The sequence below is a fragment of the Miniopterus schreibersii genome (genome assembly GCF_964146895.1).
Source record: "Miniopterus schreibersii genome assembly, chromosome: 10".
In the NCBI taxonomy this organism is placed as follows: Eukaryota; Metazoa; Chordata; class Mammalia; order Chiroptera; family Miniopteridae; genus Miniopterus; species Miniopterus schreibersii.
Genome location: NC_138110.1, coordinates 29,140,002 through 30,214,210, shown reverse-complemented (window position 1 = coordinate 30,214,210; position 1,074,209 = coordinate 29,140,002). Strand labels below are relative to the sequence as shown.

The 1,074,209-nt window shown below is 44.9% G+C and overlaps 4 protein-coding genes and 1 long non-coding RNA gene across 62 annotated transcripts; 2 read left to right on the top strand and 3 right to left on the bottom strand.

Moving 5' to 3' along the window:
* The first annotated feature begins 6,095 nt into the window (after positions 1 to 6,095).
* Positions 6,096 to 402,422, top strand: FHOD3 (formin homology 2 domain containing 3). 9 transcript variants are annotated; one of them, XM_081149140.1, is made up of 29 exons: positions 6,096 to 6,399; positions 52,475 to 52,581; positions 65,057 to 65,121; positions 170,062 to 170,129; positions 176,544 to 176,649; positions 231,749 to 231,843; positions 248,884 to 248,995; positions 255,681 to 255,775; positions 262,040 to 262,183; positions 271,878 to 272,119; positions 291,695 to 291,787; positions 294,412 to 294,750; positions 295,160 to 295,234; positions 299,522 to 299,635; positions 314,380 to 314,478; positions 318,724 to 318,777; positions 324,537 to 324,751; positions 341,274 to 341,540; positions 348,003 to 348,883; positions 359,992 to 360,150; positions 369,689 to 369,871; positions 371,442 to 371,561; positions 372,308 to 372,469; positions 376,815 to 377,005; positions 383,342 to 383,534; positions 387,294 to 387,317; positions 388,857 to 389,031; positions 389,919 to 390,080; positions 401,810 to 402,419. In XM_081149140.1, exons 1-29 carry the CDS (start codon positions 6,235 to 6,237, stop codon positions 401,890 to 401,892), a joined length of 4,788 nt encoding a protein of 1,595 aa, XP_081005266.1. In that variant the 5' UTR covers positions 6,096 to 6,234; the 3' UTR covers positions 401,893 to 402,419. The 9 variants fall into 9 exon arrangements, with proteins under 9 accessions (XP_081005266.1, XP_081005263.1, XP_081005262.1 ...); XM_081149137.1 differs by having other exon boundaries at positions 314,344 to 314,478; positions 318,727 to 318,777; XM_081149136.1 differs by having other exon boundaries at positions 314,344 to 314,478.
* LOC308562684 lies at positions 118,323 to 123,545 on the bottom strand. Its single transcript, XR_013999648.1, has 3 exons — positions 123,444 to 123,545; positions 119,263 to 119,475; positions 118,323 to 118,627 (listed from the first exon to the last, which is right to left on the bottom strand). It is a non-coding gene; the product is annotated as an uncharacterized lncRNA (long non-coding RNA).
* Positions 402,423 to 409,781: 7,359 nt separating the features above from the next.
* Positions 409,782 to 443,145, bottom strand: TPGS2 (tubulin polyglutamylase complex subunit 2). Of its 6 annotated transcripts, XM_081149134.1 has the most exons (9): positions 442,759 to 443,143; positions 439,567 to 439,646; positions 420,841 to 420,928; positions 418,069 to 418,197; positions 415,706 to 415,740; positions 414,171 to 414,273; positions 413,643 to 413,756; positions 411,693 to 411,853; positions 409,782 to 410,777 (listed from the first exon to the last, which is right to left on the bottom strand). In XM_081149134.1, exons 1-9 carry the CDS (start codon positions 442,955 to 442,957, stop codon positions 410,547 to 410,549), a joined length of 1,140 nt encoding a protein of 379 aa, XP_081005260.1. In that variant the 5' UTR covers positions 442,958 to 443,143; the 3' UTR covers positions 409,782 to 410,546. The 6 variants fall into 6 exon arrangements, 4 of the variants coding, with proteins under 4 accessions (XP_081005260.1, XP_081005259.1, XP_081005258.1 ...); XR_013999662.1 differs by lacking the exon at positions 414,171 to 414,273 and having other exon boundaries at positions 442,759 to 443,141; XM_081149133.1 differs by lacking the exon at positions 411,693 to 411,853 and having other exon boundaries at positions 442,759 to 443,120.
* Positions 443,146 to 443,247: 102 nt separating this feature from the next.
* On the top strand, positions 443,248 to 646,997 carry KIAA1328. Of its 3 annotated transcripts, XM_081149096.1 has the most exons (11): positions 443,528 to 443,587; positions 449,549 to 449,584; positions 450,235 to 450,377; positions 458,302 to 458,396; positions 470,040 to 470,155; positions 521,712 to 521,839; positions 569,495 to 570,168; positions 574,736 to 574,843; positions 611,710 to 611,891; positions 620,263 to 620,371; positions 642,369 to 646,997. In XM_081149096.1, the coding sequence occupies exons 3-11, from the start codon at positions 450,276 to 450,278 to the stop codon at positions 642,577 to 642,579; spliced, it is 1,725 nt and encodes a 574-aa protein (XP_081005222.1). In that variant the 5' UTR covers positions 443,528 to 443,587; positions 449,549 to 449,584; positions 450,235 to 450,275; the 3' UTR covers positions 642,580 to 646,997. The 3 variants fall into 3 exon arrangements, with proteins under 3 accessions (XP_081005221.1, XP_081005223.1, XP_081005222.1); XM_081149095.1 differs by lacking the exons at positions 443,528 to 443,587; positions 574,736 to 574,843 and adding an exon at positions 443,248 to 443,318 and having other exon boundaries at positions 642,369 to 646,990; XM_081149097.1 differs by lacking the exon at positions 449,549 to 449,584 and having other exon boundaries at positions 443,514 to 443,587.
* Positions 646,998 to 658,380: 11,383 nt separating this feature from the next.
* Positions 658,381 to 947,954, bottom strand: CELF4 (CUGBP Elav-like family member 4). 43 transcript variants are annotated; one of them, XM_081149127.1, is made up of 15 exons: positions 947,300 to 947,954; positions 871,190 to 871,272; positions 724,337 to 724,385; positions 685,845 to 685,970; positions 685,339 to 685,418; positions 684,774 to 684,917; positions 683,513 to 683,660; positions 681,614 to 681,763; positions 677,723 to 677,788; positions 676,625 to 676,708; positions 671,957 to 672,040; positions 667,170 to 667,248; positions 666,570 to 666,741; positions 661,386 to 661,472; positions 658,381 to 659,408 (listed from the first exon to the last, which is right to left on the bottom strand). In XM_081149127.1, the coding sequence occupies exons 1-14, from the start codon at positions 947,583 to 947,585 to the stop codon at positions 661,419 to 661,421; spliced, it is 1,605 nt and encodes a 534-aa protein (XP_081005253.1). In that variant the 5' UTR covers positions 947,586 to 947,954; the 3' UTR covers positions 658,381 to 659,408; positions 661,386 to 661,418. The 43 variants fall into 43 exon arrangements, 33 of the variants coding, with proteins under 33 accessions (XP_081005253.1, XP_081005224.1, XP_081005233.1 ...); XM_081149098.1 differs by having other exon boundaries at positions 685,845 to 685,973; positions 724,307 to 724,385; positions 947,300 to 947,935; XM_081149107.1 differs by having other exon boundaries at positions 724,307 to 724,385; positions 947,300 to 947,813.
* Between the last annotated feature and the right edge of the window lie 126,255 nt (positions 947,955 to 1,074,209).

The following is a 1,074,209-nucleotide window of genomic DNA, read 5'->3' as shown; positions in this document are numbered from 1 at the left end:
TCACCATACCACAGATCTTCTCAGTGCCAACAATGAAGCAATGCCTCAAAATTCTGAATGAAAATAACTTTCAATCTAGAATTATGTATCATGTGTATTACATTGATGCAAAGATGACAATACAGTTACTCATATCTGGGTACTCATGCCTCTTTGCAATGTGACTTTGCTTCTCCTTCCATCAGGAAGTGGAATTTATTTCCCTGCTCCTTGAATCTAGGCAGGCCTTAACTTACTTTGACGAAAACAAAAGTGGCAAAAGTGACACAGCATAAACTCTGAGCCCAAGGCTCAAAGGACCCTAAAGTTTTTGTTCTTCACTCTTAGAATGCTACCTTAAGACTGCCAATGGGAAGAAGCCAGGTCTACCTTACTGAATGAAAAGCCACAAGGAGAGATGAGCCATCCCGACTGAAGCTCCCTAGACCAGCCGGCATACAAACTACACACAGACAGAGGCTATTTTAGTCCAACCAGCCACAAGTCAAGCTTCCAGACGCCTGCAACTGCATGAGTGACCCCAGCTAAGCCCAGTCTTAATTGCTGACCTACAGAACTGAGGAGATAAAATAGTTGTTCTTTTAAGCCACTACATTTTGCAGCTGAATAGCTTTCTTAGCCTGCTTCTTACCCATCACAAGTTGGGGTCCAGAGTTCTCTTTTTATTTTGAATAGTGTCAGACCCTTCTACTCCAAGCTTGCTGTTATTTCATCAGTACAACCGAATTAAACACTTTGTGGATTTTCTATGAATCTTATTGGGGTTTATTCCATGTTCCAAATACTACATCCATAATTATTTTTCATTTCGGCCTGCCAGGCTGCTATGGAACAACAGTCTTAAGATTCTAAGAAGCCTTTTTGCCTAAATGAGAGGATCTACTAGGCACTCACTGAAAACTTGACAAAGGGTCTTATAGCCACATTTTAACATCGATCTTTACCAAGATCATTTGCTACCTGGACAGTCTGAGGATGAGAGATTGTTTTATGTTACAACCCAGCAAGCCTTAAGCCCTCTATATTTCTCTAAATTCTGCTTGCAAACAAAATACCTTATTATATGGTCCTAGAAACACCTAACAGATATTTTCTGCGTACTGTCTAGAGCTCTCCTTTGTCAAGTCCACAAGTTCTTCACACACATTTTCTATCTTCCAAATTACTGGAGGCAATTGTTTTGCCAGTTGTTTCATTGCTACATAGCACAGGTAACCACATCCCCAGTCTTCAGCAATAACTTTCCTACCCCTTTTCCTATGCGAGACCTGGCTTCTTCACATGGCAGTCTCTCAGGTCAGCATTCCAAGAGGGTCAGAGCAGACGCTGTAAGGCTTCTTGAGGCCTAGTTTCAGAAAGTCACACATGCCACTTCCAACATGTTCTATTTGTCAAAGCAAGTCACAGAGCTATCCCCATTCAAGGAGTGGGGAAACAGCCTCTACCTTTTGATGTGAGAAGTGGTAAAAAGTCATATTACAAAAAGGTGGGACTAAGAGGGGCAGGGAGAATTACTGTGGCCATCTTTAAAACTACCACACCAAAGCCAGTGTGAGGATAGAAAATAACAATACTTTCAGAAATAAAAGTTCTCAAAACTTACCTTTTCTCAGGAAGTGACTAAGGTATGTATTTACAAAAATTAAGAGTATAAACCAAAAAAGATTAAGTCAAATAATCTGGGAACCAGGGGCTCCCTCGTGAGAGAAGGCAAGGGCATTTCCAGGAGGATACAGCTACGAGAGCCACATTCCAAACTGGGGCAGGAAGATGAGGACTCCCAGAGGAAGGTCTCTGAGAAAGATGTCTTAGGGGAAAGAGCACTGAGAAGTTGTTTGACAGTACCCGAAGAGGCATTTTCAGGGATGAAGCTGGATGTGAGAAGACATAACCAGCTATTCAAGAAAAAAATAAACAACTGAAAAAAAGTGAGGCAAATATTAACTTGAGGAAAAAACAAAAAGTTGTACAAGAAAGGTCATGAACTCATGTGCAGTACTTGGCACAAAAGTGAACAATATTAACATAATCATTGTTTTTAAAATCTACGAGCAAGAATTTAACTAAAATTGGGATAAAATGATATTGAGAAGATTGAGAAAGGGGAAGTGGTCTGTAATGAAGCTAAAATCTGCATGTAGCATGATAGAAAGTCAGTGTATTGTCTAAAACTCATAGATTCAAGTATAGCAGTGTACTTGCATTATTTAGAAGCGAGTGCATCGAAGCAGTGGGGTGGGGTGGTGGTGGTGGTTGTAAAATTGGGGGCTGATTTTTTTGCAATAACTTTTTATAACTCTTGACCTTTTAAACTAAGAGGAAGTATTACACTACTAAAAAAATAATGATTCAAAAAAATAGGTTAAGAAAAATAAACTTTGGCTATTAGAGGAAAAATTATTGCTAAGAGCAGTTTCAAGGGAGCTGTCTGTGCAAAAAAAGAGAAAAATCTATAAAAGAATCAAGAATAACTTATATGATTAAAAAATTTAAAGAATTAATTTAAATTTAAATGCCAGTCACCATGTGAAGTTTTTTGTTTTTGTTTTTTAAAATTCTCACCTGAGGATATTTTTCCATTGCTTTTAAGAGAGAGTGGAAAGGGGAGAGAGAGCGAAACATTGATGTGAGAGAGGCACATTGATTGGTTGCCTCCCAGTTGAGACCCTGGTCCAGCCTGCAAGCAATGTGCTTGCCCTATCGAACCTGGGACCCTTCAGTCCACAGGCTGATGCTCTAACCACTGAGCAAAAGTGGCTAGGGCACCATGTGAAGTGTTAAGACTAAAATTGAGTAAAGCAAATTCCAATCCCGAAAGTCTTATAGTTTAGCAGGGTGGGCATACAGGCAAGCATGTATTTACAACGCACCGTGAAAAGGGCTATGTGAATAAAGACATAGGAAATAATCTGAGACCTGGAGGAGAGACAGTCCTTGTTTGGGGTTCAGTTAGGGGTGGCTCTCTAGAAGAGCTGACCCTAGAGATGAGTGTTGAAGGATAAATGGGTTCAGCTGGCCAATTTGACAGGAAAGAACACTCTAGTTTAAGTTCACCATGAAAACCTCAGCCTGCTTAGGAAAGGGTAGTAAGTTCGGCGTGGCTTGAAACAGGATGTGGAGTGGGGAACAACCAGAGACGAGCCTGGAGTGTCTGACTGCGGCAGATTGGAGAGGGTCTTGTGAGCCATGCTAAGGGGGTTAGTGTGTCAGGATTTTACCTTAAGGCGTGACACATCGAATGCACATCTTAGAGTGACCACTGGCTCTGGAGAGGCCAGTGGAAGATCAAATGCAGGATGCAAGACTGGGGAAGGGAAACTCGTTAAAAGACTAGCATAGGAAGTGAGGGCTAGACAGGAGGGGAGAGTTGAGAAATACTTCACAGGCTGATTCAGTGACAGGTCATAGTCCCAAAGACAAGATATAGGATTCATGGATGACTCTGAGGTTCACTCACCCATCAGACATTTATTGTGTGCCGTTACTAGGCACTGTGCCAGGCACTGTGGGGGCGTAGGGCTAAATACAGCATGGTTCCTGCCCTAGAGGAGCTTTCAGTTTAGTGGAAACACAGAGAACAAATATGAACAAGTCACTGTAGCTGTGATGCTTTATTCTCAAGAGGAGAACAGAGTCCAGAGGGACTTGAGATATCAAAGATGAAGAAGGTGAACCCAGAGTGGGCAAAACTACAAAGCTGAGGGGAGGAGTTTGGGAAAGGAGCGGTCCGTGGTGATAGATGCTGCCTAGAAAGTGGGCAGCAGAGATGAGGTGTCCCCTGGACAGCACTGATGATCTCAGAACAGCAGGGAGGGTCGCCCACCAGATGTCTGTGGGGTGTGGGGCAAAGAGGTAGTGAGGATGCTGAGAACTGAATACAGCTCTATTTTTAGCGACTGGTCAGGGAGTGAAGAAGAGACAAGCCAGTGAGAGGCAGGCTTCATAAAGCTGTAGGTTTTTTTTCGATGAGGGTTTAAAAACATCAACTGGCTGCCCCCTGCATGGCCCCCACTGGGATCCAGCCAGCAACCTGGGCATGTGCCCTGACTGAGAATGGACCCGGTGACCTCCTGGTTCATGGGCCGATGAGCAACCACTGAGCAACACCGGCCGGGCAAGATGTAGCTTTTAAGATGGAAAATGCTTGAGTATTTCTTCTCACCAGGACCAGCAATAGAACTTGTGGAGGAACCCAGGGCACAATGAAAATCTGGGTCCTCTTGTTAAATTCCTAAGAATTGAAAACAGCGGCGGCAGAGCATGAAAGCAGCGTGGGGCTCTTCTGAGTGCAGGGCCCGGGCGGCTGCACAGGTTACATCCAGGACGCCGGCCTGGTTCTCGGGGAAGGCGCCCGGGGGGGAGGAGGTGGGCTGGGCAGTGACAGAGCCTGGCCCCACCGCAGCCGGGAAGGGAGGGCCCAGGTGGGGGGGTGAGAGGGAAACAGAGCTTTGGTAATCTCCTGAGGTGGGGGGGCTGGGAGATGGAGGGAAGGGGTGCCGGGAGTGGAGGACTTCATGCTGCAGAGATGGTTTTCCTGACTGAACGATCTGCAGGTAGAGAAAAGTGACAAGTCTGTGGGCAGTGGGAGGCCACACTGAGCAGTGCTGAGGAGCCCGGGGGCAGGGGCAGGAAGGGCCATTGGCAGATGGGGCAGGAGCAAGTGAGGCCCAGGTACTTTGTGGCAAGGATGCCCTGGAGATGATGGGGAATTCACGTTGGGACAGCGATGAGAAACGGGGTGTCGGGAAAGACTGGAGGGCTCGCTCAGCGAGGAAGGAATTGGAGATGACAGTGGGTGGGTAGGAGGCCCGATCAAAGGCGTAGAATTGATGGGTTTTGTATTCTAGCCGCGCGCTGATGAAGTTGGCGTGGGCTGGTCTCGAGGGCTCACTCAAAGAGGTAAGCAGCAAAAGTAAGGGGAGCTGCAAGCTCTGCTGGACCGAGCAGAAGTGTCATGGATCGTTGTTACTTTAAGACCAGGCATGGGTGTGCCTATGTGACAAAGAGAGTCCACGGGAGGCAAGGCTGAAGGGGCAGGGGAAGGGGCTAAGTGCGGGACGCGGTTTTATCTCCCCCTTGACACCAGAAGGGAGACAGGCCCGCTGCAGAGCCGCCCTGTGGGCGCGTTGCGGGCGACTGGCATCCGCGTGGCCTACGGGAGGAGGCATGGCGAGCGGTGAACTTGGCCGCAGCGGGAGCCGGGAACCGTCAGTTCTCACTGGAAACGAAGGAGGGCGCCCGCGAGCAGCGAGGGGAGCGGCGGGAAGCGGAGCGGAGCCCGGCCGCGGGCGAATCTTCCTCCAAGTTCCCGCGGGTCCCTAGCTCCGCGCCGACCCTCTGCGACTCGGCGACCTCGCGGAGGTGGCCCCCGAGGTCCCGCACGGTCCGGTTAGGGCTTTCGGAGACCTCGCTGAACCAGAGGCCGTGGTGATGCAGAGGTCAGCCAGCATCCGTCAGGCAGCCCCTGTGCCGGGCCCGGCGCTGGGGTCCCGGAGCGGAGCCTGGCACCCCTAGGCCTCTCCCCGGGCGTCCCCTGGGCTTGTATCTTCAGAAGAGCTGCCTGGGTTCCCCGGTTCATCTCCCTCCTCCGCAGCTTCCTTCACCCCAGGGAAAACCTCGCCTGGGCTCCAGGTGCTACCCCGCTCGCTGCCGGGCCCGGCTCCCTCGCCTCCCGGTGCCCAGCTGGGGTTTTCCGAACCTGGGCAGCAGGAGCCCGCCGCAGCTGCCGGGATCTGGAAGGGGTTAAGCCCTCCCCCAGATGGATAGGGCGCAGGGCAGCCGCGCACCCCCGCCCTCTCTTCCGATTCCCGGAGCTCTCAGCTCCGCAGCTCGGCTGGGGCTCCCGGGACGCCCTGGGCGCGTGCAGACGGCGGCCAAGTGGCGCCCGCGCCGCCCGAGCTTGCAGCCGAGGGGGTTCCCCGCCCCGCCACCGCCGCGCGAGCTGCTCCCCGCTCGCGTTCCAGGCGGCGGCAGGGTCAGTAGCTGCAGCCCAGCCTGTGGCTGGGGGGACGGAGGAGGGGAGGAGCCGGAGCGGGAGGGGCGAGAGGGGGCTGCGGGGGCCCTCCGGCCCCGCCCCGCCCCGCCCCCCCGCGGCCGGAGCCCGGGCTGCAGCCGGGAGCGCCGGAGCCTGCGAGCCAGCCAGCACCGGCGGCCTCCCGGGCGCGCAGTGACCCCGGCGTCCCGGCCTGCGCCCCGCTCATCCCGGGGCCCGCGCCCCCGGAGCAGGGATGCATCATGGCCACGCTGGCTTGCCGGGTGCAGTTCTTGGACGACACGGACCCTTTCAACAGCACCAACTTCCCCGAGCCCAGCCGGCCTCCGCTGTTCACGTTCCGCGAGGACCTCTCGCTCGGCACCCAGCTGGCCGGGGTCCACCGGCTGCTGCGGGCGCCGCACAAGGTACGGCCGGGCGGGGCGGGGCGGGGCGGACGGGGCCCCTGGCTGCGGCCCCTGCCGCGGGGAGAGCCCGGGCGGGGGACCCGCGGGCAGGCTGGGCGAGGCGCAGTCCCTGGCGACAAGCGCCCGAGCGCAGACCTCCCCCATCCCCATTAGGCTGGCTGGACCCGGGCGGCGGGCGGCCGGCGCGGGATTTCCCGGCGGGCGAGGAGGACTGCCCCGCGCTCGCGTCCGCAGCCGGCGCGGGCGGGGCTGAGCAGGTGCCGCGCCGGCCCGAGGCGGGATGGAGAGGGCTCCCGGCGCTGCGCCGTTAGCTCCGCCGGGTGGGCGGGGCGGGGCGCGGGCGCCGGCGGTCGGCCTCGGTGCCGGTGCGGGTGCCTAGCCCGGCTCGGAAAGAAGCTGGGCCCCGGAGGACTCAGGTCCTTCGGAGGAGAGCCCTGAGCGACGCCCGGGACAAAACCTCTCGGGCCTCGGGCAACTGTGGGCGGTCACACGACCCTCGCGACAAAGCGACCCTTCCCGGGGGACACCGCCTCCTTCTCCCGCCCTAGGACGCAACAGCGCGCGGAGTAGCCCCCTTTTCTTAGGAGAAGCAGGTGGCCTTGGGAACCCTGAGGAGCCGCCGCGGTGGGCGAGGGGCGGGGGCGCCAGGGGCGGCGCGCGCACAAAGCCTGAGCCTCGGCGCCCGAAACGAGTGTCCCCCGGGAAGAATGGCTTCTCAGTCCACTCGGTAGAGTTTTCTTTTTAACCCTTTGCAGGAGGACAGGCGTCTTGCAAAGTGTGTGTTGCCAAGAGCTGAGCATTGAAAGCTAACCTTTTAGTTAGCCGGGAGAGCCCGTCCTCCCACTTAAACAGATTGACTGCAGCTTGAAGAATTACTTCCCCGGTACATTTTTTTTTTTTTTGCTTAGGGTCCATATCAAAGCTTGGAGATGATTTATGCTTTGAGGATCAACATTGATAAATATTTGGAAGAGCTGTATACCCGTGATACAAAAAAAAGAACAAAATTGATTTAAAAAATTCTTTAGATTTCTGTATGATGTTCACTGCCCTGGACGTAGAGGCGGAGGTTGTGCGTGGAAACCCGTGAACTTTGGCAGTGGTGTTTTTTCTCCCCCTATTAGTCGTGTATCAGTGCTTCTCCCTACTACTTAATTAGTAAACTGTTTTCAGGAGTGAGGAATGGGGCAGTTCTGTCTCATTCTGTCCGTGTTGGTGCAGGATGGATACAGTCACCATTCCTGGGAACCTCTCTGGCCACAAAAGCAGGTTGGATTGGGAGATGGACAGAATGACATACTGTGGATCCAGCTTATCAGAGTCACCTTTGTAAATTATTTGGTTTTCCTCAGCCAGTGGATTCAGCTAGAAGTTTTCGAAGGGCTTCTTCAGCATTATGATATGCCATTTCTTATGGTCTCTGATTGCAGTGATCTTTGGTTGAGACCGCAGAAGACATAATTGTGGTCCTATGACCTTGAAGTGGTTTCCTTGGATTTCAAACCCTATATACATGGTTGACCTTTCAAGCTGGAAGCTGAAATACCTTTTTATGATTCCATGAAATAGCAACGTAGTCTTGACTCAGTGTTTCTGGTGTGGTGGGAGGAAGTCCCTATGCTCCATTGCTCTCCCCCCCCCCCCCAGAAGCCACAGCACAGCAGTTGTACCGGCTCACAGAACTTTCTGAGGTTTCCCTTGTGGAATAAACAAAACCAGAAGATATCCCACAGAGACCCTTGACCCTTGTCTTGGGGGCCGGCCAGTTTTAGTCTCCGAGTCTTCTGCTCAAAGGCCGCTGTAGTGTATTCAGGTGTTTTGTTTTTATTATCTAGAGCTGAGTGAGTGGCTGATTCTGTTAGCCAGGCTTCTGTAAAGCAGAATTCAGGGCAATTTATATGCCTAGGTGCACATTCATCTTTTAAAATGTTGGTCAGTTTCCAACAAGGAGTCTTAATATTGGATGATCCACCTGTGATAGAAAGAGCTAACACATTTTGAGCACTTGGCGTGTAGGTGCGTGCTCAACCAGGGATGTCAATGCATGATCTCATTCAATACCACACACCTCTCTGAAGTGGAGACTTTTATATCCCTATTCTACAGATGAGGAAACTGAGGCAGAGAGTATTAAGTAACCTGGTTTCTCCGCTAGGAGTGGGAGCTGAAATTCAGGCCTGTGTGACTTCAGACCCCAGTACTGTTCTGCCCCTGGACCAGCTGGGTGGCTGTGAGCAGAAACCATACCACCTGGGGTTTTTGTTCCATTAACTTGGGGAGTTCACCAAATCACCTTCCTGTGCAAGGTACTTTTTGGCCTGGGGTAGATGAATGTTACAAGCATGAGTAAGAGCCTTGAGGCAGAATTCCTGGTCTGGTAGAGTTCACAGTCAGAGGTGGGAGTGAACAGTTATCAAGCTTGCTGTAAATTAGCTAATGGTGAGTGAGTAGGCAAGCTGTCACCCCAGACCCCTGCCATGGATAAGGCTTCCCTGGCCACAGGGAGAGCTTCTCCCAGGTCCCACTGAGCCCAGCCTGGCAAGAGGAGGAGTTCCTGGGGGGTGGGGGGCATTCTGGGTGGTGGAAAGAGGGGAGAAGCATGGCTGTCAAATGCGCAGACACTCTCAGTGCTCTCAGCCATCCTGCACATTCAAGTCCCTGTGCAAAGTAGATTGCACATACAGAAAAGTGTGCAGGACATAAGTGAGCAGCTGGGTGAATTTCCACTAAATGAATACACCTGTGTAACCAGCTCTTGGAAGGCCCTAACAGAGGGTCCTAATTTGTCAAGTTTCCTAGGGATTCTCTTGTGCTGGGAGCCTTTGAACTGGATAACCTCTCAGGTCCTTCCCAGCCAAGACCTGAGTCTATGCATCTTTTCTTAACCTGATGACATATTTATTTAGCTCATGTCTGCCGACTTCATTAGAAGCGAGTTGTTCATTTAACTAAGCCGTTGTCTCCGACAAAAACAATATATTGCACTTGTTATGCTGTATCTTTTCTGTTTTCAAACCGTTAGATTGGAAAAAGAAAGCCTCAGCTTTTTATAGTAGATCCAGGGAAGATGATTAAATAAATCATTAGTTTGATGACAAGGTAAAAACTGGTGCTGTATTCTCACCAGGGAGATGTTCATTTTGGTGGTTATAAGTTTTGACTGGACTAAGTGTGTGGCCTTTTGTTTTCAAATGCTGTATAAACAGGTGTTTATTTTTGGTGTAGTGTTTTAAAAGAAAAAAATTGTAATTATAGGACTTCTAATGTAGAAAAAACTATGTAGCAGAATTAATAGAATCATAGACCTTTCAAAGCTTAAATGTGTTTGGATTGATTGACACTGAAGGTTCAGACTGTAAGGATTCATGTTTCTTTTTGATAGACAAAACTGCTATTGTAGAATATTTTTACAAAGAAAATGATAATTAGCTCATGTGTCAAAATGGCAAGTATGACAGTAATTTACTTCAGGAAATGTTTTGGTGCCTGCTGTGGATTAGAAAGTGGAGTGGTAGTAACTATTGTGTCCTAGACACGCGTCATCTCACCAAGCTCACGACCTCCGGGTGGGTCAGGTGCTGGTACTGTTCTATCTCACAGCAGAAGGACCCAGAGCAGAAGGAAGTCACCTGACCACATGAGTGGGAAGTTCCAGAGTTGGAATCTGACACCAGCTCTTAATGACTCCACTTTTGTGTCTTGAATGTCCTCCTTCCAAGCAGCCTGTCCAGTTGCAGAGTTCCATCCTCTGATTGGATTAGCTATGACTATATCCTGTCCGTTTCTTTCTCACTACCTTTGTCTTTGTGGTTACCTTGCTGCCTCAGGTATCCCACCTGTAAAATAGCTGCTTGCAGTGAGGATTAGAGGCTTAGTGATCCAAGTCTGGGCTGGGCATCACCTGGGCTCTTAATAAAAATGCTCTTAGGCCTCCCTCCTCCCCTGATGAATCAGAATGTGCATTTTCCCAAGATGCTTTGGTGATTCCTGTGCACACTGCAGTCTGAGCAGTGTGGATTAGAGGTCATTTAGATCAGGCTCTCAGTACCTGGGGGTTATCACTGTTTCCCCTGTTCTCAGGTAACTTCCTTGAGGGTAAAGACTGGCTGTCCCGTTCTCCAGTGTTCTCCTACAGTCTGAGTAGTCCTAAGGTGGAGTGTGCACTAAGTTGATTGATCAGTGTTAGTTTTAGAACACAAATCCACTGGCATTATTGCTCTAATGAATTTCCACCTTAATCCTCTTAAGTGACACATCTGCTTGCTACATTACATTAAGATTTTTAAAAGATGAGATCATTAGTAAAGTTGGCAAGTGTGGTGTGTCATATAGCATCTTAGGACAAAACTATTTAAGAATATTGTATGAACTACTAAGAGCATCTCTGTGCAAGCTGAGATGAGTCTGACTCTACCGTAATTAGCTCAGTTGGTTGGAGCTGTGCTATTGAGATCAGGATCATGGGATTGAACCCTTTATGGGTCATTTGGCTTTGCTTCATGCACGGCCACAGACCGCCTCAGTAACCCAGTCAGACGTCCAGCAGGTGCTGTCATAGCTCCCTGAAAGGATTTGGGTTGGAATGTACTGGTAGAAGTCTTTGGGGGGGGGGAGGGCTAACATATAATGAGTTTGTGCTGACCACTATACTGTAGGCCTCCATCCATAGCTTCATTCATACTCACAAGAACTTTAGCAGACAGACAATGGTATCCCAGTTAACAGATGAGGAAACTGAGACACAGGGTGGTTAAACAGGTTTTCTGAGGCCACACTGCTTTTAAGTGAAGGAGCTGGGATTTAAGGTCAAGTCTTTTTTTACTCCAAAGTCTGTAGCCAACTGTGTCTCATTATTAGAAAACCAGCAGAGCACAAGCTCTCTGTGCAGAAGGAGGCGTGGAAGGGGAGGGGGCCTCACTGCATTGCCTTTACGTTCGGCTGCCTGTCACAGGGCTGTGACTTAAATGGTTGTGCTCTGGTCTTTCCAGCGTTGAAGCTCGGTGAGGCTGTGCCTTTTGTCCTCAGAGTCCAACCTGTGTCCTTCTGGAAAACAACAGGACTGCCTTCACCCTCCCCCTCCAGACTCTGAAATGTTAGTTCTTAATGGTGGCAGATTTAAAACTGATTAACATGCTGAGGCCAACTCAGGAACACCCCTCCCCCAACCTCCTCTACCCTCCATGGTTTATTTCTCTCTAAAGATGAAACTTTGGAACACTTGGGAACTTTTCTGTCCTCAGAGGGAAGACAGTCACCACTCTTGGCAACCTCCACACCTCATCTCCAGATGATGCCTTTGTTGGCTGTGGCTGGCCCAGGAATGTCCCTGATTTAAATCTGGCTTTCTATATTGAATGTAAACTATAAAAAATAAATAAATTTGGCTTTCTAATTGGTATAGCTTGTTCCATTTTTGTGGGATGTTTTCAGAGTCCTGGGTTTGTCAACATCTCCTCTTTTACAGAGATAACCAGACTGCTTTTTACATTTTCTTTTTCTTTTTTTAAAACTATTTTATTGGGAAGTGTTTCTGAGCCTCGTTCTGAACTAAGTAAGAAAGAATGGGGGAAATTAAGTTATAATGAATGTTAAACCTCACCAGAGATGTAATCAGCAAAATCCAGATTGTGGGAGACCTGTCAACCAATTGCAAATAAAAAAGAAATGAAAGGAAACCTTAGAGACTTAAGAGACCTATCAACCAATTGCAACATGTGGTTTTAATTGGAAATGGATTCAAACAAACACATTATAAATAAATATTTGTTGTCATGGGGGAAGACTGAACAGTGACTCTTTGATATAAAAGTTATTAAAGTTAAATTAATAAAATAAAATTAATAAAGATATTTGATAATAAAATTATTAAAGTGTGATAAGTGTATTGTAGCTCCAAACATGTTGCCCAGGGCCAGTCACAGGCAGCATCTGACATTGGCCTGCAACACACCCAGCGGCCAGCTTCAGACAACATCAGAGCAGGATCAAATTAGTTTTATAATCAGCATATCCAAAGGGTGATCTTGGCAGGAAGCAGACCCTCTTCTTGTGGTCAGTACCTTAACAAGAGCTCATGTACTGTAGGTGGGGTTTATCCTCATAGTCAGCCAGCCTGAGGGTAGACTCCATGCACGAACGAGCCAATAACAATAAAGACTCAATTATGACAGGAGGACCCACATAACCTACACAAGGGACATTCCTGGAGCACCCAGCTCAGGTGATCAAAAAGACTGCGCCACTGAATCCCACAGGGCACCTAATACATAAGCTCACCTGCAGCCAAAATAGGGAGACTAAGAAACATGCCCCAAATGAAAGAAGAGGAGAAATCTCCAGAAAAAAAGATAAATGAAATGGAAGCAAGCAATTGATCAGATAGGGAGTTCAAAAAAATGGTTATAAGGATGCTCAAAGAACTTAGTGAGAACTACAACAGCATGAAAAAGGGCACAGAAACCATAAAAAAGAGTGAGTCAGAAATAAAGAATACAGTATCTGAAATGAAGAATACACTACAAGTAATAAATAGTAGGTTGGATGAAGCAGAAGATCATATCAGTGATTTGGAAGACAAGGTAGCAGAAGACACCTAATCAGAGCATCAAAAACAAAAATGAATGTTAAAAAGTGAGGATTGTTTAAGAGACCTTTGGGAGAATATGAAGTGTAACAACGTCCATGGACATCATAGGGGTACCAGAAGGAGGAGAGAGAGAACGAGGGATGGAGAACCTATTTGAAGAAATAATGACCAAAAACTTCCCTAACCTGGTGAAGAAAAAAGACAAACAGTCCAGTGAGTGCAGAGAGTCCTAAACAAGATGAACCCAAAGAGGCCCTCATAAAGGCACATCATAATTAAAATGGCAAAGGTAAAAGACAGAGAATCTTAAAAGCAGCAAGAGAAATACAGCTAGTTACCTACAAGGGACCTTCCATAAGACTGTCATCTGATTTATCAACAGAAATATTTCAGGCCAGAAGGGATTGGCGTGAAATTTTAAAAGTGATGAAAAGCAAAGACTTACAACTAAGACTATTTAACCCAGAAAAATACCCCAAATAACCACAGCAATCTTGAGAAAGAAGAACAAAGTTGGAGAAATCACACTACCTGATATCAAACTATATTACAAGGCCATAGTTACCAAAACAGCATGGTACTGGCATAAAAACAGACATATAGGTCAATGGAATGAAATAGAGAGCCCAGAAATAAACCCACACTTTTGTAGTCAGTTAATATTTGACAAAGGGGGGCAAGATAATACAGTGAGGTAAAGACAGTGTCTTCAATAAATGGTGTTGGGAGAATTTGACAGATATGTGCAAAAAAATGAAACTAGACCACCTTCTTATACCATACATGAGAATAAACTCGAAATGGATTAAATACTTAAATGTTACACTCGAAACCATTAAAATCCTAGCAGAAAACTAAGGCAGTAAAATCTTAGACATTTCTCGTAGCAGTATTTCTTCTGTATAAATCCTTGGGCAAGGGAAACTAAAGAAAAAATAAACAAATGGCAATATATCAAACTAAAAAGTTTTTGCACAGCAAAGGAAACCATCAACAAAATGAAAAGACAGCTCACTGAAAGGGAGAACATATTCACCAATGATACATCTGATAAGGGGTTAATATCCAAAATTTATGAAGAGTTAATAAAATGCAATACCAAAAAATCAACTAATCCAATTAAAAAATGGGCAAAGACCCAGCTGGGCATGGCTCTGTGGTTGAGCATCGACCTAGGATCGGGGAGATTGTGGTTTGATTCCTGGTCAGGGCACATGCCCCGGGTTGTGGGCTGGATCCCTAGTCGGGGGCATGCAGGAGGCAGCCGATCAATGACTCTCTCTCATCAATGATGTTTCTCTCTCTCTCTCCCCCTTTTCCTTCCTCTCTCTGAAATCAATAAAGATATATGAAAAAAATTTTTTTTGAAAAGTAAATTTATTACCCCAGCACTCTTACTATTATGGGCAACTTTTTCTTTCTATAGACTGATTAACCCATTTGTGGGTTAGGGGGAAGATAGTCCATTAGAAAAAATTAAGTACCATGTACCGGCAAAATTATCTATCTACCCAGAAGTTTATTTTTAGAGTCACATAGTGACAAATGGAATCTACATTACATTCTATTTTCAACTTGAAAACATACATCCTCTTTACCACTTAGATTTGTAACCTAAAAATTAAAATGTTGGACTGCAAGGGAAAATGTTTAGAACTTCAGGTTAGGGAAAAAAATAATCTCAAAGTTGTCGAACATGTTGAAAAGAAGGGAAAATGTTAAATATCTTATTGTTCAGTATAGAACAATGCTCCTTGATTTGGCAAAAAGGACACAGAAAAACTGGTATGTTGATCACCTCGTAACTTTAGAGTTGGAGGAAAAGACAGGTGGTCTCATCCAAGCTGTGTTCGCACAGAAGGACCTTTTGTAAAGCCTCCGGTCAAGAATGTTCTAGCTTCTTCTTCATGTATGATAGTGAGTGGTTGCTTTTCTCTTCAAGAGTGGCCTTTTCCATTTTTAAACTTTATTTGTTAGAATTTATTCTTACTTGTCCCTGGTTTTCACTTGGAGAGGTGGGTCCTCCTATCCCCACAGGTGGGGATGGAGGTGGGTCTGGACAATTAATTAGCTGACTGCCCAAGAGAATGGGAATAGGATGGATAAGCCAGAGGAACCTTAGCCCCAGGGTTTGGTAAGTGGGGTGACCTGTGACCTGCAGATAGTGCCTAGAGAGGTTTGCTGGATCAAACCAGTTAGTTTTTCCTGTGTTGGCAGAAGTAAAAAGCTGCTTTCTTCTCCTGTTAAAGCTAAGTAATATGGACAGTTTTTGTCACTCAAGTCAATATATATGTATATATTGATATGTATATGTCTACATCCTAAAGCATCTTCAACACTTGCAGTTCCATTTAGCTGGGAACTTAAACTGTGTGTGTGGAATCAGGGTGACATTGCTGGGAGATGTCACCATTAACAAAGCTAGATTCAATGAGAGAAGGGCCAAGAGGCGAGGAGTCTCACCTTATACGCCAAACAAAGCATCTGCTCCCGTTGTATACATCTGCATGTGTATACATTTGGAGACAATGAAAATCACTCTGAAGAAATAGGAATCTCTTCCCTCACCACCCAGAGGAACCACTCTTAACGCTTTTATGTCTTACCAGGATTTTAATATCTATACATATTAAAATATAGAATTATATCTGAATACTTTCCCAAGTTGTTAACATTCTCTGAGCATATCATCTTTAAGGATAGCATGGCAATCCAGTGTGTGCATGTACCAGACATTGCTCCCATGCTCTGTGAGGGAAAGGGCTCTGTCTTCTAAAATGAATGCATGCATGAGTGAGCCATTCGATGTTTAGGTGGTTGCCAATAAAAAATACAGATAATGTTGTAATACATATACTCACAGAAAAAAATCTTTACGTTCATATCTATCTGATTATTTCCTTAGGGCGAATTCCTGTATGTTTAATTGCTGAGTAGAAGGGTAAAGAATTCATTTTGGGTGAGAGTGCTTTCCCCCATTTGAATCATTGGAGATGGTTGGAAAGATGGTCCCTAAATCAATGTAGGGCCAAGCTGTGGAGCACAGTCTGACCTCCTCCTTTCATGTGCAGCTGGTGTCACAGCTGAGAGTGACATTTGAATTCTGGTAACACCTCCAGGTGGTATTCAGAGAAGAGTATTAAAACCTAAGACTGCATCTAAGGGTCACCTCTGCTGGGCTTTCCCAGCCCTCCTCCAGACCTACGTGGTATACCTTCTGTATCCCCTCTCACCTGTGACACCCTGGTTCTTATTTCATTCCATTTCACCATCTCCCAACCAGGTGTAAATCCCCAGTAGCAGGAAGTGCATTTTAACTCACCTTTTAGTTCTGAGTTCCTAGGACAGTGTCTGATACACAATAAACCCTAGTGAATGATTAATGAATATTTGTAAGAATGTTAAGTGTAGTAGATATTTATATGCATGATGTTGCAGACCCCTAACATTCAAAAGCTGATATCCTCAAACCTTTGTTGATCCCTAATCTGTAGACATGATTTAGATGTTATAATTTTCCCCACAAACTGCACGTGAGTGAGGTAGAACCAACTCTTCAATGTATCAAAACCTAGTTCTGGCCTTTTCTCCACTAGGTCCTCAGACAGGAAGCCTCGGTTTTGGCAAAAGAAGTCCCACCATCCTGTCAGTGCCATTTCCTGTTGAGTGAAAGGGATGTGCAAATGCCCTGGGGCTCTCCCGGGTGGAGGTAGTGAGGTGTCCTCCATGGGCCAGATTTGAGGCCTGCAGCACAAGATGGGGAAGCACCACCTGGTGAACCAGCTGTCTCCACTTGCCTTGTTGTTCCTGAGCCTTCCTCTCAGCCTTGTTTACTCTTCCTGCTCATGTTGAGCCACAAGGAGGGTGAGGACAGCTGGGAGCTTGTGTGAGCGGCAGGATCCCTGAGGACGGGGTGGCAGCAGCATCTGTTATTAGTGGGAAATTCCAGGAGAAGGTGGATCTGGGAGACTGGAGGGGAGCCTGCAGAGTCCAAGTGCCCTTCTATCTCTATGGGGAGATTCAGCCCTTTGCCAACCTCAGAGGCTCAGGGTAGATTTTATTTCAGGTGATGGCACTCACTTAAGAGAGATGTGTTACTGCTTCACCATATCAGATCCTAGCTTCAGGCGGGGGGAGAGTTCAGGCTGGCTCCTGGTCACAGCTCCTGTAAATTGCCAAGCCTCTGCTCCGGCAGGCCCTGGCAGTACCGAGGGTGAGTGTCTGAGTGGCCATTCCCAGAGGTGGGAGAGGTCATCTTCCTGGGGATTCTCCATTCAAGTTCAACAGTACCGTGTGTCTGGGGGCAGGGAAAGAGAGCTGTTGGGTACCCTGTCTAGAACAATAGTCAAGGATATGAGTGGTTTTTTGTTCCCAGAACTGGGTGCATTTTTGTGGACAGTGATTCATCAGAGAGCACGCCAGTAACAGAGCCACGGCATGTCTGTGCAGTTTACGAGGCCCTGGGACACAGGTTCCCTGGCTGGTCCTCTCACAACTCTGAAAGGGGGTGAGATGGGGCATTTAGGCCCACAGCCAAGAGGAGAAAACAAAAAGCTAGTTGGTTTCATGATTGCTGCACAGTATCCGCCCCTCAGTGGTTGGAGGGGCCAGAGCTCAGGCACATGTCCTCCGACATCCAGGCCCCAGCTCCCTCCAGTGAGGCTCCCCGCTCAGCCTGTCAGAGATAAGCATGAGGAACATGTACTGACACCCAGGGAAGCTTGCGGAGTGAACACAATCAGGGAAAATTTTAGCTGAGTTTGTGGGCATCGTATGTCACTCGTGATGGTGATTTGTGGGGGCTGGGCAGCAGAGCTTGGCTAAATGGGAAACGTTATTTCTCTTTATGCCACTGATCCCAGGACATGAAAACGATCATGTCATGATTCGTTGGGGAAATAAGTCATAAAGAAAAAAGTGAAGTAATAATGGAAAGTAGCATATGACTTTAAGTGTGACATGGGCTGTAGAAATATCAGACACGGGGAAAATCCCAGTGAACTGCATGGAGCGAGCGGGTGGGTTCGAGTAGGTGAAGGGCCTTCCCTCTACGCTGGTGAGAAGAGACCGGGGGTCAGGATGAGGCCTGGATGGCTCAGGGCGGTGAGAATGGCCGTCCCGAAGGTGGTGACTCACAGCACTGGGCCTTGGGGCTGAGCCGGTACCCTGGGCACAAAGCTGTTTTGGAAGTTACTTCCATTCCATGGAATGGAAACATACGGGAAGAGGAGAGAAAAACAGGAATATGGGAAGGAAATAATTACCAAGAAGAAGCGAGGGAAAGAGAAACGGGGAAAAGGAGGGAAGGGAGGCATGCACAGGCAGTCACCGAAAAGCCGCCTCTGAAGAATGCGTGAAGAGGAGGAGCGTCAGGGACAAGCTGCAGGATGGCCTGGCCTGTGCAGGGTCCCCCGCTGTCCATGGCCGCCTGTCACTGCTGCTCCCTGGTGAGTTGAGGCAGCAGCCAAAGGGAGCTTAAGGTGTGACCCTCTCCCGGGACTCTGCCTCCTTCCTCTCCTTCACAGTGTTTGTGGGGTGTCTGCCTGGTGTCAGACTCTGTTAGGGCCAGCACAGTAACCAAAATAAAAGAAACCCAAGGTTGGCAGAATGGCTGTGGGCTCCAGCTCCTGCCCAGCCTGTGCACTCCACATTCCTGCTCCTACCACCTTCGAACAATAGCATCTCCTTATGGGGCTGTTGTGGACAAAAATAAAATAAGGATCCCACCATTACATGTCACAGAGATCTGCCACTTGGCTTACGTGGCCTCTCGCCCCAGAGCCAAAGCAGAACCTGCAGATGCAGCCCCACCTGCCTGTTCACCCATACCCATGTATGGCAGGGGAAGGTGTGTCCCTTCTTCTGGCCATGCCAGGTCTCTTCCCACTGTACCTTCAACATCTGTTTCCCTCTGGGATACATCCTTTAGCACTGAGATGGGCTAAAACCTCTGTCATCCAGAAAACTCTTCCTCCCCGGCCCCCAGATCCAGCCCTCTTCCTTCACCCTCGAGTGTCTTAGACCGTGTCTAAGCTCCACTGCCTTCCTCTCTCCCTCCTATCCCATTCCGACTCTTGTTCCCACAGGGAAACTGCTCTTGCTAAGCTACTTGTCTTTAATGCGGAGATACTTTTCTATGATCTTATTTAATCTCGTAGCAGCACCTGCCGTTCCTGGTCGTCCCCTCTGAGGAATGCTTGCTGCTCTAGGTTGGATAGTGAGAGATTTACCTTCCTTTTCTATTTTTTCATGGTCTTTCTGCTCCCTCCTGCCCTTCAAATGTTGGCCTTCCTCAGGCTCTGTCCCGACATCCCGCTTTCTTCTCACAGTTGACCTTCTTTCCTGGGTGGCTTTGAGGGCTTTCAAATCCCCCCTGGATACCTCCTCTTAGGTGTCCCATAGATGATGAACATGCACTGTGTCTAGGTTGGATCTTATTTTCCTGCAGACATGTGCTGCCTCAGTGAGAAATGTCACCATCCAGCCAGCTGCCCAAACTAAGAACTCCCTGCCTCTGACCCCCATCTCTCAGCCCTCACATTCTTGTGATTCTGCTGCCTCTTAGCACTTTTCTCCCCAAACCACATATAGTCCTTGGTATATAGAAAGTACTCAGTAAATGATGAAATGAATGAAAAATAAACGAGATAACAACATATAAGAAAGTGTCTGTCACATGGCAATTGCTCAAAAAACACCTATATTAGTTATCCATGGCTGTGAACACATCACTCTAAAGTATAGTTGCTTAAAGCATTTTTATTACCTCTCACAGTTTCCTTGGGCCAGGAATTTTAGAGCAGCTCGAGGTGGTGCTGGCTCAGAGTCCCTTATGAAGTTACAGCCAGATCATAGCTAGGCCAGGGCCATCTCAGAGGTTTCTTCAATCACAAGTCTGATGTCTGGGCTAGGAAGATACAAATAGCTGGGAGCTCCCTGGGTGCTTCTTTATCTCTCTGTAGTCTTTCCACAGGTGTCTCTAGCTTGGTGGCTTCGGGTAAGCTGGACTTCTTATGTGGTAGCTCAGGGCTCCAAAGAGAGGGCCGGGGGGATGCTGTGTTCTCTTTCTCAACCACCACTCTTGCTGCTCGTTAGAAGCAGGTCACCAAGGCTGGCCCACATTCAAGGGCCGGGGATTAGAGACCATTGTTTCATGAGAGGAGTGTCAAAGAATTTGTAAACGTTTGAAAAAGAAATTTATATTCAGTAAAATTGACTTTTATTTTTGGTGTATGAGTTTTAACACATGCGTTAGGTTCTTGTAACTACAGTAAGTCCTCTCTTAATGTTGTCGATAGGTTCTTGGAAACTGCAGCTTTAAGTGAAACTACATATAATGAAACCAGTTTTGCCACAGGCTAATTGATATTAACAAGAATTAAGCTCAAGGGATCCTAATCCCAATTTAATAGTTTATATCATTATAGGGCAGAGTTTGCATTTTAAATACACATATATATTTTAAATGACTCACTTGGCAAAGCTGATCTTTTTTAATTTTTTAATTTTTATTTTTTTAGAGAGAGAAACATTGATGTGAGAGAGAAACATCGATTCGTTGCCTCCCGGAGCCAGGGATCAAACTGCAACCTGGGTATACACCAAGGCAGGGAATCAAACCAGAAACCCCTTGGTATATGGGACAACCCTCCAACCAACTGAGATATTCTTAAGCGTTTAATCTAAATTTTTTAACTTCTCTTTTATTTTATGTTGGTAATTAGTGTTTTACTATATTTTTACTTAGCCTTGGGATGAAGACTATCAGCTTCATTAACAGAGATCTGCTTTTCTGATAACCAGCTGACGTTTTGCCTAGTGAGGTTTAACAAATACTCTATGTTCTGTATGCCTAAGGTCTGCCTCTAGGCTTCACCTGCTCCTCACAGGGGCATGGGAGGTTTAGAGCACTTACTAACTGGAATTGACCTGGCTGCTATCACCTTTTATTTTTGGTGACTAAATCCTTCTCTATAAGATATAAGCAAAATATTTGTTCCTTTATTTGATGCATAAGAAGGTAAATTTGACACAGTGAGGGGAAGAAAGGCTACAGATATTTTGCAAATAAGATTTTTATCTACAAAAACTAAGTACAAAACAGTGACAAAGATTTTCACATTTTGTGCATTTCTTTGGCCACCTTTCAGCATTTGAATGAATTACTCTTCATTTATGATTTTTGTGTGAACCTTGGGGCTCTTTATCTGCAGCTTGTTGACCTGGGACTCTACTATGTAAGCCTGTTCCTCAGCCTCCTGTAACTTGTGCTGGAGCTTGTGGAACGTGGAGAGGCTGACATTGGATTTCTCCTGAGAATGAATGGAAATGCATTTAGGATCGAATAAAGTTCAGAATTTCTAGTATATATATATATATATATATATATAAAAGAGAACTTCCTGTGGCATATTTCTGGTCACAGAAACGTCACCAAACATTGAAATAAATGTGAGCTATACTATATATTTAAGAGAGATTAATAACAACAAGATAATTCGTTTCTAACTTACTTATTCCAGTTCAGGGTGTGTGTGGCTACGGCTAATCCCAGCATCTCAGGGCCCAAGACAGGAATCCACTTTGGACAGGACACCCTTCAATTGCAGGGCACATCACCCCCACCCCCACACTCAGACTGGGACAATGTAGACATGCCAATTGACCTAACCTTCACATTTTTGGGATGTGGGAGGAAACCAGAGTCCCGGGAGAAAACCCATGCAGACATGGAGAAAACATGCAAACTCCACACAGACAGGGGCCCCAGCTGGGAATTGATTTTTTTCCCTTCTCATCAACGTTAGAACAAAAGGATGTTGAACGAAATGACATTATTTGATGGCCTGCTTTACCACAGGATACAGAACAATTCCGGCAACCTAAAGAATTCCCTAGGGCTACTCCTTTGTAGTCAGACGTTCCCTGGTAACCAGGGATCTGTTCTCTCTCCATATAGTTTTGCTTTTTCCAGAATGCCATATAAATAGAATCATTCAGTATGCACTCTTTAGAGACTGGCTTCTTTCACTCTGAACAATGCCCTGGAGATCCAGCTAAGCTGTTGCGTGCATCAGTGGTTCATTCCTTTTAAATGCTGAGTGGTATTCCATTCTATGGATGTACCAGTCCATTGATCCATCCACTCCTTGAAGGGCATTTGTGTTATTTCTGGTTTTGGGCGATTACAAATAAAGCTGCTGTAAACATTTGATCTGGAGGCTGCATCTCTTCGCCACTATGTCATACCTTTTTCTGCCATACCCATTTGTGTAGAGATTTTGTGTGAACATAAGTTTTCATTTTTCTAGGATAAATACCTAGAAGTAAGATTGCTTTCTGGCAGAGAAATCCTTGGCGCTCTCCTTAGCTGGACTATCAGGAGGTCATTAGGCAAATTACCCCGTGTCAGAAGAATTTGTTCCTGAAGTCTTTGGACTTCAGAGTATAAGTGCCTTCTAAAACTCTGCCCACAGAAAGGACCATTCATTTAAAAATCACTGTTTGTTTATTTGGCTATTCTTTATTCATTGTGGAAGAATTATGAAGACTGAGGTAAAGCCCTGGTGTCCCCCTGCAGCCTTGTCACCCTGAGCTCTGGCGTCACCCAGCACTCACTCTGTACCCTCCACAATTTTATGAAGGGGCAGTGCCTGTGATGGAGCCCTGTGGGAATAATTTTCAAACCTCATGGAGCACAGATCATCAGAAATTCTGTCAGGTGGCAAAATTCCATAAATAAATGGAGCAGCAAGCAACACTGGGGAATGCTCGTGTATGAAAAATGCACTTTGGTCACTGGGTGTAGAGATGAAGTTAGCAGCGACGGGTGTGTGGCCGGACGGCTGCGGTTCTCTTCCTCTGTTAGTCAGAGAGCAGATCCGAAGTGAAGGAGGCAGTGGGGACAGTGGGAGTGGGGCACAGTATGTGAGTTCAGAGGTTAAAATATTACAGATCCAGTTTTTGAATGAGTTTGACATTCTCTTTATAAAGGAAAGCTGAGCATCCAGAGGATGCCAGGGCTTCAAGGTGGCCCTTGGTGGAGGATGCCTTCATCAGGGCTTCTCGCACATTCCATCTACTCTCAGCTGAATGAAACCCCCAGCCTGGGGACCTGCCTGAAATGCACAAGCAGAGCCCACCTTTTCGCTGCCTTTTTTTTCTGCAGGATTATCTGGGATGCTTACTTTCCTGAGGATATTATAGTACATAAATTAACGATTTAAAGAGGGGCAGTTCTGTTCGCTGTTCCAAATACCTTTAAAAACAAGCTGTCTGCCTGTGTGATCTCTAGGAACACACGAGGAAGTTAAATGTGAAATCGTGCCCGACCTCCTCAGAAGCCTTTCACTCACCTCACGTAGACGTGAGTTTTTGTGCTTTGTCAGGTTCTCTGCAGTGGACTTGGAAATCCAAGAAGAGTAAAGCATGGTCCTTGTTGCCAAGAACTCATATAGGCCGTGGAGACACGTGGCCCGATACTCTAACCATAGGTGTCACTTTATTTCTATGCAAAATGCATTCAGAGTTCCAGACACAGACAGCCAAGTCATAGTGAACTTGGGAATGCCACCCGTGTGTAAGTGAGGGACTGTGCTTATGCAGAAATTGTGACTGGCCTATATTTAGTTGAATTTCATTAGACTTTTTAGTTTGTGGAAAGATGTTTAGGACAGTGCCCCTTACCTGCCTCTCTGAAAAGTCTCCCCTCGGCCTTGTCTGTTTTTCCTGGTCTCTGCTCATTACCTTGGCTACTCAAGAGCGCTATATTCCAGATTCTGCCACCTGTGACCAAAGTCTGTCCCCTTTGAAATGTCAGCCTAACTCTGAGCCTCAGTTCTCTCGTTCAAAGTGTGCAGAAGCTTTCAGCAGGTTCTCTTCCAGGTAAAAGTTGGGGGCTCCTGCAGAGGGGATGTGGGGCTTAGGTGGAGCTGGGGGCCTCGGGTGCATCCTGAGCGTTTGAACTTCGCCTGTAACATTAGAGTTTGTGAACAGCCCTTTGGTTAAAGGGCCAGCCTCCCATCAGCAGTGTGGGAGGACTTAGATGAAAGCCCAGAGCCTGTGTATGCTCACACGTGCACCTCATTAGTTCCTGCCTTGAGCCTGGCCTGGAGAGAGGCCCCCCGATCTGTGATGTCCCAGTGAATGCCAGCGGTTCTCTGCTGGGAAAGTTCCCCATCACCTCTTCTCGACTTTTGGAAACATGATTTTGATTTCCTGATTTGGTGTGTGTGTCCCCTGTCTCCTCCTTGGTGCACTGACCCTCAGTGTGATCACCTGCCAGGCCCTGAAGTGGCAGCTGTCTGCTTGCTGTGGCTGCACACGCTGGGCCGCTAGCGAGACAGCCACGAGTAAGACAAGAGCTAATCCTAGGCTGAGGAGCTGGAAGGCAGAGGAGGGGCCAAGGGTTCTTTGTGTCTCAGGGCTCTGGTGTCTTTTAAGCCTCTTTTCTTCCCCCACTCTCTTGCTTTCATTTTTGCAAAAGTTCCTCGGCCTGCCTGGTCCCTGAAGCAGGGGATGCCAGCTCCATTAAATTAGTATTCGCAGTTCTGCAAAGTCTAAACAGTTTAAATTTCATTATTCTGGGCAGTGTTTGTCTGGTGACTAGAGTTTGCCAAAGCAAGAGGAATCTGCGAGGGAGCAAAGACAGGCTTTGCCCGCTGCACACCCAGGACCGTGCTTTGCTTCTGCCTCCTCGCGCATGTGGAGAGGATTGGAGCTCCTCAAGAGGGCTCTGCCACGTTTAAGCTGTTCTGCAAAAATGGGACTGCACCAGTTCTCCTGCATGGGTCACTGGGGCTCAAAACCCATGTGACGGGCAGAGGGTCAGCTCTTGAGAGGGCGAAGGGGGGGCATCCTTGGGGAGCATCCAGGAGGGCGGTAAATTGTGCCTGTTTTTTTCACTGCGGAATCCCAGGTCAGGCCCCACTTGTAACTGGGAGGGGATGGAGAAGGGGTGAGACACCAGGAGCAGAGGCACCAGGAGGGGCTGGGCTTTCCTGGAGCCTGATTCCAAAAAGGACAGCAGGTTTCATGGGGAGTGGGTGGGTTCGGTGTTCGGCACATTGAGTTGGAGCTTCGGGGTCCAACTGGCCACTCTCTTCTGTTACTACTTGTCGTCAACACCTGGAGGCCCGTGTGTCTTCATGAGGCAGTCTCAGTCTCCGTGACCTGGCAGGGTCCCCTCTGTCCAGTCCTGTTCCTTCCCATTCTCTGTGTCATGTTTTAGGCTTCAGCATCCTGCCTGCCTTGGCTCCTCACGTTCCCTGCTTCATGCTTTTTTCCTTTGCTTCTGCCTTCCCTTCGTCCCTTCGTCCATCCCCCCACAGCCCCCCGCCCCTGCCCCTTCTCCTGGCTGGGTCCGCTTTGGTCGTCTTCTTAAACAGCCTGCTCTGACGTTAACTCTGGTTCATTCACTGACAATTACTGCTTCCTCTTAGGTGCTAGATGTGCCTGCTGGGTGCTGCCACTGACCCCCCTTCTCAGCCATGTGGGGCTCCTGTGGGTGCTCCTTTGGCTTTCTGTTTTGTGCAGCACTGTGGTGTCAAGCACAGGCTTTGGATAACACACATACGCTGTCAATCTCTCTGAGCTTCGATTCCTGCATCCATAAAATGGGAACCGCCTCAGAGGGTGATTTCAAGCCTTCAGTGGAATAACATCTGGAAAGCATTTAGCACAGTGCGTGGCCCCCTCAGGGGACAGAGGTGTCCTGCTGCTGCTGCTTCTCCTCCCTGTGTTATCGCCGTGTTGGGGTTCCCTGACTGGGTCCCTTCCCCGGTGGGAGTCAGGCTGATGCAGTCAGGGGTGATCTCCAGAAGGAGGTCGGATTTTGTCAAGCCTGGAAAGAGGTGAGTTTGGGTGGGTGGGGAAGGCGAGGATAGGATAGAGGCTGGGGGGGGGCATGAGATGAGTAGAGGAGAGATGATGAAGGGCCTGGGATGCTAGGCTGAGGTCTGGCCTTTGTAACAGGGTTTGGTTTATCCATAACGAGTCTTGATGATCAGCAGACCTGGGGTCATGTTCCAGGGTTTTCAAGCAAAATGAGAAATGCAACAAATGTATTTTGAGTGTCAGATATGGACGAAATATCCAGGGAGGTATTAGGCAGTACATGCCTCCCACTTATTCATAATCTAAAAGGACAGTTAAATGGGCAATTATGATCTTGTGTAATAAGTGTTATGCTTGAGGGGTGAAAATATTTGGGAAGAAATACTCCCCTGAGAGAGCTGCTGGGTCTCTCTTCATTCCGAGGCGACATGGGGCTGGGGTGGAGGGCAGGAGGGTTGCCTCAGCTGGTGGAAACTAGGAAGCAGGCACAGGCTGGCAGCAAAGGCCTGTCCTCTGTTGCTGGGATCAAGAGCTTCCCTTTGCCTGACCCCAGGAAACAGGCAGTGATAGAAGGGATGGGCAGAGATATCCACATATGCCTGGGGCTGTGACCCCCCAAGCCACCAAGGACTGCATTTTGTGAGTAATAAAAACATGCTATTTGAAGTCTCCTCATTATCTACAATCTTGCCTCACAGATAATCTGATCCAGTGCCATGTTTTTGTTGTTGTTATTTTTTTTCAAGTGTCTTCTCTGCCATGGTGTTAAGTGGAGGAATTCGACGATGTGCCCCACTGTAGGACTTTGTGGTCTAAATTTTTCTTTCCATCTGCTTTGCTTGCTGCTGCCAACTCCGCACCTTTTGTAGCCTGGGCAAATGGTGTCCCTGAGAGAACTGTGTTGAGCTGAGTTGAGAGCAGAGAGATGGTCTGGTTAGAGGAGTTTGCTTGGATCCTATGACCAAAGGCCTGAGTAATTTGATCTTCACAGCCTGCTTTCCATCCCACCTTTCCCTGACCAGCCACTTCTTGCTCATTTGCTGTGGTCCTTGTTTATGTGTGTGTGTATGTATATATATATAAAAGCTAACAGGCCTGAAAGGAAAAAATCACAGGCTCAGAATATAGAAAACAAATTTGATACAGGGTGCACCCATTGTGGAAAAAAACCTCTTAGCGAACTTGGATTTCTGCAAATGCAGATACCGATAAACTATATCTCTTTAAAAACAGAGCAAACATCATATTTAATGGTAAAATATTGAAAGCCCTGAAATTGGACTGAGACAAGGAGATCAGTTACATCTACTTCTTTTCAACATGGTACTGGAAACCCTAGCAGGTACAGTAAGGCAAGGAAAAAAGTATAAGCATAGATCTAATGGTGAAAGGTAAAACAGTAAAGCTCTTAGAAGATAACAAAGGAAAATATTTTCAGAACTTTGTGTAGGCAAAGATTTTTAGACAAGACACAGAAAGCACTAGTCATAAAGGAATAAGTGTGATAATTTGGAGTACATGATAATTAAAATCTTCTGTTCATCAAAAGACACCACCCTGGCCGGTGTGGCTCAGCAGTTGAGCATTGACCTATGATCCAAAAGATCACAGTTGCATTCCCAGTCAGGGCACATGGCCGGTTTGTGGGTTTGATCCCCACCAGGGGCCATCCAGGAGGCAGCTGATCAATGACTCTCTCATCATTGATGTTTCTATCTCTCTCTCTCCCTCTCCCTTCCTTCTCTGAAACCAATAAAGATATATTAAAAAAAAAAAAAGTCACCAGTATAAGTCAAAAGGCAAATTACACAATGGGAGAAGATATTTATGTGCTCTCTATCTGTCTACATGTATGTATGTATGTATGTATTCAACAAAAGACTCATATTCAAAATATATAAAGAGCCCCCACTTCTAAATAAAAATAAGAAAAGACAATCTAATAGAAGAATGGTTAAAAGACTCCAAGATGACATCCAAATGCTGATAGACTTTATTCATCAGGTACATATAAATTAACACCATAGAGATATTACTGCACACCCACCAGAACAGTTAAAATAGAAAAGCATGATAATACCAGGGTTGGCAAAGATGTGGACCAAAGGAACACTCACATAGCACTTTTAAATATTATTTTATAGCTACAAAACTGAACATTTGCATGCTTCATGACTCAGAAATTCCATACCTAACTAGAGACACAAAAGATATGTATACATACACACCCCAAGCGACATATGTAAAAACGTTCACAGTAGTAGTCTGTGTGATAGCAAAAACTGAAACAATGCAATGTTCATCAACAATGGAATGGATAAATGTATTCAGTTTATATAACAGAAGAAATAATATACAGCACTGAAAATGAATGTACTGTTTTATCTAGGTAATAACATGGATGAATCTCACAAACATCTAGTTGAGTGAAAGAAGCTAGTCACAGGAGAACACCTACTGTATTTTATATCAAGTTCAAGCACAGGGAAAACTAGTTTATGATTTTATAAGTTAAGATAGCAGTTCCTTTTGGTGAGAAGGGGGTTTTAGTGGCTGGCTGGGGCCTTTGAGGGCCTAGTAATGTTCTGTTTTCTTATCTGAATGGTGGTTACATGGGTGTGTTCACTGTGAACATTCATTGCTTTGTATACTTTTCTATGTGTTATACTTAAATAATAAAAAAATTTATTTATAAAAACACAGAGGATGGAAGCAATTGGTATAGAGTCTCTTGGCTTTTTTTTACCATTTGGGAATTGGCTATGTGGAAAAGAGGGAGGTGATGATAAGATCCCAAATGCTTTTCAGATGCTCTCATGTCAAGATTGTTCAGTGGCAGATTTATCCTCACTTCTGAGCACAGTTAGTGCTTTGGCGTTGTAGTTTCCGAGGACCGGAAGGCCGTGAAACAGCCATTTCTTGGCCCCTTCCCTCCCTTGGAGACACCAGACCTCCCCTGTCTCTGCCTTATCCATAATAGATGGCCCAGGCAGTGTGCGGAGTGCTGCGGGCAGGAGGAAGGACACCAGAGGCAGCTTTCCCTCTATCTCTCTCCCCCTTTCTTTTCTTACTCTGCTGCAGACAGTCGGAATTCTTGCTAGGGAGCCCACACCCACAGATGAAAAAGACAGAAGGACGTTTATTTTTATAAAAGGACAGATGCAAATTAGGATTTTGTAGACTGAGACACAAATGCTAAGATGTCAGAATACAGTGGAACACAGGCCCCGTGGGCAGTAGAGGGGGCTTCTTTGAGAAGGCAAGAATTCCATTTGTAGAAGCTGAATGAAAAGACATTTTAAAAACTTTATACAGGGAATGTCGTGGGCTGAATGTTTGTGTCTGCCCCCCCTCCCCATTCATATGTTGAAGCTCTAACCCCCATTGTGGTGATGGCATTTGGAGGTGAGGCCTTTGGTCGGTGATTAGATTTAGTTGAAGTCATAAGGGTGAGGCTCTGTTATGGGAGTAGTGCCCTTGTATCTACTTAATAGGGTTTTGTGTCCTTATAAGAAGAGGAAGTGACACAAGAGACCCCTGTCTACACACATGTGCACTTGGGTACACACTCAGGCACACACGCAACAAGGAGAGGCCATGTGAGCTCACGGTGAGATGGTGGCAATCTGCAAGACGGGAGGAAGACCCTCATAGAGAACCGAATATGCTGGCGTATTGATCTTGGGCTTCCTAGCCTCCGTAAGAAATAAATATCTGTTGTTTAAGTCACCTTCTGTGGTATTGTAGCAGCCTGAGCTAAGACGGAAATAAAACGTCACCAATTTAACAGCTCTGATTCCCGCATCCTGGAGCACCTTTGCCTTGACCCCGAGGATGTTGGTGGCATGTGATTGGCTGGGACCGCTCATCAGCCCAGGCATGCCCATCTTTTGTGAGCATGGTGGTCAAGTTGAAATAAAAAATGACCTGCATGAGCACGTGAGTTTCAGTCTGGCCTCCTCTTGGAAGTGGGAAAGTCTAGGAAAGAAATGAGAAACACTCGAGTTGATGAAATATTCAAATGTGCACACCAGTGTCGTAAGTAGGTTGACTTCCAAGTCAGGGTGTCTCTTTAAATTCTGCTTGTTGTTTGTCCACTCAAATAAATGAAAAACTTTGTTTATTCCTAAAAAAAGGTATCATAAAAGAATTTTCTCTTGATTCTTCATTAGTGCTGCTTCTCATGTATCAGGGCCGAGTTGAAAATTCTTCTCTCCCACTTAACAGACAGAAGGTTTCAGGGTGTAGACTTTTCCCCACATGTTTCACACTCATAAAGTAGTTCAAATCGCTCTACTTCTTGAGAAAACAATATTGAATTATTCAGTTTGTGTAAAAGTCAAAAGAACGTCTCTGGGATGCACTCCACTGTTCCTCTGCTCTGAGTCCGGCAGTTTTAACCCAGCAATTCAGGAGTTCGCCTCTGCAGCGACCAGTTATCTGCTAACCAGCCAAAAATAGGCACAAAATCAGTTGCTTTCCATGGTATCTCTGCAAAGTGTGTCACGAGGTTTCTTTGAATCGGGAGATTTTCCTGCTAATTTGGGAAGTAGCTGAGGAGACTGGCTGGCAGAGGTCCTGACTCACAGGGGTCCATGCTGCTCTCCAAGGCAGCTTAGGTGTTTCTCTGCTTCCCCAGAGTCAGTCTTTCCCCACAACAATGCTGAAACTATGGACTCCATCACCTTTATTTAAAAAATATGTTTTAAAAATTGTATTCATTAAAGGTAAGCAAAATCCACTGTAGTAGTGGCACAGCCCTAGTAGAGTTTTTGTGAGGATTAGATGAGTTAATACATGTGTAGCTTCTATATTGTGCTTGGAATATAGTGAATTCTCAAAAAATGGTTAGTTCTGTAGACAGATTGTGAGCTATCCACTGCTAGATGCTTCACCTACAAAACCCTGACTCCTCACAATAGTTCTGCAAGGTAGTATTTCTTGTTTTATTGATAAAGAAGAAAAGCCTCAGAGAAGTTAAGTAATTAACTTAAGGTCTCACAGCTGCTGAATGACAGCGCTGGGGACTGAATTCAAGTCTTTCTCTTCCACCGTCGTCATCTTCTCTCTATGACTATTTCTCATACCCTCCTGGGGTCTGAGCCTCCCAGGAGGTTTGGGAAGTTTTCATGGAGGGTTGCCTATGATTTTATAGTTTGAAAAATACTGCTTTATGCAAGGGATTTATACAAAGAATTTGTAAAAATTCTTTATACAAATAATTTTTTATAAAGTGCCAGGTAGTGAGTGTTTTATGCTCTGTGGATCATACGGTCTCTGTTGTAGCTACTCTACTCTTTTGCTACAGCTCACATCACAGGCAATACTTAAATATGTACGTTTATGTTTCAATGAAACTTTATTTACAGAAACAGGTGATGGGCTGGATTTGGCTTGCAGCTGAAGTTAGCTGACCCCTGCTTTATTCCATGCCGCCTTCTGCTCTCTCCAAGCCCCTACCTCCTAGGGTGTTCCCACTTCTCTCTTGACAGCATCACTGTCTTCTTGGAAGCCTTCTACTTTATCTGCTCAGGTGTCAAAGTCCCACATTAGACTATCGCTTGAGCGGCTGCCATGTGCGGACCCCGGAGATAGGGCAGAGGCCAGAACAAAGTTCCCGACCTCATGGAACTGACATTCTGGTGGGGAGACAGACAGGTGTATGCCAGGTGGTGAAGGGTAAGAAGAATAAGGCAAGAGGTTGGAAAGTGACAGGGCTCTTATTTTATATGGACCAGTGAAGGAAGGACTCTGAAAAGGTGATGTTGGAGCGGAGGCCTACAGGAAAAGAAGAAATAAACTACATGGCTATGTGGAGGAAGAGTGTTCCAGGAAGAGAGAACGGCAAGTGCAAAGGCCCTGAGGCAGGCGCGTGCCTGGAATGTCTGAAGAACATCCAGAACCTGGAGTGGCTGGGGTGCAGTGAGTGAGGAAAGAAGTGGTGGGGGAGAGGCAGGCTGATAAGGGGCAGTTCATGTAGCCTTGTAGGTCACTCTAGAACTTTACAGTGGTTAGCCACTGGGTAGTTTTGAGTTTCATGATCTGACACACACTACAAAGGATCCTGTTGGCTGCTGGGTAAAGAGAGGCTGTAGGGCGAGTAGGGGTGGATGCTAGGAACCTCACTTGAAGGATGATAGTGGAGGAAGCCTAAAGATCCTGAATATGTTATGAAGTCAGAGCCACATGCTTTTTAACAGAATGCAGTAGGAGGGGGAGGAAGAGAGGGGTCATGGCAGACTCTAGGTTTTGGCCAGAGCAGCTGGAAGGTCAGAGCTGCCCTTTGCTGGGATGGGAGGACTACAGGAGAGCAGGTTTGTGGGGGAGATGAGAGGCTCAGTTTGAATGTATTAAGCTGGGGCTGTCCCTTGGATATCCAAGTGCAGATGTCAAGTAGGCAATTTATTTTCCAGTTTGGAGCTTAAATTGGGGCTATATAGTCAGGAGTCAGCAAAGGAAGGATGGTCTTTAAAGCTGGCTGGGATTGACCAGGGACTGAGTACAGAGAAAGGGTGGGCTAAGCTGGAGGCCATCGCCAGCCATGTTCCTTCCTTCTGAAATTTTTGGTAAGTCTGCACAGCCTGCAGAAGAGGGAGGGGACCTCTGTCCTGTGCAGCCTACCCCAGCCTGCCCCTCTGACCTCTCTCGTGCCCCAGTGTTCACCCTCATTCTGCACACGAGCAAAGCAGAGTGAAGTTCTGCTGTCCCTACCTGCTCTGAGTCTCCATGGCTCTTCCCACCCAGAAGAACCTCTCCCTCATCCGACATTATGTAATGAATATGTAGCCACTGTGCTGAAGACATGAGAAGACTCTAGAGAGTCTACAGTATAATCATTGTAGTACAAACACTTAGAGCTTTTAAAAATAATCACTCATGATAATGAAGAAGGTGTTGGGGATGTGATCAGAGACCTGCTGTGGCCTTGCTGCTGTGATGTGGGGTGGGGTGGGTCAGTAATACAGGATCGTAGTGGGGAGGTGCAAAAAGACAGAGTGGATGAAGGAGTTAAGTTATAGCTGTGACAGAGAATGGGACTGGAGAAGGGATGAGGCCAGCTGGTATTGTAGCCCTGTCCAGGGTGAGTAGGTTCCCAGAAATGCTGCAGATGTCTTGGGGAAGCCTGTGTGGACCCATGAGCCACATCTCAGCAGAAGAGGGAATCCCACAGAAGAACTTCAGCAGGGTGCCCAAGGCACTGCTGGGCCCACCCCCAACAGTCTGAGACTTAGGCAGGACTAATAGCTTTCTCTTGCTTATGCCAAGTCAAATCCACTAGTAATGCCTACTTGGGGTGCATTCTTGAGGTCAGGTCTCAGAAGAAAGAGTGCAGTGCTCGATTAGTCATGTCTGCCAGGGCGTGTGAAGGGTTGGATTTGCCATTCTGGTCCTGGTTCTGGTCCTGGAGAGTATTTCTGAACTGACCAAGAGCTGTAGGGACTGCAGGGGCGCTTGGCATTCCCCTTACACCGGTGGGGTATCATGCTGTGTGAACCAGACACCTACCATGTTAGATTTGGTATGAAATTAATTAACCAGCTTAAGTGCAAACTAACTAAATTTATTAGTGTTTTTAAAAAGTCTCAGGTTTTCTCTTTATACTTTGGAGGTGACCCTTAACATTGTTGTGGTCTGTGTTTTATATTATGGAGTGAATTAAACAGAAGCTTCTAAAGAAGTAAAAACAAAGCATCTAAGAAAAAATATCCAGAGTAGTGGGAGATTTCCTTCACCAAAAAGAAATAATGTTTGTGAAAGTATTTGGAGCACTGTAAAGTGCTCTATAAATGTAAGAACTTATTATTCTGCATTGCCTGAGGAAAACCAGCTCAGCCGTAATGCTCTGATCAGGCTTGGCAGTTCCTGGAAGGAGGCTTTCTTTATTGGCACACTTCAGGCACGAGGGCAGGTCTGTTGCTGTGAGGGCTGGACCAGCTCTCAGGCTCAGCTGCGGTGGGTAGGCATGCTTGCAGGGGTAGCTGCCAGGTTTAGGTTTGGAAGGGCTTAGGCCTTCAGTATCCCTCTGCCTGGGCCCTGGCTTCTGGAGGTTCTGACTTAGTTGATCTTAGGTGGGCCTCTGGGATATTGATGCTTTAGTAGCACCCACCCCTGCTGTGTGGTTTGAAAGTACAGCCAAGGAGAAAACCCTGGTTTGAGCCAGTCTCTGCCTCCTGGGGTGGGGGCACCTCTTGGCTCATGTGCTCCTCCATTTACTTGTTTGTGCATCTCACTTGATTATGGCCTGTGAGCGTTTTGGTCAGAGGTCTTTTCACCTTCTCTGTGTATCTGTCCCCCAGCACTGTGCTTGGCCAGCAGCAGCCTCTGCACGGCGTTCACTGCATCAACCGGCCCTCGGTGGTGGAATCGGTGGAGTTGCAGGTACCAGAGTCAGCCCCAGAAGCTCAGTCTCCACCTGTGAGACCTGGCTTTTTAGACTTTCTCAGGGTCCAGCTGTTCCTTGCCACAGGAGGAAATGAGGAACCTCAGTCTTGGTGAGGATGGCTGTGGAGCAAAGGCAACGTCCACGAGCTAACTTGGACTTGGAACACTTGGCCTTCTGACATGTAGGAGTTCATTTACAAACTGAAGGGATTCCATGTTGTCCCCACCTAATTTGGTGAGATGGATTCAAACTATTATAAAACTAATCCAGAAGAATGTACAATTTTGCCCTTCTGGGTTTATAACCATTTTTGCCTGGGCAGGCTCTAACAGGAGCTGTCATGGCCCTTTCCAGATCTGAACAGTCCACCTCTTTTAGACAATCCATTTGTCCTTTCTGGAATGTAGTGGGGGTGGGGGTGGGGAGAGTCCTTTGTCTATGTTTGGCAAACCCTATCTGAGCAGTTCTCAAAGTGTGGTCCCTGGACCAGCAGTTTCTGCATCTCCTGGGTTCTTGTTAGAAGTGCAAATACCCCTCAATTGGTCCAGACCCTCTGGGGTGGGGCCCAACATTCTGTATTGTAAGAAGCCCCCAGGTGACTGGTACATGCTGACATTTGAGAACTATTGCCCTGCCCATCAGTTAGAGCCAATGGGATGGATACCTCAGTGCACGGCAAGCCAGATTTGTACTTTCTTTTTTAACTTCCAAGACTTTACCCCTACGCATCCTTCCTTTCTTCATGTGTACCTTTCGAAATGACATCCATATTCCTGTCCAAAGTCAGATGCCACCTCCTTCATGAGATCTTGCCCACCCACCCCCACCCCAGAGCAGGTGTGTTCTCATGCTCCTGGTGGTGCTTGCTCTCTTCTCCTCCCCTTAAACCTTCATAGTATGTGGTCCCCTTATAGCAACACCAGCATCACTGGGCTCTTGTTAGGAATGCAGAATCCTGGCCCTGCCCCACCTACTGAGTTGGAATCTGCATTTCACCAAATCTGTAGGTGATTTATAGCCAATTTAAAGGTTAGGGGAAGCACTGATCAAACCACCCTGAGTGTACTAAAAGAAATAAATTTTTTACTGATTACATTTTAAATTATACTTATTCATTAGGAAAAAATGGGAAATACAGAAAAGCCCAGAGATTGACACTGGCGTGAGCAGATGCTCTGAGAGTCATTATTGATGTACCTGTCCCACCTTTGTTCTAGGAGGAGCTATATTCAGATGGCCTGTTTTTGAGACAGGAGTCATGCCCTAAACAATAGCTAACAAAATGTCTTGCATACAGGAGGTGTTCAACAACTTTTTAAGGACACAAAATGGGGAATTTAAGAATTCCCTGCTACTATAAAGGTAGAGAAGTTGGAGTCCCTAGCATATTAAGGCTGTTTTGGGCTAAGCTTTTCATGCTGCTAAATCTTGGGGTAGTGACCAGAATGTCTCAGTCTGAAACCTCCATGGTTGGCTTTCCTGAGGGACAGTGACACTTGTTGGAAAAACACTGCATGCAGCTCTCAATCATGGTCAAGATGCTCTGTACCAGGAAACACACTTTCTGACCTACTCTGAGAACTGTAACTGGTAATATGATTGTATGTTTTACTAGAATTCTCCAGTGTGAATGGCGTGGAGGGCTGGGGAGAGAGGGAATCATTTTGCCTGACACTCTGGCGCAGAGCCTAGGGACTAATTTAATGAATCCTATAAGGAGCCCAGCAACTGGTGAGAGACATTCTGAAGCATTCCAGAGTCCGCCTTTAGCCCATTCAGCCCAGCACCCCTGTTTGTGTGTCCCTGTCTTTCAGGAGCTGTGCCTGAGGCCTGTCCCTACCCTTGTTGGCCTTGGGAGCAACTACAAGTCCCCAGAGCCTGGTCTAGGTTCATGGATGCACATCAGAGCCACTTAGTGAAATAACTGTGACCTTGGAGTTATAATCTCAAGGTTCAAGACCTGTCCTGCATTTCTCAGCTCTGTCCCCCGTGCCCAACTTTACTAGAGCTATTTTCTTCTTGGTAAGTGCCAGAGATGGCTGTCCAGGGAAGTGCCTAGTTGCTCTGTGGGGATGCTACTGTGCTCTGTTCTCAGCCTCCAAGTGGACAGAAACTTGGGTGCTACTGTGCTCCTTGCAGACTTCTATTGCTAGGAAGTGGTGGCTCTGAAGTGGCGGCACAGGGGACCTCCAGCTTGAATGGCTCTAGCCCATTCGGCCATTACCTTCCGTGAGCATGCATGAAGGTGTGTGAGAACCAGGTGTGTTTCTGCACATGATGGTCTGGGCATCTTGCTGTAAGAATAGTGTGAGTGTTGGTGGCAACCTTACAGGACACAGGATGTGTTCATACAACAGACACATCTGGTGCTGCAGCATCTGCCCGGCCAGAGCATCTGTCTTAAACACCTGGGAATGATTACTGTCTGTCTACAACCAAACTGTGTGGTGGCCATAAGAAACTTCACATTTAGGTGAATTAAAAAAATAAGCAGGAAGTCTTGCTCATGAGTGCCTCTCTGTGAGAGCAGCAGCTATGCATTGTTTTTCAGAAACACTGAGTCCCATCACCTTGAGTGCCCAAGGTAAGGGACCTGAGTTGAGTGCTGCCACAATGTGCCACTGCTTGTGACTGAAGCCACTGGAATCTTTTCTGGACCTGAAGAAAATTTTGATATTGACTTTTAAATGTATATATATATTTATTGATTTTTAGAGAGAGAGGAAGGGAGAGGGATAGAGGTAGAAACATCCATGAGAGAGAAACATCATCGATTGGCTGCCTCCTGCATGCCCCCTACTGGGGATGGAGCCCGCAACCCAGGCATGTGCCCTGACCAGGAATCGAACCGCCATCTCCTAGTTCTTAGGTCAACGCTCAATCACTGAGCCACATTGGCTGGGCTAATCTTGACTTAAAAATTTTTTACATTGACTTTATTGGGGTGAAATTGATTAATAAAATTCTATAGGTTTCAAGTGTACAATTCTAATATATCATCTGTATATTGTATTGTGTTCACCACCCAAAGTCAAGTCTCCTTCTGTCACATCACCATTTATCTCCACTTTACCCTTTCTACCTCCCCCGCCCTCCTTCCCTCTGGTAATCACCATACCGTTGTCTGTATTTATGAGGGTTTTTTCTTCTTAGTCCCTTCATCTCTTTCACCCAGTCCCCCTACCCCCTTCCCCTATGACAAACTGTCGGTCTGTTCTCTGTATCTATGAGTCTGTTTCTATTTTGATTGTTAGTTTATTTTGTTCATTAGATTCAACATATAAGTGAAATCATATAGTAGTTGTCTTTCTCTGACTGGCTTATTTCACTTAACATAATACTCTCCAGATCTATCCATGCTGTCACAAAATGTAAGATTTCCTTCTTTTTTTAAAATATGTTTTTACTGATTTCAGAGAGAGGATGGGAGAGGGAGAGGGATATAGAAACATCAATGATGAGAGTCATTGATCAGCAGCCTCCTCTACTCCCCCTACTTGAGATCGAGCTCGAAACTCAAGGAATATGCCCTGACCAAGAATCAAACCGTGACTTCCTGGTTCAGAGGTTGATGCTCAACCACTGAGCCATGCCGGTTGGGCTCCTTCGTTTTTTATAGCTGCGTAGTATTCCATGGTGTAAATGTCCCACAGCTTTTTTATCCACTCATCTACTGAGGGCACTTGGGCTGTTTCCAAATCTTAGCTATTGTAAATAACACTGCAATGAACTCTCTTGAATGAGTGTTTTGAGTTTCTTCAGATATATTTCTAGAATAGGAATCGCTGGGTCATAAGGCAGTTCCATTTTTAATTTTTTGAGGAAATTCCATACTGTTTTCCACAGTGGCTGCAGCAATCTGCATTCCCACCAACAGTACACAAAGATTCCCTTTTCTCCACATCCTTGCCAATACTTGTTTATTGATTTATTAATTTGCATTTCTCTGATGGTTAGTGATGTTGAGCATCTTTTCATATGTCTGTTAGCCATCTGTATGTCCTCTTTGAAGTGTCTATTCATGTCTTTTGCCTATTTTTAAATTGGGTTGTTCGTTTCTTTGGTATTAAGTTGTGTGAGTTTTTTTAATAAATTTTGGATATAAATCCCTTATCAGATGTATCATTGGTGATTATGTTCCCCTATTCAGTGGGTTGTCTTTTCATTTTGTTGATGGTTTTTATTGAATTAATTGGGGTGACATTGGTTAATAAATATCAAAACCATTTTTAGTTTGAGGTAGTCCTATTTGTTTATTTTTTCTTTTGTGTCACTTGCCTGAGGAGATATATCAGAAAAAATATTGCTCTGAGAAATGTCCGAGATTTTACTGCCTATGTTTTGTTCTAGGATTTTTATGGTTTGAGTCTTACCTTTAAGTCTTTAATCCATTTTGAATTTATTCGTGTGTATGGTGTAAAAAGGTGATCTAGTTTCATTTTTTTGCATGTATCTGTCCAATTTTTTCAATACCAATTATTGAATAGACTATCTTTACCCCATTGTATGTTCTTGCCTCATTTGTCAAATATTGTTTCTGAAGTCACGGTTTTATTTCTGGGCTTTCTATTCCCTCTGTTTTTATGCCAGTACCATGCTGTTTTGATTACTATGGCCTTGTAGTATAGTTTGATATCAGGTAGCACGATTCCTCCAATTTTGTTTTTCTTTCTCAAGATTGCTGTGGCTATTTGGGGATAGGGCTAGAAGGTCTTCTGTGAGGTGGGGGTGCCGGTCAGGCTTGGGGGATGGTGGTGATGTGGCCACTGCCCAGAGCCACACAACTTAGTTTGTGTTGGCTTCTGCCCAGATATCCTGGGGAGCCCAAGCTCAGCAGGGCACTGCCACCAGCGGTCGGGTGTGTATGGCCCACTGGGAGCCCAGCGGATAGGGCTATGAGATCTCCCTTGAGGGGGAGGCACCAGTGAGGTTCATGGGAAAGTGGGAGGAAAGGTCCCTGCTGAAAAGCCACACAACTCAGTCACTAACACCCCCTGAGTCTATCCATATCTCTACACCTGGCCCAGGCAGCTGATTCATCAGCACGGTGGGAGCTCCACAGGGTGGGGGCAATAGGGAGTTCGAATGGTGGGTCTAATGCCTTCCCCCTGGCTGATGTCGTAAGGAGGGGAGTGCTCCACCAAGAAAGATAGAATCTGGCCCTTTAAGAGTACAACTGTGTCTCTAGCAGACTCCTGTCTCTCCCTAGTGGACAGAATCTCTGCTGATTTTCACAGTCAGATATTATGTGGAAGCCTCTTCCCAGCTCTGGTGCTCTGGTCTAGGGAGCCCGGAGTGGGATTGAGACCCCCACGTTCCTCAGGGGGACCCTTTACAGCTGAGACATACCTGTGGAATCTCAGCCTCTACCTGTGGGAGTGGGGCCAGTCCTTTAGCATCTCTGTCCTTCCTACCAGTCTCCATGTGGCTTCTTCTGTAAACCCTTGGTTAAAAGACTTCTGTTCAGCTAGTCTTCAGTTGGTTATCCAGGTTGATTGTTCCAGTTTGTTCCTGGGAGGAGGTGAGTGTAACTTCCATCTATTCTACTGCCATATTGGATACCCCTGACCTTGACTTTTTAAAAAAGCCAACATTGTAGTAGACTTTTTAGCTGTAAAGTATCTCTAGATCTCAAACTATGATGTCTGATGACTAATCTGAATCTCACAGCAATAATCCATAAATTCAAAATTTTACTGTGGATTTTCACTCACCAGAAAATATACTACACTTTCCTTGATTTCAAAAACTTTATCCTCAGCAGTCTTAGATTGAAAGTTATTTTTGCATCAAAGTTCAGATTCTCCAGACTCTCAAATACACCAGCTCAGAAACTACGTAGGGTCAGGTGCTGATAATATTGATTTTTGGTTGTAGAAATGCACATCTGGCATAATGAATGAGATCCTTAATTCCCCCAGACCTGGTTATAGTGATAGACCTGCTCCTGGCTGCTGTGTAATGGGAATAATCTCAGAAGAGGTATTGACTGTTTCTCTGCAAACATTTATCAAACACAAATTGAAGATGACAATATATTTGTGGTTTTTCAAGGAATATTTACTTTGAACACATGGCATCCCAAATGGAAAAATTTCCACTTTTGCTGTCCCCCATGTGTGTCTCTTTGGAAGACTGTCCTTCAGTGGCTGGCAGCTCCAGGAGAGATATGTCCGAGAGATGTGTTATCTTCTGCTCAGGAGCAAGGGCAGGATTTTCCCCCCCCTCAATTAAAAATGGAAAAGTTGTAATTTAGAAATACATGGATGCCTGTGGATTTTTAAATTGGATTTAAAAAGCTGTGGCAATGAGTATAGAGATCAGTCTTTAATTACAGCCCTCACTAGCCCTGTACTTTGTCATGCCAGGTGGGGGAGGCACCACCACTGAGCAGGGTGGCAGGCCCCTCATGAATGGCTTTCTGTCTGCTATGGCGACAGTAAAGAGGATACAGAGTCAGGCAGCAGATGTGGACTTGGGTACCTGGGATGCTGGCGATCTTAAGGATAGCCCTAACCACCAGTGAGGTACTAAAGATGAGAGTGTTTTGTTGAGGGGTTTCAGCTCATCACCAAACTAGGGCCGTCTGGTCATAGAGTTCATGCATTGCTGAGGGAATGGAGGAAAATACTTGCTGATTTTATGCTGCTGATTTTGAAATCCCCTCGTTATTGAGAACACTGGCGTTATATATGGTTGAAACTAAATGAAGAAATGGAACATTTAATCATAGAAAGTTTGAGGAAAAAGGACCTTTGAGTTACCTGAACCAGGGTCCAGATAGTCATGGAAATGAGCCAGGTGGACAGTGGCCCAGGGGAACTGGATAGCATGTGCTGTGAAAAAAGAGTTGGTGCTGCTCAGCCCAGCCTCCCTGGGCCTGGAAGGGATCGCCCAGGGTTTCTGAATCTCCCCATTCTGCAAAAAAGGCTGGAAACCTGGAATTTCATATACAGTCTCTTCTAAGTATTGGCAACTAACCAAAAATATTTCAAAATGCCATGCCAGTGAGCTGCCAGCTTGCTCTTTGATGTCGGCCGGTCTCCCTCATTCTATAGATGTGATGACCAGCTGGCCCCAGGTTCTGCCGCTGGCTTAGTGGCAGCCTGAGGTCTGGAGGCCCAGCCTCGTGTATGTGAGGCTAGTTTTCTTTTCTTCCCAAGGGCCACTTCTGGGCAAGCTCTGGAGTGACAAGGGTGTTCAGGGTTTTCTGGCTGGCGGGCTGCTCACCCTCTAATGTTCTTGAAAGCTCTTCCTAGAAGTCCACAGTCACGGCCAGCTGGACTTCCCTGAGGTGTGGCTTTTGCTCCTGGGTGTTCGGTTCACACATGCCAGGTGGAGCTGGATTCTTGGCCCATTTGTGTGTTTTCCTAGGATATCAGTGGATCTTCCCTGGGTGGCGAGTTAATCTCTACACACTTGGACCCCGAGACAGACTCACTCAGCACGAACACTGCACACAAGTGTATTGGAGTAGGAAGAAGGACTGGGGACTGTGTGAAGAGGGAAAAGTTCCAAAGAGAGTCATACAACCGCACCCTCCACCCACTTTAGGTTTCTGCTCTTGGACCTCAGCCTAACCTGAGACTTATGCCCTCCCCCAGGGGAGCTAAAGTTAGGTATCTTTGGCACCTGTTCTCAGAGTGGACCCTAGACCCCTGCAGCAGATCACCAGGGGATGGTGGGAAATGAGCAGTGTCCTGAGCCCCTACTGTCCACACCCTCAGAATTAGAATATTGGGGTTTGACCTGGAAATCTCCCTATTAGACACACTCTCCAAGAGGTTATTGTGCACCCAGAAGTTTAAGAACCACTGTTCTAGGGATGGTAGAGGCACTGGGCAATAGGGCCTCCCCATTGATAGGCCCTGCCACACAGTAACTCAAGCAGGTCAGAGGAACAGGCAGGTCAGCTGGCCCTTCTGGCTCACATCTCAGAGCCTAAAGGCAGTGTTCCATACAATGGAATGTTTTTTATCAATAAAGGGAATGAAGTAAATGTTATGGCATGGATGAACCTTGAAAACTTTATACTGAGAGTGATGCCAGGGCAATGGCGGCGTGAGAGATACCCTTGGCCTCTCCCCCTGAAATTTCAACAAATTAACCAACTATAATTCAACAAAGAATTTCCTACTCAATACAAAATCATGCCTGAGAGACCAGTGCACTGAAACATCTAAGGGTGGGCAACTGGGAATAAGCGGGGAGACGAGAAGCGAAATAAGCTAGTCAGAGAAAGACAAGTATCACATAATCTTACTCATTTGTGGAATCTAATGAACATAATAAACTGATGAACAAAATAGATCAAGAGACATAAAAGCATGGCACAGACCGATGAATCTCAGCGGGAAGGCAGGGGTGGGTGGGGAGAGATTAGCCTAAGAACTTACATGCATATATGCATAACCCAGGACACAGACAATAGTGTGGAGAAGGCCTGGAGGGGGGCAGTACAGGCTGGAGGGGATCAATGGGGGAAAAAAGGGGGCATTTGTAATACTTTCAACAATAAAAATAAATTAAAACATAAAAAAACTCACAAAAACAAAACAAAAGAAAGTAGTATAACTATACTAGTAACAGACAATGTAATCTTTAAGGTAAAAAACATTGCTAGAGGTAAGGAGGAAATCTCATAGTGCTAAAAGTGTTAGTCCACTAGGAAATATAAATAAACAGACAAATAAGTAAATAAATAGAATATTGACAGAATTAAAAGAAAAAAATGGAAAAATTCACAGTTGTAGAGGGAGAATAAACCTCTCTATAGAACAAGCAGATTAAAAGCAGTAAGTACGGCCCTGGCTGGTGTGGCGCAGTGGGTTGGGTGTTGTCCTGTGCACCAAAAGGTTGCTGGTTCAATTCTTGGTCAGGGCACATGCCTGGGTTGCAGGATAGATCCCTAGTAGGGGGCGTGCAGGAGGCAGCCGATTGATGTTATAGTCTCACATCGATGTTTCTCTCTCCCTCTCCCTCTCTCTGAAAAAAATCAATAAACTATTAAAAAAAAGCTAAAGAAAAAAAAAAGCAGTAAGGACAGAGGAGATTTGAGAGTCCCATTTAACAAACACTGTAGCTGTGAGTACGCATTTTTTTCCACTGGGCCATAGAATAAGTTTCAAGAGATTTCATAGAATTGATGTCATACAGAGTATATTTTCTGGCCATAAATTAAGCTAGAAATCAACAATAAAAAGGATACCAGAAAATTCCTGAATATTTGAAAATTATGGAATTTAAATAATCCATGGGTTAAAGAAGAAATTTCCAGTGAAATTTAGAAAATATTTTGGACTGAAGATAATGAATATATGGTATATCAGATCTTGTGAGCTGTAGCTAAAACCCAGTTAGAGGAAAACTCTAGTCTTAAATGCATAAAATTGAAAAGAAGAAAACAGAAAATCTTAAGATTTTAGACATTAGAAAAATACCAGTATATTAAACACAAAGAATGTAGAAGGAAGGAAATGATTAAGATAAGAACAGAAATTAATGAGATAGAAAACAAACTTAAAATAATGGAAAAGCAATCTAATCAAAAGTCGGTTCTTTCAAAAGACTAATAAATGAATAAAGAGCTGATCCTAAATTGTGAGAGAAAAAAATGGGAAAGTACCAATTACCAGTATCAGGAATGAAAAAGGGGGCCACCCCTACAGATCCTCAAGGCACAAGAAGTTAGCTGTTATCTTTGGGCTCGTCAATGCACTTGTGGGATTTCAATTCCAAGTCCCCAAATCTGTTTTTCTACTCAATGTCTCCACTTGCTTTAGACATAACATGTAAAAACGATAAGTCCCAATTTTATCCTGTCTCCCTGCTCCTAGTAGCTTTTTGTCTAATGTTTTCCATGTTTGTAAAAGGTACCACTATTTATTAATTTGCTCAGGAAAGAAACACCAAGATTTTGCTTCTCTCTGTTGGATACCTCCACATTTGATCAATCACCAAGGTGATTTGACTTTTCCATTCTCCCTTTTCTCTCTTTCCCTATATCACTGCTCTCCCTTCTCTCTCCATTTCTACTGCTTCCATGATTGTCCCAGCCACCTTGAAATTGCCCCCAATTCCAGCAGTTGACTCTTCACCTGTCTTCCCTTTCCTTCTCCACCTTGCAAAGCTGGTCCTGCATGCATCTGTCTACAACCATTTCATGGCTTCTTATTGCCCTAGAATCAAGTCTAACTACTGGGCCCAGAAGGTCCCCCCTCTGGAGCCCTTGACTTTCCTTCTGCATCCATTATACTTCAGTTCTCCAAGCCCTGCCCTCCCCCCACCCCAATGAAAACAGACACAGAAACAGCAAAGGTAGCTGACTCAGTGTCCTCCTCATTGCCCTGAACTCCCACCAGCTGTTGGTGATCTGTCCCATCCCCAGCCCTGAGTGCCCTGGCCTTGCCTGGCATACTCATGGCCGGCTCCCTAGGATATGGCACAGTGCCTGGCTCAGAGAAGGAGCACAGGAAAGGATTAGTAATTTGAATGAGTGAGTGAATGAATGATAACGGATCAGTAAGAATCCTGAATCTTAGCGCTGACATCATTTTCCAACTTGGCTGAAGTGAAACAAAATGGAAAAAGGTATCTGTAAACATAAGTAAATATAGTCCAGCTTTTTTTCAAGAGAGAAGTTTAATGCATTTTTAGTTATTTAATGATAAAGAGGTCTTTTAAAATTATTCAAATTTTTACTAGATTATCACACCCCCTCAGTTTAAGTTCCTAATAGGAGAAGCCTGGCCTTTGTCTTTCCTGTAGAATTTGGCAGAGACTTTTGCCTTTGGTTGGTGAGCTGTGCAATTTTGTTGACTCAACTAGAAATGAAGGGCTTGATTTGGAAACTGCCTAAGTCAATTTCAGAACATCGCTTCTCTCACTGGGGTTGGTGGCCACTAATAACATAACTTATTAAAGGTTTCTGAGGAACTAAAATCCAACCACTTTCAGAATAAATTCAGCCATATTATTTCATAATCCACGCATGCTGAATCTTCAAAAATATCCTCATACTTAACCCTGAAATATGTATTAAAGGACCTGTGATGTATATGTTGTTCCAAATGGGCCCACAGGGATTTAAAACTATTAATATGATTTGTTGGGATGAGCCAACAGGACCTATTTTCTTCTGATATCATAAATTAGTTTCATTTGGTTGTTTTCTTAAGAAACGTTGTTTGCGGGGGAAACAGGTGGAGCTCTCTTAGAACTGACCAGCTGGCACCTGCTGATGGCCTTTGTACAGCTCTGAGAGCTGGGATGAGCCCGAAGTGGGCGCTCGGGGGCTCACAGGAAAGCCGGCCCTGGAGCGAGACGAGGCCACAGCAGTGCTTCCCTTCTGAGCCAGGAGCAGGGCCGGCTGTGGGTGTGCAACCAGTGTGGTCAGAAGGGCCCTGTGCTTGCAGCTGCTCTCTTGAAAGTCTTCATACTTTCATCTTTGGATGTGCATGTTGTAGGTGAAGTACTGTGAGACGATGAAACATGCTCTGGGAGCTTGGAGCCACAACTCACCCCTCTTCCCTACACCCATGTGTTCCAGGACTTTCTACCTAGCAACTGCTGCTGTCCTTTGTCTGCACATGGGCTTGGGCTCCAGGAGGGGCAGGGGTAGTGCCAGGTGTGTATGCTCTCTGGCATCTGAGGGCTGGGCATGGTGGTGGTGTTCCTTCCTTGAGTTGGCAGTGTCATGGCACACTCAAGGGGCACCTTGGTGGGGTGAGCCTCTCACCCACCAGTGATCCAGGCACCAAGCACTTTGAGTGTGAAATTGTAATCCCTGTCGGCCACCTGTTTGCTGTGGATCTTTCCTCATGGGAAGAGGAGATTGACTTAAAGCAACAACCATAAAATGTCTCTTGTAAGTCTATGGTCCTCTATTCGGCAGTTCTCATTTGGGCCAGTTGGACCAATCTCTGCTGGGCTCTCTCCTGTGTCTGTCATCAGCTGGAGGGTCCCCCTGGAGGCTTGCTGATCCAGATTGGCCTCATGCAGTGTGTGGCAGTTGGCAGGCTGTCAGTGGGGGCAGCAGGAGTAATCAGGCATCCCGGAGGCTGGCTAACCGGACTGCTTCATGTGGTGGCAGAGTTCCAAGAGCAGCAGGAGAGGCCAACCTGCCTTGGTGAGCAAGTATCTCTCAAGTCTCAGCTCTGTCACATTTGCTAACTCGTTGGCCAAAGCAAGACCCAGGCCAGCCCAGATTCCAGGAGTTGAGAAAGACCCGTCTCTTGATGGAAAGAGCTGCAAAATTTCATTGCAAGGGATTTGGGTTCAGGGACAGGAGGAACCAATTAAATGACATAAGCAAATGACATTTATTTTAGCTTTTCTTTATTTCTTTTTTCTTTTACCAATCAGCATTTATTTCCCCACTTCTGAACTATTACCAAAATTAGTTTAAAGGATAGTCCTCATGTGTATTTATGGTTCTGTGTAAATCTATTTCAGGGTTACAATACATGTTATTGCCTAGACTAAGGCCTAGCATAGACCTGCTGCCAAACCCAGGTAATCATTAAACCACCCCAGTAACGTGCCACTTCACTGGGTTAAGGAAAGAAAAGAATATATAAATCCAGACGTGACATCAGGCTTGTTTTAAGTATTATTTTTTCCAGGATAGTGAGTCTGCCCTTTGTTTTTACATGCAGTGTCTTCTTTGTAGGAACAGTCAAAAGAACCCCAGAGTGACCTTGTGCCACCTCTCGGGCTCTTTCTATGTCCCTAGAGATCAAGAGCCCATTTTCATGGCTTGCTTTGACCTGGGAGGAGTGGCACAAAACTGTAGGATATTTGCAGGGGTCCCTCCTTAAAGATCTGTGATTGATTCCGTCCTGAGAACCCCACCCTCCCCCACTCTCCAATCCTGGCCACTGGTTTACAGCCTGCAACCCGATCTGAATTCTTCCTGCCCTGCCACTGTCACTGCCCCTAAACTTCCCTAACTCCGCACTTTTATAATAGCCCTGTAACGTTATCTTCCCACATGGCTCCCGGCTTTGTCTTATGTCCTGAAGTGCCCGGCAGTGTCCTGGCCACTGAGCCTAGAGCCAAGAAAGGAGTGCAGGGGACATGCTGCCAGGGATCAGGGTTGACATGAAAATTGTTGGAGTCAGGAAATTCCAGGGCCCTTAAGTCATCCGGGAAGACAGTTGACATGAGAGGCCAAGGGAAGGGATCAGGTTGCTTCTGCACAAGTAGGAATTGAGGTTCCCGTCAGGAACTGGTCTGGCAGGGAGGTGTCTGAGTCTATTCTGTAGGCAAAGTCTGGATATTTCCGTCTGGATCTTTATAACAACTGGATTGGAATTAAGGTCTACTCTCTGCCTGGTCACACTGTTGTTTTCTTTTATAACTGTTACTTAGGTATCCCTGACAAGACTGAAGAATTCATTTAGTGTACCTGTCAATTGGTTTGGAAAAATGATACCTAAACCTCCCTGGCCAGGTTGCTCAGTTGGTTGGAGTGTCATTCCATACATCAAAGGTTGTGGGTTTGATTCCTGGTCAGGGCACATACCTAGGTTGTGGGTTCGATCCCCAGTCAGGGTGAGTATGGGAAACAATTAATTGATGTTTCTGTCTCACATCGACGTTTCTCTCTCTCTATCTCTCTCCTCTTCTCCCTTTCCCTCTCCCACTTCCCCTCTCTCAAATAAATAAATAAATAAATAAATAAATAAACAACCATATCATCGAATGAAGATTAAAAGAAAAAAGCTACTCCCCAAAATACTGACACATTGTTTCAGTCCAGCAAAGAAGCCCTTTCTTCTTACTCCTTGGCTCATGTGATGGTTTAAATATCAATCTCGCGTGTCTCAGGTGTAATGCTGAGGTGGGGTCTGTATTGCGGGTTGGAGTGGGCAGTGTGTGCTGGTTCGTTTGGTATCTTCACAGGCAGCCCCTGTTTGCTGGGACCCCTTTTGTGCCATGTGTCTTGGCTCACTAAGGATGGTGGTGCCTGACCTTGCCCCCTGGCTTTAGCCCTACCGTGGGGACACACACTTCTTAAGGGATTAAAAAACACATGTATTTTCTGTTTCAGTTGAAGGATTTGCTAGTAAAAATGGCTAAACTATGAATTAGGCAGGGGGAGCAGGGTCATGGCACTGGAAGTAATGGCAGCCTTTCTCCCAGAAGAGGGACTGGGGCAGTTTTATGGAGGATGCTTGGGTCACGGAGGCTGTGGCTGCTAATTATAGAGAAGAAACACAACTGAGGGTGAACTTCCACACATTTGGGCAGTTGGTTTAAATGGCTTTTTATTCTCTTCTGTGTTCTATTTGTGTGTCATACTTACTCAATAAAATGATCTTTGAGGGAAGGAAGCGTTTATGTGTTCCTTGGTGCCCAGCCCGTGCCTGACATATAATTTTGTTAAAATTGAGCTATGGAAATGGTCATGGTTAACGATGCCCTGAATGTGTGGAGAGGAATGATGAGAACAGGCAGTTCTGCTAAGGTTTTGGGATTCTGTTGTCAGAGGCTGGGGAGGTGTGGGGCTTCCTGTTGTGGTTCAGGGCTGGCTGGGAGCATGAACCACTTGGTGGGCCAGGGTGAGTGTTGAGGAAAACCAGATATTCACCTCGGGCTGCTGGGAATAACATCGGAAGGTATGGTGTGGAGGTGATGTGCTAGATAGCCATGGCTGCCAGTAAGGGCTGTACCTGCTGGCCACCAGGAATCCCCACTTCCACCCTGATTAAGAACAGCAGAGGGCTGGGTGGGGTGGTAAGGGCTGAAAACCCAGGACAAGGTATCTCAGCCTTTCACTCACTCCCTGATATCTCCACTTTAGGATCCTCAAATTAATGACCTGGGAGGGCCGGAAGCAGTGTGTGCTGGAGCTGGCCTGGGAGCTCAAGAAGGTTGATTGATATTCTTGGGGATTTTTGGACCAGTTGTTCAATATAGTCATTATTAAAAATTTAATGATAATACGATACAATTAATGTTATATTAAAAACAAAGATAATAAGATACAAACTTCCAGTTATAAAATAAATAAGTCACTGGGATGTAATGTACAGCACAGTGAATATAGTCAGTAACATTGTGATAACTTTGTATGGTGACAGATGGTTATTAGACTTTTTATGGTGATCATATTGTATGGTATTGTATGGTATATATCTATATCTATATATATATAGATATATACTTTTTAAATATATCTTTATTGATTTTAGAGAGGAAAGGAGAGGGAGAGAGAGAAACATCAATGATGAGAGAGTCATTGATCGAGCCCGCAACCCGGGCATGTGCCCTGACCGGGAATCGAACCCCGATCGCCTGGATCCTAGGTCGACGCTCAACCACTGAGCCACGCCCGGCTGGGCCGTATGGTATATTAATGTTGATTACTACGTTGTACACCTGAAACTAATATCATATTGTATGTCAACTATACTTTAATAAAAACAACCAAAAAAATAAAAAATAAAGATAATAACTTAAAACATGTAACTTCCTAAATGTTTTATTACATTTTAATGCTCCTGATGCTTTTGAGGTTTCTGACCTCTCTTGTCTCTGGTAAACATACTATAACTGGTGAGCTGCTGCGTATCTTGCTGCAACTCCATGTTCAGTGACTTCACATTGTTCGCTTGACTTCGGCCGTGGTGGGAATATTTGTACCATATCCATATGTACATTCTGCCCTCTGCACACCAGAGCAGCGTGTCCTCCCCACTGGGCTCTCTCGCCGGGCCTGAGTGTGGACCACAGCCTGAGAACGACTCAGACCCCCTCGAGGAGAAGCAGAAACCCTCTACCCAAAAGCTGCTTTCTCTGGGCTCACATGTTTCTGGGGCTGAAGCCCAATAAATTATGGCCTAAAGGGCTTTCATTCTCCCCATCTTCTAGGCTGTTGATTATATATGGGATTAAAAATAAGCAAATGTGCTGATACAATCAACAGAGCAGACCAAGTAGGCTTTAGTTAACAATACCTGTAGGAGTTAAAAGCTAGAATGAGCAGCCGTGAGTCCAGCTGTACACATGGTCCAGTGTACATGTTAATAGGTCGTTTCTAATGGAATTTTCCACCTGGGAATGACAAAGTCTGATTTCAGTCCTCAGGAGACCCTTGGCCCAGGAGATGCCTTCTGCAGGAGATCATTCCTGTGTGCTGGTTCCGCAGGCTGGGGGAGGCAGCTCCCTTGTGTGTCCCCCCAAACCATGGGTGCACCTTCAATACCCCAGTACCATGAGTTTGGCCAATTTGATTCCTGGGTTTAAATGCTTTCTAGGATCAGATGATCCATCTGTAAGTGCCAGGCAAGAATGCTGAACCTCATCAGCATGCCCTTAGAGGAACAGTTTGTTATTAGAGAAATAAAACAAGTGAATCAAATAGGATTAACCCCTTCAAACAATTTAACTAGGTGTTTGTTACAAAGAACAAAGAGCAAATTCCTTTCATTCTGTTGAGGATAACCAGAAACACCGACCTGCAGGGTCTCTAATTGAAAAATAAAAATAAAAAAACTCATCAAACTGTACACTGAAAATCTATGCAATTTAATGTTAAGTTATATTTCAATAAAGTTGATTTTACCAAAAAAAAAATCAGCAGCCTCTTAGAAATGCTAATTCTAGACAAGATGACAGTCTCCATTGCTCTTGTTGGGGATAATAGAACTTTTCTATCAAAAGAGATTCATTCCTTGTTTGAAACCTCACTGCAGAAGTATTATCAAATGTTTATTTAGATGTTTTAAAGTAGCCACATGTTTGTCTTTACTTTTCCCCAATCACCTGTCATTTTGAAATAAGAGCCTCAACTCAGCAAGTAGATGAGTAATAAGAGCCACCCTATGGCCTGAGAAATCAAGCATGCAGTTATACATTTGGACTTCATCATGTCCATTTTAATCTTTGGTAAAATTGTTTTCCTTTATTTTTATGTGTCTTGATCATTGTAAATGTCATGTAATGCTGCTGTAACAAACAACCTCAAGACCTTCACCACTCACTGCTGCAAAGCCTCCTGACTTGCTTGTCACCGTCCAGTGGAGGTGGGGTAGTGAAGTGCTCTGTCCTGTGCAGCGATTCAGGAACCTGAGCTCCTTCCACCCAGGGCTCTGGTGGTTTCTAGACTTTGGAGTCCTCTGGCTCCTCTGCATCTGGCCGCAGGCGAGAAGAGAAAAGTAGGTTGTGTAGGGGTGTTATGGCCAGGCCTGTTGGGGACCTTGTTCACTTTCACCCACATTCCCTTGGTTGAGACTCAGTTACATGGCCAAAGCCCAACTAGAAGGCTGGGATTTGTGGTCTCTGTGTCCAGGAGGGAAAGGTAAGGGGTTACAAATACATGGTGTCACCTTGACCACACTAGAACACTCAGGTGCCATAATCTGCATATTGCAAGATTGATATTTTTAAGTCCTTTGTAGGTCTCAGGCCATAGAGAGGATCAGACTTTAGTGGCTGAGAGCATGATCTCGAGTCAAAATGCTGGTATCCAAATCCCAGCTCCAGCGTTTACCAGATGGGATATTGGGCAAGTAATTTAGTTTCTCGCTATGCCTCAGGTTTTTCATCTGTAAAGTGGGGATAACAGTAGAACTTAATAAGGTTCACGTGAGAATCAAATGAAGTAACATAGGTGAAAATGCTTAGAATTATGCATGGAACATAATTAATAACAGATAAGTATTTGTTAAATACATTTTTAAAAACTGAGACTAGTAACAAAAGAGACCTCATGTCCTCTGTGCTTTGTGATAATGTGGATATGTTGTCATCCAAATGGAGAATGTTTCTTTCAGTTCAATTGTAATAATGTTTATTGAGCACCTATTAATTGCAATGTGCCAAGCATGACAGAACCTGAGTAAGTAGGCTTCTCACTGGATCAAAGGAAACAGTGTGTTTTCCCCACCTAATTTGCCTTTGAAACTCTGTGACTCTTAATCCATGTTCACATCTTGGTTTTCACTCCCCAAATCCATAGATTCTCCTGGGCCCCTCAGCATGGAAAGTGGCACCAGCCTAGGGCCCAAAGGCTCCTTCTCTACCCCCATCTACACCTACTGGGCCCTGTCAGTGCCACTCTCTTAATAGGTGTCATATCTGTCCATTTGGTATGCAGTTTGCTCCCAACCTATTCACACAAACACACTGCCTCTTCCAATTATGATCTGAACTTCGGAATAATGCTTGATTAAAAAAACCACATGGGGGGCAACATACAGTGATTTCTCCATACAGAGTCCCCATACCAGGAGCAGGCTGGGCTCACCAGGCTCTTTCTCTTGCAGCTCGACGACTGCACGCTGCAGCTCTCCCACAATGGCACCTACCTGGACTTGGAAGCCACCCTGGCAGAGCAACGGGACGAGCTAGAAGGCTTCCAGGATGATGCTGGGTAAGAGCCACAATTGTCCTGTTGACTGGTCCTCACCTTCCAAGAAATGGGGGGTACATTGAGTCCTGAAAATATTTTGGAGAAACCACCACACTTTTGGTCTTCTCTTCACTCACAGTCACATGAAAAGAAGGGAGAAGCAAGTGACACCCGTAGTCACGGCAAACCCTTTTGCACTTTGAGTAACGCTCTTTCCTTTTTTGAAAAAACTTCAATTACAGATGACATTCAATATTATGTTAGTTTCAGGTGTACAGCACAGTGGTTAGACATTTATATAACTTACAAGGTGATCCCCCAATGAGACTAGTATCCATTTGACACCATATATTTGAGTAACTCTTCTTGAAAAGGCTACTCAGGGTTAGGAACATTTCTGGTATAGTTTAATTAAGCATATGATATTTACATGCTGTTTCCTTTTTCTTAAGCTAAATAAACATTTTTAAGATTTTAGTGGATTGACAACTGTTTTAAACATTTTTAATGATAACTTACTGGATATTTAGTTTTCTTGGCAGATTCCCTATATTCACTATATCATCTTTTGAAATCATCACAGTGGAAAAATGATTATTAATTATGTTAATTAACATCAAGTTGCTTTTAGCCTACATCTAGAATTGCTTAATACTTCTGATTGCTTGGTCTGAATAAAGCAATACACATGCAAAATCAAAGATGTGTACAGAAAGTAGAATCTCTGTAGGAATACAGCTATACCGTCAGCCATTCCTGTATTTATTAGATGATTGAAATAGCCTTCTTCCTCACCCCTCATCCATCTCGAGCCATGTACATCTCTGATTTCATCACCATCCTTCTTAGAAAACTTCAGGGCCTCCCTGTTCCTTTGCAGATAATGCTCAGCTATCTTAATCTGGTGGCTAGGGACCTTCCCAAAAGTTGTTTGGACATTACCTTGCTTGAGTTAAAAATATATTACAGTCAGATGAATATTATCTGAGAATACTAATTTTTCATGAATGGTTAAAGAAAAAAAAAGGGAACCTGCTAGTGTCAGTTTCCTACCTGACTCCGCTGTGTACCGATCACTTCCTGAATTTTCCCTGCTTTATCACCCATCACAATTTACGGTCCATTTCCCCTTACTTGTCCCTCTTCTCTGCTGCTAAAACTCTACTAGGTTAGGACTAGACCTGTCTGAATATCCAGTACCTAGCATTTTCTCAACACCCTATAGGTACTTAGTGAATGTTGGTGGCCAGGTAAATGAGAGGATCCCAGAATGGATTCCTGAATGTCATGACCATGAACACCAAGAAAACCAGGGTCCTTAGTGGGAACCAGCAAAGTTCTGTGAGGAGGCCCTTCCTGTCTCCCGAGTGATTCCAAGGCCACACCAACAGTGTGTGGGAGGAGACCTAGGGACTGCCATCGGCTGTACACACGTGAGGGGTATCATTAAGTCACATCACATTCTACTCATCATAATTTAAAAAATTACTATCATCAGACAAATAGACTTGTGGAAATTCCATTGCTATAGTTTTTACTAAGTATCTGACCATGATATCCCTATCTATAAGATGTCAGAATTCAGGCTGGAAGACAGTCTAATTGGGTGACTTTATGGCTCATTGATCCAACAGTCCCCAGGAGTGTTATGAGTACTTAATTGTCAACTTGAAAAATGTTTCTAGTGGTGTTATGCTTAAAGACCACGTTCTGTTTGATTTTTTCTCTCTAATCAAAAGTTGAATGATTTAGAGATAGCAGCTTAGAAAAAAAAAGGGTTAATACATTAGACATGAGTATAAAAAATTAAGAGTCGGGAAGACAATAACCTTTATGGCGCACCTGCCATGCCAACCACTATACTAGGCACCTTATTCAAGGTATGTTTGTTTAATACTTTATTCTCTTACCAGTTATGAGGTTGAATTTTATTGTCTCCATTTTTCATTTGAAACAACTAAGGGTAAGAAGTTAAATTATACATGCAGGGCTGCAGAGCCAGTGGATGGTGGAGCCAGGTTTGAACATCGGTGTGACCAATTTCCAGGTCTGTGCGGGCACACCTCATTTTACTGTGCCTCCCTTTATTGTGCTTCATGATGTTGCCTTACAAACTGAAGACAAGACCCTCCACCAGCAAAAAGATCACAGCTTGCTTTATTGTGAGATTTGCTTTATTGCGAGACTTGCTTTATTGCCTTGGTCTGGAACCAAACTCACAGTATCTCCTGTACTCCTCTCCCATCCCAGGAGCATCGGGCAAAGGCACTTTAGGTTTGACTCAGGATGTACATTCGTACCTTTGGTGACATAAGGTTGGTTCAAGCAAGGACATCTTCAGGCCAAGGCTAAAACACTGGCTCTAGTTGAAACAGCACCCAACGGGGAAGACGCATTTACTGCCATCCTCTGGCCCTGACACTACAGCTTGCTCTGCTCACTCTGTCAGCACCAGCATTCAGGTGCTGGAAGTTTCTCCCCGCTGTTCTTAAGGAGCCAGAGACCCTACTGCAAGGTCACCAGAGTAGATCCTGGGCTTACTTTCTTACTTTGTTCCCTTCTGAATCATCACCTGGCCCTGGGCCCATGGTCCTTGACCATGTTTCTGCACCCTAACAGCCTGAGATGCTGGAGAAATGAACGATGGTGAGAAGGCAGGACTTACGACATGGGCAACTGCCAACAGGGGAAGGTAGCCCAAAAGCTGTTGGGTAGCTGCACATTTGACAGGTGTACCCCAAACTCACCCAGAGTGGAGTTTGTCTTTGAGATGGTCTTCATTGGTGGTGCCCCACCCTTTGTTCTTTGGGATGTACTCAGGATGACACTCTCTTTGTCCAGAAGAGCATGAAGAAGCCACCTTTACTGATCTCTAGTGGAGAGGCCCCTCTGTCCCTAGCTTGGGTTGCAGAAGACATGCCAGGATTGTCTTGGCATTGCCAGATCACTCCAGTTATCCACAGGTTATTATATCCCCACTGAGTGCTGGCAGAGTTGGCTGGAAGCAGACTGCAGGCTGAGCCCTCTTGCACAGGTGGGAGGTGTCTGGGTACATTTGCAGCGTCACTTGCACTGAGCATCCCTCCTAGGTCCCCTCCTGGAAGCATGGCACCTGGCAGAGTCTGTGTGCCTGAGAGCTCATGTCTCCCACGAATGGGAGTTAAAGTATAATTTCTTCCTAGTTAACAACTGCCGCTTTGGGGGCATGGAAAGATCAAATGAAATATCATTCTCTTCTTGATTTCTTTGTGTAAATCATAGCAAAATATCTCCCAATGTTGTGACCATCTGACGAAGATGTGGACAAGCTATGTGAAAATGATAGTGTTTTTCGCACAGTGTGTTCCGAGTGAATTTTCCTTGCTGGAGGAGTTTGTTTCTTTGTTCTTGTTCATTACCCTGCTCTTTTATGCCAGGACTAAAAATTAACTCACCCCTTGTTTAGAATTATCACTGAAGCTATAGCTAATGGGAGAAGAGGGGAAAGACCTTCAAAAGAGGAAGGACAAAGCAATTAATCTGCTAGCAGAATGGAGCCAGGTCTGTTCACTGCCTTCTAAGGCTGGGGAAGTGAGCAGCGGAAATAGAAGTCCCGAAGCTTCTGGATTATTATGCCTGACCCTGCCATTGTGTGACCCTGGGCAAGCCTGTTTCCTTCCCTGTATCAGCAGGGATTCCAACAAGGTCTCTGGTATCCGAGGAAGAGCATAGTGCAGAGCAGCATAGCCTAATGGTTAGGGTCATGGGCTTGTGGTTAGTCTCATGGCTGTGTGACCTTGGGGATGTTACTCCATCTTTCTGGACCTCAATCTCCTTTAAGTGGGGATAATATAATCATAATACTGCCTCCTTGGGTTGTTGTGAGGTAAACTGTGATGATGTATCTAAAACAGTAAGCTAGTTTCTGGCAAACAATACATACTCAAAACGAGTAGCTCTTACTGGAATTACACTCAGAATTTGAGAAGATGATACACCGACCCACTGCCTCTGAAAGGAAACCAGTGCCAGCTGAGGTCCACAGGGAATGGTCCCAGACAAGGTGGGGTTTGAGGTTAGCCCTGAAGGGAGGTGGAGGGGCAGAGCTGAGAGCGGGCCTGAGAAGCTTGGTGCCTTAGGGACATTGTCAGGACCAGTGTGGTTGCTGGATGTGGCTTAAGCAACCCAGGTGCTCCTCGCTTTGAGTAACTCAGCATCCACCTTTTGTTGGCTTGATTCCAGAGGGTCAGTCCTGAAGACAGCTGCTACTTATCTCTCACTTTGCTCGTCTGCCACGGGGGCTGGTAAATAACCCACCCCCACTCCTGTCCCCAAGGGTTGTGTGGGGGTGGGCAAAGTCAGAGGAAACCTGGTGGAGTGGGGGTGGGGAAAGCCTTGGCAGTGTGAGGCCAGGTGTGGGGGGGCAGAGCTGTGAGGAAGCCCATCTGCAGGGGCGGCTGGGCTTGACCCTGCCAGCTTTGCAGTGGATGTGCTTGGAGGGTTGAAGGGGTTTGGGGCGTTAGCCTGTTGGACTCCTAGACACCTGACTGCCCTACGGACCTGTGTGTGTGGGTCCATGAACCCCTGAGGTTTCTGCGTAGTTGGTGGGTATGCGGGATCTCTGAGTGGGGAGAGGTTTCAGCAGCCTTGTATCAGATTCCCAAAGAGTTCTTTGCATCCCAAAATGTCAGGTTTGAAGGACTAAGAAGCAGTTTTCCCTTCTCATTGTCTGATACAAAAATTAACCTCATCCAGTCACATCTTTGTCTGGGTTCCCTCTGCATCTAGACCCAGCTAAAATACATTTTGAACCTAAATCTAAAAACCTATTGAATCCTAAAAACCAAACAACAAAACAAACTCTCTACAAGTTAAGGGAGACTCTGGTCAGGGTGCAGAGGGGAAGCTATAAAACTTTTCCCCCTTTTCCTGTTGCGTGATTATCTTCAGCTCGGAGTGCGGGTGTGTGGTTGTTGGAGACTCTTCTGGCAAATCAGTGACGGGCATTAGGGTTTCCTGTCTTCTCAGTGCTGTACAAGGCTCCAGGTGCAACCACCGAGACCTGGGCCTGGCCATGGGGGAGAAGACTGGCTCTTTCAAACCACAGGTGCTGCTGGGCTGAGCAGGGTAGCAAAGAGGCCCCGGCACCCAGCTCCGGGTCAGTGCAGAGGTGGCTGCCTCTGAATAGCAGGGGAGAAAACTGTTTAGAAATGCTGGTTTCTAGGTGCCTGCTTCAGGAGGTTTGGCCTGGGTCTGAGAGTCTTGCCTTTTAGAAAGCTCCTTGGGCAGTTGGATGCTGGGTTGGGAACCTACAGCATAGGTTCTCGATCTTGGAGAATATTGCAACCCCCTGAGGAACTTTCAAAACTTCCCTCCCACGCCCAACCCTGAACCAATGAAATCAGACCATGGAGGTGGGCTCAGGCTTTATAAAGCCCCCACCAGGTGATTCCACTGCGTGAGGGAGGTTATTCCTGCAACTGCTGCAGCGAGTCAGACAAGAGAGAATGAACTCCGTGCTGAGTGGACAGTGGAAGCTGATAGGCCCTAAATACCTTCAAGTGTTGGCTTGTACAGTGGGACAAAAACAGCAGCAGGTAGGAGTGGGGGAGCCCAGGTAGGCACCGGGCTTTATAGTATCGGGGGGTGGGGGTCACACAGAAGGGAACTGGCTTGCAGAGAGGGAGATGTCATGGAACTCCTCGAGTAAGAGGGACGGTGTGGTGAGTGGATGGAACTTGGAGCAGGGAGGCTGTGGTCAGGTGTGTCTCACTGTGGGGAGGGAAATAATGGGCTCGGTGGCCGAGGTGGGCAGGCAGAGTGGGGTCTGTACCAGTAGGAGAGGGGGAGGGAGCTGTGAATCTGAAGACGTGGTGCTGGTTGAGTAGAGGGAAACGAGAGAATGAAATGGGCATATGAAATTAGATGGATAGCATACAGATGGCGGACTACTTAGAGAAGTAGTGAGGTTATCGAGTGGGGGCAATTTGGGGAGGGGAGAACAGGTTTATACATGTTAGTCTGAGGTTAGGCCAAGCCACACTCAAGATGGAAGGTGGCCAGGTGAGAAATATTGGCCTGGGACTCAGGTGAGAAGCATCAAGGAGCAGAGAGACTGGGAGGTGATCCATTGGAAGGAGGGAGTTATAAACCTACAAGGTCTCTAAAACAATGAGGTCTATTGAAAAAAAGTGGATAATTAGGCTGTTTCAAGGACACTATGTTGGTTACAAGATGCCTTTAGAAACCCAGGCTTCTTTTATCTCTTTGCTCTGCCATTCTTAGGGCGCTGCTTTCACCTCAGACACTTCACCATAATTACAATGTGGCTGCTTGTCCTCTAGGATCACATGAAGGCGGGGGTGGGGGCGTGTATTGGTTAGGGTACATCTTCCCTGTTGTAACCAAAAGATTCCAGAATATGGCAGTTTAAAGAAGAGAGCAGTTTATTTCAGCCCTTCTTGGGACTGGTAGAGGGTTCCATCCCTGTGTCCAGAGCTGTGTTAGCTTTTCCCTTCTCATCTGCCGCCCAGCCGCCAGGCCGAAGGAAAGGGACAGAGGGAGTGCATGTCCATTGCTTGTGCACTTAGCTTCCACTCACAGGCCCTTGGCCAGAGCTTAGGTTCATGCCATGAATCTGGGCTTGTGTCCAGCGAACCCTCTGCCTCAGTTGCTGTGGATGCAGAGTGGTCCCTGCCTGAGATGGTGAAGAGCAAATGTCGGTGCCGGCTAGTTTGGCCCCTTTTAAAGAGCTTTATCAGAAGCCCCACCAGCCACTTCCACATACAGTTCACTGAAGAGAACTGTGTCACGTGGCCACCCTTGGGGACCAAGGAGACTGGAGAATGCAGTTTTTAGGTGGGTACGTTGTCACCTCAAACAAAATTGGGCTCTCTTTATAATGCAAAAGGGGAAAATTAGTATTGGGTAGGTAACAAGCAGTGCGTGCCTCAGCAAGGAGAGAAAATTTCAAAGAAAGGGCCAGAAACCCCATGTCACAGAGAAATCAAGTAGTGAAAGGACCAAGGCAAGGCCAGGGGTGAAGTAAGGAGTTTTAGGGTGTCCTCAGGGAGAGAGGAAGCAGAAAAGTAGTGAGGTGGGGGAGAGAACGGAGGACTGAGAAGGTTCACACCGGAGCTGGGAGCTGTGAACCAGTTCAACCAAGATTTCTTTCCCATTAGGGGCACCTGAGGGTGAACGGCTAAAACTTTAAAACTGTTAGAAGAAAATAGGAGTAAGTCTTCATTTCTTAGGTATGACACCAAAAGCATATTATTACCTCATTTTACAGGCAAGGAAGTTGGGGCTCAGAGAGGCTGAGTAACTTGTCCAAGATCACACAGCTGGCTTCAGAGTCTATGATTTTCACCTCTACTTTCTACTAGGGAAGACCAGAGTGCATCTGGAGGCGAATGTAGTAGCGACAGGCTCTCTTGGACTTGGAGCTTTTGAACAAATAATCTTAGCTAACACCATCTTTTCACATGCTGAGGGCCAATTCAAATCCTCCTTCATCTCTTTATTCCCCAGGCAGAGCACTGGCTGCGTTTCACAGCTCCAGAGGCTTACTAAAAGGGAGCTTATTCCCGGGGCAGCTGCTGAGGGGCCCTAGTTTCTGCTTCTGCCACGTGATCAAACATATGTTTTCTACTCTTGATCGAAGTCATAGTTTAGTTCTAATTTGAGTGGAGGAATATTAGAGGGCTTTAATTCTGCTGTTGGCTGCAAGGAAAAGTCATCAAGCCTTTGGCTCTGTGCCACTTAATAAATTAATGCATGCACTTGTTCTTACAGTGACAAAAAGACTTTATATGTTGTTATTGTTTTGTTAATCCTCACCTGAGGATATTTTTTCTATTGTTTTTTTAGAGAGAGCGGAAGGAAGGCTAAGAGACAGAGAGAAACATTGATGTGAGAGAGACATATCGATTGGTTGCCTCCCACACTTGCCCCAACTGGGACTGGGGATTGAGCCTGCAACTGAGGAATTGAACCCATGACCCTTTAGTCTATGGGCTGATGCTCTAACCGCTGAGCCAAACCAGCTAGGGCTATATGTTATTCTTGTAAAAATATTCTCTTGAGAGACGGGCAGAACTGAAACATGGGTTTCTGGGAGACTTATTTGGTTAAACCAGGTCCCCCCCTCTCCACCCCAAGGCCATACACATGATTGTAGGAGAAACTTGTGTATTCTGAGAAGCCAGGAAGTTGTGGAAAGTTCCTTTAGGGGCAGCACCCTCGTGTCCCTGGCATGTTTGCCTTGATTGGAGTCTCCTTGAATTGAGTGTCTATTTTAGATAGTTCTCTTGTCACTTGGGTAGCAGTGGCCTTGGGTGTGGGCACCTGATTGGTCTCTGAAGCTGATGATGTTTCCCTGGCAGTGGCTGTGCTGATAGGAATGGAATTTGAGTCTCCCTGGGGAGTTTCAGGTCAAATTAAATTGCTTCTGCCTTTGGGTCACGGTGCTGCAAACAGGTGGATTGGAAGGAGTGGCAGCTATGAAACTGATATAGCATGTCAATATTAGGGAGGAAAGGATCACTGAGGTGCTTATGCTGAATCCATATGGACAGCCTCTTGCTGATTTTTGGAACATGGACGCTCCATAAAGACAGATATCAAAGTTTGTATTAGGATTCTGTAGAGAAATAGAACCAACAAGATACCTGTCTATCCATCTAGTCTAATCTTTCTGATCTAATCCATCTGGTCTATTGAGTCTATCTAGAGAGATTTATTTCAAGTAATTGGCTCACTCCATTGTGGGGACTGGCAGGTCTGGAATCTGTGGAGTAGGCCAGCAGGCTGGAAGTTCAGGTAAGAACTGATGTTGCAGTTTTGAGTCCAAAATCTGCAAGGCAGGCAGGATTTCTGTGTTCCTGTTATCTTGAGGCAGAATGTACATCTTGCACTTCATATAGAATGAAGTGAGGGAATGAATGAAGGAATACCCATCACGGAGGTGATAGGAGTACAGGCTCTGGGTCAGACTGCCTCTGTCAAATCTGAGTTCTGTCACTTTCTAGCTGTGTGACTTCAGCTATGTTGCTTAACCCTTCTGGGCCTCAATTTCCTCATTTTAAAAATGGTAGTAATGTTACCTATTTATTTTTGATTTTTGATTTTTTTTGTTAATCCTTACCTGAGTATATTTTTTCCATTGATTAGAGAGAGTGGGAAGGAGGGAGAGAGAGAGAAACATCGATGTGAGAGAGACACATGGATTGGTTGCCTCCTGCACCATGGCAGGGGATTGAACCTGCAACCAAGGTACACATGCCCTTTACTGGGAATCGAACCCATGACCTTTCAGTGTGTGGGCCCACATTCTAACCACTGGGCAACACCAGCCAGGGCAAAGTTACCTATTTCATAGGAATTTTGTGAAGATCAAATCTGTATAAAGTACTTAGAATCCTGTCTGGCACGCAATAAGCATTCCATAAATGTTAACAACTATTATGATTATTATTTTCCAAACCCATACTGACATAGTATTCCACTGGGGGCAGGGAAAAATATATCCATGATTATTTAATTTTCCTTTGAAAGTTTTAGCCATGAAAGAGAAGACAAGGGCACATTTACTATAAAAGTGGGGATAAAATGATTATTAAAATAGATGATATGATTATTTCCCTAAAAGAAGCCAAAACACCAATCAGCCAAAAGATTTTTGGAATCAGTAATAGCAGTGAGACGGTCATATACAAAGGAAATACATAAAAATCAACCTTTCTCCAATATATCAGCATTAACCAATTAGAAGATATGCGGTAAAGTGAGGAAAGCTATCAAATTTAAAGGCATTTTATGATGAGTGTCCTCTATACATTGATATTTGATATATAGAAATAAAACATTGAACTTCCTGTAACTCGTGTATTCTTAGGATTAATCTTATTTGGTCCTGTTATATTCATAATTTGGTTTGCCAATATTTTTTTAGATATTTGCCGCTTAATTTTTTATGTGTGTCCTCTTTGTTAGATTTTAGCGTTGAGGTTAAACCACTAAAAAAGGCAGAGATGCTTTGTATTCTTTGTAAGCCCTGGAGAAGGCTGTATAGTGAGGCAGTTATACAAGGCAGTATACAAGGCAGGATGCTGCTGGTGACTGTGGAGCCAGACACTGCTTTCAGGCCCGGTTCTATTTCTACCAGCCCTCTGACTTTATGGAGGTTATGTCATTTCTACAAGCTTTGCTTTCTCATCTGTAAAATGGGTACAGCAATGGTACCCACATCAAAGGTGGGAGAAGTGGGGGTGGGCGAGGGAAGGGGGTAGAAGATGAAGGACACTTTCTGTGGACCTGGCTGCACTTGCCACTTGTCTCAACCTTGGCCGGCTCCCTCCTTTGCCGGTAACTCCTGGGATTTGGGGCCTCATCCCATTAGGCAGCTTCCATAGCCCTTGGCTCCACCCAGAGGACTTCCACACCAGTTTCTTCCATCGTAGGATTTTGTGTACAGGGGCAGGCAGGGAAGGAGGTATGATATTGGAATTATAGGAGATAACTTGTTGTTCTGTGGTCTCTTAAGTTCCACTAGGGTTTGGCTTAACTAGTCTGATTGCCTGGTTTCTCAAGGCACAAGCACAGAAAAGATGGCACCTCGGAGTGCTTGGCCTGCCTGGGCCTCTTCCAGTCCTAGTGTTCATGAAGGTGCCTGGAATCCTACAGCGACCACCCCACACACTCATTGTGGGATGGAGAATTCTCTGGGAAAACTTAAGCACTTCCTCACAATGTGACTTTGCAGTTGTTTGAAGATAAAAGTCCCTTTGAACTGGAGGTATTCTGAAATATTTTCCCTGGCCCTCCGTGCTTCCTGCTTTGGGCATCTAAAGCATGTGCTTTGCCTCCCATTCGTCTGGTATTTATCATTGACTCATAACTGCTGATAACATGACTTACAGACAGTGTCCAGGTTGGAAGACTTCAGGTTTGCTGTTCCTCGTAGTTAGGGCCTGGCTAGAGCCAGGGCTCCCGAGTTTCTGCTCCCAGCTCTGGGTGAGGCTCCCCACCTGATGGCGGCTGCCCCTGCTGCAGAGCACCTTTCCTGGCAGTTCACAAAATAGACCGTTCAATAATTCAGATCAGTGCACCTAACTGGAACTTTCTTCCTGGTATGATCACAAGAATTGAAGGACTGTCAACATCAGGTTGTCAAAAGAGAAAACAATTTGCATGTGTGCGAGGAAGAAAGTTTCGAAGAAGTCTGCGCTGATAGGAATCTCAAACTTGTCTTCTGAAGATGGTCAGATGTTGTGTATTTGTTGTTAGCTCCCTGAGACCAGTGCCTTGCACACAGCAGATATAAAACAGTCAAATGAACAAAGTAGGAAGGAGGGGCTCCTGGGGATTGAAGGGACTGAATGCAGTTTCTCTACCTACAAGCAGCTGTGGGGTGGGGATGGGGGGCACTGCATGCTTTTGTAGGACCATGCAAAATGCTTTCCTTTCTCCTTTAAAAGAATAAAAAATCCCACCCCTTTTGAAACCATACTTTCCCCTCTGATCTAGTCTCAAGAATAAGAAATATAATCGTTTCAGTGATGACTATGAATTCATGATCACAATGTTAACAGTGTGCCTGGTGAGATGTATGTTCCCATCCCCTCCGACACAACCGTAAAACCAGGGAGCCCTGCTGGCCTCCATTATAAATGAATGGAGATGAGAGTGGCCAGAAGAGTGATGGGAAGGGGGGAGCCCCAGCAGGTTACCTGTGGCCTTGCTGGTTGGCTGGCTCCATTTTACCTTTGTCCACTGGGTCCCCCTTTCTCCAAATCTCAAAGCCTTTGTTACGCCCAGGTAGCCAGGACTCATGCTCCTTCCTGTTTATCTTCTCTATCAACTGCTCCGTGCTTCAGCCCTTCTTTGCATAGATGGGATGAGTCCTAATAGGAATGGAATTGGGAAGAGGATCATCTTTTTTCTTCCTCATCACGAAGTGAGAAGGAAACTTTGAAGCGAGGTGTGTAAATTGGGGTTCCTGACAATAAATAGCCTATAAGCTCTTTGATGGACTCCCACCTTCCTGTAAAAGATAAAAACCCTGTAGTCTTGAATTTATACACAGCAAAGCAGCTCTTTCTGATTCCCGCAAGGTCTATGCCCCTTTCCTATATCCAGAAAAATGTAAAAATAGCCATGGGAGTGATCAAGCAGATTTGTGTTGTTACATTCCTGGGATTTCATTTTATGGGCACAGATTTTAAAATTTTCCCAACATGGTCAAGCATGAGTACATGCAAACCCTGTGGATGGAATGAGTTGACCAGGTTTGGCAATAAAATGCGTGTGTCAATCCAACAGTCAAACTTTATTATGTTATTTTCTGGAAAGCCCTGTGACATCACGTTGTTTCAGGATAGATTCTTGTTCTGTGTCTGTCCCTGCTTCTCTGGAGCCTCTGTCAGGTGGATGTGTCAGAACCTTCAAGTTGACTGACAACATCTAGGCTTCTTCTCGATGACTCCTCTGATGCCCATGTGTGTTTTCTTTCCATTAGGCGGGGTAAGAAGCACAGCATCATCCTAAGGACACAACTGTCCGTGAGGGTCCATGCCTGTATCGGTGAGTGACATCTGTAGAAGGGGATGCTTGCCATCTGCCCTCAGTGATTAAACATATGATGAGAAATGCCACTCATGGGAATACCATAGTCACTGTTACTCTATCTGTTTGGGTTAGTACCTGTCATCGGGTTGTTTTTAGCAGTAGTTTTTGAAGCCCTGTTTCACCTGACTTCCTTTGTTGTTTGCTTTGTGAATAGAGCTGGAGGTAAGACATTATTGACGAGCTTCTTTTTGGCTATGCTCACAGAGATGAGGGTCTCCCTGGGGCTGTTCCTCTGAATCTCTGGCCAGTTGAACTGACCCCATGTGCTTCCTGGTGGGTCTGTGAAGTTACCTGTGGGGAAGCGAGGCCTGAGGTGCTGGTCTCTGGTCAGGTGATTGAAAGGGAACCCTCAGGTCAGTGCAGGATTGGGCACATATGGATACTGAGCAGTATGTTGTTGAACAAATTTGTGGTTCAGAATGATTTGCCTGTGGTCACTCAGGAACCCTGCTGGGGCTATTCCTGCAGCCATTGAAATTTTTTTTTTTTTTCTGGACTCTCTGGTTTCCCAACCAATACACAAGGGTTGAATGGCAGTGAAATAAATTATTTATGCAAAGTAGACAATCTCTATATAAAGTGTTTCTGAAATTGGCCTGGTTTCCTCCTGGCATTGAGCCAAATTGAATATGCAATATAAAAAGAAAAAAAGGAACTAAATTTTACTTTATACATAGAAATTATTCATATCTGAGTAATTTTGCTTTTCCTTAATGTACACTGTGGTCTTAATTCAGGCCTCTAATTAGGAGAGCATAAGTCATCCTGTTGAAGCCCAGTCTGCACCTGGACTGTGGTGTGCATGGGTGGAGTGGAAGGAATAATTTCTGGTCCCTTCTCCTTCTTGCATCCCTGCTGGAGACCCAGGGGTGGGGGTGAGGGAGCAGCCAGATGTGGAGGGAGATCCATGTGATTTTACTTCAGCTGGTGTTAAGTATGGCGAAGATGCAAGTGTCTGGAGTGACAACCTTTGTCTAACTCTGTGGCCAGGAGTAATTGTGCAGCAGGAGCTGGAGGGTCAAGGTGTCAGGAGGGTTTATAATTTTGTTGGAAGCAAAGTAAGATCTGTAGGACCTTCAGCCACATTAACTGTTTGCTTCTCAGCTGCCTGTAGCACTGAGTGACCATAAACCATGTATGTGCACTTGATTATATTTAATTAGTTGCTTTTTTATTACTTGCTATACATTTTCCCCCCAGTTGTTTCATCTGTATAAATCATGTCTAGCTGAAGAAAAGGCCTATGACTCTTGTGGATAAACACCCCCTATCCCCAATCCTGGATCTAGAGCAAATCCAGGCACATAATGTGTTAGACTGTTTAAAGTTCAATATTGGTTGAAATATAACTGGTTACCAGTAGGATTTGGGACATGAGCATGAATTCGAATATCCCAGGAATAGTGAGGCAGTGGAGAGCAGATTTACATTAAAATGGGCTAGTTCAAAATCCTAATGAGCTAGCTCCTTGAAGAAAATTTACTCTTTTGCAGTATGTGCTTAAATATTTTAGTAGTTTTCCTAATTAGCTACCATGTTATTGACTCACTGCATTCATTTATGTATTCTATACTCCCATGAAATCCATGTAAAACCCATATCTTATCCTTGTGGTATGCTGAGCACCTCTAGCCAGTCCAGTCCACTCTCTCCCAGGACACACAGGACTTTTTCTCCAGGGGGTGAACTGGGTGATTATGAGGTCAGTGTGTTTGTCCCCAAACCTCCTTAAGCCAATTGCACTTGTTATTGGAATTTTGTCATTTGATGAAATGGTAACAAATATTTTATAAACTATTTAAATGCGAGTGTAAAAGTCACTGCTTTGAAAATTCATTGACTATTTTGGAGAAGATTCAAAATTAGTACAAAAGCCTTTCTACCAATGTAAGTGGGTTGTGACAACTACAAAAGGTGGGAAAACATTGTAAAAATGTGGACTTCTGCCCTGGTTAGTGTGTCTTAGTTGGTTGGGCATTGTCCTGTGTACTGAAGGGTTGCTGATTCGATTCCCAGTTGGGGTACATGCCCAGGTTGAGGGCTCCATCCCCGGAAGGGGGTGTGCAAGAGGCAGCCGATTGATGTTTTGCTCTCATCAGTGTTTCTCTCTCTCTCCCTCTCCCTTCCTCTCTCTAAAAATCAATAAAAAATCTTAAAGAAAAACGTAGAATTCTCCACGAATATCTTTATTCTTGCTTGACTTCTAAGAAACTGAGATTGGAAATCATAGGCCATGTTATTGGAGTGAAAGAAGGTTATTGGTTCATGAAAGAAGGTCCATACAGAATTCCAGGTAGTAGATCCTTAAAGGTCATGGCCCAAAACAGGGTGTGAAAGTGTGTCTCCTTATGTGCTATGAACAGGATGACCAACTGTGCCTCATCACAGGCACGTGAGGATGGTCAGTCACTATAGCTGCAAGTTAAAATAAAGTTTTAAGGTATGTATCATTTTTAAGGAATTTTCTGCTTTAATTTTTCACCACTAATTAGGTCTGAGTATATCAGATGAGGGTTTGAATTTTTAAATTAACATCAGCACCCAAGAAGGCAAAGTTTTTTCATTGTATTAAGAAAATCCTCTTTCCTATTATTTACAAGATCTGGAAAAGATTTATTATAATAGCACTAAATATTGTCCTTTAGCTATGTACAGAAAATGGAATGTGTACATCATGTGTATGAAATACCAACCTCCATTGTGACATACTCGTTCCCTTTCCAAATGGCAATAGTAGGTGAGATTTCTTTGGGGTGAAAAAAACCAAATCTGGCATAATCTTAAGTCAAAATGACAAAAGAAAACATGATGAGGGTGGGGTGGGGTGAGGGAGTGTGGTGGTGGGGGTGTGGACAAAAACCTTCCACATCAGTTATGTGAATCCTTACTTCTTTTCAAGGTTATTTCCTTCTTCACAATATGCTAAATAGTTGTTGTTATAGGTGTTGGACAATGGCTGCCCTCTGAGGCTTAGCACCCTGTGCAGCTTCCCTAGTGATCTTCCTTCCCACCTCACAGATGGATGAAAAGGATCCAGGATCAGCTTTGGCTCATGGCTTTAAAATACTATCAAATAAATTTCTCCAAAATAATGTTTTCCTTACCCTACATTCTCTTTTCCTTCATTTCTGTTTTTATTAAGTATAAGAATGTTTAGAATCCAGGACTGCATGTTGATGAATTGGAAGTGACATGCCTTTGGAATTCTCCAGTGTTAACTTTGGAGCTCTGTACCAGTTGGGATGAGAGTGGAGTGGAGCCTTCATGGTTAGCGACTGAGCAAACCTCATGAAAAATGATTTTGGTACGGAGAAAGGCCCCCACTCCCTGCTCTTTGCACCTCTGTCCTCTCCACTGTAATTTTTATTTCTTTGCACATTTTTAGTATGACACTTGATATAACATATTGTAGCAAACAGTGCATGACTTGCCTTCTTAATCTAGCTGTGGTCCTTCCAAAAAAAGATGGTCATATCATGGGCATGAAGTTACAGATATGAGAAAAGAAAACTCTACGATAGGCATGAGAAGTCTGTATTTTATGAGGTTAGCTAGAGAAAATAAATTTTTTGGTCCCTGCCTGTGATCCTATTTCCAGACACCAGAAGAATGTTCGGAGGGCCAACTGGCTCTGATGACTAAATCTCACCATGGAGAGAAAAGGAGCAGAAGACTTGTGGGTGAGGAATGGAATTGAGAATTTAAAAAAATAAGGTTTGAAGTCATCAGGATCCTAAAGTTAATGTCTGAATGTTTTCTACTGGCTCACTTTGAAGGCATTTTGTTTGGCTTAAAACTTGTGTGCTTCAGTTTTCTGAAGCAGACCCTGTTTTTCCATTAAGAAAACAAGCCCCATCGATTGATTGCCTGGGATCTGTAAGGCTGACACTGTCAAGTATCCAGCATTAATTAAACAGAAGAATAAAACATTGGCTGAAGACTCCAAAGTGTCACTTATGCTAGTCGTTGTGAAAACCAACCTGGCACAAAGTCTTCAGAGGCGTGTTCCCAAATCTAGGAGATGATGAAGTCCCCCCATGGAGGTAGAGATGAGGTAGGCAGAAGTTGGCAAGGTGGCTGAAGTGACTCATCTCTGCATGAGATTAGTCTCATTGCTCATTCAAGGTCAAATCACAGGACTAAAGACAACTTTAACAGGCAAGAAAACAATGTAGGAGGTAGCTGTTCATCCCACTGATGCAGAAAAGTAGCCAATTTCCTGCAGAAACATCAATAGAATGAGGCATTAATATATCATTAGCAAAGCATTTTCTTCTCAAGAGCTAAATCAGGCAGCTGTGTGCTTTGCACTAGACTGTTACAAGAACCTTCTAGTGCAAGAGTGACTGAGGGGATTCCTCTTATGTGCATAGTGTTGAGTAGGACCCCACGGCCAGGTGCAGTCTTAATGGGAAAGGTCCTGGTTCCATGTGGGCTTTCCCTGGTGGTGATGGAGGCGATGTGTGTCTGTATGGTGTGGGTGACAGCTCAGAGGCTCGGGGTGAGGTGCAGATTCTGTCCAGTGTCTGAACCATCTCTAGCTACAGTGTGGAGGGCCCTGTCCTCCATATTCAGAGGGTGGGGAGTGGAGCTATAATACAGGACCCTGACCTCCTCCTTTGTTCCCCAATCCCTGTCTCAGTTTTTCATTTTTAAGCCTGTGAATGAATGGCTCCTCCAGCCTCTCATCTCGCTGAGTTTTCTGCCTGGGTGGAGTACTGCTTCCGCCCACCTCTGGGGGGAAGAGCGTGTCTCTTTCTGTACACTCCATGTGAGCTGGTTTTGTGTGGCTGAGCCCTCCTGGCTTTGCAGGGAAGCTCCCCTCCAGCTTCCTTGGCTGATGTTACGCTTGCTCCTCTGGTGGGCTGCTGAGTGACACTGGACTTTGAACTGGATTCCAACGTGATCCTTACTGCCCCTTGACTATTTGGAATTTCCATTAAAACAAGAGGTTTCTGCCTGGGCCGATGTGACTCGGTTGGAGCGTTGTCCTGTGCACCAGAAGGTGGTGGGTTCGATTCCTGGGCAGGGCACATACCTAGGTTGTGAGTTTGACCTCCAGTTGGCACGCATGTGAGAGGTAACCAATCGATGTATCTCTCTCACATCGATGTTTCTCTCTCTCTCTTCCCTCTCTAAAATCAATAAAAACACAAACAAAAAGACCCAAACCAAACCAAACCAACAAAAAAACCTAGAGGTTTCCTTCTGGAAACAGCAAAATGCCTTTTTGACACTGTTGGGCCTAATAGCACCTGGGTGGTGTTCAGGTGGGAAATTCTTTAGCACTGTGGGTGCTGAGACACATGAGGCCTGTGTGGTGACATGTGTTAGTTTGGGTGTGCAGCACAGGGGCTACTATCCTCTGTCATATTTGTATGCAGGCCCCTCACATGGGTGTCCACTGTGTGACTGCAGAAGCAGAGTTTTACAGGCTGTTCTCTGGTCAGGAAACCCCCGTAGAGCCAGTATTTTTCCTCTTGGCCCCCCTGCCCTGCTTCCTCTGACTCCAGGCCTCGACCTGGGCTTCTTGCTGACTCTTTCCTGCATTCCCACTGGAGGCTGCTTTTGCTCCTGTCCTGCCTCCATCACTGCAGCCTTGGGTTGGGGGGTGTTCCCTCCTGTCCTGTCCCTTGGTGTCACAGTGGCCATGCTGACAGTGCCCTGGCCATACCCTTCCCTAGTGGTGTTATGTGCATTCAGTCCCATTTCCTATTTTCTGTCTTTGATGTTGAGATCTACTGGTTCTCCAGAAACCCTGGCGTCCATCTCCCACTCCCACCCTCTCCTGCAGAGTCCCCTGGGTGGCCTGTTGCAGCCTTGGCACACAATGAGCTAGGGTTTGAAATCCTGAGTCTCCCTTTACAGCAGGAGACTTGTGGTGCCTGCATTTTTTAAAACCTCCCCCCTTTTACACCCCATCAAGTCTGTGACCCATTTTTGTCCAGGGTTCTGTTCTCTAGGTAAAAACAAGCTCAGTGGGTTAATCAGATAAACACCTCCCATCATCTTTTTCCTATTAACCTGCCTCAGCTCCCAGGAGGCAGAACCCACAGAATGTCCACTTTGGGTCTGGGCTGGGGCAGTCAGCCACTCTGTAGGTGGCTATGCCTAAGGTCCCTTATCATCAAACAGTGATTGACAGATGTGCCACCCTCCCAGCACTCCGCCTCTCCAAGGAAGGCAGAAAGGATATGGGAAGGGTATAAAACATCCACCAGGTGTGTTAAACTGTGTGAGAGTCTAGTGTTTAAATGCAGGTGGATATTCAGTTCTGTCACTTAACTGTCACAGATGCTATGATCTTAGAGTATATAGGTCAGGAATGGTTTCTCACCAAAAATGAAAAGAAATGAGAGCATTTAAAGAATGGCCCTACCATCTACAGACATGCAGGTAAACATAAATACAGTTAGTGGGTAAAGAAATAAAGACACACACCTATGAGAGAGAGAGAACATGAGAACCTTCCAGATGGAGCTGGAAACTCAGATCAGCTGTGGGAATTAAGAGGGATCAAGAAAGGAAACATGAATGTGAACAAATATGAGTGAACCACAGGAGAGAAAAGCAGGTACGTCAGCGTCTCTTAGAGCAGCTTTATTTCATATTTGTGGTCTTATCCCTGCCCTTTACTTATTTAAATTGCTTATTCTTTGCCTCTTTAGGACTTTACCTTTCATCGCTAAGGCTCTCTAAATGTTGGGTAATAGAATTTAAGCATGTGCTAGGACCATTATCAATGTGTTTGCTTTGCACTGGCCTAGTAATTGCTTATATCCTTAACAAGAACATGAAATTCTGACAAAGAAAAAAAAAGGCAGTTGAAAATGTAGTCATATTGGTGGGGACACCTGTAGCAGATGTTACAAGACTAGTTTAAACCATGTGCTGGCAGTTAGATTCTAAAGCTGCTGTCCAGCAGGACCTTCAGTTATGTCCAGAAAACAACCCCTAGTAAGGAAACCGCTGTGCTTTTGCGCGATTTCTACCAGTGTCTCTACACATGCCCCGCACGCCCTATAGGTCTGATCTGCTTGTGGGTGTAACGCTGACCCAGTGACTGGCTCTCTGTGCCCATGGCTATCCCCAGGAAGAGACCACTTCATTTTTGTCACTGAACAAAGTGTATGTTGGAAACAAAATGCTTTGCCTTGTTAATAGAAGTTTTGATCTGGGGAGGGCCTGGGAACTGAAAAGGGGGATGGAGGGCTCACAGATGTCTTGCTAACTGGAGGTTCTTTAAGGATTAGGTGTGCACCCATATGTTTTTCAGGTCTTACTGAGAACTCAGAACAGATTCCTGGGGAGGGGTATTCTCTGGGCTTTTTACTGATTTCTGTTGTGCTACGAATAAAATAATGGGAAATATTTTAAATTGGGGAAAAAACACTTGGAAAGCGTTAGTAGTTCAGCAAAACATGCAACCAGTTCAGATTTAATTCTAGGAAGAAAAGGTGTTGGGGAATTTGTTACAGGTGCTCTAGTCTCAAGTTTATGTACTAGAGTAATAGTTACAGAATAGCAAAGGGGAAAATTAAATAGATTAGCATAAGTGAGGCCTTGTTATCACAATCGAAAAAAGAAAAATTCTGTTGTTAATTAGTACCCAGAGGTGATGCCATTTATCTGCATCCTGGTACCTGGACTGTGATTGTGTGGCAGAAAGAGGATCCCTTTTAGGGCTTTGGGGACATCTTGGTGGGGCAAGGTATAGTGTTAGGCCTGCAGTCAATACTCCAGTCATTTCTTAATCTTTTAAAAGACTCTGCTTTAGACTCAATGCTCAACTTAATAACACTCTTAGAATTAGATAATACATTTACAAGTATTTTAAAAGTTGTAAAATGCTCTAAAAGATGATTAGTTTGAGAGGAACTCTACCAAAAAAAAAAAAAAATCTAAGAAAGAAAAAGAAATCTCGATTGTTTACCTTGGCCATTTAAAAAAAGTAACGTGGACCACGTTCACCTAATGACTCACCTTTGCAGTTTTCTCCATTCCCATCCACAGTTTCACAGACCCTAACTATCCTTCCTGAGCCACTGGAGGGGCTGAGAAAGGGGAGAAACCCACATGATGGGCATTTTCCTACAGCCACGTGCCTGGGAGGTGGCCGGAGTAGGCTGGAAGCTCTCGATCCTTGACTGGTGTTCTTTGCACTGGTCTGCTACTTCTCCTTTTCGACCGTTTTACATAGTCTTCAGCCCTTTTCTAGATAAGTGACTGCAGGGACCAACGTAGCCCTTCTGGTCTGAAGAGCCTGAGAGATGCTGCCAGAACACCTAAATAGATATCTTTGAAACACTTTTCCTTAGTGAAGTTTCACCAGGTTTCGAAGGATGGTTTTCCAGCTGAGTTCCAATGTGGTTCACAGAGTGCCTTAGGGGAAAGTAAATCAGCCGAAAAAACTGGATTTCACCCTTCAAAAGCTGCCTATGTTTAGTAATGCAGTTAAGAGCCCTTCTCAGCTGGGCTGCGACTCCTGGAGCTGGAGCTGGAGCTGGAGTTTCCTTGTTTCTTCCTGGCTTCCACGCTGACCCTCTGGACACAGCCTCATCTTTCAGGCTTCACGTTGGGAAGTCCCTGAAAATGAAGGCACTTATTGGATGAGGCTGCATGATATTGCTTCTAGCTTTCGAAGCTGCCCGAAAGGAACAGAAGGGTTCTGGGCTGGAGGCCTTGAATCCTCCTGCTCTTTCCTGGGAAGATCTATGGGGTCGGCATTCTGTGTCAGGGAGCAGCTAGCTCTTGAGTGTCTAGCTCTTCGAGGTCTCCTCCAAAGCACAGAAGGAGACCGCAGATTATTTGTTGATTAAAGGAAGCTGCTCAAAGGGTCATGGTACTGATGAATGTTTAATTTGTTTACTTTAGAAATGAGTTTCTGTGGTATTGTCTCAGGAAGAAGAATATGGGTAGGATGTCATTTTCAAGAGGGTTTCCAGGAGGGAGGACTCTCAGTTCTTCAGTTCTTCAGAGTATTGTGTGACTCTGGAATTGCACAGTCTGGGAGTGTTCATGGCCTGGGTGGCCTTTGCATGTGCTGGGCAGAGTGATGTGAGTGGGGACGTGGGGACCACTTGCTGTCCCCACCCTGGGCAGTCTGGGGCCTCTGTGGATCTGTGAGCATAAATCTCGGTCCTGAGGTTGGAGGCTGAGGTGGTGGTGGCTTGGACTAACAACCTGGTGAAGCTGTTCTGCGGAACAGTGCTTCTGGGGAGTGGGGTGGGATGCTGGTGTCCCCATCCTTGTTTCCAGGTAGTGTTCTTGGGGAAGAGTCTGCTGACGTGGAGGATAATTAAGCTCCCGAGCACATGTGCCGGATGCATGAAGAGGCATGTAAAGACCGTAACACCATCAAGTGCTAGTTAAGTTGAATAATAATTTTAAAGTTGAAAAATTATGCTCTAAGCATTATAAAAGTAGTCAAAATATTCTGTATGAGTTGATATTTACAAAATGCTCAAATAGATAAGCTGTTCAAATCACTCCTAAAGATATAATCTGTATGTTTGTTTTGCCAACAACAGCCATGCCAGCGATGGTAAACTTTCACTACGAATATAACAATAATTTTGGCAGTTGACTCAGTATCTGGAGGATTAAAAATTTTTTTTGTTTGGCCCAGGGCACCTTAAAAAGCTTTCCCATGGTATCAGGCATTGGCCTCTCCTCTGCCTCAGGGTGCACTGGGCATGGGGCCTGGGTCCAGGGGTTGATGACAGTGACATGGGGGGCCACGGATGGGCTGACCAGGCACTTGTCTCCTTCACCAGGCATTGGCTCTACGGCTCAGAGGCCACAAGGAAGCAATGCAGAGTGCCATGGAGCACTTTGCACTTCATTAGAAAGCCATAAAACAATTACCAGCCCATTAGGGACTTTGAAAAGGCAGCTCCACAAAGCTGTCAGGGCCAGGAATTGCCAAGGCCACTGTGAGTCACTGATGGGATTTGTGCTGAGATTTTCTCTGATGGAATTTAGTGGAATCTAGAAGAGAGACATGTCCATTGGGATGGCCTCCCTGATGCTCAGAACAGCTCAGGCCAGGCTTCTGGAAGGCCGGGCTGCTGGTCTGTTCCAACTGCAGGTATCAGGATGGTGATCCTCAGCATGGTTTTGGGCTTCTTGTTGAAGCCCTGCCTCCTGTTGGTTGTCCTGAAGGTTTGGGGTGCAGTCATTTCCAGGGTCTGACTCAAGGCCTAGCCTTTGTCAGAATTCTTAGGGGGCTCCAGGCTGTGGTGTCTGGCTTGGGGGTCTTGGGGAATGTGGGGGTCTGAGTATAGTACTCCATTCCTGGATGCAGCAGGAGACCTCTGACTTGGACCTTGTGGGAAGGACTTGTGATGTCACCTCCAAATGAGGTTGTGCCTAGAATTTAAAATGAAATATTCAAAACATACCAGTTTTTTTTGTTTTTTTTTTTTAGTAACCCTCATCTGGTAAGTCTTCATTTTTCTTAAATAAATGGCTTAGAAGCCAAAATAAAACATTAAAAAACTAAAAAGTGGGACCCTGGAAAGGTCCTGCTAAGGTCTGGAGGCCCGTACTATAGCTGAGGGTGTTGGTCCCTCTTTAGGGGTGTCCCAACTGAGGGGAGATGGTGGTTTCAGGAGGAGCAGTGGGAGGCAGGATTCGCATTCTAGAGCCAGCGTAGTTGGGCAGGTTGACCTGGGACATGGTCTAGACTTTTCCCAAAATAGGGACCCTCACGTTTCCCTTATGAGCTGCTGAAAGGACTGGTGTAAGGAGGTCTTGGGTCGAGAACCTGGTATCTGGTGGCCTTGTAGGATTTTCATGAACATGAGCTCTGTTGCTGTCAAGATTCAATAGTGTCTTGTGGGTGGGCTTGGAAACATCACTGTTGTTTTATGTTACTGTAATGTGAGAAATGTCCAGATTTACCCCTGACTTAGAAAAACCTTATTGACCTGTATCTAATTCCCACTGGGTACTACCACTGTGTTAAGTGCTCTAGGGAATAAATAGGCATATAAGTAAATGCAGTACAAATATAAAGCAGTTCTATCCTCTTTGAGTCTAATTAGAAGCTGTGTGCTTGAAGTCACCCCCCCCCCCCTTGAGTTCTGGGTTGTCCTTGAGATGCGTGCTGTGTCCACTGGATACCTGAACTTCATCCCACCTCCGTCTCCCCCCCCCCCCATCAGAAGGCCTGCTGCCCACCCACCTCTCATGTCTGCAGTGCTTTGAGCACCGTGCTCTGACCATCCCCCTCTTGTTTCTCCGGTAGTGTGTGTGAGTTCTGTGTCCTGTTTCCCAGGGACACTGTGTGACCCTTACGGGTGGGTGGAGAGCAACAGGGCCTGGAAAGAGGAAGGAGTCTGAGGTTTCTAGGAGCCAATCATAGAACTTCCCTGAGCACCTGAACTTGGGGAGAGTTTATTTAAAAATCAGAGAATTCTCTATATTTTAAAAGCATTTTGCCTCTTTAATAGTATGGTTACATTGGACTTTCTCTTAAATCTTTTGTCTTTGTTCGTTTGTTTTTCTCCAAGGATATTTGCTCATAAAATTCTACTCTTCATTCCTCTCTAGATTCTGTAGTATCCCTTATCTTTCTGACTTTGCCTTGGTTTTTAAATTCGACCAGATGTAAGGCCCAAGCTAAGCAGAGAGAATGAAACAAACCCCGGAGCCCCCAAGTGACTCCTCAGGTCTGTTGTTTCTTAGATGTGAACAGAAAATGGACAGCGTGTGTTCTTGGGACTGTAGCCCAGCGGTCAGGTAGGCCTCCCCGTGTTCCTGCTCCTACAAGGGGTGTTTCTTCCTTTCCTTCCCTATCCTTTAGGAATGCATCACTTCCAGACCCAAGGATTGAACAATTCACCTCCTTATTTCAAAAGGAACTTACATAATTACTGGTTATTGTCCTTCCCTGGAGCATTACTTTTATTTTTCAATTACTGTTGACATACAATATTATATTAGTTTCAGGTGTACAACAGTGATTAGACATTTATATAACTTGCAAAGTGATCACCGCGATAAGTCTAGTACCCACCTGGCACTGTACATAGTTATTACAACATTACTGACTAGATTCCCTCTGCTGCACTTTTCATCCCTGTGACCATCCCGAAGCATTGATTTTTAAAATGTGCTCCCTGTCTACATAGACCCTGTGTTGATGTGGCATGAATTTCCATTTCCTGCGGGTGCGGGTACATCTCACGGGAACCCTATGTCCTATTCTTCCTATTTTCAGAGAGCAGGGAATTCTCCTTAGATACCCAGGAGGACACTGTGGCTTTCCCCCTCTCTTCCTTCATTCTGACAAAAGACAGGGAACAAGTGAGGTTCAGGTTCTCCCACTTCTTGAAATGTCCTATTCTGAGGACCCTCTTCGATCAGCCAGCCCCTGTGTGGGGCCAGTGGCCATGCCCTGAACTGCTAGGAAGCCCATCTGACCACAGGTGCAAGGCCAGCTCCCCCATGAGCTGCATTGGGGGTTAGGCTCCCTCAGTCTGCCTGACACGCCTCTTCTGTGTGCTTCTGAGCTCAGGAGGGAAAGACCAGGTGTTATCTATGGACCCCTGGAGTCCCACAGAGAGGCTCTCCACACACTGGGCTAAGGAGTGGGGGATGTGGGGGCTTTAGTTCTAACCCTCCTCCCGGAGGCATGAAGCTGCGGGGCCACACAGCTTAGAGGGATGAGCTGTGTACATAGCAGAGAGGGGTGACGTGTCCGCAGGGAAATGACAGGCAGCTGCTCCTGCCTTTCTTCCCTCTGCAGTGATTCCAGCTTGGAGCAGAGTGGCTGTGCTAAATTAAGACTGGAAGTGCCCTGAGCTTTGTTCTTTTTAAGGCTGGAGTATTTGAGGTTAAAGAGCAGGAGTGAGTCTAAAATAAAATGTGACTCTTGGGGTGTGCAGCCAGGTGCCTTCTCTGCTCACTTTTCTAGTGCTGGGGTCCTGCTCTGACATGCATGAGGGCCATTGCACTGAGCTCTGTCCGTCTTGATTTTCTGGGAAACATTCTGTACCTTGATATTTTCAGTAAACACTTATTTGAATAATGTAACAAAAGCAATTTAGGGTGTCACCCTCCCACCTCTGTTGCTTGGTGTATCTAGGTGCAAAATAGACATGGTTTTGAGATGAGTGCACTTGTAGTAAACTTGCTTTAGAAAAGTATTTATATGGAATATTGTCAATAATATTGTGACATCTACGTATGGTACTGGATGGGTACCAACTAGACTTAATGAGGGGATCACTTTGTAAATGATATAAATGTCATACCACTGTGCTGTACATCTGAAACTAATTTAATATTGAATGTCAACTGTAATTGAAAAAAAAAAATTAAAAACATACAGGGTGTCCCCAAAACATGTATACATACTTTAACAGTTAATAGCTCAATTGACGTTTCTTTTTTTTCCAGCCAGACTAAGCTTTGAACAAAGAAAATTTATCCACTACGCTTTTTTATGGGGATACATAAAAGATAAAGTTTATGGTACAAAACTGGCAACAGTTGACGAATTGAGGGCACACAAATACATGACTTTTGATGTTTGTGATTCCATTGCTTCCCATTATTAGTGGTGTCGGGATAAGAATTGTCATCAGTTTGAAAATAGGCATGGCCAAAAAAATTATTCATTTCTGTAGATTCTTTTAAATTTTGAAAATGAACTGTCTGTTAGTAAACACTGACTTTATAATCATCAAAGTGCGTATACATTTTTTTGGGACACCCTATATATGAAAAGTCCCTGTATGAGTGACTGATGTAAGAGGGGACACAAATTCACCGGTGGTGGTTCTGTTTTGCCTCATGATTCTAAACACACAGCACTCTGAGGGGGATGTAGGAAGTTATTAAACTATTAAAACCTTGGGATCTGGAGTCATCATATAATAGAATTTGTGGAGGAACTGGCTGCTAAATTTGGGATGGGGGAAATAATGACTGGACCATGTGGATAATAACATGCAGTTCATGCATGAAACCAACTTGGAGATCAAGCGTTCACCTGCATGGACAGGAAATGACCCTGCCTTAGCTTGCTTTCCTCTCGATCATGAAAGGTGGTCCATGAACATTCGCCAGATTGTTGCCTGTGGGAAATGAGGACGGGGGTGGGGCAGAGAGGCCAGGAGCTGGCACTGTGGTCATGAGTCGGGGTTCTGTTCCTGCTGCTGGGGAATCTTCAGTAAGCATGAGGCCTGGCTTCACGTGGTGATGCCAACACTCCTGGGAGGGGCATGTCACTGGCACCAGGTATAGGCCTATGTTGTGCTGAGGTTCACAGCCTTTCTGTGGAATAGGGTTTGAAGACCATGGGCCACTTGGCACCTGGGGACAAAGTGTACCCACTTCAAAAGGGGAAGGCTCATGGGACAGATGGAGAGGGGCCATTTTGCCAGGGGTCCGCCCAGTTCCTGCAGCAGCACCAGCGTCTCTGCATCGGAAGGGTGCCTGTGAGTCCTGGGCAGCACCTTGGAGTTCAGGTGGAGATCCATGCCGGAGGCTGGGGCAGCCTTGCCCAGGTGACTCTTTTGTAAGAGAGTGGTTGGTCATTGTGTGCACCTCAGAGGGTTGGGGACTGGATAAAATGACAACACGATTCCAGCCCCTCCAGCTTCCGTTCTGCTGGAGGGCGCCGGTGGCTTCCCAAACAGGCCATGTGGTCACACAACTTCATTTTGGGGTACTACTCAGACTTTTGGGCTCTATTCATATATCCTGCCAGACCACAGGGGAAATAGTATGTGGCCTTCTGGGTCCCTCACAGACGAGATGGGGCACATCAAGTGTTCCTCGTCACTCCTGGCATGCATGTGGCCTGTGCTGGTCCCGGTGTAGGAAGGTGGACTTTGGAGCTAGTCCACCTGGTTCATACTGGCTCCACCAGTAACAGGCTGCACTGCCTGGAGCAAGTTACTCCTCTCTGCCTCTCTTTCCTCATCTGTGAAATGAGACAGTCATAGGTGTGCTGGGGATTAAATGAGTTAATATGTCAGGTGCTTAGAACCCTGTCTGGCACATGGGAAGCACCACGGGGCAGTTACGATTGGCTTCCCCAGCATAATGCACAGTTCATGGTGGGTCTCACTGTATCTATGTGAATAAGGGCAGCAGAGTTTGGGGTTATGGTGAGAGCTGAGCTGAAATATTAGACCATGGAGTCATTTTTCTTTTGTTAAAAAATATTTTTATTGATTTTTAGAGAGAGAGTGGAGGAGAGAGGGATAGAGAGATAGAAACATGGATGAGAAACATCATCGATTGGCTGCTTCCTGCACGTCCCCTACTGGGGATCGAGCCAGCAACCTGGGTTGGTGCCCTGATTGAGAATCCAACTGTGATCTCCTGGTTCCTGGGTTGACACTCAACCACTGAGCCACACTGGCCAGGCAAGTCATCTACTTTTTCTTCCTGAATCCCTCTCAAGTTTTCCTGAGATGCTGATAAGATCTAGTGGCCAATACGAAAGTGTTTGTTAAAACAGCCTGCCCTGCTCAGGGGACAGAGGAAGGACTGCTTCCTGCCCTCCCAGGCCCTGACCCTCAAGCCACCGTCTCCTCCCCACCCTGGCCTGGGGAGGTGCAAGGCCGTGTGGAGCAAGGGCAACACTTCACTGGGACCAAGCAGATGCATCTCTTGCCTCCCCTTTGTTTGGCCTTGTCTGTGTTTCCTGCTTGGCAGCTAATTTGTACCTCACCACGGAGCGCTGCTTTCCCCTGTGCTGCTGGAGTGGCAGATGGGAAGGGCGGTTTTAATGAATTATTGTTTTCTTTCAGAGATTAAGCTTTCATTATAAATATAATTGCAGGCACACAGCCTTCTGGTACTTACATATCATTTGCCAATTAAGATAATGGACTAAAAAGTCCCTTGGACAGTGACAGAGGACAAGGTTAAGCCTGTAACTCGGCTCTGGGTGCTGGTGAATGAAGAGCTTTGCCAACTGGAAGCAACATATATCAAGTCTGCCCATAATCTGCTTGTGCTAAGAGGTCTGAAAATATTCCTGACCTTTGCGAAAGAGAGATTAAAATTAGTAGGCAGAAGCGCGGCAGCCCGCTCCAGGAGCCTGTGATGTGGCCGTTCTGCGGTGTCTGCCATGCCCGCCACGTGGTTCTGGGGCGGCTGCAGGGCAGAGGCGGTGCTGCTTTATTTTAGAGTGAAATTGTTACACGTAATGGCAAAAGCATTTGTGATGGATCTGGATCTGGCAACTGGTGCTGTGATGTTTCCATCACCTCTTTTGGAGGGCCTAGGTCTTTGGGGGCCTCTCTCTTTTCTTGTTTTGTTCCCTCTTGAGCAGGATTTCTCTACCTCGGCTGTGTTGACATTTGGACCAGATATTTATTTATTGGGGGTTATCCTGTGCATTGGAGGGTGTTTAGCAGCATCCCTGGCCTCTACCCACTAGATGCTGGAGCACCATCACCCTAGCTGTGAAAGTAAAAGTGCCTTCAGACATTGACAAATGTCTCTTGGGGGGCAGAACTGGTTGCAGTTGAGAACCACGGCTCTGGAGTTGCCCCCAGTGAGCTGCAGAGGGACTAAGGCACTGCAGTCATCCCCGTAGTAGCACTGTGTGTTGAGAGCGGAGTCTGGTTAGACTCATCCACACAGAGACAATTGGTGATTCATTCCCTAGGAAGCCAGTCATCACGAAGCCCAGGTTGTGTTCCTGGTATTAGTCCCAAAGAATACAAAAGTGAGTGAAAATGACCCTAGCTCTGTAAGAGGTTTAAGGAAATGGGTTTTTGGTGGGACTAGAGGCTTCCCCTTAAATTGCACTGAGTGTTAGTTGGACCTCTTTCTAACTCCCAACTGGGCTGATGTTATGGCCCCACCTTTCAGAAAAAATCGAGGTTCTTATGGTATTTTATATGAGGGCAGAGAGCTAATCCACCTGCATATGCAGGTTTGGGCTCTACAGATAAACTGGTCTTGGGAAAGATGATGGGAGGTGAGTGGTTTGAATAAAGCCTGGAAGAATTTCCCTCCGTGAAAAGGAGGGGGCTGAAGGCGTGACTAGAGAAAAGACACCTTGATGGGCATGAGCAGGAGCAGACAGAACCCAACCTACTTGGACAGAAGATCAAGGTTGGAAACAGTGTGATGTGTGTTTGTGAAATATCAGGTGGAGAAATACCTGGGTTTTCTGAACTGTCAACTTGGGAGGATGCTATAGATCTGCTTCATGGGTTCATTGTCAGGTTCAAACAAGATAATATCAATTTAAATATTGCGTTGCTCAAATAATGATTATTAAGGTCTTTGTGTAGACAGTCTTTACAAACAATGAGATTTTTTACTTTACTAAATAAAAAATAAAGGAATCATTGAAATCAGATTTTGAGCAGGAGAGTAGTAGGATGGGACTAGAATTTAAGGAAGAATATCCTGGAAATGGTATATTGGATGGGAAGGAGCCAAGAAGTCAGGGTGGAGGAGAGGAGGCTGGTGTAGACGACCAGCTCCCCCCATCGCCAGAGTACTAGAGGGGGTCCTGGTGGTGGGGAGGGTCGCCAGAGTTCCAGCTGAGAAACGTGGCTGGGGAAAGCAGTGGCTGGCCCTGATTCCATGACCACTAACTGCTGTTAGACTTCTCCTGCTTTCCGAAATGGTTGAAAGTGGTGTACAGTATTAAAACAACACAGAACAGCATATTAAACAAACATGGACCATGACAGATTATAAGGAATAAAGAAATGGATGTTACCAGGCTTCCCGGGTGAATTAATTACTGCAATTGGTCATTTGAAGTTACGCTAAACTTCCTGGTAGTTTAATTGCAAAGGGAGACTGCAGTGTCAGAGCCTGGTGTTCTCTCTGTTTGGGATATCCATTGCGATGGACTGGAGGAAGAAACCAGTGTTTCAGCTCTGATTTACACCATTATACAAAGTCACAGAATATGTCTTTAGCTATATGTTTTAAAATCCACCCCAAGCTTGTTAAAATGGGCATTTCTTTAACCTCTTTGAAAAAATGGAGGCACATTTAAAAATTCTGCCTTATTGGTGTCTATTCCATTTTTGCCAAATCCCTTTTGAGGTTCAGCTGGTGCCCAGTGGAGCCTGGCAGGCCTTCGTTCTGGTTTCTTGCAGGGTCCCTAAGTGTTATGGGGCATCTAATACCTGTGTAGAGGTGTGTTTTGTTGAAGCTCACGTAGGCTGAATTCTGCAGAGAACCAAGCTCACACTTGGGTTTGAAGAGACCTGAGAGGGCTCAGAAAAGCCTAGAGGCAGAGCAAATACATGTGCCTAGTTGTCCATCTCTCCAGCACGCGCTGTGGCAGGACATCCGTTATTGAGTTGGGAGTGATTGCCACCCAGGTGGATCAGAGCCTTGAACAGTAGAACCTGGCTGGCTGGCTTGGCATTTTGATGAAGTGGGACCCATGTACTTTGTTTTTTTCCAGCCATTAAAAGCCGGTCTTTCAATTGATTCCTGTTTATAAATTGAGTTTCCCTATAATGAACTTATTCTTTATGTATTTAATACAAATTGGTTTGATTTAGCAATTAACTATAATTTTATTCTTCTGAATAGTTAATACAGCAATTTGAATGTTAAAAGACGTAAAGGACAAAATGTGAACAGCCTCTCTCCCATCTCTGCTGGTCACTCCAGTTTGTCACTGTCATCAGTTCCTGTGAATCTCTCCAGGGACGGTGGAAGCATGTGTGAGCCAGTATGAGCACACATACAGATGCATGCACAGTGCTCGACTGTTTGGTGGTGATCCAGTGATTTATTTATCCCCGCCCCCAACTCCACACAGTGATAGTGAATTGTTGAATAAGAGGATCTATAAACTTTGAATGAGTGCCTGAAGGCAGTCAGGATAATGTTCTTTATGAGTATTTAAGCTGACCCACAGAAAAAACCAGTCAGAGAAAACCCAGCAGTTTCTAACCCAGCACAGTGAGAGGACCATTGCAAACCTAAGAGAAACAGGAGGACATGGGAGGGGTAGCTGATTTGTGGGGAGATGGTCATGATTCAGTTTTGGGCAGGTTAAGTTTAGGAAAAGGGCAAGATATCTTGCTTAGAAAGATGGTACTGGAGGCATGTGAGAGGGGAGAGTTGGGTTATGCATTTAGGGTTGCTTTAGATGGTACACACAACTATAGCAGTGGATAGAATGAAAACATCCCGTATTTTCCCATTTACTTTACATCACACTCACGGAAGTGTCAGAATAACTATATTATTACACAGCAATATAAATTGGGAAGAGTTAAGATTTTTTTGCACTTGCTATCATTTTTTATAGTTCTCTATCTAATTGTCAGAATGAATAGCCTTTTCAGACTATTCTGTCTTCATCTTAGTTATTTACTCTTAATTCTTATGCTGATATCTCCCTGGTCATTTTGTGTGTCTGAAGCTCATTCTCTAGATATGGAGTCCTTGATGTCTACACTGTTTTCATAATAATTCTAAGGCGTTATTTTCCTGTTTCCCCCCTCATTCTCACGTGTGCAGTGGAGCTATCCAGAAGGTATGTGACTTGTGATATCACAACAAATCAAAAGTGTAAGCAGATAGGCAAGCCTGGCTTTTTGGTATCAAAAGATATTAAAGAGAATTGTGAAAATAAAAACAATGCTACTCTCCTCACGAATTATTTTTGCTTGGGAAAACAGTTCTTTTTCCTAAAACCTGTTCTTTATGTTGGCATTCAATGGATTTATTTTTGACTTTTGAATAAAATATTTAAAATTTTTTGCTTTAAATGCTAAAAGGTAAATTGTGTAGAGATTGCCCATATAAACAAAGTTTTTTGGGGTCCTCAATAACTTGAAGAGTGTAAGGAGTTGGAGATAAAAATATTTGATTCTCCAGGAAGGGCTAAAAGGTTTTGCACATTGTTAGCAGTTTGTTGGTATAGTGTGTACTTAAATGTTTTGCTATGTAGTATATCCTTGGCTCACATTTTCTTTCCTTGTTAGTCCATTTTCATCTTGCTTTTAAAAAGTCTGGCAATAACCTACTTTCTTTCCCTTATAAGTCGCTTGTTTTTGCTTAGACTCCCAAAGAATTTTATTTTCTTCTGTAAAGTTCAGTAATTAGACTGTATATCATGGTGAAGGTCATTCTGGGCCAGTATTCTCAGGTGCATGTTTCTCTTTCAATATGTATTTTTAAGTATTTATATTTTAATTTTAGGAAAGCTTTCCTGTATTATAGGTCTGTTATTTTTTGAATCCTCACCCAAGGATATTTTTCCATTGCTTTTTAAGGGGAGGGGGCGGGGGGAGAGAGATCTGTCTAGAGAGAGAGAGATTGCTGTGAGAGAGACACATTCATTGTTGCCTCCTACTCAGGCACTGACCTGGGTGGAGACTGAACCTGCAACTGAGGTACATGCCATTGGCCAGAATTGAATTTGGGACCCTTCAGTCTGCGGCCTGACGCTCTACCTGAGCCAGACCTGCTAGGGCTCTTGTATTATAGTTTTTAATACTGGTTTTGTTCCCATGTTTTCTCCAGGGACTCCTATTTTCTGCATTTCTATTCTATTGGATCATTTTCTTCTTTCTTTTTTGAATTAAAAAAGTCCCCATTTAACTTTACACATATCTTAAAGCATTATCTGGTGGGCTTACTTACTCTTGTGTTTCTTCTAGTTTAATGTTCATTCCTGAGATAATTTTCTTTTATTCAAATACCCAAGTTCTGGCATTTCATTTTTAAGTATTCCTAATAATGATTTATATTGTTCTTTTTTGTCTTAAATAATTTCTCTTTTATCTTTTATTCCATTTTATAAGCAGCAGGTTACAAATTTGACCTTTAGATACGTTTTGATGGCAGGCTTTCATCGTCTATGAGGATGTTACTAAGCTCCCTCTTCACTTTTTCCCTGTAATAATAACTCTGCGTGTGAGTTGACCTTCATATTTTATGTTGCTCACTTTTATGTGAGATTAGTTTTCCTGAACTTTTAGAGGGAGTTTTGGTTCAGTGGTTTTCTGACTCCACAGAGCCTTCTCTATTTTAGCACAGTGTTCAGAAACATGGCTGGATGCATTCTGAGATTTCTGGGCTCTGTTCCTGTCTCTCATTTTTAATTGGACCATCTCTTTCCTTTGTATTACTGTTTCTGTCTTGCTCAGTTTTGATTCTACTCCCAGCAGTTTCTCCTATCCTGGAAGAGTGCCCTAGAGGCCAGTTTTAAGAATTCACAGGGTGTAGACTCCTCCAGATCTCTCAGTCCCAACCATGAAATCACTGACTTGTCTCGTATTGGATCGGTCAGTACCCCTCTCCGTTTCAGCTGCTGTCCCCAAATTGGCTGCTCAGAATACCTCTTCCCTATGTCGGATTCTCCTATTTGCACATCTATCAGATGCCTCATCGCTTTCCTCTTTTTTTCTGCTGAGCAGATGGCAATACCATGTACGTCTTATGGCTGCTGGTGATTTCTTCTCACCCTCTTACATTTTAGTGTGGAATTTTTTTCTCTCCCACTTGTATTTGACAGGTTATTGTAAATATTGCTTATGGGGTTTTTGTTTTGCTATCTGGTCACTTGTTTAAAGATAGATTTTAGAAATTAAAAAATTATTTTGAGATAATTGTAGATTCACATACAGTTGTAAGAAATCATGCTGAGAGATCCCACATATCCATCACTCAGTGGTTTTTATTTTTATCTAGGATTCTGGACGATTCAAAAAGTTTGCCTCTGTCACTGCCTTCAGCTTCATAGAATCCTCTCCCTATTGGAGATTCTTCGAAGAATTTTCTTAAAATTGTTACTTTCAGTTTACCTTTGTATAGCAACCCACCCCTCCCCCCCAAAAAACCCAGCAGCAATAGTCTGTGGTTTAATAATAGAAGTTTCCTTCCCTGTCATGTAGAAGAAGGTTGGGGGATGCACTCCAGGGCTAGTTGGCAATCTCAAGGTCATGAGTCTCTGCTCCCTCTCTCTTGTTGCTCTGCCATTCTCAGCACATCGCCTCCCAGTTGCGGTTGACTGCTTGAGCTCCAGTCATCACTTCTCTATTCTGGGCAGCAGAGAGGAGGAAGGGCTTGTCCCACCCTCCTCAGAGACTTTTTGGAAGTTTCTGCTTATGTTGAATTAGCCAGAATTTAGCCCTGTAGCCACAGGTAGCTGCTAAGGAGTTGAGTTCTGCAGATGAATTCTCTTAACTGACTGCATGGCCTCCCAGAGTAAAATGGGGGTTCTTTTAATGGTAAGAATGGGAGAGTGAATCTTGGGATAGGCAACTCAGAAACAAATGGATTTTTCCTGCTACGTGCTTGAACACAAACTTACAAAAAGGGAATAAATATGTAGGAAGTTAAAAGGACATTCTGAGTATGATCTTAATCTTAACATATTTTTCTTATTAAATTTATGCTGTTCTGCAAATGAAAACAATTTAGTGCTATGAATTAAACTCTTTGCACATATCTCAGATGCTGATGGCATCTGATCCGTGCAGATCTTGAATCTTTTGGCTCAGTGGTGGGAGGGGAGAGATGGCTCTTGTTTCTGCCTTTCTAACAGTACTTCCCGAGTCATTGTCCTTTAAATGTGGTAATAATGCCAACCCCCAAATACATCCAAGCTGTGATGACTGTATTTAAAGGGTTCCTTTGGCTTCTTAATGTCATCTATTTCGATAGCTAAGTATCTGTATAGCCTTTGAAATATATGTACCATGGGGAGAAGTAAGAGGCAGTGGATAGCTTTTCCATTTTCATATAGAAGCTGGGATATTCTCATGGAAGTTGTAGCTCCCTGATTTACCAGAGTCAAAGGATTTGGCAGAATTTGAGTCTGATGTTGAATTGGAAGAATTTGTGTTGGGCACACTCTTGTGTAAAATGTGAGGATCCACAGAGGGTCTTCAGTGGCTGGGGTAATGAAAAGGCACGCCCTGTCTTTCTTGTGTGTGTTGGCTGTCATGAATAATGGTACCATGGATAAGCGTATACGCTACATATGCACAAATATCTTTTTGAGACGCTGATTTCAATTATTTTGGGTATATACTCAGGAATGGTATTGCTGGATCACATGGCAATTCTTCTTTTAATTTTTTGAGGAACCGCCGTACTCCTTTCCATGTGGCCGCACCATTTCACATTCTCACCAGCAGGGCACGAAGGTTCCAGTTTCCCCACGTCCTCGTCAACACCTGCAGCAAGTTTAATGAGCGTGAAGTGATGTTTCATTGTGTGTGTGTGTTTTTAAAAACAAATGTTTATTGATTTCAGAGAGAGGAAGGGAGAGGGAGAGAGAGAAACATCAATGATAAGAGAGAGTCATTGATCGGCTGCCTCCTGCACGCCCCGACTGGGGATCGAGCCCGCAACCCGGGCGTGCGCCTTGACCGGGAATCGAACCGCGATCTCCTGGATCCTAGGTCGATGCTCAACTCCTGAGCCATGCTCAGCCAGGCTCTTTGTGGTTTTGATTTGAATTTCAGCCCTTACGGTTTTGAATCCTTACCTTCATTATCTTTAAATGGACAAATCCTAGGGCATTCTTTGTGATAAATGGGTATTGTTTAGGAATATTAGGGGTTTTCAGGTGGTCCAGGTGCCTCCACCTGGGCTGAAAGAAACTTCCTCTGCACTTCATGGGGTGTAATTCTCATGCTGAAGAGTTGGTTCAGCTCTTACACTGAGGCTGTTTCCTCATTGCAGTTATGCTGTGGGGCCAGGTGTCTTTTGCAAAAAAGTACAGTAGAAGCACAAGAGCTAAGTTGCCTTTTAATAACGTCTCCAGAAGCACAGGGGACATTTTTTGGCAACTTTTTTTTGGAATGCAAAGAAGTTCTTGTTATTACTTGCTTCAAAATTATTTGCTGTTTTTCAAGAGATTCAAAATAAAAATTCTGCTTAATAGGAGAGATGCTAAGCTCTGAATACTGCAATTACCCATGTCTGATTTTCTCCCGACTAAAGCTGTGATGTAACTAATGTCCTGTTATCATCATAGCGGAGGGGGAGGGGTTGGGTTGGGCAGGTCGTTCAGCGGCAACACAGATGAAGTCTCTTGGTCAGAAACATCCAGAATCTTCAAGAGAAAATTTGGCATCCTCTCTCAAGGGACAGTTTATCTATACTAAAACAATATGTCTTGGCTTTCAGTTTCCCCATGATTTCTGCCGTTTTGTCATTTTCCCTTGCCCTCTGTCTTTCCTGCTCTTTCCCTTTGTTCAGAATGTCTGCATTTTGAAATATCCCACCTTCTAGCCACGCTTGTTTGCAAGTAAGTTATTGACCATCTCTCCTTTGAATCACTGCTTTAAAAAAATTGTGGCAAAATACCCACACAGAAAATGTACCATCGTAGCCATTTTTAAGTGTACGGTTCAGTGGCATTACGTGTGTTCACATTGCTGCGCAGCCATCACCACCATCCGTTTTCAGAACTCATCTCATCTTGCAAAACTGAAACTCCATACCCATTAAAGACGAACTCCCCAGCTTCCCTCCCCCAATCCCTGGCAACCACCTTTCTACTTTCTGCCTCTATGAATTTGGTTGCTCTAGGTGCCTCATAAAAGTGGAATCATGTAGTATTTGTCTTTTGGTGACAGGCTTATTTAAATTAGCATAATGTCCTCAAGGTCCATCCATGTTGTAGCATGTATCAGATTTTCCTCTTTATGGCTGAATAATATTGCATTGTATGTATGCGCCACATTTTGTTTATCTATTCGTACATCTATGGACATTTGGGTTGCTTTCATTTTTTTGCTCTTGGGAATAGTGCTGTTATGAACCTGGGTGCACAGATATCTCTGAGACTGTGCTTTCAATTATTTTGGGTGTATACCCAGGAGTGGAATTGCTGGATCACATAGTAATTCCATGGTCATTGTCTTTGGAGAAGGAAAATGCAGCCACCCAATATTGGTTTGGATTTTGGTTACATAGGTGGGTTTTGGTTGCACATTAGTTTGGATTTTGGTTGCCTAAGGGGCCCTAGGGCAGTGGAGCTGAGTTGAATGGCTGCTCTGCTAAGATGGGCTAAAGTGTGCCAGGAACAGCTAGGACAGAGGGGCATCAGTGCACAGACAGTTGGTGCCTCATGGGTGCTTGGTGACTGAGTGAGCGCGTGAAGACCTCAGTTGGGCAGAACTTTAGGCAGTGGTCCCTGTAATTCCACTCATCCAACATGTGCTTTGTGTTCTCAACCTTTGCTCCAAGTTCCTACCAGATTAGGTAAAAGCCTGACCATTTTCCAGAAGGAAGGTGCACTGTGTGTGCCTGGGGTCTTTGTGGCCTCTGGAAAGGGAAGTGTTTGAGTGTGTTGGGAGGAGGGAGGCTCAGGGCAGAGGTGGGGATCAGAGGAGGAATATGTGGTACGCGGGATTGTATGGGTTTTCTGGCTTTTGGTTTGACTACAGTTGGGAGCAGCTCTGAAGTCACTCTCTTGGGAGATTGGGATTTTTGTGACCCAGAACTTGATTATCCAAAGCTTCTTATTTTCCAGGAGTGGAGGAGTGTCTGAGGGCCTTGTGCTTGACATCAAGCAAACAGAAGGACCTCAACCTTTTGAGAAGGGGGCGTTGCTGTTCTGAAACACATACTTTGGCTTTGAGATGCCAAATGACTATTTGTGGAGCACTGGAAGGTGTAGGTCATATGCTTCTTCCCTCCATGACCCTGGATTTGTAGCCTGGCCCAACTTGAACGTCCTGCTCACTTGTCCCAAGGAGGACAAGTGTCCATGCCAGGTTGTAAATCAAACATTTTGATTCTGATCCAGGCCATGCCAGGCATTGCCTGTCCTAGCCTGCACCTTCTTTGGGACCATAAATTGTCTCACTTCCATATGACTGGATACATAGTTGAGTTTTCTGATGCTGAGTTAATCTCACGTGGCCACATACAGACTATTGTGTGTCTTTTGTTGAGGCATCTAGAAGCTTTTCTTAGGCTGTTTGCTGGGTGGCACTGGCACAGTGACTCCTGGCAGCAGCTTCTCCAGCATGGGAGCCCCGTGCTCAGGGTGCTCCAGCTCCCTGTCCTGTCTTGTTCCATATTCAGCTTTGGTGAACCTGCCTGGGGAGACTTCATGGGGCTCAGAATCCCATAGAAAGCTGTTGCTGGGAATCCAGTATTTATTCTCTACCACCAGAAAGGTGGCCTGGGTTTCCACTACAGTAAGGAGGAAGGCCAGACAAGGTCACAATGAGAGGACCATGTTGGATTTGAAGGCACAAGGCAGCTGATGGCCTGAAAGGCCAGGCTCCCACTTGAAGGCTGAAGCAGAATTTGATTTTACTTCTGAACTGTAGAGTTCAACCTTCAGTCACCTTGAGAAATAACATGGGAATGTTCCCAAAAACTGGGTAGGAGGAGGCTGTGAGGTGGGATCCAGGGCGCAGACCTAAACCACCTCTTGGCTGGCAATGTATCTTTCTGTGAACTGAAATATATTATTTCTCCAGCTCTGGTTCTAACTAGAGTTTATGGATGGTTTTAATTAATTTTTAAGATTTATTTTTGCTTGTTTATAGAGTCATGGAAAAAAATGAACTGGAAATAAAACATGCTTTTAAAGAAATGATAATTTTATGTGCTAGAAATACTCAGTATTTAAGTTAGACTTTAAAAAAAATGACACAGTTTAAAAAGTAGTTACTTCAAGAAATTGTTACTTTGTGTGTGTGTGTGTAGGGAAGAGAACCAGAGACAGTTTGTGCTCATGCTCACTTCCCTTCAAAATGGGCAGGGAAATTTTCTTTAAATCTGGTTGGTTGCTGTCTGCCCCCCACCTCCCAGTTCTTTAGTGGAAGCCCCAGGACCTTGGTACTGGAAGTGTGGTCTCCAGGCCAGTAGCTTGGGCACCGCCTGGTTAGAATGCAGCATCACAGGCCCCACACAGAGTTGGCTTTTTTCCTCGATCCCTGGGTGAATGGTGAGCCCACTCAAGTCTGAGAAGTGCCACCTGGGCTGGACTGTGAGGGAGGCCTCAGTGAGATGGGGACAGTGGGGCCTCAGGAAGGAATGGGCACCAGGGAACTTCCCTTCTCACTCAGCAAGTCCTCTAAGATGAGAGCAGGACCAGCCTGGGACAGTGAGGGTGGGTGGGGCAGAGGTCTAACCAGATGTGACCAGGAAGTGAGTCCCTGCAGGCATCTCCTGTAGGATGGAATCCCTCTTTTTCTCTCCACGCACAGAGGAGAGAATAGGATGTAACCAGATGCAAAGTAAGTGGTCAGAAAAGAAAAAGCAGGGTTGTGAAGACACGTGACATGAGGGAGAAGATTTAAGGAGGAAAGAGAGGAGAGTGTCAGGGCCACAGGCATCTATCTCTGTGTCACAGATGTGCAGATGGGAGTGTGGCTGGCCTCTTGCTCTGGGGGGACATCTGGGTTAGAGGCGAGCCACTGAATATTAGCTGTAAAGAAAGGAGCATTTTGGAAGGTGTGGTGCATGGCCTGTCATTGACAAGAATGCCTTTCTCAACCACCAGGAGCATGGGAAATAGGGGCAGGCAGGCCTCTTCAAGAGAGCACTGGACCAGGAGGTTGGATCCCCAGGTTCCTACTCTGTGCACCATTTCCTACTAGTGGGTGACTTTGGTTGGGCCATTGTACTTCTATGATCCTCAGTTTCACAATCTATAAAATGAGCACAACAACATGCTATGTGCTCTGGGCTTTTGTGAGGATCAGATGTGATAAAGGAAGTAAAAGGTAAGTGCTAGAAATCTTAACCTCTGTGAATGAGGCATCTTGTGCAGGAAATCTCATGTGGGGTGCACCATGGGGCAGCTATAATGGAGTAGCAAACCTGAGTGTTCTTTTTGCCATTTTATTGATTTTCATGTAGAAATATGTTAGTTGCACAGGAGAGGATGCTCACGTAGACGTGGCCAGCTTACCTCTCTCCTCACACATCTGCTGGCTGGGAGCTGAAGTGCAACTGGGTATAAGGGGGGAGGTTTGTTAGCTGCATGACTCATGTATTTGATGGTGTCAGATGGGGCCTCCCAGTGTGGCCAGCCTATCTCATAGACGCTGGAGGCTGTGGGGTAGGGCAAGTTTCACCTCAGTGATGCTCCCAGCAGGATTGTGAAGATTTTTACACCAGCATGCCATACATCTAGGTACCTAGTATCAATTTTTTAAAAAAATATGTTTTTATTGATTTTAGAGAGAGAGGAAGGAAGAGGGAGAGAAAGAGAGAGAGAAATATCAATGTGAGAGAAACATAGATCGGCTGCCTCCTGCATGTCCACTACTGGATATTGAGCCTGTAATCCAAGCATGTGCCCTGACCAGGAATCGAACTGGCAACCCTTTGGTGCATGGCACAATGCTCAACGAGCTGGTCCACACTGCCCAGGGCTATATTCAATTTTTTATAACAGTTCTATTGAGATATAATTCACATACTGTACAAATCACCTCCTTTTTTTTTTTAAAGTATTTAGTATATTCACCTGGTTTTTAGTGTATTCACAGAGTTGTGCAACCATTGCCACTGTCTAATCCTAAAAGAAACCTTGTACCCATTAGCAGTTATCCCCTATTCCCCTTCCCAAGTCCTTGGCAACCACTAATGTACTTTCTATCCCTATGCATTTGTCTTTTGTGGAAATATCATACGATGGAATCATGATATGTGGCCTTTTGTGTCTGGTTTCTTACATTTAGCACAATGTTTTCAAGTTTCATCCCCATTGGAGCATGGATCAGTACATCACTCCTTTTTATGGCTGAATAATATTCCATGGTATGGATCTACTGCACTTTGCTTATTCATTACTCAGTTGATGGACTTCAGGGTTCTTTCCATCTTTTGGGGTATTAGGAATGATGCTGCTATGAACATTCATGTACAAGTGTTTATGTGGGCATACATTTTTCAGTTCTCTTGAATATATTCTTTTAAAATTCATTAAAAAAATCCGTTGGTTCCTTTGGGCAGGCATCTTTTAAACATAGTACACCTGAAGTTGTTCATTTATAGTCCTGAGAACAGGAGGAACTGACAGGGAGCAGTGGCCTCCGGGGGCGGCCAGGATAGGATTAGAGAACAGTCAGCTGGCCTTAGGTTTAAGCCTCATAGAAGAAAAGAAGAACCAACAATTTTCCCTTATTTTTAAAATAAATAGATTGGGTTAGGAATCTGATACTCATGGTTAAATGCCTTGCTTGAAGTCTCTCAAGGAGTAAGCCATGGGGCGGGATTTATATGCCTTTATAGCCCATGGTTTTTCCATTTATATGCCCAAGGCAACCACATTAGTTAAAGAAGTGGTCTTTTTAAAGCCAAATTATCCTGGCACATTTTGATTGCATTTTCATTATTTCCTTCCCTAATAAAAAGAAAATTACAAAAGGGCAGAAAACCTGATAAAGCACTAGGCCTTCCTGAGTAAAGATTGGTAAACTTTGATGACTACAAACAACCTGAGTGTTCAACTTGATCAATATCTAGATAGATGTAAAAATACCCTGGAGAGGAGAGGTGACTTGTTCAAGGTCACACAGCTAGCAGCTGGCAAGGCCAGGACTAGAGTCCACTATTCTGTGACTTTAGACATTCCCTGGCAGTCACTGCTTCTCCTTCGATGTGACATTGTGGGATCCCTTTGTGTCACCATTCCCTTTCTTTATGTCTGGAAGGGAAATAGCTTTGTGCAGAGCGGAGTTTTGTACCTTTCTGCATTTTGAGGCCTTAACAAATATGTTCCAGTTTTCAGAGTATCTGAACTGGAACCACAGTGAGTTTCCGTCAGCTGCAGAAAACCCAACGTTTACACATAGCAGCATCTTTTGTTTCACATCTGCCGAGAGGCATGTCTGCCTGTCCTGAAGCTGTGGCCAACAGTGACGCAAGTTTTAGAAACTCAAGCTGGCAAGACACGATAGGAAAGCTTTCCTTGGTTAGACTTTGCTGATCATGACAATGAAGTGAAAATCTGCAAGGATAGTTTTGTTGGGAAGGGGCTGTGGTGGTGCAGGATCCTGGGCTCCCAGTGAACTGCTCAGTGAAAGTCCTCCAAGGCCAGAGCTAGGGTGGACCCCAGCCCATCCCGCAGGGCCTGGGCAAGTTGAGGGGCTGGGAGAGTGGCTCTCGGGCTGTGCTCCTCCTGTCTCCTCTAGGGGCAGCCAGGGTGTGTTCTGTGTCCACAGCCTGCCCTTTGGAATGAGACTGGCAGAATGGAGTAGGACATCACTTACAGTACCCAAGGGCGTGTCAGTGTAGAAAGAAGACTCCTAGCTTGTTCATAAAACCCCATGATTCTCTTCCCACCTTCAAAAAAGTCTCAGATTATCTGTGGGATGAGTGGCAAGTCTTCCTTTTGTGCCACCTACTAAGGTTGGAGCATTAGAAGTTCTCCTATGTGCCAGGGCATTTTTACAAATAAAGGTTCTCAAAAGGGAACTTATCACTTAGGGACCTTACTGCTCATCTTTATAGTGAAAGGTATGCCCAGTAAAGTGTTTTAACACGTAGTCATCATAAAAAGCAAGGGAGAGTTTCAACTTAAGGTGGCAATGTTGTAACGCATTGGGATACCTGAGCAACTTCTGAAAAGAACTGGTGTCTGGACCCCACTGCAGCCCAGGGAGATCTGACGCTGGGGTTGGGACCTGGAGAACATGGGTGTCCTTTAAAAGCTTCCCCAGGTGATTCACACTGGCACTAACTCACGCCCCAGTGCCCTTGGGGTAACTATAGCCAGCTTTGCTCTGAGCTGCACCTGTGCTAAGCGCTCTACTTATGGGATCACATTTCTGCCTCAGTAGCAGGGAGGTTTCATTATCTCCTCCATACAGAGGCAGAAATTGAGCTTCCCCAGGCTGAGTAACTTAAGACCCCTCCACCCCCAGGCTGCACCCTGAAAGTTTAGGCAGTGCTGGCCCCCAGCCCAGGGCCTCCCTCTCATGCCAGGCTTTGCTGCCTCCTGCTGAGCCCTCCTCTGGGAACTGTCTCATTCAATAAGCCCTCTGGAGAGCCAGCCACAGGTCAGGCAGATGCCAATGTGTTGTCTACCTGGGTTACTGGTGACATACCTCCTGGGATGGAAGCAGCAGATCCTGGGGCTGCCATGGGTTCATGGCCCTACTCTGTGACCTCACTTAACCTCTCCAGGTCTCCACTTTCTCATGTGTAAGTCAGGGATTATAGTGCCCACTTTATAGGGTTGGTGGGGGATCAAATGAGATAGAAGGAGTTGGCGTGGTGGCTGACACATAAGAAGGACACGGGCTGTGTATGATGTGGCCTGACCCCCTACCAGGTTCCGAATGCTGGAGGGCAGCTTACCCACCTTCAGCGTGCTGTGTAGCCCTGGGGGCACCGATTCAGTAGGTCTGGGGCAGAGCCTGAGATCCTGTGTTTCTGACGAGTTCCAAGACACCAAGGCCTGAGGCAGCAGCTTCTGGGATTCTCATGCACCCACCGCAGTGGCTAGCAGGTGCCGAGACATAACCATGGGGCGAGCTGAGGAGGAGCTGTGTGTTCACAGTACTGTTTGTCCCATTCCTGGGGCCCAGGGCTGCCATGCTTGCTTTTCTGGTGTGGCTGTGAGTGCTTCCAGCTTTTGTCTGGATTTTTTGTTTTTTCCATTCCTTCTAGTAACCAATTGCTAGAAGAATTATACAATCAAGTATATATTTATACTTTGATATAAAACCAATGGACCACTAAATGATAGTATATCTAATGCTCTTTTTTCATTTTTTGGCTGTTGTGAAGTCATTTACTGTTCGTTTCTTACGTATAACACATGAACTCCCATCAAGTAGAATAGGAAGTAGACATGGAGTTGGAAGTTCAGAGTTTAATTCTTGGCTTTGCCATTTAGTAGCTGTTTCTCTTGAGTTCTTTAGCCCTTTATTTGTACATCTGTGAAATGGGCCCAACAGCACTGGATTGTTAAATGAAAATGACCAGGAGGCTCAGATTCCACCGTAATTGTCTAATTATATTTTAAGGAAACAAGTTTTAGTTTGCAAGAGGATAGAGTTCAAAGATGAAAACATTTTTAAAGCACTGGAGCTGTTCCTCTTTCTTGCCCCCTCTGCTTTCTTTGGAGGGAGGTATCACGTTAGGAGCCAAGTTGAGGGGCATGAAATGCTTACAGGATGCAATTTAAAATGTAAACGGTTTATATTTTGCCTGCATTACTTGACGATGGATGTGTGACATGTAAATGAAGGATTTCTTGAAGAGGATAGTCAAAAACCAAAGAGGAATAAAAGCTTAGGTCAATATTTCTAGAACTCAAGATGAACAAAGAACACACATCTACATAAGGTTTCCTGAGGAGCCAGCTGTGAGGACATTTTAATATGACTGTGAACGTGTCAAAATATGGAACAGATGTGCTTCTTATCCACATGGGGGAATAATTCTTGTTTGTGGCTGTAAAGTTCATGTATGCTGGGATTTGGGTAATAATTATTTTCCTTTTTCTCCCTATTTGTTGGTTAAATGATGCGAGGCTCTGTTTCTGTTTAAAACATGGTATGTCCAGTTTCCCTGTGGGCTGCAGAAGTTGAATCGGCTGTGCAGGGGTCTGTGCCCAGCATTGCTAAGCACATAGTAGGTTCTTGATAATGGCCCAGTGGCAAATTCATTTCAGGAGTGCATACTTTGGTGGACTTTGATCTGCCCTTGGTTCACATTGTGGCCTGGTCTGTTGTTGAAAGCAGATGGCCCTCACAAACGCTTTTAGAGGCAATGGGAAATGTGGGAAATGAGCGCTGGCTTCATGGCAGGCTCCCGGCTAGTGCTGGCTCCCACGTTAGCTGCACCCCGCGTTTATCAGGCATCACCCCTGCAGAGGGACTTGCTGAAATGTGGCCTGCCGCAGGGATACAGATTTAGGCTCTCTGAGCCAGACAGCTCACAGACGCACCCTTCGTCCTGCCTCCTTTTATTATGCTCTTGTTTTTGAATGTAAATTTACACCTTTGTAAGAGTTGTCCTTTCAGAGAGTTTCTGCATGTGTCTGAAAGTGTGGCCTTTAGGACATTTCATCACCCTACAGAGAAACGTCTTACCCATTAGCAATCACTCTTCATTTCCCACCAAACTCCGCAGCTCCTGGTAACCACTAATCTACTTTCTGTGTCTATGGACTTGCCTGTTCTAGGCATCTCACTGTAAATAGAATCATACAACCTGTGGCCTTTTGGATCTGTCTTCCTTCACTAAGCGTAATGTTTTCAAGGTTCATCCATGTTGCAGGATTCACCGATACTTCACCCCTTTTTACGGCCGACTAATATTCCATTTATAGGTTTACTGTATTTGGTTTATCCATTCAGCAGCTGGTGGACGTTTGAGTTGTTTTCACTTTTTGGCTATTATGAATAATGCTGCTTTGAACATCCAGGCACAGGGTTTTGTGTGGACATGTGTTTTCATTTCTCTTGAGTATATATCTAGAATGGAATTGTTAGATCATGTGGTGACTCCATGATTAGCATTTTAAGGAGCTGCCAAACTGTTTTCCAAAGCAGCTGTACCATTTTACATCCCCACCAGCAATCTACGAGGGCCTCAATTTCTTCACATTCTTGCCAACGTTGTTATTGTCTATCTCTTTGGTTATCATCATTTCAGTGGGTATGAAGTGGTATCTCATTGTGATTTTGGTTTGTATTTCTCTAGTGGTTAATAATGTTGAACATCTCTTCATGTGCTTATTAGACATTTATATATTATTTTCTTTGGAGAAAAGTTTTTCAAATCCTTGGCCATTTAAAAAATTGGGTTGTCTTTTTTACTGTTGAGTTGTAGGAGTTCTTTATATATCTTGGATAGAAGCCACTTACCAGATATATTATGTACAAATATTTTCTCCTTCCTGTGGGTTGCCTTTTTACTTTCTTGATGTCCATTTAAGCACATTTTTAATTTTGATAGTCAAAGTTACCTTTTTTTTTTTTGCTTATGATTTTGGTCATATGTAAGAAATCATTGCCTAATCCAAACTTGTAACGATTGACTTCTATATTTTCCTCTAAGAGTCCTATCAGTCTAATTGTCATATTTAGGTCTTTCATCAGTTTTTATAAAGTGATGTGAGGTAGGGGTCCAACTTAATTCTTTTGCATGTTGGTATCCAGCACCACTTATTGAAAAGACTGTCCTCATATATTTTTTTAATGAATTAATAAGTATTTAAAACTACTTCTATAACTTATAACTTTTAAGTGCTTTTGTGAATTTCCTTGGGATCTGTTGTAAAGAAAGTTATTAAAATAATGTAATTTCTCAAAGGACAACATTTATGATTATGTGATCCTCAATGAGGGATCAATTGACTTCGTAGGTATCTGTCTATATTTGAAACTAACATTTTCAAAAGGATAATCACTGAATTCTAGTTCTTAAAGCACAGAGAGGTCTGGCCTCTGGACACTTTCTTATTCCTATTTTTCAGGGGCTGTTTTTCGTCTTATTCACAGTTTGCTTCCTATGTTTATTTGCTTATTTTATGTTTTTGCTTTTTGTTGGTACAACATAGAGGGCCTGCACTGAAAATGGCTGGAGCAGAGAGTGAGCAGGTGCTCCCGCGGATCTGTCTCAGCCTGGCCTGTCACAGGACAGTGCTGCTCTTGTTAGAGAGGCACCAAGATTCTGATTCCTCTTCCCCAAATGACAGCACCTAACTTATTCCAGTGCTGTTTGCCACTCTCCTGCCTCTGATCTTAAACCAAGGCCACCATTTGGTCACTGGGAGATCAGCCGGCTTGCTGACTTTTTCCTTTCGAGTAGCCCCTGCTCCACGCAATAGCTTCTCTCTCGGCCTCTCCTCTCTTGCCCCAACCCAGCCACTCCTAAAATAGAGACAGTCCTGGTGGGCCATCTGCAGGACGACACATGGATCCTTGGAGCTATGGAGTTGGATTTGAGCCCTTTGTATAAAGTGTGTTCTGTGTTTGTTTAGTTATGACCAGACCTGTGCCCCCAACTCCCACCCACAGAGGCAGCAAGTGGGAGGATGCTAATGGTGCTCAGGGTCCCTGCCTTAGAGGGAGGGTGTCTGGGGACAGAAAAGCTGCTCAGACTGTGCCCTTTCTTTAGCACTTCTGGAACAGCCACGGTCAGGGTGTCTGTACAAAAGCAAGGGGCTTTCCTTGTGTATGTTCATATGCATCTGAATAGCAATTTGAAATAAAGCTATTTACTAAGTAAATACAAAGTACTTCAGTTCTAATATTTAAAATTAAACTAAAAATTATAGAAATATGGCTTTAACTCCAAGGGGAGAGGGTGATTTTCTTAAAAATAAAAATGTTGCTTAAATGCATAGAGTTTAAAATCAGGGTGATTGACAAGTGGCCAGGAGTAAAATTGGACTTATTCTTGTACAGCTGGGAAAGCTATCTCTATGTCTTGAAAGGTTATCATGACATTTCCCTATGTGAAAGTAAGTGTGGTTCTGGAGAAGGGTTGCCCAGATCACTTTATTTCCCCTAAAGCAAGACTTAAGGTCGAGAGAATTTGCTCTTAAAGCAATTTTATAAACGTCAAAATACCTTGGGCCACAGTCATTTCAGATTTTTTTTCTTCCCATTTTGATTAGAGAAAATTCACTATTGAATAAAACTAAGGTTAAAAATATTGATTAGGTATGGAAAATAGCATAAAAAGCAAATATGTAAAAAAGAATGATATGGGAATTTTCTCCCCTGGAACGCTTGTCCCAGACAACTCACTGGTGAAAATGTCCCTGGAGGCTGGCCAGGGCGGCTGCCCACCCTGGGCACATGGTGGACCATTGTTCAGTGAAAGACACAATGAAAGACAGTGGAAGAGCCAGGGAAGGGCAGGGCCAGAACCAGGGAGTTGACTGCACCTTTCCCAGAAACATAGTTGCATAATTTAGACACTCTTGTTTTCAGCAGTACTCATCAGAAACTTGCCAGAAAGGCTGACCATTTTTCAGATTTTCCAACATAAGTCAAAAGTTGTCAGGTTGAGTATGGAAAAAGAGACCTTAAGAAAAGGTGTCTTAGGGATGGGTGGCCAGGGATGTCCCATCTGCCCAAAGGGAAAGGTGCTTACTTCCCAGGTGAGCCACTCAGTACTGCCATGTTCAGATCCACCTCCAGACTGCATGCAGAGACCCCTGTGAGACTGTGGTCCCCTCCCAGAGGTTTCTTTATTGTTTCCCATGAATGAAAAAGTAGGAAGTGTGACGACTTCTAGCTGGGAGCCTAGGGACATAGCACAAGGTGGTTGGGGTTAGAATTGATGAGGCTGTCAGTGAAAGGGGAAGAAAAGATTAAGAATAAAATTTGTTTTTTTAACATGTCTTAGTATGCAAGGATTTATTCATACATCATTAAAATTTAATTATACAATTCAATCTGTCACTGAGGACAATTGGTTCCTTTTTTGGCTCCATTTCATTTGAACTGTTTCATTCAGGCAATAAATAGTTAATTGTTGATGTTTTAAAGTTTACCAGGCTGCAGTAAATCTATATTTAGCATAAACCTCAGTAACATTGTAAGTTATTTCTAATAGGATTAACATTATCAGCATGTTTCTCAAATCCTAAAAGAAATACCAAATTCTGGGGCATATTCAGTTATATATTCTTCATTCCAGACAGACATTCTTGTTGCCCCAACAAGCAATTCTTTTTCCAAGACCACATAATGAGGGTGGTGTTTCTCCTTTGCATGCCACGGCATCCCTGCAAGAGAAAGCAATCTGGTCTCTTCGAGGGAGTTTGCTATCTGACCAAATGACCATCAAGTGATGTCTTTGCCTTCCATACTGCTTAACTTCCACATCAGCTGGAAGTAAATTTGTTTTTCAAAAAAATCTCAAACCCATGAGATGCCTGAGTATCATAGACATTACACTGAAATAGGAAAAGATGGGTTGGACATCACTTAGGGAGTATGATGAGTCCTGAACCCCCATCCCCGGCATCTTTGTTCACATCAGGCGGCCTGTGCCTGACACAGGTGACTGAATGAGCCAGAGTTTTCTCATTAGTACATACTCCCTCCACAACTATTTGGTTAATAGCACTTATTTTGTTTGTTCTCTAATTTCTATTTATTAAGAATACATAATTTTGATTTGTAAAGTTGTCCCAGGAGCCCTCTCTCTCCATTCCAGTTCCTACCACTGTAATTTGGGGTTCTCAACTCCTCTGTTTTGGATTTTTATGACACTCTCCCTGTGGTCTCTCCCTTCTGGGATTCTCTGCCAACTCTTCCTCCATACATTTTGTGTATAGTCTTCCTGAAATGCAGATCTGACCTGGACATTCTGCTGCTTAAAGCCTTTTTAAATTAAATTAAATTTTATATTTTTATTTATTTTATATTATTACTTTTTTAATCCTCACCTGAGGATATTTATTTTCCATTGTTTTTCAGCGAGAGTGGAAGGGAGAGAGAAAGAGAGAAACACCGATGTGAGAGAGACACATTGATTGGTTGCCTCCGTCACACACCCTGACCAGGGCCGGGGATCGAGCCTGCAACTGAGGTACATGCCCTTGACCGGAATTGAACCCAGGACCCTTCAGTCCGCGGGGCAATGCTCCTAACCACTGAGCCAAACGGGCTAGGGCTGCTTAAAGCCTTTTAAAGTCAATCCTCACCCTTACCTTCAGGCCAATCTGTGCCCATAGACCAGGGTACAAGCACCTCACCCTGCCAGCCAGTGTCCTCTGTCCCCTCCAGTGCCCTTCCCTGTGCCTGCGATGGCTGTACCACCTCCTGCGTCCTATACCATCCAACTTTCTCGTTTGTCAAGAAGCAGCTTAAACGGAAGACATCTACTTTTTTATTTCTATTTCAATTTCTCCCCTCTTGGATGAAAAGCACTGGAGTAACCAGAATAGATATACACATGCCTTTGTTTTATGAGATTATATACCTCAGAAACCTCTTTCTGTAACCACACGCTTTGTCTTTTGCTGTTGTGTATATTTTTGAGCCAGCCAGGGATTGTTGAGAGAGGAAGAAAACAAATATGGAACTTTCGATGGCATTCCTTCCCCAGATATTTGGAAAACAAGTTACTCAGCAAATGAACTACCATAGAGAAGATTATAATGTTGGCTTTTATTTCTTTTACCGACTTTCCATTTCCTTGAGTGTCCTGGAAAAATTTTTGATTTACACAGGTTGGTTTTTTAAATTATTATTAATGGTTACCACTAGTTCAAGAAATTTAGGCTAAAAAACTTTTAATAAAAAGGAAAAGCATTAGGCATATTAATGCATGCATTTATACATATTATAAGATGCAAACATATTCTTTCGTTTTTCTACCAAAAACGAGACTTGTCAGTTTTCACCTCAGTGATTTGCTGACGCTCTTGCTCTGTAGATGGGTTGTCATTTGGAATTTGGAAATGCTGCACCTTCTGTTCATTTAGACACACACCCATTTCTGATCAGGTTCAGAGTGGTGGTGGCTGTCTCAGAGTGTAGATGGTCTTATGGTGACACGTTTTCATGTCCTCTGAAAAGGAATTTTAAGGTGATTAGCATTTAGATGTTTGTCTAATCCCAAGTGAAGACTTGAGGGGTGGAAAGATTGAATAAAATGCTTTATCCTCTGTTGCAGTTTTTTAGAAAGCATCCGTGTTGTTTTTGCAAAAGGAGTTTGAACATATTCCACATTAGTGTGAATGCCTTGGACGCATGAGTGAGACTGGCTGAGGTTTGGGACTACCCCTGAGAAACGGAGGTAACAGAGGACTTCAGGTTTGGGATGAAAAAAGTTTGCAGGAAAGGCATGTGACAAAGCGTTTTACTTTTGCTGCCTGGTTCTTATTGTGTGACACAAATCAGACCCTTTTGTCAGAATCCACATTCTCTTGCTAAATGGGAGTTTCTTTTCCATAAGTAGGACCGAAACAGTGGCCTGGGAGGGAATTCTCAGTGTTAGTGGGAGGGAGGGGTAGAAAAAGTGTAGGCTCTAAGAAGAAGTTTCAATGTTAAAATGAAGGTTTATTAGTTTTAAAATCGGTCTGGCCATAAACATATTAAATTCTTACCAGTATCAAATTCAAGGAAAATGTTGTGAAATAATGCTGGATGCAGTCAAAGGAATTTTAAAATAATTATAATTTGCTAGACAGTCAAGAGTACTTTGGAATCTGACTTTCTAGCCATGCAGAACTGTTACTCTTTTCTCTAAATAGTTGGCCTTGCTCTGTTGTTGACTGTCCCCACTTTGGTTCAAGTGGAGGCCTTCTGGGCAGCTGGTGGCCAGGGCAGCTGTGGTGACCCAACTCAAGTGTGCCCCTCCCGTGGATGGCGCTCCCAATTTAGCTGTTGGGTTTGTGCATAGGATGCCAGAGCCCAGCAATCCGAGCTCTTGCTTTCCGTTTAAATAAAAAGGCAGATGCTTCACACATGTTTTCACAAATTGACATAAACCATGGAAGGAAAGAATGCTGATACTCAATAGTTACCCTGTAACGGCTGGTTGCTTGTAATTTTTAGGTTTACAGTCAGAGCAAATGCTGAAAGCAACCCTGCATCTGTGCCGACCCTGGATTAGGACTGACCCATGCTCTTTTAAGTGCCCGAGTAATGGGTGAATGGGGTGCCTATAAATAGCGAGTCAGTGTGTCTGGTGGACCTCAGAGATGGGCGGGCTTCCCAGGGCCATCATCGTCCCACGTGGCCGGGAAGGAACTCGGCTGAGGCGGCGAGGGTGCGCTCTGTTTCGCCTTTCATTCCAAATCCAGAAGGGCAGATGCTTGAATCATGGAATTAGCCTGCCGGGTTAGCTCTGGGGCACAGGAGACTGGGAAGGCCTAAAAATAGGGCTGAGGAGGGCTTTGCCCCTTTTCTTGAAGAAGACATGGGCCTACATGACTTTCAGAGGCGTCAGAAAGCTCCCAGCAGACTCGCGTGTTCAGTTATCCGTGACGGCTTCTGTTCTTTCCTGGGCTCACTATTTCATGAAGTTGAACTTCTCTTTGAATGTAGAGGCTGGAAAGGCAGGATGTGGGCCCTGCGCATTCCTTACAGTTGTGGATTTACACCCATCTGTCTGCACCCTTTTGGTCCTAAGTGACAGAGCCAGGCACATGTCAGTGTTGGATTAATTGATGACACACTTGGAAGCAGACTAGCTACAATTTGAGGGTGTAGTCTGTGGCTGTCAAACACAGTCAGGTGTCAGGGGTCTGAGATTTATAGCCCACGAGTCCTGAACCAGCTGTGGACACTTAGGGAGTCGATGATACGTCAGGCACTGATCTAGAGTCGCATCTTTTGCCTGCTACCTGGTGTGGTCCTGCCCCTTGGAGCGTGATTGAACTTGTAGGTGCTAGTCTGCTCACACAGGGTGTGGTGCCAGTGCTTGTGTGCACTGTTTCAGGAGGGTGGTGTGTGGGGTTTGCGGGTGAGCCTGGGAGCAGGTGTGTTTTACCTGGGGTTGGCCGTTACTTGCACACGACCATTGATTTCATCACTCCCTTAGCTGACACTGGCTAGAAATTTGGTTCTAAATATTTCTCATCCTCACACTTTGGGGTTTTTGAAAAAGCAGTGTTTCCCTAAAGCAAGAACCAGCTTCTGGGAATGAGTCCTAGAATTTGGCCTGTGTCCTTTAGCTTATCTGTTACTAGCTTAAATGCTCGATAAATTCTTCTCCCAATCTGGAAGGTTGTGACCTTCAGGGCCTGACGGTCTGGGGGCAGCTCAGGATGATGATTGGGAGGTCGTACAGTTTGAGTCGTGTAACTAGTGGAGACATGTCTCGCCAGTCTTTCATTTTAGCTGATGAGCCACAGTAGTTCTGGAGTTTTGATGGTTATCACTGTCTCTCCCCCCGCGCCCCCACTGTTTCCTTACCCAGAAGACAAATGGCGAGGTTAAATGTGGCCATGACACAGCCAACGCTCAGCTGAAGCCCAGTAGTGGCCATTAGGAAAGACAGTGCCAAGGTCACGGGTCTTGTTAGAATTGGCCTGCAGGCCCTTCAACTGCTCTTGCTTTTCACATAGTTTTTGATTAGCTTATTACCAGAGTGTATTCTGGTAATAAGATAATAAAGTACTCCTGGGCATGTTTCAAAAACTAAAATATTTTTTTAAAGTGAAAATATGGATTAGGTTGACTTGCCATGTGACATTCATGTACGAGGAAATACACACCATTGAACTAAATCTAACTTTTATGCTTAGATAATGAGAGGGATGCTTTTGAATTTTTAAACACTCACTCATCCAGTAACCAATGAGGGAGATGTGTTGCTCCTTTAGTAAGACTGTTCTCACTTTGTAAAGTTAAATGGCCCTGAAAACTTCACCTCAGTTGAACCAAGAGTTTGTAGAATCTTAAACTTTGCAACCTAAAATAAGACTAAGATTGTATGTAATTAATTTTTTGGTATGGGTTAAATTTTAGAATGGAAGATACAGTAAGTAAAGTGGTGACTGGCATAATTGTTTTCTCTGTTCAGAAAACATTTCAGAACAATAAACATATACTAAATGTGGCTCTGAGTCCAGTGGGGCTGCTGGCTGACCTTTTGTAATAATTTTCCAGAATCAGCGTCAATAAGAACACAGCAGTGATGTGTAGCCTTGCCATGAAGCCAGGGCTGTCATGAATGTTGGGGGTGGTTTGGGGTCATGGGTCAGCTTTAGGGGTCCGCAGGGCCATGCAGGTTTCTGCTGGCAGCACCTGTGTGGATAGGTGCTATATTGAGGGAGAGTGTGCTACCTGAATAAAGAGAACTATAGAGGAGTCAGCATAGGAATGGATGGGGAAACTGAGGGCCAGAACAGGGAAAAGAGGAGGAGACCAGGGGCCCCATGGATCCCAGTACACCCCAAAGCCTCATTCCTAGACTGGCGTACAACCATCATTTTTGGAGTGGGGAAGGCATTTCAACAAGATGTATCAGTTTTATTCTAATTTTTAAAGGCTTTTGGTTAAACTATTTTTTTTAAAGTGGCACATTCACATGGCTGCAGCTTTGCAGGATATATAGTAAAATTCCTATATTCTTACCCCTAGCTATGCTTTGTATTCCCATCCTCCAAAGTCACCATTTCATCACCACACGTAATTAGTGTTATTAATTCCCTGTTTTTATGCATGAAGAAAAAAAAGGTAATTTACCTCCTTTTTAAAATAAAAAAGGTAATATGTCAAATGCATTGTCTTTTTTTCACTTAATCTTTCTTGAGGCTCTTTCCATATTAGTAAATAGTTTTCTATTTCTCTTTTAATAGCTGCAAAATATTCCGTTACATGGATGTAGGAACCTTTATTTAACCTATCCCCTACCCATGCAAGGAATGTCCATTCTTGGCTATAGTAACCAATGCACCATGAATAACTTTGAATTTATGCCATTTTGCACGTGTGAGTTTTGCACATGTGTAAGTTTAACTGAAGGATAAATTTCAGGAGGGGGGATCCCTGGGTCAAATGCTCTGTGCACTTATGAATTTTGATAGATTTTGCCAAATTGCCTTCCATAGGACTTGTTCTAATATCCTTTCCCACCAGTAATTTGAGGTTGGCCAATTTGCATATGTTGGAATACCTCTTGGAGCATCAAGTAGTGATGCAAAAAACATATTCAATGTGCAGGTCTGAAAGTGGCATCAGGAATGTGACGGTTCTTCCCAACAGTGTGGGGGACTTATGGAGTCCTGATGTTATGTACGACAGGGCCCCCTGGACATTAGTGCTTGCTGTGCACTGCCCAAGGGCCCCCACCCGATGCAGTGTGAGTGGGCCGAGATCCAGCTCACCTTCTAGGCTGCCCAGCACCAGCCCTGGCTGAAAAAGCCTTTAGAGAAACAAAGAAGATCCAATTCAGAACAGAAAATATAGTGTCCCCAAGTAAGCCTTTGATCAATTAGGTCTGATTGAATTAAATACTGACTCAAGCTGTCTTTATCAGGTATGTAGAAAGGGTATGTGAGGGAGATGAACAATTGGCTTACATTTTTAGTATTTTTGACATTGAGCAGAAAAGAGATAACATTTTTATCATTTTAACATGAGATACAAAACGACCAAGCATAGGGTGGTAGGTTGGGAAATTCAGCTCAAGGAGCCTTCCTGGGTTTCCTCCTGTCTCAGCTTCCCCACCATTCCTCGCTTCAGAGGGAGCCTCCTGGGGGTTTATTGTCATCCCCCCACCCCCGTCCTTTGCCTACTTCTTCACCTCCCGAAATTTAGTGTCCAAATCCTCATTCCACTATGAATTTTATAATTAAGTAATGAAAACTTTTTTGATAAAAGCAATACAGACTTAAGATGGTTCAACTTAAGAATTTTTGATTTTATGATGATTCGAAAGTGATATGCATTGAGTAGAAAGTGGGTAGGCTAAGCTAGGGTGCTCAGCAGGGTAGGTGTATTAAATGCATTTTGACTTACATTTTCAATTTATGATAGATTTATCAGGACATAACCCTATCATAAGTCAAGGAGCATCTATACACATGTATGACAGAAAATCTGCAATATTATGATTAAAAGCTGTGATTACAATTTTGCGATCTCCTTAGAGATTGGATTGCGTTAGAATAAGGAGTGGACAGGTTTGCAGGAGGTTGGAAAAGGGGTAAATTGAATTTGGGTGAAGTCCTCAAAGTATGTGGAAGAGCTGAAATCACCTCCGCACGCTTTTGACTGCTGGGGAAGTGTGAAGGGAGAGCTGTCTCAGCGCAGGGCCGGTGAACCTGATGAGCTTTTCTGAGCACGCAGTGAGAGGGAATGATGGTGGGTGCTGAGAATGTGCTCGGGGTCACTAATCGCACAGAGGAGCTGATTTGGAAAAACTCTGCCGTCAGTTCAGTGCAGTCATGTTGCCTTATAATAGTGGGTAACGGTAGAAAGTACCTCGCGGCCCCGTCGAAGGGCTTTGAGCAAAGGCTCTGTGACAACAGCAGGCACTTCTGAAAGTGGAAGAATCACATAGTGATTCCAGGCTCATCCATAAATGCAATGCACACATAGATTCATACTTATTTTTTATGTTTTTGCAAATAAAAAAATGTTTCATTTCTTTTTAAATTAAGATTCCATTTTCTTATTCTTTTTTTCACTTACAGTTCACATTCAATATTTTGTATTCGTTTCAGGTGTACAGCATAGTGGTTGGACAGCTATATACTTCACAAAGTGTTCCCCTGATATTTTAGATACTCACCTGGCACCATACATAGTTATTCCAATAGTATTGATTATATTCCCTATGTTGTACTTTACATCCCCGTGACTATCACATAGGTTTTTATTAACAGCCAGTATAGAATGAATACTGTGGTATAGAAGAATATGTTGCAAAATTAAATGAAACCTCTGTTCTTAGTTTCCTTTATCCTGCAATAGTATTTCACAGCAATTATCGCCTTATATTATACTCTCACTTCTGTATAACACCTGTTTTTAAAGCACCTATCTGTTCTAATGCGATTGACACATTAGGGATCAATTTGAGTGTAACATTGGTTTTACATCTGCTCATGTGTGATATTCTTTGCAAAAGCAATAGATGAACACAGAAAATCACACCCAGCTGTGCCAAGCCACATGGGAATACACAAAACGCACACATGCACACACCTCGAACATCTGCCATCTGCCGTGTTGATGTCTTGTTTTATGAGGCACACTGTCCGCATGTGGTGTTACAGCTTTCTCTCTGATTTCCAGTCATCCTCCTACTCCACAATTACTCATGAGTTGCGGTCCTTCCAGTGCCCACTTCCACAAGGTCTTTCCTTGTCAAGTGCCATATTGATTGTAGCATTTATGTATTTCTTAACCAGCATGCATGAAATTATGCTACAGTTTTGTCAGGTTTCTGTCTCCCTGCCCCCATATGTCCTTTGGTTTTTACTGTGTGATTTCTGTATAGCATGGTGACTTTTAGGAATGCAGATGTGGTGTTATAGCAGAACTGACTGCATGAGTACATTTGCCTTATGTTTGTTCATTGTCTTGTCTCCCTGTGTCCCCCCTTCCCGCATGTCAGTTTGTGGGGACAGGGTCTTTTGATCATTTGCTCACTGTTGGTCCCCAGCACCTTCTCAGTGTCTGGTACAGAACAGGGACTCCATAAACATTTGTTGAATGAATGAATCATCAGATCTTTTCCTGGAAATAGCATTCTAGCTACATTCTGTTGCAAATTGATGGTTCTATTAACTAAAGGATTTTACAGTGAAGGGATATAGTATGACCGTTGAGGTTGGCAAACACTTCTGGCTCTTTGGCTGGCATAGCTTATCAAGGGAGGGCAGGAATGGAAATGTGCGATACAGGTCACATAGCTTTTTAGTATTTGAATTTGAAAAGAAATGTTCTAACAATATACTCCAAGTCAACTAAAGTAGGAACAATCAGAATAATAGCAAAAGTGGCCAGACCCACGAAAGGGGTTATGCTAATTTAGTAAAAATAGTGAAAAAGAAGAGCCTAATGATGGTGATAATCATGTCTGATTTCAAGAGAACTTAGTAAATGAGAAAGGATTTTTTTAAAATTCAGAAAGATGATATTTTTTGATCAGTTGTTGGGAAGGACCCGGGTTGTTTTTTTAGAAACTGAAATACTTACATTGTTGTATCATTGCTTCAGCACCTATCATGTATATTTAAAATATGTATATGGTTAGAGCTCAGTAAATGAAGGCATGGACTGGGTGTGCATGTAAAACTGTTAGGTAGATTGTAGATATAGATGTGTGTGCACATAAGCACACGTAACTTTGGACTGCAACTATGGGCAGTGCTATGTGTATTATTTCATTTCACTTTCACAACAGCCCCACAGAGTAGGTGCTGCTATTTTTCTCATTTTTCAGATGAGGAAACTGAGGCCCAGAGAGGGTAAGTAACGTCATGAGAATGAGGCAGATGGTGAGTGGTGGACCTGAGATCTTGGGATTTGGGATACAGAGAGCCCATGCCTCCACACATTGAGGGCATTACCTAGGTCCCAGTGATTCCAGATAAGAAAATTAGTCTCTTACCCTCCAGGAGGAGGCGATGGAGATGTAAGCAAAAAATAACAGTGCTAGTGCTACCCAGGTGAGGCAAAGCCTGTGAAATTGTGGGGGTTGGAGGTCAGGGAGCAGGTGTGTAACTGGGATCCCCATCCATGGACCAGGGGCTTTGAAAGGTGCCCTCCACATCAAAAAGAGCCACAAATATCCAAAGAACAAGAAACCTAGACATGTACATGAAGGAAAGAACTAACATTTATTCAATTCCTACATCATTCTAAGCACCGGACTAGTTGATTAGTATACATTGTATTGGTAACTAATGATTTTGTATCTGAACTTAGTTGTAAGTGCTTTTACTTGTTCTGTCTCATTTAATCTTTACAATACCCTGAGGTTATTTCTCTTATCTTCATTTTCCATAAAACTCAAAGAATGTGCTCCAAATCACACATTTAGTAAGTGACTTTGTTCATTCCTCACTCACCAACCAGTGGGGTAGGAATTACTCAGCCACAAGAGAAGATGAGATGCTCCATTTGTGACAACATGGGTGGATCTTGAGAAATATGCTAAGTGAAAGAAGTCAGACAGCAAAAGTTAAGAACCATATAATTTCACTCATAAAACTAAAGACAACAAGTGAACAAATAAGACAAACCAAACAAAAACTCAGACACAAACAGCATGGTGGTTACCAGAGGGAAGGGGAGTAGGGGGTGCAGCGGGAGGTAGAGGGGGTCGAGTTTATGGGGACAGAAGGAGACTTGACTTTGGGTGGTGGGCACACCATGTAATATGCTGATGATGCATCATAGAATTGTATGCTTGAAACCTATGTAATTTTATCAACCAGTGTAACCCCAATAAATTTAATAAAAGAAAGAAATGACAGAGTGGAGAAGTGGCATAGTTAGGCTTTGAACTCAGATCCATCTTCACAGCCTTTGATTTTCTTATATAAATAAGTTGAGGTGTGTTTCTAGAACAAATATAGGAGGAGATCTGAGACAGAAGTGATTAAGTTCCTAGAAAGCTTAATAAAAACAGAGAGATACTTTCATCCCTTTTAGCAATTGAGAGATTGTTATTTGAAAGAGAACAAAGATATGGGACTTTGACATTTCACTGGCATTGATCTAAATTACAGGTTATTTCACTGTGTATCATGTCCACTTCCCAGAGGACTAGAGTTGAGCAAATAAGGCCAGTTTTTAAAAATGGGAAACAAATAAGGTTAAAATGGTTGATTCCTAGCAGTGTGACAGCAATCTCTAGTGAAATCTATACTACCCAGTACATAGTAGACAATTAGTAATTTTTTTTTTATTGAATTAAGAGTGAAATTTTGGAGCAAATTCATAAATATATTGTGAGCATTTCTAAACGATTTCACAATTACTTGGAACCAGTGTGGGTTAGCGAAGACTGAATAATGCTAAGCCAACTTCAGATTGGAGATAACATTGGGCTGGTAGATCTTATTTTGGGAGTAGAGTTGACAAGGATTCTTATAGTATCTTTGTAGGCTAGATGTTACTATTAGATGAAATCACTATTTGTTTAAAAACAATCTTGTTTTTTTGAGTCATTAGAATGGAACAGGTGAACCTAATGGATGCCAGAGGCTGCCATGTCTTCATTTAAAAAAAAAAAAAAAATCAATGCCTTTCACCTTTTTTTCACTAAATTGCCAGGTATAAAGATAGTCATGGGGATGTAAATTATAGCATAAGGAATTTAGTCAATACTGTAATAACTATGTATATAGTGTCAGATGGGTACTAGACTTAGGGGATCACTGCGTAAGTTATATAAATGTATGATCTCTATATTGTACACCTGAAAGCAATATAATATATGTCAACTGTAATTGAAAAATAAATTTTAAAAAATCAATGTCCTATATATAGAGGACATACTCAAAATAATTTCAAGTCACAGAAAGCTAGTAGGAATAGCTAATATGTAATATGACAAAGTTGAGGTCTCAAGGTTGAAATCAACTAAGAAAAGTGAAATGTGATTGAAATACATGTCCTGCCTCTTGGGTTAAAAATTTCATTATAGGAGTATAGAAAGAAACTGGAAAAACAGCATTTCTATGAAAGATGACCCATAGGTTTTAGTTGACTACCTTTACAGAATATAAAACTTGATAGGCTGAGGTGGCCTATAAAGTTTTACATTCTGTTAAAGGGATGTAAAGGCCCCAGCTGCAAGGCTTTGTAAGGAGTATCTTAGGAGGGGCTCTGACTCTTTGGAGGGTGTCCTGCCAGAGGGCTCAGGGAGGCCTGGCCTTGGAAAGCCTCTTCCCGATGGTTGGGTCTGCCCTGGGAAGAAGTGAGCCTGTTCTGGGTGGCTCCTGAGGGCAGCGTTACCTCCGTGGGGAGAGGTCACTGGTGGACAGATTGGACTCAGGTTTGAGCAAGCTTGATGGCTAGGTTAGGGTGTGTCTTCGGTGGGTGGAGAGTAGATTTGGTGCCCTCTGAGGTTCCTTCCAAATCTTAGATTCTGCAGGCCTGGACAATCTACATTTTGTTTTAATTTCAGAGCCACTAACATATGGTTTAGAGATGGGTTTATCATTATAATTTGGGTTGTGCAATACTATAAAAGGAAACTGAGATACGACTATCCTTTCAGTGGGAAGGCACAAGGAAATTTTCAGAGAAGTGAGAGAAACTATGACTTTTGCAGAGAGAGTTTTGTTGAATGTAATTGTAATGACTAAATAAACTTGTTACTTGGAAAAATATACAGGGGCTAGAGAAAGTTCAGGAAACGTGCAGCATGTGGTCCATGTCCTCAAAATACATTTTGTGCTTGGGCATTAATGGTCAGTTCCATTTGATAAATCTGAAGGTTTTTCCAAATCCCTTCTCCCTTTGGTGATTCTTTTCGAGCATTTCCGCTTTCCAGTAATCATAGCTTTGACTGACCAAGAAAGCCCTGCCTCTCTCCGGGCTGTGTTTTTCAGAGCAGTTATTACAGCTGGCACGGGTGACCGAAGACCGGCTGGGCCATGGCTGTCCCAGAGGTTTTCTGCAAAAGAGACCCTGATTACTCTTTATTTTTGCTCATGTTGTTTTACTCTCATCTGTAATTTAAAATCCACTATACAAAGAATCTATGGAGTGCCAGCTGGATGTCAGTTTAAAGACTTTCTTTTCTTTCTCTAGTTTTAAAATTTTAAATAGGACTGTCAATTTGGGTGATTTGCTGTTTAGAAATTGGTGAGATGCATCTTTCGGTTTCCTTAACTTCAGTGGATGGGGTGGTTGAAAACAAAATCACCAGTTTAAGATTTATGTTAAGGGTCTTTTTTTTCCTTCCATAGAAAAGGGGTTGGGGAGACCTCTGCCAACTTCATCTTACATAGATGAGGGAAGGACCAGTGGGTTTCTGGAATTAGTGTTCTGATTACAGCCTGGGAAGTTGTGTTCCCAGGGGACCTTTGAGTGAGTGCTGGGTGCCTGGCTCTGCCTGTCCTCTCTGGGCATGTTAGGCTCACACGTGGAAGGCAGGCAGGCAGGCGGGACCAAGACAGTGCTTGCACTTAGGGGTCCCTGTCAATCACAGAAGGCAGTAAATGGCACCTTCTTGCTGCTTTTGAAAAGCAAATGCTTGACTCTGATATAAGAATGGCTGTCTTGACTTAGTTTACTGCTCTTTATCATATGTCTGGACAGTATTTTTTTTGGGGGGGGGGGCGATGGCCTTTCTTTTTGGTTTTATGATCCTCTGCCTTCTCAGTTTAGATTAAAGCCCTATCTTTTCTTTTCCGTTCCCTTTCATTGTTCAGGTGTCTTACTCTTAGGCAAAGCATTTATGCAACTCAGACTTGGTAGGACACTGTTGAGCAGATGTTCTCAAACTTGGCTTCGAAAGTACAGTTCTTTCAGAAAAGCAATTAAGCAACATGTATTTAGCTTTTATTTTTATTGCTTAGAAGAGATCTTTACAAGTTTATTCTCTTTGTCCCTGTAATTTAACTTCCAGGAAGAACCCTAGGGAGATCTTATGAAATACAAAACATGCTCATTTTAAAGCATTATTTATAATAATGAGTTCTAATAAACTGTAAACAAGCTATCTGTCTAATCATAGGTGGCTGGTGTTATTTCTTCTTTCTACTTGTCTGCATTTTTCAGCATCTTGTTAAATGTGTTCATTTGACTTGTTGTGGCAGCTCGTGGGCCATGGGATCATATCATTTATAGATGAGAGGCTAGACGGGATGCGATTGAAGCTACTGCACAGCTTGCGTAAAGAAAAAACAGCTTGATTTAAAATATCTCATACTTATTGATTGTATACCCTGGGATGTTACTGGCCTTATTTATGGAAAGTAGGATATTCTGAAAACCCTCATCTTATAGAACACTCAGTACTGCTGGCTGTAAAACACTGAGCATCCTTTTAAATGTGTGGCAGAGATAACAAAAAATCACAGGAAATCCCCGGCACCCAGGAACATTTTCATAAGTGAGAACTGTGTGAGCTGATGCTAGAGCAGCTCGGGAAAGCTGGCCCGCCTTGATGGTCAAGGGGCACTTGATGGGGTGGGGATAGAAGATGAGACCTTAGGCCCAGGGAGGGGTGGAGGTCCTTATTGAAAGCCAGGCCCCTCAGGACCACATCCTTAATGAAAGAATGGACCACAGGAAATACGCTGCTCAGATTGGGGAGATCACCAGGCGGTTTACCCACTCAGGCTTGGGGCTGGGCGTGGTGGGGTTTGTAACTTCAGGCCTGCCTTCACTTGGGTTTGGGGTTTGAGTTATATTACTGTGTAAGAATCCCCAAGCTGATAAATGTCTTGTCTCACCTCAGACGGCTCTGTGTCAGCCTTGAACTCCAAGTCCTGCTGAACACAGTCAGATGCCGATGCAGCCGCCTCTGCGTGTGCATCTGGAAAATGAGGGCTTCTACTGGATGGTCTCCAAAGCCCTCCTGCTGCTCTTGTTCTGCCACCAGGACCCCCAGGGTCACCATAGCTGCCAGATGCCAGGAGCGCAGGTTATCTTGAGGCAGGAGTGGTTGAGGCCATGTTCTGAAATTTTTGTTAATGAACCTATACACCTTTATGGTAGGAAAAAAAATCCAATCCATAATCAACTCTTTGAATATCTTCCCACATATCAACATAGTTCACATACTTGCCATTTTTAAATGGCTCAGTAGTCACAGTTCCTCAGGTTGTTGGGATGAGGCCATGTGTGGCCATTCCCCTGAGGCCGGCACTTGGCTCATCTCCAGATTCTTTTTCCTTGGACTTTAAAAGATGGGGTTGTGACTGTCCACTGAGATTATTTCTTCTCCCCTCCAAACCCCAATACTGCTCTTGGTAATCTTTTAAAGTTGGGAGCTCCTGTGGTCGGGTCATCCGGTTACATGATCTTATAGCCCTGCTCTACATTTGATTTTTGTTGTTGCTTACAATGTTTTTCCCAATTGTAAGAACATCATTTGCATAGTTATGTGTTTAAGGTCCGTCTCCCCCACTAGATTCTCAATTCCAGGGGCGAGCCCTTCCTCTGCCTTTGTCATCCCAACGTTCTCAGCACCTAGAACACTGCCTGGCACGCAGGAGCTCAGTCAAGTGGGCTACGTGAGTGAACATGTGCTCAGAGTAGGATTGGCCTGCACGGTCAGGCGTGCCCCCACAGCTCCACCGGCCCCCACCATGCACTGTGTGCCTACATGGGCCAGCGTCAGACGCCAGGGGGTACAGAGGGGTGTGCATGGACCCTGCCTTCACGTGGATCAAGTCCAGCTCGGAGAGAGGGAAGGAAATGGCCAATTATATTCCACTGTTTGAAGTGGCAGCAGTGTGGAGGCTCAGGCTTCTCTGGGAACTTAAAAGAGGAAGACCAGACAGAGGGTAAGAGCCTAAAGGTGTCCGCCTGGTGACAAGGAGGCCTGAATTGAGGTCTGGAAGGCTTCAGTATGTGTACTGATAGCCCTGTTGTGGGTTGGATGTCTGATAGCTGTTGCAGAAGGCCAGGGCTCTCGCTGGCAGGATCCTTCTCAGCTTCGTGTTAAATGGTGGGCTCCTTGATTTCGATTTCTATAGTCGTTGTAGAGATGGTGCATTGGGAAATCATCCCTCGAACACTTGGGCTGTGCAGTTGCCTCTATGTGCCTTAATTATAGACAGCACAGTCACATTTTAGTTGTGTGTTGCCCTGTGGGACAAAATGTACCTACTCCTAGACATGCGGACTCATCGAATTTGTTTGGTCGAGCTAGAAGGGACCTTGGTCAAGTTACAGTGACACGTTGCATGATGGAAAAAGAAAAGTCCTTCCTCTCACCCCCTCCAGAACCAGAAAGGCCAAGCCAAGTTCTGCTAAGTTAGGATTTTTTATTCCAGTTCATGGAGTCAGTGAATTCTGAGGAATCGAATAATAAAGTACTGATTACAGAGTGTTTCCTCTGTGAGTCATGGTGTGAGAGAGTGTCATTATTTTCACAATTTAGAACTGTCATTGCCAGGGACTGGAATACTCAGCAACTTCCAGACACTGGACATTCCATATGTTCTTGGAACACCCTCTCCTGCTCCCATCCCCCACTCCCCTTTCCTGTTCATGCTGTTTCATGTGATGTGTTTGCAAGGTTGTGGTTCAAACATCCTTCTAAATAGGTGGCATTTTTAGAGCTGAAAAGAGCTTGTGGAGGCCAACAGGTTTGTTGTTTTTTTTTTTCCTTTCAAGGTATATTCATGATCATAGATTTATCATACACAAAAAATATATTGCTATGTTTAGCTCAAAAGAGGCAAATTTCCCTCTTTTACAATTCCTAGAGGATTTTGTTTCTTGTCTCTTAAAAACAGATTTTCTCTACTAGATTGTTTTCATCACATGATTTTCTTACATTGGCATTTGGACTTCAGACATCAATACACCTCTTTTTCACACAACCTATTACTGTGTCTCACCTATGTGTTTGCGGAGGAAAACTACAGGCAACTTCCCAAGAAATGAGAATTTGGTGGAAAAATTTTGTTTGCTAAATTTATATTTTAACTTTTCTTTTAAAATATTTATGGACCTCCCTCCAAAATTACAAAAATATACATAGACTTTCTGTATGTCCTTAACCCAGTTTCCCAATTGTTAACATCTGATTAACTATACTGTAAACCATAGTACAAGTATCAAAACCAGGAAATTCATATTGTGACGATACTATTAACTATTCTATATTCTTCTTCTTTTTTTTTTAAATATATCTTTATTGATTTCAGGGAGAGGAAAGGAGAGGGAGAGAGAGAGAGAGAGACAGAAACATCAGTGATGAGAGAGTCATTGATCGGCTGCCTCCTGCATGCCCCCGACTGGGGATCGAACCCACAACCCGGGCATGTGCTCTGACCAGGAATCAAAACCTGATCGCCTGGATCCTAGGTCGACGCTCAACTGCTGAGCCACACCCGGCCGAGCTCTATATTCTTTATTCAGATTTTGTCAGTTATCTAATCCATTTAGATAATCCATGCTTTTCCAGATGACCTGGGGGACACGGGCTGCTGCTCATGGTGGTGAATCAAGGAGAGGGAGAGAGAGAGAGAGAGAGAGAAACATCAGTGATGAGAGAGTCATTGATCCGCTGCCTCCTGCATGCCCCCGACGGAGGATTGAACCCGCAACCCTCTTATTTTAGGGAAAGAGCTTGGGGTAGGGGTGGGAGGTGGGTTCCAAACTTCTGGGTTTGAGCCCTGCCTTGAGTTTTGGCGGTATGACTCCTAAGCAGGCGTTTTATTTTATCTCTGAAAAATGAGAATAATAAATACTAATGTATGGAAAATACATTTCATGGTGTCTGGTGTGGTGGACATGGTTGGTCTGAGGAGTAAATAAATCATCAATAGAGTGGTCCACAGTGAAAGTTATTTCCCTTCTCCACTCCCCCATCCTGTTCAATTTATTTGAAGAAGAAGGATGGATGCTAAATCATTCCACTGACTGACCATGAGGCTGTGTGTAAAATTCGTATAAAAATAAGCTTTGTTTCACTTCAGTATTTGATGGTCTGGCTTATGGCAGGATTATGAAGTTCTGGGCCTGTGCCTCATCTCAGGTTTCCTCTTTCCAATTAAGGATGCCCTGTTGGTGAGTCCCAAGAATCTTGGCTGTTTCCAGGTAGTTACCAATGAGGCTTTACCTGATTAGCCATAGCAGTGGCGATTGTAGTGTCCTGGATCTTAACTTCACTTGGGCCGAAACTGAAGTTGCAAATTTCTTCTAAATCAATGAATATAGAGTTCTTAACTCTAATCCAGGGTTCTCCAGTGCTTTCTGTTTCATCCATAGCAATGAATTTTTCCTGCAGGCTTCTGTTGATGATCTGATGTCCTGGCTCCTCCACTGGGTTAGGCTCCAAGGACAGGAATGTGTTGTTAGGACCCCAGATATTAAAGGGTTCAGAATTGCTGAAGAGCTGCCCATGGTTAATCCTGCTGTGAATACAGGACTGATCCACGTGAGCAAAGGGTTTGAAAACCAGGCCTCAAAGTGTGCAGTTGTTACTCAAGGCAGGCCCATGGGAATTCAGAACACCAGGAACCTGGTCTCCCTGCAGCCCAGAAGGGCCCTGGGAGTATCAGAATGATGGATCGTGGTGAGAGACAGCCTGAAACCACCAGCAACACGAGAAGCCAGCAAGAGAGTCAGGCTGTCTTTTAACAGCTTTAAATCTATGTATTGATTTCTCCTACTCAGCGGCCTAAGCCTCTGTAGGCATTTTCCTTTTCCAACACCCTGTCTCATCAGAATTGGATATTGCTCCCTGGGGGGGTCATGGGATAATGCCTCATTGGCAGGTTTTGCCTCACTTTAATCTACATGTCCCAAATTGAACCCCCTTTGAATGGAAAGGCTTTGCAAGTCAGTAAGGATCTGCAAGAAGAGAGAATTCAGAGAGGTGTCCTGGTTGGGGAGGCTATGAAATCATATCTTGTCCAAGGTCGGTCCTGAAGGAATGCTGCCCGGTTCACCCCGGCCAGTTCATACACAAACTCAATTCAAGTTTTTGTTACTCCCCCTCCCCATGTATTCCTTGGGTGCTTAGTGTAAATTAGTGCTCTGAAATTGTCAAATGTATCTATCTCCCTCCACCAGAATAGAGGCCTTACTCATCTATCTAGTGCGTAACCTGTAACCTTCCTCAATACGAAAGCATCTAATGGGGAAGAGAACGGCTGCCTGGGCTCAGGTGGGGAGAGGAAAGGCTGCCTTGTCCCTTTGCTGGGAAGGTGGCATGTGTGGGAGGAAGCCCTCAGGCCTTTGCCCTGAACCTGCTGTGGCCACCAAAAAGCCATTTCCACACAGCACCTGGGGCAGCTCTTTCTCTTCTGGATTTGAGATGAATTTCTATCAAAGACCACAGCGTCTTCACAATGCAGAGGTCACACGGGTGTCTCCAGGAGGAGCGGGGCAGCACCTTAACTGCCTGCCTCCATCAGAATGTTGTTGAAATCTTTTCTTATTTTCTGAACTTTACTTGAGAAACCCATTCGAATTGTGCCTTTCTAAGGTATCTTGATGAATAGAAATGTAGTATCTCATTTCCCAGACCTTTGAGTAAGAACAATGCTCAGGATGAAGCACGTTAACCCTGTGGATTAACCCGGTGTCACTGTGGGTCCCCAGGGATATGAGCATGGGGGCCCAGGCCAGAGTGTCTCTCAAGATGCCATCATCCACGTGACTTTGTTCTTAGTCTGGGGACATGATTTTGATCTGGCCTTGGTGTACGGTAGCCACATCTGGGCATCACCAGATTGACCTTGCCTAATTTGATGTTTTGTCTTTTTTTCCACACGAGCTGCTGTTTATCAATAGGATGGCAAGACTGGTGTGGAACACATGCTTCTCTTGACCTTTAGCATGACTCTCAAAGGGTTGGTGGAGATGGGGAAGGGATGGGTGCTCCAGCCTCAGGAAATACTAAAAAATACGGCAAAAGCTAGTTAATGTCTCGAGGTGGCTATTGCAGCAATACTTATAATGAAAATATCTCTGTGCTGTTTAGACAGCCCCCTCCCCCTAAACCCTGGCAGCCCAGCCTGGGGGACAGGGCCTTAAATCACTGTCCCTCCTTCCCCTCTTGCTGGGCCCAGTGAAGCTCCAGGCAGAATGTGTGGGGCAGCTCAGGACAGGGTGCCTGCCAACATGCTGGAAGCAAGCCTGCGTGTGACCTCTGGCTGTCCCTGGGGGCTGCCCATAGCTGGTCTTGCAACAGGATTGTTCTGGGTGCCTTTCCTTGCTGTGATCCCTGACCCCTCTGAGGCCTTACCTCCTTGCACCTTCTGCGACCAAACATACAGACAACCTCTATCTGTTTCCTTGACTCAACCCAGGACTCTCCTATTCCCCCCACTTCCACACCCTGCCCTGGCCCCTTGCTCCTTCAAGACAGCCATCTCTCTTTTCTGGGAGTGATGGGAAGAACTCCTTTACTCTGAGGCCTCACAGGGTATTTGCACTTACAAGATGATCTAAGAGCACAATATTTTAACCAAAGTAGTTAATCGCTGATGGTAGAATTTCAGGTTGCATAGTGAGGACATGCTAGCGATATGTAGGTGCACTGAATTTCTTTCCGTGGCCCTCAGATCACATCGCCTTCAAGCTGCCCACATTTCCTGTGTTTAAAGGCAATTCTATCACTGGGCTTGACTGCTAGATAACTGAAAGGGAATGGCACACATATACTTTAAGTTTTTATTATGTTTATAAGACAAAACATACAAAGAAGGCACAAAATATTAAGTATATAGTTTGAATAATTTTTGGTACTATTAAATTCTTAATTTTCTTTACATCCCTACTGCATTATGCCTTACATGCCCTTGTTATCTCAACATTATAAGTATAGTGTGGAGACTCTAAGGGCTTAAGGCATCTGCCTAGTATCTCAGAGCCAGAAAGCAGGATTGGAACTCAAGTTCATCTGACCTGAGTTTAGTTACTGTGTTAATTATTTTCCTCACTTTTGTTCCCTTCTTCCCCAACTTGTTCCACAGACTTACTACAGGAGATAATTAAATGCATTCTAAAATAGTCACAAAATTTAAAGCTTAAAAAAACTTTCAATATTTTATGCTTGGTTAGAATTCTTGGAATTTAAAAAATGACAATTCTTTCCTCTTGTTCTGATATACGTAATAATTAGTTTGTCCAGGAAAGTTTTCTTGGTGCGTGTATCTTGGAAAGAATTTTTCCCTAAATAATTCTTATTTTAAGTCCAATTTTATTATTGAAGAATACCCAGAGTGGGTAAATAAATGCTCAGGTTTTTAGATGATAATCATAATGAAAGTGACCATAGTCTATTTTGTTGTTTTTGCTTTTTTGGAGTCATGTTTTTATTATAGTTTGATTAAGGAAAGAAAATTCCACATTTGATGAACAGCTAGTGATAAATCTGGGAACAGAATTAATGGGAAAGAGAAGACAGCCAGTGGGGCTCCCAGGGGGGATGGGGAAGACTGAGGGCTACAGGGGTTCTGATGTAAAATCATCTATAATGTTTTGAGGTGAAGTGATTAAGATAGAAAAGTGTTTGGACTGATATTCAGAGCTCATTTTTCAGGAAAATCACTGAATTAGAGAATATTCAGAACACATGGATTTATTATATTTTTTAAAATTTTTAATTAACTGTAGGTATGTGAAGTAACTGCTTAATGAGCCATGAACTCAGAAAAGCTGACCCTGGCTTCCAAAATCTTGCGTCTTCCATAAGAATAATTTATAATCACTTTCATTCATTTATTTGTTCCTACTATAATAATCTTTCAGTCTAGTTTCTTTTTACAAGCTAAACATACCCACGTTTACATTATGACTTTTCTTAGCAAACCACTTTGATTTCTTTCCTTACTCTCAGAGAAAAAACACCTCAATCAGTTGGAAAACAAATATTTACAAGCCTGGTGTGACATCCAAATAAATCTAATGCATATTTCATGGTCCTGCAGTGCCCATCACAAACTATAATGTGAAGGGTAGAGGAAAGAGAAAAGTCATTTACAAAAAATTAGTCTTAAAATATGCAGCCGAGGTCACAGGTCTCAGAGTAGATGATCCCGAGGTATGTGTCACCTTAGGAAGCCAGCACCCAGCAGGTCCTGTCTTGGGGTGATACCATGATAAAGAAAGAATCCAGCAGCCAAATGTCATTGCAAAAGAGCTAAAATTGGTTCTTTACTTTCTTCCAAATGAATTAAAGTACCCCTTCCTCTCCTGTCCATGACTATCAGAACTCAAAGATGCTAGGGTGGAAAATCCAAAAAAATGTGCGCTTCCTCCCCACCCAGCCCATGGTGTTGCCCTTCTTACCTTTTTTCTCTCTCCTTCAGCACTTTGGGGAGTAGACTGACTTAGCCAGTTGGGTAAACGCTCAGACTTTTGCCTCTCTCTCCTTTCTTCTCCCCATGTCCTGGATTCTGCACACCCAGATTCAGAAAGCTGCCTGGCAGGAGCCCAGCCCCGCACAGGGCAAAGTCTACATTCTCTGTGATGGGAGGGAGTGTTCCAGGTTCCAGGCTAACAGTCCTGACCCATCCCACTTGTGGCACTTGTTTGTCAGAGATGACATGTATTCAGAATGAACTTGTCTGGGTAAGAATGAAATTTGCCACTGCAGTTGCTCAGCACAGACGTCACACCACCCAGCTCTCCCAGTTCCTTTCTTTCCTGCCCGTGATTCCTTCTCCCTGCTTTGCCCCTGGAAGTGTCTCTCCTGTCACTCTACATTCAGCAGCCTCACTGGCTTGCAAGTTCCTATGAGCCAGGCTCAGGGGTTTCATGCAGGGTCCCCACTTACCCTCGGAGCAACTGGCCACCATGAAACTGTGATTGCAGCTCGTTGTCACCAGGAAGAGGAGAATTATGAAGGCGCCTGTTGGCATTTTTGGGGCCACAAGTGTTGCGGACATTAATGCTTTAATCTTAAAGGCATCTCATGAGCCTTTTTTGTTTCTATGCTACCTTTCCAGAGCTGTAGGATCTAACAGCAGGAGGTTAAAGAAGCAGGCCTGTCTGGCTTGAAATTATTCACTATTTATTGTCAGTGCCCCTCAAGAAAAGAAGTCCAAAGAATTTATTTGAGAAATCAGAAGAAAACCAGAGGTGGCTATCTTGTATCTCTGCTAGAATTTTTATTTTATTGTATTGTATTAAGAACATTTAACATGAGATCAATTCTTTTAACACATTTTTAAGTGTATAGTATTGTTAACTACAGGCACGATGTTGTTCAGCAGATTTCTAGAATTTACTCATCTTGTTTAACTGAAACTTTATGCCCAGCCCTGGACAACCACCATTCTATTATTTGCTTGCATGAGTTTGAGTATTTTAGATACCTCATTTAAGTGGAATCATACAGCATTCGTTCTTCTGTTACTGGTTTATTTTACTTAGCATAATATCCTCCAGGTTCATCCATGTTGTCACATATTACAGGCTTTCCTTTTTTTAAAAAAGGAATTTCTGTGTGTGTGTGTGTGTGTGTGTGTGTGTGTGTGTGAGACACTTTCTTTATGCATATATCCATTGATGGACACTTAGGTTGTTTGCATATCTTGGCTATTGTGAATGATGCTGCAGTGAACATGGGCATGCAGATATCTCTTCAAAATTCTGATTTTAATTCTTTTAGATAAATTCTCAGAAGTAGGATTGCTGGATAAAATGGTGCAGGTGCTATGGAAAACGGAAAGGATGGAGGTTTCTCAAAAAATTACTTTGGCCAGATTTCTTCTTGGTCAAGCTTGATTCTAGCTTGGCATTGCCCAGATCACATACTAGATCACATATTGGATGAAAGGTTCAGCTTAATGTATCCCTGGGTAATAAAACACCTTTTGTTTGGCAAAGGTTTAAATTTACATGGCGACTTGTTCCCCTGACAATGTAAGGTGGGTCATGTTAGAACTGAGAAAGAGATGGCTAGTGAGAAGGGAGGCTCTGGTCTTCACCATTGTCCTGGGACCCCACAATCTGGTTCCATCTCCCACTGCTGTCTGCTAGGGCAGAATGTGTGTGCTCCTCAGTGTTCCCCACAAAGTGCCTCTTAAGACTTTAGACCTGGTTTTGCTTTCATGAAGCAATACCCCCGTGGGGACGTGAGTGTCGCCTACACATGTTAACTGGGTGTGATCACAGGGCCTGGAAAGGGCTGGGCTGGGAGTCAGAAAATGTCAGAATATAGGATGTCCTCCTTGCTTTTCTGTGTATCTGTTATGAATTTGTCCCTGAATTCTGACAGAGCTAAAAAAAAAAATAAAAAATATCTCAACCTAGATGCACCCGAAATTCCGGCAGTTCAGTTTTTTTCTTGACTTTTCCTGGAGCCCATTCCTCCAACCTCTTTGTCCTGCCTCCACAGTCCACCTCCCCCCTTTTGGGCTTATGTCTGGGACATAGTTGGTGGTTTCCTGAGTCTTTGACATGGCAAAGGGTGCCCCAGCATCTAACTTTTCCTTTTAAAACTTTGAACCAGTCCTTTCTGCAGCTCTGACCCGCACCCAACTTTCCGCCTCGTGAACTGACTTGCTGCTGCTCGCACTCACTGAGGTTTCAGCTTTCTCAAGTCTGCAAAGCCAGAGCAAGGCCCACGTATCCCTGTTTCCTTTTCAAACCCACCAATAGGAGGTTCACTCGCTAAGGGACAGAGGCATAAACCCACAAGAACAAAGAAACTGGAGAGGAAATGACAGTAGAACAGGGGGGTCAGGCATATTTCTGAAAGTGGACTGAATGTATGCATTCACACTGCCATGTTGAACTGGAAGTCACTTCAGTTTCTTTCCTGATTTCCCAGTTTATATGTCTTGCAGTCACTCTTCCAGAACCTTCCCACTGGCAGAGCTCCTGCAGCGAGTCTGTCTCCCTGCTTCTGGCAGGGAGCCCACCCAAGGTGCTCATTTATATCCAGCCTTGTAAGCCTTAACCCAGGGAGGAGTCTGTTGTCAAGGATTGTTTGCATTTGAGAACAAAAATGGTTATGGAAGGCCTTGGCCGGGTGGCTCGGTTGGTTGGAGTGTCGTCCCATACACCAAAAAGGTTGCACATTTGATTCCCATCAGGGCTCATGCCTAGGTGGTGGGTTTGATCTTCAGTGGGGTTTACATGGGAGGCAATGGATGGATGTTTCTCTTTCACATTGATGTCTCTGTTTCTGTCTCTCTTCCTCTCCCTCCTCTCTCCCTTCCTCCCTTTCTAAAATCAATAAAAACATAACTTTGGGTGAGGATTTAAAAAAATGGTTATGGAAGTATCTTGGGATGGAGCTGGAAGAATAAGGGGAGAACATTTCGAGTGTTTCACAGTAATCTTTTGTTTTGATCATATCTATGCAATAATAATCTATTACCATTCTTTTCGAGGAAAAACTTTTTAATATGATTTTATTACAAGAGGTTTGTTTTTCATTTAGACAGGTGCTGTAAATATCTGTGAAACTTCGGTTTTCTTTCTTAAGCTGAAGGGATCACAGGTACATAAATGCCTTTCATATTGGAAGGAACCAAAGAACTAAAAAAAATAGATTAAAATATAAACCATATTGTAGGTCATCCTGCCTTCCAGAGGCTCTGAGATGAGTCAGCAATTATTGGCACACATATTTCACTGTTTTCTGCATATGTTTTCATGTTGACCACACGCATCTTCATTCGGGCTGTAGCTACCGTTCGGGGAGATGGTAGAAACAGATAGATGGGCGTGTGGCCTTCAGGAGAGTGGCAGTTTCATCTCTTCCGTCCCAGTCTCTCTCCATGTGGCATGTTAATGGCAGGAGCCACCTGCCAGACAGCATCTCCCAGGTGCTGCACCCAAGTTCAGAAGCTCTGCCTGTAAATACTTCCAAGTCCACGTGCACCCCGAGCCTGCATTGGCATTTGGATCTGCCACCCCTGAGGGCCTGTACTTTTCCGATATTTCCCAGGCCCCCTGTGGAGTTAATGGGGCTCTGTTCCTGTTGAACTCCTTTTGTCCGGAGCAGTGAACAGTGACAGGTGAGTCTGCTCCTGGGCCCCTGGTGCAGTTAAAATTAACTGCAGGCCTCAAACAATTCTTTTAGCTATGCATGATTTTCCATCTTTGCAGGACCTTTGATGGTCTGTGATGAATCAACCTCTGACAGTGATGGGAAAGGAGTAATTTTCTGACAAATGCAAAAGGTGGCCCTCAAACGGGGGTTCAGGCTGTAGACTGTATTAGCTGCACCAGGTAGGGGTTCACTGTAAGTTGGACATGCTAATATTTTCCTTTTCTTCTTGAGAGAGAAAGAAAAGGCAGTTGATTATAATGTATTAGGAGGTATTTTGAAAAGACATGGCCACTTCTTGTAAAAAAGTGTGTGTTCTTATGTCATAGGTAAGAATGGAATAGGGAAGTTGGACTGTAGAAGTCATTCAGCCTATAATTTTCTAACTATTCAATGAGGCCCTCAGGGTTCATTGGGGGAAGGGGTTGTTGATGGAGGGGGTGGGGAAAGGTTTCCACCCTGTGGGCCTCCCAGCGGGGACAGTGTCGGTTATGGGGTCAGAGAGGGACCCATTTCCACTGCCTTCCTGCTTTGAGCTCTCTGAGCTGCACCACAATTCCTGAGAGAGCCCTGCGTGAAGTCCAGGGCTGTGTACATGCCCCAGTTCTTGCCTGTTCATGTGAAGCAGGACTACAAAATGACAAATGCCACCCTCCCTCTGTCCTGGGGTGACTCCTCACAGCACCATGTAGTGTTGATGAATATAAATCTGAGAAGAAAGACACTGGAGTGTAAGTATTTCTCCGTTTGAAGAAGGACTGTGTTTCCCCTTTCCACACTTGCAGAGAAGAGCCGGAGAGAGATGAGAAAGGCTAAATGGAACATAGAGCTACAGGTTACACCCAGCAGGTCGGGAAGTAGCAAGTGGGGAGGAGAGAGGTTTTACGGGAACAGTTGCCAAGATGTATATACATGGGTAAGAGAGAGAGGTGAAGAAAACTTTGAGGGCGTTTTGCTGTGTGTTGATGTCTGTTCAAGAAATTTCAACATGTATTTAAAAAGCCACTGAGGATTACTATGCTGTTCGACTTGCATTTTTTCTTGATTTAATTTTTCCATCACTATTTATCCCTTCTCCCCCCCCCCCCCCCCCCGCTGTCTGATTGGTCTGATCAAGACACTAAGACCTGCATCAGAGGGTGGTTGTGGTCAGAGGGTGGTTGTGGCTAGTGCAGGAAGAGGTGCCTGTGAAGGGCCCACCATGGAGCAGATGGTTATTAAATTCACTACTTGGTCCTATTCCATCCCCTCACCTGTGGATCAGGGAAAGTGAAGTCTCTCTGGAATCTGAGTTGCAAGTACTGACTCCTGGGTCGTAGCAGATGAGTTGTTGGAAGGGATGAGATGGGTGAGGTGCACAAGGTGGGGACTGAGAGGGAGGGATCCGATAGCTAGTGGCAGGGGTGTCCCTGCAGAGTAGAAGAGGGCAGGGCTTGGGAGGTGCCTTTGAGTAAGTCCTCAGAAGCTTCGCTGCTTCTCCCTCCCGCTCTGGGGTCGTGGCCCACTTCCTTTTCCATTGCCACCATCCATTCCTTCCTGGAGGGTTTCTTTCCTTCCTCTGAGGGACAAATCTTCTCACCATTTCTCTCTCTCCACTTTTTCCTAAAGGGAGAGGGACTATTTTGATTTCTGATGCACCAACATGGTAGGCACACACACGGGGAGCAAAAGGATTTTCCTCTCCCAGTCTCCTTTTTTCCATTAGATTGTTACTAAGAGAATAAAGTTTGTAACTGCCGGCTAAGGTTGGGCGAACCTGACTTTGAACTCAGGCTGGTCTTATTCCAAGATTTATATTTACCCACTTTGCCTCCTGGTTTGACAGTGACTTGGCTTATGACTCAATGCTTGCCTGGTATTGGAACCTCAATCAGAGGTATTTGAGGACTTAAGGACTCTGAGAAGACTCAAGGATTACCCATTTCTGCCTCTCTTAGCTTCTAAGTTTGCTTATGTGGGCCGGCCTGGGAACTCATCCAACACAGGCAACATTGCTTTCTTAGGGAAATTTCTTTTAATTTAAAGTAACTAATTTACCAATAAGTTCTTGGAAGGTAAGTAGTTTGCCTTGCAGATTTGGGGTTCTGCCTGTCTGTTGTGCAAGAAACAGCAGGATTCCAGCAAGGAATGGGTAACGTAGTGGGAAGAGTACTGCCCTAGGAGTTGGAAGGCCTCTGCTTTAGTCATGGATCTGTCACAAATTACTGGGAACCTGAGCCAGTTCCTCCTAAGCTTGAGCTTGTCATTTCTTTTTCAATAAATTCAAGTTGGACTAGAAGATCTTAAAGGTCCCTTTCAGATCTAAGAACCTAGGCTCCATGTAGGATAATATCCAAAAGTGAAAGTAGTTTTGGTAACGCTTACATGATCTTATACAACCTGTTTTTATTAAAGTTGCTTTATCTTTTTTTTTTTTTTTTTCTTCAGTAGAGAGTTCTGGGCTGCCTTCACTGTTCCTATGCCCTGGTCCATGGGATTGTTTACTGGCCAGATGCTATAAAAAAAAAAAAAGGAGCTACGCCTCCTGGGGGCTTTGGTGACGCTGTTTGGGTGCAAGCAAGTAGATTCCCCTCTAGCTGCCTCGTTTTAGTTCTCTCATCTTTGATGTAGTCGATGGTTAAAAGTCAAATTATTTCAGATTATCTGTTACTGACCCTTGAAGGTTCCCAGTAGTTTAAAGGCGGCAACAAATGATGATCTGTCTGTTGCACACCAACCCAGGGCAACTCTGATTTGCATGATTGCTGGACATTTTTTTAAGATTGACAGCTTTGTTAATGGGAATTTTTATCTCCAGAGCTTACCTAATTTTTATCTCCAGAGTTAAACAATTTCAGTAAAATCCAAATTAGTTAGGTGATTGTCTTTGGTTTCCATTATCTCTGTACAGTTAGAATTGCATACCTAGGAATTCCTTTCTGATAGTCTCTTGCAGGCCATGACAAACATTTAGCCCAAGCGTGAACTTATCTGCAGAAAATATAAATGTTCTCAGCATTTTCTTGTGTTTTTTGGGGTAAGAGACATTGGGAGTTGGGAAAATTAAGTCCAGTAATTTCTTGAAAGTGTTTCATAGATGGATAGATTAATAATATAATAATTGTCTTTAATGTTTACTGATAACATATTCAGAGCCATAAATTCACTCAAAATAGGTTAAACTAAAAAGAAACCCACAGTATTGATGGAAATGTCTTCACTCAGTGATAGAGCAGGTAGTTTTTTCAATGAGATTAAATAAGAGAAAGGAACCAATAATTTTATTTAGTCAGAAGAGCCTTCTGTTTTCAGTAGCTGGCATTCGACTAGGACCATATCTGTGGTCAGGTTGATAATTCTCTTGGGAAACATGCCACTCTCCTTGAATTTTCAGATGATTGTGTCCATACTGACGTGTGGAAGAAATGAACTGCGTGCCTCTCTGATAAAAGATATCTGGGGAAAGGATTAGTAAAGTACAAGTCAGTTACAGAGCAATAAACATTCCTTTCATTAATAATGTTCCAATGGTTCCTGAAGGACATTTCGCTGCTCTTAAAATTCTTCCAGGAGAGACTCTGAATGGTAGCAGCACACTTACTGCTGTTTGAGATGTGCAGCAAGGCTCACCTCGGGGTACCTCTGGGGGCTGAGCACGTGCTGTGCTGTGGGATGCGGCCTGGGCCCCAGCACCCAGGGGGCTCGGGCCAGGGGCAGATTAGCTCCTGTGGGGTGAGTCAGGTCCAGCCAGGGAAACTTGGGTCGAGAAGATAGAAATTCCATCAACACCCAGTTAAGAGACATTGCATTTCTTTTCCTTTGGAGACTGCCAGTGCGATAACTTGCAGAAGTGGAAAGGATCTGTGTGCAAGTGGAGAAAGAGAGAGAGTGCCAGAGACACAGGGTCGGGAGGGGGATGTGGATGGGTCACCTAGGGGAACAAGGCCTAGGATGAGTTAGAGACGGGAAGGGAGGCCCCCGGGAGTAGGTGGTGGTGGGTTGGTCAATGGAAGCAAGAACAAAGACCCCTCTCTCAGCCCCTTTCTTTGCCCTCCCTTTGTCTCTCTACTCCTCCCCCCTTTCTTTGGTACTGTTGGCCCTGAACATACCTAGGCTAGCTGCCCTCCCATCCCCACACACAAACACACACAGAACAGACACAGGCAAACTATCATGAAATGTTTTAAACTTTTAAAATAAAAATAAAATTAATATATATGGTGCAACAGTTTTAGGTAAAAAATAGACAAGGGTGGATATCAGAACTTTAGAGGAGCACACACAGTGATATTTGTGGCCACCTTCCTGTTCCCGTGGGTCCAGAAGTGACCTAGGGTTACACGAGGCCTAGGCTGACTAGAGGGGGAGACTGTAGTTGGCTGGCTTCTGCAGAGCCCTGGGGTGGGAGCCAAGAGTTAGCACAGGCAGTGCAGCCTGCCTTCCGCCCCTCTGGAGGTCCTTCTAACTTCCTGATCTGTCCCTGGCACAGCCTTCCAGGGTTGTAATGGAAGAAAGTGTGGCCAATACCCTCCCAATATTTCTAGGTTCATCAAACATCTGTTAGAGTTTGTTGATGTAAACAAGGATCCCAAGGAACTTTTCTCTCAAAAGACAACACACTTACTGATTGATCCTGGATTCTCAGAATGCTGTGTTACGAATGATTCTGAGGCTGTGTCTGGGCTCAGTGAATTCAGTTAAGTGGTACCTGCCATGAGGATAGTGGGAGAGAGATGTGGATTCTCTTTTTCCTTTCCTGATCGAAGTTCTTCTAAATCACATTAAGCTTAGATTTTCCTTCCTCTCTTCTCCATGTATACATACATTTTGCCTAACACTGAGATTGGATCTGACCTCAATTCTAAAGCATAAAATTAGAGCAAGTCCTCAAAGTAGATAATACTTGTCAGTTGCTTTTAGACAGTCTGGCTTTCCCACCCTCTTGCATGCCTATTTCCCCTGCCTTCTCCCCATCTCCCCATAATACAAGTCTCAAGAAATAAAGTCGCGTTAGCTCTCTGACTTGGAGCTGCCACATCCCTGGGGCATTACTGTGGTCCATGCTTTTCCCAGGGAGAGGGAGACTCTTAGGCTACCTCACATGGACAGAGTTCACTGTAAAGAGGTGAATTTGCCTTCCAGCCCTGCATGAGCCCTTATCTGGATTTGGCCACCTGGGCTGGTCTTCCCAGACCCTGTTCACTCCTGCTGACCAGCGAGTCCAGTTGTTTAAAGATGGTGGAGAAGACACTGCATTCCGGGCGGGAGACCCTCGGAAAATAAGAGTCGCAAGCACCAGCCTCTCCTGGGCGCCCCCACCTTCACCTTTGTCTTATGAGGCTGAAGTACTTTCTGTGCTTTTTGTTCCGCTTCTCCAGTGATCTAGTAATTTTGGCAACTACACTCTACAGAATAATTTGTTTTCTGGGATGGTTAGAAAGTCATTTGTGAAGAGGATCTTCAACAGTTAAAGCTAGAAAGGCCCTCTCCCGTGTGCCCTGTGTTCCTGAGAGAGAGAAACACCCTGCAGGTGGGAGGCCGTACCACCACCCTGTGGCTGCCCCTCGGTGCTGCTCCAATTTGGACAGAGGCATGAGGTGGCCCTGCCCAACTCCCACAGGATTGGCGTGAGGGGGTCAAGGGCAGAGGCTCTGGGCTCTGACTGCCTGGATTCAGATTCCAATTCCTCAGTTTATAGCAGGGGGTGGGGGTCATGTGACTTTCCTATCCTCAGTTTGCTCATTTACAAAACAGTGTTACAAATGGTGTTACAAAACACCATTCCCCCTTACAGGACTACCCTGAGGATCCATTAAGAGCACATGCAAAGTCCTCATCACACTGTCCAGCATCCTAGAAGCGCTCAGTGCTGGCCTTTGTGTCACTGAGTGAACGGTGCCCCTGTCCTCAAAGACGAGCTCCACTTATTCACATCCAGCCCTGATAAGACTTGGGGGTGCTCATGTTTTGGGCGAGGTGATGAGATGATACCAGACACCATCTATGGCGTCGGTGCCACACTGCAGACCTGGCGGAAAAGAAGATACTTTTAAAAACAAATTCAAATGGCAAGAAACCCTGAGAGAGATTTGCACAGCCTGAAGGCAGAGGGTGGGCCTGTCCTCAGCTGGACAGTTAGAGGGCCCCCAGACTCCTGCACACTCCCCCTCCCACTATATACTGGCATGAAAACAGGCTCTGTGTGAAGCTTCTGTGTGTGAGTGTGTGTGTGTGTGTGTGTGTGTGTGTGTGGAGGGAAAACAAAATGAGAATACTAACTCGGTAGGAGCCAGATTCACCACTGGCAGGGCCCCGGTCTGGCCACATAGTCTCTGCTGTCCCACCTTAAAGACCCTGCGATAGTGTAGCCATACCTCTGGGTAATGCAGCAGAGAGGTCCAGACTGGGCCAAGGAGTTCAGGGCCTGCGAGGGGAAAATGTGGTGCTAAGAATAGCCAGCCAGACAAGGTGATAAGGACCCAGATGGTCAGGGACGTCAGTTGGGGACAGGGAAGGCGGAGGTGGTGGGGAAAGAACAGGGTGATAAGATAGGGACTGAGACACAGGAATGCACAGCTGGGGCTCTGGAGATGGCTGTGGGTGCATGCTGTCGACAAGGGTGCCCCCGACAGCTGTGGGAGAGGGAGCGGCCCAGAGCCCTCTCTGGGTGTGCCCCATGAGCCAGTTCAAAGGAAGGGCGAGCTGACAGACTGAGCAGTCGCTCAATTTCAGAGGCAGTAAGATTTTAGTGATCACAGACTCTACCCCACCCCAGTACTTATGGGGGAGAAATCTGTGACTCCTGAAGGCATCCCTTCGAGGTAGATGGCAGAGCTTAGTATAGCCCCAGCCCTTCTGGCTCTTCCTATAGGGTTCCTGCTCCCACGCCCAAACCAGGCCCTCCTGTGGCTGCCAGTCTCCACCCCAGTCCCGGAGCCCAGGGCACCTCCAGGTGGGGGTGGCAAGAATGCAGGCCTTATTAATCCCACAGATGAACATTGAGTACCTCTGGGCTGCAGGTCTGGGCCTTGTCGCTGGGGATATAATGGGAAATACACCAGACAAGGCCTGCACCTTCCTGGAGCTGGGGAAGAAGGGAGCAGAGACAGCCACCTAAGTATTGATGATGGTGCTGCCTTCAGATGGTGACAAGTGCCAGGAAGGAGACTCAGTAACCTGGGGCTGATTCTGTTCTGCCTCAGGACGTTGGCCTTGCTGTATGTATGTGGGGGTCTTTCCTCTTAGAACTGTGACCACTCTGATGCTTCCTGAGAACTGGGTGAAATTTTCTGCTTTACACATGCCCCTGGCCCCTACTCTAGCTTCCAGCCTGGCACCAGGTTCAGAGCTGCATGCAGAGTACTGACCCTCCTGGGGCTGGACGATTATTGTTGACTCTGTCTCTCCAAAACTTAAGGACATGTTTCCCCATGGTTAGGTTCTGTGGATTTGGGCACAGATGAAGGGCCTGTGCAAACCACACTCAGAGATCCCCGGGCCTCATTGACAACCTCGGTCACCAAGCCAGCCGTTGTCTGGCCTAGTGCTGTGACTGGGAGGAGGGCAGCCGCTCCAGAGCATTCGACCCACCCTTGGCCCCACACCCTGCAGGCTGGCCAAGGTCCGCTCAAGGTATCTACCTCCTTGTTCTTAGGTTGTAGGGATACAAAGTGATATGTGTAGGACACAAAAACCAAACTGCTTCATAAGCTCTCAGAAATCAAACCCTTCCTACACAGCCATCGCCCGACCAACGGGCAGCTGATACCAACATGAAAGTAACTTGGCAGGAATGTCAGGTTTGATGGGGGGTTGTAACCAGTCGCATTTGGTTTGATCATAATGGGAAGCCAGTTGGTGCTGACCAGGTTTTAAAAGCAGTTGAATGTTCTGAGTGTGGGCTTTCGCAGGCCCCGAGGGAGGTTCTTGGAGGTTATGGGGTGGCAGTGGGTCTGTGGGGGAAGCTCCACGGCTCTGTGGCTGAGCCAGAATAAGCATTATTGTTTCCACAAATCAAGCCATTTTCATGCATATTTCCCCCTGTGTCCTGATCTATGTAATTATGGAATGCATATGTGTGGGAAGGAGTCTTTGGAAAACGAGTTCCTGTTCTTTGTCAAGAGGCTGACCTAAAAGTTTAGGAAATTGGTTCAAGAGGAAATTCTGTAGTGGAGAGCTGGCAGGAATTCCAGATGGTAGGAGAGGGTGGGGTGTCCCGGGCAGGGGCCTTGTCTGCTTTGCTGAGTCTCTTTGGACCCTGGCAAAGGTCAGATGCAGAGCAATTGCACAAAGAATAGGTGTGAGCACAGGGGGGCTGTTAGCATACTCTTCTAAAGTCAGGAGACTGTGCATGGGGTTTCTGTTCTGCCATTGAGCAGGACTGTGCCCTCTTTTGGTCCACCACGGTCTCCTCCACGCTTAACAGTAGCCTGGCACATAGTAGGTGTTCAATAAATATTAGTGCTATGAATGAGCATCCCATAGTCTCCATGTCCTCTGTTGCTTCAGGCATAATGCAAACTGGATTAGCTCAGAGATGGCAAAGGATTTTATTGGTCTTGTCTGAGACAGTTGTCTTGTAGGACAGAATAGCTTAGCAGAGATGGTTGTGAGGCACAGATGTGGAAGGGAAGGTGGAGGAGTGGTGGCAGAGTGAGCACTTCCTATCAGGCTTTGTCATGTCCTTTCTGCTCTCTAAAACCTATACAGTTCTATAATTGTATAGCATTAATCTATTTAAAGTTCATTATTCCAAGAGAGTTTTACTGGGGATGGTGCTCAGTGATCTGTACAGACACTGGATTCACTGAGTGACTTAATGAGAGAGGCACCCTGTCTCCAGAGGTAGCCAGATTCCTGCTTAGCTCTGGGTCATTCGGCAGAGTGTCACAGTCCCCTGGATACTGATGTTCTCACTGGCAATAAGGGATGAAATGGCCAAGGTGATGTCGTTGGAAATGAAGTAACATGTGGAGAGCTGGCAGGTGGTAGGTGTTGAGTGACTGCTAAGTAGCTGACAGCTTCACCCCTGTCTAATGACACCTTCTCGTGGAAAGACAATGGTGTATGATGTAGGAGGCCTGCTTTACTTCTCTGAGTGGAGACTTGAAGGCTTTCAGTCCTGGTTTTGAACGCCCACAAGTATCTCCTTGTGGCTCACATATTGCAGCATCCCAGAGTTAACAGTGCTAATGCATTTCTGCCATAAAAATAAAAAGGCAGAGGGTGTTCACTTTTTTGAGGGGGTGGCTTTGAGAACTTGAGGAAGCTACCTCCGGCTCTGCCCAGCCAGTCCCAGGAGGCAGAGGAAAACGAGTTTGCGCCCCGTGGACGCTGTCAGGGGTGAAATGAGCTGGTGAAAGCCACGCTGCCTCCTGGTGAACTCGTAGTCTCTCACCACAGCCCCATGCCCCATGCCCCAGCACGCACTCCAGTCTGACCCCAGCTGGCTTCATTCTGCTTCATGATGTGATGCGCTCTCTCCAGGATTCCTGTGGTCGCCTCTTCTCCCCAAAGGCTGCAAGGTTGTTATGGGCGGAAACCACCCCTTATGCTTCCCTCGGTCATCCTATATTCACTGCAAGTGGTAGTCACCAACTGCCCTGTACTAGTGGCCCCCAGGCTCCTCCTGAGCACTGGCCTCATTCAGAACAAAGAGCAGTCCATGCAATTAGGATCCAAACAATGGTCTATTGAGTGCTTCTCCAAGTAAAGGCTCCTTTTGTCCGGATTGCTGACTTTGGAAAGTTCTTCTTGAGGTTTAGCTGTAGGAAATTAGAATCACCAGGGCAAAGACAGTAAAAGAGAGCTTCTCTGTGGGAAAGTGGCCCTATTTAAAGGTGGTTGTTTTTCTATTACTCCCACAATTGCTTGCCTGTCTATCCACAGTATAAGGAATATTTTCTTTGCAGCACACGGGAAGGTTGTTTTAGGGACATAGATTCCACAGTGCAATTTTGTTTCCACCCCAGGGAGTTTTACGTAAACTAGATGATATGAGTAATGATTTTCAGAGATTTTTGTGGACAACAACAAAATAGCTGTGAAAGAATCAAACCAGGTAGAGAGTCAATTGCTGTTTCCAATTATTTTAGTGCTCAGGGTTCCCAGGACCTCAGCAAATTGTCCAACTCAGGTAATGATGTTGCTTGAAAAAGTGGGAATCTCTAATAAAAAAACGAAGAGTGGTAAATGCAAATTCCATTGCTTGATTGTGCTTATTTTATCGTAATCTTAATTTATAAGTTATTTGCCCTACATGCTTCCCATTAGAGATGCAACCTTTATGGACTTTCAAGCATGAGTTAGTGTCTGGTAGCGTTTTGGGCTAATGCTGCTGAAGGCTTTTTGTGAGCAAGTTGGGGATTGTTGATTCGAATATAATGGCAGCCAGCTTCGCGGCAATTCAGTGCAGGCGACTCTCACATCATTCTTGTTTTATGGATGAAAAAACCAACTTGTCCAAGGTCTCATATTTTATAAGTGAAGGAGCTACAACTTTAAAAAAAAGCTTTATTGAGATAAAATTTAATACCATAAAAGTCAGCCTTTTAAAGTATACAATTTAATGGATTTTGGTGTATCTACAAAGTTGCGCGACCATCTCCAATGTCTAATTCCCAAACATTTCCGTCACTCCTAAAGGAAACCTCATACCCATTAGCAGTCACTGCTCATTCCCTGTCTTCCCCTCCACAGCCTTAGGTAGGTAACCACTAATCTTTCTGTCTCTCTGCATTGCCTGTTCTGGGCAATTCATATAAGAGAGCCATATAATAGTTGGTCTTTCACTTAGCTTCTTTCACTTAGCATACTGTTTCTGAACTTCATCTGCACTGTAACATATTGCTACCTCATTCTTTTTGTTGCCGAATAGTATTCCATTGTATATATATACCATATTTCATGTATCCATTTATCAGTTGATGAACACGTGGGTTGTGTTCACTGTTTTGGCTATTCTGAAAAAATACTGCTGTGAACATTGTGTGGGCCTAAGGAGCTAGAATTTGAACCTGGCTCTCAACACCCCTGCCATCTGCATGTGGTTGTCACTAATACTTTGCATCTCCTCCAAAGAAAATAGGATTTTGCAACAGGCAGAGTCCTTAGAGATGATCAAATTCAAGTCTGAGTTTCCTTCATTTGAAGGTAGGACACCAGCCCAGGGAAATGAAACGTGGTGCGCTGATCTGGCTACTCAAAGTGTGGTTCTTGGACCAGCAGCACCAGCTTCTTCTGGGATCGGGTTAGAAATGCAGAATCTCAGATCCCACCCAAAACCTCCGAGTTAGAACCTGCATTTTCACATGATCCCTGCTCCTGAAAGTTGGAGAAGTACTGCTGAGTCACACATAGCAGGGGCTAGAGCAGTGCTTTTCCAGTTTCTAGTCTAGCGGGACCTTTACTCTTTAGGATGTTTTCAGAATGCACTGTTCTATAAAATATTACTGATTTCCTCACTGCATCAAGGAATGAAATATGAAGAAACCAATAGCACTGACTCAGTGGAAGAGGTGAAACCTAAAGGAAATTTAGGTTTCCTAAATTTTAGGAAAATTTTATTTTAAAATAAAATATTTTATTTTAAATTGATATTTTAGCCTTACCCTTCATCGTTTTCAGTGTCTTGCTAATCTTTCCAGTCCCCTGCGCCAGCTGTGTCTAACCTCCCTCTGCAACATTTCCATCCCACAGGAATGTATCAGTGGCTCTGAGAATACCTTGATACAGAAAGTTCTTTTCTTCAGAACACATGTTTTATGAGGCATCCTTGAGTAGAAGTAATACTTGTGTATTAGGCAGGGTTTTTTCGGAGAAACAGACCAATAGAATGTACACACATATAACAGGAGGGATTTATTATAGGAATTGCCTCACACAATTATGGAGAACAGGCATCCCAACATAGGCCGTCTGCAAGATGGAGAACCAGGAAAGTCGACAATATAATCTGGTCTAAATTCGAAGGCCTGGGAACCAGTGGAGCTGATGGTGTGAGTCCTGGTCTGAGTCCAAAGGCCTGACAACCAGGAGTGCTGATGTCCCAGGGCAGGAGGAGATGGATGTCCCAGCTCAGGCATAAAGAGAATAGATTCACTCTTCCTTTGTTTTTTTTTTTTTTCTCTCTATTCAGGCCATCAATGGATTGGATGATGCCCACTGCATTCATGAGGGCAGATGATCTTAACTCAATCTACTGATTCAAATGCTAATCTCTTCCAGAAACATCCTCTCAGATACACCCAGAAAGAATGTTTCACTGGCTCTCTGTCATCCCTCAGCCCACTCAAGTTGACACATAAAATTGATCATCACAACTTGGAACCTATTTTGGGAAACGAATTCGATCCCAATATTGCTGATCCCACATCCCACCCTTCCTCTGTGTTATGGTCATATGGCCGTGACGTCCAAGTTTCTGTTTAAGTATTTGGTTCTTGTACTTCTAACTTCCTTCTTCCGTTGACCCTGAACAGTTAAGTAAAGATGGAGTTTAGGAAACCATATGTCTTCTAATTTCTACGCAACATAGAACAATAAAAAGACCTTCAAGGCACTTAGAGATCCCTAAGGAACCATCTTGATTTTTGGTTAAGCTTGTAAAACAGGAAAAATTGTACTCCAGAAGCTTTAGCTGTGTTTTCCCCCCCTGACTCCACTATGTCTGAGGGAACATGGTTCCCTTTGCTTTGTCTCATAAGTTAGTTTGGCTCCTAGGAGGGATGCTGTCAGTGATGGTGATGGGAATGTGCCCTGGGAGGGAGGGAAATAGGATTGAGACATTGATGTTACGTCCATAGGTTTTTGCAAATAACTTAAAGACAATTCTTGTCCTATCTGGGCCACCATTTGGGCCATATCCTTGTAATTGGCTGCTGAGTTTCTAGAGTGGGAGGCAGACTACAAACTGAGCACTGGAGCTGCTTTCCTGCAGCTGGCAGCCAGGGCCTGAGGAGCTGTGGAGAATGGGGCTGTGGGTGGGGCAGCCCTGGAGGCCCCAGGGAAGAACCTTAAGGTGGCTCGCGTTTGGCTCGGTTGTCCCAGCAATACTTCCTAGACCACCTCTGCCTCAGACCTGGCCTGAGCCACTAGGGAGGGAAAGGCTTATGAAGCCAGGAGACCAGATGCAGGTCTCTGGCTCAGAGTGGATTCCTGAGGCCTGTGGTGCCCTGGCTGGCTGTGCCTTCTGGATGCTGGAAAGTGTGCCCACTTTTTCTTTAAGCTGAGGTCAGAGCTGCCTGGAGCTGCTGACCACTCTTGGCTAGTGCTAGGCTCAGCTCAGTTTTCACAGTCTTTTGAGGAGGTCGAATATCCTGTGGCTCTAAGGAGGGTAGGGATAGTACAAGAATATTCTAGGGGTCAAGGCCTCTAGGCTTTTCACATTCTCAGCATTTTGGGAAATGTTGGGGTCTTGTGTGCTGCATCCAGTAGTAATACAAAATGTGCATATGTGGGTTGGGTGCAGTGGGGAGGGACTAGTGAGTTTTACTGGGGAAAAATCGTTCATCAAAAACATGGAGTTACCACCCTGGCTGGTGTTGCTCAGTGGTCGGAGCATTAGACCTTGCACCGAAGGGTCTCAGGTTCAGTTCCTGCCTCCTGTTGGGGCACATGCAGGAGGCAAACAGTTGATGTGTCTCTCTCACATTGATGTTTCTCTCCCTCTCTCCCTCTCTCCCTCTCCTCCTCTCTCCCTCTCCTCTCCCCCTGCCCCTCTTCCCCTCCCTCCCTTCCACTTTTTCTAAAAGCAATGGAAAAAATATCCTTGGGTGAGAATAAAAGAAAAGAAAAGAAAAGAAAAACATGGAGTTATCATATGACCCAGCCAGTCTACCCCTAGATATATACAGAGGTGGGCAAAAGTAGGTTTACAGTTGTGAGTATGTGAAACAGTTTATTCTTATATTATTATTTATTAATTGTATTATTTATTAACCTACTTTTGCCCACCCCTGTATGCCCAAGAGAACTGAAAATGCATGTCCACACAAAAACTTGAACGCAAATGTTCATAACAGCTTTATTTGTAAGGGTGAAAGGTGAAAACAATCTAAATGTCCCTCAGCTTCATGAATGGATAAATAAAATGTGGTATATCCAAATAATGGAATATTATTCAGCCATAAAAAGTGCTGAAGTGCCGATGCATGATACAACATTGAAAACATTAGGTTAAGTAAAAGAAGCTAAACAACCAATAAAAGGCCATATATTACATTATTCCATTTATATGAATTTCCCAGAATAGGCAAATGCATAAGACAGACAGTAAAGTAGTGGTTGCTTGGGGCTGGGAGGAGGGACCAGTGGGGAGTGACTGCTAATGGGTATAAGGCTTGTTTTTAGGGTTATGTAAATGTTCAACTTAGTGGTGATAGCTGCCCAACTTTGTGAATATACTAAAAATCATTAAGTGTACAGTTTAAAAGGGTGACTTTTTATCTTAAATAAGTATATCTCAATAAAACAATCCAAAAACCAAGATTTATGCCTTGTACTTGGAGAACGGAAGGACCTGGGACTACTTCTGTATTCCTTTATTTAACCTGGAAAGTGTTTTTACTTACAGGATGGGTGAAAGATTGTGTCTTTCATGACAGTGTTTCACCCACTCGCGCTGGGCCCCCAGGTGGCTCATTTCCTTTCTTAGCTCACATGTGGCTGTGCCCTCAGTTTTGATGGACCTGAGTGCTTATCTGTCCTTGGAGCCTTTAGCAGCTTTGTGCTGCCCCTGGGGCTAATCCACACCCAGATGGTGTCCTTCAGAACTCTGGTAGCTTGAGTGGCTGAAATTCTCGGCCACCTTGAAGTCTGTGCAGAGACCTCAACTGTGGGGTGGTGAAGACTGTGGCTGACATTCCTTATTGGCTGCCACAGAGGACATTTTATTTCTTTATTTCTTTTTTAAATCCTCACTCAAGGATATGTGGTTTGTTTTTTAAAATTGATTTTAGAGAGAGAGGAAGGGAGAAAGGGAGAGAAACATTGATTGGTTGCCTCTTATATGGGCCCTGACCGGGGATTGAACCTGCAACCTTTTGGTGTATTCAGCATGATGCTCCAACCAACTTAGCCACCCACCCAGGGCCACAGAGGACATTTAAAATAGTTAAGATAAGCAGTTCTTATCTCAGAGAGGGGTGAAGAAACATAAAAGGACGGACCTGCCATCAAAATCAAGATCAATAAAGTAGTTTCTTAGAAAGCTTCCCTAACATAATTGGGTGCAGAAACTATTATTTATGCTGCTTAGTTTAAATGTATATATGATGTTAATCTATTATTTATCAAATCTAGAGGAATATATAACAAAATTACAGAGTGAGATTATAGGAGACTATCTCATATAGATATATAATTGTAGTGTTCTATTATTTTTTTGGAATAATTGCAGCATTTTTTCACAGTGGGAATGTATTTTATAACCAGAGAAAATATACACATTTTAAAAGATAATAATGACCTATAATGTTATCTAAAACCTCTGCATTGAAAAAATGTGATTGAGAGAATTTACAGTATACTAGGTATGTTAAGAAAAACATGCCCCAAAGATTGGTCTAGATAAATTTATTTTTAAAAGCATTTTGCTAATACAGTTATTTATAGTTTATGAAGTTTGTTGGTTTGTTCACTTACTTGGTCTGTCTGTCAATCTGTCAGTCCTTTATTAAGCCCTGTTACTTGTCAGTCACAGTGCTGGAGGACACGGAGGTGCCCCAGCCATGGTGCCTGCGCTCCCCAAGCTCAGTTTTGCTGAGGTCACCTGCCCTGTTTCCACTGGGTGCTGCTGGTTAAGAAATGTCTGCCTAGGCTGCTGAGGGGCCCCCAAAGCATGTTCCTCTCTTCCTGGGGTAGGCAAGATGGTGCATCAGGTGGGCAGGAAGGAATCTCTGTCTCCAGTCCATGGATGCCCCTGTTGGCCACAGGATTCAGGGCCATGGGATGGAGCCTGAGGCCACACAGGGCAAGCTTCTTGTGCTCCTGCGGAAAAGGCAGGCAGGGCAGCCAGACGGAGAGGGGGAGAGCTCAGCTGCTGTGAATGAGGGAGTGGTTGGTGCTGTGGCTTCCCTCGCTGGTAAACTGGGCCTGACTCTAGAGGAGAGTGAGGAGAGCTCCTGAAGCTGGGATCATCCAAGGAGGGCTCCTAGGAAGTGGTGTCCTTTACAAGGGCTGGATCAGGGGAATTTTGGCCCCATGGGAAGTCTGGGAATGGTGAGACTGGTGGGGGAGCAGGGCTTTTAGCTTCCTCTTCCGTTGCCCCTTTGTTTGTCTCTTCCTGATTCTTCTCTATTTCCACTGATTGACCCCCCCCCATTCCCCTTCACTTGCCCTTAGTTGTCATTAATATTGAAATAAGTCATGTTCTATAATTTTCTATATTTATTGAATAACCTGAAGGCTCTTATTCTTAATTAAAAATACAGATATGCCATATGCTTTCTCTTTTTTCCCTCTGAAAAATCCCTTATTACAGGAAAGAAGTTAAATTTTTCTTCATCATTGTATTTGTTTTTATGGGTTAATGACCTTTAGGAGAAAAGGACTCATGAGGACTTTGGACTAGATAAAGTGACCTGATTGTAACGTGGTTCTATTTAAAAGCACTGGTTGTCCACATCAGGGTTGTGTGGCTTAACTCCTGACTCTCTCAGCATGAGCCTTAAAACTAATGAGGTAGTAAAACCTTGATGTGTGACTCGCCTCTGATAGCCAGACAGGACATGGTGGAGGCCAAGCCATCGAGGGGTGTGAGGGAGTGAGCCGGGAAGCCAGGGCAGGTCAACCCAGAGGGGACCCCCTTTCCCACAGCCCCGGGACCTGTGTGCGTGGGAAGGGCATATAGACTCGGATTCCTGGCTACCTGCCTAGAGCGACAGAGATGCCGTGGAAGAGGCAGTTTCTTTGAGACAGTACAACAGCGTTTTGTTCCCCGAGTGTCCTTTTCTCTAAGTCCCCTGAGACCGAAGATGAAAGGATCGGAATACTCAACTCTCCAAGATGTTGCTCAGGGCAAGGTCTGTCTTTTGGCCCCCCCAGAACTAGGAAAGAGCCGTAGAATTCTTGGCGTTTGTGTTTAAGTCAGACCGTAAGCCAGTTTGAGTCACTGAATCCTCACGATCAAAGAGGGCAATTCCACATCCTTTTGCCACTTCAAAGCAAGCCGTGGGAAAAATTAGGAATCTGGAAGCAAATTGTTTTTCTTTGATGTATAATTCAATCTCTTGACCTTTCTTCCTTCCAAAATCAACTGTTCCTAAGTGGAGAGAGCCAGACTGGATATAGCCATTTCATTGTGGGCGAATGGAGGTCAATTAAACCAAAGGACCCATTGAACACTTTCTTTACCAAGGAATGTTCTTGCAGCTGCCAGAATATGGAAGAAACACAGGATGAGGGTTTGGTCAGAAAACTGCCTACCGTTAGCTGGAGAGCAAGAGCTGCACAGTGCCCAGCCGTCATATAGTGTCTAATTAAACGGTGAATTGGGCCATACAGCGTGGTGTGCTGTGAGGCGTCCAAGGGAAGTAGCAGCCAAGGGGAGGATGCTAGCTGTCTGGAGAGGATGGGTGTCACAGCGAGGTGTGCAGAGTCTGGCGAGCCAGGAGGATAGGCACTGCCCGAGGAGGCGAGGACGGAGGGGAAGGTGGGGTGTGCATGAGGATGCTCAGGCCTGGCTTCTCAGTTGGGCTGGGGAGGGGCGTGAGGTTGGATGGACGGAGTGGCCCCCACTAAAGATGGGTCTCTAAAACTGGATGGAATGTTAATATAAAGCTGGACACTAGTTAAAGTGGTAAAGGCAGATTTTAATCAGTCGTACACGGTTGTAGCAGGGAGAAGCGTCCAGTGTGAACTGTGCCCAACTTACATTTGTGTAGGGGTGACTGGGTGGCTTCAAGAGAGAGGGAATAGGGAGGGCGGAGCGGGCTCAGCAGAGTCAGGGAAGCGAAACATTACAAAAAGCAGGAAGGAGAGGTTGGTCCATGGGAAGCCCATCTGGTTTGCGAAACTGGCACTTATCAAAGTTAGTCTCCTCCCCTCCCCCAGCGGCTGGGAGACAGAGACCCCAGCTTCAGGTGTTAGCTGGAACAGACAGTAAATTCTTTTGGCAGCTTTGAGTTTTCTCAGGCAGGCACTTTAAGGGGGGGCTGGGGTCATCCTAGGGATGTAGCCTTGAGCTGTTAGGAAGTTTGTTGGCCTCAGGTCTTTATAGGCCAAGGCTGAAGCCTACAAGAGGGCTCAGAGGAGCTTGGCTAGAGTTTGGCCAAGGAGAGAATCTTTGTCAGTAGGCCTTTGATTTGATGAGGTATGAAATGGAGTTAATGATAGTTTTTTGTTTTTTTTTTTAATACTCACCTGAGGTTATGTTTATTGATTTAGAGAGAGAGGAAGGGAAAGAGAGAGAAAGAGAGAAACATCAATGTGAAAGAAACACCCATCAGTTCTTGCATGTGCACCCTGACCAGGGTCAAACCTGCAAACTGGGTTTGTGCCCTGACTGGGAATTGAACTCAAAAACCTTTTTGGTGTATGGGACAAATCTCTAACCAACTGAGCCACCCAGCCAGGGCAATAATAAGTTTTTAAAGTGGGAATAACCTGATGAAATGGATATTAAAGGAAATTATTAGAGGGTTTTGAATGTTAATCACTTTTCATTGAATCTTAGGACCATAAATGACCAAGAGATCATTAAACTTAAAGCTCTTTATTTACAGAAGAGGTAACAGAGACCTAAGAGATCAAGTGATTTTTTCCTATGACATGAAAATAGCCAAAATGCATGTATATTACTAGGTGTGTGTGCGTGCGTGTGTGCGTGTGTGCGCGCGCTTAATACTAGGGATGTATTAGGCATTGTGCTAGGTATTATGGGAGGCACAGATGTCTGTCATAAATCCCTGGGAGCCCCCAGATACTCACAATCCAATGAAAAGGCACAAATGTCTGAAGAGTTGGCTATACACTTAGAGATGATGAGCTCGTGTGGAAGGGTGCGGTTCTTGGCATAGGAAATGGGGGTAAAAGCAAGAGAGTCCTTGGACTGGAATGGCCCAGAAAGACAAAGAACGATGGAAATCCAGAGCTAAGAGGACTGCAGAGATTCTCTGGTCCAACAAACTTGCCCCATGGGTCTTGACACATGGACAGATTTTGACAGATTGAGAGAAGAACAGAGCTCTGGGAAGGGTGGAGGGAGACGCCAGGAGACACAGCATGAAGCAGGAGAATATAAGGGCTATTCTGTTGGCAGTGAATGGGTGGAGGTCGTTGAGGAGAAGGTTCTGGAAGGTGAGAAGTCATTGGTAACTTGTAATGCTGGTGTGTTGGAGAAAGATTAAAAGATTTTTAATGTTACTTTTCTTGGTCTACCTGTCACCTGCAGTGTTAGCAAAGTACCTTAGTCCAGGCCATAGTTAACTCAATTTTTGATGAATGTAGCAACTTCTCAAGAGAAGTTTTTGTCCACTTAACAAATATTTATCAAGTACCTCGGGTCCCTCCAAATGGTTGTCCACACTGAATGTAGCCAGAGGAATCTTCCTAAAACCCACATTGGGTTGTATTTCACTTCCCTACTTAAATCTGCTGGATGACTTTCTGTTACATTTGTCTCCTCTTCTCCTTGATACCATCCATGAGTCTGAGCTGTGACACTCCTGATAATCTCCCACTCTTCACTCTGACTCCCCCCCAAGCCCCCACTTCTTCAAACTATGGATACTTTGCCATTCTGGTTTTCAAGACTAGGACTTGAGATATTATTTTGCATTTTGTTTTCCCCCCTCAATATTAAAGAGAGGATTTAATCATATCTTATACTGCATATAGAAAGGCCAGGTGTAAAGGACTTCTATCAACAGTCAATGAACTTCAAATAGTAAGTGTGCTAGGATCTGGTATCTTTTCACCTCCTGTGGCCTCCCTCTCGGTGGCCATTCCTGTTTGTCTTTATTGTGTTCAGTTGCTCACACATGTTAGAGATAAAGTGGATGATCTCTGTTTTACAGAGATGGGAATAAGCTGTATACATAAAAAATTTTAAAGAAAACTAAAAATTATCCCTTAAATATAAAGAATTAAAGATGTTTGATTTTGGTGTAAATTTTGTTTCCTATGACCGTTAAATAAAGGATGCTGAACCTACTCATAATTTAACCCTTTCTTGGTCATGAACTTCAGGTCCTAGTATGAGTTGTAATACTTTGGTCCTTTTTGCCTGTTGACCAATTTTCCAGATTTTCTGGTTTCCTTAATATTTGTAAAGTTTATAGCCACTTGTATTGTACTGTCATGAAGTTTACAGGTCTCAAAAATTTCTGCCACACATTAGTTGGCCTGCATTCATCCTAATAGCAGCATTTTAAGGAATGCTCAGTTGGTCAGATCATAACAGGTCACGTTAGGAATATATAATTTTTGGAATGCATATAATATGAATATTCACTATTCTTAGATGTTCTTAAGAACTTTATGACTATGTAGAATGACTATTTATGCATTTAGAGAAAGTTTCTATCAGAAGGGAATGTCTATAATCAAAGGACTAGATGCATATATGTAAAATGGCCTGACTCCACCCCACCTCACCTTCCCCCTCCCTCTTGGCTGCTCCTTTAGTTGACTGCCCAGTAGGCAATGCTGGTGTCCTGCCCTTTCTCCCACCCACTCCCCCCATGGCTTTTCCCAGCTGCAGCTGCAGGGGGCTGGGTGAGAAACAAACAAACCATTCCTAAAAACTGGTCATCCAGAACTAGGCAGAATTAGCTATTAAAACCAGCACATCCAAACAAATTGCTAAAACTTCATAAATAATGACGAGAAACAAGTAAATTCTGCAAAGTGTGTTCAGGCAAATGGCCTTTCAGCAAATTGGCCTGCTTCCATGAAGTGGCACCTCGGCCCAGTGGGAGGTGGCTTTTCCCTGAGCCTGGGACAGTTCTGAGGCCCACCGGCCAGATGCCTTCTCCTCCTCAGTGCTCCTCTAGACACCCACTAGCTTCCCCACCCCATACCTCTCTTCATGTATTACTTCTGATTTGCTGTGTTCCAACACCAGGCACATTAGAATTATGGACATTTGATTTAATTCTGTAGAGAAATATTTGCTCACATGCATGGAGATATCTACTGTCAAATGTCCATCAAAGGGATCCACAGTGGAAGGTTGGGGGTAGCTGAGATGTCCATTCAGAAGAGGGAATGCAAACTGAATTAAGGTCTCTCTGGCCTACGGACGTCCAGCATGAGCCTCTTGCTATGGCGTCAAGGACATTATCACTGTTGACAAATATTTTACTTATTCAAAGGCCTTTCCCACTTATTTACAGTTTTTAACCTTTATTCTGGAGGTCTGCAGTTTCTGTAAGACTCTAGAAAAGTGAGAAATAACTTCAGTCAACTTGCTCAATATTGTGACTGAATAGTACGTGCAAAACAGCATTTTGTCCTAAATCTATATCTTTGTAGCAATGGTTCAATCAAACAGACCAACTTCAGTATTAGTGAATAATTTGCATTTCATACATATGACCAGACATGAGTGATCTCAATTAAGGGTCATCACCAGGCCACGGATTGCCTCCATTTACCCATTCTGTTTTTTTCTCCAAGTTGGGATTCCAGCCATTTGGAGGAATTCAGACTTCTCTGGAAACAAGCCATTTCCAACCATCATTTTCTTGTGCTGCGTTGGGCTGGAGGCACTGGGAGTCTTTTTGCTTTTGAAGAGCGTAATTCTTTTTCTTTCCTTTTTAAAGCATTCTCCAGCTGGTGTTGGAAATAAACCTTAATTTCCCTTAGGTCGTTTCTTTCACTGAAGGAGAAATGCAGGAGGATTGCAGGAAGGAGGGGAGTGGTGGAAATCATTGTTGGTTCTGTGTTTGCTCCCCGCATCTCTTTTCTTAGTAAGTTGCCTCAGGAATTTCTGCAGTCAGCTGTAATCTACTCTTGAAAGGCCTCCTTTTGGACCAGGCTCTTCAAGTAAGCCAAAACTCTCTCAAGGACTGCAGGGTTTGGGAGAGGACAATGGAAAGAAAGGGAGTGCTTATTAACATGTGGCCCTTCTATTGAGATTAGGAAATTTGCTTAAGTTGTAAAAGGTGGCTGGGAAAAAGAAGGAAAACTCTGCTTTTTGGGGGAGGCAGCATACAATAATTTCCCCCCTTCCCCCCCTTTTATTCTTTCACCCTCTCCCCACCCAAGTAGGTTGCCACAGAATGCTTTTTCACATGGTTCTGAAAACGGGGGCATTTGTGTTCTGTTGGTACCATGGACAGATACCAAAGAAATACTTCTCTCTTCCTATTTTGAATTACGACGCACCTCAAAATAAACATAAAATGCACACGATATAAAATTTACTTTGATTATTGCTTCCCAAGTCAATGCAACATGGACATTAATGTTGGAAATAAGTTGAACAATTTTTATATAAACCACCTAAGATATAGGTATTTTTATCCAATAGCTGGCATTCTAAACAGCGTTCCTTCCCCTCCTACTCAATAAAGAAAAAATCTCTTACCGTACTAAGTCTGAGGCAGTCTTTCCGAACCTGCAACTTCTGTCATTAATCTAGGTAAAAGGGGGAGCAAATTAATTCATGTTTCCTTAATTTCAAACAATGATGTGAAGGAAGCTATTTCATGCCAGGATCTGGGGTGGAGTTGTAAGGAGTTCAGCAGAAGGTGGGTGCGCCTGACACTTAAAGATCCGCGAAGTTATTCTTAGCTCTCAGAAATTATAAAGAGGGGGGTGGAAACTGCCTTCAAACACCCTATTCATAAGAAAAGGGAAAGGGGGAAGGGAGGGAGGGTACTGATTCTTTCATTCACTCCACAAAAATGTATCCCACACCTATTATGTGTCAGTCAGTGTGTTAGGTCCTGGGGCTCTCGCAATGCAGAAAGCAGTGGAAAATCCCTGCTCTTGTGGAGCTTACATTGCAGTGGGGGAGCCAGACAGCAGGCAAGGTTGATAAGTAAAATATAGTGTGACAGTGACAAATGCTATGAGAGGAACAATAGGCAAGTGGTTCTGAAATGTGCGCACTTGAGAGCAGGTCAGAGATTTGAAACAGCCAGAAGCTGTCACCCAGAAGGGGATGTTTTTGGAAGATGTGAGGCTGTGAATCAGATGGGGACAAGGGGGAAAGCAGGGAGACCAGGAAGGAGGCCACTGCATGAGCCAGGGGAGGTATGATTGCTTAGACCAGGTATAGCAGTGCAGTTGTAAGATAGGGGTGGAGGGAATTCTTGTCAGATGACACTGGGTGTAGAGAGGAGTGGGAAGGCTGGCCACAGGGTTCTAGCCTGAGCATCGGATGCAGAGTCCTCTGGGCCACCTAGAGCAGAAGCAGAGGCACCAACTCAGAATACAGGGAAGAGAGGTGGACCCTCACTTCAAATGCAAACCCCCAGACTCCCTTCCTGGCTCCAGAGTTGTCTGGGAGGACTGTGCTCTGGGAAAGGAGGATTGGAAGAATTTGGGATTTTTGCCAGGTAGTCTGATCTCTGATTTGAAAGCCAGTCACTGAAAATGACCCAGGATTTTTCGTGTGTCCCAAACCTAGGACACGCCAGCAGGGCAGTGTGGCTGATGGAGAGACAGGAGCAGTCTGGGTCCACACCAGATGTGAACACAGCTCCCAGCAGAATTGGCTCTGCTTAAGCCTCCACTTAGCACGGCCAACCAATGTCTTTGAAGTGAGAAAGGAGACGTGGTAGTCAGTTCACAGCTGCTCTTTACTCTTTAGCCTGTCACGTGTGTTTTTGTGTGTGTTTTAATAGATTAGTTAATCTATTTACTGAGTGTGAAAATCACATATGTGTCAGAGGAGTTCACTCCCCACTGGCTTGTTTTTTTTTACTCCAGGTGAAAAAACTCATAATTAATGCTGGTAAAATACATTGCCAAGCATTTTCACAGGAGCACGGCAGGTTTTATATTCCCGTTTATCCAATGAAGGACTGACTGGGAGATTAACTGTAGTTAAAATGTGGAAGTGCCTCGATCTTTCTAGTCAGTGGTGACATATCTTCAATACCATAACATTTTTGTCATTGGAGAAGTCTGTTACTGTCTCTGATACTGGTTTATGAGCTCTGGGGAGCAGGTTTAGATAGTAGGATTAGAAGCAATTGTGCTGGCCACCCTCGGGGTGGCCTCCTTCAAGCTCTAACTGGCCCCCCCCTGGTGGTTAGCCTCTTCTTTAAACTCTTAAGGTATTAATTAAATGCCCCAAGGTCAGTAGCGCTGCCAGTGTGGTCCTGGGGCCTGTGAGTTTGGTAGAAATGCAGACTGTTAGCCACCTACTTCAGATCTACTGAATCCACATCTGTGCTTTACAGCTTTGCAGGTGATTTCTGTGCACATCCACACGTGAGAAGATTGAAGTTCCCACAAATCAATTATTTATGCTGGTCTGTCTTAAAATAAATCACGTCATGTGACAATGGCAACTGTGGATAATTCTTTGTCATGAGTGTTCCTCTCCTATAGGCAACCTGGGTCTCTCATTGCTTCCCATTTGTTGCTGATTTCTGGAAATCTTTTTCTGTTCATCTATGCAGTTCCTTTAATATACGTCACAGAAGATGTGTAGCCCAAATTTCTGATGACGCTTTGCAATAGCAGGTAGCATATGGCTGTCCCACTTCCTTCACATTGCCACATATGGGACTGGACAGGGAAGGGTTGCTCTTTAAATTAATTGATTCATGGAGATGTTAAAAGTGTTTCCCCGCCCTGGCTTGTGTGGCTCGGTTGGGCATCATTCCATGCCCGGCGAGGTCGCCTGTTCGATTCCTGGTCAGGGCACGTGCATGCCTGAGTTGCAGGCTTGATCCCCAGTAGGGGGCGTGTAGGAGGCAGCTTATCAATGTTTCTCTCTCATGGATGTTTCTATTTCTCTCTCCCTCTCCCTTCCTCTCTCTCAAAAAAAAAAAAAAAATCAGTAAAAACATATTTTAAAGAAATATGAGGCTGACTTTGCTTAAATATTCTCTAAAGAGAGGTATTAACTGCTGGAATAATGCTAAAAATCTAGGCTTAGGTCCCTATGAGAATATAAAAAGGAGGCCTCCTCATGTTTTTCAGACTAGGAGAAAACGAACCAAATCTCTGCTTCCCTGCAATGCAAAGCAACAGTTTGGGCATTGCAAACAGCTTGGTTTTATTCTAATGGCACCTTTATCTGTAGTCAGTGTTTGAGGGAGCCTCTAAGTGTGGTATAATGATGGGTGTTCATGTCTCTTTCCTGAGGAAAGAGCTCCAGCCCCTCAGGGGGTGTGGTGAAGGCTGGGGCCCTGCTGTCCGACCACAAAGATTACTGAGGGCATTTTCCATGCCTGTGGCTCTGGTCTGTGTGGACTGAGGGCAGGGCCCAAGGGAGACCACACTGGGGGCACCAAAGGGACCCACCCTTAGCAGCTTCTCATTCCTGGTTCTGTCGCCGGGCGCCACCCACCCTGATAGTCCTGCCTCCAGAGTTGCCACCTAGATAATGGGTCATACAGAGGGTGTGGCTGAGCCAGCCCCTCCTCCATCCATCTTCTATCACTTACTTGAATTTCTACTGGAAATACATCTGCTTTGGGAAGGAGGCGGTTGCCATCTGTGTCCAGGGGTGATGTGTACGGAGCTTGGGCATCAGGGAGTGGGTGGTAGATCACCAAAGCCAGAGAGAACTTCATCTCTTGCAGAGGTGCTCTAATCCCCCTTCCCCACTTGTATGTCCTGACCATGGTCATGTACCAGTCAGACGTTTACTCGCTATCTCCGCCTCGACTCATGGAGATTTGATGACTGCATTGCAGTGTTAGAAGAGCGAGCCCTTTTGCTTGTCTTCTTTTCTCAGTGGCCAGTGGTTGTGGCTCTTTCTTTTAAAGGCTCCCTTGGCTCAGACCCCAGTTGACTTGATGATGGAGGCACAGAGAGAGCCCACCTGTGTCCCCATCGTGGTGCACAGTCTGTTCCTGAGCTGCTCCTGGCCCTGGCTCCTCACCACTCCTTAAAACTCCAGGGCTGCCTTGGTGCTTTTCCTTTGAATGGACTCAGGCGAAGCAGGTGGGCTCCAGTGTGGAGCTGCTCCCCCCAGGCAGAGACCCCAGAGGGCAAAGGAGGTCAGAGTCACCCACACCTGAGAGTGGCCTTATAGGCAGATGGGGGGAGGAGCATGGTTGGAGTGCTTTAATTTGCTAACAAATGGCATTACCATCACAAGACACCATCCACATTGAGTGAACCTGAAACTTAGCACAGAGCTGGTGACATAGTGTTGACTGGGTGAATATATTAGAAAACAACACTCCGCCCACCTACCCAGAGCATGACTGATGCCTCTTCCTGGAATCAGCCTGTGTCTAATCCAGACAAATGAAATGGTGCTGCCCACCTATGGCTCCTCTCCTTGGTATCGCAGGGCTACAAGGTTTCCCAGCGACAGCAGGTGCTGTCACTTCTTGGAGTGTACTGCATCTGTGCCCTCAGCCTGGAAAGCCGAGTCCGCCTTTATTCCTTTGCCTGAATAACTGACTCATCTTCCCAGGGTCTGCCTGGGCATCCTGGGCTTCCGGAAGCCTCCCTGAACCCCCAAGATGACTGGGTAACCCCTCTTCGGCCTTCCCTTTCTTCGTTGCTTCCTGCATGTACTGAATGTATCTATTGATGGGTCTCTCCTATCAGACTGTTCCTCACAGGGCCTCTGTGTGTTGTTCATCTTTGAGGCTGGGATGAGGCCTTCTCCGTAAAGTAACTGCCTGCAAGTGACTCAGAGTCACCAGCCCCCTTCTCTATATGCTGTTACTCTATAGCTCCATTGTTCAGTGGGAGAAGTGGCAGCTAGGCACATTGCTGATTTCATTAGGAAATACTGATAAGATATTATGTTCAGGAAGACAGTCATGTGCCCCCTTATCCGCGGTTTTGCTTTCTGCAGTTTCAGTTACCTGTGGTCAACTGTGGTCCAAAAATATTAAATGGGAGATTTCAGAAACAGACAATTCGGAAGTTTTAAATCGCACACTGTTCTGAGTAGTGCGATGAAATCTTGTGCTGTCCGGCTCTGTCTTGACTGGAACATGAATCATCCCTTTGTCCAGAGTATCCACACTGTGTGCATTGCCCTCCACTAATCACTTATCCATCTTGGTTATCAGGTCAACTGGACATGGTGTTGCAGTGTTTGTGTTCAAGTAACTCTTATTTTACTTAATGATGGCTCCAAAGTGCAAGAGTAGTGATGCTGACAATTCGGATATGCCAAAGAGAAGCCGTAAAGTGTGTGCGTGTATAGGGTTTGGTACTATCTGGGGTTTCAGGCAGCCACTGGAGGTCTTGGAATTTATTCCCTGAGGATACGGTGGGGGCTGTACTGATGTCACCGAGGCGTCTAACCTTGGTTTTCTGGTCCTATTCCTTGTAATGTAAGTTTGCCAGAAATTTGAGCCACATCCACAGTGTTTCCTAATTACATTCTCCAATATGTTGGACTCACCTAGCTGTTAGGAGAGAGGTGCTGTTAGGAGAGAGGGGATGAACAGTTGCTGAAGGGTCACTTTGTGTTCTCACTGTGATGACTTGCTGCAGTTCCGTGGCACCCTGGGCTTAGCCCTCCTTGGCACGGGACCTTGGAACCATCTGGAAATAAACCCAGAGGGAAAGTGTCAGATGGTCAGGGAGAATCGGGATGCAGATTGTCCTTTCGATGTGTAGAAACCCTCAGTTCAAATCTGAATTTGTTACAAGACAAAACCAATATTTAAGGTTTGATGTACTTAATTATAAAAATGCAACCCCTCTCCCTTGGTTGGTGAATAGACTTTAATCAGAAGAGTTGTTTTAAAAGTCCTTTTCACTGGTGCAGTTTTGTTTGCATCGTAGGCTACTCACTGTAGATGAATGGCTGTTTCCATCTTGAAGAATACTTAACGGAAGCGCCTGGCCCCATGGGGTGGGTCAGGTGAACCACTGAGTTTTGCTATCTCTGCTCAGTGACATGATTGATGCCAGATTGTTCCCTTTTGACCCCAGCTAATGATCCTTATCTTCTCTCTAGGGATTAGACAGTCACTTCTTTTTCCTCAAAGTGTTGAGGGCAGGGATGGTGACCATTCTCCCTGTCAAGAGCTATTGACCCCAGGAAGAGGCCATCTCTTTGAGGCAGTGATCATGCCTTGGAGAGGCACCCCCAGGGCCCAGCCAGGGCTGCCTGAGCTCAGGTGACCTTTCCCAGCACAGTGAGAAGGAACTGACAGATGACAGGAGGTGCCTTGCCAGCCCAGAGTGCAGTGCCCGTGAAGGGCCTGACTAGTCACTACGGGAAGTATCTTGACCAGTTTTTAGAAATTTTACGGAAGCCTCTGGGGTTGGAGAGAGAAGGGGAAAGACTATGTTGAGCACAGATGTGCCAGGTGTTTTACCAACAGTATTGTGTTCATCATTGCAGTGCTTCAGAATGTTGGAATGTGCATTTTCAATCCTGTTTTACTGATGAAGAAAACCCAGGCACAGAGAGGAATCTCTTCCGAAATGCAAACATCAGTTTAGGAGTCTAGATGCTGGTATTGCCCAAGGCGATGGAGAGAGATGCAGAAGGCCAGGTGCAAACCAGGGCAGTGCTGGGTGCAGGGCGAGGACCTTGCCAGCTGGGAGGGCAGGGCAGGGCAGGTGAAGAAGATACAGTTCCCCCAGTGGTGGGCAGGAGAGGAGGTCAGGGGCTGAGGGTGGCAGCTTCTGAGAACTGAGGCTGGGGAGAGTGGGGTGCTTTGCTGAGGCCAAGACTAGGCCAGTCCTGGCTACTATCAGGACTTGGTGAAGAGGGTCTCAGTTTCAATATGTGTCCTCAGGGCTGGTGGGGTGGCTATGGGATTTTTGTGCCCTTGTGCTGGGATAGTTCTCTTCTCTTAAATTTGCTCCCTGGAGAGTAAAGCAGAGTTGGGCCTCATACCTTGAGAGAGGTGATCTCCAGTGGACTTTGGATGCTTCCAGAAGAGCTGAGAGAAGAGACAATGAACTAGTTTGCTCAGGATGCCTCTCTTCCCTTTAGGCCCTGCTGGCAGGGGTGAGGAGGGCTGAGCTGCAGGCTGTGGCTGCCATGCGCTCGGCCACTGCAGGGGAAACACACCCTGCACTCAGCTGACTCGCAGTGCAGTTTCTTTGTTGCTGCTTAGAGGACTAGGAAGAGAAATATCTGTAATGTTGAAAAAGCATACATTTCAGTGTTTCAACTTAATTCTAAAATAAAGACAGGGAATGATAAAAGGCCATAAATAAAGTAAATATTTTGAGGTTCTCCAGATTCCTAGTTAGGGGAGAAGAGAAAGGAAGAAGAAAGTGTAGAGAGAGAGGGGGAGGGCAGACGGCCAAGGCATTTACAGGGGTGGAATGAGGGGAAGAGAAAGGAAGAGAGAGAGAGAGAGAGAGAGGGAGAGAGGGAGAGAGGGAGAGAGGGAGAGAGGGAGAGAGGGAGAGAGGGAGAGAGGGAGACCTGTACTGTAGATAGAGACAGAGGAGCAGAGTTCTGAAGCAATTCATTTGAAGTAAAAGGTCTCCACACCTGTTTGTCACAACACTGGCTGCCTCTGAGTGTTTTTGCTGCTTTCAGATGCTAATGATCTGATTCCCCTGGGTCAGCAGCCTTTTTAGAGGGTAGTGGCCAAGCGCTGACCCTTCTGGGCACATGTGCAGGGCTGCAGTGGATTGGGCAATGCAGAGGGAGGCAGTGGGACTAGATGGTTTCTGAGGAACCTTCTCTACCATTCTTTGATCCCTGGAAGAAAGAAGGTGTGTCTTAAGCAGAATTTCAGTTCATTGAGTGGCCTGCACTAGCTGACCCTGGCCTCTATGCCTCTGAGAAGGGAAGCTTTGTTCAAGCAAAGATGGGAGCAGATGGAAGTGCACTTTGCTGGGCCTAAAGCTAACCAGCTCCTTCAAACAGGGGAAAAAAGTTTCCTACGAATCAATTCAGACCCAGAAGTACCTGGCTCTGCCTGAGCTGCTTTCCTCAGTGAAGATGAGCAGGGTGGCAGAGGGGTTTCCAAGGTAACACACTGGGAAGCTGGGTGGGGCTCAGCAAGATGGTGATGACAGAAAAGCAACCAGCGCAAAATCATATAATTTCAAGCCTGGTGCGGCCACTTGGTCAATAGCTCCTTGGAGGCTGTTTGTCACTTTAGTGGGGTGGCTCCTCTCTGTTGCAGTGCCTGGAGTGCCTGCTGTCCTCGGCTGACAAGTCATTTGCTCCACCCACTCTGAGCTTTATCAAGCCAGGTTAGGCCTTGTTTGTCTGTTTTAGTTCCCGGCCTGGCCTGGCCTGGCCTTTGGAACCCGACAAATGGCCAGTGATTGAAGGAAGGAAAGAGGGAAAGAGCCAGGATTGCCTGCTGGGGATACAAAGAAGCATCCTGGAATGTCCAGGTTCTCAAAGTCCTTTGTGCTCTTTGGAAGCCAGAGAAGGTGACAGACCTGGGCTATAAACACCTACAGACATAAGACATACCTAAGACCTACCCATGGACCCTCTTTTGGGGATTCCAGGTCAACATATTACTGGGCTCAGGCAGTAGAACATATCCGTGTGCCCATCAGCCATATACCGAGCACTGACCCTGTGCTGGATGCTGCCAGGGGCTGCAGGGAAATGGCATGGATGAGAGTTGGCTCTGGAGTGGGAGGTCTCATAAGTGCACAAGGAAAGTCTCAGGCCTGAGGCTGCACAGGTGCAGAAGGGTTTGTGAAGAGAGCAGTGTCCTTCATAATCTCTCAGCTCTTGGCCTTTCACTTCCTGGGGGCTCACCTTCGGAGAGGAGTTTTTAAAAAAGACTTTATTGGGGGGATGGTTTTAATTTTACAGAAAAAATTGAGCACAAAGTACAGAGAATTCCCCTATACCCCTCCAACCTTTATTATTAGCTAAAGTGCATAGTTTACATTTGAGTTAATTTTATGTGTTATACATTCTGTGGGTTTGGACAAATATGTGATCACATGTATCCACCGTTATATCACAGAGCATAGCTTCCCTGCCCCCTTACTCCCCCATCTCCACCTCTGCACCCTTCTCTCTCTCCCTCCAAGCCCCTGGCAACCACTGATACTTTTCCTGTCTGCATGGCTTTGCCTTTTCCAAAACGTCATATAGTTGGAATTGTACAGTATGTAGCCTTTTCAGATTGGCTTCTTTCACTTAGTAATAAACATTTAAGGTTCCTCCACATCTTTTTGTGACTCATCTTTTGTGATGGCTCATTTCTTTTTTATCTCTGAATAGTGTTCTATGGTCTGATGTACCACATTTTGTTTATGCATTCACTGATTTAAAGACATCTTGGTTGTTTCCATGTGTTGGCAGTTATGAGTCTGGATATGATTCTCATGTCTTCTTTGGCAGTGTGGCCAAAGGGACATGGCAGAATAGGGCTGTGACTTTGGGGGCTGGACCATTCACAGAAGGCAGGACTCTAGAATGTCCTTAGGTTTGGCTAACCTGTAAAGTTGTGACCAGGACAGATGTTGGGGGTGGGGGTTGGGAATCTGGAAGATACATGATCCTCCTAGGTCTCATAGTGAACTCAGTCAATCAGTTAATCATTTATTGAGATACTAGGCACTGGGGTTATAAGAGGTAAGTTATTCATGGGTCCTGACATTTAGTAGCTTACAGTTTAATGAAGCGGTAGAATTGCAAAAGAATCATGACATGTTGGGAATATTTAGAGAAACACTGTATAAAATTAGTAATAATGGCTGATTTGTAGGGTGAAAAAATAGGCAATAAAACATGAGACAACACCATCATCAGAACTCATTCCAGCCCTTTGTGACAGGTGTTCCAATACAGGTGAACAGTAGGACTTCACGGAGAGGGGCCTGAGAGGTTTTCCAGGAGGAGCTGAGCTGGCGCCCAGGGCAGGGGATGGTGAGAGAAGAGGAAACCCCGTTCCAGGCCAGAGCCTGAACGCTGGAGCAGGAGGTTTCTTTTGATCCCAGAGATTTGAGGACAGTATTGAGCTCTTTTGTGGGTATTGCATGTTATCGAGCCGGCTCCGGCTCCTGGAAATTCTATGAATGAGTGATATCCTGTCCTGAACAGCCCTGCTCAGCTCCTGCGGACTCATGCCTATGGCTTCTTTTATGGAGTCCGCCCATCTCATATTTGGTCTTCCTCCTTTCCTGCTGTCTTCTGTTTTCCCAGCAGCACTGTCTTTTCCAAAGAACCCCGCACAGCTTCAGTTTTGCCATTTTTGCTCCCAGCAATGTTACAGGTTTGATTTGCTCTGGGACTCACTTGTTTGTCTTTCTGGTGGTACAGGGTATCTGTAGAGCTCTCCTCCAATACCGTATTTCAAATAAGTCATTTTTCCCTTACCAGCCTTCTTCACAGCCCAACATTCTCATCTGTATATAGTAATTGGGAATACTCTTTTAGGGGGTTCATTTCAGGGCATAGATTGCCCATGTTCCTCCGTGTCCTATGTCTCAGAGAATAGCCTCCCCACAAGTCCAGTCAGCCAAGCTGGAGCTCTGGGAGTCTGTCACTCCCCATGTCCTGTGTTCAGCGCTGTCCCTAAATCTCTCTCAGATTGATCCCTTCTCACCATCCCCCCTGTTCTAGCACAGACCTATCATCCCTTGATTCCAAAGGCCATTTCCTGCCCCCACTTCACCTCTAATTCCTCTGCCCTGGCTGTCCATGATAGCAGTGAACTTAATAAAACCCTGTCTCATGAAATCCCTTCTCTACTTAAAATCCCTCAGAACCCTCTGTCACTGCCTGAGAGACAGAAAGTGGAAACTCAATGACATGGCAGCATGGACCCCTCTCTGTGCTGGCTCTCCCTCTGTCCCCAGCCTGATGCAGTCAGGGCCTCAGCCTGCAGGCGCACTGGCCGTGCTGGAGTGGTTGTCCTTTCTGAACACACCATTTCCCTCTGCTGCCATCCCGGCTGCATAGTTGCTCTTTTCCCTTCCTCAGCTTCCCCTCTGCACAGCATTTTTACTTAACCTTTGAAGTCTGCTCAGTGTCACCTCCTCTGAATCTCCACTGTCAGGCCCAGGCTCACGGGTTTTCCCGCTCCTTCCTCTGTGGCCCCGTAGTGTTGCGGTTACCCTCTCACACACGGCATTTGCATAATTTGGGGACATTAGACCAACGACTCTTGATGGCCGAGACTGTCTTCATTTGTCCTTGTAACCCTAGTGCTCAGCATAATACCTGCTTAGTAAGTAATCAATAAAGGAATATTCTAAGGATTATGTTACAAGTATATGTTTCAAGTGTGACGGTATTCCAAGGGAATTTGGGTTTAAATAAGGTCGTCTTAAGCAGGCTTGTCTCATCAGGTCTCAAGACCTTGTCATCATTTACATTTAGGTTCTTCATCCTCAGGCTGAATGGGCTGCTGCTTGTCTAATTGGAGGAGCAGGGCCACCTTCAATCCCTATTCATCACCACCACCACTTCTCACAGCGGCCTCCAGAACAAAAGCCCTTGCTTTTCTATGTGTGTTCTCTCTGAATTTACGTGCTGATGTGAGTGTCATGGTTAGGATGTGAATGACCCTCAGTGGCCCAGTGCTTATTTTTATTGTACAAACAGAACATATGGCCAATTCCATTTCTACTGGCCTTTTCCAGTTACTCTCCCCCTCTTCTGAGAGCCTCTAATCCCAGCACTGGGGCCCCCAACCAAGTCACTTCTCCGGCCTTAGTTTCTTCACCTATGAAATGAAGATGTGGGATTAGATCTAGGACTCTTAGCTCATGTCCTTAAAAATTTCCTGAAGGCCCCCAGGAAGCATTAACATTTTGTGTGTCTGAACATCATTTTGTGGCTTGTATATGACTTTCAAATGAGTCTGTGACTCCAAAACCTTAAAAACCACTGGAGAAAGATGATTTCCAAAATCTGACCAAGCACTGTTTTCACTGAAAAGTAAAATTTCTACTGTTCCCCCCCCCCCCACCCCCTTTAAAGTATCAACATGCATGTAGTATTGAAGCAACAGTTGCAGGTTGCAGTGAGTTGTACTTCCCAGTCATCAGTGTATCATGTGGCTTATTTGAATTCATGGGAAGAATTTCCAGAGTGGAATTCTTTTGACTTAGTGCTGACAGTAGCTGAGCTGTGGGCTTCCTGGCGGAGAAAGGAGCAGAGCCCAAGCTTGGCCACTGATTTTCTGCAGGCTGTCTTTTTGTCACATTCCACAGAGCTGTGCTTCACCAGCCCTCTCTCACTGGTGAGTCTGAAAGCAAATGTCACACAGCTACATCCTGGCAAAGGAAGAATTCACATCTCGTGGCTGCACCTGAAACATCATGATGGTCATACTGCCTGACTGGTGCAAACAGATTTTTAAACAGAAGCATGGGCATTTTGCCTAGGAATAAATCTGCTTCCTCAATGGGATGTCAGTTTTAGCAGCCTGAGGGTAAAGGAAAGTTATTGTCTCCCTGTGCAGAGCAGGGCCTTCGGGGTCTTTGTCCAAGTCTCACTTGGTGAATGTGTTTGACACTTGGTGAGAGAAGGGTGTGTTGTCATGGTTTGTCTTCAAGTCAGTGATTTTAATGGCCTGAAAGCATGCTATTCTAGATGCATCTTTCACTGTCCCACTTCCCTTGGCACACTCACAGATGCCTATGGTTCCTCCCGTCCACATTCTTTTGCTGAGGTAAATTGGTTCTAGTTTTTTCATTGGTTCCTGCTAATGTTCTGGACTTTCTTTCCCCACACGCTGAGGTTTACTTCATTGTGCTCTTGGCTGAGCAGGAGGCACGGGACCTCTCTGGCTGTGCTTTTCAGCGCTGATATTTGTGGACCACGCAGGTTTCCTTCCTAACCACAAAGCGGGAATGGTTCCCAGTGGCCTTTAACTAATTTGCCCTTTACTCCGTGTGATTCTAAGCTAGTTTAGAGTGTAACACATTAATTGCATCTCTTAAAGGAACATGTTTCATTTTAAAAGACAAGGACCGTGGAGAGAAAATATGAGAGAGCAATTATGAAACTGTAACAAATGATGTGATTATATCTCTTTTCCCCACCAAATGTAGGCTCCTAATTGCCCTTTACTCAAAGGCTAATGCCACACAAATGATTGTAGTGGTACATTCAACTTGGTAGGAGAATAAATGCACGCATCCATTTATTTGCCATGCACTAGCTGTGCTGGACATAATATATAATCGACTTCCCAGTTTCTCCCCAGCTGTTGGCCGTGGGCCTGCCTCTTCCCTGGAGCTTCTGCAGCCTGAGCTACTGGCCACCCCTCGGGTTGTGCTGGTGGAAGGGGTCCCTCTTTGTATACCTCCCACCTGGCAACCTCAAAGCTTCAGGAGAAGGACCAACCTTTGGGACTCCAATCTGATCCCAGCACTATTTTTTTTCTTTGTTTTTTGCATTCAGTATTATATTGTATTAGTTTCAGGTGTACAGCATAATTGTTAGTCAATCATATACTTTATAAAGTGTTTCCCCTATATTTTCAGTACCTGCCTGCTGGCCCCATATGTAGTTATTACAGTATTATCGACTGTATTTTCTATGCTGTACTTTACAATCCCGTGACTATTTTGTAACTAACAATCTGTACCTCTCAATCCCTTTACTTTTTTCACCCATTTTATACATAAGTATTGTACTTTAGGCTTTACTGTTGTGCTTTTTTGACATTCACCAGGAAGGGACCCATATTTCACGGAGGCACCTTTTCCCCAGATGCTCTTATTTTGTGCTCTCAAGCTGGGCCTGGGGTGTCAGGAACTGTCTTCTCACTGCACTGGCCCCTGGGAGGGGCTGCAGCACCCTCATTTGCATGTAGTCATCATCAAGGTGGACAAAGAAAAGAAGGGAGAACATCTGAGTTCCTGGGAGAAGGGTGAAGTTCACATGCAGGTGAAGTCTCTGGAGCTGCCCTCTTGCTGACTTAGGGTGGGCCCTAGGCCTCTCCCCACTCAACACGTGGGGTTTTTTTCTTTTGCACCGCCTGATTTTCAGACAATGTGCACACATGGAATTTCCTTCCTTGGCATGTGGGGCCCATTAGCACTGTCTACACAGTGTATCAGGTATAAGTGGAGGGTCAGAGGACCTTCAAGCTCTGTTCCATCATCCACAGGCTGAAGTCAAATGTGCACCCACATTTGCACACACAGCCCCATGGACACATGCACGTAAGACCCAGAGAGAGAGCGAGAGAGCAGAGCCTGTAGACACTGATAGCAGAACAAGGAAGCACCAAGGTTATCAGTCATCCTACACTGAGGAAGCCTTGCATTCACGGTATAACCCAGCCCTGAGAATCACACCTGAATGCTGCATAGACAGGCTGCTTCTAAAGAAGGAGTGATTGATGTTCAATAGGAAATGCATCCATGAGTGACATATTCTTGGAAGCTAGCAGTCCATGCTCTGTTTCTAGGTGAGCCCTTTTTATTCTAGTTTAAGTTGAAGGGAGGGCCACACAACCATGGTGAGTTTGACTTTCTGTATGGTGAGCCAGGGTGCATCACAAAAGGAGCACCCAGTTCCTTGAACTCAGAGTGTCCCCCAGCAGTAAAAGCTGCAGACTACAAAACCCAGCAGCAAGGAAGCCAGAGCCTAGGCTGTGGGAAGGAATGCTGCTCCTTTGGCCTATGTAGGCTGCTCATAAGCCACATCAAAGGGCTATCGGCAATCTTTGGTTTGACTGTAATATCTGCCATGGTGAAACATCTACTGGCTCCTTTTCTACCAGCAGGAATTGTGCCTCTCATAAAATGACAAATTATATGTCATTTACAAACACCCTCCATCCTTAATCCTTCCTAACCTCTTGGTAAACAGTGGTGTCTCCTAAAATGCATGTTAAAATCAACAGAACAAGACATACAAATGCCCAACAGACACATGAAAAGATGCTCAACATTACTAATCATCAGGGAAATGCAAATCAAAACCGCAATGAGATCTCATTGTGCCAGAATGTCTATTATCAAAAAGACTACAAAGAATAAATGTTGGCAGGGATGTGGAGAAAACAGAACCCTTATGTACTGTTGTAAGATTGCAGACTGGTGCAGCAACTATGGAAAATAGTATGGAGATTCCTTAAAAAGTTAAAAATAGAATTACCATATGATTCAGCAACCCTATTTTTTGGAATTTATCTGAAGAAAATGAAAACACTAATTTGAAAAGATATATGTACCCCTATGTTCATTGCAGCATTACTTACAATAGCCAAGATATGGAAGCAACCTAGCTATTCATTGATAGAGGAATGAATAAAGATGTAGAATATTACTCAGTCATAAAAGAGAAGGAAATCTTGCCATTTATGGCAACATGGATGAACCTAAGTGAAAGACGAATACCATGATTTCACATACATGGGGAATCTAAACAAAACAAAACAAATGAACCAACAAAATAAAACAGAAACAAATTCATAGCTACAGAGAACAAACTGATGGTTGTCAGATGGCATGGGGGGAGGGGCAAAAAAGGCAAAGGGTATTAAGTACAAATTGTCAGTTACAAAATTAGTCATGGAGATGTAATGTATAGCATAGGGAATGTAGTCAATAATATTGTAATACCTATGTAAGTGACAGATGGTTATTTGACTTATCTTGGAGATTACTTTCTAAGTAATAAATGTCTTACCACTATGTTGTACACCTGAAATTAATACAATATTGCATGTCAGCTATAATTTTAAAATAAATAAAAATAAGAATCAATAGAATAAGCCAGGTAGGGTATAGAGGCTTTTTGGTATCACTATAAATGGAAATTTTGTTTTAGTTAAGCACTATGATTTAATTTTACACATGATATTGGTTCTTTGTAGAGAGATAATATCAATTATCTTGTCCAAAAATCAGTAATCTAGAGTAATATCTCTTTGAATGAGTATTTGGTCATTTAAATTTCAACCACAATGGTAATGGCCATAGTATTGTTCTCATATGACATAGGCACCAACTGATGACATTTGTTAAAGTGTTGATTGCAGAGGAAAAGGAAAGGTTTGTAGTCCTTTGGGAGAGGGTATCTTTGTCCATAAAAATGAAACTTCACTGCCCATCACTTATAACAAAGGTAAAAAAAAAAAAAAAAGCTACAACCTAGGTGCTAGATGGAAAGATTTCCTAGACTTCACCTAGTACTTTATAGCTTTATGGAATTAAAGAAACAAAGTGTTCTAAAGGTCACTTCAGCAGAAATACATAATATTCTTATATAGGTTGGCTGATTTTTTGAGCTTGGATATTAAAAAAACAAGCTTTAAAATTTGTGAATCTCGCCTGGCCGGGCGTAGCTCAGTGGTTAAGCGTCAACCTAGGATCCGGGCGATCAGGGTTCGATTCCCTGTCAGGGCACATGCCCGGGTTTCGGGCTCGATCAATGACTCTTTCATCATTGATGTTTCCATCTCTCTCTCTCCCTCTCCTTTCCTCTCTCTGAAATCAATAAAGATATATTTAAAAAAATAAATTTGTGAATCTCTGAAGTTTGTAGTGATAATTTTCTTACATAAAAAATAATTGTTATTTGGGAACCATTTTATTTTTCAGCATTGTTTGGAACCAACAATTATTTAAGTAAAATGAATAATAAGTAGTTAAAAAAAGAAAGACAATTGGAATGCAGAGTACTTACTTCTTGAGTAGAAATTCTAGTTTGTTTTAATGAAAAGGCATGGCAAAAAAAGAAGGGGGAGAGTTTTTTGGCACCACTCAAAGATATCATTGGCATTTGTACAAGGATATTTCTCATCAGGGCTCCCTGAAGGTCTCTGTTCAGTGCCACAGAGGAGTCATTTGTGATGTCCTAAAGGTTAAAAATACAGGGAAGGCAGACCAGTTAAAAGATAGTCAGATTGGATAAAAACAAGCTGCATTCATACCTACTAGAAACTCTACATAGATAGTTAAATATAAAAGGATGGTAAAAGATACACCCAGAAAACACTAACCACACACTAAATGACCATATTAGCGTTAGAAAATATTAGAAAAGTAGGCGTTAAAACAAGGAATATTGTCAGTGATGAAGAGAGACATTACATAATGATAAAAGTCAATTCACCTGAAAGCCATAGCAACCTTAACTGGGACTGCACCTAACAACAGAACTTCAAAGGATGTAAAGCAAAACTCATAAAGCTGAAAGAAGAAATAGACAAATCCACAGTGATAGGTGATTTCAACACTCCTCTCATAGTAAAATAGAGGACAGGTGAACAGAAATTCAGTCAGAAGACTTTAGCAACACTATCACTCAACTTGACCTAGTGGGTATTTATGGAGCAGTTCACCCAATAACAGCAGAATATATATATTTTTCATGTGTACATTAGACATTTATTAAGATAAAAAAAATTCTGGGCCATAAAATCAATCTTAAAAAATTTAAATAATTGATATGTCAAGATCTCAGTATAGAGAAATTAGACTGAAAAATCAGTGACAGAGAGAAATCTAGAAAATCCCCAAATATTTGGAAATTAAGCAACATAGTACTTCTAAATAAATCATAGTTCAAAAAAAATCACAGGATTAAGTTATTCCCTTTCGAATTGAGTGAAATATGTAAACTTCATTTAATTTTGAATCAAATGAAAGTGAAAACACAATATATCAAAATTTGTGGAATGTAGCTGAATCAGTGCTTAGACATTTATAGCATTATGTACTTACATTAGAAAAGAAGAAAGGTCTAAATCAATTATTTAAGTTTCTATCTTAGGAAACTGGAAAGTAAAGGGCAAATTATACCAAAAGCAAGCAGAAGGAAGAGAATAATCAGTGAAATAGAAATCAGAAAAACAGTGGAAAAAACAATGAAATCAAAAGCTGATTCTTTGAAAGGATCAATAAAATTGATACATCTCTAGCCAAATTGACCAAGTGAAAAGGAGAGAAGACACGAATTACCAGCATCAGAGATAAGAGAGAAGACTGCTGCAGTCAGTAATAGGATGATAGGCAATATTATGAACCACTTTATGCCTATACACTTAATAACTTAGGTGAAAGAGAAATCCCTTGAAAGACACAAATTACCAAAGCCCATTAAAAAAGAAATAGGTAATCAGAATAGCCCTATCTTAATAGAAGACATAGAATTTATAGCTGAAAACCTTCCAACAACAACAAAAAATTCCAGGCCCAGGGGGCTTCCCTGGAGAATTCTGCCAAACATTTAAGGAAGAAAGAATACAAAAGCTACACAAACTCATTCTGAAAGTAGAAAAGGAGGGAATGCTTCCAACTGATGAGGTCAGCATTGCCTCAGTGTCAACCCTAGTATACGAAACTACAGATTGGTGTTCCTTATGAATCTAGATGTAAAAATCCTCAACAAAGTATTAAGTCATTCTCAGCTAATTTGTTCTAATGACACTTATTCCCTATTTTTAAAAAAACATTGTTTTGACTATAGCACAAAGTACTAAAACCGTAACAATCAGAACACAGCTATCATTCTCATTCCCAAGACTCAGAAGCCGTGACAGATTGTGAGTAACTAGAGGAGACTGGCTGTGACACTGTAAATCCGTTTTACAATGCAAGCCTTATTACGTATAAAGAGGCACTCTCTCTTCCAGTAACGTTCTTCCTGGAGAGGAAAAATCTGCCTTTCTTCTTCAGGGGGTGTGTCGCTCCATGCTTGCTCCCAATAGCTTTAGTCTCATTTGTCAGTAGTAGTACTGGCAAAAAACAAAGCCTGTTTCTCTGAGGTTTGAGAATTCTGAGATGTTAGCCATGGAAATGGGAAGAAGTGATCATCCCCGGGAACCTGAGTCCTAACAGGGGTACCGTAGTTCACCCCATTTATTTATGACTCAGGTGTTTCAAGGCCATGCACACAATTTAGAGTCACTCAGGCCTCCTTTCTTAGGGTCCCCAATGAATTAGATGTTCAGTTTGGGGATGGTTGTTTTCTCAGTTGCTTGTTTTCAGAAAGGCAGTGCCTTCTCTCCTAATCGAAACTCTTCATAATTAACAAGGGACTGTGGGCTGCATATTGTATTTAGAGGTAGTGGATTCCGTGGTGGTCAAATATACAGGAGGCCTTGGGGTCAGACGCCATCCCCCACAGAATCCTGCCTCTGCCGCTTAGTATCGGTGTGTGTGGGTTATGAGTCTAGAGGGGCTGGCCTGCCCAAGTTGTTGAGCGAACACCAGAGTGTCTGCAGCACAGCGAGGGTGGGGGCCAGGGCTGCATGACCAGGGGCTTGGTGGGCCATGCAAGGGATTCTGGATTTCATTCTCAGTGCAGTCAGCAGCCACTGAAGGCTTTAATGGGAGTAGTGGTGTCATCAGGTGGTCATTTTCACCCGTTCCCTCTAGCCTTGGTCTGGAGAGTGGGTGGGAAGAAGGAAAGATGTCCAGAGGGGGAGGCCTTTGAGGAAGCTGCTGCCATGCAGATGCTGAGCACCATGTACCCGACATGGTTTTGAATCTCTTTCAGATGGGAGTTTGTTCACTTCCAGAGCCACCATGCAAAGTGGGCATATCCATCTCAAAACCAGGCTCTTCCCACTCTTTTAGGTCTTTTAGTGTCTGATGCCCTTCCACCCAAGACCATGCCGCTTGCATGTGGCTTTGCCCATTATCGCACACAGAGTGGCTGGCCAGCAGCCTGACACTGCTTTGAACTCTTTTAGTCTATCGAAATATTTTAAATTTGCATTCCACTCCATCACATTAGTGTTCAATGTAATACAAAAATAATTTTCCTCTAAATCTATTATCTATTCAGTTTTACAGATGGGTAATCCAAGGTTCAGAGGGGTGAAGTATTTGCCCAAGGTCACATAGGTAATAGGTGGTGACACTGGCTTTGAAACGAAGGCCGTCTGATGGCCTAGTCTTTGCTCTTATTAAGTTCACTCTTCATGGCTATACACCCAGTGCCTAGAACAGTGCCTGGCAGTTGCTCAGGAAATATGTGTTGGATGATTTATAATGGGGTGATCTAATATCCAGTGTGAGGAACCCAACCCTAAGCCACCTGGGTCAGGGCCAAGCTTGGGTTCTGGGAAGCTGAGCAGAATCCATGCTCCCAGGAGTCCTGCATACACCAGAAGAACTGGACTCTCCCTTCCTCCTGTGTGCCTTCAGCACTGTGTAGAGCTATCCCACTGGCCACCTAGTAACTGTGGATTGCCTTGTTTATTCTGCTTCATTTTGGCCTCAGGAGGATGGGTCCTGGGTCAAGTTCACCTCCTGATTCACAAGGCCTGGCCTAACTAGTAAATGCTAAATGCGATCCACTGAATAGTGGGGATGTACAAGTTGGCAGGAGTCTTGAGCTAGAGAATATCAAGCCAGGGCTCCTCCATCTGCCTTGCTCAGAGCCAGGGCCCATCCTTGAGTGAGAGCTCAGATATAGGCCCAGCCGAGGCTGGGTTCCTATCATCAAAGGAGCCAGTCAGTCCTTAGAGCCACCATGCTTCCTTTGGGTCTCTGATGGTGACCATAAGACACCAGGGAAATGGTGGCACCACAAAGCTTTCTCAGCCCAGCTGCAGGAAGCGGGGTGGTACTGGATGTGAGGCAAGGAAGGAGGGTGGTGGAAGGGTGAATTCTGTTTTAGCTGTGTTAATTTTTTAGATATAGTTTGACATCAAGTGTAATGGTCTATAAATAGCTGGAAATAGAGATCTGGAGAGAGGGAGGGTGGTGGCTGAGGGTACAAACCTGAGCATCATTCTCTGTAACTCACCCCTCACCCCCACCCACACTTCCTGCCCCCTGTGACAGCCCAGACTGTTTCTGGCTCTGTTGGAAGTGAGGTCTATATCCTAAATGAAATGGATTTGGTTTACTCACCTTTCCAGTAGAAATTCTATAATTGCCCTCTCTGTGTCCTTACCATCTGTTGAGTCAATTTAATTAATTTAATATGTTGTTTCTTTATTTCAGAAAAACTGTACAACTCCAGTGGACGGGATTTAAGAAGAGCCCTTTTCTCCCTGAAGCAGATATTTCAGGTAAGAAAAGAGGCACGTGGTCTGAGGTTCTGTTTTTGCATTGCGATGAGTGAGACACAGACACAGGTTACGGAAAGGTCTCTTTAGATTACAGTGTAAATTAGGTAAGAATACCAGTTGAGTATTTTTACCATATCAACTATTTCAAACATAATAAATAAGGGCAATTTTATTAAATCATAATACTTTTCCATATTTGCTTCAGGTGTTTAAAAAGAAAAACCTACTACAGATTAATTGAAGTCTTGTGTTCTGCTCCCCAATGCCAACCGTCCCCCCCCCCCCCCCCCAGGGCCTATCTACTGATTGTTAAATTTGGTGTGGATCATGCACGTGTGTGTTTCCTTCCTGATGGTGAACACACACCAGCAATATTCTTTTTTTAACTTTATATGTTCTCGTGGTGCATGTATCATACTTCATCTTATCAAGAGCGGGACAGAGGTAGGTATGACCCGCACAGCTATGAATGAAGCACAGTTGCTTCGTTCATTCTTCTGCCGGCAGCCAGTGGGCTTCTGTCCAGTGTTTGGCTGTCACACACCAAGCTGCCATCCCGCGCCTCCCTGTGCACATGAGCCATGCCTCTCGGGTCCGTCTTACCCTTCTCTCCGAAGCCTTCCCTAGATCCCTGCCCTGACAAAGTGACAGGCTCAGCGGAGAGGGCCGGGACAGGTGCGCCGCCTACGGGACCCGGCAGAGGAGAGAGACTAAGCGGGGCAGGAGGACTGTGCCTGGGCCCGACAGGAGGTGGCTTTGTGCAGAAGGCGTTTGCACCCAGCTTGTGCCTGTGGGTGCGTTCTTTCCCTTAGGATTTTGGATTCTTGTGCATATTCTACTTCTCTTCAGTTCCTGTCTTGTCCACATGTTTAGAAGAGTTTCTTTGTCAGTGATAGTTTCAGCTGGAGTGGCCGTCCCCTTCATGGGCGGCTTCTTGTCCGACAGGGACAAGGCCAAAAGGCAGGTCAGCAGTCCGTCCCACCTGCGAGTCCCCCTCCTGTTCTTCCTTAAACGTGCTCAGCCACTCCCTCGGGTTTTTCCCAGAGCAGAGCCCCTCCTCAGTGGCATTCTCTCAGTGTAAACCTATCATGTCACTGCCCTCAGGGTGCACAGCTCAGAAAAATGCCTTGGGGTTTGGGGTGTGCCTTGGTTCGGGTGGTTCCTTCTGGAGAAATGAAAACAGCCCTAGAAATGAAAACAGCCCTCGACGGGCACTGCCTGCTTTTGATTCTCGCCAGCTCAGCCCATTCTTCTGCGTCCCCCAGAGGGCTTGAGGTTGCCATTCTCTTGCTAGTTCCTCGTAGCCTTCTGGATTACTTCTGGATTTCTCAGCATAACATCAAGGCCCTTCTGGGTCTGTCTTCCCTGCATACCTCACTGTCCTTGGCTGCATCCTAAGTTTTACCAGAGACTGCTCTCTGGGAGCAAGCTGTGCCTTCTCTCTTCTGCACCTTTGCCCCTGGGCCTGCTGCTTTTATCCCAGAATGCCTTGCCACCCCACATCCACTCTCCACATCTCGGTTTCCCTCCTGGTATCTCCTTCTATCAGAGAGCCTCTCCCTAAAGTCAGTGAACCCTCACCGCAGTCATGGTCGTCTGAATACTTCTGATGTCCTCTGTGCTTACATCAAGTATGGAAATTATGATACTTCTGGACACTTGTCTGAGTCCAGGTGCTGGGAGCTCCCCGGTCCCATCGCTGGTCTTTGGGGGTCTCTCACAGTGTCTGGTGCCACTTAAGCAGTAGATGAATGGACTGAGTGAACTGAATGGTCTAGCAGATGTTTGTCTTCAGTCTACCCTGTTTCTAATTTAGTCAGCGCTTCACTGACTAATTACTTGTCCCGAAGTTCCACTTCCCACGTATCCATTGGTGTATTCCTGTGCCTTAGATGAACAAAGCAAAACTTCTGCACCCTCCATTAAGCCTTCCTCTCAAACTCAGATCCCTGACTGCAGGAGGGACGGACTGTGACTGTGCCTCCAGAGGGCCACGCCCATGCCCCTCCTCACCCTAGCTCATTTAGTCCCTTTGTCTGCCTGCTGTTTTGTTGTTCAGCTTTGACTTCTCTCAAAACCTGTGTTCACCTTGTTGAGTATCCAGTTGGTGGCAGAAATACACAGAGGAGAGCTATCTAAGTGACTTTAAAACACTATAATTTGTGCATCTTGAACCACACAGAAAAATGAACTGTTTTCATGTTTACAATAATCATGGTGGTGGTGGTAGTGTTGGTGTCACTTTTCTGAGGCTGTGTGTATGTGTGCGTGTGTGACCCCAATTTTGTCGTTCTTAGAGTTCTTAGGGTTTAGGATTTTTGGTGTGTGGGAGAAGGTAGAAGAGGTTGAATGAAAAGCTCTGTATTCCTGAATTGGAAGAATCAGACTGAACCCAGGTGGTATGTTATTTTAACAAACAAGCAAATAAGCATATTTCTAGCTCTGTTTATGGAAAAGGGTGAAGCGATGATTAACCCATTAGCAAAAAGCACCAAAGGTAGCAAGACTGTGGATTTAAAATACTGAAAGGAACAAGAGCTCTGTGGAGAAGTAGCTGATTCTAAGTCTGGAGTAGGAAATGGGTAAAATAAACTTGGAACCTCTTATACAGATAGCAAGTAAGCTATCAAATACTACTAGGATTATTGCCAAAAGAACTCAGAAGCATGTTGCAGAGTCTCCCACTGGCTGGCCAAAGTTGGGACCATATAAGCATCAATAAGGATGACAATGATAATGAAGGGAAACATGTCAAGTATTTGCATTGATGAGTTCATCATGATACTAGAAAAAATAAACCCAATGGTTTGCTCACCATGAAAAATACTAGCATCCAGCTCATTATTTCGAAAATGGGTAAAGTTTTAGAATCTCATATTCACCTTGCTTCTTCCTATATGAATTTTAGTATCAAACAGTAGTGGAGGTGGTTTTGTTCATAAAAATATTCTAGCTAAGAATTAAGAAGGAGTGATAGAATTAGAATTTCGTGATTTTGCAGCCCCTAATGAATTAATGGGTAGATAGGTCTTGAGCAGCAAGAGCTGCTGATGTGACAGAAATGAGATACAACCAGATATTATATGCGTCCTCATGGAAACACACACTACCATCAATGATGTGGTCAAACCAACAAAATCAGCCCTGGAGCTGACCATGCCTCTAAGTGCAATAACCAATTTATAAGTGATCTAGGACTGAGGTGCATGTTAAATTATACCGCAGGCGTGTAATCAACAAAACCCAGACTGTGGGCAAATGACCTACTTTCTTCACATAAATTTCAAAGGAAAAAAAGAGAGATGAATTAAAAGACATTTAAAAGTTATAACAACTAATTGCCACATGTGGATCTTATTTGGATCCTAACACAAATTGTAAGAAAACAGTATTTATGAGACAGAAATTTGGTCACTGACTGGACATTTGATAACATAAGAAAGTAATAATTTTTTATTCTGAGTACATAATTTTAAAAAGAGTTCCTATTTTGGATATACATATTGCAGTACTTATGGATTAAATGATGTGATGTCTGGGATTTGCTTCAAATTAATATGACAACAGATGCGGGGGCGGGGGGATGACAGATGAAACAGGATTGGTATGAGCTGATTGGCACCAGGGGTTCACTAAATTATTCTGTTGTCTTTTGTATATGTTTAAAGTTTTCCATGGTGAAAAAGTTAAAAACAAACATGTTTAGGGTCTTGTTGCATGTCCCCTCACCAAACCTGTTCTGTAGTGTTGGCTCTCTGAATTCTCAGGGATGCTTCTTCTACTATTTATTCATCGAACTAATATTTTTGAGCCGCTTTTGTCCACACCATGTAGGCAAGGAAGAAGGTGCTTGCTATCCGAAGTTTATAACCTGTCTGCAAGACCACCCATGTGCACACACAATAGCTATAAACCACAGAGCAAAGATGCATTGGGGATCGAATGGATTGCACAGACTGCAAGCTGTCTGGGACGGAGGTCACTTCTCTCACCCATGAGCCTGCCTCTTCATCATCTCTTGTGTTTTCTAGATGTGGAGGATCTTTTTGGAACTAGACTTGTGAGGGGCTAAAGAACAACAACAACAGAAAATTAGAGCCATTGGTCATTCGGATTGAGCTGAATAGTCCTTGACTGATGGTATTTAAAATGATTATAGGTTAATGCATGACTAATATAGGAAAATTCTGAAATGCAGTAATAGTCACTTATCAGTTAGTGTTAACATTTTGGTTTCATTCTAGTTGGAAACCAGTGTTTCAAGAACCACTTATTAGTGCCTATATATTTTAGGATATGTGTTTAAAATCTAGTACACTGCCAATTTGGAAGATACTCTCCACATTTATTATCCGTACATTTCTACTTCCTAAGTGCCTTATCTACATATGTGCATACATTTTTGTGAGGGTTCTGAATTATTTTTAGAAACACTGTTTCCTCTGTCCAGTGTTTTTTCTCAGTACCTCTGCCAGACAGTCAATTCTATGCTATATTAATATTAGTGATTAGCTTGAGTGGTTTCTTGAGAGCCTGTTCTCACTTTTTCACCATGAAGTCATGTGCGAATCCAGTTTTAGTTAAAGTAATAAACATTTGTTACATACTTGGAAAAACTTTCTGACTAGACGTGAGCTCATCTAAATGTTCACTTTTCACATATGCTGGTGTAAAAGGATGGAGAGAGAATTATTTTTTATTTCCTTTATACATATGAGTGTAAAGTAATTTTCCAAAAACTCATGATGTTGTCCCATTTTCTCTTGCTCTCCAAAGTCATGATTATCTTAAAGTCTGAGTTAACACAGCTGTCTCTCATTACCTTCAGGGCACGAGCATCGCTCCCCCCCTCCCCTGGGTGCCCTGTGAGCATTGAGAGTACTTTCTTGGTTCAGAGGGAGCCTTTGCCTGGCCTGCCCACATTTAGCTCAAGTCCTCCATCCATATAATTGGGAAATGCCATAAAATCAAAATGAGGGGCTGATTTAACATAGAGACTGGAGAATTATGCCAGTTTTCATCTAAATTATTTTTCCTCTTTTGGAGATAGGCCATGTTTGCTGACCATTCCTTTAAGAAGAACCTGTCATTTATTCCATTAAGCTTTCTACTATTTATATCACTGAGGTTTTTTATTTTTGTTCTGTCGTTATAATTGAAGATGAATGTTCCAGCCTTATCCTGGTTGCATTCGAGACAAGGCACTGTCCAGTCGAGGAAATCTCCTGCAACAGTAGTAGAAAGATCCCTTTGCTAGATTTTCATAAAAATGGTTACTATAGGCAAGATTGCACTTGGGGGCTGGCAGACATAGGTGATCTTGGCCAAAGTTTGTCCCTCTTGAGTCTTTATCTGTATAGAAAAGGTAGGATTAGATCAGTGGTTCTTGAACTGGCTGGCCTTTAGGATTTCCTGGGGAATTTGATTGCAAAGGCTGGGCCTCACCTCCAGAAACTCCGGTTAAGTCCATCCTGGAACGGTCCTGCCTCCTATCCCTTTTTAAAGCTTCCAGATGATCCTAACATGAAGGAGTCAGGGCCGAAGCCCATCTAAACATCTCCGAATCACCTGGATGGCTGAGGCCCATCTGAGCACCTCCGAATCACCTGGAGGGCTTGGTGAGCACAGGTCACTGGGCCCCACAGTAGACCTCCTATCTACTAAGTCGGGAGTGGGGCCAGGTATTTGCATTTTTAACAAGTTCCCAGGTGACACTCTTGCTGCCCGTGGGTCTGGAGACCACTCTTTGTGAACCACCGAGTAGAAGACCCCTGAGGTTCCTTTCATGTCCTGCCTTCTGTGATCAGGTCTGCAGGCCGACCAAAGTGGCTCTTCTGAGGGGTGCTGTGCTGCTCCAGATACATGCAGGGATCTGCGTGCTGCCTCCTGCTGGCCTGGCAGGCGCACAACTCAGGAGGTGGAGGGGCTGCTTCCTTATGTTCTGATGCCATTTACCAGACCTTTGGAACCACCGTCCTTAAGGACTGCCTTTTGGAACACATGAGAGGCTTTGCATCCTGCACTTGATGGTCTGCGCTGATATCAAATGTTTTCTGTTGTTAAAGCCTAGTGAGCTTCGTGTGGCCAGTCCCTAGGGGCCTGTTGGGGAGCAGAGCCTGGTGATTTTTGAAGAACACAATAAATATTCCTGACAGCCAGGGGATTCACTTGCTTTATCTTTATTAGATTGCCCAGAAGGCAGTCATTGGTCTTTGGCAAACAACAATGTGAGGACTGGTTGTAAAATTCCTCTGGCAACAGTTTAGATGCTTCATTTGAATAGAGCAGAACAATCTCTAGGGGTTTGTCTGGCTTCAAAGGCTTATACATAGTTTTAACAGCATGGTCTGGATGGAGAATGGACTTAGACAGTATTTGAAGTCTTATTTTTTTTTCTTCCCCCTCTCCTGCCAGGATGACAAGGATTTGGTGCATGAATTTGTGGTGGCTGAAGGTCTGACCTGTTTGATCAAAGTGGGAGCCGAGGCCGACCAGAACTATCAGAACTACATCCTGAGGGGTAAGTTACAATGGGCTGTTCAGCGGCCAGGGCCGACCGTGCTGCGAGGGAGGCCTGGGGTCCCCGCCAGGACATTCAATACTCAGAGCTCTTTAAAAGACTTGGATTGGAACTAAGGTGATGAAACCACCCTGTAGCAAAAAAATGACACCTGCATCACATTTTATCAATTTTTGGTAATTAGTGACAGCTAATTTTACTGACTTGCACGAGCAGTCTCTTCTAGTAATTAAAGAAAAACATACTATGAACTAGGTTCTTTATAACCTCTTTTATTTGGTGAGGAAGGGGACATGCTAAGTGGGCTTGGGCAAAGTCTGCATTTCAACAGAAAGCCACCCAAAACCAGAGAGGCCAATTTATTTCCTGGGAGAAGTATTTTCTCCACCTTGAGTTATCACCTGGAGCATGTGTCAGAAGTGCACATTCCTCACCGGACAGGTCCTCCTGTTCCTGACTCAGTAGATCTGGGTTGCACCTGGGAATTTGCATTACAAAGAATGATTCTGATGTCTACCTTCATGATTTCATTTTTTATAGAGTAACACACATGTGGAATTTGAAGTACTGATCACTGTTCCAGTTCATAAAGTTTATGCTCTTTTCATAGTTATAGGGTTTTTTTTGGTGCACCTTCATATAAATGCTAATTTTATTTGATCCTATAAGAAAACCTGTGAATAGCGGGGCAGGAATTACTAGGTTAGACCATATGAAATTGCTGCTATCGACAGTTTTGACCTATAAAAGGGGAAATTTAATACAGTTTAATATTATCTCCATTTTGCAGCTGAAAAATTTGAGACTGAAAGAGGTGGAACGTTTACCTAATGCAGTCAGTTTCTCTAGCGTGTGGTCAGCCAGGGGCCACGCCCGGCATGGGCACATCAAGGCTGATGGAGGTTCTGGACCCTCTTCTGCACGTGCGTCTGCAGCCCCACAAGTCTATGTTCTGTGATCACATAGGGAAAACACAACATCCTTTCCTTTTCCCCCAGATGAAGGAAAAATACATGAAACGAGTGATTTACTATCGAGTGTCCATGGTTAGTTGGAGACAGGCAGGATGAAACGGTCTGCTACAGTTCCTGTTGTGTTTTCCCTGAGAAGTTTCCTTATGTTCTGTGTTACCCAGTGCGTTGAACTCGCGAGTCCTCCCTTCCCCTACTCCTGGAGGGCCACTGTAACGAAAGTCAAAAGCAAAAGAGGAAACTTAGGGCTCATTAAAAAAATTTTTTTAAGGATGTATTTTCAAGTGTGTGAGTTGTTCCCATTCATTTGGATAAATGCTGAATGTGTGTGTGAAGAGGGCGAGCTCCTCAGCCTCCGGTTTTTCTAATTCACAGTGTTTGTGAGGCGGAGGAGCTGTCACCTCTTGTTGAACTTCAATTTTTCCCTGGGTGTGTGATGGATCCTCATTACAAGTCGTCAGTGGAGAGGCTCTACTGGTGAATTTTATGATTTCTATCATATAATTAAAACATTTATATGGAAACTTTTGTGGTATGTGTGGACAAAGCAACCAGAACCTTTGTCCAATGCAGCTGTCCTTCTGTGTCTGAAGAGGCGGCACAGCCTTGACTCTCACCTCACCTTCCCTTCACACTGGGCCAGCACCTCACATAGGAGAAGGCACAGAAATCAAGGTGGGAGAATTTCTTCTAGTTTATTTTCCAGGTCACCTATAACGTGGATGTTCATAAGCCGAACTGCATGGAAGGAAATATACCTAATTCTGAATAGTGGGTCCAAATTGACAATAAGTATTTTTTTGTTATGTTTCAAGTCTACATCATTTTAACTTTACAAAAAGAAGTCTTCTCTAGTGGGTGCTTGAGTGAAACATGCACGCACATACACCTCTATAGACTAGTGTTAAAGCTATCTACGAATTTATCATTCCTCTGACCCTTATCGAGGAGTGTGTATGTGAATTTTTATTGAGTGATCATCAGTACAAACAGCTCCATTCAAGGCTGGGGAGACAGGGAGGGCTCTGCCAGCCGGGGTCAACCTTCTTTTATCAGGAAGGTTAAATTCTTGTCAGAAGCCCCCTACAGACCTCCCATGGATCAGAACTGGGTCACATGACCATTGTACCTACAAGGGAGGCTGGCAGAGTGAGTATACCAAGTCCTCAATGTGTCTATAGCTTCTTGGAAGTATGGTGAAACGATGTAATGAAACCAGTTTTACCGCAGCTAATTGACATAAACAGGAGTTAAGTTCCTATGGCATCTCATGAACTTTATAACAAAATGATGTTGAATGAAACAGTATTACTCAAGGACCTGCTGTATTTGGTTTCCTGGACTCTAAGAGCTGGGAGCAAGAGAGCAAGGCATGGCTTTGGACCTGAGGGTTACCAGTGCCTGCTGCATGGAGGGAATTAGGAAGAAAAGAGTAACTCAGCCCAGGTGAGAAAGCCTGTTAGAAAGCAGCCATGTGGCGCCCTGGTTGGAGGTAGTGAGGGCCTCCTGCTGCTGAGTGAATGGTTGGTTGTACAGGGAGCAAAGTAAGCTTAATAGACACAGGGTCCCAAATGGGGACTTGTGTGAATTGTCCTTCCCGACAATGAAGTACCTCACCCAGGCTCTCTACCTCAGTGAATGCTTGCAGTGGTTTATTAATTTGCAGTGTTCTGATCTGTACCAGAAAGCTGCCAAAGGCAATTACAAATGTTTAAGAACATCCAAGCACAACCAGGAGAGAGCCCTGCCAACTGCCGGCTGCTTCTCTGGCTGTGCAGAAAATGCCACCGAGTAAAACCCTCACGGCAGTCAGCTCTTCCTAATGCGTGAGGACACTCCCAGTTTCCATCGCCATCCCTTGGGCCTTGCCTTTAGATTTCACTTTCCCAGTAGTGTCCATGTATTGGAGGCCAGAAGGTTCACCATGTGTTACCTGGGAAACGAGCACATGCTCATTCCCCTTCAGGTGATGCCAAGGCCTCCTGTTTTCCACGCAGGGAGGTGCGTTTGCATGCCTGCCCCACTTCAGCTAAGTCTCAGAAGACTCGAGGTAACCAGGGTACTGTGCAAACCTCAGCACATTTTGATGTTTTGACCGAAACTCGTGCCAGGAAAGTACCTTCTGAGGGCTATAAATGACAGATTTTGGGGAGTGTGACTTTTGTGTTTTTATACAAGGAAATTCATTTTTCCTAGGCCACATGTTGAGTCACCACTTCCTAACTTTGAAAAACTTCTCGTGGAAGCTTTTTTCAGGTTGCGATCAGTGGCTGGCAGCCAGCAGACATTAGCAATCAAGGATGACCTTTGCATTGCTTCTTTATTTGTCCAACCGTATTTTAACCATATTATCTTAGATGCAGAGCAACAGAGAGGAACTAGAAAGAGTCTTGGTTTTGTAACTCACCGTTTCCTGGGGGAGAACACAGCATGCTACCCAGGGTCGCACAGGGTCCTCATGTGGCATCACCTTTGTTGTGGTTTCCATGGGGAGGCAGTGGAAGCAGGTTTAGGATTGGCTAGTTTGAATAATTTCAGTGGGCCCTGGGGTTTAGGGCTGCCCCTGGTTGTCTGTTACCTGGCCCTGGGTGATTAGGGTGGGACTGTCATGGCCTGGAGTGTGAGAGCTGGCATGGCAGGTTGGGGTATGGACTTGATGAGCTGCTGGAGAAGGGGAACTGACTGACCTGTAGCCAAAGCCTAAACTCTGGGTCAAGATGGCATTAAAAAAATGATATTACAGCCCTGGCCAGTGTGGCCAGTTGGAGCATCATACCTTACACCAAAGGTGGCAGGTACAATTCTCTGTCACAGCACATACCCAGGTTGCTGGTTTGATCCCTGGTTGGGCCATGTGCAGGAGGCAGCCAATAGCTGTTTCTCTCTCACATCGATGTTTCTCTCTCTCTCCCTTCCTCCCTCTCTCTGAGATCAATGAAAATAAATAAATAAATAAATAAATAAATAAATAAATAAATAAATAAATGATATTGATATTATAAACTGTAAGGTGTGTTGATTGTCAAATTCTGTGGGCTTCATGAAGTACCTTAGGAGCTCCACTCTGTGTGACCATGTGCAGGTCCCCAGATCCAAAGGAAACAAGCACATTTGGAGAACCCAGTGCTTTCCACATCTGCTTTTAGAAGTCATTTAATTTATCTTTATTTTTACACTCAACCCTCTGTCAGCTCCTCTTTTAAGGCCCAGGAATCTGTTGCTTTTAGTAGAGGATGTATCTGCTGAGAAGTAAAGATAGGTTTTGAGTTACGGTGTAGCCAAGTGCTCTCCAAAAAATGTGAGTCGGCTGCTGGGAATAGGTCTTAAATGTACAACATGTAGAAATAATATTTATCTGGCTTATTATTCTTGGATGGTTATAGCTAATGATCTAAAGTTTTTTTTGTGATAGCCAGTATTTAATATAAATCTACTGTGGAATTTGTACCTCCCAATTATTCTTATTGAAGTAGGACCTAAAGTGGTATATTCTTGGGAACTTAAACTTTCCACACACACACTGAGCCTTCAGCTGTGGACCGTGTTTGGTCTTGGGGATCTGACCATGTACCTAAGATACAGCCCTGTCCTGGAGAAGGTCCTGGGAGGGGCTGCACACGGCCCATTGTATGTGTTGCATCACATTTGTCTTGTATGTTTAGGAATTGCATATAGGTGATATGCTTTGGGGGAGAAGAGAGAAACAGACAGAATCAGTATGACCAGCCACCTTTTCTGGCTGTCCCTGAAGGGAAGCTGCCTCTGAAGGGCTAGTTTTATGTGGAGAAATTTGATTTTATTCTAAAACAAACTGCTCGTTAATCATAAAACACCACCTCAATCCTTATCAGAGTTGAATAAGGTCTTAGAACTCCTTTAGCTCAACCCTTTCATTAGAAAACTGCAGGTATTTTGTTTGCCTATATAGTATGTTTAAAAAATATATATATGTAATATATTTTAAAATATATCTTTATTGATTTCTGAGAGTGGAAAGGAGAGAGAGAGATAGAAACATCAATGATGAGAGAGTCATTGATCGGCTGCCTCCTGCACGCCCCCGACTGGGGATTGTGCCCTGACCAGGAATAGAACCCTGATCGCCTGGATCCTAGGTCAACGCTCAACTGCTGAGCCACACCTGGCAGGGCTAAAAACTATTTTAATGGTTGCCAATATTAAAAATGGAATATTTAATCCAGATTTTAAATTGGATTAAATTTAGATTTTTTCTTTCCTTTTTTTTTTTGGAAAAGCTACAACCAGAGAATTTCAGTGCCTTGCCAACTATCACTTAACTATATTCCACTACAAGAAAGAAAATGCCTCACATATTAGGGGATCTCTTAATGAGGATCAAGACTTCTGGACAGATGGCTTCTATTGGCATCTATGTCACCAGGAACAGAAATATTGAAGTGGTTTTAACTTTGGTTGTCATTGAGTTAAATTTGTCAATTACTCTGGGAAGAATTGACAACTTTATTTGAAAATTCAAAAGTATTGCTTGCATGCACTCCCATGTTTGGGACAAATCCTTTTCAGGGATATATTCTCCATCACTCTCGTGTGTGATGCCTATTTCCTTCTCATTTGTTACAGAATTTTATGCACATCTCCCCATGGTGGTTTTGTATTTATTTTTTCTTGTTTATCCATTTTTTAATTGGGTCTGATATTTACCACACAGTAGAGTGAGAGAATTCTCCCGGGCCCTTTTCCTGTTTATTTTGTAAATTTGGTTTGGGAATGTCGTCTCCTACAAAAGGTCTTTCTCATCCTCCTTGGGTGTGCTTTGCTTCAATCAGGGAACACTCTGTGTCTTGGGCTGGTTTCTTCAGTTGTGGCAACCACTTGGCGAACGCAGTAAGCCTCATGTGCGAAGTCCCTTTTCCTTATGTTTGAAGTTCTTCCTTTGAGCACTTGGACTGGTAGCACTTGGAGACTTGGTCTATTGGTTCCCAGCATTCACCGGCTGTGGCTTGTGGGCTGGGGAGGTCTGAGAGGCTGGGTCACTCATAGGCAGGGGTCGTGGTCTTCACTTTTGGCTTGTTTTTTCTTAGCCTCGTGTTTGGTGAAACCTCTGCTTTTTGCATCTAATGTTGTCTGTGCCCTGGTGTGTCTGACCTCGGCCTGACCTTTTTGCTTACCCACTTGGCACGCTACTGGGGAAGTGGCCAGCAGGTTGAACCAGCCAAAAACCTGCTGAGGGGTTTGGTTGGGGGCAGGAAAGCCACAGCGCACCCTGTTTGGGAAGGGAGCCTGAGTCACTCTTGCTGCTGCTGTTGGTGCGTGGTAACAGAAATGATACCTCTAAATGTCCCATCTGTGGCCCCTCTTGTCACCCCCTCTATCCCTACCATGCAACAGGCATGCATCCCTCTTAAAAAACTGGGTCAGAGAATGGCTGAGATCTGCACCCTTGTCCTTCACCTTCTAGCCCTTTCCTCTGACAGAGTTCACGTCTCCCCTTGGCCCACCCAGGCCTTTGGATAATTGCCGGACTTTCCTAATTACTTTCTGCAATGCTGCAGTTCCCAAGAGAGGAAGTTGTAGTCACTGGTGTATCTAGATGGACCCCTCAAAGCCAGTGCTGTGTGGCTGGCTTCCCCCGTCTCAGGGCTCGTGGGCCTTTTGGGTAGATTGGCAGGAAGGTGTTTTGGAGGCTTCTGCTGTGCCGCCATTTTTTCTAGAAGTGCTCAATTATCTGAGTCGTCATTGTGTGTGGTCTGTACCCTGACATAGCCTCAGCCCGCAGTGCTGGGTCAGGAATGCGGTGGGTCAGGTGGGCGAGGGAGCTATGCCACAGGCAGCAAAGGAAGGCCAGAGCCAGGCCCAGGCCTTGGAAGGGGGCAAAGTGCTTTTTGTTTTTCCTTGGGGTTCTCGGGTAAGAAAGGAAGGTGCTGTGCTTGCTGTGCTAGACCACAGATGAGGCAGGTGACATGCATGACCTGAGCTCCTCACTGCATTAGGATATTTGCCTTCAGTTTCTAACTCTAGGTGATACTTCCAGCTTTAAGCATGATTTTGGGTTTCCCTGTACCCCCTTTCCAGGTATTTTCCCCTCTATAATTACAGAATATTTTTCACTTGATTACTTTGCCTTGCAATTAATAAGGCTTTTCTTTCAAGTTTTAAGTTTTCTAAAGTAAAAATCAATTATTAATACTCTTGAACATAGCAAGCATTAAGTAGTAACAGAAATACTTCATGCAGAGCATTCTTTGTAAAGCAGTACACAGCTAGGTCTACCTGGCAAACATTATCTCCAACCTGGAGCATCATCAGACCAAATCATGTCAAAAAGCTAGTATTTGACCATTTTTTTACCTACAGAAATGGCAAAGTCAAATGGTTTCACTCACTATTGTTATAATTTAATCTCAGCCCAACTCCTTCCTAGACTGATTAAATGCTCTTTAAATTTCACCTTGCATTCTATATGGAGTCACGTTGAGACCAGTTTGCAAGACCCCGGGTCTTCTCCCCTCACAATAACAACCCTTTGTCATTTTGTGCAGTCAGCCTCTGAGCACTTCATCTTAAAAAGCTATTTCTGTCACAGTCTCAGCCAAAGAGATTTCTCCAGAATTTTCATCTCCACAGAAGCTTTCATCTTCTTCCATTATGTGAAAAAAGAAGGAAGAAAGAAAAACAGTTATTTGGCCTTTCCTATGTGTGGAATTCTCCATGGCCGAATCTTGTGTGTTCATCAGGAGTTTTCCCACTTGATTCATACTGATGATGTGCCTCTCACTCCGCCCTTCTCTCCTGCTTTGTAGACTTTTCCAGAGGAACAGCGGACTCGGTGTACCTGGAATCACAACCATCACCTCCTTGGCCATAGCTGTCTCTGTCGTGATCCTCTTTTACCGGGCGTCTACTTACAAATCCAAGTTTATAAGAGAATAGAATGTCTTAAGCAAATTTAAACCTAACTCTAAACATGGATTATAACTATTTTCTTGACTGGGATTTGCTGGAGAAATGTTAGTTGCTGCGTTCACAGACTCCTGCATTTTGGAGTTTTGAAGGCACTCGGTAGACTGGGCCGGCCTTTCTGCAGGGTGCCACTCTTTCTCCTGACAATGTGGCTTCCCCTGCCATTGATGTGTGCAAGACCCCTGCTCAGGTCACTCTGAGGTGTCCCATAGCTGTGGAGTCAGCCGTGTCCTGGGTATCCCCAAGGCCCCATGTCCAAACCTCAACACAGCGTCTTTGCATGCCAGTCAGTGCCCCCACAACTGCTTCATTCCTCATCTCTGGGAACAGCACAGTCCTCCATCACATTTAAGTCAGCTCCCAAGGGGCCTCCTAGACCCCTCTCTCTCACTCATTCTCTGTAATCATCCACCACCAAATTTAGCTTCTCTGACCCTCACTCTCCTCTTTCAAGCCCTTACATCTCTTTTCATTTCCAGTTATAGTGTCTGAATTCAGACCATCATTTTCTCCTCCTTGATTTTCTCTATGAGCTAATTTGTCTCTCTGATTTCATTTCTACCTCCCTTTGGTACATTTTATGCCCGTTAACTGGCTTGACCTTCTAGATGTGGCTTTCTCAGTCCCTGTTGCAGATCCTTCAGTGACTCCTCTCATCCTCAGGAAGAAGTCCTGGCCCTTGCATGTGGGCAGAATGTCCATGTGGCTACTGTATCAGGCCAGTCCACTTCACCTTCTCTCTGACCTCGGTATTGCCTACAAGGCCCTTCCTCACCTGGTTCACACTTTACCCTTTGCTTCCTGCATGTGTTCAGGATGGAGCTAAGATGCCGTATTCTCCAGGAGATCTTCCCTTGATCCCTGATATTTTGGCCCTCTGTGCAAACCCTGGTATTGGTTGCAAATATTCTGTGGGCCAGAGACCCTAAGCTAATTCCCCTACCATACTTGGCTGCCTGCATGTCAGTGTTCATCCTTGATGCCAGGCACTCTTTAGGAGCTCAGTGAAAATTGGCTAGAGGAGAGAGTAGATGAATGATAGAATGTCTGCAGGGAAGAGAGCTCATGATTCCTGAGGAAGCTGCTGGTTTATATTGAGAATCTGAGAGAGCCTGGATTTGCTAACCTAAAGCTTTAGCTCACCAGATTGTTTCATTCTGAGGCACTATAGCACATGTTGATTTGTTTTTGATACTTAGGAAAAAATGCTAAGTTATTGAATTTTCTTTTTTATAATCTTGCTAGTTCAGTAGATCAAGATGGTGTATATCTTGATTTTATTTTATTATTTTTTAAAAAATATATCTTTATTGATTTCAGAGAGAGGAAGGGAGAGGGAGAGAGAGGGGAGAGAGAGAGAAACATCAATGATGAGAGTTGTCATTGATTGGCTGCCTCCTGCATGCCCCTGATGGGACCAAGCCCGCAACCTGGGCATGTGCCCTGACCGGGAATTGAACTGTGATCTCCTGGATCCTAGGTCGATGCTCAACTACTGAGCCACGCCTGGCTGGGCTATATATTGATTTTTAAATGTCATACTTTCTCAGATAAAATCCATGCACAAATGGAGTATACTGTATACCCTGTTTTGTATCTCAAGGAGTTATCTACCTGCCTCTGAAACAGATGGATTATACCTTGGTGGCCTCAACAGTGTTGTCATAGCCTTTGTGGCCTCAGCTCTAGCCTGATCCTGATGCCTCATAGGTATTTGACAGCTATTTGATTAAGAAAATTAAATGAATGGCCCTGGCCTTATAGCTCAGTTGGTTGGAGCATCGTCTCAATACATGAGGTTTGTGGGTTCAGGGCACATACAAGAATCAACTAAGGAATGCATAAAATAAGTTAAACAACAAATCGATGTTTCTCTTTCTCTCTCCCTTCCTTTCTTTAAAATCAATCAATAAACTGTTTTTAAAAATTAAATGAGTGAATGAATGGGGGCGGGGTGCCTAGAGCCATACCATGGAGCCCTATCTTGGTCTTCTTTAGTGCTCTGAGTGACTGTGGGTAAGCACATACTCTGTCCTGGGAACTGGGCCTGCATGAGCAGAAGGTGCAGGATGGGGAGGTAACAGTGATATAATAAATGATGATGAGGGATTGGGAGCTTTTTCATTTGATTTGTTTCTCTCCTCATGAGCTCAACCATCTTATCCCTTGGTTCCTTTTTCCCTGCCTCTCCCTTCCTCTGCTCCTTAAAGCTGGACTCCCCCAAAGCCACTCCTGTGCTAGGTTGACCTGACATTTCCGGAGCCAGTTCCCGCAGGCAGAATAGTGTTTCATCGCCCCCAGTGCACACACTTGTTTCTGGCCCCAGGGCCTCCTTGGCTCCAGGGTTCCCTGAAACACTGCTAGGGCATCCTAATCACCCCAGAGTTAGACCTCTATTCTACCCACCCGGGTCGCCCTGTCCTTGGGACTTGGCTTGAGCCTGCAAGGGTTTAAGTGGGGGATAAGTTTAGATGTAGTTAGATATGTAGGGTTGTTTTTGGAGGAAGGGGCAAACTTGTTGCTTTTAAAGACAGATTAGGACCAATGAGTAGGAGTCACAGGAAAGTGGCTTTTGACTGAAGACAAGCTGCTAGAACAGAGTTGGAAAATTAGTTTATTTCCTTTGCCAACATAAACTGATCAGTGGTGACTTTCTGGAGCATTCTGTTGAGGATTCTGAAGCCACATCCAGCATCAGCAGGAAAGAGTGCCACAGCCGGTTCGTACTGTCTGTCAGCGGCCTGAGAGGTGGGGAGCGGGAGCAGGAATACTATATATGGTGTTCACTTATTCTGGGGAATATCAGGCATTTTCAGAACGCTTGTCGAGTTGATTTCAGACAGGTGTGTGGCAATTTGTTTTCTAAACACAATACTTTGTACTGGGAATGCTCCAGCAGGGACCAGATGTCCTGCTGGGCTGTGAGACTTGGGGTGGGGTACAATGACATGACCTCTTAGATCCCTTCCAGACCTAAGATTCTGTGTCTCTAAGTAAAATAGAAAAAGCAGAAGGGATGAAAGGAGAGCTTTTTGGCCCTTCTTCTTTATTTTCTGTCTTAGTTGCTGTAGGGTCCCAGGCTATCACCAAGCATATATATCCTGTTGTAGCTTCAAAAAGGCCATCTGGTTATATGACATAGAGGCAGCCAAGTCTCTGGAAAGGAAGCTGAGCTGCCCTTAGTCATTAAAGGGCTGCCATTGATGTTGATCTGCAGAATTTTGAAGGATTATCAGGGTGAGTATTGGTGTATATTCAGGAATTTGTATATACATGGTAAGTGCCAGAGACAGTGGTAGGTTTGCTGTTTCTCCAGAGCTTGAGAACTGAGAGCCAGAAGGGTTTACAGAAACCCCAAAGGGTTGGACTCACTGGGCAAACCGAGGCAGGACTGGAGAAGCAGGTTGATAGCCATGAGGAAAGGGCCACCACACAGGGCTGCCTCACTTCCTGACTTCCCTACTACTCACACCACCAACATGGTCTGAATATTTTCTTTCCCTGTATGCACCTTACTGCCCTGCATCTTCCTTTCTAGATCTTCTTTCTGTCATTCCCCACCTCTTCCAGGTCTTAATTGGAGGGTTACATAAAAATTAACCTCCCCCAGACTTTAGATTTCATTGCTTTTTGTCAGCTGTGGCCCCGATTTTTCTGTGGTTGGAGGCCTCAGTAAGTAAAGATGAGCTGATTTATTTATACATCAGTGAGTGTGACTGAGTGAGTCAGTCACTTTGGTGCCTGAGTATTGGGTAGTAGAGAACAACACAATGAAATAATTACAAGTTATGCTGTTAATAAGGTGCTATGAGGAGGGAGCTTAGGCTATAGCAGGGGAAGTGACATGCATACCGTGGTGGGCAGGATTCTAAGATGGCCCAGAAGATTCCTCTCCCCTGGTGTACACCCTGTGGAATCTCCGCTTGAGTGTGTGCGAGACTTGTGATCATGATGGACTTGTAAATATCACAGGACTGTGACTAGGTCACATTGTATGGCAAAGGTGAAAGGATTTTGCAGATGTAATTAAGGTCCCAAATCAGTTGAGTTTGAGTCAGTTAAACGGGAGCTAACCCAGTGTGGGACAGGCCTAAACAGGTGAACCCTTAAAAGAGAATCTAAAAGTCAGAGGCATGTTCCTCCACTGACCTTGAAGAAGCAAGTTGCCATGAGTTCTACAGCTGCAAGGAAATGAATGCTGCCAACAACCACATAAGCTTGGAAGGGGACCCCAAGCCTCAGATGGGACCACAGCCCCATCTGACACCTTGATTGCAGCCTTGTGAGACCCTGAGCAGAGGGCGCAGCTAAGCTGTGCTGGACTCCTGCCCCATGGAAATTGTGAGATAATGTGTGTTGTTTTAAGCTGCTACGTTTGTGGTAATTTGTTATACAGCAATAGAAAACAAATGCAGTTACATACAAAATTTGCAATGCAACGCCATCTGGACATGCTAAAATTGGTACAAAATATTGTGGGACTTCAGAAGAGGCAGAGGTCTTTGGAGGGGGGTTAGGGGAAGGTTTCGCAAAAGCAGCGCCACCTTATTTTCTTCCTGGGATTCTTAGGCAACCACATGCCATCCATCCAAACTGAACCCCCTCTCCCCCCGCATCTCTGCTGCTGCTTGTGTGAGCCTCTCACGTGGTCTGCTTAGACCCCTCCCTCATGCCCACACAATTAAAGGTCTCTCTCCTGCACACAATGAGTAACTAAAGGAGAAGGTGATTCAGAAGACAATTCAGTATTTCCAGTATGCCAGAGTCATGAGAGAACATGGCAGTCTTATAAAGACTGGGCTAGGTTTTAGGGAAAGAAGGGGCGTTGGTCAGCAATCACTTGGGTCATCTTGGGTGATCTTGCCCGTGACTTAGAGATGGGTAACTGGGGCCCAAGGGCTCTGGGGCAAGTCTTGCTCCTCTTTAGAGATGACTGTTGCTCATGTTTCTTTGCATCCCCACCATCCGCTCCTTCTTGTGTTCACGCATCCAGCACGTGCCCTATGCAGAGAACTGCAGTAGGAGGGGGAGGGCGCCAGCCGAGGCCCCTCACCACAAGGAACTTGGCAGCGGCCTTAGGATGGGAGCCATCGAGTAAAGATGGATATACAGAAAAACACTGTATTAAGTTAGGTTTTGGATGAAAATCCTGAAATCCTGGTTTTTTTCCCCCTCTCGACTTTGCTTGCATCAGCATTGTTTCCAAAGGTGGTTGATAAATTTTAAGTAGTTCAATCCTATATCATCCATTTCAAAGGCACGGGGAACTTTTTTAGTTATTCTTTGCTCAGTTGTTCAAGATGTTTGCTTTTCATAATTCAGCTTTTCTTTTTTTTATAGAATCAGCTTAATGTATCACGTTTCATGGGAATTTCATAAAACATGAAATGTGGTACTTGAACCAACTGTTCATTCTCATGTAGGCAAAACACAGCACAAAGGTTTCTAAGCATTATCAGGCTTGAAAAGAAAGGAAATATGTAATTTTATGGTTTTGTTTCTGAATTCCACGCGGATTACAGAATCCCTCTTAGTCAGTTGAAGTCCCAATGTGAAAGGTGCTTGGAACCCAGAAGGGCTGACCTTTTTGTAAGTTAGAGTTGAGATAGTAGTAACCTTCCAGGCCTGTTAAGAAGCACCGTCAGTTCCCCACCTGGTTAGATAAGCAGGTGTCCCGTGGAGGCTGCATCTGGGTGCTGTGGCTCTGGAGAAGGGGACAGTGGCTACTTACTGCTCGTTGGTACCCGGTGGAGAGTTCCTGGGAGCATTTTCCAGCCTAGGACCCTTCTGACTGTTTCCCTGGAGGTGTGCCTGGTCGGCGTGTGAGCAAGGTGTGCTGTCGTCCTCTTTAAGCCAAAGGGGAGAGACATATTAGCATCTTAATCATTGGCTCTGACTTCGACTTTCCGACCAGCCCTGCAATGAGAAATAAGTTGCTTCCTCATAAAAAAGGATTTCATTAGCCCGACCAGTGTTGCCCAGTGGTTGTGTCGCCCTATGAACCAGGAGGTCACGGTTCGATTCCCGGTCAGGGCACATGCCCGGGTTGCAGGCTCGACCCCCAGTCGGGACCCTGCAGGAGGCAGCCGATGAATGACTCTCTCTGATCATTGATGTTTCTATCTCTCTCTCTCTCCATCTTCCTTCCTCTCTCTGAAATCAATAAAAACATTTTAAAAAAAGGATTTATTTAAAAGATACTGCAAGTTCCCTCAACTGCCCAAACTTGAGAGACGGTAGCAGTAGAACCTGTCTTATAACGGAATGGACTTCTTGAATTAAATGATTAGTGCTTCTTTTTTCACTCTTTGTCTTTGCAGGCTCATTGGCTGTAGGACACTGTAGCGGGAAATGGTTTGGGGCTGTTTTGACCATGGGGTTGACAGAAAAGGTGGTGGGCACACGGGAACTTCCCAAGCCCACTTTCTCTGTCACTGTCACCTTCTGGATCTCCTGTCACCTGAGCGCGGTGGTGTCCCCTGACTGTTACCAGCACGAGTACCTTTTGGCCTCAGCATGTAGACCAGCCACAGGGCACACTCACTGCCTTAGGCATGTGGTAGTGGAACTCAGAAGACATATTTATATCACTTCCACTCTGGCTCTGTGTTGGGGTGTTCGTGCAGCTGAGCTAAGTGGAAGTGTCTGAATCCCCTGTGCACTTGACCTCTTTGCTTCATACATGCTGACCCCTCTACCGCCTCCTCCTTGGCTTACTGGAGGGTTTCTCTTAACCCTTTGTGACACCCTTCCCATGGTGCCTTCTGGGGGGGCCCTTCCTAAAGGCCTCTGGGGGTGTGGCCTTCCCACCAAACAGAATATTTGTAACCATTTGTCCCCTTGTCCTTCTTCCTTCTCCGAGACCTCCTTAGTGATGAGACACTTTCTTATTTGCACCTGGATCCCCCATGTCCCACTCTGAGGGGATACCTCATGCAGGGCCTCTTGCTTTATAGGCCCTGCAATAAAGGAATCAACCAGTAACTGTTGTCCAGAGGACATCAGCGGGACAACAAATCCATGCAACATGGATAAGGCAGAGAAGTCTTAGAAGTAAAAGCTAGAAAAATACGAGGAAAGACCCATAAGAGATGACCATGATTGGAGGCAAAGCCATGTCCATGCACACGTGGACAGTTTGATAGAACCTGGGTCCTCTTGGCTTGTCCCATTCAGTCTGCCTTATTTGATAACATGAGCCTGAAGTAATTAGCCCCATTCTGGGCATCTGGAATAGTTTGCTGGGAGCAGAGTGCTCTGCATTCCTGATCAGGGCCCTGTGTTTCTCAGGAATAAAGTCTGTCCTTCTGTTGCTTATTTTTCCCCCCTGAGCAAAGGGCACTGTGCTGAGAGAGCCAAAGGGCAGTGCAGAATGTCCCGGCTCCCTCCCCTTTGAACGCACAAGCACCCTAGACTGGGTACCTGAGCTGGCGTCTCCTGTCTCTCTGGCTTCCCCTCTTAGCTTCAGTTTGTGTAGGGAGTTCACCCCTGTGGTCCTCTGGGGGTTGGGTGATCTCATTTGCTTAGTGTTTATTCAAAGCCAGTACCATATGCACAGCCAAATGCCTTTGGCTTTCTTTGTTAACTAGACTTCTTAGAGTATTAACAAGAGAACATGGCTGTTTTGTCAGATTATGCCTTGAAGGTGTTAGGTGCTGAGAAGAAGTTGACTTCATTGCACAGCTTCTGTTCTTTAGAAAGCTGGTCTGTGTACATGACATCACCATTTCCACACCTGCTCCGGAGCCAGTGTGCCATGCCAAATCACCATTCACCTTATTTCTCGCACACTCACTGGCCTGCTGATAGATGGGTGTCAGCTGGACAGAATGCCGCACATCGCAGTGGACTCCTTATACTTTCTGGGGGGATTCTGACCCCAAGCACATGTCACCATCATTTGCTGTAAAGAGGGTAACTGGAGGCAGATTGCTTATTTGGAGTTTTATAAATAGATATAGCTGTTGGTGATAACTCAGGCTGGCTTTGGATGTTGCTTCTCTCGATATAGCTGAACAGCAGAATGTTTAGCTCTGAAAATCCTACTGATAGGAAGTTCCTGTGGTTATTCTGGAAATGGGAAGCATTCAAACACAGATGGGTTTAAATTCAGATTCCCTATCAGCCTGATAGAATCTGACCTGTGCTTGTGTCTGCTGCTTTTTGCTTAGCAGGCTACTAGTGCTACAGTGCGGCAGAGGCCGTGCCTTTTTTTATTTTTTATTATGTTCCTGGTTAGGATTTGGGAGCGGTCTACTCCAGCTACTTTATGTTTTTAGCCAGAGAGGACCTTCATTGAATAGGTGCATCTTGCTTTCTGATTTTTCTTTTCAACATGAGAAACTAAAGAGATACAGGTTTGGGGGGAATATTTTCATGTCATATGTATTTTAAATATGTGAAAAGGCTAAGGCTAAGGCTGAAAAGCCCAAATAATTTGGAGTGGAAGTCCATTGTCCATCAATGGAAGCCAGATCTCTGACAACTTCCATCGTCCATCAATGGAAGTCAGATCCCCACAGGGCTCCACAGCAGCAGATGCTATGAGGGTTTACTAGGTTCCAGGAACATTGCTTTTGACCTTGAGAGCCTCTGCTTCTTGAGAGACACCAGGGACCGTGGATAGGAGGATTTCTCACGTGGGGGTGGGAGACAGGAACTGTGGCCTGAAATGTCTGTGCCTGCACCCACTGATGGCACAGGGGCTCAGGGGTCCCTCTGCCAGGGTGTGGCTTCCCCCACCCCAGGTGACACTAGGTTATCTGTGTGGGGAGGAGGGGTTGTGGTGGGTGTGGACAGATGATTCAGGGTCCTGAGGATGGGGTGTATTTAGATCTAAGGTGGGAGACTATCCTCTCATTTGTTAATTGCCTCTCTTATCAGTCACAGTTGTAATTAAAATGATTTTGAAATATATCGGACTTATAAAGGTATAAGGTATAATAAAAATAACCCACATACGCCCACTGCTCACCTTATGATAAGAAGCATCACCAATACACAATTTGGCCCTTCTTGACCCCTGTGCACAACAGCACCTCCTCTGCATGCCTGTCTTCCTTGCTTTGAGCTTCTCTGTAGGGGGACAGTCTGTTGTACTATGTGCATTACTCAGCAGGAATTTCTTCCCTCTGTCCCCCCCACTAGGACAGGGCTTCATCTGTTTTGTTCAGTGAACAGCACCTTGGCACTGAGTCTTTTCCTTGTGCTTTTGAAGGGACAAGTGAACATAACGATGTGAGATTCATCCAAAGGTGAACATGGCCCTGCTTGTCTGTTCCCACGACTGGGTCATATTCTGCTATATGGATGTGTTGCGCTTATTGAGTGGCTCTCGGGTTGGTCCACATGTAGGCTGTGTCCAAGTTTTTGGAACTGGAAACAGTGCTAACATGGGCCTTCTTGTGGTGTTTCCTTGTGCACATAGGAGTTTCCCGGGGGTGTATGCAGAGGAGTGGAGTTGCTGGGTCAGGGAGTTTTCGCATTTATTCTGTGACATGCTGTGTGTTTCCCAGCATGAGTCAGAACTGCAGCTACTGAATGCAGGGTTCTGCATTCACAGAGGGTTGCTTCTCCCAATGGGGCTTTGATTCTGAGTCTTGCTCTCCCTGAGGCCCCTGTGGTGAGTGGCCATGTGACTGAGATGGCTGCTGACCCTGGTACTGGAGTCTTTGGGCTGGGAAGAGACTTTTCCTTGGCCCATTTCCACCGGCCTCCAGGGCCTTGCCTCCATGACCATGGCTGTCCTAGTTCAGCGTCCCATCCAGTGGCTGGCCTGCCTGGCTGAATGCGGGGTGCTAGTGCCAGAGATACTTAGAAGACTCCTAGTCGGCCTTCTTGTAGAGAAATGGGGGCCTGGAGGGCTGCAGGAACTCATCCATGGCCTCACAGCAGTCACAGCCACATCTCGCTCCTTCCTCTTGGAGATGCTTTGCTCTTCCTGTTCTTGACCTTGCATTCCCAGTTTGTCCCTTCGCTTTTTCTCTCAGCCATGACTCTTATTTCAGTAGTCGTAGTCAGTCCTGTCCTGTGCTGCTCTGGTTGTTGGGACCCTTACCCCTCCTGTGATCTCCCCACTGGCCTTCCCTCTCTCCCTTCCTGAATCACAAGAAGGCACTTGTTGTGTCATTAGGAGGGACAGATACCTACAGGAGTCCTTTGCAAGCACCTCAGATTACATGAATTCCTTGGTTTAAAAGGAGCATGTTTGATATTAAAAAATTGTGCCTTGGGTGCCCTGATACAACAGAACTTAGAGGAACAGATTATAGACCCATGTAAGTCAGGAAAAATGCCTCCAGAATGGAAATCTGTAGGGTCCACTCTTAATCCACCTACTGACCCCCACCTTCAGCTGTCTATGGCCTGCAATGTGCTCAGAGGGAGATGCCCCAAATCAGAGCTGTTCTCGGGTGGCTGGTCCTCGCACGTTTCCCCGTGTCTCGTGCTGCCCCGCCCAGCCCCCTGCATTGCCTGTGCCCTTTCACCAGCTCTCGCACTTTCTTGTTGAAGGTCATCCCTGCCCTTCCCTTAGCTCTCATGCCCACCCTCTGTCTTGCCACTGGCCTGCTTCTGTCTCTGCCCCTGGTGAAACCTCCCTATTGTGCGGCTTGGGTGATGTCACTGGAGGACAACCCTGAGTTCCTCCCATGCTCCAAATCTTGCCCCTGCTGTTTTTCTCTATAACTATAATTTGGGACATCAGAGAGGCTCTGTAATTTTAAGGCTTAAAGTATGCTAAAGTATGGAGTGCCTCATTTCTCATTGCAGTGCACACACAGCAGAGATTGCCACGATTCAGAAAGTCTTCAGTCTCACCCTGGCAGGGTGGCTTGGTTGGTTGGAGCATTGACTGTAAACCAAAAGGTTGCGGGTTCCGTCCCCTGGTCGGGGTGTGTATGGAAGGCAACCGATCGATCGATATTTTCTCTCTTTCTCTCCCTTCCTTTCTCTCTAAGAAATCAATAAAAACATATCCTAGTGTGAGGATTAAAAATAAATAAATAAATAAAAAAGACAGTCTTTAGCTTTAGTCTGCACCTTACTTTGGGAAACTCCAGGGCCCTTACCCTCCTCTTCCCCCAGCCACTCCCCTCTAGTCTCACCATCCCTGGAAGAGAGAAGACAGGAAGAGAGACACCCAGTGGCCTCTATAGGCTCCTGGTGCGAGGGTGACCAGCTGAGGCATCTTTGGGGTGGCATGGCTGGTAGAAGGAGCTGCCGCAGTTACTGGTCTTGTTCTCAGCTTGGCACAGGCGCCTCGTGGTTTTCCTTCCCCATTAGAAACACTTCTGAGGCTCTCACCTGCTCTGGTCCTGGTGGGAGACTGGGAACCAAAACTTTCCCAAGTACGTCTGTGAGTTGTCTTCGGAGCTGCTTCGGCTCCCATTTGTATGAGAAACTGGGGGTTTCCAAGATTATTCCACAAACCCTGAGGTCTTCTGAGACCCCACAGGGCCCCACCCCCACTTCAGCCTCAGAGCCTTTACTCAGAGCCTCAAGGACCTGTTTTATATTCAAGGCTTGCGCATAAGCATTCTTTGAAAAAGGTTCTGCCCCTACCCATTTCTCCATTTCAAGAGACTGGGCCCTAGGCCCTGGCTCCAGCATGGAAACACTGTCCCTGAAACAGCCCTCCTGTGTGTGGCCCTTCTCTGCCACCATGTCACCATCACTGTTGGAGCTGCTCAGGAGCCCTGTGTGTTTAATCTTCATGCCCACATGCTCCCCGGGCCAGGGGAGCAGGGAAGGATTTGGGAAAAGATAAGTAAGAGAGAGGAATGTTATATTTCAGGTCTAGCATGGGGTTCAATTGTGTGGCTAGTTGTAGAAACAAGAGTTGAAGATATCTTCCTGTTTACTGGATCTCAATCATTCTGCCTTTTGTTCATGAATGTAGCGTCTTCATCAGGCAGACTTGGGTGCCTGCAGTGAGGAAGCAATTCTCTGCAAGGGGCGGTGGATGAGGGTTCCTGGGTGGAGTGGGGTGGAGTGGGGTGGGGTGTGGTTGAAAACATCTGACCTAAAGGAAATATGCATTGTGGAAGCTTCTAAGCCAGGCACTGTACTGATAAAACTCATCCAGATATTTACGGAGAGCCTGCTGAAGACTGGGCCTAGAGATAAAGAGGTAAGATAAAGACCCCACCTTGCTATCTGGTGGGGAAACGGATACAGCAGAAGTTTACCCCCTTGTCCCCAGGGGGTCAGTGTGGGAGCAGCAGAATCCCTGAGGGTGTTGTGGGCCCCAAGTGGCAACTATCCCAACTAGGGGACAGGAGGGGGGCAGGGTGGGGGGTAAGGGTTAAGGGTAGGAGGCCTGTGTGATTGAGGACAGGAGAATAAAGGCACAACTGCAAGGGACAGTATAATGCCTGCCCCAAACTTCCAGAGCAGGAGTGAGGCACGCTGAGGCTGGAGGCAGAGTAGGGCCTGGTGGTGCAGGATGCTGAGTGTCCTGTAGAGGAGCTGGCACTCAGGCATGCAGTGCAGGGCAGGGCACTCAGAGGGTCTGGGTGGGAGGGGGCATGGTCCAGATCCGGTCTGAGATCACCTTGGGACTGTGGCAGTAGAATGGGGGGAGAGCATGTGTGGCAGTAGGAGAGAGAGGAAAAGGCCCTGACTGAAGTAATGGGGTAAGGGGAGCCGCTGCTTCCCAAATGGGTGGGAAAAGCATCGTGTCTGCTGGTGTGGGGCTTGAGGACGAAGGAGACATCGGGGGACTAAAAGGTGCCAAGCCAGAGTCATAAGGCACACAGCGACATCACTAAATGAGGCAGAGAGCACAGTAGGGGAGCAGTCTGAGGGGTGTGTTTGAACAGCCGGATGCTTGTGGACATTTATGTGGAAATGTCAGCAGGCAGTTGGATATCTGAATCTAAAGCTTAAGAGGGAGGTAGAAAAGGTCTTACAGGGGTTGGTCAGCGTCAAGGTACCCTAGGTGACAGAGAAGCAGGGTATGGGCCTGGAGGGTGGCTCTGGCCCTGCCAGCCTGGGTGCTAGACTTCGGTGGGTTGCGTCACCTCTGTGTCCTGAGGTTTGATGGGATGGGGGTGTGACTGATTTAGCAAAGGACCCACTGAAATCATCGTCAGACCCAAGGTGAGCAGGAACCATGTATATAGGGCTCAACAGTGAGTAGTGGGCGAGGGCACAGCTATGCAACTCTACCTAGCCAGCAGGGGGCACAGGAAGAAACCAGCAGCCACAAGGGAGCAGAAAGTAAATGGTCAGAGAGTCAAGAAGAAGCCCCAAGAACTGAGCTGACCCAGTAATCCACGGGCAGACACTCAGAAGCCCGGGCTGCAGACTGCAGTGGACCTGCGCTCTGAGTACTTAAGTCAGAGGTGAGTGGGAATGCTGGTGCTTCATCACTGGAAACCGAAAGCTCTGGAGGACCTTCGAACTTCCGTTTTGCCATTCATAGAAGAAATTCTCAAAGGTATATTCTCATTTGTGAATGGGATAATACAAGTATCCCCTTGGTAGCTTGCTGTAGGATTGAATGAATACATGTGTGTGATGCACTTAGATTTGTCCCAGTACATAGTGAGGGCTGTAAGATGCTTGCTCTGCTACTGGTGTGTCTGGAAGAAGGCACAGGCCAAGGATGCAGGAGGAGGCTCTGGTCAGGTCATAAAGGTCTGCCTGCCTCCTCGGATATTTACTGAGCATCTGCTCTTAAAGAGGCATGTTGCTAAAACAGCCCTTGTTCAGAAGCACTCATCTTCCAAGTGGATGTTAGTGTGGCTCTGTGGGGTGGCACAGAATGAGTTCAGGGGTCCAACACCTCCTGAAAAATCTAAGGGCCTTGGTGGTTGCTGGATAATCCTCACAAGGAATGAAAACTGTGATCACTGTGAAGACGGGGCGGGGCGGGGGTGCAACTGAGGAATGGATGGGTGGTTCTTGGCTACATCACGGTGACTGGCCACCTCAGGGAGGTCAACTGGGAAGGTGATTGAATGCCTTAGTTGTTGAGGAAAGCATGGCACAGCCTGGCCTGCCCTCCAGGGCTTGCACAGAGATTGTAAAAATCTGATATTAGAGGCTGCAAGTGTGTGTGTGTGTGTGTGTGTGTGTGTGTGTGTGTGTGTGTGTAGGGGACAGGAGTGGGGCACAGGAAACCAAATAATGAGATACGTTATCCAAAATGCTTGTGGATTGCTGAGATATTTCCCCATTAGCATTAAGAATGTCAGAATTATGGGGTCATTTGGACTAATTTCCCACCCATGATGGCTGGGTCACCTACTTCTAGGTCTTACTACCCCTGAAGTGGTGACCCATTCCATTTTTGGACACTTCTGACTAATAAAAGTCCTTTCTTCCTGGAATCTGCACCATTGTAACATCTTCCTCTTGTCCCTGGATGCAGGACATGTAGCAACTGTAATCTCCACTCCACCGACCGCCCTTCAGACACCCAGAGACAATGGTCACAGTCCTGCTGCCTGTTCTCTGAGGTTTAGGAGAAGACAGACCCATAGCTAAGTCAGGGCGTGGTCCCCATGCCTGTCCCTGGTAACACTGTGCTATGCTTCCAGTATTGAGAAGGGTGGCAGCCTCCCATGGCCAGCTGTGAATGATATGGGGGGACGGGGGGCCTGGGGTGGGGTGATGTGGAGGAAGGGATGTTCCTGCAGCTGGTCTTGGGAGGGACTCGTCCCCACCCAGGGTGACCATCAGAGATGGAATTTTATTAGTGTGGCTCATAAGTTCAGCATTTGCCTATGTAATTGCCTTGGGTTGTTACTGTTGATCAGTACCTTTGAAGGTCTCCCACATGCCTTCAAAAGATGTGCAGAAACTGAGTTGCCAGCTTGTTTCTTTTCTGTTTTACAAAAGCTCTACTGGGCCAGTGGCTCTGGAGGTTCCACTGGTCCCTGCCACTCTGTCCCCTTACCTCCCTACCCCACCTACATAAGAGAGGAGGTTGTTTCTCTGGTGTTAACTTGCAAATCCCAGGTCTAGCTTTTACTTGACTATAAATTTACTGTCCCTAGAAGGCCATTCAAAACACTCAGCCCATCTGTGCAAGTTTACCCCACCATGGGGGCAGGAGACCCTACTGGGCCAGTCTGAGCCACTTTGATGTCTTTATCATGTTTTTCTTCTTGTGTTTCTTGTTTTACTAACTTGTCCCATTTGTTCCTTCAAACTCCATCCCACTGCTACCCTAGTAAATGCATTTTTTTTTTCAGATTAAAGATATGTGTTACAAACAAACAAAAACTTAGCCTTACCAAAACAATGCTGCCTGTGATATTGGGCTGTGAGCTAATATGCACGCTCAATGGGGTTGGCCAGTGGCATGAGTTAAAAGTGAATTTTTCACTCTCTGAGAGTAAAATCTCTAGACCAATAACTTCATCCCAGATTAGGAGATCCAGAATGGGTCCCCTCTGCCCTTGGGGGGCCTGTAAGCCTGGACTGGGGTCTGGCTGGCAGAAGCCCACTCTCCTGTTTCCTGGTTCCATCCCTCCCCACACTTGGCCCCTCTGCCAACAGTCACTTCCTCATTGCTTTGGTGAGAGTAAAGGGTTAATCTGAGGTCTGAACACTTGAAGGTCATCAAAAGTAAAACACTAGGTCAGGGAGAGAAGCATTTAGCAGGAGTCCCCTTACTCAGGTCCGATGTTATTTTATTTTGCCTGAAAACAGAAGGGCCCTTAGAGGGAAACAGTCTGAATTGGAGGATGGTTTAAAATACATGTGCCTGTTTCTTTTAAGTTATAGAATTACATAGGCAAAATGAGTGCTGCTGAATTGTGCTTTAATGAACAGGCAATTATCTAAAATCCACATGTTTTATTTCTCTGATTGCTTTAACAATAGCTCAAAAAATTGTATTTTTTTTTTTTTTGCCATTTTATTATTAATTTGTGTCAGAGGTCAACAAACTTTTTCTGTAAAGGACCAGAAATTCAATATTTTAGACCAGGAGGCAAAATTGAGGGTATTAAGTAGGTATTTCTATGATGAGAGAGAAAGCAAGTTTGCAGACTTTTTATTGAGTAGGTTCAAAATATAATAATAATTGAGTACAATGGTTTTATAACTCAGGTTTATTAATGATACTAGTGAATTTTGGTTGGGGAGATAACATTTTGTTTGAGGTTCAAAATTAGTATTTTCTATCATCAAATTGACTATAAATATTTACCTCTGAAAAACCGTTCTTGGCTCACAGGCTGTCCAGAAACACGTGGTAAACCAGATTTGGTCCTGGGCTGTGGTTTGCTGACTCCTGATTTATACAAATAATCAGTTTGGAAAATTCATTCCTCCTCCCACCAACAGAGCCAGGGCAACTGTCTGTCTCATCTTACGCAAATACAGTGTTATTTAACTTCATGGTCTCATAATGCTGATGAACTTTGTGACACCTTGATTTTAAATCATTGTTCTGTGCATGTGACTTTACAAATAAGTCTTGGTGACTTCCTGTCATTAATAGAAATGGATTTAAGGAAGGTGGTGCCCCATTGAGCCAACTTAGGCATTCTAAAATCAGTCAAGACAGGGTTACCCCCTGAACTCGTCCTACATGTGCAGAGTTGGCTCCCTGGGTTTCCTCCACTGAGGCCCCGTGCTGGCCCCACGTGTGTGCATGTGACTCCATGCTGCCTGTATGACTGCAGCCACCTGCCCTGAGCTCAGGCTCCCTGCAGGCGGCGGAGGCAGCATCCCCCTGAGGATCAAAGCCGGGAGGAGGAGTGAAGGCCTTGTTCCCACACTCTGTCTGCTTTTGCTACTCAGAGGCTGCATCACCCCTGGCCGGTCGGGACTCACTAATTCTGCCAGCAATCCTGGCCCTGATACAAATGCCTGGGAAATATTCCTTTATTTCCCCTTAGTTCAGCTAAAATCGTGTAATTTTTCAAATGGAACATTTTCTGGAATTAACAATATAAAAGGAAAGAAAAACAAATGTTGAGAAAGGTAGATTTACAGAATCAGAGTTTGATTAAAACCTTCTAACCTGACTCAAGTCTGACCTGGCCTTGGCTTCCCCTAAGTGCAGGCCTCTCCTTCCTCACCCTCCTTGTTCGAGAGCCAAGACGAATGCCTGCACGGCCTGCCTGCTGCGGCAGCTTAGAGTCCAGGCTGCTGCTGATTTGTTGGGTAGTCAGCTGTCTGTCTTCCCTGCAGACACAATACCGACTCTCCCACCACAACCATCATGTTTTTCCTTCAGGGTGTGGACTCTGGCCTGTGACTCTCCATTATTCACATTCACGGTGGGCCAAGAACCCCAAGTTTTCTAGGCATCCTCATTTTTCACCATGATGTCAAAATGTTGCACCCAGCCAGGCGTGGCTCAGCGGTTGAGTGTTGACCTAGGATCCAGGCGATGGGGGTTCGATTCCCGGCCAGGGCACATGCCCGGGTTGCAGGCTCGATCAATGACTCTCTCATCATTGATGTTTCTGTCTCTCTCTCCCTCTCCTTTCCTCTCTCTGAAATCAATAAAGATATATTTAAAACAATAACAACAACAAAAAAACTGTTGCTCTGGGTTCCTCCACTACCCCATCTGGTCTTCTCCTAGCGGTTGTCTGTGCTTTTCTCACATGGGGGACATTCACCTCACCCCGGGAGTCAGTGAGGAGTTGCCTCTCTACCCCTCCCTGGTGGTTAGGAGATGCCCTTCCTTTTCTTTGCTGGGGTGGAGCAGAGAAGGCCCAGTGGACAGTCAGGACTTTTACTACTGCTTAGTTGAAACAAGCCAAAGAAAATTACCAGAGACAGAGAAGGACATTATATAACGATGGAAAGTTCAGTCTGTCAAGAAGGCACAACGATCCTAGATGTATATGTGTGAAACTATGGAGCTGAAAAAGTGATAAAACTGAAGAAAGAGATAGACAAAACCACAGTTATAGTTTGGGACTTCAAAACCCCTCTCTCAACAATTAGACAGAAAATTGCAAGGACATAAAGAATTCAGTGTCACTATCAAACATTTATAGAATGCTCCGACCAATATCAGCAGAATACACAATCTTTTCAAAGGTCTATGGGATATATACCAAGATGAACCACATATGGGATCATAAAACAAACCTCAATTAATTTAAAAGAACTGAAGTCATACAGAGTATGTTTTCTAACCACAGTGGAATCAAACAAGAAATCAATGGCAGAGAGATGATAAGAAATCTCCAAACCCCTGGAAACTAAACTGTACCCCTCTAAATAATCGATGAATCAAAGGGAAAATCTCAGGGAAAAAAATACATATACATATTTTAAATAGAATGAAAATGCAAAACAATATATCAAAACTTTGTAGAATATATATACTACACTGAAACAGTGTTGAGAGGGAAATTTATAAAACTAAACATTTGCATTAGAAAATAAGAGCCTTAAATGAATAAGCTAAGCTCTCACCTCCAGAAACTTGAGAAAGTAGATAAAAATAAACCCAAAACAGGCAGAAAGAAGGAATACTCAAGAACAAAAACCAATGAAATTGAAAACAGAATGACAATAGAGAAAAATCAATGAAACAAAAAGTTGGTTATTTGACAAGATCAATTAAGTTGATAAATCTCCAGCAAGAATGATAAAGAAAAAAAGAGAGAAGTCATACATTACTAATATCACAAATGAAGGGATATCCCTACAGATGTCACATGAATAATAAGGGAATACTACTTTATACACACAAATTTGACAACTTCAGTGAAATGGACCAATTGTTCCTCAGTAGGTAAATGGTTAAAGAAACTGTGATGCATTCATACCATAGAATACTACTCAGCAGGAAAAAAATTGAGCCATTAGCACATACAACTTGGATGGAGCTCAAGGGGATTTTGCTGGTTGTAAAAATGCCATAAGGTCACATACTGTATGACTCTACTTATATAACATTCTTAAAACAACATTACTATAGAGATGAAAAACGGGGGTTACCAGGGGTTAGAGGTGGTGGTGGTGGGTTGTGAAGTGAATGTCTGTGAAGAGGTAGTGATCTTCAGGGTGATGGAGTCATTTTTTTGCCTTGCCTGTGGTGGTAGTTACATGAATCTGCACACATGATAAAATGATATGGAACCATCCATGCATGTTATCCCAATGTAGAGTTCTTGGTTTTGATATTGTACTAGAGCTATGCAAGATGTAACCTTCGGGGGAAACTGCTGAAGAGTAACTGGGACCTCTCTGCACTACCTGTGTAATTTCCTGTGCATTTATATTTCAAATTTAAAAATTAAAAGGAAAAAAGATCAGTGGGTGTTATCTGTCACTTAGCTGTTATACAAGTGACCCCTACCCTGGCCAAAAATATCTACAGTTAACCTGGGCTGCATTGTTGTGTCTGGTGACGTCATAGCCCTCATGCTGTGTACACTGATTGGACTCATCTTGAGTCTATTCTGCAATTTAGACGGTGTGTGCCGGGTGGCTGGAATCCAGGACATGAGGTAGTTGAGGGAACCTGGGCAAGACTTGCCAGGGAGGGCATGCTGTGACTTTAATTATTTGAATAGTTCACAGATAAAGAAGACACGGGATTATGCTGTGTGTACATCCAAAGGCCAATGGATAGAAAGTAACCAGCGTGAGATTTGGGCCTCAGCATAAAGAAATCCTGTCACTGTCCAGAGGTCAACAGGTTATGACTCTGCCATTGCTGAAACATGCTTGGAGTAGTGAGCAGATTGAGCACCACCCATCAGGGATCCTATCTGGGTGGTGACTGCGGTGGCAGAAATGGGGACTCCACAGGCACCTTCCAAAGGCATACCAAGGGCATTGGCCAAGTTGTGATTAAAGAAATCTAATACTAGATGGGTGGCATCAGGGGTGACAGAACCTTAAAAGGATCATGTTCCTATCTTCACTATTTTGAGAACATTAAAATCGAAGTATACTTTTTCTGTTTTTTGTTTGTTTCATTAGAATACTAGTTCCAGTGTATCGATGGCAGGATTTGAGGATGGTGTGGCCATTAAAGGCCCTAGAATGGAGTGCAGTGATGAACCAGAACACATAGATCTCGGGGAGAGGCCTAGTTCTGATGGAGTAATTGGGGTGCAACTCTACACATGTCTGCGAAGCCTCTGACTCAAATAAAGAGAAGCCCTTCAGAATGTTCTCTCCTGCCTCTGGCTTCATGTAGCCTGAATTTAGGAAACAGCCCCTTTAATTTTGTTGCTTCAACAAGCATGCTTTCCACAGATCAAAGCAGATTCCTCCATGACACATAGAACTGCAGGCACAGGGTGAAGTTGGCTAGAAATGTTAGGCAGGTTTGTAGGGCCTTTAAGAAAGGAAGGAATTCTGTGTTTCATGTCCATATGTCCAATTTGGCCAGATTCCAATTACGGTGGCAAGGTTGAGTGTCAGGCCAACAGCATCTAATTATTTACTTCATATTCGTCAGCATACAGAGCAGCTAAGTATAGTTTCCATCAACATTTCTTCTTTTTGAACTATCAGAACTGTGGTGGCTAAAAGTTTAGGTAGTATAAAACAGAGACCATATCAGGCACCCTTGTAACCAGAAATTGGGGTTACCCACACTAGGGCCTTCATAGACAGTTTGAAGGTACAGTTGGGAGAAGGGTGCTCATGGTGCCAAATGCAACTTAGGGCCATTGGGGGTCTTGCCGATTACATAAAGTTAATGCATTTGAAGTAATATAGTTCACAGTGCTGCTGTATTCAGGCCTGTGCTTACCTGACCAAGTTCTCTTCACTGAGTGGTACCCAGTGATTTAAGCAGGCATGGGAGAGATGGTGGGCTGGAGGGGAAAAGTGAGGACAGGACAGGCTGGTTGGTTTGAAAGTTAGCAGTGCCCCATCCAGTCCCTGATCCCAGGCCCTGTGTTGTGGAGCAGAGCACATCTAGGCCTATTACCATTCACTTGGGCTCATTTCCCCCTACCTTCATCTCAGGCTGGCTTGTCCTCACCAACAGGGTGTGTTGAGTTCTGTGTTGTTTCTTTTCCCATTAATGTCACTTTTCAAAGGGAGATTATGAAAAGACATGTTGCTATCAGTTTATTTTTTTGCTTTCAATATCAGCAGTTAGAAATCTGAAACCTGACACAGATGTTTGTGCTTTTTCGGTTTTCTGTATTTTCACATTTCATTGTTTCTTCCAAATAAATTGGTATGTTAATCGGGTAGTCAGTAAAATGTAGAACTAGCCCCAGGACATTAGGATAACAGGGAAGTTGTTCACAGTTTAGGTTCCTGGTCCATAGGTTCCTAAAACCTTTTTAATGTTGGCATTTAACCTAATGTGCCTCTTTATGTGACAAAATTGGAATTGCTCCTCAGAATTGAACTGAGCTAAATTTCCAGGCTATCCTTCTTGAGAATTCTGAGAAATTAATACCCTTTCTTTTAAGTAGTTAGAGATCTTCAGATAGCAATACTCTATGCTTATAAAGTGCCCTTTACTAGGATACCAGCCTGAGGGAGAGGTAGCAGATATGTGCCAGCCTCTAAAGGCTCCCAGGAAACATTCCTTGCCAGTCCAGTCCTCACTAGCCCAACATCAAAGCTGTTTCACAAATGGGAACTTGGCTCCCAGTTTATAACGCTGGAGTTAAAAGGCCACCATACCCAGGATAGAACTATTTATACTGAGGATAATTTTAATGGGTTTCCCCACAGCTCTTTGTAGAGTTAGCACCATCCTTGTCTTTTTATGATGCTAGATGCCCTGTGAAAATTAGATGGATCAGAGCTGGCGCCCAAACAGGAAGTACAACCCATCATGATTTCCATGGTTCATGGCCCTTTTAAACTCATGGATGTCAAGGGTGGTAGAAGTGGAGGTGCCTTTATCTCTTTTATGGACTCAGATTTCTTCAATTTATTTTTATTTCTAAGGATTTAAAAAATTAGTATTTGTTTTTGGTAAATTCTAAGAATAATAATAGGCAACTGTTTAACCCTAATATTTTCTAAAAATAAAAACAAAAGAAGCTATAGAAAAGGCCAGTTTCACTGAGTTTGCTCTATTAGCCTTGGCTTTGGCATTTACCCTTTCACCTGCTAAATGTATATGGTGCTCCCTGATTTGTCTTCCCCCAGAATCAATTTGCTGAAGATGAATTATACTGGAAAAATATCCACTCTGTCTTAAAACACCTTTTTCTATTTACAAAAGTTTGATTTTTTAAAATCTCCATAAAGAATGACTTATTTAGGAAAAAAATTCTTAAACTTGAGACTTTTGTGACAACCTTTATAAAGGGGATACATTTCTAAGTTTTCAATGACAGTTTATAGAGCTTTGAAGTTTCTAGGGGCACCTACATTGCTAAGAGATGTTATTATATTTTAAAAACATTTAGTATATCTGTAAGCATAAAAAAGTGAGGAAGGGGAAGAGGGAATGAATTAGCTCCCTGTGTGGTTAATTTTATGTGTCACCTTAGCAGGACCACAGAGTCCAGAGATGTGGTCATACATCATTCTGGATATTTCTGTGAAGGTGTTTTTGGATGAGATTAACAGTTAAATCAATGGACTTTGAGAAAGCAGATAACCCTCCATAATGTGGGTGGGCCTTATATTATCAGTCAAAGGCTTGGATAGAACAAAAGACTGACCTCCCTTAAGGAAGAGGTAATTCCTCAGCAGATGGCCTTTGGATTTGAACTACAGCATTGGCTCTTCTTGGGCCAGCTCACCTTGCTGGTTTGGATTTGCCAGACTCCACAATTATATAAGCCAATTCCTTAAAACCTATTATCCATCTGTCTATCATCTATCTATCATCTATCTATCTATCATCTATCTACCTATCATCTATCTATCTATCTATCTATCTATCTATCTATCTATCTATCTATCTATCTATCTATCTATCTATCATCTATCTATCATCTATCTATCTATCTATCTATCTATCTATCTATCTATCTATCTATCTATCTATCTATCATCTATCTATCTATTACCTATCTATCTATCTATCTATCTATCTATCTATCTATCTATCTATCTATCATCAATCTATCTATCATCTAAATATCTGTCTATATCTACCATCCATCCATCCATCCATCCATCCATCCATCCATCCATCCATCCATCCATCTTCCTCTTATTGGGTCTGCTTCTCAGGAGAACCCTGAACAATACATCCCCCTTTTAGAGAAATCCACCAGCAGAGAAATCTGTGATCAGGAAATGCATGGTGTTTTCCTCGATAGCCTGGCTGGACTGTACACCATCACATATGCACTTTTCCTGCTATGTCCAGGGAGGAAGGGTCAGGGCAGTCAATGGGGAATAACAGCCCGTTGATCCAAGAAGAAACTTTAATCAATTAGTCTACCTAGGATGAACAGAAGAGAACATTCTTGAAATTTCCAGATGCTGAAAAGTTTTTGAAGCCAAGCTGGGCTAAGATTTTGAAGACCTAGGAGCCTAGCCACCCACTGGGGAAACTTTGGTGGAAGGAAAGGAACAGGTCTGATGTGTTGGCATTAAGGTGAGGTCAGTTGAATGCTGTGGAGAGAGGCACCAAAATGCAACACTGTGTTTGCTCTAATCTTTAAATAGTTTTTGGTAATATTGCCTGTGATTAGTGTTTCAAAAACAATTCTACTTCTTAAAATAAAAGTGTTTATGGAAAATGATCATGCTTCTAATCTCTTTCACTTATCTCTGACGGAAGCTGGGCACTTTATGGCTCAAAACCCAGATTAATTGTCTGGGGTAGGGGAGGGGGATTGAATATAGCTGTAGCAAATTAAGTCTTCATGCAAACATAAAATTGTTTTAAAGTCTTTTTATAGGCTTCTGGCACCTAGCAGGTATTCATTAAATCTGTCATGTGAATAAGAAATTCTCTGGCTGTTCCCTAGAGAGGTAGATCCATATATTTATTTCTGAGGTATTGTCCTTGAATATTAGAGCAGGTAGGGGGCTACCCTTGAAGAAAGGCTCCTGGCCAGCCTCTTCCCTAAGGAGACATGAGGTTTGCAGAGTCTGTATTGGAAGCCGGACCAGTCTCCCTGCCCCGTGTCTCCATACATGTTCCTTATTGCTGTGCTCGCTCATGGGTTTTTGATGATGAAGAGCTTACGCTGTTTGCTCACCATGTGTTGACTTTCCATTTTACTTCTCCTTGTTTGTTTCCCATCTCATTGCATCTAGTCTGTGGGTAAATGCTTTATTAGTTGGGGCCAAAGCCCAGGCGTCCTCTGGGCCTGATGAATCAGGTTGCGTCTTGAGTCAGCTCTTGCTGTGAGCTGCCCGGGCACCTGAGTCACGCAGAGGCTGAGTGGCTGCAGACGCCACAGTGCCCCATCACGGTCACAGTAACCAGCTATCCCAGTGCCTCTGGACTGACAAAAGTTTTGGCGAGCTGAAAAGTTGGCTACAGATTGAAAAAGCCAAGGAAAACCATCCAGAGTTGTGGAGCAGTAAATGTGTTTGGGAGGAAACCTAAAAACCAGGTGAGTGTGGGTGGACAAGTCAGGCTTGGCAGCTAAGCATGTTCCCCCCTTTTCTGCTCAACCTCTCAGGTGTCTCTCTTCCTTCCTTAACACCTTCCCCAGGCATTTTCTTCTAACAGAGTGATGGGTACTTTTTGAGATATCTATGTACCTCTAAACAGAGAAGTTTTGCATATTATTTTAAGTTTAAAATGCTTAACAAAAACTAGCTTATCTTCAGAATTTGGGATTTCTTAAAGTCTTGGGCAAATAATTAAGATTTCTAAATCTAGTTTTATCATCTCTAAAAGGAGGCTAATAATATTATCTTCCTAGTCTTGTCAGAAAGATTCAATGAAGTAATGCCTGTAGATGATCTGAATGTTGTATATACTAAGCAATATTAGAGATAGTGATGCGAACATTTTCTTGCAGCTTCAGAATGTAAAATTTAGCCATGCTCAGCACCTCCCTGCCTTTCTCTCCCACCTTGGGTCAACAAAAATTTATTTTGTGCTCAATGAACCAGGGCCAGAGTATACAATGGTGAAGAAGACAGATATAGTCCTGCCTCATGGAACTTTCCATTCTGGCCAAGGCAATAGACAGAAACATATAAAGGGTATATATAATAATGACAGGTGATTATAACTGCTGTGAAAAAAAAATAAAGCGGGGCATAGGGATGGAGGGTGTTGGGTATGAGGTGGGCATTCTATTTTATATAGGGTGGATAAGGAAGGCCTCTTGGAAGAGGTGACATTTCACCAAAAGAGGGAGCAAGCTGGAGCTTAATCTACATCCAAATTTAAAAAGGGATAGCTCAAGGCATTTGAAGTAGTCCCCTGAATCTCAGCTACCAGCAATGCTACTGATAACATATTAGCTCAAAGATGTTTATCAGAAAATGTTTTTAAGTTCTGGAAACAATTTCTGCATATGCTTTATCTTTATAAAGACACCACTGAAAGAAGAGCTCGGCAAGATTTAGCAGAATTCATGTAGAAGGTAGAGGACTGTGTGATGCTAGTGGTCGGTACTCCTTCATGTAGTGGTTGACAGGAACTATTCATTATTTCTTTGACCTGTGGAAATAGGTAAAACTTTACATATCTCTTTGTCTGTTAAAAAACCCTGCTACTTTGACATAAAAAAGTGCTATTTGAAAACAGTTTTACGTCTCTACAGCTGTCAGAACAGCCTGGTGCAGAGCTGGCTGCTTGTGAAGAGTTGCTGAGGGCTGCGTGGAAAACCTCTTTCATAGAAGGCTCCTCCAAGTGTAAAGTTAGCTTGCCTTTTAGAATGCAACCAGTGTGAAATCTGTCTTGAATCTGTGCGTGTGTCATGGAAGGTTTTTCCTCCTAGAGAAATAAACTCTGGAGCTAAACGTACGGTAACCCTATTTTGTAGGTGTACAGGAAGAAGAAATCCCTTTTAGGGTGTACTTTCTTAGGCTATCATTCTACTGTGCTTCATCTTTGGGCGTTTTTGGTAATCTTTTGTTCCCAGTGTTTCTATAAATCGGGATTGCTTACCATCCCTAGGACATACTGCTCAGGTTCTTAGTGGCATTTTGGCTGTTGTTATTCCACATCTGTGTATTTATTACTCAAATTTTTCTGTCATTTGTGCTTCTAGTTTTGAGATTTCACTTAAAAAATTGACCCAAGCAACCTAAAAGCAACTTTAAACATGTGTGTGGTGGTTGGCGAGTTTCGTCTTTGGTACAGTCAACAGACAATGGTGTCTTAGGAGCATAGCAATTTTTCAGATGTTGGTCTATTGTTTCCTTCAGAGACAGTGGCATTAGTGAGCAACTCTGGGAAGTTTCCCGTGTTCCGTACCCAGCAACAGGGAAGGAGAGGAGCAGGCTGGAATGGTCATTAAGCAAGATGAAGCAAGTTGTTTCTAACTTGGACTTTAGTCTCTCAAATACATTGACACGGGTGAGTGTATTTGCTCGTACACAGGTGTCCCCCTGACACACAGAACATTTCAGTGTAATATTTATTAGGTGTTGCAGGAGGCACTAGCTTGTATGGCATGAAGGAATTAGCAATGACACCAAATACTTGCTTAGTGCTTCTCTTTGGATCTCAAATGCTGGCTCTTTCCAACTCCTCTTTTTTAAAAATTTCTTCTTCCTCTTTTTACTTAGAGATTGGTATAGTAGCTTGAAGCAAGACATGTCATCTATGGACTTTAAAGTCAGTGCCACCCATGACAATATGGACTCTGGACTGAAGTGTCGCAGGCTCATACCAAGCTGATGCTCCTGTCCTAAGCCAGTGTCTGGGGAGGACCTTTTCCTGGCCCCCTTTGCTGGAGGGGGGTGGCATCCTGTGGGGCCAGAAGAGTACAGTGAGGACAGGCACAGCCCCCAGCACCACGGCGCTGGTCCATTGCGTGGATAAAGTCCTAGGTCTGATGCACTGACTAGGGCGGGAGAGCTTCTCCCTTCCCTTCAGTCTCTTCATGGTCATTGTTTCAAAGCCTAACAGTCAAGATGTACAGGAGCACAGCCAAAGGTAGAAGAAAATATCGTTTTGTGTTGTTTATCTTTCTGTGGGGTAGATTCCTCAAAAGTTAAAAACACCTAATTTTAAAACCAAGGGCCAGGACTTTAAACACTGATCTCCACAAATACAATAAGACAAATGGGGGAGAGAGAGAAAGAACATGGGAGGGAAGAAACCCTAGAAAAAGGCAGGAAGGGAAGCACCAGTTGTGGGAGCTGGTCACCGGCTGACAGCTCTATACATTCTGTGGTCTTTATTCCCTGGGGTGATTGTCAGGCCCCAGCATGAGCCCAGGGTGGGGACACCCAAGTAGCCAGTTCTTTCATGAAGCAGGTCATTTTGAGCTCGTATTTAGAGCAAAAAAAGAGACTAATGTGGAGGAGTGAAATTTGGGTTTGATAAGTGTTTAAAATGAAAGTTTGTCTGTTCACTGAGCAAACCATCAATTGCAAGTTGACAGTTTGCCAGGTACAGTGTTTAGCTCTAGGAGTGCAATACTTTCTAAGTGAAATTGCAAGAAGCTTCTAACTGATTTGCCGAGGAGAGTGTATTTGTTGTGCTGTTGTTTTCGTTTTGTAGAATATTTTTCTATTTCATTAGGTGCAACCATTGATATTTCTAAACACTTTTGAAGTGGAATTGACATACAATAATCTGTACATATTTAAAGTGTACAATTTGATATGTTTTGATGTATGTATACATCAGTGAAGCCATTACCACAATCAAGAGAGAAGATATCCATTCCCCCCAAAATTTTCCTTGTACTCCTTTGTGCATCCCCAACCCCGCCTGTCCCTTCCCCAAGCAACCTCTGTTCTACTTTCTGTCATCATAGATTAGTTTGTATTTTCTCAAACTTTATATAAGTTGAAGCATATAGTATGCATTCTACCACTTTCTGGCTTCTTCCACTCAGCATAATTATTTTGAAGTTTATTTATGTAGTATGTTATTAATAGTTCATTCCTTTTTATGCCGAGTAGCATCCTATTGTAACCAAAATGCAAGTTCGGCTGCCTGTTGCAACAAAAGCCAAACTCATTAGACAGGTGCTAGTGCCAAAGGAAAGAAGTTTATTCAAGTGCCACAACCTGGGAGAATGGTGGACTACCATCTTAAAGACCATCCCTTTCATGGAGGGGAGAGTTCTTTTTTCTGTCTGATTATCTTGATAGCTTTCATATCCTGGGGCCCTGCTCATTCATCTTTCTAGCTTTTGGCAGCTCAGTATAAGAACAGCCCCCTTTGCCATCTTGGCCAATGGGGAGACTTCCCTGACTGTCTACAGTAACACTATTGTATAGATAAACCACAATTTATTTATATATTTATATATCAATGGACATTTGGGTGTTTCCAGTTTTAGACTATTCAAAATAAAGCTGTGGTAAACATTAGTGTACAAGTGTTTTTGTAGACATTGTTTCATTTCTCTGTGGTAAATACCTAAGGGAATCATTGAATCATAAGGTAGATGTATGTTGATTTTTAAAAACACTGACAAACTTTTCCAAAGTGGTTATACAATTTTACATTCCCTGCTATTATCGTATGAGAGCCCAGTTCATCCCCATCATTTCCAACATTTGGTATGGTTAGCCTGTTTAAATTTAGCCAGTCCAATAGTGAGTGGTGGTAACTCATTGGGGCTTTAATTTGCAATCACCTAATGACTAATGATGTTGAACACCTTTTTTATGTGCTTATTTGCCATCCATCTATTTTCTTGGGTGGAAATGTTTGTTCAAATCTTTTGCCAATTTTGTCTGTTTCTTATATTTATTTTGTTATTTATGTTGTTTTTCTTATTTTTATTTTTTGAGTTTTGAGAGTTCTTTTTATGTTCCTGATACAAGTCCTTTATCAAATACCTTATTTGCAGATATTTCCTCTAGTCTGTGACTTGTCTTTTCTTTATGGTGTCTTTGAAAGAGAAGACATTTTCAATTTTAAAAAGTCTGATTTATCAATTTTTTTTAATGGATGGTACATTTAGTGTTATAGCTAAGAAATCTTTACCTAATTCAAGGTCACAAAGATTTACTGCCATGTGTTCTTTTAGGTTTATAGTTTTAGATTTTAAATTTATATCTATGATCTATTTTGAGTAAATCTTTGCATATGATATTAATCAAAATTCTTTTTTCCTTTTAAGTATAAATAATGGTTCCTTCACCATTCGTTGAAAAAAATATATACACAGTACTTGCTGACTGGCTATTTCAAGCCACAACTCGCCCATGCGGCCGGCTACTTTTCCTTTGTGACTGGTCAGCAAGGTGTTTAAAATTACTTAAATTAATGTAAGTGCAAACATGAGTTATCTCATGACTGGTCAGCAAGGTGTTTACTATACGTGTAGTTAGAATGGTAGTTACTTCAGGAGGGTGGAGAAAGGTGCAACTCCTGAGTGCTATGCCGGGGAGATTCAACTATACTATTGATCAAATTTTTTACCTATAATCCTACCTCTGGGATCATATCTTAAATCTGAAAATGAAAAAAGATATTATGCACACAATAATATTCTGTACTGCATTATTGGTAAGGGAGAATTAGAAGAAATCTATGTTCAAGAAAAGGAGAGTTGTTAAAATCAAGGCATATCTATGCAGTGAAATATTTGGGGGTTATTTTAAATGACAATTTCAAAGACTGCCAAAATTAAAAATGTTTAACATTTAATATTCCATAGTATATCATCATTACAACCTCATAAAACATTTATATGGATAAATACTCAAAATGACAGAGCATTTTAGGGAGATTGAATTGAGTAGTTTTTTTCCTACCGTAAAGAATGTATTCATCATTGTATTAGAATCTATCAATTTGGAATTAATTTGATAATTCTTTTAAAATTTATTATAAAATGTTGAAAGCATACAAAGAGATATTAAGAAAAACAAGATAAGTACCTGTGGACATAGTAGTAGCCTTAAGAAATCAAAATCAACAGTACAGTTGCATAGCACTCAGCAGTTGTGTCTTCCTCCCCCCTCCAAAGTAATTACTATCCTGACTGTGCATGTATTAATCTCTAATCCTTATATAGTTCCGTGTATATGTTTTGCAAAGTTTTTGTAACTCTTACATGTATTTTCCTGTGACTTGTTTTTGTTGTAGTGTGGCATACCTGTTTAGATACAGTTTCAGGAGCCATCTCCTGCTGATGGACATTTAGGTTGCCTCGGCTTTCCACTGTTGCAGACATTGATGTTATAAAAATTCTTGTACACATTTCCTTGTTCATGTGCATGTTTCTCTAGGCTAGATAGAGCACATCAGTGTGAGAGAGAAGTTGCAGGCTGGTGAGGTCAATAATTATCTTTTATGGAGCTCAGCTTTATAACCTCTCTCGTTTTACCTGTTCTGTGGAAGAGGGGGGGCTTTATATCTCCAGGTACATATTAAAAACATTTTATGTGATTCTTAATAAAACAAAGTCACCATAAATTGCATTATTAGTCAAATTTACTGAAATTTAAATGACAATCTGGAACTTTTTGGTTAATCCATACAGCTGGGCCTTAATTATCTAGAATTAGGGGAGGGTCTTAGAGTTGCAGTATCTGTTTTGGCACCATTCATAATGATTCCTTATGAATAAGGACATTGCCTAATGAGACTCTTGGGATTTTCCTGCTGGACCCACCTTGGGCTAAATCACCTTGGCTGCCTCCCTGTAGAGCTGCAATGCATCTGGTCTGTGCCCACACTCACATCCAGACCCCTGTGCTCTGCTCAGCTTTCAGTCCTGCCTCCTTTGGCAACCTATTCTGTTGCCACCAATATTTTCACAGCACAGGGAGAATTGCCGGGCTCCAGCCACCTCGCTCATCTTCACCTTTTGAAAATTACTGTCTTCTCCCCTCTGACCTCCTTGGACCACAGTCATCACTTCCTCATGTTCCTTGACAGTTTCTTGGAGTTGGAAACTTCTGGGACTTGTTCAGATTTTTAGGGCAGGATGATATAGAAAAGCCAGGTGGTTTCAAAACCTTCCCTCTTTGATGACCTTGCTATAGCAAGACTACCTACCTACCAGCTGATGACCCGATGGCGTTGTTTGACCTTTCAGGATCCCTCCTCTGCTGCTGCTTCTAATGGCTTCGGGGAGAGAGAGAGAGCGAGAGCTCTTCCCTCCTCCACTCAGAAGGAAGCTTTTAAAACCAGACTAGCTGACTTTACCCTTTCCTGCTTTCCAATAGGCTGCAATTTGCATGTGATTATTGCTTACTAATTACATAGCGTTCAGCTGCACCCCTACCAGTGCCCCCGCCTCCCCTGTAGCCCTGCCTACACTTCATTTAAGCATCTTGCTGGGACAGAACACACTCCATTTTAAACGGAGCTGTGATCTTTTCCTCCTGTGTAAGGTTGGTGCTCCCTGAGGATGTGTCTGTTTCAGTGATCACTGTCTTACTCTAAGCTCCCTTGTCTCCAATTAGTTGCTTCCTCTCTATGCCTCTTCATCCTGCCCCACCCCCCAAAGTCAAGGAGAGCTTTGCATGGGGGTGACGAGGGCCATAGCAATGGTCTGTTGTCATTTATACGTTAGTAGGTGCATATCCAGCTTTGGTGTGACCTGAAGGTCATACAACTCGGGGTGCAAAAGTGAGTATTTTAGAATGAAAAAAGGAACCACAACAAATGACAGATACCATAAACATCTCAAAACTCAGAAAAAAATCTTAATATTTTTGTTAGTTAACAAACTAACGTGCCTCTAAATACAGTATTTTTGGCTGTATACTTGCTATTCTCTTAATATTACAATGATTTGGTAGCATTTTCTGTAGAGAATGCAGGATGAAAATTCAGTCTTTGTTCTGGTATGACTGATCAGAATTTGCTCTGTATTATTAATAATTTAGAGCAAGGATAAACAGATATTTTCTGTAAAGGATCAGATAATAAGTAGCTCAGTTGGTTGAACAGCTTCTGTGCACCAAAAGGTTGCCGGTTGATTCCCGGTCAGGGCCCATGCCTGGGTTGTGGGTTTGATCCCTGGTCAGGGCATGTAGAGAAGACAACTAACTGATGGATGTTTCTCTTTCACACTGATGTTTCTTTTTCCCACTGTTGTTTCTCTCCCCCTCTCTCCCTCTGTAAGCATGTCCTCCAGTGAGGATTAAAAAAGAAAAAAAAATATTTTAGGCCTTGGGAGTCACTTGGTTTCTGTAACAACTAAAGCAACTCTGCTTTTGTGGGCAAAAAACAGCCCTAGGTAATATGTAAATGGTGGGCATGGCTTTGTGTCCCCAATAAACTTATATTTATAAAAACAGGGAGTGGACCAGATTTGGCCAATGGGCTATAATTTGTTGAAACAATTTGCCAACCCTTGCTTTAGACTGTTTATTTTATCTTCACAACTCATTCAGAGTAATCTCTTGGAAATGTCTAGGGCTTTTTTTCACGGAGAAGGAGGAACCTGTTAGTTTTCTTTCATATGGGAGCTATAGGAAATGGAAGAGCATATGCCACAGACAAGCTTTTTGCTCTTTGCATCTGAAGTGCTGGTTTTCCTCCTGTTCACATACTTGCTTCACACACTTATGACATGTTTATAGTGCAGTGACCTCTGGGCCTTCCCTGAGGTCACACAGTTGGTGAGTTGTTGCATTGGGCAGAAGGTGTATTCTGGGGAATCATTCTTTGATCTTAACTGTACACCAAAGAGATGGTAAACCAGGTAGATATACCTCACTAAACCCCCAATTCCCTTTCCTTACTGGGTCCCCCAAATGCCTGCAATCATCCTACCACCTGTCACTTGAAAAAGTGTGATGGAGGGAACTGGCACAGAAAGGGAGCGTGGTCTTCTGTGATTGCTTTTACGGTAGCTTCCTTTTGCAAATTGCATGAAAATATAGGACCACAAGAACACATTGCTAGGCCCTCTTCCAACGTCTTAGAAAGGGACCTGTGAGAGTGAAGGACTCTGGAATGTAAGCTTTATTAACACCTCTCTCCTAGGGGATGTATGCTGGAACCTTACCTTTCTTTGTGGAAAGGGAACATGTATTCACTGAAAAAGAAAGTTTCAGCAAGTTGGGAGAGGCATACTTTTTCAAAGGCCTGTTCCTTCTTGGGCCCCTGAAATCATACCCCAAAGGCAGCCAACTTCTTTGCCTGCTTATTAGTTCATGTTTGTGGGAAGTGAACTCACTGTGTCCTTGGGCACTAGAGTGAATCCCCCTCTTCTTGGCTCGATAAATTAGCATAGAAAACAGGGATACACATTGCTGAAATTCTTCATTGACTTGGAAACCCTGCCTGCTGCAGCCCTTGTCTGTCCCCTGGTATTCCAGGCTGGACTTTGCATCTGACCTTCTGGAGCCCATTCTCCTGTAAGCTGATCTTAAAGCTACAGCTCACCCTCAGAGATAGTTCCAGGGACCTAGCTGGAGTGTGAGGGTGTTGGTACTCATGATAGTTAGCTGTGTATTTTCTAATTGTTCTATTTCCCTTGGTAAAACATTACCATAGTTACTTGAACTTGCAAGGGACAAATGTCTGTTGTCATCTCTCGCTTGATTCTCACCGTATCCCTGTAAGAAATATCACCATCTCTTTTTTTCAAAGGTCATATCACTTGACGATTTTCCAAAGGTCAGATCAGTTGCTTGTTTGATGAGAGCCAATGCTACCTGGCCTCAAACCAGTTTTCCTGGCTTCAGAGCCCATGCATGCAGCTACTTCCCTGATCTATAACCTGCTCCTTCCCTTCAAGGCTGTGGTGCAGCAAGAGGTCAAGGCCTTCTCTTTCCTGGTAGATTCCGTTTGGACAAGGCAGGTTCTGCCAAATGGACCTAGCAGAGTGTCTGGAGCTTAACCAATACTCGTGACTGCTTGCCTGAATGAATGCATATGCTGGTTTAGGAAAAGCTGAGAGTTTGGGCCAAATGGAGGGTAAGGCCCCGCACAGATAGCTGCACAAAATGCTGGGAAGACTGGAGGGAGGCTTGCAGTAAAGCCATACACTGGTCTCTAATGAAAAATTCTTTTCGTAAGCTTTTTTCCCTTTTCTTTTTTTATTGTGAAAAACAGCTGGTTTTTCTTTATTTTTGGTCTAAGAAAAATCTTTAATTAAAGGGTATAAAGCAATATTTGTTGACCTTTTTTCCATTACCATCCTTTTAGGGAGCATTTTTTCTTAACCACTCCCACCCCTTAAATTTTAATGCCAAAGACATACTGTGTATCTCTCATAGCCTGTGTCCCTGTAGAAGACCATAAACCATTGCAATATCTAAGGAATTTTTGCCCCCAAGAACCAATTTTCTTCGTTCTTGCTCCCATTGAGGAGGCATGGTCTGAAGTATTTATTAAGTAGCTGATGACATGTGAATTGCTCATGTGTTTATACAACTGAAAACAAAATGCTCATCATTGACAGCCTGTAATGATGATTAGCATGGCCAAACAATTCAGCTCTAATGAGCATGTGATTATAGCTGCCAGGGAACAGCTGTTAAATAAATAGGAGTCTAGTGTGTTGGCCAAGGAGACAGGATGGGTGATAGTGAAGTCCACAGACTCACAGCCCTGATCTGCTCTGTAAGGGTTAGACTAGTCTTACACCTATTTGTACACAGGAAACACCCCCAGAACTGTCAGGGACCACACGGATGCCCAGGTCGAGAAGCCAGGCCACCTGACTCTGGAGACATTGTCTTAGTTGCTTTCAGGACTTTCTGCTATGGATATCAGGCCATTGGTTTTTAGCCAAGTAGTATTTTGATGTGATTTTATTTTCACTTATGTTATTGTGGCAAAATATATATAGCATAAAATTTGCCATGATAACCATTTTTAATTGTATAATTCAGTGGCATTCATTACCTTCACAATGGTGTACCACCACCACCACCACCACCATCTATTTCCAAAACATTTTTATCACCCCAAACAGAAACTCTGTACCCATTAAGCAATAACTCTCCATTCTCTCCTCCCCCAACCCCTTTTCTGTCTCTCTGAATTTGCTTATTCTAGATATTTCATATATGTGCAATCATCCAATAGTTGCCCTTTGGTGACTGGCTTATTCTACTTAGCATGATCCTTTGTTCAAGGTTCATCCATGTTGTAGCATGTATTTGATATTATTTTAAGTGTATTTATGCGTTAAATGTATCCATACATATTAATGCACTCATACATGTTTCAGTCTGTCAGAATGCAGATGGTAGAGTGGACATGCACAGTCAAGAGAGAGATCTGATTATTTTCTCTTTTTAAAGGAAGTTGCATTATTTGCCTTCTGCTCTCTTTGAACATCACTGATTCAGAGCCAATAGGTATGAATGAGTATGAATCAGTCACAGTAGGAGGGCTTCCAATTCTCTGCCTATTATGCATGTGTTGGTTTTGTTCTAGGTCATAAAATAATATCATAAAATACATTTGTCAAGCTTCTAATACTTCTAAAGAATTTAGGTTTAACTGAGTCATAGGCAAATGACTACTACCCTGGACCCACATTTTAAAAGAGTCCTTGAAATCCCATTGTGGAGGGCCCCGACAACGTAATAAAGTACTCTGAGAGGAAACGAAGGATTGTTATATTTTAAAACATTATTTAACTGCGTTGTGTGATGTTATGATTTTAAAATAATGTTTAAAAGTTGAAATTTAAAAGCTGCCTATAAAACGTGATGAGGCCTGGGAGCCACTTCCAGCAATTTGGAGTTGGGGGTGGGAGGAAGCAGGCCGGGCTGGTGGGAATCAACATCACCTGTCTTGTCCATACCAACAGTCTTCTGCCCCCTGGAGAGCATGGAACTTGGCTTTTCCTGGGTTTGCCTTTGAGTATGTTTTTGGTTAGAAGCAGGAGCTGATAGTGAGGTGGGAGAGAGCCCTAACCCAGCAGACTTCTTAGGTAATGGCTTGGTTTAGCACGGGCCAGTGGTTCCCTCCCTGCTGCGCAGGAGCATCACCCATGGAACTCTGATGAACAGATTCCTGGTCCACGCACAGGACCAATTAAATCAAGTGCTGGGGGCGGGGTAAAGAGGCGGGGAGCTGTGGTTTAAGGCTTCTCAGGCAGCAGTTTTTCCTCTGAGAGCCCTGAGCAGGGTCTGCCTGGGATGCTGGCAGCCGAGTCAATCACAGGACGCAGATCTTTTCAGGCGACCGCAGAGGGGACACCCTGGAGAGGGCCAGCAGCGAATCCCCTTAGATGCAGATTCACTAATAGTTGGTAGAATTTTAGGAAGTTTAGTAAGTTGGCTTTTATTTTAGGAAGTTAAAATTGTACAGATTTTAAAATCTTAAATAGAGAGAAATACAGAATTAACATACTGGAATATAAATAACACCCAAAAGTTTATTCCTGATTTTTATGGAGTCACATCTGGGATGCCTGGGACTGCGGGTATAGACACTTATTAGAGTGCTCTGCCTAGTTCTAGACACTTCATATTGCATCTCCACAAGTGGCTTTGGAGTAGTAATGTGGCAAGGTCAAAATCTGGGGCTGGGGACTGCACTGTCCTGAAAGCAGAAATCAGGGGGACCATTGACACATTTTCTTTTATCAGGCCCGGAAGCTCACCTGTCTTCTTGCAGCTAAGTGTGCCTCATTCTTTAAGTTATGGCTCTACTGTCCTTTTTTGTGAAACCATCTCTAGTTACTCAGGTTCATACCAAGCCACCCTTCTATGACTTGGGGTGTTTATGGGCTCCAGCCAACCCTGCTTGGGCTTAATTGCTCTCTCAAGCTTCATGCCTCTTGCCTCTGTCACCTCAGAATACAGGTAAGCCATTTGGAGGGGGTGCCCCATGTGTATGCCTTTTGTGCATCCCTTCCCTAAGCCAGGGGAGCAGCTGCTTCTCCCAGGGTCACTGTCAAGTGAGCCCTTGTCACTGACTCGATGCCTCACCAGGTCCCTGTGGGAAGAGCAGGGTTAGATCTGCACATGAGATGGTCAGAATGGTCCTGTCTCTGCTGAGCCTGTGGAGTCTTTCTGATTTATTTTGCCTCAGGCTGTGAGACGCCTTGGGAAGGCTGTGTGTTTCCACTGGTATTTTATTGGATGCAAGTCCTGAAAGAACATTATAGAGCAGATCATTAAAATGACTGTTTTACTTTTCACAGAGAAATTAGGAGCCTGCCAACATTCTTTAGAAGCTCAAAACTGGCTAATCTATTAAACTTTCTTCATTCCTTTGCTTTCTTCTTATCTGCAAAATGGGAGGATGTGGAATGGGGGAGACTGAGAGAGGCCAAGGAGCATAGGTGTAACTGAGGCCACAATAGCCTCCGGGGTAATGAGGCTGTTCCTGAATTGGTGGCTGGTGAGGGCCTACTTTCAACCTTTAGTATGGGAATCAGGGACTTAAACTTTGCTGCCGGTGGGAAGGTGAAGGTGTAGTTTCAGAAATAAATCAGTCCCGCACATGGCATGAGATGGGAGAAGAAGGTGCAGAGGGCTTGGCTGCATCATGTCCTGGTGGGAAGGTTCATCAGAAAAAGCCACCCCAGCCATGGCCTATGTGGCTTAGTTGGTTGGGCTTCATCCCGTACACCAAAAGGTTGCTGGTTTGATTCCCAGTCAGGGCACGTGCGCAGGTTTGATCCCCAGTAGGGGACGTGCAGGAGGCATTCTCACATCACATCGATGTTTCTCTCTCTCTCTCTCTCTCCCTTCCTTTCTCTCTAAAATTCAATTTAAAAAGTCTTTAAAAAAAAGAATGGATGTTAAAAAACAAACAGAAAGAACCACCCCCATGATACTGTATTTAGGGATCCTGGTAGAGTGCCTCTGTCTTCTGAGAGTTACTGATTAAACTTGCAAGTATTAAGAGAGGCCCTGAGGCCTGATTTATTTAAAATTTATTTTGTGGACCCTTTTTTAGGAAACAGAAATCCTGGGGTAGAGAGAGGTTAGTAATTTTTCTAAGAATGCTTCTGAAAATTTGCATTGCAAATACTGCTAAATATCAGCAGGGGATTCAAAACTTTGACACCTTGTTGGAGCTCTTTGTGCAGATCAAATTCTTGTCTTCAGTCTAGAATTGGCAGCTTCTTTCCCTTAATTTTCATGCAGTAATCAGTGCTGAAAGAATATTTCTTTGACAGTTGCCCTTGGGGAGAACTGGGCCTGGGCTTGTTATTTAGGGCAGACAGTTAAGTGGGAGAGAGAATAATAATAATGCAGGCTCCAAGGTCTCCATTTAGTTCCAAGAATGTCAACATTATCAACCTCTTTTCAATATTTACTGCCGGCTTTGATGAATAATGGAAATTGGGGGTCAGTGAATCCATTTCAGAGTTTAGAAGAGTAAGTTTTAATGGTCTGATTAAAATAAGATGAAATCCCATCTTTTGGATGAATTAGCCCTTCCCAGAAGATAAGGCTTTACTGGTATTAATGGTTTTTCCTTTTCTGGAGATAAGGTTGATTTAAGAACTCTCAGTGACTGTCAGAGCCCCACTGTGCTCCTGTTGGAGAAAGCAGTGTCAGTCTTGGGCTTACATGGGCCTCCAGAAAGAAGCAATCCCATCCAGCAACACAGCAACACCCACCTTTACTCCCAATGAACAAGTTACAGGTACCCCACCCCCCCAAAAAAAACCCCTCTCGTGACCACTGACAATTGTTTTTAGCAGAAAATTGCCTTTACTGAGACAATTTTTCAAATTTTCATATGACTGGTCCATTTATTTCTGTATGTTTGGTTGAAATAAATAGGAGTTATTTTTAGCTTCATAGTTTCAAGTGGTGAAACATCTGATCATATGATTCCAGAGTCTATGGCTGTAGCAGAGACTTTCCTTCCTGCTGCCTTAGTGCAAAGAAAACCAAGGCAAGAGTGGGAAAGCCTGACGAATAGGTCTAGTGAGCTAATGTACAGGCATAATGACGGTAGTTAGTAATTCTGTATTGAATTCCTAAAATGTGCGAAGAGAGTACATTTCAGGTGTTCTCATCACACACACACAAATGAACTATGTGAGCAGATGATAGGTTCATTAGCTTGACTACAATAATTGTTTCACTGTGTATATTGTATAGCAAATCATCATGTTGTATACCTTAAATACATACAATTTTATTTTAAAATACGTTTTTGTAAGTTTAGGCAAAGAGAGAGAATGTAAATGGTGCACAATGTAGACAGTTAATGAATCTGGGTAAGATGTGCATGAATAAAAAGGAGTCCTTATACTATTTCAGCAAACTTTTTGTAATTTTGAAATTATATCAAAATTAAAAGTCACATCAAAATGGGGGGAAAAAATTCGTGGGAAGGTGCCGTGGAAAGGCAGACTGAAACACTCAGACTTTAGTGGGAGTAATATTCCTTCCATGGGAACTGTAGGGTCCAATGTGCAAGTGGATGCTTGGTTTCCAAACCAAAGCCTTGTCTAGTATGTGAAAAGGGCTGGTTTGTGATAAAATGTGATATACCTATAGTTATAACAGTGCTTTTTAAAACCAAAACAACCCATGTTGCATTGAAAATCCTTGGGCTGAATGGTATAACTCTCTTAGGAAGGCCCTGCAGCTCTTGCATCGCTGAGCCTGTTTACAGAGCACACGTGACCTGTGATTTCACTGTGACATCGAGTGAGAAAGAAGAATGGGTGAGGGGTTTGTGAAAAGACCACACAGGGCAGTGTTGAAGAGCTCTTTGTTTAGGAAAAAGGCTGACGACTCTGCCAGGAAGGAGTTACCATTCAGCCTCTTCCGTGGCATGTTTGGCATCTTTGGCCAAAGGAAAGGACATGAACAAGCAGGCAAATGACTGACTTGGGACTGTTTTCTGGTATGTCTCTGATATGTAAGAAATTCTATTTTTAAAAAAGTATGTCTGCTTCTGGTTTATGGAATGAATATATATTTTATGTGTGAGGACTTCTCTTAAATGCAAGGTAGATGTAACTAATTGACAACCGATAGGCTTAGAATCGAAGCCCTTAGGTGGTAGCAAAAGGTCTCAGAGACATAGGATCCCAGATGGTGTGGGCAAGAAGCTGGAAGGTGGGCTGGCTGGGGATGGGAGGAGCCCTGGGCCTTATCCCCAGCAGAAGTGAGCAGGTTTCCCTGCTTCAGCTATTTTCAATGCTTTGGAAAGTTGAGTAGTAACACCTCTGTCATGGATTAGAAAAAGATAAGGAATCAAGGCAGGGACACCAGCCAGGATCAGCAGTAGCTATAACCCAGAAGAGACAATGGAAGCTGGACCTGAGGCAGTGATGGTGGCAGAACAGGGTAAGTAATGAACCAGCTTTCTGGTCAAAGGATGAAGAAGGGGAGCCCCAGGGAACCTAAAAGTATCAGGGGCATCATGGAGGGGGAGCTCAGGAACGTGTCCTGCAGGTTTTTTTGTGAAGCCCTGGGCTGGCCACAAATATGCATGCATGAATCTGACCCTAAACAGCATGCAGAAAATTTTGAAAACGGAATAACAAGTTAGATTACTGCCCAGGTCCCAGATCAGCCGCTGGATATGCACTCAGTACCAATCCAGATGGATCAGCAAGGGCTTTGAAAACTGAACTGGCATTGGAACCATAGCCACGAAGGGCAGGTCATAGCAAGTGGCTTGAACTGAACCTGGCTAATTGCCTGCTTCAACAAAAATCTCAACATTTTTCTGTAATATTGAAACGGAACCCAGAGTCTTATAACATCCTCTTCAAAATGTCCAAGATATAAGCCAGAATTACTTGGCATACAATAAACTAGGAAAACCTCAACTTTCATGGGAAAAGACAGATCAACAGACCCCGTTGCCAAGGTGGCACAGATATTGGATTTGTCCAGTACTTTAAAGCAGCTAATATAAAAATGCTTCAGGAAGTGAGGGTGACACTACTGCTGTAAATGGAAAGAGAGAAAGTCTCAGCAAAGAAAGATATAGAAGGTATAAAGAAAAACCAAATGGAAAATTTAGAAATGAATAATATAGTAAGCACAATAAAAACTCACTAGATGGTCTCAGTAGCAGATTGGAAATAATAGGCCTAAATTCAGATGCACCAATGATTATATTAAACATAAGTGGCCTAATCACAATAATTAAAGACAGAATTGGAACGAGTAAACAAAGCAAGACCCAACTAAGTGCTGCCTATAGGAAGCCCACTTAATGCTATGTGTAGAGGGTTGAAAAGCAAAAGAGTACAGAAATAAAGGATGCAAACACTAATCAAAAGAAGGCTGTATTAGAGAAAGTCAGCTGAAGAATAAAAATAGCAAATGATAAATGAGGACATTATAATGATAAAAGCTCACTCCAAAGTGGAAAACCTATAGAACTTCCAACTACATAAGTAAAACCTGAAAGAACTGAAGAAGTGGAAAATCCTCAGCTATAGTTGGACTTCAACATACTTCCTCTGTAATCAATAGAACTGGTAGGCTGAGGATCAGCAAGGCGGTGGGAGAGGCGAATAGCGCCATCGATCAGCTCGTTCTGGTCGGCGTTTTTAGAGCACTCCACCCAGCTGCAGCAGTAGATACACTCTTTTCAAGTGAGCATAAAACCTGTACTCAGATAGACCACGTCCTGGTATCCTAGGTCATAGCCAAATTTAAAAGAATTGAAATTGTGTGTTTTCTGACCATAATGGAATTAAACTATAAGTCAATAACAGAAGGATAACAGGGTTATCTCCAAATGCTTGGAAATGAAACAACATACTTCTAAATAACCCATTTGTTGAAGACAAATTCTCGATGGAAATTAGAAAATATTTTGAACTGAATGAAAATGAAAATATAAAATATCAAAATTTCTGGAATGTGGTTGAAGTAATGCATGGAGGGAAATTATAGCATTATATGCTTCAATTAGGAAAAAAACCCCTCTAATCAATAATATAAATACTCACCTTACAAAACTAGGATAGAAAAAAAAAAGAAAGCCAATAAGTAGAAGGAAGGAAATAATAAGTAATAAAAAATAATGAAATTTAAAACAGAAAAACAATAGGGAAAACCAGTGAAACCAAAAGAAAAAATTTTTGAAAGGAAAATAACAAGCAATGACAAAGAAAAAAAGACACTAATTGCCAACATCTGGAATGAAGATGGGATATTATGACAGACCCTAAAGGCATTAAATGAATAATAAGAGAATTCTATGAATAGTTCTAAGCACATAAAATTGATACCTTAGCTGAAATGGACCAAGTGCTTAAAAACTGCAAACTACCAAAACTGAACCAAAATGAAATAGATAACTCATAATAATTGATACTAACTGTGACTATTAAATACATTTAATTTGCATTTAATCTTCTGAGAAAGGAATCAGTTTCCTGGCGAATTCTACCAAACATTTAAAGACAAAATAAAGTCAATCTTATACAATCTTTTCCATGAAATAGAAGAGAAGGAGCTACTTCCCAGCTCATTGGTAAGGCCAGTATTACCATGGCATGAAATGAGACAAAGAAAAGATACTGCAGACCAATCTCTCTCATGAACCAAGATGCAAAAATCCTTAGCAAAATATTAGCAAGCCCAGCAATATATGAAAGGAATGATGCACCATGGCCAAGAGGGAATGCAAGGCTGGTCCAGTATTTGAAATTCACTGTGTAATCTACCACATAAACTGAAGAAAAGGCACATGATATCAGTTGAAGTAGAAAAAGCATTTGACAAAATTCAGCATTCAATTATTATTAAAAAACAACTCTTAGCAAACTAGAAATTGGGGGGGGGGGGGGGGGAACTCCCTCACCTTGATAAAGGGCAATGTAGAAAAGCTTACACCAAACATAATTGATGGGAAAGACTAAATGCCTTCTCCCTAATATGGAGAACAAGGCAAGGGGTCCACTCTTGGCACACCTATTGAACATTACACCAAAAGCCTTAACCAGTGTAACAAGACAAGAGAGGAAAAGGGAGAGGTGGATATAGACTGGGAAGGAAGAAATAAAATTGTCCTTTGTCACAGACAGCATTATTGTCTATGTAGAAAATATTGGGAAATCTACAAAAACAAAACTGAACAAACTCCCAGAATTAATACATTTAACAAAGTTATAGGATACAACGTCAACACACAAAAATAATTTTACTTTTATATGCTGGTTCTTACAAACAGTTGGAAATGGAAAAGTTTTTAAAATATTTCCAATAGCTCCCCAAAATGTGAAATACTTATAAATTTGGCAGAAAACCATATACAAGATATGTAGTTGAAAATTACAAAACACTGAGGAAAATAATCGGAGAAGATCTAAAGTCATAGGCATAATAGGTTCATGGGTAGAAGAGTCAACATAGGTCAGTTCTCCTATAATTTATCTATAGACTTAATGCGTTTCCCATAATACTTCTAGAAAGATTTTTTTTTTTTGTAGATTTAAGCAATCTGCTTCCAAAATTTATATGAAAAGGACAAGAATTAGGCAAAACAATTTTGAAAAAGGAAGGATGACATTTTAGGAATCATGCTACCTGGTTTTAACACTTATTCTGAAGCTATGGTAATCAAGATAGTGTGGGACTGGCAAACGGATAGACAAATCAATGCAGTGGCATAGAGAATCTAGAAATAGATCCATACAAGCACAGCCAATGGATTTTTTAGCAAATTTGCAAAAGCAATTAAATAAAGGATAGTCTCTTCAACAGATGATGTTAAATCAGCCAGACATCTGTATTAAAGGAGAACTTCAATCTAAACCTTAAAGTTTATACAAAAATTATTTCAAAATGGATCATGAATCTAAATATAAGAAGTAAAACTATAAAAATTTTAGAACACAAATAGATGCTTGACTTCAGTGAGGTAGGTGAAATGACTAACATTTACTGAGCAGTTACTCTGAGTCAGGCATGGTTCTAACCCAGTCCCTGCAACACCCCTGAAGAATAGGTACCACAGTATTACCATCTCATGTTTGAGATGAGGAAACGGAAGCCCAGAAGAATCAATAAAGATGCCTGGAGCAAATTCATGATCCACAAAACTGCAAATGCCCTGGGCAGCCTCTTACAAGATCATGGTGTTACCCACCACCCTGTCCTGACATTCCTGCCCTCTTCGTCCTACTTAAAAATGAAAATCACTAATATGCGTGTCTCCTGTGACCAGGCCATCTACGTTTTGTTTGTGGTTTTCCACCCCCTGTGTGAGTTTTACTCACAGGCCCTCATTGAGGTTGAGGGCCTGTGAATAAAATATTTTCTATTGAGTGTCAATCTTAACCCACTTGAATCTCATTAGCGCCCTCTTGTGTCTGTAGTGGGTTTTACAGAAAGCAGTGCTTTAGCTCCAGGGCTCGGAAACAAAAGATCAGGTGGGCAAGCTTTTGACTACCCAAATATTATCACAAATCGGTGCGATCAGAAACTTGAATTCCACTAGACGTGAACGTTCTGGTGACTTTCCTCCTGTCATGTGATCAGTTAGTAGAATCTTGGAAGGAAACAGATCATAAAGAGAGAGCATAAAAACTCAAATTGGCTTTTACATCTCACTTTGCCTTCCTTTTTTGTAGCCTGGCTTCCTGGGCTTTCTGCAGCCCCAGAGGCCCTGAGAGGTTAGGATGGAGACCTTCATTTTTGCCTTTCAGCCTTTCAGCCTTGGAGGGAGGGTTCAACGGATGCACCTTCCAGAGCCTGAAGAGTCTGTATCTCCCCCTGTGCTATTAGGTGGATTTAGAAGATGCTAAAATCTGCCTCTCCAGATTTGGTTCTTGAATTTTTTTTTTTTAATTTTAATTTTTTCTATTAGAGTTGACATTCAATACTGTTTTGTATTAGTTTCAGGGGTACTGCATAGTGGTTAGACAATCATATACTTTACAAAGTGATCCCCCTGACATTGCCAGTACCCACCTTCTTCAACAGCAGAACTCCAACGGGAAAAGGGCCGTGGTGCAAATTCCCCTCCCCTGGAGGTTTGCCAGCTTGTTTTGGAGGAAAGAAGGGGAGAAGGGGAAATGGGGCAGGATGCACTGAATTCTCAGAGCTCTTCCCTGAAGTGGAGGTGGGAGGGGTGCACTGCTAGTAAAAAATTCTAAAACCAAGAAAAGCACCTAGCATTTTACATTATACGGTCTTATTCTGTCCCCTTTTCTATATTGGTTTACTTTTCTATTATAGAAGTAATAGATGCTCATAATGGAAAAGTGGGAAAATAATAGGAAAAAATACATCCAAAGAACATATACATAATCATAACACTTAATATATCATGGGGTTTCCTTTCCTTCTATGCATGAAGATTTTAGTGTTTAATTGAATTATATGATGTTTATTCACATAAACTTTCTACATTTTAATTGTTTTATTATAAACATTTTACAGGTCAGGACACAGCTTTGGTAAATGACTGCTGAGTTCTAGAGCTATGATAGGTACTAGGGTTTTACTTGATATTTTGATATTATAGATGACACTTCAGTCAGTATCTGCTCCATCCTTTCTCCCACTTTAACATGGGGCTACTTCCTTAGGATAGATTCCCAAAATCACAATGCCTAGGGGAGAGCGTAGAGAGGGCTTTCAGGCTCTGAGTGCAGACATGGAGGAGCCAGCTCATCCTGGCTGGAGGTACACGCCACTGCTTGGTAGTGGTGGGTTTGGGGCACATTCCCCCATTTTTCAGAGCCTCAGCTTTTTCCCCCTGTTGGGTGGGGGTAAATATTTTATTGAGTCTATGATATTCCTTGCAAAAACGACAGTATTATGTATTCATTTCCAACCATCCTACCTCTCATTATTTTTGATGTCATTAAATTTGCCTGAAACTCTAGAGCAGTGTTAAATGATCATGGGATGAGGGGGCATCATTTTCAGGTGATTCCTAATATTAACAGGAAAAGCTCCAGTGTCTCACCATTAAATGGAATATGAATCTGTTATTTCCAAAAAATATGATGTTTACTGTGTCAAGGATTCATTTAATTAATCTTTAAAAATTTTGAGCTTTTACATATTTAGGAGCATACTTTTTTTCAGAATGATTATGTAGTTATGTTATTTGATCTTTTGTTGGGTAGGATCATGATGGTTTTCTGATATCACATGTGTATTTGTATATTCATTATTTTGTGTTTTACTTTTTTAAACTAACACCATTTTATATAGACTATGTCCTACAACCTACATATATACTTGTGTGTGATGCATAAAAGAAAGAATGTGAGAAAGTTACATTAATATATTAAGAATGATTCACTTAAATTAGGGGATTATGGATTATTTTCGCTTAACTCTCTGTGTTTTCCAGTTTGTGATGGCCTACTGTTACCATAAAAAAAATGTTGCCTAAAAATGCCAACACCAGGCCAATTAATTATGGATGAAGTGAGATTTAGGAGGTCAGATATGATTTTAGGAAACCTACTTATTTAGAATATGTCACTTCTGTTCATTATCTAGAGTCCAAATTATTTTGATATCAGGGAGCTGAAAAAGTAGAGTTTATATATATATATGTGTGTGTGTGTATTTTTAAAAAAATATATATTTTTATTGATTTCAGAGAGAGAAAGGGAGAGGGGGAGAGAGAGATCTCCTGGATCGTAGGTTGATGCTCAACCACTGAGCCATGCCTGCCAGGCAGGTTAATATATTTTTGAAACAGGAAATAACTTGGCTTGGGTTTTCTTTTTGAATAATGGCAATGCGTGGTGAGTGTATTAACTAAGAATTTAGGACTGTGTCTGAAAAATGATATTTTTCATGATTTCTGACATTTTAAAATTTGAAAATCTTTAAAAGGAATTGCAAATAGTATTTAAATACATATGTATTCCTTATCTAAAGGATTCAAATGGCAATAGCTCGGGATGGTTGCACGGCCTCCGAGACCTGCCTGATCACAGGCCGGGGCAACTAGACAGGCTGCTTTTGGAAACTTCATCTGTCCTCTTGGCCCCTGCAGGAGGCCGCAGCCCAGACACCATCTCGTGGATATCTTTGCCTGTCTAGGACTGCACACAGATATAGAAACGTAAAAACATGCATTTATACATCAAGACACAGAGAAACAGCAATCACTGGACTTGGTACCTTAATTGCATCTTCCAGACTCCAGGAATAGCCCTTGTTTCTTCTGCCATGGTCCACACTTTTCTCTCTGAAATGAGATTTTGCTAATTTCAGAGCCCAGGCGTTCTCTTCAAGTTTGGTTCCTAACGTACTGTGTACTTAAAGCATGAAAATCTCAACCGACATTATGATTGTTGAAAATTATATTTACACGTAAAACCATAATGTCTCCCTGCTGCTTCTTCTCTCCCTTTCTGTAGCTCTGGGCCAGATTATGTTGTACGTGGATGGGATGAACGGAGTAATAAACCACAATGAAACCATTCAGTGGCTGTACACTCTCATCGGGTCGAAGGTAAGAGAAGGCTCTGGTCGAACATCTTACTCGGTTTCAGCATCACACACCTTTCTTTCTGTTGTCCTGTCTGAGACGGTTTTGAAGAAAGGAATCCTTTTTAGCTTGGTTCCAGCCCTATCACAGTACAAATGGGGACTCCTATTTTACAGACTTAAAAATACACTCAAATTGCAAGAGGGTATGGCTCTTTGATGCGTTTTATGTTTTCTTCTCTTTAGTTTAATCAAATGCTTTTGGCACTTCTGGTTTTTAATGTTTAATTTAAAACTTATACCATAGATACAGTATCAGTCTTACCTGCTCTCTTTCATGTTCATATATGTCCAGTTACTTAAGCACATATTTATGGGTTGTGCAGATGTATATACATGTTCCTATATGTAGATGAAAGAATTGGAGACTGCCTTTCAACTCCTCCATTTATTATGAAAGTAACCAGCCTTTACTGAAGATTTCCCAGGCAACACACACCGTAGTAGGTTGCTTTACAAGCATTATCTCCTATAAGGTAAACGATGTCATTCCCATTTTGTAGTTGAGGAAATAATGCTTAGTTATGAGAATCTATCTAATTTCCTCCATGGATATTGGCATGTGTCTGCCCAGCCTTACCTTGGCTGTGAGGCCCCACACTGTAGGAGTACAGTGCCAAGGAGGCAGATCCATCCTGTCACTTGAGGAGTCCTGGAAGCTGGTGAGGCTCTGGCACCTTCCTCTCTGGGTTCTCAGATGGGGCCATGAGGGATGTAGTTGGAGGAGGGCCATGAGGGGTCTAGTTGGAGAAGGGACTTGGAAGGAGGAGGAAGACTGGATCTTGTCCTGAGCAGGTGCAAGTGAACCAGGGCTGGCACGTGGCCAGCTTTGGGGGTGAGGGTGGGGTGGGGCATTGTGGGGGAGATCAAGGTGACTATAGTGGGCGATAGAGTTAGGCAGAGGAGGGTCTAGAGGGCCTGGATGGGGGACTTGAACCTGACTTAAGCAGATCACAGAGTCAACATAGCTTTCTGGGGGTCCCTGTGGAGCATGTTGCCAACCCTGACTGTTCCCCACCCCTGCATTCACTGTCACCCTACTTTGGCAAGCCTGTTACATGCATCGGCATCGTGGTCTCGGTGGTGAGTCACACCTTTTGGCCTTGCCTCTCACATTTTCTGCTTTGCAGGAAGCCTACTGGACTCCAGGAGTGCTCGGCCCTGATTCGACTTTGTGTCAAGAAAAGATCTAGGTTGAGGCTGCACCTTCCTTTCAGACTTCTAGAGTCACGGTGACTGCGCCCTGGATGGGTGGGAGGCCTTCCCTCTGTGAATGGCACTGCTATCAATACCCATTGGGTTCCAGGTGGACCCTTACGTCTTCCTCTCATTCTTCTTTTTCTTAGTATTATTGATGATAGATTTTTCTTCCAGTTTCATAATAGAAATAGCCATGGTTTTTCTCAGAAGGCTGAAACCTTTTCTCCTTCATTTTTTTTTTTTTTTTTTGGCTTTGTTTTCTATGGAAAGTGGAAATTACTCTATTTACAGACTGCTGTAGGTGACCTTAGAAGCTGCGTGGACCGCTGGGCCCACTGGCTCGACTTAGCCAGGCTGAGGGGAGATGCCTATCTCACATCCTGTCTCAGTGCTTTATGCCTTTCCCTTCCTTGTGCCGGGAGCCCCCCCTAACCTCCATGTTCATGTGGAGCTGCTCCCCCAACCCCCAAGGCTTTCTGGATGGTCTCGGGACCCCAAAACCTAGGGAAAGGGAGGAGGTTTTGCGATAAAAATGGACTTTTGGTACATGTCATGGCTAAATTAAGAAATCTTTATAGCTTTATCATGGTCATGATAAAACACCAACAGCCAGCCCTGTTTCTAACAGGAAATAAAACTGAGCATGCTTGCAGTAGGAAAAGTGACAGTCTTTTAGCCGACCCCGGGGATGGGAGGGGGAAGAGAAGATACCGAGAGGAAAGACACAAAGGAGAGAAGAGGGGGAGATGGGAAAGATGAGAGACCCAGGGGGGAAAGGATGAGAGGAGATGGGCTAAAGGAAACAGCCTTCATGGGAATGCATCTGTCTGCTCAGTAGACGGGAGGACTCAGCCAGGGGTGTTGCAACAGCTTCCTGTCGATTTTTCTTTGGAATCATTCTGTAAGGAAAACAAACAACCAAAACGGAACACACGGGAAAATTCCTTATTGCATTTCTAAATACCATGGAGAAATCATCAAGTTAAAGCCCTTGCGAGTGAGTATGTAGGAATGCTGCTTCCCAGCCTCCTTTCCTGTGTAGCACACAAGCATTCAGGCCGCTGGGCGGCTGTTCTCTGGGCCTCTGCCTGAGCTGGAGCGTTTGCTTCCTCACCTGGGGCATCAGCACTGGATCAGCGCTGGGTTTTTCTCTGCGTCTTTCATTTTCCCAAAGGAAGGTCCACAATAGTCTCCGGTTCCTGTGTTTAACACTGGGCCGGTCACTGTGAGGACAAGAAAATAGAGCCAAGGGTCAGCCTGAGCCTTGTAGCTTATGGTGGTAGAAAGGGGACCATGGGTGATGCCCCGCAGCCCACTTTCATTCATTGTTATGTCAGATGACCTGCAGGATGTGCTCAGTTTCAGGCTAGTGGCCCAAAGTCAACCAAATTTGTTTTCAGTGCAGTTCTAATGTGATCACTTCTTATTTTCAAAACCAATACGGTGTCCCCAGACACTCCCCCTCAGCCCTTGTCTGGATAGTGAGGAATCTGCAGGCAGAAAGGATGCACCAACCTAAACTCTTAGGTTTTGAGAAGGAAGCCTTAGCTCCTTCCTTAAGCACACATATTGGGCGATAGGGGCCACAAGAGCTTTTTCCAGTTCAGGGGCCGTAAGAGTCAGAGTTCTGAGAACCCGAAAGGTTTACCTTGAGATCCTGTGCTTTTTACCTTACACGGGCACAGGGTTGATAATGAAATCCTGGGTTAGAGAAACCTTGTCATTCTGTCTTCAAAATCCTTCCTTTTCCCCCCCAGGAAAGGCAACGCGATGTGATCCTGCTGCCTGCCAGAGGATCATTAGGCAATGCATATTTGCAGATACTCGAGACTCATAGTCAGAGGACAAAAGGATGTATTTGCAGCCAAATACTTACTTTTAAAAGAAAGAAAAAGTATTTTTCAATAAAGTGTTTTATTCTATTTACCAAAGTCCATCTTTAAACTCTACAGTCAGAGGTAAGAAGCAGATGCCCACCCCGTGACTTCTCACATGGTATGAATTTTTTTCTCTTCATACATCTGGAAGTCTAATTAACTGGGGTAAGATGATTCAGCTTATTTAGCACAGCCTTTTGTCACTCTAATAGTGCCTCTGTCTCTCTGTGTCTGTGTATATTTCCTTTTGGCCCCGGGGGAGGCCCCAGGGCCCCCCAACTCCTTGTGGGTTCCCCAGGGCTGCCTCCTGACGCAGTCACGGAATGTGCCCTACCTGTGGTGCTGTCCGCCTTGGCTCGCTCTGTTCTCTCTAGTTTTCTGTCAGCCTCATTGAATCTAATCTTCCAGCTGTGCCCTAGGTTGCTGATCACAGATCTCTGGAGATCCTTTGTACGTGTGTGAGGTTGATCACGTTTCCCTACTCCCCACAGTGCAGCTACTAAACCTGACCTGAGGGGAGCCCTGGCCACAGCTCACTTTCACACACTTTCTCTCTCTCTCTCTCTCTCTCTCTCTCTCTCTCTCTCTCTCTCTCTCTCTCTCTCTCTCTCTCTCTCCCTCCCTCTCCCTCTCCCTTTCTCTCAGACACACACACACACACACACACACACACACACACACACACACACACACACACACATACTTACACACTGGGGACAGTAAGGTGATGACGATAAGTAACACGTGGTGTGTAGAGTGGAGTGGAGCAGGGGAGAAATGGACAGGGGTGGGAAGCTAAGGGGGCCAGTGCAGTATCGAAGCTGGGAGGTGACAAGGCCTGGCCAAGAGTTGTGCTGGAAACAGAATAATGGAAATATGGAGACATTTTGAGGAATAGCTTCCTAGGATTAGGTTGCTGGGTATGGAAAAATAAAAGCAGGAATCAAAGGTGGGGGTCACAGTTTTGAGTCTGGGGAGCTAGGAATACAGCAGTGCTTCCAGTAGGAGAGAAGTTGGAAATTGGGGTTCCTTGGCAGGAAAGCTTTGACACGCTAGTTTTGAGATGAAGTCAATATCCCCAAGGAGAGCTAAGCAGATGCCTCCACGGTGCCAGGTGCTCCAGGAAGTGCTGGCTGGCGAGCCCTTTGATCTCAGAGTCATCGGCATGTTGCTGCTCTGTGAGGTACTCAGGTGACCCACGTGTGGGTGAGATCTAAAGTGCTTTTTGAGTTACGTATTATAAAATTACAAAATCCTAGTCTTGAAGAGGTGGCAGAGTCTTGTTAAAGATGTTCCCAACACTCACCAGCCACATTCCTGATACTTCCAGCAGCCATCGTTGGCCACTGGGATCGGTGGAAAGCCTTCCTCATCAGGACCCTCATCTGCCTCTCTCTCACTAACCAAACACTGTGCACTGCTTTCTGAAGCAACACACACTCACTTTTCCACAGAAGTTGAGTTTTTAAAGGCAGTTATGTCATTCTGTCCAAGCTATATGCAGTGGTTGCCACAGATAGTCTGTGGGGATATAATTTGCAATTCCTCATCACACAGGTTACTCACTTTTCTGCGCATCCTGTACAGAGATTGGTCATTTGGCAGCCTCCTAGGATACAACATCTTTCTTCCACAAATTCCACCTCTGATTCATTAGGCTTTTCAGCAGCTGCTCTGGATCCGGGTTCAAATCAAACTGATCATCCCCAGAACCTCCCAGGTTTTTTTCAGTGTTTGCAGTTTCTGCCAGTCTGCATCTCTGTGATTGTTTGACACCTAAAGGCAGGGCTTTCCCTTTGATTTCAGGACAGAGTTTCAACCTCAAGATAATTATGAATTTTGCTTTGGCCATTTATCATATTAACCTGTTAATCTTGGTTTGATTTAACATAAGTTTAATGACAGAGCTTCTGTGTCATTAACCAAAATGTGGACAGAGGCAAGGGATGCATAAGCCAGTGCAGCCTGCAAGGTGACACTGATCCGTCTAGGCACGTTAGGACTGTTTTGGTGCAGTTACTGAGAAGATGCCCACTCTCTGACCATCCAGCCTCGCTTCCTCACTGAGTTGCCAGGGCCTTCCTGAAGTCAGGTTATGCTGCCTCTGGTGGTGAGGGTGGAGCTTTAGGGTCAAGCATACTTGCGTGATCCTTTGGGTGGCTTATGTTTCCATCTTTAAAATGGAGATAATAATCTACAAAATGGAATAATGATAATGAAGAACACGTAAAACACTGAGCATTGTACTGGCCTGTAAGTGCCCAGTGTTGTGAGCTAGCAACTCTTTTCCCACAAGTCCACCAACCTCTTAACTGTTAGGAAAGAAGATGTGCTTAGTTTGCCAGGACCTGCTCACCTGGAAACTGATGGTCCCAGCGTTTTCCTCTCTTTTCTAAGCGCTCATGAGACATTTGTCTCCAAATCCTCTGGAGCACATTGCCAGGGATTAGTAGTGGATTTAATAAAGTGTAGGATATGATTTTTGGACTTCATCTTTCACCCTTTTCTGAGAATGGGGGTAGTTAACTGTTTATGGACTTTGGCGACTTTTCTATTCTCTCCCTGTTGTCTTAAGATTTACTAATTTTAACTTAGCATGGTTTGAGGTGCCAGCATTGTAAATTCTCAGAGCATCAAATATTATGCTCAGTTATCCTTAATAGCGTTAGGAAGGATTCTTTTAAATGATGTGTCTAAATGTTAAAAAATGATATACAGTTTCTGTCTTGATAAGCACGAATATCTGAACTCCTGTTCTCACTGTAGGGGGCCATCATTTAAGGTACATTATTTTCCAAGTCTTCTAATCTCTGCATCTTTGGGTCTTCACATTGGGAAACAGCTTGGCTGCCTTCATTAGGATCGTTTTTCCTTCAACAGAAAGCTTGTTAAGATTTTGCATCTGGCTTCTGTCCAGGAAAGGAAAGTTTTAGGCTTTAAAGTGTCAGTGACTGACATGAAAAAAATGTTTTGCATGGGTAAAACTTTTATTCACTCCATTTTCCTCATTGTGTTGTTTTTTTGTTTGTTTGTTTGTTTTTAGGGCAATTTATATTGACTTATTAAGTTTTTCTGATGAACTTATTAAACATATTTTAATCGCTTTTATAGCTTTTTGTTTCTAGCATTTCCATTGACTCTTTCTTATAGTTTCCCTCTGCTGAAATTTCTCATCTGTTCATGCATGCTGTCCACCTTTCCAGTAGAGTCTTTAACATCTTAATTATTTAATTACATAGTTCCAACTTTGAGTCAAATCTGAGTCTGGTTCTGTTGATTGCTTTGCTGCTGCTTTTTTTTTTTTTTTTTTTAAATATATCTTTATTGATTTCAGAGAGAGGAAAGGAGAGGGAGACAGACAGAAACATCAATGATGAGAGTCATTGATCGGCTGCAGCCCACAACCCGGGCATGTGCCCTGACCGGGAATCGAACACCGATCGCCTGGATCCTAGGTCGACGCTCAACCACCGAGCCAAGCCCGGCTGGGCTGTTTTGCTGCTTTGCTGCTTGACAGGGGCGGGAATTTGGGGCTTTCTTACTTTCTTGTACATCTTGTAATTTTTTGGTTGAAAGCTTGGTGTCATGTATAGGGTAGTATCGACTGACCTCCATAGCATCAACTCCTACAAATGGGCAAAGCTCTAATTCCAGGCTGTTAGAGGGGAGAGGTCGTCAGTCTGCTCATGAATGGAGCTGAGTTTGGGTTTGTTGTTGCTGTGGTTATCTTTAGTGCACCACCAGTTTCCAACTTTCTTAAAGCATCCTCTTGTGCTTTGGTGAGCACTGATTTGCCAGAGGATTTTTGTCAATGTTCCTTTTTGACTCTCAGCTTTAGACCTTCCCTGTGTGTCTGAGCCTCAGAGAGGGTCTCTGTCTATGCTCCTGCTCATCCCTTAGTGATGGAGTACTGTTGCTTGGTGCTTGCTAGCCTGGTGCTTTTTTATACATCTTGTAATTTTTGGTTGAAAGCTTGATAGGGTAATATTGACCGAGCTCAGTAGTATTAATGCCTATAAATGGTGAACTGGGCCTTCTCTGTCCTTTTTGTCCCACATTAGTCTTTAGTAGGGTCTTGGGGTGGGACAATCTCAGTGCCCCTGTACTTTCCTCAGTAGTAGGAGACTTCAAAAGGTCTGGGCTCAGAATGGTTTCCTGCACCTACCCCAGGAGTTTTAGTCTTTTCCTTTCTCTTTCACCCCTTGTGCTGCAGGGGGCTTTTGTCTCATAGAGGAGAAGGCACTGTGCATGGTTCCCCACCTTTCCAGGTGGTATGGTGGCTGCTCCCTTCCTCCTGTGGGATTGTTGCTGTTGTTCTGGTTACTTGACTGTGCACACCCAGGCTTGCACTACGGGGAGATATTCTTCATGATTTGCTTTGAGGTCACTGGAGAGCGCCGGCGAGTGGATGCAGATTCCTTTGTGCCTGTAGTTCCCAGGGGTTCCATACTCTTATGGTAGTCCATGCTTGGCCTTTAGCAATTTGTTAAAACTATTGGGTTTGTATGGAGACCCCACCTTCCTTCCCTACTCTGCCTTAGATGGGCCATTGCTGGTGTCCCATCTAAGGAAGGAAAGCTGTCCTTCCTTAGAGCTCTGGCTACTTGGTTGCCCTGAAACTCCAGCTCTCTAGTGGACTCAAGAAAAGTTATGATTTTAATCATTATTTGGCTTTTCTCATTGTTAGGTTTGGAGTGACACCCTTTGCAGCTTTCTAAGGAGAAGCCAGAGGTCTAATTTTGTAGATTTAAAAACACTTTAAGTGTATTCAGTACCATGAGATCTACTCAACCAATAAATTCTATTGCATTTTTAAAGTTTAGTCTTTCCAAAAATTACTTGAATCAATCTGTATATTATTCATAGAAATTTCGATTAAGAGTAATTTTTATGATGTAGTTAATAATAACAGATTGAGGAAAAAAAAGCAGCTAAAGTTTATTGGTATAATATGAAATCTGATATTAAAAATTACCTTTTAAAACTTTGGCTGAATTTTTTATGATTATAAGAGTAATGTAGTCTCTTGTATAAAACTTTAGAACTACAACAAAAAGTAAAGTAAAAATCACCTGAAGTGCTACATAGCTATAAAGATTTTTAACTTTGGACATTTCCTTCTGATTTTTCTGTAAATTGTTCTTACAGAGTTAACTAAAAATATTTTTAAGCATTTTTATGTTTTATTACAATACTTTAAAAACATGTTTAATGATTTAATGCCTACATACTATTCAGCCATATGAATGTACTATAATTCATTTGACTTTTCTCGTATTCTTAAATAATCAAATTGTCTCTGATTGTGTGTGACATTTAAAGAGCTTCATTGTTTCTAATTTCTTGAAAACATATTTAGCGAATGAGGTTGTGTTTGATTGCTTTCCATGTTTATCAATGTTTCATTGGGTAACATTCTGAAAATTCCAGGTGTTTTAATGGCATGTTCATGTCATATTTGTGTTAGAGACATTGTGGGTACAAAGAGCCAGCTTCCCTGTTAGGACTATTGATTGCTATCCTGCTGGCTATTTGGCTATTACACCCAGGAAATGAATTCTCACTAATTTGATCTCTTGGGTGCCCTCCATGTGAGGATAATCTCAGTGGAAATATAAAAGGGGAAGAAGGGGTTACTAGTCATTGTTTCAGGAAGGTACCATAGAAAGAGACCAGAGGTTCAGGCCAGACTTTATAGGAACTAGCATATTGAGGGGACCCCATGGTCTAGGATGGTTCTCCAGCCACAGGGCTGGCACAGTAGTTTCTCCAATCCACAGAGGGAGCTGATTGCTGGTTCTTCAATTTTTAAGAGGCTTCTCGATAAACCAGAATGGCAGTTTACCATGTTCCATAGACAGATCCCCATAAACATGAGAAACAGGAGCAGGGGATGAAGCTTAGACCCTTCTGCCCCTTTTAGGGTAGATAGGCAAGGACTAGCAGCTGTGTTCTAACAGCTGGAGAATGAATAGAGGTGGGTGGTTCTAATACAGAAGAATGGTTGAGGTGATATAAAAACCACAGAGCAACTTGTGTGCTGTTCCTTGTGAAGAGATGTTCTAGGAGAGGTGAGTGGACAGTAGGACCAGAAGAAGCAGAGGCTTCTGGGGCCCTGCCTGGAAGTGGCCCTGCAGGCTCAGGGTTGCCTTTGCCAGGCTGTTGACTGCCATTCCCATGCCTCTCTCTATCTGCCAGCACTCACCTGCCTACCCTCCTCCATCCACTCTAAGGAGATGTGAGCTGGCTGCCAGACTTCCTCACAGCACATTCACCACACCTAAGGCTTAGTTTTGTCCACTGTCTTGTTTCCAGGGCTGGTGTTTACTTCAGAAAGTTCTTTAACCTTGATTATTGCTTGGAAAAGAATATTTGTCACATTTCCCCAAAGCTTAAGTTTTTGCACAAGAGGGAAAGATGGGGTTCCCCATAGTAGAGTTGAAAGAATGGTTGGCCCATGTTTTTCTTTGACTTCCTCCAGCAATGAGTTGTGACAAGTTATGTAGCCTCATAGAACGTGAGATTTTGCATCTGAAAACAGGAATATCACTAACAGGAAAAGTACCCAGCCTTATTGGTTTTCTCTCCTTCAAGGTGTTCCTTAAGGCAGTTTTTCAGTGCAGAGTTTTTGGTATTACTTAGTGAACAGTAACAGAATGGGTTTCTGTTACCTATGGTACCTATGTTACCCAAATCTTCATAATTACAATGAACATCCTAAAGGAAAGTTAGCAAAGTGGATGCTTTCTGATCTTGTTCACTTTTAGCGACCATTCTTTAAAGAAACCTCTAGCTAAGCCCCAAGAATTTTATCTCAATAGAAGAAAATGTTCATTTGTAGTGCTATTTATTCTTTTGACATTTGTTTTATTTTTGAGTAATCTGCCGTATTTAACATTCTGCAAGGTTTTCTATCCACTAGCTAGTGAAAACTTAAGGGCTTCCCAGCCTTGCACTTGGCCCACTGCATTCATCCTAAAGCTGCTTCTCTCTTTGCAAATTTTATCGGGTCATAAGCAAGTCTGCCATCAGGCCCTGAGGCTATAGCATGTGGATTTGATGCAGGTGACTTCCTGTCCTGGCAGATGTGCCAACCCTGGTGTCTATATTTCTCCTTCAGGGACACCTGAGAGCCTTGTCCAGAGTTCTGTGCTCAGATAACATATTTGGTCCTGTACTTTATTTCTGACAGGACCCACCTCGTTTTGCTGACATTGTCTTTTGGGGGGGGGGGGGAGAGCTACAGAGTCTGAGATATCTGTTGCACTGTTGAATAACCAGCAACAAAGACTTTAGGGCCTGATCTCAGATCCTTGCACAGGAATTCTGAGCTTCAGTACATGTCATTAGAATAAAGCATTTCATTGAGAAACTCTAGTATCTTAAGTCACTTGAATTTCTCTGTTGTTAAAATACTCAGATATTCTTAAGTCTTTCTGGTACACTTGTAAACAGTGGCAAAGCTTTGTAGATCCAGTTATCTCACCAATTTTGAATTCAGTTTTAATAACCAGCATCCACTTCTATAACATGTATTTATGCTTTTTTAGTGGAAAACGAAACAAATAGAATGAAGCATGTTTTTCTAACCCCCTTTGTAATTTAAATCCTGAGGTTTGGAAATTGTTTTCTTTTTATGGTTGTTGAATTTTTAGAAGAGGAGTAGGAATTTGGAGATTTTTGGGAATACTTTTATTTCTACTTAATAAGCAGCACATTTGACCTGCTAAGTATAGTTCTTGGGTTTCTCTAAGTACAATAAAACATGCAGGGAGCTCCAGTTTGCCTTTAAGTGCAAAATTATTGAGGAAAATTGCCTTTTATTCCTTTTCCATACATCTGGTGGTTACATTTTATCTAAAACCTAGACACCCGGGTTCTATACAGACTGACTCCACACCCTCTCTGTGGGTTGACCCAAAAAAGGGACCCCCCCCCAAAAAAAAACCAACAGAAAAAAACCCCACCAAAAAACAGCAAAGCACCATGTGGACACCATCCTGCTACCCTACATCCCAGCCTCCTTGGTGGGGAGGTGACATTGAGCCCCCAGTTGTTTATGCAGTCTGAAGAGTCAGTCCCCTGACTGAGGCCTGAAAAATGGTACATCCCTGGGTTACAGGCATTTCTGTCTCTCTGAGGACTCATGGCCTCTGTTTTCTGCTGAGCAGGAACAGAGAGTGCAAATTGAGAGCTACAGCAGAAAGGAAAGTTCAGCCTAGTCACCCCCAAAATGTGCTAAATACATATGAGAAACACAATAGTTCACAGCTGGCTGTGTGTTCCCGTTTTCCTCTCATGCAAAGGGATTGTATCTGATTCCTGTTACACACTGTCATTTAGCTGTGTGTGTTAAAGAAATATAAAGCATAATTTGTTAGAATGGACAACATTAAAATAGAATACTAGGATTCCCTAGAAGGTGATTACATGAGAAATAGGTAACGTGTGGCCCAAAGGCAGAATCTAGACCCTCCGTGTGTTTCCTCCGCCCTGAGGAAGTGGAATCATTTGTGTGAGCAGGAGCCCAAAGGCTGTCACATAGCTTTTCTGCTCCATGGAAACCCAAATCGGTGGTCAGATCAGCTCTGAGCCTGTCTGACTGACTGACTTTCTCATTGAAGGGGCTGTCCCCTGGGAAGGGCTTTCTGGCCTCAGAGACCTGACTCTGAGGCCTCTAGTATGGGTAACACTGCCAACTGGGTGTTGTGGAGGTGTTTCTGGGTCCTGTCTCAGCAGTGGGATGATCATCTCGTTGGGTGCTGGGCATCTGGAAGGTACTGAACATGTTGAAAGAAGCAGCAGAGCATCTTGGGATTGGAAGGACCTTAAATGGTGCAGCCAGTCCACCCCCATCCAGGCTCTGAGTTCCTCCAGCAATAACCTTAGCAAGCGGCCACTCAGAAGCTGCAGATGTAGGAATTTGCACTCCCTGCACCAGCCCGGTTGCCTTTGGCCCACTGCTTCTGAGGCTGACTCCTGTTGCCCTGCTTCCCTGTTGAACTCTTTTGTTACTGGCGGCTTTGTCTTTCCAAGTGATCGGTCTTCCATAAGAATGAGAATCAGTTCTGATTGATCTTCCCCCGGTGCTAGGCAGGTGGGCAAGTGTTTGAGCTTAGAAGTCATTTCAGTGAGACTCTTCGCTAGAACGTGAAGGAACACCAGGCAGAGCTGAAAAGCAGGCAGTTGAGATTGGGGTGACACAGCCACGCCCCTTTGAGAAGCCTTGGGTGTCTGAGCCATGCAGTAGTGTGTGCGCTGGGAGCCCTGCGGCTTGTTCCCATCTTCTTCGTGATCCTCAGTCTTGGTGCCACTGTGGACCTGCCTCACATGATCTGTCACTGGTCTCTTGTTTGTCCCTTTCAGCAGATGTGGGCTCAGAGTCTCAGTAGTTACTCTTGTTAGAATGTCTAAGATAAGTTCAAGCGGCACCAATGGTGGATTTTTAAGAGCTTTGAGATGAGCCTCGTGTTTTGACTTGGAGGAATGGGTGTGTGGCCTCCATTGTACCTGTTCTAAGGCTCTGGAGGGTTTTGATTGTATTCCACATACTCGAGGGCATCAAATTAAGTGCCTTCTGGATAAATGAGGGATTGATGTAGAGATCTTTGAAGTAATGTACTTTTATCACTTTCAGGTGTGTGCAGTAATGCTAATAAGGTATTTCTGAGGAGTCCTGATGGATGTATTTGATGATTAGTTAAGACATGCCTGCAATTAGTACCATGCATTTCCATAAAGTTAATGTCCTAATGTGCTCTCTTTTCTAGTGTAGTTTAACTACTTAATATGTTTGTTATGAATTTTACATAGTAAGTCTTCCAAACACCTATAAACATAAACTTAGACTCAACTGAAGCCAAATTCATAGAAACTTGAAATCATGGGTTTGGGGGTTCTCTCTCTCTCTTTTTTAAATTACAATGCCAAAAAATCTCCAAATAGAGTCTTTAAGCAAAGGAGAAGACATGAATAGGCATGTTGAGACCAATAGAAAAGGATTTGCTAGAAAACAGTGGTTTCCTAATTAGAGAGCCTGGTAATGGAGTGTGGCTAAGGGGTTCTGGGTCCTGGGACCATGTCAGCCAAGGCCCCATGACCACAGAGATGCTCAAAAGAAACCTTGACGAGATGGCCATAGGGGGCCCCTGCTGAGGCCAGCTAATGGGGGAGCGGGGTTGGGCAGCAGCCAGGTTCTTTCCCAGGAAGGCACTGAGAAGGCTTAAACCACATAATGACAGTCCGCCCACTAAGGAAGTCGCCAAGCCTGGACTTGCTGGGTGTTTTATTTACTTGAAGAAATTTCTTCAGCTCTAAATGTACAAAGATAGTGCAGCTGCTTATGCCGTTGCCTTCCCCTCCTACCCCCAAGCTTGTAGTTGGTGAGAAAAACACTCTGGAATTTAGTTTATTCCTTCTCAGGGAACAGAGGAACAAATGCGGGACTCGAGTTATGAAGGTGAAATGCCCGGAAGAGCTGAGGGCTCTCCAGAGAGCTCCGGTGAGAATGGAAGTCCGAGGTGCTGCTTGTCCTCAGGATAACTGTGCAGGGGCCTTGGCTTTGCTGAGGACAGAGATGGGGCCAAGGTGACCTGCTCCACACAATACAACAGGCTGGATTGGGAGAGGACCCCCTCTGAAAGGAGCATGCCCCTGCCCTTCGTGTGCAGTACTGACTGATGCAGTTTCCAGTGCGTCAGATAAAACATCTCTGCCCCAGGGGCTGACATTCTAGTTGGGGGCAACAAAGGTGAACAAATGTGGACATAGCAGTTTCAGGTCATAATAAAGGATGTGAAGAAAAGGGGATGATGTGAGAGTGACCAAGGGGCTCCTCCACATGAGGAAGTCAGGAAGACATTTCCCATGAGGGGACATTTCTCAGACCTGAAGATTAGGAAAAGGCCACTCTTATGGTGACTGGTTAGGGAATAGCCAATGGGAAGACTAAATCATGAACAAGCTTCAGTACATTAAACACATATAGTCACATGTTTAAAGAAAGGAGCATACTGAGCAGGAGGGAGAGTGACAGGGAAGGGTATCAGAGACCAGGACATAAGACCTGCAGGAACTGATTGTCTCCTGAGTGCAGTGTGGAGCCATTGGAGGGGTGAGAGTGCAGTGGTCACTCTGGCTGTTGTGTGGTGACTGGACTTCAGGGGGCCAAGGCTGGATGTACTTAGGAGGCTCTCACAGTGGTCCAGGGTGGATGGGAGATGGAGAGGTGGGTGGAGTCAGGACAGCTCTTGAAGGAAGCTCTGTCACCTTAGCAGATGGATTTGTTGTGAGAATGGGGTGAGAAAAGTCCAGGGTGACTCCCACTCACCACTCAGTGGATGGCACATCCTTGGACTGAGATGGGGACTGTGCAAGGAGCAGGCTGGGAGTGGTAGGTGGAGTGGAGTCAGCATAAGTAAAAATCAAGAGTTCTCTTTTGGCCACATTGAATTTGAGGTGCTAGCTGAGTGGAGATGTCGGGTCAGGTGACTGTGCAACCACCTAGACCAGGAGTTTGGTCAGGCCTGGGAAGCAACAGTTAGCTTTGAGCCATAGTCGAGATTGAAAACCAAGAGGCTGGATGAGCTCACCTAGAGAGAATGTGTGGAAAGAGAAGGAAGGGGCACAGGCGTGAACTCTGAGGCCTTTCCTCACCTCGAGGTTGAGCACCATAGAAAGAGAAGGGCCAGCAGGGGGTGGCCATTCAGGCAGGAGCCTCTGGTCAGCCATGATAGGAGGATATTGTTTCTGGAGGGGGCAATTAATTGAGCTAAAATGAGCACAGAGAAGCAACAATTGGATTTGACTGGGTGGAGGCCGCTGGAAACCTTAATAAGAGTAATTTCCCTTGCTTGATGGTGATAGAAGCCCTGTCAGATTGGGTTAAGGAGTCACTGAGAAGTAAAGAAATGGAGCCAGGAGTGTGACAACTCTTTTGAGAAGTTTTCCTGTAAAGGGGACCTGAGAACCACAGGACTGGCTGGAGAGAGATGTGGAATCAAGGAAAAGACATGGTTTACTAGGGAAGTGTGACAGGAGAGAAGGGCAAGGTAGTGGAGGTGTTCACACGATTTTGGAGAAATGACCTGAGGTGGATGGTGCTTTTACGCTGTTTCCTGTGGGGAGTGTGCAATGCTCCAAGTTCCCTGTAAAGTCTACACGTGTCCCTAATATTTTGATGTGAGAAGATGCCTCCAGGAGGCCGTTGGTCTCCCTTGGGCTGCAAGTGGAGAACCTGGAGCCAATTCTCCACAACCACAGTGATGGAGGTGAGGGCCATGCATTGACTGACTGGTCATTAATCGATTCATTCATTTATTGAGGAAACATAGCTGAGCCAAGTGACATTCCAGGCCCTGCAGGCACGGTGCAAATAAGCCCCTCTCCCTGGACCGTGTTACTGCCTTTGAGGGGCAGGGCACTGACAGGTAAATTGCTGCAGTGGAATGAGCTGGCCAGGCAGGCTTGCTGCTTTTTAGATGCAGGATTCAAACCCATTTCCAGAAGGTAGTTGATGTTTGGGTGTCCTGAGGAGGACGTTCTTAGAAGGAAGTGAGTCCAGGAAAGGAGATTATGAGTGAAGGTTGCAGCAGCATTGGGGGACAGGGAGGGAGCTGACCTGAAAATCTCTGCTGCTGCCACAGCCCAGGGCTGGCTAAACTGGAGTTGGGAGGTTTGGGAATTTCTCTGGGTGAACAACCTGTGATCTGTGTGAAGGAGGGAGCCTGGGCTGTATGTGGCTTCTCACAAATGCTGTGCCTTGGGCACAGTCAGTGTGGATTTTAAGGCCCCAGATGGCCTTGTTTGCTCAGTTTTAAGAATGGGACTTGTTTCAGATTCTTGCTCACCTGAACTGGCTATTGTGACCTTGGACAAGTCATTTAACCTGCAGTCCCTGTGTCCTCACCAGAAAAATGAGAACTGTGATCATTTCTACTTCACAATGTTCTAGTCTAGAAAAAACAAAGTACAGTATCCCCTCCTTACCTGTGGTTTTGCTTTCTGTGGTTTTAGTTACCTCTGGTCAACTGTGGTCTGAAAATATAAAATGGAAAATTCCAGAAATAAACAATTCATAAGCTTTAGATTGATTGCCAGTCTGAGTAGCATGATGAACTCTTGTGCTGTCCTGCTACATCCCACCTGGGATATGAATCATTCCTTTGTCCAGTGGATCCACACTGTATATATGTTCCCTGCCCAATAGTCACTTAGTAGCTGACTTGGTTATCAGGACTGTCGCAGTATTACAGTGCTTGTGTTCAAGTCACGCTGCAGTAGCCTAACACGTCCTAATGCCTGCTTCGTTCACCTCACTGCATCTCATCACTGAGGCCTTGTGTCATCTTACATCCTCACAAACAGAAGAGTGAGTGCAGGTCAATAAGAGAGAGGCCATTTTCACATAACTTTATTAAAGGATGTTGTTATAGTTGTCCTTTTTATTGTAAGTTATTGTTGTTAATCTCTTACTATGTCTAATTTATAAATTAAACTTTATTGTAGGTAGGTATATATAGAAAAAAACATGGTATGAAGGGTTCGGTACCATCCGTGGTTTCAGGCATTCGGTTGGAACGTATCCCCATTAATAAGGGGAAACAACTGTAACTGACTCAGCAACTGCTACCTGGGATATTGAGAGACAACTGGGTGTGAGCTCTGGGACCCAAGGCCCTGGGTTCAAATTCGGGTTGTATTTTAAGGGTGTGTTCTTGGGCAGGGTACTCTGTGCCTCAGTTTCTTAATCTGAGCAAGGGGGATAATTCTAATACCTGCCTCTCAGGCACCAGTGAAGAAACCTGTGTAATTGTTGAGAAGAGTACTTGGGCCAAAGCAAGCGTGGGTGCCAGCTCCTGGTAGGAGACGATGCCTTCGGGTGTGCACGGCTGTGTCTGCCTGTACGTGATGGTTTCCTTTCTGCGCAGTTCCGCCTGGTGGTGAAGACGGCCCTGAAGCTGCTGCTCGTCTTTGTGGAGTACTCCGAGTCAAACGCACCTCTCCTGATCCAGGCTGTGTCTGCTGTTGACACCAAAAGAGGTGAGTGGTCCCTGCCCCCTTATTTCATCAACGTAAAAATGTCTGATGCAGAAGACTTCCACTTTTTACATGGTCAAAACAGAATTAGGATAAACAGAATTCCCTTTGTGTGGAACTCCCACTGTTAGGATAGTAAGTATATGAAGATTAGAGACAGAAGGAGGTTTGCCAGGGAAAGAAAAGCACTCCTAGGCATACCCAGGACAGACCTGACCCTCAGCTTGTCTTTACGCTCTGTCCCCAGCCCCCACCACTGAACACACACAGGACCAGTGATTTCTCCTCTTTTCCCGTCTTGTCCAGGTCATCCTGGCTCCTTCCTCCCCTCCTTTCACGCAGGCTTTATCACCTCTGACCCCTAGATGTTCCCCTTCCCCCACTCCATGTCCCTTCCCTACTGGGGGCCTTACCATCTCTTACCTGGGGTCCCTTGCCTCCCCAAAGTGCACCCTGGCCTCTGCATTGGAAGATTCTTCTAAAACACAAATTTGGTCCTATGGCTTGCCATCTAATACCTGCCAGTGGCTTCCATCACCCACATGATTAGGTCCAAATCCTTCATCTTACCCTGTACCCTCCAGCCCCGTCCACCTGCCACCCCCATCTCCCACCAGGCCTGAAACACACCCTCCCTACCTTGAGTCATCTAGCCATGTGCTCTCAAAGCCCCCGTGTGTCCCTCTTCTCTGCTGTGTTGTTTTCAGTGCCAATCTCTCCTGAGTGTGTGCCCTGCTTGAGGGCAGAGTGCCTCGCTCTGTTTCCTCTTGTGTCCCAGCACCTAGCTGGCCTGCCCTATATACTTTAATAGTCAACTTTGGATCTGGTTTCGTGTGTAACATACTGTGGCTCCTATAATATTGTGAAGCCTGAAGCTAAGATGTTGGGGTTTTTTTGTTTTGTTTTGTTTTGTCCTTATTTTAAAAAAAACACAAAAAACTTTTGGTTTTGTTCCCCAGTAAGACATTACTATTATTATTATAATCATTATTATTAATTATCATCATCCCTACAAAAACTCAAAGAACAAAAACTTGATAACACTTATTTTCTTTTTATGATTATAATAGTGGTCTTTCTGTAGAAAATTTGGAAAAGAACAGTATAAAGAAGACAATAGCAGAATTACCTCTCATCTCACCAGACAGAAACGGTGTTAACATGGTGATGCATTTCCTTATGGTTCTGTATATGTGTGTCTGTGCACATGCTTATGCACAAATCAACTGAGATACAACTGCCAAACAGGAACATGGGGCCTAAATAGCCCTCTTTGATTCAAATCAGTTGTGTCTGTGACCCAGTTGTTGCTCAGAGATGCGCCTTCCAGGGCTAAATTCAAAGGTGAGAGAAAGTAGATCACTGGTTACTTTGAAAATTGGAATATAAGTTAACGAAAACCATCCAGAACCATAAATTGGGCCCCCATACCTTTCCCAGGAATGCACAGGCAGATGTCAGCTTCCACATGGGGGATCGCGGGCCAGGGGCAGCCCCGGGTCTCTGTGTGGATATGTGTGACCGAGACAAATCCTAGTGCATGGTCAGGGGCTGTGACTCTGCAGTATGGGTTCCAGACCAGGGTAGGTGTGTGTGTGTCTCTTTCTATCACAGCATGTTGCCATCTGGTAAAAGATTTGAAATTCCTTATGGCCAAGAGTAGACCATGGGGCCAGCTGAGAATCCTTAATGAAGTTGGCCAGTGGCTCAGAAACTAGGAGTGGTGTTTCCAAGGCCAATGAATGGGAGTTAGGGCCAAAGTTAGGTGTTTGGGAAGATAGCAAGGCAGATCCTTTTGTTCATGCTTAGAGGGGTCATGCTCTGTCCCCCAACTCTGGGGCTTTAGAATGGTGTATGGACTCTTCATCTTTCTGTCCTAAATTCCAGGTAACCCATGGACCCTTGTCATGGGGGCTGTGCTAGAAGGACCAGTCTTCTCATGACCTTGGGGTTGTGCTTTGACTTCGCTGAGTTGGGAGTTCAGAGTTTCCTTCCTTGGGCCGCACATTTTGTGAAGGGTGTGTTGTGGGTGTAGAGGAGTGATCCTGAGATGAACCCAGGGCATGGCACCCCCATTCAGGACTCTATCTACTGGCCCAGCTGGAGGCTCTCTGCTGTATTCGGTCTCTCCCCCAAGACAAAATGGTGGTCATTTTTTCCCAATTTGTAAAAAAAAAGGAGGAGAAGCAGCAGCAGCTAGTGGATTGTTTACTTCATGGGAGTTTTTGCCTATAAAATTTCTCAAGTTTTGGGCAACTACTGTCATCTCTGCGCTACTGAGCACTAGAAGCTGGGGGAAAAAAGGAATATCACTAATGGAAAAAATTAAGGCGTAGCTTATCACCATGTGGTTCAGTAGCATGTTTCTCTATGGACGTGCGTAGTCCTGGCCATAATTTTATAGTGCTTGCATATAACATCATCCTATTTTACTGCTAGTAAAGTGTTCCTGAACCTTGTGATGGAATTAAACATATAAATATATCATGGTGTTTGCAGAGAGCAACATGACTCCAGATGTGTTTCCACCAGCAGGTGTAGAAGCAGCTCTCCACTTCTTTCTCAGCTGGGCGAGAGCAGACAGAGGTGCCTCTGCAGAGGTGACCAAGGGCCAGCCGAGCGTGTCCATTGTGCGCAAGTTTAAGCCATAAATTTTAGTACTCAAGTGGCGTTAGGCACATTCCTCTGGGGAGAAAGGGTGGAGAATGGGTATGTTAAAGTATAGACTGGTTTGTTTTAATAGAAAGGAATTCTTTTGGATGATAAACTCAGATTTAAAGAATCAACAAAGAAAACCAACAAACTACAAATCCTCAAAAATTACTTCTACCAACAGTAAATGAAGTTGTCCCAGAATAAATTCCCCTGGTTGTTTTATAAATATCACATGTGGGTTAACTAAAAGGGCTCATCCTGTGAGTGTGGACGGTGAGCGTGGACAGTTTGCCCTTTGGCCAGAGTGAGCCAGTTAGGGAGCCAGCATAAAAGCTGAGGGCTCTAAGGCCATCATAGGAACTAATAAATATTTATGAATTAGTGAAAATTGAAAAGGCCCCATTTGACCAGGCAATTGGCACTTTTGCTCAGGGGCTGGAATGAAAAGGTGGATTCGAGGTGGTGTCTGGGGCATGACACAGAGGCTCGGTGCTGTACTCAGTCTTTCCCCCAAGACAAAGCAATGGCCATCTTTTCCCAATTTGTAATATATATGTATATTTAAAGCAGACACACCTACCTGTCTGCTCAGACTGCTGGGTCATCTTCTCTTTGGCTTGGATCTTCAAGTCACTTTCTCTTTCTAGTGGACAGGACCTGGCAAAAAGATGGAGAGGGGTGAGCACTTATGGAAGCCCATGAGAGGGCCTTTGCTTTGTCATTCGGCCCTAACAGAGACTTCCTTTCCTTGAGAATTCCTTGTAGTGATTCACAGGAAACCAGTTGAGAACCCTCTGCAGCCCTGGGAAGGGTGCCCTTCCTCTGACTATATGGGTTTTCCCCTCAGCCAGAGGGTGGGGCAAGTGACTACAATGGATAACCCATTTTGAAATTTCAGTCATAAATTGTGAGTCAGCACTCATTCGGTTCTGCACTGCTTTTGAAGTTCCATTTTTCATCTGGATGTGAGGTGCTGAGATATGACATAATTCTCAAACATGTGTAGCACACATGATTAACAGGGGGGAACTATCCAGCCATCCTTTCAAGCTCTCCTGTCTCTAACTCCTGCTCGAGGATGTATTGATCTGTGAAGAATGCACAAAGCATGGTGGGAGTTAGGGGTTGACAGAACTCAAGCTCTATTTCCATTATTATTTATAGCTGAAGTATGTGTGTTAAGTGTGTTCCTCAATCGTGTTGAAAGACGTGGAACATACTGTGAGGACCTTCTGTTCGGGTATTAGACCAACCTGTGTACAAGGCATTGCTTTAAATATCTTATTTTCTTTGGGATTTAATAAAGGGACCTAGGTGGAAACTAAAAGGGGGACAGTATTGAGTAATTTATTCTGTGCTTATCTATTCTGGGTTAAGAGAGGACTAGCCTGGGAGCCTGTCCTCTGGGGTTGTGTCCTCACCACCTCCGACCACCATTATAATTACAGCTACTCATACTCTAGTGCCTACTATTTAACAGACACTATGCTAAGATTTTTTTATATAAAATTCATTCATTTGACAAATACTAACTGTGTGCTTGCAACATTAGAGAAAAAACAGGCTCTTATGGAGCCTACACTCATTCCAGGGGTTGGGGGCGGAGTTGGAGAAAGACAGAGGATCATGATTAAGTAGCTTAATGTCTTCTAATGTACTTCATCTGTGCTAAGGCAAAAAGGTGATGTTTTTTATCTCAGTGATACCTCACAGCAATCCTATGGGGTTGATACCATCACTCTAATTTAGATGCATTTCCTAAGCCACCATTCATTCCACCACTCTGGGGCTCAGTTTCTTTCTCTGTCATGTGAAGGAGTAAGATTATACAGTTTATGATTCTAAAACAGAACCCTCGCCTCCTACCCTCCCCCCTACTCACTTGTATGGACCAAGCAAATGTGGTGCTGGGTGAACGGGCCACTTAGTTCTGGCAGGTGGCAGCTCCTGGGAAAGCTGGAGCTGCTGGTGCTTAACAGGCCAGCTCGAGCCCGGCCAAGGCTGCTGTGTTGAACCAAAATGTTTTTCCTTTTTACCTTCATTCTTCTAAATATTTCCCATTTTCTGGTCCTTCAAACCATCAAAGTAGAATGAACATTCATCCCAACAGTATATGAATATATCCTAGTTTCCAGACTTGAAATCCTTATGAAGTAATAAGGGAATCAGATATCACAGCTGAAGAACATGATTTTCAATTAAATTAAGCCAGTATTTGAGTGTGTTCATTATAAAGGATACAATGGTGCACAAGTGTGTCTGTCTATATGTGAGAGAGAGCGGATATAATCTGGCTACTTTCCTCTCTACCAGATGCTTGCCTTTGCTTCTTGGCCCTTCCTTCCCCAGGCTCGATTTGGCATCTTTGGCTCCAAAGTGTGCAATCGGGAGGCAGTTCTGGGCCTGCCAGCACCACTGGAAAGTCTTAGCTTCAATGCTTTCTCTCCTGCACAGTCTTCCTTTTAACTATACGTGGGTAACCGACTAGAACATGTGTTTTCCGCTGAGGTTGGGTGCCGAGTATGAATAATAGAAGTTGCCCTTGTTATAAACACAAGCCCTGCACCTGGACAGTGAGACCCAAGACCTACTAACCACATTGATTGACTGCCCTGAGGGCAGAAATGGTTACTTTGCTGGGATTTGAAGAACACGTGAGGACTTCAACATAGTTTGATGATAAATATCAGCAAGAAGATAATTCAGCAGTTAGCAGGCGAAGGATCATGCTTTTGTGTTCAGAGTTAGAAAGGGTATGGAAACTTGCCTCATTATAACCAACTGGGCAACTTGGTTAAGGTAGACAGCTTTCTGTTCACTTGCTGCATGAGCCAACAGATCTCTACATCCAACTACATCTATGTCTTCCACATTCATAGGAGGTGCCTTTTTAAAAAAAATTCCTATCTTCTCTCTTTTCCTTTTTGTGTGCATTTACACTCTGGTTCTTTTAAAACTGCTCCAGCTCAACCCAGTTCATGCCTTCTCACTTTTCAGCAGGCATTTCAACTCTGACACAATCCATCAAGAACCAGCATTTAGAAGGTTATTTCAGAAATTAGTTTCATCAGCAAAAATAAGCAATATCCTTTGATATCTTCATAGAGAAAGCGGGGAAGAGCTTCACATTCCACACAGGCACGCCAAGGACAAGGCAACACTTCATTTCAAATGTTCGTCTCAGGCTCAGGAAATGTGGCAGGGTGCTGTTCCCCTTTGTGGCCTTGGCCTTGGCAGTGCTCATGTGACGGGTCTTCCTGCTTTCTCCTGGAGCCAGGGGATAACCACTCATGAGCCTGCACCTGCAGAGCCCCATTTAGGGACCACCTCTGCACCAGGCCCCCCACAGCCATCTGCACTGCAGGAGACCTCCCTTGCTGAGTTGACAGGCTTCCATGAGTGCTTTTGCCTTTTGTGTGCTTTTACTCTGTGCTGATGTGTGTCCTTGTACTTGGACCTAACTGCTCCATTAGATTATAAAACTCTTGAGGGCAGCCTCCTACTAGACCCGGTTCCTTGTACCTGGTTTATGTTTAAATAGTATTTGTGCCTTGATTAAATAGGGATAATATACTTCTGTTTTTGAAATGTTTGCTGGATGTGGGTTTCACTGTTAGTTCTTAGAGCTCTCTGCTAGCGTGAATATAAAGACCTCCTGCATCCCCTTTCCTTGCAGAAAATCAGAGTGTAGTGTCCTGATGCACAGAGAGAACTTATCAAGGGTTTCTGCACTTAGAGAGTGAAACGCATGGCCTAAAAGCTGCATGTGAATGCATTTTCAAAAGTTAAATAGTCGATATAACAGGAACTTTCAAGCAAATTGTTAGGCCTCCTGACACTGAAGAATATACATTTTCAAGTGGACAAGGATAGTTGGTATATTGTCACCCAGTGAGGCGCATGTTCATGCTTTGATATTTGGTGACTGGAAGACACTGCCATCATTGGGTGAAGAGTCTTTAGATGAACTCAGATGTGAGTTGCATAAGGAATGCTGAATTGCTGTCCCTAATGATTTTTGCTTTACTTATAGGAGTCATACCCTGGTCAAACATCATGGAAATCCTGGAGGAAAAAGACGGTGTCGACACGGAGCTGCTAGTTTATGCGATGACTTTAGTGAACAAGGTTGGTCAGTGTTTATCACGGGTGGAATTGCTTCCCCACAAAAGCTGTGCTGAAGTCCTAATCCCTGGTACCTAGGAATGTGAACTTATTTGAAAATATAGGGTCTTTGCAAATGCAGTCAAGTTAAGATGAGGTCATTAGGGTGGGCCCTAATCCAATGTGACTGGTATCCTTATAAGAACAGGAAAAGAGGCACACATAGCAGGAACGCAATGTATACACGTGTACATGAGGAAGACAGCCATGTGAAGACAGAGGCAGAGATGGGGGCGTTGCATCTATAAGCCAGGTGATGCCAAAGCATGCCGAGGATCGCCAGCAGCCAATCTAGGGTGAGGCGCGGGAGGGCCCTCCCCTAGAGCCTTCAGAGAGAGCATGACCCTGCCAACATCTTGTCAGGTTTCTAGTCTCTGAAACTGTAAGAGGATCAATTTCTGTTTTTTTAAGCCACCCAGTTTGTGGTAATTAATTATGGCAGCCCTAGGGAACTAATACAATGTGAAAGTTTAAAATTTGCCATCTGAGTAAGAGCCATGTCCTGTGGATCTCCATCATGGTGGCTGGAATTGTGGCTGCGGTGTGCTGCTTTGCAGGAGAAAACCCTATACACTCACACACGGTATGTGTGCTTGCAGGCTGGTGCACACACATGTGAAACCTTGTGTCTGCTGGCTTCCAGTGCTTTGGTCTTTTCTTTCTTTTAAAATTTTATTCATTGCTTTGAGAGAGAGAGAGAGAGATTTGTTTTTCCACTTATTTATGCGTTCATTTGTTGCTGCTTCTGTGTGCCCTGACCAGGGATCAAACCCACAACCTTGCTGTATCAGGACACTCTAACCTACTGAGCTAACTGGCCAGGGATAGGTCTTTTCTAATAAAACCAGAAAGATGACAGTGAGAATTTTATGACTTTTCCTATCAAGATATCCCCTTCAAAACATTTTTCCTTAAGAAATTAATTAGTAAGTGTTACTCTAAGGAAGAGTTCACAGTCAGGAAGAAATGAAGGTGCTCTCATTCCTCTGCTTACTGAATTTTAACTGCTGGGGACAGAGATATGAATTCCTGGGGCTGGGTCCCATGCTCTTTTTATGACGGCGACTACGCCCTTGTGCTCTCATTCCTCTCATGTCCCTCCCTGGTCACCACCTTGGAGGGCAGGTGTAATCTTCAGTATTCATCCCTAGAGGTGTTGCTCTACAATGGGTCAGTCACACGCTGTTCTGGGATAGCCCACTTTTGAGACTGGAGTTCCTTCATGGTGGTGGCTCAGTCCTTTCCTCCTTAATAACCAAGGCTGGGGTCAGGAGGTTATTTCTTGTGGATTGCTACACCCTAGAACCCAGGCCCCACATCAGCCCTGCCATGGGCCTTCCTTTGTACTGTACAGACTGCAGGGTGCAGGCCTACGGAGCAGACCCCCAGTCTCTTCCTGAAACATTTTCCCTCCTGAATTGGGGCAAATAAGTAGAAAGCAGCATAATTATAAGGAGTAACTTCTACTAGATAGTAAAATGTTGTGCAAACTCTAAGGATTAAAACAATGTGGTCTGGCTCTTTGCTCTGAAGAAAGATGAGGGGAGCAAAGGAACTGTGAAACACACCCAAAGCACGGAACTTCTTACGCTGTGATTGACATCAAGGGGGATGGGCTAGCTCATTCATGATCAGGGGAGGCCTTGCTAAATGGAAATAAACAAAAACATACTTCGACCATATACCAAAATAAATTCCGGATCAATTCAAGAGTTCTGTGTAACACATCAAACCATAGAAAAATGAGAAAAAAACTCAACATGAAGATTAATTGGTCTCTATTAGGTAAAGGTTACTTTAATAATAAAGCCAGGCAAGAAAAATTCCAAAGGAAAGGACTTAAATATTTCAGTGCATACAACTCTATAAGGTCTTATCTGTAAAAATGAAAACCACAAATAAAAGCTAAAGTCAAGTGACACACTGGGAAACTGTTTGCAAAAAATAGGACAGAAAATGATCCTATCCTAAATATATTAAGAACCCAGCCAAAAAATTAATAATATTAAACTCACTAAGATGAAAAGAAATGTACAGGAAAACAACACAACACGGCATTCCCCCAGGGTCATGCTGGCGGCGATTGTTTTTTAACGAAAGGCATTTGTTGATGAGGAAACAGGAAACTCTACTGCAGTCTGAGTGGGGAATGGGCACCACTTTTTGGTAGATAATGGTTTTGCTTTTATTTTAAAATCTGAGAGTTATTTTACCCTGCAATTTTAAAGCAATTTTCTGTTGTTTTTTTTAAGATTAAGGTCATCAATTTCCTGTCATATTCAACCATTGACATTGTTTTGGAAAACACTGAATTCAGCAAAAATGGAATTTTCTCTCTCGCACAGTGTTTTCCATGGTAATGCTCTCCATCTTACTGGTAGAGGCTGTGCTCAGCTGTTCTGATGACCCTGGCAGCATTTGCGAGGTGTGGCCATTCTGCTGCCAATCACTGGCACGGCCTCATGCGTGTCATACTCTCCTTGGCATCATACGGCAATTAATGTCCAGGAATTCCTCGCTAACTCTTTCTCCCTGGCAGTTCTGTCTCATCTTTTGTTAGTTCTGGCCCAGGGGAGGTCCAGGCAGATCCTGAGGACATTACTTCAAATGTCATCTTTTCCTCAAAAAGGTCAACAGACTGCTGGCACCCACACTGGGTTTGTTTTCTGTTGCTGAATTTTAGTCACGTTTATTGCCCCAGTGAGTAAAATCCTCTAAGATCCCAAACAAAATAATGTGATGAAATGTTATGTGGATCTGGAAAAAATTTAGACTCTGAAATCTAGGAAATTATTGTAGTACATTTCTAACTTTTGTTTCAACATAATAAAAGATGTGCTAATGACACAGAATTCAAAAAGTTAAAGTTTTTATGACAAAACAAGGGGACTAAGTTCTAGCCTGCTCATGGTTCTGAGACCAAAGTCTCCTTTTGTTAAAGGCGGGCATTAATGGGGGGTTTCCAAGATCCAGACTAATCCCAACCTCCGTCCTTCCCCCCGTCTCCCACCACATGTCGTCAGAAGATTGAGGAGTTTCAGAAACTATTTCTCACCCTGCAAGCTGAAGTTATATGTGCCCTGTCTTGATCCAGCTGAAATTGGCTCAGTGAGAATACCCCAGTTGGGGGTGGTTCAGGCGCTGACCCCCTCATAGAATAGGATGGGGCAGGTGGGGGGATGAGTAACGGGTGTTAGCGTGGGGCTGGCTGGAGTGTTCAGGGAAGTAGGATGTGAGGAAGCCCACGGTAGGGACGCTACTCAGCAGGGCCAGGGGGTAAGTAACATGGATGGGATTCACGCTTAGTATTTGCCTATTTTATTTTATTGTTTTTAAGTTACCATCCAGCAAAACTGACTTTTTCCCTTGGGTATTTAGCTGTATAAGTTTTGACATATATATGGTTATGGATAGCCATCATAATTAGGATAGAGAACATCTCCCCCCAAATCTCTCTGTTGTTATAATGACACCCTGATCCCCTGTTCATGCCCTTGACAACCACTGATTTATTCTCTATTGCTATAGTGTTGTCATTTCAGGAATGTCACATGGAATCTTATGGGATGTATCCCTCTGAGGTTGGCTTCTCTCAGTGGGAGAGCTTCATCTGTGCTACTAGGGGTACTAACAGTTCTCTCCTTTCTGCGGCTGTGCCGTGTGCATTGTCGATACACTAGTTTGCTTCTCTCTTCACCCACTGAAGGAGACTGGGGTGTTTACAGCTTTCAGTTTTCACCAAAAATGCTGCCACAAACATTTGTGTTCAGGCTTTGGCCACACTGGTTTTATCCTACAAGAAAGATCGGATGGACTCAGTGAAAACCCTGGGAGAGGAAAATAAAATGTCCTTTAGGGCAGAGATTTCTCCCTCTGAGACATGCCTGTCAAGATTTACTTGTCACGAGGTCTGGAAGACAAGGTCTGAGAGAAAGCAGGAACCTGGGAGTGAGGGCGGCAGGAGACCTTTGCCTCACAGACTATTCTGGAGCTGCCACCTTTGCCCGAAGGAGGCTCGGTAGCAGTGAGGTGTCTGGGTAGAAATGAGAGGGCAGGGCCCAGGGGGAGGTGAGAGTGTGGCAAATGGCTGAGCACGTTAGTGAATAGCTGAAAATAGGTGAATGTGTTTCTAGGATGTATAGTCCCCTCCCATGTAGGCAGAGAGAGAAGCTGTATTTGTTTGTGGCAAAGGTCGCCTCCCCCGCAGCTGCGGCCCCACATGAAAGGTGAGGGAACACAGGCTTGGCTCAAGCCCAAATTTTCACAGAGGAAATGACCAGACCTCTTACTACATTCAATTCTGGGCCTGTTTTTGAGCAAAGGCTCCATGAGTCTGTTTGGTTCTATAGACCCGTTTGTTTAATTATTTAATAGTAATCCTGGCCCCTGCACTGTTGTGTAGAAAGCTCTCAATCTGACGCCAAATGTCAACTCACCACATTCCTCAAATCGTGTTTGGCGGATTCAGCGGTCAGTTAGGGCACCTCCAGCCTTGAGCTCTGCCCTGGCCTTGGTGTCGCCATTTCCGTTTCCTCATCTTCTAACAGAGTTCTAGAGGCTAAAACCAAAGGATGGGCTTGTTCTGATGGTAGCCTTCTTGGAGCAGGTGCCTACTTTGTGAGTTAGCTTTGGGAGCTGGGCAGCTCAGTGGGCTGGTGTGCCTACTGGCGCCTCAGTGACTGCCTCGCCTGGCGCCTGCAGACACGGACTTGGACTCTTCACTTGGCCCCTTAGGTGCACGCACCATTTATTACAGCTTCAACTAACTGGTTCACAACCTTCTGTTCTGTGTCCTCACTGGGGCCACCAACTAATGAACTGGATCCCTGTTATTTTTCATTCATTTCTGATCTCAGTAATAGTGAGTTGTGTCCTCTCTTCTCAGACTAGGAAGGAAAAAGGCATCGTTTGCATTATGAATAAAGACATTCTTTCCAATATTAATAGCCCCAAAATAGAAGTGTTAGAGAAGTTGGTGCTGTGAAATGATCCTTAAAGTATTGTTTTTTCCCTCTTCCGAGGCAAGTCACCATATTTACAATAATTTTGAAATGTATATGTAAAGTTTTTAGAAATGCAGAGATAGTGAAATAAATAGGGGCTAAAGGTCTGTGCCTGAAATTGAAGGCCAGAATGACATGTGTAAAAGGCATGAGTGTGTGAGGAGAGGAGTCGAGAATAGCAGCTCTGAGGGCAGAGCTTATCCCAGGCCTTCAGTAACTCCCTGTTACCTCAGGCTAATTCCTTCCCTCCCTGCCTCTATCTCCCTCATTCATAAGATAAGGGATTTGTAGTAAATCACCTCAAAGGTCCTTCCAGTTCTGAGCAGAGGCCTGGTCTGAGATCATCCTTCTTGTAAGAAAGGCAGAATTCAAAGAGAAGTCAGCTGTTTCTTTCTTGGGTTAATTATTTATTTGTCTCTAGGTTGCTGCTTTGAAATTTCTCATCTTTCCCTAAATTTCAGAGGAAGGTGAAGGCCTACCAAATTGAAAGGAAAGAGAATTAGTAAATTGTTATCACTACAGCTGGTAGATTGCTCTTAACAGGAGAACTGCTTTGGTTTTCTATTGCCTTGTAACCAATTACCACAAACTTAGCAGCTTTGAACAACACAGATTTATCATCTCACAGTTTCCATGGGATAGTGCCTACCTGGGCCCTCTGCTCAGAGTCTCACAAGGCCACCGTCAAGGTGTCGAATAGGGCTGGAGTCTGATCTGAGGCCTGGGGTCCTCTTCCAAGCTTTGGTGGTTGTTGGCAGAGCTCATTTCCTTGCAGCTGTAGAACTCATGGTGGCTTGTGCTGCACTGGGGCCAGCAGGATAATCATTCTTCTAGTCTTTGAGTTTAGGAAAGTCCTTATCCCACTTTAAATGGCTCACCTGGTTAGGTCAGGTCCACTCAGGATAATTTCCCCTTTGATGAACTCAAAATCAACTGATTTGGGACCTTAATGACATCTGTAAAATCCCTTCACCCTTGCCATATAATGTAACCTAGTCACAGGAGTGTTCTGCCTCTACTCAAGGGGAGGGGAGTACAGAACTCCTGACTAATGGGGTGGGATCTTGGGGTGCATCCTGCTTATTGCTGAAGAACTTTTTTCTCAAATGAACTTGTTATTTTTCTTGCTTTGTTTCATAGTGTTATAATGGCCACTGGCTACCATGCAAAAAAATATGCTTTGAGACAGTTCCCTAAGACATGTCTGTGTTCTTTCTCCATCCAGACGTTGTCAGGATTACCAGACCAAGATACCTTCTACGACGTGGTGGACTGCCTGGAGGAGCTGGGCATTGCGGCCGTGTCCCAGCGGCACTTGAACAAGAAAGGGACTGACTTGGACTTAGTGGAGCAGTTGAACATTTATGAGGTAACAGGACATATGTCTTGTAAGGCATCTCACAGCTGGGACAGATGTCAGAGGCCAAGGGAAACATACTCTAGACCTGTGTTTCTGAATGTGGTGTAGCAGCACTCATAACACCCGGGAGCTTTCCCAAATGCAAGTTCTCAGGCCCCAGCCCAGACGTGTTGAATCAGAAACTCTGAGTCCCTGTTTGTATAAGCCTCCTGGTGATTGTGGTGCTCACTCAAGTGGGAGAAGCGCTGATCTGGCAGAAACTTTGTAGCTTGCTTGCTTATTTATTTATTTCATTTTAATTTAAAGAACATGCATTCTACCAGAAGTACTTTCATTCAGGCTAAGAGAGAGAGAGAGACAGATAGACACAGAGACAAAGACAGACAGGCAGACAGGTCATGTAACTTATACTTGATAGGGGTGGAACTTCAGGCCGGGCCTGCTATGTAATTTGTGGGGCAAAATAAAATGCGTGTGTGTGGGGGGCTGGGACTGCTGTTAAAGATACTGAACATCTTTTTACTTTCTTCCCTGTTCTTTCTCACCTTGTTATGGTGTGATTTTATTTGCTATTTGATGTCATCATAAGGAAAGAAAAGTTAAAATTTTAAAGTGTTAGCAGGAGTTTTACTGTTCATTTTTATATTGTGCACTGCCAGTTTAAAATGTAGTTATAAGAGCATGTAGCCTGTAAGCAGAATCAGCAGAATTTGGGGTTTGTCATTCCTGCATGATAGGTATTTTCTTCTTACCGGAACAGTGGAAAAACTGTACAAAACTAACTCAGCTATTTTTACTTCATTTCTTGACATGTGTTCATTCTGTCAACACTCTACCTTCAACTCACTGATGAGTAAGGAAGGCTAAAAGGAAAAAGAACTGTGGGCTGTCCTATTTTCTCATTTTTTCTATGTCATCATTTCAGCATAAGTGGTTGGCTAATAGGGGAAAGTAACACTGTTGAGAAGGGATAGGAAAGGACCCTTGCATTGCCATCTCTCTTCATTTAAAGCAAGTTCTGGTTTGCATGTAAAGTGTGGCCTCCAGGGCTGTCAGTGACTCTGCTTAGGCAGTCATAGATGTCACACACTCACCTTGTATTCACTTGCAGTCTCACTGAACTCCCATGTATCATGAGTCTACCAGAACTCTATGCTCATGGGTGCAAGGAATGGCAGACGTGCATATTGCACCTACTTCCTCTATGCATGCACGTGTTCCTTTGTCCCATTGGACTTCACTTATAAAACCCAGCTTTAAAGTTAAAATTAATAAGAATTTCAAGATGGTGAAAGCAGAGCATCAAGCCAAGTGCAGAGCCCTGCTGAGCATGAGGATGGAGCCCCCTACAGTTGCAGAAGTCACAGGCTCAGGAAGCAGGCCCTGCTTTGGGTTATGCATCATGGCTTAATGGCCTGTTGACTTGAGTTCTAACTGTTTCCAGTGGGTTAATTTTAGGTCAAATGTCCCCCTGTTGTTAAAGTTATTTATCTGATGTGACTATTGTCTCGACTCTAAATGAAGGTTAGAGCACATTTTGAGAGTAGCAAATTACATTCCTTATTGCTAAGCCTCATCATCTCAGTTTCCTTCCATGGCCAGTGGGAGACAGAATCTGAAGACATGTTTCCTCTTGGGTAGTGTGACTTTCTATAGGAAAGCTTATTCATTAGGCCCAAGCTTACCCATAATAATGGAGTGAATCAGGCTACTCCTGAGGACATTCTATCAGTGGCGTTAAACATTTTTTTTTTTCACATTCCCCCACCCCATCCTGATATTATGCTCATACTACAAAATTAACCATTTTAAAATGTAAAATTCAATGAATTTTAGTATATTCACAAACTGCTATTATGATAAATAGCTTTATTCATTGTTTTGTGCATAGCCAGAGTCCTGGGAGAGGTATTTCCCACCTACATGACTCCACTGTGATCTTTACTAGGTAGAAGTGGAGAGATTGACAGGTAACTCATTGTTTCCTAAAAGTTACTGTCATTATAAGAAGTTGAGGAACAGAACAGAATTGTCTTTTTATGATCTTAGAAGAAATCAGAGGAAACTGAATAGAGCAATATTTTTTATCAGAGCTTAAAGCTCCCTACGGCTGCCCAGCTGGTTCATTCTTTGTGCCCCTGTTGAGGCGCCTTCTCCTCAGACCAAGCCTCACTTACCAGTTATCTGCTCAGACGTTTTTGTTCTGTTGTCACTGGCATGTGGTATTGGGAAGTCAGTGGGTGGTAGAGGTGTGTGTTCATATGGCTGCTTCAAGATAGGGTAAAGTAAGAATAAAGTAAGATTGCTGAAGACAGAAGGAAGAAACTAAGGACAGCTGGCTTGCATGAAGGTAGGAGACAGACTTTTCCCGGTACACATACCTCCCTTTCCCCCCATCGGAACCCCCATCTCCGAGATTCTGCTCAACCAGATGATCACAACTTTGGATTCTGTGGTCAGTGCGTATCAGAAAACAGCATAATGCGGGTGAATTTCCCATTAGTGAACCAGCTGGGAGAGAATTTTGAAGAGCAGCCTGCATACCTTCCCAGGAAACTCCTTCCTGCTTCAGACCACACCTTCTCTCCATCTTACCTGGTTCTCAAGCGACCTCCCCGTCTCCCTCTTTCCCTTCATTCTAAACTTTTCAAAAGCTGTTCCACATTCACCATCTTCCTAGGTCCAATTGTATTTGCTTTCTATTTTCGCATCAAGCACGCATCATTCACAAATGCAGCATATGTATGTTATTTAAAGAACAAGAAATGCCCATTGTGATAGTTAATTTTATGTGTCAATTTGACCAGGTCACAGGGTGCCCAGATATTTGGCCAAACATTGTTCTGAGTAGGTCTGAGGGTGTTTCTGAGTGAGGTTAACATTTAAATTGCTAAACTGAGTAAAGCAAATTGCCCTCCCCAGGGTGAGTGGGCTTCATTCAATCCAATGAAAGCCTGAGTAGAAGACAAGGCTGAACAAGAGAGAATTCGCTTTTTCTGTGTGATATTTGAAGCTAGGACATTGGTTTCCTCCTGCCTCTGAACTCCAACTGGAACTTATACCATTGGCTCTCCTGGGTCTCAGGCCTTTGGACTTCTCAGCCTCATAATCTTGTGAGCCAATTTCTTATAATAAATCTCCATGTATATCCTATTTGTTCTGTTTTTCTGGACAACCCAGCAACTAAATGTGGTGGTGCAGAGGGGCCTGGGGAGCTCTGACTGTATGGGACATGGCCACCTGGAAGCTGCATGTGACATGCAACCAGCCCTAAATGAATCCTTTATTTTTCTCACACAATAGAAAAAAAAATCCTGTACAATCTGTTCTCTTCTCCACCTCTACAAAGAACAGCCTCCTAAGTTACAAACCTGGAGCTGTCCTGGACTTTTTTCTCTTTCCTCTGTCCCTACATTTAGAAGTCTGATTACTGAAAACTGCAGTTCTCCATTCCCCTAGCTCTGGCCCTCATTTCTTGGCTGGATTATTGCAATATCTTCCCATACAATTGTTCCTCTGTGAATTGGTTCATTCAACAGAATTTTATTGAGTACCTACTATGTGCCAGGTACTACTCTAGGCCCCGGGACACAGCAGCAACCTAGACAGACAAGGCCACTGTCCTGAAAGAGCTCTTATTCCAATGGGGTGCAGAGAGTGACCAAATATATGAATAAGCTGGGGATCTGAGATTGTGATCATGCCTGTGTAGAAAAGAGACAGGATGAGGTGGAATGAGAAACTGAGGTGTGGGTGAGGAAGGCCCATCTGAGACGGTGGCCTAAAGAGAGGCAGTGCCGCAGAGAAGGGCAGCAGAGGAGCTCCAGCTCGGCAGGTGTGAAGGGCTGAAAGGAGATGGGTGTGCCTGGAAGCAGGGCCTGGGAGAGCAGCAGAAGCAGAGGCTGGCGAGGTTGGCATCCTGCAGGTGCTGCATCCCAAGGGGTCTTCTTTGTTCTTTCCTCCTTCCTAACTCCCTGGAACTGAAAACAGGTGATCCTCCTGAAAGTCAGATCTGACTATGCCATTTTTCTGTTGAAGAAGTGAGTGAGCGAATGACTATAGGAATGAATAAATGAATGAATGAGTGAATAACCTTTTTCACGGCCAGCAGGATATAGCCCCAACTCTTTGAGTTAGTGCAAGGGCCTACACAGTCTGAGGCCTCATACTCCTGTGGCCTTGTCTCCTGCCATTCCTTAGATGTCTATGAAGTTTCAGCCACATTCAACATTGCCTATTTCTTGAGCGCAAAAGGCAAGTCTTTGGGGAGCTTTCCTTCACGCACTGTCTTTTCTTTACCTGGAGTATTCTTCCTTCCAGTTCTCAAGTTAGCAAACTCCTCCTCCTCCTGCAGGAGTCACCTCAGGTGTCCCTCATCCACGAGGTCTCCTTGGCAAGGTAAAAGGAGCTCCTGCTGCTTTTCCCCAGCACTTTGTTCATAACCCATGGAAGAGCGCTTGCTTATGTTCACACCTTGGATTGAATCGTCCTCAGGACATATTAGCTACTCTGTGTCATATGCTCATTCCTCTCTCCAGTCCCAGTGCCCAGCAGCGCACCTGCCCAGAGTAGAAGCTCAATAAGTGCTCAGATGTCTCTTTTAATATCACATGTTTTATGATAAAGTATTTGCCAGATGCTGGGTTAAAGGAAGGACATTATCAGAAAGCAGCTAACCTTAGAGGGAAGATGCCCTGAGTAATAACTGAGGGTGACAACTGAGTGCTTTATATACCAGGCAAAGTCAGGATTTTTATTTTGTTCTGAAAACTAATGCAGTTTTAAACAAATATTTATTGCTGCAGGACAACTAAGTTCAGTATACACAGGGGCAGCAAGGAGGCCTGTAAGTAAAGCCAATATTTTCCTCTATGAATGTTTTTAAACAATTGAAGAAAACTTGGTTGGGCTTCTAGAATTCTTCTTCATAGTGGAGGACGTCTGGTGACCATATGTCCTGGACTTTCTGGGGACAGGCCCAATTCCATGTAATTTAATTCCATTTCAGAAAGGTGATTTAATCTGTTTCATTCATTTGAATTTTTATAGTTTCATATAATTTTACAAATACATAAATTCACAAATCAAAATAAAAAAATCTTTTGTCAGATTATGTGTTCTAACTTTTCATTGTCAAAATGTGGTCCTAGTAATGGGAAAGGCATCTTAAGGCTGGAGTCTTTGGGGCTGAGAGGTAATTGGTACTTTTAGAAATAATACACTAATATGTCTAATCTCTTAAGATCCTTCTTTAGGTGATAAAAAATGTGTATCAGTTAGCTCTTGGTCATAACAAATACACCAAAAACTTAGTGGCCTGAAACAGTAAGTGTCGCTCATGATTCTGTGGGTCAGAAATTCAGGCCTGGTTCAACTGAGAGATTCTGATGCAGCTGTAGGCGTCTGATGGCTGGATTGTGTGGGTCTAAGATGGCCTGAATTACCTGGTTTGGCATTGATGCTGGTTGTTGGCTGGGCCAGGCTAGCCTACACTTCTTCACATGGTAGCAACATTTCAGAAGGGCAAGTCCAAAAACAACACTTTTCAAGCCTCTGTTTACTGGTGCCCATTGGCCAAAGGAAGTCACATGGATAATCCTAGACTCAGTGTACAAGGGGGCTTCACAAGGGTAAGGAAACAGGGAGGTGCCATTCTCTGGGACCCCAGCACTCAGGGAAGTGCCATTCTCTGGGACCCCAGCACTCTTACAGTCTGTCACAACCTGTCAGCAGCTTAGTTCCTTTTTGAAAGGGTACTAGCACTGGTATCCACTTCACCTAAAAACTGAATCAAGTTGTATGCGTATGAATTAAAAAGATATGGGGTAGCAATATGGAAAAGGAGTGTATCTGTTATGTAATGATGGCTACCTGTCATGGCTGTTAGTAGTAGTGTAATAATATAAACTCAAAGAAATGTTAAAAGCTTTTGGCCTCCATTAGGAATGTTCAGGTTGTTGGATATTATATGATATTAAGAAACCATTTTAAGTGGGACAGTGTATGGTGGTTATGGTTTTTAGAAATCCTTGCCTTTTAGGGACATACTGAAATATTTATAGATGAAATGATATGATCTTGCATTTACCTAAAAAAACTGGCTGTGTGGGGTTGAGAGTGCACAGGAAGTGGGGTCTAAATGAGACAAGATTGGCCAGGAGTTGATCACTATTGATCTATATGGTTAATGAGCACATCACAGTCTTTATACTCTTCAATGTACTTTGTGTATTTTTGAACATTTTCATAATAAAACTTTAGAAAGAATGCTCAGATCATTCAGTGGCCTCAAACACTGGTGGAAGTTGTCAGAGATGCCACCTTGAGCTGCTTCTAACTGCTTTCTCAGTACAGTGGGGTAGGGTGTGCAAGCAGTCACACTGCTGGATTCTGGAATCTGCTTGCTCCTCACCTGGTTTTTAGTTTACAAACAGTGTTCCACATTTAATGAAAAGAGTTAGAGGGGCCCTGACCAGTGTGGTTCAGTGGTTAGAGTGCTGGCCCATGAACCAAAGGTCATGGGTTCGATTTCCAGTCAAGAGTGTGTACCTGGGTTGCAGGTTGATTCCCTGCCCCGGTCGGGGCACATGCAGGAGGCAACCGATCAATGTGTCTCTCTGTCTCTCTCACATCCATGTTTCTCTCCCTCCCTTCCACTCTCTCTACAAATCAGTAGAAAAAATATCCTCCAGTGAGGGTTAACAACAAAAACATAAAGAGTTAGAAGGTATTTGACAAGGGATCCAGCCAACAAATCACTCCATTTGTGTGAGAGTAGGGACCTTTTAAAACAGGGTTGATCTCACCTTGTGTTCCCATGGAGGACACTTGCTGCACTTAGAGTTAATTAGATTTGATATCACAGATGCTGAATAAGTCTCATAGTGAGTTCTTTTCTCTCCAGGTATTTTCCAGCTTTTAGGGTTCTTGACTCTAGTCTGTAGGGCTCCCTAGATTTGGAAGAATTTGGAACTGCCACTGTAGCCCCCATGTGAAAGTGAAATCTCTCTTTCTGTCATCAGCAGGCACTGGTGAGTCTAGGATTCATCTAGTAAAAAGCAAGCACCAGCACCAAATTTCATGTTATACTGTTCCTGACCACCAAGCCCAAGGTTGCCATTGGTTCATCTGGGATTCTGTGCCCCTTTCACCCCTCCATGAACTCTTTTCTTATTTTAAGGAAATAGATGTTTTGTCGAGGATCTGAACTTTAGAAAGTCCTCCACTGAATTCCATTTTATGATGATGCTTTGATAATTTTTCCAGATTTCTCTTTTCAACTAATTCTCTGATTGTCTCTATCTTCCTTGACAAGAGGCAGTTAAAGAGGATTTCACTTAGCACACACTGTGTGTGCCTCTGAAAGGAACTGTGAGCAGAATGCTATTTGATCCTTGGATCTCTGAGGTTAGACAAGGAATTAGAAATATCTGAACTCTACTTTAGCCCCTAATCTTATTATTCCAAATATGTGCTTAATAAGAAGCAGAATCAATACCCCAGGTCAGAATAAGTTAAAATGGCCTAGAATTTTTGTATCTCAACATGAAGAAAAAGTAATTGACTAGAAATATTTAAAAACACTGTCCTTGGTTAGGTACATAATCATCCTCAAACTTTCCCCAGAGAATGCCATTCAGAGTGTTAAATGCGATTAACCAAATGCATAATTCCTTAGTTCTTTCAGTTAAACTGGAGAAGGGACCCCTAGGAAACAGACTTTCCAATGAGATTTTATAACAATAGAGCTTTCTCTGAACTCATATCAATTCTTACCCCAAACCTCCCAAAATTATGTCTAGTTAGTAAATTCAGAAGCACAAAATAGTCAAAATAGTATTCAATTGCCTTTATATATCTAAGAGTTTGTTTTAAAATCTATCTGACACAGAGTTTGTTTTAAAATGTATCTGTCACAAAATCCATCTTCCCCAAAAGCTGAAATGGGAGATGGGGCAGATAAAGTGTAGATACCCTCTTGTGAAATAGGCCACGTGTTTCAGGTGCTCATTCCTCAGAACCTGCATGAGAGTGGCCTACCTGGCATTGACTCAGCCAAGCTCACATTGCTTGATGAACGCTGCTACCAAAACTTTGGACATAGGGCATCGTTGATTTTGCAGTAGCCAGATTTTCTGCAGATAGGTGATGTAATGGCCATATAGTGTGATTATCTCTGTGTGTCTTTATATTATTTCTTCATTCTCATATCAGGACCAAGCTGTGAAATGTGACTGAGAACCCCCACAGGCTGGATCACTTGCACCTTTGGGGATGTGAGACTATGGAACTCCATGGCTGCCAAGTCATAGAGACTGCTGGATGGGGGGGGGGGGGGGGAGGCTGGCTTACCTGGGCTTTGAGGTTGCCAATCCACAGTTGTGTGCAATGGAAGAATTTAGAATTTGTTGGTGTCCCAGGCCCCTTCATCTGAGGGCATAGGTTGGGAAAGGACAGTCATATTTATTGAGTACCAGCCACAGGGAAGGCCCTACTCTAGTTGCTTTACATAAATTACCCTTATATAAGTTATTTGTACTACAAACCTGCAAATGCAATACTATTTTCCTAGCTAGAGGGAGAGTAGGTGATTTTCTTCAGGTCACACCTGGTTTGTTAATGGCAGGGCCAGCTTGCACACAAAAGTCTAGTCAGTGACAACTTGTGCTCTTCTTACTGTCTAGTTTTAGAGAAGGTAGGGGTAAGAAATTAAAGAAGCTGGAGGTACAGATGAGTATAGCCCACAGCTGGGAAGAGGGAGTGTGGATCAGGAGCAAAGCTACGCAAAGCACAGAGGGTTGGCGTGAATGTGAGGGGAGCAAACTGTGGGGTAGGAGCCAGGATAGAGTAAGATTAGGGATGGTCGAGCTGGGCCTCCAGAAGGGGCACCAACTAGGAGCAGGACCTAAATATCCCTTGGAAGAAGGCAGGGGTGGGTGTGGTTACAGTTTGTTCAGGTTTCTACATGAAAGCCTAAGTGACAAAGAGTAAGCCATTTATTCTTCTGCACAAATATGCATCACTTTAAAGAGGACATTTTTGTAAAACTTTATTCTAGAGGTCAAATCTATTTCTTGTATGTATTTTGGTGACCACATATTCAAGCTGTCTAGTTTAACTGTAGGCTCCACCCCCAACCCTGGGACCAGGCTGCTGAGGGTGGCTGCTAGCAACAGAAGTGTGTGAGATTCTGCAATCAGGCGGTATGTTCTATGGCACTAGGCCTCTCAGAAAGATATGTGGGTGAGGCTTGTTCCCCTCACCTGGGTCTTGTGGCTCTCATCTCTGACCAGAATCCTTGCTGTGCTTTTCTTAACTCCCTGGTTGGGACAGTAAGCTCAGGAACCATCAGGAACTTCAGGGCTTCCTGCCTCAGGGCTTCAGGAGGGCCTCCACCTCCTGGACCAGAGAAGAGCAAAGGGTGACCCAGAGAAGTGGCAAAGCTGGACTCTGGGCTAAAGATGCCATCCAATTACAAAACATTCCTCAGACCTATTCAGGATATTGTTTGTCACCTTCGTGTCCATTTGATCTGGTAAATGCCCTGGGGCCAGCCTCTTTCAGTTGGCAGGTTGCACTTTGGGTTAGTGTGAGGGTGCAGGATGGGATTCTCATCAAGACGAGCCTGAAGTATACAGTCCCCCCTAGGGGCCGTGAAAGGATGTCAAGCCTGACCTTCACTGGGCCTTCTCTAATTTTGCAGGTGGCACTCCGGCAGGAGGATGGTGATGAGATGGCTGAGCCACCCCTCAGCGGGCGCCGGGACCGGAGGAGGGTCAGTTTGTGTTCTGGTGGCAGCGGGGGTGAGCCCCAGGGCCTGGACCGCAGGCGGAGCCGCAGGCACTCTGTGCAGACCGTCAGGAGTCCTCTGTCAGCTCCCACCAGCCCCTGCTCCCAGTCGGCTCCCGGCTTCAAGCCCAGTCAAGTGCGGGATCTCCGTGAAAAGTAAGCATTCACCCAGCCTTGGAGAAGGGTGCAAGAATGCTAGGGAGGGAAGCCCCAACCCCACGGGTCCCACCACCATCCCCACCTACTTACTCCCCTGCCTCTCCTGCCTCTTCTTTACCATTAAAACACCACCCAAAATTCCCATGGAACTTCCCAGGGCAAGGTGGCCCTGGTGACAAGCACAGATTTATTCTTATAACCTTCTCCACCCACTTGTGTTTTCATACTATTTAATATCTCAGTTAGCATCTGTTTAAAAAAGCTGTGCTTTATCAAATGGAAAATAATCCACAGCACAAATAAATGGAAAAAAATGGTGGTAGGCCACCGCGTGCATGTGAGATGGTGAGAATCTTGAGGTAGTCATGACAATATGTAGTTAAGGCTGCATTAAGCAGAACACATCTGTTTGAGTTTTAAACTATACATATATAAGTATAAAATATATAATTTTATATGCATATAAAGTTTTAGTAAATACGAATGCCGTCACTTAGTCGTACAGCAAACATTTTTATTAAATGTCTATTATAGGCCAGGACTGTTTGAAGTCATGAAGGTATATAAATAGGAAAGGTATGATCTCTGTCCTTAGGAACCTCACATCTGGGTTGGGAGAAAGTAAGAATGAGGAAAGTAGATAGGAAAAATAGTAGACTGACAATCCCATGAGAAATTATACATATTAAAAATGCAAAGTTTGGCAAAATCTAAGGGAACTCAGAAGTGGTTCCATGAAACACAGGTGCATAAAAGGATGGCCATGCTGCCCTGGGATCTGGGGCCAGTTCTGTCTTCCCAATGCTGTCAGTTTGCTGGGATGATGGGGCTCTGTGGACCAGTCCATGCCAACCAGTGCCAGTGCACCACTCCCTGCTGCCCCACGGTGGAAGCCCTGCTCACATCATTTGACTGGAGCACTTTCCCCCATCATAGAGGTCCACCTGGGAACCAAATGTAGGTCAGGAGGCTACATGGTGAACATTACACAGAATAAGTTGGATGACCTTAAGAGAGTGATCAAGATATGTCCTTTCTTCTCCATCCCTAAGGGACTGCCTACCCTCTACTGCTGCTGAGAAGTGCCCTGAGTGGTCTGATATTTATGGAATCACTAAAGCATGAACCAGCCCATGCCTTTGGGTGCCTTCTATTGCAGGGGGAGGAGGGCATTGGTCTGGGAATTATGTGCAAGGCACGGTCCATGTTGACACCCTTCTCTACCATATAGGCCTCTACCTACAGGTTTTTCTGTTTCTGTGAGTCTGTATATGACAAGCTCTATTTTAGTGGAAAGAAGGCCAAAACTTTTAAACTGATGAAAGAGAACATCTACCGTGGATATTGTACTTTGTGATCAAGAAACTCAGGCAGTGCTCAAAAGGCCCTTGAAGCTCTCTCCAGCACTGCTCCTAGCTAATGCTTGAAAAATTAACATGGACAGAGTTGAGGAAAGTGTACATGAAAATCTATATTTAAAACCAACAAAGATGCTGAGGGTAGGAATTAGGAGACCTTGTCAGCAGCTCTTGGTGATCTTTTGCTGTGTGACTTGTGTCATGTTTGTTCCTGTTCTATTTTCAGGTCCCTGTGTTGTGAGTTCAGGTGACAGTGCCTATGATAGGTAACAGCAGTAGAGTGGACCATCCTGGGCACAGTTCACAGTTTCAAGGTGCAGGGCTTGGTGGGATCTGGAATGGGGAGGCCACAGACACTGCTCTGAGTGCTGCTGTCTCAATCTTTTCAAACAGGGATAATTTTTCATTTTACTGAAATTATTGCTTTTATGTAAGATTTGTAGCACTTATTTGAGAAAAATACACTTTCCAGCTTATAAAGGCAGATGAAGTTTTACAGGTTGATGATTATGAAGTGGCTTCTCTGTAAGGCCTGTTGGAGGGATTTTGCTCATGGCCCCAAAACAAGAGCACAATTTTGGCAGAGCTGGGAGTGGGATAGAGAGAAAGGGTGATGAGAAGCAAAATTGGAACTGATCTCTTCGTGCATAACTTAGTCACCTGCTCAACATCTGTGCCTCTAAACATGACTTTAGTATTTAGTAATTCATTGTGTTGGATTCCCTGTAGACCTTGAAGGACACAGAAGCATGCCTGACCTAGATTACTCTTCCTCTACCTGAATGTTCTGGCCCGACTTACTGCTTAACTTGTAGCAACATGCCTGCATACTCCACACAGGAGGAATCTCAGGCTGGATTTGTTAACTCTGCAACGCAACTAATGCTGATATTTTTGAAAAGAAGATAAAAATGTTAGAATCTAGAAAGAGATTCATGATGTCCTAAAATGTATATGATACTCTGCCCTCAGATGGCCCTTCTGCATCATTTGGCCATTACATCATTTAATTCTCGCAATGTTCCTCTGTAGGATCCAGGCAGGACAAGTGTCATCCTCACTCTACAAGTGAAAAAAACAATCAGAGCGTTGTTGCCTTGAGATGAATCACAGGACTAGGTGGCTGAGCCATGGATTAAATTCAAGCCTTTGGTCTTTGCCTTCCAATGTCTGAAGTACAAAACCACTTCCCAACTAACCATTCCTAAATATAGTCATTGAGCGAGCTTTACACTTGGCTTTTTAGAGAGGGAATTTGATTTATATACCATATAGGTGTGCTTCTAGTGAGGATTAATGTAAAAATTCAAAGGGAGTTGAAAAGGAGAAAGTCTCCAAGTCTCCTTATAGACTTAGGCCTGCTAGGCTATGTGCTTTAATTCTAAGGACTGATAAAACTCTAGACTCATATTGCTTTGCTTTGGTTTCTGAAGAAATAGAGACCAGAGCTCACCAAGCACTCACCAAATGAGGTATGAGTTTATTGGTCATCTGTCCCTTAAATATATAGGTTTGATTGGAAAAAAATGTTGGCATTCCATTTTTTTCTAAGAAAATTTATTTTTAGCATCTAATCAGCAACAGAACTAGTGTCTCTGGTTTAAATTGTAATAGTATATCATCTTAGGACTAAAAAGTCTTCAAGGTTGCCTAGCCCAGAGCAGGAGCACTTTCTGTGCATTCCAGGCTCAGGTGCTCTCCTCCCTGAGGCGCCCCACTCTGTCCTTGAATTTTTCTGCTTGTTAGGAAAGTCATCTGACCTAAATTGGCTCCATAATGATATAGCTCTATTATTGCTTAGCATTCCATTATATGGATAAAATTTCCCCATAATGTTTTCCCATTCATCCTGGCTCTTACCTCTGTCAACACACACCAGGTCTTATTGCTGGTCTGTATGTCAGTCTCTCTGATAATGAGCATTGCATGGGACTTAATATGTGAACTTTACATTTCATCCTGCTGATTTCCACACAGCATTCCAACCCGTAGAGGTAATTTCGAACTTCATTCAGTCCCTGATGTTAGCAGTCGTGCCATCCAGCTTTCAGTCATGTGTATATTTGAATACACATGGGAGAGTGACCTGGCAGGTTGTAGATGATGACAACTGGTTGGGAGTGGATGGTACAGACTACTGCCATGTGCATCAAAGGCAAGGGTCGGAGACTTCCTCTGTTGAGGGCCAGAGAGTAAATATGTTAAGCTTTGCAGGCCAGACAGTGTCTGTTGCTACTATACAACTGGATTCTTCTTTTGTAGTGTGAAAGCAGCTGTCGTCAACAGGTAAACAAAAGAGCATGACTACATTCCAGTGAAACTTTATTTATGGGCGCTGAGGTTGGCACATTACATGCCATGAAATAACTTCAAAATTTTTCCCCCCAACCATTTCAAAATGTGAAAACCATTCTTAGCTGCCAGGCTGTATAAAAGCAGGTGGTGGGCCAGATTTGGCCTGTAGGCTGTAATTTACCAACCCCTTTCCTAAGGGGCTGGATTGCTTGAGGGATATTGGGAGGAAAAATAGTCTGGATTGGCAGAGAGGAGTATGTGGGGTCTGAGAGAAAAACCCACCATGCCATGGAGAGGGCTGTAGGGAAGAGTGTCCTTAAGTTTGGGTTAGAACAAGGAATATTTCATGAAGAGATCCTGACTACCGGGGGGTTTGCTAATGGTTGCTCATGAGTTCCCACAGCACAGTGGAATATTGAGGGGGTTGGAAAAGGCAGGAGATGAGTCAGACAAGGGGACATACAGAGCCAGTTGATAGAAAGGATGTCTGGGAAAGGATGGGATGCTCAGGGAGGTAGAGGCAGGCTGGGATCAGTCCAGTGGTCCTGTAAGGCAGTGGTTCTGAACCACAGGTAATTTTGTCCTGCAGAGGACATCTGTCAATGTCTTGACACATTTTTGGTTGTCATAACTGGGGTGGGGAGTGCTATTGGCATCCGGTGGGTGGAGTCCAGGGATGCTAATAAACATTCTGCAATGCACAGGACAGCCACCCGCAACAAAGGGTTGTCTGTTCTAAAATGTCAACAGTACTGGGCCTGGGAACTCCTGCCTTAGGGGAAGGCGGGTAAATGGTTATAATTTTTATCTCTTTAGGATGATGCCAATGTCTGAAGTGTTTGGGCTACTGGAAGGAAGGTAGCTTTCTTACAAGCACGTGGGACTCTGTGGACCAATCTTAAATGCTCATGTTCATGAATCAAAATTTACTTTTTTTCAGAGAATATAATTTTCAAATTTCTGGGCTACTACATAGATAGTACAGCCGGTCCTTTTGTTTTTGTTTTAACTCCATTTAGCAAAGTTTTTCACTGCAAATTCTCAGGGAATATACTGAATCCTCTTGGGGAAGCAAAGGCTTGACTAAATCTCATGCTTTTCTCGGTAACCCAAATGCCCAACATATCCAGTTCTAATCAGCTTCATGTTCATCACATTCCAAAAATTGATAACGGAATATGACACTGGCATAAAACACAGTGGTGTGATAGAACAATGGTTACACAATGGACAGTGTGATCTTCTACAGCCAGGCTGAAGGACCTGTTTGGAGGAGTGGGAACCCAGGGGACAAGCTCATCAGAGCCACCTCTGCCCACTCAGTGTTCACAGATGATCAAGTGGCATTAAGAAGGAGCAATGGGCATTCTCCTCTTGGCTGGTGGTATGTCAGCTGGTGATCAAGAAGTAGAAATGTCAAATTCAAGAATTTCTATTTTATCCAGTAGGTTAGACTAGGGATAAAAATAAGGGGAAAAAGGTTTAATATATGTTCCACAGAAGTAGTCATTCTAATAAATTGAGATGATGAAATAAAAGGAGGACGGGGGAGTCAAGGATTGTGGCCAGACCTTGAGCTCACATTTGGAAGGGACTGGACCCGGTAGTTTGACCCAGAATACCTGACCCTCAAGCAGCAGAGAGAGAGCATGTGGCCTGGTCCCGCCTGGTCCTAGAGAAGGGAAAACCGGGAGGGACCATGCCTGGACAGGCTAACGACCCTGAGTGCTGACCAGGTGATAGCTTGCCCACCCATGCTGCAGGGACAAGGAGTCTCTCTGGCAGGGTAAGGTGTAGGGGTGGGGGAGACACCAGCATCAGAAGCCTCGTCTGCACCGGCTAGTGGGAAATAGGCCACGGCTTCCAGGGAGCGAAGGAGTACGCAGTTAGCAGAGGTCCTCGCCCGCGTGGCCTTTGGAGTCACTGTAAAGGATATAGAAGAAATGTCAAAGCAGAGGAGGGGGTGCTTGGCTCCACCACTAAGAGCCATATGTCAGTTTAGATATGGCCTCTGGCACAGAGCAGCGCTGAATAAGTAGCAACTCTTTATGTTTTCAAATAGAAACAACAGGATTTAAGAACGGGGTACCAACTATGTGACATAAAGTGGAGATAGTTGGATCATAGAGTCCAAAAGTAAAGATACTAACAACAGCTGTTACAGCAGCTAACCTTTACTGAGCACTAACTATTTGCCTGGCATCATGCTAAGAACTTCAGTGACCTAAGTCCATTTTGCACCATTACCCCATAAGATAGGTACTATTATTATCTCCACATGACAGGAGGGGAAACTGAGGCACAGGGAGTTGAAGTAACTTGTCCAGAGTCCCACAGCTAATATATGGTGGAGCTGGCTTTAGAGTTCAGGTGGTCTGGCTTCGTAGTCCCTGTCCTTCACCATTTTATTAAACAACCCTCCTTCCCCCCTGTGATTCTGTAGATATAAAACAAACATACTGTGTCCTTGGCATCAGTAAGTAATTAGTAAATGCATGTTGCCATCTTTTTATATTATTCATTTTAGATTTTTCATGCCAGTGCATTAAAAAAAACTATTGCTTAGTGTTCATTGTATGGAAATACCTTCATTCATTTTGCTATGGCTTGATTCCAGGTTTTTCCTAGTACCAAACCTACTGTAATAAACACACACACATACACACACCTTTGTGTACATGTGAGCATTCTTTTAGGAGGGATTCTTAGGAGTGGAATTCTAGATTAAGGGCACAGACATTTAAAATATTGATATCACCACATTGCTCTCTAAAAAGGCTAATTCAGTTTGCTGTCCCACCGTCAGCATGTGGTCGACCACTTTCCCGCACCATCACCAGCTCTGGATGGTAAGAGTTCTCTGGAAGTTTTGAGATTCTGAGAAGTGAAATGTGCCTCAGATTTTAATTTGCACTTTTGTTGACTACTGAGGTGGTTCATTTTCCATTAGTTGATTGACTACTGACCTTTCCTTTTCTGAGTATCGCCTGTTTGTATTCTTTGCTCATTTGTCTCCTGAATGGTGTGTCCTTTTAAATTGATGAATAGCTACTCTTTAATTTCAATACAAAAACTTTCAGATATAAAAGCAGAGAGAATATAAGTATACTTTATACATTATAGATATTAACTTTTTGATGGTTATGTCACAAATATTGTCTCCCTGTCTTTCAAATATCTTTGAATTTCTGTTGCCTCTTGATGTATGCATAAAATATATTGTGAGTCTTTTCCTGTGTGGCTTTTAGGTGTCATGCTCTCAGGACAGTGTGTCCTCTTTCTAATTGCAGCCTCTCTGTGTTGTCCTGGGAGAATGCTTTGTAATTCTTCTTTCACTATCTCAGAGATAAGTAGTAGGAGCAGTAGTCACAGCAGGAGCCAGTATTTATGGAGTACTTACTTGTGCTGAGCAATTTTACATGTATTGTAAATTCCATGAAGAAGGTGGTAGTGTCTTCCCCAATTTACAGATAGGGAAACTGAGGCACAGATTGGTTCTAGAACTTGCCTCAGATCTCACAGGTGGGAAGTGGCCACCTTAAAATAACCCAGACAGCCCTAGTGCAGAGCCTGCACTCTGGACCAAACATTCCTGGACTACTCTCTGAACCTATAGAATGTTTTCAGTAGTAACAAGTTTTTCTCTCTTGGGGATGAATTAGATTTGTTGAGAAAGCAAAAGATCATTCAGAACACATGTTTACTGGAGCTTGGAAATCCTAATGAGATGAGCTGTACTGCGTAGTCACTGTTTGACTTTGATCCTGAAATAACCATCCTGATTTGCTTGTTTTCCTCATAAATTGGCACTGCAGACAGTTCCTAAAGAGGAGTTCCAAAAATGTCAGAGCAATAACTGCAGCACTGGAACAAGCCTTCCCGGTTAATCATAACAAACCAGCCATAATCTTCGTGATGGGGGAAGAAGGAAGGTATAGAGAACAGAAACACATGGTTGAGAGGAAGCCACAGTTACTATCGACTACTGGAGGCTAAGCTGTCCTCACCTTTTGGAGGCTCATACTTGATGCACACCAATTAGTGGCTCAGTGGGTGGTGGAAAGAGGGGAGCCAAGCCCTAAGGCTAAGCCTCAGGGGTGGGAGCTGGAGGGAGGTGATTGGAGAAGGTGGTGTTTTCTATTTTCCTGCAAGAGGAGGAAAGGGGGTTGGCACCTCTCTACCAGCCACAGGAACCAGTGGGTAACTGGGGCAGCCTAATTATGGAACCATGTAGTGTGGGTGAGCTCACCTTCCTGCATTTTGACAGGAAGGAGACAAGTTTGGATGCCGAGTTGTAGGCAGCGCTCTGGTCTGTCTGAGGCCTGTTCACAGGACTTCATTGCCAGGGGTCACAGAATTCATTCACCTGTGAGCTGCAGGGCCTGTAGCAGAAATAAACACCCTGTAGCTCTGTCTTGGAAACAGTTGGCAATGAGCAATGGATTTGCAAGCAAAAGACATTATGAGACTAGTAGGTGTTATGTAATTGGTGTTAACCTACAAAATCTATGACTGGGGTGACAGGCTCGGCCCTGGCTCCTGGAGGTCTGACCAAATGCAGTACAACAGCTGAGGTTGCTGAGAGCACAGGCATGGCCTTTACAGCCACAGTCCCCTCTTCCTCTCCAGGCTTGGCCTCAGTCTCCTCCACTGCAAACTCAGGATGATGGTGCGTTTTTAATAGGGTGAGGGGGGAGTTAAGAGAGGCAGCCCAAATGTGTGCTTAGCTCAGTGTTGTTATTGCAGTCACTCCATGCCCTGGAGCTTTCTCGGATATTGTTCTATTAAAGAAGGTAATTGTTAATAAATATGGACATGACCTGGAGAGGAGAGTCTGTGCACTGGCATAAACACGCTAGAGGATTTCACAACAACCAGATTAACCACCACTGGTACCTTGAGTGGCAAGTAGCTACTTGGGAAGTTTTATCTGATGGTAAATGATTCATTATAAATGGGATTCACCCACAAGGGATGTGACCTCCTGAGGTAGGTATGAAAGGAATACAGCCAGCGATTCAGATTTATCGTTCAGTGTCCAAGAGGCTCTGTTTTCCTGAATATTGAATAAGGAAGGGACAGAAGGGGAGAGGCCGGGGGACAAAGGGAAGTGAGCTTGGAACTGGGAAAACCTCCACCAAGAAAAGGCAGTGGCATTGAGGCACAAGGAAGAAGCCACTTTACAAAGCCCCTTCTGACTTCTGGGGCAGGATTCCTGGTTTCTCAAAGATTCTCTCTGACCAGATTGCAAATTTCTTGGGAGATTTGGACTTTGTTGAATTTAATTTGGGGATCTTTCTAGATTTGGAAGAAAATAGCAAATTTTATTCTCAAAACCGAACAGGGGCACTGATGAGTTTTAAGTGAGGAAGTGAGGTCAGGTTTGTGTTTCAGGAAGACCACTCTGGGAGCAGTGTGGAGAGTGCATTGGAGGAGAGCAGACTGCAAACAGGGAGGCCAGTTAGGGATGTTGCAACAGTCCAAGGAGAGGCGGAGAGGGCCCTAGGTAGCTGCAGGGAGAATGGCAAGTAGGGGGAGGTGATGAGATTCAGGACATCCTTTGTAGTATGGTGACTGGATTGTAAGGTGAGAGAGAGGAAGGAGTCTGGGTGATTCCCACGTAGCCACTAACCCAGGGTCATGGGATGGCTATAAGGCTACTCAGTAAGCTTTGGGCATTTTAAGTTTGAGGTGTCCCTGGTGAGTGGGATAGGCACTTCTGGAACTCAGCTACATGTAGGTGAGGGTTGATGCCTAGCCGCAGATGCCATAACCCAGGGAAAACAAACTGAGTGAGAAAAGAAGCGAACAGATAAAGCCCTAGAAAGGAAAGTGTAGAATTATCATCTTGTGAAATGCTGAAACCCAGAAGTTCACTCACTTTCCAGGCTAGTGAACCTTGAAATTGGTTGTTTTCAAGTGTGAGTGTTTCTAAAGCTGGAGTGGTCTTACCTGGTGTGATGTTTCAGGAGGAGACAAGCCATTGACTGTGGGAGTGCTGGGGCACACTGCAAAGAGAAGGAAAGAGTCTTGTTTCTAGCTAAATCTTCAATTTGCTTTGGGAATTTTCTTTCAGGGTCAAGCCCATTTCCCCCACTTGTGCAAATGCCACACGTTGTGTAATGCACACCTTTCTATCCATGTTCTGAATGTTCACAACCCTTCCTGGAAGAGCTTGATTTTTCCTGGCATTTCTGAAGGTATAGGTGTGGTGTTGGTGATCCTGGAGAGTAAGCATCTCTCTCTCTATATCCCATGCAATTCTCAGATCCCTTTGGAAATGGAGCAGAGGCTTTCTAATGATCACTGAGCTGAGCTGATTGAATCCAGTCATGGAAGAAGGAATGAGATTATCTTTGCTTGACAAGAGTTTGGGAAGGGAGCCTGGTAGTAACTCTTCACTGAGGAAGGTTGAATGAACAGGGAAATAGATACCTGAAAATGTAGGTTGAAGAGGCCAAATCTGACCTGGCAAAAAAGGAAGACTGGGCAGAGTGGTGCTGGGGAAACATATTGTGGGGGAGCCCTTTGGGAATAGGCTTTGGAAATTGAAGAAGACAGGCCCCATGAAAGAGAGCCCTGGCCTGATGTCAGTCTTGTCTCACACAATGAGCTCAGCATGCCGACAGTGATCACAGAAGCATCATATCCATGTGGAAATAATATTTATTTCTAAGTGAGGTGATGTTTATGGTTCAGAAACTGATCAGAATTAACATGGACTATACTCATGTTCAAGTATGTTTTGTGACGCTCTATACCAAGCTGTCATCAACTCTCCTTCTAGTGGGATGGGCAGAGGGTGAGAGCTGGTAGACCCCCCATGCACATGAGTACAGTGAGATGAAACATAGATGTTCAAGAAAGAATCTGAAAGAAGGAAGAATTAATGGCTTTTTTCAGTCATTAAATGGAAGAAACATTTTCTTTTGCCAGCCACAAAGAAATGATCATAGAAAAGGTAGCAGAGCATGGTGGTCAGGAGCTTGGATGCTAGAGTTGAATTATCTGTGTTTGAATCCTGGCTTACTAGCTGTGTGACTCTAAGAGAATTCCTTAACCTCTCTGTGCCTCATCTCCTCTTGTGTGAATGGAGTAATAATAGTACCCACCTCAGTAGTTTCTATGAGGTTGAAAGGAGTGAACCCTGTAAAGTGCTTAGCATGAGAGTACCCGGCACTGAGTTTGTTAAATAAATAGAATAAATGGGTGACTGAAGGCCTCCCAGTAAAGGCTGCTTTCCCTGGAGAGATCCACGGGAGGCAGAGCCAAGCAAAGAAGAGGAAAGCCTGCCCCTTGCCCTCGGAGAATGCCCTGCAGAACTCAAGGAAGCCTGGGCACATTCGGGACAGGTATCTGCAGCCTAAATGCCTCTGATCGTCCTGATACAGCATGCTTCCTGAAGACACAAAACTCAGGAAGGAATTCAGAGGCAATTATTCACACCTCAGGGATACTCAGTTACAGTACTCACATTGCCCCAGAGAAATAATTTCATTCCTGAGGTTTTATTTTTCCAGCCCTGTGGTTCTGGTTTTATAAACATGAGATTAAAAATTAACTGGAGATGAGCCCCCACAAGGATGTGGCCAGCCAGGGCCTGCTAGGTGCAGGCGTTTCTCTTGTAGGGGTCTCGGGACGGGTGGGCTGAGTCAGATGGAGGGTGTCATGGCTGCGTGCCAATGGCAGGCCTTCCGAAGTTAAGCAAATACAGATTTAACTGGACTTGAGAAGATATTTTTCTTTGTTTATATCTTTTTCACCTATAACAAGTTTTGTAAAATTGCCTTTGAATTATAAGGGTAAATATTTTTGATCAGGAAATGGGAAAAAATCATGAAGCGAAGATGAAGTTGGTTAAAACAAAGCTAGGACTCAAGTCCACATCCATAGTAGCTCATGTCTGTAAGTAAGTGAGCAAGCCAGCAAATCTTTAGGAGACAAAGCACAATCCTGAGCATGTTATTTCACACTAAGCTTAACATTGATAGACTTCTTGGTCAGTATTGACCTTCTGTCAACTTCGATATTATGGTTACTGCCCTGCCTTTATCGAGGCAGGAATACTAGCTCATGAGCTACATATTCATTCATTCATTATTCATTCAACTCATATTTTCTTGTGCTGGCCACATTCTTGGTTCTGGGGATACAGTGGTAGTTGTGACCCTTATGAAGCATTCAGCCACATAAGACAGTGTATACATAAATGTAGCAAGTAAGCAGATGGAGCTCTGCAAGGGTGCTTTTGAAGGGAGCAAACAGGGCTATGTGGTGGAGAGTAACAGGGATATAAAGAGATGCCTTTGAGGGGAACTTACAGATGTGCACAAGGACATGTGCAGGAATTGTCACCACAACATCACTTATAACAGCAAACAATTGGAGGAATGGCTAGATAAGTAAAGCATGGATTACCCAAATGATAGAAGGCACCCAGCATCAAGAAATGCTCCATATTAGAAGTACCGACGTACTTGTCACCTCAGTTGCCTAATAAAAGATTGTAGTTAATATGTCTAATTTTTTTAATCTGGAAATTTATTCACCAAACTTATAACAGTGGTTACCTCTGGTCAAAAGGAACTTAATTTTTATCAGTAATATTATACGTTCTCAAAGGGAGTTTGGATTCTTGTCCGTGAATATTAATTTTAAAAGATCATTTAGGAAAGAGGATAGTGGAATGGGGCTGGCCCAAGAAGCCTCCTCAGGCACTTAGGCTGAATCCTAAAGGATGGAAAGAGCCGCGTGGGCCAGTGGAATGCCATGTTCGATGGCAGAGGGAGGAATGGGCATGATGCACCTGGGTAACTAACAGGAATCTCAGGAGACAGGGCCATAGAGTGTGGAGAGGGGCACAGGTGGAACGGAGATGAGATGAGGTGGCACAGTAAGCAGGTCATGCAGAGTCTTAGAAACCATAGTGTGGAGTCTGGTGGTGGTTTGGCGTGCAGTGCTCAGCTGTGCACATCTGAACAGATGGCTGTCTGCCTGGTGGGATCAGATCGGAGGTGAAGGAGGGTGGAAACAGGGACATTTGTTTGCTATTGATGCAAAGGAGGGTGGAAACAGGGACATATGTTTGCTATTTATGAAAAACATTGGTAGCTTGGACTAAAGCAGTTGTCTCAACCTTGTGGAACATTTAAATTATTCCACACCCCAAAGTAGGTGAATACAGTTTCTAAAAGTAGGATCTAAGCATCCACATTTTCAAATAATATATCACAAGGGTGGAGGATCACTAGGCTGGAGATTGCTATTGGCTGTGGAGAGACATGGAGAGTTTGAGGCATGCATTGGAAATCAGTAGGACTCACCACTGGGTCTCCCAGGACCACCCTCCTGGACCAGGCTGAACTCAAAACTGGGACACTGGGGACTGTGTGAGTGTGCAGGGTGACATGTGGACCTGTGATGTGTCCAGTTCCTTTGGTGATGGTCTCTAGATAATTCTGGCCCTTTGCCACTTTTTTCTCTTCCCATTATCTCCATTTTATATAATTCATTCTTCATTGGCATCTACACCAGCAGATGGTCAATGAAGTAGAAAGCAAATTCTACCCACACAAGTCCATGTGGTTACTGTTGGTAATTTGGGGCATGGCTTGAGGGGAGTAGAAAATAGAGAATGAGGTTGTTGGGAAGAACACTGGCTGAAATATAAGATTTGGGGTTTATCTCTAGATGTCAATTATCTGTACTTTATTACCATATTAAGAGTTGACTGTGGTGTGTTGAAGTCCAAAGCATGTAAACAGGCAATTAGAGTTTTAGAATCAAACTGAGTCACAAGTTAGAAAGATATTACCGCACACTCAAACTCTGACACACTTTTGGCTTCCTCAGGGTGGTTACATTTGATATCTTCTGCTTAAACATACATATATTATGTCTAATTAGGAGTCCTTCACTCTTTAGTATCTTTCCCTTCCCATTTGTGAAAATCATAATACAGAATGTATGTAAAAAGTGCCAGTATTTGAAAAACTTAGAAATGAGCTTGACCATACAACACATGTTAGATTAGTGATTGAACAACTTCTAGAGATGGGAGCACTTGTCTAATGTGCACACATGTTATTTCTTCAGCTATCACAGACCGCCAGAGCTGGAGGCTCCCATTTTGCTGTTTCACTTTATTTTATGAGTGAGATAAGAGAGCCCCAGGGTCTCAGGATGAAGGCAAGCCCCACACAGGGCAGGGCTGTCTTCATCTCTGGCTGTTGCCATCTTGAATCCCTAGTCCAGGACTGTGCTTGGTGTCCCTGCTGTTTCCAAAAGTTCATAGTGAATTCTAGTTCAAGGTCATCCTAGTTTCTCTTCTGCTCTCTCAGGGACATTTAAAGCAGTGTACTAGTGTCTATGTCTTAGAATAAAGTTTTTTAGAAGCATAAAATCAAAGTACGTATAAAAGAAAGTAGTGAAACATCGCATGGTCCCGTGTTATCACTGGATTGATTTGTTTTACACATGAATAAATCTACAACTCGGCTACTAATTGTATTTTGTTTTGTTTTTTTCATACTCTACAGACTGGAATTCCATTATATTAAACTACTACATCTTTTCAGCAAAAAGAATGTGCTGGATCCATTAGCATTTCATTCTAAAACAAAATAGCAAAATAATGGTTTATGTATTAAGTTCTGTTCTTGGGTATATTCAGTATCCATGACCTGGGCTTTATACTCCTCCTAAGCTTTGCATGCTACAGGGACAATAAATACTTTCCTGTCTAACTTTGGGTTCTCACCATGGAAACATCAGAGCAACAGCTGGGCTCTGTTAGATGTCTTTTCATTCTCTTGGCTGGCAAAAATCTTTAGAGGGAAATTTTTTTTCTTTCTTTGGTGGATAACAAAACTCTATTTTTGAATGAAATCACTGCTTCAGTTGGTCAGATATATGTCTTAAATGATTAAGATCATTAATTGGAAAATTTTAAATCTCATCTTGGACCCTTGGTAACCTAAAAACAGCCTTAAAGTTGACAGAAAGTGTGAGTCACTGTAAGGCTAAGTTCAAACACAAGTTTAAGTATCCTCTAACACAGAGTGATGCAGATGAAGCCCAAAGGGGCACTTTCTCTGTCATAAATTTAACAAAATAGTTCTATGAAAAATTTTTTTTCATCTCATTATGATCTATCCTATGCATTTTACAGAACTAAATGGGGCATTTAAAATGTGTGCATCTTATCTAAACCTCATGCAGAGCTTTCTAACTACTTGCCACACATGGGTCATACCTGTGCCCAGATTGATTCCCTCAGAGCCACGAGGGAGGTCTGGAGTGACTGGAGCCCTGGGTAGGTCTCCTGGGGGCTACACACAACTTTGTCCTTTACTCTAGCAGGCTGTGCAAATGTTATTTTGTTGGCTGTTCTTTGTGAGAGAAGGTTTGAGAAGCAGAGTTCAGGAGACTATTGCTCAGAAGGAGCAGTGCAGTGATGATTGAGTGATAAAACCAGTTCAGATTCTGCTTCTGCTTCATGGCATAGCCTGAATGATAGAAGGGACACTGGCCTAGACATTAGGAGACTGGAGTTCTTACTGGCAAGTTATGTAATCTTGCCCTCTCTGGACGTCTTCTTTCCTCCCTGCAATGTGGGGAGATCTCTAAGGTCAGCTCTCAGTTCTTGCCAGTCTTGTTCTTTGACCATCTGTGCAAGTTTCTCCGTGATGAGCACCAGGCTAAGTCCACAGTGCCAAAGAACTGCAGCAGGCAGCAACAACTTATTGGGTGCCCCTGGGGGGTGGGCCCACTGGAGAAGAGAGAAGGAAGAATAACTCCAGGCAGGGATAATGACTCCTGTGAGGGCTCAAATCGGAAATGCCCTCGGTGTTGGGTAGATAGATCAATAGACCAATTAAGACTGGGTGTGGAGGTTCCGAAGGGGAAGTGGGACGTGATGTTGGAGAGATGATAGGGGCATTAGAGTATTATGTAGGCACATTGAACTTGATCCTAATGTTAGTAGATGTATTCGAGCAGGGGCGGATCATGTGCAAAATCCTATTTTGCCCTCTGGTCCATTTCTGCTTGGCCTTCTGAGTTTTGCTCGAACAGCATTGTAGAAGGCTTTCTCAGTCAAGTATTTCCTGGTACAATTATTGTTCAATGTCTTTCTCCCTCATGGGCCTGTAAACTCCAAAGGTAGGAACCTCTTTTAACCACTATACCCCAGCATCTTGCACATAATAATACTCAGTAAGTGTTTGTTGGATAAAGGAAGATAGAACTTTTGCCCCATAGTTACACCTCTTTGCTTTAAAAAAATTTTGTTTTGTTACTCATTGTGGGAAATCTCTGCACCTTCTGCTCAATTTTGCTGTAACCTAAAACTTCTCTAAAAAAGTTAAATCTATTAAAAAATTCTAATTGTTCAGAATTGGATTAATCATAATTCTTGGTTTATGATACATTGTTGTCATTGGTCCACGAGTGGCCCTCTTTTCATTTATTCAGTTTCATATAAAATGTATGTATTAATATAAAGAACATCAGTGAAACTGTGGCCTCACTAAAACCCAGAGCATTATTCCTAAATCACATTGATTGTGTACTCCCAACTCTCCCATCTCTGGACCTGGGTAACAAGCGCTCTTAAATATTGTTTATCATTATCTTATGGGTTTATTATTTGTTTTTAGTATCATCAGACATACATGTATAACCAAACAATATGCTATACACTTGACTTTTTGAACTTTATAAGAAAGTATATCATATTTCTTCTTACACGTGTTTTCTTTTAACATTAGGCTTCTAATGTTCATCTATATTGTCACATGAAGTTGAAGGTCATCCATTTTCACTGATTGGAATACCACAGTCTATTTATTCTTTTTCCTGTTGGTGCACATTTGGGTTGTTTCCATTTTTTTGGCAATTACAAACATTATTTCTGCGAGTATTCTCAGACTCATATCCTGGTGTACGTGTGCTTCTGTATTTCCAGGCAGGGTTTCTCAACTTTGGCACTATTTACACATTGGACCAAGTACTTCTTTGTTGTATAGGTTGTCTTTTGCCTTGTAGGGCACAGCATGTAAGGCTCCAGACTGAGGGCCTCTTGGTTTTCCAGCATCAAAAATGTGGCCTCCAGTTTGGGACTGTTTGTGGTAAAAAGGAAAATACCTGATGAGTTCAGAACAGACCTGTGTCCTAGAGTAACTCTTTAGCATTAAAAACAAGCAAAATACCGTTAGAGGTATTTGAAAGCCAAATGCCAAAGATCCCAGAGTTCCTTAGCACAAATCTAAACAAAGTTAAGTTATACTTTAAGAGAAAATTCAACTAGGGAAAAAGCAAAATTATCTGAACCAATTCTTCACTCTTAAATATTATCACATAAAATATCATTCTGTTCAACCAATTTCATCAGAGGATGAAACTAAATAAAATCAAGCACAGAAAGTCCTGTGCCCTTCGAGCGGGTATTTCCTTCTCCACCGCTTGAGTTGTAAGGCAAGGCCAGTGCTTTGACCATAGGGCATCCTGGAAGTGGGTCCTCCCAGGGCATCATTGTGCCGCCTGCCCTTGGTCCTGCTCTGCCACTCATGACGGCACAGCTATTATACACGCAAGACATGGGAAGATTTATGGCAGGATCAAATGTTGAGCCTAAGAGGAGATAGGTTGGAATGTAGCTCAGGGTCGCTGTCTTGAAACATCTGTGGGACAACTACATACAAGAGAAAGGGACCGAGAAGCCAGAGCTTACACAGGTGGAAGTTATAAAAGGGAAAGTGCTGTCAGTGCTGTGGAATGCTTTGCGAGTACTGTGCCCTCTTCCTTAACAAATCAAGCAGAGTTCTGAGTATCCACTGGTGGGGGTGTTAGAGATTTCTTTAGACGGCCCAAAAAACAGTGATGATAAAGATGGCTAAGAGCTAAAAGAAACTGATTTGTTCACTATGGCCATGCCTTTCAAAGTGCTTTACATATTAGGTAGGTACTGTTGTTGGAATAAGGAAAGTGGGCCTCAAGGTCACACAGATAGTAAGTGATGGAGTTGGAGTGCAACCCAGGCAGCCTGGCTCCGAGCCTCTCCAACTCCAGCAGGCTTTACTTCTAAATGACTTCACCACCTGGGGGAAGCAAGCAAAATCAAGTCATTTTGGAGGGAGAAGCTCAGTGTTTTGTTTTCAAGAGCAGTGACCTATTGGACAGCAGGATAGAGATCTATGGGTTCTGGACAGACCAAGAGTAATAACATCTGCAAATTCCTAATCAAACTGAGGGAAGGTGGCCTCAGGCTGGAGGTTGTGGGCATAGTTTTTAACTGAAAAGTACCTAATTATCATTAACAGTAGATTAGATAACTAAATTGTGGTATATTCATATAAGGGAATGCTATATAGCAATGAGAACGAACGATCTTCAAGTGTGGATGAATCTACAAATGTAACATTGAACAAAAGAAGCTGGACACAGTGTGATCCTCTTAGATGGAGAAGAGACCAGGCAAAGCTAACCTGTGCTACTTGAAGTAGGGGAGGGAAGCAACTGGAAGGAGTATTGTTTAGCTGCAAGGAGTATTGAAGGAGTGCTTGGTCTATGGATGTATCTATTTTGTGAAGCTTCAGTGTTTTGTGTACTTTCTTGTCTTATTTTATACATCAGGAAAAAGAAACATTACAACTGAAGGCCAATGAAACAAAAGAGTTAAAGATCTTGACAAGATGAAAGTGGTGGATTCTTAAGGACTGAAGGGAAGATGGAGCTGGTGGACATTTAGAAAGCAGAGGATGCATGCTCTGAGACTGCAGAGGGCTACGGTGGGAGGAGCAGAATGAGAGATTTGGGTGAATGGGGGCTTGTGGTCAGATTTCCAAGGTGGACTAGTTCTGTATCATGGTGAGGAGGACCAATGTATGAGGGGCTGAAGTGAAAAAGGTGAAGGTCACTGGAGTTCAAGGGTCTCAATTCCTCTGTCAAGGCATTTAGAAGCCCACATAGCCTTGGGTAGGTGTTTCACGTGGACAGTGACATAAATCAGATATTGACAAGATTTAGAGGCCAAAGGAGGGTAATGATTCAGTTATAAAGTCTGTGCTTGTTTAGCTGCAAGGGCAAAACCCCAGTTAAATGATCTTTAACAAAAAAGAGAATTTATCATCTTCCATTAGTAAAACGCCAGCATGAACCTTCAAAAGTACTGGATCCAGGTTTTAAACTTGTCATGGGGACTGCTTTCCCCCTCCTCTCTTCAGCTCTGCTTTTCTTGGGTCATTTTCACTCACAGGCAGCCTTCTTCCACTAGCAGCTATGGGAGGCTCCAGATTTAGGGTTGCCTTATGGCTACTGTTTCTCCTGAAGGCACCAGGAGAAACCCCAGGGGTGGTGTGGATTAACTCCACCTAGACCATGCTTCCACCCTTGAAGTGGAGGTGGATCAGCCCTCCCTTCCTTCACCTATGAATCACATTCACTGAGAATGAGGGAGTGGCATGCAAAAACCATAGGTCCACCCTGGAGGTTAGTGCAGTATGGCCTGACCCTCCGTGGTTTCTCACCAACAGCGGTGCAGTGAAGAGGTGAGGACCCTGCTTGATGCAGGAGCAGGGCATCACCACGCATTCCATGCGTGACTGTGTGGAGGTGGAAAACCAGATAAGAGTCCTGCCCAAGGCCAGAAGCTTCTCTGAATCCCGGGTGGGGTGCAAGGCAGTGGCATCCAGCCTAATTGACAGAGAAATTTGGCCTGCACTGGGTTATTGCATCTCCACCCCACATTTAAATTTCCCTATCTCAGAACTCTCTTTCTTTCTCCTAATAGATTGAATGTGCTCTTTTCATTTCAGCCAGCTGGAGTTATTTTGCTTCATCTTCCTGTTTGTCTGTAATGCTTATCTTACTTCTCCATCTTGTCTCTGTGTGCATTTCTCTTTTCCTGGCCTTTTCTCAGGGATGAGGAGGAGGAGGAAGAGGAGCAGCCAGTCACGGAGCCCAATTCCGAGGAAGAGAGAGAGGACGATGCCCCCTCTCAGGGCAAGGACAGGTATTGAGGGCTGGACCCTCCCAGGCCCCCACTAGAAGCTCAAGGCTCCTTCCTAAGGAATAGTTTGCTCCTTCCTTCTTCACTTGTTCCCGCTGGCAAACCTTTACTGACCTGATACACGAAGCCACAGAGTGATTAGTTTGTAGAAATCACTGAGCATGTTTTCATTACAGAACTTTATTTTTTATTCAAATACTGCCTTCCTAACCTTGCTTTATGGAAAACTCACCCAATTTTTTTTCTTCCCACTGTTCCCTCCCTTATTAAGTACTTTGGCTCAGTCAGATTGACAGAAAATTTTAACCCTTCTAGCACTGTAGTGAGAATAATTATGTGTGTTTCCTTCTTCCTGCTAATTTTACCAGTACAATATTAGCTAAAATGTGTGGGTAACTATTGTTTGAATGATGCATGTTTGTTTTTTATCCAAATGGACAGGAACAATTTTTTACCCTCTACAGTATAGAAAAAATTTCCAGTATTTATTTTTATGCCCGGCACAACTAACATAGCTCTAGGGCCCTTCGGGGAGTTTACTGTTCCCTGTTCACCTCTCTAAGGTGCATTCTTTCTGTCTTCAGGCAATGGTAACAGACATAGGCACTTTACAGACATTAGTTTCCTCCACTTAATTGATTATACTGCACATTGACATTTTTACCATTTGTTTTTCCACAAATAAGCAAAATTAACAGGATCTTGAATGAATTAGGGTAAAGTCTTTCTCTTATCAACTTCAAAGTCAGTGTGGCCTCATTCTCCAGGTGACCAGCACAAATAAAAGTTCTCACATAGGCTCATTTGATGTGCTGAGATGCCCACCATTTCCAGGGGTCATGGAATCTTCTCCGAACTGACAAACTAATGATTGCTTCCTCGCTATAGAAATAGCTGGGAAGAAGCCAGCAGGGTACGGAGAGAGGAAAGGAATGGCCTGGTGACAGAGTAACCCATATATTTAAGAATGAGAGGGTGAGAAAGGTTGGCATTCACCAGAGCTCCTTAACCATGTTAAGAGCCCTACTTGGGGATAGTGACTTCTTAGTTATAGATACCCTGGGAAGGGAGGGGGTTTAATTGACAGTCCCAACAGGAGAAAAATTAGCCACAGGAAATTATGTAGACCCTCAATAAAAACAGGGCTATGGCTCCATATGTGCTGAAATGTGCGTGTCCTGCCCCTCCCACCCCCCCAAACCCTTCAACCCTCGGTGACTCACACAGTTCAGCACCTATGGACCAGATGAAAGAATCTGGCCAGAATGGGCAACTTTCAAAGGGATCCCCACTGACACATGCTGTCTTTATATAGGATTGTTTGCACAGTTGATGGTTGGTATCCTACCCTCTCAAGTGTTTTTTACTTCATGCCTGATGCTGGAGGATGTCCTTGATCAGAGACTACAGTCAGGTTTTTCAGTTTTAGGAAATAAAGGTGTGCATATTAAACACCAGGGCTCATTAACATTGACCTGGATGTTATTTGTTCCCTGATGTACTTATTAGACTTTAAAGTGTCAGGAAAGATTCTGCCTATTTCTGTGGGTTTGGTTTCTTCTGCTTCCTCCCCCCGTCCTGCTGGCTGCTGCTTTGCATGTGCCCACCATGCATACCCATCATGTGTGCCTGCCATGTGTGCCTACCACGTGTACTGGGCCTGCACTGAGCACATCAGTGTGGTCTCACCCTCCCATCAGGCAGGGAAACTGGCATGTCTCTACCCTTATATGTAAATGGAGCTTAGAATTTGGGGTAGGAAAGAAAACAGCTCACATCCCATTCCCAAATGGGCATAGCTAGGAGTCAGGTTCTCTGGGAGAGGGAGCATAGTTTTGAAAAATGCAGAATTTTACCTGAGAACATAAATTCTCAGGTTATAAAGGTGTGTATCAAAATACCTAAGTGGTCTGAATTCAGTCCTCTGAAGGTGGAATGTTTTTATAACTGCAACTGTGGCAGAACGAGGCCTGCCTGCAGGAGATGTCTAGGGCCTAGAGGTTGAGGAGGCCCCAGGGAAAAGTGTGAAATGGACAAAATGGGTTCTCCTCATGTCAGCCCTTCCTTCCTGGCTCTTTGCATTCCTTGCCGGCATCTCTTTTCCTTTTCTCTTATCCATACCTGCTCTCAAGAAAGGACTGAAGGAAGTGAGTAAAGTCTAGGGCTGTGGGATGTCACTTTCTCAAGGCTGGGCTTTTTAGAAAAAGGCCAGATACTCTGGCCAAGACAAAGAAGTGAAGTCCAAAAATTATGGAACTTCCAGTACCAACACAGCCAGTGGGGAGAAATTGGGGCGTTGAAGGGCAGGTGCAGAAGAGCCATTGGGGTTCCATTAAATTCCCTCCCAAAGGCCTCTGCAAGCCTATAGGCCAGGTGGGTCTTACCACCAAGATTGGCAAGCCCAAGGCACCAGGATTATGGGCAAACCAAAGCTCCAGGGATGGGTGATGGGCTTTTATGCTGCAGTTCAAGAAGTACAGCTGGATTCTGAAGTAAGTAGCCATACAGTGGTGGGTTTTTACGTGTGCTTTCTTCCTTCCTAACCTTTGCTCTCTCTCTCCTGAAATTCCCTTCTTCCCTTTTCTTCCTTCCCTTCCCTTCAACTCTTCTCCCTGCTGGGCCAGCAGCGAGGCCAGCCCTGCCTCAGAGCAGAACCCCACTGGACAGGAGAGTCCAGCCCTCCCTTCTGCCTCCAGCACCACCTCGCAGGGAAAGCAGCTTCCAGCCAGCACTGCAGTTGGGAGTCCCTGGGGCAGCGGGTCCTCTGGGCCTGCCCTGCTGCCCCACCCCACCTCTACGTTGGCCTCTCGGACCTCCTCCACTGCACCTGGCCCCCCGAAGGCATCACCCACCATAGAAAAGCTGCCCTATGTGCCCCACAGCCCCTTCCACCTCTTCTCCTATGACTTTGAAGATTCGCCCTTATCAACCAAGGAAAAGGAAGCCGAGGCCCAGAAGGAAAGCAGGTAGATCCAGCCCACGTGGGGGCCTGTGTGAGGTTAACCCGGGAAGGCAACACAGCCTATTAACCGCATCACTTGTCTTCTGCTGTTTGTGTGGATTCGGGTTAGAGCAAAGTGCAGCTGTGGTGTGAACTAACTCCCCGACCACTGACTAAATACTTACCATAGTTAGGCAAGATGCACAAGAAAGTTGTCATCTGCTCAAATTAAGGGACTCTTTTGTTATAATACAATTACAGTACTAAAAGTGGATTTTAAATGTAAGGTTTAAAACTCTGCATGGTCTGACGTGATCTATACACCTCACACCCATCTGTCTGGCACGGGGTCTTTTTTGACCTGTAGAGTTCAGCGACGTGCTTAGTTGTCTCTCTCTGCCGCATTTTGAGTGGGGCGTTCCTTCCTTTAACAGTTGCTCTGATTCTCTCCATTCGAGTACATATTCTGCCTCTGAGCCTTACAACTTCCGGTCTTTCTCTTCTAATAGGTAGGTGTCTTTATTTTCTTTCCCTTTTCTGTAGCTTTCTGTTTTTATTCTGATGTATGCATTTTTCTTTCAAGGATTGCTCATAGCTTCCCAGGAGATGGCAAACAATTGCAGTTTGAATCACTTCATGGACATTAATACAATTGCATTATTTAAAGTGTGAACACTTCAATAATTCTTGTAAAAATTGGAGAGGAGGTCGGGGAGGGAGGTGTGTAAGTCAAAACGGCACAGGAAATTTTCAGGAGTGCTTGTCAGATTGCCTGGTGTCTGCCGTTTACTAATGCCTGGATTAGAAACTTCTGCAGATCAGAGAGTGGGGGACAGAGGGTTGTATATTTTGAAAATCAATTGTCCAAAATCAATAGATGCTAACACTGGTGGCCGCTTCCATCTTAGAGTCATAATAATAATTGCTAACATTTGTTGAGCATTTATTAAGAGCCAGGCCCTGTACTTTTCATGAAAGTAGTGCTTCAAAGTATCACTTAACCCTTAAGAGGCAGGTTCTATTACTCACCCTCATGTACAAAATAGGAAACTGAGGCACAGAGAGGCTAGGTAAGTGGGAATGGTTTGCCCCCCAGGCAGTCTGCTCTGAAATTTGGTCCTAACCTGTACATCATATAAGCCTCTCTCTTAGGCAGTCTGTCACTCTCTCTCCTTTGTGGACTCATGTACACAATAACTCCTAACCTCAGGCCCTAACCCTGGCTGCTGCCTGCCAGAGGTTTGACAGGCAAGTCCTGGTCAGTAAGATACTTTAGTCAGTCTTCCTGGGGGACGCTCAGCCTGGGTGCCTAGCAAGAAGTTACATCCCATTTGAGTGAAGCCTATAGGAGCTCTTTCACAGAACAACCAGTCACTATGGGTGTCAGACATTCCATCTGATAAATAGAAGAATTAATTTAGAACTGTGGTCATCAACTATTGTTGCTTACATATAGCCTAAAAGAAATTTGAAATTTCCCTCAAAGTTTTAAGTAGCCTGTCTAGGTTTTCTTTTTTAATCATAAGCTTAAATAGTTGTAAAGAATGTAATTTGTCTATTGTATATTCGCTTTAAGTTTATTTTTGTCAAAACCTTGGGGCTTTGGATTCAGCTGATTTAATGATGGGAAACACCTCCATATGCCTAATTGGCAAAGCCAGTCCTCGGTCAAATGAGACTGTAAGAAATAGTCTGACTTCATGCTTCAATTCAAATAAGCTCATATGCGTCCTTGTGACAACCATTTCTCTTCTGGGGTCTGACGGACAGGTGAGTGGTGGGTAGATAGAGACAATGTTTGGCTCTGAGTTTGTCCCTGGATAAATAAAGCACCACTTTCTCCCTCCTCAGTATTTCTTAAGGAATTTCCTATATTATTGCTTTGTCTGACAGCCTGGAGGTTTTACAGCTCAAAGCGGTGTTCCACACAGATTCAGCTGGGGTAAAATGTTCCTTTTCTCCCCTGAAAGTGGAAGGTGGTTGTGGAAGGGGAGGCAGGGAAGGAGAATTGGGAGACCCTAGGACGGACATGGGCAGATGCATTTCAAGGAAGAGCAGATATGGAACTTGAGGATCTGAAAATTTCTGCCCCCTGTTTCCAGGATGGCCTTGTATATCCCAGGAGTCTGTGAATGACAGTTCAAACACCTCCCAAGTACAGCTTCTCCTCCAGTCTCTTCCAGGTTTAAAATTCTGGCATTGCTGTGATCTTTCCCACAGCTTTTATGGATTGCCTCCAACCTGGCTCTTATGCCCTCTGAGAACAGTGTCTGTGTGCAAGTTAAGAGCTGTACTCTTCACTGGAACAAAAATATCTTGGCAACCTCATGTTCCCCAGGGGTGGTGGTAGCTCATGGCGGTAATGTGATCCAGGACTTTCTGATGATGGTCTCACAGCCTCTGATGGGGCTTTCCTGGGACCCAGGTTCTTCAAACTTGGTCTCCAAGCTTCACTACTGTTTACAGCCCTTGGGGGATGGGAGCAGTTGAAACATATGAATTGCTGAAATGAATATACATGGGAATTGCGAAAAGCAGCCACATGTTTGTGAATGAGGATTGACTTATATTTAACTGAGAAAAGTTTATAACTTTTAAATATTTGGCAGGAATTTGAATACTATCTAAATAGTTTGTTTCCATTAATTTTCTGCTAGTCACTCACAGTGGTTTTCCTGGATCTGTCCAGCCACAGATTTGACCGATCAGTGGATGACTGCAATTAAATGGGTTGTACTGGAGACCAACAAGTTAGTCATTAATAATAACAATAAATAAATAAAAACTGAATAGTGAGTTGCATGATCCAGTTAGTTTCTCTGAAATTGAGAAGCAAAACTGGACAGGCTGTGAGGTATTTGAATTAATTGCTCAGCCATTACAAACACCAAAGGAGGGAAAAAAGCAGTATGCTTGTCTTATTTCCATAACATCATTTAAACATCATTTTAGTAAAGTAACCCTGTTAAAACATTCCACTGGATGCCCAGTTTTGGTCGGAAGGGATTGGCTTTAGTTGCATAGAATAACAGGCTGGGCGTCCAGGCAGCTGCGGCCTCCGCGAGGACGCGGCTCCTGGTGGCAGCCTCGTGGCAGCCTCCGCTCCTCCCGTGTGGCGGTGGCCTTGCTGCCGCCTTCCTCCTTCCTCCCCTCCCTCTCCTTCACCCCTGAGCTTTTTCCTGCCTTCGCTGCTGCTTCCTTTCTTTGTATGTTCTTCTCATCCTTTGCTTTCCTGCCTTCTCTGCGGCCTGTGGTTTGGGCATCTTCTTGAAAAATCAACCCAACACTCAGAGAAGGGTTTTTAAAGAGAAGAGAAAATAAATGCCAGAAACTGAGCTCCACGAAGGTGGTGTGTTCACCGAGGAGGATGACGGAGTGCCAGTGTGTGATCTGGGTCCTCATCTGCCTGGCGGAGGGCCTGGTACCATGCGTGGACCTCACATGTGGTACCAAATAAACAAACATGAGAAACAGCCTAGCACATAAGACTTAAAAACACAGGATAGATTTGGGGAAATGTAAGTATTCATGTTATCACTTAAAAATTGGCAATAATTTCTAATGGTTACATAATATCCTGTTGATGAATAATATATCATACTTTCTTCCCCCATTCTTACATTGTTAGCTGGTTGGGTAGTTTCCAGTTTTTCACTGTGATCTCAATAGTGCTCCAGTGAGTCACTCCCTAAATGACATTATCTGTATATAAAAAACCATAAGGTTATGATAACTTCCCAAAAGTTGACTTCCTCTGTCAAAGGATATCTACATATGGAGGTCAAATTGCTTCCCAGAATGCTTAGTATTGATTTCCATTGACAGGAGTTTGGACTATTTTCACTGTATGCAGGAAGGTCTTTGTGCACTTATATCATAGTGACCCTTGAGGTCCCATGTACCCAAACACAATGTCCCTAACTAGTTCAGGGGAAGGAGTCAGCCTTGCCCGGTGACTGAGTAGATTGAGAGGCAAAATTCTTTGAAGCTTGTTATTTGTAATTAGTCCTGAGTGTCCACCCCCAGGCAAGAGCTTCAAATGATTTGTTTGATCTGGGAATACACAGAGTGGTGATGGCTAAATATAAACCAACGGACGTCTATTCTGAAAAACAAAGAAAACTCTAGAATTTTGCAAATCTTGAAACTTGACAGAAATGACTGGGAAACTATAGAAGCTCATTTAAACCTAGTGGTGCAGTTTTGGTTCTGGGGAAATAGTGAATGAAAACATGAATACTTGCACCTTTAAGCAATAGGCTAATCCAGAAGGCTGGGGCCATTTTATCCTTGATCACCAGCCACACAAGGAGATAATATCTAATGAATGAAATTGATTCAGAAATACCTAAAGCAGAATTTTTAATAAGATGTTTCTTTAGCCAATCATCTGGCATTTTCTATAAATCTTGGATGGATTTAATGCTAATTCTACCACCAGGAGAGGCAAGAAAACTCTTCATGATTCAAATGAAGATAATTTGGATTCTAATTTATGTTAGCAAATAGTTTGACTGTATATTTTCAAAGACAGGAAATAGGAGCACCACTTTTAAAACCCTTTGTCATAATCCTGCTGCCTAATAGAGTTGGACTTTGGGAACCTTCTCTAAAGGGAAATAACCAAAACAAGGCAGTTAGTGAATTTCTTTGGTTAGTGCAATCACTAACAGTGTTAGCATTTCCAGACCTCTTTTTCTTGCAAAAATTAAGATAATTTGCTGTTACTTATTTACTGACTTATTCTCATTTCTCTGTCTCCCCCATCCCCCAACTTAATCCTCTGCACTCTTTAGATACAACAACTTTGGCAACCACTCTTATCATCACTCAAGACCTTCGTCTGGATCCACTGCGCCCACCACCCCCACATCATCTCTTCCACCCCCACAGGAGCCCAGGCTGGAAAGGTAGGTTTTATAAGGAGCATTCTGATGGCTCCACTGTCCTCAAGCAAAGAGAGCCATCTGAATAAGAGCGCCTGAAGGAAAAGTATAAATAAAAGTATGATCTGAAGTATTTTCCTTTACAGAATGTAGCCCAAAGGCAAGACTATTTTCTTTCTTTCCCACTATTTAGTAAGTAAATATTTTATTAGAGATATTTTGTTATTATTGTCTCATCTCTCTACCCTCTTTCCATAGAAACTATAAAACTCTTTTTCCAGAACATTTAAATGTGACTGTTTTGATTCACCCCTCAAAAACTGCTCTAGATCCAGTGTAAGCTCTGCAATGTGTTTTATGCACATCAGTTTTCACCTTTGAGCAATTCATTCTATGTAAATCAGTAGGTAGTGGGCCCATTAAGGTGTTGTGTAATTAATCCGGGACCTACCAGAAGAGAAAAGAATTGTATGGGTCCATGGAAGGAATTTAACTTGGCAAGAGTATTAGACCACCAGAAATTAACTTACTATTACTCCTAGAAGCGAGTGATTGCACAAGGATGTGTTTACAGGGGAGAGGTAAGACCTGTAATTTTAGAACAGTTAAAAAGTTACCCTTATATGGCAAGAGTGCTGACTTAGAGAACACTGGCTAGGGTTCCAACTCGCTGGCAAGTTATTTCATCCCAGAGGGTAGAATGCCAATTATGCCAGCCCTTACCCCAGAAGGTGGTTTTGATGAGCAGATAAAAAGGTACACGCGAAAGTGCTGCGTGAACCCCACCGTGTGGGTCCAGTGGGAAGTGAAAATGCGTGATGATGGAGTATCCATTGTATGTATGAGATAATGTCCAGCAGCTCACGATTGATCAGAAATCTAGACATGAGCAATTCCCGGGAATCATTTGCTTCAGATGCTGAATTTAAAACTAATTCGGTCCGTGTTCTGTATTCTGGTCCTCACCTGTGTATAGGAAAGTGTGTTTGGCCAGGTGCTGCTGGTGATGAGAGATTTGGTCAGGATGTGGAGCGGGCAGGCCCCAGGAAGGAGGGCTGTCTAATGTGGTTTGCCCGGCCACCCATCACCGTTGATTTCTCAGATGGCATGCAAGCCCCGTGGTGTCAAATTCTCAGGTTCCATAGTCCAGTGTAGCCCTGGGCTGGGCACATTTAGGCTCAGTTAGGTTCTGGTAATGAGTTAACAAGGTGATTACCCTGAAGATACCCTCTGTCTACCCTGGGACCCCTCTTCTTGGGGTCAGCTGAGGTTGCCTGTGCTCCCAGAGAGGTCACTAATAAAGAAGATCCTTGTCATATGGGATGGAGTATTTGAGGCCAAAGTGAGGAGTATTAGAGTCTTACTGATGTTACATCAGACGTCTCGCACCTGCTAGGCTGCCAGCTCCTTTGGGAGTAGGACATAGTCTCCGTTCCTTGCTGTGTCCTCCACAATACCCAACTCTGGCCGTGCAGGGCTGCAGTCGGTGCTGGGTAATGGGGTGAATTGCCCACTCATTGGTTGGGGAACTGTTTGGAGGCCCGTGAAAGTGAAAATTTATAAGGACAGGAGGTCTGCAAGTTTCTGAAGTCCTGGGCCTAGAGGGAAGTTCCTCCCAGGTCCTAAAGGTGAAGCCCCAGCCTCCACCCTCTTAGTGACTCCTAGAAATCCAGGTCCAGCTTTACGCTGAAAGGACCAGGAGTACAGGCTCCTGAAGGACTCCTATCTGTGTCTCCTCCCTTCTTGATCTAGCTGAGTGTCTCCTAGGGGAGAGATTAAAGGAAGAAGAGTAGGACTGGATCCAAGAGCACCTTGATTGCTCTGGGGAGGAAGTTGCTCTTTATTCTGAGACCACAGGGCTGTTCAGGTTTTGAAGCAGCTGGCGATGTTCCTCTAACACATCAATGAATGGAAGCTAGAGGGGCAAGGCTGTAAGGGCGGGGGCTGCCAGAAGCTACCTCCAAGTCCAAGAGATGACCATGCCCAAGAAGGCCAGGGGCTTGAGGGGAGAAGTGGATTTGGGCAGACTTGGCTGCCACCAGGAGGGTGGGAGCAGGGGAAGCGGAGTGAATGAGGGGTCAAGCGTGCATGCGGATGTTAGAAGCAAGGAACGGAGACAGAAGATAATGGAAGAAAAGCAGATTGAGGGTGGAGGTGTTCAGCCTGGGGCATGCAAGGTATGAGGAGTCTGTATGACACCCAGAGAGATGTGGACTCAGTGGTCCTCGGCTTGAAGAAGGTGCTGGATGAAATCCCTCTGGGGAGCCTGTGTGCTGAGACCTGGTCACGGGGGAAGAGCAGTGGCAGGGGCCTCTTCGAAGCTGCCTCTTCCCTTTTACAGTGCATTTCCACCACAGGAAATTCATCACCTTTGCCTCCCACTGTATCCACCAGTGAGTAAAGTAGCTTCAAAGAGTCTATTGCTTCTTTCCATTTGCATGATTTTGCAACTATCACTGTCTGTTGAAAAACCATGTAATGCATCACGTGAAACATTAGATGTGCAGTTTCATCATTAGGAGCAGGAACTAAGCCTGGCTGCATCACCCCTTCTTACTCTCACCTTGCTAGCTTATGTTTTGTGACTGTAAAAAAAAGAAAAACTTTTTTTGTAGGAAAGACATTGAACTATTTTATGAACAATAGTTGCACTTTTGCAACGAGAACCCACATCTTCTGGCCGCGCACCCCTGACTGCTGAACAGTGTGCCAGAGCCCCATGCAGTACTCAGGAGCTCTAGAACTTCATTCCCTTGACTTGGAAACAAGACTCATTTCTGAGAAGTCCTAGGGTAATCTGGCCAAGTAAAACACCCCTTCGGGCAGGTCGGCCACCTTGGACATTACTACTGAGCATCAATCAGAGTGAACTTAAAGTTTCCCATAGTTTCCTGAAGAATATCAGTGTGTTGGACATTAATAAAACTTAGAATGCTAAACTGACCTAGAAAGGAAGGAACTGAAGAAACAGCATGCAAAATTAAGTCAAAACAGGGGAATTAAAAAGAATCCATCTCCACATCTCCTATTACATCTTCGTTTATGGGGCTCTCTTTTAAAAACGGAGTGTAGCATTAGTTTTCATGACATTGGAACTTGAATTGTGCCAAAACAAAATAGGAAAACCAGAATTATTTGCAAAGCCCTCAGGGGTACAAAATGCAACTGTAATGAAAGACAACTTTTAAAATGCTTCAGTTTTGAAAACTGTACTTTTTGAGTGGAAAAGTTCTAAATGTTTTCTTGTTAAAGGGAAACATAATTACAGGAATAGTGGAACCATTCTTGTTCAAGTATTCAAGTGAAACAAATAAACAGGCAAACAATAATCACACCACATTAATTTGTGACACACGGAAGTTGGGGAGGGCAGATGGCATTCTCTTCCCATCCCTGCTGGGACATCTCCATTGTGTGGGCCTTTTCAGAAACTGGCGACTGGAGACTTGTGTGGCGTTCTGGCAGCCGTGATGGAGTGACTGTGAGGGAAGAGTAAGCCCATGCCTGGGGCAGGCAGTCTTTGTGGAGGTCTTGAGAGTCCACTGATCATGAGGCCTGTCCTGAGCTGTGAGAGGAAGGCCATGAGCGGGTAAACATGCTGAATGCTCAGTGGGAGCATGTTGGAGGAACCAGGCTTAGGTATTAGGGGGCCAGGGAGGACTTGTTGAGCTGAAACCTGAAGGATCAGAATGTGCCTTAAGCATTGATTCTATTCTCTCTTCCACTTACAATAGTGCACTGTTCATTGTCAATGACAGTCACTTGTCTGTCTGTGGATTCATGTCAAGAGCCCTATGAAGAGTTTGGGAATTGTCTGCCTTGTATAGTCATCTGAGTAGAGTTCTTCCTACTTCCTGGAAGACTGTGAGCCCAGGTATAAATAATGACACTTTCCCTTGGGAATCATAATGGATAATAAAGAATGCAACTTTAAATTTTATTTTGTTAATTTTTATATAGGCTTTACACATACACAGTACAACATTTAAAAGGTGCAGAAGGGTGAAAGTGAAGCTCCTTTCTACCCAGTTATTCCCAGAAGCAACTGCTCCTAGTAATTTCTTATGTAAATTTCCAGGGATATCTTATGTTCATATAAGCATATATATGTGGTTGTCATATCTTTTCACAAATAGTAACAGCTTCACAAGCTATTCTGCATCCTGCTCTTTCACTTAAAATATATATCTTGTTTCTTTCATAGCAGTGCTAGTAGCTGATGCATGTTTTTGTTTGTTTGTTTGTTTGTTTAAATATATCTTTATTGATTTCAGAGAGAGGAAAGGAGAGGGAGAGAGAGAGATAGAAACATCAATGATGAGAGAGTCAATGATCAGCTGCCTAGCCCGCAATCCAAGCATGTGCCCTAACCGCGAATCGAAGCCCGATCACCTGCATCCTAGGTCGATGTTCAACTACTGAGCCACGCCCGGCCGGGCTGATGCATGTTTTTTCATGGCTCCTCCATACTTTTTTCTCTGGGTACTATTTAGCATACCCCATCCCATATTGATGGGCCCCAATCCTTTAGCTATTACAAATGATACCACAGCGTGATCCTTGTCCATCTGTCATTTTGTACTTGTGTGATTATCTCTAGGAGAAATTCCTAGACATCAGTTTAGTAAGTCATGTGTTTGTGTATTTTAAATTTTGATTGACTTTTGCCAGGTTGCTTTAAATAAAGATTGTACCAGTTTTGATTCTCAACCTCAGTGTGTGAGAGAACTTGTTTACCCATGTCCCTGCCGAAGGGTCATTCAGTATTTCAGCCCTTGCTCATCTGAAGAGTTGTGTGTCATTAAAATGTACATTTTCACTTCTCTTACTATGAATGTATTGAGCAAGTTTTTCATATGTCTAGGAGCCTTTAATGTTTTTTGTGAATTTGTGTTCATGATCATTAATTTGTCTTTTCCTTATTGAAGTATGGGGATGCTTTATAAACTGCGATAGGAGTAAGCAATGAATTTTCTCAGCCATTGGTCTTTTTACCTCATGTATGGTGTTTTTACCATGCAGGAAAATGTAAATTTTAGGAATTAAATTTATTAATGTTTTCTATCTTCTGAGTTTTGTGTTCTTCCTAAAGAAAGTCTTTTCTCCCATGGTTTCTTCTAATACTTACATAGCTACAATTTTCACATTTAAATATTCTATCTACCTGGAAGTTATTTTGGCATATGGTGTGAGGCAGGGATCCAACTTAAATTTTTTCACTTTGAATATCATTTATGGAATAGCCCATCATTTCCCTAACAATTCGTCATATATCAACAGGAATACAGATGCATTTATGTGTCATTGTGTTCAAGCTGTTTCTGTAGGAACATTTCCCATCTCCTCCTGGTGTCCACCTTCTCCTGGTGTCCACCTTCTCTGGTCAACCATTCTAGGCTGTCAGGAGCTCTCCTTCCTCCCCGTACTTGTCTGTCCCACTCAGTGAGTAGTCTTTAGAATAAGACTATATTCTGTGCTATCTTGAAAGAGCTCTGCTATTTTGTCATTTGCTGTTATGGAGTTTTGTATTGGTATTGACAGTGCTGGAATGAAGAGCATAAGAATATTTGGGGACACTGGGACCAAGGAGCTAGGACTAGGAGAATGGGAGCCTGTCATGCTGAATGGTGGCTTCTCCTCCCAGCTTAAACTCCCCCTCGTGGGATCTCACTTCCTATGACCTCCTTGAACACCATCTCTTCCTCCAGGTGTTGTCACTTCTCCCTCAGAAAGATGGTCTCTGTCCATGCATTTCTACCTACCTGCCACTTGGTTAGCTCTTATAGTTCTTACGTGCTTCGCAGGACTGCTGACTATTGCCCTGAGTATAATTTGCGGCTACCTGGTGTTCCCCATCCTGATTTCCTCCTCCAGGTGACTGTCTGTTGTGTATGAATCTGAGTGCTTGTGTCTTCCCATTCTAGTCGACTTGGGCTTTTATCATTTCTTGCCTTCACTAGTATCTCCCTGTACCTTGAGGTTCTATTTATCTGGTTTTCAGATCATTGCTTTTTTAAAATATATGACCCATGTGTTTGCCTGGATCCCAAAGACTTGTTGGATGTGGTCCATCACTTGATCTACACAGTACTTTTAAAATTTGGTGTCAGTGGAGTTGAGAGCCTCACTATCCAATGGGGCTGTAGTTAAACTTTTTTTTTAATTGATCAAAGTATATTAAGAAAAAAATCACTGAGAAATCCTGAACAGCATGTAAAATGGGATAAAAGGCATGCCTTTTCATGTGATCACAGTTACTGGTACCCAGTTCACAACTACCAACAGGAAATACAGGGTATCAGTGTGGACAATTCCCTATCATTCAAACAAAGAAGCCAGGAGCCTGTACTGAGCAGCAGCAGCAAGCAGACTCCCCTCTTGCCTGCTGCTGCTTCCCGATAGCAATCTTGTTACAGACAATGAGTTCCTGTGAGGCACAATATGGTCCTGATTAATTGATTGTGTTACATCCAAAGTGCAGAGGAGAAGCACTGGTCAGTTCACAGAGTAAGTTTACAATAGGGTCTGGCTCCCTGATGGCAGTTTTATGTAACAACTGTGGGCGTAGGGAACCTAGACTCTGGGTCGGCCCTCTGCTGTGTGTGTGTGTGTGTGTGTGTGTGTGTGTGTGTGTGGTGTTTGGGGGGGGGGGGGACTCTGGGTTCTCAACAGATGCTAGAGATTCTTTCTCCCACATGTGTTTTGAATCTGACTCCTCCTCATCATTCCTACTACCATAGATTTAGTTTAAGATCTACGTCATGCCTGGGCTATATATTGCAATGGTATGTGCCTTCTCTCCTTTCCAAAATATAGATCTGAGTTGGTGACTTTTCCTGCTTAGAAACCCTGAATGACTCCAACTGCCTATTGGTGCAGCCCAGCCTGATTACCATCGCCTGTAGGATCTCATGTTTGGGCCTGTATGCATCTTCCAACTTTCCCCCTGTACTTTAACCCCACAGGATTGTCACGTGAGCATGCCAGGCTCTCCTGAGGCCCCTTCCTTCATATTTGCTCTACCCCTTGGCTAGCTCCCTCCTTTCTTCACTCAGTCGATTCCTTCTCATCCTCTAAGACCCAGGTAGACGACACCTGTCCTGTAAGAGCCCTCTGACTTCCTCAGAATGAATTGTAACATCCTCTTGGGTTCATATTCCACTGTTTCAGCTCTCAGCCCTTTGAATCATTATGTGTCTGTCCATTTGTTTCTAAGTTGGGGCTCACTGCCCTACAGTGGTCTGTGGCAGTGAACCTGGGTCCCACACAGCCACAGGATGAAGATGCTTTGTCTTCCTGGACTGGCCATTGTATTAAAAGATTTGGGGAGAATCTTTATTAAGACAAGTAGGACTATGCTTGGGAGAATTCATGTTCACAGGAATTGTAAAGATGTGTTTTGTCTTTGCAGGGAGCACATTGTACTGTTCCCATGTTCCTGGTCTTCTGCCTTTGGGGCTTCTTCACTCTTAGGCAACAACCATTTCTGTGTCTCTTGCATGAGATTTCCCAGCCCCCTGCTCACTGCCCTGCCCTGTACTTCTTTGTCAAATAACCAGAGGAACAAACACATGAGCGTTTGTTTAACCTGTCCGAATCCTGTTTTTCTTCTTTTGGAAAGTGGAATTAGAATAGATTTTTGTAAATTAGACAATTATCTCACTCTTGTTTACATGAAGGATGTACATAGCAACCTTAAGAGGCATCTATTGTAATTCTGTTTGGAAGTGAGAACAGCATATGCAACACTTAGAATTAGGTGAGATTTGTAGCAAGAAAGGACAACTATCGCAGATCGGAAAGTGCAGATGGAGTTCCTGCACCCACAGAGCTGGAGACATTACAGTTGCTCAGTGCTGTGAATTGAGCCATGTGCTGTCACCCCTGCTTGTGTCATGGCCCCGATGGCCAGCTTTCCAACTGTCATTGGCTACAGTGGTTTTGCACTGGTGTTGTATAAAGATTGCAGGGAAAAGCGGGGAGGAAGGGAGAGATTTTTTTCTTTCAGAAAATGTATTCCTGGGTCCCTGATATTTATTCTCTTATTTCCCTACTCCTTACCTCAAAGCCCAGCAATGAGTGGGAAGCTTTACTATTATAATGGAAGAGACTGAATTGGGAAGAAATTTGGCATATAGATAGATACACACACATAGATAGCCCCTCCTGCCCTTTTTCATTCAGTAGTCTTTGAACAATGCCAGTGCAAAATCATTGTAACCAGTGCCATCTGGAAACCTGGCCATTGGAGCTGTACACACACACACTCACACACAAATATTACATATTCATATATTTAATTCAGCAAATATTTATTGAGTGCTCACAATGTGCCAGTCTTGTGCTTGGCATGGGACTCCAACACTGATCAACTCTGACCCTATCCCTGACTTCATCAGGGTGACAGGTGGTGACAGAAACGGAAGATAAGCTCACCATCAGCATACAAAGAGTCCCCATTGTAGTAAACACTGTGAAGAAAATGAACTTTCATAGAAAAGCTAGCGGGAGGGGAGCCTAGCACAGCTGGCCCATCCTCATGAGGGACACCTCTGGTGAGAAGTCTGGGAAACGGTCTCTAATGTAGGGCTACTTGCAGTTTGCCTCTAGGTTTGCCCAATGGGAAGGTAAAGAGGGAGATAAAAAAATGGAGTGAGTTCACATCTTAAAAACATGATTCTGAGATCTGAAAGAGCTGGGAGATATTTCGTGTTTAGAGAAGAGGTAAGTGTGCAAGGGAAGGGTAAGTTAGCCTGGAGTGGAGAGGAAGCAAGGAGATGGAAAGGATGGGCCTTAGTCCGGGCCAGTAAGGCCTGGAAACCATGGGGCACAAGAGGTGCTGGTGGCAATCGGTGCTTTTGGAAGCTGCCAGGAGAATGATTTAATTATGAAGCCAAATAGGGTGGACCTGGAGCTGTGACAGGAGAGGACTCACTTGGTCTTGGACAGGAGGGTGGAAAGTAATAGGGAATGGGCAAGAACTGCTGTATGCCTGGGGTCAGAGCCTGCAGAAGGACCAGCGGACAGGCCAGAGTGTGATGCCAGCCCCGCCTGGAGGAACGGCTTCGTGCTTTATGCGTGAGCCAGCACAAGAATGTGAGACTGCATGTGGGGCCCGTCTCCACAGCAGCCACATGAGCCGGTCGCGCCCCCCCACGGCGGGGAAGCTCAGCTCTTTACTGAAGCAGTGTGCGACGGTCTGGAGAGAAAGCCCGAGGAAGCCTTGAATCCATGTTCCCATCTCTGGTGGCAGATGTCTCCAGGATTGCAGTGGTGATGGAGAAGTTTCCTGTTTCTCGGGGTTTGCTCATTTCATCCTGAGAGCTGGGATATGGCCCTGAAGGTGTGAAGGAAGATTCTGACATTTTTTTTTGTTTCCATTGGGCATAACCCAGAATTACCTATTTTCCTGTGAGCACTAGATCTGGTGATGCCAATTTCATAGTCGGGTTGTGAGGATGACTACGTTCTGCATTGTTACATTGCCACTCATTATTATTTTTGACCTCCAAGTCTTTATATTAAATCAGCTACTTGTGAATTATAACTTGTGAAATTAGTGTGGCTTCCAGAGATTATAATTTTTTACATAAGAAATGTTGAAGATTTGCTCCTTTCACAAATGAGATTTTACTTAACTCAAACCTACCAAAGGAGAGTATATTTTTAAACAGCTTTTGCTGTTTAAAAATTTAATTGACATACAGAAAAGTATGCATATGTTTTGACATATGAATACACCAGTGAACATTACCACAATCAAGATAATGCATGTATTCATCACCCCCAAGCGTTTCTCATGCTCTTCTGTGATTATGACTGCCCCTCCCCATCCCCAAGTGACTACTGGTCTGCTTTCTATTATTATAGGTTAGTTCACAATTTTGAGAGTTTTGTATAAATGTAATCATGCAGTAAGTACTCTTGTGGAGAGATTGGCTTCTTCCAATGAGTATAATTGTTCTGAGATTCATCCAGTTTGTTGTACGTTCCCATAGTTCATTCCTTTTTATTGCTGAGTAGTACTCCACTGCCTGAATAAACCACAGTTTATCTGTTGTTCCATTGGTGGGCATTTGAGTTGCTTCCAGTTTTGGGCTATGAACATCTGTGTGCAAATCTTTGTATGGAAATGTGCTTTCAGTTCTCTTGGATAAATAACCTAGAAATTAAGTGGCTGGGTTATATCTTAGGGGCATGTTAAGCTTTTTAAAATATTGCCAAACTGTCTTGCAAAATGGTTGAATACCAGAGCAATGCTATCCTCATTAAAGGAGATGAAATGCACTCCTTCCTTCAGCTTTCCATAGGACATTGGTCAACACTGGGTCTCTGGTCTAACAGGCCTTTTTAAAAGCCCAGTTCTGCTACATTCTAAATGCAAGTTCTCTGTGCCTCAGTTTCCTTACCTGTGAAGGGGATCATAATAGAGCTTAGCAAGAGAGATTTAGAGATTAAAAGAGCCATTTCATGTAAAATAATTGACACACTTTATGGTCTCCACAAATGTTAACTATTACTAGTAACCATATTTCAGTGGAATAAAGTTTCTGTTCCAGACATCCCAGAGAGGGTGGCTTTAACCAGATGGGATTTCTGGGGCAGATCCTGAAGCCTGGTATGGCCAAGATTAAATATTGCCATTCTTTTCACTCAGAGTATATCATCCTCTCCCTTGCAAAATCTCTCTTTGGCCTCTCACCATCTGCATTCCTGCGTGGCTTTGCTCGGTTTCAGTTGCCTCGGGTGTAACTTAGATGACTTCAGCTTTCCAGGTGCATTCTGGGGTGGTGTGTAGTCCTGATGACTGGCCCAGCTGGTGGCCAGCTTAGGAAGGTTCAGATCAAACTCCCAACCCACTCTAGAGCCTTACTCTGGGAACTGCAGTGTTGTATTCCAGATCTGGCCTTGGGGATGGCACCTCAAGCCTCCCCCACATCTACAGATTTTAGACTCCCAACCTAAAGTGATATCTGTGGAGTGCCTGCTGTGGCCCAGATACTATTCTAAGCAAACTCACCTCTCATTTAAGTCTTACAGTGCTTCATGAGTTGGGAGTAGTATTATCTTCATTTGGCAAAGCAAGTAAACTGAGGCTCAGAGAGGTTAAATGAGTGGCCACATCCTGTGTTCATTACTTTACATCATAGCTGGTCCTCAGACCAGCCAAGACTGAACATGGCAGCAGCTTCTAATTACTGTAGGTATTTTCCTTGAAAACTTAATATGAAAGAGAAAAATCTGTTAAGGCTGCATTTATAAAGACAAGAATTTACTATGCTGGCTTGAATTTTAGTGTTTGGGATTTTTTAAAGAACGATTTGGGATATCCCTTTTGTATGGTTTGAATGCATTACAGCATTGGTATTACAGGTGGAGCCCATTTCCAAAACACAGGATTTATAGGACCAGGGTTTCTCTCTCACAGGTTGGGCTTATCTAGGTAGCAGGAGACCTAGGGAGATTTAATTTATTAACATTATATTTATAACACTTTGTTTCCAGTAGGACCAAAATGGCTTATATGCATCCAGGACAGATAAGCTCTTGAGAGCCCTTTAATTCTCTTCTTGCTACAGGGATCTGTGTTAGAGTTCTCAAGAGAATGGATCTTGAATGGCTCCAGGCATTTTGCTTCATTTCAGAAAAAGAAGAACCAATTCTCATTGCTTTGAGTTAGCAGTTTTTCAGAACGGAAGTGATTGAGGAACGAACCTCCATTTATTGGAAAAAGCACTTCTAAAACTAAGACACAAATATTCCTGAAATTGCCTGCCTGGTAGGGAATGCAGAGTCACTTAGTGCAGGAGAAAGATATCTCTTGGAGAGATAAAAGCTGGGGGTGGAGTAGGTGGAAGTTACATTCACCACCTCCCAGGTCCAAACTGTAATTACAACTAAATTATAGAAGAATCAGCCTAAATAACCAACTTAAGACTAGATGAACAGAAGTCTTACAACCAAGGATTTACAGAAGCCACATCAAGACTGGCAGAAAGAGTGGAGAAGCGAAAAGGACTGGACCTGCTCCCATGCGCTGTGGTTAAGAATCTGCTTGGATAGCTCAGCTGCAAAATTCCCTCCTGAGGAGTGTGGTGTCTCAGTCCCATACTGGTCTCCTTCTAGTCTTGAGCACCAGAGTCGGGAAGAGGAGCCCGCTTAACTCCTGGCTGTGAAAATCAGTGGGGTTATGTTCACCAGGGAGAGACAGGAGTCTCCTAGAAACCCAGGCGCCCTCTTAAAGGGTCATGGCACAAAATCTCATTCACAGCCACTGCTGCAGAGGGAAGGCAGATCTGAGTGGACTGGAGTTGTGCGAGGACAGGCCGGGTTGTGTGGCTCCTGGGGGAGAGCTGAAGGGACAGCCACCAGGGTACCTGTGCTGGGTTGCTCTCCCACACTGCCCGTAGATGCCATCTTTCCTGGGTCAAGCACACGCCTCCATACTGCATCAGCTTGGAGAAATGCACTAGCCCCACCCTCCACGAAGGCCAATTATTTGTATTTGTGTTTATTATTCCCCAGAGATCCAACAGACTCTTCTTCGAGCTAACCCCCTACTTGTTTGTATTTTTCTTCTTTGACCCGAGTTAATTAGAAGTGTTTAAAATTTTTCAATTATATGTATTTTTCACATTTATCTTCATGTTACTTATTTTTAACTCAGTTGTATTGTGGTTAGGAAGATAGTCCATATAAAACCAAGTCTTGGCATTCATTCATGAGCTTCATTCATGAGCTCTGTGGCAGGACTGGTGGTCAGTTTTTGAATAGGCCCTGTGGGTTTAAGAATAATGTGTTTCCTCTCATTTGGGGCACCAGGTTATATATGTGCAGCTGTAACATAAAACTTATCAGGTTAAACAAATCTATTATATCTATAATAATTTCTGTCGAACACTATGCAGGAAGTATAGGAAACTTCTCTCTGATTATGGATTAGATTTGGCTACACATAACAGAAAATGTTATATAATATAGCTTAAACAAGATAGAGATGATACAAACAAATAGTCTAGACTTCATTTAAGTGAAAGATAAATACAATTCTGTCTATGCCTAAGTGTCCAGGGCTGATGTAGTAGCTCCCTGGTGATCTGGGAATATGGGACTTGTTTCCTCCCTCCCTGTAGCTATCAGGGCTGGAGGTTCTTCCCTCTACTTCTCCTACCATTCTCCTGACTTCAAATTTCCTGTGCTACCCACCCCTGTGATCCCTTAGTGAGGCCTGCCCATGGCTGGCCTTGCCCATATGCCCTCTTCAGTGAAGACTACAGACTGTGAAGTATTACCAAGAGTCAAGAGCTGTCCTTTGAACATGCTGCGTGTTCTTGGATGCCGCTTAACCTAGAATGAAATTTCCTTAATTCTATTTCACATTTCTGACCATCGCTATGTCTTTTTCTATTCATCTGCTATCCCAATACCTTATTTTAAGATGACACAATTATTTTGAGGCGGTATAATTGAGAAACTGATGTATGGTGAAATATCTTTAGTAATGGAAAATGGAAAACAGTTTTAGATTGAACTATGTTTCCAGTTCATCAAAGTCCTGCCATAGACCCAGCTTTAAAATGAATATGTGTGTGTGCTCACGTATGTGTATTTTGTATAAGAGAAAGAGAAATTGATTGCTTTTATACTAGGCATTGTTGCTTAGTATTTTATTTTATTTTTATGCTATTTTTAAATAAAGAATAATTCAATTTATGTAAACTAAAACAAAATATATCTCCCACTCCCTGCCTCTGGCAACTACCAATATATGTTCTCTGTATCTATGAGTTTGGTATGTATGTATGCATATATGTATGTATATGTTTTCGAGGCCCATCCATGTTGAAGCAAATGCCAAGTTTTCATTCTTTTATGTGGCTGAAAAATATTCCATTGTATATATACACAGTTTCTTTATTCATTCATCCAGTGATGGGACACATAGGTTGTTTCCGTATCTCAACTATTGTAAATAATGCTGCAATGAACATGGGCTGTATATAACATTTCAAGTTAGTGTTTTTGTTTTCTTTGGATAAATTTCCAACGTAGAATTGCTGGATCATATGGTAGTTTTATTTTTAATTTTTTGAGGAACCTCCATACTATTTTCCACTGTGGCTGCACCAATTTCTAATTCTGTCAACAGTGTACGATGTTTTTCCTCCACATCCTCATCAACACTTGTTATTTGTTGATTTATTGATGATAGCCACTCTGACAGGTATGAGGGGATCTCTCATTGTGATTTTAATTTGCATTTTTCTTGTGATTAGGGATGCAGAGCATTTTTTCATATACCCGTTGGCCATCTGTTTGTCGTCTTTGGAGAAATGTCTGTTCAGATCTGCTCATTTTCTAGTTGGCTTGCTTTTTTGCTGTTGAATTCTATGAGTTGTTTATATGTTTTGGATATTATCATACAGATGGTTTGCAAATATTTTCTCCCATTCTCTAGGTTGTCTTTCTGTTTTTTGATGGTTTCTTTGCTGTGCAGAATGCTTAGTGTTTTCATACATTACACCTTTTTGCCCTCCCAGTGTATGAAGCAGGTTACGTATCTCCACTTGGAGGTGAAGATCCTCAAGCAGAATGCCTGAGACACTAATTTTCCCCAAGCACAGCCTAGGCTCCAGCCGACCCTCGGTCCTGACCAAGGCCTGACTGATTCCTCCCTCAGTAGTTTTAACCGTAGGCCAGCCCTCTAACACATGAACTCGTTGTATCTTTAGGTCATCACTGAGTGGTCTTCTCACATCATCCTTTAGGCAGCACCAAGAGTCGCTGGCAGCGGAGCGAGAGCGGCGGCGACAGGAGAGAGAGGAAAGGCTGCAGAGGATAGAACGGGAAGAAAGGAACAAATTCAGGTGAGAAGGATTTTCAGATTTTTAAGGTAATGAATTGAAATTAAAACACACGCCTTCACAGGTCTGTATGATTAATCAGTAGTGTTATAGGGTCAGGAAGTTTGCATTTTCTTTGGATTTTGTCTCTATTTTCAAGGAAGAGCAAGACATACTATAGATCTAGCTTGTTACAGCCTTTTTTCCCCTCTAATCATATGGCAGGAAGCACAGAGAACAATTACAACTAATCCAAATACAATTAAGGATTTGTGTATTCTTGAGTCCCCCGTTATCTACAATGGTCTTATCCAGGCCTTTCTAAAGACAGAACCTAATTGTCTTAACTTAATTTGTCATTTCCCCCTAAAGCTGTTCCTGTTTTGTTCATATTCTATTGGATGCATAAAGAAAATGCTTTTCTCACGTTCTCGTTTGCTGCTGTTCCCTGTAGCAATCTTCAATTTTTAAAAAAACAGCAATCTTTCCTCCTATGGGGTAAAGAAAAGTCACTGTGCTGATTACTCCCAGTCCATTGTCCCCCAAGCTCCTGGTCTCTGTTCAGCTCCAAGACTATGTTCTTGGGGGTGGCCCACGCCAGGTTGCATGTGTCAGCCTGTCTGTCCCGCTGAGTCCAGTGTTGCTCTGTTTCTTTGTGGGCAAGTTCACCTGTTCTCGCTGCCCTCACCTCCAACCACTCCCCTCCTCTAGGCTTCATGCTGTGCAGCGCTTCGTCGGATGCAAAACACAGACCGAGCCTTTCCTTGCACATTTCCTTCCCCATCACCCTTTCCTCCCTCTTTCTTTCCCCTCCTTCCTACTTGCCTTCTCCTTCTCTCCTCCTTCATCTTCCCAGTCATGTCCCCTAAGGCTTCGGCATTCTTTCTTCTTTTCATTTCCCTCCCCATCACCATTCCCATTTCCTCAGTTCATTTCGTTGACAAACAATATTCCCATCAGTTACTCCCAATTAAACCTTCAAAGAAAGTAACGCGTTGTCAGTGAGGATTTACAGGTTCAGTAAAGTTTTTTACAGCAGCCAGGAAGAGTATGTGAAATTGTAGAAATGATCAAAATATGAGCAGAGTTGTGAAGCTGCCATAACTGTAACTCACTACCATGTGAAAACAAATATCTCGAGTCTGTGTTGAAATGCTGATCCTGGCTTTGGTAAGACTGTGTTAATGGGCTGCATGAAGTAAACCAGCATCCGTCCCCACGTGATTGGGTGTCAGACCCTGAGCTGTCAGATTTCTACCAAATGACATATGGAAATGCCAGACATGTATGCACCATTTCTCATGACGTAGCTCTGGAAAGTGTCACTTTTGGAAAGACCAATTTGTAAAAACTACTGGGACAGGTTAAATGCTTCCTGTGTCAGGGAGATTTGCATATTTTACCACTAAATAGCAGCAGAGAATCTGACAGAAACACCTGGAAAATTCAGAGAGTAGCTGACACATTTGGATTTTGATTGAAAACCTCTGAAAACAAGGCAAGGGTTCTGAGTCAGGTAGAGTCAGCACACTCCCTCCTGTTTCTCTGCACCACTGCATGCACCGTAAATCCTGGACAGAGTGCATGGAGCTCTGAAAACTCCAAAGTCTTAAAGGGAGCAGGGGACTCGAGGAGGGGACTAGCATCAATGTCCCATCTAACCAGAGAAAGTTTACCATTTATTTCTCCAATATCACCTCATTTGTACTGAGACACCCCAAAACCCAGGCATGCATATCAAGTGTGCACTGAAAGGGCTCTAAGAGAAGGCCTCTCTTTCTGGGCTGAAGAGCAGTAAGAGGAATTCCTAAGGGTCAGAGATTGGAGAAAATCTCCTGTTTTTCATGTTTTATTTTTCTCTCCTACTCTAGCCTCTAAGCAATTTGTGATAGAAGCACAATGACTGCAGCAATGTCCAGGCAGGTGCCTAAAACTCTGACCAGAAGATCTATGACCCCAAGAGCACTAGGCATGTCACCATTTTCCTCTCTGTGTCCTCCTGCTGCGTTGCCATGGGTGCACAGGGAGTTATTGGAACTATGCGGCAGAGCAGGGAAAAGAAAGCCCAAGCTTTCTGGTTAGAGGACCAGGAAGGGAAACAAACCCAAGGAAGCCAGGAAATGATAGGAAAGAGTAGAGAAATCAAGAGAGTCTGGATTTGTGCAAGTGTGGCTCAGGACCTAAACTGCAGAATTTGACAACTAAGTACAGATAGACCACCACTCAGGTCCCAGACTGGCCACTGGGTGGTTCACACAAGACTTGATTTTAACAGCACTAAACATATTTGAGAACTGAGCTAACATTGGAACCAAAATAAGAAGACAGTCAGAACTTGCAGGCTGAACCTGACTTAGTTGTTTGCCTTCTAAAGGAAAACAAAAGAAAACAAGTTTCTTCATAGAATTTAAATAAGACCCAGAGTCTCTTTGCAGAATATTTAAAAATATACAGAATGCAATCCAGAATAACTTGTCATGCAAAGAGCCAGGACAATCTTAATTCAGAAGAAAAGAGAATCAAAATATGCTAACCACAAAAGGATGTTGTCTTTATCAGACAAGGACTTTAAAGCATTTATTATAAATAGGCTCTAAGAAGTGAGGGCAGATAATTTTGAAACAAATGAAAAGCCAAGTCTCTGCAAAGAAATAGAAGATATAAAGAAGAACTAAATGGAAGTACATATGGAACTGAAAAACTCAGCAACCAAAATAGAAAATTCATTGGATAGGCTGGATGGCCAAGTGGAGACGAAAAAAGAATCAGACTTGAAGACAGAACAGTAGAAATTATCCAGAGAACCAAAACATTGAAAAAAAATGAGCAGTCCCTCAGGAACCCATAGAAAAATACCTAAATGTCTAATATTCATGCCATTGGTGTCCCAGAAGACTAGAACAAGAATGCATAGTGCATTGCAATGTATAATTTAATCTATATATATATATATACACACACACATACACACACACACACACATATATATATATATATGTGTGTGTGTATATATATATATATATATATATATATATATATAGTGTCACTCTGTTAATAGAGATAGGTAGGTAGGTTAGATAGACAGATAGATAGAAAATATTAAAATAAACCATGACCAGAAAGGAATGCTGATTATCAGGACATACCACACACAACTATTAATTACAATGACTGTATTTTCTTCCTAAAAGTCTAAGGATGTGAATGAAAATAAATTTAAAAATGGAAATAGGAAAAGCTTTATAAAGTAGTCCCTGGGGTTACCCAAATGGCCGACCTTTCACCACCCATTACGTTGATTTAAGTTATTCCTGTTACCATTTAAAAGTTGCCCTTATTTACTGTTATTTTGTTGAATATGTTATTAAACTTCTTAGGTTATGGAAAGTTGTATTTCTAGTGTGGAAAGTGATGGGGATGGATGTTTATAAATGATAAGTTTGAGTCTTTGCTGCCTTTTCCCCCTCTCCAACCTGTTTTAGTTGTCCTGACTCACTGCTCCTTTCTCTCCAGTGACCAGTGCATCGAGGGGGTTGGGCGCTCAAACGTGTTAAATCCAGTGTAGACAACAATAATGTCAGGATTCTCCAGGAAAATAAATGGTCTATTGGGAGGTGACTGATCACACAGTCTTAAACTTAGGAAGAGGAAAACAAACGTTAAAATTGGACAAAATTGGGCATCTCATGGGTACAGGCAAGAGAGAATACACAACGAAGAGCTTCCAGTGATCCCTGCAGAGCAACAGATTGCAAGGGATGCAGAAAGAGGATCCTGGGCTGGGGGAGGAATGTCCAAACGGAGGAGTGCTACGGAAATTGGCCAAGACGCTTGGAGCCACTCAGATTTCATCCTTGAGACGAAAGTTGTGGAGCTACTGGAGCTTGGTTGAATGTGAATCTCCTCTGAAAGCTATTGCTTGCTTGTCATTGCTGTATTTTATTTATGTATTGTGTCACCCTTTAAACTTGTTTCCTTCTCTCTTCTCCACATATGCTTGCATTCTTCTTTCCAAAGGTCACGTCTCCGAGTGAATCCAGTAACCCCATGTTTTCGGACTTCCTGTGATTTTATAGAAAATCCATTATATTTAGTATTTTTAAAGTACCGTCTTTACCCTTGGTTTCTAAAAATTCAACTACAAGCACTTTCCATTTCCGAGGCAATAGTGGGCTTTCGTTATATACTGTTAATAATTTCTTGGCAATTTTATGAGCATATAATTCTGTTCTTTTTCTTCCCTATTTTGTTTCTTCCATATATTTTCAGTAGCCGAGAATATTTAGATAAAAGAGAGGAACAAAGACAAGCAAGAGAAGAAAGGTTTGTATATCTCTTCTTTCCCATGTAACCAAATTGCACGTGACTTGGCACTCCTAACCAAGCATGCAGTGGAGACTGTGTTAATTAAAGTATAATAGCTTTACCTAGGAGACCTAAGACCTTTGGTAATTGGCACTGTGCAGACTAGGGTGTCCTGGTTATCTAAAATTTCAAGAAAGTACAGGTTTATTATTTAATGCCATCATGCTGTGAAATATGTGTCTGTCTCCAAAGTTCTCCAAATGAGCATGTTAATTTAGTATACTGACATATGGTATATGTTTTCAATATCTTGCACCACCACTACTGAGCCTGGGTTAGGTGTCTTTACTGCATGTTTCTAGGTCACTTGTTCAGCATTCTGGCAAATATTTGAGCACACATACTATGCCAGGCACTGGCTAGGGTGCCACATCCACCTGAGACACTCACTGAATGTGCTGATCACATACCTCTCTCTCTACTGAACTGTACTCAGTTTCTAGGTGGCAGGAACCATGCCTGGTTTTCTGTGGTTGTCCCAATGCCTGCCACAATTCTTGGCACATATTCGACACTTAGGAAAGATGTATGGAATAAATGAGCAAATGAGCTAACAGCTTTATTTCAAATATTCAAACTGTAAACCAGCTTTTAAAATTTCAATGGCAACATGCTTTGAATCCCATTAAAAGATACAAAGATAGTGTATTCACTGTCTGATTAATTTAGATAAGCAAAGGAAACTGTTTTGGAAAGGAGAACAGCAAAAGACAAATTTTTACCCCACAGCACTGCAGTTATTCCCTCTACCACCAGATGGGGTTACTGCATGGAGAATGGAAAGGCTGATTTCATACCAGAGGCAGCTGGGAACCTGTCTGAACTTTGCCAATAAAAAGTGGAATCGTGCTAATTTTTTTAGACATCATCAGCTAAATAGATCAGGACAGTCTGAGACATGGAGGAGTGGAGTCTGCCTGTGTTCGATTTAAAAATTAGATGCTTAGTTCAGCCTCATAAATAAAACTATGGCATTGCTTTAATTCCAACATTTCAATTATACCATCCTAATAACCAGTTGTAGCCAGTAAATTTAGAGTGAAAGATGCTGGTAAAGAAACAAGAAACTTCTCTCTCTCTAATTCATACCATTTTTTGACATTTGGTGGACATGACATATACTCTTACTGAAAATGCTGTCGACTTTGTGCCCAAGCTTAAGTCAAATTTTATCTTATTTTTTTAATGTTCCCTCCAGATTTTGCACCTTTTTGGGCTTTTGACAACCTGACTGTCAGGTCATGTCTGCATGGGCAGGGGTTGGAAGCTCTTGGGGAGATGTAAGGTCCTTGCTCAGACTGACCTCAAAATTTTCCAAACCACCAAAGGCTACCTCTTTCTGGATATTATTTACTGTTTCTTTTCCCAAAGCAGAATATCACTTACTCTGGAAAACTTGTGCAGAGGAGTTTGCCACTCCTCCTCTGTCTCCTCTCACTCTGACCTCAGTTCTCTCCCTGATGCCACTAGTCTGCCTGGGCCTCTTAGCTGGTGCTGGAGCAGGCTCCTCATAGCCCCGTGTGGGATCTTTCCTTTAGCCCACCTCTCTGTTTACATGGGGTTTGGGGAAGCATCTGGACATTTTCCTCTGTTTTAGACCAGCCACTTCCCTTGCTTAGCTTGCGTCTCGAATTACCTGGTGAAGATGGGAGTGCAGGAGATATACTTTTATCCCTATTTGGAAAGCTGTTGGGGGTAAACCAGGAAAAGATAGGACTTCCAAATATAATGGACTTTGGAGATAGATGGGGAAACTGATGGAGATCAGAGGTGGAAAGAGGTTCAGATATAAGGACAAAGACTCCATCTGTTAATAACTCTTCATGATAGAGCTGGGCATGTGTAGGGTCCATGTTTCTTACTCTTAACGCAGCAGCTCAGAAAGAGAGGGCCAGAGACACAGCAGAGGGTTTCTGAGGTTTGTAACATCTCATGTAGCAAGATGAATGTCAATTTGTTCTTTTGAGGCGTAATGGCCATCCAGACACATTTGATTTTATTTTGATTTATTTCATATCATCTCCATAATTTCAGGCTGTTTTATGGACAATGGTGCAGACTCAGAGTCAATTTCTGTTGAGGTGCTACTTCTAATTTTTTTTAAATGTATTAGAAGAAAGCCTTTATCTGATAATTGATTTAAGTGACATTCAAGAATAATTTTTTTGAGGGAGTAGTAAGGAATGAAATTCAGGCTGGGGTGAGGGTGGGGATTAGTCTGAGGGGGTGGCAGGATGCGGAGAGGAAATGCCTTATGGCAAGCAGGGTTATGGGGACAGGTACAAGGGAAAGGTCGAGACTGGACTGGGATCTGGGAGATGATGCCTAGAATGATCAGCGAAGCAGGAAGACAGGATTCTGAGCACCGTTTAACAAGTATGAGGACAGAGTAGGACTTAGAGGCTGCCAGAAGTTCCCGTGAGGGGGAATTTCTGAGTAGGAGGGTGGCAGGAAAAGTCATCAATAAGTAGGTTCAGGTTAATCTAAAGTCAAGCAGGGATTCAAAAGGGTCCTGTGGAAAGAGACTGGGCCTGAGTACGTTCCCTTGGCTGCGGGACCAGCCCGCCACCTGCACCCATGGTGGATGTTGAGCTCATCCCGGAGGTTTGTTTGACTCTCTCCCACTGCCCTGTGAGCTCTGTGAGGCGGGGCTTTCCTGTTTATTATTAAATCTATAGTGCCTCCTGCAGTCCTTAGCACATTACACGCCCTCAACAACTGCTCAATAATGAAAAGATGAATGAATAAGCAAAAGATATGGACAGAAGGAAGGTAAATGGGAATGTGTAGATGGAGGCAGCAAAGGTGAAGTCTTTTCTTGGGGCTATGGATAGAAAACCCAGTGCTTTGCACACATAAGGCTTCATCAGAGTCTGTGGGGTGGGGGTTGTGTCACTAGACAGCAGGGATTTGTGACAGTCATTGCATGGGCTGGTGGGCTTCCCAGATCAAGTACTATTGGGCTCCTAAATGGTGGTACTTAGAGGCACTCTATAAGGGAAGGTCATGATATAGCCGTCCCTGTCCCAGGGATGGCTGCAGGTACGTGTGGGCCAGGCGAGGTCACTGGGCTGGACAGTCTACATGCCAGGGGGCCTGGCTCTCCCCTTGCATGTTAGTCCATCCTTACCACTCTAGCCCATTGCAGGTGAACGCCTCTGCTTGCTACCTTTTTAGAAAGAATTAGTGGCTCTCAACACTGGGGTCTCCCTGCCCCTGCCATTTTAAAAAGTTTTTAAATGTGGCAAAATATATGTAACATAAATTTACCATTTTAACCATTTTTTAAAGTGAATAAATCAGTAGTGTTCAGTACATTCACATTGTTGTGCAACTACTTCCCAGGTGCTTTTCATTTTGTAAAACTGAAAATTTTTACCCATTAAACAATCCCCATGTTCCCTCCCCTGCCGTTGTCCCCACATAAACACCCTTGGGACAATTCAGATTAAACCTGTGACCCTTCCCATGACTCCTGGATCCTCAAGGCACAGTGAGACCTAAGGGTGCACAGGAATAGCCTTTGAGTTGTATTCACCCAGACTCTGGGTGAGGAACCCCTGGAGTCCCCGAGAAAATGCAGTGAGTCCTTTGGCTGCTAGCACATGCCTGCCAGACTACCTGCCCATGGTTGGGATCTGGAGAGGCAGGACCAGGGCCCACCCACTGAAATGAATGGGTCATCCTCCTGGCTTTGTTACTGTTCTCCCTGCGCATTTCTGATTTTGCTGAGCACTGCTTTCCTGCTCCAAGAGTCCAGTCTACTGGACCGTGCAGGACCCTTTTTTGCATGTCATTCCTTGCCTGTCTCTCCTATCCCAGAAGGCTTGGACTCAATGCGGGATATCTGTGCTCACAGACTCCTCCTGGGTTTGCAGCCTTCCTGGCCTTGAGTTTGCCACTATCTCATTTAAAATATGCCCCCTACTGCCTCTGACCATCAAGATCACTTTTTTCCAAAATTCCCATCACCTCCAAGCCAGGTGGTTTTCCCTTGCTGGTCAGAATTAAGTTCAGAAATACTCTTCTTCTGTCACCTCTCCTACATTTTGAGAGGTGATGTTGTTGGCAGGAAAAGCCCAGAGTTTCCAAAGCTTTCTCTCTGGGCATCGCTTCTCCATCCTTCCACTGTGAGGCAGCTGCTCTGGAAGCCAACCTCAGACATTTGTATATATGCAGACCCACCGCACATCTTTTATCAGTGATTCACCGTGCAAGTAAGCTCACTCCCCAAGAAAGTGAAGTAGGGTACATTTGTCCCATTGCACCCCGTGCTTCAGGTGGACCCCTGCAGGTGGGGTGCTGCGGCACAGGTTTCTCACTGTGCTCTTTGCTCATTTCCCATCAGCTGACAAGTGCAAGGCACGGAGGGAAAGAACAAAGGAGGGTAATCTTCCTGTTCTCAAAAATCCTATTATCTGCTTGTTGAAAACAGACATACACATGTGAAAAGATGACTAAATATGCCAGGCAGTAAATGTAAAATGCCATCTGAATTGAATGGGCTACATATCCGACATGAGTTCAGAGGCAAGGCCAAGATCACTTCCAGCTGTGGTGGTCAAGGCAGCCTCACAGGGGGAGATGCACATGCGAGCCTGGCCTGGAGGGCAGGCTGCCGCTGGACTGGCAGGGAGAAGGGTGATGATTACAGATGTGGGGGAACCACGCCCACCTTAGGATGAATGAAGAAATGCATGCTTTCTAAATGCATTTTTAAAGGTTTTATATAGGTGCCCCAGGTGAATTAGGAGTGCCATGTGGGGGCTATGGTGGGCCAGAGTTGGGCGCTTGCCCACGGGGAGGAACTGAAGCATTAAATCTGGATGGATGTGAGTAAGGGTTTCAAAGTTTGGTGGTGGGTAAGATAGTCAGAACCTGGCTACAGCTGGGTTCATAAATTTATTTCTGAACAAATAATGGTGGGTAAAATTAGCAGACATCTGGAAGAGGCACATATTTCAAAGTTATTTTGGTCTGATCTATAAAGCGCACCATGAGGACTATGATTGGTAGCTGGTCTTAATAAACAGTTAGTGGGTTCTGCCTGCCTGAAATGCAAAACAGATGTATCTTTGTTCTTTTAAACTGACTTTGATGAATAAACTATATGTGACGTCAGGTCCAAGCTATTGGATGTCTGAGTCCGACTGAGAAATATTTTAGAATATAAAAAAGTTTCCATGGTCGACACCGAGAGAACAAAGTGAATTCCAGTCGCATTGCTGTTAGCATTGAAGCAGGTTCAGAAATGCAGGGAGGCCTTCGTCCAACACTCCCTTTTGGTGTTTGGGGGGCACTGTTTCTCTCTGCCACACAGGGGCACCCTCCCATTTCACAGCTGTGAGTTCCGAGGGCGTGTGGTTTTCAGCTGTCACTGCTGGGCCTTTTTGATGGTCGTTATTGTTGTTTTGCTTATTTGTAAAAATGTTTCCTAAAAGAGCAAACTAGGATTCTGCAGCAGTGATCCAGTATCTGGGGACTGTGTGATGTGGCCATCTCTCCCAATTTGTTTGGTTATGCATGATGCGGGATTTTTAATCATTAGCATCTTGGCTTTGCTGGGTGTTCCTGGCAAACGGGCCCTTCAGCCAGCCCTGCGCTGTGCTCTGTGCATCAGGAAACCAGCTCACTCTGCAGGTGTTTCATCCATAAACAAGCATCAGCCACGGGCTCCTCTTTCTTTTTACGGAAACCCTTTGGAATTTAACTTTCAGATACAAATACTTGGAGCAGTTGGCAGCTGAGGCGCACGAGAAGGAACTGAGAAGCCGGAGCGCGAGCCGGGGCAGAGCTGACCTCTCCTTGGACCTGACCTTACCAGCAGCCCCTGCCTCCCCCGCCCCTCTGAGCCCAAGCCCTTCATCTCTAGACTCACAAGAGGCTCTCACGGGAGCATCTTCCTCCCCAGGAACACCTCAGCATCCCCAAGGTGAGTGCTGGGAGAGGAGAGGGAAACTGAAGGGTTCATTAACACCAAACAGGCTTTTTCTGGGCAGTGGTAACCATTCCTGTGTTCAAACGAATACAGTCAGCTAAGGGTCAACTTAGAGGGTGACTGCAACCTGTGTTGCCACAAGTAAAATAGTGTTTTCAGAGCCACTTATATTAAAGCAAAATTATTTGTAAAGATTGTCAATGTATAGTCATTGAAAAAAAAATACCAAAAATAAGACTTACTTTGACATCTAATCCTAAATTACAGGGTTTTAACTTAGTGCTTTATAACTTGGATATTATTTATTTATTGGATCTGCCCCATAAAGGGGCCACTTGGAAATGTTCTTACCCTAGGAATTGTCGGTCTGGTTTAAATTAAACTGATGGAGTATAAAATTAATCATTGCGAGCAAAGAAAAGTGTGGACCTAGTGAAAACAGGAGTTAAATGTTGAAGAAAAAAAATCAAAAATAGTAAAGATTATTGGCACGAGGTATGGGTGGAGGTGCTTGTGTGCAGACAGGCAGGCTCTCCCTGGAAAAACTCCCGGTCGCCTTAGCTTTATTTGGGGGAAAACAAGGATGCTGCAGCCTTGGAGCATCAGCTGTTTTGCTGAGTGCTCTGCAAATTGTTGGGTCCGTTTCCTTTCACATTAACACGGAGGATGGCTCTTGGGCACAGGCGCCTCTACAACGTAGGCTGATTAACCCTGCGGCTAGCACCGTTGGGTTTACTTGAGTGTTATGGCTTGCAGCCTGACGGAGCCTTAGCCAACTGAAGACAGCAGAGACACTAAACTTTTAACTCTAGGAGGGTTGACTAAATATGGCGTAAAGTTTAATTTAAACAAGGCAGGACTCCATGACCTCAGCAGAACTGGATGTAACAGAACAAAGCTGTCTGTCCAATTCTGTGCTGGCTCTGCCAGCCTCGGGGCTCATTGTGCAGGAGCAGGCTGGCTGCAGCCCGGCTCTCCATCACGTCCAGCTTCTTCTGGTCCCTGAGCCATGGAAGACTGTCCCGGGCAGATGGCTCAGCCTTAGATGAGTAATGTTGGTCTTAAAATACTGAGATTCTGAGAATCAGGAAAAGAGACTGTTCTGACACATCTCTGTGCTTTCCAAATCCTGCCCTGTATCACTGCTCCATCTAAACTGTGGTATTTCCAGAGATGATATGAAAAATAGTTCCCTGCGAAGGAGTTCAGCACTTAATCTTGGGGCTTTTAATTCTAATTGTTGTACCTCCTGAAGTTTACAGAATGGTTGTTTCAACTGTGAAATACAGAGTGGCCCCAAGCTGAGAGGGAATTGTCAGTATCTATAAATAGTTTGTCCTCAAAATTTTTAATCTACTTGATAATTTGTGGCAAAAAGAGAGCTCCTCAAGTATTTTATCCAGTTACTGTCAAACTTGAGGCTGTTCTAGCCAATGAAAAAGAACATTTTAAACTTCAATAGGAACACAGGAAATACTTTGAGTATGTATAATATGCATTTGAGAAAATAAAGTTATTTCAGTATGCTTTCAGCAAGATAAATAGCAAATGTTACTTTCCTTTACAAAGAAGGAATTCACAGAGACAGAGTATTTTATTTTTTTTAATCCTCAACTGAGGATATGTTTTTTTTATTAATTTTTTTTTTTTTTTAGAAAGAGGGAAAGATATATATAGAGAAACATTGATTGGTTGCCTCCCGTACCAGGGACTGAGTCCACAACCTAAGTATGTGCTCTGACCGGGTATCAAACCCTCAACCTTTGGTGCCTGGGACAACGCTCCAACCATCTGAGTCAGCCGGCTAGGCCCTGAGCTAATGCTTGACTGAAATCAAACAGTAAGCGATCTCTGCCTCTAAAAAAGGAATATGGAACTTGAATTTAGACATAATTACAAATTGATAGATAGCATTGTACAATGTTTGCTTTTTCTGAAAAAGAAAGCAGTGGCTCTTGTGCAATCTAGAAGATTGTTAAGTAATTATTATCCAAGTCATTTGGGACCAGTGAAGTACACTAACATTCTTGTCCCAATACATAACTGAATTATTCAATTGGAAAGTACAAGTGTATGAGAAGAAATGCTATTAGAGAGTGGTCTCAGAAAGCACTGCTGAGGCTTCCTTCTGACTTGGGGATCTTCACCCTTAGGACAGAAATACGAAGTTGGTCAGACAGAAAGGATTCCCTCAGCCCACTTTGTTATAGCATCCAATTAATAGCCTATTCTTTTTACCAGGTCCCATTTTCAAATGCTTAAAGTAATTTTTTGCTTATCCCTAACATTTACAATATCCCGGCATCTGGAGGAAGAATAAAAAATATAATCACACATCCAGATGTTTGTCCTGCACCAAACACCTGGCATGTTGTAGTCCAAATGTGCCAGGGGTTGACTCGCTTTTTCATTCTTTCACCTTGTGGAATCATGTGATAATTATCCACTTCACATTTCTGTCCTGCTCTACCCCATCCTCCCAAATACTACTAGTTAACACCTTGCTGTGCATCTGAGTAAGCAGGGGGGAGGCTAGTATTCATATTTTACTGAGTCTCAAAGAGGTGGGAAGATTTGCTTCAGATTTTGTTGGCACATTGCTGGGAGTATAACCAGTGTTTTGTTTTGTTTTTTTAATCCTTACCAGAGGATATCTTTTCCATTGATTTTTAGAGAGAGTGGAAGGGAGGGGTAGAGGGGGAGGGAGGGAGAGAGAGAGAGAGGGAATCATGGATGTCAGAGAGACACGTTGATTGGTTGTCTCCCTCACTTGCCCCCATTGGGACCAGGGATTAAACCTGCAACCCAGGTACATGCCCTTGACCAGCAATGGAAACCGTGACCCTGCAGTGCACAGGCTGGTGCTCTAACTACTGAACACCACCATCCAGGGCCAGTGTTTTGACACTTAACCCAGCCATTTCTCGAGGCATCATGGTATCACAGTATTTGTGGTGTTCACATCAATGCCACACCTTCTCCCCAGTAACTGCAAAACTGTGGCCTACATTTCAGAACTATATTTACAAAAAAGAGAAAACAAATATATTCGTTTTCTAATTCTGTGCCCCTAGGGATTAAACGTCACTTTCTGAGTTCTTTTGTTAAAACTCCTTACTCAGATTCTGGAGGACTTTTTTTTTTTTTTTTAAATTTTATTTTTGTTTAAAATATTACAGATGTCCCTTTTTCTCCCCAATGACCCGTTCCACCCCGTTCCTCCCTGTTCCTTCCCCCTCCCCAGTCCCTCTCCCCACCATTGTCCATGCCCTTGGGTTGTGCATATTTGCATATAAATTCTTCGGTTACTCTCTCCCCCTCCACCCACCCGCCCTCCTCCATCCCTCTGACATTCATCAGTCTCATCTATGCTTCCATGTCATAGCAGGAGATATGAAAATGTTAAAAGCTTCTTTACCTTTTCTCTTACAAAATATACTTTAAAAGAGGGAAGAGCTAATGGTAAAATCCCCATAGCATTGTGTGCCATCTAGTGAGATCTCTCAGCCCCAAACCTTCCCAGCTAAATCCGCTGTAACTTGCACATGAATTAGGCCACTACCCCGCCATCAGTCCAGTGTGTGCTTGAATTGTTTTTCCATCTGGCCCTCTTGTGGCTCGTGGCGGATGTTTGTCCCAGTACTGCCTAGTCTTAGTGGTGATGGTCTGAATATTTTTCCTCTGTGTGAAGCTACCAGTCCCACGTGAGGAACAAACACATATGTGTGTTCTCATTTGCACTGTGCTGTAATTAACGGAGACACTCAGCCCGAAATCTAGGTACACATGGAAGGGCCTATCTCTTCACCCACTGCTTTAATTATCCTTTCCTTATTTTCACTGAGCTCTGATGGTATGGATCAGATTACCTATCTAATAAATTTATTTCCTAGTATTTAAAAAAACTCACAGATGACACTAGAAACAAGTAAATTATTCTTGCAAACCAGAGAAAAAGGTACAGTGTTTTTGTTGGGATAGAGTTCTTTGATATGACTCTCGAGGAAGTTACTCTGAGGATTAAAAACAATTTGTGTCCCCACAAGTCAATATAGCGAGGTAACCTGTTACCCCAGTGGCGTCAGATATAGGTACCCCTATTTCATGGAAACAAAGTGGAGAAAAACACTCATCTCAAAACCAGGTGTTGACGGTAGTCTCTGCAGAGTGCATCAGGGTTGAACTACCCTCCTTGGAGGCTAGAACTTCCTTGCTCCTTGGCTGACACACCTGAGTCGCTCCTGAGACTAGATGGAGACAGATGGCCTTTCCTGGTAGAAGGAAGCTGCCGCCAAGTGTTTATAACTATCTGTCACGTACTAGTGTCACCGTGAAAGCAAATATAATGGCTGGATCATTTTTCTAAATTTTAGTTTAGTGCTCTACAGGGTGTGGCAAAAGTAGGTTTATAGTTGTAAGTATTTGAAACAGTTTATTCTTGTATTACTCATTCATTATTGTATTTTCCATATGAGCAACTGTAAACCTACTTTTGCCACACTCATATATTGCACACAGAAATAATACTTTAGAGATGAAAATTTGACCACACTATATTAATTTTATGTCAGGGAAGAATATTTTCAACAGTGATTTTTTTCTGCCTATCATTGGATTCCTAGATATTTCCAAAAATGTTATTGTTTGGCCCTGGAGAGATAAACGTGGCCTATATGGCTGGGTCTTCCTCACCAGCATTCACCTGGAGGCATTTACAGAAATCGTTGACATGGTATGCTGATATTTTCTGCTAGATATTCTAGCGTTTATAGTACTGGTAAATATGACAACTCCTCTAGCCTCCTGATTCTCACACCTGCAAATAAAATATAGACATATAGTTATATCATGAAATGTTTAATTTGTTTAAATGAATAATCATTTTTCATGTAGGTATTATTCATCATCATGGCCGTTGTCATTCTTACCAGTCATTGAGCATCTTTGTCCCCTTCGTTGCGTGACATGTTTTGACTCTCCTTCAGGTGTAGATACTCTGCTCAGTTACCTAATCCACATGGCAGATATCAGAAACATCTGGTATCCTATTTCCAGCTGGCACAGTAGCAATAGAATATCATCAATCATCAGCCTAATGCATGCTGGTTCCTTTGCATAAAGCTTTTGGACACCACCTCCAGTCCCATATTTCATGAATTGGCAGGAAACTAGATTCCTTGTGGTTCTGTGACTCAGGGCTGCCCCACCTCCCATACCTCGCGTAACTGCTGCTACTTGATGCCACTTGGTCAATTAAACAAAATCTCTCAGAAACTCTACCCAAAGCCAAGGCCCTGCCTGCTGCACCTGCTGTGGAGTTTTTTGAGAGCCTTTGCAAAACATAAGATTTTATTTTTGCCTTGCCATTTTTCTGTCTCTAAAAATGGAAAAAGGCAAAACCTTCCCTTTTTTCCTCCTATAGAGAATATTTGCCTGCAGTGCATTTTCCTGTACCATATTTTAAACCATTAAATAGTCTTAAATCCTTTTGATGTACTCAAGGTATGAATCTTAAGTATACTTAAGTAAAGACAAGGCAAATAATGGCATTGGGAAAGTTGTTAAAGAAGGTTATTCTGTGATCAACAAGATAACTTTACAGATAGTAATTAGGTTTTAAAATATGTGAAGGATCTAAGACTTTACTGTACTTGGCAAGCTAATGAGTTAGTCTGCCACAGTTTCATGGATGTTAGCAGAAGACTAAACTCCTGGATCAGAGACAAAGGACTTCATTACTTATAGCAATAGTAGTAGCCAGAGTATCAGTGTTTATGCCATTTCTCCAAACCCCAGTTCCCACAAGGTAATATGAATAGGCCTAAGTGATACCTGAATGGACACAAAGAGAAACCCTGAGTTTAGGGATTCCAAATCTTTTATAGTGGACAGTTAGCATGTCTTCCCTTTGTCCCAGAGAAAGACATCATCTTTAATACAGTGGGCAATAAACCAACCAGCCCTTTGCTCTCGAGGGAGACACTATCTCTGTCTTCCTAGGTGGTTTGCACAAATCCGTAGGAAGATAGTCCAGAACAAAGGCTATCAGTGCCTCTGTTTGTAAGACTGCAGAACACAAGAGACCCTTGGAGAACTGTTTCCAAGCATTGGATTAGAATGGTTTTGAAGCAACCTTTACAATCAAATTTGCATTCTAAAATCTGTTGAATGTAAACAAAAAAATTAGGTTTTGAACAGTAATTAACTTGTTTGTTCTTCATATAGGAAAAGAGGATCAGGAGCTGCAAGGCCCAGTCTGCTGCAGGGACTGGGGGTGAATGAGTTTTTCTGCATCTCGAGGTGCTAACAGGGAATCTAGAAAGACATCAGTGCTTTTCATTCCAGGTGGGAGCCTTGGGTAAATGCTTCCAGGTACAGTGAGGAGGCTTCCACCCGTAGGGACAGTGAGCATTCTTAATCAGTGTGGTACTTTGAATTTCCAGAGTCAATGACTGAGACTGGGAAAGAGCAAAAAAGAATAACTCTCTGGTTCTTTCTAGTATTCTTATCTGTGGCCAGGACCTTGATCACCACACTGCCATCTCTACCACTCCTCTTTCCCTCTAGCACCCCTGCCTTTTCCTCACCAACCCCCATAAAGTATTTGTGCTAAATGATAGCGTGGGGCAAGATAATCGCACACTGGTTTTTTAGTCCCTAAAAGTATGCTTTTCCAAAAGAATCCCTGGGTTCAATGACCCTGCATCTTATCCGCCTCTCATGGCAAGAATCTTTGGAACCTTCTGAAGCTGGAACGTCCTCTGAGAAAGTTGCCTCCACTAGATACATTGAGAAGTTCCAGTAGATTTTTGTTGACTTTCTAGATCCATTATCTCTGGATCCCTGTGTATCCCTCTAGATAATCCCCAGACTCAATGTGTTATTTAGCTTTCATGCCTTCTACATTTTTTATCATTGTTTTCTCATCATTTTATTTCAATCTTCTTACTGTTTTTCTGCCTTGCCCCTAAATGGCAGTTTTTTTCCAAGGTCCCTTCTCCAGCAACCCTATCTTTTCATGTCACACCCTCTGGCTATAACCTCGTATCCCTACCTGTGATTCTTAACTACCTACCATGTGCTAAAAATTGCTAGGTCTGCATCTCAACCTTGGCCTTCTTGAGCTCAGGATGTGTGTATCCAACCTTTATAGACATCATCATTTGAATGCTCCTCAGACACTTCAGACTTACTAGGTGCCATTCATTCAGATGGGGGATGTCACCCGTCTCTCACTCATAAAACTGCTACCTTCAAACCTGCTTGTATCTTTTAGTCATCTGGTTAAGACCATCTTTCTCGGCCTAGTCCTGTAAGCTGGAACACGTCTAATCTTTTACTCTTCCCTCAATGTTCTCCCCTACATCCAGTCAATCACCAAGTGTTTATGTGCTCCTTTCTCTCTCATCAGCCCTCTTCCCTTTCTGTCACCAATGCCTTAGTCCCAGTCTTAGCCATCTCTGACCTGATTCTCATGGATGTTACATCTTCCAGGTTCTTCTTAGCAACCCAACCAAAAAAAGGTCATTATCTATACCTTGTTCTTAAAATCATCTAGTGACTCTCCATTACTTACAACATAAAGTTAAGATCTTATGTGGAACTTGAGGCTCTTGGTTATATAATCCCTACAACCAGTCTTTTACTGCCACAATCACCCCCACATGTCATGTTCCATCAGCACCAAACCACTATCAGTACCTGAAAGGTGCCATGTTCTCTCAGATGTGACTCTGTGCCTGACTGCAACTCTTCCTCTGGGTGCCCACTAGTCTTTTATTTATCTAGTGGAAGCATCTTCTCTTCTCTAAAGCCTTCTTTGTTTCCTCTTCTGTGTTCCCCTCAGCTTGTGCATACCCTGAGATACAGGGCTTATCTCACTGCAGTCCTTTCCCCTCCTCATGTGTGTGTTCCTCAGAGGAGGGCCCATGCCTGCACTCACCTTTGTTGGTGCTCAATGCTTGGAGCAGAATAGGCATTTAGTAAATGTTTTATGAGCTCATAAATGAATAAGCAACATGAAAAAAGAAAGTCACATTAATCTACAGAGACAGCTGTTTCCCCTGTACCCATATATTTATTACATAGGCCATGATAGAGGACACATCTTTGACTATATAGGCCCTCTGTAAAGACTAAAGAAATGATGGTGGCCTACTGTAGAGAAGGAACATTGACAGAGAGTTGACGTAATATATGAGGGCTATTTCTTTCTGAGGTTAAACTCTAAAAGAGAGAAAATTCAGAGAATGATTCTTAACAAATTAAAATAAAGGTATTTATTCAACTGCCATTTAAAATACCCCTTATTTTTACTGAATTTTTCTTCATTTGTTTGAGATTGAATTTGTTAACAAGTGCCAATAAACCGAATCATTAAGTGGAAAGCCACATCCATTGGTGACTAGATGTAAGTGTGAAAGGCTCAACCTTTGGGGATGGAAATTTGAAAGTGGGATTTCTAGTTGTACCCCAATCTCAGGCTAGCTGGTTCTGCTTAGGCTTGGTATATTCTGCTGGGAGGGAGACTTAATATTTTCCTTAGATGTTAGTTGTTTTGATATTATAATATCTATTGGCTATGACTTAAGAGACCACTTTGGCTTGAAAAATATTTTAAAGAAGACATTTTTTTCACATCTGACTTATTTGTGCCTAGTACAGTACCTGACCCATGAGAGGTCTAAATAAATATTTATGGAATGAGTGAAGTTGCTACTAATCACATTAGAACATCTAATTAAGAGTAACTCTATCTTGCTCAGCCTAGAAAAAATATGAATTAGAAAAAACAAAACAAAAACAAAACTCCCTACAAAAACCAAACAAACAACCCCCCCCTCAAATTCAATCAAATTTTTTGGTAGCTGTTATTATTTTGTACTATCCATTTAAATGCTAGTGTATACCTTCCAAAATAACAGTTTTTGTGTTGATGTCTTTCCACTGAAGCTAAATGAAAACCTTTTTTGTTGGAACTATGAGGGTGGGTATGGAATTTTTAAAGTGACATTTTCCAAAAGAACTTCTGAAGGTAATTTTGACCATGTATGGTTTCCATCTTAAGAGGTGGCTTCGGCCTGAAAGGTTTAGAAAATCCAGCTCTGAACTTTGAGAACAAAGCTAGGCTTAATTTTGAAGGCATACAAGTGCATTAAACTGAGGAATCAGAATTTTGCAGGTGAGAAAGTATTTCTTTTATAAAGCTTGAGTAAGCTGAGTTTGTGCCCATCCTAAAGAAACTATTCACTCAGAACAGTGATTCTCAACCAGGGGTGGTTTTCCCTCAAGGGACATTTAGCAGTGTCTGGAGATATTTTTTGGTTGTTACAGCTGGGGAGGAGGTGCTATTGACATCTAGTGGGTAGAGGCCTAGGAATGCTGCTAAACATCCTACAGTGCACGGGACAGCCCCCACCACAAAGATTTATCCAACCTCAAATATCCATCGTATCGAGGCTAAGAAACCCTGCTGGAGAGTGAATCTGAGTTAACAGCCTAAAAGAACTGGCCCAACACCAAAAGCAAAGGCTAAAGAATTTTCAAAGTTCTGAGCTTTTTCTCTTGGGACCTTTTTCACATTTATGTGATTCAGCCACAGTTTAAAGTCGATGGTGTTAGTTATTAGCTATGAACTGGGGAGGTCCCTGGAATCTACACAGTTTGGAGCAACTATTATAGAACTGGCTGGCCCAGCCCTTGGTTTCATAAGACCTGCCAGAAAGCCAAGTCCTGGCAAAGTCATCGAGACACCATCACAGATTGAAATCAATTGAAGCCACCCAAAGACTTATTAAATTCAGATCTTTCTACCAGCCATTTATCTCTTCAAAGAAAAATTGCATGACAAGAGATTGCAATTAGCCACTCTGGACTCTGCCGTCAGGGACGCTGATGAAAGCAGAATTGGAACGTTCGTGCCCACCGCACATTTTTTTTTTTTTTTTAAAGAAATGATTATAGTATACTCCTCCTTTAAGGCTTAAGTCACCACACAGGCACATCATGATTCACAGCCCAAGCTTTTCATTCAGGTCATTCGAGGTTCAAATCCCAGCTCTGCTAGCATTTGCTTTGCTTGTCAGTGAGTCCTTTTGGAAGGAGATGGCACACGCTCAGAGGGTGCCTGAGGGCGGGAAGGGAAGGGATTACTTATAGAGGTGTGCAGAGGGTCAGGGGACCATCAGACTGTGGGGAAGCATTCAGAGACTAGCATCAGTGGGAAAATATCAGCACTGCCCACCTGTAGGCCTGGAGGAACTTAGTGAGCTGCTGGGACTTGGTAAGATCTCTGTAGTGGTGGGAGGGAGCCCATGGGACAGAAACGGTGGCCTAACAACTTCTGCCAAATTGTGACCCCATCTGAAGAAAGCAGGGGCATAAATGCTCCAGCCTCTCCTTCCACCCACCTTTGCGGGTCCCTCCCAGGAGCGCTAACCATAGAGGCCAGCCTCCCAGGGCACAGAACAGAGCAGAGAATGGGTCTGGAGGAGCAGTCCATGAGTATCCAGCCCACTGTGTAGCCCTGGACAAGTTACTTAACCTCTCTGAACCTGTTTCTTCGTTTCTCACATGAGACACTAACCTTCATATTGTTGCTGTGAGAAAAATAAGGTGATATGTATATGGTATCTAGAGCCACCCTGGTACTAGAGTATAGTACCAGGTACTCAATACATAGTAAATTCTACTCTTACTTAACTTTAAGGCCAAGCTGGGCCTAATGTCTAGTGGAATTTCAGGACTGGATGAGGAATTGGTGCTGGGCTTTTGGAGGGACAAAGAGAACTAGCTGGTAGGAGTCGACGTCTGCCCTGGCTGACCTAGAACAGGAGCTGAACAGGCTGAAGTCCTCAAAGCTGCTCTGTACTCATCTCTCCCACCTCTGTGATCTGCATGAGGGGAGTACCAGTCATCTCACTGCACCCTTCCATTCTTTCGACAAAAACACTGAAGTTTTCCCTCTTTCCCTGTGGTTCTCATATTGATGTTCCCATCCTGGCTCCCCAACCTCTCTCTCCTGTGATATCTGTTTCCTTTGGATAAAGAATCCCCATTAGTGACCATGTTCAAGGTCATGGATCCTTCCTACAGGATGGCAACAACCAGGTTCCTTGTTACTTCCTCTGAATACACTACAAATGTCTTCCTTCCTATTATTCCTTCCACGTTACATAAATTACCTGTTACCATAATCCTTCATACAATTTAATTTTAATTATTTCTCCTTCTTTATATTCCCCCCACTCCAACCTTAAAATTTAGTTTAAAGCCCTCTGAGTCAGGTTCTGGCCAAATACTTTCTTCTGGCCTTTGCTGAGTGCGTCCTGGCAGTGCCAAGTTCCCATCAGTCAGTCCACTCTCAGGACGTGGTCCAGAAAGACAGATCCCAGGTTTGGACACCTTGTACATTGCCAGGCACTTCTGGCCATGTCCTCCTTTTATCTCCAAACTCACACCCTCCCGCATGGAGAAGGGCTGCCTGGGCACCTGGCCCAGGTGCTCATAATCCCCCCTCCCCCATCCTTTGCTCAAACCCCAAGATGCCGTCAGATCTCTGTCCTTTCTCCATTAGAGGTGATTGGGAGGGGTGGGGCCTGTGGACATTGTGGGGAGCCCTGGTAGCCCCCGACTGACAGGTTTGGTTTATCACAGTCTCTTCTGAGCTGGACTTGAAGATGGGGCCGTGGGGTCCTTGAGGTGTGTGCTTGGGAGTGGGTTCCTTGCCCCTCCTTCCCTGCCAGCCCCTTATCTTGAGCCTTCACTGTTTCCTCCTGGCCTCAGCTCTCTGAGGGCAATTCGAGGAGCTCCGGACAGGCAGGTGGTGGGAATTTAGTAGACAGTTTGTGTGCAGTGCCTCAGAGGCAGCCAGCAGCCCTGCACCAGCCCCTGCTCCCTGGAATGCTAACACAGCACCTCCCCCATTGGGTCGTGGGGACAGAAACTTCTTCCTGCTGTCCAGAATCACAATAATGCCCCTGTGTTCTCCCAGTGGCTCTATTTATTCCGTCTGCTCTTGAGCCCCACTGACTGGTCTTCACCTCGTGCTCCTCTGTCTCCTTGTCTGCAGTGCTTGCCTCCTGGTCTGTTTGCTGCACACAGAGCAGGAGCTTCACTCCTAGCTACAGGCATGGCCCAGCTATCCCAGTGGGAAGGGTAGTTTGACTGTAATGCAGAGGTAATCAGGGGTTTCTCAGACAAAATGAAACATGGCTTGTCTCTACCTGAAGCAGCCATCACTGCTCTTAGGGTAAAGTCCCAAGTCTCCCCTCACCTCACCTTGCAAGGCCCATGGCCCTGGCCCCTGACACTGGACATCTTTCATTCCTCCAGCAGGCACTGTGCTCTGAGTCTCTGCACATGCTCTTCCCTCTGCCCAGAACATCCTCTTGTCCACTTTCCCCCCTTTTCACTCCTTGTCAACTTTGGAGATTCTGCTTAAATGTCATATTAGTTGAGACACACATATCCCTTCCCAGGTCTTTCCAGAGACCCTTGCCATACCCTCCAGGGCACCATGCTTTTGCTCTTAGAACAACCATAACGATAAATATTTTGTGTCTAAAGGGAGCCCAGGGCTGGGCTTTCCCTGTGTCCATTGGTAGTTGAGGTGGCCCACCTTTGCCATGCAGATGCCATGGAGAAAGGGTAGGATCTCTTTGCTCCTCTGTAATCTCCATGACAACAAGAGCCAGGTCTGTCTGGTGTTTCACTGTCTCTCTCACCACCGACACCACTGTTGGGCTGGAGAAAGGCTCATAAGTACTGGGGCTAGCAACAGTGGGAAGCTGTGAGCAGTCCTCACCCGGCGGTGTTGGCAAATACCTTACTGTTGTTAGGACTTCTCCTGCAGACTAGTATAGTTCCTCCCTTTTCCTGGGGATGCGCTAGTATAGATGATACGTTTCCCTGTGTCTGCCCAGAGAGTCTGCCCGGCTTGGGACAATGACTTAAAACAAATGATTGTGTGTGTGAAAGGGGGTGTTGATGAGGGAGTCCCTGATGAAAGGTAATGGGAAAGGGGAACAGAAACATTCTGGAATTTAGTGTACTCTGAGGGAGCTTTGTGAGTATCGGTGAGAACTCTGTGAGCAGATGCTGGCCCAGGACCTCGCTGGGAGCTTTTGGACGTGAGAGGAAGGTGTAGTCTTGGCCCTCAGGGACCTTCTGCCCTTGTTCCTGTGTTTGATCAATACAGCTCGAGAAGGGTTCTGCCATGGATCCTGGCTGCTCTCTCCAGGGACTCCAGCACTTGTTATTCAGTGCCCTCACTTGGGTCCCTGGCCACATACCACCATGACTTGTTGATGGGTTTTTATGCCTTGTGTCCTAGCCAAGTGGTGAGCCATCTGAAAGCAGGGATGAGTGTTATGTCGATGACACAGGTGTTGCCTGATGTATGCAGCATAGAAGTTATGGGGAATGAGCAGCTGTGTGTGTCTGCTCTCTGCCTTCACTCTCTCCATCCTTGGTGGTTTTGCTTGACTTGAATATATGTGAATAGTATTATTTATTTATTTATCCTTACGCAAGGGTATTTTTTCCATTGCTTTTCAGAGAGAGTGGAAGGGAAAGAGAGAGAGAAACATCTATGGGAGAGAGACACATCAATTGGTTGCCTCCTGCACGTGCCCCAACCAGGGCTGGCAATTGATCTGGCAACCAAAGTGTGTGTCCTTGGCCAGAATTGAACCTGAGACCCTTCAGTCCCCGGGGGGAAGCTCTAACCACTGAGCCAGACCGGCTAGGGCTGTATGAATAGTATTTAATTTGTTCATCAATAAGACAATTTCGATACCACAGTTTTGCAGTCAGACCTTGTGGACACCGAGTCTGAGTTTGATCAGTTCTGGGGATGACTACCTCCCCAGCAGTAATGAAAAAGAGAAACCATCCTATAACCCTAGTGGTCAGATCATACATCTAAACGTCTGACTCCAGGAGTTGCAACCTGTGGGGATGCAGTTGCCTGTTAATTCCCAAGAGTGTGTGGCTTTCTCGAGCTTGCATGTCCATTGCCACGCCTACCCAGGCAGCCACTGGCTGTTTCATCAGCGGGCAGAGTCACTGCTTAAGCAGAAGGAAACAAGACAGTGGGGTGCGTGCAGGCTAGAGTCGAGCAACCATCAAATCCTGGATCCTTCCTACTTTGTCTGCCAGTCTCTCGGGGATGGGGAGTAGACACACTTATGGCAACCAACTGCGCCCATCTCCCTGTCAGTGATAAAACCACACCGAGGCACCCTCGCCAGTTTGCGCCATATGCTCACCAATTAAAACTCAAATGCATGCCACATGCTAGGCTGTAGGAAACACATTTTCGTTTTGATGTGGCTATTCTGAAGTTAATGTGCGCAAGAACAGATGCTGTCTGTCAACCAAATGATGACACTGCTATTGTTGAAACTATGCTTTTGCCGTGTTTGAAAAATGGAGAGGGTTTTGTATCTCTTTGCTAAATACTCTATTATCAGATGAAAAGAAATTACCACAACAGTTCCTTCAACACCAAAGGGAATTTTTCTCAAAGGCAGGCTCACTCTTGCCCTGCACCAACCCAGGTTTTGCTTTTAAGAAAAAGTGCCTGACACACCCATTCTTAAGCATGTGGATTCACATTCATGGTTGTGCCCTGTGGTTTTTTCCTGTTACTGTCAGCCATTGCGTCTCTGCCCAGAAACTTTACCCTCATATTGCCAGTTCCTATAACCGTTCCTCTTGGAGACACCCAGCAGGGATGGCCAGTAGATAGCAGGGGTCTTCACTGCCCCAGCCTCCCTCCAGTCTCCCAGGGAAGCAGACTCATTAGGCTAGAGTCCCCAGCACAAGATGTGCAACATGTCATCAAGCTACAGGCAGGCAGAAGGGAGAGGTCCTCCATCCTGTACACCCAGTTTTTACCAGAAGGGCACTGGAGGGGGGTCTCACCGAGGAGTCTTCCTTCCCTGTGGGGGTTGGAAGTTACCCAGGGACAGAAGAGGAGGCTGGCATCTCACCTCCCCACTGCCTGCCTCCCTCCCTCCCAGATTCCCTGACGCAGTTTCAGAGGAAGGCAGCCTGAGAGCAGACGAGGGGCAGGGCTGCTGGACCCAGTGAGTACTGGCACTATGACTTCTTGCTGGGATGCTGAGGGCAGCCAAGCCCCCTGCCCAGTGAGGGCTGAGCTTTCCTCTTCCATAGTAATGCCACTGCCTGGCCTACTGGGGCGCTGTGCATACCCCATTGCCAGCCATCCCTGCTCACCTGAGCTGGCAGGATACCCCCATAGAGATAGAGCTCCCAGGTCTGCTTGTTCTTGTAGGGTCTGGGCAGGTCTCTCACAGTTCTGCCACATGCAGATCCTGTTTGAATTTGTTTGTGCCTAGGGCTGGAGCTCACACTCTTGGGGCACAGTGCCAGGATTCCAGCAATATGGCTTTGCCCACATTGGTCAAAGACCCTAAGGGGTGATCTGTCCGACTCTCTGGTCTTCATATATGGCAGTTGGCTCAGAATTTTTTTGGTATTCTCATTTTGTTACTGATCCATAGCTCACAGCTGAGAACTTTGCTCAGCAAAAACATGCAAAGAAAGCCACACTGTCATTCCCTGCTCCCTAAAGGATGGCACACACAGGGGCAGGAGCATTTACCTTGGGACAAGCATCAAGTCTCCAGTCTTGATAGGTTTACAAATAGTCTGTACCCATGAGGGATTCTTCACATAGCTTTCAAAGTTATGGACTAATTTACATTATGAGCAAACAATTCAAGGAAAGGCCTCATTGGTGTAGCCACTGATAAAACATGGGGCTGCTACTTGCTTACTAGCTTGATTCACCATGGATTTTTTTCTCTTTCCCCGAAGAGGCAGAAGGATCATGTATTAGTTTTCTATTGCTACATAACAAATTAGCACAAAAATAGCAATTCAAAATGGCACCCGTTTATTATCTCACAATTTCCGTGAGTCAGAAGTCCAGCATGGCTCAGCTGTGTTCTTGGCCTTGATGATCACAAGGCCAATCACAAGGCCACGATCAAGTCTCTTATGGGGAGGCCCTGGGAAGAATCCACCTACAGGTTTATTCAGGTTGTTGGCAGAATTCAGTTTCTTGTGCTTGTGAAACTGAGGTCCCTGTTTCTTGTTTTCTGTTGGCCAGGAGTCACTCTCAGTTTCATTCCTTGTCACATGGCCCCTCCATCTTTAAAGCCAGCAGTGCCGTGACTTCTGCTTCTAATATCTCTGACTTCCTTTTCTGCTGCTAATCAGAAAACATCCTGCCTCTAAAGGTTCCTGGGATCAGATCACGCCCACCTGGGAAATCTCTGTATTTTAAGGTCAACTGACTTGAGACTTGAATGTCAGCTGCACAGTCCCTTCCTAGCAGGGCCTAGACCCGTGTTTGATTGAATCACCAGGGACAGGAGTCTTGGGGGGCCATCTGTAGAATTCTGCCTACCTGGACAGCACAGAGAAATCAACCTCACACCCATCCTCACACTTGTGATTGTATCTCCATTGTTGTCTCCACCAGCGAGCACCCAGGACCCTGCAGCTGAGCCGGAGGCAGAGGTGGGGCAGGTGGCTGATGAGGCCCACCACGGAGTAGCGCCTGCCCGCGTGGGGACCGAGAGCGAGGTGGAGCAGGAGCCAGAAGAGCGAGCCTCCCTCAGCGAGAAGGAGAGGCGGAACGAGGAGGTGAACGAGAGGGACAACTGCTCTGCCTCCAGCATCTCGTCCTCCAGCAGCACGTTGGAGAGGGAGGAGAAGGAGGACAAGCTCTGCAGGGACAGGGGAACTGGTAAGGAGGCCCCCTTTCTCCATTCATATTCCAGGGAACCCTGGGGCGGGGGACCCGGCTCGCTGGCCTCTGAGGTGACCAGCTAGCCCAGCTCACTCACCTGGCTGTGTCACCTGGGGTCTGGAGGTGAGGAATGTGGCCACAGTGTCAGCCAGCCAGCCAGCCAGCAGTTGTCCCCATAGAAGGGGGACCTGGCACCCTCTGCCATGCTGTTACAGCATCACTTCCACGGGTGGGAAGTGGCCAGGTAATGAGGGCAGCAGAGGGCTTTTCCTGAGGAGTAAGCCCCAAACTTCTCATTTCCTTCTAATTGTTCATAGTAAGTGTAGCTCTTTTCTGATTTAAATTTAGAGACCTGCCATGTTATCTACTCACTTGAAAGAGTTTTTTTTCAGTGAAGTGTGTTAAACCATTATGACAGCATTTCAGAACAGTGCAAATTTGTTTAAAAAAGAATCAAATGAGGACTTCCAAAAACATCATTCACAGTGTGCTGAGGTCCATTTGATGTAGTCTACTGGAACAGACATAATTTAGATAGTTTTCTACAATATACTCAGGGCTATGCTTTTCTTTGGTATAAAGTACATGTTCTTCCTTATGGAGTGGTATCTTTTTGGTATTATATTTGATACTCAGTTCACCTATATAATGGTGACTTTATGATTAAGGATTAAATGTAATGTTAGTCCTTAGTAGGGACTTGGGGAGGGAGCCACAGAGGGTTATAGGAAATGCAAATAATTTATATAATCATTTGAATTTTTATATGGGAAGCCATGGAGTTGGTTTTTCTACCCATGATTTGAGTGCTGTCAGAGTGGCAGGGAGCCATCTCTTTCGACAGTACTCCTCACCAGTGGAGGCATGTCTTACAGGCCAGCTTTCATTAAGCTATGGAGTGACATGCATTCAAGGAGCCCAAAGGATAGTATGAAGGCTCCTCAAAGGCCTGCCAACCAGTGGCATGACCCAAGCCTGGCTTGTTAGTTCACAGACTAAGAATTCAATTGTCTCTGAAGCATGGGTGAGTGAATGAAAGTTGAATGAATGAATAGAGCTATATGTCTCCCATGAGATCTGTCAACCAATGGCTTAGTCTAAAATAGTTAATAGCTGAATTTTCACCAGTTATAATATATTAGATTATATTTTCTACAATGCTAGTCAAAAGACAGAAAAACTTTATTAGTTATATCTTAGGAAATATTGCATTGAAAATCTTGTGTTTGGTTGAAGATGTATGTGCTAAGAGGTATTAAATATTTGAATACTTAATTTCTTTCAAAGTCAGATTACAGTTAGTCTTCCAAATTCTACTTGTTTATTCAAATTTAATGTAATTATGGTCATAGTACAAGGTGTTGGGTAAGTCTTCTTGATCAGTTTGGCCTTAAAATGTTTTATTTATTATTAATAGCTTTCAGAATTATCCCTCATAACTATGTTTAGCAGGCCTAAAACATATCAACAAATTGCCTTAGTAAAAAGAAGCCAGGGAACAGAACTTTCTTGGATTAGATTGTCCAATATTCTTCCAAATAAGGACAACTTTCCAAAAATGGAGACTCTGCTCCCATTGACTTTCCAACAAAAGCTGGTAGTGTCCAAGTGCATATACTCAGGAATTAGGGCTTTGCAGTGATTTTTCTGCCTCAGTCTGGTGTTAAGAGATGTGATCATGTTTATATGTGATAGCAGCTTTTTGGTTCTTAAAAAATCCCACTGCTCACAGACACCATTAGCAGCTATAGAATCAGGACAGCTCTCTCAGCATAGCTCTTGCTTTTCAGAATGTTCTCAACTAAATCACAAAGACAAACAAAATGATTTCCTATCTTATTCTAATGATTGTATCTTATATCTTATTATTTGAAAATGAACTTGTAAGGCTTGAATGAGATTCAACTTATTCTGGTTGCATTATTTTCTTTTTCTTTGTTTCAGATGCTCCATTTCATGCCTTATCGTATGGAGAGGCATTATCGAGGCATTATTGTAGCATTCATCACATTTTGTTGTAATTACTTGTATAACTGTCTTTTGTCTCCACTTGAATGTAAGATTTGTGAGGATAGGGATGTCTGTCTTATTCATTGTGAGTTCACACTTCCTAGCCGGGTGTTCGGAACATAGTAGGGACTCATAAAACCATTGATGAATAAACGAATGAAGAGGCATCTGGCTAAGATGGAGAAGCTCCATTGCTCCCAGGTTCTCACTCTTACAACTAAAATATAAACACCCTGGGCATAACAGAACAGCCAGTCATAGGAAGACTCTGAAAGGTGGAAAGAAGACAGACTGTCTAGGGACCTTCAGACTTGAATGACGTGGCAATGAAGCACCAAGTAAAGTTTATTCCTCTAGCTAAAGGATTGGGAAAAGCATTGCCTAACAGAAAAGAAAATCTTTTTGGCTATTAGTACATTTCCTGCCCTCCACAAGCGCTACTGGAAAATCTGTGACTATTCTACTCCCCTCAGTAGTTTCCAAATAACCAAATGTGTCAACCATGAATTTTATATCCAGCAAAAGTAACCTTTAAGAATGAAGGGAAAATAAATACAGTTAAAGAAAAACTAAGAGAATTTGTCACTAGCAGACCTACTCTTAAAGAATGGACAAAGGAAGTTCTCTAAACAAAAAGAAAATGAAGATAGAAAAAGACTTGAAATATCAGAAAGGAATAACAGAATGGGTAAAAATTGGGGTAAATTAAAAAGGTTATCTTTTTCCTCATGAGTTTATTTAATCATATTTGACGGTGGAAGCAAAACTTTTAACACATTTGATATTGTGTTCAATATATGTAGAGGAAATACAACAATTATATTTAAGAATTGTGGAGGGTAAAGGGATCTAAATGGAAGTAAGGTTTTTACACTTCAAAGTAATAAAACATCAATACCAGGAGACTAATGAGTTACTGTATATACTGTAATACCTAGAGCAACTGCTAGGAAAATTGCACAAAGCAATGTATTTTCAAACACTGTAAATCAAATTGAAGTTCTAAAAAATGTTCAAGTAAGCTACTGAGACCAAGAAAGGAAAAGCAGGAACTGAAACAAAGGAAGCAAACAAAACAAATAAAATGGCAGACTTAAGCATGAACATATCAATAATTAAATTAAAAGACTGAGATTTGCAGAGTGGATAAAAACGCAACCCAACTCTTATGCTGTCCATACAAAACTCATTTCAAATATAATGACATGGGCAGATGAAAAGTTAAAAGCTGGGAAAAGACATAGCATGCCAGCATTAATAAGGAAAAGCAGGAGTAGCTATATATTACTGTCAAATAAAGTAGACTTCAGAGCAAAGGAAAAAACTAGGGACAAAGAAGCACACTACCTAATGATATAAGAAGACCTAAGTGAAGAGAGTAAAGGAGAAAAACCAGCTTTTAAAATGTTACCTGATTATGCTCTTTCTCCCTCTTGCCAAAATAAGAAACTGCCAACATTTCCCAATAAATGGAGAAAGAGTGAGGCAATCTTGTGAGAGAGACTTGGCCACTTTATTTGTTCCAGCCTCCTGGCATCAAAGTAGTCTCCCTATTTACGGGACTGTATGACCTGTTGTAGGGACTCCAAATAAGCAGATTTTTCCATCCTGTGCTCAGATGCCGTCTTCTGTCTCTTTGATGGTGGTTATCTTCTAAGCGTTTTTTGTTTGTGGAACCTATAAGAGGACTCAAAAGCTCCCTGTTCTGTTGTTGGTCCCTTGGTGGGGTGAGGCCACAACACAGAGGACAAAACTACACTGGAAGAAATAGAGCACAAGGGGCTTTGTGCTTCCCCTCTAAATGCCTCCTCTAAGATCAAGGCAGAGCTTGGGGGAGAGACCAGTGTCCTCCCCCATCATGCTTGATCAGGCTCTTCTCCTTTGGTAGAATGAAAGCTCCCGATGCTCACGTCCATGGCCTAGGTCCCCTACTACCTCTCAACACAAGTATCCATGAAGACCCTGGATATCTGGTGGAGCTCACATCCTGAAAAGCCCACCCCACAGTCCTGCTGGTCCTTAGGAAGCAAATGCAGAGGAATAACATTCTGACCATTCATTCATTTGTGCTAGATGCTGGGGATACAACTGTGAACAAAACATACCCAAATCCCTGCTCTTGTAGAGTTTATAGTCCAGTGAAGAGGATAGTTTAACAAGTAATTATAATTGATCCAATGATGGGGCAAAGACAGCAATAAAACAAATAAGAAAAATGTGTGGAAGGTTAGACAGTAATAAGTTCTCTGGTGAAAAATAAAGTAGGAAAGGACAATAAGCAGTGTTGGGAACAGAAAGGGTTGCACAATTTGTGGTTGGGGAAGACTTCACTAAGGAGGTACTATTTGAGCAAAGGCACAAAGGAGGTTGAGAAGAAAACTGTGCAATTAACTGGGTGCAGTTTGTCTTGGATAAGCAAAGGCCCTGAGGCTGGGCCATGCCTGGTGAGTTCTAAGAATGTCAAGGAGCTACCGGAGCTGGAGGTTCATGTATGTATGTCGGGGGGTGGGGGGAGGGCAGTGGTAGATGAGAGAAATTAAGGTGAGATCACACAAGGCTTGTGAACATTGCAAGGTCGTTGGCTTTTTGTTTCAGTGAAATGTAATACTATTAGATGACTTTGAGCAAAAAGATATGATCAAATCTTTGAACACATCATGTGGCTATTGTGCTAAGAACTGACTGTAGAGGGGCAAGAGTTGAAGCTGAGACCAGTGAGACCTTGCAGTGCTACAGGCAAGGAACCACGCTGGCTCAGCTCAGGGTTGTGACAGGGGAGGTGATAAAAAGAAAGATTGGATTCTGGATATAACATGATGATTTAGCTAAAGGATGCCCTGCTGTGTGGGATAAAAGAGGAGGAGGAGTCAGGATGACTCCAAAGTTTTTGGAATTGTCAGAAAGATGGATGAAGTTTCCATATCTGAGGCAGGAAACAATTGCAGGAGAAACAGGTTCAGTGAGGGGAATGGGGGTGAGGGCAGAAGGTGGTATTTAAAGATTGGATGAGATGGTGACTTCGTGAGTATAGATGGAGAAAAGAGGTCCAAGGACATCTCAAGGTTAAAGATAAGGAGGAACCAGCGCAGGATACTGAGAAGGAGCAGCCAGAAAGAAGGAAGCAAACCAGCTGAGTGCTGTGCCATAGAAGCCAAGTGAAGGATAGAAGTAAGGGAGGAGGGCGTGATCAGCTGGGGCTAGAGCAACAGGCAAGTCATCCTTCATCTGGAAAGAAGCAGCTTTGAAAGGTGGTGGGAGCAAAAACTTCCTGAGACTGGTTCAAGAGAAAATAAAGAAATTGGAGATAGCAAAAAAACCCCCACCTTATAAGCATCTTTACTTATTTTATTTTTTCCAACACCACTTATCCCCTCTATGCCCTCTTCCACCTCCATCCACCCCCTCACAGCCCGCATGCCCTCACCATACTTGCTGTCTGTGTCTATGAGTTCTATGTCTTTTTTTCTTTTTTGCTCATCTTTACTTGAAAGGAAAGGAGAAAAGTTGGATTACAGCAGGAGGGATAAGTGGAGTTAACAGAGGTGTGTTTTTATACTCTGTTCATGTGCTAGTAGGAAGGTCTAGTGGGAGGAGCATGGGAAATCAGAACAGAGAATTGCTTGGAGTGGGTGTCAAATGCACAAGTAGAGCAATTGACCTCTGCTAAGAGGGACGGTTTATCAGCAGTCACAGAGGGAGGTCATGGTTGGTGTTCAGGTGCAGGTGGGAGGGTGGAGGAGGAATGAAGATCCTGGAAGATCTCCTCTGACTTAGTCTGTTATGTGGTTGAACTAGAAAGCAAGGCCATGCTTGTGTGAAAATGAGATGAGTGAGGGAGGTTAGAGGAGAGAGGAGGAGTGTGACAGGTCATCTAGGGGAGGTCTTAGATGAGACTGCCAGGCAGCTTTAAGGGTCTCCTGAAGACTAGTAACCATGAACTTAAAGTGCAACCAGCAACATGGTGTGTGCAAGCTTCGCCAGGTGATTTGAGCTGCCCTGGTGCAGATGTGGAGGAGAGGGAGAAATGGAAATAACTCCATAGCCTTTCCAACACCTCTGTTGGGGAGAGAGCATCTTCCTTTCCTCCCTGTGTCCAGTTAGCACAAAAGCCCCTTGGTTGCCTGTGGCTGGGTGGGTCCTGACCAGCTGTCATGGGTGAGTAAGAAAAGTCAGGAAAATTTCTCCCATGAGCCTGGGCAGGAACCAGGAGCAGTGTCACGTCTACAAGAGTCCTGGGTCCTGGAGTAGGTCATTGGGAGTTAGATGCAGCATCTCCACCTGGTCAAGAGCATTTTGTCAGCCATGACCACCTTCCCCTTCAACTGTCTTGTTTCAGTGTCTTCTCTGAAGTGGCTCTGTGTGGGAAGCCCGCATATGACCTCATTGGTCTTCTCATGGTACTGAGGCTCCTGCCACTTTCTCATTTTTTTCTCTCCTATATGCTTTCAGGTTTGTGGTCTGCGGGTGTTCAGGATGCCAGTGTAAATGAACAGTGCGGCGACATCCTCACCAACAAACGGTTCATGCTGGACATGCTGTATGCCCATAACAGAAAGCCCACGGATGACGAGGAGAAGGGGGAGGGCGAGCCCGCGGGGACAGAGCAGGGAGCAGAGGCGGTGGCCAGCCTGGCCAGCCGGATATCCACCCTGCAGGCCAACTCTCTGGCCCAGGACGAGAGTGTCAGGAGGGTGGACGTTGGCTGCCTGGACAATCGGGGCAGTGTGAAAGCCTTTGCGGAGAAATTCAACAGTGGGGACCTAGGGAGAGGGCCCATCTCCTCTGACACCCAGCCCAATGACAAGGTCCCGGAGAAAGCACCCGCACAGCCCAAGACGGAATCTGACTACATCTGGGACCAGCTCATGGCCAACCCAAGGGAGCTCAGAATCCAAGACATGGATTTCACTGACCTGGGGGAGGAGGATGACATTGATGTCCTGGACGTGGACCTGGGTCACGGGGAGGCCCCAGGGCCGCCTCCCCCGCCGCCACCTACCTTTCTGGGTTTGCCGCCCCCACCCCCTCCGCCCTTGTTGGACAGTATGCCTCCCCCTCCAGTCCCCGGTAATTTATTGGCTCCTCCTCCAGTATTCAATGCTCCTCAGGGCTTAGGGTGGCCCCACGTCCCCAGGGGTCAGCCGGCATTCACGAAGAAAAAGAAGACCATCCGTCTGTTCTGGAATGAGGTGCGGCCTTTCGAGTGGCCGTGCAAGAACAACCGCCGCTGCAGAGAATTCCTGTGGTCAAAACTGGAACCTATAAAGGTGGACACTTCCAGGCTGGAGCACCTGTTCGAGTCCAAGTCTAAGGAATTGTCCGTCTCAAAGGTACCGCTAGCATCCAGCTTCCTAACTTGCAGAGTTGTTTTCTGCTGTTGAGTAAGACTGAAAGATTTGTTGTATATAAAATTTCCTTTGGGCTGCTTTTGCTATTTGGTTAAAAAAAAAGTGGTTAGTATAAAAATCTGGCCTTTAATATATTACTCTTTGTGCCACATCCTAGGAGTAAGCTAAATGAGTAAGGGACCTCAATAGCTAACATAGACAGCCACCTACTAACACCATTAGGCTTTCAAAAACCCAAATAACCTGGAGGAAAAGACAAAAACATTAACCCAGGAATATTAGTATAGCCTGACAGCAGATGTTGACCTCAACTAGAGGAAAGTAGACTTGCTAATTTATCAAACATATGGACTTTATCCAGGAGATGTAACTAGTTACTCTTACCTTCTTCGATTATAGCTAATAGTAGTAGTTTGAATCTCAGCTGTAACCACACAATGCTTTTGCAAAGTCAGTAAGTCAAGTGACAGTTCTTTGGATAACCGCTGGCTGAATCAGCATGATGCAGCTATCTAGATGTTTCCAAATAGCCACAGAGTTAGCATCCTGCAAATATTATACATCCATATAGATTTCTAACTTTTCCTAAGTGAGAATTCTGTTGGCATTGCTGCTGTGGTATTTTTAATAGAGATGTTATATCAACTTTTACAAATGGAAAGCACTGTTCATGAAGTTATTGGGCACTAAAGATAAAGTCATGGTTAATGAAAAAAGAAGCTGCAACGTACTGGATCACAGATTTTATTTCTAATGAGATGCATTCATAGGGTCTTCTTTACATATCTTAAAGAACTGCGTGTCTTTTTTAAAACCTTTGTGATTCTGGGTGTGTTACAGTTTTAAAACAGGTTTAAGACAATCCTCTCTTCTCAGGAACTAGGGGCATAAGAGCACACTTTGTAAAGTATAATTTAGAGTGAACATTTAAGAACTTATTCTCATGAATTAATTCTAGCTCCATGTGTTTCTCCATTTATCATTGTTTTGGGTGAGTATAAAGCTGCCTGAGTCTGACTCCCTGACCTGCCAGTTGGGCACCTATTCTGAATCAAAAAGTATGTGCAGCATCCTCAGGACAAGATGGCTCTTCAGACAAGGAGTCCAGTGACAGAGCTAGTGCCTGTCACCTCCGTCTTTTGCTGACAGGTCAGATAGTGGAGCTGTAATTGGTCGACTTCCTGTTAAAACTCATGTTGTGTGTGTGTGGGGGGAGGGGGCCTGGAACTATACTTGCTGCTCTTCCCAAGTTGGCCTTTGCCCTGGTGTCGATTTCTCCCGTCTCAGCGAGGATGTGAATCTACATCGTCTCCAGCCTCAGGAATCCCCTCAAGTCAGAATTAAAGCTTCCTCCTGCCTGTAAATCTGAACCACTAGGATCCAATACAGAAAATCATGCCACATCAGCCCTCTCCTTCAGCTGAAAGTGGGCCCCCTTTTGTCCTCTCTAGAAAATGACACCAGAGTCTCTGTGTGCTGACTTTCCCAGGACTGGTAACACGTGGCGCTGAGCCATCCATGTGTCCCTTTCAGTTCTTAAAGTTAGGTCTAGCATTTGGAGAAGACAGGCTTGGCTTGGTTAAAGCAGCAGTCTCTGGTTGCCAGGAGCTACCCAGCATTTCACCTCACTCATTCCATTCTCCTCCGACCTGCTGACCTAGTTGGCCTGTCTCCCTCCTCCCCCTCCTCCTTGCATAAGCTCTTCTAGGTCTCCCCTGGTTGCTCATTGCCCTCCAAGGTTGCTGAAGAGGGGCTGGCCTTTGACTCAGGTTAGGAGGAATATAAGGGAGTAACAGTTTAGCAGTGAAGGCCCTTCTGACCTCATTTTTACAAAGGAAATTGTAAAATGAAATGCTTCCTCGAGAAGACCCCAAGTGGACAGTTCCCCTCCCTCCTTCTCTTGGTCCCACTGTGGTCAGTGATAAGCCTGGTTGGTGCCCTTTCAGGAGCCCAAAGTTTCATACTTGCTTGAAGTAGGTGGTGACCTCTTAACATACGTTATTGCCTAGCTAAAGGACCAATGTTTGTCTAGTTTTTATAAAGTGAGAGCATAAGAGGAAAGTAATATATTGAAAATTTTAGTAAACCGACTTCAGAATTTTCTACAAAGGGCCCAGGAGCCCATACCTTCGCTTTTGGAAATAGGAAATGTGAGCAGGGGCTACTTTACAAATCTTACAAAAGGTGAGGGTGCAATTAGGATTAAAGCACACTACGTTGGAGAGTTGAATCCATTATGTGTATGTTACCATTGCAGATATAACCAGTTTACTTCTGTTTCTAATCCATGACTGTGATTTTTATGAAACACAGCTGTAAGCAGCCACTTCCGAATTCTGGCTCAGGAGAAGTTTTTCATTAAACACAATAGAGTGTAACAAAAATAAAATGAAGTCGATTTTACAAGACAGCACATAGCAAAGGGAATCTGTTTTAGTTTTTGTCAGAAAACTTACATAAGACCAGCGTCATAGTAGGGCATGGCTATGACCATCCAGGTCACCCCCCAAACAAAGATCCATGTGTGAGAGCCAAGGCTAGGTCACCACTTCGTGGAAATGATAAGAACAGAAAGATGTGCTTTTTGGTTTCCTTTCCAAATAGTTTCTGGAATTGAATCTACTTTTCTTTCTCTCAGCAGGAAGTATATATATAGCTTTTTAGTAAGATGACTTTAATTATGTTTTGCGAAGGAAGACAGAAATCCTGTGCTAAATTTCATCATGTTGTGTTTCTACTGTTGGCCTAATATGTGGAGAATTGCATAGGGGAAAAGGTGACCCCAGAGAAAGATGTAAGGGCAGAAAGCCCTTGGGGGCCTGGGGACCAGCCCTCTGAACTTGACATCATCCTGGGGAGACCCAGGATGTGGCCTTCCAACCTGTGTGTCTAATCAAGGGCAGCAAAGCAATTTCCTTCCTGCTCCCAAAGGGCAGCTTTTTCCTCCCAAGTTACAGACAGACCAAGACAGGTGTGCGGTGGAAGAGGGGACCAGAATGAAGAAGGGGACTTGGTTTCCCCTGGGGACTCAGCGCTGCCTTACCTTGCTTGGGTTCGTTAGATTTATCACAGAGAGGGGGCTGTAGGATGGCTTTGGAGGAATTTGTTCAACTTTATTTACACTGAAGTTTCAAAATGTTTCAGAAACTGTTAGCTGTGACATTTTAAGAAAATTCAGAAATGACGATGTCTGAGTTAGGGTACTAGGTAAACTATATTAACATTGGATATAATTGTTTTACAGTTGGCCTCTGATAAAGAGGACTCAAAGGGCAAGAATGGGAAATTGATATTTTTTTCTCAAGGCAAGCCTGTTTTGGCAAGTTCCTCAGAAACTTTATTCCTGACTAACGGTGCTTCAGCCTTTATTTAGATTTAGTGGGGTTTTTGTTGTTTTGTTTTGTTTTTTGCCTTAATGCTTTCCCTTCTGGATTGCCTGCCCCCTTGTTATAGCACTTAGGAAAATTCCACAGTTGTCACATCTGCTGACATCTGTATCGTGGCATCCTTGTCATTTTCTCAACGAACAGTTTTGAAAATATCCGGCGGCGTCACTCTCTTGGCAGCTAGCGGGGAGTGAGGGATGCTTTGCCATTTCTAGAGCGAGTGTCTTTCTGAGCCTGACCCAGGGCCTGTGACAGTGATGATGAAAAGCTCTTTGAGCAGTCGGTCATCTTTCATGTAAGCGCTCTCAAACTCAGTGGTCTTCTTTGAGACTCAGAGTCCTCTTAATAGATCATGTCCCTGGCCAGTTTCTATTTTCAGTCACAGCACCCTCTGGGGTGACAAGTTCTATGTGCTGAATATCTACTTTTTAAAGACCGTGTTTTTTAAATTTTCTTGTCAAATTACTCTTTTAAAACTCAAAGGGGCGATGCTTTGTGGCAGCATTTCAGGAAAATAAGCCCTGTTCATCTGCCTGCCCAGACTGCATGCCTGCACGAGCTTTGATCATGGCCCCTCCTTACTCTTCTCGTTTCATTCTGTCCCTTCACGGGGACGTTGCTGCCTTCACAGTGGCCCTTCTCTGGACCTTGCCCTCCTCATCATGGTGTACCACAGACAGAAGCCGCGGGACTGGTGGAGCAGGGTTTTCTGTTTTGTTTTCTAGAACCACCCCCATGAGTTGGTTGCATGGTATTGGCAGTGGCAGAATGTGTGGCCCTGCCTTCAGTCAGCTACGCCCAGCTCCACAGCCTCCCAAGCTGCATTACCCCTCATGTGGAAGGGCCTGACAGCTCAGCTCCCAGTCCTAGGAGGAGCTTGGCATTTGTTGGGCACATCAGGTTCATTTTAACACCAATAAAAACTTCCTGCGTTGTCTGTAGCTGTGAGGACTTGATTCCTGCATCATTCATAAAAAAGGCAGGACCAGTCCTTGCTGCATTTGGAATGGGGGCTAGGCGAGGACCCTGTTACTGTCTTTCTATCCTAAGAAATGTTCTCTTATCCCTGCCTTTTGTGTCCTGTTTTTAAATTGTTTCCTTGAAAGAACAACTTTCTACTCACCCACCAATCCCGTCTCAAAGCCTTTAAGCTTTGAAAGTCTAAGTGAGAGTCCTGTTGCAGGAGAGGTCTTTTAAACATCTATGACCCCCATGCCCCACTCCAGACTGAGCTCAGGATCTCTGAGGAAGGGACCCAAGTATCACTGTGGCTGAAAGGTAACTCTTTCTCTTGTGCACCCCAAGTTGTAAAGTGCTGCTCTAAATAAACTACGTTTCTTGTTTTCCTTCAGAGAGTGTAGGTAGATTGACCAGACCTGATTCCTGCTCAGATACGTGATGTTGAGTTTCTGTGTGGTCCCTGGATTCCATTTCATTCTGGGAATTTTAAATTCATTTCTGAACACTTCCTCATACTCTTCCCTTGGGCATTTTTAAATCTTGCTGTTTTAAAAGACTCTCCTTCCCCACCCCACCCCCAATGACCTATATGTTTTGCTACTGCAATTTTAAATTTCATTTGGTCTGGACTCTACCTCTATGTGACCTTGAGCAAGTCTATCAACTTCTCTGTTTGTTTTCCCCTATGGGGGTGGGATCGTTAGGAGGGGGAGAAACCAGGCCTGGATCCTATCCCTGTGCCTGACCTCCTGGGGTTGTTGAATGAATCCAGCTAAACAGGGGTGAGTGTGTGTGTATGTGCTGCAGGCAGCCATGTGGTTGTGGTAACAGGCCTATCATTTTTTAACTTTCTTAAACTTTGGCATATGACTTTCCTGAGATTCCAATGTGAGATTTTGAATTAGTCTCTAAGCTTAATGGCTACTATTTAGCATTTAAATTTTCCTTTCCACCTTTTCCTAACTGCTGTCTGAATACTCACCCGTCTCTTTTCCAAAACTGAATAAGTATAAGGGGGAATTCTGGTCTTTTCCACAGGATGTTGAATCAAATTAGAGTGTGATCACTCTTACATGGTGGTTCCCCACCCCCGATAACCACTCGGAATGAAGTTTGTTTCTTTACTTGCAGACTCTAAAATACTCATTTGTGGAGGCAATACTTTGTTCTGTCCAAAAACCTGACCTCGGGTCTCCTCCCTCTGAGGCATGTAGTCATCCATTTCTGCATCAGAGATTGGTGTTGCACTGGGGGTCCCCAAGTGGACCTAAATATCTGGCTTAACTGTTCTAGAAAACATTTCTATTATTGTTTCTAACTTTCTGCCCCCTGAAGTGGCCGAGGTTGCAGCTACCTTTTGGAGCTGGTTGGTTTTAGAGAGTAGAACCCAACCTACTCTGAGGCTGCAGAGAACAGTCACTGTCCTTCCCCTGCACCTTGGCAATCAACAGTCGCTACTTAAATTGGCCACCTCCTCTGTGCTTCTCAGAAATACTGTAAATCTTGTCGCCTCGGGTGCTGCCCATTGGAAGCCTCTTCCTAGAGAGGGGCTCACTTCTGTTTTCCTGGAAGCTGGAGCTTCAGCCCTCCTAGACAGCTTGGGAGAAGGGTATTGAATTGCCTTGGTGACCTCCTTCCTGCCCCATTCTCTCTAAGAGTTCTCTGAAAGAATCTCTCTCCACTGAGAATAACTTCTTTTTCTCACCAGTTTGGCCATTCACACCCCTTCCTCTCTCCCTGCAGTTCTCAGCTGAGTCAAAAACATAATTGAACAAAAGCCCTACATGGCATCCAAGCCTGAAGCATTTCTCCAGAGACAATATTTCTGCAAAGGCAACTACTGACATCCTGGAGGCTCCCTGATAGTTGGAGCTTCAGAGGAAGGGCCCTAGCTACTTGCTGGATGCCATGGCCTGGTTCTGCTCAAGAGTTCAAAACCAGAGCCTAGAGTCTTCCCAGGGTATCCCTGGCCCCTTAAAGAAGCAAATTCTTCTTTTCCCTTGGACATATTTGGCAAAGTAGCATGTTCAGAAGCAGCTCCACAGAGGTTTCCCCCACACAGCCTCACTTCCACTCTTTTGTTAGGGTGACTTTCTCACCCCAGAGACAGTTGTTCCCATTTTCACTTCCAGCCAACCCCTAGCCTAGAATCCTGGGCCCGGTGCTGGGCCCACAGGAGCCTCCTTCCAACATCCTTTCCTCCCTTATAGTTCTTGGGACTCACTGAGGAAGAGGGCAGAGGTTTGGCTGATGGACCTTTTATCAAAGATTGAGACAAGAACCTTTATTTCCTGTTGCCCCAGGTCTGACCATTGGTGTCATGGGCCTCCTGGCCCTCCACAGATATGCATTTCTTCATTAATCCTCATGGAAAAGTCCCCACTCAAGGAGTAGGCACCTCATAGGCACTCAGGAAATATCTGTTTAAGGAAATGGTATCTATATCAAAGAGGGGCTACAAATCAATAAATATGGGAAGACACTCAGCCAATCAGAAAGAGACTGTTGGAGGACTCAGCCTCTTCTCCTGCCTCTGCTCAGGGTTTGCTGTCATGGACCATCACTGATCATGTCTTCAGACTCCAGTCAGCCAAGTGGTCTCAGGGGGTGTGGTGTATTCCCACCATACTTACCCAAACTCTTGCCTTTTCTCTTAAGAAAGAAGATGTCAGTCAATCCAGTCTGTCAGGATGTTAACCTGCCATATTGGTTTTTTGACTTTAGGTTACTTTCTTTGGTTCCATGTTAGAAATCAGGCTTTCGTAATGAATTGTGACTCACTAACCTTGCCGTGTTTGCTGGAATGCCCTGGACCATTGTATAAGAACTTTTTCTGTACTATCATTCTATTCTGTTATGTCATTCTGGCTATTCTAGTAGTACACATTTTAGTTGTATCAGTTTCATAATGTTTTTATAGCTGATTGGGTAAACATTACATATAACTCTAATTACTGATTTTTTTTATACATATAGCCTTTCCTAGTAACTTTAGAATATTTTTTTAATTCCCAAATCAAATCTTGTTGGATTTTTATTATAATTACTTTAAATGTATATATTTGATGAGAGATAATGAACCTCCTTATAACACTGAGACTTCCTATCTAGTAATACGATGTTTCTCACTTATTCACATCTTCTTTTATTACTCTCAAGACATTGCTGTCATTTCCTTTAGGTAGGCTTTGTATTGATATGTCAAGAGATTTTGGTCAGTTGTTTCCTTGTTTGGGAGTTGCTTTTTGGGATTTCTCTGGTATACTCTCAAATGCAGAACAACAACTTCCTGCCTAGAAGTCATGCTTCTTTTCATCTTCCCAAGTCCTGTTCTACCTTTGTCCCATTGCGTCTTACCCCTTTGTTCTAGATGCCTTTAGGAGGGCATTTAACATTTCCTAATCTTCACAAGGGCCACTCTTTCTTCTTTGGCTTTGCTTTATATCATCTTTCCATCATCAACCAATTGCCTGCTTTTCTAATTTCAAACAATGGGAAATCACTGACTTTATGATCAAAGATTTGCAATAAGGAAATAGCTAACTGAGAAAGACTGTTAGCAAGAGTGTGATTGATGGGTTGGGGAAGAAAAGAGACTAGAAGCAGGTGGTGGGAGGCAGGCACCCGGGGTCAGGCTCAGGGTGGAGGTGGTGGGAAAGAAGAATAGGTGGGCATGAGAAGCTTTGTGGAAGAGGGTGGATGACAGTTACTCTGTCACAGGAGCATGTGAAGGATATAGTGAAGGTCACACTTGCTGATCTAGGACTTTGAACCCAAAAGGATGATTGAAATGGATCAGAATTGATGAGTGCTAATCCTTAGACATGGACACGGGGTCCTGGGCACAGAGAAATTTGACTTGCTCCTGCAGGTGCTTCTCTAGGTTACTGTGGGAGGAAGGGACAGCCCTGCATAAGCCACTAGCTCGCCTCAGGCACTCAGGGACCCCAAGGCACTTGTGTGCTCACTGGCGTCTAGTAGAATCTGTTTTACTTACAAAGAACAGCATTTAAAACACTTCTTGGGTAAAATTCAGAGACTGAATAATGCAATTTCAGATATTACTATAATTCTTATGCCTTCACGACGTGGATGGAAGTGCTCTGAAAACGGGTAGCGTCATCTCTGAGGACAGCGCTCCCCATTATCTCAGGATGCCTGGAGGCTACTCCCTGACTTACGCGCAGTGTTTGGGTGTGCCCACTGGTGTAAACTGAATTCTGTTGAGAATGGCGACAAGGATATGTCAGGCTCAGGGCCGCTATATAGGTCTGTGCACATTGTTTTGCACATGGACATGGCCTTGGGGGAGGACTGAAATCTGAGTGGTGTTTTTTTCTCAAGTTGTTGGCCATGGGGCTGTGTCTCCCCAGTGGGGGGCATCTTTTTCTCATTTGCACAAAGGCTCTAGTTGGGCTGGGCCTGCCCAAGCATTTCTCTAGGCTCCTAGAATGAGGGGCACTGTCTAGGTGAGAGGCTAAGGGCTAATGATTCTCCGGGAATCCGCGCCTTCTGATAAATGCCTCCTGCACTGGAGCCTGACTCTAGGTAACTGCCTTTCCAATGCAGATCCCAGGCTCCCTCTGTCTTCCGTGCTGCCATCCTTACGTGGCTTCATACCTTATGCCTCCTCTTGAGGTTTCATGTCCACACTCTCGGCAGGAAGAAGGGGAAAGGGCAAAAGGCATGGCCCTTTGGGTCTATCTTTTTTAATCAGAGAAACAAAAGCCAGAACTAAGTCACAGGGCCAGCTTTGGCTGCAAAGGCTCCAGGGAGGTGACTGATGTAACTGACACATTGCCAGCCTGACTGAAGTCAAGGTCCTATTGGTGGGCAGGGAAGAGGGAGTAGGTGTTGGGTAAGTTCCCTGCAGTGCCTGGATGGGTGGGCACCCCAGCATCCTAACGTGGGCATTGTGAATCCTAACATCCCTCTTCATTGCCTGTAGTCAGCATTTTGTCAAACCTTTTCTCATTCCTTCTTAGCATTTCACACACAAAATAATATTTGTAATTAGATTTAAAAGCTAATTTCAGGGGTTCCCAATAGGCTTGTTTGATTAAATAAGTGGAAGGCAAGCTTGCCCTGCAGAATGAGGATGCTTCCATATGCCCCATGTGCCCCATATGCCTAGGAGCCCACTGTTCAAAGCTGATGGCCACGCCCATAGGAACTGTTCCTCCTGGCCACCCGGCCCCAGAACAGCTGGGATGCTTTCAATTATTTTCCTTGTGAAAAAATTTTAATTTATTCCCAAATGCATATTTAAGGATCTAAAATAGAATTTTAGTAATTGAGTTTGGAAGGGCTCAGTAGGACTTAAGGAGCCACAGTCCGTTTTCCCTTGCCCACTTCCAGCCTCTAATGTTGCAGCAGGGCAGCTTCTCCAGACAGTTCAGCTGCTCCCAGTCTGACCCCTGGTGAGCAGTAGTCAGCTACTGAGCTGGGGTCTGCTTGCCATGGAGTCGGAGTGCTGGCTCCTGAGTTCCCCCGGATATGACCCCTAAACCTCTAGCTTCTTCTCTGGCAGTCCCAAGCAACCTAGACAAAGCCACTTCTCTCATCTTCTCTCCCCAGCTCCAGACTAGATCCTAGACGTTCTTTAGGGCCCAGTTCAAGTGTCAGCTCCTCCGGACCCTGCCCCCACCACTAGATGACTTAATTACCCTACTGCTGAGCCCCCTCACATTGTGAACATACCCCATCTTTTCCCTCAGGAGGTCCACTGTGCCTAATTCATCGTTGTCATCCAGGCTCATTACCTGAAAAAAAATAGTCATGCTCCCAGCTCTGCTTGCCTGAAGGGAAACCTGAACATGGTCAGAGAGCTTGCTGAGCCAGACCTCCCCCACTTGTCCCCATGGCCACCTGCCCTTAATTTCCCAAGAGCTCAGGGGCCTTGTCATCTCATCTCTGGGCAAGTGTTGGCTCAGCACTCACACCCAGGGCCTGCCCCCAAAGGGCACTCAGCCCAGCAGGGAAGCCACACACACGAGGGCCTTATGAGGACACCTGGGCACCTCTGTCCCCTGTTCCCCTCCTCAGCCTTTAGGTCTGTTTGTCCCTCATTCCTCCTCACCAGCACATGCCCTTTGGTCTTCCTCAGAAGGTCCCTCCTCACTCTCTAGCAGCAGCTGCCCAGATGTCTGAGTGTGGCAGGTGCTCTGGAATAAAGGGCATGGGATATTTTAATGGTGAGAGGACCCCTGAAACGGCATGGCCAGGGGTCCAGAGGGGCTGCCAGCCAGCGATGGTGGATTCTCTGTCACTCCTGTCTCCTCAGCATGAGTACCGACCGTCTCCATCTCCAGGCGCACACCATATGCACCAGTGCCAACCAGAGCACATTCCGACACCTTGCAGACCACAGGGAGGGAGCTCTGAGAGGTTTTAGATTTGTTTCCACTGCTTCTATGGAAAAAAACAGGGTGCTGTGTGTTTTTCCCCCCTCCTTTTCTTTCTTTCTTGCAAAATATCACATTGTTCCCAATTGAAGGAAAATCAATTTTATTTTGTAATGTGTCTGACTTGCGAAGTTCCATTGCTGGCCTGCTCTTGGCTGCTTCTCAGAGCTAATCCCTGATCTCTTTCTTCTGTGCTGAGCAGTAGCCAGTCCTTCCTGAGCTGAACCAGGGCCACTTGTTTTCATCTCTAAATAAGTAGTGAGTTTGCTTTTAATAATGAAACACAGAAAGGACCAAAGATGATGCATTAATCTTGGATTCTCCTTGTTTTGTCACCAAGAAAACCGCTGCAGACGGAAAAAGGCAGGAGATCATAGTCCTGGATTCCAAGAGGAGCAATGCTATCAATATTGGCCTGACAGTACTGCCCCCTCCAAGAACAATTAAGATCGCCATTTTGAATTTCGATGAATACGCCTTAAACAAAGAAGGAATTGAGGTAAGAGAAGCTCTCCCAAGCATTATTTGTGTTCTATAATGTGTCACATATGCAAAGCATTACTGTGTTCAATATGACTTTCTCTGTAGGGTGGCTTGCCATTCTTCTGTCTCAGCCAGACTCTGAATAATGTTAATAATTCTCACATTTTTTATATTTCTGGGGAGTGGGGAAGTCCCCCTTTACCTGTGAAGTTCAGAGGTCCTCACTCTGGTTCATTTACTGACTTCCTTCCGATCATACTCCACCTGCCTGCCTCAACAAGGAAGAAGAATATTATAACCTCCTTAGGAGGCTGTGAGGATCTTTGTTCACATCATTTCAAACCAAATATGTTTCATGAACAGTTTCAAAAGTAGGGTTACTTTTGCACTCATTAGGGTATGTAGAGACATGTTGCATTTGAGAAACTGGAGAACCCAAGCCAGCTGAGGCTTTAGCATTTGTTGATCTGAATGGCGAAAGTGCAGAGAGGTTGGGTGATCTGGCTGTGACTACATGATTAATAGGCGACCTTACTGCTGGAGCCACAGCTCACTTGCTCTGCCAAGCAGGGTTCTGTGCTCTTCCATCAGGACCTGTTCTTCCTTCACTGTGGGCTGGTACCATTTTGCAGCAAGTTAAATCTTCTATTCCAATAATGGAAACAGAGTGAGTAGAGCCAATGGCCCAGCCCACAGATTCCTGCAGACGGGGCCCACTGAGTCAGAGTGGAGGTAGGAGGACCCTGCTTCATGGTATTGGGTGACAGCCACTCCATTCTCCTATTAGCAAGAAACCCTGGATTCCTTTCATATTCTTCCATAGTTAGGGTTCATTCATACACAGTCTTATTTGAAAGACTTGAGAGTAGAGGGAACAAATGAGGGCTGACTGCAGTGAGGGAAAGCAAGTCCTTGACAAAAGAGTTGGTTGTAAGGAATGGCTCAGGCCACGGTACCAGACTTGACCCCGGCTCTGAGTGTGGAAGGGAGCTGTGGGGAATGTATGCTTTTGTGCTCGGAAAAGAAGAGGCCTCCACAGGAAACACTGTTTTCCTAGAGGTTTATGCTGGATTGAGCAATGTCCCTTCAAAATCTATGTCCACCCAGAAGCTCAGAATATGACCTTATTTGGAAACAGTCCTTGCAGATGTGATCAAGTTAAGATAAAGTCATACTGCATTAGAGTGGGCCCTACTCCAGTGACTGATATCCTTATAAGAAGGGGGACATTTGGACATAAACTCAGAGAGGAGAATGCCATGTGAAGACAGAAAACCCACAGGGAGACGCGCAGAACAGAATGCCAGAGATGATGGAGGCAGAGACTGGTGTGATGTGTTTACAAGTCAAGGAACACCAAGGATTGCCCACAACCACCTAACACTAGGGAGAGGCAAAACAGGGTCCTTCCCAGAGCCTTTAGAGAGAACATGGCCCTGCTGAGTCCTTGATAGCAGACTTCTAGTCTTTCGAACTGTGAAAAATAACTTTCTGTTATTTGAAATCACCCAATTTGTGTTTACAGCCACTTTAGGAAACCCATACATGTCTAAGCATCTCTACTCTAAGAAACACACACACCCTGTCCCAAGGAGCAGGTACAAGGAGGGAAATGCATTTCCTTCTGGCTGGAGAGGACGTTGAGCCCCAAGCTGTAGAGTTGGGCCAGGCAGCAGAGCAGTCAACATATCCAGGTGGGCAGCCAGGGAGTGAGTGCACATGGCCAACTGGGGCGGGAGGTATAAAGGAGAAAGCAGGTGACAGGTATATACAGAGAGGGACACTGAGACACTGCCAGACAGGAAGAAGGGGGCAGGCCAAGCCTCAGTGTGAGGCAGCCCTACTCTGGGACCCACAGAGGAGCAAGGAGGGGAGAAGGGCATTGGCTTGCCATTGGGTAAGTGGGGGCTGCCGACCTCGACAAACCAAGTGCAAGGTGTCTTTCAGCTAGGACAGAGAGTGCGGTAGGCCCTGGCGCACATCCTGAACATCCTATTTACACAGTAGTGTCTTTTAGAGGTCGCAAAAGCTTCAGATTCATACAAAGAGCAGTTTCAAATGCAGCCAGAGCCAGCCTGATTAAAGGGAAAAAATGACAACTTCCTCCTTTAAAAATATTTCCCGTTCTTGTCCTGAGAACTTGAAAGTCCATTAGGAGAGATTGATTCCTTTGGGTTTTGCCTTTGTTCTTTCCTGAAATGCAGATCTCCCTGAGTGGGGTAAGTTTCAGATACAATAAGTTACTTAGATTTGAGAATGAATCAGATTACTTTTTCCTTTACTGACTGGTTTCCAGCTGAGCACCTTTTTGATCCAGGAAGGAACGATGATAGTGACGGTAATGATGATGAATATAGGAACAGTAACACAGCACAAAACTGACCCTCAGTTTCCTCCCGGGGCCAGGCACCAGCTAGGAGCTTTACACAGACGCTCATCAGAACCTTATGAGGAACATACTACTACATTCCCCATCTTAGAGAGGAAGAGAGTGAGGCCCAATTTTAGCCTGCCCAAGTTCACAAGCCAGTGAGAGGTCAAGCTGAAATATGAGCTCTAGAATCCGAGTCTGAAGTGCAGAGCACAGGCCTTGGGAATGGCTGGCCCAGGAGGGCCCATGGATGCCAAAAAGAGTAAGAGGGAATCTGAAAGGGAGGTGAGGAGACCCACGAGGCCACGCCGTCCACTTCACAGAGCTGCCTGTGGTTTTCCACTGAGTAGCTGATGAAAGGCATGATTAGAAGCAAGAAGACACAGCTATAGAAAACACGACTAAGCCCTTACTGAGAGTTTATTGTGTCATGAATCCTCAGTAAATCCATAGTCACAACAACTCATAGAGTTACACATGTTTATCACAGTTTTCATCTAAAGCAGGATTTTTCAACGGTGTCACTAATGACATCCTGGGCTGGGCCATTCTTTTTTTTTTTTTTTTTTTTGAAGATTTCTAAAATTGATTTTTAGAGAGAGAAAGGGAGAGGGAGAGAGAGAGAAACATTGGTGAAGGAGAAACATCAGTTGGCTGCCTCTTGCATGTCCCTGACTAGAGACCGAGCCTGCAACCTGGGCATATGCCATGACTGGGAGTCGAAGTGGCAACCCTTCAGTGCACGAGACGACACCCAACCAACTGAGCCACATCAATCAGGGCTGGGCTAGGCAGCTCTTTATTGTGGGAGCTACCCCGTGCATTGTGGGGTGTTTAGCAACATCCCTGGCCTCTACCACCCCAGTGGTGACAACCAACAATGTCTTCAGACTTTGTCAAATGTTTCCTGGGGACAAAATCACCCTGACTGAGAACCCTTGATTTAAGGCTGCCTGTGTGAATCCAGAAACTCTGTGTATATTCTTTTTAACTCTTGCTAGGTATGACTGAGAAGAATCCAGCAAACACCAGTTCTCTTGGAGAACTTGGAACCCAGGCACTGTCAGCCACTCCCTGCTGTCTCTGACCACTGATCTCAGGGACCCAGGGAGCATGCATGGTCTACATCCGTGTGCTGAGCCGCTTACCCAGAGTTTATTTTCTAGGCTTGTTGTTCAAGAACGAAGTCGGGGCTGAGAAGAGATGGAAGTTGTGTCCTTACAGATCTTTATTAATAAGGTTTCTAGCTTGCGTGCAAAGGGCCTTTTGCCAGACTGCTTCTGGGATGCAGGCACTGGAGCATGGCAGCACAGCTTAATAGGGCCATTTGAAACCTCTCTGCGCCTAAATGTGATTAGGATGTATTAAATGACGTCCTGTGGCTTTGCTTAGCAACTCAATGGCATGCATCTGGTTTACTATGTAAACCTGAGGGAGTTGACTAACTTCATTAAGGAAGCAGTTTTTCATAAGAGTATTAAACTTTAGAACATTATTTTGGTATCACAAATGGAAGTATGAAGAGGCTTCCCCTTTTTTCTTGCTTTTCTGATTTTTTTATTCTGTGTCTTCTCCAAGGGTAGCACAATTGAATGGTCCCAAATGACATTTAACTTGGCCCAAGTTGGCTGCCAGGCCAGTCAGCATCCTAGAAACAGAAGTTCCCTTTGGCCACAGGTACAAACCTATAGCACCTTTCAAGCACTTTGTACCATGCTGCCCCGTCTTCAGGTGCCCGAGTGGGTGCTGGGTGTAAGCAGGTGAGCCTGAGTGCAGGTACCAGACTTTGTCAGCAGTGCCAGGAACCAGTGTCCCAGTGGTTGGCACCTTAGCTGCACTGTTAGCTTTGCATTTTTGGTCGAATTGCTGTGAACTGTGGAGCTAGTGCTGGGAAACTAGGAGTTTCCCTGGGTGGCTCTCCAGCTCTGCCTTGGTTAATCCAGCCTCACTCAGGCAAGTCACTTCATCTGCAAGTTTGATGCAATAATTTCTGCCCATGTGCTTCACTGAATAGTGACAACAATAAAAGAAGATGCAATCAAGACACCTTGAGAAGTGAAAAAAAAAAAAAAGATCCCTCCCTGTCATGAGAATAAGTACCCGGATAGAAAGCCATTGTCTCATGAGAATACGCAAGTTGTGTGCAAACCAGGCCCAGCTCTAAGGACTTCAGCTTCTGCTGTTGTCACCAAAATCCTGTTAGATTCTCATCCAGAGCTGCAGCCAGGGTTCTGTTCAAAACTCATTAGGCGAAATAATTATGTAATTATTACAGCCTCATCTGCAGGTGAATGAGATGGCCAAACCCCAAAACATTTGGGTCCATAAAAAGTGAGACTTGTGCCTTTTTCTCTGAAATACGGCTTTCAGGTACAATAGCAAGGATACTTAAGGCAGTGCTGAAGGAGCATGTCTGGGAGGAAATCAAACACAAAAACACTGAGATTATTTCATCGTGGTCTTGTTTGATGTTTTTCTCCTGTGGAACCAAATGGCAATCATAAATTGTCAATAAATCTACAGATGGGGGAGAAGAGCAAATTAGAGGTTCCCCCTCATGTTCATCTCCTTTTATCTGTTCCTGGAAAAAAGCGGCCATCACCTCATAGGAGGTAACTTTGACCTGCTATTCCACTGTCTTATGGCTATTTTTATTGTCAGTGATGTGTGAAAAAATAAAACAAACTGGCAGATGGCAACCTCATAAATCTTCAACAGTGAACAAATGGTTTAAATTAGTCAGAGAAGTGAAAAACAAAAGTAAGAGTGTTTGATTACTTTCCCAAAGGAAAAAAGTAACTCAAATCATGGCAGGAAAATGCCTTCTGAAGAAGGGGAGAAAGTGTTGACAATTTTTTATTTTGGAATTCTTGTCCATGTTGAAAACGATTTGAACACGAAGAAAATTAAAATACAAATTTTAGTTACGTTTTTATTTTGAAAACTGGTTGAGTCAAATCCTGGGTGTTTTCAAAGAAGTGGCATCTGCTTGGATTGCTCTGGTTATTTTCTAATAACATCTGTGGGGACAGGTAGGGTCAAAGCACGAGCCCGTGGGAGAGCAAGGGGCACTGTCACTCAATATCGGCCTGATGCCCACATACTCTCAGTGTTCAGGGCCATGATGAAGAGAATGTTGGAAGGGGAGGTATCTGAGGGTGTACCTCCTGTGACCTCACTCTGCCTGCAGCACAGAACACACGCCTTCCATGCGGTTGGGCATCACTGGCTCTGATGCAGGACTGAGACAGCCCTCCTTGATCACACTCTCACCAACCCCAGGTGGCTTCTGCCCCAGCCACATACGTCCTGAGGCACAATCCTGTAAACACCTGCACATTTGCTGATCATGGTGTCAGGGCTCCAGTTTTTAAATTTTCTTATTTTAATTTTTTGCATTAATATTGAGTAAAATTAAACTTTTTCGTATCCAAGTCTAAGAGTTTTGAAATATGCATAAATTCATGCAATGACACCTGCAGTCAGGATTCAAAACAATCCCATCCTCCCCTCCCCCCCCCAAATGTGCTCTTGTGCTGTCCCTTTCTAGTCGCATCCTCAGCTTGCCTCTGGCCCCTGGTAACCATTGATCTGTCCTCCTCACTGTGGTTTTGTCTTTTGGAGAATTTCACATAAATGGAATCATACAGTAATAATTGGCTTCTTGCACTCAGCATGGCTGGTGCCTTTGGCAGTCATCCTAGCTGTGGTATGTCCCTATAGTTTTTCTCTTTTTATTGCTGAGTATTCTTCACCTGTTGGAGAATATGTAGCTTGGCCCAGTGTTTGGAATTATGGAGAAAGCTGCTACAAGTATTCATGTACAAGTTTTTGTGTGAACATAAGTTTTAAATTTTTTCTAGGGTAAAAACCTAACAATGGAATTGCTGGGTCATACGGTAACTCTGTGTTTGACCTTTTGAGGAATCGTAACTTGTCTTTTCATTCTCTGAACAGTGTCTTCCATACAGAAAAAGGTTTTAGTTTGGAGGAAGTTCAGTTTATCAACCTGTTCTTTTTTGGTATCGTGTCTAAGAGTTCATAACATGGGTCACAAAGATTTCCTCCTGTGTTTCTTTCTAAAAGTTTTGCAGTATTACCTTTTACTTTTAGGTCTGTGATATCTTTTGAGTTAGTTTGTGTGGAAAGTGTAAGGTTTAGGTTGAGGTTCTTCTTTTATATAAGAATTTCAATTGTTCTAAAACCACTAGTTAGAAGTACTATCTTTTCTCCACTGAACTGCTTTTGCATGTTTATCAGAACCAGTGGGTCGTCTATAGAGTCTGTTTTGGACCCCCTGTTCTGTCCCACTGATCCATATGTCTGTCCTGTTGCCCATAGCACAATGCCTTATTACTATTGCTCTATAGTACATTTTAAAGTCAAGTAGTGTTACCGCTTCAAGGTTGTTCGTTTCTAAAATTGTTTTAGTTGATTTGGTTCATCTAATTTGCCATATAACTTTTAGTAATCAGCTTGTTTGTATCCACACAAAAATATGCTGGTATTTTCATTGCAATTGAGTTAAATTTATAGACCAATTTTGGGAAAATTAATATCTGACTCCGTTGTCTTGCAGTCCATGAACACAGTATGTCCCCCATTTATTTAGATCTTCATTGATTGTTTTCATCACCGTTTTCTACTTTCCAGCATACAGATCCTGCATGTGGTTTGTTATTTATACCTGACTGTTTCATTGTAAATAGCATTTTTCTTAAATTTTAGTTTACAATTGTTCATTATCACTATTTAGAAATAACATAGATTTGTCTATGTATTGACCTTATACTATGCAACATTATTATTAAACTTACTGTTTTATAGTTTTTTGTATTCCTCACAATTTTCTATGTAGATAATTATACCATGTGCAATAGGAACAGCTGACATTTTTTGTTTCCAGTCTGTATGGGTTTTTGTAATTCCTCCTGTCTTGTTCCCAATCTCAGGGAGAAAGCATTCAGTCTATCACCACTAAGCATGATGCAAGCTATAGGTTTTTTATAAATGTCACTTATCAGATATGGGAAATCCCTCCTACTGCTGGGTTGCTGAGAGGTGTTCGGTGTTTTTTGTTTTTTTTTTGCTCATGAATGGATATTGAATTTTATAAAAAAATTTTGTGTATAAATTGAAATGATTATGTGAATTTTTTTGTTCAGACTGTTAATCTGGTAGAGTAATTGTATCGATTGATTGTTGCAATTGAATCAACCTTGTGATTATTTTTATTATATTGCTACGTAAAATATAGTCATGTGTTTATATATCTTAACATACTGGCATTTATTTATATATTTTAAAATATTTTGTTGAGGATTTATGCATCTAGTTTCATCAGGGATATTGGTCTCTAGCTTTCTTGTGCTATCTCTGTCTAGTTTTTATATCAGGGTAATTCTGACCTCATATATAGAACTGAAAACTAGAGCTCCCTTGTTTGGGTTCAGGCCACAGTTATGATCTGTGTCTTGCAGACTGTGGTTCCAGCTTTGGCTCAGTTTTCAAAGTCTTCAAAGGCTAGTCCAGGTCTCCAAGTCTTTCATCTGCTGTTTAAGGTCAGACTCACATATGAGCAGCTCAGAGATGAGCCCAGAAGTTCTTAAAACAACTTTATACACTTGCTTTGCCAGGTTCTTCATTTTCCATGACCTCTCCAGTACTTTCTAGTCCCTGGGGCCTCCCGTTTTGGTCTTCCAGCTGAAACCTAGGGCTTCACTGTGCCCCCCACCTTCTGGGACTATGCTCATGCCTAGGGCCAAGCCGAGGGAGGACAGAGAGAAAAGCAGAAGGGGTTTGCGCCACCTTCTTGGGACCACAGCATCACTGATTGGAGAGGAAGGCTCCCTCCCTCAGAGTTTTAGGTGCCTCCCAGCCCCTGCTGCCACTGCTAGGAGACCCCTTTCCCACTCCTCCAGTCAAGATCAAAGGGTTCACTGGAGCTCTCTCTGTCTGCATCTGATACCGTCTTCCAGGTCTCCGGCTACCTTAAGCTCAGGCTGTGGAATGCCAGAAAAGTGGTCAGCTCATTACCTGTTCAGTTGGATTTCCAATTCCAGTCTTCTTCTGCAGTCCACTTGCTGCTATTTATGTTCTTTAGAGTCTTCAAATAGCTGCTCCATGCATGCTGTCCGGGGTGTATAGTTGCACTAAGTGGGCCAGACAGGGTGGCGTGTGCTTGTTCCATCTCACCCAGAACCAGAGCTCCTTCCCACCCGTTACCCAGATGCCTGCTATATAGGGCAGTAACTAAAGCCATGTGCAATTAATGAATTAATGCAAGTTACAAAAGGTATGGCACAAAATGGGTTTCTTTGTTTCGATGCTACAGAAGGAGAAATGAAAGAGAAATGATGACACCATATCTTAAATAATGTTGGATGTGCTCTGTCACTTGATGGGAATTGCTTTCTTCTTTTACAATGTAATCACTAAGGAATTTGAATCTGTAAGAATCATAATCCTTGGGGTGCCTTTTTGCCTCCTGTGCCTTCCACAATTGATTTTTACCAGAGTCAAATGGAAGCAAAAAGATATACTTTTTTATTAGTAGGTAGGTATTGCTCTTTAGAAATATCATCATCATTTTTCTCAGTCAGATATGAGTTTGATATTATTTAAAGTGTTTTCACTTCTAAATAAATTTAAAAATATAGTTTAAATATTTAAAGCACTTAAAATTATAACATGTCCCACGTACAAGTCAATCAGAGTTCTTTGAAAATGACTCATTTTTGTAAGCTTTAAAATGAATCATTGGGAAGTACTAGAAAGCATATATTCTTGACATATTTTACTCTATTTCATAGGAAACAGGGAGCTTCTCTCTATCTATTCTTTCACCTTTTTCTCACCTTCATCCTCATTTGTTGACTAGAATGTTCTTCACGTACAAGACCCAGAACATTTGGGGCAAGTTGCTTATGAAACAGATTAAAGGAGAGAGAGGGCAGGAGGGAAGTTTAGAACAAGTGAATGTAAATTTAGGTGCCAGTAGGGTTTTTCTCTAAAGTGTATTTGATTTATAACAATGTGACCCCTGTATGTGATAAGAACACTGACAACAAAACATCTCTACTGCCTGGTTGGAAAGTTACAGTTTGAATTTGGAAACATCAAAGGGGTTGGATGGGTTCCATCACTAACATAGAACAAATACTGTATTATCCTGTCTTTCCAGAAAATTCTAACCATGATCCCTACTGAAGAAGAGAAGCAAAAAATCCAGGAGGCTCAGCTGGCCAACCCCGAGGCGCCGCTGGGCAGCGCGGAGCAGTTCCTCCTCACACTCTCCTCCATCAGCGAGCTCTCGGCGCGGCTCCACCTCTGGGCATTCAAAATGGATTATGAAACTACAGAAAAGGTAGGCACTCAGGAAGAGAGACAGCTAGTCCTGCACCCCCAGGGTTGAGCAAGTCAGCTTTGCGTTGGTAAAGGTAGGGGGTGTCATTCTTGAGAGACTGTTGAGTTGATTATGATGAGGTTTTGTCTGTATTAAGGGACCAGCATCCTGCCAGCGATGGGTTATTCTATGTCTGCCTAGCACCAATCTCAGACATGTGATTGTGGGTTTAAAAAAAAAACTATTAATTTTTTCTGACTCTATATGCTCATGGTAGAAAATTTGGAAAGTATAGAAAAGCACTATGTGATCTGTAATCCATCCATTTGATGATGATCATCTGCACTGCCATTGACTGTGGCAGTTAGCAGTTCATTGGGTCCCAAGAAAATTGAAGGCTGTTGAAGACAAATAGGTTGCAAGAGGTTAAGAAGAGAACAGAAGGAAAGGGATCTTGACAGTAAAGGCATAGAGAGAAGACTCATCTTGAGTAGAAAGCAGAAGTTCCAGGAGTCCTCTCTAGGCAGTGTGAGCATTTTTGCCAACTGCGCAAAAGGAAATAGTGGAGAGGAATGGGGGGGAGGTGAATAGTAAGCTGGAGGTGAATTGAACTGAGAGGAAGAGCCCAGAGGAGACAGATTCAAAGCTCAGGTGGAGACGCGGCATGGCCACCCTCTTTCTGCAGAGGCAAGAGCACCATGCTATACTGAGGGCCGGAGAGGTGGCAGTGGGTTCGCCAGGCTTGAGGAGGAAACCACTGTGTATGAATTTATTTGGGAATCAAGCAGGGATGAGGAAACCTAGGACTGCTAAGATGGCTTGGCATTACTTGATCACAGAACTGGTCAGCAGGCTTAGGTGACTTTCTCCAGCAAAGTGAGGTAACGTCATGGAGAAAACAGACGGGAGGGTCAGCCTTGGTTGGGGAAAGGCGGGGCAGAAACTAGGCTGGAGAGAATGAAGCTGAACCTTCTGGCTTTGGGATTCAGGCTAGGGGAGAGACTCAGTAAGAACAAGGGAGTGGGGACCCCACAGTGACAGTAGAAAGGAACCGAGGCATTGAGACTACAGGGCAGGCTACAAGTCTGAGAGAGTGGGACTTAGGAAGGCCATGGGAGTAATGAGGGTAGCGGCCTTCTAGAAAGTAACCCAGGGACAGTGAGGCCACAGTTTCCAGTGTCATCTGCCTGGTAGGAGAAAGGCAAAGGAGACTGGTCCAGACTCTAAAGGGACATGCGGAGGAGGAGTGTCATAAAGTCAGCAGTGGTGAGATGAAAGAAGGAGAGGGGGTTGCAAACTAAGGGTCCTACTTGTGCTTGGAAAAGGGGCAGGAAAAGGGGAAGCCAGCTTATCACCCCAGCACAAACTCCTGTTAGCCACAGGCACCCACTTGGTCTCCACTGGGAGACTTTGGGGAGTAGACTTGCTCCCTGCCGCCTTTGGCATTTTTCCATGACAAGGAGCATGTACAGATCATGTGGGATTGCCTGAGGAGAACCCCACTTATTATTACCTTGTACAAAAAGTAAAAAGAACAAAGTAAAGCCAAAATAACCATTATCATCTTCTTCCAATTGTTTTTAATTGAAAGGAAGTGGCAGAACCACTTTTGGACCTGAAGGAAGGAATAGACCAGTTGGAAAACAATAAAACCTTGGGCTTTATCCTGTCTACTCTCTTAGCCATTGGGAACTTTCTAAATGGAACCAATGTAAGTCTTCCACATCCCTTATTCTCCTGCCTCCCCTGTCACAGAAGTCTTGCCCTTTCCTTGCCGGTGGAGGTCATACCGCTAGACCTCCAAAGCACAATTAAAAAACAGCTTTTGTATTTTCTTGCTGACTAGAAGAAATTTGTTCTTAAAATATCAGGGCCTATTTATTTGACCCTGTATCTTGCTATAAATAAGAAAACTTAGAAAAAGAAACACTATTCCTTCAAAGCTCAGCTACTCTCAAAATTGGCATTGGAAGTGTTTTCTTCTAGGCTATTGTTTTGTTATTGGTTTTTTGTCTGATGTGTGTAAGTATAAATATTTGTTTTCATCACTCAAATATTTGTACTTATACGCATTATAAACAAACTTTTTAAAAAAAAATTGGCCTATCTTTGGAAGTAGAATAGCAATAGGGCAAAGGCAGAAAAGGGTTGTAGCTACCCATGTGGCAGAGACCCAAGCTCACAGCACCTTGAGTTTTAGGGGTGGAGCCTTGGGACAGCTCATGGCTGATGGCTGTGGTGGGAAAGGGCTGGAGGCTCATTTCACTCTCAGTGTGGCTCATCCATGCGTGATCAGCTAAGAAGGACAGAGCGTGTGGCCTGAGAAGCTTCAGTCACAGTGGAGCTAACTCTAAATATTGGGCTACTCCAACAGGGCATCGATTCTAACCACTTGTGCCTTTCTAAGAATCTACGTAAAACTTTTTTCCTGCCTTTTATTTAATGTTCACCTGACAGGCCAAAGCGTTTGAGTTAAGCTACCTCGAGAAGGTTCCGGAAGTCAAAGACACAGTGCATAAGCAGTCGCTTCTCCATCACGTGTGTACTATGGTGGTGGAAAACTTCCCTGACAGCTCGGATCTGTACTCGGAGATCGGGGCTGTCACCAGGTCAGCCAAGGTATGTGTGTGGCCAGGGAGGAGTACATCGTATCTTTCCCTCAGCTGGGCCTGCGTCAGTCACCTCTGTAGAACACAGGCTCTGTTAAGTAAGACACCCAAGGGCTGCTTGCAGCCCCTGCTCTGGAGTCTGTGAATATGGCTCATCTTGTGCCTTTTCCAGTGGACTTTTAAGATCATTTTCCCATCTCTGGTTCTCCATCGGATTCTTTCCTACTGAGGTATGTGAGCAAGCCTGCCATCCAGTCCTAACTGCTGCGTCCACTGTGGAGTAGTCTTACTCACCGGGCTGGATTCTCAAGCATTAAAACTCCCAGCTTGTTTTATGTGGGTAAAAATGTCAAAAAGAAGCAATTTGGCTCCTCCTAAGACTTCCATAGGACCTGGCGGAGAGGCGTCGAGCCAGGAAACAGGGCTCGCCTGGCCCCCTGCTCCCCAGATTGGCCATCCCTGTGATCTCCCCCAGAGGGAACAGGTTTATAGGGCTGTAACTGGTATATAGCACTGGCCCCTCAGCTGCAAGCTCTTAAATTTAGTGCAGAGTGAAAATCTTCACAAACCTGTGGTGTATTAGGAAAGAGACAGTTGCAGTAGCTGGACAGCCAGCTGCCCCAACTGCAGGAGCATCACTGAGACTGAACAGCCCCAGAGGAACCCCAATCACAGCAGAGCTAGGAGATGTCAGGGTCTTGGGGGCAACAGCAAACTCATGGGGAAGGGTGTGGTAGAAACTCCTGGAAACACAACCCAGGCTAAGGAGCTGAAAGCAGAATGACCTTTAGCTCTGGGACACATTGAACTCTAATATGAGAAGAGGAGAGAGTGGTGGGCAACAGGGGGAGGAATGAGGATGAGTGCTTTGCGGAGGTCTCTCCACAGAGCTCTTCCTCTCTGCCTTCTCCCACATAAGTAGCTATGGGGACCCAGGAGCCGGGATGCTCCTTCACCTGCCCCAGAGCAACAGGCTGGCAACTGCCAAGTACACTGAACAGGTGGCCCCTGAGCCAGCATGACAGTGGACCTGCTTTGAGGCAGAAGGAGGCATGGCCAGCGATCCCCCAGCTCAAAGGACTAACAAAGGGTTTCTTAGAAAACAGACTATGTCACAGGCACCCTTACCCTGTTTACTCTGTGCCAGGTACTACTCTGAAGTCTGCAGATATTACTTCAATATCCTAACCAAGGCAAATAGCTCCTCTGAGTGACCCAGCGTGGATCCTCCAATAGCTGCTCTGAAGCCCCCCATGAGCACCTTCCCAGGAGAGTTTGTGATTGGGGTTCTTCTGGGGCTGTTCAGTCTCAGTGATGCTCCTGCTGTTGGGGCAGCTGGCTGTCCAGCTACTGCAACTGTCTCTTTTCTAATACACCACAGGTTTGTGAAGATTTTCACCCTGCACTAAATTTAAGAGCTTGAGACAAAGTCTGTCTGACTGTCTAGATTGATCTTGGGCCTGTTTCCAGAACCACCCAGAATAAATTAGTTCCCTTTTTACCCATGGTCCTTTATTCTTCCCCAGGGCTTTCTCCTAGGTGGAACCTGCTTGTAACCAAAGTAGCCCTGGCCTAGGATTCCTGACACCAGGCTAACCCTAGTGATGGCCCTGAGCCCTCCTCATTATCAGCCTTTTCCAAACTAATAACTAAATAAATTATTCTTGCCTGGGGCTTTGCTACACAAGCCAGAATTGCAGATAGCGTCTACCCATTCACCTTGGCAATTACTAAAAGATGACTACTAACCCAGGTCCCTGTGATTTGCGACAAGAGGTCTACAGGGCGTGTATCACCATTTCTTAGCCTTTACTGCCAAAGGCTTTTTGGGTGTTGAGGGACCTTTCTGTGTAGACAGGGACAAAGTAAGATTCAGGAAACCCCAGCCCTAGCTGCATTCATTCTGTCCCCTGGTGTGTCGCACTTTGGGCCTCACCACTGCCATTCCCAAGGGACAGATTGCTCTGGCATCGCAGGATAACTGTGTTCCTTAGCTGACCCACAGCATTCCCAACTGATCTGATAAGACTTCACTTTGCTTCACAGGACCTCTCACGTGGCTTCCTACTTCATACAAAGTGGCCCATGTGGAGTGATCCTTGGTCCTTGGGTCCTTCTCACAACACAAGTCCAGGCCAGCTGTCTCCTTGGGGTGGGATATTTTTAGGGGCAAACCTAGGCTTAAGGCATGATGGTTGAGAACTTAGACTCTGGAACCAGAGAGATTTGGGTTCAAATCCCAGTTCCACCACTTACCAGCAGCGTGGCCTCTCACAAGTTACTTAACCCCCCTGGGCATCTCCCCTATGGAGTGGAGCTAGTCACAGAATCTGAGGTCTTGAAGTAATTGTGAAGACTCAGAGCCTGTGTGCCGGCTGCTTCAGCCCAGGAGGGCAGCCAGCTGAGGTAGCTCCCCAATGCTCCTCAAAAGACCTACATGAAGCTCAACCCTCAAACTGCGTTTCATCAAAAGGCTCTCCAGCTGGCTCCTGTTGGCAGTGAACTTACTTTCTCCAGCCACCACTTTAAGGGCTCAAAATGGACTCACTTCCCCAAAAAACCTTCTCTCATCTCCAAGTCTGCTGCCTGCTCTGTTCCCACAGCAGTGCTGGGCAGGTATCACCTCATTAGATAGCACAGGCTACTTGGTGCATGTCTGAGATGAACTGAAGTTATTTTATTGTGGATCAAGGGAACTGCCAGACACAAATGAGAACAGATCCAGAGAGTTGTGGTTACAAATATTATAATTGCCTTAAAACCTCCTGGCCTCCTAGGTATGCTTGACAGTCCCAGGTCATCTAGACCCTTTCTTTGAACTACTCGGTCCTTCTTTTCTAAATCTGCAGATCTTTTCCTTTCAGCTGAATGCCAAATTTTTTCTCAGTTCCACTAGATCATGGGAAAGCGAAGCCTTTTTAAATTTGGACCCAGAATTTCTTTGGTTTCAGAAAATCATTCTTCTCAAAGTCCCATGAACCTCCTGCTTACCAGGGCTCTGCCTAAACTGGCCTTTCTGGCTCTTTAGCACCCAAGAAATCCAGGGCATGCGATGTCTTGTGTGTCCCCTCTGCTCAGCACATTTCATCCCTTCTGGTGACAGATTATTTCTAACAACCAACCTTTGTTGACTTGGTCTCCTCTATTGTTGTTTGGAGGGTGGCCTGGAACCTGAGGCCCCTCCAGCAGGTCCCCATGGGCACTGGCACCCAGGCCCTGCCCTCATGACCACGTGGGCGTCTAAGCAGAGGTGGCTCGCTGCTACCCATCTCCCTCCTTTTCACCGTTTGCCTGGCTGTTGGCCTTTCCCACATCTCTCATTCTATGCCCACCTTCGTCCTACCGGTCCCCTCCCCTCAGCTCACCTGTTTGTCTGTCTCTTCCTCCCCTCCTAGCCTCCTCAATTTCTTTTCCTCTCTCCCATCTCTCTCTCCTTTAAAGGCCCTCAAGTGCATTTTTTGATGAATAACTCTCTGATTTACAATTTCTAGTCTAGAAATTCTATAAAAGCATTACTTTAGAAAGCCTCTTCTCAGGCCACCCCAGTTGATCCCAACTCCGCTTCCTTGAGGAGCGCGGTGAGTCCTCTGATGCATTTGTTCCTTACACGCTGGGCTTGCATCTTCTGGCAAGACCACGTGCCCCCACACAACACACACATGCACGCACACACAGGCCCGGTGGGTTCTGTATGTCCTCAGTGTTTGGTATCACCTGTCTATATGGTGAGCCTCTTTGGTCTCATTCAGCATTTGTCTTTGTGTCCTTAGTGCCTGGTGTGGGGACTTGCATACACCAGTTTCTCCACGGGTGTCAGTTGACTAAATAAATGGGTGGATAAATAAAATAATTCATCACACAGTGTAAATGAGATCACTGTGAAGAGAAGCTGGCTGCCCCTTCACTGGCCCCAGTGTATCGGAGCCATCCATGTCTGACTCTGGTGCATTCCTCCAACCTTGAGTGAAATATCATCTCTGAAGAACAAGAGTGCTCTGAAAAACTTTATGATCCATCTGCTCAGTTCATCTTGTACTAGGGTTCCTTGATATCGTGTTTTAATTTACAGTTTTCAAAGACTTTCCTAAGATTCCTTTCCAAATGTGGCATAAAAAAAAAAAAAGGTGACACTTGCGTTGGGTTCATTTGGAGAACAGTTTTATCACCAAATAATTTGATGCCGAGATAATGACAGATACACATGTGGATAATTTCTAGGCTATAAATATGTTTGTATTTCAAGATGTAAATTTGGTTTTGATGTTTATTTCTTCCCGGAGGCAGTTCTGTTTCCTGGTTCAGGTCGGGGCCTGGTTGTTTCAGCGCGTTTTCAATGTTCTCTCTCTGGTTTTCAGGTTGACTTTGATCAACTTCAGGATAATTTATGTCAGATGGAGAGAAGATGCAAAGCTTCATGGGATCACCTCAAGGCAATTGCAAAACATGAAATGAAACCAGTTTTGAAACAACGAATGTCAGAGTTCCTAAAAGACTGTGCAGAGCGAATTATAATTTTAAAGATTGTCCATAGAAGAATAATTAACAGGTAAGCAGATTGAGGAACATATGGAAACACCAGTAGAATGGCATGTTGAAAATATTCTGCAAACCAAGATCTGAAGGTTAAATTTACAAAAAATTGTATGATAAATTCTTGGTACGTGGCCAGTTCGCCTTTGATGCACATGTTTGTTTCATGGGCACTTAATTTTTCTTACACACACACACACTAATATAATGAATGCCATTGAATGTTGAGGTTGGAAAGAATCTCAGAGATTTCATTCAAAATTTCTCCTTGATCAGGAACTGAATCTATAACATCTCTGACAAGTTGAGCCCTGAATCTCGTTCTGTAAGGCAGATTGACTTATTGGAAAAGTCCCCTCTTTATGGGACCCACAGTCTGCCCTCTGAGACCCTCCATTCATTGATTCTCGACAGTTGCTTTGTGCTGCAGTCTTCCTGGAGGAGGCTTGGGCCTCACCGTGCATTCCACCCTCTCTGGACCAGCCTTCTTCAGAGTCACGGGACCCAAGAGGACCCTGGGAGACAGCAGTGATGTGTCAGGCCTTGCTTGCCTACACGGAGGCTGGCAGGGGCCTAGGATGGCTCCATGGCTGTCCAGGGCTGTCTCACCTGGAAGTGGAGGCAGCACCCATACCAGAGCCTAGGTCTTCCAATGTCCCGGGCCAGGGCATTGCCTACCATGCACCACCATTTTTTTTCCCTTTGCTCTGTCACAGAACATGTTGTGGGTCCCTTACTCTGGCCTCTGGGGTCTGAGTGCTCTGTCCTGGGCCTTCACTTTAGTGAGCACATTTGCAGCTGTGCAGACTTGCAGGCTGTGGTAGACCTGGACCAGGAGCTTGGATGGCAGGCCCTCTGAAACAGGCCTCACTGCAGTTCTCTTAAAGGAAGCCTTCCCTTGGGGCCATCTAAACCGCAGCCTGGCTCAGAGGTCTGCTCCTCAAGCACACTCTCCGGTCTATGCTTGAGCACTTCATAATTTTTTTAAACAGATATGAGGTATTTTCATTTATCCATGAACATTTCATATTTGTTATTCTTTTTCTTCTCCCTCTCTCTTTCCCCTTCTCTCCTTGTTTCTTTCCTTCACCTTCCTTGAAAGTCATACAGAACTTTTTTTTCCAATTACATTTGACATACACTGTTATATTAGTTTCAGGTGTACAACACAGTGATTAGACATTTATATACCTTACAAAGCAATCACGCAGTAAGTCTAGCACCCACCTGGCACCATACATAGTTATTATAATATTATTGACTAGATTCCCTCTGCTGTACTTTACATCCCTGTGACTATTTTTAAAACCTAATTGTCTTGTTTCCTGTGAGCCCTCTTCCAGCTTGTGTCAATTGCTGCTTTGGTAATCATACCTCCTGGGTCTTGATCCAGACTTTTGTGGTGGGTAGGGGAGGGGGTGGCAGTCATCTTTAAATGTTAGGAACAGGAATAAGGAACAGAATCTTCCCTCCAGGTTGACAACTATTCATTACTCAGTACTTGTGGAATTTGGTTGTTCAACTCTAAAACCCCCTCACTGTATCTAGACCTCACAGCTGCCCTCTGGGTGGGAGGATCTTATCCGAGATTTTGTAAGATTTCTCACCGAAATCAAAGCACACTGTGCTTTTAACATGGTTACAAAGGAGAGGCAGGGAATGTGAGCTGCTTTGGCCCTCCAAGCAATTTGTATGATATAAGCAATTTCCCACTTAAAACAACTCAAATAAACAGTTTCCATTTGGAATATCATGAAACTGGAGCAATTTTATGAAAGTCTTGTAAAGCCGTTCTGCCTGGTCACATTAACCATTTTATCCCGGACACATGAAAACTCAGTGATACGTCTATTCCTTAAGCTATAATACACACACACACACACACACGTATGTATGTATAATTACATGTGTATAATTCACCCTGATAAGCTGGTCACCCGGATGGTAGTGGGTATTGGTTCTCGGGTGACCTGGATCCCTGTCTACTCACTGTTGGCCATCCATCCCATTGGGGAGGACCAGCGTGAGCAAGGAATTCACTGTAGTTATGGTGGGAGGTAAAAGGAGCATGGCTAAAGGGGGGTCCAGGTGGTGGCCAAGCCACAGCATCTAAACCACAGAGCCCTGGGTTTAAATGAGGTCATTATCAGGAGTCCCAGATGTGGAACTTAAAGCAGGACTATCTTGTTGGAATGGAGATGGGGGCGCAGAGCCCCAGTGGCTGGCAGTGCTTCCTCTTTCCCTCCCCTACCACCAGCATTCCAGGAGCATGGCCTATGACTGCTGTGATGTAACATACCCCCTGAGACCCAGAAAGGTTAGGGTGAGACAGTGGGTCACAGGTAGAATCATCCCAGGCATGAAGATCAAGCTAAATATGACCAGATCAGAAAGTTGCAAGGAGCTAGACCTTCATCTTTTTTTCTCACATGCGAGTGTGAGAGTTTTTTTTATCTGTGTAATTAGGAATTCATTTGACGGGGCACTTCTTAAAAGAATCACTTGTTGCACAGACACTGCTTTGAGCTCTCCACTTGTGCAGATGCCTACCTCTTGGGGATTGACTCAAACTGCACAGGAAGCAAAGCTGCACATCTATTCCCATGGCACTCAGGTGTGCAGAGAACAGGACTTTTCTTTATTTCACTGTTTACTTCATCTTCTTAATGACCCACTGCCTGGCTAAGCAGCTGTCCGCTAATCTAGCAAATCATATAAACAGCTAAACATTTAGTCTCCTGACTATTTGGTCTTCAAGAGTTCGACTGCTCCCTGCTACTCCTCTCTAAATTGACTTCAGGGAAGAACTGTGATTTCTGTACCTCACTGGTTGGGGAGGACACAGGTTCTCAGATGGATGGAGCCATCAGGAACCTCACTAGTCTCCCACATGGACAGGCTAGGATTGGTTTTGCTCAGACTCTGCTGGCACCTCCTGTTTGATTGGCAGCTGAAGGGACAGGTTATCAGGCCTTTCCCTCTGCTGCACCCATCCCCCCAGACCCTGCAGCAGCTCTCCGATCAGCACCCTCCTAGGGTTCCCCAGAGTCCATTGTTCACCACATAGGATCCCACAGGAGCTGGTGAGTCCAGGCTCCCTGGCTCCCTCACCTCACTGGCCTGCCCTTTGTGCTCTGCCAGGAGTGCTCCATTTTGACCTGGAACCACAGTCCTGTGTGGGAGCCTCCTCATGGGAAAGGAATCCTTTAGCCTCAGCATCCCCCTGGCCTCTCAGCCAACCTCTCCCCACTCCAGGGCCTCCCTGGGGAGATGAGGACACCCACTGGCCTCCCACCTCTCTGCTGCCCTCAGCCCTAGAGCTCAAGGTCAGGCTTTCCAGCTCCCTTTCTTATCTGATGGGCCCTCCCCTATTTACTCCAGAGGGTCCCTTCTTGGTAAAGGAGCAGACAAAAGAACCTAGTACTCTATAGGCAAAACCTGGCTTTCAAAAACTTGTCTGGCTAAGAAAATCTTGTTCTGGATGTGAGAATCTACGTCTTAACCTTCCCTTTTATGTGGCTGCACTGCCAGGTTAAATCCACTCTGTGACTCTGCGGACCCCCTCACTTATTCCATAGATCCAGTGGGCTGCAGGAGCACTGGCAGGCACTGGGGAGGAAGGCCTTCCCGGGAGGTATAGGGAACCACTGCATGGGGCTGGCGTTCCAGGGGGAGAGACAGAAGACAAGTGAACACCGCACTGGCCTCCCAGCACCCCCAAATCCATGCGTCCCCTTCCTGGGCCACACACCCCACTCAATGGTACACATTAGGAAAAGGGTGGATGTTGGGACAGATCAAAGAAATCTGGCTTGTGCTCGGGATACTGATGTGGGGAACCAGCCCCCATAACCAGCAGACCTTGTCACATGTTTTGAACGTGACAAACTCAACTAACCAAAACCCCTTAAATGTTTCACTCTCTTGAAGCCATACCCCTTTTTATTCTGTAGGAATGCCACAGTCTCCTTCCTTTCAAATTTACATTGGAATCTTTTTTTCAGATGTGCAGTTTACTTGCTTGTTTGCAAAATATATGCTTGAATTCTATTTCTAACTTGTGTTAAGTTTTGATCCCCTGTAGTACATAAAAACAATGTTCGAGAAAGTAGAGGATAAGGCCTCTTGGGTTGTAGTTAAGTATAAAAGGGGACTCACCTGTGGGCTGTTTGATTTTCCCTTGATTTGTCTTGCACACTGATCTTGAGTAGTGGGAAGTGACAATATATGGAGTATATTACACTATCCTATCCTAATGTGTCATGTTATATATCATATCTCTAATATGTAATGTTAGGTGGTAATGAGACAGGAAGAAAAACTATAAGTATAAATGGGACTGGGAGTGACAAGGAGGTGCAGTTTCACATTGAGCGGTTAGGGAAGGCTTCTCTAAGATGTGCTATTTGGGCAAAGGCCTGTGGACTGAGAGAGAGCTATCCATGCAAGTGTCTGGTGTAATGTTCTGGGAATAGGGAACAGCTGGTACTGGGCTCCTTGTCAGGGCCTATGGCCCTCCCAGTGGAGTGGCCTCCCCGCCCCTTCCTCAATCTCTGCAGGCTCCCAGCTTAGCTGTGTCCCCTTAGGGCCCCCTACATACCACACAAAGGGCCTGAGACCCTTAGGTGGGCTTGTTCAAGGGATCAGAAGGATTCCAGTGTGGCTGGAGTCATAGTAGATAAGGTCAGAGAAGTAGTGGACCAGTTATGCAGGACCTTCTATGGCGATACCACATATTGTTTATTCATCTGTTGATGGATAATTGGGTTGTTTCCACTTTGGGGCTATTATGATTAATGCTGCTGTGAACAACTGTGTAGAAGGTTTTGTGTGGACATACATGTTCATTTCTTTTGGGCATATGTATAGGAACAAAATTGCTAGGTCATAAAGTAACTCCATTTTAGCTTTTTAGGAACTGCCAGGCTTGTCCACAGCAGCTGAACCATTTTTATGGTCTCACCAGTGCCGTCCGAGGGCTCCAATTTCCGCCCGTCCTCACCAGCGCTTGTGATGGTCTGCCCTTTAAATTACCGCTCTCCTAGTGTGTGAAGCGCATCTCACTGTGGTTTTGATTGCACTCCCCTGATCACTAATGGTGTTGATGGTCTTTTCATGCACTTATTGGCTATTTACACATCTTTTTTTGAGACATTTCTATTCAAATCCTGCGTTCTGTTTTTTTATTTGTCTTTTTTTGTGTGTTGAGTTGTAAGATTTCTTTATCTATTTTGGATACAAACTCCTTATCAGACATATGATTTGCAAATATTTTCTCCTCTTTTGTGGGTTGTCTTTTCACTCTTGATAGTGTCCTTTGTAGCACAAAAGCTTTTTAACTGATGAAGTTGAATTTATCTGTTTTTTCCTTTGGGTGCTTATGCCTTGGTATCATAGCTAAGAAATTATTTCCTAATCCAAAGTCATAAAATTTTATATTCTTTTCTAAGAGTTTCATAGGTTTAGCTAGCACTTCTGGTTTTAAGCAGCACTTTTCAGCTGCCTTTACCTTAAATTCATGTTGTTTGCTTAACTTTATTGTAGAATAAGCCAGAGTCCTGCATTTGAAAAATAAATCAAGTCTTATTCTAACTGTACAAATTAGAGTGATCAAAATCAACAGTTCTTGTCTACAAATAGTGGAATCATTTATATAATGCTGCTTGTTTTACATAAAAATTTCACTCCATCTTCTTTCTCATTTCCAGATAACTAAAAATTGGGCACTTGTCTGCTCACTTAATTTATTTTACAAAAATTTTAAGTAAATAAAATTCAACAATTTTTTATTTACAAATTAAATAGCTGAGATAATTTTGTGCTGCTCATTCAATGTGTTCTAATTAAATTAAGATTGTATGTAAAATTGCAAGAAAATGTTTCAAAATATTTACTCAGAGAGCTTTACAAGCATCTTTTTATAAACCATCAACTGACATATTACCCATGATATGCTCGTGTCTTTTCCAAATATTCACTGGAGCAGGTCCCCAAGGAATTGCTAAGCAAATTTCTTTCTTATTTTATTTTTATATAACCTAGAAACTGCAATATTCATTTTTCTTAGAAAATTTTACCATATCCATTTTAGGAAGCACTAAAACACAGATAAGCAAAAAAAAAGGTAATTAATCTCCTGAAATCCTGCCACCTAGACATCACCTTCCTCAGTGAGAAAGTGAGCTGAACTTGACTTCAGGTCTCATTTTCACTTGAGAAGACTCTTCAACCTCAAGGTCCCAGGAATGAAGAGCAGTGTCTTTGGCTGATTGGTTTCTTACTGAAAGTTTTTAGAATATTGATTTTTGTTCCTTAAAACTGAAGTTGTTGCCACTGTTGTTTTTCATTGCAGATTCCATTCCTTTTTGCTCTTTATGGGGCATCCACCGTATGCAATTCGGGAAGTGAACATAAACAAGTTCTGCAGGATCATTAGCGAATTTGCCCTGGAGTATCGTACCACCAGGGAGAGGGTTTTGCAGCAGAAACAGAAACGGGCCAACCACAGAGAGAGAAATAAGACCCGAGGGAAGATGATCACTGATGTAAGTTTCATGAAATCAGCTTCTTTTTTTCTGTTAATCTTTATTGTCGAGAGTATTACAAATGTCCCCCCTTTTGTCATTTATTTTGAAAGTATAATCAACCATAACATGTCCCACAGTTTGGGGGCTGTGCTTTTTTTCTCTTTAAAAATAATTCTGCTATATAATGAATGAGGAACTAGGATGTGTAAGTTAAGAATGTGTGGCTAGAGGAGGATCTCGTAACCCTTGTGGGTATGCTGTATGGTGCTGATGACATTAAATGCTTGTTTCCATTTTCAACCTCTGTGACGGAAGATAATGCCACTTACAGGAAGACAAGTGTACTGATTTGGGAATTGATTCAGGATTTTAATCATCATAATGATGCTATATAGCCAATCACTGGACACATGAATCACCCATTCAAGGCATCTGAATAGAGAAATAATTGATGTGGTTGCTCAAAGACGAAATTGGATGGGCTCTTGGCAGATCGTTCAGTCAGAGATTATCAAGGTGGGAAGAGATCCCAGAGGACAGTGAATCTAGCAGGAGATCCCCTTTGGGGGGAGGGTTTCCTGCACACTTACATGTGTCTCCCACTCCTGGGCTTTTCCGCCCATCTCTCCCATCTCATCCCTGAACCCACTGGGCCATGGGTGTAGTGAGCATTCAGATGAGAGATGCTTTGTAAGTGGAGGGGGAAGGGATATATGAAGATGCCAAAGACAAAGACACTCAGTGCAGGTGCCTCTTCCTGATGTGCCTTTGTGAAATTTATTCCATCTGCAGGTATATTTGAGAAGCATCTTGGCTTTCAGTGATCCAAGGAATGGGATGGGTAAACGATTATGCCATCATTCTTTGCATGCCTCAGCTGAACTCAAGTCAGGCAGATTTCTTTGGGGAGGAATAAAATCAATTAAGAAGACCTTATCGAGGCTGCCTTCTGTGCCCAGATGGGTGTGCATGTTGTAGAAAAAGCATAGGGCACACAATTTCTGTCCACATTCTTTTTTTTTTTTTTAATATATCTTTATTGATTTCAGAGAGAGGAAAGGAGAGGGAGAGAGAGAGCTAGAAACATCAATGATGACAGTCATTGATCGAGCCCGCAACCCGGGCATGTGTCCTGACCGGGAATCGAACCCCGATCGCCTGGATCCTAGGTCGACACTCAACCGCTGAGCCACACCCAGCCGGGCTGTCTACATTCTTAAGGGGTCTGACCTTTCCGTGGAGACCCAGATGCATTATCTTAGCAATTTTAAAATAATGCTGAGGAAAACTAGGAACTAATCCCCTCACCATCTACTCCCACCCAGACCCCTTGTTTCCTTGGAATTTTCTGCACCCTTGGAGAGTGCTCAGATCCCTTTTCTACAGAAGGTGCCCTTTTTACGGTCCCCTGGTGTTCCGGATGCCAGTGCCATCAGCTGAGTCTCTGGTCTCCTCTCCTGAAATCTGGGTTCCATAGAATCTTTCACCTCCTGGAGGACAGCAACCTGGGAAGCAAACTGAGTCTGTTTGGGCAAGCTATGTCCTACATTCCATTCCAAAGTATTATTTTTAAAAGTTGTAAAAAGGGAGTGCTTATTTCTGTGGAAATGAGCACATTGGAGGGTGAAAAATACAAGTTCAATATGCTTATAGTTAGGAAGGCACATCAAAATTTCTTGCCAAGTTCTTGAGATTTTTTTTTTTTTTTACAAATCCCACTAATTTTTAAATCCTGTCCTTCTCTGAACACATTCAGCTTTCCTATTTATAAGCAGGGGTAAGTTTGTCTAGGGTTTGATTAAAAAATATTTAAATTCCCATTAAAATCTGGACAGTACAGGCTTCTTCAGGGTTTATCCTCAATGCAGTCCCCAATGGGCAAAGTGGCGTCATTTGTGTAGAAAGGTTGCCATCTGTTGGAAAATGAGTATATTGTTACTTAAGGCAACGTGTACAGCTTCATGTTTCCCAGATCTCAAGTAAGCAAGCACCCGCTGCACGTCCAGCGTGGCATGGGGCACCGAGGAAGATGCAGGTGCAATAAAAGATAAGCTTATACCCTCAGGATATCACAGTCTGCTTAGGAAACAACATATCCACAACTTAAATCACTAAAAACAAAACCAACAGTAGATTAAGAATCACAGAGCTCTTGAACATTGGAACTGGAAGTGATTTTTAGAGAAAAATGTAGTAAGTTGCTTTTAATATAGATGCTGAAAAATGAGGAAGGAAGTGGTAGCAGTTAAAAAAAGATGATTTTAGAAAAACCATTATTTTCTAAGTAAGACATAGAGATGTCTGGGTTAAATCTAAAGACCCTGTGTTTGTAGAGTCAGCCCCATATCTGCTCTTACGTGCCAGTCTCTCCTCTTCTTTCTCTGTTTCTGAATATGCAAAAGGCTTCCTTTCTTAAAATCCAGGAGTCCTCCCAGGGAAGGATCAGTGAGAAACTAAGTAATTTCTCATCCTTGTGTCCCAAACTGGTTCTAGACAAAATGGTGACATAGACTAGGCAGCACAAGACAACTGTGGCCCTGTCTGCTGTCATGATACTCCTACTGGGCTGTGAGACCTCAGGCTTTCCACCCCAAGACTCCCACAGGGGGCAGGCAGGGGTAATCCTGGGTGAGGCCCTTTTCTTCTCTCCAGCTTTCTCTTCTGTGAAAAGGGAGTGCTAGTTACTTTGGGGGAAATTGAGAGGGCTAGAGATTTTGTATATTGGCATCTTGCACATATGCCAGTTGCTGGAAAAAATGCCAAACTCCTGGTTAAATAAATAAACTCTAAGATTTTTTAAAAGATAGCACAGCAGGACTCTTATCTCTTATCGCAATTCCTCTTGGCTGGGGGCAGGATAGGACATGACGAACTGAAAGTACTGTGTCATTTCAGCATCCAGAAGTTTAGTCAGTTCTCAAAAGTCTTAAATCTGATTTGCTGGCTTCATTTTACAACCTCAATGGAAACAAACACAAGTTAAATTGAGGTTTGTTTAATTTAAAATTAAGAGATTGATATGACTTTTACCCTCAATTTATTTTTAGAAAAGGGATATTTTATTTGAAATTACTTAAGGAAGTGTATCTGGTGAGAATTTAAAGTATGGCGTGTCAGTTCTGACAGCCTCCACGAGGGACAGGTAAGATTTTAAAGAGAGATTTTAAGTTTAATCTCATGTTTCTGAGATGGGAGTAATATGGTCCATTCTGTTTGGGCAGTTGTTCCTCTTGTCCTGTCTGACCTGAGTGTGGAAGGTTCTTGGAGGTGCAGACCTGGCAGCCTGGGCAGGGAGGGGTTCAGCACGCGGGGTAAGAGGGGAGATGGCAGCTGATAGGGGGAACCTGGCAGCTGGAGGCCAGTCCACTTCCTGAGGCCCTGATGGTGGGCAGGTGGTGGTGGGTCCCACAGAGTGTGGCCAGCTGAGTGGCAGGGCACAGAGCTGGGAGTGAGGTCTGAAGTGGTCAGGGACCAGGTGAGCTGGCTGTCAGCCTACGGGCAGCCTTGGGAGACTGGCCAGGAGCCCCGCTGATTCCTCTGACTGTGGTCAGCATGGAGCTTAGGGCTCACGCACACAGGGAACTTCCAGATGAGGGCAGGAGAGCTGTGTGGGCAGGGCCTGGCAGCTCCCAGATCAAGGGGGTGTACCCCAGTTGTGGGGGCCAATTTCTTTATTCAGAATTTGACATCACACGGAGCTTATCTCATCTTTGCTGACTTTCGTGCCTTCTAAAAATCCCTTCTGTCTTTTCCATCCTTCCCTGTCCTCTCGGGTAGACTGATGAAGAAGATGAAGCCGAGGTATGACTGTAAACGTGGAGAACGCCATGTGTGACCTCCCCGGCGTGCTGTAGGGTCTAACCTAACCGCTCTGTGCTTTAAACCATGCATGGGTGTCCTCCGGTTGGTTTCTGTGTGATCACTAATCTCCTAACATGGGTTCTTGTCATGCTGTGTGTGCCAGGGACTGAAGGGTTGACTGCATTTTCTAAGCTGTCCCTGAGTCCCAGGCGCTGTTGAGAGTGGCAGCTCAGCTGACCTCTCCCTACTGATAGAAAAGGGGGCATAGAATTTTTCCCTCCAGCCCTGCCTGAACCTTTTGGCAATACAAGTATGAGAACTGGATTCTAGAATAACCACATTAAGAGCCCTAAAACCAAAGAGGAAGTGGGACAGTGGCTAAGAGCCAGGCCAGAGAAGCGGTCACTAGCTGTGGGCAGCCTCTGCCTTGTGCCCATTTCCTCCATTGGCATCCACTGGATCACTGGATCTGGTGGGATGGCAGGGGCTCCTCCTGGTCCTGGTGCAGATGTCGGAACCAGAGTCCAAGTCAGAGCCGATTGGCCCTGGAAGATGAGGGAGCAGTATAACCCCAGATGTGTCCTGGGCTCTCTGTTGCCATAGCCTAGGCACTGGATGAAAAGGAAGCCCGGGAATCTATGGAACTTCTCTTTGCAAACATGAATCTAACAGACTTTTTATGGTTCAACTGGATGTTGGTCACTGTGTGCCTATGGCCTGATGTTCTAGCATATATCTTGTAAAATATCTATGTCCTGACTCGGTTCAGCTGGAATTAGAGAATATTGTGTGAATGTAATGTTTGTTTAAACAACTAAATTTTTGACACCACCAGAAGTAGTAAGTGTTGCCAAACTCAGTTTCAGCATGAATTTCTGAGTCATGTTCTGATCTGGTCCCTGGGGCCTTTGGCGAGTCACTTAATCTTGGAGGGCCTCAGTTTCCTTCTTGGTAAAGTGAGGTAGGACTAGATCTGTAAAAATTCATCCCAACTCTTAACATTGCATAATTCTGAGACTGAATCCCACTTCAAAAATTCTGCCATCATAAGTGATATATAAGAAAACTTTAACAGCTTTTTGACACTAAATTAAAAAAATAATAAAGCTCAATATATTTAATTAACAGGGCATATTTTGATGCTCATATCAGGGCTTTGGCATTGGAGACAGAGATGGATTTGGTTTCTGAGTTCTTTCCAGAGTTGATTTTAGTTGCCCCTTGTAAGTGGCACCCACTGAGGGAATTTGCAGTGAGCCAACAGACCTGCTACCATAGAGGGATGAGTGTGGCCCTTCTGGAACCAGGGCTTTTCTTTCTGATAGAAGAACATCCTGCGGACATAGATGTTTTGTCATTAGTTCATCTACAACCTCAGTGACTGCCATAATGAATGTGACTGCAGAATGCACACAAACCAAAAAGACAGAGAGAGACAGAGAAGTGAAGGTTTTCCTCAACTAAACATTTTATAAGCTTTAGTTGTCTTTTGGGAAATCAACTCAAGCCGTCATCCCCTCACCCCCTTTGGTCTTGCAGTCCGGCAAATTTTCTGGCAGTTCTCCGGCACCTTCAAGCCAACCACAGGGCCTGAGCTACGCTGAGGATGCCGCTGAGCATGAGAACATGAAGGCTGTGCTGAAAACGTCGTCCCCTGCCATGGAGGATGCCACCCCGGTACTGGGTGTCCGCACACGTAGCCGAATGAGCCGAGGTAACTCCGGGCTAGGCAGGGCACATCTTCCCAGTAAGCCACCCTGCGGGGGTCTGGTCCCCATCACAGGGTACAGATTACAGTGGCTGCTAAGGGCGGTCAACTCCCCAGTGCTGACCTAACCACACATTTCTTTACTCACATCTTTGCCACCCACCTTCAATAGCTTCCTCTCAGAAATAGATGGTCCCCAAAATATCACTTAATTCACACAAGAGGAATTATTGTTAATGAATCCTTATAGGTTAAAGCAGGGATCAGCAAATCTAGCCCCAAGGCAGTTTCGGCTGACCACCTATTTTGTAAATAAGGTCTCACTGAACACAGCCACACTTACTCGTTTGTGTATTGTCCATGGTGTTTTTCCACGTAGCGGCAGAGCTGTGTGGTTGTTACAGAGACTTCAGGGACCACAGAGCCTCAAGTTTTAACTACCTGGCTCTGTACAGAAAAAGGTGGCTGACCCCTGGATTAAAGCACCACCCCCTTTTGCCTTTTTAAATCCTTAGAGGCAGGCAGGAAAGTAAAACTTCAAGATGGCAAAGACAGATAAGAGTGTCCAGTTTTGTTTCATAACTTGGAAGGGATTTTTTATTTTAGTTAAAAGTTAAGATGCAGTTTTCATCTGAGAATGTTGACTTGAGTTTCCCTGGTCCTGATACAAGGCATTATGACAAAAGTGCCCTAAGTGCGGGTTGGGGAGTTCAGAGCCTGGAGGGTAATGGCTGGAGCAGTGCCCCTGCACCCTGCAGTGTGGCCCGTCAGGCCAGGCCTCCTGCTCTGCTCCGTCGCTGGCAGCGCTCTGGGGCTGGAGGAGCAGTGCTGTGCGTTTTCTTGGGCCTTTTCCTTCTCTCTGAGTACATCGCACTTTCTGTTTAATTCTTCAGGATCCGCTAGTTCATGGACTATGGGGACCGATGACTCACCTAATGTCACAGACGATGCAGCTGATGAGATCATGGACCGCATTGTCAAGTCGGCCACGCAAGTGCCCAGTCAGCGAGTGGTGCCCCGGGAGAGGAAACGCTCCCGGGCCAACCGGAAATCTCGTAAGTACCTTTGAGTTGGGGTGAGGGACTCGCCCCACAGGTACCTGCCCTCCAGTTCTGTATGACCAGGGAGGGGCAGAGACTCAGCGGTGGGCTCCGGTGAGTTGTCAGTGGTGCCTGGAGGGCCCACCTGTGCTTATCAGCAAAAGGTTTCATACTTGGCAATCAGCGCTGGCCATTGTGGAGGGGGGTGCTGCAGTCACCCCTGTCCAGTGTGTTTGTTACTTCTGGCCAGGCCTCCCTCAGTTCATACTTTGTCCCTAGGAAGGTCTGAAAGGACCTTGCATGTCTCTGTGCGCAGGGGTGGGCTCAGGGCGGCCCATTGCCAAGCATTGCCCTGGATGCTTGGCCAGAAGCTATATTTCTGTCCCTCTCCCAGCATCGGGGGCCGCACTCTGGGCTGGAGATGGTTCCCCCAGGGGTTCGCTGCTGCCTGTGAACATGATCAAGGTGAAAAACAGTGATTTTTATGGTCATTAGGATGCTTAAAATATTTAATGTTAGCCTAGGCTGACCAGTTTTGTTTTTCTTTTCCTACCAAATAGAGGATTTAACTAAATCAAAGCAACTGATTTCCCCTTTAGTTGGAGCCTGACACCTGCTCCTGCACCCTGAGTGGTAGGTTTGGGGTTGCTGCTATAGGCACCGTGACAACTCTCATAGGGGCTGCATTCAGCAAGAAGCAGGGTTCCCCTCTGTCCTTTGATGTCATTTGCAGTTACTGTGGCCCTTGCATGTGTAAAGAGAGAGCTCAGCCCCCAAGGTTTGGCCCCCTGCTGGTCGAACAAGTGGCAGCTTGAGTCTTCCCCAGCCATGCTTCCAGGAATAAGGGAGGGTGACTAGGAAATGGATGTATGACTTTTCCCAAAAAGGAAGGCTGGTTGCCTCCCCATGTCCTGACTCCCAAAAGTGACAGGAGAGTGACTCCAAGTAGGCAGGGAGTTTAGTTAGAACCCAAACTCAGAGAGCCCCCAGGGATACCAGCCTAGAGGTTCACAGAGGAGGTAATTGGGGTTTGGGCTGCGTACTTTGGACCCCATGATTCTGTGTGACCCATTGGCATGCTGGTTTCTAGTGTAAAGAACACTAAACCAAATTGCCCCCTACTCTGGGATGCTCTCAATTCCTTCTATATGGTCTGCTTTCATTTTTGATGGAGGCTTTTTCCCAAGAACAGAAAGAAACCCTTGACAACTGTGCCAGAGAGAAGCAAGGCTTCTTAGACCAGAGTTGAGGGTAGTGGGGGCCCGGCACAGGATTCTCATTCAGTAAGATGGTGGGACAGCTTGTTGTTGCCGAGCACTCCAGGATGAGGTCAGTGCTGCTGGTCTTGGGTACACACTTCAAGTAACAAGGCTCCTGAGCTGTGGCTTCAACCGCAGCTGCACATCAGAACCTTCTGCGAAGTGTTGAACGTTGCAGGTATCTGGCTACACCCAGGCCGACTACTCCAGAGCCTTTTGGGCCCTGCACCTGCCCCTTGGATGATGAGTGGCATTAGAAGGAGGGCTTTCCCTCCACTGTGTGGGTCCCCTGCCACATTCCCTCCATTTTTTAAATGGAAAATTATCATTCAGGGGGACTGGCTTTTCACAGCTTCAAGAATATGTGTGTGGACTCCAACATTCATATCTAAGGCCTTTACATTTATTTTTTCTAACATTTAGCTATTTCCTGGTGCTACTATGAAGTCTCTGCCAGTCCTAGTGCACCCATGTAAGAACCTGGCCAAGGACTTGCTATGCAAAGTCAGTCCTCAGACACCAGGGGCATCTCCTGGAGGCTGGTTAGAAATGCATATTCATGGGGCCCAACCCAGGACAATTGATTCAGAATCTGTGTTTAACAAGATCTCCGGGTGGCTCACAGGCACAGCAAGGTACAGCCATACTCAGGTATGAGGTCCGGAGTGGAAGTGCAAGGGACCCCGGTTGAGCGCATCTTCCATGACAAACTCTTCTCCAAAGATGTGGGCTCATCCACACTCTCTCCACCCTGCGTGGGAATCTCAGCTGCTCCAGGCCAAGGCAGCACTTCTCTTCTTGCTTGTCTGAGTGGGTGAAATAGTATTTCCTTGTGGTTTTTACTGACTTTTCCCTGCATACTAGGAAGGTTGAGTCTCTTGCCATTTCTCTCTCTTATTTTGTGGATGTTGTGTCAATATCATTTGCCTATTTTTCTCATGCTGTTTTTCAGGATAAGAAAGTTATTTCTTAAATAGCTTTTTAAATGAAACTTATGAAAGGCTTTTGGAGGTCTTAAGTCGATTATCTTCAGTATTTGCCCTTTATTGCCCTGCTATTAGTTACTTCAGTAAACTGTTAACCAAATGGCAGAAACCTTGTACCTGGTCACTGCTGGTCTTGCTACAATGGGGAACCTCAGTGCAAGAATCACCCAGGAGGATCTGGGAAAAGCTTGTGTGTGGGGGGGGGGGTGGTGGTGGAGGGGAACCACAGGAGAGGGGCAGAGAAAGGATGCCAAGCCAGGGAGCGCCCTCACAGAGGTGGGCAGGGTTGAGCCAGGAACCTCAGAGAAAGAGACTATATGAGACAGTGGCCTTGCAGTCCCCAGAGTCGTGGGGTATGCATGCCTCCTGCAGGTTACATGTCTGTGTTGGCAAAGAGTACTAGTCCTGCCCTTGGGAGTAGAGAGAACCAGATTCTTAGAGAGACACATAATGTCACTGGGAACAATCACACAGTCATAATTAATTTTCCTCTGCGATCTGGCCAGAGAGATATTTTGCCTGTTTTTGTTGTTGACATAAAATAATATCCTTTGGTATCGTTTCCCTTCCAATCTTATGCAAAACAGCAATATATTCTTTTCATTTAGCCAAATACATTTCATCCTGTGATGCAGTTACTACAACAAATACAGCACTGCGTGTATGTAAATGTTTATCTGTAACAGGTTTAATTTATTAGTAATGGCACAATCCGCAGAAATTGAAGACAGGGGGAGTTACTTTGATTTCCATTTAAAGGGGTGATAAACTCCAGCTTTTCACAAGCAGTTAATGAAATTAGAAGAAAATAATTTGCAAAATCAACATGGAGTTTCGCCTTTTGGGCCCCACCTGGAAACATGCTCCATTTTATTTGATTGTTTAATAGTGGCAAGGAGGCAAGTGGCTAACGAATAACCAATGTATTTGAGCTGTAGCTCACTTGGCCAAAGACAATAATAGTCCAGCTATTGCAGGAAACAAAACAGAATCAACCCATAACCTGGAAATTTATGACCTGCAAGCCACTTGAGAATCCGCTGAGAAAATTAAATGATTGCTTTCCTGTTTGGTGCTGGTGGCCAGGCCTACACACACCATATGTCCCGCTAAAGCCCGAAATATGCGGCCAGGTGGGACACACCAAGGGCACATTATCGATTCCCAGGCTCCCATGGCTCAGTTCTGTTGCTTTTCCAGCTGGTGCTCTTAGGGTCTCATTAAGTAAAATGTTCTGAACTGTCCAGTTGAGTTCTAGCCTATGGATTGGTTGATCTAACACACTTCATGTGCTCCTCCAGAGTCTAGCCAAGGCTCCCCAATTGGCTGGTGCATTGGACTGAGGGAGAACCTTCTCCAAACTTTTGTTGTTTTTCTACTTCAGTTTTTCTTTTCATAATATTGGGGCAGGTATTTTGTCCCAGAGCTATTTGACCTCTTAGGCCTCCTGAATGTTGCCCTTCCCTAGAAAACCCTGAAGCTGACCTGCACTTGAGGTATCCTTAAGGGTATGATTCTGCAGGATGGGCCCCGGTGGCTGGGTGTAGAGGGGGCTTCTCCGCAGTGTGCTTTTCTCTTGGACCCACCTTGAGAACAGGGTCTCCACTTAGCTGGCTGCCTGCATGTGGCCACTAGCCCAGATGATCACAGAACAGAGCGGGGATTAGAGACTCCATCTGCCTTTTCTTTTTTCCCCAAGGGGCTTGCCATGGTTGTGAGGGGCAGGTGCTCCTTTTTTGTTGAGTTTCCAGGTGCAATATGACCATGGAGTTTGGGGCTCAGGGCTATATTTCTCTAAAGATATGATCACTTCGATGTGATCTACAAGTAATCAACTGATTTCTTAGCTCGTTAAGCTTATAAGGTTGGACACCCTTACAAGAACAATTTCTCTGTGGGCAGAACCAGAAGTTCGATTCCTTGGCCTGTTAGGAAGGGAACACCGAACTCTGATTTGGTTTCTTGTCCTGATCTCATCCCCTCACACCATGACTTGTTCCTCAGTGCGTCTCTTGTGAAGCTTCAACATTCCTCTTGAGGGGCATGTGGCATATTTCACGTTGATGTGATATACCTAAAATCTTATTTTATTCCTCTTACAGAATACTGAGGGATGTAGCCATGCTATCTATTAAGTAGAATTTCATGGAGAAAGAGAATGATTAAATCTTAAAAAGTATTGAATCTGTTTTGAGGAAAACACGATTTATGCCTTACAAAATATTAGATTCAGCCCTAGATCTGATCAGTACGCCACTTAGTTCAGTTGTCTCTACTTTTCCAAAGTGGTGTTTGAAAATACGAATCTTCCCACTAATCCCATTTTTAAAAATTTCTCTGCTCTGCATTTAATTTAAATATTTCTTCCTTACTTACCGTGAAACAATTTTATATTTATATACAATTTATACTTATAGGGCAAGATAGCAATGGCAATAGGCCAAAGGCTTAAAACGAATGCTCTTGGGAGGCTGTAAAATAAGATGCTGGGAAGAACTCGTTTCCTCGATCCAGCTTTTGTCTTCTCAACAACAGCATCATTACTGTTTACTCAGCACCTAATTATTCTTCGAACTTATTAAAACTGCTCTGATCCCTCCACTAAAGACAGCTGAGGGTGCCCACCCAGGTGGACAGGACACAGGACAGTAAGAGAAATAGAACAAGTCCACGAGAGAACCAAGTGTTGGATCGAGAGTCGTTACATATTATTTTATTTATTGATTTTTTAAAGAGAGAAAGAGAAAGAACATCAATCTGTTGTTCCACTTATTTATGCATTCTTTGGTTGCTTTTTGTATATGCCCTGACAGGAGATCAAACCTGCAACCTTGGCATATGGGGAGGATGCTCTAACCAACCGAGCTACCCGGCCAGGGCCGAGAGTCTTACATTTTAGAGGGTGACCCAAGGGCTTGTGCGTGCTAGGAGGAGTGCCACCATCAGTGCCCCTCAGGCTGCAGGAGTAGAGGGGCCAGAACAGGATGGAGAGGACAGTGGCTCTCTGATTCACCCGGGCCTACTTTAAGCCTATAGTGGGTTTCAAGACCTTTTCCCTAGAAAGGAAGATGGGGAAGTGAGGAAGGCATTTGCAGCCTCTGCTCTGCATTGGGAGGGTCTTGGAGACAGGGGTGGATGGACACAGGAAAGGGACTTAGGAGGGGTTGTCCGGGGATGGGGAGGGAGCATGATCAGAGTCTGGGAACTGGGGAGAGAAATGAGGCCCAGACCAGAGCAGGTGCTATAAAAACTGCAAACAGACCCCAAATCACCAGGGCCCCAGAAGCAGGTCCAAAACAGGCTTTGCATCTGAGCACACAGGGGTGGGAGCAGGGCCGTACCTCAGAGCAGAGCCAGGCCCGAGGCCAAGACTCCGATGATGCCGCACAAGCTCAGGCAGAAGCCTCGGGGTACAGAGCCCCTGCAGGAGGAGTGTGGAAGTGTTTCACTGCGCTGCATGGCTTTCTGGTTGCTTTGTTTTCAGATGATTCACTCTCCCATACTGGAAACTTAGCACATTGAAAGGAGGCTGGCTTGGGTGTTCTCCACCGTGTCTGTCTGTCGGTGTGCCAGGTACCCATTTGGTCCAGAGAAGAGGGAGGATCAGTAAATAGAGGCATCTGAGAATCTGTCTGTCCCCTTCCAAGAGCTGTTCTGAGGGCAAAGCAGGGGGTTCCCGTCAGGGTTCTTTGGAGAGCGCCAAGCCCCTTGCCGACAGAGCTTGTGTGGTATTTCCATTGCCTTTGCTGCCAAGTTCAAAACCAATTTCCTAGCTCGGGAATTCACACAACAGAGGAGGAGACTGGGTCCTCCACAGTCTCTTGGCCTCACTGAACCTGTCTTCTTTGATGTAGTGACGGCAATGTGCCCAGGGCAGTTATGAGGGTTAAGTGAGGCACCTGTGACAGATTCCCTCCCATGCTCTGTGCCATTGCTGCCCAAAGGACCTGAACCTGGTGGGAATACGAAGCTGCCTGCAGGTGTTTGGGGGCTGCTGTGGAGAAGTCACAGGAGAGTCTGTGCACAGGAACCACACCCATCTAGGTGGCGCTCTGCCACCATCACCCACCTCACTCCCCACCTACCACTGTCCTGCTTGAATTCATAGCCCAGTCCCATCCTCATCTCTCTTTTTACCCCCAGGATGCTGGCTTAATAGGCTTGCACCTGTGCACCAAAGGTTGAATTGTGCACATGGTACTTGTCCCGCATCGTTGTGACATCCCAAAGGGAGAAATGATGAGCTGGACTCCCTTGGACAGGGGGAAGGCAGTTCTGTGTTGCCCAGCACTTGAAACAGTGCTGGAAACCCTGAGTCTGGGGATTCTGAGCCTCCCTTCTTATCTACAGACTTCCCAAGTCGGTATCAGTTCTCCCAAAAATAATAGAGAGAACTTGTTTAATTTCTTTCCTCTCAGGCCACACTCCTCCTCTCCCTCCCCTCACCCATAGGGGGCAGCCTGCTTTTGCATTTTAACTGATTGCTTTCTGCTCAGTGCCCATATAGGAACCAAAGAGAATATTGAGGAGCTCTGGGTGTGAATGCAGCCACAGATGTAGGAGGGAAGTGTGATGGGTGCCAAGACCATGGTGAGACCGGGGGTGATAGAAAACATATGGTACCTTAAGAATTTCCAAGAATCATCTTTCACCATGAGTGAACTTAATTCTGGGTTATGCAGAGCTCCGAGACTTAAACCCTGTGACCACAGAGGCCACTGCCTTCCTGAGGGCCTGCCTTTCCCTGCATCTCAGTCACATGGCCATGATTTAAGTCAGGGACTCCGAACGTGGCTGGCCATTTGAATCTCCTGGGAAGGTGAAAATGCAGTGTACAGGACTCTCCCTGAGACCTTTGTTCCGTGTGTCTGGGCTAAGTCTAAGAAGTCAAGTTTAAAGCAGTGAAGTTTGAGAACCTTGGCTTGTTGTTGTTCAAGTTTTAGTAGTTTTTAACTTTTTATTTTGAAAAAATTTATACTTACAAAAAAGTTTCAAAAACAGCATAGAGAGTTGCCTTATATCCTTGGCCCAGCTTCCCCTAATGTTAACACCTTGCATAGTATAGGACAATTTATCAAAACTAAGAAATTAACATTGGTATAATACTATTCACTTGATTCAGATTTCACCAGTTTTTCCACTAATGCCTTCTTTCTGCTCTGTGATCCTACCCAGGACCTCACGTTGCCCTGAGTCGTCATGTCTCCTCCTGTCTGTAGAGGACAGTTCATGACCTTGACACTTTTGAAAAGTACTGGTCAGTTATTGTGTAGAATGTCATTCAATTTGGGAAACCTCTGCTCTTAATGGGCAGGATTTTATGTGTTAAAAAAAATATAGGGGGAGTAGAAATAAAGAAAAGAACTCAGATGGTTAAATAATTGACATTGACCAAAACCCAAACCAAATCCCACAGGAAATCTAACATTGAAACACTAAGAACTATACACCTTGAAACAATTTCCTACATGTAAGGCCAAAGGGCATGCCAGGACCTGACATTTCTCTCCACTCAGCAGACAGGTCCCCCAAGGAACAAGGAGTGCGTAAGTGGACAGTTTTGAGTAGCAGGGCCGATTACCTCCCAGCCACAGGCACGTACACATAAGGTACCTTGAAGTTCCCATATAGTCCCTGTCCTCCTAGTCACACTGCTCTCAGTATACTCGGTAGATATTCTTTAGAATCTTAAAGATTACCAAAAAACAGGTTTATTTCCATTGTTTGATATTACATGCAAAGAAAACAAAACCAAAAAAATCTGTCAGTGACCCAAAGGTGAAGGAACACAAATGGATCTGTCACCTGGAAGTAAGGTTCGGTGCATTTCACATCAGCGTGATGAGAGATGGTTAGACCAGGCCCGGCCAGGCTTCGGCAGGGCCCAGCTGTCTCCAGGGTGGGCTGAGTCCAAAGTCCTGGCTCAAATCTGTCTCCACCACTTACTGTGCGCTTGGGCCAGGGGCTCGATCTCTGCCATTTGCTCATTTACTGGGGAGATAGCAGGACCCATCTCATAGGCTTTCCACAAAGATCAAATGGAATAATCCACGTTCAAGCTCAGTAAATTGTCACTGCCATTGCCATTATTCTCAGATTCAGCTCATCTTAGCAAAGTCACCTGAGAGCACTTTGTAGGATGAAAATTTGTTTTCACTTCTAGGGTGGTGGGGGCTGAGAAAAGGAACTTAGGTTTTGTGAGTTCCCAGACACCCACGTGCTGCACGTGGACACAGAGGCGCCGTGTGTCAGATCCCACTGCTGTCACTGCTGCGTGAGAGCTGTCACAGTGCCTGGGGCAGAGTGGCTGCTGGTGCCAGCGAAGTGACCCACGCCGTGTATGGAGGAGCTGCGAGGCAGACAGGGATAAACATTTCCACGGTCTGTTCTCTGTTAAGCAGCTGCGGGGAGGGGAGGCAGTCGCATGTGACAGGCCGGGGAGCTCCAGCCAGAGCATTCAAGCGGGGAGCAGGAATGGGGAGTGGAGAGGGGCCTAGACATCTTATCAGATGTAAGCCAGTCCCCCAGCACTTGAGAAATCCCCTGTGATGGAAGACTTGTTTCTATTGTACAAGTCCCACATCCTGCCAGCCCCCGTTTGCTGGTCCCCTCATTCTGTTAGGTCCTCGGCCCTTTCTTGCTTTCTGGGGTGAGAGCCAACTCCGTGTCTAGACAGGGTCTACGGATTCCTCGCAGCATGTCCCTGTCAGCCCCCTGCCTCCCTGATGGCAATACTTGGCTCAAGTAACGTTTGCTGAATGAATGAGTGAACTGATGAGCAGACAGATGGATGAACGGACACCCAAAGAGCCCTTCCCATGAGGGGTTTGAAATGGGGCACAAAACGGATTTTAACTGTTTGCCTTCATTTCACACCTTCAAGTGGTAACGTGAATTAACTTTGACTCTTGGACAAAGGAAGGATTCAGATTCTTAAAGTCTTTCGGGGGCTAATACATTGTTTATTGTGGGGTTATTATATTCAGTACTTATTGCATTTACTATGAGAGAAGTTATCTGAAGCATCATGAAAGGCCTACAGAAAGGATTCTATAGATGGGACAGATTTTTCTAGGAAGACTCACTTTTCAGGGACACATCTGGCAAGCAAAGGGACCTTAGCCGATAGTGGCTTTTCCCTGCAGCAGAGAACACATAAGCCATGCGGAAGGGGTGTGGGAGGTTCCAAGGCGTCTGGCACATCAACACTTTGAGTAGACCGTGATGCCGAAGGCACGGCCTCCGTAGTCAGGCAGTAGTGCTGATGACGTGCCATTAAGCTTTGTTCTGTTCTCTGAGCCTGTCCCAGACAGGCTGGCCTAATGCCCAAGTCTATTAGATTAGTGCACGTGCTACAAGGTGCCAGGGTTCTTATTCAAGTATTTAGCTGAACCAAACACTACAGTTATAGGACTAAAGCCCATGTGTGACTAGAAGTGGAAAAGCAACATTTTAAATGCTGTCATGGGTAAAATGCCCACTGATTCATGGAGTCTCTGTCTTCATTTGGTCAAGCACGTAAAGATTATGGTTCATGGACACATGTTCATGCCACCTCCACCGCTAATGAAATTTAAGATGTCCCGCTAGTGCAGCATGGACTTTTTCAGGCAGAATTTTGTATCTTGGATGAGAGGTCCTAGTAGTCCTTGTCAAGAATGAGAAATATTTTATCTTATTTTCTGCCATTAAAATTATCTTTCTTGAACAAACACTTGAAGGAGTGTTTAAAGGACATAAAAGGTTATTACAAACTAGTATTTTTATTGCTGCCCCATAGAACAAATTCCATTACTTGATTAAATGCAATGTGCCTCCAGCCAAGGCTCTGGAGCCAAACATTTTGTCTGGATGAGTTAGACACTCAGTCTGGAGCCCGAGGGTCTGGGATGGGGGAGGGTGAGCTAGTGCAGGAGCAGCTGCGGATTGGCAGGAGCTAGGCTTGGGAATACAGTAGTGTGTGTTGATGGCATGGTACAGTACAGGTGTTTGTATCTCTATAAAACCCCTCACTTGATGTCTGTGAACCTTCCAGAAGTGTGTTGATTCTTTGAGTGAAGGGCTGAGCATACAATAGGTTCTCTATAAAGTATTCGTCGATTAACCAATTGATGGATTAGGTATTGGTGCCTGTTCAAAGTGCTGATCCTTGGGAGAGAAGAAATCATTTACTGAGATATTCGCCTCTGCTCTTTCTACTATGGGCATGGGTCTCTCAGATCCTTTGTCTACAGGCTAAGTGGACTTATTCCCAGGGGATAATGGGGAGACATGGAATATGGGGTATTGTCTTCAGACACATGAGGTGGGGCCCTGGCCTCTGGGGAGGCTTTGGAGAATACAGGCCCATGATCACAGAGCAGATGCAGGGAATTGGGTCCGGCAACGGAAGATGGTAAAATACTAAGGGTGAACTTTACATTCTCCACATTCTAATCAAGGGCCTGCCCTGATCATCTAAGGGACTCTGGTGGATTTAGGACTTAGGATGGAAGGTAGATCTGTAAGTGGCCTCTTCTGAAAATAGAACAAATACCCCAAACTCTATGTGATCTTACGTATAGGATAGGCCAAACAAAATTTTAAAATTAAGGGAAATGTAACTAGGCAACGCTTCAAAGGAAAGGCCTTGTCTTGAAAGAGGCAGCTGTCTCCTCATTCACCCTTATCCAGCCTTTATTTTGACATCAAAACTAATCAACACTGAGCAATGGGAAAATCCATAATGCCAAGCTACATAGAAGCCAATTCTAAGTCATTGAAATGTGAGTATTCCTCCAAGAGCCGGTTGTAGCCCCCAGTGAAGGGGGTCATTGGTCCTTCTTGAGCCTTGTTTCACAAAGAATATCCACCAAATCCACCCAGAAGTTTGGCAATTTGCTTCTTGACATCCAGTCTGTAAGGAATCCCAGGTTATTCTCTCTAGAGGCCCTCTGATGAGTTGAGACAAAGATCCTAGCACTCACAGAGACTCATCCTGACTGCTGCCCATTGCCCTGGGGTCTATTAACACCTTGCTCTCCAAGGCCATGGGTTTTTGTTACGTCCTCATTTGTGAGGTTATCTTACCTAATTTGCATCATTGGAACTTGCATTTCCTATGCTCTGTGATTACTTTTCCAACTCGGATCCATTCCTTACGCTGGTCAGAGGTTGAGCTCTCAACATGCCACCTGCACTTTTGCAGTTTGCACCTATTTCTCAGAAACTTTGTAAGGATGGGCCTCTTCTCTTTTCTTCCCTTACAAGGTCCCCCCTCCGCTTGGCTCTCCAGGTCAGTGCCATCTTCAGGTCAGCCTCTTCCAGCCCCAAGATTTTTCCTGCCCTGGTAGATAGCCAGGGCACTTCCACAGGAGCAAGATGGGGCGGAGCCTCTGTGAGCCCTGTTATTCCCCTGGAGTCCTTGGGGGAAGAGGGCTTGTGGACCAAATTCCATGCGCCAGGCTGCTAATCCCTCCTTCTCTTCTCATCCCTCTGTGATCTGCTCATGCCACTGCAGTGCGAAGGACCCTGAAGAGCGGCCTGACTCCAGAGGAAGCCAGAGCCCTGGGCCTGGTGGGCACCTCGGAGTTGCAGCTGTGACACCCATGGTCGTCCTAAGAAGTGTTTCCGAGCAAAGTGCATGCTCCTGCTGGACAGAAGCCCTCCAGTGGGGGGCGAGGAGACTCTACATCAACATCTGAAGGTTCCAAAAGGGGGTGCCCATTTCTCTGTGTTTCCACATGGCCCTGTTCCGCGCTGTGCACTGGCATGGATCTCTGGGAGTCTCCTTCATGTACTTTCTTCATTGCGTCAGCTGTTTCTCTTGTTTCCTTAACACCTGGCTTAATAGTTCCAAAGTGTGACACCTTTTCTGTGCAAGGAATGGCCCTTTTAAGGAGCAAATCACTTCTGTCACAGTTACTATGGTTATATGAGGCAATTGGATTAGATTCACAGACCGAGTCTCTCCATACCATCAAAATATTCAGATGTAAACTCCAAAATTGTATACAAAAGCAAGCACAGGTTGTTGACCAGTTGTGGATTTTAGATGTACTAAATGTTTATATGAATTCATAAATGTACACGTTTCAAATACTAAATAAATAGTGTTTAATGTCATAACCAGGAATTTTTATTCTCTTGGCTGTAGGACCTTACACAGCTCCACAGGCTTGTCGCCTTCTGAATCAGCAAAACCTCTTCTGGGGTTCATCAGAAGGACCCTGGCTTAGAATGGTCTCCAGGCCCTGCGGGTTTTGGTTTTGGTTAATAGAACGAGAAGCCCTGACAATGCACTCTTTGTAACTCCTCATTAATTAGGCACCAGGCTTTGCTGCAGGGCATGCTGGCAATAACCTTACCCATATGTGTTGTTTTGCTCCATTGTGATGTGGAAGCAAAAATTAGCGTAGCATTTTAAAAAAATCTGAATTATTCTGAAACTCACTTAATTGCCTCTTTGTATAAAAATTCATTTTCTCAAAAAATTTACTAAGTCACCAAAACAAAATAGAAATTTAAAGCTTTAAGTACAGAGATTGACAAATGTAGTCCTTGGCACTCAAGTACAGGTTATCAGAAGCTAACGTGTCTGGAGTGGGAGGTGCCGTGAAGGGCTCCTAGCAACAGCAGAGCCATGCTGAGGGGGCTGCTGCCCAGGTGGTAGCTGAGCCCCACACAGAAGTCCCTCCTCCAAGGTCGTGTGGCTCCCAGTGAAGAACCTCTGCCTCTGAAAAGAGGGAAAGGTAGGTATTTGGGGGGATTGAAAGATTATCAGGTCACTAATTGTACCTTTGCCTTTCAACACCTCTGTGACTCTGTATTCCTGAATCTGAGTGTATGTGACATATAGACAAGATGCAGGTCTATTGTCTGAAGAACCAAAGATCACAGATTCACCCCACAGGCTTCTGTGACTGTGTCCCCATCTTCTGAAGCCCCACTCACTGAGCAACAGGGAGCTCTTTCCAGCAGGCATTTGTCAAGTAATACCTAATGAATGTGAGCACCCCAGAAGAGCCTGGACCTGCAAGAGTTAGGTCTGTATGTTACAGACAATTGAGTTTATTTACTTTATTAAAAGGTATTAGTATTAATGTTTGTTTCCTTATGGTTCTAAGTAACACTTGTAATATTCTGAATATGGTTTACTGGTTTGTGAGCATTTATTTGCCTTGACACTGAATACAGATATAGGATATCTGTATCACTGGGGGTCATGATGTACAAAAAGGAAGACATATTTTTCTCATACTGTTTAATGAACAAATACTTTGATGCCCTTACTGGGGCCGTAGGTGTTCTGCTGAATTACTGCTTTAGAATAAAAGGTCACATTTGGAAGGAAGTGACTGAATAAGTCTGTTTAAGAATCAAAAAATTCTGAGGAAGCAAGCTAAACTGTTTTCTTGGTTACAACTAGAAGGGTCCCTTTTTATTGGAGACTTGGTGTAGTACTTTTTAGTGAAACTGAAGGATTTTTCCTGTTGCTCATTGCCTGTGGCCTTGCTGCCACTCACTCTGGCTTCCCTTATTAGCCTTGTTTGATTCAAGAGGTTAAATTTCTCTAAGACCTTTGAGAAGCATTCAAATGAATGGTACCTCATACTTATGAGATGCTATTGCTAATCTTGCTGGTCATCCCCATAGATATTCTGATGCCTAATTCTTAATTTGGATTGAAATTACTGCTGAGAAAGAAAAATGCTTTTCTGTTAAAGATTCCTGAATTTGGGTTTCTTTGGAATCTTAAGGTTTTGTTTTTTAAATAACAGAGTTTGGAATGGAGTGGAGGGTCTAGCACAGGGATGTGGAGGGCTGTTATTGAGGTGACCCTGTGTCAGGGCCCAGGGATTCTCCTGGGAAAAGGACAGTCATGATCCTGCCTCTTAGGGAGCTTACCTGGGGCCACAAGAAGTGGTTGTCAACTAAAATAAGAATTTAGTTTAATCACCCACTCCAGCTATTTATACATTTTGTCAGAGGTAAGTAAAAATAAAAGCACCCAGTTGCCTAGGATAAGGGACAAAATGTCTTTGTAATTGCAGTGAAGGTCTGTGGTATTAAAATGAATCAATTTTGTCAAAAAAAAGCTATTTTGTAGAAAAATTTGTTCTATTGGCTAGGCAATTCAGGGAGGGGGAAATGGACTTTCTGAATGAGGATGAGAGATGCTGAGTAACTTTCCTCAGGGACAGAAGATAGGAAGTGATATATCCTGGCTTGTCACAGTAGTTTATTTTTTGTTCTTTAGAATCCTTGAGATGGCCTGTTAGTTGGGTAGTCAGCTGTGTTTCTGGGCCCAAACATGCAGAACAGACAACCAGGGATGGGCCTGGTGGGTGGGGAGCCAGTCAGTCCCACCTTGACCAAGCCCAAACCCTGGAGGCCAGGTTGTGCGCAAGGTGGCAGTACCATCTACACTCCTTTGGATAAGGGTTGATAATCATGCACAAATTTCACATCAACTATTAATAATTGTCTGTCCATTCATCCATCCACCCATCCAGCTACATCCAGCACAAGTGGGAAAGGTTCAGAAGCCGAAAGACATCTTTTGTGACTTTATGATGGATCAATTCCCACTCTGATGGGTGAAAGGACAAGGTGAGAGGCCATTAGGGTTGCTGATGCACAACTGAAGGAGGGCCAAGCCATTTATATCCTCTTAATGAGCACTGTTTAATTATTGTCTTTAAAAAGAATTTTTAAGATCCACTGAAGTACAAATTTATGATTTTATAGTTCAAACCCCATTTCAGCTATTGACATAGAAATTATTCCTAACCAATGGATTGGTAACAAAGGTTTGTTTCCAGGATGTTTTGTAATTTAGAAGTTGAGCACTTCATGCACAGGAAAATTAAACAGGATGAATAATTAGAAGCAACACCTGAGAATGAAGACGAGCGCATTCTATCATTGAGGGATGACTGCAACACCACAGTTCATCCGGATCATATAGGATCAGTGGGTGCTGACCCACTCTGCATCCAGGGCTCCACGTGCAGGTTCCTTGCTTGTGGACAGTGGGGAGGAGAGGTTTGCATGAGCCAGTCCCCCAGTCTGCAGAGACTCGAGCACACTCACCTCATCTCCCATTGGACGGGACAAACAACCAGTTTCTATTTAACACATTTTCTTCTATTCACTTTGATAGAATCTTTTAAGATTCTATTTACCTGATTTAGGTGGAAACAGGAGATGGATTTTGGTCAAATACAAAGGATATTCCATAGAGGACCTGCACAGCATATTATAGATACGGCATTAAATCAACCACAAGGTAAGTAGGGTGCTTTCTGTCCTCTGTATTAGCACTGCAGTGCTGGGACTATTCCATTGACCCAGCTAAGCAGAGGCCTTGGCTTTTGCTCTTTCAGAAAATAAACCAGAAAGCTCATTTTCCTTAATAGTGTCTGCCTATCAATGCTTTTAAACCTGCACTGCTCGCTGGGAGGGGATTCCACTGAGGGACAGCCAGATACTTCCGGGCAGGGCCACGGGCTAGGAAAATGAAGCAGCCGCCCTGTCCAAAAACACTTCAGTTGTGTACTCAGTGGAATAATTATACTTTTGTAAACTCCAACTTTCAAACAAGTCAGCTGGCTGCCTGGGGAAGCTTTTGTGGATGCTTTATCCAGTTCTTGAAAAACAGGGTCTTTGATGACATGCTGATTTAGACAAGGTCATTTTTACTGGAACTCAGCACACAGCAGCTGGTGGTAGACTTGACTACAGTTAGAGCAATTTAATCAACATCAGAGCCCCTCTTCATTTAAAAGATGAGGCTTTAGATTGGAATGGCAAGGGAATAAAGAAGTCTGTTCCCAGCTTAACCCATCCTAAAAAGTATAGTCTCAATGGAAGGAAGTGGGTTCTAACCCAGCAGCCCCTCTTGGCAGGTATGAAAAAATAGTCTTTTTGGAAGAAAAACTGTCCTGAAATTGTAAAGGTTGTGCAAATTTAGACAATTTCTTAAATTTACAGAAGTTCACTGTTGGGTTAAATAACGCTTTATAAATGTATTAATAAACAAATGTAACTTTTTTTTCATGACAACATAGGGGTAATTTTTATTGTATAACCCACATAAAATCCAGGGTCTTCAGTCTCAGGACTTTCCTAAAACAGGTTTTTGAAAGTCTTGTGCTTGATTGAATTCTTCCTGGTTTTGAAATAATACTAAAGGTGATCCCCCCTTTTTATTAAAATTGTTTTTATTGATTTCAGAGAGAGGGAGAAGAGATAGAAACATCAGTGAGAGTCACTGATCAGCTGCCTCCTGCACGCCCCCTACTGGGGATCCAGCCAGCAACCGGGGCATGTACCCTGACCGGGAATCAAACCTCAAGCTCCTGGATCATAGTTCGATGCTCAACGTCTGAGCCACACCAGCCAGGCAATTTTCCATTTTTGAATGGCCTAACATGTGAGTTGTGAAGACAGTAATTAAGGTCACATACTGTGGTTTTTCTTAAGTGGTCAGTAAGCCTATATTCTAGAATCCCAACACTGTTCTAGAGCCACCTGTGGGAGATGTGCGTCAGGAACCACCGGGCCTTTGAATGCAGACCTCTGAGAGCAATCTGTACCTCTCCCTGTATCCCAAGGGCTGACCTCATTTACAAATAGTTTAAAGTGTCAAGCTGGGAACTGGAGACTTGGTAAAGGTAAGCTGCTTTTCCATCTTATTAATCTTGTCAATAGTTTGTCCCTCATTCACAGCTTTTGCTTGAGGGATAAGGTCTCTTAGTTGGATGTGAACTATTCTGAGGGCCATTTGTGTTCCTGTTTGGTTGGTCTACAACGTATTCTTTGCCAGTATTTATGCTGTGAAAAAGTAAAAAGGTAACTTAATGATCTCCAGAGGAATGACAGGTACTTCAAGAAATGTCATTTGAGTGATCGTTTGAGCTCAGGGGTGTTCTCAAAGCCAGGCCCACCAGGGTGGGCAGAGAGGAGCTGCTTTAGGATGATGAAAACCTGCTCCTTCATTTCTGTCAGCTTTCCACGCTGGAGACCATAGAGGCCGAGCTGCTTTGGTGCCTCTGACTACCATGTGGGGTAAAGCCCAGACCCTGGTACAGCCCACCTTGCAGCCTGAACTAAGTCCCTTTTTCCAAGGTGTGAAGTGGCGTGCTGACTCATCTTTGGCTTTCCCTGTAAGCCAGGAGTCCTAAAAATTTATAATATAGGAAAGGATGCTGTGTCTTAGGAAAAAAGGTGTCTTAAATTAGGCAAATGTCTCTGTTCTTTGCTGAGTATAGCACTGTACAAAAGGCTTTGCAGCAGAATTATTCTGAGAATTGTAATGTAAAAACAAGCTATGCGTGGTCTGAGAGGGCTACCCAGAACTTTCTGTGACAGTGGAAATGTTCTGTATGTGCACTACTCAAAATGGTAGCCACTAGACACAGGTGAGTGCCGAACACTGAAGCGTGACTAGGGACTAAGGAGTGGCATTATTTTTGACTAAGTTTTCATGGCCACCTGTGGCTAGTTGCTGAGGTCCGAGTAAAAGCACCTTTGGTACGAACTTTGCTGCTGTTTATTCATTTTACAGCTAGGAAGTTTATATGTGAAATTTGTGCAAAAGATTGCTTCCGACTGCCATCTGCTCCATCAGGAACTTCAAACAGTGTCTAAGAAACTATGTCCACTCCCTGCCTACCCTGTGTTCTGAGCCTTGGGAATTCTTGTCCTCAAAGGAGAATTCTGTGATTGATGGTGCTATCAAATATGCACTCCTCTCTCTAGAGGCATTCTGCCATTTATTCTCATCTTGTGACTCCAGCATGATGTCTTTTGGGGGGCAGCTGATTTAGAGTACAGCCTATCGCCATTTTAATCACTTTTACTTACAAAACATCAGTCTCATGGTTGAGTTTTTCCACAATGTAACCCACTCAACCTACATTTTGTCTGAAGTCTTTCTCTAGGAGTGCACCCTTCCTCCTTCACCAGGACAGCTTCCTGAGCGTTCACACTTAGAAGTGCCTCATTACTTGGTTTAATGCTCTCCTGTCACTGTTTTGTAGTTCTTAATTTAGTGAAGTCTGATGAGGCAAAGGGGCATACACTCGAGCAGAGGAGATAGGTGCAATACAAATGCCCACTGTTCTCACCCTCCATTCACTTACAGCCTTCATGATGCCCATGAATTCTCCTGTGGGCCCACCATATGTGAGAGTTCAGAGATTCAGAGCACAAGGTAAGCATGCTATGGATACAACTGATTAAGTGGGAGCACTGAGAGCCCCAAAAGGCCTTGCTTTCCATTTGAACCAGAATTGATTCAAATGCAAAGAGAAGGAAATGACATTCTAAGAAGCATGAATGGCCATGGAACCATAACACATTCTTTCTTACTCATGTTACTTTTGTGTATTATTAGCCAACAAGTTATGCTGAAAATGACATAGAAGAAAAGGAAAACGTATGGGAGGTCATAGTTTTTCAGACCTTCCTTATCAGTAAGCTGAAAGGGTGCTGACAGAATGTGTACATATCAAGAAGTGAAGTAGTAACATTTGAGCTAGTTTTATGCAGTTTCCACAGTTTTGGTAAGAATACATATGCATACAATATGTATACATAAGCTATGAAATACAAATTATAGAATTTTGGTCATTCTGCATGAGTTAAGTGTTTTATATTTGAAGCTAAAACTGGAATTAGACAATATCAAGATGAATGATAAAATTAATGCTTCTAATTTAAAATTTTAATTTTACTTAGAACAGCATTAAGTAGCAAAAACCACTATAACAAGCTGTTAGAGACCATGAAAGAAAGGAAACATTTTAGTACCTTAATGGTAGTTTCCTGATTATTGAACCAGAGGCCTCACATCTTCATTTTGCACTGGGTCCTACACATTAGGTAGCCAGCCAGCTCTGCTCTTCACTGCTTTGCTCCTCCCAAGGCAGGTATTGAGTCTTTTCTTATACAACCCCTTTAGTCCACAGCCCTTTGAGGACCCTCACTGATTGCCACTGATTTAAAGGGCACCACTGCTCTTGTGGCTCCTCTGCTGCTTCACTTGTAAAATCTAGAACTAAATCAGGACGGACTTAGAGAAAGAATACCTGCCACCCTGGAAGGTGACATGACTTCTCAATTCCCCTCTAACCTTGTCTTGTCTTGGAGAAGCAGCTAAAGGCTAGAATCTCTTTGATTTGACCAGTTCTGGCAGAAAAAAGTACTTCTGGAAGACTAAACTTCAGCGATGTCCTTGACAACCTGGATCCAGTCTTATCCTTTTCAGCCACACCATGAAAGGTTGAACAGCTGTGAGCAGGCTGAGTAGGCAGAGCAGGTGGAAAGGTCTGGAAAACAGTGACTGGTTTCATCAAAGCTCTTTATGAAGAGTGCTGCAAAGTAATTCTTGAGAGTTTGTTTTTAAATGGTTAGAGTACAGCATAATCACCTCTCCTTTAGAGAAAGATAATTTTGGCAAAAGTGCAAACATCACAACACAAAACTGGAAGCAAAAAACTTTATAGGAAACTGATGTAGATGAGAAACTATAAAAAACTGAAAAAGACCTGAGCAGTGGGAGATTTGTTTGTGATAAAGGATATGAAGAACATACAATTATATTTTCAAGGAACATTATGACCATCAAATTAAGGTATCAATATTTGGTAACAAATATTAACTGATCTGAGGAAGAGCAGTGTGAAAATATTCTAATTCGGGGGCTGTCCCATAGAATTTTCTGTGATGACAGAAATGTCTCATCTCTGTGCTGTCTGTATGGAATCCACTAGCCACATGAATATGCAAAATGTAGCTATAATGCAATATACATAATAAGGAAGTGGATATTTATAATTTAAATAGCCACATGTGACTAATGGCAACCAACTGAACATTGCAGTCCTAATGCCTCATGGATCAAACCCCATGGTTTCTTTGAGGGACTCTTCAATCACTGCTGAATGATAGGGGGTTGTGACTGAAAACAGAGGAAGCTCTTAACAGATCTATTTGGCTACTTAAACAAGACAAAACTCTCCACAGCTTCCAGAGATAGGGGGCGGCACAACCTGTTGCGGGGGGGATGAGAGGACTCTTGGAAAAACCTGAGTATGCCCTCCCAACTCCAGGCTAATGCTAATGGGAGTAAAATGCCTGGGATTTAGGTCACTCAGATGGCAGGAGGCCCTCACGCTTGGGCCACCCCTGGGGTATCTGTGCATGGAAATCATCGCTGTGGGGCCGACAGGGAGCTGGAGGTGGGGTGCTCATTTCCGGACAGGGTTTCCAGAGCCAGAGGAGGGTTTAAGGGTGGCCGGCGGACCTGAGGGCCCTTTCTGGCTACCTGGAGGCTGAGCAGGCCCTTTCTTTTTGGGGATTAAGACCTTGTTCTTGCTCTTGAACACTTTGCTGGGATCCAGCTTGTTCACAAAGGAGTCAGTCTCTTCGGTGAGCAGGCTTGTGTTGCAGGTGATGGGTTTGTACATGTTGAACCATTGCTGTAAGGCAGAATTGGGAGAGGGTCACAATTCAAAGGAGCTATGTCCTTGTTTATGCTCTTTAGTGGGGATACGGGGTAGAGAGCTGGAGAGATGAGGCAGAGAGAGTAAGTTTTATGAAAAACTCCTAAATAATCTATTAGCATGTCTGCGAAAGTGATGACACACACATTGTTCTGTGAGGTCTTAAAACTTTTAAAGTAAATGCAGCATGAGAACTAAGAATCTGAGTAAACGTCCTTCCTTCTGACCTAGTGAGCCCTGAGCCTGGGATGCTAGGTCCCAAATCACCAGCAGACAGAGTCCTTCTAATTGTTCTGCCCTCCAACCAGCTACTGCCCATCAGGTGCGTTTGGCAGAATCTGTAATATAGAGGAGGGACATCCAAACTCTGGAATTCTGTGTATCATTGAAAAGGACAGCTCTCTCTGTACTGACAGGGAATGAGCTCCAAGATGGAGTGTTAAGTGAAAAGAAGGTGCACAACAATGTGAATAGTATATTGCACTTGTGTTTGAGAAAAAAGGAACCAAAAACTACATGAACAGGGTATCTTGGTAAGGGCACACAAGAAATACTATAGTGGCTACCTTTGGGGAAGCGCATTGGGAGGCTGGAGAACCGGGAAGTAGAGACTGACCTTTCACAGTTCCTAAGTGCATGAATTGCCCATCCAAAACCCAGCATCAGAACTAAGGCCCTGACAAAATTTAATTAGAAAAAACTCCCCAGGTGATTCTGAGGATCAGCCATGTATAAAGTGAGGCTGGAATCACCAGCCTTGCTTATTGAAAGTGCAGGTCTCTGGGCTCCATCCCAGATTCCTGCATCGATGGGAAAGCTGGGAGTCTGCAATTTAAGCATGTCCTCAGAAGACTCCGATACATTCTAGTCTGAGGTGCAGGTGCTCCTTACCTTGGCCTGTGGGCTAATGCCATAGTTGGTGAAGGCATACTGCCACTGGGGCAGGCCCAGGTGTGTAATGAGCAGGCGGTAATAGGCGGTGAAGGTATCTGTGAGAAAATGCCAGTATAATGCTCTGTCCAGGAACCAAATCTCAGTGTCTTTCGCTAATGCTGAAATACCAAAGGAAATAAATGGATGGCTTAAAATTTTTTCCTTTTATCTATAAAGTCAATATACATGCATGGTTTTAAAAAGTTCAAATAGTAGAGGGGATGTAAAATATAAAAGTTCCCTTCCTTCTCTTCCAACCTCCCAATCCTGTTCTCCAGTGGCCACTGTTACTGGTTGGTTTCTTTGATATTCTTCTACAAATTCTTAATCAGTTGACTGACCTATGTGCTGGGCGTCTGCCTCTGTGCATCAGGCTACCTAAGCAGCACTCCCTTTCTGTGTGGAAACAGTATTCCTCCTCCCCCAGTGGGTACATACTGTGGTCTCAGCTTTCTTGATGGAGAGAAACTCTGAATGACTGGCTTTCTGGAGAGGTCTGTCAAGAATTAGAAGTGTTGTGAGAAAGCACCTTGGAACAGCTCCCTCTCCTGGGAATCCTGCCTGTGCTGTTGTGTGATGTCCTGGTTGGGCACTGTTGTTCCAGGGCCTGCCTCACACTTGCGTCTCACCTCCCTCCTACTACAGGCAGGCCTCGCCTAGTTCATCTCCTGTCTAATGGCGGTAGCATCTCCCTAACTGGCCTCCATCCTCAGATCTCTTCCTCTTCCCAAACCCCTGCGGTCACACACATTTTCATTTGAATCCTGCCATTCTTCCGCTGAACATCCTCGAGTCCCTACTCTCTTCTAAGTTATGTCCAAACTCCTTCACTTGGCTTTCAAAACCACACAAAGAACTAGCCTTCTGGCTTCATCTCTTCATCTACAAGATGAACCATGGGGGTCCAGTGAATTGAGTTTTCATTCCCCCCAAATCATTTGTCCTTTCCTACTACATGGCTTTCACTCGTGTCTCTGTTTAGATGCCCCTTTTTTCCTCACCAAACCCTTTAACCCCACCCCATGTATCATTCCTACTCATAATTCCAGATGCAGCTCAAATGCTATTTCAGATTCCTCCAGCTGAAGACCATCTCTCCTTCCCCCAAAGGTAAGGTAAATCCTGGTGTATCTTCTCACCCCTACCAGGCAGAGAGCTACTTGCTGGGCCTTGTCCAGCTCTGTCGTTTCACAGCCCCTGAACTGCTGTTAGGTGGCCAGGTGGTGGCCACTGCTCAAGGACCAGAGCCTTTTTCTCTTGATTTCCTATCTGTGGTCTTAGACTGAAGTAATTCAGGTTTTTATTGCTATTAATTGTCCTACATAAAGTAGTACTGGAGAAAAATAGTATTTTTCCTGGATGCTTTTCTAACACATGAGCCTGCTGGAGGAGTTATAAATAGAATGACAATTTCTTTTAGTTTTTATTCACTTATTATCCTAATCCCATTATTTTACAGTAACTCACAAATAATGGTAGCTTAAAAAGACTCTAGTAATTGCCCTAGCCAGTTTGGTTCAGTGTCTAGAGTGTTGGCCTTCAGAACGAAGGGTCCCAGGTTCGATTCTGGCTCAGGGTTGCAGGCTTGATCCCCAGCCCTAGTTGGGGTGCATGTGGAAGGCAACCAACCGATGTCTCTTTCTCACATGGATGTTTCTCTCTCTCTCTCTTTCTCTCCCCTCCCTTTCCACTCTCTGAAAAGCAATGGAAAAATATCCTTGATTAAAGATTAAAAAAAAAGACTCTAGTAATTGGCAGAGAGGGGGATGCTCAAAGAGGTCTTGGTACCTATCAGAGACCAGGTGGTGTCTCAGGAGGCCAGGAAGAAGTGTTCTTTTGTGTGAACACTGGAGAGCAAGGTCAGCCAAGGCTATACCCAAACTACAGGACCATACTTGTTATTCTTACCTGGTTTCCCTTTTTTGTAGACAAGGCAAACCTTCCCATTTCCATTGCAAGGATCCAACTCAAATATCACACTGCGAGAATCAAAGTGAGGCTTCTCTGGCTGGTTCTCACTGGCTGCAAACCCAGAAGGTAATGGTAAGGTTCAAACGTACTCAACCGCAGACACATACTTATTCATCCAGCTTTGCTCGGATGACAAAATGGGCAAAAAGCCTATCTCAGACATATTCTTAAATATTTTCAGATGATAGTTAACATTTTTTAGCAATAAACTATTTTGTAATTAAGGTATGTACATTGTTTTTTTATAGATATAATGCTATTGTACACTTAATAGATCCTATAGTATACTATAAACATAACTTTTATTTGCACTGGGAAATCAAAAATTTCTGTTGCTCAATCCTGTGAACTCAAGCTGTCTTCATCCAGTGAGGCTCTTAGCTTTGTCTTCTCAATTCACAGAGTGCAGTAGGTTCTGCTTAGGTTCCCTCACTATGGAAACTCAGATAATAAGCTGGGGTTCACCTCCTTTGTTGCCTGATGGTGTCTTGAAACCCATTGTTTGATACATTTTTGTCTGTTTATTGTTGTTCCAGGTTGGAGGATACATCTGGTCTCTGTTATTCCACTGTGGATGAAATATAAAGTCCACACTGTAGGGTCTCACCAGGTTTTAGGAGGCCTGATTGAGGTCTACCCTCAGGTGTAAAGTTAAAAAAAATAGGAAACTCATTCAGTGTGGTTCCCTTCTGCCATGTGAGATGCCATTCCAGTTTCTACATGTTTCTGGTTACTCTCCAGACCTTTTAGGTAATAGTTTAAATTTTTTCCAGAGCTTAGAGTATTATTGGCATAATCTTGATCTGATAAAATGCAGTCAAGTCTGCCATTACCGAAAGCAGGAGGTCACTATTTGGATTTTTTTTTTTTCAAATCTGCAATGTCACTGTTATTAATTCACTGAAATTTTAGTTTGGTTTTATCTCCATGTGTGTATTAGCATATCGTTTTATAGTCTGTACCTAATAATTTCACCCCTGGGAGTACCAGTGGATCTGTTACCTGTTATTTGTGCTGGTTCTTATGGTGTTTTTTTCATGTGCCTGGTTATTTTTTAGTAGGAATTATTTTTTGAAAATAATTCACCTACCATACATTCACTCATTTAAAGTATGCAATTCAATGGTTTTTTGTATATTTAGAGAGTTGTGCAACCATTAACACAATCAATTTTAGAACATTTCTCTAGAATTAGCTTCTGTTTCTTTGTGCCATGGCCCTGAGGAGATTAATAATCTGGGATCAGTTCAGTCCAGTTTTGGGATGTAGCATTTTCTGGGAAATACAGATGGCTTATACCTGAGCTTTAGTCAACATGAAGAGTAGCTACTTCTGGTTCATTCTGTTATCTAGGGTAGATGCCAACCCAAAGGGTAGTGGTTTTTATGGGTGCCATCTTTTGTAGTTTTTAGACTCCCATTTTCTCCCCCTCATCGTACATATGGGTCAAATTCTTAGCCTCATTGTTTCTTCTGAAAAGGACAATGTACCCCAGGCAAAGGCAACCTCAAATGTGAGCCTCTTCCCTGGATTTGTTTTCTTTTGGGTGTTGACCTGGTACTACTGCATCATCTTGTTAGCTCTTTGATGTTTATAGGAAGATGATTTTTATATTTTGCCCTGACACCTCAGCTGTCCAGCAGAAAGGCTGCTCTGAATTACCTACCTATCAGTACCAGAAGAGGAAGTCTCTTCATCAATTTAAGTCCTGAAAATTACATGGATGAGCTGTGCTTCTGATAGCAGTCTTTGTTTTTCAAAAGACAGAGTCAATCCCAGCATATTTGTCTTAATGCTTTTTTTCTTATGTGATTCAACATTCCCCTTAATAGAGGTTTTAATGTAGTTTTTAAAAACTTATTTCCTCAGTAGTTATCTTCCTTCTTGTTTGTATGCTTACATGATTGGATACATGTGATTCTACCATTATTTCCCTAACCAAGTATGGTATGCAGAACTCTAAGCTGGCACCCAAGATTCCTGCTCCTTGGTATACATACCTTGCATAACCTCTTCCCTTTAGTGTGGTCAGGACCTGTGAATATGACAGAGTAGTCACTCTCTTGATTAGGTAATTTTATGAAACTGTTGTAGCAGACTGGGGAGAAATTTTCCTGTTCGCTGAAAAGTAGTAAGCTGCCATGTTGTGAGGGGGTCATGTGGCAAGGGGCTGAGAGGAACCCTTGACCAAGAAAACAGGGACTTAGTCCCACTACTGCAAGAAACTGAGTGAGGCCAACCACTGTGCCAGAGATGAGAGCACCAGCTGACACCTTGTTTTTAGCCTGGTAAGCCCCTAAGCAGAAGACCCTGCTAATCTGTTGCTGAATTCTTAACTTATGAAAACTGTTTGGTAATAAATTTGTGGTAATCTATTACACAGAAACAGAAAAACCGTTACATCAAAACACTGTTTCCCCCAACAAGGTGTACAATTTCTTCCCTACAGTAGGATGAAACCTCCCACATTCTGCTTTTTCCTCTCTAGTCCTACATTTTCTAATGAAGACCCCAGAATATTCTTTGTATTAATTGGTAGGGCTGCTGTAACTAAGTACCAAACACTGAGTGCCTTGAACAACAAAAATCTGTTGTCTCGTGGTTCTGGAGGCTACAAGCCCTAGATCAAGGTGTTGGCAGAACTGGTTCCTTTTGAGGGCTGTGGGGAAGAATCTGTTCCAGGTCTCTCCCCTAGCTTTTAGGGTTTGCTTGAAACTTTTAGCCTTCCTTGATGTGGAAGTATCACCCCATCTTTGCCTTTAACTTCAAATGGCATTTTTCCTATTTTCCTGAATTTATTTTTTATACAGACACCAGTCATATTGGATTAGGGGTCTGCCCTATTCCAGCATGAACTCATCTTAACTAAGTAGTTACACCTTCAATGAGCCTATTTCGAAATTCTGAGGTACAGGAGTTTAGAACTTCTATAGGAAGTCTTTGTGCTGTCTTAAATGTTCTTAAGTGTTTTTATTCTTTTTATTGAGGTTAATTGTATCCTTTAGCAGTTTTATTTCTCTGGTTGTGTATTCTGATATTTCTTCCTTACTGTTCTGACTGCTGAGTCCCCTGAGAAAAGTATTTTTCTCTTAAGGTTTAATAAGACTTAGGTCTAGCTGTTGGACTATCCTAAAATGCATAAAACCAGCAGGTACCGGAAGGCCAAGTGGTTTCTATTCCCATGAATTTGTAGGACAATGTGGGCTCTACCCCAGCTCAATCATTTGCTGAGGCCCCTTGGTGTCTAGTCTACCTCTTCCGGCCTCAAGAGCAGGGAAGACTCAGTCCACTTATTTAACAACTTTGTCTTTTAAGGGTTAGTGGGCCCCAGCATAAACATATGAAGTCAATGTGACTTTGTCCCGACCCTTGAGAATTCTACACATCTCTGAGTGACAGGCTTTTCCCAGGGTTCATCACTTTCCAGTCTTAGCAACTGTACACCTCCTACTGTTGTTCAAAAGCTTGTCCAGTTGAAGGAGAAAGTGTTGCATCAGTTCTCTCTGTCAAGGCCTTAGTATTTAGGAGATGCTAGTTGCCTACTCAATATTCATTTTTCCTTTCTTTTGTATTTAAACGCCATTTTTGCCTGAGAAGGCAATCAATACTGCACAGCTAAACATACTTCCTCACATTTCATTGCAGCAATGGTAACCTTTTGACTCTGTTCTGACCAAAGGCTATTGGTCAGAAGCTTGGAGGTAGAGCCCACATTCATCACCCATGAGGATGAAAACCATACCCAAAGGCTGGTGCACCATGAAGCCAGAGGAAGACTAAGTTATCACTGACTTCCTCAAGCAGCTACATTAGCCTAGTTTCAGAGTTCTTGTTATAAGAAAAATAAGCTATTTAATTTGGACATTGTAACTGGGTCTCTGTTATATGCATCCAAACACAATGCTGACTGACAAAGTCCTCACTTCTCATAGCTGCTTGAAGCCTTTAGTAGCCATTTGACTAATAGCCTTTTTAATCAGAAGTGGCAAAGCGCATGGAGGGTGGGAGGGAGCTGCGTTTAGATTGCCGCGGCCCCAGAAACCCCAATACTGAAATGCTGAGTGAAGTTTAATTTGTAGTGTTCATTCATTTATCAAGCATTCATTAAGTGTCTACAATGTGCCAGGCACTTAAGTGGGTACTAGAAACAAAACAAAGATCCCAACCCTGGCATTTTCTTCATGGACATGTCCTTTGATACAGGATTGTTTTTACCTTACTCCCACCATCCTGAGAAGCTATGGATGGGAAAGCTTTGGGGGGAAATATTACAATGCCACAATGTCTTCCCATGGTTTTCAATATTATAAAAGGGAAACAAGCAGGCTAATTTCTAACTCAGAGCAGAGGTTCCCCCAGGTACCTTCTTGTGGATCATCCTCCAGGTCAGCCAGAGTTGGTGCATTAGGAAGTGAGTACATAGAAGACTGGTGGAGTGGAGTCAGTTTTGCAATACTGTTAATTGCCATGCTGCCCAATGGAATGGTGTGCTCTATGGGAACATTAAAAAGAAATACATGGAGTAACAGACTAGTTACCATGGTTATTAGTAGGACTTCTGCTTAAGTAACCTAAGCCCACCTATTGTTTGATCCTAGAGCTGAAGAATCTGATGGCAAGTGGAAAGAAGATAATCAATGTACTACGTGCTCTAAAGCGCCAACCTTTCATGTGAAAAAAGCAACTGGGGCCATAGGTGAAGAGTCCCCACTGCCTGTGTTAGGGTAGAATGCTGAAGAAAATTTAAAAAGGAGATACTGCAAAGGGACTGGGAAATCTAGGGTAGGAGTGCTGTTTGAAGAGCAAAGGACTTAGCAATGTTTTTGTTCCCTCTTTCCCTTGCATTAAGAGTTACATGTACTTTCCAAAGGAGTAACAGCTTTGATTATATAGCTGACCCTTCTTCTACTCTCTTTTTGTTATAAGCTTTCACAATGGAAAACCTCTCCTCCTCTACTTCATCTTTCCTTCTTCAGTGGAGAAAACTTAGCAGGCTTCTTGCTTGGTTCCAGTCTTCTGTGATTAAACAGAAAAAATAAAAAAATAAAGGTGCAAATAAATACACAGACTGCCCTGGCCAGCGTGGCTCAGTTGGTTGGAGCATAGTCCCATACACCAGAAGGTGGAGGGTTCGAGTCCAGGTCAGGGCACATACCCAGGTTTTGGGTTCCATTCCCGGTCGGGGCATGTGAGGGAGGTAACCAATTGATGTTTTCTCTCTCACACCAATATCTCCATGTCGATGTGTCTCTCTCCTCCATCCCTAAAATAAATAAATCAATTAAAAAAAAATGAAGACTGCGTATTTTCCTTATTATATACACTCCTTGTAATAAAGGATGACACATGATGGCACACAATAAATGCTAAAAAACTGGAATGGCTGAGGCAATAAAGCAGCTGGATGTCCAAGAAGAAAAGACCACTAACATTAGAAGATGCCTCCGCTGGCTTTTCTGTTACTGACTTTAGCTACCCAGTGAAAAACGGGTATGGTAATAGGGATAAGGACAGGAAGATGAGTTGGGAGGATTAAAGAAGGCATTGTAATAAATGAAGAGGGACTCATTCATAAAAGCATCATGAAATGGTTGTTTTCTGAGGCAGGCTTGTGAAAGGGCTAACATAGCTCCATGATGTGGGAGAGGGAGATTCTGACACGCAGTCTAGGTACTGTCTACTCTCTCTGTTGTTCTAAACTCCAAAGGCCATGGTACAAAGGAGGATTCTGATACTGGTGACAAGAATGGTTTCTAGGCCACCCAAAGAAAGTATTTTAAGCTAAAAGTTCATGTTAAATGCTCAGTGGTAAGCTATAAAAAGTGCTTCTCATCTGTGACAGAGAAAAACAGATTTTGGGAATCACCAAAAATGGGAAACTCAGGAGGCAGAGGCAGTGAAGGAGAGAAGTCAGTTCTGCAGATTTACTACACATTCTCAGGGACAGCATGGAGTAGTGTAGGGTGCTTCCCAAGGACAGAAGTAGATCTGGGGATGTGATTAGAGTCTGGAGGCAATAAAAGATTCCTAGGGACCAGAAGTCTGTGCCAAGAATGGGCCGGGCTCCGGTGGCTAAATCAGGATTTCCTAGCCTATGAAATTTTACTGAAGCCTTCACGTCAATGTGTAGAACTGCCTTTCATGTCTACATAGTACCTGAACCTGACATGCTGTTCCTACATGAGTTCCTATACTTGCAACACAAAAGTCTGTCCTAGGTACATTTAACACTGAGGTGGTTGATGACTTAGGCTGAAGAGATGTGAGGGGGAGAAGGAATGGTTCTAGTCTGAGGGTCAGAGCCCCAAGGTCTTCACTATGCAGGGACTGAAGGAAGGAGCTCCTCTTACGACCACCCTGAGGAGACCGCTCTGAGGTGGATTCCGCAGAGGTGCTAAATTTGAGGTGGCTCAGGATTTTTGTGTACTGATTTTTTTTTTTTTTTCCACTTCATTTCAATAGAAAAAAACTCTAAAATAGATTCCAGTTAAGTACTGGCTAGACTCTGGCATGGGGTTGGGGGTGAAGAAATGATGGCATATTTTAGCTTCGGTCACAGCTTCTGGACACTGTACTTTAGAAGAAGCCATCAAAACCATCCAGATTCAGCATGGCCAGTATGGCTCAGTTGGTTGAGCGTTGTCCAATGCACCAAGAGGTCACTGGTTCGATTCCTGGTCAGGGCACAGGACCAGGTTGCAGGCTTATTCCCCAGTAGGGGACATGCAGGAGGCAGCCAAATGATGTTTCTGTATCTCTCACTCTCCCTTCCTCTCTCTAAGAATCAATAAAAATATATTTAAATAACACATCCAGATTCAAATACTCAAAAGTTGTAAAGGCCCTCAAGAGCTATTTCACCTAATATCTTAGGCAGGGAAATGTTCTTCTACAAACAGGGGTGGGGAACTTTTTTTTCTGCCAAGGGCCATTTGGATATTTATAACATCATTTGTGGGCTATACAAAATTATCAACTTAAAAATTAGTTACGAAAAAAGCTCCTAAATTTATTCAATTTTGAATCCCACCTGCAGTTGCCTTGGCAGGGCCAGACCAAATGATTTTGCAGGCCATATATGGCCTGCAGGCCATATGTTCCCCACCCTTGCCCTACGGCAACGGGGTTGACTTACCATCCAGCTTCACATTCCATGTCATGTGGAAGCCATTGGTCATCAGGTAAAAATTCTTCACATCCTCAGGCAGTATACAATTATTTTTCTAGAATCACAAAGCAGCAATTAGGTGAGGGCTGGGAAAGAGAGCACAGGACTATGCCTCAAACCAACTGGAGACACTTTACCGTGTTTCAGATAGCTAATAGGAAGGCTGTGATAATTATCTACAAAACTCTATTAGAAAGTCCAGGGTCAAAATGGCAACATAAGAGGCTCCTTAACTCACTTCCTCCCATAGACACCCAAATATACAGCTATACATTGAACAATTCCCTTAGAAAGAAATCCAGAAATAAGCTGAGTGATTCCCACATGTCATGCAAATGAGAAAAAACTCACATCAAAATATGTAAGAAAGCTTGCCATAAAACCTACCTTTGGTGGAGGCAACACACAATTGGAAGGGAACTCACAGATCCCACATTCTTCCTGAGGAGCAAAGAGTTTGGATCCCACATCTGACACCCACAACTTTTAATTATAAGACTTCCACTAGAGAGATGGATGCCCCAAAACATCTAGCTCTGAAAGCCAACAGGTCCAAGAGACTCACAAGGCTATAGTGAACTAAGAGTTTGTAAAGAGCTCACAGGGACTCACATGGTTATCCTCCCAGGGCCCAGTGCAGAGCAGACTGAAATCAGAAGCCTTGTGGTGAAAGAGGCCTATTTGCCTAACTTAAAAACTTTCGCTTGAGGAGTAGGCTTCTAATTTAATACACATCTGGATGCCAACTGCAACACTCTACACAGACCAGGAAGGCCAGCAGGAAATGTCTTCATCTTTCCTTCTGCCTTATTCCAGGTCATAGATATCTCTGGGAAAGGGGCTTGTACATGTTTGACACCTTGGCTTTTTGTAGTTGCTGTTCAGGGGACACACCCCTTGATTAGAATGGTGCTGGTGGACAGCTGGGCTTATATTTCTGGGTCCCACAGGACTGTAACAGAGTAACAGTTCTAATTGTATCCCCAAAGCACAGCTCAGAGGCAGCAGAACGAAACACTCAGCCTTTCCTTGAAAGAAGCCTATTTGTAGATCTTAAAAGATACAACCTGCCTGGCCAGGCTTGGCTCAGTGGTTGAGCGTCGACCTAGGATCCAGGCGATTGGGGTTCGATTCCCGGTCAGGGCACATGCCCAGGTTGTGGGCTCGATCAATGACTCTCATCATTCATGTTTCTATCTCTCTCTCTCTCCCTCTCCTTTCCTCTCTCTGAAATCAATAAAGATTATATTTATATAAAAATAAAATTAAAAAAAGATACAACCTGAGGGTCAGGCTATAATTTAACAACATGTAGGGGCCAACTGCAATCCTCTCCAGAGATGGGGAGGACAGCGGATACCATATTCACACTCTCCCTCTGCCCCATCCCAGGTCATTGGTGTCTCCATGAATGCAGGTTGTGCACACAACTGGTGCCCCAGCTTGCGTAGTTGCTGTCCAGAGCGTACATCCATTGATAGCCTGGCTCTGGTAGCCAGCAGGGCTTGTGTTCAAAGGGGCAATGGGTGGTAGAAAACAAAGAAACGATTCTTAACTGGTTATCCCTTCAGGGTTTGGTGCAGAAGTAATAGAAAAGCCTATCTCTCAGTCTTACCCTAAAAGAGTATTTGCATACTTTAAAAGTAGCTTTCATTCAGCTGCATCTAGGTGCTCACTGAATCCTCCCCTTTGGGGCACTGATAGGTTTTGGCCCATCCTCAACTACTGGGAGCCACAGGGACAAAGTAGGGTGGACAATCACAAATACCTAAGAGAAAACCAAGAGCTAGGACAGGGTTGAACAATAAGGTTCATCTCTTACATGAGGCCATTCCTTCAAGACTGGAAGATGTGGCTCTTTTATCTAATGCACAGAAACCAATACAGAGAGCCATGAAAAATAAAGAATTAGAGGAACATGCTCCAAATGAAAGAACAAGATAAAACTGCAGGAAGAGACCTTAATGAAACAGAAAAAAGTGATTTACCTGATAAGGACCTCAAAGTACTTGTCATAAAGATGTTCACTCAGTTCAGGAGGACAATATATGAACAAAATGAGAATTTCAACAAACAGAAAATATAAGTACCAAACAGAAATCACAGGGATGCAGAATACAATAAATGAAATGGAAAAAATTCAATAGAGGGTTTTAACAGCAGGCTAGATAAAGTAGAAGAAAGGATCAGCAAACTAGAAGACAGGGTAATAGAACTCATCCAATCAGATCAACCAAAAGAAAAAAGAATGAAAAGAATGAAAAGAATGTAAAGATGGCTTAAGGAACTTATGGAACAACATCAAGCAGACCCTTTTGCATAACAGGGTTCCCAGAAGGATAGAGAAAGGGGCAGAAAGCTTATTTGAAGAAATAATGACTGAAAACTTCCCTAACTAGGGGAAGGAAACAGATTTCTCAATCCAGGAAGCTCAGAATTCCAAAAAAGATAAATCCAAAAAGACATTATAATTAAACTGTCAAAAGTTAAAGGCAAGGAGAAAAATCTTAAAAGCAACAAGGAAAAAACACAACTGTTACAAACAAGGGAACCCCCATAAGACTATAAAGAGATTTTTAGGCAGAAACTTGACAGGCCAGAAGACAGTGGCACAATATAGTAAAAGTACTGAAAGAAAAAAAAGCCAACCAAGATATACTCCACCTGGCAAAGGTGTCTTTCAGAAGTGAAGGAGAAATAAAAGCTTTCTAAACAAGCAAAAGCTGAAGGTATTCATCACCACTAGACTGGCTTTACAAAAAATGTTAAACATGTGTCTTTAAGTTGAAATGAAAGGACACTAATTAGTAACAGGAAAACATATTGAAGTATAAATCTCACAGGCAAAGGTAAATATATAGTTAAATTCAGAATAATCTAATGTTGTGGTGGGATGGCCACTTATAAATCTAGTATGAATGTTAAGACAAAAAGTAGTAAAAAGAACTATAACTACAATAATTTGTTCATGGATACACAAGATAGAGATAAATTGTGAGATCTTTTCTAATGTGTGGAAGGGAGGAAAAGTAAAAATAAAAACATAGCACTTTAGAATGCATTCAAACTTATTATCAACTTAAAATAGACTGTTATACATAAAAAAATAAAGAGAAAGCAATCTAAGACAGAAAATAATCAAATCACAAAGGAAGAGGGCAAGAGACCAAGAAAGCAACAAAGGAATTACAAAATAGCCAGAAACCAATGAACAAAATGGCAGTAAGTCCATACATATCAATAATTACTTTAAATGTAAATGGACTAAATTCTCCAATCAAAAGACAAAAAGTGGCTGAAAGGATTAAAAAGTATAAGAACTAACGAAAAGATATTTCATTCAAATGGCAATCGAAGAAAGGTGAGATAGATATATAAGACAAAATAGACTAAGACAAAGATTGTAATAAGAAACAAAGAAGGTCATTATATAATGATAAAGGGGTCAATCCAACAGCATGATGTAACAACTTATAAATACTTATGCATCTAACATAGGAGTATCTAACATAGGAGTAGTTAAATATATAAAGCAAATATTAATAGACCTAAAGGGAGAAATAGACAGCTATACAATTATAGTACGGAACTTCAATATTCTTTCATCATTGATAGATCAGATCAGATGGACTTTAACAGATATTAACAGAACATTCCATCCAAAATCAGCAGAAAATACATTCTTCTAAATTGCACACGGGAAATTCATTATTCAGAATAGATCATGTATTAGGCCACAAAACAAGTATCAATAAATTTAAAAAGACTGAAATATCGAACATCATTTTGAGCCACAATGGTATGAAACTAGAAATCAATTACAAAAAGAAAATGGAAAAGTCACAAACATATGATTAGACAACATGCTACTGAACAACTATTGGGTCAAAGATATCAAAAGAGAAAAAAAATAAGTCTTACAGCAGAAGACAAATGTAAATACAACATACCAAAACTTATGGGATACTGCAAAATCAATCCTAAGAGATGGTACACAGTGATAAAATGCCTACATCAAGAAATTTCTCAAACAATCTATATTTATACCTCAAGGAACTAGAAAAGGAACAAACTAAGCCCAAAATTAGTAGAAGGAAGAAAATACCAAAAATCAGAGTGGAAATAAATGAAATAGAGACTCAATGAAACTAAGAGCTAGCTTTCTGAAAAGATAAATGAAAGAGACAAAGAGACAAACCTTTAGTTACACTCATGGAAAAAAAGGGGATTCTAGACATTACAACTGTTACTACAGAAATAACATCAGAAATTAAAGAGGAGACATTGGCTCTGACCAGTGTGGCTCAGTTGGTTGAACATCATCCCATGCACTGAGAGGTCAGTCACCAGTGTGATTCCCTGTCAGGGAACATGCAAGGGTTGTAGGCTCCATCCCCAGTAGGGGGTGTGCAGCAGGCAGCAGATCGATGTTTCTCTCTCTCCCTCTCCCTTCCTCTCTCTCTAAAATCAATAAAAAACATTTTTTTTAAAAAAAGAGAAAATTAAAACAAATAAATAAATGCAGGGGAACCTTAGTTTTCGAACTTGTTTCTTTCAGGAAGGCTGTTTGAAAAGTGATTTGTTAAAAAAGTGAGTCACTTTTTCCCATTTTAATCCATTCCAGACCCCCAAATGATTCCGTTTTAACCTTTCTATATATAGTACAGGTCTAATGTACTATTTAATCTACAAACAAACACTTCTTTTCTTAAATTTTTCGAACCACCCCTAATAGATTTAAAAGAATTCCATTCAGCACTAGTTCCAAAGGTGTCTTTCGGGAGGCCAGCACGCAGTATCTTTGCTTTTTCCCATATTATGCCTCCAAAGTGCTATCACAGGCTGCTTTTCTTTTATCCAAATCAACAATTTTTCTCCCTCTTCAATAGCCTGTGATTGTTGTTTCGTGAGCACATTTTCACACCCTTAGCAACATCAGAACTCTTATGGCCTCTTTATGTTTTAAAATTGTGCTAATCGTCGATTTGCCAGCAACAAAAGCAAAAAACAACAACAAAACACTAAAATAGAAATGCTTTTTGTCGTGCTGAAGTATCAGCATGAAAGAGTTGTCAGGCCAACTTGGTCAAGAACAGAATTGTTCTGCCAGGCCGGGCATGGCTCAGCGGTTGAGCGTCGACCTAGGATCCAGGCGATCGGGGTTCGATTCCTGGTCAGGGCACATGCCCAGGTTCCGGGCTCCATCCCCAGTCTGGGGTGTGCAGGAGGAAGCTGATCAATGACTCTCTCATCATTGATGTTTCTATCTCTCTCTCTCCCTTCCTCTCTCTGAAATCAATAAAGATATATATTAAAAAAAAAACAAAAAAAAACCCAGAATTGTTCAAGATGGGAGACATTTAAGAACTGAGGTTTGACTGTAAATAAAGAGGAGACATTACAACTGGTACTACAGAAAGACCAAAAAAATCATAAGACAGTATTATAAACAATTATACACCAACATATTGTATAACCTAGAATGGATAAATTCCTAGAAACATAACCTGCCAAGACTGAAAAATGAATAGAAAATCTGAACAAACCAATTACTAGTGAGAAGACTGAATCAGTAATATAAACCTCCTAACTCAAAATGGATTAAGGATTTGAATGTAAATCCTGAAACCATAAAATTCCTAGAAGGAAACATAGCAGGTAATAAGCTCCTTGACACGGTCTTGGCAATGATTTTCTGGATTTCACAATAAAAGCAAAGGCAATAAAAGGAAAACATAGAACAAACAAAAACAAACTAAAAAGCTTGTGTATAGCAAAGGAAATCATCAACAGAATGAAAAGGCAACCTCCAGAATAGGAGACATTTGCAAATCATACATCTGATAAAGGATTAATATCCAACATATAAAGAATATAACATTTTTACCAACACATAAAGAATTCATACAACTCAACAGAAAATAAGCGATCATTAAAAAACAGACAAAGAAACTGAATAGGTGTTTTTCTAAAAAAGCCATACAAATGGCCAACAGGTACATAAAAAGGTGCTCAACATCACTAATCATCAGGGAAATGCAAATCAAACCCACAATGAGGTATCATCTCACACCCATCAGAATGTCTATTATCAAAAAAATAAAATAACAAGTGTTGATGAGGATGTGGAAAACAATATTAAGGTTCCTCGAAAACTATCAGATGGTAATCTGATCCAGCAATTCCAATTCTGGGTATTCTTCTGAAGGAAATTAAATCACTATCTAGAAAAAATATCTGCACCCTATGTTCACTGCATCATTATATACAATAGCCAAGATGTGGAAACAACCTAAGTATCCATCAATGGATGAATGGGTAAAATGTGGTAGATATACATAAGAGAATATTATTCCGCCATTAAAAAAAGAGGAAATCCTGTCACTTGCAGCAATGAATATAAATCTTGAGGGCATTATGGTACATGAAATAAGTCAGACAGAGAAAGACAAATACTGTATGATCTCACTTACATGTGGATTCTAAAAAACCCCCGAACTTAAAGATACAGAAAACAAATTGATGGGGGGGGGGGGGGCAAAATGGGTGAAGGTTGTCAAAGGGTACAAAATTCTGGTTATAAAATAACTAAGTCCTAGGGATGTGAAGTACAGCAAGGTGACTATAGTTAACAATACTATAAATGCATATTTCAAAGTTGGTAAGAGAGCAAATCTTAAAAGTTCTCATCATAACAAAAAGAATTATAACTGTGGTGATGGATATTAACTTATTGTGGTCATCATTTCACAATACATACATATATCAAATCATTATGTTGTATATCTAAAACTAATACAGTATTATATGTCAATGATACCTCAATAAAAAAAAAAATAACAAAAAAGTCTATTAGAGAGGTACTAGGTCTGCAGAGCAGAGTCACCAGTTTGATACCTACTTGCCTCACCTGTTAAGACAGAGTAGGTGTCTGCTCTGCCCTGATAATGCCTCAGCGGAAAGCTAGCTGGAGAAGGGGCTGCTCAAGGAAACAAGCTGAGGAGGAGACTTAGAGGAACATGGTGTGAGAGGAGATCCTTGGAAAAGTTTGGGTGATGTTGGAGCAAGGCAATCATCACTAACAAAATTTCAGACCCATGCTCATAAATTATTTTCTGAAACAAATTATTGGATAAATGAGAATATCTTAAAAGTGAAGAATATACACTTCTAGAACGCTTAACACAATGAAACTAATAGTTCTGAAAGTTCTTAGTAAGTTCAACAGGATGTAAACAAATATTTCATATGGACAGCAAATCATCTGAACTGGTGGTGAGAAGAGAATGCTTAGTGTCCTTTCAGGAGGTACTAGGAACATGCCCTAAGTTCTAAGTAACTCATATCTGTGCACATGCCTGACCAGTCATCTCTAGCCAATCAAACCCCTGGAAAGTATAAGAGGATGAGTTCTCCAATTCTTTTCCTGGGCCCCTTAGATTGACTCATCATGTTTATACAGGTAGAGGGGCAATAACTCCATCGACACTTTTGGCCTATTGGACACTTTTGAGATGATACTGAACAATGCTTATGTCAAGTTTGCTTCAGGTCATAGTATCAGTCTGTTCCAGGTACCCAATATGTAGGAAAGTTAGTGTGTAGCAGGATGATCTGAATTTACTTCCCAATTCTTCCACTAGCTGAGTGACTCTGAGTGTCACTTAAACTCTGTGAATCCAGTTTCAAGAATAATCTCTAAGATTGAGTTTACAAAACTTGGAGGTGGGAGTGGGTGTGAGCTTGGCAGAAAGAAAGAATAGGTAATTACTGTATTATGATTTTAGGGCATAGCATCTTCAAGAACTACAAGTGAGAAGCAAAATCCAAGCTTGCAGATAATTTTAAGCAGTGTTTTATATTATTAAATGGACAACAGCTGTTGTTTTAATGACCAGGTTTTTCATTTTCTTGATCTTAAGCAGTTTTATAATATTAAATGGACAACAGCTGTTGTTTTAATGACCAGGTTTTTCATTTTCTTGATCTAAGAAAGAACTAAAATATACATTCTGATCAGTTTTACCTCTCTCCATTATCTAGTTCCCAATATCACAGAGGTGTAACCTAAACGATTCTGACTCCTTGAGCTAACATTTTGCCACTTAGTATGTTAGTTGGACTTCAGGGCTTGCTCCTAGTGCTTCCTGTACGGCACATCCTTTGTGCTTTAAGAAGGAAAAGTGTGCATGCAGAATGCCTTTCTCCCTCCCCAAGACCCTAGCACAGGAAGCCTACAGTTATCAGTGTTCTAACAAAGTTCTAGAGCCTCCTATCACCTCAAAAGGCCAGCATCTGCTATGAGATTTTGGTCACTAGTGCCATCTAGTGGTGGACACACGGAAACTACTGCCTATGAGCCTTTCCTAACCTGGATTCCATGAGATCCCCGTTGAAAAGAGCTGGTGGTATTGTTAATCTTTAAGTTAGGTTGAAGAATTCCTGTATTGATTTCACTGAAGAAAAAGAAAAGTTTTGGCATTATTTTATGCCAATATTTAAAAAAAATTATTCAGATAAAAAATAGAAAAAAAACAGTAAAATCTAATATTTAATATGTTTCAAATACTAATATAAAACACAAAATGTCAAGTAACCAAGTTCATAAGAAACATAAAGCCTAAATTATTATTTCCACATAAATCACTGGTGGCTCTGGCTCTGCTGCTTCCTCGCCACAGACCTTACTGCCTGGAGCTTACTGTGGCTGGTCCTGCAGAGCACTTCAGGCCCTTCCTTCTGAGTGGGCTGTCAGGGGACCACTTTTAAGTCACTCCTCTGCCCTGGCCAGTGACTCAGTTACTGCCGTTTTCATTTCTCTCCTGACCAATCTGGAGAGAGACTGCTCTTCTCTGGCAAGTAATCTGCCCACTTCCGAGGACTTCTCCCTGCCAAGTTCATGCTCGGTCTTTGTTTTGTGGGGTGAAAAGGAAAGGAGGACGACAATGTGCAGAAAGTGAATGAAAGAGGGGTCACACGGATTAGAGAGGAGATTTAGGGAGAAAGTCAAGAAGGGAGAATAGTGCTTACCAGTGTTTGAATAACATTGTGGCATTGACAATCTGTGTACCCTGATGATGACTGTCATATAACCCCCAATTTTTGTTTTCTTCTTCTCCTGAGGAGGCTATCTACAACAGTTTCTCAAGAAATTGTTTTACTGCTTCATCAGTTGAAGGACCTGAGTCACTCTGATGTTTTGGGAGCAATCAGCTTGATTCCCAGAAAGGCCCCTCGAGTACTACCTGATCCTCAGGTGAAGGGCTAGGGGCTATCCACTGCCTCCTGCTCACCTCTCCTCTTCTGGGAATCCTGTACCTGCTGTTCCCTCCTTTTCAGAGGCCACTTCTCAGGGAAGGGGGCTGGGCAGCAGATTCAGGATCAGGCCAGCATAGAAATTAATGTTTCATAGGTTCTTGTCCACAATGGGCAGGCTCTCTCTGAGTCCATCTGCGACCACAGCCAGAAGAAGAGTTGCGCAGGACGCCCATCAAAGAGGAGCACTAAAACTTAACTGGAAACGTGAGGCAATGAGGACAAGCGCATCTACTGAAATTCAGGGAGGATGGCCCATGTAGTAGAAGGAAAAGCTGGATGAGCTGTGGAGGGATGGGGTGAGCTACCCAAGAGAATTCTCAAATATATTCAACTCCCTCCTGAGAAGAGGAGGAAGGCCTCGTTAACTAGAACTATTTTTCCTGGATGAGTGAGGTATCAAAGTTTGGGGCCAGGGCGGAACTGCTTAAGACTCAGAGGAGAGGCAGCATACTCTTCCCCAAACTCTCAGTCTCCCTCTAAAAATGCACGATGAGAAAATATATAGCTATTGCTCTGTCTGGGGCATCACATGTCTTGAGAAGCTCTGTTGCTGGCAGACATCAGCCAAGACATCCTTCAAAACAGCAATGCCCCAGGCTTAACTTGTCATCAGAATTCTACAATTAGGGGAATCAGTGGGGAGCCTTGCACCTGCAGTCTCCTTGCTTCAGAGACGGTGGTTGTGGTAGCCCCACTCTCTGGACTGAAATTAAGGACTGCTTATGGAAGAGAAGCTGAGTGACCTTGGACAAATTATACACTGTTTCTGACCTTTGTGTTTTATCTAATTCACTCTTCATCCAACATTTATAAACTGTCTGCTATGAAACAAATACTGTGCTGGGCACTAAAAACAAGAATGAAGCAAGGTGCAGAGGAGGCTGTGGCACACATGGGCTACTTATTCAAATCCATCTTTTTCTCCTTCCTGCTGGACAGAACCTGAACTTTGTCTGAGATGGAATGTGCCCCTCTGCACATTCCGTCTCAAACTCCCTCTGCAACTAGTGCTGGACACTAAAATGTAAATTCATTTCTTGCTTCTTCCTGCCTTGAACTTGGAGATTATAGGTGGGACCACAGTAGTCATTTGGCCACCATAGAGGAAAAAGCCAAAATTAGAGACAATGGCATGCCATTGTCAGGGCTAATGAACCAACTACAACTGTTCACCCTTTAGGTCTTGTTATGCAAGAAATATTAATTTCCTGCCCTGGCTGGCGTAGCTCAGTTGGTAGGACATTGTCCCATGTACTGAAAGGTTGCTGGTTCGATTCCTGGTCAGGACACATGTCTGGGTTGTGTTCTTGATCTCCAGTAGGGGGCGTGCAGGAGGCAGCTAATTGATATTTCTCTCTCATTAATTTACTCTCTTGCTCCAGTTAATAAATGTTGAATGAATGAGTGAATTAGATAAAACACAGAGGTCAGAAAGCATGTAGAATTTGTCCAAGGTCACTCATTCTCTAAAAATCAATTAAGAAATTTTAAGAAAGGAAATATTAATTCCCATTTGTTTAAGCTATTCTTAATTTAATATTATATCTCTTTGAGCCAAAATATTTCTAATTTATAGAGACAAATATGTAACAGATAAGTGCTGTGGAGCTGTAGGGTTCCACACAGCCGGGAAGGAACAGAGAAGAGGGGAAGAATCCTTCCTAAAGAGCAAGGAGGAGGAGTGAGTGGTTAACAGTGAGAAAAGCAAGAGAGATCTCAAGAGAGATCTCAAGAGAGATGAAGATGGCTTTAGCAGTGAAGAGGTCCCTGGTAACTGGTGACAGAGTGGTATCCACAGAGGGTGGTGGAAAAACAGAGGCTGTAGAAGGATGACAGGTAACTGTGAAGAAAGGGGACAGTAACTTAGACCAGGGTTAGCAAACTACGCCTCACTGGACATCTCTGCCTTGCCATGTGCTTTTATAAATAATGTTTTATGGAACCCAGTCATGCCCAGGCATTTCAGACTGTCCATGGCTGCTTTCAGTGCTACCATAGCAGAGAGTAGAGGAGATGAAGACTGGACAGTCCCGAGAGCTATTTTATTATTTTTTTAAAATATATCTTTATTGATTTCAGAGGGAGGAAAGGAGAGGGAGAGAGAGATAGAAACATCAATGATGAGAGAGTCATTGATCGAGCCCACAACCTGGGCATGTGCCCTGACCAGGAATCAAACCCTGATCGCCTGGATCCTAGGTCGACGCTCAACCGCTGAGCCACACCCAGCCGGGCCCGAGAGCTCTTTAAATAAATCACTTGCTGTCCCCTGACCATTTTCTAAGTGCGTGGCTGTGAAAGGATCAAGTGGCTAAGTAGCTACAGGGAGACATAAGGTTGAAGGTTTTTGTTTTTAATTATAAAGAGAAAGAGAAAACCCTCTAGCAGACCTGCCAGTATAGAGGGAAGAAGTGAGGCACTGGAGAAAGTGGGACTAACCTGTGAAGAACACAGAGGAAACACCAGGGCAGAGTGAGAGCATGAGGTGACAGGCTTCCTAGTGACAAGGTGTCGAAGGCCGCTGTCTCCCACCAGGGATACTTAGGATAAATTCACAGCAGGAGCATGTGAGGGACAGATCTGCAAGAAGGTTCAGAACCCACTCTATGTAGCATAGAAAAAGAGAAGCTAAAAGGAGAGGGGATATTTTGCCAAATCATTTGGTCTCTGTGGGCTACAATTTTACCATCAGTAAATTGAATTTTTATCTGGGGATTGGAAAGTCTAACCAATCAAGAATTGTACAGCACTCTGCAACTATAAAATGTCACTGAAATGCTTAATAATAGAACTCTCCTGGCACTAGAATGCTGTGAGAATTAAGAGGCAGATGCTTTTGTGGTGCCCAAAAGATGAAAAGTTCAGTGCAGACATTATGTCTTACTAACTACCATCATCACAAAAGGCAGGTAGCAGGCACAGACAGTGATCGTGAATCGCAACTGCACAAAACCAGGCAGACTAAAACTGCTTCTTAAAGAACAAAGAAGGGCCCTGGCCTGTGTGGCTCAGTTGGTTGAGCAGTGTCCCATGCAACGAGAGGTTGCCAGTTCTATTCCTGGTCAGGGTACATGCCCAGGTTGTGAGCTTGATTCACATTAGGGTGTGTGTGGGAGGCAGCCCATCGCTGTTTCTCTCTCTCTAAAATTAATAAAAACTTTTTTTTTTTAAATAAAAAAATAAAGAACAGAGGAGGGAAGATGGCAGCACTCTGACAAGAAGGAGAGCACCCCTGCTCCCAGCCATGGACTAGATTTACCCCTAAAATATTGCGTAACCAGCTTGGAAAAACAAGAGAAATATACCTGAGTGGACATATTTCGACTAAGGAGCACTGAAGAAACATCATAGAGTCTAGTAAGAGAGGGGGGAGTTGAAAGGAGGAGTCCACCCTGAAGCCAGTGCTGGGCTCTGAGGCCCAAGGGTTAGAGGCTGCAAAGCTCCCTCCCCTTGGGAGTGTGGACTAGCATCCAAGAGCTGGGATCTCAAACCAAAGGGGAGAAGGGAAGAAGAGCCTGTGCAGGGCAGGCAGAGGGAGCCAAGGGAACAGTGTGCTTGCAAGGAGCAGACTGCACCTTCCAGTGAAACAACGCGCCTAATGGAGGGACAGTGGACTTTCACCCGGGTGCTGACCACAGGAAAGGCTGTCCTGCAGGATGTGGATTCCAAATAGAAAGGGGCCAGAGGGCTGCACTCAGCAGCCACATACAGGGACTCTCTGCTTTCCTGTAAAGCATTATGTAGAACCCCAGGAAAGCATTTGAACTGTGTGGCGTAGGGGAAGGGGAAGAGAGGCATCCTGCCACCAGAGAGAGGGAGGGACCTGAGACGCTAGTGGGGTGAACTGGAGATTTTTTACCTGCTCTGAGGGGAGCCTGGATAGCGTGCAAGGAGCTGCCCCAGCTTTACTAAGATCAGCTGTGCAGGGGACCTGCGTGGGGCTGACTTTGTGACCCCTCCAGCTTGGATCTGAGGCACAGGGGCATCAGGACCTCACAGAGCAGGTTCTCTGCCTGTTTGCTGCTTTGTGCCTTTTTGAGTTTTTGATTGCTAAACAGGCGTCCACCTTCCTGGCTTGCATAGGGATTTGTGTCTGCATTGTGGAGAGTTTGAACTGAATGCCCTGTGAGATCAGCCAACCAGATCTGGGAAAGGAGGGGGCAGAGCATGCCTGCCTCTCCCACAGGCTAAGAGCACCACCCCCAACAGGAAAGGGGCTGGTTCAGCTCAATGAACCCCAGATACTCCCACAGCGCACAGTCCTGAGGGGGAAGAGAGAACAGCTCACAGGACGACATTATAAGAATAAGATTCTAAAGGACTGTTGTTTGAGAACTGGAGGAAAAGCTTAAAACCCCTTCTGGGGGCAGGGCAGGTAACCTGCTCACCGGAATCTTTCTTTAATGGAACCCACTGAGCCCAGGCTGCTGAAACTGCCCATACAGAAAAAGCAACAGACTGAAATCAATCTGAACCTGCAGCAGGCCAGTGCATGGGGAACTAGAATCAGAGGACAAGGTAGGGACTGAGGAGCTGGCTTTGAAGCAGAGACTAACTTCCCCACAGTGAGTACCTGACAGCAAAACCTCCAAGTAAGGGGAGCAATATCCCTAGCTACACTAGGCGCCCTGCACCCTGAAGACTCTTCAGAGAGTCTGGAGTAAGACCAGGCAACCACAAGGGGGAGGCAAAATAGCTGACAAGTGAGGTGGTCCACATAGAGCCTCAGACCGGCCAACTACCTAAGGACCCCAGAGCCAAACCTAGACAGCTTCCAACACTGGTTGATACACAAGTACCTCCCAGGAGACCTGAAATCAGCATACAAAACAGTGAGCCTCAGACATTAGCTGCCCAGGTGAAACTCACTTGATTTTTTTTTTTTTTTTTAGAAAAAAGAGAGAAAAGAAAAAAATTTTCTTTTTAAATATTTAAATTGCTTTTTATTTTTAAATTAATTTTTAAAAATTTGTTTTGGCTTGCTTTACTTGTTTTTTTGCTTTGTTTTTTGTTCTATTATCAAGATTTTCTTGATATTCTCTGCTTTATTGCTGGGACATTATCATTATAACCAATAAGTTTATTGCTTTTCTCCATTGTTTCCCCCATATCTTTTACTGGACTCCTTGCCTGCCCTTGCTTTACCTTGCTCTCTCATTTCATTAGCATAACTTTTTTTTCTCCTCTTTTATTCTCTGTCTTCCTGTCTTTTTGTTTGTCTTTTTATTTTTCAACCATTTTCCTATTCCTACTCTCTACCCTTAATTTTTGCTCTCCCTTCTTTCCTTTCAGAATCTTTCCTGTCCCTTTTATCTCCCAGTAGCTTCTCTATTTTTTAATTTAATTTTATTATTTTTTTTTACTTTTAGCAATAATATCCTTTTCATTTCTCTCTCTCTCTCTCTCTTTTTTCTTTAGCATTTGTGTTCTTGCTTCGCTCTTCCAATTCTACTTTCTCTTGGGATGTTTTCATTGTGATTGTTAGAATGTTTTGTAAGTTACTGTTTGTTTCCTGGCAGTTTGGCTGTGTTATGAAAAAATGCTCAAGGTCACTAACTGTCAGAGAGATGCAAATTAAAACCACAATGAGGTATCACTTCACACCAGTCAGAATGGCTACTGTCAACAAATCAACAAATGACAGTGCTGTCGAGGATGTGGAGAAAGGGGAACCCTGGTATACTGCTGGTGGGAATGAAGACTAGTGCAGCCACTACTGAAAACAATATGGAGGTTCCTCAAAAAATTAAAAATGGAGCTTCCTTTTGACCCAGTGGTCCCACTTCTAGGAATATATCCTAAGAATCCTGAAACACTAATCAGAAAGAATATATGCAGCCCTATGTTCATACCAGCACAATTTACAATAGCTAAGATCTGGAAACAGCCCAAGTGCCCATCAGTAAAGTGGATAAAAAAGCTGTGGGACATTTACATCATTTATGCAGCTGTAAAGAAGAAGGATCTTGTACCCTTTGGGACAGTATGGATGGACCGGGAGAATATTATGCTAAGTGAAATAAGCCAGGTGGAGAAAGACAAACATCACATGATCTCACTTATACGTGGAATCTAAAGAATAAACTGATGAACAAAATAGATTCAGTGACATGGAAGCATGGATCAGACTGGCGAATCTCAGAGGAAAGATGTGGGTGGGGAGAGATCAACCAGAGAATTTATATGCATAAATGCATAACCCATGAACACAGACAATGGTGTGGTAAAGGCCTGGGGAGGGGAGTAGGTATGGGGTAGAAGGGGTCAATGGGGGAAAAAAGGGGACATCTGTAATATTTTGAACAACAAAATAAAGTAAAATGGCAAAAAAAAAAAAAAAAAAAAAAAAAAGAAAGAACAAAGAAGGGTGAAATACATTAAAATAAAAAGAGGTTGTTCACTTTTTCCTCTAACCTTAGGAGACTGCAGCAGGTAGGTATACGGTCACTTAGGTTTTAGTTTCAACCTTTTCTTCCTGCATTTGCACCAGAGAATCATAAAATATTAGAACTGATTTCAAACCACTTATTTTACAGATGATGAACACGAGACCCAGAGAAGTTACATTATTTAGCTAAGGGCCTAGAACTGAACTCCTACTGTTTACCTCCATTGGTTGCTCCACTATAGCTGCATTTGCACAAAGGGGCAGGACAGAGGCTGTGGACCTCTTCTTGGAGAGCCTATGTTATCTGGCTATATTTATGCAGCCAGATGGTGTACCACCACATGGTGGCTATGCCCTGGGTCAGTCCACTAGAGAAGTGGAACTTACCAGCTCCTTGGGACTCTCCTGCTCCTCTGGTACAGACACTTTCAGGGGCAGGCACAAGTCAGGGGAGCACTACCACGCTTTCTCCTAAGGAAACATGCTCCTCAGTAACCCTTTGGGTTTAGGAAGTGTGGCGGGCATATTTCAGACCAGCTCAAAACTTCTCCCCTCCATTGCTTAAGTGACAAAAGTAGGTACTCAAACAGCACAGAGTGTATCATGTTTGTTTTGAATGAAAAAATTTATATAAAAACCAGTTGTTAAGCTTTTGGGGTTTATGAACCCCTTTCAGAATCTGAAGAAATCTTTCTGTAGAAAAATGCATACAATTTATAAATTTGACACACTTTCAAGGATGTCATGGACCACTTCCCATTCATGGGCTCTTAGGGTGTCCTTAGACCACTACCCACTGCCCACTCTCTATCTACAACTAAAATGATACTAACAGTAGTTCTCAGTGGTAAACCTAGAGGACTCTTCATTTTTTAATCCCTTTTTATATTTTCCAAATTTTCTATGGTGACCATGTTTTGTTTAGCCTAATCAGAAAAAGTGTTATAAAAAAATTGAGTTTTAAAAGTACACACCCCAAACTCTTGTCATCTGTGTTCACGCATTAGCTTTGAAGAACCCCAGAGGCCTCCAAAAAGCCCAAACACACAAACTGCTCCAGTGAATTTTTATGCTACTGATCCTAAACTGTTAATATTTTACTATGGCATATTTTACTGTATTTAGGTGTGAGATATTTCAAGTAAAAGACTCAACGAGAAAATTCCAAATCAGCATATCTCATTAGGGGAATATCTAGGGGATCTTAGGGGAATATAACACACAGGAAGAAATATGCCTCAGAAATTACTTCAATACGTGACATATGACATAGCCTTAATGGTATTCCACCCCAGAAAAGACATTCCTGTCCTCTCACCCTCCCACCCAGGTCTGTGAACTTGAGTTTCAAAGCCAGGAGTCTCCTCTTTAGCATACAGAAGCCCCACGGCAGTTTTCTCTAAAGGGCTGAATAAGCCGGTAAAGGATCAGGAGGGATGTACTAAACCATGTCAACAAGGCCAAGCCGGCATAGCCACAGCCTCACCAGGACCAAGATCTGACTGATCAGCCAGTAAGAGTTCAACAGATAGACACTATCCTGGAATTCCCTTTTCTATTATGGGTTATGAGTAGAAATGGGAGTGGGGGCTGAGTAAGCCCATGAGAAAAGTTGGGGAGCTACTAAGCTGAGATCATTCAGAGAAACAACTACCAGTTACTGAGCTGCCAGAGGAACTACTGCTGGCTCAGCCCAGGGAGAGGTGGGGAAGAGCCCTGCTTACAAGGACCAAATATGCACACACGCACATAAACCCATCTACCCATCACCTGCTTGGCTGCTGAGGACAAGACTGCTGTAGTGCTTTCCACTACAAGAGTACAGTCTGGCAGAGCAGAACAAACAGGCAGGCAACTCTGAGTTCAAATTTAGGTTCTGCCACTTGGTAGCTACGTTGCCCAGGACAAACTCCTTAATCTGAGCCTCAGTTTCTTTATCAATAACAGAGATATCAATACCTACCTTTCAGGGTTATTGTGAGGATTAAATGAAATAACGTATGTGATATGTGTTAGCAGGCACTCATTATATAACAGTAATTTCTTGCTCCTTAGTCAAATCCATTTGCTGCTATTTAGCCACAATCTTCCCAAAACAGAAATCTGACTTCCCAGTTCCCCACTTAAAATATTTCAATGCCTCTCCTTTACACCCAAGATAAAGAGCAAACTCATGATTATTTAAGTTATACATGTCCTGGTTCTTGTCAACCTCTCTCCCTTGCTCTTGTGTGCTCCAACCACATGGATCTTCTTTATGCTCCTGGAAAATGTAATCCTTCCATCTCTAAGCTTTCATACAGGTTGGAAGCCCCTTCTTCCAGACCTGACCTACCTGGTTAACAACTCCTCATAACTTCTTTGGCTAAAATTTTTCTCACCCTCCAGACTAAGTCAGGCCTCCTGACAATGCTCCCTTCACCTGTCTTTCATAGTACTCAGTTTGCTTTATAATTATAGTTGCAATGATTTACACTATGTCTTAGACAGTAAGGTCAAGAGGTAGGAAACTATCCCCTTTCTTGGTTATCATTGATTCCCCAGCACTCGACACCAAGGGCAATGCCTGGCCCATTTTAAAAGCTTCAAACTTTTGTTGAATAAATGAATGAAAGTTCAGAGGAGGGTTGGGAAGCACTAGCTATTAATCTGGTTAGTACCTGCAACACTTAACCACGTTCTGCCTGGCATGCTTATTAACATTTCATTTTTCCTTTCCTTGATGGATTTTTAGCTTTGTTGTATACAACTCTGAATGTTCCACTGCCTCCATATGACAGGCTCAGAGGAGATGATCCATGCTGGGAAATGGCACTGGAATGGAAGAGAGTGTTAAGTGGCCTGAATAGGAAAAGAGAGAAAGGTGAACTCTACCTTGAAGGAAGCTGTGGACCGAGATAAGAATAGGTTTCCTGCCCTCTTTCCTTCTCAGGGGTATTTAAATTGACCTTTATTGGAAGGTGAGAATAGAACAGAGCAACACTTACTTGTTCCCATGAACAAATCATATGATGCTCAGCAGGTGCCTTTTCTATGATGGTGACCTCTGTCACACCTGGGGATGCTTCTGAAAAAGGAAAAAGAGAGTCTGTAGAGTTGCAATTGGCTGGCTCTCACACATTTCTACAATAGACAGGTGAATGTGCTCAGACCAGAGAACGTGGACATCTACAGGACTTAAAAATTGTGGCGACAGAGCCAGACAAATTTACACTTAATGTGTAGGATTTTTTGTTTGTTTTTGTGGGTTTCTTAGGATTTTTTTTTAATATACAAGATTATGTCATCTGCAAACAGCAATAGTTTACTACCTTCTTTCCAATTTGTTTGTCTTTATTTTCTTGGCTAATTGCCCTGATTAGATTCTCCAAAAGCTGTTGAATAGAAGTGGTACGAGGAGAATTCTTATTGTAACAAGATGAGTAAAGATAGCAGGCCTCATATTACAACCTTTAGAAAGGCCTGCTTGTAAGGCTGGTCCATGGCTGGCAACTGGGAACTTGGATTTCAGGGGGGTTCCTAAATTCCCTGGTAAGAATGGCTCATTGTGCCTAAATGTTAGTGCAAACAATATCATTTATGCTGAACACCTGCTTTCCTTCTGGGAGCCTGGAATTTGGTCCATACTAGGTAGAAGGTATTTAAGTGACTGATTTACAATAAAAGGTGTGAAGTCCTTAGTGCAGGTGAGCTTCCCCAGTAGAAATTGCAGACATGTTATCACGTTGCTGGAGGAATTAAGTGCATCCCATGTGATTCCACTGAGGACTCTTGAAAACTTGCACCTGGTTTCCCTGACTTCCCCACATGCACTTTCCTCTTTATGTTTGCTATAAAGAATCACAGCAGGACTATCTCCATGTCCTGTAATCCTCTTAGCGAACCACTGAACCTGGGTGGTCTTGGGAATGCCCATAATACTTGTCTTCTTCCTGATCTTAATGGGAAAGCATCCAATTTTTCACCATTTAAGTATGGTGTCAGCTGTGGGTTTTTCATAGCTGTCCATTATCAGGTTGAGGAAGTTTGATTTTTATTCTATATCCTGTTTCTAGTTTTTTGAGTGTTTTTTTAAAAATCCTGTAATGGTGTTGGATTTTGTCGAGTGCTTTCTCTACACCTATTGACATGATTATGTGTTTTTTGTCATTTATTCAATTAATAAGGTGCATTACATTAATTAATTTTCACATGTTCAAAAAACTGCACATTCCTGGACTAAATCACACTTGGTATATAATCTTTTTCATGTTGGTGAATTTGGGTTGATAGTATTTTGTTGAGGATTTTTAAATGTTTGGTTTTGGATAGAAATGTTGCATTTGTGAAGTTATTTCATATCTTTTAGGAAGATTTTGGGAGTTTGCTTACCACAGACCTACCACTGACTTCAGCTACCTCATTTTAAAAAACCCTTTTAACATATTATCTTTTCAAAACAACATACAAACGTGAAAAAAATAAAAATAGAATTGACTTTCAATTTGTGATTATTAACTTGAAATTATGAGGTTTGATTAAATTTATAAAGAGATTATTTAACGGGAGGCTAGATTCACTCACTATACGTTTAATTACCAGAGTTGTTTAATTCCTTAGATAGGTTTTGCCTTGAAGTGTCACCAGTCTGCCAAACATCTGAAGTAATGGGTAGAATATATTAAAAGTAAAAATGGAATTTAAAATGTTTACAGTCATTTAATTATTCAGGTTTTTAAACTGAACTAACAGTTTAAGAGAAATTTAGTTGGCTTGACTTGAGTAGATTAAACATTAATAAAAAAAAATAACTCATTTACTGAAAAATTCCTAGAGTTATAGACAATAACGAAGCACGCCTGTAAAATAGCAAGGCTACCTGACTAACCAGGAATATAAGAAGGAACAGAGCACAAATTTGCCTAAGAATGAGGAGATAGGATAGAGGTGGTCCTGATTAGATTTCTCCTTGCCCAACCCTATAACTTCATTTCTAAAATTTATCACTTCTCCCAACTACATCATGATGTTTCATATCTCATTTACTGCTTTAGGCACTAGGAAATACAAGGGAAAGTTCCTATTCTCATGGACATCTATTACAGAAAAGAGACAAATTTTAAAAGCAAGCAAATAAATAATTCCAAGTAGCGATAAAGCCATAAGGATAAAAGAAAATGTAGGCTAAGGGAAAAGAGAGTGATAAAGAAGGGTGTTACATATAATGAGGGAAGGCTTCCTTGAGGTGGTGATATTTAATCAGAGATCTGAAAGAAATGAGGGAGACAGATTTAGAAGGTAATTTCAGTGAAGGGTCTAGCAAATTGCAAAACTTAATGTGTTTATGGTACAACAAGGAAGCCACTGTGGCGAAAGCACAGTGAAATCAGAAAGACAGATGCGGGCAGGTCATAAGGGACCGGGTCATGGTACAGTATTTGGATTTTATTATAAATGTGATGGCAGGGGATCCAAGCATGCTATTCAGCCGGCTTAGTCTGCCTTTTTCTTTCTTGGTTATCTGACCAAATCCCATTTATCTTTCAAAATCTAGCGTCACGTGTGGGCTATACTCCTTAACTCCCCCACGAGGTAAACCACCACCTCCTGTGTGCTGCTTCAGAACAACAACAGATCACTGACCTTCTCTCGCACTTCAGCGGACCGAATCTTTTGATTTTTCCCCCCAGAAAAATGTGTCCATTTCCCCCCATCTTTTGTAGCCCCGGAGTCTAACACAGCGGTGGGTGCTAACTACAGGTATGACACAGGACAAGCACCCCCTCAGCGGCGCAAGGCCAGACTCCTTAGGGTGTTACACGGCGGGGCGTGGGCGCTGTTGCCCTGGGAGGTTGGCTGCGGCATTCTCCCAGGTCACTGTCACCAGAGGAAGGGTTTGGGCTTCAAGGTTACTCCCTGGGCCAAGAATGCACCTCGGGAAACCCAAACCCCCGACTGTCAGGTGCCTTCTGCCGTCTCTCTGCACGCTTCTGTCCATCTTCACCGGGCGAGCGGGGCGACCTCGGGTGGGGAGAACCTCCGGGCGTCCCAACTCTGCGTCCCAACACTCCCTTCTCCTCCTTAACGACGGAAGTCACAGCAGCGATGCCCGCGGGCACGACAAGGTGGTGTCCCACTCCGAGCTCCCAGTGCACGCCGCCTCGCCCTGCAGCCGCCCCCCGGCCCCCCGCCCCACTCACCTAGGATGCGGGTGATCCCGAGCGTCAGCTTCTCCAGGTGCGGCTTGCTGGAGCCCACCGGCGGAGGCGGCGGAGGCGGCGGAAGCGGCTCCTCCATGGCTCGCGTCCCGGCTCCGCGCGCAGCCCGGGCTGCCGAGGGGACGGGGCGGGGGAGCGGGGACCTCCGCAGGGCTGGACACCGCCCCCGAGCCTCCGCCATCACGTTCACGGCATGCCGGGAGTTGTAGTGCTCAGCGCTTGAGACCGAGGCCCCGCGGCGATGGGGAGCCGGGGCTGGTCTGGGACCGACGGTCCCGTGGGACGCGCGTTCCCGCCGCCTGGGCCAGCGCTTCCCACCAAGCCGCGGAGACACAGCGACTCCTCCGCCTGGACCCTCCCGCCCCGCCGGCGCCCACAGCGCAAGCGGGGGCGGGCCTCTGCGCCCAACGGCCAATGGGGACGGCGCCTGGAGTCCGGGGCGTGGCGGCCCGGGCGGGACGCCCCGAGTGGCGGTTGTTTCAAGATGGCGGACGTGGCGGGCCCCTCCCGCCCCGGCACCGGGGCGTTCTGGAGCCGGGACTGTATCCTTTGCCCGCCTGGCAGGGGGCGCCGGCGCCCTCCCCGGTGCGGCGATCTGCGACCCGCGACCCGCGATCGGTCGCGTGGGACTGAGCGGAGGGGAGAGGCTCGGTGCTAACCCCGGGGGCGGGGCCGTCCTGTCCTGCCGCAGTCCAGGTGCAGGGCTTTTCGCCTCGATTGGGAATTAGGCTGCAGAGCGCCTGCTACTGTCTCCAGGCTGGGGCTCCAGGTGTGGGGACTGAATACTGATGTTTCGCAGCCCTCCTTTGCGGTGAGCTCTGGAAAAATGGCCTACAGCCGTGGCCCAGCCCGGGGCTGGGAGGATACCCCAGCCCGTGGTGACCGCAGGCCAGCTGTGCGTAGTGAGCTTGTGGAGGGGGGAAGAGTGTTGGATGATCGGGGAGCCTGTTTGTCTTGGCTTAGCTGCGTCCTTGGTCTGCGCTGTTGAGGAGGATGTCAGGATCTCGTCGGACTCGAAGGCCTGTCGGTGATGGTTTGTGTTCATGCAGGGATTTTGCTAGAGGTGTAGGGCTTGCTTTCACGGGGACTTGGTCTCGTGGCGCTGGCTATGGAATAAGCTGCAAACCATCGTGCCTGGATATAGTGTTGGTTTACTTGTAGTTTGCAGGTCACCACTGGCAGGATTGAAGTTCTTGGGTTGTTTTGGGGTGGAGAGACTGTAGAGCTTTTACTCTTCGCAGTTCAGGATCTTGATGAGATGTGTGACATAAGTGATTCTTTCCCTGGGGTGTGTAGACTATTCCAGCCTGAGCTTTGGTCCTGATCATTTTACTCCGTGTTCGTTAGAGGAGTGTTACATGAGACGAAGGCAATCAGTGTACTGGGTGCCTAGGCGACCCGTTTTGTCTGCTCGGACTGGTGATAGCATTGTTTGAGGCATTGCTGCTAACTTTGTGTATTCTTTGCACATTCTACTGAGCCCCCCAGTGAAAGTTACATAATTATATTATAAGTTCCCCTTATTTGAGTTACTACGATTAAAGTGTCATGCCATGGAGAAAGGGTTATTTTTACCTTCCGTGCTGTTCAATGTTTAGTGTTAGGCACTTTCTAAACATGTCTCTGATAGGTTGGTGAGAATCAAAGTGAAATCATGTACACACACTGTGAATGAAAGCACACTAGTGCACTGAGCAAATTAAGTATTTTTTCCTTTACCTATCAGTAAGGATGCAAAGAGAATACGTGCATTGGGAACAACTGAGCTGAATTAAGAAGTCAGGAAATTGTGATGAGTCTTTTTTCTTGAAAACTGCCTCTGCAATGACAATTTTGTGATAGAGATATTTGGAGGTTATTAATTTATGTGCTTTTTCAGTTTGGTCATTTTCATAACCACATATGACCAGTAGTATAGTTCTGATATAAAATAAATGATTTGTGGGGAAGGGGAGACAATCTGTTACAGTGGTACTGATTAAGTTAATAGGTGTGTAAACTGATCTATGTTCTTTGATTCAGCAGCCTTCTACTCTCACTTAATTCATGCTAGTCCTATTACTCCCTATTTCATATAGAAGTTACACGTTTTTCCTTTTCTCTTAAATTCTCCCGTACTCTAAAAATTTATATAAAATACTCATCTTCCTATTGAAAGTGAAGAACTGAAATTGTATAGGGAAATGGTGATTTCATTCTATAGAAATTTGAAAGGAATTGCAAGTTTATTACTATCACTTGTTTCCCCAGCCTATTTCAACATTTAGCCTCAAATAATTTCATTTTATATCTCCATAGGACTTAAAAGCAATGTCAAGTGTGAACTTGTTACTGATTTTCGCTAAAAAAGCATAACGATAGTTATGAATCACTTGGTTTAGTCACGTGCCTTTGGATCTTGATCTCTTTTTGTCACATTGATGACTTCCTAGACAATCCCAAAGACTTTATAGCAGAACTTTCAATAGAAAAAGACCAAAAAGTATGTATCTGTAACCTGGTATTTTCACACTATTGAAAGAAAGATTGTTCAGTGCTTCTCCTAAACAATTAGAGAAATGTGATTGAGAGATTTCCCATCCTAGATGTTTCCATTATGTGAGGACAGATCACCTGTGACTAAATGTCATGTTTTTTTTACTTTGAGTTAGGCACTGCTGAACTATACAGTGCTGTTTTGTACAAGGTATGCGTACCTAATGTGTAAACCATGGATATGCCATGTTAACATTTTATCGGTTAAATCTGCAAGTAAAATTATGCCCCTTCAGCCATAAACTGCTTTCCTGCAAACTGCTTTCCTGCTTCATTATAGATCCTGGTAATATCAGAAGTTAGTGTTTCTGCAACATTTACATTTGATTGCATTAGTAACTTGATAGTAACAAATATGGACTATAAGGGACCTGGTCAAAACATTGCAGTAGCTATAATGTCTGCATTGACTTTCCAATTAAAAATGGACAAAGACTTAATGTTCTTAAAATACTATACAAGCATACCTTGGGAATATTGTGGGTTCAGTTCTAGACCACTGATTATTGCAATAAAGGCAGTTGTAATCTTTTTTTCTGGTAGAGGGTCTTTCAATTTGTAAAAAAGTGCAACATCTGTGAAGCACAATAAAGTGAAGTGCAATAAAATGAGGTATACATGTACTAACCAGGAAAGTCATGTGGTCAAAATAATTATATATGTATTCATATGTTGCTGGTTAATGATGCAAGCTCAAAGGTTAGAGTAGAGTGAGCAGTACTAAGTTTATTTTCTTCAGGTCCCTGTCACCTGGGATAGACATGCTTTGTCCTTTCTACCACTTCTGCCTTGGGTTTCTAATTACTGTTTTATTTCTGGAGTTTGGATAGCTTGGTATCAGCATTAAGGATGCTTTCTAACTTGCTGCACTTGTCTTATTGAGGTGCTTCCAAAGAAACCAAAGTAGAACTAAGGTAGCACGTAGAACCCAATAAGAGGTCCAATATGAGTTTGGTATATATTGTGTTTCTTTGACTTTTAGATTCCCAACAACCATAAAATATATGCTTATTGGGAATCTCTGTATTTGAAGAAGGTAAATATTTGGGTTCTTAAGATAACAAGATGAAGCTAGGTTAGAAATGATTTGAAAGGATAGGTTAGATGGAGGCAATTTCAAATATGTTTAGTTTTATTTTTTAAAAATTTGTTAAGGTCAAGTTATTTAGCATATTTTATATTGAAAAGAAATTTAGCATGAACGTAGCTAATGGGTTTTACCTGCATATTTTGAATGAGTTAAAGAAAGATAACATTGAAGCTTGCTGGACAATGCCTCATAAAATTAAATATCAGTTTCATTCTTTACTATGAGCAGGCATTCTATGATGTTTGGAGATACAACACTGAACAAAACAAGATGAATCTTCACCTGCTTGGTGCTCCCATTTTAGTGACATGTGATGAGGCCATGAATAAGTAAAGTATATGTTTGATGATTTTAGGTGCTATGGAGAAAAATAAAGCTGGAAAAGGGTAGCTGTCACGGGGGTCTTTTGTCTCCTTTTTTATGCCAATACCATACTGTTTTGATTACTTTAGCTTCGCAATGTAGTTTAAAATCAAAGCGTGATGGTGCTAGCTTTGGTCTTTTTTCTCAAGGTTGTTGTGGCTATTAGGGGTCTTTTTAGGTTCCTTACAAATTTTAGGGTTGTTTATGCTATGTCTGGGAAAATGCCATTGGAATTTTGATAGGGATTGCATTAAGTCTATAGAAGACTTTGAGTAGTATGGACATTTTAAACAATATTCTTCTAATCTATGAGCATGAAATATCTTTTCATTTATTTGTGTCTTCAATTTCTGTCATCAGTGTATTATAATTTTCAGTGTAAGGTCTTTTACCTCATTGGTTAAATGCATTTCTAGGTATTTTATTCTATTTGAGGCAATTCTAAATGGAGTTTTCTTAATTTCTGTGCTATTTCATTATTAGTGTATAGAAATGAAACATTTTTGTATATCGATTTTGTATCCTGCAACTTTACTGATTTTGTTTATTAGTTTTAACAGTTTTTAAGATGGAGTTTTTAGGGTTTTCTATATATAATGTCATCTGCAAATAGAAGCTTGTGGAAGGTGCAGTGCAGAGGACTACGCCAAGTGTAAGGGAGGTTCACTCTAGATCCGGGGACACTGCGCAGAAAACGGTGGAGCCGAAGGAGTATGACACATTCACTTTTTCAGCTGAGGTCCAACCTGATGTACAGAGAAACAAACCATCTTCCCAGAGGTGGCCAGCGTGCATCCCGGGGGACAAACCACACCCCGGGACGACAAACTGCAAATCGAAAACCTTAAACCCGCAGGAACAATCTGCAAAACCCACATCTCTGAAAGTCCTGGGCCAGTCTTATAGGAGCCAGGACAATCGTGGCTCTCAGCCAACTATGGGTCAGACATTAGTCAGCTAACAGGGCATCTGTTATGACTGTGCTCTATCATGTTTACATAACTGCGGCCTTCTGTCCTTAGAAGGTGGCAAGAAAGCCTAAGTGGTTTTCTGCAGTTTGTTGTTGTTGTTTTAAGAAATAAGAAACAAAGTTATTAGCTGGCAGTAAGAATGAGGAAGTGGTGTCAGGTTTGAGGAAAGAGAAGACACTGTAGTGTACTTGGTGAGCTTTCAAATCAAGGTGCCGCAATACAAAGTGCCGCTGAGTGGGGTATCCAGTAGCTGGTTTTTCCATTTGTGAGCAAGCATCTTGTGAATGGTCTAGGGAAGAGTAGTATTTTTTCCAGGACTCAGTTATGTTAGTCCAGTGGTCATCTTGAAGAATATTCTGCAAATTCATCATTATTGCATCTTCTAATTGAAGACAGTGCCATGTGGAGGATATCCTGAATCATCTTGGATTTTTCCCCCCTGGGTCCTTTATTCCATATGTTTATTTCCAAAAGCAAATAATTAAACATGCATTGAACACCAACTGTATGTGCTACTCCCAAAAGATAAAAAATGAGTACATTTTTGCTGTTAAATAGAGCCTGCACAATTTCATTTTGTAAGGTTTTTTATAGGTTGGACGTTAGTGAATTTAGAAATTCTCTCTCTGCTCCTGTGTTAGTTGCTCTCAGTTTCCTTGGAGTAATGGGGTCTAATTTTTTGTATCCTTACTTGTTTTATGTGCCTCTTAAAATACCAGCTCCATCCCTGATATTAGAGGGAATTTGAAGTTTAGGGGCACTAGTTATCAGCCAAAATCTTGAAGCTGTGAGAGTGTATATGCTGCTCTGGAAAGCTGTTAGAAATCAGCTAGTAGTTCAAGCAGTATGCATCATCTTTATATTCCTAAATTACTATAGTAATTCTGTGCACATCTAATCATTATTTCCTGAAAATACTCCATTACTAAGGCTGATCATGAGCTGAAATATATGGACTTTTTGAACACGTTATTTAATCCACTGTTTTACTCTATCCTTTTTCTGGAAGGAAATAGTTCATAATTGATTTGTCTGGAAATCTTGGAAAAGAAAACATTTTATCAAAGAACAGACTTTAGAACTTTCTAGGTCATTGGAAAAAAATGTTCAGATGCTTCCTTCCTGTAAGTGTTAATCAAATTGCGGACATATCTGGATTTAGATATGGTTCGGAATAAAATTTTGTTTTTGGAAAGAACACTTTTTTATTGTATTTGTTCTCTTTTTAAAGAAGTGTTATGATCTTAGTAGCCTTTCTAAATTTCTGCTTTTGAAACTCAAAATATTATTGTTCTTTTTGTCTTAAATTTCTTTCAACTTATTAAATTGTAGGGCTCTTGGGACATTTCACATATGCACTATGAAGAATAAAAAATGCCTTTGTGTTTGTATGCTTGACTTGCCCTCAAACAGTGTTTGTTTTTCAAAGATAAAACTCATTTTGAAATTATTTATTCATGCCTACTAGTAATGGACAAACTGGAGCACTGAACTCTTGGTTTCCAAAAGAAAATGAAATGAATGAAGCAGCAGAATTTATAGTGTAGGATATCTCACTTGGGAATAAGCATGGAAACAAATTTTGTGGAACAAGGTCTTCCAAAATTTTTACAAAATATATAGTTGTGACTATATGAAAATGAACTTTAAAAGAATATTCACTTTGCTACATTTAACTGAATTACTTTCGAGTTTTGCTTTTAAATTCCAAGGTCAATAGAAATTACAAATTATAACAAAAGTATAGAATAGAAGCAGCATTTAGATATTGGATAAGCTTTTCTAGTATTTTCCTTCATGTCTTCCTGCATAGTTTCTGATGAAGAACAATCGGTAGTATATGTTCCAGGTATGATTTTTTATGTTAATTTGGTTCGTAAGTATCAGGAGAAAGATGAAACATTAGGACAGCTTTGCAGGTATAACTGGATGTGGAACAGTTCATTAGAACCTAAAATAAAATAAAAAATTGGTACAACCTCATTGAGGTTTGAATTACTGCCTTATACTTCATGTATTAAGGCGCAAGAGATTTTCTTATTTTTTGTATTACAAATAATAGCCTGAATTTAATATTTCAAAGAAAAGAGTGAAAAGTTCTTGATACAGAGTTTATGCAATAGACTCTTTAAATTTACTGGTTATTACAGATGAGTAGTAAAACTGAACTATTGAAAGTACCCCAATGATGTGACAAATCAGATCTTTAATTTCCCCTAAGTTAGGGTATGTGTGGCATGTTGTAATTTATTGGTTTTAATATGACTTATGAATGTGCACGCACCATTAAAAATATTTCTGTTGAATCTTAATGCATTCAAACAATCTTTTCATGATTTGTTATTAAGAGAGCCTTAGAATGAAGTAAGAGTTTCCCCTGTCAGGTCCTGTAAGATGGAGGATATCAATGGAGAGGTTGATGGGGGGTGGGGGGATAGTGAGGAGCTTAAGAGAATGAGAAGATATAATTTTGAAATCTTATTTGATGTAAATCCTTAGGAATTTCTACAGAAGGAAATATCAGATCAAGACACAAATTGATGAGTCCAAAAGCTAATGTTAAACTTAAGACTTCCAGAGTGACTGGTGCTTCATTCTCCATGGAGTCTTTAAAAGGTGCAGGAGATTCCGTAAATGAACAGGTCAGTAATTTATTTGTTTTTTTTCTTATTCTTCACTTTTTTATAAATGCTGACCAGTTACTAATTTTTCTTTGCTCACTGTCAATTGATGGCGGTTGGTGCCAATTCATTGTCAACAGGAATTCCTGATTTAAGATGCAGTGAAGAAGAAAACACAATTCAGTGCAAAACAGCTCAATTGTGATACAGCACAGCTGTGAAAACAGCACATCTGTGGAACAGCTCAGTCGTGTTAGAGCTCAATTAGAAGCAGCACCACTGTGAAACAGCTCTGCTGTGAAAAGGCCCTGGGCAAGGCAGCCCTGGGGTGAGGGCCTCTTAGGCTAGGCAGCTCTGCTCTGGTGTTTTCCACCTGCTTAGATCCACTTTGCCCTGTGCCGGTCTGCCTCTGCACCTGCAGCTCTGGTTAGACATCTTCAGGGTTTCACTCCAGCCAGGGAAATGCAGTCTTCAATCTTGGTGGAAAAGGAAAAGTGTGTTGCCAGAGCCACAGGAGAGCTGACTTAAGAAGACAGAAGTCCCCACCCCTGGTTCCTGATTGGTCTCTCATGCAAATGAAGACTCCAAATCCACACAATTTTATTGGTCCTGATTGGTTAGAATGGAGCTGCTCTGATTGGTGGGTGAAGATGTTGAAGGTGATACAACTATAGAGCTCTAGTTGGACTAGGAGGCCTCAGCCTTATTGGTTTAAACAGGATTCCAGGGACTTCTCTTAAAGGGCTGGCTCAGATGGCAGAAACAGTGCAGGAAGGCAGTTCAATGCAGGAGGCAGGCAGATTAGTGCAGGCTTCTTCCTGAAGTGTGGTTTATGTTGCTAGGCTCTGGGTACTTTGTTTGTTTTTTAAATTTAAGCTCAATAAAGCCACCATGAGACCTTCTTAGTAGGGCATCTTCTTTGTCAAGGTCTATACAACCAATAACTGATGTATATGGGTAGGAGTTTTTGAAAGAACATTAGATAATCTATACACATTTCTGAGAAGCTACAGAGGATTCTTGAGTGCTTTGATAATGCTTGGTGTGAATATGAAGTGATTAGCTCCAAAATATCTGGGCTTGCTTTAAGCCTTAGTTAAGAAAATTTATTATCTTAGTATGTCTCAAAAGACCTACATTCTGATCTGTGTGGTTAGTAAATCAAATTGACAACTTTTTTTGGTTAGGCTTCCTTTATGATTTTTATTCATTTGAATTTGTTAGTTGATGATGAACAAACCCTAAAATATAAGAAAGATGTTTTTATTTTAAAAATTAGCCTACATTATTATTGTTGTTATTTCCTTCACTTAGAAAATAATATTATAAAGACTTCCTTTTTATAGCCCAGTTATTGATTTCTCCTTCATCTTTGCCTCAGTAATAGTATCTATACATTCCTTTAACATGTGTCCTATCTGATTGGCTTATTTTACTTTTTGTTATATTTTGTCTTCCCAAGCAAAATTTAAGTCATGATTTGGAAATCTGTGGCCTGTAGGCCAAATCTGCTTGCCACCTATTTTGTAAATAAAGGTTTATTGGAACACAGCCACACTCATTCTTTTAATATTTATGGCTCCTTTGTGTTCAGTGGCAGAGTTGCTACAGAGACTGTATGCCCACAAAGACAAAAACATTTACTGGTGAACCCTTTATAGAAAAAGCTTTTCAATTCCTGGCTTATGTTCTTGAGGACATTTCTGATATCTAGTTTGTAACTAATTATTATGTTGAGTAGTCTACAGGATTTAACTGTAGGCCTACTTGTGTTACATGTATTCCCAATGTACTAGCTTCGTACTGGGATGTGAATAGTTGAATATGCAAGTTCTAATAAAAAATTGATTTTTTAAAATTGTTTGCTTTTTTATATTCAACTATAGACTTTTGGATTAAATCGATACTTTTTTAATAATTCTGTTGGCTTATTAGCTATAAGTCTTTGTTGGGCTATGTCACTGGCTTTAGGGATTATGGTATACATCTTTAATTTATCACAGCCTATTTTCAAGGGATATTTTCTCACTTCACCTTTAATTTAAGGACCATTCAACAGTGTAAGTCCTGACTTTTGTGATACTGTCATACATTTTACTTCTATACATGAACCCCAAAATATATTATTATTTTGCTTTAAATAGTCAACTGTTATGTTTTCAAATTGAGATATAGTTCACATATATAATATTTACCTTTTTAAAGTATACAATTCATTGGGTTTTTGTATATTCACAGAGTTGTGAATCTGTCATCACAATCTAATTCCAGAACATTTTCATCACCCCAGAAAGAAGCTCCATGTTCATTAGGAGTCACTCCACATTCCCCAGTCATCTCAGCCCTAGCAACCACTCATATACTTTTAGTCTATATAGGTTTGTCTTTCTGGACATTTTATATAAGTGGAATTATATAATATGTGGCCTTTGGTGACTGGATTCTTGCACTTAGCATAATGATTTCAGGGTTCATCTATGTTGTATTATGTATCATTATTTCATTCCTTTTTGATGGCTGAATACACATTTTGTTTATCCATTCATCTGTTGAAGAACATTTGAGTTGTTATATTTTGTAGCTATTATAAATAATCCTACTGCAGACATTGATGTACAAGTTTTTTGTGTGGATTTATGTTTCAAATTTTCTTGGAGATATATATATACCTAGAAGTAGGATTGCTGAGTCATGTAGTACTTCTATGTTTAACCTTTTGATGAATTGCCAAAATGGCTACACCATTTTATATTCCTACCAGCAATGTGTGAGGATTCCAGTTTGTTCACATACTTGCTAACACTTAAATTCATCTTTTTTATTATAACCTTCCTAGCAAATATGAAGTGGTATATCATTGTGGTTTTGATTTCTATTTTCCTAATGACTAATAATGATAAACATCTTTTTATGTGCTTCTTGGCCTCTTGTATATGTTCTTTACAGAATGTCTACTCAGATCCTTTTCTGTTGGCTTGTCTTCTTGTTGTTGAGTTATAAGAGTTCTTTATAGAGCCCATTTACAAGTCTCTTATTAGATCTAACTAGCAAGTATTTTCTTCCATTCTGTGCATTGTCTTTTCACTTGTTGGTGTCTTTTGAAGCACTAAATTTTTTCATTTTAATGAAGTCCAATTTATCTTTTTTTTCTTTTTTTGCCCGTGCTTTGCTGTTATGTCTAAGAAAGAAAACCACTGCCTAATTCAAGGTCTTTACATCAATATTTTCTTTTATGAGTTTTATGTTTTAGATATTACATTTAGTGTTTGATCCATTTTGACTTGATTTTTGTATATGGTGTGGATAGTAACCTAACTTCATTGTTTAATGTTGTCCCAGCATCATTTGTTGAAAAGACATCTTTTTCTTTGTCTTGGGACCCTTATGAAAATCTGTTGACCATAATAAATATAAGGATTTGTTCATAGACTCTCAATTCTACTCTATTGGTCTGTATTTCAATTTTTATGCCAACACCATGCTGTCTTAATTTTTGTAGCTTTGCAGTAAGTTTTGGAATCAGGAAGTATAAGTTCTCCAACTTTGTTTTTCTATTTCATGATTGTTTTGATCATTCTGGGTCTCTTGCATTTCCATAGGAGTTATAGAATCAGTTTGTCAATTTTTGTACAAAGGTCAGCTGTGATTTTGATAGATATTGCAGTGAATCTTTAGATCAATTTGGAGAGTACCCTCAACTTAATAATAGCAAGCCTTTCAGTCCTTGAATATGGTGTGTTAGATGTCTTTTCATTTATTTAGGTCTTCTCTAATTTCTTTTCAGAGATGTTTTGTAGTTTTCATTGCACATATCTTGTACTGTTTTTGTTAAATTTATTTCTAAGTATCAAGTAGTTTATACTTGTTGATACTATCATAAATGGAATTGTTTTCTTTTTTTATTCTTTTTTTTTTTTTTAAGTGTATCTTTATTGATTCCAGAGAGAGGAAAGAAGAGAGAGAGAGAGAGAAACATCAATGATGAGAGAGTCATTGATCAGCTGCCTAGCCTGCAACCCAGGCATGTGCCTTGACCGGGAATCGAACCCTGATCGCCTAGATCCTAGGTCGACGCTCAACCGCTGAGCCACGCCCGGCCAGGCTGGAATTGTTTTCTTAATTTCATTTTTGGATTGTTAACTGCAGTTGTATAGAAATACAGTTGATTTTTGTTTATTGACCTTGTATCCTTCAGCCTTTCTAAATGTACTTATTACTTCTAATATTTTTTGTGTTAATTCCTTACAATTTTGGGGTATAAATTCATGCCATCTGCAAATAGGTATAGTCTTACTGTACCCTTTCCAATTTGGACTCTATTTCCATTGTTCATAAAAGAGATTTAACAAATGCAACAAATGTCTTTAGATTTACCCATCTAGTTGCCATTTCTGATGTTTTTCATGTGATATCACTAATAACATTTTCCATCTGCCTAAAGTACTTTCTTTAACATTATTATACTTCAGGGAGGCCCGGAATGAATATTTTCAGCTTTTGTATGCAAGAAAAAGTTTTTACTTCACTTTTGTGGTTTTTTTTTAAGAATTCTTTTAGAGACAGAGGAAGGGAGAAGGGAGAGAGAGAAAGAAACATCAATGTGAGAGTAGAACATCGATAAGATGCCTCCTGCACACCCCCCACCAGGTGTGGAGCCCAAAACCCAGACATGTGCTCTGGCCAGGAACCTAACCAGCAACCCCTCAGGGCACAGGAGGATGCTCAAACAACTGAGCCATACCCACCAGGGCTACTTTTGTTTCTGAAAGATACTGTTACTGGTTATAGAATTCTGAGTTGATAGTTTTTTTCTTTTAGTACTTTAGCAATGTCACTTCATTATTGTCTGGCTTGCATTGTTTTTGTTACTGTCATCCTCATTGTTATTCCTCTGTATTTAATATGTGTGAATATAAACTCTGTCTATTTTTCACATTTTCATTTGTCACTTGTTTTAAGAAATTTGATTGTAGTATGCCTTGGACTAGTTTTCTAATTGTTTCTTTGTTTGGGGTTTGTTGAGATTTTTGGACCTGTGGGAAATTTTTCAGCTATGATACTTCAGATATTTATATATTCCTCCCTCTGTTTTGAGGACTCCAATTACACAAATATTAGGCCACTTGAAGTTGCCACTGTAGTGTGAGCTATATATATATATGTATCAATGTGCAAATGAATATGCATGGCTGTGTTTTTTTGTTGTTGTTTTTTAAAATAAATCTTGCCCAGTTGGGTGTGGCTCAGCGGTTGAGCATCGACCTAGGATCCAGGAGATCGGGGTTTGATTCCCCGTCAGGGCACATGCCCGGTTGCGGGCTCGATCAATGTCTCTCTCATCATTGATGTTTCTATCTCTCTCTGCCCCTCTCCTTTCCTCTCTCTGAAATCAATAAAGATATGTTTAAAAAAAATAAAATAAAATAAATCTTTATTTTAAAAAACAGGCAGTGGGCCAAATTTGACTTGTAGCTGTTGTTTACCAACCACTGTCCTATAAAATATATGTGTTTTTTAAAGAATATTTAATTTTTTTTAAAAAATATATATCTTTATTGATTTCAGAGAGAGGAAGGGAGAGGGAGAGAGAGATAGAAACATCAATGATGAGAGAGTCATTGATCGAGCCCACAACCCGGGCATGTGCCCTGACCAGGAATAGAACCCCAATCGCCTGGATCCCAGGTTGATGCTCAACCACTGAGCCATGCCCGGCCGGGCAAGAATATTTAATTTTATAATTATTTGAAACCCTGTATAGACAAGCTCATACTTTGTATATTGTGTGATTTGCTTTTTTATTCAACATTATGTTCATGAGATTTATGTATGTTGTATAGAGTTATATTTCATTTTTTCACTGGGTTTCAGTTAGGGTTTAGTCATTTATTTTAACTGAAAATACTTAACAAAGACTTGTTACATTGGTGGGGGAGAACTGAAAAGGCAAAAAGAGAACCCTTCGTAACTACAAAAAGCAATTACCATTTCTAGGACTGGGAGAACAGATGGGACAAGTTGGAATTATTAAAACATAAAGACTTTGAGGAGGAGCCCCTCAGAACTGGAACTTGGACCTCTGGTGATGGGGAAGCAGCCTAACTGCTGTCCCTAAGGAGATGATAAGACTAGTTCTGTGAGGGCACAAAAAATTGCAAAATAGAATCACCTGTTCTTACCAGGGGTGACACTGACTTGAAAAGGAAGTAAATAGGAAGGAGTGTGTCCTTTCTTTCTCTGACAACCCTGGTCTCCCCCTAGTTCTTCCTATTGGCAGAGTTTTACAGAGAGTCATGTGGCAAAGAAGAAACGAGTTTCCAGAGGCTCAGCCCCAGCATCACAAAACAGCATGGAAGGGAGGGTTTGAAGATGCAAGTCAGTTGCATAACAATCAGTACCTATGGAATTCCATTGTATAAATATACTACCATTTAATCACACTCCAGTTGATAAAACCTGATTTTCAGGTTTTTGCTGTTAAATGCAGTGCTTCTAAAATTCTTATGTATGTGCATGAGTTTCTTTTGTTTGTTCCTTTATTCACTGCACCTTTACTGAAATGTCTTTTCATGGGTTAGCGGCAGCTTCTCCCGTTGCCAAATCCAGTGACATCACATTGTTCCACATTCTGTTAGCTTTTTCATTCATTTGCATTGTTAACCCACACTTTTCTTGAAACTTTTTCTTTTCTTTCTCCCACAATAATAGATGCTTCTGATTCCTCTCTTGGCCTTTCAGATATACATTTTTTATTGGACTTGTAGATGAGTTTTAAAAACTAATAATTTTCTTAACTTTAAGGAAAAATTTAAAACAGAAAAGTATAAAGAAAATCTAAACATCCTTCGTAATATCACATAGCTAAATTTTAAATCCGTGTTTTTCTCTGACTTGAGAGCCATACCTACATTTTCACCTTCCTACCTAAACATTCCCATATGAATGTCCTCCTGGCATCTTAAATTGACCTGATGTATCTAAAACCAAACTTATTTTCTTTTCTTACTATTCCTTCCTCATTTCTTTTTCTCCCCATTCTTTCCCATCTTTGGCTTTCACTATTTCCATGATTCATTTTAAGAGTATTGGATTATTCTTGACTATCAGAAGTAATTAGACTGATCTGTTTGGTGGTTGCATAAATTCCAAGGATTATAGTTCCTTCCTTTTACATGTTACCTCCAGTTCCCCTGTGACTCCCTGAGTTTCATGGCTTTAAAGACCCCTGTTAATGATGTTCAAGTACTGGGATAATTTTTTGTAGCACAGGAGACGGAATAGTACAGTGGTTAAAGCACAGACTCTGGAACCTAGTCTTGATCCTGCTACTTAACTGCTATAATCCCAGACGATATATATCCTCACTTTAAAAAAAGAATAATGCCTACTAATAGCATTGTTGGGAAAATGAGATGGATTAATTAATAAGTGTAAAGTACTTAGAATATTTCTGGCATGCAGTAGGCACTAGGTATATGTTAGCTATTATTATTATTACTCTTTGTCTAGTCCCCTTTGGAACGAACCTCAGGTTATTGAGAGGTTAGAACAGGTGCATCTACTGCCAACCTTAGTTTTAAGCAGGGCTGTGGGGTAAGAAAATTCTCAGTATCTTCCATTAGGTTTTGGTTTCTGTGACATTCTCCAAGGGAAAATTGTTTTTTTTAAACATTCTCTAGTATTTAAGCAGGGACATTTCTGCCTTTGAGTTCTTTCTGTCTGCTTTTCTGTGTAAATTTTATGATGACCCCTGGTGGGCAGATGTCTGTTCCTTAGCCTGTTTTGAGTTCTTAGTAAGTTTTAAATGAAACAGGCTAGTAGTGTTTCCACAAGATAAAAGATATCTAAGAAATTTCACCTCCTGTGGTTATTTTAAGAAATTTCTTGAAGACTCTTAAAAATTGTTTTTAGCAGAAGTTAACCGAAAGGTTTTTTTCTGTTTTAGAATTTCTGCAAGGAAGAAATAAAGAGTGCATCGTTGAAGGATTTATGTCTTGAAGACAAAAGACGCATTGCAAATTTAATTAAAGAACTGGCCAGGTGAGACAAAACCTTATATGAGATGCATTATTATATAAGAGAGAAAAATTAAAGAACTTTAGAACACATGAATTTTATTTTCTTCTCTTGATTGTATGTCATTATATAGAGTGTCAAAATTTATATAAGTTTTAATTCAATGTAATATAATTATTACTTTTTTGTATTTTGAAATAATTTTAGGCTTTAGAAAAATTGCAAAAATATTGAGGGAATGAGGAATGGGTAGTGACTTGTAATGACTATAATGTTTCTTTTTGGGAGGATGAAAATGTTCTAAAATTATATTATGGTGATGTTTGCAGAACTCTAAATATACTAAAAGCCATTGAAATTTACCCTCTAGTGGTTGAACCTTAGTATATGTATTATATGTAAATATATCTCAATAAAGCTCTTAAAAATGGTTTAGAGGGCTCTCATACCTTTCATGTAACTTCCTCTAAATTTGTCACCCTGAATAACTATAGTGCAATTATCAAAAAGTAACATGGGTCCAACAGTAATAATTTACCACAGAATATTCAGATTTCACCATTTTTTTCACTAATAATATTTTTTCTGTTCAGTATCATGTTTTGTATTCAGTTTTCATGTTTCCTTGGTCTCCTCCCATGTGTTGCAGTTCCTTAGTCTTTCCTTGCCTTACATAACTTTGTCACTTTTGAAGACTACTGATCAGCTCTTTTGCAGTATTTATTTCAATTTGGGTTTTTCAGGGGTTGTGTGATGATTATATTGCATTATGATATGTTATATCAGGGGTGTGTGATGTTGATATGTCGTTACTGGTGGTTTTAACTATGGTAACTTGCTTAATGTAGAGTTATCCCCTGAAAGATTACATTTTTGTGTGTCATTTATTAATATCTTAAGCAGGTCTGTGGGGACTATTCAAATATACTGTTTTTTCTGAAACTTTTACTCACTTTTTATAAGCATTGGGTTTATCAAAGGAACTTGCCTTCAACTATATTATTGTGATATTCTAATTGTTACTTTATGTTTCCCCTGTTTATTTTGCATTTATTAATAGGAATTATTGTTTAAGGATGAGCTGTCCCTTCTGCCCTATTTATTTTTGTGTATTTACTTATGTATTTCAGTATTTATTTTTTATCAGTATCAGACTCATGGGCATTCATTTTATTCTAATCCAGGATTCACAGAAACAAAAATAAGAATAGCAAGGTGGTACATTTAAAAAAAAACCACACCAAACTTTTTATTTTGAGGTAACTGTAGATTTACCTGCAGTGGTAAGAAATAATACATGAGAGAGGCCATGTCCCTTTACCCAGTTTTCACCACTGGTAGTATTTTGATTAACTCTAGTGCTATATCACAGTCAGGAAATTGACATTTGATGGAATTCATCAACCTTGTATAGATTTCACACGTACTCATTTGTGTATATAATTAGTTCTGTGCAATTTTCTCATGTGTAAGTTTGTGCACCATCACACAGTCAAGATACAGAACAGTTCTGTTACAAGGATCACTCATCCTGTCCTTTTACAGATATAACTACTTTCCTTCCTACCCCTTTCCCTAATCTCTAGCAACCATTAATCTGCCCTTCATCTCCATAATTTTGTCATGGAATCATATAGTATGCAACCTTTTGAGATTGACTCCTTCCCCCCCCAGCATAATTCTTTTTAGATCCTTTGAAGTTGTTGCATGTATCAACAGTTTGTTCCTTTTATTGCTGAATAGGATTCCATGGTATGGATGTACCACAGTTTATTTAACCATTCACCTGTTGAAGACTATTTGGATTGTTTCCAGTTTTTGACTTATAAATGAAACTGCTATGAACATATAAAGGTTTTTATGTGAGCCTAACATTTTCATTTCCTTGGGATATTGCATCATAAATGCGTGTTTAGTTTTGTTAAGAAACTGCTGACCTATTTTTTGAAAGTGGTTTACCACTTTATATCATATCAGCAATGCAAGAGTGATCTAGATCCTTTGCATTTTTCCCAGTGTTTGTTATAATTATTTTTTATTTTATCCATTCTGATTGGTATTTAGTGTTATCTCATTGTGATTTTAATTTGCATTTCTCTAATGGCCAGTGATGTTGGACGTTGTTTCATATGCTTATTTGCCATGTGTATCTTCCTCACTGAAATGTCTGTTCATCCATTTTCACCCATTTCTATTGAAATGTTTGATTTTATTAATTGCTGAGTTTTGAGAGTTCTTTATGATTTACTATAAATACTTTGTTGGATATGTAGTTTGCAAATCCTTTTTCCTAATTTGTAGCTTGCCTTTTCACCTTTTCACCCCCTTTATAGGGTCTTTCATAAAGCAAAAAGTTTTAAATTTTAACTAGGTCCAGTTTATCATTTTTTAATTTTATACATTGTGTTTTTATCATCAGGTTTAAGAACTCTTTGCATAGCCTAGTACCTAAAGACTTTCTTTTTTTTTTTTCTAAAAGTTTTATAGTTGTAGTTTTACATTTAAGTCCACAATCCATCTTGAGTTCATTTTTGTATAAGATGTGAGGTTTGGTTGAGGTTCTTTTTTTTTTTTTTTTTTTTTTTTGGCTTACTGATGTCCAATTGGTGCAGCACCCTTTGTTGAAATATTTTTTGCACATAGTAATCAATTGGGCAAATTTGTGAGTGTTTCCAATCTATTGTTCTTCGTGTCTACCCTTCTGCCAGCTGTCTTGATTACTACAGCTATATAGTAAGCTTTCTATTGGGTAGAGCGATTTGTTCCACTTTATTCTTTAAATAATTTTAACTCTTCTAGTTGTGAGCCTTTCCATAAGAATTTTAGAATAAGATTGTCAATGTCTGCAAAAAAACCTACTGGTATTTTAATAGGTATTACATTAAAAATATAGATCAATTTTGGGAAGATTTGACATCTTTATTGTATTGAGTCTTCCAATCCATGTGTATGGTACGTCTCTCCATTGATTTAGCTGTTTGATTTCTTTCATCAGTGCTTTGTAATTTTTAGGATAAAGATCCCATACATTTTTTTCTCACATTTATATCTAAGTATTTATTTTTTTGGGAGCAATTATAAATGGTATTGTATTTAAAATTTTTGTTTCACATTTATTGTTTCAGGTTTATTTATTGTTGAAATGTGATTGAATTCTGTGTTTATCTTGATTCCTGCCACCTTGCTGAACTCACTTATTAGTTCTAGGAGTTTTACTATTGATTCTTTGGGACTATGACAATCATGTCATTTGCAAATAGGGACATTTTATTACTTTCTTACCAATGCATTTGCTTTTTTATTTTATTTTTTTCTTGCCTTATGGTGCTAGCTAGGACATACAGTGCTGTGTGAACAGGAGTGGTGAGAGAGGATAACCTTACTGTGTTCTTGACTTTATATGGAGAGCATTCAGTCTGTCATCATTAAGTATGATACTGGCTATAGATTTTTTTATAGATGCTCTTTATAAAGTTGAGGAAGTTGTCTTATATTCCAAGTTTTATGAGAGTTTTTATTATGATTGTATGGTAGATTTTGTCAAATACTTTTTGTGGGTTAAATTAACCTGATTATATGAATTTTCTTCTTTAGATTTTGATATGGTGAGTTATATTAATTGTTTTTTGAATGTTAAATCTGCCTTTCCTACCTATAATAAATCTCAGTTCTTATCATTGTTTTTATACAGGCCTACTTTTGATTTTCTTATTATTTTGTTTGGAATTTTTACATCAAAGTTCATGAGAGGTATTGGACTATAGTTTTTTTCTTTTTTGCTTAGTCTTGTTTTAGTATCATGGTAATACTAGCCTTATAAAATGAGTTAGGAAGTGTCCTCTTTTCTGTTTTCTAGAAGAAATTGTATAAAATTGGTTAATTCTTCTCTAAATTTTTAATAGAATTCTCCAGTGAAATCATCTGGGAGATTTCTTTTTAAAGAGCTTTTTAATTTCAAATTCAATTTTTTAAATGGTTACAAAATTATTCAAATTGTCTGTTTTGTCTTGATTGAGTTTTGGGAGTTTGTGGTTTTTGAGAATTGTTACATTTTTCTAAGTTGTCAAATTTATGAACATAAAGTTGTTCATGGTCTTCTCTTATTATCTTGTTAATAACTGCAGGATCTATAGTGCTTCATTATGATATTATTGATTTGTACCTTCTCTCTTTATTTTTGTCAGTCTTGTTAGGTTTATCAGTTTTATTGATTTTTTCCAAAGAAGCAGCTTTTTGTTTTATTGATTTTTCTCTGTTTTTTCTGTTTTCAATTTTAATGATTTTTGCTCTTATCTCTGTTATTTCCTTCCTTAGGTTGCTTTAGATTTAATTGGTTCTTTTTCTCGTTTCTTAAAGTAGGAACTTAGAGACCATTCTTCTTTTAATGTAAACTTCTTTCTCATTATTGCTTTTAATGCTTCCCACATATTTGATTTGTTGTATTTTCATTTTCATTCAGTTCTGTGTATTTTTTAAAACTGCCTTTGAGATATCCTATGTGATGCATGTATTATTTATTTAGAACTTTGTATAATTTCCCAGTGTTTGGAGGTATTCCTCTTTCTTTCTATTATTGATTTCTAGTATGGTTCTATTATGGCCAGAGAACAACTTGTACATTTTTTTGGAGTTTTATTTTATGGCCTAAGATATGGTTGATCTTGGCGAATGTTCATGAGTGCTTGAAAAAAAAAGTTTATAACTGTAACTCCTGGCTGACACTGAGAAACTTGGTTTATATTATCTTTAATATTATAATATCAATAATAATATTATCTTTAACATTATTAAATAAAAATCATCCTGTATGTAACGAATCCTCCATCACTACTATTGCTCCCTCTACTGCACAGAAGCCTTCCTTATCCTGCTGGAACTCTGACTCCCCAATTCAGCCCAGCAGTCCCCCCCTACCCTGGCTGCCCGCCTCTCCCTGCTTTCGAGCACAGCAGTCCAGGCCATACCCTCTCTGAACGCCCTCCGCACTCCACTCTGCTTCTGACTCTTCATGCGAGGCTCTCCTCACTACTTGGATGTCCTTTCCTCTGCTTGGTCTTTGACACCCCACACCAGGCTGCCTCTTCACAGTTGTGTGCTCCTTACCTTTCTCGGCCCTGACCGGCACCAGCCGTCCTCTGCCTTGTGTTGATTGCCTCCTCGCTCACCTTCGGCTCTGACATTCCACCAGCCTGCCCTTCTTGAGGATAACCCTTCTCTCTTTGCCTGGGCTCTGATGCTGTACACAGGGTTGTCCCCTGTATGTCATACCCTCTTCATCTTCCTTGGGCTCTGATAGCCTTCTTCAGCTTAGCCCTTTGTGTGCATGCTCCCTTCACTCTTTGTGGACTCCTCTATACCAGCACCCACTCCCAACCCTTGCCTAGACCCCTCTTCACCATATGTGTGTTTCCTTTTCATGAGTAAGCACATGGTTTTATATTTATGTACTTTGTTTTCCAAATCATGTCATGTAAAATAGGACAAAAACTCTGCTTTTTTTGTGTGTTCTGCTTGCTTTTCCTGGTACATGGCCTTTTAAACTACCAGACTTTTGAATAGAGAATAATGAAAATGTATTAATAGAGAATTATTAGGAGGCTGAAGTTTTAAAAGTTGTTTTCATTTATGTTTTTTCAGTGAAAATTAAGTGTGAAGATCGAAGGTTGTTTCAGTTGTGATAAAGGTTAAAGCAAATGGGGACAGTGTCAGAAGATTTAGAAAACCTTATGTATTCTTATGCTATATTCAAGTATAGCTTACTTAAAGAATTTCCGCTATAACAAAGATGCACCAGCATTATTAGGGGAGAAGTCACAGAGAGTGCAGAGCACCAAAACAAACATATTTTCAGAATAATATAATATTCAGTAGCTCTCAGTACAACGTACAAAACAAATAGCATGTTTTTCAATTACAGAGTGACATGTAATATAAAAACAAAGTGAAAACTATTGCTTTTTTTTTTTTTTTATGATGCCTTTAAGGTGAAAAACATTCTTACAAAAGCATTAGCCTTCTTTTTAAAAAACGTGGCCTTACCTTTAACAGTGATAGTGGGAAAACTGTACATGTCTAAATTCCAAAACTGGCTCACCTGTATCTTAGAGGAATCCATTGAGAATCTATCTGTAAGGTCCTTTCCTGTCAGTATCTTTATTGGTACTATGTATGAAAGTATCAAAAAGATGTCTATAAGATTTATTGATGTTTCTAAATGAAAATAAATGTTAATAGTTTTAAGTGAGAATCAGAATTGGCATAATAGGTTCACTGAAACAGGATAAAAGATAGTAGTGACAAATGTAGGTTATAAAATGCCTAAGAATAAAAATAAATTAGAAATTCATTTTGGAGAAAGGCTTACTGGTCAGGCCCAGTACATAAAAAAAGAATATGCATGGGTCATAGTTAAATTTAACCTGAAAATGAGCAAGCAATGTCATGCTATTTGGCAAGAACCCAAATAGATATTTTTAAAAAAACAAAAAACCTGGTATGAATTTTTAATAACTATAGATGCCAGTATATGCTCAGGGAACTTTTTCACTTGTGTTAAATTAACTACACTAATAAAAGAATAGAATACTGTACACATACAAATTAATAGGCTAATGGAGAGTAGATAACGGGGTTTTATGAATTATTTAGTTGGTGGAAGAGAGTGTAAGAGATGACTTGATATATGGGTTTTAAGTAAATGATGGCATTTTCCTGAGGTGTCTAGCATTGATTTACATTTACAGAAGGATAAGTGGAATATTGATTGATCTTTTTTGGAGGTATAAGGATAGAGAGATTTCTTTTTGTTCAAGATTGCTAATTAAGTGACCTCGGAAAGTATTTAACAGTAAAATTAATGAATTGTTTGCATAGATGGGAAAAGCAGTGTCGTTTATGGGGACTTGAAAAATGAATGGCTTTGCAAAATATTGTAGTTTGTGCTGAAAGATAGTGACTTCCTTATGTATGCATTTGCTTTTTCTTTTTTTTTTTTTACTGAGATTTTTAAGATCGGGAGGGTACCATATACCAGTGATTTTCAACCAGTGTGCCACAAGAATTTTTAAACATGCAATACCTGACTGTTTAGTAAGGGGCACTGACCTCTTTTCTCTTAGTTTGTCAAATAAAAAACTGACAACTGCCCTGGCAGGTGTGGCTCATTTGGCTGGGCATCGTCCCGTGCATGGAAAGGTTGCTGGTTCGATTCCCTGGGCACATGCCCGGGTTGTGGGCTCATCCCTGGTAGGAGGCATGTAAGAGGCAGCTGATTGACTTTTCACTCTCTCTCTAAAAAAAGAAAAAGAAAAAATATTTAAAAAAATGACAACAGCCAATGCAGCAATAGCCATCCGGTGTGAATGAATCAAAATTGTACCTGTTTTTTTGTCAGATTGGCAAAAGTACATTTTTTGGTGCGCTGCAGAATTTTAGTAATTAGTTTATGTGCACCATAGATGAAGAAGGTTGGAAATTGCTGCCATAGACTAATGTACAAACTGTAGTATAGCTTACTTTTTAAAGGGAAAAAAGTTTTAAAATAATCTTGGCCACATTGCATTTTTTGATGTATATGAGCCATATTTGAAGAAGCCTAAAAAATCTCCACTATTTATTTGTCCTGTGCCCACACTGTCAGATAATGCATATTCCCCAGTGAATACTTGTTCACTAACTCATTTGAGGACAGGATTCTTTTTTAGGCTCAGATACTGATTTTTCCCAAAGGACAGTTTGCTGTTTCTACTTGACATTTCTCAGAAGAAAAATAGGAAATGTAACACCATTAGTTTCCCATTGTAAAATGAGTAAGTCATTATTATTTTGTATTTATTCTGGTCTTTCAGTTTTATAAACTAATCATAACTTTTTGTCATGATTAGATGTACACCTCAGTACAATAAAAAATTAAGACTTTAATTTTTCAGTGACTTGTGGATTTGTTTTGTATAAATAGTATTTATAATGGATTATATAGTAAATTTCAAAATAAGGAATTTTTTAGCTTGTTTTAGGTGAAAGGCATTCTCTGAAGTTCAGTTTAACTTGACACTGTAGAACAGTTAGTATGATAAAATTTATTTTCAGATTGTCTATTCTAAGCTTTATAATTTCAAAGAATATTTTTGGAGTGACTAGTGTGCACTCAATAATCTTTGTTTTGGTTCTGGCCAGATTTTATTTCCTAAAACAGGTGAATTTTTCTGTAGCATTTGTTCCCTTCTGCAAGGCCTCTAGAAACATCTACAGTGCTATGTGAATGCAGAACAGTGTCCTCTAATCTTGCTATATCTACTCTGAATTATTCCTGCTGGATCTACTTCGAGTTACACGTGGGCCACATTTTGGTTATGAAAAGTTGAAAGCCACAGCTGTAGGTACATGTGATTCACTAGTATATGCTATAGCTTTTCATTCATTGCTCAGGCAGCTTTGTGTGTTCAGGTTGAGGAACTTCCTTTTCCTTCCTATTTATTGTTTTTTTAAAAATTCTGAATTGTTGGGTTTTTTTCAGCTGCTTTTCTGCATTCTATTAGATGATCATCTGGTTTTTGTCTTTTATTTTCTTGGTAGAGTGTATTGCATTAATTGATATTTGAGTGTTAAACCAACTTTTCATTCCTGGAATAAATACCAGTTGGTTATGATGTGTAGTCTTTTTTTATGTCGCTGGATTCTGTTTGCTAGTGTTTTGTTGAGGATTTTTGGATCTACATTCATTCACTATTGCTCCATAGTTCTTAGAGCCCTTTTGACACAGATCGCTGTGTCTGATTTCTTAAAGCACCCATGTTCCTTTAGACAGTATATTTTAAATAATAGCCAAATGTTAAAATTTGTAAAGAAGACAGTAAGATAATTTCACTGAAATATTTTTTAATGATAAAAGCCATTCTTTTTACCATTTATTTTTGCTTGAAAACAATGTCTCTTTCTCTTTGCTAGATGGTCTGTGAAATCTGTTCCTTCCTTCTCCAAATGTTATCCACTAAATTGATAATCAGAATTTATAAAATGCAGCCAGCATATCCAGCTCCAAAATACAAGATATTAAATAGGGGAAGAAATTTATCTGGTTGACCATTGGGTGAGCTGTAATTCTTTTGGCATAGTCATTTTGCTGCCTTGACCTTACCTTTCACATTGGTATATAAGTACCCTTTCCTAGAGTACCTACGAGAACAGCAGGGATATGCAAAGCCATACAATAATCTCTTTCTAGAACATTGGTTTTACTAAAAAAATTAGGATAGGTGTGGGAAAACTTTTTATATTAAAACAGAAAAGATGGTTGTATAAAGAAAAATACAAAATATTCAGGATGTTTAAGCTAAACCATAAGACTTCAAAGATATTCAGTACTTTCAGCACAATTTTTAGCCCAACCACCCAACTCTAAGGGTATGAATTCTCTTTTCTTGTTAGATAACAGTACATTTTGGGGAGTTTTTGTGAAATACTCTGAGGTATTAAATAAACACTAACAATCTTACTTTATGAACAGGCTATTGTCTTCTTTGTAAATAATTAACAAACCAACTGTGGGAATATCCTTTTGTCAGTTTTAACTTTTTTATCCTATTAGATATTTCCCTTTCCTGTATTTAGCTTCTCATTTTGTTAATTAACTTGTTGCTCTACTCTAAATGAAGTAGAGGATTAGGCCTTTTTTATGTTACTTTGTGGTCTGAGAATGTTTTGATGAAAAAAGTAGATCAGGATACCAGATACTTCCTCTTAAATGTACCTCATAGGAAATATTATTGAATGTAAATTAAACAGATTTCAGAGTGGATATCAAATCTTGAGGTTGTTTTATTGGCAAGTCCTCTGCATTTAAAGACTGTATTAATATACTTGCTCATATTAACTATGCTAATAGGCCACAAAGAAACCATGAGTAGTATATTTAGTTAGGCCTATGGAAGAAGTGTTATACTTTGGACTTACTACAGCTTGTTAATTTTATAGCCTTCCATAGCATAATAATTGCTAAAGGATAGTCTAATTATAGCAGCATAACAGAAAAGAAAGGGGGGGGGAAACCCTGTTTAAATAGTGTAGTAATAAATTTTTCAAACATACTCCAGAAACTAAATTTTACAAAGAGTTATTTTTCTGGATAGAACACTTTAAGTTTTGGGAAATGCTCATCATAGACTCTGGCATTATGGGATGTGTGTACAAGCTTTTTTGCCCTCAGTGATCCCTGTAGTTTTCATGGAAGTCTTTCCATGAAAGACTCACAAAGGGGGTAAGTAAATGTTGGGGTGTATCCCTGTTTTCTGACCTGGGAGGCTCTAGGGATAATCTCTGTGTTTAGTTTAATGTTAAGGTAAATTTGGCAATCTACAAGGGAGGCAGGACTACCTGAGACCAGAGTAAAAATCCTCTTCATATTGGTATATTTGTTCTTTGTTAAGTTATCTAGATTCCTTGTAATTGTATCAGTTTTAGAAATTACTCTCTTGGAAAGAAGATCCTGAGTCTCATTCATGGGCCTTATGTTATGCTAACCATAAATAAAGGGTTGAGGAAATTATTTGAATGTCAAGATGAGCAAGAAGAAATAAACCTATTTTTGAACACTATCATGTGCTGTCAGTCTTACACAAATTATTTAAAGAAAAAGCAATCAACTTTTGATCATTCAAAAACTCTAATTTTCATTCTGTTATATCATTGATTTCAATATCTCCTCCAGAAGGCTAGCGAGAAAGGAAAAGCTATGGAGTTCACGTTATTCAGAAATTGTTCTGATAGAGGAGGGTTCTGGGAAAAAGTAAATTTAGGATCTCAAAGGAAAGATTTGGATTCCCTGTGGATTTCACTTACATCCCTGTGTGATCTTGGGATAAATGTGTTGTACTGTCTTTGGAGAAACAAGCACCAGTAACAGAAATTCAAGGCTAACATCTCTATGCACAGAGTAACACGAAAATTGGGATTGTCATTTTAAGATGTCTTAATGTTGTTGTTTAGTTGTTTTTGTGGTGTTTTTTTAAATTCTTTTTTCCTTTTGTGTTTGTGTTAGGAATCACCCCTTTTTAGTAGGTTGAGTTGAAATATGTATTAGAATTAGACATTAAGGAGTCAAAAATTTTGGTTGGTGTTTTTAACTTTAAAATCCTTTTTGGACTAAGAATAAATGTAGTGCAGACTTTTTTACATTAATACTGAAGAATACAGGGTATCAGTACCAGAAAAAAGAGTAAAATTGCCTATGTATACTTAGTGAAATGTTTAAGTGACTTATGTGTTGTTTATGTCATTTACAGGATTTAAATAAAAGTATAAAAAATATCTAAATTAAAATAAATTGTGCCTATTTTGATAATGAAGAAATGAAACCTAGTGTTTTAAAAATTAGATATTTTTCTGTCCTAGATTATGATTGGGAATGTGTGTCTTATGTTGGACTTTCCATATGTAAGATACTTCTGATGATTAGAAACATTCTTCATTTTAAACTTAAATACATTTTTTACTTCCAAGGTGTGAAAGATTGCCTTATAAAAATTTAGTTAAAAAAATACATAGAGTATCTCTGAAGAAACCTCTGAAAGAGGCAAGCATACCTCTGGAGGAAGTCTGGTTGCGGTAAACTGCAGCTCTAGGCACATATTTTCTTTTATTCTCATAGGCGTTTTCATTTCTTTCTTTCAGAGTAAGCGAGGAAAAGGAAGTGACCGAAGAACGACTCAAAGCTGAGCAGGAGTCATTTGAGAAGAAGGTCAGGCAGTTGGAAGAACAGAATGAACTGATCATCAAAGAAAGGGAAGATATCCTTTTTGAAAGTTCTCTTTTTTAACGTGCAGGAAGTTGGTGACCCTTTCATGAAGAAGATGTAAACTCCAGAGAAATAAGTGTTCTAATTTATAACAGGGAATAAATCTGCATGGGCTGCCATTTCTAGGCAGTCAGAACAACACTTAGCAGCATGTGCCGTTGCTTGCTTTGTGCTCAGTACAGCCATGCAGCTGTTCTGCTGCTGCTGTTATACTGTGGAGTACATATTTGTCAACTAAAAAAGACAATAAGGAATTTGGGCATTAAAATGCAGCATTGGAACTTTATTAAATTGTGTTCCACTACTGCAGTTGAGCCTGCAACCTCTTTGTAGTTGCTGTTCTTTCTAGCTAAACTGTTGACAATCCTAAGTAATTCTACTCTGAACTCATAAAAGTTTTCTAAAAATCTGTTGTAATTTATAAGTGTTTTACACTGCAACATAACGCCACAAACTATTCTCACAGAGGAGAAAACTGTTGGAGTTAGATCTAGGGAGGGGTGTGTGTGCATTCATATAGTCATGTGCCACATAATGTTTCAGTCAGTGATGCACCTAATATATGAATGTGGCCCCATAAAATTATAGTGAGACTGAAAAATTCCTATCATCTAGTGATGTCACAGCCAACTTAATGTCATGGTGGAGTACATTACTCGTGTGTTTGTGGTGATGCTGGTGTAGACAAACCAACCACTACCATTCTTTTAGCTTCTTTTAATGGTTGCAGAATTCCAGATTGCAAAATAGCTGCTCCAATTCCAGGTATCACATTTGCATTAAGGTGGGAAGAAAAGGGGCGGAAGAAATTCTAGCACTTGTAACTCCCTCTCCTTTTTTTAAAAAACATAAAGCCTTTCTCTGAGTACCCCTCCCCACCTTCCCTCTCCCCTCTCCCCACCCCCTGCAGTCTTTCATGAGATATTTATTGTCCTGAACTTTATTATTTGGCCATGCTAAGCTGCAAGAGAGGCTGAGAAAAGTGGGCATTTAGCTTGTCCAATTTATATAGCAGCAAGCAGCAAGGGAGGAAGAAATTGAGAACTCTGGTAGCCGAAGCAGGGGAAATAGAAACCACTTTTTGTATAAGGAGGAGGTGGTGATACCTTGACCTTCCTGGGACCAAAAAAAAAAAAGTATTATGTCCAGTGGAATTGGGGTGAGTTGGAGAAATAAGGTGAGAGAGGGAGGTAGCAGACAATTTAGAAAGTGTGGCCACAGTTAGACTGGGGCCTTGTTTATCTGGTGATATGCTTAACAAAAATGTATGGCTATCTGGAAAAGTAGAATCTAATTTTGGTGGGCTATTGTATTTAGCACTCTCTGGGTTAGGATTAATTGTAATTAGTGCTGAAACGGTCTAAAATCAGTATGGCTATGAATAGTTTCTTCTGTCCAGCTAAATATTAAAGATACCCCAGGTGATTGTAGTGACACAATTTTTCCTGTTTTCCCCACGACTTAGCTCTGGGAGCAGCAAACTGTTGCCATGGGCCAAATCCAGTAGGGTGCCAGCTAAATTCAGCCACACCCATTCATTTATATATCGTCTGTGGCTCCTTTTGTACTGCAGGTGCAAGTTGAGTAGTTGCAACAAAGGCCCTGTGGCCTTCATAGCCTACAATATTTCCTATCTAGCTGTCTACAAAAAAGTTTGCTCACCCCTGATCTATCTTATAAACTAAAAAGGAAAGGAAAAGGCATATAAATAAAGCCAAATACTTGGACATGGGACATAGTTAGGCCTATTTTCATATGGTTTGAAGGGATTTGACATCAGCCATTTTTATTATTGCAGATGAAGATGGGAGTAAATATTAGACCGTTATCAATAATTGAAATGGTTCAGTTAACATAATTGGTTTAAGATTTTTTTTGAATCAACAAAAGATAGGTGGTATTTGTGGAACTTGTCAAAAAAGGGAGAAAGGAAGATATTAAAAATAGTGATACCTATAGTTTTTATCCCGAGTAGATTGCTCAGGTACAAATCTCCTTTACCAGCATAAACCTGTCAAAGGTTAATTTAGGTGATTTTACAGTACATAAAACCCTTTAAAACTTAGAAACATAAGACAAGGTTATAATTTAAAACAGTATAATTTTTACTACAGGTACATTTACCCATCATGCATGAATGATTCAGACGCTTTAATATACATGATATCAGATAACTTTAGGTCATTGTTAAATGTCTGTTTCTGTGTTAGGAACTATAAGAATTCTGATTTTTGGCATTTTAAAGATGTTATACTAAATTTATGGGGTTTTGTTTTAAAAGTTTTAATAACTTGATTTATCGATCAACTATACAAACATAGACCAGTTCCTTAGTAACAAAAGAAGAAAAGATATTTTACATGTTTGTATTTGGACCAGGCTTTTGAAGTATTTGTTCTTATAGTAAATAGAGAATTATTACTAAAACATAAAAATTCTTGGCATTTTCAGTCTTTGAACAAAGAAAGCCTATTTTATGAGAACTTAACTGTGTAAATGAATATGCCATTTACCAAGTCAAGCAGTCTGATGAACCTTGTATATTTTTGCCTAACTAAGTGAGTGTGAAAGGAGAGATAAATTTGACACTTCAAGAGAGAAATATGTCCAATATTCCAATAGAAATCATTCTGAAATGTGTTAGCATGTATAGTATGAGACAGAGGATGTAGTCCTTAGAAAAGATGATGAATATTTGAGCTAATTGTATTTCTAGAACATATGTCTTAGGTCAGGATGATATCAAAAGCTTACAGAAGGAAAGTACAGCCTGATACTTGTTGACTTCACCATTTTAACTGGCACAGCAAGAGAAGTGATAGAGAAGAAATCAAATGGGCTCTAGAGCCAACGCTGTTCTAGCGCTGACTACCTGTCTGGACTTGGGAAAGCTATTCAACTTCTCTGAGTCTCTGTTTTCATTTATAACATATAGATAGCTGATAATACCTTTTCTACAGGCCTGCTGAAATGTGATATTCTTTTACATTATGTATGTAAAGAACCTAGCAGTGTCTTGTACTTAGTAGATACTAGAGAAAAGATAGCAATTCTCATTATTACTACGACTAATATGAATGAGGGATGAGATGACCAGCTTCTCTGTTTTTCATTTTTGTGCCTTTCTTCACTGGGGTTTGATTTTCATTAGGTTGTACAAGTGCTTAGGGTTCTTAGAAGGCCCAGAGATAGAGTGAAATTGATGTGTTCTGTACTTTATCTTCTAATTTCTACAAAAGAGGAAACCTCTCTGTACTACAGATACCTGTTGTGTACTCATTGGGAGGAAACCGGGTCTTACTTTCCTGTCCCAGGAACCAAACTGACAGGAATGTTTGTGTGTTTTTTCTCCTTTTGATCTGTTTCCATTGTCTTTGATTGCGACTTAGTAAATTGAAGAGGTTTAGAGGTGCATATAGCTCAGATCCTTGAGCCCATTACATAGGTAGTCATTTTAGAAATCTTGTTTTAGGAAGAAAGAATTTTAAAGGAACTAACTTTAAACTTTCTGAGGAATGTTTTAAAATGAACCAAAGGTCTCAGTATGTCTGCTCTGAAAATACACCAGAGAAAATTCACAAGAATTTTATCTAATTTGTGCAAAGAAGTCATTGGTTTGAATAACAGTCATACTTCAGAGGTATTCTAAGCTTTCCATTTAACTATACATCTCTGCTAAGGAGCTATACTACCATGATCTGTTAGATTTGTGTTAAGGATAGGAACCATACTATGTGAACTGTCATAGACCTGGGTGGAGTGATATTGGGTGGATAGGAAAAGTGGGGAAGGATAGTAGAAATAAGTTTCATGAGAAAGGAAGTAAGTTTCAAAAGAAAGGGTAAGTCTCTCTTTCCTAATTTTTCTGGCCCTTTATAAGAGAAGACAGGAGGTACTTGGAAATAGCCTTGGAAATAGTTTTGGGAGAATTAAAAATCTAAACTTAAAATGAAGAAGACTGTAGGCAGAGGACAGTGTGTTTTGGTGTCTGACAGTGTAGTATACTAATGTATAGCAAGGTATGTTACCTCATCAGCTTTGGTTAATCTTGCCTTTTTTGTTTTGAATAAGTATTGTTTCTTTGTTTTTTTATGTTTACAAATTGAATTATGTGGTGACAGAATATATTTTGTGTACATGGATAAAGTCAGTTTATTCCATTTAACAAGCCCTGGATAATATTGTTTTACTAATCAAATAATTATCTCTAGCACTGCAGAAGTTGTGCTGCTGGAGGCCATTTTATTTGCTCAGTGATGCTGTATAACTTCAGCAGGTTTGGGGCCGTTATTATTGTCTATGTCCAGCAATGCCATTTTAAATCATAATGACAGATTAAATACCTCTTTCCATGTGCATTAGAGAAATAAGCATGCTTAAGGAAAGTACTGTTTATTACTAGTATTGTTCCCGAAACTGTTCTTAAAGATTATTTTGTTCTCTTAAAAGTACTTAGGTATTAATGCTAACTACAGGGAGGAGTTGATGATAAATGTTTGCAGAAACTTAAAAAATTGTAAGTTTTTACCCATATAGTTAATTTCACTTTAATAAGCCTTGAGGGGCTAAGTTACTCTGTGGTAATGAGTTATATTTACACTTTACTTTTCTGGAACTCATCCAAGAATAAGAATAAAAAGAAGTACTGCTCACCTACCCTGGCCCCCTGTGGATGCACTTTTCTTATATGAGAATTCCTGAGGCTGTTATATGGATAGTAATAATCCATTTATTAGTAACTAACACTCATTGTCTGGTGTTAGTTCATAAGTCCTTTGCAGATGAGAAGTAGAAAATCAGACGTAAGGAATGAAACTACGGTGAGAATATTGAAGCTGACAGAGAAATTGACAGGAAAACTATTAAAAACCACATAAGAACTGAAAATGTACAGCAGTCTAGAACTCTACCCACAATGATATATCTCAAGTCATCATATATTACATGCAGTGCAGTAGTTAACATTCATAATGATGATTCCGAGGCATCAAAATAATGCTAAATTATTTCTATTCCCTTACTTTTTAGTACTTCTATTAGTAATAGCCTATATTTGCATATGGATTTTCTATTTGCAAAGCATTTTAACTTATACTTTTTAATCTTCACAGTAACCTGCGTAAGTTAGGTGAGGCAGATACTCTTATTCTCTTACAGATAAAGATACAGGTATGGAGAGGTCACTGAAAGAGCTCACTGCAGTTAAGGGTGAAATCTTTCGAATCCAAGTGTCATTTCATTGCTCCAAATTATTTTTCTAACAGTGAGTACTACAAATATTAAAAAGCTTTGTTTTCTGGGGAACATTTGAGATCGTGTTCCACAGCTTATGTCATCAGTTTGACTCAAATAAACTTTTTTTTTTTAAACTTTATTTTCTAGCCTGCTTTAAAGCAAAATTTTATAAAAACTGAAATATGTGAAGTGTTTCAGAGATTTTCCTGTATTTTGACTTTTCTATTCAGTCACCAAGTTTTTATCATTTTCCTTCTGAAGCGTTACTCTGGGTCCATTGTTTTTTGCTGTTTTCACTGACACTTGACTGCATTCCTGCATCATTGTATTACTGTATGGTAAGTTCCCTTTTGTCCCTCTGTTCATTCTCTCCGGGTATCCTTTATGTCCTTCCATCACTGCTGCCAGATTAATCTTTCTTGAGGACTGTTTTTATTACATCATTTTTATTACATCGCTTTTTAATACTTTTCTGTGGCTTCTTGTGACCTAAAGTATCAAGTGCATATTCTTTTTTTAAAACAATATGTTTTTTATTGATTTGAGAGAGAGGGAGGAAGGGAGAAGGAGAGAGAAACATCCATGTGAGAGCCATACATCTATTGGCTGCCTCCTACACAGGATCCAAGCCAGCAGCCCAGGCATGTGCCCTTGACCGGCCATCGAACCGGCTACCTTTTGGTGCATGGGACAACACTCAACTAACTGAGCCACACTGGCCCGGGCAAAGTGCATATTCTTAATTTTGACATTCAAGCCCTCCATTACTGGTATCATATAACATATTTGACCTTCACTTTTATGTCTCCCTTACTTGGTCCCTGTATCCTAGGTAGGAAGGACTCATTGGTTTTTTCTACTCTTTACAATTTATTTCTATTTCATCATTATTCTTTTCACTAGTTTTCTTCTTCAAGGTTTCTTTAAGATGTTTTCTGTGACAATTTAAAAAAAAATAATATTTGGCTCTTAGAATTCTTGAAGCATTCATACATGTACCAACTGCCTTAACTTGTGTATCTCATGGTTCTTTGGGCACCTGGGGTGTTTTTGCAACAGTGCTGGATGTTGAATAAGAAAGTTGCTTATATTGGAGTCTTGGATCAGCTGCTTGATACCTTTGTAACTTATATTAGTGTCATGGAATGCAGGAGCATTTCAGTGGCATTTTAGAAGAGTAAGCCAATTTTCAGTGGCTTTAGACTTAAGTAGGGGTGAGAAAGTGAAGGCTATGCAGAGAAGGAGCTATTGTCTCATCAAAGGGGAATTTATATTTGAAGGAATGTATATTGATTTGTTTTAAGGCTGGAAGAGAATTTTGAGCCCATGAGTATATTGAAACAAATGTGCCAGCTAATGATTAAGATCTGCTTTCTATTTTATACTACTTTTTCTGATTTTCAGTTTTTCTTCTGTGAAGATGAAACAAGTCTTAAAGAAATTCTGATAAATTTATCTGTTAAACTTGCATGCTTTGGAGTATTGAGATAGGAGATAGTGCTTTCCAGTCCCTTTGCTCTCTATTCTGGGTTTAGCAAGGTTCATTTGTTTATATATGTATGTATTTGTTATTTTTAGTATTTGCCATGGACTAAATTGCATCATATCTTGAAGTCCTAACCACCCAATGTGACTATATCTGGAGATAGGGTTTTTTTGTTTGTTTGGTTTTTGTGTGTGTGTGTGTTTTGTAAAATATATCTTTATTGATTTCAGGGAGAGGAAAGGAGAGGAAGAGAGAGAGACAGAAACATCAATGATGAGAGAGTCATTGATAGGCTGCAGCCCGCAACCCGGGCATGTGCCCTGACCAGGAATTGAACCCTGATCGCCTGGATCCTAGGTCGACGCTTAACCGCTGAGCCACCCCCGGCCGGGCTGGAGATAGGGTTTTTAAGAGTAAATAAGGTTGAATTATGTTATAAGGGTGGGGCCCGAATCCAATAGAACTGTGGTCTTATAAGAAAAGAGTCCCCCCCACACACACATCTCGTGTGAGGACACAGCTGGAAGATCAGGAAGAAAGCTCTCCCCAGAAACCAAACCATGTGGGACCTTGGTGTTAGACTTTCCAGCCTCTAGAAGTGTGGAAAATGAATTTCTGTTGTTTAAGCCACCCAGTTTATGGTATTTTTGTCATGGCAGCCTGAGCAGATTTAGACAGTATTTAGCATGTACTTAGCTCTTTGATATTTTTATTCTAAATATAAGGTGAAAAGGCCTTTCCGTGTATCTATAGAAGAATTGTGTTTCTAAACAGTAGTGTGTTTTCAGATGTTATTCTCTGATCATTTTTCCTTATTTTTATTCTCCTGGTTGGGTATTAATGCACTTTGAACAATAATTTAAAATCCTATTTTGTATTATTTTTCTGATGAGATTTGCTTTTAGGGATTTCTCTGCCTGTTGTCTGAGATTTTTTTTATATCTGTTGTGTATTCATTTATAGTAAAACAAATAGTTTTACTTTCCAGGTTTAGTTTTGGTGGTGTTTTGATTTCTTTGGCTTGCTGTGAATGCTCTAGATCTGGAGCCCCTTTGTTGCTTTATAATGGGGGACACTGAGATTCAGAGAGATGCGGATTAAGGCTTCTACAATGGCCCTTGTGGCTAAGGGATTCATTTTTTAATGCACACCAAACTGAAATTCAAAAAAAAATTTTTTTTACATCTGTTTAAATAATTTTAAAAAAATTTCTTTTCAGTGACAGTTTTGCACTAGGTAAACAGTACTCAGTCTGTTTAGCATCATTTAAAATTACTTTGGAAAGTCTCAACAGTTCTTAAACAAAGAAATAGACTTTCAATAAATCAATCCTATAATAAGTATTATTCAGCAGAGTTCATTATATCATTTAGCCTTTTACATTACTGATCTTCTTTAAAGGGCTATTCTGATATAATCTTTTCCACTAAATCCATTTGCATACCACATCTCGTAATTGCTTTAGATTTGAAGAATATAATGAATGACTTTATTATTTATCAGTAATACATTTATTTTAGTGTTCTTAACCTAATATGGCCTTCATTTATGAATAGCTAAGTGATTCAGATGGTAATATTCTCACTTCAGTTAGACACTTAAACAATAACATTTCTTTTTTATTTTTATAGTTTCGCCCAGTATTTTGCATTTCTAAGCTCTATAATTTTTCAGAAGTAGAATTATTACATAGTCATGTAATGATTCGAAGTTAACTGAATATCTGGAATGGATCTTCCTATAGATAAGATGGTAAGGATTATCACTTTCTCCCAATTTTATTATCTTTGTTACTACAGAAATCCCAGGCTATTGAGCATCTTGTTTTCCTGAATCCTCAGGCTTGTAAAGAGCAGTCAAATGGGGAAAGAGTCTTTCCTATCAAAATAATCTCGAGCAGTCCTTGAATTTCTAAATAAATGTAGCCTAGAAAATTAAAATATTTAAATATATTACTTGTGTTCCAGTTGGTCAGTTTTTCAAATAGTTGTTATGACGTATGTGCTTTATTTTGAGGCCATACCTTTAAGACCCATTTCCACACAGAAGCTAATAAACACTGGAAAATTGGCAGGAGGCAAAGGAAAAAATAAAGAGGTAAAACCAATAGAAAAGAAGGTTAAAAATAGTAATTGCCCTACTGAGAAATTTGCACTAGAAAAAGTCTGACAATAGAGAACAAAGCCTATAATATGGTGACAAAAGAGAATAGTTATTAGTTGGGTACAGGAAAAAGTTACCTAATACCCACTTCAGTTTCACATTAATAACCCCAAGGCATCAGTGTGCTAGGCTAATGGCACAAGGACTAGCTAAGCTGTCTAGAGGCAAAGGGAGAGGAGGTTTAGTATGATGGTAGGTGTAATGATTTAGAGACATCACAGCATTTACAAGTATATTCTTAATATAGCATTACATAGTGATTTGAGATGGCAGAGAAGTGCTTTATGCTGCTCTGACAGCTTTTATCTTTATTAAATCAAAATACCATACCAATTATATGAAAATTCCTATTCGTAAACTTCTAGTTGATTAGAAGTTAGATGTCTCAAATATGACTTATCTCAATGTGTGATACAACAAAAATACTATTTTGTAAAGAGCACTAGAATTATAAAACTTGAAGTCTTAACTTAGTTTTGCATTTTAACTAGCTTACCTTAGATAAACTCACCTCTGCAAGTCCTAATCTCATAATATATAACATGTTAATATCTGAACTATTTACCACATAAGGTAATCATATAAGCTTAAATATGCAAATTTTTCAAAAGTATGAAGTTCTATAAAAATTTAAGGTCTACAAAATGTTTTCTTGCCCTGAAAAAAAATTACAACAGCCAAGCCGGCGTGGCTTAGTGGTTAAGCATTGACCTATGATCCAGGCAATCGAGGTTTGATTCCCAGTCAGGGTACATGCCCAGGTTTTGGGCTCTGTCCCAGTGCATACAGGAGGCAGCCAATCAGTGACTCTCTCATCATTGATGTTTCTATCTGTCTCCCTCTCCCTTCCTCTCTCTGAAATCAATAAAGACATTTTAAAAAAATTATAACATAAAAAAATAGATGTGAAGATATATTTAATAAATCTCTCAAATATTTTTTATTTCAGATGCTATCTTTTATTCAAAGGTGGTTTTTTTCCTTTAGAGTCCTCATTCACATTTCTATTGCCCAAAGAGTAATTAGCTTTTGAAGAGGCAGTATAGTTTTTGAAGCAAGTGGTTTTTTATTTATGAGGGAGCATCCTTAAAAAAAATTTTAGTACAACTTAAGAAAGCTTGTTGCTAAAGAAGTCAGGTAGGAATTACTAAGGAATCTCACCATTCATTATATGCTGCCCTGACAAGGCATAGAACAGATGTCGAGGAAAATAATGCAGAAACAAAACTCAAAAGGCTAAGATTAGATGGAACCTACTTAAGGATGTTTTATGAATCTGTGTCAGGATTAAGCTTTCTTGTTTATAACAAGAAATGCCAAAGTAACAGTAATACAAACAAGATATATGTTTATTCCTTTTTATTTTTTATTTTTATTTTTAAATATATTTTTACTCATTTCAGAGGGAGAGAGAGAGATAGAAACATCAATGATGAGAGAGTCATTGATTGGCTGCCTCCTGCACGCCCCCTGCTGGAGATCAAGCCCACAACCTGGGCATGTGCCGTGACCGGGAATCAAACCGTGATCTCCTGGATCATAGGTCAATGCTCAACCACTGAGCCATGCCAGCTGGGCCGGGCTATTCCTTTTTATTTTGAGTTTTGGCATGAGGCGGGTATGATGACTCCATAGATTTTAGAGAGCCACACTTTTTTTGTCTTGATTGGCATTCCAATCTTCAGCCATGTGCATATTATAGTCAGCAGGAAGGAGTCTGTTGATTTTGAAAAGTATGTTCTCAATTTAGTTTTAATTTTGTCTTTCAGTTGTTGGATTTAGAAACACAGTTGAATTTTTATATTGATTTTATCTTTGACCTTGCTAAATTCTCACTAGTTAATTTTAATAGTTGTTTTATAGATTCCTTAGGATTTTATGTGCAATGATGCCATCTGCAAATAAAAACAATTTTAGTTCTTTCTTTCTGATCTTTAAGCCTTTTATTTCTTTTTCTTGTCTTACTGCAATACCTCTAATTAGGTATTGAATAAAAGATGAGCAAGAACACCCTTGTCTTTGTCCATGTTTTAGGGGAAATGTGTATTTCATCCTTAAGATTGATGTTAGGTATAGTTGTTGTTTTTTTTCATTTTTTATTTACTGATTTTAGAAGGGGGGAGAGAGAAACATCAGTTTGTTGTTCCACTTATTTATGCATTCATTGGTTACTTCTTGTATGTGCCCTGACTGGAGATTGAACCCAAAACCTTGGCATATGGGGACGATGCTCTAACCAACTGAACTACCCAGGGCTTCAACTATAGATTTTTTGATAGATATCTTTTTATCACACTGAGGAATTTGTTTTATTTTAGTTTACTAGGAGGTTTTTTAAAAAATAGTTGTAAATGAGCTTTGATTATTGAGGCCACTTGACATTCTATTATGTATTTATTTATTGTCTGTTTTCCTCATGGGACATTATTTTTGTCTTATGCACTATTGTACACTGAGAATCTTATACACCTAGTACTCGCTATGTACTCAAAATATACCTGTTACATGAATGAATTGTTAAACCTGTGTTGCTTGATCAGAGAACATCTGACTTTTGAGAGAAAAGTTGCATTTTACTGTTAGAGCTGCACATCATCACAGTCTACCACCATCTGGTGTTCGTATATCTAAATTGCAGGAAAAGCTTCTTGGAAGGTGAATAAACATGTAAGAGCAAAAACTGCAAATGACTGGACTGATCCGACTGTTACAATTTCAAAATAAACATATCCTCATTATATATAACAAGACTATGCCTGAGGTTTAGCAAATATTTTCACATTTAGTAGGTGCTGAAGTGCTTTCTGTTTTCCTGGGTGTTAGAAAAGGATGAAGGATCGGTTTAATTATATATGCTAAGGAAACAGAATAAATTGTGAAAGTTGACACAAATAGAGTGAGTGCAAAGGTATTTCTATATTTGCATTCCTGCTCCCTCAGCATTTCTTTGCAGTTAGGTGCTAGCTAAACTTGAATTTTAAACAAGGATTTTTCAGCTTCTTATCTTGTACTAAATATTTAATATATTGCCAGCAAGTCCATCTTGTGGCCAAGAAGGAAATTTTAGGTTTTTCTTAAAAATCCAATCCCTTAGTTGCACTTAATTCACTGAGACATAAATGTAGAACTGGGTGGGATTTATATGTTATATCAGGTAGCATTTTAGAGTGAAACCATCTATCCTCTATACTGGTATGACTACCACTGTGTATTTTCACTTCTTGGCCTTTCTTTGAAAAAAAATGCACCATCTGCCCTCGCCAGGTGGCTCTGTTGGTTGGAGCATCATCTCATACACCAAAAGGTTGCTGGTTGATTCCTGGTCAGGGCACATACCTAGGTTCAGGTTAGATCTCAGGTCGGGGTCAGGGTTGGGGCACATATGGGAGACAACTGATTGATAATCAGTGTTTCTCTTTCTCGCTTTCTTCCTCTCTCAAATCAATAAACATCCTCATGTGAGGATAAAAAAATATAAAATGAACCATCTGCCACATATATGTTAATAAAAGTTTTTCAAAATGCAATTCAAATATTAAAAATTTCTTATTGATGTTAAATGGTCACTCTTGTAAAATGTTGATATTTTTACATAAAGGTTAGTCCTTCTTATGGTCAAAATACCCTAGGGTGATAGTATTGGGAGAACCATTTTAGTAATAAAGATTATAGTGTGGATAAGTTCCCTACAAGGCCCCATGATGGTAATACCACTAGATTTTGTCTTTAAAGAAAACTGCTGAGAGGCAATAATTTTTTTGTATGTGTCCCATTTTCATTAATGCATGGTAATTGATGGAGTTGCAGTGACTTGTAGCAGTAATGAGTTCTAAACATAATAATGCACTCTTTTCTAATAAGTGAGCACTGCTGGGGTTTAAAAGCATACTAAATCAGTTGCTTTAGTATGAATTTATTAGTTTTTTTCAGCATTAGCTTTAATAGTAGTTATTTACATAAGCGTACATCCCATTAACCGCCATCAGGGCTGGAAAACATGCTGAACTGTTCATATTTTCATATAATTATTGAACATAATGGTTTCATTTGCATTTCTAAACAGTGATGTTTCTGTCAGCCTTGGAAATAGTGTCTTTACGAAGTCCCTATTTCACATCCACTTATTTGACATCGTTAAATTTTATGCTAATGTGCTTCCCTGGAATATCATCAGTAGGACAGATGCTTGTGCTTTAATATACAAATCAGGGATGCTTTTCCATCCCCCAAATGGCAAAGAAAATTTTTAAAAATCTGCACTTTCAGATATAGAGTCTGTCTCCATATAAATAGGTTTATGAAATAAAACTTTCAGGAGTAAATGTTATAATCTGGTTTTCCCTTCAAAATACTTCATTATGAATAGCTATCTACCTGACTAGGGTTAGTTTTGTTGTACTGAGTGAGGAGATGAGCTTAGTAGAGATCTTGTTGCTTATGAATATTTAGAATTCTGCTTCTGAAATGTTGATCTTGAGATGCAAGTTTTTCAGGGCCTTTGAATATATCAGGCCACAGTGTTAGTTCTGAAAGTATTCTCTGTATTTTTGTTCCTTTAGTTTCTTAACCTGGATTGTAATACCTCATGGTGGGAGATGTTATGTTAATACTCTTGAGCATCTAAACTCTTGAATACATTTAGAAAATATTCACTGTAAAAAATGAGTCCGCTCGTGGGGAAGGGTTGCAAGACGGGAAGCCAAGAGCATGTCAGTGAGGTTACAGAACTAATATGGAAGGACAGGTTTTATGGATAACTCCTTGCCTCTTGGATATTAATGTGTACTATCAGCTTTTGTTCCTCTAACATTTGTGGATGCTTTTGTGAATGCTGTCAATCAGATGGCTGGAAAATTTTAAACAGGAGCAAAGTAAAGAATTGTTTTGAGAATTGATTCAGGTATTTTTGGTGCCCACTACGAAGGCACTAGGTCTTCTGGGGCCCCTTCTTTTCTTGTGTTGTGACAGCTCAGGGCAGCATTTTACTGTTGACTCTTAGTGGACATGCCGTACCAGAGCTTACTTTGCAAAGTTCAAAACGCAAGGTTGGCAGTCTGGCAAGGCAAGGTAAAGAAGTAGCTTTAAGAGGAGTTCTTGCCCCAAATTACTTGCTAAAAATATATTAGAACTGATATAGCATAAAACTGATACAGCATAAAAGGATTATTTGGATAGAAATGTTATTTGGCTTATGAGGTCAGGAGGCAACTGAAATTTTTGCAGGGACTTCTGTTCTTTGGGAAATTGCCAGGGAAGAGATATAAAGATTGTGAAGAAACTATGATAGAGTTGAAGTTTCATAGCTATTTATTTTTAACCCAACTTTTTCATGTATTTTCGGTATGCTCTCTTAAAATAGTCTGAGATTAGTGCTTCTCACAGTGATGGGATCTTTAGAACTATCATATTGAAAACATTGTGTCCTGCTATCTAGGGAAAATGAGGTCTTCGTTGTTGCCAGATAGACATTGTATATAAAAAATTTTAAAGTTCTGAAAATCTAGCCTCACTTAAAAGCAAGGCAATATTTTCAGCTATTTATTATTAAAGAATATGATTACACCTTTATTGACATTTCTTTTTGGTGGAGTGCAGTTTGCCACGAAGCTGGAGAAACAATCCCTATCACCAAAATACACCATTTCTCTTTTTCCTCCCTGTACACATTTCTTCCTTTTCTAGAAAGAGGTTTAATGTTGAAATGAAAATTGTATCTGCCTATTCAGTTTTAACGTACCATGGTATTTAATCTTACGACTTGCCCCTGAATGTCTCTGTTGCTATTGAACTTTACTACCTTCAAGGCAGCAAAGCAGGTGTGTTTTAAGTGCTATGTGACTGGTTTCCAAGCCCTGACTTCAGAGGATGAAAGAACCCTAAATTGTGTTTTAGGACATTTTCTTTGTAGGTTTCTTGTAAATTTAAAAATTCTAGAGAAAGTCAGGTATTATCCACAAAGTGCCAACCAGTTAGGAGAACATTGGTTGTTCTGTTATACTTATTTTCTCTCTAATGGCTGAGGGAACACAATTACCACCTCCCTTTTAGAGATGATGAAAGTACGTAGAAGTAAACCTGAAGCACTGTGGGATGCCTGAGCATCACCTGTTCTGCAAAGCTGCAGGGACTCTTAGGCATCCACTGTGTTGCACCTGTTTGAGGAACCTTTCTTTTAGGGTATTTGATTTTCCTCTCCTTTTTTTCCCATTGTTAGCCAGGACAGTAATTACTCATAGAACTCTCTAGCCTGTGGTGATATTTACAAATATGTCTGTTAATCTTTCCTCAACTTTATGATTAGTGTTAGTATTTGAAGACAGAGTAGGAGTCTAGGGAATACTTAATTTTAACCTACATTTCCTGATTTAAAAACAGTATATACATATAGAATATTTTTGAATAATACAGAATATTGCTTCATTCTTGAAATCATCAGTACATGGCATATTCATGTTTTCTTAATCATTAATCATCTTAATGGGCGTAAGTAGGTCTAATTTGACATCACAGTGAAAGGTAGAATTTTTCAGATACCTTGCCTTTAATTTTATATCAATTAATTATATTTTATTTAAGGTAAAATACAAGCCTCTCAATTAAGCAGTTCAATGGTGTAACGGTATTTGCAAAAGTTCTCTGCTCAGTTTTGCTGTTGTGCTTCAGTCTTTCCAGTGAGAGGGAGGGAGGACTAAAAAGAAAGAGAAATCTGAAATTAATGTGATTTTAGGGAAAATGTTGGGAAAATAAAATTTCCATGGAGCCCATTTAGTGCTGCTCAGAACACCTGTGCTTTGCTAAGCCAGGGAGGTAGATAGCTCTGTGATGTGTATAAATAACTGACCTCTCCAAACTTCAGGCTCCTCTGAAAAATGAGGGTAATAATAGTGTTTACTTCAAAGAATTGTTTCGAAGATTAAATAAAATAATGCATATTAAATGCTTTGTGCCATGACTAAACACATTAGATTTCACTTAAAATTATTTATTTATTTATTTATTTATTTATTTATTTATTTATCTACCTATTTATTTATTTATTTATTTAACTTATCTATTTTGTCTGTCATTGACTTTATAGAAGCAAACTGAGATAAAGTGACCCTAGCTTCCTTTATTCATTTTCCTCTCATCTTCTAGTCCCTTGCTACTCCAAGTGCACCCCTCGGATTTGTGATGTCAGGATCACCAGCAACACCCGGGAGCTTATTGGAAATGCAGAATCTTAGGCCTCATGCTAGACTTAATTTTTCGGAACCTGCATTTTAGCAAGATCCCTGTATATTAAAACACTTTTTGTGCTAATTTCTTGCAATAGGAATGTTTTGTGTAAGAGTTATGAGCAGCGGAGAAATACAGGCTTTTGCTGTCTTCTAAGTTCTTACTTTCCTTTGGATCATGTTGGGAAGCATATGTGATAGGGGTGTGTTCTACTAACTTGTATTCTGCTTCTGCTGCTGTTAGGTGGATTGTTCTACAATTGTCAAATGTGTGGTGCAAAGCTCCCATGTGCATATTGATTTATTATCCACTTGTTCTATCAATTACAGAGAAAGGGAATTGAAATTTCTGAGTATAATTGTGGATCTATCCGTTTCTCTTTGCAGTTCCATCCATTTGCTTCATGTATTTTGAAGGTCTGTTTTTAGGTGCATAAAAGTTTGAGATTGTTATCGCTTCCTGAAGAATTGATCCCTTTAGCATTATGAAATGACCTTCTTTATTCCTACTAATATTCTTTGCTGTAAAATCTACAATGCCTCATGTTTATTGAACTGCTCTGACTCTCTTTGATTAGTGTTAGCATAGTATATCTTTTTTTCCTTTAACATTTAACCTAACTCTATCTTTATATTTAAAGTACATTTATAGCCAGCGGGTAGGTGAGTTGTGCTTTTATTTTGAATCCAATCTAATATCTATACCTTTTAATTGGGTTTTTAGACGTTTTATATTTTATGGGATTCTTGATACAGTTAAGTTTGAGCTTATTATTTTGCATTTTATCCTATTTGATCTTTATTTTTCCTCTTTCCCTTTTTTTCTGCCTTCTTTTGGATTAATGGAATATTAAAAAAAATTATTTTATTTTTTTGTTGGCTTATTTGCTGTCACTTTGTTCTTATTGGCATTTACTGGTTGCTATAAGATATATATAGATATATAGATATATAGATAATCTTTAATAACAGTGGACCTTCCAATGATGGATTAAACCACTTAGCTACATTACAATGGTGTAGTACCATTTCTTCTGATCTTTGTGCAGTTGTCAAGATACATTTTATTTTTACACCCACACTTATTTTTGTTAAACAATGATCTTTAATGAGATTTAAATAATAACAAAAATATATTATTATTTGCCCGTGTTGTTACTACTTCCAGTGCTGTTATGTAGTCCATATTTCTATAATCACTTCCTTCTGCCCGACAGACTTCCATTGACAGTTGTTGTGGATATAAATTCTTTTTAAATTTACAATGAAACTTTTTATTTTGCCATCATTTTTGAAGATTTTTTTTCTTCAGTCTCTTAAAAATGTTGCTTCGTAGTCATCACATTGTCATTTCTATCAATGAGCAGTGGTTCCCCTTTGTCTTACTGACCACTTTCCTTTATGCCCAGCTGATTCACTGGCTCCCATATCTGCAAACTATTGGATAATATCTCATCATTGCTGATAAGTACTCATCTCTGTTTTTGCAGGGCCTAATATACCTCATTATGTTTTATCAGTTAATATAGTACCCCATTATATGGATGTACCACAGTTTCTTAATCTGTTCATTTATTAAAAGATTATTTTGATTGCTTCTGGTTTTTGTTGAGTCTGAAAAAAAGCAGCTGTAAACATTCACATGCAAGTTTTTGCAAAGACATTTATTTTTAAATCAACTAGGTAAATACCTAGGATAATGATTACTGGATTGTATGGTAAAACTGTTTAGATTTGTAAAATACTGCCAAATTCTTTCCCAAAGTGGCTACACCATTTTACATCCCCCCAGCAATGAATGAGAGCTCCTCTTGTTCTGCATTCTCACCAGCAGATGTTATTTTCAACTCTTTGGATGTTAGCCATTCCAGAGGTGTGTAGTGATAACTTATTGTTGTTTTTAATTTACCTTTCCTTAATGATACTGTGTTTTTATCATGTTTTCATATGCTAATTTGCCACCATCTGTGTTCTTAGGTGAGGTGTTTATTCATATCTTTTGCCTATTTTTAAAGTTGGATTCTTTGTTTTTCTTATTGTTGAGTTTTAAGAATTTTACTCATAGTCTAGATACAAGTCCTTTATATGTGATTTGCAGATATTTTTTTCCAGTCTATGGCTTGTCTTTCATTCCCTTAATAGTGTCTTTCATGGAGCAAAAGATTTTAATTTTGGTAAAATATATTTTTATCAATACTTTTTTCATTGTTCATGCTTTCTTTTCATGTTGTGTTTAAAAACTCACCATCTAACCCAAGGTTGTGCATATTTTCTCCGAATGTTTCTTTGAAATTTTATCACTTTGTGTAAAGTTAGGTCTATAATCTGTATTGAGTTTACTTTTGTAAGGTGTGAAGTCTCTGGCTTTGTTCAATTGTGTGTGTGTGTGTGTGTGTGTGTGTGTGTGTGTTGGGTTTTCTCTTTTTGCATATGGACATCGATTTGTTTCAGCACCATATGTTGAGAAGGTTGTCATTTTACTAGTGAATTACCTTTGCCCCTTTATAAAAAATAACTTGACTATATTTGTGTCAGTTTGTTTCTAGGTTCTCTTTCTGTTCTGTTGATTTATGTCTATTCTTTCATCAACCACACTGTCTTGAATGCTGTAGCTTTATAGTAAATATTGAAATCCTATAATATGAGTTCTCCAACTTCGTTCTTCCTTTTCAGAGTTGTTTTGACTATTCTAGTTTCTGTTTTTCATAACAATTTATAATAGCTTGTTGATATCTACAAAAAAGTTTACTGGGATTTTTATTTGGATTGTGTCAAATGAATATATCAGACTGGAGAAAATCTGCATCTTAACAGTATTAAATCTTCCAATTAATGAACATGGTACATCTCTCAATTCATTTAGAGCTTTTAAAAAACAATTTTTATGAGTATTTTGTAGTTTTCCGCCTGCAGTCTTGCACATATTTGGTTAGATTTTACCTAAGTGATTTTTTTGTACTAATTGGTGTTAACTTCTTAAATTTTTCAGATTTTTAATTTTTATTGCTGGTATACAGGAATAGAGTTGACTTTAGTAGTTGATCTTGTGTTCTGTGACTGCAAAACTTAACTGTTTCATGAAGTTTTTTTGTAGATTCTTTGGAATTTTTTACGTAGACAGTCATGTTGTCTGAAAGTAAGGGCAGTTTTATTTTTTTCTTTCCAATCTATATGCTTTTTATTTCTTTTTCTTGCCTTATTGCACTAACTAGAACTTCTAATATGATGTTGAATAAAAATGGTGCTAGAGACCATTTTTGCCTTGTTCCAGATCTTAATGGGAAAGCATTTAGTCTCTCGCCATTAATTATGTTTTTACTATAGGCTTACATGGATACCCTTTATTAGGTTAAAGAACTTTCCTTCTATTCCTGGTTTTCTGATAGTTCTTATCACAGATGGATGTTGAATTTTGTTAGATGCTTTCTCTGTCTCAATTGATATGATCATACAGTCTTGCTTGTTTACTAATATGGTGAATTACACTGGTTGATTTTTAAATGTTGAGCCAGCTTTGCATTTTTGGGCTAAACCCCACTTAGTGGAATGTAGTTATACTTTTATATGTTGCTGGATTTTATTAGTTAATATCTTGTTAAGGATTTCTGCTTAATGAGAGATTTTGGTCTGAATTTTTTTTTCTTGTAATGTCTTTACCTGGTTTTGTATCAGGGTAGTACTGGCCTCAAAAGAGGAGCTGGAAAGCATTTCTCCTCCTGAATTTCCTATAAGAGTGTATAGAATATATTTTAATTTTTTTCCTTAAATTTGTGTTAGACTTCACTAGTGAAGCCATCTGAGCCTGGAATGGCTTTATTTGTTTTGTTTTGTTTTTCCTTTTTTTATGGGAACATTTTTAACTACAAATTAAATTCAAGTTTAATCAATATAGGGTCATTCAGGTTATCTATTTCTTCTTGAGTAAGCTTTGGTAGTTTGCCTCTTTTAAGGAGTTTGTCCATCTCATCTGTTTTCAAATTTATATGCATAAATTTGGAGTAATGCAGTAATTTGGGAATTAATGAGACCAGTTTCATAAATTATATTAATTTTAACTAATTTGGAATAAAAGCAGCTAATTTGTTTCTTCCTCTTGAATACACTTAAAAAGAAGTGTAATACAGTTATTTACTCTTTATGGAGGAACTGCTCAGTTTGTCATTTCTTGAGCTTAAACCTAATAGTTACTTGAGGGAGACAGTTGTTATTAAGACACTAAAGTAATTTTTTAAAATTTATTTTATCAAGTTACAGACAATTTGACTGTCTGGAACCCATAAAGATTTTTTTCTAGCTAATTCTGATTATATTTTTGCAAACTAACATGGCAAACTGTCAGGTGTGTATGCATTTACATGGGATCGCAAGACAATTTGCAGCTGTGTGAATCAAGTCTGTATATTAATTATTGATTAAAAATAAATATTGACACATTTTATAATAATATATTACATATAAATTGAGTAGCTCCCCTTTTTTATAATATATAACATTTTGAAATGAACTTTTCTGTTAGTACAAGTTCACAAAAGAATTCCTAGTTCCATAGCCAAATTGGAGTTGGCTTTATTTTCCATCCAGGCTTACTTAGTAGTGACAGAATTGAACCAGAGTCTGTGTGGTAGATTTGGCCCCAATTCTTTTACCCTTCCTATATCCATTTTCCGCGTGACTTTGCAGTAACATATATTTACTTTCTTGTTGACTTTAGCCAAGTAGAATGAGGCAGAAGTGAAAGCTAGTATGCCATTTTCAAATCTGGGCATTAAAAATCAGCCTTGAGTGTTTCCACTTGCCCTCTTGCATTTGTCATTGTCATGAGAAACATGTTCAGGAGGACCAATCCCCTTCTGACTGCCCAGTGTGAATGTGTCATACATTGCTCGCACCCCAAAAGCTCCCCCTGTGGCTCCTTTCAATCACTACCATCCCCAAGGTTGCTTTCCTGACTTACAAACCATACATAACTTTTTACCATCTTGCCTTGCACATTCCAAGTGTTCGGCAGAAATCTTGGGTGAAAATTAGCCGTATGTTTGAGGCTTCCCACATCTACTAAAAGCTCTTCTGGTTTTTTTACTCTGTCTTATATTCAGAAGGTTATTTCTATTAACAGTAAACTAATGTTTGAGTTTAGTTTATAAAAATTACTAGAATCAATTTACAGTGTAATTCCAAAGAGCTTGGCATTTTTAGCTTGTTATTCTGCCTCTTCAGTGACAATACTGTAATTAGGAATTCGAATCGTGGCCATGAATCCTTGTGAGCTAGCAGGCAGATATGACATTCTCCTTTCAAATACTTTGCTTACCAGGGCAGGAGAGAAGACTTTGACTTTTTTATTAAAATTGTTAATGAGTGCTTTAACCAAAAGAAGCCTTGGTCACTTGACAACCAGAATTCTCATTTTCTCTTTAAATTCAACTCTCTGTGTAACCTTGTACAAAAACATACATGTAGAGTACTTTATTTGTTTTTTAAAATTGCTTTATTTTCTTGCAGAGGAAGTCATCTGCTCTCTAAAACATCTAGGCAAGAAATATAAACTCAAAGAAGTTATACAAAGCTGTGTAGTATAGTGGCTAGGGGAAAAAACCAAGACATATTTGGATTCAACACAAAGTTATTTTCCATTTTATCTGCATGAATTTGGTCAAATGATTTTTCAAGTCCCCTTTTCCTCTCTATAGTTTGTAGATGTATAGTGGATTCTATTTCATATGGTTACGGAGAAGGTTGTATGTGATAAATGCATGTAAAGACTTAGTACAGTGTCTGGAGCATTATAAGCACTCAGGAAGAAGAGCTCCTTGATGATGTTATTAGTTTTATTACCATTAACATTATTATTAATTACTACTACTGTTAAATATTTTACTGGGAATAGGAAAATCTAAGCAATTTTTGAAGGTCTTATAAAAATGTTTAGTTTTCTTTCATTGCTTTATAATTGTAGAATTTACTGTCTTGTAGGAGATTACTGCTAAGACCTTCAAATCTCTGTTAATATTTTCGTTAAAATATTTTTGTTTTTATGAATTTTTCAAAGTATTCTTATTCATTTTCTATTGCTGCTGTTCCAGAGATCAGAATTCAAAATCCATCTCAGTGGGCTAAAATAAAGGTGTCAGCAGGGTTGAGATCCTTCTAAAGGCTCTAAGAGAGAATCCTTGTTTTGTTTTTGTTTTTTTTTCTTTCATCTTCTGGAGTCTGCTGGTATTCCTTGGCTTCTGGCCCTGCGTCACTTCAACCTCTTTTTCTGTCATCCTGTCCCATTCTCGGATGGATTCTTTCCTGCTGCTTATAAAGAGGACTCCTGTGATTACATTGGGTATACCCACATAATCCAGGATAATCTTTTCAAAATCCTTAACTCCATCACATCTGCAAAGTCATCTTTTTTCTGGTAATATAACATATTTACAAGTTTATGGGATATAGACTTTGAAATCTTTGGGTGTACCATTATCCTGCTGGCCCTTAGAGATTCACATCTGTACAACATGCAAAATAAATTCACCTCATCCCAGCATCCTCAAAAGTTTCAGCCCATTACAGAATCAACTCAAAGTCTAAAATCTCTTCTAAATCTTTTCAGCTCCAAAGTTCAAATCTCATCATCTTAAAATATCTAAATTAGGCATGGGTGAGGGAGGAAACTGAAGGAAAAATGGAGTTACCAGTTCCAGGCAATTTTGAAATTTAGCCTGACAAGCTCTATTAGGTTTCAGTGCCTGGAAAAAAAATCCTCTTTGATTTGAGGCTCTACCCTTGTGGACTCATGGCTCTGCCCTTGGGATGATCCTTCCTTTCTCATGAAGGATAGCACTTTGCAGGTGAGTAAATTTGAAATGTTTTAATTTATCTAATCTTCATCTAATGTTATTTTCCAAAATTTTATGAGATAATACAGAAATACTGCCAGATATTCCAAAGTTTCCCAGTTGGTCTTTTCAAGTCAGTTTTTTAATTATTTATTTATTTGTTTTTGCTGCTGTTTCATTTTTGTTTTCTAGTACTAGTTACCATTCTTGGAAATTTGTAGCATTTTTTTTTCTTTTGAATTTTTTTCGTATAGTTTTACCAACAGTGAAATACACTTTTAGCACTTAATACCTTTTCAGCATCTAATACATTTTCAGCCCTTAATCTTATTTTGAAATAATAAGTCATATTTAGTAGTGGGTGTTCAGTGCATTGATTTGGGGGGAAGCTGTGACTATAGGGAGTGCAAGAAGGTTGTACCTTATTAATTATTTGATTTTTTTTTTTTTTTAAACATACATTAGTACCACAGACTTTAAGAACAGTTTCTTAATTTTGTAGGCACTAAGTTGGGAAGAAACTTGTAATTTTATTATCATAAATGCTGTGTGTGACTCCTGTTAGACTTTTTTCCTCCTCAGTCTGATATTATCTAATATATTTAATTATTTCTATAATGTGACTTTGAGAAATAAAAGAAAGTAAGGCTCTTTTGATAACCATGTATCAAGATTACCTATAGTGATAAGAATAAATTATGGCTGGTTGAAAAGATAGTGACTCCTTACTATATTCGTGTTAACAGCTCAGAAAACTGAAATTAACACGTTTTGTAACTTGCCTAATGTCAATCAACTAGTAAGTACTCCAACTGGGTTTGGATTTATCACTTGTCCCTGAAGCACTAGCTCTTTCCAGTTAGAGACACTTTTATTCTAAAGAACCAGTTGGTTTTCAGATGAAAATTTTAAAAGATCACGTATTTTATGTATTGCATTGAAATATATATATGCATACAGATTTTGTTTTTCATGCCTCAAAAAATAATGTTTAAGTATAGTTTCCTCTAATTTCCAATATACTAAGATTAATGTTTAAGTGGCAGCCTTTGCTATTTGACAGCTATGGATTATTATCTTTCCATTATATACAAATATTCACTTAGTACTTTTAAGAGCATAAAAGTCAGTTTTGCACAGTTTCAAATACTTTATTGGCTTTTTAAAATTTATTTATGTTCAGCCTGGCAATTTGTCTTTGCATTAGTTGACTCCATGTTATATGGCCATCCTACCCTAAAACAAGTCTTCTCTTTAGTTCAACAATTGTCTTTCCTTTTATTTAGTCACGTTGCTGCGTTTTTCATGCTACAGCAGGTTTCGTCCTCTATCACGCTGTCTCTCCGCTGCTAGCTAAGGAAATTAATCTTCCCTAACTCACTGTTGGGAGGTGTTCTTTCCCTTATTTTAAAATTGTTTATTAATTACTTATAAATATTTATAGTACATTCTGTGCACTTTTAGATATTTTTGCCTGAGAAAATATCTGCACTTTGTTTTTACATGCATATTTGTTTTTTTACTGGTTCCTCAATAAATTTTCACGTATATATTTAACTTACCAGAAGTCTAAAGTTAACATTTTTATTCTTCACCCATAGAACACATTAATTCTATTAACTGCTCTCCAGTTTACATGTTGTCATTGTTATCATTTGAGTTGTAGGGTTTTTTAAACCTTTTATGAGTTTCAGCTTTAAAAATAAAAACACCCACAAATTATTTCTTGCATCTCAGACCTTCTACCTGGTATCACTTACCTTCTGTTTCAAGTACATTCTTTTTTTTTTTTTTTTTTTTTTAATATATCTTTATTGGTTTCAGAGAGAAGAAAGGAGAGGGAGAGAGAGAGAGAGAAACATCAATAATGAGAGAGTCATTGATCGGCTGCCTCCTTCAGGCCCCCCCAACTGGGGATCGAGCCCACAACCCGGGCATGTGCCCTGACCAGGAATCAAACCCCAATCGCCCCGATTCTTTAGCATTTCTTTTTGTGAGGATTTCCTGGTATTCATCTACATTTCTGTCTAAAAATGTTCTTATTTTATCTTCATTCTTGAAATTCTAAGTTGACAGTTACATTTGTCAGCTCATTGACGATAACATTTCACTGTCTTCTGGCTTCCATTTTTGTTCTCAGAGTCATCTTTTTTTATAATTCTTACTTCTCTTTCATTACCTGTTTTGTTCTGTGGTTTCATTGTAATGATTCTAGGTATGAATTTCCTCCTGTTTATCCTGCTCAGGATTCATTTGTTATCTTGAATCACTGTTGATTTGTGTTTCATTGCTAGTGAAAAATTATTTCCTTATATTGCTGTTGCCCATTTCTTTCAGTCTTTGCCTTCAGGAAACTCTAGATACATTTTAGATCACTTTATTCTATCTTCCCTATCTTTTCAACTCTCTTTATACTATCTCTTCATTTCTCTATGCTGCATTCTGCTAGACTTTTTCAAATCTCTTAGGATCTATTTCTTGTTTTATTTCTGTCTAAGCCTCCACAGTAAATACATTTATTGAAATTTTAAATTTCAGTCATATTTTTATAGGTAAAAAATTTTATTTGTATCTCAAATCTGTTTGGGCATTCTTTATTGTTTTCTGTACTCTGTTCACTTTTTCACCTTTTTTTTTTGTCTTTCATTAGGCATATTAAATATAGTTACTTTATGAGACAGAATTCCAAAATAGGAAATCTGTGCCTGCTGTCTCTTTTTTGCTGATTCTCTCTTATGGTGTTCTGTTGCTGTGTAGTTACTGAATTTTTTGCTGTGAATTACTTATTGCTTTATAGTTTTATCTTTGGGGAGTCTTTGAAGTTTATGATAACAGTAAGTTTTTTCAAAGTAGACTTGGATTTTTTCCCCAGGTCTCTTTTTTTTTAAATTAAAAATAAATAATTTATTTAAATATATAGCTTTATAGAAATGTTGTCCCCCAGCCCCTACCAGATGTCTTGTGGGCACTGCCATGTGGTGATCTCTGTAACCTGGATTATCATCTTCTACCACCTAGATAGTATAAATTTTAGCTGAAAATATACAGGAAGGCAGGCTCGTGGTGACAAATTCATAGGGTGATTTATATAGTCACTTGAGCTCTTTATTTTCCTACCATAGTATGAATGTAATACAAATTTAGGGAAGAGGGGAAAGAAACAAGGGCTGCTCAGTTGAGTCTTTTTCTTTGTGGGCCAAAGCATATAATAAGCTTGTGCTCCATAAAGGAAGGTCTTTTGATGAGACAGCAAAAAGTCCCGGATAAGGTGGTGGAAGAGAGTATTAGATATTAGCTTTAAGCTCTGATACCTTGGTTATTGTCATAAAAATTCCAAGGAATCTTTAAAAAAAAAATTCCTAGAACTATTAAATGAGTTTCAAACATTACAGGGTACAATCTCAACATACAAATATTTGTCACAAGGAATAATCGGAAACTAAAATTTTAAAAAACAGCACCAGTTACAGTATCTCCCCCACAAATAAAACAATTAAGTATTAAATATATGCAGGATCTGTATACTAAAAGATACAAAATGATGAAAGAAATCAGAGAAAACCTAAATAAATAGATAGACCAACCATGTTCATGGAGTGGAAGATTCAACTTAGTGAAGGTGTTAATTATTCTGGAATTGTTAATCCCTATCATGTCCCCAGGAACATTTTTTGTAGATATAGACAAGGAAATTCTAAAATTTAAGTGGAAAGTTAAAGGAGCTAGGATATCTAAAACAGTTTTTTACAAGAAGAAAAGAGTTGGAGGACTTTCACTACCCAGTTTAGCCTGAGTAATCTAATGCAATACTGGAAAAAGTATAGATCCATTGATTATTGCAACAGAATAGAGACTCCTGCACTGTACCCACACAAGTATGGCCAGTGGATTTTGACCAAGGTACAACAGTGACCTCGGTTAGGGAACCAGTTTTTTGATATGGGGCTTGCACTCTGGGAAAAAGCCATAAAAACAGGAAACTAACCCAGTGTTTCCTTCTTCCAATTGGCAACTCCCCTCCCATGTTTCCTGCTTCTGGTTAACCTTTTGTGCCTTGAGATAGTTCTGTTTTTTTACATCTAGAGTTCTTATGTCTAGAGCTTTAAATTGTTATCTGTGGAAGGGGTAGTTCAAAATAAACTATTTCAAATACAAAACACTATTTCATCATTGCAGGAAGGGAGATTCCCCTTATTTTCCTTTTGATTTGTATAACACCTGTAGTGATAACTCCCCTTTTCCCCCTTATATTTGCAATTAGTATTTTTCTTCTTTTCTGTTAGTCTTGCAATGGTCTTATCAATTTTATTAATGTTCAAGAAGCCCGTTTTGTGCATTCTAAATTTTTCATCATGTCTGTTTTCTATTTTCTTGATTTCTGTTCTTATATGTATTCTTTCTTTCCACTTACGTTAGTTAGGCTTAATTTGCTAATCATTTTCTAGCATCTTAAGGTGGAAACTGAGATCATTGTTAAGACTTTCTTCATTTTTGCATAAGCATTTAAAAATATAAATACCCATTTAAGCTCTAATTTAGCTGCATTCCACAATTTGTGAAGTACTGTATTTGCATTATCATTTAGTTTGAAATATTTTTGAATTTTTAAAAATGTCTTTTTTGACATGAGTTATTTAGAAGTATATTGTTATTGATTTCTAATTTAATTACTTCATGCTTAGAGAACGTACTCTGTAATTTTACTCTTTAAAATTTAATGAGACTTGTATCACAGCCCAGTATGTGGTATATCTTGATGAATATTCTCTGTGCACTTTCTAAATTTAAATGTTAATTGGATCAAGGTGGTTGGTGGTATCATTTGAAGCTATATTACTAGGTATATATACCTTTGTTGTTATATGTGCATGATGTATTTACCCTTTTATTAGGAAATTTTCCTCTGTATCTGTGGTAATACTTCTACTCTTGAAGTCTACTTTGATGTTAACATGTTTACAACAACTCTCTTATGCTTACTGTTTGCATGACCTATCTTCTTCCATCCTTTATACCTGCAGTCTATTTGTTGCTTTTTTTTTTTCAGTGCATCTATATATACAGTATATAGCTGATTGTTGCTTTTTATATCCAGTGTGACAATCTGTGTTTTAATCATGAGTGCTTAGTCTATTATACTTATTTAATTATTGATATGGTTGGAATTTAGGTCTTCCATTGTGCTATTGGTTTACTATCTGTCATATTTACCTGAGGCTCCTTTCTTGCCTTGTTTTGTATTAGTTGAATATTTAGTATATTATACTGATTCCTCTATTGGCATTTTAGTTCTGCCACTGTTTGGTGGTTACTCTAGAGATTACAGTATGCACTTTATCAAACTATACTTAAAGTTAATATTGTGCTACTTCTTGTTAAAGGAACCTTGCAAAGTATTATTTAACATTTACCCTCTACCCTGCAAACCTTAATTTGTTTTACTTTTTGTAGACTATAAAAAGTTTGGGTCATTATTCAGACACTAAACAAGTTATTCAGATTCAGTTTGTGTCTTTACAATCTTGTTTTTAAGCATTATTACAGTATGTCCATATCAACCTTTATTTGGGGACCAAGTTAGTCCCATTGTTAAGGTGTGACTTCTCTGAAGACCCTATTAAATACTTGTGTAACATATAGTTTCTCTGTTCTGGCTTGTGGGAATGCTGCATATTTTTATCCCTGTGTGAGCTCTGGCAATTATTCAGCCTCTGCTTTCCAGTGGTCTTTCACTGACTTCATGGTCTTTACTGGGGATCAGTCATACAGGGCTTGCATGACCAAGTGTAGTTACTAAAAGCAGGTGTTCGCTATAAACCACCTTGTTTGCTCAGCCGGGCGTGGCTCAGTGGTTGAGCGTCGACCTGGGATCCAGGCAATCAGGGTTCGGTTCCCAGTCAGGGCACATGCCCGGGTTGCAGGCTGTGGCCGATCAATGACTCTCTCATCATTGATGTTTCTATCTCTCTCTCTCTCCCTCTCCTTTCCTCTCTCTGAAGTCAATAAAGATACATTTTAGAAAAATAAAAATAAAAAATAAAGCACATCGTTTTCACAAACTATCTAGACAGTTAGACAAGTTGGTACAGTTCAATTCAAGGCTCTAAATGTGCAAAACGGTTTTTATCAGAACATTCTAAGAGGTTAATTCCCAAGAGGCAGCCAAGGGCCAGTTACAGAATAGGCCTCTTCTCTGCACACAGTCCTACACAAACTATTCCTGAAAATTGAAGAGAAGAGGATATTTTTCAACAGAATATTTGCAAATCAATCCAGCAGTATAAGAAATCTATAATATATCATGACAAAAAATTTTCTAAAATGCAAGATTGGTTTAACATTCAAAAATAGTCAGTGTAATTCTCCATATTAACCAAAAGCAAAAAACTGTATGATTATCTCAATAGATGAAAAAAATGCAAAACCTAACATCCCTTCATTATAAATGTCTCTGACAACTAGAAAGAGAATAGAATTTCTCAGACTGTTCTTGGGCATTTATGAAAAATTTGCACTTATTCTTAAGTGGGAAGACTGTATACTTTTCCACTTAAGATCAAAAACAAGGCTGGAAGTTGAAAGTAGAACCCCAAATTATTTTAAGTTGATTTATGATTCTTTCACATATAAATAGAACTTTTACTAATTTTGTGGAACAAATACTTGTTTTTTGGTGGGATACTTTTATTACCCCTATGGTTTTTTTCTTTTGTTTTGTTGTCATTAATTTTTTTTTTTAATTTCATAGGAATTATGCATAATGGGAGAAGAAAGAATAAGAAGTAATATATTAGAAGTTTTTGAGTAATTTTGGTTTTACTCTGTGAAACTTTTTAAAGATATTACTATTTTTTTGGTTTAAGACTCTTCTGAGCATATATAACCAAAATTATAAAATGACCATTGCATAATTCTTAGGTCATTTAGTTTGATTCAAGAGGAAAGATAGTGCAAGATTAAAATAGTGATAGGCGGTTATAGTGTTTTGAGTAAAAGTGGACCATGTATAACATTGATTGTACTTGATTTCAAAATGCTTTAAGCCTTTTTATTTCTGTGTAGGTATTGGTCCCCTGAAGAGGCAGGGACTCAAGACAAGGCTCAGGTAGTTTTTTTGGATAAGTTAAGTAAGTTTGAGATGAGTTCAGTTTGACTCGACTTTTCTTTTAGAATATTTCCATTTACCAAAGATGGAAATTTGCCTTGTAAGGTTCAGTGAAAAGTCCAAGTTGTATATGTTATTGGCAGAAGTGAAAGTAAGAATAATGTTAATTGATAATATCTTTTGCTTAGTATGTAGACATACATTTTGCAAACAGTTTTTGAGGCCAGCTATGTACTAGGTACTGTCTTATGGACTGTATGGGGAAACAAACAAGATACTGTAATGCAGTGTGATAAAGATATTTTCAGGGTTTGATTTCAGAGAGCAGAATAGAGGCTAATAAAAATCAAGAGAGACTTCCCAGAGGAATTGACTCTTGATCTGAATCTTAAAGCATAAAGAAATTAATCAAGTATAGAAGGCAAAGGAGGGGATGCGAGACAAAAGGAAAAGCATGTGAAAAAGCATCAAGATGAAAAAGAGTATGGCGTTGTCTAGAGACTAGTACTGGCAGATACTTTCGGTATAACACCTCTCACATAATTTTGCAGTTCTTTGTCCTAATAGCAATAAATGTATTACAGACTTGTGACTTATTCTTCCTTTTGACATTGGTGTTTGCACCGCATTTAACACATAATGAACACTGTAAATGTCTTGAAAGAATAACCACAGTATGATAAATGGCACCTTATTTATTTATTTTGGCATAAACTGCTATGGGAGATGTTTGATAGGAGCAAAGAAGACTTTGTATAAAACAGTCATTGAGTTGAAACTTGAAATATGAGTAGAAAATTACCATGACCCAAGTAAAAGGTAAAGAACATTCTCAACAGAGGGACATAGCCCAACGTAGAGAGATATAGAGAGCATAGACCTGCGCTGTTTAATATAGTAGCCACTAGCTACATGTGACAGTTTAAATTTAAACTAATTAGTGTTGAATAAAATAAAAAATTCAGTACCTTAGTCACACTTGCCACATTTCAAGTTCCCTGTTGCCCAGTGTGACTGGTACTGTATAGAATGGATGTAGAACATCACATCATCACAGAAAGTTCTGTTGGACAGCACTATTATAATGTGTTTAGAAAACTTCAGAAGTTTGATTTACTGAAAGTATAAGTTGCAGTGATGAGATGGAAGTTGCAAAGGCAAGATGGAAGGAAATGATGCTTGAAGGGTAAGTTTAGTCCAGATCATTGAGTGTTTTGAGTGGCAAAGGTGTTTGGACTTGCCCTGTGGGATATCAGCTGAGGTAGGGCAGGTGGGGGTGTTTGATTTTGATCATTGAAGGTAGGAGCCAGTAATTTATCTGATTGGTGTTTTAACAGAATTTTCTACAGCAATATGAAGAATTGATTAAAAGGGTGAAATTAGTGTTCAGATGCTTACTGTGTAGTAAATCAGTAGTCCAGATGAGAGAGATGCTAAAGACTGAGCTAAATCAGAGGTAATGAGGATAGAAAAGATAAGACAAACTTTACAGCTATTTAGAATAGTATAGGTATGAGGATTTGTTGTGGGAGCTAACATAATCTGATGACCCTGATTTCTGGATTGGCTTTATAGGTAGGTGGGATAGGCATATATGCGGAAAAGAAGGTTTTAAAAAGAGAAAAAGGTTATGACTTTAATTTTGACCACATTAACTTTGAAGATAAGCTCAGTTTGATTAAGATAAGAATCAGGAGTTGAGAATAAAATTCAGGACAAAATATGTGCTTCTGAGAGTCATCAGAATATACTTGGCTTCCAAAGCTTAGAGTTTGGGTGAGATTGCCCAAGAAGAACATACAGCATGAAAGACAGATAAAAGCCAAGGATAGGACCTAGCATTTATTAACTGTAAAAATACAGGGTCTTAGAATGAGAAGGATTAGCTATAGAAAAGCATTATTATTGAGTTGTGCCAAAAATTGCTGAGGGAAGATAGCAGTTCAACAGAGTTACTGATCCAGAGAAGCCATATAAGAGAACCATAAAGTATATATTGGATTTGTTGAACAGGAAGTCATTGGGGACCTTAAGGAACTGCAGTATGCTGAACCACCAAGTGAATTCAGCTCTTTATTTGAGGTGAATTTGTAAAGGGCTATTGGGAGTACCAGAACTGCTATGGCCTTCAATCATATAAGTCACCCTTGTTCTATTTGTAAGATGATAATACAGCATGGTGTTGCCGTAAAGATCAAGTGATGGAGTACAAGAAAAGTATTTTTAGAAACTAAGGTTATATTTACGGTTTATGGAATGATGATGACTTTTAGGTAAAATTTATATTTAAATTTAAGGTAAGGGAACGGGAGGGAAGATTTTAGGTAAAGATACTAGACATAAACATGTATCTCTGTAGAATATTAGAGATTGTAGAGGAACATTGGAATTGTATGAACAGTGGAAATATGAGCCAAGAAAGAGGAAGGGCTGGGCTGAGTGAGGAAGAGAAATAGAATAATTGTGTTTTACAGATCACTGACTAAATACCTCTTCCTGGGCAGATCTAGAATATACTAAACAAGTTTGGAGCCTCGGTTTGTACTGTGCAAACAGATCACTGTTCCTTAGATGTCTTCAGACTGATTAGGTACAGTTTAGCCTTCTTGGAAAAAAAAAGCTTGTATGTTTCCTGTAAATGATTTCTTTGAAATGATTAGTTTTACAGGAACATTCACTTCATCTAGTTTTCTTTTTCTCTCTCTTCTCTCACCCTTTGTCCCTTTGATTGATTTTTTCTTTTTTTTTTCATCTTATAGTTGTTGTCTAAAACCTTCAGCTTTTGTAGCTTTTGAGAGTAGGTCTCAAATACACACACACACACACACACACACACACAGATAGATCCTGCTTGGTGCTCTTTGAGCTTCTTTGGTCTGTAGTTGTTTGGTTTCATTGATTTTACAAAGTTTTTGACCATTCATTATCTCTTCAGATATTCCTTTCAGCCCTTTCTCTCTCATGTCTCTTTCTGGGATTCTGGTAACACATGTGGTATCACAGATCTGGGATGCTCTGTTCTTTTTCTCTTCTTTGTGTTTCATTTTGGATCATTTCTGCTGCGTTATTTGCAAGTTACTTGATTGTTTCCTGTGCTGTAACCAGTTTGATGACAAATCCATCAAAAGAATTCTTTATTTTTTAATTTAATACCGGCATTGTATGTTAAAGAGCAGTAGAGCCCTAAGTAAATAGTACTTATGCTCAGAAATGGGCACCTCTTTCTTTTACCAGGCTTGCAGTTAGTGTGCAGTTTGAGGTATTCCAGTCAATGACTGAATTGGATTTGGGCTTTGTTGTAACTGTAGCTATCTTCAGCTCACCAGAGTTTAAATTTCTCTAGTGGTGGGCTTCTGCTGCCTGTGCTCAGTGTGGGTTCTGCAGTACTGACAGGTTTTTACTAGTGTTCCTGGTCCCTGGGTATAGGCAGGGCAGGAGTGTCTGCTGACTTTCTCAGAGAAACTTCCAGCTTTTACTGTCTATGAGAAAAGGGCCCCCAAAATGGACAGTTTTATACACATGCACCACTGACAAGGACTCTCTTAGGTCTCTTGCTCTACCCCCATTATTTCTTCTAAGCTCCTAGTTGGGGCCTGGAAAAAGATCTAGTGAGGGAGTGCTTGCTCTTCTCATATCTGGTGCTCCTAGGGATGTGTAAGCTGTCACACTAGCCTGCACTCAACCTTTATTGATTTGTTAAAAATTGTAGGTGTTTTCTTCCTGTATGCTTTTTATAATGACCACCCCTCTTCTGGGTTCTGTGTCCAGTCTCTCTTTAGTGAAGCTTGTCACCCTTTGGAATTCAGTTCACCTGATTGTCTTGTTACCTAAACTCTGATGGGCCCAAAAAGTTACATTCTACAGATTATCTGGCTCTTTCTCATTATTGGTGTAATAGCAGCATTCTCTAGAGACTCTGCATTCTAAGCAGGTTGGACCTCCTTTCTAATCATAGTATGTCTTTTATACATAAATTAAATAGTTCTAAGAAGAAATACTTGACATGTAGAACTGCCTTTTCTAATTTTGAATCTAGTTTTAATAGTTTTTAAAATATTTTAAAAATAATAGTAGCAATGCTGAAATGATTGGGTAGGAGCATATTCTCTAATAGGCATTTTGAGTACCTACAAAGAGATGATACAAGTGTGCTATGTAATGAGGTTAGTTGTGCAAGATGCTTTGATTCTGTGATATTAAAAGAATGAATCTCCTATTGTGCCCTGCATTTCAGTTATGGAATCTACTGTATAATTAGTGTTCTACCTTTTGATTATATCAGATAAGAGCAATGGCCACTCATTTTTGCCTTCATTCTTCTTCCATTTTAAATATAGGATGAATATAGAGTATGCCATTCAAAACGAATCTGAATATTATGGTATAACTTAAACAATTCCACATAATTCCATAGCAACTCACAATAATTTTATTAAAGTAAAAATAATATATTTCCAAGGTTAGAACCTGCACCTTGCTATAGTTATTTGTTTTTGCTGCCTAATAATGTCTTTATGTTTATATCATTCAATGTATTTCCCAGTGATTGTGCATATTCCAAGATATCAGGGCAGTCACTACGACTGTCACCATCGATTTTCTTCCTTTACCCCAATATCAATCTAAAGAAAAGGAAAAAGAAATGGGCAAAAACTCCAGTGATGTGGCTAGGAGTTGGATTTATAAAGATAGTTCACATTCCTGACCTTTTGCAGGTAGTGAGAAAACCTCTGGTTCTAGTAGACCTCACTCTTGAGGTAGCTTACCTCTATCATATATTCAAAGATTTGCTTTTTTCTGACTTTTAGGATTGTGAAATATTAATTTATACTCCACCTTTTTAAACCAGAGAGAAAGTGGTCAATAATTTGCTATTTTGTAATGTTTTTGCAGTTCTTTGCTTTAGGGAATATATCTATGACGTAAATTTTAAAAGATTACCAAAGCTTATTATTTTGTTTTTCTAAATTTTAGTTTTATTTTAGCATTTAACAGCTTACTTATAATTTTATAGTCTTTATAAGAATGTTTTTGCTCCATAGGATTCCACCTTGCATATTATATTACACAGAAAGTGTGATGTGTAATTTAACAAATCAGTTACAAACGATGTAAACTCTATGCACTTAAATGTAATGGTCTTTTCCCTACTTTCTACCCATGATCCAACCTATTCTACATCTTCAAGGGAGCATAGAGGAAAAAAATATATGTAATATGAACAAAAGAAGTTTTTATTAAAAGTAAGTTTATGATGCTACTCTTATTGTCTTTATGATACAGACCATATTAGACACCTCAGTGACCATAAACATTTATAATAATCAGTCCTTCAATTTGCATTAGAAAAAGTTTGAGATTTTATTCAAGGGTTTCTATAACTGACATTTATAATACTTAAGAGCCACGAAAGGAAATGAACTCTGCCCACTCAGGCATTAATATTTAGTCATATTTAATCAATTTTATCCCAGTATCTTTGGTGATCCATTTTATTCATTCTTATTTATTTGTGATCCCAATAGATAGTGTTCCAACAAGGCTCAGAAGCATACCAAAATAGCAGCACATTTTTGAAAAATAAGCATTCCAGTTAATTTACTCTAAAAGAGCCATAACTGTGGGGGCCCTCAGGAAAGCTGCTTTTCTTAACTCTATACAGTGCAAGGTGGGCAGATATGGAGCCTGGAACTTTGTCATAGTTTAGACCAGTGCTGCTTAGACTTGAATGTGTACATCAGTTACCTGGGCAGCTTAAGAATGCAGGCTCTGACCCATATCTGGAGAGGGCCCAGGGTTTTGGATTTCCTACAAGCTCCCAGGTGATACCGAGGCTGCTGTCCACAGACCACACTTTCAGACTTCCTGCCTGACAGTAAGCTCTTCTCTATTTAAAGCAGGTTGATAATGTGGGAAGGTTAAGCCCAATGTAGACAAACTACTAATATTGAAGTGCACTTTGGTAAGGAAGGTATGTGACAGTGAAGCTTTAAGCGTAATCAAGAGTACTAACTAAGTAAAGGATTATGAATTTCTAAAGGTTTTATTCTGACTTCCCTTTTATCTGAATGTAATGCTGGAATTTCTTCAGAAAAATGGGAGGCCTATGAGAAACTGCATTTATCACCTGTGAGAGCAGCTCTTTGGGCTGTTTGTGTTCTCTTGAACCTAGTCTCTCTCCTTAATAGATTGCTTATTTTTCTTGTGCAACTTTTTGACCAATTCAGGTTTTGAATGACATATGAACTCAAAGCAAAGAATCATCCTGACTGTTCTTTGGGTTAGTTGGACCTTTTCTCACCTCAGACTTCTGGAAAGAATTTGGTTGTCAACTTAGAGCAGAGACACAAACTATTTTGTATGATTAATAGCTTGAATGGGGATTTTTTTCCCCCGTTCTTTAGAAAGAGAGACCCTTTTGAAAAGGAGATAGATAGAAAAGTCAACAATACTTTCATGGAAATAGAGAAAATACATTTTTTTTTAAGTTATAAAACTTAGATAATTATTTTTAATTACTCTTGTCCTAAATAGAAATATAATAGAGGCATTTAAATTTTACTACTTGTTATATAGTTAGTTCTGCTATAAGGAAACATGTGCATTCCTAAAAATTACCATTTGCAAAATCATGCCCCAAAAAACCCCTCAGGAGTTATAGGGAAAATTTTAGGGGCCAACACTCAAAAACTTCACTAGTGAAACGTTTTTTAAAAAAGTGATCTGGCCTGGCCGGGCGTGGCTCAGCAGTTGAGCATTGACCTAGGATCCAGGCGATCGGGGTTCAGTTCCTATTCAGGGCACATGCCCGGGTTGCGGGCTCGATCCCCAGTTGGGGGCGTGCAGGAGGCAGCCGATCAATGACTCTCTTATCATTGACGTTTCTATCTCTCTCTCCCTCTCCTTTTCTCTCTCTGAAATCAATAAAGATATATTTTAAAAATAAATAAATAAAAAGTGATCTGGTAAAAATGATAGCATAGTTTTACACATTAAATAATTAAGAAATATATAAATACTTCCCTGGCTGGTGTGGCTCAGCTGGTTGGAGCATCGTCCCATATACCGAAAGGTCTCAGGTTTGATTCCTGGTCAGGGCATATACCCAGGTTGCTGGTTGGATCCCTGATTGTGGTGTGTGTGGATCCCCAGTGAGGGCGCATGCAGAAGGCAACTGATTGATGTTTCACTCACAACATTGATGTCTCTCTCTCTCTCTTCCTTTCTCTCTCTCTAAAATCACCTAGTGATTCTCATGGGTGATATTCAGCTTTTTGCTCAAATTATTTCTTAATACATCAAATGTACTGAAATAAATTTGTGTTTTCAAAGCAAGTATTAGATTAGACCTGACAGTACTGTATATGAAATTTCACACTTTCTTGGAGAAATTAACTTTTTATTTTATTGCAATTCAGTTGCACAGGCACCAGGGGGAGTAGTAGGTTCACATTTCGCAGCAGCACTGACCAGTGCTTTTCTTAGTTTTGCAGCTGCACATATGGTAGATTATTATCATTTTATGGTTACAGTTATAAGCAATTTGGTAGGAAAATGACAGTTAAATTATGCAGTGTTACTTTTATTTGTTTTAATTTTGTAATCTAAATATATTTTTTAAATGAGAAAACAAAAGGCAGAATAATTTTTAGTAGTAGGATAAAGTAACCCTTCCTGTGACTTAGTCTTGTGCCACCCAGTGGAGCTTGCATTTCATTTTTAATCGATCTCTTGTGTATGATAGAAATTGGATCATATAGCTGAGGGATTATGTCTGTATTCTGGGGAGTGAATGTTTTCAGCTACATTATTGTAGCCCTACTACTCATTAAAAGGGAGATTTCACTGCATTTGGATTGACAAATACATAAAGTTTAAAATCCTTTATCATGTCCTAGAGACAGAACATTCCAAAATTTTATTCCTTGGGGCATCCTTAGAAATAATGCCAAAGCAAATTTATTTTCCTGAATGCTGTCAGTATTTGTGCATAGACTGCCCACTGGGTACAGGCATCATGGCCTATTGGCATTTTTACATAAAACCTTTTTTTTTTTTTAGTTGAAGGAGCTAACAGCATGCCAGAGAAAAGATGTGTAGAGTGCCTGCCTTGTTTGTTTGGTATTTGTGTATTCAAAGGAATGCCAGATAATTGGTACCTAACACTTGTATGAAGGTGACTGTGGCCCAACTTTAAATATGTAGCTATTATGAAAGATTGGCCTCAAGTAAAGGAAATAAAATTTTGTTTGCAGTATTTATTTAAGTACAAAACTAATTTCATTATTAAGCTTTCGTTAGATATTTTCTTGACTTGTGCTTAGCATTAATATCTGTTGATGCCATATGGTGATCTGCATATCTTAAAACAGTCTGTCATTTCTACATGGTTTGTATATTTTAGAGCCATTACCCAAACTAGGGGGAAGATATACATAACCTGGGTGGTCACTGAAAATGTCAAATATGGTAAAGTAAAGTAGTACTTGTAATCTTTATTCCGTTAGTATAAATAGGTTTGTCAGTGATTTTACCAATGGGGGGAGTTATTTGGCATGTTTTCATTGCTTTTAAGTCATTTTTAAACAGTTATTGCACAAATAGTATAGATGGAACTAGAAAACATTCATTAGAGATGAGTGTTAGAAAACTGAATATTGCTGTAATCTTACTGATGCCAGTTGGAGAAAAAGAAGAAATTTTATTTTGATGGATAACATAGTTCTTAACTTTATTCAGTGTGATTTCTTTTTTATTGTATATAGGTAACCCTAACTTAATTCATTTGTATTATACCATATGTCATTTTAAATTCACTTCAAAGGGTAATCCAGTCAGGAACTAATCGTGCAGTATTATTCTCCAACAAAGTAAATTTCATGTTTCCTTCAAATGAGAATGGTTTGTATTAGCACTTTCTTTATAATAAAGTGACACCGTTCAACAACACTTTGATATGCTCTAAATAGTAATAGGGTGTTAAAACTTTTTTGGAGCATTAAATTTTGTTATTTTAATGTGAAAATCCAACATTATGATTTGAAAATACTGAAAATGATTTGAGAAATTGGAGGTTTACCAATCACCTTATCTACGTTTTATAAACCATATAGTGCCAAATGTGTGCATGTACCCTACCAGATAATAATCGTGTTTATAATGTGGAACAGTTGGAGAACCTCACATCACACTACTTTTCCTGAATGGCTAAGGAATAGAAATTTGGAGATCTTCAGCGTGCATATTGAATTAGAGGCTGTAGTAGAATATAATGTTATTGAAAGAGAGAGTGAAAATGGAATGGGTTCTAGGACAATATCTTCATTTACTGGTGGGTAAAGGAAGGGAAAATCAGTGAAAGAAATTTTAAAGGAGTAATCTGTAAGGGAAAGCAGAATAGACCAGTAACTCGGGAAGAGGGGTCATTTGAGGAGGGAGAAAGTAGCCAGCAAGGGGGATAAAACCCCAAACCAGGGGCTTATATGTAGCAATTCATAGATTAGAGAATGTTTGTCAAGAAGACAGTGTAAAGTGACAGGACAGGGAAACGTTGTATTGGGCCAAAGCCTAAATTGGAAATGAAGAAGTGGAGACAGTGAATATAGACTAATCTTTTAGAGTTTTGGTAATGGTAGGGAAGAGAGAGAGATGTTGGCAACTTAAGAAGAAAGTATTTGACAAGGGCTTTTCTTAGGATATGCCTAGTTGAAGGCTTATGGGAAGAAGCCAAAATCTATTATCATAAGAGAGAATAATTTATAGGACAGTGTCTGAGTGATGTAGAAGAGGGTTAAGTTAGTAGCACAGATGGAGAAGTTTGTCTTCAAAAACATTCATTCATTCACTCATTTATTCAACATTTATTGAATGCCAAGACCTGAGTGAATGATGTGTTTAGATGGGAGTTGTGCGGAAGCTGGACATATTTAACTAGGTCATGTTGTCCATCTGCCTTTTCAGTAAAATAGAATGTACTTAAAAATGTGTAAATTTTTTGCTTCCAGATGCAGTTGCTTAAGCTATTACTCACTGGTTATTCCATTATAAGTTGTTTTTTTGTTCACATCAGACAACTTTATAATTTATGTTTCAACTGTCAAACATAATTTAGAAAACTAAAGAGGGAAAGAAGAAAAGTCTTCTTTTTAATATTTGTACTTGTTCTATTCTTTCTTCCTTCCTGTTCCAGAATTTCTTCCTTCATCATTTCCTTCCCATTTAGAGAATCTTTAGCTATTCTTTTAGATTAAATCTAAATTCTCATAGTTGTCCTTCATCTGAGAATTTATTGATTTCTCCTACATTCTTTAAGGATATTTTTGCTGGACATAGAATCCTAGGGACAACAGGTCTTTTAGCATTTGAAAAATGTGCCACTTCCTTTTGCCCCCTCCCCCCCCCGCCCATGTTTTGTGATGAAAATCCACTGTTACTCAATTTTCTCCTGTTTAATTAAATAAGGTACTTCTCTCTTGCTTTCAAGATTTTTCTTTGTGTTTAGTTCTCAGGAGTTTTATTATGATATGTCTTGGCATGGATTTCATTGAGTTTATCCTGTTTGGGTTTACTCAGCTTCTTTATTCTGTAGGTTTATGTGTCTTACCAAATTTGGGAAATTTTTAGGCATTAGTTCTTCATATACTTTTCCAGCTCTGCCCTCTTTCTGGGATGCCAGTGAGACAAATGCTGAATCTTTGGTTATATTCCCACAGGTCCCTGAAGCTCTGTTCATTTTCTTTTTCAGTCTCTTTTCTCTTCATTGTCAGATTGGATAATGTGTATTATTCTATCTTCAAATTCACTAATTCTTTTGTATGCCCTCTCCATTCCATTGTTGAGTCCATCCAGAAAGTTGTTTTTTTAAAATTCAGGTTATTTTTATTTTTCAGTTCTAAAATTTTCATTTGATTATTTTTTATATTTTGTATTTCTGTGATGAGACTTTTTCCATTTGTTTTAAGTATGTTTGTAATTGCTCAGCAAAACATTTCATAATGGCTACTTTAAAATCCTTGTCTGTTAATTCCAGCATCTGTGTCATTTCAGTACTGGCATCTGTCAATTGTCTTTTCTCATTCAAGTTGAGATTCTAACTCTTGGTATAGCAAGTTATTTTCAGTTGTATTCTAGACATTTTGGGTATTATGTCATAGTCTTACTTAAATCATATCTTTTAGCAGATCTTTTCTGACATCACAGCAGTGGAGGAAAAAGAAGCTCTACCTCATTACTTTTAGGTGCAAAAGGAAGTTCAGGGTCCCCACTCAGCCTCCTTTGACACCCAGGGAAAGGTGAATACCTCATTACCGCTGGGTGCAGGGGAGGAATTCCACTCCCTACTAGACCGCCACTGATACCACCCTCGCTGAGAAGGGCAGGGGCTTCCCAAATGACCTCCACTATTAGTGCTGATATGTTGTGAAATTCTTGGCTTTCCACTCAGCTCCCTCTGACACCACCCCAGCAGGGCAGGACACCTAATTAAAGCTAAATGGGAGTAGAGGTACAGGCTCCCTATGAGGCCTCTACTGATAATCATGAAGGTGAAGGATGTGGAAACGGGAGTTATTGCCATAAGATAGGGATTGAAGTACTGGCTCCCCACTCAGTCTGCTCTGATACCACCTCAGCAGAAAAGGGGAGTGGGGTAGAGGGACACCAAGAAGTCTTCACCTTTGCTGATGGGGGTGGGGGATGGTGTTGCAGTGTTTTCTGTGGTGTTTGGCTAGAGGAAGACAGCTCTTGTCTAAACATTTTCTGTTTTGCTAGGCGAGGTCCCTTTCCTTTTCTTTTGGCTAGTGAAAGCAGGCTGCTCTTGGACATTTTTTTCCATTGTCCATTGACATTTCTGGGTTATTGACTTCTCGAACACCCAGTCCAGGGTATATGAGGCAAAACAAAAGTAGGCAACTCACCATTGTGTTGTTCCCCAGATTCGGAAGCCTCTAGCCAGTCTATCACCTTCTCTCCATCTTCCTGAGTCCTCTTATATTTGTTTTATATATGATGTCCAGGGCTCCATCTTGTCTGGAACCAGAAATCCCACTGTACTTATTTTATTTTTTTATTTAAAAGTTTTTTTGTGACTACTAAAATTGGCTCAATTTTCTGAACATATACTATTGTATTTAGATGTCTTATCTTCATCCAAAAGAGGATATTTTTCTTCCTCCCATTGCAGACATGGGTGAACTGATTTAGCTAAGACTGATTTTTCAAGAAAAATCACCACTAGACAGAGACTAAATAGAGACATTTTCTGCTGCTTAGTGGAATTGCTTAAAGCACAAAAATAAAGTAAAAATCATTGACTTTATTCTGGTCATTACTTTTGACTTTTACAGTAGATCCAATTCTCTTTTGTTAAGCAGATACAGATAAAAACCTAAGTCTCAGGGATTGTTCTCTTAAATGTGGCCTTTTGGGTTAATTTATTTAGCAGTCAGTGTTATAACAGTAAGTTAAAAACCTAACTTCTTGATTTTAATGACACTGTCAAACTTTTCTCCTTGAATATTTTGGGCCATTTCTCTATAATATTTCTTGAGTGGAGGGTCAAGCAAATAATCTGGTTCTTTACCAGTTTTTAAAATATCACTCTGCTAAACAGTTCACATAAGCTCAATTATATTAGAAACCAGTGAAGTGAAGTTCTTCATAAAATGCTTTATTACCTTCGGTCTTCGCAGCATTTGCTGAGTTTAGATAATAAACCTGCACATAGGAGTTACTTAATTTTTCTCTGAGCAGTAATTTACATTTGTGAGCAGTAGCCTCAATCATTTTCAAAGAGGCAAGAAGTGAGATATTCCTACTACTTTTTCTAATTTAACCTTAAAATGTTAGATGTAATTCCATTTTATAAGAACTCTCCTTTTTCATTCTAGTTATGAATGTTATGTTATGGAAATTGTTTAATTTTTACTGAGAATTACGTTGGGTCAGATTTTCAAACCATGTTAAAAAGTGCATGCAACTCTGGTGAGAATGCTGTTCCCTAAGGCCATGGCCAATGGTTTGGCAATGTTAAACTGAATTCATAAGCTATATTGTAAATTTAGGCTTAACAGTGTGCTTGGGTAATGTAGAGAATGGATATCTATTTGAAAGTAGAAGAGAAAAAACGTGGTTGTTTATTTTTTTCTGTGGACTCTTCCCCCAATATAAATTCTCAAGCCCTACAGGTAATATTTGCTAATTGTTATTACTTCAGTAGTCAGCTACAATAGAAATGTTATACTGCTCTGAAAATCTAGGCTACTGCTTCCTTCTAAAGGAGAAAATGGGTTATTGCGCATCTCATATTTTATTTTCTATATGCTTCTTTCCAAAACAAAAGCAGGTGACCAAAGAGAAAAAACAACACCATATTCTAAGGATAGATTAAAGGGAGAAAGGAAAGGAGTCCAGTAATATATTACACTTGACATAAAGGAGGAGGACAGGCTTCCTTCCATGCAGAGGAGGGAAGGTACCTAGAGATGCTGTGCACACTCAGTGAAGGTTGTGGTCCTGGACCAGCAATCAGCATCACTCAGAACCTTGTTATAAATGTGAAAGTTTAGGCCCCACCTCAGATCTATGGAACCAGCATCTGCCATCTCACAAGATTCACAGATTCCTGTGTACATTACTGTTTAGGAAACACTCATCTCCAGTGGTTCTAGGATTTTACCCCAAATCTCAGTTCACTGGCAAAGTAACCTCAGGTAAGGTGTTAACCATTCTGTGCTGCAGATTCACTTGTAAAAGGAGCTAATAATAGTATTTTATGTTTTCTTTTCTTTTGATGAGAATCAAATACAATAATATCTTTGAAGCACTTAGAAGTGCCCCACTGCCATGTAGAGGTTATACTGAGTCATCCTCAGATACTCTAATTCAAGTACCTATTCCTGGCGATAAGCATTAATTGTGCAATAGGTGATGGTGGTATCTGACTCTAATAATAGAACTCTAATGAGGAATCTGAAGAAGGGAGAGATGACAAGTACAAAAATTACAAGAGCTGTAAGATGAACTATATGAGGAAAGCATAATGCCACTGGATTATTTAGTTTGGCAAAGAGAAGATTAAGGGACCTCTTAAATTAGGTTTACATTTCCACTCAGAAATGAATGGTCTTACATTGCAGCATAAATAGTTCAAGTAGACAAATATAGGAGTCTGAAGAGAGGGAAGTATCATATATATATTGATATTGATAATTCATGGAGGGTTTTAATTTAATGACAAGAACGAAGCTCTTCTGCTTGAAGATAGGGAGCAGAATGAGATGACTTCCTTCTAAGAAGCTTTGAGCCTGTTCCTCATGGCTGGAGCTAGTAGACCCAGCCTGGTATGTTTAGCTCTGCTTCACAAAGCATTATACACACAACTTCACGCCAGAGTCTGGAGAGCTTAGTGTGCAGACTGTTTTCAGTGGTCTGTATAAACAGGAATTTTCCCATTCTGAAATTGGAAACGTTCCAGAGTTTAATCATTGTTAATGCAGTTCACCTTATAAAGTAACTTCTGGTTGGGGTAGGGATATGATAGCAGCCTTATTTTTTCTCTCCTACAATTCTGGGCTAGTTCCTATAACTCAGAAAAGGCTGAGTTGATTTAAAGCAGCCTTCCAAGAGGAGAAAATATTTCTAGCTGAAATATGGAACCTTTAAACAAAAGATAAATTTTTAAGCACGTTAGAAGCAATAGAATATGCATGGTTTTCAATAGAAATGTTTTTGCAACCTTGTCTTAAACATCTACCATGAATGCTTGAAAATGTATATGCAGAGTATTATGTGAAAGGAAACTATAAAGAAATCAAAATTGTGACCAATTGTGGCACATTGATTTATAGGCTGCTTTTCAGGACATCTGCACATGAATTTTTAAATTAGGGTCCTAACTTTTAAGTTGGAGAAATAAGCCTTAGGTCTTAATTGTGTAGTTGGTTTCCTGAAAAACCTCAGGGTCTAACAATCTGCACAAAAGACAGTCTGAATTATCTCAGTTTTGCCCTGGCCGGTGTGGTTCAGTTGGCTGGGCATCATCCCATGCACCAGGATATAGCTGGTTTGATTCCCAGTCAGGGCACATGTCTGTGTAATAGGCTCGATCCCCAGTGGGGGGGGAGGAGGTGCAGGAGACAGCAGATCGATGTTTCACTTTCACACATAGGTGTTTCTCTCCCTCTCCCTTCCTCTTTCTCTAAAAATCAATAAAATTCTTTAAAAATAATAATGATAATAAATTATCTCAGCTTCAAGTCTGTTTCTACTCCATCTTGTCTTGTGACTGCAGGAAACAAGGTAGAGAGTATAATGCTTTGAAAACTAGTTAATTACTCTAACTAGGTATCTTTCTGTGGCTCACTTTTTTTTGCTATTGTTTAAACAGACTGAGTAGAGTCCAGAAGAAGCTGGGTATGAGGCACTTGACTCTTCTTTCCCTTTGTAAGTATCCAGAACATTGAGTTTTCCCATTTGTTTTAGAGATTTCTTCTCCTCCCCAATGATTACTATCATCAGGAAATTGAAAAACACTGTGGCGTTGCACTGAATTTGCCATAAATTTCTCTTTTAATTAACGGGAAAATTTCAGACGTGTATCAGTGGGTTGTACACCAGCAGAAATCACAACTTAATAAAAGAATGTAAACACAGTCTTGTCTATCTCTGCTAATCAATTCGTCTTGGTATCAGTTTTTATTTTACCAGCAATCCATTTTCAGTTGCATGTATTGTCACCGAGTATCAAACTAGAAATATTATTTGAACCTCAGTGTTTATGTCAGAAAACATGCATGGTTTTTTGAAAGGGGAGAAAAGGAAATGAATGTGAGGAAAATATGGCATGGTTAGAAAGCATATTTGCTTCAGATAGGAAAATCTTGAGATTGTAACAATTTAAAATTTTTAATGAGTCAATATTTTTAGCCATCCTCTTGGCTAGTTTAAAGACCACATGGTCTGTCTATGATTTGTTTCAATTCTAAATTCAAAGCTACCATGAAATTTAATAGGCACTTCTTTACCTTTATTCCTTTATTCATTCCTCTAACATTTTTGATGTGCCTGCTGTGTACTAGAGAGATACCAAGATTAATATGCTGTGATTTCAGGAAACACACAGGCCACTTCAGGTGATAGTAATATCACCAAATAATTATAGCTATACACCATTTATTATAATAAAGGTGCTTAACTCTACCTGGGAGGTCAGCGAAAGCTTGGAGGAAGAGATGACATACAAGCAAGTTTGAAAGGATAAGTAGGAATGTTGTCACGTTGAGGCCAGACAGAATATTCTAAGCAGAATACACAGTGTATGCTGTCTTTATATATTATATAGTATGTTGGTGTTCAGAGTGGCGTACTTGCCATAGTGAAAATCTTGGAGTTCTATGTTTCCCTTGTAGTCTGTGACTAATGGATTGCTTAGAGTTGCAGCCTCATGGTCAGCTGTTTGTATCTCAAGGTGACTCTGCATAAAACATCTCTTTCTGTCCAGGAGCTATTTTCTTTGATGTGAAAATAGCATAACTTCTGTCTATCAAAACGGGGGGAAATGGTGAACACCTAAGTAATGTCACACTTGTGTTTTGGCAAAGGCCATCAATAGCCTCCTCAACTCTCACTCTTTAACCAGTGTCGCCTCTGCAGCATTAAACACAGTTGACTGCATCTTTTTATTGATTCATTTTTATTTGCCCACCCTTTACATGTGTGGTTACTTTGGCCTCTACTCTCAGTTTGAACATTTTTTTCTACAAGAGTCTTTCAGTGGTTCCTCAGTCATTTAAGTCCTCTTTGGAAGTGCTAGCATAGCACTACATAATGTTCTTGCCACTGCTTTCATTATATGTTATTATAAGTATGTGTTTCGTTACCTGCCCTCATTGCTGGATGGTAAACTCATTACCGGAGCTGGTATTGGTCTTGCTTATCATTGTAGGTCTAGCATCTAGCACAATCTCAGGTGTTAATATATTCAGTAAATGTACCTATCTCATGAATATTTATTGAGCTCCTGTTATGTAGGCTAAGGAATTCAGTAGTAGGTCTCAACAGTGGGCTTAAAATATTTAGTACACCATGTTGTAAACAGATGGGCTGTCATCTAGGCTTTGTGGTTTCATTTACAGAGCACAAACAGAGTAGATTTAGCATAATTCTTTTTTTATTATTAAATGTATTGGGGTATCATTGGTTAATAAGATTATATAGGTTGCAGGTGTACACCTCTATAATACATGATCTTTATATTGTATAGTGTGCCCAAAGTCAAATCATCTTCTGTCACCATATATTTGATCCCCCTGTAGCCCTTAGAACCCTGCTACCCCCCTTCCCTCTGGTAACCACCATATTGTTGTCTGTGTCTATGCATTTTTGTTTGTTTGTTTTTCTTATTTGTTCATTTGTTTCCAGTTTTATATCTTATGTGAGTGAAATCATGGTTCTTAACTTTTTCTTTCTGACTTACTTAACTTAGCATGATATTCTCAAGGTCCATTCATGCTGTTGCAAACGGCAGTATTTCATCTTTTCTTGTGGCTGAGTAGTATTCCATTGTGTACATGTACCACATCTTCTTTATCCAATCATCTACTGAAGGACACTTCGGTTGTTTCTTTCTTCTTAAGGGCCCTAGGATTTTCGGAATGGTAAGAGAACATTGGCTTCAACTTAAAGTCACCAGATGCGTTAGTCCCTAACAAAAGAGGCAGCCTGTCCTTTGAAGTTTTGAAGCCAGGCATTGACTTCTCTCTAGCTATGAAAGTCCTAAATGGCATCTTCTTCCAATATAAGGCTGTATTGTCTACATTAAAAATCAATTCTCTCAGCTTTCAGAGAATTAAAGAGAGTTAGGGCCCTGCTCTGGGTTAGGCTCTTTGGCTTAAGGAACGTTGCCGCCTTGGTCTTCTATCCAGACCACTAAAATGTATCACATTAGCAGTAAGGCTGTTTCACTTTCTCATCATTCATGTGTTCACTGTAGTAGCACTTTTAATTTCCTTCAAGAACTTCTTCTTTTCATTCTTTGCCTCAGCCTATCTCAATTTACTACATGCCTTCCTCACTAAGCTTAGTCATTTCTAGCTTTTGTTATAAAGTTGGAGATGTGCAAGTCTGTCTTTACCTGAACACTTAGGGGCCTCATTTTAATATTGTTTTGTCTCAGAATAGGGAAGCCCGAGGAGAGGGAAAGAGACAGGAAAACCACTTGTCAGTGGAGCACTCAGAACACATACATTTATTGAGTTTGCCTTTTTATGTGGGAACAACAGTTCATGGTGCCCCCAAACAATTACAATAGTAACATCAAAGATCACTGATCACAGATCACCAGAGCAAATATAATAATGAAAAAGTTTAAAATCTTGGGAGAATTTGCTCACAGAGACACGAAGTGAGCAAATGCTGTTGGAAAACAATGGCACTGATAGACTTGCTCAACATAGGGCTCCTGCAAACCTTCAATTTGAAAAATGATCAATAAAGTAAGGTGCAATAAAATGAGGCATACCTGTAATTTGTCTTAAAATGCTGACATCTAAATCTTAGGCTATATAATTGTGATAGCTCCTTAGAGAATAAAATACATATTCTGCGTCCAGGGTAATATGTTCACCTACTATAAACATTACTGCCTATGATAACATCTAGAATAAAAAAAATTTTATATACGTCATAGTTGGCAGAGACTCTTGGGACCACCACAAATCATTCCTATCTTTTGGAGCTTGCTGACTAAAAGCATGAAAATGTAGCCCTGGCCAGTGTGGTTCAGTGGGTTGGGTGTTGTCCTGTGCACCGAAAGGTTGCCTGTTTGATTCCTGTTCAGGGCACATGCCTGGGTTGCGGACTAGAGCCCCAGTGAAGAACATGCAGGAGAGCCTATTGATGTTGATGTTTCTCTCTCTTTTCCTCTCCCTTCCTCTGTCTCTAAAAGCATGGAAATATAAAACCAGCCTGGTCTGATACAGGTTGACTTCAAAAAAAATATCTTATTTAGACCACTGTTCATTCTGTTGTTGTTACTGTTGTTTTTAAGATGCCAGGTATTCAACAAGGTCTTCTAATGAATGTATTCTTTGAGCTTAGTAACTTCTCCTTTCATTAGGAACCAGTTCCTCTTCTACAAGCCATTTCTGGCTCCTTTTTTTTGGTTAAAGATTAATAATGAGAATAACGAAGCAAATGGTTATTTATGCAGTCATGATTGACAAAGGTTATTAGAACGGGAATCTGCCCAGAAGCAATGATTAGGTTATGAAAATGTTATGAAACACTGAAACCTATCACTATTTTTGACATTTAAGAAATACTATTCCCACTTTAATCATGATGACCTGTTGTAAAAGTATTTATACAGAATCATCTCATTGGACAGTAATTTTTATCCCAACAGCATACATAATTAAGTGTAAGGGTGAGATTCAGAAATGATATGAGAGAAAAATGGGCCTTGGGAGGAAATCACCGCAATGAGAAGTGAGGAACAGGCTCTCTTGGATAGAACTCTCTGTCTCCCAGACACCTGATCTGTACAGTTAGGTGACCTTTTCCATTTATTATCTTCATCCTTAGCACTTCGCAAGTTTGAGGAGCTGTCGGAGAGGGTAACCCAGATTAGGTTGCTATGTTCTTCATACTTTGCTGTAAAAAATGAAAGGAGGTATATAGACAGAAATTGTTCTTGTGATCGTTTTATTATTGAAGCACTGACTTAACTAACATTATACAAAACCAAACAAACAAGGCAAAAATCTAATTATATCCCTTTATGTTTAATGTAGTCAGAACTTTGTAAATTAGGCAGTAATTATTTTTACCAGAATAATTACTTCTACCCTGCATTTGTATTTTGTTTTAATTTTTTTTCTTTGGTAACAGCTTTATTGAGATATAATTCACATATAATAAAATTCACCCTTTTGCAGTATATGATTCAGTGGTTATGAGTATGTTCCTAAAGACTACATCTGCTTCCAGATATGTTTATTACCTCCCCCATAAAACTCATAACCATTAGCAGTTGCTTCCTATTTTCCTCCCCAGACCCTCATAGCCACTAATGTACTTCCTGTCTGTATGGATTTGCCTATCCTGAACATTTCTCTTTCTTCCCTTTAGCTTTTCTTATATAATAGGTACTTAAGAAAATTGGAGAAGAGAATAGAAAGTGGACATGGATGAATGCAACTGTTATTGCGATCTGGTACACTTAGAATTGAGTACTATTCTTTCACCTAGCACATTGGAAGAGGTATTTAAAACAAACAAAAAGAATAGCAAGAGCTTCATGGAAATGAAACCATATAAAATGTAGTATTTTGTGTGTGGTTTCTTTAGCATAATGTATTCAAGGTTCATTCACATAATAGCATGTAGCAATACTTTGGTGTTTTGTTATTTTTATGGCTGAAAAATACTCTATTGCATAGATATACCACATTTTGTTTATCTATTTATCACTTGGTGGACATTTAGACACTTTTACTTTTTTACTAATACGAATAATGCTGCTCTGAATATGCATGTACAAGATTTTACATGGGCATATATTTTCAATTCTCTTGGGTATATACCTAGAAGTGGAATTGCTGAGTCATATGGTAACTTTATGTATAACTTTTTGAGGTACTGCTAAATTATTTTCCAAAGCAGCAGCACTATTTTATCTTCCCATCAGCTATATAGGAGGGTTCTGATATTTCCATATTCTTGTAAGTATATTATTGTCAACCTTTTTTATTATAGTTATCCTAGTAGATGCAAAGTGGTATCCTCATTATGGGTTTGATTTGCATTTCCCTAATTGCTAGTGATGTCAAGCATCTTTTTTTGTGCTGCTTGGCCATTTGTATATTTTCTATTGGGAAATGTCTATTCAAGTTCTTTGCCCATTTTTAATTAGGTTAATAGCTTTTGTTGTTGATTCATGTAAGGTCCTTCTTATATTCTGAATACCAGCCCCTTATATACATGATTTGCAAATATTTTCTCTCATCCTGGAGGTTGTCTTTTTAATTTCTTCCTTTGAAGCGAACTTTTTAATTGTGAAGTCCAATTTATTTGTTTATTCTTTGGTTGCTGTTTTTTAAGTGATCATTACCTAATCTAAAATCACAAAGATTTACTTTTACGAGTTTTATAGTTTTGGCTCTTATATTTAGGTCAGTGATCCATTTCAAGTTAGTTTTGTACGTGGTGTGAGGTATCCAACCTTTTTTTTTTTTTTTTTTTTTTTGCATGTATTTGTGTTTGTCTTTGTTTATTCAAATGTAACCATTTAGATAGAAATGTCTCTTCAAATGAAATACTCATTGCTACTCTTTGTGAATTATTATTTCATTTGGGGAGGGGGTACATTTACTGTGTTCATCTGGAGACTATACTTACCTGCACTCTCACCTAATATGGTCGAGTTTCTGTATTTTGCTTATTGGAATCTGAAAAGCAGCACTCATGGATGCACTTTGAATCCATTTATTAGTTTTTTCCCCCTTAATTTGCAATTTCACCTCTTCAGCTACAGTATAGAGAATGCCAAGAACTTCTAAGCCTCTATCAGAAATATCTATCAGAACAGCAAGAGAAGCTCACCATGTCTCTCTCAGAACTTGATGCTGCTAGAATGCAGGAACAAAAGGTAAGCATCTTTGTTCTTACCCTTTCTTGTCTGTAATGAATCAGCAAGATGTCAGAAGAATCATTTGCCTTTTACTTTGTCTCCCAGTATATACAGAGTGGAGTAAAGATAGGTTTACAATTGTTTGTGTGGAAAGCAATACAATGATTAATACACAAATAAACTCTGTTTTGGGTACTCACAACTGTAAACCTACCTTTGCCCCACCCTCTAATATTGTCTTAAAACATGGAAATACAGTGTGTGATTTAGCTGGTGTCCTTTACTTCCCTTTTTCCCTTCCCTCTCCTGTTCCTGGGGCCCAGAGGTCAGGAATGATTCCTTGAAGCAGGCTATGGGGTCAGTGGGGAAGCTCCTGGTTGTATGAAAGCACAGCAGAAATGGTAAAGCAGACTCACTGCTCTGTTGCTTAATGAAGATCAGGTGGGCTGTTTGTTACTCGCTGTCCGTATGGAAAGCTCTAATCTTTCTTAACTCATGCTTTCATTTTTAGAATAATAAAAGTGACTTGGAAACTTACAAAAGCTTTAATTGGATAACATTAAAGTATTTTGCATGATTTTATGTTTGTGTATATATGTATTAATCACATAAATATATATGAGAGTGTTTGTAGGTAAACATTTACACACATATTATCAAATGGTATGTATTATATAATTAAATGAAGGTTCAGAATCTTGCCAGTTGTGATATGAAACAAGCTTTAAAGACTTACTTCTTGCCCTCTAGCAAGTGATACTTTATTTCATTTTCTTATCCACATGAGTTTAAGTCTCCAAATGGATGAAGATAAGCCTTATATATTTAAAACATTTTAGGAAAAAACTGTGTAGTAGTCAGAGTCATTCATATTAAGTACTAAAGCATGGATATACTCAAGTGTCATCCTCCCCCTTTGAATTATAATCAGATCTTGAATGGCTTTTTGCAACCCTTCTAAAGAACACCATTGCTCTTCAACCTAGAGACGACTGTCAGATGGGTTAAGAGTTTTGGCCAAGAAGACTTCAGTTTTGAATTTAAAATTTAGACATATGGAAAAGTTATTTTAAAAAGAAATAATAATTTTGCTGAGATGTGGTAATACTTAGATTTTTAAAATATGCTTTTCTTTTAAAGTAGCAACATTTATAAAAAATGGCCAAACTATGAATGCTTTATTTGTTCTCATTTGAAATACTTTCTTTTATTCTGTTTTCTGAAAACCTAGGCTCTAAAATGATGTAGAGGAACAGTTAATCTTTATTGTTTATCTGGGTTTTTCCTGCCACTTTGAAAATAGCAGGCAGTTTTTATAGTGGCCCTTTCCTATTGCTCTCTTGGGCGGGCTAGAGAAAATTGCAGGGTGAAGATCAGATTTTTGTCCTTTGTTTTATGTTTTCACTTCCTTCCTTTGCGTGATATAGGTGTGTTAGAGGCCGCAAAAGTGAAGGGCAGTCCATTGGTAAGGGTATGGGAAGGGAGGTGGCGGGGGGGGGGGGGGGGGCCTTTAGTGGCCGGTATAGTCTTATGACCTTAAGGATATAGATAGAGAGTCAAGAAATCATCACTAGGGGACGCTGAAGACATCTAGATAAAGGAGCCTAATATTTTTTCTATCTACTTTGGAAACTGGGGGAAAAGAAAACTTTCTCAGGGATTAGTGTTTTGTTTAAGCTAGTGAATCTTGGCTGTTTCACTAGAGACCAATCATAGTTAATACTGCCTTCCTTAACCTTAACTCTGAGGGGCAAAACTTCAAAAATCAGAAATACTAAAATGAAAATGTTGGCCAAATGTATGGAGACAATAGTATACCCTCAAAAGGAGATACTTTTGAATTTTCATTTTGACTTGATGAGAAAATTTAAAAACCATATTTTCAAGAAGTACCTGGTGTTCAAGTTTTCGATTATGTCTTCTGTACAATGAAAATGAATTGAGAGTTTACGATCACCTGTAGGCTCTGCCATTTGAACCTTTAGAGGGAAAATAAGTTTCATTTTGATACCAAGTAGAGAATGTCACCTTTTTTTCTGTGCTGATTTGTTCTTTGTGACAAGTTTCTCTTTGCTGAGCAAAGGTAAGGATCTTCTCTTCTTTCCTTTGGGAATTGGGTGAATTTGGCCAAGTCTAATGCCATTTAGGAAGGCCATCATTGTGAAGACTCAGCCTAAATGAGAACGTAATTAAGTTAAATGTCCTCTTTGTGTGCGTACAAGTAGACTGCTCATCTCTGGCATAGCACCTCTCTTCGTCTTGTGTAATGATTGTTTATTCATCAATCTCCCCATCCTGATACATTGGTCTTTGTACACTCAGAGCCTAACGTAGGGTTTGACTTAATAAATATTTTTTAATAAAAATTATATAATTTTTATTTATTTATATATTTTTTAATCTTCATCCATCACCATTTATCCTACCTATACTCTCCTCTACCTCCCTCCACCCCACCCTGCCCCCAGCAGTCACCACACTGCTGTCTTTGTCCATGAGTTTTTCTTTTTTTTTTTCTGTTTTGCTCAATGTCCCCACCCAAAGAAACCCAAAACAATAATTCAAAAGAATATTTGCACCCCTGTGTATTGCAGCGCTATTTACAATAGACAAAATTTGGAAATGGCTCAAGTGTCCCATCAGTAGAGGAGTGAATAAATATATTTTTATAACACATATTTATATGGCACATACTGTGAGCCAGGTAATAACTCAATGAAGTTATTATCTCTTTTATAGAGGAGGAGCCCCAGATAGAAAGAGTAGCTTACACAAGTCATATAACTAACAAGTCTGGCTCCATAGTTTTTTAAAGAAAGAAAAACAGGAAAAACTTGAGATAGCTAAAAAAGTGTTTGCTTTAGATGTCCTTGTTTCTGTGACTAACCCTCATCAGCTCTTAATCTGACATGCAGAGCACAAATATAGTAGAGATGATGGGAAACTATTTGCTTTTCCTGTGAGTAGCCACAGTGTCAGGTAAACAGAAAATTTTATTTGCTCTCAAAATAAGTTTTTTTTAAAAAACCCTCATCTCCAGATGTTGTGATGGAGATGGCAGCAGTTCATTCTTCATGAGGCATTCATTTGACTTTGAGAGACTTGTTCTGTTTCTTCTTTGCATTGGTTGCCATCTGGCTCAAGTTGCTTGTTACGGGTTTTGCTTATAGTTTTATTAAATTCACAGCTCTTCAGAAGAATGCCTTGGCTTATGTGGTTTTTTTTCAACATCTGCCATTTCCTCGAAACGAAATTGCTCTATTTACAAGGTGAATTTTTTCCTGTTTTTTCCCACCATTTTCTTTCTTGCTTTGCCTCAAAGATAAATGCATTTTTACATTCATTTTGGAATTCATTACATGTTTTTCATGGTGGATTCTATTAAGGTTTTTCCCTTGTTCTGTTTAGATTGAGATATTTCACTGATGTGTATCTGTTACTCCATTTCCTCATCTTAAGAAACAGCACTTAATATAGCCTTGGTCTTGGACATGGGAGGATCTAATAACCATAGTTTTGAGCTGTGCACATTTTAGAATATAGTTTTTCTTATCATAATTGAATATTATTTCTTTTTTGTGAACCTGAGCTTAAACAATGTCACCCCAAACTACGATGCTTATAATTTCTATTTCAGTCTTATTTGATAGGCTGTACCTTTTAAGAAATGTTACAATTCTTCCTCAATACTCCTTATATTAAGATAAAGCCTAGGCTGCATCTGAGTAGCTTCTCCCACTTCTTTCTAAAATGTTGGTATTCAGGCCTACTTTATTATTTTTCTTAACTCTATCTTTTTGCTAAGTAAATGTACAAAGGTAGATTTGGAATCTTCTTGAGATCTATCCCTTTTCTATAAAATGGATAAAATCATTATCACTTTTCAGCTATGGCAATGGATATTAATGAATCTCTGCTTTTCTGATCTGGCTATTACATTCCCTTTTATTAATATTATTTTTCTCTTTGTCCCTTACTAAACCTTTTCTGTTGCTGCTCATTATTTCCTCTTGTTTCTCTTTTTCCCTTTCATTCTTTGTTGGCTTCTCCTTATTTCTCTCCAAGTCACTAGATGCCTTTCAAGTTCTAATTCCTCTCTTTGTCTTTTCTTTCCACCATTCTCTTTGTCCTTCTACTCATTCTGAGAAGCTTGCATTGTTTACTATCACCTGCACATGGAAGACTTCCTAAAGGTCTTCACCTGTGATTATGCCACAATTATTTAAATATCTGTCTCGTTACTTACACTGCCACTGCTCTATGCCATACAATCTTGGGGCTGCAGTCCCTGCAATTTTTAAAAATATCTTTGAGTTCTCATTAGTGTAAAGTCATTTGCTATATCTACTTTGTAATCATAGAATTTTAAGATCTACTCTAGTGCAATTCAGAGTTGTAAATAAACAGCTGATGTACATGCTGCTGTTTACCTGTTACACAGAGATGACCTTATAATCTTTATTATGGTCCCAATAGCCACTGTTAGTCCATCTGAGCTGGCACAAAACCTGTTTTCATTCCTGGTGTAAAGATCTTCCAGGACTTCTGCTTCTAGACAATATGGAATAACTGGAACTAGAAATATGCACCTATCTAAACAAATTAAAAAACTGGACAGAATATATGATATAAAGGTTTTATAAGTACTGTACATCAGACACTGAAGGAGAGTGACCCCTGAAAGAGGAGAAACAAACGACACGAGCCGTGCATGTAATAGGTCGCCTGTCTAGGTAGCCTGAGGCTGCTGCCTGGACGGAAGAGTCCAAGGAGAGACTGGTGGTCTCCATGAGCTGAGAAGATGGAGCTGGGAGCTTGAGGAGACCAAGATGGTGTGAGATTGCAGAGCAGAAAACCAGTGAGGGGAGAGCTGCAGTAAGAAGAGTACTCCAGAGATCAGCACAGGATCTCTTCCAAATTTTAAACTAGTTAATAATCAAGCATACATATGGGAATACTAATGAGTCTGGGGGAAAGAAGTACCAAAAGAGGGAACAATCCTTGGAACTTACATAGGCTGTGAATAGATCCTGTTTGTACCAGCCGTATTGGCATCAGGTACAGTCCTTAGAGAGTATTGTCTCAGAAGAGGTGCAAAATCAGCCCTAGACCAAAAGGTGCTCTGGTTCTACTAAACAAAACTTAAAAGCAACACTTGTAGGATTTGTTTCAAACTAAGTTAACTGTATTTAAACAAGACACAAGCATATTTACAGCTTAATCATAAATACAAAAATATCCAGCACCAAAAAGGTAAAATTCACAATGTTTAATATCCAATCAGAAATTACCAACCCTATAAAGGAGGGAAATATGATTCAAAATCAGATATAAAAAAACAATCAAAATCAACCCAGAAAAGTAATAGAATTGGTAGACAAAAACAATAAATAAGTTATTTTAATAATTTGCGTATTTTCAAGTTCGAAGAAAGATGAGCATGTTAAGTAGAAACAATATATATTTAAAAACTCTCAAATCAGGCTTCTGGAGACTAAAACTGGAATGTCTGTGGTGAAAATACACTGGAAGAGATTAACAGCAAACAAGATTGCAGAAGAAAGTATTAGTAAAATGAAGACAAAGCAGTAGAAACTACTCAAAATGACACACACACACACACAAACTGAAAGTAAAGGACCAGAGCACAAGTGAGCTATAGAATAACTTCAGACAGCCTATTATGTGTAATCGGAGTTTCCAAATGTGAAAGGGGAAATAAAAAAGAAATATTTGAAGAAATAATGGCCCTTGATTTTTCCAGCATGATGAAAACTATAAGCCCATGGATCTAAGCATATCAGTGAATTAAAAGCACAAGAAACATGGAAGAAAACACTATCAAGGCATATTATAAGCAAATTACTTAAAACTAAAGCAGTGATAAAGAAAAAAAATTTATTTGTTATTTTTTTAAATATATCTTTATCGATTTCAGAGAGAGGAAAGGAGAGGGAGAGAGAGAGAGAGATAGAAATATCAATGATGAGAGAATCATTGATCGGCCGCCTCCTGCACACCCCCTCCTGGGGATCGAGCCCGCAACCCAGTCATGTGCCCTGACCAGGAAGCGAACCCCGATTGCCTGGATCCTAGGTCGACGCTCAACCACTGAGCCATGCCCGGCCGGGCAAGAAAAAATTTTAAAGCACCCAGAGGAAAAAACATGATGCATAAAGAGGGATAAAAATAAAGATGAAAGCAGATTTTTTTTGTCAAACAATTCAAGTGAAAAAACAGTGGAACAGTAAATTACTGAAAGAATAATTGTCAACCTTGAATTTTATACTGAGCAAAAAATATCTTCCAAAAATTAAGGTGAAATAAAGAATTTTTCAGACTATAAAGGCTCAAAGAATTATTTACTCACAATTACAAGGAATGTTAAAGGCTGGTCAGGAAAAAAAGAGAGAACATGCTAATAACCAATATTAAGAATGAGATATGTGACATTACTACAGTTTCTACAGATATTAAAAGGAAAATAAGGCTGTATAATGAACAACTCTATGTTGATAAGTTTGACAACTTACATAAAGTACAGATTCCTTGAAATACATAATATACCAAAGCTTAGTTCAGAAGAAACAGATAACCTGAATAGCCGTATAATATGTGAATTTGTAGCTAAAAGTCTTCCCACAAAGAGAGCATTAGACTCAGATGGCTTCACTGGTGAATTCTACCAAACATATTTATTTATGTAATGTATAGCATAGCATGGTGACTATAGTTAATAATGCTGTATTGCATATTTGAAAGTTGCTAAGAGAGTAGATCTTAAAAGTTCTCATCACAAGGCTCTGGGAAGATATTTATAATTCACATATATGATAAGCTTATATCTAAAAATATGAAGAACTTTCAAAACTCAAGAAGAAAAGTAGCCCCTTATTACTTTTAGATTTTTATTGTTGGGTTTCAAATACTCTGGAGTGGAGAGGAACAGGGAAGATAATGCAAATGTATTTTTTCTGCATTTATTCTCTTTATACCCTCAGTACTATTTGAAATTATCTCTCTCCTGTACATGAGATAATATTCCCTCTGGTTTCTATCAGTCTTACCATGCCATTTAGGAGTTCTGCTTTGAGATTTCTTAACATGAACTTACAGCTGTTAATGCTACCCTAGTCTCTACTTACAGAAATCTGTTGACTTACTTTTCTTAGACCACCAGAGTTTCTTTCAAAGTGTTCATGAAATGTCATGACTTTTGCTCATGCCCAGTGGCAGTCAAGGTTCAAACCTAGACCTTGTGATCTCAAGGTCAGTGATCTTTCTATTATACTTCAGCTGCTTGGTTGAAAACAAGATTGGGGTTCTAATTTTGCTCTTCTGATCATTCAATTGTGTGCACTTGGGTAAGTCATTTAATTTTTCTGATCTTCCATTTTTTGAGCTATAGAAAATGAGATCACAGAGGGAAAGAGAAGAAAAATGTATAAGCCCTTTCTATTCTAACTTTCCTGTATTTTCTTATTCAGTTTGGCTTCACTTTTTTTTTTGCCCCTTGCTCAGCCTTCTCCCCCAACTCTCACTTTTTTTTTTATATTTTATCACCATCAAACTCTCTTTATGTCTGAAGGTTGACGATGTGATGTGAAAGTTGTGTCTACCAAGTGACACATGCACCTCAGAAACTCCCTCAGAGGAATCCCAGTGAGCTTTCCTTGCTGGCTGGAGCCCTGTTTTCTCACCAGCGGGATTGGCACTCAGATTCTACTTTCACTGTCTCTAAAGCACACCATACTCTGAAACTGAAATTAATTTTTATGATCATCACCTTGAACATGCTCATCCAGAAAACTTAATTCTAAATTTTCCCATACAAAAGCAATTGTCTTCTTCTTTTATTTAGACTTCATGAGATTCTCCTTTTCAAGGGTAGTTATTTAATGACAAGTCTGCCCTTTTCTGTAGCTCTAAATTAACTCTTGAAAAAAAAGCACATTTCTTTAGAACCTTTGAGCACTGATTGAATTAGATAGTGGCAGTGAGGATGCAAGGCAATGCTGCATAGTTTTTAGTTCTAATGAGGAAAACAATGAATAATTGTGAAGTTGCTGAATTACAAGAGCAGCTATAACAGTATCTTTGTATTGAACTGTAGTCCTGATTCTATCCATGTTCAACTAATTCTGCCACTTTTGCCTTTCTTTTGCATTTATTTTAGCCCCATTTTGCTGTGCATCATGATTTCTCACAAATTTTCTTGCACAGAAGAAAATTAACCATATGTTTTTCCTTAAATAGAAGCCAATTTTCTAAACAGAAAATAGGACATTTCCATTTGTGGCTAACAGGTATAGCTATAAACCCTGCGGCTGATTGCATTCTGGGTACTTTTCTTTCATAAGTCTGATGTCCATCTGAGGACACTCCCACACCATCCAGCCTTCTATGTGTCCTCCTCGTCCCTCCGCCCTTCCCCACTTTTTTGTCATTGGGAATCAGGCCTAGTATTTCCAGCCAATATGGGATTGTGTTAACCCAGTCATCGTTTCATATTTAAATAATGTCACCAAATGTATGAACTATCTTATTTAATAAGAATTTACTTAAATAAACTAAATAATTAAGAACACTAGTAATTTAATGAATTATACACTATTGGGAAGAGAAGAGAAATTCATGAATCTATATTAGTAATAGATACACACACACATACATACATGGATGGATTGATGGGAAAGGAAGGCAGATTCTCACAGTAGAGTGCTGAAAGGCCAACTGGTAAATGTGGAAGGAGTGCTAAAGTTGGGAAATTATTTTGAAACTATGGGAAAGATTAGATCAAGCAAGTCATCTGTGGCTGCCAAATCTATTGAGAAATACTGAGGATGAGCAGGATATTTGTGTGGCCTTTAAGCGTCTCCCCTTAGACTACTCAGTCATTACAAGGGAGTAAAAGGAAACAGTAATTATACAGTGTGGAAAAAAATTTCCAGGTGATCAAAATTAACATCACCAGTGAGAGACAGGTGGACTCTTATATCTACAGATGTTAAACTTGTTAACACATCACCCATTCAGTATTCCAACTGAGAATGTATAACCTGAATCTAAATCATAAGGAAACATCAGACAAACACAGTGACAAACCTCCTAAATAAAGGAGGGAGGAGGCTGCATGCTTCAAAAATGGAAATTTCAGAAAAAACAAAGGTCAACTGATAAAATCAGAATGCAGGTGATGGGTTAGGTAAAATTTATGAAATTAATAACTACTATGGTTATGTAAGAGAACATTTCTATTCATAAGAAATGCTCACTGAAATATTTAGGGATAAAGGGTAATGAGATATGTAAAGTTACTCTCAAATACTTCAGAAAAATATATGTGTGTATACGTGCTAATGTCTGAATGTGGAAATAATAGAGGAAATAGAGTATAATGTAAATAACAGATAAATCTGGGCAAAGAGTGTGTGTTAATGTACTTATTTATTATTTGATTTTGTTTCTAAATAACTTTTTTAAATTAAAAAATAAGACTAATTAAAGCTTTTGTCCCCTTTACTTGGAATTAATGACCAAATCTGTTTTTTAGAGAAATAATTTTACTGTCCTACCATGTGGCTACTTTAATTACTGTGTTTTTTATATGTGTCTTTGATATATGTTTACTCTTTGTCATGATAGAAAGCCTCTGGATTAGGCATTTTATGGAAAATAAGCAAAACAGAGGAAGACACTGAGAAATTACTTGTGAATCCAGCTACCCTATTAGCAGAATATATCTGAGAGCCCTGCTGTCCAATAGAACTACCTGTGATGATGGAATTGTTCTGTGTATCCACTGTCCACTACAGTAGCATGTCACCAGTGTGACTATTAAGCTCTTGAAATGTGGCTAATGAGACTGAATTTTTAATGTAATCTTAACTAATTTAAATTTTAGTAGCTTCCCGTGGCTGGCGACTGCCATATTGGACAGTGCAGTTCTGGGGTGGTGTTTTAAGCCTGGATATGAGAAGTTTATAAGTTCCCATAATAAGCTGACAGTTTTAAGAGATGAACTAGTTATGGCTGGGCTTGTTAGTTTAGGTGACATCTGTCCTTTTCAGAAAGAATCTATGATATATTGCATATGTTTTACCTATACATTAGTAGAATATTTTATTGAATCAAATCTAATGAAAAATTCAGTGTCAAAATGAAATGTAGCTATTGCAGGCCCTTTTCCAGGTTACATTACTCACCAAAAACCCGAAGTAGATGTAGAGGTTCCCTGTTAATGATTTTTTCTGATTAAAGAGACACAATAGATATGTGGGAAGGAGGAGGAAAGAAGAGACGGAAGGATGGGTAATAGGGTGGATTTTGAAAAAAATGCAAGATGCTCTATTCTAAATGCTATAGGACCTTTGCTAAGTCTCTTTTGTCAAATATGTGAATAGACTTGATATCTAAGGCTCTTCCCAGCTCTAACTCTTATGATACCAAATTTTAAGAACACTGAGCAGGAAGAAATCTCTGAGAGTGCAGCAGTCAAATTAATTTAAGATTTGGAGTTCAGTGTGTGACTTGTGTTGTTATATGATCTTAATCTCCCAGGCCATATGAATGATTTCTGTTTTGCTAAGTAAATTTATTTCATTTTAAATGGAGCATCAATTAAAAGAAAGCTCTGGTAAATATTCCATATTATGTAGTATCATCCTGGTTACTTTAATAGCTTTTCTAAGAGTGATATCATGCTTTTTATTCAGTTAGCTATAAATATACTACTCCTCATAGAGGCAACATGTTAAGAGAATAGGCTAGAAGGAAATGTAAACATAAAAGGTAACTTGTGGACCACCCTAAGTACAGCACTACTTAGCATTGATGGACAAAAGGAGCAACTTGAAGCCTCAGTCCCTTGTTCCTTCATCTTGCACCGTGTATCAGTAGGCCTCTTGTTGGCGTTGGCAGGTAATACTATTCTGGTTGGTTAGCCAACCATGTTGGTAGCTTCAGTTCTTCTTCCAGTGAGTCAAGTTAGTGAGTCAAGACACACTAACTTTTTAAGCTTAATGCTCTGTTGATTCCTAAATCTAATGCTCTGTTTAGCTTACATCTTTGCAGTGTTCAGAGCTTTCAGAAGGTGTATAGGCTTAAGCATTTTGCTCTGCTTTGGGCATGAAATAAGAGTTTGATGAAAGCCTGCCTGCCTGACAGGTTGAGTGACTGCCATTTTTCTCTCTATCCTTGCACTGTTACATAAATGAATTTTGCTTTGTACTTCTTTTCTCAGAGCATTTGCCTGAGTACTCAGAACACTGTGTCAAAGAGAAGGATACCTAACTGGAACTGTGTGCCACCTTCACCTCAGTTTCTTAAAGCAAGGGACTGTATTAATCTATCAGACCCACAAACTGGTATTATATGAGCAGACTGAGAAATAAATTGGGCCTTTAAATCAGGTCTAAATCAATATCAATTCATACTTCCAAGTGATTTAAGGTTTAAGAATAAAGAAAACTTTTTATTCTCCTGGAATCACAGTTAAAAGCATTTAGATAAAGGTAATAGGAAAGAGATATGGAAGTTATGAAATTGTGGTAGTGCACAAAATAGGAAGTAGATGCTGCTGCCCTAAAAACAGAGTAAAGGTTGGCAGAGAAATAAGGTATTATAGTAATAGGCGCATCAAATTTATAATATTGAGCACGTGCTAGAAGACTCATTGTTGTAAATTCAGAATATGTAATGATGTTGGGCATAAGTGAAGGTAAAGGAGGTAGTGAGAAGTACTATTACTTTGGAGTTAATTTTAACTTTTCAGAGGAAGTGACCGTTTCATTTTAAAATTCATAGTAGCAAATAGCAGATGGGAATATCAAACAAAGAGTGGGGGGATTATAATTCATAGGGCATTGGATAGAGTATTAGATCTTGTCTTATTAGTCGTGGGGAATAAGTAGCCCTAGGCTGAGTACTTCTTTGCATCCACCTATCAAATCATAAAAGAAAGCTCTAAAAGGATCAACATATTTGCAAGTAAATATGCCACAAAATAAAGCTCAAGTATAATTATAGAAATACAAAAATATGTAATAACCAAGAGGGTAAAATTCATAATGTTTGGAATCCAAATAAATATTATCAGGCATGTAAAGAAGCAGAAAAACACAACCTGCATGGAGGCGAATAATCAGTTGAACTAGCACAGATGATATAATTAGCAAAGAAAATTAAAACATTATTATACCTATATTTGATAGATTTATAAATCAAGTAGTAACAATGCAGATACAAAAAAGACATAAATTGAACTTTTACAGATGAAAATTACAGTGGCTGATATGAAAAATACACTGGATAGAATTAACAGCAGATTGGACATACAGAAGAAATTATTAGTGAACTAAAGACATAGCCATTAAACAGAGAAGAAATACTTTTTTAGAAAATGAATCAGTGAGTCATAGTACAACTTTAAGTGACCTAATATATGTGTAACTAAAGTTTCTGAAGGAGAGTTGTAAGCAGAAAATTTTTGAAGAAATAATGGCCAAAAATTGTCCAAATATGATGAAAACTATAAACCCACAAATCCAAGTAGCACAGTAAACCGCAGACACATGCATAAGACTACACCCAGGCAAATCATAATCAAATTGCTTAAAATCAGGAAAAACAAAAGTCTTATAAGCAGCCAGAGAAAAAAGATGTGTTGCATACAGAGAAACAAAGATAAAGATGACAACAGATTCTTACAGGAAATAATACAAGCAAGAAGACGGTGGATCAGTATCTTTAAAGTACATAAAAAATTAACCTGGGTATAGAATACTCAGCCACCCCAAAAATATTAGAAGCAAGGAGAAAAATAAAGATGTTTTCAAACATATAAAAGCAGAAAAAATCATTATCAGGCAATGTATACTATAAGAAATGTTAAGGGAAGTCCTCCAGGAAAAAGACAGATTACACCAGCTTGGAAATGCAGATCTACGTAAACTGATTGCATGCACCGAAACATAACTTCCTGGCTAAAAACATTTTTTCTTATTCAAATCTCTTGAAACATAATTTCTGTTAAAAGAAAAATAATGACATTCATTTTAGGAGTTTTAATGTGTGTGTGTGTGTGTGTGTGTGTGTGTGTGTGTGTGTGTGTAAAATTAATGGCAAATATTGCATAAAGGGAGAAATGGGAGTATTCTAAGTTTTGTATCCTATAGATAACATGATATAACATCAATTGAAGATAGATTGTGATAACTTAAATCTGTATACTAAAAATCCCAAAGCAGTCACTAAAATAACAACAAGATTATAACAACTAAGTGAACAAAAGAAATGATCTGGATTTTTTTTTTTTTTAATTTAAAAGAGGGCAGAAAAAGAGGAAAAGGAAACAAAGAACAGGTGGGATATATATAAAACAAATAGGAAGATGATTGACTTTAACATAACCATATCAATTATGGTGTTAAATGTAAATGGTCTAAGCACCCCAATTAAAAGGCAGAGACTGTCAAAATGTATTTTTTTAAAAGCAAGATTCAAATATAAACTATAAGAAACCCATGAAAAATTTAAAGAAACAAATAAGTTAAAAATTAAAGGATGGAAAAGATGTGTTTTGCTAACAGTAGACTGAAAGCTTGAGTAGCTATATGAATATTGCAAACTAGATGGCAGAGCAAAGAATAATACTGGAAATAAAGGTCATATCATAATGAAGACAGACTCCTAAGCATTTACATACTTAAAAACAGTTTAAATACATGAATCAAAAGCTGACATAACTTGAAACAGAAATTGATGAATCCACAGTTATAGTTGGATTTCAGTACCCTATTCAATGATTACCAGAACAACGAAAATCTACTAAAGATAAAGAACACTTGAAAACACTATCAACTAATTAATGTAACTGACATAATCAAACTCCTTGGGGGGGGGGGAAATATTTTAAATAGCCTTACATCTATTTTTAAAATTTATTTTATTGAATTTATCGGGGTGACACTGGTTCACAAAATTATACAGGTTTCAGGTGCACATTTCTACAATACATCATCTGTACACTGTATTGTGTGTTCACTGCCCCAAGTCAAGTCTCCATCCATCATCACTTATCCGCCCTATACCCTCCTCCACCCCACCCCACCCCCCACAACCACCACACTGTTTTTGTGTCCATGAGTTTTTTCTCTTTTTTGTCTTTTTTGCTCTACCCCTCCACCTCCCCATCCAGCCCCCACCCCCACCTTTTCTCCCCCCTGACAGCTTGAGCCTGTTCTCACCTTGTATCTGTTAAAGAACTTGAATTTGTAGTTAAAAAGCTTCTCACAAAGAAAACTCCAGGCCTAGTAGCATTACTACTAAATTCTACCAACATATAAGGAAGAAATAATCCCAGTTCTACATAAAGTCTTCCAGAGAATTAAAGAAGAGGGAATATTTCCCAGTTCATTCTATGAGGCCATCATTACCCTACCAAAACCAAAGACAACTAAAGAAAACTAGTATCCCTTCAGGATCCCTCCTGAGCATAAATGTAAAAATTCTAAACAAAATTTTTAGCAAGTCAAATCCAAAAAATTTTAGAAATAATATTTCCTTTTCAATGGAGTGAATTCAGGTGTGATTTAGCATTTGAAAGTCAATCAAAATAATTCATTATGTTAGGTGAAAGGTAAAAGCCATAGGGTCATCTCAATAGATGTTTGTTGTTGTTGTTTTCAACAAAATCCAACATCTATTCCTGATAAAAATCCTCAGCAAAATAGAAATATAAGGATACTTTCTCGCCCTGATAAAGGGCATCTTTGAAAATCCTAAGATCCGAGACAAGATAAGGATGTCTACAGTCTCACCGCATCTATTCAACATTGTACAGGAGATTTTAGGAAGTGCAATAAGTGAAGAAAAAGAAATACATCAAAATTGGGAAGGAAAACTCAAAATTGTTTATTCATAAATAGCATGATCATCTATGGATATCCAATGGAATCTACCAAAAAAATGCTACTAGAACTCATAAGTGAGTTTCACACAATTAGAGGATATGATGTCAATGTACTAGAATCAAGTGTATTTTTATGTACTAGAAAGGAGTAATTGGAAATTGAAAATTGAAAAATTATTTATAAAAGCACTTACAAATATGAAATACATAGGAATAAATGTGCTAATGTCAAAAGACCTATACACTGAATACTATAAAACATTGCTGAGTGAAATTAAAGAATAACTAAATAAACCAAGAAATGTCCTTTGTAGGGTTTGGTGACTCAATACTGTTAAGATGTCAGTTCTCTCCAAAGTAATCTAAAGATTCAGTGCAATCCCAATTAAGATTCCAGCAGGATGTTTTTCAAGAAATTGGCAAGTTGATTATAAAATTTATATGGAAATGTAAAGGCCATAGAGTAACCAAAACAATGTTGAAAAAGAAGAACAAACTCAGAGGGCTAACACTGCTTAATTCTCAGTCTTATTATAAACCTATAGTGCAGTATTAATATAAATATAGACAAATAGATCAGTGAAACAGAACAGAAAATTCAGAAACAGATCCAAACAAATATGACTGCTTTGTTGACAAAGGTGCAAAAGAAATTCAGTGGAGAAAGAATAGTGTTTTCAACAAATGGATACTCATATGGATATCTCACAATTGCATATTCTAATGCAAAAGAAATGAACTTGGATCTGTACCTTCCTCCATATATAAAAATTACCCCAAAATGAATCATAGAACTAAATATAAGACCTAAAAGTGTAAAACTTGCAGAAGAAAATGGGAGAAAATCTAAGCAACCTTGGATTAGTTATGGATTTCTTGACTCCAACACCAGAAGCATGACCCATGAAAGAACTAATTGAGAAGTTGAATTTCATTAAAATATAAAACTTCTTTTTTTTAAAAAAGACCCTGTTAAAAGAATGAAAAGACATGCCACAGATAGAGAGATAACATTTGGAATGAATAGGTGATAAAGGATTCATCCAGAATATATAAATAACTCACAAAACTCAATAATAAGCAAAACACTACTGAATTAAAACAATGGATAAAATATTTGGACAGATACTGCACAAGAGAAGATGTATAGATGGCAAGTAAGTCTGTGAAAAGATGTTCAACATCATTAATAATTAAGGAAATGAACATTAAAACTCATAATTATATACCTCTACACATGAAATTTGGCTATTGGCCAACATTAAAAAGGCTTGCCTTGTCCAACAAAGGTGTGGAGGAACTGAAACAATCATGCACTGCTGATAAGAATGTAAAATTGTACAACCACTTCGTAAAACAGTTTAACTTTTTAAGAAAGTACTATATACCTACTATAGGATTCATCCATTTTGCCTAAGTATTTACTCAAGAGAAATAAAACTACATATTCACAAACTAATGTTCACAGCTGCTTTATTTTCTATAGCTTCAAACTGAGAATAACCCAAATGTTACTAGCTGGTGAACTGATAAATGTGCTATATCTGTATAATGGAACATTACTCAGCAATGAAAAAGAACTGATATGTACAACAACATAGATAAATGTCAAAATAATTAAACTGAGTTCAAGAATCCAGGCTATTAGGCAACATGTTGTATAATTCAATTTATAAAATGTCTGGAAAAAGCAAACTGATCTATGATGACAGAAAGCAGATTACTGCTCGCCTGGTTGGGCGGATGCAGGAGTATAGGGTAGTGAGTGGGAGGGATGACAAAGGGACACAGGAGACTTTGGGAGATGTTGGATATGTTCATTATCTTGATCATGATGATGATCCCTGGGCCTTCACATATGCTAAAACTTACCAACTTATACAATTTAAGTGTGTGCTGTTTATTGCATCAGTTATACATCAATAGTTGATTTAAAAATGCATGATTTTCCTTTATAGTTGCCACCTGGCCTTACTGTGGTCTGAGCAAATTCTCTAGCCCTAGTTCAGCTTTCTCTTTACCCTGTAATATATTTAGCAGTACATGATCTATTTAATACGCACAAAAGAAACTTGTAAGCAGTTAGTTTTGCCATTATCCTAACAAATTATATATGCCTGACAAAGTGGAAATGCTCCCATTTTAATTTCTCTTTAATGACTCATTTCACAGGCCTTAAATGTCAGTCTGTATTTTCAAACGTGCAGAAACCTGAATGAAGTTTACATATAAGAGCAATCAACTCTGATGGCAATAGGCTGAATATCAGTTTCCGAAAATAAATTTTATATGAATCTTTTCTCCAGATAATTTGACTTTGAAATGCTTTTAACTATGACATTTTAATATAAGTGGATATAGATTGAAGAAGCAGCTATAAAACCTGAAATTTCCATGTTTCAATTCTTTTTTACCATGCTTGTTAACAAGATATAGCTAGATATTATGCACACTTCATTGGTTTACTCTGCAATAAATTACCACCTTCCTGGCCAGTAAATAGACAACCATCACCATGAGTTAGAAATGTTAGGCATTTGGCTATAATCTGGAACACAATTCATGGTTTTTTAATATTGTGTGTGTGTAAAAGATTTTTTAAGTGACCATTTGACAAGCTACGGCATTCTACTTCCATAAGCCATATTTGAGGGTATTGATTTACAACTATAGCCTTGCTCTAGAGTCTGCTGTTTGGTGGACAAGATTTTTTTTTTTTTTTTTTTTTGCTGATTCCTCAAGGATTCCTTCTGAATGCCATGCTAAGAGCATGAACTTTGAAGTCAGAATGTTTGGGTTCCTACACAGTAAGCACTATCACATCACTTTCTGTGACCTTGAGCAAGTTATGTGACATCAGTGAGCCTCAATTTCCTCATCAGCAAAATGGGGCAAAAGTAATGAGCATACCTCATAGGGTATCTGGTGGAACTGAATTAGTTAACAAATGTAAAAGAAATAGAACTGTACCTTACATGCAGTAAGTTCTATGTAACAACCTCCAGATTGTTATCACTGTTATTGTTATAATTAATTTTTAAAATTTATCTTATTGTTGAAAATATTACAGATATCCCCTTTTCCCCCCCATTAACTCCCTATAATTGATTTTTATAGCGATTGTAAAATGGATTCTGGTAAAAGCCAAAAATATCATGTGTTTGGGAATGCCCTTGTGTTTATTCATCTTTTATGCTTTTCTTTGCCCATTCTTATTTTCCTCTGTGGCAGCAGTTCTCAACCAGGGGTGATTTTGACCCGCAGGGGAAATTTAGCAGCATTTGGAGACATTTTTGGTTGTTAAAATTGGGTGTTGCTATTATCATCTAGCAGGTAGAGGTCATGGATATTGCTAAGCATCCTGCAGTGTACAGGACAGTCCACACAACAAAGAATCATTTTGTCCGAGTGTCAGGAGGCCAAGTTGAGAAGCCTTGCTCTATGGAATGCTTACCTGATCTGGGAGCTTGAACAGCAAGTCACGTCTGAACGGAAAGGTAGAAGAAACTGAAGTCCCTGATAACAATGTGGCACTATAACAGCCCTAGACTGTGTACTTCTAGACACCTCATTACAAGAAAAAGAAAACACCTAATCTGTTGAAGCTAATGGATTTCTCTCCCCTTACACACTTCACAAGTGATAGAGTATTTGTTTAGAAATTGTTAGTCATTAAAATTAGGGCAGCTAAAATATAAATAGCCATGAGGTCTTGGGCATTGGGAAGAATAAGGAAACACTCACAGTGAATGTGTGTGCAGAGTGGCATCTTGAAGAAAGGGTACTTGGTGGTACAGGAGTATAAAATCTGACAGAACATGAGAATTGCTGGGCTACTGTCATTCATTTGCCAGTGATGAAAGACTAGAGGTATCTTTAAAGGAGTTGTACCATTCTGTGGTTCCTTTAACAAGGCACTCTTCTGTGTCTATTGTAATGTATTTCATTCTGGTGCCAGAATTTGGTCCCTTCATCTTCCACTACATCTGCAGCTCCCTTGGATCACATAGGGACTTAACTGCCTTCGTCCCTGTTACCTGGGGTTGCAGCTCCACTAAAGGGAAAGTGGTGGAGGTAAGCAGGGTATGCACTGGAAGAATAAGTAATGTTGCTTACGCTCTTTGGGATCCTTTTCTGATTATTGGGACAATATCAAAGCTAAAACACTGTGCCCACTCTTGGAACTCAATTAAAATGATGTTGTCATTCGAGATTATATCACACTATGATCTAAGGATCTAAAGCTGTTTGTTCTGACCTAACAGGGTAGTGGTGTAGCAATAATTGATGGGAACAAAAAATTAAAAATTCAACATAAAAAATTCCCTAACCATGAAATTGCCTTATGCTCTCAAGAAAGTGGTATTTATTTGCTATATATACATGCTGGTTCTAGCTGTCACAGAGCAATGCCATATTCACGTAAATTATAGGGACCCTACAAGTAGGCATTTGTGGAATATAAGAATCTTAGCACACTTGTAAAATTGCACCTGTGGCAGCCTGATTCTCAGAGCAGGATTTTAGGGATGAAAGATACTCCCAAATCTTCTAACCAGTTCTTTTACTATTGTAGGAAATCATATTAGTAAAAGATACAGATTCTACCCTATAAAAAACCTAAAAGGTTTCAGTCTTTTGAAGCTAATAGTAAGTATGCACTTGGATCTGTCCACTAGCATCTCAAACTTAGCAGGACTAAAATTAAACTCTTGATTTCCCTTCTGAACCTGTAACCCCCTCACCTATTCAACTTAGTATGTGGCACTCCCACTCTTCATGTTTCTCAGGAAACAATCTTTCAACTCATAATTGACACCTCTTTTTCTCTTTCTCTCACCCCTGGATCCAGATCATCATCATATCTAGCCTGTTCTTCCTTAAATATATCCCAACTCCTACCATTTCTTACCACCTGCATTGCTCCCATCTTAGATCAGGTCCACTTTTCACCTGGATTACCTCCTACATTTTTGCTCAAGTGAAATGTAAATCTGTATTCACATGAAAACCTATAATTGAATGTTCATAGTGGCTTCATTTATATTCACTAAAAACTGTAAATAATCCGAATGGCCTTACTTGGCAAATAAAATAAATAACTTATTAAATAAATAAATAACACTGTTGAACATACATGAATCTCAAATGCATTCTGCTAAATGAAAGAACCAGACTTTAAAGGTTACATGTGCCCCGGCCGGTGTGGCTCAGTTGGTTGAACGTCGTTCTGTGCACCAAAAGGTCACGGGTTCAATGCCAGGTTAGGGCACATACCCAGGTTGTGGGTTCAGTCCCTAGTTGAGGTGCATATGGGAGGCAACCAATCGATGTTTCTCTCTCACATGAATGTTTCTCTCTCCCTCTCTAAAATAAATTTTAAAACATTTTTTTAAAAAGGTTACATGCTGTATGAGTCCATTTATATGACATTTAAAGAAAAACAAATCGACAGAGGTTGAAGGAGAAGTTAACTATAAAACATGAGGAATTGTTTGGTATGATGGAATTACCTTGATTATTATGGTGATTACCTCAAAACTTGAAGAAATGTACACTTAAGAAGGATGAATCTTGCAGATGAGTGCAGCCACTGTGGAAAGCAGTATGGAGTTACCTCAAAACATCAAAAATGGAACTGCCTAATAACCCAATGATTCCTCTTCTGGGAATACAACCGAAGAAACCAAAAACACTAATTCAAAAGAATACATGCACTCCTATGTTCATTGAAGAGTTATTTACAATAGCGAAGATTTGGAAGCAGCCCAAGTGCCCATCAGTAGATGAATGGATAAAAAGGCTATGATACATTTATTTACACAATGGAATACTACTCAGCCATAAAAAGGCAGGAAATCTTACCCTTTGCAATAACATGGATGGACCTGGAGAGTATTATGCTAAGTGAAATAAGCCAGTCAGAGAAAGACAAGTACCATACAATTATATATGTAATCAGATGAACAAAATAAACTAACAAAATAGAAATAGACTCATAGATACAGAGAACAGACTGACAGCTATTAGAGGTGAGGGGGCTCAGAGGGCTGGATGAAGGATGGTGAAGGGATTAAGCAAAAACAAAAACAAAACAACTCATAGACACAGACAACAGTATGGTGATTATCAGAGGGAAAGGGGTGGGGAGATAGAGAGTAAATGGGGGATAAATGGTGATGGAAGGAGACTTGGGGTAGTGAACACACAATACACTATACAGATGTTGTATTATAGAATTGTGCACCTGAAACCTATGTAATTTTATTAACCAATTTCACCCCAATAAATTTATAAAAAAAGAAGTATGAATCTTGTGTATAATTAACGGGAAAAGTGAATGAATTGTTAGTAATAGCAAAGAGTGTTTCAGTCAGGAATCGGTGTGGGAAACAAACCACTCAAGGTATTCTAAACAGGAATTTAATACTAGAAATGAAAGATTTGAAAGGGTGACAAAGCAAGTTTTATGTTGGACTACCATAGTGACTTCAGAACAGTACAGAACTAATATACTTGGGGGATGATGCTCTGAGACCATCATTGGAACTATGCTGGAATCAGGAGCAACGCACCTGTTGCTGCTGCAGTGGTCTCTGGATACCTAGGAAACTCTGATAGAATAGACCCCATTAGTGAGATCTTGGGGCTATGGAGCCAGATCAACAAGTCATTGGTGCTTCTGCTGCTGTCACAACTAATTCTAACCTAGAAAGTTGAAAAATGTTTTCTGAGATGTTATTGCCAGAGGGAATTCTCATGTTTTTACCATTGGCCTTGCCAGTAGAGACAAACGACAGGAGCACTCCAAAATCATGTGAAATAAGCAGAACCCAATTGAGGCCCAGAGCTCTGGCTGCAAGGGAGTCTAGAACATGGCATTTGTAGCTTCCCAGATTTTACAATTAAATGGAAGGTGGAGTGAGCTATTCCTCAACAGTCAGCAGAGTATCTAAATTCCCATATCAGTAAGGGACTTTAACAAATTATGGTTTATTATACAGTAGGTGAAGGATTTACCCAAGTAGTAGGTATTCCATAAGCTGCAGGCTTGAGTGTTGGTTAGTAAATTCTGGTAATTTAAATGTTTAACTTAAATCTAGCCTCTACCAAAGCCAGTATCTATATTGTGTTTCTGTAATAATGCTTTTAAATTTTTGCTGAGCCCTGGCCCGAGTGGCTCAGTTGGTTGTCATCCCATGCACTGTAAATTCTCCGTTTTGATTCCCAGTTAGGGCACATACCCAGGCTGCGGGTTCGGTCCCTGGTTGGGGTGTGTATGGAAGGCAACAAATCAATGCTTTTCTCTCACATGGATATTTCTCTCTCCCTCTCCCTTTCTCTCTAAATCAGTAAAAACATATTTTTAAATAAAATTTAAAAATTGTGTTGCAAACATTGCTATTTCTTGAAAATAGTTAAATAACTTCTCTTTTTCAAAATTAATTTGAAAGGTTACAGTACAGATTAGACTTCCTAATGTCCAGACAGCCATACATAAATTTAGAAAAAAAGAAATTTACAACTGCATGAGGAAAATCAGCTACAGATAAATGACCAAGTTTATGTAGAATCTGTGGCAAATATGCAGTAGGGTGGACATAAACTTATCTGCTGGCAGTGAATTCCAAATGTTGCCATTCAGATAGTGCATGGACGACCTTTCTTAGAGGAATGGCCTGATAGCATTCTTTCAGATATCACCTTCTAGGAATAGTTTATATTCATGCTCATACACACAGGAATAAGTTTGAGTAGACTTGTTGAAAACTAAAGCTCCAGGGACGAGTCTTTTAGTTTGTGAACACAAGTCTTGTGTTAAGTTCTGCCTTCTCTCACCCCTACAAAATTAAGTTCAATTTAAGAAGTATTTTTAAACAAAACAATAAGCTATTTTAAAGTGTGCAAGCAATGAGATTAGAGTGAATTGGCCTCAGAAGCTAAATGGCCAGACTTTCTCTAACAGATTTTAATTATTTTTATAGTTTTCCCCAAATGAGGACTCACAGTAGCCATTTTAAGTAAACTAGAGTAGCTCTTTTATCTTCATTGCAAGCTTCAGATCCTAAATAAAGCATGAAGCTGGGCAGTGCAGTGTTTAATTTTCAAATTGGATTTTTCATTATGTCTTATGATAACTTTTTATTTTTATCAAGTTGCATCTCAGCCTTCTGTTTAGACTCAAGATTTATGGCAAATGATCTGGTTGCTTATTCGGACAAACAAATGCAATAAATCTGTTTACTATTTCAATAAAATGTTATTAATAGAACACATTATTCTGTTCAATATTATGTTATCTTTAAAATTAAGCGGAACATTAGTGGCAATGAAACTAGTTTCAATCAATACATTCCTGTAATGAAACCTATTGTATAAGAAACTTTTCCTTTTAAGAAGGAGAAATGCCCTAGCACAACCACCAAGTTCTGACTCTAGAAGCGGCATTTCACAACTTCTAAAAACTACTTGGTAAGATTTCTTTGTGTTTGTTTCAGTGTTAAGATAGTTCCTTGAAAGTTACCTTACAGCAGCTAGAGCATGATTGAAGAATTTAGTAGGCGCTTGACCTGCCAGGGCCCCAAACATGTGCTTTCATGAAACTGAGATCAGAGAGGATTTTAAGAAAGGGAGAGCTCCTGCTGACACTCAAGAGCGTAAGAATTGACAGTTTGTCATCTGATCCTATAGAATTTCTGGAGTATTAAGAAACTTATGGATGAAAATGAGTAATGAATGAAAAAAGTAATATTCAGATGATACAGATTTTAATATTCAAAAATCATATAATAATGATAATTTCTTTGGATTAGAGCCCTGATTTAGACCCTCAATCACCCACTATATTCCCAACTGAAATTTTAGAATGATGGTCTTAAAATTAAAGGTGGCTGAAGTCTCAGGATGATATTACAGCCTCAGAGACCTACACTGAACAGGCTGGAAGGTTGTTTCATTTGCAGTTTAGATAGCAAAGTGCCTTTAAAGGCTGCTATTCAGTAACACAATATGAACATTAAAGACTTAGATGTTAACATGCATACATTTTCCAGTGAAAAACTGTTTAACAATATGTTATAGATACTTTTGGTTGATACATGGTCACATGGCAGTTTAAGGAATATGGAGAATTGTCAGAGTCCCAAATTACCTCCATTACTTCTGCCATTTTGTAGGTTTAACCTGAATGTAAGAAATGCGATGTTATCTTGCCGTGGTTTTGTTCTCATTAAATTGTTAAGGAATTGCTGTTTTGGGAGATGAGAGTTATGTTAAAATGAAAAAATATTTATGAAATTCTAAGCCATCAGACATAATTCTGTTGGCTTAGGAAGAAGTTTCCATAGCCCATCAGGTAAATATTTGAGCATATTGCTGTACAACTCTAATAGCAAACAAGTAAGCTCTGCACTCATAGAATATCGCTGCTAACATTTTCTCAACAGCCACGCTCTCCTCCTCCAGAAATTTAAAGGCAAATGATTGTTGTATTTTTTCATACCAGTGGTAGACTGCTTAAAACCTGCATCTGCATTGGAGTGAAGCATAAGATGGCAATAAACCTGATTTTAGTTTTTCTTAGTTCCACCTAAAGCTTTCATATGTTACATTTCTAAAGGAAGATTCATTTTTGTATTATGTCTGTGAACTCCTGTGAACCATTCATTGGGTTTAGTTGGTCTACAGTGACTATGTATGGAGACTTTGGCAGTGGGTGGCAAGGAGCAACTGACTGTTTGGTTATCTTTGCAGTGTCTTTTTCTTCTTTTCCCCAACATTTTAACAATCTATGTTTCTGAGGCTTATTTATCAGTAGGTGTTTTTTTTCTAGTAACAGTGTTGTCTGGTTTTGGTATAAGGTAATACTGGTAATTCTGGCTCATTAAGTGAATTGGAAATTCTTCCCTTTTTTGTTATTTTTTATTATTATTATTATTATTATTATTATTATTATTATTATTATTATTTGATGATTGATAGCATTTACCACTAAAGCCATTATGGATGGAGTTTTCTTTGTGGTAATGTTTTTTATTACTACTTCAGTTTCTTTAATTGACGTGGCAGTATTAAGATTTCCTCTTTTATCTTCAGTAAGTTTTAGTCATTTCTGTCTTTCAAGCAATTTGTCCATTTCACTTAAGTTGTCATATATAGTAACATAAAGTTGTTCCTATTATTACTTTATTAACTTGATAATGTCTGTGGCATATGTATTTGTGTGCTCCTTTTTAATTTTTAATTTTGATGATTGTATCTTTTTTTCCTTGATTAATCTGACTTTTGTATCAAAACAATTTTTATTACATTTTCTCTATTGTCTGTTTTCGATATAATTTATTTCTGACCTTATATTTATTTTTTTCTTCCTTCTACTTACTTCAATTTTAATCTGTATTTCTTTTTCTAATTTGCTAAGATAGGCATTTAGACCATTAGTTTGGAACTTTATTCCTTTCTAATATAAGCATGTGAAGCTATAAATTTTCCTCTGAGAATTCCTCTGTACCCCACAGGGTATTAATATAGCCTCTCCAGCTGCCTGTAGCATCCTTTCCCATCCTTCTACTCTTACCCTCTTTGTAAGTAAAGTGGGGCTCTCATTGATTGGGTTTTGGTTTATAATCCTGTCTGACCATCTCTGACTATTTTTGGAATGTTCGAGTACTTTACATTGATATAGTTATCAATATAGTAGGGCTTAAATCTACCATCTTGTCATTTATTTTCTATTTTTCCCCAATTTTTCTGTTTTTCCTGCCTTCTATTGATTCATTAAGTAGTTTTAGTATTATATCTGTTTTTGGCTTATCTTTGTTTTATTTTTTAGTGGTCCCTCTAGGGTTTGCAGTATTCATCTGTAGAAGTTTATTTTCAAATCATAATTTACCACTTCATGTGTAATGCACCTTACAGCAGAATGCTTTTATTTCTTCCTTTCATCTTTTCTGCTAATGTTGTCATACAGTCACTCCTACATGTGTTATAAACTCCACATTTTTGTTGTTATTGTATTAACCAGTCAGTTATCTTTTAAGTAAACTTTAAATATGAAAAAATATTGCTTATATTTCCATTTCTGGAAGTCTACATTCATTTGTGTAGATCCAAATATCTATCCAATATTGTTTTATTTATACCTGAAGATATTTGTTTGTTTGTTTAAGGTCACATAAGTAGTCTGGCAATAAATTCTTTTATCTTTTGTTTGTCTGAAAATATCTATTTTACTTGCAGTTTTTAAAGGAAATCTTTGTCAGTTACGTAGTTCTGGCTTAGCAGTTTGTTTTTATGTTCCATTCACCACTTTTAAAATATTACATTGTTTCTTCTGGTTTACATGTTTTTTTAAAAATTGAGATTCTGCTGTCATTCTTATTTTGTTCCTTTGTATGTAATGTCTCTTAGGAGCTTTCTATCACTAGTTTTTAGCAATTTCATAACGATTCCACTTTAGTGTTCTTTATTTTTTCTACTTGGGTTTCACTGACCTTGGTTCTGTGGGTTTATAGCTCTTACTCAAATTTAACATTTTAAATTTCTTCATATATTTGTTTCTGACTTCACATCTCTGGCACTCCAATTACAAGTGTCTTAGATCATGAGCTTTGTTGCCCAATCTTAATCTTTTTCTCTAGATGTTTTATTTTAAACAGTTTTTATTATATTGTATCTTCAAGTTCCTTGATCTTGCCCTAAGCAGCATCTTATCTCCTAAAACTTTTACTGAATGAGGTTAACATTTCAGATTTAAATTTTTCAACTATTGAATATTATTTTATCATCATGTGTATGTTTTCCTTTAAATCTTTCATTATGTTGAGCTTATTTATAATCAACATTTTTTAATCCTCGTGCTAATTCTGTCATTTATCATCTCTGGGTGTTTTTTCTATTAACAAATTAGTCAAATGTTATCACATATCTTGTAATTTTTTATTGGATGCTCATCTAGATTCTGTTGTCTCTTTTTACAGAGAGTCCTAGCAGGCATTTAAGTTATTGATAGATCAGCTTGATCTTTTTGAGGCTTATTTTTAAGCTTTATTAGGACTAATCTGTAAGCTAGGCTTTTCTCTAACAGCCATTTAGCTCTTACTGGGTGCTCAATAGGACTGAGTGCCCTGGGATAAACCATGACTCTCATTCTGGTGGTCAGAACTTATACATCTCCCTGTCTTGTGTGACTTCTGGGAATTATTTTTTGGTTGTTCTTTTCCCAGGCCATTACAGTTTTACTCTATACGTGTGCAGTCTTGGTATTCAGTTAAAACTCAAACAGACCTATGTGTAGATTATGCAACTGTTTTTCTAATAAATTTCTCTTCCTTGGGAATTGTCTTGTAACTTCTTGCCACCTCAGTCTCCCTGAACTCTGATCTCTGTCTCTATAATTTACCAAAATTTTTGTGTTCTGCTCAGGACTACCCTATCTGTACCATGGTCTGAAATGTTTGTCCAGACAGAAATCCAGGGCTATCGTACGGCCTAGCTCATTTGCTTGCCTTCTTCCCGGGATCATATGCCTGCACTACCTATTGTTCAGTGTCTAAAAACAAGTGTTTTATATATTTTGTCTAGTTTTCTAGTTTCTTGGACAGGTAAGTGTATCCCCTGTTACTTCAAAATACCCCAAAATGGAAATTCTCATTGGCTTACCTTTTAAATTTAGTTGTTAAGATTTTAGCATACAATTTTTTTAGGGAAACAAAGAGGCTTTATAGAAGGAAAATTGTATTGCGAGTATAAGTGCACAATAACAAAAACTTGTAGAAAATACAGTATTGATTGGTTTTTGCTCTTTTAAAGGAGGGGAAATATAACCTCATGGGCCAAAAAATTCTTAAATGAGAAAAATTAAGGGAAGAGAAGCTAAATTTTTGTCAGATTTATTGTTACTTATAATTAAAGAAAGCCCAAATTGATGTATAATAGGAATCTTATGAGTACTTACTTTCAGGGCCCAAAGTAATAAAAGGGAAATAAGTATTTAACTAAGAACTGCAGAAATAGGAACATTCCGTGAAGTGTTGCCTTTCAGGCTAGGAACCAAACTGCATGGTTTGGGCTCTGCATTCAGTTGCTGTGGGCATGTATTTTAAGCTTTATTAACATTTCCTCATATGAATTAGTTTTAAGTCTTAATAAAAATAAACGTTGACTTCACACAATAAAAGACACTCTTATCAGATACATCTTATGTGCCTTCGTTATGATACAGTGCTTTGTGAAAAATCTATTAATACCCTGAAAGGACAGAGAAATGAAATGTAGTTAGTGATAGATTAATAATTCTCTGCATCTCAAAAGTTTGTGTGAGCTCTTGTCACAAATACATTTAGTCTTAAAATAAAAGCAATTTCAGATAAACTGAGAAGTGGTAAATTTAATCAACACTGTTGAACAGAAGAGCTAAAAGAGGGACATCTGGTACATCGGGTACTGTGCAGGATGAAAAGATATGTTGAAAAGTAATGGATATAAAATATGAATAAAGGAGAGGGAAAAAAGTGAAAAGAACTCCAACTATATTTTTATTGTTAGTTACATGTAGACCATACAGTTAGAGACCTTAAGAAAAAGATAATTTGTGAACAGAAGGTACTTACTTTAATGGGAAAGAATGATTTGGTCCAATATTCATAAAAGGAGGATCAGTGATCGATGTTTAGATATAGATCAGTCATACCCAAGGGAGGAGGCCAGAGCAGGAATGGAAGTAGTGTGCAGCCTACTGGATGAGGTAGAAGATGATGACATCTGAAGTGAACACTGACATCCCACCGCCAGATGGCGCCCATCCGGGAAGTCAGGAGGCGCTCCCGAGTGCAGTGGCTCTCAAATGTGTCCCCCAGACCAGGAGCATCAGCATCACTGGGCACTTTTTAAAAAAATGCATATCCTCAAGCCCCAGCCCACACCTACTGAGTTAGAAACTCTGGCAGTGAGTCCCAGAAGTCTGCATTTTAATAAGCCCTCCAGCCCTAGCCGGTTTTGCTCAGTGGTTAGAGTGTCGGCCCTTTGACAGAAGGGCCACAGGTTCAATTCCAGTCAAGGGCACATACCTCAGTTGCAGACTCGATCCCTGGCCCTGTCGGGGTGTGTGTGGGGGGAGGCAACCAATCAGTGTGTCTCTCATACTGATATTTCTCTCTCTCTCTCTCTGTCTCTCCTCCTCCCTTTCACTCTCTAAAAAAATCAATGGGAAAAAATATCCTCCCGTGAGGATTAAAAATAAATAAATAAGCCTTCCAGGTGATTCTTAAACACACTAAAGTGAGAATCTTGTGCTAGTGTAATGGAAATAAATGTCATCTGTTGATCAACCTGCTGGTGAGTCCTATAACCTGCAGAGTTTTATAAATACATTTCCCCAAATGATCTTGGTACAGATCTGTTAGAAATATTTTCTATCTGAAGAAATGATCAGTGTGCTTAATCACACAAGTGATAGAGAACCAGAGGAATCTATGAAGTAGAATGAACAGATTTCATCTTCTACAAGTCTCTTCCTTTGCCATCACTTTTACCCATTCTTATATGTGCTTTTTGTATGATTTTTCTGTGTTGATAAAAGGATTTTAACTAATATTGATTTAGAAAGAGATAATCAAAGAAGTTATTTTAGCACAAAAATGAGTCCTTAAAGCATAAAATAGTTTCTAGAAACCAGTTTGAAATGCACTAAAGTGATTTTTTTAATATAGTTTTCCTGGCTTAAGAGGTGCTCTTTTTTTCTCTCCTCTGCTCTTCACTGCTTCCCTCTCTGCTTCTCCATGACACTTCAGCTTTCTCCCCTGCCTTTCCCTCACAGTATTCCTTCGGAGAAGAGACAGTCTGTGTTTAGAGTCAGATTTGGGTTTATGAATATGAGGAAAGTCTTATTTTAATAGCTACTTCTGTTTTCCCAGTAATGCCAAAAAAATTTTCATCCTGTTTTGTAAGTACTTGATTTCAGGTATGCTTGGTGCTACCTAGAAACGTTCAGAAAGCTGATCTGTGAAAGAAACCAGACTTGGTCAGAGTGGTTTCTGGAGAGTGTTGAAAGAGGACATTGTAACAATTTAGGAAAATTCCTCCCTTGTGCACTGAAGTAGTCTGATTTAGCAGTCTTTCATAGCCAAGTCAGTAAGCATTTACAATTGTTTATTTACATTTTTAAGAAATGTATTGAATCTCTTATGATTTAGCAGCCATACTGTACACTGGACGGACACCAACCTGGAAAGTATTAACTGGGAGGAATTCTAACAGTGATTATAGAACTAATATTACTTATTTAGGCAAGACTTTCAGGTCCAAATACTTCTCAGGAAGAAGCAGATTGCCCTGTCCTTCTTTCTGTAAGAGAAAGTTTTTATTCACGGATTAATCAAAAGCACACTGATTGTGGTGTCATTTAAATCACTGGGTGATTAGGACTTAGCTAAGAAGCTCACTAGACCCTGGACGCTGTCTATGACTATCGAAGTTGTGCCAGTCTTCGTAGGTGACACTGATTTGGGGAAGCCCTTTACATACAATCCATTTGGATACATCAACCATGTTGAACAGTTGTTGAGATTTTGGCATGCACAGATATTCCATACAATTTGGGTTGATTAATTCTTGTTGAGACATGCAGAAACATGAAGACTGCTGTCAGGATACCGTAAGTCTATGCTCACAGGCACCTGCTCTTTCTGTTTGGAATCATTGCATGGACTAGCCTCCTGCTTTAAATGCCTGAGTCCTCTCTCCTCCTTCCTGCATGAAGAGTGCCATAAGAATTCAGCTTTATGTTGTTTCCACACAAAACCCATCCCTCCCTTCCATTGCAGTGTTTTGGGAAAGTCTTCTGTGAGCAGGGCTCCTCATACTTTCTAGATTTAGTCTGGATTAAAGAGCTAATTTATTAATTTGTGCTTTTAGGCTGTTGCAGGTAATAAAACAGCTTAAGTAATCTTCCAAATCATGACTACAGCCAAAATATGCCCCAAAATTATATGGTATACAATACCTCAATGCTTTCCAGAAACCATATATTATAAATATCGTTGCAGTAATTTTTCTTTTGAATTTTCATCATCACTCAATAACAGTGAAGAAAGTAACATCTGGCCACTATTTGAAAGCTTGTATTTTCTGTTGTCATTATAACTTTATCCCTTTACACCTGTTTTCTGCAAACTGTATTAGTCACTATTTATATGTTATCATACGTACATAGGGCTCTGTACAATAAATTTGTCATTAAATCAAACTAATTTTCAGCCAATACACTCTAAAGGCCCATCTTAAACAAGATAAAGTTGAGGTGTAGATCTCCCGTATTGACACATTGCCTGTCATAGAGAAGGGATCTTGTAAAGATGGCAGAAATCATGAGGCAAGTAAAAGAGGTAGAAAGGGTTCATTTAGCCTCTGTCATTCACCCCAATTATTCATCAGATAGCTTTATTTTTATTGTCTTTATGCCACTTACAAATGACCTCATAACTTACTTGTTTTCTTGTTTGTCTCTTTTCATTAGAATATGAGTTTCCATTAGAGCAGGCTCTTTATATTCACTGGTGATTCCACAGTACCTAGAACAGTACTTTACACATGGTATGCATTCAATAAATGTTAGTGAATGAATGTTGTCTTTTTATTATAAAATTCACCCATTTAAGTTTCTTCAGTGATTTTTGGTAAATTTATGGAGTTCTGCAATCATTACTAAGTCCAGTTTTATAATATTTTGAGCAGTGTTGATCCATTAAGGACCATGCCTGCTGAAGGATCCCTCATGCCCAGTGACATTCATTGCTATTACTACCCTAGGCCCTAGGCAACCACTAATCTGCTTTCTGTCTCTATAGATTTGCCTAATAGATAGCCATTTGCATCTCTTTTCTTTCACTTAGCATCATATGTTTTTGAGGTCCATCTGTTGCAGCATGTATCAATAGTTTGTTCCTTTATATTGCTGAATAATATTCCACTTTATACATATGCGACATTTTACTTGACAGTTCACCAATTAATAGATATTTGCATTGTTTCCAGTTTGGGGCTATTATGAATAATGATGCTGTGAACATTTGTATGTTAGTGTTTGTGCAGACATATGTTTTCATTTCTCTTAGATACACAGGAAATAAATTTCTGGGTAATATGGTAATTTTATGCTTAATTTTTGAAGAAATCGCCAAACTGTTTATAAAATGGACATACCATTTTACATTGTCACCAGCATTTCATGTGAATTCTAGTTTCTCTGAAACTTTATTTTCTGTATTTTTAATTGTTACCATTATAGTGGGTGTGAAGTACTGTCTCTATTTGGTTTTAAAATGCTATTCACTTTAATTTTCCTAATAATGATAATTAGCATATTTTCATGTGGTTATTTATTTGTATGCCTTCATTGGTGAAATATCTATATCTTTTGCTCATCTATTGACCCATTTTTAAATGGGTTATTTTTCTTACTATTTTTATTTATTTATTTGTATTGTTGAAAGTATTACAGATGTTCCTTCTTTTTCCCCCAATCACCCCCTCCACCCCACTCCACCCTGAGGCCTTCACTGCACTACTGTCTGTGTCTATGGATTATGCATATATGCGTATAAATTCTTTGGTTAATCTCTTTCCCCTTCCCTCTGAGATTCGTCAGTCTGTTCCATGAATTATAAGAGTTCTATATATTTTGAATATAAGTCCTTTATCAAAAAAAATACTTTGCAAGTATTTTACCCCCCAGTATGTGGATTATCTTTTCATTTTTAATGGTGTCTTTAGAGGTATGACAGATTTTTAGATGAACTAAAATGTATCAATATTTTCTTTTATGGATTGTGCTTTTGGTGTTATATTTTAATAATCTTTCCTAACCCAGTGGTCACGAAGTTTTTCTCCTATGTTTTTTTTCTAGAAATTTAATAGAATTTTAATAGCTTTTGTTCTTATATTTAGGTTTTTATCCACTTTGAGTTATTTCTCCTGTATGGTATGAGGTTAAGGGTCCTGGTGTCCCACAGGTTTGTTTTCAGCTCTTCAGATGAGGTCATCTCTATTGATCTATTTTTAAGTCTACTGGTTCTTCTGTTATTTCACGTCTGCTGAGGAGACCCTCTACTAATTTTTTAATATATATATATATCCCCTATCTCTTTATTGAGATTCTCAATTTGTTGTCAATATCATATTTTCCTTTATTTCTTTAAACATGTTTTTCTTTAGGTCTTTCAACATATTTATAATAGCTCGTTTTAAACCTTTGTAAGTCTAATATTTGGACCCCCTGACAGACAGTTGTTTGTTGTTGTTTTTTAACATTGGTCACCCTTTCCTGTTTTTTTGCATTTTTATAATTTTTAATAAATTTATAGATTTTTATAAATTTTTATGGACATTTAATATAATATATTGTAGCAGTTCTGGCCTCTGATTTCTTCTCTTGAAGGTTATTGTTGTTGTTGTCTTTTTGTTTGTTTAGTGACTTGACTGGATTAATTTTATAGAATTTGTTTACCCTGCAATGTGTGTCCACTGATGAAGCTTTTTTCTTCTTATTATTTTCTTTTTAAGTCTAGCTTCCTACGGTACAGTTAGGGTTAGCATAACTTAATTAGCAAACTGCTAATGATTGATGATAGGTTGTGCTCCAGTGTCTTGAGTCACTGTGAATTCCACCCTTTGCCAATGGGTCTGTTTGTGAGTTGAGGAATGCCTTTACTTTATGTCATGCCTTCTTATGTCTTTTCCACAACAGCTCAAGGTCTTACATTCAGACAGAGATAGGTAATAGTTAAGGCTCTGTCTAGTCTTTGCTGAGTGTGCACACAGCATACTACTTTCCATACCAGCCAGTTTACAGAGAGCTTATCAAGGCTCTTGCTGCTATCTCATTTCCCAGTCTCCTTGTTAAATTTCTAACTACTCTACCAGTAAGTTGCTCGCCTTGCCAGGATTGCATCCTCACGCTAGCTGCAACATTGGTTGTCCTCATTGCCACAAAGGTCATTGTTGTTTGTACAACTGTGAAGGGTTGGTAATTTTCCATACTTCACTGAAAATCAATTTAGAATCCTCTCGTTACATGCTAGTTTTCAGGGCTTGTCTCAGGTAGATGCATGTTTCTTATCTAGCAGGGGACTAGCCTCAGGCTAAAATGCCAGTCTTTTTCTATTCTTACCCCAAGGTTCAGTTTGAATAAATGCTTCTTAATTTGTTGTATGTCTTTGTTCAATTCCCACAGTCCTGAAATGGTTGTTTTTCATGGTTTTGTATGATTTTCTCACTGTTTTTAGAGGGAAACGATTTATTGAGCTCCTTACTCTGCCATTTTAGAATTTCCACCCTTCTGTTTTCTGCTTTTGATTACTTTCCTACATAAGGAACTAGATGTTTTCCCCAGGAATTTATATACATAAAGCAATCAAGAACCAGTACAGTTAATATAAAACAAAAAGGGAAAGGAAGTTATTGTATTACTAAAATATCATTTTCAAACCAAGTCAGTTCTCTGAAACTATAATATGACTATTTTTCTTAAAACTGTAATGTAGTTTTAATACAGCTAAACTTCAACAAATATATTTGATTCTTTCAAAATTATATTTTATCCATTTTATAGGAGTTTCATTACAATAAGGAAGACATTTAAAGTTTTGTACAAATAACTGCCTTTTGCTGGAGTTAGGATTTCTTAAATGATATGTCTTCTGGAAAGGACAGTTTTTTGTCTTCTGTCCATTTCTAGGAGGAGGAATGGAATGGAAGGTCAGAATGTAACCTACTTGTGCTATGTAATTCTATGGGTTTGAAGTCCACAGATTAGGAAAGAAATTTACTTCAGATTGAAATTAATACATGTAGGCATGTGTGAAATATATGTATCCGTATATATTACTATATATTTTTATATGCCCATATTACTGTCCTTCCTTCTTTGGACCATTAGTAGAATAAAACAGCTAATTCCTGTGAATAATACAGTTTATTTCAAATAAATGTGAAATTATTTATAATATGATGTCTAAATACCCATGACTTTTAATATGTATATGTTTCTTAATGCTAGGTTTTTTTTCCTCTTGGTATACTGTACCAATTTTTTATTTATATTGTGATTAGATTGCAATTTTTTAAAGTATATAAGCATTTTAAGAACTTTATGATGTAAACCAATTACTATATAATTTCAAGAACTAGATCTTCAGTTTTATACCTCATTATACTCATTATCTAAATAAATTTTGAGAGTGCCATGATAATGTTATAAAAATAAAAATTGTGTTTTATATATTATATACATTGGACACACAGAGATGGCTGCTAGGTGAGAATTTGGTGCTTGCTTATCTTTAGGTTTCTAGACTCCCAAATTATTTTAGCTTCTTTATTCACAGAGGAACCTGAGGTTGATAAATACTACATTAAAAAACACACACATGCACAAAAGGAATATTCATTGTTGGTGACATTTAGGATGCTGGACAAGAATTAAATAATAAGCATGATCGACTTGTATACATTTGTAAATGCTAAATGAGTTATTTTAAAGATATTGTCATTCTGAATTCTTTAAGTATGCACCTGAATCTTTAGTTTGAACCCAAATTATGTATATTTACTAAGTAACATTACTACATAATAGCAAATGGGAGATGTATTTTAGAGAACTTTGTAGGTGTTGATGTTTTCTAAGCTAGTAGTAATGTAAAATTTTTTTAAATTAAGCTACCTATGACAGGCAAAATGTCACCTTTTTGATTCCATATGCTTGACTGCATAAGGTGACTCTCTCAAAATAGGAAGCACGTGCCATATTTCAAGACATCTCAGAAGTCAAACATCAAGGTAATAGTTTTAAACTTTAATGTCATAAGTCGTGTACTACAACATTTTGCTTCCAACTTTATTTAAAGCTCTACTTAGCATTCACTTTTTTGGGTTTGGTGGGAATTCTTAAACATACTGGTTATTCAGTTACAAAGTATTCCTTTTCAATTTCTTTTCAGGAAGTCTGCCATAGTTCTTTGTTTTCTGTATGTAATGTTTCTATTTCTCTTATTACTATTGAGTGTTTTTCTTATCACTAGTTTTTTGCTATTTTTTTATGGTGTGCATTAGTGTGGTCTTCTTTGTATTTTTCCCACATGGATTTTAGAGTTTCTTCAACAAATTTGAAAGATTTTAGGCCATTATTTTTTCAAATGTTTTTATGCCCCCTCCCATTGTTTCCTTCTGGCACTATCTATATATATACACGTATGTATACTTATATCCATGTATATACAGATACACATAAATGTTAGATTGTTTGATACTTTACAAAGGTTATCAGTATTCTTATTCTCTCTCTTCTCTGTCTTTTACACAAATTTTTTTCTTTTTCATTTTGGGTAATTTGTCATTCTGTATCTTTATGATTACTGATCTTTTTTTCTGCCTATGTCTAATGTACTATTAATCTTATAAAGTGAAATTTCTATTTTAAATGTTATATTTCTCTTCTCCAGAAATTTCATGTTTGAAGTATATATTTTGCATGTCTTGCCTCATTATGTTGTCTGTGATATCTTTGAACATATTTATAATAACTCCTTTTAGGTCCTTGCCTGAGAATCCTATATAATCTCTGTTATTTTTGTGTCTCTGTTGATTGATTTTCCTCCTAGTTATGTGTTATATTTTTGTTTCTTCATTTGTCTAGTAGTTAAATGTGAATTTTAATTGTGGAAATTTTTATTGTTGGATACTGGATTGTATTGTGTTCCTTTACAAAATATTAAGGTTTGTTCAGGCCAGTAGTAAGATTGCTTTTGGATTAGTGTGATCAATTCAAGATGTACTTTAAGTTGTAATGTAATTCTAGTTGAGCCTCTAGTCCAGGATTAATTTTACCTTCTACCTAAGATATGGCTCTTTTGTGATGTATCTTTAATGCTCCTTGTATTCAGTGAGACTCCCCTGCTGTGACTGGTAGGAACTGCCCCTCTTGAGCTTTGTGAATTGTTCTTTTTGGAGCTTTTATGTAATTGGTTTTTCCCTGAAACTCCTCATGAGTTTTCGTTTTACACATGGACAGACTGGTATTCAGCCAAAGACTCAAGGAAACACTTATGCTCCCTTCCCTTGGATACTTAGCCCCTCAAATTCTAGCCCCTCCTCTCCCCCTCCCCCAACTCTAGTATGACCCCTCAGCTCAGTGACATTGTTGGGCTCTATTTGCATTCCTCCTTTTCTATACTGCAATTCAGAAGTTGCCTCCAGACAGGAAGGCTAAGCTATTTTAGGATTCACCCAGTTGTCTTCTTTTTCTCAGATATCACAGTCTCTAATACCTGTTGGCTACTGTCTAAAGTAGGTTTTTTCTGCATTTTGTGTTTTTCTTGTTTAAGGTTGGAGGTTAATTTTTGACCCACTTACTCCCTCAGGACTGGAATCAAAAATCTTTCACATTCTTTTTTTAATGAGTATTTTCATTAGGTGATAGAATTTTTTTTAATTGAAAGGTCTTTTGTAAGTCTAATTATTGTCTCCTTGAAGGTAAGATGCCTATTTTTTATGTTGGCATTTGAGAGTTTTTTTATTTGCCCTTGGTTTTCAGCAATTGTACTATGATTTGCTCTAGGTGTAGCTCTATATTTATCCTTCTTTGTGTTCACACTACTTATGAAATTTGTGACTTGATACAGTTTTGAAAAATCCTCTGCATTATCTCGTTTTTGTTGTTGGTAATCCTCACCTGAGAATATATTTTCCATTGTTTTTTAGAGAGAGGGACGGAGGGAAAGAGGGTGGAGAGAAACATAGATGTGAGAGAGAGACATTGATTGGTTGCCTCCCTCACGCACCCAACAGGCTGGGATCAAACCTGAGACCCTTTGGTGCACAGGCCCACGTTCCAACCACTGAGACACACTGGCCAGAGCTCTGCCTTATCTCTTTAAATATTACTTCCTCTCATTCTCCCCCCTTCCCTTCTTCTGGTACTGTAATTACATGGATTTTAGGCTTTTGTCATCATGTCCCATATGTCACATTCTTTTATATATTTCCATTCTTTTATATCTGTCTCTTCATGTTAGTCTTGATATTCTCTGCTGACCTTTATTTCAGTTCACTAATTGTCTCCTCAGATACATGTAATCTGCTAACTTTTTAATCTTATTTATTGTATCTTCATTCTTAAATTTTTCATTTGACTTTTTCTAGGTTTTTTCTCTACAGTATTCTCTATCATAGCGTTTAATTTCTTATTCACATAAATAATAATTACTTTAAAGTCCATGTTTGAAATAATGCCAATATCTAAATCTCATGTGGTTCTATTGTCTTTTTTCCCTTGCAACTCTATTTTTATTTTTTTGTTTGCTTACATATTTTTTATTGAATGCTAGGCATTGTCTATGAAAAAGGCTGGATATAATATTAATCTCTGTTTGATATTATCTTTCTCCAGAGAGAACTTGCTTTTTCCTTGGTCAGGCTGTTAGCATTGATTCATATGCCCTTCACCCAGTCCAGGACTGAGTGGAGTTCAAGTTCAGTTTTAGTATGTACATGCGCTTTTCTATTTCTATTTCATTCTTACTACTTACTTTCCAGGGGTCTTAATTGAAAGCCTGGGGTTTTTGACAGGACCTCTCTTTCTTGGCAGGCTCTGAAATTCAAATTTTGTTTCCAGCTCTATGAGATAACTTAAAGTTCTTCTCAGCCAGCACTTCCTAATTTAGAATGTCTTGAACAGAAACATGACAACTAATGTCAAGCTGTCTTTTCTTGTCTGCCTTCTATCTGGGATCTTGGCCCCTTCATGTTCTCACTACCTTAGTAACACTTCAGTGCTTTCAAACAGATTTTTAAAAATATTTTGTCCTCATAGTTATTCATGAAAAGAGGTTGTCAGAAACACTAATTCACAGTGGATTCTGACCAACCTTTTTGAGAATGGAAGCACTGGACCTCGAAGACATTCTAGAGTACTTAATCAACCAACTGTAGAAACACCCTGCTGTAGTTAGTTCCTTTTTATGCCTTGGCTAGGCATCTACCCTCTACCTAGTTCCCTTACTTTCCAGCAACATAATGTGTAGATCTGAACATTTTAATTTTAATTATGTCATTTCAAATTAGTTTGTTAGCGTTTGGGCCTGTGGTCTGGCATACTTCTTTGTCTTTTACAGTTTCCCCATATAAATTTCATGCCTAGATTTCTTGAGATACTGAGTTACAGATTATCTTGCCTTTGATTATTTTATTTCCTTCCAACTGCCCACCATTTGACTCATTGGCCATAAAATATTTAAAGTGAAACTTTTTAAAAAATTGACTTTAGAGAGACTGGAAGGGGCACTGAGAGAGAGAAAAACATTGATGTGAAGTTGCCTCCCACACATGCCCTAACCAGGGATCATACCTGCCACCTTCTGGTGTGTGGGATGACGCTACAACCAACTGAGCCATTCCAGCCAGGGCTAAAGTGAAACTTTTTTAACATAGCATTTACAACATTTGTACTATGGTACTTGCCTAACATTTGTCTTTATCCGTTTCCCATCACACTGTTCACGATGCCTTGGACTACTTAGAGTTCACCATATATATTCATTTTCACAATCTCTCTTCTCTCTTCTCTACTCATATTTCCCCTTCTACCTGAAATGTCCTACCCTGCACATGCTACACATCCTCACACATACCTTTATCATTAATAACCTCCAATCCATCTTCCAGAATTTAGTTTAAATGTCTCCTCTACTGTGAAAACTTCCCAACTTTTCCCCACTCCTGCTAAAAGCAAAACTAATCTCACTAATACTCCTCAATTCTTTGTAGACCTTGTCACTTAAAATGTTTTTCCCCTTAGCCAAAATTTGATGGCTGCCGACTTTATCACACAAAATATTTCCCCCCTCAGCTAAACCTTGAGGGCCATAAAGATTGGGACTCTGTCTTATCAAGGTTTGTATTCCTGGCAGCCAGCACAGTATCTGGCAGATACTTCCAGATCTCCATCCTGCCTGCCCACCCCAAGGTGGCAACCTATACTTCTAGGTAAAAGTATAGAGTAGAAAGATAATACTGAATGTGTTTATTCATAGTATTTTGTTTATATATACTTTTCCCTTCTATTGTTAGACAAGTATACAAGATTTGTCTTTTAGCTGTAGAAGATGTGTCCATTTCTGTTTTTCCATTTAATGACTTTAAAAAAAAGTGATTATTCCTCTGAAAATGTCTATCATCCTAACTCCCCTCTCTTCTTACATTTAGCACCAGAGCAGCACCCCAAAGCACAGAACAGAGGGAAACAAGTTTAAGTATTTTTTAAATAGTTCTAGGACTGTATTTGTTTCAGAGTATCTTTTTACACATTGAATGACACTGAAAAAGGGTTTGGAGGAAAACTGCCTAAGAGACCTAAAGTGACTTGCCAAAAATAACGGAGCTCCTAAGTAGCAGCACTGGAATTCTAATCAAGGTCTTTTGACCTAAATTCAAATATACTGTCAGTGATTCCGTGCTTTCTTTTCATTTTTGTAGCAACTCAACAAATTCCAACTTTCAGGAAATGTAGTAATATTTAAAGAATATGAATTTTAGCCTTTTCTGAGTCTGGTAGTTACTGTTAAAATTTTTGGCAGACTTACAATGTACATATCCTAAAAGTTAGTATTGCATTTGGTATCTGTTGCTAGTACTCTGTCATTTATACATTACTGTGTGCCTGTATTCTTTTAAAACTCATAATTATTGACTTTAATGTCTTTTAGATTTAATATTCTTTCATTGTGCTACAACCCCTATGGGAACTGGAATAAGTTATTAGAGCCTTGCGAATGTGTTTGTCTGCTGCATTCTGTTATTTTTCTCTTCCGTTGATGGCCCACAGCTTTAGCTGCTGAGCAGTGGAGAAGCTTAAACCTCTAGGGCCCATTAGATTTAACTTGTTTACTGCATTGATATCTATATGTTAAATGACAAGAGAGTTCAGGTTATTGAATAATTTAAAATTCAGCTCTAATTGGTGTCATGTGACCTAGAAAAGGCCATGGATGACGCCAGGAGCATGCTGTGAATTTCTTATAAATAATTCATAAATTAGATGATTCATTTGCCTGGATGTCTTGATAAATGCAAAAGTTTGTAAGTTATAACTGATGATACAACACCTGTAAGTATTTAGTTCATAACACTGGAAGGTAATCTACCTTGATGATCTTCTAGCAAAATCTGCCAGTATAGGAGAGTTAATTGCACTGAGGAGAATGAACATTTATTTGGGATGAGACTTTGGCAAAACATACAGTGCAGCTGTTGCGGTACGTGGCTTCTGTCAGCTTGACAACTGGTTCATATAAGCCTGACTTTTAAAAAGCTGCATGTTGCTCTGGGCCTTATTTTGCATTAACTCCAAATGTCCTGGGTAATGCAATGACCTGCCCCACACACAGTAATTTAGGTTTAGAAATATTTACCTTGGTCTTGAATTTCTGACCTCTCAATAAAATGAAGAGCACAGGGGAAAATTTTGAAGTTACAGAATTGAGATTTTCATTCTTACGAGGCTATCAGTGGGAATATGAGGATTGTTAAAGGGTGCTTGCCAGGATAGTAAATTATTATTTGCCATCAGAGAAATGAATACCAATAAGACCTATTGGTACTATTGACTGATCTTGTGGTTAAGAGCTCATAAGTGCATTGTAAATAATCACTTCCTCATCATGCAAAGGAAATAACAACCTGTTGCAAGAGATAATAACTGCAGTTTAGTTCACATCTCTCCTTATGGCTCTAAAGCAGAGATTGGCCTGTCAAATGATTTTCAGAAACTTATAAAACATCACTGCTTGCTTGTTGATGGCATTTCACAAAGCAGTACTGCAGTCATTATTTATAGCGTGCAAGAAGGTGGGAAAACCCTGGATTACCGTAGGAATAGTATGTGATTTTGTGTGTTCATGTATACGCTTACACCCCTATGTATACACGTATATATGTGTACAAGATCATAACATACATGTTTATCAACATCTTTATTTTCTATAAAGCCTTTTTTTTAATATGCTGTATTTTAAAAAGTAATTTAAAGATTTATAATACCTTCTTCCAACTCAGAAATTTACTTTTACAATCAGAAAATTCTTCACTGTGTCCAAATTAAGTCTCTCACACTTTTTAAAACCTTATCCTTTCCTCGTTGTGGTTTTTTTTATCTAGCCCATCTGTATCGATCCCAGTGAAGACACATTTCGCTTCGACTCTGTCCTGAGTCAAACACGCCCGTGCTTCCTCCTCATGTTTTCGTGCTGTGCGTCCCTAGCGTGTCTTGTCAGGGACTTGACTGGCTTCATTCCTCCCACTTCTAGAGTTTTAAGATGTAGTCAAGGGTTGTGGTACCTTTTGTATAAGACAAATCCTAATATGCTACTTTTTTTATCTCAACTTTTTTAACTCAACTTTTTTATCTATTGCAATCTATAAATCATTTTCCTATCTAAACTTTTTAAAAAATTTATATATTTTGTTCTTCCTACCTAAGTATATTTTTCTACGTGCTTTTCTGCTGAATAGCATTCTTTTCATTTCTGATTAAGTACTTTAACTCATTTTCATCACACAGAAAACATGTAAATAAATTAGCATATCGCAAGTCGTATTGGTCGGTTTGCTTATTGGGTTATGAGCATATCTTTGCATATTCATAGAATCCTTAATTGGAGCGCACACAGTGTAATCATCAAGTTTAGTTGGCAAACTATGGCATGCCAGGTCCGACCCACCGCATGGTTTTGTACAGCTTACAAGCTATGAATGGTTTTTAACTTTATTAATTATTGGGGGGAAAAGAAGGTTTCATGAAATTCAAATTTCAGTTTCCATGAATAATGTTTTACAGTGACACCCATTTGTTGATGTATAATCTCTTGTTTTCACAGTACAAAAGTGGAAGTGAGTGTTGTGACAGAGATCATGTGGACTGAAAAGTCTAAAATGTTTCTTCTCTGGCCCTTTACGGAAAACGTTTGCTAACCCCTGCTACATAGCTGTGAAAATGAATAAGTGATAGTCACATGCAGCACCATGTATGAACTTCACAAATATGATGTTGGGTGTAGGAAGTCACACACTAAAGAATGTATATCAGATTATTCCATTTGTACTTTAAAAATGAACAAGTAAACCTGAACTCCAGGATGGATAAACAAATTTTGCTATACTCATGCAATGAAATACTATGCATCAATAAAAAAGAATGAACTATTGATACACACAACAACACAGAAGCTCAAAAATTAGGTTGAGCTTAAGAAGCCAGTCACAAAAGAGTATCATACTTTAGATTCCATTTATGTAAAGTTCAACATAGGCAAAACTAATGGTCATAGAAGCCAGGTTACTCCTACAAGTATGCAGAGGTGGTATTGATTAGAAAGGATGCAAGGGAACTTCCCTGGATCATGGAAATGTTCTGTAATTACACGGGTATGCAAATATAAGAATTCATTAAGTTGTACACTTAAGATCTGTGTGTTTTATTATATGTAAGTTATGCCTCTAGTTTTTAAAAAATCTACTGGTTTCTAAATTAGTGTTTCTGAAAAATTCATATCAAAACCATGTGCCAGAGACGACAGTTTGGTATTTGTTGTTAGTTTAGCCTTAGTTAAAAGAAGTTATATTTGTAAATATCACATAGAAAGCATGGAGCAGCTCTAGAAAGAAAAACATCTGTTTAAAGACAAAGCAATATTTGCCTTAACTCTATTAATAAAATAACTTAATTTCTTATATTTAGATTCTAACAAGCAGTTTTCTATTTCTCCTCCCTTCCTCTTCCTTAGTAGCACATGATTCAGCCTAATCATGGATTCTAATTTTCTTTTCTTTAGTTACTGCAACCCATAACCCAACTTGAATTTTTCTACTAAGCTGACAGTCAGCCCATAGTTATTGAGAATGTACTATGTACAAACCCCAGTGCTGTACATACAGAGGGCTAAATATAGCCCTTGCCTTAAAAAATTGTTGAGAAAGAGAAGTCAGTCACAGTAATAGTAGTAATAATAATAATAGAAAACATTTTTTAATAGTAAATTTATATTAGGCACTATCCAAAGCACTTTATATGAATCACAACACCTTAAAAGGGCAGTGCAAGATGTTAGTGTAAGACTTATATCGTTCCTATGAAGAACCTCTCTCTTTTCTCAAGCAGCCCAACTCTCGCCCAACTTGCAGACCTCATGGTAGCAAAGTAAAAATAGATTACTCAATTCATTCTTTTTATAAGACAGTTTAGAAGTAATATGTTATTACTGAACATGACCCACCCTCACCCACCCCCATACACATGCCCCATAATGTTTCCTTGAAAGAGATTTGGGTAAATATAAAGGTTTGGGGGGGTTGATGAATTAGTACCCTTATAAACTGGCACCCTTGATAACTGTCCATCACACCACCGCATTCAGTTTTGAGGTAGATGCTATTTGTAATCCCTGTTTTACTGATGAGGAAACTGGGGGTCAGGCAAATTGAGTAATATGCTGTCTTAATTTTTTATTTCTGTGTAATGAACTACAACTTGGCAGTTTAAGACAATGCATGTTTATTATCTCTCAGTTTCTGTGGGTCATAAGTCTAGCACAGCTTAGATGGGTCCTCTGCTGAGTGACTTAGAAGGTTGTGGTCGAGGTGCCAGCTGGAGCTCTAGGTCCTCTTCCAAGCTCACATGGTTGTTGGCAGAATTTAGTTTCTTGCATCTGTATGATAGATTCTCGATTCCTTGCTGGCTGTTGTCTGGAAACTGCCTTCTGCTCCAGAGGTCATTGCCATATGACCTTCTCCAGGGGCCCTCCACAACATGGAAGCTTATTTCTTCAAGGCCGGCAGGAGAATCTCTGACCTTGGGGAGGGCACCTGACCCTCTTTAAAAGGGCTTACCTGGTTAGGTTTGGCCCACACAAGATAATCTTTCTTTTTATTAATTCAAAGTCAGCTGATTAAGGAGCCTCAGTTACATCTGGGATGTCCCTTTTGCCATACAGTGTAACATAGTCACATGATTGATGTCTCATTATATTCACAAGTCCTACCCACACGCAAGGGGAGGAGATAGCGCAGGGTGGGTACACCAAGAGGATGGGAACCTTGGGAACCACCTTAGGATTCTGCCTACTGGCATGTAGTCACCCACCAGCCAATTGGCAAAGCAGTGTTCTCTTTGAGTAAAGCATGCGTTAAAATCATTAAGTTGTACTACCTCTCAGAAACACAAATTAACTGCAAAAAAAATTATAGAATATTCCAAATACCTGACATTTGTGAATAATTTAAGTAAGTACCATTAAAATAAGTGTCAACTTTGTTATTCCTAAAAATGCATCTATGTAAATAATGTTAAGGAACAAAAGTCAGAATATAAAATAATACATACATGCTGTCTATTATGTTAATAATACATGTGTTAGAAAATATATGGTAATGTAAAATAGTTGATTTAACTTTCTGGACCAACAAAAAAATTTATCTTTCATTTTTAAAATATGATAATTCTATGAAAAGATAGTTTACCATACAAAGTAGCAGGCGATAAATGTTAAATATTTGTGTTGATAATAAGTGCTTCCGAAGTTCACAGAAGAAAAATTAATGTGGACTGGAACTTCTTTTTAGGTGTAAAGTAAGGTTAATTTTTTTATGAGGTGGTTTATCATAAATTTTGCCTTAGGTCTAGTTCCTTTTCTGTAGCTGTAACCTGCTCAGTGGCATCTGCTCAGCGCACAGGATTTCATGTCTTCTTGAAGAGAACCAAGTCTTCTTCCCAGATGAGGCTCATTCTCATTTAAATAGAACTCCTTTAGAATTGCTTTAGAAACTAAAAATCTTAATCATTGTAATAGCCATCTTTAATCCTAGGATAGGAAACAATATTGCTGTATTTCTCTGTTAGTTTACATTTTTTACCAGTCAATTCATCATTTTCATCTATTGCTAACAAATTGGTGAGATTTTTCCCCCTTCTGCTAGGAATCTCAATTATTCTTTCTCTCTGTCTGTAGAATAGATAAGCATCTTAACTGTATATAAATTAGTTATTTAAAAAGAAGTTGTGGTAGGCTGAATAATGCCCCACCCGAAATATGTCCATGTTCTAATTCCTGGAACCTGTGAATGTCATTTTATATGGTATAAAGTACGTTGTATGAAAAGTGACTTTACAGATGTGATTAAGTATAGCAGCACTATTTACAATAGCTAAGATCTGGAGACAGCCCAAGTGCCCATCAGTAGATGAGTGGATAAAAAAGCTGTGGTACATTTACACATTGGAATACTATGCAGCTGTAAAAAAGGATTTCTTACCCTTCAAGACAACATGGAGGGACCTATAGAGTATTATGCTAAGTGAAATAAGCCAGTCAGAGAAAGACAAGTATCACATGATCTCACTTATATGTGGAATCTAATGAACAAAACAAACTGACAAAATAGAGACTGAGACATAAAAGCATGCAACAGACTGAGGATTCTCAGAGGGAAGGGGTGGGGCAGGAAGAGATCAACCAAAGAACTTATATGCATATATGCATAACCCATGGACACAGACAGTAGTGGGGTGAAGGCCTGGAGGAGGGACTGGTGGAGGATGGAGGGGATCACTGCAGCGGGAAAAGAGGGGACACCTGTAAAACTTTCAACAATAAAGATAAATAAATAAGATAGTTTAAGATTTTGAGATGAGGACATTATTCAGGATTACCTGAGAGAACCCAGTCAAATCAAAGCAGTCAAATCAAAGAGGGATACAAAACCAGATATCCCATGATACAGACCAGTAGTTCTCAAAGTATGCTGCCAAAGTAGCAGCATCAGCGACTTGTTACAAGTACAGATTCTTCAACTCTGCTCTAGACTTCCTGAATTGGAAACTCTGGGGATGAAACCCAGCAATTTAACAAGCCTTCCAGATGATTCTGATAGATGTTAAACTTTGAGAATCACTGATCTACACTAAGGTTTGTTCTCCCTGATAGAACAAGCTGGGAACTACAATGCTAGGAAAGCTCACTCTATTGGCCTGTCAAAAGGTAATTTGCAACTGCTTCCTTTCTGCCCGAGTTTTATCAGACTGTAATCACTTAAACAGCTTAATTGAAAAACCACTTATGTTTATAGCTGAAATTAAATATGTTTTGTATTTAAATAACCACTTTTGATTAGAATCATATTTTGTTGAAAGTGTTGGTTTTATCTGTGTGCTGTAAAAATATTTATAAAAACTAATCAAATTTCTAGTGGTAACTTACATTCTATTCAGTATAAGGTGAAAGGTTTTACATCAAATCTCATGCTGTGTAATGGCCAATCAAAGGGTATTTCAAAGAGTATTTAAAGTGGCTAAATGGATTTCCTGGCTTAGTATTCAAAATTAAACATTTTAAGATATTAACACTTAATGGGTTGTGTTTTTTTGCCTCTTTTCAAAGTTGATTTTATGTAACCCTCATCATTTGCAACTCCTGAAATCTTGCTTAAGCAGCAACACTTTCTTTTTCTCATCCTTACTGATTTACTGAAATCTCAATTGTTTGAAAATGGGTTTAGTTTTGTGGTACGTGTCTCTTTAGCTGTATAAATACTAGCATTTATTATTTAAGAAGACAAAACAGTTTTGTTTTGATGAAAATATATCACTGATTTCTCAAAAGCCAAAAGAAAGAACTCATTTCATTGTGTTTCTATTTGACAAGTTATCTTGTGATTCCTTTTAGGTATTCAATAGGAAGAGCACTCTCCAGTCTTCGTCTATGGAGCTGGATGGTTCCTACTTGAGTGTAGCCAAATCACAAACCTACTATCAAAGCAAGCAAAGGCCTAAGTCTGCAAACCAGAATTCAGCTTCCGAATCCATTGTGGAGTTCAGGAATAATTCTTTGAAACCATCAGCCCTTCATTATCCCAAAGAGGAACCAGACAAGGTGCTGTCAGAGACCAGAACATGTGATTATGGGTCCCCAGGGGAAAAACTAGCAGATGCAGTCCCTACAGAGAAAATTCCTTCAGAGGCATTGAAGATGAAGGAATGCCAGCACCTTAAGCCTACTCCGTCTAGACTGTGTTGTGGTCATAGACTTTCTGAAAATGCAGATCATGTTCACATTGGCCATCCTATAGACATGGCCCCTCAATATTCCAAGACATTCCTGGAATCATGCCATTATTGTGGGCGTTCCTGGGCATCTCTGATGCATGGCCAAGGGATACTGCAGCCCAGTGAAACTGACTTCAAAAAGCAGCTTTCAGAAGATCGAAGACAGCAACTTATGCTTCAAAAAATGGAGCTGGAAATTGAAAAGGAGCGCCTTCAGCATCTGCTGGCCCAGCAGGAGACAAAGCTTCTCCTAAAACAGCAGCAGCTTCATCAGTCTCGCCTAGACTACGATTGGTGAGTCCTTCTTGTTCTTTCAGCTGTCTGTAGCTTGGAGAACACAGGATAAAATGACCTCTGTGCCACTATAACAAATAATCAGGGACAGAGGATCCTCAGGATCTTGACTTTCTCAGAATGCTTACAAACTATGACTACTGAGTAAATTCCTCTGTTATCTTTGGAAGAGTTGAAAGATGATCTTGTCTTCCAAAATGTTAGCTTAGAATATTTACTTCTGAGCAGTGCAGTATAATTTTTACCAGATTCCGAAGGCAATCTTTTTAAATGATATTATCATTACACAAAATCTGCTGTTTGATGTCTTTGTAAAGAACATTAGGTGTTAAGTAAAAGCTTAAGATTTTGGGGTGTGGAATCCAATTGTAAAGAAGTATGATTAGCTGTCATCATTCCATATTTATGCCTATCCACCATAATATAAAATACAACAAATGATGGAAGCCTTCTAATTTCAACCCTTTCCTGTTTGATAATCAATTCTTTTAAACTTACCCACATTTAAACTATTCTTTCTTTAACAATTCTAAGAGTTTTTTGATGGAATCTTCAGGGTTTCTATATATAAGATTGTGCCATCTGCAAACAGACAATTTAACTTTTTCCTTTCTAACAGGGATACCTTTTATTTTATTTTTTTAATATATCTTTATTGATTTCAGAGAGAGGAAAGGAGATGGAGAGAGAGAGATGGAACCATCAATGATGAGAGTCATTGATTGGCTGCAGCCCACAGCCCAGGCATGTGCCCTGACCGGGAATTGAACACCGATCTCCTGGATCCTAGGTCGATGCTTAACCGCTGAGCCACTCCCGGCTGGGCCCTTTTATTTTTATTCTTGCCTAATTGCTTTTGCTAGTACTTTCAGTATTATGTTGAACTAAAGTGGCAGAGAAGGGGCATCTTTGTCTTGTTCCTGATCTTAAAGGAAAAGCTTTCAGCCTTTCACCATTGAATATGATGTGAACAGTGGCCTTGTCATATATGGTGCTATTATATTGAGTTACATTCCTTCTATACTCAGTTTCTTGAGTTTTTCATGAAAGAATGTTGCATTTTGCCAAATGCCTTTTCTGCATCTATTGAGATAATGATATGATTTTTATCTTTCATTCTGTTAATGTGGTGAATTCAGTTTGGAGTATTTTGTTGAGAATTTTTGCATCTATATTCATTATGAATATTGGCCTATATTTTTCTTTTCTTCTAGTACCCTTTTCTTCTAGTATCTGGCTTTGGTATCAGGGTAATGATAGCTTCATAAAATGAGTTTGGGAGTGTTTCTTCCTCTTCAATTTGTTGGAAGAATTTTAAATGATTGGTATTACTTCTTCTTTAAATATTGGTAAGTCACTAGTGAAACCATCTAGTCTTGGACTTTTCTTTCTTTCTTTTTTTAATCCTCACCCAAGGATATATTTTTTTATTGATTTTTAGAGAGAGAGAAAGAAAAGGAGGGAGACAGAGAGAAAGAGAGAGAGACACTGATCAGTTGCTTCCTGTATGTGCCCCTACTAGGGATCAAACTTGAAACCTTTTTGGTACATGCAACGATTCTCCAACCAACTGAACCACCCAGCTAGGGCAGGATTTTTCTTTCTTGGGAGGTTTTTGGTTACTGATTTAATCTTTTTAGTCATTATTGGTCTGTTCAGATTTTCTGTTTCTTTATTATTCAGTTTTGGTAGGTTTATTTTTCTAGGATTTTTTCGTTTCTTCTAGGTTATCCAGTTATTGGCTGTGCAATTATTCATAGAGATCTTTTGTGATTCTTTGTATTTCTGTGGTTGTAATGTCTCCTCTTTCATTTTTGATTTTATTTATTTGCGCTTTCTCTCTCTTTTTTTTTAGTCTTGCTAAAGGTTTGTCAATTTTATGTTTTAAAAAAACAGCTCTTAGTTTCTTTTATCTTTTCTATTGTTTTTCTTGTCTCTATTTCATTAATTTCATATGCTTTGATCATTGTTATTTTTTTCTTTCTGCTAACTTTGAGGGTAGTTTGTTCTTTTTCTAGTTTAAGGTATAAAGTTACGTTTTTTGAGATCTTTTTAAAAAAAAGTTTTAATTTATCTTTATTGTTGAAAGTATTACAGCTGTCCCCTTTTCCCCCCTATTAATCCCCTTCACCCTGCACCCATCGGCCCCCCTTCCAGGCCTTCGCAACACCATTGTCTGTGTCCATGGGTTATTCATATATGCATATAAGTTTTTAGTTAATCTCCCCCACTCACCCCACCTCTGCCTTCCCTCTGAGATTCCTCACTCTGTTCCATGCTTCTGTGTCTCTGGATCTATTTTGTTTCTCTGTTTATTTTGTTAATTAGATTCCACATATGAGTGAGATCATGTGATACTTGTCTTTCTCTAACTGGCTAATTTCACTTAGCGTAATACTCTCCAGGTCCTACCATGCTGTCTCAAAAGGTAAGAGATCCTTCTTTTTTACAGCTGCATAGTATTCCATGGTATAAATGTCTGAAAATATGCTTAATATGATTTCACTCTTCTTAAACTTGTAGAGACTTGTTTTGTTTCCACGTGTGATTTATCTTTGAGAATGTCCCATGTGCACTTGAGAAGAATGTGTACTCTGCAGCTTTGGGGTGTAGTGTTCTGCAAATATCAATTAAATCCATCTGATCTAGTGTGTCATTTAGGGTCACTGTTCCTTGTTGACTTTTTGTCTGGAAAACCTATCCAGTGAAGTCAGTGGGGTGTTAAAGTCCCCGAGTATGACTGTATTCCTGCCAATCTCTCTTCTCCAGAAGTTTTTTTATATATGTAGGTGCTCCTATATTGGGTGCCTATATGTTTACAGGGATGTACCCTCTTGTTGGATCAATCCCTTTAGTATTATCTACTGACCTTTGTTGTCTCTTGTTATGGCCTTCATTCTGAAGTCTATTTTGTCAGATATGAGTATTGCTACCCCAGCTTTTTTTTTCCCCCCATGGAAAATTTTTCTCCTTCCCTTCACTCTCAGCCTGTGTGAGTCTTTTGTTCTGAGGTGGGTCTCTTGCAGACAGCATATATTTGGGTCATGTTTTCTTATCCACTCAGCCACCCTATGTCTTTTTATTGGAGCATTTACTCCATTTACACTTTAGGTTATTATTGATAGGGTACTTATCTATTGCAATTTTAATTCTTTATGCCTATGTTTCTCTCTCTCTCTATTTCTGCTTCTTATTACAGCAATCCCTTTAACATTTCTTGTAATGCTGGTTTGGTAGTGATAAACTTCTTTAGCTTTTTTTTTTTTTTTTTGGTCTGGGAAACTCTTTATTTAGGCCTTTATTATAGGCATTTATTGCTTTAAACTTAGCTTTTAGAACTACTTTTGCTACATCCCATAAGTTTAGTATGTTGTATTTCTATTTTCATTCATTTCAAATTAATTTTTGCTTTTCCTTTTGACTTACTCTTTCACTCATTGATTGTTCAGGGGTATGTTGTTTAATTTCTACTTATTTATGAATTTTTCAGTTTTCCTCCTTTTACTGATTTCTGGTTTCATACCATTGTGGTTGGAAAGAATACTCGGTATGATTTCAGTCTTCTTAAATGTGTAAGGATTATTTTGTGACCTAACATGAACTCTCTGGAAAATATTCTGTTTACACTTGAGAAGAATATGTATTCTGTTGCTGTTGGATTGAATGCCTGTGTATGTCTTTTAGGTCTGTTTGGTTATTAAACTCCTATAGCATAATCTACATATTTGTCTTTGTGTATTACTGTGCATAGTTATTTGCAATTGTAGAATATCTTGTGACAATGATAGAAATGATAGTATCATTTTAACAATATTTTTCCCTCTTCATGGTTTCATGTCATAATTAAAGAATATAGTTTTACGGATTTTATTTCTAAAAATGAGCCAGAGAACATTTCTAAATAACTGAGAGAATGGGTAGTAAGGGTCACATATTTGGTGCCAGTGAATAATTGCCATCCTAAGTCCTGATTAGAACTTCATGCTAAGTTCTTTGACTGTTTTCCCTCTTCAGTACATTGAGGGTGGAGCTAAGTTAGCATTGATGGATAGAATTTCTTCAAGTTCTTTTGGGGAAATTTTCCTGTGACCCAAATAGAATGTTGGTTAGTGAGATGTGAGATGTAGCCACAGCTTTTTAAATTGTCAGTATGAGAAGTACCACCTATGGATGTTGAGCAGGGTCAGTTTTAATTAGTGTTACTAGAATTTCCATTTTAGACTCTGGTAACCAAAACACACTTGCTTAGCAATGGATATGGAGAACCTTTAAGTTTCTAGAGAAGAGATTTAAAGTGCTCCTAAAACATCTATAATGTTGAGTTTTTAAATGATATTCTAACTAACTCAGTCTTCTCCCCACTTCTCTATAAATAAAATTTAAATTATGGTCTAGCTGCTTTGTTTTTATATATGTGTATTTAGGAAAAAACCGTTTATTTTTTATAGATTTTGAATTTGAAAATAATTGCTGGATAATATAGCTAGAAGAGAAGGGCCTTTCAAGGATCACCATTCAGTTTCTTAGGGTACACAAGATAAGACATTCTCTAAATTTATTTTTACAGGTTAAGAACTCAAGCTATATTTAAGTCGAAAGAACTGGTTGCTGATAAAGAGCTTACCAAGCCCCGAGAGCTCAACCTGGATATGAATGGGAGTGACTCTGGACCAAGGTAAACTTGAGCAGTGGGTCAAGGCAAGAATATGTAGGATACAGATATTAAGGATATGTTTGGTATATAGTTATAGCTCCATATTGATGAATCTAGTTTTCTGATCATGTGAATAAATACATTCTCATTATAAATTTTTGAAATACATAAAAAAGTGTAAAGAAGAAAATAAAAATAACTCATATTCTTACCATTCAGAAACGATCTTCTGAGCCCTTTTCCCTTTCAGTCTTTCTTTTATAATTATATATTCTATATTGAGTAATAGGGATTATGCTTATACAGAATTCTACTTTTTGCTTTTTTCACTATATCATATTTTCTGATGTCATTAGATTTTTATGAAAACATACTAATTAATTTACTCAACATATATTTATTGTATGACATCTATTATTCAGTATTTATCTATAAGCTTGTTGTTGGATAACACATGGTTTTGTTATTATAAATTATGCTTTGAAGACTTTTTCTGTAAGTAAATTATTTACTTTATATCTACCTATTTCCTTGGAATAGATTCCAATGAGTGGACTGCTGGCTCAAAGTATATATGAATCCTTTTAAGATTTTTGATTCACATTAACAAGTTGTTTTCCGGAAAAGTTAAATCAATTTACACTCCAAAGCTATGTTCGGTAATTATTTTTTCATGAAATTTGAAGAGCTTTTGGCCATTATTTTTTCAAATATATATTTTTTGCTTTTTCTCTTCTCCTTTAAGACTACATTTACTTATATACTGGACCTTTAGATAGTGTACTGTAGGCCCCTGGCTCTCTGCTAATTAAAAAAATTTTTTTTTCTTTATTTTTTTTATAGTGAATAATTTATACTGATTGATCAAGTTTATCAACTCTCATGTTATTTAGAGTGATTTCTAAAAATTCCAGACATTGCGTTTTTCAAGTTTAGAATTTTCGTTTGGATCCTTGTTGTAATTTCTATTTCTCTGCTGAAATTTCCTATTTTATTCATTACAAATGTATTTTTTAAAGTGCTTGTCTGCTAATTCTAACACTCGGGTCATCTTTGGGGTTTGTCTCCATTGATCAACTTTTCTCTTGAGTATTGGTCGTTTTTTTTGTTTAGTTATTTCAGATTGTTTCCAATGACTCTAGAATTCAGTTATAATTTTGAACAATGTTAATTGTGCTAGCAGCCAGCTAACTTGGCTGAACTCTAATTTCAAACTACTTTCCTTGAATAAGTGGCAATGAAAAATATTACTGAGCTATTTTAACTTTACCTGGGATGCTTCAGCCTGCCCTGTTCATATGTAGTTCAGGGATCAGCCAGAACTGGCAGGGCTGTGATATAGAATTTGAATCTTTTACTTTTTCTCTGTCTCATCCTAAAATTTTTCTTGTCCATCATCCTGGAAAGTTTCTTTACTTCTTTTCTGGGTTACATTCTCTTTTCATTGAATCACATGTTGTCTTCTTTTTAGTTTATACTTATCTTCCCGAAGCATATCCTTCAATAGCTTACTGAGAAAGAGTACAGAGACAATAATTTTGAGAACTCATCCCTCTGAAAAGTGTCTTCCTTCTGTCTTCACATTTAATATATAGTTTAGCTGGATATAGAATTCTTGGTTGTTATTTATTTTTCGTCAGGAGAGACTGAGGGTTACGTTTCATTTACCTTCTAGTTTTTGTTGCCATTAAGCAGTTTTGTGAAGCCCTGGCTGGTGTGGCTCAGTTGGCTGGAGCATCATCCCGTGCACTGGGGGGTCATGGGTTCAATTCTCAGCCTGGGTGTGTGCAGGAGGCAGCCGATCAATGTTTCTCTTTCACACTCTCTCTCTTTTTTATCTCTCCCCCTCTCCCTTCCTCTCTCTCTAAAATCGGTAAGAATGTGTCCTTGAGTGAGGATTAAAAGAAAACGTAGTTCTGTGTAATTTGAATCCTTATCTTTTTTATGTGACCTGTTCTTCATGTACACTATTAAAATCTTGTCTTTCTCTGCATTGTTCATTGGACCTTTTTAAATTAATTATACTGAGTAATCAGTGGATTATTGTTTCTTTTTTTAATCCTTACCCAAGGTTATGTTTTTTATTGAGATTCTCAGGAGTTCTCTGACATGTTTCAGCTTAACCCCCTCCTCTGCCCTCATCAGCAAATATTTCAGCTTTGATTTTTCTACTTAGCTAATTGAGTTTGAACTCATACATCTGCTTTTTAGGCTTCTAAAATTTTGTGACATGTCTTGTTTGTTGTCCTTTCCTCTTCATTGTTTTTTTTGCCATCACATAATTTTATGTCTTTTTATACTTTTCCTATAATTTTTAGAGATTTCAGAAGGGAATACGGATTTGTTTTCAATCAGCCATGCAAATTGGCTCTTTAGTGTTGATTTTTGTAAACAATATTTGTCAGTTTAATAGGTGAAGAAAATAGAATGCTTTTGTAATTTGCAGTTATTCAATACTCAATTAGGATGAATCTTTTTCTTTGTGTATTAATTAACCCTTTGTTTTTCTATGTAGAATTTTTGTTTCCTGACTGTATCTACATTTTTTATGTAGGGGCATTATATGTCTTCTATAGTTGATGTGAAAGAACTTTTATATTTGTTTTTAATTTAAAATATTTTTTTCTTATTAACGCTACTCAAATTTAGCTATACCTTTATATATTTACTTGCTTGCTAGAAAAAATATAAAATGCCAATTAGCCAAAAGAAGAAAATAACACATACCCATAATTGCATTGTTAAAGATAATCTTAGTATATAACTTCTAGATCTTATTTCATTATGAATATGAAATGGGTTTTATATATACATTTTGTTTCATATTCCATTTTATTTTTCATCAAACTTTGCTAAATTTCAAAAGAAAACACTTTATTATAAAAAGTAAACATCCAAAAACACATCAAGAAATGATCTGTCATCTTTCATTCCCCATTCTAATCCCTATTCTGACAGTCTTGGTTCAATTAGTGTTAGCATCCTGATGTGTATCCTTCTATACCTTTCTTTATGCTTCCATTATATATACAACATCTGTCAATATTTGAGATCAAACTGAACACATTACTTGTTCATTTCCCCCCCACTTAACAGTAATTCATGTTCATCTCTCAGATTTTTAGATGTAGAACTATGGTAAGTGGAATAATTGCCCCCAAAGATATCTGTGCCCTAATCCCCAGAACCTCTCGGTATGTTACCTTACGCGGTAAAGGGACTGTGCAGATATGATCAAGGGAATAGACCTTGAGACAGGAGATTATCCTGGATTGTCTGGGCCGTCCCACTCTAATCACAGGAGTCCTAGACAATGGAGAACCTTTCTCTGCTGGGTCAGAGAGATGAAATGGAAGGAGGATGTAAGAGTCCAAGCATTCGAATGACAGCTTGCCGTTGCTGGCACTGAAGATGGAAACAGGAGCTCACGCGCCAAGGACTACAGGTAGCCTCTAGAAGCTCAGAACAGTCATCAGCTGGCAGCCAGCAAGGAACTGGGGACCTCAGTTTTCCAATTGCAAGGAACTGAATTCTGCCAACAACCCAAATGAGCAGGGAAACATCCTCATCCAGAGCCTTCAGAAAGGAAGATAGCCCTGCCTACGCCTCAGTGTTAGCCCAGTGAGACCTGTGTCAGACTTCTGATATATACAAAACTGTAGAGTACTAAATGTGTGTTGTTTAAGCCACTAAATTTGTGATAATTTGTTATAGCAGCAATAGAAAACTAATTCAAATACTAACTTGATTATTATAAAGGCATAACAGTCCGTAGTTTCTATGTACACCATTAACTTATCCATTGTTGGACATTCAAGTTATTTCAAGTTCTTTACCACTACACAATGCTATAACAAACATGACTGTACTTATTCTTGTGTTCTGCTACTTCTGTTTTATTAGGATAAATTTCCCAAATGAAGTGGTTATTTTTACATAAGTATATTTCTATATAATTTATAATTATAAATTACAATAGTCCTTGCCAATTTTCTTTTCCAAAAAGTTGTAGTAATTCATACTCCCACTTGCAGTTAATGAAAGTTTTCATTACTGCTGTTCAGGTAAGTGTAGCGAATGCTTTGGAAGCTAGTGCTTCAGTCTAAGAGATATACATGCTTTAAAAGTCCATGTACATCTGGGCATGCTTGTCCTACATTCAATAATTATGACAAAAATAAGGTAAAACTATGCACTACTTTAAAAAAAAATCTTTCCTCAGATACCTTTGATAAAGCCTTTTAAAGTGTTAATCTACAGTTAGGAATAAAGAAGCTTGACAGTCATTTGCCAGTAGAACTCCCTAGATAAAATTTAATTTTAAGCTAAGTTTTGTTTATTTGGAAATTTAAATTATCTTAGTATTAAAAATACTCTGTGTATTTAAAATATTAAACTTACTCAAGTGAGGCATTAAGAATTTGGAACTAAAATAAATGAGATAATGAGGAAGTAAAAAACATATTTTTTATAATTAACAGCTCATTTTGAGTTAATTATATACAATTACCAAAATCTAATTGCAATTTATTTTCTATTATCTGTGGGAAGAATCACAGGCAAGGGAGCTTCCATTGCTGCCTTCCTGCATAAATGCTATAGAATGAAATTGAATAATATGTGAGGCCTTAATGACAAATAGGAGCAAACAGTAGGGCACAGCTGAGCCAAACCATTGGAAGATAATTATCACATGAGAGATAGTAATGACTTAAAAATTCACAAGCGACTCTGTTTGCTTATAGGTTCTCTGGTTTGTTTTTCACTTAGTTAGCTTGATGTTCTTTTGTTGGCTATGCAAAGATGACCCTTATAAAAGAAGAAAAAAAAACACATGGCTTGCTAAGTGCTACAGGAGATGTAGAAAAGCCTGTACTAAGGCAAATATATAAATATTTATTATTTATATAGAATATAAGAGCTATAAAATAAATACAAATAAACTAAGAAAAGGTTTGTGGAAGAGGTAATATTTGACGTAAGTTCTAGAATTTTGATAGGTTAAGGGTATCTATGTGTGTGTGTGTGTGCGCGCGCGCGCGCGTGCTCGCACGCGCGCTCATGTCCATTTCAAGTGGGAGAAGACATGGAAAGAGTCAAAGTAAAGGAAGGAAATCACACTGTATATGTGGGTTATAGCAGTGAGTATGCTTTAGTTTGACCAGAAGAATAAGAGAAAATGAAACTAAAGATTAAATTAGTCAATTAGGTTAGATTATAAAAGGGCTTAAATATCAGGCAAAAAGTTTGGACCTTTGTGATTGGAAGAATAAAAAATTCAGGGGGAAAAACTGATCTTGTGATGAAGATGATTAATTTGATTATGATTATTGGAGTAAGGACCAAGAATGCTAGGATTTAGTCCTTTCCATTAATTAGCTCTGTGGCTTTAAAGATAATGCTATGCGCCTCAATCTCCTTGCCTGTAAATGAGAAAGTTAAAATGGATTTTTACTAAGAGTTTCTTCCATCTCTAACAGCTTGTGATTATTAAACAGGTTGCATTTCCAGACAAAGCTAGCTAGTGTATAAATAGAAGTTTGGCTCTAAATGTCCTAAGAGAAATTGAAGTTAGAAATTTAGATTTGTGAGTCACCTGCATTGGTGTTGCACTTGGTGAGAGTGGATATGAATTTCTGAGAAAAGGTTTAGAGAAATATAAACAAAATCTTAGAAAATGCCTACATGTGGGACTCTAGAAGAGTAAGAGTGGCAATGTGAAAAGCTGACAAAGAAGCAGTGCAGTGTCATGGAAACAAAGGAGGAAAAGCGGAAATGGCACCTTGGAAAGAAATTTGATTGATGGAGTATAATTTTAAGGATAGGAATCACCTATACATTTTTATAATCTTGGAGAAGTGGCTAGTGAAGGAAGAGATTACAGAAAATGAGTAATTGGTGGAGCGCAGTCCTAGAAAAGGATCACTTGCCAACATCTCAGTTATTTGTGCTGGCTTCTCTTCTGTGCTTGTACCTGGACCCACCCCTTCTTTCTTCTGTTTACACATTCTCCCTACGTGACCTTATCTAGGCCCTTGGCTTTCAATATCATCCATAATCCGATGACTCACAAATTTTCCTTTATAGTCCTGACCTTTCTTCCATTCATTAAACCCATGGATCTTGTCATCTATACTGTCCCACTAGACTGCCCAGTAGACATCTCACAGATAACAAAGCTAAAACAGAAATCTTGTTTTTCTTTTCCACCATGCAGTCCACTTTCACCCCATCCCAGCCTTCATCTCAATTAATGATAGCTACTCATGTCTAAAAATGTCCTTGATTTCCCCTTCCTTCCCTCTCTCCCACCAAATTATCTCATAAGCACATTCTTTTGTTTCTATTCTACCTCCGAAATGTGTGCACTCCTCCCACCATAGCCCAAGCCTGGACTTCAGCAGAGGTTTCCTAAGCGTTCTACTTTCTTTATTTTTGTTTTTAACCCCCTATTATTCATTTTCCACAACAACTGGAAGGATCATTCAAAAATAGCAGTCTACTTCCTTGCCTAAAACTCTAAAGACGACTCAATGCATGTGGAATAAAAGCTGAACTCCTTGACTGTCACAGAGTGTTCTACATGAACTCTGACTACTGCTTACCTCATCTCATACCACTCTCCTTCTAAACATTTAGTGACCCCTACGCCCATTTTACTTAAAGGTCAAGTTTCTTACCATGACCTTTATGTTCTCCTGCCTTGACTTTGCACTTTCTTCCTTGCATCCTATGTTCTAACTTCATTGGCCTTGGTTGTCATTTCAGTTTCTAGTACATGCTGCATCATACCTATAGCTGTCTTTAACACTTAATCCTGTCCTTCCTAGTGTTACCTTCTTCAGGTGAGAGCTTAAATATCACCTCCTGAGAGGATGCTTCTCTGATCACCCTCTGTAAGGCATGTGTTTCCCATCGTTCCCTGTTTCAGTACTCTGAAGCCCCAGGTACCGTCACCCACTTGTAAGCTTCATGAGTGCAAGGATCATAACTGTCTTGTTACATCTGATATGTTATAACATCTTCTGTATGTTATGAAGATTGTATCTTCAGTGTATAGTACGTGCTCATAAAATATTTGTGGAATGGATTTTTTAAAATCTCAGTCTTGTCAGTAAAGTATGAAGGGAGATAATTGAGTAAGAAAGGTGATTGTAAGGGTAACATCTAGGAGGAAGATGGCGGTACTTGGAATAGCCTCAAGGAGAGGCATAATCAGTTAACAAAAGATGATTAATAAGAAGTATTGCATTCATAATTAGGCATTCCCTGGAACTGATAAGATAAACTACCTCAAATAGGCACTTCTTGGAAGAGTAAATTCAAATAGCCAATATGTATATAAAATCTTCTTACAACTAATCTTGGAAAAATGAAAATTAAAAACAACAAAAAGATAACATTTTTAAATAAAGTGACAAAATCTAAAAGTTTAGTAATACCATGTGTTAACCAGGGTATGGAGAAACAGGTGCTTTGATAAACTGCTGGTAGGAATGCAAGTTTGCAATTATTTTTAATTATTGATAATTGGCACATCAACTCCCCTACTGATTATCTCCCCCTTCCTTCTAACTTCTCTTTGTTTCTTTTCCCTATGTAACTCATAGATAATCTGCTTATGCAAAAAGAGAACTTTTTTCCAAGTTCTCTTTCAGAATTCTCTAACAACATCACTGATTAACATGAATAGAGAATCACTGTTGTCTACCTTAGACATGCTAGAAATCATCAGTAAAATTGTAATGTTGGGCTCAGAGACACCGAGTAGAAATATAACTAAAGCAAAATGAAAAAAATGTTTGCTATAATTGAGTATTACATAGCTCCAATGATAGAGAAATTTTCAGAGATGGGACAGTGATCTTCCTGTACTCTCTCAAACTCTTCAGTACTTTGTTCTAGGACCAAATTTCAGTCTTTTTAAATCCTTTGCATTTTGAGTCATCACTTAAAACAGAATTACCATACAGTCCAATAGTTCCATTCCCAGGTAACATACATCCACACAAAGACTTCTGTGTGAATGCTCACAGCAGCATTATTCGTGATACCCAAAAAGTGGAAATAGGCCAAATGTCTAGCAACTAGCAAATGGATAAACACAATGTAGTGTATCCATTCAATGGAATATTTAGCAATAAAGAGGAACAAAGTACTAATGCGTGCTACAGCATGGATGAACGTTCAGAACATGCTAACTTAAAGATTATCACAAAAGACCATGAATTTTACCTTTCCATATATATGAAATGTCCAGAATTGGCAAATCTATAGATAAAGGATGTAAATTTGTGATTGTCCAATGCAGGGGGTGGGAATGGGGAGCAACTGCAAATAAGCATGAGGTTTCTTTTTGGGGTGTTGGAACTATTCTAAAATTAGATTGTGGTTATGGATGCACAGCTCTAAATTAAGAATCACTTTAAAGAGATGAATTTTATGGTACATATATTTATCTCACTAAAACTTTAAAAATTGTCCTCCATTTTTAGTATTGTTCACCATTCAAAATAAATCAAACTAAGAACAAAAGAAATGGTACAAAGCTTTGCTTGCTTTCAGACTACCTCACCCTTTCTCTCTTCCACCTCAAGGTCTTTCTGCCCCCTTCATCTAGTTGGTAATTGCTTTTTTAAACTTAATTATCCAAGATGACATTTCATTCTGTATTTATATCAGATACCATGATGAGACAAGTAGGAAAAAATGCTCTTCAGATTTTGAGACCTATGTCCTGGGAAATGATCATTTTACTTTTTAAAATTATGTATAACCAACAATTTTTAAAAGATAAATTGGTAAAAATATATATATATAATTTATGAAATCAACTTTTTCTTTTCTTTGTGTTTTTTTTTAAGCAATAAGGGGGATGGTTAGCACATCACCAGTCTGGTGCCTATTTGTCTGTGGCTTAACTTGCCTTACATGGCTTTTAAGAGCAAAGCTTTGTTCTTACATTCTGTACTGGGGCACCTCTGTGCTCTACCCTTACCAAACACTTGTCTTTGAGTGATAGCTCAAACACTGAGACATAAGGCTGCTTAGGGTTCTTCCAAATGGTTATCTACACATGCTGAACTTTGCAGATTAATAACATTCAAATAGGAAAAGACAAACACCTACTGCCCCCTTGTATATGGTATCCTTAGAATTAGCTTCTTTGTGTGCATTATGTACATGTTTTGGGGTCTGTATAATTTTTTAATCACATTAGTCATCTCGGTACATAATGAATTTGTGAGATGAACATTTTCTCAAATGTCAATTCATAGATTTTTTTAAGATGTTAAATTATTTGGCTGCATAGCATTTTTCCAGGGTCTGATGTATATGTTTACAGGGCTAGGAGGTAGAGAGCGTCATCTATAGAAATTGGAGCAATTTCCTGAAGAATATTGGTGCTACCACTGGTTATATACAAGGAGTTGGACAATAAATTGTATAAACATTTACACTTTATCTGCTATACACAAATGGACTGAATAGTGGTGGTTTTCAGCCTTCACTCTTACGCACTATACACAAAACTTTGTGAAAGTAGTGTTCTTCCCCAATATTAGTGGGACTGGGGAGTCAGAAGTTTCATTGCCACTTGAGTCAGCTTGCTTTGATAACCTCATTCCCAGATTTCTTTGCAATGAGAGCAGTTTGATTTCTTTTTAGAAAGTGACTGCCTATCCTGTTCCAATTTGAAACATGAGTTCTTGTCACAATGTGGAACAGAGGTGGCATCTTGGATAGTGAATATTGTTTCCCAGGAGATAGAGAAAAACAGTAGTCTTGGAGGTGTCAGCTGGTTAAAAAGTGTCTTTTTTTTTTTTTTAGCATTTTTTTGCAAGTCCAATAAATAGAGATTAGTCTAAAGCCTATGACTACAGATTTAGTTGTTATATCGAATCTTTGGTAGAATTCAATGGACTGTTTTGGGATATTATGACCTAATTGATAAAATATATCCAGGCCTTGATTCTTCTTTTCTTCTTACAACTATTTAAGATATTTCTATAAAAAGAGTCTATAAACATATGGCTGTGTTTCATTTATATATCTAAGTATTGTTTCGCAGTGGGAAGAGGGAGTGAGAGCTAAGACAGAATGGATGGAAGCCAAAAGCATTTTACCAAAACATCACATTGGCATATAAGACTTTTATATGTAAAAGAGTGGAGAGAGCAAGGTTAAGACTAGTGATTATTAATTTAATTTATTCATCCTTGTTCTCAGACATCCCAAGAGTTCTCTCTGAAAGGACATAACATTTCTAGATGCTGTAAAAGGTTTTTATTTTTAATTAGCAGTAGCTTCAATTGGCTTTTCTCAGTGCCTGAATATACTTTAAAAATTTATTTTTGGGTTCAGGACAATTGAATACACCCAGGACAAACATAAAAACACAGAAGTTTAAAAAATAAGTGCATTATTTTATTTGTAGAAGTCTGTACGGAGGAACTTCCTGGGTAGCTAGGGTAACTGGAGGTTTGTTTGAAGATAAGATGAAAAGAAATAATGACTGTATTTCTGAGCATTTATTTTGATCATAAAATGTCTGAGGATCTGGTTGTGATCTTGATTAGCCCACGGTGGTTTGTTGTAGGTGGATGCCTGTCTCAGAAGAACTGGATATTACATATGAAACAGTGCTAATTTTTGATAATCCCACAGAGAAAATTTTATATTGAACTCAACTCATTTGTTTTTCATATTGCTCCTGTGGTGCAGAGGATTGATTTTTGTGCTGCTTTTGCTATTTGGCATTTTCTTCTTTGGTAAACAGTATATGCAAGCCTTAATCCTTTAACCTTGAATCTGAGCCCCAGGCTATTTGATGGAAAAAGAATTTTTCTTTGTTGTATGATGTGGCATAGTGAAGGATTGTATTAGTCAGGGTCAACCAGAGAAACAGAACCAGTAGGAGATGTATATCATGAGACATTACTGCAAGGAATCGGGTTAGGCGAGGCAAGCCTGAAGTTCCTAAGGCAGGCTGTCAGGAAGAACAGGCTAGAAATCTCAGGTGCAGGCTGAAGCTGCTGTCCACAGGGGGGATTTCTTTTTCAGGGAAACCTCAGCTCTACTTTAAAGACTTTTAAAGAAATTGAATGAGTCCCATACAGATTACCTAAAATTTTATGAATTTTAATCACATCTGCGAAATACCTTCACAGCAACACCTAGATTAGTGTTTGATTAACTAGGGACTGTATTCTAGCCAAGTTGACATATCAAAAAGACCATCATAGCTCGTCCCTTGTCAACTTAGCACCGATATACATCTGCTTAAACCTATTTAATCTCCAAATAAAGATAATAAAAAGGCATACTTCCACCTAACATAATACATCTTCTCCCACATATAACTGAAACATGCTAACCCATTTGCCGTCTTTGGGTGATGGTCATTCTTCTCATTGATGTCCTATGATTTCAATGCTGTGATATAAAAGTAATTATTAGTAATTCATCTTATATTACGCAATAAAGAAATAAGAGAGGAAAGGAAACAAAAATATTTGGTTAATATACATCTACAAACATCCATAACAAAGTAAGGAAGAAATACTCATAATTATTAGTCTTCATTTCTGCAACTGGTCACAGGGCTGTAGTTGGTATTTCTAACCACTTCTCCCACTACCCATTTCACTACACTTTGCTGTCAGCAAACACTTCGACTGGTCATTGTTCTTTATCTGGAGGGGTGGCCCAAACCTTCATTCCTGAAGAGCCTGGTGCATTAGCAGCCATACCTGAATTAGATTGTTGTAGCTCCCATTGACTGTAATCATAGGACATTATACCAAGAGACACCCTAAGGGATCGCCTATATTCCAGGCATACTCTTAGTTACCTCCATTGTGTAGTAGCAACCCATTTCCCTTTTGGTAATTATGATCAATCCCACAGCCTGGACAGTAACCCCCTTGTTTGCCTGTTAATTAAGAGGCATGAGGAGCCCAAAGTGGCCAGCTGGCAGTGTCAACTTTCATTTTGGTGGAATCATTGTATCTGTTGGTGGAAGCCTTCCTCCCTTTGGAATGAAGACTTCTAGACCAAGCAGACCCTAAGGTCATGGGGAAAGGAAGCAAAAAATTTTGCTAATGGATCATTTGGGGTAATAGTGAAGCCACTCTCATTTCCATCCTTTCTTTGTTGGACCTGTGAATCCTGGCTATGAGAGAAATGGCACCACATAGTAGACACTGATTGAGAGCCTTCCCTAGTTGTGGGTTCAATTCCCAATCAAGGGCATGTACCTGGGTTGCAGGTTCAATCCTGCTGTATGCAGGAGGCAGGAGGCAACAATCGATGTGTATTTCACATCAGTGTTTCTCTCCCACTCCTTTCACTCTCTCTAAAATACAATGGAAAAAATATATCCTTGAGTGAGGATTAAAAAAAAGGATGAGCAAATGTCACGGGGACACAGAAGTCAACCTAAAAGAGTGTCTAACGGCCAAAGACAGAACAATTTGAGCAACAAAATAAATAATGTGATATTGGATTACAACCCAAAGTATAAAACAAATGCAGATGTGTCCATAGTGATGTAAATGAACAGTTGAACGAATAAATAAATGGAAGGGACCAATCTTCCTTCAGAATTATATATTTTAGATTATATTATGTTATGTTATGTTGTTATGTTATGTTATATTATATTATGTAAATGCTTTTCCCTCCAGGAGGTAGAGCTTTATTCCCATGGCCCTTGAGTGTGAGCTAGACGTGGTGACTCACATTCAAAGAGCAGGATATGGAAAGGGGGAAATGATACTTTACAGTAGAGAAATCTGGCGAACACTACCTTAATCAAATGATATCATGTAACCCCTTGATATGATGTGATGTGTGTGCAGAGGGACTTACACCTGTGCAGTATTCTTCCCAAACACTCATAACATTGTACCAATCATGGGGAAACAACAGAGAAGTTCAAATTGAGGAACATTATACAAAGTGCTTGACCAGTTTTCCTCAACACTGGTCAATAAGGTCGTAATAGACAAGGAAAGCAACTGAGCAACTGTCACAGACAAAAGGAAACTAAGGAGACATGATGACTGAATGCAGGGTGGTAACCTGGAATGGATCCTGGAAAAATAAAGGCATAAGTGTAAAAACTGATGAAACCCTAATGGTCTAGAGGTTAGTTAATAGTAATATACCTGTTTTGTTTTCTTAGTCTTGATAAATGTACCATAATATTGTAAAATGTTTAACTGTAGGGAAATCTTGTGAAGGGTTTATGGCAACTGTCTGTAGTGTCTTTGAAACTTTCCTGGAAATCTAAAATTAAAACTGTCCTGGAAAACAAAATTAAAACTTTAGTTTCAAAAACAGGAAGGTATAAAGACAGAATACTATGCAAATTAATCAAAGAAAGCATAGGTGTTAAAAATATTCATCTTGATTTTACAAAGTACATTGGTCTGAGGTCATAGTTTAGTCTACTTATTCTGACTCAACGGTGACCACACTGCTTCAGCAATAAGAAAAGATGGCACTGTAAACAGAACTGCATTGCACTGAAACCCTCCTTTACTAAAATGCCCTCCATCAAAATAGCAATGTCGGGTGTTTCATTTTTTATTTGCTTGTTTGCTTCCTTGTAAAATGATTCACAAAAGTTACTTTGGCTAAGATGGAAGGAGGGAAAGCAACTTGACCTTGCCTTCAAAGAAAGGAGGGTGAGAAGAGATCAGTAATTATTTCTTATTTTTCCCAGTTTGGTAAAAAGGTTATATAATCTTGGTTATTTGTTAAAGTGAAGTGCAGAAATGCTGGCTGGTATAAGAAAGGAATGGTTTTACTAAAGAAATCAAAGGTCTGGCAGTTCGTGCAGAGAGCCAGCCCAAAAACTCACAAGAAGAATCAGAAAAGGCTGCAGTTCTGCCTGGAAGTGAGAGTCTGAGCCATGGGATAGCTCACTGTTCTGATGAATTATAGAGATTCTGCTCTACTTGTCTTTCAGTCATAAGTGTTTTACATGCAAGCAGGTGTCTTTGAGGGAAAAGTGAAAAAAAAATCTTTTCAAACTTCATCTCATTAGAAAGTTTCAGGAAAGAATGAAGAAACTGATATAAAAGGAATGTGGAAGTAACGGATTCTGAGCAAGCATATAGATGTTAGAAATTTCTAGCTCTCTTAAGAGGGGAAAAGCACTGTCAGGTGGGTGGCAAGTGGAAAATATGACAGTATAAAGAGAAGGAAAACAGTCTCTGCTCTGCCGTACTCATGCAATAGAAAGTGTGCTTCTTGAAAAGTTATAATGAAAATAATAAAAACCAGAATATAAAGATGAATATTTAAAGTTTTAGAGCTTAAAGAGCCTATGGAGGCATTATCCCACTTTCCTTTTTTATCATTGTGTAAACTAAGTAAAGAAACTTGAAAAAAATTAATTTAGTTATCATTAGGTGTATGTCCAACAATTTGAAAACACGAAAGAGTAAAGAAAATTTCTAGGTTCTAGCAGAATCAAGGAAATCTGTTGTTGTCTTTATTAAGAAGGGAGTTCATTAGGTTATTCAATGATTGTCTTATACCCATTTGGAGGTAGCATTATGTAGACTTCACATAATTCATAAGAAAGTGTGCTACCATTAGGACCCCTATCTGTATTATTTAAAAGAATCTGTTGAGACTCTTCAAATCCGATTATTCATGTAAGTGTGACGATCTGACTACATATTCCAAAAATATGTTTCAGTTGTAGGATCATGACCTTTGTCAGCTAGAAAGTGGGTCTGAGCTGTACGTGGAGTATGATTGGGTAGAGCATGAAACCAGAAGCATGCTGTATAGGATAGAGGCATGATTTGACAAACAGACTAAAAGAAAATGTCCATATTTCGTAAGAGAAAATATCTGGGAAGGTGGTTTGAAAGCAATACTTAACAACTTATGTGTTCAGCATCATGAAAATAAGATGAAAACACTTCCACTGGACTTGAAGTTTCTTGAAGGGATTCAGGCCTCATATTGGTTATTTGGGTGAGTAAATCAATGGATGAAATGTTTGGCAGAGAACATGTGTATGTGTGTGTGTAAAACATATGAATGGTTATTGAAACCAAGGGAACCCATATAATCTCCAAGGGAGATTATGGCAGAAGGCTAAAACTGATGGTTTGCGGGCTGAACCAAGTCTCCAGATACAGTGTTTGGTTAGCACAGTGTTTTTAAACATTTAAAATTAGGCTACATTTAGATGACATAACATGAGGCTAAAACAGAACCCCAAATAGCAACATTTCAGGAATAGGTAGAGGAAGAGGAGCCTGCAACAGAGACTGAGATAAGCACTAAGGGAGACCAGCAGAAAACCAAGAGAAAATCACATCATAAAAGTTAAGGGGAGTGTTTCAAGAAGGGAGTGATGATCTTTGTATCATGCTGAAAGAGCAAGTTGATAAGGCTGAATAATGCCATTGGACTTAGCAGCAGAGATGGTAGGGCTGGAAGATGGGCTTTGGATTCAGTGGAAGGTAGCTGAGGAGACAGATGGTAATAACAAAGGGGCTTAGCCATGAAAGAACGGGAGGCAGGGAGCCGTGGCTGCAAGCAGATGTAGAGTCTAAAGAGGGTTTTGTTAAACCAGATGAGAAACAGATGTTTAAATGTAGATGGTGAGGAGGCAGTAAAGATGGACAGGTTGAAATACAGGAGAGAGGATTATGAATAAAATGAGTTCCCAGCAATATAGGAACTAGAATCTGAGTCACAGATGAGAAAATGAACTTTAGTCAAGAGAAGGAAGACTTTACTGTAACAGGAGGGGGTGTAGAAAGGACAGTATATTTTAAGTTTGCAGGTTTGTTAGCAGGTAGTTGACATTTTCCCATGTGTTGTTCCCAATTTTCCACGTGAAGCAAGAGGTGAGGTAACCTGCCTGAGTGTAGTAAGGGAGGTGAGGAAGTTACAGGGCTGACTGAGGGGGAATTGAAGGTTTGAAGAGTAAAAGAAACTTGAAGTTACTGCTGTGAAAAGCTTGGGATAGAGGAGAGCTGATCAGGAAAACACAGAAAAGACATCTGGTGGCATTGCATGTCCAAACTTATTTTAGAAATACTGAATTTGTACTGCCTTTTTGAAAAGTAGATCTCCTAGGACCTTTAAGTAATGATGTATGTCAGGAATATATGCACAAGCATGGAATTCCATAATCCTGGGAATGAATTATTACAAAACAGTGTAGTGCAATGATTTCATAGCTTGAGCACTGCAGTGACACCTGGGATCAAATCTCAGCTCTGCCACCTAGTGGTTGTATGAACTCGGGTAAATAATGAATCCTTATTAAGCCTCATTTTCCCAACCCTTTCTTATGAAAACCTCATGGAGGTGGGGTGGAGGGAGAGTTTGTCAGGCTTAAGAGAGAAAGCATTCTCACTTGTTGCTGTACTGGAGAGCATTTTAGTAAAATCAAAGACAGGAAAACTGGAAGTCTTATTCCACTCTAAGAATTCTTGACTGCCTATTGTTAGCATTTCATATTCTAAAAGATGAAGGCAACCAGTAGAGTTTTCATGTTCAGCCTAATTCTGACAAATGAAAAATTAGTCAGATGTATAACCAAAACTTAAGAAAAGAGAAGCATGGTTTTCTGATCTAAGACTCAAAAAGATAATAGTCAAAAGAGCTGGGAAACTATCAAAAGTGTAATTCTGACCACGCAAACAAATTAATTGAGGAATTAAAAGGATTCTTTAGATTGTGACTGCAAAAATAGGAAGATACATCAAAGCGTAGATTTAAGAGAATTTCAAAGAACAGCAAGAATACTATCAAATGTACTAAAGCCTAAAATAGTTTTAGGGTTTTTAAACATGCTATGGATGACTGAAATAGCTTATTTGATTTTGTTTAATAGCTTCAGGGCAAATCAAGGATAGGCTTACTATTTAGGACCTAAGATGCGTTAGCACATGGGCAAGGAGAATGAAACACTACTCAGTTATTTTCTTCTCAAGCTGAATGAACTTTGGTCTAGAAAGAGTGGAACAACCATTGTTACAAGAAAACAAGCAAAAGATAGGTGAAGAGTTTATTTAAAATATGCTGTACTACTTTCAACAATACAGATTAAACCTATTAAAAAAAGAAAAAGAAAACATCCATGAAGAATTTACTACTGAACCATTTTACAACACACATTACAAATGAGCCATTAAAGAAGATAACGGTGTGTATTAATATTAAAGAATTTTATAGATGGCAAAATAAAATGTATGCACACACATTCATGTACACATATACATAGCAATAGATATGCAAATTCAGTTCTTCCAGCTTAGTTTTTTTGTTTTTTGTTTTTTGTTTTTAATACACCTTTATTGATTTCAGGGAGAGGAAGGGAGAGGGAGAGACAGAGATAGAAACATCAATAATGAGAGAGTCATTGATCGGCTGGAGCCTGCAACCCGGGCATGTGCCCTGACTGGGAATCGAACCCTGATCACCTGGATCCTAGGTCGATGCTCAGCTGCTGAGCCACGCCCAGCTGGGCACAGCTTAGTTTATATACATCTCGGTGCAGTAAAAGTTCCTGTACATAAGGCCGCAAAGCCTTTATTGGTAACCTTGAGGGTTTGTGGAAAACTGTGGAGGTGCCAGGAGGCTAAAGATGGATAAATTTCTTTTAAAATAAAAAAAGACATGGATTCTGCATATTATATACCAATGAACTAGACATTAATTCTGGACATGATTCTCAATTCTAAGATGATTTATGATCTAAGAAAGCAGATAGAACATGTGGTTACCACTCTTTCCTACAGAATACCACTAAGGTGACAAAGAAAACACATTTGGAGAACCCGAACTTATACCTTTCTTCTTACCCATTTCAAATAAATATGAGCCCTGTTGCTCAAGTAAAAAACTATGTAAACCACCTTGATTTATATCCTTCCTTCCTTCCTTCACCCCCCATATCCAGGTCACTAGTCAGTCCTGTTATCTGTTTTGTCATCCTTTCCCTCCATTTCCATTGTTCCACTCTAATCCAAACCACCACCATTTCCATTCAGATTATTGCAGTTGCCTGCCAACTGATATTCCTGTTTCTATTTGTATCTCCTACAACCCATTCTTTTTTTAAAAAAATAAAAAAATCTTTATTGATTTCAGAGAGAGGAAAGGAGAGGGAGAGAGAGAGAGACAGAAACACCAGTGATGCCCGGCCGGGCGTGGCTCAGCGGTTGAGCATCGACCTAGGATCCAGGTGATCGGGGTTCGATTCCCGGTCAGGGCACATGCCCGGGTTGCGGGCTCGATCAATGACTCTCTCATCATTGATGTTTGTATCTCTGTCTCTCCCTCTCCTTTCCTCTCTCTGAAATCAATAAAGATATATTTTAAAAAGAAAAAGAAAAAGAAACACCAGTGATGAGAGAGTCATTGATCGGCGGCCTCGCCCACAACCCGGGCATGTGCCCTGACCGGGAATCGAACCCTGATCACCTGGATCCTAGGTCGACGCTCAACCACTGAGCCACACCCGGCCGGGCCTACAACCCATTCTTGACATAGCAGTCAGAGTGGTCATTTTAAAAGGTATATCAGAATCCATGTCAGTCATCTGCTTAAAACTCTCTAATGGCTTCCATCGCACTTGAAATACAAATCTAAACTCTACCCATTTACAAAGCCCTCCACAATGTGACCCTTGCCTACTCCCTGGCCTTGCTGTATCTGCTGTCACCGTGCTCAGAATATTCCAGCCACAGTGGCCTTTCAGTTCCTCGAATACACTGAGCTTATTATCAGCCCAACCCCTCTGTACTTCTTGTGTCCCCTGTCTGGAAGGGTCTATCCCTAGCTTCTTACGTGTTGGCTTCTTGCTCATTAAGGAGAAAGCAGTCAACTCTCACTTCTCATTCTTCATATTGGCAAAAATTAAAGCATGTGAGCACCCATGCTTGTAAGGCTGTAAGGAGAATAAAAAAATGCATATCTCATGAACTATTTAAATTATTTTGTAGAGCAAGCTGACTGCAGTTGAAATTGAAAATATAGAACTGAATGAAGATGAAAATGCAACATATAAAAACCTGTGGGATGCAGCTAAAATAGTGTTTAGGGGATTTTATAAATAGGTATTATTTAGTCCCTTCAGGGAGCTATGGAAATTGAAATCCATATTGTAGGAGAAATAATGAAATAAATCAGGTACATTTAACATCAATCAGCCTATTAAATCATAGTGTCTTTGGATGGGGCCTAGGAATCTGTATTTTCAGAAAGCTCCAAGGTGATGTCTGGTTTGGAAACCAGCTAGCCAAGATTCTTTCTATGCTCAGTTTGTGCTTGTTGTATGAATTAATTTATATAAGTCTTACATATCCTGCTATAATGATACTATTGTCAGTTTATTATGATACTATTGTCATTATCTTTAGCAAATAATTTTTGCATATTTTGTGGGTACTGGAGATTCAAAGTAGTATCAAATTGTCCTTGCTCCAGAGCACGTATGTGCCAAAGGTAGCTGAGCAGTGCTACCTGAAGTCAGTCTTTTAAACCATGTTCTGATTGCTTGATTCTGTTTGCAGAGCCTTTGAGCAATGTAAAAAAAAAAAGAAGAAGAAAAAGGCACATGTATCTGTAAATTAATGAGCTAATAGACATAATATGCTGTCATGGTTTGTTTTTCATGGCCAAGTGGTTATTATGTACTCACACTTAGCAACTCCTTGCTCCTGCCTCTCACTTTTCTCCAACAAGCAACCCAGCATGGCACCTGGCAGCGAGGTCTTTGATGAAATGCACTTACTTCACAGAAGCCTTTTGCAAAGCAGCACAACTCAACAGAGACCAATTTTAAATTGCAGAATTTAAAAACGATGGCTCATTTGGTAACTATACAGTAATGCCAATAGCAACAAACATGTTATGAGAAAAACATTCAAAGGACTGTCTTTGTGTAAATTATATATAACTATTAACGTTAAGTAGCATGATTGATTTCCTTCAAACTTGTCACAGTGGGGTAAGTAAGGCTTTCATTCTACCTTTATACTCTAGGGTTTTTCATTCTGTTGAACGATTCTGGGTCAAATGGGTACCAGGGCATGGCCCAAACTATAAGAAATCCATAATTTTATACCTCAGACCTGGAACCTGGCTGCTCTAATTATGGGCCCTTTTAAGTGTTTTCTTTGAACCCCTCTAAAATGCTATTTTTTCTTTTTACTCAGCTTTCTATTACATTCTCATTTACTTCAGTGGATGATGGTTCTCTGAATAGGACCTATTGGCAAAAAAAAAAAAAGGATTTCAAAATGCTATTCATATACCTAAAGCTGCTTGCTATGAATGGCTGTGAGCCAGTTCTGAGGCCCCTGTGGTGGAGAATGCTGTGTATGTACTTATGGTCATATTGAATGTGTGAAAACATAAAAGGTCTTGTAGCAAGCTGGTGCACCCAGTATTTTTATAGAAGGTTTATTGATTCTAAGTCTCAGGTTACCAGCTTGGTTGTGCTCTATATAATAATCACAGCCCTAGAAAGAGGTCCTTTGCTCTGTTGGGTCCAAGAAGACAAGGAAGCCTCTTGATGTGGCCTCTTGCTAGTTGTTTTACTCAGTAGCCAGACCTTGAAACACTTGAATCTGTAAATACCAGGAAATGGGTTATTTTTCTGATGCTTGTTGATCTTTGGAACTTTGGATGGTATTTTTAAAGTTTGTAACAAAACTTTTGTTGAAAATGCAGGAAAAGAACTCCTTTTTAAACATGGTGTTATCAAGTAGTAAGAGCCAGATTTCCTACCTTTTCCTCTGACTAAAGTTTAGGAGCTTCCTTTAGTTACATGAAGCATTATAGTATCTTATATTTGTAATAGCCAAAACAAGGAAACCACACAAATGCCCTTCAGTGGATGAATGGATAAATAGACTATGGTAAGTCAATACAATGGAATACAACTCAGAAATAAGAAGGAATGAACTATTGGTAAATGGAACAATTTAGATGACTCTCAAAGACATTGTGCTGAATGAAAGAAGCCAATCTCAAAAGAAAAATTGAATCCTGCTTGATTCCACTTGCATGGCATCCTGGAAAAGACAAAACTGTAGTTACGGAGAACATATCAGGGGTTGCCAGAGGTTAGGGATGGGAGGAGGATGTGAATAGTAGAGGGAGTTTTTTAGAATGATGGAACTATTTTGTTTCTTGATTGTGGTAATGGTTAAAAGAATCTATATATTTGTTAAAATTCATAGAACTGTATACCAGCCCCATAGAAATCATTTTTACTATATACTAATTTTTTAATTAAAAAATTTTGCAGAAAAAAAAATTTCTGCCATTGATTCTCTGGAATCTTCCATGTTGAGGCCACATTCAATTTCTCAAAGAACATATTGGTAATTATTTCCATGATTTCATCGCTTATCATTCCAGATACAGTGACAGTTCTAAAACATTCTGATCTCAAGACCCCTTTACACCCTAAGTTTTATTGACCCCAAAAAGCTTTTAAGTATATTATATCTAGTTAATATAGGTTATTTCTACTAATATTTGCTGTGTGAATTCTATATTAAAACAAAAATTTTAAATATTTATTGATTTAAGAATAAATATGCATAGCCCATGGAACCATAATAATGGGGTGAAGGCTGGGGAGGGTGCAGGGCTGGGTGGAGTGGGGCACAGGGGGAGGAAAATGGGAGATGTCTGTAATAGTGTCAATAATAAAAAAATAATAGTAAACTGATTGCATATTGATATAAATAATATGTCTATGAAAACTATATTTTTCAAAACAAAAAATTTTAGTGAGAAGAGTATCATTGCTTTACATGTTTGCAAATCTTTTTAATGTCTGGCTTAATATAAAATAGTTGTTTTCTCACATCTGCTTCTGCATTTGCTCTGTTGTGATGTCACATGTCGTCATACTTCCTGGAAAATTTCACTGTACACTCATGAGACAATGAAAATGAAATGACAGTAACATCTTAGTATTATGATAAAAATACCGTTTATATCCTTGTACACACTCTGAGAAACACTGCTTTAGAGATAGCAGATACATGGGCTGGTCCTTACCTTGTATCTTCAGTAACACCCTGGCTGTATGTTGATCCACCATTGGACTCTGGCTTTCTTTAGGGAAATTTTCAACCACCGTCCTTAACTGACCACTGTAAGGTTTTTGGCCATTTCCAGTAAATTTATAGGTCTTTGACACCTTGGTTTGGATTAGCCTGAGTTCTAAAAGTTTGTATTATAGTCACAGTTCATTTGCAAGGTTTTTTTGGCATACTATAATGTCTTCATAATATCTTTCTCATCTTATGCCAAATTTTTGAAGCTTCATACATGCATGCTTTGATAGAATTAAAATATGGATTATAGACCTAGGAATGACTGAATGGTCCACAGAGCAAAGAGTAGGTAACAGTTCACTAACTCAGAGTTCTGTTATGTTAACCCCACAAATAACTTCCAAATCATAATTGTTTCTTTAGTAGATGTATGTGGGGCCTCTTCTCTGTTTGCATCTCCATGGAAGACATTGCTGGTGTTTCAGAGAAAAGGCATGGTTTCGGCCCTTAGGAGACAATGTAGTGGACAATATTCATGCTTTTTTATATTTATTTTTCTTACTTTATATTAAACTATCATTTTCATCATCCCAATGGTTAGCTTTCTCTTACATAGTTTTAGAAAGTTAAAAAGTATTCATTCTACATTGAAACATACATTAATTGACTTCAGAGAGCTGTTTTCTTTACTGGAAATTCTGAGATCAGAGCAACAGAACTCTAAAGTAGCAGTTTGGCGATGGCTACAGCACAGTGCTTTCTTTAGTGCACCATTCGATTATTCGTAACCCTCCCTCAGTTGCTGCTGCTTCTGCGAAGAATTAAAATAAAGATATTATAGTTAATGAAATTCCAGCTGCATTCCCTTTGGTGAGGGAGCAAATTAAGATCTAGTGACATCTTCAAATATAAAGTGTAAAATGAGGTCTGCCGTAATCTTTAATTAGATGGTAAGGGTCACATCTTTGTGCAAAGCGCTGACCTCTCTCGAGTCCATATTTTAGAGCAGAGCTCTCACATCCCACCACCGCCTGCATCAGCGCCTCATTCACATTTCCTTCTTTTCTCAACAATTGCACTGTATCAATACCTCTTCTCATACATCTATAGGCTCTTTCTCTGTATGCTCAGAGATTCTTCTCCTTACACACACACACACAGACACACACACACACACACTCTGCAGTCTGCCTTGCCGTTTTGTCAAACTTCTCGAGAGCGTAATCTACACCATCTCTGCTTTCACTTTCTCATCTTCTGTTTATTCCTCCTCTGCTTATCACTCAGCTAAAGCCATGTTCCCCATGGTCACAACATCCTTCTCATTCCCAAAGCTTTTCCTTCTTTCAGCCTTCATCTTACTCGACTTCTCAGCAGCGAGTGATCCGCTAGCCTTTGTTACACCCCTTCCATTGCCTTGGCCTTTGAAGGTCTTGCTTGCTGCTCGTCTCCGGTTGGCTTTGGCTCCCCCTTCCCCTCCGCCTCCCCCTAAGCCTTTCACTGCTCCCTTCGCTCTGCCTACTGTTATCGTTTGGCGGTTCCACCCTCTTCCCTCTTTTCCGTTGACTTCTGTATGTGGGAAATTTAATTTATTCCCATGGCTTTAGACCGCATCTCTATGCTGATAACTCTAAAATCTTTATCTTAGGTCTCAGTTTTTCCCTCCTGGGGTCCAAATCTGTCCTTATAATTGCATGATAATATTACCTAGTCCAAATGACTTACAGGTCCCTCAAATTCAAGGTCTTCATATCCGGTCCAGTGATCTCTCCTCCACCCCACTGACCTACTCTGTCTCTCATTCGCACCAACTATATCATCCATCTATTCAGCTAGTCTGTAATAACTTATTGAACACCTACTATGTACTAGATGTTGCTCTAAATCTTTTAGATGTTTCCTCATTTAATAGTAATAGAAATAGTAACAAAAATAATGATAATAGCCAGGCCTGTGTGGCTCAGTGGTTGAACGTACCCATGCACCAGGAGGTAGCCTGTTCGATTCCCGGTCAGGGCACATGCCCAGGTTGCAGGCTCGTTTCCCAGGACGGGTGTGCAGGAGGCAGCTAATCAATGTTTCTCTCTCATTGATGTTTCTATCTCTCTCTCCCTCTCCCTTCCTCTTTCTCTAAAATCAATTTTAAAAAAACATAAAAGAATAATGATAATAGAAACTAACACATTTAGGCAGTGTTTAAGTGCTGGGCACACTTTTGAGTATCTTACGTATGTTAATTCATTTAATCCTCACAACAACCCTATGAGTTACATTTATTAACCTCATTTTATAAATGAGGAAGTGAGGCCCAGAAATGTTAAGTAACTTGCTTAACTTTTCACATCTGTCAGAACTTACAACTAGTTATACAGTCAGTAATCAGTTCTGTCTGACATCAAAATTAATATTCCACACTACTGGGCTACCCTAACTACCCCTCAGGATCAGACTCCTGTCTTTCCTAGGCCATGCATATCTAAATTATGTCTTTTTTGCTCTAAAGAAAGTACCTATTGTCTCCAGAGGCCTTTATTCTATCCAGCACTCCTAAGGATTTGGCATTCATCCATAGTAAATTCTTTACCGGGGTGGCCACATCTTTTGGGGCCAGGCATCATGCAAGTACCTTTTGCAAAGCATATGCTAGTAACTTACCGTTATCATTACCGCATCGCCTTCGTGACCCTCCATTCTCTCCTCGCGAGCTTCCTGTTCTGTGTGTCAGCTCCCTGTAGCACTTTGCTTATACTGCCATAATTGTTGAGCTCTCTCTTCCTGTTTACCTGTAAATATTCAAAGGTAGTCACTTATTTCTTTGTGTACTCCCATGCCCAAACACAGAACTGACATACAATAGGTTCTCAGGTATTTACTGGGTATATGGAAATGAAATTTGTATTGATGATTTTGGAGTGGGAAATAGGAAGGTCTGTTAGTATATGGACTATTTCATATTTGAGATTTTATTCTCTAAGCTCCTTGGTCTTAAAATATTTTGTTCTGATTGACAGATTCATCTCTGGGGACTATGAAGATTTAGTTGGAACATTTAAGGAAATTATTATTATTATTATTGATTGATTGATTGAGAGAGAGAGAGGAAGGGAGAGGGAGAGAAACATTGATGTGAGAGCGCAACATCGATTAGCTGCCTCCTACACGCCCCCCACCTAGGTTCAAACCCACAACCCAGGTATGTGCCCTGGCCGGGAATCTAACCAGCAACCTTTTGGTGCGTGGGACTATGCCCAACCAAATGAACCACACCAGCCAGGGCAAGAAAATTATTTTTAAGAGTTCTGAGCAGTAGGGTTATATCCCATCTGGCTCCACATTGACTAATAGCCAAGAATGCACAGGAATGTTAACTAGATACTCCCCTAACACAAGAAACCATGTATTTTTTCTTTCAAAGTAGCAGGTGGAATTTAAATACTAGCTTATTGTACCTCCTTTTGCTACTTGAATTACTTAGCACATCAGTGGATCCACAATATTCCATTTACAGACCAAGCAGACCATTTTTGCTAGATTGATTCATTGAGATGAACAGCTAAAACAAGTTAAAATCCATCACCACATCTCTGCATAATTTCAAAATGAATCCAGTTCATGTTAATGGTCATTTGTTTTTATTGTCTCAAAGATTGAACTTTTCCTCCAGTAAAGCAGAATAATATATATATAATATATGGTGTTCTAACTTGAACAGTAGATAAAAATTAGTAAATAAGGCCCCATTAAAAATACTTATAATGTAAGTAACATGAGTCCCAATAGCATTTCTAATGTCCATTAATGCTTATTCTGAGGATCAGAGCTCATTTTACTGAGCCATTTAGTCAAATCGTGTGATTATTTAGAAAGTTAATTCATGCATACTAAAATCTAGCTTAAGTAATGCAGAGGGTAGGAGGTAAAACTCTATGGAGATGATAGTCCTTTTTGTTATTTAATGATCAGCCATAATTAACTTGCAAATTTGAAATAATTAGAACAAATTAAAGGTATTTAACTTTGCCTCCCTAAAGAAAAATTCAAATTGCACCAAATGCAGCTTTAAATTATTCAAATCTCAGAGGTCTAGGGTAGATTTTTTTTTATAATGCCTTTTCTATGATGAGAATACCAATCTGCTTTTTGTCAGAAGGCATCCTATCAAGTAAGTGTTCTTTGTGTTTAATAAATGACAGCTATTCTTCTTTGTAAAAGTATTCCAGTCTCCCAAGACTACATCAGCATTTCCGTGGCATTTTAATTCAATAAAACAAAAGGTTAATGTTTTTCTACTTTTTAAAGAATGCAAATACAAGTGGTATTCAATTGGTCCTGAATGACATTTAAATTTTGCCATTCAAGCTCAGACTGACTATCGTGATACGAGATTTTGGCAAAATAGAAAGAAAAATTCAAGGAGCTTGGGATTATTAGAATTTTATGGAACTGGAAGAACTGAAAATGTTTTTCCTTTCTCAATCCTAAATCAGGGCTACTCGAGTTTCCTATCTAGTATTTTATAGCATCTATCCAATAGAGTGACTTATCCAGTGTGGCAGTCCTAAATGCCATGAGTTAAAACTCTTCTGCTGTCTTGATTTTGATCATTTACCATCACTTGAACAGCTTCAACAGATGCTAAATAAGAATAACACAACTATTCTTAATGATTTCATCATATCAGTGAATGATGTTGTCATATATTAGTCATAGCTCTTCACTGAATTTTGTACACATTTTATCTGGACCGTATGGAGTGATAAAAAACACAATTAACTTTTGACTTTATGGTGCCTCACACAGTGAATGAATGGTTACAAATCGTGATCAGTGAATGTTTCTTCAGTTTAGTATCTGGTTCTGTGTAGTTTTGGAAATAACATATAGTCATTAATTTTGATACATCTCAGTATATCTTACATTTTTAGGTAAAATTTTTTCTGCTGTTTTATTCAACTCTATTTTTTGGTCAGCTTTATTGGAATTTACATTTAATAAAATGCACACATCAAGTTTGATATATTTTAACAAATGAGTATGTCTGTGTAACCAACACTCCAATTAATATTGAAAGTATCCATCACCCCAGAATGTACTTTGTGTCACTTTGCAGGAAGCCCACCCAACCACCATCACCTCTTCCCACAAACCTCTGGCCCAGGCAACCATTGCTCTGATTTCTCTCACGTAAGATAGTTTTCCACATTCTAAATCTCCATGTAAATGTAATAGTGTATACATGTATGTGGCATCTTTTACTCACTATATGTTTTGGAGATTTACACATGCTGCTCCATGTTTCATTAGTCCAATTGTATACTACAATTTGCTTATCAATTCATTTGTTGATGGACATTTAGAATGTTTCTGGATTTGGAGAAGGAAAAAAAACTGAGCTGCTATAAACGTCCAAGTTCATATTTTAGATACAAAACTTTCATCAGATATATGTATTGTGAATATTTTCTAGCAGTATGCTACTTGCCATTTTATTTCTCTAATGGTGTTTTTGAAGAACAGGACTTTTTATTGATGAAGGTTAAAAAGACATTCTCCTATTTTTTTTATAGTTGTAGAGTTTTAACTTTCACATTGAAGTCTGTGATTCATTTCAAATATATTTTTGTAGAATGAGATAGGGCTCAAGGTTCATTCTTTTACTATCCCGATATAGTTATTCTAGCACCATTTTTTGGAAAACTACTTTTTCTTCATTGAATTGCCTGATGTCTTTTCAAAAGTCACACACACATACACACACACATATTTATGGATTTCATATTCCATTGATCTATATGTCTATTGTTATGTCAGTTTCACACAGTCTGGATTAATTTAGCTTTGTAGTAAATATTGAAATCAGATTGTGTAAGTCTTCCAACTTTGTTTTTCTTATTAAAAACTCTTTTAGGTATTCTAGGATCTTTATATGTTAGATTCAGTTTATTAATTTCCATTAAGGAAGCGGAATTATGATTAGATCAATTTTGGATGAATTATTGAAAATATTGTTTTCTAGTTCATGAACATGGTGTATCTCTGCATTTATTTAGATCTTTTAAAGTTCAACTCAGTAATATGTAGTTTTTCATGTAACAGTTTTGCACATTTTTTATTGAATTTATTGGTAGTATATACAAAGATTTATTTTTAATGATTTTTAATTCTTATTTATTGATTTGAGAGAGAGAAACATTGATTCGTTGTTCCACTTATTTATGCATTTATTGGTTGATTCTTGTATGTGTCCTGACCAGGGATTGAACCTCGGTGTATAGGGACAATGCTTTAACCAACTGAGCTACCCAGGCAAGGGTCAGATTTATTTATTTTTGAACATTTACCTTGTGTACTACAACCTTGCTGAATGCACATATTCTAGCAGGATTTTGGTTCTTTTTCTGATAGATACCTTAGGATTTTCAAGTTCATAGTTACATTGTGAATAATAACAGCTTAATTTATGCCTTTGCAAGTTTATTATTCTTGACATATTGCATTGGCTAGAATTTCCAATACAATATTGAATAGAAGTGGTTAAAGGAGACAGCGTTTATTTGTTCCTAATGAAAAGGCATTCAGTAACTCACCAGTAAATATAATATTAAATGTAGATTTTTGGTAGATGCCCTTTATCTGATTGAAGTAAGTTCCCTTTTATTTCTAGTTTGCTAAAAGTTTTTGTCAGAATGTTGTCAAATGCTTTTTCTGCATTTATTGGTATAATCATAAGGTTTTGCCCCTTTTTTCTTTTAACATGATGATCTATATGGTTATATTTTTTTAATGTTAAGCCACCATTACATTTTAGAAAAATACTCATTTGGCCATGAAGTAGTAACCATTTTATGTATTGCTGGATTTGATTGGCTAATATTTTATTGAGAATTCATGTGTCTGTGTTCATGAGGGATGCTAGTTTGTAATATTTCTATATTATAATAACTTAATCAGGTTTTGGTATCACACAATAACATAAAATGTGTTGAATGTTCCCTCTTCTATTTACTGAAAGCTTGTGTAAGATTACTAGTATTTCTTCTTTAAAGATGATAAAATTTACTAGTGAAGCCATCTCATCAGTTTTCTTTGTGGAAATGTTTTGATTATGAATTCAATTTCTTTAGTAGATACGAGGATATTTATATCTTCTGGTTCTTCTTGAGCAAGTTTTAACAAGTTATATTTTTCAATAAATGTGTAAATTTTATTTCATTTCTGTTAACTGAATATAGTGGCATAAACTTGTTTATGAAATATCCTAAATATTTTTTTACTATCTTTAGAATCTATAGTGTTATCCCCTCTCTCATTCTTGATATTTGTAAATTGAATTTTCTTTTTATCTTAGATTGTCTTGGTAGATGTTTATCAATTTTATTAATATTTTCAAAGGGCCAACTTTTGAGTTTCTTTTGTATTGTTTCTATTTCATAGATTTCTACTCATTATTGTTTCCTTCATTCTACTTACTTTACATCTAGTATGCTCTTTTGTAGCTTCATATGATGGAATATTATATCATTGGTTTTAAACTTTTCTTCTTTTCTAATATAGGCATTTGTTATTTTTCCTCTAAGCACTACTTCTGTATCCCTCAAATTTTGATATGTTGTATTTTCATTATCATTCATTTCAAAATATTTACTCATTTCTGTTTTGATTTCTTTTTTGACCTATGCATTATTTAGAAGTATATTCCATATCTTCTAAATAGTTGAGGTTTTTCTAGGTATCTTGCTTTTTATTTTAAATTTAACTCCATCTTGGTCAGACTATATATGTTTTCATTCTTTTGAAATGTATTAAAATTTATTTTTTGGCTCAACATATGATCTTGGTCCATATTCCATGTATATTTTTTAAATGTACATTCTGCTGTTGAGTGTAATGTTCTGTACATGTCAATTAAAGCAAATTAATTAATAGCATTGGTCAATTCTTCTGTAGCCTACTGAATTATTGTCCCTTTTTTTCCAAACAATTGGAAATAAGGGAATGTTAAAATCTTTAGATATGATTGTGAGTTTCTCCACTTTCCCTTTAGCCTTCTCAGTTTTGCTGTGTGTATTCTGAAACTCTGTTTTGGATGCATATGTACTTAGAATTGTTATGAGTGTCTGATGATTTTCCCCTTTAATCATGACAAAATATTTCTCTTTATGTCTGGTAGTACTTTTTCTTAACATCTACTTTATTTGATATGATATAACCACTCCACCTTCCATCTGTACTGCTTGCATGGCATATCTCTTTCCATCCTTTTATGTCAGCCTATTTGCTCTTCTACATTAAAAGTGTGATTCATAAACAACATATGGTTTAGGTTCTGCATTTTTCTTTAATCTGACAATTTCATTTGATTTGAGTGTTTATTTCAATTTAATTTAATTGTTGATACAGTTGGATTTAGGTCTAACATTTTTCTTTTTTCTTTATTTTATTCCATCTATTCTTTGTTCCTGTTTCCTCTCCTCTGACTTTTTCCGGTGGTTTGGGTGGGAAGGAGAATAATAAAAAATTTTTTTCAGTTTTCTGTTTGAATCCCTCTATTATTTTATTAGCTTTACATCTTTGCATTTTGTTTAGTGATTCCTGTAAGGATTACAATATGCTTCCCTGACTTATTAAAGTCTATGTGGTACTAATATGGTGGCATTTTAGGTAGAATGTAAGAATTTTTAAATTTGTATAGGTATAATATCTTTGTGATATTATTGTCATATACATTGCAGCTCAGTGCATTATAAATCCTGTAATACAGTGTTATGCTCTTTGCTTTAAACATTCATGTATCTTTTAATGACATTAAGAGAAGAATAAGAAATACACACTTTTGCCTGGCTGGGTGTGGCTCGGCGGTTGAGCATCAACCTAGGATCCAGGCGATCGGGGTTTGATTCCTGGTCAGGGCACATGCCCGGGTTGTGGGCTCGATCATTGACTCTCTCATCATTGATGTTTCTGTCTCTCTCTCTCCCTCTCCTTTCCTCTCTCTGAAATCAATAAAGATATATTTTTTAAAAAGGAAAGAAATACACACTTTTATACTTACTTACATATGTACTATTTCAGATGCTCTTCATTTTTTTTATATAGATTCAGGTTTCCATCTGATGTCATTTTGCTTCAACCTGAAGAACATCTTGTTAGTTCTTGTAATGTAGGTCTACTGCCAACAAATTGTCCCTGTTTCATTTTTCTGAAAATGTTATTTCTCCTTTATTTTTTAATAATATTTTTGTGAGATATAGAATTCTGGGATAACAATTTTCTTTATGTTTCTGTTTTTTTCTTAAAGCACTTTAAATATATTGTTCCACTCTCTCCTGGCCTTCATTGTTCTGATGAGAAGTTAGCTGTAAATGTCATTCTTGTGTATGTAATTAACATTTTTATCTGGTTGTTTGCAGAATTCTCTTTATCTTTATCTTTGGCTTTCAACAGTTTGACTCTGACCTGTTAGTCAAAGTTTTTATCAAATTTGGGAAATAATCTGCCATTATTTTTTTTAAATATATTTTTAAAAATTTGTCTACCCCAGTCTCAGTCTTGTCTCCTTCTGCAACTTAGTGATATTTGTTAGACAGCTTAATATTGTCTCTAAAATCCGTGAGACCCTGATCATTGTTCTTTGATGTTTTTCTCTGTTCTTCAGATTGACAAAATCCTCTCCTTCTATCCCCCTTGAGAATCATTGGACTAGAGAAGGATCTTCTCCCAACTCCTTTTCTTTCTCATGAATATAAGTGCAAAACAAAACATTCCCTAACAAAATATTAGCAAATTAAATTCAGGTATATATAACAAAAATGATCCAGCTTAACTAAGTAGACTTTATCCCAGGAATACAAAATTAGCTTAACATTTGAAAGTCAACTTGCCATATTAACATAATAAAGAAGAAAAACATCATCTCAAACAGATGCAGAAAAAGCATTTAACCTAACTCTCGCAATGCTCATTCATTATGGGGGAAAAAAAGACCTCTCATCAAACTAGAAATTCGATAGAGGGTATGAACAAAGATGCATCTCTTTAATGATGAACACTTTTAGGAACAAGGTAAGGATGTCTACTAGTACTGCTTCCATTCAACATGACACTGGAAATCTAGCTAGTATGATCAGCCATGAAAAATATTGGAAAGAAATAAGTAAAACTATCTTTATTTTTGAATAACATGACTGGCTACAGAAACAACTTCTAAAATTATTTAGTGAATTTAATACACAGAAATCAAGTTCAAGTTTGAATAAAATCTATTTTATTTTTAAATACAGCAGTTGACTATCCTATAGCAATAGATATAAGTTAGCAGTTATTCTAAAAAGAAAGCATTTATAGTAGCATTAAAAACCATCAAATTCCTAGGAATAATTTAACCCAAAAAAAGTACAAAACCTCTTCATTGATCATTATGAAATACTGCTGAGATAAATTTAAGAAAGCTTAAGTAAATGGAAAGAAAGATATACCATGTTCTTGAATTGGAACACTCAATAATAAGATACCAATTTTTTCCAAATTGAAGCTTAGATTTAATGCAGTTTCAGTCAAAATTCCAGCATACTTCTATAGAAATTGGCAAACATTCTGAAATTTATATGGAAATGTGAAGGGCCTAGAATAGCAAAGACAGTCTCTGCAATTTAGAAGAATAAATTGAAAGACTTATTCTGCCCAATATTAGGAATGTAAATTAGAGTTACCTAATCAATACAGGTTGCTATTCACCTTAAGACAGATAAATAAGCCAGTGGAACAGAATGGAGTCCAGAAATACGTCCACACACTCATATGTTCAATTGCTTTTGACAAAGGTGCCAAGCAATTCTGTGGCAAAAAGAAAGTCTTCTTAAATAATGCTGGATATAGATCTGGAAAAAAATGAACCTCCATCCCTATCTCCCATTATACCATAAAATTAATTTGATCATGGGGCGTTAGAACCTGATCCACAGAGGAGAGCAAAGTGGCACAGAATATCAGACCTTGTGCTGGGTGGGGAGGGCTTTCATACTGGGCACTGTACTGGGGTTGGGTATTGGAGCTTGAACCTTCCGTTGACTTTCAGTCTGCTGCCCTCCCAATAAAATCCTAACTTGAAGCAAGCTCTCAGACAGCTTTCTCTGCTTTCACATATGTATACCTGAACCCTGATACAAATTTATGATTCTAATTGTTAGGCCTTCAACATTGTAGGGAAGTCTCTTCCTTGTTCTTGGCCATTTTTATCTTGAATTCCCTCAATACATACTTCAGACCTTCGCCTACCTCAGCACCCATTTCTTTCACTCACAGGAATGAGTTTACCTTTGCGTTCACCAAGAAAATTGAAAGTGAAGCATATACTTCCTCAACCCTGTCTGTCTCAACCCCACCACCCTAAAGTCAGCCAATGAGCAAAAAAGCTACAGTTATTGATCCAACTGCTTTCTTGAAATATCTTCCCAAATGTTTCATAGGCACCTCAAGCTACATTTAATTTCTCCCACCCTTCCCACATCTTCTCTGTGTTGCTTATCCACCCAAAATTCTGCCAATCATCCTCAACTCCTTTTTCTCCCTCACTTTGACATTCAAACACTCATCATGTTCTGCCAATTTTGAATCCTAAATATGTTTTACAAGCTATCTCCTTTCCATTCCTACCACTGCTTCTCTATTTCAGACCCTCATCATCTCATCAGAGCTGTTCCAGCACCTTCTGACTCATGAGCTTCTTGCAGTCTGTTCTCGAAATGGTGCCAGAGTAATTTTTCATAAATTTGAGATGGATCATGTCATTTTTCCCCTTACAGCCCTTTAATGACTCTACCTTGGTTATACGATAGAGTTCTAGCCCCTTGACATAGGTAACCAAACCTTTTATGATCTGACCCTCCCTTATCTGTCCTGTTTCACCTTCCTCCTCTCCCCACCCCATACCCCACACTTGATGCTGTAACAATACCAAACTGTTTAACTTGTCCAAAATATATGATGAGGTTTTACTAGTTGGTGTATTTGCTAATACTGTTTCTTTTGTTATCCTTCATCCTTCCTTATCTCCTGCTTAACCACTAAAATTTAGTTTAAGAGTTTTAGGAATATTCCTTCAGTTATGCAGATAGAGTTAGGTGCCCTGCCTTAGTCTTCCCAGAACAACTTGTATATTCCTGAATTACAGCTTTTTTCTTATCAGATTTTAAATGATCCGTTTCCATCTTTGTCTCTACCTTAAAAAATAAAAATCACTTTGAAAATAGGAATCAGGTCTTCATATACCTATGTTTGTATACCCAGTACCCAGCATATATCAAGTACTTGATAAATATTTGTTTACATGTTTGCCCACCCCAGTCCCATAGCGTATTATCCTGCCATAGAGCATGTCCTCAATAAATAGCTGATGAATATATAAATGAATTATTGATTTGGTAATTTATTGAATCAGAAGTTGAGACAACTGAAGTTTTTCATATGAGTGACAAGGAGAATGGGGATTGCATTAAATAGAATGGAAACAGATGGAGGAACTAGTTTCAAGATAAAGATTGTGCATTGCTTTGACATGAGATGGTTTGGGAAGTATGACAAAACCTCCCTTCCCAGCTTTGCACCAGATACTTGATCAGTTGAGCGGTCGTGGACAGCACTGTTGGCTGGACAGATCTATTGAGAAATCGTAATTGAAGATACAGTGGTGTGGCCAGGATCACTGAGAAAGTGCGCAAGAGACCGAGAAGGACAGGACAGAATCTTCAGGAATGTCTGCACTTAGGGAGAAGAAACAGATGAGTTCCCAGTAAAAGAATCTGAGTAGAAGCCTCTTAAAACTATTACAACAATCAAGAAAATGTATTATGAAGTCCAAGGAAAAAAAGTTTTAAGAAAGGAGCCAATTGTTGAGAAGTGGTCTGGTAACAAGCAAGACTGTTGAAAGAGAAAAGGCTGCTGGATTTGTCCTCTAAAAAAGAAAAAAGTAATTTGCAATAAAAATGTATAGTGTGACCTCATTTTTGTAGAAACAAAAATATACAAAAAATATTTTTAAAGTTCTGAATACATAAATACCAAGCAAGAGAAATAGAAATAGAATGGCTGAGAGAAAGACTTTTATAATTTAATTTATATACTTCTGAATGTTCTAATTTCTTCCAATAGACATGTACTTTTATAATTAAAAAACAAAAACTTTCACAATCTCCTTTATATTAGCATCTCCTCTCTCCTTCTCTTCTCTGCCAAACTTCTAGAAACAGTAACAGCAGAGGTGTGTGTAGTTGGTGGTTTTGCCTGGGTTTGGGGCTTCTGGGTTGAGGTAGATTTATCTTTCATTCACAGTGAGTGGGTTTTATTCTCCTGTTCTCCTATCCCGTAAGTAGAAGTTATATGAACTAAGATATACATCCATTAGTGGTTCCTCATGGGAAAGTGATCCCTGGGTTCTGGTAAAAAAAAAAACACTTTAGAGTATGAATTTAATACATTGCACTATGCCCATATAAAGCCATAGTGCATGATGCCATTTAATTTCTTGTTTTTTATTAATAAGTTACAATATGAACAAACATTACTAAAAATTCTGATCAATGCAAACAGAAGGCCAGCGACTTTGATGGGTTTACGTGATTTGACTTCTGGCCCAGGACCACCTGGAATTAGTAATGGATCCAGTAATACTCTATCAGTTCTTTCTTGTCTAGAGATTATCTCTGCTTCTGGGAAGTTTAAACATCTTAATTTTTAGAATCTTACTTTTTGAATAAAAGTCTTCTTGTTCTTCACTTTAATTTTCACTTTATGGACATGGGGAAGAGAAACCAAAGTGTCATGAGTCTGTGGTGAACTTAAGTTAGAAGGAAACGGCTGGTAGAATAGTAAGGGATATATATACATCATCAGAACATTGCTCTCTAAAAAATAAAATGTCTTGATAAGAGGAAATGTGCTAAGATGGGAGTACAATTTATTAGAGAGAAAAGCATATGCACGTGTTTATTTTTTTTTAAATTCCTTTTTCTCCATATTTACCTTGTTGCTTTATAATGAAATTACGTGAGGACAGAGACCAGTTCTTCCACAGGGACTGTCATTGTACTGCCTTCTTTAACACTCTGAGTACATAGTAAACACTGAACAATTGAACATGAGGAACGCAAAAGCACTTTGGAGCCAGCTGGTGGCATTCTAATCCCTAACGCTCACTTTCGGTGCTCGGAACCATCCCAGCCGTGCAGGTCCCGGTAGCACACTTCACTCTCCCGGTGCTCTGGTTCCTAGTCCTGCGCCGCCGCTTTATTAGCGGCTTTGCGGGTCCGAGCCCCAGCCCCCACGGCCAAGTGCAGGCTTCTGGAGGATAAGGACCATCTCTTCCCTAACGCGGCGGCGGGACACACATAGGCCTTCAGGAAGTTACTTAAATTATACCCCGGTAAAAAAAGAAGAGCCGCCCTGCTCAGTGGTTAGAGCCTCGGCCTGTGTACCAGCGGGTCGAGGGTTTGATTCTGGCCAAGGGCACCTACCTGGGTTGCAGGTTCGATCCCCAGCCCTGGTCGGGGCACATGCTGCAGGAAACCAATCGATGTCTCTCTCACATCGATTTTTCTTTCTCTGTCCACTCTCTCTCCCCCTTCCCCCCCCTTTCCATGCTCTCTGAAAAGCAATGGGAAAAATATCCTCAGGAGAGGATTAACAAAAAAATTAATTAAATGAAGAAGAAGAAGAAAGTTTTTACTGCCATGAGTTGCATTTCAACTCATGCTGAATTTATACGCCTTTGTGTGATGTGTACCCCTTCTGTGCTCTCTGCAGCTCATTCTTGTTTATTCTTTTCAGTTTGTTGAAGTCAGCATGTGATGGTTGGCTGCTTGGAACATCATCATCCATCAAAAAGCACCAAGAGTCCACTAACAGTGGAGAGAATAGAAGGGAGAAGAAGACAGTTGGGTTTCAGTCACCTGTGGAAGATGATGCCCTGTGGACATGTCAAAAGAAAAATACATATCAACCCCAAAGAGGTAAGCTTGGCACCTATAATAGCAAAATGAAAACCTGTTGGGGACAGGTGGTTGCTGGTGGCTACTAGCCATGAACTCCAGAGATTTCCTACAACGCTGAGCAAGAGCTAAATATGTTACAGCCCGGCCAACATGGGTCAGTGGTTGAGCATCGACCTATGTTCCAGGACATCGTGGTTCGATTCCGTCAGGGCACATGCCTGGGTTTCGGGCTGGATCCCCAGCGGGGGGCGTGCAGCTGATCAATGACTCTCATCATTGATGTTTCTTGTTATAAACTGACATGTGCCTGCAAGGTCTAGGTAGCACATCTAGATCAGTGAATTATATCAACATTTCTCTTAGAATACTCATATGAGAAAGTCTCCCATTTGTCTCTCTTTGTACAAGCAGCAAACTGTAAGACTTATTCAGCAGTAATTATGGTCATAGACACAAAATAATGTTCAAAGTGAGTAAAGAGGACAAGAAACTGAACATAAATCTCTGCCTGGAAAGTAAACTCTAACAACTACAGTTAGTCTTCAATTAACTGGAAATATGGGGAGGGTGGAGGAGAGGTCATGGATAAATTCTACATTATGGCTGAAACAAAACCTCATAAGTCTTAAGCGTGTATTGCCTAGCAGTCTTAAGTACCAGTAATTCTTCCTATTTTATATGTCATGGATATTTTTTAAAATCAATTATAAACAACTGTGTGAAATGTTGAATGAAGCAGTTAAATTTAATTGTGTTTCCCAATTGTTTCTGGAGTGGCTTTCTTTGGCTTAATCTCTCCTGGAGTTATTTTGTTTCTTTTTTATTGAATTTATTGGGGTGACATTGTTTCATAAAATTATATAGGTTTCAGGTGCACAACTCTATAATATATCACCTGTATATTGTATTGTGTGTTCACCACCCCGAGCTCTCCTGGAATAATTAAGGGAAGGATTTTGGAGCAGAATGGAACGAGCCTGCGCTTACTGTACAGAAGAGCTATACGGAAACAAAGGGCCAAAACAGGTCACAGAGGACCTTCTGCTCACACCTCTGTTCCAGACATCTTTCTTTCCTGCTCACAACCATTAACTCTGATTTCCTTCTTATTTACCTCTTTTTTACTGGCTAACACCGGCACATCTCTGGTATTGAGCAACCAAGTTTTCATAATCTCCCTAGACACTCTCGCACATGCTTCTCTGAGAAATGTGTGATGCTTTATGAGATCTTGCAGGTATACACTCCCTGCCTTTCCTCCTCACCTTCCCCCGTTGTCATGGTTTTTTTATTTTAATTATGATTAATCTAAAAATTGTTTAATCCTCTCCCAGATAACTGAGAGATGATAATTAGTCCGAACTTCAGAATGGAGACTATCTACAATTTGAAACTAAAGCAAAAGTTTCTTTTGTTTGACATAAGGGGAAAGTTCCGCAGACCTCCATTGCTTTAGGACAACTTAGAAACAAAAATGAAATTCAGGAGGCTGAGATCGAATCTTCTTTCCTTTCTCTGTGAGTAGTCATTCAGAACGGGGAAACTTCCTTTGGCTTCCTCTCTTCTTAGTCATTGCGCTTTGGAGAGTGGAGAACCAGTCAAAATTGGGGGGGGGGGGGGTTATACTGCAAGGCTTACCGTAGTCTTTTGTTAACTTGTCACCAAATTGTGTTGTATGTCAGCACAAAAATAAAATGCCAAAAGAGAAAAATGTAGTGTAATAGCAGAGGGACAAATAACTTGTGTTATTGGTTAAGACCACGGCCACATTAGAAAGCGGCAATTGAAAAGGCACTTTAAAAAAGGTATCATCTAGCCAGCCCTTGCCATGGTGGAGGTTAATCTCTCCCGGGCCTGGCTGTGGAAGCCGGAAGCCTGGAAAGGGCTTGTATCCAAAAAAAATCAATTTCTAATTTGAAACAAAATCATTTTTGACTAACAGGGGTTCAGAACCCATTACTTTTTGCTGTACAGTCTGCTGACATTTCAGCACTTTCTGTTGTGCACAATGAATCCTAATAGTCATTTTATAATGTTGCTATACCAATCAATTTCACCAAGAGAGAGCTGTTACAATTCTGCAAAGTTTTCAGGAACAGTTTTCACTCATGGTTTTATTTTTTTCGTTAGGTTTTTTTTTTTCCTTCCTTTTTCTTGGGGGGGGGGGGTGTCATGTTGCAGTGAAAATTTGAAACTTTTTCATCTTTTCAAATAAATTTTGTTTTAAGGCATTGTACTCACAAGACTTAACTTTTTTTTCCTACTTGTAGGAAAGGGTATCTTGTATTTTTCTCTTCTTTATTCTAATGTGGAGCATTTGCAAAATTATGATATGCCTGATCATTGAGGGAGGGCCCCTTTGAGTCATTCTGCAGGACCCTTAATCTCTGTTATCAGTCTCTTTCTCCTTTACCTCTCTTATCCCCCTACCATTCTGGCAACTTTATACATACTAAACATGTGAAAACAAAAAAAACAAAAACAAAACTTGACTCTTGTCTCAGGAAACAACCTTGTGATCACAAAAATATTGTACAGTACAGTATTGTCAGAATCACACTTAAAATATAAATTGTTTTTCAGTCAACAATGCTTGAAATGGTTTATTTTAGTTGTTTTTATTGAGCTACGTGGAACAAGGAGACATTACTTAGGAAAATCTACACTTCAGTAAAGAGCTTCTAAGCCAAAGACACAAATCTGGAAGCACCAGCCTTCATTTCTTTTTTTTCCTTCCTACACAGCGGTGTTTTTATTCTCTCCCAGCTTGCCTTCTTGAACCTTCTCTTTCTGAGCAATCACTTATTCCCTTGCATAAGAGCCCAGGAAGCTGAGGGCGTTTTTTCCTGTTATGCTGAGGGCTAGCAGAGGCTGTGAGGCCCCTGAGCACACATGTTCCAGAATTGAAATGTTAGGCTTCAGGGCTTGTCACCGCCCATTCCTATATCAGCCATCCCAAAGCCCACTGCTACCTTTAGAGCTACCTCCTGTTTCTTCCTATTTCATTGATCTCCGAATACCCTTAAAACTTTGAGTTTGATACCTGGCAGTGTGTTTCAGTTGGTTGAGCATTGTCCCATGCACCAAGAGGTCACTGGTTCCATTCCCTGTCAGGGCACATGCCCAGGTTGCAGGTTTGATCCCCAGTAGCGGGCATGCAGGAGACAGCTGATCGATATTTCTCTCTCTCTCTCTCCCTTCCTCTCTCTCTAAAAATCAATAGAACCATTTAAAAAAACCAACTTTGAGTTTGAGAGAGGCTGAATCTAGAGTAATTTTGATTTACCTGATGGTGTTGACCATGCCTTTCATTTTGTCTTTGAGTTTTTTTAGGTTATGTATATACAGCAGCTGTCACTGATTGAGGCTCCCTGAGGGGCTTCCAAACACATTTTTCTTTTACTAGAAGAGGATTGTTGTAGACTTATCTGAAGTGAGGAGTAATTTCTCAAATGCCTAGTTGCTCCTCTAAGTGAACCTGTGCTTGCGGTGATGCGAGTACTCTCTGTAGTCCATGACAAATTAATAGGTGACTGATTAAAGAAATAAACAATTTGGAGTATCCAAAGTACAGAAACCATTTCCATCTTGCCTCTCAGGAACACTTATTTATGTTTATTTTATTATTAGCATCATCATTATGATTATGTGTGTAATCATTAGAAAAGGTACCACATGATATTACTTCTGATTCCCAGAAATCAGAGCTAAAAGATCTGTTTAAAGCTGATGCTTTTATCAAGAGAACTCAGAAAACAAGCACAGTACAGGACTATGAATAAACTCAGACATGTAGATTAAATTGTCCTGCCCAGGCCACTCAAAAAAGGAATTCAAATGCAAGAGACTATCCTTGAGAGTTGAAGTTGCTGTATATGGCATATTCTCACTTAAACCACAGTCTCTACCTTTTCCATCCTCTGTAATAGAAAGAAGTATCTCAAATTACTATATAATTTACTTATTTATTATTTATATTTTATATTTCTCCCATTGGAATATAAGCACCCCATATGCTCACTGTTGTATCTCCCTAGACCATTGCTTAATATGTGGTAGATGCTCGTTATATATTTGTTGAATAAATTAAGGTAACATTAGAGATACTGACTTTTCTCTCTATGTCCTTGCCTCATTTTCCCACAAAAAGAATCTAATCAGTTAAACCTCTTGAGCTCAGTACCTGCAATGATTTAGTGATTTAAGAAATGCATGTTTGTCCCTTCTGAGTCCTTATGGTGACTGACTGGCAATGTCAAAGAGATATCAGTAGAGTCTTAAAAATAGCACTGCCTTGAAAGTCAAGAAAACTGGGGCTTTTTTTCATTTGCTTTTATTCTAATTGAGATTTAATTTATATGCAATAAAATTGCATAGGTCTTAAGTGTACAGTTTGAGAAACATTGACAATTGTATATATCTATGTAACCACCACCCAATTAAGATGCATTACTCTTCCATTATTCATGACAGTTCCCTTGTGTTTCTTTCCAGTAGGTCTCCCATGAGGCCTCTCTCCTTGCTTACAGAGGCTGTCTTCTCCTTGTATCCTCACAAGGCCTTTTGCTGTGAGCACGCATCCCTGGCGTATCTCCCTCTTCTTGTAAGGACACCAGTCATATTGGATTAGGGCCCATCCATATGCCCTCGCTTAATCTAATGACCCCTGTAAAGGCTCTCTCTGCAAATGCATTCTGAGATATAGTGGGCATTAGAGCTTCAACATGTGAGTTTGGCAAGGGGAAAGGACGCAATTTATTCCATAGCCGCTACTTTTTTCCTAATCTTTATGCTTCTCATTTTTTCTTATCTCATTATACTGTCTAGGACTTTCATTACAATGTAGAATAAAATGGTAAAAGTGGACTTTACACCTTGTTCATGGTCTCATAGGAAAAGCGGATATTCTTTCACCATTAAGTATGATTTTAGCTGCAGGTTTTTTGTAACTATCATGTTATAGAAGTTCCCACCTCGTTCACTGAGACTTCTTATTGTAATGAGTATAGAATTTCATCAAAACTTTTACTGCGCCAATTAAGATGGTCTGAGTATAAATTCATAAACAACTTTGGAAAACAGTTGGGCATTGTTTATTAGAGACAAAGGACAAATATCCTGTATCCCAGCAATTTCTCTCTAGTTATATATACTAGAGAGAATCTCATACACTTATATATGAAATTTATCAGCCTAATGGATAATATTCTTGCCAGCACTTATATTTTTTAAATGTGTATATTGTCTTTGTGTGTGCGCACATGTGTGTGTGTAAATATAGAAGAATGTGTAATCTTATGAATATGCATAACTGTATATGACTGTTGGTATACTACACATTAAATCAAATTTTATAGAAGGAAAGAATATAATTAAAAGCTGATATATAGCTTTCTAGAAACTTAATAAGGAATAGAGCCTAGAGAATTAAGAAAAAGGAGTAAACTTGCTGGAAGGCATAGCATTCACACATTCCTGAAGTACATGCAGGGGTCTGCATCCATTGATGCTGCTCTGTGCTTTAGGGCTATCATTCTTAACTTTTCTGGGGCCCCATAACCTTTCATAATTTGATGAAAGCTGCGGTACCTTTGCCCAGAAAAATGAATGAGCATATATACACACATTATTGTGCCTGCAATTAGGAGGGAGTCACACATTCCTGAAGTATATGCATGGATCCCATTAGAAGTCCTTGAGCCGTCTGTTAAAATTTCTTCTTTCTGTCGTTCCCATCAGTGTCAATTGTCTCAACCAAACTTTTGACGGAAGTATCAAAACAGAAAAAAAATAAGACAAATGTTGAGGCCTTATGTGATGGTGACTAAAAAGATTCTGTCACTACCAGGCATTTCTTCCCTCTCACCTCACCCACAAATTCCTCTCAGTTGTTCCCACTCCTGTTTGCGTATTTTAATTTTCCTTCCATCCCCAGGTTTCTACCCAGACAGTTGTAGGAGTAGTGAACTGCTTTACCTGTCTCCATTCTCTCTTTTGTACTCTATTCTAAATTCTGGCACAAGAGTAAACTCTCCAAAGACCAGTTTTGTTATGTGCTTTTTATTGTCATTGTTGCTGCTTTGTTTTATTTTTGAGGCCAACTAGCACAGTGTTGAGTTTGCAGTACAGACCTTGATTGTATTCAAAACCCAGCCTTGCTCTTACTAGTCCTGTGATGCTGTACATGCTGCTTGATCTTTTCACACTTTCCACTTCCTTTTCTATAAAATGAGGACAATAATATAATTTAAGGACTAATGAGATAATGCATGTAAAGTGATTTAAAGTGATTAGCGAGGTACAAGGACATAGTGATGCTCAATAAATATTTCCTGAATACACTAAATGCTTAGCCTTGAGGTTTTTAATGTAATGCTTTTGCTAAGTCCATGCTCCTTATTCCTTCCTGTCAAAATTCCATCTCCTGCATTAACTCCCCCCTAACCCTAAAGCCAGATGTGATCCCTCTCGCTTCCTAATTCCTCAGCCTTTTCATACTGTTTAATCCGCAGTAGCTAGCATAATAGTGAAACTCCGGGATCAGATCGTCTGCACAGGATGCTGGCTCCATTCCTTACTAGTTTGTGACCTTGGCAGGTCATGTAAGTCCCTTATGGCTTATTTCCTTATCTGTAAATTAGATATAGAATAGTATCTATCTAAAGGGGTTTTTATGAGAATAAATATAACCAATTTCTAGGAATGGCCAAACTACAGAGATAGAGCTGCAGGGGGACGGTAACAGACCAGTCAGGAAGAAGGGAACTGCATAGAGGCATAAGGGACCTTTTGGGAGTGTGGAAATATTATGAAACTGGATTGTAAAAATAAATAAGCAAATCCCATGACAAAAACTTTTTAAGGTGGGTTGTATGCATGCTTTCATAGCTGAACAGATTTGCTGCTACTAATCAAACTATACACCTAAGATGGTTAAATTTTACAGAATTCAAATTATACTTTAATGAAACTGTTTTTATAAAGAATATATGGTTTATGGAAGAGGCTTAGAGCAGTACCAGGCACATACTAAACATATTATAGCTGTTATTTTTACCTTATACTGCCTTGGGTCATTTGTGATTCTTTACAGCATTGTTCAAAGTAACTCATTTTCTTACTCTCACACCTTCCTTCCCCTCCTCCTAAACTAAACTCAAGCTTAATCCTGGCACCATGCCTTGCCTGTCGTCAGGTACTTGGCAAATATTTACTGACCATATGCACTGAATGGACGGATGAGTTATGTCTAGTGTGAGAATGGACTGGTTTGGGTTGAGGGTCCCACAGGTTTGTATACACAAAAGACAATTGTGCATTTAGATGGCTAGTGGTTTACACCTATACATAATAGGAAGTAGTTAACATTGAGTACAGCTTTATAATACCAAGGCTCATGATGGTTACTCTTGCTCCCTCTAGTCTTGATTTTCTTTGGTCACACCTAAACTGTTTCATTCACAGTTAGCATACTGTATTCTTGGCGCTTTAGGGTCTGGTATGCCTAAAACGCCAAAGCTGTCTTTGTGTTATTTGCATATTAACCCTTTTCTCGAAGAAAGAGTGAATCTTTCCAAACAACTTCTTTAATCAGCCTGGATAACAATCTTCCAGGAACCAGAAGAAAATTGTGAATGAGATTCTTACAGCCTTTCAAGAAAAAGACAGGATATTTTGTGTATCTTGGGAAAATAATATTAAGAAGGAAGAGGGGAAATTATTAGAAATACTAATAATTAGAAACAAACAGCAACAAATATTTATGTCCATGTCTTCTTCTTATTTAGCACTTCAGAAAAGAAATTATCAACTAGACATTGCTTGTTAGAAAGGAACAGAGGCCAAATCGCCCTCAAAGGGTTAGTTGAGCACCTCTTCCAGTAAGACACTTCTAGCCCAGTTGAGAGTCCTTTGAAAGAAACTTTCAAGATTCATGTCTACCTTGAAAGTTCCAGGGTCAGGATAAGTTTCATTTGAGGGGGCGGGGTTGGAGATGCAAAGTGCTGGAATTTTCTGTCTTGTCAAAGAGAAGAAGGAGCTTTTGTTATGATAGTTAAGGGGAATGAAATGAAGCAATCTACCATCTTGGGCATTTACACAGTAAACCCAAGTCAGCAGGGATATGAGAGGACTTTAGGTTTTTAAAAATCTCTAGTCATTCTGTTACTGCACAAATGTGCTTTTTTAAAACAAGATATTATAGATCTCTGATGTTTACAAAATCAAAACAACCCTCTGAGTTTTCCATCTGTCATTGTTTCATTTCACAGGGGGAAATGCTTAATTTCAAAACTTCGGGATTCCTATAATCTCTAATATATTACTCAGAATGTACTTTTCCATTTCCTTTTATTGAGTGCCCAAACTATTTCCTTTATTGTTCGTACAGGGACAATGACAGGAGTTAGAAAAGATGCGTCCACATCTCCTATGACAACAGAAACCCAAAAGGAGCTTGTAAGCACAACCACAGTGTCATTCCAACCCGACACCTCCCGGTAAGCTTTAGGGATTCTTTCATTTAACATCCTTCAGAGAAGAGCATTTTTTTAAAAATTGTTGACATAATTGACATACAATATCATATTAATTTCAGAATACTTCATAGTGGTTTGATATTTATATACATTACAAAATAATAGTTTGATATTTATATACATTATGAAATAATCCCCACAATAAATCTAGTTACCATCTGTCACCATACAAAGTCATTACAATATTATTGACTTCATTCCATATGCTGTACATTATATGCTTATGATTTACTTATATTATAACTGGAAGTTTGTAACTCTTAATCCCCTTCACCTATTTCACCCGCCCTCCCCTAACCCCCTCCTCTTTATGGTAACCACCAGTTTGTTTCCTGTATCTATGAGTTTGTTCTGTTTTGTTTGTCTGTTTTACTTTTTAGATTCCACATATACAGGAAATCATACAGTATTTATCTCTGTCTGACTTATTTCACTTAGCACAAGACTCCTTAGGTCCATCCATGTCGTTGCAAATGGAAACACTTCATTCTTTTTTATGACTGAGCAATATTCTAGTATATATATATACACCACATCTTTTGTGTGAGTGTGTGTGTTTCACAAGTTAATTTATTCAAGCACTCTTACCTCCAGCATCTGGACAGAACTCACAACCAGGCACTGGGGTTTCAAAAATCAAAATATAAACCAAACAATAACAAGGTTTCCTACTTTTATACCACATCTTTATCCACTCATCTATCAGCGAACAGCTAGGTTGCTATTGTAAATAATGCTGCAGTGAACATAGGGGTGCACATATCTCTTCAAATCAGTGTTTTTGTTAATAATTTGATCAGCCTTTTTTGCAATCAGGAAAAGAAATATGTTATTAAAATTTCTCATATCTAATAAGCCAACTCTCATTATATACTTACAGCTGAATATATAAATATCAACACCAGAAGGGCTCAGTTTATTTTTCCTCGGGAATATGATTATTTGAGCACTTAAATACCTAGTATTTTATCAGATGAATACAAATTTTAGGACAACTTTCATTTTGAAGAACTTCTGGGAAGTGACACAGAGGGTAATAGTAATGGCTGTCATCTATGAATTCTCTATGTTCCCAGCCCTTGGTGTACATTATCTGACTTAATCTTCATCACAGCCTTATGAAGTGGTGCTACTGTCATCCTCATTTCAAAAGTTAGGAAACTAAGGCTCAGAGAGACTAGGTGACTTGCCTGAGGTCATATAGCCAATAAGAGGTAAGCCAGCATTTCAGACTCCAAAGCCCATAATCTTAACAATAGTTGGCAAAGACAACTTCCCTATTTTGGAGGCCACCCACAATCAAAAGAAAATTTCATTAGTTTACCACATTCTTTGTTTATTACTCCTCTTCTACTTTTAATGCTGCTGTTGTTATTTTGCCAAAGATCCACAGTGAGTTGTGGTTCCGAAATATTGATGGGGTTCCCACCTTTGACCACTTAATGTTGTGGCTGAATGCTTGTGAACAAAGAGGATCTATTCTTGCTCGCCCTGAGAGATTCCTCTGGAGAAGTTACAGGTAAAGAGGAGGGAGAGCCTGGATTTTCAGTCTTGGTGAATCTCCCTGTAGTTGAAGATTAAAATGAGATCTTTAGCACTACTTTAATGTGTATTTGATGATTGCATTTCAGTTTAGAGAGAAGCATGAAAAAGAAAATGCTTCCCCAGTGAGGGTTTTATAGAACATCTTCAGCACACATTTTCTGAATGGACCATATCAATTTTGTAGAGTTTTACAAGGCCAGTTAAAATTGTTGTGAAGACTCATATTTACGGACCTTAAAAAAAGGATTCTTTATCTGTTTGTTCTAAATACTGCAAGTCAGCTACATATAGATTCTCAGAAGCTTTTTAAATAATGAGCATTTGGCTAAATAAAACAATGTGTAGCACACCAGATTTTATCCCTAGACGTGCACGATGGCATATTATAGATCTATTCTACAAAGTGCAGAGTTGAAAAAGATTCAGTGCTATGAAAATCAGTTACCAGGAAGGCACAGTGGTTGCTTTCTAGAGTTCAGAATCAGGATTATTTGAATTATTTTTATTTCAAAGTGTAGAAAAGGCAATTTTTATAGACTACTTTTCAGTCACAGAAAAACTCAATGCAAAAGAAAAACCTATTGTTCTTTGTTACAACAAACCTTTGAAAGTAGTACTGAGGTAAACAAGAGTAAAAGACCGTTCCCTGTTTACCCTAAATTCCAAGAATTTTTAAGACTTGCAAGAGAGTATGGGGGTTGTACCTATGCTTGTGGGAGACAGGTTTTCCTTTGTTCTCTGCAAAGCACTAACACCTAAAAGAAGACCCGTATCATTCCACATGCAGGTGATGAAACGAGGCGTGGCAGAGTCCTCCTCATTCACATGGAGGTTATTAATTGTTCTCTCTGCTGCCTGTCAATATAATGTGAAGTTTTCATTCCCCATTCAAGATGGAAAAAGTTGTGGCTGAAAATGTTAACATTTGCATTTTTATTTGTTGATTTATTTAAAGGACAGCCTCTCCTACAGCAATCCATCACTTGGTGACACCCCAAATATGAATAATGTATTGTAGACTTGCAGTTACCATGTGTAATAAGTGCTAGAGACAGTAAAGGAATGTTAACTATGCTGCAAATGTAATATTTATTGACTCATAAAGTTTACTGCTTTTGAGGTTCAATAATACTGACCATAGGACATTAATATCACTTACCCTGATTTTAGCCGTGCACCTTTGTATGTAGAAATATTCATCTATCTCATGCTAACAAAATAAATACGTAATTTATAACACAAGCAAAGAGAGCTTTATAGTTTTCTGTGCTGGGAGCTATAATGCTTCTTTCCCTCCATTTCACTTTTGGCCTCCAGCACCAATCACACCCCCCTGAGCTGTCCGAGAGAGTAAGCACACTGGTCATCTTGGCTGGCACAAGAGGGTGGCACCACTGAACTAAACAGTGCCATGCATTTCTGCTTGGCTGGAACAGGCAACACCCCATAAATCACTCCACCTGGAGAGAGGACTAGAGAGGCCTTTTCTCCCTGTCATTCTGAACACCCGGAGGGTAGGTGCTCCTTCACTCAGAAAGTTCAGTACTCTTCCTGTCATAATACTGAGTCAGAGTTTACTGATTCTACTTGATCCTGTTCTCCAGTGTGAAGTCAGACCTGGGCAGGTTACCAATGAATTTGTTATGAGCACATAATTAACCCATTTATGCCTTCCAGAATTAGGTATGTCCGTTGCCAGCAATAAAGATCATGCAAGAAATATCTGGCCCCCAGAGCAAAAGAAGTAATGTTAATTAGCAACCATCAGCTGTAATTGTCATCCCCATTAAGATGCAGAATTATGTATTTCTTCGTTATAAATAGCCTTTCTAATTGTACTTGATGTATGCCAATTTAATCAAAAAGTATACTTGCAACAGGCAGACATTTGCATTAATGTAGCTTTGGATCTTCAAATCTTTTATTTCAAATTTGACTGGGAAAAAGAGTCTATTGCAGCTGTATATCATTTGTATGTTGGTGCCTTTTTCTCTTCAGGTATATAGATCTGATACATTTTATATTAAAAATGAAGGCATTATCTTCTGGGATTGTTCAATGAAACAGACATCTTGTCACTTTTAAAATACTTGGAGTTTCCAACTACTAACCAGAAAAATATAATTATTAAGCAGAGAAAATTTAAATCCAGAGCAGATACTTCAACACTTTCCCCCAAAATAATATTTTGGGTATCAATAAACTAGTTCTGAAGGTAAAAAAATTAAACTTAAAAAAAAATACAGTGGTACCTTGGTTTTCGAACATCTCCATTGACGAACATTTCGGTTTACGAACACGGTAAACCTGGAAGTCAGTGCTTCAGTTTTCGAACACACCTCGGAAGCTGAACGTGCCCCGCGGCTTCCACCGAGGGCAAGATCCTGAGGCCCAGCTCTCGGCTGTGGATCCCTCGGTTTTCCAACGTTTCAGAACTCGGTCGGTCTCCAGAACAGATCACATTTTCAAAAACCGAGGTCCTGCTGCACTTGGAGTTTCTCTCTCTTAATCATGTGACAACAAAGTGATGATTGTTCCAAAATGCGTGCAGCAGTAGGGTTACATTCTCAGTCCCTGAGGAAAAAGGTTACTAAGGCCTCTTCTCTCTGTTCTTCCCTGACCCCCAAGAGTTAATGCTGGTGTTCTTTGACTTCCCTTTTTTGTGTGTGTGAGATGTGAAGAGAGAAAGGCAGATCTCACCAAATCATGCCTGATTAGTGAATTTTTGGAACTGAAGCTGGAGTTAACCTATTTCTGTTAAGTATTGTTCACCTCTTATATGGGATATCTTTCTATTTATTTTTGTCATCTTCAATTCTTTTCATCAGTGTTTTATAGTTTTCAGTGTACAAATCTTTCACTCCTTGGTTAAATTTATTCCCAAGTACGTAATTTTTTTTTTTATGCTATCATAAATGGGATTTTTCCCCCCTTGATTTCCTTTTCAGATAGATCACTTTTGGCATAAAGAGACACAACTGATTTTTGTATGTTGATTTTGTATCCTGCAAATTTACTGAATTGGTGTATTAGTTCTAATAGTTTTTTGTGGAATCTTTAGGGTTTTCTGCATATAGAATCATGTCATTTGCAGAGATAATTTTACTTCTTCCTTAACTGTTTGGATGCCTTTTATTTCTTTTTCTTGCCTTGCTGTTCTTGCTGTATTTCCAATACTTTGTTGCATAGAATTGTTGAGAGTGGCTATCTTTGCTTTGTACCATGTCTTAGAGAAAAAGCTCTCAGTTTTTCCTCATTGACTGTGATTACCTGTGGCCTTTTCATAAATGGCCATTATTGTATTGAGGACATTTTTTTGATTGAGAGTTTTTATCATGAATGGATGCTGCCCTTTGTCAAGACATACAAATTGCCAACAGGTATATGAAAAGATTCTCAACATCACTGATCATCAGGGAAATGCAAATTCAAACCACAGTGAAATATTACCTCACAACTATTAGGATGGCTGTTATCAAAAAGATAAAAGATAACAGAAAAGGGAAGGATACAGAAAAAAAGGGAACTCTTGTATACTTAGTGAGTCTGTAAATTGGTATAGCTGTTATGGAAAACAGTATGGAAATTCCTCAAAGAATTAAAACTAGAATTCCCGTAATACCCAGTAGTCCCTCCTCTGGGTATATACCCAAAGAAAGTGAAATCAGTACTGCAAAGAGGTATCGGCACTCTCGTGTTCATTGAAGCCTTATTGATAATATCTAAGATACAGAAACAACCTAAGTGTCTGTCAGCCGATGAATGGACTGTGGAATTATTCAGCCTTAAAAAAGAAGGCTCTGTCATTTGTGATAACATAGATAAACCTGAAGAACATTATGCTAAATGAAATAAGCCAGACAGAAAGAGAAATACTGTAAGATCACACTTATATGTGGAATAAAAAACTCATGGAAGTAGAGAGTAGAACAGTGGTTGCCAGGAGCGGGAAGGTCGAGAAAATAAGGAGATGTTGGTCAAAGGGTATAAAGTTGCAGTTCTGTAGGATGAATAAGTTCTAGGAATCTAATGTATAGCATGATGACTATAATTAATAATACTCTACTGAATATCGTAAATTTGCTGAGAGAGGAAATTTCCAGTGCTCTCAACACAAAAGCAAACTGAAACTATTTGGGAGGATGGATAATTAGCCTGCCTAGTAATCATGTCACTGTATATATATGTATATCAAAATATCATGTTATATACCTTAAATATATACAATTTTAGTTCTTTTAAAGGTAGTGTTTTCTATCTTTATTTTCACCTTAAGTAAGTTGACATGAGCCTCCGGTTGCTTCCAGCTCCAGTTATGATCATGTAGCCTTAAAGTGCTAGAACAACAGATGGTGTCCTGCCTGGTCCTTTGCTGTGCCATGAAGAGGGACAAACATTTCTGCACTTGTTCCTCTTCATTGTCTGAGCTCAAACCAAGGCTTTAGCCCAAGGGCAGTTTAAGCATTGTTCAGATTCCTGCATCACAGTGCCAGTAACCATTTATATTGCAGAGAAGGGAAAATTGTGTAAATAATTCTAACAATGATCTGTTTTATCTCAAGCAACAAAATTCTGGATTAACAGCTGCCAGGGGATTCAAGAAACATATTTCTTTTATGCTGGTAATAAATATATAATCCTGAAAATTATAATTGCCTGTTCACAATCCTTGACATAGTCTCTTAGAGTTGACAGAATGCTTCTCAGACTCATTGTCTCATTTAAAACCCTGTGAGGTAAGTGGTAGCATTACCCCATTTTATAATGAGGAAATGAGAACTGAGACAAACTGAATGGTGGCTCAGAGTCACACAGTAAGGAAGCAGCAAAGGGGACTTGAATTTTGCTCATCCAGTCCCAAACTTCAGAGTTTTTTCATTCTTTCATACTGCTTGAAACTTGGATTTGGTTCTGCAGTATCAACACTAAGCTGATAAAATTCTGGTTCAGGGTAGGAATCAAATTTACTTTAAGAGTTGGAATTGGTTTCATAACTTGATAAGAAGAAACTTAGCCTTACAAGGAAGGGGAGGTGTTGTGGTTTCACTACACACAACAGCCAAATGGCAGTGCCTTCTTGCACTTGTGCCCAGAATCCTAACAGTGACAATTATTTTTAAATGAGCCTTCATCTTACTCACACATTTACACAAATATTTTAAGTAGTCAACCAGATTCCCTCATGTGCCTGGCAGAGGAAACGATAATGTGTTATCCTCCCAAAGGTGGAGAGATGGAAGCCAAACCAACATCTTCAACCTCAAACTAGAGCCCCCGGGCACTACCCGGCTTTTTTTTTATGTGGCAGGTTTCAGTAGCAGACCTCACTGCCTCTGTATGAGTGGTGACCATATATGATGACACTGGCTGCCTATTATACATCAGGAACTGGGTCAGACATGTCCAGATGTACCCATTCATAATATACGTTCATACAAGTTACATATCATTGTAAGCCTTTTCTATAGCTATTAAAACTCAGTTTCATAATATCAAATAGAATTTCTTCTTAGATTTTTCAATTGACTTCCTGAAATGCAGGGTACTCGTCCCTGAGCTATCATTCTAGCTTTATCTGACCTCAGAGTAACAGTTTACACACTATGCACAATCAAAGCAGCATTTACTATATTTTTTCCATTTTGAGTATATTGTAAATAACAAAATAAAAACATAACCCAATGAAATGACACACGTAAAATGATGACAGTAAAAAGGAATAATTGAAAACTTCAGAAGAGAATGTGTTGAGTATGTTAAATATGCCTCTCTGCCTTCTACCTTCAGTCAAAAGGATGAAAAGCCCAGCCTTCAGAGTGTTTTGTTTAAGTTGGGTTAATAATCTGAAACTCCCTGCCAGCGATGCATCGCCACCAAGAACAGATGAATGCACTGAAGTTTTCTTGTGTTTGATGAAAAGTTGCTGCTTTTAGTTAAGCCATGGTGTTGGGCTGTTATTATAATTCCCACTGTTAAAAGCCATTAATATAATCATCCATTTCTCTTGCACACACTATTTATAGAGTGTGTAAGTTAAGAAAACAGAAACAAATGTGCTAGGTAGAAATAATAAAGACATAGCATAATTCCAGGAAATGAATTCAGCCTAAGGACGTTTGTCATGACATTCTTACCAGAGGAAGAACACACTGGATAGAGAAAATGTACAACAGTTTATACCTACTAGTCACTTAGAATTCTAGTCCTTGGCTTTAGGAAATCTTTCTAAGTTGTAGGTGAAGGGTTTATAAGAGCTATTTTATTGTTCACACTTTTCTGTATTTTCCAAATGTTCTACAACAATGTATTACCTACATAATTTTTAAAACAATATTTTAAAAGAAAACAAAGGACTCACACTTATAGGACTTAAACCCATTTCAAAATTTTATACTCTGTAGTTCCAAGTAGTTGGAAAAACCCTAAGGTTACCCTTGGAACATATGACATAAATATGTTATTTCTTTGTTGAGCCAGCAATAGGTGAGGATTATGTTTCCTTGGTGTGTCTTCCCCAGTACTGAACTCTGAAAAATGCTATGATTAGTGACATCTGTTCAGTATTGCCAGTTCCTGCTATCACTTCGCAGTTTTTAGCCTCATGAACTGATGTTTTAGAGTTGTTCATTGGTCCAAGATCATTAAGTTCCCTTAACTTCAATGTAAAGAAACACTGGTGAGTGTCACTTACTGTTCTAGGCACTTAATGCTTTTATAAAAACTCTTTTATGTATGTTACCTAATGTAACCCTCACAGTCATGACAAAGTAAAGCTCAAAGAGGCAATTATAGAACACTTAAGAGCCCAGTTGTAATAATTCTAACACCTAGGTTTATAGGCCATGGTTTGAATGCTTGCTCTGTGGTTTTGAACAAATCATTTAATCTATAAAGTGGGGATAATAATACCTCCCTCTTAGGCTTGTCATGATGATTAAGCAAGATAGTTTATATGAAGTACTGAGCACATACCTGATATAAGGCTAAATAGTAGTTGTTATTGTTGAACTTCCTAACAAGCCGTCAGCTTTGCTACCGTATCACAGAGCTCCTTCTAAACCTCTGCTTTGGCCTGTGGCTAGTTTGTGTTTCTGTTTTCTCAGGGTAAAATCCTTGCAGTGCAGACAGGCAGCATGGCTTAGAGGAGAGGGCATTAGAATTAAAGTCCAAGGACCTGGATTCATAGGACCTGCCTCTAACACTTGCTAGCAGAAAAACCTCTTACAAAATCCCTTGACCACATGGAACCACAGCTTTCCAGCCTTGCATCCTATCTGTCTGAACCTTACCCTTTGTTCAGAGATAAAATTAAAACAGAAACATGCGCCTCTATCTCCCGATTGCACATTTACACATTTGGGGAACAAAATAATGGGGAAAAAATGAACATTTTCAAAAATAATTAAATATTTGGTTTCACAATAACATGGCTTAAATTTCTCTTCCAGATCTTTGGGTTTTGTGCCGGCCAGTAGTTTAGAAACCTTAAGTAGATAAGCAAACTTGGCACCGCATCGTTCACAGCGAGGCACAGAGCAATTCTGTGGGAATCTCTGGCCTTCCACTTGGCAGAGGACCGGGCACAATTTACATTTCCTGAGATTATGCTCTGTGAGCATGTGTTTACTGAAGGTTTTTTACTTTTTTTGACATTTAAATGAAATTGTGTCCGAAAAACATTAGTTCTTTATGGAGGACACCAGAAGAAAAGAGGTAGCATCCTGGAAGTCCAAACTGAGGTCACTGGCCATGAGGAAAAAGCTGACGGAGTATCAGCGTAGGCTACATGCTTTGCCTTGACAAATGGTCAGGATGGTGCATGATAGAACCAAGACAATCACTGAGTAAACCAAGCACCTTATCAGTAAGAATAGTTATAATGGAGAAGACAGAATAAATGTCGTAAATGGTCACTGACTAATGTGTCTTCAGTTCAGCTGGACACTTTTGTATGCTGTTTCTATATGTGAATGTGTGTGTGTGTACACATATACCACTTCTAATGTATTTAAAACACTTTTCATATTTTCCCATAAGCTATTTGTTTTCATATTAATGAACTATGCCCCTCAAAAAAAGATATTACAGTCCTTTTTTTCTTTCAGTCTCCCTTTTCTTTGTCTTTTGCTCAAATTTATGTTACCATTTTGTATTATCTGTAAATTTTTATGAATTTAACCACAAAAATGAAGAGACATATATGATAGTTCTTTAAAACAGTAAAACAAAATGTTCATTAGCCTTAAGACTTCTAGATCCATATTCTCACCAAAACCTCTTTGCTGTGCCTTCTTAGAGAATATGCATGAGCCACTTGATGTACAATTGTAATATTACCCATGAAAGAAAGATTCCAAGTTGATCTTAAAGCTCGAGAGTAATTGACCAACGCGTTACCTGTTTACGTATCACGCTTTCATTGATTTTCTTTCTGTCGTGGGCGCATTCTGAGTGTGACTGTTGCTGAGATTGAAAGCTCATCATCTTGTTGCTTGGCACGCGTCCCTAATGCTTCTGAAACGATCGACTCAGTTGGAATGTAAGCCTCTTGGCAGGCACGGGGAGAGTGGTTACTGTTGTACTTGAAAGGCAGTTTCTTCCTTTGGGAGAGCTGTGAGATTTTGAGATGGGTTGGGATTTGTGTTTAAATAGGGGCTCCACTTCAATCTTTCCTGTTACAGGGCATGGGCTACTTGAAAACCAGAGCCATTGTTAGAGCCAGAAGTAAAGGCTCCAATCCAACACCAGGACAGCAAGGTAGAAAGCAGACAAACCTTGAGTACAGTTGCATGTCTTTTAAAGGCCATGTATTCAGTCATGTTTCTTAGCATATGTGAAGAATTTAATCCTTTCAACCTTTTGATTAATGTTCATATTAAATAATAATATATAGGAAAGATAAGATAAAAGGCATGCTTAGCCAGTGGGATTATTTTTTGAATGTTGTACATTAAATAATTAAAAGGATGCTAGGGGTTTCACCTTGGGGATTTTCATCTTTATGGGGCTCTGAGTAGCCCTGCTAAGGCACTTTTTTTAAAAAATATGTTTTTTATTGATTTCAGAGAGGAAGGGAGAGAGAGAGAAACATCAATGATAACAGAGAATCGTTGATCTGCTGCCTCCCGCATGCCCCCTACTGGGATTCGAGCCCACAGCCCAGGCACATGCCTTGACCAGGAATTGAACCATGATCTTCTGTTCATGGGTCAACGCTCAACCACTTAGCCATACCAGCCGGTTCTGCTGTGTCACTTTTAAGAGCCAGAGCTGAGCACCATGCCAGGCCATGCTGAGGGAAGGGATTTTAAGCTATTTCTTATCAAGGGCTGTCTCTTCCCTGTGCCCTGGAAGAAGTCTGCACAGCAGAAGTCACCACGCTCATGTACTTGGCACTTGATATAACTTGATAAAGGTTGGAAGTATATCACCTTGAGACACCTACCCTACCAGATGAAAAATGGACTATTTACCACAAATGGCATTCTGTGTGGACTTTCATTAGGATTCTTCTAGATGCCCTCTGTTAATGACGTCATGCCCTCCCGCATGGGGAGATGGAAGTATGTACGGTGCCGGCTAGCTCAGGGGCAAGTCCTCAGTCAATGTCCCTTCACTCCATCCATGTCTGCTGTCCTCGCAGTCTCTTCTCATGTCTGAGAAGTGGGCTGCTCCTAAAATCAAACTTCTTTGTAGACCAGCGGACACAGCCCACACCCAACTTCTGTCTTCTGGAAAGAAATGGACTGTGGAGAAAGAACCAGATTCTGGTGAAAGCTGAGGTGTTGCTTCATCTCAGGGGTGGATCATAACTAACAGAAACCATTGATTTACAAAGGAACAAGCTAGTGAGTGCAGAACTAACATGGAACTGGCCTGAAACACTGGGAACCATGACCCTCCTGGACAGGAGAAGAATCAGGAGCCGTGGGTTGCTGTGATGCTCGCTGATGCGCCCCCTCAGCAAGCATGGCAGTTTCCCTTGCCCCTCCCCGTGCGATGAGCTCAGTAGCTTTTCCAGAACTGTCCCCTTCAGTGAGTTTATGCTTCACCACAGCTTGCCCCAATTCTTTTATCTTCTCCCTTTGGATGCAAGTACTTTTGTAAAGAGCAAAATATTTCTACTGATGTACAAACTGTAGGTCACATGGCATTGACTTTTATTCAAACCAGAAGGGGTCCTGCGAGGGTTGTAGCATTGTATCATTACTTCACCGGAGTCTTTTGTGTCGCTGTGGAAATTTCAATTTCACGCCCTACAGACTTCATAGTCTTTTGTGCTCTCTCTACTCCTGTTGTTGCATAAAGGGTAAACCCTTGTGTCACGTTCATTTTAGATTGAAGAAAGTAAAGTTTATCCATTTAAGATCTCCAAACAGATACCAAAAAAAGCTGTTTTTACGGGGGAAATATAATAACTCTTCAGTTAATCTGGATTTCCATATGGGTGAGTGTGGCCTCAAGGCTCAAAAGAGGAAAAAATTTCTTTGTTACCATTGGGTACTGGTACTATTTTGTTAGTACAGAATATCATTAATTTTCTAATTAAAACATAAGATATTCTCAAGTGTTTCGGTATTAAAAAACAAACACACAATTAGACTGACGCTAAAGATCTTTAACCAGTCATTGATGGCTATATATATATATATATATATATATATATTTCCTCCTTTACACAACTGTTTTTTTGAAAGAGAGAAGAAAATATTGTGGTAGAGAAAGCTGTAAGGAAAAGTCTGGAATAGGTTAATAGAAAACTTGGTGGAAACAAATCAGAATTTATTATCGACACTGGATATTTGATTAAAATGCATTTCTAAATGAAATGAAAACCTTACATATGGGACTTTTCATATCAGAGATTTAAGATCAGAGATATCACAGAATTAGAATTAAAACTTAATACCATAAACTATTTAACACTAACTTCTAACTATATTCATGTAGCCTTTACAAATATTATGAAATATAGTATGGCCTATAATGAACTATTTTTTTATTTTCTTGTCTTGTGACTACCTTCAGCCTGTGGTCCCAAAGTCAGGTTTACACTGCTGAATAAGATGAATTAGCTATGAAATGGGCACCCAGCTTCCATCCTCTCATAATGCCAACCATAATCCTTTTTAGAGGACTGTGTGTAGGGGTTAGGGAGGATCCTTTCAATAATTTGTTTTCTAATGAGTTTTTACAGAAACTAATACCAGTGATCTGGTAGCAATCATTTAAGTACATGTGCTTACCTGGGACAATTGCAGTGGTGATGTACATGGGTTTTAAGCACCACCCACTGTATATACTGTGTACACTGTTAATATCACTGTTAATGTTCTAGTATTTAGTATATTTCTCTCCAATACTTAACTCTTTTGCTTCTTATACACTTCTTATTCTTTCTAAATTATAAACTACCTGGAACTTCAAAAAGCAAAAACTCTTCTTTGTAGTAACCATTTTATGAATAAATTAAAAAGAGGTAGGTGGGAATTAGTGGTGCTAAATAAAATTGCCTAAATTGGCCTGTTAGCAAGGTTGATTGTTGGAATGAAAATGTACCTGTTTCTCTCCTAAGTTACCTTAGGAGCGCTACAATGCGACTGTGTTTCTGGGAAAATCTCTCTCCTTTTTGTTTTCTTTATTGAATCTGTACACAAATGTAATCTGAAGTGTAAATCACTGCTATAAAACATGTCGCACTTTCTAAACATGACTCCTACGTCTCTTTGAGATGAGAAAAATCTGTATTAAAGTTAAATCTCGCAATTAGAATGAATTTCTTCGCAGAGGAGAATGGTTGCATGGACTGTCCCTGTTAAGAGTACGGCAGGACTGAGGTGCTGGCCGGAGGGTGCGCTCGGAGTTGCTAGTCCGTCTCCTTAATCGTCCTCAGAAGCAGAGGCGGCTTTGGCAACCAGACTGCATCTGGATCTGAGCTAAGAAAGAATATTTCTCTTGTTCTGAGCCTCTCTTCAGACACCAAAATAATGTCAGATTTTTACCTTAGCATAACCCATTTACTAATTTTTACCTTATTCCTTCCATTTATTGTTGATTTTGACCCAAACAAGGGATGTCAGGTTTAATTACTACACTGGCCCAGGGCCAACTCTAATGAGCCGGGAGATCCTGGTCTTCCCATCAATCTTCTTCAGAGTCAGTCTTTTTTTTTTCTTTTTTTTTTTAACTTATCTTCAGTATTGAAAGTATTACAGATGTCCCCATTTTCCCCCCTTGACCTCCTCCACCCTGCGCCCCCTTGTCCTCATGCCTTCACGGCACTGTTGTCTGTCCGTGGGTTATGATCTCACTTATATGTGGAATCTAATGAATAAAATAAACTGGTGAACAAAATAGATCCAGAGACGTTGAAGCATGGAACAGACTGAGGAATATCAGAGGGAAGGTGGAGGAGGAGATACTAACCAGATTCAGTCTTTCTTATTGACACCTCTTATATTTCAATATCAGATTCATGGGACTTTTCCTTGACATCCAGTTTTCTAAATTCTTCCAAACTGGGATAGATAGTTGATCTGTCTGGGCCATTTTACTGCCCGAGCACTGGGAGAAACCCACTGGGTCTTGCAGTCTTGGTAATGCTCTGTTAAAACTCTGACTTTTCCTCATCAGTTTCTGCTTTTTCCATTCCATGTGTTTACAACAACTGAAATATTTCCACTCTATTTGGCTGCACTAGTTTTCTCCTCTGTTGATTTCCCTTCCTTTCTCCCTTTCTACAGAATCATTCTAATTTTCCTAGCATTAAAGGAAGTTGGAAGAGTAAATCAGATATAGTTTCCTGCACCCTTTCTTATCCCCACCCCCCCAGTATCAGTAACAGGGGAGGAACATTGGGTGCACTCTGATCATATCTTTCATCATGGTCTGGGTCAGAGGCACGTTCATTAGAAGCACCGCCTGAGCGTGATGCCAGTCTATCAAGGCTTGCGCTTACAGCATCTTAGCTGCTTCGTCTGCAGTGCCCCATTTCACGTTTAATGGGAGAGTTGGACAATTGCCTTTTTCAGGATACACTGTGGTGTTGCCCTTAACCATCCTAAAAGGCTGGATGTTCTCCTATCTCTAATTTTCATTTTAGTTGTCATAGACAATGGCCAGTTGGGCTTCATATATTAACCCAAACATGCTTCTCCAAGCAGCCATATTGAGAATTAGGGAAACAGTCTCAGAGTTCACAATCCCGACAGACCACTTAAGTAATGACTCTTCTGGGAACTCTCTGTAGTTACCAACAAAGTAGGTGAGCCCTTGTACTGTATATCCTCTGATTTCTATTGTTTCATGACTTTGCCCTCTGCCAACCTGTATCACCTTTGAGACAGGAGCATGGAGAGGTATAATTGTTATCTTAAATTGGAAGAATCTCAGTTATCTTCCTTCCAAAGAACTCCTATTTCAGCTTACTTACAATCAGTTCTAGTCTCCCAGCTTCAACCGTGCCACTGAGAGCAAGCAGGACACCTTAATTTGCAGGTGTCCCTCATTCTGTCCCTGCTACAGCAGCCCTGAACACCTGGTTTTACTGAAGCCTAAAGCTAACAACCTGTGGTACACACACAGGTTGTGTGTGTGTGTGTGTGTGTGTGTGTGTGTGTAGGGGGCAGGGTGGTTTCTTTTCTGTTGGGTTGTTCTTCCTAATAGGTTCATATAAGGTTATAAAGTCCATCTATCCATATTGTCTTTCTCTTTGAAAGTACAAACAGTCATAAAATAGAACACTACCGTTAAGTTTTGTAATCTTAAATTTCAAACAACACACTGATGAATTATTTATGTTATAGAATGTGTTTTCAATAATGTGTAGCATAAAATGGAATGAATGCTTATCCCTACGTGCCCTGAACTTTCTAAAGTGCATGCTAATAAACAGGGTAACCTAGCATCACCCTGCCTGGTGTAATTTACAAGGCAAGCACTTCCTCTTGCTCTTGGCTTCTGCATTACGCTCTCCAGCAGTCGGCTTACTGGTTTTACTACTGCAGCCTAGCAGGTAACACTCTTTGACTCCAAGCTGTCTCACAGTGCTTTTCTCTCAATATAACCAACGTTGAGATCTATAAATTTCATTTGTCGTTCTGGCTTCCAGCCATACTAAATTAGACTTTAATTCATAATTAGTAGGAAGTCACAATTCCATAGAAAAGAGAACATTTTATATTAAATGGCTATTATCTAACATCATGATTTCACAAAATGATTAAGATGCTAGAAAATAATTAAGCTATCTTGAGGTTTCCAATACTTAAAGTGCAAGCATAGGGAGGAGAGGTGGTAATTTTTTTAAATTTGTGTGTAGCTCCTATTACAGTGACAGAAAGAAGAGAAATTCTTTTTAAATAACTTTATTTTTATAGGTGTACAAATGATCAGATTTGCCCAAATTTGCTTTCTATATCAAAATCTCTGAGATCATGTACATTGCTTCCATAGTGACAGTCTTTTACCCAAACTTCCAAACAACAACAATAAAAAGCCAAGAGTAGATAGCTCGTGAACCTTGAGTGATGGGTATTGTTGAAGAAGATTGGGTAACTTTCAGAAGTCACTTTCTGCTCATGATAAGATCTTTGTGTGAAGACTAAAGTCAGGACTGATAGCTAGGAGAGAAAATGATACAAGTCCACAGTCCCTCATTCAAAACTCTTAGAACTAAATGTATTTAGGAATTCACAATTTATTTTATAATTTTATAGATGCATTCTTTTTTATCTTTTTTTTAAATTATTATGTATTGGTTTCTTGTGTACAGCTTAGTGGTTAGACAATGATATCCTTTACATAGTGTTCCCCTCAATATTTCCAGTACCCCAACTGGCACCATACATAGTTATTGACTGTATTTCCTATGCTTTACTTACTTCCTCATGACTATTTTGTAACTACCAATTTGTGCTGCTGCTTTTTTTTAACATATACGTACATATTCACATGCTTTTTGTTTTTGTTTTTTTGTTTTGGGGTCTTTTAAAATCTTTATTGTTGAGATTATTACAGATACTCCCCTTTTCTCCCCATTGCCCCCCCTCCACCAAGATCCCACCCCACCCCTGGCCTTCACCACCCTGTTGTCTGTGTCCATGGATAATGCACACATGCATATAAGTTCTTTGGTTAATCTCTTCCCCCCTCTTCTCCCCCTTTCCCTCTGAGATTCCTCAGTTCTTTCCGTGTTTCCATGCCTCTGGTTCTACTTTATTCATCAGTTTATTTTATTAGATTCCTTGTTTGTTTATTTTGATTTTTAGATGCAATTGTTGATAGATATGTATTTATTGCCACTTTATTGTTCATATTTTTCTTCCTCCCCCTCCTCCTCCTCCTTCTTCTTGTTCTTTCTTCTTCTTGTTCTTTCTTCCCCTTCTTCTTCTTCTTCTTCTTCTTCTTCTTCTTCTTCTTCTTCTTCTTCTTCTTCTTCTTCTTCTTCTTCTTCTTCTTCTTCTCCTCCTCCTCCTCCTCCTCCTCCTCCTCCTCCTTCTTCTTTCTTCTTTCTTCTTTCTTCTTTCTTCTTTCTTCTTTCTTCTTTCTTTCTTCTTTCTTCTTTCTTCTTTCTTCTTTCTTTTCTTTCTTCTTCTTCTTGACCCTTTAACATTTCATGTCACACTGGTTTGGTGGTGATGAACTCCTTTAGCTTTTTCTTGTCAGAGAAGCTCTTTATCTGACCTTCAATTCTAAATGATAGCTTTGCTGGGTACAGTAATCTTGGTTGTAGATCCTTGCTTTTCATCACCTTGAATATTTCTTGCCACTCCCTTCTGGCCTGCAAAGTTTCTGTTGAGAAATCAGCTGACAGTCATATGGGTGCTGCCTTGTAAGTAACTAACTGTTTTTCTCCTGCTGCTTTTAAGATTCTCTCTTTGTCTTTAACCTTTTGCATTTCAATTATGATGTGTCTTGCTGTGGGCCTCTTTGGGTTCCTCTTGTTTGGGACCCTCTGTGCTTCCTGGACTCATATGTCTATTCCTTTCACCAGGTAGAGGAAGTTTTCTGTCATTATTTTTTCAAATAGGTTTTCAATTTCTTGCTCCCTCTTTTCCCCTTCTAGCACCCCCTTGATGCAACTGTTGGTACACTTGAGGTTGTCCCAGAGGCTCCCTACCCTATCTTCATATTTTTTTGATTCGTTTTTCTTTTTGCTGTTCTGATTGGGCGGTTTTTGCTTCCTCATATTCCAAATTGCTGGTTTGCTTCTCGGCGCCCTCTATTCTACTGTTGATTCCCTGTAAATTAGTCTTTATTTCAGTTATTGTATCCTTCATTTCTGACTGGTCCTTTTTTATGTCTTTGATGTTCTCACTAAGTTTCTTGACATTCTCATTAAGTTTCTTGAGCATCCTTATAACCATTGTTTTGAACTCTGTATCTGGTAGTTTGCTTGCTTCCATTTCATTTAGTACTTTTTCTGGAGATTTCTTCTGTTCTTTCATTTGTGACATGTTTCTTTGTCTCTACATTTTGGCTACTTCCCTGTTTTGTTCTATGTTTTAGGTAGAGCTGCTTGTCCTGGAATTGGTAGAGTGGCCTTGTGTAGTAGGTGTCCTGTAGGGTCCAGTGGCTCAACCTCCCCGGTCACCTGAGCTGGACATTCTAAGTACTCCCCTGTGTGGGCTGTGTGCATGGTTCTGTTGTAGTTTAGCTTTGATTGCTGCTGGTGTCACTGGGAGGGGTTGACCCCCAGGCCAGTCAGCTGTGCAGACCAGCTTTGACTACAGCGGAAGAGCTGCTGTGCAGGAGATGCCCCTGTGGAGCAGGACTTGCTTCAGTGGGGCTTTGGTGCTCACAGTCTGCCCCTTGAGTGTGTCACTTGTGGATGTGGTAGGGTTGTAATCTGGTGTGGTCTGAAGCTGACCACCAGGTGCACTGGCTCTGGGGCCTCCTGGGAGGTGCAAAGTCAGCTTTACTCCCTGTGCCCTGCCTGGAGCCATCCGGCACAAGCTACAGAACAATTTGCAGATAACTGCTACTTGAGTTGGGCTTGGAGGTGCCAGGAGAGGCCAAGCTGTGAACCACAGCAAGCTGCTGCTAGTACTGTGCCTGGGGCCTCTTATTGAAAGGTATGGGGCACTCTGAGGCCAGCTGCTGCTTGTTTGAGTTTTAGGAGAGTCTGAAGCCTGAGGTAGGACAGGACATTCATATGGAAAAGCCACTGCAAATTGGGTGAGGAGGAGTCTCAAGGAGTCACCAGGGCAGGGTGAACAGTGTGAGCCAGTTTGATGGAGACTCAGATATGGTGACTCTTGGCACTGTGGCAAAGAACAAAGACCTCTGCCAGCACTTTTGTCTGAGAGAAAGCTGCCCCCCATTTTACAGATTAAACAGCTGAAGCTTGGAAATGTTAAGCAACTTGCCCAAGATCACATAGTTAGAAATTGGTAGAACCAGAACTGAAATATAGCATCTGGCTTCAGAGACTGAGCTCTTCCCACTATCTTGGATATAAAGTTTTTATGAAGAATATTAATTTGGAGCTATTACCAGAAATACCATAGTAGAGTTATGATTAGTACTATAAGGATGACTAAGATATTATTGAATAACAATTCAATCTTCAGAAATGAAGATTCCCAAATTCCCTCATAGTTATTTACTGTGTTACTACCCATTTCTCACTGGTGTCTGAAAAGCCATGCCATTTAACATAGATGAAATAGGATGGTCACTTATTGAAAATATGTGTACATGTGACTTTAGCCCATTGGGTTGTTCTACTTTTCTGAAAGTGTCTAGTTAAAGCTTTGTTTAAATGATAATAATTTATCAGAGTAACAGCTTCATCAACTGGGTCCACTTTTTAAAGCCCCAACACAATAAATGATATTGACTTCATAGATCTGGAGGTTGGAACCACAAAACTGGTATAGAGATAGGAGTCAAACTTTCGAGCCACAGAGTTTCAGTTTAACTGGCTTTGTAGAACTAATAAGGCAGAAGAGAACTTATCGGAAGTCTAACTTCTCCAATCCCCATGCCAGAGTGATGACTGAGCCCTTCACACCTTGCTCATGAACTGTGGGGACTGCTTGGCATGAATGTAAGAAAAAAGCAATGATCATGTGGGGGTTGCTGACAGATACCTGAATTCAGTATCTTGGAAAGGAAGGTAGAGGCTAGATCTTCATGTGCCTGGATGGTTCACAGTGCGGTAAAAACCAACCTAATTTGAGCTGTTCTACCTGAGATTTCTTCAAACCGTCACTGTGTCTCCCCGTTTTATTTCTGCTCATTGACGAGTCATGTTGACATTATCTGTGTGAATGTAGTAGAAAGGAATTCAAGAAAAGCATCCTGTAAAGGAAATGTTTTCAAGCAAATTGTCCTTAAATCAACACTAATTGCCAAATACTGATTTTTTCCCCCCCTTAATATATCAGAATAGGAATGCTAAATACAAAATTTAGCTAGGGTAAGATAATAAAAGCTATGGGGATTCTTTTAAATTAGAGCAATGGCACAGCCATAAAACAGAACCCTGCTGCAGTTTACAGGAATTAGGTAGATCTATATACACGATTGTGGAACAACCTTCAGCACATTCTGTTAAGTGAAAAAGCAGATCATAGATCAGTACCTAAGCATAGCTCAGTTTGAGTTTTAAATACATGTGTGTCTATTTGTATATGAACATGCATGCATGTAATTATTCAAAAAAAGATTCAGAAGCATACACAGTGCTGTCTGGGAAGGATAATGGGGTTTGCATTTGGTTGGAGAATAGAGTGTTGAGAGGACTTTCATTTTTCTTTGTATATTTCTGTGTATTTCAATCTTTATAATGAAGACATATTCTTATATTATTTGAACAGTTTAAAAATTTTAAGAAAATAATTGTGACAAGGTAGTTTCATTCATTATTTATTGAGTACTTGACATTAAGGATACAGTGGTTTCTGCTCTCATATTGCTTCCAGTGTAACGAGAGAGGAAGATATTAAACAAATAAATCCATATAAATAAATAATTACAAATTGTGATAAATGCTATAAAGTAAAGGAGCAGATTATTATGAGAAGAAATATAACTGGGGCAATCTAATTTAGATAATGGGTTTAAGGAAGGCCTTTCTGAAGCAGTGATATTTCAGTTGATATCTAGTAGGATGAAGAATAGTTATCCAAGCCCCAAAGGCAGGGGAAGTAAAAGCAAAAATAAATGAGTGGGACTGTATCAAACTAAAAAGCTTCTACACAGGAAAAGAAACCATCAACAAAACAGAAGCAGCCAACCTAATGGGAGAAGATATTTGCAAACAATACATCTGATAAAGGGGCTAATATCCAAAATTATATAAAGAACTTATACAGCTCAACAACAACAACAACAAACAAACAATCCAATTAGAAAATGGGCAGAGGACCTGAATAGACACTTTTCCAAGGCAGACATACAGATATATGAAAAAATACTCAACATCACTAGCTATAAGGGAAATGCAAATCAAAACCACAGTAAGATACCAGGTCACATCTGTTAGAATGGCTGTTAACAATAAGACAAGAAGTAACAAGTGTTGCAGAGGATGTGGAGTAAAGGTAACTCTTGTACACTGTTGGTGGGATTGCAAACTGATGCAGCCACTATGAAAAACAGTATGGAGGTTCCTCAGAAAATTAAGAACAGAGCTACCATGTGACCCAGCAATCCCTCTTCTGGGTATCTACCCCAAAATTTTGAAAGTACTTATTCATGAAGATATGTGCGCCCCTATATTCATTACAACATTATTTATAATAGCCAAGGCATTATAAAGTGTCCTTCCACAGATGGTTGGCTAAAGAAGGTGTCGTACATATATACAATGGAATACTACTCAGCCATAAAAAAGACAACATGTTGTCATTTGCAACAACATGGATGGATCTTGAGAGTATTATGTTAAGTGAAATAAGTCAGAAGGAAAAGGAAAAGAACCATATGGTTTCACTCATGTAGGATATAAAACAAAAAGCAACACACCAACAAAAAACAACTCATAGATATAGACAACAGAATGGTGATCACCAGAGGGGGAGGGGTGGGGAAAGGGAGCCAGATGCATGATGGTGGAAGGAGACTAGACTTCCGGTGGTGAGCACAAAATGTTTACAGTTGTTTATTATAAAGTTGTACACCTGAAATTTATATACTGTTATTAACCAGTGTTATCCCAATAACGTTAATAAAAATGTCAAAGATTAACAAAAATGAATGTTAGAAGTGAGCAGAAGAGAAGAGCTTATGGGGGGACAGCAGGGGCCTTCTGGCATTTACCTTCCCTAAAGCTCCCCCAGGAGGCCCTTGTGCGCATGATGTGATCTGTGATCCCATTCCTGCCCTGTGCCCATCGCTATGGTCTCCTTGGATTCCAATGTTCTGCTGGTCTGATCATTCTCTGTCTGGGTTGTGTGTGTTACAGGTATGAGACATCTCTGTTGGATTTGGTTCAATCTCTGAGCCCAAAGTCTGCTTGTAAACCTCAGCCTCATCTCTCCAGAGAGGCCGGGACATGGAGTCACAGTACTTGCCGACTCAGTTCTCTAAAATCAGCCCGGAAGAAGATGGGGGCAGGCAGGAGCCCTGAAGACCTGGAGGAGAATCAGATTCTGGAAGATATCTTTTTCATTTGACACCAAAGCACTTGATGCAGAATTTCCATCAGAACTTTGTGGGTTTATTAATATACTGATCTAGGATTTTAAATTTTTAACTGCAAGTAATTGTGTCTCTCCTTTCACATGACCCTTTCTCACTAGCATTTTGTTATGTATTGAATATAGAAATCATCCTGACAACCCAGGGTGTTTTTGATCAGACCAATCAGATAACATATTAAGGGGGGACAGGGGTGGAGGGCTGTATCTTTTCTATGCCAGGCAGAGATGAGAAAATCAACATGGACACTTTCTGCATGGCAGAGGCCATTGCATATTCAGCCTCATTTCAAGAATGTTTCCTTCTCAGTATTTTGCTGGAAAAGGTTGGCTCTCTTTTGTACACAAGGAAAACTTATCTACTGAAAGATCCCTCCACTTTAAAAGTAGCCCCTTGTAAAATCACCAATTTCAGAAAGACAGACCTTTTTACCTCTACACCCTATTCTCATCACCTAGGTCCATCTAAGCATAGTCATTTAATTCTGAAGTTGGATTTGGTGCCCCGTCATCACAAGCAACACTGAAGGCCAAGTGTGAGTTAGGCTCAGTGGTCATCAGCCTGGCAGCTGCTCACCCCATAACCAAAAGGGCTCAGTGGCCTAGAGGGAGGGACCCACCCCACCCTTGGAAACCAGCATTAAATCACACAAGAGAGGGACCTGCAGGGAGAAGCCCGAAACACTTTTCGTACCGTCCACCAATTTCCCTGGATAAAGAAGAGTAATCTCAGTATTTTTTGTTGACCTAAGTATCCATTTTATTCATCCTTGTGAACTTCCTTCCCATGGTTGTGTCTGTAGAAGATGCCACTAGAGGGGCAGTGGCCTCAGCTCCTGCAGGCTGATAGGCTTTCTCTGGCCCTCCTTCTCTTCCCATGAGAATCCAAGGCCCTGGGTTGACCAGGCCTTGCATGTGTTCTTCCCAGGGCTACTGTCCCATGCCTCTAAAGAGCCATCTCTACTTGCCTGATTATGCTCCATTACCCCAAGCAGAGCCTCCCCCATTTGACCCCGGGAGAGCCTGTGGAAGAGGTACACTTGAGCTCACTCTCTCTGTGTCCTCCTGTCCAGCAGAGCTCTTGAGTTCCATCCATCAGCTTACAATGGCTCTAGTGGCCTCTCAGGCTGCTGGGCTGTGTGATAACCTCACAGAGCCAGGGAGTTGAATACTTTCCAGTCATTGGAGCAAGGGGAAGATGTGTCTCCCAATGTGTATTAGTGAATGACTGTTTGATCTGGATGGTGTTGCTTTTTCTCTCCCTTTCACCAACCCCAGGCTTGAAGTAGGACCAAGACTCTGTCATTCAGCATTGGTAGCCAAAGTCAGACCACCCAGGGCAGCCTGCACTTAATAAGGCTGCATGGCTTCCCTGAATTCTTTATCTAAGCTAGATGATTTCAGCCAAAAAGCCTTGTTGAGCAGCTTCCCTGTCTGGATAGACCTAAATCTCATTGTCCTTCAGGCTGAGGCCCTGTCACCTCTACCCAGCCTTCCTCCACTTGGGTCTTTTGTTCTTTGGAGGAGAGGAGATTGGAGCCTCCCAATACCATATCCTCAATCCAAGGTAAATACAAGGTCAGGACCAACTAGTTGTGGTGATTCACTTGAAAAGTCGAAAAATCATTGCAGATTACAATAAACTTTAAAGTTCACCCCTTTGAAAGTCACTGAGTCAGTTTCATCCCCTTTCAGAAAGCTTTTGGAAAATGAATTTTTCTTTGGTGCAGCAAAAATGAGTGGCCACCTTCTCAGTTAAATTGAGGTTTCCAGAACCATATTTTTCTTGCTCCATGTGTCATGACCACCTTAGGTACACCCAGCTCCCTGGGATCATCCAGACCACACTCTTCCATTCTGGACACCAGTGTCCTTACTGCCCTCCAGGGTAAGAGGATTCCAGAAAGACTGAGAAAAGAACTGTGATTCCTTTAAGAAGCTTGTTTGCCTTTGGAAGAATCATAAGTGCGATCTAAACTAAAGGCTTTTGAGGGTCACATGCCACAGAATGGAGTTTGTTTCTTTACCTCCCCTGAATGAGTGATTTGGAAGAGCAAAGATGGGTTTTCAGCAGAGCATCAATCAACATTTTCAAATGCCACATTCCCCCACCATTTGCCTTTATCCTGTAGGCATTTCCTGGATGTCAATAGGATGTGAATGCATATCTAACCTAATATTTTCATTATGCATTGAACAGTATATGTTAACATTTTAGTTTGTGTCATATATACATATGTATATATATGTGTGTGTGTTTGTGTGTGTGTGTGTGTGTATGTACATGCCTGGAGGCTTAACCTAACTGCAGACTAACCTACCGAGAGAGGGTCCGGCACATAGGAATCTGCCTTTCCTTTCTGTGAAGTGACTGGTTGGGATTTGCTTGCACAGCCTCCAGCCACTTCCCCAAAACATGACTGGACATATATTGGAGGTGCAGCAGGTAGTGCTACAACATTACCCCCTGCTGCCCACCATTTGTCGAGAGAAAAACCAATCAGTGTTTGCAAAATGGAAAAAGACAAAGTGTCCATTGAAGCTCCCTAAGTAGTGCCCAAAGTGCTTGATTTACAAAACCAGGGCTAATCAAGGGAAAGCTTTTGTCAGCAGTCGCCCTTCCAGGAGGCACACTGGTGTTTTCCCAAACTTCACCCCGGCTATCACGGGGAGGGAGAGACTCTCCTCCTTCAGAACCACTCTTTTCACTTGGCCACTTCCAGCACCATGGCTCAGGAAAGATTTGCTGGTCAGACTCTGAGGAGGGCACAGGCCTAAAGGAGCAGAGCCGGGTGAAGTCCACAGTCACTGGGGAACTGGAGGCTGTGGCACACTCTTCCCAGCTCACACTTTATCCCCACCTCAGAGTGCATTTTTAATGTGGGCAACTGTTTATATATGTGTGAGCTTTTAAGTTAATAAGTTACCTTCATGGCTATTTTCCGCATGTGGTTTGGATATTGAATTGTCCCTTGAATATCCCTCATCAGATCAGTGGAGACAGCTTGAACATGAGAGCCGAACCCCATATCATCCAAATGTTATTTCCCTTAGTACTTGTTAAAACAGCGGGAGCTGTGGTCCACTGAAAGAAAGGAAATAGTTTGCCACATGCTAATAAGTTCTCCTGGTCAACTCCAGCTCATTCCTGTCACATGGACACCGAGCCTCTTCTAGGTGTGGTTGCTGGCATGGTGGTTCCATCTCTGCACACCTCTGAGTCCCTTTTATGTACCTATCCCCAAAACTGCACCGTGTCAACTCTCCCTTCTCTGCTCTGCTCTGCTTACACCTCACAACTGGCCATGTCCCAAAGACACAGGGCTCTTTCCTGCCCGCGTGACCTTTCCATGTCCCTCTCTTTCGGATGAATCTGCTTCTGTGTTTCCTGATGTTCCCAAGCATCATTAGAGGTGCTCTTCTCTTGGCTGCAACAATACTCTTGAGCCTCTGTTCCAGCCCACCTCACACTGCTGCGTTGCTCTGTGTACTGTTTTCCCTGTTAGGATGCCATGTATCCAAATATAACACATACTGACCTTGGAATTGACCTAGCCTTACCATCTGTGAACCCTCCACATTTAGGCGCATTACTTATACCCTGGAAGCTCAGCTATAATAATTTATAAAATTATTTGTAAAAATGGAGGTGATAATCCCTACCTTACAAGTTGGGTGCCCATAATGCTGACCTAACCCTGGAAACTAGCCCAGAGGAAAGCCAGAATGGCAAAGCCCAAGTGTCCATGAGAGTAGGCTAGGCAGGTGAGTGTCCAGGGAAGCCAGAGGGGACTTGGAGAGGGGGCTTCTTGGTACGTGGAGGAACCAGAAGCCCAGGAGGAAAGAGCAGTATTGGAGTTTGTGAGAAAGTAGAAGGTTAGCTAGAAGACCAGCCCCCATCTGAGATCTGGGCAGGGCGTTGGCAGTGGCCTCTCCCTCCCCCTCGGTAGTCCACGACTGGGCGGCCTCGGCTGGTTCCTCACTAACACCACCACAGTAGCCTGACCCAACAGCCAGGATGCCCAAGGCCCACCGTGCATCACCTGTTCTGCGGGTATAACCTGTGATTTTCCCTCATCCTTCCCTTCTCCATACTTCAGCCCTTCAGGCTCTGAGGTGGGTTGGTCCAGTGCTGGGTGAAGGGGCTGGAGGAAGGGAAGGCTTGCTCCCCGGCCTCCTGTCTCTGCCAGCTGAGGTAGGATGAACTTCACAGCCCAGTGTTCGACTTTCCCCCCAGCTGGAGGTGATTTAAACTTGTTGGATTTATATAACATTGGGAAATGGTAAACTGTGTAAATTTGTCGTGTTTCCGGGGACAGTTATTTATGGAGGGGCATTCTTAACTCAAGTACAGACGTGTTAAATCATTATAATAAATTCATGCTATTCAGACTTTCTTACATTGTAATAAATTTTTCTAAGCATCAATGAGGAGATATTCCTCTAATATACCATTATGTATTTCTTCTCAAAATGACACGGCTTACTGTATCAACTTGGAGCATAACAGAGGAGATTTACTGCAGTGGAGAAAAAAAAGTTGAGTAGCAGTGAATCTGAGAGAGGACTTGGGAGCTCTGACCCAGCAGAACTTTCCCGCCTCTGCTTGCTTCTTACCCCCGAGGAGCAGCAGCAAGTGCTCCCACCGCAGGGAGGGCCTGGCTAGGGGTGCAACTCCCAAGTCCCCCAGCTGAGCTTTGGAAGAATCTTTGAGCCAGGGACATGGGGCCAGAAACTCCAGTGGCCTCTGTGGGGTCCCACCCAGGAGGAAGTGTCAGTGTGGGGCTCTATCAGAAATGAAAACTCCCCATGATGTAAAATCCCTTCCAAAAGCATCCATCTGGGTAGAGTGTGGCCCTCTCTCATCACCTGTCTCACCTCACTTCTCAACTGGATGCTCACTTGGACCAGAGGAGTCATAGCTTTCATCAGCTTCTCAAAAGAATCTGTAATCCAAAAATTCAGGAATCACTGGTATTCAGTAAAACCAGAAGCATTTTTACTGTTCACTATATACTGGGCAAAGTCCTCTGGCATCGTTCCCGACATCCTACAGCAGGCTGGGGCTGTGTGGGCTGCAGGTAGAGTCCTTGGAGTCAGTGCAGCCACAGAGGCTCAGCAGCAGCCCCTGTGAGGGGGACTTCAACCAGAATTTTCCCAGAAAATGGGACATTTGAGCTGGGCAAAGGCAGGGAAGGAAGGGTGATCCAGGCAGAGAAACAACGTGTCAAAGGCATGGAGGCGGGGCGCCCCAGGGAGTAAGCTTATGGACAGCCCTGAATGCTAGGCTGGTGTTTAGACTGGGAGGAGCAGTGGGGCCCAGTGGAAAGAGACCTGCATAGGATCCAACACTCGGCAACAGTTTATATTTTCCCTAGTGCTTCATCAGAGGCTTAGGTTCAGGTTCTTGCTCTGCCACCGTAGCTGTGTGACATTGTGCAAGTCCCTGCACCAGTGCAAACTGCCTGTCTGCAAAATGTAGCTAGCACGCGGAGGCACACCTGCCTGGCCTAGCTCAGTCCACCTGCAGGCCGATGAAAGGAGTCTCCTGCACCTGCTGGGTAAACAGCTGCAAAGCACTTTAAACACATCAGGTGTTTTTATAATTAACCTGACGGCTGGCAAGGGGCAGTGGGCCCCTCGGAAGCATGGAGAGCTGGGGAGTTCAAGACAGCCAGGCAAAGCTTGGCCTGCGGCTCCCAGCCATTACTGCCTGCCTCTGCATGCCACCACCTCAGCCAGCACCCACTGCTCCCTCGATGGCCTCCAGAGGACACTCCATTGCACCTTTGCCCCAGTTTCAGAATGTCCTTTACCTCTGTTTCTCCCACCAGCCTGGGCTGCCTTCCCAAGATTTGAGTCTGTGTCAGAGCCCTCGCCCCATCCCCTGTGCAGGGTCCTGGCCGCCTCTGCCTCCACAGCCCCGACTCTCCAGGCCCAGCCTTGAAGACCGTCAGGAGCAGACAACGCCAAGAGCTGTTCGAGAGAGGGGACCCCTGAGCTATGGCCCACTGCCTCCATAGGGGCCTGTGGGTGTCACCACCCTTCCTTCTCCCCATCCCCATCCCAGTCTCCACTCCACTGCTGGTATTTTCACATCTGCCCCTTCTCTCTTCAGAACTGAAGATGTGTCCTTGTTTTGCTAGGTGGGCTACTCCTGGGGATGGGAGTGGGGAAGGCACCTCAGGAGCCAGGGCTAGGCAGCATTTCATTAAGGGGCTGCAGGCAGAAGCCACCATGGCCTCACCACGCTGCCCGTGGCATCCACTTCTCATTTCCATGTTGAGGGGGTGGTTCTCCTTTCAGATTCCCAGCACGTTTCCAGGGAGAGAAGTTGGGGGGCAGGGAACTGGTCCCTGCAGTCCCTGGTCCAAGTGGCTGAAAGCTCCCCCCAGCTAACCCAGCTGATGCTCAAACTGGCCACATTTTTTTTCAAGCATTTTATTTTGAAGTCAGACTTACATTAAAGTTTTGGAAATAATACAAGGAAACCCTGAATACTCTTCATCCACTTATTCTCACACATATATAAACTTACATTATTACTTCTCTGAAATATTTGCGAGTAATTTGCAGACATAACACACAGACATAATACACTTCTTTCCTCTAATAGTTCAGCATATATTTCCTACCTTCTCTTACATAACCATAGTGCAATGATCCAAATCAGGAAATTAGCATTAATACGGTGCCATTATTTAATCTGCAGATCTTATTTCAATTTTGCCAGATTTCCTCTTTAACTTTCCTTTTGAAGTTTCCTTGCCTCAAATATCCTTTTAACAAAAGAAAAATAAATTCTAGCCCAGGATCAAATCTATGATCATAAGTTACTTTTAGTTGACATGTGTCTTTAGATTAGTACAAAACTTTTATTTTGTAAAATGTCCCCCAATTTGGGTTTTTGTTATCATTAAATTCAGGCTCTGCATTTTCAGTAAGAATAGTGATGCTGTGTCCTTCTCAGTAAATTATTCCAGGAGGCCCAGGGTAGCTATTTCTTTCATTCCAGGTGGTGTTAACTTTGATCACCTGATTAAGGTGATGTCTGCCAGCTTCCTCCATAAAATTACTAACTTACCCTTTGTAATACAAGGGGTATGTGTGTGTGTGTGTGTGTGTGTGTGTGCTCACGCGAGCACGCGTGTGAGCGGGTAGGGGAAGGGGATTCTTTGAGACTATGTAAATATTGTTTCTCATCTGCCTTTTACCCAGTTACAGCATCCATTGATGATTCGGTATGTTCCATTTAAATCCTGCCTTCTGCTGTGTTCCCACTGCCCTCTTTGACCAGCCCCGTGCTAGGAGACAGATCAGAAAAGGAGACGATTCACCTCTGGTCCTTAGGGCCTTCAGCTAGGGAGGGAGCCACACACACAGATCACAGAACAGTGGAAACGAGTGATGTGGTCCCCACTCTGCAGGCAGAAGAGAGGCGCTTAGTTTGAACTAAAGCCCCCTGGAGCAGATTGACCCTGAACTAAGGACAGGTAGAATTTGAATGGTCAGAAACCTGGAAAAATATGAGAATCTGTGTTCATAAGCCATCTTTGAGGGCCCCAATTGGACTCTGTCCCAAATGCTTGTCATCCAAGGAACCCCAGGGTACTGACAAGACCAGGAGCACCAGGCTATCTTTGGATCCCTGGTCAGAGCTGGGGCTGGGGGGTGCAGAGGAGCCTTGCTGAGAGTGTGCCAGGCCTGGGGTGCTTCAGAAGGGGCTCATGGGAAGCATTCATTCCCCCCACTCCACACTTCTTTTTATTCATTCACCAAACATTACTGAGCACCTACTATGTGCCAGGCATTGAGTCCAGTGCTGAAGGCACAAATCTAGTTCTTGATTAAATGGTGATGCCTAGAGCCCAGAGGCCTCTTCAGGTCACCCCACACTGAGGCCAGGCAGCAAGTGTCTTCTGCCCAGAGCTGAATGCAGAATAAAGTGGTGGGTAAAACACTGCTGAGTTCTCTAATCCCGCTGATTCTCATTTTGAGAGCAAGGTGAGGGCATTCAGTGTCCCTCCTCTGCCTCCACTCTCCTCCTCGCCCCTTCCCAGAACTTAGCAGAGAGCTCCAGGCACATTCGAGCTGGGCTGAAGGTTTGAGACCCCAGACACCTGCTCACTGTGCAAGGAAGGAAACAAGCCAAGAGGCCTGCACCTTCCCAGGATAGTCCTTACTCCACTCTGTCCTGTGGTTGGACTGTGCATCTTTGAGACTTGAAAAGAAAGCCTGTGAAGAGGCTTCGAGTGAAGAGGCATTTTGCATGTGCCATGAACAGGTAACCTCTTCCCATGTAATGCAATGATTAAAGCATGGAACCTGCCATCGAGGGGCCTGGGTTCAAACCCCAGCTCTGCTGCACCGTATGATTGTCAGCACATCGCTTCAGCTTGTCTGTAAAACGGGGTTCCAGTGCTGTTGGGGGTGTTAACTGAGATGGTGTGAGTGTCTGGGTGGTCAGTAAGTGGATTGTTTTTAAATAAGGCCCCATGTCTTCCCGAGCATATTCCCCGCCTACCTAAGACATCTTGTTGTTCTTCAAAAGGTCTGAGGTCCTTTCTTCCCCCTTCCCTTGGGATCTCTTCAGCCCATTTGCTCTCCAACACTCAGCCCACATGTCTCCTCCTCCCCAGTCTGGGCTACTTGCCTCCCTCGACAGGGCTTTCCTGGGCCCCCGCCCAATTCTACCATGTGCTCCTGCAGTGGTCTTTTGCTTATCAGGGCACTTCTTTTCTTTTTTCTTTTATTATTGAATTTATTGGGGTGACATTGACATTGGTAAATAAAATTCTATAGGTTTCAGGTGTATAATTCTATAATAAGGGCACTTCATATGGGGAATGAGTACAGCTGATTTTTAATCTGGGCTCCATTGCTTTCTTGCTGTGTGATTTTTGGGCAAGTTACTTACCATCCCCAAGTCTCTGATTGTTCATCTGTAAAGTAACGCTCCTTGTGGAATTACTTCTAGGATTAGAGATGATACCCATATCGCACCTGGTATGTGTCTGGAAGGTGGCTACTTGGGCACTGTCTTCATCACTCCACCCCTGTCCTTTGCAGTGCTAGCACTTGGTATGTGCACTATAAATTCTGGTTGAGTGGGTTAGGGAACACATACACTCACCATCCCAAGGTAATTTTCATTAAAGAGCAGAACTAAGTGAGGCCCAAGTCTAACCCAAAAAAAAAAACCCTAAAATGAGACCCAAGGCCCTGAGCAGGACTGGAGTGTGGTGGGGCAGCTGTGTTGGGTCAGCCCAGTGCCCTCATGTTAGTTCCAGGGGGCTGCCCATGGAGCCCATGCCCTGCCTGTTATACAGAGTGTAAATGAACCGCAGTCACCTCACTCTGGAGCCCCTCTTTGGAGCCCAAGAGGAAGAGTAGAAGGGACACAAAAATCCACTGGGCTTCCTGCCATCCCACTGCCCCTGGCCCGCTGAGCTGGGCCCCAGGAGGAGATTGGGAGAGGGGGGCAATGGCAAAGATGATTCCAAGAGACTCTGGAGATGAGAGGAACCTCCATACCTCACTTGGAGGAGTATAGAACCTTCAAAAATGGTTAAAATTGCCCCTTGATTTTGAGTGATGGAGAACCAGTTTGCATGGGTCTTAAGAATTTGCTTATTGTGTTCTCCAGAGTTCAGTGTACGAGGGAAACAGAGCTGACACAGCTGCATAAAATGTTAATAAATATTAAATTTATTTCAATTGAATTTCCTCTCCTCATTAATAAAAAAAGCTAAGCGGGTCTTTGGGTTGTTTCTCTCCCTCTCCATGTTCTCCCTTCAGTCCCCACCACCAGAAGGTGCTACCAGGCAGGGAGAATCATGGACTCACTAGCAACATGTTTCATAACTTGTCACTCACCTTTAAGAAGTTCAGGTCCAACCCGGATAATGAGCGAAAGATGGGAAGAAAAGGACTGGTACCTGAGTCAGTATAGATAACGCCATTTCTTAAAGGTAAAATTGGAATTATTAAGAAAATATGTGAGAAGGAGGAGGGACGGGAAATGGTTTGGAAGGGAGCGAGTGTGAGGGAGTTCACAGCCAAGGGAGATGGAGAGCAGAGCTTTGCAGGCAGACCTGGGCTTGAACCTGACACTGGATCATCTCAGCAAGGACCTAACCTCTCTGAGCCTGTTGCCTCTTCTGTAAAACAGGATGACACCTACCCCAGAGAATTAGATGAGATTATAATCAAGCATCTCTCAGCCAGTGTCTAGCTCAGAGCAAGCACCTCACAAATGACAGCTACACCCGTGCCTCACAGAGAAGAGCCCCACTGATATGAGTGTGACTGAAGGGCCTAATTCCTCTACTCATCCAATGGGGCCTGGAGCAGCCCCCAGGCCCGAGCAGGGCACTGCCTGGCACTGGTTCTCCCTGTTGAAAAAGCATGATAGCTGAGTTCCTTAGATCGGTGTCCCCCACCTCTGCACACTAAGACTGGGGTACACAAGAACAGTGGATAACACGTGGGAATGGGTGGCTGGATTCAGGGCTGGGAAGAAGAGTTTTCATTGTACACTATTACAGCATTTGAATTTTGAAATATATGAATGTTACCTATTCAAAAAATAGATAAGATTTTTTAAAGGCAAAGACCAAATTAACATGCAGCCTGAGGCCATATAAACCAGGAGGATGGCTGCCTACAGTAGCAGCCACAGAGCGCTGGGAATGCTCTTGGGAAGAAGGAAGGGCGGAGTGAGAGGAAGGGGCATCGCAGCATCAGCTGATCGGGTCCCCGGAAAAGAGCATGAGCAGTGAGAGACGGGTGTGCACCGCCACGTGACAGGAATCCTCTGGGCGTCCCAGGCCGACTGGACTGAAGAGCAAATGACTTAGAGTGGTCTGGTGTCAAGTTCCAGTTGGCTTCGCTTGGGATGTGAACTGTCAATGGAATCGAATTAAGGGAAGGGAAAGAAGAGGGGATCAGGGCTTGAACTCATTCGGAGAGTCTGTACTATAAAGGAGTGGATAAGTCAGAGAACCCTTGGGGTGGGATGCAGCTGTGTGTGGCTCTATCTTATTTATTCCTCACAACTCTTGAGGCGCGTGTGTGCATTATTATCCCCATTTTACAAAGAAGGGGATTGAGGCTCAGAGAGGTTAAGTAACTTTTTCAAAGTAACACAGAAGGCATTTGAGAGCACTAGGACTCGCATCCCAGTCTGACATCGAAGCCCATGCCTTTTTCACTCTCGTGCACTAGTCTCCACCCTCCTCCTGGTCTGGGCAAATCCTGGTTAGACCTTCACAGAGGGTGCCAGAGGGGTGGAGATGCTCAAGGGCCCCTGAAGAGATCAGGAGTCAGGCTAGCATGAGGGAAATGAAGTTGGGGTAACAAAGAGGGGACTGGGGTGCTGGTGCTGGCTGTCCAGCCTTCCACGCTCCTTACCAGCCAGGCTTCAGGGCACCTGGCGGTGTTGAAGAGCAGAGACTGATGTGGGAGGAGAGCAGGTAAGCAGAGGGAGGGTGGCTTAGAGAAGTAGGGGAGGGGCAGTAGAGACAGGAAGGTAAGCACTTATCCCAAGTGTGCTACTTTTACTTAAAAGGCATTTTCAGAAGACCTACCTCTTTGGAAGGTGCCTTCAGTTATCTGCAATTTGTCCTTTCCTTCCTTTCCTTCACCCATCCTGGCAGGCAGTTAGTCAACACTGACCCAGGATCTGCCTGCCAGGGGAATGGTCTTCCGAAGGTGGGGCATCGGTGGTAGCTAAGAGTGTTTATTTGGGGCACATTCCATTTGGGGAGATAGGCAGATGGCATTCACAAGTCTGATGGCTGTCACCTTGGGCGGGGCGGGGCCGCTGAGCTCACTTGCCAGATGTCTCTTATTCACCTCCCCCAGGTGGAGAATGCTCATTTGGGTTCGACCCAGGTGTAAGTCCCCCACCGGCCCTGCAGAACCCATGCCAGGAGGAGCTTCGGATTTGTCCACGAGGATTTGGGGTCACTCTTGTGGGTGGGGAAGCCCTGGGATGTGTGTCTCACTCTGCTGGTGCTCTATGTGCAGGAGTAGGTGAGATCTAGCTCAGAGCAGGGAAAAAGTTAGATTGTTAGAGAAACCCAGAAGGAGATGGAAGCTATTAACTGAAAGGTCTCAGTAAAGAGAGTCCTTTCAGGTGGGAATCGCACAGAAAGGAAAGGAGAAGGGAGGGGAGAAAAAAAATGGAAGAGAAGAGCACAAAGCTGGGAGAAGAAAAGCAGAAAGGCCTTTGAAAGTGCCGCCTGGAACCAGGCTGGAGAGAGGCCTGGGGCCAGGGCCCACCCTTTGATAAGGCTGGGAGAGGGCACAGTCAGTCCCCCCCCCCCCCCCAGGCTGCTGCCCAACACACCAGAGCCAGCCCTCAGACATCAATGCAGCCACGAAAACATGAGGGGAAACTGAAGCATCTACCCATGAAATGACCTGATCATTGGGACTTGCTTCAAAAGAACTCTTGAGTAGGTGGTGGGTACATGGGAGTTCTTTATGCAAGTATCTACTTTTCATTAAGTTTGAGATAAAAGATTTAGAATAATAGCAGAGGAATGTAAGTCATAGAATGTAAGCAGAAATTAACGAGAACTGTGTCTTGGGTTTTCTTAACACTGCAAACCAGGGGTTCTTAACCAGGGGATGATGGATGAGCTGCGGGGTCCCCGATCTCCCTGTGATCGGGCGCAAACTGACCTGATAGTTATCAGCAAGTTTTCAAAGAATCTGTGACTTCCTCCAGAGGCTAATAAGTTGTATTCTCTCTTAAATGTGCCATGCATACATTAGCTACTTGATGTGTGGTTTTTAAATAGAGGGTTTCTTTTCTAAAACTGACATAGTCACACCTGGGCCCTGTGTTTTCATCCCTCCTCTCGGTCAACCATGCCTGGGAACAGAGCAGCCCAGGTCCCCAGGGGCAGCTCCAGGGCTCCCCTGCCCCTGAGCCACTGCCAGTGGAGGTGGGGAGGGCTGTGCCAGAGAGCAGGGTACATGGTGAGGAGGTGGAGACAAAGGAACAGGACCTGTCTGGGGAGGTGGGGGAGGTTCCCTGGGGTCTGAGAGAGTGACAGAAGGAAGAGCTGTTGAGGTTTGCCATCCTCTGGCGAACTCATTGCCTTTTGTTTGTAAATGTCCAACAGAAACCTCAGTTTTGAACAGTCTGAGGCTTAAAACTCAAAGAATTCCTTAGAAAACACCTTTCCATTCCTCACACGGTAGCATAAGACCCAATCTGACCTCCAGCCCTTTGCAGTGAATTCTTCCAAGAAGTCCAGAGCCCCACAAGCTCCCCAAACGGACAGAGCAGACCATCTCCTGGGCTCACAGTCTGGTGGACAGGGAGGCGTGGGTTAGTTTAGGAGACAGGGAGGCTCTCCTCTGGGAACCATCTCCACATTTAAGTTGAGGCTTAAAGGCCTTTTCTCCCAGGGCTAACATTCACAGGCTAGTGCAAGAAACCTGGACTTGGCCCCCGGCCCTGGGAAGAGAGATGACATGGGACACAGGGTCCAGGTATGCTCTGTAGCTGGGGCTCTGAGCTCTGCTCTGCAGCACTCTCCTTCAGAGAAGACAGGTGAGAGCTGAAGCCATTCCCCACTCTCCCACGAAAGGGGGCACAGACAGACAACAAGCACCTGTCTCCCCAACCGGGACTCTGAAACCACACAACTTCCCCTCCCCTTACATGGAGGAAAATGGAGCCCCTAGGTGGGAGTCTGCCCATTCCTAGAGCAGGCTGCAGGGCTGCAGGCCGGGAGTGGGAATGGGAGTGGGGGTTGAGGGAGGGGATGGAATAGGCCAGGAAAGGGCCTGATACAAACTTGTGGCTATTGTGCGTCACCTGGGAAGAAACTGCCCCCTCCTCCCCACCCCCACCCCCAGTCCTGGTTCATGTCCTCCCTCACCCAGACCCCCTCACCCTGCAATACCTTCCATCTCAGACCTCTGGCATTCAGGGTTTGGACATCCCCCCCCACCCCACCCCGTGTGTGTGTGTGTGTGTGTGTGTGTGTGTGTGTGTGTGTGTGTGTGTGTCATGACAGAGAGATGGGCAGCACCCAAGAGTTCCTCACCCCTGCTCTCCCTCCAACCGGAACGCAGGCTCAGAGGGCACCATCCGGAATCTCGTTTCCTCCATCCATGCAAACTGTCAGCACAGTGGAAGGTGCAGGAGCAAAAGCAAAATGCTCGTGGTAAGTCTGGGGTTGCCACTTCTTCCTTAATTATGGTCTCTGCCTCCACCGCCTCCCTCCTCAGCACCTCACAGCGCTTTGCCCCCACCCCACTCAGGTCAGGTGGCCTCAGTTTCCTCCTGGAAGGGAGGAAAGGGGGACTTTCTGTTGTGTTTGGACACTGTGCCATCCCAGCCGGGAACCAAAAGAACCAATTTGCAATGGTGACTTTCAGAGATACACACAAGTGGAGAGAAATGTTTCTAAGTGTGGAACGACCTGTTTTATTGCTCCCATTGCATCCCAGAAAGCACTCCACACTGCTGAGGCTGTAAACAGGGGCCACGGACTGGGGCCATGGACAGAGAAGGGCCAAAGCCACTCCCATGGCCCTCCTTGGGGCCATGGGACACAGCTGGCCAGACTCTGAGAAGCACAGACCACTGCAAAAGTCTTTTTTTTTTTTTTTTTTTAAACTGTGCTTTATTTAGGGCTAAGCTGGAGAAAGCGTCATCCAATAGTTACAGAAGGTTACAAGGAGTTTTAGGGAGTTGAGTGTGAAAAGAGCAGTTGTACTGAACTGCAGCTGTTTTTTTTTTTTTTTTTTTTTACAACATCTGGACATCCTAAAAGGAGGAGCCAAGAGAAAGAAAAAGAAAAATTTAAAAATAATGATTAACCAACAAAATAGAAAGAAAGGAAAGGCAGGAGGCCTGAGATAATTGTTCTAAAACAAAAAAGGAGAGAAATGGTAGGTCCACGGGCCCCCGGGCCTCCAGATGAACTGGTCGTCAATGAGAGGAGGGCACCAAGGCAAACGCCAAAGCAAGTCTTCCCAACGGTGCAAATAAATTATAATAAATATGTTATACTTTAAAATATATGTGTTCTTAAATAAATCAGTGTTTTTTCTGATTCTGAGTTTTTTTAAGCAATGTCTTTTTTAACTGCTCTAAAGTCATTTACCAAAGATAAATATCGTGCTTTCATTAAATAGTTTTCCTTGTTTTTTTTTCTCTATCATTACAATTAAAAGTCCTACAAAATATGCAAATTTATTTACAGAAAAACAGAGCCGGCATCATTTAAACATCCCTGTTTTTCAAAATTCCTTGTAAACAGTTTCAGAAATTCTTCAAAGATTGTTTTTTTTTCTCTCTCTTGTTTAAGGTTTTTGTGTGTGTGTGTGTGGTTGAGTTGTTTTAAGATGAAAGTTCCCAGGTCTCCCTTGCCCGGAAAGTCTCTGGAGCAAGCATGGAAGGCGAGTGAAGCGGGAGGCGTCCAGGGCTTGCGGAGAGCGGGCGCGCAGCTCCGGAGCGAAGCGAGGCGGGGGCGGCGGGCGGCGGGCGGCGGGCGGCGGGCGGCGGGCGGGCGGGGCGGGGCGGCGCGGGCCTTCCTGCCCGAGGCAGCCGGGAGCCCGCCGGTCTGGGCCGTCCGGCCTGGCCCTCGGGGTCAACGGCGTCGTCATCCGACAGCACTCGCGGGGAGAAGGGATTGATGCTCAGTCTAAACTCTACAAAAGTACAGTCCTACAACATCTGGGATTTTAGCAGTAACGCTAACTTCTATAAGTTTTTTTTTTCCTTTTTTATTTTTTTTTTTATTTTTTGCTTTCCTCTAATTTTTCTTCTATGATATAGGTATTTTAAACTTCTCCTTTTTTAAAATTCTGTACAACTATTATGTTTTTAAGAGGGGGAAGAGTTAGAAGCATTTACAGACTTTTCACAACAATTCTCTTGCCTTGTGTGTCCCTTTTTTTCCCCTTGTTTTCTCACACTTCACAGTTAATGAGTTTTAATAATTTTGTTGCTTTCCCCAAATATCCACCAATTTGTTCATCTTAACAGCTCCATCCAGACATATAATACAGAAAACCATAGGAAAGTGTCTTCGACTTGAATGAGGGTAATCAAAGCGCCTCTCAAAGTATCAAAGAACTATTATCTTGCTGTTTTAAAAGCATTTAAGCAATATTTTTCCTTTTTTTGTGTTTTTGTCTTTTTTGTCTTTTTTTTTATTTTATTTTTTCTTACATTTTTCATAGAATCGCTCTAAGCTGTTTCAAGAACAGCCAGGAGGCAGGAAGGAGGTTCTCCTCCGTTCCCCCTCTATTTGACATAGAGCTACACATCTGCAATAAAAAGTTTGGTCCTTTGGTCCCTAAATAGCTAAAGGAATGACAGATAGAGATGCTCAGTGGCGGCCTCCCAGCCGCACCCTGGGGACCAGGTCCCACCACACCGCTTGCCCCAGCCTGCCTCAGGCGCCCACGGGCTGGAAAAGCCCCGGGGATCGGTAAGCAGCGAAGCGTCTCTTTCCAGTTCCCAGCCCTTCAGCCTCCCCATCCGGTCTCAAGTTACTTTGTTTTAAAAGTTGCCTTTTTGTGTGTTTTTTTTCTCGTTTTTCTTCATCTTCATCTTCTTTATGTCATGTGTATTTTCCCCGAAACACGTGCCCTCTGAACTCCATAGACGCTATACTTTCCTTGAAGAAATGTTACAGTCACAGAGTGTCTGGAGTCCTCAGCTTGATTGATATTGGCTGATATGTCAAAGGTGTCATCCAACAGTTCTCATTTATAAATAGAGAGAGAGAGAGGTTTGTTTTTTAATGTAGCCCGTTCAGCATCCTGCCCTAAAATGAAGAAAATCAGGGCTGATTAAGCCAAGAGAGGAAACACAAAATGCATCCAAACACCAAAAGGAACCTGCCTGGGGGTTAGGGTGGGAGCTCTGGGGGATGGCGGGAGGGAGGGAAGAGACCAGTATGAGAATTAGTCATGATCATGATACATAAAGAAGAAATTGACTCTTCTATTCAGAGTAAGAAACCACTGGGAAGTCTAGTGGAGATGGTTGTGGCTGAGTTTAGCTGTTGGGGGAGGGGGTCTCGATTTGGGTTCCTTTAGAGTTCTGGATTGGGGGATAGCTCAATCTAAGGGATGAATTTGGGACTATGAGATATGAATTTATAATTAAACTGATCTCTGAGGGGTCTATCCCAGATACAATATGTATACAGAAGCCTAGCAAACAAGACAGCAAAAATCTAGCAGCCCAGTCCACTCCTCCCCAACTTGAGGAAAAGCAAAAAAGATCCGTGACATGAATTTTGCTGAATCCTTGCCCAGTTTCCAGCCAACTGCTTCTTTCCCAAGGTCAGTAACTATTTGCGAGGCTATGTATATATACGTATATCTGGATATATGTGTAGAATATATTCACCTGCACATATGTGGATATACATGGATATGTGTGCATGTATATATGCATAGATACACACATACACACACACATACACATAATATTTTTCTCATACATGCCAGGGAATTTAGAGGAAATTCAGAACTTCAAGGGGGTGGATGGGAGAACCTAAAAGAAATTAGAAAGGATTTAATCATCAAACTTAACTCAGACAGTTCTCGATTTTGTTCTGAATGGTGGCTTTTTTGGCATTTTGTTTTGCTTTTAAGAAAAAAATCATGATCTGACTAGAATCAGAAGGAGAATGCTTAATCATTGTGAATTAACAAATGAGACTCATCTCCATTCTAGCAGGCAGCTTCCACTTATACATGGGGGTGACTGGTTACATCAAGAAAGTTAGAACTGCAAGGCCCCCAGTTGAGGGGACAACGTCATGCGTATATCAATCCATGCTGGCAGGTTTTTCACACTGTTGATTCAACAAACAGCAAACCGTACACAGCAATCTAAACAATTACAACACCAAATAAAATAATAATAAAATTAAAAAACACTTGTCAAGGACCCTTTTTCAGTTGTAAACAAAAAGGTGCATTTTGCTTTTGTCAGTACTGTTTTTTCCAAACCAACCAAAAAACCCTCCCAAAACCCCAGGCCCCCACCTCCCCTCCCCACATTTAATTTAGCAGAAGTGGCTATAATACAAACCTTACAATTGTTACCAGGCTCTCTCTCAGAGGCCTCTGGCTTTGAACTCTAGTTTTTTGGTTTAGAATTTTTTTTATCATTCTGTTACTGTAGAGATTTCGTTTTTGTTTTTCCTTTTGAAGTGAGATTTAAAATGGCCTAACTGGAAAAAGACCAGACCCAGGAAAGTGTCAATTGAAAAAGGCCCCCAAATTTCTAGAAAAAAATAAAATCACAATATTTTCAAGTGCAAGTAAATAAACCACGCATATTTTTAAGATGTTTTCCTTATTTTTAAGAAAAAAAAAAATAATGGTTTGCACAGTTAAATGATCCCATGTTCGATAATTCAGGAATTCATCTTTATTTTTACTATTTTTTTTTTGTGCTTTCGTTTTGTTTTTTTCTCTATGTGACATCTAGAGAAGCATAAAAAACGCTGAACAAGAAAAACCAAACAACAGAAAGTAAAACCACTGCAAGCACCAAGAACGAAACAAAAATGAGCACAGCAAAAAAGATCGTGGCAGCACAAAAGTCAAGAGAATGCACGTGTGATCATGACTGGCCAATCATCAACTGATACAACATCCAAGAAAAACGCTCCAATCACAGCACCTCCACGAAACTTGACGGCAATTGTCATGCAACCGATTCTTAGCCTTGTTACATGACGCCATCATGTCACACTGTGAACTTTGAGTTGATTTGAACTTACGGATGGGGGACTGTTTTCTCCACTCTCATGTGATTACGTGAACTTTATTCCTAGCTCAGCGCGAGACTGTGGTGGATTTGACTGGCCCTGGTTGGGTTGTTGGAATTTGATTGAATGACAAAAGAAGAAAAGATTTATATATATATTTATATATGTAGAGAGAGAGAGAGAAAGAGAGGACAAGAGTGTGGGTTCGGGGGAAGGAAGGGGCAGGGCAGGGCGGGTGGGGGAGGGGAGTGTGGGAGGGCGAGGAGAGTCGGGTGGAGAAGGGCAAGGAAGAAGTTAAAACAAAATTAAAAGGAAAAATATTTATACAGCACCAGACCACAGCACCAATCTAAAAGCTCTGATGAGAGAACAGCGGTAACTCATAAGAGAACTGAAAAGAACTCAAAGGATGGAGGAAGCAGCAGACAGACGACATGGGCACATCAACACACACACGCACGGTTGTTTATGCAGACACATGATACACTGTGAACAGTAGCAGAACCTCACACAGGACCACTAAGGGCATCCATCATGCGTTGGGAAGGGGGGGTGTGGGCGGTTTGGTGAGGGGGCCAGAAAAAAATAAAACAGCCCCTCAAACCACCTTGGCCGGCTGGCAAGCAGATCGGGGAGCACGTCTCTGCTTTTTATCACCCTTGATTCTTTCTCTCTCCCCCAGGTGCGGAGCTGTCCTCACCTCCCCAGCCTTCTGTGGCTTCAGCCTGTGGACCAGCAGGGGGAGCCTGTCAGGGTGACCCTGACTGCAGGGTAGGTCAGAGGCTGCTAAGGTGGCTGTTATATCCATGAGGTCCATCCATGAGACACTTTGCTGCCACAGGACAGTCCACAATGGCAGCAGCTCAGCCCTCCCACCCTTCGAGCCCCACCTTGGCCACTGTCCCCAGGGAAGGGTGTCTCCACTACAAGCGAACCCACTGTATGATGTTATGATCCTCTCCCCTTCACTTCTGCCTCAACCCTCTTTCCTCAGGACCTTCAGAAAATGAACATGTTTAGTTTTCAGATTTGGAGGAAATCACATCAACGTTCCTAGAAATCTATAAACAGGCCCTGGCACTACTGATTTCATTTCACGATCACCTCACACCCTTTGTTTTGCTCCCAAGGTGGCCCATGTGCCCAAAGTGAGGCTGCTCTGGGCACGCAGAGCCTTGAGAAGGCCCTGCAGCTGACCCCACGATAAGGCCATATGGAAGACTGCAGGGCGCCCTGCAGGGTAGCTAATGCAAGCAAGGACGGCCCGCCAGAGAAGGGAGTGCTGTGCCCTGGATCCCAGCCTCTGCTATCACTCTTGCTCTGCTGACCTTCCCTACTCCACGTCTTCCTTCTCCATCCCTTTATACCCCACAGTCCTCCCTGTACAGCTCTAGGCAGATCCCTCACAGCCCTGGCCTGCCTTCTTTACTGCTGGAGCCCTAGGTGGCTGAGGCTGCTTTCCCTTCTCTATCAAGCATCACCAAATTATTCCACTTTGAGTTGTCTTCTGCACTCCTCACCATTGCATGGTCCTTTGCCCCCAGCCAGGGATCTGGGGGGAGGGTCCCCAGATCTTTGCCCTTGTCGTGGTTATCCTTGACCTTTCTTCCCAGCCCTCTCCCCTGCAGCACTCAGGCACCAGGTTTATATGCAGGGTTTCCAATCCACCAGGATGCTACACGCAGCCAGCTTCCACTCTCAGCTTTGTTTTCCTTTGAGGGAAGGTGGAAGGGAAGCCTGGGATCGTGAAATGTCAGTGTGGATAAGCTGCAAAGTAGCTGAGAGATGACTATTTTAAGCCCACACCCAGCCTCCAGCTCTGCCTTCACAGAAGAGCTCCCAGCCCCTCTTTTCCTCCCCAGACCCGTCGGGTCTGCCTAGCCAAGCTGGGTTCTTCTTATTCCAACAGCAGATCTCCCTCACACAAACCAGGGCCCACTGCATGCCCACTGAGTCCTGACATGCCACCATCCCCTGCATCACCAACCCTCCCAGAAGCCAGCCCTTGGACCCACCCAGGGTATCCAATTGGCAGGTCCCTTTGGGTGGGAGAAGGGGCCTAAGAACGGAGAAGGGCAGTGCCAACAGGTGTAGGCTACGGCAAGTACAACTAAGGGACCCCCTGGAGATCCCTCCTTCCCCCTTCCCCCAAGTCTTGAGCATCTCACAGGTACCCACTTCCCTTCCCACTGCAACCCCCAAGCCTGCCCCTTATCTTAGCACCCTCCTTCTGTTTCAGCCTCTAATTTCTTGGAAGCCTGAAGGCATCATGTTAAAATGCCATCTACATGGAGATTAAAGGTCACCTTTATTATAGAGTTAAAAGGGAAGAGACAGCCAGATGGATGACCCCTGAAAAGTAGGATGTCTTGACATGTCCCCTCTGATAGTCAGGACACTCTGTGCCGGGAGAGTTGGGTTTATCACTCTCCTTACTTGTAGGGGTTAAGAGCACAGCCTCTGGAACTCAGCCCCTAGCTTCAAATCACGGCTGTACCACTCAGTAGCTGATGGGAAAGTGACTTGACCTCTCTGTGAAATGGGACTAATAACACTGCGTACCTTATAGGCAGTTACAGTTATTACCTACAGGAACTGTGCCTCATGAGTGGTAAGAACTGTGGAAAAGTCTGTGGTTCTCATCTTTCTGGCCTTTTAATCTCTGGTGGAAGAACCCATTCTGCTGTTTAAACTACTCCTCTCAAGCCCCCATCCCAAGTATGACTGTCAGCCGGTTCTACCTTGAAGGCCACTTCCCACCTTATATCCCAAACAACAAATCTGCTTCCATCATCCCTTCATCTGGGAATTTCTCTGACCTAAAGGTTCTATTCTTCTTGGGTTTTAGTTGCATCGAGGTCAAGGAGTCTAAGACAGAATGCTTTCAGAGAGTCACAGGGGCCCCTTGAAATCTCAGGGCACTGCTTTGGAGTCTGTCTCCTCTTTAAAAACCCTCTGATGACTCCAACACCTTGCTTTCAATAGTGAAAATATGGAAGCCCAAGAGGAGAAGCACCCTGACCCAGGTCCTGCTTTAATGGCAGAGCTAAGCTTATTTAAGAGAAAGTTCTGTATCTGGAAAGGGCTGCTTTTCCCTATGGAAATGCACCCATCTGCTGGCTGCCTCCTGATGTCTGTGTGCACAGAGCCAGAAGCTCCTTGTGGGCAGGATGGTGACCCATTCACCTCTGTGTCCCCAGCACTGAGCCTCGCACCTGGAATGGGAAGGTGCCCACACTCTGAATGAACATGAGTATAAGTCTCTGTGTCTTCTCACAAGCTGGAGATGAGCAGGGGTGGAAACTCAGGAGGCAAGAGAGGCGAGTTTGGTTTTCCAGTCTTGCAGAGAGTAGAGGCTCAGCCACCCTCTGCAACAGAAGGTGAGTGCTGGCTGCTGCTCCTGGCTGGATAAAGGGTGCTCTACTAGCAATGGTGGGATTTGAGCAGAGACTGGGAAACTGCATACCTCTTTCCCAAACTCCAGGCTCTGAACCTCAACTTGAATGTTTAACTCTCACATGCCTGAGCTTTCTCCCAACCCCTCATTTCCAGGCATGACAACTCTGCATTTTTAGTCACTTGGGCCAAAGCCAGGTGTCATCCTTGGCTCCTCTTTCTCTCACACCCAACTCTCATTACAAACAGCATCCTTGGCTCTGCCTTAAAATACATCTAGACCTCAATTCCCTCATACCACATCAACTGCTATCACCCAGACTGAGCCATCCAAGCACTAGACCTCTGCTTTGGGCTCTGCAATCTATTAGCACAGCAGCCAGTGGTCCTGCTGACATGCAGGTTAATCACATCACTCTCTATCCAGAGCTCTTCAATGACCACCCGCCCCCCAGCCTCCCATTTCAGAGGATGGGCCAAAGTCCATACAGTGGCCTGTGGATCCTTCATGAGGTGGCCCCCCTCACCTCTGGGGCCTCCCCTCTCACCATGCTTCCGTAATTACTCCCCTCCAGCCACCTTGGCCTCCTGATGCTCCTGAAACACACCACCAGCCCCTCACGTAGGAGCCTGTACACTGGCCGTCCCCTCAAAGGAAGGACATGTCCCTCCAGACTCTGACATGGCTCCCTGCCTCACCTTCTTGAAGTCTCTGCTTGACTGTCACTTTCTCAACAAGGCCTACCCTGACTACCTGAGGTAACTGTAACCAACAGTTCTGACACACTATATAATTTACTCTTTGATCATATGTCATTGTTTAGTGTCTCTCTCCCCTGCTTGGGACAAAGATTCTTATCAGTCTTACTGGGGGCTGAGTCCGAGTACCTGACTGTACCTGGCTGGCCTACAGTACTGCTGAAGGAATGGAGGGACAGAAGGCTGGGCAGCCTCAGCCTCTCTCTGGCCTGAGAATGAGCTGACCCTGCAGGAACTGACAGCAATGGGGGAAACCAGACTGAAGGTGGACTTCTGATGTTCTGGCACAGCTCCCCTCTCCCCACTTTCCCAGGAAGCTGCTTCACCCAGGGCAACAGGTGGCTTGTCAGAGGAGTGGCTGGCTGTGTCTCCAGCTGCAAGGCAGGACCCAGCTGAGCAGAAAGGGTCATAACTACCCACACGTCCTGGACTCAGTAAAGCAGGCAGGGCAAGTGGGCCCAGTGCTACACCGTCACCATCCTCAGCTTCTGTCCTACCTCGTTTTGGTAAAGTTCCCTTTGAAAAGTCCTGCCCCTCTTCTCCAGACTGAGCTATGGGGAAGTGGAGGGGTGAGGGGATCAAGGGTCCAAAGGCCACCAGCCCTCCAGGCAGGAGAGCTGGGGAAGGGAGAGCCAGGGAGTCTGCGAGATGCCAGAAGGCCCCGGCAGAGGGCTACAGCTCCCCAGAGTCTATTCTGCAGCCCGCCCCCTCCACCAAGTCTCCCCGCCCTGGGCTTGCCATCGGGCAAACAGGGACGACTGTGGGCCCGGAGGCGCGGGCCCAGGGCTCACCCCACCTCGGAGCGGCTCCCTCCCTGCTGCTCCTTTTGGCTCTGCGGCAAGGGGATGGCCAAGCCCGTGTCCCCCGGGACGACCGCCGCTCTGCGCTGCCCCCTAGGCACCGGGCGAGCAGCGGGTCTACACGGGCGCAGCGAGTCCAAGGCACAAGCCCGAGGTCCGGCCCACGGAGGCCGGGGGGCGGCGGGTCCGTCCGGTGCCCTCCCTAGCCCCCCACCCCCGCGCCCCGGCGGCCCCCGGTTACCTGTGCGAGTCCTGGTCTCCCCCGGGGGACGCTCCCGCCGGCGCTCAGTACGGGCGATTGGCGTCTTTGGGCCGCTTCAGCTGCACCTTGAGCCTCTTCATGCCGATCTGGAAGCCGTTCATGGCCTGGATGGCGGTCTGCGCGCTGGCCGGGTTGTCGAAACTCACGAAGCCTGGCGAGACACGAGGGACGAGGGCCTGGGTTTCCACTGGGCCGCCCCGGCCGGGAGGGGTCGGTGGGGAGCAGGCTGGGGCCGGGGGTGGGCGGGGCCTGGCCGCCGGCGCCCCGCCCTGCGCTCCCGCCCCGCCTCCGGGCAGCGGCGGGCTCGAGGCTCCTCCCCGGGCCCGCCCCCGGCCGGCCTCACGCCCGCCCCCAGCCCGCTGGCCCCGGCCCCTCCCGGCGCGGGCGCTTCCGAGGCTCGCGGCCTCGCAGACCGGCGGGGCCCGGCGGGGCCTCCCCGGCTCCACCTCGGCTGCGGGCGGCGCCCTCTCCCACGAGCCGGGAGCCCGCGGCGCGCGGGGCTCGGACGGGCGCCCGCCCCCCACCCCGGCCGGCCCCGGCACCTCAGCCCTCCGCGGCGGTGGGAGAGGGCGGACACACCTGCGGGTGGAGGAGTTTATTGGACACTGTCCTCCCTGACAGGAGGGAGCCTGGCAGCGGGAGGGCACAGGGTGCCGGCCTGGGGAGAGAGAGGAGTGCGAGGGGGAGGGAGGGAGGCACCACGGAGAAAACTTCACCGCCGTTTCGGGCCGCCCCCTTCGCGAGTGCCGCCCGGCCACAGGGGGGGGCAGAGGCTGACAGTCCTCGCGGCCCCTCCACCCCCCTCCCGGTCCTGGCCGAGGCTGTCCCCAGCCGGGCTCCTGGTGGACACTGGGGTTCAATCCAGACCGACTCGCATTTCCCCACCACCTCGTACCCAGGGGCTGTGGGCATCTCCCTTTTAGTTAGTAAAATTCCAAGCCCTGGAAGCAAGCGCTCTTGCCCTGGACTAAGCACGCACCAATTGATGTGTCCCCTGTAAACCCCCCCCCCATAACAATAATAATAATATTATAACAATAATAGTACAAATTAACACTATTAGTGAAAATCAGTTGAGAGCCTGCAGAAGTTCTTTTCACCCCTTCACTCCTCCCAACATCCGGGGATGGACTATAGAACCATCCATGGCTCCCAGTCACCTGAAACACCAAGTTCCCAGATGGAGATGGATCAGGTTCCCAAAGTTCAGTTAGAAGCCACCTTTTTGAAACTTTGAGTGCATTTCCTTAGAGACTCCGAGTTACATCAGCATTTCCCAGAATGGCCCTAACAGGTGCTCCTTGAGAAAGGGGCTTCTGTGGCCTCTTAGGTTTATAGCCAGGCCCCTCTGGGGCAGTTCAAGGCACATTAACAAATAAACGCATCCCCCTCCCACCCCAAATTCCCCAATAAATAAACCTTTATCTTTTTGTTTGTCCTAGTATTTCCTGGAATTTATTTGACTTGGAGGCCTGTTATCCTGTAAAATCTGCCTTTTATTTATTTTTCCTGTAAAATCTCCCTACAAAATATATGAAACTGAGCTTGGCGAAGTTCCCAGGCCATCCTGCAAACCTGCTTCATTTGGAGGACTTGTCCCCAAATAGCATTAGATATGTAAGGGATAGATGTACAGACCCACTGACATAGACACTGTCTTCTTAATTGTCCCTGGTACCTCCCTCGCTCTCCCCTGTAGGCTGTTTCTCCATTTTTACCTTGCCCCAGACACTTTCCCCATGTGGCTACTTTTCTCTTTCTCTTGTGTCCTTCCTGCGTTTGCTCATATTTGCTTTTGCAGCAAGGCACCATCAAAGACAGGGGAGGGTGTGTGTGTACAAGCGTGTGAGCTCAGATGGAACCGGTCAGAGCCGGTCCCAAAGCAACATAACCAACATCTGTAAAAATCCATATTCCAAAATAGATAGGAGACGTTTAGGATTATCCATAGTTGAAGATTAGCATGAATAATCCTCCCACCTTCTCTTCTCATCCCCTCCAGGCCCGGCCCCTTCCTACCAACCTGTATGTCTGACTAGTCAAGCTGTTAGCAGAGCAGGGCCTTTTTCACATGTGTGAATGGTGTATCTGTTACACAGCTCTCCCCAGACTAAGGAGGGTGGCTGAACCAAAGCCTCTCTCCCTAGGGGGACAAGATAGCCTGACTGTGGGTGACAGGGTCCACCGCTCCCTCCTCTGCAAGCCCACCAGCAGCACCAGCTCTGGCTCTACCTGGCCACCTGCACTTGGTGGCTGTTTTTGCTAGAGAGGAGACAGGAGAAAGATAGAGGGGCTGGAGGTGCTGTGGTGTGACGGGAGGGACAGCCACTGAGAGGGGAGAAGGGGCAGAGAGGTCCTGGAGGAGGGAAGCCCAGCCTTTGTGGAAGAATCTAGAATCTTCAGAAGCCTGGGGGTTGGGAAGGACCCCAGGCTGGAGGGAATTTTTCTTCCTCAACTAATTTTGTTAACTGGCTAGCAGTCTGGGAAGGGAACTTGTCCCCCGCTGGCAGGGCTCTGGGCGCCATCTCCCATGGTTTCTGTCTTCCTTCTCCAGAGCCCCTTCCTCCCTCCTCCCACTCTCAAGAAAGCTCCTGCCTCCCAGACCCTGGGAAGCCTTGCAGATAGGAGGCCCTCCTGGTGCCCCCCCCCCCCCCAGCCCTTCTTTCAACTTAGCAACAATTTGTGCTGCCCATATGCTCACAAAAGCCTCTGGAAAATTCTGTTTATGCTTACAAAAAGCAAGTGGGGCCTTTGAGGGGCTCACTTTAACATAGGATCACATTTACAACAAAACAGCCCCTCTTTGGGGGACTATGGAGAGATCTAGCCCTTCTCGAGGGTCTACTCAGGCCAAGCCCCTCACACACACCATCTCAGGTAACCTCAGAGCATCCCGGAGAGCTAACTGCTAAAGTTCCCATTCCTCACATGAGGACACTGAGGCTCAGAGAGTGAAATGACCAGCCCATGAGTGAATGCTGGAGTTTGTTCTCAAACAAAAGGCCTCTGGGAGAGTTGCAGAAGTCTCGGATGTGAACCAGAACCCAAGAGGCTTAAGGAGGAACCGCTGGGCCGGGCACGCATGGCTGGAGACTGTCCTTTTTCAAGGGAGATAGATGTTTAGTGCTAGAAGTTTGTTCAAGAAGAAAAGAGCCAGAGTAGAGGTACTCAGGAGATTTTTTTCAGCAAAAAAAGCAGGAAAAAAACCTCTGTCCTGGAGAATTTAAATGGGCTAATGGTGAGGGTAGTGTTTGGACAGACTAAGGAAATGCCTTGGAAACACTGGGTTGCTCTGACATCAGGGACAGCCAGGGACCGCATAAATGTACCAAGGACTTGGCTAGAAACCAGCAGCTCTATCCCAGGTGCCCAGTGCTTTGTGAGCTCTAAGCAGTTTTCTTTGATTCATGTAACATCTGAGGCTTACTTAAAGAGCAAATGCAAAGATCTCCAGTTGGTTGTTTTTACATAGGTAATTGTAGTTCGTCAGAAGAAACACTGTGGAGGGGTGCAACCCTGCCTTTTTCTTTGGCTTTGTTTCCCCAATATTCAAAGAGAAATGAGCTGCTGAAGCAACTCTATGCCATTGTAGTACCACAAATTTCCAGGGGAAGGGACAATAGAGCCAAGATCTTGACTGCTCTGGGGAACGTGCTCTAAAACCTCAAGCCCTTCATGGTTCTGGCAAGTTGGTCTCCAAAGTGGAATTTCCTTAACATGCTCTTCCCGATGCTTCTATACTCATATGCCTTCTCCCTTCCCCCCTCCACTGCAAGCTGTGACCTGGGTTTCCTGGCCAACACAGACTCCTATTCTGTCCGCACAGCCCCAGAATTTGGAGGTCAACCTGGAGGTACTACGCTTCTGGCAGACTCAGCTCTGGTTCCATGTGTGGCTCTCTGGGGACTGGACTCCTTAGTCCTTGGTGAATCACGAGTGGCTCTGGCCCCAGAAGGAAGGGCTGATGGAGATGCAGGAGGAGGTAAGAGAGGGACTAAAGAGGAATGGAGGGGGGAGGTATGGGGATGAGGTGGGACTTCAGGTCTGAAGCAAATCAAAACACAGGATGCCCAGTTAAACTGGAATTTCAGATAAAGAGTGAATACTTGTTTAGCATAAGTATATCGCAAATATTGCATGGGCCATATTGAATGTAACATTTCAGACATTATACTCAAAATGCACCCATTGTTTATCTGAAATTCTAATATAACTGGGCATCCTATATTTTATCTGACAACCATACTCTAAGATCCTCCCAAGTCTTCCCTCCCCCATCTAACACCCTGATACCAGGCAAGTTTCCCCAAAGCTGTATCTTCATTCTATTACCTTCAGTTCAAGGACCTCCTACCACCTTCCACTGCTTACCACACCACATGAAACATCCTCACCTGAATGGCCAAACCCTCCCCAGCACAGACCCTCCCTCGCAGATGGTCTCCCCTGAACCCTCCTTTCTCCCCAAGGCCTCCAGCATCCCCACTCACTGTCCTTGGCTCTTCTCATCCCAGCCCCATGCCCTTGTCCACTCTACACTCCCTGCCTGGAATCCCCTCCCCTTCCTTTATTGACATCCACCTGCCTCTCTCATTACTCCCTTACTAGGTGCCTTGCAGACTTCACTGCCGTTGGGTAGGTGTGGTTTTCATCTAAGCTCAGACCTGAGGCTTCCTGAGGGCAGGGACCATTTTTCACTTCCTGGCTCCTCAACAATATGGCTCTGGTGATCTGAGAGGAGTGGGTGGGGGAAGGAGAATTGGATGGCAAGAGGGGAGCAAAGAGCAGGGTAGACAGAGAAGGGGGGTGGAGCAGGACAGAGAGGTAGACAGAGGAAGCCAAAGGAAAGGCAGGGTAGAGGCCTCAGCTGGGCAGATCCCCTCCCCAAGGATCATGCTCAGCTTCCACCCAAGGGCCACTCTGACAGTGTGAGGAGAGGGGCTCCGGGGAGAATGGGTGTTGGTGAGCTCAGCTGGCTGCCCCCTCCCAACCCTGCCCAAGGTGGCTCCACCCCTTCTCAGTGGGTGGGAATTGGGACTGGTGGCAGAGCGGGGAACCTATCTCTTGGACTGGGAAGGGGGAGATGTAGAGCTGGAGGAGAAGTGGGCAGGGAAAGCCAAGAAGCCAAAAGTAGAAGAGAGAAGGGTGAGAGACAGTGGCTGGAGGCTGGGCCATAGGGAACACTGGGGGTTGGGGGTGTGGGGAGCTGTGTGAAGGAGCAGGTTAAAAGCAGTTGGACACCGGTAAATTGGTGCAAGCACCACCCTGTCCTAGGTGAAGCTAGTTGGTTTGTTATCTTTACCCACCAAAGCATTTACTTTGGTTAGTCGCCCGATCCACAAACACTTTCGAGGAGATGACATTACCGAAAGGGAGGAACATCTGCATCAGCTCAGCGTCCCCAAACTCCTGGGGCAGATGGTAGATGAACAGGTTACAGCCCTCGGGCCCTGCGGTGAGGGGAGGGGGTGGGGCGGGGGAGGAGGGATGGCGGGGTGGGGGGAAGAGAGAGACAGAGGAGAGGTGAGCGAGTTAGGCAGCGGCAGCAGGGAGGAGTGGGGGCAAGGTTAGGAAGGGGGGTCTCATCCAAGATCCAAGAAGAAGGGGGGCTGCTGAGCCCATGGTCTGAGCTCTTGTTTCTGCTCTGCCCTTGGGCAAATCACTGAACCTCTCTGTGCCTCAGTTGCCTTTTCTGCAAAGTGGATTTATAACAGGGTGCCTGCCTAGAAACCCTGGGGCTCCAGGGGTGGAAGTGATGAGTAAAAGGGGCGAACACAAGGCTTTCTCAGCAGTGGAAATCAGGTGCTGAGGAAGGGCAGAGGTAGGGAGACCTGGGAGGACCTGCTGGGCCTCCCTCTTGCCCAGACCCTGCTGAGGGGAGAGCAGAGGGAATTGGCCTGAGACAGCCACACCAGGGGTGCTGGTGCAGGTGGGTGAGAAGCTTCATGTCACCTTCTGCACCCAGAGGTTGGCAGCTCAGCCCATCCTCCCCCCTGGCCTGCAGCCACTCCTTCCCATCTGGTTCACAATTGCCCCACCTTCTCAAACTCAGCCCTGGTCTCAAAGGCAGAAATCAAGAGTTAGCCTGCCTCCTCCAGTGGGCTAGGTGAACAGGAGGGGATCCACAGCAAGGCTCCAAGATTAGCCAGGGTACCCATGAGCCTCATTACATGAGAGGCTCCCTATTTAATTACAACAATAACAGCCCCGATGCTTCTATAGCTTATCATCCCCACTTCACAGATGAGAAAACTGAGGTCCAGAGAGGTTAAGTCACCTGCCAAAAGTCACACAGCTAGTGGGGAGTGGAACCAGGATATAGATCCAGGCCATCTGCCTCCAGTCCATGCTTTCTTCTATCTATCTGACACAAATCTCAATGCCCCAGAAATTCTGAACAGTTGAGGCCTTTGGATTTCTGAAATTTCCAGAAAAAATGTAAAGATTTATATTTTTCTTTTTAAATGACCCAAATGCTCGATTTGAACTCTCTAAAATGAAAATCTCTCCAAGATACCTCATCTATTTCCTGCTACCTTAAACATAGTATGCCACATAATTTAACCTTTTAAAGTGGTCATTTCAATGGTTTCCAACCATGAAGGCCATGCAAAGGAAATAGCTTCATTTGTCAGAGTTGTGTAAGAGCTGAAGCTCTGATCAAAGGCTGGTGGACGCTAAGCATGAGCTCAAAGTGAAGGCTGTAAGGCACCGACGTGGGCTGATAGGCTGATAGGTGGCTTTCCTGGCCAGCACCAGCTGTCATGGTTCTCTGGGAAGGGCAAGGCTGCTGACAGCCCAGTCCCAGGAGCAAAGAGCTCGCTCTGAGTTTCCGCCCTTCTCTTCCTTTTCTCTCCTCTCCCACCTGCCTCCTTCCTTCCTCCAAAGACTCCACTGACCCCCAAAACCTCCCTCTGAGCTGCTGACCTCCTCAGTCCTTGGTCCTCCCCTCTCCCCCCCTCCCTAGTCTGCTGTCTCCCAGGCAAACTGCCAGCTGACGGCGCGTTCAGAACCGGCGCAAGCATGCACCCAGGGGTCCCCAGTACTGGATCCCCCAAGCTCTGGTGACCTCCTAGCCTGTCCCCTCCAACAATGTGTGTTCACTGACTCAGCTCTCTGAATGTGTCCTTGATGGTCCCCAGCTAGATGTGAGTTCCCGTGGGGCAAGAACCAGCTTGAAGGCCTAATCTAAGCCACACCTCCCCTAGGACCCCCACTCCCTACACCCTTCCCTTCCAGTGTTCCCTGAGTCCATATTCCATCCTCTGTGGTCTGAGATTCTTTCTCTTTTATGTCTGGGAGGCTTTCTCTCCAGCCACATGGGGTGCTCCCTAGGGGCAGGGACATTTGCCTCCTCCTGTCTTCCTGTCCTTCCTCCACCCCCACCCCAATCCTCTAGTACATGCCTTCTCTCCTCCTCCGATCCCCATTCTTCAGGGCTTCCCTCTCCGCTCCATCCCATTCTGACACCTGCCTTGAACTTCGGGCCCATGTTCCAAGTTCAAGTTCTGCAAGCTGCTTTATGTGGATGTTATGTCTGTTGTCGTTAAAGAGACAAGGAGCCTTTGAGGGAAGGCCTATAGATTGAATTCCATCAGCATGGTTTGTGGCTGAGCCCCACCAGTCTCTGCCCCTCACCCCTCCACAGGGATCCTACACATTTTCTTACTCCGGCTGCCCCTGAGCTTTCACTGTGTTCCTTCATTCACAGATTATAGAGCGTCCAGATGGCGCAACCAGCAGGACTTTGGAGATCAATCTGGTGCAACCCAGCCTTCTGAGATATGGTGAAATGGAGCTCCAGAGACAGAACGTGACTCCCCCCGACCACACAGCAGCTCTTTGCAGAGCCAAGAATAGAGCCAACCCTAAGGGTAACCTTGGCCTGTCTGGGGAGCAGACAGCCTCTGGGGATTCAGGCATTTGCTGGTTTTCAGGCTCAACTCAAAGACAAAGGGCTGGAAGGAAGGTCCTCCCCAGGAACCAGTGCCTCCTGATATTTCAATGGCAGTACACAGGGGGAAGTGACCATAATGTGAAGAGGCCATGGCTAGAGAACACAGTTTTCTTTTTCATCCATGCCTCATGCAACACCATGGACACAGATGTGGTCTGGCTCCAGCCTACCCTCAGCCTGTTTCCCCCACCCCCAGGCTCATCTCATCCTTTGCAACACCTATGACTTTCTTCCTGCTGTTCCCCAGCCGGGAATGCCTGTCTTCCCATCTCTATGTGCTGAAGACCTCATCTGTCAGGGCCCCCCAAAGCCTTTCCTGACAACTCCAGCCCCAGGGTCATGAGCTCTCCCTTGTATGCAGCGTGGCTCTGTAGGCATCTGGGTTCACATCTCACCCCACCCATGCCCTGTACAGCAGAGTCGCTCATCCTGTGCCCCAAATACAGGGAGAATTGGGACAGTAGTGGGAGATCCCTCAGCCAGAGGGGAGGCTGCAGTGGCGACTGACCATGCCAGGTCTGACTAGGTAACAGGGTATGACCGTGAGGAACTAAAGCTGCTCAGAGACAGAGAGAAGGTATGAGAAGGAGTTCAGAGCTAGATGCATGGGGTGGTGCAGTGTGAGGTGTGGGGCAGGGCAAGGAACAGACGGAAGGCCTGACTTTAAGGCCAGTGGTGAGGGCTGTCATGCGTGTTGGTCAGAGCAGCAATGACCTGCAGTTGTGTGTGTATGCATGCACGTGTGTGTGTAGCAGGGTTTAGAGACTCTGAGCCCACAGACCAGAGATGCAAGGTGCTGACTATAGGGTGGGTGTGGGTCAGCCTGAAGGCAGTGGGGTGACAAAAGTAGTAGCACCTGTAGGTGTACCTCTCTCTCTGTTCTGGGCCTGGAACAGGCAACACTGGGACTGCTGGACCCCACTCCTTGCAGGTCGAATCTCACTGAAGTGGCGCTGGAAGGCTTGGACTGAGTGGGAGGAGGGCAGGAGAAGGGCAAGCTCCAGGGCCACAGCCCAGTAAGGGGACCCTCAGGGAGAGGTGGGCTAATAGACTCCCCCACTTCACCGATGGTGGGCCCAGGTGTCACTCAGGCATGGGCAGGGACCCCCACTATGCAGGACAACAAAGCTGAGAAGGAAGGGTCAGCTGAATGGAAAGTCAGCCCAGATGAGTTTGCTTCCAAGCCTAGGCTCTCAGCTGTTCAGGCTCTAAGCCTGTTCGGGGCCAGTCTGAGCGAAAGGATTTGGACCAGCAGATCCCCAGGTCATTCCCAGGACGAACCTATATTCCACAGCCCTGGGATGTTCTACTGCAAGGGCTCTGTGCCACCCATTTGGAGACCAGTGGGATTCCCTGGCTAGGTGGGCTACTGGGGCAGATGTGGCCTCACTGGCAGGGTCACCCTTTTCACGGGGGCGGGGAAGACAGGACCTTGTTAGTGTTCCTGCCCCATCAAGCTGAGCTCTTGCAGGCCCATGGAATCCCTGAGGGTAGGCTTGTTTATCCAGCTCCTAGAGGTCTCTAAGCTCTGGAATGGGAGTCTTTATTAATCCCAACCTCCCTGGCCCACTGGCCTTGCCTGGCCCACCCTGTTCCCACCAGGGCTTCTGGATGTGGCTTTCCAGGATCTCCTCCTTCCACTAGGCCTGCACTGGGGCACCCCACCCCCTCCCTGCTGTGGACTTCTGCCCTGGGAGCTCTGCCTGGCTCTCCTGGTCACCCAGAGGGTACAAATTCTGTCCATAAGGTCTCCCTATTTGCCAGCCATGAGCATTCCTACTTCTCCCCTTCCTCTCCCCTGGGAGAGGGGGGATTCTTGGACCCCAAGTCGTCCAGGGTCCCAGCCACCTAACCTCCCACCACTGGGGTTTGCAGAGCTACCCACCAGAAGCCCACCTCCCTGCTTGGATTGGAGAGCGCCGCATCTCACAATCCTCCCATCTCCCCTCGCCCTCAACACAACACACAAACACGGTCATCTTTCCAACAAAACACCCAGCCAAAGGCCCAGGAGAGCAGCCTCTTTGGGAAGAGAAGGGGGCAGGGAGGGGCCTGGGAGCCCGGCTGGAAGACTCACCTTCTCTCTGTTGCTGGGGGATCATTGGAGGTGGCTGAGGAAAGGCCTGGCTTATCTGACCATAGGCAGCAGGGTAGGCGGCTGCTGGAGGGCCAAAGAGAAGAGGCAAGAGCAAGACACGATGACAGCGACATGGAGGGAAACAGGGTGAGAGGCAAGAAGAGAGAGACATTTCAGTGTTGAGCAGTAAAAGTAGACGAGCCAAAAAGCGCATTTCAGCTCAGCCACTTAAGATAAAGCCAGCTTTCAGCAGTAAAGGAGCAGCGGCACCAGTGCAGCTTAGAAGTGTGTGCCTGTTTGTGAGTGTACAGGTGTGCGTGCGCGTGCGTGCGTGTGTGTGCGTGCGTGTGTGCGCACTACCCAGCCCAGGGGTGGGAGTGAGAGAAGCCTGACTGACAGCTTGCCTTGGGCTTTCTACAGTGGCTGCTCCCCTTCCCATTCAGTGGCCCAAGGCTATTTGCTCCGCCCAGGGCTGCCTCTTGTCACCCCTCCTTTTTTCTACGTCTGGCTGCCTATCTTCCCTTGTTCTCCGTGGCCCTTGCTCCTGCCAACTCCCACGACCTGTGCATGGGGTGGGGGTGGGGGGAGGTTGAATCTGTTTCCCTTCCAGCGTCTCTCCTTCCCTCAAACCCAGGCATCTAAGCTTCCAGGACCCGCAGCTGTGGACTGTGGTGGGCAGGACCCTGGCTCTGGCGTATCCCCAGTGTTGCTGTGTGGCTTGGCGCTCCTGGACAAACTGGCCTGGCAGGCCCATGGGGAAGGGAAATCTGGCCTCAGAGATTAGTAACTGCACGGAAAGGTCAATGCTTCAGCCTGTCTCACCAACTTGTCTGAAGTTCTGACCACCCACCACTGCAAGGGCACCCATGGGAAACTGCCAGAATGCTAGGGGGCCTGCAGAGAGGGAGGCAGCCCGAAGTAGGGATATCTGGGAGTATAGCCCTCCCTCCTTTCACCACAGCTCCCCCACTCCCTCCCCACCACCACTTCTCCCTCCCACACAGTGCTGGGCCCAGGCCTGGGGTGGGGAGGGGCACTGGTGCCCAGACAGGAGTGGGGACATAAACAAATCAGCCATGGGCCCACGCGGATACTAACGACCTGCATACTGCTGCACTCCAGCGTAGGCCTGCTGCAGGGGGTCCGCGGCGGTGGGGCTCTGCGCTGCAGGGGAGCCAAGGGGGCAGAGGTCAGTGACGCCCACCCAAACCAGCCCTGCCCCCATCATGCCCATGCAGATGACACTGCTGCTGCATTGCCCTTCCCAGCCACTGTGGTGTCTGTCCTGGGGCAGGCCATCTGACTGGAACCCTGAGTGCCTGGACCCTGTTGGGGTTCCCCCTTCCCTAGTCCAGGGCCCTCAGTAGGGTGGAGGTTGCCCACCCTGGCTGGGGAATGTAGGCTGCAGCTGGCCTGGGGTGGAGTGAGATAGATGCTGCATGTAGAAGGCTGGGAAGGGCTGGGAAGGAGATGCCAGAGGAGGCTTTGCCATGACGGACCTGGCTCTGGAAAAGGGTTGTGGAAAAGTAAGCAAGAGGGAGAGAGGCTGTCAGGAGGGTGGTCTCATCTTCACTATCCCCAGCAGAAGTTGGGGGCAGAACCCAGCTGGGTAAAAGAAAGGGCACAGGAGGCCTCACCATGCCACTCTGTCTTCCTGGGCCACCCATGCCTGCTCAAACAGAGGGACCTTCTGCATTAGTCTTAGGGAGTTTGCACAAGGCATAGCTAAGACACCCTCAGTGGGACTGGCCCCACAGATGAGGCCTGCCCATGGGCTGGGAGAGGAGTAGCGCCCACAGAAACTGAAGAACCGGCAGACCAAGGACCTTCCTCCAACCTGAATTCGTGACTCGGATGTCTACTGCCCCGTGCAAGAGGAGGGTCCTCATGCTGATGCTCTGGCAAGCAGCTAGGGGCAACTGGACTGTGAAAACGGCCGGTTCACTTCTGTTGCCTCTGCTCTATCTTCAGAGGCTGTGGGCCAAAGGCTGGTGCATAGGCCAGTGGTGGGCACTGCCTTTGGTGACCATGGCTAGTGGGAGTGGACTGGCCTCGGAGGCCCACCCAGGGAGGTGGGTGGAGACAGATCTAGCTGCAGTATGTTTAGGGCAAACTGGATGACATGGGGAGGCAGAAAGAAAACCATCTGGGCTTAACTGCCCAGTGACCTAGCCAAGCTAACTGGCAGTACCAGACTTAGGGGCCTTATAGACCAGGAAATATTCCCAAACTTCTTTTCTGAGCTCTTGTTTCTGAGCCTCATAACATCCCACTAGAACAATAGCACCTAGGCCTCAGGGGAGCCAAGGGAAATCCTGGGGCAGAGATGCTTAAAGACAGTGCAGACCGCAGCAGGGAAGCTGGGCCAGGGCACTGATCAGAGGGGTGGCTGAAAATGGGTCAGGATGCAGGCCCTTCCCTGACCTTATCTTATCCTATCCCTCTTTCCCCCACGGTGGAGACCGGAGCCAGGAGCTGCCAGTGCTGAGGTGGTGGTGGTAGTGCTAGGCAGGGTGTCCTCTCCTGCCCCCTGCTGCTCTCCCCCCCCCCCCCCACCCCCACCCCCGACTATCCACCAGCCTCTGCTCTCTGGATGGAAACCCACATCCAGCTTGTGCTCTTGGTCTCCCGAGCTTTTATACAAATTAAAGAAAAAGTTGTCTCAAAAAAAGAAAAAAAAAAGAAAAAGTCTCTATCTCTGGGCAGTTTGATGCCTTGTGTAAAACAAAACCTGCACAACTTACGTGACACCCCCCACCCTGCACACACACACAGTGCCAAAATCATAGCAAGTGCTCAGCAAAGACTATGACACAGAAAAAATGGGTGGTCCTTAACATTTATAGAGCCACCCCTTCCAGGGTGTTATGTGGCAGTAAAGGCCACACTGTGTGCTTCCAGCATGATCTCAATGAACAAGAGGGGAGAGCAGGGAGGCTACCTGGGCCTAGGAAGTGGAGGAAAGCATTTCTGAGACCCCTCTCTACTTCTCTGCTTAATGACCTCATTAGTAACTGCCAAAGAATGAACATTTTGAAGGATCTCGCTCATTACAACGACTCCAAACTCCGCATTTAAAGATGGTAAATTAATTTTTTTAATGTACTACTTTTCTCCTTTCCTTCCCTCCATCCCTCCCTCCTGCTCTGGCAGGGAATTGTTTATGAGATGTGGCAGATTGTTACAAATGGGGGAGAGAAACATTTCCAAAGTCCATGAGGGAAATAGCTCACAGATGCTGGTGGGGGTGGGGAAAGAACAGGTTTGTCAAAATCCAGAGCTCCAGATGGGCTTGTGGGCATGGAGGAGGGGGGAAATGTAACCACCCAGATGTGCTGGGGACTGTATCTCCCAGCCCATGAGCCTGAGGCAGGAGGAGCCCAGGAACCTGAGATTGGTGGGCTCTCTCCCACCTCCAGCTTGCCAAACCCCTGCCCTGCCTCCCTTGCCAGCCTGGAGTTTTCGTCCTGAAACAACACTCCAGACCCTCTGGGCCCTGTAGCATCTCTCCCTAGGCATCTCTGGCATCTCTGCTCTGTGCACTGAGAAGTGAGCTGAGGGGCATGCACTAAAACAAGACCAAGGACAACTCCAAGTTCAGTCAGGACATTCTCCCGTTTTTCTCTAGCACAGTGACCTTATACTCTGCTGCTGCTGCTGGAACTTATATATTCTTGGGATGTTCAGGCCTCACTCTAGACACTGAACTCATAATCTCTGGGCTTCTGTGGCTTTACAAAGCCACACGGTGGATTATGATGGGCAGCCAGAGTGGGTAGCGTTACTCTGCCACCCACTACTGACCCACCCCAGGCTGACCTCCTCTGCCCTAGTTGGGCCAACCTCACCATCCCTGGCCCACAAGCAGGCTTCCTCCTCCCTTGGGCCTCCAGGACAGCCCCTCCACAGGTGTGCCCCTTGTTGTTCTCCTCTCCAGTTCCTCCTACCTATTGTCAAAGTCCTATCTGAGCCTCCTGTCAGGGCAGCTCTGTTGAGTTTCTTCAGTTTACAGACCTCTCCCTTCATTTGAATCCTTTAGAGCCTCACATTGGAGAACATACACTCTTGATCAGACTCCATTCTGCTTATTATTTCAACATTCTGCCTATATACATTGTGTTCCCGACTGGAATGTGACCTTCCAGGAGTAGACCCACATCCTGCCCTCCTTCTGAGGCCCCCCTTTCATCCAGCATAGATTGGGCACTTACTAGTATTTATGGGGACTCTGTGACCTTGTCATCTGCCCTCTGGGAAAGGGAGCACTCCTCACATCTCTGAGACACTGCCCCTTGCTAGTCTACTCCAGGGCATGGGGCTCAGCTCTGCTGCTCTGTCCATCATCCAGACCAGAGACAGGAGCTGCATCAAGTCAACTGGCCAGTCCCACCGTGAAAGAAATGCTAAGTCTGAGAGGAACAAGGTTAGTCAGGAACGGGCTCCTAGATCTTCTGTGAACCGAAATTCATGAAAGCACGGTTGGGGAGCTGTCCAAGGTCCTGATCCTCTGTGAGGCGCTGACCAGGATTTTGAGTGCACCGGTATGTACTGGCCAGAATGTCAATCTATGTATCTCCCCTTCCTTCCTCAAAGAGTCTTTTCCTACTTAACATTAAATACAATTATTCTTTTAGCTTCTATCTCCTTAGTTATTATAGGTCAAATTCACTCTCAATTAATTTGCAGTTACTAGCCTCTTTACCTGATTGTACAATTACATCTACTCTCTTTTCTCCCCTGAAGGAACCCCAGCAATGCAGTTCTTTGCCACCTCTCAGACTGATGCCTCCCCAAGGAAGGGAATTTGGTTCCTCCCACCAGAGGTTCCCTGAGGGAAGGCAGGAGGCTGTTCTCCCTGATCATATTTGGGGTTCCACCAAGGAATGTTTGGGCAGGAGCCACACATTCCCTGCTGTAACAGTAAGGGCAGGGACAGAGTGGATGAGGGGAGTGCTGCTAGGGTAAGGAAGGGCTGCCAGACGTGCTTACCTGGGTAAGGGTGAATGCCGTTGGCAAACACGGCTTCCGCAGCAGGCTGCCCATTGGCCTGTGGGGGGAGGCCGGTGAAGCCGTTCACCCCAATGGGGGACGGGATGCTAGGCACAGCTGGTGCAGTGATGCCCGGAGGGGTGCTGCCACCTGGTTTCAGAGATGGAGAGGGGAGGGGGAGGACAGGAGGCAAGCAGAACAAAGGTGAGGAAAGGCCAACCAATGGAATTCCGCCTCCTGGCTCCAAGGGCCTGGGCATAGAATTAGAACTCACATACCTACTCAATCCTATCTGTGAATCATGCCTTGGATTATCTCCATGTGTGGAGTGGTTCCATTCATCCCACTTGTACCACCCTTCCAGGCAGAGTCCAAATCCCACCTTCCCCGTGAAGATTTCCCTGACCACTAACCACTCAACTTTGGGACTACAGTACATAGCCTATTCTCAGTGCCCTTGACTTTGATCACACTTGGTCTTCCTTTAGTTTTTTTCAGTGGTTCTTGCTCACCCCAGCTAAGTCAGGATGGGCTAGTCTTTGTTTAGCCACCATGGGGCTTCTAAAATGCTGGCTCTGCTCTCTTGTCTGGATCACCAAGGGGCTGATCTGCCTCCCCAGGAAGGAGTTTTTCTACTTGGGTGGAGGAGGTCTTAATTCTGGAGTTCCCCTGCAATGAGGGAGAGAGGACTTTGCAGAGTCCAGACTCAACCCTATGCATACACAGTAAACACCTTGGCTTCCTTCAGTTGAGATAATGGTGGCGAGAATAAAGTTGGGGTCAGATGACAATACGCTGTGCCCTCTCTATGCCAGGTGAGTGGAACCCAAGGTGTGGCTGGCATGGTGATTGTATAGAGACCTCAAAGCTGGAAAGGGTCTTCCTCTTCATATAGGAAACAAGATCTCTCTATGGACAAGGACCTGAGGCTTGCCTGGGCTCAGGAGTAGCCTTAAGTTGGGGATCAGAACTGTGGGGTAGTACTCAAGTTGGGCCTAGAGATGACAAGTCTCTTATGGATTTTATCTGGAAAAGGAATAGCTCCTGGGTGTAAGGAAGGCTGCTGCTATGACCTGGGTGCAAAGAGTCAAGGAAGCTTAGTGAATGAAAGCCTGAGCTGTTGGGCCAGCCCTTGGGACTAGACAAGGTTTTCTAAACTTTGACAACATTTGTGGTCAGACATTTCCTTGTCATGGGGGCTGTTCTGTGCATTGTTGGATGTTCAGCAGCATCCCTGGCCTCTACCTACTAAACTAGAGTATAATTCCCCTCCTCAAGTTGTGACAACCAGTAAGGTCTCAGGGCATTGCCAGATATCCTTGGAGTGGGGAAAGAGTAGGCATGAAATTATTGCCCCAGTTGAGAATCGCTGAACTGGATAATAACTAAGATCCAATTAAAAACACACTTTGTGAGCAGGGCTGTTTCCAAGCCCCTCATCCTTTAATAACTCTGTGGTTCACTCTTGCTTGTTGTGTAGTTCTCTTGGAAAAAGTCAGTGAGTCTATGTTGGGTTAAAGGGAAATTTAAAAATTGGCTCCTTCTATGCTTGGGCTGGGGACCAAACAAGGCCACAGAATGGCAGGGCTCTTCTCCTCTCAGGCCTCAATGGGAGATGTGTTCGTGTCAATTACTTTCCAAAACAACTTGAGTGAAATTCCCACCACCCTGAAATCATATAATGGACTTCATGGGGCCCACATCCCATCTTCCCTTAGTCCCCTGGGATTAGAACATTTTGAGACAAATTGCCAAAGAATGAGGACTGCTTGGGCCCAGATACCATGTGCTGTTTGCCACAGGATGGTACACTGTAGCCCAAATAGGCCAAACTAAAGGTCTGGACCTGAGTTCAGCTGCTCTGCTGGGCAGGGCCCTGTGTTGTACCTGGCGGCTCACCTGAGGTTGGGGTCATGGGTGCGGCTGCCAAGCCGTTCATGTTGAGGGCTGCCATCTGCTGCATCTGGGCGGCGGCGAAGGCAGCCATAGGGTTCAGGTAGCCACCCTGTGCGACTGATGCCATTAGTGCCGCTTGCTGCTGCATCAGCTGGGGCAGAGGGAGTGGAAAAAATATCATGCGCTTCCAGGGGGGCAACCCTCCCCACCAGGGGGCTCAGCTCCTGGACACCAGCTTCCCAGACCCTGAACCCCAGGGAAGCTCAGACACATCTCCCCCCCCCACCCCCAGAAAACCCTAATGTCTCCCTCATTCCTGCCCTAGTTCTCAATGACTATTAGAAACCAGCCCCAAAGAGGAACTATCCAAAAACTGGGCACTCTAAAGTTGTTGTAAGGGGTGGGGGAAGGGACTGCCCCCCTGGGAGTTGTTCAGCCTTGTGAAGGCCTGCCATTCATGGAGATGTGACACCCAAAGTTCTAGAGACATGTTGGATGAGCCTCTGTAGAATTAGCATGGATTTCTATCCAAGTGTTCACACAAAGGTGAGTGGGGACTGGGGAGATTGTTAAAATTGGTCAGATTTGAACATTGCTGAAGGAGTAAGGATGTGAGCTTGCATTTTTAGAATCAGACCCTGGACTACCTCAGGGCCACCCATGTGGGGTTTTGGCTACAAGTCTGGGAGGCAGCTTAGGGGAGAGGCTGGCAGAGAAGGCCCCAAAGCAGAAGAAAGAAGTTAGTGGGCCAGAGGCCTGAAGGGACTGAAGCAGAAGAAGTATTGGTGTGATGGGCTTTGGGGAACCTCACAGGACCCCTGCCAGGAGTGCTCAGAGGCTTGAGCACACCCTTCCATGAATGGAGGCAGGGGTGGGGTAATGACAACCAAACACCCGACCCTCTCTCCCCACTTCCAATTGGTGCTTCCTAGAATTTGACTAGCAGGTGAGCATTCAGGGTAACCCACCTTGCTGCCCTGCCTAGAAGCCTTCTCTCCAGCTCCTCCTCTTAAGGAGGACAGCAAACCACCTCTTCCTGGCAGCCACCCTGAACTGAACCAGACTTCTCTCAACCCCCTCTGGCTTCTACTCCCTGGGTTCATTCCTGACCACTCCTCACTCCCCAGGGCTGGAGCAGTATTTTCCAGGCCAGAAACAGGGCTCCCCTCAGCAAAGTTAGGTGCCCCTGCTCTGGGGCTCTGAACAGTGTTAGCTGAGAATCGCTGCCCACACCCTCCCCACCCCCGTCTGCGTCCCCACTTACTGCCTGTGCGTAGGCGCCGTAGGCTCCGAACGGGATGGCCATGGGGTTGAACATGCCCATCTGGCCAGCCATCTGCTGCATTCGCCGCATCGTGCGCTCCTTGTCAGTGTCCGCGAACTTGACCACCAGACTGGATGAGGCTCCCTGCAGCCGGGACGGCGCGTGAGGCCCACCTGCCCTAGCTGCCTGGGCTCGGAGCTGGCCAGCTGTCCGCGCCCCCGACTTAGGCCCTCCCTCTCCTCTGGCGAGGCGCTGCTGGGGGCTGGGGGCTGCGTGCCACCGGTGCACGCCCAGGGGTGCGGGGTCTTAAAAGGACTGCGGGCATTTTCTATCTGGGAGACCGAGAGCCAGTTCCTTACATCTCTGGGCCTCAGTGTCCTTGTCTGAAAAGTGGGAGAGTGGTAATGCCTTCCTGTCTCATGGGGAGGCAGTGAGCGCGGCCCTGCGTTGCACGGTATGGACCAAGTGCACGGGTGCGCAGGGGCCCTGCGGGTGCTCTGGGCTGGGCGGGTACCGTCAGGCCGCTGGCCGCGTTCCAGCCCCACCCAGGGGCGGCCGAACTCACCGGCATGGTCTGGCTGCCGTGCAGCGCGTTGATGGCGGCTTGCGCCTCCGCGTGGGAAGAGTACTTGACAAAGGCGCACCCTGGGGGGACAGGAGAGGCTGAGCCAGGGCCCGAGCGCCCGGGGAAAGCCAGAGCAGAGACTGAGGGGCGGGGCAAGGGAAGGCCCAGGGCAGAGGGCGCATCCACGAAGAAAGTGAGATACGAAGACTGAGAAAAGGAGAGCCACGGAGAAACACACAGGGAGAGAAAGACCCGGTCCCACCGCCTCGTCCCTGCCAAGCATCCCTCCCAGGCTCGAGGATCCCGTCCAGCTCCGGGCGGCTTTGAACTCGGCCACTCCCCGCCCCGCCCCCGCCCACCCCGCCCTCGCCCACCCCGACTCCGCTCACCCCGACCCCGCTCACCCCGCGCACCCCGACCCCGCGCACCGCGACCCCGCGCACCCCGCGCACCCCGCGCACCCCGCCCCCGCGCACCCCGCCCCCGCGCACCCCGCCCCCGCGCACCCTTGCTGTTGCCGTCGGGCCCGCGCAGGATGGTGCACTCTTCGATGTTCCCGAAGGCCTCGAAGAGGCGGCGCACGTCGTCCTCAGACTGCTGCTTGTTGAGCATGCCCACGAAGAGTTTTCTATCTTCTGGAACAAAATTAGGAGATGCTTACCCGGGCCGGAGGTCCGAGGGGGCTCAGGAGCGGGCCCGGGGCGGGCCGGGGGAAGGGGACGAGAGAAGGGTTTGGGGTAGAGGCAGTAGCCGGGCAGAAGCGAGGGCTGGGGCTCAGACCCTGGGGGAGGAGAGTAGTAGGGGGAGGGGGGGCATAGCTAGAGGGACCGGAACGACTCGGTGAAAGGGCGACGGGGCGGGGGAGGGCGTGTCCAGAGCCGGGTGAAGGAGCGGGGCTGGGTAAAGCAGGAGCTGGATTGCAGCGACTCTGCCCCCTTCTGCCCCACAGTGAGGAATCGAGCGAGCCCATAGGTCTGGCCACTCACCTAGGGGACATGGGACATTCATGCCGTCCTGGGATCCCTTCTTCTCTCCTCTTAGACACACACTATCTTGCTCATTTGCCTTCACTCACAGATGCCAAAATTAACTCTGCCGCAAAATTAAGTCTGCCACAGGGCCTTTGCACATGCTGCCTGAAGCACCCTTTTAGATCTCAGTTTAAATATGGCTTCCGCATCAAGGCCTCTCCTTCCACTTCTCGTTAATTCTCTGTTTCAGTCCCTCACTCTCATGGCCTGAATTTCAAAGGACAATTATTTACTGCTTTGCCTTGTAGTTGGTTTCTGTCTAGCTTCCTGCCACTGCCTCCACTCCACCCCCATTATGGTCCCTGGGGAAAAGGCCAGACTCTACTAGAGCAGCAATACCTGGCACATAGTAGGCCCTGGGAACAGAGTTGTGGAATGAGTGAATGCTCTATGCCATTCGCAGGGATACATCTCCTTTCTATCTCACATATTTTTACCTCCTTGGTTTGGGCCTTCTTACTTGTTCAGGCTGCAAAATTCAGCCCTGGGCACTTTTGGAGAGCCTGTTCCTGAAGACTGGGCTCTCTCAGCAGCTCCCCCACACTTGTGTTGAGTACCAAGTGGTTTGTTGACACACCTCAGCTATGTGCTTAGGCTGACAGAGATCACATTGAGTTGTGTGGATCTGTACCAAATGTGACTTCAAAAGGGTATATGTTCCCTTCCCTTGAATCTGAGTGGGGCTTGTGACTGCTCTAACCAATCAAAAACAGCAGAAGTGATGTCAGCTGATTTCCAGGGCTAGGTCATAAAAGGGATCAGCTTCTGCTCAGTTCTCTCTTTGGGAGATGCTTGCCCTATAGAAGCCATACACCATGCTGTGAAGAACACCCAAATGGCCGACACCATGAGTGCATACAGAAAGGAACTGAGGCCCCCAGCTGACAGCCAACATCAACCACCAGACTTGGAAGACAATGAGTCCTCATGTGATTCCAGTCTCCAGCCTTTGAGTCTTCCAGCTGAGATCCAGACATCCTGGAGCAGAGACAGGCCTTCCATGCTGTGCCCTGTCTGAATTCCTCACCCACAGAATCCGTGAGCATAATAAATGGTTGTATTATGCTCCTCACTTTGGTGCTAAATTTTTATGCAGCCACAGTCACTGGGATAGAGGCCCTGTGGTGACAGCACTCAGCAGGCACTCACTAGATGTTTACAGACTGCTGAATGACTGGCACACACAGGCACACACTGCCAAGTCTGCAGAAATGCAGCCCCCCCCCCCCCCAAAGCTACAATCGGTCATGTGTTTATGATTTCTTGGAAGGTAGGGCACTCTGGGACCATGTCCCTCTGTATTCAGGGCAGTTGGTACCTTCTGCCCCAGAGAGCCCCCCACGCCCACACTGCCAGGAGAGTTCACATAGAGCTGAGGGGCTGCCCTGGTGTCTGGAGTGAAACAGAGGAAACCTCCCGGCCCCAAGACTCCTTCACAAGCCACCCCAGAGCCTTCCTCTTCGGGAAGCCCTAACCTCTGCCTTGCTGGTGCCCCTCACCCAGGGCACTCAGCACTAGGCAAGTCATCAGTGATGAGGTGGCCCTGGGTTCCACTCCTTCCATATCCTGCAGGGAGTCATTGCCAGTTCCTGTTACCAATTCTGGGCAGGGTGCACCAGCCTGGACCTCCACCATGGGTGGGCTTTGGGCCTGGAGAGCTCACCCTGCCACCTGCCCCAGCCTGGGCTGCTCAACCAGGCTTTTGGGGCCTTGGTAGTGCTGGTCATACCCCTGTTTTATCTCCAGGGCTCACCAACTCCAGGCTCTGGGCTAGGGGAGCAGAGACTGGGAAACCAAGAGAAAGGGAGAGAGACAGTAGAAAGGATGAAACTGAGAAAGGATGGCAGGAGATGGGGGTTAGGAGCAGAGAGAGAGGGAAAATGGTTAAGATGGACAGAGTAAAAAGAATTAGAAACAGCCAATGAGCAGAGAGAAGAGACCAGCAGCAGAAGAAGGCAGAGAAGGGGGAGAGAAGGTGGGAGGGCTATGTCTAACTCCCAGAAGCAGCAACACATTACCTAAAGTGGACTGGGAGCTTTAAAAGCCTTCAGTGGAGTAACTGAAACTCCTCTCCAGGCCCAGAACAGTGCTTCCCCATCCCTACCCACAACACCTTGTGAAGGCTCTGAATTAATGAGATTTCTGGAAAGACAAAGAAGTGAAAGCCAGCCCCTGCTAATACCAGGCCCTGTGGCTTAAAAATTCTCCCTGGGAAAGAAAAGGGAAGGGAACAGACGGCCCCTCCTCAGCCAGAGCCTGATTTACATGCTGGGACTGCACCTCCATGCCTTCTCTCCTGATATCTGAATATATTCCTTTATTATCATTATCACAGCTTTCTGATTGCATTAAAATTCATTCACTAGTGCCTTTCTATCCAGCCACTTCCCTTTTGCCAGTTTTTTTTTTTTTTTGCTTATTCCTTCTTCCTGTCCCCTGAAATCTCCCTTCACTGCACAGTTCTCAGTTGTAGGCCTGAGCCCTTCCTTCTTGAAAACTTTCCAAAAAGGTGAAGGCGGCCAGGCTGCGCCTCTCACTGCCCAGCTGGATTTCTCCAGGAAGCTGCAACCAGCCGGACCTGGAAGGCTGCCAGAAACCAAAGAAACCTGGCTGCAGACTCCCTTCCTCCAGGGGTTCTTGGGTGACTCCACCCAATGCAAACGTTGGTTTGTTTCTAGAATCTTCAAATGAACTCATTTTCGCACTCTTCATTTCCAGATGGCTTTTGTCACTGGGTGCTTGGTTCTAAGCCTTCTCTTTCAGACCAGGAGCTGGAAGGACTCTGAGTCCAAGGGTGGATCTCCTCCTTCTGGCACAGGTTCCCTGGCTCGGACCCCAGCAACCCTGCATTCCAGCTGTCCAGTGGCTCCCCACCTCAGTTTCTAGGTCTATAAGCTGGAATAGCTAGGCCCTCCTCAAGGGGTGGAGCATGGCTTCCAAGAGATGCTGCAGGGACAGAGCTGGGCCAGCAGTGATGACAATGGTGACAACTATGACTTGGAGATCTCTATCCAAGAGGAAGAGGAAATGGAGGGCCTGTCCCCCTTGTTTGCCCTGCCCTGACTTGAGGAGACAGAGGTCATAGACGGGGAGAGGTCAGAGGATCCACATCTGGGGGTTAGCACTAGAAGAAACAGGTGGCACCAGACTCAGGCTGTGGCTGACCAGCTGAGATGGACAACCTCCCTAAGTCCTCCCCCCCTCTGGGCATGTTCTCAAGGGGCTGTCCCCAAGCTGTGTCAGGTGACCAATGGCACCATTTAGCTGGTGTCTTGGATCTGATGCCAATCTAGTGAGTCTCAGAGAATGACTCAGTTTCCTCAGCCTAGTTCCCACCCCTCCAACACAGACACAGACCCCTACTTCTGGGACAGGCTGAGCAGTGTCTGACCAAAGCCCACCTGCTTGAGTGATCAGGGTCCCTGGGTCATGGTGAGGCTATGGTGCTCTCACTGTTCTCCATGAACCCTCAGCCTGAGCCCATTTTGGGGGCATGGGGGTGTCATCGCTTCTCTGAGGAGATGTTCAGGCAGGTGCTGTTGGAACTGGGCCATGCAGGCTACCTTGAAGGGAGGTAAGGCCAAGTGAGATCTCAGAGTCAGGTTGGAAATGCGTTGAAGATGCCCCTGGGTGGGAGGTGGCTGAGGCTGAGTGGGGTCCAGACATGTGGTGAGCAAGTGAAGGCTAGTTTATAGCTCTATACCCTCCTCTCAACAGAGCCCAGCTTAGGGCAAGGAGCTGCACTATGCTCACTTTCCAACTCTTGGGGCAGAGCCCAGTGACTGGCACAGCAAAGTATTGGCTGTCAGGCTCTTGCAGTCATTCAACAACTATTTGCTGAACACCTTCACTGTGCCAGACACTGTTCCAAGCATTGCTCCTAAGACAGTAAATAAGGTGAGTCTGCTCACTGGAACTGACTGACATCCAGATGGGGAGACGGGCCATTGTAAGAAACAAATTCCCAAACAAGACAAAGGGTAGCAGGGCTGCCACACAGTGGCTCCTGGAGCTGGTGTGCCCTCCCCAGGGGGAACAAGGCCACATAATGGCAGAGTTGGGCAGGACCCCAGAAAGCACCAAGGGCCCTACCTTTTTTAATGGGGAAGTTGGGGCAGAAAGGGGGCTCCAGGATGCATATCCAGGGTTCAGACTAAATTCAGTCTCTTAGGGTCTCTGGACTTCCTGATCCTGTAACCCCTTGCTGCTGCCTTCCTTTAAAATGTGAGCGCCTGTGTCTGTGGGGCCGAGGGAACACCTGGGGTTCTGGGAAACAGGAATGTGATGCCCCAGAAGGACTGGGCAACAGAAGGCAGGCACTAGCCCTAGCCTGCCTGAACCCAGAGAGGGCAGCTCAGCTCTCTGTGCCCAGATATCCTGCCACCACTGCTGGGGAGTAGGCATAATCTCTACCCCGCCGTCAACTAAGGAGCTGTGGATGGGGGAAGCCAATACAATAATGGATGAAAAAAATACCCAGCTTTGTCAGGTGATGGTGTTTATGGCCACCAGGGGAGGGACTGGGCCAGAGCACCTGCCATCCCTCTTGGGTCTACCCTCTGGCCACACCTTCAGCACTTATTGAGTGCTTACTGTATGCCTGGAACTTGGCTGAACAGAGTCTGAGATGCTTCTTAGGAGTCCTTCTGGGTTTCCAACTACTTTTTTTGGTGGGGGGAGTTATTCTTTCAATGGGTGTATACAGGGTGGGGGGGGGGTGCATGGTTCTCAGATCCCTGGAGAATCCAGTCTTGGGCCCCAGAGTCTCTGCTATGGAGCCCCCCCCCCCCACTCCCTTCCCATGAGAGAGGAAAGCCAGGACTGGTTGTCACATGCAATAGCTCTGGACCACAGGCCAGAAGGGACCAGTGGGGGAGGGGACATGGGTACACCCTGAAGGTGTCCAAGAGGAGGTGGGCTGGAGTTATGATGTCCAGGGGATAGGTGCAGGGGGCTCCAGGCCCACAGCAGAATTAGAACACAGTTTCAAGGGTGGAAGGCCCCCCTTTGGTTGCTATTTTCACCTGCTCCAGAGCAGCCCCTGTCTGTGGCAGAGCTTGCAAAAAGAGGTCCTGCAGAAGTTTGCCTTTACTTTTCCAACTGCCCCTTGCCTGCTCCCTCTGCTACCAACATGCACAGGTTCCATTCCTCTGGCCTCCAGACTATTTTATTTTCCCAAAACCTCAATCAAACTCTGAGCTTCAGTTTCCCAACCTATAAAAAGCAATGGGTTTCACCTCCCGGGAAGCCATAGGTGCTAATGACAAGGCAGTGGGATCTACTCTCTCTGAGGAGATAGAGTCCCTCACTCATTCTGGCAGTCTTGGCAGAACGCGGCTCCAGCTGTAAGTATTTGCATTTTAAAAGGAAAGCCCAGAAAACAGAGAAGCAGGCACCCATAGCAGGTTTAGGACAGGCCCTAGGAGGGAATATTCAGGGTGGTGCCCCCTCCACCCAAGGGCCAGGTAGCATTTGGCTGGCCTCCCAGGGTGAAAGGACCCTTGAGGGAGGAGGAGGGGGCAGGTCCCAGCAGCATTACTTGACTTGCCAAATGCCAGTGCCCTGGCGCTAATGCTCAAATTCCGGTTTAATTTCCAAAATTTGATTCACTCATTACCATCGGCATTAAACAATATTTCCTGCTTAAGGATAGACGGCTGCTGGGGCACTGTAGACGAGTGCTCAGATGGTTAATGCCTTTTATTGCCGCAATAGACTTTTACTGTTCTCTCCCCTCCAGCTGCTGAAGGAGGGTTTGTGGAGGGACCTGAGCGAGGGAGAGCCGGAGGCCAGGGACCAGGATGGGGAATAAATGGCTTTGAGGGCTCTGGCTTCTCTCCTGCTCTTGAGCTGTTGGCTTCTGGGGTGGGTAGAATGGAGCCAGAGCCCCGAGCCCAGAGCCCCATGCACCTCTGCCCCTCAGCTGCTGGCAGACCCTGGAGCCCTGAGCGCTGTGCTTGCAGGGCCCTCAGGCATCGCTTAGGGGGTCATCCCAGGGCGCATCCTGGATCCAGAGACCATCTGCTCTCCCTGGAGATGACCTCAGTGTCCCAGGACCCACAGGCAATGAGTCTGACCAGAGAGAACACCTGTTCCTTTTCCCTAACTTCACCATGGACCAGAAAGAAGCTTCAATCAAAGGGGATGAGAGGCACAGACTCAGCAGGAGGAGGAGGGGGTAGGGGGAGCATCCTCCAAATAGTAACTGAGGCTGTTTATCAAATCCTAGTTGGCTGTGCAACCTTAGGTAAGTCACGTACCTCCTCTCTGGACCTCTGTTTCTTTATCTGTAAAAGGGGAGAATAGTTGCACTCCCCTCTTAGGGCTGTTGGGGATTAAATGAATTGAGCTATGTGAGGTTTTGCACTTATTGTGCTGGTTACAGATATTCCTATTGCTCACCCATAGGGACACCAGCAGGTAGATAGGGATGTCTGCCCCCACCCCCACCCCCAGGGCATGGAAAGGACACCCAGGGACATTGAACTAAACAAAGTCATAAGTTTCCCAGGCCAGCATGAGAAGCCAGGCTTTCCTTTGTGCCCCCCTGACCAAATGGCAGCATTCTGGGGACCACTGAGATGCTCCCCAGTCTCCTCCAGGAGGTGCACCAGGATTGACCCAAAATAAGAGATATTTTTCCTGAAGTTACTGAGCTCCACTAAGTGCCATTTCCATGAATTCTCCTGATCCAGGCCCATCAAGCACCCATGGCACCTAAGGGACCAGTAGGGATCAAACCAATCACCTGAATCTAAATCTGTGCCATTTCCACACTGTCGACCCTCCCACCCTAATCCGGAGGCCTCCTCTGCCTCCTTCATGCCCTGCCTCACTCCCCAGGTGGGCAGCACACAGTCCCAGATCTGCCTTTCAAGCAGGGGAGCAGTGGACAGGTCCAGGTTCCACAGCCCCCTCCTTTTGGGCCTGGGAATCTGACAATGGCTTATCCTCTGGTTAGTCTGAGCAGTTTTTAGCATTGTCATCCACACCAGGGTGAAAGGATTAGATTCAGATCCCTCTGCAGCCCAGTGACCAGGTCAGCTCCCCTGCTGAGAGCCGTTCCCTTCACCTGGGATATGGGTTACTAGCTAGGCCTGGGAGGGTCCTCAGCATGAAGCAAGCCAGTGAGTAGAGGAGTGATTCCTCCACTTTGTCCCCACAACGCACACTGTCTCAGAGCCAGGGCAAGGGCGCAGCTGGGCGGGAGCAGCCTCCAGAGAATAAAAGCCTTCCTGCCTGGGAAGAAGGCTGAAGGAGCCGTCAAACCAGATCAAAGGCTGCTGGGATGGGGAAGCATGTGCGGGCTGAGATGGGGCTCCCCCTCCACCAGGGATGTAAATGAGGACCCTCCGCTGCTCTCGCCCCCAGGGGAGGCTGTGCCAGGCCTTGATCTACCAAGCTCCCTCCACACAGTCTCTGTTTGAAGTTGGGGGTGGGAGGAGGCAGGAGACTGGAGAACACATCTAGTCCCTTGGTAAGACTAGATGTGTTTTTCCCCAACTTGCATTCTTTCAGCCAGCTCTGCCTTCCAAATGTTTCAGGATCGGGCCCAGGCCATGAGAGTCACCTCCTCACTGTCTCCTGACACCCACCCAGGCCCCTGCTCTCTGCTCTCCACCCAGCAGCCAGGAGGGTCAGTTAAATCCAAGGCAGATCTTGTTTATCTCCTACTCAAACCCCACAGTGGCTCCCATCTCACTGAGAACAAGTCCAAGTCTTCTAATGACCTGCAAGGGTACCCCACACATTTTCTCCCCAATCCCTCCATCCTTCTGCTCCAGACATATAGGTCGCCCCAGGTCTCCCTGCTATCTCAGGAATACTCCATGCACATCGCTGCCCCAAGGTATTTGCACTTGCTGTTCTTCCTCTTGTCTCGGAGATCATGTCTTAGATATCTGCAGGGCACTAAACTGCAGGAATCCTTAGAAAGTTGAAAATGAGTGTCCCCTGGAGATGAGTGGCCATCAGCCATGGTGGGGGCAGAAAGCCTGGAGTGATGAGCTCTGTGGTCATGGTGGGGGGGTGGAGAGAGGTCTAAAGGATTAAGCTTGGCCCTAAAGAATTAAGGGCAGGGCTTGCCAGGTAGGTAGAAAAGGCAAGGGGCAGGCATCCCAGGTCAGGGAGCAGCATGTGCAAAAGCAGGGAGTGTGAAAGGGCATGTGGTATGAGGGACATACACACACACACACACACACACACACACACACACACACACGCACATACACACACACACACACACACCCCTGCCCTCTTTTTTGTTCTCCTACCCACCATATTCTAAATACTTCCTTCAAGGCCAGCGGCCTGGACCCTCACCTCTGACCACTGGAAGCTTGGCCTGGGACTCAGACCCTGGGTCCAGGCTCTTCACCTGTGTGCATTCTCACTGCCTACCATGTCTTCCCTTGGTTCAGCCTAGCTCCCTAATTCACAGCACCAGCCCACACTGCCTCTCTGTCACCTCAGTCCCTTCATAACAATGGCTAATAGGACCCAACTCTCACATCATAAAACCTCTGCTGCTTTTAGTCAGCACCAGTCAGACCAACTCCCTCCCCAGGGCTGCCCATGGCCCCAGCTCTAACTCTTACTCCAGGAGGTGGTTATAATAGCAACAATAATAAAAATCATCACGATTCTCATTTATGAAACTAACTAGGATACAGACACTGAGGTAAGCATTTTACAGGTATGGTGGTTATTTTATTGTTTTCACTGTATAGATGAAGAAACCAAGGCACAGAGAAGTTAAGTACCTTTCCCAAGAATATACACCTCGTCGTTGGTGAAGCCAGGATTCACACTCAGGTGATCTAGGCCAAGCTGAGCTCTCAAGTCACTCTCCTTGGTAGAAGATGGCACTGCCTGGAGATTCCCTGCTCTCTCGTCTCCTTCCAGCCCTCCAGCTCAGCTCAGACAGCTGGCAAAGGCCTAGTAACCCCATTTTTCTACAAGGGCCAGGGCTTTGGTTCAGAGCTCAGAAGGGGAAATGGCTGGGGCATCCATGGCCCCTGTGGGTACCTGATTGCCCAAGGAGCCCAAATGTACCTCACAGGCCCTCTCCAGTCTCACTCACCCCTCTGCCCAAAGCCAGGCTGTCTTGAAGTCCCCTGGGTGACCAACTAAGCAAAGCTCCTTCCTTCCTTCCTTCCTTCCTTCCTTCCTTCCTTCCTTCCTTCCTTCCTTCCTTCCTTCCTTCCTTCCTTCCTTCCTTCTTTCTTCTTCCCTCCCTCCCTCCCTCCCTCCCTCCCTCCCTCCCTCCCTCCCTCCCTCCCTCCCTCCCTTTTAAAATATGTTTTATTGATTTCAGAGAAAGGAAGGGAGAGACAGAGAGAGAAACAATCAATGATGAGAGTATTGATTGGCTGCCTCCTGCACCCCCCCTACTGGGGATCGAGCCTGCAACCCGGGCATGTGCCCTGACTGGGAATCAACGGTGACCTCCTGGTTCATAGGTCAACGCTCAACCACCCAGCCAGGCCAGCGGGGCTGCAGCTCTTTTTTGATGAGTCCCTAAATCTTCCCCTCCTCAGGGTCTAGGCTGCAAGGTCCTTTCTCCTCACTACAGGGGAAAGCAGATCTGCTGGCAGAATCCTCCCTAAGTGCTGTCCTTGCCCCTGCAGCCCCCTGCTGGCTGCCCAGGGCACAAAGGTGGCTCTGAGCCCTCGGGAGCCTGCAGCATGTGTGGGGAGAGAGGACTGGAACTGTCACCACCTTGGGGGCCATGAATGGCCCCTTACCCTTATCTCTTGCACTCTGAAGGCATGGGGTCTCTGAGCTGGGCAAGAGCTGGGCCCTGGAGGCTCAGTACAGTGAGGGGTCTGGACACCACACCCACACTCCTCGCTGCCTCCCTCTTTGGCCCTCTGACCTTCTGACCCTTGTCCGTCACGCTGGAGAGTCGGCATCAGGCCTCCCTGCCAGAGCCTGGGACAGGTGGCCCTAGTAGAAGTCACCTTTCGCTAGGGCAGTGGTGCTCAGCCGACTCTCCAGGTAACTGATTATACATTTGATCTGCTACATTATCCTTACAGGGCGCACAGCGCACGACAGCCGGCCCGGAGTTCTGTGGGGACTTCTCAGCAGCAGAATCCTGTTGTCTAATGGGGTTTCCCCTGGTGTCTAGCGCACACTCCAGCATTTTGCCCATCACAGGATAATTTATAGCATAATGGAGACTTTTTTCCTTTATATTATGCAGGAGCATAAATTATGGCAGGTTTGTCCTCGGCTCTCAAGGAGACAGACAAAGCAGGGCTTTATTTCAGCAAGGGGAGGAGGTTTATGCAGGGTGGCCCACAGTGGGAGTGGGGGGCAAGAGGAGGACAGGCCACGGGATGCCATTCAGTGCATCTCACTGAGAGAGCAGAGACTCAGTCAATGTGGCCACAGGTGCTGGGGAAGAAGTAAAAGACCCACTTAGAGCAGCTTGTCTCTATTAACTGCAGATTGGGGGCTTGTTAGCTGAGCAGTAGAGCTGCCGAGTTGTGGCTGGAAGGATATACTCACCTACCGGTGAACCAGCCACAGACCAACCTCTAAACCTAGTCACAGGCTGACCCTCATGTTGGCTAAACACCCTCCCAGCTGTGGCCTAACTTCCCACAGCCTCATGGAGAGAGTGGGTGGTCATGGGTCAGAGACAGAATGCAGTGCCAGGGAGCCAGGCAGACCTCCTGCCCCTCTGATCCATGGCCCATTTTTAACATTGAGGAGGAGGGGACTTTGCTGCTTGTGAGACCAGAGGGGGAAAGTGGCACATCAGCTTCTAAGTACCTGCTGCCCATCTTCTCGGGGAAGTGCAGGCTCCTTGGGGTCAACATTACTAGTCTAACTCAGCAGGAACCACACTGGAACCCAGAGGCTCTAGCTACCAAGCCCTTCCCCCACCCCTGGACACTGTGAGGAAGATCTCTGGGGACCCTCGGAGTGGGATCTTCAGAAGGCACCTGGCCCAATCTCCTCCAATATGACCCAAGGTGGGACTGACGCTTCCCGAATGCCCTGACAGAAGCCTCACTAGCCTCCATGCCAGGCCAGGAGGCAACCCAAAAGTAAGTGGTCTCACATGGCCCTCTCGAGAGCCCAACCCTGCCCAGAGCCCAAGTCCTGCCCTAGAACACCAATGGTTGCTCCTTCTTTCTTGGGACTCCATCTGAGAAAAATGGCAGATGTTTTGGGGCTTGAAAGAGGTTGGTTCTTGGTCCTGGCCTCTATGAAAATCACCTGAGGGCTTCCGAAAATACAGATGCCTAGGGCTGGCCCCTGAGATACAGACTGGTCTGGAGCCCAGGCAGCAGTATTTGTTTTATGTTTTGTTTTGAAAGCTCTTCAGGTGACACCAACACCCATCCAGGGCTGGAACAGCCGTGATGGGTCTTCTCCAGGCTGCCCCTGCCGTCTCTCCTTGGGCACCATCTCTCTGGCCCTCAGCCTGCCCACAGCTCAGCCTTCAGACTGCAGGATTCTGCACCCACCTTCTCTGCCCCGATACCTGAGCGTGGAAAGCCTTCCATCCCTCACAGGGTCATTCTGGAAAGACATTGTCCTAATTTGGAGAGGTACATGGGAAGGAATTATCTAGGTGAGCACAAGGCTCACCCCTCTAATGGCACTGCGGGCCTCCCCCTCTTTCTTCTCTCTCTTGTGCCCCTCTCCCCTCCATCCATCAGGCCAGCCCACTCTGCGAGGAGAGTCCCAGGCTCCTCTTTCATCAGCCCTCCGGCTTCCTTCCTATCCATCTTTGTTCCAGCCACCCCGGGCCTCCTGAAGTCACTGCCGCCCCCACCCCTTCCCCGTGTAACTCAGATGGTCCATGCTTAAGTACACACTGTATTAACTCATGACTGATAAGGGACTGCAGACAGACACAGAGATAGATGGATGGCAGGCATGATTAATAGATGCCAGATATCCAGATTAAATGTTGGATGATAGATACACAGATGAGAGAAAAATGATTGCAGAAAGCAGATAGATTTATGATCGATGGTGCATAAGTAGCAATAGGTGAGTGTGGATGGATGGATGGCCAAGATGTTTCTGAGGACTTCAGATACCTGGAGTCTAAATGCAAAAGGTCGGAAACCAGTCATGGCCCCTAACACCTGTTGGGGTATTGGCTCTCAGAAGAACAAGAAAGCCTGCTCTGCTCAACACCTGTCTCAAACCAACTTCTCTTTCAGCTCAGGTCCCTGAACTTCCATGTGGCCGATAGGTTTGTGGTTAATGTAGGTTACAGTGGGGCTGGTTTGTGTAGAAACATGAAGCTTCTCTGATGTTTCTGTGAGCCTGCAGGCAGGTCAGGATGCCTCCTGAGCTCCCATTGTACCTATGAGGACCTCCCTTCCTGGGGGAGGCCAGCCCGTCTCCCCCATAGATGCATGCTCTTCAACAGCCAGGGCCATGCCCTCCAACCCCACAGAGCAGGCTGGTTCTAGGAGTGGGACAGGCTGGACTGGCCCCCACAGTTAGATGGCAGGTGTCAGCCCATATGGTCTACTCAGATTCAGCCATTCACTCCCTCTGTTGGGGTCCACGCCCTCAGAGAGGACAGTGTGAGCTAACTCATCTTGAGCGCTCGCCGTGGGCCAAGCACTGCTCAGAACACTTTAATTTCATGAGGTGGGTACCACTGTCACTCTCACTTCACAGATGTACAAACTGAGGCACAGAGAGATTTAGCAACTTGCTGGAGGTCCCAGAGCTAATCAACAGCAGGGCCGGAATTTGAACCCAGATCACCTGGCTTCTGAGCTCTCATCACCATGTAGAGGGTACCCCTTGCCCTGCTCGTCAGACCAGATGGTCAAGAGGCTCTTGTGAGCTCAAGAGAGCACACAGCTTTGGGAACTGGAAAGGGCTGCACAATTTGCAAGATGTTATTATCTCTAATGACTAATGAGAGTGTAAGGGGAGTGTCCGTTTCCCCGAGAGAACAAACTGTTTTGCAGGGTGGCAGCATATTAACTGTTGTTGTGTGGCTGGCTTGCTAAGGACCAGAGAGCCTGCTCTTGTCATTCAAAGGGCCCCCTGAGGCCTTCAGACTGGAAACATTTGGTTGCCATGAAGTTCAGTTAACTGAATGGCAGAAAGGGGGAAATTCCATGTTTCAGAAACCTTCCTGCCAACTCTGTACCCCTTCTGCTATTCGCCGGTCAGTCATGCAGCTGGTCAACAAACCATGTGCAAGGAATAGGGTTGGGAGATGCAAAGAGGCCTGATCCCTGAGTGAAAGGGTTTCCAAACTGTGGGCCCGAGTGCCTCAGCTGTGGAAAGGCAAAGCAGGCTGGGGCCCACCAAAGGGGGAGCAGTATGGAGCATGAAGAGTGTGCCCAGGCTGGGGCCTCATGACAGTGGAGGCCATAGGCACTGAGAACCGGCTGCCCTGCCTCCTTTTCTGGGAAGAGCTGGGTGGGGAGGGGCAGGGATAGGAAGGGAGTTTGGGGTGGGAGGCAGAGGAGAATATGCAAAGAAATTTACCCAAAACAAGTGCCTGTTTGCAAGGAGTTACAGAATTCTGTTTTCAAAAGCAAGACACACCCTCCCACCAATAGGTCCTGGAGGAGGGTGGATAGAGGTGATGAGCACGCTGGGTGCACTCTGCCTGGAGCAGGCTTGTCTGCGAGTGCAGGAGGAGGGGTGGACACCACATTGGCTGGCTGCAGCAGGCCCACCAGTCCTCCTTACTCCAGGGCAGCCACACTCTTCCACAGGGATGGTGCGGGCTGCTTGAATGTCCTGACAGTCAGTTCTGTGCCAGCTGGGCACTTCCACACATTCTGCCCACTTCTTACTACCATGCTTCAATATAACACGATTATATTCCCATTTGACAGATCAGTTAACTGAGGCTCAGAGAGGCTGAGTAACAGGCTCAAGGTGTAGGTGGGATTAGTGCCAGGTATCTCTGCTGGCTGTGACACACCTGCTCTGATGTATAAAATAGCATATGACTCACAGGTGCCTACCCTACGGCCTGGAATTCCATTCTTTGGGTTCTAGACCTTTGGACTCAGCATTGCCCTCTTCTGGCAGGCCTTTGAAATGTGGTGGCTCCTGTCACCTCAACATGAGTGATTTTTGCCAGAAAATGTCTTCTATGATCAAAGGGACCAGATAAGCATTTAGGCCTGCAGTGCCTGAGGCTGGAAAAGGAGCCACAGGGCTAGGAGAGGATTAGAGGCCAAGAGGGAAGGTAAGGGGCTGAGGCGGGGGTGGGGGGGCATGGGGTTGGGGTGGGGGGTAATGGTGCTGAGCTGGGAGTCCACAGAGGGAGGGCTGGGCTAGTAGCAGGACCTTGGGGCCATGTGTGGCCATGTGTGATAGGCAGTGGGGAATGTGGGCTACAGCAGCCACCCCCTCAAGGAGCCCCCTTTTTTCCTCCCAGTGTACAGCAGCCAGATAGCTTAGGGTGCCATCTGACCTTGGGGGTCTCAGGCACCTCAAGCTTTGTGTGCTGACTGCATCAGAAATACTTCACTCCTAGGTAGATGTGACTATTTTTCAAATGCATGTTGTGATCTAAAAAGTACCAATTCATTTGAAAGCACTGCTGAATTCAGGTAGCTTAGTGCCATTTTGCATCCTCTCAAACAATGGATACTTGAAGTAGAACATCTATGGGGGGCGGGTGCTGATGAATTTTTGATGTTAAAATGGCTCTTAACCTTGAAAAGCCTGAGCATGCTGATTCAAGGAGGGCGGCAGGAGCTGGAGGAGCAGAATGCGCCATAGCGAATCCTAGGCCTGGTGCCATCTCACCGGCAAGACCAGTGTCACCCCCCTAGAGAGAGTATCATGGGAGGGACAGCAAGGAGCACCTCAGACCTGCAGTTAGGAAACTCCTGGGCCAGGTGTTTGCCCTTCTCTGAGCCTGATCCTCATGCTCCAGGAGGGTGAGAATGGTTGAGTCCCACAACAGCTCCCAGTTAAAAACCATGAATCAGCATCTCTGTAGGTGCCAGGAAAGGAGCTTGCTGCCTTTCCACCATCGGGAGTGCCTAGCGGAGTGCCTGCCACAGAGCACGTGCTCAGTGAGAATAATAACAGTGACCCATGTATTAATGAGGAGGTTTCATCTGAGAACATGCAAGTTTGGGAAGGGAGCCTGGACCCATAGATGTGTCTCTTTCCACCTCACACCGTGGTGTGATCAGGGTCTACCATCAGCAAAGGTAAAATGGGATCCCACCTTGGCCTTAACGGCTGGGGGCTGTGATCTGCCCTGTGGTTAGGGCAGGGGCTCCACCTGCTGTCACCACCTCTGCTGGACAATGGGATGCCTGGGCCTGCGGCTGAGGGCTGACCTGAGACTGCTGGGGGGCCATGGGGATTTGGAATTGCTTTGACTCATGGGTGGCTAATGGGGCAGTTACCTCTATTCATCCATCTCCCCCACCCCACTACATGGGAACCATCCCTCTCAGGTCTCCCCAGTTCACAGGTGTCCCCCCAAACATCCTATTTTGGCCAACTCCATTCAGACAGCACCCATAATTAGATCCAGTCCTCTTTCTATCCTTTGTAAAAACTGACCAGTCCCTTGTCTCAATGTGGCAAGGCCCTTGCTACCTTTGACCGCCTTGTCGATTCTAGAGCACTAACGGTGGATATTGAGCCAATGAGGTTTTCTCTCCAGGGTGGGCACATTTTGGCAAGGCCCTTGACCCAAAGGAATGAGGTTAATGGTGACAAGTTAGATCATCTGACAGTGGGGGAAGATGTGTGATGGCTTGGGGCAAGGAGACCTTCCTAAGACCCTCAAGCCACCCTCTAGAAGTGCCCACCCATTCTGCCTTGGGTGGGACTGGCTTCCAGGGGAACTGCCTGCCTTCCTTCCCTTCCTGCTGACCAGAAGTCACCCACACAGGCCAAGTACTTAGCACATTCCCTGAAATGGAGGAAAATTGCCTGATTATTAGTGGTGCTTAATGATATTTGCATAGATTAACAGAGTTTAATGCAATCATGAATGCCACAATCTGAGAAAATAATGAAGAAATCCATTACGAAGTCATAAAGTAACTAAGTCAATACAGTAATAATCTGATCCCGTATTAGTAATAATTTCATCTCCTGCTGCAAGGAGACTTTACAATGTGCACCATTTCTGGACACTTTTATAAATTTCACCTTTGTTTGAGAGAATTAATTAACAAAATAAAAAAATATACTGCTGGTATTTTATACAATAAATTAGTCATTAGTCTAAACTGGCAGGCTGTAATAAACTTATTAAGATGGATGTGCTGGGATTTCTAACTTCTCTTCAAGTGGCCTGTAACCCTCTCATTGGCAAAACCCAGGGGCTGCCTGGTGGTAGTGGCTCAGGTGGACAATCGGAACCAGCAGTAACCCATGAAGTGTGGTGGGATGAGGGAAGGGGTGGAGGCCCAGCCACACCCCTCCCTGGAAGCCCTCCCTGACTGCTCCATACCCCACCAATGCTCCACTCAAAAGACAGCCCCTGACTCTGGCCCCACCCACGGTCCAGCGTAATTTTCCTGAGAGAGTCTTTCTCTAGACAGACTGAGCAGGGTCAGGGTTCTGGGGTTGGGAAATCCATGATGAATGGAAGAGCCCCTCCCCCCAACCTAGTGCTGAATCAAGGAGCAGGATCTCCCCTCCAGCCTTTCCCCATGGACCCACTAACCCTTCTGAGCAGGGTAAGGAATACACCAGATTGAAACCGGACTCTGCAAGAGCTCTGAACTGTGACCAGGATAATATCAACTGCCGGGGGAGATGAGAGGGGAGCAAGGAAAGCGAAGACCAGAGGGGTGTGTGGGTGTGTGTGTGGGGGTGTGTGTGGAGGGTGGGAGTTGGGAGGAGAGCAGGAGCCAAGACAATGGAGAAGCAGCTGGAAGGGAGGGATAATTCTAAACCTTTCTTTCTCTCTCTCTCTCAGTCGTTCTGCCCATGATGTCCACAGAGCAGATCACCTGTGAGGTGTGACATGAGGGTGAGGGCACTGGGAGGCCCACCCACTGCCTACCAAGGGGCCTGGAATCCCATGTTGGAACCTCATCTCTGAGGTAAGCACTGCTGTCTTCAGAAGTCTCTCTGAAAATGTAAAATCACTTCATCCCTGTATTGAACCTCTAACACTTCAGCACACATTCCTTATCAGATCAGTTCCTCCTACCAGCAGGGGCCTCAGAGCATTTGACAAGGATGGGGGGGGGGCTGTTTTTCTCACTGAGATGGGGCATCCTCTTAGGGAGCTGACCCCTCTTAGTTCTGTATGGGACACACCATCCTTCCTGGGTCTATTTTTTTTTTTTACAGATAATATTTACCAACAGTGAAATGTATACATCTTAAGTGTATAATTTAATACAAACACTCCTGTACCCCAGACCCAATCAAGATATCAAACACTGCCACCTTCCCAGAGGTCCCCTTATGACCCTTTCCTGGCAGCCTTCCGACCTCTTCAAAGGCACCCAGTGCTCTGACTTTGTTTACCGCAGTTTGGTTTTGCCTCTTCTAGAACTTCATACATAATGTGCTCATTTACGTCTGGCTTCCTTCAGACATTATGCTGATAATGTCTGTGAGATTTATCCATGTTGCCTGGGCCGCCCAACGGCCCTCTGGCCCATCGATGCATGCGCTGCCTTCTCTAAGCACTCAGTAAGCTGCCGGGTGTAGGGCAGGGGCACTGCCACCCACATCAGTGGCTCTACTGCTAACTATCCTTTTGAGGGAGCTGGGAAGGGTGCCTGGCCTGCACTGGGATCAAAGGATATGCTCGCCTGAGCTCCACAGATGGGCTAAGGAATAGAGGTGTCTACTGGAGTTAGGGTGAGACGCCCAGGAGGGTGGGCTCTGAATCCAGAGCCACAGGACCCTGGGGGGGGGGGCTATGGCTGAACCGTGGGGTCCAGGAGCATCTTGTGAGTGTGCATAGGATGAGCCAAGGACGTGCAAATGCTGTCTTTTCCAGGGACCATAGTTTTTCTCACTGTGAGACCCACCACCATGGTTCAAGCCACGTCTATCTCTCCTTTGTTATGGCAATAACTTCCTAACTGTCCCTTGTTTCCAGCTTGTCCTCTACAGTCTGTCTCCACACACAGCCAGAGTGAGCAGTCTGCCCTTCTCTGCTCAAAGCCCTCCAGTGGCTCCGTGTTTTACTCTGAATAAAGTCCAGAGTCTTTAAAATGGTCTACAAGACCTTACACAGGATCTGTCCCCCTCCACTCCACCCACCCTTCTGTCCCTTCACTCCAGCCACCCTGGGCCCTATCCTGACCTTGAACACCAGCTGACATGCTGGGGCTTTTGATTGGGTTCTTGCTTCCTGTCTGCCCCCTCCCCTAAGTTGTAAGTCCTGGGATGGCAGGGATCACCCAGCACTTAGCACAGGGCCTAGTTGTGCTCATTAACCTTCTGTGGCACAATGGAATGGATGATTGAAAAGCTTCCCTCAGTTTCCCAATGGGGTCTGTGACCCAGAAAGGTTAAAATCCTCTAGGCAGGACCAGAGCAGACAGGTCAGTGCAGGTCAGGCAGAGAGGGCTCCAGGGTGAGCTCCCTCCAGGTCCCCATGCATTCAAGGAGCTACAGGAGAGCTCTAGGGAAAGACACTGGAGGGAGGTGGCCCTGACCAAGGGCAGATCAGAGCAGGCACAGTGGAGAGGAAGGAGGGGATCCTGAATTAGCAATCTAGGCCACGAGTTCCTTAAGGCAAAATAGCTGGGTCTCTCAAACATGCTTGTTGCAAAGGCTTCCTTGATTTACATGTTGCTTTACCGCACTCAACCCTTAGCTGTGAGATGGATGGGGGCGGGTGGGGGGATAGCCAGGGGCTGGGTCACTGCCAAGCTGGAAAGCTCACAGGAGTGAGGGTCCCAGGGTCCTAGTGTGGGGAACAGGGATGAGGCAGAACTGGCGCAGAAAGGGAGTCTGGGGGACCATTTGGCACCCTCCTGCTCCCTGCTCATGGGGACAAGAAGGAGCAAGGGAGAGGTGAAAGGGAGAGGACCCAGGTTAGACACCCTGGGAGGAAGGGCTGAGAAAGAGGAGAGGCTGCAGGGCTCAGGCTGAGGCTGAAAGGCAGCAGCGGATGTGGCCAACTCCCGCAGGGAGACTGCTGCCTCCTGCTCCCTCACTCGATCCCATGTGTCACTTAATGTTTGCAGTTAAGTATTTACAGATATGTTCCCATGGCAACCAAGGCTTCAAAGTTACTCTCACAATTCTGTTTTCTCACATGTGTTTCTCTGGTTGATTGCACAGAATTTTCTGGCAGCTGGCCAGGCTGAGTGAGTAGAATTTGCAGCCCTGTGCAGTCCCCTCCTCTCCTCTCCTTCTAAACACATACTCCTGTGACCCATTCTCCCAGGATGCTGGGGCCTGGTCAGGCTGTCCCAGGGCCTAGAGCTGGGAGCCTGCTCCCCTCCACCACAGGAGTTTCCGGTTTAATGAATCCATTGCAAACTCACTCTCTACCAGGAAAACTCTCCCAGCTTCCCAGCCCACAAGAAAGACCTGAGCACAGGGCTCCTCTGTGCTTCTGGAGCTTCCTTCGCCTCTGCCCCTTGGCACCTGGCTCAGGGCCTGGTATACATAACCCTGGCATTGTAGACATTCACTGATTTGCACCCCAGCTCTTTCATAGCACCACCCATGTGGGTCCCTGTTCTGTTCATTCAGCCATTCATTTCCTGAGCCTCTGCTTTGGGGGAGGCAATGTGCAAGGTACCAAGACACAGAGAGGGACAAATAAAGAGAGTCTTTGCTTACATGGAACTCCCCTTTAAGTGGGGAGAGAGGATGACAGATAAGAAGAAAAGATCAGGTAGTGGTCTGTGCCATTAATAAAATAAAACAAGGTGGCGGATGGTGGAGCTGGGACCGCCTTAGTTGGCAAGTCAGGACAAGCCTGCATGAGAGGGATGCATAAGCTGAGATGTGATGAGCAGTGGCATATGGGGGAGAGGCATTGGCAGAGAGAACAGCTTGTGCAAAGGCCAAAGCAGGGATGTTTGAACAGTAGTTATGAGGCAAGGAGTTTACAGCAAGTGATGGAGAGGTAGGGTGACTGGAGGTGGAGTTGAGGATGCAGCAGGAACAGTGTGGTGAGGATCTTGGACTCCCCACCTGAATGAGATGACCAGAAGCCATTGGTATCTTGATTGATATTCCATTGAATCTATAAATTGCTTCAGGTAGTATGAACATTTTAATGATGTTAATTCTTCCTATCTATGAACACGGTATATGCTTCCACGTATTTGTATCTTCTTCAATGAGTTATAATTTTCCAAGTACAAGTCTTTTGCATCTTTGGTTAAATTTATTCTTAGATATTTTATTTTTTGATGAAATTATAAATGGGACTATTTTCTTAGTTTCCCTTTCTGATTGTTCCTTATTGGTTTATAAAAATGCAAATGATTTCCAGATATTTATTTTGTATCTTGCTACTTTACTGAATTCATTTATCAGTTCTATTGTTGGATTGATCCCTTTATCATTACGCAGTGCCCTTCATAAAACTAAAGGCTTTGTTTTAAAGTCTATTTTGTCAGATATAAGTATTGCTGCCCCAGCTTTTTTTTCAATTTCATTTGCATGAAATATCTTTTTCCATCCCTTTACTTTTAATTTGTGTGTATCTTTTGTTCTGAGGTGGGTCTTTTGTAGACAGCATACATATGGGTCTTGTTTTCATATCCATTCAGCTACCCTGTGTCTTTTGATTGGAACATTTAAGCCATTTACATTTAAAGTGATTGATTATGTATTTAATGTGATTTTATTCTCTTAACTATATTCCTCTGTTTTTCTTCTTCTTAAAGCAGGCCCTTTAATATTCCTTGTAATACTGGTTTGCTGGTAACAAACTCCTTCAGCTTTTTTTTTTGTCTGGGAAGCTCTTTATTCTTCAATTTTAAATGATAGCCTTGCTGGGTAAAGTAGTCTTGGTTGTAGGTCCTTGTTTATCATTACTTTGAATATTTCTTGCCAATCCCTCTGGCCTGAAATGTTTCTGTTGAGAAATCAGCTAGTTGATAGTCTTATGGGAGCTCCCTTGTGGGTAATTGTTTTTCTCTTGCAGCTTTTAAGATTCTCTCCTTTGCCATTTTAATTATGATGTGTCCTGTTGTGGGCCTGTTTGGATTCATCTTGTTTGAGAATCTGCACTTCCTGGGCCTGTGTATCTTTTTTCTTCACCAGGTTAGGGAAGTTTTCAGTCATCATTTCTTCAAATAGGTTCTTTTTTTTTTTTTAAATAAATGCTGTTATTTTTATTTAAATATCTCTTTATTGATTTCAGAGAGAGGAAAGGAGAGAGAGAGATAGACACATCAATGATGAGAGAGTCATTGATCAGCTGCCTCCTGCACACCCCCGACTGGGGATTGAGCCCTCAACCTGGGCATGTGCCCTGACTGGGAATTGAACCCTGATCGTCTGGATCCTAGGTTGATGCTCAACCACTGAGCCATGCCCGGCCAGGCTTCAAATAGGTTCTTTATCCCTTGCTCTCTCTCTCTTCCTTATGGTGTTCCTATGATGCCATTATTGTTATACTTCATGTTGTCCCAAAGGTCCCTTAAACTATTCTCATTTTATAAAATTATTTTTTTCTTTTTGCTGCTTTGATTGGGTGTTTTCTGCTACTTTGTCTTCCAAATAGCTGATTTGATCTGCCACTTCATCCAACATACTATTTATTCCTTCTAGTGTATTCTTCATTTCAGATATTGTATTCTTCATTTCTGACTGGTTCTTTTTTATGGTTTCTTTGCCCACTTTTATGCTTGCTATCTCTTTGTTGAAGTTCTCACTAAGTTTCTTTAGCATCCTTATAAACATTTTTTTAAACTTTATATCTGGTAAATTGCTTGCCTCTATTTCACTTAGCTCTTTTTCTGGAGACTTCTCTTTTCTTTCATTTGGGGCATGTTTCTTTATTGCCTCATTTTGGCTGCCGCTTTGTGTTTGTTTCCATGTAACAGGTGGGTCTGGACTTCCAGTCTGGCCTTATGTAGTAGATGTCCTGTGGAACCCAGTGGTGCAGTCTCCTTAATCACCTAAGGTGGGTGTTCCAGGAATGTCTCTTATGTGGGTTATGTGGGCCCTCCTGTTGTAATTAAGTTTTGATTCTTATTGGTCTGTTCATGCTTGGGGTTGACCCTCAGATCTGGCTGACTGTGAGGATCTACCCTGATCACAGTGTACAAGCTGTTGTGCAGGTACTGACAACCCAAAGTGGAATTTTCCTCAGCAAGGTGCCTACCAAGATCTCCCTTTGGATTTACCACTTGTGAAGCTAATTGGATCCTACTCTAATGTTGTCTTAAGTTGGCCACTGGGTGTTTTGGTTCTGGGGCCTTTTGGGAGGGACTCTGGTGCAGGCCAATGTCAGACATGGTGTGTGACTGGCCCTGGGCAACCTGTTTGGAGCTACAAAGTAATCCACAGCTTGTGGCTGCCTCTGCTGGGCCTGGGTGTGCACTGGAAGAACCAAGCTGTGCACCATGGCCACCGTTTAGCTGCACCAGGCCTGGGGGCAGTTCAGCAAGAGTCCCAAGGCACCCTGACATCTGCTTCTGCCTGCCTCCACCTATCAGCGGCCTGTCAAGCTCAGTCACTGAAAGAGCCTCTGTCAGTACTCAAGTTGAATGACGTAGGTTTCCAATGAGTCACCAGGTAGCGGTGAGTTGTGTTCACCAAATTGATATAGGTTCAAACTTGCTGTCAGAGCTGGGTCTGAGGCCCCTCAGCATATGTCCCCAAGTATACCAAGTCTAGCTGGCACCTGCTGGGTGTTCACACACCTTTTTGGTGGATCAGGGTCTCAGGGAGTCATCAGAGTGAAGCCAGCAGAATTTATCAGGTCCAAACAGACCAAGATTTGGTCTGGTGAAGGGAACGTTCTGCATTGATCAGATGTATGAGGGGAAAATGGCCTGCATCCTAGAGCCACACAACTCAGTCTGTCACAGATACTGCCAGGAGCCTGATCTCAGCAGGGTAAGGCTGCCAGGAGTCAGGAGGATGGGGTAGTAGATTTCTCATGAGGGGGGAATGTGCCAGTCAGGCTTGGGGGAATGAGGGGAAGTGTCCCTTGTCCCAGAGACACACAACTCAGTCTGTCCCCAATTCATGCACAGACTTCGGCAGGGTGGAGTCACTGGGAGTCAGGAGCGTGGGGCAACCGAGAGCCTGGAGAGGAGGGCTAGCAGATATCTCTTGAGGGATAGGTGCCAGCCAGGTTCACAAGAAAGTGTGGGAAATTGTTCCCACCGCAAAACCACACAACTGAGTCACTGATACCCCCTGAGTCTACCCAAACCTCTACACCCCAGTCAGCTGACTCCTCAGCAGGGCTCAAGCTCTGTAGGGTGGGGCTATAGGGAGTCTAGAGACCTGCGTGATTCCTCCTCCCTGTCCTCCACCAGACCTGACACTATAAGAAGGTAGAGATGGACATTGTTTCCCTGCCCATGTAGATATTCATTGCTTGCTTGCTGCATTGTACCCTGCACCCCAGCATAGCACCCAGTACAGCACCCAGCACAGCATTCCCAGAGGGCAAAGATGGCCACTCCCCACAGCTCCCAGGGCTAGCATTGGTCCCAGCAGTGAGACTTAAAGGGTTAGGGCTCGTGGAGGTGCCTCCCAGAAGAGCTATGAGGACAGGCATTCTTCCTCCTTCTCATTGCACTGGGGGCTTCCTCATGCAAGGCAGGGGGTTGGACCAAATGATCAAATGGTTTCTCCCAGCTCAGCTTTGCTTGAGTTGCACCTCCAGGGCAGGAGACGGGTTGAGAGGAACAACATGCTCTGCTCTGTGCCACCCCTCCTCCCAGCCATCACTCTCTGTCAGACCCTGCTAGGAGCGAGAAGTCGCTGACTCTGCTAATGGTTCATTGAGTGGCTGTATCTCTATTATAAATGATTTAAGTCACTGGCATTTAATTGATATTATAAATATGATATTTATGACAGTATGGGAAATGATGCATACTCTATTACTATACATCGTGGAGCATGTATATATGAGTGGCATGTCCTCTACCTTCCACCTTCCCCCTGTTCTGCTGGTCTTACCACCACTATCCAGACCTCTTGCCTGTTCTAGGACTTGGCAGACAGAGGAGGAGGTGGACTGTTAGTGTAGGAAGATGGACCTGCCCTGGTTTTTCCACCAGGGCCTGTTTCTGGGGAGGACTTGCAGGAAGGTGTGTGGGCTGGGTCTACTCTCTGGCCTTCAGGGAATTTATGAAGTCATCACTTCAGTCTGGTCTCACCTACTTGCCGCCATCCACAATTCTCAGGACTCTGCTAGGCAGCAACAAGGGCTCTGAGACTGAACTTGAGCTCACAGCCAGGTCATGGACATCACCCCTGCTACTACCTCTCCTGTTGCTAGAAGTGGCTAAGTGCCCTGTGCTCGGGGAGAGTGCCGTTCCTGTCAATATCGACAGGACTTGAGCCCCCAAAAGCACCCCCTCATGTAAGGGGCCAGAAGGCCTCACACTGCCTGTATAGTCTTGTCATTGAGGCAAGCAGCCACCTCCTGATCACTTGGGTCAGTAGCCAGGGACAAGCTCAATCTTCTGGGAGCCACCTCCCAATGGGGAGACAAGTTGAACAAAGGCCAGCTGCCGTGAGGTCACCTCTGAGGGAGGACACAGTCAATGACCACATTGGAAAGTGCTGAGGTGATGCTGGGTAGCACAGGACTCTCCAGCCCAGGTCCTCTGGAGGTAGTGAGCAGAAGAGACAGACATGACAGTGAGGGACAAGCCATGACGGGTGGGAGGCACAGCAGTTTCCTAGAGGTTGTGGGTGGAGATAGGGTAGCTGCAGCAATAGTGGGGGAGTGCAGTGTGGTGAGACTCTTTGGGGGAACAGGGGTGGGGGCAGCTGCAGCCAGGTGCACCCTCTTCTACCTCTTTCATTCTCCCTCGAGATGATCATTGTCACAGAGTAGTCAGAAGCAGCAAGGGGCACAGGCTGTCTGAGGGACATGGCTCACCAGCCAGGTCAGGGCAAAGGGACCCTGAAATGGAGGAGTGGGAGAGCAAAGTGGGGATGGGGCTCTATCTTGCAGGAATTGGCACCCAGGAGGGTGTTGAGAAGGCCAGGAACTGAACACTGTATGCCAATGGAGGGCTGGGAAGAGACCAGACATGGAAGCAAAGCTGGTGGAGGAGGGCTGTGAGGAACTGGCCAAAACTGCCCCAGTGTCCTCATCACTTCCTCTGGCTTTTATTGGTCACCTTGGGGTCAGAGCAGTGAAGGCTGGGGGCTAGGGACACAGGCGTGGGCAGGTGCCAGCCAAGCCTGAGGCCCCCAGACATTGAGGCTATGAGGAAGTGCAGGCCCTTCTCTGGTCCTGTGTGTCCTCTGCCCGGACCCTCCTTGGGTCCCCAGCAAGGCACGATCTGAGCCGGCTCAGCCTTCTCTGTCACAGGGTGAGATTAACATTTGAAATCCATTCAGAGGGCCCTTCCTCCCTCCCCAAACCTTCATTTCCCCCAAAAAAGGAAAACAGTCGTTGAAATTGAAAAATGGTGCTCAGCGAAGGGTTTAAAGACATTTTGAATTTAAAATATATTTTAAAGGTCATTTTCAGCAGTAATTATGTTATAATGGTGGGGCTCTTAGCAAAGGCAGAGCCCCACAGTAATATTAGACCGAATGGGAAGCAGTGAGAGCCTCAGTCTCCTGGAGTCCTCAGAACTGGGTGGGGTGGGGCAGGGATGGGGCAAATAGAATGGGATGAAGCACATTTTTTTCTTTACAGCCAGTGTCAGGGGCACCACTGGGCCCCTAGGAATAGGGAACCACATAGTTAAATTTGGTTCTGGCACAGACAATCCTCCAAGACCCTCCTAGAGCCCTTCATCTGGGCTTTGCGGCTTCACAAGGACCCTGCCATGGGGCACAGACTGGCATGTCTGGCCTCCTGCCTGTGGGACGTCCTACTTTCCTACCTCCCACTCCCACTCTTCCCACAGGCTGTCAGACTCACTCTGGGTCCCTCCTGGTGGCAGGCTCCCCAACCCATCCTGGAGAGCCAACTCCCTGGGGGAGGCTCATTAGAAGACCTCTCTGGCCCTCAGCCCAACCTGCCACAGGCCTGGACCCACTGCTTCCTGAGCTGTGGGCAGAACTTTCAAGGAGTCTGCCTCTCTGCACTTCTTGACCATGACTGTGGTCTACAATTTGGGGGAACAGATTGAGGCCGTGACTACACTGGCTACCTATTTACACCTCAATGCTTTCTGTGGGATATCTCCAACAAACAAACCCACCTACCCACCCCTCAGCCCACTTTTCTCCCTCTTAGGAAGTGCACCCGTTCTTTGCAGAAAGCCTCACCACACACATGCACAAGCTTGTCTGAAGCAACCCACTGTATGAGCACCTACTGTTAATCAAACCTGGGATATTCTAGAAGGGCTGCCAGGTACCAGGGGGTTCCATGAGAAGGCAGGCTGGCAGGCTGTGGGGAGAAACGACAAAGGACAGAGGACAGTGGAGAAGGGGTGTGTCTGGGCAGTTAGAAAGAGCTGGATGAGGGCCCTAAAAGTAACCTGGGAGGGCTTCATGCAGGAGGTGTGTGGTGCCTGAGCACAAACCAACAAAAGAATGAGGAGCCAGGAGCCACAAATAAAGAAATAAACTGGGGCATTGGCCTCTTCCAAGCTGAGGGCACTCCCAGACCACCTGGGAAGAGGTGAGTTCACCTTCCCAGGTTTCTGGAGGATCCCAAAAGGCAGCAGAGCCCCTGCGATCGGATGAGGGGGTGCAGAACCCGGGCCTGGGGGCAGTGTTCTCTGCGCCTCGCCCTGCCATCAGCCGCCCAGCTCTGGTGGGTTTCCTTTGGGGGAGCAGCAATTCCCCTGCCTGGGGTCTCCTCTTCCCTGCGGCCCTGAGGCAAATGCCATGGCGATGGGCTCGCATCAGTCACCTAGAGGGGTGGACTGAGTCAGGCTGCGCCGCTGGGGACAAACGCATAGGGAGCAGGTGACAAAGGGCATGGGGCACAGGTGGTCCCTGGGTTCCAGGTGGGAGCCAGAGGGACACAGGGAGGGGATTGGGAGGGGGAGTGGCCTGGAACTAGAGCCCTGGAGGTGGCCCTGGGATGGAGTGAAGCAGAGGGAGGGGAAGAGATGAAATATAAAAATATCTGGGAGAAGCGCGGCGCCAGGCTAGTGTTATTAACTAAAGCATCTTATAAAACTCTAGCCATTAATAACAGGCTGCCGCCATGTCGGGGTAATTTATTCAAATTGCGGGTCCAGGACAGAGGAGCAGATGTTTCAGAGCTGCTGGTGTCACAGAAAGAGTTTCAAGGGAGGAGGGGTGGGCGATGTGTTCCCTGCGGGCGGGGTGGGGCCCTTCCCCAGCTTAACCTGTCCCGCATTCCCCGGGGCCGCTGCAAGGGGAGGAGGGTCAGCTGGAGGATATCGAATTTCAGCAAGTGCCAGACAGAAAACCCGAGTGTGAGGAGAGGTAGGCAGGTCCCCCTGTCTAGAATGTTGCTGCTCCTGTCTTATACAACTGAAATGCCACCTCTTACTCAAAGTCCTCCGTGGTTTTTCCAGACCCACAGCTTGGTGCTGGAAATCAGAGGAGCCTGGGTTCCTTCCCAGATGCATCCACCCCCACCAGATGGTGACCCCAGAAAGTTAAGCTCTGGGCCTCAGTTGCGTCATCTGTACAATGCAGCAATGATACCTAAGTCATGGAGTAGGGCAAAGAAACACAGTGACCCAGGGAAGAACCTGGCCCACGCAGGGGCCCTGTAAGGTCAGTTGGTTTGCTATATTAAACCTTATGGTCCTCGGTTGTGGTTAACTTAGCACTTCGATTCGAGGTCTTTTCCTGTCTTCTAATGGCTACCCCTGTCCTAGCCAGACTGTAAACTCCCTGTGGCCAAGAATCATGCCGGAGTGCCCTGGTGTGAGTGCTCAATCAACACTTCAGATGCCTGTGGCTTTCTTCTCTCATAGGGAAGTTCCCATAGGCCTCCCCTTGGACTTTATTACCTCAGCACAGTCCTCTGGGTCTTGCCTAAATCTGGGTTGGGTCCTAGTTAGGGGTTAGGGCTTCAGAGTCTGGCCATAGTTTCCAGGACAGAGACCAGGGAACTCAGTTGGCCCCTGGACTCCTGCCAAGGCCTGGGGAAGCTGAACCTTTGAGATGAAAGCCCTCCTGCCTGATTTTGCCTTTTTGGCAAAGCAAATATCTCCCTCTTGAAGCTGGTCCTGGCTCTAATTTATTCCCCTCCTGGGGGTGTCTAATACTGGGGGATAGGGGACACTGCTCATCTGATATCTCCATGCTGTGGGTCTGCATGTGTGTGGGGAAGGGGCAGACACAGAAAGGCCCAACAAATTCTGGGTGCTCTGATTCACTATTTAAAATATATGAAAAAAGATTTTCTCCTCTTTTCTGTGTTTTGCAGACCTGGGTGCCTGCTTAGGGAGTGGGCTTAAGGTGGAGCTCAGCCCAATCAAGGGATGTTCTGTAAACCCCCTTGGGTGTCTGGCTTTATGTTTGGGTTCTGTGCCTATTGCTGACAAAAGGCCTCCAGTGGCCCCCGATGGCATGTTGTGGTGAGCTGCAGGTGGATACAAGGGTGACACTTTGGATATGTTCCAACTGGAGGCAGACACATCTCTTCCCACAGGCCCAGTCCTGATGATGCCACCATAATGTGATGAAAGAATGAGCAGGCCCTTCTGTCCCCCACACAACCCTGACCTGAAATGACACCACTAGAGTGATATTTGTTTAGGGAAAGGTTGCTTAAGCAGATTCTGCCCTTGGCAGGACAGGATCCAGGCACTTATTAGATGCTGAAGGTCCAGGGACCATGCAGAGGGGCCACCTTTGCCATCTCTGTGGTCTGGCCTGGGGACTGCCCTGGATGTGAGGGTAGGTGGGGAGATTGGCTGTCAAAAGTGTGGGGGGACATTATGGGGGCCACCGACATCCCACCCTCCAGGAAAGGTGAGGGTAGGTGGGAGGGCTACGATGGCAGGAGAGAGCTTGTTCTCCCAATTCCCACCCTGGCCCTTCCCCAAAGTGCTCCTTGCCCACGTGGCTGGGAGGTCAGTGGCAGCCGCCTGCCCCATGCCTCTGTTCCTGGCAAGTCGGATCTGCTCTCAGCTCAAGGTTCATTTCAAATGAAGGAGAAAGCACAGCCCCACACTTGCAGGGCAATCAGCGCACTCCATGATGAATGGAGCCTGTGTCACTCAGTGAAAATGAATATTTCTTTGCGATAATGGCCAGATGGTAGCAACTCTCCGATCCAAATTAAAACATGCATGATAAATGCCAGGAAAACAGAGGAAGACAAAACCCCAACCTGGAGTGAATTCTCTCTATAAATCTTCCCCCTGTGCCCCCTCCCCCACCACCACTGCGGCCCTGCTAATAGCCATTAAATTATTAAGATGCACTGCAAGGAGAATGCCAATGTCAGTGGCACCATCCCCACTGCCCACCTCCGCCCCCTGCCTGTGGGCCTGACTTTGGAGGGGTTGGCAGGAGACTAAAGAAAGGGCTGTTTTTAGGCCGGCAGAGAGCTGGGATGGTAGACAAATTTCCCACTTAGAGGGCCTGGGGCCCAGCCCAGCTCTGTGGAGGGTCAGACGAGTCTGCCCCCAAGAAGGGTACAGTCTCTATGAAGAGATGAGAAACTAACACCCACTGCCTAACTTTATGGCTCAGACAAAGAGCAGGAAGGGGGTTCTGAGCTGGGAAAACCAGTGAGGAACAGCTGGAGACCGCATCCCAGCAGGGTGGGCCCTGAGGAGGACTCTGACCACGTGGAGCTGGGCAGCTGGGAAGGGTCAGAGAGGACCATCCAAGGGTGGGCAGTGCCTGGAAATGGGTGTGTGCTTGGAGGTCTGAAAGCAGCAAGTATTGAGCAGGGCAGGGATAGTTTTGTGCTTTGCATTTCATGGTGACAAAAGGGTTCTTGAGCTTCTGGTTTAATTTCCATGGCCCCTGCCCATCCTCTCACAGCTGGAGGCTGCATAGGTTTCTCCTCTGTCTCATGACACCCTGCCCAGTCCTCCCAGCAGGTGGCTAGCCTTCCCAGGCCAGCTTCCATTACACACCAGCCTCCTCCATCAAGTCCAGGTGTGTATGCCCTGGAATTTAAGGAGCAATGAGACCTACAACGCACCTAATCTGAGTCTTCCAGAAAGTGGGCCCTTCTCTCCAGCAAAACCAATTTTTCTATATTACTTAAAAAATATCTAAGATGCCACATATTTGTCTTTCTTGTCTTTGTTTTCATATCTTTGCCTGTGACACTTAGCCCAGATACTACCTCTTGGTAAACCTGTCATTCCAATAATCACCTCCTCCAGGAAGCCTTCCATATCTCGCCTAATTCACATGCTCAATTCAGCTCTGGCACTAGGCAGTATGACTTTAATTTGCACTTTGTTGGTCACACCTTGTCAGAGGTCCCCACCCTTGTCACCTCCTCTCTTTCCCCATAGACTGGACTCGAAGAATAAAATAACCACAGCAGCTTTCAGCAGGGAGGATTCCACAGTTTACCAACTGGGTTCACCCTCCGGCAACTCCGAGGGGTGCCATCGTCCCCTTTGTGAGAAGATGTGGCAAGGCGTCACAGTGGTAAGGGCAGGATGCTTGTAGTCAGAGCACCTGGGGGTGACCTAGCACTGTCCCTGCAGGCCTGCCCTGGCTCCCTCCCAATCTGGCTGAGTGTCCCTAGACTACTGTTTCCACTCTTCTCATGTCACTCCCTGCCCCAAAGTCTTAGAGGGCTTCCTTTCACCTAAATGTATCAATTTAAAGCACCTTCTGGAAATCAGTGCTTTCATATCTTGCCCTCCCCCAAAAGTATACCCTTTGTTCCAGCCTCTTGGGACCCTCCAAACTGGTCTTGGCTCCGGTTACTTTCCCACCTGGGAGGCCTGACACTTCCTTGCTTAAATCTTCTTCCCTCTGAGGGCCAAGCAGGTGTTATTTGTTCTGATCTCTCTGGTATGCGCTGTCTCTCCTTGCCCCCCCTCCCCTGCACAACCTCACAACTCCCTTGCTGTTACCGGACTGTTCCAAGTGAGGTGAGCCCGGGACCAGGAGGGCACTGGAGACATCTCACTCAATGCAGCGCTCAGGAAGGACTGCCTGTGACATTCTCTCTCATCTTGCCCGTCTTCCTCCGCATGCCCACACAGTGCCCACAACAGGATGCCATGGGAGCGGCGATGGGGTGGGAGCCAGAGGGCCATGGCCCCCTCTCTCCATCATTCCTATTCCTGTCATCAGCTCCTTCAGCCTGGGCACACAGGAGGCAGCTTTTAAATATCATCCAGGAGCCCATTTGCAATGATTAATATCCCATTTCCCCTGAAACAATCCTTTGCTAAATTAGCCGGGGCCAGAGGGAATTTGGCAAGGAGCTGCGAGTCTCAACTTAACTTGCCTAACGGATTAAAAAACCTCAAAAACAAAATGCAGATCAATCAACACCCCTTCCCCCAGCCGAAAACGGAAAGTCCATTTAAACTCAGCAGGTTTGCAGTTAATTATAATTTCGCACCTATGGCAGGAGTTATGTATTTATGATGTGTCTGCCCCACTAGAGCCTCCACCAGGACTCCCTAGGGACCCTTTCCACCAGCCACTTCCTTCCCCTACCACAAAGACCTGCCTTCACGCAGCTGTTGTTTGAGTACAGTTGTGTAAACCAGAGTAGCTTCATGGAGTTTTAAAATTTCTTCTTAAAAGGGGCTTGAGAAAGAAAGGAGACAAAGATTTTTTTTTTCTAGTTTTAAGTCAGAAAAAACAAGGATTATGGAGAATAAATCCTGCAGGGCAGGGGAACCTGGCACCAGGATCTAGGGAACCTAACAGATGGAAATGCTTAAACAAAAGTAGGAGTGACTGTGCTCAGAGATGTGGTAGAACTTCCTGACCATCAGAGAAGTCAAGCCCTGGGTGGGCCACTTGGCCTGGTGCCAAGGAGTCCAATCCTCAGCCCTTCCCAGAGGCAGATCGCCTGCCTGGGGTTCACCTCCCTGCAGCGGCCCCTGCCCCAGGCTGCTCCCTGAGCACCAAGATGGTCTGAGCTGAACTGCCTTACGTCCAACAGGAACTTCCAAGCTGAACGCTAGGTATTGGCTTTTCTTAAAGATCAGTCCCAAACAAATCAGGATTCAAGTACAGGAAAGGTCTGCCGGGACACTGGCTTTGGGGCTGGTGTTCAAGAGAAAACATTGCAGTCTATAGCCTGAGGAATTCCGGTGGGAATAGGGAAGGACAGGCTGATAAACAGGGTTGCGGAGCTCTGAAGAAGGAAGCCAAGAGAGGCTGTGGAGTTGCTCTCCTTCTTGATAGTTTTTAGAAACGGGAGGGGCTGGCTGGGTGAGAGGCAGACTCCTGGGGAAAGTGGACAAGACGGCTCCTGGGGCCTTCCCCTGCTGCTGGGTGCTGTGCCCTGGCCACAAGGGCAGTTACCTATGCCCCAGCCGTAGGTTGGCCATGACCTCTTGCCCAAAGCCCCTGGGCCCAGACGTAGCTGTGGGGAGGGTGGGGATGTTGCCATCTGGATGAATCGAGGATGCTGGGGGTCTGCAAGGTATGATTGGAGTGAAGTGGAAATGTACCCCCCCCAAACATACATATTCACACAGGGGCCTGCTGTGGAGTATGCACACTGCCCAGCTTCCAGGGGCTTCTGTGGCATACAGAAAGGGGGGGGTGGGTGAAGGGGTATTTTCTGAAAGAAGAAGACGTAGAATTCTTCTTCTTTAGGCAGCTGCTTTGGGGCCTCAGTAACTGGACCCCTTAGCCCAGGATCTCACCCTCTGGGCTGGGGTGGGGTTAGCACTGCTCATTTTCGGGTTTCTCAGGGGAGAGACTAGGACCAGGTGGGGCTTACTGACTGCTGACAGCTGAATCTGTTTTTTGGGCCTGAGTCTCTGCCCCCCCCCCCCCCCCCCCGCAGGCAGGGGCATCTCCCCCAGGGGTTCTGCAGGGGTTCACACCTGCCCTTCAAGCCTTTACTCATACCTTCCCTACCTCCTCCCTGCCTTGCATCGTGGGCAGGGGCTGTCTAGTACAATACGCTTTTTTAAAACCTTAATTCCTACTGTCTCGGTATAATTTCAGATCTTCAAGGCCCTGTGGTCTTTAGCTTTCTGTTTTGTGTACCCCCTCCTGCCTGGGCCTAAGGCTTCCTAGCTGGACCCTGAGGGGTTCCTGTTCACCCAGAAGCCTTTGTGAAGTGAGCCATTTATTGCCTCTTAAGAGAGGAAAATTGAAACTTCTGTATATTGAATTTTCATAAAGCAGGACCAGCCTGTACATCCATTTAACCTAAATGCTCACTCATTAAACTATCTCCTTAGAATATGGGACTAAAAAGCTAGAAAAGTCTAGAAGCAAGAAACCCAGCATCTGGAGGTCAACAGTGTGGCCACAGGGCTCCTGAGGCCCCAGGACCTTGCAGGAGCAGGAAGCTGCCCGGGGTTGAGGGGTGGGGTGGGCATGCCCATCAGCTGGTCCCCAACAGCCCCTCGAAGGCCTCCCTGACAGCACGTTGTCTGTGTCTGTTTTAAAATAAAATAATGCTCGGAGGAGAAATGAGGAACTTAATAGGATTTTAAAAGCTGCAGGAACCAATGGGACTACAGATGGTGGAGGGGCCGGGAGGACAGACTCAGCCGCAGTTTTATGGTGGGGAACGTGGCCTCAGGAGGGCCTCGGAGCCGTGTTCACATGCACTGTGTCCAACCTCATTAGCCAGCCCAGCGGGACTCTGCTGCCACACTAGTGCCGGCCACTGTGAGGGGAGACAGGCGCCCTGAGATGCCATTAAATGAACGGGAAGCCGCGAAAGGCTGCAGGGATGCTGCATGGCTAAACGACTGGGCCTGCACTTGCCACGGGGACCCATGTGGAAAGGAATGACTCACAGGCTGTCGCGCCTGTCCTCAACCTTCCCCTGTGTTTCTGGTCCTGCCCAAGTCCAGCCCTGGGATAGGAGGGAGAGAGCCAGAGCTGGTGGGGAGGAGTCCCAGATCTGGAAATGGAAGACAGGGAGGAAATGGAACCTGCCGTGGGGTCCTGCTGACCATGAACCAGCTCTTGAAAGTGGTACCTTTGCATGCCCTGGGGAGTGTCCTTGCCTCAGAGATGGCCAGAGCAGAACATATACTCCGTCTTCCACCTTCCACCCTTTCTGTCCTCAGCCTGCCTCACTCCCCTGAGCAATAAATTGGCTTGCTTATTTGGGTGTGAATCTGAGTTTAAATACAACTTACTCCCACGAGCTCTGTGAATTAACTGGGTCCTCCTTGCAGAGGGATGGCTCCTGGGGAAGCTCTTTCTCTTTTGGTTTTCTTTCCCTGCCTAGCTGGAGCCCTGGTTCTTGGCAGTGGTAGCAGGCGCTGTCTCCTCTCTTCCTGCCCAAGGACATTACCCTCTCTCTGACTTGTCCCTCCATCAGGATCAGTGGCTCCCTGCTTCTGAGGGAGACATGCCCAACTCCTTAGCTTGTGTTTAGGGCCCCACTTTCACTTGCCCTCACTGTCTCCTGCCAAGTCTATACCTTTTGGTCCAATATCTACCTCCTCCAGGAAGCCCTCCCTGCCTACTCCAGGCAAAAATGAGCTCTCTCTTCTCTGACCTCCTCCAGCTCTGGTTTCTCATGTCTTATGGGTAGGTCCAGGAGCTCCTTGTCCAGTCTCATCTTGCCTCCCTCACCTGGGACCCTGCTCCTCTCATCTCAGTTGCCTTTAAGATAGGCCTAGAGGCATGACAAATGCCTGTGGTGTTTTCCCACTGCCCTCTAAGTCTGACAGACTATCCCAGGGGTCAGAAGAATGCAGAATACCTGGGTGCTGGTGACTGACAGGCATGGGTTTGGATTCTGGCTCTGCCATCTTCTAGCTGTGTAACTTAGGACAAGTCACATAACCTCTCTGTATCTTGGCTTGCACCTTTAAGTAGGGCCAATAACTTCCACTTCCCAACCCAGCCCTCAGTGGGTGCTCTCTAAACAGCCATTTTAGATAGTGAATCCTCCTCTCATTGAGTGAAGGGTGGAGCCTCAGAAAGAGTGCCAGGCAAAGACAGGACTAGAACCCTGGACCAGAACAAAAACTGCTGTCCTGTACTCTTTCTGGGGAGCACCAGCCGAGCACCCAGCCAGCCCCTCTCCCTGACATTCAGCGTCTCGTGGATTCCTGTATCTCCACTCCAACCTCTCTGGAGGTAAGGTTGGAGCCAAACCCACCCCAGAGAAAAAAGAACTGAGCACCCCCTGACAATTTCTGATAGGATGGTGGCCTTTCAGCAAGAAGCTGGGATCCTGATGTGGTAGCAGTGGGCTGTGGCCTCCCTCTGTGGTGGGCGAGGCGGAGAGTCACCTTCCTCCTGCCCCTGGTCCAAGGTCCCAACTTGTCTCCCCAATCCTAAGCAGAAAACATTTCTTCATGCTACTCAAGAGCATTCAGGTGCACCTGGAGTGCAGCTGGGGATCTCATGTCCTCAGGGCCCTTGGGACACTCTGTGAGGTCTGCACCAGTTTCTGGAGCTGGGGTGAGGAAGGTCTGGGTGGGGCAGACCCCCCTCTTCCTCTGGGTCACTTCCCTTTCCTACCTCCTACTTTCTCCTCCCAGCTGCGCCCCCAAGTCTTCCCAGCTCCCTTCCATCGTCCTCTCAACCCACTTTCTCCCAGGCCTCTCTCCTCCTGGGGATCCTTTTGCCCTTTTTCCCATCACCTTTCCCGTAGCATCCCTCTTACTCCTCCCACCCCATCCCTGCCTTCCTACCCTTCTCCTGTTCCCATTTCTTTCATCTTTTTTAATGCTCACCTCTCCCCCATCTCCTCCACCCAGAAGAAGTATTTAATGGATATTAAATTATTTTAAACTGACTTTCGTTTTTTAAAAACTAGCTTGGTGATAGTGCTGACTCAGGATCATCTTGCTGTTTAATATTGAATATGCAATTAATAGATAGATGTTTAGGTTTGGCTCTGCTTTCCCCCTTTCTACCGCAGGAAGAATAAAAGAGCTGATTAATCTGGTTTGGGGCAAGTGTCAGTGGCAGGAGATATATGGGAGAAAGCAGATGAGGTTAGCAACTTGGAGTCAGAGAGCTATTGCCTCTGAGGCAAGGGAAGGGAGACTGGGCTTGAGTTAGAGCTCAGTGTGGCCTCGCTGGGCAGAGGGGTTCCCGCCACCCCGCCCTGGTTCTGGAGAAAACTGGCTGGACTCTGAGCTGTCTGCTCTGCACTCGGGAGCCCCTGCTCCCCCTTAGGGGCCTCCCTCCTGGGGCTGACTTCTCTAGGTATGGAGTCTCCTCTCCTTCAGGTCACTTCTTCCAAGGCCTCTGGCTGCCCCTGCCTGGGGAGCCCCTCTCTGGGATGGCAGGTGACACTTATTCTACCTGCCAAGAATGGAGGCTCTTGGCTGTGTTCTGGTCCCACTACAGGAGCAGGGTGTGGCAGGTGAGTCATTGCATGACGTGCTGACATGGGCTGACCCCCCAGAGACCGTCTCCAGGAGAAGCCCCCAGCTCTGCCACGTGCTACCACCAAGGAGAAGCTCTGCGTGAGGCCCTGGCAGGACAGCCCTCCTCTCACCAACAGTGTAAGGGCGCCTGGCACTGAGTGTCTGTGCCTGAAGAAAACTGTAATAATTCGACTGCCTGGAAAGGGACAGGAGCAGCAGCAGAACCAAGCGGGCTCTGCTGGCTCAGGCCCTTCATGCCTGAACCATCTCTATCCCTAAACTGACCTACCTCCACTCTCAGGGTCCTCAGGACGGGGAGCTCTCAGTGGGCCATAGGGAGGTGTGTCTGGTGTGTCTGTGCCCTAGGATGTAGGGCATCTTTGGGGGACAGCAACAATACACCAGCTGGGCCCTGGTGGGTGGAATTCGAGGATCAGGTCAGGAGGCCACCAGAGCCATAGAGGCCGTGTCGTCGTCCATGTCGTGTGTCTCTACCCATCCCTGCCCCGGTCTCCTGCCAGGCCCTGCTGGGGTCCAGAGGAAAGTGGCCTGAGCTGGAGGGACCACCGGTGCCAGGAGTGGGCGCTCTTTTGTGGCCACACTGTAGATCTCTCAGGATAAGGACCTTGACTCTGAATTTACAAGTAGCTTTTGCCTATTTTACTTTTGGCTCTTAATTTCCTAGAAAATTTTGGGGGTGGGTAGAGAAGGGGAGGGAGAGAGCAATTCCTGAATACCTCTCTAAGCTAAGAGGGGAGTGACCTGTCCACACCCAGGTCGGGACAGCCCAAGGGCAGAGGGGCCTAACTTGGGCATGGTGTGGACATGGACACTGGGCCAGAACCCAATGGTGGGCGTTTGGCAGAGGAGGTCAAGAGCCTGGCCTGGTTGAGCCTCTGTGTGTCCTCACGGGTGGAAGGGCAGTCTCCTCTCTGAGAATGACCCCGGTATTTAGTGTGAGGCTGTGTCCTCCTGCTCTGTCTCCTTTCAGACATCTCCTTAAATCCAGCTCCAGGACCTTGACCTCAGCAGTCCAACACCCCCACGGGAAGCCTTTCTCAGATGCGCCTTCTCTGGCCTGAACCCTCCTATTTCCTACCTTCATTGCCCACCTCCTGACCCAGCACCCTTTCAACTGGTCAAGTCCCATCACAGTGGGGTTTTCCTTAGTGACACAGATGTGGGAGGAGCACCTTTTACGTGTCCTAAAGGCAGCAGAAGAGTGTCCCAGGACATGGTAGTTGTTTACTCACTCACAGAAAGACCCCAGTCATCCCCCTCTTCCTTTTATTGTCTCCCTCAACCAGTCACCCAGCGCTCCAAAGCCTGTCCCAGTTCTGAGGGGTAGACAGGAGGAGGTGACAGGAGTCGCTGCATTGCTGCATTGGGAAGAGGGAGGCAGGGAGGGGGAGGAGGGGGCAGAGACAAGTGGGCCCTCACGTGAAGGGGGCTGGCGCAGGCAGCTACTACCTCCTCGGCTCTCGCTGTCCGCAGGCTTCACCTGGATCGGCCGGTTCATCTGCAACAGAGCACAGGGGGCCAGTGTTAGAGCAGGTGCGGCAGTGGGAGGCAGACGCACCCACACCCAGAGGTGCACAGGCACCTAGGCACACAGACCACACCGGCTGATATATACAAGCAGACACTCATGTAGCTGCAAACCTGCGTGTCTTCTCTAGGGCCCCGCCCATTTCCCTTCCCTATGCAGTCCCCAGGGCCCTATTTTTGCAGGAAGGTTTCTCTGGATTGGAGACCGGGTGGTATCCCTCTCCCAATTTTGAGCAGCTCTTGCTGGCCTGTGTTATCAGAATCTGAGGTGACCTCACAGATCACCTCTGGCTGGCCCTGGTTCACTGCTGGCTTTGCCCAAACCAGCTGGTCTCTGGCCCAAGACTGCCCCTAGGCCGGGGCATGGCAGCGAGCTTCACCTCACCCCATGCCATCTCAAACATGTGAGCTTCGGGGTGCCTGAGCTTCTGGGTCACCGGCTCCTGGTTGGTGCAGAGCTCAGGGCTGGGGCTCCTGACTGTGGCCAGGAATGCCCCCTTGGAAGTGCGTGTGGAGCTGGCATAGTTACTTGATTCACGTGGTGTCTGGGTGCCCCTGAGGACAGCAGGGCACCGCTTGACTCCCCAAGGCTCCAGGCCACCTGCCTCTCTTAAGGATCTGTCTCCATGCCTCGTCCAGGCCACTAGGGGTCTCTGAACTCCAAGCATCCCCACTTAGTAGCCTGTCTTTAATCCTCCCTGATGCAAGAGGCACCAGGGTGGGCTCTCCAGCCCTGAAGTCCCAAGGTGTTTCAAGCAATAAAAGCAGTAGGAATCATGCAAATGGATTGACCTTATGTCTTTGCCAGTGCTTCTGCCTGCCATGCACTCACTCCCTTACCCCTCATCACATTTGCACATCTGTCTCAACAAAACCCTGAAAGGCAGGCAAGGCAGGTGCTAACACCCCCATTTTATAGATGGGGAAGCCGAGGCAGGGCCACCAGTGGTAGGAGGATCCTGGGAACCTGGGTTGCCAGGGCTATTTTGGGGCTTCTGTCCTGTACCGGGTGACTTTTTGCTGCCAACTCCCCTCGTGTCCGGAGGCTGGGCTAGCCAGTCACAAGCTTCCTCAGGCCTTCTGGTCTCTGATTCGAAGTGAGTTTTGGCTACGTCAAGGCCACTGGGTGGGGGAGTGCGGGTGCTGGTGAGTCAGCAAGGTGACAACAAGGAAGGGCAGACTCACCGCCGGGAAGGACAGAGGCAGAGGTAGGGCAGGGAACAGAGAATAAGAGGCCAGGTGGCCAGAGGAACAAGACAGGACACTGGGGGCCAATCCACTGAGAGGGGTCAGGGTGCCACTGTTTGCCCGTGGTCTCCACTTGGCACGATGTGTGGAGTTGAGGGGAAGAAAGGTGCTCTGTGTGGAAGCTCTCCCAGCAGAGGAAACTGCCGTGCTATGAGAGCTTCCATCACAGAGAGAAGAAAGAGGGACACAATTAAGTGCTCGGCTTCACTAGGGTCCCCTGGCTCCCCCGTAAAGCACCTCCATTCCAGTTTTTAGTGAAGGGTCCAGAAGGCTGAGCAGGCATCTGGCTTGGGAGAAGGGTTCCAGGAGGGAGCCGGGGCACTCCTGGTCTCCCATCCAGTACTTTTTGGGACTCAGAACCCAGGGCTTTCCTGGACTCTCCCTCCCTCCTAGATCACCCTGTCTCCTGGTTTCCCCCAGGCTTGTAGTATTCCTACAGAAAAGCCCCACGACTGACCTGGGCCCGGTTCTGGCCATTGTCTTCTCTTGGGCATATTTCTACATCTCTCTCGCTTATATAATTATTATACTTTCCTGAGGTGGGGAGTGTTATCTCTCTCCTGCCAATGACAAGTCAGAGCTCCGAGAAGTGTCAGATCGGGGATTCGGCTGGGATGGGTAGGAACAGTGCTAACAACTTGGTGGTGGGCCGGCCTGCCTATATTTTATTTCCTTTGACCCCAGTGACTCTGGGAGGAAGTCCATGAGGACAATGTCCATCTGTCAAGGGGAGTTGGGGCCAAATTTCTTGGGCCATCAAATTGAATACAACCTCTTCAGCCAGGCCCCTCACATCTGACCCCTATCACCACTTGTATCACTCCATTCCCTACACCCCAGGCACCTTCCTGCCCCAAGTCCATTCCCTCAACTTGCAAACTCCTCTCCCACACTCCCACCAGCCTCCTCCTCTTGACCATGCAGCCTTCCTGATACCCCAGAGTCAAGGTTCCTGCAAAAATTCAACCTTTTCCATATAGAGGGTACAGTCAAGGCTGGGAATTGAGTTGCAAGGGGAGGGACTCAGATCCTGTGTAGGGTACACGACGCTGCTACACCTACAGGAGCACAAAGAGCTGCTACATTGATTATATTGTTGGATTATCATAACTTCCCCTCTGATGCATGCAACTAGATTGTCCTTAACTTGAAGCAAGGAAAAGGAGTTTCAGAGAGGTTAAGAAACTAGCCCGAGGTCACACAGGAGGTAAACGGTGATATCAAGAAGAACTAGGACTCTTGTTGAAACATGACTACATTTTCAGGAGGTGTTGGAAAGCAGCTGTGATGGGCTTGGGGATGGTCCAGGAAAGGTGAAAGCAAAAGAGGGGAGAGCAGGGGCCAGATGGGGGATTCAGGCTTCCCTAGCAGGAAGGGAAAGGGAAGTATAGCTGAGGAGAGGCAGGTAGAGATGTATGAACCAGACCCAGCTGGGCTCTGCCACTGTACAGATGAGGGAATGAAGGAGGTTGTGAAGATTACATTCCCAGGGCCTGAGGGCACTGAGGCTGACGCCTGTGTTTAGAGGTGATGCCAGGAGGAAGGGCAGGGGCTGCTGGGAGAACTCTTTCCCTGGTGTCTTGTTTCTGTGTCCCACGGCCAGTCTTCTCTATGTGAGTCCGAGAGCAGTTGGGGTGAGTCCTGTGGATCAGCAAGGGCCAGGGAAGGGCTGTTTCTGATATGATAGGACCCATTTTCCATGGTACATTAAACAAGGCACGTAGAATCTGCCTGTGCATGAGACCTTTCACCCCGGGAGGAAGCCAGCCACTGTCCCACTGTCCTTGGGACCAGGGCATTCATGAATGCTCTGCACCAGGTTCCCACCTTAGGCCTGATGTGTTTCCAGCCTCCCATGCCTGGGAGTGCTTGACCCGGACGGCCTAGGACAGTGCTCCCAGACCTCCTCCACGACTTGGGACTCACACACAAGCCCTGCTGCTTCTCTCCCATTGGCTCCCTGGGTCTCATCCAGCCTCCCACCTGCCCTCAGCCATGGGCTGGGCACCCATGGGGTGATCCAAACAGACTGCTGGACAGAATTGAATTGTTTCCCATGGACCTGTGACTCCTGCATCATTTTTCATGTCCCATTATGGTCTAGAGATGGTCAGCGTCCAGACAGTCTTTTCGGGGCTGTCAGAGAGGTGCCAGGTAGATGGAGAGATAAAATACGGCCTCGCACTTTCTTAATTCTCAGCAGAAATAAAGTGTCAGGCTTGGTTGGGAAGATTTCTCAGCCGGAGCAGGCTCTGTACAGATGCTTTGGGCTTGAAAGGAGATCTTCCTCCCTCAGTCAGTGGCTCCCTTCCCTGTTCCAAACTCTGGCCTCATCCAGCCTCGCCAAGGCCTGGTTTCACCTAGAGGAGGGAGGTGTGCGTAGAGGGAGCCTGTCCTGGGAGAGGAGACCAAGCCTGGCCGCAGAGGGGGCTGGTGAGGAAGGGGACATCAACAAAGAGGAGAGAGGCTAATGGGGAGAAAGGTGGGAGGGGTACCTGCCATGTCCTTGTCCTTATTCTAACTTTGCATCCTAGGACCATGGCCTTGGCCTCAGGACCTCCAGGCCACACAGGCCCCAGGGCGTCCCTTTCAGGTAAACGCCCCACTTTGAGGACACCAGAGCCCACTCCATGGTGCCTTTCCATTCCCCCATCTCTTGCTCTGTTCTGTGTCCCCCTCAGCACGTGTATTATCCCTCTAGGAGGGCCTGGGGCTGGGGCCTGGTGGGGACATGGACTGCCGTGCAGGTGCCATCCTTGCTGATCCCTTTTCTGAGGTGTCATCAGCATTCTTATGTTCCCCAGCAGCTTTCAGCCAGGGTCATGCCTGCAGGTACCGAGTGACCTTCCCTGGGTCAGAAACAGCTCCCTGAAGCTGCCCTGCAGGCTTCTGGGGTCAGGCCTTTGGGGACACATCACTAACTCTTGTCCACTGTGTTTCTGCTTCCAGCCTGAGGCCCCCTCAGGGGGAGCAAGTGGTCCTGGCCCAGGATTTTGAAACCTCCCTGCTCCTAACCACAACAGAGGGCTGGCTGGGCAGGTAGCTCCTTCCCTCCCAGGCCCCTTCTCTGTCTCCCCTCCCCCTCCCCCTCCCCCTCCCCATCTCTGCCACTTTTTGCATCAACACATATCCATGCATTAAACAAGACATTCCATTAATTTCTTCATCATCATAACTTAAGCTGGGACATACCCTTTAAATATTCATTCAGCTATGAAAACTGGGCATTAAAATTTTAATAATGTCAAGCTCATTTGAACCAGGCTCCTTGGGGACGATTACGATACAGTTAGAATAAATACGATGATTGAGCTGGTCCAGTGGCTTCACCTGTCCGTGCAGCATGGCTCCCCACGGAACGAGAGGCCTGTGGCCAGTGGTTAGACAGACTGACAGACAGGCCAGCCTGGCTCTTAGATTTGATTCCCTCTCTCTCTCCCATATCCCCTCCCTCCTGTCTGTGTCCAGCCAGCTGAATCTACCTCCCACAGCTGTCTGCTGCTCCCTGTGAGCCAGGGTGCAGGAGAGCCCCTCCCCCATCTGGGAAGATGGCCCTGGTTAGCCTGTAGTTCCAGTCGCCCCTTTCCTTTGTCCTTCGGTTACAGAGCTATTGTTTCTCTGGGAGAACCGTTTCCCTGTCTGTGTCTCTTCTCTCTTGCGTTCTGTCTGTGCGGCTCCCCGAGGCTGGAATGAGTACCCCACCAGGGCTAGCCTGCAGAGGGAGGACACTGGTCCCCGAGAGTCCAGATGTGTTCTGTCACCAGATCAGGAAGGGAATGTCATCACCTGGCTCATCTCCTGCTGCTACCACCTTCCTGCTCTGTCCCTCTGATGACACCTGCCTAAACCAGGGCTGGGGAGAGCTCTGGGGATGTCCACTCATGAACTCGCCTCTGCTTCACTTGGGACAGCCTTCTCTGCCCACAGGATCACTTGAGGGCCTCCTCCACCTGTCTTCTCAGGCACCTGAGCCCTCTGTTTCACACCGGCCCCAGGATGGCCAACACAACTGTTTCAGAAATAAAGGGACCTGGAAAATTCCCCGCCATTCCTCACTGGCCATCCAAACCCTGCTCTTCCTCAACACAGCTTCCTAGTTATCTCTCAGCCCCTGGTCACATTGGGCCCTGCAGTACTTTCTCTCTCTCTGTTTCTGTCTCTGTCTCTCTGTCTCTCTCTCCTGTGTGTGTACGTGTATGTGTGTGTGTGTACGTGTGTGTGTGTGTGTGTGTGTGTATGCTTAAATAGTACTTGTGTGACATCACAGACATCTTAAAAGAATTCATGTAGGTTGGGGATTAAAGGAGATAAGGGAGGAAAGTCGTGCACCGCCTGCTGCATAGTAGGCTCTCAACAGACTGTCAGCCTCCACATTGTTTTCCAATCTGTGTCCCAGAAATGCCTCAGGGAGGTCTGGACCAAAGCTCTGTGTGGTGCTTGGGGGGTGGGGGGGTGGGGGCTAGGGGAGACAACTAGAGTGCTCTCCAGCCAGCAGCTGAGCTCCCAGATGTAATTCCAGGGTGGGTGTCTACACCTCAAAGCCAAGGGTCCTTTCTGACTCTTTTTGGGGTGTGTGAGCGCCTGGTAATACCTAGCTCCCTCCCTACCAGAAGGGCTGCACGTTCCCAAGTCACGAAGTTGTGTGGCAATGCCGACTCTTCTCTAGTCCAAACCTGTAGCATTCATTGGAGGCAGCTCTCATCTCGGCGCCTGCCCACCCACGCGTGATGTGCTTGTGAGGAGCCTGGCTCCCAGTCCTCACCCATCCCTGCTGTTGGTTTTCATCCCCCAGCTCCAGAGAACTCCAGTTTTATGTTGTCTGCTTCCCACCCCAGCACATATGATGGTTGTGGAAACGTGAAGCAGCAGGCCCCACGTGAGGGGCCCGCTGGGACATCTGTGCCCCAATCCCGGCAACATCACTGCTCTGGGATGAGAGACATAATTTGCAAGGCTCTTTGTTGAAAGAGCAAGGAAAAAAGCATCATTAAATCACTAAGACATAAAGCATTTCCTTTCTTCCACGGTCTCTCTCTTGACTTGTCATGGTATTTTTATTTGCTATTTGATGTCGTTTAAAGTAAAGAAAAATATAAATTTCAAATTATTAGCATGGAGTCTACCATTCATCTTTATTTTGTGTGATGCCAGTTTTAAATGCAAATATCAGAACATGTAAGTCCTATGCAGAATCATCAAAATTACACAATTTGTTTTTCATGGCATGTGCTTGGGGGGTGCCTCCAGCTGGACAGAGGAGACAAAGGCAGCCAGACTCAGAAAGGTGAAGGTCTAAGAGAGGGTCCCTTCAGGCGTAAGTGCCCAGAGCCCCACCCTGCCACTTGAGGGCTGGTCGGGCCTGAGGACTGCTGGGTTCCCTCTTCCACTGACCACAGACTGACATGTTGCTGCTCAGCTGAGGGTGGGCCCTGGGAAGCCAAGGCAGACTTCAGCTCTGCCATTGGCAGCCCCACAGTGAGCAGGAAACTTTCAAAGATATTGAAAATGCTGTGCCAGGGACACTCTACGTACCTGGGCAAGAGGATCACCTCACTAAGACATGGCCTTTGTTAGTCAGCCAGACATGCTACAGTGCTGCCAACTTGTTAAGGGAGTGGACCCAGCCCTGCACTCAGGCCACTGCTGGCTGGTCTGAGGGCACAGTGATTGCAAGTGGGACCTGGGATATGCATGGATCGGGAAAGTGGTAGGAGGTGGAACTGTGCATGAACAGAGGCCCCAGGACCCCTACACATGCTCCTTTGCCCTACAACTTCACTGACAAAACACAAGTTCAAAGATAAAATTCTAAGAATTTCACAGTGGCAACTGCAGAGCACTAAATCCCAAGCATGAGATGTTTCTGAGCCTGGGGCCCTGTGTGACTGCACAGGTGGCGTGTCCAGGAGGCTGTCCTGCGGACGATGCCTTCCTGGGTCCCCAGCACCCCGGCAGTTTCTCTTCACCCACCAACTCCTGATATGAGGCATTTCCTGAAAACATCAGGTCTGAGTACACACTCCTGGTGCAGCAAGATTGTTACTCAAGGTTTATCTTTTAAAGATGAACTTCGGACAATTTGGGGAGGATAGACTGAGAGTTTCCAGCCTGCGGTATAAAAGGCTGGTGGCGAGGGAGCAACCATCCAATCTGGTCTGACACGAGAACTCATGAGACCCCAGGAGGGGCAGCTCTCCAGCGACTCTGCCCTCCGCCAGGACTCTGCACTTAGCAAATTGTAATTAACAGATTAATTAATAGAGAAAGTATTTGTTCAAAGCCCCAGGAGAGCAGGTTTTGGATCACGTGCCCTGTTGGAGTCCCAGCGCTGTGCACAGTAGGGTCTCAGTAACCTTGGAAGGAAGGAATGAACCCCTGCCCCAGCCCCCTAGTGAGATGGGATCGCAGGGGAATGGCAGAGCAGTGCACATTATTGTAAATATATTAATGTTTAAATTATCTCCTTAAATAGCATATGGTTCATTCCATAGAAAAGGATTAGAAATTCAAGGAAGCCCGCCTGTTGTCATCATGTAGTTCTGACTCAAGGACACATCCAGCGGTAATCACAGAGTGACACCTGCCTTCGCTGGAGCACCCTGACCACTGTCCAGACTCCAAGGTCCAACCTGGCCAGGCCAGTTGGTAGCACCCATCCCAGGGTGAGAGGGGCAGATCCCAAGGCTGCCTGTGGGTGCAGCGGCTTTGCCTCCCTTTTCTGCCCGGCTACCCCTCGAGCCTCCTCAGCTCTCGGCTTCAATCCCATCCAGTTCCCCGTTCTTTCCTTCACTACCTTGCCACAACCTGGGGCCACAGAACCATTATGGTCCCAAGTTTCTGCATTTATCTGTTCAGTGCTCAACTCCTCTATATGAGGAGAGGCCCACACAACCATCATGTTCCTGCAGCACAGTCAGACCCCTCTTGACACCTGACACACATTAGGTGGTCAATAAACGCTCACTGACCAAATGGATGACTGAGCACTCTATTGTGTCCTATCACGGGCATTGTTCCCTCCTGCCTCAGCCATGCACCTATAGCTGAAGTGCCCAGAGGCCAGAAGTGATTGTCACCCACTAGACAGCCTTGGTTCCTGGCCTAAACAGAAAGGTCCTTTAATTCAGCTCCTCCAGCAAAGTGATGTGTTGTACCTTTGGATTAGAAAGGGTTTACTGAAGTAGTGATCATCGTTTAGAGACAGCCATGAGCACAGACCACACAGAAGAACCCAAGGTTCTTGCTAAAATATGCAAGTCCACAGACCACTGAAATGCAAACCCTCCAGATAAGATTTTTTAATAAATCTGTTCTGCTACAGCTCCCATCTCGGAAGACGCCATCTGATGCTTGCTGGGTTGAACACATGCCAACACGTAGGCCCCATCAGCTCTTTACCCCTGTCCTCATTCAGACTGTCAGCTTGGAGCTGCCCCTTGTTGGGGCTGGCGGCCAGCTAAGGCACTGGCTTGGTCCCTTGGCAAAGTACTTGGGATCGCCTCTGAGTCACCCACAGGACCATCTCATCCTCTCCCAGGGCTAGTTGCTAGGCTCCCTCCCTTCCTGTTCTTATCTTCATCTTCACCTCATCTCACATCTGCCTAGAGAGCAGAATGCTAAGCCTTCGTGTCCTCCTCCAGGAAGCCTTCTGTGACTGCGACTTCCCAGTCACACAAGTCACTCTGTGAGGCATGGCTTCTGGACTCACTTTGGTCTACTGCTGTCAAAAGTGGCCTTGCTCGGCTGGGCGTGGCTCAGCAGTTGAGCGTCGACCTAGGATCCAGGCGATCGGGGTTCGATTCCCGGTCAGGGCACATGCCCGGGTTGCGGGCTCAATCAATGACTCTCTCATCATTGATGTTTCTATCTCTCTCTCTCCCTCTCCTTTTCTCTCTCTGAAATCAATAAAGATATATTAAAAAAAAAGAAAAAAAAAAGTGGCCCTCGGGGTTAAAGGGAAGAGGGCTGAGAAGCAGCACAGGCACCTATCTTAATGACATGGCTATGACCCAGGCCTGGGCCTGCTGGCTTTGAGTCAGGACATATGCCTGGATGGAGGGTTAGGAAGTATGGGTGACATGGCAAGCGACAGTTATCAAGCCCTTCCCAAGCTCCAGACTTTGCACTGACCACATGCTGTGGCTTTATATGTCCCTTTGGTCCTCTTTGAAAAAAATTAGCCAGGTGAGCAAACTCATGGGTGGTAGGATGTGACGGGGGAGGAACAGTCAGTGGCAGAATAGCCATAGGAGACCCTGGTGCCAAAGAATGTGAGGAAAGTCTCGGCGTGCGAGTGCATAGCCAGGTCAGGTGGGGGCAGGGGCAGCTGGCATGACCCCTGGAGGGTCTGAGCTTGTACTGTGGACACTGGCCTCCCCTGTCTCTTTTTGGCAGGGATGACATTCCACTGGGGCCAGGTTCGGAAAGAACAAGGGGTCAGCGACATGCACAACGAAGCTGGGTCAGAGGTGCCTGAGAAACGCTAGGTGAACGATTGAATAAGGAACGGCCAGTGTTATCTTGGTTTCTGGTCCTCTCCCATGTGTGGGAAGACAGAGTCCAAGGCTTGTGCACAGGACGTACTCAACAGATTGAAGTAAAATTTCCTCAGTTTGGCTTTAATTCTTTTTTTCTTTGTTTTGTTTGTTAATCCTAACCTGAGGATATTTTTTCCATTGATTTTTTTTTTTTTTTTTTTAAACAGGGATTGGAGGGGAGGGAGGAGGGAGAGAGAGAGAGAGAGAAACATTGATTCGTTGCCTCCCACATGTGCCCAACTGGGGCCAGGGATCAAACCTGCAGTCAAGGTACATGCCCTTGATCAGGAATCGAACCTGTGACCCTTCTGTCTGCTGGCCGATGCTCTAACCACTGAGCAAAACTGACCAGGGCATGGTTTTAATTCTTGATTCTAGACTGACCTCTGGTCCCAGTCCAAGCCTGGCCTGTGTGCCTCCCACTTGGAAGGGGTTCCGGAGAAGGTGGTCGAATCCTAGCATACTAAATGGCAGAGGCTGAGAGGACACCCTCTCGAGGTGCATGCAGCTGAGCTGACTGTCCCTCCAGGCACAGTGGTGGGGAGCTCTGTCTATGTGGCGAGGGCGCAGGTGGGTCACAGAGCCTCATCCTCGCTGCCGTCTTCGCAGCCCGTCGGCCTCCTTGGTCTAGGCCCCCACAAACAGGGCCCTGGCAGTTGCTATGCAACAGGCTGCTCTGCTCTGTGGTGTCCAGCAACAGTGAAAGCACTGACAGTGCCTATTGGTGGGGCTGTCCCTTCCCTTCTCTCTGCTTTTCTCTCTCATCCCTCTCCAGCCTCCACCCTGTACTTGCTCTCTGCAATCTAAGTTTACAGAACACATCCCCCTCCACCCACAGGATGGAGGATGGGTTGGCACAAACAAAGGAGGTGCCCTCCTACCCCAGGGGGGCCAGTCAAAGGTCTCTTCTGCTGGTTGCAGGAGGGAGGGACTCCCCGGTCAGCTTTGTCGTTTCCCTTCTCACCCTCTCCTCCTTTCACCCCATTGCAATGGGGTTGGGATTGGGGGCCATCTGTGTGGGTAGATGCTTTGGGGGCTGTGGTAGGTGAGGTTGATGGGACGACACAGTCAGAAGTCGCTGAGATGGAATACAGCAGTGCAGTTAGGTTCACATACCTCTGCCTCCCAGGCAGGGCTCCCTTGGGTCCACATGGCCAAGGGCAGCCTGTCTTTTTGTCTCCAAGGCCCATGTCCATCTCACCCTCTCCCATCAACATGCCAGGGCTGCCCTGGTCAGGATGGGAGGACCCTTGTGGTCCTAATTAAGATCTACTTCCGTGGAAGCCAAGCTTTTTAGCCTGCATGGCCAGTCTGGGTTGCTAACCCTCTTCAGGGTGGGGGGTGTGTGCATTTTTTTAAAGCAGCAGTGGATAGCTCAGTCTGGGTGAAACAAACCCTGATTTAGTTGGGAGACTTGGATTTCAGTCCTAACTCTGCATACACTTGCTCATATGAGATGGGCAGTTACTTAACCTCTTAGAGGCACATCCCCTTGGGGTGTGGAGAGAATTGAATGTGAGAGCTCAGGTAACACCCTTAGCACAATGCCCAGCACCTGGTAAGTAAGGGTTCAATAAATGAGCGACAACTATCCTCTCCTCCTCTCCTCTCCCCTCACTTCCTCTCTTCCTCTTCCTCTTCTTCTCTCTTAATGAGTATTTCCATCATTTTGGAGAAAATATCTAACATCTGATTTTTCCCCTTCCCACCCCATATCCCCTGGGCTCTCTTTTGGACTCTACTGAACTGAAAAGACTGGATAACCTCTGAGGAAGAGCTGAGGCCTGGAGGTGGGGGCTGGAGGAGGCCATGCTCTACTGAGGCGAGCACATCCTGAGCTCAGAGACTTGTGGCTCCCCCATCTCCTCAAAGCCTCTCTTTCAGTATTGAAGGAGCCTATTGCTTTGATGGAGCACAAAGTTCGTTTGTTCATTCGTTCTTTCGTTCATTCATTCATCCATTCATCCATTTATCCATCCAGTGCTTATTAAACACCTTGGTGAGATAGGCCCTGTTCTCTGGCACAAGGATGGCACAACAAACCTAAACAACTGGCCCTCCTCCCCAAGAGCTCCCCACCTAGTCTGCAGAAGAGTCTTGCTGATGTGGTGTTAAAGCCCACCCTTCCTGGGCTCCAGCAGTGCACTGAGCCTTCTGCCCTGGGTGCAGCGGAGTAACAGATTCCTCAAAACCCAGCCACACAGCCCTGCACTTGTCGGAGACCAGCCACTCATTCCCGTGGAAGTCCCTTTCTTGGCTCTGGTGGGTAGCACTTTAGTATTTGCTTACACACTACGGGAAGAGGCGGGGGTGGGGTGGGGGTGGGGGTGGGGGCGGTTCTGCTCCCTCTAGTCACCTCCAGTGATGAGTGATGATGTGTTTCCAGCCCAAACCTACCTCCCCGCAGTTCCTCTCATCTGCCCGGGTACCAGAGCTCCACAGGGCAAGTCAAGTCCAATGTCCAAAGCTGCCGTCAGCTACGCAGACTTGAGAATCAGTTTCACCCTCCCTTTATGACAGGTTTCTGGCCCTTCACCTGAGAGCACACACCTTCCTAGGTCCTGACTATGGGCACCATGGAGCGGGGAAGGAGGGCTCTCTCCAGCTGGGTCTGACTCTTCTCAGCCCACAGAGGGACTGCCTTCCTGATTTCGACTCAGAGCCTCTTAACAAGTGGGTGGGACTGAGAAAGGGGATGGGCAGCCTTGCCCTGAGGCCAGACAGAGACCCTGGTCTGTGTTTCCCACAGCCCACTGTCCCTTCTGTTTCTGCCCATCTCCCTTTATCCTGTCCCTGAGTCAGATGCTCCAAGTCCTCCTCCAGAACCCCACCAGGCTGCCCTGGGACTGTGGGCCCAGTCGCCATGATCAGGAAGGGTCTGCCCCCCCAGCTCCCCTCCCATGGCCTGAGACCCCTCCTCCCTGTCTCACCGGGGCTCAGTCCTGGGCTTAGAGAGAGTCCCCAGGCACATTAAAGGGAAAAACAAAGCCTGTACCAAGTAAATGACAAATTTAGAGGAAATTGCTCTTAATCCCTACACCGTAGCCTGATGATGCCGGCCAAGCGCAAATCTGAGTCATCCTAGAAATGGCACCGACATTTGCTTTTTGGAATTTGTTTTGTCTCTGGGCTTTAGATTTAATCACTCTCTCTCTTTCTCTCTCTCTCTCCCTCTCTCTGCCCCTTGCTCTCCGTTTTCTAATATGAGGCTGCAACGCGAGCTCGTCCAAGTCTGTTTTCTTGGCATTAATTAACACAGCTCCTCCAGCCTCCAACAGGCTAAATGATGAATCAGGTTAAATTCCAGACAACAGCCGCACACCGCCATCAATTAGCCATCTCCGGGGCAGCTTCATTAATAAGCATCGATCATGGCCCTCCTCCTGGAACATGCCAGGGTCTCTGGGTCACAGGCACTGCCCACGAGGGTGTCCAGTGTCCGTGTGAGTGTGATCACGTGTGCGTGATGTGGGTGTTGGGTGCAGGGTGTGGTGTGTTTCGGCTGGGGTGTTGGAGTGCATGGGTTGGCTCCCAGTGCTGGTGCCCCCTCCTTGCCTCCACTGTGCCCGCTTCTGCTTTTCTTCCAAATCACCTGCCCTTCCCTGCTCATCTGTCCCTGTCCCCTGAACACCAGGCTCTCCCGGGTGCTGCTGACCTCTTACCGTCTCCCCTCAGGGACCTCACCCAGCTCCTTCTCTGCAATTTGCCCTCCCTGAAGGCAATCCCAAATCCCCATTGATTGTCCCCTCTACCCTCTTTCCCTGTCGCATTCTGGATCCTCTTGGTGATTGTCCCTAGACTGTCCCACAGGTATGCATGACTCCATTCCCAAGCCTGACTGAGTGGGCTGCGTGGCTTTGGGAATGTCGCTGCCACGGCCCTGTGGCCAAATACCTTCTGTGCCCACAGACTGGAATCTAACACTATTCCCGGCACTACTGTCCTCTGCCTGGATTGTCCCCTCACCTTTACTGGTCCCACATCCTTTGTAGGAAGCAGGAGGTTTCTGAACCATGGCTGCTGGTAACCCTCAGGGACTCCCGTCCACCTGCTAAAGAGGAGGTGCCTCTCAGTCTAGTGATGGCCCCAGCCCTCTGGCTGCATCCACAACACCCCTCCTACCCCTCGGAGCCTTGCTCACTGGGGCCTCCCTGCAGATTGCGCCCCCTAACCTCCTCGGCAGATGGCTAGGTTTCTCCCTCTTCCTTTCCTCTACCCTGTGTGGTTCGCAGCATAGCCACCCCCTACATGCAATGGCCTGGAGTAACACCTCGGTGGGAACAGTGCATCAGAGCACTGGGGAAAGCTTGCTTTAAAGGGGGTGGCTGGAGTCACCCCCAGACTCTCCCGGAGCAGCGTGCAAAGGGGATGGACTGGGCCTCTGAGGCGGCCACAGCAGATCATCTCCTTAAACGTTCATTAAGAATCTGAAGCGGACGTTGTGGTCTGGCCAGTGACGGCGGATGTGGCGTCTCTCCAGGCCATTAAACACTAATTAGGTTTGGAAAGTCTATTGAGCTCCTCGACGTCTCGTCAGGGCAGGCGCTGGCCCCCAGGTGCCCTTCGAAATGCCAGAGCTGTCACCCCTGACCCCCAGCCGACCGGCTAGACCACCCCACGACCCCAGGCTTCCACGAAGTCGCTGCATTTCTCTTCATCTCACTGTCTCTCCCTCGCCCTGGCCACGCCACTGCTCTCTGCTCTTCAGCTCGGTGGTGCTCTGGCCTCGGTGCCCATGTCCCCCTTCTCCCTGCATCCCTTCCCGCCCCTGGGCACCGTTGCCTCCGTCCCCATGTCCTGCTAAGTGACTCAGAGGTGCTGGTTAGAAAGGCACCTGCAGGGCCCAGGGCTGGTGGATGGAAGCTGACTGAGGACGCAGAGCGGGCCCCAGCCCCATTGTCCCCTGGGCCCAGTGTCCCCCTAGGCCAGGAGAGGGGAGGCTGTGGTTAAGAGACTGGGGAGCCCCACACTCCCTCCTCAGGATTCTCCCCATCTTCAGAGCCCTTTTTAGGCTCCGTCCTGAGGTGTCCTGGCCTCAGAGCTTCCCTGGGCTGACCTCTGCCTGCACCCTCTCCACCAGCCTCTGCTTCCCAGAGACCCGGCTCTCCCGCGAGTCTGTCCAGTTTCATTCCCTTCATCAAGGGCACTCATTCGTTCCTTCACTCATTCCTTCACACCTCTGTGTGATTGAAGCCCTGCCGTATTCTAAGAGAAGTTAAGGAGAAAACGCCCCTGTGAGGAGGCTCCCTCAGTGATTGTGGCTTTACCCCAAAACTGGCTCAGGCAGTGGGTTCTTAGAAGTCACTTTTCCATCACCATTCCCCAATCTTTAGCCCAAATGGTTTGCCATGAAGTGAAGGGATTTTCCACCCAGTGAAAAAAGAATTCTTATGTCCAAATCTACCAGGAAGAAAGACTGCTGTACCTTGTCTGTGTCTCTCAGGCCATGGGGCAGAATTCTTGGCTCTTTCTTCTAGAAACATTTGTGCAGGAGAAATGTTTATCTCCAGTACTCCTGGCAATGCTTGTCTGTGTTTTGCCTTGACACCCTGCCCTATGTTAGTGACAAGCATGTCTGAAAAACTATTACTGCTACCTTCATCATTGCCACCACCATTATTATTGTCACCATCACCACCACTACATTGTATTAACTGAATAGGACATGACTGAACTCAAAGGGATATTGCTAATGGTAGAATTCTGGATGCTGGGATAGGCAAGGGGGATGTTTTGGGTGAAGTGGGTCCTTTTCTGGGCCTCTCACCCCATATGTCAGAGGCAGCCCCTAATAGCCTTTCTACATCTGCAGCAAGCCATGTGGTATTGTGGGAATAGCACAGCTGGCTCTGCCACGACTAGCTGTGTGACCTTAACTTAGTCACTTAACCTCTCTGTGCTGCAGTTTAATGCACTTAAAAATGCAGGATAGAATTCTCTACCTTCACAGGGTCCTGTGGCGAGCAGAACAAGTCGTGAAGGCAGAAGTGCCCAAGACCCGGCTTGATGTGGGTTAATTTGCTTCCTTTCATCTTCCTCTTTAGATAATGCCCTGCACCCTGTCTCCCCCACAGAAGGCTAGAAAAGGAGATGGGCAGTGCCCCAATCCTTTGGGTCCCTCCACCCATCCTGGCTCCAGCTCCCAGGGTCCCCCAAATCCTCTGACAGGCAAGGCTAAAGTGGGCCTGTGGGCGCTGAAGGCGCAGCCCAATTTTATAAGCACAGAGTATGATGATTGCTTTGATTTCCATCATAAATCATATTTCCTATCTTCTGCCTCATTCTCCCACGTGCCCCAAGTTAAGCCTTGGTATTTTCTTTAGCTGCTGCCACTGTCAAGCCTGGAGATGATATTAGGATAATGATGATAAATTTTACCCTGCTGCCAAGCCACTCCCTCAGCGTGGGGAGGGGGAGTGTGTGTCCCCCAGATGGCTCCCTTTACTGGAGAGTGAGGACTTCTGCTTGGCCTGGGGCAGGATGCTCACCTTGGCTGTGTGGGTCCCTGCACTGAACGTGTGGATGCATGTGTGCCCAGGCACGGAGTCCTGCGAGTGCAAAGGCTTGGAAGCCTCCTTCCTAGATGTATTTTGTGTGGACACATGGTTATGCTCTTGCCAGTAAATGAACACATGGTAGAAGGGAGCAGGGAGGGAAGGCTGAGGGGAGAAGTTCTGCATTGAGCTTCCCAGGGTGCATCATCCCAGTCTTGGAATTCCCAGTGACTTGTGTGTCCCACTGTGTCCTCCATTCAGCACATCCTACATTAACCCTCATGCTGGTGCCTGGGGTTGCATGGTGTTTGTCAGCACACATGTTCTTACAAATCCCAGACTCAAGAAATGCAGTCAACTCCCAGGCTAGGGCATCCGTTCTGACCTCAGAAATGCTGCGTTCATTTAGAGGGTGAAGCTGGTTTATGGCTCTTTGAGCTCTTGGGTGTTTGCCTCTGCTAGCTGGTGGCAAAGATACTGGGTCCCAGGTGCAACATCGAAGCATTTCTCTGAGGCCTTGGGCTGTGCCCCATAGGGTGGGGAGTCCTGGGGAGGGGGGAGGAGTCTGTAGGTTCTCTGAATTGGGAGCTAGCTTTGATGCAGGCAGACGATTTAGCAGGTCTGTGGCTGACCATTCATTCTCTTACTTATTCATTCAGCAAGTATTCCCAAGCTGAGTGCCCTGTCCTGTCCCCCAGTTCCACAGGCTGGAGGGGTGGACCCCAAGGGTCATTGTCCTCTCTGTCTTCTACACCAGGGCCCACCAGACTGAGATCCCTGGGCAGGTCTGTCGAGTTTCCTCAGATGGGCATGCCAAACGTGCCTTGTTCTTAAAAGATGTGCTCATGCTGATGGAGGTGACAGTGATAGTGAATCACAGATTCAGTACCTCCCATGATGGGGCGCTCACTTCCACCCGTGAGTCAGATGTCTCCATTAGACATGCTCTCACTGACACCAAACTGCAGCCTGAGCCACTCTGCACCCTGTATTCACATAGGAAATGCCCAATTTCTCTTCTTTAGGACAATTGGTTAAAGTTGGGATGGTGGTGAGATCCACCCTGGTGGGTGGGGACTCCCTGGATGGGTTCTCAGTGGGATGAGGTAGAACAGGAAGCTAGGTTACAGCAGATTTGACTGTAACCTGCAAGAAACTTATCCATGGGTATAAATAATCAGCTCTGAGGTGTGGCTGTGTGTCCTGCAGGGGGTCCTAGCTGGGAGTACAGGCTGGCCTCTCTCTGGAAGATGAGTGGCCCTGGAGATTCTAGAGGATGGAAGGAGGAGGGAGCATCCACTTGTTCAACCAGCTCAGGATTCCAGCTGCTGCTGATAGGAGGGGAAGTCTGGGCCACAGCCCACGCAGGGATGCTGATATTTTGGTGGAAATATGCAAGGTAATCAGACATAGGATAAGAGTATCTTTTGAACCCAGCTTTTAGGGGGTGTCTGGAAGCCACCTTACAGGAGGGTAGGAGCAGGGGTGGGGGCATCACACTGTCCCCAAAGGGCTGGAAAGCAATGCTTGGAAGGTGTAAGGGTTTTCACCCAGCCCTGGGGTCAGGATGTGGCAGGAGCATCTCCTGCTTTAGCAAGGGCCCAGGCCACCTTGCAGCATGGGCAGTCACCTGTCTTGGGAGGGTACACCAGCAGAACCTGGGGCTGCCATCTTCATGCATGCTCAGTAGGGCCCAATGACCACTTAGGTTCTTTCTGACACTAGGGTTGTAGGATGATGAAAGAAAGTGCTCCTAGGAGCCAGGAAGGCTAAGTTTTCCATCACAGCCCTGCCACCTATTTAAGGACCTTAAATTGGTTACTTGACTTGGCTGAGTCTCAGTTTCCTTACCTTAAAAAGGAAAATGATAATTCTTACAAGTAAGGGTTGCTATGAGTATTAAATGAAATATTCATCCCGAGCTGTTAACCATGCTTGCCTCATAGCAGGCACTTGTCCCTCTAATGGATTTCTGAGACACTGGGCTCAAAACCCTCCTCTTCTAGGAAGTCAGCCTTGATTAATCTCACCCCTCTCTGACTGATCTGGGACTCTCTACTAGGATTCCCACACTCTCCTTGTTTAGGTGTCTGCAGACTCCATTGTTTGTGGGGCTGTGTGTGTGTGTGTCCCCCAGTATCAAAGGATGGAGGGATAGTTGGAGCTCATCTTAGGTGCTACCTCCAGCCTCTTTCCTCCTTCTCCAGCCCCCCTCTACCTGGCCTTCTAGAGCCATCTGTGGTTATTTTGTTCTGGAAGGGCTGTGGCCATTTTGCATCCATATAGGAATTTAGCTTGGGGAAATAACAGTGTGTGCACACACAAACACAGACACAGACACAGACACAGACACAGACACAGACACAGACACATGTGGCAGCTTCTCTACTTTTTCCCAAATCCTCCTGCTTCCTGCCAGCAGTCCCTGGCGCCCCTCAAAGACAGCAGCCTTCTCTGAGCAGCTTCAGCTTGAAGAGCACAAGGGCCAGTCCCCTAGCTGGCTCCAGGGTCAGCCTTCACCTCTCACAGAATAACTGACCCCACGTTCTGCTTTGTGTTGCGGCAGCCTTGGTGGGGAAGGGCCTGCCTTATGGAGTTGGGGAGGCCTCTGGGAGGCAGTGAAAAACAGGAGTGAGGAGTGGGCATCCATCCTGCTCCATGCTCTGTAGCCATACTTTTCCCCCCTCCCCAGGACTGGAAATGTCATCTGTGGGCCTCTGTTCTGCAGACAGCCCCTGCCCTCCCCAGGGAGCATAGGCTAGAGCCTAGAGAAGGGAGGCTGGGGTCCCTGCAGCTAGCTCCAGATCTTGTGGCCCTGGGTGAGTTAACCTCTCTGAATCTCAGTGCCTTCATCTGGGAGATAATGGAGGGAAGTAATAGCTAGTGTTTGAGCTGGTGTATGTAAAGATGTGTTGTGAGCCTCACGGGACAAAACCAATGCAAGAGAGTGTGTTTAATTTTACCATTCCTATTAGTGTTAGGAAGCCCCTTGGGTTGTAACATGGAATGGATTATATGATGGGCCCTCAGTGTCCTGTCCCCTGTGTGATTCCCAGGGTGCTCGTGTGTGTGTGTGTGTGTGTGTGTATTGTGTGTGCACACCAGTGGGGGCTGCCTGCAGAACCATCCCAGTTCTCACATTGAAGGAGTAAGTCCTGCAACCATGTGAGTGCCAGCAGGGGCATAAATCTATGTGCAGTATGACCGCGGAGAGAATGAAAGGCATTCTGGAAACAGATCAAGACTGAGTGGAAACACACAGGACATGTTCGCTGTGGCTGTTTGTGCTGCACTACAAGGAGTGTTTTTTATCCTTACTTCCTAAAAATGTTTGGTGAGAGAGGTAAAAAGAAGTGTGAATGAGAATGACTGTAGCTGTGACCATGTGTATCAGCTGGAGTTTTCTTGTGAGGCCCTGTATGCATTTGGGTTGAGGGGAGTTCGTGTCATCTAGCCATGATTTTGTGTGTTTGTGTGAGGACCAAGGATGTCACTTCTCAGTGTGGTATCTCAAAGGCTGCAAGAAGCCTGAAGCCTCAGAGGGCACAGTGCTCCAAACAACCACCAGATGGCGCCCGTGTGCAGCCTAAGGGTTCAGAGCTGTGGGCTGTCCCACCAGACAGGCTTTGTGTTCAGCTTCCAAACCTGCACCCCCCCGCCAATGGGGGTTGGGGAGAGAGAGAGAGAGAGAGAGAGAGTGTGTGTGTGTGTGTGTGTGTGTGTGTGTGACCACCTAGGCACTGCCCACACTCCATGCCCTGCAAACTGCAAACCCTGGCTCTCTGGGAATATGTGTGCGGACAAGCAGGCCCTATCCAACCTCCCCACTCCCCAAACCCTCACTTTTCACTCCTGCAAGGCTGCCCCTTGTGGTGGCTTCTCCCTTCCTCCCTCCCTCCTTTACCCACGCTGTTCCTCTGACAAGAATGGTCTCCCTCTGAGGATTCCTACCCATTTTTCAAAGACTTCTAAGAGCCCACTTCTCTAGGAAGCCCATCAGACCTCCCTAGAATCAAATCCTTGTCCCCCTTCCCATTTTGTTCCTTCTCTGACCACCCACTTCCCAGGACTGTCTGTCGGGCCCAGTGTTTAACAACTGCCTGCTCAAGATGGTTCGTTCCTGAATCTCCTCGGAGAGGCCGAGTCCTGCAAGAGCAGGGTGGTGCCCAGCTAGGAGCAGCTGCTCAGAGTAAGTGCCAGGTAAAAGCCAGGTCATTGAGGGGCACATTTCCCCCTGTGCTGGCCTCCACAACATCCCAGGGGGCCGGAGCCAAGGACAGGCTGTTAGACTACACCCCACAAGCAGCCCTGGGACAGAGAACAAGGGACTTCCTGGAGGTCGGGCAGGTGGTGGCTGAGTCCTGGGGTGCTGAGGGACAGAGGAAAAAAGACGTAATGTGGAGCAAGGTGGCTCCTGGGGTTGTTTTTAGGATCCAAAGGTGGGCCATCTGCTTCCTAGGCAGGTGTGGAAAAGAGGCACTATTCATTGGCTGCAGCAGGACGAACTACAGTTAGACTCTGGAAGAACTTGCCCTCTCTGAGACAAGGAGAGGGTGTGGTGTGAGGCATGGGAGCTCTCTCCCTTGGGAGTTAGTAGGAGCCACAATGGCTGGGCCCATTTTGCATGGCTTTCTGTTTTTTCCACTGTGCCTGCTCTGCACGCACTAACCCCGTGTCACACGTTGACAAAGGGTTTTCAGAGGCATGCAGCCTCTCATGCACCTGCAGACAGGAGCTGTCACCATTCCAGCTTGACAGATGAGGGACACATAGCTGCAGGGGGGATTCGCCCTGGCGGCCCAGCCTGTGAGTAACCTTGTGACCACCTGGATTTCATCTCTAAGGATGTGCACAGGAGTTCTTCCCCTGCTTTGAAGACTCTGAGAGGGGAGTGTGACCTCCCTATCCCATCAGTGTCCCTAGCCCCAAATTCTGCATCGCCCCCTGGAACCGTCTTCCTGCTCGAATCGAGCCCATGCTTGCAGGATGTAGGACATGGTGGTGGTGGGGAATTGAAGCAAGGGGGTGGAGAGACATCAAGGGGTGTGAGCCTCCTCAGGGGGCCTCAGGTGGCTCCAGAGGGGCTGCAGTCCCAGGAAATAAAGTGGGGGAGCAGGAGAGAGATGAAGAGACAGGACAGAGAGAGCGAGATGCCAGGGGTAGCACAAAGGGTGAAACCTGAGAGCAGGTGTGACTTGGCAGCTGGATCACCCCCAGCCTCAGGATGGGGAGGATGGGAGGTGCGGGCCCTGGGCTCCTTGAGGCTAGCTACAGCAGCCATTGCCTAGTAGAGGGTCCATATATTTAAATTAACTAAGTACCTTGGTGTGGTGACGGACTAGCTTTTTGCTCTGTGGTATGGTGGCCTGGGGACCCCCAGTAGGACTCCTTTGGAAGTGGCTGGGCTCATGAGAAACTGGGAGGGAAGAAAATGCAGGATGGGATTGCCCTCCAAGTACCAGCCTTTGGGACCGGACTCAGGCAGGCATCCTGCTGCTCCAGGTTGAAGGAAAAATGGAAATGTCTCTCAGGAGGCTAGGGACCCTTGAGACAGAAATGCAGGCAGCCCACCAGGAGCCTGAGGTCTCTACAGCAGCCCCCGTTGCATCCCTGGTACTTGGAGACTCACACTCACTCCCACTTGCCCACCCACCCTCCTCAGCGTCAGGGTGGCTAAAGGCGGGCTCTGCTACTCCCAGCGTGCGCCTGGCCTACTGTACCCCCAGGAGTTCTGTCCCAGTTCCGGGAGTGGCAGCTGGGCAGGTTACACACATTTAATTACTAGTAATTAAAAAACTGATTACTCCAAATGGTCTCTTCCTGGGGAGAGGCATGCTGTGCCTGTCCTCCCGGCCCACCATGGAGGCCATCTCTAGGGCGCGGAGCAGGGATGTCTCACATCGCCTCCTGTGTGTGGTGGGGAACAGAACAGCGCCCACCTCCTCCCGCTGGCCCACCCAGTGCCTAACAACACACCACTGGAGCATCACGCTACTGAATGTGCCAACTAGCCTGCTCCAGGTGCCCTTCTGAGCCACGGCCCTTGGAAGGTGACACGCTCAGAACATGATAAGGCAGAAGGAAGGCGCCTCTGTGGGGAGGCCCAGGAAAGACAAGTCTCTGGGCCCTAGTGAGGAAGCAGGAGATGAGCTCAGAGTGGGAAATGGGTGCAACAGAGTTGCCACCAATTTCAAAACCAGCTTCCTGGAACTGACTGCTTTGGTCATCCGATGACTGCGGTTTAGTGAGCACCTGCTGTGTGCAGGAGCGGACGGCCCTGTGCTGGTGGACCTTCCTGTCCAGGGCAGGGGGCAGACATCGTGTTTACCAGCAAATTGTGTGTGAATGATGACTGACTTCAAAAGTGCTGCAGGAGCAGGGACAGGGACAGAGAAAAGCGGGGAGGGGACTGCCCGGTTTAGAAAGAGCAGCTGGAGAGGGCATCTCTGAGGAGGCGATACTGAGGTGAGCACAGGGAACCCGTGTGTGTGGGGGGGGGGGGGCAGGACCAGGGTTGGGCCGGGCTGGGGGACCCTGAAGGGCTCCAGGATCCCTTCCCAGTGAGTTGTTGGTGGGTTTGAAGGAGGGAGCTCCTGGCCTGCACTGTGATGGAGGGAAGGAGGGGAGAGGGTGAAGGGGGCTGAGAGGTGTCCTGGAGGGGGCTGCCAAGACCTGCTGATGGAGGGATTACAGGAGTGAGGTGAAGCCTAAGGAGACTCTCCTGGACTCTGCAGCTGCCCTAGAGAATGGGAGCCTCATAACCCTCAGCGGTGCACCGAGAGTCCCTAAAGTCTCCCTGTCACTTCCTGTCCAAGGGGATTGGTGACAGCAGCTACACACGGAAGATTTATCTGTGGCCTCACGTGGACGATGGAGATGCAATTCTGTGGTCCTCAATCAGGGAACTGCTACGTCAATTATTCATTTATTAAGAAGGGATTTGGGAGAACCTACCCTGCCCAGCATCAGTCTGCTTTTATCCTGGGAAGTCTCCAGGAAAGGATTTCCCTGCCCCTTCCGCCTGGGCAGGCCTCCTTTCCCCACAAAAACACAGAGCAGTGCACACACTGAGGGTTTGGGGTGCGTGGAGCATGGGGTCCAATTCCTGTGTGGGGTGGGGGCTGGAAGAGTGGGTGGAGGCCACCCGGGGTGCTCCCTTTGTCCCTTCTTCCAGCTAATTCAAATGCTCTTGGCTTAGATCCCATCTTGGTTCAGGGACACCTGGGGGAGAGGCTGACAGGCCTGCTGTGGCTGGGGGTGTGTGTGCATGAGCTCAAGCTCTGCCTGGCAGCTTCTCCCCCAGCCTGGCCTCCTGACCTCCTGCCCACCCCTGCTCACCTTGCCCCATGCCCTGGATCCCCAGTTCCCTCTCCTCACCTACCTCTGTCTTCTCTCTTGATCCCCACTTCTTTCCCTCTCTGAACAGCTTTGCAGAAAGAGTGCAGAAATCCATTGACATTGGACCCCTCTAACCTCAGTTTCCTCATTTGCTAAGCAGGGCCAAGCTCTTTCCCTTGGGTGAGGTGAGGTTCAGATGCAATCATCCTGTGTGGGACCCCTCCCAGCTCACCCTGGCTTCTTTCTGTTCCTTCCACTCTGGGACTGGATCCTTGGTCCCCACAGCACATTAGGGGCTTGGGGCACAGAGGGGCATGATCCTCCCTAATCCTCCCCCATGCACCCCATCCCACAGGCCTCGGGCTCCAAGGGCTGGATCTCCCTGTTGTCATTTGCTTGGATTTGCAGCTCAAGGGACAGATCTCAGGACTTTGAAAGTCAGGGGAAAATTTGTTTCCCTTCGCCTTGGCCTTTGTGGATTCTCTCAGCCGACAAAACAATCCAGAATCATCCCGGGTCTCCCTCCTCCTTCCTTCCCTCTCTTCTTCAGGGAAGCTGTATCATCACACACCTGTACCCGAGGCAGCCTCCAGGCCGCCTACCGGGTGTGAAGCGAAGGAATTAGGGTAGCACTGACTAGAGTAGCCTGTGGGGGAGGGAGTTGGAGGGAATGGCACTCTGAGAACCCCACCCTGATGGTGTGAGCCCTGCTGACCAACGCGCCTCTCCACGTGGACCAAGCAAAGATATGACAGGGTGTGAAGGTGTGTCTGTGGCATGGGAAGAGAGCCCTGGGAGAAAACTGCCATTGTGAGGTGACAGGAAGTCAGAGAGACATGCCGGCTGTGGTCAGAGAATAACTCACTTCATGGAAATCAGGTCAGAAAACACCAAGATAGGGGGTCTGCGTTGTCCAGTCTCCTGAGATGACTCTTGCCCCCCGCAGCCTGAGTCAAGGATAGGGACTGTCTGGCCTCTCTCTGGGGAGTCTGTGTAGGGTCGAACAGGACAGAACGCAGGCGGTGGAGAAACTGGAGGCTTCCAGGTCAAGGTCAGGGGCCCCAGGGTTTATGGAGGAAGGAGGCAGCCAGCAGAGGACACAAGGGTTTACATCAAAGCAGAAGGGGTTACTGTGGGCCTAAGGAAGAAAAATGCCTTAAAAAAATCCAAAAGGCAGTTGAAAGATGTACCCATTAACCCCACAAACGCAGACTAGCACTGTGCAAACACCAAGGTGCACTTGGGAGAAGACAGGCCCTGCCTCTGAATGAATAGTTCTGGGGGAGCTGAGGCCAAGCTCTCAGCTCTCAGCTCAGGCTGAGAAGGGCAGAGGGGCAGCAGGTGCAAAGGCTCAGGGACAGAAAACTGTGCGTAGTGAGGAGGGTGGGGACTGCTTGGTGGGGAGGCAGAGGTGCCCCCCAAAGTCTACATCTGGGAGTGGGGAGAGAGGAGGTGGAGGTGGTGAGGAGAAGCAAGTGGGGAGCAGACTGAGGTGGCCCTGGGTGTTAAGGCGGGTGAGAGAACCTGGTCTTGCAGTTGCATTCGGTCCCCGTGGTAGGATCCCTGGGACCCCTCTGGCAGCTTCCACGAGGAGAGGCCCAGGGAGGTCCTGAAGCCAGGCTGTGGCAGTGGGACTTAGGAGAGGGACATGCTGAAGACTGAGCCAGGAGCAAGAACTCAGAGATTTGGTGGCCAGTTAGTTGGACCAGGGCCATTAGCAACCAGGGTCAGGCGCTCGGGGTGGGGGCAGAACCTGTCCCCCCCTGACGAGTGCAGACACGGAGAACAAACTGCCTGTAGCCACTCTGCTGGATGGATGGAGACCACATTGTCCACATGACCACGGCTTGACTGTTCCAGAAAATTCTCAGCCCAGCAAGAGAAAGTTGTAGGTAACTTTACTGTTTGTTCCAGGAACTTCTGAAAAATCCATGCTTCCAAACAATAAACCACTTGAGCTCCCATTCTGGGGACAAAAGATCACGTGGGCAAACCCGCTCTCCTGTGAATGACCGTTCATGCATCCTCACCTGCCCCAAAGCTTCATCTTGATGTGGCCACCAATTCCACACCATCATGGATCCTGACAAGGACTGGCTCTTGGTTACACTTTAGCCAAACTCCTGCCACCCTCTAGGCCTCGACCTCGGTGTCTGTCCTTATTGGGCCTCATCACCCAGTTTTAGCAAGAATCCTGTCAAGTCAATTTAGCCAGAATCCCCTTACTCTGATGTCTCTTCTCAGGAATTTTCCATCCACCCTCCCCACCCTGCTCCTTGGCTCTAAGTCCCCACTCATCCCTGCTGTATTTGAAACTGAGCCCAGTTCTGTACTGAGGCCCCCATCCCCCTACTGCAACAGCTCCTGAATAAAATCTATTTTCACTGCTTTAACTACTGTGCAGCTCTGGTTTTTATTTTGACAACCTTGCCCAGTCCCAATCAGGTCCCCACATTGCAAGACCCACCTGCAATCAGACCCCCAACCCTATAAATCGCTCCCCCTACTGAGACATCACTAAGACCGCCACATGGTGAGCACTCTCTTACTGACATAAACAATGAACTTGGCTTTGCTTGATCAGTGAGTTATCTTGCTGTTTTTTTTTTCAGGGAGACAGGCTGAAATCAGATGGCCTTTCAGAGGGTTCCTTAATCTCTTAGAGTCTAGAAGATTTGAAATGTCTGGTTCTGAGGTTGTAGGCTTCTCTCACCCAAGACCTTAGGATTCTGGGATCCTTAGTCCCAGGGCTCATGGTGTGTCTGACCTGAGTCCTGAGGTCACCAGTGGGAGGGAAGATGACTCAGGACTCCATCCCAGCAGAGCTGCAGGCCTGGAGCTCTGACCAGGCCTGGTCTTAGATGGCCTTACCATCTCCTCCAGGGAGCCCCCTGTCCACAGGGCTTCTCCATACTGCCTTCAAGGTGACCCAAGTCTTGCTGTTGGTCATATCCTTACCCATTTCCCCCCTTCTTCTTTCAAGGTTTTATTTTTGGCCAGGTAATTAGCATAGCTCTTCCCATTAATATTATATTTAAAAAAGAAAAGGTGATGGTGGGGGACAGAGTAGGAAAGGAGGGAGGGGCCTGCATATGCCAGTAATTGTCTTGACAGCCGGAGATCCTGGTACAATAACAGTCTACTTTAAGTGGCCCAATTAGCATAAGAAACGGCTCACCAAAAGTTCTGAAGGCATCGTGTTGATTAATGCAATTTATCTTGCAAACCAGCAGCAGACAGCTGAATCGCTGCTAATGATTATTATATACATTTATACACATTATGTACATGCAGCCTTCTCTCCGAGAACTGTGCCTCTCGCCTCTCTGCCTGCCTGTGCCCTGCCCAGGAGGGCCCGCAGGGCTCCACCTGCCCCAAACCTCCTGCCCAGGTTTCTAAGGGTTCACCTGTGTCCTGCACTCCAAGTGACTGGTTGCCAAAATGGATTGCCTTTGATAGATATGAAGGGACTGACTTTTCCCTGAGATGGAGTTGATGTCTAGAAAAAATGCATTCAAGAGTAATTTTCACTGCTCAGGTGAAGGTCCAGGAGGCTACAGCAGTGGCCAACAGATGAAGTGCAGACAGACAAGGTTCTAGATGCTCGGCTAAAGCCGCAGTTTAAACAAGCGCTGTGTCCAGTGAGATGCTAGCAACCTTCTCCTTTTGTTTCAAACATCGAGCTATGAACTGTTATCCAGAGTCCTGGCAGCTGCAAGGGCAGGGGCCCAGGCCATGTGGGCAAGATCAGGGCAAGGACACCAAACCAACCACCAGGCAGCTAACAGGTCTGAGTGTTCATCTCGTGCTGGGATCGTCTTCAGAGCTTACACACAACCACCCCCCTGTCCTCCAGGACACCTCTTCCCCATTCTGCAGAAATGAGTTGTATCTGGTCTGAAGCCTGGGAAACTTCGGCCCAGCACTGGTGGCCCTTAGTTACCATTCTCAGCAACCAAATTCAGGTGAGAATTTGGAAGTTGGATCAGAGGCGGGGGATCACTGGCTCAGGTGATGGAAGCTCCCACTTGGAGGAGGGTGGGGAGGCTCAGGTAGGAAAGGAAAGGAGGGGGTGCAGGACTCAGGAGAGGAGGCATCGTGAATGAGGGGAAAGAGAGAAATTGAGGCACAGAGGTGGGAGTGGCAGAACCATGCCATTGGTGTGCCACTGTGCGGGGGTGGGGGGCTGGGGTTACAAGGATATGTCAGAGAGGACTCTTTCTCCAGGGACTGAGGGACCAGGGGTCAATTTGATCAGACACATAGTCTTACAGATGGAGTAAAACTCGTAGGATGGGGCTCCAGGGCAGGTTGAGCAGTTCCAGGGAACAGCAGTGGAGCAACAAGGTCGGCTCCTGGGGGAGGGTCTGAGGTGATGGGGTTGTGTGAGGAGGACCAGCTGGGACCTTCCTGTACAGGGCCCTGGGAACACTGGGAGGGTTTGGAGCAGGCTGGTAGGGTTCAAGTGGGCATGCAGGAGGGACAAGGAGCCGTTCAAGGGGACTCAATGGCAGGAATGTCATTGACAATAATAAGGAAGTCAGGAGGGGAGATGGTGGTGGACTGGGAATGACCAGTGGAATGGTGGCAATTGGTCCTTAGGATGAAGGTTGGAGCCAGAGTGTGGGTTTGGAAGTTTATTCTTAGGACTTAGGCTCTGAGGGGAGGAATTGAACTTTGTTGAGCACCTACTATGTCCTAGGCAGTGCACTGGGAGCTCATTTTCTCTCCCAAGTACTGTTATCCCATTTTATAGATGGTCCAACTGAGGCTAGGTGAATCACCTACCAAGATCATGCAGAGTAAGAAGAGCAAGGCCAGGCAGCATCTGAGGAAGAGCAGCGGGCAGGCAGCAATGGAAGAAGAGTAGAGGCTGCCTGGCCTCTGAGCTCACCACTAGGGTATGGGGGCCAAAGACTGAGGAATCTTCCATATTTCCATCCTAAATGGGGTGCTTGGGAGAGCTTCAAGATACCTTCATTAGGATGCTTCTGTGGGCCCCCAGGCGACTACATATACATGCAAAATTAAAAACACTCTGGTCCCCACAGGCAGGTAAAAATGAATCTATTCTCTCAGCAAACTCCTGGTCCACTAGGGGCCAGTTCTAAAATTGGAGGCCTCAGGAACGAAGGGGTCCGATTTCCACTTTTGTTCCCCTGACTCTCACCCTGCGGCCTGGGAGAGGCTTGTGGGGGTGGGTTCTTTATGGGATGAGCTGAGGCCCAGGCCAGGGGCTCCAGGAGGGAAAGGGCTGCTCAGGCCTTTCCACCACACCTTCTCACCAGCACTCCCAGGGTCTCTGATGAACCCGTGTGTAAATGCTCTAACTGCCCACCCTGCTGTTCAGAATCATTTTAATAATTCTGGGTTGTGGGAACCAGGAAGATAGCCTTCAGGCCCCAGCGAAACCTCAGCCCCTGGAGAGAGAGGGTTTAATAAGCAGCCTCTGGTTTTCAGCAGCACTTTCTCCGCAGACATCCAGGGCAGGCTCCTGTGTTTTCTGGGCGGAGGGTGTTCAGGGGAGAAAACTTGCTCACATGAAGGCCCGGGCACAGCCGTGCAGGGGGCACTTCGGTGTCTATTCGTTAGTATGTGGTTTTGAATGTAATGAAAATTGATCACAGTGTATGTGTGTGTGCGTGTGTGCATATGTGCTCATGTATGCACATTTGTGTTCTCTGCTATGTGATCCTGGAAATGCTCCAGGTGTGTTTGGATGTAGCTGGGTTTGTATGTGACTCTCTGGGATAGCTGACAAGGTGAACCTACTTGGGGATGTGAGATATGAGTGACAAGGGCACCTAGTTGTGTCTATGAGTGTGTGCATGGCTATTGGAGTCTAAAGGCCTGTAGTTTGTACATGCAAGTGAACATGTTTGAGAACAGGAATCCCCATGAAGTGGCCTATGTCCAGGAATGCATGTGATATTGTGGAGTCTGTATGTGTGTGTGCGTGTGTGTGTGAGTGTGACCATGTGGGAGGGTGTGTGTGTGTGTGTGTGTGTGTGTGCTATAACATGATGAGCTGTAAAAACACAAGCCTGGAGGACAGAGACACAAAGCCATGATCAGAGTGGGTGGCATCAGTCCAGGCAGGCTCCCTAATGAAGGTGGTTTCTGAGCCCTGAATTCACCCCCAAGATGGGACCAAGAGGGAGCCAAAGGTGGGCCTTTCTGAGCCCTTGTGCCATTGCCCCCTGGGGTTAAAGCAGCCAGGAGCCAGGACTCAGCAGAGCCATGGAGGCCCCTGCTGGAGAGCTGCAGTGAAGACCCCTGCATCTGGGCCTAGGAGGTGCCTTTGAATGCCCTGCAGCTCTGTTTTTACCCTCGTATTCTTGGCTTGTAGCCTCTCTCTCCTCCAGCACGGGCACCTGGCCCAGCCCAGGGCCTTTCTGGAAGTGTTGCTGTGGGTGTGCTGAGATGCCCTTATTTTCTGATTCAGGTGGCTTAGGAGACACCCTTATCTTCTCACTTTCCAGCAAGGAGCACTGACCAATGGACAAAACCACCTTGGGGCCATCCAAACTGCTCTGTCTAGATTTTGCTTTTTAATAGGAAAATATAGTGTGGCACTCATCTACTTTAAAAATGAAAAACAAGGAAAATAAAACTTGATTTAATAAAGACACCAACTAGTAAAACGTTCTTCTGTTCTGTGTTATGGTCACTGAAAGGAAAGTGACAATCAGGCAGGGAGGCAGCAAAGAGAAAGAGAATGGGGGGCTGGAGTGTGAAACAGGGGCCAGAGGCACTCAGAGAGAGAGAAGGTCAGGGAAGGAGGTGCCAGGAAGGACAGAGGTGCAGAGAGAAAAGGAGAGGCAGGGACTCAGGCGGTGTCTGAACACCAGTAGAGGGGCCCTGTGCACCAGCAGTGGCCGTGCATTTCATGCCTGTGCTCACAAACCTTCTCAGTAATCCTGAAAGATATTATTATTGAAGGGAAGCGTGGAGGGCAGCAAGCTTTGGCAACTCGCCAAGTCTCTAGCTAAGCCACGTGCTCACCTTGGTCTCATGACCCCGACCCAGATCTTCCCAGCAGAGGTCCTGGTTCATGTCAGGTACTTCGTGGCTGGCTCTGACTCCCCTGTCCATGCCCTGCACCTCTGCTCTGCACCCCTGGGCCTCTGCCGAGGTCCGCCTTGCAACACAGCTCACCCCAGGGACCATGGCAGCCTCCCCACGGCCTTCCTGCCTCTCTTCTTCTTTCGCTGCCTGCCCGCTGCTCTTCCTCAGGGTCCCAGGCCCTCTGCCTCCCAGACCTTCTCTCACCCATTCTTTTACCTGCTTGTGTTCTAGTCACTTGTCTCTATGCCCGTGAGGACCACAGAGGTATGTGCAAGGCCCAGTGGGAGCATCAGGGGAGGGTTTGGGGGTATCCGCAAAGGTTTGCAGAGGGGCTGAGGTCTGCACTTGGAACCTGAAGGCAGGTGAAGATCTAAGGGAGATCCAGGTGGAGGGAAGAGCAAGTGCAAAGGTGGGGAGGGGGAGGTACTGTGGATAACAGACAGGAGCAGAGGGACTGGGGTTAGGCTGGCAGGGAGGCAGGCCCTCCAAGTGACCCTGTCTTGTTGGTGCTCTCCTGAGTTAGCCTGGGTGTGCTTTACACCTGGCTGTGAATCCTGGCTGAACATGGGCTTGGTGGTGCCATGCAGGTAGGTACGTGGTGTGGAGGTTGCAGGCCCTTCCTTGAATTGCTGCCTGATTCACTTGCAGGCTGTGGCGAGTAAGCTCACGATTTCCTCATGGACTAAAAGCTCCAGGAGGGCGCAGTGTGCCTGACTTATTCCCTGTGGCCTGGCCCGTAGTGGGAGCTCAGTAAGAGCCTGTTGAACGAATAAAGGGTTGTTGATCCTCAAGGGGAAAGCAAAAGTCTGGCCAGGCCAGGTATCTTGAAGACTTGGCCCATGTGGGGAGATGTCAGGAGTGCCTGGGAGGGTGGGGTAGTGTCTGTCTCTGTGCCTGTTGCTGAGCAGCCCTGGGCTGTCAGGACCCCAGTGCTGCCATCAGTGTTGCCTTTTAGGCTGGAGCTGCCTGCTCTGCTGGGCCTGCCCAATGCCCTTCCCAATCTCCAGCCACCACCACCCAGGTCTTAGCCTCTGACCCAGGGATGGAGCCTCAGGGGACTTCAGGCTGGTGCCCCATTACCACTGCTGGGCCAGGGACCTCACCTCAGCTCTGGCACCCACCAGCTGCACAGTCACCAGCCTGCACCCAGCAGAGTCTACAACTAAGGCCTTATGTAAACCCTTCCACTGGAGAGATCACTGAGTGTGTGGTCTCATGTTAACACTGTGAGTGAGTGTTCACTGTGTGCCAAGCCCTACTCTAAACACTTCACATGACACACAGGGCAGGACTACTAACAATATCCCCATTGGACAGATGAGGAAACTGAGGCCCAGACAGGTGTGATCATTTCCCCAAAGACATGCAGCTGGCCAGAGGACAGCCCGTCTGGAGGCAGACAGCTCTGTTCTAGCTCTATGCTCTTAAGGACCACAGTGTCTTTCTTGGGGGGGGGGGGGGGGAGGTTCCCTGCTGGCTGAACATCTTGGTTCTAGACAGGCATCTGCAGATCTGTGGGTCAGTTCTGGGGGAGCACAAGTGGATGGACTGGGGCCTGTCTGGGCTTTGCAGCCAGATGGGCCTGGAGTTGAATCAGCTCCAATTATGGAGCTGTGGTTGTAAGAACACGACCTACCCTCACTCAGTCTCCATGGGGCCATCACAGGATGAGAATGGTGGGGGGTGAGGCTCAACAAGGGCACATGCTAGGGAACAGGGCCTATCACTGGTGTGGCACATCATCAGTGCTCATTAAATTCTAGTTATTATTAGCAGCCTTCCACTGGACCACCAGCCCTGAGAAATTCATCTTGAGAAGGCTGTTCATATAAGACAATGAGCTGCCGTTTGTACAGGTGCCTCTGCCTTTCCACAAGGGTGCTGATCTTTGGAAGTGTTGCATTCCTGCCCTAGATCTGGCTCAGCAAACACCTCTACTGAAAGGGCAGAGTTCAACCAGGAACTAACCTTGGATATAAAGAGTTGAGGAATGCACCAGACTTGAAATTGCTAAAAGGGCTTTCTAGTTGTGGCTCAGGACCATAAACCCTCGAACCCCTCACTCCATTGCAGCTGCCCAACTGGCCCAGGCTCTCTGCAGGCTGGCAAGCCCAGGACAAAATCAGGATTAAAATCAGTGAAGTTATTTAGACTTTTGTGTTAATGACTTCCAAGGGCAGCACTCCTCCTCAGTATGCAAATCAAGCCATGGGGGCTTAAGAAATGAGCCTGCTTAGTTTACAATCACACCCCTACTTGGCTCCAAGGTGTGGCTTGGAAAGATGCCTGGGGAAAGGCAGATGAGAGTGTGTTGTGAAGGTGAGGCAGGCTTGCCCTGTGGCTCCCCTCAGCTCCAAGCTTGATTCTAGCCTTTTTTCTCCTGAGGGGACACTCCCTCTCATCCAGGACATTTTAAGTGGCTTTTAAAGCCATTGCTCATCTCAATGCAAAGACTCCCCCTGGAGATGTGTAGCTGGGAAGCTACTTGGCCCATTAGAGCTGCTCCAGTGGCAGTCCTGCAGGGGAGGGTGAGGACTGGGGAGAGGGAGGAAAAGGTGGGGAAGAAAAGTGGAGGGGGCCAAGGGGAACTTCAGAGGGTGGTCTGCATGAACCCTGATGTCCAGAAGGACCAAGGCCAGGCCATGTGCTTTGGGAGCAGGAATCCAGAGGATCAGAGAAGCCCTGTGGTCAGACCCCACCTGGACTAGTAGTCTGGCAAAGACCTGCAAAGATCCCTGTAAGAGTGTGTGTGTGTGTGTGTGTGTGTGTGTGTGTGTGTGTGTGTGTGCACATCTGATGGGCACTTCCTCAGTCTTGGTGAAATGAGCAAGGGCCTCAAGGCTGGGCTAGGCCAGGAGGCCCCTGAGGAAGGAAGAAGGCCTGGCCATAAGCCCTCTGGCCCTTGTCACCACCTTGACCTGCAGGTACCAGAATAATCTTTAAAGGGGTGTCTGCTAAGCAGGCTCTTGGGCCAGACACTGCTCTAGCTCCAGCTCAGAGGTTTGTTTGTTCCAGCCCCACTGCAGCTCCTCCTCCTCACACCAACTGGCATTTAAATGTTAATCAAGTCAGGGTTGCCAAGCTCTGCTCCCCAGCTCCCCAGCGGCTACTGAAGGTCAAGACCAAGCCTGAGAGGCAGTCCCACCTGATCTGGGATTGGCGATTCTGCTGGTTCACCCAAGGGTCTGGAGACAGCCAGACTATGGGCTCAAGGGAAGTGCCACAGTGAGGATGGGTGGGGGTCCGGGACTCGGGGCTGAGGTGTGGTCAGCGAGCACAGTGTGCACAGCCAACACAGGGTGGACCACAGGGTTGCCTCAGCCTGGAGTGGATTTACCCTGCACCTTTCCAAGGCTCCCATAGGTCATAAGTAGCCCTCTGGGCCCCTCTTCTTCTCGAGGTCCTCCCTGAGTTCTCTGAATGTTCCTCCTTGTCTTGTTTCTCCTGCAGCCTTTCCCCTCCACCTCCTGCCCATCACCTGCTTGCTCTCCATTTGTCTGCCTCCCTGGGCTCTCCTCCTGTCTCATTCTGACAAGCCTCTATGCATCTGCACACACTGGCTCAGGGTGCAGGAGAGGCTTGGGCAGCTTCCCAGTCTGGCTGATGATTATATTCACACATGGGCCCCTTGGGAGAGCACAGGAGAAGATGCCCAGGAGACAGCACACAGTAGGCCCTCTCTAGATCCTCTGCTTTTTCCCTCCATGTTCTCCTTGGTTCTCTCTGAAACTCATTCCTCCCCACGTCTGCACAGAGTGGAACCCTGCCTCTCCGGCAGCTGCCTGCAGGTCTCCTCAAGCAGAGATGCACAGCCCCCCCGCCCCCGGTCTTTGTAGGGGGGTCCCAGACGTGTGCTTGGGTATGTGTGGGGGGAGGGGATGGAGGGCTGGGTGAGGTTAGAAGATGCTGAGCATGCTTTTGTGCCTCAAAAAAGCCATTAGCAGCCTCGAGAAAGGAAGGGAACTTCCCACCCAGGCAATATTTTCATGTACAGAAATTTATCACCTACCAGGACATAGACAAGAAATAGGAAGGAGGAAACATTTTTCCAGGTATCCCGAATCAACATAAAGAAAATAAGTACAAACATTTTTCATATCATAGATCTTCTCAGGCCTCTCCTCCAGCCTATAACTCTTACTTGAGGGAGAATCGTAGCAGTATTGATATTCTGGGTTCTAAGCAGACAAGAACTTGGGGTTAGGATATTATAAGGGCTGTGGGTGTTACTCCGGAGTTGCTCTAGTAGAAGTGGAAATAGCTGCCAGACACCGTCCAGGGAGGATCATGGAAAGGACTGTGTGGTTTTGGTGTTAAAGGGGTGTGGGTTACCGGTGATTTGGATTCTCTGAGGTTATTCAAAGTAAACTTCTCTTTTTTTTTTTTTTTTTTAAAAGTTTTCATTGATTATTTTAGAGAGAGGAAGGTAGAGGGATAGAGAGATAGGAACATTGATCAGCGGCCTCCCACACGCCCCCCACTGGGGATTGAGTCCTCAACCCAGGCTTGTGCCTCGACTCGGGAATCAAACTGGTGACCTCTTGGTTCAAAGTAAATTCCTTACCGAGGCTTCTAGATAACTGAGGTTTTAGACCCTAAGGCTGTCCTTGCGAACACTCCGCCCTCCCCGTGGGGTGTCCAGCCCCCTAGCGCACACCAACCCCTCCTACCCCTGTGCATTTCTCTGCTTCCACTTAGGGCTCTACCTCATGCTCTCACCCTCCCTGGCCAATGCTTGGTCCCCAGGCTGTCTGGCTGGCTGCATGGAAGGCTGTCAGGGTGGGGACCTCATCTGCCACTGTGTCTCCAGGAGCAGACTGCTTCTCACCCCTCTGGGTGAAGAGCAGCCTCCTGGCCCAGTGGAGGTTTCTTTGTTCTATGAAATTCTTCATCTTGATTCTTCTAAATATGCATGCTTCCAGGGGACTTGCTTTGGGAAGACTTGCAGAGCTTCCCCTCACACTCAGCTCTGGAGAGCCCGGTCACTGGACACCTGCGTCCCCCTGGCCAGCCTCGCCCTCCTTCTGGCTTCCTGTCGCCCCTCCTTTAGCCCTTCCCTTAAAGCCAGCATCTCCACAAACACATTGTTCTTGGTTTTTTATTGGTTTCCCAACAGTGGTCCTTTTCTTCAGGCAAGAGAGATGACAAGTGTCCTCTCACTTCTCCCTGTCAGCCAACCTGGGAACTGGCCCCATCCCTGACCTGGGCTCCAAACCCACCGTGGAGTGGCAGACACTTAGGCCACGGCTGGGGCACAGAGCAGGGTCCCGAGGAAGCACCTGGAAGGACCAGCTCTGTGCCTGCGGTCCTGGCCCAGCCGCTGCGGTCTGCAACTCGGGGCCCACACGGGGTTTCTCTTGGGGTGCTGTCCCCTCGGGCCATCCCTCAGCAGCACGCACTGTACCCTAGTCCCAGGTGTCTGAGCATCCACAGGGAAGATTTGCCTGATACCCAGATGCAGTATCATTTCAGGTTGGGTCCTGATAACTTAGAATTAGGAAGAGAAAGAAATGGACTGCTCAGGGTAGCACATCGCGCATGCTCTCATAAGGTAGTCCCAGGTGAAATACAGGTGACTCTGTGTCATTCAGCTGCGGGGTACAGGAAGGCTGGATGAACTAGGAGGCGGGGCCTCTGCCCTCTGCAAACTGGGGTGAGAGGCTGGGGAGGGCCAGCAGGACAGAGAGGCCGAGGAGAGGCCAGCGAGGAGAGGCGTCGCTCAGTCTTCCAGGACTTAAAAGGGGAGAACTGAAGAGATGGCAGCGATGGCAGGGGGGACATCTGAGGAATGATTTGTGGGACAGGCTGGGAGAGAACAGAGAATGAGCACCCTGAAGTAAGGAGTGGGAGCTGGGCAAAAGGGACCTAAGGGAGAGGAAGAGCCAGAGTACCAAGGGCCTTAAAGGTTCAACACTGAAGGCAGTAGGCAGCCACTGCAGGTTCTTGAGCAGGGAGGTGGCCCAAGGAGGATGCGAGGAGCTGGCTCGAGTACCCTTAAGTTGGGAGGTAGAGGGTGACTGGCCCTTTCCTGACCACCCCTCTCCCATCCTCACCCCTGGGCAGGGACCCTCATTAGGAGGGAGGAGCCTATCCCCTGCCCTCCGATTGAGGTTGGAGGCAAGGGCGCAGGAGGGGTCTTGATGGAGCAGAAGAGAGAGGAATTCTCTCACAGCCCCTGAAGAGGGACAGGATGAATTTGAAACTAAGTGAACAGCTGGCCACACCACTCTTGAAAAATGACGCTTGACATGGACAACAGTTAAATCCTACCTCCGGGTCCAGGTGATCAGTTGGGTGATCAGGACCAAGGGTCCCTTCTTGACAGTGATTTGTATGAGCAAGATGTGGATATTTTGGTGGGAATTTAGAGGGGGACAGGCTTTAGCCCAGCCTAAAGAAAGACTTTCTAACCCTTAAAACTGCCAGACCCTGGAAGAGAACACCTTGAAGAGGCCCTGCGCTCCCAGTCCCTGGAGATGCTCAAGAAGGAGAGGCCTCGGATGGGACATTCTGTCACTCTATTTTCTGGTTCTTGGCCCTAAGAAAATCCTGTCGAGAAGAATGGTTTCTGTTCTCCCCAAATCAGATCTTGAGGTGCCCAAGAGAATGGGGCTTGGACTGGAACACCATGGAGAGGACCCAGAAAACTGCTTCAGTACAGAGCACTCGCCTGGCCAGCCTTGGTTACCACCATGGTTATGAACATCCACAAGGATACCCAAGTCATGCCTAGATGTCAACTCTGCTGGGTCTCAAGCCCTCTGCTCCTGACTTCCACCTGCTAGCTCAAAACCTCACACAAGCCTTGCAGGATAGGTCCCTATCTCTTTCTGTAAACAAAGAATGAGGCTCAGAGGTGGGTAGCTCATGTGAGTGGAGGTGGAGGGGACTGCAGTCAGCCCGACCCCAATCCTGTCTTCCCCACACTCCTGCCCAGGCCCTTTGCCTGGTCCTCTCCTGGCTCAGTGGAACCTGAAGCTCAGTTCCCATGGAGAGAGAGCCAGTTGGAGGATGCACGGATATTCCCAGTGGAAGACCAGGAGGCTGGGCTTGGAGAGGGTAACAGCATCCTTGGGGTCTTGGAGTCCCAGCCCTGCCCACCTCCCACACCCTGCTCTCCCCACTATAGCCAGATATGGCCTGTCTGAGATGGATCTGGTGCCTGACTGCCATCCCACCCTCCTCTTTTCTCTCTGCTTCCATCATCTCCCATTCCCCACGGAGCTCTTCTGGGTGGTTCCTTACTGGTTTCCTACTTAAGAGATATTTACTGAAAACCCAGTGTAAATGCTAAGTGTCACGGGATCCAGGAGTGGGGTGCTGGGATCCTGGCCTCTCAGAAGCTTTAACCTGAATTTAGAAACAGGATCTGGGGGAGGAGTCCTGGGAGGCCAGCCACTGAAAGAGAAGATGTCGCAGGGTATAGGTGCTGGGGTGTTTGCATGAGGAAGTGAGGAAGATGGGGGCTCAGGTAGTGGTGATGGGGGGCTTCCTGGAAGAGGTGTGACCTGAGAGTTGAATAGGATGGAGCAGGTGGAGAGGAAGAAAGCAGCATAGTCAAAGGGGAGTGGGAATGATGGTGGAGAAGAAACTGACTGGAGACAAATGTGGGAAGGAAAGAAAGGTAGCTGGGAAGAGCTGGGGCTGAAACTGTCAGCCCCTGAGTTTGAGTCTCCCAGCCCAGGGGTTGCAGAGGGTTCCTGAGCTGGGGTAGGGGTAGGTGGAGGGAGGGAAAGGAGGCTCTGGGTGTGCCCTCCTTGTCCTGCATGAGGCACTTGGTTCAAAAGGGACAGGGGAGCCACATCTGACTTTCTAAAGGAGCTCTGGAGTTGGGTGCCCACCGGGTACATGGTGCGGGGCTGTTTCCATCTTCCCTGCTCTAGGAACAGGGAAGAAAAATGTAAATCATTTTTTGAAGAAAAAAAAAAGTAAATCAAATTGGGGAGAATGTTTTGTGTTTTTTTTCTTTTTCCTTGAGAGAGAAAGAGAGGAGAGCACAAGTGACATTTGGAGCCATAATACCTTAAAGTCAATATCATTACCTCTGATATTTACTGTCAGCTCCGAGGCGCCGGTGAACTGGGAAAGTTCATCCATCTCTCCCTACACCAACCGTGGCGCCGCCAAGAGCCTCCCCCTCCCTCCCCTTTGTGCAATTTCAGTTAATTGTTGGGCTGTGTTAACACCCCTCACACCGGGCCAGTCTTCCAGCAGGGTCAGGGGAGGGGGTTCTGACGAGGAGGCAGCCGATGGGGTGGGCTGGAGCCCAGGGACATGGGCTGGGGATGCCGGAGGGGCGCGGCCCTGGGGTTCTCAGAGCCCGGCTCCAGCCCCATCTTAACACAGCCTGTGGGTCATCTGGGTCTCAGCGATTCCATCTGCTACCTGGGAATGGTGACACGTCCCAGGATATAGGTATCAGTCATTCATCCATCAATCTGTTAGGTGAGAACTCAACCTTCTCCTGCCCCCAGCTCCCTGTTCAGCCTCCTCCCTGCTGGTTCCCTGGGGATGGTGCTGCCCCCCCCCCCCTTTGGGTGGCCTATCTTCCCCCTACCCATCCTGACTGCTGCATCTCTGAATGGCCCTCTTCCCAGGGGCCTGGTTTGATTTCAAATCCAATTTTCTGCCATGAAACTTCCTCTTTCTCTGTATTGGCAGCCAGCCCCTGTCACTTTCAGCCAGCAAAGTCATTTTTCCAGCCTGACCCCAGGGGTTGGGCCACCTTGGCATGGAGGGAGCAGGAAGCCCCACAAGCATGTGAGCTCAGGCCTGTCCACTTGCTGTCTTTGTGGGGCATCCATGAACATATAGTTGAGTTGCCCACGCACACCTGTGGAGTCTGGGCCTGTGTCATGCAGGTGGGTGTACACCATCTGTGTGCGAGCATGAGCAGGTGCCTGAGGACCTGGGTGAACACCTGGGCTCCCTGAATGGGTGGACGTGCCTGTTCCTGCTGCACACGTGAGCCCATGGGCACTGCAAACCTCAGCAACATCTGCCTTCTGGGTGCCATGTGCTTGTTTGGGTAGCGCTAAGATAGATTCCAGAGTGGAGAGGAGAGGGAGGAGCTGGCTGGGGTGAGGTTCATTTAGAGATGCTTCCACAGAGAGATGCAAGCCTCCTGCCCCTACCCCCCACCCTGGTCCCTCCCAGCTGCTGAGCCTTCCCCTGGTCTGCAGTCTCTCCCATGGGGCCATCAGCACCCGAAAAGAACACATAAATGCACAACTCTCTCCCAGAACACTGCCCTGCATGAGGGAGCAGTGGGAGACTGGGCTGGGTCCCAAGGTCCCACCAAACCCTCTCCCAGGCATTTCCCAAGGACCATGCCTACCTCTCAAAACCTTCTTGTTCCAGTTTACTACAGCTATGGAATCTCCTGGGAGACTGGCTCTCTGGGCCTTCCCAAGAATCTACAGGTGCCTCTGGGGACTGTAGGAGACGATGTGGGGGATGCTTCTCCTCCTGACAGTGTGCATGTGTCTACCCTGGGTTTTCTGAAGTCTCCAGGCAGCATCCTGACAACTCCCTCTCCTTGCTGTACTTGAGGGCCAGGCACTGTTTGGAATTTGGAATTCTTTAAATACTCTGGAATTACTTGCCTCTTGCTCTCTAGTCTCACTCTTGCTGCCCCAGTTCCACTTCTTATTGCCCCACATCTGTGACTGATTCTATCACTCAGTTGCTCAAAGACATACTGTGGCTCCCCAGTGCCAAAGGATTAGCTCTAAATCCTCTAGTCTGGCATTCATGGTCCTCTATGGTCTGGTCCCAGTGACACTCTCAGGTTTGCCGCTTCCTCTAACCCTATTTACACCTTCTTTCCAGCCAGCCCAGCCCATGGACTTACACTCTCTGGGGACACAGCCACCACAGCATAATGTGAGAGACACTGCTCAGGGAATGTACCAGTCCTTGCATGAGAACCTTGCCTGTCTCCTCTGTGCCCTGGGCCCTGGGCTGTGCAAGCTGCAGGAAGATTCCTGTGAGTGAGGTTAAGCAAAGCTTTTGCTTTCTCTCCTCAGAGCTTCACCTGATCCCTGGCTTGTTTCAGTCAAGTGTTCCCCCCAAGCAGAAGGCACCTACTGCCTGAAACCAGAGGGGTGGGGACAAAGAAAACCAACAAGCAAGAGACACCCCAGACCCTAACTCCCAAAGCCAACAAGCTGAGGGTCCACCAAGGTTCCCAGCTCCCAGTCCAACGGGCTCCTCTGGAAGCACAGAGCCCTTTCATTCCTCCTCTGGGGGACCAGCTACCCCACTTTGCTGAGCCCAAGGAAAGAGCAGAGAGGATGGCTGCCTCTCTGTCAGGGTGGAGCCACCTTCCCAGGGTTATATTATTAATGGATTTATTTTGCTGCTCAGAAGCAGGGGCTGGGGTTCCACTCTTCCCACCAGCCCCACCCTCCTTGGCCTTGGACATTACTGGGGCAATTGCACTCAGAAGGTGCATGGCATGGTGGAGGCACTCTCTTCACACCTAGTAAGCATTGCAGAACCCAGATGCGCTTGTAAAGGAACTTCCAGGCCATCTCGTCTCTCCATGTCCAGACCATAAATTCCCCATTACATGACTCCAGGTCATCTACATACAGTAATTTAACCCCATCACAGCTCCCACACATCCTTTCCACAGCAATGGAAGTTAGCATGCTTTTAGTGTGTACCTGAAATCTGACTTCTGGTAGTTTCCATAAGTGGCCCTAAGGTCCTTCTTTGGAGCCACAGGAAATAAGCCCTTTTCTTGGGACCACCCTTGAATGAGCATTTTCCCAGTTGGTCTTCCCTCCCTTAAACCATGTCATATGTCACACATGTGAAGTCTTCCTCATCCTACTACACACCTCTGAACACACTTAGTGTTGGCCAGCCTCCCACTGGGTCCCAGAACTGGTTCAACAGCACAGAGCAGAGTGGGACCAGGATGTTCTCTTCCCAGATACGGCACATGACTTCATGCATCTAAGGTGCAGTTAGGTACAGGGCAGCTGTGTGATCCTGGAGACCCCAGTTGAGCTGTCAAGAGCTGCTTGAAGCCACATCTCCTTTCTGTGCATCTGCAGCTAGAATGTTCACCCCCAGGAAAGGGCCCTAAATTTCTCCCTATTGAACTTCATCTTATCCCATTCAACCCATCGCTTTTATCTGCTGAGATATTTTTCCATTCTTATCCTGTCACCTAATACATGTACCTTTCCTCTCAGTTTTAAGCCACATGGAAAGTCAGTTGGTCAGCCTGACTGATGTATCTGCAGCCAAGTCCAGAAGAGACAGTGCCCTTGAACGCACCTTCAAAGGGGTAGCAGGTGAAGGGAATAGAAAGGGTGTCTGTTGTTGGATCAGATCTCCTAGGGACTTGTCTGAGTAGTCCGTCATCCAGACTATTCTTTCTCAAATATCCACAAGATCTTCACGAGGAAACTGGCTGAGGGCCAGCCGACTCAGGCTGACCGGTCAGAGAAGGAAACCAAGTGTCCAGCCTGGCTTCTTGGGGAGTCCTGGGCAGGCCCGAGGAGCCCCACTCCTTTCTCTAAGCACTCATAAGCCTTCTATTTTAGGGTGGCAATGACTGAGATAATCCAACTGATTCAGGGATCCAGGGAGAGCAAGGCACCTGGGTCAGGGAGGTCTCAGGACTGGGGACGGCAGAGTTCAGATATTCATAAGCACATTCTGGTTCTTTCTTTTCCAGTGTGCAGCAGGAGCTTGGTAGCAATGATGTAGCTAACAGAGCCTTGGAAAGAGGAGTGTTCTCTGTGGGCTGGGCTCTGCTCGAGCAAGTGACAGGTGTGGCCTGTTGAGGGCTGGGGTGGGGGATGCGCCAGGGACAAGAGAGCCTTGGTTATTGGATGGTTTCCGCCTAGGAGACTTGATCCAACAACAGACGCCCTTTACCTGCTATGTGTTTGAGGGTGAGTTCATGGACACTCTCTTCTATGTCTCACAGGTGAGGAAGATTCACAGAGAAAGGATGATTCCCATTTTACAGGGATGCCGAGGTGACCCAGAGACACTGAGGCCGGATGGGATCCAACCTGGTAAGTGGTGGCAGAGCCCTGTGGAGGGGAGCAACAGAGTTCTGTGTATCCCACCCCTCCCCCGACCACAGACCCTGCCCCCAGATGTTGAAAAGCTACATACACGAGACAGAGCCTCTGGCTCCTTGAGGAACTTACTCGAACACAGAACCCTGAAATAGTAATGGTGATGAAGAGCATTGCGGATGACTAGCGGATCTGTGGGTTTACTCACTGGATTTTCACCACCATCCTGCGAGGGCGGCACTTAGAGTAGCCACTTTACAGATGAGGAAACTGAGGCACAGAGAGACACGGTAGAGTGCCCAAGACCACCCACCCTTAGAGCTGTCCCAACACCTCCCAGCCCAGGTTGAAAGAGTGGTTGAGCCTCCAAGGGAAAGGGTGTCACTGGGAGGTCAAAATGTCAGAAAGGGTAGGAGGTGGAGAGTGGAGGAGCCGAGTAGGCCATCCAGGTGGAAGCGTCCTAGGCATGCGCCCTCCGGCAGGTCTGCTGTGGGTATGAGAGCCCCAGGTAGGCAGGTCCCTCCCAACAGCGCAGCCTCAGGCAAGCTGCCCGTGGGCTCCAAGACGGGTGGATGATCTATAGCTGTGGATAGGGTGAAAGGCCTGCTTTAATCGAACAATAATATTAGGGAGCAAGGAGCCACCATACATCAGCTCTCACCAAATGAAAAATTCGAGATGAGAATGTGGGAGGTGAGCAATGAACTGGGAGTGTGCATTTTACCCAAATCTACAGCAATTTCCAGGCTGGAGAGACAGCTGTTCCCACGCTGAGCCGCTGAGCTCCCAGTGCAGCTCGGCCAAGGAGCTCCCTGCAGGCCTGCCTCACATCCCTCACGCCCTTACCTGCCCCCCACAGGCTCAACAAGACTAATTTTTTTCTTTCCTTTTTAAAATTTTTGTTTTAAGTTCCCCAGTGGCAGGATTTTATTTTATTTAAAAATTTAAAAAATTGTGGTGAAATACACATAACATAAAACTTACCATCTTGAGCATTTTTAAGTGTAGAGTTCAGTGAACTCACCTTTCAAGGCAGGCGGTTGGGCTGTGAACCCAGCAGGGCAGGGGTCCACGCTGCCCTGCACAGGGGACAAAGGCATGGCCCTGACCGGCTGTCTCATTATCGCATTTGCTGCACTTTGACCTCCAGCCCTTACCTCCCATGGCTGCGGTGGACCCACATTCCCTGCCCTGCAGGAGGCTGACATTGGTCCTCACTGATCTCTACCTTCTCTGGCCACCATGGAGCCTGCTGTCTGTGGTGGGGCTGCTCAGGTCTGACCGCTGACCTTGACACCCCAGTGTACAGAAGTTAGGTCTCCCTGGGTCTTGTCCCCAGGTGTACACAAGGAGGCCACTCTCCCACCAGGTGCTCCCAAGTCTAGGCGTAGGGGTGATTGTCTTGAATCAATCCTGATGGAAGAGCCTCAGGAAGGCTGTCCAGTCCCTCCTGGCCTGGTTTCTTCTCCTGCAGAGGCTAATACTCATGGGAGGGGGGCACAAAGTAGAGAAGTGTTGTCCTTGCCCAGCACCGACCTCAAACCTCCCCCTGCTTCTTACTGCTGTGCAGCTCTGGGTCTGGCCCTGTCTCTTGGAACTGCGACCTCTCCTCTGTGGAAAGGAGACTGAGTGAACTGGTGGCTGCCTGGAGCTGGTGGCACAGGGCCCAGCTCAGCGGGGTGACGGTTACATGTAGGAGTGCCGTGTGTCTGTGGTGTGGCCCTGTTCAGCCTTGGACATATGTTTTCAGGTTGATTGTGTGCATGGGTGGCCATCACTCAGCTTTGGCTACAGCTGGTGGCCTGGGCGGGGGAGGGGGGCACAAAGACCCTGTGTGTGTGTGTGTGTGTGTGTGTGTGTGTGTCCTCCAAAACCTCCTTGCCGCAGAGTATAAATATTTATACAGATACCTGCCATAAATCTGCCCGCCTGGCAAACAAATGAATTGCAAAGGTAACTTTGAGGGGGTTTACAAAAGTGCTCAGCGATGGGGGTGAAGAAGGAAGGAAAAGAGCATTAACATGACAAAGCCCTTGGGTGGGGTCCTGGGGCAGGCATCTGGGTCACCTCAGGGTCTTCAGGGTCTTCAGGGCTGGTCCCCTCAGCTAGGAGGGAGGGACACACCTGCATGGGATAGATGCACAATTCACCCATGCTGAGCCCGCTATCACTGACCTCCAGCCCTGAACAAAGAACTTGACTCCCAATAGCTTATGGATCCTCCACATCCCTGTGGGGGAGAGAGAAAACAGGCACAGAGAGGGAAGCAGCTTCCCCAGGTGGTGGAGTCAGGCTGCAAACCTGAGTCTGTGCGAGGCCAGCCCCAGCCCCAGCCCCAACCAGCACCCAGAGCTGCTGCCTGAGGCCTGTTGGGGACTGGAAGACCCAGTGTGAGGATGGGGACAGGCTACTTCAAGCTTCCCTACTCTTTCACCCCAAAACATCGGCTTCTGGTGACCCTCCTAGGCTCCCAGGTCCTAGGCTCTGGCCAGGGGATCCTGCCCCATCCAGACCCTCCCCACGGGCTGGAGGAGGCCTCTTTAATTGGGTCCACAAGAACTTTATTACCTGATAGCTAGTTCCTTTGCTTTTCCTGTAACAAATTATCCTAACGATGTGACCCGGGACCAGATGTTAATTGCAATGGAAAGTAATCAATTTTCTTTACTGAGCCCAGACTCGGGGGCAGGTTATTCAGGAGCAGAGACTGGGTTCTTAATGAGGAGTGTACCTGAAGCGTCCAGCACACCCCCATGGCCGCTTCCCTCCACCTCCTCTTCCTCCCCCAGCCCTCAGCTCTTCCTGCAAGGATACCCGGTCCAGCCATTTCCTGACCTGGCAGCTTCCACATCTCCAGACCATGTCCCTCTCAGGCCAACTACCTCTCAGGAGGCTCCTGTGGCTCCCTGACCCCCATCGAATCAGATCGGCCCTCCTTCCTCTGCAATCTGCCCTAGCCCCTTCCTGGCCTGGTTGTCCTTCTCTTCCCAGCTGTGCTTCCCCCTTGCACCCCAGCCTGGGCACCTCTGCAAACCCTGCACCCCTCCCTCCTCTTGCTTTCTCCTACAGATCTGCCCTGCCCTGCTGTGCTCCCTGTTTCAGCATCCCTCTGGCCCGTCTTCCTCCGGCCAGCAAGTCTTCCATATGTGCAGTGCTGGGCCCTGGAGAATTCTAGGAAGGCCTCAAGAAGTCTTGGCTGTGACAGAGCCCTTCTCCACTTCTCTTCTGCATGACCCATTGTCCTGTGAACCAGGGGCTCTGGACTGAAGAACAGAAGACTTGGGGTCTGGCCTTGCCTTGGTTGGAAATGGCCAGGCCCCTGGGGCCCCTGCAAAGCAGGCAGTGGTGCTGGCTCCGCTCCCCTCCCAGGATGCAGGGGGAGGGCAGGCCCAGCTTTCCTCTGTGGTCATACCTGGAGTTCAGTGAACGGTGGTGGACCTGGAGATCTGAAAGCAGAGCAGACAGGCCCTCCCTACCTCTTGGGTACCCCTGGCGTCTTATACTGAATATTTACAGAGTGTTTCAGCAGGGTGTGGGCAGGGTCAGGCAATGGGGGAGAGTAGACAGGAGGTGTCCCGAGAGGCAGGGAGGCAGAGGATCCAGGTGGGAGGAGCAGAGCTAGAGGGCGAGGGGTGCATGGCTGCTGGCCTGGGGGAGGACATGGGCAACGCTCCGCCGATGGTCCCTCCACTGACAGAGTCTCCAGGAGCTGCCCACCTTGCTAAAGGCCCTGAGGTCTGTGCAGCACAAAGGACTGTTTCAGTGGGCTCCAGCCTGGCTACCTGAGAACTACCAGGGAGCTTCAAGGAAAGAAAAGAAGAAACGTCCACTTTAGAAGACTTCAGTGAGAATCGGTGTGTGGGATCCTTGGCAAGGAGTGTTTTTGTAGCTCCTTGGACTCTAATGTGCTAGCAGTGGATGCAGGATGGCATGGACAGGTGCCAGCCGAAGGGTCCTTTCTGAAGGTCTTAGAAATGGGTGGGGGGCATAGAGAAAATGGTGAAAATGGCATGGATATACACAGATGGGCTTATCACCCAGTCTTGGGAACTGGGCTGTCAGGAGAAGACAGGTGTCCTCATAGGGAAATGGTTCCAGTTACTCAAATCAAACACCTCTGGGGACTGAGTTAAGAGGCAGACCCATCAGAGATGCCCGGTTGGGCTGGGACCAGGTGGGGGCTGTGGGGAATGTAGAAAGGGAGACCAGGCAGTGTGTGTGGAAAGAGAGAGAGAGGCAGGCAGGCAGGCAGGCAGGCGTAAAAGCTGGGAGCTCAAATGGCTGGGGGAGATGAGGGGTAACAGAGAGCCATGGGCAGATGGAAATGACGAGGAAGGGGAGGGATGCTAAGGCTGTGAGTAGGAGAGCAGAGGTCTGGAGAGTTCAGGACCCCTCCTCTGCACACCCCAAAGTATGGACAGGGGAAGAAGCCACAACCTGTACAGATCTCAAGAAACTAAAGAGGCCTGCTGCCCCTCACCCTGCCCCCTTACTGGGCAAAGCCGGCCCTGGAAATTCCCCCATCTGCTCCACTTTCCCCAGTACATGAACCCTCCCCCAGGCTTTGAACAAAGGTTTGGAGATCAGAAGAGCCCTCAGAATGCTCACCCCTCCCTAAGCAGTGAAAGGAACCTGGGTTCTTGGCCACCCCTTGTTTGGGAGGCTCTTTGGGGGCTGGGGCGGCCAGACAGGAGGAGCCAGGAGTCTGGGGAGGGTGGCAGGTGCTGGCAGGCCGGAGGGGTGGCCAAGGACAAACTCCCCCGACTTCACAATTTCCCTGTGAGTCTACAATTCTATTAAATAGGATAATGGATTTTAAAATGCCCCGAAAAGCAGAGAGTGCTGTAAGATGGGCGGCATTATTGTTATTAACAACCACATCCTTCTCAGCGCGTCGAGAGGAAATAAATCAGATGATGTTCCCAACGAGCAAGTCCCTTGGAAGCACTCATTGCCATGAAACAAACACATATATATTATAAACCCCAAATTAAAGAGAAATAGCATTTGGGGGTAAGCCATGCTTTTATTTTTTAGGGTCTTATATAAACCCACAGATGTTGGAAGATGGGAGAGGATCCTGAAACCACAGTTGGGCATGCTCAGGTTTGACAGGAAGGGGGGGTGCACTGGATCCTGAGTCCACATGGGGAGGCCACATGAGGGGTCCAGGGAGGCCAGGACAGCTCCAGGCAGCCAGCACCTCCTGAGCCCCTAATTTCATGGCATCAACTCGTTCTTTGAACTGTCAAGGCTGATATCTCTCCTCCAAAAAGTCCCTCCCTGTTCTCACCCTAACTGACCTCCTGCTCCCCCTTCTCAGGTCTTTGGTCTTTCAGCCTTTGTGTCCCAGAGGCCACCCTGCTGGTGTGTGGTCCCAGCTGTGAGACACACCTCTTGCCAGACGTTAGCAGCCGCAGCCAGTGCTACTGAGGAAGTAGGTGGAAGCCAAGGTGTGGTGACCATCCTAAAAGGGACCGTGGATATTATTTTTTCTCTCTTACCTCATTAAACTTAGCTTCCAATTACGTGTTAATGATGCTGGCTGCCTTTCGTAGGCTGGAGTTTATTGCACTGTCTTTAAATTTAATCACCTCCATAATGGCGAGCTCTGGCATCGCAAATAAGAGGCCATGAAAGGAAAAAAAAAAAAAAAAAGTACAGTCCTTGGCTCCTAAATGAGCCGGCAAGATCCAAGGTCCACATGGAGGCCAGAAAAGTCTTTCCATGTCTCCTCACCCTAGAGAAGTTCTAGAAAATTCTGAAGACTGTCTCCTAAGACCTCCAATTGGACTCCCTCTGCTTGTTCATTTATAACTACACCAAGAGGGATGGAGGTCAGACTCAAGGAAGGACTTCCTACCTGTGCTGGGACATAAGCGCAGCAGGAAAGGGTGCTCCAGAGACAGTGCTTGCTTGTCTCTGCCATTTGAATGGGGTCTCTCCCGTGGCAGGGGCATCCTCTACTCTTCCCCTTCTCTTTCTACTGCTCGGGCCAGTACTGAAGTTTTTAAACAGAGCTCAAAGGGTGTCTGGTAGCTGATTTGCTGACCCCCAGCTGCCATCTTGGTTAAGGCTCAGTTTCCTCTGGGCGCCTGCCCTCCCTCCTGCCTGACCCTCTTCTGTTCCCTGGGGTGTCAAGGTGAGCACTCAGCCCCACGACAGGCAGTGAGCCCCATGGTGGCCAGAGAAGGCAGAGATCAGTGAGGACCAATGTCAGCCTCCTGCAGGGCAGGGAATGTGGGTCCACCGCAGCCACTCGAGGTAGGGGCTGGAGGTCAAAGTGCAGCAAATGCGATAATGAGACAGCCGGTCAGGGCCATGCCTTTGTCCCCTGTGCAGGGCAGCGTGGACCCCTGCCCTGCTGGGTTCACAGCCCAACCGCCTGCCTTGAAAGGTGAGTTCACTGAACTCTACACTTAAAAATGCTCAAGATGGTAAGTTTTATGTTATGTGTATTTCACCACAATTTTTAAAATTTAAAAATAAGCCCTAGCCAGTTCGGCTCGGTAGTTAGAGGGTGGCCCGCAGACCGAAGGGTCTTGGGTTCGATTCCCGGTCAAAGGCAGTACCTGGGTTGCAGACTGAATCCCCGGCCCCCATCGGGGTGCTCGTGGGAGGCAACCAATCGATGTGTCTCTCTCACATTGATGTTTCTTTCTCTCTGTCTCTCCCCCTCCCTTCCATTCTCTCTAAAAAATTAATGGAAAAAATATCCTTGAGTGAGGATTAAAAAAAAATTAAAAATAAATAAAATCCTGCCATGGGGGAACTTAAAAGAAAAAATTTTAAAAGAAAGACAAAAATTAGTCTTGTTGGGCTGTGGGGGGCAAGTAAGGGGGTGGGGGATGTGAGGTGGGCCTGCAGGGAGCTCCTTGGCCCAGCTGTGCAGGCCCCCTGCTTCCAGATGTTCTGCTCATTCCTTCCTACCAGGCAAAGGCCGGTGAATTTACATACACATACACACGTGCGCACACACACACACGCGCACACCCGCACACGTGTAATGCCTTTTCCATCCTTAACGTAACTAGCAAGCAAGCTTCCTTACTGTTCAAAGCACAAGAAAGCCAGGAAGTAGGTCATAATGGCCCCTAAGGTTTATTAATCCCTTCATTGATTCGACAAATGTAAAATATTTACGGTCCATGTATTAAAACTCTTGTGCACTTTGCGTATAGAAAACCTACTCTAGGGCTATTAACCACTAGTTTACAAACACTGCTGACAAGCTACACCCCAGTTTCCCTCCTCAGAAACGTGAGCGCCCTGATCCAGTCACTACCATTTCCTGCACCAGGAATGGAGTCTGGCACACAAACACTCCTGGGTGACTGAGCGAAACTTAGTGATTCCGGTTTAGGTCACCAGAGCTGATCGGCCACTGATTTAATCAAAAGCTCCAAGAGGCAGAGCAGAGCCACCACCACTGGGAGTAGCAAACCACCAAGAACACAGTGGGTGGTGGCCACTGCCTGTATACCACACAGTCCCCCCTCTGGCATTCTTGACACCACCACGTTGCAAAAGACAGACCCAGGTCAGGAGGAAATCTTTAGGTGATGTTTATACACTGAATAAGAAAGCAGGGCACTGGAATGAATTTTAGAAAGATGTTCCCTCCAAGCAGTTAAAATGAAAGCTTAAAAGTTTTGGTGCTTGAAGGAAGCAATCCTTAGCCAGCTGAAAACTCTGTTATATATAATCCTTAATTTCCAGATGGCTCATGTATAATACAGACGTCTGCAATACACAGCCCCAGAATTTCCTCCTCCAGTGCCAAGTGCCACGTGGCATTTGTAAGCCCCGCCTTTCTTTTCAAAGCTTGTTGTCTGTCTGTCTGTGTCCTTTATCTGGTTTGATTCCTGTGATAGTCCTGTGATGCGGGGAGTCAGGTATTAACCCCATTATTTTACAGAACAGCAAATAGAGGCCCAAAGAGATGCTAGGTCTTTTGTGAGTTGTGACTAAGCTCGCATGGAGCCAGGGCTCCTGACTCCCAGGCCAGTGCTCATGCTCCCTCCTGAGCCCCTCTCCTCACTGGCCAGGAAGGTGGGGACCCTCAGGATCTCTGGACAGAATGAATTCTCTCTCAACCACCATGCCTGTTCTGTTCGGGGACACAGATACCCTCCTCTGGCAGACTTTCCAGATACCCTGGCCACAGTGAATGCACCCCTGCTCTCTGTACCCCCTACCCCTGGTTTCAAGCTTGTCCTGCCCCCTCCATGGCTAATTGTGAGACTAGGCAGAGATGCTCAATGTGGGGAACAGGGCAGAGGTATGTGACACTGACAGATAGATGATAGATAGATGATAGATAGATAGATAGATAGATAGATAGATAGATAGATAGATAGATAGATAAGAAATATGTGCAGGTTGAGTGATGGGAGGGGGACAAGTTTGGTTTCTCAAGTCTTATTATCTAGCTTATGGGGGTGGGGGAGGGGAGACTCTCTGTCCTTCCTGAGCTGCTAAATGCTGTCACAAAAACATTTATTAATATGCAAATTCTAAGTGGCAATCTGGACCCAGTCGGGTTGTGCTAATTTGCACATTAATATCTGTCTTCAGGCAGGCCTCAGCTCTGGAGAGAGAGGGGGTGGGGCTGAGAATGGGGACTGAGGGGGGTGGGAAGCAGGTGGGGCAGGGTGGAGGGGGGCCTGGTGGGGGCCTGTGGCTCCTCCCAACAAAGGCAGGCAGGGCCCTAGCCAGCCAGCAGCGGAGGAGCTGGGAAGCACCAAGGCTCCAGTCTATGATGAAGGCACGCTGGGACACTCCTCTGGCCCCGTCTAGTGCCTGGAGGTCTCCTGAGCCATGCTGGGAGTCCTGCAAAGAAAGGCAGGCTGCAGAAGCCTTAGCCCAGAGAGGGTGCTGACGAACAGAGCAGAGTGAGGGTAGTAGGAGAAACAAGAGGGGACGTCACGGGACGCTTTGGCTGGACAGAGTGGCTGCTGTCATCTCCCTCACGGTAGCAGCATCTTTTGGGGGTGGAGGAATGGCTAAGAAGGTCCTACTGATTTACTCGCTTCTGTCTGCACCAGGGCCTGTCCTCCACACGCAAACGGGTTGCCTCTCCTCCCAGCCATCTGCTCTCTTCAGTGGACTCATCTCCAACTCTGTACTAATGAGTGGAGAACCATACACCTTATATTCACTGCCTTTGTCCCCATAAATACAGTTGTACTTGTCAGATCTGTGTCTTATTTGTTAAGAAGATAGGATCATCTCTAACAGGTTCAGCCATGGTGATAGTGGCTGAGATGGATGTCAAGAGAAAAGTAGGCCTTACCTTAGTGGGTCCACACCCTTGAATTATCAGACAGGCCATTAGCCATCAGGACCAATGTGTCCCTGCCCCTCAACCCACAACAGCTTCCTGCTGACTGGCTATGTTCTAGTTTGGTTCATTCTCCCTGCCCTGTGTGTCAAGCCCTCTCTGGCATACTGTCCAAGATGCTTTTTCTGTCACACCTGCAATCCACCTGCCGTTTTGAATGTTTCTCTCATTGTTCCACGTGTGAATCTCTTTTCTCTACTACATGGGGAGCTCCCTCCTCCTTGGTACCTGGCAGGGACAGATATGTGGCTTGTATTCACCAAATACTTATCAGTTTTTCTAAAGTAACCTCATTAGTTAGCACCTTTTGCTGTTATTTCCAGATACTATACTCATAGTGCTCAACTGTGACATTTATTGTTAGTTCACAAATTTAATCAAAATAAACTAAACTTGCAATTCTGAAGACGGCCACCAGGTGGTGATATGTGCTTGCTATATACATCTTTTTGGCTTTGAGCATGTTTTCCTGAGACCACGAATTAATGTATTTATTTTTCTTATTTTTCTACTATTTTAATTCACCTGCTCTTATGTCCCAGGCATAGCCTCCCCCACTCCTAAAAGGGTGGCTGCTGAACTGGTAGATATACAGAAGATGACAGACAATATCATGTGATGTGTGTTGAAACAAACCAAGCGTTCTGAGCGCTTAGAAAAAGAAATCATTAGCTTAAAAACAGAGAAGCCTTCACAGAGGTGGTAACAGAAGGAAGCAAGTAAAAAGAAAACAAGAGTTTGCCAGGAATGGTGTGTCCGTGGGCAGGGAGGGGCTCTCCACAGAATGAGAGATCAGAACATGCAAAGGCACAGAGGTGATATCGGGGGAGGGATGAAAACAGATATGGTTGAGAATGTCCAGAAGAGCAGGAGCCGAGGTGCTTCCGCAGCACTGGGGCCAGACCACGCTGAGCCTGAAACCCCTTTCTTTCCTCTCCCTCTGCAGGAAGTGTGGAGGGCACAGAGAAACCGGCAGGGGTGTTTTAGGTCTGGGCAGTGCAGCTGAAAGGCGAGAGCGCTGGCCTTCGGAGGTGGAGAGCTGAGCTGGAGCAGGGTCACGGGGAGAGATGGAGGACGTGATGCAGAGAGGCTCGGAGGGCAGGAGGAGGCACGGGGGGGGGGGGCAGGAGGAGGGATGTGAGACACAGTCCGCACCAAGGATGAGCTGTCCTGATCTGGAGACAGTGTAGATGATGACGCTATTAACCAAGAGAGAACACACGTGTTCCCACTAATTATCCTTAGAAAAAGTCAAAATAGAACTTTTGATTGAATTAAATTAGCTTAAACATGGCACCATTAAACAGGAGATTGGAAAGTCTTATACAACAAGCCTATAAAGAAAACACCACCTAAGTACAATTCAGTCCCTTTCTCAATAATCTTTAACTGTTATGGTCCTAAATAGTTTCTCTTTTCCTAAATAGTTACCCCTCTAGGGTTTCAAAGAAGAAACCCTTGACTACACCCTCACCTCCTCACTTTGCTCTCGCATCTCAGGCTGTGTACAGAGCTGGGTTCTGTGAATTCTCTCTGCATTGGAAAGGTTTTAGCGCCTCCTAGAAGTCTGCACGCTCTTGCAGTGACCTGAAGAAGAACCACCAGCAGAACAAAATTAAAAGGCTGCCTCTCACCCTGGGGTTTTCTAGAGAGACAGGATTCTCCGGGCTGTGTCTGCCGCCCTTGCTGGCCTCACCTGGGGATGTGTAGGCACAGGTTCTAGCAGCTCAAGGAGAGAGATAACCCCAAGTTCCTCATGCATTATTTGTGCCTAAGACTCTTCAGCAGAAACCCAGACACCACCCCTCCTTCCTGCATGCCTACTGGTTTCCATTTTGCTGGCAGCCAGCAGGGACACTCAGTGAAGCTGAACCCACACCTCTGTGCCAGGCCCTGCTGCCCACCAGGCAGTAGGGCTCTCGGAACCTGCCCCTGGGCCATGGCTGGCCTCTGCCCTGTGGTCTGAGCCCTGGGTGCCTGGAACCACAGCCAGCGAACTGCTTTATTAACCTCCAAGTCGTGGCTTGTGTCAATCCTGGAGGTCTACGACCTGCAGCTTCCCTAGTGCTGGTTTAAGACTGAGCTAGGCTCTACCTTCAGGGGACCAGTTAGTTTCATTTGCTCCTTCTGAGCCTCTTTGGACAGGCCCAGAGACTGACTAAAAACCTGAAGACCCTGGTCTGGGCCCTTTTCTGGCCTTGAGAGGTGGTGGAAGAGTTCAGGACTCACCAAAGCTCCAGGTTCTTCTTGTACTTGGTGGCTCCCTGTGGGCTGAACCCTATCCCAACACCATCCCAAGCAGATGATCAGCATGTTCTGCTTTCCACCCCGACCCTTTGTTCCTCCCTATAACCTTAACAGGTCTGTGCTGGCCCACACGCCCCAACTCCCCAAAGCCAAGGCCTGGCAAGGGAGTCTCAGGCAGCTAGGGGCACCAACGTCCACAGGCCAGCAGAGCCAGGGTCCAGTGGCAGCCACCCTGGGGCTCGGGGAAACCTGCTTTCCCCATGGTGTCCACCCAGACCCTTGTCCTTCCCCACTAGCCGGTGACCTCTGCATCCTGCAATGGCCCTCACAGTCCTGTCCCTGCTGTAACGCAACACCCCCCGGGGCACAGCAGCCTGAGTTAGATGAGTCCTTCCCCTGGGGGGGGATTTTATGAAGGGGAAAGAGAAAGGGAGGAACCATCTGAGGTGGGAGAGGGGGCCTCTCTGAAGGAGAAAAGAAAGGTGAGATGAGGGGTCAAAGCCAACCTTAGCGCAGTTGTTAGTCTCCATCCTAAGTGGCCAGAAGCTCTGCACAAAGAGACAGGGTGGGGAGTCTTGTCCTCCTTCCCGAATTGGTCACCCACGGCCCTCTGACTGCTGCCCTGCTCTCCCCTCTCCTTCCCCTCCCCCTCCCCCCCTTCTCTGTCTCCCTGCTCCCCCTCCTCCGCCCCTCTCTTCCTTCTCTCCCCCAGGTGCCAGCGCTGCCCTGGCCCAGACTTGACCCTGCACCATTCCTCTCCAACTTTCCTGTTGCATGGGAGCCCTTTCCTCGGTTACTAATGAGCTCAAGGTGGCAACAACCGCCCATTTAAGTCTGTTGCTGTAATTCATTAGCATAATGGGCCATACAGTGAGCAGTTATTGCCATAAACACTAGTGGGAGGGAGGAACAGCCAACCCTTCCTATGCGGGAGTGGGGGGCCCTTTCCAGGGCCTCTGCGGTACATCTGAGGGCCCCCTTCTCCAGTCCCTTCTCCACCCCCCTCCCCCACCCTCCGCTTCTGCTAGAGCACCTCAGCTGTCTCCATCCTAGCCTCTCTCTCCTCAAGAGACCCTTCCCAGCACCCTGGAGGGTGACCAGGGTCCATTCTGTCAGAAGACAGGGTGCCTGCTGTGTACAGGTGCTGCGGTTCCCTCCCAGTGGGTCTTCGTGAGGCTCGGGGGGGGGAGGGGAGTGTCCCACCAGCACACTCTTGCCTGGGGCAGAGTCATCACCTCATGAACAGGCCTGGGATCCTGTGCTGGTAAAACAGGTTGGGGGCCGGCCCCCCAAAGTTCCTGATGGTCGGTTTAAAGTGATAAGAAGAGTGGAGGGAGAGGGGTCCACAAGGTTGAGAGTTGGGGACATATCTGAAACACTAGGCTGGAATCAGTAACAGCCCTAAAGCTGACACTGTCTGGCTCAGATGTGACAGGGACAGAAAAGAGGGTGTGGCCTGGGGGAGGAGGCTCCCAACCTCTCTCAAGCAACCCAGCCCTGCTCCCAGATCTGATGGCACCCCCACCCACAGGGCAGCCAGCCTGGCTGCTGAGTGTTGCAGTCCACAGGAATGCAGGGCCCCTAAAATTTATGGCTAGACTTTATGACAATGGAAATATTTTTTTAATTGAGGTTTGCACCACCATTACACTGCTAATTTAATTATTCCCTATATTTCATCCATCACCATCTGATCCTCAGGAAGCAAATAGCTTGTCTTCTTGACAAGAAAGCGCCAAATTGATTAAAAGTGTGTGTGTGGGGGGAGAGTGAGCCGATTTGCTCACTCTGGCTGGACCTCTGGGTGCCCGGGGGAGGGGAAGGGCAGGAGGAAGCAGAGTAGATGTCGGCTGAGCATGGCCACTTCCGTAAACCTGGAAGCCCGCATCCTACGGGGCTCAGTTGCACCAGAACGTCGTGGCTCACACCCACACTCACACACGTGCACTCAGACAAGGTTGTAGACACAGCCTCAAGTGCACCAGCAAAATAGTCTGCCCCATCCAGACCTAACCTGTCACGAAAGGCCATGCACAGCGAACCTACGGTGGTCCCAAACACACAGCCACACCCAGCTGTCCTACACAAGACACTGTCAGGAGATGGTCTGGGTCCCTCCGGCTCCCTCATGCTCCAGGGACCCTTTAGGCGGGCCCATGGTGGGTTCTAGGGGTAGAGGCACACTTCTGCACAGGACTCAGGGCTTCCGGCTGCCTAGTCCCACCCAGGAGAGAGGAAACAGCGACTCCCAGGGCATCACCCCTCCTGACCTGCTGGCTTCAGGACATCCTCCGAGGTGCCACTGTCCCCGCTCCGTGTGTGCAGGTGGCATGTGTGGGAGCCCAGCGTGTGGGTTCATGGAGGTGTCCCCAGCCTGTCACTCACACCACCTTTTTGCCCACATCTCCTACCCAGGCTTGGCTTGATTTTCTAACAGTTGGTGCAGGTGGGTCTTCTTACCCCACTTAGAGGGAAACTTAGGGCGGTCGCTGAGCTCTCCCCTCTCTCTTCCTCTGCTGGGCACACAGGGCCTGGTGGTCAATTAAGAGTGAGAAGGGGGCCTTTCTAAGTCAAGGCTTGCTGTCAGGGCAATCCCACTGCTGAGGGAGCGAGAGTGCTGGAGTGTGCTGGGGAGGGTGCGCCTGGCAAAGTGGGGGGAGGCAGTTTTAACTGGGGGTGGGGAATGAAGCAGAAGCACTGGAGGGAGGGAGGGAGGGAGGGAGGGAGGGAGGGGGGGAGGGAGGGAGGAAGAGCTAGAACCAGAGCCACTAGAGGGAGGGAACTGGACATGGACTAACGAGAGGAGCTAGGTGGACGCGAGTGCTGGTGGGGGTGGTGCAGCAGTGGGGGCCCTGCCATCAGTCATTGTGAAAGCTCCAGGAGCTCGGTGCAGGCCGGGTGGACCCCTGACCCAGACTGATCAATCCTAATGGAATGGAGCAGAGGGGCAGCCGCCGGAGGGAGCCGGCCACCCGTCCTCCCTGACGTCCCGTCCTTGTAACTTTGTCAGCTGTCACAGCAGCCTAGAATGAGGAGGCTGCCCACCTCAGTCATGTCTGGCCTCGTCTGGCTGGGCGGGACAACCACCAGACAGAGGACAGGGGGAGGAGATGGCAGTGGACAGATGACCTGGGGAAGGGGCATAAATCATAGCCTGTAGGTGGTCAGACACAAAAGCGTAAGGAGCAGGCAGAGAGAGAGGCTCTGGGCAAAAGGCCCCTACATTTCAGTTCACATTTGTTCCTCCAGAGGGGCAGAGGGTCGGGACCCCCAAACCTTCCCTTAATCATCTAGGACACAGGGACACACCCTCAAGAGAATCTGTCCCTCTCCACGGTGCAGCACCCGCCAGGAGTTCACCCCGGCGCCCGGAGCAGCAGCTCGCCCCTCTCTGAAGCCCCGCAGCAACGGCCGCCTGCCCCGCTTGCTCAGAACTCAGTGTGTGTAGAGGAGGGACTTCCTTGTCTAAGTTGTGCTTGACAAGGTCCCATGTGCAGGGACGTTCTGTGTGTTTGAGGGGTCCTGTCTTCCAGGCTGGGAGGCCTGGAATGTTTCTGTCATCACTTCGATCTGCTTACCAGTCTGCATCCTTACGAGTCCTGCTTCCCTTGGTTTTTCTTCTCTGGGCTCCAGATCCTAGCTCAGTGAGCAGTGCTCTCCCGGCCTCCCCCGCTCCGGGCCCAGTACAGGGCCAGGCACACAAAAGGGGTTGTGTACTGAGTCTTGGATAAAAAGGCCGCCCAGAGCAGAGGGCAGGGCACCCAGGGGATGGGACAGGAGAACCGGGGAGGAGGGGAGAGGAGAGGCCGAGCTGGGCCGGGAAGTGGGGAGGGGAGTGCTGAGCACTGACGGAGGCAGGCAGTGAGGTCAGCATTGTCAGCTGCAGTGTCTGCCTGCTGTACCCACCCCAAGAGCCCAGATCCAGGGCACAATTGGTCCCAGGGCGGCTTTTCGTGTGTGGAGCTGAGAGCGCAGACGGGTAAATGATGCTGCCTGCAACTGGGTCACAGGAACCGAATTCAGACCCCGGGGACTGTGGGCTCTCTGTTCCCCTTCCACCAGGACTACTTCTGTGATGATGATTCAGCTTCACTTGTGCATATCTGCTTATCTCCGTGGTGGGGGAAGCTCGAGAAAGGGAGGTTTTCCCTGAAGAACAGACCGGAAGCCGAGTCCAGTGGCAGGTCTCTCACCTATGACAGCACCTCCACCCATGTTGCCCACCAGCCCACACCCCAGGGAACCCATGTGAAAGTGCTCTAGAATGCCACTCTGAGCCACCCTTGTTTCAGCTCACTGTTTGCACTGGGCCATCTGTTTTGCATGAGGGGCATCCCCTGAGTGTGCTGTTGAAATACTTCCTATTTGTGTGCACAACCCGTGAGAGATGTGGACTGTGACGCGGTGAAGCCTCCTCCTCTCAGCACACGTCACGTTGAACATGACCGCTGACCACTCTGACCGCTAAGGACCAACTAAGTTGAGAGAAGAGAGGAGGGGAGAGCACTGCAAGGCCCGGCTCTGCCTTTCTCAAAACAACAGTCTGTTTCCTGCACTTGGAAAATTCCTTTGTACTCACAGGCAGACTGGAGATATTACCCAGTGTGGCCGGGCAGCCATCCCTAGTGGGCCATTTCCCAGAAATCCTGGTCCCCAAAACACTGGGCCTGAATACACAAATACCCATTCTGCAATTCACAGACTCAGACTGATTTTGTCTATTACAGTGATGTACACGCACATACACGCGTGCCGCATCTTCTGCTGACAGAGATAGTTGGGTCTCTCTCTGTTCTCATAAATCTGAGAGACCTCCCTGAGAAGGTGAACCTTGAAGGAAAGAGCAAGGTTCAAAGAGGTGAGGAAGGTAATTGGGAAGTAATTAGGTTAAGATGAGGTCATGAGGGTGTGGCCCTCATGATGGGATTAGTGCTTTCTTTCTTTTTTTTTTTTAAATATGTCTTTATTGACTTCAGAGAGAGGAAGGGAGAAGGAGAGAGAGAAACAGAAACATCAATGATGAGAGAGTCATTGATCGAGCCCGCAGCCGGGGCATGTGCCCTGACCGGTAATCGAACCCCGATCGCCTGGATCCTAGGTCGACGCTCAACAGCTGAGCCACACCTGGCCGGGGGAGATTAGTGCTTTTATAGGAGACACCAGAGAGCTTGCTACTCATTCTTCCCAACACAGGAAGAAGGGGATTGTCTGCAACCCAGAAAGAGAGCCCTCACCAGGGAACCAACCCTGCCATCACCTCGATCTTGAACTTTCAGACTCCATAATTGTGAGAGGTAAATTTCTGTTGTTTAAACCACCCAGACTGGCATTCTGTTATGGCAACCTGAGCTGACTGGGACAGGCCCTACGTCTTGAATGAATACTGGGGTCGGGGGAGCAGAGCAGAGGCATGAGGACTGGCCCGGTTCCACTTGGGGAGACCCTGGTGTCCTCCCACTATAGTCTGGTTAGGAGGTAACAATTTTGGCTTGGCCCCCAGCAGGGAAGGCCTACCCCTGACCACAAATCTCCCTGATGGACATATCTGGGACTTGCTCAAAGCCGCTCAGACCCATAGAAATCTAACATGGGGTAAATGTTATGAACAGGACATTCCTTGCTCTCCGAGATTATTAGGTTAGTCAAGAATTCACTAAAGTCCCTTTCGAGAACTAGCTCTCTCCCTGCCTTTCTTGGGAACCTGACACAAAATGACCTTTTGGGGCCAAAATGTCATGAACATGAGGGGCTGCCCAGAGACATGTGGAGAGCGTGGCCTGGATCTCCAGGAACCAGCCCTCTGGACATGCAGGCCCAGGTCAGTGTGGGCAAGACAGGACTTGGGCAACCAGGCATCCTAGGGAAAAATTCTCTGTGGATTGAGGGCTCTGAGAGGAGCCTGGAGCCCCATACTTCCAGCAACTCCTCAAAAGGACAAGCCCAGGAGAGGCCTGTGCTGAGGGGGTGAGCAGGTAGGGGGCTCTACCGCCAGGGGGTTGGTTTTGAAGTTGGGCTTCAGAGCTCCAGCACAGGTGCCTGAGTCTGTCCTGGCGATAGGGGTGCCCTGCTAGACAGATTCCTTCACCTCCTAATCAACACCCCTCACCCCCAACCTTGGCAACCTCTGAGGTGAGGGGCACATTGGGGAGCTACGAACACTAAGCGCAAATGAAACTAAGTAAGTGATATTTTACCTGCCTTTAAAGAAAAATTAAGCAACACTAACAATTGCAACCGCAAAGGCTAAGGGAAGAAAAAATAAAGCAGAAACACCCCACCGCCTCCCCGCGCTGTGCCGGCGGCGGCTGGCTCTGGGATTTGCATGACAAAAGCACTCGACAAACGACGACAAATTGCCAGCTTGTAGGGGGCCATGGGGCTCTGGCGACAACTGGCAAGCTCCTCGGGGCAACGCCTGCTTTAGGGCCCACAGGAGGGGCCTGTGGCAGATGCTCTGGACCTGCGGGTGGGGTGGGGGGGCAGGCAGCCGCCTCAATACCAACTGAGCCATGGCAGTGGCCAGTGGCCAGAGCGTGCTTGGCAACCGCTGGCACCCACTTGGGACCAAGAGCCAGGGGCTGGACGGAGGGTGCAGGCTGAATGTCCAGCAGGGAGAGAGACGGGGGGTGGTACTGGGCCACCTTTCCCCTCCGGCTCACATGCCTCTGCTTGTCCTAGACCTGGCCTGCTCCTTTGGGCACACCACAGGGGCACCACGGGCCTCTGTCCCAGGCAGGCCCTGGGATGGGGGCTCTGACGACTGCCCTCGGTGCAGTGTCCATGCCTGGTGGGTAGCCCGTGTCCTCCTCCTGGCAGTGCATCCAGCCCAAAGGCTGGGCTGGGAGGGGAGAACGCTCAGGCCTCTCCCTGCAGCGCTCTGGCTCCCCCCACACGAGGCCCAGGCAGATGGCTGGCCAGAGCTAAATTGATTCATAATGATTTGTGTCTTCCCCTGCCCGGCAACGGGTAACTTTTCATTAGAGACACAGATGTCTTAATAACTCTATGCCAGGGTCCTCCCACGGCGGCCCCAGCATCCACTCCACTCCACTGTAGATGGGGGATGGGGGTGAGGGAGAGTGGGGGGGTAGGGGGGTGGCATGACACACTTGCAGAGGGGTGAAGGGGGAGAGGGCTGAAAGCCCACCCCCATGCCAGCCCAGCAGGGTGTGCTATCTCCAGACCCCAAAATGTCTGCTAGCCACCTCCCACTGCACCGTGGAAGGCCTAACCTGCCTGTTCTCCAGCCACTGGGGCCACCTCTTAGCCTCTGGGCCCTGTGTGGGTTCTCCCAGCTTTACTTCCTCTTCCCCAGCCCATCTGGTGGCCCCTCACTCCTCAGCCTCCATATGGTTCCCATGGCATGACCTTAAGTGAATCCCATCACTACTCCCAGGGTCTCCACTCCTGCTCCCCAATAATCCTCAAGCTCCAATCCCCAATACACTTCAGAATGAGTATTCTCCATAATGGAAAATGGCCCTCCAGGACCATGACCACAGGGTCACAGTGTCTGCCCGGCCTCCCCCACTGTCTCTCTGTCTCAATATGCCCTCGCTGGGTCACCTCCCCTATGGAATGGCCACTCCTCCCAGCCGAGCCTAGTGCAGAGGGAGGCGGGCCCAGCCCCTTCTGTGTCCGGCCTCCTGCTGAACTTCTGCAGCATTTACAGCCCTGGCCTTGGTTGAAATCGGTTTGGCTCGCTCCTGCCACAGTTCCTTCTCGCACACCAGTCGGTGGAGGATTCCCGCTCCCACAGTGGGCTAGGCTGCGCGGGAAGGACCAGACATGTCCAGTCCTCTCACAGGCTCCTGTGAGTCAGAACCTGGGCTGACGTTTCTGCATGGTTCCCCGTTGCTGCGCCCCACACTTTGTGCACAGTTGGTGCTCACTGGAGAATTGTTGAGAGAATGGCAATGTCTTGGTTTTCATTGCTAGCAACTCATCATTCTGAAATTAGTAACCCCTCTCTGGGCCACCCTTATAAAACATCAAGCCCCCTGAGATGTCAGGTCAGGGAGGGGTAATTGCTAAGGTCCCTACCTCCCAGTGTGACTGTGTCACCTGGAGGTTTCCAGCCTATTGGGGAGACTCCTTCAGCTAGTGGGGGTGCTGAAGCCAAACCAATGGACCTCTTGGTAGGCTGGAACCAGCTCTGCCTGCCGGGTCATGAGAACTCCAAATAGCAACCCTAGGACCAGACCCCGTTCTGAAGCCTGCACACAGGGCAATGGTCCCACCAGAGGAGAAAGGAGGCTGGCATCGGGCACTCTGCCTTCAATGCTCCCTCAGCCCATGGTGCCCAATGTGGGCTCCCAGCCTGGAATCCCTCACCCACAGCACCAACTCAAATCCTGCTCTCCTATTGCCCTACTCCCTTCAGGGACCCAGCAATGTCCTCTCGCTCTTCCTTGGAATCTTTGCTCATCACAGTTCCACCTTCTGTTATCCCTCTCGGCTCTTGCCTGTCTAGGTAAATCCAACCCATAGTCCCAGGCCAGGCTGTCTTACTTGTGAGGGTGAGACCTTTCTCTCCAACCAGCCCACAAGTGCAAGGCGCCTGACTCCTTACATTTCCCCAGGGACTCAGCAGAGGCACATTTGGGTGAACTTGGAGGATGCTTCCTGCAAGGCTGGAAGCTCCCCTGCTCCCTCCACTCCCTCCCATCCCCCCCATCTCCCCTGAACACCACAAGGACTCCTGGCCTCAGATTCCCTTGTGCAGCCCATGGATACAACCACCAGCCCCATGCCCATACAACACGTACTATAGGCTCCAAGAACGTGTGGCTTCAAGGTGGGAGTCCATATTCTTGTCCTAGCTGGGCTGCCCTTTTCCCATCTGTAAATGTTGGCTATTGAGAATGTTACTCAAGATGGTGGATGTAACTAGGCTTTGGAAAGGATTAGAAACAGACAAACACAAACAAATCAAAGAGCAGAATGAGTCACCTCTAAAGGCACTGAGCTTGACACTGAGTGTCCCCTGCACTGAGCTCCAGCTTAGTAGGTGCTCAACAAACAATGGCTGAGGGGCTGCAGCTGCCCTGTCTTGCCGACGTCCTTGTGAGAGACAGCAGGGATGAGGCAGGGGGCTGGACAGAGCTAGGTCACTTTGAAGCTGTGGTTGGGGTCAGACTGGGGCAAGGAATTTGGGTTTATTTCCTTGCTTGTGGGGTGTGAACCTGTGACCTCAGTCTTGCTGACAGCACAGCCAAACCACCAAGTGTTCCTCGCAGACAGCCCTGCTGGAGAAAGCCAAGAACCATCCTTTCCACCTCCCCCAGCATCTCCCCAGCAGGCTCGCCCTGCTCATGTCTTTTGTTTTTCTTAATTAAAGTAGCGAGAGCCAGGATTCCGTCTCAGAAGGTGTAGCCTCGCGCCTGGATGTCTTCATTTTGGCTGTGCCATTGGTGTGCCTGCCTGCGCTGGCAGCTGGACACTGGGCCTCGCGGGGCTCAGTGAGGAGGAGAGGGGGGGAGGCCTGACCGACTAAAGCTCAGCCCACAGGCCTCACCACTGCCCCGTCACTCCCAGCTTCCCACAAACCCTCACCCCTCCTAAGCCTTACAAGGCCCGCAGGTGTCCTCTCTGCGGACACAGAGCAGCTGTTCAGGGCTCAATGCCTGGTTATGGCTCTAGGCTTTCTGAACTCCCTGCAACACCTGCACATCCAGCCCCTCACCCTTCCATCCAGAGAGCCCGGGTGCATTTGTGCACAGGGAGCCTTGGCCATCCTTTCATTTGTTCAGGGAGTTTTGCTGGGCTCTGTGGCCAGCCTTGTACTGGGCTGGACAACTTCTGCCCTCCTGAAGTTTCCAGTCTAAACTGGGGAGGGGGAGGGCATTGTAGGGCTGAGGGAGGACAGCCTGGGTAGCTCTGGGAGAGCCTCCTGCCCTCTCCAGGCTTCTGTTTTCTCCTATTCAGACTGAAGGCATTGTTTGGGATCTGCAAACAGTGCACTGAGGAGTCCTGGGGAGTGTGTGTGTGTGTGTGTGTGTGTGTGTGTGTGTGTGTTGGGGGGTCTGGGCTCTGAGCCCCTTTGGACCATTTCCTCTTGAGCAGCATAGGTCATACTGTCCAGAAACCAGGCGCAGGGTGGTCAGTCACTGCTGATCCAGGAATGTTTCCTGGTTTATGGTTCTCTCTGTGTTTGTAAATAATGACTGTGCAAGAACCCTGAGAGGCAGGTATCACTGGCTTTTTATCAGGCAAGAAATCCAGTCCAGCTGTGCAGAGCCCAGCTGGGACTGGGACCGCAGAGACTGGAGCCTAGGTCTGCCTCTGAGCCCTGCCCCTCCTAGGAGTCCTCCTGCCCTCTCTAGGGGTGCCCAACCTGGGGGCCCTTTGGATGTGCTTTGTTCTGACACAAGGTAAGCTATGCCCTTTGAAGCAGGGGATCATCCCACCCTCTGTCCTGATTATGGGCTGTGTCCTCTCTCCTGTCCCTCCCTTCCCAGGCCTGGGCCCGGCAGCAGGGCTGTAAAGGGGCCCTGGGCCCATCCAGAGTGTGAAGGGCAGGTGCTTCAGGGAGGTCGCGAGTGCCCAGTGAGGGACAGGCACTACCAGCCTCCGCTGCTGGGAGGCAGGGAGAGCTTTTATAGCCTGTGAGGCCTGCTCCCCCTTCCCTTTCAATAGCAGTCTGGCCATATGACTTCTTCCTCTAAAGTTCTGGAGTTTGGAGGTTAGAGGGAGTGGGGGCTGGGAAATGTGTGCCCAAGTGGGTGGGACGGCAGTGAAAATCCTGTCCTGGGAGGATGGGTTGGTGCATTGTGGAACAAGAGGAGAAGTGTTTTATTCTGGACAATGACCTTTCCTGGGAAGGAGTCCCCCTTGCTGGGCCACAGCTCACACTTGTGGCTGCTCCAAGGCCTGGCTCTGGACTGTGAGGGGCTGTGGAAATCAGGCCTACTGTCCATCTCAAGGAAGAAGCTGGCTCAGGATCGGTGGGAGGAGGTCTCTTGCCGTGGCCCAGGAGTGGGGCAGCTGGCTCCCCAGGAGGGCCTCCTGCTGAGACAAGGCTGCACCATCTCCTTCCATCTCCCCCTCCTCCCTGGCCCTCAAGGGTCCTTCTAAGGACACCAGGAGATGGAGAGGGGCAGGAAAGAATATTAGCCATGGCCATTGTGTGGAGTCCCTGGCCTTGGTCTCCAAGGTGTGGGATTCATATGAGGGGTGAGCTTGGTGGGCAGAGCACTGTGCTTGTAGTCACTGGAGCTGCTGCATGAAGCCCTGAGTCCTACTATCTCGGGAAGATCCCTTCTCCTGCCAATCCCCTGAGCTCTTCAACCATATCCACTCAGGGGACTGAGAGGATTAACAGAGACCGAGAGCACAAGCCTCGCAGACTGCTTACACTTCACACGTGTGCTTTGTTGTGAGTATGACTGTCCCACCTGTGGTAAGGCCTGCCCCCGCTTTTAGGTCAGCCTCTATGGGCCCCCCGTCCCCGACAGATGACAGCACCGAGCTGATTAATGCCCAGGAGAACAGTTCACGGTCGTCGTGTATCAGAAATACTTGATCACCAGTAGGATGTCATGCATTCTGTGGGGGTCTCTTACTAACAACTGGTGGACGGTCAGTCTAGAAGGCCCCAAACAACAGAAACACAAGGTGCCCAGGACTTACCAGTCACTGTTCACTTGCCCAGAGTTGGTTTGTAACAGAGCCACACACCTGTGGAGACCTGGCTATTTCCCATCCCTTCCCAGGCACACGATCCTTCCCAGGCACACGATCCTGCCCAGGACCCAGAGACAACCAAGGTGCTTGGTCCAGGTGGCTGGTGAGAATCGTGTGGTCCTGATCCTGAACACACTTGCCCATCTAACTAGCTGTGTGAGCTTGGGCAAACCAGTTCAGTCTCTTAGCTTCAATTTCCCTAATCACATCCTCCGTGGGGCCTCACTACCCTAGGTTCAGATGTTCCCTGATGCTTTGCTTCCTGCTCATGCAGGTGAGCCTCATTAATTTAGGCTGGTTGGCAGCAAAGATGCCAAGAGAAAAGCAAACACCAGAGACAAACCTGGTGAGATGGTTCGTTTCATATGTCAGCTTGGCTAGGCTGCAGCACCCAGTTAGTCAATCAAATGCTAATCTAGGTGTTGCTGTGATGACATTCTGAAGATGTGGATAACTGACTTTAAGTCACGATTATTCCCAATTGTGTGGGTGGGCCTCATCCAATCAGTTGAAGGGCCTCATATGCAAATAGAGGTTTCCCTGAGGAAGAATAAATTTTGCCTCAAGAGTGCAGCATCAGCTTCTGCCTAAGAGCTTCTAGTCTGGTGGCCTGCTCTGCGGATTTCAGACCTATCAGTCCCCTCACAATCTCATGGGTCAATTCCCCGAAATAGACCATTTAATATATATTAATATGTATGTGTTTAATATATGTAAATATAGATTATATGTATATGCATGTCCTCTATTGATCTGTTTCTCCAGAGTACTCTGATTGATACTCCTGGGCTCAAGAACATTTCCAAAGAAATGTGTTTATTGCTTTCACAGTCTTTCAGCTAATGCTACTTAGAAACAAATCATGCAGCTGACTTCAGTAAATGGAGATTCTTTTGCAGTTAGGTGCATCCATTGGTCTTAAATATGTTCTCCTCTTCTCTGCTGAGCTACCCACCCAGCCCCAGATTCTCAAATCAGACTTTGTGTCTCAGTCCACACTGTCTACGCAGATTCATAAAAGGCAACCTGGATTCAGGGTCCTAGACCCCGAATGGATGAGGTACACTCAACTATATATTTTTTTAAAACTTGACTGGTGTCTACTTTACTGCTCTGAGCAGATGATGTTCTTTGTTTATGAGAGAAATTAGGCCAAATTCAACTTTTCCACAGATGGAGAAGCCTGAATTATTTATCAGAGGCTCATGAATTTGGTTCTGGCAAATGGCAGGGCCGAGGGCGGCTGATTTGTGCTTCATTGTTGGAACAGCTTGATCCCAGCAGGTCCTGGACCGTCCTGACGCAGTGCTGGGCCTGGCAGGGGCCCTGGGACTGGCTCAGGGCAGGGGTAGGTGGTGGGGCCCTTTCTCAGTTGCTTCTCCTGGACTCCACTGGTTCCCGAGGTCGTGGGGTGTGGTTTGCTTCCTGCTCATGCAGGTGAGCCTCATTGATTTAGGACTTTAACTGGCTGCTGAGATGGTCGGACTTTCCTGGGGCCTCCGAGGACCCGGGATCTAGGCAGGTCTTCTTCACTCAGAAAAGAAAGAGATGAAAATAGGAAGGATGGTCATTGTAACTTGTCTTCTCCCACCAGCCCATTCTTTCCTTCAACACTGAACTGCAAGGCCCACTGGCGAGCCCTTTTGTGTGGTTGGCTGTGTCCGGCAGCTCAGCAAGCACCCACCACGTGAAAGCCTTGTCCAGGGCTCCTGCCAGGCACAGCAGGGGCACAGAAGAGAAGGTGAGCTCTGTATTTGTCAGGGAGGGCTCAGGAGAATGTCTTTCAGTGTGACCCAGGCAATCTCAGGTACTAACACTAACTCATGTTGACTGAGTGCTGATCACAGGTCGAGTGCTGTCCAGGCCCAAACTCATTTAATCCTCAGACTGCCCTATGAGCCAGGTCTATAGATGGCTCAGCCAGAGAATGTTCGGGACCTTATTCAAGACCCTTCCCTCCATGAGCCACTGGGCCCAGTTCAGGAAATGCTCCTGACCCCACATGACATGGATTTTGGGGGTTCCCTGGCACTAGCTGTGGGTCAGAAAACCCCCAGCCTCAAAGGCACTTGTAGTCAAATGGGGAGATGCTGGGGGAAGAAATCCAGCATCCTTCTCACCCAACCACACTCACACAGGCTGCTTCTCAGCTCCCTGGGGTGCAGGCTGCTACCCAGCCTGGTCAAGACATGGGAAGGTTGTACTTCCAGAGCTGAGCTGGCATGACTAGGGACCTGTAGTGACCACAGCTCTTCCTGCCTGCCCAGGTGTGTCACTCCCTGGCCATGCCCTTCTGTCTCCTTGGGCTGTGTGGCCTTCAAACCTAACTATGTGTGTGCCACTAGTTTCTTGGTGGACTGGGACAATCATTATATTCCTGAGCCTCGTCCCTACCCAGTCCCCAGTCATCTGGACTCTATTTTCTTTTTTATTTCCAGGACCACCGGGAGAGGACTAGTCCGTTTTCACGGAACAGGTGATTTGGTGGGAATGAGTGAGGAGGCTGCAGAGGCTAGACTTGAAGTGTTTGGTTTGAACACGTTTTAATTTGCATTCAAATGTAATTACCATCGTCTTTAAGGTTGCCCATGAGGGAAAAGAGACATTTGGGCCCCAGGATGCTCATTCCTGTTTCTAAACACTCCTTCTACTGTACCTGCCTGGGATACACGCCTGGTGACCCACCTCCTCCGGGCCAGTGAGGCTGCCCCTTGCCCGGACTCCTCCTGCCCTGGCTCCGCAGCGTCGCCCATCCTGCTCTCTGTGCTCCGAGCAGGAGCCCCCTTCCCACAGACGGGTGTGGGTGTGGGACAGGGTAGGGTAGATGCTCTTTGTCATTTTATATCTCAGCAAAGAGCCAGGGTCTGGTGGGGGAAAAGGTGAGGGGGAAAGATGATAAATGAAAAAGTCAGTCAAAGTTCAAGTGGAAGGGAACTTATAAAATTCAAAATGGTCTTCCTGGCCCCTAACAGAACTCTCTCCTGGTCCCCCCCACTCAGCTTCTTCCACCCTGGGGACTGGGGATGCTGCTCCTCCTCTCAGGCAGCCAGGTGCCCTTCCACCCCAACCAAGTTCAAGGTCTGTTTCAGGCCTAGCTCAAGGCTCCCTCCTCCGTGGAGCTTCCCCAGCTCCTCCCCACCCCGCAGCCGCATTGACTCCCCTCCGCGAACACGCAGGCTTCCCCCCACCGGGCTTGCTGGCCACCTCCAGTGGAGGTACGCTGGGAGGGATTCGGGGTCCCCCGTAAAGGAGGGAGAGGGTAGAGAAAAATGCTTGGACGGAGACAGCCAGAGTGAGGGGAGGGAGACAGAGAGAGAGGCAGGAGTGATGGAGGCAGGAAGAGGGTGAGGAAGGTGGGGGAGGAGGAAGGGGCGGGCCATCGAGCTTGGAGCAGCCAGCAGCTCTTATTGGACTAAGTACAGTCCCGGGACAGCAAGTAATTCAGGGCCTGAGTCAGCAAGTTTCACCCATAAATTCTTAAGCATCTGTCAGGCCACTGCTCCCCCCCACCCCCGCTGCTAGGAGCAGCCGCTTCAAAGGGAGCCTGAGCGAAAGCCTCATTTAGCAAATGAGGGGAAGGTTTAAAAATAACGCCAGGAGTCACCCTCCATGAAGTCGAGGCCACCCCTTTGCCTGCTGCTCTCCCCGCCCCTCCTCCAGTCCAGCAGGGCCTACAAAAAAAGGCTGGGGACAAATGGCTAGAGCGGAGGAATGGGTAACAGTGTTTGCACGTGACAACGTGTGACACGGGGATAGTGGTGGTGGGGGGGCCGTGTGCTGTTGGGATGGCCTATGTTGCTGTGCAGGAGTGTGACGGTGCAGAGGGATGAGGCCTGACTGTGCGCAGCCTTCTGAATGTGAGCCCGAGGCAGCATGTGACCTCACAGGCGGGGTGACGGATGATACCCTGTGTGTTTCCATCTGGCAGGAGCGTGAGTGACACATGTCAGCATTTGCATGAATGCACATTCAAATGATGTGTGACGGGTCCGGTGTGTGTGAGAGAGACAGACAGACACTATTGCAGAGATAGACAGAGCTCATGGACCTTCTGGGCTGGGGCTGCTGTTAAGAAACAGGCCATCACCCCATCCTCTGAGATGGTCTCAGCGACACACTCCCCCAGCTTTGGCCCCAATTCTCATTTTTTGTCCTTGGAGGTTACTCCCCCACCTCGGCCTAAGTGCCAGTGGCCGGCCTTGCCCTGGCCTTGCCCCTGCCGTGAGGCCATCTGTCCAGGAGACAGAACCCTTATCAGGCAGCCAGGGTGGTTCAGTGCCAACATCTTCCACCTAAAGTGGGATCTAGACCACCGTCCACTCCTTTCTTATTCCCTCCCAGGGCCTGGCCAGTTCTCCACATGCCCCACGTCAGTTACTCAAACAGAGGCCTATGGCCCGGCCGGGGGGGGCTCAGCGGTTGAGCGTCCACCTAGGATCCAGGCGATCGGGGTTCGATTCCCAGTCAGGGCACATGCCCGGGTTGTGGGCTCGATCAATGACTCTCTCATCATTGATGTTTCCATCTCTCTCCCTCTCCTTTCCTCTCTCTGAAATCAATAAAGATATATTTAAACAACAACAACAACAAAACACACACACACAAAACACAAAGGCCTATGACCAGGCGTAATCAACTATACCTCCTGGACAAAACAGCTACAACTCATCTCAGAGAAGTCAAGGTTCCGGCCTGTGCTCAGCCATGTGGACCCACCTCATTCTTGCCCAGCTCGTGACCTGTTCGCTGGTCCACAGAGAAGCAGAGGGTCCCAGCCCCAAAGTGGGAGATGTCTCCGCTATTCAGACCATACCCCACAGAGGAAGGGCCCTCCTTTTCCCAAAGAACTCACCCCAGGGCTCCTGTGAGTAGGGTGACCCTAGAATTATTTAAGTTTTTGTTTTCAGATTATTAACTTGCCAACAAAGAGGATGTATGGGGCCTGGGGAGTGGAGATGGGAAGTAAAACTGGAAAGCATGAATCTGGGCCTGGCCCCACGGGGCGTGTGCGCACCTGGAGGCCCGGGGAGGGCCCTTTTACACCTGGGCCATGCCTTCACCTGGACGTCATCCCGGCCCTCCCCACCACATGCTCGGGTTCTTGGTGAGCTGGGCTCACAGAGGAATTGGAGGTGTCCCGAGAAGGCTCAGAGAACAGGGGTGGCCAAGATCAAGGGAGAGACTTAGCTCCTTAACAGTACGACCTGCGGCACCTGAACAGCCCCTGCCCTTCTAGTACCTTCCCTGTGAGTCTGACTTGGTCGCTGACATACCACCATCAGCACTTAATTTTGGGGTTAAGCATTGCCCATCCCTTGCCCCATGCTTGTTCTTGCCCCAGCATTTTTATTTATTCTTCTCCACCCTCTAAAATGTCTTCTATTCATTTCACCAAACACCCTCCTTTACCTCACCACCCAGTAATTTTCACTAACAGTCGAATATCTAGTCATTTTACAGTGTCGTATGCAAATCCCACAGGATTAAGTCTCCCTGTGTGGGAGGGAATTTCCTCGGGTGTGGGGGGCCATGTTCTATGACATGATCCCATCCCCCTTCCTGGTTCAGATCTCTGCACACAGGCCTGCTCAGCCTCCCGGCAGGTAACCCACCCGCTGACTCTGCCCATTTCAGGACAGGCCCCAGTTCCTGCCTTTACCCTTCCTAGGAAGGGGGCTCTGCCCCTGGGCAAAGAGACTCAAAAGATTCTAGAACCAGGATAGAGGTGTGTGTATCTCACCACCAAGGCCAGTGAAGCCCATCTCCATGCTCCAAAATGCAGGTGAGCCTTTTTCTTTATAACCATCATTTACTTCATCTGTAAAAATCTATAAAATGAGGTTGAGAGCTTAACACTGGGGGGGGGGGGGGATGTGCGGGGAGAGGGGCTAAGATTACTTCTGGTTCAAGACTTCCTGTGGCTGTGTCCTTCCCTCTAAAAGGCAGCAAGAGTCTCTCTACCTGTTGAGGACAGAGCCATGGGCAGTGGCGGGGCAGGAGCCTGAGTGAGGAGAGAGTGCTCCTGCCAAATGCTAGCCGAGCTCCTGCCTCCCTAGAACCCTCATCTGTCCCTGTCCTTCCCGTTTGCACATCACTTCCATCACTTTAGGCCAAGCATAGGGTTGGGGGGGTGCTTTGGCCCCCCTCCAGCTGGGAACAGAAAAATCCATCACCCGTCTAACATATATTTTAAAATAACTTACATGCATAACACCCCCACACTCCCATTCCTGCGCCTCAGATCTGATTATCTGCAGCTCTCTCTCTCTTTTTTAATAAAAAATTGCTATAAATCTTTTTGTCATAGAAGATATAAGACGCAAGTTTGCTGGAGAAGCTGCCTGGCTGAGTTGTTTTGTAGGTGGTTTGGTGCCCTGCTCTACTCCCCTACAGCTCAAGCTGAATTTCCAAGAAGACGGGAGTAAAGGGGAGCTGTCCCTGGTTGGTAATAAAAGAGGGAAAGAAGTTCCAGATGTGACAATGCCCAACCCATCTCTACCCCAGCTATCTCACACATGCTTCCTGCAAGCTCTCATTTGTGCTCAGTCGGTGGGACCAAGGGGAGGAGGGGAGATGATGCCCTAGGATAAGCCCATGCAATAGTGCATTAAAAATACCTATTTCAGTCAGACGCCTTGGCCTTCCGTGTATGTCCCCATTCTTCCCGCCTAGACTGACCATCATGTGCTATGGGCCTGCTGGGAATGGGAGGGAGAAGGGGATGGGATGCTGGGCATTGGGGAGCTTGTCAGGGGGACCACCAAGGATCTGCATGATAAATAATCCCCAGATGGACAACTTGGAAGATGACTGCTTGCCAGGAAGTTGTCCCAACACACTGGACTCATTTGTTACTTAGACCACAAAGCACTGTGAAAGGAGACGGTATTCCCCCAGATGCTTCACGGCGGGTCGGGGTGGAAGAAAAGGAAAAGCCACTGATGTTACACATGGAATAAGGCCCTTTGAATGAGGACCCTCCAGGTCTTGTATTTAGCAGGTGTTCAGCAGGTAGACCTCAGGGACTGCAGGCTGGGGAGGGGAGGTGTAAGCTGTGCCTTTGGAAGAGGGGGTAGGTAAGGTGTTATTGGGGTGCAGCAGGGTGGAATGGGGTGAACCAGGGAGTGGAGATGTGCATGTCCAGGGTGTGTGTGTGTGTGAAACGGGTCAGTTTGAACAAAATGGAAACTTGGGCGAGCTGCTACTAGTCTGCACATCCATGCCAGGCCTCATGCTGGTAGACCTCAGGGAAGGTACATGGTTTAGTGAGAAGAACAGGAATCTTAGGGCTGGATAGATCTGCCACTTACTATTCTTTGGACTTGGGCCATTTTTCTTACATCTTTGTGCCTCAGTTCCCTTAACTGCAAGATGGGGATGATGACATTGTCTTTACAGTTGCTATGGGGATTAGAGGCACGAGTATATATAAAACTGACTTCACAAGGGGGACTCTCAGCAGATGTTGGCTTGCTTCCCAACACTGCTCCAGAGAGGGTGCTGCAGGGTCTGCTCCAGGTCCTGCCAGGACCTCTTTACAACAAGGCGGGTTTTGCCAACACAGCATAAGTGAGCAAGACACAACGCTGCCCAGCCACTCCACCGCCTCATCGTCTCCAGGGCTGCCGCCAGAGGAGATGCATTTATTTGTATTTAATAAAATCCAGTAGTGTGGCAGTTTATGAATTACAGCGTAACGCAAATGATGGATACCAGATAAATGTATATGTATGTGTGTGTGTGTATCTATATATACACGTGTGCACATGTTTATTAGGATTTTCAGGCCCACTATGTTATTAATCTGATTCAAAGCCTGCAGCCCGGTTTAATATATTAAGTGAAATGGCAAGTCTTTATCCGTCTTTCCCTCCTCCTGCTCCCTACCTTCTGTCTGCTCTCCAGGACAACACCATGCATATGCCATATTAGATTCCATTTTGGTCCTGTTCTGATAAGCAGGAGATTAAATAATGAATGAGATTCCCATTAGCTCAATTTTTTTTTGGCATATTTCAGGCAACCTTTTCCCATTTTAATTAAATCGGCTCTGTACCGCAGAATATTTTTACATTGATGTGAAAGAAAAGGATTTTTTAAAGGCCTGGTTATAGTGACCTCCCTGTGTGTACCAAAACTTGCCTGGTACAGAGTATCAGTGAGGGACGGTGGCTGGGGTGCAGGTGGAGGGCAGAAAGTAGACTTTGGTAAAGGCCCTGATCTTGGACACATTAGCTCCTTCTGTTTTCTCTTCACTCTCTTTCTCTTTCTCATTCCAGGGTCTCTGCTTTTAGACTAGTGGGCTTGGAAGGCACATGGCTCCTTTGTTTTTATTAGAAAGCAGGTCTATTCACTGAAATGTTATCTCACCTAAGATAGGAATTATGTCTAAGGTGCCGGGCCTTTGGAAGCCTCCTATGCTGAGCTCAGGCAGCTGCTTTTCTCTTAGGGGGACTGGAAACCACACTTCATCCTTTCAAAGGATGGCACAAGGGACCCAGAACCCAAATTCCCTGAGAATCTTGCTCCTCAACATGCCGTCTCCACACAGGCTGCTTCTCTTCTGCCCTGTTTTTAATGGAAAAATTTAAAAAGTGGTTTTGCCATGAGGGTGGATATGAGAGGATGGGCTTGGAGATTCCGTATAGGTTTGGGAAACCCTGAGGCCTCATCACACTTCACTTCATGATTCTTCCTTTTATCTAGACGGGGAGGCAGAGTTGGGAAGACACAAGTTCCAGACTCCTTTCCCCTGGGCCCTTCTCAGAATTTCCGGACTCCCCCTTATTGAATTTCAACGATGCATGAGGCAGTGTCATAGGTGACAACAACAACCCTTTAGGCAGGTATCATCAGTGTTTCCATTGAAGGGACTGGGAGGCTGGGGCTCAGACACACCCGAGTCACCTGTCCACAGGCCACAGCTAACAAGAGGCTGGATTCAGGCTGCAGCCAAATCCGGGGTGCACACACTCTTCCCCTGACACAGGTCTTGCTGGGGGCATCCCACAGTCTAGCTCTTCTCATGCAAGGTCCCCATTGCTTTCTGCTCTATGGTGGTGGGGGTGTCTCTGTCCCCTTTTCCATTCCACAATCCCCCAGCTCTGGGCTCAGCTGCTCTCAGAGGAGGCCTTGGTCTCCTGGCTGCTCTGGGTGAATTGAGGGGGTTGGGCCTGGCGGTGCTCAGCAAAGAAGCGTGGGATGAGGGAAGCTGCAGTAGTCATGTCCTAGTCCTGTGTGGGCCCCTCTGGACGGGAAGGGGAAAGGTCTGTCTGATTCACCATGGGACACCCTGTACCCAGTGCTCAGCAGACATGGGTTGACTGACTGTAAGTGAAGGTTGAGGGGGGCTGGGGTACTGGCTGGCCTGCTGACTCTCTTTAGACATCTGAGTGGCAGCCACGGAGAAGAAACCAGAGCCTGACCTATATATCTCCTGTCCGGGAATGTGGCTTTCCCCAGAGATGTGATTTCTCACATAAACAAACACTTTCCCATGAGCTCCCAGAGATGACTGAACAAACCTGGAATGGGGTTGGCACCTCTTGCCCCAGGAGCTGAGTGCCCCCAGGAGCTGGGGTGGTGGGTGCACAGTGGGTGGTTGGTGGGAGGGTCTCCTCCTGATGTGATGCACTGATTCCCACTGAGGTGGGCACTGGGTCCTGGAGACAACTCATTGAGGGTTAGAGTTGGGAGGAATCCTGGGGTTACCACAGTCCCTTTAGGGAAGTTGTTGGGGTGAGGCAAGGCAGTTCGTCCCTACACAGGAGGCCACTTGCATCATGGGACAACCTTGCTATAAGCAAGCTCTTCAAGTTGAGCTAAATCTACCTGCTAATTTAACCTACACCCTGGCCCACTCTAAGATACCCTGATAAGAGGCCAGATGGGCCCCAGCCCTGACCCTGCCATCGAGGACCAGAAAGTCTGGACCAGGAGGGGGGCTACATCCAGGAAGGGCCCGATATGGAGGGTAAAGTTGACAGAGCCCGCCCTCCCAGCCTTCCCTACCCTGTGGCAGTTCACAGCCTGTGACAGAGGGGGGAACTGAGGGGTATGATGGCTGGGAGGACAAAGGAGCAGGCACTGGGGGTCTACACCTGAGACCTACCCCAAGGGGCATGACTCAGCTTACAGAATGGCTTCTTGCTTTTCCCTGCGCAGGCCTGACACCTTCCACCCTGGCTCCCTTTGGGCAGCCAAGATAGAATCTGCTTTACAAAGCGATCCTTTACACCCAGGGACTGCTTCAGAGCCATTTATACCACTGGGTAGAGCCAGAGGTCCCTCTCTAAGGTTTTGGTTGGTTGTTAATATTGGGGATGAGAAAGGCTGATGAGAGTGTTGGAGGCAGAGACGACTTCTCAGGGCCATTTTTAGGGGTGGACTGGACAAAGAGGCTTCCCCTCCCTGTGAAGATGTGCTTGAGGTCCTTGGGAGAATGTGACAAGTAAAGGACAGAAGAAGGCGATAAGAGGAGTGAGCTGTGGACCCCCCTCCCCCCCTTCCCTGGCAGCCTGGACTTACACAATCCCTGGCTCCCGTTCCAGGTCCAATTAATCTACTCTCTCCCCTGTCTCCTTCCTTCTCCTGCTCCTGAAGACAAGGGAAGGAGAGTGTGCCCTTTTGGCTGATGCCTCTGCTGAATTATTTGAAAGATGAGACTTTAAATGGATGTTTAAAGGGCTAGAGGCCCACTCCTTGTTCCTGGGAACAGAAAGGTCTGGGCCTGCAGGTACATGTGGGCAGCCCCTGTCCTCTGTCCATCCCCAGTGTGCTCGTGTACATGTGTGGGCATCCTGAACACGTTTGTGCCAGCACATCTCTGCACACAGGCCCCTGCATAGATTGGGGATGGGGTGTGACCTGTGAAGGCTCTGTGTGTGCCCAGAAATTGCCTTTTGTGTGACTGACTGTGTGTTGGCACAACTGTGTGATTAGGGTGTGCATGAGTTAGCACACTCTAGCATGCTCCCTGACATGAGCAGAGGAGGAGAGTGTTCCAGACATGGGTGTGAGCCTGAGAAGACCCCTGCCAGGGGGCTGGCCTGCAGGAGTGCTACTCCCTCATTCCTGGACATCCAGAGACAGGAAGAGGGGCTGCTGTTCCACAGACAGAAACCAAGTGGTCTGAATTTTAAGGCAAGAGTCCTGAAATTTATTCCGAGTTCAGGATCTAGAAGACAGTGGGAGGTATGTGTGTGTTTCTGTGTGTATGTGACAGCATGTGTGAGACTGTGAGTTTGGGGGAACCTGATCCACATTAGCCACTGGCTCCTGGTCATGTGTGTGTATGTGTGTGTGTGTGTGTGTGTGTGTGTGTGTGTGAGTGTGTGTTGAGGAGGAGAATGGAGTTCTAGCTTCATTCAAACCGTCTCCAGGACACAAGGCTACGGGGCATCTTGTCCATGCAGGTTGTTGCTGCTCCTTCCCCTGTGGTAGGTGAGGAACTTTGGGAATTGGTGGACATTTGAGACATGACACGTACCCGGACAGAGCCTCCAGTCAAGTTGAAGGTCTCTGAAGCTGGGGGGAACAGCCAATGCTGAGGCAGAGCTCTCCCCAGGACCAGAGGTGAGCACCAGACCAGCAGCTTATTGAGAAGGTGGCTAGAGTGGGGCAGAGAGGAGGCTGGGGCTCCCTGGGGAGCTGGTGCGGCTCCCTGTGTGTCAGGGCTAGTTTAGCAATAGTGGCTTCCTCACTCCCAGCCAGGAGCAATGCCCATGGCCTCCCCCCTTAGCCACTGTTTCTCCACGTTCCAGTGGCCAGGAGTGATGAGAGAGCACCTCCTCCCATCCATCTTCTCCACAGAGCAAGTCCTGCCCACTCAGCACCTGTGTGTTAGTATTTTTAACTTACTCCCTCATTCCCGTACTACTGATCAACCATAAGCACTGCCTGCCAGTCAGGTGCTGGGGGATGAGTTAGGGCAAAACCACATAAAACCTCAGAGCCTGCCTCCTGAACTCCAATTCAACCCCATACAAATTCATTGAACGTTCACTGAGCGCCTGCTGTGGGTTAGGTGCTGAGGGTCCATTGCTGGATAATATCTTCCTGCATAGAACTTAAAGCCTGGTGGGAGAGGTTGCTAACAATGCGGTTATAAACCAGGATGTCGGGTGCTTCTGGGAATACAGAGGGGATATTTGGAGCACATGGAAGTTCTCCAGGCTGGAGTTCTCTGTGACACATGTCCTACCCCAATCAGAGTAGGAACTTCTGGGGTGGGGGCAGGGAAAGACCGTTTCTTCTTGCCATCTCCTCCATAGTCCTTAGGCTGTTTGGGTTTTCATAGAATAAAGATGAATGTGAGGATGAATGGCTGCATGGATGGATGGATGGATGGATACATGCATGTCACTTCTTCTATCACATTTTGGTCTCTTAGCTCCAGAAGCATGGATTGGTCAAGTGGGTCAAAACTCAGTGCTGAGGGTTAGCAGGACACTCACTGCTTGCCCGTGGCTCATACCAGGCCATGGGGGATGGGCAAAGGAGGCTTTCTCCCAGCCAGGCTTTGCACACACAGTGCTGGCTTGCTCCTCAATCATGCCTTTTCCAGCTAGCTGCTCCTGTCACAGCACATCTTGTTAGCCCTGGAGGCTCAATGAAATGGAAATTCATGTTTAAATTTAAAAACAACATATTGACCCTGGGAGCCAGCGATGTCTACATTTTTAATAACTTACTTGGAATGAAGGCTTGGATGAGCGGGCGTGTTTCTTTGTGTCTGTGTGTCACGCGTGTGTGTTTTATGGGGTGCATTTCTGCATTTGTTTACGTGGGTGTCTGTGGCAGTTTCACCTGTGTTGGTAAGCATCTCTGTGTGTGTGTGGGGGGGGGGGTGGAGTGACAGCGTTTGTTCTGGAGCCCTGTGTGCTTCTCTTTGTGGTTCTGGCTGTGTTAGGGTGTGTTGCGGGGTGTGTAGGAAGGTCTCATTTGATTGGGATGTGTTCAGATAAAGGGACTGGAGACAGGTGAACAAGACAGGGGAAATAAGACAACCCCTGCTCCAGCTCCTCCATGCCCCTCCACTCCTGTGACATCTGATCTGGGGGTCTGTTCTGCAGTCCCTCTTTTTTGTTTTTAATTTTTTATTACTATACTTGATAACTTTTATTAATTTTTTTTTTTTTTATCTGTAAAAGTTTTTGTCCCTCCATCATTTTTTACTCCCATCCTGCTGTTGCCCTGCCTTAGTCTGGGCCCCCCATCCAGATGACCCCATGGGCCAGATGTGGGAACAATCCCAGTCAACTGAGGCTGGCCAGGTCCTTCCCTCTCTCGGAAGCATCAGCATAACCCCTTGGGACAAGTGCTTCCTTCCCACTCAAGTCCCACAGCTCACCAGGGCGCTGTTCCTCCTCTCTAAAGGGCCCATGCTCCTTCCTTACGTAGATTGCCCTCTGGTGGGAAGGAAGAAAGGTAGTCTGGTGGCCTGGAGGCCCAGGATCTGACCCTGTATAACCAGCTGTGGAGTTAAGCTAAAAGCTTAAGCTCTTTGTACCTCAGGTTTCCTTTGTAGGGTGAGGGGCCACAGTAAGACCTCCAAAAGGCCCATTCTAAGGGTCCGTCAGCTGTCATGCTATGGTTTCCACTCTCCACCCAGTCTGGTCACAGATATCCTACTTCAAGCACACTCAGTGTCAGTCATTGTCATTTCCTCTTCGGCTTCCCAACCCAATGCAGCAGAGATAGAAACCAAGGCAAGGTACACAGCTGGGACTCAGCAGACACTTGCTCATTGGCTAACAACAGCATGATACCAGCTTCAAGTATCTTATTTCTACACCCATCCATCTATTCATCCATCCATTTTTCTACTCATCTGCCCATCCTTGCATCTATCCACCTATCCCCTGTCCACTCACCCACCATCTATTCATCAGTCAATCCATCTATCCAACCAACCACTTATCAATGGATTCATTGTACAAACATTTCTTCCTTTCTTATTGTATTAAAATATATAGAAGACATCTTCCACTCTTGAGATGCTTGAGGTTTTACTAGGGAAGATGTGAAGTGAAGAGCAGTGTGAAAAATGGCCGGCGTACTCTGGGGAAGGCTTGCAGGAAGAGAGAACACATCTGATTGGTAGGATCAGGAAAGGTTTCATGAGTGAGGTGTTAGCTGAGCTGAACACAGAGGGCCAGATGGGTCAACTAGAGAAGGAAGAAGACCAGGAAGGGTCCTTCCAGCGGTAGGCGCCTGGAAGGCATATTTAGAGAAAAGCGAACCACCTGGCTTGCCCGGCATGCAGTGAACAAGCAGGGGCAGGAGTGGAGTAAATCCAGCCCAACTACCAGTCAGCGGCCTAGAGCACGCTCTTTCCCATCACCTTGCAATTCTCATCACCCCTAGGACAAAAGCACAGAGGTACTATCGCCTCTCTGTCAGGGTTGGGAAACTTGGGGCAGGATAGTCGAGTGTCTGGCTCCAAGTTACACAGCAAGTGTGTGGCAAACTAGGGACCACAACTCAAGGCTCTGAACTCCTCCACCTGCGGTCTTACCAATGGTGAGACAAAGAGCCTGTCCTAAAAGTTTTTGTTTTTTTTTTAAAGTCTTATTTTTTAACTTCCAGAGAAGTGAGAAGGGGTCTGCAAGCACTTTGTTTCTATTACCTATTGAAATTTGACATAATGTCTGGCAGTTCCCCCTTAATATTCTGTTGTATATGGAGCCTGACGATTTCCACCATTGAATGTGACAGGTTGGGAAGATTAAAAAGAGGAGCTAAACTAGCAGCAGTTGGAGATGAGGAAAAGTAGCACATTTATGAATAATTTCAGCTGAATCCTCACAACACGACACTCCCCGGACAGAACACATTCATTATCTTATTCGCCACAACTACTGCAATATTAGTGATTTGTTACCGAATCAATTATTAATTCATACAGGAGAACGAGGCTCTGTCACTTAACTCTTTTCTGCACGCTGGGCCCAGGGTGGGCCAGGGAGGGGGAGAAGCCAGATTTAACCTTCATTCCCTTGTTTGGTCTCTCCTAGAGGATGGAAGGACAGTAAGGGTGGTGGCAAGTGGGTAAGAGGTCGTGTTAGGGGGATTGTGTCATGCCCCTCAAGGCCCTAGTCTGAAACCCCTCCAATACAACAGAGTAATGCACAGCCCAGCAATCTGTGGGGGCCAATTGAAGCCATCCATCCATCCATCCATCCATCCATCCATCCATCCATCCATCCATCCAATTTATTGCCTGCCATTTGAAGTGTCTGACTCGAATAATTTGCTCTTGCCTGTAATCCTCCCTCCTCTGACAACCCATGCAAATCCTCTCAGCTGCCAGAGCCCAGCTCAAGTGCTCCACCTCCAGGACCCCATTTCTCCTGCCCTCCAGCTCCTATACTGAAATTCCTCAGCCCTCAGCATGAGGCAGATCCACACTTGACCGGACACGATTTTCATGTGAGTGCCTTGTCTCCTTAGCCTGAGATTCCTCAAAATATCATGGGACCTGCTTCATCTCACCTGGTCTGCTCTTCAAAGAGGAAGAGCTGGACATACTGAATCGACTCTGGGGCTGGGGTCTTGGAACAAGACTTTTAAAAGAGGCCCCAGGGGCTCCTTGGGCACCCTGCTGAGCCCGCCCAGGAGGCCCCTGTCTTTCGGTGCATCACGTCAGGGCTGGGCCCTCAAGCCGCTGCGGGGCTCCGGTGCTCGGGTGCATTAATGGACTGTGGTCTTTCCCCCCACCCTCCTCACTCCGCACATCCCCGTGGCACCTGTTCTGTGCTGAGGAGGCAGAAAGGCGGAGTTCCGAATCGGGAGGCTCGGGAGCAGGGCAGGTGGAAATGTGGGGCAGCGGGTCTCCGGGCGGGATCGAGGGGAGAGGAGGCAGGGGGATGGAAGGAATGGGAAGGCCATAATGGGAAAAGAGAGACGAAAGGAAAGGGGGAAGCAAGGAGGACGAGACTGGGAAATATTAAAGGAGGAAGTAAAGGGAGGGTGGAAGGAAAAATGGAAAGGAAGGAATCGCAAAGAAAGAAGCCTCTTCCTGTCTCGTGAGGCTGCCCCTAACCTTGGCGGGCCTGCGTGGCTCCAGCCTTCTCCAGGTCACTGTGAACAGAGCCTGCTGAGCGGCTCCAGGGGAGGAGGTGGGCAGCCGGGGAGCTGGGCCTGGGGGAGAACACGCCTGACCACAGGATGGGTCATGATGAGTGGGGAGGGGAGCAGGCTGCTACCTCCTGCCCCTCCCTTCCTCATGGCCATAACTCCTCTACAGTCAAGTGGCCCAGAGACAAAGCCCTGGATTTCCCCTGCATTTCCATTCTTGCCTGCCTATTTCTATGACCTGACCTATGGGCAAGTCTCCTTTTCCCCAGGGTCAGGTCCTTCCCGACATCTTCCAGGACCCTGCCCAGCAAAACACAGCAAGCCCAGAGGAGACCTGAGGGTGGGTCCCATGGTTATCTGGTGAGGTGCTTCTCGCAACGTCTGACCAGTAGCTAGAAGCCCCTCTCAGGAAAATATCCTGCCCCTGAGAGCACCAGGACAGAATGGAGAGAGATAAAGCCAGTAGGACAGGGTTACAGAGCCATTTTCACAGGGACCAAAATGCTTAGTCTGATCCTGATTTGGCTACCTCCAGACCCTGCCAACTCCACCCGATGCCCTGCAGTTGCTGCCAGGCCCTCTGGGCCTCCCACTGTCCCTGCAGAGATGGCTCAGAGCTGAGGCCTACAGAGGGGAGGGGTAAGAGCTGTCACCCAATGACACGAGTTGTGTGGTTGACAGTTTTTCTGCAGGATGGTCTGAAGTGTGTTTTGGGAACAATTGAGCCCCAATTTCCTTTGCTCTTACTCTTTAGTTCAAAGGCTGGCACCTGTCCACACCTTCAGTGTGCCTGATCACCTGGAAGTGTCACCAGTAAGGGAGATCGTGGAAATTCACCTCTCCTTCAAGGCAAAATTGGCTGACCAAAGGCTCCAATTGTGTCCCCTCCTGAACTCTCCGTCTATCCCTCCCCTCCAAGGGAGAATGCAGGATGGTAACCATGTAATTGGGGAAGGCAAGCAACCCCAGTGCCCAGCTCTGCTGGTGGTAATTACTGCTGGATAAACAAACCAGAGGGTGAACATTGTTGAAAAATCTAACTCTGCCATGCGGAGGTTTCAACCTTGGTCAAGTACGATAGGTCTGATTTCCTTGGTGTCCAGAAGCCTGAGCATTCAGCCCTTCCTGTACTGACTGCGTACTCTTGGTGGTTCTGCTCTCTCTTCCTCAGGGCTACCAGCCCCTCTGAGCCTCCAACCGCAGTTCCAGCTCTTCCAGATTGGGCTCTGTATGCATCTCCTGCCCCAATCCTTTTGCGTCATAGAATTTTCAGAGTGAAAGAGACTCTGAAGACCATCAAACTCAACCCTGGAAAGAGCAGGAAAGGTTGGATTCTGCTCGACTTCTCCCACTGTGTGACCCTTGGCCTCTTTTACACTTTCCTCATTTCCAAAACTTAATGTGGGATGATAACATATATTCTGCCTGTCTCATAGGGTTGTTGTGAGGATAATAAAAAAATATTGCAAAGCACTCTTCGAACAGGAAGAAGACCATTGAATGGTCTTTTTAGAGGAGATCTAATGTCCAGAGAGATTCAGTGACTTGCCAAAGGCACACAGCTTCTCCGATCATTGAGTGGGTGCCTGTTGTTAGTGAGCATGTGGGTTCCATGAGAGCCAGGCTTTCTGAGCAAATGGTAGGTGCACTTGACAGTTCCTTCTGGAAGGCTCAGCTGGCTTTGCATGCTAACCTCATGTTTAGCAGAGCTGGTGCACGCAGAGTGGGGGGGAGGGGAGGATGGAGGGGACCTGCTAACGTCCTTTGACATGGCTGCAGCTCCTTCGATGGGAGTCTGGCAGTGAGCTCCTGGGATGCAGAGCTTACTGTCCTCCAGGGCCGGCATTGCCTTCCTCTTCATTTCCTCAGCCCCTGGTGCAGGGCTAGCACCCGGGAGGGGCTTAATCAATGTGATGGAACATATAGGCTAATTGCTAATCAATATTGGTTTTACTTTTCTGTGTGTGAGTACATGGGTTTACAAATGAATTGCACTTTTAAGTGATGAAACTGCATTTCTTTAAAATGATTCCAGAAGTATCTCCATGGTTGAAATTCAAGAGAGATGTACTGGGGAGGGGGTAAGTCCCTTTGGAATGTTCTACTTGGGGAATCACAGACACTCTGTGAATCAGGACAAGAGGCAGGGGAGAAGAGGCCAGGATTAAAATCTGTGACCCCAAATAAACCTCCTACCTGGGGCCCCTGCTCCAAACTGCCAGGAGCTGGAATGGGGGCCAAGCCTGAGAAGGCCTCACCGAATCCTAGAAGACTGCTGGAGCCCCTATCCCATCCTTCATGGGGGAAGGGGCCAGGGGGAGAGAGCTTGGAGTCCCCACTAGTGAGACGCCCAAGGAGCTGCCTCAGGGTGTGGTCAGGGTGGGGAGGTGGCCACGAGTCCTAGAACACTTAGCTTCCACCCCTGCTGGTCAGGAAGTTAGCCTGGCCATCCTCTCCCTGGCAGGATGGACCTGGCTGAGGGAAGACAATAAAACACTCAGGTACCAACAGTAGAGGACTCAGGGTAAAAAAAACGGGTCTGCTTTACACGGGGAGAATCCCTAGAGGATTGTTTTAAGGACAAAGAGAGCAACAGTTCTGCTGGGGTTTCTGGCCCATCTGTTCCTCCCCTCCACTGTCTCTCCCCCCCCCCCCCCCCCGAACTCAGGCATGGCCAGTTTACAGTAAGGGTCCTGGAGAAGAATCAGCCCTGTGGTGGCACAGGATCTTTGGGAGGAGCATCCTCTGTGAAGGACTCACAAAGGACTCACAAAACGGCCAGTTTAGGCTTCTGGTGGCTGCAGCTCATGCTCGTGTGAGCCCTCTGCTTTTCTGATCCAGAAGCACATTGACCCACCAGCTTTCTGCACCCTTACGGGAGGCTTGGGCTAGATGGGTGGGAGGGTGGACTGAAGACACCAAGCCCTGGCCTTGCCTAAAAGAGGCCTGGCATGAGTGAGGGGACACTGGCCCTGACTAGGAGCTGCAGCAGCTAATTCAAGGCCAGTACCCGCCAGCTGGCAGCACTGTGAGAGACAGTGTGGCCTCATAGTTAGGGTGCAGACTCTGCTGCCAGATGGATGGGGGTCAAAATCTTGGCTCTATGCCTCACTAGCCACCGGACTCTGGGAAGCTACTTTGCTTCTCAGCACCTCAGTTTCCTTATCTAGTGAAAGAAAAAGGATGACAGCACTTAGCTCACGAGGCTGTTGGGAAGGAGGAGTGAATGGAAGTGAGTGTGATGTGCTAAGAATGGACGGAGGCAGGCCGTGATGGGAATCCTAGGGAAGGCTTGTGTAGGAAGAGGGACTGGATGGGAGAGAGGAAAGTGCATGGAACTGTGTGAGCAAAGTGTGAGGTAGGACAGCACTGGAAACACTGGGGGGTGCTGTCCTCCCACCCCCATCCCACTTCCCTGAGCCCCAGTGAAGGTGACGTGAAGATACTCTGTCCCACAGGACAGGGGTGGGGTGGTGGTGCAGGGTCCCCCAGCTCCAGGCAGAGAGCAGAGGACTAATGCTTGTTCCCTGAGCATAAGGGCTGGGGCCTGCCTAGTGGTGTCATTGCTTCAGCAATCAGAAGCTTCGTGAACCTTATGGAGTGAACTTTCTGAGCCCAAACCTCCAGCCAGGCACATCTAGCGCCGGCAGCAGACCAGAGGCTCCCATCTCTCAGGGCTCTGCCTCCTGCTCCGCCTCCACAGACTGGAAGCCTGTGAGGGACCAAAAGGCCTCGCCTCTCCCCAGTTGGGAGCCTGATGCCCTGTCTTATTGCCCCGTCTGGTCCTATTCAAGTAAGGACATGGTTTGAATCCAGGATACTCCGAGTCTCCTTAGCCAAGGTTCCCCTCCCCCAACTCACTCTTTTCTTTTTCCACCATCTGATCCAAGTGTAGGATCTGCTGGATCTTTGGTCCTGACCCTCCCACCTCTGACCCCATCTTCTACCTCCCAGCTCTCTCAGGCCCACCCTCATTCTACCAAGAGTCTCTCAGCCTGAGGTGGGGTGGGGGCAGAGACCTCCCTGTGCCCCCGTTTGTGGAGGCAGAAACTGAACTCAGAGGGTTGAACAGGAAGTGTGACGGGCAAGGCTGTAGTCAGAACGCGGGTCTCCGGCTCCCAGGCCAAAGCTCTTCCCACTCAGCTGCCTTTGCCTCCCTCTGGCTGGCCAGCCTCGGGGGCCGCGTGGCCCCTGCTGCCTTTTCAAATACAAGGGGCCTCATCATGGTCACCCTGGGCCCACACAAAGCTTTATTCTCTAACCACGTCAGCTCCCACGCATCTCTGTGATGAAGGAGGCAGCGCTAGAGTCCGACCCTCGCTCTCTCGCTCTGATTGATGGCCGCCCCTGCTCTCCACTGTGTCATGTGCGTGAGTCATGTCTCCCTGCCAGACAATGACCTGGCTGCCTGCCTCCATGGCCACGTGCTCCCTTCTCCAGAATCCCCACAGCATGACAGCACAGTGGGGACACAGTGGGACTCACTGATGATAAGTGGCTTAGAGACTCAGGTGTAAGGGTGACTGAGACTGACCTGTGAGCTCTCTGTAGAGAAAGGGGCTCATGGACCAATTTAACCATCAGGCCACCCCAGGACAGTCACGTGCAGCCTATGAAATGTGAGCTGTGAAACGTCTGATGTGAATTTAAGCCTTCCTTAGTCAGTGTGGATTAGCATGGCCTGATTCTCTCCGGGAAGGCAATCCTCACACCCTCCTCCGGTCACCCACGCCGGTGTCTTTTTAGAAAGTGGCAGAGTGTGAGCAAACACGGAGAAAAGATATTCCTGGATCCTTGCCTTTAAAAACTCTCATTTTCAAAAGCCAGTTCTTCGTATCTAACTCAGATCCGTCTGCTGTAAGAGATTCCATTCAGTTGCCATGCTGTGGGCAACAAATTGTTAACATAAGACAGGTGGGGAAACTGAGTTTAGGGGGCAGGTGATTTCCCCAAGATCTCAGAGAGGGTTAGCTCTTGAGCAGGGACCAGACTCCAGCCCCCACTGGGCACTTTCAGCATCCCCTTGTCCATCTGTGAGTGAAGCATGGTGGGGAGGGGATGGTGCCCACCTTGCCACTGGGATGGCCAGGCCATGGCAACCCTTGTGGCCCATTAGGGAAAAAAAGCTGCCTTTTCCGTGCTCTGGCTGGATGGCCAGTGAAACAAGCACAGTATTTACCAGGGAGGGTAAAGGAGCCTCTTGGTTCCCAGAACCCCCTTTGCTCATGCCTCTTGTAGTTTTGATTCCAAACCCCTGCCCTTAATAAGTGCACCACTCAAAAGGAAAGTCATCCCTGTGAGTGTCGGGAATAAGTGAGGGAACCCGGAGAGGAGACTGAAGGCTGGAGGAAAGAGCAGCTGTGCCTGAAGAAGGATGTGAAAGGGACTGTGTGTGTGGTGCATGTGGGAACAGTAAGTGCGAGTGTGTGTGACTATGTGTGGGTGCGCACATAAGTGGGAGTGAGGGAGAGCCCTGTGTCTAGGGGACGCTGCCTTTGACAGTTGCCCTGGTTATATTCATGGCTACAATGAAGCCCGCCATGTTTTGCCTTGGAAACCATCCAGAGACCACCCCCACACCTGAATTTCTCAATGAAAAGCCTCCTAAGTCACCCCTTGTATTAATTCTCCAAGCGCTCCCGCTCCTCCTAGCTTCTGCAATGAGCACCGCCTGAACCTCTCCTGAGCTCTTCAGTGGTCACACAGTGCCTGTCCCCCTGCCTACTTTTCCCAAGACACTTTCTCTGCCCCTCACTCGATTGGTAGGGCTGGGAAGGGTACAGGAGCAGCGGTGCTCCCAGGAAATAGCCTGATGCAGTGCTAGGAGTTCCAGAAGGTAGGCTGGGGGCTAAGGAGGCAGACACAGATGGACTCTGTTCTTGGCTCATCCAGGTCTGATTGGGCTGGGAGGATCTTTCTGTGCAATAAATGGCACCAAGTATTTGCCTGGGAGTCCTCAGGTCTTGTGCGATACTGACTCAGGGGGGACTGGCTTTCAGGGGGAAAGGGGTCCCTGTGGGGTCAGATGGGATGGGAAGGCTGCCTGGAGGAGGTGGGGCTTGAGGCAGGTCTTCAGTGGAGTTAGAAGATATTGTTGGCGGACGATGGGGCCCGAGTGCTGCACCCTTGGGCTCATCCCTGGCAGAGAGAAGGATGCCTGCCTCCTTACCCTCCCCATGTTGCTGGCACAAGCATCCTTAGGCCAGTGGTCTTGTTGTCTTCCTCCAAGCCCTAGCCCCAGGCCCAAACCCAGGAATGGAAAGCTGAATGAAGCAGTGGAGGTACCCAAAGTCCCGGTGAGGAGCCTGAGGCCAACCCTCTCCCTCATCCCCAAGCCCCATGGAAAAGGGGAGGAGGGCTGCCTGCCCTGCTTTCTCTTGTCTCCACGAAAACTTTCAGGAGAATAGCTTTGGGAGGCCTCAGGTAGACCAGTCATGGCTGAGATGCACACAGACCTTCCCTGGGGTTCATCATGCTATCCCTCTTGGCCCCCAGTAAAGGGTGGATCCTTAGCCAGGTGCCAGACTGGCCATATACCATGTCCACCTCTGTGAACATTGGCTGGAGGGGTGGGAGACACGTTGGCAGTTACAAATAGCAGACCCTGGAGTCGAAGCAGGACACAGCCCCTGCCCTGGAGAGAATGTGGTCTCACCTCTGGCTATGGGCCTGACCCCCAATAGCAGAAGATGGCACCTCAGCTTCCAGTAAGACCTGCCCCCAGGCACGGGTCCTGGCTATGAGCAGGGGGAGGTGGGCACTCAGTCTCTTACCTGGCTGCCAGGCCACCTCTTTGCACTCCTGAATTTGGCTCAATGATTCAACCACAAGAGAGTCGTGACACATACTATGGCAGCCCACACTGCCATTTTCAGTGTCCCCAGAAGAAGGGGAGTGGACAACTGAGCAGGAGATGGAATATCGGGACATTTGTCCTCTGCCACAGACATTCAACGTGATGAGGGCAAATCAAGTCCCCGCTCTGGGCCTCAGTTTCCCCTTATGTAAAAGGAGTGTTCTGGCCAGGGTGCCTGCCTTTCTAGCCCCCAGCTCTGGTCCTGGGGTTTGGTGATAGGTTGGGGATCTAGGCAGGCCCAGGGGCTCCAAGAGGACTGACTGTCTAGTGACAGAACCTTAAAGAGGGGCTCAGGCCCACACAGGGCCTTACTGGTGACCACAAGGCGCTGAGCTGTGGGAGAGCCCCTGGGGGAAGCCACATAGCCCACAAAGCCAATAGCAAACCTGCAGAAAACTGAGAGGCACGATTGCCTTTTCTGAGTGGGTCGAGCAAAGGTGGGCTTGATGGTTTCTAGGGCACCCACCTCCTTCCTCCTTCAGAGAAGTCACTGAACCTCTTAGTTCAGGCTGCTGAGGAAGAAGGTTCCTGGGTGTAGAGGGCTGGGGGTGGGGCAGCCCCACTGGGGGTCCTGTTTCTTTAAGAGTCTCATTAGGACACATGAAAAACAATTTGCCAGGCCATGTTTCGTCGCCACCCTGTGCGGTTTGCTGCACATTAAATTCATTATTTTAACAGGTCAATGCCTCTGACAGATATTCATTTGTGGGAGATGAGCACGGCTGTTTCTTTAATCCCCGTGGATTACTTGGCTCTCCCGTAAAGCAAAGCGATACTAGCAACTTGAAGAGACTTTAATCCCAATCACTCCAGACTGTTTACAAGGAAGGGAAAAAACCCTGCCCACATGGAGCCGCCTCCCAGTCCTCGCCCAGCCTTGCCCGCTCTGCATCACAGAGGCTCTGCCCTGGCAGGTGCTGCAGCAGCAGGGATGTAGACAGACAGGGAAGCTGGGTCCCCTGGGTGAAGCCAGAGTCCCAGCAGCCTAAAGCGCATCTGGAGGAGGTTTGGGGAAGATCCTTGTTCTGGAGACTGGTCTCACCTCCTCCAACCCAAAGTGGCTGTGCAGGATCATGGGCCAGGGTGGGAGGTCCTGGGGTTGCATTCTGAACACATTACTGTTTTTCTTTAAAGGTCTCAGTAGCCAAGATGGGAAATAGCACAGGGCACTGTGAGCGAGGAGATTTCTTCCTGTCTTCAATGGCAGATGCTTAACTCCCCAAACCCAGCTCCTCCCAGGGCTGCAGGGGAATTTGCTCTGTGGATGGCACAAGACATTAATGGATCTGCTGGTGTCCCCAGCTGGGTCCCTCTGGGGAGCTGAGTGCCTCACACAGTTGCCTCCCCATTTGGAGAGAAGCTAACCTGGGCCTGACCGTGGATACCTCCAGGGTCAGGCTTCTTATGGTCCTGGTTTCTCCCTCTCCGCAGGCCCTCCCCTTGCTTGTACCTCACTTCTTGTGCAGATGTCACTCTCTTAGTTGGCCCTTTGAGGGTCTTCCTCCCTTCTCAAGGCCCTGGGTTACTAGTTCCAGGTGCAATTCTTGAGACCTTCCTCAGCTCTGGGCATCTCCTCTCAGTGTTGTTGCTCTCTGGGCACTGAAGGGAGGGCAAAGAGAGGACCCAGAAAACCTGTCCTACAGGGTTGTCAGTGTGACAAACACCTGCTTTGCAATGCTTGCTTTCCTCCAGGTCTCCCAGCTTAGGCATAGACACACTCTATTGGCCTGACTTCCATTGGGGAAAATGTCCAACATGTGGGTGTGTATGTGTGTGTGTGTCTGCATGCTTACACGTGTCTGTGAGCATCTGTTGTATGTGCGACTTCACCTACCTGTGAGGATGTCCATCCATGTTCCAGGGGCAGTGGCTACCTGTCCGGTGCATGAGTAATTAATTGGTGGGTGATAAAGCAATTAGCCCCAGAGCTTTCGAAAATAATGAATGAGGGTCCTGTAGATGTCAATATTTGAAAATACTAATTTAAGGCCTATTAGCTGAAACAAATTTTAATTAAACAGGGAATAATCAGGGTGATGAGAGGAAAATAAAAGGTTGGGCCAGTGGCTGAGTCCTTGTGACTGCAGAGCGAGGGGAAGGAGAGGGATGGTGTGAATCTGGAGCTTGGCCTGGCCAGTCGTCCCTTGAAGGATGAGCTAAGGGCAGGCAGGGGATGGGTAAAGAGGTGATGTCACCTTCCCACACTGGGTCTTAGTCTCCTTACCTGGAAAGTGAAAGGAGGGGCCCAGGTCTGTTCCCAAGCAGACCTCTGACTGTGAGGAAGCAGGTGCTGGGGGAAGGAACTAAGCAGAGAGGGTTTTCTCTGTGAGTATATCGTTGGGGTGGGCTGTGTTTCTGAGGATGCGTGGGAGGTGTCACCCCACCGTAGCTGGGAGAGCACTCACACATCCAAAGGAGCTTCGCCAACTCCAGTCCAGGTGATGGGACACAAAGGCGTCGGAAGGACTCACTTTAGTTTTCCCAAACAGGATCATCTAATTCCCTAGAGTCTCAGCTTTGTACAAAATTTAAATCTGCATTCCGAGGAAGATCTGCTGTCGGCAGGGGTTATGTAGGACAAGGGCTCTATGGGTGTGGCCTTCTGAGTATCTGCTTGAATTGTACTCACTACCCTGCCATTGGAAACCTAAGGCTTCTGACGATACACTTTCTTAAGGAGAGCACATGTATTCACATGCCCACTCCCCACTCTAATCATCCTTCTCTTGGGAAGACAGTACCATGGGTATGGCTAGTCACAGAGGGAAGCCTGAGGGCCAGGAAGGTGGGGTGTCTGTGTGTGTGCTTGCGTGTGTGTGTGTAAGTGTGCCTGCCTCTGTGTGCTTATGTGTCTTTGTGCCCATATGTGTCTATACGTCTGTTTGAACATGTAGATATGTGTATGTGTGCCTGTGTGTCTTTGTGTACCTCCATGCATGTTTGAATGTGTCTGTGTGTACATTTGCTGTGTGTGTATGTTGGGGTCCTGAAATCTCCAAGCGGGCAGTGCCACCCCACACAGAACTGCTCTCTTCTGAGGGCCAGCTCCAGCAGGCAGAGGCAAGAGCCTCAGCTCACACCACTGCCTCCTTGTTCCGTTGTGTATTTATAACCCACTGAGTTCCACAAATGATTGGAGGTGGAGATGTTGGTTTGCCTGGGGCTCCCCTCTGGCGTCCTCTAAGGCTCACCTCAGGAACCCTGAACAACCTCATCTGCTTTTTGGACTGAACTCTGTTGAAGGCACCTCACTTGGGGTGCACCCTTCTCCCCTCTGCCACCTTAACCAGCACCCACGTGCTTTCCACTTAGGTTCCAGCATCCCCGCTCAGCCCCTCTGTCTCCCAGCTCTAAAGCCGACAGTCCAGGCCAGCTGGTTCCTCCTGTCCATGCCCTTTCCTAGGGCATGTCCTCCTTCAGGATCTCCCTCCAGGACCCGTGGCTCTTTATGCCCACTCCCCTTCTGGCCATTCCTCAGAGGAGATGAACTTTGGCTCTGCACTCTGCCCCTAGCCAGCTGGCCTCAGCTTAAGCTTGCTTTGTGGGCAGAAACCACGTGGCCTCCTGCCTGTCCCCCTGTCCCCCTCTTTGCAGTTGAGCACGGGCAAGGGACCCCATGCACTCAGTCAATGCCGCTGGAATTGAAAGTTGCATAATAACCTGGGGCCCCTTGGAAACTTTTCATCTCAACACGGAGACTGATTAAATAGCAACAAAAATAAATTATGTATACACAGGGTTGTAAAAGCACCCAGAGACGGGAGACTTGGGGTCTGTGCCTCATATAAATGCAAATACTGTAATAGCATTCCAGTGAGTCCCCACTGCCACCCCACGCACACCTGGGGCGGGGAGGCTCGGAGCCAGGGAGGAAGGTGTATATTACAGCAGACAACAAGCTCCAGCCCACTGGGGCTTTAAATAAAACTGAGAGCCAGACTCAAAAGCCAACCCAGTGCAGAAACTGACCGGGGACATCATGGTTTAGGGCCTAGTTTGCAAACAAAAACCTGCAGAAGCAGTTTGTGTATCTAGAGTCCGTTGGGCAGGTGGGGGAGAATCCCAGAAGTGGTAGGTGGGGTGATAGGAAGAGCGCTGAGCAGGTGTGTGGGGGGGCTGTGACATTCCCTCCTGGTCTTGGCCCCTTCCAGGGGATAGGAGGGTAGTGTGTCAGGCCCTCTCCAGTGAGCCAAAGTGCCCACCTCCTCCAGGATGCTCAGCCCACGCTGCTTCCCTCTTGGCCCCCGCCCCCCAGGGGAGGTGTTTACTGCTTTTCCTCACCCCCTGGGGATCTTGGCAGGGCGCTCACATCAGCAGCTCTCACTTGGTCTGAAGGTGGGGCAGGAGTTTTTTATAGCTGCAGGTGTCTCTGGGTAAGGCTGCCTCCCCCCCCCCCCACACCCTGCATTGCCAACCTCAACCCTGGTTCTGGGGAGCGCATCCCTGGACTTGGCTGCCGGAGGCCTGTGCAGCTGGGTGTGGCCGGGGTCCTGGGAGGAGTAAAGAAAGGAAAGGACTCCAGACTCTGCCTGCTTTGACTGGGCTCCGTGGGTGAGCTGTGTGCCAGGAGTGGGAATGGGCACGGAGCCCCCTCCATGCTCTGCCTGAGACACCTCTCTCCCCTGACTATGCCTTATGCATCCCCTGCCCGCCACCGAGTTCACTCCCTGGCATACAGTACCCACCGGGTTAAAAGGGGCCAATTCATTGATTAAAAAGCCATTATGCTGAGGACAAGCACTTCTTTTCCTGGAGGGCTATTGTCTTCTTATTTTTTGTTGTTGCTGTTATACAGCCACTCTCGCTCCCTTAAGTTATTTGAAACCTTGGTCAACCAGTCACCACAATAAGCTTAAAGTATTAACTTCCCTGGCAAGTGAGCCCAGCATTCGAAGCCTTTCAAAGTGCCATCTTATTAATTCTCTCATCTCAACCTCCTGACATGTGCAAGGCTGTCCGGGCAGGTACCATCATGCCCGATGTACAGACGGGGAAACTGAGGTCCCGGGAGGTGGCTTGTGTGTGCTCACATAATTAGGCCTCCCGAGTCCTAGGCTTCTGTTGTGTGGAAAAGCTGTAAGAGCATGAAATAGGTCTCCCACCTTGAACATTTAATTTTCCACTGATTGCAAGGAATGAGGGCATGAAGGATGCCTATCTATTGCTGTGTTTGGGCCTGGGCAGGAGGCTAGGAGGCTGGGAGAGTGGGCCTTGGGTCCCATCTGATCTCTGTGGGTCCACTCCTGCTGGTTGCCGGCCTTCAGATCACAGCCAGCACCGCAGGACGCTGCCCCTCAGTGGACACCATCTTCTTGTCTGAGCATCTCATCTCAGGTGGGGGCTGTTGTGAGGTCACCAGGCAGTATGGGGACACAGCCTTCAGAGTCCCCCTGACTGGCCCCGTCCCAGGAGAGTCTCCCCACCCCCTGCACACCCCACTTAGGCCCAGAATGGGGAGCCAGGAGGTGGGTAAAAGGGTGTTTGTTCTTCTGAAACTTATTTGAAAAGTCCAAGTTAGAGAAAGAAGAAAACAAATAAGAAATAATGGTCACACTGTGCTCCAACTTTATAAACAACAACAAACTGAGGCAGCAAAGGCTGCCTGTGAAGCCGGGAAGAGCTGGAAGGTGCTGTGCCAGCATGCGGAGAATGGAAAATGCCAGGGGAATACAACATACTCTCACGCACGTGGTCTGGTAAAAATGTCTGCACAAAGTGTGTCCACTGGTGAGCGTCACACCAGAGAATAGGGGCCACTTATACTTCAGGGTTAGCGGCATTATTCAAGGCAGGGACTTGGGCATCTCCTGGAATGCGCTCTGAGGCCGGCCCCCAGGATGCTGCTCATGGAGAGACTGGCTCTGCTGTCCCTGAGCCATGGCCAGCACCTCCCACTTGCCGCATCATCCCCTCTGCCTCATGCTCCTCTATAGGAAGTCTTCTTGGATCAACCTCCCGCCTCTAATGCTTTTCTTACTATGATCTCTCAGCACCGTCAGAGTCTCCATATTTTATGTTCTTTTGATTTGCTCCTGGTTAGCAGTGAGCTTGCAAGTCGTGCCAAGATTCTTTCTAATACCCGGCTCCTGTCCCAGTCCATGGGAGATACAACACACGGATTCTATTGCCACGCACACCTACTTCCAACACTCTATAAAACCAACGAATGGAGTGAGAGAGCTGGATGAACAGCCTGTTGGAGGTGAGGAGTGATGTAAAGTGTGGTTGGGGTGTGTCCCAGTGAGGTTCCACCCCCTCTACCTTTCCATGTTCAATGCCTCTGGAGGTGATTTCTCCCTAAGAAGTGGCTGTGCTCCCAAGAATACGAGAGCCAGAAGGAGCTTGAGAGATCATTTGGGCCAGACCCTTCTTACTATAGGTGAAGAGACTAAGCACCTGCCTAGAGAAGGAGCTACTCCAGGCCACCCAGCATGGGACAAGACCTAGACACTGTGTGTGTGGCCTGCAGTCCCGTGCTCTGGTCTTGTTCAACACAATGTAGCAGTTGATGCTTTCTCTTCTGTGGGGGCCATTTTTCTACTGCGTGGCCCCAAATGAGACCGAATACTGCTTGAGGCAAGGATCATACCTTCTGCTCTGCCTGTGGCCCTAGGGTGTCCACAGAGCACAGAACATAGAGTAGGCAACTAAGAGTGCTAGTAACATCAGAACCTTTTTTGCTGGAAACTTTGGTCTTGGAAATGATCTTAAAATGCCATGTTATGGCCATAACTATCGTTGTGTTGGAAACATCTAGTAAGCACTGGCCAGCAATGGAATGGGCCACCTGGCAAGTGGGAGTTGAAAGGTAGATGCAAGCAAAGGCCGGGTGACCACTTGTGAGACGTGCCGGGGAGAGGATTCCAAGAGTGGGTATGAGGATGGACCACATGGTTTCTAAGTTTCATTCTTCCCTAAGGTTTTATGATTCTCCGAGGATGAAAGGAGAGATGGAGCCCTGGAAGATGGCTTGCTTTGTAGGAAGCAGCCTTTGAGATGGGCCAGCTCCTTCAGTGTTTGAATTGCCTGCAAGAGGAAGGGTCTGGAAGGTTTTAAATAGAGAAGCCTTAGTTGAGCCCTCATTACATGTAAGGCACTACTGAGAGTGCTGGGGGCCAAGGGTAAGACAGAAAATTCAGGCCTGGTGTCTGACTTCACTGAGCCTAGAGTTTTGTTGGGGAGAAGGGAAGCTGCACATAAACTCAGAAACAACCCATAACAAGTAAATTAATAACATGAGAGTTAACTAATAGTTCTGAATAAATAGAGAAGTGATGTTTTAAGGCCAGACACTCTTAGTTGCCCAATGACAGAGAAAGACAACAAGGCCTTGGGTTGCTCTGAGGAGGAGGGAGCACTCACTTCTGGCCACAGAGCTTGTGATAGCTCTGGAGGTTGGTTTCGGGAATCTGCGGTCTATTAACTGCGGCTGTGACCATTGGGATTTGACTTCCAAGCACCATCCGAGAGAATTCATCAATGGTCATAAACCCAGAGTCACTCCTGTCGTTCACCTGGGGGCGGGGGGTACTGTTACCCATCATCTTTACTGAGGGAGGGGAAGGCTTCTGTGGTTCCTGTCCCCAAGGGCAGAACAGGCCAACTAAACAGGGGCTTTACCGTATCTCTCCCTGCCCTTCCCACCAGCTGGCCTGTTGATGGCAGGAGACCATAGCTGTAATCAATGAACACCTCCTGCACCAGCCTGTCCCAGTGCAGGGAGTGGAGATGACTCTGGTCCATGTACCCAATTCCCCAGGTCTCTCTAATGCCTGCTTTGGGAGGCAGCTCTCTAAGCCCACCCTTGAACACCCCCACCCCAGCCGCAGGTGAAGTCCAGAGCAGGGAAAATGGGCATCTTATTCCTTTGCGTCTCTTGTCTTCCCTCAGGGGACGATGGCAGCTTGGTGGTCGTGAGGATCCACATCTTTGGACCACTTCCTCCAAAACTCCAGGGTGGGAGAAACGGTAAGTCCATGGGTGGGGGGACACTAGGGGGATGTGGTGAGGGTCCATAGCAGACCCTGCCCTATTTGAATGGTTCCTGCCTCTCCCAGCCCTTGTACGGCTGTGCTTGGGCCCACTCTGGGGGCTGGGGCTGGGGCTGGGGGGTGCTGCCCCTTACCATATTCCACGTTTTAGGACTCAAACCTTCAGCATCCTGGCTGCCTGTGAACACCCCCGCCGTTGAGCTGATCTGAGCAAGGGAGGATTGTTCCAGCTGAACTTTCTCCAAGAGAAGAACATGACATCTAGAAGCCACAGGGACTGCGTATCTCGCAGGAGGCCCAGGGCCTGTTTGGTGCCCCCGTTCTCTCCAGCCAGCTGCAGCTCCTAATCGCCTCTTGTCTGGTCTCAGCTCCCTCGGCCACTAAGTTTCTCCCTCTTAAGAAGGTCTCTAATCCTCAGTTTTCCTTGCAGAGCTGAGACAACTGACAGGTTTTGAACTTAACAAATGATCAAGCTCTTCTCAGTTCAGGATCCCAGCAACACCCACTTGCTTGGGTTCTCTGCAAGGATTTATCACTCAGGTGTCACCCTGTGCCCCCTCCTCACTACACACCTACCAGGTCCCAGGTCCCAGGTCCCAGGAGACTCATAGCCACTGCCTTTGGTTCAGCCTCAATTGACACCCTGGTCCTTTGCCCTCTAGTCCATCCTAGTGTGTCTTCCCGAGGGGCAGAAACCGGGAGGACCCTGATCTCCCAGGCAGAGCCCCACTCCAACCTCAAGAGAGCCTGCAGGAGGGGAGGAGACAAACTAGTGGAGGGGCAGCGAGCAGGTGGGGCGCTCCGGGACCCCAGGCTACAGGCCACTTGCTCTCATTAACCTCTCCCCTAGGCTGCGGCAGGTGGGAGGGGTGAGCTGGAGGTAGCAGGAGTGACTTCACATCTCTGTCGCTGTAGCTGCTGGGCTGAAAATAGTCCTCTCTTGGGCAGGCTGGCTCAGGGTGTGAAAAGCTCCGCTCCCAGGGAGCGGCAGGAACCAGCCAGGGAGGAAAGCGAACCACAGACCAGGCGCTTGCCAGCTTAGCTGAAGAACACAAGCATCAACTCAACCCTGCTTACTGCTAACTTTGCTTAAGATGGCGTAACCGCAGACTCACGCTGCGCAGCTCAGCGCAGATCAAACGCTCCCACGTTCAGACCTGCATCTGTACCACCTCATTTCCTGAGGGCTTCCTGCCCGCGGGCACTGTGCTAAAAGTTGCACACCTTGCAGCATCTAATCCTCCAGCCACTCTGATACAGGTGGTAAGCACTCTCATTTTATAGATGTGGAAACTGAGGCTCAGAGAAGTTAATTAGTCTGCCTGAGGTCACACAGCAATGAAGTGAGGTCTTGAGCCAGGGCTGTCTGAGTCCCACCCTCTAGAGAATGTTCTTTTTTCCCCATTTAATTACTGGGCCCAACAACCCCAGCACTTCCCCAGCAAACGCTTCAGGCTGCAAAAGATCTGCAGTTCCCATTCCTTTCTCCCAGGCTGCTGCCTGCTTCCTGCACAGGACAGTGAGAGGAGAAACTGTGTTCCTGGTTCCTCCTAGGGCAGTGATTTTCAACTGGCGTGCTGTAAGAATTTTTAAAACATGCAATACCTGACTATTTAGTCAGGGGCACTGACCTCTTTTTCCTTTGATTGTCAAATTCAAAAATGACAACAGCAAACACAACAATAGCCATCCGGCATGAATAAATCAAAATTATACCCTTTTTTTTTGCCGGATCGGCAAAAAGCATATTTTTTGGTGTGGCACAGAATTTTAGTAATTAGTTTATGGGTGCCATGAGATGGAAAAGGTTGAAAATTGCTGCCTTAGGGGACAGTTAGAAAGGGAAGTACCCTCCCGCAGCTGAGCGGCTGGGAGCTTCTGGGCTAGAAAGGGCCGGCACTTCCCTACCTCTGCCCAGGGGCCAGACGTCTAAGTGCCTGTGTCAGCGTGATCACGGGTCACTTTGTCTATTCCCAGCACGATCTCCAACCTTCATTTCCACCCTAAAGTACACCAGATAATTAAGTCTCTCTCAGGCCTCCTCAGTATAATGCAGATTAATTTATTATTTAAATCTGAATAGAATATTAGTTCATTGTCTTAATAGTTCTGATAAATGCTTGGGGGGCTTGGGATGGAAATCCTTCCACTTTGCCACTCCTCAGGCAGCATGGAAAGACCCCGCAGGCCTGGTGAGCAGCTGGGGATGGGGCACACCATGAAGTTGGGGGTCTGCGCTGGGGACCCCAGGGTGCCCAGGTGGGTATGAGCACCTGTGGGGCCCTGCAGGCCCCAGAATAGGCTCTATGCAGGCTCCACCTCCTGCCCAAGATAGAAAGAAGGAGAAGGTGGGAGAGCAGAACAGAGAGGAGGTTCTGAAGCTGGGGGCCTGAGGAGTGGGGAGGTGGCCCTCCTCCCTGCTTTCAGGATGGGGCAAGTGCTCTGGGGCCAATTTCTGAGGGTCCACGGACATGACTGTGTGCTTTGAGAGCTGGGAACTTCTCAGCACCTGTTTGCCCTTCTCAGAAATGGTTCTGGGATAAAGATATCCTCACCGAATGATCCAATGGGTGCTTTTCGTGGGGTTGGTTGTGGGGAAGGTCCCATAGAAACTAGGGGCATGGGGTGCAAACTGTCTTGACTTTGCCAACACTCTCCTCACTCCCCGATCATATGTCCCAAGGGACCAAGGTCAGGCCTAAGAGGGCAGACTCTTCCTGTGAGGCCCACCTCCTACCCCATGAACAATCTCTGGGGAGGACCCTCAGGCAAGCTTCAGGGCTCGCCCTTGCTGCTTCTGTTTCCCACAGAGATATCCTCTCAGCCGCCCAATCTCCACAGCCAGCAACAGAGATTATTGTCTCTTACTGGAACCTAATATCCAGAGTAGCGCACTAGCATGGGAAGGGAGCTATGGGCCTTCCCTCTAAGTACCTCTGTTAGGACTGAACGCTTGTGTTTCCCCCAAACTGGTATGTTGAAGTGCTAATACCCAATGTGATGGTATTAGGTGGTGGGGCCTTTGGGAGGGGATTTGCTTTAGATGAGGTGATAAGGGTGGGGCCCCACCATGGGATTAGTGTCCTCTAAGGAGAGGAAGAGACCAGAGACTGGAGCTCCATCTCTCTCCACCATGTGAGGGCAGTGGTCTGCAAGCCAGGAAGCGGGCTCTCATCAGGACCTGAATCTACCAGCACCTTGATCTTGGACTTTACAGCCTCTAAAACCATGAGAAATCAATGTCTTTTGCTGAAGTCACCAGTTGGTGGTATTTTATTGTGGTAGCCTAAGCTGACTAAGGCGGCCTCACTTACAGGTGTGAAGACTGAGGCCTGAGAGAGAGGTCCAGTGTTTCACTTTGGGTGCAGAGCAGGGTGATCACAGAACAAGTGATGTGACTGGCGTTCCAGGTGCCAGTGTTACCCACTGACATATGGTGGACTGAGTGTCTATTGGGGGGTGCTTGGCAAGGTGGGAGGGGGCACAGAGAGGACTGCCATGTCCTGTGCTCAGGGCACTGATAGAGTAGAAGGAATCTCTTCACAAAGAGATGTATCTCAAGCAGCTGCCCTGAAGGGCGAGGAAATCGAGGCCCACAAGGTCAGGGCTGGTGAAGGGGAGGGGCAGCCTACCTCCCAATGCCCTGTGCCTCCACCATTCCCTGTGCCAAGCTCTCCTGGTTGCACCCTAACTTGGGAATGACTGGTTTAGGGTCATGTTTACCCCAGTGCCCCCTCCCCCCAGGTCTGGAATTGAGCAGAAGCCCTTGGCACAGAAGGTATTGAATCCAGCCAGGAAAATACATGGGACACATCGTGTGGCTGTGGTTTCTTCACACCATCCAGTCATACAGCTGGCAATTAATTTCCCCTATAAATGAAACACCTTTCATATCACTTTATCTGGAGAGCTTGAATTGACAGCAGCGGGTGTAATTTATACATACTTTTTACCCATCTGTTAGCATTCAGGCTTCAGGCTGCTTGCGTTTTTTTCTTCAATTCTCTCCCCAAATTGAAAGGATTAGGTTAGGATTAGGTGAGTGTTTTAACCAGATATTCACAAAGATGGATGGCGGTGTTGCCAGACGGCCAATGCCCAGGGGAGGCCTCACACAATGGTGGCCAGGTGGGGCTCAGTGATCTGGGAAATTGCCTCCACCTGAGAGCCCAGCAGCCCCTGCCATTCAGATGCTGAAGCTGCTGAGGGCCTGAGGGACTCTCCACGCCTGCCCTTCATTTTACAGATGAGAAAACTGAGGCTCAGAGAAGCAAAGGGACTTGTGCAAGGTTGAGCAGCTAGCTGGAGGCAGTGCCGGAATTGAACTGGAGTCTGGATACAGGGAGCACTAGAGGGAGAGTAGCTCCTCTGGATGCAGGGAGCACTGGAGGGAGAGTAGCTCTGTTTTACCTTGAGAGGGGTGGAGGGGGCGTAGAAGAGACCTGGAAGCACTTGATCGCCTGGGGACAATCCCTCCTGTCCCTTGGTGTCCATGGAAGCAGGTTTCCATAAACTCAAAGCAGGACCAAGTTAGGGCAATTTCTGGAGGCCTTTTTCTGATTGTGCATACATCTGTGTGTGTGTGTATGTGTACACGCGTGCATGCATGTTAATATCTGGGAGCCCATAAGGGCTGACCACACCCAGGGCCATGTTGGACTACTTGGGGACCTCCACACTTGGCATGGCCCATCTTATTGGCTTCTCCAGAAGCTTTCCCCACCTGCTCCTCCATCCCCCAATTCCCTGAGGGTACCAAGTCAGGCAGGTCTGAGAGGCAGGATTCAGTTTGGCCAGGCAGAATCATGTCATTTCTGGTCTGGGCTGGGGAGTCGAGGAAAGGTGGATGTCCATCTTTGCATGTCACTGGGGAAATATCTGTTCCCAAGACCCCTGGATCTTAAGCACAGTGGCCCATTCATTCATACATTCCTTCAGCCACCATGTATTAAATGCCTGCTCTGTGTAAGACCCTGCCTCAGGCTCCCGGGATGTAGAGATGAACACTACAGGGCTCTGCCTTCAGAGGTCACGAGCAGAGCTTTGGCCTTGGGAATGGCCCACTTCTGCCACTCAAGGCCATAGCAAGGTGTCAATGGCCACCGCCTCCTTCATTACCTCCTTCCTGCCTCGGCTGGGCCCTGGAGCCATTAGCAGTGTGACTCTGTCTGGTTAGAATCAGTAAGATAGGTTTGTATTAATGCAGGGGCCTGAGGAGATTTGGCCATTAAATGTTACATTAGACCCAAGGTGTCCTGTACACGATCCCGGTGGAGTTTTTCAGCCAGCCTTGGCTGGGGGGCCTTGGTGAGCGGGAACGTGCTGGAACTACCAACCAGGTGGAGAGGAGGGATGCTGGGCTTGGGCTCCCCCTGGAGCTCTGAGGACATCCTAGAGAACCGGAGAGGAAGGGCAGGCATGTCCTTGCCTCCCGTTCAGCCCCAGCAGGCCCTGCTGGCCGTGGCTGGGTGCCCAGTTCATCTGGGACCCAGCGGGGCAGTAACCAAGCTTACCTCGCAGTCCGGGGGCAGCCCTAATTTCACTTCTTCTACCGTCTAAGAAGCATTTCGTCCCATCAGACCAGATGTCCTGAGTTTTAGCTCCAAAAATCACGGGAGTGATGAGAGAGACAGAGCAAAAGCTGGTTTCCCTCCCATGGAGGAGGTGAGACCCTCGGGGAATAATTAGTGAATGGCACTGGCTTAATTTAAAACACAGCTAACTACATCCTATGGGGCAGGTGATCACTGCCCCGAGAGGCCAGGAGGGGAGAGATGGATATTGGCTGAAGTCATCTGGTCTTTCCGTCAACCTTTTAACTACCCAGCCACCTGATCACCTACCTCACCCCCTCAGTACCTACCTGCCTAACTAGCCATCCATCGTTTACTCTCCAAGGACCTTGAGCAAATCATGCACTCTCTGAGCCTTGGTTTCTCTGTTACAAGTAGAGATAAGATTCTCCCCTGATCTCCTCCTGAACTTATTTAAAGGATCTGATGGACCTGAACATGATGTGTAAAGTGGAACAAGGAGCGCAAATGTGTAAAGTGGAACAAGGAGCGCAGATGGTGGGTATATTATTATTGTTGTCACCATTACTGCCACACTGCTCACATCGAAACCCTTTCTGACTTGAGATGTTTCCCGGCTTTACCCTCCTTGGACCAGCGACTCCGCACATCCATCTCAGGAAGGGCCGAGGTTATTTTTCAAAGATCTCCTCCCAGCCCTAGAGGGCAGGGCAGATCCTGGAGGAAGTTCCAGCTGTCCAGTCCCTTCCCTGCTCTCCTGCTGTTTCAGACGAAGTACTCAGAGCTGGCTTCTCCCTGCCTTCCAGAGCTCAGCAGCAGGAGCCCAAGGAGCCAGGGAGGGTCTGGGGGCAGGCCTGCGGGGCTGTGAGAGCATCACTGGCTGGGCTGGTTGCAGGGAGACCGGCCACGGGCAGATGCCGGATGTGTTTGTGTTTCCAACATTAGGGCCTCAGAACCAGATAAAACAAACCGGGAGTTTCAAAACCAGGAGGCTAATTGTTTGGCTGGGAGGATATTATTTACAGTAATGGGGCAATTAGGAAGAAGAGGGTAGAATGAGCCAGGGTGGTTTGGCTGGGCAGCCTAGTCCAGCTCACCCCAGTCGGTATACATGATGGGGCAGCCAGGGGGCCAATATCTGGAGCCAGACTATCTGCCTTATAGTCACCGGCTGTCTCACAAGGTCACTCTCTTTTGGGGAAGATGCACATCCAACAGAAGGGGACACCTATTAACCCAGAGGTATCAGAGGTGACAGACAGTTCACCCCCTTATCCACCACTAGACATATGGCCTGAGGAGCCTTCTTTCTTCCCAGCTCAACCCCTCCTCCCTGGGAAGCCCTCCTGACTACTGCTCCCTCCTGAACCCCCAGAATCTCCAAGTCTGCAAGGCAGAGAGAGACCCTTATCCACACAGCACCCTTTATCTGGAGCTTCTCCTTGGCAGGGCTCCCCCTGTGCCTGGCACAGGGTTGGACATGCTGCTGGACCCAACCAAACTGAGGAAGGAAGAATGAACTACACAGGAGCTTTGGGAAAATGCATGGAAGGAGGGATAAAAATTATCAGCAGCAGTTTGGTTAAAGAAACATATAAAAACATGAGTTGCATGGCCTCTATGGGGACCCGAGCCTTAGGTCCCTCCTTCACCTGCCAGCTCACTGGGTCTTGCCATAAGGAAATGAAGATGGAAGTTGAGAATCTACGCTCAACATGAACCAAACTCTTAGATCTCAGATTGATTTTGGCTAGTCATTTGAGAATACTTAAAAACTGCAGATCTTGGGGAAAAAAATCATCTTCCCTTTGAAGCAGAAAATGGTCCATTTGCAAATTAATGGCTGGGTGGGCCAAGGCCCATCTAGGAAGGGAGAAAGGGTGTCTTGGTCAATATTTCAGGAAGGGGAGGGGTGGAGGCTGGGGTGATGGTCATCACATGGCCAGCTACTGCAGAGGGAAGCTTGACCCAAACAGCATGGTGAGCTGTGCGAAGGCCCCATGGTGACTCTGGGGAGAGGGAAACAAGACACAGGCGGCTTTCAGCCGACAGGGCACGTTTCCAAATAGCAGGAAACAGATCGTGCTGTGCTTCTCCTCTGGACATTTGTTAAGAAGTGGCTGGGCAGCCAGTAGCACAGACGGCTGGAGGGTGGTGGGAGCCACATGCACAGGAATGGTAGCAACTTGCAATCTCAGACTTGTCCAAAGAGCATCCAGGCAGGGCTCCACAATCTCCCCTCTCTGCTCTGCTGAGCCTCCTGCTTTCCTGCACAATGCCCACTACCAACCACACTGCCTTCTCTGTCCTTATGCACTGGATTAGTTTACACCCATCGTCCTTGTCTTGCCTGTGCTCCAAAATTCTGCCTGATCTGTAGGTCTCTCTGACTTCCACAGCACGCAGGGTCCTCGCCCTCAAGCACATTGGTAAACACTGGGCCTGCTTCTGTATCCAGCCAGTAGCTCTTGTCTTCCCAAATATGAGCCCCTAGGGGGTGAGAACCCTGCTTCTCTGTGACACCCCATGTCCCCTGGGAGGCCTGGTGGGGTGTGAGGCCCCGTCTCCTGTGGACCATCGCCAGACTGAAGGATCTTGCAGGGAGCAAAGCCCTCGCCTGCCTCTGCCTCGAGACCTCCTGGGATTTATTTCCTCTCTATCCTTTGCTTACAAAAGTGAAGAAATAAACGACAGGCACCTTCATTCTGTTTGAAAAGTAGATGCATGAGGCAGGCAGGCACTGGGTTAGCAAAAGAGATGAGGGAGGGTCTCCCAACAGCACCACTGCCTTCCCCACCGCATTCCCATCCCAGCACACTGTGCCATCGCGGGATGTTTGGAGAGAGGCCGCTGAGCTCTGTCCCTCAAGAAGAGGGCCAGGCTCCCTGCCTTGGTCATGAGTGTGGGAAAGTGGGGAACAGAACCCTGAGTCCTTGGCTCCCTCTCCCTTGCCATGGGGGTCACTGACATGGAGTCCAAGCCTCTTACTGAACTCACAAGCTCAGTCTTTTGGGTCCAATTCATCCAGCCTTCATCTACCAGATATTTCCTGACCACTGCAAAATGCCCAGCAAGACCTCAATTCAACAAATACAGACGTTCCTCGCCTTATGATGGGGTTACGTGCGGACAGACCCATCGTCAGTCAAAATGCATCTAATAGACCTAACCTCCCGAACATCATAGCTCAGTCTAGCCTACTTTAAATGTGCTCAGAACACTTAAATTAGCCAATAGATTGGCAAAAGCATCTAACGCAAAGCCTATTTTATAATAAAGTGTTGAATATTTCACATAACCTATTATGTGTATCACTTTCGCACCATTGTAAAGTTGAAAAATTCTAAGTTGAACCACTGTAAGTCAGGGACGTCTGAATTCAGTGTGCATATTCTGAGTAAGGAGCTGTAAAACAGATGCTAAAATTGAGAGGTTTATGTATTTGAATATAGGCCCAATGATACCCACTAACGTGTGTCTGTGAGATTCCCCTCATGATCCCCCCTAGCCTTGAATCATAGCACTGCCACTTACTGGTGGTATGAACTGGGACCAATTACTTCTTCCTGCCTCAATGTTCTCACCTGTAAGATGGGTTGTTGTGATGATTAAATGAGTTAACATATGTAAGTGCTTAGATCAGAACCCATTATATGGTTATTTCCAGAGTGCCTCATATGTGTGGAGCTCAGGTGAGATGCTGAGCCCACTGCCGACTTAACCCCACCCTGCTTATCCTGCACCAGGTGCCTCCACCCCATACAGACTCCCTGTGTGGGCAGGGGCGGGCACCTTGAGGCGTGGAGGAGACCAGAGCCCAGGACAGGTTTGTGGACACTATGGCAGCTAGTCAGGAGCTGCTGCTTGAGGTTTAGATGGGCTCTCTGAGAGAGGCAACTGTGGGAGGAGGCAGAGGGCATTAGCTGTGAGTCCTTCGGGGGCGCTGGAGTCCATTTATGGTGAAGTCACTTATGAATATTAAATTCTTTGCTCCAGGCTCCAAAGAGTCCTACTGTCCTGCTCTACCCAAAAGTCAAGGTTACAGCCATAATAAACAAAGCTGCCCTTCTCCAGGAGAAATGTGCACACACTGGCGCGCGCACACACACACACACACACACACACACACACACACAGGCAGTGGCAGAGGAAGGAGGAAGTGCGGGTGGGCTCACAGAAGCAGTTTCCACACCCCGGCTTCCTGGTGACTGGCGCTTCTCTGCACTGCCTGTGACCACACACTCAGCTCATAGACCCCTTTCGGTTCAGGACGGGCGCTCCAGAGGAGGCCTCGCCCCTTCTGCCTCCCTTTACTCTCTCCCCAGCCAGGTTTTCAGAGGCTCTAGAAGAGTCAACAAAAGCAATGCGAATTTGACTCTCCAAAAAACAGAGCTTCCAGGAGAGGGTGCTGTTGGCACATCCTGTGAATGGGACAAGGGTGCTGGGTCTGTGGGCCTGTAGCGGGCACAGGGCCTGTAGGCTTCAGGGGCAGAGGCCTGGTCTGGGGCCGGTCAGGTGGGCAAGGGGGAGGGGCCATGTAATCCTGACTTTGGTGCACTTGTTAAAATGCTTATGTCTGAGGGTGGGACCCCGGGGACCTGGAACTTGCCTTCCAACCAGCACCTCAAATGCTGGCTGATTCAGGCAGTGACTGCAGACAGGCAGATAAAGGTTGGATGAGACAGTGTATGACGTAGCCTCCCCCATTCACCCCCTGAAACTGAGACGTCAGGGTCTGGCCTGAGCCCCAGCAGCTATGCTGCCTTACCCAGTAAGCATACCCGAGGCTGCTTCTCCATCCTTCCCGCCCCCCCTCCCCCCCGAACAGAAACAGAGCCAGGAAGGGTTACCAGTGGTTCAGGAGGCTGAGTCTCAGAGGGGCGTTTGGGGCCTGCTAAGAAGGGGTTCAGGGTCTGGCAGTCACTGTGCTGGCATCCAAATGTATGTGTGACTCAGGGTTGTCACCTCGTGGGGTGTTGCTACCGCCAGACAGCCGGGACTGAGTTACAAGGACACAATGATTAAGATGATTAAGCAAAGGAGAGAGTTGAGAGGGGGCAGCAGGAAGCGAGAAATGCACACAGACCTGCCGATGGGGTGACAGACACAGGGAGACAGAGCAGAGAGAGGGGCAGAGGGACAGAGGAATGGGGAAGGGGACAGACACAAGGACAAGAACTTGCAAAGAAGGGAATTAGGGAGAAAAGGGAGGGGTGAGTGATTCATTTCGAATCTCCCACAGAGCTTCTCCTGAGGAGCTGAAAGAGAAGAGACACAGCGAACAGCAGGGCAGAGATGCCGGGAGCTTCAATGGCCTGCTTGCCCCCAGGTCCCTCTCCGTCCTCTGTCACCATCAGCACCACTCTCCTCCTCCTCATTATTACCCGTCCCGGGAGAGTCCACACTGTGCCAGGCACCACTTGTGCGTCAGCTTTTATCCTTGCTGCAGCCCTCCAAGGCAGGTATCCATAGCAAATACAGAGAGGGCGAGAGAGGCTCAGAACTGACAGAATAGCGGGACCTGTGACGTTTTAGCACCATTGCTGCCGCTCCACAGAAGGTTTCAAACACCGAAAGTTTACTTCAGCAGGAAGGGACCACCCTGGGCTGTGAGACTCTGTCCAGGTGGGCTGTGTGTGATGAGGAGGGGGCTGGGGACTCTACAGATACTACAGCCACATGTCACTGTGCACCCTCACTATGGAAAGCGAGAGTCTTGTGCTGTAGGCTGGGGGCTCCCCAGGACAGTGAGAAATGGGTGAGTTAGGCAACTTCTGCCCACCCCTCCCTTGCACAGCCTTAGCCTGGAAGGGCCAGGCCAGGCCTGGCTGACTAATGCCAGCTCTCCAGGATCCTCTCCTGGAGATGCTCTCCTGGGAAGACACGGCCAAGAAGCCAGGTAGAATTGGAACAGAAGATGTGTTATTGCTCCCAAATGCAGGCTGTGGGGACCCACTGCCAGGCTCCCTGCCTGACAGAGGGCAGGACAACTTCAGGCCGTCAACACCACAGTCAGGTCTGAGTCCTGACTCTGCCACGAAGGAGCTACGTGCCCGTGGAAAAGGTCCCTCACTGCTTTGCGGCAGCTTCATCACCTGTTAAACGGTTCCGGCCTCCTGGGTGTACAATCAAATGAGACTCTATGTAAAGCACCCAGCACAATTCCTGGCACACAGGGGGCACTTGGTAAATATTCACTGACATTTCTTTAATCATTAACAGAATTATCTATTCTCCTTCAGTTGCCCCCCTTCCTTTCTGCCTACCTCTCCCCTGCTCCTTCGCCCCATCCCCTCTCCCCAAACCATCAAGCCTGTTTTCAGAGGGCCTCCTAGGTGTTGCACCTCTACTAGGCTGGGAGCCACTATGGGAGGCCATGGTGTTGCTGGGGCACAGTTCAACTCCCTGTGATCAGCGCAAGAAAGTCAGCCTTTCTTTTCCCCTCAAGGAGCTTCCGCCAAACAGAAGCATGTCAAGTACTCAAGTGACCTTACTCACTCGCTCACTCGCTCACTCACTCACTCACTCACTCACCATTAACAATTCCTTCACTGACTATATAGCAGTGTGGGATCAGCTGCCAAGTGAGGAAATCCAGCGAGGTCCTGCCATGCACTAAAAGTAGAGTTTAAATAAAAGGACCGGTCTCATGAAGGCGAGGTCCCATTATTGTGAGGCCGATGACATGACATGGGCACTGCCTTGCTGCCGCTGGCAAGGGGCTGAGTCCAGGAGCCGATCACCAGACAAACTAAATCTGAGTTTACATGACCCTGAGGGTGTCATGCAGAGGTTTTGCCTTGATTATAATCTTCACCCTCCTGGCTGATGTTTATGAAGGGCCTGTGTGTCTTCTTTCTGCCCTGGGAGAGAGCCAGGTTGGGGCTGAGTGCCCCCATATTACTACAGACATTGCAGAAGGAAGGACGGCAATTTCCTGCAGTCCCCCACACACTGACCGTCGGAACTGGACCAGAACCCCAGCCTCGCTGGCACACAGGGGCTCCCTTTAGGCCCCACGGCGCCCACCTGGGTCTTCCTCTCCAGCTGCTGGACTGAGGCGGCTGCGTTTGTTTTTCTCAATGTACAGGCTCCTCCCCCAGTCCCAGGAGCTCTGAGCAGCCCTGGCCCACCCAGCACAACCTTGGGGCCAAAGGCACAGAGCCCTCTTCTTAGCTCAGCTGCCTGCCTGTCGAGTAGGCCAGGGGTGGTGGGTGGGGTGGTATCCGCGCCCTCCACTCCTCTGGGCTTTGACCTCTTCTGATTTGTATCTACCCCAGTTTCAGGTTTGGGCCAATGTTTCCAACTTCTTTTTTTGTTTTGTTAATCTTCATTCAAGGATATATTTTTACCATTGATTTTTAGAGAGAGTGGAAGGGAGGGAGGGCAGGGGAGAGAGAAAGAGAGAAACGTCAATGTGAGAGAGACACATTGATTGGTTGCCTCCCGCATAGGCCTCGACCGAGCCAGGGAGGGGCTCAAACCTGTAATCCAGGTATGTGCCCTTGACTAGGAAATGGATCCCGTGACCCTTCGGTGAGAGGGCCAACACTCTAACCACTGAGCATACCTGCCAGGGCTGTTTTCCAGACTTCTTAATGATTCACTGTCTTTGAGGGGACATTCATTTATTTATTCAACCCCTTGTCCCACCACTGTCCATTCACTCTAAACGAGCTGACCGAGCACCTGGTGGCCACTACCGCTGGGTACCTGTCCCCTCACCTCTACACACAAGCCCTTACCCCCCTCCCTTAAGACCCCCCAGCCTCTATTCTGCTGACAGGAACATGTTTCCTCTCAGAACCACCCTGGTAAAGCCTGAGTCTCAGCCCATAGTGGAATTCTGTGCTCCCCATATTAAAATTAGCCAGAACCGTGAGGCGGTCAAAAGGCCAATTGCGCAGAATGGTTTGTCAGTACAAATTCAGTACGAACAACTCCGGAATCTAAGTGGCATCACCACATATCCGATTCCTGCCTTGAACCCAGAGGGAGGGAGTTTCTTACCCAGTTTCCCTGGTGGCGACTGGAGCCCAAGGCCAGGGCAGGTCTCCAGGATTCTTTCTCCCCCGGGAGGTCACCGGTCCTTCTGAGGATGGGGCAAGGCTACGGTCCACCTCCCCTGGGAAGCCTCCCTGATCACCACAGGCCCCACCCATGGCTGAACCTGCCTCCCACAGTATGGCCCTGTGTTGTCCCCTTAGAAGCTCAGTGGTCTCTCATTTTCCCTACTGTCCTCAGTGCCCACACAGGACAGATGTCCAGCTATGAGGCCTTCATTGACTGGCCAGGATGGGGAATGGCCACCATCCCCAAGCCCTTTCTCTCCTGTTCCGGCTGTGGGAGCAGGCGCTGGCCCCCAACAGTGCTCTAGCATCTGGGAGGCTGGCGGGAACTGCCACCAGCCGCTCTGACCGCCTTCAAGGGCACTGCCAGGAATAGATGCGGCCACCCCACCGCCTGCGTAGGTCTGGCATCCTCAGAGTGCCCTTTCTCCAGACTCTCCGTGCACTTCGCAAGGAGTGCTCAGCCGTGGCTGCCCGGTTCCTCAGGGGTGAAAGCTCAGTTTGGCCCCTGGTCCTGGCTCTTGAGAATGTGTCCAGCCACCATCCCACAACACAGCCCAGCAGATGATACCCTGCCCACCTCTTGGCCAACAAGCTGTGGCCAATGGTCAGTCAACCGGATGCAGAGGCGACAGCAGCACAGCACAGGCCTAACGACAGGAGCCCTTAGTGACAGAGTTGTACCCCTTTGCTTTGTAGCCAAGAAACAATGCCAGGGCAATGAGGTGGCTTTCTCAGAGTCACAATTTGCTAGCAGCAGAACCAGGCCACCAACCTACAGCTCCTCATCCCAGCCAGTAGCCTAGTTGTCCGTAGGGAAAAGATGGCCCCAGGGTTGGAGGGTGGAGGGCTTCAGATAGAAGGAGGCACCTGAGCCCTAGTGGGCAGGCGGCATTCAGGTCCTAAGAGAAGAGGAAGGGCATCAATGCAAGACATGGAGAAGAACACGTTACTTTTAAGTGACAGTGAATAGATCAGTGTGACCTGGACAGTGGGCTCCTGGGGCCAGGGGAAAAGAGAGGGCAGTCTGTGACTAGGTACAACCAGGAAAAGGGACATGGAGACACTGGGTGCTCAATCTCAACTCTGCTATGAGGTTGACTGTGTGACTCTAGCCCAGTGGGAGAAATTCTGTCACCCACTCAATTAATCTTGAGTGTGCCCTTGGCATTGTGTGACAGGTCCTGTTTCAGGATCTGGGGATAGAGCGGCAAACAAGGACCTTGCCCTCGTGAAGCACATAGTCTAGTGGAGGGAGATCAGCAATAAACATGCAAGTCATGGCATAATGGGCTGAGTGGTGATGGAAACAGTGGGAGGGAGAAAGGATGGTGGATCTGGGGCCAGGGGACAACTATTTTATATAGAATGGCTTCCCTGAATAAGGTGACATTCAAGAAGAAATCTGAAGGCAATGAGGAATGAACCAAATGAGTATTGGAAGAAGCGTTTTCCAGACAGATGGATTAGCATGTGCAAAGGCCCTGAGGCAGGCATGTGTTGGGACAGTTGCAGGAAGAGCCATCTACAACCTATGGAAGGAAGTAGACCATAGGAGTTTCTCAGCTCACCTCCTAAGACAGAGCCTGCTCAAGCAGAGCCTGTTCTGTATGCAATCCCCCCTTCCTGTGCCTGGGGCCCAGGGTTATTCTCTCAGCCAGGTGGAGAGCTGAGTCACCTTTGCTAAAAGGTGATACAAAGATGAAATTTGGAATCTGTGGCCCAGCCAGGAAGGGAAGAGACAAGGCCCTGAATTCTTAACCTCAAGATGTGTCCACAATTTAGTGTAAGGTTCTTTTCTCTGAGGTTCATTCTTCCACACACAGACCCTGAGCAGGGACTTATGCCTGCCTCCGGCAGTGAGAACTGGGGCAGAGAGGGGCTGAAGTCCCTGCTTAAGGTAGGAGAAGTCCTGGGAAAGGTGTGAGGGCTTTTTGGAAGAGAAACCCAAGGAGTGTAGGCTTTTGGAGTGACAGGGGCAGACCAAGAAAGAAGCAAAGGCTTATAGGCTGGGGTGTGTGTGTGTGCGTGTGTGTGCGTGTGTGTGTATGTGTGTGTTAGGAGGAAGGGGAGGCTGAGAGAGCCCACTATGGCTGGGAAAAATTTTGAGTATAAGGAAGGAGGAGAGGGTGGTGAGACTCTGGCCATGTGTCTGCTTCCAAGTTAGGGCTTGAGTTTGTTCTCTCTCTTTTTCCCCATCTGTGTTTGTGTCTATGTTTCTGCCTGAGTCTGTCAGTCTGTGTGTGTGTGAATATCTGTCTCTGTCTCTTACTGTTGGTCTCTCTGTGTCTCTGTCTCTCATCTCCATCCCTATGTGTCTCTCTGTTTCCCTTCTGTCTCTCTGTCTCTCTCTGTTGGGCTGTCTCTTTTGGCCGCCCCCCTCCCTGCCCCCTCTCCTCTCTTTCTCAGAACAGGAAGAGGCCTGTAAAGGACTGAGATTTTCCTCCCTCCCGCCTCCCCGCCCTTTCCCCTCCCCAGGTTTTTTCTCTCACTCCTTATTCAAGACAGATAAAGTGCACACAGCTGCTCCCAGCTGAAACGGGCCTTAATTGCACCCCCGTTGCCATGGCGATCCCTGATGATCTCCGTGGCTGGAATGATGCCCTCCGATCTCCCTGCTGGGGCCTCGGGCTGCACAGCCTTGCTGGCCCTGCAGCTGACCTCATGCAGCACTGGCAGGGCGGCAGGGGCAGGTGCTGCCTCACCACACCTCACCGGCCGTGCCTTTCCCCTCCCCCACCCCTAACTCCCCCACTCCCTGGGACCTTCTGGGGGCTAGTGCAATAATGCACAAGCTCCTAGGCAGGGACAAATCATTCCTCTGTCACCAGCCTAGGCCCAGGTTTCAAGGATGGGGAGGAGGGGATCCAAGTCAGAGCTCTGTGCTTTGAGCCCCATCCTCTCATCGGTGGACCTGCCACAGCCACACCCCATGGATGTGGGAGGCTTATCAATGCAAAGCAGCCCATTTGTGGCAGTTTCTATCTGAGCAAGCCCTGGGGACAGGGAGATGGTGGGCACTGTGCAGGGAGGGGCTCCAAGAACCCCTCCAGGGTGCCAAAGTTCTGCAGAGGGACCATCACTAGAATGAGGCTGCCTCTAGCCCCACTGCAAAAACAGCAAGAGGGCAGGGAAGGAGGGTGGGGACCCCAGTGGGCACCTCAGGAGGAGAGGGATGCCGAGGAAACCCCAGTGCGGACCTGCTTCCTGGTGACTGGAGGGGCCAGGCAGTGTCCACAGTGGTCCAGGGATGTGAGCCCAGGACGGGAGCTGGGGAGGCTGTGTGTGCGAATGCATGTGTGTGTGTGTGTGTGTGTGTGTGTGTGTGTATGGTCTGTCCCACATCCCTGCTTCACACTCCCCTCCACAGACCCCCTCCCGTGGACTCTGAGCTGGGCCCCATTAGAGTGTGTGTTCACAGCTCAGTGGGTCCTGACAGGGGTCTCGGGGAGGGCAGCATACTTAGTGCCCCAGTCAGCCTGCCCTGAGGAGCCATCAGGCAAGAGGCAGGCTGTCTCTGAGCTCCCCAAGAAGGCCTGCTGCTGGCTCTGTTCCCTTGCCATCCCCTGCCCCTGCTGGCGACCCAATCCCAGCTCCTGCATCTAGTGGGGCCTGGACTGGAGTGGGGTTTCCATATCCTGGATCTGATAGGTCTCCCAGGTCCCTCCCCCTCCAAGTGAATCTGGAGGTGAGGGGGCTGTTCCAGCACTTTCTGTCCACCACCTTGCTCAGTATCTGAGCCCTCCTCTTGCCAGGCAGGTGGGGGGGGGCAGGCTCTGACCTCTAACCTGTGCCAGAGTCCAGGACTCTGCCTCCGCTGGCCCTGCTCTGAGCTGGCATGTGCTGCCTGCTATGGCCAATAGGTGAGACCATGGGGTACAGGGCAAGATCTCCTGGACCCAAGTATATTTGATGGCCCTGCTCTACACCAGCGATGGTGGCAGTTGAGTGTACACCATTCTGAGCCACACTTGGTAACATAACAATAGTAATAATAGCAGCAGAGTAATAACAGCTACTGCTTATTCAGTGGCCACCACATGCCAGGTGCCCCGGGTAGGTGCCAGGTGCATCTCATACCCACACACGCCATGGTGTGGTTCTCTCTCAACGCTCGAGGTCAGGACCAAACTCTGTACCAATGGGGAAACAGGTGTCATTGCCCAACCAAGGCCACTCCACTCTTGGTGGCCATGTCTGTGGGACCCTGGGTGGGGTGGACTCAGAGGCCCTAGTGAGCAGTTCACTGGTGGGCTGGAGGCTCTCAGGCCCCAGTGCCTTCTGCTGTAGTAAGGTCCCAGGTCCCAGGGGCTAAAATGTCACCTCCTGCATGATGTTGGAAGCAGAGCGGCTGCTCTGGGAAAGGCATTCTGCATGAGAGTCCATGTCAATGGTGCCCCTGCCATCGAAGCACCTGTCTCACTGCTGACCTCGAGTCCCAGGGATGCTGCTCAAGGAATCATCCTCACTCTATCACAGACCCCACATTAGGAGGTTTTCCATAAATATTTGCCAAATAAGTGAAGGAGTGAAAGAATAACACTTCTGATCTTGACTTACAGCCTCCCCTGACTCCTCCCTTTTCTCAACCCCCAAATGCTACAGAATTCCATCTCCTTCCCTCTGCACAGCTGAGACCACAATGCTGTCCAAGTCAGGTACCTGCTACATTCTCCCCTCCCTCGTCCCCACAGCCCGAGGAAGTCTGAAACAGGGCTGGTACACCACCTGTCTGTGCGACTCTCCTCTGGCCTGCAGAATCGTGTTGCCTGCCAGGCCTTGCCAGGCCTCCAGAGGAGGTCCGGCCTCTAGCCTCCTCTCTGATGCCTCCTCCGTTTCCTAAACACACTTCCTGCATCTGGCCCTTGACCTGGATGCTTCCTCTACCTGGAAGCCCTTCCTCCTTTCCTCTGCCTTTGGAAATAATATTCCTTTTTGGTCAGACTTATTTTTCACTACCTCCTACCACACTCATTTTACTAAACTGACCATATTATGCTGCATGATTTTGCTATTTGCTGAAATGAACAGATGAACAGCAAGGGGCAGGTCAGAGAAAACCTACTGCGTGTCCGGGGCACTCCCTAACCCTTAGCCCAGATCTAATACTCGTGAATGTTCTCTAACCAACCCCAGGCAGCCCACAAGGAGGGGATTCTAGGTGGGGTCAGCATCTCCATTGAGATCCTACTGTGCATAATTCTCTAGATGAGAACTGGGCCCTGCCCGAATCTTCTCTTGGGCTGGAGGATGCTGTCTCAGTTTCAGGGCTACAGGATTTCAGAGAAGGGACTAGTGAAGGGACTGACACTTGCACTAGGAAAGATCTGGATGGAAAGAGGTCATTTCAAGTAGAGGGACCCTGAGGAGGGACAACATGAAGGTAGAACAGCATAGCAGGGATCAAGAACGAGGAGGCTGGCTGGGAACAGACTGAGGGTAGGAGTCAGATAGACCATAGAAAGCTTCCAGGCAGGCTGAGGTCACTAGGCAGATGGCAGCCTGGGAACAGAGGCAATTGTTCAAATAAAATGCCCACAGTAGCTTCTGTCTCACCTTTTCTCCTAGTGATAAATAAGGTAAGATGGAGGTGCTTATTTCCCTAGAAGAAATCATGAAGTCCCCAAAGGCAAGGAATGATTCTCCCCCATTCCATTCTCCTTCCACCCCGTGTCTGGTCTAACCCAGGTCGTGTCACTCAGGCTGACCTTGGGCCTTGCCTGGGGTTGGACTGGGGAGCCTTGGAAGGCAGCATCTCCCCACCTCACACCCACTCGTTCTTTCCTCTCCACTCTTCTGTCTTTCTAGCCTCAAACTCAGTTCCTTGCTGCCAGAGAAACCTATCACATTAGGAAAGGAAAAGTTGTAACTGAGACAAAACAACAGCTACAACAAAACACACATACGAAACAAACAAACAAACAAACAAAAAAACCAAACCCCAAAACACACAATGGGAAACAACTTTCCACTGGGAAGCAGAAAAGCAAACACGGCTCCTTTGCGTTCTGTTATTTGTGAAGGAGCTTCTCACTGCCCCGAAAGGTGCTGGCAGGTGCCAGGAGGTAGTCGTCACTGTTCTACAGAGGAGCCCTGGGATTTCAGAGGATCACCCCATTCAAATGCTCCCAGTCAGACTAGGGGACTCCCTTGGTGACCCATTCTTGGTTGGGTGGGGAGCAGTAGCCCTCAGCTGGCCTCATTCCTGCACCCTTAACACATACATTAGAACAGCTAGTCCCTCACGTGCTCTCCCTGGTTCTCACTTGCGCGTCTTCTGCCCTTACACTCCTTGAAGGCAGGGGTGGGGCTTAATCTGCCCTGCTTTCGCCCACAGTCTTGCTCATACCCCAGCCAGGCTGTAAGGTGTTCCGTAGAATGGCATTGATGTACGTCAGGGCTATATTGTGGACACCTGTCAATGTGGAAATGACTGTCAGGCATAAGAAAAAAGAAATAGAATCAGCCTGCAAAGACTTTGCTCTCAACATCATGCTTTGTTTAATTAACTGTCTCCACTGGGGCTGTCAACACACTAAAAGATATTTTTAAAAATCACATGATTAACCTTGGGAATGAAAGAGTCAACTAAACACATTGTTTCCACTTTATCAGGCGCAGGAAATGGGCTCTAGATGTGCTAAGGCCCCTAATGAGGAGAGCAGCCGTTGGTTGACTAATAGCCATGGACCCCTTCCTTGCTGTGGCCACGCTGGTAGGATGCAGGCACCCATCCCTGGAGTCGGCCCCATCCCACACCTGCTCGTGGGAGCGTCCTCCAGGGCTGCCCAGGGTTTGCATTGCTAAGTGGTACTTTGGGAGAAAAAAAAAAAATCTACATTCATATATATTTCTCTCTCTCTCCACTCAAAATCTCTGGGCTTTTTCATATGAGAGCCTTTTATTTCCTTAAAACAGCAGCTGCTTTCATTTAGTTTGATGGATTTAATGCATTTAGAGGCGGGAGGAGCGGGTGGAAGGCAGTGGATTTCTCAGGCCTACCTGCTTACACCCTCCAAAGGATGAAGGTACCCGGTGTGGAGCAGCCCGCACCTGGGAAAAAACAAATCCTCCCTTCCTTTGTCTTAAGGTTGATGATTTAGCTCATTCTAAGGGTGCTTGTCAATGAGATTCCCCCACTTTAAAATTTCTCTGACTCTTCTTGTCCCATCCTCCACAGTCCCAGCACTTGCCCTTCACTCCAATGGCCCCTTATCCTCATGGGAAAGCAAGGCCAGGAGCCAGGGTCCTCAGTGCCTGGTAGGAAGGAACGTGCCTGGGGATCCCCAGAGGCTGAGAACCTCTCCCTTTCAAGATTTGTAATTGGAAAACCAGAGCTGACAGGTCTGAGCCCAGAGAGCTCTGTCCCCATTCCCCGGAATCAGGGCTGTGGACAGACTTAGAATTTGTATCTAGGTAATGGCAATGGTGACCAGTGGTGGGTCTTGTGCAGACCCAGACTCAAGGGACACAGGATCTCAGGTCATAGATAGGGTCATCGCATGGGGTCTTTCCTAGAGAATGGCTGATCACAAACTCAGAGCTCAGGAAGGCCCTTTACTCCCCAGGGCTCTGAGGGGAGACCTGCTTTGACAGCTCCAGATGCTTTGTTTCCTCTAGTATTTCTAGTACCATGAGTCACAATGAGTGAGTGCTTGTGGCTGATTCTGGGCCCTGTGGTTCCTGCTCTCATTCGAATGCCTCTGGAGTGTCTATAACCTCCCTTAGGGACCTGTGGCAGAGAGGACCCCAGAGCCTTGGTCCTGCCTCTGTGCCAGCACCATCAGCTACCAGCTGCCCCCAGGCCCTTTGTATATCACATTGTCCCTGGACCTTCTTCTCCTTCCCCAGGGCAGATACTCTGGCCTTTCCCTTCCCTCCTGAGGCCTCATCTCCATCTCTGTATCCTGAAACCTACCCTTCATCATAGTGCTTGGTAAGGACTCAAGAAGGGGCCTTGGTGGCGGTGGGCCCTGTAGTGTGGATTTGTTGAAGGGACAGTCTGCTTCCACCAGCCCAGGGTTCTGCCCTCCATGGACACACTAAGGAGGTGGGTGAGGCTCTGGCTGCAATACGTTCATGGGCCTGGATTAGTGACCTGCGCCTGGATTAGTGACCTGCCTTGTCCTGCCTTGCCCTGTCCTGCCTGCACTCTGAAAGCTCGTGGTTCCTAAGGGAACCCTCTCAAAGGGCTTAGGGCCACCCAGCTCCTTGATGAATTTGACTCCTTTACCTACAGGGTTGCATCTTGCTCAAAGGGCTTCTGCTGCCACCTTCTGATTGGGTTTTCTTGGGTCAAAGGTAGGGTGGGTCTTCTTAGCCCCCATGTACAGCTGGGAAAACAGGCCTTGGCACATGTGACACACAGCCATGATCAAAAGAACCAGGACTGTGCCCTCCTGTGGATTCTCGCTCTGGGGCTTGTTCCTGATGAACAACACCCATGCCCAAGTGGGAGGCAGAGACCCACATCCACTCTCAGGGCTGCCAGTCTAGCGACTGCTTTCACCAGGCAAGGGGTGTGGCCTGAGACCAGACCTGGGGAACCTCCTCCAATTCCAGGGCTCCATGTTTGGGCATCCAGGCTTCATCCCATTTTTCCATTCCTGTCATCTTCTTTGGATGCAAGAGGGTCCCATCCTTAGAGGTTTGCTGAGTGAGCCTGGCCCATAGACCTGGCACTTCCTGGAAGCATCTCTCTCTGGGTGGTGGCATCTCTCCTGAGGGAACTGCTAAGACCTGCCCCTATCTGGAAGGTGCAGTGTGATTGGGAGAGGTCTGGCTCCATTGCTGGGTGCTTGCAGAAGGCAGGCTGTCTCCTGGGCAATGGGAGAGCCTCTGAGTGCCTGTGGTTTTCCTTGTGGGGTGAGGAGCTGGCTCTACGTGACTTTCGTCACCTCCATAGCCTGCCTGCAGCAAACAGCTGATGGTGGCCCCTAGCTGCAACCTGGGCCACTGCTGATTATACATTCTTCCTCCTCTGAGGAGTCTCCTCCCATAAAAGCCCCCTCCAGGACATTCCGCTAGCTCTTTCTGGCACCCTGACATCCTGAGACCCAGGGCTGAGTCCTGTTAGGCCTCTAGTAGTGTGCAGAAAGCTTGGAGAAAGGCAGGGGAGGAAGCTTCCCCAGCCCACCTCCCAGGCAGTCACTGAACAAATCCAGGGAGTTAATAGGAGCCACACAAAGCCCTTGATTTGCTCCAGAGATCAAGGGTCAGACTGAATAACTCATTAATTAACCGAGCAAGGCTTCCTGCTATTGACAAGGTCTGGGAGCTCGGCCTGGGAGCAGACCTCACATCCTGCAGCCAGACCATTCCCAGCCCCACCTTTCCTTTCTCCTATTAGGCACCCACTGACCTGGGAGATGCCAGGCCTCTCGGATGACTGACTGATCTCAACTTTCCCAGGCAGATCTGGCCTGGAAGGGTTGTGTAACCTTGACCTTTGGCTTTCAAGTCTGACCCACCCTTAATCTTCTTGCTCCATCCCTTCCCACTCCTGCCCCTTATTCACTGGCATAACATCCGATGCTCCAGGGATCCAGGCATGTGCTGGCTCCCACACACCTTCCGATGCTGCTCTTGGATGTCTGTCACCAGGGAGAGGACATGACAAGCTGATTCACAATGAGGTGGCAGGATGAGGGTGTTGGGAGAGTGGGCGGGTGGGTGGTGACTTCATTTTAACCAGGGTCATGCTTTGACTTGAGTAACGTTAGCTCTAATGGTTAAATTTTAGACATTAGAGATAGGCTAGGCAGCAGGATTATTTTGGTCAAGAGTCCTTCCCAGTGACCTCTAAGGTGATGGAGTGGGGGTGGCCACCTTCAGTGCCCATGTCTGGGGCTGCTCTGTCCTAAGCAACTTTTCCTCCCATTAGGGTCCGGCTTCTCCCCCAAGAGTATGAATGTCTGAATACCTGCTTTGGCTACCTCCATATCCATCCCTGGCACCACCTCTGAGTTTTCAACATGCATGCTGAAACTCCCACCTCTGGGAGTGTTCTTTGCCCCAGGATGCACCACTAGAGGAGACTTCTTTATGGAGGAGACTGGCCATCCCATTCAAGTGTTGCTGAAGAGAGAACCCTGTCATCACCCATGGGCCTATGTGAAAGAGCACTGCATGACTAAGGATGGATAGAGTTTTCTTGGCATAGGCAGAACTTCCTTCAGTCTGCTATTTCTAGAGACCAAGGCATGGAAGACCTTGATGCAGTTTGCAGCACCTCTGGTATTATTTGCTGAGCTCATTCCTGCGGATTGACATTTGCAGAGCCTAATGCTGCTTGCAGGGTCAGCTGTTTCTGGAAAATCTAATCACTGGCTTTAGAGCCTATTGCTGTCTGTAGAGTCTGTTGTTAGCAGAACCCAGAGTTGCATGCAGAACTCATCAGTAGCTACAAAGCTTGCTTCCACCTGTAAAGGTTCTTGGGGTTTGCATAGCCTGATATTGCTTGCAAAGCTCATTAAAGTTTGTAGAACCCATAGCAATTTGTGGAGCCTGTTGTTCGCAGAGTTCTTCACTAGCTTTAGAAACAGGTACTGTTTGTAGATCTACTATCTTTAGCAGATACTGGCTTTGTACGCTGAGCTCATCAATACCCACAAAGCCTATTGCTGTCTGTAGAACTTGGCTCAGCTTGTTGGACCTTCACTGCTTGCAAAGCTCCTCTTGGTCAGAGAATCTGAGCAATTTGCAAGCCTGACATTGCTTATAGGGTTCATCACTGATGATAGAGCCCAGAGACAGTTTTTGATTCTACTGGATGACTTGCCTTGTGGTGATGAGTTTTTAAGGATATGTGTCTCCATCATCAGGTTTTGAAGTGTTTTCTTGCATGTATGGATTTAGGATTCTCTCCAAGATGGTTGCTGAGTCTCCACATTGTTCCCCCTGGTCCCTGTGTGTCCCCATGATGCTGGCTCAATGCTTAGACTTGGTTTCCTCTCTAAAGTCAAGATGCTCTGAGTTCTCCCCTTCGTAGCACTAACAGTTCATATAACCAACCCTCCCATTGTCTTTGCTCTGAGTTCTTGAACTTCTGGTCAGGAACTTGGATTCCCTTCCCCTTTGGTTCAGTATGATCTTATGTCCTTCAGTCTACTTGCTGTCCTTAGGTTTTCATATTCACAGATACTTGTAAAATTCATGGACGTGATGTCCTGGCAGAGGGAGGTATGAGGACTAGACAGAAGTGGGGTGTTAATATCATAGGTAAGCCCAACCTATGCGCTGGGGGCCATAGAACTTTGGCCTCAGAGCCTGGACTCGTGACTGTCTTCGTCAGCTCTGCCCTGTGGGCCTTTGTGCCCCATGAGGGCTAGTGTGGGTCTTGGCATTTGTTGTGTGAGGCTGTCCTTGGCTGTAGCTGGCACACCCTGATCAATTCAGGTCACCTTTGGACACATTTGGTTCCTAACACCACACCAATTTTAGGAACCCTGTGCTGGGCTGAGTGTTTTCTTGCGGGGACCCAGTCTTCTAAATACACATGTCCTTGGAAGAAAGGGTTTGAATGGCAAGATTCCAGGTACTTCTTACAAAAACCTATTAGTTCAAATTCTAAATGAAAAAATAGTATTGGCCAAGAGGGATGGAAAGAAGGAATCGACCCAGTTGTCAACGGTACTTCTTTAGGAATTTTCTTAAGTATCACTACCACCCAGGGCTTGCCATGTCTAACCACAAGTGGGTCCGTGTACAGATCTTAACCCCAAGGGTTTCTGCTCTCAGTAAGTCTGTGATATGAGAACTTAAGTCAGGAGGTGATAACTAAACCTCAAATATACTGCCACCCCCGACCCGCAAAACACATTTAAATTGGAACATGCTCCTCTGCATAGCTCCTAGGAATCCTGCCTATGCTGAACTAAGGGCTCCTGAATTGTCCTCATTTCTTCCCGAGGAAGCCCAGGGAGGTCCCAGCTGAGAACCTGGTCTGGGCCAGTGACAAACAGTGATGAGGTATGGACCTTCCTAACTTTTTCTGTCTCTGTGCCGTGGGATGGCCTGAGGTTCAGCAAATGGAGTGAGTGCATGGAGTGGCCTGGAGGCACAATCTTTCCTTTCCTTAAAACCATTTTCTGTTCTTTGTTCTTAAAAGAAATTGAGCTCCAGATAGTCTCACTGTTGGCTTTGTCCACAGGGCCTGAGGCGAACGCTGCTGCTCAGGAGATAATTCAGAGTGCTAATGGCATACAGATGCATGCTAATTCATGTGCACACACACAAATTAGGCTGCAATTATCACAGGAACTACTTGCTAATGCTGGTTACCATTTGAACCATTTTTCAGCATTGGTTACCACAGCCGGCTGGTCAATATGGCTCAGCATGAGGCCCGCCTCTCAGGCAGTCTTAGAAACTAACACAACCTTAAGTCAACATTAAGTAACAGCCATGTGTTGCTTCAACATGGGAGGCAGGTCTCCCAAGGTTGGCTATGGGAATGGAATAAGCCTGATGGAAAATGACATTGAGATCCCATCAGGGGGTAAAAAAGCCAGCAACAAATGCCATATAACACAACACATTCTATGTGTGGAAGACCAAGAGTGCAGAGCCCAAGGGTTCCATTCAATAGCTCCTCTCTGGCTGCCTACTGTGTGCCCAGGAGTGTGGGACTCGGAGATGGAGACGTAGGCTCATAACTGGCTTGTAAGACAAGAGCCATCCCACAGAAGCAGCCAGTTAACCCACAGGCCTGGGGGCTGACTCACTGTTGAGTCCTGTAGGAGTTCATTGGGCCCCCTGGAGGAGTCAGGGTTGAGGTCTGTTGTCAGAGATGGGTGGATTTTAGCGTAGGTGAGAGGAAGAGAGCATCTTGGGCAGCCAGACCACTCAGTCGAGCCATGTTAGTGTACATCAGAGTGGTCACAACATCACACAGCTTCTACTAGGGAGTGGCTGCCATCACCACCTCCTCTCCACAGCCCTTCATAGGAAGACATCATTGTGAGCATTTTGCAGGGAAGGAGTCGGAGGCCCAGAGCAGTTAGGAGATTAGCTCCAAGGCCACATAGTTGGTCTGACTGGGCTGGAATTAGAACCCAGGTGTGTCTGACTCTGAGTGAGGACACTCAGGACAAGGCAGCACTGTGGGTAACTGAGAGGGGCAGTGACAGTGTTACTGCTGAAAGGGCTCTGGGAGGGCCAAATTCATTCTACCAGAGAGGGGAATGTGGCCAAGGAACAGTTAGTGATACACTGGCCACGGCAAGAGGGCAACAGAGCAGGACAGGCGGTGAGTTGCCAGCTTACTGTGAACACTTGATTCCCTGGAACATCCCCCCACTCGCCCCCAGACCAGCAGAGGTAGGAGCTGATCTGGGCATTGCCCCTGAATCCCTTTGGCCACCCTGTCCCAGAAAGGCTTCTCTGGTATTGCCTGGAGGTCTTAGGCAGGAAAACAGAGAAACAGGGTCGCAGATCTCTTGGGGGTGTCCGGCGGTCCCCAGAGGGCAATTTGTCCCACTTGCCTCTGGCAGAAAGCTGGGGATCCCACTGCTGGCCCTGGTGCCACATCTCCTCTCCCCACCCTCCTCTGTGCTCCCCTGGAGGCCTTCTTGTCTGTCTGGCCGTCCTCAGGCCCTGCAGGCATCCTCTGCCTTCTCTGTTAATCCCTCCCCTGTGGATGTGCCCAAGATCTCTGAGCTGCCAGCCTGGCGGGCTCCTGGCCACCAGAGATTGGAGTCGACAGCGAGGCTGTCAGTGTCCAGGAGCCGACGCCGCGGCAGGCGCTGTCATCTACTCCTCTCTGTTGAGGTGGGAGCTGGGGCCCCCAGGTTTGCTGGGGGAGAGGAGTGGATTGCTAGGAGATGTTTGCCAGGCCCCTTAAGGGGAAGGAAAAAAGGCAGCGTGCACAAATAGATAGGCCGATGTGACTTATCTTGGACAGCGTGGGGAGTACAATGTATGAAAACCAAGCAAAATGCTGGAGGGCTGCACAGAGCCCAGCCTGCTCTCTGGGGAAACTCCAGAAGACCCAGCCCTGTCCTCAGGGAGCTCGTTTTCTGAGAGGCACAATGAATGCACAGAAGACCCTAGGGAACATCCACTGGTTCTGATGGGACCAGTCACATAATTTGTGGGTGCAAATTGAAACTGCAGAGCCCCTTGTTCAAAAATTAAGAATTTCAAAGTGGTGACAGCATAGCATTAAACCAAGTGCTGGGCCCTCTAAGCACAGGATTTTGTGGGCTTGATCTACACGGGCCTAGGAGGCCGGCCTGGCTACAGCAGGTCAGAAAAGGAAGCATCCTTCATCCTTCAAGCTCTGTCTGCCCTATTCCCTCCTGACCTCAGACACCAGCCTCCAGGACTAAAGTGGGATCACCCACTGGGGCTTGAGATCTTTCCTTGGAGGGAGCTTCTCAAGGTAGAGATCTCTCTCATTTCCCACACCAGCTTTGCCCATCAGTCACCTGCAGCTCAGGGCTGGTCCCAGCTCCTGCCCTGCACAGCACCCATGCCCACTGAGCATTCCTGCCAACCTAGAACTTCTTTACCTTTGTGGGCCATTTTCCAGTCTGCCCCCACCCCAATGACTGTGACATTTTACAGCCAGATTCCTACCTCCTTCTTGGCAGGGCCATCCAGGGCCCCTAATAAGGTCTCCCTGGTTTATGTTAATGGAGCTTACCATCCTCTCCCCAGACTGGCCACTTCCAGACCCCCAGGCCCCTCCTCCTGACCCCCAGGTTACCCTCCTTGATAGGCCCCCAGCCCCGTGGCATATTTACAGAAATGCCACTCAGCAGAACAACCCAAATCAAATGAACGTTAACGGGAAAGCTGCTAGCTTCCAAATTAGCGGTGCATAATTAGTTTCATGCATAAACCTCTCGAAAGCACCGGGCGCAGGCTGGTGAGAGAGACAATTAGTTTTTGCGAGGATGAAGAGGAAGAGCAGGGAAGGGGTGGGGGAGATCAAGGAGGGGGTGGTGAGAGAGGGGAGTGGGTTGAGTGAAATACAGATTACATTTGTACAGCCAAACCTCACACACTGCCTGTGTGCAGGGCCTTGCTGTTGCCTCCAGTTCTCCAGCTTCAGGCTCCAAGAGAACCCCATCCCATTGATGCCCAGCCCCGCTCCCCCACCTCCACCCCAGACACTCAGGAAGCCCTGGCTGGGGCTGCAGCCTGGAGAGGCACTCTGACTGTACTGGGCCCTGGGGGGAGATGTCTGAGCTCTGTCCATGTCTGCCTCACTATGATGCAGGACTCTGCCTGGAATGTTCTGGGTGTGGAGGTGCGTTTTGAAGATGAGCTGGCTGAGAACACAGCCCCATGTGAATTTCAGAGCTCAGGCACTCCGTGATCTCAGCAGCCCCACGAGGGGAGGTGTCTAACAGATGGGGAGTATGCAAGGCCTGGTTTGCAGCTTGCCCAGGCTGGTTAACATGGAGCCAAAGCTTGTAGTGTGATTGCCAGACTTCAAAACCCAGCTCACTCAGCCCACTGCACACCAGCCACCTGCCCAGAGGTGGGCCCTGGCCTGATACACCTTAACATAACCGCCTGCACCTCCCAAGTGCTTCAGGACACAGGCAAACCCTGGCCCTAGGACCTCTCCAGCCACTCAGTGTGCACTTTCCCCTCTCTGACCCCACACCACAGAGGGCCTGCATTTCCCTGGGTAGATTCACAGCCATGCCCTGTCCTCAGCCACAGCTCCATAGCTCCTGCTCAGACCCTGGCCTCCACCTTTACCCTCTGGCCCCCCATCCCACAGCCTCCCCAGGACCAACAAGCAGCCAGTGGTGGATGATCGTGGCAATCTCTCACTGACTCAGTTGTATCCCTGAGACGGAAGGATGGCTTGGGGGGCTCCGGCATTTGATGAGTGTGGAGGGGTAGCTCTGAGGTGGAATGTGGGTGTTCACTCTTCTCCCTCATGTGAGAGTTGAATCTGAGTTCACTCATGCAAGGATGGCAACACCAACCTCAGGTCCTTGGAAGATGTGCCACCTCCTGTCCCCATCCTGATGGATCTATGAAAGGTTAAGAGGCACAAGGCAGGACAATGGGGTTCTAGGCAGGCTTCTCCCTGTGGTCCCGGGAAGGACCCTCAACTCTCAGCCTCCATGGGTCTCACCTCATTCTTCACCTCTCAATTGGAGATAGTAATACCTGCCCCCTCTCTTCCTCAAGTTTTTGTGAGGATCAATGGTAGCAGAAACTTAAAGGTTTTCTGTCAATGCAGGTGCTATGACTGAGGCACATGGAAGCTAATGCTCACCTTGTTGGAGGTCCCTGCTGAGAACTTGGGATGGCCAGTGTCTCTCAGGTTGGGGTTCTGCTGGGTCTTCAGGCCCAGCTGCGAGGAGATGCTGTAGTCTGAGCGAGGAGAGCTCTTTACACGGAGTGCAGGCGTTATTGCTTATTATATATTATTTATTTAGTCTTAATTTATAATTACGTGATTGCCAGAGGATCTTAGTGCCACAGGGACAGAAATGCACTGCCCAGTCCTCAATAAAGAATGCTTTTCCTGCCATAAATAAACAGAATATCCAATCAACTACCCATCAGATGCCTGGCCCTGGCACAAACAGCGCCACTAATGAGACACAACACGCATTAGCTTAATGCTCTACCAGGGGAAGCGCGCTGGCCTCTGAGTGCCAGCCTGGGCCATGGCGGGGGAGGGGGGCGTGGAATGGGAGGGTCTCCACGCCAGCACCCGGATGCCAACAGGCACCCTTGGGTAGTGGGGCTCACCTCAGTGGGGTCACTGCTGCCGATCCACTTCGCTTTAGGCTTCGTGGAGGAGAAAGGCGTGAGCTCCTTTTTCAAGGACAAGCAAGAACTGGGAGGTGGTTCATTCAGATGAGAGTCACAACATGGGCACAGCAGTGGAAGGAAGGCTGAGAACAGCGTGGTGATAGCAAAGATGGATACCCAGGGGCTGGGGCGGATGCTGATGCTTTCCTAAGGCAGGAAGACACTGGTCGGCAAGGACTGCGGTTGGAATCTGGGCTTTGTTTGGTATCATCAGGGGGTCATGGAGGTCTTGAGGTTCTGGGAAGGTCAGTGTACCAGAGCCAAAGGCCACTGCTGACGTCGCTCAACCAGGCTCCTTCCCCAACTCTCCTTCCGCCACCCTCCCTCCCAGTCTGGTGGGGACTGGGCTCCAGGAGGGCCCAACACACCTCGCTCTTGCTCTGTCTGCTCTTTATCACTGTCAGCTGCTTAAAGCCAAGCCAGAGGCGGCTGCCCTCCCCAGCAGAGCTGAGCTCCCTGAAGATAAGATGAATTCTGCAGGCCACAGAGCTGAGATGTTCTGGAGGAAGTGGAATAGGAGGAAAAAGGAATAAACACCCGTCACATTAATAAGAGTTTGGGAGAAGTGAAGGGCTGATGCCAGGAGTCTCCAGATGGTGTTTAGTGAAATGACAGTTCGATGCTTAAGAGGGAAATGGAACCGTGGTATGCTGGGAGCTTCCATCTTCACAGGGTGGGGGTGAGGGTGTGGGAACATGCAGCCTGGTGTGAGGTCTGTACTCACACAGGCTTGTGGGACCTGTACTCACATAGGTCTGACCATAGCCCATTCTGGTCCCAGCGGAGAGGGCAAAATACTTCCAGAATGTCCACTGAGGAGCCCCCAAAATGGCTCTGGGCCCAAGGACTCAGGCACACACCCATACACACTTAGCAGCCAATCCTTTTGCCATGGCTGGGCCCACAAGGGTGGGTGTGCCCTCCAAAAGTGCATGGTCCAGGGAGAGGGACTAGCTGAGAGGTCACATTAAACTCTGGCAACTGAGGCAGGCACAGAAATTTCTGGGAATACAGAAGAGGCATCTTATCCAGCTGCCAGATTGAGGAAGGCTTCCTAGAGAAGGTGATGTCTGGGCTGAGTTTGGAATGTTGACCAGGGACCGGACTGGCAAAGAGCTTGGGATGTAGGACAATGCTAGGCAAGGGGGAGTAATGAAGCGAGGCATGCACAGGGTGTGAAGCTGCACAGAAGGGGGGTCAGGAGCGCTGGGGTCTTCCTGATCCTGGTGTCAGGTGGGAGTGATGGAGAGAACATGGGCTAATGGTCCTCAATAAAAAATGCTTTATTGAGGTGGGTAAAGGCTTGGTTGTCACCTGGGGGCATGGAGAATCAGTGTGGGTGTTCACCAGGAGTGTGGGTGGGTGAATCTTCCCTGGTCCCATTCCCTTGTCTATAGACAGTGCCATCTGGGGATGTCAGAAAGTGGCTCCATGACTTGCCTGCTACTGTGTCTGAAATTCTACCCTTCCTTTGGGTTATATAGAGCATGCTTTCAGCATTCATCCTTAATCATGCAGGCACTTTCTCTGCTCTCCCTAGGGGGAGGGGTCTGGAACCTGTAGGCCTGTGGGGCCTCCGGGAGTTGTGGGGTCCAGCCACTGGGAGGCCATTCTTCTGAAGCACTGGGATAGCTACACTGGAGGGAACTTTGGATAGAGCCAGAAGGGCGGTGGCTTTGTTTGTTAGCATTGGGGAGCCATGGTACACTGGGAGAATCAATCTGGCAGAATCAAAGTCACTGTGGCCCAGGCTGCAGATGAGAGTGCAGGGAGGATGGTGTTTGGTGAGGCTGTGGGGGGCAGGCAAGGGAGGGGACCGGGGAGACAAAGGAGAGAGCCAGGCAAGGAGAGTCAAAGAGTTCCGGGCTTCTGAATCCATTCTGTTTCGATTTCCCCCCAAGTCACACAGCTGCCAGGGTTCAGACAGATGCTGTGATTAGCATTTTAATGCATTTCAGAGGACCTTGTCCGAACTGCTTTGGAAATCAGAAATCAAGAGTTTATCTTCAGCTGTCCCTGTAGAGCTTCGTTCTCCTTCAATTCCAAAGGAGCCTGAGGAAGAGTGTGCGTGTGTGTGACCCTGTGTGTGGGTGTGTCGTGCGTGCCTGTGTGTGCGCATGTCTTCCTATGTGAGTATGTGCACACATGCACATACATATGCCGTGAGCCCTGGTGTATGTGCATGAGTGTGCGTCTGAATGTTAGGTGCGTGCACACAGCTGCACCTGTGTGTGCATAGGCACATTTTGCACATGTGCGCTTATTCTACTCGTGCCTTTGCAAGTGCGACTTCATCCGGGATCATTCACGTGGAAGAGGGAGAGCTTGACGCTGGTTGAAAACAGGTCAGTGCTGAGTGACTTGGGCTGTCAGGGCGTCTAGGCCTCAGGTAATGGGAAATGCATTTCCAATGCGATGTGGCTGCCTGGCCTGACGCCAAAGCCATGTTTCCAAACAGTACAGGCCAGCGGGATTTTTGAGCAATGTGGAATTTCTGGAGTTAGAATCCCACAGCCCCTGGACAGGGCTAGCAGCCTGGGCCCAGCCTCTGAGAGGTTTTAGGAGCACCCACTGGGGGATGGGGCAGCTCCTTGAGGATCAGGGCAGAGGGTGGGACTGGGAAGCTTCAAGACACATCTTATGTGTGTGGGGGCTGCCCCTCAAGTCCCCTCTACCTGCCTCCCAAGGTTCTCCTCCTGCCACCCTACCCCAATCTGGCCACAGGTCACATCTGTCAAGATTATCCAGCTTCCGGCTGGATGTCACCAGCCATTCGCTAGCTTCAGATGGAAGGATTTCCTTCTCCTTCCCTTGTCACCCTCCCTGGACACACTCCCCCTGGGAGTTGTAGCTCTCAACCCGAAACACAGATTTCCGGGACCATATTCCAAGCTTAGGGACGATGGGCCCATCACTTTCCTTCCTTAGGGGAAGAACCTGTTCAGTTCCCAAGACTGCACCAGCTTTAAGGACCTGGGCACCATAACTGGCTCCTTTGTCAGGAGTCCACCAACTCCAGGTCTTTAACCCCTGCCAGGCCAGCTCCCCTCAGTGTCATATTGCAGGGGATCTATTTGTAGTCTTAGGGGCCCCTCAGGGTGGCCCAGGACTCAACCTGGGTGGCACAGACTGTGCCGTGAGTTGGGGGAGGGGGCAGGGAAGCAGCAGACTGCTGTTCCTTGCAGATGTGTTTAATGTAAATACATTCTCTACTTATCTTTAGCTATTCATAAATTCATGCATTATTAGAAAATCCCTCATACCAGCAGACCCGCTGCGTTAGATCAGCCTGTTTTAAGAGATTTCCTGTTGGCAGGATTCAAAGCCCACACCTGCAGCCAGCCCAGGCACAAGGTTTTAACCGAATGCCACAGATAATTAGATCAGTTAACCTCACAAATTAAAACAAGCACATCGCATTAGCTCAGTTTATCCTAAAAGAAAATATGAAGTTCCCCAAGATAAATAGTTTAGTAAGAATAGAGGAAGATGGCACACACTGTCTTCCTGGAACCTAAGGGCAGGGGCAGGGAGGGCTTGAGCAGCGGCCAGATAGGGGGTTTGATGGGTGACGGATGGGGTTCTTGCCTGGTGATCTAATAGGGTTTGGAAGTGTTTGAGGTGCCCTGAGCAGGGTGCAAGCTGAAGCACACGAAGCAACACAAAGCTCCATGGGTCTGAGAGGAGTGAGTTGTGTCAGTGGGAACCAGTCTACTCAGCCATCTCACAATACAGGACAGCCCCCAGTGAAGCCCTGTGAGTGTGTTAGAGAATGGGGTTCGCTCCATCAAGGGAGGCTTTGTGGAGGGGCTGTGACCAACTGCAAGTTTTTTTCATCAGTGAGATGCTCACTTCTTAAGAAGTTAGTTGAAGTCTTTGTAAATTTCAAACCCACCAAGTCAGAAGAGAAGGTAATTTGGATTTTAGGAGAAGTCAGGCTCTGAAACCTATGGCTCAAAAAATTTTGCTCAGCAAATAAACAATGCATACAAGATTGCAACAATATGTTGCCTACCCAAGAGAAGACAGCATTTGCAAGTGGCTTACTACTACTGTCACCCAGCACTGTGCTGATACATGTGCTTCGTAGCTGTTCACTAAAGCAGCTCGGCAGGACATTAACTTGGAAGTGCTGTTGAATTGTCTACTCAAAAATAATAAAACGGCACCGAGCACACCCCCTAATATAGATGCTAATGGAAATGAGTGTCCTTCCCAGTTCTCTGAACTAGATTTCTCCGTCAAGGAGCCTTTTTGAGACAAAGGCTGTGTTGCAAATGAGAAAGGACCGGGCTGTGGCATCTGGGCAGAGGTGCTGTCACGTACCTTTGCAGGCTGTGCCCTCTTTGGGTTTCTGTGTCTCCCTTGCAAAATCAAGGGTGCAGAGCAGGTGACGAGAAGGTCCTGCCCCACTCTGATTTCTGATGTTCTCTGGCCCCAGGAGGGAGACATAATGGCAGAGAAGAGTCTCATTTGTGGATCAAACTCCTCTAGCCTAAGAGAAGGAATCGAGGTTTCCTGACATCACTGGACAGAGAGTGGGGGTTGTCTGAGGTCCAGGGGCTGGAGGAGAGCTGAAATCACCTGGGGAGTATTTGTGACATAGATTCCCAGGCTATACTCTCTTTGTGTGTGTGTGTGTGTGTGTGTGTGTGTGTGTGTGTGTGGAGAGAGAGAGACAGGGAGAGGGAGAGAGAGGGAGAAATGTTGAGCCCCTATCTTTCTTTGCATGTGTTACAAATCTGAATGTCTTAGAATGTCTGGGATGTGCAGTCAGGTGGTTTAGGAACCTCTCATGCAATCTCTTCCAGGTGGGAATAGTCCTCTAAGAAGTTGGGGGAGGCGGATGCCAAGTTCCCCTCACCAGCTGCAGGGTCCCAGAGGCAGCCCATTTCCCCCTACACTCTCCTCTAGCGGCCTTCCCAACAGTGAGTAGCCTTTGCCAGCCTGTGCCCCGGGTGTGCAGTTCTGTCCACTGAGGCTGCCCAGCAAAGGGAGATTCCTGGAGGCTCTCCACTCTCTGCAGCTCCCATTCCTGATGCCACTTCAGCTTCTCCCTGGGACTGCCCAAGCCTTCCCTGTCCAGACCACTCTGCCTGTCACAGAGAGGCTGTCACTCTCCAACTCAGGAAGCTTCAGCGGCTCCCAAGTACTCAAGGTAGAGAGACGATGTTGCTCAGTGGGATGTTCAAGACCTTTCCCATTGGAGTCCCAAATCTCTAACGTCAGACCCCGACCTCTTTCTGAGTGCCCTGAACTCAGCAGTAGATAGTTTTCTGCCTCACAGCCGTGCTCTGTTCCCTCTTTTTCGAATGTGGTCACCTCATTGGAATGCTGCCTCCAGCCCCTCTCCATCCACCCACATCTCACCCATTCTTCCAAGGGCAGTGCCCCGTGTCCAGCATGGCACGCTCATGGAAGGCACTCGGTAAACACTCGCCGCCTTGCTTCACTCCCAGTCTACTCAGGCCTCTATGTTCCAGTCCAAAGTCTCAATCCATTGTCCTCTAATTGCTTGGTGTGTACATCTTTTCTCCTCTGCAGGAGGGGAAGCCCTGAGGGCAGCAGGGTCCTGGGCCTCTCCTGGCTTCCACCTGCCAGCCAGCACCTAGCACAGGGCCATGCTCTTGGTGGGGGCTCAGGAAACACTTATGAATTGAATTAAAAACCTTCTCTCAGGCTCTGAGCGGTCCCAGCTGTTGGCTGCCAGCTGTCAGGGCTGCTGGGAGAGGCCAAATGCATATTCATTTTGGATCCCTGGGTTGCCCTGCCTTGAAGGGCCTCCTGGACCGTCTTCAACCACAAGGGTGCCAGGGCATGATTCGGCTTCTGCTTTCACTGGTTAGGGTTTTAAATCTTCTGGGCTCCCCTCACCCAGCTTCCGGGGGGGGGGGGTCAGTGAATGTGAAGTGGAGAGGGAAGTATTTAAGTCTTATGTGGGAATTGTGCAAACCATTAGGACCAACTTAGCTAACATCTCTCATGGGGGTATGAGTGGTGATCTCCAACTATCCTTTCAGCACAGCCAGGCCTTGGCAGGGAGAGGACCAGTGGCCTCTAAGGATGTTCCTGCCAAGCCCTCGCTTGGCTTCCATTCAGCTGATCTGTCAGTCTCCCCATGTGGCCAGCCCCAGGCTTGGTCATGCAGCTGGGGGGGCTTGCTGTTGTGCCCCCTTAGGTCAGTTGTCCTTCAGACCAGGGTAGACAGGGCCAGGAGCGGGTCAGAAGGGGCCAGGCGGGAAGCCTTGCTCCTCTGGGGAGAGAAAGAGTGGCTGAAGCAGTCGCAGCAGTGGAGAGACCGTCACCCATTTCCTACGGGTACACAGTGTGCTTAGCTCTGTGAGTGCGTCACCTCAGGCTGTGTGTAAACAGCCTTGGATAAAGGCATTATTGGTATCCCAGGGTCAAGATTTGGTGAGGTTCTGAGGACAGGGATTGGTGCTGTGCGGCCTTTTATTCGAAGAAACAAGTAAAACACGGATAAAGTCATGGGATCTTGGCTCACCTCCTAGAAGTGACTTGGTCCAATGAGGGAATTAGCTGCATTGCCTTCCCCCCTCCCTCCAGGTGACTCAGACTCTGCTTGAACACTTCTGTGACCAGAGGCTCAGTATCTCTCAGGACAGCCGATGCCATGGGGGATGGGGAGGGCCTGGAGGGCCTTCCTCACGCTACAGTTGAAGGCCGGGGCAGAGGGCCTGGGGGGCAGAGGGGAGCCCAGGCCAGCCCTGGGGCCATCTCTGACCTCTTTCTTCCTGGCTCTCAGTAGAGCTGAGCTGAAGTGTATCTTGAGGGCCAATTCTCATTCCTCAGATGGGCTTTACACAGAGCATGCCCACTCACTTCACACCCTTACCCCAGGCCACAAGTGCTGTGCCTCAGTCTCTGAGAATTAAATCTGTCACCATGTTGCTGGCCCTGGAGACTGGCCAGGCCACATTCAGAAGGCAGGCACCCACCACTGCAGTGGTCTCAAAAAAGTGAGTGAGGAAGCCACCATGGAATGCCTGTGAGGTGGGACAGTTGTCTGTTGGCACAGTGGCCTTCGACTCTTTAATATTCAAGCCACATACAGAGGCACAGAAGGACAGAGCTCACGAAAGATACAGGTGATAAAAACACGGCACCTAAGGGGCTGAAATCTTCACCCCCCGCTGTTAATGCCATGGAGTGAGAAACCATGTCAGTAGTTGAATAAATGTCCTGAGTCAGCAGTTGAAGAAACGTCTCTGTGAAACTACTCTTCTGACAGCCTCTCATATAAGCACCAGGTCATGATCTGAGCTGAAGGCAAACACTGTATGCGTGGGGGATGGGGCTGCTGCTCTGCCCCCCTTGCTCTTCTCTGACCCCTACCCCTCTCTATGAGGCTGATGGGGCAGAATTTACTGGCTCCTACCCATCATTTATCCCTTCCTCTCCTTCACTAACAAAAGCACAGTTTTGATCATGGCAGATATGTTTTGTCTTTGGCAACATATCCCCTTTCCCAGCCTCCCTGATGGCTAGGGTGGCCATGTGACACAATTCTGGCCAATGAGAAGTCTACTGGGGAAGAGCCAGTGGGAAAATGTTTGCATTTCTTTTAAAAAGCTGGACTTACTCTGCTTGATAGTGGTGGATGTGATGCATGGAGCCAGGGCAGCCACTTTATAACCATGAGGGAAGAAACCCTGATGCTGACATGGTCATGCTGTGGAACCAACACCAGACCCCAGACTCTGCGATATGTGAAAAACCAAAGCTCTATTTGTCAAAGCCACTGCAGCCAGATGTATTTCTAACTAATAGGGTAGTTACTGAAACTGAGGTGCAGAGAGGTTAAGTGGCTTCCCATGGTTAGGCTCCAGGCAGAGCTGGAATCCGACTCTGTTTTCCATGCAGAACAAAGCAGATCTTCTGTGTGGTGACACCTGTAAGGCCACTGCCCTGCCTCCTGTGGCCCCCTGGCAATCATACTAGCATCTCCCATGGGAGTAGCCTGGTCCTGGCCTTGGGGTGACAGGGACCGAGGAAGACGACACCATACCTGCCCTTGTGAAGCTCAGTTTTTTCCAGGGTTGGTGCCAAAGGATGCGGCCAAACGGGCACAGGCACTGAAGCCAGACTTCTTGGACACACGGCCTTGAACAAGCCCCTTCACCTCCCTTTCCTCTTCCACAGAGCAGTGCTGGCAGTTTCCTAAGAGCAACTATGCAATGCGCTTTGACAATAGCTGTGATGTGTGTAGCCCATAGTGATACTCAGTGAATTGTAGTTGTCATCATGGCTGGAGAGATTGGCTTCTGTTAACTGCCCTCCCACCTGGGAGTCTGGAGTCAGGAGTTAGAGTAGATCTGAAGCAGATGCAGGTAGCGCCCTGCCCATAGCACCTTGCTCTCCTCACTGCGTGACAGTGACCTGACTCCCAACTGCCAGCACCTGCGCTGGCTGCTTGAGGGCTCTCTCTGGCGATGGAGAGCATTTTGTGAACCATGCACAAGCCAGGAGAGCTTGAATGACCCTGCACCCATCCTCAACTGAAGATGGGTGGGAACTGGCGTATAAATACCCCAGCTCCCTTGCCCTTGGGTGGATGACCCTGGGGACCATGATGCACATGGGTCTAGAGTCCCCAGTGGGATTAAGCGGCACTCAGAGTGGAAGCTGGTGTGCTCTGTGACACAGCTTTTATTGGTTTCTTTGGGCCCTGTTGCACTTTCCCACTATCCCATGTTTCTTGGGGTCACCACCTAAAGGAGCCACTTACACTCAAATGCTTCTGGGATCACTCAAACTAAAACAATATTTTTTTAAAGCCTAGTTAGACCAATAGCCAAAACTTTCTTGTGTACATGAATCTTCTAAGGATCTTAGTAAAGTACAGTGGGGTGCAGTCTGGGTGGGGCCCAAGACTGGATTTCTAACAAGCATTCTGGTGACGGTGATGTGCTGGTCCCAGGTCCACATAATCACCAGGGTTTGGACCTCCGGTGCTGTTGACCTTGCTCAGACAAGGAGGAGATGAATGTTGGTTAACGCAGCCTGGGAGAGCTTCCTGGAGGAAGGTGTGGGCTTGCAGCTAAGTCCTGAAGCTGAGAGGACTGTGGTGGGTGGGCAGTGAGAGGCAGGCCTTCCCAGGCAGAAGGGAAGCTGGGGATTGTGGAGCCTGAAGCCACGCCCAGAGTGAGCAGGAGGTCGGTGACTCATCTGCCTGCAGGCTGCAAGGGGAGGGAAGTTCTCAAGGGCAGCAGTGAGAGATAGGCCGCTTCACCCTCCACCTGCACCCTCCCTGTTCTCATCCCTAACAAAATTCGGACTTTCTGAGCTCCCTCCTTATTACCTTTGTAATTCCCTCTCTTTTATACCCTTCTGGACTCTGTTTCCCCTCTACAGAGCCCTTTCTGGTCATTCTAACTTACAATCATCTCCCTCTTCTGCAATGTAATGGGACATATAGCCCAAATTGCACATTTGACCATTTTATATTTTTATTGTGCTGTGATTATTTTATGTATGAATTAATACTCATCTGGTTTTACTGTGGAGAAAGATCCAGAGGCCATCCATACTCATGTCACTGTTCTGTCATTCATAATAATACTTGGATTATTTATAGCAATCCACAGCATATACGGGTTTTACGTATAAGATTTTCATTATAGACTTAAGAAACAGGCCCTGAAAGGTTAGGCGGCTTATCCCAAGTCATCTAGCTGATTGGTGTCTTCCATGGACAAGGAGCATTTGGTATCATTTTACCTCTTCTATGCTGGGCACAGAGTTGGCACACCAGGCTCACTGGTCTTGTGCCCACTGAGCCACCAGGAGATGGAGCCACCTGCCTGGCACCCCCTGCTGGTCTCATCAAGAACACCAACAAATGCCTTTGATAAAAGCATATACTGGAACCACAATAAACTGGGGCCCCAAGAGATCTCATCCTCCTGAACTCCAGCCCTTTTCTCTTTACAATAACTATTTTCATAAATAATTGACCTGCCATCATCACCAGGGTTGCCCATCTTTAATAGGACATGGTAGCTCACCATTCAGGAACGACACGGGGCAACAACACAGACCCCAGGCTCTCTGCTTGCCCGTGCACACACTCTCTAGAAGAAACACCTCCAGTCCTAAAACACATCCATCCAGGAGCAGGAGCTCACACAGGCATTCCAATTCCCAGCCTTGTGTTCTGGCAAAAGGTCGACATATTCTTTAAGAGCCTCACCTGGACTCACAAGGCCATGTCCGCCTCAGCAGCCTAGGACGCCCCTCTGGCTGATGCACACATGCAGGAAAGCTCCCCTCACTCCTGTCACCGCCCACCACCCACACACCTGTGCCAGCTGCGACTGCCCAGGCCCCTTCCACACAGCACTTCCTTCCTACAAGCATGACTGCAAACGGAGACCTCGTCTTTCCATGTAACCCTGCAGTGTGAACTAAGCTGAAAACTTTCTAGAGGGGCCTGGAGGTAATGTGGATGGGACAGGGGCCATGAGAATGGATCTGCTGCAATGTCACTGGGAGGTGACAGGCCAGCGAGGTCAATGAGTAGAAAGAGAAGCCCCCTGGTCCCCCGCCTTGCTGCCCACCCTAGTTCTGAATAGCTCCAGGCACAGGAGCAGGTGCAGGAAAGCATTAAGTTCAGGGACACTGAAAGGTGAAAAGTAGAGTTAACCAAGCAGCATGAGACCAAGGGGCTGCGCCAGGTACCACGGGGTATTGGAAATCGTTCAGAGGGGGCCGGAGCGTATTCACAGAGAAAGTGATGTTGGATTTGGGCCTCCAAGGATCACTACAAACTCTCCAGGCAGAGGGAATGACATGCAAAAAAGAGGAGCCTGAAGGAAGGCGATGTGCAGGCTCTGTGGGTCTAGAGGGCCTGTGGCCAGGAGAGGGAGTCTGCCACCCAGCTGATTCTTAGGGGTGACAGGAAACCTACAGGGCATTTAGATGGTCAGGGCTTTATGATGACATTGGCCACCCTATAAAGAATGCATTAGGGGGGTGATAGTCTGCAAGCAGGAGGCCACCATGGTGCTGTGGGCTCCTCCAGGATACTCAAATCTGTCACACGGTATCTCTCATCTGAACTCCTAGGAACTCCCATCACTACCACTTTCCAGAACCTAAAGATGTTTCTGGATCATGGGCTGTCTTCACACTTGCTTCCCAAACCTAATTGTAGCTCCTTCAGCAACAGGTTCTCTTACCCATCTTTGTCTGGTGCCAGACACCCCATCTCCCATAAAGGAACTCTACATGGGGCAGCTAATCCATAAATACTACTGCTCCTGATTTGGGTGATGGCATCCGTGATCCAAACCACCCCAGGAAAGTGCTGAAGAATGCTGTGAAATGTCTGCCTGGTTTCCTCAGAAAGAGACTTGAGCAGAGAGCAAGATAAAGGCTATGGCTGAGGGACAGGGGTGGCTGTGCCATGGGAGTCCAGCCCTTCACTGCAGCCCTGCCCTGTAGCTGGTCCTCAGGGGTGGGCAGTCTGGCTGGTCTGCATCAGGGAGAGACATATCTGACCTGTGCTCTTCTGAGCTTATTGCAGATGGAATTGGGCAGTAGAGAGCAGGCTACACTCTTTCTCACCCTCCCACTCTCCCCTCGTTTCTCTGTCATCTTAAGTAATGTGAGTAATGCTAAGTCTATTATTCTTAGAATTTTCAAGAACGTCAGAGCTAGAAGGGACTCCAGAGGCAATCTGTGCCACCTCCTCCTTCCACAGTCTAGAAGGAGAAGCCCAGGGAGGCTCCAAGCTAAGAGTTTTGCACTACACCTGTCTTGCTTGGGGCAGGCTGAGCCTGGAGCCCTGGTTCCCTGACTCTGGGCCAAGTTCTGTCCATTATCTCACGTGGCCTCTTAGTTATCTCCTTCAAGTTAGATATGATGGCTGTGGGCATGGAGGCTCTCTGGTTCTTTCAGACAAATCAGTTAGGGAGTCTTACTGAGTACAGGCTATGGCCAGGCCTGGGCTCTGTCATGGGGGCCACGAAGAAGACACCATGGTTCCTATGGGGGTTGAGAGTTAACTTGCCTGAAAAATGAGGACATCTTCCCACCCAGGCCAGTGTGAGCAGGGACAGGGAAGATGAGAGGCAAGGTCTGAGCATGCCCCAAATGTAACCCGTGCCCATGTGGCCTTCAGTCTCCGGATTTAAAGCATTTCTGCCTTTTCTCTTGGAACCTTGGTGTTCCCTTCTGCATAATGGGCCCAGCAGGGGTCCTTTGTGCTCTCATCCTGAGCCCTCCTATCCATGGCATGGTCTAAGTCACTTGTTGAGGGGCTTCCAGGATGGGCACATGCCTGCCAGATCTGTTTCCTGTCAGAATGGGGACTCTTTTGAAGGGAGGGACTAAGGTAACCCCAGATGTGCATTGGCTGTGGAGGCCTAGGTTCTGATCTCAGCTCTGTCACAAGCAAATTTTCAGCTCATTTCACTAGGATCACAGATTCCATGTGGGTAAAATGAGAGAACTGAGCTGTAAGTTGGTGCTGAAACTGGAATCCTGGGTCCAAATCTGATCCACAGATATAAGCGTGTGTGACTGGCCAACCAGAAATGATCTCTAATGCCTGCAGATGAGCTTTGCCCTCTTCTGTTGCCTATTACTCCCTCGGTGCCTGACACGATTTGAGCACATGTTCCCCCCACCCTTTTTTAAAATATGTTTTTATTGATTTCAGAAAGAGGAGGGGAGAAGGAGAGAGAGATAGAAACATCGATGATGAGAGAGGATCATTGATGGGACGCCTCCTGCACGCCCCCTGCTGGGGATAGAGCCTGCAACCCGGGCAGGTGCCCTGACCGGGAATCGAACCGAGGTCTCCTGGATCATAGGTTGATGTCCAACCGCTGAGCCATGAGGCTGGGCTGAGCACATGCCCCTTAGTGAGCCCCCACCTCTAACACTCTAAGGACCCTTGGTCTTGTCCCCCAAGTGAATAAGAACCAGTGACTAAGAGAGAGGAAAGCTCAGTCCTAGGGTCTCGCTGTGCCTTTTCCATCTACCCTTGGCCTTAGCACAGGTTTTGTCACCTCAGCACTACTAACATTTTGGGCCAGATAATTCTTTGCTGTGGGGGCTCTCCTGTGCATTGTGGGATGCTTAGTGGCATCCTGGCCTCTACCTACCTGATGCCAGTAGTGCCAAATGGCCAGTGGGAGGCAAAATTACTCTCCGCTGAGGACCACTTCCCTAAGAGGACAGATGAATAGTTCTCTGTAGGGAATATGGGAGAATAAGACAGATGTGCCAGTCATTTTCCCCAAGAGGGGAAAAAAGAAGCATGCGGCAGGGGAGAGATGTGGAGGAAGGGCTGGTGGGACCTCTTTCCTTCCGCCACCCTACCCCTGGGACTCAAACACCATTGAAAACTTTTTTCTCCCCATCATGGAAGAGCCATAGGGCTGCCCATTTCTCACTGTTATGGGTCCAATTGTGTTTCCCCCAAAAGATGCTGAAGTCCTAACCCCTGGTGTAGGGTCTTTTTGGATAATTGACTTAAGATGAGGTCAGTAGAGTGGAGCCTAATCCCACATGGCTGGTGTCCTTATCAAAAGGGGAAATTTGGACACAGAGACAGACATGCACACAGGGACGACTATGTGACAACACAGAAACATCATCTGTAAGCCAAGGAACACCTGAGGCTACCAGAAATGAAGAGAGAGGCATGAAACAGATTCTCCCTGACGGCCCTCAGTAGGAATCAACCTTTCCAACACCTTGATCTTGGACTTTTTGCCTGAGAACTGTGAGACAATAAATTCTTGTTGTTTAGGCCCTCCCCCAAGTTTGTGGTACTTGGTTACAGCAGCCCCCAAACTAATACACTCAGTGAGAAGAAAAACAGCGGGACCAGGTTGCTGGAGGTGAATCTGGTTTGTGTGACTCCACCATCTGAAGCAGAAACTGAGCAGGTGGCAGGAGCCGCGAGAGAAGACGCAGGTGCTGATGGGACCCAGACTCACCGCACAGTCAAAAACCAACACTGTGCCTACAGGACAGATAAGTGGAAATACATCACATCTCTAAAATAAAACACTTTGATTGTGCCAATCACTAGAAGTTGTAAAACTACCCTGAAGAATTAACAGCTTCCGTACATGCTAACTACATCCATCATAAATTCGTCTTTAGTTTCTGTTATCATATCACTGTCTCTGGGGACCCCTGTCTTGTCATCATTTGCCCTTTATAATTTATTCATCTTGCTCCTGCCTGCATCCTTTCTACTTATCATTCATCTTTACAAGTTGTACATAAAATTAGATGGATCCTTCCATGGCAGGGCTGTCAGGATAGCTGGTACCGGCCCCCCTAGAATCCCGTGGGTGCCCAATTAGAGGAGGAGTGGGCAGAGGAGAGAGAGGGAGGGTGGGAGGTAAGGAGGAGAGGAGACAGGAAAGGCAAGTGAAAAAGATTAAAGAAGAAAGGGTGGAAAGTGAGGGGGGAAAGCAGGAGAAAAAAGTGACTAGAAGGGAGAGAAAAGAAGCATAAAGGAAAAAGGGAGACAAAGAGATAGAAAGGGTGACAAAATGGGACTCAGAAAGACGAAAGTGAAAGGAAGGGAGAGAAAGGCAGAAGAGACATCCTGAGACAGCGATGCCAGAAATTCAATTGAGCTTTTTTTTTTTTTTTTTTTTAATTTTCCATTTTAACATCTTTCCTGGTAAACGCAAAGAAAGTCACATTGAATTTCCATGGAAATGACCTGTCTGGAGTTGTGGCAACCTGAATCAAGAGGTGTGCTGGCAGCAACGTTGCGTGTCTGCTGGGCTGAACGGAGGGGGTGGGGGCAGGAGATGGCCCAGAGGAGTGTGCCGGTTTGCTCTGTATTCTCAGGTTGCCAGGGGAGGGCACAAAAGCCAATCTTTAACTAGTGAATTGGAACTTTAATGTTTACCAAGCAGATAGAGCTCCCACTCTCCCCCTGCCAGTTCCCTCTCCTCCCCTCTCGTCTGCCAGCTCTCTCTTCTCTGTTTCCAGTCCTCTTGCTAACCGGACCAAGCTCTTCCCCCTCAGCAGCCCTGGCGAGGAGCCTTTGCTGCCAGAGGAGCAGAGAGCTGGCCACTGCTGGCCATGTTGCCTGCTTTTCTCTAATCAGAGTCTCTCCCATGAGGCCCTGCGCCCCTAACTTTGGAAACAGGTGAGCTCTTCCTGGAAGACAACTCCCGACAAAGTCCCAAAGGCAGGAGGAGCTGGGACTAAGCAGTAGGGACTTATTTTAAGGAATAGAGTTCTTCCAAGAGGCTTCCTGTGCATACCCAGCCCCAGGGAGCTCTCAGTGGACATCTCCTGCCCAGCTCACAGCTCCTGACCTGTCTTGCGTGTGTTGTGTCTAAGTTGGTTCTCAGACCAGTGCTCCCATCTGATATACCCATCTTCCTCCCAACTCTCTATTTCCACCTTGCCAATATCCTGAACAAAACCTTTGAGAAACTCCTGCACCCTATAGTCATCTGTGTCCTCTCTAAAGCAACTGGTGTCACTAGAAAAGAGAAATGGGTGTCTTGGGTTTTTGTAGTAGACCTGGTGTTGGTCTTGGCTTGGAAATTTATTAATTGCATGATCTTGGGCAAATTGTTTAATCTCTCTATACCTGGGTCTCCTCATGTAGGCATGATATCTTCCTTATCGGGTGGTTGTGAAGATAAAATGAGGTAATGGCTTACATCATGCCTGTCAGATAGTAAGTGCTTAATAAATATTTGCTGTTACTATTGAGAAATTGTCCACACCACCCATCTTATAACAACATGCTGTCTGGTATCATTGATGGTGATGATGATGATGATGATGATGATGATGTGTGTGTGTGGCTTCTGTCTGCAACTTGGGCATATCTAAGAGGAGTGAGGGATACATATTTCTTATCTCCGTGTCTGCCAGTTTCTGAGCACAGTGCCCAACACATACTGAAAAAATACAGGGTGTCCCAAAAATGTATACACACTTTAAATAATTATTAATTCCAATGGGTTAAATCTGACAAGAAACATCAATTGAGCTATCAGCTGTTAAGTGTGTATACATTTTTGGGGACACCCTATACTTGTTGATGGATTGAGAAACTGCCCCATGTTGGCTGTACCTTACAAATAGTGGAACAAACATTGAGAATGGAAGAGGGTGGACTGGAGAGGGGCAGGGGGTCTGGAGAGTGAGATCAAGAGTGTGAGAGAGAGAAAGACAGAGAGTAGAGAGAAAAGTGGAATCACTCTGCCTAGATGCTGATGGAAAACACTGGTCAAAAGCACCCTGATGAGGGTCTGTGGTTTAGTAATTTCATTCTACTGAAGTCATGCCAAACTCAAAAGCAAGAATCCATTTGTGACACTGGTCCAGGGATGACCCATCAGCCATCCAAGGGACTTTGGTTAGGCTGGTTCCCAAGAATACTGACCTGTGAATTGTAAGAACAGCCACTGTGGTCTGGTTTCTGAGCTTCCACTTATCTCAAGAGAAACGCCAGCTCCCCTTGCAGTCCCCAAATGAGAACACATGTGAGAGGTGCCTCTAGTTCTGTCTTTGTTGTTGTTTTGGTTGTGGTAGTGTGTCTGTGATGACAACAACAGGATTGTTTCCCTTGCTGTCAACAGGATGCTAGCTCTGTAACTTGCTGGGAAAGAAACAGAACGGGCTGTCTGTGCTATCATCTCCCCTCCTCTCCTCAGTGAGAAAGTGGAGGGCTGGTTTTAATGGATTGACTTTAATGGATTTTGAAGTCTGGAAAAGTGCCTAAATTGCTGAGGTTACCAGTTTTCCAGGTTCTTTTTTCAATTTCTTTCTCCTTAGTCAGACATAGAGTGAGCTCACTGAGCATCTACTGTGGTCACCCCAGACCAGAAAAGGTCTCTTTATGCCCCTGCCCCAGCCCCAGCTGGAATGCCCATTATTTGGTTGGGTGAGAGTATTTTGCTTGCTCCTGTCCCTGCATTTGCTAGTGGCACACATTCTCTGATCTCAAAAGAGAGAACCAGCCAACAAGAATAACACCAGTTTTGTTTTCTGGAATCCAAATGGCTCCACCTTAAAGCATAATTTTTTTAGTCATTTAATTTTTCATTTGTCGCCATGTGAGTTTGTGCAGGGACAATGTGCCCTGGGAAGTTCGAGCTGCAATCCTGTCTTTTCTCTCTGTCTCTCCCCCTGTGGGCTGTGCCAGCCCTGAGAATTGTGATGAGGTCTTTGAGGCTGTGAGTCTCCCTGTGAAGCCTTTGAAGAAAGGACAGCATTCCAGGCACCTCAAAGGGACTCTAGGCTATGTTTTAGCTCTGCTCTTGGACTCTCTCCTTACCCCTCCCATCTCCCAACATACATTCACATTTTTTTCTGTCCTTTCTTCCAAACTTACCCAACTTGTCTTTGTGATTTCAGAAAAATGCCACTGGATCTCCCAGTATGAAGGATTAGCACAGATTATGGGGAACAGTGTTAATTATCGGTGGAAGGGGGGCTGGCGCGTCGCTCCAATGTGCTCCTGATTTCCCCTGGGCCTTTCTGCCTGGTAATAAGCCTTCTTTAATCTGGCAGGCCCCTTAGTGAAATCAGCACCACGGACAGTGGTATTGATTGCTTCTGAGAAACCATCACAGCTGCTCAACCAAATTACCTTTGATATGTGACCTTTAATGTAATTACTGCAACATCAAAGTATTTCTATAAATTATTAAAGAACTAATACACTCCATCATTTAGCTATTCTGTTATATGTAAAATAAACAACCACAAGTTAATGCTAGATCCCGAACAATCTGCACTTGCTACTGAAATTCCCCCAGTCCTGGGCCTCTCCCTCTTCAAAATCCTAAGCCTCCCCTCCTACTTTCTCTTTCTGTTTCCCCATCTAATTCCAGGCTTTTAGCCATCACGAAACTCCCCAGCAATCTCTCTCAAGCTGATGAAGGGCCTCCCATAACAATGTGGTATTTTCTATTCCATTTGGGTGGCTCTAAAATATCTATCACAATCTCCCCCAAAACAAAGTACCATAAACAGTTTATTAATCAGCACAAACCTTTCTCAGAAGCCTTTGATTATCTTACAATATGGCTTTATGCCTCACACATAACATGGGGCGATGTGGAGCATATTTCTGCCATCTTACAGAGGGCACCCAGAAAGTAATTACTATAATATATGTGCATGTAGCCGAGCCACTAAAAACCAACTGGGGAATGGCCACCGTGCCAGAGCTGGGCTCCACATAAAAACCTGTGTGGTGCACGATTTCCATACATTTGCATCTGTGGGTATGTTATTAAGATGACTCAGCCCCGTGCTTTGCAATCACAAATACCAAAATACAATACAAAGGCTGTCTTAATAGAAGGAAGGCCCTCCCCATCCCTAAACGGGTAAAAAAGGATCTTTGATACAAAGGAAAGGCTGCCCACACCAGGGGTTGCTTTTCTCTCTGTCTACCTGGTTAACCTTTCCTGCTGTGGGGCAGAAATGGAAACGTGTATTTACATACCGTTGGCTTGGTAAGAATGTAAACATGCATGTGTAAACATTAGTGAGCATACATATAGAACACACGTGCTTCCCTGCAGCGTCTATTGTATAATACAGCTTAAACACGGTATATTTATAAATTCTTTAAATTATACCCACAAACACTCACATTTTTCCATTTATCTTTAGATACTTGGTGAGCTGTATATCTCAGCCCCAGCCCCCCTCCCCCCCCATCTCTCTGAACCCACAGGAGACACGGCGCAGACCCTTGACCCGAGGAACACTTCTTATTTTATGGTGATGAACTAGCCTCGATAATAGCCATGGCTGATATCACACCCAGTTAGGGGGGCCATAAATAATTCTCTTCTCCCCAGCACAGAAGCAGTAAACCAGGGCCGAGGCGCGATAGTTTATCAAAGATGAGGGCTGGCTCCTTAAATAAACGCGGTGATCTCACTCGGGCGCCAAGCCTGGATGGGGAGGCGCCCCCTCCCGCCGCGGACCCCATCCCTGGAACAGCCCAAGTCCGACGTAGATGGACTGGTGTTCAGGCGGCCGGGCCACCGGGGGCCCCGCGGGGCGGACGGAGGCAACTCTGGGCTCCGGGCGCCCGGGACACCGCGCGCCTGCCCCGGGCCGCCCGCAGGGGCGCTGCGCGGGAGGGAGACCCGATCAGCGGGGGGAGCCCCGCCCGAGATCGGTGGCCGGGGACAGTTAGCCCCTCCCAGGAGTTCCCTTGGGCCTGGACGGGGGGGCGGGAAGGCCACCTGGCGAGGTCTGAGCTCCGCACACCCGAGTCCCGGCCGCCGCTCTGCGCCTCGCGGCTTCCAGGGGGCGAGGGGAGTCGCGAGCTCCCGAGCGGAGGCCGGCGGCGCGCGCCCGGGACCGCGATCCCCCCGCCGCCCCGTCGCAGCCCAGCCTCCCGAAGTCGCCCCCTGTCGGCGCGTCGGTCGCTTGCGCCTCGGCGGGCGCCACTTACCCCGGGCAGGGTCTTCTGCTCGTGCAGCGCGCTCTGGGCCTTCAGCGCTGACTCACGCTCGCAGTAGGTGAGGAAAGCGCAGCCTAGGGAGGGAAGCAAGCGGCCAGAGGGTCAGTGGGGCGCCCGGCCGCCGGCGCGCTCTCCCGCGCCCTCAGTCTCCAGCCCCTCCCCGCTCCCGGTCCTCCCCACCTCTCTTTCTCTCCTCTGCACTCTGCTCCAGCCTTCCTGCCTTTCCGTTTTCCTGTCTGTCTGCTTCACGTCCCTCGCGTTGCTGTTCTGTTTTGCTCCCTCGGCAAAATCTCCCCAGCCTGCATATGCCCCCCTCCACGCCCCCTCTCCCGGAGGGTCTCTCCTGTCCCCATTCCCTGGTACCTCAGGTGCCTCTGCCCTCTCCCTTCCAGCCTCCCTCCCTCCCTCCCTTCATCCCTTCCTCTGGGCGCTGTTCTGTCTGTCTCAGCTCCAGTCCCAATCTCCCAAGGGCAGTTTTCACCCCTCACCCCCAGCACCTCTAGCCACACTTGACCATGAACTCTTGTTCTGGCCTCCCTTAGGGGTGCTGCTGGCTGCTTCAAAGAGGATGATGGAGGGACCCTCTTGGCTTCCCAAATAAAGGCTCCATCTATAATGAGGACCCCAGGCCAGGCTGTCCTAATAAAATGAATGGAGCTACCCATGCGTTCCTGCCCTAGCCCATTGCCACATTTGCAGGGATATTTTCACACCCCTCCCAGTCAGAGGGCGTCTTGGGCTTCTCCAGTCCATTAGTGGGCAAGGCTGGACCTGAGACTGACCCTTGCTCTGCCTCTAATTCCCTGGGTGACCCCGGAATCACATCTCCTGTCCTGCCTCAGTCTCCTCCTGTGTGAACCGAGAGGTTTGACCCCTGGATCTCCAAGGTTCAGTCTAGTTTTCCCCTTGAGTGATTCTGACAGGGCCTCACCAGGAAATCTGGATTTTTAAGAGCACTGTGCCTGACACAAGGGGTGACTTTTTAATGCTGGCTTTTTAGGCACAGTGACAAGGCAAAGAATGCTTGCTGATGGGAGAGTCTTTCTAAAAGTTCCCTCAAACTGCCCAGTGTCAGGGGCTTCTTCCTTCGCTTGCCGACCTGGCTGAGTGTGACTTGGGAGGCTTGGAAGGCCCAGTACCACAGGGAAAGTGAAAAAACCAACTTGGCCAACAACGGGCTTAACTCCTGTGGTTTACAGTGGCCTCAAACTTTCCAGTGCAACCCATGGCCCCAGAGAGGGCAGCCTGCAGGCTGTCCACTTCCCTTGTTTCACTGTTTTATTTCCCTCCCTTATTTCACTCTCTCTCATTACCTCATCTGACCTCCCAACCACCTTTACTCACCCCCCCCCCCCCCCGTTTCCTTTGCTCTCATAGTCTCCTCACTTAGTATGCTTCTCTCCTCATTTTCACCTCTACCAATCCCATCCATTTTTCAAGAATCTGATCGAGGCTCCCCTCCTCCAGGCAGCCCTCCTTGACTGGTTTAGTCCATCTCAAGTCAACCTCCTTCCTTAACTGTCAACATCTGACCATTTGGTCATTCTTATGGCTATTTATCATATTTCCTGAGTCCCACTGTGTGCCAGGTTCTGTGCTAGGACTGGAGGCCCCCGTTTATCATGAGGCCTGTGGGCTGATGGTGCCGGTCTGGTGCCAATGCCACTCCTTGTCATCAGGCTTGGTCTGGCTTCATATTTCCCCAGGCGCAGAGTGCTCCCAATGTCCTCTCCAGTTCCTGACCCCTCTACCACCCAGTGAAACCCCTTCGTTCCTCTTCCAGTGTAGAAATTAATCCTGCCTCCCTTCCCTCCCTAGCTTCAGAGAGGATTTTGGAAGGGAATTTATGTGTGAGAGGGACATAGAAGTGGGAGGAAGGAAGCAGGGAGGGAAAGCTGGGAGACAGGAACTCTCGGCAGCCAATGGGCTCTCGGCCCTTCCAACCTCCAGCTCCTGCTCCAGGCTGGGAGGGACTGTGAGTGCCAAGGAGCCTCTCTCCCCCTCCGTCTCGTCCCTCCCCATCCGGACCCCAGATCCCCACTCCTCCAGCCTCCTTGTTTCTCCCTCCCGGCCATGGCAGACGATTACTGATGGAGACACATGGGGGACTGAAATGAATAGCAGTCAGAGGCCCCCGTGACGTCGTCCCTCGTGCTGCCGCCTGCCTCTCTGGGGGCCTCTTTCCTCCTGTCCCTTCTCTGGCCTTGTCCTCCGCCTGTGCCTGTCTGCAACTGGGATGCCGCCGCTGTCTAGCTGCATGCAGGCAAGCCAGCTTGGGACAAGGTCAGGGCCAGGTTTGGAGAGCGGGGAGGAGGGAGAAGGGAGAGAAAGAGAAGAAGGAAGGCGAGGAGAGAAGAGGAGGGGAGAAAATGATCTCATTGTTTCTATGGCCCAGGATAACAGGGAAAAAAATCCAGGAAAAAAAGAAAAGAAAAGAAAAAAGAAAAGAAAAGAAAAGAAAAGAAAAGAAAAGAAAAGAAAAGAAAAGAAAAATCTGTTGCTTTTGTCTTGCCCAGCTTCCAGGAATTTCTGCCACAGTTTTGTTGCGAGAGCTCACAGCTGCATTTTGTACCAGAATCTTTAAAAAAAAAAAAGTTTTCATTGATTTTTTAGAGAGAGAGGAAGGGAAAGGTATATATAGAGAGAAACATCCATGAGAGAGAAACATCATTGATTGGCTGCCTCCTGCATGCCCCTTATTGGGGATCCAGCCTGCAACCGGGACATGTGCCCTGACTGGGAATCGAACCTGCAACTTCTTGGTTCCTGGGTAGATGCTCAACCACTGAGCCACACCAGCAGGGCTGTACCAGAATCTTTAAGGGACCCCCGCAGACCCTGTGTAACCTCCCCTGACTCTACTTCCTTCCATTCTCCCCCTTGCTGAGGCCCTGGTCTCCTTCTTATTTCTCAGCCCTGCCAGGCATACTCTGTCTCAGGACCTTTGCACTGGTTGTGCCTTCTTCCCAGAATGACCTCACCCCACTATCTGCATGGCTTTCTCCTTCAGTCCCTTCAGGTTTCTGCTCAAATGTGACCTCCACAGAAATGCCTCCCCGACAGCTCATTTAACATAGTAACCCGCCCCCAAGACTTGCATACTCTCTGACCCCTCATCATGTTTACTCTTCTCTTTAGTACCCCTCAGCCCTGACATATTAAAAGCGTATATTTGTTCCTTGGTTAGCAATCTCCCCATGCTCAGGTGAGGTTCTGTTCCTGCTTGGTTCTCAGTGCACAAAATGGGCAGGAACTCAATACATATTTGTTGAGAGCATTTAATCCCAAACACCTCGGCTACTTTGGAGGGGACCAATAAGGGGGTGGGGGGGACACAGAGGTGGTACTCTAAGGCTGCTGAGAGTTGACCAAGGCTCCGAGGACACCAAGGCACACTGGACTTCCATAGTGGTAGGGGACAGAGGTTGCCCGTGAGAGTTGATAGGTGGCTCTGGCTGGGAGGGCTCTTGTCCCCAAGGCTTCCTCCAGCCATTCTCCCAGTGCCTGCCAGTATAGTTCCTGTCACTCTCTTGCTCTCTCCTCGAGGTGACCATCCTCTGAACAGGTTGATGTGCAGTTCCAGACAGGAAGCTGTGCCCAGGTAGACCTTTACCAACCAGGGGCCACTAACTCATTTCTCTCTTTGAATCCCAGTTTCCTCATCTACAAATGGGGACAGTCATTCCCCTCAGTAGTATGTGGGCAGACCTACTAGCCAATGAGTATTAACAACCTCTGCAGAGCTCTCTAATTGCAGAGTGTGGTGTAAACAGAAATTTACTCTTGTGAAGGGGGAGGCCAGGGAGGCATCATCCCTCTGCCAGGAGAGACCAGCCTTACACAGAGGCCGCCTGGGGCAAACCCACCCTGGCCTTCTCAGGCCATCTCTTCTGCCAGTCTGATGTTGTGTCTGTGATGTTTGTCATCACAGGGTGTTTCAGAGAATGATGGGCCTGAGGTGAAGGGCGACATGGGGGCTCAGGGAGACCAGGAGAGAGAGGATGCCCACGCTTCCCCCACTGGACTCTCACTGGCCTTCCATATAGGGACAGTGGGTAGCACACACAGAAACCCCACACAGAAAAACTGGTTTTGACTTCCTATTACTCACTGCTGCTCCTCACAGGAGCTGAGGAGGGGGCTTTGAGCTGTGGGGATGAGGCGGGGGCCACAGCTCGGCAGTCACTAATCTGTCAGGCTCACTCCCCGGTGGACTTGCAGAGGTGTCCCCAGAGACAGACCTAGCGAGGTCCCTTGGGAACTCACAGTCTAGCTGGGAAATGGGATTCTCCCAGGGAGCAGCTGCACACTGATGCAAGACAGAATGAAAGAGAAGGCCAGCACCAGGCCCTGAACCCGAAGTCCTGAGAGGGTCTGAGAAGGAAGCACCCTTTCTGGGGCTGGGGCTGGTGGCACAGAAATCTCTTCCTTCCTTCAGGCCCAACCTGAAGGCCTGACCCTACAAGTCTACTCATACTTGTGTCCACAGAGGAGAAAGCAAGGGTCCACTGTGGCTGTTTGGAGTTGCAGAAATTGAAAACCACCTAAAGGGCCCTGAGTGCAGGGATGCTTTTTATGTTAGAGCACTTTAAAAGATGAGATGGTTCTACATGTACCAGCATGGAAAGAAACATCATCAGAGGGGGAAATCAGACTGAAATCACATATGACATGTATATACAACAGAGGCATATTCTGAGAGTTCTGTATGCACTTAGCTCTGGGTTTGCACCACACTGCAAAGTCTGGAAGGGTCACGCCAAGCTGAGAGCAGGGAGGAGAGGGGCTGGGAGATGTCTCCCACGACTTTAACTTTAACTCTTTCTCATTTTGTTTGACACATTTGGATGTAGAATGTATTTGTGTATCACTTGCATAATTAAAGATTATTATTATTTTTTTTTTTTGCTGAAAGAAGGGGATGGAATAAAAAACAGGTGAGTGAAAATGGGTGAGTCAGACAGGAGGCAGGACCCATAGTCCGTTTTGAACAAAGATCATTGGGCATCAGCTTCCTGGCAAATTCTTCATGAGGGAAATAAATGACCGTGGGTGGGTCCTGCTGTGCCCTTGGCTCAAAGCTTCCTTTGAGCTCTGGGAGTTGAAGCAGGTTGTCTCTGCCCAGCAAGCTATCAGTCGCATTCATTTTGGTCCTGTGGCCTGAAGTTCCAGAAATTGGTGTCTGGGGGATGGAACCCATGATGGTGCACAGAGCCTCCCCAGCTCTGCCCTCCCATTTTTCTTGGGCCCCACCAGCTATGTGACACTGATGTCAGGATCTGAGGAGAGAAGCCACACAAATGACTTGGGAATGTCTGGGTGAGGTATGACCTAGTCCCTGACTCCCACTCCTTCCTCCCACTGTCCTGAGTTTCCCAGCCTTCAGGGTCAGTGCTTTTTATCTCAACCCCTCTTGAATCATGAACTTGAACAGAATAGAACTGCAGCCTGGGTGGGGCAGGAACGGACTTTGAAAATTATTGGAGGTGGGATTGGGGGGTGAGGAATGTCAGACTTCAAGAGAAGTCACACCACAGTGTTGCCATCAGCAGCTGATCACGAGGGCCGCCTGCATGAGGTGATTCCCACGCCCCCCCTCTGACCCACACAGGCCTGCATTTCCTCCGCTGCTTTCAGTTCTACGGGTGCACCGAACACTGGCCTGCACTCACGTTCCCTTATGCTGCCATTTAACCTTTTCCCGCTCACCACTCTTATTTACTTGTCCCTTCTATTTATCAGTTTCGTGTCTTGGGTCTCTGAACAGGCTGTCAATCCCATGAGAGTGGAAACAATGCCTTCTAAATGGAGGGCTGAGTTTCTAGCTCAGGTGTCTGAGGGCTGGGAGACCAAGAGAACCCAGGGGGGCTGGAGGAAGGAGACCCATGATTGGGGCCCTGAGGAGAGAAGGAAGCATTGGGTGCAGAGAAGGGAGGGAAGGGAGAGGAGGGTGTGGCCAGGAGAGGTTAACAGCGGTTGCTGTGCCAGGGTGTAGGTGGTGGCAGCCGCCCTTCTCCAGCAGGGCAGCCTAAGGATGACGGCAAGGGGTGCCGCTGATTCCCGAGAAGGTAGGCGGGCACCTTCTCCCACGTGGGGGAAGAACACAGCACAGCAGCAGAATTAATTGCACGGAGATGGCAGTAATTTACAAAGCCCCGTGTGCCAGTATAAAAGGCCCTTGTCATTGTGAAGTGAAGGAAGTACAATTTCCTGCCCAACTCTGAACAGGGTTGGTGCCTGGGGTGTAATCATCACGGAGGGGAAGGCTCCCCATATGCTCCCTCCTCCCACCCTAGCCAGGTCTTAGCTTCCTACTAATTGAATTACAGAATTAGCCAGAGGAAGGTGGCTCTAGAATGCGGAGATCTGGACTTTAATAAAACATCAGATCCTTCAGGCCAGTCGCTTTTCCGGCCATAAGGAAATGGGAGGAAGGTGGCGTGTGGGAGTGGTGTGGGAGGGAAGGGAGCTGGAAACCCACCAACCAGCTAGACTTATGGGTCCAGGAGGGGCTCCCTGTTTAGTGTAATCTCCTTAGGGGGTCTAGGAAGGCCCCTGTGCCCCAAATCTCCACCCAACAACCTGCCGTGATCCTGAAATCCCACCCTTGGAGCATCTTTCCTGAGTAGTTCTCACCCCAGGCTGCACCTGAGAATCACCTGGAGGACTTAAAAGATAGATTTGGGCTGCTGCAGAGAAATTGAGGTAGAATCTCTGTGTGTGAGGAGGTGTAGGGAGAGAGGGGGAGGTAGAGAGGGAACTCTGCCAGCCTCCCTGGAAAGAGGGTTATTGTTGTTCTAAGACCACGTCTGTCCCCTCCTCCAGCTTCTGTCTCTCATGGTCTGGGTGGGCAAGAACAGCCCCTCTGGTACTTCTAGGGCAGATGTCCCTTCCATATGTGTGGGAAAAGCAGCTGCAGAGGATTTCTTCATGTGAGCACTCTTTCCCTGGGAATGTCTTCCCAACGCTATGCCTGCCCTGGGTCTGCACCTGCTTTAAGACCCACCTCTTGGGTCCTGCTCTTCAATGAAGCCCAAGCACCTACCACAGCTATTTTGGTCCCACTTTCTGTAGGTTTCTATGTGGCCATGCTCTTGTCCACTGCCCGTGGTCTGCCCCAAGGGTGAACCTAGTCTCCACTTCTAACCCATAAGCTCCTTGAGAATGGGCCCTTGCAACAGGCAGAGGAAAATCCCATGGTGCCCTGCCCCTGTGCCTGCCATTCTTTCCCAGTGCCCACTGGGTGATCCTTTTGCCATCTTCCCAGGATCTCTTCTGGCCTTCCCAGTCCCCCGAGTCCTTTCCACCTGGACCTTACTCCCCCCTCCTCCCTTCTTCCCAGGAGAGCTCCCTGAGGGCATTCCAACAGTTCCTGCTCTTCTCCTCCCTCCCTGGGAGAAGGGCAGTGGTCACCTGCCACAGCACATGACTACGACTTCCTCTTGCTCCTCTGCCTCCACGGGGGAGACCCAAGCCTAAGAACAGCACCCTTTCCCCTGCTGCCTTCACCACACCTCCCCTTTTGGAGACTCATGTCCTTCTAGGAGTGACTAAGCTTCTCCTCCAGAAAGCCCTCCCTGAGTACCCTAACCCCCAAATCTCTTAAAGCCCTTAGCGATGGACCCTCTCCTCTGGCAGTTAGAATACATATCTTTGTCTACCTTGCATTTACGTGTGTTTGCCCAAGTGGAAATATTCTACTATAGGAGCTGCTAACTCCAGGGATCCCTTCTCCCCTCAGTGACAGACAATTTTGAGTGCAGTGGTTGCTAACTGCACTCTGCCCCTGCCTGAGTAACAGTGAGCTGAATGGCTGGGAAGAAATGACTGGCTGCAGGGACACTGGGGTTTGTGGAGAGGCTCTGGGATGTCCGCCCATTGGCTCAGGCCCTGGGTGGTGGCAGAAGCCATCCATCTTCCCAGAGGAGGCCTGGGGGGTGGGGATGATGGGGCTGCCTGCAGGAAGGGGAGGTGGATGGTGCCCTCAGCCAATGAGTCAGGGCTGCTGGCCTGCTCACCTCCTCAGGGCCCTCCAGCACTGGAACCCCACCCTCGGCCGGCATCCTGCTTTTGAGCTCAGTACTGCCCTCCTGCGTCAACTCTCTTAAACCAGAAACTCCAGAGGAGTGTTTCTCAGAGTTAAAGCAGGGTGTAGGAAATGGGAAACTGGACCCAGCTCACCATGACTCTAATGTGTCTCAAACTTCTCTCAGCCCCCCTGCCCTTTGCAGCCACAAGAGAGAGGTGGGCATGAAGCTGGGGGGTCCAGATCTCCCAGCCTAGATTGGGAACCCCAAAGGACAGCCCTGTCTTCCTCTTCCTGCTGGGCACAGGACGGGGTCCAGTAAGCTCAGACCGAGGGGTCTAATTGGATCTGCACCTCGAAGATGAAAGCACCAGCAGGCGGGATTTTGCCCAGTGTCTGTCCCTGCCAGTTGCCCTTGTTTCTACCCTCCGCGCTGGAGAATTACATGTCTGGTGTGCACCGCAACATTTTTATGGCACTGTGAAAAAGGACAGGAAGTGGACATGACATATTGACGGCCTCTCCCCTTTCTCAGGAAAGAGCTCCTGGTCTGCGGCTGGGCCTGACGGGCCCACGAGACTTAGGGGGTGAGGGCTGGCTCAGGGAAGGTGTCAGCCTTTCTAAAGCCCAGCCCATGGGAGAAGTCAAACCTGTTCTGCTGACACATGTGCTGGGTTTTGTTCCACAGCCAAGGGGCTGCCCCTGCCCCTGCTCTGGGCCAGCAGCTCCTGCTGGTCCCCAGGACAGCAAGTGCTCCCTTCCAGTGTGCAGAAGGCTTTGACTTGAGTGCTGTCATGCCCATGCACTCATCATTCTTACACCTCAGAGTAGGCCAGGGGCATGTCAACAGCATCTGGCAACTGGGAGAGCCTGTGTGGCTTGCCTCGGTGGTGGTGCAGACACCTGAGGTCCACAGATGGCTGGTTTGGGGCTGAGTTCCCGAAGCCCCTCTAGAGGCCCTGGCCAGTGTCTCAGTGAGGCCCTGGGGGCCCTGGGTGGGAGATGTTCTCCTTCCACACCCACATCCCATGGCCGGCACTTGGGGTCAGGAACTCATGGGCGACCTTATTCTCTTCCTATAAGAACCCAGGTGGAGTCTGCCAAGGTGCCCTGTCCAATGTAAAAGTCAGGCTTCTCGGCAGAGGGCTCTATCTGAGCATCCAGGTTGAATTTAAAATGCACGTGGCATTCTTTACTCGCAGGAACACCAGGATAAATGCTAGAGCCGAGAAACTGAACTGTGTTCCCTTTTAATTAACCTGGTCGAGTTTAGACCTTCCTATTTTGAATTTTTTCAGAACAGGGTGTACCTGCTGAGATGCCTGAAGTGACTCTGTGGGAATGGACCCCTGGCTCACTGAACGCCACAATGGAAGGGGCTCTCAGGGGCTGGCTCCCCTGGCATAGCCTAGCTCATTGCTAAACTGTGGGAGATGGGCAGCAGACAGTGTCTCTGAGAAAGTGAGGCCATCTCAAAGTCTGGGAGGGAACCCACCTCCCGCCCTCTGCTTGCCCATCTCCGAGCCTGCCTGCAATTGCCTCTCCCTCTTCACCTGTCTGATTGGAACTGCAGAGCCTCGCTGGCTGACTTCAGCCAGACATGCTGAACTCCTCAGTGTATGGGAATGACACAGTACAGTATCTGAACCCCCAGTGGCCCCCAGCACCTGCTGGGTTGTGTGTGATTCTTATGCCCACAAAGGGAGCTCAGAAAATGCTTGTTGAGTTACATAGAATTCCCCTTGTTGGAGCTTTCCATAGTGGTTGGTCTGGCTAAATTGAGGTGGGTACCATTTTCCCAGTAGGACCCCTTTCTCAACCAGAGGGAAGTGCAAAGGAATCCCTCCTGGGTATGTCCCTTAGGCCCCACCCTGCAGCCAGGAGCTGTCCCAGGCATAGCCACAAGGACAGCTCTTTACGCTCAGGAGGATGGGGGATCTGCCTCTCTGGCTCCTTTCTCCCATGAAAAACGAGGATGTCACACCCAGAAGATAGGGGACTGAAATGTCTTTTTGTGTATGTCTCGGTCACACTGAGCCACGCTCTCCACAGCTCATTTCCATGTCACCTCTAGCCTCTGCTCAGGCTCCTCCCCACCACCGGATGCCTTCTCTGCTCCTGGGTCCTCTTCTAGATCCTCCCATCTGCAGAGGCCTCCCCAGCTTCCCAGCCCTCACAGATTCTCCTTCCAAAAAATCCTTCCAGTTCGAGGGTTTGAAACATATAACTGAGCACTTGGTTAAACAGAGTTTTCTGTTGTTTTTATAGGTGGGAACCGTGTGTCCCCAACTAGACTACAGCCCATGGGGCTGTGTCGTCCTCTAACATCCCCAACCAAGCCCCAGGATGGTGGCCTCACAAGAGAGGCTGAGCTGCTCAGAATCGGGGGGGGGGTGCGCACCCCACTTTGATTACACATGGGCACTCAGGACCTCAGGTGAGGTGAATTAATCTTGCCTCTCTCCTCTGGCTCCTTCCTAACAGGCCCTAATTCACTTAAAGAACAACAACAACAGAAAAATAGAAGCACACCAACTAAGAAATTCCAGCCTCAGCATCCGAGACAGGTTATTTTGAAAAGACCAATAGCCAGGAGTCCCATATTACAGGATCAATGTTTGGAAAATGTGATTTTCTTTTTTAAAGCAGAAAAACAATCTCACAGTCCTGGCAGGCCACGGTCCAGCTTTCATAGAGGGTATCTTTCCCTCATGATCTTGGCCACTTAAGCCACTCTCCTGGCTGGGCTTTGGGCTTCACCCAACATCAATAAGATAGGTTCAATCACAGGCATTTAGCAATATTTAACCTGAGGGCTGCGGCAAAGAAGTAGTCAGCAAGTGTGACTTGAGATGCTTGCCTCTGGGAGTTGATCCCTGGAGCTCTCCCAGGCCTATCAGGGGAATCAGGTATTGGTCACATTTTAAGAGTAGCAGGGGCTCTGGCTTTTTAGAGTCAGTTGGTCCCCATCCAAGGAAAGGCCAGAGCCACCATTCATAGCTGACCTTGGGAGTGCCCAAGGTGTGCGGAGAGGCAGTTGGAAAATGAGGAGGGTGACCTATGGGGAGTGGGGCAGAGCATGGCATTCAGCTTGATTTCTTTTCCCAGAGACCCACCCACATGCCCTCAGTGCCTACCAAGAAAGAACACTAGACTAATTAGTCTAGTGGACTGGTACTCAAGACTCAAACTGCGTGAATGGGATTGGATGGAACACTGTTATCTGTGGATGGAGTGAAAAATCCTCCCTCCCTTCCTTCCTTCCTTCCTTCCTTCCTTCCTTCCTTCCTTCCTTCCTTCCTTCCTTCCTTCCTTCCTTCCTTCCTTCCTTCCACAACCATTTATTGATAGACCACCATTTACCAGATGATGAAAGATTTCCCTCCTGCTTTAAAGGAGACCCTAGGTGAACACACTTGCAAGGCCAGGTGATATGCACGCAACAAGCATACCTACCAAGGTGAAATTTCTGCAGGGCTCATGGGTGGCACAAACGATAACAGCAAACACTGATGTTTGGTTATAGGTTGGGTATTGCTCTAACTGCTTTACATGTATTGAGTCACTTAATACAATAACTCTATAAAACAGTGCTATTATCTTCCCCATTTTACAGGTGAGGAAACTGAGGCACACAAAAATGAAAGACTTGCCCAAGGTCTTGTGGCCAGGTCCGTGGTCTAGCTGGGCTGTGTATCGGGGCAGGCAGCCTGCAGAGTCCATGCCCTTAACCATGGGCTCTGCCACCTGATGGCGGAGAATTCTCAACTCTGCCCAGGAGAGAATCAGTGCAGGGCCACCTGAGTGAGTATTGAACCTAGAGTGGCCTCAAGGGAAGGATGTGCTGGGGAGAGGGCTCTGCATGTGCAAAGGCAAAGAGAGGTGTGGGCTGCAGGGTGAGTTGGGGGCAGGTGGCTTAGAAGGCTAGAGCCCATTCCCGTCCCCTTCAGAGTTCCTCCAGACACCTTCCTCAACACCTTTCTTTGGCTTTCTCCCTTGTCTGTTCTTCCTTCCCTCCCCTCCCCTCCCCTCCCCTCCCCTCCCCTCCCCTCCCCTCCCCTCCCCTCCCCTCCCCTCCCCTCCCCTCCCCTCCCCTCCCCTCCCCTTTCCCTCTTCTCCTTTCTTTCCCCTTCCTTCCCCACTTCATTCCTTCCCCTTTTTCTTTCCTCCCTCCCTCCCTCCCTCCCTCCCTCCCTCCCTCCCTCCCTCCCTCCCTCCCTCCCTCCCTCCCTCCTTCCCTCTCTCCCTCCCTCCCTTCCTCCCTCTCTCCCTCCTTTCTCTTTTCTTTCTTTTTTTGTCTCAGGACTAGAACCCCATATTCTCTCTTGTCCACCTATTTAAGTCCCACCCTGACTGCTCCAGGATACACCATATTTTCCATCCCTAAACGAGGGTCACATCCGACCCCCTGGTTTCTGACACCAGCCAGCTGGTGCCTCTGGGAAAGCCATTAAACTCTGTGGCCTGACCACATCAGCAGGATGTTTGGAGTCCTGGGAAAGTCTGCCACCCAGGAGGGAGTGGATCCAGTTCTGACAGTAGCCTTCATCTTGTTGTGGAAGCACCCAGATAGTTTAGGTTTATATAACCCTCAGGTTCCTTACTTAGGAAATGGAGATAAGGACACTTACCTGCTGGGGTCATGGGTGTCCAGCAGGGTGCCTGGCATATAATTAATGGGGGGTTATTATTGCTGCCGTTGTCGGTGGCCGTGGTTGTGATGTGATGCTAAAGGTTCCCTACAGTGTGAAAAATAGCTTTGGCATTTATACTGTCTGGTGTTGTCTGCTTCCTTTGCATGCGACCAGCGCATTTACTTGATTATACACCCCCCATCCATTACCACGTGGACAGGGACCCTGTTTGTGTTTCCTGCCCTCGCACAGGCCAGCACCCTGGGGGCTCAGAGCCACTGAGGGTTTGCATTGAGAGTCTATGATGCAAGTGTGTTTTGTTTACCTTGTGTATCTAATATGCTAATGACAGGAGGCAGTAATGAGCTGGCAGGGACCTGAGTGACAAAGAGCTAGCTGCTTCATGCTTCCCCAAAGAGGCACCTCTGTGTCAATTGTTTCTTTTGTGAGAGGAATTGTCAAGACCAGGGGAAGTGGGCTGGGAGGGTTGGGGAAAGGAAAGCTGGGGGTGTCTCACCCCATGGTAGCACAGGCCCCTGGCAGCACTGCAGTGGGGCAGCCTGGGAGGGAGGGGCAGCCTTCACAAGGGTTGGGAGGGGATGCATGTGGTTTGAGCTCTCTGGCCCATGGTACTCACTGACTTCTCCAGAAGACCCTGTGAGCTCCAGGATGGCAGGGCGGGCCCCATCTGCCCTGAAACCTCGTATGCCCTGCTCCTGACACAGGGCCTGGAGTGCTGGCAGGAAGCACAGGTGAGGGGCAGACACTGGTTTGGCGTTAGAATGCTGACTGAAGGCAATCTCTGACAGGTAAACCGTAGCCTCCAGCAAATCAACAGGTCTCTCTGGGCCTCAGTTTCCTTTTCTGTGAAATGGGTTTGATATCCCTGCCTATGAGCCTGTGTCCCCAGCATCAACGTGGGTCCCAGCACACATTTGTCAGTGAGTGGATGGGTGGCAGGGAGCAGGGAATGTACACTGCTCTTTTACAGAAGAGGAAGGGATGTATCTGCAGGTCGAGGTGACACGATCATCCCAAGAGCACAGAGTTGGTCAGTGAGAGAACTGGAGCTCAGGCCCACTGCTTGGCCTTCTGGGTTGAGTGAGAGTAAGTCACTGAGAGGGTGGAGGAGCCCAGTGCCGCCTGAGGAGGAGAGATCGAGCAGATAGATGTTGGGTGGTCAGCATGGAGGGCTACAGACAAAATATATAGGAAGCAGACTGTCAACAGATGGAGGAGTGTCTCCAAGCCTTTAGGCCAAATGGGAGGGAACAGGGAGAACACATCCTTTTGAGCAGTTGGGGGCCGAGTCCATTCAGTGTTCCTGCTCCTGCCTTTGAAGATGGTGGTCAGTGGGCAGGGCTAGGGGGCAGTTAGAGGGAGGCGCAGATCTGAAATTCTCACATGTCCTAGAGGCGTGTATGGTTCTAGTCTCGGTTCTCACTGCCCTTGAGAGGGTTTGGGGTGGGAAAGAATGGGCTAAGACTGGATTTTGTGGAGAACCCGAGATCAGCACTCAGTGAAATGTGCTGGGTAGAGCCAACCTGAGGCTTGACGTTATCACCTCCATGATGGGTTTAACTCCCACAGTTGGCCATGCCTCAGTCTTTGTATCCTCAGGTTTTACCCTTTCTCTCAGCTTCCTAGAAATTTCCTTTAGACTTTTGCTTTGTCTTGGCTGAGCTGACTGTACCCCATGGCCAAGAGGGCCAGCTGGGAGAGCTGAGGCCCTGAAGGGGAAAGCCGGGGCTAGGGGGAGGATGGCTGTTGGCCCTTCTCCCTGGCATTTCCACTCCCAGGCAGCTGTGGCCCTCATCTGCAGCTGAGCACAGAGGCCCCTCCCCTGGCTTTACACAGCCTGTGAAGGGCAGGGCTGACCTCAGAGGTCCCCAGTGGTATGAGGTCCAGTACTGGAGTGAACAAAAAGTGGGGGTGACAGGAACTCAGAGAGAAGGGGGCTCTGGATGCAAAGGTCCCGTGGCACAGAAGTGTGAAAAGATACTGGGCTGGAAACTGCAAGTTGGATCAGAGGCCAGGATAGGGCCACTGGCCAGCCTCCGGCCTTCTGGGGATGCCAGCCTCCTTGTCTATAAAATCCTGGCCTGGGCAAATGGTCGGCACTGGCAAAATCCTTGGGAATGAAAATAGGAAGGAAGATTCAGAGATCTGGATTTTAATCCTGCTTCTGCCTGCTCCTCCTTCAACACGAAGGCCCAGGTGGGACACGGTAGAGTCCCGCTACCCTTGGCAGGCCTCTGAGGCTGCTGCCTCAATTCTTTCACAAAGTGTCCAGGGGTACCTGCTCTTTGCTCAGACCTAGCCGAGGGAAGGAGAGGAGAGGGGAGAGGAGGGGAGGGGAGGCCAGAGGAGGGGAGGGGAGGGAAGGGGAGGAGAAAATGAACCTCAGCAGAACCTAGACAGGGACAGAAGGACCCTTCTGACTGGAGAAGCAGGGACAGAATGGGTGATGGGAGCCCTTAAGGAGGCAGGGAGTGCCCACTGGGGCCTTGACAGGGGAGAAGAGAAAGAAGCAGGAGAGGTCATTCCTAGGGTTTGGAGTGAGCTTGCTCTAAGTGGGACCCGGCCGCAAGGTTCCAGCATCTGCAGTCAGACTGTGTGCTCTCTGTAAGTGCACTCCAGCTAGCACCAGGCTAGCTCACCTTCTCTCTGCCCCCCCCCCCCCTTTCCTTTCCTCCCTCACCAAGTTTCTGTTTGGGGCAGGCTGGGGCAGGGAGCAGAGAGATGCAGGGGGTGCAGGGCAGCAGGCCGCCTCCGCCTCCCACAACCAGTCCCCGGTGAACTTCGAGCCACTGTGCTGCCTGCTTCCGTCTGCGGGTCTATATATAGCGATTGCGAGGCACACTCTGGAATCGGATTCCATGTAGCCCTCTGGACTCGAGCTAACTTTTGGGGAGTAGTTTTCTTGGGAGCCTGCCAGTCCAGTTCCTCCCTTATGAACACTAATTACTGCACAGACCTTCTCCATGAAATCGGTGCTGAAGCCATTTCCATCCAGGCGGCTCTCCAAGACGAAATTTTTCTACTGGGAACCGACAGCCGCAAATAAACCTACCATCTACTTAGCAACGGAGAACAAGGGAGTGGGGAGGAGGGGAGGCTCGTGCAGAGTGGGAGGGAGGGAGGGGGAGGAGGAGAGGGCTTGGCTTCTTTTCTTCCCTCTTTATTTTTCAGAAAGGGTGTAATCAGCGCTCTCGGGAACGGTGGTACAGGGTGTCTCATAAGTCAGCACAGTGGCCCAGGAGGAGGGGCCAGGCCACCTACAAGGCTAGTACCTGTTCTTGGTGGCTTGAGGTTGGCCAGGGCCCCCACTGCACTGCTGGGTACTGCTGGGCACTGCTGGGAGGCTAAGGTAGCCTCCTGGCCTCTCCAGGTTTTATTCACTCCTTCCCCACCCTAGCCTTCTTCATGCCTAGCTCTCTGGGTCTTGCCTTACTGAGGATGGCCTCTTTCTATCCCTCTGCCTGGTGAATTCCAATAATCAGCCAGGAACTGGGGAACAACCTACCTCTACCAGCCAGTACCTCCTGACCTCTCTAGGTAGCACCAATCCCTCCATTCTGAACTCCAGAGGCCTGGGCCAGGCACCCAGCAATGGGGCCTGCTCTGTCCCTTGTGTCCTTGGATTCGGCTCATCAGTTGCCAGGGAAGGGGTGGGCACTTGAGTGAACAGGGCCTCACAGCACCAGGTCCTGCCTGGTGTACACCTGCAGGGTAGACACCCTCTCTTTCATCTCGCCGAGGACAAGATGCTCATGGCCACTTGCTACTAGGAAGAGGCAGGGCTGGGATTTAAATCCATGGGTCTGTGTCCAAAGGCCAGACACTGGGCTCTCTCCCCCTTGACTCCCCTGGGATGGTTATAGACAGTGACTGCTTTTGCCCCCCTCTGTCTTAAAAGCCAGCCCATTGGTAGGCACTCAGCATTCTATGAATGCTTGCATCCAAAGGGAAGGAGAATTTCCCCCTACATTTCTCAAGGCACAGGCTCAGCAAGTGCTTATGGCCACTGGTTGTTGGCCAGATTCAGGCACTCCAGCCAACAAAGCCCTCAGAGCCCACCGGGGGTCACAACATCCTGCAGAACCTGGCACAGTCGGGAGGAGCACTGCTCCCTCCCTTAGCAGAGACCCCTCTACATCCCGTGCCTAGCTGTGTGTCCAGGGACACCCCATGCCAGGACCCCAGCCCAAAGTCATCTCTCCCAAATACCTCAACATCCATTTTCTGAGACCCATGCCCCACAACAGGGCACTTCCCTAAAGTCTGTAAAAGGGGTCTAGTGCCATTTCTGCCACCAAGACTTGTGAGTCCCTTCACCTCTCTGGGTCTCAGTTTCTCCATCCATTAAATGGGCATGATGCCCCAGCTCCATTACCTGGGTGCATGGTGCAGGCATCAAAGGAGACAGAGGCAGGAAGGACTGAGTGCTACTTGGATGTCAGTTGTCTCTCTAAAGGCCCCTGTCCTAGGCACCCTGCTTCATGCTCACCCTGGACTCTCCTGTCCCCACCCACACACAGGGTGAATGAGTATGGCCAGAACTCAGCTCTCCTCTCAGTGAGAAGCAGCCAGACTCAGGGAGACTCCCATCAGGGCTGAGAGAGTGGAGGAGCCCTGGGAAGACCTCTCTCTTAAAAGAGAAATCAAGAATATAGGTTTATGTGCAGGGTCAAGCCCTCTTCCTGCTTTCGGTGCCTGTGGCCTTATTTGTAGGAAGGCAGTGCAGGGCAGTGGGTAGGAATGGGGCTGGCACACTGCTTGGCTTTTAGCTGTGTGACTTGGGGCAGGTTTCTGAATCTCCTTCTCCTTCAGTTTCCTCACCTGAAAAATGGGAGACTAACAGCATTTACCTCACTGGGTTGCTGAGGGTTAAATGAGAACATATATGCTGGTGCTTGAACAGTGCTTGGTTGCAGGAAGTGCACCCTTGGTCAGTGTTAGCTCTTAGTAAAGAGGTAATACTAGTTACCATTAGCACTAAGAATCACTTCCTGTGTGCCAGGGACTTTGCTGAGCACTTTGCACACATTTTCTCACTTAGTCCACTGGTTCTGTTTTCTCTGTGTGTGTGTGTGTGTGAGAGAGAGAGAGAAAAAAAGAGAGACAGGTGGAGAGTCCTGAGAGGTGAGACCAGAGTGTTGCTTGGAACTGTAGATATCACTTGGTGTCTACAGAGTAAGTGCCAGCTCCTAGCACCTGGCTGGTGTGAGGGGCTTCCTCACAGAGGATGGGCCTGAGCTGCAGACAGCTTGAGGGCAAGTGAGGCTGATCACCCCTAGGCCTGGGGCAGGCAGGAGCCCCCATCCTCAGGCAGCTGAGGGCCACCCAGGCTGAATCTGGTGAGGTGAGAGAAGGCCTTGGGGTCCCTGGCCACTGGGATCCTCACACAGTCAGTGTCAGATCCATTGCCAGCTTAAGTCTGAGTGGCTTCATCTGGCTGAGACCCTTGAGCTCAGTGACAGGGACCAGCCAGGCCGATTCAGTGTCAGGGAAGTCCTGTGGGCTCTGCACACCCTTCCTTTCAATAGCTCTTATATTTTCTAGTATTGTTTCTCCACTTAGCTCCCTGGGTAATCTAACTTGGTAAAATTCTAACCTCCCTTCAACAGAGCTAAGCTGACACAAACACATCCATCAGGAGGGTTGCCCTGAGGGGAGTGTGGCAACCGGCACATCTGTCCTGGCTGGAGCTCTGGCATAGTGGATTTTGAGGGCCAGATGGGGGTGACTGTGAGGGTCAGGCTCTCCTCCCAAGGAAAGAACCCCAGGGAGCATTCTTGGAAACAAAGAGGGCTCAGTAGCAGGCAGTGGAGCAGGGCAATTAGAGGAGTGGACTTTGGCACCAGACAAACCTGGGTTTCTCTGGGCTCCATCATTTCCTGGCTGTGTGATCTCAGGTGAGCTCTTTAACTTCTCTGAGTGTCACTTTCCAAATTGTACGATGGAATCACATAGGCCTGTTGTGGCACATGTGAAGTTCCCAGTGCAGTGCTTGGCCCCATACGTGTCCCTTTTGTGATACCACTGACTAAAGATGTCCTCTGGGTTGCACAGTCCTCCCTGAGCTTCCCTGGGACACATCCTTTCCATGGGACAGTAGGGCAGTGGCCTTGGCCCCACTGGCAGGTGTCCTCTCTTGGGCTGTGGGCAGGCTGTGCCTTTCAAAGCCGCAGCCCATATCTGTGTCTCTCCCTCCCCTCTGCATCCGCCCCGCACCCCTGTTCTTTCAGCATTCTCTCTCCTTCTCTCAGGCAGGCTGCTGAGCAGAAAAACAAATCGAACTTGCCTGCATGTCTTGGAGCCCGCGATGCTCCCGCGAAGTGATCCCTTGCTTCCCATTACCCACCCCAATAACTCTTGTATATGGAGTGTGAAATAATTAGCAGTGGCAAAAATAATTTAGGAAACAAGAAGAAACTAATTGTATGAGCTTGTTTGGGGAAAATGCAGCCAACCAAAAAAACCCTCTGTGTAGGGGGATGTGGCCAGGCTGACCAGCTCCCTGCAGGTTGAAGGCCCCTTGCAAGGCCCTCTCTCAGGACCGGCTTCCTTCACCCAACCCTCCAAGAGGGGCAGACACCTGCTGTTGCCAGGACAAACCTCCCTCATGGGCTCAGGGATGACTTTTCAAAATTCATCTACACCCCTATCTCAGGCCATACCATGGAGTCAGGGGGGAGGGCGGCTGGGACACCTGGAACAGTCTCTCCTGGTCACATGGGCCTGCTGACCTCCTTGAACTTGAATTGGGGCTCTCCAGGTGGCAGGCCCACACCAGGCAGGCCTGAAATGCTTTTCTTCCCTCCCCCTCCTGCCTTCGCCACTCAGACTCCCCAGCCCCAACAGACGCCCACTGCATGTCATTGCACAGCCAGTGCGCATCCACGATGATGCAGTTTTCCTGGGAAATGGGGGAAACATCCGGTGCCTCCCATTTTATGGCCTTTCTAACTTGGAGAAGTTTGCTTCCTCCTTGATCACTGTTCCAATTCCTAAGCTCCCTCCTGCTGTCCTCACTTTCTGGAAGTGGAGGTCAGGAGCCCTGGTTTTAAAGTGACAGATGAAAAGGAGTAAGGAGACTGCCACATTCCTGGACAGTTTCAAGGTAAGGGAATGAGGGACCTGCCAGCAATCACGGTCACCAGAAAGGCAGCTCAGGGCGACGCTGGGCTGCTGTTTCTCCCTCACCTTCTCAGGCTAGACAGCTGGCCTGGCTGCTCAAGGCCTCCAGGTGGGTCCCCGCTGAACACAGAGGCCTCCTCTGCTGCCCTGGGCCCAGGCCCAAGATCTCTGAGACCCCAGACTCTCCTCTGAATGAGAGCTGAGCCTAGGGGACAGAGGAAGCCTATATGGCCCTGCACCCCTGCCCTTAGATGAGGTGCATTTGTATTTGCATTCAATGGAACTGATTTACAAGGCTATTCTTAAGGACAGAAATCTCCCCTCTCCCTCTGGGAGCTCCTGCCTGCTATAGCCTCACTCATCTCTTGTCTGAGCCATTACAATGCCTCCTAATTTGTCCCTGGGCCTCCAGTGTCTCAGTCTCTGGCCGGCATAGTGATTGTCCTATGGATAGGTTCTGATCCATCACTTCCTTGCTTTGAAACATTCTGTGACTCTGTTTCCTCTAAAATCAGCACATACTTCTCAGCATTGCCTCCTTTGTGACATTGGTCTTCATCGTCCCCCTTACTTTAAATCTTGGCTCCTTGGTGAGAAGGCACCGTGTTGAGAGCAGGCTGGGTTAATATCTGGTTGTCCTTCTCCCCTCACTGTTTTCACCTGGAATCACAGTGGCTCCTATGGGGCCCTTAAGCCACAGTGGCTGAGTGTCTGTGTCCCAGACACACCACTACCTGCTAAACATCACTGCCTGGAGGGCTCCTAGTGCCTGATATTCAACCTGGGCACACGAATGCCAATTTTTTTGCCTATGCCTGGTCATTCTCCTGGGTCCCCTCACACTGGTGATTGGCACTGTCACTCCAGAAACGCAAGAGCTCTGCATCCTGCTTCCTCGTACTCATCCACCTCGTGGCCATCTCCAAAGTGGACTCTTTCCCTCCACCCTGCCCTTGCCTAGGTCCAGACTTTGTCACCATGCACCTAGTTTGTCGTCTGTAGCTCCTAAGAGCTGCTATCTCCTCCTTAGTGTTCCCCAGTGTCCCCAGTGTTCCCAGGCAGGCCTTATGGGGCTTCTCCTTCCTCCCACTTCTTTTCCCTGATCTGGCTGAAATCTGGTGCTGCATTGTCCTGGTGGATGAGAGAGAGTGGGCTTGACCGGGGCACCTCAAAGCCCTGCCTAAGACATCAGAAGCTGTGGAGCCAATGGAGATTCTGGTTGGTAAGCACAGGCTGCCTGCACCATCGGCCTGGAATCAGCACCTGGGAGGAGCCAGGGGAAAGCATTTGGAGTCAGGAGGGCAGCTCCCATGACGCAGGCCCCTCTGGGCCCATTTGCTGTGCTAATTGCCTCACAGAATTACAGGGCAGGTGTCCAGGACTTGGGTTGTGGTCTTATCATACGCTCAGCAGCTGAGGTCTTTGGTGGGGTGGGGGTCGGGTAGAGGGCTCGGGAGATAAGTGTAGAGTGGCAGCCCGCCCCCCTCCTGCTGGGCTGATGGATGGCACTAGGTATGCACAGGTAGGGCATGCCTATTCTCCAGGCTGACAAATGCCACAGGTGCAGCCGCAGGGGACACAAGCCAGCTGCTCGCATCACATCTGCATGTGTGCTGTTCAAGGTCATGCTGTGAGCTCATGTGGTCTGGTAAGCTGGGGGCTTAGACTGCCACTGGTGGGTCCTTGGGGAAGCAGGAGTGGGAGGTGGGGAGGGTCCTTTCCCTCTGAGCCAAGCCATCTTAACTGTGCACATGCCGACACCCACCCTGAGATCAGAGTCTCTGTGCTTGGGGAGAGAACAGCCGACTCTGTGTCTGCAGCTCACCTGCCCTTAGGGTCACCTCTTTTGCTGCCTCTACCCATTCTTTGGCCTCCTGAGACTTCTGCTTACACTTCTCCTGCCCTGATATGCTCTCTCTACCTCAAAGCCCCATCTTGACTTTTCTGGGATAACACAAGTCTCCCTCCTATTGGTGGGGCTTAAGGGTTCAGCCATCAAAATGCACTTCAGCTTGTCTTTGTCCAATTCACTTATACGAAATGAATTTAATGGAAGAATGTTATCGATGTTATGTCCTTCCCTCCAATTGAAAAAATTAGCACCTGCAATGCCTTGTCTATCATACAATCTAGAGGGTACTGATTTCACATGGAACTGAATATGTAGGTACCTTGAGTTCTGCAAAAAGTACCATGAACTGGGACATCAGGCACTGGGTGTCCTGGCCACATGGGAGAGCCACGTGTGCTGTGGTGGAAAAATCCAGGAAATGGCATCTGGGTTTCTGTCACCTCTCAGTTGATTGACCCAAGGCCTGATCTATCTGAACCTCAGCTTTGTCATGTGTAAAATGTGGATAAAACTTTTCAGCAGGGTAGCTTCTAAGACTAGTGAGGGCATAATACACAGACACTCAATACACGTTGAGTTAATCTGAATCTAGTTAAAGATCTTGGGACACACAAGTCAGCTCAGAAATTTACAAATAATAAAAAGGCATCAGTCATATGATCCAGCAATTCCAATCAGCTATATACCCCAAAGAACTGAAAATCGTTATTCAAATAAATACTTATACACACATATTCACAGCAACACTATTGACAATGGCCCCAGAGTGGAAAAAAACAAATTTACATCAGCTGATGAATGGATAAACAAAATGTGATATATCCATACAATAGAATATTATTCAGCCATAAAAAAGAAGGAAATTCTGATTCATGCTACAATGGGGATGAATCTTGAAAACATCATGCTCAGTGAAAGAAGCCAGACACAAAAGGCCAACTATTGCATGAGTGCATTTTTATGAAATATCCAGAATACATAATCCACAGAGATAGAAAGGAGATTGGTGGCTGCTAGGGGCTGGGAGGAGGTGGGAATGGGGACTGACTGTATAATGCACACGAGGCTTCCTTTTGGGGTGATGAAAATGTCTTGAAACTTGAGAGGAGTGATGGTTACACAACACAGTGATTGTACTAAATGCCACTGAATTGTACACTTTAAAATGGTTAATGGGTAATTAAAAAAAGACAAGAAAAGAAAAGAAAGCATCAGGGGAAATTAACACACGAAAGCACACTAGTATTGCCCTCCCCCCCTCCCACACGAGCAGAATGTCCCAGCTTGGGAGTCTCAGAGCACACTCCTCAGTGCATGCCAGGCATGTCCTTGCTCCAACCTGGCAGGACATTGCTTAGGCTCAGCTGGCCAACTACTGAGGCTGGCATGGACCCACCATTCAACCTGAGCACTTGGGGTGCCTCAGCTCTGGGGCTCTTCTCCTCCCCCATTTTGCTTCCTTGGCAACTCCAGCAAGCCTCATTCAGCCACAGAACAAACTCTGGCCAAAGAGGTATCCCCCAATTATTTAAGGGCACCCCTCATGTGTTGCCCTGCTCTCTACTCTGAGGATGGTCTGAAGCCCCAAGATGAACTGGATGCTGATGGTGGCTTATAGAGAATGAGACTTGACTTGCTCTTGGCCCTGGCCTAGCCTGCCTGTTTGCCCTGTAGTCTGAGGAGAAGATGTCTCATTGCCACAATCCTTCCCTGTGGGGCCACACAATAGTGACTTCTCCTTCCTGGCCCTATTTCTCTTTAGGCCCATACAGCTCCTCCTTCCTAAATGTCCTCTCTCATTCTCTAGGTGCTCTCACCTAGCCTGCATGCACTTGACCTCACTAATCGCATCACTGAAACAGCCAAAGACAGGTCAGCTGTCAGAAGACCTAGGGGTTCTGCCTGAGAGTGAGATGGGGCAGCCTCCTGGAGATGTCTCTGCCTCCCAGGATAATCTCAACTTTCTGTCCCCTTCACTTGGAACAAATGGTGTATTGAGGCCTTTGCCCAGGGGCACCACTTACCACCCATCCTCCTGCCTCCTGGTCACGGAGGGTTTCCCTCCAGTGTCCCCAGTCCCCAGGTGGTGCTCTGTAACTATTTGTAGATTGAGTGAGTGATAAATAAATAAAGAGTGGATGTTGTCTTTCAGGAAGTGTTCACCAACCTCTCCCTTCCCTGAAACCCCCACTTGTAAGAGCTGGAGCCACAGCTTCCCTAGTCACTCATTCACCCACCTTTCCCATAGGCGGCCTCAGCTACCCCTCTGCAGGCCAGGGGCTCTGCTGAGCTTGGTCCCACCTTGTGCTGCCAGCAGAGGGGGGTGAGTGAGTCTGGACTCCCCAAGCACACGGAGCTCCCTGGGGTGAGGCAGGTCTCCCCCTCTCAGGGACCCTCCATAGAGCTCTAGCCTATCCCTCTCAGCCCCAAAGGCCTCACACACTCCATGCTCTCCTCCCCCTGGACCTCAGGCCCAGACCTCCTTGCCCCACACCTTGCTGTCGCTTCTCCAACTCTGCCTGTGACACACTTGGTCTCATATACCCATTTGACACATCTCATACCCCTCCCACTGCCTCTGACAACCCATGTGTGAGTCTCCCCAAACTGCAAGCCTCCAGAGGCAGGAGCACAGGTCCACTCACCTCCACACCCAGGGCTGTACTTAACACTCAATACTGTCTGCAGCCAGCAAGCAAGGAGAGCTGGTCCAGGAGATAAGGTGCTGGGTTACTCCTTTCCTCCTGGCACTCTGCCTTTCTCCTTTCTTTCTTTTTTTAACCTGGAGAGAATACAACTTCAGCATCTCCACCCACTTTATAAATACTTTGACAAATGGTTGCTTTCCCGCCATGCTTACCCCAAGCAGGGGCATCTGTCATTTTGGAAGGCAACTGTTTACAGCCCTCCGACCTTTAATGCAGAGTCAGCACCTGGGGGTGGGGGTGGAGGAGGGCACAGCCAGGCTGGTCGCAGTTCATCAGGCCCAGAATTAAAAAAAAAAGAAAAGAAAGAAAGAAAGAAAGAAAGAAAGAAAGAAAGAAAGAAAGAAAGAAAGAAAGAAAGAGAAAGAAAGGAAGGAAGGAAGAAAGAAAACCCCACACAACTCTGGAGTTGGCAACTATGGTCTCCTTGGCAATGAAGCATCAGTGTGGGGCCCTGTGCTCTGCCATCCTTCCCTGGGCTGGGCAGGGAGGGGTGGCCCGCAGTGAGAGTGCTCCCAACTCCTGGGGAGCCGTTCTCAAGTCACTCCTCAGCTGCCGTTAGTGTTTCCCATTGGCCTTTCAGCTGCAGTTCATAATTTCCAGACCCACGTCCTGGGCAGGAAGGGCCAGACATCTATGTGGGCAGCATGGATGGGAGCCCTGTGGAGAGACCCACAGTGCAAGACACTGACATCCTGTGGGAAACCCCCATCGTGGGAGCTTAGTTCAAGGAGGCTACTGTCCCCTCTTCCTCCTCTCCATCTTTGTCTTCTCAAGATGCACCCTTCTCCCTGGAGCTCTGCGGAAGGATTGTTGGCCTTTGGGGCCCATGGGTGTGTGCTGTGGGAACAGGGAGCTGAGGGGCTGGCAGTTCTAAGGGATGTGGAGGTCTCAGAGGCTGGGGGAGGTATGGTGGGATCTCACTGGCACAGGGACCTAGGCAACAGCGAAGAAAGCGACTCTCCCAAAAGTTCTGCAGGAAAGGAGAACATTTCTACCTTCCCCACACCCACTAGCTGCCTGGACTAGCTGTCTGTGGTCTTGCTGTGGAGTCTGGGAATGGAACAGAGGCCCTCCCTTCCCTGCCCTAATTGGGTTCCTTCATTCTCCAAAGACAAGCTCTGGTCGCCCCTCCTCCATGAAGCCTTCCCTGACTGCGCTAACTCTAGAGGCCCGTCCTTCTCTGCTGCCTGCCAAGCCCACTCATTCAGTACCCATCTGTCATCTGGGAAGTGGGGTGGCCTCCACAACAGGCTGGGAGCAGCCTGAGAGTGGGAGCAACGCCGTCCTTATGAGCTCCTCTCTGGTCCTGTAGGTGTTCAGCAAATGAGTGTCCAAGGAGGGGCAGCAGGGTGTGCTCCAGCTAGTCAGAGCTTTATTCCCCAAAGAGATTCACTGAGCAGGGGCAGGGACCCTTCTTACACTCACTCCAGGCCCTCCTTAATCTCGATCAACCCTCTCTCTTCGATTTTTCTTTTTTAATTGAGGTATAATTGACATATAACATGTAAGTTTCATTTCAGATGCACAAAATGTATATATTGTGAAATGATCACCACAATAAGTCTAGTTAACATCTGCTTTGCTCTCCGGTTTTATCTATTAGGCTCTGCTAAGCAGCTCTTCTTGCTGTTCCTGAGACGGTCCTGGTCATTCCCATCACAATGCCTGGGCTATGCTGATCCCAGCCCCTGGAATTTCCTCCCCAGTCCTTATGCTTATCTTTATCCAACCTGTGCTTTCAGGCCAAGTTCAAATCCCCTCTCCTCCAAAGAGTCTCCCTTAAGTGTTCATGAACCTTTCTACCCTACCCTTTGTCTTGTTATAGCACTTACAGCTCTAACTACCTCTCAGTGTGTCCCCTGATTTATTCATGAGGAACTAAGTTTGTCCCTCCCCCTTTCACATGGGTGGTGTGTGTGTGTGTGTGTGTGTGTGTGTATCTTGGGATAGATGCAGAACGGCTCTGCTGAGCTGAGCAAACAGAAGAGATGCACAGAGCAAGTCCACCTTGACCATCTCAAACAACCAGAGCTCTATGCTCTCCAGCCCTGGCGTTCAAGAGAATCTGCTCTTTGCTCTTCTTCCTCTCATCTGACAGCTCCTTGACTAAGAACTGAAAATGTGGCCCCTCTCCACTCACACCCAGGAAGGGGGCATTCTAACAGGAGCCAAAGCTTGCCGGGAAGGTGGCTGTATTTCCTGCCTAGGGTCTCCACTTGTTTGGTGGGTTTTCTACAGTACGGTTCAACACTAGCAAGCATTTATTGAACACCTACTGTGTGCATAGCACTGTGCTGAATGCTAAAGGGAAGGGAAGGACAATTTCTTCCTTGGGCATAGCACTGACTCAGGGAGCTCAGAGTTCACTTGAAGAGCAAGGCTGATGACACACGCATGGAAGGACAAATCACATGAAGAATTGGGGAAGGGAGATGCCTTGGCCACTCATCTAAAATCTATCCACTGAACTCCTGGTCCCCAGCCTAAGGAGCCCCCTGTGGCAAACAAACAGCTTAAGGGAAGCAAAGGGAATTAGAATTTTAAAAACCTTCCGGTGGTAATAAAATCTGGGGTGTAAAATGGGTTAGGAAATTTATTTTTTCAATATATGATTTTTCTCCTCCTCTCCTGTAAAATCCACATATCTATTCTGCTTCAGGTTGGGGCTCTTTTAAACGGTTTTATTAAAAAAATCATTTACTGTGGGCTTTTCAGTTCAACTTTAACTGGACCGGGTGGAAATTAAAAAAAGGATATTTTAAAAATAAATTATATAAATTACAGCCCTAATTATAAGGGAACTTTTAAAAATGTATCCAAGCATTAAAAGAAAATATTTTTTTTTAAATGCACCATTTCCCTGTTCCATTGCAGGAGCATAATTTAGATACTTTTAACAAACCCTCATCCTTTGGAAGAAGCGGGCTCTCCAGGCCCATTTGCCTGTGTCTCTTTCTGCATGCTATTATTATTTGATAACTTTGGGCTTAAATCTGCATGAGAGCCAATTATCTCTCTTTGTCATCAAGCAGGCTTGCTGTTTGGCAGTGGTTTTTATAGTACCGTAAAAGCCTTGCAGAGCCTGGAGGAGGTGGATTTGCGGTTCAGATTACACTCCATCTCGCCTCCCCCATGACTTTCCTCATTCTTTTTTTTTGTTTTTGTGTTTCATCATTCTCTGATGCAACAAGTTTTCCTCCCTCAGATGTGTACCTCTCTTTGCCCCCCAGCCCTTCTCCCCAGCCTGACCTCCTTCCTTGAGGACCCCATCCTATTCAGGCCTTTCTCCTTTCTCCCCATCACTTGCAGACCAAGGCATCCTGCCCAGAAGTGGTAGGAATGGACATGTCTTGGCCGGTGGTCATGCTCTCTTTTCCTCTCACCTGGTGGAGGTAGCACGGCGACCACAGCTCTGGAGGGAGACAGGGTTCCCTTATTCGTGGAGCTCACAATCTGACCAGGAGATGGAACAGGCCCACCTGAGGAAGGGTAGGAAAGACTGGTGCTGGATCAGCACCTCAGCAGTAAGTTGAGGATGTTAGAGGTGGTAGTGCTGCCCTCTGGCTTGGAATTTTGCAGGGGGGGTGGGGAACCTGAGCCTGACCCTGCAAGACTGGACTGGGTAGGGGGAAAAAAAGGCATTCTGGAGTGGAGGTGGGGAACAGCCTGAGCAGAGACAGGACCCAGACTGGCTGAGGGTACTTCATCCCATGGGAAAGCAGGGACTTGTCCTGCTTTTTTCACTGCTGTGTCCCCGCCACCTGAATTGGGCTAGGTTCCTGGAGGCACTTGATGCACTTTGGTGGAGTGAATGAGTGAATGAGTGAATGAATGAATGAATGAATGAATGATGAGAGTGTGAAGGGAAAAGGGTAGAGATGCATTAGGAAGACTTAGGGTATTAGGCCTCCTCAGTTCCAGATGGCAAACTGCCTCTTCTAGAAAAAAAAAATCATTTCCTGACTTTCCATCATCCCAAGCACAGAGCCCCCCCCCCCGCCCCCCCCCCCGCCCCTGTTTGCCCTCTGCTCCATCCCAGGTCCTGTGCAGGCCGATGCACATGCTGTTCCCTCTGCTGGTGAGGCTCTGCCCCCATCTACTTGGACCACTCTTCCTACCACTTTTAGACATCACCTCCTCCTGAAATTCTTTCCTGACCCCAAAGTCCAAGTCAGATCCCTCGATGACTCTAGTTCTCACGAAATCTTCTGTCTCCACGTGAACTCTAACCTGGTTCTTGGCCAACAAAGGGAGCTTAGGGAAGACAGAGCCCTAACCCTGGCCACAGACTAACCCTTATCTCCATTTGGACATTTCACACACAATATAAATTAGCTTTAACAGTAGCTAGAATTAACTACATGTGAACCTGGCACTGTGGTCAGCATTTTGTATAAGTTATGGCATGATTCCTCAGGCCAAGGCTTGGAGATGGTGAATGACTTACTCAGACTAAACTAAACACCATGGATGTAGCAGAAAGCCGATTTAGAACCCAGGCAGGTCTGGCTCTGAAGTCTTAGCGATTTCCATGACACTACTGGCCATGAGGGCCTTGGGCCCAGAGAGGGTGACATGGGCGGCTGGCTCCTGTTAGCTGCACTCCTTTACTGAAAGTCCAGCACCTGGGGCCATCACTGGGATTCTCTGCCTGTTTCAACTCTTGACCAAACTTCCCTTCTCCAGGAGCTAGGTTAGGATAATAATGTGACCTATATTGTCTCCGTGTGAGACTGAGAGGCCGTAAGTAGGGACTGTGCCTTCTACTCTGGGCAGCACATGTGTGCACACCCCCACACCCCATCTAACACAGGGATTGGTGAGGGCAGCTGGCTCTGTATGCCTCTGCCTTCTACTTAGCCCTGAGGGAGCCAGGGACCAGTCACTCTCTCTCCTTGTCCTGGCTGGAAGCTGGCATTGGAGACTCAGTGCCCTGCTCCCTCTCCCCACTCAGAGAGTGCCTGAGCTCTGACCATCTCAGCAAGGAGCCAGCTATTTGTACGTGGAATTAAGGTGCCAGTGGGTGTCTTCTTGCTGGAGGGCATTTATTTTATTTTTAAAAGAAGGGCTTCCTGGAGGGTGATGGGAAACTCCAAGGTTTTTTGCAGGCATTGTTTGGCGGGAAGTGATGTTGTTCCCGGAGCAGCTGCCAGGCAGGGGCAGGCAGATCCTCCCAGGAGCTGCCTGGTGGAAGTGAGTTCCACCTGCCTTCCCCACCACTCAGCGGCCACCTGCACTGGTCCCTAAGTCACACTCATCTGCTGCAGGTTTAGCACAGAAAGTCATGTGCCCAGGAAACCCCTCAGTCCTGGGAAAACCAGGACTGTTGGTTACCCACCTCATCTAACACACTTCTCTGTGTCCAAGGTGTGGCTACTCAACTTGGGTGTGGGCACCCTTCTTCCCTCCTTCTCTTGTCTCCCTCACTATGGAATCTCATGTGGAAATAGCCCTTGGTGGGTGCCTGACAGGGCATGGCTGGGTGATTGAGGTTGGGGTGTACAGCATATGGAAACACCTCGCTCTGTGGGACCTCCTGGGGCCAGGGAAGACACCTTCAATCCAAGGTGTGGGGTCATCACCCTTACACAGGATTCCCTGCAGAGGATCACCTGTGCTTTTCTAGAGGCGGTGGGGGCTGGGGCTGGGGAGGGGTGGGAGCTGAGGGTTGCGGCCTTGACACAGGTACCCTGTAATGGTGGTGAGTTTGTAATGGTGCAAAAGATAATGCTAGCACTGTGGGGTTCTCTTTCCCCCCAAGCCTCAAAGGCATGGCCACCACGGCTGGCTGAGGACTGGCCCCACCAGGCCCTCCTACCCTTGCCTGGCCGCCCAGGCCTAGATGCAGTACTAGCTCCTCCTGGGAACTCTAGGGCCCCTAGGGAAGGCTCTTCTGGTGGCTGCTCCCTGGCCTCCCACTGCTGGCTGGCAGGCAGGCGGTGGGCGGGCAGGCTGAATATTACCCTTAAGATAAATGAAGAAGCGTTTCAGCCCTTATTGGATTATAGTTTTATTGAACTTTATAAATTCCAATTAGCAGGCCCCTGGGCAATAAGCAACACGCAGCCCGTGGCTCACTTCATGGCGTGATTATGACCCCGTTTATCCCCTCCTGAACGAGAAGTATTAATGGAGGAAACGAAAGAAAGGGGACCTGAGGAAACATAAAAGCAGATATCGGTGATGCGGAGATAAACAGACAGGGTCAGGAAGAGAAAACAACCTCTAGGCGGGCAACAGGGGACAGGGGACGAGAGATTCAGAGAACCCACAAGCTCAGAGTCACAGCTAGCATGGACACCCCCTGTCCTCCCTCCCAGGACAGAGAGCCCCCTAGATCCCCGATAGCTGCCGGGTCCTGGAGAACATCCCCGCCCCTCCACCTTCCCCAAGCAATCTGGCTGGAGTTTGATTTACTAAGTGCAGAGTTCTGGCTTGTGTACTCACAGCTGAGCAGCTGGCAGGGAAGCCCAGGGGTTCTTTCCCTAATGCTTCTCAGGAGAATCTGATGGACATTAAAGGCACCCTTTTTAGAACAATGTCCCCAGTGCATGCCCATGCATAGATGCATCCCCACACATATGTGCACATACACACACACAAGCAATTGGGGGGGGGGGGGGGCATAGGATCACTGAAAACTGACCTAGGATCCTGCCCTTCCCCCAGGAGACTGAGAGCATTAGGTTAAGATTCCTGGTGTTTGGACAGGACCAAGACTTGTCTTCTGTTACTTCCACCTGGAGGTGCTCAGAGGCTGCAGAGAGGTGGACCATCTCTAAGGGCATGGCCACAGGGGTCCCCCTCTGGCCACAGGGGTGCCACCTGAGTTTCCTTTTCTTCCTGAACACTAGAGTTTGTCCCCACCTACCCAGCTTTAAACCTTTAACCGCTGGGAGCCAGGACAGCACATGGGAAGAAGCTGCTCCTAAGAGAGGTGTGAGGGAGCTGGCGAGAGTCTGAGCTGGCAGGGGCAGGATGGCCACACTCCCCAATGGAGCCCCTCACAGACTTGCTGCATGTCCCTGGAGAAAGAGGCTGCCTCAAGGATGGCATGCACTCCTCATTTCGCCTGGCTTTGTTTATGCCTTCCCCCCCTTCTGTGGGCCATCTTTCTCAGATGCTTCGGTGGAAGATTAAAAAAGAAAAAAAAATTCCTATCAGCATTTTGCCATTGTATGGGAGGAAGCACTAACACAGAAGTACCCGGGGAGGCTTTTGTAGTTTGAACAGGATGAAAAATGCTTCAGGTGTTCGGCAGTCTGCAGCAGTATGTAAATAAGATGCTGAGATGTGTGGGCAGCCCAGCGCGTTTCTGTCCGTCTGGGCCCATTAGGGGTCACAGAGGAGGCTTAGCAGCAAGTGTCCTCACCAGTGGTCAGGGCCTAGTGGCTTCTGTGATTTATGGAGCCCTGACAGGCCTTGACTTACTCAGACAAGAAGTGTGGATGTATAGAATCTCATGGTCATGAACTATCCCAGCTAGGACTTGCCTGATTCCTGTCCTCGGGAAGGAGAATGAGTGAAAGAATCAGCGGGCCTAAGCAGGGATAGGGGGGCTGCAGATTTCCGGGCTAGAAGACTAGTGGGAGACTAGATGTTCAGCTGAGGTCCAGAAAAACTCCAGAGAGAAGGTCGCTGTAGACACTCAGACACCAAGATATGGCTGCCTCCATCACCTTGGGTAAGACTAGGGCTTCCAGAGAGATTGAGGCCCCCAAGGAGAAAGGAGAGGCCTGCAGATTAGGAATACTGTCCCTCTGATTCCTGGGTTTGCATTCTCTCACCCCAAGCCCTGGGCACCCAAATTAACTGGCCCCAGAAGAACAGGTGTCTCTTACCCCAGGCCCATGCTCCTGGGAGCAATCCAGAGGGAGGGTGAAAGCCTTTGTATAGCTGTATGGAAAATAAAGTTGTTTTTCCCCCCTGCATAGTTGAAGCAAGCTGGGGGGGTGTGAGGGTGTGGGTGGGTATGGGGGATAACGACCTGAGAGCAGAGATGGGAGCCCAGAGGCTACTGGTGCTCTCCCTTCAGCTCCACTGAGCCCAATTCAAGCCCCCTGGGGCCTGCCTGGTGCTGCCAGCACCACCCTGGGGTAGGGCAGAGGCTGTAGCCCAGGTCCTAAAATGTCTTTGGGATTATTGCTCCACACCCAGAAGAACAGTCTTATGATGTGCATTTTTGGTGGTCATTCACACTGCTATGTCCATAGTAGGAGTTTAGTCCATGATTTAAGTGAGGAGTGTCAATGATTGACTTTAAGCATTGGAACACGGGTGGGGCAAGCAGTGGGGGCTTTGAGACTTTCCTGGCACCTCTGCAGTCACCAGGAAAGCCCCTCTGCATACTGCCAAGGCTCCTCAGGCCCCTTGTCATGGGGAAGAGTCCTTCAGAGGCCCCTGGGGCCCCTGGCATCTTTTGACACAGATGAAGACACCTGCCCTGATGGCCTCCTGCAAATGGGGATGAGAGGAAGGACTGGGTGTATCAGCGAGCCCTGGGAAGCATCCTGCAGAGTGTGGGAGAGGCAGGGCTGGCCGTCACAAAGCCTGGGCTCTGGGATCAACTTTGTCGCCAATTAAGAGTGATCGCGACCCTGTCACTCCCCTCGCTGGGCCTTCCTTTCCTCACAGCAAAGTGAAGGAGTTGGCACAGCTGATCTCTGAGGTCTGTGCCAAATCTAAAATCCTCAGATTCCCCCTCCGATGTTTCAGGCGTGAACACAAATTAGCACGTATAGAGAACTGTGGCAAGTAATAATGGCCCTCCGGCCCCCGCCCCAAGCACACACACACTCTTTTCTCTCTTCATGCCCCTGTAATAGATCATACAGGATGGATTACATTAATTTTCTATAAACTATATCAACTTGAGTGACATGTCCTTAAGGGTTGGCTGATTGATATCTACAATGCAGTCTTATAATCTAAAATCATATTAATATTAATATTAAAGATTTTCTGTCCTTTACGCGCACCATTAAATCTGGAGTATAAGGTGAAATTGACAACATACATTTTGACAGCTTATCTATAATAAATATGCAAATCTTGATGCCCACATGTCATCACAGATGCACTGCAGCTCTCTGAAGATCAGAGCGTGCCTGTCTCCCGCGTGACATTTTCAGTGGAGGATCAGAGCACCCGTCTAGGCGGCAGGAGCAGGGCTGGGCGCACCTTTGCTTGTGGTGACCCTGGCCTCTCCTGTCTGCCTGTGAAAGCCTGTCCTTCATCCTGCCAAGCAGGCAGGAGGGCTTGAGAAGTGACAGTCTCAGAGAGCAGTTTATACCATCCCATGTAACCCCTGGAACACAGGAAAATCCAGCTTCTTTCTTTCTTTTTCTTAAGTCACAAAGAGACTTTTGCTGTTTTCTCCACCCCACCTGATTATAGCAAGATATCATCACTTCGCACCAAGTGAGTTTAAGAGTTAGGGCTTCTGAGCTGACAGCTCTAGGGTCAAACCCCATCTGTGCCACTAGTCTCTGCTCTTAACCGCCCCTACCCTTGTCTCTGCATCTCTAAGTGAAGATAGATGGTACCTCCCTCCTGGTAGAAACGTGAGGACTGAATGAGATCATAGGAGCCAGGTGCCCAGCACACACAGTGATGCCTCAGTAAAGGACAGTGCTTAGATTATTTTCTAAATGGGTCCCACTTCCTCTGACCTTTACAACGCCTTCCTGCCCCTATACCTCCGCCCTTGCCATACAGAACCTACCATCCCGCAAGTGACCATCTCAGATTCTTCTCTGCTTCTGGCCTGTGCAAGATGTGAGTTCCAGATAGCAGGGACCACATATCTCCCTGTGTCCCCAGCCCTGGCCCAGGATCCAGGAGGAGCCAACATGGGGAAGTGTCTGAGACTGGGATTTAGGAACTGACCTCAAGGGGAAATCTAGCCACCTCTCTGCTGAGAATCTGCCAGGTCTGACTACAAAGGGGAGTGTGTGTGTGTGTGTGTGTGTGTGTGTGTGTGTGTGTGTGTGTGTTGCAGGGAGAGCAATAAAAAAAATAATGTAAAATGCATTATCTTCCTTACATTAACAGAAGTTGAGAGAAGGGCTGAGGGAGAAGCATGGAGGAATTTTCAACAGGTACAGGATTGTTTGAGAAAGCTCCAGGCCACCTCGGTGGTCCCATTCTCACTTTACACCTGCTGACAAGGTAGCAGGGCCTGCCAGATGCCCTGGGGCCATATCTCTGATCACTGGCTCCTTTCCAGCCTCTCTGAGCCCACTCTGCAGGGCAACGTCATCTCCCAGGTTTCCCCATCAGTCTGATCTGCCTTAAATTTCTGGCACTGCATTCACCCCTGCCTCCCCTGTCCACCTTCCTTCACGAAACCACCCTACGCCAGTCCAGCAACATGGAGTACTTCTGTCTCTGAATTCTGCAGAATTTCCAGCGTGAAGAACCACGGGACAATGTTATTTGTCACACCTCCTTGCATTGTTCTATAATTGTTTGGCAGTGCACAGGATTGTTCTCCACAGCTAGACTGAGACTGCTTTGCTTCCTCTTTCTGTTTTCCTGACTCTCACTATGTGGGGCTGGGCACATGTGCAGATGTGCTGGGACTTGACCCTTCAATACTCTCAGTCAGAGTAGGAGCAGATGTGGGGACCCCATGGATCTGGAGAAGTCTTAAGGGATTCAGTTGTTGGGCATCTTTTGAAAGGTGAGAGTTGACCTGGATTTACTCTCATGCTCCTCCAGGTCTCTTTTGGGAATCCATTCATACTTCCTATTTCCCCTGCAGGGGTGGCCAGTGTTTCCCCTCCAGGAAGCTTCACTATTTACCACTTATGCCTGCCAGGTGTTCCCATTCCTGGGCTCCTCCTAGCTCTGGGATCCTGCAGTCTTGACCATGGGTAAGAAGTCCGGTGACTCAAGCTGGGAAGTCAGGCTTGTTGGGGGTGCACCACTGGTGGGAAAGCCAGCCAGAGGAGGACCATGCCCAGGCTCAGTTCTGAGAAAGGCCCATCATAGGATGCTCATCAGCTGACTCCTGCAGCTCATGCTGTGAATGAAATGGGTCTTGGGCAGAGAGGTTGAAACGCCATGGCTTGCTGAGAGGAGTCCCATTTACAGGGCTTTCTGAGCTCCCCTGCCCTTTGTTTCACAAAGTCTCTTGCCAATCCCTTCTGTTCCTTCATCCTAGTGTGAAATTTGAGTCTCTAGACTGTCTTTCATAAAGAACTGCTGATCAATCATCTACAATTAATCAGTCAAGAAGAGGTGGGGATGGGAGGAGGAGGAATGGTGGGGAGGAAAGAATGTGTGGCTTTGGGCAACTCACCGAGGCTGGCCGAGCATCCATGTCTGCCCTCCACGTGTCACTGCCTTTCACTTGTACATTCATTTCATCTTTCAACAGATAGTTACAGTGTAGGAGCTATGGGCTGGGCTGGGTGCTGGATGGGGGCTGGGAGAGCAGGCCCTGCCGGCACCCATGGAGCCTGTCTTCTGAGGCTGCAGAGGAGGTTAAATGAGCTAATATTTGATTACCACCTGGCACAGTGCCTGGCATACAGCAATAGCTCCATAAATGTTAAGTGAGTCACATCTGGCTGGGAAAAAAGGCCACTTAAAGTAGGACCAGATAATATGATGGGGGGGAGCAGTAAGGAAATGGGTCAGGCTGCAGGGGTGCCTGTGGTAATGCTGTTGGTGGCTGGGGGGCGAGGAGGTGGGTGGGAAGAAAGAAAATGGCCAATTACAGATGTCTTCCAATACCAAGCCCAGAAATAAGAATTCCACGGTCTTTTAAATTCCCTTTTTCTTCATTCATCTCTTCGCTTTCCTGCTTCTCTTGGCTACCGCCTCCCGTCTCCTCCCGCCTCAGTTCCGCAGTTAACCCCAGGCTGCCCAGCCGGCTGCGGGCTTGTTGACGACTTCCTCTCCCCCTCCCCATCCCCCCTCGTATGCATGTATGTATGTATGTATGTATGTATGTATGTATGTAGACTTGACAAGCCCCAGTCCCCGACTCGGCTCCCACTTCTTGCTAAACCAAAGGTAAATTCTCGGCCGGGAGCGGCCGCGGGGACCGTGGGTACCGCCGATCCCGGGCGCCCGCCGCCCGCGGGGAGAACAGGACGCGGGGCCAATCAATTACCGAGCCGTTAGGGGCGGGAAGCGGGGCGGGGGCAGGAAAGCCCGGGCTCGGAGCGCGGGGCATCGCCCCCTGGGGGTGCGGCGCCGCGACCCCGCTCCGCTCCCCGCTCCCCGCGCGCTCGGGCCGCGGCCCCGGCCGTCGGCGGCGGCGACCTCGCGGGCGCGAGGGGAGACCCAGGGGCCCGGGGGGCGCTCGGAGCCGGGCGCGCGGGCTCCCGGCTGCCGGCTGCTCGCGCCTCTTTGTCTGCGCCTCCCGTCCCCGCTTCGGGGCTTCTTGCGCTCCAGCCCTCCCTCCCCTCCTCTCTCCCCGCCGTCCTGCCCTCCTCCTCTTTCTCTTTGTTACAACCTCGCCTCTCCCCGGGCCCTGCCTCCTGCCCGTCGGACCACCCTTCTGCTGTGTTTTCCTGCGTCTCCCTCCGTCCTGCGCCGGCCACAGGGTGGCTCCTGATTCCCGTCCCCGGCGAACTCTGAGCGCAGCGCGGCTGCTCCTGCCGCCACCGAGCCTCCCTTTAGATTTCAAGCCCATTAACACTTTTTCAACAACAGAAGCCAACGGCAGGCCCTTCCGATTTGGGGTTAATGACATCTAGGAACCCTTTCCATTTTAAATTTGTTCTGTCCAACTCAGACAATAGCCCCGCGTTAGGGAAGGACCTCCACGTCTAGAGGAGGAACCAGCTGTGCCCCTGCCGCTGGGTTTCAGGGGTGCGGAGGGGAGTGGGAGCAACCTGGCATGTTTGTGCAGGTGTGGGCTCTGGGCATCGGTGACCAGGTTTGTGCAGGTGGAGGTGAGCGTGTCGGGGAGGACAGGTTGGGAACTTGAGCAAGTAGTTAAGGGTTCTCTTTTTGGGAGAGAGCCGTCTGGTTTCTTGAGCTGACATTCTTAGAGGGTAGGGAGAATGGTGAGGGCACATTCCGTGACTGGCCAATTGGTCCATAACATTTTCTAAAACTTCTGTAGACAAGCAAATGGGGTTTATGAAAGCTTACATTTATAAGATACAGTGCTGGAGGGAATAAATGGTACTTTTTCCACTTTAAAGAAAGATCCCACATTTGACAAAATTTAAAATAATAATAACAATCCCTTTCACAAGTTCCCTGAATCACAGTTCTTTAGGTCCCCAGACCAATGACAAAGGCCCCTGGTTATCACCTGGGAATATTTAGAAATGCAAATTATTGGGCCTTGCCCACCTTCTGAGTCAGAGACTCTGAGGAGGGGCTTGGCCACCTGTTTAATAAGCCCTCAAGGGGAGTCTGAAGAGCACTCAAGTTTGAGCACCACTGACCTCAATTATCCCAGCAGCTCTGGGAGGTGGTGGTGGTGGGGAAATGATTGTATCTTCTTTTTACCTCTGAAAGAACAGTGGCAGAGAACATTGGTGGCCAGATATTAGCAGGACCAGGGCTAGGATTCATTCCTAGCCTTTATGGGTGTTAGAAGATGGATTTTATTTCAACCCACTGGCACCCCATAATGGAGGTAAATAGTCTGTATGGAGAAATGCCTGGCATTTGCCTGGCTGTGAGTCTGCCTATGACCTGTAGGGATTGAAAAGGTTCTGGATTTTTGAGGCTCCTCTGGAGAGTGCTCAGCATTTGGGAAGGGTGTGTGTGTGTGACATGGGCATAGCCATTTGCATGAAAAGCAGGTTGATTTTTTTAAGACTGATTTTTAACTGGACCACTGAAAGCATTTGTTGTAGAGAGGCATCTTTCACACCAACAGCCTGCCTCGGGGTTGCGTCAGGTGCCCTTTCAAATATAGACTCCATCCCTGGTCGGGTAGCTCAGGTGGTTAAAGCACTGTCCCTAAATGCCAAGGTTGCGAGTTCGATCTCCGGTCAAGGCACATACAAGAAGCGACCAATGAATGCATAAATAAGTGGAACAACAAATCGATGTTTTTTCTCTCTCTCTCCCTCCCTCTCTCTCAAATCAATAAATAAAAATTAAAAAATAATAAAATATAGACTCCAAGGACAAACAGTTTCCAAAACCAAGGAGAAAGGGCTTCCAGGGCCTTGGTGTCCAGTGGATATAGTTTGAACCTGAGCTCTTGCCCTCTTGGGCTGTGTGGGACCTTGAGCAAGTCATTGTAACCTGTCTGTCATGAAAGAGCACCATTTGTAGTGTATGGCCACCATCCGGTTCTTTGAGAGTTCTGAAACAAGCCACTCCACTTCTCTGGGCCTGTTTCCTTATCTATCAAATGAGCAGTTAAACCAGGAGCCAAGAGCCTCTCCAGTGGTAACAAACCATGGCTGATGCTATTAATATATGTAAGCCCCAAAGAGCATAACATCAAAATTTAGCAGAACCCTCAACCCAAGGCAATGGTCTTCCACTGTCCCCATGCTTTTTTTTCAGGAAGATGAGCCAAAGATCGCATAAGAGTGCAATTGCCAAGAAGAAAATAGCAAGCCTTGTGCTTTGAAAAACTGACCCAAAGCTAAAAAATGACGCTTGAGCTCCCTGACATCAGCTTCATCACCCTCAGTTCAACCTGTGACGCTCTGGCTACAAGGAGCCTTGCCCTGAGGCGCCCTAGTGTGCAGATCCCTCATGGGCCTGGGCTGACTGAAGCTGGCCTCCTCGAACCCTCTTTACTCTCCATTACCCAGAAAACAGAATTAATCAGTATCCTCCATTTTCTGAGAACTTGGGTTAATCAAGGTTTACATGTAGTAATTTTTTTTTACAGAACAGTAAACTGAACTGGTGTTTCCACAAAGTACATAACACTTAGTGAAACTGCTGGGACGGGAACTGATCCTCACTGAACTGGAACATCAAACCATGCTCTGAGACAAACCTGATGTTTCACTTGGTTTCAGTCCGTGGTGAGCAAACAAGCAGACTGTGGGGTGGTTGGGGGAAAGAGATAATGCGGGCTGACTTTCCAGGCTCTGGGTGAGGGAGGGATACATGTTTCTTATTGTTATTCCCAGCCTAACACCTCTGTGTATTTTTCTGCTCACTCCATGCAAGTTCTGCCTCTTCTAAGGAGCTGCCTGGGCATGGGCCCCTTTGATCACTTGAGCCCTTCTATAAGCCCATAGACCTAACCACACAACTTCCCACTTGATTTCAGACTATCCCAAGTTGCTCTTTAAATCTTCTCTGAATGTGCTCCACTCCCCAACCAGATTTTAAGTTCCCTTAGGCTAGGAGAACTCATGGATCCCAGAACAGTTTTAACCCACAGCACGCACTTGATAGAAACTTAAAATCACAGACAGGTAGAGCTAAAATGATCCTTACAGATCGGCGAGGTCAACCTTCAGTCCAAAGGTGAGGAAACTGTGGACCTGAGTCCAGAATAACTTGTGCAAGGCCTCCCAGCTAGTTGGTGCCAGGGCAGGAATTGGAATCCAAGTTTTGACAAATATTAAGTATTGCCAGGCATTGTTGTTTTGTTCTAGACCACCACAATAAAGCGAGTTGTAATCTTTTGCTGGTGGAGGGTCTTGCCTTCAGTTTGTAAAAAGCACATCTGTGAAATGCAATAAAAGTGAGGCGCAATAAAACCTCGCTTAAGTTTCTACCAAGTGCGTGCTGTGGGTTAAAATTGTGCTGTATACACATTATTAGTAAGGCGTTCGGGAAAACAAGGATTCAAAAAAAAATTTAATGAGAGTTTAAATTGGTACAATGTCTTTGGAAGCAAATATCAATCAAAATATAGAATGCTCAGATCCATGGAAATAATTTCACTTGTAAGAATTTGTTCTATAGGTGGACTCATACATGTGTGCAATGGATATGCAGCTGCTAAGTGGATTGTAGTTGATCCATAGGCATGCCAATTTGGAAAGATCCAAGATAAGTCCCAACGTCAAAAATCAAGGTGCACAGCAGTGTGGGGAGCATATGCCAATTTCCACAACAGAAAGTGTCCGTGGGTGTGTTTGCGTGTGCCTGTCTGTACTTTGCATATTTCTAGAAGAATACACAGGAAACTACTCCTGCTGGCGAGTGGGATGGGGCCTCGAGTGGGAGGGAGAATCACACTTCATTGTATTCCCCTTTGCACTTTTTACCACATGCATGTGTTATTTTTATAATTAAAAATCTCAACACTGCAGTCTCTCAGTTGAGCATCTACTCCCCCTCTCTCCCTGTACCAAGCTGCCACTCTTGCTTTTATTTTTCTGTAAATCGGTAACTTGAAGTCTAATTGTCATAATTTCAAGTAGGTAATAAACAACAAAGGAGCCATATGCTCTTAGCCCATCCCTTTATTTCTTTAACCCCCAAATTGCTGCTTTCCCAGGGGACTGAAGCTCCTGGGTGGGACACCCCAGGTGGAGGTAGTGTGGTATAGGGCTAAGAACCAGGCTTTTAAGTCCACTATTTGCAAAGCAAGTCCCGCAAAAGTGCTCCGTGCCTCTATCTTCATCTGCAAAATGGGGACAATAGTAGTTCTAGCCTCCTAGCATTTGTGGGAGAACAGATGACATAATGCATGTCTCTGGTCCTCAGAAAGTCTCCAGTGGGTGACTCTGGCTTCTTCCTCTTGTCCAATGAGCCTAATCCAAGCCCAAGAGGTGAACAAGACACAGAGTGCCCCGTCTGTCCAGTGCTCTGTTCCAGATAATGTGGGTCAAGGTGCCCATTAGCCTGCACCTTGGGGCCTCTGACCTCGGGGATCCCAGACTTGGTGTAGCAGACCCACTGCATGAAGGAGACCCATGGAGAAGCAGATAAGCAGGACACTTCCAAACAGCCAGCACCAGCTGCCCCATTGAGGAGGCATGGAGACAGGGCAATTGGAAGAAGAAAAGAATGATCCAAAAGTGAGATAGTTGCTGCCTCGCCTTCCTACAGGCATGGCAAGCTAGATGTTTTGGTTTTGCTCTGCAAACAGCTGGTGGATTTCTGGACAAGCCAGAGCTGAGCTTTTTGAGGGAGACTGTGGTGTAGTACTGGTTTCCGGACAGGGACCTTGATTCTATTCCCAGGGGGACCAGCACCCAGCTCCTACCCAACCGCCACAGGAGATTGGGCAGAACTTTGTCAGTGCTGGTCCTCACTCCTCACCCCCAGGGATCCTGATTCTGTCAGTTCAGAGTGGGGCCTGGAGAGGGCTGAGGTCTGCAGCCTGGGTCCCCAGGGGCTATAGTTTGGTAGTTAAGAAAATAAAGGGATGAGCTAAGTCCTGTGGGTTTGCCATGCGGTTCGCTCAGAGTGGATGACAGTCACTGCAGACCCTCATGCTCTTGGTGGCATCACTGTCGATACCCTGCCTCACTGTATTGTCCTTGAAGCCTACACCCTACCCTCTCCATCTTGCAGAGAGGACAGGGGGCCACACTCTTCCTTAACTTTGGGTGAGGTGCAATAATAATTATTAATAATAAGACTAACACTTTGGTTACTCATAAACATGATCTCATATCATTCTTACCATGACCCTATAAGGTTCTTACAGTTATGTCTGTTTTACAGAAAAGGAAACTGAGGCAGAGAGCCATTAAAGTCTAATATCTCTGGTGGGTCACCCAGCTCCTCTGAACCCTGCCAAATGCCATTCCAGCAGTCTCATGGTCCTAAATAGGTCCTAAATATCAGATGGGCCTGGGCTATGACCCCAGTGCTGTCCCCAATGGTGGGCAACCCCAGGCAAGGGGTTGGCCCCTGAGGAGATGAGCTCCCTCCCTGCCTGCCCAGGAAGGTGCTCTGAGAATCGAGAAGGGCAGGCAGGGGTGGGGGGGCTGTGGCTATCACCACTGTCTCCCCAGGCCCCCTAAATTCCCCCCTTTGAGGGAGGGAGGTTGGGGAGAAGCTGAGATTGGAGGCTCTTCCTCAGCGAGATGGGCCGGGGACCACATTTGCCTCCTGGGCTGCCACCATTTGTTTCGCTCCCTTTGTTCCCCTCCCTCCTCCTGCTGGTGACGTGGTCACCTTCCCAGGAGATAATGCCCGAGTGGCTCTGTCCTGACAAGCCCTTTCGGCTGTATCTCCAATCTTCTCTGGGTTTAGGATTAATAGACTTTTTCCTCGTTAGGGATCAATAAGTACAGAGAGAGAGAGAAAAAAAAAAAAAGGAAGGAAAAAATGTCAGCAGGATGAAAAAAAAAGGACTGATAAGGATCTGGTTGGGTAGTAGAACCTTGATGTTGCTCTGCTACCTTTAAGCTGAAGGGTGGTGCAGGCAAGGAAGGGGTGGGGGTGAGAAGGTGTCTTATCTGCTGGATTGGGCGCTGGGGGGGGGGCACCTGTGGCAGTACAGGAATGGGGTGAAGTCACAGGCTTGTGGGAAAGCCCTAGGGACCCTCAGCCTCAGTTCAAGGCAGGTTCCAGCCTGAATCTTAGCCCAGGAAGGCTCTCTGAGCCCAGGGCTGCCTTTCCTGACATCCTCCCAGGTGCCGGAAGACCCTTCTCTCCCATCAGCTAGTCCTCACCGAGCAGGAGCTGGGTCCTCAAACTGCCTCCTCCCTGGCCCCTAGGATCCCTCAAGGGTGTGGACTGTTTAGCTGAGCTTGCCAACTTGGAGTCCCAAAACCCGAGCTCTTTTTCAGTATTTCACAAAGCCTAATGGAAATTGCACATGTCCCCTTGATGAGGCTGCACAGGGAAAACAAAAATAGCACCTCGCTGCTTTTAGCAAGAATTATATCCACTCCATGTGGCTAACACTGGTTGCTGCATGCCGATCTGCAGCTCTGATTAGACTTTGATTAATAAAAAATGGGGAAGGGAATCAATTATTTATTTAATAACAGCAGTTTGTTTTAAAGGCAAAACCTCTAAGAAAGTGGTAGACTCGGGGTGGGGTGGGGTGGGAGGGAACTGACTGAGGGTCTTGGGAGTGAGAAGTTTGGGAATGGAGGGTTTCCATTGTGAAGCTGATATTCTCCTGGGCCTGGCTGGAAGGCCTATTCCATCAGGGCTTTTAGGGTGCAGGATGCAGTCCCGGGTTGTAGGAGCCAGGGTGCAGCCCCCGGGCCTCCAGAGCAGCTGGAGTCCTTGAGTGCAGGGCAGCAAGAGGTCGGGAGGGCACTGTTCTACTGTGGTTACTACTAGTGGGTGAGTGAGTGAGGCCCACTCCCAGCCCTCCTCAGGATCTTCCTGTCACCGTTGGCCTTCATTTCTGGTGTGCCAACCTGAGAAATCTCCTCAAGCAAGGGCCAGGCATCCAGGCCCTTGACCTCTTATCCATCTTCCCTTTCTGTCTGCACGGGGCCTGCTGTCCCGCCCAGCCAGGCAGGGCTCCTCTCCCCAGCACCTCTCCACCGTTACTCAAACTGCTCTCTCCTTGCAGAGGGCACTTCTGCTGATCTTTGCATTTCACAATCATATCCATTCATCAAGGCCAAGATCGAAGGACACCCCGGGCAGCAGCTCCCCAAGTCATACCCTCAGGAGACAGCTTTTCTTCTTCTGAACCTCCCAGCACTTTGAATGTGTATTCCGGTGGCAGTTTGGGAAAATGAGGCTTTATACTTAGTTTCTTTGTAGGTATTTTGAGGGCAGGGACTGGGTCTCAGTCACTTTTGTAAACTCTGTCCAAGGCGTGTGGAATAATGGATAGAGGGAGGAATGTTATCTTTGGGGGAGACTGTACCCCATTTACATCCGACAGCCTTCAGATTAAAGAACAGACCTTTAAGGGAAATGATAACAGCCTCTTTGAGGGATGCAGAGGAAATGTATGCTTTTGCACCTGAGATAAACAGACTAGAGCATGCGGGTCAGGAATTTGAGTTTTTATTATCTGGAAGATAAGGCAGAAAATAAAAAAGAAGTCCAGTGACACAGCGTTAATTTTCTGAACCTAATCTGTTATCTTGTTGAAATAACCGACCTCCTTCCTTGACAACAATATTCAAACTCAGTTTCCTTATCTGTCAATTGGGATAATAATTCCTGCCTCACTGCACGCATAGGGCAGTTACAAAGCTTGAGAGAAAGCGAAGAGACAACTCGCAAAGGAGAAAGTGCTCTATAGATGGGGCATGTATTACCTATTTAGATAATTATCAGTCACCTAAAGTTATTGTCTTAACGCCTTCTCTGGAAAGAGGGGCGCTGCACCGCTGTGCAGGAGCCAGTCTTTCTTCCCGTCTCCATTATCTGGATATCTCTCACGTAAGTTAAACTTCCCAGAATTATCTGGGTTGTTGGCACTGCTTTCTTCGGAGCTCACTGCGTGGGTGGCCACTTCTAGCAGCCGCGCCTTCCAGCAGGCACACTTCGCCACTCCCAGGTACACGCCCTTATCTCCAATCGGGTTCTGGGCTGCAGGTCAGAGGCAGAACTACACATCTGCACCTGCACAACTGTCTCTTTCAGACTGATGGGGTGCTTTGGGTTTTCTGAAATGTCTGCTTTCACAGACATTATCCTGTGAGCTCATCCCCAATTCCTTGGGTGGGAGTCAGGGAACCTCAGAGAGGAGCTGGATTTGCTGAGCCACACAGAGCCTGTTAGATGTTTATCTGCCTGCAGTAGGGCAGGTGAGGAGTTTGGGAATCGAGGGTTTCTATCATGGAGTTGATGTTCCTGCCCCCTAACCTCCCCAGCTACTGCCCCCTAAGGCGGGGTGGTGGTGACTTAAATGGGGGGCTTTCTGATTCAGAGAATAAATCACCTGCTAATTCAGCAGGTGGCTTTAAGAAACATGGCCCTGTGGGACCCCCAAGCTCATAAACCGGATGACTTAAAGGGCGACTATTCATGTGGGAGAGGATTCTTTCATTTCTAAAAGGATTCCTTATAAGGCTCTTCTGATGAGCAAACACAGCACATTTCAAATAGGGTTCATTGTAAAAAAAAAAAAAAAGATGACAAAAAGGAAGATAATAACAATTTGCATTCACTATTTCAGGAGCAGCTCTTGTGAGAACAGTGAGGCCCACCTGTTTCTCATCAAAGCTCCTGCAAGTCCCTCTCCTGGAGAAAGTGGGGAGCTGCAGAGATGGGGAGAAATTCGGGGGACAGAGATGAAGGCATTGTCAGGATCAAATCCATCCTTCCCTGACTTAGAAGGAAACCTTGCTATCTCCCCATCAGGGAGCAGGGAGCAGGGAGCAGGGAGCAGGGAGCAGGGAGCAGGGAGCAGGGAGCAGGGAGCAGGGAGCAGGGAGCAGGGAGCAGGGAGCAGGGATGGTCCCTTAATGGGGCTTAGTCTGGCCAGTTCCCCACTGAGCTGGCTCCATGGGACATACATCGAGTTATTCAGCAGCCTCCAAGCGCAAACGCTGTACAAACAGATCTGCTGGCTCTCCCAGGGCTGTGCACTCGGCCACGGGCCCTGATGGGCTCCTCCTTTCTCATTCGTTACCAGCGGGCTCCTGGCTTTGGCAATATTTGCCTTATGGCATCAGTGCAGCATTTCCCGTATTCACAGAGTTAAATTAGTTAGCTGGATAGAAACCTCAGAGATGATGTATCTAGTTGTCAGTCGTGACTTGGTGCTAATGGCACTACAATTTGGTTACAGCCCTTGCCGTCATTAATCATCGGCCCCCAGCCGGCTGCGTAACAGGGGTGCTGGGGACAGGGGCGGGCGGGGCTGGCTGGGCAGAGAGGTGCCCAGCACCCAGGCTGGGCCTCTCCCTCGTCCTCTGGGCAGTGCTCGGGCAAGCTGCTGTCCCCCGTCCCTGCCGCGCCGCACACCTCTATTAGCATCGTGCTACTTATGCTAATAGCAGACCGTACACTATTTCTGAGCATTAACATCTGCTCCAAGCAGCCGACTTTCACTTACAGAAACTGATTTCAGCTCAGTCAAGCAGATAAACAGAGAAATCAAAGCAGGTGGCTGAAAGTGAAGGAGGAATTCTCAATTCCTGCATTCAACCGATGAACTTCACTAAAGCCATAATTAATATTCAGATAACTATATTCCGACACATAGAATAAACAAGATCATTTAAAGGATGCAAAATACATCCCCAGGGCCAGAGGGGAAGGAGAGGGAGGGGGAGAGCGGGAAGAAAGGCAGAGGACTGAATATGAATGCAGACGCTCCGAGCTGCCCATTGTCTGCAGGGTTTCAGTCTCCCAGACAGGGGGCATGCCCACAGAGCAGGCAAGCTGGGTGTTTACAGAGCCCCTTCCAGCAGGGGCTGAGGCCACACGCTACACTGTGCGAAACAAGGGGAGTCAGGTGCAGCATCTGGGAGGCAGAGCTGTCTACACTGCAGGCTGGCAGAAAGCTGACCTCTGCACCCCTCTCTTCTTGAAGCCCCGAAGGACAGCTGGCCCTGGGGCCCCAGCTGCTGTGGCCTGCCTCCCTGCACCCAGGCCTCTCCTCCTATAGAATGCCCTGCTGGACATCATTCCTGCCTACAGTGCGCAGTTCTAGAATTAAAATAACACCTCTGTATGATCTGGACAAGGCCAAATCCAACTCTTACCTTCAAAGCTACAAGAGAGTGTCCTTTATTAGGTTTATTTACCCCTATTGGTTGTTTTTCCTAGTAAATCATTTCAGAAATGTTAAAATAAGATGAATGCTACCATCCGGAACAAATTCTGAAGGCAGTCATTCCTGTTCTCCAAAGAGCAATGGCCCTGTGGCTCAGAGGTGCAGACTTCCCAACCAAGGGACAGTCCCCATGTGACTCTAAGATGCATATGGCAAGATCCTGGGCCCAACTCACTCACTCTATCACGGTGAGGATAACAGGAAAAGCTAATGAATCCCATTACCCACTATGATGTACACTTGTGTGTACATACATGGGCTATAGATAAATAATCTATACAAGTATACTGTTTAAGTGTATACATGTACAGTGAGCTTCAAGGAAACAGTAAGTAGCCAGGGTCCTGTGTGTGGGATCCAAACCAACCCTGCGTCCCACAGGAGGGTGGAACAGCCCCAGAACAGGAGGACCCAGAGGACCCAGCTCAGGTGTGCTCTGACCTCACAGGGTTCAGCTCTGGTTCCCCTGAGTCCCTACCCACCAAGCCAAGCAGAGAGCCAGATGCATCCCTGATGAAAGGCCCTTCCTAACTCGCGCTCTGCTCTTTTTGGTTCCCTGAGCTGCTAGGGCCCCGTGGCTAAACAGCAGCGATAGCAGCAAGTCATTGATAACTTTAATTTCCACTTTGGGGAAACATTCATCTCGCTCCCCACGCCCCTGCACATATGTCCTGTTTATGTCCCTTCCTCTGAGAGTGGTGTTGACAATGCTGGGAGTCCCAAGCTGTATCCTGGGTGCCATCAATGCTCCTCTGGAACCACTTGCTTTGTGGTTGAAATTTCCCCTGACGCCTGGAAAAATTTTTTTTTTTGGTTTCCTTGGAAATGATTCTCTCTGAATCACAGCTGTTTGCAGCAATGAGGGGAGGTGGGAGGATATTCCCTGGAGGGGTGTTAGGAGGGGTGGGGGTGGGGCAAACAGGCTTCCCCGGGGAAAGCTGAGCCCTGCAGAGGCCAATGGGGCTATGGGGTGAGGCTGGTGGTCTTCAGGAACCCCTGGGAACAGGCTTTAGGCAAAAGGTGGGTTGGAACCTGGACAACTGAGAACACTTTCTTCCCCAAGCCTCTCTTCTATGTCATTTCCTGTCTGCCCACTCCCTCACTGAAAGAACCCGCTGAGCGACAGCTGTCTTCCCAGCCTGGGCTAGGTGTCCCTAGCTACAAGTCCATGCGGGGCACCTGTGTGGTGCGCATGCCTTTCCTACACTCCTTTGCCTAAACTGAGTGTCACAACATCTGTGGGAGGTAAGCAAGGCAGGGGTTACCATTTGTATTTTCAGAGGCAGATATGGAGCCATAAGAGATTTTGACACACCTGAAACAGCGGTGTGAGCTAATGAAAGGTGGAGACAGGACCAAAACCCTGTCCCCCCGGCCCCCAGCCTAGCAGGTCCTGATGTGGTTTGCACTTGCTCCTGCCCACCGCCACACACCCTGCAGACGTGCACATCTGCCTCAAGGGGTCACAGGCTCATGCAGATGGCCCACTCTCCCAGCTCACTGCTGTGTCTCCCACCATGCTCCTGCACACAGAGCTCCGAGGTCTGGAGAAAGACAAGGATGACACCTCCCGGCTGGCATGAGCTGTGTGCTGAGGGGAGGGAGGAGGCACCCCACCTTGCCAGGGTGCTCTGGCTGACTGACTTCACAAGACTCATACGCATACAACCGAAGACAGGCGTGACCTGATGTGGTACGGTGCAGCCCAGTCGTTGCCAGTCTGCCACTGTCCCACAGCAGGACCGGCTGATGCAGCTAGTCTCCCACATCAGCTTGATGTTCCCTGTGACCTTCCGGCCACTTAGTGCATCCTGTGCTGTCTCCCACTCTCCTGTCACTTACTCCTCTGAATCCACCTCTCCAAGTCCTCCTCTTCTCCCCCCACATTTCCTGCTCTGCACTCAGTTATCACCACCTGGATCATAACTGTCATCTGAGTCTCCAAACTGTCATCTCCCAAACCAGACATATGCTGGTTCTCAGAGTGAGAAGCAATACTGAGTTTCACACCCCAGCCCTTTGGCGTTTGGGAAAATCTGATCCAGGCTGGACTGAGGTGGGCCTGTGTACAGTCTGAGGACCTGGGCTGCTTGGCCAGAGGGGGCCTCTATTCAGGAGGTGGAGTCCTGGAAAGTCCTTTGCTGGGTGTCTTTGTGAGGAGAGAAACCCAAGTGCCGATGGAGAGTGGCCTTTATCTTTAAGGCAGGAAAGCTGGTCTCTGGCCAGGTCTCTGTGAAAGAACATGGGTCCTTGTCATGAGTCTGCAAAAGGACATGAAAACTGCAGTTCTTTGGGGACCATTTCAGGCTGCTCTCCCCATCGGGAGCTCTTTCTATTGCATTGGTTGGCTATGGGGGAACTGGGGATGACCCCGAGGTGATGATGGATGGAGAGTACCCTTCTTTTGCCTTCTCTGAACAAAAGCTACAGAAAGCACACCCATTTTACGTCACAACTAGGCACAGGCTCATCTTGGGGAAAATTTCTTTTATTCAACTCCAGGTGCAGATGTGCCTGATTCTGGGAGGGCTGAGATTTCTTTTGCCCGCTCAACTGTGCCCCCATGAGCCCCACCCTCCACATGGCAGCTGCCTGGGTAGCTCTCCCATCTGGTGTCCCACAACAAGCGCACCCCATCCTGGTGTGTGTGGATGTCTGTGCCCTGTGCCCCAGGGCCCCAGGCTCTGAATCCAGAACCAGGGGCGGCTGTGCAGTGGTCCTGGTGCCCTCTGCTGGCCACGTCTGAAAACACAGGCAGCCTCCAGTCCATGCTGGGTGGGATCTTTCCAGAAGGAGGCTTCCAGGACAGACAGGGCTGGCAGGGCGGGGGGATGCCTCTCCTCTCTCCCCTTGTACACCTCTGAGGGCCTACTCTCTGTAGGGCCTCATCTAAGTAGGGACCCATCCCCTTTTCTTCATCTCCCCATGGTGGAAGCACCTTATGCCTGGTTCTAGTCTTTACTAGCTGTGTGGCCCTGGGCAAGCTGCCCAACCTTTCTGGACCTCCATTTGTACTCTGTAAGGTCTCAACCATCCTTCAAAGCACATTTTCAATACCAGTTCCTACTTATAAGCTTTCCCACACAGGACCCCACCCACCTGGGAATGCCAGTCTAACCTTTGACTGCGGAGGCCTTGGGCCTCCTTCTCAGGTTCACAGCTCCTTGAGGGCAGAGACTCATTCATAACTTTTCTCTTTTTTTGAATCCCCTGTAAGTCTGTCTTTATAGCAATAAATACCTGTTGAATTGATTTGTGTTAAAATGGCTGCCTTGGACTAGAAATTCCCTCAGGTGCCTCCCCGGCTCTGATTCTTTCTCATTCCAATTGTCGCTTGTGGGTTGGTCTCATCTCCCAGGTGAGACTTTAGATCCCAGAGGGCAAGGTGTGAGGGAATCACTGTCCTGATGCTTTACCGAATTGAAAAACCAATTTTGACATTGTAAAGCAGTTATGCGCATGGTGCGCTTTCCCTCCCCAGCAAGCAGCACATTCTCAGGGCAAGACAGGGAGATGTAAGCTGTAAAGAACACGCTGAGGCCCAACTCCTCCACTTCTCACACCGGTTCTCCGTCACACCTCTGCTCGTCCACGCCCCCCATCCCAGCACCCATCTCTGCCCCACAGCCTCTCTTGGTCATTGTGCCCTTTCCCAGGGCCAGTGGTGTCCCCTGCAGCTTCTCACCAGGCCTTGACCAGCCCTTGACCAGCCCCTAAACATGGGGCTTGAGCATGAGGCAATCCTCCCATCTTATCAGAGTTCTCAGCGCACCGCCTGACGTGATTCCTCCAAGGCTGCCCCAGCACAGCAAACACACTGCCTCCTGGAAACGTCGGTAACAGCTCACGTTTATTAATAGCTCACAATGTGCCGGGAGCCACGCTGAGAGCTTTGCACGCATTGTCTCATGGAATGCTCCTAACAACCTTCTGCCACGGCTCTATTATTATCTTTCTTTTATAAAGAGAGAGCTGAGGTGCAGAGAAGTGAAGCCACTTGTCTAAGGTCACACAGCTAGAGAGAGGGAGAGCCAGGATTTGAACCCAGGCAATTTGGTTTATCACATTCCGTCTGGGCAGCAGGGGGTCTGGGGTGGCAGACAAGGATTAGGCACCCCTCCCCCACTGTCTTTCACACACACACACACACGTGGCCCATGTGCTGAGCATATGTGAGCCTCCGGTGAAGCCCACAGCTGCCCACACCATATTTCCACACGCATGTCAGTGTGTGTGCACAGTGCACGCAGCGCCTCACTGGCCTGCAATATCTTAGAGCAGAGCAGCGCTGTCTAACAGAACCCTCTGCCACGAAGGCACTGTGCTCTGTCTGCACCGTCCAACACGGTAGCCACTAGTTGCTGTGGCTCCTGGCACCTGCACCATGGCCATAACACTGGGCGGCTGAATTTTTAATTACATTGAAGTAAAATTAACTTAACTGTACATGCAAATAGCTACATGTGGCTGTCAGCTGCCCAGGTGGCCACGATGTGGGATGGTTGTGAGGATGAAGTGTGGTAGTGCAGCCCTGTGGGCAACGCAGCCACGTGGGCAGTGCCGCCCGGCACGTCGGAGGACTCAACGACAGGTGCATTTTTACTGTCGCCGCCAGTCAGTGATAGGGCATGCGCATCTGCGAGTGCACTGTCTCCATATTTCTATCTCTTTCCATCTACCTCCCCATCCCTCTCTTCTGATAGTGGGCTCGGCCAGGCATCTCCAAGGTGGTGACAAGGAAGGAAGCTTGGCTCTGGGTGTCTAAAGAGAGCAGTTCGGTAGGTTGTCCTGAGGCCCTGGGAAGGGGGAGGCTTTCAACCGTAGGCTCCCTCACCCAACCTAGCCTTCTGGAGGCTCCCAGATGTCTCTGTGAATGATTTCAGCTCTAATTTGTAAGTAAAACATCAGCCTGTTTCGTTGTGTGTTTTTATTAGTTTTAACTTGAAAAGCGAGAAAAAAGGGCCAGCAGTCTGCCTCAGGCATTGGTGGTGGCTCTGGGGGCCAAACAGAAGTCCCTGCAGGGCACTTCTCTTCTAGGGGTTCAGAGAAGCCTCTGGCGAGGTCAGGCTGGCAGGGGCAGCTGGAGAGGGGTATGCAGGCCAGAAGGACATGGGTGGTGGGGCAGGCAGGGTGGGGAAGCCTCAGCCACTGCAGAGCAGGGAGGAGGGAGCTCAGCGACCTACATCTCTGCTGTGAATCTGGCTGACTCACCCCTGGACAGTTCCCGCTTTCCCTCTTGGGTGTAATGCAACCTTGGCATCCTGGGAAAGAGATGCTCCAAGGAAGGGCAGTGGCAGTGGCCCTGGCAAAAGCTGGAGGGAATGAAACTACAGCAGGAGGGACTCAGGTAGGAGCATGGGAGGGACAGAACCAAGCTGAGCTCTGGGACAAGGTGGAATCCCGGTGGGAGGAACAGTCTCTTTTGCTCCATTCCCTAACGACAAAATGAGGGTCAGTGGTGTCCACTGTTGGTGAGCACCTGCCTCAAGGTGGGGGCGAGGCCGTGGGAGGAGAGGGGTCCCAGGGTCCAGTCTCAGACTTCACTGTGAGTCTTCTGACTCACAGTGTGTATCATGCAGTCTGTGACCTAGTTGGTGCTCAGACCACACTAGGAAGAAAAGTAATTGCATCTATGAAGGCGTGTTTAATTTGTTCTATTATAAATGACTTTAAATACCATGACACATGAATGCCTCTCATATTGACACCTCCAGCCCAGGTCTTCACTCAGCTCCAGATTCATATATCCATCTGCCTTCTTTGTGTTTCCACTTGGATGTCTGACTGGCATTCCACACTCAGCATGGCCAAAATAGAATTTTGATCTCCACCCCTAAAACATGTTCCTTCTCAGTAAATAGCACCACTTGCCACTAACTGGCTCAAATCTTCCTGGGCTCCCTCCCCTCTTTCTCTTCAATCCACACCCAATCAACCAGCAAGTCCAGTGACTCCCCTATTGCCCAACACACCCTGAGCCCACCTATTTCTTGCACCTTCACTGCCTGCCCTAATCCCCAACCCATCATTGCTCCCCTGGCCGCCTGCCTCCAAGCCAGCTTTCCTATAGTGCCAGCTCCACACGGCAGCCAGAGAGAGCTCTGTGACGTGTACATAAGGGCACACCCTTTCCGTTTCCTCACTATACTTAGAATACAATCCAGCACCCCCTTGACCTGCCAAGCCTGAAACAATCTGCCCCCACCATCCTCCTTCCACCTCTCTCTCCCCATCACCCCCATGATGATGTTCTTGCCACACGGATTTTCTCCTGTCTCTTGAACACATGAAGCCCATTCCTGCCTCAGGACCTTTGCACATGCTGTTTTCTCTGCTCAAGTGCTCTCTCCCTCCATCTCTGCTTGTTTGGATCTCAGCTTCACTCTCTGCTCCTAAGAGAGACCCTCCCTGCTCCCACAGTATAGAGCAGCCCCAGTCACTAAATACCTCATCCATACTTTTTAATCCTCAGCATTGCCCTCACTATCAGGTATTTCATTTTTATTTTTAATTTATCACCTAGTTCTTCTCATGATAATGGAAGCTCCAGGAGAGTCTGAGGTTCACCTGCCTTGGTCACTGTTGTGTCTCAGCAACTAACTATACTCGTGCCTGGCACAGAGTGGGTGATCGATAACTATTTGTGAATGAATGAATTATTTAATCCTGATAGTGTTTTTCTGAGAAGGCTTTTTGCCTGTGGTAGAAGTGTGAGTTCATGAATGTGTTTCCTGGACTGGCTCTTGTGTACGAATTGCAAGACTAATTAAACTCATACATATTTGTGGAAATGCAAATATAATTTTATTTACCAATGACTGTAATAAAGGTAAATGCTCCTTACTTAAACAAACAATTCACTTTGGGAATAAAGCTGTAAACAGAAGCAATAAATAAACACTCGTTATTGAGTGCTCACTGTGTATCCACTGAACTTCAGGAGCTGGCTGTTCCGATCTCCCATCATGGTGTTTACACACGTGAAGGCTTCCTCACCCCCAGATGTGGGGCTTAACCACACAGGCACAAGCCCTCTTTATGAAGCCTATGACTCTTGGGGGCAGGCACTGGTTGGCATCCCGGCTCTGCCATTTCCTCACTGTGTGACCTTGGAAGTTACTTAAACTCTCTGAGCCTCTGTTTCTTTATTTGCAAAATAGAGGCAGAAACTCAACCTTTCTCCTAGATGAACTGGGAGTGTTAAATGAGATAGCTCACTAGAATTCTTGGTGTGCTGAGCACATGGTGAATGATAAAGACATGGTAACCATTTTTCTCTTATTATTATGATTATTACCATTATACAAGCCTATTCTAGATGTTTTTACATATTCTTACCTAATTGCCACAATAACCCATGAAGTTGGTGTTGTTAGTACTGATTTATAGGCTGAAGAGCCCAGAGCTCAGGGACTAAAATGCCAGTGGCCATCACCCAAGTATTAAAACTCAGGCCTTTGGACTCCAGATCCAGTGCTCTCTCCATGGCACCACTGCTGCCTCCCTTGTTCTTGGGGATAATCTGGCGCTACTGAGGGCCAACCACCAAACACCACTTCCATTTTAACCCACTTCCAAGCCCTAGTCATAAACTTTTCAATTCCAACATGGACTCACCACTTCTATCTACTTTTGACCCTTGACTGTGGTCTCTGAGCAACTCCTTAAATCTTCGCATGCCTGCCCCCAGCCTCCAAGAGCCCCTAATGGTTGTGCCACCCTGGACTCTAAATCCAGCAAAGACTTCACATCAGAGGGTGACAAACTGAAACAGTAAGCATTCTTAGAGGCGATCAATTTCCCCTCCATTCCCAAGGGAGAGAATGCAGATCTAGAGAAGCTCGGTGACTTACTCCAGTGGGTCTGAGGCCCTGGGGTGGGAGATTCAAACTCTGGGGAACTCAGAGATTGAAGAGGCCAGAGCCATTAGAGGCTTCCTGCAGAGGCTCCGTGCCTGCAGAGGAGCAGGTTTGGTCTGGGGGAAGCAGAAGGGAAGAGGGTGCTTCAGGCAGGGAGCAGCCAGAGCAGAAGCGCAGAGATGGAGCTGATCTCACAGGAAGGGAAGCACAGGGGTTAGGGCAGCGAGGCCACGGGCGGCGGATCCTTTTGACTTCTTTATCTGTCTCATTTGTTATATGAGAAGGTTCACCTCGCTCCAGGCACTGTGCCAGGTGCTTTGCCTAGATTACTATATTTCATACTTAAAATTATCCCACTTAGGCAGTTTGTGTATTCCCATCTGCTAGACAAGGAAACCGAGGCTGGCCCAGGAGGTAAAGTGACTTGCCCAAGGTCATATAGCTTATTGGTAGAAAGCCTGGGGTCTGACCTCAATACTGCTCGTCTTACAGCTTCTGTGCTACCTCTAGGGCCCTCTACCTCCCTTCCCACTGAACAAGGTCTGGGAAGGCCTGGGAAGCCATGGGAGGGGCTGAGCAGGACAATGACTCCAGGGAGCTGGGAAGAGACTAGCTTGAACCATGTGATAAAGAATTTGCACATAATGTATTACCAGAGGGGTTGGTTGGGTACAGGCATGGCTGCACAATTCTGTGCATGTGTGTGTCTGTGTGTATGAACGCATCTGTGTGGCTGTGAGTGGTATGAGTGCATCTGTGTGTGTGAGTGTATCTGCATATGAGTGCATCTATGTGTCTGTGTGTGTGAGTGCATGTGTGTCTGTGTGTGTGAGTGCATCTGTGTGTGTGAGGGCATGTGTGTCTGTGTGTGAGTGCATGTGTGTCTGTGTGTGTGAGTGCATCTGTGTGTCTGTGTGAGTGCATGTGTGTTTTTGTGTGTGAGTGCATCTGTGTGTGTGTAAGTGTATCTGTGTGTGTGTCTATGTGTGAGTGCATGTGTGTGTGTGAGTGCATCTGTGTGTCTGTGTGTGTGAGTACATGTGTGTCTGTGTATGTGAATGTATTTGTGTGTGCTGTGTGCCTGTGTCTGTGTGAATCTATGTGATTGTATCTGTGTGTGTGTCTGTGTGTGCAAGTGGAGTCTGTGAGATTGTGAGGTCAGGACCCAGTTCTTACAGGTGGGCAAGACATGTCCATTCTGGCAGCTATGAAAACAGCCTAGTGGTCCGGGACGTCATCTGGCTGGGGGAGAAGACATCCCTGGGGGCCATAAGACAGGCACAGGAAGTTAGGGGACACTGGGAGAGTGTCCAGATTAGAGGCAGGAGGAAGCTGCAGCATACTTACAATCTGGACCGGACACTGACCATGGGGCTGGGGCAGCCATAGGCAGCCCCGGGAACCAGGCATTGGTGTGTATGGAGACTCCCTGGGGCTGTTACCTAACTGCAAAGTCCCTGGCCCCTTCCTCAGGGAATTCCAAGGTCTGGGGCAGAGGCCAGGATCTGCGTTTCTCACCAGATTTCCAGGATCCTGATACAGGCATCCTGGGAAAGTCCAGGGAGGGTCAGGGTCCAGCCTAGGCTGCAGGAAGACACGCAGGCTTCACCAAAGGGCTCTGCATGCTGAGGACTTCTAGGCAAAGCACAAATGACAACCCTGGGTTTGAGCAGAGGGCACTGACCGTGGGGGCCAGCAGAGCAGAGCCTTCCCGGTGAGTGAAGGAGGTAAATGCTAGATCTGTGCCTGAGACCCCAGGGCCCCTGGGGGCAGATAGGACTGGCCTTCCTCCTACCGCCACCAAGGAACAAAGTGAGCTCATGCTGGGGCCAGGCTGAGAGAGGGCCTGCCTTTTGTGTCTGCACCAGGAGCTGGATCAGCCTCCAAGTGGCCCAGAGAGGAGGCAAAGGAACAGGGCACCTGTAGCTAGATGTGTGGGCTGGGCTCAGGGTCTCTGTATGCCTGGTAAGCAGGGCAGATCTGGTCGGGCAGAGATGCATTCAGCCAGAGAGCGTTTCCTGGGGGCCCTCCTTTGCACTGTCCTTTCCTCAGGGCACACTGCTTCCAAGAGCTGCCTCCGGCCTTGCTGGTCAGGTTTGTGCACCATCTGCTCCCACCTAGATGGAGGCAGTGGGGAGGGGGGGCTCTCTCTTCCCATAGCTGCTGCCCCCAGCTCCCTCTGTCTCTGTCTCTGTCTCTGTCTCTGTCTCTGTCTCTGTCTCTGTTTCTCTCTCTCTCTCTCTCTCTCTCTCTCTCTCACACACACACACACACACACATATACACACGGCTCTGCACTTTCGGTTGTCTCCAAAGGGAGCTGGGTGTTCAGGGCTACCTTCTGGGGAGTTGAGGAGCCCAGACCCCCTCTTCTTCCAGTCTCCCGGGGGAATCTGTAGACAGAATGTGAGAAAATACCACAAATGGCCCAGCCGGGCGTTTGGGAAAGCAGCAAGGTGTCTGGAGGACACCATCTCACTTAGTGTCCCACTCAAGTAGGCTGCCCCCAGCCAGGCATGTGCGGAACCCTTCCTTCCCATAGACCTTTCCCACACTCCTCCCCCACACTCTGGCCAGAGTCCCCTCAAAAAGACCCATGCATACACACATTGGCAGAGAACTGCAGGAGTGCCCACCCAGGGAGTTGGACCCATTTTTTCTGCTGTTTTTTACAAGCACTAGGTAGAAAATCTAGTCATAGATGTACACACAATCTGTCACTTAAAAACTGGCCCACCAGAGCCCCTGGCAGCTCCCACATGGCTGCCTACATTGGCACGTATGAGCACACACATCCGCCTATCCCCTTGCTTTCCGTACCAGCTGTGATTTCAGTGTGTTCACATGGAGGTGGTGTGTGCATAGACCACAAGCACGCACACACACGCGCACGCGCACACACACACACACACACACACACACACACACACACACACACACACACACACACTGTTCTCAGGGCAGCTGCGGGGAGGGGCTCCAGATCCTAGATCTCTGCTCAGATCCAGACCTTTAGGAAACTGGCATGAGATACTCTTGGTCTGAGGGGAAGGGTGGGGCTCGTCTGGACAGCAAGTCCCAGATGAGGGAGCTTTGAAACCTGGGGAAACAGAGAGCCCTATCTGCACCCTCCCTTCCCTGTCCAGAACCAGAGCAGAAACCACAGCTCTCCTACAGCTGACACACACATATGATCCCACACTCCAATACACTCATGCATGCACACCAGAGACTCACAGGACACATGTGAATGCAAAACACAAGGAGACAACATGCATCCACATACCACTTGCCAGAGGCATAAGCCACACCACAGTCGCTCACAGCTCTCTCTCTGCCACAGTCCCCAGAGGTGCCCACGAAGACTCACCCCTCACAGCCCATCAGCCCAGCGTGTCCCCAGGGACAGGCAACACACTCACTACCTCCAATGGCACCGCGTAGCATCTCCTGTCCAGCACTCATGGCTCAAATCCACGCATGACGAAGCAGCCTGCCCCATTTCCCCTGAAAGCCTCAACTTCCAAATGGTCTGCTGCCTTCAGGCGGTGGAAATTTAGTGAATCGTTCCCAGGTCCTCAGGAAACCATAGGTTTCCTGTTCTCTGATGGGCCCCTTGCCATTGTTAACAGTTTGCTCAGTGTGTGTGTGTGTCCTCTTAATATACAGGTTTAGGGCCACTTTCTCGGCCAAGTGTGAGTCAGTTGTGATCCCATGGAAAATGAGAGGAGCCCTGCAGGCTGGGAGCAGGCTGGGGTATACAGCAGAGGGCTCGGTGTGCAAAGACATCCTCCTTGGCTCTGAGCCACAGAGTGAGGCAGTCCGAGTGCCGGCCTCAGGGACAGACTGTGGGTGTAAACCTACAACTCTCTCCCCCCTTCCAGTCATTCTTTCTTGGAGGTGACTCTTTTGCTCACAGCCTTGACTTCACCTAGAAGAGACCTGTCCAGAGCCACTGCATGGGACTGAGTGGCCCCTGGAAGGCCTGCCTAAAATTTCTCCAGGACCTGCCTTTGGTTTTGGTCAGATGAGCAGAAATTTGGCCAGGATCCTGTGGGCTGACGCAGAAGGGAGATTGCAGAGGGAGTGTTCTCAGTAAACACCTTCTGTTTATTTGTTTATTTCTAATAAGGACTTGGCCTTGGCCTTTATGGGGCTCCTGGACCACACAAGTGTGAGTGAGAGGACTTTTGACCTCTGGACTAGGGCTGAGAGGTGAGTTGAGGGACCCACTGTGCCCCCTCCCTACCTCCAAGCTCAGAGCCTGTCATCCCTTTCTCCAAAGCAACCGTTTTGACTTCTCCTTCTAAAGAGTTATGTGGCTAAATTGTGTCCATGGCCTTGTGGTTATTTAAGCCTTGTTAAGGAGTGGTGTGTGAGTGTGTGTATGTGAGTATTTGCACCTATGTTCGTGTGTGTATCTCTATGTGTGTCTATATGTACTATGTGTTTATAAGTTGTGCTTGTGTGTGTATCTGTATTTTTGCGTGTGTGTGCTTGTGTATATGAGGATCTGTATGAGTGCTCATATTTAAGTGTGTTCCTCTGTATGTGTATGAGCAGGTATTCATTTGTGGGGATGCCTGTGTATGTCTGTGTATATGTATGTCTGTATGTGGGTGTGTCTGTGTGTGTATGTGTGTGTGTACATGTTTTCAGACCCTCATAAAAGACAGTGTGGGGTGATTTAAGAAAACATTAGCCTATAATGTCACAGGGTTTCAGTTTCCCCATTGTGAAATGAAGGAGATGGAAGAGATACTCCTTTTATTTACTTCCAAAAGGGGAGTCATGGAAATGTGGTGGGCTTGAGAATATGACAAACTGGGTGCAAATTCTGGCTATGTGTCTCCCTAGAACATGATCGTCATCAAGTTACTGCTCTCAGAGCTTCTGTTTCCTTGGCAAAGGCACACAGTGACATCTTTGTCACAGTTTTGTCACGAGGACTTGATGAGATAAAAAGAGAAAGCTCTGTGTGTGCTGTGTAGTAGGTGCTCTGCCAATATTTCCTCCTGTCCATCCTTGAGCCCTAATGTTGTCTGATTTGTCCGATTTTTGGGTGAGCAGGACTGTCAGAGCTCCCTGTGGTCTGATGGGGGTGCTGGCACTTAATACATGACAGTGACCCTGGAGAGTTTAACTTTTATACCGTATTTTCCCTCCTCTCAGCTCATTACATCCTCACAATGACCCTAAGAGGTGGGACGAGCAGGTGTCATTGCAGTGATTTGAGAGGGAAGAAAGCTCAGACTCTGCAGAAGACAGCGGGGCGGGGCAAGGACTCAGGCACCCAGCTCATGGATGCAGCGCATCCTTGGTGCACCTGCCACCTCTATAGCAGACAGTGTCCGGAGTGCTAAACACTATCCGCTCTGGGGGGACCCTGTGAGGATCCAAGCCTTCTCAAACTGTCAAGCCCAAGCTGGAGGAGCCTTCCCCTGACCCCTGAGTGCACACAGACCATCCACAGAACAGATGTATAAACCAGCCCTTAGCACAGGAATTGGAAGAAGTGATGTCAGAAAGGGTGGCCAGTCACTCCCAGAGCTGGCTCTGATCCACCTGAAAGAAGCCATTCCTCCTTCCCCCAAATAGTCCAGGGTGTGGAAGCACAAAGCTGAAATCCTTAGCCTCATCACCCACTTGATTTATAGTATTTGACTCTAGGTCATGTTTGCCGGTTTCTCCAGAGCCAAACCACTGCAGAGCAGTGTGGCCTGGCCCTGGGCGGGAGGGGAGAAGACAGCCTCATGGTACTGAATGGGACCAGCTCCCAAAGAGATGTCTTGCAAGGGGGTGCAGTCAGTTTCACATTTAACTTTGCATAGGTTTGTGGGAGAAAACCTCCAAACAAGTCGTTCTTTAAATTATGGTTGCCCTTTGGCCAGGGGCTACCCAGCAGGCCAAGCCCTGGGAATCTGCTTGTCTGGTGAGCAGCCAGGCCTCTGACGCTTGGATTCGTCCATGCTCCTTCCCTGGCTCTCTTGTGCCCGTTCTGAGCCTGAGCTGCTCTCTTGTATCCTGACAGGACTTGACCAGTTTGTAATTTTCCTTCATGATCCTTTCTCCATTTTTCTTCACAAAAAAGGAATCAACTGTACCTGGTTGCAATAGGGATAAAAGTGGTAGTATACAAGAAAATACTTTACAGATTAAAGTGCTATATAAATGGAAGGCGTACTATACTATAAATGAACATATAAATAACATCTGTGATACAGTATATAAGATACATGGTTTGACTTTAAATGACCGAAACACATTGGCTCATAGGTTATATAGGTATGGTATATGATATGACTTAATTGGTCACATAATGCGGTTATAGTATGCACTGTGATCCATAGAATTAATATCTCATGACGTGCCATATTCCTAGCACAGAGGGAAGCAGAATAAAAATCAGTCAACATTAGGCTATTTTGGCATTCGAAACACAAGCCCCAGATTTGTGATTTTAACAGCTGAAGCTGGGAGGGAGAAAACTAAAAATACGTGCGAATGGGGAAGATCTCTCCATGGACCAGCAATGTGGCCCACTGGGCGGGGGGATCCTAGGGAGGCAGAACTCCCGAGAATAGGTCTGGGGAAGGGGAGCAGCGGGGAGAGGCCTCTCGGGAGGAGGTGGAGAAGTCGCACTCGGCAGTGATTGTTCCTACTATTTATGAAGCCAGATGAGAAGCTGTAGGGCTTGCGGTGGCCCCGTGTCTGCTGATTAGCTAGAGATTATATTGATGATGTAATAAAAATTCACTTTGTCTATTAAGTTTCACCAGGACAATCAAGAGAGATTAGATAAAAATCAGAGGAAATGAATAATAGAACGGAGGAGGAAAACCATGAGCCTCACTCCCTGCCATGGTCCCTGTCTGCCTCCTCTTTTCCTGCCCACAATAGGGCATGAACCAAAAAGCCCCTACCCCACACCAGGTAAAATTGAGTTGGAAATGTCCCCTGCACTGGGCTGCTCTTGGGGAGGTGCTCGGGCTCCAGACACAACGTTGGTTTGAGTTTACTGACCATGTTTAATATTTGATGAGACCTTTGGCACGGCAGCCTCCTGGGTGCGCTGGCCTGCTGGGAGATGGGCAGGGTGACCAGGCGCTCAGCTGCCTGGGTTCCTCTGGCCCTGCAGCTTGGGAGGTGGAGTCCCATGTCTGCAGTGGCATAGATTTCGGCCAGGCGGGCCATGCCCCTCTGAGTAGCCAGAGGCCTCCCAGCCTCCCAGTGTCTCCCTCTGGCCTCGCTGTGCTGGAAATTCCCCTATTAGAGATGTTTCTTCAGGTTACAGCCTGGGCTCTAAAAGGTCCCTGTAAGAGGCACGTGTCACCAGAAATGGTAACACATTAATGTCCATTAGCCGCCAGGGACACATCTGCCCAGTTTGATTTGTCAGATCGGCAAGGGGCAGGACTTAAAAGGAAAGGAAAAGGAGGTCACTTTGTGTAGGGACCATTGTCCTAGGAAGGCTGGGAGGCCTGAGAGCACTGGGCTTGGGGTTTGGGGCCTGAGGATAGTGGGGGGAGAGTAGAGGAGGCTGGATGACAGTGAGCTGGGTGGGCACGGGAAGACCACATCACTGACCCCCATGTCCCTGCAGGGAGTGGAGCAGCACAGTCCCTCCAGCTTCTCCACAGTCCAGTTCCGCTCCTCCCAGGAGAAATCCTGGGGGTCAGGAAGAAGCCAGAGGCCAAGCTCCATGGAAGGCCTAGAAGAGCGGTATTCTCTCCTCTAAGGAGTCAGCCACAAATAATCCTGTTTGCAGCCCCAAAATTCAGTTCATCTATCCTTGTTCATCTGGACTGGGTCTCACTACCAGAGATGGGTGAGGCACCCTGATTGCTCCCCTGCAGTAAATGGGCCATCCAGGAGCCTGGCACCCTTGCCTGGGTGTGCTGTCCACACTGGGAGCAGTCCTTCCTAAGGTCTGCCAAGATTCCTCCAGCCGAAGGACCAGTGACCCCAGAAAACACTGTTCCCGCTTCATCCCCACCGCTGGCTGCCTCCAGCCACTCCTGAGCTGGGGGCCGGCACAGAGGAAGGGCTGGGGTATGGGGAGGTTCTAACCTGCAGAACTCCACTGTTTACTGCCTGGGACATTTAGCTGGGTGAGCCTGTGGGGACAATATGGATGCCTGCCTCGGTGACAGAGAACATGGGCACGAGTTTAAATATTCTATGAGTAATTTCTCAGCCCAAGTGGGCTGCAGTTGTGACAGCTGAAGGACACTGCAGCCCCAAAGCAGGTGAGGCCAGCCCCGGCAGGCTCTGCATGTGTGTCACTGACTTCCTTGGCCATATCTGCAGCCCATTCACCTATCCCTGACCCCCACCTCTTCTCCTTCAGCCAGGCTGATGGTGGGTCAAGATTTATTCAAAGTGAGAAATTCCTTTGTCCACCAGCCTGAGAATAAGACTTCACTGCAGTGGGACGAAAACAAAACATAATGGAATGAAACGAAACAAAACAACCTGGCTTGTCAGCAATCCAGCCTTCCTGCTCGGTCTCTTTCCCGTGGGCCAGCTTTGGCTCCCACCCCACCCCACCCCACCCTTACCTGAGAGCCTGTATTCTTCTCTGATTACTCTGATTTTGGGGTTCCTTCATCCCCCACATAGGACATCTGCATTGAATAGTTTTATATTTGTGGGCTTCCTGCCCCTGTCATAGCCAGTTATTTTGTGGTGGTGAGGGTGGGTCCCCAGCTATTGAGGAGAGAGCTTGACCCTCAGGCCCCTGAGCTGCACATGAATCTGGGACTCCTTGAGGGAGGCCCCTATCTGTCCCGTTAGACCCAAGGCTTCCCAGTGGGGGACATGGTGCGCCTCCCTCACCAAACTGTAATGCCCCACGTTCTCTGCTTTGCGGAAACTTGCCCCTGCTCCATGTGGGTGAGCATGGGGCCCTGCTCTCCATGTAGGGATGGTGGGAGGGTGCCTCAGAAGCTGACTGCAGTTGGGTTTATGACACAGCCACTGCTCTTGCCTCAGCAGGCTTCTGCTCCTGCCTCTGCCTGCCTTGGGGACACTCTCTTCCCCGCTGTGCGATCTCTGCTGTGGACCAGCCTTTTAAGCATTGGCTTAGCTGAGACAGGTCAGAACATTTAGAGTTAATGTTTTGCTGAGAAACTTGAGAAACTAGGGAGAAACCAACCAAGGCCTTGGAAACAGTGTGAGCCACAGACAAGGGGTGAGAGCTCTCCAGGGTGCTTTCTTTCTCTCTCCCTCTCTCCCTCTCTCTCTTTCTCTCTCTCTCTGTGTATGTGTGTGGCCTGGGGCCCTGCTCCTGCTGGCTCCCCTCCCAGACAACCACTGTGACCTGGTCTGCCAGTGGTCAGTCGCTGCAGCCTAAGGGCATGCGTTCCCTGCCTGAGACTCCCCTGCACCGTGTGCTTCTCTCCCCTCTCTGGGGACCAATTCAGCTGCCTCATCCCAGGCCTCACTCTTGACTCTTCATTCCAGTGGATTTTCAAACTTGCCCAACATGATTACAACAAATTTCACTCTAAAATAAATCGAATAATTTACTTATTGAAATAAGATGAAATTAAAGAGAAAGGTCTCATGTTTTAATTAAAATTTTTAAAATTGGAAGCGAAAATGAAGCCTTGCAATAAGCCAGGGATGGCTCTCCCACTCCATGCCTCTCCCATTCTGACGGCCGGCTGGATTTAGGTCGCTGCACTGGGGCCTCAGCTGCACCTGGCTGGCCGGTGTGCCAACTGGTCACTAACTGCCTGGTCCTCAGCCCAGGTCTGTTTCCTCAGGCACAGGGTTGTAGGTATGGAAGACTCTGGTGCCCCAACATATGGCATTAAGGCTAAAAGGCATACGAAACCACAATCTGGTTATTCATTTCTGGAACGAAACAAAATCCACATCCAAACCGAGACTACAATACTGTCTGGATTTTCTGATTCTCATCTCATGTTTTGTGGTCTCTGCTGGTGGCCCAGGCTCAGGCTTGACTTGCCCAGGGTCCCGTGCTGCCCACTCAAGCAGGGGGCTCCCATGCAAAAGAGTAGTGACGCACCCTGGCCCTTAGGGGTGCGGGCGAGGGTCCGTCTGCAGCTCCTGGACGCCTAGCCTGGGCGGCAGCAGGAGTAGCGTTTGGGCATCAGGGGCCCTCGCTTAAGTGCAGAAAGTTCCCCCTCTCACCGTCAGAGGGCAGGCGACCGCTGGAGGAGCGGGAGCCCTCCCACACTCACAGTTTGGGGGCCCCTCCCCAAGGTAGGAAAAGGTCTGGAGGAGGGGCCTGGCTTCTGGACTGTTCCCCTAGGGCTCCTTAGACCCAGATTTGGGGCTGAGGAGGGGACATGGCACTGTGGAGGGAGGATGGCCTCGGCACCAGGACGTGCCCATAACCCTCTATGGCCATGCTGAGCCTGTGCCCCGTTGGAAGCAAGTCCTAAAATCTGAGAACTGTCCCAGGTGGCCGCAGGGGCTGGGGCTCAGCTAGGAAGACTGAGCCTTTGTCACTGTGGAGGGAGCGCAGAGACTGGCCAAGACCCTTGGAATGAGGGCTGGGTATAAGCACTTGGATGGGACTCTGAGTGTGCACGAAGTGAGGAGACAAGCTTGCCCTTTGGAAGCCCTGGTGTGGGGGGTGCGGGGGGTGGGAGAGGCAGATCAGATTAAGGAAGGATCAGATAGATATGGCCCGTTTGCTGAGGCCTAAGTGCTCCCTGTGGGAGGGGGAGCACCTGGCCCTGAGAAGCCTCATCTCACATCCCAGCCAGAGGCACTGTTTCCTCACCCTCCTTCACAGGCACCTCCCCTGCATCTTAGCAGCCCCTTTCCTATCATCCGTCATCACCCCACCATGGGACCTGGCCTCTAAGGCAGGCTCCCTTCCAGCTTAACAACAAGCCTTGGAGAAGGGGAAAAGGAATGAACCAAAAGCTTACTGGGCTTCCCAGGCCAGCTCTGCTCCCTCTGTCCCTCCCTGAGTAAGCCCCCAGCCACTGGGATTCTCTCCTCTCCCCTCCTCCCTCAGAACAGCCTGACAGGTGCTGCCCAGGAGCATCAGGAGCTGAGGCTCGGAGGGCAGGGGGGTAAAGGGCCAGGGGCATGCCTGAAGGGAAGTCCAAGGCCAAGGACACATGGCCTTCCCTTTCCTTCCCACTCACTGTGACTGGAGGTGAGCCTCAGTGAGCAATAGCTTTCTAAACATTCCTGTTCCCACCAGCAGTGATGATGGGGCAGGGTCCTGAGGCCCTGCCTCTGCTGGCCCCAAGGACCCACTTGTGGTGATTGATTTGATTAGACTCTTTTCCTCCTGGGACCCCTAAGTTTCAGAGGGCACACTCGCATCTCCCAGGGCTGTAACTAAGGATGTTGCTCCAGGCTCATGCCGCCCCCTTGGAGAGAGACCTCGTCACACAGCGGGTGCAAGGATGCTCTCTGCCTCATCCGACGAGACCGAGTCAAGCCAAGTATTGATTTGAGAGAAAGATATGGATATGTTGGGTGGATAATGGTCAGGGGATCCTATTTCTTTCTTTTCCTGTTCAGAGAACACCTCTCCTCTGCCTCACCCCGCTGGAACGCAGAGGCCGGATGAGGGAGAGTGCTCTCATCGGTCACCCAGGGACGCCTCCATTCCCCTGGTCTCCTTCCAGGAGCTCAAGACCATGAAGCCTCTGGGAACAAGGTCCCCCTCTCCCACCACAGCGAGTACTCCCGACATTTTCGCCTCTCCGTATATTCTTAGAACTAGTCAATATAATTAATTTTACATGGGCATAATTTCCTGCCGTTGCCGCGGAGTCCTCCCTGCCTCGCCCATCAGCAGCGACATGATACAGTTTCTGGTTATATTGGTCAACCAAGATATTGATATTATTAATAATGGATATCTATATGCTGACCTTTGTCCACACAACTGAATCACTCTGGGCTGGCTGTCACATTTCTTTAAGAGGTATTGATAAGCCCATTACTGGAAGGGCATGTACAATCTTAGGTGCGTGCTTTTCACTCACCTTCAAGCATCTCCTGTGGACATCTACCGTGGCTGGTTGAACTAGTGTGGGCACAGTGGTGCGTGCAAGAGAAAGTCTGTGTGCAAGCACTTGTGTGGTGAGAGTGTGCATGTGTGTGTGTTTGAACTTGTGTACCAGTGTGCGTGTGAGTGTGTGAATGCGTGTGTGTGAGTCTGTCTTGAACACCAGCCCTTTTAGAACTGATCAAATAGTCAATTAGAGCATTATAGGGAGGTAGCAGAATCAGAGAGTTCCTACAAATACACTGTGATGTAGTGTTTGATCTTTAGATGCCTCTCGTCTCATAGGACTTGCACAGGAGGCTTGGCTTTATAAGGATATTATTGGGTTGGTGCCTCATTCTCTCAATGTACCTGCCAGGCAAGAGACAGCACTCTCTGGGAGCAGTCTGGCCAGAGCTAGCCAAGGAGTGGTGCGCTGAAGGCTACCCTGCTGACTTGGCTTTGGGGCACGCTGCTTCCAGCCTCAGTCGCTTTCTCTGTGCAGTGGCAGCAATGAATCCCGCTCTGCGAGAAGGGAGGTTGACTCAGCTCAACCTCTCAACCTCCTGCATTGAAACTCCCCGTGGTGGGAATGCTTGCCGTTCCACAAGGCCTTGTCATTTATTCCGCATGGGGGTGTGACCCATTACCTATTCGTAGGGCTGTGTGGGGAAGGCATGCTGTGCACGTTCCCGTGTACGTCACACAGGTACACAGGCCTCATTGCTACAGCTGTGATTACTGTCATCGCTACCTGTGGGGACAGTGGTGTCAGGGACAGTGCCTCTATCAGATTGGTCTACAGTGATCCATTCCTGTCTAGACCCAGACGTGCTCACTCGTTGGGGGAGATCCCTCCCTCGGCCTGGTAAAGGGGAGCGAGCTCGCTAGAGAGATCTTCTGGATCCTCAGACACAGTGTATGAATAAACCAGACGTGGGTTAATTAGGTGTGACTGCAGCATTAAATTAGGGTAATGAACAAACAGCCACGTACGGCATTCAGATCTGCCCAGGATGACTCCAAGGGTGGCTTTCAAGTAAGTCACCTGTCAGCTTATAGGTTTGGGGGACTCCGGAGAGTGAGGTTTCTGTCAGATCTTAAGAAGTGGATTCTTTAGGCACCTCCTACCCCAGGTGAGGACCATCCTTCAAGGGGCACCGAATCCAAACAATGGCTTGGTTCAGCGCAGCAGCATCTATGCACGCTTCAGCTGCAAGCATTTCTCAGAGTGAAATACGACGGCAGCACAGGTGCTCAAGAGACAGGAGGGAGAAGTTAAGAGGTGTAGGCAGAGGATGTGAAACGTATTGATCCCATAATATTTATGTGGATGTGTACATCGGTGCTGGTGCACGTGCTTGCACACACACGCATGCACACACTCACACACATACCTTTTGCATTTCCACAAATGCTTTTTTCTTCTGTCTACACTCCCGCTTCAGTCAGACATCTATGAAGGTGAACCAAGTCTCAATTGTGTAATTTTAGAAACAGCTGCTGAACAGCAGCCCCTTGCCCTCGGCGGACAACACTCCTCGCAATCCCCATCCTAGGACAAAGCGGCTATGCAGAAGGAATTGTTTGTCTTTAGCAAAGAGGAGGACGCCAACAGCTTAGCGAGAGGGAAGAAAATGGAAAGAAAGCTCGCTGGCCTGCCCGGGGAGCTGTGGGATAGCCTAATGCATGGGGGCTTTGTTAGTAAGATCTGTTAAGTATCTAGAAACCTTTGATCTGGAGATGCTCTTAACAAAGGTGATAATTAATTAAAGCGGAGTGCATTGCAATAAAGTAACATCACGTCAGACGATGCGCTGTCCAGAACCGGCCTTTGGAAGTGTCTGTCATTTAAACTCTTGTTGGAGGTCAGCTTATTATCAATTTTTCCCCCATGAGCTTTGATCAATATTTTTGGCTGTTCCATCCTCACGGAACCAGAGCTACGTCTGTCTCCATGAGGGCACCCATTTATTTACATCTTGCAGATGGCCACGTAGGATGTGTTCCTAAGCTGAGCTGCTGGGAATCGCTTCGTTCGAGAGTGTTCCTTAGCTCATGCTGGAGGGGAGATACAGGGAAGAATCAGAGAAGCCAAATGTGGAGCAGGTGGAAGGGGAGAAGCCCTGTGAATGCATGGTCCTGAAAACATCCCCTCTACTCACAGAGGGACTCAGAAAGGAGGGCAATTACCCTGAGCCTGCCCACTTGGTGCCTTGTTGGCTTCTGTAGTCAGGACTGCAGTTCGGTCTTTATACCCATCCAGGGCCACTGGAAACCGGATGAGAGGAGAAGGAGGATGCCCTTAGGGCAAGCACATCAAGTCTGGAAATTCCTCTGCACCTTTTCTGCCCCATCATGGTCTTTCTGTCCTGGCATCTTTAACTGCACCCCTATGTTGCCAAGTGGAACATGGACCTTTCTCTTCAGTTCTCACTCTGGGATTTGTGAGGGCACTTTAACTGGCAAGGAGAGGAAGGAAAAGAAGGAGATGCAGGATAACGGTAAAAGGGCTATAACTAAGTTGGGAGGCTCTGTGCTCCTTCCCTAGGTTATTTGGGTAGGACAGGATGCTTTCTGTGATTCTTGGAGAGCCTGTGTATTTAAAGGCCTGCAGAAAAGGCAACGGTAAAGGGGGGGGGGGTGAGCTTTTTTTGTAGAGAGTCCAAAAGGTGGGCAGCCAGATCCCTGCCACACCCTGCTTGCCTTTGGGGGAAATACAGCATTCTGCTTGGAGGGCTCGGCTTGATTGACTTGGCCAAGACATGTGTGTGTGTGTGTGTGTGTGTGTGCATGTGTGAAAACACTATAAGAGAAAAGTAGGGCTGGAATGTCAAGGGGCAGCTGGTGGGGAAGGAAATGCAGTGGGTAGAAGGAATTATCTTTGCAGAGAGCTGGGCTCTGTGGCTTGCCACTCAGATCCTGGATGGAAGCTCAGTTCTAAAATGAGTCAATAGGTGAGCAAGCCAGCCTTCGAAAAGTGACGGGTTGAGGGATATGGAACCCTCTCCCATATTTGGACTTCTGGGTGGGGATATCAGACAGATAAACAAGAGCACGCCTCCACATTGGAACTTAGATCATTGACAAATCTGAGCCGCAAGTTCTGAGGTGGAGCGAGTACAGAATCACAAGGACAGCGTTATTGTCCCCAGATTCTCTCCTTTTCTCCATCAACCATCTTCCTGATCATGCAAATAGCCTTCAGGATGAAATTACCCCTAACATCATCTCCGTGCCACTTACATTTGTCATCTCCCCTCTACAGACACACATACACACACACACACTCACACCAACACCCACACAGGCTGCAGCATCTTCCCTCCCTCAATCCTCCAGTACCCACAGAAACACACAGTTTTTCACACTCCCTAGCTCTTCTCTCTGCATGTCACATGGGATTTCCCTTCTAAGTTCGGAAGCTGCTGCAGTTGCAGCCACTGTCAACCAGCGCTCCCAGCTTCCAGCTGGCATTTTGGCCCTGCAACTCTCAGAACTCTGTTTCCTACCCCCCCTTTTTTTTGGCCCACGATGTTGGGTCTCATTCTCTGCTGCACCTCCCTTTCTTCTCCAGCCTGCCTACTCCAAATCTTGTTTAGTGGGGTTCCTTCTGGGTCAGCTTTGGAAACGACCACCTTCTGATGACATGGAAGGTGTGACTTGTACAGTGTTTTCCCCTAATTTATCTGAGGCAAGTAAGACGAGCTCTCAGCCAAGGAGGTGGTGCCTTGGATGTCTTATGAGGGATCACTCAGAAGCCCCTTTCCCATCCTAGTACATAAATGATAATAATGAGGAGGAGGATGCTAATAATAGTGACAGCAAGACCATGCTCAGGCCTCTGGAGTGTGGAGAGATCACTGGGCATCAAGAATGCCCCTGGAAACCAGCTCTTTGAAAGCACTCTGATACCTCTGCGACATGCCTTTGTGGGGAGGCATATCCATGGCATGCATTTTTGTAATTGTTTTCCTTTGGGTTGTTTTCAAGCTTTGACTTCACTCAAGAAAAGCTTTTCTTTTTGTTTTGTTTTATTTTGTTTTGTGTTTGAGAAGCCACGAACATCCAGCCAACTGGAGCAGGTGGAGACAGTGAAAGTACACCAAGGGGGTTCTTTCAACCCAATCTAGAATTCCTATTAAAGCTGAGGGGGGAAAAGAGGGTTAACATCTCCCTGTTGAATTGCAGTGAAATCTAGGCCAGCCCTGGTTCCCATATGTGTGGGATGCACTTAGTCATGCTTGCACATGGATGCATATACGTGCCCATGTGCATATTAATGTATCTCTGTGTGTTGATTCTGAGGACTTCTGTTCAAAAGATAAATGAAATCATGCACAGGCAGCAAATAACCACTAGTCTCTTAAATAAAGCAATCATTTCCAAATACTTTTTTCTTTGCTCCTAAATAGGATACTTATCAACACCCGGAATTTGAAGGTTTTTTAATGGGGCTGTTTGGTTTGGTTTACTTTAGCTTTTTAATGATTACTATTGCTTATTTTCTTTGGTGAAACTTGTTTTTTAAAAACATTTTGTCTTCTTTTCTTATTACTAGCTATCCTAGTTTTCCATATCTCTTTCTCACAAGGCATATCTTTCTTTTAAAAACTATAGGTGTGTGGCCAGCTATTCTACCAGTCTTTCCCTGGGCAGAAATAAATGTTTATTTTTCAAACTAATTTTTTTTAAAGTTCATCTTAATTGAGCTGAAGCCCATGCAGACGCTTCAGCTTCATTGCCTCTTGGACTCCTTTGAAAACGGAAATCAGAGCCTCACTGGCTTTAATTCACCTATCTTAGGAAAAAAACAACGAGGCCGCTCAGCTAAAGTCAAGTGGTAGAAACTCAATGTTCTGAGAATTGTTACATCATACATGAAAATACAAGACATAATTTTATGAAGATGGTCACAGATCACCAAAACATAATCATAACCCTTGTCCTTTCTCTTTCTCCCAGCTACACTCCAAATCATGGGGCTTCGGGCATTTCCTAGTCAGATACTGTTGAACTGAGAGGTTATGTATCTGGCGCTGAGTATATTTTAAAATGATATACTCTCCAGAGCGCAATCCACAGAAGGTTCCATCACTCTGTCCCTCCCCTCCCTCTGGATGTAGTATGGAAGTATGAGGGGCTAAAGTTCCTGCTGCTGTGGCTCCTGGGTTGGGACCCCCCAGGCTGCCAGTAGACTAGATTTTCCTCCATGCAGCCGGGGGAAAATCTCAATGCAGTGTGGTTACCCAGGCCACAGATGTGTTCTGACTGGTTATCAAGAGGGACTGTAATGTGGACTTGGCTGTTTGGATTAAAATGCATTGCAGGCTCCAGGAACAAGCACACATCAGTAGTAAAGGCAGTTTAAACCTTTGGGGACAGCCCTATGTTTAGATTACATTAATTCATAAATATTATACTAAATACCACTTAAATTGGACTTAAATGACTTCAAAGATAACGCATTATAATATGGCTATCCAGAGAGCACTAGTCTTTATGTCTCCCACTAACTCAGTCTTTGCTGCCTTTTACCCTGCTAGACAAGACCAAAGTTGTGAATGGATTGCGGGCTTCCTCATGTGTGATCCGATGTGTGTGTCAGCAGTCATGGATATTTGTGTGCGTGTATCTATTTTCAGTCACTGGCTCTGTTTGTTCTCCAGGAAATAAAAAGAAGAGAAATGAATAAAATGCAGGAGAAGGGAGGAATTAGACTAATAGAGGTGACCTGCTCCCTTTTTCAAGGGAGAAAAATTCTCTAGGAAGGGGCAAAGTTGGTTCTGAGCTCACTTCTGCAGCTACCCCGGGAGTTTGCCTCTCTCCTCTTAAATCAAGAGTACAATGTCTTTCTCTTTGGAGCCTGGAGAAACAATCTTTCTCAAAGTGCCTCTAATGGGGAAAAAGAAGACTCAGAGTTAGCCACGAGAGTTTGCATTAAACTGGGTTTTCTTCTTTGGGTGTTGTTTCCTCAAATTGTAATTCTGGTCTTTTTTCCACCCCTTTTCCCCTCAGCCTAGCACCCAGATCTCCCCCTTCCCAATTGCTTTCTGGTCTCCAGGAGGTAAGTTTACCTTTACAGTAATTACCCCAGTCCACAACTGCTATTTGCTGCCTCCCCAGCCCAACAGCCTTTCTCTGATACGGCTGGGTTTGCTCCACAACACCCACCCACTCCCTCCTCCACAGACTCCCAATTTGACTGGAGTAATTGCCTTTTAAGGTTCACTCTACGCATGGCAGGTATTCCATTAACCCTTAGAATTCCTCCCTTCTTTAGTTACCTGAAATGGCAGGTGGCCAACAAATGGATATTCACCTGAAATCGCATGCATTTAATTTAATTTATACTTATTTTTCTTTCTTTTTTTGTTTTGTTTAACCAATAACATACATATACCATCCACACTGGAGGCCACAATCCTGTGATGTCTCCCAATTTTGTCCCAGTATGATTCATTAGAAGTTAGAAATTCAAGAAAGGCAGAGAAAGAGCCACAAATATGCCCTGAGACCAGGCTTAACAAAGGCATGTTTCTATCCCTAGCCTCATGTTGTCAATTTAGAGTTGGGGAAATTTAGAAACCAAACACAACCCTCATTCTTCAAGCCTCATCATGCTTTTTGACTTAACAGTAATTAATCACCAATGGCAAGCGAGTAATTTTTTAAGGTGGCTGGAGGCTTATTTTATCAAGATTAGCTAATAAATCAGGCTGTATCACTGAAGGAGGGGTTCAAACTCTTCTAGGACTGAATAAAACAGACCTTGGAAACTGTCTCATTTATTTAGCTCTCCTGGAGCTTCCAGGCACCGTTAGGGGTATGGTGGCCCAACCTTGCCTATAAAATCCGAGGGAAGGAGAGGCAGGAAGTTTCATGGGAAAAAATACAAGCTCAGGCTCTGAAGGGTGAGCTGCGACAACGAGGTACCCAGCATGCCGGGCCAACGGGCCTGCCTGCCACGGGCTGAGTCAGTTTAGGGGAATAATTATTTAAAAAATTAAGTTTTGCTTGTCCTAGGAATCCTAGCCAGATATGTGTATGTATATATATATATATATATATATGACATGATGCATATGACATAACTGTATCATGACCTTTTCTACTTTCCTGATGCAAATGATGATAATTCTACTTCTTTACTACAATACAAGGGAGTTCAAATAACATCAGAAACAGTGATGCTACCAGCAAGAAGGGATTGTGAGAAGAAAGCGAGGAATACTGTTAAAGTTTATCTTCATTTGAAATAAAGCATCAAATAAAGTGCTCCAACCCAGATCTCATAGAAAGCTCAGCTCTTCACAACTGTCTTTTGCCTCTAGTGGGTTCTGATTTTTTTTTCTTCTAACTTTAAAATCTCAAATCGTCACAAGAACTGATCATTAAGATGGGTAAAGGAATTCACTATCTAGGTTTTTTAATTTTCATTATTACTACTTTTAAATATGGGGACATAGTAGAATGACAAAGGTTTAATACAAACATTGATAAGCTTCTAGAGAGCTTGATTGGAAAGGCAAAAACTACAAAGATACGGTTTATTTGAAAGGGGGAGGAAACAAATATTATTTCAAACACTGCCTCCCCATTCCACCTTTTCAGTTTCTCTTCTGAACATTTTCTCCATATTGGATAAAGGTTGGTTTCTTTCTCCATTGCAGCCCCTACCCTCACCCCACCCCAACAAACCTAGTATATTTCCATTCTGCCGTGTTTTTGTACGACTCAACATGCCATTAACTTTAAGATTTACTCCTCAGCAGGCAAGCTGGAAGATGCTAAAGCCAATAAAAACTGCTCTCTGGGACTCCAACTACGAGGAGTTTGGAGCTGTGCTTAGTATTCGGATGAAGGGAGGGCTGGAGAACGAGGGTGGTTGTGATAGTGAAAACCACCGCTGCTTAGGGAGCCAGACAGCTCTGCGCTCTGCACCTAATGTGCCGGAGGATCAGCTCTGTTCATAGCCCATTTGTGGCCAAGGATGAGGCTGCTCTCTCTGTGTGGGTGGGTGTGCGTGTGCATGTGCGTGTGTGTGTTTTCATCATTAAAACCACCAGCTCTAACACAGCATCTTCAGTGGCTCTCCACACTACTGTTTATTAAAAACAGAACATCCATACACATCCCTTACAACTTCCTTAGACCGGTGCTCCTTCCCTGCCTGACAATCAATCTCTCTCAGAAAGCATTTAACTTGCCCACACAGCTCCAGCCCCGATTAATCCCGGCTTCACATCCTATACATTACTGTTAGGGAGCGGAGCACTGGGCTAATTTCATCACCCACCAGCCACCCACACACATTCTACAACTGAACACATTTGGGGCTCTGCCTTAAAGATAATAAAACAAGGAGAAAACAGGCAGGCTGCAGACAATTCCCATGACCACTTTCCTAAAAAGTTGCTGGGTTTTAATTCTTTGATTATTCTGTCTCCCCTCCCCCAAGCACTCACTAGCAATTATTGCTTCAAGGGAGAGAAATAATGTACTATAAACCTCTCTGCATGGTGAGTTTGGGATAATTTAGGCTACACCCTTCAAAATGCATATCTTGCACACACAGATTTTCCCCCAAAGCCCCACTTTCCTGAGAAAGGGGGATCATCCAGGCTTCTCCGACTCCCCACTCCACCCAGGGGATGGCTGGTTCCTTGCTAATTCTTGCCTTAGGTTTTGTCCCTCCTTCCTTCAAATATCCACCCCCTTCCCCCACCACTCACACCACAACCGGATTATTGAGGTACACAGCTCGACAGGGAGAGTTTACTGTTAAATTGATAGCGAAATAAAAATATCTCTGAATTTGCCACCTCTCTCCTTTTTAGACGGCTGCGCTCCTGCTACTCTGGCCGGGAGCGGAGGAAGAGCCCACCAAATCTCCTTAGTATTTTCAGCACCACGGCGATGGACAGCACCCTCGGTCCCCGGCCGGCAGCGCGCCTGCCAGTCTGCCCGCAGCTCAGCGTCCCGGGTTCGGCCGGTGCAGCTGTCCCCATCCCAATCATTCAAGTCACTGTACCCAAAATACAAGTCTCGTTTCTCCTCGACCCTCTCTCTTTCTCTTCCTCTTCTGCTCCCTTTGCTCTCCCCACCGCACCGCTTCTATCAGCTCCTTTCCCCAAACCCAGCCTTGCCCCAGCAAACAGCTCCCCACGCACCCAAGTCCCGGTCTCTGCTGCCCGAGCGCCTCCTTCCTCGGCGTCCACCCGAGGCTCCCTCTCGCGCCGTCTCCAGTTCGTCCGCTGCCGGCCGGCCAGCCCGCCCGCCCTCTCTTTCTCCCCAGCAAAGTTGGGAGGGTAAGGTGCACTCACCTTTGTGCATGCCTGTGAACCTGTCCTTCAGAACCGTAAGCTCGTAGATCTTGCCGAACTCCTCGAAGAGGGGCTTGAGGTCCTTCTCGTCCAGGTTGCGGGGGATCTGCCCAATGAACAGCTTGATGGCATCGTGGTCCTTCATGGGAATGGTCGACGGGTTCCCCGGGCTGTGGCTTAATCCGTTCATGTGCCCGGCGCTGCCCGGGCTGCTGCCGAGCCCGTTGGTACTGAGGCTCGCGTTGTCAGCCTGTCCGTTTGCTAACGTGGCCATCTTTATATACATAGAGAAAATCTTCTTTCCTTTTATTCTTTCTCGCTCGCACTCTCTCGCTCCTCTCCCTCGCAAGCTCGCTCGCGCTCACACACGCACACGCATACACACACTCGGGTTCTCTCCCCCTCGGTTTCTCTCTACCTCGCTCTCTGCTCTCTCTCTTTCTCCTCTCTTCTCTTGCTCGCTCGCGCTCGCGCGCTCTCTCCCCTCTCCCCCCTCTCTCTCTCCCTCCCTCTCCTCTCTTCTCTCTCTTTCGGCGGTCTGATCTGATTTTTTTTTTTTTTTTTTTTTTTTTTTACATTGAACAGACAGGATCTCTGTCCTTTCCGTTTAAACAGGCTGGACCGGTTCAAGTTCCCAGTCAGACCAGGGGTGGGGGCGGCGAGTGTGCGCTCGAGAAGGAGGGGGACGCGGGGCCCAGAGAGGGCGCTAGGGGCGGGGGGACTCCCGCGCGGCGGCGGGCGGCGGCCCGGAGCACGGCGGCTTGGGGCGGTGCCGCCCCGCGCGCCTCCCCCGTCGGTGGCCCCGGCGAGCGCCGGTGGTACAGTCCGAGACGGCTCCCGGCTATAAATAGCGCCAGGCGCATGGCTCTTCGGGAGGCGCTGAGATTCCGGCGCGGCGGCCGCGGGGAGCGGGTTCTCGTTAGAAACAGGGCTGCTGGCCTCCTCTTTGCCTTCTTGGGGTTCTTTTTGTAATAGCAGCAGGTGCAACTTTTTTTTTTTTTTTTGGTACTTTAAAAACATAGACTTTCATTTTCGTGTGGGTAGGTAGGGGGTCGTTATCCACCGAACTGCGCTCTGTTAGGGCGTCAGGCGGGCAAAGCCGAGGCTGGGATGGCGGGCGGGGCGGCGGCGAAGGTGGAATGGGCGCTTCTCTCTCCCATCTGGTTCCCTTTATTTATTTATTTAGATTAGAAAAAGCGAGCGGGCTTGGAGGGAGTCCGCCCAGCGATCCGAGTGCGCATTGATCAGTGTCGAGAGAAAAAAAAAAAAAAGCTACATAAATATATATTATGTGGATAAATCTATAGACAAGAGCTCTCTTTCGCGCGCGCGCGCGCTGTCTCTCGGTCTCCGCTTTTTTCCTCCTCGCGTTCCCAACCTGCCAGAGCAGCCCCAAACCCTCGCCATCCCGCGCGGCGTCTGCCGCCACCGAGCCACCTGGGAGGACGGGGCCGGGGAGCAGTCGGGCCGCTCGGGGGAACGGGGAGTAGAGATTCGGGGCCCGAGCCTAGTTCCAGTCCGCCTGCGGAGGCTGGCGGTGGGGGTTTCCGTCCCGGACGGCCTCCCCCCGCCCCGAGGAGCGGCGGCTGGCCCGGCCGGCGGCTGGCGGGAAGAAGGTAGGAGCCGGGCGCCTCGGCCCGCTCGCCCGCCGGGGCAGGCGGTCGGCTCTGGGCGCGGTGGCCAGTGAGGCAGCGCGAGGCACCGGCTTGGTTTTGCCCTTGGCCGCTTTACAGGTTCTAATTGAAAAGAAAAAAAAAAAATTTTTTTTTTTTTTCTTTTCTTAATCGACCATCAAAGAAATAAAGCACCCGAATCGCTCTCCGGGCCGCGTTTGGACCCAGCCTCGCGCGCCGTGAGCGGGCGGCCCGCGCGGGCTTCGTTTGCGGCACCTGCCGCTCCGGAGTGCGAGGCTGGGAGCCGCGCCTGCGGGCGGCAGCCGGGGGTCCGGCCGCCAGCCTGGACTCCGCGGGGTCCCCGCCGGGCCGCCGGGGCTGGACGGGCTGCGCGGGAGAGGGAGTGGCCGGCGCGGGAGCGGGCGCGAGCAGCTCCGCCTCTGGGGGTGAAGGCTGGTGGTAAACTTGGGTTGAGAGAGATTTTCATTTTAATGATATTAACCCGCGCCCCGTCCTCTCTCACAGTTGCTTTTCCAGGGCAGTCTCTTGGCTTTAGAAGCCGGGGAAATTAAAATAATGCGCTGCTTCCCCGCGGGGTTTGGGGCAGGGCTGCTGTCCTGACCCTGGCCTGGCCCCCACCACCCCTTTTGGGTGTTTTGGGTTTCTCTTTTCGTGCCCTCGGATTACATGACATTACTAGACGATATGTTTAAAATTTTATTTAAAGAAATGAGACCCCAACTGCCGGAAAACCGAGACCAAGACCCTTTGGTACAACCACAACGCAGAGCTCTCCAGCGCCAGGAGGAGGCCCGAGGAGGCCCTGAGGTTTGCAGCCCCAGGCCCAGAGCCCACCTGGGACACCTCTCCCGGAGGATCCTGGGCCCAAACCGCACAGCAAGTACAATTGTGTAATTGTGAAACTGCATCTTTTCATTTAAAGATTTTCCTGCCTTTGCTTGATGTAATCGTGTGTAAGTATAGTTGATTCATAACTCTGTTCCCGGGCTTACATTATCCAGTGTTATATAATGGCCTAAGAATCATCCAAGTTGATGGACTCAAACAGAAACTCACACAGAGAGCCTCTCTGCCATGTGGCTCTGTGCTTGGTGTGCCTGTGAAGTGCTGTAAGGAGAAGAAGCATGTCCCTGGTAGGCACAGGGAGGGTCTGAGTGTGCGGTTGAAGGTATGTGCTTATGTGTTGTCAGGGCTGTGGGTGCTTGTGTGGATGTAGTGTGGATGTATGCGTACGCAGACCCTGTTTGTATCCACAGTCTGCTTGTGTGTGTGTGTGTATACCCACCAGGCTGAGACCTCCTCCCCCCTTTTCTTTCAGGACTCATCAGCAGAGGCCAATAACTTTGTCCAGAATATCTCCTCCAACATAATCTTGTGGTCCTGGTGTTTACCACCCAGGATCTCACAACAGGAGTGGAATATATTTTCTGCCGGAACAGGAGTTTAGGAGAATAACCTCTACTTGAGGTCTCCCTTTCTCTCCCTGCCCCCTACCTCTTCAAAGTATAGCAAGAACAAGGGGAAGTGAAGGGAACAAGCTGAGTAGGGCTGAGAAAGTAGGGACCTGCGCAAGGGAGGGTGACTGAGGTTCACCCTCCACTCTTCCTGCCACCACCTCGGGCCCCCCTTTAAGTAAATTATTCTCAGGTGTTTCATTATTCTTCTTCTTATTAATAATAATAGCCAATACATAAGTAAAAGCAGTTCCTGGGCAGTAGGAGGTGGGAGAGTGGAATAGTTAATGAAAAGGGGCACCTGGTTACTTCAGATGCCTGTGCAAACTCCAGATGGCATAGGGCCAACTCCCTCCAGGGCTATGCCTCGGCCTTCTGCACCGCAGCCCACTCCCTGTGTCTGTTCACATGTGGACACAAAGCTGTGGAGAGCTCCTTCTCCCTTAGGTGAATGCTCTTCACCCTCCCACCCTCCTACCTCTCCCACCTCTCCCATCTGAGGATGGCTTAGTTTGGATTTGAGTTGTCTCCCCTTAAGGCTAACATTCCTCACCTCTCAGCTCAATGGCAGGTGATTGGTGAAATGTCCCACCTCCCCTCAGATTGCTGGGGCAGAAGCAACCAGGACACCAGGTCCCATGTAACAGCTCCCTGAGTAAACAGCAGCTTCTGCCAAGACGTTGATCTCTTAAAGGTACAGAGATGGATCTTTTAGGCTCCCAACTCTCTGCCACAGCAGAAAATTTAGGATAAAACAATAACACACAGGTGTCTCAAACTAATGCAATAAAGGAGCAGGACCCCTGAGAAAATTGTAAGGAACACGGGTTAGGTTTGTTCTTTGGTCTCATTGCTCTTGATATTCTAGAAAGACTTGAGATATTTTTTAAAATCTTATATCATCCAAGAGAAATGTAGTTAGGGAAAGATGGGGGCAAAGTAATACTGTGACATTTAAACATTAAAACTTATCCAAGTGCCACTTCATGTCCACAGTCATTCCACTCACTGAGAGGGAGGAGGTTGGCAAATGGAAGTGGGAGCTGGAAACAGTTGTTCCTCATTTTCTCTCTGTGTTTGGGGTTTATATTTTGTTGCTGATTTATTTTGGGGGAGTGTCAGGAAGACCCATGTGGTATGGATCTTGGCTCAGGTGGTGTAGTTATGCAGATCTCACCGTTGCCTCCTACTCCTCAATGAGGGAGGAAGCCTTCTTTGTGCTCAGCTTCCTTCCAGCTGAGCCACCATCACTCTCCTTCTGGCACCCATTGAACCACATTCCACAGCTCTGGTTGTGGCCACACACCCTCAGACCTGCTTTGCTCTCCTACCTGTGAATCTTCTTTCTCCATCTAGATTGTGAACTGGCAGAGGGCAGAAACCCAGGAATCAGGCCCCTCCTCCTCTTCTGCAGGCCCTCTTCACAGGCATGGGCACACAGTAGGTCCTCAAGATGGAGTTTCTAGACACCAAAGGCTAATCTGACTTTGGGGGGACAATGCTGTATTCACTCATCTGTACCCTAAGGATGAGGAGCTGCAGGGCCCCAGGCAGACTCTCTGCACAAGCAGTTTAGGACACACCGCAGTTTAGCCTCTCAAGGCTGCATGGCTTGGCTTGGAGGCAGCACCACTCAGTCATTCTTGCAGTCATCCAGCCCTTCCAATCTCCCACTGCAAAGGACAGGCCTGGGAAGAACCCGCTGTTCAGTTAGAGAGACCAAAGTCATACCAAGTGAAAAACTCCAGAACAGCAAACGGCAACAGATGGTTAAATGTCTTCCAGGCCTGAGGAGTTCTACATTCGAGAAAACAGAAAACCATCCAAGTTTCGTGTAATGATCTGTGATGGGGGTAGGGGCCTTGAGGAGAGAGTCACCCTGGTGAAGGCACAATGCAGAAGGTGGTAGATGGCCAGAGAGCTGGGTGATAGTCTGGCCTTAGGTCTTGGAGGGCAAGAAGCAGCTGGTTCTCCAAGGTTATGTTGAGAACAAGATGAAAACAGAGCTGAGACCAGACCTTCGAATAAACATCTCTTTGGTCTCTATGGAGTGATTACTCTGCCTAGACCTGCAGAGGGCAGTGAGGATAGGCTGGAGAGAAGGAGACTCGCTTGCTCTCTGTAGAGAACTCAAGCATTGTTTGGGAAAAGTGACTGACTCAGAGAGCCCAGTAACCACACAAGGGAACATCCCAACCAAGTGAAAGGTGCCAGCGATGTGTGCCAGGGGACCCTGGAGAAGGTTTAGCCCCTTTGGGCAGAGGTCCCCGGGAAGGCATTGTGGTAGAGAGAGCTGATCCTGCAGGAAGGGGTGGGTCAGGTTAGAAGAGAAGAGAGTTTGAGGCAGTGGGTGGAGTTGCCTGGCCTACGGCAGGCAATGGGTTCTGGGTCCCCGAGTGATGGGAAGAAGGTGGAGGCTCTTGGAGGGGTTTCCTAAGTAGAGGTAGGTTGGGTGGGCAAGACGGGGCTTTGAAGGCAGCCTCGGAAATCTTTTTCTAGTATTCTCCACAAGCCTAAGACCTCTCTGATTTTGAATAATTTGGAAAGGTTTAGTGATATAAAGAACAACTGAGGTGGAAATGAAAAGGAAAGCAGTCCTTACCTTCTCTCAGTTAACATTAGCAGCTCCCTGCTGCCCAGAGTAGATGAGAAAACGACTTCTCTGTCCTGCCCTGAGTCCCCAGCGGGCCTGACCATGGGAGAAAAATCTGAGGCAGGATGCTGTGTGTTTTGGGAAACCCAGGGGCTCCCTAGGAGGTACTGTGTTGCCTCAGAACTCAGACAAGTGCCAGGGCTGACGAGGGAGGGGCCTCTGGGCTTCTTTCCTCCTGGCTGAGCCTGAGGCACACGTGGCCTTGGACTTGTGGTGGCTCCCGGGCCCAGGCAGCGGTGGGGTGGAGAATGCTTTTGAGAGTCTCTGAGCCTTTGGGTCAACAGGGACTGGCCCTCCATTGTCCTCTTTTAGGCTCCCATGCAAAGCCGGGGCTTTGCCTCGCTTTTGCTGAGGGCGGGCAGGAGATGGAAGGGGCAGCGCAAAAGGTGGGATGAGGGGACCAGAAGTCGTGGACTGGAAATCGCAGCCACGTCCTGCATCCTGTGTGGAGAGGACCTGAGAGCCAGAACTCAGTGGAAGGGCCCCGCATTATCGCTCTCCTGCGCCTCGGCTCTTTCCTCTGCAAAATGGAGGTGCGGGCTTTTTTTCTGCGCTCCTTTCCTTCCTCACATAGCATGGAAGGAAGTGAGACAGTGGCTTATCTGTGAGGTGGCTGACTCACGATTCTCATGCTGAAAATTAGGTGAAAAGTAGGGCCTGAGGGTCCAAATGGGCTGCAGAAGGGTGCAGATAAAGATAACTTGTCTGCATGGAAGGGTTAAGAATTTACCTCTTACCTTTCCCAAAGAATTTACATTCTTTCAAATGTAGCTCCCAGTCTCAGCTCTCCGACCAGCAGAAGCAGGTGCTCACGGCAGCCAGCGTTTAGGTAAATCGGGCTGAGCCCGGCTCCCTGGCTTCCAGTCCTGCCTGGCCCACTTACTGCCTCTGTGACCTTGGGCAGGTTATTTCATCTCTTTGTGGCTCAGTTTCCTGCTTGTGAAATAGGAAGAGGCCCAGAACCTACCACATAAAGTTGTGAGGATTCAATGAGTAAGTGCAGGTAAAGTGCTTAGATCAATTCCTGGCCTGCCAGCACTATCAGAGCCTCACTGATCAGCCACTGGAGGCTGAGGGCTTGCCAAGGATCCCACCCCTCATCCTACAGAGAAGGTGGGGCGGCCCCTCTGCCTGGCGCCTGACTTGGACCCGCAGTGGGTGTCCTCACTAACCGCACACTGTTGCTCAAGGTGCTCCTGGGGGCGAGAAGCCTTCTGGAGGGCATGGCTCACGTCACTGCCTCTTTTTGGGGCCTGCCTTAGGTACCAGCTGCTGGCACTCCACGGCCCCTTCTTACCTGAGAGGTGTTGCCGCAGCAAGTTCTTTTAATTGTGATGTTTTACTAATTAGTTTTTAATTATGTTAATTTATTGTACACGAGCCCCGAGGTTTTCAGACACTGGGCCCACTTTAAAAACTGGAATAGTAAGTTGTATTTATTACACACACATTATGGTGAGTGAATGTCACTTTACCTTGGCTACTATTTCTCTGATAATGTGGCTCAATCGACAGCCCCTACCTGGGCTCTCTAATCTTTTCACTCTCCCCACCACTATCAGGCTCCCACAGTCTAGCACACAATCTTTCCAATAGAGCTGGGTTAAGAAACTCAGTGTCCACAGGCTCTGCGGGTGACACAAGTGAGGTGGCTAGGTGGGAGTAGGGGAACCCCAACTAAATAGGGGTTCAGGAAGGTGAGACTGCAGGACATTTACACCAGGCCAGATCTTCAAAGGGTTGTTATTTGGGGACATCACACTCACCCATCTTGGGAGGGAGGGGACCTCTCCTCCTCACTCATCCAGCAGCTGGGTACTGACAAGAGCTTGACAAAGAGGCTGCAGCTATATAGCCTGGGAGATGAGGCTGGAGAAGGCATGTGGGCAATCAATTTGGGCACTGAAGGCAATGGAAAGATGTAGGCTTACATTCCAAGGATGACCATGGGGGTAGGAGGTTTGCAGCAAGTCCTCGAAGAGAGCCTTAGGATAGGTACTCACCAACCATATGCTGATGGCTGTTGATAACACAGAAGAGTATAATCAGTGGCACAAGACTGGGACAAAGAAGGTGCGTGGGTAATTATGAAGGATGGGTGAGAAGTGAGAAATCACCCCTGGCCCAACACATGTGCTGAGTGGGAGGGGCACCGTATCAGGCCCATTTTCCATAAATCATTTCTACATATAAAGGATGAAGGTTTGCTACCACTAGGAATATTTAAAGAAGATGCCTCCCTCAAATAATTTCCAGATGGCAGCCTTCATTCAATAAGTTTAAAGTCTTCCCAAGTGTATATGTAAAGTTGTATATATAAATTCTGGTCTCTTACTAAACAGACACATTAATATAAATTTTGTTCAAAGAGTAAAATTTAAAGAAATATAGTCTTTAAATATAACTGGGCATTTACTGCTTCAAAGTACATATAGAAGACTTAAATTACTGTTATATATATATATGCATAGCTTCATGCATTGTGTATAGAAAGAGTTTGGACTTTGGAACCAGACAGATCTTAAATTTAACAGCCATATAAGTCATGCTCTCAGAGCCTCATCTGAAACATGGGCATAGTAACACTGCATATGATTGTCAGAATGAGGTAATAAATTAATAAGAGAGGTGATAAATATTTAGTGCCTGCCATATAGTAGGTGCCCAATAAATGTTAGCTATCATTATGATGAGTGTATCTATTAAAAAGTAAACTAGCCCTGGTTGGGTGGCTCAGTTGGTTGGAGCATCGTCCTGTACACCAAAAGGTTGCAGGTTTGATTCCTGGTCAGGGCACATACCTAGGCTGTGGGTTCAATCACCAGTCGGGGCGTGTAAGGGAGACAACCAATCGATGTTTCTCTCACATTGATGTTTCTCTCAATCAATCAATCAATAAATATATCCTCAGGTGAGGATAAAGAAAAAAATAGTAAACTAATCCTTTCCTTTTCAGGTATAAATATAAGTTGTAGCAGAAAATAGCATTTAGAATATGTGTAACAGGACATGGAAATTTTCTAAGGAAGAGAACAGTTGGGCTTTTTCTCAGTGGTCCTCCCACGGTTTGGGGAAGATGAGAGGGATCTAAGTCTCTAGTTGTGGGTGCAATGTTGTGTTAGTGGGCTGGAGGAACAGAGCTCATACAAGGGAGGAGCCCCATGAGTTTCTTCTGACATAGCTCAGTGATGCCCACCTGCATTCAGGCTTTAGAAAGGGGCCCACGCTGTAGCACACACCTAATATCCCCCACCCTCCTTGTCAGGGAACCTGCATCCACACATCTGCATGCCCTGGCACATGCGAGGCGCCCACACAGGCCTGCCTGACCCAGCCCCTCTGCTCCACGGGAAGAGGAAGGGTAGGCAAACTCCGTGACTCACTCCCTGGCTCTGTGCCCTCTCGCTGAGTCACAATGTAATTGATCTCTCCCTGAGCCAGGTTTCTGCTCTCATGTGACCCAAAGCAGGGTCATTTCCAGACCGGAGCTGGGGAGGCCTGGCTGTGGAGAGGCGATGCCAGGAGGGAGGGGAGGCAGTGAGAACCTGAGGATGGCACTGAGCTGTTGTTCCTGGATGTCTGCTGAAGTGTTGTGTTTGGAGCAGTTGGGGGTTGGTCCACCACCCACCAACACATATGTTCCTTCATTGGCCTCCATTAGTGTGTTCCCATCAGGGCAGAGCTGTCTCCGTAAGAGTTGCCCCTAGGAAATAATGAAGAAAGTGATTTGGTGTCTGGGAATTTCCTTGAAGATGCCCATGGTGTTTGTGCTTCTGGGACAAAGTACCTCATCCTTATTTCCAAATTGAGTTGTGGGCTTGGATGAATTGAGGGTTGGGGTGTATGATCCACTCCTTGTACGAGGGCAGTGTCACCCTTTGGGGCTCAACCTCATGCCGTCCTTGGCCCCGAAAGGGAAGAACCACCTCTTGAAATGGGAAACTCTAGCCAGAAGGAATAAAACCTCAGTTCTCCTGGCCAGGTGGTAGAGAACAGAGTAAGGGTCACCTCTGCCAAAGCCTTCTCCGATAGACAGGCCTATGGTGTAGTATACAGGCCCTTAGGACAGCAGTTGTCACAAGGCCCTGTGATTGACAGCATTGCCATGTGGGGTAAGTCATGTAATTGCTATTGGTTTCTGTATCATCATCTATAAAAGAGGCATGGAATTTTTCTATCCCAGGGAAGCCTCTAATGAATATATAAAGCTCTAAGAAACAACCAATTGTATTGTTGTCAGCCTGCCCTCTCCCACATTTCACAGTTCCTTGTCCTGACTGATGAGCTGGTGCCCACGCAGTGAGATCTGTGCCCCCATTGGGTCTTACCGACTGCTTCCTGTCCCAGTTCCGAGATGATTCCTGCCAACCCTGCCCCACTGAGTGTAGAGCCAGGTCTGGACGGGATTTCATCCCAGGAGTCACTTCAAACAACAAAAGGGGCTCAAGCAGCTCTGATGGGACTTAGGCAAGATTTGCTGTGTGTCCTTGGGTCACCTGCTTTCCTTCTCTGGACGTCATTATTGTATTTATGAGATGGGGACAGTGATCCTTGCTCTGCAGACCTTGTTGAGAGCAGGGAGGATCAGAGGCCAGGGTGGGATTGCTTCCTGGAGTGTAGGTTGTGTATATTATAGATGGGTTCCTCTCTCTACCCACTTCATCCTTGCCTCTGCACAGCCCTGGCCTCAGAGCAGCCCTGAGAACAGAGAGAGCAACCTGGTTCTCACATCCGTCCTTCTGCTGATTATTTCTCCCAATCACACTTAATAGCTGCCTGGCTTTTGGCTGCAGCTCGGTATATAATAACCTGCAATTATTGTCCACTTAAGCTGTCCCCAGGGCCTTGTCTGTTGCGCTGCCCAGGCCTGCATCACTGGCCTGCTGATTTTCCTGTCAGAGTCACAGCCAATGGGAAGAAAGCCTCTGAAGGGCTAGACTGACAACCTGTTTTGCAGAACTGCCACCTCTACAGCTGCAGCTTCTTTGGAGATGGAGCATCAGAGGCAGTCTCCAACAGCCACAGCCTCATCCAGCCTGGGTGCCCCACTTTTCTGGGGCCTGGCTCTCTGGGCTGTCCACAACCATCCTCATTTCCTGTTCCCTGCTGTCGTCATTTCAGCCTCTGTGCCTTTGTTTATCCTTACATGGCACTACCAGCTACTTACTATAGCCCAGCCCCTTTACAGGCTTAGTTCCTCTTCTCTGCATAGTTAAAAGGGAGGTATTGCTGTTTTACATACCAGGCTACTGAAGATCAGAGAGGCTAGGTATCTTTCCTAGGGTCACACAGCCAGGAAATGACAGAGAGAAAATTCAAACTCAGGTGAGCTGATTTCAACCTTATGCTGTGCTGTCAAGCTCTTTTTATAACAAGTCCTACCCTGCCTTAGTGGCTCTGCTCAGTGCTACTTCCTTTGGAAAGCTGGCCCCTATCACCGCAGTAGTACTGGTCTTCCCTACTGTGCATCCTTTCAGCTGTCGAGTTGGAGCCAGGTACCCTCAGCCCTGTGTGGGCAGAGCATGAGTTCCCCTGCCTCACCCTTCACTGCCATCTGGATTCACAAGTGTCTCTTGTGTACAGGTTGGGTACAACTGGGCTTTTGTCATTGTTTGAATTTCCCCTCCCTAACTTTGACTTATATTCTCATGAGCATCTTTCCCAGAGCCTGATCCTTGCTGCTCCTGACAAAGGCCCTTACTCATCCGTATGGCAAACATTTGGGTTATCTGTACAGTTTCACCTGGTCTTATGGTGCTGATGGTGATGACAAAAATTAAGTTTTAGGCTGCAAAAGCACATGCAGGTCCTGTGCCACCATTGGGAGATGGCAGAACCTGAGGGTGTCAGTATTTTCACATCACTTAGAATCTACTGATTAAATGACCAGAGACAAAAGAGAATGTCTGGACTCTGAGTGAGGACTTTCACCCTGAGTGCTGGTTGTCTTGGCTTATATCTGTGTGTTTGTCAGTGAGTGGGGGTGTGTGTGTTCCTGCACGTGGTGCAGAGCACAGCCACAACAATGGTTGTGGAGCCTGCCCCAGCCTGCGATGAACAGTCAGGAGTCTCTCGACCAGCAGGACAGAAGGACCTAGGGACTGAGAGCTTAGAGCTCTGAAGGCCACTGTGTACAGAGGGTCCTCCTGGCTCCTGTCTTACTGGCAGTCACACTGGGCTCTGAGCTGTGAGGGAAAGAGGTCCAGGAGGCCCGTGGCCTGGTCTTTGTTGGGTTCACACACCTTACCAGGCCCCAGGCATAATTCTGCCCAGCCTTGCCCAGGGGACACTCATTCCTTACTCCTTCCAGGCTCATTCACCCTTTGTCTGAATGTTTCTCACAGGCTCCTACATTTTTCAGTCCTTTGTCTTGGCAACAAGAAGACTTTGCTGGGAGACAGTTTTGGGGTAGCCTGAGGCTTCTCTGGCCCCTCAAATCTTACAGGTTAAGTGTGAGGCTGGCCTGAAGGTAAACTGCTCTGAGGGTTGTGTGGTGCCTTAGGAAGGAGCCAGGCTTTCCTCTCCTTTGCCACCATAGATTCACAGCTTCTGAGGGAGGCAGTGGGCTTCTGTCTTGGCCTCCCCCCAGGGACACTGGTGCTAACGCACTCCCTGCTCCTGCAGCGGGCTGCATCTCCCTGGCCTCTCTCAGCCCTGCCCTGCCTTTCAGGCTGGCTTTCAGCCCTGAGGCGATACCTCTCAGGAAGGGCTGGGAAAGGATCCCCAGGAAAAGGCAATACAGGTGAGGACGGGGGCCAGAATCAGCCATGCCAGCTACCACCTGCAGCAACAATTGGGACTTTATACTGAGGGGGCAAAGACCTAGTGTCTTTATTTTCTCTGTCATTTTACTCTCCTGTCCTGGGGCCCAGTACCTGTCATTCAGGGGAAGAGAAAGACTTAAAGTGTGCTAGTTAAAGGTCGCTCACTCTCTTTTCAGAGTCCCAGCACCTCCTATACCCAACTACAACCTCTCACCCTCACCTAGGGGCTGGGTAGACTCTGGCTTCCAGTTCTCTCCCTGCATATCTCACCCCGAGGGCAACTAGATAGCTTCTGGAATTCTCCTGCACATCAGGCAAGTAGGAGGAACAGGGAGAAAGAATTCATGAAATTTGCTTAAACCCCTCTTTCAGCCTAAACCCACTCTCCTTTTATCCCTCTGGAAATTTGCTTTTTTCTCCCCCTTCCCCCTTGCCAGCTTAAGGTTCAGCTCTGGGGTGGAAGGATCGTGCTGTGCAGTGAGAACACTTGCCCTTCCTTGTCTTCACTCCTGGCTCTTCTCCCCAAACCAGGAAGGCTTCTGTAGTCTATCCCCCCACCCCCAGGCCTGGGGACACTGGAGGATGGTGCTGTAGCCTCGTCACTGTGTGAATGCAGCCTGGGTACAGTGTGTGGCACTGTATACTGAAAGAGCAGCAAGACACCCAGGGCTACCAAGAACCTACAGGGAAGTCAGGTTTGGCAGAGTTGGCTTCAAACATTTATAATACAAAAAAACCCCCAAACCCTCCAAATATTTCCCTCCTGGGTGGCTTTTGAAATTAGTTTTGATCATTTGAAGAGTAAATCCTTAGGTACTTAGTAAGCTTGACAATCTAAAATGATTCATTTGTCAAATATTTAGGTTAGTTGAGATTTAGCATTTACTTAACTATGTAGAAGAGGCGTGACTATAAATTGATCAGACACATTTTATGTGTAATGCTCTATCTAATGTGCTCTAACTCCACTCATCACTCACAGGAACACCCTTCAGCACAGCACCCACCCTTCTGTGTGTGCACACGTGTGTGCGCGCACATGTGCACGTGTTTGTCAGGGATATACGCGTGTGAGCGCGTCTTCCTCATTGAGGTTTATTGTATTTTCTTTGTGCTGCTAATGCTTTTGGCCTCTGGGGGTGCTATATATATACAGATGCAGAATTTGAGAAACACAGGATTTTCAACCTGAAAGCAACCTCAGGAACCTTATAATCCACTTTTCTCATTTTATACATCCAAAAAGGTGAAGCGATTTGCTCAAGGGTCAGATATAGAATCCAGGTGTCTGTCTGTCTGTCTCTCTTTCTCTCTCTCTCATGCACATGTTCACTCACTTCAACAGTAATAGATGATATTTCCTTATTGCTCAGGATTTCTTTGTTTCTCTCTTTCTCTCCTCCTCCCGTGTGCCTCCTTTTCACTGTGGGTCTGTCTGTCTTCCTCCCTTCCCGCTCTGTGTTCCTGGGCCAGGAGCTGAGGTGGCACAGGCAGGGGAGATGCTGGATCCCGAGAAGGCTGCCTCAGCAGCCGGCCAGGCCAGGGCCCACCAAGTCCTAGGGCAAGTGGAGGCTACAGAGTGTTCCCTGCCTCCCTAGTAGCCAGAAGCCTGGGGAGCAATGCCTAAGTCCCGGGGGGAAGGGCACAGAAGCAGAAGGGTGGGTTGGCCCTACTGCTATGAAATCTGTTTTCAGCCTGATTCTCTCCCTGGTTTTCTCCTGGGGGAGTGGACATTCTTTTAGGAGGAGGGAACAGGGTTATCTTCTTGCCATTCCTCCCTCCTGAGTCTCTGTTTTCTAGCCCAAGCCATGTGGCCCCCGGTTCAGATACCACTTTCTGAAGGATGTACACGCTCCTTGCCTCATATCCAAGAGGCAGAGGAAAGGGCTCCTCTTATAATCCTGCCTTCTCGATGCTGAAGTTTGGCTCCCCCTCCTAAACAGACTCTGTGGAAATGTTCTGATGCGTCTCATTTCCAGAGAGGCGTGGGATCGCAGATTTGGGACGGAGCTTAGAGGTCGTCTCTTTGACTCTGGCACCCATGGGAAGAATCCATCCTCTGGCATCCCTGAAGTTGCTCCAGTCTGCCTACCCACCTCCAGCCACGGGCTGATGCCTTGAAAATGTCCTGCCATCCGCCTTTCTCTCAAGATGCCCCCTGTTTCCTTCCTTTCCTCGCCAAAGGTCTTGAAGTAAATGGCCACCCCTGCTTTCTCTGCTCCTTTGCTTCTCATTTGTTCTGTGGCACACTTAGATCTGCTTTTGCCTCTCCCACTTTACCCGAATAATTCTGACCGAAGTCATCAGCGGCTGCCTTGGCTAAATCCAGTAGCTACTTCTTGAGTCTTCATGAGTCTTCATCGTAATGCTCTTCACCACTTCTTTGAAATATCGCCTTTCTCTTTCAAGCGATACATTATTTCTCTTTGTGCGCTCACTACTTCCAACTAGTGCCTTTGACCGGGTCGTTTCTCCGGCTAGCCTTTAAATGCTGGAGTTACCCCGGCCTCATCCTCAAATTTTTCTTCTTTTTGTCCTTCAGTTGCCATAGTCCTCCAGCCGCTCTCTTTGCTATTGGCCTTACCTTCTCTGACCTACCTGCACTTCACTCTGCCCAAAGAATGAGTTTCTTTCTTTCTGTCTTTTTAATCTTCACCCGAGGATATTTTTTTTCATTGCTTTTCAGAGAGTGTGGAAGGGAGAGAGATGCAGAAAGAGAAACATCGATGTGAGAGAGACACATCGACTGGTTGCCTCCTGCACGCACCCCGACTGGGGCCAGGGATCAAGCCTGCAACCGAGACTTGACCAGAATAGAACCTGAGACCCTTCAGTCCATGGGCCGACACTCTAACCACTGAGCAAACTGGCTAGGGCCAGAATGAGCTTTCTGAAACAGCCTGGTCATACCAGCTCCCTCCTTAAAATCCTTGAGTGGCTCCCTATTGCCTTTAGTGTAGAGCCCAATCTTGTTGGCTTGATATTCCAGGAATCCTCATAACTTACCCCGTCCCCTCTACTTCTTCTAGTTCCTGTCACCTCTCCCTTCCCCTGTCCTGGGTCCTTTGCCCCAGCTGTTACTATTCTCATCCTCACTCTCCCTGCTCCCACCAAATTCTGCACAACCCCCGTGATCCCTCTCAGTCAGGGTCGGCGTGCACACTGCCCCCTGTCCTGCGGTCCACGCCCCTTTCTTTTCCTAGCTCAGCGCTGCCCAGTTTTCACATCCCTCCTTGAACATCACTGCTTCAGGGAAGCCTTGCTTGCCGGACCCCACACCCTAAGATAGGCAACTCATTGGGCACTCCTGTGGCACTCCCCTTTTTATAGCCATCTGCCTGATTGTCATTATTTAATTAGATACTGGGGGAAAACTCCCTGCCCCCCCATAGACTATTAGCTCCTTGAGGGCGTGACTGTGCCTCTCTTGTCAGTTCTCCATCCCAGTGCCTGGCACCCTGTGGAGAGCTGACTGGGTGCCTGGAGAGCTTCCTATATGTCAGTCTGAGCAGGACCTTGATCTTGTAAGTGGGCAGTAGGGGCAGAAAGTTGTCCCCACTATGATGATGACTCGGTGAGATTTTGGGAAGATTGGCTGGGGAGCTTCATGCGGGAAGCAGGAGGTGCCAGGGGCCAGGAGACTGGCAGCAGCACTGGTGAGAAGTGTGGGTCTGAAATGAATGACTTTTCCTCTCGTGTCCCATATGCTTCCAATGGCGAGTCCAGGAGATGGAGTCAATTTGTGCGTAACTGAAATGGAACAGAACCTGGAATGGGCTTATAATAAGCTCAGCATGTAACTGAGATGACCTTACCTTATTCTGAGAAGGTTTCCTCTCACTTTGTGCTCTTTCTAAATCTGTTTTGATTTCATCCCTTCTTCCCCATCTCCCCCTCTTCCAAGGGTGGAATCAGAAGAAGATGTTCTGTGTTTGGAATAACGTTCCAATCCGATTGGCTACTGATTTGTCAATATTACTCTCATTCTCCACAATGCATATGCAACTTTCAGATATCACATCTGGAGGCTTCTACCCCAGAGAAGAAGAAAATTGCAGTTGGAAGAATCCAAAAAGTGGCTGGCGTTCTGAGATTCAGACCAGCTAATTTGGTAGCTTTTGTGAGCTCTGTTTTCTGTGATAGGAGCAAGGAGCACCCTCTGATGGCTCTTACTCCCCCAGCCTGTGCTCTCCAGCCCAGTGACAAGTTAGGAGGCTGCTTTTCTGTTCTTTGTTTTACTGGGTTCTGCCCCATCTCTCTAAAGCAATCTTATAAATCATTGATGAGAATATTTCTATTTTTGTCTTAAATATCTTAGCCAAGAAAGCCTTATGAATACTTTCCAAATCAAATGCTGGCATTGCACGATGCTTCCTCATTGATGGCAGCCCCATTTCATTGTTTCTTTTTTTAAAAAATATTTCCTGGCTCTGCCACCCTCATCAGCAATGCCAAGTCTCAGCTTGGGGGTAGGGGCTGACCCTGGTGCAGAATTCTCTGTGGACTCCCTTTCTCGGGCAGGGGCTCTTTTCCTTCCTTCTTTCCCATGGCTGCTCCTTAAACCTTCATCTCAACCCTTTAATCCCTGAAATGCTATAAATTGACTGTTATTTATTCTCACTATGGTTTCCTCCTGCCAGCCATCCTGCCTCTGAACCACCACTCTCCACCCCAATCATCATTCATTTCGTGCCTAGGAATTCAATTGACTTGAATATCAACCTACATTTGAAGGCATGAAGTTCCAAGATAAAAAAGACCCTCTCCTGTGGTATGTTCCAAATTCCACTAGTTCATAAGGACCATGCCCCTCTCCTTCACCACGATATTCTGGGCATTAGTACAGGGCCTGGCTATGTAATGAATTGGGGAATAAGTGAATAAATGAAAGGCCTGAAGGAGTAGATGCCTTACACAGTTGATTTACTCCATCCCCCAGAACCACCGGGACTTGACACCCTAAGATGGTTAATGGAGGGTTTTCTGAAGCTCATTTTTAGTCTCTATTGAGAAAGTAAGATGGTCTAAGTGCATCCTTCCTGATTACCTTCAACTTGTTTGATTTTTTCTTTTACTTTGATATTTCCTCTGCACTCATGTAAATAATTTACGTTACCTGTCCCTTACTTATGTATTGCTTATCTTGATGCTTTCATATGGCTAAGTCTTATATTCCTGACCAAAGCAGAAACACTTGGAGGGAGGAACTATGTCTGTGTACTTCGTAGCCCAAGATTTGATGCAACGGGTGTTTAATAAATGGTTTCCAACTGGATGATGGAATGAATGGGTCTCAAGCCTGACATCACTTTTATTTTTTAACATTAGAGGCTAGAATCTAAGCCCAAGAGGGAAAGTAAAGTATATTTTTGATGCTTTTTTGTCACAACTTGCATAGTGTCTCTGTCTAATAGCACAAAGTGTTATGGGTTTACATAGTTTTTTTAATTATGTAGGTACATAATACAAAAAAGTTAGGTAAGCCAAAATTATCCAGGACACTGGGCAATTTCTATTATGCCTTTACACTAATTAGATGTCTCAGATAATTCATTCCTTGATATTTGTGATCATTGTTCCAATAACATATATTCTTTGTTGTGGTTTACATGACAGTGGGGAAAGGTGATCCAGGAAGTTTGGAACTGCCCATCAGTACAAATCATATTGGACTGATGATCAATGATGGGGCTCGATGCCATCAAGGCCATCCTCGGCACCTAAGGAGCTTGCAGGGCTGGGGGAGGCAGATGTATGCCTGTAGCTCAATGTAAATATTTGAGCATATAGAGAAGGATGAGGTTACTTCTCATCAAGAGGCTGATGAGCACCTCATGCAGGAGTCAGCATTTGCACTAGGTGTTGAAGGAGAAATCTGATTTTACAAGCCAGAACTATACCTAATTCCTACTAGGTGCTCCAAAAATATTTGTTGGCAGCCTGAGAGAAGACAATGATGTTCTAGGAGGAGAGAAGGAGTGTGAAACAGTAGAGTGAGAGAGCAAGGCTCATTTAGGATGCAATAAGTCGTTTTTTTGGGCCTGAGGCTGAAGCCAGAGATGTCTGAGTCAGTAACTGGGATCAAATCTGGTAGGTGGGTTGGAGGCTGTGTAGGAACGTTCTTGAGTTGAGCTGAGGATTGTAGACCTCAATCAGAAGACAAGGAGAGTCTCTGAATGGGTTTGAACAGGTCTGGGCTGTGCTTCAGTGAGGTTAGGCTGCACTGGTGAGAGGGCTGGGTTGGGATGGAAGGGGCAGGGAGCAGGGGAATCCTTGTGAGGCAATTGCGGGTGATTGGGTGGAGGGTAAGCAGGGTTATGAACCCCAACAGTAGCTGTAGGTGGCAGAGGGACTTTGTAAAGACAGGATCTGCAGGCCCGGGAGCTGCCTGCATGGGCAGCTTGTCCTCACAGCCTCTTCTCTCCTTCTCCCATCACCCACCTATTCCATAATGTCATCTCCTTCAGGAGTCTCTCAACTGCATCTCCCACCCCACAGGGAGGCTCACGCTCACAGGGAGAATTGACTTTAGGAAGGTGTATGTGGATATGAATTTATTAAGATCTCTATTTATTTAAATTAATTATTTAATGCCTTCTTATGGCCCAAAAGGATTTGAGGAAGATTATGTTAATGTACATAAACATGTTTTCCCACCAAATGGGACACGCAGTTTCAGCCTGATTTCTTGTTCCACAGCACAGTTGCAAGAAAGAGCTTTGGGGTAGATGAGTGTGTTTGAATCTCGACTCTGCCAGTGGCCAGCTCCACGACCATCAGCAAGTTACTTTTCTGCTCTGAGTGACAGGGTTCTTACTTGAGGAGTCTGGTGAGCATACCTACCTCCTAGTTTTGTTGTATGGATGAAATGAGATCAGACATGTCAGATGTTTAGTACAGCACCTGGGTAACAGGAAGCACTCAAGTGGACAGTCAGTATTACAGGACTTTACCCCATGGTGGCTGTTTCTCTTTTGGGGCATCGGTGGTCAGGTTGGGAGGGTCTCTCCATGTGGGTATCCTGCCTTTCCTAAGCCCTTGCCAGTTTATCCTGTCTGTGGCTACCTACCTCCTTGACGAGATAAAGAAGCACATATGCTCCTCCAAGGCACAACTTCCTGTCTGATTCCTGATATTCTCCCGCATCACTTCCTGCCCATTTTGACAAGCTGGCACAGGGGAAGTACCAGTAGGTGATAAAGGCATTTCTATTTATGACTCATTCATTAGGTGTACTCTGTAAACATCTGGAATACAAAATAAGGCATGACCTCTGGCCTTGGAGACTTCCTATGTGGGAAGCGGAGACATAGGTGTCTATACAGACAACCAAAGGACAGTGAGGCAGGTGGTAAAGAGAGGTTGATGCAATGCTGTGGTAGCAGCCCATGCTAGGTTTGAGCTGAGCTGCGAAGGTGCAGGACCCCACTTGGCAGACAAATGACAGAGGCATTCTGGCCAGCAGGAAAATTGGTGATCTGGAGGGCATGGAGCGTTGGGTAATGCTGGGGGAACATCAAGGAGCTCAGTAAAATCAGACTGTGGAGTTTCTCATCAAGAAGACCAGAAATAACAAATGTTGAAAAAAATGTGGAGAAAAGGGAACCCTTGTGCCCTGTTGGTGGGAAGGTAAATTGGTGCAGCCACTGTGGAAAACTAAATTGGTGCAGCCACTGAGGAAAGGTTCCTCAAAAAATTAAAAATAGAATTACTGTATGATCCAGCAATTCCACTTCCATGTATATACTCAAAGGAAATGAAAACAGGCTACTGAAGAGATATCTGTGCTCCCATGTTTATTGCAATGTTATTCACAATAGCCAAGATTTGGAAACAACCTAAGTGCCTCTCAACAGATGAATGGATAAAGAAGGTATGGAATACATTACACACACACACACACACACACACACACACACACACTGGAATATTATTCAGCCCTGAGAAAGAAGGAAATCCTGCCTTTTGGGACAACATAGATGGACCTTGAGGACTTTAGGCTAAGTCAGATAAGTCATACAGAGAAAGATAAATACTGTCTAATATCACTTATATGTGGAATCTTAAAAAGCCAAACTTGTGAAAGGAGAGAGTAAAATGGTGGTTACTGGGGCCAGCAGGTGGGGCAGTAGGAGGGATAATATTTAAGAATACCACTTGCAAGTAGTAGAGAAATAAGTCCTGGAGATCTAACGAATAGTACGGCGAGCACAGACAACAATGTTGTACTATAATCATCAAACTTACGAAGAGACTAGATCTTAATTATTTTCACCACAAAAAAGAAAGGATAATGATGTGATGTGATAGAGTTGCTAATGTCTCTACAATGGCAGTCATGTTACAGTATATAATTGTATCAGATTACCATGTTGTACACCTTAAATTCACACAATGTCATGTGTCAAATATATTCTAATAAAAAAGAAAATAAATGATATAAAGCCTGAAAAAATGACTGTGGAGTTTCTAATGGGGCATTGTGTCTCAATCAGGGTTTAATAATAGAAAAAAGGCGCGGGGCGGGTGTGCTGGGGAGATTTTTAATGGGCCATCAGGTGTTCCTCCAGTCACTCCCAGATCATTACTACCTTCTCCCGCAACTGCTCTTTACAATCGAACTGTGTACTATATTTCCTGGCATGAAACTACAATGAAAAATGAATAACTTCTTTTATTTTATCAGATTTACACTCAACGCCTTAATTTTCTTTTCTTCCCTTTTACTCTGGAGAGGGGTATCCAGTGTCAAAGAGTTTCTGGCTTTATCAGCTCAGGGCACCACCTCCAGCTCCAGCTCCTACCCTTGGTATAGGGTGACAGGATGGCTTTTAAGCAACTGTCCTAAGTGAACCTGGCAGCCTGTCCCCACACTTCCCTGAGGCTCTGAGGCCAGGTGCCCCCATTGGGTGCTTCCACCATTAGCAGGTGATGGCTGAAGCTACCCTGTGGCCATCTGAGAAGTGTTTGAAGAGTGTATGTATTTGGGGGGATGGGGCACTGAGCTACCCTGTGGCCATCTGAGAAGTATTTGAAGAGTGTATGTATTTGGGGGGATGGGGCATTAAGACCTGCACAGAACTGCTCTGGTAACTGCAGGACAGACAGGTCCTGTCTGGGACCATTCGCAAGGTCCATGGGTCCAACACTAGGCCTTGGTGCCATCTGGGTCTAGAGGTAGGTCTTGTTTTTCTGTTTGTTTGATTCCCCATCTGGCTTATGTTTCTTTCCATTTCTGCTAAATGCCAAAGGACTAAGGGGGGATCATTGATGTTGTTTTATCTGGAGAGTGAATTAATGGGTCAGTTTCTTCTTCACGGCGCTCAAGGCCCATGTGATGGGAATCTGCTGATCCTCCAGTATCATTTCTCTGACTCTCAATTCAACCTTGTGCCATAGTCAGGCAGTGTCCAGTGTGTCATTTCCAACTGGCCTCCTTTGAGTCTGCAGCTCTTGTGTCTTCCTGTGATGGCCCCCTGCCACCCATCAAGCACCCCATCCCAATCTGCTCATTCTCGGAGGCCCAGGCCCAGGATCTAACCCCCTGTGAAAGCCCTCCAGGAGTTTTGTGCCTTCACTTCTTGTCAGAGATCTGAACTGGGAGCCCTAAGAGCATTTAAAGGTCTAGAACTCAGATAGGAACCTCACTGTTAATTCATGTTTGTGCACATAATGAATTCCCAAGCTAACCTGTCAGCTTCCAGATCTAGCACTATTCCTTTGTCATCTCTTCTCTCTGGGCCTCTGTTTTCTCCTCTGTCATATGGGCACAACCAGTGGCTCACCGGCCACAGGATTGTGTAAAGATGACCTGAGGTAATGTGAGGGCTCAGAAATGTACTTTCTTTTTTTTTCTTTTCTTTTTTTTTTTTTTTAAATATATCTTTATTGATTTCAGAGAGAGGAATGGAGAGGGAGAAAGAGAGAGAGAAACATCAATGATGAGAGAGTCATTGATCGAACCCGCAACCCGGGCATGTGCCCTGACCAGGAATCGAAACCTGATCGCCTGGATCCTAGGTCGATGTTCAACCACTGAGCCACGCCCAGCTGGGCGAAATGTACTTTCAAGGATGGGGGCAGCATCTGAGTGAGGGGTAAGCACCCTCATCATCCTCTGCATCAAATTTAGACTTCAGATCACCAGCCTTACCATGTTCACTCTCATAGATTGTTGGATGAGTGGATTGTACTTTTTTTTTAAAAATATTTTTTTAAATTGATTTTAGAAAGAGAGGAAGGGAGAGGGAGAGAGACAGAAACATTGATGAGAGACAAACACCAACATCACTTGACTGCCTCCTGCATGCCTCCTGCTGGGGATCTAGCCTGCAACCCAGGCATGTGCCCTGACTGGGAATCAAACTTGTGACCTCTTAGTTCATGGGTGGATACTCAACCGCTGAGCCACACCAGCCAGGAGTGTACTCTTTTTTTAAAAAAAACTTCTTTTAAAAACAATCATGGGGTAGTTGTATAGTTAATGCATTGTTTTAACATGCAGCTATGTCAGTTCATCATGGCAAGAGGCCTTCCTTGGGTGTGTGTGTTTGTGTGTGTTGGGGAGAGTCACACTACAGGGGCTTCTCCTGGTTGAAAAGGAACCTGGAGATGGTTGAGATACATCAATCAGGAGGTTTGGGGCTCTTTAGTGCATCACTTTTAAAATCAGCTATGAATAAGGCAGAACTTGAAGGGAGGTGCCCTAGAGGACTTAAAAGTTTAAATCAGGGCAAGGTTTAATTTGGGAAATAGGTGTTCTTAACCATCCCACTGTGCTCAGGCACAGCTGCTTTCCCCAGCTGTGGAACAAAAGGCTGTCCTCAGGCCTGGAGGGCAGACAGGGAACCCTGCAAAAGGGCCTGCATTTGGCATCCAGTCCACTTGGAACCAGATCAAAGATGTCTTTGGATAATGGCATTTGAGGCTCAGTTCTGCTCTTTCCTGTGTTACTGGGATTCTTAAGATCAGTGTATGAACTCTGGAAACTTGACTATTTTTGCTGGTTTGATTGATTGATTGATTAATTAATTAAGTACTTTGGCCTGCAGACAGACATACTTTTAATTAGTTGCCCAGATTTAAAAAGTCAGAGGCTTCAGAAGGTCTGGACCCACTAGGCCATTATTCCTGCTGCTGAGCAGAGAGGGCCTCATGTTATATCCCTCTGCCCAGCTGCCTTCTCCCTTTAGGCCACCTGCCTGGGCCTCTGAGCACTTGAGTTTGCAGCCCTGAGCTGGTCAGCTGCACCAGTGGGTCTCTGGGGGGTACTCTTATGTTGACAGGCTAGAGGTATTATGTTTACCTCAAATTATTGCCTAAGCTAATCACAACCAGCTTTCTGAACGCAAAGCAGTCACTTCCCACCCATTGTGAGCTCCTGCAGTTTCTCTACTATGTTTTAAAGTTTGGGTGTTATGGACTGAATTTTGTATCCGTCCCTCACCCCCTGCCCTCACTATCAATTCATATGTTGAACCCCAACTTCCAGTATGATAGTATTAGGAGGTAGGGCCTTTGGGAGGTGAGCAGGCCATGAGGGTGGAGCCTTCATGAATGATATTAATACCCTCATAAAAGAGACCCCGAGAGATCCCTCGCCCCTTCTGCTATGCAAGGACACAGCAAAAAGGTGCCATCCATGGACCAGGAAGAGAGCCCCAACCAGACACTGAAGCTGCTGGCACTCTGATCTTGGACTTCCAGCCTCCAGAACTGTGGGATATAAATGTTTGTTGTTTAAACCCCCAGTTTATGGTATTTTTGTTATGGCAGCCCTGCCAGGCTAAGGCACTGGGTATGATCCAGCAGCCAGCACGCTTGCGCGGGGCAGAGGGCAGGGCTGTGCTTGGCTGAATCAGGGAAGCAGTAAGCAGGGAGGTGGAGTTGGGGGCTGGATATACATACAGATCAGTCCTGGCTGGGAGTCTACAGGGAGATATGGTGAGCTTTCTATATTTGAAACCCCATTTGTCTCTTTAGATATAAATTCTCTAGAAATTTTGCCCCATAGGGGAAAAAAAATTTCCCCCCAATAGGCATAAGAAACTTGAGAGAAATGAAAATATATGTAAACCTATTTTTAACATATTTTTTCAATACTATTGTTACTTAAAAAATTTATGGATATAAACACTTATAAATTGTTGGTAATAGATGCACAGAGATGTAAAAACATAGAACAAAGTCATATGCTTTCAGCAGAAAATGAAGAGATCTTTATTTAAAAAGGCATATCTTTCTGAGGACGTAGCACATCCATTTTAGATACTCAGGGAACTAGACCAGGGGACCTCCTCAGGCTCTGCAGCTCTGAAGTTCTATGAAAATACATCTCCTCGTTTTCCACCTAGTAAAACGGTTAAGCATTCCTGTGAAACTCTCTCTGTTCCTTGGTTATGCCTTCTCTAGCTGTGCTCTAACTAACATCGTGTTAAGAATTGCATTTTTCTCTCTCCCGACTCAGATTTAAATCTTGCAATCACCGCTGGGAAGTGAGCTGTATCATCTTGAGAAATCAGACCACAGAGACAAGCCTGCAGCTGGCAGGCTGGGTCATCTTTAATCGCTTAACCCTTCCTATCAAAGGATGGGTTGTAGCAGCAGATTCCTCCTCACGAATTTGCTATGGCAGATTTTCTCAAAAAAAAAAGCTGGGAGTTAAAGTGAAACAGAGTGTGCACGGCAAAAACCTTGCCTTATAAATGGACTTTTGTGCTTATACACATGACTGGCTTTATGTGCATCTCCATCTAACTCTCTCTTGTGGGCATGTGTCCGTGTCTGGGGGCATGCGTGATGGTGATGTGTGTGTATATGTGCTTTTATGTGAGAATATGCCATTAGTCTTCATGGCCCTGTGTGGATGGGAGTGTGTGAACCTGTGTGGATATGTTGTGGGTCTAAGGAAAATTCTTCCCTGTCTTAAAAATAGGACACAGGCTAATCAAGACTGGTATAGTAGATTGTGGCTACAGCAATTCCATTTTTGTATTTATATCCTTGGATGGTGCCCTCCTAAACTGACTCTGAACTTGGCCATGTACTTTTGTCAACGGGATAGTACCAAATGGGACGCAAACAGAGAACTGAAAAGCAATTGCACATCGAAGTTGTTTCCTCCTGCTGCTCTTGGGAACCCTGAACCAGCACAAAGCCTGCCAATGAACTGGGGCAAGCCTGCCTGAGACATATGGCCCAGTGACCCCTGCCGCCCCAGCTGAGGGCCACCACCACTCCCAGGCATGTGAATAAGGCTGTCCTGGACCAAGCGGCCCCCACACCACCTGGGAGCTCCACATAGCCACATGGGTGAGCCCAGGGGATGCCAGCAGAACCACCTTGCTGATTCCGGCCCGACTGCCCACCCACATAATCATGAGTTAATAGTAAATGATTGTTATTTTAAATCACTAAGTTTTGGAGTGGTTTTTACACGGAAAGACCTAATTGATCTAGTCAGTAATAGAAGGAAAAGCCTCTCCATTAGAGGAAGAGGTGTTTGGCAAGAACTGTGGGCATGAATCATAGGAAGACATGCAATTCCATGTTTAAATATTTTTTATAATCCTGTTCTCACTTCATGAGTTTAAAATCATAAAAAAAATTAGCTCTTATTGGAGGACCTACCATCAATTCTCACACATAAATGTGCATTAACAAGACAAGCATGGACACGGGATGATAGTGCTGGCATATCCCAGCAATACTTACTGGGGCCTTGGGAAGACAGCCAAAGAGAAGTAAACCTAGGTGACTGCGATGCTACAGAATCTGCGTCGAGGCTACGACTTGCTCTTTGGAAGTGAAAAGATTCATCTCATCCAGGCTCCCAGCCTGTCTCCATGGGGTGGGCATCACTTTAGCATCTATTACCCAGGAGCTCACCCCAGGCATCTTAACTCCTTGAAGAATAGTGCCTATAAAATGATCCTCCATGAGAAACGAGATTCTCTTCCCTGCCTGAGGCCTGCCTTTCGGGAACCTGCCACCTCTTTGGATAATTGACTCTAGGGATGATTGTCCCTCTCAAGGGAGACCATGTGTACTTCTAGGTACAAGACCTTTACCCTGCAGACCCCAACAGGATATCAGAATGTAATAAATAGTCCTTTCTAGATGGCTCTATTTATGTATAGAAGCAGAGGTTGAGTGAGAAAACTCTGTGTGTGTGTGTGTGTGTGTGTGTGTGTGTGTAAATACAAGAATATTGGCTCAGAGGTCAGGGCACATGACTTTGGCAGTTCCAGCTCCGGTCTTATTTTACAAGAAATTCTTATTTGGTGTGATTTGAGAAAGTTTAGGAAATCTGCTGTTAATATCATCAGTATTTTAGTTGTGAAAGATATTTTATTTCTAAGAATACTCTCTTAAAACACAGAAATACTCACAAACACCTTTGTTATGGGTTAACACCTACACAGGAAATAGCAGAAGGTAAATGCTTTGGAGCTGTTAGGGAACTCTGATGGATGTGTAGTCACCAAGGACTTATATTTTATGCTTTAGATTTTATCTAGGACTGGGCCTGCCCAGCCTTCTTGTAAATAAATACATTTCACACACTGTTTAAAAGCATGTGCTACATCAACTAGGTCAACGTTTACTTACCTTTTTCAGGGATGTGTTTGTAGATTTTAGGACATTATATGTAAGAGAGGAAAAAGGATTGGATTAATTATATTATCATTAACACAAAATGAACTGCCTTTATTGAATACTAGCTATTACCAAGCCTTATACGAAGCCCTTTAACCATAGGTGTATGTTATTACCGCTTTGCTTTTCCAGGTAAGGTAACTGAGATCCTTAACTTCAAAGTTCAAGTGTATTATCTATAGCTACTGGTAAGTGTAGGATGAAACTCAAATGTAGCAAGTTTGTCTGATGTTACAGCACTGCTTTTATTTCTATTTAACTTTATTAGGAGATATTTCAACTGCAAAGAAAACTTCAGAGGACAACACAACAAGCATTCATGTGTCCCATCACCCAATTTTTTTAGATCTTAATATTCTGCTGTACTTGCTTTACATTTATGGTATTTTAAATATGTGGGACATTTGCCTTTTAAATATTTATATGTAGAAATTCTTTGTGAAGTCTGGGAATTATGTGGGTGGCAACTATCGTCACTTTATTTATGATGATATTTAACAAGCAGAACATTTCATTTATTTAAATTTAATTAAATGTTTGATGAGCTTTTTCACGTTTTTAGGGTACTTTGGGGGCTATTGATTTGTGGGTCCTATTTTTGAAATGTTTTCCCTTACGTCATTCAGATAATCTCTTCATTTTCATTTTCAGAGAGTTTCCTCCTTAGGGGTCGCATCTAGCTGATATTTAAGGTGTGTGCGTGGATTGAGGTGATCTGCTTTCATTCTTGCCCCGGGACGCTTCTCTCATGAATCCAGTCTCCCCCTCATTCACCTGCTTCTGTGCCCCAGGGAGGCCCCCTCAGCTCTGTGTCCTGCCTCAGCACCACGCTATTGCTTTAGTATAAAACTTGACATGGGCAGGGCACGTCTCTTGATGTTATTCTTCCATTTTGTCCTTAGATAATTTTGGCCTCTTACTCATACATTTTAAGATCAGCTTGTGTAGCTCCATAAAAAAGCCCTGTCAGAATTTGGATTCTGGTTGCTTTGAATTTATATATTGTTATGGGGTTGGCATCGCACCTTTATGCAATTGAGTCTTCTCAACCATGCAAATGGTACATCTTTCCATTCATTTAAGTTTCTTTTATGATTCCAGTAATATCTTGAACATTTCCTCTGTAAAATTCTTACCCAGATTTCTTAGTTTTATTCTTAGGAATCTTATAGCATTTCTTACTATTGTAAATGCAATTTTTTTTTTTATTATTCAAATTGATGTGCAGAAACACTATTCATTTTCTAAGGATTATTTTTGTACATTAGCGTTGCTTAACTCTCTTGTTCTAATACTTGATAGATGCTTTCAGATTTTCTATATATACAAATTATTACTGCAAATAAGTTTTGAGTCTTCCTTTCCAATTCTAATTCTTTTAATCTTGACATTGTTACTTGGCTAGGACATCTAAAACAAATGTTTTTTTTGTGTGTCTTTTGAGAAAGTCATATGATTTTTCTCCCTTATCTTTATATTGGGGCATCCTCATATTCCTCTGATAAAAGTATTTGGTCAGACTTCAAAAAATATGCTCCTGAACTTTATTTGCTTGTACTTTATTTAGGATTTTTATATCTGTGTTAACAAGAATGGTTTACAATTTGATTACTTGTATTGTCCTTGACACATTTTGGTACCAATGAGATGAGATGTGTAACTCTCCTTTATTTTTTCTTTCTATCAAATATTTTATACAAGATATGAATTGTGTATTCCTTTTAGATTTGTTATAGAGCTTTAAAACTGTCTGTATCTAGTGGTTTTTGGGGAAGGAGATTTTGATACTTTCCATTTCATATAAATATTGTGGTTTCTTCCAGCTGGATCCATGTATTGGGGCTCTTGTTCTGTCTTGAAATTGAGGTCTCTTGATATCAACATAGAACAAGAATCTACGGTTGTGTAGCCTCACTTCCTGGCTAGTTTATAAGCTATTTTTCCCTCCAATTTCACTGTCCAATATCTTCACAAGCCTGTTGGCCCTGGCAGCAGGCTACCATTTTCCCCTGGCCTCCTTTCACGTATTTGAGAGCTCAGCCCAGACCTAGCTTCATGCAGTGATCTTAGCTGGTTTTCTGTTTAACTTGGGCCTCCTTGGGTCCCTGTTAACCTGTAGAAGCCAAACTCTGAGGCTCCTGTTTCTAGCTCTGGGGCCTAGGAGACCCATGGGTCTAATCAATCCCTTGATTTTTCTGTCTTTTTTTTTCTGGTCCACAGCAATTGTTATCTTGTTTTTTGAGCTTGGCTATGGTTTTATTGGTTTTCTCTTTTAAGATTTTAACTCCTTGTAGCAGAGAGGTTTGTTACAGTGGGAATTCATCGAGTTATCATGATTGGAAATTTCCCAACACCTTCTTTTAACCACCAGACTATAGTACATCTTTAAGTAATCACACCTTTAGGCAATATCCAATCATCCAGCCAGGAAATTGATGACTTGTTCACAGTTTCCTGCTCCCTGCATTGAAGCCAGTGAAGCCCCTTTTGCTGAGATTACTCTTCGTCTTGTCTGGAACATAAATAGAAAAAGAGGTCATGAAATTAGTCTGTGAGCGTCTTTAGATGTCATGAGTCCACTGTCCCCTCCTCCTTGCCCTGACACCCTCCATTTTAGAGATAAGGAAAGAGAGGTTCAGGGAGATAAAATCATTGGATCGAAATTTCTGTAGCTAATGGAAGACATGGGACTAGAACATCTAGGTAGCCTCATTTCAAGCCTAATATTTTCCCTTCAAGATTAGTGGTTCTCAGGTTTGGTAACACATTAGTAACACTTGGGACTTTTTAGATCATTCTGTTATCAACCTGAATCAGATGAATGAATTTAGAATTTCAGAGGGTGGGGTTCAGACATCTGTACTTTCTCAAAACTCACTCGCTGCTTTCTGAGGCCCAGTGAGATACCTTTAACCTGCAGGTAAGTTACCCGAGCTGGGTCATTATTGCTCTCTCTGTCTTTCTCTTACTCTTCTAGGTTCCTCCTCCCTCCCTTACGTTTTGATGATTAGAATTTTCAGCATAGGATGTTTGTTTTGTCACTTTTTCACCTTTATTACAACAATAATAGACTACTTTTAATTGCTCACTTAAAAAGGATTCAAACATTTTCCTGGTGAGTGTGTGATGAAATATATACACAAATATGCATCAAAGGGACCTGAACACTAGTCACATAACATTTTTGGTGCTTAGAATTAGGTTTATCTCTGGTCTCGGACACACCGCTGTCATTGTTTATGTATTTTTATATGGCCTCCTTTTGGGCGGTGTGTGTATGTGTGTGTTCATGTGTGTGTGTATATCTATTCTTGTAGGCACCCAAGAGCATATCTACTGCAGAAACTAGCATCTGCATAACTTGTCCACTCCTCTGTGTGGCTTTTCTAAGTCATTGCTTTACTTCCCCCAATGTAAGCTAGTTGCTTTTCTGAATCCTGTGCTTATCTTTTGCTTTAACACATAGTTTTATTATATATGTACATTCCCAAGACTATATTGCTTGGTTTGTTATTTTTAATTTTTTAGAAAAGGAAATCATGTTGCCTGTAATGTCCTCGAACCAACTTTTTTTCAGCAATATTGTATTGCCAAGAGTGAACCATATTGTTGTGTGTAGCTGCAGTTCATTAGCTTTGAGTGCCTCACAATATTTCATTGTGTAGTACTCTAGAATTTACTTATCCATTTGGAATGTTTCCTGATTTTGACTTCCAAGAATAGTACCACTATGAAAACTTTTGTACATCTTTCCTGGTGCACATATGTACCAGGTTTTCTTGAGTACATATCCAGAAGTGAAATTTGGGGTTGTAGGATATATGACTACTTACCTTTATAAGATAATGCCAAATTCTTTCCCAATGATGTTTTACTAGTTTACTCTCCCCCTGGCAATTCTGTGTAGTTCATATCAACTCTAACACTTGATAATGTCAACCTTCTTAATTTTGTCAATCAGATAGGTATCAAAGGCACCTCATATGCATTTTCTTCATGTTTCCTGAAATGTGCATTGTCCATATGTATTTACTCTTCCGTGAGACAGTTGTTCACATGTTCTGTCCCTTTCTTCCTGTCCCTTCATTTGCTCCTTTCTTACAGATTTAGAGTAATTCTTTGTATAGTCTCAATACTAACCATTTGTTAGTAACATGTGTGGCAAATATATCTTTCCAATTTGTGATTTATCATTTCCTATATTGAGCGTGTAAAATCACATTTTGGAGCCTTTTATCCCTCTTTTAACACCACCAACTGTCCCCCAAACAGAACCAACGCTTGCCATAGTCTTGTGTTATATTCCTTACTATATGTGCATTTTGGTTTCCATGATTTTAAGTAACTACATGTTGAACAGGTGTTGGGGTCCCAGTGATGGAGAAAATCCCCAAGGTATATATTTTCACTTAAATTGGGGGAGGTCTAAGGCCTAGGATTGTGACTTGGAAGAAAAATTTCCACCATCCCTCCACTCATACCTGTCTATACCCATAGCTCCATGGGCAGCTGAAGTATGTTCAGGATTCTCACTTTATAGAATTCTTCTCAAATACAATTCCCCAGGAAGCTTTCCTTTTCTCCAAGTAGTAAAATTCCCACTTTCTGATAGTTACAAAGATAGGTTTTGCTGTCATAATGCTTTCTCTGTGTGCTGCTTTGCAATCAGAGTTTTCACCACTCAATGGATCCATCACCAAGCAGCACATTACAGCAAACGCATATCCGTTTGCCTCCATTATTGTCATAATCAAAAGGTGGGGCTACACTGAAATATTTGCTTCGCGCATGCATATCTGTTATCCGAAGGGCCCTTTAACCTAAATGGTGTGCTTTCTGTAATGTCTTCAGTTAATGAATGGGTCTGTGAGGGCCTCAGAGCGGTGCAATGTGGGAAGAATGCTATAATTTCTTTTTAACATGCAGGAATTCTGAATACGAGAAAATGCATGCCAAATTTTATTGCTTCTAAATCTGAATAATTGTATTTCTGGGCTGTGCATCTGGGTAGATAATAAAGCCACAAAACAATTTAATGAAACATATAAAAAATAAAATGACATTACTAAATATTATAATATGAAGAAACTACTTTTTGCATATTGTCACCTAATCTTTCAACCATATAGCAACAAATAATGCAATCATAATTGAAAGTTTTATTATCCATCTCAGTAAATTGAGCTCAAATTTACCTTGTTCTCATTAGTTGGTGGGCAAGCCTATTGGGGTTACTGACACAATTTCATTTTTGTGGCAGATAATTTTTTTTCTCTCTTTCTATGGAATGTAAGGTGGTCAATAAATAGTCCTGCTGCTTAATCGATTCTGAACTCAGTTCTTCAGAAAGCCACTCCTCGACCCTGTGACCCATGTTGGCAGCCAGCCCTGTGCGGAGTTTCAGAAACTGGCTGCACACACCATGAGCCTTCCTGGTCCTAAAGCCCCACAAACAGACCTCGGAGCCCAATGTCTTTACTCAGCTTGCTGCATGCCATGCTTCCTTATTCCACCTGTACAGCTGGGGAGGGGATGCTCCATTTGCTATAGGAGGAACTTGATTCGATTTCTGGGATGGAGATTGGGGATTTGTTGACTTGAGTTGCCCACCTAAAAGGTCTCTCATTCTGCTTTGTAAAAGGTCCACAAACTGCTTCCATGGTGCAAGGTGGAGGCTGCTCGATAGGAGAACACCTACTGGCATTTCTGACCTTGAGACCCATGTGTTCTTGGGGTGGGCCAGGGGGTGTGAGGGATGCCAAGCCTCAGGAAAAGATGGCACATAGTTCTGAGGCATCTGAAGGGTTGTTGGAAAGCTCTAGTGATTTCAGTAGTAATTTAGGTTATTCTTACTATAGAATGTTCAGGCTTTTTCTGGAGTCTTGGTTTTGAGAAGCAGTTACCTGGCTGTTTCCCTGCTTCCACAGTCCCCACAGTGGACCTCTTGAGTTTGCCCAGGTGTGAGAGAGGATGCTTCTCCCTCAGGCAGACCCCAGGGCACCTCACAGCAAGAAAGCCCAGGCCTGAGGCACCACACCCTTCTTTCTCCCTCCAGGAAGTTTTTTACCCCCCATGTTTGCACCAGGGAAGAAGGGGTTCACAGGAGGGACTAGCATCAGTCAAGTGACCTTTCCAGAACTGCCCTTCCCTGGGAGAGCCTTGGAATGGAGTGTGGGCCCTATTTTTTTTGAAGGGACCAGGACCAAGGATAGAACCTGCCACCCAGGTATGTGCCCTTTACTGAGAATCAAACCCGTGACTCTTCAGTGCACAGGCTGACAGTCTAATCACTGAGCCACACTGACCAGGGCTCCAAATTCCTCTTTTTGCACCTGGATACCCAGTTTTCCTAGTACTATTCTTTGAAAAGATTGTCCTCTCCCCATTTCATGTTCTTGGCACACTTGTTGAAAATCGTTTGAGAGTCTATGTGAAAGTTTATTCCTGGGCTCTCCTGTTCTATTACGTTGGTCTATATGTCCACCTTTATGCCAGTACTGCACTGTTTTGATTACTGTACTTTTGTAGTAAGTTTTGAAATAGGCAATTGTGAGACTTTAAACTTTGTTATATTTCAAGATTGTATTGGCTCTTGGGTCCCTTGAGATTTCATAAAAATTTTAATATAGATTTGACTATTTCTGCAGAAAAACACTATTGTAATTTTGATATTGTATTAAATCTGTAGATTGCTTTGGGTAGTATGGACATCTTAACAACATTGTCTTCCGATCCATAAACACAGCATGTTTTTTTCATTTATTTGTGCATTATTTAATTTTTTTCAGGAACATTTTGTAGTTTTGCGTGTACAAGTCTTTAGCCTCTTGGATAAGTTTATTTCTAAGTATTTTATACTTTTTGATGTTTTGTAGATGGAGTTGTTTTTTTATTTTCTTTTTTGGACTGTTCATTGTTAGTGTGTAGAAATGCAATTAATTTTAGTGTGTCAATTTTGTATCCTACTACTTTGCTGAATTTGTTAGCTCTGTTTGTGTGTGTGTGTACAATTTAGGGTTTCCTACCTGTAAGATCATTTTAAGAAATACTTAAACAAATATTCCCTAAGTGAATCCTTTCTAATTCTTCAAGGGGTTTTCTTATCTCTCCCCCTATTGACTTTCTTCCTGGTGTCCACTTCTGCTCCCATTAGATTTTCTTTGTATCTATCCATGCTACTTCTCTGATTAATCTATTTCGATAACTTCATTGTCTTTCTGGTAACCTCAGGGCAATGCCTGGATTCCTTAATGGGGCTTAGAAGACCTTTAGGATCTGGCCCTGGCTCCAGAGACCCTGAACTATTCCAGTTCTTTGAACATGCTCTGCTTGCTTCAGGACCTCTGCACTGTTCCCTCTGCCCGAATGACTACCATCTCTCCAACCCTTATCTTTGGCTCACTCCATGAGTCAGAAAGCCTTTTTGACCTGGTGTAACTGTGTTAGGAGACCATGGCATATGGACCCAAAGGACCCTGTGCTTCATTCCATGGTATATCCATATAGGATTTTGGTTGTCTATTTCTATATCCCTAACCAGACTGTGATATCCGCATACAGGGGACTGTGGCTTCCTCCTTAATGTGTCCTCAGTACCCAGCATAATTATAGACAAAGAAAAGTGTTTAGGAAGGACTCATGATGTGCAGCTTTGGAGAGGAAATATTCCCTTCCCGGAGGGAAAATAAGCAGCCTGGGCGGGAAGTCAGAGGAGCTTAGGAGGGCGCAGATCTCCCTTTCTGACCTACTAAAGTGGGGGTATTTATAATTGCTTCATATAGTTCACATAGTAAAATCAAATTCTATGCAAATAATGATTATTGAGCACCTACTACCCTTCCCTTCCTATGGGCACACCAAGATGGAAATGGCATAAGGGGCAACATTTGCCTGGAAATTGATTAGGGTGAAAGTACTGAAAGAATTCAATATACAAAGAACACAATAAATGGTGACGAGAGGGGTTTGAAAGAAAAAATGAAGGTGGAAGTGGCTTGACAGGGCAAAGAGCAAGGCAGAACCCATTGTTATGGTGTGTAGTGCCCCTAATGAAGGCTGCAGAGCACTTGGGGTTTGGAGACAAGCCCCAAAAGAAACAGGAGTCTGTCCCGATGCTCTAGGGTATTCTCTAAGAGAGAACTCACTGGGGAGAGCAAACAGCCCTTTTCATAAGCCCAAACATTTTGGTTTCAGTTATTACATGGAGTTAAGACCAGAGCCTCTAGACGGGAAATGCTGTAATACTCTGGCTTGTCAAGCTGCTGTTGGGTGCTGGGCGTGGCGCTGGCCTATGCCTGCCACGCAAAGGCTGTCCCATCGTCTTCTCCCGGTAACACCTGAAAGCGCCACCCCATAGGCCAGGTGAGTAACTGAAGGCTGTAGAAGTGACCACTTCACAGTGGGGTAGTTACTTCTGGGAAGAATTACATGGGCCAAATAAAACATTGTAAAGATACTTAGGGACTTCATAACAGGTTTGGGACTAGAGGCAATTAAAAAAAATTTTTTTTGAAACTAGAGAAAACTGTTAAAATTATAATTTCAAAGACTTCTATCTCCTTATCATTAATATTTTTAAAACAGGTAAAAAGTATCTTCTGCTCTCCTGCTGTGTACACCATGCTCTGTTTGGCATTTTGAGAGTCAGGAGAGAAGCTGGAGTCTTGCTATGTCTTAGCTTTATAGACCTGATGATAGTGGATATATGTTCCCACATGATTTTAAGCTCTGTGATTGCTGGGGGGTTTTGTTTTCTTCACAGCTTTATTCATAGAGCCAAAGGCGCACCCACTACATAGTAGGTACTCAATAATATTTGTTGAATGAATCATGTAATACATGGAAGTTCACTTACAAGAGACAGTAAAAAAAGCATGCAAAATAACATGTAATCTAACTCCAGGATGTGTTGCCTGAGACTTAAGACCAAAAGGCCATCCAAAAAGAAACTGATGGCTACTGGCTGCCATTACTAGAGACACTAAGGGCTGCCATTTGCTGTTCTTAGAGTGGACTTGGAGCTGGGTGTTGAAAGATGGGCAAGTGGCCAGGAGTAGGGCAAGGACTGTTCAGGATGTGAGGGAGGCCTGAGCCAAACACAAGGGGCGAGGAGGATGCTGAGTCCAGCTGGGCAAACTGAGGCTTCGAGAGTAGAAGGGACCTGCCCAGGCTGTACCACTTGGGAATACATAGATTTCAATCCAAGCATATGGATTTCTGTGATGGATGGGGGAGAGAGATTGTAAGGAGCTGTTCCAATGGCAAGGAGTGGCTGTGAGGTGGGTGGTCCTCTGATTAACATATATTCTGACCATGGAGGTCTTCCTGCTGTTTCCTCTTTATCACTCAGAAAGTGGAGACACAATTTACATGGCCATTTCTAAGTAGGTGAGTGTTAATGAGAGAACCACTTAGAAATTCCTAGGTGAAAAGTAGTGAACAAAGACAGAACATTTCTGCAGTAAAAAGTGGTGGAAAATAAAGGGCATTTCAAAGAATATTATCATACAACTTGATTTTTTTTTTTTTTTTGCATAGAGAATTCAGACATACTGCTTTTGCAGACTTAAATAATCCCAGGATGAAAGGTACTATATAAATGCAAAGTATTATTATTATTATCCAGTGGTAGAAAAGAAGGGCATTTCAAAGAGTGTTTCAGTACAATACAATTTTATTTTGCACAGAGAGTTCAAGGGAAAAAGCTTTATTTTATAGACTTAAATAATATCGTTATGGAGCTACAGTAAAATAAATAATACAGATATGGTGTTAAAATAAATAATACAGTTAGAAGGCTTAAATAAATAATGGTGGAGCGAGAAGAGAAATTAAGAGTCCTAGGAGGAGGTGGGGGGAGATGCAATTTTGAATTATAAGTAGGAGAGAATTGAGGTTCAAAAAGTCCTAAAATATTCAGGATGTTTCTATACTGACCAAAAAAAAAAAAAAAGGCATTGTACGGTTCACAATTAAGGGATTTATCTGACAGTGTTTTTATTATCTAGTGATAGGCTTTTCTCATTGTTTAATGAATGCAATATTAAAACTTTTGGCTGAAAAGTTAAAAATAATTAAATTAATCATTTTATGGCATTTACACAAAATGACTTCCTAACCCTCCTTCTCTAATTCTTGTTCCTTAATCGGTCCCTCATTTCCTTTGTCCATTTATCAGAAAAACTACTTCATTTCCTACCAACTTCGGAGCTGCCCCCTTTGAGAAGCCTTTTTCATCCTGTACCCTGCTATCTGATCCTTCCTCAGTCCGCACTTTGTGGTTCTGATGTTTCTTTGGGGTCCGGATTCTTATCTTTTTATGCAGACAGGGTTGCAACATTCTAGGTAGAATAACTGAACCTCTTCTTCAGCCACAGACTTGCGCTGGGAGACTTCAGACGGGATTCTGAGGCCAGTGAGATGGGTATTCTAGGGAATGATCAGGCAAGGGAGGCAGTCAGTGTCATGGTTGGTTCAAATCTAGGGAGGGGAGCCAGGATCAGGCTCCTGGGGGTGGGAGAGTTGAAGCCAGATGGGAACCAGGGAGCCAGAGAGTTGAAGGTGAGGGGAGACTCTATCGTCCCCAGGAGAGTGTGGGATTCTGAATTCTCCAGGCTGTGGGAGAAAGGAACAGATTGCAAGGTGAAAAGGCTTGGAGACGTTCAAACTGCTTGGAACACAGAGAGATTCCCAAGAGGTCATCCCCTTGATGTTTGGGGCATCTTCATCTGGGAGAAGGGAGGGGTCCAGGCTGCAGTTTAGGGTGAGCTAGAGGGCCTCATGCATTTCACAATCAGTCCAGAGGTTGGCAAACTGGGCCTTCCCTGTGCTTGAGGCACTTTTTAAGATCTCAGGGCAGTGGAGAGAAAGTTCTTGTTCAAGAAATCAATTCCCTGCTGGGGACTCTTGCCAGAGCATTACCTTCTCATTCTCCGTGCAGACACACTTCCTAAATGCAGAGGTGTCACTGTGTTTGCAAAGAACCAGGCCATCAAAACCTAGCTTTAAGCCACAGCCTCTTTTAACTTGACCTTGGTCCCCTCTAGCTCAGCTCCTGAAGTTTGGTTAGGTGAAAGTATTTCCCTTGTCACTTATCATATATTTTCTTTTCTTTTAATGAGGCTGTCTCACTGGGTGGGTCTTATTTCAGTAACTGCACCGTGAACTCCTATCTTCTCTCGCCTCTTCCAACTCATCTTGCTCAGGTGCAGGCTCACGGTAGTTGCTCGGGGTGAGAGGCAGGAAGCTGTGGCTAGCAATGGAGTTGGGAGGAAAGGAGGGGCAGTGAGGAAGCCCCAGCCCCACGCCTCCTGTCTACAGGATGCTGCAGTGCCCCTTTGAGTTTCATCCTTGGCACTTGAGGTTACATGTCTATTTGGACAACCCCACGGGGAGGGAGTCAGGAAAACCTGGGGGAGTCTTGTTTCCCTGGGAGCAAGGAGATGTGGAATTGGATGTGATGCTATGTAACTTTGAGGGGAAAGAAAAAACAAAACAAACAAAATAGAAAGGCACGGAAAATATAAATAAAAAGAAGTGCAAAGTTTTATTGTCAACTGCTGCTGTCACCTCCTGAAACTACAGTCATATCTAAGAAATATGTGACATACTAATAGGAAGTAATTTACCCAAGGATGTTTTTGTGCCTTGAATTGCCTTCCCTGCTCAGCTGTGGGAACTTTGCGAGTGTATATGCATGAGAGCCTGCGCGATGCTTCAGAAACTTCCCAATTTGTGCACAATGTGACTTTTATAAGGCCATTAAACTCATCTCGGGGAAAAGTGCTCAGGAAAACAGTGATACATGGGATCTCAAGGAGCCCGTGAAGGCAGACAGAAACGGCAAAATGATGACCAAACCCTCTTGGGTAAAGTGACTTTGAGGTGGCTGCTATTTTTCTGCTCACCATCCATCCTGCTCCCTATTTCTCCCTTTCTCTCTGCCCTTAAGGCTCTGCCAGTGGCTGGGTGGGCCTTCATCTGTGTCGGCTTTGATCCAAAGAACACTATCATTTCTTCTTGCTGTGGTTGGGTGGGCCCTCTGGGACCTGAGGTTGGGACCCAGGCACAGGGGGCTTTGCTCTCAGCCCAGAAACAGCCCCAGAGCCAGCGTGACCCAGGGAAGCTGGTGATGGGGCTTTCACTGCTCTAGTGAGGCTCCTCCCAGGCCATGCTCTTCGGTGATTAATGACACCGAAGACAGGAGAACTGCCTGCCCAGTAGGGCACCACCTACTGGGGAGCAGGTAGCCATTTGAGGGTTCCCTGCAAGTTCTTTCCTTCCCTGCTTTAAACACCTCCCTTCTGCTTCAGTCACAATGTCTCGGGTCCTACCACCAGCCCCACCTGCTTCTTCAAAGTGCAGCCCCTCGGGAGAGGGCGCTCACTGCGCTGTCTTCAGTGAGCTGGAGGATCTGGGAAGCTGTTCTCCTTGCTGAGTGGGGCAGCGGGAGGCCCCAGCTTCCATGTAGTTGGGGAGATTACAGAGATAAGAAGCCAAGGGATGGGCGGTGGAGGTGGCTGGGGAAAGGTGGGAGCGTGCCTCTCCAGACTCATCACTGGATCAGGGAGCAGACTCTGGGTGTAGAGCAACCAAGAAGGGGACCCAAGGGTGTTCACTAGGTGCGGATGACTGGGCAGGGACAGGAGGAGGGAAGGAAGTGGGGAGCCTTTAATTTGTACTCTGGCCTGTATATCTCTCCCCGTGTCCTAGCTTGGGAAAAAAGAAATGAGCCCTTTATCAATTTTTAATAAATTGAAATGACAAATAATCCATTTAATAAATTATTAACTGAGAAAATTACTGAAAACTGAAATATCAAACAATCGTGAGCAAATGCTCGAAGCAGCGTGTTTATTAATAACAAGTCCTGCTGCAAGAGAGGGCTGGAGGTGTGGTTCTCACAGGGCCACTGCCCCACACCCAGTGCCCCCCATGTGCCAGGGGACCTGGGGTGAGACATTCACAGGGTCATGCTTGGGTGCAAGTGTGAGGACAAAGGCAAATGGAACAGTTTCTTTAGCCCTTGAAACCCTCGGCTTGACAGCTCACGGATAGCTCTTGGGTAGGTAATATCTGGATATGACCCTTTGATGGCACCCGGGTGAAGTCCCGGGATTCCTCCCTCATGGTCCAGGAAGGGGGCCAGAAATATTCTCACCCTTGGGGTTTAGTTCTTTAAATCAAGAGCTTTGTGTTCAGAAAAAAAATTGTGTGTGTGTGTGTGCGTGCACATGCATGTAATTGTGTATATATAAAGGGTGACGTCACCCTCCAGTCTGCCTGATGTGATTATCAGCTGAGCTGGCTGTCCCACAGCACACTCACCGGCCACAGTGGGAGGCCTGGGAGGCTTTGTGACTGATGGGAGAAGCCTAGCCTGAGGGCCCTGGCTCCGGAGGGCTCAAGCACTATGTGGGGAGGGGCTCCAGGCCAATTTCAGGAGTCCTTTCACAAAATGCCCCCGGTCAGACTCCTCTAATGCTCCTGAAAGACTGTTGGAGGCCATGGAATCCAGACCATCATGTACACTGAGAAATGGAGGTTCAGAGAGAGGGAGGACTAGCCCTTTGTGTCAGGGCTAGTGGTGGAGTGGCAGCTGACCGGAGCCCAGGTTTCTAGTCAGATGCCCTTCCCATTGTGGCTCCAGATCTTCAGACCAGTCCTAAGCTGCTGCTTCTCTGAGAAGCCGCCTTCTCACCCCATAGCCTCCTCTCACCCTTCTGCTTTTGCAGATAGTCACACAGTTCTGTCCAGGAGGACTGGTTGAGGAGGCCTCCCATCTCGCTGCTGGCCGTGGTCCTCTCTGTGTTGGCCCTGGCCTATGGCGGGAGACAACGGGCGTCATCTCCTCCTAAGTGCCTGCTTTCTCTAGAAGCATAACCAAGCCAGCCTGCCTGCCACTGCTCTCCCGAGGCTGAGTTCACCTGGAAAAGCATCTCTATTATAGTCCTGCTGTGGGGCTTGGGGCTGGTCAGGTGACCTCCCCATGTCCTAGTTCCTTTATCTGTAAAATGGGGATAATAATAAACAGGGTAATTTGATGGCTGGGATTGAAAGAGTCCCATTATAAAAATACAATGCAGCCCTCCGGGATGACAGGCTGTAGGCTTGAAGATGGTGCTGCTGCAATGGGTATTTTTAGGAAGAAGGGAAGGGGGGAAGGAGGGGGTGGTTTATAAATGTTTGTTGCATTAAAAAATGTGCTAGTTTGAATTGTGCAGAACAGAGTATCATTTGTTTCTAGAAAAATTCACTGCTGTGGAAATGAATTAGTTTACATTGAATATGTGATGGTTCAGAGAAAGGGATATTAACCCAATTTGCATTTCTTTGAACTGAAATAAATTATTGCCAAGTTTGCACAGTTGGGTCAACTGGATGTGACTGGGCAGACCCTCAGTAGTGGGGGGAGGCAACCCTGGGCTCTGAGGGTTGCAATAGGGTCAATGTGTGCAGATCAGCAAGTTTTCTCAAACCAGGGCTTATTAACCTCTTCAGGAGACTGTAGGCCCCTTTTGGGGTCTGTTGAAAGCAGCTTGCACACCTACCTCTCACAATAGGGAATGGATCTCAGCACTCTCAGGCTTTCAGGCTGAAATGGTCCAGGTGTAAAGGCAGTGTCCCAAAGAAGGCAGTACCCATTGTCTTGGTGCCTCACACCTTGATCATAGTACAGGTCGGTCAGAGTCCAATTTCTGAGGCCCCTCGCATCTGTGGAAATAAAACAGGTCTTTGCATATGAAGAGGGGGACGGCCAAAGACTGAGCACAGAGCCGTTAAGCTCTTTAATACCTAACAAATGGGGCATTAACCAGCGGTAGGCAATTTGTGCATTCTGACAGCATATGCGAGCAGCAAGTGACTATTGCAGATGAACAACAAATGCAAAGGTAAATCCAGAAGAAATGGAAGCTAGAAGTATTCAGAGACGTGTGCCAGGAATGTGCTGTTGGCTTTTACACCAGAGGAGCTTGAGCTCCCCCGAGTCAGGAGAGAGCACAGGATGGAGGATGGGGAAAATCATCTTACCTTTCACCCAGTAGAAGGTGGCAAAACCAGCAAATTCGCACCCCATGGCCAGAGAGCCTTCTTTAATGAGTGCCCCCAACCTGAACTCACTTTTATTGGAAAGAAGCAACTACAAGACAACAGGATGATAAACAGGGACTTAATTTAAAGAGTAACTTCAGGGGGAATCCCTCTCATATCACTTCTCTGCTTAAAGCCCATCAATAGTGCCTTAGGAATATCAGGATAAAACCCACACTCTTGAACTCAGTATACAACTCAGTCCACCCTACTTGACCAGAGGGGCTGAATTTCCTGAATGCACCACGCTCTCTCTTATCTCCAAACCTTTATTTCTGCTGCTCTGTCAACTTGGGAAGCCCTATACCTCTCCTCATGAATGTCATGTCCTCTGAGCAATTTTTTCTGGCCCCTTAGACTAGGTTTGGGCTTCTGTGATAAGGCCGATAGGGACAAGCCAGCCACTGAGTTCCTGCTGGCACAGACACAACTGAATGACTGTTGGGGCCCTGTGGCCAGCCAGGCATACAGGAGGAGCTTGGTAAATGCATCTTGAATGCGCGTATTCATAAAGTGATGACTATATGAAGGACACTGCAGTCACATTGTCCCGCATTTCATCCAACCCTTTGATTACCACTACAGCATACAATATGACTTCTGTTTACTAAGCCTCTCTCATCTGTATAGTGGAGATAATGTTGTCTACCTGATGATTTTGGGGAGGAAGAAATGAGTTAATATACATGAAAAGCAATGCCTGCCACTCAGTAAGTGCTCAGTGAGTGTTAGGTACTGTTGTTCTTGACAAATAAGTTGAGAGAGACCAAACCTACTACTGTCCTGGACGTAAGAAACTTGTCTTCCCTTAGTGGTTAGAATCCCAATTAGCAACTAGTTAATGGGAATGGTTCTAGAAAGTGACCCCCTAGGAGAAAGTCAAGCTCAGACCTGGGACCAGGAATTAGACTTTTTGGGACCATCAGGACCCAAGAAGGCTGGCAGTGTTGCCAGATGTTGGGGTTGGGTTTGGGGAATGGCAGCCAGGCGGAGATGGAAGAAACTCCTGGCAGAGCTGGTGCCAATCTCTGGCTAGGCTTTACTTAAGTCAGGAGAAGGAAGTCACGCTGGGTAAATGAGGTAATGAATGTGCAAGTGCTCTGCAAACTGCTAAGTGCTAGACAAATGTGAAGCATTATTGCAGTCATGTATTTCTCTTCTTTGTACTCCCAGGGTTTCCTAATAAGGGCTCCTTTTCAAAGTCTTAGGCTAGCTTTAGATTAACTAAAGGGAAAGGTTGTGTGCAGTGTGCATAGCAGAAGTACCCTGAGCATAGCAGAAGTCCTGGCTAGGAAAGGAAAGACTGACTGGCAATGGGAAACTGGGAGATGAAAAGGCTGAATGTTGTGTGGTCATTAATCCCTCCCAACCTGGACATTTTCCAGGTCCAGAGCCATCCTAGAGCTGTTCAGATCATTCTAGAGAGACAGACTGGCCTGTGCTGAGAAGGGTGAGAGCAAAACCTAGGGCCCTTGTGACTGAATAAGTGTGGAGTGTCATGGGAAAGGTCCCTAATTCCTGAGTGTGTGCTTGCAATCCAGTCACCCAGGCTGGCCCAGGCCAACACTAACCATTTCCAGCTGCTTTGTAGAAGGGACACAGACTGGCCTGAAAGAGCGAAGAATTCTGACCTTTAATACCCTTGATGACCTCAGCAGCATGGGTTCACCAGGATGATTTGCTTCTACCTGTGTCCAGCACACTCATGGGCCTTCTTCCTCACCTCACAGCCATGGTAACTAGGCAAACGCGTGACCTAGTGAAGATCTACAGCTCTGTATCAGCAAGGTCTAGCAGCATGGACAGAGGGGCCAGGACACCAGGTCCATATCCAAGGCAAATATTCTTGAGTTTATGGTTAAATTCAACTTGCTCATTGTGTATAGTCATACTTTGGAGATATTGCGAGTTCAGCTCCAAACCACCATAATAAAGTGAGTATCACACAAAGTGAGTTGTAATCTTTTGCAGGTGGAAGGCCTTGCCTTCAATTTGTAAAAAATGCAACATCTGCCAAGAACAGTAAAGCAAAGCACAATAAGACGAGATGTGCCTGTACATTTTGCCAGGGACAGAGTAGCCCCACCTAAAGAGAGTCACATGAAATCTCAGCCTCTTATATTTCAACTAGGGTGTGAGAACAAAACCTTGGATGATTGAATGGATAATCATCAGGATAATGTCTGTGATTTTTCATGAGAGTTGTGTCTTAAGCTCTTGGGAGCTGTCTACACCATCGACTTCCTAAAGCACTAAGCTGGAAACTGCAAATAACTCTTAAGCAATGAGGCTGAAACATGAAGCAAGGATCATGTCCCCATATCTGTTTGTTCACTGCTCCATACCCAGCATCTAGCACAGTTCAAGGAAGGAAGGGGTCAGATGTGTTTGTTCAGTGAGTGAATGAGTGAATATGAATGGAGCATCCCAAGGCAAATCTCAATGGTTTCAGCAAGACGGTGCCAAGGCAGGTTCTTTGTCCTAATGGTAACTTATTTTCACATGATTATCCATATTCAATAATTTCTGCAAACAAATGGCTGTGATTTGGAGAGGCCTTTCAGGGCACAAAGGGCAAAGCAGGTGGTTAAAGAATTCCATAAACCGAGGACAGGGCCAGGGAGTGACCATGGCATGCTCTGTGGACAGTGAAGACTAGAGGGAACAGATGATTAACTCGCACTATTTTAGTCACTTGTTTTGTTCAAGACTTTCTGAGTTTTTAGAAAACCACATATATTTATCCCTCCTCCCCACCACCCAAAAGAGCATTTAAAAATTGCACTTGGAATTTTTCTTTTTCCTTTTTTATTGAATTTATTGGGATGATGTTGATTAACAAAAGTATGTAGGTTTCATGTGTACAATTCCATAATACATCATCTGTGTATTGTATTGTGTGTTCACCACCCCAAGTCAAGTGACCTGCCATCACCATTTATCTCCCCTATGCACTTGGAATTGAAGAAGGAAAGGATGTCAGTCATTGTCTGGTCTTGCTGTTCTGAATTTTCAGAGCATATCAAGATCATCTGTGAAATTTTAGGAACTACAGCTGTCCAGGCTCCATTGTAAACTTAATCCCAAGTCCCAAAAGTAGAGCCCGGGGTATCAAGTGTATAAAGCTTCATAGATGATTTTGGTGCTCTGAGAACAACTAACACAGTTCTGTATTTTACCCAATCCATTGAGTACTTCTGCAACCTACAAAGCATTACTTATTTATATAGCATATCCTAGTTTCTGGTGTTTCTTAGAGTGTGCCCCAAAGCGGTTTCCACATCTTACATGCCTTCTGGTCAGGGTAGAGAGAAGATGGACCCTGATGTCTCCCACAAAGAGTAGCATGACCATCGGTTCTTGCTGTTTTTAGGTTGGTTATACTGCTGAGAGCGTGGGCATAGCACAGGCAAGTTTAGATGAAGGTGGAAGGAAAGTAAAGCATAGGGCTTTGACCAGAGGGTCTGCTCAGAGCACAATGCCTGTGACAGTTTTCTGGAAGTGTCAGACACAGTGTATTTCAGGCCTAGTTTATTCTTTCACTCATTTATATTTCCTTCATTCATCAGTTGTTTATTGAGTGCCTGCTACAAGCTCTGCACTCTTTACACCACAGTGTGCCAGACAGCCAAGTCTCTGCCTCATGGAACTGGTAGTCTAAGGTGGGGTGGGGAGATAGAGATAATAAGTCAACAAAAATTTAACATTTATACAGATTTTAGTAAGAATAACAATTAATAGAGAAAGCTTCAAACTTCACACTGTTTTGACTTCATCCAACCCTGTATCAGATAGTCAGTGGAAGTGGCCTTTTATGCCTCTGGCCAATTATGCACTGGCCAATTATGCCTCATTCCTGCCCAGGAGCCCCCCTCCCATGAGCTCTCCATGCCCCTCCATCACTCCCACTTTCTCTGTGTAATTTACATTTAACAATTGATAATGCTAAATATTTTACAGGTAGGCAGCTGAGGTCTGAAGAGCTGAACTGACCTGTCCTGCAGCACAGGGCCAGTAGGGGGGTGACAGGTGTGACATCAGGCTCTGAACCAGCCTTGTTCTTCTCTCCCCAGGCTCTCCCCACTGTGGCCTCTCTTCAGCCCCAGAAAAGGAACTGCCTCAGTTCCTTCTCTTCTTTTTAATTTTCTTCATTATAGTCAAGACATCAATTAACTTTTCCCTGTAGAACAACTATATTAGGCAAAAGTTTGTGTGGGATCCAATAAAACGTCAGATGATATTGAGCATACGTCAGGCAAAGCCTGCAGCCCAATACATTATTATGTGTAAATGCTACAACTTTATTTTGAGAAGAATACATGTGTACTATCAAGCTGTTTTATGGATACGCAGAGTGATTGATTACAGCGTGCGGAACTGTCTCAACAAGATAAACTCAGATAGAATAATCTGTGGATATTTAGGCCTCAGCAATTTGTTATCCAAAGACGACTCCAGAAGTGATAATTCCTCTCATTTCAGCGATTTCTCTGTGCCACACCCAATAAAAATCCATTTCCAGAGAGCTGACTTCTGATGCAGGGGGGTCCCCTTCATGCTCATGGTGCCTCTTCCCAGTTGCTCGGTAGTGAGCAAGAGAAGGTTGTGTTTGCTGTCAAAGCGATAACTGCAGCTGGGACCTGGCCCAGAGTGGGCAGGTGTTGGGGTTGGGAGCTGGGGCTACTGCCCTAGAACAGCCTCTGCTTCTAAGCTAACAAACAAGCAAACATGGAAAAAAAATAGCCATGATTTGTTTAGCACATAAAATAGTTTTGGTAAAACGAATTATATCAGGTAGCTGACCATTTTGCAGATCAGCCCCAAGCAACTTGTTGCTAAAAAAATAACTGGATGGAATTCATCAGCAACTTTTCAAATAACCATTTGCTTGCAAAACCGAGTTGCTTGAATGAATTAAATCAAGCTCAAGCCCCCAACCTCTTTCTTGAAGCCATTACTGTCTGAGGGGTGCCCCGGGGAACTTCTCTTGGCTTCTTGAAAGTTTGGGGCCACTCTTTTGAGAATGAATCACCAATGTGCATTCCCTTGGCTTCCTGTCCTGAGTTATGTCATCTCTTTAATTGTTATAGAACTTTTCATGTATATAGAGAAGAACCCTGGCCCAGTGGAAGGGAATTCTACATCTGGAGGGTAAAGCCCTGTGTTGGCGTCTTGGCTATGCTACCCACTGGTTCCACGATCTTGGGCAAAGCATTTCCTCTGATCTGCAGTTCAATCATCTGAAAAGCAGAGACAATGATACCTGTGCTATCCACTGGCAGGGTTGTTGTGAGAAGCAAATAAAATATTTGAAAAATACTTTACAAACTGTGTGATTCTATTTAAGAAATACTTTTGAAGCCACTAAGCCACTTCACTTGCTTTGGGTGCAAATATGGTCACTTTTTAATTTTTCTCATCAATCACTTAATTTTTCTCATCTGCTCTTATTAGGAAGTACTGTTCCTTATTTCTTTTTTCTAAATTTATTTTTCAGTCTATCTTTATTGATTTTAGAGAGAGGAAAGGAGAGGGAGAGAGAGAGATAGAAACATCAATGATGAGAGAGTCATTGATCAGCTGCCTCCTGCACGCCCCCTGACTGGGGATCGAGCTCGCAACCCGGGCATGCGCCTGACCAGGAATTGAACCCCGATCGCCTGGATCCTAGGTTGATGCTCAACAGCTGAGCCACGCCTGGCGGGGCCTGTTCCTTATTTCTTACCTCTAGCTGCAGATTATCCCCAAAGCAGGGAGAGTGATAAAGGAAAGTTTGATCTGTTCACGACCCTGCTACTTGGGGGTTGCTGGTGTATTTGCTGACTTCTGGTCCACAGGACCTGCTTTGTCTCTGAGTTCCTGCCTGGAAGCCTGCTGATGCCTTTGTGGGCCCAGATCCCTATACCTGTGACCATTTCTGGAATTTTGTGTACTTGGGTCCTTGCTCTCACATGCTCAGCCAGTTTCCCCACAGTGCTTCTCCAGAGTGCCTGGGTCCTAAGGCAGTTCCAGTTTTTACCACGTCCTGTGCCCAAATCACCTTGTCCCTATGAAACCCCATAGGCCGTGAGACTGATTCTGGGTCACGGATTCACACCTTCCCTTTCCTTAGGAGATTTCCTTTGGGGCCCCAGTCATCCTTCCTTGCCAGTGTACTTGGCAGACTAACATGCTGAGTAAGAGCAAGGACTCTGGAGATCGGCCTGCCTCATACCAAATTCCAGTTTCACCACTTCCTAGCACCGTGACTTTGGGAGAATTACTTAGCATCTGTGTATCTCAGTTTTCTCATCTGTAAAGTAGAAATAAAAATGGTCCCATCTCATAGGGTTGCTTTGAAAATTACATGAGGTAATAGATAGAAAGCCCTCAGAAGTAAGGGCTATAAAAGTCTGGCATGAAGTAAGCACTATAAAAGTGTATTAGCTATTATCTGTCATGACTGATCAGTGTCTCACGTTTCCCTAATCTGAAGCATGTGCTGCAGAGATCAGGATATGGGCTGTGTCCCCTTCAAAAGGCTCTTGGGCTTCTAACACAACTAATACAACTTAGTCCATGCCCTTTGCCTCCTGTGACAAATGCCAAGAGTCTGACCTGCTAAAGTTAAACAAAATGGGGCTGCGGGGGAGCTCTATCAGTTAGCTTTTGCTGCATAACAAATCACCACAAAATGTAGTGGTTTAAAATGGCAACCACTTAATTTTTGTTCTGTGGTTTGACTGGGCAGTCTGTCTCGGCTAGACTGGTTTAACTGATCTTCACTGGGTTTTCTCACATGTCTGTGGTCACCTGATAGGTTGGCTGGCTGGCAACTTCATGATGTAGGGTGGTCTCACTCACATGTATGGATGTTGACAGGCTATTGGCCAGGAATCGGCTAACTGTTGGCTGGGGTACCATGGTTCTTCTCAATCTCAATGGGGCTCTCAACTTCCAGTAGGCTAGCTCATGCTTATTCACAGGGCTGTCTAAGGATTCTGAAGGAGGCAAGATAAAAGTTCCAGGACCTTTAAGGCCTAGGCTTGGATGTCACACACCCTATTCATCAAATTTATTTCTTGATGGAATATACTTTGCTGCCAAGAATTTGTGGTTATTTGCAGTTAATCATAGTAGTTAAATCCTTTGCCTTAGGGCAGTGGGCTCTTTCTTAGTTTCCATTTGCATTTTAAGAGGGCTGGTGATCTCACTTCTACTAAGAGTGTGCTCTCTTTCTTTTAAATTTTAATTTATCAAATACTCATACTTTTCCAGGCACACTGAACTACAAAAAGGTAGGGTGGAGATGATGAGAGGCTGGCAGTGTGATGCTAGTGTCTGGCAGGCTCCTTAGCCTGGTCTAGGAAAATGAGGGAGACCTTCCTGAGAAAGCAAAGGTAAGGCTGGGTCTTGAAGGATGTCAGGAGATAGCCCTGTTTGGGGATGGAGGGAGTAGAATGCAAAGATAAAAATGAAAGCCATAGAAAATGATCACCCAGACCTGCTTCTTGGCCTGGAGAATCTACCAGTTGCACCCACATTTAGTGGAAAAGCACAAACCCAGGCCTCCTGACAGCTCTATCTTGATTTGTACCAGGAATTAGGTCACCAAATAGATACATCTCAGTCAAAGCCACCTTGAAGAGTCTACTCACAAACTTAATTATGTTTCCCCTTCAGGTATCTGATTCCACTCTCCTTTATGAGAAGCTCCACATTCCCTTCCACCCCTGGGTCCTATATCTCATATGCCTGTAAAAGTGAAGGTCTGCTCTAGGATTGGCTGGTGAGTAACCCAAACAGATGTCTCTACTTAGGGCTGGCTGCGTGGCCTGTTCACCCATGTGGACAACGAGGCATCTCCAAGCAGCCATGCCGTGGCACCAACCCCAACATTCATGCTGTATGCAACATGTCAGAAGATACAACCACACAAAAAGTTTCATCAGATAATGTTTTGTTGCCACAAAGTTCAAGAGGCCATGAATCAATCATTATACTTCTGGAACACTTGGCCCTTGGATCCTGCCTTAATCAGAAATTCACTTCATTGAAGGGTGTTGGCTCTCCTTCTGGCCATAATTTCCAGCTGAGAACCTGGGCTGTCCCCAGCAGGACAGAAGTCAACCATGATCCCCAGTGCTGGCCATTGCACAGTGCTTTCCTTTATAGCTTTCAAAGCATTCTCAAATTTGTCATCTCATGGAATTCTCACAAAACTCTGTCAGGGAGCCAGATAGAAAGGTCCTGATTTAGTGAATGAAGAAATAAAGACTTAGAGGAGTCAAGAAACTTGCTCAAAGCCACCAAGTAGTGAGGGGCTGATCCAGGACAGAAGGCCAGGTCTTAGGCCTTCAAGTGCAAACTTTCATGGAGAAACATAGAGCAAATAGCCTCTGGCTTTGCATCAGAGAATGCACCCTTAGGGTCTCCTGTGCCCTGGTACAGGTCTTGCCAGAACCAGCCAGCCTAGGGGTTGGTACCTTCTTGGGCCATTCTCTTTGATTTGACTTTCCTGTACAAGGACTGGTGCCCGACTACAATGCCCGGGTGAGCCTTCCAGCCCCATCTGGCCATGTGTGTGCCAGTGTTTTGCCCGTGGGAAGCAGAAACTACAAGTCTGTTAGCGAATAACAGAGACACCCTGCAATTTCTCGTCTACTACAGGCCGTACTCTGGTGGGCAGGCCAGGAATCCTGAAGCCATACCTTATTTAACCAAATAAGCGCACACATGCTGCCCAGCTGTTAGGTATGGAGGAAGGGCCACTGGAGCTCAGGGGAGAGGAGGGCTGACTTAGAATATTTGACAAGGGGATGGTGATTAGACTCCCTTTGTGTTGTTGAGAGCAGCACTAGGGCAAACCACTGAGAGCGTTGGGAAGCAAAGTTTAATTAATCCACAGCAAGGAAGAACTTTCTATCTCTTTAGAGCTGTTCAGAAGGAGAAGATTTTGTCGTAAGCAATGGTTTATCTGTCATTCATGGGAGTTGCCAGTCCTATTGCTAAAGAGCAAGAACTGATAGAAGAGGCTTTTTCAGTCAAACTAAAGCCCATCAATTTTTCTTTATTAGGCCCAACTATTGGTCCTAATTTTAGATTCTGGAGCAGCATCAAATAAAGCTAATCACTGTAGCACATTTACAAGAGGGGCTTATAAATGAGTTTCTAATTGGTGGAATTTCAGGCATGGTTGTAAAGTGAAATAAAGAATCTCAGGCCAGTGGGGAGATATTTTGGGGCCATGTGGTCTTTTCAGAGCCTTTAACTCACGATGCAAAGCTGACCAGCTATCATCTTGGGTTGGGTGAATGTATGGGAAATCCATAATTTCAGTTGCTAAAAATCTTTTTGGTGTGAACACAGTGGAGTCACCAGGGCTTTACAAGTTTCCTCTGAGTCTTTGGTAAATGGTACTTGCCCTTCAGACTCAGATTATGAAGTTGAGCCCTCTGATTTAGGAAATGACTATGCTGAATGGGGCAGGGGCAGGAGGGGGCCACAAATGATTCCTACATCTTGCCCACTTGCTTGGGGATCTTTGTGGAAAGAATGCAAACTATTAGCTTAATTTAAGCTCTACTTATTGCACCCACAAGCTGGACCTGAGAAGAATTCCACCAGTTCATCAAGCCTGTGGTACTGGACATGGTACATCATTACTGGAGGGTTCCTGACTCCTTCCTTTGTGATCACTGTTAGTTAACTGAGAGCAACATTCCACATTCCACAGCACCCAAGAGGTATTAGAGCTTCCCACTGGAAGTCACAAACAAAGACAAGTGCCACTGCTGCAAAGTGTGTCTTTAAGGTCTCTGGCTCCCCTTTCTATATCAATTTCCTCCTTTCTACAATACTGTGTGCACTGTTTTGGATGATGTTGGGCCTCAAGTATTGCAGAAGCAATAATGTAGTATTTTAGCTCCCACTGAGTGCTGGTGGCTCACTCTGTGCAGCCTCTATGCCTTTCCCATGGAGGGTGGTACAATCAACTTCCTGGATACTTCCTGCTTTCTCAGTCTTCTTTCCAATCAGTCTACTATCCAACCAACATTACTTGTTCTTTTAGAAGGTAACAAGAAAACAGACTGGCCCATCCACCCATCCATCCATCCATCCATCCATCCATCCATCCATCCATCCATCCATCCATCCATCCGTCTATCCATGCAACCATCCACACATCCATTCATGCATGCCTTTATTTAACAAGCACTTACTGAGCTTTGCCATAGAATCAGACACTGTGCTAGACATTAGGGCATTAGGGACACACTCAGGGTAAAATGAAGTCCTTGCATGACTAGCTGACAGATAGGCCTGCAAATATACATGCTCAATGGAGGTTTACGCAAACGGTAGTAGGACCCAGGAGAGGCCTGGCCTGGCTGGCTGCCTCTGGGGAGTCAAGGAAGGTGTAAAAGGAGCTGTGGTAATTGAGTCAGCATTTTTTCAACAGGCAAGTGGTCAGGGAAAGCTCTGTGCAGGTAAGCTCCATCCAGAGGTAAGAGACAGCATGCTGTGTTTAAAGAGAGGTTCCAAGAGGGCAGGGTCTGGACCTGCTTTTTCTCCTCACTATACATCTGCTCATGGTGGACTCTTGCTCTTTCTAGAATACAAAACTATGCATATAGCATTAAGTTCATGCACCTGGGTTAAATTTTTACACTCTATCAAACTAGTACATGTATGTGATTACAAAATTCAAATTTATGACAAGACTTAATAAAACCTAGCATTTCCTTTGCCTACTCATCCTTAATCCTGAGCCTTACTCCCTAGAAATACCATTTTCAACATTTTAAGCTCTTATTGCTGGCATTTACTTTCATATTTCTAAATAATATTATTATATTGCTCTATCTTCAGGACATTATCTTTTAACTTTCATCTACAGCATGGTAGGCTTTCTCTCTTTGAGCTGACACACTGTGCTGTCTTTTTCTTCCATTCTCCCAGTACAGTTGTATTGCAATTTTCTATTAAGTGAATTTTTAGGATTTTCATATTTATATCTATGAAGATATTCACAAAGGAATGAAAATATGATTATTTTCTTTCTCTTTCCCCAGTTTTACTGAGATATAATTGACATACAGCTCTGAGTAAGTTTAAGATAATGACTTGACTTACATATAAGGTAGTCCCTCTTTATCTGCAGATAGAGTCCAAGACCCCCCGTGGATGCCTGAAACCACGGATAGTACTAAACCTTATGTATACTATGTTTTTTTCCTATGAATTTATACCAATGATAAATTTTAATGTATAAATTAGGCACAGTAAGAGATCAACACCATAGCTAATAATAAAATAGAACAATTATAACAATACACTGTAATAAAAGTTATGTGAATGTGGTCTCTCTCAAAATATCTTATTCTACTATACTCACCTTTTCATTTAAAGGAAGCACTTTATGGCTTTTTTTTTTTTTTGCATATTCAAATTGCCAGCATCACTACTCTTGTGCTTTGAGGATGTTTTTAAGTAAAATAAGGGCTACTTAAACACAAGCAGTGTGATAGTGCAGCAGTTGATCTGAGAACCGAGTTGGTTACTAAATGACTAACTGGTGGATAGTGTGTATAGAGTGGATATGCTGGACAAAAGAATGATTCATGTCCTGGCTGGGAAGGAACAGAACAATGAGAAATTTCATCACGCCACTCAGAACAGTGTGCAATTTAAAACCTATTTCTGGAATTTTCCATTTAATATTTTTCTACATCTATTGCCACGGGTAACTGAAAGCATGGAAAGTGAAACTACTGATAAAGGGGGAACTAACGTATTGTGAAATGATTACCATAATAAATAATAAATTTAGTTAACATCCATCAGCTCAAATAGATTTAAATGTCTATTAAGAGACTATTGGACCTCCATGGTAGATGCTTTAATTTTTCTATTATTTCCTTTATTTCATCTTATTGTCCTTTGTCTGCTCCCTAAGAGATTTCTTATGTTAGTCTTTTAGAAGTCTATTAGATTTTTAAAGGTTATTTCATATTTAATACCCATGCACTCTTTTAAATTTTCTGACTGTTCTTCTACAATAGCTTTCTGTTCTTGTTGCATGGGTACCTACCTTATTTTTTCTGAAGATATTAATAGCTTTTTAAAAAGAATTCTTTTGCTTCCTGTTTCACCTTTGTTTTCTCTAAGTCCCTTATTTCTAGTTTTTGTTTTTTTATTAGAGTTTTTCTCAAATATCTGCTGATTCTTGGCTATCTGTTCATATTTCAGAATGAAGAACCATGTTGTGACCGGAATTCTGTGGTTACAGGTGGTCCTTTGTGACTGATGGGCTTCAGTATGAAGTGACTAGGTCCTGGAAATTTTTTTAGCTAACTCACCAGTGCCAGACTCTCTAAAGACAAAAAGGTTTTTGACTTGTTGTTAGTCTTCTGGGAACCCAGGAGGTGAAGAAAGGGGGAGTGGGTCTCACCATTCAGTCTTTAGACTTCACTTCAGGTAGGTGCTAGTTCTGAAGGAGGAAGGTCTGAGCCCTATTCCTTAGGCCACCCACATGTAAGAGAGAGGAGGAGCGTAAAGTTAATGAAGGGGGCAGAGGAGTGGTCAGAATGTCAGGAAGGGCACCAAGGAAGTGGGCGATGATCAATAGCATTGATTATAGCCCAATGAGTTGACTTTAGGCAACCACTGAAGATCTTCCATCTTGTAGCGGAGGTAGAATCCTGATTGTGGGGGAAAAGAGAAGCAAAAAGCCCCTGCAGAGACTAAACTCTCCTTCTCACTCAAACCTTGTCCCTTCCATGGGCCTTGGTACCTTCAGATCCATTTCTTCCAAAGGTTCTGAGTATATCCTGGAGAAAGAGGGGATGCAGGCACACCAACCATCAAAAGTGATCGACAGAAGACAAGAGGAATTCTTAAATCTGTGAAGATAAAACAAACACTTTATTTAAGGACAAGGAAACTTGGAAAAAAGAAGCCTAATAAATAACTCAGTACAGCTGGCTTAAGCACTTTAAAGCCAGTGTCTGTGATAAGCAATGGAAACATTAATATAAAATGCTTCACCATAAATGAGTACAATTCAGGCTGATGTATTGCAGCTGAGCTGGCTGTCAGATGGCATGCTTTTAAAGTGATGTTTACAATCAGTATTTTTTTTTCTTTGGTAACTAAAAGGCAGAAATGGCTAGTAGCTCTGCTGGGGTGTGGCTCTGAGCTTCGGGAAGGTGGGCGCCCTGCCAGGCAGCTGACTTTCCTTGATGGCCCTATTCCCAGCCAGCTTGACACAGGGCAGGTAGGAGCCCCAGAGCAGGCTGGTGAGGGTCCTGAGTAGAGAGCTCAGGGTCTGGGTCCAATCAGTGGCCAGCTGTGAGGTCTGGAGATAGTCTATATTTCTGGGTGCTTTGTCTCCCCTGAAGGTGACAGAGTGTGTCTCCCAGGAGCTCTGAGACCCTCACGCTCTCATACCCCTGCTGAGTCTCCTCCTTTTCTGCCTCAGAGTCTGGGAAATGGTGTCTATTGAGCTCCTCAACCCCGAAGTTCCTTCAAAACAAGAGTGTTTTTTACTTTGACATTTTAAAATGTATAAAACATAGGGAAAAATGCCACTTGTCCTATCATGTTAACATAGTTATGGAAGAAGCAGATAAATGATCATATGAAAGAATGTAAAGCCTTCTTTATAATGTGTGGGTCATCTGACAATGACCATCTAAAGGACACCCTTGAGGTGCTGACACATCCCACTCCTCCCAGCACCCCTCAGATGAGGAGTTGGGCTGCTTCTCTGGACCCCACAGAGTTTCTCCCTGGACTCAGAAAACCCTACACTATTTTCTATTAGTTTCCTATGGCTTCTTTCACAGATAACTGCAAGCTTAGTGGCTTAAAACAACACAGATTTATTATCTTACAGTTCTGAAGGTCAGAAGCCTGCTGCAGGTCTCGGTGGGCTAAAATCACATGTTGTCAGGGCTGTGCTCTTCCTGGAGTCTGCTGAGAGGAATCTTCCTTCTATTTTGCCTTTTCTAGGTTGCTCACATTCCTGGATTCATGGTGCCCTTTCATCTTCAAAGCGAGCGATGGCTCGTTGAGTCCTTGTTTCCCCTCATGTGACTCTGACACTCCTGCCTCCCTTTCATCTTTTAAAAATCTCCATGATGACATTGGGCCCACCTGAATAATCCAGGGTAATTTTCCTATTTAAGGTAAGCTCTTGCTATCATATATTTGTATAGTATATGTATTTTTCTCTAACATGGAAGGAGAAGGGTAATTTCGCCAACCCCCTATCATAAGGAAGGTCAGTGCACTCCCTGCATGTTCACGTTGCAATTATCATCAAATGCAGTCAGGCAGCTCCAGGACTGCGACTGGATCCACCACCATGTCACTTTGGACCAGCTCCTTCATCTCTTTTAGCCTCTGCTTTCTTGTTCCCCAGATGGGAAGACCTAATATGAAGAGTGAGAAAGAAATGTACCAGATAGATAATTCTGTTCTCCTTCCTTCTACCACTTGCCTCTCCCTGCCCCTTTCTAACTCAGTTATCTACCCTTATCTCCCATTGTTCTCATCATGCTTCATTTATATCTAAAGGGTCTGGGAATGACATGTGGCATTTTTCAGGCCCGCCCGTTCCCCATCCCCAATGCATACACACACTAGGCAGAGATGAGGAGCTGATGTGGAGACGCCTCAGACTTCCTGTGTCAAGCATGGTTTGCAGATGTAGAGGAGCTGACCCCACGGTGAGGACACAGTGGGGCTCAGGCAGAGGAAACTGTGGCTGGAGGAGAGGAAGGCCGTTGGGTCCAGGATCATCTAAATGAGTCGCCATTCAGCTGTCCGATTTGAGAGCGCATTCCCAGGCCCAGTATTGTTGTTTCCCAAGCTCTTTCTCTTTTTCCTTAGGGGATGGTGAAAGCTGAGCAGGATCTTAGGGCAGGGGATGCAGTGGAGGGTTTGTCAGTGGCTGAAGCTACCAGCCACGATTTCTAGAACAAAATCAGCCCCAACAACTCCTCTCTCTTCCAGAAAAATCTACATAAAGTACCAAGAAAATTCAGCTCTTTAGCACACTCCCTGATCGCCACTGTTCTTTCCAGATCTCAATTATACATTTGAACTAAACAGCTGTATTATATGGAAATGCTTTAGAATATTATTAGGAACAGCTTTTGCATTAATGGTAATAAATCCATGCCTGCAGTCACTTCTGATTTCTACCTAATTGTTTGATAACTTGAATAATGTAAATTATGTTCCAGTATAAATTTGGTAATGGATTGAAGGGTTCCTTCCTTCACTATTCTGCTCTTCTCCCTCCTAATCCACCTGTCCCACCCCCCCAGGCCTGCCCCACAGCACCATTTAGGATGGAGAGGAAGGAGGAAAGTGGAGAGCTCAAATTTCCAACCACTGAGTCTGACCTCACATCTACGATATGATCTTGAAGGACTTGGGTCCACTCTGCCCCTTGTGGTGCAGACTGCTTCTTGGATGGCTCTCAAGGATTCCAGCCTCCTGGTACTCACACCCTCTGTGTGCACTGGACCTAGCGATTTGCTTTTAATGAAAACTGCAGAAGTGATGGGGTGTCATTGCAGAGATTCGGTTATAAAAACTCTGATTTAAAAAAAAATCCTCACCCAAGGATATGTTTTTTATTGATTTTAGAGAGAGAGTAAGGGAGGGAGAGAGAGACATTGATGTGAGAGAAATATTGATCGGTTGCCTCCCTTACACCCCCAGCTGGGAATTGAACCCCCAACCTAGGCATGTGCCCTGACCGACAATAGGACCTGCAATCTTTTGGTGTGCAGGACAATGCTCCAACCAACTGAGCCACCTGGCCAGGACAAAAAGCTCTGATTTTTATCTTGCTGGCACTCTGTCTTTTCGGTTTGCTGGCTTTGATGAAGCATGCTGCCATGGTGGAGAGACCAATGTGGCCAGGACCTGAGGGTAGCCTCTGGTTAGCTGCCAGTAAGAAACCGAGACCCTCAGTCTAATGGCCTGTGAAGGCGGGAATCCTGCCAACAACCACTGGTGAGTGTGGAAGCAGATCCGGCCTCATTTGAACCTTGAGATGACTGTGGCTGCAGCTGACACCTGGATTACAGCCTGTGAGAGAACCTGAGGTGGAAGACCCAGCTAAGCCATGCTCAGATTCCTGATGCATAGAAAATGGAAAATAATAGAGATAATAATGAATAATAAATATGCGTTGTTTCAAGTCGCTAAGTTTTTGAGTAATTTGTTGTGCACCAATGAGGAACTAACACAACGCCCTACTGTCACTAATCTGTAAAATGGAGCCATTCCCACCAGGTTTCCTAAGCACAGCAGGAGGAATGGGGTATTAAGACACATTGCAACACTGAAACCTTATTCTGGTTGCGTCAATAATAGTCAGTCATTGATTTACTCCATAAATACTTACTGAACACCAATTATGGTTAGACACTGTGCTGCCAACATAGCTACGAAAATGAGTGCAACATCCTTGTTTCCTTCGATGAGGTCATGGTCTTTATGAGGAGAGTGATATATAGTTTGGAAACAGAGTGAAATACAATATATTTAATGTTCTGAAACACCCTCAAACTGATTTCAAAGCCCAGATGCCAAATACAACTTCATATAACAAAATTGCTCACTAAAGTAGTAAAAATTCTTGGAAATCTCTAGGCATTCCCAATTCCCCCTTTGCCAGTGAGAGCACCAACAAGAACGAGCACCAACAAGAACGAGCTTAAGAAGAACAGAAATCTTAGAATTTGATGAGACCCTTGGGTACAATCCCAAAGTGTGTATGAGATGCACTCTGGTGTTTTGAACTGAAGTCCTAGGACATAATTTCAGTAGGGACCCCCATTCAACCTCACCTTTCCAGACACTTGGTACTGCCCCCATGATATATTTCACTTGCACAGTGTCTGTCCTTTAATGCTAATCCTAGTCCTTTGCAAGTTTTCTGTGATTTCTCCCTCTTATCTGACACTCAAGAGCTTCTGGAATCCTAACTACACATTCCAGCGCCAGACCCTGGTATGGGTCATGTATATTGTTTATTCACCAATTCACTCCTTTATTTAACAAAAAGGCAATGAAGGCTCCAGTCCCTCCAGAAGGTGACTGGGCTAAAAAGAGGATTTGTTGAAAGTTTGTACAAGGAGTTGTTGGTCCCCCAGAACCCCTTCGGTACCCAGCTTCACACTGTGACAGGAGAAGGGAGTTTTAGTCTCTTCAGAAATTGAACCACAGAAGCCCAAACTCTGCATCACTGGCCACACAGAGGGTGGGGTGAGCTGCCTTAGTGAAAACAGCGATTAGATGAAGACCATGTATAGCCTACGTCAAAGCTTCCTTGCTTCCAAGCGGATGAGATTTGAGTTGGTTATCTCTATTTCTGACCGTTCAGTAATCCAGCATTAACTGCCTGCAGAACATCTCTGCTTGGAAATTTCAGTACTACAGCAATCACAAACATGCAGACCCACACCAGTTCCCTCTGCATCATTTTTTAAAAAAAATTATCTTTATTGCTGAAAGTATTACAGATGTCCCCTTTTTTCCCTGTTGAACCCTTTTACCCTGTGCCCACTCCCCGCCCCAAGCCCTCACCACACTATTGCCTCATTTTGGTCCCTACATGTCCAGGCATAAAGTGCCTCAGGACCTTTGCACTGGCTGTTTCCTGCCAGAAATGCTCTCTCCACATATTGGCAGGGCTTATTTCCTCTTCCACTTCAAATCCTTGATCAGATTTCGCCTTCATAATGAATCCTCCTCTGATCATACGATTTAAATTTGCAATCCTTCCCTTGTCCCCCAACCAGGAATAATGCCTGGCATGTAGTCATCTCTCAATATTATGTGGTTTTGGAATAAAGTGGAGAGTTTGAGCACAGGCTGGAAGCCCATATATTATCTTTGTTTGTGGTAAAATATACATGACATAAGTTTTGCCATTTTAACTATTTTAAGTGTACAGTTTAGTGCTATTAAGTGCATTCACACTGTTGTGCAAACATTACCACTATCCATTTCCAGAACCTGCTCTATCACCCCGAGCTGAAACTCTGAAGCCATTAAATAAAACTCACCATCTTCTCTCTCTCCCCCAGGGCCTGGGAAGCACCGTTCTACTTTCTGTGCCTATGAATCTGACTACTCTAGCTACCTCATGGATGTGGAATCACAATATTTGTCCTTTTGCATCTGGCTTATTTCACTTTGCATAATGTTTTCAAGCTTCATCCATGTTGTAGCAAGTGTTCGAATTTCCTTCCTTTTCAGAGCTGAATATTAGTTCTTGGTAAGTGTATATCACATTTGGTTTATCCATTCATCTGTTGATGGTAGAAGCCTGTATTTTTTCAGAGACGCTGCCTAAAGGACGGTAATGCGGGATGGCAGGTGGCTCAGTCATCTTGTGTTTCTCCTGATGGGTAAGAGTCACCAAGTCGCCTCTCCCACAGGTTTGTGGTGCTTACTCACCAAGGAAAGGCAATTCTGGACAATTAGAAGAAGTCCCAAAATTCCCAAAACGTTGGGTGTGAAATGACTTTTCTTTCCGTAGTACTACAGAGCAGGGAAGCTGGAGATAGAATTTAGTGAAAGCTGCGAGAATGAGTTCTCTACTTTATGTTTCAGAAATAATGAAACAATGGACTCTGTCTCCAAACATTAGTTACATAAATTCTTCGTTGAATAGGTTACTTCAGGCTACCTGCTAAAACCCAAACAAAACCTGAAATTAAAAATAAAAAACTGTAGTCAGGATCACTTGAGAAATCACCTTGTTGCAGTACCCAAGGGGATTTCCACTCGGGTTCTGGTGGGAGGTGCCAGAGCTGCCATGGGCTGGCAGACTCGGGACATGCTGGGTATATCTGGTGCCCTGAGAGGGCACTCTCATTCAGCCAGGCATGGCACCTCCTCCTCTTACCCTGTCTTGTTTTGTTTTGTTTGTTCTGTTTTCACCTGATAATGTACCCAGGGATGATTGTCATTTTAAAGGGACGTGTGTCAGTTGTATGTTTTGAGCTTGAACCCCCATGTAGAGTTCATTTCTTCTTGGATGTGTTTGATGCAGTTCTGGGCACTAAGAGTGCTTCTTGAGACAGCAAAGTGAGTCTTAAGCACCCTCCCAACTACCTTCTTTGGGCATCGCTCCCTCTCTACCAGCCACCAAAGCCCGATAGAGACTACAACGGTAGCCACCTATCTGCCTCCCAGACGAGGCCTTTCTCCATCTTTCTCCCTCCTGGAAGGCAGGACAACCTGCGAGAGTGTCTGTCTGATTGCCTGCTTTTCACTGATGTGTTGTGGGGGAAAACCTTTAACTATTAACAGCAAAATGTGGAAGCAAAGGGGAAGACTGATGAATTCCAGAAGCGGGGTTTGGAACTTGAGATGCAGGATCCATCTCTGAGAACCCGGGGAGTCTTGTGACCACTCTGACAACCAGTAAGAGTGGGATTTGGAGGGGAAGAGGAGTGCCCAGTTAGAACTCCAAATGTGCTTTCCCATAGAACCATGTCAGGGTTTAGGGTACTGTTAGGACACAATTGCACTCCAGGTATATGGGGCCTTAACAGGCTTTGTGGGCTGCCTGGGCACCTACCCACCATGCACAGCACGGTTTCTATGGGAAAATGCATTTTGAGTACCAGGAAACTGACATACACTCAAACTTTTGGAACAGAGCCCGCTCTTAAGTAGGAGACTGCTTGAATGCCATATTCACAGCTAAATGATATACATAGTCCTATTTTTAAGACATATGCCTATTTCCAAGATACTCAACTTATGAGTATGGGAATTGGAAGAAAGAATTGATAGAACTAGAAATCATGTTCTTGGCAGGTGGGTTGGGGGAAGATGTGAACATTCGCTGTGTAGAACACATTTAATTCTACATAGAAGGAGAGTAGAAGACACAGAGATGATGCCTAAAATAGTCTCTAGGTTTGCTCCACATGGGCTTTCCTTTCAGCAGCTCCATGTGCATACAGTTCTTAATTTTGGGACCAGCAATTAAATTCTATAGTAACAGAGAAGACTGAATTAAATTAAGAGGTTAGGGTGTGACCAAGGCCTGCATGTCATAGGATATGCATAAGTTATGAAGCCCCTTTCGTCTGCTGTCTCTCCTTGATCTGTGCATCTGCCATGTATGGTAAACTCCCTGATAGCAGACCTAGATTTTCCTGTCCCAAAATGGGCCTGACCTGCAGGAACTGGCAAGGGCTTTGCCCAGGACCATGTCTTGATGCCAATTTTCCAGAGCTCTCAGTTACTCAAGATCAACACCTGTATCCATTAGTCACCAACCCAGCATTAAAAACCCTGGTTACTCTGAGTCTAAAAGTGAACTAACCTAGATTCATCTCATTTTTACTTTACTTCAAATAACTCTATTCCACCCAGTAATTCATGGAGTTAAATTAATTCATTTCAATTTACCTACTTTTAAATCGATAACTCAAATCAGTTCAAATAAGAACTAAATTCAATACCCAAAACATTGATTAAACTGCTAGTTGGCTGGCAGTATGTCCTTAACTATGGAAAGTCACGAAGATGGTTCAGTTGGCCTTTGGGCTGGCAGTGAGCTGTGGGATGAATAGTCTCCTCCCCTCCAACTGTGTATATTTTATTCATAGACTGCCCTTGTATTCTAGACAAAAATAACAAATGTAAATGCTGTTGTTTTTCAGTTGTGAATTTAAGAAACAGAGTTTTTGTTCTGATTCATGCATCGTGTTTGGAACAGAGTTGTTGGTGTCTCACGACAACAGGAATGACATGGAGGAAGAAGATGGACTGGTACCTGAATTCTTGGGGGAAAGCTGGCATTTCTCCATGGCATGCTCACCGGGGGACCCACAGTCATTCCCTGTGCCTCAGTGAGGAGGTGGCTTCCACATCCAGGGAGGGAACACTCGTGCAATGTGTGTGGCTTCTCCATGCCTGGTCTTTTCATTAGCACAGGCCTATTACCCATAGGAATATCTACCCGATTCTAGAGGGACAGATCTGTGTGCTGATAGGGGCAGTGAGGGAAGGAGGGAGTGAGGTCTGGATGCTTTCTTTCATCCTGCTCATCATGGGGATGAAGGAACTCCAGAAGAATGGCAAGAATGCTAGGCTCTGAGTTAGGAGGCCTCAACTCCCGTTCTTGCTCTCCTATCAAACCAGCTGGGTGATCTTGTGCAGATCACTGGCCTTGTATGGGCAAGCTGATCATTAATGTGTCTTTTAACTCTGAAATCTGAGCCAGAGGTGGTATCTGTAGGAGGAGAGATGAGCTTCCCTGTGTCCCTGAGCCTAGCTTCTGCCAGCTCCAGCAGTGGACAACTGGAGCTGGGGCAGGCTTTGACCTACAACTCTTAGGTGCCTCCACCCGGTGAGCTAATCAAATCTGTAATTGATAGTGTGGCTGTGGCCCTAGATGTCACTGTTAAAATTTTTCTTTCAATAACAGTAGCCTCATCTCTGCCATCAGCACCATCATAATGGTGTGAATATGAGTCAGACTCTGGGTTAATCACTTTTTATTTATTATCTCATTTAGTCTTCACAACAGTCCCATAGGGAGTTACTTTTATCATTTTTCAAATGAAGATCAGGCTGGAATCCAGCCCACATCTACCTGATTCTGAAACTTTTTCCCTTAAGGCCCAATGATACAATCCTCAGGACGGGTTTCTGCCTCTGTTTTCTACCGTGCCATCAGTTCTTTGGACGCTGTCTTGAAGCCCAGGCCATCTGAGTTTGGCCTTGACTCTCCGGCAAGTTTTTGCCTAGAATCTGTGGGCCTGGACCTGTTCCTTGCCTCCCAAGCTGGTAGCCAGTTTCTGGCTCAAACACCCTATGCCAGGATGCTGCCCCTACCTGAATTGTATAACACCTGCCATCTGGATCATCCTGCTGGCCAGATCATTTCCATTCTCTGAACTGTAGCTCTGGGGATCTCAGGGCCTGCTGGAGCCAAGGCTGTCTTTGCCACAACTCTTTGGGACTCCTGGTCCCTGATTTGAAGTTGGCCCTATAGTTCTTGAAATTTCCTGAGCGTTCCTGTGGGCATCCTCCCCTTTGCTGCCTGCCCTGCAAGCTGAGGTCTCAGCACCATTCCCACTTGAGCTCACTTGGTTTACCACATCTGGGCCCTGTGGGAAAGGACAGAGTGGAACAGGGCGATCCAGCCCCGGACTGGAAGGTGACCCCTGGGGCCAGTCAGCAAGGGGCAGTGTCGGGGGTGCCCAACAGAGCTCCATAAATAATACCTTTTGTTTTATTCATGTGTTTCTTTCCACTCTCACTTATTTCTTTGCTAGTGAAGAGCACTTGAGCACAGAGCCACAGGGGAGAAAAGCCTTTTCACCGAGGCGGCCCAGTCTTGTTCTGCCTCTGCTCCTCTCAGGATTTGGTTGTTTTCCATCTTAATTATGCTCCTTGCCTCAGTGGCTGGCGGGCACACAACCTTTAAAGGAGTTTATCTTAAAAACCCACTCTCTCCTGAGAGAAACAGTTCTATGGGGAACTGTGAGACTTCCAGGGATGATTGTGTGTGTGTGTGTGTGTGTGTGTGTGTGTGTGTGTGTGTGTAGGCAGTGGTGGGTGTGGTGGTGCTTGCTTTCTCATTTACCATAACCTTGGAAAAGTCAGAGCTTGCTAGCATGAACTGGGGATACTTAAGTGCCTCCTAGCCTTGAGTCTCATCAAACATACAGATTTCTTCTTATGATGCCACCTTCAAATAAACTGGGGACAGTGATGATATTGTGAAGGTGAGTCACGACTTCTCAGTGGGTTAAATGGGTGATAGCACCATGAATTTAGGTTACTTTTGTCTAACTTAATGACTATAACACATTTCTTTGGGTTAAGACTCTGAAGATCCCTGACTGAATGCATAGGTCATCCTGCAAAAATAACAATTTATAACCATCAACTATTCACATTTCAATATAAATTAACTTTTACATGGCTCAGTTACCAAGTGCAAGGTCTGTCTATATCTAGGAAAACTATTAGATAATCCATTCATTTACCCTTCGATTCATACATTGGACAATTTTTGAAAGCTCCGACTGTGTACTCTGTCCTATGCAGGGAGACTGAGAGAAGGAGAAAACCTGGTCACTTGAGGAGATAGTTAAGAACCCAGAATTCCACAGGAAACAATAAACATGTTAAAAATAAATTATAGTTAGGAGCTAGATCAGGTGACACAGACAGCTGCACACTGATATGAATGAAGCAGAATTAGATGGGGCTGAGATTATCTCCAAGGAGGAGCGCAAATCTACACTCGAGTTTTACTCTTGAAGTTGCCCAGATGAGGTTGACATGATTAAATTCAGATGAATAGTATAGAATAAATATTGCAGAAAGAAAAAATGGGTAGACTGCAAGAACTAGAGAAAGCAGAAAGCTTGCATTCTATATAAGGAAATATCAACTATTTGGTTTGGCAATGGTGATGCAAAGAGAAAGCCCTTGCTTCCTCTTTACCTACCTAACTGTCTGACTTCATTCTTTCTAGCAATGTTCAACTCTGGCTTGAATTTTCTAGCTCCCCCTCGATTTCCCCATTGAAGGTTGGCATAATTTTTGCCTACACCTAGTAGGTGCTTAATAAATGTATTGAATCAGTGAACAAATCAATCATAAATAGTCTTGAGTGTATCTGCTAAGCCAAACTATTTCAGAGACCTTGGACTAAAGTTGATTTATCTCAAACCTGAAACTGGAAAGGATATGCTAACAACAAATGCTACGTTCCAATCACTGGCCAATGTTCCCATTCTCTCTGTCTCTCATGATTGTTCACATAGCCTCACTCAAATTCAGTCAGACACAGCAATTATTTATTTTGCCGTTTATGTAGTTAGATGCTATGGAACAACCAAACTAAAAAGATGTCACCCTTGCTTCCCGAGAACTTAAAATGAGTCATTAATTTTATATGGTGAGCAGTGAGGAGTTTCTTCAGGAAGAAAGAAATTTTAGATCTATAAATGTCACCCAAAAGGCATACAGTTTGGATTTCTTTACTCAATATCATTGTTGTGGTTCCTCCTTAGGTTATAGCTTTCAGAACCAGCTGAGAAAGAGGGTTAGATATTCCTGACCATTGTGTGGTATTCTCTCTGGCCACGGCTCTCTCCATTCAGCTAAAGGCCGGGCCCAATACAACACACACCAGTGTCTCTTGGAGGAATGCAGTGACTCAGTGTTCTCTTGGAATTCCGTGGGCCCACTCTTGTCACTGTATCCTAAAACTCCAAGATGCGACTGAATATGCAGTCCCACAATTCCTACAAAAGGCCCCATCAGTGGGGCCTCAATCTCCAGGGAATTTCCTGTTCTGGAGATCTGGGGTCCAGCCATGTCCTTGACCATGAGCCCTAAACCTCAGGTGAATTTCCAACCATGTATGAGGCATCTGGGACTGAGGTCCAATGCTAAGCTGCTTTCGTAATCTGTTCTCTCTTCCTGTTTCTCACCAACCAGGAAGGCGGAATATTTAGACTTCCTCCAAACTCTCAAGAAGTTGACCTTCGAATCTGCACTATCATTGCCTTATATCTTTTCTCTTCCATCCAATGGCCATGCCAGAGATCTGGATTGACTGTCACATGGTGCCAGGAGAAGGTAGATGACATCTTCCCATACACCATGATGATGACAACAACTGTGCCATCCCTCCAGTCTGCTCTATCTGGGCGATTATAACGGTAATAAAGCAGATAGCACTGAGTTTTATGATGGCTTTATAGTTCAGTCAATGTCCAGTGCAACAGAACTGGAGGCAGCAAGTCTTGTATTGAAGAAAGAATGGACAAAATCAGACCCAGCTCGAGAGATGAGGGCAGTGTCACACTAGTGCTGGACAAAAGATGCTCAGGTGGAGTGGAACAACTTCCAGGACTGGAACAGCATGGAGCTCAAACCAGGAGTCAGGAGGGAAGAGGAGCTGGACATGATTCTCAAGGATAAAATCTAGCCAGGTAAGCCCTTCCCAGTCATGCTATGGGGCTGACAAAATGCATGGACATTTTATCAAGTCCTGTTGTTAGGGTGAGGTAGCTCTTTTCTGGGCTAGATCGAGCTTTCTCTTTCCCCAGAGAATGAGAGTAGTGGTTGAACCAGGGTTAGCAGTTAGAATTTAGAACAAGGACTGAGTCTGCACCCCACCCCGCTGCTTTCTGTCTTGGGTTAGGCCCAGCACATCTCTGTGCAGCCTCCAGGCCTCCTTCTCACATCAGGCCCTGCTTACCTGCTGCAGCCGCACCCCAATTGCTTCTGCCTGATCCTCTCTGTATGCCCCCCACTATCTGGTACAGCATCACAGCGGCTTAGATTAATTAGTGATTATTTTGTAGGCAATTCTGATTTCCTCATTATTGTAGTATTCGCCTCCTTCTGAATTTTTTTGGATGGAGATCTTGGGGCTGGCCCACAGTAGATCTTCTGTCATGTTTGTTGATTGATGGATCAATGCTTCCTTTCCATCCCACACCATTCACACACCTCTCCCAGCCCACTAATTTCTCATGACAGGTGGGGGGTGGGGTTGGGTTAAATATACCTTTTCTGTCTTCCATTAGAACTCTGCTTTGGAGTTGATTTTCTAAGCTGTCTTTTTGGTCTCCCTGAACTGGTTCCAATGTATCAAAAATGCCAATAGTATCTTGCACCTCTTGGGTATAGAATTGGTTTTATATGTGTATCATATTTATAATTTCCTTTGGGTCATTTTCTGTTAGTAACATATTTGAATACTTAGCCAGTCACAGGCTGGGACCATCGGGATGAGGAAGACCTAGTATGCATAGGATTCAAAGCTGCCAGTGAGGGGAATGAGAACAGAGATCTGGAGGGACTGAGATACCCCAAGGGAAGTTCCAGAAGGAAATTCAGGCTTGTGGGTAAAGCTCAGTGCTCCACTAGTACAATAGTCATGGGTCACATTTTAGTCATAGGGGTTGAGTCAGCAATGGGTACTGGGACAAGTAATATTCACCAATATAGATGGAAAGTGTCTCAAGGTACTGGGACAGTTGATAGTGAGGGGCACAGCCTTTGCTGTCTGGAAGTGGTATGCCAGGAGCCAGGAAGGACCCCATCCTAGGAGGGTCTGGGATGGTTTCCTTCCTTCCTCCTTCACTTTCTTCATCAACACATTAATGATCACTCCAGTAACTCTGATGGGTCCCTGGGCAATCTGGTACACAAATAGATGACACTCTTTCTTGGAGCCTGGAGGGGAACAGACTAAAATTGATAAACAAATGCATGAAATAATTACAAATTATGAAGGAAACATTGCTTAGAGAACAAATAGTTGGTGGAGGGTGTTGGAAAACCACCTAAAGTATGGAGAACAAGATTTAGTGTGGATGGCCAAGAAAGCCAAGACTTGAGGGAGGAGATGGAGCTGGCAAGGTTTATAACACAGAAGAGAGAAATCCAGTAGAGAGAACAGGATATGCAAAGGTCCTGAGGCAGAAAGGCCTTGGCTTGTTGAAGAAACCAAAAATGGATCAGAATGGTCAGAAAATGGGTAAGGAGGAGAGAAACAGGTTGCTAAAGCAGGCATAGCTATGGGAACCCTATCAGTTAGCTTTTGCAAACAAACTCTAACATTTAGTATCTTAAAACAATACTGATTTTTTATCTCATGATTCTGTGGGATTCTTCTGATCTGTGCATGTGGCTGGGGCTGGAATGCCTAGAATGGACTCACTTACATACTGGGGCTTCTGCTGGGATGTCAAGGATTGGTGGTGATGGCCAGGCTTCCCTCTCCATGGGGCTTGTCATCCTTCTATAGGAAGGTTCAAGCTTGTTTACATGGTGGTTGTAAGATTTCTGGCAGCAAGAGAGGCAAGGCCCATTGAGTAAGAGCTTTCCAAGGCTCTACTGGGGTCAGATTTGCTATAATGTTCCATTGGCCAAAGCAAGTCACACAGCCAGGTCCTGTTGCAAGGCAGAAAAATCCACCTCTCAATGGCAGGAACTACTATTACATTGAAAAAATATCAAAGATTTCAATGTAATCTCAGGAATGAGAGCAGAAGCTTTGTTTATTAATTGAGTGCCTGGTCTGGGTTGGGCTTCATTCAGTTATTCTTTCCTTCATTTATTTGTCCCCCCCCCCCCTTTTTTTTTAAATGATATACTATGTGCAGGCACTGTCTGTGATCTGTTGAGTAAGATGTGGATCTTACTATAGAGTGGTTCACATGATAGCACAGGACATACACCGAAAGCCATTTGCAGTTTGGATGGCCAGGATTTCAGAGGAGGTATGCCTGATGAGAGACAGAAGAGGCCAACCCAACAAGCAGGTCATAGAAGGAGGGTTTTGATGCCTGAGCTGAGTCCTGAGGAATAAGTAAGTGAGGGTGGGCATTCAGGGAGCAGAAGGGGAGCCAGGCAGACATCTGAGGCCAGCAACAATTGGGTGCTGAGCCTGAAAATGTGGAACTGGCCCTTCATTAACCCCCTTCTGCTTTAGGCCCTGCTTGGTCCTGAGTACCATGTCAGGGCTGGGCTTGAATGCACAGTGGTGATGGCAGTAGGAATCAAGGGACCCCAGCAGTGGGGAGGAGTTGGGATGGGGCTGGGTCTAACAATGACAGCAGAGTCTGGTGCCTGCATCAGCACCCTATGCCCAAGGCTCTCTGCAGCTTGTGCCATGTGTCTCCTATCAGACTGCAGACCCCTGAGTCATAGAGTCAATGCTGGCAGATACCGTAGCAAAGCCCCGGGACCTCTTTGCTAGAAATAGTTTCTCAATTCCCCCATACAGATTGTGTCCTGAGGGACAAAGGGTGTGAGTGTGTCACTCGCTGCGCTCTCTCTCCATGTGCTGGGGATGGAGGTGGGGTAAGAAAGAAAGACTCTCAGGAAATGTGTAAATTTATCCTGGCCTCGCCTTAAGAAAACCCAGTTACCACCAATCCATCAAAAATGAATTTGAGTTTGGTATAACATTAGCGTTTAAGGCAATGCTCTTCTCTTGTATTGATTCTCTGTGGGTTGAAATGGAAACACTTTTAGAAATGTCGTCTTTGGTTTCCTTAATCTGCGTGGCTCAGGGAGGAAAAGGCTGTTGTCACTCGTGCTAATAACCACGAGGAACATGACTCTAAAGTGCTTAGCTGGAAAATGAATTCCAGAAGCCAGCCCCGGTCAGGCCTCCAGGGGAGTTATTTCCTAAAAATTCAGTCTTTTTCTTTCCTTCAAGGGAGTTGCCTCAGGTGCAGAACCACTTGGGAAATAAAAACTAACAAGCAGAATTGAGGATTCCTAGAAAGGGAGGAGTCCGCCTGGGGTGGGGTCGTCATTGCCAAGGTCAGGGGGAGGGGAGGATTGCTTTACCTGTTGACTTTGGAAGCCCAAGGAAGGCCTCTGCCCCTCCTCTCATTCAAAATTAATGTCTTCTTTACGTTCTTTTGTGAGACAGTACCCTTTAGATTAAGGTACCTATTCAAATGCGTATGACTTTTGGCTGTCTTAGCAGGAAATATATGTCAAGTTAACCTTAGTCACCTCTCAGGGTCCTGAGGTGAAGGACAAGTTGGATGGAAAACAGAGGGAGAAGAAAGGTTTATAACAAGGGGCACTGCTCAGGGACGCCAGAGCAGGGTGAGCCAGCAAGGGATAGCCAGAGGTCGTGGGGTACTGTCTAAATGCGGGGAGGCTGGCTGCCCCCTAAATGGAGGTCTGGTCCTGCTAAAGGATTTCATGTCTGTTTGTAGTTGGGGCTGAGCTTCACAAAGACCCAACAGCTGAAACCTTGTGTCCCAACCCTTTGACTGTAGGAGGGAAAAGTAGGGAGGTCAAAGTTGGAATGGGAATGGAAGTCAGCAGCCCTCTTCCATCAGAACTTGCCTTTTTGCCTCTGGCAACTAGTAGAGCCCTTGTGGGTATTTGTATAAACATGAGCTATATTTGCATGAAGTGTTGGCACAGTTTGCAGTGTTCCCCAGAGGAGCAGCCTGTCCCGTCTCCTTTTCCCTATTTGCCACTTTAAGGTTGTCACTTTGTACCTTTCTTCATTCTTACCACCCACTTGTCCTGACCCAGATCTGGGGGCCAGAGTGTGGGAGGGTGATGACGGATGCACCTGTCTGCCCAGCCACTAAGGGGGTCCAAGTTCTGCCTCCTCAGGGAATGACCTTCCTTTTCCTCTTCCCAGGCCTCTAACATCCTTCTCTGGCAGCTGTGCACTTCTAGAGTAACACCTTGTTTTCACCATAAGTGATTTGGTTCCAACACTTGTGATCCACGTCTCCATCAGCAGTCTGCATTTGGGCATGACCTGTGTGCATGGTGGACTCAGACCTCAGAATGCGGACAGGGTGGCCTCCCCCAATCCCTGCCAGTCAGCCGGAGGTCTGGGGAGTGGGCCTCTCCTGTTGCATTGTTCAGACTCTTTAAGGCAGATGTAAGATGCTCAGCTCACATCAAGAGCTGGGGTTTACATCAGATGAGGCCATGCAGGCACATGCTGAACCTCCCAAGACAGGAATTTAGGAAAGCAGGGCCATGCTGAGGCTGGGATGGATTGGGCCTAGAGGTCTTTCGGATTCCAGGTCAGCTCTAGAGTCATCTATCTGCTTGTGCTGAGGAAATCTTACATGGTCCTGCTTCTAACACTGCAGTCTGCTGTTGGTGTGTCCATTTGTCCTCCTGGCTTAGGGCTTCTGATGTCTAGCGTGGTGCCTGGCACATCCTGAATACCTAATAATGATTTGTGGAATAAACAACTCTGTACTGCCTAGGTTATCACGAATATATCTATTTTCCATCCACCTAGATTATAAGCATTTTTTAGCATAGGAACCATCTTTTTAAAAAATCTCTAATACCTAAGGATCAGCTAGACAGTGGAGATTATTAAATACTTACATAGCTTGGTAATAAACTGAGAAACAGAACAGAGATATTAGAGGGGATGGCCTACTAGCCTTCCTAGTGGGGACTTTGAAGGACTTTGGGTGAGCTTGTCTGATAAGAAACAATTGGACATTTGAGTGAGAAATCTGAGCAGGTGGGATAAGGGGCTGAAGAAACAAAACAATATATTATTCCAAGGGCCTCATGGGCAAAGCACCAGGCCCACTGGACTATAAGGAGAAAAACGACCCTCTTAAACCTCATTAGCTTAAACTCTGCTAATTTAGAGTAAGCAATCACTCAGACCCACAGGGCTTAGTTTTGCTTTTGCAGTTTGAAAAATGTATCTGTAAAGTTAGAGAGCAGTGTCCAAAGGGAAGCGGGAAGTGGGGATGGGGAAAGAGTCCAGCTGACTACTGACTGCCAGGCACAGTCCCAGTGTCAGTGTTCAAACCATTCTTCCTGACTTCTTGTTCCGTAGAGACCCAGAGCCTTCTGTGCATGCTGCCCCCCATCACAGCCCTTAGCACAGTGCAATGGACTGGGGAACCCTGGAGCACAGTGCCCCTGGTCCCTTTTCTCTCTATCCCTAGTTCGGAGCCTGCCTCAATCAATGCTTGTTGAGTAAATAAATAAAGTAAAACTTCCACCAAAATTTTTACATAAAAATGATATTGTGTTTATTTCAAACGGGTATTGTCATAGGAATAAGGTTTTGCAGCTTTTAGGCAAGCCCTGGACACATTGGTCTCTCAAGCCTAGTATTACTCGTTTAGAGTCAAAATTGCAAAGGCCACTCGATGATAAGAGTAAAGCCAACAGCTTTTGAGTAGTTAACCTATTGCTAATTAGATACTTAATGTTATGTTTCACTTTCTTACAAAGGTGCCTACCCCCTCGCACTCTGGGATCCAGGTAATGAAGAAGAAAATTAGAAAATGAGTGAGTGAGTGACTGAGTGAGTGAGCGAGTGAAGAGGAGAAATCCCAGGTGAGGGGAATTCATTAGCAAAATGTGAAGGAGGGAGTGTGCAGGTCAACTGTGGACATATTCAGAAATGTCCAGGAGATTCGTTACAAAGAGCTTCCAGGATAAGGCCATAGTTACACCAGGAGCCTCACCTATCTGGCTTTAACACATCTTTGTAAGAAGTGGTGTGACATAAGGCAAAAGTGCCTGGGCTAGAAGGCGTCGGCTAGGCTCTAATCCTGCTTCACCACTACTAGTGGTGTGGCCTTGAAGACATTTAATCTCCCTGAGCCCATTTCCCGGCAGTAAAACCAATTCCTGTCTAGGTTAAAGGGTTTTTGTGAAGATCCAAAGAGGAAACATTTGTAAAAGTCCTCTAAACACAGCAGTTCATGGATGTTGGTTACACTCATCATTTTTGGCCTCTTTAACATACGCAGTGCCTTCTCCATTTTTTGAATTCCTAAAGCCACTTAATACTTGTATCATTAATTTTCACCTCCTTGTACCACATGTTATTTTATCTCTTAATTGCTTCACGAGTCTGTAGGAGCTTCTTAATTAGATAAAAAACTCACTGTGGGCAAGGGTTTTTTCTTAGACCTTCATTGAATGCTCAGAATATTGTGAGCACATACTAGGCGATCAAAGTATTGCTGCAATGATTGATTTTTATATCTATGATGACCAAAATAATCCCAAAAGATTTCCCAGGGGAAGTAGATCTTGGGGTTGACATTGACGGATGGGTAAGTAATGACAGGTAATGTTCAAGGGGCAGGATGCCCGGTGAGGGGAATGATGTGAGCATAGTGGCAGATTTTTAAAAAAAATTTTCCGGATGCCTGATTCCTCTAGAACATTCCATCAGGTTTTGAAGTCATTTATCACCCTGGTGCTTTGTGAGAAAACCAAGTGAAACAAAACCAAAAGAGAAAATATCCATTCAGCAGCTGGACAGCTCAGCTATTTTTAGGGACAGGAGAAGAAGCCAGCATTTGGGACTCAGCAAAACATCCCACTCTGTTTGGGGTTGACTCAGTCCCTGGAAATGCATGGGTCTAAGCATTTTCTCCACTGTAACTCTCCAGCACATGTGTATTTGAAGGGAAACTCTATCCATCTGTTTCTAATTCATTTACATTGAACTCATCAAAAATGCTGTTGGTGCATCCTTTGCCTGGCCAAGTTCTCCATGGGTCTTCAGGAAAGCCCAATATATTGTTGAGTTCTTTCTGCTATCCCAAGGTTGTTGGGTTCTGTCTTCACTGGGAACCCAGGGAGAGTGGAGAATATTCTGAACTGGCCTCGTTCCAAACCTGTAAAGCTCTGCTCTCCCTTCATGGAGTCTCAGTGGCTCCCAGAGTCTGACCAGTTTGGAGTGAGAGCAAAGTAAAAGGCATACCCAAGGTCTCAGATCTCCTCCCCTTGCTCCTAGCAGAGCCTGAAGATGGCCCAGGAGAGGGAGAAAAGTGCTTTAGAGGCAATTTGTCCATTAGACTAATTACAGGATAAAGAGAGTTTTAATTCTAGATAGATACTGTGTGACCTTGGGCAAAAGAAGTTCCTTTTCTGTTTTTCAATTCTCCAAAATACAGTAGGAGAATGATACTGCAATTTTTGATCCATTTCCTGGAGATGGCTTGTGTGGTTGGTGTGTGGTTTGAGACCTAGGAAATAAAAGTATCAGAGTAAGGAATTATTGTTTTTTCCAGATACTCAGATGGCAGTCCTAACCCCTTTGAGTAGCATGTGTTCTGAGTATCCCATCTCTAGTACTGAGCATGGACAATGCTGAATTGTCCATCCTCACTCTTTCTTAGGTTTGGTGAAGGATCCAGCTTGGGTGTGTAGCCCAAGTCCTGAGTGATAGTTTACTGACTCACGGAGGGGTTGGATTGTTGATAGCTGAGTTCCCCAGCCTCTTCATTCAATAAATACACTTGGGCAGACCTGGAAGGAGATTTATGTCCCTGCTAGCATAGACATAGCTAATACCACATTGAGGAGAAAAACCTATACACTTTCCAGATAATTGAAAGCTGAAAAGAAACTTAGGAATTCACAACCCTCCTCTTTATTTTAAATATGAGGGACACTGGGGCTCCAAAACGCAAGATAATGTGCCTGGCACTTATTGGACACTGATTTTATGTCAGTCCTATGCTAAGTGTGGTCATGTTTAATAGCACTGGATGGAAGATATATTATCCCATTTTGCAGGTATAGCAACTGGGGTGCAAAAGAAGCTGATGACTGGCCAAAGTCACCCAGTGAGGGAGTTATGACCTAGCATTTGAATTCAGCTCTGTTACCTTCAAAAGTCAATTGACAATCAACTGGTTAAAGAGGAACTAGAACATGGAATCCTGGATTTCCCAGCCAAAGAATATTCTGGAATGTAAAAGTTGGGTTGGACCTCCAGCTTGCGTGCTTTGCCTCTGCAACACCTACTTCCCACTGATTGGTGGACCCACCAAGAGGTTAACTGCCTGGGGAGAAGAGCCCATCGGCAGGGGGAGAGAGGGTGATCAGCAGGTAAAACAGGTAGAGGGGAAGCTGAATCTTCCCCTCAGGAGACTGTGCAGGGCAGGCCCTGTGTGTGGCCTCCAAAGGCTCTATGCGGTCACCCCGAGATAGCAAGTGAGCTAAGGGTTAGAAGCTAGCAGACAGTTCACAGAAGGACCCCCAGAGCACCACACCTGTAAAAGACACTTTCCATCTTTTCTATTTATCTTTTTTGCCCCAACACACCGAGGGTAGAGGGCAGAGTAGGAGATGTCCAAAGAGTACACCAAGCTCACCCTTTGGGCCAGAGCCTGGCCAGTGCTGGGGGAAGGGAGGAGATGACGCCTTATTGGATATATGATGGAGTTCTTAACAAGGCTCATCTCATTTGTGCTTTTAATAATTGGAAGTGATTAGCCAGCAACAAGATATGCCTGGATTGTCATTATATTTGGGAAAGCGGATTCGACAGAGCCTGTTTGAAAACGGGGATTGGAGAAAAAGCAAATCATGTCATGTCTGCCCCATGAGTTCCAAGTGTTCAGTGGGCTGATTATCTCCCTATCTTTTTCCATCTATATATCATCTATCGGATGGAGGGAATATGAAAATGGAGTGTGTCCTTAGGTAAGATTCCTCCTCTCCTTTTGAGCACATTTTGCTTGTGTTTGCACACCCTGCTTTTGGCCAGAAGAACAAGACCCAGATACTGCCAGGTCGGCTCTTCTTCCCAGATGAGCTACTCAGCACCAGAATGTCCACACAGGAGGGAGGGAGGGATGAAGAGAGGGAGGCGGCGGGGGGGGGGGGGGATATGCCAGGAGGGAAAGGGACAAGGTGTAAGGGACAGAGGAGGTGAGAAATGCAGCAAAGGGCAGAGAAAGAGGTGGAAAGAGTAGAAAGAGCAGAAGGGAGTGAGGGAGTCAGGGAGAGGACTGGAGTGGAAAGGCAAGAAGGGGGTCGGGCCAGAGGCATGGGTTTTGGGGTCAGAGCTGGAGCAGCTCCCTGCCAGGCCTGCTGCCCAGCCAGCTGCTGGAACATCTGCATCCTGGTGGGGGTGTTTCCAAATGGAGCTGCCTCTTCTCTGGACTCCTGCCCCACACATTTGCGTGCCTGCCCAGTTATGCCCCTGCCAAAGTGCTTGTTTTTCCTCTTACTAATCAACCACTCATGCTCAAACAGCTAAATCAGCTCTGGACTTGGGCAGTGGGTTAGCTGTTGGGGCAACCCTGGGGTCAGCCAGGGGCAGAAGTATTTGCTCTTGGACATCATGACGCCAGGCACAAGAGGAGCTGACTGGCTGGACCAAGGCTGCCCTGACCTCCTCGTGAATGACTGAGTTTATGGAAAGAGCTGGGAAATGGGACTCAGGGCCTGGGGGACAGAGTCACTGTGTGGTCTTGGTGAACTGTGAGTCTTCTTGAATGTCAGTTCTATCATCAGTAAAGTGAGGGCTGAAGTCCTTTCTGATGATTTGGAATCTTAGTTTAGCATTCTTTGCTATCCGGTTCCTGCATTTGGATAGAGAAAGTTCAGATGAAAGTCGAAAGCTCTGTCCTCTCCTCAATGCCTTTCATCTTTCTGCAGCATTGAAAGTTGGTGGTGGGGTCCCACCAGAGGGGGTCCCTGCAGTGATACATTCTTGGGAAGTGCGGATGGTTTCCAGTGTCAGAGCCAACCTTCAGCCCTGATAAGGAGGGAAAGCTTGTCCTCTAAGCACCCCTGACTTCTGTGGTGCCCTCTTGGTCTCTTCTGGGCCCCCCATCCCCTTGTGTCACCCTCAGCTGACAGATAATTAATCTCTACTAAGCTGCCACAAGACCTGGAAGGTTCCAAGTGCTAATTTGATGAAAAGAGGGTCTTCTTTAGCTCTTCTCTGGGAAATCTCACTTTCAAAGACCATCCTGCTCTTTCCCCACATAGCTGTTCTCCTGGTCCTTCCTTTTCTTCTTCTGTCTCCTCCTTTCCCCTAATCCCAAGGTACTTGAGGAAGATGTCCTCAGGGACCAGAATCCTGGGCAGCGGGGCCTCACTTATGTGGGGTGGGAGGTGATCTCAGGGGACCTGCTCAGCTCCATACTTGTCTAGTGAGGAAAGCGTGGCCAGGGCACAATGACCAAACCTCAGCTCCTGTTGTTTTAACCCTAGAGGAGCCCCTGTAATTGGCCTTTCAAGGTTGGGCACAGCCAAACTGTTAGTGAAGTCATTGTTCAAGGCCTAGCCAGTCCTCCCTGAACATTCCTGCCCTTGTCTGGAGCACTCCCTCCCTTGGGTTCTTTGCTCTCACCCACCCTGCCAAGATCCTCTCAGGGGGGCAGTGATGGGTGGGGTTAGAGTTCAGCTCTCCCTGCAGCATTGCACATTTATGGGGACTAAACTGAACTGATGAAGGTCCCCTCTTGGTACTTTAGCCTCTCTCTCTGCACAGCAGCAGGTTTAGGTTCGAATGGGCCCTTGAAATCACCCACTATTAGTCTCCTTTAGTTTTGACTCCCTCAAAGCTCTTCATAGCCCAGGAGTTTATGTGTCCTTAGATGAACAGTGGGACTTGGGGGGAGACACTGAACACTGAGGAACCACCGGCTGATGAGGGGAGCAACTGTAGGAATCGCCACCCCCCACGGAGCAGTGCAGGTGGATATGTGATTAGGTGACACAGAGATATTTATATGAGTTCATGAGATATGAATCCCAGATATGAAAGTGGACCTACAAGGCAGGAAGAGGATTGCTATTTGTTGACACCTACTACTTGCTATTTGATAATTCATCCACCCCTTACACCAGTCCTGCTGGGTGAGCATTGTGAGGGCCCTCCACACGCCACTGCAATCTGCTGCTGAGCACCAATGCTGCTGTGGCTACCTCCCCCATGACCCAGGTGACACTGGGGACCAAAGCTGTGTGGAGTCAGCATGGCAGAGATGCCTCCCTATTCTCTTCCATGGCACACTTTTGGTGTGGTCACAAGTAGACGATTGTGCTGTGATTCCTGGCAGCATTTTTGATGAAGTGGCCTTTTCTAGATTTTACTTTTAGCCCACTCTTTCCCCTCAGCCTGGGATGTGGCCGGACATGTGAGGGACAAAGATCATGCTGCCCTCAGAGTGACCTTTCTCCACCACACTACTGTGCTCTTCCTGGGCCAAGCCTGGCTTCCTGACTGCTGTTTATTTTAAGAGGGTTTTCTGTCTGGAAGCTGTTGAGAGCCCCCCCCCCTCCCCCCCCCAAGAAACAGACTCCGGCAGATTCACTTCACCTGGTTTCTAGATATCAGTAAGCTACCACAGGGAAACTGTCACTCGAACCCATGTCCTTTTAGTCATCATTTTTTGCTCTTTTCGCCCCAGGACTACATTGTGCCCTTTCTCCAGCCCGGAGGGAGTAGAGATACATGCCTATGTGGTGAAGTCTGGTGGCATCTTCCCTCTGCTCCAACCAGCCAAACCTTATTCTCCTTCAGTTCCCATCTAAGCCCCCACTGCCTCGAGAATCTTCCCTGGATTGTTCAATCCTGCACCATAGCTCCCTTTGTTCAACTCCTACAGACCTAAGTTGGAACAACCGATACAGTCATGTGACCATTTTACATGTGCTATAGATGGAATGTTTGTGTCCTCCCAAAATTCATTAGTTGAAATCTACCCCACAATGTAAAACCTACCCCACCATGGGGCTAATCCCATTCATGTGGGTGGGGCCGTCATGAGTGGGATTAGCCCTTTTATAAAAGGCCCCAGATGCTCCCTTGCCCCTTCCATGTGTGAGGTCACTGCGACAAGGCTGTTAACCAGGCAGTGGGCCATCAGCAGACAGAAATCTGCCAGTGTCTTGATCTTGGACTTCCAGTCTCCAAACTGTGAGCAATAATAAGTTTCTGTTATTTCTAAACCATCTAGTTAATGGTAATTTGCTATAGCAGCATGAATGGACTAAGACAACTCAAAGTTGTACTCTGCCTGGTGTCACTTCTTCCAACTTAGACTGGGTGCCCCTTGAAGTCTTGAAGTTATTTCCTTTGCTTCACTTGCTTCTCCCAAAACATTCATACCTTGTCAGGTGCTCAGCAAACCTTTGATGCCTGATTGGGTACAAGTAGGGGCATAGTTGATGTGGGTCTGGGAGGTCCTAGAAACCTAGTTCCCTCTGGTGCTTAGCCCCTCTTTTTGTGGTGCCCTAAAATCCTGACAGTTAATTATGAGGCACTGAGAAGTCTGGGGAACTGGCATCTCCTGTTTGCAAACCACACTCTGTTTGGTCCCGCCCTTGGCCCCTCAGCCACCCAGTTGGCATCTTTGCAAACAAAAGTGCCTGCTGGTCCCTTCCAGGTGTTGCCTCTCCACCTCTAAGGAGGAAGATTTAGTTGTATGGATTTTGGCAAAGACTTAAAAGCAGCAATAAATAAAAAAATCTAGCATACCATTCTGCATATTTTATAACTCCATCTAATAATGAAATAATCCAAGATGGCACCTGCTAAGAAAACTTAGTTTATTGAAATATGACTGTAATATAGAAAAGATGGCTAATGCACTAGGCTGAGAGATATTAATGCTCTACACTTCAGCTGGTGTGTTTAAAAGAAGTCTCTCATGTATTTTATTTTATTTTATTAGGAGCCATATCATTAGGTTTTAAAGACATTGTGAGGTAGAGAGAGAAGGGATTTGAACTACTGGAAAAACAACAACAAAACACATGCACACAACCCTCAGCAACTCAACCTGCCTTTCTCTACAGAAAAAACAAACAAACCAAAAAAAAGGTTTCTTTCATAAACATTTTTTTTCCAGCTGGGATATTAGGACAGTATATTAAATTCCCCCAAAAGGAGGCCCTAGAACTATTTACATAATAATGTCTCCACTGTGGTTGTGACAGATGGGCTTCACTGACACAGACATACTGTTAGGGGCTTAGCAATAGATTAAAAAAAAGCACCACAATACTGTGTAACATAATAAAAGTGTATTGTAATGTACATCATAACTTGTGGCCAAGGTTAAATTTGCAGTCGAGGTATGAAAGTCGTATTCCATTATACAAAATAGATGTTACACGGAAAGGCATTAAAGATGAGTTGACTCAACCATTTATTTTTAGTTTATATTTTATTCTATTTTCCTTGGCTCTATTTATGCAATATTTTTTAAATCATATGAAATGACACTGTTATAGACCCCTACCCCCACCTCAGAGTGAGGGGCCACTGGGGATCTGCAGACTTTCTTAGCTTTGTGGTTTCATGTTTCAGGGGGCCCCACTACTTAGCTCTTTGCATGTATCTGTTTTTGCTTCATTCCAAGCTTCTTGCTGGAGCTGAGGTTAACAGTGGTCCCCTTTGGTTTATGTGGAGTCCTTGGAGACAAGCTATAGTTCTAGGAACTTTCTGTACCCTTTCAAGGGGTAACATGGATATGAGAGCAGAAATGAATGGGAGTCATTCATGCAGGATGGACTGTGAACACCATCCTAGGTGACCCTGTATTTCTTATCCAGGACTTGACCATGGACTTCAGCTTGATGGCCCTGCTGCACGCACATGGTGTGGGAGATCTGCTAAAGATATTTCATACTCATATATTGCCCTAAATCTCCAGGTACCTCTCAGTAACAAAAGAAGATGTTTTATGAAGCACATAGGATAACGGAATTTTGGAGCCAGAACAAGACTTTTGTGCAAATAACCCTCATTTCTTTACCTGAAGAGTGGAAATCATTTGGTTCCTACTTCATGAAGGTAATTATGAGTTTTTGTTTTTTTTTAATATATCTTTATTGACTTCAGAGAGAGGAAGGGAGAAGGAGAGAGAAAGATAGAAACATCAATGATGAGAGAGTCAACATTGATTGGCTGCCTCCTGCACGCCCCCGACTGGGGATTGAGCCCGAACCCTGGCGTGTGCCCTGACCAGGAATTGAACTGCAATCTCCTGGATCCTAGGTCGATGCTCAACCGCTGAGCCATGCCTGACTGGGCATGATTATGAGGTTTTAATGAAATAATATAAAGTTCCCAGTGCATAGGAAGTACTCAGCAAATGTTAGATATTTTATATCATGATTATAAATATTACATCACTTAGAGCTAATATTTTAAAGACTAAAATGGGCAGTTGAAGAGCTATGTGTTTCCCTCTTTGTGAACTTTCTCTCTCTCTTTTTTTCTCTTGTTATCTCTTTCCTTGGGTCTCTCTTTCAGACCATAGATTGACTCTTCCTTTCATTCTTTATGTATTTTCTTGCATTGGTTTGTTTTGTTTCAGCCTCTTGCTTTCTACATGTCCAATAATACCCATTATTCATTCAAAGCTCCACTTATATCTCTTCCCCTCCTAGGACTAGCTGTTCACTCCTCCAACTTGACAAGCTCTGGCCTCCTCTGAAACCCACAGCAACTTGTATCTGTTCATCCAGTTGGTTTCAATTTGCAGGTGGAAGTTAGAGGGCAAAATGTCAGCTCCTAAGAGAACTTCAAAACAACTGGGGATATTTTTGAGGAGGGAGCTCCGTGTTACACAAAGTTTGAAACAGTGGTTGTGGGCCTTTGTGGAGATGCTAACAGGTAGATTGCAACATTCTAGAAGGCCAGAATTGCAAGTAGTTCGAGAGATCAATTAGTCCATGCCTAGTTACTAGTCTATGCTTAGAGGATACTGAGGCCCAGGTGGATAAGAGGCTGCTCTGCTGAAAGTCCCATAGCTTAATAGTGACAGAGCTGGCTCTGAACTTCAGCTGGTAGTCAATTTCCCTTCCCACCATGCCACAGAGGCTGTGTTGGGTGTGGAAATTAGCTGGAAGACTTCTAAATTCTAAGACAAAAAAATCATCTTTTATGTCTTGATGTGTGTTTTTTTAAAGTTTTTGCTTATTGAGGAATGATCTTTCTAACTTTACATATTTGATGAAGGCAGGACTATACCAACTGATTCCATGTACATGTTACACATAGTACACAGTAGGACAGATTTTACCAACAGGTGGTCAGTTGCTATTTGTCAATCCAACTTAATTAGCTCTAAACTAGTCTGAGTTAATACCTTCACTTTGATCAAAGCCAGCGACCTCTTAGAAGACATCAAAGATTTGGTAGAGAGCATAGCTTCTCAGTACTCCATGGCAGCTTGGAGATTTTAAGGTATGACAAACTAGGGGTCCTCCTTCTGGGGTCAGGCCATAATGCACAGAAAGACAGAGGCATTAGACAGACCACAGCCCAGATAGTGAGCTTGGTTCAGGGAATTCAATCTGGACTCCCTTTACTGGGAGTGTTGAGTGTTTCTGTGATGGGGCTAACCATGATCAACCCTGGAAGGCTGGAGAAGCTGACTGCTAGGGGCCTCTTTTGGGAGGAAACAAGCATCATCTTCTAGAAAGACTGCCTGTATTCTTATTGCTGCAGATAATGGGACCTCAAGCACAATCTGAGCATATGGCTACCTTTGAAGAGTACTGGAAAAGCCCTATTGTCCGTATCAGCACTGTCCAATAGAAATATAATGTGATCCACAAATGCAAATGACATATGAAATGTACAATTTACTAGTTGCCATATTAAAAAAATAAAAAGAAGCAGGTGAAATTAATGTTATTAACATATTTTCATTTAATTCAATATACTTAAAATATTCCAATTTCAACATATCATCATTATAAAAAGTATCAATGAGATTTTTACATTATTTTCTTCATGCTAAGCTTTTGAAATTCTATGCTTATTTATACTTAAAGCATACCTCAACTGGGATCAGCCACTTCTCCAGCACTCAATAGCTCCATGTGTCTGGTGGTCACCATATTGGACAAAACAGGTTTAAATTATTTCTCTCTTTCAAAATTCTGCCATTTGGGCCAGGGGAGGGGAATGGACTAAGGGATTGTTAATGTTCTGACTCAAATCCCCCTTTAAGTGTTCATTTTTTAAATTCTTTAACAATATAATGACTTTAACAACAGTGATCAGATTTCTAAGTCTCTTTTCACTTGGTTGGGGTAGAGCTATGACCAAGGATTTAGTCCTGCTGGTGGGGTTTTGAATATCAAGGACAGTTCAGAGGCAGCTGGGGGGACATAACCCAGAAGGCACTGAGTGAGCACAAACAGTTGACATGAGGATGAGGGTGGCATCAGGGATACGCCTGTCCATGTGCGGTAGTAAGAAGAGTGTAGGATCTGTAGGATAGAGACTGGCTGGATTCCCTAGCCTGCCTATGGGATTTCAGTATAAATAACGAATCTCTCTGAACCTCACCTTCCTCAATTGTAACGTGGGGATAATATGTTTATTTTAATAGAGTGTTTTCCATCATAAATCCACATGGTTTTATACACGGAGGCAATTCAGACTCTACATGATGTACTGTAGATGCCCCTTCATTCCCTTAGCAAGTACACATGGATGTCCTCCCCCAACACACATACATGAATGTGCACACATATGTGCACACTCAAAAACCACACAAGCCTTGGAAAAATAGGGGACAGAATTGTACTAATTTGAGAGCAATGAATGAATGAAGACTCAAGGCTGAGCTGATGCATGAGATTGTCAGTCAGACACCCAGCAGGTAGCTGTGGAAATGACACTAGGGGCATACTTGTCCCCTCTTCTTTCCTCTCCCATCCATCCTCCATCAGTTCCAGTAACCTTCAAGCTTTGGAAACCTTTGCTTGTCTCTCACTTTTCTCTCCATCTATAGGTATACCTTTTCCTAGGGTTTAGTCAGGTTAGGAATGTGGAATTTGGAAAAAGCCAAATTATCTTTATAATTTGCCTTGGTAGTTTGGTGGAGGTAGGGAGCTTCAAAAAGTTCCCTCTGCCCCAGGAGGCCTCCGTCCTCACCATACTATGTCCAGCTCCTTCACTGAACTGCCGCTGCCTTGACAAGATGAATAGCTCTATCTGGATTTGAAAGTTGTGCTATTTTCTCATGTTCTTTTATTGGGCAGAAAATTCAGGGGCCATTTTCTTCTTTCCTATTAATTCCTTCCAGAACTGGTACCAACTTACCGAGTATAAGATAGATGGACGGATGGATAAGTATAAGATTGCTCATTTACAAAATAATTCCATTGCCAGTTAAATTTTGATCTTAACCCTGACCCAAGGATCTGGAATGAAGCCCTGTTTTGGTCTAGAGGTCCAACACCAGCCAAAAAATGTAAAACCCAATTCCAGACAAATTCTTAGTCCCACACCTGACTCCTACTGCCATGATGACAGGTAGACTGAGCCTTAAGCACCACTGTAGTTTAACTGAAATAACCCATCAAAGGGAACCTGATGCAAGAATGGCCCCAATAGTGTTAGAAAAATAAAGACGATAGAACACCTGATGAATTCAGGAACAGAGCACTGTGCCATTGTCAATGGAGTTTTGTGATTCCCCTGGTTGTTGACTTTCTACCATACTCGCAGGGTGATGCATTTCCCAAGAGCAAGAACAGAAGTCTCCCAGCTTTGAATCAAGGTTGGGTTCCAGGTATTTCTCCAGCCTTGAAGCTAAATTTTGCTTTCAGAATTAGAGTCTGGTTAGTTTGCACCAAAGTAGGAGGGCTATATAGACCACAGGGTGTCCTAGTGACTAGGGCATTATGACTTCAATCTTCAGGAAGGGAAACCAAGATATGTCGTGTCCTGCCTACATGGCAGATATTGTGCAGGTATTCTCAAATACACTGTTTTGCCTAATTTTTGTTTGTTTGTTTGTTTACCTGGATATTTATTATCAGGGAAATAGTCTCACAATTCTTTTTTTTTTTTTTTTAATTTTATTTTTGTTTAAAATATTACAGATGTCCCTTTTTCTCCCCGATGACCTGTTCCACCCCATCCCTTCCCCCTCTCCAGTCCCTCTCCCCACTATTGTCCATGTCCTTGGAATGTGCATATATGCATATAAATTCTTTTGTTACTCTCTCCCCCTCCACCCGCCTGCCCTCCTCCATCCCTCTGACATTTGTCAGTCTCATCTATGCTTCCATGTCATTGAATCTATTCTGTTCATCAGTTTATTGAGTTCTTTAGATTCCACGGATAAGCGAGATCATGTGATGTTTGTCTTTCGCTGCCTGGCTGATTTCACTTAGCATAATATTCTCCAGGTCCATCCATACTGTCCCAAAGGGTATGAGATTCTTCTTCTTTACAGCTGCGTAGTACTCCATGGTGTAAATATCCCACAGCTTTTTTATCCACTCATCTACTGATGGGCACTTGGGCTGTTTCCAGACCTTGGCTATTGTAAACTGTGCTGCTATGAATATCGGGGTGCATATATTCTTTCTGATTAATGTTTCAGGATTCTTAGGATACATTCCTAGGAGTGGAATCACTGGGTCAAAAGGCAGCTCCATTTCTAATTTTTTGAGGAACCTCCATACTGTTTTCCATAGTGGCTGCACCAGTCTGCATTCCCACCAGCAGTGTACTAGGGTTCCCCTTTCTCCACACCCTCGCCAGCACATGTCGTTTGTTGATTTGTTGATGGAGCCATTCTGACAGGTGTGAAGTGATACCTCATTGTGGTTTTAATTTGCATCTCTCTGATGATTATTGATGTTGAGCATTTTCTCATGTGTCTCTTGGCCATCTGTATGTCCTCTTTGGAGAAGTGTCTATTCAAGTCCTTTGCCCATTTCTTAATTGGGTTGTTTGTCTTCCTCTTGCTGAGTAGTATGAGTTCTTTGTACACTTTGGAAATTAACCCCTTATCAGATTCATCCTTGGCAAATATGTTTTCCCAGACCGAGGGGTTCCTTTGTATTTTGAAGCTGTTTTCTTTTGCTGTGCAGAAGCTTTTTAGTTTGATGTAGTCCCATATGTTTATTTTTTCTTTTGTTTCTCTTGCCCTAGGAGATGTATCAGTGAAAATTCCACTACCTGGGATGTCTGTGAGTTTACTGCCTATGGTTTCTTCCAGGATTTTTATGGTTTCGTGACTGACATTTAAGTCTTTTATCTATTTTGAGTTTATTTTTGTGTATGGTGAAAGTTGGTGGTCTAGTTTCATTCCTTTGCATGTATCTGTCCAATTTTCTCAGCACTACTTATTGAAGAGACTGTCTTTACTCCATTGGATACTCTTGCCTCCTCTATCAAATATTAACTGACCATAGTGGCGTGGGTCTATTTCTGGGGTCTCTGTTCTGTTCCATTGATTTATATGCCTGTTGTTGTACCAATACCAGGCAGTTTTGATTACAGTGGCTTTGTAATACAGTTTGAAGTCTGCTAATGTGATCCCTCCCACTCTGTTCTTTTTTCTCAAGATGGCTGCAGCTATTCGGGGTCTTTTTTGGTTCCATATAAATTTTCGGAATGTTTGTTCTAGGTCTGTGAAATATGCTGTTGTTATTTCAATAGGCATTGCACTGAATATATAAATTGCTTTGGATAGTATGGACATTTTAATGATATTAATTCTTCCAATCCAGGAGCATGGTATATTCTTCCACTTGTTTAAATCTTCCTCTATTTCTTTTTTCAGTATCACATAGTTTTCCGAGTACAGGTCTTTTACATCCTTGGTTAAGTTTATTCCTAGGTATCTTATTTTTTTAGTTGCAATGGTAAATGGTATTGCTGTTTTAGTTTCTCTCTCTGAAAGTTCATTGTCGGTGTATAAGAATGCCATTGATTTCTGGATGTTGATTTTGTATCCAGCTACCTTGCCAAATTTGTTTATCAAATCTAGTAGTACTTTGATGGAGTCTTTAGGGTTTTCTATGTACAATATCATGTCATCTGCAAATAAAGACAGTTTTACTTCCTCCTTTCCAATTTGGATACCTTTTATGTTTTCTTCCTGTCTGATGGCTATGGTGAGGACTTCCAGTACTATGTTGAATAAGAGTGGTGAAAGTGGACATCCCTGTCTTGTTCTGTTTTTTAATGGAAATGGTTTCAATTTTTTCCCATTGAGTATGATGGTGGCTGTAGGTCTGTCATATATGGCCTTTATTATGTTGAGGTATGATCCCTCCATTCCCACTTTGCTGAGAGTTTTTATCAGAAACAGGTGCTGGATTTTGTCAAATGCTTTTTCTGCGTCTATTGATATGATCATATGATTTTTGTCCTTCATTTTGTTTATGAGATGTATCACATTTATTGATTTGCAGATGTTGTACCAGCCTTGCATCCCCAGAATAAATCCACTTGGTCATGATGTATGATCTTTTTAATGTATTGCTGGATCCGGTTTGCTAGTATTTTAGTGAGGATTTTAGCATCTATGTTCATCAGGGATATTGGCCTGTAATTTTCTTTCTTTGTAGTATCTTTATCTGGTTTTGGGATTAGGGTGATGCTGGCCTCGTAAAAAGAGTTTGGGAGTTTTCCCTCCTCTTCAATTTTCTGGAATAGTTTGAATAGAATAGGTGTTAATTCTTCTTTGAATGTTTGGTAAAACTTGCCTGTAAATGCATCTGGTCCAGGACTTTTGTTTGCTGGAAGTTTTTTGATTACTGCTTCAATTTCATTAGTTGTTATCAGCCTATTCAGGTTTTCTGCCTCTTCTTGATTCAGCTTTGGAAGGTTGTATGCTTCTAGGAATTTGTCCATTTCCCCCAGGTTGTCCAATTTGTTGGCATATAGTTGCTTATAATATTTTCTTACAATCCTTTGTATTTCTGTTGGGTCAGTTGTTATATCGCCTCTTTCATTTCTGATTTTATTTATTTGGGTCCTCTCTCTTTGTTTCTTAGTGAGCCTGGCTAAAGGTGCATCAATCTTATTTACCTTTTCAAAGAACCAACTCTTGGTTTCATTAATTTTTTGTATTGTTTTTTAGTCTCTATGTCATTAATCTCTTCTCTGATTTTTATTATTTCCTTCCTTCTACTTCCTTGGGGCTTTTCTTGTTGTTCTCATTCTAGTTCTTTTAGTTGTTGTATTAGATGTTTCATTATATCTTTTTCTTGTTTCCTGAGATAGGCCTGTAATGCTATGAATTTTCCTCTCAGGACTGCTTTCGCTGTGTCCCATAGGTTTTGGGTTGTTGTCTGTTCATTTTCGTTACTTTCCATGAAGTGTTTGATTTCTTCCTTGATCTCACTGGTAACCCATTCATTGTTTAATAACATGCTATTTAGCCTCCATGTGTTTGAATATTTTTGAGTTTTTTTTATAGTAGTTGATTTCTAGTTTCATGGCATTGTGATCCGAGAAGATGCTTGATATGATTTCAATCTTCTTGTATTTGTAGAGATTTGCCTTGTGCCCTAACATGTGGTCTATTTTTGAGAATGTTCCATGGGCACTTGAGAAGAATGTGTATTCTGCTGCTTTGGGGTGAAATGTTCTGTAAATGTCAATTAAATCCATTAGATCTGGTGTGTCATTTAAGGTCTGCGTTTCCCTGTTGATTATTTGTCTTGATGATCTGTCCAGTGCTGACAGTGGGGTGTTAAAGTCTCCCACTATGATTGTGTTGCTGTCAATCTCCCCTTTAAAGTCCCCTAAGAAATTTTTTATATATTTAGGAGCTCCTGTATTGGGTGCATAAATGTTTATAAGGGTTACTTCCTCCTGTTGGATTGATCCCTTTAGTAATATGTAGTGACCATCTTTGTCTCTTGCTTTGGTCTTTATTTTGAAGTCTGTTTTGTCAGAAATAAGAACTGCTACTCCAGCTTTCTTTTCCTTTCCATTTGCATAGAATATTTTACTCCATCCCTTCACTTTTAGCCTGTGTGAATCTTTTGCTCTCAGGTGGGTCTCTTGTAGACAGCATATATTTGGGTCCTGTTTTCTTATCCATTCAGCTACCCTTTGTCTTTTGATTGGACCATTTATTCCATTTACATTTAAGGTTACTATTGATCAACTTATTTAATGCCATTTTTCCCCTTTATGCTGATGTACCTTTCTCTCACTATTCCTTCTTTTTCTTAAAGCAGTCCTTTTAGCATTTCTTGCAATGCTGGTTTTGTGGTACTGAACTCCTTTAGCCTTTTTTTGTCTGGGAAGCTTTTTATTTCACCTTCAATTTTAAATGATAGCCTTGCTGGATAAAGCAATCTTGGTTGCATGTTCTTGCTTTTCATTACTTGGAGAACTTCATGCCACTCCCTTCTGGCCTGAAGAGTCTCTGCTGAGAAATCAGCTGTCAGCCTTATGGGTCACTTGTAGGTCACTGCTTGTCTCTCTCTTGCAGCCCTTAATATTTTCTCTTTGTCCTTGACATTTGCCATTTTCATTATGATGTGTCTTGGATGGGTCTCTTTGGGTCCCTCTTGTGTGGAACCCTCTGTGCTTCCTGAACTTGTGTGGCTTTCTCCTTCACCAGCCTAGGGAAGTTTTCTATAATTATTTTCTCCACCGAGTTCTCTATCCCTTGCTCTCTTCCCCCCCACCCAGCACTCCTATAATGCAAATGTTGTGTCGCTTCATGTTGTCCCAAAGCTTCCTTAGACTGTCCTCATGCTTTTTAAGTGTTTTTTCTTTTTGCTGCTCTGATTGTGTGATTTTTTCTACCTTGTCTTCTAAGTCACTTATTCTATCCTCTGCTTCATTGAGTCTGCTTTTAATTCCTTCCAGTGCATTCTTGATATCAGATACAGCATTCTTTATCTCTGTGTGAGTTTTATTTATGGTATGTATCTCTTTTTTTATGTTTTCACTGAGGTCCTTGATCTTATCATCTAGTGTCTTCTTAAGTTCCCTGAACATCTTCATCATCCATACTCTGAACTCCATTTCTGATAACTTGCTTAACTCCATCTCATCAAAGTCTTTTTCTGGCGATGTTTCCTTTTCTTTAATTTGGGGGTTGTTTCTTTGTCTCCCCATTTTGGTAGGTCTTAATGTTTGTATCTATATATTAGATATATTTGCTGTCCCCCAGTCTTGTGGGATGGGATTTTGTCTTGTGGGTCCAGGGGAGCCCAGAGTGTATACTTCTGAGCTCTTTGCTCTAGGCGTGTCCCTCTTGTGGGTATCCCTTTTGTGGTTTCTTTATGTTCTCCTGTTGTGGTTGGGTCTAGATTGTCGTTGATCAGTCCTTGTGAGGACCCTCCTCTCAGGTTGCTAACTGTGTCTCAGCCCCAACCTCATCGTGTAAGCTGTTGTATGGGTGCTGGCAAGGCAGGACAATACACAACTAAACTTCCAGGAAACAAGAGGTATCTTACAAAATAGCTTGACAGTCACAATAAAAACAACCCTTGTGAAAACAGAACTGGGAGAGTGAAAGGAGAACACATACACATAAAAGTGCTTAAAAAAAAAGAAAGAGAGAAAGAAAAGTAATGCTCAGAGAGAGAGAGAGAGATGTATATTGTTGTTAATACTGGTGAAAATTTAAAAAATAATAATAAACTAAAGTGTGAAAAATAGAGAAGCTACTGGGAGATAACAGAAGCAGAGAAAAGATTCTGAAAGAAGGGCCAGCAAAAAATTAAGGGAGAGAATAGGAATAAGATAATAGTTGAAAATGAGAAAACAAAAATACAATAAAGAGAATAAGAGAAACTAACAATCAAACAAAAAGACAGGAAGAAAGAAGGGAGGATAACGAAAGAATGAAAGAAAAGTAGAAAAAGAAAAAAGAAAAAGAAGAAAAAAGTTATGCCAATGGATTGAGAGGAGAGAGAGAGATAAAGCCCAGGCAGGGAGGGAGTCTGGTAAGAGATTTGGGGGAAACTATAGAGGAAAGCAGTAAACTTGGTTATAATGATAAAGTCCCAGTCATTAAGCAGGGATATCAAGAAAGTCTTGATATTAGAAGCAAGGATAAAACAAAACAAAGCAAATAACCAAAACAAAACTAAAAACAAGCTAAGCAAGACAAAATTCTTTTATAAAAAAGAGAAAAAAAATTTAGTTAAAAAAACGTTTAAAAAAATTAAAAAAAATTATTATAAAAATTTAAAAAAGAAGAAAAAACAAATTTTATCCTGTTTCTCTTCTTCCTAAGGAAAAAAGAGATAAAATAAACAAACTCACAAACAAAAAACAAACAAAAAACCCCCAAAACCCAAAACCAAACCAAACAAAAAAACAAGAAAAAAAAGTAGTCAATCAGGTGAGTTTCTTCTGTGTAACTTCTGTTGTCTGAGGGTCACTGTTTTGTGTGCTGATTTCAGTTCTCCTGGGAGGTGCTTGTGTAGCAGTCACTGTGAGGAGCAGTCTGGGTTTGGCTCTGGTGTCCTTAGGTAGATGGTTGATCTGAGGCTCTCCGTGGACCACCTCCTCTTGTCAGCTATTTTGCAACCTTGTAGTTGCCTGGTCTTGCTCCAGAGTCTTCTGTAGAGTCTTTAGGGTGCAGGGTGGCTAGTGTAGCCCAGGGTATCACTCCCCTTAGAGGTGTCACTGTCAGGTGTTCACTCTGCAGGATTTAGTCTCTGCTCCACCGCCGGCTCCTCAGTCCCTTCCCTGTCCTCTGATTCTAGTCCCCCAGGCTCTGGCCTGCTGCAGCTTCAGATTGATTTCAGCCTGTTGCCTTTTCTATATGGGCCGTTTCGGCAGCCTGGGCTCAGTGGGTTCGAATAAAAACACATTCAGGTGAGCCCTTTGCCTGCCCAGCCCCCAGCAGGGGTTTTCAGCGTTTCCTCCAGCTCCTAAACAACAGTCCCCAAGAGTCTTATTCTTGTAAAGTCCTCCTGTGAGCTGCTCTCCCTTGCCCCTCAGGACTGTGCCCTGCGGTCTGGGGCCTCAGTGAGCAGGACTCGCCCCTTTCCTGTTGGGGGTGGTGCTCCCCGCTGCAGGAGAGGTCGGCGGGCTCCGCCCCCCCCCCCCCCCCCCCCCGCTCAGCTCTGGTTGGCTGGTCGCTCCAGGCCCTCCCCTCAGACCCTACTGTGCAGGCCCCAATCCCAGGCCTCCGCTGGTCTGTCCCCCAGTGCACGCCGGGAAGGTGGGCACCAGTTCCGCAATCAAACTTGCAAACGCACAAAGCAACACACAGGCAGAAAGTCTGCCCTGCAAGGTCCCGCTGCCCTCACTCCAAGGCACCCAGCGGGAGCGGACCCAAAGTCAGCTCCCCGCAGCTCCCCACACCGCTGGTCTCAGCAAAGCTGGGCAGCTTCACCCGCCACCACGGCGCCCCTGAGGGCTGGTCACCGATCCCAGCCTCCCCGCAGGGGGAGCTCTGGGCGGGAGGGCTCCTCCCCTCCCCGACGCCACGCAGATTCAGCGCTTTCTGGGGCACAACACAATGCCCCACAGGGAGGCAGAGGGTCCCCGTGTGCGGCTGCTCAGTGCCGTCCTCTGGTCCCTCACCACTTGGGTGCCACAGACCCTGGGACAGCCTTCCCTATGGTCGGCACCCCAAGCACTAGAAGCCAGTCGCAGCCGCCACTAGAGGCGTTGTTTCCTACCAAGGCGCCGTCCCCTCCTCGCGAACTCACCGCTCCCCTGGGTCCCTCTGCCCTGTCGTGGGGCGCTCCTTCCCCTCCCGTCACTCCGGGTGTGGGATCCCCGATTTTGGATGCAGTCCCCACTCCCAAGGGGAAAGAGCTTTGCAGCGTCTAAGCTTCCAGGCTCGGAGCCCAGCACAGGCTTCAGGGGGACTCCCCCCTCTCTTACCGGACTCGTGATGTGTCTTCCGTGCTCCCCACCTGCACTCCGTCCACTCAGGTATGTGTCTCTGGTTTTTCCAAGCTGGCTACGCAGGATTTTAGGAGGAAATCGAGTCCGTGGCTGGGAGCGGGGGCCTCCGCTGCTTCTCTCAGCGCCGCCATCTTCCCTTCCTTCTGTTTTGCCTAACTTTGATGACGACTTCATGATTGGGAATTACTTTAGATAGGACTGAGTCTCCATGAAGTCACTGAATGTCACAGAGATTGCTGCCAAACACCCAAACCTGACATCTTTGTACCCGTGGACAGACTTTGAACGAAGAATAGAATAAAATGAACTGTTAGATTACAGTGAAAAGCAGAGGGTAGATAAGGCCTAATTTCCTCATTTTGCCTTCTTTCCTCCCCCAAAGGGTCTGATAAATGCCTTCCACTCTGAAGTGGGACTGCCTAGTCCAGAGAATTTGCATTTCAAGGGAGGTAAATGGTTTGAAAGGGAAGTATCTCCAGCGGAGAATGTCAGGCACCCAGCAGAGGTGAGAAGACAGCAGGAGCCTGGGGCGGAGAGGTCCTCAGGACTTGAAGGGCTGCCTTGTGTTTTAAGCCTGCACTTAGGGCTCTTTGCTCCTGGTTGTCCCCTTTCTCTGCCAGGCCCCCTTCCCTCTGTCCTTTCCTTTCTGGCTCCTTTGCTTTCTTGCTTTCTTTTCAGGACTCTGAGTTGCTAGGCAACTCCAGACAGGAGCTGAAGTTCTCACTGTGTTGAGCAGTCTCCAGGCAGGGACAGGGAGTGTGATGGAGCTGGAGATTACAGGTGTCTGTGTAAGAAAAGAAGACAACAGCAGCAACGTCCCCTCACCCCCTCATCACCTCCCAGAGACAGAGGAAATGAGAGGCCTGGGAGAGGGAACAAAGCTTTATTTAGGCCATTTGCCATCTCACCTTCCTATTCTCCTGCTCCCCTTCCCATCAACTAAACTTCTTTCCATGTTGGCCCCAGAAATGCTCCTGGTGCTCTTGGCCTCTTACTGCCCCACTCAGGCCCACAGTGATCTGGACCACCCCGACCCTTAACACCTCGCCTAGAAAAACCCGCATCTATTCCCCCATCAGGGTCATTGCACTTATGTGAGCAGATCTCCACAAAGTATAAGTAGGCCCTGGTCGGGGGAAGGGCAGTGAGGGCCCCCCATGTGTCTCCGTTGTGCTCAGGTGACTCAGGGGAAGAGATGTGTCTGTTCATGGCTGGCCTGAACACCCTGGTAACCAGAAGGGCAGCAGCAGTGCCCGAACTGAATAGGGCTGCTTCGCTCTTCAGTGGTACAGACTTAAACTTAAACATTTATTGAGTCTGTACCTCGGGGCAGGTACCACCCATTTTTGGTGCTGGGGATTTTATAGCAAGGAAACATTCAGGCTCTGACCTCACAGAGCTAATATTTATACCAGAGCAGAAGTCAGCAAATAATAGACCATTAAACGAAAAATGTTACTCTAGATGGCGTTTTAGACAGTTCCCTCCAGAGGAGCGGCCCTGCTCAGAGCTGGGAGGGCCCTGGGTTCCCTTTGAGCAGTTTGCACCCTGGCACAAGGCCCAAGGCCTTGGAACAACTGGAGCCTATCTCTGTGGCATATCTAGGAATAGGGTCAGGCAGTCCTGGTGGCAGGGATGTTCCTAAGTGACAGTGGGGTGAGGGAGCTGGCCTTTAAGGATCCCTACTGTGTGGCAGCATGCCCTGTTAAGACCTTTGAAGGCTAGGGAGGAGGGATAATGGTGCTGCCCAGGCTGAACTAGCCTCCTGATTCAAAGTTGCAGCTGTCAGTCCAAGGGAGCTGTGGGGAGAGCACATGATCTAAATCTAGCCAGTCAAAGCTCAGTGATTAGTTAAAGAGGGGCACTTGGATTGAAGGTTAGCCAATTAGAGTCCACCCCTGCACTTTGAGTCGAAGGAGCTCTTTTTCTGCTGGAGTTGCCAGCTTGGTGGGGAATGAGCGTGGAGCTGCCACAGGCAGTCTTATTTTCCTTGAAGAGGGTGCGGCCAACCCAGAGGAAATCAGAGCCAGGCAGGGAAGAGAGCCAGCTGGGCACCTTTGGACCTTTGTGTTTCATAGGCCAATGCATTTTATTATTTTATTTTATTAATGCGTAAGCCAGTTTGCATGGATTTTGACTACTTGGCCCAGTAGGGTTTCTCTGTGCATATAACGTCATCACTTTTCCCCTGCCCTGGGTCCCTTTACTGCCCAAGTACCCAGGGCTGTTCTCCAGACAGAGGAGTCTTTCCTTAGTCGAAGTTCAAAGTTTCAGGTCAGAGGCTACCTTATTTCCTCTTCTTTCTCTCAAAACACTCCTGTCTTGTGTTCCATTTCTTCAGGGCCGAGCTCTCCGCCAAGGATCATTTGATTAAGTTGTACTAGGCTATTAATGTCTAAAAAGTGCTCCGGCAGTCGGTAATCCTGAGTGGCATTTTTACATTTGTACTGCAGTCCTTTGCACCATAATCCATGGAACTGGATACCTAATGGTGCGAGTTCAGTCACTGGGGCAGATAGGATGCTGCTCCCTGTAACTCCAGAATTCTTTGGCTGGATGGTCAGTGCTTCTCCCTATGCCTATGGCTGGGTGCCAACTCTCCTGGTTCACAGCAAAATGCCTGGGCCTCTACCACGGTGAGGAGGACATATCCTTCCCATAGAAAGAGGGAGAAAGGTTCTGAAGGGAAAGCGTTTGGAAACTGGCATCCAGTTTTCCTCTGATCCTGGAGTGGCCCACACTAGTCAGTAGCCTTGTGGGATCACTCCTTTTGTTTATAAAATGGAGGTGTTCTCAGTCTTCTTCTAGCACTGATGTATTGAGTGGGTGTCTATGACTCTGACTGACCTGTGGGACTCCTGTGTTTTAGAGTGAAAGTGTCCTCAGAAGACCATGAGCCATATTTAAATGGATGCTTTTCACAGTCCATTCACATTCTATGTATGATCCATTCATAGTGTTCTTGCCCCCCTCTGTTGGTTTCAGGCTCATTTTGTGACTTACTCATGTTCATGTCACATAGGGTGAGAGTGTAAGTTGAGCTTTAGCAGTTAGGACGTCAGAGTTCCAGTCCCAAAGTAGCTACTATCCAGATAACTGAGATCCTGAGAAAGGTACCCATGACTCTGTGTCTGATTTTTTCATCTGTAAAATGAGAATAAGACCACTTTGCTTTGCCCAGAGACTTGGCTGTGGCTTACATGGCACATTAAATGAAAACACAGTGAAGAGATAGAGGCTGTATACAAATATCAGGAGATGCATTTGAGGTGCATTTGCAGGGCAGTTCATGCCATGTCTGTTCTTGGTCCCTGGGCTGTGCCCAAAAAAGGTTGGCAGTGACATTGTCAAGGAAGTAGGTGTCTGAAAGGGTCTGAGGATACAGTGGAACTGACCATTCAGAACATACAGGCCCAGACTGAGCTGCTAACTTCTGCCTCTGTCCTGATCATCAAAGTCTTCAAGGAACCCCCAGAGACAGGAAAAAGCAGACAATATTAAGCTCAGTGGAAATACCATTTTTGATGACACTGTCAACACTGCCTGACAGATGCAACACTGGTCTGTAGCCAGAGAACTCTCTGGAGCCATTAAAGAGATCCTGGGGATTGCACAGTCTTGGGGTTGCCATATTGATGGCCACAGCCTCCATGACATCATAGATGACATCACCAGTGTGATGCAGTGAAATGTTCAGCTAGTTAAAAACTACAAAGGAAAATGTTGCAAAGAGGATCATTTGACAACCAGAAAGAGAACAAACAAACAAGGGGAAAGTGTTTAATTTTGATAATATGCATTGGAAAACAGGGTCAGTCTTCTGCCCCACCCAGGGATGCAGATGTTGCCAGACTTGTTCTCTGACAACAGGCAGTGAGATGGGGGCTCAGAGAGGGGAGGATATCAGCTCATCCTCATACAGCAAGTCTCAGGACTGAGGGGCAGCCTGCAGGCAGAGCATGAGACCCTCATTCAGGTACCTGGCTGGCTTGCTCTCCACATTTCCAGGTTAGAGAATTGAGTCAGATACAAGGCAAATGTTTGGTCAAGAAAAAACTGTTTCCTGGGCCTACTCCACAGGGAAAGAGAGTCCATAGTACAATATGAAGCTGAAAATAGAGTGCCTCAGGAAAGAACTACCTTGTGGTGGGTGTGGGGGGCCTCGTCCAGGAAGAGGGGAGTTGAAATGAGAGTGCAGTGTTGATTGCTGGCGTGTTACTCTGCTGAGCACAGACGCTTGGGGCTGGAATTCGGAATCCGTGTCACAAGAAAGGGTCCCGCTGGACAGGCTCGATTAGCAATGCTTCCCTGCTGGGGTCTGTGGAACATCCTGACGTAGTCCAGGGCTTGAACAGAGGCCAAGGATTTATCCAGAAACAGCAAGCCCCGTACAAAGATGGTCCTGGATTTAGAACAGATGAAAGGTACTTTGAAGGAGTTCAAAGAACGGCCACACGCTCCCTGATGGCTGCTTGCTGGATATTTTGAGAGGCGACTGGGGCATGCTTTCCCTCCCAGCTTCTCCCAGGGGTCTTTCCAACATGGTTTCTCTCCATTAGTGTATTCCAGAGCTCGCGGGCTTGGGAGTCTTAATATGGAAATTCCTGCAGTGGTGGGAACAGGCCTTTCCCAGTCGGGGTTTGCTAAGTCCATTATTCTGATGATGTTAATGGTGATTAATTGGCACTAATGATGGAGATGGTGACTGTAATGAGGCCAACCTGATTGGGTGATGGGAGAGATGGAGCATATGGGCACATGGTGAGGGTGGTGATAGTGATGGTGATGACAGTGGCAGGGAGCTCAGTTTTAGAAATTTGCTGAGAAATCTGGGGAGCAAACTTGAACTTGAACTTCATTTTCTTGTCTGGCAAAGTAGATTATTGGCAAAACAGAAAAAAAAATCTGCCTCTGGGAAAGGGGAAAAGAAAATATTTTTCTGTGGTCAGTCTTATCATACCAAATACTTGTGTCAAACATATCACACACCATGACCCTGGCTTTCTAGTGGGTTATCTGGTGAGCCCAGAGCAGGGTGTCTGAGATACAGACTCGAGCTGGTAGTGGCTGCAAACAAACCAATGACCTTTCACATGTTGGGTTAATACAAGAAGGGCCAATGATCCTCATTTTCCTGCTGTGACCAGTGTCTGGAGAGGAGGGATGAGAGAAGTCAATCATCAAACTCTTCTTCAGGATCTGAGACAATCCCACTGCTTTTCAAGAGCATTTCATGTGAGGCTATACTTGCAATAAGTCCTTCCCTGTTTCCACCCTTGGGTCACAACATCCTTGCCTTTCCAACTCACTGGTTCACCTGGTGAAATGACAGCCCTAAGGCAAAGGAATTTTGAGGTCCAGCTGACTCTTGCTTGTGACATTGATGGCAGCCCCAACAGCAAGGGACAAGTTAAGGCTCTGGGGCCTAATAAAAGAGGGCAGTGATACTAGTTCTGGGTAATTCCCGTGTCACTGATTACCAAAAACATAAAATAAATGATAAATCAAATTTGATCAGTTACCATCATGTAGAGATGTACTGGGAATATACACCCAATCTGAGTTAATTGTGAAACATGAGAAGCTTGATATCAGAGTTTCTAGACTTCCTTTAAATTTTTTCTTCTTCTCTGTGGGTGTCCTCACCCATAAATCCCTGCTTCAGTGGTATACAATGAATCTTCCAGTCCAGGAACAAACTCCCAGGAACACATTCACTCTGAGACATTAGGGGAGACTAAAGAGAATGCTGCTGCTGGTTCTGTCACACCGACATGCTTCCTTCCCAGGGGAGTTTCTTTTTAATGAAAGAGCCTGGAGAGGAAAATGCTTTCCCCATGAGGGAATCTGAAATGGTGGGTTAGCCCAGAAAAGGCCTTTTGCCCTTCAAATCACACCACATAAGTGGCTCTGTGTACTAGGGCTATGGCTGTAGCAGCCTGGGACTGAGGATTCTCTCTGCTCCTCGGAGCTGTAGTTCTGTAACTTGCATCCTATTGACTGAGGGTATGAAGACAGCAGCAACATGTTGGTTGTCAAAGAGGGCCCACCTTTTCCCAAAAAGAGGGTTTTTCCTGAGAAAAAAGTAAGCTTGGAGCTGTTACTTTCTTCATTGGTCCTCTTATTTCATTAGCTTTCCTTTTTCAGTGAGTAAAACTTTTGTGTATGCTGGGTAGCTAGAGGTGTAACTGGAAGGAATTATGCAGAAGGAAACAAAGTTCAGAATACGTATAAAAAAGATTTATTTTGCTGGTTCTCTTAAATCAGGATGTTCTTAAGAAGACTTATTAGCATGCATAAGTTTGGAGCTAAAGGAATTCAGTGATGGTTAGAACTCCCATTAATTAATTAATTAATTAATATAACAAATATACATGGATTAGTTTTTATAGGGCCATGGGATTGAGGACTGAAAGTGTTCCAGAGAGATGTATGAGGCAGCAAAGAAAAAAAAAGGAGGTATAAGTACAGTTATCAATTACTGTGTGACAAATCACCCTGAAACTTAATGACTTAATAGCAATAATTTTATTGTTATCATCTCTCAAAGTTCTTGTTCAAGGTCTCTCATGTGTTTTTAGGCAGATAGTAAGTGGGACCAGAGCCATCACAAAGGATTTCTCACTTGCATATTGGTGGCTGTGACTGGCTGTTGGCTGGAACTTCAGCTGTGGCTCTTAGCCTGCTGAACACCTACACGCGGACTCTCCATGTAGTCTGGGCTTCCTCACAGAATGGCAGCTGACTTCTAAAACATAGCACCCCAAGATAACTGGGTGGAAGCCACATCTTGTTTTATGTCCTGGCCTCAGAAGTCATGTGGCATCACTTCTGCTGCAGTCACAGTCTCACTCAGATTCAAAGGCAGGAAACATAGACTGTACCTTTTCACAGAAAGAATGTCAATGCCGAAGCAAGACGAGAACATAGGATGGGAGAAAGTGCTGCAGCTATCTTGGAAAATATAATCTGCCAAGGGTAAGACTGATCCAGATATGAATGGTCCTTGAATGAAATGAGTTAATTCTGTCAAACTTTGGATAATTAGATAGGGAGAAACAGGGAAGCACATGATCAAATAGGCGATCACAGAACCTGGATGATAGCAGCTCAGAGTGTGAGGTATGAGTGGATCAGTCAGGCCTGGAGTGGTCAGAGCAGACTTCATTGAAGTAGAACTCTGAGCTGAACTTGAGGCCTAAGGAGGATTCAATTGCTTATTTTAATTTATATTCACTGCCCACATCCACAGAAGAGAAATAATAAAATAATGATTATTGGTAATTCTTTCCTCATGAGTTAACTGCTTAACATTTCCATACCTATCTCCCCCAGGTTTTTTCCCTGGGAAATATTATTAATTTGGAATCCTGCCTACCTTTTTTCAATTGAAATATTTTGTGACTATTTTCCTAAGCTATTAAACATTCTTTTAAAATATAATCTTGAATGCTTTAGCATTCTATCATGTGAATATGCTACCACTTACTTTCAACTTCTTACTATTGGAAATTTAAGCAGTCCCATTTTTTTTTTCCCCATTGCAAAACACACTGTGATGAAAATCTTTATGCAGAAATCTTGGTGCTCATCTATCATTCTTCTCTTAGGAGTGATTTCTAAAGGTAAAATTACTGGTCAAAAGTTATCCACATTTTAAAAAACCTTTCAAGCATCTCGCCATACTGGCTTCCGGGGCAGGGTGTGCTCACTGACCATCCCACCAGGGTGAGAGTCCCTGCTTATTTGCAGGTATCATCTGCCCACATAGTTCTTTACCTTCTGGGTTTCTTTTTTTTGTGATCTGCTAGCTTCAGTCCATTGCCTATTTCTTCCACAGGTATTTTCCTCCTATTGATTAATAACAGTTCTTCATAAGTTATTAATCTTTTGTTTAGCATATATGGTGCATTTTTTTTCTCATTTGACTTTTTGCTTTCCAGCTTTGTGGTATGTGTTTACATGTAGGGAGCTTTATTTGGCTTTGTTTTAAGCTTTTGTGTAATAAAATCTAGTAACCTTTTTATTTATATATTTATTTTGCTTTTACATATGAAAAATCTTAGTCACAATGATAATAGATTAATTTTAATTTGTTTTCCCTTTGTGTTCACACACACATCCACACCCACAATATACCACACACATATATAAAACCTATAGTTTTGAATCAGTCTGAACTATATCTTAAAATATGAGTATGGGTCTCTAAAAGACTGTTTCCCAAATATTTATGCAGATGTTGAATGACAGGATTTGGATGAGTAGAGGGAGAAGCCCAGCACTCTGCAAGGGAGAAACAGTGTGAGAAGAATCTGGCTGAAGCAGAGGGTGGCTTGGGGGAGTTAGACAGGGGGAGGGGCAGTGCTGCAGGTGCCACTGCACTTAGATTCTGGAAGACCTGGGATTCCAGGCAGAAGGAGGTGCCTTGTAGGCATTGAGAACTGTTGTGGGTTTGAAAATAGGAAAATTATTTATTTTTCTGTTTTGTTTTGTGTGTTGTTTTTTTTTGGTGTATGTGTGTGTGACATTTCTTCAGAGCTTGCAAGGAGCCACGTCCTTTGGTAAATATACATGATATTTCATTTAATACTTACCACTGCTTATGAGGCAGGTACTATTATTATCACCCTTTTAGAGATGAGATGATTGAGACTTGGGGCTGAGACCGAGTCCAAATATGGCTCTTTTGAAAGCTCTATGTTCAACCTCTATGTGCATTCATTTAACAATATAATTAAAGCAAAAGTTTCAGAAAGTTGATCCTGAAACATTGAACAGGCAGAAGAGGTGAGTGATTGAGGTCAGGAGCTTCTGAAATCCTGGAGGCCACAGTGATGAGGGCCTATGAGGTGACACGAGGAAATGATGATACAATGAAGAGGGAAGAAGAGAAGTTGGGAGCAAGTGATCCTGGGAGGACGGGAGGGGGCTGCGGGATTTAGTGTTCATTCATTCACTGTTGGCTCTCAGTCTAAGTATCTGATGTCCCTCTAGGCCTTGCCCATGGTCTTCAGCAACTGATTTTAGCAGTTATCGCTTCCCTGAAACATAAACAGAAATTTCCAAGGGCCAGGCATTCTTGTGTAGAAATTGAGAACAGTAGCAAAATTATTTTTCCCCTTCCATCCAGATTCTTGAAGGAAGCCAGTGTGATTTTAACAGATTTTTTTTTTTTTTTAAAGGGATAGAACTGTATCTTCATCCCTTCAATAAACTTTAGTGAAGCATACAGTAGTAGGCACACGGCTCTGCTGAGCGGGACCCAACGATACAGCAAAACAGACCCTACCCTCAAGGAGATGAAAGTTGAACAGAAGTAGTAACTTGCACATGGGTAAACCTCATACAAAATGGGAAATGCCAACTCCCCCCAAAGAGGCATAGTTACTGGGTTATGGGAGGGCTGAGAAGAGAGATTTGCTCCAGTTGGGAGGGGCGGCAGCAGATAGAATCATGAACTAATAAGTAGCTTCTATGTCAGGGTCATGCTGGGCTTGCTAGAAGAAACAGATTAGAATCTCGTGTAATGAGAACTTTCATTCTTCGTTTGCAAGCCCTACGACCTGCCCTCCTACAGGCACGGGTGACTCCCTGAGCATTCGTCCCTCCTTTTCCCAGCCCCTGAGGTGGTCCACTCCTCAATCATGATGGTGTCATGCTGTAATTAGAGTAACAGAAGTGGCTCGGTTGTTTTCTTTCTTTATGCATCTAAGAAGTTCTAAGGAAGAGAACAAAAGGAGACAGATAAGAAATAAAATGCAGCTCAGTGCACAGAACACGCATCTTTATCAAAAGAATTACAGAAGGGGAGAATAAAAGTGCTGCTTTTATTTTCCACCCAGGCACAAAGCGAAGTCCTAACTCTATTTCAAAGTCTCCCCTAATAAGTCAAACTGCATAGATCATCCACAGCCATTATATTTATAACCCCAATTTGGTCCTGTGGTTCTTGGTAACTGAACAATCATAAATAGATTTAGGTCTGCAAGAGCACCTTACAGAATGTCTGCTGAGCACCTTTGCCCCACCAGGCAGGCCACCCAAAAGGAAGGAAGGGCCTTAGCTGCTCAAGAGGCCCTGGGTTTGAGTCCCAGACCTGTAGGTCTTAGCTTTCAATTTTGAGTTTTTACTGAACTTCTCTAAGCACCAAATCATTAATCAGTGTAAAGGGATAAATAACAGCATTCACTTCACAGGGATGTTGTGAAGATTAGGTGAGGTTGTGGAGTAAGCATTTAATATGTAGGTGGTATTTGTGCACATGAGGACAGCCAGAGGTCCCAGCTGGGTACAATTCCATGTATTTCATTTAGCTGTAATGGTGCAGGACCATTTCCCTTTGGGTGAGAAGTCTTCATTCCATGGTTGCTTCAGCAGAGTGCTTGAAATGGGTCTTTCCTATATTGTTACAGGTTGAGTACATCCTGATGAATATGTTCTTTGAATTACTGTTCGGGATCTTTCCTGAGATTTTGACTAGTGCCTCAGGTTTGGGAAGTGTCAGTCTGAAACTGCAAACTGTCGAACATTCCTCTTTCACTGTCCATAGACCAACAGAGCTCCTGGGTTCACTGTACCCTGTCTGCATTTCCCTTGCCTGTAGCCTTGAATGAACAGCAAGGTGCTATGTCTATGTCCAAGAATTGGTGACAAACATGTTTTTGGTCCCTTTTGTTTTTAAGCTACCTAAACTTCACCACAACTTTAGGAACTATTATTGTTTCTAATTTATTAACAGAGAAACAGATTCAAATACGATTACCAACTCACTCAAGGTCAAAGAATGACCTGCTTCCCTCCCCTAGTCATTGTCTCTCTACTCACCCTTAAATACTTTGGTTCTCATTTTGATTCTGCTACTTATTAACCATATGGCACCAGGCAAGTCACAAACGCTTATAAAGAATCACATTTTTGCCCTGGCCCATGTGGTTCAGTTGGTTGGAGTGTCATCCAGTGCCTCGGAAGGTCACAGGTTTGATTCCCGGTCAGGCACATACCTAGGTTGTGGGTTTGATCCTTGGTCGGGGAGCATGAGACAAGCAACCAATCGACGTATCTCTCTTGCATTGCTGTTTCTCTCTCCCTTCCTCCCTCTCTAAAGACATAAAATCAATTAAAAAAATAGAATCACACTTTTTTACAATGAGAACTGCCTCACTGCCTTGGGAACATTTTAATATTTTCTGGATATTCACAATCCTAAAAAATAAGTGACTCATCATGATATTGTTTTGATGAAGCCTGAAAATGGCTAGTCTATTTTTAATGTTGAGTGGCAGTAACTAATATTAGGTTCTCTTATTCTACTCTAAGCAAAAGATCATGGGGTTAAGGAGTATCCACACAGGACCCAGCATAGAAATTATTTAGTTATCTCAAGCATCTTGCCCTGAAGCTGGATACCCCAGGCCATACCAAGGTCTATTTTCTGCGAAACTATACCACAATAGACACTAGCACTATCTACTTTGTGATTGCTCTCAGTTTCATTTGGGCACATCTTTCTCTGGCTACATGCTTTTGTGTTTACTCCATTTCTGGTACATTTCAGTGTACACAGTTTAGGTTCTATCTTAGCATTTTCAGCAGTTTTCAAGTTGCAGACACAGTGTGATCAAATCACTTTTTTATTCATATTTTTTCAAAGTATGAATGAAGGAAAAAAATGAATGAATAAGTAAATATATTTGAGGAGGGATTCAGAATGTGTCTAAGCAACATGTGGTACAAAGAACAGGAAGGCAAGAGGGAGTTGGTAGTGTTTCCCAGTGGTTAGTGTGCAGGCTCTGGGGTCTGCAGGCGTCACCAGCTGTGAGATCTTGAATGGGTTACTTACCTTTGCTAAGCTTCATTTTCCTCATCTTTAACCCAGCCTAGATTAGACCGCCTTTACCTCAGCCACATAAGTGGTAAAAATGGTTGTTCTTTTAAATCACTGAGCTTTGGGGTGGTTTGTTACACAGCAATGGTGAAGTGATAGAGATATCCCTCAGATGGCTTCATGTCCCTCATGTTTCTCTAGTATCAGTGGGCCAGCCTGGGCACATGCTCATGGGGATGGCAGAGGTACAAGAGGACAAGAGAAAACATGCAAGACCTCTTGGGCCTAGATTTGGAACTCGATGCTATCATTTTCACCCATGTTATTGGCCAAAACAAGTCACATGGCCATACATAAAGTTAAGGGGAGAGGGAATATACCGTGTTCACCATAACAGCACCTGGAAGGTATTATGAATGCTGCATGTGGGGTGGGGATAAAATATTGGATCTAGTAATGCATTTTACTATCCTATCTGACTGAACTATTGGGAAAAAAAAAATAAAGGAGATGATCCTTGTTAAGAGTTTAGCACAGTACCTGGTAGGTTGTGAGCGTTTTGCATGTGGTTGGTAGGTTGCATATCCTGTAAGCAGTGCATAAATTGTAGCTACTGTAGCTGTTATGACTATTATTGTCAGAAATGTAAACACTTGTTATCTCAAAGAGCAGGACTCATAGAGGACTTAGCCAAAACTAAGAGGGTGAAGCAGGCTGTATTGTGTGGTAAAAGGAAGTTTACTCATGCAACAAATATTTATTGAACACCTATGTGCCAGGCACTGCCATAGGCACTTGAATGACATTCAAGAATGAAACAGACAGAGGTTTCTGTCCATGTGGAGCTTACATTTCACCAGGAAAAGATGCAGTCATAGAAAAACATGAAAATAAATAAGTGATATAGTATATTGATGCTATGAAAGAATGTAGAAGAGTAAGGGGATTGAGTGTGGTGCTAAGGGGGCAGGTAACATGATTAAATACGGTGCTCAGGTGGGCCTTGTTGAGAAAGTAAGAATGAAGACTTGAAGGAAGGTGGTGGAGTGAGCCAAGCAGATATGGGGGAAAGAATATTCTAGTCAAGGGAACTCCAGATCAGAGGGCTGAAGGTAAGGATGCAGAGTTTGTTTGAGGAATAGCATGGAGGACAGTGTGACTGGAGACCATGAGTTAGGGGAAGACTAAGAGGAGTTCAGGCTGGAGAGGTGGTGGGGATGGAGAGCCTTGTAGGTCATTGTGAGAGCTTCAGGTTTTTTGTTTTGTTTTGGTGAAGTGGGGTGCCACTGGAAAGTCTTGAATAAACATATAACATATTGTGTCAAATGCCATGAAATTTATGTTTTAAAGCATCCCTGTTGTCTGCTGTGTTAAGAATTCTCCAAGGAGGCAAGGGAGGCTGTGAGGATAATCAGAGAGGTAATAGTCATGGACTTGGGTGATGACAGCCGAGGCGGTGAGATCTGGAATTTGGATATGTTTTGAAGGCAGAGCCAACAGAATCTACTGGCAGGTTAGGTTTGGGGTGTGACAGACAAAGAGGATTCAAGGATGACATTCCATGGTTTTTCATTGGAGTGACTGAGATAAGAAAGGTCGTGTGTAGAACAGGATTGAGGTGGGAGGGGAAAAATTAGGTATTCAATTTTGAACATGTTCAGTTTGAAAGGGCTCTTGGACATTCAAGTGGAGATTGCCATAGGCAGTTGGAGAGACATGTGTAGAAATCAGGAGCAAATTCCACACTGGAGAGACAAATGTGGAATTCATGAGCCTACAGCAGTATTTGAGGTCATGGACCTGGTCATATCAGCAATAGGGTGAATATTGGTAGAAATGAGGACCAAGGTGGTCCCTCAGACGCTCAACACATAGAGAGAGTGTGGAGTCCTCAGAGATAAACAGTGTTGGCAAATTCTGCAGATGGGGCAAGAGTGATAAAGATTTGGAATTCACAGGTGGGTACACCAATGTGGAGGTCACTAAAGATCATGATAAGAATGGTTTTGGTTGAGAGGTGTTGGGAAAGGTAGATGGAGTGGGTTTAACAGAGAAAGGGAGGAGAAGAATTTGAGAAAATAAATAACCCTTTGTTTCTGCCCTAGTCTGTTGCAGAGGCAAAGAAATGAGTCCGTGGTTAGAGAAGTGGGGTCAAGAGAGTTTTATTTTAATGGCATGTTTATGTGCTGATGGTAATAATCCAGTGGAGAGTGAAAAACTGATAATGCAGAAGAGAACAGGAGGAAGGATAGTGATATGGAAACCACCAAAGGAACTGCTCAAGCTTTTCCGGCTTTTTACTCCCAGTATTCCTTACCCCAACAGGGATATTTATTACATTATTATGATTCTCTCCTGTCCAATTATTGCATCAAGTCCCATTGGTAGTCTCAGTCCCATCATTAGCATTAGTGTTTCCTCTCTTGTTGTCTATTATCCCTCCACTCAGGCACAGCAGCAGCAAGGCATTTTTTATTTGCTAAATATGGAACCCTTAACTATTTTCCTTGCCTTCCTCCGTTACACAGACAGGGCCATGAGAAAGCAGAATTGGGTTTCCTGACCTTCGTCCACGAGGCAATACAGACAAACTACTTTAAAACACCAAGGTCCTATTGAGACAAACTGGAATCAGCAGCTTTGGAGATTTTAAGGGGACAGGTGAGAAATGGGTCAGGTGAGGGCTGTCCTGCTCAGAAGCAATGTGGGGCAGTGGTACTGGGAGGGGTGGCATCTCTAGTGTCTGTGGCTTCCCACTAAAGGGTTTTACCTTTTTCCTTAACTTTGCTGAACTGGTACCCAAATTCCACCCTACAGCCTCCCTCCCTTCATTTGACATCACTCTCTCTGTCCTAGGTGCAGTTTCTTCCCCAGCCCACGTGGGTTGTGAGCTTTCTGAAACCAAGCACTGTACTTTCCTGGAGCGGGAGAGCAGATTGGTTAATACTTGGTAATTCGCAGCTGGGGGAAGATAGGTGTGAGCTAGGAGCAAATCCTCTGAACTGGAAGAGGTTTCAGCCTCACCTTTAATTCACCTGGAAGAGCAGAGTGGGTCTGATAGGGAGATTTCACCCCAATTTTCTATATCAAATTTATTGTATGGAGGCTAGAATGTGATCTTCCTGATCTATTGATGACCGCGTTAGGGTCAGTCTTCTCTCCTCTGCCTAGTCAGTTGACACCTGCAGCATGGTGGTCAGCCTCTCGGAGAGGCAGTGAGCTCTCCCTCATGGGGACAATCTATTGGAGGCTAGGAATGTCAGGGATGCTTTGGGTTGGCCTCCTCCATTGTGGTAGATGTTCTCTGAAGACTTTGTTGATTTTTTGTGATGCTCCCAAACTTGCCTGGATGGGTGAATGATGGTTCCCTCTGCTTACCTCATTGCCTCCCCATATCCTGCAGTCCCACCTTCCCTCTTACCATGTAATCCTGTGGCTGCTGTTTAACTGTCTCAAGTCTGCAGCAAACTTCTGCATTCCAAACCACACACTCCCATTACCCAGTGTGAGGCCCAGGGCACAGGGAAGGGACTCAGGGATAGTATCAGAAACAAGACAAACTGAAACTATTTTTCAGCCACTTCCATGTGCAAGAAGGAGTCTGTGTTCTAATGACCAAAGAAATCCTAGGTGTCACCTGAATGAGAGGCCACCAGTGGTGCTTGTGTCTGTGCCTCCTTCTGGTATCACTTTTGAATATTGGTTGATGCCTATCCTCCCTTTATGAGAACATAAGGTTTTGAATATCACTAAAATGCACATACTCCAGAAAGAATTTGAGATTCATGTTTTATTATTACGTATGTGTGTGACTAAATATAAGTCAGGATTCTGAGGGCGCTACTATAGAGGGGAGGGATCCTGAAAAGTGTGGGGGCTGCTACAGGAGAGCTGAGACAAGAGGAGGAGAAGAGCCCAAGGTGGTAGTGATTGGCGTATCCCCAAAAGAAATTTTTTCACTGCTTCCATTCCATGGATGGCAAGTTCTGTGCACCTGTTGCTCCCCTAGTCTTCACCCCTCCTCACACAGAAACTCCAAAAAGGCCTTCAGACTCCAAATGACACCCTCGTCAATAAGCTTGCATTGCAAAACCACATTTTGACAGCACATTTCCCAAATTTAGTCCATAATCCACTCCCAGAATATATTATGCTTTGCACCCAACAGATGGATTAAAAGCTTAAATCTTCTGCTTGTTCGGAAACTAACCAGTAACCAAAAATACAAACACTCACACCCCTGCACGTGTGAGTGCAATGGTGGGGGCGAGGCGAGAAGCATGGGTGTATTAAAGACCCGAGAGTGTGCGCTTCCGGGAGGAGAGTCATGGCAGGGAATGTGGGGAGATGTGGGGAGATATCGTCTGGGCTCTGAGTGGGCTGAGGGGCAACCAGCTACTTTCTATAAATCCTTCTCAGCTCCCTATATATAAGCTTCTGTGTACCAGGCAAGTGTGTATGCTAGCATGAGGTCCAAGGCACAAATCTGAATCTCCGATTGTGGGGGCCCTGGGGATCTCAGCCAGGCTCTCCCTTACACAAATGCAGAGACAGAGCCCTGAGCAAGCCCCAGCCCACCCCCGGCACCAGATTCAGGACCAGATGCTGGTCTCCAGCTCAGGCCTTCCTCCTCTCTGCCAGCTTCTACAAGGAGCCTTCGGGGCTTTGAGGGTTTTCCCCTCTCCATTTTTTTCTGGGGGGGGGTTCCAAGTTATGTCATGTCAGAGACCACATCTCATCTCCCCTCTGTGCATAAAAGCTGCTGAAATCTCTGCTAATGGAGGTTATTTTGAAGGCTGTTGGGGGAGGGGACGAGTGGGAAGGGAGGTGCCAGGGAGTACTTACGGGGAATGCAAGGGAGTCCTCCAGGAGCTGAGGTCATCAGGGGATTGGAGAAGATCTCTGGGGGTTCCTGAGATATTCCAAAATCCTGTCTCCACTGTCTTTTTTTCTCCTCCTCATTGAAAAATTGCCCAGAATGCAATAAAAACAAGGTGTTCTAATTAAACAGATTTGTTTACATGTTGCGGCAAGAAAAACTAATTCAATCTGATATACTGTACATTCCTGCTGCACTTTTTCTCCTTTCCTTTATATAAAACTGCCCATTTTTAAATAGAATTGTACTTAAGCATCTTAAAGAGTGTCCTTGATTAAAAGAAGATGAGCCATTTTCTACTTCCCAGAGCTTTGGAAGGGTTGTGCCAATAGGGTGGGAAGGGGAACGGACGGTCATGGGTGGGGGCTCTGTGATATCCTACCTGACATTTTTTATGACAGTTCTGACCATTTAATGTCCTGAAACATGCTATACTGACAAGCTGGAGCCTTAGATGGGCTTTCCACTGTGACCAAAGCAGAGAGGCCAAGGGGGCTGGGAGCAAGTGGCTGCCTGATCTGGGGTCCCTATGCCTGAGAAAGAGTAAGGACATCAGTGCTGATGCTGCCCAAGAGGGCAGTGGCCCCAGCACTCTTGCAGGGTCCCATGGTGTCCTGGTAAAGAGTCCACAGAGAAGAGTAGGGAAGGAGAAACTGAGCCATGTTCATAATATTAATGATGATGATTGTGATACAAAACAACATTTTGTGGGAACACTGAGATGACTGAAGTTGTTATAGAGTAAGCTTTCTATCAGTCATTCACTTATCCAAGAGCAGATCAAGAGGACCCCATGTCATCTTCTATCTGTGGATGTCTGAGCCAAAGCCAGCCCACCAGACTTCCCGGGCTCTCTGAAAAAAATCTTTGTCTGGGGTACGAGGCCTGGCTAGTTTCTCAACCCTCCTAGATTCTCGGAGCTGGTAACAGCCTGGTAGTTTCTGGGGAGTCCCTGTCTTTCTAATCTTCAATTCCCTGTGCTGTAGGCAGCACTAGGAGTGTGTGTGTGTGTCAATATTTGTAGATGTGAATGGGGAGCATCTGTTCTGGACACATGCCTTGTTTGTTCTGACCTCCTTGCCTTTATACAAGCTGTTTCCTTTACCTGGGAAGCCTTCCTCCACACACTCATCCTATGGAAATGGCATCAGTCTTTTGAGCCCCTCAGACCCACAGTTCTCTGATCTGTATTTTCCATGCGTTCAGTTTTTACACGTATGACCAGTTTCGCGCAACTCAGCCTGACATTTAATGGTTCTACCTGGTGAGTGCCTTTTGACAAAGTTTGTCTCCTAACTGGACTGTGCCCTCTTTTCCTGTATTTCAGCAGTACCCTGAGTGCTGGTGACACATTGGTGGTAGTAAGGATAACCTTGCTTATGGGTTTAGTGGGAGTAACCACTTGAGAATTCTCTCCTTCCTCCCTACCCACCTCTATCCCTTCTACTCTGTTCACTCCATGAGTATTGAATGGACACGACAGCATAAGGTCTCGTGGGGACTCAAACATGAATGAGATAGGTTATCTCTATGTTGTTACGTTACTCGTGGAGAGCCCAGCCCTAATTGGTTAATTTGGAACATGAAGAGAGGAAGCCCTCCAGTTCAATCCACCTTCAGACCATGGTCTGGAGACCTTGCCTCTTTGCTTGGCTCCCTCCTTGCTCTTTTCTGCCCTGCGGCACCCTTCATTGCCCAGGGACCCTCCTCCTGCTCCAGTAATTTTAATATAATGTTTTCGGTTAGTGCTCAGGATAAAAGTGGGATGAAAACCTAGGAATAAACTCTTTTTGAAGGATAGTGGCTCTCGTGGGTCTCATTGGTTATATCTGCCCAGTGGGACAGTGATTTCACAAATAAAGGCCAGAAAGAAGAAAAGGTATGAAAGGCAGGAAGCCTGTTCTCCAAGTTTGCCTACAATAGCCCCTTTCTGAGCATGTGGGACCTAGAGAGGGCTCCCTTTTGTGGCATCTTAGATTCTTATACCTGTGCATTTAATGGTTATACTGATTTATTTCTTCAAAAAGATTTATGGAGATCCACCTATGTGTTGGGCACCATGTGGAATGTTCTGATGATCTAACCCATAATTCCAAACACGTGGCCTAACCTCAAACCTCACTCTTTTCCTACCAAGCCCACCTAGCCCAGCTAAGCCAGGCTTTTACTATACAGTGCCTTCCATGATCTCACACCTTTGTTTTGCCTTCAGACACTGGCTTCCCCAAAGGGGTACTTTCTTCTCCTGACCTACTCAGACCCCAGCCCAGCCACAATTCAGAGCCCTCCACCCTGCATATCTCCCATTGGCCCTCCAGATCCACTCCTCACACACCTTCTGCCCTGTAGGATGCCTTGTATGAGTGATATCAATGGGCATGTGAACCTTCTGGCTTCTGATAGGTTGGGCCAATAAGGAAGGACTGATGTGGGATCAAGGTGCTTGCTTACCTCCTTCAATCCTGTGGGGTCACATTACCTGTCACTGTAAAGCCCCTGCCCTTCTCAGTGTCCCACAGAACCTCTCTGTGTGGCTAGTTTGGGCTTCTTCACAACATGGCAGTCTCAGGGTGGCTGGACTTCTTACACAGGGGCTGGCTTTTCCCAGGACAAGTCCCTAAGAGGCCAGGCAGACACTATAAGGCTTCCTACGATATAGCCGCAGAATTCACACAGTACTGCTTCTGCACTACTCTTGTTGGTCAAAAGCAAGTCATAGAACAAGCCCAGGTCAAGAGGATGAGTCCACACAGTGGTGTGAATGCCAGGGAGTATGGTTCATTGATGGGACATTTTTTAAGACAGTTAAAGCGTATCTTATCAGCTGTATGAGTGTAGACAAAGTATAGTACATTCAGTACCTCAGTTTCTTCATATGTGGTTTGGGAAAGGAAATTATGATGCCTAGTTCCCAGCGTTGCATCCATATTAACACATACAGGGTGACATCTAGAGGTTCCCACAATGACTAGTTCAACCACAGTTGGAACTTATTAGTTATGCATTGCCTGATTGGGCACTTGAATTTATCCCTAATATTTTAATATGTCTGTGTCTTGTCTTTCTAGCCAGCCTGTAAGCTCCTTGAGGTCAAAGATTATCCTATACTTTCTTCTTTAAGTTTCTTTTTGTTGCCCTCAATAAAAGCTGACTGGAAGGAACTGAGAAGGAAAAAGAGATAAGGGAGCTGGGGACCGTGCAAACAAGCTTGGGTATCTTTATCATTTTCCCTGGGCTCAGCATATCACCCAAGCTCCTGGAGATCTAACCTTTGCCTTTTCTGGAAAAAACTAATAAGTTATCCTAGATTGTAAAGGGGGCATTATTAATCTAGTTAATAGATTGCACTGTTTTTATGAGGACTTTAGCCCATTAATTGTTTTCATGCAAATGGATGCCGTTAATTACAAAGTAATCTTATCTTTTTGTTAAGGCAGGGCCATCAGGACCTCCACTTGGTAATACTTGTTGGCACTTGATATGAATCAATGCTTATACTTGAAAGTAATAAAACTGCATTTCTTTAAAGATAGTTAATAAATCAGATCTTCATTAATGCAGATAGGCCATACCCCCTACTTGTCTAATTTAATGAGGTTCTAATTCATTACTGTGATTCACGCATCTCCCTGGGGATGGTGCCAGCAGGGCAGGGCACATAGTAGGCAGTTAATAAATCCCTTTTTCTGGGTTCTTCCACAGAGGGAAGCGATCCACTAGTCTTTCTCTTCATCATAAAGCATAATTTAGGTCCTCACCAGCCTCAGTGCCATTTTTCCACGTGGTCATACAGTAGCCCAAAGAGGAAACATAGCTTTCTAGCAAAGCTTGTTTCTTTTAGGCCACATTTATGCTGGGAGCTCAAGTATCCTCAGTTGAGAAACTTAGGGTGCAGGACATCAGAAGCACTGTTGGGGTCAGAGTGGTGGCTTATTTAGCTGGTTCTCGAACTCTGTTAGTGGCTGAGGCAGTTGGATGGGACCTGTCTGTCCCCTCTGTGTCATCTACCTGAGCATGATGTACAAACAAATGGACAGTGGCACCCACACTTTTCCCTGGGACTCATTAGCAATCCATTTCCCAGTGATATCTCTAAACCATTTCTCAGCCTGCTTCTCTTCCCAGGCAGGTTTCCCTTTAGGGAAAGCTAGTTCCTCCTCATATTTATTGCCAGCTTGGGCTTCCACCCACCTCCTTCCAGCCACTGGGATCTCAGGAGCCAAGCCCTGGCTTCCTCTGTTTAAGGATCAAGTGCAGACCCAGAAGCAGGGGACTTGGCTATCCCTCTCTATTCCACCCACCAGCCCGATGCACCAGGAAGGGGGTTCAGACGCACCACCAACATATGGGTTGGGGTGTGTGAGAATGGCTGGGAAAGAGGAAACATGGCTTCTGTTTTAGGTTTGGGGAACCGGCAACGTGATGAAACGTTTCCCTCCGTGCTGCCGAATTCATTTCTCTAAAGTTCCACTGTGCACAGAACCATTTGTTTCCACATTGTTTTTATTAAACAAGAAAGGCGAGCTTTATTACTGCGCAAATGAAAGCAGCCGGCAAAGACAGATACTTCCCAGATTCTTATTAATCTCCAAGAGTTATGGGGCCTCTGAAGTCCCACAGAAATTAACATACTCCACAGAATTCTCTTAGCAAGTCTCCCAGCATTGCTCCTCTCCCCTGCGGGCAGCGATCTCTGCCCTGCCCCGGCCGGCTCCAGGAGGGCCCTCTGTGCCTGTCCAGGACAATATCACCCCTTACATGACCCCCCAACTTCTTTTTGGTTGCATGTGAGCTAACCTCATGCTTCAATGCACAGTCCTAGATTTATTTGTACACTTATTCTGGGCATTGTCTGGAAATGTGGATTTAGGTGTCGTTCAGTTCACTTCCATATACAATTAAATATGTATGGATTATTTACTATGGTAGTATGGGAAAATCTTGACATCTGTGAGATTATATCCTGAGGCCTTTGTGAATCTCAAATGCATGAAAAACACAGTCATGTATAATTGCCCCTTTCTACAGATGCAGTACAACAATCGGTCATTGATCCTACAAACATTCACTCAGTCACCTCCACGAGCCGATCACAGCACCCTCTGCCCTCAGAGAGCCCTGGGCAGGCTGGGGAGGCTGGGAAGACACGGGAAAGTATGAATGAAGGAATGACAGGATCTGTCTTAGGATTTTCAAGGACACCAGTTGCCATGTGAAGAAAAGATCATCAGGGACAAGCACGAGAAGTAAGACTAGCTAGGAGGGAGTTGCAACAGCCCAAGGGAAATGAGAAAGACCAAGGTGGGTAGGTGGTGGCATGTGGAGGAATTAAAGACATATTATGAAGATATAGATGACACAAATAAAAACTGCCATTGCTCCTTCAGGTTCCTAATGAGAGGTGTGGGGTACCTGCCAACAGGGGAGACCTACTGCACTTGAGGAGGAGTGGATGCTGGGCAGTCAGACTCACTCACTAGGCACACAGCTAACCTGCCCTACTGGCCCCTGAAGAAAATTTGATCCCAGCAAAATGGTGACATCCTCTTGCATTATGGGATTTTGGGGTCTCTTGCAAGCAGTCAGGGATGGAGTAGTAGAATCTATGAAAGCCAGGGTCTGTGGTACATAAGCTTTGAATAGCGTATATGAGTTTAGAGCATTTTCCAGCTGATCTTCCATTAAAGAAGTAAAGTAGCTCAGGTGTCAGTTTATAGATGAGAAAGCAAAGGCTCAGAGAATTTAGGTGAATTTTCTAAAGTCACAAGGTAATTATGTTCAAGATTAAAGCCTGAGTTTCCTGCAAGCCTGGTCTCCAAGTGTAGTGTGTGACTTCCTTACTGTGCACTGGCTCTGCCCTGGGGTGAGGGTTTGGTGAGAAGGAAAAGTGATGCCAGGGAAATCTGGTCCTTGTCCTAGGTGAGCTAATAGTTTATTTGTAGGTGAGAGTCATATACATACAACTCTTAAGAAGGAGTGTGTTCTAGAATAGCACTATTTAAAGTTTAAGGTAGTGTCCGGTCAGGTGCAGGGGTCAGGGTTCTGACCCATAAACTGTTCCATGATAGGGCCAGGGTCCCCAGGCAAATACAGTTTCTGTCAATTTGACAGTTTCTTTTTCCTCTGATATCACGTCCCTTTCTTCCCGTCATAACTCTTATCTCAAGTGAGACCAGTGGCCTTAGGTCATTCTCATAATAAGTTTGTCTCTGCCATCAATGACTTTGCTTACCCTGGCCCCTGGTCCCCTTAGGAGGGCAGTCTCCAGTTCCCCAACTACCTGGATAAATCCCACCTCTTTTCCAGGGAGGTCCTAGCCCCACTGTTCTAAAAATGTCATTATAGCCCATAGCTCTAGCACATTGCAAGGACTCCCCTAGCTGTCTATTGAATTGATGTGAACACAGTAAGAACCATAATAGCAACACATGACACAGGCACAAGTCAGGCACTGTTCTAAGTATTGTACACATATCACTCCATCTAATTCCCATAGGAGCCCTATGCAGTAAATACATGATTAACCCCATTTTACAAATGAGGATACCAAGCCAAAGGGAGGCTGAGTAAATTGATTAGAGTCACATATGTAAACAATGATAAAGCTGGGTTTAAACCCAGGCAGTTTAGCTCTAACATTCAAGCTCTTAACCACTGAACTATGGTTTTTGCTGTGTGTGTGTGTGTGTGTGTGTGTGTGTGTGTGTGTGTGCAGGGCAGAGGATACATATTAGTATATGAGGAGACATTAGGAATAACTGGAAGGACAGATGCCCTAAAATGGAAAAATTCTGGCGGGCTTTGGGAAAAAACCTCTTTTTCAAAGGGTGTATCCCTCTAACAACTTATGCAATTTCCACAAATAGGAATATTCCTAAAATAGACCATTTCTTCATATTCTGTATTTATACCAACCTTGTCCTGGTCTCATTTTTAGAACTTTAGGTAATCTTTATTCCTGTTAATTGTCTATGTTTGAATTCTCTCAGAATTTCTTTCTAGATTGCTCTTCTTTTTGGTCCACTGAAGGTTGTGATGATGAGGGCAGCAGGTAGGCAGTCGGAGTAACACGACTGCTGTCCAGCCACTGTTACCTCCTTTCCATGAGAATTAATTATATGCACTCACACAGAGCTGTGAGGAATGTGGGGGCAGACCCTACCCTTCTTACATCTCCCATAGCTCCCAGCACAGGGTCTAGTATATGATTGATAATTGATCCTCACAGTTTATTCATTATAGACCCACAGTGAGAAGAAATGGCCTCAGCTTTGAGCCCTCTCAAGTTAGGTTTACTTCATGGGCAAGTCTTAGGTTTGCTCAGGGACCAGCCTTAGTGGACTCCAAAGTGAAATTCTCAGCATATGCTTTTTCTGCAATTTTTCTCATTGAGGACGATGCCATTTCCAGAAAACAAATGTTCTTTTGGCCTATTGCGTTTGTTATCAGACATCCTATCACTTGAAACACCGAGAGATGTGTTTTCTCAGCTGTAGGAATGTTGTCTTAGGGGAGAAGTTCCACACAATAGAAATTCAGGAAACCCAGTGATATGATTTAGAAGCAGTTCGCTAGGTCAAAGACACTGTTAAATCAGAAATGTGGCAAGGGGAGAGAAATCTGGAACAGTTAGTGATGTTGTCTATAAATCAAGGGCACGGTAAACTTTCCCACTTTTAACTTCTATTGAAACAATGCCCATAAACAATGTGCAATGCTAAAAACTAATTAAACAGCCACTCTAAATCAACAAAAAAGGGTAAATTAAATTTTAAGTAACAGTGACTCCTGTGAAATGTGTGTGGGCAATGTGAGGGAAAATGTGCTTGTTTGTCTGTTTGTGGTCTCTCCCAGTGCTGACAATTCTGTGAGTCAGGGGTGACTGATTAGTGGGTTCATCAGCCTGTGCCTATTATCTCAGCTGGTTTTATTTTATTTTTATTTTTTAATCTTCACCCGAGGATATTTTCACCATTGCTTTTTCAGAGAGAGTGGAAGGGAGAGAGAGAGGGAGAGAGAGAAACATCAAGGTGAGAAAGACACATCGATTGGTTGCCTCCCACACCCCACCCCAAATGGGGGCCAAGACTGCAACCGAGGTACGTGCCCTTGGCAGGAATCAAACCCGGGACCCTCCTCAGTTCCTGGGCCGATGCTCCAATCACTGAGCAAACTGGCTAGGGCTCAGCTGGCTTTGTTTTTCACTAACTACTCCCCTCAGTGTCCCATCATCATCATTGTCATCATCACACCTCTCTTCAAGCCATTTATCCAACTAAAGGATTCTCTTTTTTCTCTGCTTGTCTAAGTTCTACTCATCCTTACAATGTTCTCAGTTTTTCTCATTCAGTCTACCCAACAGTTCTCCAACATTCCCTCCTCTCAATGGATGCTTCAAGATCCTCTGTACCTCTTACTGGCCACTTGCTCCATCCAGCTTCATGAAAGTTACTCATTCAGGTCTTATTCTTATGAGTTTTATAGTCTCCCCGTACCCTTGCTAGCCAGGAAGGGCTAAATTTGGAAGGAACAAATGATTGATTCCCAGATGTCAGTGGCTCAACAGTACAAAGTTTTAGGTTTTTATTCAAGGACCCATGCCAAGTGGGCCTGCCCCACCTGGTAACTGTACCTTGGAGAACAGGGCCTCTGGTCACTGTCGTAGGGGTAGATAGTGCTTTTCATGGACTCATCTTGGATGTGACACATATGATTCTTGCTTACATTTCATTGGACAATTAGTCATACAATTGCCCATCAGCAAGGCAGTTGAAAAGTACTGTTTTCCATGATGTTTTAGGTAAAATCAGGTCTTAATAAGTGTTTGTTGAATAAATGACATCATCAATTAACCTTAATGAAGCACTAATTTGTGACAAGGTGTATACTAGGAATAAGCAGAGTGATAAAGTTCTGTAATTAAGGTCTGGCACATGGGATCATTCACTTATTCATCCATTCACTAATTCAACAAATATCTATTTCATACCTTATATATTCCAGGCACTGTCCTAAGCATTTGTGAACAAAGTACTGATCATTGTCCTGGCACAGCTTGCATTCTAGAAAAGGAAACATGGGACAAACAATAAATATGACAAGGAAACTAATAGTATGGTAGAATGTGATGTGTTGTCAAAATAAAAGAAAACATGTAGAGCATAGTAAGGGATAGAGAGACTTTTAGGGTTGGAATGAAAGTAATTTTAAATAGGGAGATCAGAGCAGGCTTCATTGAAATGATATTAGGGAAAAAGTAGGTGTTTTACTTAGCCACAACAGGTATTTGGAGGAAAAGCATCTATAAAGAGGGAACAGCCTATGCCAAAACCTTAAGGGGTAGCACGTTTGAGGAACAATACAGGGTTCTGTATGGCTGGCATGAGATAGTGTGAGCCAGTGGGAGATAAATTTAGAGAGTTGATGGTGGGGGGCACGTCATGAAGCCTCATAGGCCATTATAAGACTTGTATTTCCTTTGAGTGAAATGAGAAGTATTGCTGAAGGGTTCTGATGCTTAGTAATGCATAATTATATGTGTATTATGTATATGTATATTTGAATACAGAGGAAAGTTTCGATTTATGTCTCATTTGCATATAAAGATACATTTCTTGGCCCTTCTTATAGTACCTTATATTTGCCTTTTCAGAAGACATTTTCATGTATTGTATCACAAAAGAACAATTATAAAGATTGGTTCTATTATCATTTCTCTTCCATGTCACCTTTATGGGGATGATCACTGGCTCAGAGTCTAGGTGGAAATCGTGTCGGGAGTCCTTATGGTCCAACTATCCAGGGGATGGGGCTTTGGAGGACTGGATTCTTCCTTACCAGCCTCCCAAGAACTCATACTGCAAGGTCTTAGAGAAAGAAACATCAACACCCAAGAGTCAAACGGGTGGTGAGATGAGTTCCACATAATCCCCGCTCTTATTGAATCTGAGCATCTCTTAATAAAACTCACAGTTGTTGTGGGGAAGGGAGATGGAGCTCCAGTCTCTCCAGCCCACTGAGCCACTACCTGCTTGCAACTGGGGCTGCACCGTTAATCCCCCGAGCATCATTGTCTATTTCCCAGCCTGCTCTCTCTCCCAGGAAGAAAATAACCACCGGTCTGTGAGCTACATCAAACTCCTTCACAGTGCCACCAGAGCCTCTGTGGCCATGAGCTGTATTATCTATTGGTGACTCCAGAGTGATGACAAACCTCTCTCCAGCATTCCTAGGGGGCTTTCTTTTTTAACTACATGTAGTAGACTCTACAGAAATTATCTCCAAGTCTCAGACTAACCTTGCAATGTCAGTATACGACTTCCATTTTACCGACAGAAACTTGAGGCTCCAGAAACCAGGTGACCTGCCAGAAACTGCTCAAGCTAGACTAGAGCTGAAATTTAAAACCAGGTCTTTCTGACTCCAAACCATGATTATTTTTTCAACTATGTCACAATGACCCATGAAATAGAAAAATCATATAAGCTAATGTATGCAATCCAGGGATTGAATGGAATGCAGCTTTCACTCTGTATGATGGAAGGAGATCAGGCAAGAGGGGAACCTTGCGGACTGGCGGGAACATGAGAAATTTCATTGAGGAAGCAATATCTAACTTGCACTGGAAGGAAAGAAATTAGGATATTGGAGAAAGAGGGAAATGAAGCCAGAAATGTCAGTGCTATATTCAAATGTAATGGCTCCTGAACTTAAGAAATTTAGGAAGAGGCTGTCTATACCATGTGGTTCTTCTTAAGAGTCTGGGCTCCAGTCTCTGCTCTGGGCTAGGATTGGACGTAGCTGTAGAGTTTAGCTTTCCTAGGACATAGGTGCCTGCACTTAAAGGCGCTTCACAACTCTTCATAAGCTCAGATTACCTTTTCAGAATGAGGGCCATGAGTTTCTGCTTTGCCTCACTATTTGCCTTATCTTGGTTGGATGGGTATATGTACTCCTGGAGCCACATCAGGAACTTGTCATGTATCTATGCAGCCACCCATTTCTCTGTTCATTTACTTGCTTAGATTGATGCACCTGTCTACTTTATTCTAACCCACTCTGACTCTATATCCACACAAAACCCTCTTGAAAATCCTCAGCTGTGGACCCAGTCTTATACCTGCACTCAGGCTCATGAGCACAGCTGGAGAAAACTCCACCACATCCATGCCAATGAGGGGTCCAAGACCTCACTAGGTTCTCAACATTTCCCAGGAATTCAAAGAATTCCTTCTGTGTAAACTCACAGCACCCACATGGAATGTTGAATCCAAAATGGTCAAGTTAGACACCAGTTGAAATACAATCAGAGTTCTGCTCCCAGTCAACAAAATGTATACAAAGTTGGCCAGTTTTTGTTGTATCTCTTGGTAATCCTCAGTTCTCTTTCTCTTCCTCTTCTTCCTCCCTTTTGGCCTCACACACCGAGCAGGTCCAGGTTTTATTCCAGCAAACTCAGGCAACAATAGATATGATTGTCAGCCTCTCTGGGGCTGGCCAGGTTTTTATGAAATTAGACATATTTGTCTTGATGTTTAGAAGCGAGCATGAAATTCAAATCTGTGCGTTGGCATTCTGCAGGCCGGGACTTTAATATTCAATGACATAACTTCATTGCGGTTTTGACAACACTGTATAGAAGTTGTGCTTACCATTGAAAATTAAAGCCACTGAAAGCGTTGACAACAGCAGAATCGCGAATGCTTTCCGGCTCCTGAAGTGATTGCTATTCCAGTTTGTCCAGAAGTGCTTATTGTGTTTGTAATGCCGTCAGTTCTACTTAAAGACGACTTGAGGCCGATGCCATACAGGTGAGTACCAAAGAAATCCCCCTCTTCTTTCCTGTCTCCACTCCTCCATCGCCTCCCACACCATTTTTCTGCTGAGGGTCTATCTGGATTTGGTTATAGAGCCCCTGCTTTTCTCAACTTCTAAGCCAGTTGATTGCATTTCTTTTTCAAGTTCTCAGTTAACCAGACTGTCATTTTTTGTTGTTGTTCATTTGCCTTTTCTTTTTTCCTTCCTCTCCCACGTGAGCATCAGGGAGGTGTTAGCGACTCACTGCACAAATTTCCTGAGCATCAGAATCACCTCCTCTTGTGTGTAAAGCAAATCTTGAGTGGGAGAGGTGAGGAGAATTTGGTATCTGAGGAAGAAGGATTTTAAAAAACACACCTAGCCTTTGAAACTAATGCTATGAGTAGGAAGAGATTACTCTATTAACTGTGACTTCAGGTTAGCACCTTATCATGTAAAAAAAAATAGTAAAAAGAAAACTTTAAAATAATTATGTAATAATGGTTAGCTTGGCTGTTGGTGTTGGTGTTAAAGCAGAGAATCTAGCAGGGAATCCTGACAGCCTCTTTCTTAGGTTGGTTGCTTGGTTTGGTCTTTGAAAAAGATTTCCCTCCCCTGTCACAACTTGAGATAGGATTATTTTATCAGAAAAAATTCTTAATAGGAGCCTTTCATCCTCAAGCAAGCTCAGACCCTTGAAATGTAGAACTCAGATGCAAATAGGAGCTCTGAGAGGACAGTCTGGGGCATTGAAAGTAGCGATTCTGGTGGGACCCTGTGGCAGACATCTGTGGGGAGGGTCGAGCACGAGAAAGCAGTTGTGTGGCTACCCACATCAACAGTGTGGGGGCCTTTAGACACCCAACTGTTCATTCAGTATATAAATCTCTTCAATATATAAATGTGTATACCATGTACCATCTCACATAAGACTTTCTTATAGGCCTTGTGAGAGAAGTAAAGTCTCTGAGGTAGCTCGGGAGATGAGAAGCACATATGCAGTAACTCCAGTCACTACTGGGGACAGTGTAACCACACATCTGAGTGTGAGCACAGTGAGTGCCAGGTCAGTTCAGGAGGAAAGATGCCTTCCTGCTGCCATAGCTCATGAAGACTTCACCAGAAGATGGGGACCAGTTGAGTATCACCCCAGACTTCATTGCCTAATCAAGTGCTTGCTTCCTGGCTGTGCTCAGTTATGGCCTCTGGGCTCCCCAAATGCACAGGCATTAGCTGCATTCAATGTTAGCAAAAACTTTAACAGGGCCTCTGACTCACCATTCCCTCACCATACACTCGAGGAGTCCAATACCTCCAGAATTTTTATGCTATGCTTAGTAAGCACTTAGTGCATTTTTCTGGCACATAGTAGGTTTACTCTAAGTATTTGTGGGTGATCGAGAACCTGAGAGGGAACTTTTGGGGTCCTTTTGATATAAGGTATCTCTGACTTTGACCTTTACTGGGATGGGGCCCCAGAGGCTGCCTGGGAAGGACAAGGTGACTCCTCGGGGAGTAGTCCCAAGAGAACAGAGATGCTCCTCAAGAACCTTTGTCCTTTGAGCATTTCTCTTGATCTTCCTATTCTTTGTTAGTTATTGTCCTGGTACCTCCCTCTTGGGATTTGTTACACAGCCTTTCTCCCTCTGGAGGAAAATGAGGATATTTGTTTTAAAACTGCCATCAAGCTGCCACTAGGGGCACTTTGAATTGAGGTAGCTTTGGGGACAGAGTGACACATAATTGCCAGCTTCCCACAGCTTCAGTTCTTTATCACCAGAAGGTTCCACTCTATGTGTAGACTTTCTCTACCTGGAACAGAGGGTCATTTTCTCCATTTCTGGTTCTGGGAAAGCTTCAGGATGTGTTCGGGCAGAACTAGGAATTCCTCATCAGGACCCAGCTTTTCCTCACTGTGACCTTCCTCACGAGGGTGCTGGTGCTCTCCCTTTCTTTGGAATCAGCCTGTGAAATTCCAGGGTAAGTGGAGGGTACTTTCATCTGCATTCACCCCTATTTGTATAAGGAAACGATTTGCCACCATCAAAGGCTGGGAACCCCATAGGAGCAGCTGGAGGACCCCCAGGCCTCTGTATTCACACCAGTGACTTCCAAGCGCACCCACACCCCAGAACTACAAAGCAATGAACATCCACACTGGACAGACTTGGCCTCCTCTCCTCCCTCCACCAGTCTGGAGGTTTCTGAGGTTACAGACTGAATCTACTGTTTAATTTCTAACCTCCCATGGCTCTCAATTTAGGGCTCGCCTATGGGGTCCAACTACTCAATTAGGGCAGGCATTAAAGGGTGGCTGCTTTGACAGTGTGTTGTGGGAGGCGGAAGCATGTCCCCAATCCAGGAGCCTTTCATTCCTCCATGACAGCCCTCTTCAGGACTTCTTAATCAGATAGTACCTTGGCTGTCAATGCCACTACAAACAGCATACAACCTTGACCTGAGAGCAACACGAGGACATGGGCTAGGTTTCTGGGGGAAAATGGGGCAGTTAGGGGAAAAGATGGAAGAAAGGGAAGCTAATGATATAACTGAAGACAACAAATAAAGTCTTCCCTAGTTTTGACATTTTTCCAAAGGTGACCCCTGTGGTCCATCACTGTCCCCCTCTGCAGGGTTTTAAACCATTTGCTCTAATTTTCTGAAAATATGAGTAGCTACTCTTTATGGAGCACCTAACCCTTGAGAAAGGATATTTTTTATTCCTCCTTTAGAAATGAATGAGTGGAGACTCAGAGAGGTTGATAATCTTCCCAAGGTGGCACAGCCAAAGGATAGTGGTATTAAATTGAAACTTGTTTCCAAAACCATTCTGTCCCACAGTCATTCGGCTGTTGCTGAACTCTCATTCCTGCTCTCTCACTCTTTCTGGTTTGAACTTGGTACTATTATAATTTTTAAAGTAGCTTGAGAATACTGTTTTGTCTGGACCTTTCATTTGCCTCAGTTAAGAGTCAAGAAGGAAGAGCACAGAGAGGGTCAAGATACAGTCTCATATACATTTTGCAAAAAACCTACAGGTTTTGTACACCCTGATCTTATTCACTCTTTTCTCTCCCCCCATTCTTGGCAACTGTCCCTTAAGCCTGACTGTTCTCCACCTCTAATATGTTATGCTGATATTTTATTACCAAACAATTACATCCACTAATTTGAAAAGGAAATGACAAGGAAATTGCAATTATAAGAGTAAAAGCAATGCTCTTTTATTTTTCCCCTTTATGCATATGAAATATGGTTTGTCATTGCTGCAAACAGCCTTTCCCCCTCTTTCATGGCTCTTCACTGCCTTGTCTTTAATAATTGAGCAGAAAAGAGAGTCCTAATTAGATTTCTGATAACAGAGGACATATCTATGGGTGTGCAGATGTAGACGCTCAGCTTGGAGCCATGGGGCCGCCACCGTGTATCCATGGGAGAAAGCAAACTTCATGCTGTTTCACTTGAGTGCCTTCCAAAGCATTCTTTACATTGATGGTCTTCTATGTAGATTAATTATTGGTCACAATTATTGTTTCTTCTCTGCCTTTGCCATGCTTATCCAACCCACAGGCTTTGGGCTTCATCAAGGCTTGCTTTGGTTGATCTAATGTGAGTAGATGTGGTACACGCCGCCTTTAAATGAGCAGAAGTTTTCAATGTGCTTGCATGATTTAGCCATGCTTCCCCCGGTGACGCTCAGGATGGGGACTCCTCCATCTAGGTCCCTGAGTGATTACAGTGCACAGAAATGCCCTGCTGACTCTTGATGGATGTGTGGCCAGAGCAAGAAATGAGCATTTGCTGTTTTAAGCCACTGAGATTTAGAGCTGTGTTTTAATCACAGCAGAGCCCAGCCCACCCTACTGATATATCTGTGATCTCATTTGGCTCTCATTATATCCATGGGATAGAGAAAAGGCTTATCGCACTGGGTGGTGTGGGGGAAAGAGAGTGTGATGTGGAATCAAAGGGACCTGGGGAAGAAAGCTTTTTCCATTACTGTGGGCTGTGCAGGCTTAGCCAAGCAGCCCAGTGTCTCTGAAATCTTGTTTCTTTATCTGAAAAAGGGAATAATAACTTACCTGGAAGGTTCCTGAGAATCAGAGACACTGTACACCAGAGGACCCAGCATAATGCCCATTACACCTAATAAAAGATAGCTGTTTTAAAAAGTGTTATTTTAAAATCCCCTTTTGACATTATCTCCATTAAATAGATAAGAACGCAGAGGCTAATTTAGCTGCAAGGACCTGCCCAAGTTCATTTCATAACAGAGCTGGAATGTGAGCTTCAGTTTTGGGACTCTGGGTCCAGAACTCTCTCTCTGGACTAATACTTTGAATTCTGAGCCTGGAATTGTGCTTAGGGGCCTAGGGTATGAGCAGGGGGCAAAGGTAAAGAAGTGAAAACACTGCTCCTTTAGGAAATGCAGTCTACATAGTGAGATGAGCTATCATGGAGCTCTCCAATCATGGGAGCTCTGACTGTGGGGCATATTTGGGTTAAGCAGTGCTTTGTGGTGCTCCTAAATTGCACGCAGTCTGCCTCCTGTTCACAGTGCAGAGGTTCGCTTCTGAGAGAAGAACCTCATTAGCAAATTTTGTTTGGGAACCATCTCTGGCTGACAGGTGGGCAGCAATCCGGAGAAGTTCCTGGTGCTTGGTTACCTGAGGCTGAAGTCAGGGCTGGATTTGTCTCAACTGGAACATTTCCCTTATTTTTCTCACCCCATGCCAACTGCTTCGTTTGCCCCTTGCTAATCACCAGATATTAGAGTCCATAAGAGTCACATTTACTATGAGAGAGGTTTTCTTCTTTAATTTGTTTGAATAATTCATGTTGAATTTAGAAGAATTAAATGTGGTGTGATCTCCCACTCCATCAAGAGCTGCAGGTGAAAGTCTGGCTGCTCCGAGGAGGCAGAGGCCGGGCTGTGGGGAGCCCTCCCGGGCTCCAACCTCTCTGTGCTGCCATCGACTGTTTGATGCAGGGCCTTCGAGCTGTCCCTCCTCCTTGTCTCATTTGCCTATAATGTCTCTCCGATTTTTCTTACTTCTCAAAGTCCACCCGTCAGCAAGCCATCCTCCCGCAGTGAGGCACCCTGGCCCTGAGAAGGCAGACTGGGTCTCCTCTGGGGAGAGTGGGCCCTGAGCTGGGAAGGGCTGCCCACTGCCTGGGCCCGGGAGGCTGCTGCCACAGGTGTTCTTCCATGAGCCGGAGGAGCTATAGAGCACG

Coding starts and splice junctions, on each gene's coding strand:
- CELF4 (XM_081149098.1), bottom strand. CDS start 947,585: ATGTATATAAAGATGGCCACGTTAGCAAACGGACAGGCTGACAACGCG. Junction 677,789..681,613: donor CGGCATTCACCCTTACCCAG/GTAAGCACGTCT, acceptor GCTCCCCTGCAG/CGCAGAGCCCCACCGCCGCG. Junction 661,473..666,569: donor GGAGACCAGGACTCGCACAG/GTAACCGGGGGC, acceptor CAACCCAACCAG/GGCCAGTCAAATCCACCACA.
- FHOD3 (XM_081149136.1), top strand. CDS start 6,235: ATGGCCACGCTGGCTTGCCGGGTGCAGTTCTTGGACGACACGGACCCT. Junction 389,032..389,918: donor ACGTAGCCGAATGAGCCGAG/GTAACTCCGGGC, acceptor TTAATTCTTCAG/GATCCGCTAGTTCATGGACT. Junction 390,081..401,809: donor CCGGGCCAACCGGAAATCTC/GTAAGTACCTTT, acceptor ATGCCACTGCAG/TGCGAAGGACCCTGAAGAGC.
- KIAA1328 (XM_081149095.1), top strand. CDS start 443,261: ATGGCGGACGTGGCGGGCCCCTCCCGCCCCGGCACCGGGGCGTTCTGG. Junction 449,585..450,234: donor ATCGGTAGTATATGTTCCAG/GTATGATTTTTT, acceptor GTAAATCCTTAG/GAATTTCTACAGAAGGAAAT. Junction 521,840..569,494: donor CTAGAATGCAGGAACAAAAG/GTAAGCATCTTT, acceptor GATTCCTTTTAG/GTATTCAATAGGAAGAGCAC.
- TPGS2 (XM_081149134.1), bottom strand. CDS start 442,957: ATGGCGGAGGCTCGGGGGCGGTGTCCAGCCCTGCGGAGGTCCCCGCTC. Junction 439,647..442,758: donor CGGGATCACCCGCATCCTAG/GTGAGTGGGGCG, acceptor TTCCTTTTTCAG/AAGCATCCCCAGGTGTGACA. Junction 418,198..420,840: donor ATGGAATGTGAAGCTGGATG/GTAAGTCAACCC, acceptor ATGTTCCCATAG/AGCACACCATTCCATTGGGC.